Genomic DNA, 1023212 nt, shown 5'->3' on the forward strand with positions numbered 1-1023212 from the left:
AGATTGAAACCCCCTTCCTGACACCATGTACAAAATTAACTTAATTTGGATTAAAGATTTAAAGTAAAACCAAAAACTATAAAACTATAAAACCCTGGAAGACAACCAAGGCAATACCATTCTGGATATAGGTATTAGTTCTTCTTTAAGGGTTTGGTAAAATTCAGCAGTGAAGCTGATAGGTTGCAGACTTTTCTTTGGTGGGAGACTTTATTATAGCTTCAATCTTCTTATTAGTCTGCTCAGGTTTTGGATTTCTTCCTGGTTCAATCTTGGTAGGTTGTATGTGTCTAGGAATTTATCCATTTCTTTTAGATTTTCCATTTTATTGGCATATAGTTGCTGATATGCCAATAAAGTGGCCTCTAATGATTCTTTGAATTTCTGGAGAATCAGTTTTAATGTCTCTTTTTCATATCTGATTTTATTTATTTGGGTCTTCTCTCTTTTGTTCTTAGTCTGGCTAAAGGTTTGTAAATTTTATTTATCTTTTCAATAAACCAACTTTCTGTTTCATTAATCTCTTGTATTGCTTTCTTCCTGTCAATTTCATTTATTTCTGCTCTGATTGTTATTATTTCTTTTTTTCTCCTTTGGTTTGGTGTGCTCTTGCTTTCCTAGTTCTTCAAGATGCATCATTAGGAGGAGGGTGGACAAAATGGCTGACTAGAGGCAGCTATTGTGCATGGCTCTCATGGAGAGGAATGGAAGGGGTGAGTAAATTCAGCACCTTCAACTGAAACTCCCAGGCGCTCTCAGTGGGACTAACCAAGGAAACAACTTGACCCATGGAGAATGAAGAAAAGCAAGGCAGGATGATGGCACACCCAGGAGCGACATGGAGCCAGGGGAGCCTCCCTAACCCAGGGAATGTGCAATCATGGGAACCCATGCTTCTCCCATGGATCTTTGCAACCCTCAGGTCAGGAGATCCCCTCATGAACCCACTCCATTAGGGCCTTCAGTCTGACAGATAGAGCTACATGGAGTCTCAGCAGAGCAGCTTCTCAGGGATGTGTGGAGACCCAGGATCTTTAGACACTTGGGCTTTCCTGGCCTCCCAGCAAAAGTAGCTGCAACTCTGGCAAAGCAGGAGATGAGACAAATGTACATACCCGTAGGAAAGAAGCTGAATCCAGGGGGCTGAGCAGTGACAGTCTACAGGCCCCACTTTCATGGCACCTCACAGGATAAGACCCACTGGCTTGGAATTCCAGCCAGCCGCCAGCAGCACTGCACCTCCCTGAGACAGAGCTCGCAGTGGGAGGGAAGGCTGCCATCTTTGCTGTTTGGGTGACTTAGCCATTTCAGCCTTTGGGCTTTGGAGAGTCCCAGCCAACCGGAGGTGGAGGCAATACCCCAATACAGCACAGCTGCTTTATGAAAGCATGGCCAGACTGCTCTTTTAAAGCGGGTCTCTGATCCTGTTCCTCCTGTTTGGGTGTGATCCCCAACTGGGGCCTCCAGCTACTCCCGCCAGTGTACTGTGGCAGACAGAGTTTTGAAACCTCCCTGGGACAGAGCTCCCAGAAGGAGGGGTGAGCCATCATCTCTGCTGTTTGAGCAACTTAGCCATTCCAGACTTCGGGCTTTGGAGAGTCTGAGCTGACCAGGGTGGAAGGGATCCTCCAGAACATCACAGCTGCTCTATGAAAATGTGGCCAGGCTGCTTTTTAAGGCATGGCCTTTTCCATTCCTCCTCACTGGGCAGGACCTCCCAACCAGTGTCTCCAGCCACCCTCGACAGTATTCTCTGGCCAACAGATACTTGAAACTTCCCTGGGATGGACATCCCAGAGGAAGGGGTGGGCTGCCACCTTTGCTGTTTGGGCAACTTAGCGGTTCCAGCCTTCCAACTTTGGAAAGCCCAAGCCGATCAGGGGTGGAAGTGGTACCCCAGCACAGCACAGCTGCTCTGCAAAAGCATTGCCAGACTGATTTTTAAAGTGGGTCCTTGATGCCATTCCTCATCACCAGGTGGGGCCTCCCAACTGGGGTCTCCAGCTACCCTCACCAGTGTTTTCTGCCTGACAGAGGTTTCAAACCTCCCTGTATTGGAGTTCCCAAGGGGAGGAGCAGGCCACCATCTTTGCTGTTTGGGTGACTTAGCCATTCCATCCTTCAGGTTTTGGGGTGTCCGTGGCAATGGAGAGCTGAGGTGGATCCCCAGCACAGCACCGCTGCGTTATGAAAACATGGCCAGACTGCATTTTTAAGCAGCTCCCTGATCCCATGCCTTCTCAATGGGCAGGACCTTCCAACCAGGGTCTCCAGCCACCTCCTTCAGATGCATTCTGGTTGGCAACAAGTCTGTACCTCCCTCGGACAGAGCTCCCAGAGGATGGGGCAGGCTGCCATCTTTGCTGCTTTGCATCCTTTGCTGGTGATACCTCCTGGTACTAGAAAATCTGAGGTTACCAGGGACTGGAGCAGGCCTCCAGCATACTGAAGAAGCCCTAAAGAAAACTGGCCAGACTGTTACATGGGTGCCAACTCCCATATCTCCTCACCAGGCAGGTCCTCCACACCTGGCCTCCAGCCAGCCCTGCATCAGAGCTATTGAGGCAGTAGCAACTCGGCAACTCCCTGAACAGAGTCTCCAGGGGCAACTGAAAGCCTCTCTGCCACTGCCTCTATAGTAAAACTGCCCTTGTTACCTTCAGACAAACAAGGAGCAAAGGCCTAAGTACCTTATCCACACTTCCTACAAGCTGCAGTTGACCCAAGGAGAGGATGCCAGTCTGTCTCCCACTGGTCTCACACACGTTCCACTGCTTATCACCAGACAGGGAACCCCTGGCTTGGGCCCACAGCACAGAACCTCCATCCTAGGCTGACTGCAGTGAGTAATTGCCGACCTGCACCTCTCTGGGTGGAGCCCCCAGGGAACAAGCAAAAGACCCTTGGCCACAACCACTACTAAGGCCTATTCCTCTGCTGCCCTCAAGCTGGGGAAGAAACAAACACTGATATCACCCCAGAGATACAGTGGGCAGCCCAGGAGTGCCAAGCAGTGATCAACAACCAACACTCGACGGGGAGAGGAAACCACACTTTCAAAGCATTGAGATGGAACATGGCTGCAATTGTTAGGAAATGGGAGCCATAGAACCCAGCAAGAGTCTACCAATTGATCAAGAAGCCTAAATGCTACCTACTGGATCACACCCCAAAGCTTCAACTCCAAAAATACCTTGCAGGCCAGGTGCGATGAATCATGCCTGGCTGAAATGAGAGAAATATAATTCAGAATATGATTAGGAAAATAATCATTGAGATTCAGGAGGACAGCGAAACCTAATCCAAAGAAACTAAGAATCCCAATTAAAGCAAAACAGGAACTAAAGGACAAAATAACCAGTATAAAAAATAACCTAACAGGTCTGACAAAACTGAATAACAGAATACAAAAATTTCACAATACAATTACAAATACTAACAGCAGAATAAACCAAGCTGAGGAAAGAATTGCAGAACTTAAAGACTGGTTCTCTGAAATAATGCAGTCAGACAAAAGTAGAAAAAAAAAGTAAAAAGGAACAAACAGGCCACGTGTGGTGGCTCATGCCTGTAATCCCAGCACTTTGGGAGGCTGAGGCAGGTGGATCACCTGAGGTCAGGAGTTTGAGAGCAGCCTGGGTAACATAGTGAAACCCATCTCTATTAAAAATACAAAAATTAGCCGGGCATGGTGGTGGGCACCTGTACTCCCAGCTACTCAGGAGGCTGAGGCAGGAGAATCACTTGAACCTGGGAGGCAGAGGTTGCAGTGAGCCAAGATTGTGCCATTGCACTCCAGCTTGGGTGACAAGAGCAAAACTCCATCTCAAAAAAAAAAAAAAAAAAAAAAAAGGAACAAACAAAACCTCTAATTAGTATGGAATTATGTAAAGAGGTCAAATCTACCAATCACTGGCACTTTTGAAAGAGAAGAGGAGAAAGCAAACAACTTCAAAAACATATTTCAGGATATCATCCATGAAAACTTCCCTGACCTTGCTAGAGAGGCGAATGCAAAATTAAGGAAATACAGAGAACTCCTACAAAGTTCAACACAAGAAGATCACCCATAGGCTGGGCGTGGTGGCTCACATCTGTAATCCCAGCTCTTTGGGAGGCTGAGGTGGGTGGATCACCTGAGGTGAGGCGTTCGAGACCAGCCTGACCAACATGGTGAAACCCTGTCTCTACTAAAAATACAGAAAAAAAAAACTAGCCAGGCGTGATGGCGCACACCTGTAGTCCTAGCTACTTGGGAGGCTGAGGCAGGAGAATTGCTTGAACCTAGGAGGTAAAGTTGCAGTGAGCCAAGATCACACAATTGCACTCCAGCCTGGGGCAACTACAGCAAAACTCTAAAAAAAAAAAAAAAAAAAAAAAGAAGAAGAAGATCACCCACAAGACACATAATCATCAGATTTTCCAAGATCAAAATGAAGGAAAGAATGTTAAAGGCAGCTAGAGATAAGGGGCAGGTTACCTACAAAGGGACCCCATCAAACTAACAGAAGACCTCTCAGCTGAAACCCTACAAGTCAGAAGAGATTGGGGGCCTATATTCAATATTCTTAAATAAAAAATCTTCAGCCAAGAATTTCATACCCAGCCAAATCTAAACTTCCTAAGTGAAGTTTCATACCCAGCCAAACCTAAACTTCCTAAGCATATAAACTTCCTAAGTTTAGGTTTCATACCCAGCCAAACCTAAACTTCCTAAGTGAAGGAGAAATAAGATTCTTTTCATATAAGCAAATGTTGAGGGAGTTTGTTACCACCATACCTACCCTACAAGAGATCTTGAAAGGAGCACTAGATATAGAAAGGAAAAACCACTACCAGATAACACAAAAACACACTTAAACACACAGATCAGTGTCACTATAAAGCAAACACACAAACAAGCCAACATAATAACCAGCAAACAACACAATGACAGGATCAAATCCACACATATCAATATTAATCTCGAATGCAATCAAGATAAATGCCCCATTTAAAAGGCACAGAGTGGCAACCTGGATAAAAAAGCAAGCTCCGTCCAGGTGTGGTGATGCCAAAGTAGATGAAAAATAGAATAAAAGACAAACAAACAAAGCAAGACCCAATGGTATGCTGTCTTCAAGACACCCATCTCACATGTAATGACACACACATAAGCTGAAAATAAAGGGATGGAGAAAAATTTAGCAAGAAAATGGAAAACAGAGAAAGTAGGAGTTGCAATCTTAGTTTCTGACAAAACAGACTTCAAACCAATAAAGATAAAAAAGACAAAGAAGGATTTTACATAATGGTAAAGGGTTCAATTCAACAAGAAGACCTAACTATTCTAAATATATATGCACCCAACACAGGAGCACCCAGATTCATAAAGCAAGTTCTTAAGAAACCTACAAAGAGACATAGACTCTCAAAGAATAACGATGAGTGGCTTCAACACTCCAGTGACGTTATTAGACAGATCATCCAGGCAGAAGATTAACAAAGGTATTCAGGACCTGAACTCAACATTGGATGAAATGGATGTGATAGACCCTTACAGAACTCTCCACCCCAAAACAACAGAATATACATTCTTCTCATTGCCTGCGACATGACACATACTCTAAAATCAATTACGTAATTGGACATAAAATAATCCTTAGCAAATGCAAAAGGACCAAAATCATACCAAACACACTCTTGGACCACAACACAATAATAATAAAAGTCAAGGCCAAGAAAATCGCTCAAAACCATACAATTACATGGAAATTAAACAACATGCTCCTGAATGACTTTTGGGTAAATAATGAAATTAAGGCAGAAATCAAGAAGTTCTTTGAAAATAATGACAACAAAGATACAACATACCAAAATCTCTGGGACACAGCTAAGGCAGTGTTAAGAGGGAAATTCATAGCACTAAAATGCCTACATCAAACAGTTAGAAAGATCTCAATTCAACAATCTAACATCACATCTGAGATAATTAGAGAAGCAAGAACAAATCAACCCCAAAGCTAGAAGACAACAAGAAATTATAAAAATCAGAGCTAAACTGAAGGAAATTAAGACAAAAAACCATTCAAAAGATCAACGAATCCAGAAGTTGGTTTTTTTGAAAAAATTATTAGATAGGCTGCCAGCTAGACTCATCAAGAAGAAAAGAGAGAAGATCCAAATAAACACAATTAAAAATGACAAAGGGAGTGTTACAGCTGATGCCACAGAAATAAAAATAACCATTGGAAATGACTACAAACACCTCTATGCACACAAACTAGAAAACCTAGAAGAGACGCAAAAATTTCTGGACAAATACATTCCTCCAAGACTGAACCAGGAAGAAATTGATTCCCTGAACAGACCAATAATGAGCTCTGAAATTGATTCAGTAATAAATAGCCTACCAACCATAAAAAGCCCAGGACCTAATGGATTCAGAGCTGAATTCTACCAGATATACAAAGAAGAGCTGGCACATTTCTACAGAAACTATTCCAAAATTTGAGAAGGAGGGAATCCTCCCTAGCTCTTTTTTTTTTTTTTTTTCCAGACAGAGTCTTGCTCTGTCACCCAGGCTGGAGTGCAGTGGTGCAATCTCAGCTCACTGCAAACTCTGCCACATGAGTTCAAGCAATTCTTATGCCTCAGCTTCCTGAGTAGCTGGGATTATAGGTGCATGCCACCACACCCAGCTAATTTTTGTATTTTTAGTAGAGATGGGGTTTTGCCATGTTGGCCAGGCTGGTCTTGAACTCCTAACCTCAAGCAAATCACCCACCTCAGCCCCCTAAAGTGATGGGATTGCAGATGTGAGCCACTGTGCCCATCCCCTAACTCATTTTATGAGGTCAGCATCACCTTGAAACAAAAACCTGGCAGAGACACAACAATGAAAGAAAACTTCAGGTCAATATCCTTAATGAACATCAATGCAAAAATCTTCAACAAAATACCAGAAAACCAAATTCAGCAGCACATCAAAAACTAATACACCATGATCAAGTAGGCTTCATCCTAAGGATGCAAGGTTGGTTCATTATATGAAAATTAATGAATGTGATTCATCACATAAACAGACCTGAAGACAAAAACCACATGATTATCTCAATAGATGCAGAAAAGACTTCTGATAAAATTAAACACTCTTCATGTTATAAACTCTTAATAAACTAGGTACTGAGGGAACATACTTCAAAATAATAAGAGCCATCTATGACAAACCCACAGCCAACATCATACTGAATGAGCAAAAGCTGGAAGCATTCCCCTTGAAAATCAACACAAGACAAGGATGCCCTCTCTCACCACTCCTATTCAACATTTCCTAGTATTGGAAATCCTAGACAGAGCAATCATGCCAGAGAAAGAAATAAAGAGCATCCAAATAGGAAGAGAGGAAGTAAAACTATCTTTGTTTGCAGATGACATAATTCTATATTTAGAAAACCCCATAGTCTCAGCCCAAAAGCTTCTTCAGCTGATAAACAACTTCATCAAAGTTTCAGGATACAAAATCAATGTACAAAAATCACTAGCATTACTGTACACCAACAACAGCCAAACTGAGAGCCAAATCAGAATGGCAATCTCATTCACAATTGCCACAAAAAGAATAAAATAGCTAGGAATACAGTTAACTAGGGAAGTGAAAGGTCTCTACAATGAGAATTACAAAACACTGCTCAAAGAAATCAGAGAATACACAAACAAATGGAAAAATGTTCCATACTCATGGATAGGAAGAATCAATATCATTAAAATGGTCACACTGCCCAAAGCAATGTACAGATTCAACGTGACTCCTATCAAACTACCAAGGACATTATTCACAGAACTAGAAGAAACTATTTTAAATTTCATATGGAACCAAAAAAGAGCCTGAATAGGCAAGGGAATCCTAAGTAAAAAGAACAAAGTTGGAGGCATCACATTAGCAAACTTAAAACTATGTCACAGAGCTACAGTAACCAAAACAGCACAGTACTGGTACAAAAACAGACAGCTAGGCCAATGGAACAGAATAGAGAACTCAGAAACAAGGCTGCAGACCTGCGACCATCTGATCTTTGACAAAGGTGACAAAAACAAGCAATGGGGAAAAGACTCCCTATTCAATAAACAGTGCTGGGATAACTGGCTAGCCATATGCAGAAGATTGAAGCTGGACCCCTTCTTTTTTTTTTTTTTTGAGACAGAGTCTTGCTCTGTTGCCCAGGCTGGAGTGCAGTAGCATCTTCTTGGCTCACTGCAACCTCCGCTTCCTGGGTTCAAGCAATTCTCTGCCTCAGCCTCCCAAATAGCTGGGATAACAGATGCCCACCACCATGCCCAGCTAATTTTTGTAATTTTAGTAAAGACCGAGTTTCACCATCTTGGTCAGGCTGGTCTTGAACTCCTGACCTTGTGATCCACCCGCCTCAGCCTCCCAAAGTGCTGGGATTACAGGCGTGAGCCACCGTACCCGGCCTGGACCCCTTCTTTATACCATTTACAAAATCAACTCGAGATGGTTTAAAGACTTAAATGTAAAGTCCAAAACTATAAAAACCGTGGAACACAACCTAAGCAATACCATTCTAGACATAGGAACAGGCAAAGATTTCATGACAAAGACACCAAAAACAATAGCAACAAAAGCAAAAATTGACAAGTGGGATCTAAAAGCATAAGAACTTCTGCACAGCAAAATAAACTATCAATAGGTTGAACAGACAACCTACAGAATGGGGGAAAATATTTGCAAACTATACATCTGACAAAGGTCTAATATCCAGCATCTATAAGTAACTTAAACAAATACAGAAGAGAAAAACAAACAATCCTATTTAAAAGTGGGCAAAGGATATGAACAGACACTTTTCAAAACGAGACATACATACAGCCAACAAGCATTTGAGAAAAAGCTCAATATCACTGATCATTAGAGAAGTGCAAATCAAAAACCATAATGAGGTACCATCTCACAGCAGTCAGAATGGCTATCATTAAAAAGTCAAAAAATAACAGATGCTTGCAAGGTTGCAGAAAAAAGTAAACACTTATACATTGTTGGTGGGAGTGTAAATTTGTTCAAACATTGTGGAAAGCAGTATGGTGATTCTTCAAAGAGCTAAAAGCAGAACTACTATTTGACCCAGTAATCCTATTCCTGAGCATATACCCAGAGGAATATAAATTATTTTACCATAAAGACACATGCACACGAATGTTCACTGCAGCACTATTCACAATAGCAAAGACATGGAATCAACCTAACTACCCATCAATGACAGATTGGATAAAGAACATGTGGTACATATACACTATGGAATACTATGCAGCAATAAAAAGAAAGAGATTATGACTTTTGCATATATATGAATGGAGCTGGAAGCCATTATCTGTAGCAAATGAATGCAGGAACAGAAAACCAAATACCACATGTTTTCAGTTACAAGTGGGAGCTAAATGATGAGAACTTATGAATGTAAAGAAGGAAACCACAGACACTGGGGTCTAACTGAGGGTAGAGTGTGGGAGGAGGGAGAGGAGCAGAAAAGGTAACTGTTGGGTACTGGGCTTAATACCTGTGTGATGAAATAATCTGTACAACAAACCTCCATGACACAAATTTACCTATGTAGCAAAACTTCACATGTACCCCTGAACCTAAAATAAAAGTTAAAAATATAAAAAAAATTAAAATAGGCTGGATGAGGTGGCTCATGCCTGTAATCCTAGCACTTTGGGAGGCCAAGGTGAGTAGATCACCTGAGGTCAGGAGTTCAACACCAGTCTGGCCAACATGGTGAAACCCCATTTCTACTGAAAATACAGAAATTAGCTGGGTGTGATGATGCATGCCTGTAATCCCAGTTACTTGGGAGGGTGAGGCACAAGAATCACTTGAACCTGGGAGGCAGAGGTTGCAGTGAGTTGAGATCACACCACTGCAATCCAGTCTCAAAAAAAAAAAAAGTAAATTTAAAACGATGCATCATTCGGTTGTTTATTTGAAGTTTTTCTACTTTTTTGATGTAGACACTTATAGCTCTAAATATTTTCTTTTAGTACTCCTTTCACTGTATCCCATAGGTTTTGGTATATTGTGTTTCCATTATTTGTTTCAATAAATTTGTCAATTTTCTTCTTAGTCTCTTCATTGTTATATTGGTCATTAAGGAGTGTATTGTTTGATTTCCATGTGTTTGTATAGTTTCCAAAATTCCTCTTGTTACTGACTTCTAGTTTTATTCCACTGTGGTCAGAGAAGATATTTGATATTATTTCAAGTTTTTGAATGTTTTAAGACTTGTTTTGTGGCCTATCATATGGTCTATCTTTGAGAATGATCCATGTGCTGAGGAGAACGTGTATTCTAGAACCATTGGATGAAATGTTCTGTAAATATCTATTAGGTACATTTAGTCTATAGTGCAGATTAAGTCCAATGTCTTTGCTGATTTTCTGTCTGGAAGATCTGTCCAGTGCTGAAAGTGGGGTATTAAAGTCTCCAGCTATTAATGTACTGGGGTCTAACTCTCTCTGTAAGCTAAAATAATATTTGCTTTATATATCAGGGTGCTCCAGTGTTGGGTGTATGCACATTTACCATTCTTATATCTTCTCATTGAAATGACTCCTTTATTATTATATAATGACATTCTTTGTTTTTATAGTACTTGTCTTAAAACTTATTTTGTTTGATACAAGCATAGCTACTCCTGTTCTTTTTTGGTTTCCATTTGCATGGAATATCTTTTTCAATTCCTTTATTTTCAGTTTATATGTGTCTTTATAAATGAAGTGTGTTTCTTGTAAGCAACAGATCATTAGTTCTTATTTTCTAATCCATGCAGCCACTCTATGTTTTTTAACTGAAGAGTTTAATCCATTTACATTCAATATTATTATTGATAAGTAAGTACTTACTTCTGCCATTTTAGTTATTTATTTTCTTGTTGTTTTGTAGTCTTCTCCTCCTTTCCTTCTTTCCTGTCTTCCATTTGCTGATGGTGATTTTCTCAGGTGGTACATTTTAATTTCTTGCTTTTTATTTTTTGTGTATCTGTTGTATGTTTTTTGATTTGAGGTTACCCCAAGTATTACAAATAATATTTAAAAACCCATTTTTAAGCTGATGACAACTTAACAATGATTGCATAAACAAACTAATGAGCAAAGAGACAGCTAATAAATACTCTACAGTTTAAATTCATCCCCCTGCTTTGGCTGGGCGTGGTGGTTCATGCCTGTAATCCCAGCACTTTGGGAGGCTGAGGTGGGTGGATCACTTAAGGTCAGTAGTTTGAGACCAGCCCAGCCAACATGGCCCACCTCTACTAAAAAATACAAATATTAGCTCGGTGTTATGCAAATGCTTGTAATCCCAGCTTCTTGGGAGACGGAGGTGGGAGGAGCCTTTGAACCCAGGAGGTGGAGATTGCGGTGAGCCGAGATCGTGCCACTGAACTCCAGCCTCAGTGACAAAGCAAGACTCCATCTCAAAATAAATAAATAAATAAATAAATAAATAAATAAATAACTTCATCCCCCTGCTTTTTAACTTTTTGTTTCCATTTATATCTTATTGTACTGTCTTGAAAATTTGATATAATTATTACTTTCGATCAGTTCATCTTTTAGTCTTTTTACTCGAGATCTGAGTACTTTATATACCATTCCTTTCTTTCAGATTAAAGAACTCTGTTAGTATTTCTTGTAGGACAGGTCTGGTGTTTATGAGATCCCTCAGTTTTGTTTGTCTGGGAAAGTCTTTCTTTTTCATGTGGGAAGGATATTTTCTCTAGATATACTATTCTAGGATAAAAGTTTTTCCTTCATCACTTTATTTATTTTATTAAAAATTTTTTTTGAGACAGAATCTCACTGTGTTTCCCAGGCTGGAGTGCAGTGGCATGATCTCAGCTTACTGCAACCTCTGCCTCCCGGGTTCAAGGGATTCTCCTGCCTCAGCCTCCCAAGTAGCTGGGACTACAGGCACATGCTACCACACCTGGCTGATTTTTTTGTATTTTTAGTAGAGATGGGGTTTCACCATGTTGGCCAGGCTGGTCTTGAACTCCTGGCATCAGGTGATACACCTGCCTCGGCCTCCCAAAATGCTGAGATTATAGTCCTTCATCACTTTAAATATGTCATGCCACCTTTTTCTGGCCTGTAAGATTTCCACTGAAAAGTCTTCTGCCGGACATATTGGTACTCCATTGTGTGGTTATCTGTTTCTTTTCTCTTGTGGCTTTTAGGATCCTTTCTTTATCCTTGACCTTTGGTAGTTCATTAAATGCTTTGAGGTAGTCTTCTTTGGGTTAAATCTGCTTAGTGTTCAGTAACCTTCTTGTACTTGAATGTTGATGTCTTTCTCTAGGTTTGGGAATTTCTCTGATATTATCCCTTTGAATAAACTTTCTACTCCTATCTCTCTCAATCTCCTCTTAAAGGCCAATAACTCTTAGATTTGCCCTTTTGAGGCTATGTTTTTGATCTTATAGGTGTGCTTCATTCTTTTTCTTTTTTATTTATGTATTTTGTATCCTCTGTATATTTTCTAATAGTCTATCTTTGAGCTCACTATATCTTTCTTCTGTTTGATCAATTCTGCTGTTATGAGACTCTGATACTTTCTTCAGTATATCAATTGCTTTTTATTTATTTATTTATTTATTTATTTATTTGAGACAGGGTCTCTGTTACCCAGGCTAGAGTGCAGTCATGCGATCTTGGCTCACTGGAACCTCCACCTCCCGGGTTCAAGCAATTCTCCTGCCTCAGCCTCCTGAGTAGCTGGGAATACAGGCATGTGCCATCATGCTCTACTAATTTTTGTATTTTTGGTAGAGATGTGGTTTCATCATGTTGGCCAGGCTAGGCTGGTCTTGAACTCCTGACTTCAGGTGATTCACCTGCCTCAGCCTCCCAAAGTGTTGGTATTACAGGTGTGAGCCACTGCATCTGGCCTCAATTGCATTTTCAACTCCAGAATTTCTTCTGGATTCTTTTAAATTATTTTAATCTCTTTGTTAAATCCTATCTGTTAGGATTCTGAATTCCTTCTTTGTGTTGTCTTGAATTTCATTGTGTTTCCTCAAAACGGCTATTTTGAATTCTCTGTCTGTAAGGTCACATATCTCTGTGTCTCTGTAATTGGTCACTAATACCTTATTTTTATTTACTTATTTATTTATTTAATTTATTTTTTTGAGGCAGAGTCTCACTCTGTCATCCAGGCTGGAATGCAGTGGCGTGATCTCGGATCACTGCAACCTCCGCCCTCTGAGTTCAAGCCATTCTCTTGCCTCAGCCTCCCAAGTAGCTGGGATTACAGGTGCCTGCCACCATGCCCAGGTAATTTTTTGTATTTTTAGTAGAGACGGGGTTTCACCATCTTGGCCAGGCTGGTCTTGAACTCCTGACTTCGTGATCCACCCACCTCAGCCTCCCAAAGTGCTGGGATTACAGGCGTGAGCCACCACGCTGGGCCAAGTCACTAGTACCTTATTTAGTTTGTTTGGTGAGGTCATGTTTTCCTGAATGTTCTTGATGCTTCTCGATGTTCGTCAGTGTATGTGCATTGAATAGTTAAGTATTGATTGAAATCTTCATAGTTTGGGCTTCTTTGTACCTATCCTTCTTAGGAGGGCTCTCCCGGTATTTGAAAGGACTTGGATGTTGTGATCTAAGTTTTTGGTCACTGTAGCTGTATCTGCATTAGGGGGCACCCCAAGCTCAGTATTTCTGTGTCTCTTGCAGACATTTTGAGGTACCTCCTTGGTGGTCTTGGATAAGATCCAGAAGAATTCTCTGGACTACCAGGAAAACTCTTGTTCTCTCCCTTTTCTTGCAAATAAATGGAGTCTCTCTCTCTCTCATTCTGTTCTCTCTCCAGTTGCCTGGAGCTGAGGTGGGATGCCACAAGCACCCCTGTGACCACCACCACTGGGACAGCACTGAGTCTCACTCAAGGCTCGTGGTAACTACTGCCTATACTGCCTGATTTTCATTGAAGACTTCCTTGAGTAATCTTTTTGGTCCATATTACAAAGAACTTTTTGTACTCTCCCTCCTTCTACCACCTTATGCTCCTCTCTCTTTCCCCATTTGATTGACCTATTCTGCTTCTCAGCAATTAACCTTCTTTTCTTGTAGGTACTCTGATATAGTTTGGATGTCGCCTCTAAATCTTATATAATTTCCAGTGTTGGAGGTGGGTATGGTGGGAGGTATTTAAATCATGGGGGTGGATTTCTTATGAATAGTTTAGCCCCATCCACTTGGTGCTGTCTATGTGATAGTGAGTGAGTTCTCATGAAATCTGGTCTTAAAAGTGTGTGGTACCTTCCCCCTACTCTCTCTCACTTGCTCCCATTCTTGCCATGTGAGACTCTGTCCCCCCTTCACCTTCTGCCATGATTGAAAGCTCCCTGAGGCTTCACTAGAAGCCCAGCAGATGCCAACACCATGCTTCCTGTAAAGCCCGCAGAACCATTAGCCAATTAAACCCCCTTTCTTTATAAATTACCCAGTCTCAGGTATTTCTTTATAGCAATGCAAGAAAGGATTAATACATACTCCCAACTCATCTGTTTAATAACCTATCAGCAATTTGTCCAGAATAAGTATTTAGTTAAAGTGTGGTTTTTCAAAATAATTCACTTCTTATCCCTCTTGAACAAAATCAAGAAAACGTTTTCTTGAGTTTAGGCTTTTAGTTCCTCTAGTTTTTAATTCAGTGGGGCTTGAAAACTTGAACTAACTTTGGCTACAGTTTCCTAAGATATTTTTTCCATATTTTAGACTTCAATTTCTTCTTTATGATGGTAAAAAGTTGACTACAGTTCAAATATTATTCTCTTTAACAAAATAGGTAAGAGCAAAAAGGATCTTGAGGAATTCCATATTTTCTGTAGTCTGTTACATTTATATGCATGCATATACTCCAAACGGTGGTCCTCTGCTTTACATATTCATTTTCTTGTTCTAAGAATAAGCTTTTGGTTACCTGTAGCATTTTCCACAGGTTCTCAGAATATTAAAGGAATTAGTGTCTGGCATTTGTTCCCCAGGTTGATACAGCTATTTGTCATTTATCTTTTTTTTGAGACGGGGTCTGACTGTGTTGCCAGACTGGAGTGCAGTGGTGTGATCTTGGCTCACTGCAACCTCCGCCTCCTAGGTTCAAGCGATTCTCCTGCCTCAGCCTCCCAAGTAGCTGGGATTACAGGCGCTTGCCACCACGCCTGGCTAATTTTTTTATTTTTAGTAGAGATGGGGTTTCACCATGTTGGCCAGGCTATTCTGGAACTCCTGACCTCAAATGATCCGCCCACCTCGGCCTCCCAAAGTGCTGGGATTACAGGCATGAGCCACTGCGCCCGGCTGGTATTTATCTTTTGTTATTTCTGTACTTACACGTTCTTCAAAAGAGGAACTATTTGAAGAGCTATAGATACTCTGGTTTCTTTATGTTCCTCTTCACTTTCTTCCGTATCAGGATGATTTATCAGAGTACTTTTTTTTTTTTTTTTGAGACGGAGTCTCGCTCTGCCGCCTAGGCTGGAATGCAGTGGCAGGATCTCAGCTCACTGCAAGCTCCGCCTCCTGGGTTCACGCCATTCTCCTGCCGTAGCCTCCGGAGTAGCTGAGACTACAGGTGCCTGCCACCACGCCCAGCTAATTTTTTTGTATTTTTAGTAGAGACAGGGTTTCACCGTCTTAGCCAGGATGGTCTCGATCTCCTGGCCTCGTGATCTGCTCGCCTCGGCCTCCCAAAGTGCTGGGATTAGAGGCGTGAGCCACCGTGTACTTTTAGAACTGTGTTGTAATAGTGAATAGTTTCTTTATGCAGGTAAATTGAATTAAGGCTCCTGAGTATTCATTCTATGTAGTTCTTACTAAAAGATAGTTTACTAAGTGACCTGCTAGGTAGCCATAGAGGAGGCTGTTAATGCTGACACAGTATTTACAGAAAAGGATGACCACAGCGAGTAAACAAAGTGGCATTTGAAGAGCAGAGGCAAGTAGACCCCATGCTGGTGAAGGGAAAATCTGTGATAACAAGAACATGTGTAGTGTAAATAAACCGAAGCTATCCAAACACACCAACGATTCCCCAGTGACTTAAAAGCACAAAGAGGAGTAGTTATTCAGCGGGATTCAGAATTTTAAATCCTGAATCTTGCCCAGTGTTATGCAGAGAGTGCAATCCTTTTATGTTGCTCTCCTGGACTCTCTGGCTATAGTTGGACAATCATTTGTGTGGTTCAGGTTATAAAAACTGCTGCTTACAAGGCTCTGGGGGAGTCAGCATTGCTGGCCTGGGGAAGGAGAGGAAGGCATTGCCTGAGGTAGGCACTGTAGTGGGTGGAAAGCCAGTCTGAGGCAGGCAGGTATAACCTTAAGCATTGTAATGCAATAGAAACCCTTAAGGCCTCTGCCCACCTCTTCTCTTAGGAGACCTCTGCTACAACATCCTGGAAAGATTAAGGTGGGATGGGAGGACTTTAGCTTCCAAGATAAACTCTTACAATTCATGGGTTTTCTTCCTTCTCCTCTCCTGCAGTGAGTGACCTTCCCCTCAAAGAGCCCCTGAATTGCAGGCAGTTTAGCTGCATATACTGTTTTTAGAACAGTAAAAGGGAATGGCACAGCATGAAGTGTATGAACAAAATCAAGCAAACAATGGTATGCCAGACATTGCTCTTATTTCTTTATATTTATTAATTTATTTAATCACTCCTTGTTACAACCAAGTGAAGTAGATAATATATTATTCTCATTATTCAGATGTGTTGATTATATGAAATTACACATATTATCCCATATTATTCAGGTATGCAGTCTTGCAAAGCAGTAATCCATTAAAAAAAAGACTTTTCTCATTTTTTTTTTTTTTTTTTTTTTTTTTTTGCCAATCAACACATATTTATTGAGCATCTATTATGTGTTGAATAGACAGTGGAGAACAAAATAGGACATGGTTTCACCCTCATGATGATTATCTGTAAATCTATGAAATATGTCCAAATCTCTACTACATTTTGTTAAGTGATTATTATATGCCAGGTACCTCTTTTTTTTTTTTTTAAATATATATATATTTTTATTATTATTATTTTTTCTTTTATTATTATTATTATTATTATCATTATTATACTTTAGGTTTTATGGTACATGTGCGCAATGTGCAGGTAAGTTACATATGTATACATGTGCCATGCTGGTGCGCTGCACCCACCAACTTGTCATCTAGCATTAGGTATATCTCCCAAAGCTATCCCTCCCCCCTCCCCCCACCCCACAACAGTCCCCGAAGTGTGATGTTCCCCTTCCTGTGTCCACGTGTTCTCATTGTTCAATTCCCACCTATGAGTGAGAATATGCGGTGTTTGGTTTTTTGTTCTTGCGATAGTTTACTGAGAATGATGATTTCCAATTTCATCCATGTCCCTACAAAGGACGTGAACTCATCATTTTTTATGGCTGCATAGTATTCCATGGTGTATATGTGCCACATTTTCTTAATCCAGTCTATCATTGTTGGACATTTGGGTTGGTTCCAAGTCTTTGCTATTGTGAATAATGCGGCAATAAACATACGTGTGCATGTGTCTTTATAGCAGCATGATTTATAGTCCTTTGGGTATATACCCAGTAATGGGATGGCTGGGTCAAATGGAATTTCTAGTTCTAGATCCCTGAGGAATCGCCACACTGACTTCCACAAGGGTTGAACTAGTTTACAGTCCCACCAACAGTGTAAAAGTGTTCCTATTTCTCCACATCCTCTCCAGCACCTGTTGTTTCCTGACTTTTTAATGATTGCCATTCTAACTGGTGTGAGATGGTATCTCATTGTGGTTTTGATTTGCATTTCTCTGATGGCCAGTGATGGTGAGCATTTTTTCATGTGTTTTTTGGCTGCATAAATGTCTTCTTTTGAGAAGTGTCTGTTCATGTCCTTCGCCCACTTTTTGATGGGGTTGTTTGTTTTTTTCTTGTAAATTTGTTGGAGTTCATTGTAGATTCTGGATATTAGCCCTTTGTCAGATAAGTAGGTTGCGAAAATGTTCTCCCATTTTGTAGGTTGCCTGTTCACTCTGGTGGTAGTTTCCTTTGCTGTGCAGAAGCTCTTTAGTTTAATTAGATCCCATTTGTCAATTTTGGCTTTTGTTGCCATTGCTTTTGGTGTTTTAGACATGAAGTCCTTGCCCATGCCTATGTCCTGAATGGTAATGCCTAGGTTTTCTTCTAGGGTTTTTATGGTTTTAGGTCTAACATTTAAGTCTTTAATCCATCTCGAATTGATTTTTGTATAAGGTGTAAGGAAGGGATCCAGTTTCAGCTTTCTACATATGGCTAGCCAGTTTTCCCAGCACCATTTATTAAATAGGGAATCCTTTCCCCATTTCTTGTTTTTGTCAGGTTTGTCAAAGATCAGATACTTGTAGATATGTGGCATTATTTCTGACGGCTCTGTTCTGTTCCATTGATCTATATCTCTGTTTTGGTACCAGTACCATGCTGTTTTGGTTACTGTAGCCTTGTAGTATAGTTTGAAGTCAGGTAGTGTGATGCCTCCAGCTTTGTTCTTTTGGCTTAGGATTGACTTGGCGATGCGGGCTCTTTTTTGGTTCCATATGAACTTCAAAGTAGTTTTTTCCAATTCTGTGAAGAAAGTCATTGGTAGCTTGATGGGGATGGCATTGAATCTGTAAATTACCTTGGGAAGGATGGCCATTTTCATGATATTGATTCTTCCTACCCATGAGCATGGAATGTTCTTCCATTTGTTTGTATCCTCTTTTATTTCCTTGAGCAGTGGTTTGTAGTTCTCCTTGAAGAGGTCTTTCACATCCCTTGTAAGTTGGATTCCTAGGTATTTTATTCTCTTTGAAGCAATTGTGAATGGGAGTTCACTCATGATTTGGCTTTCTGTTTGTCTGTTATTGATGTATAAGAATGCTTGTGATTTTTGCACATTGATTTTGTATCCTGAGACTTTGCTGAAGTTGCTTATCAGCTTAAGGAGATTTTGGGCTGAGACAATGGGGTTTTCTAGATATACTATCATGTCAACTGCAAACAAGGACAATTTGACTTCCTCTTTTCCTAATTGAATACCCTTGATTTCCTTCTCCTGCCTAATTGCCCTGGCCAGAACTTCCAACACTATGTTGAATAGAAGTGGCGAGAGAGGGCATCCCTGTCTTGTGCCAGTTTTCAAAGGGAATGCTTCCAGTTTTTGCCCATTCAGTACGATATTGGCTGTGGGTTTGTCATAAATAGCTCTTATTATTTTGAGATACGTCCCATCAATTCCTAATTTATTGAGAGTTTTTAGCATGAAGTGTTGTTGAATTTTGTCAAAGGCCTTTTCTGCATCTATTGAGATAATCATGTGGTTTTTGTCTTTGGTTCTGTTTATATGCTGGATTACATTTATTGATTTGCGTATATTGAACCAGCCTTGCATCCCAGGGATGAAGCCCACTTGATCATGGTGGATAAGCTTTTTGATATGCTGCTGGAATCTGTTTGCCAGTATCTTATTGAGGATTTTTGCATCAATGTTCATCAAGGATATTGGTCTAAAATTCTCTTTTTTTGTTGTGTCTCTGCCAGGCTTTGGTATCAGGATGATGCTGGCCTCATAAAATGAGTTAGGGAGGATTCCCTCTTTTTCTATTGATTGGAATAGTTTCAGAAGGAATGGTACCAGTTCCTCCTTGTACCTCTGGTAGAATTCGGCTGTGAACCCATCTGGTCCTGGACTTTTTTTGGTTGGTAAGCTATGGATTATTGCCACAATTTCAGCTCCTGTTATTGGTCTATTCAGAGATTCAACTTCTTCCTGGTTTAGTCTTGGGAGGGTGTATGTGTTGAGGAATTTATCCATTTCTTCTAGATTTTCTAGTTTATTTGCATAGAGGTGTTTGTAATATTCTCTGATGGTAGTTTGTATTTCTGTGGGATCGGTGGTGATATCCCCTTTATCATTTTTTATTGCATCTATTTGATTCTTCTCTCTTTTTTTCTTTATTAATCTTGCTAGCGGTCTATCAATTTTGTTGATCCTTTCAAAAAACCAGCTCCTGGATTCATTTATTTTTTGAAGGGTTTTTTGTGTCTCTATTTCCTTCAGTTCTGCTCTGATTTTAGTTATTTCTTGCCTTCTGCTAGCTTTTGAATGTGTTTGCTCTTGCTTTTCTAGTTCTTTTAATTGTGATGTTAGGGTGTCAATTTTGGATCTTTCCTGCTTTCTCTTGTGGGCATTTAGTGCTATAAATTTCCCTCTACACACTGCTTTGAATGCATCCCAGAGATTCTGGTATGTTGTGTCTTGGTTCTCGTTGGTTTCAAAGAACATCTTTATTTCTGCCTTCATTTCGTTATGTACCCAGTAGTCATTCAGGAGCAGGTTGTTCAGTTTCCACGTAGTTGAGCAGTTTTGAGTGAGATTCTTAATCCTGAGTTCTAGCTTGATTGCACTGTGATCTGAGAGACAGTTTGTTACAATTTCTGTTCTTTTACATTTATTGAGGAGAGCTTTACTTCCAAGTATATGGTCAATTTTGGAATAGGTGTGGTGTGGTGCTGAAAAAAATGTATATTCTGTTGATTTGGGGTGGAGAGTTCTGTAGATGTCTATTAGGTCCGCTTGGTGCAGAGCTGAGTTCAATTCCTGGGTATCCTTGTTGACTTTCTGTCTCGTTGATCTGTCTAATGTTGACAGTGGGGTGTTAAAGTCTCCCATTATTAATGTGTGGGAGTCTAAGTCTCTTTGTAGGTCACTCAGGACTTGCTTTATGAATCTGGGTGCTCCTATATTGGGTGCATATATATTTAGGATAGTTAGCTCTTCTTGTTGAATTAATCCCTTTACCATTATGTAATGGCCTTCTTTGTCTCTTTTGATCTTTGTTGGTTTAAAGTCTGTTTTATCAGAGACTGGGATTGCAACCCCCGCCTTTTTTTGTTTTCCATTTGCTTGGTAGATCTTCCTCCATCCTTTTATTTTGAGCCTATGTGTGTCTCTGCACGTGAGATGGGTTTCCTGAATACAGCACACTGATGGGTCTTGAGTCTTTATCCAATTTGCCAGTCTGTGTCTTTTAATTGGAGCATTTAGCCCATTTACATTTAAAGTTAATATTGTTATGTGTGAATCTGATCCTGTCATTATGATGTTAGCTGGATATTTTTCTCGTTAGTTGATGCAGTCTCTTCCTAGTCTCGATGTTCTTTACATTTCAGTATGATTTTGCAGTGGCTGGTACCGGTTGTGCCTTTCCATGTTTAGCGCTTCCTTCAGGAGCTCTTTTAGGGCAGGCCTGGTGGTGACAAAATCTCTCAGCATTTGCTTGTCTGTAAAGTATTTTATTTCTCCTTCACTTATGAAGCTTAGTTTGGCAGGATATGAAATTCTGGGTTGAAAATTCTTTTCTTTAAGAATGTTGAATATTGGCCCCCACTCTCTTCTGGCTTGTAGGGTTTCTGCCGAGAGATCCGCTGTTAGTCTGATGGGCTTCCTTTTGATGGTAACCCGACCTTTCTCTCTGGCTGCCCTTAACATTTTTCCTTCATTTCAACTTTGGTGAATCTGACAATTATGTGTCTTGGAGTTGCTCTTCTCGAGGAGTATCTTTGTGGCGTTCTCTGTATTTCCTGAATCTGAATGTTGGCCTGCCTTGCTAGATTGGGGAAGTTCTCCTGGATAATATCCTGCAGAGTGTTTTCCAACTTGTTTCCATTCTCCCCGTCACTTTCAGGTACACCAATCAGACGTAGATTTGGTCTTTTCACATAGTCCCACATTTCTTGAAGGCTTTGCTCGTTTCTTTTTATTCTTTTTTCTCTAAACTTCCCTTCTCGCTTCATTTCATTCATTTCATCTTCCAGGGCTGATACCCTTTCTTCCATTTGATGGCATCAGCTCCTGAGGCTTCTGCATTCTTCACGTAGTTCTCAAGCCTTGGTTTTCAGCTCCATCAGCTCCTTTAAGCACTTCTCTGTATTGGTTATTCTAGTTATACATTCTTCTAAATTTTTTTCAAAGTTTTCAACTTCTTTGCCTTTGGTTTGAATATCCTCCCGTAGCTCGGAGTAATTTGATCGTCTGAGGCCTTCTTCTCTCAGCTCGTCAAAGTCATTCTCCGTCCAGCTTTGTTCCGTTGCTGGTGAGGAACTGCGTTCCTTTGGAGGAGGAGAGGTACTCTGCTTTTTAGAGTTTCCAGTTTTTCTGCTCTGTTTTTTCCCCATCTTTGTGGTTTTATCTACTTTTGGTCTTTGATGATGGTGATGTACAGATGGGTTTTTGGTGTGGATGTCCTTTCTGTTAGTTTTCCTTCTAACGGACAGAACCCTCAGCTGCAGGTCTGTTGGAGTACCTGGCCGGCCGTGTGAGGTGTCAGTCTGCCCCTGCTGGGGGGTGCCTCCCAGTTAGGCTGCTCGGGGGTCAGGGGTCAGGAACCCACTTGAGGAGGCAGTCAGCAGGTTCTCAGATCTCCAGCTGCGTGCTGGGAGAACCACTGCTCTCCTCACAGCTGTCAGACAGGGACATTTAAGTCTGCAGAGGTTACTGCTGTCTTTTTGTTTGTCTGTGCCCTGCCCCCAGAGGTAGAGCCTACAGAGGCAGGCAGGCCTCCTTGAGCTGTGGTGGGCTCCACCCAGTTCAAGCTTCCGGGCTGCTTTGTTTACCTAAGCGAGCCTGGGCAATGGCGGGCGCCCCTCCCCCAGCCTCGCTGCCGACTTGCTGTTTGATCTCAGACTGCTGTGCTAGCAATCAGCGAGACTCCGTGGGCGTAGGACCCTCTGAGCCAGGTGCGGGCTATACTCTCCTGGGGCACCGGTTCCTAAGCCCGTTGGAAAAGCGCAGTATTCGGGTGGGAGTGGCCCGATTTTCCAGGTGCCGTCTGTCACCCCTGGAAGGGGAACTCCCTGACCCCTTGCGCTTCCCGAGTGAGGCAATGCCTCGCCCCTGCTTCGGCTGGCGCACGGTGCACTCACCCACTGACCTGCGCCCACTGTCTGGCACTCCCTAGTGAGATGAACACGGTACCTCAGATGGAAATGCAGAAATCACCCGTCTTCTGCGTCGCTTGCGCTGGGAGCTGTAGACCGGAGCTGTTCCTATTCGGCCATCTTGGCTCCTCCGACTTTTCTCATTTTATACAATTTACAGTCATAGCTAATCCCAAACATTGATGAGAATTAGGGGAAGTAGTCCCTATTTCAGGTTAATTGAGTCAACTTTTGCCCTCTAGACCAAGACATTTTTTCCCCTGATCCTCTTTTAATTTCTGAAAAAATAAATTCCATATATGAAGGTTGACATGTCCTTCTGCAGCTGCCCACACCTAGAAATGTAGATTAAGCATTTGACACCACTATTGAAATCACACTGAATCTTCCAACCTCCTATAGATTATGTTTAACACACCTTGATCTATTTCCTTATTTGTTGATCTATCCATCATCTTACCTGGCATACAGCCATGGTAGCAGGTCCTTAGATGGCTTTGAGTGTCTTATGTTTGATGACAATCTTTGGCTTACATAGGGTGGTAATAGGGCTCCTTTAAATATTTTTTTTGATTATTTGAAACTTATACGTCAGGGTAATGAAACTTAACCTTGGTTTTTGTGATTACTGAGGATGTTTCTTGCTATCCCCAAAAGCCGTCAGCACTATCACTGTTCCTGTATGAATAATAACAGCTAATGCAGATACAGTGCTTGCGTTGTCCCAGGCACTGTTCTAATTACTCTACGCATATTATAAAATTTAACCCTCACAATACCCTACGCAAGTGAAATGAATTTGACTTGTTTCCTTCTTTGCGTCATTTTTTTCAAAGTCCAGGTCTCATGTGGATGCAACTGAGTAGGGGACCCTGGATCATGTGGTTAAGCTTGATTGTGAGAGGGGCTGGCAATATAGGTCCTGGTCTTTGACTTGGGCGGGTAATGAACACAATATAGAAGGAAATGCACACAATATAGAAATGCACCTAAAAGATGTTGGAAAACCATAAATATCAATAATGCCACTACAAAGACACAGAAGAAAAAAATAAAAAATATGGAATCACAGAAGCCAAGGGAAAAGTATGCTATAAATGCCACCAAGAGGTCTGGTAATATGAAGGCTGAAAAATTTCTCCTGGGGCTTTAGTGATATGGAGGCCATTAATAACCTTAGTGAGAACCATTTCATTAGAGTGATGGGAGGGAAAGCAGATGTATTGAGTTGAAGAAAGAATAGGATGTAAGGGAATGGAAATAGTCCAGGCAATTCTTTAAAGATTGACAGTGAAGAAGAGGAGGAGAAATACAGGAGAGCAGCTGGTAGTCAGAAATGCTGTCAGGGGATTTTACTTTTTAATACTAATATGAAGGATTCAGTAGACAGAAAGTGACAGGGGATGGCATTCAGAGCACACTACTATTTCGAAAGGTGGAAAAGATGAGGGGATGGTAGCTAGCAATTATAAACAGGTGTTTGTGGTAGAAGCACAAGGGAACTCATACCATTGGCTTTTAGTTTTGGGAAGTGGGGTGCAAAATTGAAATTGGGAGTGAGAAGGAAGGAAAAAGGTTTAAAAGGGCGAAGAGTAGAAAGCAAGCTTATTTAGAGCAGTATAACATGACTGCCAGTGTTGAAGGCTCCGGTGGAAGAGGAAATCATTAAGGGATAGTGATGCCAACCTGGCCTGTTTTGCAACTTCATCCAGCATGGCTTAGCTGCCTGGATGCATGCCAAGAGAAAGTAGATAGTGTGTTTATCTCGAATAAGGTATTATGAAAAGATAGAGAGGCCAGGTAAGATACTAGTGAGAAAGTTACTAAAATGTCAGATCATGCCATCTAAGCTGAATAACTTGGGAAGTAAAGGTTGTGGTGGTGCGGTAGTGGTTAATGAGTTAAGTAACCTGAATATCCCAAAGATACAGAAGAATGTGGTAGACAGTGGTTGATAGATGTTTAAGGTCAAAAGTAGATGTGGTAAGCAGCCTCTAAGAAAGTGGTCCCGGCCTCCTGGTATTCATGCCCTTCTGTCATCCCTTCCCTTTGAGTGTGAGCTTGATTTTTAATAAACAGAATATAGTAGAAGTGATGGGGATGGAAGATTACTTCTGAGATTAGGTCACAAAAAGAGTGTGTTGGGCCGGGTGTGGTGCTCATGCCTGTAATCGCAACACTTTGGGAGGCTGAGGTGGGTAGATCACTTGAGGTCAGGAGTTTGAGACCAGCCTGGCCAACATGGTAAAACCCTGTCTCTACTAAAAGTGCAAAAATTAGCCAGGTGTGGTGGGGCATGCCTGTAATCCCAGCTATTTGGGAGGCTGAGGCAGGAGAATCCCTTGAACCCGGGAGGCAGAGGTGGCAGTGAGTTGAAATTTTGCTATTGCATTCCAGCCTGGGCAATAGAGAGAGACTCCTTCTCAGAAAAAAAAAAAGACTGGCTGTGGCTTTTATATTAGACAGTCATTCTTCTGCTCTGTCACTTGCTCACTCTGTGGGAAGCCAAATGCTATGTTGTGAGCTGCCCAATGGAGAGGTCCAGATGGCAAGGAACTGAAGGAGGCTTTCATCTAACAGCCTGTGAGGAATTAAAGTTTGCCAAAATCCGTGTGAGGGAGGTTAGACAATCCTTTGCCCAGCTGAGCCTTCAGGTGAGACTGCAATCCCAGCTAGCAGCCTGATTGCAGCCTTATGAAACACCTTGTACCAAAGGCACCCACCTAAGGTGCACTTGGATTCCTGACCCAAGTAAACTGTGAGATAATAAATATTTGTTGTTTTAAGCTGTTAAATTGTGCAGTAATTTTTTTCAGCAATAGGTAACTAACATTGTGGGCTTATCAAAGTACTAGTTAGATACTCCGATGTTTCGTTAAAAGATAAAATAAGATTTTTTTTTTTTTAACAACAGTCATGTTAGAATTGGATTACAGTAACATTTTAAAGGTTCCAATCTCATGAATGAGCTGAGGAAGTCAACTAGAAAAGAAAATGTCAAAGGATCTTTTGAAAGTCTGAGCAACAACTGAGGTACCCCTTACCTTAACATAATGGCACTTATCTCCGAAGTCCCATGCTGTAAAATAATTCTGATAGTTTATATTTTCTATAATAATTATACCTGCTCTAAAGCATTTTCCTTTAGCTCCAAAATGAAATGATTAAAGGTGAGTGAAAGATATCTATGTTTTAAGACTTGAAAAACATATTTATTTTTGCCAGTCTCACTCAACCAGAATTTAGGTATTTAAGATCAGAGATGTTTTGTTGTTTTTCAGCCTCCTCAAAAGGAGAAGGAAGATTCTCCTTTTGAAATTTTTTATGCTCTCCTTTGAAGGAGTGGCTCCATTGTATACTTACTTGTTCAGGTAGAATACTGGCTACGACTTTTGACGTTCTAACTCAAATTCTTATATCCACAGATTCACCAAGTTTTGAGGATTCTGCTTCACACACAGCTCTTATATCCAAGAAGTCTTCTCTATTTCCCTTACCATTGTCATAGCATAGCCCTTGTCTTCCTTACTCAACGTTCCTTCTCTGTTTCTCTACATGCCCATTTATCCCATTGCCGTCAGAGATATTTTTATAAAATACAAATCATGTCATGCACTTGCCTAAACTTTTATTACACTAGATTGTTCATAGAATAAAGCCTGAATTCAGCATGACAATAAAACTTTTCTTGACCTGGCCTTAATCAGGGTTTCCACCCTCTCCTCCCCAAATTGCTTGGGCAGTCACAGTGTCAGATCACTGTGCTTGTGCTCATTGCTTTGGTTTTCAGTTGTCTTTATTTTTCGTTCCTGAGGAGTTTACTTGATTTCATCGGAGTTCAGCAATTTATTTAAAAGGTTGTGTACACACACACACATATATATCTCCAGAATTTTTTGATATTTGTAGTAGGAGGGTTTTAAAGTTTTCTAATTTGAAATATTGCCTGAATCTAAAGTCCTGCTATATCCTTTTCTTTCTTTCTTTTTTTCCTTTCTTTCTTTTTCTTTTTTTTGGGATGTGGAGTCTTGCTCTTGTCGCCCAGGCTGGAGTGCAATGGCGCGATCTTGGCTTACTGCAACCTCTGCCTTCTGGGTTCAAGTGATTTTCCAGCCTCAGCCTCCCGAGTAGCTAGGATTACAGGTGCCCACCACCATGCACAGCTAATTTTTGTATTTTTATAGAGATGGAGTTTCATCATGTTGGCCAGGCTGGTCTTGAACTCCTGACCTCAGGTGATCTGCCTGCCTCGGCCTCCCAAAGTGCTGGGGTTACAGGTGTGAGCCACCATGCGTGGCCTCTTTTCTTTTTTTCTATTTTATTTTTATTTTTATTTAATTTTTAGAGACAGGGTCTCACTCTGTCACCCAGGTTGGAATGCAGTAGCTCAATCATAGCTCACTGAAGCCTCAACCTCCTGGGCTCAAGTGATCCTCCTGCTTAGCCACCTGAGTAGCTGGGACTACAGGTGCATGCCACCATGCCAGCTAATTTTTTTATTAAAAATTTTTTTGTGTGTGTGAAGACAAGGTATCGCTTTGTGGCCTAGGCTGGTTTCAAACTCCAGGATTCAGGCATTTCTTCCACCTCAGCCTCCCAAAATGCTGGGTTTACAGGCATTTGGCACCATGTTCAGCCTATTTTTATTATATTTTTTAGAGATAGGGTCTCCTTCTGTTGCCCAGGGCGGAGTGCAGTGGCATGATCATAGCACTGGAGCCTCAAATTCCTGGGCATAAGTGATCCTCCTGCTTCAGCCTCCCAAGTAGCTAGGCTGAACAGCATGAGCCACCACACCTGGCTAATTAAAAAATTTTTTTTTGTAGAGATGGGTCTCACTATGTTGCCCAGGCTATTCTGGAACTGCTGGGTTCAAGTGTTCCTCCTGCTCCGGCCTCCCAACACCCTGGATTACAGGCATGGGACACTACATCTGGCCCATTTCTTTACATTTGAAACATTTTTATATCACTCTGCTCCACATGAGGTTCTTTTAAACCACCAAAAGGTGGTTTTTTTTTTTCTGATCTGAAAGTTTCTTTGAAAAAGCAAATTTAATCCCTTTACATTAACTGTATTACTGATATATTTGAATGTATTTCTGTCACTTTCAATGTATTTACCATTTACCATATTCATGTTTTACATCTTTTTTTTTCTTTTCATGGCATATTTTGGTTTGATTGTATTTTGTTTATGACCATTCTTAAGGAAATAATCCAAGAAAATTTCGTTAATCTTGCTAGAAAAATAGACATCTAGATACAAGGCATCCAGAGAACACCTATGAGACACTGTATAAAATGAATGTTACCAACGCATATAGTTACCAACGCATATAGTTACCAACGCATATAGTCACCAACTGTCCAAGGTCAATGTTAAGGAAAAAAAATCTTACAGGCAGCTAGAGAAAATGGTCAGATTATGTGCAAACGGAACCTTGTTAGGTTAACAGCAGACTTCTCAGCAGGAACCTTAAAAGCCAGGAGAGACTGGGGGCTATTTTCAGCATTCTTAAAGAGAAGAAACTTCAACCAAGAATTTCTATATCCAGGCAAACAAAGCTTCATAAGTGAAGGAGAAATAAAATCTTTTCCAGACAAACAAGCACAAAGGGAATTCATTACCATCAGACCAGCCTTTCAAGAGATCCTTAAGGCAGTTCTAAGCATGGACATGAAAGAATGATACCTCCTACCGTAAAACCACACTTAACTACACAGCTCACAGACCATACAAAGCAGTCACACAATGGAGACTACAAAGCAAACAGCTAACAACTTCATACTAGGACCAAAACCTCACATCTCAATATTAACCTTGAAGGTAAATGGTCTAAATGCCCCACTTAAAAGGCACAGAGTGGCAAATTGGATAAAAAAACAAGACCCATTCATTTACTGTCTGCAAGAGACCCATCTCATATTTAATGACATTCATCAGCTCAAAGTAAGGGGCTGGAGAAAGATCTACCACACAAATGGAAAACAAAAAAGAGTAGTAATTACTATTCTTATATCAGATAAAGCAGACCTTAAACTAACCAAAAGGTTTAAAATGGACAAAGAAAGGGATTGTATAACGATAAAGTATTCAATTAAACCAGACTTAATTATTCTAAATATGCACTCAATGTTGGCGCACTCAAATTAATAAAACAAGTACTTACAGACCTACAAAAAGACTTAGCCACAGAATATTAGGGGAATTCAACACCCCACTGATGGTATTAGACAGATCATTGAGGCAGAAAGTCAACAAAGAAATTCTGGACTTACATTCAACACTGGATCAATTGGACCTAATAGACATCTACAGAATACTCCATCCATCAGCCACAGAATATGCATTCTTATCTGCACATGGAACATACTCCAAGATCAACTACATTCTCAGCCATAAAGCAAGTCTGAATTTAAAAAAATCAAAATCATACCAACTGTACTCTTGAACCATAGTGGAATAAAAATAGAAATCAATACCAAAAAGATCTCTCAAAACCACACTATTGGCTGGGGGCAGTGGCTCATGCCTGTAATCCCAGCTCTTTGGGAGGCTGAGGTGGGTGGATCACTTGAGGTCAGGAGTTTGAGACCAGCCTGGTCAACATGGTGAAACCCCATCTCTACTAAAAGTGCAAAAATTAGCCAGGTGTGGTGGTGCATGCCTGTAATCCCAGCTACTTGGGAGGCTGAAGCAGGAGAATTGCTTGAACCCAGGAGGCAGAGGTTGCAGTGAGCTGAGATTGCGCCATTGCACTCCAGGCTGGGTGACAGAACAAGACTCCATCTCAAACAAAACAAAACAAAAACCACACTATTACATGGAAATTAAACAACTTGCTCCTGAATGACTTTTGAGTAAACAATGAAATTAAGGCAGAAATTTAAAAAATTCTGTGAAATTAATGAAAATAGAGACACAACATAGCCAAATCTTTGGGATGCGGCAAAAGTAGTGTGAAGTTTAGTGCTAAACACCCACTTCAAAAAGAAAGCTCTCAAATTAATAATCTATTAATAACATCATGCCTAGGGGAACTAGAAAAACAAGAACAAACTAACCTTAAAGTTAGTAGAATAAAAGAAATAACAAAGATCAGAGCAGAACTGAATGAAATTGAGACACAAAAATCCATACAAAAAAATCAGTGAAACTAAAAATTGGTTCTTTGAAAGGATAAATGAAATCAATAGACTGCTAGCGAGAATAACAAAAAAGAGATATCCAAATAAGCACAATCATAAATGACAAAGGTGACATTACAACCAATCCCACAGAAACAGAAAAGATCCTTTGAAATTATTATGAACACCCATATGTGCACAAACCAGAAAATCTAGAGAAAATAAATAAATTCCTGGAAACACACAATCTCCCATGATTGAAACAGGAAGAAATTGAAACACTGAACAGACCAATATTGAGTCCTGAAATTGAATCTGTAAATAAAAAAACAAAAACAAAAAAACACCTACCAACCAATAAAAGCCCTAAACCAGATCTATTCACAGTCAAACTCTACTAGATGTACAAAGAAGAACTGGTACTAATTCCACTGAAACTATTCCAAAAAATCGAGGAGAAGGGACTCCCCTCTAATTCATTCTGTGAAGCCAGCATCACCCTGATATCAAAACCTGGCAAAAGACACAACAAAAAAAGGAAACTACAGGCTAACATCCTGATGAACATACATGCAAAAATCCTCAATTAAATACTAGCAAACCGAATTCAATAGCATATCAAAGTGTTAATTCACCATGATCAAGTAAGCTTCATTCCTGGGATGCAAGGTTGGTTCAACATATACAAATCAATAAATGTGATTTACCACATAAATTGAATTAAAAACAAAAACCATGTGATCATCTCAATAGACATGGATAAAGTTTTCAAGAAAATTTTCAGCCTCCTGAGTAGCTGGTATTACAGGCGTGTGCCACCATGCCAGGCTAATTTTTTTATTTTTAGTAGAGACAGGGTTTCACCATGTTGGCTAGGCTGGTCTCGAACTCCTGACTTCAAGTGATCCACCCATCTAGGCCTCCCAAAGTGTTGGGATTACAGGCGTTAGCCACCATGCCCAGCCTTACCTGGCATTTCTCTATGCTTAGGAGAGGAAGGTGGTACCCATCTGCCCCCTTAGCCCCATCTGCCATCTTAATTGTATGTTTCTTTTTTTTTTGGTTTTTGTTTTGTTTTTGTTTTTGAGATGGAGTTTCGCTCTTGTTGCCCAGGCTGGAGTGCAATGGCGTGATTTCGGCTCACTGCAATCTCTGCCTCCTGGGTTCAAGCTATTATCTCGCCTCAGCTTCCCAAGTAGCTGGGATTACAGGTGCCCGCTACCAAGCCCAGCTAATTTTTGTATTTTTAGTAGAGATGGGGCTTCACCATGTTGGCCAGGCTGGTTTCAAACTCCTGATCTCAGCTGATCCGCCCGCCTTGGCCTCCCAAAGTGTTGAGATTATAGGCGTGAACCACTGCACCTGGCTTAATTGTATGTTTCTATTTAATCTTTAAATCCCTTGCACTTTGGCTCCCTCCCTACCATTTCGTTGAAAATGTTTCCACTAAAGTATCAAATGGCCAACTAATCATTAGAGCTAATGGGCATTTTCCAGTGCTTATCTCTACAGTGTACAACAAATGATGCTTTTCTTCTTTCTTTTCATTTGAAGACTTTTCCCCTCTGGGCTTCTATAAAACCACTTCTCTCAGTTCCCTGCACTTCTAAAATGCTCCTTCTCAGTCTCCTTTGAAAGCTATAAACTGATAATTTCCAATTTCGAGCACCACCCAGATGTTTCTCTTGGGTTCTAGATGTGAATATCCAACTACCTACTTGATATTTCTCTGAAATGTCCTGCAGGCAACTCAGCCTTTTCATAACTGAATACAATTTTCCCCAAGTTTGTTTTAAGAATTGAAATATAGTGATATTGACATTGTTCATGAAATTCAAAGTAGGAGAAATTTTACATGAATGGAGAAGAGTAATGGTTTAAATATGGCAATGAGGAACTAGACAAATTCTCCCCTCAACTTCTGGCTTCTAGGTACATGGACTGTGACAGAATAAATATATTCCAAAAAAGTGGGATCTACAGGACTCTGAGACTTTAGGGGAAAGCCAGATCTCAGTTAAGAGGAGGAAAGAAAGTCTTAGCTGTGCATGGTGGCTCATGCCTTTAATCCCAGAACTTTGGGAGGCTGAGGTGGGAGGATTACTTGGGCCCAGGCCCAGGAGTTCGAGACCAGCCTGGGAAACATAGGGAGACCCTGTCTCTACAAGAAAAAAAAAAAAAAAAATTAGCCAGGTATGGCGGCCTGCCCTATAGCTACTTAGGAGGCTGAGGTGGGAGGATCATTTGAGATCAGGAAGTTGAGGCTGCAGTGAGCCAAGATTGTGCTGCTGCACTCCAGCCTGGGCAACAGATCAAGACCCTGTCTCAAAAAAAAAAAAAAAAACTTAAGCGAAGAGGTCAAGTTGAACTATAGTTTATTTAAAAAGAAAGGAAGATTTAGAGGGCACATTGGAGACAGGAAAGCAGTTGAAAGAAATCACGAAGAACATACACATTCATTAGGTATTTGTTGAATTTCTTGAGGGCAGGTGCCAATAATAACCATCTTTTAATCCTTAGAACCTATTCCAGTGTCTGCTATATACTAGATACCATGCAAATGTTTGTTATAATAAAATGAGACTGTTGTAAATGACTTTTAATTATTTCCCACTGAGGGAAGGGTGTGATAAAAGATCCTTTTCTCTTTTGTTTAGAGGAAATGAGAAAGAAGAATAGCTTAGGGCACTTGGAAGGATATAACTCAATTCTACAAATGCTTCACACTGTCTATTGGGTTAGCCATGGGTAAGTGTGGACCTACATCAGTGCATTCTTTTCCCCAGTCAATTAGATTCAGGGACTAGTATTTCCTTTGAAGCAGATTCTGTCCATTCTCCCAACACTAGGGAAATACATCTATAGTAGGGAATCATTTTTTTTGATGGATATAGTCTGCCCAACATTCTTCCTATAAGTTTATTCAAATGGAAGTTTTGTTAACAGAAATTACATATAATAAGTCAGTCAGTCATTGGGCTATAGAAGCTGAAATTTCTCATGCTGCAAATTCCTCCACTTTTAGATATTTAGATACTTCACTCATGGTGGCTGAGTAGTGAAGTCGCCCCTATGTTCAGTTTCTCCTCCACTAAGTTGCTAATGACAATGCATCTGTGGCCTGCCCTTTCCAGCTCTCAGACCTTCTAGGACTCACAGGCAACTTTCCTATGTTAGAGAGGTTCCTGGCTTTCTAAAATCTGTCACCCACACCTTGTGGTCTTAATGGAAGGAAAAATGAAGTTCCTGTCTTTATATGATACCATTTGCCCCTTTTGATGTATGGCATTGCCATCCTCTTCATTTGATAGACTTCTTGTTGTTGTTGTTGGGAGAGATTTTTCTGTCATCTCCTGGACTCATTTCCCAGCCAATCTGCAGACCACCATCTCCATATTCTCCCTATAGCATTATGCCTCCATCACTATCTATTACTTTTGTGAACTCACTAATTACAGTGTAGCTTAATAGCATTTATGAGAACAAAGATTGTTATAGTGTGTCTTTGTTTCAAGGAGCTCACAATCTACAGTGTGATACAGACATAAACCCATCTTATAGCTAAGGGGTAAACAAAATGCTGAGGGATACAGGAGGAAAGAAGCCTAGAAACAGTAGACTCACATTTTAGAATTTATTTCAGACTCTGTATCTAAACTCTGTATCCTTGCAGAAAATGGGCTACATTTTCTGCATGGAAGGAAGAGGCAGTTGAATTGGAACTCTGGTCACAGTTATTTAAAGTTGTCCCTTTAAATGAAGGAGTGGCTTTGTCTGTTATGCAAAAATATACGCATTCTCAACTGGTTTGCCATGGTACATTGGTATATTGTGATCCTTTACAAATCTGTTACCAAGTTTTGACAAATCTGTAAGATTAAAGTTTACTCTAACTGAGATTCCTATATTACAGAGGTAGGTCTCAGACAGAACTTTAAGTTGAGCAGGTGCTGAAACTGAATGTCAAGGAGGGAACAGAAGGTGGCAAGTAAAAGGTAAGAAGCACAGTATCCCGTCAACTAGCACCAAGAAAGAGGGAGTGTTTACTGGAATATTGAGAATGTGGCTGTGGACAGGGCAGAACATGATTTTATTCCTACAGTCAGATATGTTGTGGGTGAACCAAGGGAATGGGGGAAAAACTGGATGTACCTCCACAGACACCATGAGACACTCACATTGTGATGAAAGACGGCTGACTTTTTAACAATTTAACTCTTAAATATTTATTTTATTTAAAAATCCATGAACACCTCCAGCTTTTTTTTTTAATGGCAAAACAGTTCATTGTAGCTGTTCACGTAGTAATTATCTTCCTCTTGCATCCCCAGGTAATGACTGTGATCTTGACCTAAAACCCACCTTAGTTAGTTTGAATAAAGAAGACCTTGAAAGGAAATGTGACTGACCAGAAAGACTCTTAAAAAGCACACAATGAAGAAATGATCATTTCTAAGCAAGTACTTAAAGTGCCATAACACAGTATAACAGTGCTTTTATAAGCATTCAGTCTTATTTAAGCAAAAAGACGTAAAATTATGTGTTATGGCACACAAAATGGAGGTTTAAAACTTTTAAAAAAAAGAACCACTTTGTAGTAGCACTACTTTGTTTTAGGTCTTTTAATTTCTTCAAGTGTGCCATCAAAAATTGTAGTATTCAAAAAGGTGCCAATACACACACAGATACACACACACGCACACACACGCACAGTCCATGTTGAGATCCATTTCAGTAGTACCTTTAAAATGGAAGACATCTTATTTCTTTTTCTTATCAGGTAGCCCACCAAGGCTTTAACATCTCTGATCTCAAACTAATATCATCTGTTTCCTTTTTTATCTAAGCCACAGAACATGAGAGCTCATTAAAACCTTAGAAATTTTATTAACTCTCTATGATAGTTTTCCCCTCCACATTATTTTCTTTATCTTCCTTTCACAAGCAGGATTATGAGGTTTCTTGATGGGTTTTTAATATTGTCATGAAAAATCTTCCCTTGGCATGTTTGTGCGATAACACAACTTTAAAAACCTTATTTAAATGAACTTATTCAAATGAAGTGGATAGGCACCAAACTGGCTCAGCTCAGCACCAAATAAATTTGAGAGTCAAGTTCTCTTCAACCACTGTTATCTCATTTGTAATAGAACAAAGAACCACTAGACGGAGCTAGGGTTTAAGAAATCACTGTTCTAGACTAGGTAACAGGCGATGGGTAGAAGGCTATCTTAAGGAAAAAGTTATCATTACTTGCATTTCAAATCCTATGACAGTCTTATCTAACTCTCTGCTAACAGCAATCTGTTTACTTTGTCTCTACACAAGACGAGCTAAAGGGTGATATTCGTAATGGCCCAATTTATTTAGTCACTCCAATAATGACGTCTGACCTTGGCACAGCACTTTACAATTTAAGGTGCTGTCCCCGTACATAATTCTTGCTTGATCTTCGCAGCAACTCTGAGAGATTTCTGGGCAAGAATTAGTTCTTCTGTTTTTGAAATTAATTAACTGAGACAGGATGTCTTTGCAATACATTAGGATATGTCAGGATGGCTAACCCAGACAATTAATTTCCAGGGTTAGCTTTTTTTTCTCTTACATTTTTGTGTTGACTGTTGACTCAGTCTGAAACTAGTAAACTCTCCATTCATTTCTCCTGTGGGACATAGGCTTAGTCTCCCACCGCACCGACTGGGGATATATAGTAAAAAGGCAGGTACAGAGCATGTGTGGGTCGAAATCCCCCAAAATAAGTGAACAAACGACCGTTGTCTTAGCGCCTGTCCAGAAACCTTGGGTGTATGTGGTTCTTCCGTATACCAGGGGTCAGCTGTAAAAACTAACTGTATCCTCTGCACTACAGACTACCCTTCAAGCCAAAGCCACGGTTGCTTAATTAATGCTGCCCCTCCCCTGAGCATTCGCCCTTAGAGACTAGTACACCCCTTTGATGTTTGTCAGTCAGTTTGATACTATCATACCAAACATCAGGAGCCTGCATTTGTGTCTACGGTAAAAACAACCCAAGACAACTCTTCTGAAGCTGAATCTGCCAGTCACTCTAAATCTGCACTATTGCAATACGACTTCATTAACTACTGCTCAAACACTGGCCTAGAATCAAGGTGGGGCAACTTTCACTAGTCAGGCTAACCTTACAGGAAGGCAAGAAGGTGTTCCCAGAGCCTCAGAGGTCCCGGGGGCCCCGGCCTGAAACAGAGCAAAGGAAGAGAGTTACATCAGCACGCTCTCCTAAGACTTGCTGGGGGTAAATCCACCCTGAAAGCTGCTCACAATGCCCTCCTCTCCACCCAGCCCATGGCACATCCTGAACCCATTTCCCGGCTGAACCCAGAGGGTGGCGCTGCCGTCCCAGCCTTGGTCCACGGCCGCCCGCCACTTCCCGGCCTCTGCGGGAGCCCCCCAGCTTGGTCTCCCCCAGGCCGGCGGGGGGGCACGAGCCCGGTAGGGGGCGCCGCCGGCCCAGGCGCCGCTGCTCCCTCCGCCCACCCGGAGGCGGCTGCAGCGAGCCGAGGCCGGCGCGAGTGCACTGCGAGGCGGGCCGCAGGGAGGGAGGCGCGAAGAGGGCGCGAGGGTAGCAGCCAGAGGGAGCCGCCAGCCCTGCCTGCGGATCCCCGCGGGGCGCATGGGGCGCTTCGAGCAGGGACTGCATACGGGCCCCGAGGCCAGTTTCCTGCTGTCGTAAGAAGCCGCTCCAGGACGACCCCCGGACCCCGAGCTGCTGGGAGGATGACCATGGCTGGGGGCAGGAGGGGACTGGTGGCCCCTCAAAACACGTTTCTGGAGAATATTGTCCGGCGGTCCAATGGTAAGAGGTGCATTCGGATTTCTATTACCCGTTTTATCCGTGCCTTTATTGCAGAACCTTTTGCCGCTCGGAGCCAGCAGATGCAGCAGAACCCGCGAGCTCTGCTAAGGAGCGGCGGCGCGGGCACCCAGGGCAGCCTCCCCGAGGCAGAGAAAGGTGGGCAGGGCGGGGCGGGGTCTGATGGGTCCCCATCCTAACAGGAGAGCTCTTCTGGGGACGCCTTTTGGGCCTTTCTCGCGCCCTCTCGGTCTTATCTCCAAGGATGCGTGACAGCTGCTGAGCAAAGTACTGGGAAAAGTGATGGAAAGCTGGCCGCAGCCAGAGCGGCAGCGCGCGCCCCATCGGCACTGCCCACCCTTCCGCGAAGGCTCTGGGGCTCCCGGGCTGCTCCCAGAGGCGCCGCCTCTCCCCAGGGAGAGCCAGCAGTAGAAACTGGCAACTCCAGGTCCCCGCTGCCTCAGAATGGGAGGATCCGGCTGCCTCCACCTTCCATCCCTGCAACTGAAAAGTCCGAGGTATGGGGACGTGCTGTCGGCGGCCTGATTCCACCCCTTCACTCACCGCCCCCCTTTCCAGGTGAAGTTAAGGCTCACCTTCGAAGTGAGGGGCAGATGGTTTTCCTGGCATCAGGTGGGAAGTGGAGGGCACAGGTGCAGAGCGAACTAAATGGTCACAGGTACAAACCTGTTATATTTCCCCTCTTCCAAACCCACAACGGTTTTATGCCACCCTTAAGTGTTGCTCACCTATAAATTCCCAATCTCGCCAAACCTATAAATAGATCCATTACCCAATAAACTGATCAACAGCACTCATCTGTTTCCTTGTGGCATTAAGATCGACGGTAGCATGAAGCCTTGAGAGGCGAGAGTCCTAGGAGCAGGGATGGAAAGGAAGAATTCCAAATGCCTTTCGGACTTAACAGCGGAGAGACCCCAGCTTGCAGAGCGACTAGGAGTCCTGGCAGTTGGAAGGCGCAGCGCACGAGTTCGTCAAATGGCTATATTGAAAGACAGCCAAGCATAAGATGCTCTTTGCAGACTCCTAGACCCGCCACCCCACCCCTTCCAGAAACAGATGACATTCTTCTACCAGGGAGACATGAGGAGCTAACTTAGGAAATGGGTTTTAATAATGTGTAAATATCACGATTTCAGAGCCTAAGGAGCTTCTGTGTAAAATGATGAGCTTCTGTTTGGATTTAGTTAGGGATTCAGGGGAAGGGCATGAAAAGTGACTTATGCTAGTAATAAACACTCTTTAATTAAACAGTGATTTAAGTTTATCTTATAATAAAACACATCAACTAGCATAGCAAATAATCATGTATTATTTAAGTACTTTCTTAGAAATGATCATTTCTTTATTGTATGCCTCTTAAGAGTGTTTCTGGTCAGTCACCTTTCCTTTCAAGGTCTTCCTTATGCAAACTAAGGTTGCTTTTAGGTCAAGGTCACAGTCATTACCTGGGGATGCAAGGGGATGATAATTGCTATGTGAACAGCCACAATGAACTGTTTTGCCATAAAAAAGCTGGAGTTTTTCATTTATTTTTAAATAAAATAAGAGTTACTGTGCTATTATTGCTATTTTTATTGGACTATTAAGGGGTATGGAGACAATCTTGCAAATTTGGTTATCCCATTGTCAGTGACACCAACTTTCTCATAAATATCAATGACAATTCTATTTTTCAGTAAAGAGGCAGTGCCCTGTAAGTTAGAGGGGAAACCTGGTATCTAATTTATACTGTGTATGTTTTTGAGTGGAGGGAGCAGGAAGTGAAACTTACATGTAAAAGTCACAAGACGCCTTGGGTTTTAAGAGAACCTTAAGAATCTTGGAGCTGTGAAGGCAGAATACTGTCTATTTTAGTTGATCTTATTAGAGCCACTTTCCCTCTGTAATCATAGAATGTGAATAGAATAAGTCACTGGGAATATTTTTAGGATGGGCATTGTCATTTCAACATCAGCTTCAGCAGGTTGATTTCAATTAACCAGTCAAATGAATAGCATCAACAAAAATGAAGCATCTTGGGAGAGTTGGATGAATTTTTAAAATTATTATTTCAGAATAAATGGTTCTCATCTTGAAATATGGGTCTTAATGTTTAAAACGTGATCCCTTATAGTATTTCCTGAACACAAATGGAAGAAAAAATGTGAACTCCTAGAAATATCACAATGTCTGCATGCATTATATTATTTTACTGTGGTGGAAAAAGTCTATTTAAAGATATTGATTGTCTCGTTCTAAAATCCATGAGCCCTTTTTTTGGACATTATGGTATTAAAATAGCATTTTACCTTTGAATAGCAATATTTTATGATCATTTTATTAGGTATTTTCTCCCAGTGGTCCTGTGCAGTATTAATGTTCCTCTTTTACAGATCAGAAAACTGAGTCCTAGGAATATTAAGTGGCTTATTCAAAGTGGCAGAGCAAACAATGCCTGAGGCTGGTATTCCTTAGAGGACGTCTATCATATATCCTTCTCTCAGCATTATTGTTTCTCCAGCTTTTATGACTTAGTCTGTGGGACTATTTTTATCATCTTTTAAAAACTTCTCATATGATAATGAATAATAGTACTGACTTCATTTTGGGTTATTTGAATATCTGATGCCTGGAATATCATAGAGCTGTAGGAAGAGACATATCTTAAATATTATCTAGTCTGCCTCTCCTTCCCCATCATTGTATAAATAAGGAAATTGATGCAAGAGGCTTTTCTCAAATATTTAAGGGCAGAACTGATGAGGCCCCAAACCATTTGAGTCCAATGTCAAATTCTTTATGGTACACCATGCAAAAACCCTTTCCTCATGTTACCATTATATTCTCTCAAGAAGCATAATTTCCCAGTGGAGATTAAATAAAATGTTATAACAACAAGAACAACATCCATCTTGGCTAACAGCCACACTACCACATCTCAACAGAATAATAGGGCAAAGGAAAGGCTAATTATATTTCAAGGAAATGCAGTCTGTTCACCTTCGTCAGTGGTTTAGCTGAAGGCAAAGGAGGGGATAATGGGCACTTAACATCTGTGTGCCCCATTATAAAGTACCAAGTCACTTTTCACAGAATATCACCTTTGATCCTCATAAGCTAGTAGAGGAGGTGCAGAGTCTCCATTTTAGAGTTTAAGGAACTAAAATCCTTAAACTCACCTAAGAATCCTCAGGTTAAATGATTTACCTACAGTTCTTAAGAGGCAGAGTTAGGAAAAGGCAATTAGAGACAGATCAGGGACTAGCCAGCAGTTGTTTTTGGTTTATTCGTTCAACAAAGATTTATTGAATGTATTTATGGAACACTGAGGATACAGTGGTAAACAAGAAACCCTCCTTGTGATTAGTAAATTACATTCTAGTGAATCTTGGTCCAAGGTTCTTGCCCCTATTTTACAGTGTTGACTGGCTGCAACTGTTTAGGCCTGTCGCTGTATTTAAAAAACATTTCTAAGGTGTTTACTGGTCTTGCTGGTACTAAAATTGACTTTTAACTTTCTTTGGCACATTTTGAATCCCATTTGAAGGAAAGATTTGATAATTATCTGTTTTTTTTAATTGCCATAAGTAGGCAGCAGAAATAATTAATACTCCATATTTTATTTGATTTTGCTTATGGTCATGTCAGTGATCATTTTAAATCCTACTGGCTTTGTTGCCACATAGGCAAAACCAGCCTGTTTCTCTTTATATTCATAGTTGGAAACTGTTGTTACAGAATATTTTTTGATAGTTGCTTAAATCTGCAGGCACTTGTTGTCAGAATGTTCGCTGAAGCAAATAGGAGATCTGTCTTAGAAAGGCTGGCAGAACTTGGTGCCAGGAAACTACAAAAATATTACTCTAAATGGTCCCATTCTGGGCAGAACATATGTTTTAGTGTTCGTGAACCTATATCAAACAATTGTAGGTGCCAGTAAGAATCCATGCACATTAGCAGGAGTGAAACACAGCACATTTTGGTACAGACTTATGTACATGTATAATTTACAGATTGCTAAATCAGCTGTGTTTTTGTATAGTGTTAAGTTGGTTCAGGTTGTTGATATAATTAGTTAGCAAACAGGATGAGAGCCACGAGTAATGTTGTGTCTCCTCATGGATGTTTTGAGCCATGGTAATATTTATAAAACAGAAAACTGGTTAAAATCCATTGTGCCTCTACAAGGGGGAATGGATGATAATCTGGATTATTACCAGCTCAGCAGAGCTTGTTTTTTCTTGCAAAATATTCTAAGACAATCTTCAGCCAAGGCTCAGCTATCTTTCTCTGAAAGTGTCAAAAAGTTAAATCTGTTGGCTGATGTTAGATGGGGGATTGAGAGGCTGAAGCCTTGTGATTTAATGTTAAGGAAATAAAGCTTCCAAATTCCATGACTTTTATGCAACCCATTTATTTTAATAATCTATCTTAAAAGAATAGATGCATTTGAGGAACACTGTGGGTCAACTGAATCCTTGGCTTCATTGTTTCCGATGCCAGCTCTGCATATATGGTTGGACCTCATTTGGGAGTGGTTCCTTGAACATTACCGTGAAGCTCTTAGATTCTTCCCTTCCCTTTATTTTTGATTAATTAATGGCTTGTAAACAAACATTTTAAAATCTACTAGAGTATCTGCTTTATACATTTAGGATATTTGGACCATACTTTTCTTGTTTTTTATTTTTTCTGTTTCTCTAAGTGGCCACACCTGTAACTGTTGAGAAAGAGAAATAGAATCACAGAATCTTAGTTCTGGGGGGACATGCTATACAATTCGTTTTCCACTGTTCCACTGAATCCTCTCCAGAACCTCCGTCACGATGGTTCTCCAGCCTGTGTTTGACTAGCTTCAGTGATGGCACCCTCACTTTCTCATGAGGAATATTCTGTTTGTAAGCAAGTATAATTGTGTTTCTTTTTGCCTCCTCTCCTTGTTTTTCTCTTCTTCTCTTCTCTCTGCCTCTTCCTCCTCCCTTTGTTGCTGTCATTTTGTCTTACCAAAATCTGTCTTCTTATAGCTACCACTTATCTGAAGTCTGCTCCGTGGAACAAAACTGACCTAGCCCATTGTTTTTTCCAGCTGTAAACCTTTAAAAAACTTTGATAAGTTTTGCATTGTATTCTTCTCCCCTTTTGACCTTTTTAGTTGTTCAGTACCACAAATAGAAAAGCACACAAAACAATTTTGTACAGCTTAACATATTTCTATAAAGTGATACTGTATGTCATCGCCACCTATGTCAAGAAATACGGTCTTGCCAGCCTTCTAGAAGCCCCCAAAGCCTTCCTGATCCTAAGTCCCTCACTCTCCTCCCAAAGGGTGACATCTCCTGATTTTATGGTGATCACTTTCTTGCTTTTCTTCATAATTTTACCAGTTTGTTTTGCATTCCTAAAAAAACCCACTATAGTTAATAAACACTACTGTTTATTTTTATCTGTTTTGGAGCTTTATATGCATGAGATCATATAGCATGTATTCTTTTGTCGGGTGGCAATTCCTCTATGTTGTTGCATGTACTGCTTCATTTTCTTTTCTTCTTTCTTTTTTTTTTTTCTGAGACGGAATCTCACTTTGTTGCTGGAGTGCAGTGGCGTGATCTCGGCTCACTGCAACCTCCGCCTCCGGGGTTCAAGCAATTCTCCTGCCTCAGCCTCCTGAGTAGCTGGGATTACAGGAGTGCGCCAACACACTCGGCTAATTTTTGTATTTTTAGTAGATACAGGGTTTCACCATGTTGGTCAGGCTGGTCTTGAACTCCTGACCTTGTGACCTGCCCGCCTTGGCCTCCCAAAGTGTTGAGATTATAGGCATGAGCCACTGTGCCTGGCCTGTTGATGCATTTTCACTGCTGCATCGTGCTTTATAGTATGACTGTACCACGCATTGTATCCGATCTGCCACTGATGGATTGTTTCCAGTTTTGTGCTATTAATGCTGCTACAAACATTCTTAGTATGTCTTTTGGGGCATGTGGGCACACATTTCTCTTGGGTATATACCTAGGATGCACATGTTTAACTGTGGTAGATGCTGTCAAACAGTTTTCCAAAGGGTTTATATTAATATACACTCCCACCAGCCGTGTATGAGCATTTCCATCACTGCAGCACATCCTTGCCAGCATTTGGTATTTTCTTCTTTTGTCTTTAATAGTGACGTTGCCCAAACAATCTAGTACCTAATAAAACAGGGTCATTGAGAGTTATGTTAATAAGAGCACATAACCAAAATGAAATGAAAACAAAACTTGCTCTTGCCCTTTGGAGGCATCAGTATCCACTGTGGGTTGAAGTATTCTTTCTGAGGAGCTCCCTCACACATGATTGTAAGTGATGTGAAAGACTTGTACAGTTTGAATTATGTACAAAGGGTACATGCAAGTGTGGTGGGATTTTTTTTTTTTTGGTGTGTGTGTGTTTAGGATATTCATTTTCTTAATTTGAGAAGCAGTAAACCCTGGGGACAGAGATTATGCAAGAATTAGAGCTGGAAGGGAGAAGGAACTAGGAAGTGAATGATTTATATTTGTTTCACTGAAATGAAAACAAAATGACTGAAGGAAAGGCACAGATTTAGTGGAGGAATCAAAACTCAATGGAAAATTAAAACAAAAAGCAAAGGCTAGCTTATGGTTCAGTTTTATAAGCACGATGGACTTCCTATGTGTCCAATACTGTGCTAACAAGTAGGAATACCAAAATGAGTACAGCTTTTGTGATGCTGGGTCTAACAGAGGAATCTATGACGGAGGCCAACATGCTTTGTAAACCTCTCCAAAGATTTAAGGGATGTTATACTGATTCAACACTTACTAAATATTTTTCCTTTATAAACACCTCACCCAAAATTATTCTTAGATTTTATAGCTATTTATTTTTTTGTGAGATTGGGTGTGGGATGACCAGATCCCATAAGTGAATTAAAAGAAGATTGCAGAATGTGTGACATTTTGTTCTGATGCAGTTGAGGTTTCTTTAAACAAACCTCATTCCTCTGGGATATCCCATTGCTCTGTCTTCTTTGGCATGCTGTCTTGGGTTGCTCATCCATTGGTGTGAGTTTTTAGCACATCCTAGATACTGGAATTTGTTTGATGCTCTGGCTGTTCTCTAGGCAAGTGCAGTTTTTTTTTTTTTTTTTTTTTTTTTTTTTTTTTTTTTTTGAGATATAGGATCTCACTTTGTCACCCAGGCTGGATTGGAGTGGTGCGATGTCAGCTCACTGCAGCTTCTGCCTCCCAGGCTCAAGCAATCCTTCCATCCTCCCACCTCAGCCACCCGAGTAGCTGGGACTACAGGCATGTGCCACCACACCCAGCTAATTTTTTTTTTTTTTTGAGACAGAGTCTCGCTCTGTCACCCAGGCTGGAATGCAGTGGCGCAATCTCGGCTCACTGCAAGCTCTGCCTCCCGGGTTCATGCCATTCTCCTGCCTCAGCCTCCCGAGTAGCTGGGACTACAGGAGCCCGCCACCATGCCTGGCTAATTTTTTGTATTTTTAGTAGAGATGGGGCTTCACCGTGTTAGCCAGGATGGTCTTGATCTCCTGACCTTGTGATCCGCCCGCCTCGGGCCTCCCAAAGTGCTGGGATTACAGGCGTGAGCCACTGCGCCCTGCTGCAAGTGTGGTCTTGCTGAACAGATCACAGTCTGGCCAACTTCAGCATCTCCCTTGATTCTCACAGTTTCTGCTCTAACAGTGAAACACTCCTGTTAATGACAAAACTACTTAAAATTCTCCTGATTAGGTATTACAGAGTTATGCCAATAGTCAATTTGCTTACTCATACTGATAGTTCATTATGTAAAGTAAAATGACAACTCTTTTAATCAGTCCTATGTTGCACGAAACTGATGTTCTGAAATTAACTGAGTCAATCCTATAATTATTAATGTAATTATTAATTGAGAGTGACTAAAAACCATCATTTCCCATAGCCTTTTAAAGGTTCTGCAATCACATCAGGTGCTTCTATAAAGAAGAGAAATGGCCTTCCGTCTCCTTTTTCTTCCCTTAAAGCAATGATGTAGACATCCTCCACTGGCATTCTCAGAGTGCTGGAGTCAGCATTTGAAAGATGATACCGTATTGGCAAATTTTACTGATATTTATCTATGGCTTAACTTTGATTTGTAGTAAGAGTGAAGTTGGAAAATATGTTTTAGACTAGAACTTCAGGGCCATGTAAAGAAAATGGAGTTAATTTGAGTGATAAGACTATATTTATTTCCATTAAATTGATATTTAAGTTTTTATTTTATTTGCTTTCTTTTCCTCTCAGCATTATCGGGACTGCATATATTAGACTTCTATGCCATCATCATTAAGGCTGTGCTTTAAGCCTCTGTGTGGGCCAAGGTACTGAATAGCTTCTATTTGCCTCCCCAGAACCACACTCTTCCTTACCAGCCTGTCTCTTGTTGGAGGCTGGGAGGCTGACCTGTATAGAGTACTCCTGTAGGCTCCCTTGCTTTCTGGCTTTTGGCTGCCTTCAGCTTGTGGGGTACACCACACGAAATGGGAAGCAAGAGAGAGATTGTAGTCCTTATTCTCGTTGTTCTCTCCTGCGAGGTCATCTTAGCCTAGCTGTTTTCCCCTGATTAAAGGTTATGTCTCTAGCTTGCTCTCTTTGGGTTTGGGTAGGGTTGGAGACTTAAAGCTTCCAGCTGTTACTAACCCTGGGGTACTGCACGATGTCTTGGGGTTTTCCTAAGTGGTGTGCTGGAGCAGGCTGCAATTGGCTGGTTCTACCTTTTAAGATCTGATTATGTGCATCTGTTCCTTATTCTTGGTTCAGGGACTTCACTTTGGAAGCTTGAAAACTGCTTATACCAAGGTGTAAGGTATTTACACCTTAGAAATTGGCCAGTGTTATAAATTGGGACTCTTTTCTTCCCAGAGTTAGCTTGCTAACACACTACTGCCTATACCTCTCCCACACCTTTGTAAATAGTTCCTTTATTAAACATTCCTCAAATTACCCATTGAGTATGTCATATTTTGCTGCCAAGACCCTGGCTGAGAGAGCCAATTACTTGTTCTTTGGATAAAATGGTCTCTCTCTCTTTCTTTCTTTCTTTCTTTCTTTTGACCCAGTCTTGCTCTGTCGCCAGGCTGGAGTGCAGTGGCGCGATCTCGGCTCGCAATTCCCCTGGCTTAGCCTCCTGAGCAGCTGGGACTACAGGCACCCGCCACAACGCCCAGCTAATTTTTCATATTTTAGTAGAGACGGGGTTTCACTGTGTTGGCCAGGATGGTCTCAATCTCCTGATCTTGTGATCTGCCCGCCTCGGCCTCCCAAAGTGCTGGGATTATAGGCATGAGCCAAAAGTGGTTTCTTAATATTTTGTGCAGACCATTCAGTCATGGGGGTGAATTTGGTGAGGGGATGTGCACTTAGGTACTCCTTTCAACACACAAAAACACCTGTGTTCTGTCTGAAGCAGGCAGTACGTGCCTGCCCTTGCTTTTCAGTTCAGTGAGTTGGTTACCTACAAGCTTGATAAAATACTTCATCATTCAAGAATGAGGAAATAAGTATGTATACTGCATTTGCTATTTTGAAATGATAGCTGATACTTTTTAAATGAAAAAGAGCTCCTAAATTCTAGTCACTCTCCTGTCAGATGAAATTCTCCTTTATGCTTTCCCACCTGGCTGGAACACTCCAGGATTGTGCTCCAGACTGACTTCATTGAGTGGCCACTTTTCCTCGTCTTCTCTTCGTTTAAAATGTCTCCTCCCCTCCAGCTTCCCAATCCCTACCTCTCATGTGTCCCTAGTAACACCATGTCTCTGGGTTTCCTGGTTTTCTTCTTCTCTTTTTGTATCTCCCTCTGGCCTTTGGTCTCATTCTCTCCCCTCAGTCTCTCATGTCCTCTCCTCTCCGGGTCTTTCACTCCTGCGGCTCACTCTCTCGCTCTTGCTATTATTGGTCTCTTGCTCTTGGCTCATGCTTTTGTACTCTGTGGGCCTGGCCTCTGTCCCATGCCCTATGTCCCTTCATTCCCTCGCTCTCTCCTCTCCTTTCTCCATCTGTCTGTCTTCCTGCCTGTCTCTGTCACTGTCTACCTTTAGTCTGTGTCACCGTCTGTCACTGTCTTCCATCTGTCTTCATCACTGTCTCTGTTTTTGTTGTCTCTGCCACTGTCCATGTCTCTTTGCTGTCTGTCTCTGCTGTCTCTGCCTCCACCTATCCATCTCTGCCCATCTGCCTGTCTTTCTGTCTGTCCAGTTCTCCCTTCAAATGGCCTCATAGATGCTCCCCTGTGTATCTGAGCTCCCTGTTTCTCTCTCAAGACCAGTTTTCTCCATTTACTCACCAGCATGCATGTGGTCAAAGATACCTGCTCAACTCTACAGATCTCTCAGCTTTAGTGACTGAGTTTTGTTCTGGGGAGAGAATCTTATTGGCCCAGCCCTGACTATTGGTTGTTTGGCCAGCGGTCCACTCCAGGCCTAGTTTTCTGTGACTGGGGCCTGGGTGGAGGGGGTAGGACATGGAGTTTTGTGATATGTAGAGTGGGGCAGATAAAGCCATATAGGGAAACTGGGCATAACTTAAAAATGGACAAGTGTGTCCCCTACACTCCTGCCATGCCTGGGACAGAGTAGATACTCAAATATTTGTTGTATTAAACAGAGCTGTTCTGAGATTCTTCCCATTCATTCTGGTGCTATACCCTGTCCAAGTCTTTTTTTTTTTTTTTTAATGTTTCTTTTTTTTTCTTTATTTCTTCTAAACAAAAAAAAGGATACATATGCAGAATGTGCAGGTTTGTTACATACATATACATGTGCCATGGTGGTTTGCTGCACCTATCGACCCATTCTCTAAGCTCTCTCCCCTCTACCCTCACCCCCAACAGGACCTGGTGTGTGTTGCTCCCCTCTCTGCGTCCATGCATTCTCACTGTTCAACTCCCACTTATGAGTGACAACATGCCGTGTTTGGTTTTCTGTCCCCAGGTTAGTTTGCTGAGGATGATGGCTTCCAGCTTCATCCATGTCCCTGCAAAGGACATGATCTCATTCCTTTTTATGGCTGGATAGTATTCCATGGTGTATATGTACCACATTTTCTTTATCCAGTCTATCATTGATGGGCATTTGGGTTGGTTCCACGTCTTTGCTATTGTAAATAGTGCTGCAATAAACATGCATGTGCATGTGTCTTTATAGTAGAATGATTTATATTCCTTTGGGTATATACCCAGTAATGGGATTGCTGGGTCAAATAGTATTTCTGGTTCTAGATCCTTGAGGAATCGCTACACTGTCTTCCACAATGGTTGAACTAGTTTATGTTCCCACCAACAGTGTAAAAGCGTTCCTATTTCTCTACAGCCTGGCCAGCATCTATTTTTTCCTGACTGTTTAGTAACCACCATTCTGACTGGTGTGAGATGGTATCTCATTGTGGTTTTGATTTGCATTTCTCTGATGATCAGTGATGTTGAGTTTTTTTCATATGTTTGTTGGCTGCATAAATGTCTTATTTTGAGAAGTGTCTGTTCATATCCTTTGTCCACTTTTTGATGGGGTTTTTTTTTTTTGAGATGGAGTCTCACTCTGTCACCCAGGCTGGAGTGCAGTGGCACGATCGGCGCTCACTGCAAGCCCCGCCTCCCAGGTTCACGCCATTCTCCTGCCTCAGCCTCCCGAGTAGCTGGGACTACAAGTGCCCGCCACCATGTCCAGCTAATTTTTTTGTATTTTTTTAGTAGAGACGGGGTTTCACCGTGTTAGCCAGGATGGTCTCGATCCCCTGACCTCATGATCCGCCCGCCTGGGCCTCCCAAAGTGCTGGGATTACAGGCATGAGCCACCATGCCTGGCCGGGGTTGTTTGTTTTTCTCTTGTAAATATGTTTAATTTCCTTGTGAATTCTGGATATTAGACCTTTGTCAAATGACTAGATTGCAAAAATTTTCTCCCATTCTGTAGGCTGTCTATTCACTCTGATGATAGTTTCTTTTGCTGTGCAGAAGTTCTTTAGTTTAATTAGATCCCATTTGTCAATTTTGGCTTTTGTTGCAATTGCTTTTGGCATTTTTGTAATGAAGTCTTTTTCCATGCCCATGTCCTGAATGGTATTGCCTAGGTTTTCTTCTAGGGTTTTTATGGTTTTGGGTTTTACATTTAAGTCTTCAATCCATCTTGAGTTAATTTTTGTATAAGGTGTAAGGAAGGGGTCTGGTTTCAGTTTTCTGCATATTGCTAGCCAGTTTTCCCAGCACCATTTACTGAATAGGAGATCCTTTCCTCATTGCTTGTTTTTTTCAGGTTTGTTGAGGAGCAGATGGTTGTAGATGTGTGGTTTTATTTCTGAGGTCTCTGTTCTGCTCCATTGGTCTATATGTCTGTTTTGGTACCAGTACCATGCTGTTTTGGTTATTATAGCCTCGTAGTGTAGTTTGAAGTCAGGTAGCGTGATGCCTACAGTTTTGTTCTTTTTGCTTAGGATTGTCTTGGCTATATAGGGTCTTCTTTGATTCTACGTGAAATTTAAAATAGTGTTTTCTAATTCTGTGAATAATGTCAATGGTAGTTTGATGGGAATAGCATTGAATCTATAAATTACTTTGGGCAGTATGGCCATTTTCATGATATTGATTCTCGTTATCCATGAGGATGGAATTTTTTTCCATTTGTTTGTGTCCTCTCTTATTTCCCTGAGCAGTGGTTTGTTCTCCTTGAAGAGGTCCTTCACATCCCTTGTTAGCTGTATTCCTAGGTATTCTATTCAGTTTGCAGTGATTGTGAATGGGAATTCATTCATGATTTGGCTTTCTGCTTGCCTATTGTTGGTGTAAAGGAATGCTTGTGATTTTTGCACATTGATTTTCTATCCTGAGACTTCGCTTAAGTTGCTAATAAATTCAAGAAGTTTTTGGGCTGAGATGATGGTGTTTTCTAAACATAAAATCATGTCATCTGCAAACAGAGACAACTTGACTTCCTTAAAATAACACAGTAGACAAATGTAAAGCCAACTTAACAAAAAAACCCTCTTTTTCTGGTACTCATTAATATTTTTATATTGCTTACTTTGAGTCACTTTTTTTGAGTTCTGAGAGTGAATTTTTTTGTGTTATTCAATTATGGTCTAAGACTTTTTGTTCAAATTGTCTATAATATATATAGATGTGCATTAAGAAATTATTAACACTGTAAAAATGAGAATAAAATCTATTGAATCAGGCCAGGCACGGTGGCTCACACATGTAATCCCAGCATTTTGGGAGGCTGAGGCAGTTGGATTAGTTGAGGTCAGGAGTTTGAGACCAGCCTGGCCAACATGGTGAAATCCCGTCTCTACTAAAAATACAAAAATAAGTTGGGCATGGTGGCATACACCTGTAATTCCAGCTAGTCAGGAGGCTGAGGCAGGAGAATTGCTTGAACCCAGGAGACAGAGGTTGCAGTGAGCTGAGATTGCACCATTGCACTCCATGCTGGGTGACAAGAGCAAAACCCTGTCTAAAAAATATATATATATATGTGTATATATGTATATGTGTATATATGTATATATGTATATATGTGTATATATGTGTATATATGTATATATGTATATATATATAATCAATCAATTCAATAGATTGATTAATCTATTGAAACACTTTTAAACAATTGATTACACAAATATTTCTTAGCAGTAATTCAAGATATCACTGATCTCTTATTTCTTAAGTAAAATATCATTCAGTAATAAAAGTCTCTATATTTCAACATATTTTCATTCTCTTCCATACTTCTTGTGAAACTGGTTCATCTGTTTTTATTGTTTTAAAATTAATTTGATGCTGAATGAAGATGGAGGTCATGCTTTTGAAATCATGTGCTTAGGGGTAACTATCCAGTAAATGAAGTATTTGAGTTTGCTTTTGAAATTGAAATCTCTCTCTCCATTGTAATTTACTGACTTAATAAAAAATGTATTTCTGTAGGATATTAAAATCAGAGAAAGCAAATAACTATTGAATCTCTTGAGAGTTCAGTTTGTTTTCTGCAAAGATTAGGCCTTTGGCAATTTAGAAGAGTCATTTCAAGAGACTTTATTGTTGAAAATCACAATAGAGCCACAAGATGACTTTTGCTGATGTTAAGATTTTAGATGTTTTATTTGGGTATATCATACTAATTTAATTTCTTGTTTCTCATTCCATCCTCTCCATTCTCCTAAATAACCTTGATCTGTCTTTTTTTTTTTTTTTTTAAGTAATTTTTGGTATGGATTTTATTTAGGTTCAGGTAAATCAAACTATTATTTTCTGGTCTTTGTCTAGTGAAAATACATAGCACTTATTCTCATCATTTATCTCAATCATTATTTTTCAATTCTTTAATTATTCTAAAAGAAGGAAAGTATACTTTTACTCAGACTTGCTTTTTTTAAAATTTTTTTGAGATGGAGTCTCCCTCTGTCACCCAGGCTGGAGTGCAGTGGCACAATCTCGGCTCACTGCAAGCTCTGCCTCCTGGGTTCACGCCATTCTCCTGCCTCAGCCTCCCGAGTAGCTGGGACTACAGGTGCCTGCCACCACACCCGGCTAATTTTTTGTATTTTTAGTAGGGATGGGATTTCACCATGTTAGCCAGAATGGTCTCGATCACCTGACCTTGTGATCCGCCCGCCTCGGCCTCCCAAAGTGCTGGGATTACAGGCGTGAGCCACCGTGCCCGGCCTCAAACTTGCTTTTTGTAACAGTACTGATATCCTTAGAAATCTATAATTCTAATTCCAAAATGTCAGGAAGACACGTGCTCTTCTAAGTAAAATATCTCAAGTTATTAGACGTGTATTGTGAAATATTTACTGTAGCCCTCCAAATAACCAGTGTTGGCAGGGAACAGTACACTTGTGTGAACTGTGAGCTGAATGTAGCTTTTGTCTGTGTAATTGCCAAACTGAGTCACTTTTCTAAGTCATTGCTTTAGTTAGTTTTTCCTTTGTTATTTGTGGTAATTTTGATGAAAAGCAATTTTTAATAATTTCTCTTGAGAATATCTCTGTGTTATGCTTTATGGGCAAATGGCAGACTTGGAATGATTTTGACACTTCTGACTACCGCAGTGTAGTTTGGCTCATGCCTCATCAGTTGGAGAAACTTTACACAGTAGGGGGAGGAAGGGAGTCTTTTAAATTTTTAGAGAATGTTTGTTTTATGCTATGAACCAGAGGAAAACTCTGTGGGCTGAGGAAGGTTGAATTTAGGAAACCTTACACTTAATTGCACACACTCTTGGAGCTATAGACCCTTAGGGGGTAAAAAGGCATCAGAAGGCGGCAGTAGAATCTGGCTAATTTGGATCAAAGACCTGGGACGCAGGGGAACTTTCAGATGAGAGCCAATGAATAAATCATGGCAAGGGCAGCCAGGTTGAACCTACACATTTTACTGAACAATGTAGGAAGGACTTGATAAGTTCAGAAAATACAAATTTGGAGGCAGGTTTGATGCTTCAGAATGGGTTACTGGCTGATTGGAAGTTACATATTCTACTTGTAAAAGATACATATATACACATATGTGTGTGTGTATGTGTGTGCATCAATAGCATATTTGTTTTCAAAGACACATTTAGGCATTTTCCCTATATATAAATGGACCCACCAATATGTGATTTATTTCTACTGTTGACTCGTTTGACAACATGGTACATTTTAATATTAATACTGCACATCACATCATATCCCAAATCCAAACAATTCCACTGAGCAAAAGCCTGATACAATATGGTTCACCTGGAATTAGGGTATTAAGTTTAGAGGCTGTTTCTGCTGTTTTTGAAATGACCCAGGCTGCACAGAGTCCAGCATTTAGAGAAGTGATATTTCATGGTGATGACTGCTTTGATTACTCCATATGGATGCACGGCTTGCAGGTTGTGGGGCATCATCTGATTTGGTCTTTGTTATGCATCTGATTACTTAGACAGTCATATTTTATTGCTGCCAGAAGCATGGAGATTTAGTTGACCCTGTCCCCCACCAGATCCATAGAGCTGAAGTGACTTACCTACAGCTCATTAGGGACAACACTGTGACTAGAATTCAACTTGTTGTCATCCCCTTCCTTCTCACAAATGGTGCTCTGGGAAGCCTAGGGATTGCTGGGGAAGGGGGAAGGGGAAGAGTAGATTAATAGAGTGTCTTTTACCCCTCATTCTTCTATTGGTTTTCATTGTTGACTAGATTCCTCAGTTCTTCTCCATGTAATCTCAGGACCTCTTCCTCTCTAGGCTGGCTTTCGTTGCACAGTCTCCTTATGGCCTCTCCTGTAGCATGGCCGGACTTCTCACATAGAAGCTCAGGGCTCCCAAAAGAGCAGTAGCAGAAGTCACCAGATCTTAAGGCTTACGCCTGCAATGGGCACAGCACCAACTCTACTGCATTCTGTTGGTTGAAGCAAATCATAGGCCACCCAGATGCAAAGGGGAGAGAGCTACACAAGGCGTGAATGTAAGGAGGCAGGGCTTATTGGGGGCTACCAATATAATCTTAACTGGTTATAATGAGGCTTTGACTGTACTACCTAACACAGAGTAGGAGACCTGAGATGTGTAAGCGTCTAGTCTTTTCCACACACACACAAAAGAAAGACAGTGAAAAGAGCTTACACAGCATCAGCAGTGTTCTAAAAGTGGCCATATTGCCTCTTCCTCTGGAGGTATTCATAAAGGCTCTCATCAGTGTGATTCAGCAGTGCTAGGAATCAAGAAAGTGGGTGACCTCTCAATACCCTTGGAATCTTGGAGGTTTGACGCTTATTAATGTGCTGGAGCCCATTTTACTCTCATTCCCTTCAGATTTTTACTCAATGGAAGACTGAAGGAGCCAAATGAGGGTCAAAATATGGAATCAGCTCTATTACTATTATATTGGATTAGAGAAGATAGTGGTGCCATTTGTTTCCCTCCTCAAGCTTATACCCTGGCTTCTAGACCATGAGTTACTGACCTACTCCTAGACTGAGAAGCTGAAGTTGAGCACAGGTCTGGCAGGGCCTGTCACAAGTATTATAGGTTCTGAGTACCACAAGGAGACAAGTTGCTCAAACCCTCTCTTTCCCCACCAGGCTGGGGCATAGGCAAGTAAGAGAGGCCAAGACAAACAGAGTGATTCCTCTTGCTCTTGAGGTAGCTACCAACAGTTTGGTCAGTCTGATTATGAAGGTATAAGTGGCAGGGATGAAAAGGGGGACAAAAGAATTTACCCCAATACTTCTTCTATCTAGGGGTGGGTGGACACTCCTTTCTCTCAGTGGAAACCCCAGGCGTGGAAAGGTAAGTGTTGCCTGCATAAAAACTCTTTGTCAAAATAGAGCTTTGAAATGGTGCTCAATCCTCCCAAACTCAGAGTACTACTAGGACTGTGAGGGCATTGAAAATTTGCAAGCTGTGGTTCTGCTGATTCCATTAAAGACTACTGCAGAAGTTATATTGTTAAGAGCCTTGGCTTTGGTGTTTGTGGTAGTTAATTTTATCAGTGGGCCATAGGGTACCCAGATATTTAGTCTAACATTATTCTCAGTGTTTCTGAGAGTGTGTTTTTGAATGAGTTTAGCATTCCATATAAATTTTAGGATATTTTTTCTATTTATGTGAAAAATGTCATTGATTCATTTGTTTTTATAGAGACAGGGTCTTGCTCTGTTGCCCAGGCTGGATTGCAGTGGCATGCTCATAGCTCACTGCAGCCTTGACCTCTTTTGCTCAAGTTATCCTCCCACCTCAGCCTCCTGAGGAGCTGGGACTATGGGCACATGCCATTGTGTCCGGCTAATTTTTAAAAAGTTTTTATTGGAGACAAGAGCTGATGGTGGTGCCCAGGCTGGTCTCAAACTCCTGAGCTCAAGCAATTCTCCCACCTTGGCCTCTTAAAGTGTTGGGATTACACGTGTGAGCCACCATGCCTGGCTGAAATGTCCTTGGAATTCTGATAAGGATTGCATTTAATCTGTAGATCACTTTGGGTAGTGTATTAGTCAGGGTTCTCTAGAGGGACAGGACTAACAGAATGTGTGTGTGTGTGTGTGTGTGTATGTGTGTATATATATATATATAGGGGAGTTCATTAAGTATTAAATTACACAATCACAAGGCCCCACCATAGGCTGTCTGCAAGCTGAGGAGCAAGGAGAGCCAGTCCGAGTCCCAAAACTGAAGAACTTGGAGACCGATGTTTGAGGGCAGGAAGCATCCAGCACAGGAGAAAGATGTAGTCTGGAAGGCTAGAGCAGTCTTTCCTTTTTATGTTTTTCTGCCTGCTTTATATTTGCTGGAAGCTGATTAGACTGTGCCCACCAGATTAAGGGTGGGTCTGCCTTCCCCAGCCCACTGACTCAAATGTTAATCTCCTTTGGCAACACCCTCACAGACACACCAAGGATTAATACTTTGCATCCTTAAATCCAATCAATTTGACACTCAGTATTAACCGTCACAGGTAGTCTGAACATGTTAACAATATTAATTCTTGCTAGGTGGGGGTGACTCATGCCTGTAATCCCAGCACTTTGGGAGGCCAAGGCAGGTGGATCACTTGACATTAGGAGTTCGAAACCTGCCTCACCAACATGGTGAATCCCTGTCTCTACTAAAAATACAAAAATTAGCTGGTCATGGTGGTGTGTGTCTATAGTCCTAGCTACTCAGGAGGCTGAGGCAGGAGAATTGCTTGAATCCAGGAGGCGGAGGTTGAAACCGGGATGCAGAGATTGCAGTGAGCCGAGATTGTACCACTGCACTCCAGCCTGGGCAACAGAGCAAGACCCTGTCTCAAAAAAAAACAAAAAACAAAAAACAAACAAACAAACAAAGAACCAACTCCCACACCCCCCCAAAAAAGAATTATTAATTCTTCCAGTACATGAACATGGGATATATTTCCATTTATTTATGTAGGAGATTATATATTATTTGATATTTTGTCCAAGCAGTGGGTTACTTTGCTAATTACATTTTGCTTAGCTTAAAATTAGGTTTCTGTTTACTGAGTGCGAAAAACAGTAAATAATCCCAGAGTCATTTATGTTTGGATGTAGAACGCCCATCTGTGCATTTGGCTGGAAACACTGTGTCGCTTCACTTTAGCTCTCTTATTTGGCATTCTCAACCATGGGGAATATGGCCAACCACCTGCGGGAATTAAGAAGCCTTGGCTAAGCAAAGTTGCTGTCATAGTGTCCTCGTACTGGAATTTATGTACTTTACTCAGGAGATTCCCATTTTCTCAGCCTGTTTACTCTTATAGCAGACATACTTCTAGAGGCATGCTGGCAAATTTACTCAGACATACATAGGCTTATTTCCTTTTTTTTTTTTTTTTTTTTTTACTTTTAAAGTATTTCTTAATCTCTTTTTTTTTCTTTTTTTTAATTTTATTATTATTATACTTTAAGTTTTAGGGTACATGTGCACCACATGCAGGTTTGTTACATATGTATACATGTGCCATGCTGGTATGCTGCACCCATTAACTCATCATTTAGCATTAGGTATATCTCCTAATGCTGTCCCTCCCCCCTCCCCCCACTCCACAACAGTCCCCGGTGTGTGATGTTCCGTTTCTTGTGTCCATGTGTTCTCATTGTTCAATTCCCACCTATGAGTAAGAACATGCGGTGTTTGGTTTTTTGTCCTTGCAATAGTTTGCTGAGAATGATGGTTTCCAGCTTCATCCATGTCCCTACAAAGGACATGAACTCGTCATTTTTCATGGCTGCATAGTATTCCATGGTGTATATGTGCCACATTTTCTTAATACAGTCTACTGCTGTTGGACATTTCGGTTGGTTCCAAGTCTTTGCTATTGTGAATAGTGCCGCAATAAACATACGTGTGCATGTGTCTTTATAACAGCATGATTTATAATCCTTTGGGTATATACCCAGTAATGGGATGGCTGGGTCAAATGGTATTTCTAGTTCTAAATCCTGGAGGGATCGCCACACTGACTTCCACAAGGGTTGAACTAGTTTACAGTCCCACCAACAGTGTAAAAGTGTTCCTATTTCTCCATATCCTCTCCAGCATCTGTTGTTTCCTGACTTTTTAATGATCACCATTCTAACTGGTGTGAGATGGTATCTCATTGTGGTTTTGATTTGCATTTCTCTGATGGCCAGTGATGATGAGCATTTTTTCATGTGTTTTTTGGCTGCATAAATGTCTTCTTTTGAGAAGTGTCTGTTCATATCCTTCGCCCACTTTTTGATGGGGTTGTTTGTTTTTTTCTTGTAAATTTGTTTGAGTTCATTGTAGATTCTGGGTATTAGCCCTTTGTCAGATGAGTAGGTTGCAAAAATTTTCTCCCATTCTGTAGGTTGTCTGTTCACTCTGATGGTAGTTTCTTTTGCTGTGCAGAAGCTCTTTAGTTTAATTAGGTCCCATTTGTCTATTTTGGCTTTTGTTGCCATTGCTTTTGGTGTTTTAAACATGAAGTCCTTGCCCATGCCTATGTCCTGAATGGTATTGCCTAGGTTTTCTTCTAGGGTTTTTATGGTTTTAGGTCTAACATGTAAGTCTTTAATCCATCTTGAATTAATTTTTGTATAAGGTGTAAGGAAGGGATCCGGTTTCAGCTTTCTACATATGGCTAGCCAGTTTTCCCAGCACCATTTATTAAATAGGGAATCCTTTCCCCATTTCTTGTTTTTGTCAGGTTTGTCAAAGATCAGATAGTTGTAGATATGTGGCATTATTTCTGAGGGCTCTGTTCTGTTCCATTGATCTATGTCTCTGTTTTGGTACCAGTACCATGCTGTTTTGGTTACTGTAGCCTTGTAGTATAGTTTGAAGTCAGGTAGTGTGATGCCTCCAGCTTTGTTCTTTTGGCTTAGGATTGACTTGGTGATGCGGGCTCTTTTTTTGTTCCATATGAACTTTAAAGTAATTTTTTTCCAATTCTGTGAAGAAAGTCATTGGTAGCTTGATGGGGATGGCATTGAATCTATAAATTACCTTGGGCAGTATGTCCATTTTCATGATATTGATTCTTCCTACCCATGAGTATTGAATGTTCTTCCATTTGTTTGTATCCTCTTTTATTTCATTGAGCAGTGGTTTGTAGTTCCTCTTGAAAAGGTCCTTCACATCCCTTGTAAGTTGTATTCCTAGGTATTTTATTCTCTTTGAAGCAATTGTGAATGGGAGTTCACTCATGATTTGGCTCTCTGTTTGTTATTGGTGTATAAGAATCCTTGTGATTTCTGTACATTGATTTTGTATCCTGAGACTTTGCTGATGTTGCTTATCAGCTTGAGGAGATTTTGGGTTGAGATGATGGGATTTTCTAGATATACAATCATGTCATCTGCAAACAGGGACAGTTTGACTTCCTCTTTTCCTAATTGAATGCCTTTTATTTCCTTCTGCTGCCTGATTGCCCTGGCCAGAACTTCCAACACTAACTTGAATAGGAGTGGTGAGAGAGAGCATCCCTGTGTTGTGCCAGTTTTCAAAGGGAATGCTTCCAGTTTTTGCCCATTCAGTATGATATTGGCTGTGGGTTTGTCATAGATAGCTCTTATTATTTTGAGATATGTCCCATCAATACCTAATTTATTGAGAGTTTTTAGCATGAAGGGCTGTTGAATTTTGTCAAAGGCCTTTTCTGCATCTATTGAGATAATCTTGTGGTTTTTGTCTTTGGTTCTGTTTATATGCTGGATTACGTTTATTGATTTGCGTATGTTGAACCAGCCTTGCATTCCAGGGTTGAAGCCCACTTGATCATGGTGGATAAGCTTTTTGATGTGCTGCTGGATTCGGTTTGCCAGTATTTTATTGAGGATTTTTGCATTGATGTTCGTCAAGGATATTGGTCTAAAATTCCCTTTTTTGGTTGTGTCTCACCAGGCTTTCATATCAGGATGATGCTGGCCTCATAAAATGAGTTAGGGAGTATTCCCTCTTTTTCTTTTGATTGGAATAGTTTCAGAAGGAATGGTACCAGCTCCTCTTTGTACCTCTGGTAGAATTTGGCTGTGAATCCATCTGGTCCTGGACTTTTTTTGGTTGCTAAGCTATTGATTATTGCCTCAATTTCAGAGCCTGTTATTGGTCTATTCAGAGATTCAACTTCTTCCTGGTTTAGTCTTGGGAGGATGTATGTGTTGAGGAATTTATCCATTTCTTCTAGATTTTCTAGTTTATTTGCATAGAGGTGTTTATAGTATTATCTGATGCTAGTTTGTATTTCTGTGGGATCAGTGGTGATATCCCCTTTATCATTTTTTATTGCATCTATTTGATTCTTCTCTCTTTTCTTCTTTATTAGTCTTGCTAGCAGTCTATCAATTTTGTTGATCTTTTCAAAAAACCAGCTCCTGGATTCATTAATTTTTTGAAGGGTTTTTTATGTCTCTATTTCCTTCAGTTCTGCTCTGATCTTAGTTATTTCTTGCCTTCTGCTAGCTTTTGAATGTGTTTGCTCTTGCTTTCCTAGCTCTTTTAATTGTGATGTTAGGGTGTCAATTTTAGATCTTTCCTGCTTTCTCTTGTGGGCATTTAGTGCTATAAATTTCCCTCTACACACTGCTTTAAATGTGTCCCAGATATTCTGGTATGTTGTGTCTTTGTTCTTGCTGGTTTCAAAGAACATCTTTATTTCTGCCTTCATTTCATTATGTACCCAGTAGTCATTCAGGAGCAGGTTGTTCAGTTTCCATGTGGTTGACCGGTTTTGAGTGAGTTTCTTAATCCTGAGTTCTAGTTTGATTGCACTGTGGTCTGGGAGACAGTTTGTTATAATTTCTATTCTTTTACATTTGCTAAGGAGTGCTTTACTTCCAACTATGTGGTCAGTTTTGGAGTAGGTATGGTGTGGTGCTGAAAAAAATGTATATTCTCTTGATTTGGGGTGGAGAGTTCTGTAGATGTCTATTAGGTCCGCTTGGTGCAGAGCTGAGTTCAATTCCTGGGTATCCTTGTTAACTTTCTGTCTCGTTGATCTGTCTAATGTTGACAGTGGGGTGTTAAAGTCTCCCATTATTATTGTGTGGGAGTCTAAGTCTCTTTGTAGGTCACTCAGGACTTGCTTTATGAATCTGGGTGCTCCTGTATTGGGTGCATATATATTTAGGATAGTTAGCTCTTCTTGTTGAATTGATCCCTTTACCATTATGTAATGGCCTTCTTTGTCTTTTTTGATCTTTGTTGGTTTAAAGTCTGTTTTATCAGAGACTAGGATTGCAACCCCTGCCTTTTTTGTTTTCCATTTTCTTGGTAGATCTTCCTCCATCCCTTTATTTTGAGCCTATGTGTGTCTCTGCATGTGAGATGGGTCTCCTGAATACAGCACACAGATGGGTCTTGACTCTTTATCCAATTTGCCAGTCTGTGTCTTTTAATTGGAGCATTTAGCCCATGTACATTTAAAGTTAATATTGTTATGTGTGAATTTGATCCTGTCATTATGATGTTAGCTGGTTATTTTGCTCGATAGTTGCTGTTTCTTCCTAGCTTTGATGGTCTTTATAATTTGGCACGTTTTTGCAGTGTCTGGTACTGCTTGTTCCTTTCCATGTTTAGTGCTTCCTTCAGGAGCTCTTTTAGGGCAGGCCTGGTGGTGACAGAATCTCTCAGCATTTGCTTATCTCTAAAGTATTTTATTTCTCCTCCACTTATGAAGCTTAGTTTGGCTGAATATGAGATTCTGGGTTGAAAATTCTTTCCTTTAAGAATGTTGAATATTGGTCCCCACTCTCTTCTGGCTTGTAGAGTTTCTGCAGACAGATCAGCTGTTAGTCTGATAGGCCTCCCTTTGTGGGTAAGCCGACCTTTGTCTCTGGCTGCCCTTAACATTTTTTCCTTCATTTCAACTTTGGTGAATCTGACAATTATGTGTCTTGGAGTTGCTCTTCTCGAGGAGTATCTTTGTGGCGTTCTCTGTATTTCCTGAATTTGAATGTTGGCCTGTCTTGCTAGATTGGGGAAGTTCTCCCGCATAATATCCTGCAGAGTGTTTTCCAACTTGGTTCCATTCTCCCCATCACTTTCAGGTACACCAATCAGACGTAGATTTGGTCTTTTCACATAGTCCCATATTTCTTGGAGGCTTTGTTCATTTCTTTTTATTCTTTTTTGTCTAAACTTCTCTTCTCGCTTCATTTCATTCATTTTGTCTTCCATCACTGATACCCTTTCTTCCAGTTGATTTCATCGGCTACTGAGGCTTCTGCATTCATCATGTAGCTCTCGTGCCTTGGTTTTCAGCTCCATCAGGTCCTTTAAGGACTTCTCTGCATTAGTCATTCTAGTTATCCATTTGTCTAATTCTTTTTCAATGCTTTTAAATTCCTTGCCATTGGTTCGAATTTCTTCCTGTAGCTTGGATTAGTTTCATCATCTGAAGCCTTCTTCTCTCAACTCGTCAAAGTCATTCTCCATCCAGCTTCGTTCCATTGCTGGTGAGGAGCTGCATTTCTTTGGAGGAGGAGAGACACTCTGATTTTTAGAGTTTCCAGTTTTTCTGCTCTGTTTTTTCCCCATCTTTGTGGTTTTATTTACCTTTGGTCTTTGATGATGGTGACGTACAGATGGGTTTTTGGTGTGGATGTCCTTTCTGTTTGTTAGTTTTCCTTCTAACAGACAGGACCCTCAGCTGCAGGTCTTTTGGAGTTTGCTAGAGGTCCACTCCAGACCCTGTTTGCCTGGGTATCAGCAGCAGTGGCTGCAGAACAGTGGATATTGGTGAACCACAGATGCTGCTGCCTGATCGTTCCTCTGGAAGTTTTGTCTCAGAGGAGTACCCGGCCATGTGAGGTGTCATTCTGCTCCCTACTGGGGGGTGCCTCACAGTTAGGCTACTTGGGGGTCAGGGACCCACTTGAGGAGGCAGTCTGCCTCTTCTCAGATCTCAAGCTGCGTGCTGGGAGAACCACTACTCTCTTCAAAGCTGTCAGACAGGGACATTTAAGTCTGCAGCAGTTACTGCTGTCTTTTTGTTTGTCTGTGCCCTGCCCCTAGAGGTGGAGCCTACAGAGGCAGACAGGCCTCCTTGAGCTGTGGTGGGCTCCACCCAGTTCGAGCTTCCCGGTAGCTTTGTTTACCTAATCAAACAACTAACTCGGCAATGGCGGGCGCCCCTCCCCCAGCCTCACTGCCGCCTTGCAGTTTGATCTTGGACTGCTGTGTTAGCAATGAGCGAGACTCCGTGGGCGTAGGACCTTCTGAGCCAGGTGCAGGATATAATCTCCTGGTGTGCCGTTTTTTAATCCAGTTGGAAAAGCGCAGTATTAGGGTGGGAGTGACCCGATTTTCCAGGTGCCATCTTTCACTGCTTTCTTTGACTAGGAAAGGGAATTCCCTGAACCCTTGTGCTTCCCGGGTGAGGCGATGCCTCGCCCTGCTTTGGCTCGCGCAGGGTGCGCTGCACCCACTGTCCTGCACCTACTCTCTGGCACTCCCCAGTGAGATGAAGCCGGTACCTCAGATGGAAATGCAGAAATCACCCGTCTTCTGCGTCGCTCATGCTGGGAGCTGTAGACTGGAGCTGTTCCTATTCGGCCATCTTGGCTCCTCTGGCTTATTTCTTTATTTTGTTTAACAGATCTAATCTTCCCCTTTGTTATTCCCTCCCATCTTACTGAATAGCAAAGGGAATGTGGTTGAGGGGACTTTAAAGTGGTATCTCAAGCTCTTCCAGTTTAAATAGTCTTTTGGGTAACTCAGTCTCTTCTGGGTGGGTTCAGATTGCACTTCTACCCACCTCATTACTTCTAAGATGGTGTGTGGAGTGGAAACAAGTGGCACTTGCATAGCCTCTGGAGCCTCAGAGCCCTGGATGCAGAGCCCTATTTTTCCCCTCTTGTTCCTTGGGTCTCTGGCAATGGTCCCTGCTCTGCTGGTCACTGGGTGCTCTGCTGATATGTGGGGCTCCAGTCCACAGCTGGTGAACTTATGTTCCATTCTCTTGGATTGAATCAAACTTGGTACCTTTGCCCCAATGCAACACACATATTCTCTCTCTCTCTCTCTCTCTCTCTGTGTGTGTGTGTGTGTGTGTGTGTGTGTGTGTGTGAGAGAGAGAGAGAGAGAGAGAGAGAGACTTGATCTAATGTAGGCTATTACTGGCCTCCAGCTCATGTCTGATATTTGCGTGACTCACTGTCCTCCCCCAAACACCCCCACCCACCCCAGTTGATCCTAGGATTGGGTAGGTTGACATACAGCCCTTGGCTGTAAGGTCAGCTCATTCCACTGTGATAACCATCTGCTTATTCAACTTCAGCAGCCATGGGCAGTTGGGGACTTCTGGATTATTTCCAGACCCCATGGGAACTGAGGGAGGCTCAGGAGTGCTAACATGGCCAAGTTTCCTGTGCAGCTGCTTTGGGTCACCCAGCGTGGTGTTCTTCCTCACCCCTGAGTGTCAAATGGGGAGCCAGGCACAAAGTTTACCCTCTTCTCTCCTGTTCCTTCTCCTCTTCTATTGTATGGGAGCAGGACTGTTGTAGAAATTGGCTAGCACACTAAGTTTTAAGAAGTAAAAGATGGTAGTCTTCAAGGAAGAGACAAAACATTGAAAAAATAGACAGGAGAACCCAAGCATTTAGAAGTGGGACAATGACTTCTACTCACATCAAAATTTCCAGAGGGCATCATTGTATATCAGAAGGCAGAATAACAATGTATGACTACAATAACAGTATTCACAGAAATGGTCTGATTTTAGCACCTAATGGCATAAGGAGACCATGTAATATAATGATTAAAAGCATAAATTTTGAAGTCACATAGACCTAGGTTCAAATCCCAACTTTACCCTGGTATAAATTGTTATTGTGCATCCTCAGAGACTCAGGTTCCTCGTGAGTAAAATGATGAAATCCCTGAGACTTCCTTCAGTAAAGTAATATCACTTCACAAAAATTCATGTAAAGGTTGAAAAAAACCATGATATATGGTAAAGTACTTAAAACAGTACCTGGTAAAGAGTAATTATCAATAAATGGTACCCATTATTATTAATACCTAAAATCCCACTTATGTGGAATCACTTAATTCCTGATGATATATGTGGTGTTATGGTATTTGTATGGGTAGCCCCTAACTTATAAAGATTGTGTTCTGGAAGGTAATTTACAGGTCGATTATTTGTGGTTTAAAATAGAAGAGAACGTGCGAGCTAGGAATGGGGAAGGGATGGCGGAAGAATTTCTATATTGTTGGAGGCAAACGGCTTTGTGGCTGGTACTAGAAATCTTCCATTCTCTCTAACTCCTTGGGTAAAGAGGCAATTCCTAGACGTTCTATCATGGAGTGACAAGGGAATCTTGCTCCCTAGAGCTATAATTGCTTGCTTGGGTTAGCAGTGAGAGGAAACTATTTTGGAATTTTAAATTCTATGGTGAGAATCTTCTGAGTGGGTGATAGGCTGATGATTCTATTCCTACTGCACTTCCTATTTTTCTGTTTCCTTACTAAAGTCAGAGAAGATGCTAGTGGGCTTGTTTTTTTTGTTTATTTATTTTTTTATTTAATAAAAAGTAAACTTTAATGTCGAAAATGCAAACTTGGGGAGGGCAGAAAGATCACACACAAGGCTGTCACTTCATACTTGGAGGGTTGCACAGCGGCGGGGCAGAGGAGCTCCTTGCTTCCCAGATGGTGGGGCGGCCAAGCAGAGGCACTCCTTGCTTCCCAGACCCGCCCAGGGGGAGGGGGAGGGGGAGGGGGGAGGGGGGAGGGGGGAGCGAGGGTGGGCGACCCGGCAGAGGAGCTCCTCACTTCCCAGACAATGCAGCGGCCAGGTTAGGGGCTCCTCGCTTCCCAGACGGGGCGGCTGCAGGCCAGAGACGCTCCTCACTTCCCAGGCAGTGCAGTGGCCGGGCAGAGGCCCTCCAACTTCCCAGACGGTGAGGTGGCTGAGCAGAAGCGCTCCTCACTTCCCAGACAGTGCAGTGGCCAGGCAGAGGGGCACCTCACTTCCTAGACGGTGCAGTGGCCAGGCAGAGGCGCCCCTCACTTCCCAGACCGGGGCTGGGTGGGGTGGGGGGGGGAGCAGAGGCGCTCCTCACTTCCCAGACAATGCAGCGGCCAGGTTAGGGGCTCCTCAGTTCCCAGACGGGGCGGCGGCAGGCCAGAGACGCTCCTCACTTCCCAGACGGTGCAGTGGCCGGGCAGAGGCCCTCCAACTTCCCAGACGGTGAGATGGCTGGGCAGAGGCGCTCCTCACTTCCCAGCGGTGCAGCGGCCAGGGAGAGGTGGTTCTCACTTCCCAGAAGGTGGGCGGCCAGGCAGAGGTGCGCCTCACTTCCCAGACGGTGGTGAAGGATGGGGGCCGGGCAGAAGCGCTCGTCACTGTCACTTCCCAGGCTGTGGGGGGCGGGGGGAGCCCGGCAGAGGCTCTTCTCACTTCCCAGACGGTGGGGCGGGGGGGGGGGGCGGCTGGGCAGAGGCACTCCTGACTTCCTAGCCGGTGCGGCGGCCAGGCAGAGGGGCTCCTCACTTCCCAGACAGTGGGGGTGCCAGGCAGAGGCGCTCCTCACTTCCCAGACTGGACGGCGGCCGGGCAGAGGCGCTCCTCACTTCCTAGACAGTGGGGCAACTGGGCAGAGGGCTCCTCGCTTCCTAGACAGGGCGGCTGCCGGGCAGAGGCGCTCCTCACTTCCCAGACCGTGGGGCAGCCAGGTAGAGGTGCTCCTCACTTCCTAGATGGGTCCGGGGCGGACAGAGGCGCTCCTCACTTCCCAGACAGTGGGGCGGCTGGGCAGAGGTGCTCCTCACTTCCCAGACCGGGCGGCCGGGCAGAGGCGCTCCTCACTTCCCAGACGTTGCAGCGGCTGGGCAGAGGCGCTCTTCACTTCCCAGGCGGTGGGACCGCTGGGCAGAGGCGGTGGGTTTGGTTTTTCTTAGATGGGGCTGTAATATGCACACCAGGGACTGAGAGTATGCTTAGGAAAGGATGAACAACTTTAAAAGGTTATCAAAACACTTTTGTGAGCACTTGCAGTGATATCTGGAGCTTGAAATCTATCTTGCTCTCATTTTTCAGTAAGTAAAAATTTAATCAACAAATTAATCTTTTATGATTAAATTAATTAAAATTAAGTACATAGTTATTTTTATCAAAGTCAGTAAGTTCATGTTTACAAAAATCAAGCAGAAGAGCTTGTAATGTAATGTAAATAATCATTCTATGCCTTGTCTCTCCTCCCATCCTACTCACCAGAGGCCGTGTCTTCTAATTTTAGCTTTCTTCTTATAGTTTCTGCCATGTCTCTAAATAACATGCATTAGAGCTATTTATAGATTTATCCATTTTGGATATTATCTGTTGACTTCTGTTAATTAGTGGAGGTTTTAGCTCACTTAATCTTACTCCCTACCCTTTCTCCTAATATAATTATATTACTCTCTTATTGTTTATCTTTGCAACTTTAAGTAAAATATTTATACCATTTTTTAATCAGCTGTACACACCATCTCTTATTCTCTTCATCATTGTTCCCTTTTCTCTCCCTAAACTTTTATCACCTGTATTTTTAGTGTCAGAATCAATGAGATTACATTCAGATACTTATGATAATTAAATATTCCATCCTTTATTATGTATTGGTTTTAAAATTAGAAATTAATAAGGTGCTTACCTTATTCCTACAATGATGTGATGATGAGATTTTGATTTTTGTTTTCTTTGATATTTCTAATTCCCTTTCCTGCCATAACCTTTATTGACAATGTTGTTCTAAATGATCAAGAATATCATCAATTCTGACCTCCTTTACCCCCACATAATTCTCTTTTGGAACTTCTAGTCTCTGAATTGTTTAGTATTGAATACTGTCTACTAGCTCTCTTCCCTGCTTTCTACATTTGGAGCTGTTTTTTCCTCGTTTCCATGTTGTCCTCCTTTTTGCTTTATTCCCTCATCTTGCTGGTACACATCCTCAAGTAACTGCCAAAGAAAGAATATGTGGTAAATAATTTCCCCTAATCTTTGCATATATGAAAATATCTTCATTTTACACTCATATTTGATTGTTTTAATTTTAAAAAGAATGTCTTCTGGTCTTTTCTCATGTTCTTTCTGCTATTCCTCTTAGGGTGCATGTTTTTCCTCTTGGACTGATCCTCATGTCTTTTTTTTTCTTCTCCATGTTTCTTGTCTCTTTCTCTTTCTGTACTACTTCTGTAAGACTTTATCTTCTAAAATTCATGTTGAATATTTAATTGCTATTCATTTTAATTTATAAGAGCTCTTGTTCCCTTATTTTTTTTTCCTCAAAGCATTCTGTTTTTGTTTTGTGGATGTAATACTTCTTGAATCTCTCTAAGGATACCAATTAGATTTTTTTAAAAAAGTTCTTCTCTGTTTCCTATAATATTGCTGCTTCTTCCCCAGTTATTTTTTTGTTCATTCTTTTTTACCTAATTTTCATTTTTTGTGGATTTTTACATTTTTAATTTGTTTACTTTTATTTTACTGGGGTCTGTTATACAAAATAAAATAAACATATAGTCAACTCAATATCTATAACTGGCTATTCTTCCCCCTTTCCACATAGATAATCTCAGTGGAGCATTAGCCATGATAAAGCACACTCAGTTTTTCTTCCTGCTGTAGGTGTTTTGAGGGAAATTAACTACTATTTCAGGATTTAACAAAAGAGATGGTCAAACCAACTAGGCTTCATATACACTTGGGAGTAATTTAGTAAATACTGTACTACTACTTTTAAGTCAAAGTTATTCAGTTCAGGAAATGTGAGTTTATTCAGGGAGAGGAGACCGATATGAAGGATTATTCTGCCCCTAGGATAAAATCAAAGCTCTCTGACTTTATTCATTCCAGACCCTTCCCAGTCTAGTCTTCAGTTACTCATCCTGCCACTCTTCCTGGCTGCCCTTTGTCTACCCTAGCCTGCACTGTGTTCCATGCTGCCATGCCTTTGCCCACACTGGATCCTCTGCCTGGAATGTTCCCTTCCTCTCACACCCTCTTGAGTTCATGAAGACAGTGATCATATTTTAACTTCTATATCTATTGTTTTTGTATTGTCTGTGCCAGTTACCTATTAGGTGTTCAAAAAGTTTAAATAAATCTTACTCATCCTTTTAGACTAGAGCATGTTCAAATATTATTCCCTCTGAGATGCAGCCCTTTACCTCTCTCAGAGTTCATTGTTTTCTTACCTGTTTCTTTAGTTAATTGTGGACATATCTATTTGTCTTGCTAAGTTCCTTGAGTGCAGGGACCGTTTCTTATCAATCTGGAGACCCCCAGGGTCTTGCATTGTGCTTGGCACCTGTCGGCACTCAAGAACAATTTATGTATATATGGGAGAGATGGAGGGAAGGACTGGTTGTAGATTTTCGTTAAAAGCATATTTATAAAAATAGTAACTTATAGATTCACATCATGAATGTTGTATTTTCTGTTCCTTTTACATAGATCAAAGCAGTCTCAAGAATAGATTGCCGTATTTAGTAATTCCTCCTTCCTCACCCTCCTCTGTAAGTTCTTGGCTCACCACAACCCTTATCTCCTCTCAGGCCCTGTCTTCTTCCAAGTCTTTTGTCTTCAGTGGTGTCTGCATGAAGTGGAATTGTTTTCCCAAGCCTGCCAAATCAAGAATAAACTCATCTAGGAAGGGTGGAGAAGCCTATCTGAAGGGATGGTTACCCATATTGTGAAAAAACTGTAAATGCTTTCAATTAAATGATGATATAATATATCACTATTATTTCACTCTATGTAGTATGTGCATACACACACACACACAGACACACACAATACCCTCTCCAGTTTACAACTAAAGAAGGCTGTTTGTATTGTTTCTTTTTTTGGAGGGTGGGGGAAGTGTGTGGGTCTTCTGTGGAAAGGAAGGGCCAAACTAAAATAATGATTACATTTAAGTTCTGGATGTTATTTGCTTAATTGAAATGCTTGAAAAGAAAGGAAGGACAGTTAATTTCCTGAGCATAAAAAGTATTGACGACTGATTTTCAAAAATGTGGGAAGTAGTGAGAATACACTAAGCTGGCCAAACACAACTAGCCTACTTAAACCCTGCATCATGAGTGTGTGGTAGGCTGCTGCTCTGTGACAGAGCCCCAAAATGCAGCTCTGTGGCTGCATTTCAAAATCAGCAAGAATTTCAAAATTAGCAAGAAGGTCCTGTTGTGTGAGCATCTTGATCAGCCTCTACAAAGCTCTAGTATTAAGAGAGTCTAGTTACTATTCCTTACCAAGGGGAGGGTTCCATGGTGCTGTGTGTGTCCATGAGGCAGTGCTCAGCTTCCTTCCTTTGCCTTCCTGAGATGCCCTCCTAGGTTGGGCAAATCCTAGTTAGGGTCAAGAAGGCAAATATTTAGCTTCTGGCCAAAAGACTGAAAAGGCTAAGATGCTGGACAGAGCTCAGAATAAATTACTTTTGGGCTCTCTCTTGTTCTGTATTATTGGTATACCTTCACTGGGATGAAAAATTAGGTCTTAAATACGTCTCGTGGGAATCCACTGGATTTCTGCAGGATTTGTTGGTTGATTGGTTAAGTATGCTTTTCTTTTCTAACTTCTTTTTGGAGTACAGTGACCTAAGTTAGCACTTGCATTCAAAATATTCACTTCTAAAACAATGTTGTTTTATATTCCTTACAGGGCCACATTCCTGTTCAAGAGTCTATGTTTTGGCTATGTTTTGGAGGGAAACAGAAATATCTGGATTGCTTGACATTATTTATGTCCTCATTGAATCTCAACAAATGTGTTGCCTCATGTGACCTTTTTTCCCCTTTTTTTTTTTTTTTTTAACAGATACTAATTTTGTGTTGGGGAATGCTCAGATAGTGGACTGGCCTATTGTGTACAGCAATGATGGATTTTGCAAGCTGTCTGGCTATCACAGGGCAGAAGTGATGCAAAAAAGCAGCACCTGCAGGTATTTATGTTTGGGGTTGTTCTGGTGTACAATCTATTATGGTATCTTTTGGAAAAAGAAAATGGCTTACTGCATTCAGGAATTGCCTTTACCTCATTCAGTGTGTATTCACAGGAAAATTTATTGCCATATCATCTCTAGTTCATGTACTGTACAGGGAAAATCAAAGCAGATGTAAAACATAGTTCCCACAACTGACAAACTTGCAGTCACTAAGATGGGAGAAAACCCAGAAGAACTCAGGAAAACCATTCTGTCTATAAAATGTGAACTCAAAAGTTACGGCATTTTAGATTAAATTAAATGTGAAAGTTAGAGGCTCAAATACAGTGAAATGAAATTTTAGATGATTAAAACAATTTTTGAAAATTTATAAGCATTTTGGAAGAGTAACTACAATGTTGGAGTCAAGGGCCTTGTTCATAGAGTTTTTCCTCAGTCAAAATTCTTTTTTGTTTTGAGAAGGTGTCTTGCTTTGTCACCCAGACTGGAGTACAGTGACATGATCTTGGCTTACTGCAGCCTCTGCCTCCTGGGTTCAAGCAGTTCTCCTGATTCAGCCTCCTGAGTAGCTCGGATTACAGGCACGTGCCACCACACCTGGCTAATTTTTTTTTTATTTTTATTTTTAGTAGAGACGGGGTTTCACCATGTTGGCCAGGCTAGTCTCAAACTCCTGACCTTAGGTGGTCTGCCCACCTTGGCCTCCCAAAGTGCTGGATTATAGGCGTGAGCCACCACGCCTGGCCTCAGCCAAAGTTTTTTACTTCAGAAAAAGATGAGAGAACCAATATTTTGTTGCCTTCTAATTCATGCTGTTAGCTCTCTCTCTCTCTGAACTCTTAGCAGATTGTACTAACAGTGAAGCTGGTATATTTTTACAGGGTTTCTAACCAAGCAGTGTCCTTGGACCGTGGTGTTAGGAAAGCTCTTTTAAAGCATCTTCCAGGTGTTGAGCCAGACATATAGCCTGGATCCTGCCAGACATTTCCCTGCTGTGCCCTGGCAAGGTCTTGGCCCACCATAGCCTTTTGGCTCCCCTCAGTCTCTGCCTTCTTCAGTCTTCTGTCTTCAGTGGTGTTTGCATGAAGTGGAATCATTCATGCCAAATCAGGAAACAAACTCATCTATGAAGAGTGGAGAAGCCTCTCTGACCAAGCATAGTCTTCTGTTTTCAGAAGTTGCATTTTAACTTACTAAGTCAGCCATGTCACTTTACATTATTTTAAAATAAAATACTCTTCTAAAATAAAATAAATGTTTGAGCTCATAAGAAGGAAGTATCAAATGTTTTGAAAATATTTCCACTTTCTTAAATCTTAGATTTTGGGGACTGAGAAATGGAAAATTGAAGATTCTTCCCCCGAATGTTCAAAGGTTTAGACATTATAATTCTTAATGTAATAGAATTATCTTACATTCTTTGTGTGCTGTTATCCTCTTAAGTATTTATAGATCTATTTATCTGCATCTACATCTCTACCTGTCCTGCACATATATAATCAGAACAATTTGAGAGACGTAGCTTCACTTTTTAGTGTGACTTGAACAGCCTTTCCATACCTTTCTTATTGGCTATAATCAAACACTTTAAGGAAATCAGATAAAATAACCTGCTAATTTAACCAACTTTTCTTTTATGCACAGTTTTTAGCAACTTATTGAATTACCCGAAGGTATCCCTTCTCTATAAATGAACATACCTTTGTGCTAGCTATGTTCCTGATAGCTCAGGAGTCTCTTTTGTTCATTTTGTGCATTGTAAGCATTTGCAATCTGAGATCCAGGTAAAGGAAACTTAGAACTACTGGTAATCTACAGCTTGAAAAAGTACATAAGATGAATGAAAACTAAGTGTAATTATGGTACTTCATTTATTTGAAGATTCAACTTTACAGGGATTTCTTTTACCTTGTTAAGGAAGTTGCTAGCATATATACCATCACTTCATTTAAATGGAGGTCAGTTATCTAGAAAATTAACTCACAAGGAGAAAGAGGAAAAATCCTCTTATTCTCAGACAGGGCTAAATTAGTCTTGATCTGTTCTTCTTTCTAGAGATAATTTAACAAGCTCAGTTTTCCATTTCCTGGCTTATAGACAAAGAGTACAGCCCCAAAGCAGAGAACTACATAAGTGCGTAAGGACAGCCACAGATAATCACATTCCTCAGAGGGCTGGGGAGAGACATAAGATAACAACTGTGATACAGAATTCACAAAGTCAACAGCTAGGACCCTCTTCTTATTGGGTACCAGAATTTGGAAACCTGTAGTAAGCCCAAGGCTGCTCTGCAATCAAGCTAAGCATGGTGCTTGACTTGGTGGTTCAGTTTTAGATCAGAAATTGCACTTGATAACCTCTGAGGTTCTTTGTAGCTCTGAAATTCTGTGTTTCTGTGATTCAAGTCATAAAAAAGGTTAGACTATATTTACTTTACAGTGACACTTAGGAACCCATGGCAATTTGTGCATTACCTAAGACTTGAGGAGTGATCATTGCTGCTCTTTCTTGTTATTGCAGTCTGAAGGCCTGGGGTGGGCAGCGGAAATGCTTGCTGGGCCCATGGGCAGCCTTTGTCAGAGAACTGGACATTCCAGCCCCATTGAAAGATGTTTTTTTCCCCCTCCTCTGGCATTTTGTTAGTCTCCTGTGCCATTATTCATTCTACTTAATTGGAAGTATATCCTGTTCCCCGAGGGACAAACCATGATTTTTAGACTAGATTCAGTGTTGGGCCCAGGAAAATAAACAGTCCTGGCATTTTTCTTGCTTCTGGTAAGAACTAATGTTAGTAGGTAGACCTTCTACTATCCTGAGGTTTTCTCTAATAAATTACATGTACATTTAAATAAATGAATTTATTTTGCTGAGAACTAGAAAAGGAAAAAATCTATGGTCTAAACTTACTCAGCCATCTTTACCAGGAAGTCTCCCAGAGTTGTATTTCTAAAATGAAATCTTATTATATTGCTCCTTTGCTTAAAACCCTCCCATTGTGCTCCCATTGCTTTCAAGATAAAGATTAAATTATTTCCCGTGACTTATAATGCCGTGGCCTCCTCCATGATCTTGCCTCTGTTTACTTCTCTATATTATCTGTTGCAAATTTCCCTCTCATTGTCTGTATTTCAATCATACTGAAATGAACTATAATCAGGGTCTGGAATTAATCTGACTGTCACCTCTGTGCCTTTGCAGTTGCTTGTCTTTTGTTTGGAATGTTTTTCTCCTTATTTCTCTCAGCCATTTCCCCTCCTTCCTGCCCCTTAGACCTAATTTGTCCTTACTTCTGGAAAGCATTCTCTGATCAACCAGGGAGTGCACTGTGCCTATTCTGTGTGTTCTGTAATTCATTATATGTGCTGCCACTGTGGCAGTGATCACACTGTTCTCTAATCCACTGTTTTCTGATCTGTTTTATGGTGTGTATCTCTCATTAGACTGTTAGTTTTTTGGAGACAATGAAAAAGTCTTATTCACAGTTGAATCAGTAAATTTTTTTGAGTCAATGAATGTTTTCATTGTGTGTGTGTGTGTGTGTGTGTGTGTGTGTTCCACGGTACATAGCACAGTGCTGAATATAGAACAGATATTTAACATATGCTTGTAGAATAATGAATACTTGTTAATCTAACTTGAGTTCTTTGGTTGTTTGCAGTTTTATGTATGGGGAGCTGACTGATAAAGACACGATTGAAAAAGTGCGGCAAACATTTGAGAACTATGAGATGAATTCTTTTGAAATTCTTATGTACAAGAAGAACAGTGAGTATTGAGACCATTCTGAACTATACCTTTACATGTTTGAAATAGTAAAATATCTCCTCTTCCTCTGTTGCTGTCTTGGTTTTTCTTCTCTCCCACCAGCTAAATGCTCTTACTTGAAGCCATTGTGTATGTTGGGATGAATGATATAGATTGATCAGTTACACTGTTTCTCACAGGAACATTTGATGAGGTTCTTGTCACTAATTAATTAAGACTTCTTTATCTATATTGTTGTTGCTAAGAGTTAGTGTTTTTTCCTATTGGTTTACATATGGTGAGTTGCTAGCTTAAGGCACTTGTAGACTTCTTAACAAGGGAGGGAGAAGATGGGACAGAAATTCTGTCCAGTTCATCTTTGTATCTGTCTTCCACAGCACTTAGCACAAGTAACACAGTGGGTGCCTAATTAAGCGTTTCTAAATAAAAGTTTGTCCCCAGTATTAACAACAATGCATTGTTAATTTGTATTTGTTTTTGGCTACAATTACTTCCACAAAGTATGTTAATGAGGTTTTAGGTCAGTAGCCATACAGAAGTATAAAACTTGCTCTTCCCTTAGGAGGTTTCCTGTTGGAGATTAGCTGTATTAGAAGTATGGAAAGTAGGGCATATGGGCCTAGTAAGGCTGCATGGGTGTTAATAGTGGTTTGTTTCTGTTTTTCAAAAACACTAGTTTTGTAAGAAGTCCTGTTCTTTATACGTAGGATTGACTGGTAGGAAATTGATTCAATTGAACAATTCCGGGGTGGTCCTTATGGCACATGAGGATAACTGTTTAATTTGGTGGCATTCAGATTTGAGTGATATGTTTTGCTCTGGACAGTAAAGGGCATGTGTTGTTTTTATCTGGGAGGGGCTGGGATTTTTTTTCAGGTCTGGGGTATTGGAGTAGTTGACTGAGATTACTGTTTGCTTGGTGGTCTGTGCCGATACTGGTCTGAGAGATTAGCACTGGCCATCCACAAGCCCAAGAGGGTTGTTACCAAAGCTTTCACACTGGAGTTGTTGCCTTGCTCCAGTTCACTCCCTCTGCCAGCAGATCTAGTTCCCGCTCCACTGTTAGCTAGGAGAGGAACGAAGGGAAAGACTGTGAAGGGCTGTATGCCAGTCTTTCCATTATGGGGGAACACAACTCAAAGCAACAGCTCGTACCAGAAGCATACCAACCGTGGCTTTCTCATGGGAAAGATATGGTCTGCACACGTGTCATAAGCTAATGGAATAAGTTAAAAGTTTTCCACGTTGGCAGCACTAATGATTCACTTGCCATTGGTTTCAGTGAGCGTATGCCCTAGAGTGAGTTTGAGATGTGAGAGGGCAATCTGCCTTTTCCTAGCTGTCTCTGGGGCTGAAGATCCTGTATTATGAGTATCTTACTATGCTGAAAGTGATTGATTCTGATATTTGAAGATCTGTACTTTAGGTAGACATGAACTACCCAGGTAAACCAACTAGATCAAATGATGGGCTACCAAAGAATCAGCATTTCTTCCCTCCCTGAAGGTTGTGGTAGGCTTATTGAGATCCAAAGTGGCATATCAACCTGGGCATCAGTTTCTACTTTATGGGTGATATTAAAGCATTTTCAAGAGTAATTACGGTCATATACAATTTTTACTCTAGCTTTTACCTTTAGAAAATAAGCTTTGTGTAAGGCATGACTGTATTTTAAAGCGTGGATCTCTAAGCTCTGTGAAATAGGCACAGCTGAAAGTTAATTCCTCATCCGAGGTCATGTAGCACCAGGACTAGTTTCAGTGTTTGCTCCATGGCCATTCTCAGTTTTATTGTGGGTGCAAGGCAGGGCTACCACATGAAGTCGTGCAGGCTATACCCTGCTTAGAGGGAAGTGGAAACCAGTTTGTGATTTGCTTGCTGAGTCCTCCATGGACCATGGTCTGGAATTGCATCTGTGCTGAGTAAGGAGTTTCTCTTTCTAATTCACACAAAGATGACTAGTGGGCCAACAGGGGCTCTGGACAAGGCTAAACTTGTACATAGAACATGAGCCATGAAACTAAGGAAATGATGCAGATAATGTTGTTTTCTTCCTAGGACCTGCTCACTACCTCCAAATCCCACCCTCTCTTGAGGAATTAAGAAACTTGAACTTATTTGTTAAGCCTGGAAATTATACAGTTGCACTGGATTGTGTGTGTGTGTGTGTGTGTGTGTATGTTTTTTTTTTTTTTTTTTCCAATAGCTTTTTACTGACCCACTACCCTATGGCAAACAATAGGCTTGCTGCTAGGGATGCAAGTATGAAGAGATGGACACAGTGTCTGCTCTTACAGCATCTGTAGGGGAACGGGCAACATCCATGGAACAGAGCCATAAGTGCTTTGATGGTGACACCACATATGTGGCTCATGACTCCAACCTAGGTGGTCAGGGAAGGAAATCTTCCTAACAGGCATAGGCGCCATGCAGAAACTGGAAGGACAGAGGGGAGTTAGACAAAGATCAGGGCCAAGAGTATCCCAGGCTGAATGCATGTGAAAAGGGCTGCAGCGGAGAGAGAGCATTGAGGGTTCAAGAGACACAAACCAATGCCTCTTAAACTTTGACATGCATAAGAACTCACCAGTGAATGGAAATGTGTATTTCTATGCAGAGGGTCTAGCAAAGGATCTGAGGTTCTGCTTCCAGGTGATGCCGATGCTGCTAGTCCACAGATCACACTCAGAGTAGCAAGGACAGAAAGCAGCTGTAGTGAAGACTGACTTCCATGCCAACAGGGTGCGTCTCTTTCTGAGCTCTACCCCTTGCACCCAGCCCAGTGCCTGACACATAGAAAGTGCTCCACCCAAACTCATGGAGTAAATAAATATATAAATACATGAGGGGCCGGGTGCAGTGGCTCATGCCTGTAATCCCGGCACTTTGGGAGGCCGAGGTGGGTGGATCATTTGACATCAGGAGTTTGAGACCAGCCTGGCCAACATGGTGAAACCCCCATCTACTAAAAATACAAAAATTAGCTGGGTGTGGTGGCAGGTGCCTGTAATCCCAGCTACTCGGGAGGGTGAGGCAGGAGAATTGTCGAACTCCAGAGGCAGAGTTTGCAACGAGCTGAGATTGTGCCACTGCTCTTCAGCCTGGGTGACAGAGAGAGACTCACTCTGTCTCCCAAAATATGTGTGTGTGTGTGTGTGTGTGTGTGTGTGTGTATAAATACATGAGAAGTAATATGAGGTTGGAGAGACTAGGAAGGGCCAGTCACACAGCCAAGTTAAATAGTTTTAGAATCTGTCTTAAAAGCGGCAGTGGTGGAGAAGGCGGTGGAGGTGAGGGGTGTTGAGGGATTTTAAGCAGGGTAAGTATGTCATCAGATTTCATTTTAGAAAGATGGCTCTAAGCCCAGGGGTGGTGGCTCATGCCTGTAATCCCAGCTACTTGGAGGCTGAGGGAGGAGGATCGTTTGAGCCCAGGAGTTTGAATCTGACCTGGGAAACATAGCAAAATCCTTCTAAAAAAGAAATGAAAAGAAATATGGCTCCAGCTAGAGCGTGGAGATGGAATAGAGCTTAGTGAGCAGGAGGTAGAGGGGCTGTTAGGAATCCCTCTGACAACAAAATGATAGTGGCCTGGTCAGGGGAAGAGGCATTCAAACTGACAGGTGTCCAGGGGGCTATGGAGGAGATGGAGCGCAGGGCCTTTGTCAGTGGTGTCCAGTGATGGGCTCCTCCCTTAGTTTGGGAGCCCCAAGCAGAGCCCAGGAAGTAGGAAGCCCTGCGTTCCAGTCAGGAACTCATCGTTTAACCTGAAGTAAAACTTGCTAGTGTCCGGCTGGGAGCTGACATTGAGGAGTGAGGAGGTGAATGTTTGCTGAGTGATTTTGAAAGGAACCTGATATTTACCAAGAAACAGGAGAGAAACAACATGTTGTGATGCAAAGTGAGGGCGTCAGAGCCAGGGCATGAGCAGGAGGAGAGGAGTCCACTGGGAACGGAAATGGGGCGGAGGGGAGGAAAGAGGATTCATGTTTCTTTTCACATCTGTGGAGGTAGAGTTTGCTTCTACTTTCAAACTTCGCTGTTCAATAGAGTAAAACATTCAGCATTTTAAAGCAATATAGAGTTCTATGAGGGAAAAGTTCTTGTTGAGATTTTAAAAAGTGAAATATCACTATCTTGAAGCATATTTTTTATCTGATTTTTAAATTAATGCATTTTTACCATGATGAATGCATGCAAAAAATATAAAGAAAAAAAAACACCCAACAGACTCAGAGAAGTACTATTATACTATTAACTTTTTGGTGTGTTTGCTTTTTGTTTTTGTCTGTGTACATTTTACATAATGGAGATTTCGACTTGTATACAATTTAAAAATCATATGTTTATTTAGTCTTTATCACAAAAATATCCCCATTATTAAAATTCCTCATAAATATAATTTAGAAGGAATTTTATTAATGTTTCCTCTATTATTAGATATTTATGAGGCTCAATTTTCATTATTAAAAACAATGCTGAGGTAAAAATTGTTATACAAATATATTTTGTTGACATTATGAAATATTTCCTAGAAGTTGAGAATTGCTGTGTCAAGGAATGTGAACTAAGGTTTCTGAGACATTTTGCCAAATAGCTTTCCAGAAGAACTGAACCCATTTCCAAGTCCTCATACAGAATGTGAGTGTCTGACTCATTATGCCTCACCAGCATTGAATAGTATAACTTTTAAATTGTCAAATTGCCCACAATTGTTTTTGTTTAACAAGCTTTTTAATGCTAGTGAGATTGAAGTGTTTTTTTCCTATTTATTATCCATTTAAAATTACCCTTTTAAATGTTAATTGTTCAGATTCTTTGCCTATATATCCTATTTAATTATAGGGATTTTCCCACTCATTTTTACAAGCTTTTAATATATTGTTATAGTTCTTTTTTTCCCAGTCTGATTCTCTAGGGTTTGCAAGGACAACTTTGTAGAAAGGATCTTCTATTGATAAGCATTAATATTTGTCCTATCTTTTGGGGAGTTGAGAGTAATTAGCAAAAGGCTTCATGGTGTGGTTTGGAATGAGTGTTTGGGATATCATTACATATGTTGAAGGATGGATTATTTGAAAGATTTCTATCTATTGGCCATTTGGAAAACCTGGCATTTCTGGAGTGCTGTATATTTCGTATTGTTACTTGCCTAATGTTTAGTATGCTGTATGATTTTCTTTTCTTTCTTTTTTTTTCGAGACTGGGTCTGGCTATGTCGCCCAAGCTGGAGTGCAGTGGCGCGATCTCAGCTCACTGCAACCTCTGCATCCGAGGCTCCAGCCATCCTCCCATCTCAGCCACCCAGGTACCTGGGACCATAGGCACACACCGTCATGCTCAGCTAATTTTTTTTTGTATTTTTGTAGAGTCGGGGTTTCACCATGTTGGCCAGGCTGGTCTTCACCTCCTTAGCTCAAGCCATCCACCCGTCTCTACCTCCCAGGTGGAGATTACAGGCATGAGCCACCAAGCCTGGCCTGATTTTCTTACATCAACGACAGTTGTCATTAATGAAGTCATTCAGTAAATATTCATGTGTTCACTCCTGTGCTACTCAATTAATTTTTCAATTTTTCAAACAAGAAAATCAAGAAGTATTAACCCTGAATAAAAGCAGTCAGTACATCCTCTGGACCACACTCCCCAGCGTGTGACTCCACAATTTGTGGTGTGGCTGGCGGCCTGGAATCTGGGAGCTCTGGATTAGTTTCCCAGTCAGAGAAGCCCAGGGAAAGGTATCTGACAGCATTTCTGCTGAGCTAGCAAGGAGAAGCTGCTGGCCAAGTACATATTGATTACCTACTGTAGGCTCAGCACTATGCCAGACCTGGTGGGTCACAGAGATGTAGATGTAAGAAACTGACTCTGCCTTTGAGGAGGTTACAGTCTAGTTGTAGAGCCAAATCTAACAGGCAAAGCAATCATATTTTGCTTATTTGCTGAATGGGTTATCTTTTATTTATTCAGTGATAGGAGCTGCTTATATGTAATGAATATTGATCGTAAACCATAGACATATTGAAAAACATTTTTCTCTATTTAAACATTTTTTCTTTTAACTTTTTAAACTTTTTTTTTAAAAACCATTTAGAAGTGAACAAGTTTTATGTCACTGTTTTCCTTTATGGTTCTGAGTTTTATATAATGCTTAGGAAGTTCTTCTCCTTACCTAAATAATAAAAATACGCTTCCTTTTTTCCTTTTCGTATCTTTATAGTTGTGTTAAAATATTTAGAATATTAAACCATTTGGAATTTATTTTTATATATTATGTGAAGCAATAATCTAACTTATTTTCCACATTGCTTATTCAGCTGTCCCATTACTATTTATTAAATAATCCAATTTTTCCTTTCTGATTTGAAATGCCCTTTTGTTTATATGCTAAGGTCTCACACATATGTGAGTTTGTTTCTGTCTTCTTCTCTAGGAACCCTCTAGTAATTTATTAGCTATGTGAGTTTGATTAGGATACTTGTCCACTTGGGTTCCCCACATTTGAAATGGGAATAATAGTAGCTATTCCACATTATAGAGTCATTGTGAGAAGTAAACCACAATGTTTCAGGGCCTGACCCCATTGTAAGTACTCAATGAATGATATTATTTTTATTGTTTTTCTTTTGAGGCCTGTGCCAGTGACTCTTAATTACTGTAGTAGGCAGTCCCTGTTATTATTGTTCTTTCTAATAATTTCAAAGATTTATTGGCCATGCTTACACCTTAATTTTTCTGTTTGAATTGAATTTTAATTCATCGGAGTCAGAGAAAAACAAATACAAAAACAGCTGAGACTGATTGAAATTGTATTAGATATATATATTAGAGGGAGAGGTTTGACATCTTATAAAATGGAATCTTATCTACAAACAATTTAACTCTCTCCATTTATTTAGGTCTTGTTTTATGCTCATCAATGCAATTTTAATTATGTTGAGGCTTAAGTATTGATTTTTCTAGTTTTGCGCTTGTTATGTTTGAGACTGGCCCTCTTTCCTCAAAACAGGCCGAGGCAGTTTCAGAGTTTTCTTAAACACTTTGAAATACTTCCTGTTTTTAAGTCATTCAAACAACCATGTGAAATGAGGTTGGGCATTTCCGTCTTACAGGTGAGAAATTTAAAAGGAAGGAAGAAAGGAAAGTGATAATTTTGGGGCCAGGCGCGGTGGCTCACACCTGTAATCACAGCACTTTGGGAGGCCGAGGCGGGCAGATCACCTGAGGTCAGGAGTTCAAGACTAGCTTGGCCAACATGGCAAAACCCCATCTCTACTAAAAATATAAAAATTAGCCGGGTGCAGTGGTGGGCAGCTGTAATCCCAGGTACTCAGGAGGCTGAGGCAGGAGAATCGCTTGAGCCTGGGAGGCAGAAGTTGCAGTGAGCCGAGATTGCACCACTGCACCCCAGCCTAGGCAATAGAGTGAGACTCCATCTTGAAAGAAAGAAAGAAAAGAAAGAAAGAAAGCAAGAAGAAAGAAAGAGAGAGAGAGAAAGACAGACAGAAAGAAAGAAAGCAGGCAGGCAGGCAGGGAGGGAGGGAGGGAGGGAAGGAAGGAAGGAAGGAGAGAGTTTTAAACACCTATGTATCAGACATGTGGGTATTTTTACTTTATTTTAAGTAACTCTGTTATCCCCATTTTACAAATGAAGAGGCTGATGGTGAGAGAAGTTAAACTGATGCGGCCAAGGCTCCGAATAACTGAAGATAAAGGGCTCAAACTCAGGGCTTGGGACTAAGTGTCAGATGTTCTAATGGCCAGTGGCCATTACATCCCTCTGGTGCTGTCTCATCCTCTCTGTACTTGTCATTCATCTCCATAAAGTTGACCCCAGACCAATTGTTCTATTTCCTGGGGCAGGCTACCATCCTCAAGTCTAGTTTCTGGACCTATTAGAGGTCAACCCTTCCCAAAAGCCAATCACAGTGGCTTGGTCTGTTCCATTGCTGTCGAATATGGTCTGGACACCCAGATGCCTGATTACAGAGAGTACTTGGGAGGAAGCCCAGGGTAGAAAGAAGATTGATGGAGGCCAAAAATTCTCTCGTACATCTGAGCCTTGCTGTTTTGTTATCTGGCTGCAAAGGCTGAGGAACCTCAAAGCCAGGTTAGGTTGTCAGGTTCATTACTACATGACCTAAGGAAGCTACATAAGGGATGAAAATCAGAGTGATCTAAAAAGGCTGACCTGGAACTGGCCTCCCATTGGATATTCTCATCCTGGAAAGAGCCTCCCTCCCAGCAGCAGCAGCCTCTGCCATCAGTAGGGTTATCAAGTGCTATGTTGTTCCTGGGTGTGTACATAGATCTTTCTTTAATAAAGGATTTAACATTGACCCTTTGTCCTTTTCGCAGTAGGACATCAAATGCTTACTTTTCTGTTTTTCCATGGTAGGCACTTGGGTAAGGAGGCAGAAATTTAACTTCTTCCTGATTTTCTGTGTATGTATATGAATATTTGCATTTATTGCCTCTCTAGCATCTTGATGGAATGGATCCTGCTGCAGAATTTGCGTTCTAGGAGAGACCCCTGTAGGCTACTTGCCCCAAGTTCTGTCTGTAGGAAAGTCAATGTCTGAATGGAGCCAAAGTATTCCTGAATATCCTTGGAGGGTAGAAGGGAAACTGGCTTGCATGGGGCTTCAGGTTCCAGATGGTTCACGTTCACTTGAAGCAACTGTTTCATATATTGAATCTTTAAGTTATATTTCATTAAATAAAAATCCTTTGCTCTTAAGTGGAAAAGGTTGAAATACTGGTCTGTATCACCTAGGAGGGACTTACTTATGTTCTCTTCTGAAAGAATTCCAGAAATGAAAATTTAAGCCCATTCTACTCGCTTTCTTAGACTGTTTGGGTAGTGATAGTTTGGGACTGAAAACACTGGTTGTAGGATTTATTTTTTTAAATTTAGCATTCCTAGAGCATCTAACCCACCAAGGCTGTTGTGCAACTCCATGACAGCACTCCCCGGAGTGGGGCGATGCAATGGCTTCACATGACCGTGTGCATAAGACTACATTGAATGCCAGGAAGTAGGGGTGCCCGGTGGTAAGACAGATAAAGTAGATCAGGTCTTTTGCCCTTGGAGTGTATTATGATCTATTTAAAGAAACAGTCATTAGCTGTTAAACTTTGAGGCAGCCAGTACATAACACTTAACTTCCCTGTCCATGATCAGAACCAATTGAGAGAGATAAAGGAATCAGGCCAATATAGCAGGGGTCCCCAGCTCCCAGGCCACAGACTGCTACCAGTCCATGGCCTGTTAGGAACTAGGCCACATAGCAGGAGGTGAGCGGCAGCTGAGTGAGCTTTACCACCTGAGCTCCACCTTCTGTCAGATCAGGAGTGGCATTAGATTCTCTTAGAAGCGCGAACCCTATTGTGAACTGTATATGTGAGGTTGCCTGCTCCTTATGAGAATCTAATGCCTGATGATCTGAGGTGGAGCAGTTTAATCCTGAAATCATCCCCCCACCCTAGTCCATGGAAAAATTGTCTTCCATGAAACCTGTCCCTGGTGCCAAAAAGGCTGGGGACTGCTGCAATAGAGAATAAGATGTTACTTTTATGACTAATAAAGCTGATCCTGGGGGATGTAGTTTATACCTGTGGGCAAGTGAGTTTCTAAAAGTGAACCCTAGAATCAGACAGAGTTACCTGCAAGTCACAGGTAGTACTGGAGAACTGCAGGCTTCTCATCCTACCAGCCATCCTTCCTGCCTTTTGCAGGAGCAAAGTAGAGAAGGGGCCAAGCTACACATATCCAGCTCTTGTCTCCCAGATTACCAACCAACCTAGGAAAAAGGTCCAGAATGTTACATTGAAAGATGTTCTTCCACAGAGAAGCACCAGATCAGGAAAAAGGAGGTCCTTTCCCTCAAAAAGCCCCCATATTTAGCTCAAGATGAACTCCAAGGCAGTATGTCCTGATTGTATGAATTTTTGTTACAAGATATATATTTAGATACTGCAAAGGAATGGTCAGAATAGTATGTGTTTAATCAGGGAACGTGGCCAGGTGCAGTGGCTCACGCCTGTAATCCCAGCACTTTGGGAGGCTGAGGCAGAAGAATCACCTGAGGTCAGGTGTTCGAGACCAGCCTGGCCAACATAGTGAAACACCATCTCTACCAAAAATACAAAAATTAGCCAGGTGTGGTGGCATGTACCTGTAGTCCCAGCTACCCAGGAGACTGAGGCAGGGGAATCGCTTGAATCCAGGACATGGAGATTGCAGTGAGCCAAGATTGTGCAGCCTGGGTGACGGAGAGACACACTTTAAACAAATGGACCTGTTAAGAGGGGAGAGTTCATTCATGATAAGCTTGAACTGTGGACAAATGAAAAAGGCCACCCAGTATGACTAATAAAATGGTTTTCATGATCTTGGAGATGTGGCTTAGTGTCATCCACCCCTGTAATCATAAATGAAACATGAAGAATGAGCAAGTTCCCAGGCATCGGGCCCAGCTGGTGCAGTGCAGTGATGGGCCGCAGGGCTGCAGCTGGGAGGGGAGGGTTCTGGAGATTCTAGGAGTAGACATCATGAGTGGGTTCCTGTCATCTGATTTATTACTAATTGGTCAAATTAGTAATACATTTGTCAAATTAGTAATAAATCAGATGACAGGAACCCACTCACGATGTACTCCAGCCTGGGCAACAGAGACACAGTTTAAATAAATTCACCTGTTAAGTGGGGAGTAATTAGCAGTATTTTCTGGTTTATCATCTGAAAAAATGCTTAAATTTTTTTACAGCAAAAAAAAAAGATGGTTTTTTTGATTTGTGTGTTTTTGCCTTAACAGATAGGGTACAATTGAGAGCTGTGAGTATATAAGCTTAATTGCTGTGACACTTTGAGTTTTCTGTTGCTTAATTGAAAATGGTTTTAAATCCTGCAGATTCTGAGGAAAAGACTGGGAGGAATAGTAATACATACTTCCAAAAACAGTGAACAATTCAAAGGTCATATTCTTGACTTTGAAATGCTATTTGTGATTTTTATATGGTAGAATTTTCTTTCAAAACACTTCTTAAGGTGACATTATAATCTGCTGGTATTTGCAGAACACGTAGAAACTGGCAGCTGAAAATTATGCAAAGAGAATGGAAAGAAGGTTAAAATTTACTGTAGAGGAAGACATAGATAATCAAGATTTAAGGAGAACACATTTCCATTGGATCTACTTGCTGCCTGTTTGTACATTTCAGGGTTATTACTACTGACATGTGAATAGGTGGTATAGCCAAATCTGTAAAGTAGCTGTTGTCAAGCTAGATTGGCTAACTAAGCCTAATGTTAATCAGAGATGTCTGTCTGTCCCTGGTGTATAGTACAGAGTTCGATGTGATTGTGGACAGAGAAAGCCAGGTGACCTCTTGAGGATCTATTTTCATCTCCAAGATTCAGTGAGTTGTCTGCTCTCTATCTCACAAAATAATATATGTCAAATGCTGAGCACAGTGCCGGCTACATAGGAAACTATTACTTAGCATGGGGAAATAGCTACCTTATTTTGATTTGCAAATGGTTATAAAATAGTATGCTAAGTATTTTTCCAGTTATGCAAAATTCAACAAATAGTTATTCAGTTCTTCTAGATGCTATTGTAGGAACTGGAATATAAGAACTAGGAAGAAAAGAACATAGGATTGCTTTGTGTCTCTTTTAATTTTGTATCATAGAATAAATTGGTGCTTCTTGCTGTGATAGCTTCTCTATGGCTAGAAAATGTTTATTTATTTTCCTTAATTATTTTTGGGAAGCCAGCGAGTGACTGTGCAGATATTTGACTGTTGATACCTGAGTGGGTACTCTCTCTGAGAAGCCAGTCAGAATAGCCCTGACTACCTCCTTCTGTGGATGAAGACAGTGCTTAGGAAGAACTCGTTTATCCTCCACTCTAGCTCAGGAACAAGGATTGATATTGAAACACATTCATTGAGCTTCCTATGGCACTAATGTGATTGAAGCCCAAACCTGCTTGGAATTCTCCTTTTCTGGAGAGCTTTGTATGAGGGAATCATTGTGGTGTTCCTTTCCTTCTTCAATGCCTTGTCATTTACCATTGTATTGGATCTTTTAGATTTTTATCTTAAGGAGAGGGATGTAGAAATATAGTTTCTGGGCCGGACGCAGTGGCTCATGCCTGTAATCCCAGCACTGTGGGAGGCCAAGGTGGCAGATCACTGGAGGTTGAGAATTCGAGAGCACCTTGGCTGCCTCTACTAAAAATACAAAAATTACCCGGGCGTGGTGGTGGGTGCCTGTAATCCCAGCTACCTCGGGAGGCTGAGGCAAGAGAATCACTTGAACCCAGGAGGCAGAGGTTGCAGTGAGCCGAGATTGCACCATTGTACTCCAGCCTGGGAGTCTAAAAAAAAAAAGAAATATAGTTTCTGGCCCATGTGTGATTGGTCATGTGAGTCAAATTGGTGGATTCCTAAACTGGATTTTGACCCGTGGGTCCTTTAGCAATGGATGAGGTTTGAAATTTGAGTTGGCATGGTCTGCTGGCCATGGTTGGCAGGGCCTATCTTGGCCCCTACTCTTTACTGTCCATTATGTGGTCTAAGGTAAGTCTTTAGGTCTTTGTACTAAGTTTCTTCCATAAGATCAGGTAGGGGTTTCAACCTATTTCCTAACCATTTTACAAGTTAAGAGATTTGCACTTAGAAAGTTAGCCGAACAGGAGAAACCCCTCACTGAATAGTCACTGTGAAAGCTTTTATTCCAGCAAGAAAAAAAATTTATGGTGTGATAACCCAGCATTTGAAGGAATAAGACCATTTAAAAAATGAATTAATATTTGTACCTATTCATTCCCAAGTCTTTGCTTCCATAGCCCCTCAAATGAGAATGCAAATTACTGACCAACCTTTTGATATTCCTTTCAGGGACACCTGTGTGGTTCTTTGTGAAAATTGCTCCAATTCGAAACGAACAGGATAAAGTGGTTTTATTTCTTTGCACTTTCAGTGACATAACAGCTTTCAAACAGCCAATTGAGGATGATTCATGTAAAGGTTAGTAATTCTGACTTGTACAAATACATTTATGCCTTTTTTGTCTTTATTGTGGCTCTCGTTACAGAGCATTTAAGGTTGTCAAGGCAATCACTTTACAAACCTCAAGATTCTAACTTTAATTTGTATAGAGCAAAGCACTGTGTCATTCTGGAGTATATGGGGGTAGGAGAAGGAGAGAAAAAACACTTTGTTTAGGAAAGCATTTGAATCAATTTCATACCTTTAATAATTAACCCTTTCTGATATTAGTTAGGCAGAAGAAGACAGTTTGGCAACTAGTATCATCAGAATCTTTTCAAGTTTTCACATAACAAATGTCAGTCATACCAATAGGGTGGTCTATGGCTACATTCATCTGCTTTATATATAAACTTTCTTAGATTGGACTGAATTCTAGCACTTCAAGATTGTTAAAGCAGACTTTAGCACATCTTTGCATCTGTGGTTGATTAAGTCTGTGACTGGTTAATTCATTTGGAACATAACATTAATGAAGCCAGGGTCCTAAGTAACATTTCTATATGGGTCATTTAAACAGTTGTGTGATCACAGATTTTAGCACTCGCCTCAGCCATATCATATGCATGTATTATTTGCATAACATGGGAGACCCAGGAAAGGAGATGGCTCAGGATTTCTGGAACAACTGTACCCCTGAAGAGGTCCAGCTCATCAGGATATAAAAAAGATGGCATGTTAGTCCCAGAGGTTTGGGATTAGGGGGTGACATAGCACCTCTTTCACATCCCTCGTTCATAGTTCACACTCAAGATAACCAAGAGGCTAGGAGCTTTTTCATGTTGCAGTGCTACCTGGCTCTGTGGTTGATTTTTCAGCTCTGCTGGAGACCTCTGCTCCTTGTGGTTTTCTGAGATGTAGCAAAGAGATGAGAGTGGAGTCCAGGGGAGAGTTAAACTGAGACATATTATTTTTGATGTGACAAAATTTTTGTTGTTAAATGAGCATTATAGGAGGAAATAAAAAGCATTATGTGGATGCTCTCTCGAGGGCTGTGTCCTCTGAGGGTATTTAAAATCCTGGCACATTTAGACACTCACATTTATGGAGTTCAGAGCACAGTACTGTTAATACCAGCGCATCCTATTTTTTAAAACTGTCTGATAGCTCAATAAATCAATTTCAGCCTGCCTTTTGGTTTTAAGACTGCAGGAGATGCAAAGTCTGTCAACCAGTGTTTCAGCCACCTGAAGTCTCCCTTTTCTTACAGATTCATGATTGCCCAATTTCTAGTTTCTAATTTGAAGATTTCTCAGTGCAGTAGCTATTTCATGGCAGTAGGTCACTCATGATTAAGTACCATCTTGTTACCATATAGAAAGGCCAGTTGCTTTTTTAACCTGATAAACTCATAAGTAATATTTGGAAGGCAATTGAATATTTTGACACCTATTTTTGCAATTTTTCTTATAAAAACTTAAGTTATGTGATTTGATTGAATCAAAATGTTTTGTTTTTATTACTACTGGAACATTTGCAGGTGATGTGCTGGTATTATTTAGTAGGAAAAGCATACCTAACAGAATGCTCCGTACCTGGCATGTAGGTGCCCGCATTTGATGCTCATGAAACCTGAAGAGGGATAAATCAGAGTGATGTAGTGAAACTTAGGTTTATTTTCCAGGAATAAAATGCTCCACTTCATTTAACCTGCCTCAATGATGCATTTCTTTGCTGGAAGAGTTTTGGTACACACACATACATACTTACAGACACACACACATTTACTCTGTTTCTTCTTAGCTGAGGGGACCAGATATTAATTGTTTTTGTCAGTGAAATAAATAGGAGTAACTTGTGGCTTGATTCATAAAAATTTGACACATACACACACACGTTAGTCCTTGATGTAGGAATCCTGCTAGTAGACCACGCTTAATGTCTTCTGAAAGACATGGCTTTATAAGTCTATCCATTTCAAGTGCCATGGCAGATATGTTCAGACCTTCCCACTTGCCATGTCATCATGCCCCTGGCCCACTGTGGTTTGGTGGTCTGCTTAGGACAAGTCAAACTTTATATTAGTGTGTTTATGATGGAAGCACATGATAATTCTCTAGGCCTTGTTATTTTAAGTCTATAAACTGCAGTTTTGGCTGCAGGGATCAAATCTAGATCCTAGAAAGTATGCTGCCATGTGGTTGGATTGTTCTCCTGGCTTGGCATTTCTTCTTGGATGTACTCTCAGCAGCTTGTTTCCAGGAGACCAGCTGGGTTTTCAGTACAGCACCTCAGTCATCATTAAGGGTCTTAAGAGTCTTGCTGACTTAGGCTTGTTTAGAATTCACTTTGGAGATGGAATGGAAATGTGGATAATCTAAAATCTCAGAAAATTCCCAGATAATTGCTTTTTGGCATTGTCCCATGGGATGTTTTCCCACCACCATATTAGCCTTTTAAATCAGTTGTGTTCAAATTGTCTTTAAAATTACTTTGTTTTCTCAGGTCATGTAGTACCTAATTTGGGGACTTGGGGCTGGGGTGGGTGCATCCTGATAGTGATGCAAGAAGCCAGTTTGTGCCCCCAGTTTTCCCACAAATCACCCACAAAGGGTCCAACACATGGGATAATTGACAGTGGCCTATTTCAGGATCTGACACAAAGTAACTCCTCTTCTACCCAGAGCCTCAGGCACAGGGGATGGGTCCTGCAAATGTTTCCAGAGCCCCCTCTGTCATTTGGTGTACCAGTTCTCGCCATCCTTTTTATGAGCTAGGTAGGCCTCTGACTTCCTCATCTTCACTTTGCTCTCTGTCTTTTGACAGTAATTCTCTTACACTCTGACAAATAGTGCCCATGGATGGCATGGAGAAGGGAATGAAAATCAAGTTAGGTTTGCTGTTTGCTAACAGCTCTGGGGTGTGTGTGTGTGTGTGTGTGTGTGTGTGTGTGCACACTTAAAGGCTGAATGAGAGAGTAGGTAGGAATTCCTGCCTAAAATGAGAATCTGTGATGCTCCAGTGATTTCATTTGTTCCTTCTCTTGCTTTTTCTTTTGTTATAGATAATTGGGAGTAGGCTGTGGGATATGTTTCTGTTGTGTTCTGTCTTCTGAGCCAGCAGGGTTGGGCAAATGAGTATAGAAGTAGAGTGTAAAGCTCAGAATTTTCTCTTTACCTTGCTCACCAAAGGATGAGTCAATCCTCTTGTTTTCTCTATTATCCCACCAACTAATCTCATATTAAAGGAGCAAATTCATTTTCAAAGATTCACATGTTTACTTCTAAATTCAGAGTTAAACTTGAGCCAAATGCAGACAACAAAAGGAATGCAAAACTTCGGAGTAGGTTTCTAAGAGCCAGAGATGTAGAATATTGAAGGATGAAGGCTCTGGCAAACTGTTGTAACTGTTGACCCTTCTGCATGTATCTTCATGTTGGACATGGGAGAAATAGTAATAGACACAAGTCGCAGGCCCCACCCCCTTCAATGTTAATATTTTATGTCCGTATCCTTAGGTTGATGGGAAAGTGATGATTTAATGACTGCTACTTGAGGAAGCCATTCTAGATTTTTGGTTCTTTATACATTGGTAAGGAAAAGATTGTGGGAGGAGACTTGAGGACGCTTAGGCAGTGGTCCACACTGACTCTCCATGCTGTACCCTGTGTCCACTATTCTTTGCTGGATGTTTGGATTATGCTATCAGCTCCTCTGAATTTCTGACCCTGTATCTCAGGACAAGGCTGGCCTCTGTCTTTTTTGGTACCCCTGGACTTATTCTCAGAGGAGTTGGAATTCTAACTCATCCCAGCACCATCTCTTCTGGCCTGAAAAAGAAATATTCAGGCTCATTGGTGGCTCAGCTAAGTTGACACCCACCAGGCATTGTGGGGTCAAGACAGGGGAAAAGCCATTTCTCCATTCCTGAGAATGGAGAAAAGACCCAGTAAATACCTTTTAGCTGATTGCTAGATTGTGTACTGTTTTCCCCTCCTTTGTCCTTTTTCTCTCTATACTCTTCCTTTTCTGCTCCTGCTCACTTCCCCTCTCATTTTCCTGATCATGGTATGGTTTCAATTTTCTCATGGCATCCACAGCCCTGTTATGCCTAACTTGCTGGTGACATTTGTGATAGAACTGGAAGAATCCTGGGCCAGGGGTTTCTTCATTTGAGCTCAATTCAGTGCTGAACTTCCAAGTGGGATATAATTGGAGGAGTGGGTACAGAAAAATGCCTGGCAAAAGAGAGGCACAGAAATATCCCCTGAAACTGAAGAGAGTTTGTGAAATGGGCCGCCTATCCTTTGGGACTTTATGTCTATTGGAAACCCAGACAGAAGTAGGTTGATGAGAGAAAAAAATATTTGTTCTTTATTTGTCCAATACACCTATTGTATTCACCTGTTGGGTGCCTGGCCTCATGCTAGGTGCTGGACACAAGGAAACACCTGCGATAGAGCCTCTGAGTCTATTTGGGAGAAGGGATAGACAGGTAAGCAAATAAAACAGTAAAGCACAGTCAATGATCTAATATATGCCTGCCTAAACCAAGTGGGGGTTCAATACACAGAGCAGGTAAGTCTGCTGGGGTAGGCCAGTATCCTTCCTTGAAGGATGATGATGAATCACGCGGAAAATGACTGTCTGATTTCCCCTGAGCAAGACCATTTTGAGCTAAGTTCAGTTTGGGTTGTCCCCTCCCATTTGGCCTTTTGTACAATAGGAGTTTCACTTTCTCCAGAAGTGATTCTTCTGATGGGTCTGCTATAAGAGACATTGTTGGTCCAAATTGTATGTATTATCTTTCACCAAACTGGTTTGCTCTTCCTATGTTTTTAATCTCATTGAATAGCTGTCACCCCAGTTGTCACCCAAACCAGAAACTCAGGAGCCTCCTAGGTTGCTTCTTCTTTTCCTGTGTAGCTATTTTTTTCAGAGTTCTGACTCTGTAGCTGCCCTCAAGTCTCCCCTTGACCCCTGGCCCAGGCCACAGCATTGGTCCAGGCCCACATGGTCTCTTACCTGTTGTCCTGACGTATCCTTTATCTGTCAGTCTTTTCTTTTTTTTTTTTTTCCAGCCCACTATCCACTTTGTTGTTTTGTTCATTTTAAATGCAGATTGGCATGTGTATCTCCCTCCTCACCAAATTTAAAGTACTTCAGTGGCTCTCGGTGGGTTTCAGGATGAAGTTCAAATTTCTTAACTCACCTTCTAGGTTTTTACTGTCCAGATTCTTCTTGGTTTGGCCCCTACCAACCTCTTTAGCATCATCTCAGGACACACCTGGCATCCCCCTCCCACTTATAAGCCATGACCCTTTATCCAGCCATTCAGAATGTCTTGTTCTTCACGGGCATATTACCCTGTTTTATAATTTTCTGCCTTTGTAGGTGCTGTTCCTTCTGTGTGGGATATCTTTCTTTCCTTAAGTCTATCTAATTCTTACTCATTGTTCAAAACTTTGCTCTAGTGCCATCTCCTCCAGGAAACCTGCTTTGACTCCCCAGCCTGGATTAGGTATGTCTTCTTTTGACAGTCTTGGCCGTAGCATTCTGTACTCATCCCTGTCATAGAACTTAGCTCACTATGTCATGGTTTCTTAATTGTCAGTTTTCCCTGCTAGAGTGTGTGCTCTCTGAGGCCAGAATCTGTGTCTTATTCATGTTAGTATCTCTAGTATCTAGTACCATGCCTGGTACATAGTAGTTACGTTTATAGAATTAACACATGAGTGAATGAATCTATTTTTTCATCTGGTGAGTCATGATTGACATTATAAAGTATCTACAGAGCAGGAAGGAAAATATGGGTTTGGGAACTTGGGAGAAAACTTCCTTCCTTCCTTTCTGCCCATGCTGGGTAGAAGTGTAATGGAAATTTCACACTGTTCATCCATTTCCTTTTCAACACCCACTCACCTTCCCATGCCCTTGCTCAGCCAGCTGAGAGCTCACTGTTTTAAGAGCCCACTCTTGCAAAGTGAATCAGGGCTAGGCCAGAGAATGAGGGGCTATCCTGAGTCTAGGGAAATGCCCAGAGGTCCAGGGATATTCCTTTTTATTCTTTTATGTTATATCAGGTGATGAACCAAGGGGTTTGGGACACCTGCCCTGCCAGCTCCCTCTCATCACTGTTCTCACAGTATATAGATCACACTGGTGGTGGTGGTAAGGTGGGTGCAGAGCCTTTGCTGATGTTTACATATACAACTGACTAAAAAATAAACTCTCTGCTCTTCTCGAAAAGCTTTTTGGAATCCAGTTTCAGCTTTATTTTAAGCTGAAGTAGAGCCTGCCTCTGAAAGTGACTTTTAAAAAATCTTAGTTCATAGTTCCCATAGCACATTCATTGACATTCGGGGAGATGTCAAAGACCCCTACAGGGTCCATGCTGTCCCCTCCTGTTAACATTAATGGGAACCTTCCCCTCCACAGTCAAACCACTATGTGTATCTTTTCAAGCCAACCCCAGCAGTTCCACATTTCTGCTTCATGGCATCAGGGTGGATGAAAGCACTACTGGCTTTTTATTAAAGCCTGGCACTTCTGGAATGAGATAAAAAAGAGCTGATTTGCTCAGTTTATGATTCTCACAGGTTGTGTAGAAAAATAAAATATGGACATTCTTCTGTTTAACTCCATTGTCCTCTGGATTCTATAAGTCTATCTTGGAAAGTTGCTCCAGGGTAAAATTTGGCAGATGAGATTTCTACTGGAAGGTGCTGAATGCTTCTAAACTCTAAAGGATATAAAAAAATAAAATCACCTAGTCCTGCTTTTGCTGTAATGTAAAAATAGTTGCATGCTCTGTTTATTTGCAGTATACCCCGCGTCTGGGTTTTTGGAGCTCCTAAAACCCAAGCCTGGTCTTGAGAATACTGACAGGACTTCAAGGGTCTCATGGGGCAACTGCCATGGTCATAACCTTGGTACAGATGGGTTATTGAGTGTTGAAATGGACAATTGTCTTTGGGGGCCTTTAAAAGGTGTCAAGATCACTCAGACATCTTCGATTCTCAGTAAAGACCTGTCACCAACCATCTTTCTCCCATCCTAAAGCAGACTGACATCTATCAGTTCTTTTCCCCCACCTACCCAGGGGTTGAAATCATTTCTTATTCCCCTGGCCTTGGAGAAGGTAATGCATAGAATGGCCATTTGACTAGCTTGTCCACTTAAAATGCAGAACCAGCTGTTTCTGCAAGAACAGATAGCCTGGGGACTGGGAGCAGCCAGAGCCAAGTTACCAAGTCAGAGAAACATATAAATTACCCCATATTATCTTCTGAAGAAGCCTTGGGCCAGAGTGGAGAGATGTTCTAGACTCTTTCTTATTGTCCAGGCACTCTGTGTCTTAGTCTCCCTATTTGTAAAATGGTACTAAAACCTGCTCTACCAACTTCACAAACTATGAATAGGATGAAGTGAAAGTGCAGGGGAAAAGCAAATTGCGACACACAAGGTGCTTTTCTGAGCAGTGAGTCTTGCTTGCAGGGATGCAGAGTGACTCATGGGAGCTTAGGAGGGAATTGGGGGTGTCTGTTTCTGACAGTGTAACTTGTAATGTGAATGTCTGTGCACCTTTGGGATGTGGTTGACCCTGTCTTTTCACTCTTCCACTTGCTTCAGGCTGGGGGAAGTTTGCTCGGCTGACAAGAGCACTGACAAGCAGCAGGGGTGTCCTGCAGCAGCTGGCTCCAAGCGTGCAAAAAGGCGAGAATGTCCACAAGCACTCCCGCCTGGCAGAGGTAAGGGCAAGGGGTTAGCTCATCTTGAGCCTCACTTTTAGGGGGTGCATGGGCTGCGGCAATGGCACAAAACTAGTGTGCTAATCATGGAGAGGATCTTCAGGACCCCCAGACGCCTGTCTTGGCTGGGCTTACACACCACAGTGTATGATACTGGGTAAGTGACCTAACTCCTTTGAGCTTTATAGTTTCCCATGTGCAAAAGCAGGCTGGAAAAGCTCTGTTTCAGCTTGCTTGAGATGAAAAGTGTCAAATCACTTTTTTGAGGAGCTAGAAGTGCTTCATGTACATGAAGGAGTTTTTAAACAATTTTGTTATTAGAGCAATTCATACTGTTACAGGCAAAGAAGATACAGGAAGTGAAAAGAAGAAAATAAAAAGTACCTGTAATCACAACAACCACATGGCATTTTACATTTTTTTGGTGTGTGCATTTAACTTGTTTCTCTGTAGATATCCTATTTCCTAAATGCTAAGAAATTCATTTTTTCAAATGTTAACGTTTATGAAATTGAGATACATCTAGGAATAGTGTATACATTAAATGTGATTATGTTGCCTTTTCTTCACTTTATATAATCATGAACAGTTTTACATATTAATAAATATACTTAAAATTATTATTATTTTGATAATCTTTGTAGTTAGGAAAATTTGGCATTCTTCTTTCTGCTGGGGCAAGTAAGAGGCTAGGAAGCCTTGACAAGTTATCTTATTAGGCTTCATGCACCCAACTTGTCATTATCTGCCTTTGATGGTGCCTGGTCTTTATTTTAATTTTATTTTTTATTTTTTTAATTTTTTAACTTCTTTTTATTATACTTTAAGTTCTAGGGTACATGTGCACAATGTGCAGGCTTATTACATAGGTATACATGTGCTATGTTGGTTTGCTGCATCCATTAACTCGTCATTTACGTTAGGTATTTCTCCTAATGCTATCCCTTCCCCTGTCCCCCATCCCATGACAGGCCCCGGGGTGTGATGTTCCCCGCCCTGTGTCCAAGTGTTCTCATTGTTCAGTTCCCAACTATGAGTGAGAACATGCAGTGTTTGGTTTTCTGTCCTTGTGATAGTTTGCTCAGAATGATGGTTTCCAGCTGCATCCATGTCCCTGCAAAGGACATGAACTCATCCTTTTTTATGGCTGCATAGCATTCCATGGTGTATATGTGCCACATTTTCTTAATCCAGTCTATCATTGATGGACATTTGGGTCAGTTCCAAGTCTTTGCTATTGTGAATAGTGCCGTACTAAACATACGTATGCATGTATCTTTATAGTAGCATGATTTATAATCCTTTGGGTATATACCCAGTAATGGGATGGCTGGGTCAAATGGTATTTCTAGTTCTAGATCCTTGAGGAATCACCATACTGTCTTCCACAATGGTTGAACTAGTTTACAGTCCCACCAACAGTGTAGAAGTGTTCCTATTTCTCCACATCCTCTCCAGCATCTGTTGTTTCCTGACTTTTTAATGATCTCCATTCTAACTGGTGTGAGATGGTATCTCATTGTGGTTTTGATGTGCATTTCTCTAATGACCAGTGATGATGAGCATTTTTTCATGTGTCTGTTGGCTGCATAAACATCTTCTTTTGAGAAGTGTCTGTTCATATCCTTTGCCCACTTTTTGATGGGGTTGTTTGTTTTTTTCTTGTAAATTTGTTTAAGTTCTTTGTAGATTCTGGATATAAGCCCTTTGTCAGATGGGTAGTTTGCAAAAATTTTCTCCCATTCTGTAGGTTGCATGTTCACTCTGATGGTAGTTTCTTCTGCTGTGCAGAAGCTCTTTAGTTTAATTAGATCTCATTTGCCTATTTTGGCTTTTGTTGCCATTGCTTTTGGTGTTTTAGACATGAAGTCCTTGCCCATGCCTATGTCCTGAATGGTATTGGCTAGGTTTTCTTCTAGGGTTTTTATGGTTTTAGTTCTCACATTTAAGTCCTTAATCCACCTTGAATTAATTTTTGTATAAGGTGTAAGGAAGGGGTTCAGTTTCAGCTTTCTACATATGGCTAGCCAGTTTTCCCAGCACCATTTATTAAATAGAGAATCCTTTTCCCATTTCTTGTTTTTGTCAGGTTTGTCAAAGATCAGATGGTTGTAGATGTGTGGTGTTATTTCTAAGGCCTCTGTTCTGTTCCATTAGTCTATATATCTGTTTTGGTACCAGTACTATGCTGTTTTGGTTACTGTAGCCTTGTAGTATAGTGGGATGTCAGGTAGCATGATGCCTCCAGCTTTGTTCTTTTTGCTTAGGATTGTCTTGGCAATATGGGCTCTTTTTGGTTCCACATGAACTTTAAAGTAGTTTTTTCCAATTCTGTGAAGAAAGTCTTTGGTAGCTTGATGGGGATGGCATTGAATCTATAAATTACTTTGGGCAGTATGGCCATTTTCACGATATTGATTTTTCCTATCCATGAGGATGGAATGTTCTTCCATTTGTTTGTGTCCTCTTTTATTTCGTTAAGCAGTGGTTTGTAGTTCTCCTTGAAGGGGTCCTTCACATCCCTTGTAAGTTGTATTCCTAGGTATTTTATTCTCTTTGTAGCAATTGTGAATGGGAGTTCACTCATGATTTGGGTCTCTGTTTGTCTGTTAGTGGTGTATAGGAATGCTTGTGGTTTTTGCACATTGATTTTGAATCCTGAGACTTTGCTGAAGTTGCTTATCAGCTTAAGGAGATTTTGGGCTGAGATGATGGGGTTTTCTAAATATACAGTCATGTCATCTGCAAAGAGGGACAGTTTGACTTCCTCTTTTCCTAATTAAATACCTTTTATTTCTTTCTCTTGCCTGATTGCCCTGGCCAGAACTTCCAACACTATGTTGAATAGGAGTGGTGAGAGAGGGCATCCCTGTGTTGTGCCAGTTTTCAAAGGGAATGCTTCCAGTTTTTGCCCATTCAGTATGATATTGGCTGTGGGTTTTTCATAAATAGCTCTTATTATTTTGAGATACATTCCATCAGTACCTAGTTTATTGAGAGTTTTTAGCATGAAGGGCTGTTGAATTTTGTTGAAGGCCTTTTCTGCATCTATGGAGATAATTATGTGGTTTTTGTCATTGGTTCTGTTTATATGATGGATTATGTTTATTGATTTGCATATGTTGAGCCAGCCTTGCATCCCAGGGATGAAGCCAACTTGATCGTGCTGGATGAACTTTTTGATGTGCTGCTGGATTCGGCTTGCCAGTATTTTATTGAGGATTTTCACATCAATGTTCGTCAGGGATATTGGTCTAAAATTCTCTTTTTTTGTTGTGTCTCTGCCAGGCTTTGGTATCAGGATGGTGCTGGCCTCATAAAATGAGTTAGGGAGGATTCCCTGTTTTTCTATCGATTGGAATAGTTTCAGAAGGAATGGTACCAGCTCCTCTTTGTAGCTCTGGTAGAATTTGGCTGTGAATCCATCTGGTCCTGGACTTTTTTTGGTTGGTAGGCTATTAATTATTGCCTCAATTTCAGAGCCTGTTATTCGTCTATTCAGAGATTCAACTTCTTCCTGGTTTAGTCTTGGGAGGGTGTATGTGTCCAGGAATTTATCCATTTCTTCTAGATTTTCTAGTTTATTTGCATAGAGGTGTTTATAGTATTCTCTAATGGCAGTTTGTATTTCTGTGGGATCGGTGGTGATATCCCCTTTATCATTTTTTATTGTGTCTATTTGATTCTTCTCTCTTTCCTTCTTTATTAGTCTTGCTAGTGGTCTATCAATTTTGTTGATCTTTTCAAAAAACCAGCTCCCAGATTCATTGATTTTTCGAAGGTTTTTTTTTGTGTCTCTATCTCCTTCAATTTTGCTCTCATCTTAGTTATTTCTTTCCTTCTTTCTTTCTTTTTTTTTTTTTTTTTGAGACGGAGTCTCACTCTGTTATGGAGGCTGGAGTGCAGTGGTGCGATCTCGGCTCACTGCAATCTCTGCCTCCCGGGTTCATGCCATTCTACTGCCTCAGCCTCCTGAGTAGCTGGGACTACAGGTGCCTGCCACCATGCCTGTCTATGATCTTAGTTATTTCTTGCCTTCTGCTAGCTTTTGAATTTGTTTGGTCTTGCTTCTTTAGTTCTTTTAATTGTGATGTTAGGGTGTCAATTTTAGATCTTTCCTGCTTCCTCTTGTGGGCATTTAGTGCTATAAATTTCCCTCTACACACTGTTTTAAATGTGTCCCAGAGATTCTGGTACGTTGTGTCTTTGTTCTCATTGGTTTCAAAGAACATCTTCATTCTACCTTCATTTTGTTATGTACCCAGTAGTCATTCAGGAACAGGTTGTTCAGTTTCCATGTAGTTGTGTGGTTTTTAGTGAGTTTCTTAATCCTGAGTTCTAATTTGATTGCACTGTGGTCTAAGAGACAGATTGTTGTGATTTCTGTTCTTTTACATTTGCTGAGGAGTGCTTTGTTTCCAACTATGTGGTCAATTTTCGAATAAATGTGATGTGGTGCTTATATTCTGTTGATTTGGAGTGGAGAAGAATGTATATTCTGTTGATTTGGGGTGGAGAGTTCTGTAGATGTTTATTGGTGCAGAGCTGAGTTCAAGTCCTGAATATCCTTGTTAACCTTCTGTCTTGTTGATCTGTCTAATATTGACAGTGGGTTATTAACCTCTCCCATGATTACTGGGTTGGAGTCTAAGTCTCTTTTATGAATCTGGGTGCTCCTGTATTGGGTGCATACATATTTAGAATAGTTAGCTCTTCTTATTGAATTGATCCCTTTACCATTATGTAATGGCCTTCTTTGTTTCTTTTGATCTTTGTTGGTTTAAAGTCTGTTTTATCAGAGACTAGGATTGCAAACCCTGCTTTTTTTTTTTGCTTTCCATTTGCTTGGTAGATCTTCCTGCATCCCTTTATTTTGAGCCTATGTGTGTCTCTGCACATGAGATGGGTCTCCTGAATATAGCACACTGATGAGTCTTGACTCTTTATCCAATTTGCCAGTCTGTGTCTTTTAATTGGGGCATTTAGCCCATTTACATTTAAAGTTAATATTGTTATATGTGAATTTGATCCTGTCATTTTGATGTTAGCTGGTTATTTTGTCTGTTAGTTGATGCAGTTTCTTCCTAGCATTGATAGTCTTTACAATTTGGTATGTTTTTGCAGTGGCTGGTAGCTGTTGTTCCTTTCCATGTTTAGTGCTTCCTTCAGGAGCTCTTTTAGGGCAGGCCTGGTGGTGACAAGATCTCTCAGGGTTTGCTTGTCTGTAAAGTATTTTATTTCTCCTTCGCTTATGAAGCTTAGTTTGGCTGGATATGAACTTCTGGGTTGCAAATTCTTTTCTTTAAGAATGTTGAATATTGGTCCCCACTCTCTTCTGGCTTGTAGAGTTTCTGACGAGAGATCAGCTGTTAGTCTGATGGGCTTCCCTTTGTGGGTAACTCGACTTTCTCTCTGGCTGCCCTTAACATTTTTTCCTTCATTTCAACCTTGGTGAATCTGATAATCATGTATCTTGGGGTTGCTCTTCCGAGGAGTATCTTTGTGGCATTCTCTGTATTTCCTGAATTTGAATGTTGGCCTGCCTCACTAGATTGGAGAAATTCTCCTGGATAATATCCTGCAGGGTGTTTTCCAACTTGGTTCCATTTTCCCTGTCACTTTTAGGTACACCAATCAAATGTAGATTTGGTCTTTTCACATAGTCCCATATTTCTTGGAGGCTTTGTTCGTCTCTTTTTACTCTTTTTTCTCTTAACTCCTCCTCTCACTTTATTTTATTAATTTGATCTTCAATCACTGATACCCTTTCTTCCACTTGATCGAATCAGCTATTGAAGCTTGTGCATGTGTCACATAGTTCTTGTGCCATGGTTTTCAGCTCCATCAGGTCATTTAAGGTCTACTCTACACTGTTTATTCTAGGTAGCCATTCGTCTAATCTTTTTTCAAGGTTTTAGCTTCCTTGCGATGGGTTCGAACATCCTCCTTTAGCTCGGAGAAGTTTGTTATTACCAACCTTCTGAAGCCTACTTCTGTCAGCTCATCAAAGTCATTCTCCATCCAGCTTTGTTCCATTGCTGGCGATGAGCTGTGATCCTTTGGAGGAAAAGAGGCGCTCGGGTTTTTGGAATTTTCAGCTTTCCTGCTCTGGTTTCTCCTCATCTTTGTGCTTTTATCTACCTTTGGTCTTGGTGTTGGTGGTCTACAGATGGGGTTTTGGTGTGGATGTCCTTTTTGTTGATGTTGATCCTATTCCTTTCTGTTTGTTAGTTTTCCTTCTAACAGTCAGGTCCCTCAGCTGCAGGTCTGTTGGAGTTTGCTGGAGGTCCACTCCAGATCTTGTTTGCCTGGGTATCACCAGTGGAGGCTCCAGAACAGTAAATATTGCAGAAAAGCAAATATTGCTGCCTGATCCTTCCTTTGGAGGCTTCATCTCCAAGGGGCATCTGCCTGTATGAGGTGTCAGTCGGACCCTACTGGGAGGTGTCTGCAAGTTAGGCTACATGGAGATCAAGGACCCACTTGAGGAGGCAGTCTGTCTGTTCTCAGAGCTCAAACACTGTGCTGGGAGAACCACTGCTCTCTTCAGAGCTGTCAGACAGGGACGTTTAAGTCTGCAGAAGTTGTCTGCTGCCTTTTGTTCAGCTATGCCCTGCCCGCAGAGGTGGAGACTACAGAGGCAATAGGCCTTGCTGAACTGCGGCGGACTCTGCCCAGTTCAAGCTTCCCCAGCTGCTTTGTTTACTTACTCAAGCCTCAGTAATGGCAGACGTCCCTCCAACTGCCAGGCCTTGCAGGTCGATCTCAGACTGCTGTGCTAGCAGTAAGCAAGGCTCCATGGGCTTGGGATCTGCCGAGCCAGGTGTGGGATATAATCTCCTGGTGTGCCATTTGCTAATATTTGGGTGGGAGTATTTAGGTGGGAGTGTCCCGTTTTTCCAGGTGCCGTCTGTCACGGCTTCCCTTGGCTAGGAAAGGGAAATCCCCCGATCCCTTGCACTTCCCGGGTGAGGCAATGCCCTGCCCTGCTTCAGCTGGCCCTCTGTGGGCTGCACCCACTGTCCAATTAGTCCCAATGAGATGAACCAGCTACCTGAGTTGGAAATGCAGAAATCACCCGTCATCTGCTTTGATCACGCCGGGAGCTGCAGACCAGAGCTGTTCCTATTTGGCCATCTTGGATCCGGAATCCTGGTCTTTATTTTTTCGACTACACCTGGGTGGGACCAGTTAGAAGCATTATACCTTCTTGACTGCAAATCTCCTTCTTACCCAAGGATAACAGGTAAACTGTCCCATTGCCCGTAGATGGCTCGTCAGTCCTTGATCCATGTTTGGATGGTGGAACCCTTTCTAACCTGGCTCCAGAGTTCCATACCCCTAGTGGAGACACTACCAACATGATGCAGCTCACAAAGAATGTTCTGAATATATGCAGTAATGTCAAATGAGTTAGCTACAGAAGATCTCCTTGTAGTAACCAGAAGCTTTTGTCAACAGTGGAGATGGGGAGCATTCATTTGTACCATTTTGGACAAGGACAGATATTTGGATGATGGTAGCATCATTTTTTATCATGATGTGGGCTTGGCTTATGATACAAAGGATACTAAAGGAGACCTTTCAACTCACAGCCTATACTTTCTCTGCTGCTTCTTATGTTTAATAGAATAATCTCCTCTCCTGCATCTCTCGAGACCCTTGCTCACTCTTATTCGGCCACACTGGCCTTTTTGCTGTTCCTTGTACACAGCATGCTTAACTGCAAGTCTTTGCCCAAATGTCATTTTCTCTATGTAGTTAACTGTATCAGTCAGAGTTCTACCAGAGAAACAGAGCCAGTAGGATACTTAATATTAAGAGACTTATTGCAAGGAATTGGCTTATGTGATTGTGGTGATTGGCTAGTTGTGTCCAAAATTCACAGGGCAGGTTGGCAGACTGGAAACTCTTGGGAAGAGCTGTGCTGAAGTTCACAAGCAAATTCTTTCTTCCTTAGGAAAACTCAGTTCTGCTTTTAACGCCTTTTGACTGACTGGATGAGGCTCAGTCAGATTACAGAGGATTATATCTTTTCCTGAAAGTTGACTGATTGTAGATATTAATCACATCTACATAATACTTTTACAGCAACACTTAGTTTAGTGTTGGCTTAAATACCTGAGTGCCACGGCCTAGCCAAGTTGATACATAGAACTATTACAGTTCACCTCTTGTCAACTTGATACCTATACCCATTTTTATAATCCATATTTAATCTCTAAATAAGTCAATAAGAAAATCATACTTCCACCTAACATGATACAATTACTCTATGTACAGTGGAAAATATGCCAGCCTTTTCCCCAAAAGAGGATGCAAAGTCATTGGTGATGTTCATTTTTCTTCTTCCTATCCTGTAATTCAAATACTGTGATATAAAATTAACTATTATTAATATATTTATGTTATATAAGAGGATAAGAAAAGGATGAAAATAATAGTATTTTATATATATAAATTTATACCAAATTAAGGAAAAATTACAACTCCTAGTCCTCTTTTTAATCTGATCTATGTTTTCTTCCACTTGATATCTTCTAATGTAATATACAGTTTACTTATTGTGTTTATTCAGTGATAAATCTCAAGCACTTAGAAAGGTGTTTTGCACATAGTAGGTACTCAGTATTAAGGTTTTTTTTTTTTTTTTTAATTGGTGGAATGAATGAAAGAAAGGAAACAATGTTAATGAGTTTTAGTCTACCGGTCTGGCATAAGCGGTTGCTCATTGATTGCCAATATAAGGCAAACATCTGGGTCTCATCTCAGCGGCTAGTATGTTTTAGTTCACCTGGCTAGAGGTTTACTGATTTTTATTGATCTTTTCAAAGAATGAGCTTTTGGTTTTGTTGATTTTTTCTATCGAATTTTTGCTTTCAATTTCATTGCTTTCTGCTCCAATTTTTGTTCTTTTGTTCTGCTTACTTTGAATTTAATTTGCTTTAATTTTTTAGTTTCCTAAAGCAGAAGAAGCTTATTGATTTTTGATTTTTTTCTTTTCTAGTATATGCATTTAATGCCAAAAATTTCCCTCTAAACACTGCTTTTGCTGCATGCCACGAATTTTAATTTGTATTCTCTTTTTCATTTGGTTAAAATATATTTTATTTTCTCTTGAGATATATTCTTTGGCCTATGTATTATTTAGAAGTGTGTTGTTCAGTCTCCAAGTATTTTTGGATTTTCTAGCTGTTTTCTCTAACTGATTTCTAGTTTAATTCCACTGTGGCCTGAGAGCAAACATTGTATGATTTCTATTTTTGTTAAGGTGTGTTACATGGCCCAGAATGTGGCCTGTCTTAGTGAATGTTCCATGTGACCTTGAGAAAATGTGATTTCTGCTATTGTTGGACAAAGTAGTCTATACATGTTCATTATATCCAGTTGATTGATGGTGTTATTGAGTTCAACTATATCCTTACTGATATTCTGCCTGCTAAATCTGTCCATATCTGATAGAGAGGCATTGAAGTCTTCAACTACAATAACGAATTCATCTATTTTTCCTTGCAGTTGTATCAATTTTTTCCTGACATTTTTTGATGCTCTATTGTTAGATGTGCAGATGTTAAAGATTATGTCTTTTTTGAGAATCGACTCTTTTATCATTATAATGCCCCTCTCTGTCTCTGATAACTTTTCTTGCTTTGAAGTCTGCTCTGTCCAAAATTAATACAGCTACTCCTGCTTTCCTTTGATTACTGTTAGCATGATATATCTTTCTCCATCTCTTTACTTTTTAATCAATATGTGTCTTTATATTTAAAGTGACTTTCTGTAGACGACATATAGTTGGGTCTTGTTTTTTCATCCAGTCTGACAGTCTGTGTCTTTTGTATATTTAGACCACTGAAGTTTAAAGTGATTATTGATATAGTTGGATTAATATCTCTGGTATTTGTTGCTTTTTTCTATTCATTGCCTTTTTCTTCTTATTTTGTCTTCCATTCTTTTTCTGCCTTTTTTGGTTTTAATTGAGCATTTTATGTGATTCAACTTTTTCTCCTTCCTTAGCAGCAATCAAAATGCAAATAAATTTTTTTCAGTGGTTGCCCTAGAGTTTGCAAAATACAATTACAAATAATCCAAGCCCCTTTCAAATAATACTATACTAAGTACCTTATAATAGGAAGATGTTCCTAATTCCTCTCATTCCTTGTATCGTTGCTTTAACTCATTTCACGTATACATAAACACAAACACACATATACATGCATAATTGAATACATGTTGTTATTTTTCATTGAACTGTCATCTGTTAGATTAGTTAAAAATAAGTAAAATAAAAATTTCATTTTACCTTCACTTATTCCCTCTCTGATGCTCTTTCTTTCTTGATGTACCTCTGAGTGTCTGATCTATATCATTCTCATTCTCTCTGAAGGACTTCTTTTGACATTTCTTGCAAGGCAGGTCTACTGGCAACAAATTCACTCCATTTTTGTCTGAGAAAATCTTTTTTTCCTTTTTTTTTTTTTTTTTGGAGATGGATTCTCCCTCTGCTGCCCAGGCTGGAGTGCAGTAGCATGATCTTGGCTCACTGCAATTTCCACCTCCCAGGTTCAAGGGATTCTCCTGCCTTGGCCTCCTCAGTAGCTGGGATTATAGGTGCGTGCCACCATGCCCGGCTAATTTTTGTAATTTTAGTAGAGATGGGGTTTTACCATGTTGACCAGGCTGGTCTTGAACTCCTGACCTCAGGTGATCCTCCCACCTCGGCCTCCCAAAGTACTGGGATTACAGGCGTGAGCCACTGTGCCTGGCCTTTTCCTTCACTTTTGAAGGATAATTTCACAGGGCCCAAAATTACAGGTTGGTGGGTTTTTTTTTCCTTCCAACTCTTTAAATACCTCACTCCACTTATCTTCTTGCTTGCATGGTTTCTGAGAAGTTGGATGTACAGCTGACCCTCGAATAACATGGGTTTGAACTGTGTGAGTCCACTAATATGTGGATTGTTTTTCAATAAGTATACTGAAAATTTTTTGGAGATTTACAGTGACTTGAAAAACATGCAGACCAACTGCATAGCCTAGAAATATTGAAAAAATTAGGTATGTCATGAATGCATAAAATATACGTAGATACTAGTCTATTTTATTATTACCATAAAATATAAACAAATCTATTATAAAAAGTTAAAATTTATAAAAACGTTTGCACACAGAACATGTACAGATGTAAAGGTGCAGTATTAAATCATAACTGCGTAACATTAACTGAAGTATATGCTTTACTACTGTAATAATTTTCTAGCCACTTCCTGTTGTTCTTGCTGTGAACTCAAGTGTTATGAGTATACACTTAAGTGTTGTGATGCTAATCCTCTCCTCCTGAACAGTTCTTCTCTCTAGTAAATTTTATATAGCAGTAAAAAGTGATCTCTCAAGATTCTCACCATGAATCTCCAGCATATTTTTTTTATCGTGTTTAGTAGAATACCATAAACCTTGATAACACTAGGGGACCCATACAAAGTGGCACTAGTTACAAGAAAAAGTTGGATGGCTTCACATGTATCATGGATTGCGGTCTGCAGCTGCGGTTGCCTGCCATTTCAGACAGACTATTCATATTGGAAACAGATGATATAAATTTATGGTATTGATAAATAAAGTACATTACTGTGAATGTATTTTCCTTCCTTATGATTTTGTTAGTAACATTTTATTTTCTGTAGCTTTGTTGTAAGAATACAGTATGTAATACAAAATAACATACAAAAGATATGTTAATTGACTTTATATTATTGGTAAGGTTTCTCGTCAATAGTAGGCTATTAGTAAATTTTTGGAGTCAAAAGTTATATGTAGATTTGACTGTGTGGGGGCATCGGTGTCCCTAACTCCTGCATTGTTCAAAAGCCAACTGTAGTTCTTATCCTTTCCTTCTTTTTTAGGCTAGGTGATTTTTTTTTCCCGATTTTTTTTTTTTTTTTTTTGAGATGGAGTCTCGCTCTGTCTCCCAGGCTGGAGTACAATTGCATGATCTTGGCTCACTGCAACCTCCACCTCCTGGGTTCAAGCGATTCTCCTGTCTCAGCCTTCTGTAGCTGGGATTACAGGCACCCGTCACCGTGCCTGGCTAATTTTTGTATTTTTAGTAGAGACGGGGTTTTGCCATGTTGGCCAGGCTGGTCTCCAACTCCTGACCTGAAGTGATCTGTCTGCCTTGGCCTCCCAAAGTGCTGAGATTACAGATGTGAGCCACCACACCTGGCCTCCCCTCTGAGTTTTTAAAGGAATTTTTTGGTTATCTTAGATATTCTGCAGTTTGAATATGACATGACTGGATTTGTTTGCTTTTGTGTGTGTGTGTGTGTGTGTGTTTTCTAAGTCAGAGTCTTGCTCTGTCGCCCAGGCTGGAGTGCAGTGGCGCCATCTTGGCTCACTGCAAGCTCCGCCTTCCGGGTTCACGCCATTCTCCTGCCTCAGCCTCCTGAATAGCTGGGACTACAGGCGCCCGCCACTATACCCGGCTTATTTTTTGTATTTTTAGTAGAGACGGGGTTTCACCGTGTTAGCCAGGATGGTCTCAATCTCCCGACCTCGTGATCCGCCTGCCTCGGCCTCCCAAAGTGCTGGGATTACAAATGTGAGCCACCGCGCCCGGCTGTTTTTGTGGTATTTATCTGAGTTGTTTTCTGCACTTCTGTGATCTGAGGTTTGGTGGGTGACATTAATTTGGGAAAATTCTCAGTGATTATTGCTTTGAATATTTCTTCTGTTCCTGTCTTAGTTTTCCTTCTGGTATTCTCATTATGTGTATGTTATACCTTTTGTAGTTGTCCCACAATTCTTGAATATTGTGTTCTCTGAAATGTTTTAGAGAACATTTTATCATATTCTCTAAAATAGCCGATTTTATCACTTACTACCATAAAATATAAACAGATCCATTATAAAAAGTTAAAATTTATCAAAACTTATACACATAAGCACAGGACACTTACAGATGTAAAGATGCAATATTAAATCATAACTGCATAACATTAACTGTTGTATACACTGTAATACTGTAATAATTTTGTAGCCACACATTTTTTTTCCAGTCTTTTTTTGTTCTCTTTGCTTTTCAGTTTTGGAGGTCTCTAATGACATGTCCTCAAGCATAGGGATTCTTTCCTCAGCTGTGTTCAGTTTACTAATGAATCCATCAAAGACATTCTTTATTTCAATTACAGTTTTTCTTATCTCCAGCATTTTGTTTTTGTTCTTACTTAGAATTCTCATCTCTCTGCTTACATTGCCTATCTGTTCTTGCATATTGTCCACTTTTATCTATTAGAGCCCTTAAAAAATTAATCGTAGTTGTTTTAAATTCCCAGTCTGATAATTCCAACATCCCTGCCATACCTGGGTCTGGTTCTGATGCTTACTCTGTCTCTTCAAACTGTGTTTTTGCCTTTCAATATGCCTTGTGACTTTTTGTCGAAAGTCAGCTGTCATGTGCTAGGTAAATAGGCCATTTAGTAATGTGATGGTAGGGCGGGGGGTGGGGGAGGAATGTTCTATAGTTCCGTGATTAGGTCTCAGTTTTTAGTGAGTCTGTGCCCCTGGGCTATGAATTTCACAAGTTCTTTTCATTCCTCCCCTCACCCCTTGGCAGGGACAGGGTGGCTAGAGCTGGCTGGAGATGGGTATTTCCTTTCCTCCAATCAATTAGTTAGGCTCTGGCTAAATAGTTTCTCCTGAGGTCAGGCCTTGTTAAGAACAGAATGCTCTGGTGTATTTAAAAATGGTTCCCTTTCTCCTCCGGCTTCCAGAACCACAAGGGGATTTTTCTTCCGTCTTTACTGTGAGAACCTGGATAGTTCCTGGAGGTAAAATTCACAGAGTGTAAGGGACTTCCTATGAATGGGTCCTTCTTGGAGTTTTTAATGTTCAGACTTGTCCACACAGCCTACAGCAATTTTTCAGTTACAGTTTAGATTTTCCTACCCAGCACTGGTTCCTGTGGAGGTTTCTGTTCATGCCTGTCTGCTCTGGCCAGTTGTGATTCTCTGTATTCACCAGTCTGCCTTTCCAGCTTTGGAGGTATCATTTTGCCCTGTGCACTCACTTCTCTGATGGATCTAAGAAGAGTTGTTGCCAGGCGCAGTGGCTCACGCCTGTAATCCCTGCACTTTGTGATGCCGAGGCGGGTGGATCACAAGGTCAGGGGTTTGAGATCAGCCTGGCCAATATGGTGAAACCCCGTCTCTACTAAAAATACAAAAATTAGCGGGGCATAGTGGCGTGTGCCTGTAGTCCTAGCTGCTCAGGAGGCTGAGGCAGAAGAATCACTTGAACCCGGGAGGCGGAGGTTGCAGTGAGCCAAGATTGTGCCACTGCACTCTAGCCTGGGCGACAGAGCGAGACTCTGTCTCAAAAAAAAAAAAAAAAGTTGATTTTTCAGATTGTTCAGCTTTTTACTTTGTTATTAGGAGAGAGTGATGGCTTCTAAGGCATTTACATTATGTGTTGGAAATTGGAAGTTGGTAGGAAGTTCTAAACAGAAAAATGTGTTCTCCATCCATAGCTCATAGCTGATATTTTGTCCTGTTTTCTCATTGATCAAATGGAGACTGAATAAGAGTATGGAGACCTCAGTAAAACCTCTCCCACCGCTAGGAAAAAATTGACACAAAGCACAGGTGGATTGAGAATAGCAATTTTGCATTTAAATTGATTGCACATGTTGTTTTCAAAGCCCGTTTATCTCCCTGTTAGGCTGTTCGTCTTTCCTGAGCTAAGGCAATCTGGCCTTAGTTCTTACTGTAGAACTCGTATCTCCTTTCTGGACTGATTCAAGAAAAGAAGGAAGCAAGTACTGTGTACCACATTCTGTGCTTCTTGTCTCCTATAATCCTCTAAACCTGGAGCGGTTTTACAGAGGAGGAAACAGAGGCATAGGGTAGTTCACTGACTTGTTCGAGGTCACCTGGCGGTAAGTGGTGGACTCTGGAATGAGAACCAGGTTTACCTGACTCTGAACCTAGAGTGTTTTTCATTTGGGGCAATTCCTTCTGGACATTGTTTCTTCTTCCTAGTCCTCTGCTACTGCATATATGAGGGCGACCAGGCTTTCTGGCTTTAGACTGGGTAGGGGATGCTGAAATCTCCCCCTTCTCAGCAAAGGAAACCCAGTTAATCTCTGATCTTAAAAATACCTTATGTCAGTGCTTAAGTTAGGCTGGAGGACCTTTGTCACAGGTTGGATTCTCTGAGATGCAGACACGGAGCTAACACCTGTGAAAACAGGAAGCGGCACGGGGCAGGGGTAGTTATCAGGCAACAGTGCAGATCCACAGAGGCTCTACCAGCCTGACAGGAAGGCCACCAGCAAAGATTGCCAGCTAGAGAAGTCCCATATAGGGCAAAAATGACCAGGCCCTTATTCCACCTTCTTGCTTTGTCATGGGTGGGTGCTCATTGGAAGCTCAGCTTTCTGTCCCTTAGGAACCAGCAGCTGGAGGCTGTCAGCTAACTGCAGTCCCTGAAGCTGGGCAGAGAATCCTTCTTAAAAGGGGATCTGAGGGATGCACTTCTGAGATTTTTGCTGCTGTAACTCCTGGTGCCCTTATAAGGAGGAAAGTCTCAGTCTGTAAGAGAGAGCAGCAGTCCTGCTCAGCAGGATTTGCTGTGTGGCTTCCATGCAGGAGTGACTCTGCTGGTTTTGGTCTGCCTGGGATCTCTCCATGGGATTACTGCGGGGAAGATGTAGAAGGGACACCATCTTTCCCCATCACATCATCTCTGAAACCTTCCCCATGGGGAAGCCAGGTCAAGATGTAATCTGAGATATGCAATTGTGATAGCTGGAGCATAGGCACGACCGTGTAGGCCTGTCCTGGGGGGTGGGTATTCCAGCTCAAAGCTCATGATACCATCTCATTATAAGTAGAATTAGATGGTACATCTGGTAAATGCCATATGTAGACTCTGCAGTTTCCCCCTCAGTTACAGGGATAGTGTGCTGAAACAGCATTAAAGGTTACAGCCTATTTGGCAACTTATTTTACCTGTGTGATGTCAGGCAAGTCATTTTCTAAAAGTTTCTGTTTCCTCCTCTTTCTTCTCTTGAAATAGCATAGTAATTTGAAATAAGAATAATGTGTACTCATAGATTTGTGAAGAGTCACAGAGATTCTTAATAGGAACCTTATGGCATATACAGGTTGAGCATCCCTAATGTGAAAATCCAAAACTTTTTGATCACTGGAATGAGGTAGTGACACTTTTGCTTTCTGATGGTTCAGTGTATACAAACTCTGTTTCATGCACAATATTATTAAAAATATTGTATGATATTACCTTTAGGCTATGTATATAAAGTATACATGAAACAAAAATGAATTTTGTGTTTAGACTTGGGTTCCATTCCCAAGATATTGCATGCAAATATTCCCAAATCCAAAAACATCCAGAATTTTTGGTCCCGAGCATTTTGGATAAAGGATACTCAATTTGCAATAAATCTTCAACAAATATTAGTTTAATATTAGATTTTGACGTTTGACTCTTTATATCACTTTGTAGAAGTTTTCTCAATTTTCAGAAATCAGGTTTTAAAAATCAGATTTTAAAACTAAAGATGTATGTAAAGTAAAACATGAAATACCCATTGTTTCTTGGAAGTAGCCATTTTTTAAAGTTTATGTGTTTTATTATAAGCATTTGTATACTTTTTCCACATTAAAAAATTTTTTTTTTAAGACAAGAGCTCACTCTGCTGCCCAGGCTAGAGCTCAGTGGTATGGTCATGACTCACTGGAGCCTCGACCTCCCAGACTCAAGAGATCCTCTCACCTCAGCCTCCCAAGTAGGTGGGGACTACAGGTGCATGCCACCATGCCTAATTTTTCCATTTTTTTTGTAGAGATGGGAGTCTCACTGTATTGTCCAGGCTGGTCTCAAACTCCTGGGCTCAAGCAATCTTCCTACCTCAGCCTCCTAAAGTTCTGGGAATACAAGTGTGAGCCACTGTACCTGGCCTTAAAAACTTTTTTAATTGATAAAAATTGTATATATTTATTATGTATAACATGTTGTCTTGAAATATATATACATTGTAGAATGGCTAAATCAAACTAACATATGTATCACCTCACATACTTATATTTTTGTGTGTGGTGAGAACATTTAAAATCTACTCTCAGCAATTTTTAAGGATACAATACTTTGTTATTAACTATAGTCATCATGTTATACAATAAATCTCTTGCACTTATTCTTCCTATCTAAATGAAATTTTGCATCCTTTGACCAACATCTTCCTCAGCCTTCCCTCTTTCTCCCAGGCCCTGGTAACCACCATTCTACTCTCTACTTCTATTCAATTTTTTTAGGTTCCACATACAGGTGAGATCATGTGATATTTGTCTTTCTGGGCTTGACTTATTTCACTTAACACAATGTCCTCCAGTTCCATTTATGTTGTTGTAAATGACAGGATTTCATTCTTTTTTATGGCTGAATATTCCATTGTAGTATATGTGCCACATGTTGTTTATCTGTTCATCTGTTGTTGGACACTTAGGTTGATTCCATATCTTGGTTATTTTGAATAATGTTGCAATAGACATAGGAGTATAGATATTTCTTTGACATATTGATTTCATTTCCTTTGACGATATACCCTGTAGTGAGATTGGTGAATCATATGGTCATTCTATTTTAAATATTTTGAGGAACCTCTGTACTGTTTTTTCATAAGGGCTGTAGTAATTTACACTCCCACCAACAGTGTGCAAGGGCTTCATTTTCTCCATGTCTTCTCCAATGCTTATCTTTAATCTTTTTGATAATAGTCATTTTAACAGATGTGAGGTGGTATCTCATTGTGATTTAAATTTGCATTTCTCTGATGATTGGTGATTTTGAGCATTTTTTTCATATACCTGTTGTCCATTTGTATGTCTTCTTTTGAGAAATGTTTATTCAGATCCCTTGCCTTTTTAAAAATTAGGTTTTTTGTTGTCTTACTATTCAGTTTTTTGAGTGCCTTATTTATTTTGGATATTAACTCCTTATCAGATTTATGATTTGCAAATATGATCTTCCATTCTGTAGGTTGTTGCTTCACTTTGCTGATTGTTTCCTTGGCTATGCAGAAGGCTTTTAGCTTGATATAATTGTATATACTTATACATTAAAAAAAAAAAGTCATACTATATTATTTTAAAATTCGCTTAATTTTTTTTTTTTTTTTTTTTTTGAGGTGGAATCTTGCTTTGTTGCCCAGTCTGGAGTGCAGTAGCACAATCTTGGCTCACTGCAAGCTCCGCCTCATGGGTTCACGCCAGTCTCCTGACTCAGCCTCCCGAGTAGCTGGGACTACAGGTGCCCACCACCACGCCCGGCAATTTTTTTGTATTTTTTAGTAGAGATGGGGTTTCACTGTATTAGCTAGGATGATCTCGATCTCCTGACCTCACGATCCACCACCTCGGCCTCCCAAAGTGCTGGGATTGCAGGCGTGAGCCACCGCGCCCGGCCAATTCACTTGATTTTTTTAACCCACTCATCAATATAATAGGTATATTTTCCTAAGAGCATTTGTCTCCTTCATTCTTTTTAATGGTTGCATTATATTCCATTGCATTACCATATCCAAACCTATTCAGCTGTCCCCTGTTGATAGATATTTGGATTGTTACCAATCTTTGGTAATTACAGATAATGCTTCAGTGAACTTCCTTGTATGCATATTTTTAGTTTTAATTCAGAAACTTTTTCTTCAGAGTAGTATAATTTAACAAATATCCACTTAAAATGTTTTATTTTTAATTATTATGGGTACATAATAGATTTACATATTTATGGGATACATGTGATATTTTGATACAAGCATACAATGTGTAATGATCAGATAAGGGTAATTGGGGTATCTATCACCTCAAGCATTTATCATTTCTTTATGTTAAAAATTCTATTTTTCAGTTATTTTGAAATATGTAGTAGATCTATTCTTCCCATCTGTGATTTTTTTACCCATTAACCATCTCTCTTTTTTTTTTTTCTTCCGAGATGGAGTCTTGGTCTGTCACCCAGGCTGGAGCGCAGTGGCGTGATCTTGGCTCAATGCAACCTCTGCCTCCTAGGTTCAAGGGATTCCCCTGCCTCAGCCTCCTGAGTAGCCAGAACTACAGGCATGCGCCACTACACCAGGCTAATTTTTGTATTTTTAGTAGAGAAGGGTTTTCATTATGTTGGCCAGGGTGGTCTTGAACTCCTGACTTCAAGTGATCTGCTCACCTTGGCCTCTCAAAGTGCTAGGATTACAGGTGTGAGCCACTGCACTGGGCGGAACCATCTCTTCTTTATCGCCCCCTTCCTCTTTATCTCTCCCTCCACTACCATCTCCTCTTTAGCCATTATATACCCCCACCTCTACTACCAAATCCTCTTTATCCGTTAACCATCTCCTCTTTATTCCACCCAGCCTGCCACCACCACTATCATTCCTAGACTATGGTAACTGTAATTCTACCCTATCTTCACGAGTTTAATTATTTTTTTGGGCCCCCACATGATTAACAACATGAGATGAGATCTTTATCTTTCTGCACTTGACTTATTTCACTTAATAGCCTCCACTTCCATCCATGTTGTTGCAAAGGACAGGATTTCATTCTTTTTTATGGTTGAATAATATTCCATTGTGTATGTGTACCACATTTTGTTTACCCATTCATCCATTGATGCACACTTAGGTTGATTCCATATGCTGGCTATTGTGAATAGTGCTGCAATAAATATGGAAGTGCAGGTATCTCTTTGATATACTGATTTATTTCTTTTGGGAATATACCTAGCAGGTGGGATTGCTGGATCGTATGGTAGCTCGATTTTTAGTTTTTTGAGGAATCTCCAAATTGTTCTGCACAGAAGTTGTACTAATTTACATTTCTAACAAGAGTTTATGAGGATTCCCTTTCCTCCACATCCTCACCAGCATTTGTTATTGCTTGTCCTTTGGATCAAAGCCATTTTAATTGGGGTTACATGATATCTCATTGTAATTTTGATTTGCATTTCTCTGATCAGTGATGTTTAGCACCTTTCATGTACCTCTTTGCCATTTGTATGTCGTCTTTTGAGAAATGTCTATTTAGATCTTTTGCCCATTTTAAATGAGATTATTAGCTTTTAACTTATAGAGTTGTTTGAGTTCCTTATATTACTATGGTTATTAATCCCTTGTCAGATGGATAGTTTGCAAATATTTTCTCCTATTCTGTAGATTTCTTTGTTGATTGTTTCCTTTGCCATGCAGAAGATTTTTAACTTGATATGATGCTATTTGTCCATTTTTGCTTTGGTTGCCTGTACTTGTGTGGTATTACTCAAGAAATCTTTGCCCAGTCCAATGTATTGGAGAGTTTCCCCAATGTTTCTTTTAGTGGTTTCATAGTTAGGTATTAGATTTAAGTTTTTAATCCATTTTGATTTGATTTTTATGTTGGGTGCAAGATAGGGGTCTAATTTCATCCTCCTGCATATGGATAATCCAGTTTTCCCGGCACCATTTGTTGAAGAGACTGTTCTTTCCCCAATGTATGTTTTTCACACGTTTGTCAAAAATGAGTTCACTCTAGAAGTGTGGATTTATTTCTGGGCTCTCCATTCTATTCAATTAGTCTATGTGTCTGTTTTTATGTGAGTACCATGCTATTTTGGTTATTACAGCTCTGTAGTATAATTTGAAGTCAGCTAATGTGATTCTTCTAGTTCTGTTCTTTTTGCTCAGAATAGCTTTGGCTATTCTGGGTCTTCTGTTGCTTCATATAAATTTTAGGATTAATTTTTGTATTTCTGTGAAGCATGACATTAGTATTTTAATAGGGATTGCATTGAATTTGTAGATTGCTTTGGGTAGTTGGATATTGTAATAATATTGATTCTTCTAATTCATGAACATGGAATACTTTTCCGTTTTTTGGGTGTCCTCTTCTATTTCTTGCCTCAATGTTTGGTAGCTTTCATTGTAGAGAAATTTCACTTGTTTGGATAAATTAATTCCCAGGTATTTTATTTGTAGCTATTGCAAATGGAATCGCTTTCTTGATTTCTTTTTCAGATTGTTTGCTCTTGGTATATAAAATGCTACTGGTTTTTTTGTATGTTGATTTTGTATCCTGCAACTTTACTGAATTTGTTTATCTGTTCTAATACTTTTTTTAATGGAGTCTTTAGTTTTTTCCAAATTTAAGATTATGTCATCTGCAAACAATGACTTCTTTCTTTTCAATTTGGATGTCTTTTATTTCTTTTGCTCTGGCGAGGATTGAATCTGATTGCTCTAGTTAGGACTTCCAGTACTATGTTGAATAACAGTGGTGAAAATGAGCATCCTTGTCTCATTCCAGATTTTAGAAGAAAGGCTTTCAGTTTTTCCCCATTCGGTATTATACTAGCTGTGGGTCTGTTTTATATGGCTTTTATTGTGTTGATGTATGTTCCTTCTCTGTCTAGTTTCTTGAGGTGTTTATTTTTAATCATGAAGCATATTGAATTTTATCAAATGTTTTTAAGGTGCCAGTTGAAATGATTGTATGATTTTTGTCCTTCATTCTGTTGATATGATGCAGCACACTGATAAATTTGCATAATTTGTTGAAACCCTTGCATCCCTGGCATAAATCTCTCTTGGTCATGTTGAATGACCTTTTTAATGTGTTATTGAATTCAGTTTGCTAGTATTTTTTTGAGGATTTTTGCATCAGTGTTCATTAGGGATACTGGCCTGTAGTTGTCTTTCTTTGATGTATCTTTGTCTGATTTTGGTATCAGGGTAATACTGTCCTTGTAGAATGAGTTTGGAAGTATTTCCTTCACCTCTTTTTTTGGAATAGTTTGAGTAGCATTGGGTGTTAGTTCTTCTTTATGTTTGGTAAAATTCAGTGTGAAGCCATGGAATCCCAGGCTTTTCTTTGCTGGGAGACTTTTTTATTATGGCTTTGATCTCATTACTTGTAACTGGTCTGTTCAGGTTTTGGATTACTTCATGGCTCAATCTTGGTAGGTTGTATATGTCTAGGAATTTACCCATTTCTTCTAGGTTTTCCAATTTATTGGCATATAATTACTCATAGTAGCTTCTAATGATCCTTTCTATTTCAGCAATATCCGTTGTAATGTCTCCTTTTACATCTGATTTTGAGTCTTCTTTCTTTTTTCTAGTCTAAAGTTTTGTTGATTTTTTTTCTTTTCAAAAAACCAGCTTTTATTTCATTTCTCTTTTATATTGTTTTTCCTGTTTCAATTTCATTTATTTCTATTCCGATCTTTATTATTTCTTCTACTAATTTTAGGCTTGGTTTGCTCTTGCTTTTTTATTTAAGATGCATCATCAGGTTATTTATTTGAAGTTTCTCTGTTCTTTTGATGTGGCATTTATTGGTATAAACTTTTCTCTTAGTAGTGCTTTTGCTATATCCCATAGGTTTTGGTATGTTATGTTTCCATTTTCATTTGTTTCAAGAATTTTTTCAATATTCTTCTTAATTTCTTCATTGACCCACTGGTCATTTAGGAGCATATTTTTAAATTTCCATGTGTTTGTATAGTTTCCAAAATTCCTCTTGTTATTGATTTCTAGTTTTATTCTCTTGTGGTCAGAGAAGATACTTGATATAATTTAAATTTTTTGAACATTTTAAGACTTGATTTGTGGTCTACTTTGTGGTCTCTCCTTAAGAATTATTCATGTTCTGAGGAGAAGAATGTGTATTTTGCAGGTGTTGGATGAAATGTTTTGTAAACATTTGTTAGATCTGTTTGGTCTGTAGTGTAGATTAAATCCCATGTTTCTTTATTTTCTGTCCAGATGATCTGTCCAGTGCTGAAAGTGAGGTGTAGAAGTCTTTAGCTATTATTGTATTGGGAATCTCTCTCTCTCTCTCTCTCTCTCACTTTTTTTTTTTTTTTTTGAGATGGAGTCTCGCTCTGTCACCCAGCCTGGAGTGCAGTGGCGCGATCTCGGCTCACTGCAAGCTCCACCTCCCGGGTTCACGCCATTCTCCTGCCTCAGCCTCCCGAGTAGCTGGGACTACAGGAGCCCACCACCATGCCTGGCTAATTTTTTATATTTTTTTAGTACAGACATAGTTTCACCGTGTTAGCCAGGTTGGTCTTGATCTCCTGACCTCATGATCCACCCACCTCGGCCTCCCAAAGTGCTGGGATTACAGGCATGAGCCACCGTGCCCAGCCCCGGGAATCTCTCTCTCTCTTTAGCACTAATAATATTTGCTTTACATATATGGGTGCACTACTGTTGGGTGCATATGTATTTACAATTGTTATATCCTCTGGCTAAATTGACTCTTATCATTTGACTCATTTATCATCATTAATGACTTTGTCTTTCTCTCTCTCTCTTTTTTTTTTTTTTTTTTTTTTTGAGATGGAGTCTCGCTCTGTTGCCCAGGCTGGAGTACAGTGGCGTGATCTCAGCTCACTGCAACCTCCACCTCCCAGGTTCAAATGATTCTCCTGCCTCAGCCTCCTGAGTAGCTGGGACTACAGGCACATGCCACCATACCCAGCTAGTTTTTTGTATTTTCAGTAGAGACAGGTTTTCACCGTGTTAGCCAGGATGGTCTTGAACTCCTGACCTCATGATCCACCCACCTCAGCCTCCCAAAGTGCTGGGATTACAGGCGTGAGCCACTGCACCTGGCTGACTTTTTCTCTTTTTATAGTTTTTGCCTTGAAATCTATTTAGTCTGATATAAGTATAGCTGCTATTCCTGTTGTTTTTTTAGTTTCCATTTGCATGGACTATCTTTTTCTATCCCTTTATTTTAAGTCTGTGTGTGTCCTTCTAGGTGAAGCATGTTTCTTGTAGGCAACAGATCTTTGAGTCGTGTTTATTTTTAATCCATTTAGTTACTCTGTGACTTTTGATTGGAGAGTTTAGTCCATTTACATTCAATGTTATTATTGGTAAGTAAGGACTTCTGCCATTTTGTTGTTTTTCTGGTTGTTTTGTGGTCTTCCTTCTTTCATTTCTTTCTGTCTTTTCATGAGGGTGATTTTCTCAGGTGGTGGGTTTTATTTTCTTGCCTTTTTTTTTTGTGGATGTGTTGTATGTTTTTTGATTAGAAGTTACCATGAGGCTTGTGAATAATATCAGCCATTATTTTAAGTTGATGACAACTTAATGTTGATTGCATAAACAATCAAGAAAACAGAAAACTGATAAAAAAGTCTGCACTTTAACTTCATCCCCTGCTTTTAAACTTTTTGTTGTTTCTATTTATTTTATTGTACTGTCTTAAAAAATATAGCTACCATTTTTTATTGGTTCAACTTTTAGTCTTTCTACTCAAGATATTAGTTTATACACCACAATTACAGTTATAATATACTGTGCTTTTCTGTGTACTTACTATTACCAGTGAGTTTTGTACCTTCAGATAATTTCTTTTTGCTCATTAATATCCTTTTCTTTCAGACTGAAGGACTCTCTTTAGTGTTTCTTGTAGGACAGTCCTGGTGTTGATGACATTCTTCAGCTTTTGTTTGTCTGGGAAAATCTTTATTTTTTCTTCATGTTTGAAGAATATTTTTGTTAGATATACTATCATAGGGTAAGAAATTTTTTTCTTCTGTATTTTAAGTATGTTGTGACAGTCTCCCCTGGCCTATAAGGATTCCACTGAGAAGTCTGCTGCCAGATGTATTGGAGCTCCTTTGTGTGTTGTTTCTTTTCTGTTGCTGCTTTTAGGATCCTTTCTTTATCCTTGACTTTTGGGAGTTTGATTATTAAATTTCTCGAGGTAGTTTTATTTGGGTTGCTTGGTGTTCTGTAACTTTCCTGTACTTGAATATTAATATCTTTCTCTTGATTTGGAAAGTTCTCTGTTACAATCCCTTTAATAAACTTTTTTTTTTCTGATCTGTTGTCCCATCTCCTCTTTAAGGCCAATAACTTTTGAGACTATTTTCTAGTTCGTGTCTGTCTCTCTCTCTCTCTCTCCTTCTTTCTTTCTGTCTCTCTCTTCTTTGTTTTCTGTTTTTTTCTTCTTTCTTTTTCTCATTTTTTTGGGACAGGGTCTTTCTCTGCCAACCAGGCTAGAGTGCAGTGGCACAATCATGGCTCACTGCAACCTTAACCTCCTGGGCTCGAGCGATCCTCTCACCTCAGCCTCCCAAGTAACTGGAACTACAAGCAAATGCCGTAATACCCAGCTAATTAAAAAAAAAATTTTTTTGTAGAGATGGGGTTTTGCATGTCGCTCAGCTGGTCTCAAACTCCTGGGCTCAAGTGATCTGCCTGCCTTGGCCTCCCAAAGTACTAGGACCACGGGCATGAGCCACTGTGCCTGGCTTTTAATTCCTTTTCCTTTTTGTCTCCTTTGTGTATTTTCAAATAGCCTGTCTTCAAGCTCACTGTTTCTTTCTTTTGCTTGATCAGTTCTACTATTAAGAGACTCTGATGCATTCTTCAGTATGTCAGTTGCATTTTTCAGCTCCAGAAATTCTACTTGATTCTTTTAAATTATTTAATCTATTAAGTTTATCTGATAGAATTCTAAATTCCTTCTCTATGTTATCTTGAATTTTGTTGAGTTTCCTCAGTAGGTATTTTGAATTCTTTCTTTGAAAGGTCACATATCTCTGTCTCTCTGGGATTGGTCACTGGGTGCCTTACTTAGTTTGTTTGGGTGAGGTCATATTTTACTGGATGGTCTCGATACTGGTGGATGTTCGTCAGTTTCTGGGGATTGAAGAGTTTGGTATTGCAGTTTGAACCCATCTTTCTTGGGAGGGCTTTCCATGTATTCAAAGGGAGTTGGGTGTTTTGACTAAGTTTTTGGTTACTGCAGCTATGTCTGCATAAGGGCACACCCCAAGCTGTGGCTCTTGCAGACTCGTAGAGGTACCACCTTGGTGGTCTTGAGTGAACTTCAGAAGAATTCTCTGAATTACTAGGAAGAGATACTTATTCTCTTCCCTTATTTTCTCCCAAACCAATGGAGTGTCTCTTTCTGGGGGCCAAACTACCTGCCCCTTTCAGATGGGTGACACAAGCATCCCTGTGGCCATCACCACTGATACTGTGCTAGGTTAGACCCCAAGCCAGCACAACACTGGGTCCCACCCAAGGCCTACAGTGACCCTCTGCCTGGCTATTGCTTATGTTCACTCAAGGCCCAAGGGCTCTACAATCAGCAAGTGGCAAATCCAGGCAGGCTTGTTTCCTTCTCTTCAGGGCAGTGAGTTTCCCCCATCCTTGGATGGGTCCAGAGATACTGTCCAGGAGCCAGGGCCTGGAATCATGAACCTTAGGTATCTACCTGATACTCTATTCTATTGTAGCTGACCTGGCACCCAAGCTATGAGACAAAGTCCTTCCCACTCTCCCCTTTTCTCAAGGCTTGTAGCCACCACCACCCTAGCCCCCTTGGCAAGTACTGCCTGGCTACTGCCGATGTTCACTCAAGTCCCAAGGGCTCTTTAGTCAACTTATGGTGAATCTGTCCATCCTGAGTTTCTCCTTTAGAGCAGTGGGCTCCCCTCTGGCTCAGGGCAGGTCCAGGGGCCAAAGCCATGACCTGGGATTGGGGATCCCAGGAGGCTTCTTGGCACTCTACCCTACTGTGGCTGAGCTGGTACTCAAACTGTGAGATGAAGTCTCCTTTCCTCTTCCTTCTCCTTTCCTCAAGCAAAAGGAGACTCTCCCCATAGCCACCACAGCTGGATATGTTCTGGGTCACACCTGAAGCCAGCATGGCTCTGACTCTTACCCAAGGCCTGGGGTGAGCACTGCCTGGTTGCCATTCCTGATTATTCAGGGCCCAAGGCTTCTGTAGTCAGCACATAGTGAAGCCCGCAAGGGCTGGGTCTTTTTGTCCAAGGCATCAGGTTCCCTTCTGGCCCATGGTGTGTCTCGAAGTGTTGTCCATGAGCTAGAACCCAGAATGGGGGGACCCCAGAACTCTGCCTGGTGCCCTATCCTACTGTGGCTGAGCTGGTATCCTAGTTGCAAGACAAAGTCCTTTTTACTCTCCCCTCTCCTCAAGCTGAGGAAAGGAGTCTTTCCTGGAGCTGTGAGCTGCGCTGTCTGGGGTTGAGGGAGGAGTGACTCAAGCACTTCCTTGGCCATCCCGACTGGTATCCTACTAGGTCACATTCACCCCACACCCACTATCTTTGAGTCCAGCACAGCACCAGGATTTGCCCAGGAATTATAGTCCTTGTGGTCTAGACTGCCTTTTAAGCTTATTTAGCATCACAGAGGACTTTGGCTTGCAGTGGCATGGCTTGTTGGAACTTAGGTTCTGACCACTGGGATGAATGATTAGCCTCTGGTTAGGGCTGGTCTGAATTCTCCCTCCATGGGTACCAGCTGAGCTCTGTCCCATGTTACTTTCCACCAACAGGGCAGCACTGTGTTCCAATGCAAAGTCCCACAATCACTGTGTTCTTCCTCCCCTAAGTCCCTGGATTCTCTCTCCATGCCAAGTAGCCATTGCTGGGGATAGGGGAGGGATGGTATGGGCAATTTACAGCTGTCTTTTTTACCCTTTTCAGCGCCTTTATATATGACATTAAAACCAAGTACTGTGATTGCTCACTTGATTTTTTTGGCTCTTACGTAGGTGCTTTTTTTTGTGTGGATAGTTGTTCAATTTGGTGTTCTTGTGGAGGGGGTTATCGCTGGAGGCTTCCATTCTACTGTCTTGATGTGCCTTCCAATCTAATCTTTTTATGGTTCTTATTCTTACTGATATATTTGGAATATGTCTGCTATTATTCTGGTATCTAATTTTGTGTTTTGTTTATCTGCTTTATCCCCCTCCATTTCTGCCATCCCTTCCTTTCTCTCTCCTCCCTCTTTCCCTTTTTATCTCCCTCCCTCTTTCCTTAATTTCCACTCAATGTTATTTTTATTTTTTTCTATTGGTTTCAAAGGTATACACTCTATTTTTATTCTTTTATAGATTACATTTATATATTTTTAACAGCATATACTCATTTTGAAGCTAATAACTTTAACTGCTTCTATCACAAAACAAGGACCTCAGTATTTAGAGTATTTTAACTCCAAAGTACTGTCATACATACTGTTATCTAGCATTTTAGTTTTTTCTTATTTTTAACTTCCTTATTAGCCATTATTTTTCTATTCTATAGTTAATACCTAATTTGATTTATCGATATATATTTTACCATTTTGTTTGGTTATCATAGATTTTGTAGTTCACAACTTTTAGTTTCCTTCTTGCTGAAGTATATCCTTGAGTAGCTCTTTCATAGAGTCTGAGAATAATAAATTCTTTTAGTCTTTTCATTTCTACGTATGTCATTATTTATTCCCTCTCTCTGAAATCATAGCTTAACTGAATATTTTAGAATCATATGTTCATTGAGATTTTTGTTTTATTTTATTTATTTTTCCTTTTTGAGATGGAGTCTCGCTTTGCCACTCAGGCTAGAGTGCAGTGACACCATCATGGCTCACTGTAACCTCTGGTTCCCAGGTTCAAGAGATTCTCTTGCCTCAGACTCCTGAGTAGCTGGGATTACAGGTGTGCACCACCACGCCCAGCTAATTTTTTTTTTTGTATTATTTTTAGTAGAGGTGGGGTTTCACCATGTTGGCCAGGCTGGTCTTGAACTCCTGACCTCAGGTGATCTGCCTGCCTTGGCCTCCCAAAGTGCTGGGATTACAGGTGTGAGCCACCATGCCCAGCCAAATGTCTATCTTTTTATTTCTGGAAATTCTATGTAGTTATTTTTCAAATCTTCCTGTTCAAAAATAATGTCTTATTCATGTCTACTAACATTGCTCTTTATTTATTGCTTCAGAATTTAGGCACACATTAAATCGTTTCTCGGTGTTTAATTTCCTCTTGTGGTAAGCTTATCTGCATCTGGAGTTTTTTGGTGGGAGTTCATTGGGTCCCCAGTTGATGAGACATCTGATTGTGGTGGTTAAGTTGAGTTTATCAATGTCACAAATTATGGTTTCGCCTGGTTCAGGCCAACTTTTCTGTAAGAGTTTTAGCCTTGGAGCTGCTGACTATGAAAGCAGTGTAAATTCTGACTCTACCCAGGCATGGCACAGACTTGGGGTTCTGATTTTTTACAGATAACCCTTTTATCTACCCAAAGTTCTAGATAGATGATGAGTTTCCTTTTTATATCTTTGAGATATGGAATAGAGATTTTCTGTTTTGTGTTTCTCCATCAGGGCAGCTCCTTGTCACTCCAGCAAGAGCTTGTGGCCTCCCCTCATGTCTCCTATAGTGCATAACTGGTTCTGATAACCCCTGCTTCTGAGAAACTCTTGGTCTGTTTGGTTTCAGCTCTCATTGGCTGCACTGGTTTGTATTCCTGTTGTGTTTCCATGCGTTTGGTAGAAATGGACAGTTTACTTGCATTTACTTAGTCTACTCTACTGACTGATAACTCTTTAAACACTCATGCTCTTATGAATAGGATAGATTACTAGAAGTGAAAGTAAGGAGGCGGGATGTGAACATTTAAAACTGGGTAGAAAGTGCTGAAGTTGAAAAAACAAGGTTGGGCCAGTTTACACGGCCTATCTAATCACAAGAGCCATTTTCTTTCTTCCCTCACCATTAGCAATACTATTAATTGTTTTACTCAATCTTAAATTTTAACATATAAATAAAAATTTAAAGGAAAATTATCTATTTTCTTATGAACTACACAAAGATTTGGTCTGGTAAATCTAGAGGATGCTTTCCTTATGTGCCTGAGAGTACAGCTTTCAGCTATCCCTCTGTAGGATGTGCATGAGGAGCGAGAGATGGCCATGAGCCAGTCACCTCTACAGGCAGCTGGACAGATACACAGAGAATTAAAGATGTGATAAACTTTACTTATTGAACACATGCACAGTCAGGCTTGCTATACAAATTTTCTGGTGATGAGTGACCTGCGTGCTGCTGTAGTAGAGCTGAGGCCATGCCCAAATCCTTAGTTTCCTGGTCCTAAATCCAGTAGCACTGGTGGAAGCCGCTAGGATTTCCATGAGCAAAAAATGATACCCCTTTTTCTAGAAAGAAGCTCCTTTGTTTGTCAGTCTCTAAAATTGAGATTTCCTGTTCTTCTCTTTAACTTTTTTGGGTGTTGGCTTCATTTGGCTCCTCAGACTAGGGGAAAAGTGATAACGCTGAAATGACTCCTCACTATGTGGATCTGTGGCTTTGGAGAAGAAAGTCACTTTGGCAACAGGAGCTTCTACTGTAAGTACCTGGGTTTTGAGCAATGTTGCCTCTCATAAAGAGTCTTTAAAAATACTCACAATGATCTCAATGTGGGCAATATGGCTGTGACTGTAGGTTGTAAGTGTGCTGTTACTGGAGGTGTTTTGGACAACCACTTCATGGTACGTTGAAAATGAGCTTGGGTAGTGGCTGAACCAGTGCATGGCCTTCCTGTTGCCTTCCAGCCCTAAAGGCTGGCCTGTGCACATGGGGGCCACGGAATTCCATCTGATCAGCTCTCGCTTTTCTGAGGCTGGGATTTTGTGGAAGGGTATTCTCTGCTTTCTCCCTAGGAGGACTGTTTTGTGTATGTATTTATTATGTTTTAATAAACTTTGTTTACTTAAGTCAGGCAGGGGAGAACTCAACTGTTCAATGATGCCAGGGATCAACTCTGCACTTGATTTTGGTGAAAAAGTAATAAATGATTAGCTGAAATCAGGTTTAGGGATTTTCTGCATTTTTTTTTCTTTTTCTTTCTTTAGAGACAGGATGACGTAGTGCAAAGAGAAAGAGATTTGGAGTCAGACTGACCCGAATCCTCCTCCAGAGCTCCACTACATTCCAGCTGTGTGACTTTGTAAAAGTTACTTAGCCTCCCTAATCTTTCCTCATTCTCATGAAATAAGGATAATACTACTTATCCTAAAAGATTGTTGTGAGGATTTGTGATGCTTTTAAAGACAACTCTGATTTTATTACTGCCTTCTTAAAAATCCTTTAATGTCTTTTTGTTGCCTGTTTGGATAAATTTAAATTTTACATGGTGACTTACAAGACCAAACTCACCTCTGTAGCCTCAACTAACTGCACTCCCCTTTGACCTCAGCATCAGCCAGGGGGTACTTATGTCTGTCAAACACTCTCTCTTGACACTGGGCCTTGGAACATGCCCTCCATTTGCCTGGAAGCTCTTGCTCCATCTGTTGGCTGGGCTACTTCCTACTCACTCTTCAAGTCTCAGTGTAGATCTCACACCTCCTCTTTGAGGCCTTTCCAACTGCTCCTACCCCACTCCAGGTAGGCTTCCTCTTAGAAGCTGTCCTTGCCATGTGCACTTTCTACTTTGAGTGTTCATGACACTGGGAAAGCTTTGGTTACAGGTTTGCCACCTCCATTAGATGAAAGGCCCACACAGGCCGAATTAGTGTCTCTCAGCCAGGCATGGTGGCTCATGCCTGTAATCACAGAACTTTGGGAGGCCGAGGTGGGCAGATCACCTGAGGTCGGGAGCTTGAGATCAGCCTGGCCAACATGGTGAAACCCCATCTCTACTAAAAATATAAACATTAGCCAGGTGTGGTGGTGCACACCTGTAGTCCCAGCTACTTGGGAGACTGAGGCAAGAGAATCACTTGAACCCGGGAGGCAGAAGTTGCAGTGAGCTGAGATTGTGCCACTGCACTCCAGCTGCGGTGATGGAGCAAGACTCTTATCTCAAAACAACAACAGCAAAAACATCAACAAAAAAACAACAACAAAAAGAATTAATATCTTGGTTCTTTACTGTTCTCTCTCCCATCGAACTCAATTCTGACACGTAGTAAGTACGTGATAAATGTTCATTGAATGAATGAATGAGAAAAGGAAGTAAGCACTTGGTTCAGTGCAGACCCTTGGTAGGGACCTCAGTAAATGTCATTTCCCTTTCACATTAACTCCTTCCTCTGCTCATGTCACCTTTCTACCTTGATCATGGATAATGGAAAACTATTCATGACTGACTTGATTATGATGGCAACATTTCTGTGACTCAGCCTCACCACTAATTCTTCATCATATTGAAATAAAAAAATACAACTGAAGATTTCAAGATTAAAAGTTAAAAGAATACAACTGAAGTATTTCTCAACAAAATAGGAAGAAACCGAGATTGTTACCCAGTTGCATTTCAGCATGGGATTGTATTTGTGATGGTGTCATGTGGGTTGGTCCTGGGCTGTAATGTAAAGTATATGGTTAATACTTTTAATTGGTTCCCGCTACCCTTACCTCTTCCGTTAAAGAACAAGTGCATCATGGAAAAAGTCCTAAAAATAGCACCTGCCTGGTTTATGGAGAAGGGTGTTTATGACGGGAATTAAGCCGTTGTTTCGCTAGGGATGGCTGAAACCCCAAATCAGGCTTTATTTTGTGACTAGAGTGCCACCCTAGCCTTGTTAGCATCAAGCTCTCCTTTTTTTTTTTTTTTTTTTAGAACGTGTGGGCTGAGTTAGTCCTCACTTTGTAGTCATAAAAACCCAAGTCATTTCTAAACAGGGAAGCTTTTTGGAACTCTATGGAATGGAAAGAAACACACATATAGGTGCTGGGATGGGAGTAAGGGTTTAGAGGACCAAGGTTTCTTATTACCCTCAGAGGGAGATGTTCAGGCAGTTGTAGATGATGGTGATGGTGGTATTTATGGAGGGTGCTCTACTTGTGTCCTTAGATGACCAGTGAAGCCAATTTGGTGGCAAGTGGTGAGTACCCTGGGACCAGTCTCAAAGAGAAAATTCTCTGTGTTTGACTCTGGTTTCTTCTGCTGCCATCATCCAGGGAGATGACAGCTGATACTCCTGAGAGATGGGGATCTTGAGGCTGCTGGTACTGGCGACCCTTGTTAGGGCCCATTCTGGCCATAGTGGATTGGCCAGGTCTTCAAGCTCTCAGGAAAACTTGGAGTTTGTTCACAACTTTGTCTAATGTTACTCCCCAGTTCAAGCCTGTGTCTTTTCTTTCTGGAATCCTGCAGTGGTCTTGTAGCACTCCCTGCCTCCATACTGGCCCCTTCCAGCCCCTCCTCAACACTGCTGCCCAGTTACCTTCATCAAGAGCACTTTGACTATGAAACTATCTTACTTAAAAGTTCTTACCTGTGCATCAAGGGCACATCAAGTCCTGCTCTCCCTTAATTCAGCTTTATCACCCAGTATTGCCCTCTCTAGTCCCCCAAAACACAATGACAACAACAACAACCCAAAAAACTCCCTATATTTCAGCCACACCACGTTCCTGTCAAGTAAGCTCTTGTACTGCCTTCCTTTACACATCTGAGCTTTTGCACACACAGTTGGTTTGCCTAAAATGCCAGACATATATGAGTGTTTTCTGCCTTGTGGCTCATACTTTAATGGAGATCTTGACAATCGCTTTAAAATCTAAGCCTTTTCTGACCACCTAAGTCAATTTGTTGTCTCTTTTCCTTTGCTGTTAAAGTACTTTTACATATGCATTTCCTACCACTTGTTGCATTATATTTTAATAATTTGTTTACACATCTCTCTTCTGTACTAAACTGTGGGTTCCTTGTGGGTACATTTTCGTGTCCAGCTCTCCATCAGATATTCAGTTAATGGCTGTTTTTATTAGACTCCAGGTTTTATAGAACTGATAGAGTCTGTGAGGGTACTTTATCTTTTTTTTTCTTCAAATAAATGAAGTTTATCAGTCTCCCTTTCTTCTTAGTCTATTTCAGTTCTGCTTTTCTTGGTCTCTGATCCTTGAGGAAGCTAAGTACTTTTTGGACCACCCCAATTTTAGGCTTGAAACTTCCTGATTCTCATCTGGAATCTCCTGAAGTATTATTTTTCTTTATTTGCACAAAACTATTAGTTTTTAAAATTTCAATAGTTTTTGGGGAACAGGTGGTGTTTGGTTACATGGATAAGTTCTTTAGTGGTGATTTCTGAGGTTTGGTGCACCCATCACCTGAGTAGTGTACACTGTGCCCAATGTGCAGTCTTTTTTTCCTCACTCCCCCATTATTCCCCACTTGTCCCCAAAGTCCAATGTATCATTCTCATGCCTTTGGATCCTCATAGCTTAGCTCCCACTTATAAGTGAGACCATATGATGTTTGGTTTTCCATTCCTGAGTCACTTCACTTAGAATAATGGTCTCCAACTCCATCCAGGTTGCTGCAAATGCTGTTATTTGGTTCCTTTTTATGGCTGAGTAGTATTCCGTGGTGTATATATATGTATATACACCACATTTTCTTTATCCATTTGTTGACTGATGGGCATTTGGGCTGGTTCCATATTTTTGCAGTTGCGAATTATGCTGCTGTAAACATGCATGTGCAAGTGTCTTTTTCATATAATGATTTACTTTCCTCTGGGTAGATACTCAGGAGTGGGACTGCTGGATCAAATGGTAGATCTACTTTTAGTTCTTTAAGGAATCTCCACACTGTTTTCCATAGTGATTGTACTAGTTAACATTCATACCAGCAGTGTAAAAGTGTTCCCTTTTCACCACATCCATGCCAACATCTATTATTTTTTAATTTTTAAATTATGGGCATTCTTGCAGGAGTAAGGTGGTATCGCATTGTGGTTTTGATTTGCATTTCCCTGATAATTTGTGATGTTGAGCATTTTTTAATATGTCTGTTGGCCATTTCCATATTCTTTTGAGAGCTGTCTATTCATGTGCTTAGCCCACTTTTTGATAGGATTATTTTTTCATATGTTTTCATTTTTTTCACATGTTTTTTGGCCATTGTATATTTTTTCATATGTTTGTTGGCCATTTGTATATTCTCTTTGAGTGTTGTCTATTCATGTCCTTAGCCCACTTTTTGTTAGGATTTTTTTTTTCCTTGCTGATTTGAGTTCCTTGTAGATTCTGGATATTAGTCATTTGACAGATGCATATTTTGAGAATATTTTCTCCCACTCTGTGGGTTGTCTGTTTTTACCCTGCTAATTATTTCTTTTGCTGACAAAAGTATTAGTTTTTGAATACTGCTTAACCATTCACAAGAATGTACACACACACACACTCACTTGTATCTATATTCTGATTTGATCTTCATAGTATCTCTCTGGTCTATGTGGTATTAGCTTCATTTTTCAGGTGAGGAAACTGAGGCAAGGAGCAACCTTGACTTGCTCAAGGTTGATCAGCTCTGAAGCCAAGATTGGAGTTTCCAGGCTGAGACTTTGACAGGTTCAGCCTTCAAAAGCCGCACCTTGATGAACTTACTGTGTTTTTAGCCCTCTCTGTAATAGTGTCCCCACCATCCCTTCATTTTCTGATATGGCCTACCCATTCCCCACCTCCCTGTCTCATGGTTTTGCATGTACACACATGCCTGCGTTCACATTTTTTACTTCATTATTTTGTTGCCTAATATGTATATAGTTGATCCATTACAAATCTGTGTCTGAGACCGATGCCTATATTTGTTTAAGCTCGTTCAGGATATTCGTGTGGTATAGTATAACTTCATGGTTTAGACCTGTGCTGTTCAGTGTGGTAACCACTGGCAATATGTAGCTATTAAGCAATTCAGATGTGGCTTGTCTGAATTGAGAGGTATACTAGGTGTGAAATGCATATCAGATTTCAAACTCAGTATGAAATAAAGAATGTAAAACATCTCACAAGTGATTTTATGTATTGATTACCTGTTGAAATGATATTTTAGATATATTACATTAAATTATTGGATTAAAATATTAAATTTTACTTGTTTTCTTTTACTTTTTTTGTGGCTGCTAAATCATATAAGACTCACATTTGTGGCTTGCATTTTATTTCCATTGGTTAATATTAATTTAGACTGTGGGTTTTTGAATTAGATGTGGGTTTGAATTTCATCTTCACCACTTAATTAGCTTTGTGCAACTTAAGTTTTGGGCAACTTAACCTCTCTTGAATAACTTTTCGTTGTCTATAAAATACAGACCAATATTTACCTCACATGGTTGTTATAAGGATGAAATTGTATTTTGTATGTGAGGTACTCAGCCTGGAACCTGGCATGAGAGCAGAGGGGTTTAAAGCATGGACCCTGGAGTTAAACTTGGCAAAGGTTTCAACACTTGGCTGCACCCTTAAAACCTTTGTGGCCTTGGACAAGTTACTTTTCTAAGCCTTAGTTTCTTCTTATAAAATAGGAATGATAATAGCAGGTACCTCATAGAGTTGTGAAAATGAAATGAACTAAATATAAAGGGCTTATGAGGTCAGGGTAGTGCATGTAGTAAGTACTCAGTAAATGATAACCAATGCCGTAACACCCTCGCTCCTGGGGAAGGGCATCTGCTGGAAACTTTCATGCTATTACATGGTCTACATGGACTCTTGTTTTTATTTTTATTTCTTCAAGGAAGGTCCATATAATTAGAATATGAACCTAGGACATAACATATCTGTTCTTGTCTATATCATGATTATAATAGCATTTTAAGAATGTTCTTGATATTATATTTTTGTCAAGAATTATACAGAGGAATTAAAATCAGGCTCTTGAAGAGATAGCTGCACTCCCATGCTCATTGCAGTATTATTCACAATAGCCAAGACATGGAAGAAACCTAAATATCTATTCATAGCTGAATAAAGAAAATGCATTATTTTGTATATTTGTTATATTATGTGAATAAAGAAATAGGGTGTATAACACTATGGAATATTATTCAGTCTTACAAAAGAGTCAAATCCTGCCATTTGTGATAATATGGATGAACCTGGAGGACATTATGCTAAGTGAAATAAGCCAGGCACAGAAGGACAAATGCTGCATGATAGCTCTTGTATTATTAATCCAAAATAGTCAAACTTAAAGAAACAGAGACTAGAATAGTGATTTCCAGGGACTACGGGGAGGGCAAAACAGGAAGATATTAGTCAAAGGGCACAAAGTTTCACTTACACGAGATACATAAGTCCTAGAGATATATAGTATAGCATAGTGACTATAGTTAATAATATTGTATACTTAAAAATTTGCTAAGAGGGTAGAACTTATGTTAAGTGTGTTTATCAGACAATAATAAACAGGACAGGAGGAAACTTTTTTTGGAGTAATGGAAAGGTTTATGGCATAGATTGTGGTGATGGTTTCCCAGGAGTATACTTGTCTCCAAATTCCTCAAGTTGTATACATTAAATAGGCGCAGCTTTTTCCATTACAATCATACCTTAATAAAGTGATTTAAAAATAATTATATAATTATTTGGATCTTTTTATTTAGCTTCTTCTTTGGCTTAATTTGTTCTTCAGCTAATTCTTTTTTTTCTTTTTAATTTTTTTATTTCCATAGGTTATTGGGGAACAGGTGGTGTTTGGTTTCATGAGTCAGTTCTTTAGTGGTGATTTTGTGAGATTTTGGTGCACCCATCACCCGAGCAGTATACACTGGACCCAATTTGTAGTATTTTCTTCCTCACTCCCTTTTCACCCTTTCCCCGGAGTCTCCAAAGTTCATTGTGTCATTCTTGTGCCTTTGTATCCTCATAGCTTAGCTCCCACTTATGAGTGAGAGCGTACAATGTTTAGCTTTCCATTCCTGGGTTACTCTACTTAGAATAACAGTCTCCGATCTCATCCAGGTTGCTGTGAATGCCATTAATTCATTCCCTTTTTATTGCTGAGACCACTATTCCATCATTCATATATATATATCCCCCACAGTTTATCCACACATTGATTGTTGGGCATTGGGTTGGTCCCACATTTTTGCAATTGCGAACTGTGCTGCTATAAATACGTGTGTGTGCAAGCATCCTTTTCATATAATGACTTCTTTTCCTCTGGGTAGATAACCAGTAGTGGGATTGCTGGATCAAATGGTAGTTCTACTTTTAGTTCTTTAAGGAATCTCCACACTGTTTTCCGTGGTGGTTGTACTAGTTTACATTCCCACCAGCAGTGTAGAAGTGTTTCCTTTTCACCACATCCATGCCGACATCTATTTTTTGATTATGGCCATTCTTGCAGGAGTAAGGTGGTATCGCATTGTGGTTTTGATTTGCATTTCCCTGATCATTAGTGATGGTGAGCATTTTTTCATATGTTTGTTGGCCATTTGAATATCTTCTTTTGAGAATTGTCTATTCATGTCTGTAACCCACTTTTTGGTGGGATTAATTTTTTTTCTTGCTAATTTGTTTGAGATGTTGTAGATTTTGGATATTAGTCCTTTGTCAGATGTATAGATTGTGAAGATTTTCTCCCACTCTGTGGGTTGTCTGTTTACTCTGCTGACTGTTCCTTTTGCTGTGCAAAGGCTCTTTAGTTTAATTAAGTCCCAGCTATTTATCTTTGTTTTTATTGCATTTGCTTTTTGGTTCTTGGTCATGAAATCCTTGCCTAAGCCAGGGGTTAAAGGGGTTGAGTTCTTGATTTGGTTCTCCACTTGGTCGCTGTTGGTGTACAGAAGAGCTACTGATTTGTGTACATTAATTTTGTGTCTGGACACTTTGCTGAATTCTTTTATCAGTTCTAGGAGCTCTTTGGAGGTGTCTTTAGGGTTTTCTAGGTACACAATCATAGCATCAGCAAACAGTGACAGTTTGAGTTCCTCTTTACCAATTTGGATGCCCTTTGTTTCTTTCTCTTGTCTAATTGCTGTGGCTAGGATTCCAGTACTATGTTCAAGAGAAGTGGTAAGAGTTGGCATCCTTGCCTTGTTCCAGTTTTCAGAGGGAATGCTTTCAACTTTTCCCCATTCAGTATTATGTTGGCTGTGGGTTTGTCATAGATGGGCTTTTATTACATTAAGGTATGTCCCTTGTATGCTGATTTTGCTGAGAGTTTTAATCATAAAGCATGCTGGATTTTGTCAAATGCTTTTTCTGTGTCTGTTGAGATGGTCATATGATTTTTGTTTTTAATTCTGTTTATGTGGTGTATTGCATTTCTTGACTTGTGTATGTTAAACCTTCCCTACATCCCAGGTATGAAACCCACTTGATAATGGTGGATTATCTTCTTGATATGTTGTTGGATTTGGTTAGCCAGTATTTTGTTAAGGATTTTTGCATATATGTTCATCAGGGATATTGGCCTGTAGTATTCTGTTTTGGTTATGTCCTTTCCTGGTTTTGGTATTAGGGTGATACTGGCTTCATAGAAGGATTTAGGGAGGATTCCCTCTTTCTCTATCTTGTGGAATAGTGTCAAGAGGACTTTGAATGTCTGGTAGAATTCAGCTGTGAATTTGTCTGGTCCTGAACTTTTTTTGTTGGTAATTTTTTTTGTTACCATTTCAATCTCACTGCTTGTTATTGGTCTGTTTAGGGCATCTAATTCTTCCTGATTTGGGCTAGGATGGTTGTATCTTTCCAGGAATTCATCCATCTCCTCTATGTTTTCTAGTTTATGTGTGTAAAGGTGTTCATAGTAGCCTTGAATGATCTTTTGTATTTCAGTAGTGTCAGTTGTAATATCTCCTGTTTCATTTCTTAGTGAGGCTATTTGGATTTTCTCTCTTCTTTTCTTGGTTAATCTTGCTAATGGTCTATCCATTTTATTTATCTTTTCAAAGAAACAGCTTTTTGTGTCATTTATCTTTTTTTTTTTGTTTGTTTCAGTTTTGTTTAGTTCTGCTCTGATCATGGTTATTTCCTTTCTTCTGCTGGGTTTCGGTTTGGCTTGTTCTTGTTTCTCTAGTTCCTTGAGGTGTGACCTTAGCTTGTCTTACGCTCTTTCATACTTTTTGATGGAGGCATTTTGGGCTACGAACTTCCGTCTTAGCACCACCTTTGCTGTATCCCAGAGGTTTTGATAGATTGTGTCACTATTGTTGTTCTCTTGAAGTTTTACATTTCTATCTTAATTTCATTTTTGACCCAATGATCATTCAGGAGCAGGTTGTTTAATTTCCATGTATTTGCATGGCTTTGAAGGTTCCTTTTGGAGTTGATTTCCAGTTTTATTCCACTGTGGTCTGAGAGAGTGCTTGATATAATTTCAATTTTCTTACATTTATTGAGGCTTGTTTTTGTGGCCTATCATATGGTCCATCTTGGAGAAAGTTCCATGTGCTGATGAATAGAATGTAAATTCTGTGGTTGTTGGGTAGAATGTTCTGTACATATCTGTTAAGTCCATTTGTTCCAGGGTATAGTTTAAATACATTGTTTCTTTGTTGACTTTCTGTCTTGATGAACTGTCTAGTGCTGTCAGTGGAGTATTGAAGTCCCCCACTATTGTTGTGTTGCTGTATGTCTCATTTCTTAGGTCTAGTACTAATTGTTTTATAAATTGTTGAGCTAATTCTTCATTCAAGTGATTTTTGTTCAACACTATATTCCAGGCCTTGTGTTAAGGACCAATTATGTGATGGTAAGTAGAGAGACAAGCACTTTGTTTTCATGGGGCTTATGATCTAGTAAGAGAGACATCTATAAACAAGTAAAAAAAATAGATAAATGTATTACAATTCCTGATGAGTATAATAAAAATCCTGTTGATAAATAGAAAGTAACAGAAGAAGGAAGTGGGTGAAGAATCTATTTGAGAGAGGGTGTCAGGGAAGGCTTCTATAAGGAGATGACACTTAATTTGAGACCTAAAGGTTGAGAAGAATCCATCCACATGGAAAGTAGGAGAGGAGCATTCTGAGCTCCCACATAGCAAGAGTTGGTGTCTTTGCAGAAAGCCAGTGGGTGGGCCAAGCGCACTGACTCATGCCTGTAATCCCAGCACTTTGGGAGGCTGAGGTGGGTGGATCACTTGAGGTCAGGAGTTCCAGACCAGCCTGGCCAACATGATGAAATCCCATCCCTACTAAAAATACAAAAATTAGCCGGTCGTGTTGGCATGCACCTGTGATCTCAGCTACTCAGGAGGCTCAGGCACAAGAATCGCTTGAACCTGGGAGGCAGAGGTTGCAGTGAGCCAAGATCATGCCACTGCACTCCAGCCTGGGCCACAGAGTGAGACTCCATCTCAAAACAACAACAACAACAACAACAAAAGCCAGCGGGTGGAGTATGCTTGGTGAAATCAGAAGGGTTCAGATTAGGTAGGAAAGATAGGCAGGGGATTGTAGGTCACAGCAAGAATGTAGATCTTATTTGAAGTCTGATGGAGTCTGATATAAAGAGCTGGAAGGTTTTGATCAGGGAAGTGGCCTGATGGAATACAAGTTAATGTATGTTATATGAATTTGAGGAGGGCAAGAATGAAAGTAGAGCTGAAGGTGCTGCCATGCTGTTGTGAGACAGGATGGTACATTGAATATAGTTGTAGAAGTGAGTGAGAGGTAGTGAATGGCTCCTGAGTTACATTTATTTGGTGGTAGAAGCAACAGAACTCCCTGATAGATTAGTTCTGGAGGTTTGCTTGAAGGAGGAGCTAAGCTGCACACCTTCATGGTACCAGAGCAAGAGAGAATGGCATTAGGAAAGCCAAGCAAGGAGAGTGTTTGAGAAGGAAGAACTGTGCATGCTGCTAAGAGGATGAAGTAGATCAGGATGGAAGAGTACACTGGATTTAGTAACACTAACCTTAACAACAGCTATTTCCTTAGCAAGTGGAGGCAGTAGTCAGATTGGGATGTGTTGGAAGGTGATTTGAGGTGACAAAGTGGAGACATTGTGTTTAGACTTCTCTTTCAAAAATCTGGCTATAAAGGGAAATAGCAAAAGAGCTGTAGCAAGAAAGTTGAGTTGATTTATGTCTAAAGATGTTGATGAATTGATTTGGTATTCAAAGAGAGGTTGATGGGAAGAAAAAGGAGAGAATCACAGGTTGAGGGCTGGGCTAAAGCATTTGAGGAGGTGGGAAGATGAGGCTCAGAGCACTTGGGAGGAATTGGCCTTTCACAGAAGAGGGCACTTCCTTTGTTGAAACAAGATGAAGTAGGTAGGTGAGGTTGGAGGCTGATTTGTAGATATGTGACCATTGGAGGATGCAGGAGTCTCTCTCTGGTTCCGTTTTTTCAATGATTCCTAAGGCAAAAACATGAGTTAAGAGTGAGGTGTAGCAGGGAATAAGACTTAAGAGCTTAGAATAAGATATTATGATCTCTGACCATTCTCCGCAAAAATCACTTTGCATGATGGTATTTACTGGACACGAAAAATTTTCAAGGTGTGTTAGTCTGTTTTCATGCTGCTGATAAAGACATACCCTAGACTGGGAAGAAAAAGAGATTTAATTAGACTTACAGTTCCACATGGCTAGGGAGCCCTCAGAATCATGGCAGGAAGTGAGAGGCACTTCTTACCATGGTGGCAGCAAGAGAAAATGAGGAAGAAGCAAAAGTGGAAACCACTAATAAACCCATCATCAGATCTCATGAGACTTATTCACTATCACGAGAATAGCTCAGGAAAGACTGGCCCCCACAATTCAATTAGCCCCCGCTCCCACACTTGGGAATTCTGGGAGACACAATTCAAGTTGAGATTTGGATGGGGACACAGCCAAACCATATCATTCTGCCCCTGGCCACTCCAAGTCTCATGTCCTCACATTTCAAAACCAATCATGCCTTCCCAACAGTCCCCTGAAGTCTTTTTTTTTTTTTTTTTTTTTTGAGGTGGAGTCTCGCTCTGTTGCCCAGACTGGAGTGCAGTGGCGCGATCTCGGCTCACTGCAAGCTCTGCCTCCCAGGTTCATGCCATTCTCCTGCTTCAGCCTCCCGAGTAGCTGGGACTACAGGCGCCCGCCACCACGCCCGGCTAATTTTTTGTATTTTTTTAGTAGACACGGGGTTTCACCGTGTTAGCCAGGATGGTCTCGATCTCCTCACCTCGTGATCCACCTGCCTCAGCCTCCCAAAGTGCTGGGATTACAGGCGTGAGCCACCACACTCAGCCCCGAAGTCTTAACTCATTTTAGCATTAACCCAAAAGTCCACAGTCCAAGGTCTCATCTGAGACAAGGCAAGTCCCTTCCACCTATGAGCCTGTAAAATCAAAAGCAAGCTAGTTATTTCCTAGACACAATGGGGGTACAGGTACTGGGCAAATGCAGCTGTTCCAAATGGGAGAAATTGGCCAAATCAAAGGGGTTACAGGGTCCACACAAGTTTGAAATCCAGCAGGGCAGTCAAATTTTAAAGGTTCAAAATGATCTCCTTTGATACCAGGTCCCACATCCAGGTCACGCTGATGCAAGAGGTACGTTCCCATGGTCTTGGGCAGCTCCGCCCCTGTGACTTTGCAGGGTACAGCCTCCCTCCCATCTGCTTTAATGGGCTGGCGTTGAGTGTCTGTGGCTTTTCCAGGTGCACAGTGGAAGCCGTCAGATCTACCATGCTGGGGTCTAGAGGATGGTGGCCTTCTTCTCACAGCTCCACTAGGCAGTGCCCCAGTAGGGACTCTGTGTGGGGTCTGACCCCACATTTCCCTTCCACATTGCCCTAGAAGGAGTTCTCCATGAGGGACCTGCCCCTGTAGCAAACCTTTGCCTAGGCATCCAGGCATTTCCATGTATCTTCTGAAATCTAGGCGGAAGTTCCCAAACTTCAATTCTTGATTTCTGTGTACCTGCAGGCTCAACACCATGTGGAAGCTGCTAAGGCTTGGGGTGTCCATCCTCTGAAGCCACAGTCTGAGCTGTATGTTGGCCCCTTTCAGCCACAGCTGGAGCAGCTGGGACACAGGACACCAAGTCCCTAGGCTGCACACAGCACAGGGACCCTGGGCCCAGCCCACGAAACCACTTTTTCCTCCTGGGCCTCTGAGCTTATGATGGGAGGGGCTGCCATGAAGACCTCTGACATTCCTTGGAGACATTTTCCCCATGGTCTTGGGGATTCATATTAGGTTTCTTGCTACTTACGCAAATTTCTGCAGCCAGCTTGAATTTATCCCCAGAAAATAGGGTTTTCTTTTCTATCACATAGGCTGCAAATTTTCTGAACTTTTATGCCGTTTCCCTTTTAAAACTGAATGACTTTAACAGTATCCAAGTCACGTCTTGAATGCTTTGCTGCTTAAAAATTTCTTCTCCCAGATACCCTAAATCATCTCTCTCAAGTTCAAAGTTCCACAAATCACTAGGGCAGGGGCAATATACCACCAGTCCCTTTGCTAAAACATCACAAGAGTCACCTTTGCTCCAGTCCCCAACAAGTTCCTCATCTCCACCTGAGACCACCTCAGCCTGGATCTTATTGTCCATATCACTATCAGCATTTTGGGCAAAGCCATTCATTAAGTCTCTAGGAAGTTCCAAACTTTCCCACATTTTCCTGTCTTCTTATGAGCCCTCCAAACTGTTCCAACCTCTGCCTGTTACCCAGTTCTAAAGTTGCTTCCACATTTTCAGGTATCTTTTCAGCAACACCCCTCTCTACTGGTACCAGTTTACTGTTGTAGTCCGTTTTCATGCTGCTGATAAAGACTGCCTGAGACTGGGAAGAAAAAGAGGATTAATTAGACTTACAGTTCCACATAGCTGGGGAGGCCTCAGAATCATGGTGGCAGGCAAATGCAGCAAGAGAAAACAAGGGAGAAGCGGCTGGGTGTGGTGGCTCATGCCTGTAATCCCAGCAGTTTGGGAGGCTGAGGCGGGCGGATCACGAGGTCAGGAGATTGAGACCATCCTGGCTAACATGGTGAAACCCTGTCTGTATAAAAAATACAAAAAATTTATCCGGATGTGGTGGCAGGTGGCAGGTGCCGGTAGCCCCAGCTACTCGGGAGGCTGAGGCAGGAGAATGGCGTGAACCCGGGAGGTGGAGCTTGCAGTGAGCCGAGATCATGCCGCTGCACTCCAGCCTGGGCAACAGTGTGAGACTCCATCTCAAAAAAAAAAAAAAAAAAAAAGAGGGAGAAGCAAAAGTGGAAACCCCTGATAAATCAATTAAATCTCGTGAGACTTATTCACTATAATGAGAATAGCAGGGGAAAGACTGGCCCCATGATTCACTTACCTTCCCTTGGGTCTCCCCACAACATGTAGGAATTCTGGGAGATACAATTCAAGTTGAGATTTGGATGGGGACACAGGCAAACCGTATCACAAGGTATGGTCTTGCTCTCCTACTCTAGTTAGGTGTAGTTTGGGGGTTAGGGTAGGTACTCTTAAGAGAGACAGGCTCTGGCCGATGTGCCTGGTTTTGGATTTAATTGGGAAGTCTTGGAGAAGGTCCACAGTGGGAGATGGTGCCTTTGACCAGGAGCTGGTTGCATAAGATGACAGGAAGGCATGTTGCTATCATTCAGGGATTCTGTAGAAGAACAGTAAGTTATCAAGAGTCTGTGTACAGTAAAAAAAAAAGCACTGAATTAGGAAACTGGACTTGAGCGTACAGTCCTGTTTTGTCATCTGCAATGTGACTGTGAACAAATAGTTTACCTTCTGGGTCTATTTTCCCAATTTGTAAAATAAGCAAAATACCAGCCTTCCCATTGCATGAGATGTGATGATGTATGTCAGTGTGCTATGAAAAATATTTTACGCTGTACAGATGGATTAGTGAAAAGACTCAGAGGCTTGGAGCTGGTGGCCTTGCTTCTACTCCCAGCTTCTCTGCTTACTCACCCCTTGCATGACTCAGGGTGAGTCATGTCACCTCCATTATACAAAGCCTCCATTTTCCCATCTGTAGATCTCCCTCACAGGATGGTTATAAGGATTTAAAAATACAATAGAGGACTTTTGGAAGTAAAAATGCTAGAGAAATGTGATAGATTAGTCAGTCTGATTTCCCTATTTTTCATCAAGAGAAAAACCCTTTTTTCCTTCCAGAATCAATCTGCAAGATGAGCATTGTTTGGCCCCATAAATAATGGCCTGTAATGAGCACTTCCTCTGGCCAAAGCCTGGCACTGGATGTTGTAGCAGGAGAGGATTAGAGAGAGTGTGGACTAGTGACATTATCCTAGGAGAAGTAGCATCTGCCTTTGGGGAACTCCCACTCTGACTGGGGGAATAGGACAGACACAAGCCTCTCCTAGGAAGCTTCCATTGTACAAGACTAATCAAAAGAAGACAATAGAAGCACATGCTCATACTGACAAGGGCAGAAAAGAGGTGAGGGAGATTATTGACTGTACTGTAGTCACCAGGATCACCAAGACCAGGTTATTAAGCCTAATTTCTCTGCAAAGCTTCTGAAATCTCATTGAGCATCTAACATAGGGCATGCTTCTATGACTGGACAAGGTCTGTATCCTATGCATTGTGACTCAGTGCCCAGAGATTCCTTCCCTTTGGAGGACATTAACCCCTTTCCAGATAGTCATATCCTGAATGATCCTGAGAAAGCTTTTTGTCCTGAGGGTGGAGATCGCAGGCTCATGGTGAAACTTGCCCAGTTGTCCTGTAGAACTTATGATTTTTGTTTCTTTTGAAGAAACATAGAAATTGACCCTCCCAGTCTTAAAACTTAAGAAAGTTACATTTATTCTATCTGAGTCCCTTTCTCAGGAAACCAACCATCAGGCCTCCCAGATAGTATCAAGGAGCTGAAACTCACCAGAACACTGCATCTGGACAATGAGATGCCAGACCTCTCACCCATCATGATTGCCTAACCAACCACCTGCTTTTTGATGGCCAACTCTTCTTCCCTACCCCTCCCTAATTCCTGTTTACCCACATGTAGCTACATTCCTTCCCCACTGCATAAACCCCCAATTTTAGTTGGTCAGGGAGATGGATTTGAGACTGCTCTCCTATCTCTTCAGCTGCAACACCCAATTAAAGCCTTCTTTCCTGGCAGTACTTGTCATCTCAGTGATTGGCTTTATGTGCGGCAAGCAGCGGAACCTAGACCAAGCGCCTGGTGCATTGGTAACAATCAGAGCAATGCTGTCACCTGTCTTTCTAGTCTGAATCCATTTCCACACACACTTCTGAGGAGGAAGGTGGTCAGTCTCACGGAAATCTTTCTGAGGATGTGAATAGTCATTTGTACTGTATTTTGAAAGGACTATTGGGGCCAGATAGTTAACTAGCTGTGAAATACTCTTCTGGTCAGGGAATTTCTCTTAAGCATATTGGTTTTCTGTAATAAAGAACTCACTCCATGGAATTTCCATCTTCTGTTTTCAGTAATGTCCTGATAATTGCTAAAGAGTTTATATCAGGGTGAAATATGTAGGATCCTAGGTCAGATGGTAAAAACTTGATCTTACTGGAATCACTCATAGCCTTTTACATAAAGACTTGGAAAGAGAATATCTCACATTTATCCTGATAAAATGTCCTAGCAATAAAAATATTTTAGAATGCCAGTACCCTGTGGTTTAAATGTAAAAGGCTGCATCCTAGAGATGGGAAGAGAGGCACTGAATACAAGTCCCCATCAACCCTCCCTCTCTAGCCTAGTGCCGCCATCAATTCCTCTTTGAATACATGTTGTAGGAATATCATCAGGGGAGAGTCTGTGGTCAACCTGGCATTTTGGGGAGGTATGAAGACACTATTGAACTAAGGCCTCACTCAGGCAGGGCCTAATATCATCCTAGAAAGAATCAGAATGGGAAATCTACCTAGAAATAATTATAGATTATATCAAACTGTCACAGAAGAGCCATTTTTCTTTGAAAGGGCATTTCCTCCTGAGGATTTGTTACCAAGAACTATGGAGCTCTAGATGACTGGTTTGTAAACAGCAGGTGTCTGTTTACTGTGGATTCTTTTGAGTTCTTGCTGAATAGTCTTATCACCCAGACTGTATCTTGAAAACATGCAATAAGCCCCTGTATAACTTGCCTCCCTCTTCACCTTGCCTTTCCCTTAGCTGAATGCTCAGGATCCCTTAAAAATATTTGTAATTCATCTACATTCAGTTGATTTTAAAAACTACATTTTTTATTTTGAGATAACTAGATTCATATAGAGTTGTAAGAAACAATGTAAGTGACCCCATGGGCCTTTTACCCAGCTTCTCCTGATGGTAATTGCCTGCAAAACTATAGTACAATATCACAACCTGGATATTGGCATTGATATAGTCAAGGTACAGAATATTTTCATCACCATAAGAATACCTCATGTTGCCTTTTTATGGGCACCCCCCCACCCCCTTCCTTCCTGCCCTTACTCCTTCCTTAAGCCCTGGTAAATAACTAAGTCTCTTTCTATAGTTTTGTCATTTCAAGAATATTATATATATGGAGTCATAAGTATGTAATCTTTGAGGGTTTTTTTTCAGTCTCTGGAGATTCATCCAGATTGTTGCATGTATCAATAGTTTTTATACTTTTATTGCTGAGTAGAGCGCTATGATATATATAGAAGCAACACAGTTTAACCATTTATCTGTTGAAGGATATTTGGATTGTTTCCAGTTTTGGCCGATTATGAGTAAAGCTGCTATAAACATTCATGTACAAGTTTTTATGTGAACATAAGTTTTCATTCTTCTGGGATAAGTGCCCAGGAGTGTAATTGCTGGGTCATATGGTAGTTGCATATTTAGTTGTTAATAAACTGCCAAACTCTTCTGGAGTGCCCACACCATTTTACATTCCTACTAAGAATACATGAATGATCTAGTTTATCTGCATTCTCACCAGCAGTTAGTGTTGTCACTTTTTTTTTTGATTATACTTTAAGTTTTAGGGTACATATGCACAACATGCAGGTTTGTTACATATGTATACATGTGCCATGTTGGTGTGCTGCACCCATTAACTCATCATTTAACATTAGGTATATCGCCTAATGTTATCCCTCCCCCCACCCCACCCCACAACAGGCCCTGGTGTGTGATGTTCCCCTTCCTGTGTCCATGTGTTCTCATTGTTCAATTCCCACCTATGAGTGAGAACATGCGGTGGTTGGTTTTTTGTCCTTGCCATAGTTTGTTGAGAATGATGGTTTCCAGCTTCATCCATGTCCCTACAAAGGACATGAACTCATCATTTTTTATGGCTGCATAGTATTCCGAGGTGTATATGTGCCACATTTTCTTAATCCAGTCTATCATTGATGGACATTTGGGTCGGTTCCAAGTCTTTGCTATTGTGAATAGTGCGACAATAAACATATGTGTGCATGTTTCTTTATAGCAGCATGATTTATAATCCTTTGGGTATACACCCAGTAATGGGATGGCTGGGTCAAATGGTATTTCTAGTTCTAGATCCCTGAGGAATCGCCACACTGACTTCCACAATGGTTGAACTAGTTTATAGTTCCACCAACAGTGTAAAAGTGTTCCTATTTCTCCACATCCTCTCCAGCATCTGTTGTTTCCTGACTTTTTAATGATCGCCATTCTAACTGGTGTGAGATGGTATCTCATTGTGGTTTTGATTTGCATTTCTCTGATGACCAGTGATGATGAGCATTTTTTCATGTGTTTTTTGGCTGCATAAATGTCTTCTTTTGAGAAATGTCTGTTCATATCCTTCACCCACTTTTTGATGGGGTTGTTTGTTTTTTTCCTGTAAATTTGTTTGAGTTCATTGTAGATTCTGGATATTAGCCCTTTGTCAGATAAGTAGATTGCAAAAATTTTCTCCCATTCTGTAGGTTGCCTGTTCACTCTGATGGTAGTTTCTTTTGCTGTGCAGAAGCTCTTGAGTTTAATTAGATCCCGCTTGTCAATTTTGGCTTTTGTTGCCATTGCTTTTGGTGTTTTAGACATGAAGTCCTTGCCCATGCCTATGTCCTGAATGGTATTGCCTAGGTTTTCTTCTAGGGTTTTTATGGTTTTAGGTCTAACATATAAGTCTTTAATCCATCTTGAATTAATTTTGGTATAAGGTGTAAGGAAGGGATCCAGTTTCAGTTTTCTACATATGGCTAGCCAGTTTTCCCAGCATCATTTATTAAATAGAGAATCCTTTCCCCATTTCTTGTTTTTGTCAGGTTTGTCAAAGATCAGATAGTTGTAGATATGTGGCATTATTTCTGAGGGCTCTGTTCTGTTCCATTAATCTATATATCTGTTTTGGTACGAGTACCATGCTGTTTTGATTACTGTAGCCTTGTAGTATAGTTTGAAGTCAGGTAGCGTGATGCCTCCAGCTTTGTTCTTTTGGCTTAGGATTGACTTGGCAATGTGGGCTCTTTTATGGTTCCATATGATCTTTAAAGTAGTTTTTTCCAATTCTATGAAGAAAGTCAATGATAGCTTGATGGGGATGGCATTGAATCTATAAATTACTTTGGGCAGTATGGCCATTTTCACGATATTGATTCTTCCTTCCCATGAGCATGGAATGTTCTTCCATTTGTTTGTATCCTCTTTTATTTCACTGAGCAGTGGTTTGAGGTCCTTCACATCCCTTGTAAGTTGGATTCCTAGGTATTTTATTCTCTTTGAAGCAATTGTGAATGGGAGTTCACTCATGATTTGGCTCTCTGTTTGTCTGTTATTGGTGTATAAGAATGCTTGTGATTTTTGCACATTGATTTTGTGTCCTGAGACTTTGCTGAAGTTGCTTATCAGCTTAAGGAGATTTTAGGCTGAGATGATGGGGTTTTCTAGATATGCAATCATGTCATCTGCAAACAGGGACAGTTTGACTTCCTCTTTTCCCAATTGGATACCCTTTATTTCCTTCTCCTGCCTGATTGCCCTGGCCAGAACATCCACCACTGTGTTGAATAGGAGTGGTGAGAGAAGGCATCCCTGTCTTGTGCCAGTTTTCAAAGGCAATGCTTCCAGTTTTTGTCCATTCAGTATGATATTGGCTGTGGGTTTGTCATAGATAGTTGATGTTCTTTTGAGATACGTCCCATCAATACCTAATTTATTGAGAGTTTTTAGCATGAAGGGTTGTTGAATTTTGTCAAAGGCCTTTTCTGCATCTATTGAGATAATCATGTGTTTTTTGTCGTTGGTTCTGTTTATATGCTGGATTACGTTTATTGATTTGCATATGTTGAACCAGCCTTGCATTCCAGGGATGACGCCCACTTGATCATGGTGGATAAGCTTTTTGATGTGCTGCTGGATTCGGTTTGCCAGTATTTTATTGAGGATTTTTGCATCAATGTTCATCAGGGATATTGGTCTAAAATTCTCTTTTTTTGTTGTGTCTCTGTCAGGCTTTGGTATCAGGATGATGCTGGCCTCATAAAATGAGGGAGGATTCCCTCTTTTTCTATTGATGGAATAGTTTCAGAAGGAATGGTACCAGCTCTTCCTTGTACCTCCGGTAGAATTTGGCTGTGAATCTATTTGGTCCTGGACTTTTTTTGGTTGATAAGCTGTTAATTATTGCCTCAATTTCAGAGCCTGTTACTGGTCTATTCAGAGATTCAACTTCTTCCTGGTTTAGTCTTGGGAGGGTGTATGTGTCGAGGAATTTATCCATTTCTTCTAGATTTTCTAGTTTGTTTGTGTAGAGGTGTTTATAGTATTCTCTGAAAGGTGTTGTCACTTTTTAAAAAAATTTTAGCCATTTTGATAGGTGTGTAGTAATATCGCAGTGTAGCTTTAATTTGCATTTCCTGAATGGCTAATGATGTTGAACATTTTTTTCATGTGCTTATTGGTTATCTGTATCTCCTTTTGGGTAAATGTCTGTTTATACCTTTTACTCAGCTTTTACATTCTTTATAGTTGAGTTATGAGGTTATATATTATAGATTATATATTCTAGATACTATTTCTTTATTCGATGTTTGCTTTGCAGATATTCCTTTCAGTCATAGATTTTCATTTCATCCTCAACACAGTCTTTTGTTTTAAATTTTGATGAAGTCCAACTTGTCAGTTTTCCCATTTATGGGTTATGCTTTTGGTGTCAAGTCTAAGAACAGTGTGCCTAGCCCTAGATTCTGAAGATTTTCTCTTTTTTCTAAAAAAAAAAAATCCTTTTTTAGTTTTATGTTTTATATTTAAGTCCGCAATCCATTTTGAGTTAATTTTTACTTAAGATGTGAGACTTAGGTCATGGTTCTTTTTCTGGCTTATTGATGTGCACTTGTTCCCATGCCATTTGTTAAAAAGGCCGTCTTTTCTGCACAAATTGCTTTTACACCATTGTCAAAAATTAGTTGAGTATATTTGTATGGGTCTATTTCTGGAATCTCTATTCTGTTCTATTAATCTATATATCTATTCTTTTTCCAATACCACATAGTCTTTATTACTGTGCTATATATCAAGTCTTGTGATTGGTTAGACTGATTCCTCCTACTTTCTTTTTAAAAACAGCTTTATTGAAGTATAATATATTAACCCAAAACCAAAACTAAAAAACCCAGTTATGTTTAATGTATATAATTTGACGAGTTTGAACCACTTTATTTTTCTTATTCAAGATTGTTTTAGCTATTTTAGTTCCTTTGCCTTTCATATAAATTTTAAAGTAATCTTGTGCACATCTACCAAAATCTCTTGCCAATATGTTGATAGAAATTGTGCTAAACCTGTATAATGATTTGGAGAGAATGGATATCTTTAGTATGTTTAGTCTTCTAATTTAGGAACATGGTATGTCTCTCCATTTCTGTAATCTCTTTCATCAGCATTTTGTTGTTTTCAGCATTCAAATCCTGCACGTTTTTTTATATTTACATCTAAGTATTTTTGGAATGATTATAAATGGTATTATGTAATTTTGGTGTTCATTTCTATTGTGTAGAAATACAGTAATTTTTATCTGTTTATCTTGTATCACATGACCTTGCTGAACTTACTTATTAGTTCTAGAAGTTTTTATGTGAATTCTTTGGGATGTTCTGTGTAGCATTACGTCATTTGCAAATAGGGATATTTTTATTTCATCCTCTCTGATCTGGATGCCATTTATTTCCTTTTTTGCATTATTGCAATGGCAGTACTGTGTTGATTAAGAATTGTGAGCGCTGATATTTTGCCTTGTTCCTTGTCATAGGGGGAAAATTTTCATTCTTTCACCATTAAGAGTAATGTTAGCTGTAGGTTTTTTGGTAGATGCTCTTTATAAAGTTTAGGAAGTTCTCCTCTATTTCTATTTTTTTCTCTGAGAGTTTTGTGAATGGGTGTTGGGTGTTGAATTTTATTGAATGTTTTTGTATATCAGTTGATGAGTGATTTTTTTCATTAGCCTGTTAATATCATACATTACATGGCTTTTTTTTTCAATATTGAGCCAGCCTTGCACTGTTGAAATGTACCCCAACATTTTTTTTTTTTTAAGTGACAGGATTTTGCTTGGTTACCCAGGCTGGAGTGTGGTGCTGTGATGCTAGCTCACTGCAGCCTCAAACTCCTGGGCTCAAGTGATCCTCCTGCCTCAGCCTCCCAAGCAGCTAGGACTATAGGCATGCACCACCACCCCTGACCTTTTTTTTTTTTTTTTTTGTAGAGATGGGGGTCTCTCTATGTTGCCGAGGCTGGTCTTGAACTTCTGGCCTCAAACATCGTCTTACCTCAGCCTCTCAAAGCACTGGGATCACAGGCCTGAGCCACCACGCCTGGCCTCATTTTTATATATTGCTGAATTCTGTTTGCTACTATTTGTTAAGGATATTTGCATCTATATTTATGAGAGCTATTAGTCTGTAGTTTTCTTTTTTGTACTGTCTTTGGTTTTGGGAATCAGGGTAAAATTAGTTTCACAAAATGAATTGAGAAGTGTTCCCTCTGCTTCCATTTTCTTTTAGAGATTGTGTAGAATTGCTGTTAATTCTTCTTTAAATTTTGACACCATTATTTATTAAAACCATCTGGGCCTGGGGATTTTTTTCTGGGAGTTTTAAAATTATGCATTTGATTCCCTCAATAATTTTGTGGCTATTGGTGTGGTAGTTTGTTGTTTTTGAGGTCCATTTCCTCTAAGTAGTCAAATTTATGTGTGTAGAGCTGTTTGTAACATTCCCTTATTTTTATTTTTTTTATGTCTCCAGGGTTTATAGTGATATTCTCTTTTCCATTCTTAATACTGGTAATTTCTGTCTTCTCTCTTTTTATTTTTAGTCTTGCTACAGGTTTGTTGATGTTATTTTATGTTACTGATCTTTTCAAAGACCACTGATTTCGTCTTGTTTTCCTATTTTTAATTTCATCGATTTTTGTTCATTATTATTTCCTTCCTTCTGCTTGCTTTAGTTTTATTTTTGTTCTTTTTTGATATATTCTTGAGGTGGGAGCTTAAAATATTGATTTAAGACTTTTTGTCTTAGGCAAACATTTATTGATAAACATTTCCCTTTTTGTACTACTTTAACAGTATCCCACTTCTATTTTCATTTTCATTGAGTTTAATAAAAGTTTCTCTTGCCACTTTATCTTTGGCCCATGGATTATTTAGAAGTGTGATATTTATAGTTTTCAAGTATTTGGATATTTTCCCATTATCTTTATTGGTTTCTAGTGTGATTCCATTGTAGTTGAGAATACACTCTGGTGATTTTAATTGTTGTATTTATTAAGGTTTATTTTATGGACTAGCATATGATCTATCCTGAATACTATTTCGTGTACACTTGTAAAAACCGTATTTTGCTCCTGTTGGGGAGAGTATTCTATAAATATTGATTAAATCCTATTGTTTGATGCTATTGTTGAGTTCTTCTATATCTTATTGTTTGATGGTATTGTTGAGTTCTTCTATATCTTTGCTAGTTTTCTACCTAGTTGCTCTATCAGTTGTTGAGAGAGGTGTACTGTGGGTCTGTTTCTCCTTTTGATTTTATCAGGTTTTTACTTTACATATTTTGCAGTTCTTGTTTGGTACATATACATCAGGATTGTTCTGTCTTCTTGGTGGAGTGATGCTTTTATCGTTATGTAATTTGCCTTTCTGTCTCTATTGTTCAGATACTTTCTATTACAGAAAAACAATTATAGGACAATTTCTATTGTTTTATCTTCAAGTTCAAGTTCACTAATTTTTTTCTTCATCTTCTTCATTTTGCTTTTTTTTTCCCCTGAGACAGGGTTGCCCACTTTGTTGCCTACACTAGAGTGATCATGGCTCACTCCTGTCTCAACTGCCTGGGCTCAACCATTCCTCCCACCTTAGCCTGCTGAGTAGCTGGAACTACAGGCATCTACCACCAGGCATGGCAACTTTTAAATGTTTTCTAGAGATGGGGTCTCACTATGTTGCTCAGGCTGGCCTTGAACTCCTGAGTTCAAGAGATCCTCCTACATTGGCCTCCAAAATGTTAGGATTACAGACATGAGCCACTGCGCCTGGCCTCATTTTGCTTTTGAGCCTATCCATTGGATTTTTTTTTTCCTTTTAACATTCTTCATTTATTGGGTGTGCTATTCTTTTATTTTATTTTATTTTATTATACTTTAAGTTTTAGAGTACATGTGCACAATGTGCAGGTTAGTTACATATGTATACATGTGCCATGCTGGTGTGCTGCACCCATTAACTCGTCATTTAGCATTAGGTATATCTCCTAATGCTATCTCTACCCCCTCCCCCCACCCCACAAGAGTCCCCAGAGTGTGATGTTCCCCTTCCTTTGTCCATGTGTTCTCATTGTTCAATTCCCACCTATGAGTGAGAATATGCAATATTTGGTTATTTGTTCTTGCGATAGTTTACTGAGAATGATGATTTCCAATTTCATCCATGTCCCTACAAAGGACATGAGCTCATCATTTTTTATGGCTGCATAGTATTCCATGGTGTATATGTGCCACATTTTCTTAATCCAGTCTATCATTGTTGGACATTTGGGTTGGTTCCAAGTCTTTGCTATTGTGAATAGTGCCACAATAAACATACGTGTGCATGTGTCTTTATAGCAGCATTATTTATAATCCTTTGGGTATATACCCAGTAATTGGATGTCTGGGTCAAATGGTATTTCTAGTTCTAGATCCCTGAGGAATCGCCACACTGACTTCCACAAGGGTTGAACTAGTTTACAGTCCTACCAACAGTGTAAAAGTGTTCCTATTTCTCCACATCCTCTCCAGCACCTGTTGTTTCCTGACTTTTTAATGATTGCCATTCTAACTGGTGTGAGATGGTATCTCATTGTGGTTTTGATTTGCATTTCTCTGATGGCCAGTGATAGTGAGCATTTTTTCATGAGTTTTTTGGCTGCATAAATGTCTTCTTTTGAGAAGTGCCTGTTCATGTCCTTTGCCCACTTTTTGATGGGGTTGTTTGTTTTTTTCCTGTAAATTTGTTTGAGTTCTTTGTAGATTCTGGATATCAGCCCTTTGTCAGATGAGTAGGTTGTGAAAATTTTCTCCCATTTTGTAGGTTGCCTGTTCACTCTGATGGTAGTTTCTTTTGCTGTGCAGAAGCTTTTTAATTAGATCCCATTTGTCAATTTTGACTTTTGTTGCCATTGCTTTTGGTGTTTTAGACATGAAGTCCTTGCCCTTGCCTATGTCCTGGATGGTAATGCCCAGGTTTTCTTCTAGGGTTTTTATGGTTTTAGGTCTAATGTTTAAGTCTTTAATCCACCTTGAATTAATTTTTGTATATGGTGAAGGAAGGGATCCAGTTTCAGCTTTCTACATATGGCTAGCCAGTTTTCCCAGCACCATTTATTAAATAGGGAATCCTTTCCCCATTTCTTGTTTTTGTCAGGTTTGTCAAAGATCAGATAGTTGTAGCTATGCAGCGTATTTCTGAGGGCTCTGTTCTGTTCCATTGATCTCCATTGGATTTTTTTTATATTCGTTATTATATTTTCTGGTTCTAAAACTTCCATTTGGTTCCTTATATCTCCTTTGCTGAGACTTTCTATTTGTTTCAAGCTTGTCCATAATTACTTGTTAAAGCACTTTTATGATGGCTGTTCAAAAATCTTTGTCTGATATTTCTGATATATAATTTTGGTGTTGGCATCTATTGATTACCTGTTTTTCATTCCATTTGATGTCTTCCTGGTTCTTATTATAATGAATGAATTTTTTATTGAAAGTTTGGCATTTGGGTGGTCTCTGGATCTTATTTAAATTTTGAATTTTAGGTTTAATATTTATATGGCAGAAGAAGAGGTAGGCATCCTCTCACTTTTGCCAGGTTGGGGTAAACATACAGATTTCCTACTCAGCCTCCATTGACACCTGAGTGGGGTGCTTCTCCTTGTTACTGCCAGGTAGAGATAGGAATTCCAGCTCCTCGCTAAGCTTACATGGATACCTCTCTGGGTTGTGGGGGATGGAGGTGACCTCATGACTGCTGGGCAGTGGTGGAAATCCCAACTCTCCACTAGGCTTCCTCTGACCAACCCATTGAGGAGCGAAAGGGGCACCTCATTACTATTGGTGGAGGTGGCATTGTGTGGAAGTCCATGCTCCTTACTGGGCCTTTTCTGGCTGGAATATCTCAGTAGGAGAGGAGATGGGAGACTGGGTGCTTCATTATAGCTTTAAGAAAGGGGAAGTCTAGGCTTCCTAGTAGGCCCTGCTAGCTTAGCTGAGGTGGGGTGGGGGCACACAATTTTTCTGTGCTATGTGGTTATAGTAGAGTGGTTATTATCTAACAGCTTTCTGTCTTTTGAGGCTGCCCATTTTCCATTCCCTTTGGCTGGAAAGAACAGGCTTTTTTTTTTTTTTTTTTTTTTTTTTTTTTTTTTTTTTTTTTGGTCTATACTCCTTGGAGTTTCCAGGTTGCTGGCGTCTTCAGCTCCAAGTTAGGAATACATGAAGCAAAAAGAAAACCCAGAGAGCTCACCTCTGTGTCATTCCTAGCCAGTTTGCTTTCTTTTCTCCACCTTTCAGAGTCGTCTTATGTTTGTTTTAGATATAATGACCAAGGCTTTTAGTTGCACTTAGAGGGAGGAATAGGGAAAAATATGTCTACTCTATCTTTCCAGAAATGGAAGTCTGATTTGGTTCATTTATTTGCTGTATTCTTGTTGGGGTGATCAGACCCAATCCCAGGTCGTGGGAGTAACGAAGTCCAGCAGAGTCAAAGGAATGAGAAAAGAGTTTGAGAGAGAAAGTGGGTCCAGGGGGCCAATGCTAGTTATGGAGGCTGCAAAGGCCCTGAACTCTAGAAGCCCAGACTATTTATTGGTGATCAAACAAAGATACAGGTGGCAATAATGTGGGGTTGAAAGGGGGCATTGCATTAAGCACATGATTTACAGCTGTGATGGTTTAGCATTTATATGGCCAATTCTAAGACACAATTGATCTAGGAGGCTGGGAGGGCTAGAAGCAAGGAGCCAGCAAGTCTAGACACATGCCAGAGGTCACGAGAGGTTTTATGCCCTGAGCCATGGATTCTATCCAAGCCACGAGGGGTTTTATGCCCCGGGCTTAGATTATGGTGCGTCAGGGTAGCCTTCCACCCTTTAACACAGAGCTTGGTGTTCCAAAGGCCGTGAGGGGTTTTAGACCCTGGACCCTGGACATGTTGCAAGACTTTCACATTATGCAAGCTCTGCCTCAGCTTCTCTCAACACTCAGCTTTTCCCAACAATTCTTAAAGGCCAAATTTCTTTGTTGTTGAGGTCTCAGAATCCAAGCTTCCTTAATCACACTCATGTAATTTCCTTTTCATGGAGACAGAAATTAAAATCTCAAGCATAGTAGGGATGAGTGCATTGGTAAGAGGAGTGGAAAGTGTTCCTCTACCCAAAGATGCACACTGACACTCTGGATTTCTAGCTTTCTTTTGCCCCCTTTTAAGGGCTGGTGTCAACCATAGGGGAAACAGGGGTATTCAGCTAATCTTACCTTTACTAAAGTGTCTTCAACCTCTAGGGGTAACAAGAAGTTCCCATGACACAAGAGGGAGTTTTACCTAGAGATTTATAAGAACCTGCAAGTGGCACAGAGGAGCAGCTGGGAGTCCCTTCCAGCTTGGCTTGGTATGAGAAGGCACAGCTTGTTGCCTTAGACTAATGAGGATGAAACCCATTGGTGATTCTCTCCTGGAGCCAACCTTCTCTGGACTTCTTCCTGCACTAAGTCTGCTTCCTTAAAAGCCTAAGTTACTCAGGGAAATGTAACCGTGATGTGGAACAGCATGTGTTTTGAATCTAGTTAGATCTGTTTTGTGATCCTGTCACCATCTCTTGCTAGGTAGGACCTTAGAGTTCACTCATTCACTTAAAAACAGTCCTGTAGTGCCTACTTTGGGCAAGCCAGCATGCTGGGCTCATGGAATGTAGTAGTTGGTACTCTTCCTTGCCGTTTTTTTTTTTCTTTTCTTTTCTTTCTTGCCATCAGCAAGTCCAGTTGGCTATACTGCAGAAATATTAATATGTACAAAATTGGACTGCTTTTCTCTATCGTCTCATCTTTTTCTCTGTTTATAACAAGTACCCTGATTCTGTTCTTCCCTCAATCCTTTGTCCCAACTCATTATCTACAAAGCAGCCAGGGTGATCTTTTAGAAACATGCATCAGATTATTATTCTTTTACCTAAAATCCTCTGGTTACACCCAGCCGTACATAGAATAAAATCTAACACCTCCCAGTATCCCACTGGTTCCTGTGTGGTCTAGTTTCCGCTTTCCTTTCAGAGCTCATCTAGCATCTTCTCCCTCGCCTCCTCCCACTCATTGTGCTTCAGCCACATTGGACTTCTTTCTTTTCTTGATAATATCAAGCTTATTTCACCCTAGGGTTATTATGCCAGTTACGCCCTCTGCCTAGGATAATTTTTCCATACAAACTTAAATGACTGGTTCTTTGTTGTCACTCAGGTTTCAGTTCAAACACTTTCCCTCTCTTAAGTCACATTTTATCAAATCACAGTGTTCTGCCTGCCCCATTGTTATTTAGTGGTTATCACAATTTGAAATGAATTTGATTTGTGTGCTAGACTGAGCTCCATGAGAGCAGGCATTATGCTGTTTCCTTCAATGCTGCATGTCCAGTGCCTAGAACAGTTTTGGGCACAGAGCAATAAATATATTTAAACGTTTTTAATTGATACATAATTATATATGTTTATGGAGTACACATGATATTTTGATACATGTATGCAGTATGTAATGATGAAATTGGGGTAATTGAGGTCTCCATCACCTCAAACATTTTTCATTTCTTTGTGCTAGAAACATTTAAGATCCTCTCTTCTAGTCATTTTGAAATATATAGTAAATTATTATTCACTCTACTGTGCTATAGAACAGTTATTCCTCCTATCAAATACTAATTTTAAAAAACGATTTTTATTGATGCACATTAGATGTACATGTTTGGGGGTACATGTGATAGGATGATAAATTTATATAATCAAATCAGGGTAGTTGGGATATCCATCACCTTAAATACTTACATGTTTTTTTACTCTAGCTGAAATTTTGTATCAATTAACCAACTCTTCCCTATCACACTCTCTTCCTGTACCATTCTCAGCCTCTGGTAACCACTATTCTACTCTCTACTTCTAGGAGGTCAGCTTTTTTAGCTCTCATATATGAGTGGAACATGTGGTATTTGTCCTTCTGTGCCTGGCTTATTTCATTTAACATAATATCCTCCAGGGTTATCCATGGAGCTGCAAATGACAGGATTTCATTCTTTTTTTATGGCCAAATAATATTCTGTTGGGTACATATATCCATTAATATTTTGTTTTTCCATTCATCTGTCAATGGACACTTAGGTTGATTCTATATCTTGGCTACTGTGAATAATGCTGCAATAAACATGGGAGTGCCAATAGCTCTTTGACATACTGATTTCATTTCCTTTGGATATATACCCACCAATGGGATTGCTGAATCGTATCGTAGTTCTATTTTTATTCAAAGAACCTCAATATGTTTTTGCATAACAGCTATATTAATTTACATCCCCACCAAAAGTATGTAATAATTCCCCTTCATCTGGATCCTCACCAGCTTTATTTGTTTATTTATTTTTTCTGAGACAGAGTCTAGCTCTGTCGCCCAGGCTAGAGTGCAGTGGCATGATCTTGGCTCACTACAACCTCTACCTCCCGGGTTCAAGTGTTTCTCCTGCCTCCTGAGTAGCTGGGATTACAGGTGTCCACTACCATGCTCGGCTAATTTTGTATTTTTAGTAGAGATGGGGTTTTACCATGTTGGCCAGGCTGGTCTCAAACTCCTGACCTCAGGTGATCCACCCTCCTCGGCCTCCCAAAGTGCTGGGATTACAGGTGTGAGCCACCATGCCTGGCCATCAGCATTTTTTTGTCTTTTTGATAATAGCCATTTAACTGGGATGAGATTATATTTCATTGCATTTTGATTTGCATTTTCCTGATGACTAGTAATGATGGGCATTTTTTCATATCCCTGTTAGCCATTTATTTGTATGTGTTCTTTTGATAAATAGCTATTCAGATTACTTCCTCATTTTTAAATCACATTATTCAGTTTTTGCTGTTGAGTTGAATTCCTTGTATATTCTAGATATTAATTCCTTGTCAGATGAATAGTTTGCAGATATTTTCTACCATTCTGTAGGTTGTCTCTTCATTCTGTTGATTGTTTACTTTGCTGTGCAGAAGCTTTTCAGCTTGATATAATCCTATTTGGCTATTTTTGCCTTGGTTGCCTGTACTTTTGAGGTTTACCTTAAAAATCTTTGCCCAGTCCAACATCCTGGAGAGTTTCCCCAAAGTTTTATTTTAGTGATTCTATAGTTTGAGGTCTTAGATTTAAATTTTTAATCCATTTGATTTGATTTTTGAATATGAGAAGAGATAGGGGTCTAATTTCATTCTTCTGCATATGGATATCCAGTTTTCCCAGCACCATTTGTTGAAGAGACTGTCCTTTTCTCAATGTATATTCTTGGCACCTTTGTTGAAAATGAGTTCATTGTAGATACATGGATTTATTTCTGGGTTCTCTGTTCTGTTCCATTGGTCTATGTGTCTGTTTTTAATGCAAGTACCCTGTTGTTTTGGTTACTATAACTCTGTAGTATAATTTGAAGTCAGGTAATGTGATTCCTCTAGTTTTCTTCTTTTTGCTCAGGATAGCTTTTGCTATTCTGGGTCTTCTGTGATTCCATATAAATTTTAGGATTAATTTTTTCTATTTCTGTGAAGAGCATCATTGGTATTTTAATAGGGATTGCATCAAATCTGTAGATTGCTTTGGGTAATTGGACATTGTAATAATATTAATTCTCCTAATCCATGAATACTTTTCCATTTTTTGTGTCCTCTTCAATTTCTTGTCTCTGTTTTATAGCTTTATTTGTAGAGATTTTTCTTCTCTTTGGTTAGATTTATTCCTAGACATTTAAATTTTTTTGTAGCTATTGATAATGGAATTGCTCCTTTGATTTCATTTTCAGATTGTTTGCTATTGGTGTATGGAAATGCTACTGACTTTTGTATGTTGATTTTTGTATCCTGCAACTTTAGTGAATTTGTTTATCAGTTCTAACAGGTTGTGTGTGTGTCTGTGTGTAGTCTATGTTTCTCTAAATATATGATTATGTCTGCAAACAGGGACAGTTTGACTTCATCCTTTTCAATTTGGATGCCCTTTGTTTCTTTCTCTTGCCTAATTGTTCTGTCTGGGACTTTCAGTGCTATGTTGAATAACAGTGGTGAAAATGGGCATTCTTGTCTTGTTCCAGATCTTAAAGGGAAGGCTTTCAACTTTTTCCTATTCAGTATGATGTTAGCTGTGGGTTTGTCATGTAAGGTCTTTTTTATTTTTAATTTTTTTTATTTCCATAGGTTATTGAGGAACAGGTGGGTGTTTGGTTATATGAATAAGTTCTTTAGTGGTGATTTGTGAGATTTTGGTGCACCCATCACCCAAGCAGTATATACTGAACCCAATTTGTAGTCTTTTATCCCTCACCCCCTTCCCACCCTTTCCTCCTGAGTCCCCAAAGTCTGTTGTGTCATTCTTATGCCTTTGCATCCTCATAGCTTAGCCCCCACTCATGAGTGAGGACATACAATGTTTGGTTTTCCATTTCTGAGTTACTTCACTTAGAATCATAGTCTCCAATCTCATGCAGGTTGCTGCGAATGTAAGGCATTTGAGTACCTTTCTTCTATACCTAATTTGTTGAGTTTTTTTTTTTTATCATGAAGGGATATCGAATTTTATCAATTGCTTTTTCTGCATCTATTGAGATAATCATTTTTTTCCCTACTGCTGATGTGATGCATCATGTTTGTTAATTTGGAAGTGTTGAGTCATTCTCGCATCTCTGGATAAATTCCAGTTGATTATAGAGTATACCTTTTTTTTGATGTTCTATTGGTTTCAGTTTGCTAGTGTTTTGTTGAGGATTTTGTATGTAGGTTCATCAGGAATATTGGCTTGTAGTTTTCTTTTTTTGTTTTGCCCTTGTCTGGTTTTGGTATCAGGGTAATGCTGGCCTCATAGATTGAGTTTGGAAGAATGCCCTTCCCTTCAATTTTTAAAAATAGTTTGAGAATAATTGGTACTAGTTCTTCTTTAAAACTTTGGTAAAATTCAGCTTTGAAGCCATCTGGTCCTGGGCTTTTCTTTGTTGGGAGATTTTTTTTTTTATTACTGATTCAATTAATCTTATTTCTTGTTATTGGTCTGTTAGAGTTTTCTATTTCTTCCTGTTTCAATCTTGGTAGGTTGTATGTGTCCAGAAATTTATCCATTTCCTCTAGGTTTTCCAATTTGTTAGCATATGATTATTCATAATAGCTTCTAATGATCCTTTGTATTTGTGTGGTATTTCTTGTAATATTTCCTTTTTCATCTTGAATTTTATTGGGAGTTTCTTTTTCTTAGTTAAAGGTTTGGGTTTTTTAAAAATTATGTTTTTAAAAACCCAGCTTGTCATTTCATTGCTCTTTTGTATTTTTAGTCTCAATTTTATTTATTTTGGCTCTTATTTTATTATTTCTTTCCTTCTTCTAATTTGGATTTGGTTTGTTCTTGCTTTTCTAGTTCCTTGAGGTGCATTGTTAGGTTGTTTATTTAAAATCTTTTTACTTCTTCGATGTAGGCATTTATTGCTGTAATTTTCCCTCTTAGCATTTCTTGTGCTGTATCCCATAGGTTTTTGTTATGTTATGTTTTCATTTTCATTTGTTTCAAGACATTTTAAAATTTCCTTCTTAATTTCTCTATTGACCCACTGGTCATTCACGAGCACGTTTAATTTCCATGTATTCATAAAGTTTCCCAAGTTCCACATGTTTTGATTTCTAGTTTACTTCCACTGTGGTCAGGAAAGATTCTTGATATGAATTTGATTTTTAAAAATTTGTTAACACTTGTTTTGTCATCTCACGTATAGTCTATCCTGGAGAATGTTCCATGTGCTGATGAGAAGAATGTGTATTCTGTAGCTGTTGGATGAAATCAGAGCAATTAATATTTATTGAATAAAAAGTTGCTTAATCTTTTTGAGCCCGTTTCTAACTTATGGAATAATAACTGGCTAATAGAACAAAGGTGTATTTAGAATTGAGATAATACATGTGTGTAAAGTGCTTAGTACAACACTTGGCTCACAGCCAAATAGTAGTTTGTAATTGTTTCTGTATGATTATTTCTATTATAATGTTCACTTTCATTCTCCCACACTCCTTTCATACCTGTTATTGTACCTGATGATTTATCCAGAGTATTGTGACCATTTATCAATCACAGATGCTGACTGGTTAGATACTTGCAATTAAATCCTAACTTAGTTCTCTCTTGGTCATGTTTTTCTGTACAGGTCCTACAGCTGGGCTCAGACATCCTTCCCCAGTACAAGCAAGAGGCACCAAAGACTCCCCCTCACATCATCTTACATTATTGTGTTTTTAAGACCACGTGGGATTGGATCATCTTGATCTTGACCTTCTATACAGCCATCTTGGTCCCTTATAATGTCTCCTTCAAAACCAGGCAGAACAATGTGGCCTGGCTGGTTGTAGATAGCATCGTGGATGTTATCTTTTTGGTGGACATTGTGCTCAATTTTCATACCACCTTTGTTGGACCAGCAGGGGAGGTGATTTCTGACCCCAAACTTATCCGCATGAACTACCTGAAGACGTGGTTTGTGATTGACCTTCTGTCCTGTTTGCCATATGATGTCATCAACGCTTTTGAGAACGTGGATGAGGTTAGTGCCTTTATGGGTGATCCAGGGAAGATTGGTTTTGCTGATCAGATTCCACCACCACTGGAGGGGAGAGAGAGTCAGGTACATCCCTCAAATCTCAGACCTTGTTGTCATGTCTTTAAAACTGAATTAAATGTGGGTGGTCAACAGAAGAATAATTAAATGGGTGGGAAATAGCATGACTGATGTCTAGAACAGAGGGAGCATGCTTGATAGATACCCTTGCCTGCTGTTCCCATCCTTTGGCGGTTTGGAGGCCCTGCATGACAGTGAATGGATGTGGAAGAGACCAAAGGCTTACTCCTACTCCACGTGGAATGTAAGCCACTGGTTCAGGAATGGTGGGCCTGCAGCAGCAGGCATGCATGGCCACTGCACTGGCAAGTCTTCTATTGAATATATAGTTGTTGAATGTCTACCTATTGATTATTCTAGTTATGCAGACTTTTCATTTATCTGCTGCTGACTTTTGGCTGTTTCACAGCCAATTAACTCCTGGTAACAGGAATACCATTTTCCTGAAAGTTTGCTTTTCCTTTTTTCTGTTAAATTTTGAGATGAGTTATTTCCTTGCTAAAATGAGTTTGGAGGCAACCATGTACTGAGGTAGTCAGGCACCAGCTTGTGGTTTTTGGATTATACTGCTGTTTTAGTCCATTTTGTGTTGCTGTAGAGAAATGCCTGAGGCAGGGTAACTTACAAAGAAAAATCAAAATTCTGATGGCTGGAAGATTTAGGACCAGGTCACTCATGGTGGAAGGTGAAGCGGGGAGCCAGCTTGTCCAGAGATCAGATGGTGAGAGAGGAAGTGAGAGACAGGAAGAGGAGGTGCCAGGCTCGTTGTAATAACTACTTGCTTTTTTGGGAACTAATGGAGTGAAAATCCACTCACCACCCCACTTCCTCCAGAGAGGACATTAATATATTTAAGAGGGATCCACCCCCATGACCCAAACACCTCCCATTAGGCCCTATTTCCAACACTGGGACTCAAATTTCCACATGAGGTTTGGAGGAGACAAACATTCAAACTATAGCAACTGTTTTCAATTGTTAGTCCTGCAGGCAATGGATGAAATGAAAGGAAGCTAAATTCTCTGTAAATGTGTTGGAATTAGGAAATGCTCTAAGTCATTTTCTGAATGAGTGCCTGGGACATGTGGTAGAAGGAAGGGCCACTGGACTGATTCAGGTGATTTTCTCTGAAACAGTGAGGATGTCAAGGCATTGCAAAGAAAAATGTCAGATTCTTATCTAGTTTGTGTTCTATGGGAATTGTCCTTCCGTTTTCTTACTCCTAGTTGACATTCCAGATGGATTAAGACAAGGCAGTTCATTTGGCAAGTCTCCAGCCTTGTTCAGCTGAGCCCTCGTTGCTTCAGATTACAGAGGCTCCCAAGGTCTCAGTCTGGCTGGGTTGTGTGGGTAATCTAGGAAGCCAAGTTGAGGCGCAAGACACATTTCAGAACTAAACGGCTCATAGGACTCAGGCTTGAGAACGTTGAAAGGAGCAGCTTGCTCCCTGCCGGGATATCAAGACCTGGCCAGTGACTCCATGTTTTACTGGTGGCATAATGATGCCTTTCTGCCTTCAGATCAGTACCAGCAGTTGGTGGGACAGCAGCCTTTTCTCTGGGAAAACAGAACTACTACCACTTCTCTTTCCAGTGAAGGGTAGCTCTTCCTACAAAATGCTGCCAATGTAGAGCTGGAAGGAGAGAATTTGGATGCTCAGATGCTCTAGATTCAGAATAACCCATGCTTGTATCTGTGTGGTGGGTTTTAAAATACTTTAAAATCCCAAAGACTAATTCTCTGGGGTAGCTTGTGTGAATTTTGTAGGGGGATGAAATGAGTCAAGACTGATCATTTACAAGAGCAGAGTCATACCTAACGGGAATGTTGGGGTTCTTAAATGAGAATTTTTTAAAAAATTGTTTAAAATTTTTTTTTTTTTTGAGACAGAGTCTTGCTCTGTCACCCAGGCTGGAATGTAGTGGTGTGATCTCAGCTCACCACAACCTCTGCCTCCCGGGATCAAGCAATTCTCCTGTCTCAGCCTCCTGAGTAGCTGGGATTATAGGCACGTGCCACTGTGCCCGGCTAATTTTTGTATTTTTAGTAGAGACGGGGTTTCACCATGTTGGTCAGGCTGGTCTTGAACTCCTGACCTCAAGTGATCTGCCCGCCTCGGCCTCCCAAAGAGCTGGGATTACAGGTGTGAGCCACCACTCCTGGCCCACAAATGAGAATTTTAGTACATGTTGGGAATCATATTTTTCTGTGTGAGCACATTTTTAGAAAATTTTTTCTTAGGAAAATATCATTTTGGCTTAGGTAATTCAAATAAATTATCTGAATATAAAAGAGCTTCTTAAACACATATGGAAAGTGAAATTTAGCTTTAGAAACACACTGGTTTTTAAAATAAACCATTTTCTATTTAGAGTAATGGCACTGAAATTTTGCAGATAAATAGAACAGTTCTCTAGCTTCCACACGTTCTTATTAAAAATTGGCAGAACTATAAACATATGTAAAATGTGTCAGTTACCTGGTAGGTTAACAGAGCAGAGTTCTTCTCCCCTAGGAAAGAGTTCCAAACCAACTGTATATGTTGGTTGGAACTCCTTTGCCATTATTTATAAATACTCCTGATGGTGGTTTCTGATTTGTAGATTCATGAAATAGATTGGTTAATAGGAAAAATGTTAGTTATCTGTAGCTTTCTCATTGGTAAAGGGCTTAGTATCAAAGCTCTTACTATCATCTGTTGGTCATAAATAATAGTATAAATATTAAGGGCTACAGCTATTGTTTCCTTCTGTAAGACATAATTTTATATTTGGTAATTTCTTTTAAAGCTTTGGCTAACACCTCAAATAATGCCCTTTCATAACAACTCTGGTGGTTGGAGGGAGATCAGTGTGAGGAATGGGAAGATTTGGCTTTTAGTTTTCTTGGTATCACCTGTTAAAACAGCTGGGATCCTTGTGCATATCGTTTAGCCTTTCTGGATCATGGTTTTCCTGTCTACATCTTGGGGATAATACTACTATACCTGCCTGAAGGCATAGCATTTGGGCGGTGGATTATTTGAGTTTCCTGCCAGCTCCAAGAGCTAAAGTTTGGTGAATGCTGAATCTCATCTGCATTAGTCTCACTTCCAGAAGCTTACTGTAAGAACAAGAGGCCTAGCACCCTGACCTCCTTCTTGTAATTGGGGTGGGAGGAAAACAAGGTGGGGGGTGGGAACACTTAGCAGGTAATAAGTAGACCCATTTGAGGTCACAGCCTGACAGGACCATGGAGGTCTTATAGTTCAACCTTCTTAATACACAAGTAAGAAAAAAGACAGGGGAAATGACTCACTCAAGATGGAATACCATATCATATAATCATAGTAATAATGAGTTCCCTTCTGACTTTTCTCTATTCCTAATAGCAACAGATTTTTATAAGATAGGAGCAAAACACTTAATGAAGGACAGTTGAGTCAAAACTGACCAGGAACTTTCTGATGTGTGTGGCTCACTCCTTGGCTTGGCTGAATGTGGTGGAGAAGTTGGACATGGGGTCTGGTGGAGTAGATGGAGGTAGGCAGCTACATTTTCCCCAAGGCATCTGTGTTGGAGATGACATGGGCAGTTAAAGATGCTTGCCAAGGGACAGACCCAGCACAGTTTCCCAGGCATAGTCCTTTAGTGAAACGACACCATTAAATTAGTGGGAATGAATGGCTAATGTTGGTTAGAGGATGTTGGAGAGCCAATGAAGGGCACCCCATCCTTTGAACCCAGATCAGGCTGAGGGAAAACCCCCTGGGTTGGAGAATTCTGATTAATGGCTTAGCGGCTGCCTATTCACCACATGCTGTCTTCTCACCTGTGATCTGTTGTGGAGTTACGAATCTAAGATTACAGCTCCCTGTGCTCTAGGTTCTTTCTCTGGGGGAGTGTGCAGAGAAACAAATTATTGACTCATTTCTCATAAAAAATACATGTGGAGCTAGCTGAATCATCTTTGGTGTTCTCAAAATTATGCCAGTGGACTTGTCTGCCAGTGGAGACCACCAAAGAAGGACGCGAGCTGTGTTGGCTTTGCCATCTCTGTGTATGTGTGCAGTGGGGGTGGGGAGTTCTTGAAGTGAAAAGATTGGAGCCACCCAAAGCCTGGGTCAAAAAAGAACTGGGGTAAATTGTTAAAGCCTGAAATTATGAATTCAGCCCTGTGGATATAGCCCATCTCCATGATTTAAGCTACACAAGTGATCCCTTTGGCTTAACTTGTTTCACTTATGTAGATGGGCTACATTTGCGTCATTCTCCTGTCTGTTGGTAATAATCTGTTTTGGAGACCATTTGAGAATATGTTTGCACATTAGTTAAAATGTTTGGAGGACAAAAGGTCTGGAAACAGAGTGAACTAAACTTGTAATGGGTATGTCAAAGCAAAAGCTAAATAAGTCTCTTTCAAGTGCTGAGTGGATTGTTGGGCTAGTGTGCTTCTTGTGTTAAAGACTGAATTATTACTGACAAAACAGATTCACTCTCCCGAGGAAACTTATTGCTTACTGCTATTGAAGCGTGGAAATGCAAAGGGGAAAAGGGGGCTGTTATCTCCCAGGTGACAATGCTTGTGCCCTGGAGCCTGAAGGTAGCCAAGAGCTTTTTTCTATCCCTGGCTCTGTAACCTCAGACAGCAGCGCAACCAGCTAGTGCCAGTGATGCAGCTGACACTTGCCAAGAGCTCACACTCATGGGAGATACCTTCTAGCAGAACAGGAGCAAAATGTGCCAATGAAAAGATGACAGCATGACAAGTTTTCCTTTATCTTGTGATTTTCACTTTCCAAAGCACTCACACAGATCACCTTTGTCCTAACTCTGTGTGGCAGTGAAGAAACTGCACTGAACTGGGAGGACAGCAATTTGTTACCCAAGAGGGACTTTGTCACCCAGCTGTGCAACCTTGTGAAAGTAACTTCATCGCCCTCAACTTGGTTTGCCTCACCTGTGTGATGAGCCCATCCCAGCTCTAACCTTCTGTGGCTTGAGAGCAGGTATTATCCCGGTTTTGCAGATGAAAGGGACAGTTTGTCCTTTTGCCTGATGGCAGCTGTTTTGAGGTAGTGAAACCGGACTCTAGTCTTCTGACTCCTGGGCTTGTGCTTTCTCCTGCAGGTCATGCTGTCTCATCAGAGAATCTGGAAGCTGAGGGAACCAAGCTATGCATTTCAGTCTCTGGGGCGCTTTCTCTGAATCATTTCCTGGCATGGTCCCTGCTGTTCCCTTCATTTTCGTGGACCTTTCTCACAGCTGAGGGGTGAGAGGTTTGAGTGGTCAGCCTGTGTGGCCCTAACCTGAGGTCACTGGTGCAGGTGTGTGGGGATGGATGGTGAGGGTGGAGGTCAGCACTGACTCCAAGGTCTCATTGCCTACCCTGCTTATCTCTCCTGGGTGAATGGCCTCACCTCTAGGTTCTTCTAGACTCGCTATTCCCTGCTCTTCCAGGCTTTCCTTATCACTGACGCTGAAAGCAAGTTGGACCAACGTTCATTACTTATCCTGTTAATTTATGGCTGTCAGTCCTTACCTGTGGTTCTTTTTAGGTAGATGGCTAACATTTCAGTTTTCACACAGGTGACTCCTCTTGCTGTCCAGCTGGAAGCAGGTGGGAAGCTGTCAGGTGAAAGTCATGAGATGACCAGGGCTTTTCTTCCCCTTTGAGTTCTAACAATACTGTATAGGCAGTCCTTGTGGCTCATAATAGCAATTTGGTTTTTTTAAATTAGTAAACTTTATTTTTTAGAGCTGTTTTAGTTTATAGAAAAATGCAGTGGGATGTACAGAGACCACCCTCCCCTCCCCTCCTCGCACACAGTTTCCTCTCTATTAACATTTTGCATTACTGTGGTACACTTGTCATCATTGATGAGCCAGTATTAATACATTATTGTTAGCCAAAGTTCATATAGCATATAGCCTATAGTTTACATGAGGGTTCATTCTTTGGATTATATTTTCTATGGGTTTAGACAAGCGTGTAATGATGCATATCAACCATTACAGTATCATATAGAGAAGTTTCAGTGCCTTAAACATCCCCTGTGCTCCATGTATTCATCCCCTACCCCAATTCCTAGCAACCACTGATCTCTTTATAGTTTTGCATTTTCAGAATGTCATAACATAGGAATCACACAGCCTGTAGTCTCTCAGATTGGTTTCTTTCACTAAGCAACATGCATATAGCGTTCTTCCATTTTTTTCATGATAACTTTTTAAAAATTGCAGAATAATATCCAATTGTATGGATGTACCATGATTTATTTAGCAGTAGCAATTAAAAATCATCACTCTATAGCACTGGTGATTTCAATTCTGATCAGCACAGGTCTTGTTCTGGGATTTCCTTCTGCTGTGGGTTTGATTGGAGGGTGGAGAGGAGATGAGACCCCCGGATGCAGGCTGGCCAGTCTTACCAGCCTGTGGTAGCACCTGGGTAAAAGCAACATTTCTCACAAGTCATTATGTCTGATAGTAAAATGGACAGAAAAACTAAGTCGTACCATAGTGTCCCCATATTTCATTCTTTTTTCCTTGGCATTTCTATCTTTCATGTTTGTGCTGAGTATTTCTTCTATCCAATTATTTTGGAAAAAAGAGGACAAAATCAGACACACAGTAGTTTTCACTCCTGTGTCTTGTTAGCCCCAGGAAGTGCTGTGGATGAGTGCATTTCTCTTTTGATGAGTGTGAATTGCCAGTAGTGGCTAAGGGCTGAGTCTGTTTTCAGTGATGTTTGTGATGCTGCTGCTGCCCCCATGCTGGAAACATTGTCTAGAACTTTTCCTTTGATTTATTTTATCAGTCTTCCTCCTGACTTGTGCTCACAGTGAGTGAAGGATTGTGGAGGAGACATGCCTCTTGTTAAAGCAGAGGCTTCACATGGAAGACTGGGCTGTAGGTGCTCTGCCCTGCACAGGCACCCGAGTCACGATCCTACCCGGGGTGTGTACATGTGGGAGCTGGGGAGTGCCTAGGGGAGCATTTCTAACAGCAGGAAGTCGATCCTGCATGGCTTCCAGGAAGCAATGATTAACTGTGAAACTGTGATTCTAGAGTTAAAAAAAAAAAAAGTAAAACGTAAAAACAAATTGCTCTGAGGCAGTGCAAGAGTTCAACCTTGTAGAAGATTCCTTATGGCAATTCCTCAAGGATCTAGAACCAGAAATACCATTTGACCCAGCAATCCCATTACTGGGTATATACCCAAAGGATTATACATCATTCTACTATAAAGACACATGCACACATATGTTTATTGCAGCACTGTTCACAATAGTAAAGACTTGGAACCAACCCACATGCCCATCAATGATAGACTGGATAAAGAAAATGTGGCACATATACACCATGGAATACTATGCAGCCATAAAAAAGGATGAGTTCATGTCTTTTGCAGGGACATGAATGAAGCTGGAAACCATCATTCTCAGCAAACTAACACAGGAACGGAAAACCAAACTGCATGTTCTCACTCATAAGTGGGAGTTGAACAATGAAAACACATGGACACAGAAGGGAACATCACACACCAGGGCCCGTTGGGGGTTGTGAGGGTAGGGGAGGGATAGCATTAGGAGAAATACTTAATGTAGATGATGGGTTGATGGGTGCAGCAAACCACTATGGCACGTGTATACCTATGTAACAAACCTGCATGTTCTGCATGTGTATCCCAGAGCTTAAAGTACGAATAAAAAAAAAGAGTTTCGCACTTGGGAGCAGAATACACTCACTCAGCTGCTGTGTCTGACTCCCCTCTGTTGACTCACCATCCTTCTCTCCCAGGATCCTCTCTGGCCAATCCAAGTTCCACTTCTCTTTTAGTTCCCCACCAACTTTTCTTGGCTCCTCTTTCAGGTTGGTCCTTCTTCAAAGAAATGTAATTGACTTAGATGACAGGGGGTAGGGATGCAACTCCCCAAGGAGCCCCTGGTCTAGTAGGGGCCACAGATAATAGATCTCGGCAGAGAATGTGAGGGGCATTCTAAGGGTCATTTCAAGGTGTTACAGCCTACAACAGGAAGCACTTAGCCTTGTGGGAGAATCCAGAGAGGCTTCCTGGCAGAGATGACTAGGTTTAGTCTGGTGAGGAGGAAGTAGGGCATTTCTGGGAGAGGAAAGAACATGTGCAAAGGGCTGTGCTATAAGGGATGAGCAAGACATTCGTTGTGCCCAAATCAGAGTTAGCACTGTGGGAGGGAAGAAGGCCGAGTCCAGTGATAAAGAATCCTAGAGTCTTGCCAAGGAGTTTACAGTTTATCATGTGGGCACAAAGAAGCCATCATGGGCTTCCATTAGGGTGGGATCTCATCTGATTTTTGTTTTTGAAGGTGTACCTAGGAAGCAGTGGTGAGAATGAGTTAGGGAAATAACGTGTCCCTGCTTTCCCTCCTCCCATTCCTTGAACCTGCTATGATTAGGCTGTCACCTCCAGTAGTGCACTGAACCCCATTCCCCCAACTCCTGTTCCTCTGCACCTCAGTCCTAATACCTGGCCAAACCCCACCCCACTTGGACTCTATTTTCTGCCTCCGCTAGGCTGTGCCCTAGTCCCTGAATGTGACTGGAGAATGTGAGTGGAGAACTCCATCATTGTGCAGATTGACTTCAGCTCACGTGGAATTCCCCCTGAATTTTGCCAGGCTGTGTTCTCCAACAAGGCAAACCTTCATAGCTTCTCCTCTCTCCTCAGACTGACAACACCCAGCTCGTACTCTCCCCTGATCCTCTTGCTTCTTATTCATTGACAAATGAGGAGTGATAAAAAGAGAACTTGGCTGGGCACAGTGGCTCATGCCTGTAATCCCAGCACTTTGGGAGGCTGAGGCGAGCAGGTCACCTGAGGTCAGGAGTTCCAGACCAGCCTGGCTAACATAGTGAAACTCGGTCTCTACTAAAAATACAAAAATTAACCGGGCATTGTGGCAGGCATCTCTAGTCCCAGGCACTCGGGAGGCTGAGGCAGGAGAATTGCTTGAACCCGGGAGGTGGAGGTTGCAGAGAGCCGAGATCGCACCACTGCACTCCAGCCTGGGTGACAGAGCGTGACTCCATCTCAGAAAAAAAAAAAAAAAAAGAAAAGAAAAGAACTTACATGTACTCCCATAACTAAATCCACTTTGTGGCCTGCACCAACCCCACATACTCTGCTTCCCTCCTTCTCGTGGGTCAGGTTCTGTGCTGAATTCATTTCCTCTTGCCCACTCCTCACTTGTTTCCTTTCTCATATGATCAAGGAATATTTCCCTTCTTTATAAAGCTCTCTCCACGTACCCCAGCTGCTGCCCCATTTTCCTGCTTCTTTTACTGAAAGACTCCTAGAAAGAGTTCTCTGTACTTGTTGTTTCTGCTTTTTCTCTTCTCTTTCTTGCACTTATTCTGATCAGGTTTTCAACCTTGTCACTCTATTGAAACTGTAACTGTTCTTGTCAAAGGTGCCAGTGATGTCCATGTAGCCAAATCTAATGGTCAGATCTCAGTTCTCATCTTATTCTCCATGTTGGCAGCATCCTCTCATCTCACACAATAAAACCCACAATGGTGGCTTATCAGGCACTCCATAGTCTGTCCCTTGGCTGCCTTATTCTGTTTCAGGTGCCATGGCCTCTTGCTGGCCTTGGGGTACTTGCTGTTCCCTCTGCCTGGAATATTCTTCCCCTAAACGGCCTTTCCTCTCACTTCATTGAGGTGTTTGCTCAACGTTACATGATTAGAGTGGCTTTCCCTGAGAACCCTACTACAAATTTCTATCCTTTTACTGTTTTCATAGCACTAATCATAATCTGATATAGGCTTTGTTATAGCTAATCTCCTTTCAGTAGAATTTTTTGAAACTTTAAAAAATTGAGATACAAAATATATACAGTCAAGTGTGATAAAAATACATTGAAGTATACAGCTTAGTGAATTTTTACAAATGTATACTTGCACATAACCACTACTTAGATCAAAACATCGGATTTCTCCAGCACCCTAGAAGGTTCTCCTCCGTTTTATCCTAGACTACCCTCCACTGAAATAACCATTATTCTGACTTCTGTCGCCATAGATTAGTTTCACCTATTCTTGAAGTACAGATAAGTGGAATGATTCAGTGTGTAATCTTTTTGTACCTGGCTTCTCAGCACAATGGCTGTAAGCATCAACCATATTGAGTGTGTCAGTAGCTTGCTCACTTTTACTGGGGTGTAGTATTAATTATTTCAGTTGTATAATGCTGCATAAGAAACCACCCTAAAACTTAGTGGTTTAATAAAATAAACATTTTGTTGCATAATTATTCTGTTGAAATTTGGGCTTGGCTCAGCTGGGCAGTTCTTCTCTTGACAAACATAGGTACCTCATAATTGGAATTCTACCATATTTGTCCTTTTGTAACTGGCTTATTTCACTTAGCATAATGTCATCAAGGTTTATTCATGTTGTGTCAGAATTTGCTTCCTTTTTAAGGGTGAATAATATTTCATTGTGTGTATATGCCACATTTTGTTTATCCATTCACCCATCAGTGGATATGAGTTGCTTCTACTTTTGGCGATTATGAATAATGTTGCTATGAACGCTGGAGTACAAATATCTCTGTTCAAGTCTCTGCTTTTAATTCTTTTGGGTATATATCTAGAAGTAGAATTGCTGAGTCATATGATAATTCTATTTTTAGTTTTTTAGGGAACTACTATACTGTTTTGCATAGCAGCTGCACCATTTTACATTCCCACCAACAGTGCTCAAGGGTTCCCTTTTTTCCGCATCCTTGCTAACACTTGTTATTTTCTGTATATAGCCATCTTAATGGATGACAGTAGCCATCTAATATGTGTAATTTGGTTTCTTTATAAACAATAGATTCTGAGAACTTTGAGATCATTTTATTAGTTTTTCTTCTTCCTCATGCATCTAAATGTAGGCAATGGCACATACTCAGAGGTAGGAAAATGACACTGGAAGTTATAGAAGCTGCTGGAAGAGAAAGTTGCAGCAAAGGAGGAATGATCTGCTGAAGGGCCCTGCAGGACTCATACATGCTGAGGAAACTTCTGAGCACAATTTGGTTAGGAGAATTGTAGGAGGCTTCCAGAAAAAAGCAAAAAACACCTGTTTAGGAAGGTGTTGAAAGAGGGGTGAAACTTTGCTGAGTGGGAAATGGGAGGACTACATGAGGGCAGGAAAGGCCAGGCACAGGCATTACATGTGGGGCTAGGGGAGAAGGGGATTTTCTTTGGTTTAATCTTTATTTGTGAAGGAAGACAAATGTTAGTGAAAAATAGCTTGGCCATTTGCTTGTTGTTCATGAAGCTCTTAACCCAGTTAAACTCTATTGAAAGGGCAATAGGAGCTCTGTGATCTGGCTCTGATAGAAGAGAACAATGATTGGGAGTCTGTGTCAGAGCCATGCAGACATCTTAAGATTTCTTATGTTATCATTCAATATTTAGCTCTGGAGTCTATAAATGTTAACTTACAAGGAAGAGTGCTTTAGACTTTATGGGTGAAATATCGTGCCTCAGGGATGCGCTTCCAAGTGAAGACAGACTTAGTGTTAGCCTCTGGATAATCTTTAAAAAATAATTTTTTAATTCCAATTTTTCATTTCAGTTTTTCATGTTACCTTTAAAAAAATTTAGAAATTATAGATGTAGAAATAAAGAAATAAGGATTGCCCATGATTTTATCTTGTTAACATTCTGGCATATGTTGTCTGTCTTTTTTTCTTTCATATATAAAGCACATATATATGTTTATATATTTATTAAAATGGTATTACATTGTATGTAGTGAGTTGTCCATTTTATTATCTCAACAATAGATTCTCCCTTTTTATAGCAGAAACTTAAATGATTATACAGTAGTTCATTGTATGGACATATCAAAATTTGGCATTTAGGTTTTTCCTTTTTTTAACTTCTTTATCATAATAATGAAACAGTATGTCTTTGTAAATAAATTTGTGTCACATTTCTGATTATTTCTTTTAAAGTGTTTAAAACAGAAATATGCTTTTTGATGAATTCTAACAAAGCAAGCATCTATGTAGCCATCATCCAGGTCAAGAAATCGAATGTAACCAACTCCCCAGACATCCCTCATCACTCCTAGTCACTTCTCCCTTGCTCCTCCCCCAGAGCAACTTGATTTCTAACACTAGTGTTTTTATTTTGCCTATTTCTGATCTTCATATAAATTCAATAGGACAATGATGCATTCTTTTATGTTATCTCATTTTGTTCAGTACTGCTTTTGAGAGATTCAGGAATGCTTTTGAGTCCATCAGTAGTTAGTTCATTGTTATTGTTTGTAATCTCTTGTGTGAATATACTTCAATTTGTTAATCCAATCTACTGTTGATGTTCATTTAGGTTGTTTTTTAAATGAATATTATTCATACTCTTAGTACCCTGATTTCTGTTAGAAAGAGTAGAATTGCTGGGCTATACGTGTATGTATATCGTTTAGTAAATACTGCCAAACAGCTGTCCAAAGTGGTTGCATTGAGTGCTTTGCACAAAGTGGTTGCAATACATGAGACTTTCCACTGCTTTACTTCCTTGCCAACACTGATGTTTCCAGTTTGCTTAATTCTACCTAATCCAATGAGTTTTTAGTTGTTTCTCATTCTAGTTTTGATATATATTTTTTGAATGACTAAAGAGATTTAGCATTGTTTCATAAATTTTTGCTGGGAGTGAGCATCTTTGGTTACTCTCTTTTACGAAGTGCTTGTGCGGTCTCCTTTTCTACACATAATACATTTTTTATTAAAAAATTGATTTGTAGAAGTTCTTTATATAGTCTGGATATGAACCCTTTATGGGTTATATGTGCTGTAAATATTTTTTTCCCTACTGTGTGTTTTTCCTATTTTCTCTTTTTAGGATGCATTTTGATGAGCAAAAGTTCTTAATTTAGAGAAATATGTCAATTTTTCATTTATGTGCTTTTGTGTCTTGTTTAAATTTTGTACTCTCAAGTTCAAGATATTTTCTCATATCATCTTCCAATAGTTTTATTGTTCTCCATTCACATTTAGATCTGAAATCCACTTAGACTGATTATCGTGTATGCTATGAAATAGAGATCAAGTTTTATTTTTTCCTCAGATGGGTATCCAGTTGACCTAGTATCATTTATTTGAAAATGCCATCCTTTCTTCACTTGTCTTCAGTCTAGTCTTTCACTTAATTAGTGTCTTTATAGGCCTGGATCTTTCTCAGGACTCAATTCTTTTTCACTGATTTGTTTGTATATTACCACACCAATATCACATTGTGTTAATCAATGTAGTTTTGTAATGAATTTTAACATTTTTATTTCTCCCTTAAATATTTGGAAGAATTCACCAACTAAGGCAATCTGGGCTTGGAATTTTCCATTTTGGATTTAATTATTTAAATAATCAAAGATCCATTCAAATTTTCTGTTACTTCTGGAGTCAGTTTCTGTAAGCTGAATTTTTCTAGAAATATTTCTATTGTACTTAGTTTCAGAGTTACTGATATACAATTGTTCATAAATAATGTCTCTTTATCTTTTAATGTCTGTAAGATATGTAGTGATTTTGTTTTCTTTTTTTCATTCCTCATATTGATTATATTTGCTCATCTTCATTATCTCTCTTATTAGCTCTTTCTTCCCCCTCTACAATCAGTATTGCCAATTTACTAACTTTATTATTAAATGTTTCCAAAGAAACAACTTTTATTTTAGAATTATGGAATTTTTAATCTTTCTGCTAATTTGAACCTTAACATTGTGAAGTGTGTCTATCTAGTAATAATTTTTCTTTAAAGTCTACTTTGTGTGATATTAATAGAGCAATATCAGCTTTGATTTGTTTTTAGTGTTTACATGGTATATTTTTCTATCCCCTAACATAAACCTTGCTATATTCTTGTATTTTAGGTATATCTCTTCTAAGAAGCCTATTTTTTAAATCCACTCTGACACACTTGCCTTTAATTTGAACGATTTAATTCATCACCTTTATTACATTTGATGTGATATCTTAGTTTCTATCTTCTGTCTTGCTATTTGCTCTTAGTTGTTTTGCCTTTTCTCTTTTTCTTCTCTCCTCTTTTATCTTCTTTTGGGATTGATTATTTTGTATTATTCACTTTTCTGTTAACTTTCTATATTATTTTACTACACTTTGGGTGGTTACTCTGAAAAATACAATTCTATTGTAAATTAGTACTTGTACCCCTTCCTAGATATTGCAAGGATTTTAGAATGCTTTAAACTCTTTTACCTTCTTTACTTATATGTTATTATTTTCAAGTATATATATACTATATGTATCTTCATTGTTGTCTTATGCATCGATACGTATGTCTATTTCCTCTTTCGTTGTTCCTCATCCCTTCAATCATCTTCTACCTTCCATCTGGTAAATTTTTCTTTCTGCCTGAAGAACACCCTTTAGCATTTGTTTAGTCTGCTGGTGACCAATTCTCATATTTTGTTTGTCTGAAAAATACCTTTATTTTGTTTTAATTATTGAAAGATATTTGCACTGGTGTGATTGGATTCATGATTGCTAATTATTTTCTTTTTCTTTCTTTTTTTTTTTTTTTTTTTTTTGAGACAGAGTCTCGCTGTCGCCCAGGCAGGAGTGCAGTGGCGCGATCTAGGCTCACTGCAGGCTCCGTTCCCCGGGGTTCATGCCATTCTCCTGCCTCAGCCTCCTGAGTAGCGGGGACTACAGGAGCCCGCCACCTCGCCTGGCTAAGTTTTTGTATTTTTAGTAGAGACGGGGTTACACTGTGTTAGCCAGGATGGTCTTGATCTCCTGACCTCGTGATCTACCTGCCTCGGCCTCCCAAAGTGCTGGGATTACAGGCGTGAGCCACCGCGCCCGGTCAATTGCTAATTATTTTCTTTAGGTAATTTGGATATATTTTTCCATAATTCATCAGACTTCTATTATTTCTTTTGATAATTTAGCTCTTGGTTTAATTGTTGTCCATCGTAGGAATTCTTTTTCTCTGGTGCTTTTAAGATTTCTTCTCTTTCTTCCTTTCTCCTCCTCTTCCTCCTTCTCTTTTATCTCTTCTAGTAGTTTTATTATGCTGTACCTAGATATGGCCACCATCTGTCAGACCTTGTAGATAATAGATAATTAATGCATTGGGCAAGATATAACGAAACAGCAAGGGATAGTGCAGACTTGGGAGCTAGTAACAGCAGAAGCCTGGGTCAGGATTAGAGTTAGGGGCTTTATCACCCCTAACATGAAAGGGAAGGGGAGCTTTTACTAATAGCTAGAAGCAGAGAGATAGTGTGAAGAAAGTTACTTTATAGGAATTTATATTTTGGTCAAGGGATGCAGGCATCCTATGGTGACTTGTTGGAGGCACCTGGGGAAATAAATACCCTAATCTCATTGACCTTTCTTCTCCTTCCAAACTTCTTTTAGTTCTCCTCATTGGTGATCTGAGATACCAAGCAAAGGACAGATTTAGAGGAGCATATGGGGTTTATAGGAATTCTTACATCTGTGGTTCAGGTGTCAGCAAACCTTTTCTGTAAAGGGGCAAATAATTTGTTTAGGCTGTGTGTGCCACATGTGGTCTCTCCTGCTTTCCTCCCCCCTTCTTCTTTCACGACCCTTTAATGATGTAAAAAAAAAAAAAAAAATTCTTAGCTCACAAATCATACCGAAACAGGCCACTGGCCAAATTTGGCTGACCCCTGGTGTAGTGGGAGGGTTCATTTTTTGCCAGGATCAGTTTTGGAGAATTCTCTGCTACTATCTCTTTATAACTTTATCTCCTTATAACTTGACTTTCTCTTTGCTCCAGAATTCCAAGGACACCCCGGTTGACTCTTTGCACTCTGTCGCCTGTGTCTTACAGTCTGTTGTATTTTTTAACCTTTTCTCTTCCCATGCTTCCCTCTGGATATTTTTTTCTGACTCATCTCCCAGTTTTCTGATACTGTTCAGTTTGGCTAATTACTTCTGAACTCATCCAGTGCATTCTTAATTTTGGTTATTGTATTTTACAGAGTTAGAATTGTCAAACGGCTTGTTTTATAGTTTTAAGTTTTCAGCTGAAATTCTTGATTTTTCCTTTTATCTCATAAAATATGTTAAGGATAATTATTTAATGGCTACATTCAATAACTCCATAATCTGAAGTCTCCGTGGGTTTCATCCTATTGTATTCCATTGTTTCTCTTAGTTTTCCCACAGATTACTTTATCTCTTCATGTGCTAGTTATTTTGGATTGTGTACTGGACATTCTACATGAAATTTTAAAAAATGTTTTGGGCCCTAGGATGGTGTATGTATATATATGTGTGTATATATATACGTATACATATATATATTTTGAACATTGATGCTAAAATTCTTTTTTTATTATTATTATACTTTAAGTTCTAGGGTACATGTGCAAAACCTGCAGGTTTGTTTCATATGTGTACATATGCCATGTTGGTGTGCTACACCCATTAACTCATCATTTAGCATTAGGTATATCTCCTAATGCTATCCCTCCCCACTCCCCCAACCCCACAACAGTTCCCGGAGTGTGACGTTCCCCTTCCTGTGTCCTAGTGTTCTCATTGTTCAATTCCCACCTATGAGTGAAAACATGTGGTGTTTGGTTTTTTGTGCTTGTGATAGTTTGCTGAGAATGATGGTTCCAGCTTCATCCATGTCCTTACAAAGGACAAGAACTCATCCTTTTTATGGCTGCATAGTATTCCATGGTGTATATGTGCCACATTTTCTTAATCCAGTCTATCATTGATGGACATTTGGGTTGTTCCAAGTCTTTGCTATTGTGAATAGTGCCGCAATAAACATACGTGTACATGAGTCTTTATGGCAGCATGATTTATAATCCTTTGGATACATACCTAGTAATGGGATGGCTGGGTGAAATGGTATTTCTAGTTCTAGATGCCTGAGGAATCGCCACACTGTCTTCCACAATGGTTGAACTAGTTTACAGTCCCACCAACAGTGTAAAAGTGTTCCTATTTCTCCACATCCTCTCCAGCACCTGTTTTTTCCTGACTTTTTAATGATTGCCATTCTAACTGGTGTGAGATGGTATCTCATTGTGGTTTTGATTTGCATTTCTCTGATGACCAGTGATGATGAGCATTTTTTCATGTGTTTTTTGGCTGCATAAATGTCTTCTTTTGAGAAGTGTCTGTTCATATCCTTCGCCCACTTTTTGATGGGGTTGTTTTTTTCTTGTAAATTTGTTTGAGTTCATCGTAGATTCTGGATATCAGCCCTTTGTCAGATGAGTAGATTGCAAAAATTTTCTCCCATTCTGTAGTTTGCCTGTTCACTCTAATGGTAGTTTCTTTTGCTGTGCAGAAGCTCTTTAGTTTGATTACATCCCATTTGTCAATTTTGGCTTTTGTTGTCATTGCTTTTGGTGTTTTAGATATGAAGTCCTTGCCCATGCCTGAATGGTATTGCCTGGGTTTTCTTCTAGGGTTTTTATGGTTTTAGGTCTAACGTTTAAGTCTTTAATCCATCTTGAATTAATTTTTGTATAAGGTGTAAGGAAGGGATCCAGTTTCAGCTTTCTACATATGGCTAGCCAGTTTTCCCAGCACCATTTATTAAACAGTGAATCATTTCACCATTTCTTGTTTTTGTCAGGTTTGTCAAAGATCAGATGGTTGTAGATGTGTGGTATTATTTCTGAGGGCTCTGTTCTGTTCCATGGGTCTATATCTCTGTTTTGGTACCAGTACCATGCTGTTTTGGTTACTGTAGCCTTGTAGTGTAGTTTGAAGTCAGGTAGCGTGATGCCTCCAGCTTTGTTCTTTTGGCTTAGGATTGACTTGGCAATGTGGGCTCTTTTTTTGTTCCATATGAACTTTAAAGTAGTTTTTTCCAATTTTGTGAAGAAAGTCATTGATAGCTTGATGGGGATGGCATTGAATCTATAAATTACCTTGGGCAGTATGGCCATTTTCATGATACTGATTCTTCCTACCCATAAGCATGGAATGTTCTTCCGTTTGTTTGTGTCCTCTTTTATTTCACTGAGCAGTGGTTTGTAGTTCTCCTTGAAGAGGTCCTTCACATCCTTTGTAAGTTGGATTCCTGGTATTTTATTCTCTTTGGAGCAATTGTGAATGGGAGTTCACTCATGATTTGGCTCTGTGTTTGTCTGTTATTGGTGTATAGGAATGCTTGTGATTTTTGCACATTGATTTTGTATCCTGAGACTTTGCTGAGGTTGCTTATCAGTTTAAGGAGATTTTGGGCTGAGACCATGGGGTTTTTCTAGATATACAATCATGTCATCTGCAAACAGGGACAATTTGACTTCCTCTTTTCCTAATGAATACCCTTTATTTCTTTCCCCTGCCTGATTGCCCTGGCCAGAACTTCCAATAGTATGTTGAATAGGAGTGGTGAGAGAGGGCATCCCTGTCTTGTGCTAGTTTTCAAAGGGAATGCTTCCAGTTTTTGCCCATTCAGTATGATATTGGCTGTGGGTTTGTCATAAATAGCTCTTATTAGTTTGAGATACATCCCATCAATACCTAATTTATTGGGTTTTTGGCATGAAGGGCTGTTGAATTTTGTCAAAGGTCTTTTCTGCATCTATTGAGATAATTATGTGGTTTTTGTCTTTGGTTCTGTTTATATGCTGGATTACGTTTATTGGTTTGCGTATGTTGAACCAGCCTAGCATCCCAGGGATGAAGCCAACTTGATCATAGTGGTTAAGCTTTTTGATGTGCTGCTGGATTCGGTTTGCCAGTATTTTATTGAGGATTTGTGTATCAATGTTCATCAAGGATATTGGTCTAAAATTCTCTTTTTTGGTTGTGTCTCTGCCAGGCTTTGGTATGAGGATGATGCTGGCCTCATAAAATGAGTTAGGGAGGATTGCCTCTTTTTGTGTTGATTGGAATAGTTTCAGAAGGAATGGTACCAGCTCCTCCTTGTACCTCTGGTAGAATTTGGTTGTGAACTCATCTGGTCCTGGACCTTTTTTGGTTGGTAAGCTATTAATTATTGCCTCTATTTCAGAGCCTGTTATTGGTCTATTCAGAGGTTCCATTTCTTCCTGGTTTAGTCTTGGGAGGGTGTATGTGTCGAGGAATTTATCCATTTGTTCTAGATTTTCTAGTTTATTTGTGTAGAGGTGTTTATAGTATTCTCTGATGGTAGTTTGTATTTCTGTGGGATCAGTGGTGATATCCCCTTTATCATTTTTTATTGTGTCTATTTGATTCTTCTCCCTTTTCTTCTTTATTAGTCTTGCTAGCGGTCTATCAATTTTGTTGATCTTTTCAAAAAACCAGCTCCTGGATTCATTGATTTTTTGAAGGTTTTTTTGTGTCTCTATTTCCTTCAGTTCTGCTCTGATCTTAGTTATTTCTTGCCTTCTGCTAGCTTTTGTATGTGTTTGCTCTTGCTTCTCTAGTTCTTTTAATTGTGAAGTTAGGGTGTCAATTTTAGATCTTTCCTGCTTTCTCTTGTGGGCATGTGGTGCTATAAATTTCCCTCTACACACTGCTTTGAATGTGTCCCAGAGATTCTGGTATGTTGTGTCTTTGTTCTCGTTGGTTTCAAAGAACATCTTTATTTCTGCCTTCATTTCATTATGTACCCAGTAGTCATTCAGGAGCAGGTTGTTCAGTTTCTATGTAGTTGCGTGGTTTTGAGTGAGTTTCTTAATCCTGAGTTCTAGTTTGATTGCACTGTGGTCTGAGAGACAGTTTGTTGTGATTTCTGTTCTTTTACATTTGCTGAGGAGTGCTTTACTTCCAACTATGTGGTCAATTTTGGAATAAGTGCGATGTGGTGCTGAAAAGAATGTATATTCTGTTGACTTGGGATGGAGAGTTGTGTAGATGTCTATTAGGTCTGCTTGGTGCAGAGCTGAGTTCAGTTCCTGGATATCCTTGTTAACTTTCTGTCTCGTTGATCTGTCTAATGTTGACAGTGGGGTGTTAAAGTCTCCCACTGTTATTGTGTGGGAGTCTAAGTCTCTTTGTAGGTCTCTCAGGACCTGCTTTATGAATCTGGTTGCTCCTGTATTGGATGCATGTGTGTTTAGGATAGTTAGCTCTTCTTGTTGAATTGATCCCTTTACTGTTATGTAATGGCCTTCTTTGTCTCTTTTGATCTTTTTTGGTTTAAAGTCTGTTTTATCAGAGACTAGGATTGCAACCCCTGCCTTTTTTTGTTCTCCATTTTCTTGGTAGATCTTCCTCCATCCCTTTATTTTGAGCCTATGTGTGTCTCTGCACGTGAGATGGGTCTCCTGAATACAGCACACTGATGGGTCTTGCCTCTTTATCCAATTTGCCAGTCTGTGTCTTTTAACTGGAGCATTTAGCTCATTTACATTTAAGGTTAATACTCTTATGTATGAATTTGATCCTGTCATTATGATGTTGGCTGGTTATTTTGCTAGTTAGTTGATGCAGCTTTTTCCTAGCATCAATGGCATATATTTTTTAAGAGAATATTTAAATATACTTCTTAGAGGTAGCTATGAAAACTAGCCGCCAGACTCATCTGAATACAGTTTCAACGAGTGAGGTGATTTGAAGCTGTATTTCAAGACTTTTTCTGGTTTAGCTCTTTTTTTTTTTTTTTTTTTTTGAGACAGAGTCTCACTCTGTCGCCCAGGCTGGAGTGGAGTGGTGTGATCTCGGCTCGCTGCTAGCTCCACCTCCGGGACTCATGCCGTTCTCCTGCCTCAGCCTCCCAAGTAGCTGGGACTACAGCATGCCACCACGCCTGGCTAATTTTTTGTATTTTTAGTAGAGATGGGGTTTCACCGTGTAAGCCAGGATGGTCTCGATCTCCTGACCTCGCGATCTGCCCGCCTCGGCCTCCCAAAGTGCTGGGATTACAGGCGTGAGCCACCGTGCTCGGCCCAGAGCCCTTTTTTAAATGGCCTCAGACCTTTTACTTTTGTCTCCCTAAATCCAAGAAGTTGTCAAAAACAACGCTCAGATCTTTAGCCTCTTAGCTTCCTGTGTAGAACTAGCAAATACTCTAGGGGAAAAGCTGCTCCAAACACTGAACTTGGGTTTCCATCATCTCCTGGATTTTGGCCCCTTTGGCCCATATATATATATATATTTATTTATTTTTTTGAGACAGGGTCTCACACTATCGCCCCAGCTGGAGTGCAGTGGCATGATCACGAGTCATTGCAGCCTCAACCTCCCTCTCACAGGCTCAAGTGATCCTCTTACCTCAGCCTTCTGAGTAGCTCAGACCACAGGTGTCCACCGCCATGCCTGGCTATTTTTTTCCCTAGAGTTGGGGGTCTCACTATGTTGCGTAGGCTGGTTTCGAACTACTGGGTTCAAGTGTTCCTCCTGCCTTGGCCTCCCTAGGCGCTGGGATTACATGCATGAACTGCCATGCCTGGCCGCATAATTCTTCTCTGCCTTGCTAGCTCACTGATGCATCCAAGCTGATTTTATAAAGTTGTTTGTCTAGGGTTTATAGTTATTCTCAATAGGAGAATTCATCTGAATTTATCAGTCCACTATCACTAGAAGACTCTGATTGTTTCTTTGAGAAAAATCATTAGAAGTAGAATTATTGGGAAAGTGGGAATGTACATTTTAATGGCTTTTGATACTGTCTGCTTGCCTGTCAATAAGATTGTACAGGTTTACAGAGGTCCATGCTAGTTTTCTTATACCTCACCAGCACAGGATAGTAATTAAAAAAATGGCCAGTTAGATAGGTCAAAATTGGAATCTCATTGAGTTTTTATTAGGGCTATCATTTAGACTGTCTGAATTTGAGTCCTCTTACTAGCTATATGCCCTTAAGCAATTATATTTAACTTCTCTGTGCTCAGTTGCTCATCTGAAATACTGGAATAATGATTATACTCACCTCATGGGATTGAGGTGAGGATGAAATGAGTTAATGTAGGTGAAATGAGTATAGCAGTGTCTGGTGTAACAGTATCTCTCAGTAAATGTTAGTTTTATCGTTATTTTTATTATTAATACTTATCTCTTCTTCACTAGTGGTCATAATACAATGTTATTGAGGGCTTTGCTCATGCAGTTCTTTCCATATCTGAAGAAGCTTTAGCTGTCTCTCAAAAATCTTTTATTTATTTATTTATTTTTAATTTATTTTATTTTATTATTATTATACTTTAAGTTTTAGGGTACATGTGCACAACGTGCAGGTTTGTTACATATGTATACATGTGCCATGTTGGTGTGCTGCACCCATTAACTCGTCATTTAGCATTAGGTATATCTCCTAATGCTATCCCTCCCCACTCCCCCAACCCCACAACAGTTCCCGGAGTGTGATGTTCCCCTTCCTGTATCCATGTCTTCTCATTGTTCAGTTCCCACCTATGAGTGAGAACATGTGGTGTTTAGTTTTTTGTCCTTGTGATAGTTTGCTGAGAATGATTGTTTCCAGTTTCATCGATGTCCCTACAAAGGACATGAACTCTTCATTTTTTATGGCTGCATAGTGTTCCATGGTGTATATGTGCCACATTTTCTTAATCCAGTCTATCATTGTTGGACATTTCGGGTGGTTCCAAGTCTTTGCTATTGTGAATAGTGACGCAATAAACATACATGTGCATGTGTCTTTATAGCAGCATGATTTATAATCCTTTGGATATATACCCAGTAATGGGATAGCTGGGTCAAATGGTATTTCTAGTTCTAGATCCCTCAGGAATTGCCACACTGATTCCACAAGAGTTGAACTAGTTTACAGTCCCACCAACAGTGTAAAAGTGTTCCTATTTCTCCACATCCTCTCCAGCACCTGTTGTTTCCTGACTTTTTAATGATTGCCATTCTAACTGGTGTGAGATGGTATCTCATTGTGGTTTTGATTTGCATTTCTCTGATGGCCAGTGATGGTGAGCATTTTTTCATGTGTTTTTTGGCTGCATAAATGTCTTCTTTTGAGAAGTGTCTGTTCATATCCTTCGCCTACTTTTTGATGGGGTTGTTTGTTTGTTTCTTGTAAATCTGTTTGAGTTCATTGTAGATTCTGGATATTAGCCCTTTGTCAGATGAGTAGGTTGTGAAAATTTTCTTCCATTCTGTAGGTTGCCTGTTCACTCTGATGGTAGTTTCCTTTGCTGTGCAGAAGCTCTTTAGTTTAATTAGATCCCATTTTTCAATTTTGGCTTTTGTTGCCATTGCTTTTGGTGTTTTAGACATGAAGTCCTTGCCCATGCCTATGTCCTGAATGGTATTGCCTAGGTTTTCTTCTAGGGTTTTTATGGTTTTAGGTCTAACATATAAGTCTTTAATCCATCTTGAATTAATTTTGGTATAAGGTGTAAGGAAGGGATCCAGTTTCAGCTTTCTACATATGGCTAGCCAGTTTTCCCAGCACCATTTATTAAATAGGGAATCCTTTCCCCATTTCTTGTTTTTGTCAGGTTTGTCAAAGATCAGATGGTTGTAGATATGCAGCATTATTTCTGAGGGCTCTGTTCTGTTCCATTGATCTATATCTCTGTTTTGGTATGAGTACCATGCTGTTTTGTTTACTGTAGCCTTGTAGTATAGTTTGAAGTCAGGTAGCATGATGCCTCCAGCTTTGTTCTTTTGGCTTAGGATTGACTTGGTGACGCGTGCTCTTTTTTGGTTCCATATGAACTTTAAAGTAGTTTTTTCCAACTCTGTGAAGAAAGTCATTGGTAGCTTGATGGGGATGGCATTGAATCTATAAATTACCTTGGGCAATATGGCCATTTTCGTGATACTGATTCTTCCTACCCATGAGCATGGAATGTTCTTCCATTTATTTGTATCCTCTTTTATTTCATTGAGCAGTGGTTTGTAGTTCTCCTTGAAGAGGTCCTTCACATCCCTTGTAAGTTGGATTCCTGGTATTTTATTCTCTTTGAAGCAATTGTGAATGGGAGTTCACTCATGATTTGGCTCTGTGTTTGTCTGTTATTGGTGTATAGGAATGCTTGTGATTTTTGCACATTGATTTTGTATCCTGAGACTTTGCTGAAGTTGCTTATCAGCTTAAGGAGATTTTGGGCTGAGACAATGGGGTCTTCTAGATATACAATCATGTCATCTGCAAACAGGGACAATTTGACTTCTTGTTTTCCTAATTGAATACTCTTTATTTCCTTCTCCTGCCTAATTGCTCTGGCCAGAACTTCCAATAGTATGTTGAATAGGAGTGGTGAGAGAGGGCTTCCCTGTCTTGTGCCAGTTTTCAAAGGGAATGCTTCCAGTTTTTGCCCATTCAGTATGATATTGGCTGTGGGTTTGTCATAGATAGCTCTTATTATTTTGAGATACGCCCCATCAATACCTAATTTATTGAGAGTTTTTAGCATGAAGGGTTGTTGAATTTTGTCAAAGGCCTTTTCTGCATCTGTTGAGATAATCATGTGGTTTTTGTCTTTGGTTCTGTTTATATGCTGGATTACATTTATTGATTTCCGTATGTTGAACCAGCCTTGCATTCCAGGGATGAAGCCCACTTGATCATGTTGGATAAGCTTTTTGATGTGCTGCTGGATTCAGTTTGCCAGTATTTTATTGAGGATTTGTGCATCAATGTTCATCAAGGATATTGGTCTAAAATTCTCTTTTTTTGTTGTGTCTCTGCCAGGTTTTGTTATGAGGATGATGCAGGCCTCATAAAATGAGTTAGGGAGGATTCCCTCTTTTTCTATTGATTGGAATATTTTCAGAAGGAATGGTACCAGCTCCTCTTTGTACCTCTGGTGGAATTTGGCTGTGAATCCATCTGGTCCTTGACTTTTTTTGGTTGCTAAGCTATTGATTATTGCAGATAATTTCAGAGCCTGTTATTGGTCTATTCAGAGATTCAACTTCTTCCTGGTTTAGTCTTGGGAGGGTGTATGTGTCAAGGAATTTATCCATTTCTTCTAGATTTTCTAGTTTATTTTCATAGAGGTGTTTGTAGTAGTCTCTGATGCTAGTTTTTATTTCCGTGGGATCGGTGGTAATATCTCCTTTATCATTTTTTATTGTGTCTATTTGATTCTTCTCTCTTTTCTTCTTTATTAGTTTTGCTAGCAGTCTATCGATTTTGTTGATCTTTTCAAAAAACCAGCTCCTGGATTCATTAATTTTTTGAAGGTTTTTTTGTGTCTCTATTTCCTTCAGTTCTGCTCTGATCTTAGTTATTTCTTGCCTTCTGCTAGCTTTTGAATGTGTTTGCTCTTGCTTCTCTAGTTCTTTTAATTGTGATGTTAGGGTGTCAATTTTGGATCTTTCCTGCTTTCTCTTGTGGGCATGTAGTGCTATAAATTTCCCTTTACACACTGTTTTGAATGTGTCCCAGAGATTCTGGTATGTTGTGTCTTTGTTCTCATTGGTTTCAAAGAACATCTTTATTTCTGCCTTCATTTCATTATGTACCCAGTAGTCATTCAGGAGCAGGTTGTTCAGTTTCTATGTAGTTGAGTGGTTTTGAGTGAGTTTCTTAATCCTGAGTTCTAGTTTGATTGCATATTAGTCTGAGACACAGTTTGTTGTGATTTCTGTTCTTTTACATTTGCTGAGGAGTGCTTTACTTCCAACTATGTGGTCAATTTTGGAATAGGTGTGTTGTGGTGCTGAAAAAAATGTATATTCTGTTGACTTGGGGTGGAGAGTTGTGTAGATGTCTATTAGGTCTGCTTGGTGCAGAGCTGAGTTCAATTCCTGGGTATCCTTGTTAACTTTCTGTCTCGTTGATCTGTCTAATGTTGACAGTGGGGTGTTAAAGTCTTCCATTATTAATGTGTGGGAGTCTAAGTCTCTTTGTAGGTCACTACGGACTTGCTTTATGAATCTGGGTGCTCCTGTGTTGTGTGCATGTATATTTAGGATAGTTAGCTCTTCTCGTTGAATTGATCCCTTTACTATTATGTAATGGCCTTCTTTGTCTCTTTTGATCTTTGTTGGTTTAAAGTCTGTTTTATCAGAGACTAGGATTGCAACCCCTGCCTTTTTTCCTTCTCCATTTTCTTGGTAGATCTTCCTCCATCCCTTTATTTTGAGCCTATGTGTGTCTCTGCACGTGAGATGGGTCTCCTGAATACAGCACAATGATAGGTCTTGCCTCTTTATCCAATTTGCCAGTCTGTGTCTTTTCATTGGAGCATTTAGCCCATGTACATTTAAAGTTAATATTGTTATGTGTGAATTTGGTCCTGTCATTATGATGTTAGCTGGTTATTTTGCTCCTTAGTTGATGCAGTTTCTTCCTAGCCTTGATGGTGTTTACAATTTGGAATGTTTTTGCAGTGGCTGGTGCCTGTTGTTCCTTTCCATGTTTAGTGCTTACTTCAGGAGCTCTTTTAGTGCAGGCCTGGTGGTGACAAAATCTCTCAGCATTTGTTTGTCTGTAAAGGATTTTATTTCTCCTTCACTTATGAAGCTAGTTTGGCTGGATATGAAATTCTGGGTTGAAAATTCTTTTCTTTAAGAATGTTGAATATTGGCCCCCACTCTCTTCTGGCTTGTAGAGTTTGTGCTGAGAGATCCGCTGTTAGTCTGATGGGCTTCCCTTTGTGGGTAACCCGACCTTTCTCTCTGGCTGCCCTTAACATTTTTTCCTTCATTTCAACTTTGGTGAATCTTATGATTTTGTGTCTTGGAGTTGCTCTTCTCGAGGAGTATCTTTGTGGCGTTCTCTGTATTTCCTGAATCTGAATGTTGGCCTGCCTTGCTAAATTGGGGAAGTTCTCCTGGATAATATCCTGCAGAGTGTTTTCCAACTTGGTTCCATTCTCCCCGTCACTTTCAGGTACACCAATCAGATGTAGATTTGGTCTTTTCACATAGTCCTATATTTCTTGGAGGCTTTGCTCGTTTCTTTTTATTCTTTTTTCTCTAAACTTCCCTTTTCGCTTCATTTCATTCATTTCATCTTCCATCACTGATACCCTTTCTTCCAGTTGGTCACATCGGCTCCTGAGGCTTCTGCATTCCTCACGTAGTTCTCGAGCCTTGGCTTTTAGCTCCGTCAGCTCCTTTAAGGACTTCTCTGCTTTGGTTATTCTAGTTATCCATTTGTCTAATTTTTTTTCAAAGTTTTTAACTTCATTGCCATTGGTTTGAATTTCCTCCTGTAGCTCGGAGTAGTTTAATCATCTCAAGCTTTCTTCTCTCAGCTCGTCAAAGTCATTCTCTGTCCGGCTTTGTTCCGTTGCTGGTGAGGAACTGCGTTCCTTTGGAGGAGGAGAGGCACTCTGCTTTTTAGAATTTCCAGTTTTTCTGCTCTGTTTTTCCCCCATCTTTGTGGTTTTATCTACTTTTGGTCTTTGATGATGGTGACGTACAGAAGGGTTTTTGGTGTGGATGTCTTTTCTGTTTGTTAGTTTTCCTTCTAACACACGGGACCCTCAGCTGCAGGTCTGTTGTAGTTTGCCAGGGGTCCAGTCCAGACCCTGTTTGCCTGGGTATCAGCAGCAGTGGCTGCAGAACAGCGGTGGCTGTAGAACAGTTGTGGCTATACGACAGCGGATCTTGGTGAACCACAAATGCTGTTGCCTGATCATTCCTGTGGGAGTTTTGTCTCAGAGGAGTACCCGCCCATGTGAGGTGTCAGTCTGCCCCTACTGGGGGGTGCCTCCCAGTTAGGCTGGTCAGGGGTCAAGGACCCACTTGAGGAGGCAGTCTGCAGGTTCTCAGATCTCCAGCTGCGTGCTGGGAGAACCACTACTCTCTTCAAAGCTGTCAGACAGGGACATTTAAGTCTGCAGAGGTTACTGCTGTCTTTTTGTTTGTCTGTGCCCTGCCCTCAGAGGTGGAGCCTACAGAGGCAGGCAGGCCTCCTTGAGCTGTGGTGGGCTCTACCCAGTTCGAGGTTCCTGGCTGCTTTGTTTACCTAATGAAGCCTGGACAATGGCAGGCGCCCCTCCCCCAGCCTCGCTGCCACCTTGCAGTTTGATCTCAGACTCCTGTGCTAGCAATGAGCGAGACTCCATGGGCATCGGACCCTCCGAGCCAGGTGCGGGATATAATCTCCTAGTGTGCCATTTTTTAAGCCCGTTGGAAAAGCGCAGTATTAGGGTAGGAGTGACCCGATTTTCCAGGTGCCGTCTGTCACCCCTTTCTTTGACTAGGAAAGGAAACTCCCTGACCCCTTGCACTTCCCACGTGAGGCGATGTCTCGCCCTGCTTTGGCTCGCGCATGGTGCGCTGCACCCACTGTCCTGTACCCACTGTCTGGCACTCTCTAGTGAGATGAACCCGGTACCTCAGATGGAAATGCAGAAATCACCCGTCTTCTGCGTTGCTCACGCTGGGAGCTGTGGACCAGAGCTGTTCCTATTCGGCCATCTTGGCTGCCACCCTCAAAAATCTTAATCATCCATTATGGTTTAAGCTCAGAGGTTCCTTTACTCGAGATACTTTTTCTGATTCCTGTGAGCCAGGTATAATATATTTTTCTATTCAGCTCCCACATCATATTACTTACACTTGGATTATAGAAACATTCTTTTACTGCAGATCCATGGTCCATTATACACAATCCCCAAATCCCAAAAGCTGAGAAAAATGAATATAACCTATTTAGTGGCAAAATCTCTGTTGGCCTGAATGTACTTGAAGAAACCTGACCTGAGTTGATGTTTACTACTTAGGGTCTTGACATATCTCACTTAGTCTGAATATTCATACATTTCTCTGCAAAAATATTCCTATGCTTGTGGACAGGGTGCTGCCCAATTCTGTTTAGGGGTATTTGGTCATATATGATAAATGGACCCTATTGGCTATCTGAATTCCGCAGCCTTTCTGGGCCTAAGGCATTTGGGTAAGGTGTTTTGGGTCTGCTTAAATATTAAGAGTTGTGTGTGTACTGTAAGTTTAGGAAGCACATCTTAATCCTCATGCTTTCCAGGCCTGGAAATAGGGGCTTATTTTTTCTCACAGCATTAGAATCCATTGGCAGACAATTGCTGTGTTAATTTAGTGGCTTAAGTTTATCTGGGCTGAGATTTCTGTGATTCTCTTGCTCTTTCATGCAGTCACAGAATGGCTGCTCCAGTTCTAGTCATCAAGTTTATGTTCCAAGGGGAAAAAAGGAAGAATGGCAAAAGGCAGAAGAACGTAAGCTTCTTGAGTCTGTTCCTCTTTTAAAGATTTTTTGGAAGCCTGTCCAGTGACTTCTACTTAATATCTCAGTGGTCAGAATTGTGTGATATTGTCACTTGTCTGTGTATAGTTCTTAGCTTGGTAGATGGTGCCCCGCCAAAATAGAGATTCTTTAGCAAGAAGGAATGGGAAATGGATATTGGGTAGACAATTAGAAGTCTTGGCTAATGTTTTTTGAGAACTTAAGTGTTTAATAAGTGCTAAATACTTTATACATCTGAACTCCTGAACTCCTCATAAGAATCTTATGAATCTGGCATATCATCATTCCATTTTTATACGTGAGGAAAGAGAGGCTCAGAGAGGTTTTCATCTGCCCAAGGCTACACTAACAGTCATCTTGGGGTGGGATTTGAATATAGGCTTGTTTGATTCTAGCATATACTTTCAACTAGTGTGCTGCACATCTACTGGGGTATAGCATTGAAAGGTTAGGTAGAAGCCAGATTTTGAAGGGCGTTGACTGCAAAAAATGAGTTTAGACTAACCCCTGGCCTACATAATTATTTTCTAAATGATTACCATTATGTTTCTGTGCTAACCAGATCCTTTGTCTTCACGCTATGAAGTTTTTCCCCCTTTTGTTGAACCAGGTGCTTTTCTCTAGCAAGAACTTAGAAGGGGGCCCATCCTTTAAGACCCTGCACAGACTACCATCTCCTTGAAGACTCTCTTAGGCTGGCTTGGTGACTTTCTATTTTGCATTCCTACAACATTCTGTACACAAACCAAAATATTTTTATGTTGTATAATCTTCTTACATGATTAATTATGACTCAACTCAATTTGACTAGTGAGAAGGGATTGTGTCTTATTCCTTTGCAAGTTGTGGCACTTAGCACAGTTTCTGGCACACAGTAGGCATTCAGATATTGATGGAATGAGGAAAACAATGAATGGTTGAATCAAGATCACATGAGATAGTGAGAAAAAACAAGTCTACAGAAAATATCTTTTTATTTTAATTATAATGCTGAACAATTAGTGGTATCATCATTTGAGTATGATCAATACCAACTATTCATGAATGGAAGTCTAGTATGTTTATAGGAGAATGTCAGAATGTCAGCAATTCTGTGTTTTGAGTTAGTTAACATTATGCTTTAATTTTTATTACATTTTAAACTTTAGATATTTTATGAATACTAAGATAATGAATATTTATATAGTGCATCATACTGTTTATTTTTATATTTTTTCTTTTCTTTGAACCTCATAAAACCCCTATAAGCACAGATTTTTTTTTATGTTACCTTCTGACTACTGATGAAGTCAGAGACACATAGAGGTTGGTGACTTTGTTAGGAAGCACACAGCTAGTGACAGAACAAATCTTGTTCTCACTTGAGATCCCAGAATTACTTAATATTTGGATGATGTCTTGTTTAGCCTTAGGTTTGCTACAATTAGGGGTCAAATTTAGCTTAGATAATTCTGGTTTCTTTGGAACTATTCAGCTCATAGCCAACAACACATCATGGCCACAGTATATAGAAAAGGGAGCACAAAGAATGTGGAACTATGCTAAACGGTTTTGAGTTTTAAAACTTTTCATGGGAATAAGTGTTAAATGTATTTCTCCAAGCACAGGAAATTTCTGTTAAGACATAAGGTTTGCAAATTAGCTGAAGTGTATCTCAGGGTGTTGGTTAGGAGGGAAGAAGAGTATTGACAATCAACGATGGAGGCTTTTGTAAGAACTAGAGTAGGAAGCAGTAGTTTAACTTTGTGTATTGTTACCTTTTTAATATTTTGAAAGTTTTTGAAGGTGAAGATGGAGATCAGTGCTTAGTAATTGACTACATGAATGTTACTATACACATATTGGAAATTAAAGTGCATGAGAATCCTTCCTTTTCGGTAGAATGAGAAACTCCTTAGTGGGTGATATGAGATAGTCAGGAAAAGTCTCTTGGAAACATCATCTCTCCCACCAGGCTGCTTAAAATTTAATGACATATTATTTGTTATATATTTACATATTAATCAAAGTAACTTAAAATAGTGTACATATTTCTAATCATTATAATTGTGAGAGTAGCAGTGGGGGGCTGACATAAGCAGGGGGGGTTGGGCAAGCTTCAGTGAGTGAGAAAGGAGTGTGTGCTCCACTGTCAGATCACAGCAATGTGGGTGGGGGCCTGGAGGGAGACTTCTGAGAGCATGACCTGCCTCAGAGACATGGGTGGAGGTGCTGGAGACAGCTTTTCCTCTCCCCACTGGCGCAAAGACAGACCCATGAAAGTAGTGCAAATAGTGAGTGTAGGTTTAAGCATGTTGTAAACAAGTTGGCAGATCCATTTGGGGCTATTTAGAAAAGGTAGGAGAAGTATCATTAAGGGAAAGCATAAAGAAAAAATAGAAAATAAAACACGCTAAGCAATATAGGAGACTTCTTTTTTAAGTTACATTTTATATAACCAGATTTTTTTGAAATGGATGTATAAAAATGAAAAGATTCCATTTGAATAGAAAAAGCAACAAATAGCATGGTAACACTTAGAGGAAAGAAGGAGACCTTGCAAATAATGCCACTTAAAATGTTCGTAGAACCCCAGAAATGAGTGCTCTGTTCAGTGCCTTGGGAATTTTAGAGGACATATAATTTCTTCAGGTTGAGGATTTTGAGCTAGGTCTGCAAGAAAGATATAACCAGAGATTGGCAGATAGAATCATCAGGTGATCAAACAACAGTATCTTTCACTGTTATGTAGAAGGGCATGACAAAATAACAATCGCCTGTTTGACTCTGTCTCTTATTAGATACGTGCTTGTACTTATAGATTAGAGATATTTGTTATCCTCTGAATCGCGGTGTTCTCATCTTTAATAAGAGCAGTGTCTACTTGCAAGGTGTTGTAGGGATTAAATTAGATACGTATGTAGATTACTGCAGTGCCCACATTGTTAGCATTTAGTGACTAGTGTTGTTGTCAGCCTAGGAGATGATCCAAAAGAACAATTACTAACCTCACAAAGGTACTTGATCCTGGGAGGTATTGCTTTTGGGAAACTCCTCTTTATTTATTCCTATTTATTCCTGAGGATTTGGGATTGAGCCTCTTGATGATCATCCACTCTCTGCATGCTGGAGCCTTGACTAAAAGGGAAGGCCCCAATCTCAGGAGAGATTTTACATTAAAGCCAGCTCTAAAGGGCAGACCAGACTGGCAGTTCTAAGGGCTAATTCTGCTTTCTGCTTTCTGGTTTTCATCCTTTAAAAAAAATTAAATCTTACTTTATTTTTATTGACAAATAATTATCTATATTTATGGGGCACAATGGGATATTTTGACCATTGTGAGATGATTAAATCAAGCTAATTAACATATGTAACACCTTACCTTTGTGTGTGTGTGTGTGTGTGTGTGTGGCAAGAACAGAAAACCTCTTCTGGCAATTTTGAGATGTATAATACATTAACTATGGTCACCATGTTGAGCAATAGATCACTAAAACTTATTCTTCCTGTCTAAATGAAACTTTGTACCCTTTGACCAACATCTCCTCCACTCCCTCTGCCTCCTCAGCCTCTGTTAACCACCATTCTACTCAGTACTTCTATGGATTTGACTTTTTTTGATTCCAAATGTTAGTGAGATCATGCAGTATTTGTCTTTCTGTGTCTGGCTTCTTTCATTTAGCATAATGTCTTCCAGGTTTACCCATGGTGTTGCAAATGACAAGATTTTCTTCTTAAAAAACGCTGTATAATTTTCCAGTGTGTGTATATACTATGTTTTCTTTGTCCATTCATCCAACCATGGACACTTAGCTTGATTCCATATCTTGCCTCTTGTGAATAGTAATGCCTGCAGTGAACATGAGCATGCAGATATCTTTTTGACATACTGATTTCATTTCCTTTAGATGTATACCCAGAAGTGGGATTCTGGGGTTCTAGGTAAACTCTGTATTATAATGCCTTGGCACTTAATATTTTTTCATAGCTCTTTTCCATATGCAATTTCATTTCGATTCTTACAATCAAAATGGATGAAATACTAATCTTGGAACCAATATTGGTTATTTATTGAGGTCCTAACATGTGCTAGACATTCTGCTGATGTTTTATAAACATTATCACATTAAATCCTCACAATTGTGCAAGGTAGTTATTCTTATTTCTGTTTTGCTGTTGAGTAAACTAAAGTTTAGAAAGGTTGAGTAACTTACTCTCAACTTAGAGAGCCCCTCAGGGATGCAGCTAGGTTTAGAAACCAGGGTCTGCTGCCTTTCCATCTTACTGATGGGGAGCCTGAGATCAAGAGAGGGTACCTTGCCCAGGGTCACACTTGGAATGTCAAAACAGTAGCTTGTCCAGATTATCATGAATCTTTTCTTGACCTTTGGGCACCCTGCTAGCCACCAAATCCCCCTAGCATAACACTGGGTAACATGAGTAAGTAACATGAGTAACGGCCAGCAGGCCCCTCTGGGATGCTACAATACACATTTTTCTTCATTTGCTCCAAGGATCCATGGATCTATCTCCTTCAATAGTTAGGACTCACAGCCCTTGGTGTTGGCAGCTTAGCCATTATACCCTCTTCTCATATTTACAATTGAATTCACCATCCTTGCTGTATAAATCTCTGGAAACAAGCTGTTGATAAAGGGCACTTTGGCAAGGCTGTAACTCCAGCCTGATTTGAGATGCTGCTGTAATTAGTTACAGGTCTGCATTAGCTAAATTGAATGTAATCCATCATGCTTGTTGGATGCGGTGGGGGAGATATGTACCTTGAAGGGTCAGCAAGAAAGACACATTAAATATCAGATGAGCTGAGTATTTGCCCAGGAAGGTGAATATACAGAGCAGTGCAGCATTTTCATAACACAATAGCTTTTCTGCAATCACACAGAAGAAACAGTAGGGACTAGGGAAGAGAAAACACTTAGAAGCTTTTAAAATAAATTGGGCTAGTTACAAAGTGCCACTTATAAAAATAAAAATCAAACAGTAATTTAGGAGAGTGGAAAATGAAATAAGGGACTCATCAGGTAATAATGAAATATTTTTCAGAAAGAATGGAACTCTCTCTAGGCACAGGTATCTCGATACCTATAGATTATCCTGAGAGCCCCGATGGTTTTCACTGCATTTGAATCTCTTGAAGTTTTAAATCTCTTGAAGTGCTACACACAAGATATTCCAAATTATAGCTGCTTGGCAGCTTTTTCTCATTTCTGTCCTTGACAACAACAACAAAAATCCTTTATTAAGAGCCTGATGTTAAGAAGCACTAGGGCATATCAGGTGTATGGCTCTTTAGACTCCCTATTTTAGAGGGTATGCCCTTGAAGACAGCACTGTTGTGGCTGGCTACATAGATGTCAGAAGCAACTCAATATTTGAGTATAGAAATGGATAGATTCTAACACTGGTTTATGTATATCCCAGCTGAGGAGCAAATCTCAGCTCATGGCTATAACAAGAAAACTCACAGACTGGCTTTGATATCTATTTCTATTCACAAAAGTAGTATTTTGTGTCTTTTACCCTTGTTTTTGCTTCATAAACATATTGGAAGTTTGTTAAAAAAAAATGTATCCACAGCACAAGCTAACATCTTTGAGTCTTGAATTTAGGAGAGGTTGATCCTTGTGTGGAGCAGATGCATTGAAAAAGCACAAAACTTGGCCCACTGTACTTTCTTTGCCACTGATGGGCCAGTCCATGACCATGGAGGTACTTACAGAGGGTATGAAGATGTCACTGTTTGATTCAACTCATATGTGGAAAAGCAACCTAAAATGTGTGACAGTAGCATCACTTTTGCAAAAAGAAAAAAAATGTTATCTAAGGAGCTACATTGAACATCTATTATTTTCATCCTATTATAAGCATGTTAGTTTCCAAGCCATGATAGAGACACACAAAGCTAGTTGGTCAGCACCAGCATTTCAGTGAATGAAATTTATTTGCTTTATTGAACATTGTCAGGTCTAATCTCAAGCAGGCAGCAAATCATAAAACATAGCTTCCATTTCATTTTGTTTTTCTTCTAGAGAGAATCTGGTTTTCTTTGTCTTCACTCCACTACGACATGAACACTGCTTCACTCCTGGGCCTCACATATTAAACAGAAATATTTGTTTAGAGTGTTTATAGGCCTTCTGTTCTCACATAATCCAATTCCAATTCTGGTTCCCCAAGTTAGTCATCATGGTCATTTATTAGGTCTTGGGGCAACACTTTTAAATATGTTGCTTCTAAGTATTTATCCTGCTATCAGGAGATAGATTAATCCTAGGTGATGGCTTATTGCAATAGACATGGCGTGTATTATTGTGGTTCATTTATTTTAGGTTTATCTGAATTTGTAAACAGTTTTCAGCATATCTTGCAATAATAAAGCTATAAGTATTCTCGCATAGGGGGAGGAGCCAAGATGGCCGAATAGGAACAGCTCCAGTCTACAGCTCCCAGTGTGAGTGACGCAGAAGACTGGTGATTTCTGCATTTCCAACTGAGGTACTGTGTTCATCTCACTGGGGAGTGCCAGACAGTGGGTGCAGGACAGTGGGTGCAGTGCACTGTGCGTGATCCAAAGCAGGGCAAGGCATTGCCTCACCCGGGAAGCACAAGGGGTCAGGGAATTCCCTTTCCTAGTCAAAGAAAGGGTGACAGACAGCACCTGGAAAATCGGATCACTCTCACCCTAATACTGTGTTTTCCAACAGGCTTAACAAATGGCACACCAGGAGATTATATCCCGCACCTGGCTCAGAGGGTCCTACGCCCACAGAGTCTCGCTCATTACTAGCACAGCAGTCTGAGATCAAACTGCAAGGTGGCAGCGAGGCTGGGGGAGGGGTGCCCGCCATTGCCGAGGCTTGAGTAGGTAAACAAAGCAGCCAGGAACCTCGAACTGGGTGGAGCCCACAACAGCTCAAGGAGGCCTGCCTGCCTCTGTAGGCTCCATCTCTAGGGGCAGGGCACAGACAAACAAAAAGACAGCAGTAACCTCTGCAGACTTAAATATCCCTGTCTGACAGCTTTGAAGAGAGTAGTGGTTCTCCCAGCACGCAGCTTGAGATCTGAGAATGGGCAGACTGCCTCCTCAAGCGGGTCGCTGACCCCTGAGTAGCCTAACTGGGAGGCACCCCCCATTAGGGGCAGACTGACACCTCACACGGCCGGGTACTCCTCTGAGACAAAACTCCCGTAGGAATGATCAGGCAGCAGCATTTGTGGTTCACCAATATCTGCTGTTCTGCAGCCACTGCTGCTGATACCCAGGCAAACAGGATCTGGAGTGGACCTCCAGCAAACTACAACAGACCTGCAGCTGAGGGTCCTGACTGTTAGAAGGAAAACTAACAAACAAAAAGGACATCCACACCAAAAACCCATCTGTACATCACCATCATCAAAGACCAAAAGTAGATAAAACCACAAAGATGGGGAAAAAACAGAGCAGAAAAACTGGAAACTCTAAAAATCAGAGTGCCTCTCCTCCTCGAAAGGAACACAGCTCCTCACTAGCAATGGAACAAAGCTGGACGGAGAATGACTTTGACAAGCTGAGAGAAGAAAGCTTCAGACGACCAAACTACTCCGAGCTACAGGAGGAAATTCAAACCAATGGCAAAGAAGTTAAAAACTTTGAAAAAAAATTAGACAAATGGATAACTAGAATAACCAATGCAGAGAAGTCCTTAAAGGACCTGACTGAGCTGAAAACCAAGGCACAAGAACTATGTGACGAATGCACAAGCCTCAGGAGCCAATGCGATCAACTGGAAGAAAGGGTATCAGTGATGGAAGACGAAATGAATGAAATGAAGCGAGAAGGGAAGTTTAGACAAAAAAGAATAAAAAGAAATGAACAAAGCCTCCAAGAAATATGGGACTATGTGAAAAGACCAAATCTGCGTCTCATTGGTGTACCTGAAAGTGACAGGGAGAATGGAACCAAGCTGGAAAACACTCTGCAGGATATTATCCAGGAGAACTTCCCCAATCTAGCAAGACAGGCCAACATTCAAATTCAGGAAATACAGAGAACACCACAAAGATACTCCTTGAGAAGAGCAACTCCAAGACACATAATTGTCAGATTCACCAAAGTTGAAATAAAGGAAAAAATGTTAAGGGCAGCCAGAGAGAAAGGTCGGGTTACCCACAAAGGGAAGCCCATCAGACTAACAGCTGATCTGTCTGCAGAAACTCCACAAGCCAGAAGAGAGTGGGGGCCAATATTCAACATTCTTAAAGAAAAGAATTTTCAACCCAGAATTTCATATCCAGCCAAACTAGCTTCATAAGTGAAGGAGAAATAAAATCCTTTACAGACAAACAAATGCTGAGAGATTTTGTCACCACCAGGCCTGCCCTAAAAGAGCTCCTGAAGGAAGCACTAAACATGGAAAGGAACAAGCAGTACCAGCCACTGCAAAAACATGCCAAAATGTAAAGACCATCAAAGCTAGGAAGAAGTTGCATCAACTAAGGAGCAAAATAACCAGCTAACATCATAATGACAGGATCAAATTCACACATAACAATATTAACCTTAAATGTAAATGGGCTAAATGCTCCAGTGAAAAGACACAGACTGGCAAATTGGATAAAGAGTCAAGACCCATCAGTGTGCTGTATTCAGGAAACCTATCTCACGTGCAGAGACACACAAAGGCTCAGAATAAAGGGATGGAGGAAGATCTACCAAGCAAATGGATAACAAAAAAAGGCAGGGGTTGCAATCCTAGTCTCTGATAAAACAGACTTTAAACCAACAAAGATCAAAAGAGACAAAGAAGGCCATTACATAATGGTAAAGGGATCAATTCAACAAGAAGAGCTAATTATCCTAAATATATATGCACCCAGTACAGGAGCACCCAGATTCATAAAGCAAGGCCTTAGTGACCTGCAAAGAGACTTAGACTCCCACACATTAATAATGGGAGACTTTAACACCCCACTGTCAACATTAGACAGATCAACGAGACAGAAAGTTAACACGATATCCAGGAATTGAACTCAGCTCTGGACCAAGCAGACCTAATAGACGTCTATAGAACTCTCCATCCCAAATCAACAGAATATACATTCTTTTCAGCACCACACCACACCTATTCCAAAATTGACCGCATAGTTGGAAGTAAAGCACTCCTCAGCAAATGTAAAAGAACAGAAATCACAACAAACTGTCTCTCAGACTACAGTGCAATCAAACTAGAACTCAGGATTAAGAAGCTCACTCAAAACCACTCAACTATATGGAAACTGAACAACCTGCTCCTGAATGACTACTGGGTACATAATGAAATGAAGGCAGAAATAAAGATGTTCTTTGAATCCAACGAGAACAAAGACACAACATACCAGAATCTCTGGGACACATTCAAAGCAGTGTGTAGAGGGAAATTTATAACACTAAATGCCCACAAGAGAAAGCAGGAAAGATCTAAAATTGACACCCTAACTTCACAATTAAAAGAACTAGAGAAGCAAGAGCAAACACATTCAAAAGCTAGCAGAAGGCAAGAAATAACTAAGATCAGAGCAGAACTGAAGGAAATAGAGACACAAAAAACCCTTCAAAAGATCAATGAATCCAGGAGCTGGTTTTTTGAAAAGATCAACAAAATTGATAGACTACTAACAAGACTAATAAAGAAGAAAAGGGAGAAGAATCAAATAGACACAATAAAAAATGATAAAGGGGATATCACCACCGATCCCAAAGAAATACAAACTACCATCAGAGAATACTAAAAACATCTCTACGCAAAAAAACTAGAAAATCTAGAAGAAATGGATAAATTCCTGGACACATACACCCTCCCAAGACTAAACCAGGAAGAAATGGAATCTCCGAATAGACCAATAACAGGCTCTGAAATAGAGGCAATAATTAATAGCTTACCAACCAAAAAAAGTCCAGGACCAGATGGGTTCACAGCCGAATTCTACCGAAGGTACAAGGAGGAGCTGGTACCATTCCTTCTGAAACTATTCCAATCAATAGAAAAAGAGGGAATCCTCCCTAACTCATTTTATGAGGCCAGCATCATCCTCATACCAAAGCCTGGCAGAGACACAACCAAAAAAGAGAATTTTAGACCAATATCCCTGATGAACATTGACTCAAAAATCCTCGATAAAATACTGGCAAACCGAATCCAGCAGCACATCAAAAAGCTTATCCACCTTGATCAAGTGGGTTTCATCTCTGGGATGCAAGGCTGGTTCAACATATGCAAACCAATAAACATAATCCAGCATATAAACAGAACCAAAGACAAAAACCACATAATTATCTCAATAGATGCAGAAAAGGCCTTTGACAAAATTCAACAACCCTTCATGCTAAAAACTGTCAATAAATTAGGTATTGATGGGATGTATCTCAAAATAATAAGAGCTATCTATGACAAACCCACAGCCAATATCATACTGAATGGACAAAAACTGGAAGCATTCTCTTTGAAAACTGGCACAAGACAGGGATGCCCTCTCTCACCAATCCTATTCAAGATAGTGTTGGAAGTTCTGTCCAGCGCAATCAGGCAGGAGAAGGAAATGAAGGGTATTCAATTAGGAAAAGAGGAAGTCAAATTGTCCCTGTTTGCAGATGACATGATTGTATATCTAGAAAACCCCATCGTCTTCTCAGCCGAAAATCTCCTTAAGCTGATAGGCAACTTCAGCAAAATCTCAGGATACAAAATCAATGTGCAAAAATCACAAGCATTCTTATACACCAATGACAGACAAACAGAGAGCCAAATCATGAGTGAACTCCCATTCACAATTGCTACAAAAAGAATAAAATACCTAGGAATCCAACTTACAAGGGATGTGAAGGACCTCTTCAAGGAGAATTACAAACCACTGCTCAATGAAATAAAAAAGGATACAAACAAATGGAAGAACATTCCATGCTCATGGGTAGGAAGAATCAATATCAGGAAAATGGCCATACTGCCCAAAGTAATTTATAGATTCAATGCCATCCCCATCAAGCTACCAATGACTTTCTTCACAGAATTGGAAAAAACTACTTTAAAGATCATATGGAACCAAAAAAGAGCCCACATTGCCAAGTCAATCCTAAGGCAAAGAACAAAGCTGGAGGCATCACGCTACCTGACTTCAAACTATATTAGAAGGCTACAGTAACCAAAACAGCATGGTACTGGTACCAAAACAGAGATATAGACCAATGGAACAGAACAGAGCCCTCAGAAATAATGCTGCATATCTACAACTATCTGATCTTTGACAAACCTGACAAAAAAGAAGAAATGGGGAAAGGATTCCCTATTTAATAAATGGTGCTGGAAAAACTGGCTAGCCATATGTGGAAAGCTGAAACTGGATCCCTTCCTTACACCTTATACCAAAATTAATTCAAGATGGAAAGACTTATATGTTAGACCTAAAACCATAAAAACCCTAGAAGAAAACCTAGGCAATACCATTCAGGACATAGGCATGGGCAAGGACTTCATGTCTAAAACACCAAAAGCAATGGCAACAAAAGCCAAAATTGACAAATGGGATCTAATTAAACTAAAGAGCTTCTGCACAGCAAAAGAAACTGCCATCAGATTGAACAGACAACCTACAGAATGGGAGAAAATTTTTGCAATCTACCCATCTGACAAAGGGCTAATATCCACAATCTACAAAGAACTCAATCAAATTTACAAGAAAAAAACAAACAACCCCATCAAAAAGTGGGTGAAGGATATGAACAGACACTTCTCAAAAGAAGACATTTATGCAGCCAAAAAAACACATGAAAAAATGCTCATCATCACTGGCCATCAGAGAAATGCAAATCAAAACCACAATGAGTTGCTATCTCACACCAGTTAGAATGGCGATCATTAAAAAGTCAGGAAACAACAGGTGCTGGAGAGGATGTGGAGAAATAGGAACACTTTTACACTGTTGGTGGGACTGTAAACTAGTTCAACCCTTGTGGAATTCAGTGTGGTGATTCCTGAGGGATCTAGAACTAGAAATACCATTTGACCCAGCCATCCCATTACTGGGTGTATACCCAAAGGATTATAAATCGTGCTGCTATAAAGACACATGCACACATATGTTTATTGCGTCACTATTCACAATAGCAAAGACTTGGAACCAACCGAAATGTCCAACAATGATAGACTGGATTAAGAAAATGTGGCACATATACACCATGGAATACTACGCAGCCATAAAAAATGATGAGTTCAGTGAGGACATGGATGAAACTGGAAACCATCATTCTTAGCAAACTGTCACAAGGACAGAAAACCACACACCGTATGTTCTCACTCATAGGTAGGAATTGAATAATGAGAAGACATGGACACAGGAAGGGGAACATCACGCAATGGGGACTGGTGTGGGGTGGGGGGAAGGGGGAGGGATAGCATTAGGAGATATACCTAATGCTAAATGACGAGTTAATGGGTGCAGCACACCAACATGGTAGATGTATACATATGTAACAAACCTGCACGTTGTGCACATGTACCCTAAAACTTAAAGTATAATAATAATAATAAAAAAGTATTCTCACATCCTTTTCCTAGCTGTTATTTAATTTTATTCCCAATATTCCTGTGTGGATGTTGAAAATTTTATGAAAAGAGAAGACAAGAGTCAGGAGCAATTGACTTTTTCAAAGTGTTATTGCTGGTGGACTAAAGATTAGATTTCATGACCCCCAGACAAATTTTCTAGTTCTTGCCTGATTGATTCCTGAGCCAGTTTTTGGGAGGGTGGTGGATTAAGGTTAACTTTGCTTTTGGTAACCTCTTTCAAACCGTACCCACTTCCCCCTAACCTATGCACCAAACTTAACACACATGTGCCCACATACATGTGACCACACATACACATTCCCTTGGTCCCTCTTTACCCGGCCTTGAAACCTTGAAAATTTTAGCTCTTTACTCTGTTTCTAAATAGCCTCCACTTCTAGAACTAAGAGGAAAAGGAAGGCAGTTGGAGCAAAGGGAACAATTCTGGTGTAGAAAAAAAGTCTCCACAAGTTTCCTAGGAAGTTTTGCCTGAGTCACTGGAATTCTGGCCCCATTTCTGTTTCATTTGACAGTACAGATGGACTTTGGGCAATTTGAATATAATTATAGAGAAGGAGAACCTGGTTTCGGATTATGTCATTCCTTATTGAGATAGTATTTATAGAGATAGTATTTATAGCTAGCAAATGAAGACATTTTTATATGAAAAAATTTTCTCTATATTAATGACCTGATTCATTTAGGACAGCTACATAGTTACTCCTACTCAGTCATAAGAAAGCCAAACACTGGCCCTTCTTTTTTCATGTTGGTGATTTTCTTCATATAGCCATGGTGTGATAAGGGATGATTCTTTTTTTTTGTTTTTTTTTTGTTGTTGTTGTTGTTACTTCTAATGACTCATTCATGGACTGAGGAGCCCCTGGGACTAGATGCAGTTGCTGAAGCAATCATGTCTCTAATGCTGAGTTTTCCTTTTGACAATCAGTTCCCTGACTGTTCAGTCCAACATGGCCAATGCATAGAATAAGACATGAGTTAAACTCCCTGTCTTTTTCCCTCTTACCTAAATATGCTGAAAGCACTGTCTGCCTGGGCCAGGCGAGATCGTGAGTGGCTTTCTCTGAGTGACTTTAGTGCATGTTATCCCCTTTCATGAAATGGTTTTGTTCTGGAAAGCCAAAGGATTGCTTAGAGAGAGGGATATAAGAGTTCTTATTATGGGATGTTTATGAAACCCTCTCTCCACATTCAAGATACCTAATGAAAGTTTTTAAAGCTGTCAAAGTGGAAAATGCATAGGCTTTGGAGCTACAGGACCAAGGTAACATCTGTAACTAAGCCTCAGTATCATTATATGTAAAATGTAGGTAGAGATATCTGCTTTATCATATGTATGTATATAAATGCGCGCGCGCGCGCACACACACACACACACACACACACACACACACACACACACACACACACACACACACACACACACACACACACACATTGTCTAATACATTGTGATATCCTGTCTCATAGCTTCTTATTTGTTGCTTCTCAGTATATATCCAGTGCCACCCCTCTCTGGAGAACCAGAGAACTGGATGGACTCTCTCTCCCTATTGCTGCTCATACTATTCTCATGACAATTCAAGTGCAACAAGCAGAATCTCTTTCAGCCTTGGATCATATAATGCAGTGCAAATGATTCTTTTCTTTCCTCTGGGCTTTCTGCTGACCCACCAGTTCATTTGCATATGCTATTTCTATATTATCTTTCATAAACATACTTTTGTTAATATTGCAGTTTCTTAGTTAAAGGCTTTTACCCCCATAACCTCCTAGATTGATTGTTTCCTGTTAGTGCATTGGAGGGTAGACACATCAGGCTTTCAACATCATGCTGCCTGTAAATCTCGTGTTAGGGCAAGTTAGTTCTGGGAAGGTAACTTAAGGCAGCAAATCCTGTTATCAGCATGTAGATTCTTGTGAACACCCATTACACAGGTGATCTTTTCTGATTATGGGCCTTACATGCTCCTCTTCATTATGGCTGCATCATGTCTTAACCTGCATCTGGGGATGAGGTTTGTAGTTGAGCTCATATACTTTGTCCAGTTTCCAATTTCATGTTGTACTCACTTAGCAATTGTTTCAGACAAAGCTTGGACTACAGCTTGCCAACCATAAAGGAAGCCATTTCAAGGGTAAATGAGATGGAAGAAGTGAACATAGAAGGATAAAGCATATTTAATCTAAATGCCTGAAATAATTTAGCATTTTGTGACATGTTAATAATGTTGCCAAGTTACAAATGTCATAATTAGTAAATATTTGTCCAGAACATCTTGGTGTTACCTTGTCAGAAGCTACAGATATTACAATTAATACAATAAAATGGCATATATTTCAAAATTTAGATTTCACTAATTAATATTGCCTCCTGTTAGCATGAATTTCCTGTCAGAAATAATTGAATTCATTAGCACTTAATGGTTATCTTGCCTGTATAAGAAAAGCATTACGTAGGGTGTGTTGAAGATGGGAAACTGGGGAATTGATAAGCCACTATAACTGGTTTGGGTAAAGAGTAACTAGGAACTTTCTCAGGCTTCAAAGACCAGAAAACACTCTAATGCTTGAAATAAAAAGCTCCTGAGGAAAAATTATAAAAATGACATGAGAAAAATAATTTGAGTTTATTATATCAAACATACGTCTATAATAAATTCACAGAGATGAGAAACATATCCAGATATGAAGAAGTGGAACAGGAGGATGGAAAATTCACTCAGTGGGAAATATAAACCAGAAAATGTTCAACCTTACTATAATTAAAAATGCTAAATGAAACAATAATGAGAATTTGAAAATATGGATTAGCTATGGCTCAGTGAGGTTGGCAAATCCTCTTCCTAAAAAAGCAACTATAAAGCTGGACAGAATTGACATAAATAACAATTTCAGTGTTCTAGAAACTGTCCAAAGTTATACAACAATCTGAGAAGCATTTATACTTAAATAACTGTATGACTTCCTGTAAGGACAGTGGGAGGCTCTGATGTTTTTTCTTGAGATTCCTCTCATTTTCCCTCCTCCCACTACAGCTTTGTTAGCATGGAAGTTTGGCCAGGGCAAGGCAGGCTATGAGGACTAGCAGCTGTGTTGCTGAATTGACTTGATTGAAGTGGCTGGTGATGTCCACACCCACCAGGATTGTCAGTGGAAGTGACATCTCAGAAATAGGGTGAATGGGAAAGGCCAACATCTCTAGAAGCCTGAGGTTGCAGGAGTGATTAAAGTGAGCATATTCCTGCCTGAGGTGCAGCAAAGACTGTAGAGAGCTCAAACTGTCCATATACTGTTGACCAACTTTGAGGCTGTTTGAATATGCAGAGGAGACACTAAAGGGCCCAGCAGCAAGTGAAAGTCTAGGCAGACGTAAAACAGCTTGGACTTTGAGTGCATGTGCCTACCCACACACAGATTCACTGGCAGAGGATGAAAGCCTTACAGGCTTGAGATGTTAGATCACATCCTCTGTCTAATCATTGACTGACTGCCAACCTATGTAGACACAAAGGTGACTCTTAAGAGTTTAGACTTAAAAATGAAAAATAAGCATAATAATAGTTAACAAGAACTCAACAGGGATATCATAACCACACACACTGAGGGAGACAGATTTCACAGATTTAGCTGAGGCAAGTTATTAAACAACAATAACCTTCAAGTGGGGAAAAATCAGTATCTAGAGTTACTACAATATGTTACCTATAATGTTCAGGTTTCAACAAAACATGATGAGGCTTACAAAGAAACAGTAATGTGTGACTCACACTCAGAGGAAAAAAAGCAGTCAATCGAAACTGCCTCTCAGTGTCCTCAGATGTTGGGTTTAGCAGACCAATTCTTCAAAGAAATTATTATAAACATGTTCAAGAAACTAAATGCAACTATATTTAAAGAATTAAAGGAGGCCGGGTGCAGTGGCTCATGCCTGTAATCCCAGCACTTTGGGAGGCCGAGGCGGGCGGATCACCAGGTCAGGAGATAGAGACCATCCTGGCTAACATGGTGAAACCCCGTCTCTACTAAAAATACAAAAAATTAGCCAGGCGTAGTGGTGGGTGCCCGTAGTCCCAGCTACTTGGGAGGCTGAGGCAGGAGAATGGCGTGAACCAGGGAGGTGGAGCTTGTAGTGATCCGAGATCGCACTACTGTACTCCAGCCTAGGCACAGAGCGAGACTCCATCTCAGAAAAAAAAAAAAAAAAAAAAAAAGAAAGAATTAAAGGAGAGTGTAACACCAATGACTCAATAAGTAAGGAGCTAGAAATTATAAAACAAATTCTGAAGTTGAAAAGTACAATAACTGAAATAAATTCATCAAATAGGTAGAAGAGCAGATTTTGAATGTTCTTAACACAAATGATAAATATTTGAGGTGATAGATATGATGTGATAGACATGCTACTTACCCTGATTTGATCATTACACATTGTATACATGTACTGAAATATCACACTGTACCCCATAAATATGTGTGATTGTTATGTGTCCATTAAAAATATTAATAAAAGCAAAAAATACTTTTTTTCAGGTTGGTAGAATTCAGCCCAGTCACCTTAACTATGTATAACATTGGGTCAAAGAATATTTTTTTCCCATTGAATCTACTGACCCAACAAACAACAATCTATATAAAGCTATAAAAATAAAAATGTAATTTCATGCCAAAAAATGTCAGGCACAGGAAGACAAATACTGCATGATCTCATTTATTCAGAAATTCAAAATAGTAGAAATTGTAGAAGCAGAGAGTAGAATAGTGGTTACCAGGAGCTGGGGGTGGAGTGATGGGGGTACTGTTGGATAAAAGGTGTACAGTTTTTTTTTTATTATACTTTAAGTTCTAGGGTACATGTGTACAATGTGCAGGTTTGTTACATATGTATGCATGTGCCATGTTGGTGAGCTGCACCCATTAACTCGTCATTTACATTAGGTATATCTCCTAATGCTATCCCTCCCCACTCCCCCCACCCCATGACAGGCCCTGGTGTGTGATGTTCCCCTTCCTGTGTCCTCGTGTTCTCATTGTTCAATTCCCACCTATGAGTGAGAACATGTGGTGTTTGGTTTTTTGTCCTTGCAATAGTTTGCTGAGAATGATGGTTTCCAGCTTCATCCATGTCCCTGCAAAGGACATGAACTTATCCTTTTTTATGGCTGCATAGTATTCCATGGTGTATATGTGCCACATTTTCTTAATCCAGTCTATCATTGTTGGACATTTGGGTTGGTTTCAAGTCTTTGCTATTGTGAATAGTGCTGCAATAAACATACATGTGCATGTGTCTTTATAGGAGCATGTTTTATAATCCTTTGGATATATACCCAGTAATGGGATGGCTGGGTCAAATGGTATTTCTAGTTCTAGATCCCTGAGGAATCACCACACTGACTTCCACAATGGTTGAACTAGTTTACAGTCCCACCAACAGTGTAAAAGTGTTCCTATTTCTCCACTTCCTCTCAGCACCTGTTGTTTCCTGACTTTTTAATGATCACCATTCTAACTAGTATGAGATGGTATCTCATTGTATGTGCCACATTTTCTTAATCCAGTCTATCGCTGATGGACATTTGGGTTGGTTCCAAGTCTTTGCTATTGTGAATAGTGCTGCAATAAACATACATGTGCATGTGTCTTTATAGCAGCATGATTTATAATCCTTTGGGTATATACCCAGTAATGGGATGGCTGGGTCAAATGGTATTTCTAATTCTAGATCCTTGAGGAATCACCACACTGTCTTCCACAATGGTCAAACTAGTTTACAGTCCCACCAACAATGTAAAAGTGTTCCTATTTCTCCACATCCTCTCCAGCACCTGTTGTTTCCGGACTTTTTAATTATGGCCATTCTAACTGGTGTGAGATGGTATCTCATTGTGGTTTTGATTTGCATTTCTCTGATGGCCAGTGATGATGAGCATTTTTTCATGTGTCTGTTGGCTGCATAAATGTCTTCGTTTGAGAAGTGTCTGTTCATATCCTTCGCCTACTTTTTGATGGGGTTGTTTGTTTTTTTCTTGTAAGTTTGTTTGAGTTCTTTGTAGATTCTGGATATTAGCCCTTTGTCAGATGAGTAGACTGCAAAAATTTTCTCCCATTCTGTAGGTTGCCTGTTCACTCTGATGGTAGTTTCTTTTGCTGTGCAGAAACTCTTTAGTTTAATTAGATCCTGTTTGTCAATTTTGGCTTTTGTTACTATTGCTTTTAGTGTTTTAGACATGAAGTCCTTGCCCATGCCTATGTCCTGAATGGTATTGCCTAGCTTTCTTCTAGGGTTTTTATGGTTTTAGGTCTGACATTTAAGTCTTTAATCCATCTTGAATTAATTTTAGTATAAGGTGTAAGGAAGGGATCCAGTTTCAGCTTTCTACATATGGCTAGCCAGTTTTCCCAACACCATTTATTAAATAGGGAATCCTTTCTCCATTTCTTGTTTTGTCAGGTTTGTCAAAGATCAGATGGTTGTAGATGTGTGGTATCATTTCTGAAGGCTCTGTTCTGTTCCATTGGTCTATATCTCTGTTTTGGTACCAGTGCCATGCTGTTTTGGTTACTGTAGCCTTGTAGTATAGTTTGAAGTCAGGTAGCGTGATGCCTCCAGCTTTGTTCTTTTGGCTTAGGATTATCTGAATCCAGGAGCTGGTTTTTTGAAAAGATCAACAAAGTTGATAGACAGCTAGCAAGAATTTTAATATATCAAAACTATTCTTTATAAATGACAGCAAAGTAAAGACATTTCTAATAAAGACCGGTAAAACTGGTTGCTAGCAGACATGTCTTACAAAATATACCAAGTGAAGTCTTTCAGAATGAAAGGAAATGACATTAGTTTTAACTCAAATTCCAAGGAAGAAGTAAAGGGCATCAGAAATGGTAAGTACGTGGTTTAATAACAAATACTTTTAAATATATCTTTTTATCCTTTTTTCTCCTAACTTCTTTAAAGGATGTAAGTGTGTATAAAGCAATAATAATAAGAATGTATTGGGTACAAATCATCTATAGATGTGATATGTATGATGATAGCACAAACTCTTAAAGTAGAGGAGGAAGAGCCGGGCATGGTGGCTCACACCTGTAATCCCAGCACTTTGGGAGGCCAAGGCGGGCGGATCATGAGGTCAGGAGATCAAGACCATCCTGGATAACATAGTGAAACCCAGTCTTTACTAAAATACAAAAAATTAGTCGGGCATAGTGTCACGCACCTGTAGTCCCAGCTACTTGGGAGGCTGAGGCAGGAGAATGACTTGAACCTGGGTGGTGGAGTTTGCAGTGAGCCGAGATCATGCCACTGCACTCCAGCCTGGGCAACAGAGCAAGACTCCATCTCAAAAAAAAAAAAAAGGATGAAGAAACACATAAAAATTCTATCTCTGAGACTAGTAGTACTCTGATAATAAAGCCAGACGAAGTTATAATAAGAAAACAACAAGCCAATATTCTTATTAACAAAGACACAAAGCCCCTAAATGAAATATTAGCAAACCAAATCTGGCAACATGTAAAAAGAATTATTCACCATGACCAAAAGAGATTTATCTGAGGAATACATGGCTGTTTTAATATGAAAAATTTAATTCCTGTAATATACTGTATTAATATGATAAAAGACAAAATCCACAAGTTCATATTAATAGATACAGAAAAATCTGTATCTGTAATATACTGTATTAATATGATAAAAGACAAAATCCACAAGTTCATATTAATAGATACAGAAAAATCATTAAATAAAATCCAACACCCATTTGTGATAAATATGCTTATTTTACTAGAAATAGAAAGGAACTTCCTCAACCTGATAAAGAGCATTTAACAAAACACCTATAGCTAACATCATGATAGTGAAAAAGTGGATGATTTATCCTTAAGAAGGGTAAGAGAGAGAGAAGGGAAGAGAGAGAGAAAGTAATCATTGAACTGCATATATTTCTGGGGAGGCTGTGGTGAAACTGACAAACTCATACTCTGAAAATTGTTGCAAACCTTTGGGAAAATAACTCAGTAATAGATGGCAAGAAAAATACATTAATAAGTTAATGTAAAATGTTGAACCTATCTTAAAAATATTCATTTGGAATAACTCAAAGGAAAAAATCCCATGTGCCTGGAATGTTTGTTGCAGCATTATCTTTAAATATGTAACATTGTAAACAATCTATTCTCATAATAGTGAAATGGTTAAGACATCATTTTGATGATGTTTCCACTTAAAAATAGCTGCGATGTCTAATGACATTGGTGGTAAATATGTATATTATTTTCATCAAAGAAAACCAGCTTTAAAATTGTAAGTTTGCTATAATTAAACTGTATAAAATTATATATACTATACCTACACTGGAAGGAAACATTACCTGGTAAGGTCAGTGAAATCACAGTTGACTTTCCCTTCCTTTAAAAAATTTCATTACTCTTGCCACAAAATAAATATGACTCTGAGAGGAAAAAAAGTGACAAATGGAATTGGAGTCATTTAAGTTTGACTAGAAAAGAAAGGTTAGCTATATGGATGGGAATCATGTTTATAATGTTCAGTTGACATGATTTGTTAGTTGATTAGGTATGGAACTGAGAGAAAGAGTCTTTGTTGACCGTGAATTTCTGTCTTAGAAGATGTTGACTCCATTAACGGAAAGACAGTATAGATATAAAGAGAATGGGTCTAGGGGCTGTATATGCTTAGAAGGTGATGTCATTTTTTGTTACATTATTGAGCATCAAATATAAGTATTTAAATAATTTATTTCACTTTGGGATATGTTGAATTTGAAGTGCCAGTGTGACTTTCAGGTTGAAATGTCCAAAGGTCAGAATGATATTAACATATAGAACTTTGGAGAGAAGTTGGGCTAAAAGGGTAGCTATGGGAATCATATGCATGTGGGTGCTAGAGAATGAGGAAAAGTCATTGAAGTTCATGATTAGGAGTCATGAATTTTGAGATAGCGGATGAAATAGAATGCTGGATGCCTCATGACAAAGGGTAGAAGAGTGAGTAGATGGGAGGCAAACAGCCAGTTTTACTTTTGGTGGGGGGCACTTGGCAGTGAATGAAGGAGAGAGATGAGACAATACTCAAGTCAGTACTCAAACTCGAGCAAGATTGCAGAAAGGATTTGTTATGGAGGTTTTTCTTAAGACTTCGAGCTGAGATTTTCCTGTTGCTTGAAGAACCATCTAGATTCATTACTGCTGTGAATGCATGCTAGCCCTTCTCTGACTTGAATACACACTTTCCCAGTAGCTATAGACCTTTTCCAGTGAAGCAGGCATGATTTCATTGTGTTCTATCACTGAAATGACTGTTGCCCTCATGATATTTTCTGTTGCAATGACAAATGAATTTTTAAAATCCGTCATTTTACTGCCTTTTACAATGATTGTCTTCATCAGAAAACAAACTGGCTTGCCAATTTTGATTGTCTCTTTGTTAAAAGCAGGGTTTTATCTTTTTTTCTTTCCCAATGTATAAATAAGCTTTTTTTAAAAAAGGAACTTGAGGGCAACTGAAATCATTAAAGAGAGTGAGAGGTTTTTGGAGGGAGACCAATGAAAGGATTAAAACTCCTTAGTCTGGAATTATGAAAGTGGAGAATTAAAGACAGAATTAAAGTCTAAATTGACAAAAGTTATGAGAAAGCACAATCCAGTCTGCAAGTCTTAGAAACCGGAATGGGAGGCAGCCTTTTAGGTGCTAATACCTGCCTCATGGGGTCCTTGTAAGGATCAAGAGATACTATATTAAAAAATGCTTTGTAACTCATAAAGCATGATTCAAATATATGATGTTATAATTAGAACTTGGTGGGTGGTTTTTTGGGAAAAATAATAGGGAAAAAAACCCCTCTGTTTTAAAGTTGTGTAGGAAGCATTCACCAGTGTAGCATAAATAGAACTGAAGAGTGCTCACATAAGGTCACAGGCATTTGCATTTGAGTGGATTTTTAAGGACTGTTGGGTCTTTTCTGCACCTTCCCTTGAACCCTGAAGGTGAACTACCGCATGTTACTCATCACATGTATTTGTTAAAGACATAATAATGGATTATATGCACACTAAATCCACCATTTCTCTCAGAATGTAACATTTTAAAAGCTTAAGTATGAAGTATATATATATCTTTAAGTACGAAGTATATATACATAAAGTACACCTATAATATATACAATGTATACTAGAAAATAAGTTCAGATAATATAAAAATGTACAAATATTGAACAAATCATTCTCTAGAAGGAAAAAATGTCCTGACTTTTAGATTTTGCTAATTTCTATGACATAAATACTTTTTCCATCGCTGATTTCAGGTTACCCACAAGACTGCACTTAATATCAGTTAGGAAGAGATGCACGGTAGCACAACATTGTGTAATGTTTTCACCATCCAGATACATAGATAGAATAATCTTGAGAGCATTGATAATAGTAAAATGCAGTAAAATAGGAGGTAATGTGCTTTGAGTATTTATTACCTTGGATTTTGATAAAACTAATTTGATTTTAACTTCATTTGATTTTATTTTTAATAATGACTGTGTTTAACAACCAGCTTTCAAAATTTCTGAAAATTTAACAATTGCTTTCTTGAGCTGGTGTGAATGGACTCAACTACACATTGCTCTAAATAACTTATGGGTCACAGAAAAATAATAGGGATTAGAAAATATTTAGACCTATAAGATGATGAAAATGCTACATATAAAACATCGTGGGTCGGCTGTGGTGGCTCGTGCGTATAATCTCAGCACTTTGGGGGACTGAAGTGGGAGGATTGCTTGAGCTCAGGAGTTTGAGACCAGCTTGGAAAATATAATGAGACCTCATCTCTGCTAAAAAAAAAAACAAAAAAAATCATCATTCTGACTGGCATGAGATGGTATCTCATTGTGGTTTTGATTTGCATTTCTCTAACGATCAGTGATGTTGAGCTTTCTTTCATGTTTATTGGCCACATAAATGTCTTCTTTTGAGAAGTGTCTGTTCATGTCCTCTGCCCACTTTTTGATGTGGTGTGTTTTTTTTTGTAAATTTAAATTCCTTGTAAATTCTGGATATTAGACCGTTGTCAGATGGATAGATTGCAAAAATTTTCTCCCATTCTGTAGGTTGCCTGCTTTCTCTGATGAGTTTCTTTTGCTGTGCAGAAGCTCTTTAGTTTAATTATATCCCATTTGTCAATTTTAGCATTTGTTGCAGTTGCTTTTGGTGATTTCATCACAAAATCTTTGCCCATGCTTATGTCCTGAATGGTATTGCCTAAGTTTTCTTCCAGTATTTTTATGGTTTTGAGTTTTACTAAGTCTTTAATCCATTTTGAGTTAATTTTTGTATAAGGTGTGAGGAAGAGGTCCAGTTTTAGTTTTCTGCATATGGCTAGCCAGTTTTCCCAGCACCATTTATTAAATAGGAAATCCTTTCCCCATTGCTTGTTTTTGTCAGGTATGTTGAAGATGAGATGGTTGTAGATACGTGGTCTTATCATGTCCTTTGCAGGGACATGGATGAAGCTGGAAGCCATCATCCTCAGCAAACTAACACAGGAACAGGAAACCACACAGGAACGGGAAACTAAACACAAACAGGAAACAAACACCGCATGTTCTCACTCATAAGTGGGATTTGAACAATGAGAACACATGGACACAGGGAGGAGACCATCATACACCGGGGCCTGTTGGGGATAGGGGACAAGGGGTGGGAGAATATCAGGACAAATAGCTAATGTGTGCAAGGCTTAAAACCTAGGTGACGGGTTAATAGGTGCAGCAAACCACCATGGCACATGTACACCTATGTGACAAACCTGCACATTCTGCACATGTATCCTGGAACTTGGGAAAAGGAAAAAAATAAAAGCAGGAGAAAAAAAAAACCCAAAAAAACAAAATTAGTTTGGTATGGTGGCATGTGCCTGTAGTCCCAGCTACTCAGGAGGCTGAGGTGGGAGGATCACTTGAGCCTGGGATATTGAGGCTGCAGTGGGCAGAGATCATGCCACTGTACCCCAGCAAGGATGACAGAGTGCAACCCTGTCTCAAAAACAAAAACAAAATGAAAAAAAGTTGTGCGATGAGGCTAAGACATTACTTAGATGGTAATTTAAGATATCAAAGAAGAAAGATTTAAAAATAACAAGCATTCAACGATAGTTTAAAAAAACAAATTATTTAAAAGTAGGAGGAAGATAAAGATGAAAGCAGAAATTAAAGATTTTAAAAAATACACAGGCAAGATTAGCCATATCAAAAGCTGATTGTTTGAAAAGACTCACAAAAATGATAAAACTTTGGTGAGAAGGCTCAGACCAAACTACGTTAGGCCTAAATCAAGGCAGTTCTATAAATATAATAGAGATTTAGTAGACAGTAAGAGAAAATTAAGCATTTAGAGCAGTAAGTTTGAAAACTTAGATAAAATAATAAAATTCCTAGGGGAGAAAAACTTGACTCAATTAAAATAATAGAAAAACTTGTTGCCCTATAATTGTTAATAATTGAAGTGGCATATAACTTCTAATGAAGAAAATGTAAGTACCAGGTGATTTTATAGATGAATGCTACCAAGTTTTCAAGATATATATTATTCTAGTCTTATATAAAGTTTTTTATATAAAAAGTTTTTATAAACTTTTTCGGGTAATAGAGATAGAAGGAATACTCTCAATTCATTCTGTAAGATCAGTAAAATCACAAAGCCAAAACACATAAGCATGGTGTAGAAAAGTAAAATTATAGGTTAACCTCACTCATGAGGGTGGATGAAAAATTTGTGACCAAAAAAGAGTAAATAAGAATTCATAATGTACAGAAAAGGTAATGTGTCATAATTAAGTTGAATTTATTCCAAGAATACACAGGTGGTTTAATATTAGAAAATTTATAAATCTGATTTATTACATCAACAGATGAAAGGAGATAATACATATAATTAAAGATGCAGAGAAAGCAAAAAGTCAGAAACATTTCCTGATAAAAGCTCTTAGCAAATTAGGAATAAAAAGGGATGTCCTTAATTTGATAAGGAATATCTACTAAAAATCTTCTGAAAACATCATTGTAACAGGGGGATATTTTAAGAACATTTTATTTAAAATCGAGAACAAGACAATGTTCACTGTCATAGCTTCAAGTCAATATTTTGTTCGAAGTCCTAACCAATACAGTAAGAAAAAAGAAATAGTTGTAAGGATTTGGGAAGGAGGAAACGAATGAAGAAAAATTAAGTGGAAGGATATTCTCTGACAGATATTAAGACTTCTTATAACCTAATAATTGGGACAATATGGTATTGATGCAGGATAGACAAATTGACAGATGGAACTGAATAGAAACAGACCCATATATCAGGAAATATGAAGAATAAAGGTAGCATCACAGGTCACTAGGGTAAGGAAGGACCACTCCATAAGTGGTTCTGGGATATTTGATTATTTGTAGAGATAAAGTGATTTTTTTTTTCTCCCTCATACCACATGTAAACAAGAAGCTTCAGATAAAATAAAAGCTTAAGTCATTTGACTTAAGTGTGAAAGGTAAAACTTTCAAACTTTTAGGAAAAACCCTTATATCCTTTGCATAGCAGAGGGTATCTTTTTGCTATTTTTTTTTTTTTTACATTTGATTGTATTTTACTTTATTATACTTTAAGTTCTGGGGTACGTGTGCAGAACATGCAGGTTTGTTACATAGGTATACACACGCCATGGTGGCTTGCTGCACCCATCAGCCCACGATCTACATTAGGTATTTCTCCTAATGCTGTCCCTCCTCTAGCCCCCCAACCCCTGACAATCCCTGGTGTGTGATGTTCCCCTCCCTGTGTCCATGTGTTCTCATTGTTCAACTCCCATTTATGAGTGAGAACATGTGGTGTTTGGTTTCCTGTTCTTCTGTTAGTTTGACATGAACTCAATCCTTTTTTATGGCTGCATAGTATTCCATGGTGTATATATGCCATATTTTCTTTATCCAGTCTATCATTGATGGGCATTTTGTTGGTTCCAAGTCTTTGCTATTGTGAACAGTGCCACAATAAACATACATGTGCATGTGTCTTTATAGTAGAATGATTTATAATCCTTTGGGTATATACCCATTAATGGGATTGCTAGGTCAAATGGTATTTCTAGTTCGAGATCCCTGAGAAATTGCCGCACTGTCTTCCACAATGGTTGAACTAATTTACACTCCCACCAACAGTGTAAAAGCATTCCTATTTATCCGCATCCTCTCCAGCATCTGTTGTTTCCTGACTTTTTAATGATTGCCATTCTAACTGGTGTGAGATGGTATCTCATTGTGGTTTTGATTTGCATTTCTCTAATGACCAGTGATGATGAGCATTTTCTCATGTGTCTGTTGGCTGCATAAATGTCTTCTTTTGAGAAGTGTCTGTTCATATCCTTTGCCCACTTTTTGATGGCTTTTTTTTCTTGTAAATAAGTTCTTTGTAGATTCTGGATATTAGCCCTTTGTCAGATGGGTAGATTGCAAAAATTTTCTCCCATTCTGTAGGTTGCCTGTTCACTCTTATGGTAGTTTCTTTTGCTGTGCAGAAGCTCTTTAGTTTAATTAGATCCCATTTGTCAATTTTGGCTTTTGTTGCCATTGCTTTTGCTGTTTTAGTCATGAAGTCCTTGCCCATGCCTATGTCCTGAATGGTATTGCCTAGGTTTTCTTCTAGGGTTTTTATGCTTTTAGGTCTTATGTTTAAGTCTTTAATCCATATTGAGTTAATTTTTTTATAAGGTGTAAGGAAGGGGTTCAGTTCCAGTTTTCTGCATATGGCTAGCCAGTTTTCCCAACACCATTTATTAAATAGGGAATCCTTTCCCCGTTTCTTGTTTTTGTCAGGTTTGTCAAAGATCAGAGGGTTGTAGATGTGTGGTGTTATTTCTGAGGCCTCCATTCTGTTCCATTGGTCTGTATATCTGTTTTGGTACCAGTACCATGCTGTTTTGGTTACTGCAGCCTTGTAGTATAGTTGGAAATCAGGTAGCATGATGCCTCCAGTTTTGTTCTTTTTGCTTAGGATTGTCTTGGCTATATGGGCTCTTTTTTGGTTCCATATGAAATTTAAAGTAGTTTTTTCCAATTCTGTGAAGAAAGTCAGTGGTAGCTTGCTGTGGATAGCATTGAATCTATCAATTACTTTGGGCAGTATGGCCGTTTTCATGATACTGATTCTTCCTATACGTGAGCACGGAATGTTTTTCAATTTGTTTATATCCTCTCTTATTTCCCTGAGCAGTGGTTTGTAGTCCTCCTCGAAGAGGTCCTTCAGATCTCTTGTAAGTTGTATTCCTAGGTATTTCATTCTCTCTGTAGCAATTGTGAATGGGAGTTCTCTCATGATTTGGCTCTCTGTTTGTCTAATTATTGGTGTATAGTTTGTAGTATAGTTTGAAGTCAGGTAGTATGATGCCTCCAGCTTTGTTTTTTTTGCTTAGGATTGTCTTGGCTATGTGGGCTCTTTTTTGGTTCCATATGAAACTTAGAGTATTTTTTTCTAATTCTGTGAAGAAAGAATGCTTGTGATTTTTGCACCATGAGACTTTGCTGAAGTTGCTTATCAGCTTAAGGAGATTTGGGGCTGAGACGATGGGGTTTTCCAAATATACAATCATGTCATCTGCAAACAGGTACAATTTGACTTCCTCTTTTCCTATTTGAATACCTTTTATTTCTTTCTCTTGCCTGATTGCTCTGACCAGAACTTCCAATACTATGTTGAATAGGAGTGGTTTTGTGCTGGTTTTCAAAGGGAATGCGTCCAGTTTTTGCCCATTCAGTATGAGATTCGACATGGGTTTGACATCAATAGTTCTTATTATTTTGAGATATGTTCCATCAATACCTTAGTTTACTGAGAGGTTTTTAGCATGAGGCAGTGTTGAATTTTATTGAAAGTCTTTTCTGCATCTATTGAGATAATCGTGTGGTTTCTGTCATTGGTTCTGTTTGCAATGGATTATGTTTATTGATTTGTGTATATTGAACCAGACTTGCATCCCAGGGATGAGGCTGACTTGATCGTGATGGAAAATCTTTTTGATGTGCTGCTGGATTCAGTTTGCCAGTATTTTATTGATGATTTTCACGTTGATGTTCATCAGGAATATCAGCCTGAAATTTTCTTTTTTAGTTGTGTCTCTGCCAGGTTTTGGTATCAGGATGATGCTGGCCTCATAAAATGAGTTAGGGACGAGTCCCTGTTTTTCTATTAATCGGAATAGTCTCAGAAGTAATGGTACCAGCTCCTCTTTCTACCTCTGGTAGAATTTGGCTGTGAATCCATCGGGTCCTGGACTTTTTTTGGTTTGTAGGCTATTAATTACTGTCCCAATTTCAGATCTTGTTATTGGTGTATTCAGGGATTTGACTTCTTCCTGGTTTAGACTTGGGAGAGTGTATGTGTCCAGAAATTTATCCATTTCTTCTAGATTTTCTAGTTTATTTGCATAGAGGTGTTTATATTATTCTCTGATGGTAGTTTGTATTTCTGTAGGATCAGTGGTGATATCCCCTTTATCATTTTTTATTGTGTCTGTTTGATTCTTCTCTCTTTTCTTCTTTATTAGTCTGGCTAGATGTCTATCTATTTTGTTGATCTTTTCAAAAAATCAGACCCTGGATTCATTGATTTTTTGAAGGGTTTTTCATTTCTCTATCTCCTTCAGTTCTGCTCTGATCTTAGTTAATTCTTTTCTTCTGTTAGCTTTTGAATTGTGATGTTAGGGTGCCAATTTTAGATCTTTCCTGCTTTCTCTTGTGGGCATTTAGTGCTATAAATTTCCCTCTAACACTGCTTTAGCTGTGTCCCAGAGATTCTGGTATGTTGTGTCTTTGTTCTCATTGGTTTCAAAGAACTTGTTTCTTTCTGCCTTAATTTCGTTATTTACCCAGTATTCATTCAAGAGCAGGTTGTTCAGTTTCCATGTAGTTGTGCAGTTTTTTGTGAGTTTCTTAATCCTGGGTTCTAATTTGATTGCACTGTGGTCTGAGAGACAGTTTGTTAGGATTTCCATTCTTTTGCATTTGCTGAGGAGTGTTTCACTTCCAATTATGTTGTCAATTTTAGAATAAGTGTGTTGTGGTACTAAGAAGAATGTGTATTCTGTTGATTTGGGGTGAAGAGTTCTGTAGATGTCTGTTAGGTCCAGAACTGAGTTCAAATCCTGAATATCCTTGTTGATTTTCTTTATCGTCGATCTGTCTAATAGTGGGATGTTAAAGTCTCTCACTATTATTATGTGGGAGTCTAAGTCTCTGTAGGTCTCTCAGGACTTGCTTTATGAATGTGGGTGCTCCTATATGGGGGCATATATATTTAGGATAGTTAGCTCTTCTTGTTGAATTGATCCCTTTACCGTTATGTAATGGCCTTTTTTGTCTCTTTCGATCTTTGTTGGTTTAAAGTCTGTTTTATCAGACTAGGATTGCAACACCTGCTTTTTTTTTTTTTTTTTTTTTGCTTTCCGTTTGCTTGGTAAATATTCCTCCATCCCTTTATTTTGAGTCTATGTGTGTCTTTGCATATGAGATAGGTCTCCTGAGTACAGCACACCAATGGGTCTTAACTCTTTATCCAATTTGCCACTCTGTGTCTTTTAATTGGGGAATTTAGCCCATTTACATTTAAGGTTAATATTGTTATGTGTGAATTTGATCCTGTCATTATGATGGTAGCTGTTTTTTTTTTTTTTGCCTGTTAATTGATGCAGTTTCTTCATAGTGTCGATGGTCTTTACAATTTTGTATGTTTTTGCAGTGGCTGATACTAGTTCTTCCTTTCCATGTTTAGTGCTTCCTTCAGGAGCTCTTGTAAGGCAGACCTGGTGATGACAAAATCTCTCAGCATTTGCTTGTCTGTAAAGGATTTTATTCCTCTTTCCTTATGAAGCTTAGTTTGGTTGGATATAAAATTCTGGGTTGAAAATTCTTTTCTTTGAGAATGTTGAATATTGGCCCCCACTTCTGGCTTGTAGGGTTTCTGCCAAGAGATCCGCTGTTAGTCTGTTGGGCTTCCCTTTGTGGGCAACCCAACCTTTCTCCCTGGCTGCCCTTAACATTTTTTCCTTCATTTCAACCTTGGTGAATCTGACAGTTATGTGTCTTGGGGTTGCTCTTCTTGAGGAGTATCTTTGTGGTGTTCTCTATATTTCCTGAATGTGGATGTTGGCCTGTTTTGCACTGTTGGGGGAGTTCTCCTGGATAGTATCTTGGAGAGTGTTTTCCAACTTGGTTTCATTTTCCCAGTCACTTTCTGGTATACCAATCAAATGTAGGTTTGGTCTTTTCACATAGTCCCATATTTCTTGGAGCCTTTGTTCATTCCTTTTCATTCTTTTTTCTATAATCTTGTCTTCATGCTTTATTTCATTAAGTTGATCTTCAATCTCTGATGTCCTTTCTTCCACTCAATCAATTCAGCTGTTGATACTTGTGTATGCTTCATGAAGTTCTCATGGTGTGTTTTTCAGTTCCATCAGGTCATTTATGTTCTTCTATAAACTGGTTATTCTAGTTAACAATTCCTCTAACCATTTTTCAAAGTTCTTAGCTTCCTTGCATTGGGTTAGAATATGCTCCTTTAGCTCAAAGGAGTTTGTTATTACCGACCTTCTGAAGCCTATTTCTGTCAATTCGTCAAACTCATTCTCCATCCAGTTTTGTTCCCTTGCTGGTGAGGAGTTGTGATCCTTTGGAGGAGAGGAGACATTCTGATTTTTGGAATTTTCAGCCTTTTTGCACTGGTTTCTCCCCATCTTCGTGGATTTATCTACCTTTGATGATCTACTTAGATGTTGGTGACCTTCAGATGAGGTTTCTGCATGGACGTCCTTTTTGTTGATGTTGATGCTCTTCTTTTCTGTTTTTTAGTTTTGCTTCTAAGAGTCAGGCCCCAGTAGAGGGTTTCTTCAGGTAGTTACCAAAAAAAGCTAATGTAAGTTTGATGCATTAGACCACATTAAAATTATGAATGTCTATTCAGCAGAGACAGCATGAAGAAAATGAAAAGGCAAGTTACCATTTGGGAATAAGTTTTAAAGAAAAGTTCCACAAAGCAATAAGAAAATGCCAAAGAACCCAGTAAATTAATAGGCAAAACACATGAACAGCCATCACACTGAAGAGGAGGCACAAATGACTACCAACATAGGAAATGATGCTTTACCTCATATGTAACCAGAGAAACAGGAATAAGACTGCAACTAGATACTGTTACATGCTCAATAGATCACAAAATGTAAAAAGTCTGAGAACCTCAAATGGCAAACATGTGACAAGACAGTATAAAATCTAGCAATCTCATTCCTAGATACGAAACTCATCCCTAGAGTCTCATGCAAAGTTACAACAGGGGCATGTTCACGATGCTCATAGCAGCATTGTTTTTATGATTAAAAACCTGGAAACAACCCAGATCTCCATCAGTGCAAAATAAAATTCCATTGGGTGGTAAATTCACCCAACAGAATGTTATCCAGTGCTAAAAATCACTCAACTATAGTTATCTGCAGCAACATGATTGATTGTTAACAACATGACGTTGAATAAAATTAAATAAAACCCAGGGGATTACATAACATATAGTATGTTTATACAGCTTAAGAACAATAAAAACTAAATAACATTATTTAAGGATCTGTACATTTGTTAAAAATGGAGAGATAGCAGGGGACAGGAGGAGAAGAGACTCCATTTCTGCCAAGATGAAGTAATAGGGACCAGTCCTCCTGAAACGATGAAAACAATGGAAAAGATATATGAAATGACAGTTTTCAAACCATCCGGTATCAGACAGTCAAGGAGAATGATCTCTGAGGGCTGAAAAACAATCTGAGCCTTATAATTCCCTGGCTTACTGCCTGGAGAGGCCATGCCATAGGGAGGGGGAGTCCAGGCAGAGCTCAGCAGTCTTCCTGAGTGAGGAGATGGAACTAGGAATATAGGTAGGCCAAAGTGTAGCACCAGAGAGAAGAAAATTGCACAGAGAGAAAGCTGCAGAGAGCTGCAAAGGGTCTCCCTTTAGTCTTCAGCTGAGTAGTGATCATTACAGGCCTGTGTAAAAACTACTTGAAGTCAAGGAAAGGGCCACACAAAAGGATTAGAGAGAGCAATACTTGGAGTACACACAGGGCTGGAAATAGTTCCCATCAACTAGCATGGAAAAACTACAGATGATAAAATTATCAGACAAGGCATTAAAACAATTATTATAACTGTATTCTTGTTTTTTTTTTTTTTTTTTTTTTGGAGACACTTTTGCTCTTGTTTCCTAGGTTGGAGTGCAATGGTGCGATCTCGGCTCCCTGCAACCTCCACCTCCCAGGTTCAAGTGATTCACCTGCCTAAGCCTCCCGAGTAGCTGGGATTACAGGCATGCACCACCATGCCCAGCTAATTTTTTATTTTTAGTAGAGACGGGGTTTCTCCATGTTGGTCAGGCTGGTCTTGAACTCCCAACCTCAGGTGATCCACCCACCTCGGCCTCCCAAAGTGCTGGGATTACAGGCATGAGCCACCGTGCCTGGCCTCTATAACTGTATTCTGTATAATCAAGAAACAAGAGAAAAGACTGAACATAATAAGTGGAATCATGAAAGATATAAAAAAGACTCATCAGACTTCTAGAGATGAAACTATTACAAAGGAAAAAACATGTCGAATGGGTTTAATACTGGATTAGAAAATATAGAAGAAAAAATTAGTAATCTTGAGGGCATTTAAGCATAAACTGTCCCAATGAAATAAAGGAAAAAAATGCCTGAAAAAAATCTGCTTTTTGAAGGATGCTGTTACAAGAATAAAAAGACAACCCTCATGCTGGGAAAAAAAATATTTGCAAGTCACGTATCTAATGAAAACTGTTAGCCAAAATATGGGAAAAAACCCTTAAAACTCAATAAGACAAACACCCAATAAAAAATAGACAAAAGATTATAACAGACATTTCATCAAAGCAGATATAAAGATGGCAAATAAGCACATGAAAACTGACCCAGACATGATACAGATGATAAAATTAGCAAACAAGGCATTAAAACAATTATTATAACTGCATTGTATATGTTCAAGAGATAAGAAAAAAGCTCACCATCATTAGTTATCAAGAAATGACACTAAAACTACAAGAAACCACTATGTACCTATTAGGATGGTTAAAATTAAAAACTGACCATACCAAGTGTTGATATGGAGGAACTGGAACTCTCTTACACTTCTGGTAGGAACATAAAATAGAATAATTATTTTAGAAAACAGTTTGGATGTTTCTTTAAAAATCAAATATATATCTATTATGCGACCCTGCTATTTGACTTTTATTTACTGAAGAGAAACATAGCATGTGACTGTATAAAGACTTGTACACAGATCTTCATAGCAGCTTTATATATTTTCTAAGGGAAAAATCCAAACATCCTCAATAGGTAATGGGTAAGTATATTGTGATGCATTTATACAATAGGCTACTACTCAGCAATACAAAGGAATGAACTGTTGACATATGCAACAACGTAGATGAATTCCAAAATACTTTTTCTGAGTAAAAGAAGTCAGAGTGTACGCTGTATGATTCCATTTAAATAAAAATTCTAGAAAATGCAAACTGATCTGTAGTGGTAGAAAGCACATTGTGGTTGCCTGGGGAAAGAGGTAGAGAGAGCATGCTGAAGGATGGGAGATTACAAAGTGGTGAAGGGAACTTTTGTGGTCATGAAATGTCATTATCTTGATTGTGGTGATGGTTTGATGGATGTGCAAAAATTACTATACCTCAGTAAATTTTTATATAAAGCAAGAGAAATGGAAACCTAAAATTATGATATAGGTAGTAGTTACTTCTTGGAGGAGGCTGGGAAGGAGCACATGGGTAGATGCAATTAAAATTGGTGATGTTCTAGTCCTTAGGCTGCATAGTGGATTCATTGTTTTCATGTGACATATACATTTCATAATTATTAAATGCATGTGAACATTAAGTAATAAATTTAACAAAGTGTTGCTGGTGGTAAAGAACATTTCTGGCAAAGCGAGCCTCTTGTCCATTCCAAGATGGCTGAGTAGGAACAGCTCCAGTCTGCAGCTCCCAGCGTGATCGATGCAGAAGACAGGTGATTTCTGCATTTCCAACTGAGGTACCTGGTTCATCTCACTGTGACTGGTTGGACAGTGGGTACAGCCCACGGAGGGTGAGCTGAAGCAGGGAGGGGCATCGCCTCACCCGGGAAGCACAAGGCGTCAGGGGATTTCCCTTTCCTAGCCAAGGGAAGCCGTGACAGACTGTACCTGGATGATTGGTACACTCCCGCCTAAATACTGCACTTTTCTCATGGTCTTAGCAACCAGAAGACCAGGAGATTCTCTCCCATGCCTGGCTCAGTGGATCCCACACCCATGCAGCCTTGCTCACTGCTGGTGCAGCAATCTGAGATCGACCTGTGAGGCTGCAGCCTGTTGGGGAGGTGTAGGGACATCTGCCATTGCTGAGGCTTGAGTAGGTAAATAAAGTGGCTGGGAAGCTCAAACTGCAGCTCAACAAGGCCTACTGCCTCTAGACTCCACCTCTGTGGGCAGGGCATAGCTGAACAAAAGGGAGCAGACAACTTCTGCAGACTTAAACGTCCTTGTCTGTCAGCTCTGAAGAGAGCAGTGGTTCTCCCAGCACAGTGTTTGAGCTCTGAGAACGGACAGACTGCCTCCTCAAGTGGGTCCCTGACCCCCATGTAGCCTAACTGGGAGACACCTCCCAGTAGGGGCTGACAGACACCTCATACAGGTGGGTGTCCCTCTGGGACAAAGCTTCCAGAGGAAGGATCAGGCTGCAATATTTGCTGTTCTGCAGCCTCTGCTGGTGATACTCAGGCAAACGGGGTCTGGAGTGGACCTCCGGCAAGCTCCAACAGACCTGCAGCTGAGGGACCTGACTGTTAGAAGGAAAACTAACAAACAGAAAGGAATAGCATCAACATCAACAAAAAGGACATCCAGAACAAAACCTCATTTGTTGGTCACCAAAATCAAAGACCAAAGGTAGATAAAAACCATAAAGATGGGGAGAAACCAGAGCAGAAAAGCCGAAAATTCTAAAAACCAGAGTGCCTTTTCTCCTCCAAAGGATCGCAGCTCCTTGCCAGAAATGGAACAAAGCTGGATGGAGAATAACTTTGACGAGTTGACAGAAGTAGGCTTTAGAAGGTCGGTAATAACAAACTTCTCTGAGCTAAAGGAACGTGTTCTAACCCATTGCAAGGAAGCTAAAAACCTTGAAAAAAGGTTAGATGAATGGCTACCTAGAATAAACAGTGTAGAGAAGACCTTAAATGACCTGATGGAGCTGAAAACCATGGTAAGAGAACTTTGTGATGCATGCACAAGCTTCAGTAGCCCATTTGATCAAGTGGAAGAAAGGATATCAGTGATTGAAGATCAAATTAATGAAATAAAGTGAGAAGACAAGATTAGAGAAAAAAGAGTAAAAAGAAGAAAGCCTCCAAGAAATATGGGACTATGTGAAAAGACCAAATCTATGTTTGATTGGTGTACCTGAAAGTGACGTGGAGAATGGAACCAGGTTGGAAAACACTCTTCAGGATATTATCCAGGAGAACTTCCCCAACCTAGCAAGGCAGGCCAACATTCAAATTCAGGAAATAGAGAGAACATCACAAAGATACTCCTCAAGAAGAGCAACCCCAAGACACATAACTGTCAGATTCACCAAAGTTGAAATGAAGGAAAAAATGTTAAGGGCAGCCAGAGAGAAAGGTCGGCTTACCCACAAAGGGAAGCCCATCAGACTAACAGCTGATCTCTCAGCAGAAACCCTACAAGCCAGAAAAGAGTGGGGACCAATATTCAACATTCTTAGAAGAATTTTCAACCCAGAATTTCATATCCAGCCAAACTAAGCTTCATAAGTGAAGGAGAAATAAAATCCTTTACAGACAAACAAATGCTGAGAGATTTTGTCACCACCAGGCCTGCCTTACAAGAGCTCCTGAAGGAAGCACTAAACATGGAAAGGAACAACAGTACCAGCCACTACAAAAACATGCCAAATTGTAAAGACCATTGATGCTATGAAGAAACTGCATCAATTAATGGGCAAGATAACCAGCTACCATCATAATGACAGGATCAAATTCACACATAACAATATTAACCTTAAAAGTAAATGGGCTAAATGCCCCAATTAAAAGACACAGACTGGCAAATTGGATAAAGAGTCAAGACCTATCCGTGTGCTATATTCAGGAGACCCATCTCACATGCAGAGACACACATAGGCCCAAAAGAAGGGGATGGAGGAAGATCTACCAAGCAAATGGGAAGCAAAAAAAGCAGGGGTTGCAGTCCTAGTCTCTGATAAAGCAGACTTTATACCAACAAAGATCAAAAGTGATAAGGCCATTACATAATGGTAAAGGGAACAATTCAACAAGCAGCACTAACTATCCTAAATATATATGCACCCAATACAGGAGCACCCAGATTCATAAAGCAAATCCTTAGAGACCTACAAAGAGACTTAGGCTTCCACACAATAATAATGGGAGATTTATATATATATATATTTTATTATACTTTAAGTTCTAGGGTACATGTGCACAACGTGCAGGTTTGTTACATACATATACATGTGCCATGTTGGTGTGCTGCACCCATTAACTCATCATTTACATTAGGTATATCTCCTAATGCTATCCCTCCCCACTCCTCCCACCCCACAACAGGCCCTGGTGTGTGATGTTCCCCTTCCTGTGTTCTCATTGTTCCATGTGTTCTCATTGTTCAATTCCCACCTATGAGTGAGAACATGTGGTGTTTGGTTTTTTGTCCTTGTCATAGTATGCTGAGAATGATGGCTTCCAGCTTCATCCATGTCCCTACAAAGGACATGAACTCATCATTTTTTTATGGCTGCATAGTATTCCATGGTGTATATGTGCCACATTTTCTTAATCCAGTCTATCATTGTTGGATATTTGGGTTGATTCCAAGCCTTTGCTATTGTGAGTAGTGCTGCAGTAAACATACGTGTGCATGTGTCTTTATAGCAGCATGATTTATAATCCTTTGGGTATATACCCAGTAATGGGATGGCTGGGTCAAATGGTATTTCTAGTTCTAGATCCCTGAGGAATCGCCATACTGTCTTCCACAATGGTTGAAGTAGTTTACAGTCCCACCGACAGTGTAACACTGTTCCTGTTTCTCCACATCCTCTCCAGCACTTGTTGTTTCCTGACTTTTTAATGATCACCATTCCAACTGGTGTGAGATGGTATCTCATTGTGGTTTTGATTTGCATTTCTCTGATGGCCAGTGATGATGAGCATTTTTTCATGTGTCTGTTGGCTGCATACATGTCTTTGTTTGAGAATTGTCTGTCATATCCTTTGCCTAATTTTTGATGGGGTTGTTTTTTTCTTGTAAGTTTGTTTGAGTTCTTTGTAGATTCTGGATGTAGCCCTTTGTCAGATGAGTAGATTGCAAAAATTTTCTCCCTTCTGTATGTTGCCTGTTCACGCTGGTAATAATGGGAGATTTTAACATCCCAATGTCAATATTAGATCAATGATACAGAAGGTTAAGAAGGATATCCAGGACCTGAACTCAGCTCTCCACCAAGCAGACCTAATAGACATCTACAGAACTCTTCACCCCAAATCAACAGAATATATATTCCTCTCAGCACCACATCACACTTATTCTAAAATTGACCACATAATTGGAAGTAAAGGACTCCTCAGCAAATGTAAAAGAACAGAAATCACAACAAACTCTCAGACCACAGTGCAATCAAATTAGAACTCAGGATGAAGAAACTCACTCAAAACCACACAACTGCAGGGAAACTGAACAACCTGCTCCTGAATGACTACTAGGTAAATAACAAAATTATGGCAGAAAGAAACAAGTTCTTAGAAACCAATGAGAACAAAGACACAATGTACCAGAATCTCTGGGACACAGCTAAAGCAGTGTGTAGAGGGAAATTTATAGCACTAAATGCCCACAAGAGAAATCAGGAAATATCTAAAATCAACACCCTGACTTCACAATTAAAAGAACTAAAGAAGCAAGAGAAAACACAAAACCTAGCAGAAGGCAAGAAATAACTAAGATCTGGGCAGAACTGAAGGAGATAGAGACACAAAAAACCCTTCAAACAATCAATGAATCCAGGAGCTGTTTTTTTGAAAATATCAGCAAAATTGATAGACCGCTATCAAGACTAATAAAGAAGAAAACAGAGAAGAATCAAATAGACACAATAAAAAATGATAAAGGGGATATCACCACCAATCCCACAGAAATACAAACTACCATGAGAGAATACTATAAATACCTCTATGCAAATAAACTAGAAAATCTAGAAGAAATGGATAAATTCCTGGACACATACGCTGTCCCAAGACTAAACCAGGAAGAAGTGGAACCTCTGAATAGACGAATAACAGGCTCTGAAATTGAGGCAATAATTAATAGGTTACCAACCAAAAATAGTCCAGGACCAGACGGATTCACAGCCAAATTCTACCAGAGGTACAAAGAGGAGCTGGTACTATTCCTTCTGAAACTATTCCAATCAATAGAAAAAGATGGAATCTTCCCTAACTCGTTTTACGAGGCCAGCATCATCCTGATACCAAAGCCTGGCAGAGACACAACAAAAAAAGAGAATTTTAGACCAATATCCCTGATGAACATCAATGCAAAAATCCTCAGTAAAATACTGGCAAACCAAATCCAGCAGCACATCAAGTTGGCTTATCCAGCATGATCAAGTTGGCTTCATCACTGGGATGCAAGGCTGGTTCAACATACTCAAATCAGTAAACGTAACCCATCACATAAACAGAACCAACGACAAAAACTACATGATTATCTCCATAGATGCTGAAAAGGCCTTCGACAAAGTTCAACAACGCTTCATGCTAAAAACTCTCAAAAAACTAGGTATTGATGGGATGTATCTCAAAATAATAAGACTATTAATACAAACCCACAGCCAATATCATACTGAATGGGCAAAAACTGGAAGCATTCCCTTTGAAAACCGGCACAAGACAAGGATGCCCCTCTCACCACTCCTATTCAACATAGTGTTGGAAGTTCTGGCCAGAGCAATCAGGCAAGAGAAAGAAATAAAGGGTATTTAATTAGGAAAAGAGGAAGTCAAATTGTCCCTGTTTGCAGATGAGATGATTGTATATTTAGGAAACCCCATTGTCTCAGGCCAAAATCTCCTTAAGTTGATAAGCAACTTCAGCAAAATCTCATGGTGCAAAATCAATGTGCAAAGATCACAAGCATTCCTATACACCAATAAGAGACAGAGAGCCAAATCATGAGTGAACTCCCATTCACAGTTGCTTCAAAGAGAATAAAATACCTAGGAATCCAACTTACAAGGAATGTGAAGGATCCCTTCAAGGAGAACTACAAACCACTGCTCAATGAAATAAAAGAGGACACCAACAAATGGAAGAACATTCCATGATCATGGACAGAAAAAATTAATATCATGAAAATGGCCATACTTCCCAGGGTTATTTACAGATTCAATGCTATACCCATCAAGCTACTAATTACTTTCTTCAGAGAATTGGAGAAAACTACTTTAAAGTTCATATGGAACCAAAAAAAAGCCCACATTGCCAAGACAATCCTAAGCCAAAAGAACAAAGCTGGAGGTATCATGCTACCTGACTTCAAACTATAGTACAAGGCTACAGTAGCAAAAACAGCATGGTACTGGTACCAAAACAGATATACAGATCAATGGTACAGAACAGAGGCCTCAGAAATAACACCACACGTCTACAACCATCTGATCTTTGACAAACCTGACAAAAACAAGAAATGGAGAAAGGATTCCTTGTTTAATAAACAGTGCTAGGAAAACTGGCTAGCCATATGTAGAAAGCTGAAACTGGATCCCTTCCTTACACCTTATACAAACATTAATTCCAGATGGATTAAAGACTTAAATGTTAGACCTAAAAGCATAAAAACCCTAGAAGAAAACATAGGCAGTACCATTCAGGACATAAGCATGGGCAAAGACTTCATGACTAAAACACCAAAGGCAATGGTAACAAAAGCCAAAATTGACAAATGGGATCTAATTAAACTAAAGAGCTTCTGCACAGCAAAAGAAACTACCGTCAGAGTGAACAGACAACCTACAGAATGGGAAAAAATTTTTGCAATCTACCCATCTGACAAAGGGCTAATATCCAGAATCTACAAAGAACTTATTTACAAGAAAAACAAAACATCAAAAAGTGGGTGAAGGATATGAACAGACACTTTTCCAAAAAATACATTTATGCAGCTAACAGACACATGAGAAAATGCTCATCATCTTTTTTCATGTGTCTTTTGCTGCATAAATGTCTTCTTTTGAGAAGTGTCTGTTCATATTCTTTGCCTACTTTTTGATGGGGTTGTTTGTTTTTTTCTTTTTTTTTTTTTTTTTTTCTTTTATTATTATTATTATACTTTAGGTTTTATGGTACATGTGCACAATGTGCAGGTAAGTTACATATGTATACATGTGCCATGCTGGTGCGCTGCACCCACCAACTCGTCATCTAGCATTAGGTATATCTCCCAATGCTATCCCTCCCCCCTCCCCCCACCCCACAACAGTCCCCAGAGTGTGATGTTCCCCTTCCTGTGTCCATGTGTTCTCATTGTTCAGTTCCCACCTATGAATGAGAATATGCGGTGTTTGGTTTTTTGTTCTTGCGATAGTTTACTGAGAATGATGATTTCCAATTTCATCCATGTCCCTACAAAGGACGTGAACTCATCATTTTTTATGGCTGCATAGTATTCCATGGTGTATATGTGCCACATTTTCTTAATCCAGTCTATCATTGTTGGACATTTGGGTTGGTTCCAAGTCTTTGCTATTGTGAATAATGCCACAATAAACATACGTGTGCATGTGTCTTTATAGCAGCATGATTTATAGTCCTTTGGGTATATACCCAGTAATGGGATGGCTGGGTCGAATGGAATTTCTAGTTCTAGATCCCTGAGGAATCGCCACACTGACTTCCACAAGGGTTGAACTAGTTTACAGTCCCACCAACAGTGTAAAAGTGTTCCTATTTCTCCACATCCTCTCCAGCACCTGTTGTTTCCTGACTTTGTAATGATTGCCATTCTAACTGGTGTGAGATGGTATCTCATTGTGGTTTTGATTTGCATTTCTCTGATGGCCAGTGATGGTGAGCATTTTTTCATGTGTTTTTTGGCTGCATAAATGTCTTCTTTTGAGAAGTGTCTGTTCATGTCCTTCTCCCACTTTTTGATGGGGTTGTTTGTTTTTTTCTTGTAAATTTGTTGGAGTTCATTGTAGATTCTGGATATTAGCCCTTTGTCAGATGAGTAGGTTGCAAAAATTTTCTCCCATTTTGTAGGTTGCCTGTTCACTCTGATGGTAGTTTCTTTTGCTGTGCAGAAGCTGTTGAGTTTAATTAGATCCCATTTGTCAATTTTGGCTTTTGTTGCCATTGCTTTTGGTGTTTTAGACATGAAGTCCTTGCCCATGCCTATGTCCTGAATGGTAATGCCTAGGTTTTCTTCTAGGGTTTTTATGGTTTTAGGTCTAACATTTAAGTCTTTAATCCATCTTGAATTGATTTTTGTATAAGGTGTAAGGAAGGGATCCAGTTTCAGCTTTCTACATATGGCTAGCCAGTTTTCCCAGCACCATTTATTAAATAGGGAATCCTTTCCCCATTTCTTGTTTTTGTCAGGTTTGTCAAAGATCAGATACTTGTAGATATGTGGCATTATTTCTGACGGCTCTGTTCATCATCACTGGCCATCAGAGAAATGCAAATCAAAACCACAATGAGATACCATCTCACACCAGTTAGAATGGCAATCATTAAAAAGTCAGAAAACAACAGGTGCTGGAGAGGATGTGGAGAAATAGGAACACTTTTACACTGTTGGTGGGACTGTAAACTAGTTCAACCATTGTGTAAGTCAGTGTGGCAATTCCTCAGGGATCTAGAACTAGAAATACCATTTGACCCAGCCATCCCATTACTGGGTATATACCCAAAGGACTATAAATCATGCTGCTATAAAGACACATGTACACGTATGTTTATTGTGGCACTATTCACAATAGCAAAGACTTGGAACCAACCCAAATGTCCAACAATGATAGACTGGATTAAGAAAATGTGGCACATATACACCATGGAATACTATGCAGCCATAAAAAATGATGAGTTCATGTCCTTTGTAGGGACATGGATGAAATTGGAAATCATCATTCTCAGTAAACCATCGCAAGGACAAAAAAACCAAACACCGCACATTCTCACTCATAGGTGGGAATTGAACAATGAGAACACACAGTCACAGGAAGGGGAACATCACACTCTGGGGACAGTTGTGGGGTGGGGGGAGGGGGGAGGGATAGCATTAGGAGATATACCTAATGCTAAATGATGAGTTAATGGGTGCAGCACACCAGCATGGCACATGTATACGTATGTAACTAACCTGCACATTGTGCACATGTACCCTAAAACTTAAAGTATAATAAAAATAAAAATAAAAATTAAAAAAAAAAAAAAAAAAAGAAAATGCTCATCATCACTGGCCATCAGAGAAATGCAAATCAAAACCACAATGAGATACCATCTCACGCCAGTTAGAATGGCAATCATTAAAAAGTCAGGAAACAACAGGTGTTGGAGAGGATGTGGAGAAATAGGAATGCTTTTACACTGTTGGTGGGAGTGTAAATTAGTTCAACCATTGTGGAAGACAGTGTGGCAATTCCTCATGGATCTGGAACTAGAAATACCATTTGACCCAGCAATCCCATTACTGGGTATATACCCAAAGAATTATAAGTCATGCTAGTATAAAGACACATGCACACATATGTTTATTGCAGCACTGTTCACAATAGCAAAGACTTGGAACCAACCCAAATGTCCATCAATGATAGACTGGATTAAGAAAATGTGGCACATATACACCATGGAATACTATGCAGCTATAAAAAAGGATGAGTTCATACCCTTTGCAGGGACATGGATGAAGCTGGAAACCATCATTCTCAGCAAACTATCAGAAGGACAGAAAACCAAACACCGCATGTTCTCAGTCATAGGTGGGAACTCAACAATAAGAACACTTGGACTCAACTCGGGGAACATCACACACCAGGGCCTGTCAGGGGGTGGGGAACTGGGGGGCCGGAGGAGAGATAGCATTTGGAGAAATACCTAATGTAAATGATGAGTTGATGGGTGCAGAAAACCAACATGGCACATGTATACCTATGTAACAAACCTGCACGTTGTGCACATGTACCCTAGAACTTAAAATATAATTAAAAAGAGAACCTCTTATGCTAAGTTATGAAGGCAAAAGAAAGAATAAGGAGAACTGCAAGTAGTTCAGTATATCTGGAGCTGGCAATGAAAGAGGTCAGTAGGGAGAGAGGCAGAGTAGAAGTAAGAAATTGAAGGTTCTGGATAAGAGAGGGTTTTGAATGCCATTCCAGGGGGTGTGAATTTTAGTCATAGGCACTGGAAAGCCACTGGAGGATTTCCTGCCAGGAAAAGACAGGATTGGATTACAATTTTAGAAAGAATCCTGAATTTCTATTTATGGAGACAGATTGGAGGAGGCTACACCTGAGCCAGGGAGACCAACTGAAATGCTTTGGAGTATCCCGTGCAAGAGAAGACGAGGGCTATGGAAATGGAGAGAAAGGGACAGGTCCAGATTGCCAGAAAAGTTGGAGCAAAACCAAGAGAGAGTTTTCATAGAAGCCAGGGTAAGACAGCATTTTGAGAAAGGTAATTGTCAGCAAATACACAAGGACTGAAAAGCTTCTTTCAGTATATCTAATAGAAATCTTATGGTGAGAACAACCCACGTGGGTGCTGAGGGTGGATGCCAGCTTGCCCTGGGTTCAACCTGAGTGGTGAGGAGGTTGAGGCCAAGTGTGAACTTGTATTTCCAGAAAATAGTCTGTGCCTGGAGGGAGCAAAATACTTTATATTCAAGTGATAGAGTTCCTTAAGATAGGGAATCCAGAGCAGAGCTTGGAGGGCTTAGTCTTAAAATGGAAAAGGCTCACCCTTTGCTCTCAGAAAATAGAAAGGTAGCTATAGGTATAGGAATAATAATAGGTGTGGGAGAAAGATTGTGAGGGAGTTGATATTTGGTAGCTTTGATTATCTGGGTCAAATAAAAGCTGGGGTACCTTTTGAAATTGAGTATGAAAAGTTGGAACAGCTATAATGGCACATTATAAAAGGAGCTAATCAAAAACCAACCAGTCAACCAATTAACCAACCAAATAAAAACCTCCATAAAAATATTACTGTGGTTGAAGCTACTGCATATGGTTGCCTAGCTTATGTAATGCACAAGAGTAGAGACACCAATAATATTCTCATGATAGTTTACCTGAATGATATTCCAAGTGTTGTGAAGTTTACAACCTCAACTGTACATGGAAGCCTTAGCTACAGGCTAGCCTGAAATTAGAAACCATTAATTTGCAGTAAGAACAATTGGCAGGTTTATGTGATTTTTTTTTTTTTCTCTCAGAGTGAGTCTTTGGGTTGATCCACAATATCCAAAATTAGAGTGGACTTTTGGGAGCCACGGAGTAGTAAGACAAGAGGGCTGAATGTTGAAAATGATTGTTAGAGGGCAACAGAAATGACATACTTTAATCTTTATTCTAGCTCAGAGCTCTGTATGTTCTCCTCCTGTTGCTGTATTGCAAGTATTATTGGTTTGTCTGATGCTTCCAAAAGCTGTAAGCTCCATAAAGTGACCAGTCTTGATGTCTGTGCTTAGATCAGCACCTGCACATAGTAAGGACTCCATAAATCTCTGCCGGATAGACTGATAGAAAGATGAGGCTCTATGGGGAAGGAAGTTACATCATCAAGGAGTTATGCACCAGGGAGAAAGGAAAGATATGGTGTATATTTGAGTTTCAAGGGCTGGTGAAGTAGGAATAAGGGTGTGAATGAGCTGGAGGGAAGGGGTTTATGGCCAGAGATGAGTATATCAGTGTTTGATATTTTAGAATTAGTACAACCCTGTGAAGTGACAATTCCTTAGATATTGCCTGGGCAGTAGGTGCTGAGGGAGAGAGGAGGTAAAGAGATGGAGAGGAAGACCAAGTGCTCAGGTGCTAGGCAGCTTGTCTGGGTGACTGAAGAAATGTCACACAGGAAGATGTGGGCACTTGGAGGACTGTGTATCCCACGCAAGTGTCCTCAGGGAATGACAGAGAGTGGCCACAAGGTAGAGAAATAACAAGGAGGGCCAGAGGCGGCTGAAACGCATGGCTTAAAGCCCAAAGAAGAAAGGCTTTTGCATGAGGGAGTAAGGAGAATGTTCTAGAAAAGACAACAGTGTGCATCATATAGCTGTTTTCATTTAAGAGGGTGAAGGATAGGTGGCCTGAGTTCAGTCAGGGGGTTATTCTATTTGTACTGATGTGGTTGTGTTGCTTTAGTCCTTACCCTGAACACCATATCTCTTTTTATATATAATAAATAGTAATCATAATAAGGGTTTGATATTTTAATAAAATTACACCATTACAGAAAGAGCATAATCTACTGGATTTTATCCCATTACCAATATGTTTTTCTATGCCTGAGGAAAGCTGATCCCGTTAACCCCTGGAACCATGACAAGAAGAGTATCTAGAAAGAAATGCTTCTGCTAGGCAGCATTGTAAACTCAGACCAACAAACTGCCAGCAGATTGCATACCTTCCATTAGCGAAACACCAGAGGAGCACGATCACAGCAGCTCTGGCTTGTTACATAAATTACTTGCACAGCAGGTTCAAATGCTCCTAAAGCATCAAGAACGTTCTCTTTGACATATATTAGCATAAGTATTTCCATCTCATTTTCCCCCTGGATCTTATGCTTTACAAACCCTATCTGTAGTTTCCTCTTTATGTTTTCTCAGTTTTCCTGGATGCACGCAGGCTATGCGCCCCCCACCCCCAAGCTACTCTTCGCACAGCACACCTGTACAGAGGGGGTCTGCCCCTAGTGGAGTTTCTGTCGTAGCCCTGTGGACAGAGCATGTCCACCCTGGTTCTTGGATGTCCTGAGTTGTGCTGTTTGAGTCTGCAGAGATTCTCACTGCACATTTAGGCTGAGTCTGTCTGGAAATACTCCCCTTCTTTCCGACTTCTAATTAAGAATGACTCTTTACCCATTTAACCTTTTAATGTCCTTTATAGCACTTTACACATTCAGATATAATCTTGTTAAACTTTTATTTTCTTTTGCTTATTTTTGTTTCTCCCACTAGAAGGTAAGTTCCATGAAGGCAGAGATCCTCTGCTTTGCTTAGCGTTGAATCTCCAGGGCTGGGCTTGGCACTTGAGGCCACTCAATAAGTAGCACTTTTTAGCCAGTATTTGTCAGTTGTTCCTATATTAAGTAGAAGATGAAAGTACATACTTCGTAGAGTTATTGTGATGATAAAATGAGATGATATATCTGTCACATGAGTTAATAGTCCCAATAAGTGGCCGGTGGTAATTGAACACATTCTGGAGCCCTTGTTGAGGGCCTGTCTTTAAGAAATCTGAACTGAGAAGTGAAGTGACAGCAGCTGTCAGCTTCCCACTTGTCCTCCCCTGCCTGGGCACTAGGTGGCACTCTGGAGGGAGACCAAGAAGAGGCTGTTACCTGGTGTTCAGAGAAGAATGAAGGTGGGAGAGAAACTGACTTATTTATACATCTGTTTTTGTTCTTGTTCTCTTTGTGTCTGTGTGGCTTGGCAATCTTTTCCTCACTGGCTTCTAGTTTTAGAAGTATACTCTGTTTGATTAAAGCAGGTTTCACATGGTTGATTTGCCATTTTTCCATTCTTTCTTTTAAATATCCTCCTTATACCTAGCTGATTGATTCATAGCATCTTCGTATAATGTTATCTCATAATGTTGTTGCCAAGGCCTGCAATTGGGGTGAGTGGCTCCGTGTTTAGAATATAATTACTTTGCAGCAGCTTGGAATGTGCCAAAATCATGACCAGATGAACAATTATAATGGGCAATATGGCTAATTGTGGCAGATCAGCAGAGAACACTGATCAGATCATATCACTAAAATCAACAGCAGAAACCTGGGCATTGGCTGGTGCAACCGATTCATTGCATTTATGAAGTGCTGTTTTGCATGTTCCCCTCTAAGAGGAGCCAGGACCTGCGGGAGGTGGAAAAGTAGCAGAGGGCATGGGTGCTGCCCTTGATGTTACTGTCATGTTGGGAGAGAAAATAGACTGGGATGTAACAATTGAGGACTGTGTTAAAACAACAACAACTATGTTCACTTTGCTTAATAAAGCAAAGGGGTAATCTCTTTGGATGCGGTTAATTAGGGAAGACTTCTTGGAGTAGGTGAGCTTAGGGTTTGTTCTTGAGGAAAGTGGTAAGATTTGGGCTGACAGGGTTAAAGACATCGGAAAGGAACTTGAAATGCCAAAGCTGAGGAATAAGCGAGACATGTACTGGGCTCTTCAAGGAGAGAAGGGTTGTGACACCTTGGTATATGGGACATGTGTTTGCAGAGGACAGAAGGGCTAGCTGACTCATGTTTGAATCTGAGGTTGGTCAGTTTTGAATTACTCTGGCAGTCCTTGGGGAGTTCATGGTATCTTTTTTCCCTTTAAGTATAAAAGGCTGTAACAGCATTAACGAAAATTATAATAAAAAAGTTGTTCATTACATATTACTCTAACCCAGGAGTCAGCAAACTACAGGGCAAATCTAGCCCACCATTTGTTTTTGGACACCCCATGAGCTAAGAATGGTTTTTACTTTTTTAAATAGTTGATGAAAGTCAAAAGAGAGGGATAATATTTTGTGACATGAGAAAATGATATGAAATTCAAATTTTAGCATCCATAAATAAAGTTTTGTTATAACCCGGGCATGTTTCTTCATCTGGATATTTTTTTCTTTTTTCTTTTTTCTTTTTTTTGAGATGGAGTCTTGCTTTGTTGCCCAGGCTGGAGGGCAGTGGCGCGATCTTGGCTCACTGCACGCCTCCTGCCTTAGCCTCCTGAGTAGCTGGGACTACAGGCGCCCACCACCACGCCTGGCTAAATTTTTTTTGTATTTTTAGTAGAGACGGTTTCACTGTGTTTGCCAGGATGGTCTCGATCTCCTGACCTCGTGATCCGCCCGCCTCAGCCTCCCAAAGTGCTGGGATTACAGGTGTGAGCCACTGTGCCCTACCTCCATCTAGATATTTTCTATGGCTGCTTTTGGGCTATAATGGCAGCATTGAGTAGTTGTGACAGAGACTGTATGACCAGCAAAGCTTGATGTCTGGCCCTCTACAGAAAATGTTTGTTGACCCCTGCCTTAACTCAATGATTTTTCATTTCTGCTTATTTCCTTCCTGTCTTTATCTAAAATGTGCACATAATTTACATAGTCATATTCATTTTTGTCTACAGCTTTTCTTTGTCAAACATTCTTCTATAGTAGTCATCATAACTAATTTTAATGAACATGTATTTCTGTACTGCTTTATAATGTAAAAAATGCTTTGTATCCATTATCTTTTTTTTTTTTTTTTTAAAGAGACAGGGTCTTACTCTGTTGCTAGAGTATCACAGCTCACTGCAGCCTTGAACTCCTGGGCTCAAGTGATACTCCCGTCTCAGCCTCCTGAGTAGCTGGGACCACAGGCATGTACCACCATACTCGGCTAATTTTTTCCTTTTTTTTTTTTTATAGGTATGGGGTCTCACTATGTGGCCCAGGCTGGTCTCAAACTCCTGGGCTCAAGCAATCTGCCCCTAACCCCTACCCCAAAGTGCTGGGATTACAGGCCTCAGCCACCACGGAGGGCAATTATCTTGATTTATTATCACAAAAACTCATGTGATAAGATGGAGTGTTCTCATTCCATGGAACTTTCATAGTGATTAAGTGATATGCTCAAGATCACACAGATAGCAAGCAAGTAAAGCCAGGATTTCTGATCCCAAATCTCTTATTCATTTTACTTTTCTGATAACTTATAATTTTTTCCCAAGCTAATTTATTTTTAATTAATAATTCTTCTATTGTTGGTTATGTAGGCTGTTCCCAGTTCTTCTTGTTTACCAGTGGTGTATCTCAGTGAACATCATATATATGACTGATTGATGTATGTTATTTATTTATTTTAGGGTGAAGAATTGAGCTTTTTTTTTTTTTTTTTTTTTTTTTTTGAGATGGAGTCTTGCTCTGTTGCCCAGGCTGGAGTGCAGTGGCGTGATCTCCGCTCACTGCAAGCTCCGCCCCCCAGGTTCATGCCATTCTCCTGCCTCAGCCTCCCGAGTAGCTGGGACTACAGGTGCCCACCACCACACCTGGCTAATTTTTTTTTTTTTTGTATTTTTAGTAGAGACAGGGTTTCACCGTGTTCACCAGGATGGTCTCGATCTCCTGACCTTGTGATCCGCCCGCCTCGGGCTCCCAAAGTACTGGGATTACAGGCGTGAGCCACCGCACCTGGCCAAGAATTGAGCTTTAACATTTGCTTTTCAGCTGAGAGACCCAGTGGTATGAATGGGGTAGGGATTGATCTGTAAGGAAGAAGATAACTCTAGGGCAGGTGGTCTCACCCTTGTTCAAAAGCTGTCTCCTTAGAGGTCGATCTAATTTCCAAAGTCATTCAGCAATTATTTATATGGTGCCTGTTAGCACCAGGCACAAGAACAGTAGGTTCTAGGGCTTTGGTCTTGAAATTAACAGAGTCCCTGCCCTCAGGAGTCTAATAGTTACGTATAAGATGGTGAGGGGACAGGTAAGTTGGCGGTGATATTGCACTGTGGTGAGTTTACAACAGGAATGTGTGCTGGATGGTTGGGAGTAGGGCCACTCTGGCTGAGATGTCAAGGAAGAGTTCTAAAATGAAGGATAAGTAGGGACTTGGCTAGGTGAAAAGCAGAAAAGGGAAGACAGTGAGAAGAGACATCATTTTGGGCATGGAAACCTGCCTACGTGAAGGACAGGTGGTAAGACAGACCACAGCAGATCTGAGGAATTCAAGTTGTTCAGAGTGACTGGAGTGTGGATGTGTGAGAACATGGCGGGAGAGAAGGCAGGAGGAGCAGGCAGGGGCCAGGCCATAAGGGCCTTATGGGTGGCAGTGAGGTGCTGAGAATAGTGCAGGTGTAGAATAAAACACAAATTTGGGCCATGTTTTTCCCTTGTTTATTGTGAGATGTGTCTCTAGGGCTGTTGTTGATGCCTCAGAGAAGGCTGTGCAGTACATTTCTGCATCAAAAGTGGGATGAGTAATACAGGAGTTTCTAGAACCAGGAGTATCTCAGTGACTGCCTTACAAATAAGTGCCCTAGTTTTTGTTGCAGAGTGAAGCAAATGGGAAAGGATTTCTGATTCTGAAACATGGTTTTTGCCTCCAGGCTTTCACCAAGGAGGGGCAGGGCATCTTGCCTCCCTAAGGCAGCCTGGCTACATATGCTCCCAGGCTTCCAGGACATTGACTGGGTATCCTGGGGCTGTTTTCTGGCCCAGTGCTCCCTAAGTTCCCACAGAAAGTACAAGCCATGCCTCAGACCCCTAGGAATATTCTCCAGATGAGCAGGAGCTATAAAGTCCGACCTTCATGGTGCAATTCCTCTGAGACGTTTGCAGTTATTTTATGAAGACCAAGTGGGATAATATTCATGGAAAAGTTGTGTAAGCTGTGAAGTGCTACATGGATGCTATGTATTAATTCATCCAGCTAATTTTTATTGACAGCCTGCTGTACTGGCAGTTTTCTGGGTGCTGAGGACACAGCAGTTCCTGCCAAGACAGTATGTACATTCTAGTGTGTGAGGCATCAACAATAAATGTAAAGCCTCTAGTATACTAAATGGTGATAGATGCTCTGGAGAAAAATGAAACAGGGAAGGGGGCCTGGGAGTTGTGATTTTAAGCGTGTGAGGGAAGTCCTTTTTGGAGAAGGTAACATTTGAGCAACAACTCCAGTGAGATGAGTGAGGACAATTGGATGCCAATGTTCTGGCAGAGGATAAACAAGTGCAAAGGCCCTGTGGTGGAAGGGTACCCAATGTGTCTGAGGAACAACAGAAGTTATCTGTGACTACGTGGGAGTGAGTGACTGAGTTGAGGGGACAGTGGTAAGAAACAAAGTTGGAGACATCCTGAATCAGGAGAGAGAGCATTACAGAATGTATGGACCTTGGGGACCACTGTGAAGACTTTGGCCTTCATCCTGAGGGGAAGCCCTTGGCAGGCCCATTTATTGTAACTGTTCCTCTTCTGCTCTGGCCTCCTACACATCCTGAATCAGGTGGCTTGGGTTTGAATTTGGCTTTGCCACTTAGTCACTTTATAATCTTGGGAAAGTTACTTAATCTTTCAGTGCCTCAGTTTCCTTCTTTGTAAAATGGAGATACGTGTAGTTCCTAACTTACAGGAATCATGAGAATTAAATGAGGTCATGTTTATAACATACAGTGCCTGGCAAATAGTATACATTGTATAAGAGTTAGTTTAAAACAGCAAAAAAATGTTAAGTACTGCATCCTGAGACCTCAAATAGATGTTTGTGCACCAATGCTTATAGCAGCATTATTCATCGTAGCCAAAAGGTAGACACAACCCAAGTGCCCATTAATAGATGAATGGGCAAGCAAAATGTGTTAAACACACAGTAGGATATTATTTATTCATAAAAAGTAATGAAATTCTGACACATGCTATAACATGGATGAGCCTGAAAACACTGTGCTAAATGAAAGAAGCCAGACACAAAAGGGCAAACATTGCATGATTCCACTTATATAGGTTTCTAGAATAGGTAAAATCATAGAGACAGAAAGTAGATTGGAGGTTTTCAGGAGCTGGCAAAAGGGAGGATGTGAAATTACTGTTTAATGGGTGCAGAGTTTCAGTTTGGAAACATGAAAAATTTCTGGAGATGAATAGTGGTGATGGTTGTACAACCTTGTGAATGTGCTTAATGCCACTGAACTGTATGTACACTTAAAGAGGGTTGAAATGAAACATTTTATATTGTATATTTTTTACTGCAATAAAAGAATACAGTAGCCTGTTTCTTTTATAGATTTGGCCACAAGGAATAATGTATATTATGTGAGGAGTCAGGAAACCAGGGTTTGTGTCTCAGCTTTGTCATTTGCTGCTCTGTGCCTGAAATGAGGCACCCTTCCCTGCACTTCTGGTTCCTTATCTGTAAGAGAAGGGGTGTGGCTCGGTGACCCCTGGGGTCCCCTCCTGATCCAGAGTTCTGTGATCCCAGAACCCCTGAGGCGAGGCTTATGTCTTGAGCTCTCCATTTAGATATGGCAGTTAAGTGGTCCCACCCTTTGGCAGCTTCCTTTGGCCATCTGCTTTCTGGCCTGGGGAGCTGTGGCTCTGTTTGCTTGCCTGGAGGGCCTTTGCAGTGGAGGGCTGTGTTCTGTACAAACATGGGATTGTGTCCTAGTATCACCAGGAAAGGGATTTAAATTACTGTTCATAAATGCATTTTGACTTTAAAAGCCATTTCTAAATAATATCACTACTGCCACCAGTACTCATTTTTAGATGTTTTGATTTTAAGTTTCTAAAAAACACCCTTACGAATTGATATGCTGTAAACGTATAATAGTTCTATGATCCAGGTAAGAGTTGGGGGAACTGCAGAGTGACCCTAGCTAGGCCAGTGACTTTGGAGTCAGTTTCTTTACCTCTTTGGGCATTAGTGGCCTCCTCTGGGGCTGGACTTAGAGCCCTGGGAGTCTTTTAGTGCCTACTTTGTTTTATTTCTGAGCCAAAGTGATTTGGATAATACACAGTACTTAAAGAACTGAAGCCAGCTTCCAGTCCCTGGGCCCAGTATATGTGGGAAACCCGTATCTACTGAGTCCCCATGGAATGTACACAGGTACTGCCCTGGGTAGTCCCAGGACACCATCCTGCCTGTCTTTAGGTTACCTTGTAAGAGCCCAGAGTCCTCAGTCTTTGTGAATATAGCAGGGACCAAATGTAATCTGTTCTGACACTAGTCTTTTGGGGATGCAAGGAGCATCTTTTTATTCTACCACTGCTTTTGTTTATTTTTCATTCTGCCACTTGGTGCTTATACGCAACCTACTCACTGCTTAAAAAGAAGGGGAGAGGCCAGGCGTGGTGGCTCACGCCTGTAATCCCAGCACTTTGGGAGGCTGAGGTGGGTGGATCAGAAGGTCAGGAGATCCAGACCATCCTGGCTAACACGGTGAAACTCCGTCTCTACTAAAAAAATACAAAAATTAGCCGGGCATGGTGGCGTGCGCCAGTAGTCCCAGCTGCTGGGGAGGCCCAGGCAGGAGAATGGCCTGAACCCGGGAGGCAGAGCTTGCAGTGAGCCGAGATTCGCGCCACTGCACTCCAGTTTGGGCGACAGAGAGAGACTCCGTCTCAAAAAAAAAAAAAAAAAAAAGAAGGGGAGACTCATCAACTCATCAGTTCCATTACAGTTGGGTTGAGTTTGGGGGAGAAGTTTTTGAGTGAGTGGGGGAAAATAGTAGGCTGGTTTGGCTGGTGTCTTTGGAATAGCCATGGAGATTTTGATTTCATTGCTTGTTTTCAAAAGTCTGATTGTAATCAACAGAACTCATCCTCATGGCTGCTTGTCCAACAGTTAATTCATAAAAAAACTACATTCACATAAAATGGGGAAAATTGCAGCTTTTTTTTCCATAGGATAGTTGTGAGAATTGAATGAATGACTGTAAGACTAAGAGTTAGGACTGCTTGGCACATTGCAAGTTCTTTAAAATTATTGTTATTTGCTATTACTTAGCGGGATTGGGATGACAGGTCAAAGTCTATATACAACTTTTCCACAAAAGCAAACTTCTGAATGGCATGTTTGTTATTTTGGTAATTTCTGATAATTATAATCAAAGAAGTGCTAGATCTTTTAAAGCAAGTTTAGAAAACCAATACCTAGGTATAAATTGTATCCTATGAGTTTTCATTATTTCAGATATCCTTTTTTTTTTTATAACCTTATCAGGTGAAACTGACCTTTGCTCCCCTATGGGTCTCTGAGTGTCCTGAAGCACAAGTCTAGGATCCCTGCCCATTTTCCTGAAGTTACACGGCTGTTTTGGTCCAGTATATATGACTGCTTGTTTGCAAATTTTCAGAGAAGGGGCATTATTCTCCTTATTTATTAACTCTCATCTAGGGGTAACTTCTTTTGATAATTCAGATTCTTTCTCTTTACTGTGGAGAAATAGTTTCTCCACTTTGTGACTTTCTTTTCTTTTTTAGCTTGATTTTTTACAGCTGGAAGACAGCAAGGTGGCACCCTTGTAAAACAACCACTAATACTTTATGGGCATTAGCCCTGTATTCCATGCATTTCTCCTACTTTATAGGTGAAGATGTGAAGCTCGGAGAGGTTGAGTGACCTACTGGGGTCACAGGGGGCCTGGTCTTAGCCTGTGCCCTGAACTTAGATTGAATCCTACATGTGATATGGTCCATCCATGAGACTCCTCTTGGTGGCCTTTTGTTGTTGTTTTCCTAACAAGAAAGCAGTTTATTTTGTCTATGGCTTCTCTTATTCTCAAAAGTTTTGGTTATTGATTATTTTAATCCACACAGAATGATTAAGTATGTTTACTTACTTCTGCCTGCTTCCAGAAACTTTGGATCTATATATTTACTGGAAGCCTTTTAAAGAAGCCATAATTTTCTTTACAAATCTCTATGGAGATTTATCCTCAGAAGCCCTAATGGCAGTAGAGTGGAGCTCTGTGTCTCTCAGTTGCTTCATGGAATGGAAGAGTCTAGAATGATTAGTAGTCTCATCACCATTCTCTGTTGAGCTGCAAAGACAAATGGCTCTCAAGGGCTTTAAATCTATTTGTGAAGATAGGACAGAGTCAAAACCATAAACAATATAAAGGCAAAATACTGATCCTCCTTCTAGCTGGAAGGGGGCCCTTATTACCTTAAACCTAGGACATCCCTGAGTTAGGATTGCACTGTTTCCCTATGAGTCCTCTGTTTCTCCCTGTCCCTTTTTCAGTCACACTGAGAAGCATCATGGGGCCAAGTCCACCCTCATGGCACCTCTTTTGGGAACCAGCTTTGACTTCCTTTGGCTCCTCAGAAGTATGCCCAGTGGCTTGCCAAGCTCTTTTTCTGAGGGTGCTCTGCCTTGCAGAGCTTTGGTTTGCCCAACATGTGAGGTAGTCCCTGAGTATTGGGAATCCTTAGCACCCTGCCCAGTTCTCACAGATACAACCCAGGTGTTTGGGCTACTGACCTGTAGTTTAGCATACCAGGCTCCCCAGACTCCAGGGAACCTTTTGCACATCTAAACCAGCTTTTTAAAACCTTGCCTCCTTGCCCCCAACCTGCTAGTGGAGGCCTAGGGCAATCATACCACAAATTCTTGGTGCTTGTCAGGAGGCTACACATTTGGAGGCTTCTACCTTCTTACTTGAAGCTTGGTGTTGGGCAAGGATGCCACTGAAGTGGATTATGTTTGTGGAGGGAATGTGTGCTTTTTAAAGGCCAAATTAGATTGCATAGGGAATTACCTGTGTTTTCCCTCTGCATTAAATAGATAGTGTTAGCACATGTGGTTAGGAGACCCAGCCGCTTCCTTACTTCCTCAAATCTTCCTGGTCAAGGTGATGCTTTCCTAATGTTGGTGCTGTTCTGTATCCAGAGCTCTGCCCAGGGGACTGATAAGTGGACCAGTACTATACTCAGGCCGAGTGCCAAACATGCCTATAGATGCAACCCCCATGAAAGTCATTGGGGTTTTCACCCCCACCAGACCCTGACATACTGTCGTCTTGGAGAATTTAAATCAAATTAGCCTAAAGCAAATTAAGGGCATGGCTAACTGCATCAATGTCAGGATACAACAGGATTGTATTGCTTCCTTCAGTATGAGAGAAATAGATTCTAGGCTACTTGGATTAATTTCATTTCCTTGGGAGAAGAAAACCTGAAATTTGTATTCTGAGAAGATGGAGATATGGTTTGATAAAACCAGATTCTCTTTTCTGTATCCTTTGGATTTTATTTGGCCAATGAAAAAGATTTCAGTTTTCAGGCCTCTAGAAGGAAAAAGAGCCATAAATTATCACAACTGAATACACAGTTTATTTCATGGTTTGAATTATAAACAGAAAGGAAGAGGATGGTTTTAAGCAACATTTGTAAACTTCCTTCAATGATTGTTTTCTATGGAAACTGCAGATGTGCCTTTTGGGTACATTATTGGATTAAACAAATGGAAGGTTGCAAGCTATCCCATTTTTAGTTCAAAGCTCTCTTTACACTCAGTAACCACATCCTTCCCCTGAATGTAGTCAACAGACCTGTTAAATAAACTAGAAGAAAATCTTGATGCACACCCACGCGTCTTGTGCTAATTCAGTCTTTATGATGGCAGCTAACTTGTGCTTGCTGCTGCATTGCAGCGTACAGGCTGTGTTTTCTCCGTGGCTGATTGTAGGCAACATGAGGGCATGTGTCTTCCTAGTTTTTGTATCACTGGTAGCTCTTGGCTGTGTCTTCCTGTCCTAGGTTTTCGGGAAATGATTGCCGAATTGAATTAAACCAGCCTAAAGTAAAATGTTGAAGCAATGGAAGGGAAGAAAATTATGTTTAAGCTTCATTGAATAACTTCCTATAAAATCTGGTAAGCCAATTTATTCCATTATACAGTTGCAATGGCCCTGTAGTTCTCAGAGTAGTGGGATCATCATGGAATATTTATTCTTGAAGTCATCTCTGTTTTATAAAGACAACAAACAAACCTATCTCTGTTAATAACATAGTAAATCCTTATAACAGACCACTAGATTTTCTATTGTCAAAACTTCTTGTAAGTCACAGTTTGAGTTTCCATTCAACAAACATTTATTGGGCATCCAATAATGAGGTAGAATTCTAAAGATGAGAATTTAAAGGTAGACTCTATAGGGCAAAGGGTTAAGAACATATACTTGGGAGTCAGTTGATCTGGGTTCAAATTCTAGCTGTGCTACTTTCTACCTATGCTGAATTGGACAAATGAGACTGTGTATCTGTTTTTTCAACAGTAAGTTGGGTATATAATATCCTTACCTCAAAAGGTCATGATGATTAAGTGAGTTAATGCATGTAAAATGCCTTCTGTGCCTGGCAGTCAGAAACCACTCAATAATTATTGATTATTCTCACCAAAGATGTGCTTCCTGACCTCAAAAGCCTGTCAGCCTAATATAAAGACAGTGTGACAAATGTCAATCCTGCCTCAGGACATCTTGCACTTGCTGATCCTTCTGTCTGGAACATGCTTCACTTGGATTCTTTTGTGGCTTCCACTCTCCCCTCTGTTGGGCCTGAAATGCTAACATCTCAGTGAAGAGTTTTCCTTCACAACCCTGTTTAACAATGAACATCATCCCTCTTTTTGGCACCCTATATTTTCATTTCTTGCCTAATTTTTCATCTTATTGCCATATAACAAAGCATTACTTTTCTTATTTATGCTGTTTATTCTCTGTCTCCCCCCGCAGTCAAACGAAAGTTCCAGAAGGTCAGGGATTTTGGTCTTGTTTGTCCCCGGTTTATTAGTGCTTGAAATTATGTGTGGCGTGTATTAGGTGTGCAGGAAGTATTTGTTGAAAGAATGAATGAAGGACCATTCATGGGAGCCTAGAGGACAGCATGTCCAGCTCTGCCTATGGGGATCAGGGGGCTTCACAGAGAGGCAACTGTTTGTGTTGAGTCTTAGAACAGCAGTTCTCAATTTTTCATCCATAAAGACACACAAGGAAAGTTATATTCCTATGATTGATATCTGATTCACAGTTTCTAAGATACTGCCATATTCGTACTCCTTTCTCTACAGTCAAGAAAGCCAATTAGAATTCAAGTCAGAGAGTGATACTATTCTGGAGATAAGGTCAAATCCACACTACTATTTATTTTAAAAGATAAACTACTTGCATACTTTATACAGTGATAATTTTTTAATAATAAAGATGTTGTGACTCATCTTCCCACTGGGATATTGAGAAATGTATTTGAGGATGGGTAGGAGTTTTCCAGGCAGACAACCAGTGTGACAGTGTTTGAGATAGAAGAAATAGCATGAGTGAAGGCACAGTGTGATTGTGGAACCACAAATAATCTGATATGACTAAAGAGAGGTTCCTGGGAGAGAAGGAGTGAGAGATGAGGCTGCCAAGGATCAAATTATGAAGAGTTTTATTTGCTAAAGTAAAGGAATTTTATCTAGAAGACAGAGGGAGATATTGCCTAGTTTAAGTGGGGTTGTGTTGTATTTCTAAACTTCTATTTAATTATTTTTATAACTTAATTTAAAAAACTGAATAAGTAAATTCACATGGCACAATGTTCAAAAGAGCATATACAGCAAAAAAGTCTTCCTTCTTGGGGACAATCAATATTTCTAGTATTTAACATGTGTTTCTAGAGATACTATATGAATAGATAAGAAAATAATTTATTTCCTATTTTTATCCAAATGGCAGCAAAATTACCTATTGGAATACCAATATGCTTAACATTGCCCTTCTTAGAAGGACATTCAGTGAAGAAATGCTTGCATGACCAACTAAGGTGATGATACCTAGTTTTGTCCTTGAGAGATTATAGACCCAGAGCACATTCTCCAAGTTAGGGGATAGGAGATAGACTGAAGGTTAGACATGCCAAACCCATGGACATTCCAGTGACATGCCCAAGGGTCATTCCAGGGACATTCCCATAGAGGTCTTGAGGTCAGGAGGAATGCCTGGATTGAAAAGGTAGATTTGCAGGTCATTAGTGAATAGATGGTGGTTAAAGCCACATAAATGGATGCAGCTTCCCAGGGAAAGGATCATATTGAGATGAGAAGAAGGTCTAGAAAAAGACTTAGGTTTAATTAGACGTAAAGAGAGGTGCTTTGGGAACCAGGGGAGTATAGTCTTTTCTAAATTGTTGTAGTAGTCAGCGTTCAAATCTGGTTAATATAAGGAGGAAAAAAGATTATTAAAAGAATGTTAGGAACTCACAGAGCTTTTGGAAAGACCAGGAAAACATTTGGAGACTACGTGGCCAGGAACAATGCCCCAAATCATGTTGTAGAATGAGTAACAGGAATATACCACTGCTGCTGCTACTGGATATGGACCTGTAACATACACAGCTGATAAAACCATCAGGTGACACTGAATACCACTTCCAGAACCATGACCCACTGCCTCTGGGAACTAGCAATACTGCCATGCTCTAACCAAAAGGGTCTTGCATAGTTCCTCCATTAGGTACTATTCAGTTACTGGAGTGGGTGCCTCTGATGGGCCAATTCTAGATCATGTGCTCATATTGTAGTTGCATGGAAAAGCAGGTATTCTGGCATGCTCAGCTTGTGTGGTAGGAGACAGGCTGCACCTTGTAAGGTGGTGATTTCTCAAACACAAGAAGACAGTTGAGACACCGTGTGGCCATGCAGAATGTCAAATGTTCATTACAAGTGTCAAGTGCTGAAGGTACAACAATTAGAAAGTCATTGGTAACCCTTGGGAAGGTAGGTTCTGAGAAGCAGTGGGAGTGAACATCTGATTGCGATGGATGGAAAAATGAGTGGGAAATGAGAAATTGAGCCGTTGTGTGTTGATTATAGTTTTAGGAAGGAATATTAGGAAGTTTGGCAGGGCAAATGTGGCAGGAGGGCAAGGAGCAAGGTTGTTAGAGTGGTGGGAAGAGAGTACTCAAAGTGATGTAATTAACAGAGTCTAGTATGATACAAAAGGAAGTGGAATCTGCAGAGTTGATAGCTGGAAAAATAAAAAGAGATGAGGAACAGAGATATCAAAGAGAAGCCAAAAATTAGGTAGGATGGGGATAAGGGAAAAAGAGTGGGAGGAATGGAAAGTTGCACTCATTGTGTAGAATGCTAGTGTGTAAGATTTCAGAGCTGGAGTGGTTTCCAGTGATGATGTGGAGTAAAGGTAAAGATCACTGGCAATGACGAGGTCAAAGAATAGCGTGTTGAATGATTTTTCCTCATGGACATTAAAGTTTCCCATGCTGACAGCAGGAGATTGGCTGGGGAGCCAGGAGAAAAGATTCAGGGGCTGTAAGGGAGGGGCTAAGAAATTGGTATGTAAGATAATTAATGAAAATACTAAGTCTAATTTCTGGCATATTTGTAAGCATTAAACAGATGTTACCCATTCATAATTAGATAGCAGTAATGAGGATGTGGTATTGCTCAATGACATGAATGTTAAGGGAGAGGAGAATTTTGGTTTTTGAGTGCCAAATAGCACTTCTTTGGAAGATGCAAGTGTGGAGCTTGAAAACTCTCTACTATTAACTCCAGGATGTAAGGGAGAAGAGGGAAAAAGCAGGGTGCTGGGGGAAAGCCAGGTTTCAACTAAATCATGAAGGTGGTGAGAACAACCTATGAAGATGTTGAGGTTGGGAATTTCTCTACACATGAAGATGGATTCCAGAGGTCTCAGAGGGAAGCATTGAAAAGGAGGTCTTTAGCTGGAGGAGGATGCAGGGAAAGAGTAGTGATGAGTAATATGGGGTTGAAAGCAATCAGGGAACTTTAAAAAAAGGTTACCTGCAGAATTTGCTATGGATGCTATTGTGTCTCCATACAGACCTGGAAGCCTGTCAGAACTATCTATCAACCTGAAAGACTGAGTGGTTGTTTTCAGCAACACATTGTCATCAGTTTGTGACTGTTATTTCCCTGTCTATGGCAGAAAAAATAAAATCGAGCAGAGAATTGGTTAACCTGGTTAGATGAGAAGACAGTGTAAAGCCCAATTTAAGGGAATGCTTTATTTAGGCCAAGTGAATGGCTAAAATTTGATAGCTTGCATACAGATGAATCTAATACTTGCTAAATGTCCATTTCAATTGAATTGCATCAGTGTAACTACAACAGAGGTTACTGAGATTTACCAACGCTTTCTCTCCGGTCATAGATGTTGGCCTTCAGGGATAAAGCTCACTAAAACAGGTTCTCACTGTCTCTTCATCCATGTTGATCCAACTTGAAATTCTTGATTGTTCATAATTGCAAGTTCGTGTTAAAGAACTCTATGGAATTATTTGAAATGTGAGGTAGGTTTTCTTTTAACATTATTTTTAATTGGCACATAACAGTTCATTTTTATGGGGTACAGTGTGATTTTCAATACATGTAATATAATGTGTACTGGTCAAATCAGTGTATTTAGCATATCTGTCACCTCAAACATTTATCACTTCTTTGTGCTAGGAACTCTTTTAGCTATTTAAAAACATATAACAACTTATTAATTGTAGTCACCCTGCAGTGCTATAGGGTACTAGAATTTATTGCTCCTCTCAAGTTGTAATTTTGTATCCAATAACTGAACTCTCCCTATTCCCTCTCCCCTTCTCAGTCTCTAGTAACCATTATTTTTGCTCTCTACCTCTATGAGAAAACCTTTTTACCTTCCATATATGAGTGTGAACATGTAATATTTTACCTTCCATATATGAGTGTGAACATGTAATATTTATCTTTTCGTGCCTGGTTCATTTCATTTAACATGATGTGTTCCAGGCTCATCCATTTGTCATCCTGCAAATGACAGGATTTTATTTTATTTTTATGGCTGAATACTATTCGTGTGTGTGTGTGTGTGTGTGTGTGACATTTTCTTTGTCCATTTATCTGTTGATGACACTAACGTAAATTCCATATCTTGGCTATTGTGAACAGTGCTATAGTAAACATGAGTGCAGCTATCTCTTTGACATACTGATTCCCTTTCTTTTGGGCATAACCCAGCATTGGGATTGCTGGATCATATGATGGTTCTGTTTTTAGTTTTCTGAAGAACTTCCTTATTGTTGTTTATAGTGACTGAACCAATTTATATTGCTTGTATATATACAAGCAATATATATTATTTATAACCAATTTATATTATCTTGTACACCAATAGTGTACAAGAGTTCCTTTTTCATCTCATCCTCACTAGCAATTGTTATTTTTTATCTTTTTGATAGTAGCCATTCTAACTGGAACGAGATGGTATCTCATTGTGGTTTTGACTTGCATTTTCCTAATGATTAATGATGTTGAGCATTTTTTCATATACTTTTCAGATCATCTGCCAATTTTTTTTTTTGAGACGGAGTCTTGCTCTGTCACCCAGGCTGGAGTGCAGTGGCACGCTTTCGGCTCACTGCAACCTCCGCCTCCTGGGTTCAAGCGATTCTTCTGCCTCAGCCTCCCAAGTAGCTGGGACTACAGGTGCGAGCCACCACGCCCAGCTAATTTTTGTATTTTTGGTACCATATTGGCCAGGCTGGTCTGGAACTCCTGACCTCATGATCTGCCCACCTTGGCCTCCCGAAGTGCTGGGATTACAGGCATGAGCCACCACGCCCAGCCCATCTGCCAATTCTTAATCAGATTATTTTAAATGTTTTGCTGTTGAGTTCCTTGTATATTCTAGATATTACTTAAGGATATTCATCCTTGTTGGATGGAGAGTTTACAAATCCATTCTTTGGGTTGTCTCTTCACTCTATGGATTGTTTCCTTTGCTTTATAGAAGCTTTGCAGTTTTATATAATCCCATTTGTCTATTCTGGCTTTTGCTACCTGTACTTTTGAGGAGTTACCCGTAAAATCTTTTCCCAGACTAATGTCCTGAAGAATTTTCCCTATGTTTTCTTTCTTTTTTTTTTTTTTTTTTGGTGCTTTAAGATTTTTTTTTTTATTATGATTAGACTTTAAGTTTTAGGGTACATGTGCACAATGTGCGGGTTTGTTACATATGTATACATGTGCCATGTTGGTTACAGTAGTTTCATAATTTCTAGTCTTACATGTAAGTCTTTAATCCATTTCAAGTTGATTTTTGCATATGGTGAGAGATAGGAGTCTAGTTTCACCCTTCTGTATATGGATATCCAGTTTCCCCAACATCATGTATTGAAGAGACTGTCCTTTCCCCAGTGTATGTCCTTGGGACCTTTTTTGAAAATAAATTGGGTGTAAATACATGGGTTTATTTGTGGGTTCTTTATTCTATCCATTGGTCTGTGTGTCTGTTTTAATGCCAATACTATGCTGTTTTGGTTACTATAGCTTTGTAGTAAATTTTGAAGTCAGATAGTGTGATGGTTCCTGTTTATAATAGTCTCTTAAATGATCCTTTCTATTTCTGTGTTATCCATTGTAATGTCTCCTTTTTCATTTCTGATTTTATTTACTTGGGTCTTATCTCTTTTTTTTCCTAGTTGGTTTAGCTAATGGTTTTGTTGATTTTGTTTATCTTTTGAAAAAACCAACTTTTCATTTCATTGATTTTTTTTGTATGTTTTTAGTCTCTATTTCATTTATTTTTGTTCTGATTCTTGTTGCTTCTTTCCTTGTACTAATTTTGTTTGGTTTGTTCTTGCTTTTCTAGTTCCTTGAAGTGCATCGTGAGGCTGCTTATTTGATGTTATTTCTGCTTTTTTGAAGTAGCTGTTTATTGCTATAACCTTCCTGCTTAGTATTGCCTTTGCTGTATCCCATTGTTTTTGGTATGTTGTGTTTCTATTTTCATTTGTTTTAAGAAAACTTTAAATTTCCTTCTTAATTTCTTTATTGATCCATTGGTCATTTAGGGGCACGTTGTTTAATTTCTATGTATTTGTATAGTTTCCAAAATTGCTCTTTTTATTGATTTCTAGTTTTATTCAGTTGTGGTATGAAAAGATACTTTATATGATTTAATTTTTAAAAAACTTCCCATGACTTATTTTGTGGCCTAACATACAATCTATCCTGGACAACGTTCCTTTTGCTGATAAGAGAAATATGTATTCTGCAGCTGTTGGATGAAATGTGGGTAAATGTCTATGAGGTCTGTAGTACAGTTTAAATCTGCTGTTTCTTTGTTGATTTTCTGTCTAAATGATCTAAAATTAAATATAATGCTGAGAGTGGGATGTGGAAGTCAACTAGTATTTTATTGGGGTCTATCTTTTCCTTTAGATATAATAATATTTGCTTTATATATCTGAGAGCTCCAGTGTTGGGTTCATATATATTTACAATTATTATATTGTCTTGCTAAATTGATTCTTTGATCATTATATAATGAACTTCTTGGTCTCTTTTTACAGTTTTTGGCTTAAAGTTTATTTTATCTGGCGTAAGTGTGCTACTCCTGCTTGGTTTTCGTTTCTGTTTGCATGGAATATTTTTTTTCCGTTCCTTCTTTTTCAGTCTGTGTGTTTTTACAGGTGAAGTGAGTTTCTTTTAGGTAGCATGTAGTTGGGTCTTGGTTTTTTATTCATTCATCCAATGTATATCTTTTAATTGGGGAATATAATACATTTACATTAAAGGTTATTATTGATAGGTTAGTACTTACTCCTGTCATTTTGTTTGTTGTTTTCTGGTGATTTGGATATTCTTTTTTTCCTCTTTTAGTGTTTATCTTTTTGGTTTGGTGGTTTTCTGTAGTGACAAAGTTTAATTTCTTTTTCATTCTCATTTGTATGTCTGCTCAGCCAGTGAGGTTTATACTTTCGTATGTTTTTATGGTAGTAGTTATCATCCTTTCATTTCTAGATATAGGCTTTCTTAAGCATTTCTCATAAGAAATAGCAATTCCCTCATATGTGACTTGAAGCTTTTTCTCTTGCTGTTTTTAGAATTCTATCTTTGACTTCTAACAGTTTGACTATAATGTGCCTCATAGATAACCCTTATTGGGTTGAATCTATTTGGGGACCTTTGAACTTCCTGGATGTGGGTGGATGCCCATATCTCTCCCAAGATATGGGAAGTTTCCAGCTATTATTTCATTAAGTGGGTTTTCTGTTCCTTTTACTGTCTTTTCACCTTCTTGAATTTACATAATGTAAAAATTTATTAACTTAATGGTGTCCCATAGACTTTCTTCATTATTTTTTATTACTTTGTCCTCTGGGTTACTTCAAGAGTCTTGTCTCAAGTTCAGAAATTGTTTCTTCTCCTTGAACTAGTCTGTTGTTGACACCCTGGATTTTTTTTTTTTTATTTCGTTCACTGACTTCACCTCCAAGATTTCTGTTTCGTTCTCTTTTATGATATCTATCTCTTTGTTGAATTTCTCATTTAGGTCATGAGTTGTTTTTCTGATTTTTGCTGAAATGTATATCTGTATTCTTTTATATCTTGCTGACTTTATTTTTAAATTAAATTTAATTTAATTTTATTAGGTTTCTGGGGAACTGTTGTTGTTTGGTTACATGAAGTTCTTTAGTGGTGATTTCTGAGATTTTGGTGCACCCATCACCAGAGCAGTGGACACTGTACCCAATGTATAGTCTTTTATCCCTTACCACCCTCACCCTTTCCCCCGAGTCCCCAAAGTCCAATGTATCATTCTTATGCCTTTGCGTCCTCATGGCTTAGCTCCCACATGTGAGTGAGAACATACAATGTTTGTTTTTCCATTCTTGAGTTACTTCATTTAGAATAATAGTCTCCAATTCCATCCAGGTTGCTGTAAATGCCAGTATTTTATTCTTTTTTATAGCTGAGTAGTATTCCATGGTATATATATTCACCACATTTTCTTTATCCACTTGTTGATTGACGCACATTTGGGCTGGTTCCACATTTTTGCAATTGCAAATTGGGCTGCGATAAACATGTGTGTGCAAGTATCTTTTTCGTATAATGACTTCTTTTCCTCTGGGTAGATACCTAGTAGTGGGATTGCTGGATCAAATGGTAGATCTACTTTTAGTTCTTTAAGGAACCTCCACACTGTTTTCCATAGTGGTTGTACTAGTTTACAGTGTCACCAACAATGTAAAAGTGTTCCCTTTTCACTGTATCCCTGCCAATATCTATTATTTTTGACTTTTTGATTATGGCCATTCTTGTAGGAGTGAAGTACACATTGTGGTTTCCCTGATAATTAGTAATGTTTAGCATTTTTCCATATGCTTGTTGGCCATTTGTATATTTTCTTTTGAGAATTGTCTATTCATGTCCTTAGCCCACTTTTTGATGGGATTGTTTGTTTTTTCTTGCTGATTTGAGTTCTTTGTAGATTCTGGATATTAGTCCTCTGTCAGATGTATAGATTGTGAAGATTTTCTCCCACTCTGTGGGTTGTCTGTTAACTCTGCTGCTTATTTCTTTTGCTGTGCAGAAGCTTTTTAGTTTAATTAAGTCCCACCTATTTATCTTTGTTTTTATTGCATTTGCTTTTGGGTTCTTGGTCATGAAGTCTTTGCCTAAATCAATGTCTAGAAGGGTTTTTTCCAATGTTATCTTCTAGACTCTTTATGGTTTTGGGTCTTAGATTTAAGTCTTTGATCCATCTTGAGTTGATTTTTGTATAAGGTGAGAGATGAGGATTCAATTTTATTCTTCTACATGTGGCTTGCCAGTTATCCCAGCACCATTTGTTGAATTGGTGTCTTTTCCCCACTTTATTTTTTGTTTGCTTTATCAAAAATCAGTTGGCTGTAAGTATTTGGGTTTATTTCTGGGTTCCTTATTCTCTTCCATTGGTTTATGTACTTATTTTTATACCAGTACCATGCTGTTTTGGTGACTGTGGCCTTATAATATAGTTTGCAGTTAGGTAATTAATCTGATGCCTCCGGATTTGTTCTTTTTGCTTAGTCTTGCTTTGGCTATGTGGGCTCTCTCTTGATTCCATAAGAATTTTAGGATTGTTTTTTCTAGTTCTGTAAAGAATGATGGTGGTATTTTGATGGGAATTGCATTGAATTTGTAGATTGTTTTTGACAGCATGGTCATTTTCATGATATTGATTCTACCCATCCATGAGCATGGGCTGTGTTTCCATTTGTTTGTGTGGTCTATGATTTCTTTCAGCAGTGTTTTGTAGTTTTCCTCGTAGAGGCCTTTCATCTCCTTGGTTAGGTATATTCCTATGTATTTTACTTTATTTTTTGCAGCTATTGTGAAAGGGATTCAGTTCTTGATTTAATTCTCAGCTTGGTTGCTGTTGGTGAATAAAAGAGCTATTGATTTATGTACATTAATTTTGCATCTGGAAACTTTGCTGAATTCTTTGATCAGTTCTAGGAGCTTTTTGGATGAGTCTTTAGGGTTTTCTAGGTATACAATTATATCATCAGCAAACAGTGACAGTTTGAGTCCCTCTGTGTTGATTTGGATGCCCTTGGTTTCTCTCTTGTCTGATTGCTGTGGCTAGGACTTCCAGTACTATGTTGAATAGAAGTGGCGAAAGTGGGCATCCTTGTCTTGTTCCAGTTCTCATGGGGGAATGCTTTCAACTTTTCCCTGTTCTGTGTGATGTTGGCTGTGGGTTTGTCATAGATGGCTTTTATTACCTTAAGGTGGGTTCCTTCTCTGCAGATTTTGCTGAGAGTTTTAATCATAAAGGGATGCTGAATTTTGTCAGATGCTTTTTCTGTGTCTATTGAGATGATCATGTGATTTTTGTTTTTAATTCTGTTTATGTGGTGTATCACATTTATTGACTTGTGTATGTTAAACCATCCCTGCATCCCTGGTATGAAACCCACTTGATCATGTTGGTTTATCTTTTTAATATGCTGTTGGATTCAGTTCACTAGTATTTTGTTAAGGATTTTTTAATCTATGTTCATCAGGGATATTGGCCTGTAGTTTTCTTTTTTGGTCATGTCCTTCCCTGATTTTGGTAGTAGGGTTATACTGGCTTCACAGAATGATTTACGGAGGATTCCCTCTTTCTCTATCTTTTGGAATGGTGTCAGTAGATTGATACCAATTCTTCTCTGAATATCTGATAGAATTCAACTGTGAATCATCTGGCCCTTGACTTTTTCTTATCAGAAATTTTTAAATTATTTCAATCTCGCTGCTTGTTATTGGTCTCTTCAGAGATTCTGTATCTTCCTGGTTAAATTTAGGAGGGTTGCATATTTCCAGGAATTTATTCATCTGCTCTAGGTGTTCTAGTTTATGCGCATAAAGGTTTTCATTGTAGCCTTGAATAATCTTTTGTATTTCTGTGGTATTAGTTGTAGTATCTCCCGTTTCGTTTGCAATTGACTTTATTTGGATCTTTTCTTTTTTGGTTAATCTTGCTAATGGTCTATCAATTTTATCTATCTTTTCAAAGAACCATCTTTTCGTTTCATCTTTTTTCTTTTGTTTCGTTTAGTTCTGCTCTATCTTTATTTCTTTTCTTCTGCTGGGTTTGGGTTTGGATTGTTCTTGTTTGTGCAGTTCTGTAAGATGTCTATTTGTGCTCTTTCAGACTTTTTGACGTAGACACTTAAGGCTATGAACTTTCTTCTTAACACTGCTTTTGCTGTATTCCAGAGGTTTTGATAGGTTGTTTCACTATTGTTGTTCAGTTCAAAGAATTTTTAAATTTCCTTCTGGATTTCATTGTTGACCCAATGATCATTCTGGAGTGGGTTATTTAATTTCCATGTATTTGGATTGTTTTGAGGGTTCCTTTTGGAGTCCATTTCCAGTTTTATTCTCCACTGTGGTTTAAGAGAGTACTTTATGTAATTTAGATTTTCTTAATTTTACTGAGGCCTGTTTTGTGGCCTATCATATGGTCTATCTTGGAGAATGTTTCATGTGCTGATGTTCCATGTGCTGAATGTGTATTCTGCAGTTGTTGAGTAGAATATTCTGTAAATATCTGTTAAGTTTATTTGTGGTAGCATATAGTTTAAGTTTGTTTCTTTGTTGAATTTCTGTCTTGATGACCTAGCTAGTGTTGTCAGTGGAGTATTAAAGTCCCCCACTATTATTGTGTTGCCATCTATCTCATTTCTTAGGTATAGTAGTAATTGTTTTATAAATTTGGGAGCTCCAGTTTTAGGTGCGTATATATTTAGAATTGTCATATTTTCCTGTTGGACAAGGCCTTTTATCATTATATAGTGCCCCTTTTGTCTTTTTTTAGCTGCTGTTTCTTTAAAATTTGTTTTGTCTGATATAAGAATAGCCACTCCTGCTCATTTTTGTTGTCCATTTGCATAGAATATCTTTTTCCACCCCTTTACCTTAAGTTTATGTGAGTCCCTATGTGTTAGGTGAGTGTCCTGAAGACATCAGAAACTTGGTTGGTGAATTCTTATCCATTCTGCCATTCCATATCTTTTAAGTGGAGCCTTTAGGCCATTTACATTCAATGTTAGTATTGATATTTGAGGTATTATTCTATTCATCATGTATTTGTTGCCTGAATATCTTTTTTTTCATTGTGCTACTGTTATATATGTCCTGTGAGATTTATGCTTTAAGGAGGTTCCATTTTGGTGTATTTCAAGGATTTGTTTCAAGATTTAGAGGTCCTTTTAGCAGTTCTTGTAGTGATGGCTTGGTAGTGGTGAATTCTCTCAGCATTTGTTTGTCTGGAAAAGATTTCATCTTTCCTTCATTTATGAAGTTTGGTTTTGCTGTATACAAAATTTTGGGCTGATAATTGTTTTGTTTAATGAGGCTAAAAATAGGACCCTAGTTCATTCTAGCTTGTAGGGTTTCTGCTGAGAAATCTGCTGTTAATCTGATAGATTTTCCTTTATAGGTTACCTGATGCTTTTGCCTCACAGGTCTTAAGATTCTTTCCTTTGTCTTGGCTTTAGATGACTGTGTGCCTAGGCGATGACCTTTTTCCAATGACTCCTCTTGGTGTTCTTTGAGCTTCTTTTATTTGGAAGTCTAGATTTCTAGCAAGGCTGGGGAAGTTTTTCTCGATTATTCCCTCAAATATGTTTTCCAAACTTCCAGATTTATCTTCTTCCCCAGGAATACCAATTATTCTTAGGTTTGGATGTTTAACATAGACCCAAATTTCTTGGAGGCTTTGTTCATTTTTAAAAATTCTTTTTTCTTTGTTTTTGTTGGATTGGGTTAATTTGAAAGCCTTGTCTTCAAGCTCTGAAGTTCTTTCTCCTGCTTGTTCAATTCTGTCCTGAGACTTTCCAGTGCATTTTGCATTTCTCTAAGTGTGTCTTTCATTTCCAGAAGTTGTGATTGTTTTTTAATTTATGCTATCTATTTCACTGAAGAATTCTCCCTTCATATCCTGCATCATGTTTTTGATTTCTTTAAGTTGGGCTTCACCTTTCTCTGGTGCCTTCTTGATTAGCTTAATAATCAACCTCCTGAATTCTTTTTCTGGCAATTCAGAGGTTTTGTCTCAGTTTGGATCCATTGCTAGTGAGCTGGTATGATCTTTTGGGGGTGTTAAAGAAGCTTGTTTTGTCATATTACCAGAATTGTTTTTCTGGTTCCTTCTCATTTGGGTTTACTATGTCAGAGGGAAGTTCTGGGATTCAAGGGCTATTGTTCAGATTCTTTTGTCCCACGGGGTGTTCCCTTGATATAGTGTTCTCCCCCTTCCCCTAGGAATGGAGCTTCCTGAGAGCCAAACTGCAGGGATTTTTTTTGCTCTTCTGGGTCTGGCCACCTAGTGGAGCTATGGGGCTCCGGATCATACTGGGGAGTGTCGGCAAAGAGTCCTGTGATGTGATCCATCTTCAGGTCTTGTAGCCGTGGATACCAGTGCCTGCTCCAGTGGAGGTAGCAGGGGAGTGAAGTGGACTCTGAGGGTCCTTGGTTTTGTGTGTGTGTGTGTGTGTGTGTGTGTGTGTGTGTGTGTTTAGATGCAGTTTTGCTCTTGTTGTCCAGGCTGGAGGGCAATGGTGCGATCTTGGCTCACTGCAACCTCCACCTCCTGGGTTCAAGTGATTCTCCTGCTTCAGCCTCCTGAGTAGCCAGCATTACAGGCACCTGCCACCATGACTGGCTAATATTTTGTATTTTTAGTGGAGATGGGGTTTCACCATGTTGGCCAGGCTGGTCTCGAACTCCTGACCTCAGGTGATCTGCCCACCTTGGCCTCCCAAAGTGTTGGGATTACAGGTGTGAGGTTGTGTTTTCATTGAGTGTGCTGTTTTTGTGTTGGTTGGCCTCCAGCCAGGAGATGGCACTTTCAAGAGTGCATCAGCTGTGGTCCTTTAGGGAGGATAGAAACTTGCACTAGGGATACCTGGTTAAGTATTCAGGTTTCTCAGGTGGTGGGCAGTGCAATAGGGCTCCCAAGAGATTATGACCTTTGGTTACCAGGGCTGGTAGAGAAAGACCACCAGCTTGGGGCAGGGATAGGCATGTCTGAGTTCAGTCTTTCCTGGTGTGGGGCTTGCTGTAGTTGCTGTGGGAGTTGGGAGTGTGGTTCCCAGTCCAGTGGAGTTATATTCCCAGGGGGGATGATGGCTGACTGTGCTGTGTCATACAGGTCACCAGGGAAGTAGGGGAAAGCTGGCAGTCACAGGCTTCACCCTGCTCCCATGCAGCCCTGTGTCCTAAAGTCTGGTCTCACTCTCACCATGTCCCCCGCAACAGCACTGAGTCTATTTCCAGGCAGCAGGTGACCAGGGCTAAGAACCTGCCTGAGGCCATGAGCCTTCCTACTGAGAAAGCAAGCCGACTCACAGGTTTCTGGCATATCAAGGAGCCTGTAGCAGTGATCAAGTTCCTTCAAAGGGTCTGTGGATTCTCTTGGCTTTCCTGGTATATTACTGCAGTAGTTCTTGGAGCAAAAATTCACAGCATGAGTCTCCACATGCTGCTCTGTCCATCCAAGTGGGAGCTGCAAGCTAGTCCTGCCTCCTATCTGCTATCTTAATCCCAGTCAATCCTCACTGAGTTTCTTTAACAGCATTATTTTGAATTCCTTTTTAGACATTTTATAGATTTCCTTTACTTTTGGGTCTGTTACTGGAGAATTATTGTGTTTCTTTAGAGGTGTCATGCATTCTTGCTTTTTCATGTTTCCTTTGTTCCTACATTGATATCTGTGCATCTGGTAGAATTGTTACCTCTTCCAGTTTTATAGAGTGGCTTTTGTAGGGAAGGACTCTTTTCTGTAAGTATGTCCTATAGCATCAGTTGGGTAGGGTACTTTGGCTTTAATCTGGGTGAGTGCAGGAGTGTAGTCTCCAAATTTTTTTTTTTTTTTGCTATAATCAACGTCAACGGTATCTGTGAGTGCCTCAGTGGCCTAGACTACAGTTGTTAGTGGAGGCAGTGATGTGGCTTTTCTGGAGGTTGGGGCTGCCTGACAGGCTGGTTCTCAACCCTGGAAGTGCACATCATGTACAGTGGCTCCACTGGTCATGGAGACAGCATTGCTGGTGGTGATATGTGCCAGGTAGGCCAGTCCCTGGTTCCACAGTGTGCAGAAGCTCTGACAGCCAAGGAATGAGGTATGTTTTCTGATGCAAGAAGTCTCATGTTTTTGGTGTACTAAAATAAAATAAAAATGTTTGGAGTATTCTTTTTTATTTATCTCATCTACTGAACTCAGGCAAGTAAGGAAAAAAATCTCAAATTAATAGCTTAAAATGCATTAAACAACTAGAATCCCAGCTGCTGATGCATTAAAAGAGAACTTACACAACAACTGTGTAATAGAGTATCAGTGTACACAAAGATAAATAACACAATGAAAAAATGCTTGCTTTTTATTGTTTCAGAGGCTCTTTATAATAAGAAAGAATTTTATAATAATTCAAACTTCAATTTAGTTTAGAAAATATTCAAGACCCTTTCTGCAAAGGCACTGTGCTCTAGACCTTGTGTGGGTGTATTCATTCCCTAGGGCTGATGTAGCATGTTACTACAAACTAGGTGGCTTAATACAACAGAAATTTATTCTCTCACAGTTCTGGAGGCTAGAAGTCTAAAATCAAGGTGTTGGCAAGGCCATGGAGAGAATCTATTGCATGCCTTTCTCTTAGCCTCTAGTGATGCTGGCAATTTTTGGCATTCCTTAACTTGAAGATACATCCCTCTAATCTGTGTCTGCATCACTCCAGTCCCTGTATCTGTATCTGTTACATACTATTTTCCATCTGTATCCATCTCTTCTTTTCTTATAAGGACACCAGTAATACTGGATTAAAGATCTACCCTATTCCAGTATGACCTCATCTTAACTAACTATACCTGCAATTATCTTATTTCCAAATGAGGTCACATTCTGAGGTTCTAGGAAGGACATGGATTTTTGTGGAGACATTGTTCAACACAATACCTGTTGAATATATGGGGCTTCTAAAAAGAATAACAAGTGGCTTCTTCCTTCAGAAAGGTATAGTTCCTGATGTAGTTGGGGAAATAGGTACAGGAAATTAATGCAAGGCAATGTGTTCAAGTGATAATGGATATAGAATACTTATGGACACATGGAGGAGTTGGTGCTTGGTTGGAGTTGGTGACAAGCCTGAAGAATCACTAGTATGCAAAACAGGAATGCTGAGCATTCTGGACTGAAGGACCAGTCTGAGCAGGCACAGTCGTGCAGTTGTGCCTCCACCATGTGGGATGCTTGCAACACTTTGAATGTATGGCTAGAGGATAGCATAGCTTTTGGGTAGTAATTGCATGGATTGTGATGGCCACTGAGGAAGGATGGAGAAAGGACGAAGTAAGAGGGAGATAAGAAAGATGATGGGACCCTCAATGGCAGTTTATCTCTGTGAATGACTGCCACAGAAGTCTGCTCTTCAGAGGTAGTAGGAGTGGGAGTGGTCTAGGAGAGGCTGGATGACCATTTCTTAAAGGTGGTCTAGAAGATATTGCTGAACTCAGAGGAATTGACCTAGGTGAATTCTATGCTCCCTCTTAGCTCTCCAATTCTGCAATTATTAGGTAGAAATATATTTTCAGTTATCATGTCTTGTATCTCTCACTATTATTATGCTTTTGATTCTTCCTCCTTTTACTCCCTATTCCATATTCCAGGTGTTGGAGATACAATAGTGAACAAGAAGAAAAAGACACTGTTGTTTTAATCTCTTCTCTGTAGCATTAGCACAAAGAGTACCTACTAGGTTCTACATAAATGTTGCTTTGAACTGAATACAAGTAAGGAAAAAATGACAAGGCAGTTTTGCCCTGGGCAATAAGTTCTGCTTCAGAGTAGAACTGTTTGAAAGATGATTTCAGGGACCTCCTTATGAGGAGGTGGAGAGTAGGTGGCTGCTTATGTGGTGTTTGATTTCTGAGTCATCAAAAACACTCCTTTGCCTCCCAAAATATCTCCTCCATGCAGGCTATGGGTACTTTTAATTCCACTGTTGGAAGTTGGTTTCCCAAGGTTTTCTCCTCTGTTAGAATGTAAATGCCTATGAAGAGAGGATATCCATTTACCCTCATTTGTCTTTTGTACCTTAGTATAAGGGATTTTCTTAGCCCTTTTTACATAGTGGATTTTGAGAAAAACACAGGCAGGGAAAAAGAGACTCAGGGGAGGAATATTAGGCATGCCAAAAGTAAGGTTTGTTAAAAACGGTTTGGATGAGACTGACCCTGGAGACGTAGTCCCTTGGCCTACAAAAATCTATTCTTATTCTTGCATCTTGCCATTTGCTGGTATATGTTGGACAAGAAATTGTCATTTCCGTTGAACATCTTATGGCTGCAAACTTGTCAGGTTTTTTTTTTTTTTTTTTTTTTTTGAGATGGAGTCTCACTCTATTGCCCAGGCTGGAGTGCAGTGGCACGATCTCAGCTCACTGTGCAAGCTCTGCCTCCCAGCTTCATGCCATTCTCCTGCTTCAGCCTCCTGAGTAGCTGGGACCACAGCCGCCTGCCACCACGCCTGGCTAAGTTTTTTGTATTTTTAGTGGAGACAGGGTTTCACTGTGTTAGCCAGGATGGTCTCGATCTCCTGACCTCGTGATCTGCCCGCCTCGGCCTCCCAAAGTGCTGGGATTACAGGCATGAGCCACCGCGCCCTGCCCCGTCAATTTTTTTTTTAAAGGGCAATAAATCTCACCTCTTCCATCCTCACCTCAACAAAAGTAATTTGTGTGGCGACCCGATGTATGGTCTATATTGACAAGGCTGTGCTACGTATGGTTTACGTGTTCACATGACAGAGGGGCTCTGTATTTGTCAGGGAAGGCAAATACTAGCTACTGTAACAAATGTTCCCCAAAATTGCAGTGGCTTATTTCAGAGGTTTCTTTCTCATTCACATCACAATACAATTCAATTGATTTTGGGGAAAAGGGTGTTCCACATAGTCCTTCCAGGACCCAGGCTCTTTTCATGCTATGGGTCCACCTTCAATGCGTGGCCTCACAGTCATGCTAGACTCACCTGGAAGATGTGCTAGGGAAGGAGAAGCATGTAGAGAAAGCACACTTATTATTAACTGCTGTGGCCTGGAAGTGACATATTTCACCTCACATTCCTCTGGCAAGAACTAGACCCCAGGAACCACCCCGATGGACGAAGCTGCAAAATATAGTTTAACTGTGTATCTAGGAAGAGGAAAAGCCTTGGTGGATCTCTGGCATAGGTTCATCAAAAAGCATGTGTACATTTTCCTTCTGTCTGTGACATAACTTGACCCTTGGAGTGTTGTTATTAAAGGGACAGTGGACAAGAGAGAATAGCAGTGACATTGAAACTGTTAGTGTTTAAAATAACGAAAAGTGACTCAATCTACTTGGTGAAGGACATCATCCTTTCTTGGATTTTTGCTATATAAGGGAGGACAAAGTCTTGATTCAAAGAAATGTCTGTTTTGTTTGCTTGTTTATTTGCTTTGTAATGGAAGTAGAAAAAAGCTAACGGAAACTTCCCTTGCATACGTCTTGGAATCACCTTAGAACACCTTAGGTTTGGGGTTTTAAGTGATATGGCCTCTGCAATATGTTTCAGCTATCTTTGGTCATAAGAGTATGCTAGTGTATGGAGAAGACTTAGAGATCCTCAATCCACCTCCCATTGTCTAGAGAAGGGAACCAAGAGGTAACTGAATTATCCAAATTCACAGAAAGTTAGTGGTTTATGTTTGTCTCAGACCCCATTTTCCAGGTTTGTACTCAAGTGTTTTTTTCACTACCACAATGCTGTTCCCTAGATAACTACTATGCGGAGAATAGACCTGGCCTGGTGTGATCAGTGGATGCCAGCCAGAAGGGAAGAGGCTTGACCAGGTGTAATCACAAACTTCCCTCTAGCTTTTAGGTTCCTTGACTGATTGTATTTAAGTAGGTGGTGTCTGATTGTATAATCTCTGGCCTGACAGAAGTGATATGGCCTTCTAAGAATTTGTAATGTTTCTGAGGAACCAGAATCTCATTTCTTTATTCTTCTCAGCTATTTCTTAATTTATTTTTAGCTTTTTAAAAACTATATTTGTTTTTAAATTTATAAACTGATTTTTTAAAATTATAAAAGTAATATAGAAATTAAGTAAATATAACAAAAATATATACAAAATATAAAATTGCCTATAATTTCATAACTTGCTAATGCAGCAATAACCTCTATTAATATTTTGGTGTATTTCCCAACCATTTTCAGCACATATATGTTTGATACTTATGCACAATATAATTTGGATGAAATGTTATGCAATATGAAACATGTTATGCAACCCTTAAAATTTTTCATATTATGCAATATCTCATTTCCATGAGATGAAATATTATGCAACTCTTAAAATTTTTTAAAGTAAGTAATGATATGGAAAGATGCCCACAGGTATTTGTTTACTTATGTACAATATAATTCTAATTCTATTTGTTTTGTCTGCTTGCCTATTTGCTTTTTAATGGAAGTAGAAAATGCTAATGGGAATTTCCATTCCATACATCTTGGAATAAAATTCTAATTTTACTTTTTTTAAGGGTTGCATAATATTGCATCTCATGGAAATACACTATGCTTAAAATAATGGCCCAAGTGGGGCAGAGGGGACGAGAGTAGTATCTTTGGTTCTTTGGCCCTGACGCTGTGTTCCTCTTCTCCCAGGGCATCAGCAGCCTGTTCAGCTCTCTAAAAGTTGTCCGGCTGCTCCGTCTTGGGCGAGTGGCCCGTAAGCTGGACCACTACATTGAATATGGAGCTGCTGTGCTGGTCCTGCTGGTGTGTGTGTTTGGGCTGGCGGCACACTGGATGGCCTGCATCTGGTACAGCATTGGGGACTATGAGATCTTTGACGAGGACACCAAGACAATCCGCAACAACAGCTGGCTGTACCAACTAGCGATGGACATTGGCACCCCTTACCAGTTTAATGGGTCTGGCTCAGGGAAGTGGGAAGGTGGTCCCAGCAAGAATTCTGTCTACATCTCCTCGTTGTATTTCACAATGACCAGCCTCACCAGTGTGGGCTTTGGGAACATCGCCCCATCCACAGACATTGAGAAGATCTTTGCAGTGGCCATCATGATGATTGGCTGTAAGTATGACAGTGCTGGGGTGGGGGTGGCCATCTCTTCTGTTAGCTGGAAATAGGGAAATGGCTACCGTGCCAGCAGGATCAGGAGAATAATAACTTAAAACAAGGAAGAGATTTTTTTTAAGACTAGGCTTACAGTTACCCTGATAATTAAAGCAGTATATGCTTACTGCAAAAAAATTTAGAAAATACAAAAGAGTGCAAAGTAGAAAGTAAAGACTATCCATAATTCTGCTTCTCAGAGATAACTAATACTGTTGGTGTCTTCCCTTACAGACTATTTTCTTTGCATATCTGAATCCATATAGATTTTTATAAACTTAAAATGAGACCTTGCTGCATACGCACTTTGGTAAACTATTCATAGAACAGTGAATTATGGAAGTCTTTTCATGTCAATTTTTTTCTTTTTAATAAAAATTGTATATATTTAAAGTATGCAATGAGATGTTTTGATATAGTGAAATGATTATGACAGCAAAGCAAATTAACATATCCATTCCTTTACATCATTACCTTTATTTTTGGTGAAAGCACTTGAAATCTGCTCTCAGCAAATTTCCTGTAGGCATTACAGTATTATTAACTATAGCCATCATGCTACATGTCAATTTGAACATAGCTGTAGATTCACATAGTCTAATATAGTATGAGAAAAAGAATGTATGAAAAATGAATGCAAAACATCTCATTAATTATATTTTATATTGATTATATATTGAAATGGTAATATTTCTGATGTATCAGTTAAGTAAAATATTCTCTTAGAATTAATTTAATCTGTTTCATTTTCCTTTTAAAAGTAGCTCCTAGGAAAAATTTAAATTTGATCATTTGGACGGTGCTGGTCTAGATCAACATTTTTGATGTCTTGCTTGTGGGAAATTTTCCAACTCAAAAACAAATCCACAGACACAGAGGGAAGAAAGGCTCTTGTTCAGTTGAGAAGTAGTAGGTTATTGGAGTAACTTTACTGGACTGAAAAACAACCTTAGTTCTTGAGGAAGATACTTAGATTTGATTGATTTACCCACTGACTGTTGTATAGCTGTTCTATTGCTGAGTGTAGAAGCAACTTTTTTTGGCTGTAGACAACAATGAATTCCCTTCATTAAAGGGAGTCTTATGTAGGAAGGGACCTAACTGGGATGGAAAAAGCAAACAAGTTTGAGTGGATTGGACTTATTGTGAAACTGCCAAGTGTACCCTGTGGGCACTTCAATGACAAATTGAGATGTGAGAAGATGGTCCTCTGGTGAAACTTCAGTTTAGACAGGTCTGAGCACACACGAAGACTCCTGGGTTCTTGTTTCAGTAGGTAGAAACTGTTTCGCTTGATGTACTCCTTTAGGATGGAGTTGACAAATTGTTATACTGACCAGGGAAACCTGAGGCTTCAGCTTGCCTTGCTTTGTCCAACTGACCAGAGATTCAGCATCCCGCTTTGTGAGTGGATTTTGTTACCTCAAATTGTCACATTTGCTGCTTGGTACCTCCTTTTTTGCAACAGCCTCATCATGTCTGATGGAGTCGTTTCATAAAAGCCCTCTCTGCAGGCAGAGTTTTCCTGAGAGTATTTAAGGAATGTGTCTAAGGGGGTAATTGATTTGTGGGAAGTGTGTGCCTATGGAGCTTTGGGTTTGTTCCTTACTTTAAAATGTGTTTTAATAGAGATAATTGCCTGGCCATGGGAAGCAGTGTTAAGGATCTGTGGGTGGCTAATTGCCTCATCTTAATTAGAATTTGAGGTGCTTTCTCATGTCACAGAAAAGGATTTAAGATCTTTTCTAGAACTGTTTCAGACTTAACTGCATGTATTTCCTAGGCAGTGCTTACTTACAGCATTTTTGTGAGCCTTGGGGCACCCAATAAACAACCAGATGCACTGTGCTTAGGACATGATTTGATTTCCTTCTCTTAGAGGGAGGGGGAGATGAGCCACTTTGTCAATCAAAATACCTCATTATATCCATTACAGAAAATTTGCTAAGAGTGGTCATTTAGAAAATGGGTCCCATTTTATGGACTCGCAAAAGGCTTTCAAATATGAGATTTCCCTGCAACTTCTTACCTGGAAGAAAAGAAAATAGTTATGGTGGCATATAATAAGGATAAGCAATTGGGTTTTTTTGTTTGTTTGTTTTTTTGTTTTCCCCAAAATGAGTCGTCTGTGGAAAGCACAATTTCTTGGGTATAGTCTCCAGGGAAAACCTCAATTATTTACCACCTCTTTTCTCTTCCCACCTTCTGAGAGTCAGGTGATCTCTCTCTCTCTTTCTCTCTCTCTCTGTCTCTCTCTCTCTGTGTCTCTGTCTCTCCCTTTCTTTCTTTCTCTCTTTCTCTCTGTGTTTCTCTCTCTTTCTTTCTTTCTTTTCTTTTCTTTTTTCTTTTCTTTCTTTCTTTCTTTCTCTCTCTCTCTTTCTCTCTCTCTCTTTCTTTCTTTCTCTTTCTTTCTTTCTTTCTTTCTTTCTTTCTTTCTTTCTTTCTTTCTTTCTTTCTTTCTTTCTTTCTTTCTGTTTCTCTCTCTCTCTGTCCCTTTCTTTCTCTGTCTCTTTCTTTCTGTCTTCTCTCTCTTCTCTCTTCTCTCTCTCTCTCTTTTTTTGAGACAGAGTCTCACTCTGTTGCCCAAGCTGCAGTGCAGTGGTATGATACGCTCACTGCAACCTCTGCCTCTTGGGTTCAAGCGATTCTCCTGCCTTAGCCTCCCAAGTAACTGGGCTTGTAGGCATGCACCATGACACCTGGCTAATTTTTGTATTATTAGTAGAGATGGGGTTTCACCATGTTGGCCAGGCTGGTCTTGAACTCCTGACCTCAGGTGATCCACCTGCCTCAGTCTCCCAAAGTGCTGGGATTACATGCATGAGCCACTGCGCCCAGCCCATTTCTTTTTTTAAAAATGTAAAATACATGGGTAGTCACCTCTGCATTGTGTAGCCAAGGACAATGTTTAGTTAAGCAAGTCTACTTAACACCATTTCCTTTAGCACATTATTTGCCAGACACTGTGCCAAATACTCTACACACAATTTTTTCTGCTCGTAACAATGGTATATGTTAGAGATTATTATCTCCATTTTATAAGGAAATGGAGGCTCACAGACGTTAACTCACTTTCCCAAGAACCTGGGACTGGTAGACAGGAGAGATAGGATTCAGATCCAGATCTCTCTCCTGTGGTAGTGTGGTCTAACAACACAGACCCCAACGGTCTCTCCACACTTAGGCACTGAAAATTCACTTCATAAACTTCAGCAAGCCAGCAGTTTCTGCAGTGGAAACTTTTTCTTTGCTTGTTTGTTGTTGTAGTCATTTTAGGAACAAGATTATGGTACAGACTCAGGGGACTGGGTGCTTAGGAAACCAGCCATTTTTCAGCAACCTGTCACAGTTTCAGCTGTTCCACTTTCCGTGTGACACACAGCTGCCAAATTGTGCTAACAAGAAAGTTACTGCACTTGGTGTAATGCGTTGGTAATAATTATGCTTGTAAACTTATACTCCAAACAATGTTTGTTCAGGACAACTGCTGATGTCTTACTAGATTTACAGGGTTCTATTTTACCTTTTTTTGCCTGTGTATACACATGTATACACTGACCTCCTTCCTGTATGGCTCATGGGATTAGACTGACATCAGATTTGGGATCAGTAGTAATGGGGAGCATTGACCACAGCCTGCACTTACACCAAAGGCTCAGTGTTGTCTCCCTCCCTGACTACCAGGTCACTCTGGTAGTCAGGCCTAGCACTCCTTAAGGGGTAAAAAGGGACAAAAAGCCAGTGGATTTTTGGAGTGCTGGGTATGTTATGATTTTTTCCTCTTTGCATTGAATTTTATATGCCTTAGTAATAGTGTTTCTTGGCTATCCTGTTGCAGCGTATTAGCCATAATATAGATGATCCGAGCTTTCTATGACCTCCCCTGTCTGCTCTGAACATCTCATTACAACTTGGCTAAATCCCCAGAGGATGACATGCAGCAGGAAAACTAAATATGTTCAAGCTAGCATACCTTTTTTCAGTTCTGATAAGAAATTGCTTTAAGAAGGGGTGAAAACAGTTGACTAAAATGAGTTTTTGTGATTAGCTGCGGATTTAGGTGATCTACAATGTCTCCAAGTGCCTGGTTTTATGTCTAATTTCCATTCTGGGGTCTTGGCCTGGATCAGGGGCAAGCCAGCTTCTGCCCTGGTTTCCCTGCCTTCCCTGTGTAGATCTGTGGTAGTCTCTGGCAGGGGCTGACTATAAGGTGTGATGTGTGGACTCATTTTCTCCCATATAATCTCTCCTATGCATTGGTAATGCCAAGAGAAGCACAAGGCCATGCCAGCCCTCTGTGTGACAACTAGGAGAGGATGTCCCCCATTCAACAGGCACATACTGAGTGTCCCCCCATGCCCCAACAGATGCCAGGCTAAGTGCTGAGGATTTGGTGACTAACACCGTAGTTGGTTCTCTTAAGGAGTTGACAGTCTGGGTGGTGGAGGTGGATAGGAAGGACAGAGACAGACCCTGTCAGCCTAGCAACCAGCAACAAAGGCCTAGAGATGGAGTCTTCACTGTGGCTGAGCCTTTCCCTGGCTTTTGAGGAATCCCTCAAAGGAAGAAGAATTGTCAGGGGAAGAGTCCTTTTATCTGGGAGGTCTCCGGTTAGGGACCTGACCCTGTTTGGGGGAGCTCTCTGGGGATAATTTGATGGCAAAGAGACAGTTTCCATTTTCTAAATACGGGCTTTGCACTTTTCTGATTCTCTTCTCATAATGTCATTGCTGTCATCCTGTCATTATAAGTCAGCCACATCTGTTTCCTTTCTCGCTGCTAATGGTAGGGGGTCTAGACAATGTACTCCTACTCCAGACACTCTCCACCCCCAAGCCTAATATTTGGTCTCCTACCTCAGCACTGCACAACACCTGTCTCTTTGAATTCATTTATTTCTTCCCAGTCCTTCTCCCACTTTAGGTCCTTAAAACTCTAGCTGAGTGTCAGCTAAAGGGACTCTTGTGAGCATTTCCTTGGTCCAGTTCTCCTCTCTCCTTCCAGTTCTTCTGCTGGGCCAGATACCATCCTGATTAATGCTTTAGGTAACCTCTCCCTCAGGCCTGGAAACTCCCACACAGCAACTGGGCCCACTCTAGTGTTTCCTTCTATTGCCTTCTTGCCTGGGAGGAAGAGACAGTACTTACGTTCACTGCTGAACACTTGACCCCATTACCTTACCCACTTGCAGCCCAGCAGTATCATTTGTGGCCTCATTTCAGCTTGGATTGTCACTTGCATTTAAATATGGGCTTTTCCCTTGCCTCCTTCATGACCTTATTTAAAGATTTCTTGTTTCTTTCCGTTTCACCTTTGCTGAGTATCCCTTTTTGCATTCTGTACCAACATACTGATTTTTCTAAAACGATGTGGGTCACAACTGCCAGAAGGCTGTAAAGATATTCTTAGGAGACTTCCAACACATAGTGGGCTCTTAGTAAATGTTTACTGACTTCTTAGTCTGAATCAGAGCAATTGAGAAGACCCCGACATTTTGGAAGGCTGCTTTAGTGCTATTGGCCACACTTTTTAAAAAGTAGAATATGGGTTCTGCTGTTGGACAGAGACCAAAAGTGGCATCAACAAAATTTTCTAAAAGTTTAGGGTTGGTCTGGCTACTCTGCAGTCATCAGAGACCCGAGTTTCTCTGCTATATTCAACACATGACTTTCATATTGGGATCCCATATGGCTTTTTTTTTCCAGCCATGTGTTCTTATTCCAGAAAGTAGAAAGAAAAGGAAGGGGAAAGCTGGTCATACTCCTTACTTTTGAGAACAAGACTAGGAAGTTGTCTGTCACTTTTGTTCACATCACATTGGCTGGAACTTGGTAACCTAGCCACACTGGGAAGGGAAGCTGGGAAATGTAGAAATATAGTATTTATTCTGAGTGGTCATGTGCCTGAGTAGAAATACGGTAATATATGCAAGGAAAACTGATATGGGGGGATGACCAGTAGTGTCAGCCTCAACTTTCCTTCTTCTCCGCATAGTCCTATTCAGTCAATTGATACTAGGAAACATTAGTCCTCCACAGCAGGAAGAGCTTGTTGGAGCTTTGTCCTTATATTTCTAGTTGAGAGACTTTGATTCAAATCTTAGATCTGCTCTGTGCTTTGGGCTGTATCCTCTATTTTTGTGGATTAGAGGTAAGAGGCTCTCCTGACAATCTCACTTGGCCGAAGTGAAAACTAAATGAGATAATGATGTATAACAACTTTTTGGAAAAATTTGAAAATTTAACGTTCAGGTGTCATGATTTTGTTGTTGTTAATAACAGTGTTTGTTTCTTGCTCTTCCTAGTTAACTTTTTCTTTTCTGTAATTAGAAAAAAAAAATAATAATTGCTACTCCCTTCTCGGGAGTATGAGAATGCTGTTTAATTTCATTTTTGGTTTATATTTATTTTGGGAATGGGGCAGTGTTCAGAATGTTATAGGAGAAATAGCCTTTCGTTTCCAATTTATCGTTAGAGTTCTTTTCTAGCCATCAATCAGCTTGATTTTTTCTCTATAACCTGGTTTTTTAAAAAAGTTCTGCCTACTACTATGCATTTCAGTTAGGTGCCCCCATTTTGGACACAACCTTAGACTACTTTCTATCTTCCACATCACTTTTTCCCCTCCTCCAGAAAACTCTGGTTACTCCCACCCTGTTCATAACCCTCTGTCACTTCATGCCCTTAGGCCGATGGACCTTATTTTGGGTTTATTCACTTGGATTCACTTTATACTGCTCTGTGAACGTTCTTGTGACATCATGGCTATCTTTTTTGCCTGCTATTTGGTCCAGCTCTGGTAAAGCTCTAAGCTTCCTGAGAGTGGGACCTGTGGGTCGTCTTGCTCTTTCTCTTCTCTTTTGTTCCTAGGCTGCTGTAATGTGGAAAAGAGCCTACATTTTGGAACCAGTCAGTTCTGGCTTTCAGGCCCACCTCTGCCCATGATTAATGCTTTGACCTTCGGCAGGTTCCTTAACTGAAAATGGAGGTACCATTTGGGGATGCAAAAGCAAAAAGATGTGAAGTACGAAAGTCCCTAGCCTACTGCTTCCATGCGGAGTGTTTAAACAATGATAACTCTCTCCCTGCCCCTGTTTCCTCTCTTGCAACACATTAATAGGACTCAATAAACAATGATGTTTCTCAACTATTTGTTAGTCCTTTGGGTATGCTCTACTTTAAGAGAATTGAACTTGCATAAAATATCAGGTACATTACAGTGTTTAAAGTATAGGTCATTAAATATAAGTATATCTGGATATGATGTTCCTTAGATACAAAGCTTCTTAGAAAAAAAAATTGGCCTGACTGCAGAGCAAGTTAAGGGAAGCCCTTAAGTAGGAAGTAATTTTGTGTGGTTGGGAGGTCCTCCCAGGCTTCACTGTTCAGGCTTGACTGGCAGGATCTTCACTGGACAGGACATGGTACCAGGAGCAGCAGGAGTGGTCCCCTTGGTGAAAGGGAGAAAAGACTACAAGTAGTCATGCCCCAAGTGCCCAAGACATGCCAGGTCATACTGGAAAGTTTTCACAACCCAATAACTCTTATAAATAGGCTTTCTTATCCCTGTTTTGCAGATAAGAAAACTGAGTTCAGAGACATGAAATAACCTATTTAAGGTCACAGTTTGAGAGGTGGCTGGACTGGGTTTTGACTTCAGTTTCATCTGACAAAGTCATTCCCTTTGTCTTGTTGCTTTCCTTGTTGATTATTTTGGGATTTGGCAGGAGAAAATGTTCTTTGTGATGTGTGTTTGGTCGGGGGATGCAGAGTAAAGAATCAGGGAGGGAAAGAGGGCAGTGGAGAGATTGCAGGAGAGGGGTGGAAGATATCCCTATTATTTTGAACTGTAATTATGGTGACAAAATATCTTGTGTGTATTGTGGGAGGACATCATCCTTGTTCATAGCTGGATTACTGCACTGGGCAGAGCAATTTGCAACAAGTTTTAGATGTTCAGAAGCTTTAATGATGGAATGCCAACCGATAAGGGTCATTGTCTCTGATCTTATAGGTACCCACATTATTTGAAAAATTCCTTTCCTTCTTTTTAAAAATATAATTTTAATTCAAATGTCAATTATAATGTGGAGATGTTGCTAACATCCAATCCTTTGTTTCTAGTAATATTTTGCTTCTATGTCTGTTGTCTCCTTTGAAACTCACAATATTCCATGGGGCAGGTAGTGTTCTCCCCATGTTATGGATAAATAATCTGTGGAGTAATTTGTCAAAGGTCACCCAGCTAGTGAGAAATAGAGCCAGGCTCATCACTCCCAGCCAGTGCTGTGCTTGCTCTTGCAGATCTCCATGACAGCAGTTGGTACTGGTAGCCACAGGCCACAGTTATGTCAGTAGATTGCAGAAGCTGGTTCCTTTGTAGGGTGTCCTTGAAGCTTGAGCATAAGGGGTGAAGGTGGGCAAAGAGTGGTGCAAGTCTCCATTCTACTTAAAGCAGGGGAACTTGATTAATCACATTTCGCACTTCAGCTGCTTTTTGGCAAGCATTTATTGTGGATCTCAACTGCTAGACTGACAACTACAGGCAGCTAGAGAGAAATCACACAGAGGAGAAAAGAATTTTCCTTTCCTTCTTTAAAATTTGTAGGAGGAGGAAAGCCCACAAGGAAATAGTTTCTAAAAATACATCAATAAGTATGGTCCTTGAGAAAACAAATGTTATATTTACCTGCAGTTCTCCAGAACCTCAATTAATCAACAGTGTGGCTGAGTACCTCTGGGCTCAGCTGAGTGCCTGCCGTGTGCCAAGCACTGTGTGCATACTGAGGATGAAGCAGTTAATGCGTCCGACAAGCTCTGCCCTCGCATTGCTTGGAGTCTGGTAGGGGAGCCAGATGAGTCAATGAGATGAGTCTCCACTAAGGAAAGGACAGCTTGTTATGGGCACATGTGCAGGGTGTCTCCCCAGTGAGGAGGTCAAGGAGGGGTCAGGCAGTATATACCCCATTTATTTGGGAAGAGCCATGGGCCAGGCACCTAAGGTTTTTCTGAGATTTATCATATTGCATCTGTGTGCTGATGTCTTCACAACCAGACTTCAAGCTGCTTAGGTCAGGGGCTGTGTGAGCCAATCCATGGTCCACAGTGGGCTCAATAAATATAGAATGAATGGAGGAAGAGAGAGAAAATATGATATTTTCTCCACAATTAACTTACAATCTACACAAATGCAAATAGGAAAACCATGTGCAGCTGGAAAGCACTAAGTGTTCATGGAATAAGCTTTCAGATTTCTAGGAAGATGGTGATCTTTTGTGTAACATGGCCGTGAATGTGGCATAAAAGAGGAGAGAGTTTACTTGACCAGTGAATAATAGTTAGGATTTGCATCACTTACAATGATAGGTAAGTAATAACAGTATTAATAATGATGAATGATTGAACATATACTGTGTGCAGAGCACGTTATACACATTCTTTATTCACCTCTCCCAACACTTTTATGTCACAGGTGTTATTATCCTAGTTTATAGGTGAGGAAACTAAGGCTCAGGGAGGTCAATTCTCTTTCCCTCGGTCAACCTTCTTGTGAATGGTGAAGGCAGAATGCAAACCCAGATCTCTGACCCCCAATCTCATTGTCTTTCCACCAGTCTGTGCTGCCACCCTAGTCACTGACAGCAATGAACAGGGCACTGGTGCAGGGACCTGGGAGCTGAATGCTGCAGAAAGAGCAGCCACAACCCCTTGCTGCCAAATAGTGGGCAGAAAGAAAGATGTGCTGATCAGAAAGGGGCTGAGCACCTGTTCTGCGTCTTCTGGCTTGTCAGCCCCTCAGACTCCTTTTTGCCGTAGGCTAGTGCTTGATGACCACCTCTGACTGTTTACCATGTGTCAAAAGACAGGGATTGCAACATTTTGCAGTAAGGCCAATTTGATGATTTTTTTTTTTTTTTTTTTTTTTTTGGTGCTTGATGACCACCTCTGACTATTTACTATGCGTCAAAAGACAGGGATTGCAACATTTTGCAGTAAGGCCAATTTGATGAAATTTTTTTTTTTTGGTGCTTGATGACCACCTCTGACTGTTTACCATGTGTCAAAAGACAGGGATTGCAACATTTTGCAGTAAGGCCAATTTGATGAAAATTTTTTAACATCCAGATCTCAATCCTGTAGTCTTCAATTTAGAAAAGTCACTGAGATGCAGACTTGATTTTTTACTTGGAGGACTCCACCAGGGATTTCTGGATTATATGACTCAGTTTGTTTAGACAGAAGATGCTACAGCCCATGATAGTGGTCAGCTTGTTGGCATCAAAAACTGCCCCCTTCTCCTGGACAGCCCCTCTTTGAATTGATACTACTTAGAAAGGAGACTAACTAGACAGCAAGGATGATTTATGAAAGTCATCTCCACTGCCAATGAAACCAGTCAAGCTGCATGGGCAGCTGCCATTAGGTCAGAAGAAAAACTTCCATTTTTGAAATTGTATAGCATAGAAAGTCCCTGGGATCAAAAGGAGACAAGCATGGGTATGGATCTTGGCTGCACTACTTAATAGTCAGCAAGGTACTTAAGTCCTGGGCCCATTTCTTCTTCTGAGAATGGAAACGATGCAAATTAAATGGCATAAATGAAGGTAAAGATTCTTCCCTTTCAGAACCTTTGTTTCTGCCTAGTGTTCACTCCAGGGCCACAGATGGCCTGCTAGTTGATGTTAATGCCATTCTTTAACTACTCTTTGTGTGTGTTGTTTGTTCATTAATGTGGATGAATTGTTCAACAGTTCCACCAGGGACTTTGGTAGGTGTTGGATGAGTGTGTAAAGGAGGGAGAAGGTGTTATATGCAAAGCTGGTAACAGAGAATAGGGACAGCCCAATGCTTTGTATAAGAAGAGCTTGATAAAGGTTTGTTTGTAGAACTAAATATCAAGAAGAAAATCTTCCAATGAGGATACTGCAGAATGAGAAGCTGTTAGGGCCAACTCTGTAAATTCTCACCTGACAGTGATTTTGCAGACTGACAAAATGTTTCCATTTTCACTTTTCCCCATTGTGACCCTCTTCGCACGCATGGGAGAGAATAATTTCAGCTCTCATCAGCTAGAGGTCTGGCTCTGAATTATAGCTACGTGGTGATAAAAACCCACCATCACTGCAAGAAAGCTTGGCAAGGAGAGAGGTCTTGGTAGGAAGAACAAAAAGAACGGAAGGCTTTAAAACAAAATCTAATATGTGAAAAATCACCAGTGAGTTCTGCAGAGCTGCAAGTGCCCTGCTTGCAGAGCCAACCCTGGTCAGAGGATGATCCTTTGTTCCTCCTTTGCAGAAGGAGATGGGAAACAGAACTGGTCTGGGCAGGAATGGGGGTGGCTGAGCCAGAGCAGGGGTGGGCATAGGGTGTCCCTCTTCCTGATCACATAAATGAGGGCTGGGCCCCCTTCTTAAAGATCCTGGGTTTGGTGTGAGGAAGTTAGAATGCACCCATTGGGGAAACGACAGTAAACTCTAAGAAGTCCCTATGAAGCCTGGCCCAAATGTTCAAATTAACAGAGAACATACTAACAGCAGCCCTGCAGTGAAAACACAAAGTGATCGGGGCTGTTGGGAACTACCCATCCGGCCCTGTCTTGCAAGCAGAGAGGCGGGGCACAGGCAGAAGCCACAGGTTCTCCCCTGGCTGTCATTTTGATTCCATCCCTCCTGGGAAGCTCAGGTGTTTAATTATATTGAGCTGTGCTCACATGCAGGCGCTGGCAGCCTTGGATGGAATCCAGCACCTTAACAAGTGGAAGGGAAGCAGGATTTCTGAGCAAAAGCCTTTCTGAACACATTGTTGAATGTATGACTTAAGCCTTTCATCTTTGCTTCTCTTTCCCTCTCCCCTCCACAAATATTTATCAAAACCCTACTATGTGTCAGCCACTTAGAAATGATGTGAGAACAGATGGATAATTAGCCATTCATTTTCTAGGTAATTAACCAGCACTCCAGTGATGACACTCACAGAGATTAAGATTAAGAAGAACCTCGCACTCATTTCCTCCATTGTACTAAGAACTGTGTCTCTACCATCCTCTGCCTTTGTGATGGGTTTTTTATTGCACCAAATTCTATGACTCGACATTTATCCAAATGCGTCTCCCCATTTTCCTTGGCTACACCAGTGTGGAAACAGACATGAAAAAGAGTCACAGTAGCAGGAACAAAACAGTTTCTTTTTCTGTTGCTGACCAGAAAGATCATTAGAACCCAACTTATGGCTTAAGGGGTAAAAGTAATGTCTCATGGCAACTCTGGGTGACCATAGCTGCTTGTTCTGGTAGCATCTGCTCTCCTTCCCTGGCCACTACTGACACATACCACATCATTTCTCAATTGCTATGTGAACCCCCACCCCCACTGGGATGGATCTTTTTTTCCATCAAAGTGCTGATGTTACTTCTTCTGTGTCACCCACAGACACGTGCAGAAGCTCTGTAGTTTGCTCCAATGTGGGAGAAATGCTCTCCTCCACCTGTGCTCAGCCCTGGCACTAGGACAGAACAGGATCACATCATACTGCCAATAATAGAATGCTTTTTCCATTCAGCTTGCTTTTTTTTTTTTTCTTCCCAGTCCTTTTTCATAGATCCTGATTTGAGCTTGGGCCAGAAGACACTGGGTGGGGCTGCATTCTCCCTTTCCTTCTCCTCATGCAGAATCTCACCCTATACCAATTTTCCTAGACAAAGCTTGTTCTTGGCAAGCATCTACATATGGAGAAATCACATTTCTACCATCTTTTGCTTTGGCAATTGGCTTTTTGGACCAAACTTCATGCTTCCCAGTAGAGTGAGTCCTTCCCCACTGGGTACAATTTCTTGGCACTTAAGAAGAGCCATTGTACCCTGACTACTTGGAGATATAACCCTGGAAGTGGTCCTGAGTTCCCATTTACCACCCTTATCTGAGTGGTTCCTGGGACCTCTCATATAAATAAGTTTCAGCCTTTTTGCATCCATGTGATTGGATATAGCTTTAACCAAGTTACAATTTTAAATTTATGGTTGATTATCTGTCAGATACATAATTTGCAAGAAAGTGAAAGTGCCTTTTCACTTTCTTGATGGTGTCCTTTGATGCAGAAGTTTAACATTTTGATGAATTCTGATTTTTCTATTTTTTTCTCTTTTGTTGCTTGTGCTTTTGGTGTCATTTTAAAGGATCTTGGTATTTAATCTATCCACTTGGTTATTACCTCCCTAGCCTCCAGCTATCCATGAATTTGATCAGCATGGCATCAGTGTGAGAGTCTTCTGGCCCATATAATTACTTCTTCACATTGTATCATGTAAAAGCAGTACCTGCTCTAGAGCCACTCTTCTTCTCCCGCTCACTTCAGAAACTTGCAGGAGCAGCTTCTCAAATCTATCAGTGAGAGAATCCGAGTGAATGTGAGAGAAAGCACTGAATTATCAGTGACACATGTAGCTCATAAACCCCTGACTTTATTATGGACAGGCCATTTGGACATACTGTTTTTAAAATTTCACCCACTGGATGTCTCATTCCTGTGTGGTCAAGAAGGCATATGAAATAGTTATGGAAATCAGTTTTTCTGGGATACTGCTGAAAGCTGGAACCAAGACGGTCACTGTGTGGAATGACAATAAGCACTTCTCTCCAGTACTTGATCCTGAGAGTTAGAGGATATTAGCTGAGTCTGGGAGGAGTCATGTGGTGTTGAACTGTGATATCTGCCCCGGCAGCATCTTGCCATCCCCTCCCCGGCACTGTGTCTGCCACCATTCCCTGGCAGCCAGACATGGCTGCTGCTTGCTCCATATGAAATTACTGACCCTCTTTTCACAGTCATCTGGGCCCCAGAGACCTGGCTGTTTCTTATCCCCAGGCTTATAAGCTGAGCACGAGGCTTGAGGCAGGGAGAAGACTCACATGAGGTCACATGCTGACCTTTCTACAGCCAGCCCTGCTGAAAATAGAACCCATGACTTTTACTTCTGGGAGTTCAGACCTGACAGCATGTGTCACACCCCTTGTCCCCTCCATTAGCTGCTCCCTTGAGATCCTGAAACCAAGCCAGAAGAGGAAGTAGGAGTATGTAGGTGAGGTTTGGTTTGAGAGGAGTGAGGGCTTTACGCTGGACTAAGTGGATTTGATTTAGGAAGAATGAAAATATTCTAGTTCTCTATATTGATATACTGCTTTGAGCAAACAGTGTTTTACATACATTATGCCACTTAATCATCATAGTAACACAGTTGAAGAAGTGAGGCACAGAAAAGTGGATCAATTTTCCAGACATGACACAGTTACTGACAGGAAGAAACAGAGCTTACATTTCAGTCTTCTGAAGTGCTCCCTCAGCACCCTACAGCTGCCCTTTTGTGAACCCCACTGGGAACACCAAGAGGGTAGGCCAGTTTTACGATTTTTTTTCCCCTGAGATGAAAGACATGATGCTCACAAAGAACGCTTTTGCTCTAAGCTGTCAATGTGAGCGATTTATTGTTGGCAATAGTCTCAGTTCACTGGACTCAGGGCTACATGTCAGGAACTGAAGGGTGACAGACTTACTCTCTGGAACCAATGCTTGACTTGGGAAGGTGACTATATTGACTATTTGGATCCTGACTAAGGGAGGAGATTTAACCCCAAGTCCCTGGTACTTGACAGTACCAGGATGCCTTGATCTTATGTTTGGAGCAGTCAGGATAATGACAATGTTGATGATAGTAAGAGCTAAAATTTATTAGACACTTACTATGGGCTACTCTTAACTCATATTGACTAATTTAATCCTGATAACCCTGTGAGATGGGACTATTATTCGCATTTTACAGGTAAGAAAACAGGCACAGAAAGGTGATAAGTCATTTGCCTAAAATCAGCTAGGAAGTGGAGGAACTGGGAGATTCATAAATTGCAACTGCAGGTACCAACTTTGTGTGTATCGAAGACCTGTCCTATGTCCAGATTCCTACAGTCACCTTTCAGGGATGTCTCTTCTTCCTCTCGTGCTGCTACTTTGCCTCTGCTTCTGTCTCCTTAAGGAGCTGATGGTGTGGGGAGTCATGAGGGAGGTCAAGACGGTAAAACTTCTGATGAACATAGGTGGTGGAGGTGGTCTCTTGTTCTCCCCCTCACATCCCCTTAGTTACTCACTCTCTATGTGGCTTTGAAAAGTTCCCAAAGCTAGGTGTTCTTTTCTGAACTTCAGTATCCTCATCTGTAAAATGGAGGAGGTAATGGCTTTATTTCATTGGCAGAGTGATTGACAGGCTTAGATATAATGTCTGTGGAATTCCTGGCATGGTGCCTGGCAGATAGCAAGTGCTGAATAAATAACTGCTGGAGTTATTGCTTTTATTATTACTCCTTTCCTCTTCCTTTCTATTCCTACCCTAGACAGAGATGTGGGTGTTGCCTAGTGAACATTGTCTAGAAGTTGTCTAACCCCAGTCCCACTTCCCAAATTGGTTCAGAGAGCCATGAAGTGCAAGAAGGTGGCCAGTCTCCATGCAGCCTGGGCTCCAGAGCCTGCCCCTTTCATTATGAAATGGCAGGCTTTATTCATTTATTTGTACCACTGGCCTTTGGAATAAATTAAATAATACTACCTCACAAAGAATTTCTTCGCACCTTCCACTGAGTGTATTAACTCTCCTCTCCAACTGCTAGTCCACCAGAGATGGAGCCCTGGAGTGGTAGGGGTGGGGAAGCATGGGGGAAGGCTCTTGGGGTCAGTGGGGACAGAGCCCAAGAAGGATGTTCTTCTACATGGTGTGGAGGCTTCTGATATGCTCACCACTTTGCAGATTCACTCAGCTGCTGCTTTCTTCTTTTAATCAGGCTTTTTGCAAAGCAGTTATCTCATCCTTTAAATATCCTCCAGTTGAATGTTCTCACACTCATAACTTAATGACCTTAATTATGCTTATTAGTGAGAAAAGTACTTGGCATTATATTGCACTGCCTGCTGACATTCCACCGTTCCTTAGAGGCTTATAAGTATGTTTCCTGGTCAGGTACATGAAGAGATTGCGGAACAGGATAACTACTAAGATACAATAGCCCTTTCTATGCCCACTGCAGCTCACTGTTCTCCAAGATTAGGTGTCCTTGGCTTGGCTATGCTCTCTCTTAGGGGTGAGGATGGGAAAGCAGAGAACGAGCATCTGGAGTGGGGCCAATTCTGTTTGTGTCCCCAAGGAGCAATTTTGCTTTTCTATGCCTCTGTTTTACCACCTGAATATGGGTAAAGTAACCTTCATCTCTCCCTTCCTGAGAGGCAGAGAATTGGTAGTAAATTTGAGATCTGCTCTGCGGTATTGGTCCAGGACTTTCCAGAGAGGACTTTAGTGGAGAAAACATTGAGAGGTGACTTGAGGTGTCAACCCTTATTCCAATGGGAAAGTGAACAGGATCTTAATCTTTTGATTATGATATTTCATTTTTTCTGTTTATTATGAATGCCTGCTTTATACCAGGTACATCATAGGTATTTCTTGGCAGCAAATAGACAATTTTTTACCCTGAGCCTATATATCCATGAAAAAATTTTGCTATTTGTTGATATAATGAAATACATACTATATTCACCATCCATGCTTACAGTGAGTGGTAGGAATACTTTTAATGACATTAAGAGGCCATGAGCCCTTCCCAAGTCCTGCCAGAGAGGTTGCTAATTTACTGCCTGTCTTTGACAAGTATATTTTATCCATTCATTTAAAAAAATTTAGGGCTGATAGATGCTGAGATAAATAAAACAAAACTTCCAGAGGCAGCAGTCTAAGAGGGGACAGACAAGTACATAGATAATTTGATACAGCATGAGAAATTCTGTGGTTGTAGTTAAGTATAGACTTCCAAAGGAAGAAGTGGGTAGAAGTAACCTAAACTAGTCTTTGGAGTCAAGGAACAATGGACATTTACTGTGACCTAAGTTAGCCAGATGAAAAAAAAAATGAGAGATGGCAGGGCATGGAGGCAGACCAGAGGACCCAGTGCATTTGAGGAGAATGAAATGCGTTCACATAGCTGAAATGTAGGGGAAGAGAGCAACTAGCTACAATCAAAAGCAGAAAGTAGGGGCTACTTTTGAAGGGATGTATGTGCTAAAAAGCTTATACTTTCTCCTGAAGGCAGGAGGAGGTATCCAGGACTTTAAACAAGGAATATTACTTTAGAGATTGGATTGAAGAGGAGCAAGACGAAAGGCAGACATGACAGGAAGTTTTTATATTATTTTAGTGGAGAAACGATGATTGTCTGAGCAAAGGCAGTGGTAGTGGGAATGGAGAGAACTGGAGGGATTCCAGAAATCTTAAGAAAGTAGATGGATAGCTCTTGGCAGTGTCACCGACTGGGGACAGAGTGTACCGCTGTACTATGGAGGGCCCACTTCACCAGGGGCTTCCTTCTCAGCAGGGCAGGTAGATAATGGCATTTTAGCAATGCCTGAAACCACCACTTTCAGCCATATGGCGGGTCTGTGGGTGGCTGGGCAGCAACAGTGGGAAACAGACGGGCTGCGCGGCAGCAGTGATGAATGGGCACATCTCCCGAAGCCAAGACTTCCCTTTTAGCCTCAAAACAGAGCCATCTTCCTCCCACCACCATGTGCACACAGGTGTGAGGGCCCAGGGGTCACCAGATGGTGTTTTTGGCCACATCTGCTCATGCAGATAGAGACCGTGGTCAGCAGCAGAGCAGCACTTAATTTGTTCTCTTTTTCCTGCAGTGTCCTTTGCTTGAGACCCTCTGGGCTAAAATGGAAAAAATGCTGTGTCTTGATGGAATTATTTTACTAAAGGAACAATTGGTCAGATCCTGAGAATCACTCCTCAGCTATTGGCACATGTTGGTTTTGTCTGCTCTGCAGAGTTGGGAACCACCTGCTCCTGGCGAGAGGGTTGCGGGTGGGGGCGGGTGCCCTCTCCTCTTCCCGTCCCTCATTGGTTCACTTACTGGCATTTGATGTTTCCTTGGAGTCTGTTCATCCTGGTCTTCCTGGGGCCCCTCCACTCTTCTGAGCTGCCCACATGTAGCCCAGCATCCTTAGTGAGGCCAGCTTTTAGCATTGCCTGTGAGATGTGGTATTTGGAAAAGGGAAGGCTCCCCTGTGTCCTCTGCATGCCTGAGGTTTGGAGGCCCAAGTGCTTAGATATTCATTCTCCTGAAATTCCTATGCATTTTTTTTTCTTACTTGGGGCTATAGGACTTTGCTGCAGGGCCACAGGCTGCTTGATCCAGGGTAAACCCACCTGTGTATTATTTCTCACCACCTTCTCTCCATCGTCCTCCTCCTCATGTGGCCTCTTTTTTTTCCTACCTGGGAATCACCACACTTAACCTGCTCTGATCCCCAAGCATGGCCATCTCACTTTCTGCCTTTTCATCTCCCTTTCCCCACTCTGTCTCTCACTTTCCTCTTCCTGTACAAGTCCAGGACTTTGATTCTGAGCTGCAGAATTATTTTCCAGAAGCTCAAGGGGTTTTGAAGGAGAGATTTTCCCACTTCCCTCAGCCAGATTTTGGGCCTCAGAGGTAAAGGCAGGTTCCAGGGTGGCTGGCTGTGTGCTCAGAGACTGCTGCTGGGCCTCGAAGCCTCTCACTTGGGAAAGGAGAGCAGTGTTAAAATCTTTGACTCTGAAACCAGGCTGTCACTGGAGCCCCTTATCCCTGTTAGTTGTAGAGGAAATTGCATCAGGGGAGAGGAGCCCCTCCCTTCTGGATCTGCTGTATCCCCTTCTGGATCTGCTGTATCCAATTCAGGGGCTGCTGTTGACACGGATGAAAGTACACAGTGGGTACAATTTTTCTAAAACTCTTCATTTACCTCATTCCTGCCCCCATCCTACTTCCAACCTCATTACCCCGAACTGGGAGCTTCCTTAAATTCACTAGAAATAGAAATGGTTAGGTCTATTTTGCGACTATCTCTTGGAGCCTAGGACTAAGGGGAGAAGAGTCAATGGAATGAGGCATATCTGTCTACCTGCCCCTGCTAAACTCAACAACCATGGTGAGATAAATGCCCTTCCAGCATTTCAGGGCTGAGGAACCCACAGAGGGAGGGATTAATTCGATTTATTAATTCTGGCATCAGCCCCTATTCTGCAGGCTGCTGACGCCCAGCTGCTGTGAGCCAGTCAGGAGCAGAAGTCTCTGGCCTAACTGTGAACTCTTAACAGATGGTGGATACAGCAGCTCCTGAAGGCCTTGTTTGGTTCCCTGGTTCCTCCAACCACAAACATTCTGCTCTTTCATTTTTCTCTTCATTTCTTTTTTCCAAGTCCTTGTGCTTTTTTTTTTTTTTTGGAGTTGGTTCTACCCTAGTGTATAGTAAGTCAAATTAGTGGCCCTTCTCTCCGTGAGTTAGGAGTGGAGGGAGAGCACCCAGGCCCTTTGAGGACTTTGCCAGCCTCACTGGTACCCTTAGCAAAGGGCAATATAAAACCTATCGAGTAGTAACCCTATGGCATGCTCCTTTTAACTGTTTTTATTAGTATTATAGTACCCTTTTGTCTTTACCTGGCAGCTTTCCTTCTGAGCCTCTAAGCATTCCTCAGGTTTTAAAATTTACACAGGGAGCTATGTTGACTGTGCTTTATTTATTCATTGATCATATATTTATTTGGTGTCCTGCATTCTTGGCACTGTGTCAGGCTGTGGGGCTCCAGAGATGAATTGTTCTCAGAGCTTGCCCTCAAGGAGTTTATAATCTGATGGTCTAACAAATTAGTCTAAATCAAAGTGGGTGTGATAAATGCTGCAAAAAAGTCTCTGGATAAAGGGCTATAGGAGTTTGGAGAATGAGAAATGACTTTCAGGAAGACATGTCTTCTATAGTTTTAGGAGCAGACCTCGGAAAATACTATGTTAATGGTAACATGCTCCTCAAAGGCTTATTATTATTATCACTGGTAAAGCAGGGATTGATTTGTGGGTCATGTAGCATTTGATGTGCATCTTAAAGAAGCCTCTATATAATTTGGATATGGGGATGAGCATTTATCTGTCCATCTGGCCATTGGAGATACCCTACTTAAGTAGCCAGAAGGGGAGTCAGGGGTCAAACCTGTGTGGGATTGTTGATCACTTAGTGGGCTTAGAACACATATTTAAACAAAACAACTAGCAAGTATGGATAGCAAGGAAGGAATGTCAGTATGCAGGATGAGTGGGTCCAGAAAAGCTGGGCTGGAATGATACAAGGAATGAAGCTGTGCAGAAGAGCCAGGAAAAGGTATTTTGAAAGTGAGGTGTGGTTTTCAGAGGTCAAGGATTCCAAGCTATAGGAGATGCTGTCCCTACCCCAAGAAGCTCAGTATCCAAGTGATTATTAGATCCTGTTACATAAAACAGATAAATGGAATATAAGACACTGTGTGAAACTATTCTTCTCTTTCTCAAGATAAACAGGCTTGTCTTGAACTGCTAAAGCAGCTCTTCCTCCTAACTTTCTTAACTTTCTTAGTAGCGGCACTGACTTCCCAGCTACCATGCCCCATCTCCAGCCCCTGGACCTTTTCCCTTTTTTTCTGCATCATTTTCTGCCTGAAAAGTCAGCATCCACAAGACCCTTGGTGTCTTTCACTTCTTCGGGTTCCCATTATTATACCCCTAATCTTGGTCTGCATCACTCCTCAAGGGAACAGTGCAGAGCCTCCTGATTTTGACTCTCCACTTCATGTGTTCCTCTCTGCCCACACCATCCCACACATCCCCATCCAACCTGACCACCCAGTGCCATGTGGAGAGTCACTTGGAGGCAGAGTCCTGTGAGGAGGATGTTGTAGTTGCCCAGGTGAGAACTGAGGTGAGCTCTGATGATGGTGGTGGCAGTGCAGATGGAAAGAGGAAAATCCAGGATGGATTTTGGAGGTGGGACCAACAGGACCAGGTGATGAATTGGCTGTGGTAGGGTTGGGGGCAGAGCATTTGCGAGACTAGTATCTTACATAGACCTGGGTTCATGGAGGTGTAGTAGGTGTGGAAGTGGGGGTAGGGGTGCCACTTAGGGGTAGATCATGAGTTTGAGTTTAAATATGTTGAGTTTGAGCTATCCAAGAGATGTAAGTAGAGAGTTGGCTTATGGGGCTGGGGCTAATGAGAGAGGATTGGACAGAGATATAGATATGGAAGCCGTTGGCATGTAGCATCTGTTAGATCCAGATGTTAATTGAATATGTACTATTAGATGCAGCTTTTCTACCAAAGGTCTTGGAGGGAGGGGTGTCTGTGTTTTATTTTTGCTAGGGTAATGTGAGCTGTGTGTGACTATAACACGGTACTAAAGTTGGGCTTCTTTCTGTCTGGCTAGGTTGAGGAGAAGGAGGATGGGAAGAATGGAGAACAAAGCACTATCTGGATTTAAAGAAAAAAGCCTGTCAGTGAGGAGAACCCTATTATTCCTGTAACCGTTGTGTACAAAGATTATTGTGGCTCTTCTGCCACTCTGCAGAAGAGATGGGCTGTGTGAGCAGTGCAGAGGCTCTTCTAGTTCCATCGTGACCTTGGCCCACTGTTTATGCACCAGAATTAGTAAGGTGGCTAATTGCACTGAATCTGCATCAGCACTACCACTGGTCTAGTTATTATCCCTGCCTCTGCCCAGAGTTCTGTTCCAGAAAGTCTCTAAACAAGCTAACCATACCCAAGTGCTTCACACCTCCCACAGCCTTCCCTAGCCCACCATGCCTCACAAAACATGTTTGTCCTTTCAAATGAAACAGTAATCTTGGCTTATCTAGATTCAAAAGTTCAAAGATGTATGTAGCTGAAAAATAAAGAAACCAACAAAAAGAACCTGTAAATGCCTTTCTGCTCAGATGAACTGTCTGAACAGCTCCAGCTCAAGTTCTGATAGGAGCACCGGGGATGATTTGTGCCAGATACTCTGTTGCCCTTCCCAGCTCCCTTGGTATGTGAATGGGGATGGCTGTGAGCAAGACTACTTTCCTTCCAGGCATTGCTGTGTTTTTGAACTGCTTTGTATTTGTGTATTTGTTTAAATCTGTCTCTGCCTTTTCACTATTTCTCTCTTCTTAAGCTCCTTAAGTGGAAGAACTGAGTTTACCTTGTTTACCACTGTGTTCTTAGGGCACAGTATAGTACCTAGGAGGCAACAAGCATTTAGGACTAACGAATTATACTCATTTACTACCCTTTTATCCTAAAATTACTTCCCTCACGATGGGTCTTTTCTATTATCTATTATCATGGATTTAGTTTTTTAAAAATCTGACTTTAATATGTACCTTTGTGGTATTGACTTTTGGAGAACTAGATAATGATTAACAGCCTAGGCCTTAGCATTTGACAGACATAGGCTTGAATTCTGTTCTGCTTAGCTAATGGCTGTGAGACCTTGGGCAGGATGTTCAAACTCTCTGAGGCTCATTCTCCTCATCTGCAAAATGGAATATGTTTCTTACCTTAAAGTGTTAAGAAGATCACATGAAGTCACAAATATAAACCACCTAGTAGAATGCCTGGCCCACCAGTTAGTGGAAGTTAAACACAAATACATTTTGAGAGCTTGTCTTTACCATTGTTCTTTTAGATTAGTGGTTCTCATTTTTTTTGGTCTCAAGACTCCTTTATAATCTTAAAACATTATCAGAAATCCCCAAATCCCAAAGAGCTTTTGTTTGTATGAGATAATGATAACATATATATATATATATCTCGTGAGATATATATCTCAATACAAGTTGTTTTAGAAATTAAAACTGAAATTTAAAAATCTATTCATTTAAGAATAAGAGTAATAAAGTTATTGCATGTTGACTATCGGCATATTTTTAGAAATAAGTTTGTGTCAAGAGTGCTGTTCTTTTAGACTTTGAAAATCTTTTTGACCCTACCTTAATGAATGAAGCTGGAATCTCATATCTACCTCTGTATTCAGCCCATTGCAATATTACATACTATGTGGTTTCTGGAAACTCTACTCACTGTACATTTGTGAGAGAATGAGAGTCAATAAGGACAGTAATGTCTTAGTTTTATTAGGGAAATAATTTTGAATTTAAGGACCCCTGAAAGGGTCTCAGGGAATCTCTAGAGTTCCTGGTCACACTTTGGGAACTGGTTTCTAGATACTGGGTTCTATAAAATAGGGTCATAGTCGGATATTTAGGGTTAACCTGAGCAAGTGACTAATGAGACTGATTAAAAACCATTGTGAGCCCAGCCCTGGAAGGCACTGTTAGAATCTGAGTCTGAGCTTCCTTAATTCACTCTGTGCTTCTTCCCCAACACCCAATCAGGTAGACAGCTCTCTTCAGCTTAGCTTCTCTATTTGTTCTGTCTTCACCTGGGTCCAGGCCCTCATTACCCCACACCTGAATGTCAAGCCAGGTTTCTCTTGGGTGTGACAATTTGATACAGGAGAAAGAGCATTTTGGAGTCGCTTAGACCTGGCTACAAATTCTGGATTCATTTACTGTGAGGTGTATCCGTAAAAGGCGGTTGACAGGACCCCCCTGCCCCCTCCAAGGAGTCTTGCGGTTCTAAGTGAGATTATGATGCCACGTGCCTGACACAGGCCTGGCTCACAGTGGGTGCTCAGCAGTGAGTTCTGCTCCTTTCCTAGGCAGTCCCAGCCAGTTCACTCTCTGGACTGTCAGTAAGCCCCATACTTCTGAATCCCTGAGGTGTCTAAAGCCAATATTATACACATTTACCACTCATTTGCAAGTTGTATGTTTCTTATCTTCTGTGCCTTGTTTCTCAAGACTGTAAGCCACCAGAGGGCAAAACCATGCCTGTTAATGTTTCTGTACCTTCCGTAGGGCTGAGGTTTATAAATATTTATTGTTTTGAGTAGAATAATTAACAGGCATATTTTCTGCCCTTGACAGATGCCCAGTGTGGTGGGATGATGTATTCCATTTGTATAAGGCAATATAGTCATACTTAAAAAGTATTATTATAAGCAAGTGACAGTCAGCAGGCAGGTCAGCTCCACAAACAACAGAGATACCTGCCACAAACACTACTGTTTAACAAAGAAGATTTCCAAGTCTTTGTTAATGGTAGACATATTTTGAGTATTTTTCAATATAATGCAATCCATAGGGAAAGAGAAAAGAATGTAGTGCCTTAGAATTGTTTAGAAAGGCACTAGACTAAGCCAGATGTTCCTGGAGGAGGCAGCTGAAAGGTGGTCCTGGCCAGCCACTAAACAACCACTGCAACTTACCCCTCCAGGGGTCTTGCCATCTCAACAGGCTTCCTGGCCCACTCTTCTTAGAGCCCATAGACTTGTGTCTCCTTCCCATCTTGGAGCATCAACTCGCTCTCTTCCTGCTTCTGCCTCTCAGCTTCCTCTGTACCATACCCTTTAAAAGTGCCCCAGATGGCAGGAGACAATGCAAAAGAAGCTGTCCGAAGGTTGGTTTTGCTTTTCACTCTTCTAGTGCTACTATCCCTCTCCCTACATTCCCCAAAGGCAGGTGAGCATGAAAGGCCTGGTATCTCCTTGGAGCAGGGGAGAGAAAACCATACCAAGAGCAATACAAATCCAAATTAAGATCTCGGTAAATTATCCTGTCTTATTTAAAAATCACAGTAGGGCTCTTGTCTGATTTAATATCCAGGGGAGCCTGTAGGAGCTGCTGTGGAACAGAGGGCACGGGTGTCCTCATCACTGTGTCTAGGAGAACACAGTTAATTTCTTTCCCTACCCGTGCAGATGTTTGAGGTGAAGGCAGTCTCTAAAGTAGATCCTATGTAAGCTCCTGTTGGGTTTGTAACAAACCCAGTCAGAGTAGGTACTTATTTTTCTTGGTTTTAGAGATTTTTAAGCCAGACACTCCATTATCTCCATCGCCTACTTAGTTTTATGTTTAGTCCATTCAGCTCCATCTTCTACTCTTAGATAAGAGGATTTCTACTTCTCTTTTCTGGTGAAGGAAGCACAAGTGGCCAACCTTTTTTTCATAATGGTCCTTCACTAACTTGAAGACCAGCTTCTTACCATCCACTACATCCAGACCACTGTGGTTACGTTGCCCTTTGAGTTATCGAGGAGTTAGTGCACATAGTATGGGCTTAGTGAGAGCTCACTACTGATCCCATTGTGAGTGGAGTAAAGCCCCCTGGGCTGTGGAGTGCTCCTTCCAGGAGAAGACCATCCCATTTAGAGGTATGAAGCCAGTCACAGGCAAGGATTTGTCTGCCAAGACCAAAATACACTTGTTTAGAAATGCTGTAGGGATGTGCTATCAGGACGTTCCTATTATAAAGCTGTTTGCTGGAAGACAGAAAAAGATGGCATTTTGTAACTGTACAGCCATACACAACCTCCTCCATGAGGTAATAGGAAGCAAAAGTCTGTTTTTTTTTCTTACTTTTATTTTCTTCACTTGTTCCTTGTTCTTTCCTCCTCCCTCTCTTTTCTTTCTTCAACCTTTTCTTCTTTCTTTGTGTATCAGATTGACATGAATTCTAAAGAAAAGCTAAACTTTCCGCCGAATTGCTAGGCACCAGAAACCCAGAATGTTCTGGAAAGAGCCTCCACTTTTAGTCTGATATTATTGGTGTATATGTAAAATATACTCACTTCTTCAGGGATTTAGCTGAGGGTCTAGGGTCCAACCAGGACTCTGTCTGCTTACTGTTCATATTATTCTCCTCAGCCAGTCTATCTAATGTAGATACAGAAAAAACAAAGGAAGAAAACCCTTCAGTCTCCTTTTTAAAGGCATTCTTTGATGTTATGTCTATCACAACTTTGCTCTGAACTACTTAGATGGTTTTAAGGCTACTGTCTACAGCCTGGTCACTTCTCAGGTTTTTTCTAGGGTTTGTATTTTTGATGGTAGGGGTTTGTCAGTAATATATTTTTTTAAAAGATCCCATACATTGATGACACCAGCTTCATCACTTACCTATGGTTTAGAATGGTTCAGATCAAGGTCTTAGAATTAAGGACTGGGAAAACCAACTCATACTTGACATCTAATCATTGTGGATTTTAGTTCCCTTACATAAAATGGGGGAGTGTGGTCCTATATCAGCTAACATCCAAGAATGGGGAGGATTGAAATTGTTTGCATAAAAACTGAGATTGTTGGTATAAAACCTCCTACATGTTTAGTTCTTATTAAGTTTCTTCTCACATACCCTACTCTGATAAGCAATACCAGTAACAATTGTTGACATCCTAAATTACTCAGAATCTCTCGTGGTTGTCTGCAATATTACTGTAGGATTGCTTATCTGATGATCTGTCTATGTTAATCTCAGCTGCAGTATGGTTTAGGATGTGTCTATGTAAATGCATGTGCCTGAATGTGATATGGCTTTGTTGGAAAAGCAAAAGCAGAGAGACAGTCCTGCCAATCTAGGTCTATCTTTTTGGTAGCCACGTCCAAGAGTATTTTTTTTTTTTTTTAGTTTGAGAAATATCTCTTGTCTGAAACTATATTCCGTCTTCTGTTCTCAACTTTTATCCCTTTCCTATGTTTCCTGATGTCTCTGTCTGTAGACCCCTGTTGGTAATGGGTATGTGTGGGAAGATAATTATGGGTCAGAGAGGCCTTCTATTGCAAAGGGGAGACATGGTACTTCATCTCTCATCCTCCTCCTCCACCTAAACACCATTTTAGCTTTTGCTGCCTTGTTAGGAATGTATTAGAGGATTCCATGTTTTATAAAGGGATAAACCAGAGGAGAGGGCCAAGATCCTGAGATTCTGTAAATATCCAATGGACCACTCTTGCCATCCCCATTGTAATTGAGGCAGTGGAAAAAGGTAGCCTACATCTATGATATAGAATTAATCTTTGTTAATTGTTATTCCATCTACATTGTGTGCCATACATGTGTGAAGATGTGAAAATGAATAAAGCACAGACCTTACTGTTAAGGAGCTCAGAGTCTAGTAGAAAGAGAGATACATAAATCCAGTGTTAAAAGACACTGTGATTAATTTGTCCAATATATAATCTGTGTTATATAACAAAGACCAGATTTACCCTCTTGCCTGAAAAAAAAAAAGGAAACAAAAGTAAACAGAAAGCTTAACAAAATATATGAAACAATACTTTCAAGATACTGGACATCAAGTAACAAAGGACAATGATCCCTAAGATGCAGGAAATAAATGAAGTTAGCCCTATGATTACCCCAGTTTACTGCCTTGAGAGAATTTCTGCAACCTGGTTGGAGAACTCAGTCAGAATCTGAGGAAATGGAACTGAGGGTGTGGATCTGATGAAGGCAGCTAGATATGACAGAGCAGAGTATTGTCTTGGCCTGTTTTCTGCTACTAAAACAGAATGCCACACAGACTGGATAATTTAAAAAGAAAAGAGTTTATTTAGCTCATGATTCCTCCAGAAAGCTGGGAAGCCCAAGAGCATGGTGCTGGCATCTTGTTAGGGCCTTCATGATGCATCATAATATGGCAGAGGGCATTACATGGTGAGTGGGCAAGAGAGCCAGAGAGAGCTCATTTTTATAATAAAGATACTCCAATAATAATGAACTCATTTTCAAGATACTGACATCAATCCGTTCGTGAGGGCAGAGGGATTATGTTTTCAACACATGCACTTTTGAGGGACATATTCAGACCATAGCAAGTATCAAATAGGAGAGGGCTGCACAAAGAGAAAACTAGGAAGATACTGCAGAGAATCTTCCTCAAGCCTTCAATAGATAACTAATCAACACTTGTGAATGAAGAAACTTCCCAAAGCTAGGAGAAGAATGACCCAAAAGGATTATTAAAAAACAGTGACCGGTGCTTGCACAAGGTTGGGAAGAAGTTCAGTTCCCACCAGGCCAGCTGTATTGACGGGACATTGGATTGAGTAATAGAAGGGTCTTTCCTTGGCAGTGGGAAATAATTATCCCTAGACTAAATAATGCTCTTGGTCCACTTAACAAATCTTAAAGGTAAGACTCAAAGGATCAAGTTGTTTCCAAATAATTTAACTGTGTTCCAGAATAAAGCTCAAAAATACGTGTAGGAATACAAAAATATCCAGTACCCCAAAAGTCCTATTCACAATGTCTGACATTCAATAAAAATGACCAATTAAGCAAAGAAAGAAGAACATACAGTGCATGATGAGGAGAAAAATCAGTCAGCCAAAATTGACTCAACTGTTACAGGTTTTTAGAATTAGCAGGCAAAGACATTAGTTATTATAACTATATTCCATATGTTTCAATATTTAAGTAGAGACATGGTAAATTTTTTGTTCAAATGAAGCTTCTAGAGATGAAAAACATTGTCCAAGATAAAAAATGCATTAGGTAGGATTAATGGCAGAATTGACACTAGACATCACAGAAGGGAAGATTAATACACTTGAAGACACAGCAATATGCACTATCTAAATAAAATACCTAGAGAGAAAAGAATTTAAGAAAAATGAAAGAGGCTTCAATGAGCTATGACACAACTTTACAGGGCAAATATACATATAATTGGAGTCTGCAAAGGACGAGAGAGGGAAATCTTTCTGAGCCTACTCTGGCTTGCGAGGCTGCTTTTATAATTTAAAAAATAAAAAGGAAAGGATGAGAGAGAAAGAGAGAAAGTAGAAGCAATATTTGAAGAAATAATGGCTGAAAAATCTTCAAACTTGATGAAAAACAGGAATTCACAAATCCAAGGGCCCAGCAAACCCCAAGCACAAGAAACATGAAAACACACAAAAAACCTATGGCAAGGTACATCATAAAAATTTCAAAATCAGTGATAAAAAGAAAATCTTAAAAGCAAACATAGGAAAAAATATATGCTACATAACAAGGAACAAAGGCATCAGATTTCTTGTCAGAAAGAATGCTAGAAAGAATGCAAGTAGAAAACAATAGAGCACCATCTTTAAAGTACTGAAAGAAAACTATTAACCTAGAATTCTATACTCAGCAAAAATCTTTCAAAACCAAAATTTAAATGAAGATATCTTAGACATGTAAAATCTGAAAAAAGTTTATCAATACACCAGCACTATAAAAAATGTAAACAGATGTCTTTCAGACAAACCAAAAATGATACTGAATGAAAATATGAATCTCTATAAAGGAATGAAGAACACTAGCCTTTCTGCCTGAACTTTCTTCTCTTCTTTTGCTAACTCCTGCCAGTCCTTAATGACTCAGTTCAGATGACTACCACTTTTCCTCCAACCCCTTAGAATGGAATCAGTATCCCTCCCAAGGCTCTCTGTGATTACCTCCTACGTTGCATTTATCATGATAATATAATTGTCCACTTGTATAACTCTTCTAGGAATTTATGAGCTTCAGGGCAGGGACTATATATACTGATAATTGGCACATAGTCAATCATCAACAAATGCTTATTGAGTGGATCAGTATTCTGAATTAAGGCATGGCAGTGGCAATAAGACAGAAAGGGCTTTGTCTGGGAACACTTCTGAGGCAAGACAAATTAAGACTTGTCAAAGGTGTTTGGGGATAGTAGATTCCACTGTATTATTGTCCAAACTTTAGTTTTTTGGGGTCCATTTTTGCCATTTTTGGGTCCATATTTTTGGGTCCATTTTTACCAAAGTTCAACCTGTATTACTTTTTAACTCAGTATTACTTCTTAAATGAACTCATACATTTTTACATAGATAAATGTGTTTTTTTTTTAAATATGGTGTGACCCATGCTGGGATGGAGGCATGTGTGGGGGAGCTGTCAGTGAGGGTGGTAACTGTCTGCCTCTGAGAGACAAGGAAGGCTTTGCTGTTGCTTGCATAAATGAGTGACTGAAAGAAGGAATGAGGTGCAATTTTAATAGTTCTAAAAGGAGAAACTGGCATTTCTTCAGGCAGAAAATGGGGAAAGACTAAACCTGGAAGAAGGTACTGATAGGCAAAAGCAATGAGGCTGTTTTAGAAATGAGTTTCAGGCATCCAGGGAATGGTGTGACTGTGGGACAGGATATAAGGGTTTTATTTTTTTTTAATATATGTATACTTTAAGTTCTGGGATACATGTGCAGAATGTGCAGGTTTGTTACCTAGGTATACACGTGCCATTGTGGTTTGATGTACCCATCAACCCGTGATCTACATTAGGTATTTCTTCTAATGCTATCCCTCCCTTAGACCCCTGACCCCCTGACAGGCCCCAGTGTGTGATGTTCCTCTCCCTGTGTCCATGTGTTCCCATTGTTTAACTCCCACTTATGAGTGAGAACATGTTGTGTTTGGTTTTCTGTTCTTGTGTTAGTTTGCTGAGAATGATGGTTTCCAGCTTCATCCCTGTCCCTGCAAAGGACATTAACTGATCCTTTTTTATGGCTGCATAGTATCCACGGTGAATATGTGCCACATTTTCTTTATCCAGTCTATCACTGATAGGCATTTGGGTTGGTTTCAAGTCTTTGCTATTGTGAATAGTGCTGCAATAAACATACATGTGCATAAGTATTTATAGTAGAATGATTTATAATCCTTGGGGTATATACCCAGTAATAGGATTGCTGGGTCAAATGGTATTTTTGGTTCTAGATCCTTGAAGAATCACCACATTGTTTTCCACAATAGTTGAACTAATTTACACTCCCACCAACAGTGTAAAAGCATTCCTATTCTCCACATCCTCTCCAGCATCTGTTGTTTCCTGACTTTTTTTTTTAATAGTACTTTAAGTTCTAGGGTACATGTGCACAATGTGCAGTTTTGTTACATATGTATACATGTGCCATGTTGGTGTGCTGTACCCATTAACTCATCATTTACATAAGGTATTTCTCCTAATGCTATCCCTCCCCCTTATCCCCACCCCATGACAGGCCCCAGTGTGTGATGTTCCTCACCCTGTGTCCAAGTGTTCTCATTGTTCAGTTCCCACCTATGAGTGAGAACATGCGGTATTTGGTTTTCTGTCCTTGCAATAGTTTGCTCAGAATGATGGTTTCCAGCTTCATCCATGTCCCTACAAAGGACATGAACTCATCATTTTTTATGGCTGCATAGTATTCCATGGTGTATATGTGCCACATTTTCTTAATCCAGTCTATCATTGATGGACATTTCGGTTGGTTCCAAGTCTTTGCTTTTGTGAATAGTGCCACAATAAACATACGTGTGCATGTGACTTTATAGCAGCATGATTTATAATCCTTTGGGTATATACCCAGTAATGGGATGGCTGGGTCAAATGGTATTTCTAGTTCTAGATCCTTGAGGAATTGCCACAGTGTCTTCCACAATGGTTGAACTAATTTACACTCCCACCAACAGTGTAAAAGCAGTCCTATTCTCCACATCCTCTCCAGCACCTGTTGTTTCCTGACTTTTTAATGATTGTCATTCTAACTGCTGTGGGATGGTATCTCATTGTGGTTTTGATTTGCATTTCTCTAATGACCACTGATGATGAACTTTTCTTTCATATGTTTGTTGGCTGCATAAATGTCTTCCTTTTATAAGTGTCTGTCATATGCTATACCCACTTTTTGATGGTTTTTTTTTTCTTGTCAATTTGTTTAAGTTCCTTGTAGATCCTGGGTATTATCCCTTTGTCAGATGGATAGATTGCAGAAATTTTCTCCCATTCTGTAGGGTGCCAGTTCACTCTGATGATAGTTTCTTTTGCTGTGCAAAAGCTCTTTAGTTTAATTAGATCCCATTTGTCAATTTTGGCTTTGTTGCCATTGCTTTTGGTGTTTTAGTCATGAAGTGTTAGCCCATGCCTATGTCCTGAATGGTATTGCCTAGGTTTTCTTCTAGGGTTTTTATGGTTTTAGGTCTTACATTTAAGTCTTTAATCCTTCTAGAATTAATTTTTGTATAAAGTGTAAGGAAGGGGTCCAGTTTCATTTTTCTGCATATGGCTAGCCAGTTTTCCCAGCACCATTTATTAAATAGGGAATCCTTTCCCCATTTCTTGTTTTTGTCAGATGTGTCAAAGATCAGATGGTTGTAGATGTTTGGTGTTATTTCCGAGGCCTCTGTTCTGTTCCATTGGTCTATATATCTGTTTTGGTACCAGTACCAAGCTGTTTTGGTTACTGTAGCCTTGTAGTATACTTTGACATCAGGTAGGCTGATGCCTCCAGCTTTGTTCTTTTTGCTGAGGATTGTCTTGGGCATATGGGGTCTTTTTTGGCTCCATATGAAATTTAAAGTAGTTTTTTCTAATTCTGTGAAGAAAGTCAATGGTGGCTTGATGGGGATAACATTGAATCTATCAATTACTTTGGGCAGTATGGCCATTTTCATGATACTGATTCTTCCTATCCATGAGCATGGAATGTTTCCCATTTATTTGTGTCCTCTCTTATTTCCTTGAGCAGTGATTTGTAGTTATCCTTGAAGAGGTCCTTCACATCCCTTGTAAGTTGTATTCCTAGGTATTTTATTCTCTTTGTAGTAATTGTGAATGGGAATTCACTCATGATTTGGCTATTATTGGTGTATAATAATGCTTGTGATTTTTGCACATTGATTTTGTATCCTGAGACTTTGCTGAAGTTGCTTATCAGCTTAAGGAGATTTTGGGCTGAGACAATGGGGTTTTCTAAATATACAATCATGTCATCTGCAAACAGAGACAATTTGACTTCCTCTCTTCCTATTTGAATATGCTTTATTTCTTTCTCTTGCCTGATTGCCCTGGCAAAAACTTCCAACACTATGTTGAATAGGAGTGGTGAGAGAGGGCATCCCTGTCCTGTGCTGGTTTTCAAAGGGAATGCTTCCGGCTTCTGCCCATTCAGTAGGACATTGGCTGTGGGGTGGTCATAAATAGCTCTCATTATTTTGAGATACGTTCCATCAATACCTAGTTTATTGAGAGTTTTTAGCATGAAGGTCTGTTGAATCTTATCGAAGGCCTTTTTTGCATCTATGGAAATAATCATGTGGTTTTTGTCATTGGTTCTGTTTATGAGATGGATTACGCTTACTTATTTGTGTATGTTGAATCAGCCTTGCATCCCAGGGATGAAGCTAACTTGACCGTGGTGGAGAAGCTTTTTGATGTGCTGCTGGATTCAGTTTGCCAGTATTTTACTGAGGATTTTTGCATCGATGTTCATCAGGGATATTGGCCTGAAATTTTCTTTTTTTGTTGTGTCTCTGCCAGGTTTTGGTATCAGGATGATGCTGGCCTCGTAAAATGAGTTAGGGAGGAGTCCCTGTTTTTCTATTAATTGGAATAGTATCAGAAGGAATGGTACCAGCTCCTCTTTGTACTTCTGGTAGAATTCGGCTTTGAATCTGTCTGGTCCTGGGTTTTGTTTTGGTTGTTAGGCTGTTAATTACTGCTTCAATTTCAGAACTTGTTATTGGTCTGTTCAGGGATTCGACTTCTTCCTGGTTTAGTCTTGGGAGGGTGTATGTGTCCAGGAATTTATCCACTTCTAGATTTTCTAGTTTATTTGCATAGAGGTGTTTATAGTATTCTCTGATGGTAGTTTGTATTTCTGTGGGATCAGTGGTGATATCCCCTTTATCATTTTTTATTGTGTCTATTTGGTTCTTCTTTCTTTTCTTCTTTATTAATCTGGCTAGTGGTCTATTCTGTTAATCTTTTCAAAAAACCAGCTCCTGGATTCATTGATTTTTTTGGAGGGTTTTTTGTGTCTCCATCTCCTTCAGTTCTGCTCTCATCTTAGTTATTTCTTGTCTTCTGCTAGCTTTTGAATTTGTTTGCTCTTGCTTCTCTAGTTCTTTTAATTGTGATGTTAGGGTATCAATTTTAGATCTTTCCTGCTTTCTCCTGTGGGCATTTAGTGCTATAAATATCCCTGTAAACACTGCTTTAGCTGTGTGTCAGACATTCTGGTACCTTGTGTCTTTGTTCTCATTGGTTTCAAGGAACTTACTTATTTCTGCCTTAATTTTGTTATTTACCCAGTAGTCATTCAGGAGCAGGTTGTTCAGTTTCCATATTGTTTTGTGGTTTTGAGTGAGTTTCTTAATCCTGAGTTCTAATTTGATTTCTCTGTGGTCTGACAGACTGTTTGTTATGATATCTGTTCTTTTGCATTTGCTGAGGAGTGTTTTACTTCCAATTATGTGGTCAATTTTATAATAAGTGTGATGTGGTGCTGAGAAGAATGTATATTCTGTTGATTTGGGTTGGAGAGTTCTGTAGATGTCTGTTAGGTCTGCTTGGTCCAGAGCTGAGTTCACGTCCTGAATATCCTTGTTAATCTTCTGTCTCATTGATCTAATATTGACAGTGGGGTGTTAAAGTCTCCCACTATTATTGTGTGGAAGTTTGAGTCCCTTTGTAGGTCTCTTAGAACTTGCTTTATGAATCTGCGTGCTCCTGTGTTGAGTGCGTATATATAATTGGGACAGTTAGCTCTTCTTGTTGTGCTGATCCCTTTACCATTATGTAATGGCCTTCTTTGTCTTTTTTGAACTTTGTTGTTTTAAAGTCTGTTTTATCAGAGACTAGCATTGCCACCCCTGCTTTTTTTTTTTTTTTTTTTTGCTTTCCATTTTCTTGGTAAATATTCCTCCATCCCTTTATTTTGAGCCTATGTGCATCTTTGCACATGAGATGGGTATCCTGAATACAGCACACCGATGGGTCTTGACTCTATCCAATTTGCCAGTCTGTGTCTTTTAACTGGGGCATTTAGCCGGTTTACATTTAAGGTTAATATGGTTATGTGTGAATTTGATCCTATCATTATAATGCTAGCTGGTTATTTTGCCTGTTAGTTGATGCAGTTTTTTCATAGTATCTATGGTCTTTACAATTTAATATGTTTTGCAGTGGCTGGTCCCGGTTGTTCCTTTCCATATTTAGTGCTTCCTTCAGGAGCTCTTGTAAGGCAGGCCTGGTGGTGACAAAATCTCTCAGCATTTCCTTGTCTGTAAAGGATTTTATTTCTCCTTTTCTTATGAAGCTTAGTTTGGCTAGATATGAAATTCTGGGTTGAAAATCATTTTCTTTAAGAATGTTGAATATTGGCCCCCACTCTCTTCTGGCTTGTAGGGTTTCTGCTGAGAGATCTGCTGTTAGTCCGATGGGCTTCCCTTTGTGGGTAACCCGACCTTTCTCTCTGGCTTCCCTTAACATTATTTTTTCATTTCAACCTTGGTGAATCTGAAGATTATGTGTCTTGGGGTTGCTCTTCTTGAGGAGTATCTTCTTGGTGTTCTCTGTATTTCCTGAATTTGAATGTTGGCCTGTCTTGCTATGTTGGGGAAGTTCTCTTGTATAATATCCTGAAGAGTGTTTTCCAACTTGGTTCCATTCTCTCCGTCAATTTCAGGTACATCAATCAAACAGAGGTTTGGTCTTTTCACATGGTCCCATTTTTCTTATAGGCTTTGTTCATTCATTTTCATTCTTTTTTCTCGAATTTTGGCTTCACGCTTTATTTCATTAAGTTGATCTTCAATCTCTGATATCCTTTCTTCCGCTTGATCGATTCAGCTATTGATACTTGTGTGTATTCACGAAGTTCTCGTGGTGTGTTTTTCAGTTCCATCAGGTCATTTATGTTCTTCTCTAAACTGGTTATTCTAGTTAGCAATTCATCTAACTTTTTTTCAAGGTTCTTAGCTTCCTTGCATTGGGTTAGAACATGCTCCTTTAGCTCGGAGAAGTTTGTTATTACACACCTTCTGAAGCCTACTTCTGTCAATTTGTCAAATTCATTCTCCATCCAGTTTTGTTCCCTTGCTGGTGAGGAGCTGTGATCCTTTGGAGGAGAACAAGTGTTCTGGTTTTTGGAATTTTCAGACTTTTTGTGCTAGTTTTTCCTCATCTTCATGGGTTTTTCTCTTTGGTCTTTGATGTTGGTGACCTTCGAATGGGATTTTGGTGTGGAACTCCTTTTTGTTGGTGTTGTTGCCATTCCTTTCTGTTTGTTGTTTTCCTTCTATCAATCAGGCTGCTCTTTTGCGGGTCTGCTGGAGTTTGCTGGAGGTCCACTCCAGACCTTGTTTGCCTGGGTATCACCAGCAGAGGCTGCAGAACAGCAAAGATTGCTGCCTGTTCCTTCCTCTGGAAGCTTTGTCCAGAGGGTCACCTACCAGATGCCAGCTGGAATTCTCCTGTATGAGTTGTCTGTGGACCCCTGCTGGGAGGTGTCTCCCCATCAGGAGGCATGGGGGTCAAGGACCCACTTAAGTAGGCAGTCTGTCCCTTAGCAGAGCTCAAGTTCTGTGCTGGGGGATCTGCTGCTCTCTTCTGAGCCAGCAGGCAGGAGTGTTTAAATCTGCTGAACCTGTGCCCACAGCCACCCATTCCCTCAGGTGCTCTGTCCCAGGGATATGGGAGTTTTATCTATAAGACCCTGACTGGGGCTGCTGCCTCTCTTTCAGACATGCTCTGCCCAGAGAGGAGGAATCTAGAGAGGCAGTCTGGCTACATCGGCTTTGTGGCACTGTGGTGTGCTTCTCCCAGTTTGAACTTCCCCGCAGCTTTTTTTATACTGTGAGGGGAAAATAACCTACTCAAGCCTCAGTAATGGTGGACGCCTCTCCCCCTACCAAGCTCAAGCATCCCAGGTGGACTTCAGACTGCTGTGCTGGCAGCAAGAATTTCAAGCCAGTGTATCTTAGCTTGCTGGGGTCCATTGAGGTGGGATCCACTGAACTAGACCACTTGGCTCCCTGGCTTCAGCCCCCTTCCCAGGGGAGTGAATGGTTCTGTCTCGCTGGTGTTCCAGGTGCCACTGGGGTATGAAAAAAAAACTCCCGCAGCTAGCTCAGTGTCTGCCCAAATGGCAGCCCAGTTTTGTGCTTGAAACCCAGGGCCCTGGTGGTATAGTCACCTGAGGGAATCTCTTGGTCTGCAGGTTGTGAAGACTGTGGGAAAAGCATAGTATCTGGGCCAGAGTGCACCATTCCTCACAGCACAGTCCCTCAGGGCTTCCCTTGGCTACAGGAGGGAGTTCCCTATCCCTTGTGCTTCCTGGGTGAGGTGATGCCCCACCCTGCTTCTGCTCTCCCTCCGTGGGCCGCACTCACTGTCTAACCAGTCGCAGTGAGATGAGCCGGGTACCTCAGTTGGAAAGCAGAAATCACCTGCCTTCTGCGTTGATCTTGCTGCAGACCGGAGTTGTTCCTATTCGGCCATCTTAAGAAGATCCTGATATAAGGGGTTTATGGTCAGATTCTATTCTTGACCTCAGTCCTGATCTGTGTGCACTGGTAGTGCCTACTGAAGGCAAATAGGAAAAGTGTGGCTTCAGATACTTAGTTAAATTGAGAAGGCACCCTTCAGAAGTTTGAGTAACTGCCTAAGGCTCTGTAAATGAACTTCAGCCCTGAGTTGGTCCTGGAAGGGTAAAGCTGACTCACAGTAGGCCAATGACTGACTTCTTTCTCTCTGCCTGGTGTCTCCTCCAGAAGGGATGGAAGACAGTCTTCTGAATATGCCATTAAGCCATCAGTTCAGGAATTGCGGTACAAACTGGCATGAATGTCTGTCAGAGAGCAGGGCAATTTGTGGAGAGATATCTAGCAGCTCTTCCAGCACAGCTTTGGTAGGGGAGTGACTGCCTCTCTGAAGCAAGCATGGTTCCAGGACAGGCCTGGGGAGAGTGAACAGGCAAGGAGGATGGCAGACAAATTTCTTGGGTGCTGCTGCTCTTCTCTCACCAAAAGTACTTAGGGAGTAATCCTGAGGTTGAGGAAAGATCATTCTAGGATCTGAAGTCAGGTCTGAGTTTGAGGGCCTAGCTCCATGACTTATAAATTATGTGCCTTTTGGCAAAGACATTTAAGCTCTCTGAACTTTGGGATCTTCCTCTATAAAACAGAGCTGAAAAGAACTTATCTGCCTACCTCATGGGATTCTCACAGGCTCACTGAGATAATAGATACAGGAATGCTCTGTAAACCTCCAGACAGGCTGCAGGTGCTAGTTGTGTAGGAAAGAGAGGATCCTCTCAAGTAACAAAGCTCTTTTGAGAAGGAGGTTGCTTTGATGTAGATACCACGTTGTTGGACTTGATGCTATTGAAGCCAAAGATGCCTGCGGTGGGGCTTAGTTTGTACTTGGCATTAGAGTGAAGAATGTTGACAACTCTGTCCTTTTCAAAGGGTAATGACCATGGCTCTATGCGTGCATGTGCCTATGGATGCAACAATTTCTCTGCCATGTTTTCTTTGCTCCCTAGTTCTTTTTCTGTGTATGCCTCTCACTAGATCTGACATAGGCATCCAAGGACATGGACATGGATTAGAGCTGTTAGTGTCTGTAGAACTGAGAGGCTGATGAATCATTGTCCAGAGCATGGGCTGGGAGGAAGAGGTTTGCCTCAGACCAGATGTAATCTAGGCCCTTGGTTTCACCATCCAAGTTTAATCATTTGATGAATCTTGTTCAGTCATTTATCAGTGTAATAAATTTCTGTTGAACATCTTGTATTTCTAAGTCTATAGATATTCTGTCTGTTTCTTTTCCTGGACAGTTCAACCTCCACCAAGCTTGCTTGGCATTAATGAAAATGGGCTGTCCAAGACAGAATACCACAATCCTGTGAATTTGTATAGCTCTTTCTTTACACATTACAAAGCCTTTTGCACGGCTCTTCTTAATCCTCTCAATGACACTATGAAGTATAAAATATAATTTATATGCACTTTAAGCCAGGCTGGCTGGGATGCAAAGAGATTAAGCAACCTGCTCAAGGTCGCATAGCTAGTAAATGGTGGAGTCAATATTTAAACATAGTCTCTGGTTCTAGAATCCCCATGCCATCCCATAACAGGACATGAAGCAAATTGTGCCTTGTCCATGAAGAAGGCCAACAATTGTTAGGATACGTGCTTTGTGTTATTGTTCTAGTGCCAAGAATGTGTTCATAGAGAAACTCCTCCACCCCCAGATCCATTCTGGTTCCTCTGGAGATCAAGGGCCAACATGCCTAAGACAGGGAGACTAGGTTAGCCTCACACATGTTAGCCAGGAAAGAAGAGCTTTTCTCTATCAGAAGCAAAGCTCTGTTGGCATCCTTTGCCTTCATTTGCACACATTTGCTGCTCTAAGGTGCTGAGCTTTCCACCTATGACTTCATTTACATTCATTTCTCTGCAAAAGCCTAGACCTCTGGATTGGAAGTTTTTCTAAATGCTCCCTCCCCCACCATCATATCTAGCACTTGTCTCTGGTCTATTGGATTTGTAATTTAGGAAGAGAATCAGGTGACTTCATTTGTTAGGGTAGGATTTATTCATTATAACCACCACCACAGCTACTGGAACTTATTACTCATTCTTCCATAATGCATTCCTGTGGCTGCATACTTCACAGTATTTTTCACAGTTTTTATGTTTTTACTGCGTATTAATGATTCAATTTTGCAGAGTGATAATGTGATGACGCTTTTGCTTCTCAGGGCTGAAAAGGTTTAGAGATTTTGCCTGATGTGGCTTCTAATTAGGATGTAGTTTAGATGCAAGAATCAATTTCTTCTTTCCAAACAAAGAGAAACACCTCAGCAATCCTCCAGCGAGCACATTCAGCCTGAAAAGAAAATGATTTTTCCCTCCTACTCCTCATCCTCCTTATGTTTGTGCTTTCTTCCTCCTCCTGGCTGCTCACAAGTACACCAAAAGCATCTCTGACTCATAGCAAAGGAACCAGAAAGTTCCTCCTCTAATCTTAAAAGTTCCATACTTTAAAGTAAAAGGGGCGGAGGTGGGTTTGTCACGTGAGCCTGTTCTGGCATCTGCAAGCCTCCGTCTATCTGAGCACTGTTGATTTCCGAGGGCTATTTTTGATCCTGAAATCTGGGGAATGAGTTGAGATGTTATACAATGGCGGTGGGATAAGGTGATTCTATCTAGAGCTGACTTTCTCTGAAGCTATCCTGATATTCTCTCCTCCCTTGATGGCAATTTAACTTTTTTCTCCCACACCCAGATGAGGATGACCCTTGCTCAATCTCCATTTGAGGAATATTGCTTACCTGCTTGGTGTCTGTAACCATGACTACACGTGTCTGTGAAAACCACTTCCTTTGGGCACCTCTTTAAACTTTTTAAAAATTTTATAATAGAATTTTATTGTTTAGAGTGATTTTAGGTTCATGGCAAAATTGAGTGGAAGATACAGAGATTTCTCATGTATCTCTTACCCCTGCCCATGCACAGCCTCCACCATTATCAATATACCCCACCTGAGTGATATGTTTGTTACAATTGATGAAACTACATTGACACATCATTGTCACTCAAAGTCCATAGTTTACATTAGGGTTCACTCTTGGTGTTGTACCTTCTATGGGTTTGGTCAAAAGTATAACGACACGTATTCACTATTATAGGATCATACAGAATAGTTTACTGTCCTAAAAATCTGTGCTCTGCCTATTCATCCCTCTCATCCTTCTAACTCCAGGAAACATCTGATCTTTTTTCTGTCTCCATAGTTTAGCCTTTTCTAGAATGTCATATGGTTAGAATCATACAGTAAGTAGCCTTTTCATATTGGCTTCTTTCACATAGCAATATACATTTAAGTTTCCTCTATGTCTTTTCATGGCTTCATAACTCATTTCTTTTTAGTACTAAATAATATTCCATTGTCTAGATGTACGACAGTTTATCCATTCATCTACTGAAGGACATCCTGGTTGCTTCCAAGTTTTGGCAATTATGAATAAAGCTACTGTAAATATCTATGTGCAGGTTTTTGTGTGGGCATAAGTTTTCAATTCATTTCAGTAAGTAGTATGATACCAATCATAACAAGTAGTAGGGTTGCTGGATTGTATAGTAAGAGTAGTTTAATTTTGTAAGAAATCACCAGACTGTCTTCCAAAGTGGCTATACCATTTTGCATTCCCACCAGCAATGAATGAGAGTTCCCATAGTTCCAGAATCTTACCACATTTGATGTAGTTAGTATTCTGGATTTGGGCCATTCTAATATGTGTTTAAAGATGTCTTCTTATTGTTTTGGCTGGGCATGGTGGCTCATGCCTGTAATCCCAGCACTTTGGGAAGCCAAGGTGGGCAGATTACTGGAGCTCAGGGGCTCAAGACCAGCCTGGGCAATATAGTGAAAGCCCATCTCAACAAAATATACAAAAATTAGCCAGGCATGATGGAGCATGCCTGTAATCCCAGCCACTTGGGAAGCTGAGGTACGAGAATCGCTTGAACCTGGGAGGCAGAGGTTGCAGTGAGCTGAGATTGCGCCACTGCACTCCAGCCTGGGTGACAGAGCGATACTCTGTTTCCAAAAAAAAAAAAAAAAGTTACTGTTTTAATTTGAATTTCCCTGATGATATATGATGTGGAATATCTTTTTATATGCTTACTTACCATCTGTTTATTGTCCTTCATAAGGTCTCTATTAAGTCTGGCCCATTTTAAAATCAGATTTTATTTTTATTTTTGAGTTTTAGAGTTCTTTATTTATTGTGGAAAACAATCTTTTATCTAACATGTCTTTTGGAATTTTTTTCCCCATTTTGTGGCTTGCCTTCTCATTCTCTTGACGGTGTCTTTGACAGAGGAGAAAATTTTGATTTTACTGAGGTCCACCTTATCCGTTATTTCTTTTCTTGTGCCTTTGGTGCGGCAACTAAACAGTCATCACCAAACCCAAGATGATCTAGATTTTCTCCTAAGTTTTCTTCTGAAAGTTGTATGGTTGTATTTTATGTGTAAGTCTTTAATCTATTTTGAGTTAATTTTTGTCAGAGGTGTATGGTCTGTGTCTAGATTCATGTTTTTGCATGTGGATATCCAGTCATCTGAGCAACATTTGTTGAAAAGACTATCTTTTGTCCATTGTTGCTTTTACTCCTTTATTAAAGATCAATTAAATATATTTGTATGTCTATTTCTGGGCTTTCTATTCTGTTGCATGGATTTATTTGTTTATTCTTTTACCAACACTGTATGGTTGATTACTGTAGCTTTTAATAGTAAGTCTTGAAGTTGGATAGTGTCACTCCTCTAGTTTAGTTCTTCTCCTTTAATGTTATATTGGCTATTCCGGGTCCTTTGCCTCTCCATATAAACTTTAGAATCAGCTTGTTGATGTCCACAGAATAACTTGCTTGGAATTTTTATTGGAATTGTATTAAATCTACAGATCAATTTGGGAGGAACTGACATCTTGACAATATTGAGCCTTCCTAACCATGAACATGGACTACCTCTCTATTTATTTTCTTCTTTGATTTCCTTCATAAGAGTTTTGTAGTTTTCTTCACATAGATCTTATACATATTCGTTTGAGTTATAACTAAGTGTTTCATTTTTAGGGGTGCTAATGTAAGTGATACTGCGCTTCTGATTTCAAATTCCACCTGTTCATTGCTGACATATTGAAAAGTAATTTTTATGTATTAACCTTATATCTTACAACTCTGCAATAATAATCTATTAATTCCAAAAGATTTTTTGTCAGTTCTTTCAGATTTTCTGCATATACAATTATGTAATCTGCAAAAAAAATTATTTCTTTCTTCCCAATCTTTATACCTTGTATTTCCTTATCTTATTGCATTAGCTAGGACCTTCAGTATATTGAAAAACAGTAGTGAGAAGAGACGTACTTACCTTGTTCCTAATGTTAGTGGGAAATTTTTGAGTTTCTCACCATTAACTATGTTGTTAGCTTTAGGTTTTTTGTAGATATTCTTTATCAACTTGAGGAGGTTCCCCTGTATTCCTAGTTTACTGAGAGTTTTTATCAGAAATAAGTATTGGGTTTTGTCGTATGCTTTTTTCTGCATCTATTGATATAATCATGTGATTTTTCATTTTTAGCTTGTTGATGCAATAGATTGCATTAATTAATTAATTTTTGAATGTTGAACTGGCCTTGCATATCTGGAATTCCACTTGTTTTTGCTGTATAATTATTTTTATTCATTGTTGGATTTAATTTGCTAATATTATGTTGAGGATTTTTGCATCTCTGTTCATGAGAGATATAGAAGTGTGCTTTTCTGTAATGTCTTTATTAGGTTTTGGCATTAGTGTAATCCTGGCCTCGTAGAATGAGTTAGGAAGTATTCTGTTTCTATATTTTGAAAGCGATCATAGATAATTGTTATATTTTATTTCTTAGATGTTTGATAGAGTTCACCGGTGGACCTATCTGGGTCTGGTGCTTTCTGTTTTAGGAAGTTATTAATTATTGATCCAATTTTTGAATAGATACAGACCACTTCAGATTGTTTATTTCTTCTTTGCATATTGTTTCTTTCAAGGAACTGGTCATTTTCATCTAGGTTATCAAATTTATGAGCATAGAGTTGTTCAAAGTATTCCTTTATTATCCTTTTAATGTTCATGAGGTCTGTAGTGATGTACTCGCCTTCATTTCTGGTATTAGTAATTTATGTCCTCTCTCTCCTTTTTAGAATTAGCCTGGCTAGAAGCTTATGTATTTTATTGATATTTTCAAAAAACCAGCTTTAGGTTTTGTTGATTTTTTCTATTGGTTTTTAGATTTTATTGATTTCTGCTCTAATTTTTATAATTTCTTTTCTTTTCCACTTACTTTGCATTTAATTTGCTCTTCTTTTTCTACTTTTCTAAGGTGGAAGCTTAGGTGATTGATTTTAGATCTTCTTTTCTAATATAGGTACTCAATGCTATAAATTTTCCTCTATGCACTGTATTTGCTGCATCCCACAAATTTTGATAAGTGTGTTTTTTTTAATTTAGTTTGAAGTATTTTTGAAATTCTCTGGAGATTCCTTCTTTGACTTGTGTGTTAGAGTTGTGTTTATTCTCCAAGTATTTCAAGATTTTCCAGCTATGTTTCTGTTGATTTCTAGTTTAATTATATTGTGTGATCTGAGAGCAGACATTACATTATTTGTATTCTTTTAAACTTGTTAAGATGTTTTTTGTGGCCCAGAATGTGTTCTATCTTGGTGAATGTTCCATGTGAGCTTGAGAAGAATGTGTATTCTGCTGTTCTTGGGCAAATTAGTCTCTACATGTCCATTTTATCTAGCTGACTAATGATGCTTTTGAGTTCAATGGTATCCTTACTGATTCTCTGCCTCCTGGGTCTGTCTATTTATTATAGAAGGGTATTGAAATCTCTAACAGTAATAGTAGATTCATCTTTTTCTCCTTGCAGTCCTATCAGTTTTGGGGTGCATACTCATTAAGGATTATTATGTCTTCTTGGAGAATTGATCCCTTTATTATGCAATTTGGCACCTTTTGAAAAAACAATATCTAAATGATTTCTTTTAGCTGGAGACTTATAAGTTCAAATATGGCCAACCCACATAAATGAGTATAATATTGAATTCGTATACCAGATTTATAATTCAGGAAGAGAATTAGGTGACTTTGTTATTTATGCATTTAATCAATTTCTTGCATCTATGTTTGACTTACACTGTTAATGACAGAAGGAAAGAGATCATTCATTTATTCATTATCACCTATGTATCAGGTGGTATCATGCTGGAAATGCAATGATGAGCAAGATAGGCAAGATCCCTGCCATCTGGAGCTAATGACCTAGTGTAGAAAACAAAAAATTAAATAATATTTATTTCCAATGTTAGGGGAGCTCTGAGTACACAGGCTATCAATATCTTTATATTTTCTTCAGAAGGTTGTACCATGATATGTACATAGGACATGTTCAGTTATTTGCAAAATAAATGGATTGAATAAATTGTATGGAATAGTGCAGTGAAAATGGGAGCAGATTTTGAGAGGAACTTTTGGATAGTGATGAGGGTCCCATCATTGTCAGTAATGTTGCTCATGAAGCAGCTGGGTCCTGATGCAAGTGTGGAAAATGGAGCATCATGTGACTTCAATGTGAAGGAAATGGATTATTTGCCCTACCTGCTTTGATGACCTGCCCAGTTCCTGAGATTTCAGCAGCATCCATCCTCCCTCAGGGCAGCTGAGACTCAGAGCTGCTTTCCTTGCTGTTTTATACACCTATGAGACTTTCTGTGAGACTGCAGTCGGTGTCCTGCTTCAGACTCCTGCAGCCCAGTCTTCCACATTCCACTTACGTCCCTGCTCTATTCCTCTCTCTCTCTCTTCTTGCTCATATGAATGACCACATCAGCTACAGCTATAATTAGTAAATTTCTAGAAAGTAGTTTTCCATCTGCAAAAGCAAGTAGCATTTTTTGCAAACAAATTGTTTGTCCTGATTGGTGAACTATGGGATTCAGGCTTTGTGGTGACTTTTTTTTTTTTTTTTTTTTTTTTAATTCAGAGGATTAAAGTCATCCTAAATTGACTTAGATCTCCCACAAGAGAGAAGTACCTGTGAGCTCGTTATCTCTGAGGCTGAGCAGTAAGGTTAAATGCTTGGGTAGGCAGGGTGGAGAAGGCAATCTGGTATACTTAATCCATTTTGAGTTAATTTTTACTGTAATCCTCTGGAGGCAGAACAAATTATGCCTGCATTTGACGATGCACTTAGAGGGGTATAATGGCACTTAGTGACGCTAAGGGTGCTAAGGGTTTCCATGAGAAAACTAGATGTCCTTCACTGCCCCATACAGAGCTGAGCGGTTTGTGCTACTCGTCGCTTTATGGCTCCTTGAAGGAACAGGGATTGCACTGGTTTCCTCTTCAGCTTGTTTATGTTAAATGCTGTCCCATTTTCAGTGCCTCTCAAGAGAAGCTTATAAAAGCAAAGACCCCACAGAGATAGAGGAACCTCAGGGGACCTCTGTAGATGTAGGGAGAAGAGCATTTAAAAGATTTCAATTTTTCCCATAGACCTAGTTAGCCCTGGCTCTAGTATAATTTCAGGGAATATGTCATAACCTGTCCCATTATGGCAGAGTGAGGAATTGAATCCTAGGGAAATGGGAAGAAGAAATTTTCCTACTGTTAAACAATCAAATTCCAATGAATGGCTGTCAACTGAAATGGAGAAAGCAGAGAGACAAGTAGATTTAGGAATGGAGGAGGATAGATGAAAGGATTCAGGTTTGGAATTGTAAAATTTGAGATGCCAAACAGAGATGTTTCCAGGGTTCTTTGATCTACCAATCTTTGTGTATCACTGAATCCACATATACTGTTTTAATTAATACAGACATTTAATATATTTTAACTGGTGGGTCAGTTCTCTTTGCTGTTCTTTTAAAAATTGTCTTAATTATTCATATATTATTGTCCTTATGCTGGAATTTTCAAGTAAGTTTAAGTGCTCTGAAAACTCTTGGATGTTTGCTTGCAACCTTCCCAAATTTTTAACACAATTTCGGAAGAATTAATATTTTAATAATATTGGGTTTTATAATTAATGATTTATTTCTCCATTTATTCAGGAATTTTTAAACATTTCCTGTGATGTAGTCCTGATAATTTTCTCCATAAATGCTCTGCACATGTTTGTTTATTCCTAGATGTTTTACATTGTTTGTTGCTATCATGAATGGTCTGTTTTTTCTTATTAGATGTTCTAATTGATTATTTCTTCTCAAAGTAATGCTATTGATTTTTTTTTTTTTTTTTTTTGAGAAAGTGTCTTGCTCTGTAGCCCAGGCTGGAGTGCAGTAGCATGATCTCGGCTCAACGCAAACTCCACCTCCCGGGTTCAAGCGATCCTCCCACCTCAGCCTCCCAAGTAGCTGGGATTACAGGCACCCACCACCACACCCAGCTAATTTTTTGTATTTTTAGTAGAGATGGGGTTCACCACGTTGGTTAGGCTGGTCTCAAACTCCTGATCTCAAGCGATCTGCCCGCCTTGGCCTCCCAAAGTGCTGGGATTACAGGCATGAGCCACTGTGCCCAGCCAAAATATTGCTATTGATTTTTGTGTGTAGACTTTATAACCAGCAAGTTTCCTAAACCCTCCTAATAGTTCTAATAAGTTTTACTCATGATTCACTTGCATTTCCTGTATAGACAAATATATAACCTACACTTAGAATTTTAACTCATTTTCTAATCATTATGACTCTTCATTCCTACTGTATTTTTTGGACCTTCAGTGGAATATTCAACAGCAGTGGTCATATAGGCTTTCTTGCTTATTCCTGACTTTAATGGGAAAGCTTTTGAAATTTTACCATTAAAGGTAATTTTGACTCTAGGTTTCTGATAGATATTCTTTCCAGATTAAAGCATTGCTTTTTAAATCTTGGTTTATTAAAAATAATTCATGAAAGTTTTATCAAATGCTTCTGTATTTCTTAAGAAGAATCATGTTTCATTTCAATTCTTAATGTGGTGAATTACATTGATAGGTATCCATTTCTCTTCTTTCTCCTTTCTTTTTCATTTCCTCCTTCCTTCCTTCCCTTCAAGTATAGGAAATTTAATTAATCATATTCCTGAGTGTGTGGAACACTATCAACCTTGGTTTGTTTCTTTGTTATTGTTCTTACCCCTTTAATCCACCATTCTGCCTTCAATCTGTGTATTTGGAGATATACGTATCCCTGAGAAATATGCAGTGGGTTATGTGTATATGTAGGTGTATATGAGTTTAATTTACTTAAAAGGTATTGTGCTATCAATATATTTCTTTTTTTTCATTAAACACTATGATCTTTGGCATTATAGCTATGCTGATATATATATGTATGTATGCTGCTATATGTATATGAATATGTGTGTGTATATATTGATGAAAAAATGTAAAAATCTATTGTATTGTGCCTGACATGGTTCTGCACAATATTCAGTGCTATGCAAAACTACTACATTTTACTTATTGAATTCCCTGTGGTGGACTTAGGTTTCCTCTCTTGCCTTGGTACCACAAATAGTGCTGTGATGAATATCCCTGTTCATGTTTCCATGAGACCTTTGAGAGAGTTATTCTGGAGTATATACAGAAGAAAGTATGGCATGTTTGCCAGATTTTCTAATATTGGCCACTTCTTATATTTCTAGGGTAAGTCCTGCTTAGTCATAGTATCAGGATGCTTTCAGCTATAAGTAATAGAAATATCTAACTTCAATTGTCTTAAACAGCAGAAAAATTTATTCTCTTACATTGTGAGATGTCTTAATGTACAGCTTCTTCAGCACTGTTTAATTTAGTGACTCAAAGACAGCATCAGGTTTCTTCTGTCTTTCCTGTCCTTCACCTCCATGTGAGCATTGCCCTTTGCCAGACTTCCAGGGCTACATGCAGCTGCTACAGTGCCCAGCAGATGTAGAAGACTTTTTTTTTCTTTGACTCCTTTTAAAAGTGAAGAAACTTTTCCAAGAAGCTTCTATTCTCCAACCTCAGTAGACTTTTCTTTGTGCTTCATTGGCCAGAATTATGTCACATGCTCAGGGCTAAACTAATCCCCAGCCTTGGACTAAAACTATCAAAACTGAGTTAGACCAGTGACTCAAACTTGGCTGCATATTAGAATCACCTAGAAGCTTTAAGAACTGAATTATAGCCTCTCAATTCCACTTAACTGAATTATATTTACAATATTTATCTATTTTTTCACTACTATCTCATTGTCTATTGTAATTATTGGTCTGTTTGACTTTTTGAAATTCTCTAAGTCTTTTATTTTCATAAATCTCCCTATGATTATTTACTATCTACTGTATCTGGAGTAACTTCTCTTGATTCACATATTATTTTTGTATTTTCTTTTCTTTTTATGTCTTTGAATCAGGGGCATAAGACGGGAACCCTAGGGCTGAGCCTGGTGGCTCATGCCTGTCATCCCAGAACTTTGGGAGGCTGAGTTAGGAGGATGGCTGAGGTCAGGAGTTCAAGACCAGCCTGGGAAACACAGTGAGACCCTCTCCATCTCTACAAAAAGTAAAAAAAAAATAAGCTGGGCACAGTGGCATGCACCTGTAGTCCCAGCTACATGGTAGGCTGAGGAGGGAGAATCACTTGAGCGCAGGAGTTGAAAGCTGCATTAAGCTATAATCGCCCTACTGAACACCAGCCTGGACAACAGAGTGAGACGTCTCTAAAAAATAATAAATAAAGATTTAAAAGTATAAAATTTTTTTAAAAGAGGGAAACTCCAACTATTCAAGCACATTTCAAATCTTTGTTCATGATACACCTTCCAATATCTCATTTTTCAAAGTCATATGGTCAAGTTGAAAGACAAGAAGCAGGGGATTCTGTTACATACAAGGCCATTGCAAGGGAATGGATAATGTTGCTTAGGGGAAGCAAGAAGTAATACTTGTAATTTAATCTACCACCAGTAGAAAATGAAAAATGATAGTTCAGTGGTCATGGTAGCCAAAAATGAGAAAATGGACAATTCTGTCAAAAGCTACAGAAAGCCCAGTAGGACTTGAAAGGAATAGTAGGACTTTGAAAATAATATTTCATGTGGCTCAGAGGTGATTGGTAACTTTTACAGAAAATTAAAGTATTGAGGATAAAAGCTTGATTGAAAGGAATTAAGAATAAATTGGGTGGAAGAGTCATAGAAATGAAAAACCATGTGATATGGTTTGGATCTCAAGTTTAATGATAATCTCAAGTTTAATGATAATCCCCACTATTGGTGGTGGGACCTGGTGGGAGGTGATTAGATCATGGGGGCAGAGTTCTTATGAATGGTGTAGCATCATCTGCTCAGTGCTGTTCTCATGATAGTGAGTGAGTGAGTTATCATGAGACCTGCTCGTTTATAAGTGTGTAGCACCTCCCCACTCTCTCTCTTGCTCCTACTCTGCCATGTAAGACACCTTGCTCCCCCTTCACCTTTTGCCATGATTGTAAGTTTCCTGAGGACTCTCCAGAAGCTGAGCAGACGTCAGCATCATGCTTTCTATACAGCCTGCAGAACCATGAGACAATTAAACCTCTTTTCTTTATAAATTACCCAGTCTCAGGTATTTCTTTATAGCAATGAAGAAATGGACTAATACACTGTGTTTATGAAGAGCTGGAAAAGGGAAGAAAAGAACACACTCTTTTTTGTAAAATAGGAGAAAACTGTTTAAAAGCAGAAGTGAAGCGAGATTGAAGCTTTGCTAGCAGTTAGGGAATAATTATAATCATCAGGTCAGTCAGAGGGATGGTACACAGAGTGTATGGAAAGACCATTTTAATCATCATCATTGTCATCATAGCTAGCATTTATTAAGCATTTACCATGGTACAGGCACTATATAAAGTACTTAACATAGATTATCTTGCTTAATCTTTAAAAAACTCCATGAGATATGCAGAATATATTTTCCCTATTCTGTAAGTATGGAAACAAACTCAGAGTCAGTAAATTGTATGGGGCTATCCAGCTAATAAGTGGCAGAGCTAGTATCAGAATCTAAAGGCAGCATGATTCATCTTAAAGAAGGATGGGTTGAAGTGAAGATAATGTACCCTTAAGCCAAATGATCTCATTTCTATGAATTATATTGGCGCTAAATAGAGAAAAAGGCAACTACAGTGGGAAGAATGTATTAGTATCACAGAGAACCAAGGAGATATTAGAAAAAGTCACTCTGTAATGAACCAGTTCTCATCTCCCTCTGTCTGGGATCTTCAACTTGACAACAGATACTAAGAAGCTAAGAGGAACTAAGATTTATGACTTAATATGTCTACTAATAAAGCATGACTAATAAGATGCTGGGACAAGGATAAGAACATTAATGAAAAGCTACCTGATTAACAGAGGCTGAAGCTGTTAGCAGAGATAGTGAGTGTATTTAAAATAGATGAGTGAGGGCACCTGGGTGACACTGCTTACAGTAGGGGAAAAAAGAGGCTAAGAATCTCAGCTGGGAGAGTACCCTGTGCTTTTTTCAATTCTTTTGCAGGGAAACCCAAAGTGTTCTGTGTTGAGAGATATTCATTAGACCTAAATCAAGCCTTGGATATTGCACATCACTGAGACAGTATTAGCGGTGGAGGTGTGGGGGTGAGGATGGAAAGAAGGACAACACTGGATTTTTTTTTCACTGTATTAACATAGATAATATCAGTGACTTCTACTTCTAGACACAAGAGAGTGAATGGAGTTGGACTTATTCTCTTACTGTAAACAACTAGAAAACCAGACAAAAATCTATGAAAAAAACCCCTTTTGGTAATTAGTACAGTTCTGTGACTCCTCAGAGAAAGGAAACAAATGAGATAAGCCCTATGATAATACCAACTTTCTGCCTGGAGATACTTTCTGGACCACAATACACACTCAAGAAGAGCATGATATCACAGAGTTAAGAAGACAAAAATTTGAATTTGAAGAGGCTGAGTGGCTGGAATGTGCTCAGTAGAGAAAATGCTGAGGATCTTTATAGAGTTCCTCTTGTAACTACAGCTCACTGCTATATGTAAGCTGAAATTACACAAGCCAGGCAAAGAACTACCAGGTATCTGTAAGCTGAATATTTCCAGAGGCAATACAGGGCTGGTAGAAGTTTGAGTTCTGACCAGCTGGGGTTTAGGGTCCTTGCTTAATATTGAGGGCATTCCAAAATAAGTCACAGTTTAGTTATAGGACTAAATAAGCCCTAGAGTAAAGTCTACTTAATAAAGTTTTAATAAAGCCTAAAAAGGATCAAGCTGATATGTAATTAAGTTAACTGCCAGTAAGAACACAGTTCAACATCCATTAAAGAGGACAACATCCAGCATTCAACAATATGAGGGCACAATGTCCAGCATCCAATCCAAAATCACCAGGCATGCCTAAAAGCACACACACACACACACACACACACACACACACACAGAAACATGACCCATAACTAGGAGAAAAATCAGTTAACAGAAATAGACCTAAAATGACAGAGAAAATAGAATTAACAAACAAAGTCTTTTAAACAGCTATTGTAAATATGCATGTCACTGGAATCCAAGAAAGGATGAAGGGCAGAAAAAATATCAAGTAGTGGCTAAAAACTTTTCATATTTTATGAAAATTATAAACTCATAGATCCAAGCAGGTCAACAACTCCAAGAAGGACACAAAATAAAATCACACCAAAGGAGTTCATGATCAAATTACTGAACAAAATTGATAAAGAGAAAATTTTAAGAGCTGACAAAAAAATTACACACAGAGGAACAAAGATAACAAACTCACATATGTGTTGTCAGAAACTTTTAAATCAGAAGAAAATGAAATGACATCTTTAAAGAGCTGTAACAAAAACAGCAAACTGTCAACCTAGAATTCTATTTCCAATAAAAATACCATTCAAAAATAAATATGAAATAAAAACTTTTTCAGGCAAACAAAAGCTGACAGAATTATTCACCAGCTGACTTACAATGCAAGTTCTTCAGATGCAAGACAACTACTATCAATGAAATTTAGATCTATACAAATGAAGGAAAAGCATCATACATTGATAAATGCAAAGAATAAACAGCAAATCCCAAAAGGTTATATACTTTATGATTCCATATAGTCAATATTCTTGAAATGACCAAATTATAGAAAGAGAAAACAGATTAGTGGTGGTAGGAGTTAATGAGAAGAGGATTAAAGGAAAGTTGGAAGGAAGTGGGTGTGACTATAAAAGGGAAATGAAGAATCTTGTGATGAAATGTTGTTAAGAAGATATTTTAGTGGGGAAATAGGCTTTCAACAAATGGTTCTACAAAATTGGATATTCATATACAAAAAATGAACTTCAACCCTTTACTCTAGACTCAAAAATTAACTTGAAATAGGTAGTATACTGAAACATAAAAATTAAAATTGTAAAACTAGAAGTTTTTCAACATTGGCATATGCAAAGATTTCTTAGGAAACAAAACATTTGAAACCTAAGAGAAAAAATGATACATTGGACTTTATCAAAGGCACTGTTAAGAAAGACACCGTTAAGAAAATGAAATTTTTAGCCACAGACTAAGCTGATAAAGGTTTGAATCCAGAAAGTATTAAAAAAACAATACAACTCAATTAAAAATAAATTTTTTAAATAGGCAAAAGATTTGGACAGACCCTTCACACACACACAAGAATGGCTAAAGGCACATGAAAAGATGCTCCATTTAATTAGTCATCAAGGAAAGGCAATTGAAAACTACATGAGATACCCACTATATGAATAAAATTAAAAAGACTTACATATATTGCTTGTGGGTATGTAGAATACTATTAACATTTTGGAAATCAGGTTAGCAGTTTCTTATGAAGTTAGGCATACACTTATAAGACCTGGTGTTTCCACTTCTATTCATTTACCAAAGAACAATGAAAACATATGTTCACACAAAAACTTGTATATTAGTGTTCATAATAACTAAAATGAGGGGAAAATATCAAATGTCCTTAAGCAGATGAATGCAAAACAAACTTTAGTCTATTTATATAAGGGAATACTCTCAGCAATAAAAAGCAATGTATTAGAGATATGCATGACACGTGGTTGAATCTCAAATATATTATCCTGAGTTATAAAAAAGTCCAGATCCCAAACAGTACATGCTGTAGGATTTAATTTATCTGGAATTATTAAAAAGGGCAAAACTTACTTAAAATGACATAAGGTAGATCAATTGTTTCCTAGGGTTGGGCATTTTGAGACAGGGGCACAAGGGACTTTTTTGGGGTAATAAAAATATTCTGTATCTTGAATGTGTTGGTTATATGGTGGTCACATTTGTGAAAACACATCAAACTATGAACTGAAATGGGAGTACTTTGTCACATGTAAATTATACCTCAATAAAATTGTTTTTCAGAAAGCACCATCTAATTGCTTTTCACAGTACCTTTGGTCACACAGTCACATGTTAGGCTAAAGAAGAGGAGTATCTGTGGGTAGTTTGCTATTCTTGACATTGCCCCCACTTTAATGTGAATTTGCTTTGGAGATATATATATATATATATACACACACACACACACACACATACATATATATATATATACACATATATATACATACATACATATATATACACACGTGTGTGTGTGTGTGTGTGTAAACATATACATATATTTCTATGTATAGGTGTGTGTGGATATAAATATTGAAATAAAACTCACCTACCATACAATTTGCTTAATTAAAATGTACAATTCAGTAGTTTTAAGTATATTATTGAGTTGTGCAACTCTCACCACTATCAATTTCAGAACATTTTCATAACTCCCAAAAGAAACCCCATACCCATTTTCAGTCACTTTTCATTTCTCCTCACATTTCCTAGCCCTAGGCAACCACTAATCTACTTTCTCTAAATGTAGATTTACCTGTTCTGGACACTTTATATAAATTGAATTGTACAATATGTGGTCTTTTGTGACTGGCTTATTTCACTTGGAATAACATTTTCAAGGTTCTAATATTTTGTAGCATTTATCAGTATTTCATTCCTTTTTATTACTGAATAATAATTTATTGTATGGCTATACCACATCTAATTCATCTGTTCATCAGTGGATGGATATATGGGCTGTTTTCACTTTTTTGGCCATTATGAACAATGCTCCTGTGAACATTATGAACATTCATGTACAAGTTTTCATATGGACATTTGTTTCTGCCTTTTTTGGGTATAGACTTAGGAGTGGAATTGCTGAGTCATCTGGTAACTCCACATTTAACATCTTGAGGAACTGCTAAACTGTTTTCCAAAGCATCTGCACCACTTTACATTCTTCCAACAATTTCAGTGTTCTAATGTCTCTACATCATCACCAACACTTGTCATTTTGATTATGGCCATTTTAATGGGTGTAAAGTGATGTCTCATTGTCGTTTTGATTTGCATTTCCCGTATGACTAGGGATGTTGAACATCTTTTCATGTGCTTATTGGCCATTTCTATATCTTCTTTGGAGAAATGTCTATTTAGATTCTTTGCCTATTTTTAATTGGGTTATTTTTTCACTATTGAGTTATGAGTTTTTTGTAATATATTCTGGATACAAATCTCTTATAAGGTATTTTATTTGCAAATATTTTCTGCTAGTCTGTGGGTTGCATTTTTTACTTGCTTGATGGTATCTTTTGCAGTACAAAAGTTTAGGTTTTCATATAGTCCAATTTATCTAGTTTTCTTCTGTAGACTGTACTTTTGGTGTCACAATTAAGAGGGCTTTGCCTAACTCAGTGTAATAAAGATTTGCCCCTATATTTTCATCTAAGAGTTTTAGAGCATTAGCTCTTACAATTACGACTATGATCCATTTTGAGTTAAATTGTGTGTATGGTGTGAGGTAGGGGTCCAACTTCATTCACTTGCATGCAGATATCCAGTTGTCTTAACACTATTTGTTGAAAAAGTTTTTATTCCCCCATTGAGTTGTACTGGTATATACACAATTTTTTTTCAACTAAAGCTGATCTATAACATACTTTTTGACCCACATTTAGCCTGGATCCATCAGCTACCTGAGATGGAGAATGACAATAAGGATCAAAATGGGAATTCACCCATTTCATTTGGTTGTGCTTTGCCCCACAATCTAGGCTAAGTTTCAAAATAAAAACTGTCTGTCTTAAAGAGTTGGGGGGAAAGTAAGAGAGAGGCCTTATTCCAGTTTGAAAAACAGAGGTTCTGAACTGTACCTTTCTCCCTACTTTGGAAAATGCGATTGGGGTGTAGGAGAGCCTAGCAAGGTGGCCCAGCTTTCATTCTATCTGGAGATACTGTTTTTCAAAGTCTTTCCTTACATAAAATGCATTTATTAGCAAAAGAAATAACACTTAAGAGTTACAAAGCATAGCTTCAGCATTGTGTGTACACTGTGAACATTTAGGCATCAAATGAACAGCTGCCTTTTTTTTTCTTTACTACCTTATTCCTACTGCCTAGAACCCAAGATCATGTAGTTTGACCCAAAATGTTCTCTAAAGACTATAAGCTTTGAGTTTTAATAAGTAGTTAACAGATATAGATCTGGATTTGATACTGCTTTGGTGCTTAAAAACTATATGACCTTGGTCAAGTTATCTAAACTTTTTGAGCTCAGTTTCAGGTAAAACGTGGAGTAATAATAAACTACCTTGCAGTATTATTGTAAGGACTGAATTAATGAGCTGTCATATGAAAATATTTGTTCCAGACATTGCACATAATATCTCTGCATTGGGAGACTATGGGGGCATATATTTAGCTTGACAAATGAAGCAGATTGTATATTCCAGAGATAGCTTTAATATTACCTTCCATTCCACATGTTCTTCTAAAAATTTGCCTTTGATACTTGTTCTCTACCCTTGAACCTGGAAAGCCTTGTGGCAGTGGCAGAAGTCACATTATAGTGATAGGCTAAGTCATCAAAGGTCATACAGATTCTGTGTGATTTATTTGGGACACCTGCTCTTAGAACACAGATACCATTCTGTAAAGAAATTCAAAGAGCCACATGGAAGGGCCATGTGTAGGTGTTCCAGCTTACAGCTTCAGGTTCTAGCTGACAGCATGGGTCAACCACCAGTTATGTGAATGAACTGGCTCATAGATGATTCCAACTAAGTCATCCCAGTCTTTGAATCTTTTCGGCTGAGGCTCCAGATATCAAGAAACAGAGACAAGCCATCCTGCTGGGCCTTTTCTAAATTTCTCATGCTCAGAATCTGTGAACATAGTAAAATGCTAGTTGTCTTACACTGCTACGGGTGAGTTGATTTGTTTTGGGACAAGCAAAACCAGAATTTTCTCCACCTGCTTTGATTGTTGTTGTCCAAGTGTCTCACTCCCTCCATAGAGGTAGGATTTGGGCACTAAAGCTGCAGCCCAAACCATTAAGGTTACCATCTGTTGAGTGTTTACTGTGTGCAGTGGCAGCTGACACACGTTTTGCTTGCAATTAGTCCTCACAGCACAGGAAGCTATCTTCCTCCTCCTTTTTTTTCTCACTTCGCCACTTGTTTTGCTGAGTTGAGAGGAACTTGGTGATAATCTCTTACTACCAACACTGTTCTTGAAGGAGCATGGTGGGGGACCTGGAGCTGTATAGTGGACCTCAGTCCTGCAATGCCTTAGTCTCTCCTAAGCTGCTCCTCATTCCCCACATCCTCACTGCCGTGGCATTGCTACCATGCTGAAGGGGTAGAGATGGCATTCTGGGGTCATACCTGGCTCAATGGTGGAGATAGCTACTCTGCTGTCAGGCTGAGAGAAGCCTGCCCCAGCACCATCCACTCCATGCCATAGGCATGTGAGAGCTGGGCGCAGCTGGTATCAGAGGGGATCCAGTCAAACCTTCTGCATGTTTCTTGTAAATTAGCTCTACCCTTAGCAATGAACTCATGAGGCTCTCTGGAATGTGCTGTTCCATCCTGCACTGATCCAGTTGGCACTTGCCATGGCACCTCTAGTTAGCAGGTTTTCTAATTGCCCTCTCCTGAGAAGGGTGCATGTGCTTGTATGATTGGGAGCTCCAAAAACTACCACTTGAGGCCTTTCTACATGACAGGGGAGAAGTCAGGGTTGACAGAGTTCAAGAGTACTTCATATGGAGCACCTAATGCTCTGGAACAGAGGGTGAACAAGTTTAGCATAGAGAACTGCATCGAGAAGGAAGGACACAGTTCTGGCTGCAGCCTTTCATGAGGGAACACTGGCAAGGCATAGCTCCTGTGGGCCTCAGCACCTGACTTTCCCTGATTTCCTAATAAGAGCTGTGAAGAGGAGGGTTGAGAAACAAAATGTAATGCCAATGATGGAGGTACCATTCAGATCTCATACATAAACGTGGAAACATTCCATAAAATCTGTCATCTGTAACTTAACTGGAAATGGCACTTACTATTATCAAGGGAGAAAGTGGTTTTGACTAAGCTGGTCACCAGCTCAGAGACCTCTGGTGACTACATGTTGCCCAAAGTACTGATGCTGGAGTTTAATATGATGTGGAGTCCACTTCAGCCATCTTCCCAGATTGCAGCCTGCTAGTAATCTTGTACTCAAGAGCTAGTAATGTGATTTTGGATAAGGCCTTTTCTGGGTCTGCACTTTGTCTTTTGTAAAATGAAGAGCCTAACTTAGATGGTCTTGGGATTTTCAGAGCTAAAAGTAATCTTAGATTCTATCCTCCTCTACCCCCTAGTGCCCAACACTCTGCTGGATAACAAGCATGTGCATGGTGGGTGCATTGATAGGCTCACCAGGTAAAGCAGACCAAGCCTTTCTACTCCTTATCATCCCTAAACTTAAAATTTCTCTTTTTGGAAGCTCTTCATGGATTCAAGGAAGTTCTCTTGGCCATTGCTTTTTTTCATAGGAGATAAGTGATACTGCTTTCTTCCTGAACCTTCTAACACAAGTCATCAAAGCCTAACTTGACACGCATGCCCTGAATCCCTTCTCTTACCTTCTAGAATGGGCAAATCACAGTCAGTATTTGGTTTTCCTGCCAGACAGCCCACTGGCTTCAGGGAATCTGTGGGGAAGAAGGGGACACTCCTATTGGTTTGTACATTTTTGAGATTCAGCCAAACAATAGTGAGTTAAGGCTTCCTTAAGCTGAGATAAGGGCCTTTCCTCCATTTCCCGAACATTTCTCTAATGCTGTCCTTTCCACAACAGCAGGAACTGGGTCTTATTTCTATTTGGATGTCCAGCATCTAGCACAGTAACTCTTAAGTGGATGCTCACAAATGCTTATTTTGAGCAAAGCAAAAAGGAATTGTTTTTCAATCCTGCCTCTAATTATTGAAAATATTGGCCAGGCATGGTGACTCAGGCTTGTAAATCCAGCACTTTGGGAGGCTGATGCAGGATGATTGCTTGAGACCAGGAGTTCAAGACCAGCCTGGGCAACATAGTGAGACCCTATCTCTACAACAACACAAAATCAGCTTGGCATGGTAGCATGAGCCTGCCATCCCAGCTACTTGGGAGGCTGGGGTGGGAGGATCACTTGAGCCCAGGAGTTCAAGGTTACAGTGAGTTAAGATTGTACCATTGCCCTTTTGCACCAGTTGCCGCTGCGGCAGGTCCATGTGTGCAGTGAGTAGCGCTATTCCTGGCCCAGTAACACCCAAGCCCTGGGTTTGACCTAGTCCATGCTGCGATGGACCCCAACACCATTATCGAGGCCCTGCAGGGCACCATAGACCCAGCCCTGCAAGAGGCCGTGGAGTGCCAGCTCAATGAAGCACACAAGTCTCTGAATTTTGTCTCAACGCTGCTCCAGATTACTATGTCAGAACAGCTGGATTTACCTGTGAGACAGGCAGGTGTTATCTATTTGAAAAATATAACACAGTATTGGCCTGGTCAAGAAACAGCACAAGAGTATATATCCCCTTATACTATTCCAGAAGAAGATTGCCATTGTATTTGAGAAAATATTGTAGAAGTCATAATCCATCCTCCTGAGCTCATCAGGGTACAGCTTACTACATGCATTCATCCCATCATCAAACATGATTATCCAAGCTGCTGGACTGCCATTGTGGACAAAATTGGCTTTTATCTTCAGTGTGATAACAGTGCTTGTTGGATATGAATTCTTCTTTGCCTTTATCGGCTTGTGAAAAATTATGAGTATAAAAAACTAGAGGAGTGGAGTCCATTGGTAGCAGCAATGCAGCATTTTCCGCCAGTTCTAAAGGATCATTTTATCCAGCTTCTTTCTGACCAGTCTGATCAGTCTGTTGTCATCCAGAAACAAATATTCAAGATCTTCTATGCTCTTGTTCAGTATATACTACCACTGGAACTGATAAACCAACAGAACCTGACAGAATGGGTAGAAATTTTAAAGACTGAAACACTTCGAATTGAAGAAGATGATTGACCTGAGTTATCATAGTGGAAATGCAAGAAGTGGGCCTTACATATTTTAGCAAGACTTTTTGAAAGATATGGAAGCTCTGGCAATGTTTCCTAGGAGTATAATGAATTTGCTGAAGTATTTCTGAAGGAATTTGTTGTTGGTGTCCAGCAAGTTTTATTGAAAGTGTTGTAACAGTACAAGGAGAAGCAATATATGGCTCCTCAAGTTTTACAACAGATATTAAATTCTATTAATCAAGGAGTTTCTCTTGCTCTCACCTGGAAGAATCTGAAGCCCCATATACAAGGCATTATCCAAGATGTTATTTTTCCATTGATGTGTTATACAGGTGCTGATGAGGAACTTTGGGAAGAAGACCCTTACGAATATATACGCATGAAGTTTGATGTGTCTGAAGATTTCATTTCTTTTGCCACTGCTGCCCAGAAGCTTTTGTTTATAGCCCATAGTAAGAGGAAGGAGGTACTTCAAAAGACTATGGGATTTTGTTACCAGATTCTTACAGAACCAAATGCTGACCTTTGAAAAAAAGATGGAGCCCTGCATGACTGGCTCTTTAGCTGAAACACTTCTGAAGAAAAAGATCTGTAATGATCAGATGGAATACATGTTGCAGAATCATGTGTTCTCTCTCTTCAGCAGTGAATTAGGCTACATGAGAGCAAGGGCTTGCTGGGTACTTCACTATTTTTGTGAAGTAAAGTTCAAAAGTGATCAGAACCTTCAAACAGCTTTAGAGCTAACAAGAAGATGTCTGATTGATGATAGAGACATGCCTGTGAAAGTGGAAGCTGCCATTGTCCTTCAAGTATTTATCAGCAATCAAGAAAAATCTAAAGAATATATCACACCATTCATCAGACCTGTAATGCAGGCTTTTCTTCATATTATAAGAGAAACAGAAAATGATGACCTTACCAATGTAATTCAGAAAATGATCTGTGAAAATAGTGAAGAAGTTACTCCTATTGCAGTAGAAATGACACAACAGTTGGCAATGACATTTAGCCATGTAATCCAGATGGGGCCAGATGAAGAAGGTAGTGATGACAAAGCAGTTACTGCTATGGGAATTCTGAATACAATTGACACACTTCTTAGTGTAGTTGAAGACCATAAAGAGATAACCCAACAGCTTGAGGGAATCTGCTTACAGGTCATTGGTACTGTTTTACAACAGCATGTCTCAGAATTCTATGAGGAGATCTTCTCTTTAGCGCATAGCCTGACACGTCAACAAGTGTCTCCACAGATGTGGCAGCTACTACCCCTTGTATTTGAAGTCTTTCAGCAAGATGGCTTTGATTGCTTTACAGATATGATGCCCCTCCTTTATAATTATGTAACAGTTGATACCAAGACACTTCTGTCTGATACCAAGTATCTTGAAATGATATACAGTATGTGGAAAAAGGTTCTTACAGGAGTTGCAGGAGAAGATGCAGAGTGTCATGCAGCAAAATTATTAGAGGTCATCGTTCTGCAGTGCAAAGGGCATGACATTGACCAGTGCATTCCCTTATTTGTGGAAGCAGCCTTAGAAAGACTGACAAGAGAGGTTAAGACAAGTGAACTTTGAACTATGGGTCTGCAAGTTGCATTGCAGATTTACATTATAATGCATACCTATTACTCAATACCTTAGAAAATCTTCACTTCCCTAATAATGTTGAACCAGTTACAAATCATTTTATTAGTGGCTTAATGATGTTGACTGTTTCTTGGGGCTTCATGACAGAAAGATGTGTGTTCTCAGTCTCTGTGCTCTTATTGATATGGAACAGATACCCCAAGGTTTAAATCAGGTTTCTGGACAGATTTTGCCAGCTTTTATCCTTTTATTTAATGGATTAAAAAGAGCATATGCCTGCCATGCAGAACACAAGAATGACAGTGATGATGATGAAGCTGAATATGATGATGAAACCGAGGAACTGGGGAGTGATGAAGATGATATTGATGAAGATGGGAAAGAATATTTGGAGATTCTAGCTAAGCAGGCAGGTGAAGATGGAGATGAAGAGGACTGGGAAGAAGATGATGCTGAAGAGACTGCTCTGGAAGGCTGTTCCACAGTCACTGATGATGAAGATAACCCTGTTAATGAGTATCAGGTATTTAAAGCTATCTTTCAAACCATTCGAAATCATAATCCTGTGTAGTATCAGGCTGTAACTCATGGTCTTAATGAAGAACAAAGAAAACAGTTACGGACACAGCAACTCTGGCTGATCAAAGAAGAGCAGCTCGTGAATCCAAAATGATTGAGAAGCATGGAGGATACAAATTCAGTGCTCCAGTTGTGGCAAGTTCTTTCAATTTTGGAGGCCCAGCACCAGGGATGAATTGAGCTATCTCTTTCTTTCCTACTGTGTGATTGTGATTGTAGTGAAGAGCTTGTGTTCCTCCTAGTAGTGGTTCTAGAACTGGTTCATGTTATCTATTCTAAACTAATGATCAGTAGATGGACAGAAAAAAAAATCACAACAACAACCACCCCAGGAGATGGGACCTGATCATGCAACCTGGCACTGGAAAAGAAACCAGTGGGATTTTGGGGGTGGGGGGGATTGGAAGTAACCTAGGGGCTGTATTTTCTTTATTTTTTAAAGAAAGTAAGATCCTGACTCTGAAGCTTCAAAGTGACGCTGTGGAAATCTGAAAACGAGGGGATGTCATGAAGGCAGCTTTTCTTTTTCTGAGGAAAAAACAGGCATGGGCTACAGGACTATTTAAAATGTCTCATTTCCAGTGTAAAGCTCAAAGGTAGATGTAATTTTTAAACCTGTGAGAATCTGTCCAATTTCTGTCTCTTCCTCACCATTGGGTATCTATTCTTTATATGTGAATGAGATAAGGTAATCTGATAGCCTTATTCAATCTTCATCATTTTTATTCATCATCGTTCCTATGTAGATTATTGGACATTTATTGTAGCACTACATAACTGATTATAAAACTCTGTAAATGAGTTAGCACTTTCATATTGAAACAAGCCTCCTAGCCTATGCATAAAATAGCAAAATGTTTGCTGTTTATAAAAAGATGTAATGGAGTGGGGGGCAAGGGTAATTTCAAGTTATTTATTTAAAAATGAACTAGCAATTTTGTACCTGGTGACTTTGTGGTCCACTCACTTCTGACAGGGACTTGAATTCGGTATGTAAAAATGGGTTAGCGGTATTTCATTGCTGCCAAAAATGACAACTCCCTCTGTGTCCTGTTTTTCTTAAAGCTGTCAGTGTAGAAGTGGGTATTTAAATACCAGACCTTACTATAAAAAATAAGAAAGGTGGTATCTAGAGCACGTTAATTGGATATGAAGTTCTACTGTTAAAGAGTTGATCTAAGAGTATGGCTAAACATCTATATATGCAATCTATTAAAAGAACTTAATTCAGCTATTATGTCTTGATTTGATTTCAGTTTTATAACAATATAAACAATTTATAACAATTATAACAATTTTTTCCTCATTGGCCTGTTCTTAATCCTGTACCTAGAAAGAGTACAAAATGCACACTTAAAAAATTGAAATTTAACACTTACCCACGCCCCCTTCCCCATCTCTTCTACCCGTCTTGTTGATTGTGGTATCTGATCTTAACTAGATAGGCTGAAGTCACTTTGTTCCCTCCAGAAACCACTATTGATACCACTGCAAAAACAAGCCAGCAAAAAGACAGTGTGGAGAGGTTGGCTTGCTTCCCTTTCTTCCTAACTGCATGTTGAAAAATAAGTCTTTATTGATCTTAAACATCTGTCAGATGAGTCATCATTGGGTTATTTTTTATATACATGTATACACAAAATATTTCAAATTGAAAGCAACATCTTAATGCATTCAAAACTATTACAAGCTGTTGTCTAAAACAGATGAGAAAATCTATAACTGTAAAAAGAAATGCACATATTGATATTTAAAATGCATAATTAAGAAAAAAATCAGATTGCAACACTGTACTTTGTCTCAGCCATGTGGACAAATCACCCATTTGGGCACATTTTCACCCTGACTTCTTTCTGTTCAAGCCATTACAGTGACCACCAGACAGTCCCCCCTCACCCCCACTCCCATGCGGAAACTTCTGTTGTTGCCTGGGAAACAGAATAAGACCTGTCTCAAAAAAGAAAATTCTAAGGTCTGGCCTTACGCATAAACAAAATAGGCATCTGTCCCCATGACTCATGATGTGATTTTTAAAGTGCCCGTAAGGCCTCAGGCTCCCATATTTATTCTCTGCTTCTGTAGGATCAAGCTCCCAGATATGTGAAATTCCTTTAACAAGGGTAAAGTCTTCATTATATAAAGCACTAAACGTGTAGTTGCTGGTGTGAACAGTAACCTATTGACCTGTATGTGCTCTAAGCCAGTGCTTCTCAGATTTTAATGTGCATACAGATCACCTGAGGGTCTTGTTAACATGCAGATTCTAACACAGTAGGCGTGGGGTAGGCTCATGGCTTTGTATTTCTCACAAGCCCCCAGGAAGGCTGTAAGCTAGAGTGTCTCAACTAGGAGTGCATCCAACTTATCCATGATGCTATTAAAACATTTAGATTCAAGACCTCCATTATAGGCTACTAAATGAGCACCTCCAGAGTAAACACCAGGCATGAGTATTTTATATATATATATAGTGGGTTATATATATTTTTTACATGTATACATATATATATATATATTTTACATGTATATATATATATACATATATATAAAACACCTCCTCTACCGGTGATTCCAATGTGCTCCTCTGGGTAAGAACCATTACCAAGATTAGTTTATCTTGATGGGAAGTTCTAGCGTGAGGGTAGGGGTGAGGGGGTACTCTCTGGTGGTCACTGTAAAGGCTTGAACAGAGAAGAGTTAGACTTCTGGGGTAAAAATGTGCCCAAATGGGTGATTTTATGCACATGGCAGAGACAGAGCTGGAGAATGAGGAAGAAGAGGCTGGACAAATGTCCTCGCCTTCATTTGTGTTCTTTAGCTTTAATGTTTCATCTTGCTCAACTTTCTCATCACCTCACCCTTCAGGTAAGCTGTCCTAGAAGTCAGTGGGAGAAACAGTTTTGGGGTTGGGGTTAGGGAGGAGCAGCAGAAATCTACCCTTAATGCTCATTTGAAGGGCAAGGAGCAACCGATGTTTAAGTTTTTTCCAGGGGCTGTTTCTGGTTCTTTAGGCATCATGTGAGTGAGGATTATTCCAGGCGGGCTCTGGTTTGGGAGTGCTACATGAAACATCCCTCCCAGCAAATTTCTCTAAAGAGTGGTTGATACTTACTTTACGAATGAGTTCAGTGAAAACTGTGGACTCTAGCTAAATATGGAAAACAGAGTTTTTAGATGGCAGCTGCCCAAAGGGTTTGGAACTCTTTTTCTATAACAAGCTCAGTTGAGAACTTGAGATTTTCTAAGGAGGAACATTTGAAAGCATCTTGGTGATGGAGACAAAGTAACATGTACAGCAAGAGGCAGAGATGCCTTCAGAATGCCTGCATCATTGCTTGGGGCAGGAGACCACCTGCTAGCCAGGTGGCATATTAAGATTAAGAGTAAGCTAATTGCCTACTTTTTTTAAATGCTTGTGAAATTATTCTTTGCAAATAAACGAGCCACCCAGGTACAGCTCAAGTACTTGCAGGTGGAATGAATCACTGCAGGGAGAAAGTACTAAGGGGAAAAGTGGGCTATATTAATAGCAGTGTCCAGCCCCCTTGACTATGTGTGAAGCCATCACCAGCGCTCCCAGCTGAGTCGTGACACTCTGCTATAGAAAGGCAGCAGGTGAGTGGGGAGGGCAGGTGACCCCAAATAGCACATGAGCCTACTGAGACTGGGCTTCGCTATCCACGGTGCTAGCAGAGCAGCTTTGCGCTCTCTGGCTCAGTCTATATTCTTAATACACTTAGCTGCTCTATGTTTTATGTTTAGTTCCCAGCCTAAAGAAGGAGAATATGGTCAAGGCCACTTCCTAAAAATCAACAGACATCTGCAGCCTGGACTTCTCTCTTCTCCCCAGGTGGTCCCTGTAGCCATGGCCACAATGCCTACACCTTTGATGGAGCTATTGGCCACTGGAGTGGGTGGAGAATTATTTGGGAACAGGGGAAATCAATTTTGCTTAGAAGCTTACAGTCAATAATAAAGGATTTAAGAAAGGCTGGGTTCATGTCTCTTGTCTTTTAAATTCTTTGCTTAGAAAATTGTGTGAGAGAGTGAATGTCTTAATCCCCCTTCTGCAGTATCCCTCTCTCTGATTGTGGTTTCTTCTTCTGGCTGTCAATGAGTGTTTTTGCCTGTAACTGGTGATGTCTTGGGCCTGGGTATGGACTTGTTCTGAAGTGGATAAAACTTTAGCTAATTGCTCTTGGGAGGAGACTTCCAGAACTTTCTCACACTCATACCATTACCTTCCTTCATCACTAAACATTTGTATGCAGGTGATTTTGGGTTAAAATGAATAAAAAGAAATTGCAAAGGGTAGGCTAAGAAGTGAGCCCCAGACATTTATCACCAGTTAAACATCTATTGTCTGAATTATTACTTCCCAGCCCAGGGGCTGTCATGATGCTCAAACCAGGGCTAAGGTCAATTGTCTGGTTTTCTGTATCTATACATATATGACATCTCCATGGTGCTAGCAGAACATTTGCGTTCTCTGGCTAAATCTGTGTTCTTGATACACTTACCTGCTCTCTTTTATGTTTAGTTCTCAGCCTATAGGAGGAGAATATAGTCAAGACCATATCCTAAAAATTGACAGACACCTGGAGTCTGGACTTCTCCCTTCTCTTCAGGTGGTCCCTGTAACCATGGCCACAATGCCCACACCTTTGATGGGCCAGCCCTAGGTGGATGATGCCCCTGCTTGTTACTGGTTGTAACTGGTGGACAGCTACCACTTGCCATCCTGGTCTCTAAACCTTTCAGACATAAGCTCTGCCACATTTCTTAATCTGCTCTTCAGAGATGCTCCCAAAGCTGCCATGGGTAAAGGGTGGCTCTGTAGATTCAGGTTTTGGGAGGTTGTGCCTTTGGTTGTAGATTTTCCAGGTACCTTTCTCTATTTTCTTATTTTTGACCATATTGGAATTAGGCTTTGATTATTCATCCCTTTTCTTGGACTAGCTGAATTAATCTGAAGCAATTTGTTCTCTGAGTCCCAGTTTCCTCATTTATACATTGAGGGGATACCCCTTCTATTTTTGTTATTCTGTGAAATGAGATATAAACTTTCTCATTATGACTTGATAATATATTGAGATTGGGAGGAGGAATACATTATTGTATAAAACAAGATTTGTGGTTTTTAAGTTAACGGGTAGATTCCAAATATAAAGGCTCCTTTTCTCTAAATGGATCATTTGCTGAATTTTTCCTACTTAACATAGCATTATAAATATTAGGGGAAGAATGTTTCCGGAATAACATGATTTTTGGCCCTCTTTTATTTCATTTATGTGACAAAACTCATTGAGATAAACACATTATGCCAGTAGATAAGACTTTGGTTTCATTTTTTTTTTTTTGGCTTAGATAAATGCTTTTACTGCTAGGCATATTAAAATGTCACCTGATTTGGAGTCATCAGTCTCCTAGAAGAAGAATTGAAAATGCTCAACAAAGAATTCACAAGAGGCAGAGGAGAACTGGGCTGACTTGAACCAGGACGGTTTGGGTCTGTCGGCAGAATTTAGACAAAGGTATTGATCAGAAAGACAGGACTAACAATGGATCCATTTGGCAAGAAAGATGCAAGCCAGTGTCCTGGCAAGACCTGATAAATCTTCCAAGGATTGTGTTTCTCTGACCCTGGGCTAGGGGCAATTGTGGCTTTTGAAGCTCTTAAAGGTAAATGCTTCTCTGGTTAGTTGCACCCAATCAGGCTGGGCCTGGGCTCTGTAGAGTGCCCTTGTCCCTGGGGAGGAATGCACTTGCCCACCAGGAGCCCTGGGTCCTCCTGTAGGACAGAGTTCCTTGGGGGATTTGAGGTCCATTGGAAAGTTTCTGGCACTGTTGAGTCAGCAGGGTTGGCCTCTCATGACAAGCTCCAGCTCTCTCTGTTTATCATCTGCCTCAGTGGCCAAGCCTCTGGAGAGCAGTCCTGGCTACAAGGACTTTGCTGCATCTCAAACTTGGGCCACCTTCCAAACCTGGCTTTCTGTTATTTTGTGCCTACTGTGCTCCATACCGTGGGCAAGGGGCTTTAGATGTGATCTCTTTTAAGCCACAGGGGCCCTACCAGGTAGGTGTTATCTCTGCTTGACAGAAAAAGAAACTGAGACTCAAAAAGGAACAAAAGTTTACATGGCCAGTAAGTGACAGAGCTAGGGGTTGAATCCAGCTCTGTCTCACTCCAGATCTCTTGCACTTTTTTACCATAGCCGCCAAACATTATCATGGAAAAATGAACATTATAGTGGTTTTTCAGTAGAGCTTTTGAGTGGCCTTATATTCATGCTTGATTTCCACTGGAAAAGCTAGCACGTGATGGAAATGTTGGAACTAGGGAAAGAATAGAAGACAGGGGCCCCAAAAGAGGACATACCACTCAGATAAGATGTGATGTGAAACTCATCTTTTGAGCATAAACAGATGGCGTAGTTGTGCCTAGAATTTCCACATTGCCTTTGGCTGTATGGTCTTTTTAATGGGATATCTAAGAAATTCTAACATCTTTTCTTGATTAGTAAAGCTAGTGTTTGTTCATGAAAGAAAGGGAACCATGAAATGATTTTAACCTGTAACCTACATAATGTTTGTAGCTTTAGAAGCACATATTGTTTCCCTTGGGCCAAGCATGTTTGCCTAAATATTATTTAAATAGTGCATCCTTGTCTTTGGTGGATGAGGTAGGGGCTCTAAGTGTGAAATTCTCATTCTACAGGGTTTTGTTTATTTTGTGGTTCACAAAGCACAAGGGACTCTTTAAAATTTTTTTCCTCAGCAATCTGGGGACTAGAATCATTAAAATAGAAGGCTTCCTAGAAGTCATTTAGGTTCATTAAAATTTAAAATTTACTCTCCTGGTCAAAGAAAACCTTTGCATGCAGCCCATGTTGACTGAGGGCCTACTATGTGCTAGGCACAGCACTGCAGCTTTGCAGGACTTAGTTACTTTGCTTGGCTGCTCCCTCTCCAGCCTTCTCTCACACTACCTCCTCTTGCTTCCCAAGCTCCCAGCTCCAAACACTTGAGCTTCTTTGAGCTTTTGAACATGCCAAGCCCCTCCTTCCCTCTGGGCCTTTGCCTGTGATGTTCCTTCAGCCTGGAATCCCCCTTCTCCACTGTTTTCTCTGATGGGTTTTCCTCCTCCCTCACACATACTCCCCTTAGAGATGCTTTCTGTACCTCCAGAGGGAAAAAGCCTCATTCTCCATCATGCTTTCTTTCTAAGCACATTGTTTTTTTATTCTTCCAAACACTTCTAATTTGTAAATATATATTTGTTTCCTTATTTACTCTCTTTCTCTTCTGTTAGTCTTTAAACTGTGTGGGGGCAAAGGCCAAGTCTGATTTGCTCACCAGAATATCCTTAGCATTTAGCATGATTCCTGGCATGTAGTAGTAGGCAGGGACTCAGTAAATACAGTCATGTGCCACATAACATTTCACTCAACAACAAACTGCGTAAAGGATGGTGGTTCCCAAATGTTATAATACCATATTTTTACGGTGTCTTTTCTATATTTAGGTATTTGTAGATACCCAGATACTTACCATCATGTTATTATAGCTTACAGCATTTAGGACAGTAACAAGGCGTACAGGTTTGTAGCCTAGGAGCAACAGGCTATACCATATAGCCTGGGATTATAGTAGGTATCCCATCTAGGTTCATATGAGTATACTCTGTGATGCTCACACAAGGATGGGATCACCTAAAAATGTATTTCTCAAACTGTATCTTATTGTTAAGTGACACAAGATGGTATTTATTGATTTTTGAATAGGTGTATCTCCAATTGATGAAACTAAAGGTCAGAGAGTTAATGTGACTTCTCAAAGTTACCCACCTAGTGAATAGCAAAGGTATGACACTAATCTAGTTCCTGACTCTCAAATCCAGTGTTGCTTCACCTTACAGTGTCATGTAACTTTTATTTTAAGAACATAGCTTTCCTGCCACACTGTTGGGATGATAGAAGTAGGTTATTTTGGCTGTAATAGTTATGTCTTAGCTCAAAAAGTGAGAAAGTGAAAGAACAAGATACCCAGACACACTAGACCAAGAACATTTTGAGGGAGACAACAACATGTTCTCTATTAGTTGGGAGCTTCTTGGGCTCAGGAATCATTGCTTTCCAAAGGCTGGCAGTGCTGTGACCAGAGAGAATCATTTAGCATGATTTAGTCAACTCAGAGAGAAGGCTGGATTGACTCCTTTTTCTGTGTCCCAGAGCAGACAGCACATGGCTTTGTCTTCTGAGGATACGTGGGCCATGAAGACAAATATTGAACAGCCCTTTAGGTGAGTGAGAAGGTTGATTTGGCAGCATGAGAATGCAGAGAGCTGCCTGCTCTCTTGCTGTGCCTGAAATGACCTTTTTGTGCATGAAATGAGAGATACTGAGCATGGCTGTTGGAGGCCAGTAGGCTCTAAAGAGGTAGAAGAGACATCTGGAACAAGCTCTAGAAAGTAGGCTTTTGATCCCCCCACAGGATGCTGATAAACAAAGCCTATTTTCCCTTTCCTCTGATGAAAAGCTTTATTGTGGCTTTCACTCATTGTGAATCATGATGTTAGAGTGGCATTGTTCTGCCTCTTGGCTTGCTATTGAGACTGCTGCGTCAGGCCTGAGCTGGTGCCCCAAAGTCCCTCCAGAGTTCTTGCTTTGCCAAGGCCAAGCTAGCACAACTGTGGGAGGAGTGATAGGCCTGCACATCTCCAAAGCCCCCTTTGGATTCAGCAGTTAATTTCTGGGTTCTGCATTTAACACAGATCCAAGTGGTTTTTTTTTTTTAATTTTTTCTTTTTGAGACAGAGTCTCACTCTGTCATCCAGGCTGGAGAATGGTGACAGGATCTCGGCTCACTGCAACCTTCACCTCCCGTGTTCAAGTGATTCTCATGCCTCAGCCTCTCGAGTAGCTGGAGCTATAGGTGCGTGCCACCATGCCCAGCTACTTTTTTTTGGTATTTTTTTTTCTTTAGTAGAGACTGGGTTTCGCCATGTTGGCTAGGCTGGTCTTAAATCCTGACCTCAAGTGATCCACCCACCTCAGCCTCCCAAAAGGATGGGATTACAGGCCTGAGCCACCGCACCTGGCCCCAAATGTTTTTAGATAAAAATTAATTATTTGCTTTATCTCTTCCTGCTAATCAGTGTCTTTCACAGCTCATGTTCTCTTTTCTCCTTCTGTGATGTCTTCCTTGACTTTTTTTCCTTTTTTGAAAGCTTTCTTCCTAGGGCAGGCACTTAAACAAGTGCTTTGCTTTACTTCTTCTCACATATGTTCAGCTTCCTCCCCTAAATACAGGGAACGCTCCCCAGGGAAGATCCCAAGGCTCATACAATATGTTGTTCCTTCTAAGACACACAGTGCTGTGGTTTACCATGTGCTCCATGGACTTATACTTAAATCACAGACAGTCACAGCAGGAAGGGATTTATTGGTCATCTTGTCAAGGAGTTTCCACCCTGGGCGGTGGGCAAGTTTGGGAAAGGGGTGGGGTAGATGGAGCTCCTTCCTCTCCCACCTGAGTAGCTATTCTTTGTTTTACATATTGAACTTCTATTTAAATTGTTGCTTGATTAAAAGGCTCATGGCAGCTGGGTGCAGTGGCTCATGCCTGTAATCCCAGCACTTTGGGAGGCTGAGGTGAGAGGATCACCTGAGGTCAGGAGTTCAAGACCAGCCTAACCAACATGGAGAAACACCGTCTCTGGTAAAAATACAAAATTAGCCAGGTGTGGTGGTGCATGCCTGTAATCTCAGCTACCCGGGAGGCTGAGGCATGAGAATCACTTGAACCTGGGAGGCAGAGGTTGCGGGGAGCTGAGATCACGCCATTGAACTCCAGCCTGGGCAAACAAGAGCAAAACTCCGTCTCAAAAAAAAAAAAAAAAAAAAAAAAAAAAAGGCTCATGGCTTAAAACCATGGTTTGACAAACCCTATTCTAATTCAAATCCTCCAAGGACGCAATGGTAATCCAAATGAATCCTTACAGAAATTCTTAGAGGGAATTCTGTTGTTTTTAATTTTGTCTGAATTGTATCCATATAGTAGAATGTTTATAGGATTCTGTACAAGTATACGTATATTTTAATATGTGCACATAATACACACACACATATGTATGTATATGTGTAAGGCCAGGTTCCAATGCTCACATCTTTAAAGAAGCAGTTGATATCCTTCTATCTAGAAGTAATCTTGCATTGCCTTTTAGTGTACTACTTAATCTTTTTTTTCTCTTAAAGTTATTTTACTTTGCCTTGAATTGTAATTAGTTGTGTACATTTCTTTCTCTGCTATACTCTAAGCTTTTTAAGGTCTAAGACACTTAACTCTTTACTTTTGTAACCTCTATAACACCTAATAATGTGCTCTGCCACACATGCAATTAAGGAATCTGTAGTTTATTTGAGAAGAATCATAAAGTAGAAAAAAATGGAAATGGGGGCCCAGTTGGTAAGATGTTATTATGAAGTCAAATATATGGGATATTATTATGAAGCCAAAATTTCATGTTTGGGCCTCATAAGAACCTAATTTGTTTTTCATACAGAAAAATGTCACATGACCAAGATTGTATCTTGACCAACTATCTCACAGATTTATGCTGTTATTCAAAAGATGTGACAGAGAAGATGGTACTTATGGCTCAGTGCAAATTAACTTCCATCACTGAAAAAAACAACTTTAGTTATAGGGCTTATTATAGAAGGCCAGTAATGTCAGTGATATAAAGGACTGCATGTGGGTGGGACGCTAGAGACCACTCTTGCACTAATGATCTAGAACGTGGGTTGTTAACATGGACTATTGAGTCTTGACAGAACTCAACTCAAACGCAAATTAAATTGAATTGAATTTATAAAGACAAGGGTCGGGGAAAGTAGCCATGTGACCAACCAGTCAGTAAGAGAAATGTGAGCATTGGCAGATTTGTATGGTTCACGTGCCCAATTCTCAGTGTCAGATCATTTTCTAAATTGTAAAATGACAGGAAAGAAATATGGTATGTTGAGTAACATAATTCAGACAACATTTATTGAATGTCTACTACCTATAGGGTATTACTATCTATAAGACAGTATCTTTAACTATCTAGAAGGTATTAAGATTCATAAGATGTAGCCTCTTACTTCCAAGAACCTATAACTCTCTTTGACAGTCCTGTTTCACAAATTGTTCACGACATAGATGGACATTATCAACTTTCAACGCACTTAAGGTTGAGATTTCTCAGCATTTATCACTGTTTTTCACCTTAAAGGACAGTTGCCTTCTAAGATCTGGCCCACCCTTTCAGTCTTCCACTCTTCATCTCTGACCTGCACACTTAGAGCTAGGGGAATGGTTATATTCTATCTAGTTTTGCTCATGATAATTTTGGTCATGAGGGAGATGCTAAGAAATTTCTTAAAAAAAAAACACAGAAAAGAGGATGATAGATTTATGTATTACAAGAACTATTGCGTGGAAACGTGACTTAATTTAGGTCCCTGTGGGAAGTATTAGAATATGACATTTAAATGTAAGTATATTATAATTTCCTGATAGGCACTAATGACGTTAATGAAACTTCACTTCTAACCAGTGATTAGGATTTACAGTGGAAATACGTGACCCTAATTAATAGAGGTATTTTTTGTACTTCTTTGCTGTTGCCCTTGTTCATTCTTTAGCCATGACACAAACAACAGGTTGTTTTAGCTTTTGGATTAAGTGTTATTCTGCACATAAGTGATGAGATTTTTGTAACCTTGCATTTATTTATTTATTTAGAGACGGAGTCTTGCTCTGTTGCCCAGGCTAGAGTGCAGTGTATGACCTTGGCCCACTGCAACCTCTCCCTCCTGAGCTCAAGCTATTCTCCTGCCTCAGCCTCCCAAGTAGCTGGGATTACAGGTACCCGCCACCACACCTGGCTAATTTTTTGTATTTTTAGTAGAGAAGTAGAGATGGGGTTTCAACATGTTGGCCAGGCTGGTCTCAAACTCCTGGCCTCAAGCGATCTGCCCGTCTCGGCCTCCCAAAGTGCCGGGACTGCAGGCATGAGCTACCACACCTGGCCACACTTTACTTTTAGATCTAGTGCTTATATGAAGATTTCAAGGGGCAGAGCTATCTTTTGACCTCTCTGTAAACAATATGGAAAGAACTTGCTTTTCTTGTTGACACTGACTTTTGCCCTCCTCCAATAATTAAAAAGGCTGTAATCTTTAAATTTGTGGGGAAATTGGGCATTTGTTGGTTAATTGGCAGTATCTACATGCTACAATTAGTCTCATTATGCTTCAGTTATATTAATTAAAGTCTTGTCCTGGAGAGCAGGCATTCACTCATTTTTCTTCCCTGCATCCCTCCGAATGTGCATCTGGAAGCTGCTTCCTTGTGGTATTATGAGCACATGGAGCAGAATCCTTGTATTTTATTCATATATCCCCAGCACAGTTCTGACATATAATGCATACTTAATAAATGTTTGTTAAGTTGAATCAAACAGGTAGAGACATAGTTTGGAAAATCCATGATGGTAACTCCAGTGACTTCTAAACTTGTTTTCCAGGTACAACAAATGCTAGCCCATACAAATGCTTTGCAGGTCTTCCCATTCCCATCCATCTTACTGTATTATTAAAATAAAGAAAACAACAATCTTCATGAAAGAAGAGAGATGGAAGAAAGGAAGAAACCCATTTGTTTATTTATTTACTTTTTTGAGACGGAGTCTTGCTCTGTCGCCAGGCTGGAGTGCAATGGCAAGATCTCGGCTCACTGCAACCTCCGCCTTTCGGGTTCAAGCGATTCTCCTGCCTCAGCCTCCTGAGTAGCTGGGATTACAGGCGTGCACCACCATGCCCAGCTAATTTTTTTGGTATTTTTAGTAGAGACAGGGTTTCACCATGTTGGCCAGGATGGTCTCGATCTCTTGACCTCGTGATCCACCTGCCTTGGCCTCCCAAAATGCTGGGATTACAGGCATGAGCCACTGCACTTGGCCAGAAGAAACCTATTTGAATGCCAGTTTTATGCCGGGCACAGTGTTAGAAACTTTTACATACAGTGTCTTATTTATCACCAAGGTGTTTTTTCCCTTGACCCAGCAGGTTGTTTTTACTGAAAATCCAGCCAAACCAAAAAAGGAATTGTAACTTGGCTTGCTGGAAATCCCTGAGGGCACCAGATGCTGCTGAAGGCTATTGATAAATATGGGCCATGACAGAAGTCCTTCTTTTTGGTCTCATCAGTAAATCAGCATCTTTGGGAAAAAAATTATTAGTTGATATATTGACAGTAAGCCATACCAACTCCTAAGCCCTTCTTACTCAGAGTCAATTGCTATTCACCTGGACGAGGCAGCTGACTGTTTCTGAAGCAGAGTTGTATGTGAGGTAGAGATAAAGACAAGTCATCTTCTTAGTCTATCTGTGCTGTAAGAGATGAACTAGATGACACTGGTAGCTGTGTTTCTAAAACAAAATGTTATTACAAATAACAAACAGTTGGCCTCAGCCTCTGATAGTAAATGTGAATATTAATGCTGTGCTCCTTTCTACACAAACATGCATTAAATAGACATGATCCTGTGACCTCTGGTAAATACTGTGTACCATTTGGTTGTTTTTAATTAGCCTTGACCTCCCTACCTCAGTGTCCACTTAGGGCAGTTTAGCCCTAGTATGTCAGGTGTTGGGAGATTTGATTTCGAAGAGAAGAGAATTCCAACCCAAAACCCTAGTGATAACCGATACCAGAGTAGAGTTACAGCATAGAAAGATCAGCATTCAGCCAGAATGGGAGAGTGCAAACGTTTGCCAAATAGCCTGCTTCTTCCACCTTCTGAAGAGCTAAACATATTAGTGGTTACTTTCTTAATAAATTATACAATAGGATATTCCAGGGGGGCTATTTTCTGGGTGATTGCTCAGCATATAGAGCGCCAATCACTGTTAGTATCATTAATGGTTTATCAGAATGGTCCAGTGGTCTAGAAATGCTGCTCCCATGTTTCTTGGAAGCACATTAACTCAACCTAAGCAGCAGAGCTATGCACTAGTTGATCCAATGCAATATCATTCCTTTTTCTTGCTTCCGCTAAGAGAGCTTTCTCTACCTTCTGCAGGTCTTGTAATGGATCCGTATTAGATGACTTTGAATGATTTGCAGTCACATTCCTTATTTCTTTCACCAAGGACATTTTAGAGGAAAGACTACTTTCTCTGTAACTTTGGCTTATTGGCTTGTTAATATATGTAACGAATGAGGAAATGTGGGTGGTGGGGCATCCATCTCCCAGATGGGAAACAAAGCCTCCTTAGAGTTCTTGTAGCAAACTGTCTCACAGATGTATGCTGTTATTCACAAGATGGGACAGAGAAGATGGTACTGGTTGCTCAGTGCAAATTAACTTCCATCACTGAAAAAAAACTTTAGCTATAGGGCTTGTTATAGAAGGCCAGTAATGCCAGTGGTAAAAAGGACTGCATGTGGGTTAAGATGCTAGAGACCACTCTTGTACTAATGATCTAGAATGTGGGTCTATTAGAGTTGCCAACCTCATCATCACTGAGGGGATTTTCAGCCTGCTTTCCTTAAAACTCAGCTGTTTTATCACCTGAAATCTGAAAATAGTAACACCACACACGGGTATGAGTAATAAATGCTATGCCATGATTAAAGGATCTAACCCTGTGCCCCACACTTAGTAACCAGTCAGTAGATGTCAGTTGAGTTTAAATTCCCCTAACATCCCCGGCTTATTAAATCATTGTACCTTTGACTAGCATGTAATGGTTATTTTTTTATCTAGTCCATTTGTTAGCACAGTCTCTCACCATCTGTGTTCCCTGTCTATCTGCCAACCTAGAAAAACCCTTTTCGTGTCTCTAAATAAAGAGTTTGATTTTTTAAGATAACACTTATTATATTTTGGGTTTTATTACTCTATGCTGCAGAGTATTCTTATTTCAAAGGAATAATTTCATGTCTTATTAAAATAACTAAGACCTTATGTGATTGTCGGTGAGCTTCCACGACCATGGTAGGGGAGGTAAGCAACATGTTCTTGTGCCCTGGTGCTATTTTTGGCTAACAGAGCAAATGGAAAATCCAGAGCTGGTGGGGAAAAGCCAAATTTGCAAGTACATCAGATTCACTGAGTAGGTGTGTGTTGGGTCAGTGTTTATCACCAGAGCCTACAGTAAGTGGAATGAGAGCACTCAATGGGTATTCATTTGGGGAAATTTTGTTGAAGAAGGAGCTCATGTTATAGCCACTTAAAAACCTGCTTGTCAGAAGTTTTCAGGATTCTCTCACACTGTGTTTTCCCACATATATTTCTTTGTCCCCTCCAGAGTGTGCATGGGATTGAAAGACAACACCAAGTCTCTGTCCCTGGTCCCCTACTGCTTTAGTCCAGTAGTATTAACAATTCATTAGGATCATAATTTATTAGGGTTCATTGGTCCTTAGAAAAGAAGACAGATCCTATATATATACACAGGTGAAAAACCTAATAGTGAACAGTTTTCCCCATGTTAAAATAAGAGAGTATAGAAGCCTTGGGGTATAATAATAGTGATTATTCCCATATAGTTTCAAGACTTTGGATCTGCATGGGCCTGTTACGTTTTCCCATGTCCCAAGTCCTATAAAGTTATCACCATGGGTGGCTGAGAGAAACATGTCAATTTCTTAAGTAGTTTTAAGAATATCTACATTTAATCTAGCTATATAGGAGTAGAAGTTATCATTTCACAATTAATTATTTTTCCCAGCCTGAATCATATTCTAAAATTCAGCATTTGCTGTGCAGGGAGTAAAATAAACTTCCCATTCTCTGATGGTTTTCTTGAAAACGTAGAGGATCCCAGAAACGCAAGGCTAGAAGGAACTAGTTGATAGCTTATAGTCCACTGGATCTTACAGGGGGCCTTGAAGGCTGGCCTTTTATGGTATTAATAGGATATTGAACCAGCATGGCTTCCTTTTAGAAGAAGACAGGCATAAATGACAAAGCATGGAACTGTGATGAGAGTATCCACTTTGGAAGAGGAAAAGGCATAAACTAGTGATTCCCTTAAATAGTTAAAGGGTATTTAACAGGAAGCAGCTTCATTTGTTGTCCATTACCGACTGACCATTTTTGGGGTTCAGGTTTTGAGTTGTTTTTTAAAGTAGGAGGAACAAGTTTTTGCAGAGGCTACTGCTCTGTTTTGCCCCATCTCTGTCCTGTCTACTGGCCCACATTTGTGGGACAGCTGGCCTGGTGTCTGTGAGGAGAAAAGCAACAGGTCCATACAAGATTCAAATCCACCAGTTTGACCTTGTTAGTGAAGTCTGATCACCAACAGTGTAAACTACACCATCATTCCTCCTGATAGTTTTGGTGAGCTTGTGATTTGTTTGAGTTTTGTTATTTTAACGGTAGCAGGGAAGCAATTGTAGCTTGGGTGACTTGAGGGGCCTTTTTGTGTCTGAAATGATAACTTCCACAGAAAGCTGAAAACTACTAATGCAGGCTATCCCTTGAAAACAAATTTAGCTTCCCTTCAACATCTCTAGAGAAGACTCCAAGCTTGCTTTTGCAACCCCGCTTTGCAAAATGCTCAAAGTGCGTTCTTCCAAGTATTTAATTCCAGGTCCACCTGGTGGGATATTATTATTTCCATTTTGCCCTCTCCTGATGGGATCCAGAGGAGAGGCTTGACACTGTTCACACAGGTTCCCTTCACACAAATGCCCCCCTCCTGCCTGCCGCAGGCATGTATGCAAATAACTGTTGCGAAGCAGCCCCAGTCAGCTGTTCCTCATGGTTTCTTTCCTTGGTTTTTTGCTTTCTTTTGCCTCATGATATATTTTCTTTTCTTGGCCCTTCATTTAACCACCTCAAAGACTGAAAGCATTCAGGAGAACAACTGCTGGTTTTGTTTTTTTTTGTTTTGTTTTGTTTTAGATCTAGCATGTTAAAAAAACAAAAACACCCAAAAGGCAACAACAACAGTAACAAACAAAACAGCTCCACAGTTATTATCTGAGGTGTGTACATTGCCTTTACCAAAAGAAAAATGCCCTAATGCAGTTAATGCTGTGGTTGAGAGACATTTTTTCTTTGACCTCTGTTGTCATAGACTGAGAAAAATAAATATATGATCAGGTATTTCCTGGAGAAACATTTCAGAAAACATCAGGACTGTCTCTCTCTGTCTGTCTCTGTCTGTCTGTGTCTGTCTGTCTGTCTCTATCTCTCACTCTCTCACTCAGCATTGGGTAACTTGCTTATTGGTCCTTGCTTATTGCTTATTGGTCCTAGGCCATTCCTTTGTTCCAGATAGATCTCCCTTTAGACAGACCGTCAGGTGATTCTTCATTTGTCCTTGAGAAGATAGAATCCAACTTAAGAATGCTAAGGCAACTTTTCCCACTATGAATACAAATTGTTTTTTCTTTGAAAGTCTATCTTTTGAGTTTTAAAAGATACACAGAATACTTGTAAATGAAATCGAGTAGAGTATCACTTTAAAAACTAGAGTCACATTTGATATAAAGTTCTTCTGTCCTATAGCCCTCAGGGAACTTTCCCTAGTATAATCTCAAAAAGGCTGTTTTATTTTTAAGAAAATAGACATTTATATGGCAATTTACAAAGCATTTTTTAAAATAATTTCCAACTTTTATTTTAAGTTCAGGGGTACATGTGCAGGATGTGTGGGTCTGTTACACAGGCACATGTGTGCCATGGTGGTTACTGCACAGATCATCCCATCACCCAGGTATTAAGCCCAGCATCCATTAGCTAGTCTTCCTGATTCTCTCCCTCTTCCCACCCCTCACCCTCCAACAGGCCCCAGTATTTGTTGTTCCCTAGCATGTGTCCATGTGTTCTCATCATTTCACTCCCACTTATAAGTGAGAACATGTAGTATTTGGTTTTCTGTTCCTGTGTTAGTTTGCTAAGGATAATGACTTCTAGCTCCATCCATGTCCGTGCAAAGCACACGATCTCATTCCTTTTAACGGCTGCATAGTATTCCATGGTGTATATGTACCACATTTTTTTTATCCAGTCTGTCACTGATGGACATTCAGGTTGATTCCATGTCTTTGCTATTGTGAATGCTGCTGCAATGAACATATGCATGCATGTGACTTTATAATAAAATGACTTATATTCCTTTGGGTATATACTTAGTAATGGAATTACTGGATCAAATGGTATTTCTGCCTCTGGTCTTTGAGGAATCTCCACACTGTCTTCCACAATGGTTGAACTAATTTACACTCCCACCAGCAATGTAAAAGCGTTCCTTTTTCTCTGCAACCCTGCCAGCATCTGTTGTTGTTTGACTTTTTAATGGCCATTCTGACTGGTGTGAGATGGTATCTCATTGTGGTTTTGATTTGCATTTCTCTAATGATCAGTGATGTTGAGCTTTTTTCATATGTTTTTTGGCCACATGAAGTCTTCTTTTGGGAAGTGTCTGTTCATGTCCTTTGCCCACTTTTTAATGGGGTTGTTTTCCTCTTGTAAATTTAAGTTTCTTATAGATGCTGGATATTAGACCTTTGTCAGATAGATATATTGCAAAAATGTTCTCCCATTCTGTAGGTTGTGTTTACTCTGTTGATAGTTTCTTTTGCTGTGCAGAAGCTCTTTAGTTTAATTAGACCCCATTTGTTAACTTTTGCTTTTTGTTGCAGTTGCTTTTGGTATCTTCATCATGAAATCTTTGCCCATGCCTATGTCCTGAATGGTATTGCCTAGGTTTTCTTCTAGGCTTTTTATAGTTTTGAGTTTTATATTTAAGTTTTTAATCCATCTTTAGTTGATTTTTATGTAAGGTGTAAGGAAGGGGTCCAGTTTTAGTTTTCTGCATATGCCTAGCCAGTTCTCCTAGCACCATTTATTAAATAGGGAATACTTTCCCCATTGCTTGTTTTTTTGTCAGGTTTGTCCAAGATCAGATGGTTGTAGCTGTGTGGTCCTATTTCTGGGTTCTCTATTCTATTCTACTGGTCTATGTGTCTGTTCTTGTACCTCTACCAAGCTGTTTTGGTTACTGTAGCCCTGTAGGATAGTTTGAAGTTAAGTACTGTGATATTTCCAGCTTTGTTCTTTTTGCTTAGGATTTTCTTGGCTATTTGGGCTCTTTTTTGATTCCATGTGAATTTTAAAATAGTTGTTTCTCATTTTGTGAAGAATTTCAGTGGTAGTTGAACAGGAAAAGCATTGAATCTATAAACTGTACAAAGCATTTTCATAAAATAACAACGATACCTAGCATTTATTAATTAGTTGCAGTGTGGCAGACACTTTTCTAAATGCTTTCAAGGTGATAGTTCATTTAACCCTCTAAATAACTCTATCAGATAGGTACTGTTATTATCCCCATTTTCATGTGGACACTGAGGCATCCGGGTGCTAAGTGACTTTCCCTAAATCGTATAGCCTATAATTGCCTAGATGAAGGATTCAGTCCTAGGGATGGCTGATTCCAAGGTTCTTGTACTTCCTACTACTTTGTGTGGTCTGTTAATCATTGTTGTCATGTAAGAATCCTGAGTTTCAGAGTAATGAAGTGACTTGATTCTAGTTTCCAAGCCAGAAATGACAGAAAAAGTTTTAACATTTTTCCCCTTTACTTTTACTGATTTTCTGTCTTTGTCATGGATCTTCAGGTCGCTATTTTATTGAACTCATTTGCTGAGTCCCTATTATGTGCCAGGTGCTGCACTAATCGTTGGTGATAACAAAGATAATGAACGTTCTGCCCTTAAGGAATTCACAATCTGAGTTTGGGGAGTTAATACAGATAAAAATATCATGACAGATGCAAGCAGAGTGCCAAATACTACAATAGAGCTAAGCACAGGGAGCTCTGGGAACACAGGGGAAGGGTGGCTAGCCCAGCCCAGATGCTGTCGAGAAAAGCTTTTTAGAGGAGCTGAGTCTCCAGGAATGAAGGGAGTTAGCCAGACTGCAGACTGAGAATAGGAAGATGTTCTGGACAGAAGAAACACCTTGTGCAAAGGCCCAGATACATTTGAGGGCATGGAGCCTTTGAGGAAGGCCCCATATTCTTTAGAAATGAAGCCAGAGAGGTGGGCAAGATTCAGATCATGAAGAACATCGTAAGTCATGGTAAGCAGTGCTGACTTCTGTGTTTGGTTGGGAGCCATTGAAGGATTTTAAGCAGATGTTGTACAGAATGGGCTAGAATAGATGAAGTAAGCAGGGAAGACACATTTAGAGGGTGTTAGAATTGTCTAGAAAAGAAATAAGGGTCCTGATCTGAAGCAGTGGTTCCAGCTTTTCCTGCTTCTCCAGGATATGCATAATTGATTTATTTATTGGTTCAGCGGCCAGTACTTCTGCCTACCATCCATGCCACCACTGAACATTTGCTCCCTCATCTTTATCGTATTTGCTTTTCTTTGTCTTTCTATACAATTCATGTACCTCTCTCTCCTATGAGACCCCAGCTCCATGAGGAGAGACGCCATATATTTTTTATCTTGGTATTCACTGCAGAAGTGCTGTGACTTATACATGGTTTTCATGTTCCTGATGGGGATAGTCTCTGTTTAGCATGGCTGTAGTCTAGACCTGTTTTTGTGGAAAGTGCTAGAAAGTGGACAGGAAAGATGAGGGAGGAGAATCATTTTGCTCTATAGTAAATTGAGGGGCATTAACAGATGATGATAAGTTTGTATGACTCCACTTGGACTCTGCCAAAGTGCATCAGCATTCTTCTGAGACTTAAGGTAATTTCCTGGCAGGCTTAATGATTACTTTCAATAATGTTATACAACTTCTGTGCAATCTCTTAAATTAGATTTCAGCACAAATAATTAGAGGTAGGAATAGCACTTTCCAGTTCTATTACCTATATGCCTAAGTACAAAGCTACCCTCTTCACTGTCATTGAAACCCTGCTCTCTTCCTCATAAATTCTGTGGGGGATGGCCATTTAGCTCAGAGGCTTTCAAAATGTATTTATCTTATTAAACAAAAGGTTACATGAAGCCCAATATAGAAATCTTTTTTTTTTTTTTTTTTTGAGACAGAGACTCGCTCTGCTGCCCAGGCTGGAGTGCAGTGGTGCAATCTTCGTTCACTGCAACCTCTGCCTCCCAGGTTCAGCCTCCCTAGTAGCTGGGACTACAGGGGTGCACCACCACACCCACCTAATTTTTGTATTTTTAGTAGAGATGGGGTTTCACTATGTTGGCCATGCTGGTCTCAAACACCTGATCTCAAGTGATCTGCCTACCTTGTACTCACAAAGTCCTGGGATTACAGGCTTGAGCCACCATGCCAGGCCTAGAAATCAAATTTTATAAGGAGTTGTTCTCATTGAGGCCAGAAACCAGTTGGGAACTGAAGCCCTGTTCAGTTGTCCTCTTCTCCATCCTATTCCTACCTCTAAATAAATTAGGAGTAATGAACCAATTAAGATCATCAGTATTTCCCCCTAACTCTTCACTTTGATCCAATTTCTCTGAAGTGTCTAACTATATTACATGTAGGTTTTCACAGGCACTGAGTGGTTCTGTTGCTATGGTCTAAATTACTCCACCACTCTGGGCTTCCTCTTCTGCCTCCCTCCCTCTCTCCCACATTCTGGTATAACATTCTCTAAGACTGCCTGGAAGACATTCTTGCACCTAGTGGTAGAGGCTTGCAAAGATTCTAAATCAGAAATAATCATAATTTAGATAAAATATTTCCTTGAAAGGATAAGTGTTAAGAAGATAATGTTTCCCTTGAATCCATATAGGTTAGTGTTCTGGCTAAAATTTAATTAGAGCTCATGGAGTTCTGGCACACGTGAATATATTTAATGGCCTTTATACTTTTTGTGTTAAAATTAATACTTGGTCTCACAAAATAAGAGACTGAACTCTGTGGCTAAAGATTTTTCAAGATGACTAAGAGGCTTAGTGAGATGAAAGAGACCTTACCTTGTTTGTGCCTACATGTGAGCATGTAGCCATTTATTTTTATTGAACATACACAGAAAGGATTTGCATACATTAAGTTTGGTAAAGAATTACTTATTAGAAGGAACAAAAGGCATTCTGTGAGTTTTTAGGCACTCAACTGAAGATCATCAGTCCAGTTCTCTCCTATCTTCAGAAGGCTTTATGACTCTCATACAGAAGCTCAACAAAGTGGGGGCAGGGAGGGTGTCTCTGTCAGCCATACAAGGTAGCTGTCTTAGCTATAGTTTACTACAGCAAACAATAGAAATTTCTTTCTCACAGCTCTGGAAGCTGGAGAGTACAAGATCTAGGCACCATCAGAATCAGCATTTGGTGAAGGCCTACTTTCTGGCTCATAGACACCATCTTTTTTCTGTGTCCTCACATGGCAAAAGGGACAAGGGAACTCTCTGGGGTCTCTGTTATAAGGGCACTACTTCCATTGGTAAGGGCTCTGCACTCATGGCCTAATCACCTACCAAAGGCCCTACCTCTTAATACCATCACAGTGGGGATTAGGATTTCAATGTATGAATTTTCAAGGGACACAGACTTTTAGTCTATAGCAGTGGCTTTGTAATGAATTCTTAGCATTCAAATAATTCTCAGGTTGTGTGCCCTACTTTAAGAAACCTGATTTATAAATATATCATATTTAGTAATTCTCAGATCTGTTAGTGATTATTCACTTTGCAAAACTCTTTACAGGTAAGTGCATTTACTCAAATTCCTGAAAATAGCCTTCTCTTAGTTCTTCCCCGGGACTGTTTACAGATTATTAATGATCTGGTGTGAGGAGAAGAAAAACTTAAAGCTAAATGTTTAGGGATCTGCTGGCTCTTTGAAGAACAATCAGCAATAGTGATAAAGCATCTCTAACGTTATTTAACTTTCTCAAATTCAATTTATATATATATATGTATTTGAGAAATGCAACACCTGTTTAATGACTTGTCTAGATGAGTACAGCCATTGTAATTTGCTGATATATGATTAATTGTAGAATATATAAGACATTTCAGTGCATAGACTATCTGCAACCCTCTCTGAGGTGGCTTCTAGTACACTTCTAGTGAGTGAGAAAAACGGGTCCTGCTCTGTCAAGTATAAAGAATTTAACTTTCTCTGACTTTGATTGATGTCATTTGTGATCTCTGAAAGAAGGTGTTTACCTAGAAGTTTTATTCTCCTGCAGAGAACATTGACTTTTTATTGAGGTTACCTTTTGTTATCTGTTCCCTGATGGACACCAAATAATCCTGGTTATCTTTTAAAGTATTTGTGTTTAGTTTTAAAAATGAATTTATATACAGCATTAATGTAGGAATAACTGATATTCTGGAGAGGCGTAAATTCTCAAAGCCAACAAAACAAATCAGAACAGAGCAATTTTAAAAAGTAGATCTGAAAAGACTCTGGAGAATTGGGAAAATAGCCTTATCAAGTTATACCAGAATATCTGCAATATTAACGTAAGCTTCAAATATTCCTTGAGTGCCCAGTGTATGCCACTTACTGGCTAGGTTAGGTCTAAGGAGAGGATCTCAAACATCTAAGCAGGCTCAGATAAGAGAGTATAGCCTTTTAGGTCAGACCTTACCAGGAGGTCTCTGTTTTAGTACATTATAGGAATTTGGCAAATTGGGACATATTCAGAGAGGAACTGATTGCATGGAGAAGATTCTAGAAGATTTTCTTTTTTTTTGAGAAACTATTTAAAAGCAAGGGCTGTTTATCTGAAAAAGGGAAGATTTTTGGCAAACGGGTCTTGAGAAATGTCCCTAAATATGAACCATTCAATATAACAGCCACTAACCACACGTAACTATTTAAATGGAAATTAATTAAAGTTAAATAAAATAAAAAAAATTGTTCCTCAGTTGTACCAGCACATTTCAAGGACTCAAGAGCCATGTGTTGCTAGTGGTTACCATACTGGACAGCACATAGATACAGTACATTTCAATCATTACAGAAAGTTCTATTAAGCAGCATTACTCTAAGTACTTGAAGAATTTCATGAAGAGAAAAAACAGACTCATCCTGTGTATCTCCAGAAGGTGCAGTTATGTTCAGTGGAGAAGACCTAGAGGGGAAATGTTTCCAACACCTGAGCTTGTCAGTAACAGAGGAAGCAGAGTTAGAAGGCTGTCTAAGAGGGGAAATATTTACTCTTGGTTACCCTATTAGGAATGCTGTAGGAGGAAGTATGAGGAGATGATTTCTGCAGCTATTAGACCTCATGAGCTTGCCCCATGTCAACTGCTATGCCATGGCCCAGATGGCCTACTGAGGCATCTATTCATAGCTATTTGCAACTTCCTCCATTGTTTGGTGATAGGAAATAGCTGGTGACCTGGCAGAGGCTAATCTCAGCTCCCTTTCTCAGTCTATCTTAATCTGATTTGAACCCTCTTTGGGAAGGATGGTAATTTACAAAACTCATTAAAAGCTTTCAATGAAATTATGCCTAGTAAAAGAATTTATTTCTGGAAACCTAAAAATGGGAATATATTTTCTGAATATAAACTTGGATGGATGATTGATGAGGATAATTAAAAGGCTTTGTATTTTAACCCCTATTTAGGCTTTGAGTTAGCCAAGATAACTTGAACTTAAACAGAATAAAGCATCAGTTAGAAGTTGGCAACAGTATTTTCCTTGGATAAGCCACAAAGCAAGTAATTGGCCTATATGTTTGGAGAAGTCTGTGTTTGCAGGTGTCTTTATGACAAAGTCATGCTTTCTCAAATGCTTAGTCCCTTAGAATTGAGGGACCATAATCAGTAGGTATTTATAAAGCTCTTTAGCAGCTTTTAATGACAGTGTGCCTGAAAACTGAAATAATTATCTCTGGAAATCTAAAACCAGTGCTGGTTACCTAAATACATTCCTTAATTGAAGCTTAATGATGTTGCCCTGTATAAGAACCTCAACTCTGGCCAAGCTGGGGCAGTTTTATTGGTCTTTTAGAGTTTTTAAATGGCACTCTCAAACCTCCTGGGAGTACCAGAGGAGAAAAATGACATAAATTAAATGTGTTAGGATTGTGTCCCTCCAAGAGGTGAAGACAGAGAAAAATTTGTAGTTCTTTGGAGTCACTGGAGATAGATTATGGTCCAAATGACTCAGTTTTCTTGGACTGACCTCATCATTTTTCATACCCTCCATAGGAAGTCATTGTCTACTTAAAATTTTTCTTTTGCCTTTGCTGTTTATTTTCGAATATCTTTTAATTGCTCCTTTGGATGGAGCAGCTGGTTTCTTTTCTTCTTCCTCTCCTCTCTCCTTATTTGACACAGAATCTGGTTTATTCTGTGTGATTGATGGAGCAAATTATGCTCCAGGGAAGTGTCTTATTGAGATCTTCCAACCCCCACCCTGTGCTTGCTGATCAGGTGTCAGCTCTACCCTGACCCTCAGGGGAAATGGCCCTGCAAGGCAAACACAGACACTTTTATTTGCCAGAGCTGGGCTTCTTTAGGAAGGCATCCTTGGTTTGATGTGGCTTCACTGAGGAAGGAGCTCTTGACTATGCCTGCATATGGTTAAGGGAAGCTTCTCATGGGAGGTGATGCTTGAACAAAATTAACGGATGAGTAGGAGTTTGTAGGCAGATGATGGGGATGGCATTTCAGGGAGAGAGAGTGGCCCATTCAAAGACAGAGAGACACTAAAGCTTGAGATGGTTAAGGGAAACTTAAGAATATTTCTGTGAAAGGAACTAGTAGGGGAATCATTTATTTATTAATAAATATTTATTAAGCACTCTTGAGGTGCCAGGCAGTAGTCTAGGCACCAGATTTACATTAGTGAGTATAACAAAGAGACTTTCCCTTGTGGAACATATACTCAAGTGGAGGGAATCAGAAGATAAGACACATAATAAAAGTTGTATTAGTTATTTCTAAAGTGCTTAGAACAATTCTTCCCACATTCTAAGGGATATGTGATTGATTAATAAACTGAATAATTTTATGGTTTGTTAGAAGGTAATAAATGCTATGGGGAGTTGGGGATCATGGAGCTTGGTAAAGGAAATTGCACATGCCAGAGGGGGCATTGAAAGTGAAATATAATGTTACACCTCTTTGAGAAGCCTTTTAAAAAAATTCAGTTGAGCCAAGACTTAAAAGAGATGTAGTTAGCAATACAGTTGTTTGGGGTAAGAGTCTTCCTGTACAGGTAGCAGCCAGTGCAAAGGCCCTAAAAGCAGGTTGATGTCTTTAGGTAACAGCAAGGATGCCAGGGTGGAAGGATGGTCTTAGAGAGATAGCAGGGGACAGGTCAGAGGGAATTCTGGATCATGACTTTGGCTTTCATTCTGAGTGACATGGGGAGTCGAGGGGACATGATTTGACTTAGGTTTTAAGGAGTCACTGGCTGCTCTGTTGATAATAGACTCTGTAGGGGGGCACATGAAAAGGCAGCCAGCCTGGCCGCAATACAGGGTACCAATCTGTAAAGGACCCTAAAAATAGTGCTGGGAATGTAATAAACAAGACATTGTTGGTACTAGAACTTACCATAGGGAAAGCACTGTACACAGGGAAGGAAAGAGCCCAGGGATGTTTAGCTGGTTAACAAATATATCTATTGAATGCCTTCTTAGAAGAATAAGCTAGTCAGCAAAAGGGGATAGGCATTTTGTTTTGCTGAGTCAGAACTCCAGTTTCCTTCTTAGACCAGAGTTCTTGTGGAATCAGATCACTTGGAGTGCCCCGTGTGTCAGTCCCACTGCCCTCAGGAGAGATGCAGGGGCCAGATCCTGAATAACGTTGAATACTCTACACAACATACTTGAAAACATAAGCTATGCACACCTCCATGATGGCCTTCCTTTCCTGCCTTCTCAACTTGTGGGAGAATCTTCTAATCTGTTAGCCTGGAAGCGGTCTTATGCTATACTTCAGTAACAATGATTTTTGTTCATTGTTATTCAGGAAGTCATTGCAAATTATTTCTGAAAGGACCTGCTTTTGAACAGTGATGTTTAGCTGGGGATGGCTCAGAGCATTAGCTGCTGCCGTCCTAAAAGATGTGGACTCTACCTAAGAGTGGAGCCCCAGGGATCTTTTACATACAGGAGTAGCCCCCCAAAACACATTTTTAGAAAGGGCAACCTAGTCATCAACAACTTACTTTAACTCAACTTTGTTGAGTGCCTACTACATGGCAGGTCCCAAGAGCGAGAATTATGGCTTTTTGTCCTTGGCTCACTCATTCCTGGGCTTTGTGGTCTGTACAGTAAATAAGGATTTAGCAAAAGAGGAAAAATTACCTGGAGCTTGTAATCTGCTGGGCTGGGGATGGGGTGGAATGGGTGGACGGTTAGAGACCCTGACAATGATAGCATGTCTAATAAGTGTTCTGAGGTCTAGATGTTACTATGGGAATGTTGAGGAGTCAGTCCTTATCAATGCCCAATTTGTCATTTTTGTTTTATTATGTTACATTCTTTGCTTATTTATCCTTTTATTACATTGTGAGTTCCTATGTCTGTTATTTTTTAAATATTGTGGTACATGTTAGAGGGAGCTTAGTAAAGGACCCTTGATAAAGTAGTGTAGCTACTATCATTTATTGAGTTCCTCCCATCGTCATGAACATTTTCTCAATTAATCTTCCAATAACCCATTGAGACAGGTGTTATTTATCTCCATTTTATATATAAGAAAACTGAGTCCGGGCACAGTGGCTCATGCCTGTAATCCTAGCACTTTGGGAGGCTGAGAAGAGTGGATCACCTAAGGTCAGGAGTTCGAGACCAGCCTGGCCAATGAGGTGAAACCGCGTCTCTAATAAAAATACAAAAATTAGCCAGGTGGTGCACACCTGTAATCCCAGCTATTCACGAGGCTGAGACATGAGAATCACTCCACCAACTTTACCGAGAGGTGAAGGTTGCCGTCAGCCGAGATCACGCCAGTGCACTCTAGCCTGGGTGAGAGTGACTTTGTCTCCAAAAAAACAAACAAACAAACAGAAAACCAGAGAGAACTGAGGCATGGAAGGGCAATTTTGCCTAAAATAAGAAGCCAAGGCAATGACTATTGGAACTGGTTTGTGAATCAGAACCCTCTGACCCCAAAGCTATGCTCTTAACTACCATTATGTTTTGGATTGGCCCCCTTGTGGTATTAACATAAGGAGATGATGTAATATGTCCTAGTCTCCAGTTCCTCCTCAAGCAAATGAGAATGATCCTTCCTCTGCCTGTTTCAATGGTATGAAGGCAGTTGTGTTGTTTGAATGTAAAGTGTAATCAATAAATATAAAGTATTAAAATAATTATTCAGCATATAGTAAAAGCTCATTTCGCATAGAAATTGTCTTAGTCATCTTTGATCTTACCAATTCTCAGCCTAGGTTCTTGAAAAGTAGTAGTACATGGTAATGTTTGCTGTGTGATAAAATTAGAAGGAGAGAATACATAGTCATAAAGGGGTTTTACAAGCTGATATTTCTTTTTTTTCTTTTTCTTTTTCTTTTTTTTGAGATGGAGTCTCGCCCTGTTGCCCAGGCAAGAGTGCAATGGCACAATCTCGGCTCACTGCAACCTCCGCCTCCCAGGTTCAAGCAATTCTCCTGCCTCAGCCTCCTGAGTAGCTGGGATTACAGGCGCCTGCCACCATGCCTGGCTAATTTTTGTATTTTTAATAGAGACGGGGTTTCACTGTGTGGGTCAGGATGGTCTCGAACTCCTGACCTGGTGATTCACCTGCCTCGGCCTCCCAAAATACTGGGATTACAGGCATGAGCCACTGCGCTTGGCCACAAGCTAATATTTCTAAAAGGTTGGAATTATAGTTATGAAATTGTAAAAGGTAAATTTGTATTCAGTCCAGGTTTAAGAAACTAGGGCTTTGACGGTGAATGTGTTTCCCATCAGACTCCAGGTGTCTATGTGCCAACTCTGCAGGCACTGGCAGCCTTGGTACAGGTGCTGCCCAGGCTCTGTGCTTGCACAGCCTGGATAGGAGGGGATAGGTAATTGCTCACTGGGTTCTGCACACAAAGGCACATTTTCCAAGCCTGCTTTTCACACATAGTCAGTTGGAAATGTAACTTCCAGAGTGTAAGTCATTTTAGTTTCTATGTATTCAGAATAATTGCAGAACTGCTTTAGCAGATAATTTCATGGAGAGAAGAAAAATACTTCTTAGATGTTCTCAAATGAAATCCTGAAGGCTGAACTGGGGGTTGCTAGCTTTTTTCTGATGGTTGTGCTCTCTTTCAAAAGAAGGAAAGGAAAAGTAAAAATAATTGTAAAGTTCTCCTTTACGTGAAGGGTAAGGTGTCATGCTTCCTACATTGTTTGGTCTTTTTTATTGAGTCTTTACATAGTTGGTTTTATCATCTGAAATGCATTGAGTTGATTTGAGGTTCCATATTTCTTATTTTCACCTTATTCTTTTTGGGCAGCATTACTAATTCCATAGGGAATCACCTTGTAAAGTCATGGGTATGGGGATGGGAGAGAACCAGGAGAACGGGTATAGATAGCTCCTCATAACCCATTGTTGCAAGTAGAAAGAAGCTCAGAGCTCACCTCCTGATGATGGGTCTGGAGAATCATCCTTAAATAAAAAAATGAGAATAGTAGCATATGGCCTTTTCTTAGTCCTCTAGTTCAGTACTTCTCAGACTATCTGTGGGGAAGAACTAGTTTTTAATTTTGAAAAAAAATTCAATCCATCTCACACTAATACTTTTGTGAAAATATAACAAATTAAAATTAGAAAAACTAAATTTAAAAAGAATAAAATAGAACTCCCTTTTTATTAGATTCAACAGACATAAATTTATATTTCAGTAAACCGATTTAGAACAAACAGAAAAAAGTGAAGAATACAAACACCGTGCACATTTATATGAATTGTACACCCAAGTGATTAACACAGAATACTCCTACTATACTTGTACTTTTGTCTTCCAAAATCATAATTAAACAATGATACAAGTGAAATACCAGTTCCTCGTAATAAATGCCTATATGCACACTTTGCATGAACACCATGTGAGTTTCTGCCCTGAAGTTACTGATAGCTGTAAGAAAGAGAATATAATCAATTGTCTGTAATAAAATATTGTATGTACTAATACCAGAAATTTACACAAGGTACATTGGTGGCACAGAAGAAGAGGAAGTGACATTTGAATTGTCTTTAAAGAGGAATGCAGGGCAACCATTCTCAAAGTGTGATTTGTGGATCTATGGTGGTCTCAGGCCTTTTCAGAGACTTCATGAGGTCAAAACTATTTTTGTAATACTAGAATATTTGCCTTTTTCACTGCATTGATATTTACACTGATAGTACAAAAGCAAAGGTATGTGAAATGGTGGACACCTGAGCATGAATTAAGGCAGTTTCAAACTGTATTAGTAGTCACTGTATTCTTCACTGCCATGTACTCATATATTTTTTAAAGCCAGTTTCACTTAATAACATAATATAAATTATTAATTTATGAAATCCCAATCCTTGAATATAGCTTAATATTCTGTGGGACAAAATGAGAACTATAGACCAGCACTTCTGCACATTGAAATACAAGGTTGTTTTAAGGAAAAGCATTTGTGCAATTGTATTCCAAGCTGACGTAGCTGTTGTCTTCATGGAACACCATTTTTACTCGAAAGAATGGCTCTCAAACTATGGTTATTCAGATTTGGGTATTTGGCAGAACATTTTCTTGAAAATGAATGAGGTGAACCCATCACTTCAAGGAAAACAATGGAAAGTATTTGTTGCCAATGATAAAATTAAGGCTCTCAAGCAAAAATTAGAGTGATGAAAAACTGTTATCTGCCACTGTGAGTTCAATAGTTTCCAATAAAAAGACTTTTTGTAAGATTGGTGATTTTAACAAATGTGATTTTTAAAATGCTTAATGAAATGTATTGACTTTTCAAAAGATCTGTAAAAGTCAACAAATCTATATTTTCCAAATGACCAATGCATGATATTACAAAATAATGCTGGGTAAAAGAGCCATTCAAAATCTGAGACCAATGAGTATGAAATAAGAGTATGAAAAGTTCATTGATATGGTTTCAGATTTCACACTACAATTAAACTGTAAGGTATTATCACTTGTTAAATTCTAGGATAGTACCAAAGAAGATTATCCCTAGTTACCTGAAAAGGCTATTAAAATTCTCCTCCCTTTTCCAACTACATGTCTGTGTAAGGCTGGATTTTCTTCATATACTTCAACCCAAACAACATGTCACATTAGATTGAGTGTAGAAGCAGGTATAAGAATCTGGTTGTCATCTATTAAGTCAGACATTAAAAAGATTTAGCAATGTAAAGCAACATTTCTTTTACAAATTATTTTCTATTTTGGACAGTATCATTATTTCCATAAACTATGTTATCTATGTTAACATGCAGTGAGGGGATTTTTAAGTGAATAAACACATATTCTAAAAATTTCTCAGGTTTAATTTCTAATATTACAAATATCAATAGATATGTATCTGTAGACATAATCTTATGTGGATTATATCTACATAGATGTCTACATCTATATATAATCTACATAAGATTATATCTATTGATATTTATAATATTAGAAATTAAACCTGAGGGTCTCAATCTCTTAAAAGTGAAAGGAGTCCTAAGACCAATAAATTTGGGACCCAGATTTAAGGGGGTCACGTTTACTAGGATAATGGACATCCTGGGAACAAAGGTTTAGAAACCTGAGGAAGAGGTCAGGGTATGGTGGCTCATGCGTATAATCTCAACACTTTGGGAGGCCAAGGTGGGAGGATTGCTTGAGGCCAGGAGTTCAAGACCAGACTGAGCAATATAGTGAGACCTTGTCTCTACAACAACAACAACAACAAAAAGTAAAAAAAGCCTGAGCAAGAAAAATGGGCACATTTGGAGCATGGTGCACAGTTCAGATGGGCTTCAGTGAATGGCAGGAGACAGGGGAAAGGTGTGAAAAATGAGGCAGTCTAGGTAGGCAAGGTCCAGTACAGTAATAAATCACTCAGGCCTCAGACTGCCTGGGTTCAAATCTTGGCTCTACCACTCGGTTGCTGTGTGATTTGGGGGAATTTACTTGGCCTCTCTCTATTTCCGTTTCCAAATATTTAAAATAGGGATGATAATAATAGCACCTTCTATATAGGGTTGCTGTGAGGATTTAATGACATATAATCTCTCTTAAAATACTTGGCATAGCGCTTGGCATAAAGAAGGCACTCAATACATGTTTGCTATTTTGTATTAAGACATTTGGACTCTGTTCTCTAGTAAGAGAGAATTTGGAGGGTTTTAAGCAAGAAAGAGGTCCAAATGGATTAACATGTGCTGTAAGAAAAACACAGGCAGAGAGTGCATTGTACTTGGGACTTTCCTTAATGCAATATGGGCCTCAGGGAAAGACAGTTACAGCTGAGTTCCACCGGCTACTTCTGTGAGTCTTCAACCTCAGGAAGGCTCTTGGGCCTTCTTACAGTGTACCACTTACTTTGATAGCAATTTTCTATGCAACTGGGAATCAGTTCTCTTTTGTGGAACATTTCACTGACCTATTGACTTTCAAATTTGGGTTGATTTCTTTTCACTCAGATAACTCTTCACATGTATGACCACTTACAAAGCCATTTCACTCTCCTGAAGTAATTGGCTGCCTGGTACCCATTTTTACATTAGCATAGTTTCTGAGGTGGCCCAAAGTTACCATGGACATAGTCAGCAGGACTGGAGCTGATCCAGGAGCAGCTCACACAGAGAGGAGTCACTGGTGGCCAAGAGATCATTGTGTAATACAGAGGGTAAAATTCAGTTCATCAATAATGTATTGAGAGTTTACTCTGTGTCAGGCATTGAGGAACAGCAGAAACGAAAAGCTATCCTCCCACCCCGATCCTAGAGTGGCTTGTTTTCCCTTCTGGTAGGGGGAATAAGGCATGTTTGCACATAACTACATTTCAGGTATTGTGTGACGTGTTGAGACAGAAGTGAAAGCAAAGTACTTTGGGAGCCCAGAGGAGAACCTTGGAGAGACTGACAAGGGCTTGATGGCATTTGAGCTGGGTCTTGAAAGAGGGATCAGGTTCTGGCACAGAGAAATGGGCAGATGAGAGTTTTTATGTGGAGGGAACAGCATATGAACATTGGGTACAGATGAGGTGTGAAAAGCATGCAGAATCAGCAGCATAATTTTGTGAAACCCAGTGCAAAATAAAAATGTGGGTCCTCTTGCTTGAAAAATGTTAGGAATTTCAAGACAGCAACAGTGGAGCCTTCAACCAAACGTAGGACCTTCTAACGGTAGGGGCCCATGTGACTGCCCAGGTCACACACCCATGAAGCCAATTCTGAATGCAGGAAAGGGGATACCTCAGGGTTATCTGAAGCATAGCTTGTGTAAAGGCAAGTAGTTGCAGACAAGTTTGCAAAGGCAGGTTGGAACTGTATGTTTGGGCACCATGCTTATAGGAGGATAGACTTGATGCTAAGTTTAGTGAGGGAACTTCTGAAGTTTGGAGCTGGGTATGACCAAAACAGTGTTTTGGGAAGATGGCTACTGAAATAGAGGCAGGATTAAAGGTGGTTTGGGAGGAACTGAAGAGAGGGCAAGGGCTTGGGAAGCTATTGAACTGTGGATTATTGAGAGAGAATGGTTCTGAATTCAAAAGGAGCAGCAAGAATGGAATAGAGAAAATGGAATCCAGAGACATCAGGAGTAGTTTTAAGTTAATTGAACTGAGAAGGGTGAGGAAAGGGATAGGCAGAAATGATGTCAAGATGTTTAGCCTGAGTGACAGGACTGATAAAAAATGTTGAAGGACAGTTGGTAAGTGAGGGAGTTGGGCATTCAATCTGTGTGCTCTTTGACTGACCAGTTGGCTAACTGTCCACAGTGATTTCGTTACCCTGCCAGGATTTAACCCAGGCAATAAGAGTTAAATGGTGGAAATAATTGAGTAGGTATAAATTCTTTAGCAAAAGCCAGTCCCTGTACTCTCATTATATTTAATGAAGCTCTGAAAATGGTTTCATGGGCAAATCTAAGTGTCTTAGCCTGGCATAAGACTTCCCGCCTGGTCTCTGCCTGCCTCTGCATCCTCATCTCTCACTACTCTCCATCCATATCCCACTTCCCAGGGCTCGGAATCAGTTGCTTTTGCTTGAGAGTCTGCCTTCTCCACTTCCCTGCCATACCCCTTATTCCCATTTACCTTTCAAAATTTTTCTCTGGGCCCACTGCATGCCCTGCCCATCCCCATCACCCCAGTCTAGACTGGGTACCCCTTCACAGCACCCTGACCGTACCACATCTCTTTGTCTATTCACCTGGGACGAGGTCCTATTGGACATTGCACCTGAGAGCTAGTGCCATTCCCCACCCAGGGGAGAGGCTTGCATATGTTTGTGAAATAGATGAAGAGATAGAGCTGGGCACAGTGGCTCATACCTGTAGCCCCAGCAACTCAGGAGGCTGAGGTGGGTGGGAGGATTACTTGAGCCATGGAGTTCGAAGCTGCAATGAGCTATGATCATGCCACCACACTCTAGCCTGGGTGACAGAGTAAGACCCCATCTCTTTAAATAAATAAATAAATAAATAAATAGCTGGAGTTAATCTTTTGGACCAAGTGATTGTCCAAAAGCCTACTACATTTCAAATTAAATAGTTGTATGCTTCAATTTCCAAAAAGGGCATATGATCTGCAATTTTTTAGCTGGAGTGTACTGCTGCTGATTAAATAGCCAGTTGTGAAATCCACCCCACTCCTCCACATTCCTTCTAGTTTACCCCTAAGTTTCACTCCTCCTGGCTCTCCTGTGTGGCAAGTATGTGCTCACCCACTACAGATGTTGCTGCATGGACCGCCAAGATGATCGTGGCCAAACTGCAGTTTATAGGTGATACATGGTGAGGTCTAGAAATGAAAAAACTTTATTATTCTGACACCATACCCTGACCTGTTGTTCTAACCAGGGAGGATAAGGGGCATCCCAAGTGAGGGATGTGGTGGGAATGGTCTACATGAGTGGATTCTCTACAGAGAATTTTAAAATATTAATATACTAACTGAAAGTTGGTCTAATTTTTATTATTACTATTTGCTATGGACTGAATGGTGATATCAGTTCCATTATGTATCTCCCTTCCCCAATTCATATGTCGAAGCCCTAATCCCCAGTGTGATGGTATCGTAAGGTGGGGCCTTTGGTAGGCCACCAAGGTGATTGTAATCAAACATCAGTTTATAGGTAAAACAAAGTGAGGTTCAAAGCACTCTAGTGATTCACCTGAAATCTCACAGCTCCCAGATCATTTTTCATTACCCATTAGTATGATTTGAAAAACTTAAGATGATATGATTTAAGTGCTCTGCATTGGTTTCCTATTGCACTATAATAGATTAACATGAACTTGGTGGCTTAGAACAACACAAATTTATTCCCTTATAATTCTGGAGGTCAAAAGTCTAAAATCAAAGTGTCAGCAGGGCTGTGCTCTTACTAGAGGCTTCAGGGGAAGAATCTGTCCCCTGGCCTTTCTCAGCATCTAGAGACCACCTATATTCCTTGGCTTCTGTCACCGTCCTCACATCATTCCAGCCTCTTGCTTCAGTCATCATATCTCCTACTTCTGCCTTTGACCTTTTTCCCCTCCCCATTGTAAAGACCTTTGTGATTACTTTTGATCCATCTGGATAATCCACAGTAATCTTCTCATCCCAAGATCCTTAATCAATCCGCAAAGTTCCTTTTTGTTTTGTTTTGTTTTGTTTTTTGAGACAGTCTCTCTCTGTCGCCCAGGCTGGAGTGTAGTGACATGATCTCAGCTCACTGCAACCTCTGCTTCCTGGGCTCAAGCAATTCTCCTGCTTCATGCTCTCGAGTAGCTGAGACTACAGGTGTGTGCCACCATGCCTGGCTAATTTTTGTATTTTTAGTAGAGACAGGGTTTCAGCATGTTGGCCAGGCTGGTCTTGAACTCCTGACCTCATGATCCACCCGCCTCAGCCTCCCAAAGTGCTGGGATTACAGGCATGACCCACCGCGCCCGGCCGCAAAGTTCCTTCTACCCTGTAAGGTAACATATTCATAGGTTCTAGGAATCAGGATGATTAACAGGATGTGGACATTTTTGGGTAGCCATTGTTTTCTGTCTACTGCATGCTCCTTAAAGCAATTATAAAATGTTTTCTCAAACTAGTTCTCAAGTTAATAAAATGCTGATGTTTAAGTTGAAACAGACACAACATTTCTGTATGAGTTATCTATTCCTCTGTGAAAACTACCCCAAAATGCAGAGGCTTAAAACAACAACAATAATTTATCTTTCTGGCTTCCATGGATGAAGAATTTGGGAGCAGCCCGGTTGCAGTCAGATATTGGCTATTGCTTCTGTCATCTGAAGGCACAATTTGGCTGGAGGAGCCACTTCCAAGATGGCTCCCTCACGTGATGTGCATCTCCTTGATGCTCGAGTGTCTTCATGGCATGACCACTGGCTTTGCCCAGAGCAAGCAATCCAGAAGAATGATTCAGAAGCCAAAATCCCTTTTTGTGAACTAGACTAGGATGATTATTTTTTCCTAAGCACTATTACAGTCTTGGTAGCTACACCAAGTCAACTGTTCTGTGGTGGTGCTGTGGTGAATGGAAAACCCAGAGAATTTCATCAACAGCAACACTATTAACAGAAGAGTAGAAGCCAATGATTTCTAATGGTTATTTTTTTGACAAGTTTATCATAGTGTACAAATACCCCATCAAACAGCTAAATACAAATTGAATGCTGGTTTTTTTTTTCCTAAACTTTTTTTCTAACTACTAGTCACTGCTTAGCTTAATTTTCATGTTTCTCTCTACTCTCAGGATAGCCATGATTGCCTTGGAGCCCCCGTAATTCAGGGCAGGAAGCTGGTCTGAGGTGTCATGGCAGACACTCAAAGCTTGGCTGTTCAGAGCCCTTGTCTTGCTTCCCTCCTCCTGACAGTTGGCCAGTCTTCCTAAGCCATCTCTCTTCCTGAAGAATAATGACCTTTCTGAGTTCTAGGCTTAAAATCACCTTTTTCTCTACACATTTTTCCTTTATCCTTCCTCTTTCAAATAAGAAAAAGGGAAAAATAAAGACTGTCATATTTTCCTAGACTCTGCAAAATCTGACTCTAGCCTATGATTATTTCCTCTCATCTAGGAAAAAGTTGCTGTATCAACTTAGTTACTAATTTCTTCAATTAACTCTTCCTCCTATTTTTTTTTTTTTAAATCATTAGTACTCAGTTAGCATTAAGCACATCTTTGGCTAAGCCTATTGTTTTATAATCTGTTTTATAAAGACATTACACTCTTTTCCTTAAACATATTAAAATACTTTAACTTAACAAGACTTTTAAAAAATAAGGCACCCAGTGGTTACTTGCAAACTAAATTAGAGGCTCACAGATGTGGATGAGGTAATGGTGCCTGTAAAAGTTATGAGAAGTTTTAAAAAATCTACTTGCTCACCCACTTCTCACCACACTGCTGGCTATAGGCAAACCTGAGAAAACATAATTTTTAGACAGCTTTTCTGGTGATTCTAATATTCCCCTGGTTGAGAACAATAGTCATTGTCGTTCTAGGTAGGTAGGGCCCATCTGGGTGTTGTTGGTTACCACATATGAGCTACATTTATGGATAGAGTGGGGAAGTCTTATGTGTTGGTTCTGGGAAGCTTTTGGAAGAATTATGTTTTGAGCTATATCTTGAATAGTAATAACATAGCAAAAAAACTGACATGTGTTGAACACATACTACATGGGGCACTTTATATATATCATCAGATTTGATCCTCACCAAAATCTTACTATAAGGCAGATGGTATTATCTCCTTTTTACAGATGAGGAAAACTGAACTCACACTAAGTGTTTTGCTCCAAGTCACACAGCAAGTAAGTAGCAGAGCCAGGATAGTCAGTGTGACTGCAAAGCTCTGATTACTATGATGCAGTAGATTTGGTAGAAGGCAAACAGCAGAGATTCATGATGTGGGTAATGGCAAGAGAATTATTTCCTACCTGATTAAAATCTTTATGAATGAGAAATATGTAGGCTTATAAGACATCTTTAAAGTCAGTTATGGACATCACTATTTGGGTGGAAATTGTCTTTCTAGCACCAAGAAGATGAGAAAAGCCAAGTTTTTATCATCATGAATAAACCCTGTATAATATCATCCATTTCAAGTTTTCTAAATACATAATCATATATTAGAGCTCAAAGGGAGTTTAGGCCCCCTTTGAGCCCCAAGGAGTCCTGCTTCTTGTCTGACTTCGTCATTTGACAAGTTTGTTTACTCAAGGAAAAGCAGCAGAGCATAGAGCAGCAGTTCTCAAATCAGGACAAATTTGCCTTCTAAGAAATGCATGGCCATCAATGTCTGGAGACACCTTCATTTCACAACTGGGATGTGCTGCTAGCATCTAGTAGATAGAGGCCAGGGATGTCCCTAAACATGCTGCAATGCACAAGACAGTGTCCCACACCAAGTAATTGGCCACAAATGTCAATGCTGCTGAGGCTGAGAAGCACTGGTGCGAAGGTTCAGGGCATAGATTTTGTATCCAAACTTCCTGGGTTTGAATCTAGCTCTATGTATGCTTACTAACTTGGCCAAGTTACTTAAACTCTCTGTGTCCCATGTGCAAATGAGACTAATGATAGTCCCTATCTCATAGGCCTGCTAAGAGATTTAAATGAGTCAGTATACGTAAGCATTAGGACAGTATCTAGCACACAGTTGACATGTGTGTTTATTGTTTAGAGAGGCATTTGATGCAATGGTTGACTAGTTTCAAAGCCAACCTGCCTGGGTGTTTTCTTCCATCTGTTACTGGCTGGGTGACTTTGGGGAAGTCACTTAAATATTTTTGACTAGATTCTTTATCAGTGAAATGGATATCATGAATCTACCATTAAGATAAATTATGTATGCAAAGTAGAACAATGACTCATACATGATAAGAGCTATATAAGCATCAGTTGTTATTATTATTCATTTATTCATTGATTAAACAAATATTTGGGCCTTCTATGCCCAAAGAGTGAAAGTCACTTGTCACTTGTCCTCAGCAAGAGAGTCAGGATTAGGACCACTGACTTATACAAGATGAATAGTTTTGTCAGATATGATAGGCTCACAACTCTCTACTTCTTGGCATCCTGTGTGGTAGAAGATTGGGGGATCTATTATTTTGGAGGCAATGTGGAGAAGAGGCACTATAACTTACAGTGTCACTTAGCAGCTAAAGGATTCTAATTCTGCCTTTGATAAACCAAGAGACTCATGGTTATTCAGTATGGAAAATCAACAAATGCTAGAGGTACTGAGATTAGAGTTGGCAAAAATTAGCAAGGTGATTTTAATTTATTTCTATTATTGAAAGAAGTATTTCTTTAAAAGCCACTGTCTGTCCAATTATTATGATGTTTCAATGTAGTTCGCCATGGTGATAGTAGTGGCTTCTGAAAAGTTTTTCACTTTTATTTTTGTTTTGAGATTTAGAAGAAAAACAAACGTTGAGTTTTGTGAGAGTTTCTAACTTAAAAGTAGATGTAACTACTATTGGAAAATGAGCCTAGTTAAGATGAACATGCTTGTTTAAATGACTTTTAAAATTATGTGTTATTTTAAATGGCTTTGTTAATTAGATTCCATTTGATGACTCATATTGGAGAAAAATAAACTTAGAGCTCTCATTAGGAAGTAAAGCAAGACCTGGGTTTGCAAACCTGCAAACCAGTCTACCTTTAGCCATGTGCGTTGTAACTAAATGGTTGTCTCTTTGCAATCAAGAACTCAGCGAGCTCAAAATAAGTAAAAGTAGCAAATTATCTGAAGACCTTTTCAACCTGTTTCTGACCTTCTTGATTCATTTGCAGAAGTAATTGCCTATGGAAATTGCTGTGCTTTTATCTGTGGTGCTATTAAAACACTGGTTGAAATGAGGTGGCACAGACTGCATTGTTAATGGGTTACCGTGGAGCAGGAGCTGTTGTTTTATTCGACAGATGAGAAGTAGCTGAAAATAACCTTCTGTCTCCCCTGTAAGAACTGTGCTTGTTAAATGACATTCACCAACACAGCCAAGTTTGAATGTGGTGTAGGAATTCATGCTATTCTTAGCAGGTTATTAAATGAGAAATTTTAGGCTTTTCTTGTTATAAAATAGGGAATGTATCTATGTTTTATATTCTCTGTTTCGGGGAGCTACTTTCTGTGCCTATGGCAATGGCTGATGAGTTGAAGAGAAATGAGGGGGATAGTGCTGGTGTAACCGAAATGCAGGTTAATCGCTCGCCGCTTGCAGAGTCTGATTAACAAGAGTGAGATCTGGTAAAAAGAAAGTGACTTATTTCCAAAGCTGGCTTAGAGGAAGAAGCACAGATGTCCTGCCTTTAAATATACCACTTTGCTTTTGGAACAGAAATCAGACACTTTTAAAAGGCAGGGGAGGAAGTGAGCAAGGGTGTGGGATCTGTGTGTTACCTCCGGTGCCTTACCTACTGGGTGGTTTAGCTGGTGACTGCTGGCACCTTCGTGGGCAGGACTAGGCCAAAAGCACCCCAGGTGGGATGGAGTTTCATATCTTGAGGCAGTCTCCTGGTAGGGGGAGTTCATAGAAATCAGCTGCTATCTCAAGGCAACCTCCTGGTGGCCTGGTGGGTGAAAGTTCCGTAGTGGACATGGTTCAGTCTGTAAATTGACTGTTAACTCTTGAGGAGTTAGGTGAACTAGCCCTGTAGAGAGTATCTGGTGGAGTGGGGCGGTGGTGATAAAAGGGTATTTTTGCATTTGTAAAGGGCTAAGTAAGAAGTGGGGAAAGAGAAAAAAATAATTAAACCATCTCTTAGAAAAATGGGGCTACTCGGTTCCACTGGCAGGAAATTCAGAGCTGAGTGTAGTTATTTCCATCAAGGTGTTGCTAATCTGTGGGATGGTTCTGTCATTCTCACCTGGCTTCATGGCCATTGTCCTGTCCAGTAGAGTAAGGTTAACTACCTTCAGAGTCTCCTTATGCATTCTCAATATGGCCCAGTGTCTTTTTTTGTTCATCTGGCTATCCTCCCTGCTTGAGGGAGGGCATTATTCCAAAACCTTATTAGGGAAGTACTGAGTATTTATTGGTATAGCATAAACCAGTGTTTCTCAAACTTTAGCATGTCTCAGAACCACCTGGAGAATTTGAAAAGAACAAATTTCTCGGTCTCACCCCCAGAGATTCTGATCCAGTAGGTCTGGGGTAGGCCTGAGAATCTGCATTTCTACCAAATGCCCAGATGTTGTGATGCTGCTGTTCCAGCATCACACTCTGAGAAGCCCTTGGATCACTGAAACAGAGCAAACTCACCTCTTTGAGACAGTCTCTTCAGTAGCTTGTCAACAGCATTAACAAATTGAATGCACCCACTGAATGCAGAGGAAGATGCCTCTGAAGTGACTCCACCAAAATTTCCACACTCCAGAAAGTCTTCTATTTAAGGAAAAGCACAGGCCAACTTACCACAGTAGGAGTATAATCATTCAAAGCCAAGAGCTGAAGAAACCAGAATCCAGAGATGATTGATGGAAAAATATGAACACTGGGTGATTCAGGAAAGAAAACTAAGATTTACTGCGAATCTGTTCCATCCAGCATTGTGTTTGACATTTGTCATGTTAATTCATTGAATATTTCCAGCCACCCTAAGAAGTGAGGATTATCTTTCCCCTTTCATAAATGAGAAAACTGAGGCTTTCATGACTTGACTTAGTGGCAGGGCCATGAATTCCATTCCAGTGCTGCTTTCTCATCAGAACCTGAGTTATTTTTACTATACCATGCTGCTTCCCAGAACAGCACATGACATATGTGAGTATTTAATGTTTGTTGAATGAAGACATCTGATGATAAAGTTAGTGAGGTAACATTTCCAGGAAATAATTAACTTTAGAGAAAATTCTTTAGTCTTTAATTATGCTGCTGTTAATTATTATTATTACTTATTGAGCATGTATTATGTGCAAGGTACTGTGATAAGCATTTTATATATTATCCCACTTATTAAAAAAATAAGGTAATTATTTATTATATACAAAGAAATTTAAAGAAAGTAAATGATTATCCTGAAGTGGGTAGTGGAGCCAGTACTCCAAATTGCAGCTCTTGTCTCCAAAGCATAGACTCAGCATTCTCCTGTGCATCCTCCTCCTATGCTGGATTGATCTGCTAGCATGGCAATGAGTAGATACTTTTTTTTCTTCCCATTGTTACTACTTGTATTGGTCCACTTTCATGCTGCCAATAAAGACATACGTGAGACTGGGTAATTTATGAAAAAAAGTGGTTTAATGCACTCACAGTTCCGTGTGGCTGGGGAGGCCTCACAATCATGGTGGAAGGCAAAAGGCACGTCTTACATGGTGGCAGACAAGAGAGAAAACTTGTATGGGGAAACTCCCATTTATAAAACCATCGGATCTCATGAGACTTATTCACTATCACAAGAACAACGTGGGAAAGACCCACTCCCATCATTCAGTTACCCCCACCGGGTCCCTCCGACAATACGTGGGAATTATGGTAGCTACAATTCAAGATGAGATTTGGGTGAGGACACAGCCAAACCATATCACTACCCATTTCTGCCCAGGCAGTGAGTTTCTTGGCTATGGCTTTTAAGTTACAGGAAGTAATTTAAAAGTTAGTTGCCAGTTACCATGCCAATATAAACACTATCCTCACACTTACTCCATCAATATCACATTAGAAGAAGCAAAAGCAATAACAACAGTGAAGACCAAAAACTACATTAACAAAATTAGATGTGTTGCTCTTACATGGGCTGGATGAAATTGAATAAGGATTAAGTCTGGTTCTCAGGTCTTATTCCCTACCCTCTCACACTCTCCCCTTGTCTACACTTATTCTTCAGCCCCTCCTCATCCATGAATAGCTTCATTCAAAATCACAAATATGTAGTCAGTATTTCAGCTAATACGTCAAAGTTCTTAGTGTTTATGGATTTTAGAGATTCCTTTGAAGGCCTCTGTGCATGATGAGCTTAGTTTAAAACATCTCTCTTTTGGACCCCAATATTGTTTGGCAATGATAAATTTTGAGTCTGTGCAATTAAAAGGCAGCAGTCTTTTAATTCAATTCAGGTTAGTATTCTAGGTTACTGTCTTCATGACATGCTGTCCAATGTGTGTCAACTGTCATGACAGTTGACTCTAGGATGATTAACTGAAAGAGTAAATAACATCAGGAGTTTCTATGTACCAGCTCAGTATTCTGGATATTTCACACAGTATCTCATTTAATTCTGCCAACAACCCAGGGGGAAGTGAGCAGACATTTCTCTTTTTATTAGATTGACAGAAACAGAAGGAAAATAAGTAAAGTTATTTGCCTCTGACCACACAGTTCTAAGCAGCTGAGCTGGAATTTGAACCCAGAAGAGTATAACTCTGAAGATCCCATCTTTCCTTCCTTATCAAGAGAAATGTTGTGGGTGCAGAAGTCACCTATAGGGATTTGCTTGGCTTCCCTTAACATAGAAAGCAGAAAATTTAACTTGTGAGTTCCTTCTCTGCCTTTTTAGACTCTATTTGCTCTACCTCATTATTGACTTGGAAGTGAGAGAGTGTCTCTGGACCACTTTGAGTGCTCAGTGCCAATGATGTATGTGTTAATGACACTCCCTCCTGCACCCTGCATAGCCAACAGCACAGCTACCTGACTTAATGAGCAGTTCATCCTAATCAAATGACTAATGGGGAATTAAGAATGATAAGACTGGAGATTTCATTTTAAGAGAAATTCATATAAGAGTTCTTTTCTTTTTTGGCAAAAAAAGGGAACATATTAAGTCTCCTTAAAATAAGCAGTGGTAAGGTGTAATCTTAATGGATATTGAATTTCAGGCACTATCTAGCTTAAAAGCAGAGATTGGAAAGGGCTTCTGCTTTCTCAGTTTTTCCTGTTGGCATCTATGAAACATCAGGGTGGCAGGATAGTAAGAGTAGTAGAGTTGAAGCGAGGGGAGATAGAAAAAAAACAGAGACAGAGGGAGAGTGTTAAAGTCTATATTTAGAAAATATATAGTGGCTCTTAATAGGTAAGTCACTTTTTCTTTTCAATTACCCTATCCTTATTCCAGAAAAAGTGATCAATGAATAATCCAATCAGCCTTGGCTGTGAAGAGCAAGTCAAAACCAACATTTATGTTCATACAGCTTGACAACATATTCTAAATTAAAAGAAGGAGTTGCAATAGAAGTTAGAGAATCATCGTACCACTCTTCTCAAAGTTCTTAGCAGTAAAAGTATCACCTGGGATCTTGTTGGAAATATATGTTCTCTAGGGCCCACTCATAATCTACCAAATCTACTTTGGAGGTGAGGCCCCAGAATGGGTTTAAAGGCTCTCCACATGATTCTGATACACACTGAAGTTTGAAAATGGATGATTTAGTGGATACAGTGTGTGGCTGGAGTCAGACAGATCCTGGGATCTGGCCTTGCTGCATATTGCATTATTTCTTTGATCTTGGACCTCAGTTTCCTTACCTGCTAAATAGTGACAATATCTACCTTGAGGTGGTGGTGTTATTTATCATTACTATTTTGCTCTGAGCGCTTGACTTTGCAGGTTTGGAAACCATTTTTCACTTTCATATGGGGCACATTGGGCCAAAGCCAGTAATTCCTGAAGGCTTTGCAAGCCATTGATATTGCTTTTGCTGTAATGGCTGGCTGAATGCATATATTTATATCTGATTACCCCTGAAACCCCACAAAAGCAACAGCAAAGGGGAGTCCTTTTTACGAGCATAAATCCATAAAGACAAAAAGAATGAGAGGAGAGACAACAGTAACACAAATTTGAAAGCTGGGAAGCAATGAATGACTCGGTAGACCCCATAAAGCTGAACCCTAATGTGACAGAAGGGAAATCTGAAAACTAATTTTATTTGCAACAGAGTTCCCAAAAAATTTTCCCCAGAACCCCCACTCAACTATTAGTGACAATAAGTACCTCTACAAGTGGGGGTGAAGGTGGAGCTAAGGAAAAGGGGGCTGGTTAAAAATTTGCTTAGCAAGTATTTAGGCCCACAGATGTCTTTCTCATTCTGTGCAGTTGGGTCATTGCACCTCCTGACATTCATGAAACCTGGTTTATTCTTTAGAGGTAGTCTCTGGACTGGGGGACAACAGGCACAGTGAAACAGGGGTACTATATGAAAATAAGAATTAAGGGAAATTTGTACACTAAATATTGAAACCTTCAACCTTTCTCTCCCTCACTTAATTGCTGAATATTGCCAGCATTCTTGACAGCAAATTGAGTCTTCTCTGAGCAGTCCAAAAGGACAATCCTAAAGTTGGTAGCATCATGGATTCTTCAACACAAACTCTAGCCAGGTCAGTCTACAGTGAATTCTCACAGTTGACAATGTCTACTCATTCACTTAAAGCTTTTAATCAGTTTTCTAGGGCCCTACTCTTAAATATGAGTGGATATCTAAGGATTACCATATATTTCTAAGAAGAAAGGCAGACAAACATGCATATAAATAAATGAGGAAACAAAGACTAAGCAAAGAGAAGTAAACTTAAAAATAGACTTATCATTGATATCCTTTGAGAAAATAGGAGAAGATATTACATCTAAGAAAAAACAGAATGCAATTAAAAAGGAACATTCAGACAATGAAAAAAATCTCATGGAAATTAAAAGTATAGTATCAGATGAAAATTCAATAAAAGAACAGAAGCTGAAGAAATTTCTCATAAAATGATAGAAATAGGAAGAGAGAAAAATAAGAAAATTAGATTAATCTAGGAGTCCAACATCTGCATCACAGGAGGCCAGGGAAAAGAAAATATAGAAATGGAGGGGAAGAAATTATCAAAGAAATAATCCAGGAAAATTTTCTTGAAATGAAGGGCATACATTTCCAGATTGAAAGCGTTTAGCACAATGGATGAAAATGGAACCATAGCAAAAAGGTGCATTATTACGAATTTTCAGAACCTTGTAGAAAGAGTTTCTAGAGAGGAAAAAAAACAGGTTATAATATGAAGGACACGGGATCCTACTGGTTCTGACTTCTCAATAGCAAGATAAGGCTGGAGAAATGCTTCCAAAATTCAGACAGAAATGATTTCCACTTTAGAATTCTATACCAAGCTAAGCTATTAATTGAATACAAGAGTAGACATGTTAGGTCTCAAAAAACGTGTTCCCATATATCCTTTTTTTCAGAAAGCTATTAGAAGATGTCTCATAAAAAAGAGAGAAAGGGGTAAACCAAGAAAGAGGAAGACAGGAGGTGCAGGAATAAGGGGCTCTAAGCTAAATAAGTGAAGAAACTTCCTAGGTTGCTGATGAAGAGTGAGAACTAGAAATAAAATTCTAAGCCCCTTCACTGACTGAACAGACCTCCTCTTGGCCAAGGGGACTTCAGAGAAGCCTTGGAAGCTGAGTTCCTGGCCATAATAGGATGAGAGGTTAAACATGCCTTGTTATAACCCCTATCTCACTAAACACCCTTAGTCTTTCTTCCCTAAGACTAAACAGAAACCAGCCCATTTGAAAGACTCCACCACTGATAATCACTGATGCTGCTCCTCCTTTTTGTGATTTTCACAAAACAGCTGAACTGGATTCCTTCCTGATAAGAGACCACTCACTACAGAGTGGTTCTGGCTAGTCTATGGAGGATGCACAGTGAGGGTTTTCATGTACTCTGCTTTAAAAACTCCATCCTTGGTTCATGCTAATGCTGCCATTTTTTGAACATGGGTCCCGTGGAGAGGCATGAAACTCAGTTGTTCACATGCATGTTTCTCTTTTTATGAATAATCATGGTCCCTCCTATAGCTTATTTAATATATATATTTGGCCACCCCATTCAACATACATCTTTGTCTTATTCTTCTCCTTCTTGAAGTGTCTGCTTCTGGCTTCTGGCTGGAGGCTATGCTTCCCAGCCTGTCAGAATGCAAGCTGCAATCCTTTATGAGAAATAAAGCTCTCCTTTCCAAATTTATGAACCTTGTCATTTTCAGTTCACAGGAAAGATTCACACAACTGGCAATGGCACAGTTCAGAAGCTTCCAGGAAAAATTTAAGAAAATGAAATTGATAAAGATATGTGTTTTTGCTACACCCTCCCTCCCTCTCCCACTCCCTCCACCAAATTCCATACAGCTATTTCTAATTAAGGGCTGGAGAATACTATCTTTTTTTTCTTTCTTTCTTTCTGGGTAGGAATCACTGTGATATAGTATAAACTCTAAACCACTGAAATATGAAAGAAACCCCTTCTTCTCCAAATCAGCATTTTGCCTTGAGGTTGGGGGAGGCCTCCTTCCTTTCTGAAAATAGAAGGACCCAAAGAATCCACATTTGGAGCCATCCATAACACCTTGTGCACTGGGAGGTTCATTCTTTTTTAGTTTCCTGACAGTGGTGTTACAATCTCCCTCCATTCCTCTCTACATCACACTCATGTATCTATTCAGGTGACAACTGGACTTACATGTCTTCTCTCCCAGTTAGGTTTTTAGTATTTAAGGTGTAATGCTTTATATATAAGATACCAATATAAATTAAATGTTACATGCATGAAAAACATGTAATCCCCCTTCATATAAAATTAGGGGCTGGGCATGGTAGCTCACACCTGTAATTCCAGCACTTTGGGAGGCCGAGGTGGGAGGACTGCTTGAGGCCAGGAGTTCGAGACCAGCCTGGGCAACATTGTGAGAACATGTCACTATTTTATTAAAAAAAGAAAAAGGAAAAAAAATTAAGGAAGGGGCATTGAGAGAAGAATTATCCACCTTTAATGAATAATGTTTCATAATAGTAATTGTAATTGAGCAAGGGCCTCCTGAGGACCCTTAACATTCTAGAATGCCTCAGAAGCAACCTAGAACAAGAGCAGCCCTGAGCTGTAAAGGATGGTTGTGCATCCCTGCTTGATGTCTGACCTGCTGCCTGGTTCTCTCAGATCATGGACAAGAGACCTATTCTTACTATATGGATTTGGTGTAACTATTGTTTTAGGCTCAAGATTAAATTAATTTTCTGGGAGCCATCCTAAAAAGAGGCATATCTACTCTTTGCCTGTGACCTCTGGTTCATTGTGAATCAGAAAACTGAGCTAAAGCAGGACTGCCAACATAGGCTTGTTGAGTTAGAGTCAGACTCACTGGAAAAAGACAACTAGCCCATCTCCTGGGAGGATGGTTAGTTCTGACCACACTTCATGTCACTATTGGCAGGGAGGAGGCAGGACCTTCACTGCATTGTTATGAGGCTATCTATGAGCTTAGAAGAGCTGGTGTCTGCTTTTTGTCCAGCTCCTTTTGTTGAGTTTGACACCACTCCCTGGTACTTTTCCAGAGAACTCTTTGATCCTTGTTTATAACTCGCTTTTGGTGGATTTGTGTCCTCAGTCCTTTCCTTATCTCTAGATCCATGCATTTCTCTCTTATTTTTTGCCTCCCATAGTATGTCAGCTAACCCTGAATAAGGTTACTTGGAAGAAATGATTGTGGTACATCCATACAATGGGATAGTATTCATCAACTAAAAGGAAGGAACTATTGAAACATGCAACAACTTGGAAGATTTTGATGAGTGAAAAAAGACAATCTCAAAAGGTCACATACTGTGTGATTCCATTTCTATAACATTATTATTATTATTATTTATTTATTTATCTTTCTGAGACAGAGTCTCGCTTTGTCACCCACCCAGGCTGGAGTGCAGTGGCACAATCTTGGCTCATGCAACATGCACCTCCCAGGTTCAAGTGAATCTCGTGCCTTAGCCTCCCAAGTTGCTGGGACTACAGGCATGTGCCACCATGCCTGGCTAATTTTTTTTTTGTTTTTTTAGTAGAGACAGGGCTTTGCCATGTTGACCAGGCTGGTCTTAAACTCCTGGCCTCAAGTGATCTGCCCACCTTGGCCTCCCAAAGTGCTGGGATTACAGGCATGAGCCATGGTGCCTGGCTTTTATAACATTCTTAAAATGACATAATTATAATAAAGGAGAAAAAAGTTGTGATTGCTGAGGGAAGCGTGACCATAAAGGGGAACCACAAGGAGATCTCTGTGGTGATAGAAGAATTCTGTATTTTTGAATGTAGTGTTGGTTAGGTGAATCTACACATGTGATAAAATGACACAGAACTATACATATACTTTATAGCAATGTCAGTCTGTTCTTGATATTATGCTGTAGTCATGTAAGATGTAATTAATGGGGGTAACTGGGTGAAGGGTACACAGAAATTTTCTGTACCATCTTGGCAACTTCTTGTGAAATTTTTTTTTTTTTTTTTTTTTTTGAGATGGAGTCTTCCTCTGTCACCCAGGCTGGAGTGCAGTGGTGTGATCTCGGCTCACTGCAACCTCTGCCTCCTGGGTTCAAGCAATTCTCCTGCCTCAGCCTCCCAAATAGCTGAGACTACAGGTGTGCACCACCATGCCCGGCTAATTTATAGATATATATATAGATAGATTATATATATATATATATATATTTTTTTTTAGTAGAGATGGGGTTTCATCATATTGGCCAGGCTGGTCTCGAACTCCTGACCTCAGGTGATCTGCCTGCCTCAGTCTCCCAAAGCTTCTTGTAAATTTCTAATTATTTCAAGTAAAATGTTTGCTTTTCTTATTTAAAAAGAGACATGAATTATTATTAAACAATACATGCAGTAACATGGATGAATCCCAAAATATGCTGAATCAAATAAACCAAAGAAGAGTACAAAAGAAAAAAAATAAGTACAATGAGCTACATCAAAGCTAAAACCTTTTGTGCTGTAAATGATACCACCAAAAATGATACCACAACACATGTGATATGAGAAAGTATTTTCAAATCATTTATCTGAGAAGGGACTTGTATCCAGATTATATAAAAGGTTCTTAGAACTCAACAATAAAAAACAAAATTGAAAAATGGGCAAAGATTTGATTTCTCCAAAAAAGATATATAAATGACCAATAAGCACATGAAAAGAAGCTTAACATCATTAGCTGTATGGAAATGCAAATCAAAACCACAATGAGATGGCAAGTCATACTCACTAGAAAGGTGATAATTGAAAAAGACACAATAACAAATGTTAATGAGGATATTGAGACACTGGAACTCTCATATACTGCTGGCAGGAATGTAAAGTGGTGCAGTTACTTTGGAAATCAATTCTGCAATTTCTCCAACATGTTAAACATAGTAACCGTATGACCCAGCAATTTCACTCCTAGGTATATACACAAAAGAATTGAAAATATGTTCACATAAAAATTTGCACATGAATGTTTATAATAGCCAAAAAGCAGAAACAACCCAAATGCCCATGAATTGATGAATGGATAAGTGAAATGTGGAATATCCACACAATAGGGTAGTGTTCAAATTAAAAAGGAATGAAGTACTGATACACGCTACAACATGGGATGAAGCTGGAAAACATTATGTTAAGTGAAAAGCTAGTCATGGCAGACCGCATATTATATGATTTTAACTTATATGGAAATCAATAGAGATAGAAAGTAGGTTAGCAGTTGCCTAGGGCAAGGGGATTGGGAGGAAATGGAGAATGATTGTTAATGGGTATAGGGTTTATTTTGGGAGGAATATATTCTAAACTTAGATTGCGGTGATGGTTGCACAACTCTGTAAATATACTGAAGACCCTTGAATTTTGTACTTTAAATGGATACATTTTATGGTGTATGAATTATATCTTAATAAAGATGTTAAAAAGAGTACATACTGTATGATTCCATGCATATAAAATTCTAGAAAATGAAGGTTAATCCGTGGTGCCAGAAGAGAGATCAGTGGTTTTTTGGGGATGGCAGGTGGAAAGCAGGTGGGGATGGGAGGGAGAGATTACGAACAGGCATGACAAAACTTTTGGTGGTGATGGATATGTTCACTATTTTGATTGTGGTGATGATTTTATTGGTGTATATATGTCAAAATATAGCAAATTATATACTTTAAGCATGTGCAGTTTATTATATATCAATAATAACTCATCTTTTAAAAAGCCAGAGCAAAAAGGTGTGAAATTTGACAAGTATTTATTAAGTACTGGTATAGTGTTAGATCCTAGGGATACAATGGCAAGGAGAAGATGGGTTCAGCCTTCAAGCAACTCACACTGTCAGGGAACAGGCAAAGAAAGATGCACATGATTGCAAAATGGTATAATATGAGTTCTATAGAAATATGCCTGGCAAATCATGGTCACACTCGTGGTGACAGATGGAGGGCAGAAGGTGTATAGGAAGACTTCCTGGAAGCAGTGGCTCTGGAGCTCCGCATTGAGCAATGGAAGTTAGAGGTAGAAAGCTGGGTTTTGTAATAACATAATGGTCCTTCTTCCTAATGCAAATGTAGGGGGAGCTGTAGTAGCACGTAGTACATACTTGTTATGTCTCAAAGGGGACTTGATTTTATTCTTACCATATTAAAGCTATGTTTTTCCCCAGGAGCCACATCACAGTGAAGCAGATTGTTGCACTAACAATAAGTGCAAAACAAGGATATAACATCCTTCACTGCCCTCTGCAGACTTGCTATTATTTATTTATTTGTGATTATTTATTCAAGGTCTGTCATTCCTGCTCCGTTTTTTGCTCTGTAAGGACCAGGTCTGACTGTTTATTCACCATCCTGTCCTTGGCAGGTAGCATAGTGCTTGGCACGTAGCAGAGCTTGATGAAGCTCATTCACTGATGGGTTTGGATTTTGACTGGTGTGGAGCACATAGGCACACATTTGACTAGTGACCTCAGGCATGGCTCAAACTTTTGACAGAAAGTATAAAATTAAGCAGTACAACTCACCCCACCCCCGAAACCCACTGCCTAGCCCCCACTGCTGTGTCTTAGTTCTGGCCCCGGCCATGCCGGCTCCCATGCACCCTAGCCCTGTCTCCTACACATTTCTCCTAGTAGCTTGGTGTTAAGAGGCTCTTTCTTTGCATCCATGCCCCAGAAGCTCCAGGTGTGAGGGTCTCCTGAGAATAGTCAGGGCAGTCTGCACTGGGGAGGGGCAGCTCTGGCCATTGGCTTACTCTGAGCAAGCTGAGCATTCTGGAACCCTGGCTCAGGGACCACTAACATGTTATTTCTTCTTTTGCTCCTCCTCCTCACCTCTAGCACTTCTCTATGCCACCATCTTCGGGAATGTGACGACCATTTTCCAACAGATGTATGCCAACACCAACAGATACCATGAGATGCTCAACAGTGTTCGGGACTTCCTGAAGCTCTACCAGGTGCCAAAAGGATTGAGTGAGCGAGTAATGGATTATATTGTGTCCACTTGGTCCATGTCCAGAGGCATCGACACAGAGAAGGTGAGGAGGATGAGGAGCTCAGGGAAACCATTTGTCTCTTGGTTTCCCTAGGAGGGTTGAGGCTTGCCTAGGACAGTGGATCTCAAACCTGGCTGTGCTCAGAATTCATTTGAGTACTTTGGGATTCCAGGTCGTACCTCCAGAGGTCTTGTTTGCTTCTAGATCAGCCTTACTCAAAGACCAACAATAAAAAATCATTAAGAAATTAAAAAAGCAGAGTGTATTTCCTGGAGAAGAGAGGAGCTGGAAGTCTAACTGTCCAGGGTAGAATTTCCCAAACTTGGATGATGATAAGAATCAGCGCCATGACTAGAGAAGGGAGATCAGTATTGTCAATTTTCTCTTTACCCAGACTTGAAGATAGCACAGCACTGTTAGTGATCTTGTCTTTATTCAAACTTTTGGTATTTTGTTCATCATGGATTTTTTTGCATTAACCTTAGCATTAAACCATGATTTCTCTTGATTACTGACTTTTTTAGCATTCCCTTAATTTGTGTGCCCAAGGCTGTTGCCTCACTCAGCTCACCCTCATCTTGACCCTGATAAGAATCCCATGATGTCAGGCCAGATGCAGCGGCTCACGCCTGTAATCCCAGCACTTTGGGAGGCCGAGGCGGGTGGATTACTTGAGGTCAGGAGTTTGAGACCAGCCTGGCAACATGGGGAAACCCCATCTCTACTAAAAATACAAAAAATTAGCTGGGTATGGTGGCATGCGCCTGTAGTTCCAACTACTCAGGAGGCTGAGGCAGGAGAATCGCTTGAATCCAGGAGGCAGAGGCTGCAGTGAGCCAAGATAACACCACTGCACTCTAGCCCGGGTGACAGAGTGAGACTGTCTCAAAGAAAGAATCCCATGATGTCATTACTAAAAAGAATCCCAGCCTCCATCCCAGATCTGTGGAATGAGAATTTGGGGGAGGTGAGGGAGCATTTTTAATAAGTGCCCTTAAAAACTATCCCAGCCTTCACCAGATCTATGGAATGAGAATTTAGGGGAAGTGAGGGAGCATTTTTTTTTAAGGAGTTACTCTTTTTTTTTTGTTTTAATTTAAGTTCTGGGGTACATGTGCAGAACGTGCAGGTTTGTTACACAGGTATACACGTGCCATGCCTTTTTAGCAAGTGCCCAGGCAACCCTATTCATCAGACAAGTCCAGGAAACAGTGATCAAGAGTTTGTGCCTTAATCATCAGTTGACTTGACCAGAACATCAATTAGGCATCTCTCTAGTTATTTGTTTTCCCACCCTGTAAAATGGAGAGGGTGATAAATTCCTATTGTTCTCTAAGAGTTGTATTATTCTAGATGCATTTCAATAGAGTAATGAAAATTTGGTGGTACTGGAAATAATAGAGAAAACATACAGTGGACTTCCTATTATTTACTTATGAATTTTCTTTGCATATTTTCTATAAAAAAGATTTAATCTCAGATCCATTGAGATTAAATCCATTCTCAATGAGATTCATTCTCTGCTTCTCAGTCTTTATCAAGTCTTTTTTCTCTCCAGTCTGTAAGTACTCAGGGCATACTGATTCTTTTGACTGTTAGAATGAGGAAAACAGAAAGATAACATGATTGCAAAAATACCTAATGACACGTTGCAAACCAAATTCAACTGGCTTTGGGATCAGCTACTTATGTTCCTAGTCTTCCTTCATTAGAATTGTCAGTTGAGAGTTGACAGTTTAAAAGGAAAAATTGAACTGAATTTAATCCTCAACTTGAACATTACTTTGGTTTTGCCGACTATTTTCTGTGATAACCATAACACCACTACTACAACCTCAGCTACCATTTCTTGAACATGCATTAAGAACAGATATTTGTTGTGCTTCTTCTACATGCCTGGTCTTGCACTAGTGTCTCATTTAGCCTCCACAGCAACCCTGTTATCCCTCTTGAAGGGGGTAAGCACAAGAGGCCTGATTCATTTTACTAACTGCCCCTGGTGGTCACAGTGTAAAGAATGGCAAAGCCAGGATTTGAACAGCATTTTGTCTGACTTCAAAGCTTGTGCTTTTCCTACTATTACTTAAAAAAATTTAAAACATGTACTAGAGAGAAGGAGGATGAGTCCAAACAGAGTCATTCTAATTTCTTGGATGGGCAGGGTATCGGCTGGAGCTGAACTTAGTCGCTGCTTTTGCCAACCACCTGCCCCAACTACGCCTGTTGTTTCTGCTGTGTTCTCTCAACAATGCCTGTAGGTTCTGTGGGTTCCTGGCAGCTGATGGAGCAGAAAGGAACTTTGATCTCTCTGCCCTAGGGCTCCTTTTCCCAGGCACCAGGATGCCTTTGTAAGTCTGGTTGTCTGGAAAGAAGCCCTTCCCCACCCTCACCGTAGGGCTGGCTGGGCGGCTGCCCATGGGAGACAGCACCGTCAGCATTTGCCCTCTCTTCCTCTCCCTGTAGATCTGTCCTGCAGATCTGCCCTCACTTTCCTGGAGGGCTTTGGGATTTGCCCCAGGTCCTGGTCCAGATGGAAGAGGGAATAGCCATGGACCCAGCTGTGACTACTCACTCTGGAGCCCAAAGTGAGCTGGCTGCTCCTCTGGGCAGGAGCTTGTGGCAGGCAACTGCTGGGGAGAGAACCAGTCCTGTCATCCTATACCTCTCCCCATCTGCCCCTCTCCTCCAATCTAGGTCAGAATGGTCAGTGATAACCAGGGAGCCAGGGCATGTGTGTGGTAGTGCTGGGATACCCCAGTTTTACCAGCTATTAGCTGGTGACTTTGAGCACATCACTTGTCCCTCTCCAAGCCTGTTTTTATGTCTGCAGCACATGGAAACATGAACTTTAAGACTAGGTGACCTCTAAAGCCCTTTTGGCTATGACCTTCTGGACTTCAAAGCCTCCCTGAAATTGCTGCTGCTGCTGTGATGACAATATCAAAAATGAGAGCTCACAGGCATTGAACACTTGTATGTGTCAGGCATTATGCCAAGACATTCCACACAATAGCTCATGGAATCCTCAGAAGAATTCTATATGCAATTTCAAAAAAATGAAGACATGGGGAGAGGAGCTAAGTATTGCTGCACATTCACGCATCTAGTGAGTGCTGAGACTGGGACTTGAATCCAGCTCTACCTGATCCTAATGCCTCTTCTCTTACTCAGGACTCCTGTCCTGTCTAGCTTGGAGGAGATTCCACATTGACATCTCCCTTTGGCCTTTGAGACCTTCATGGAAGAGCAAGGATGGTCTCTTCTCAAAACCTAGCAGTAGGAAAGGTGGCCGGGGTTGGGGGGAGGAGCAGGCTGTGGGATCTCAGAGTTGAGACCTCCCCACTCCACTCAGAGAGAGGAGTTCCAGACACCCCACCCACCTCAGTGTGGAGCCAATAGATGGGAAGAATGATGGAAATGACTGATGGCTGTGACAGTCTGCAATTTCTCCTCTCCAGGTTCCCTCACCTGCTCACACTGTACTCTCCATTGGCTCTGGGAACAGTGCCCATGAATAAAACATTGTCTCCATGCCAAGGCCTCATTCACTAGCAGCCTCTTCCAGGGGAAGAGTAAAGTCTAGCCCAGGGCAAATGACATATTTAAAGGTGAACTCACCTGGAGAATAAATCGTGGTTCCAGACTACTGGGCACAGTTTTGACATGGCATGCGAGTGCTCCTCATTACCTAGTGATCTGCTCGGAGAGCAGAGGACCTAAATTAAATCTGCATTTCTGCAGCAGTCTTGTTTTTAATGAGCCTTATGGAAGTAAGTCCTTAGCAAGTGCTCTGCCCAAGCACTGGCGTTCTGAATTTTCCTCTCTGCCTTGGTCTGTCCTGTGTCTGTACTCCCAGAGGGCGTGCTGACTTGATGGGCATCCTGCAACCCCAGATCAAGAATGCAGAGGCACACAGAGCAAGGGCATCTATGCTTACTGAATCCCCTACTGGGGCCAGGCTTTGTCCCAGGCTGTGTACTGGTAGATATAATTTCGTTTAATTCTCACAAGTCAGTGTTAACAGTCTGCATTTTATAGGAGAAACAAAAAGTGTCATCTGGAGGGGAAGGAGCTGGAATTTCAACTCTTTGACCCCTTTCCACTGCTGTACCTCCAAGGAGAGCACAGGGGCACCTGAGGGGGTGGGAATATAAGTGAAGCCATCAGTGGTGAGGTGAGCTTTGAGCTGGACTTTGAAGGAGGCTGAAAGTCTTCCAAATTTGGGGATGAGCAGCAGATATAGTGGCAAATGGCTTGTGCTAAGGCAGAGAAGCAGGGGTGGGAAAGTACCCAGAACTTCAAGGAAAACGTCATCACTGAACATGTTTGATTCTATGCCCCTAGCTTTGCTCATAAGCTAGGATGGGAGAATGGATTATTTTAGAAACACTTCTGATTTCTCTGGAAAAGTTTGCTTGAAGATGTCCATACTTAATGCTTGCCATGTAAGGGGCCATGCAATGTTTTATTGCAAACATTTAGTCCAGAGAAATATTTCTTCCTCTAGGAAAACCTGTAAATTTTTAATCTTTTCAGAAGATAAGATCTGCATAGCCTCCTACAGTTTTCCTTTTGCTTGAATTCCAAGATGCTGCTGAGATGTCGATAATAAAATTACAAGCCTTTTTTGGGGGGCAGCTGCCTAGTATAGGAATTGGTTGGGATCTAAACCAGGCTCTAATGTCAAGCTACCTAGTTTGAAACCCCAGCTGTGCCATATCCTGGCAATTTTTGGCAAGTTATTTATCTTCTTTGTGCCTCAGTTTTCTCATCTGTAAAATGATATCATAATAGCACTTATACGGTTTATGGGAGGATTAAATTAGCAAATGCACGTTAACAGTTTAAAATGTAAAATCACAACCCTGTTCAACTTTGCCTATCCTTCTTTCCTTTTTTTATTGTTTTCTTTAAGCACTTACCACTAAATTTTATTTATTTTGCATACTATTTGTCTCTTCCCATTAGATGGTAACTCATATGAGGGCGGGGAGTTTTGTCTTTTTTTAATTTTTTTTTTTTATTGCTTCATCCTCAGAGCCTAGGATGATGCCTGGCATACCATAATGTGTTTGATAAGTATTAAATGAATGAATGATTCTAAAGTGCTTAGCAATGCCTGCCACTCAGCAAGTGCTTAGTAAATGTTACTTTATATCTGTCTTTAAATAACACCCTATATTCAGTCCCTCAGTAGATCATGTCAGTTCTACATTAAAAATATTTTCTAAATTTAACTGCTTCCCCCTGGCTCTCCTGCCAGCATCCCAGTCACAGTTTCCCTCACCTCTCACCTGGACAGCTGCAGAAGGGACCTAACTAGATTCCTTGACTAGACTCTTGACACCCTATAGTCAGCACTCTCTAACATCACTCTGTAGCTTCAATGATGCTCAAAAATCCTCCAGTATTTCTCTATCATACTCGGAATAAAACCCAAGGCTTATTACACCTAAAAGTCTCTCGTACTTGGTGTTGTCTCTGATCCTCATCTCCTGCCCCTTTGCCCTCACTCCTTTTGGCTATTGCTCAGGTTCTTTTAGGGCCTTTGTGTTTACTATCTTGCTGGAATGTTCTTCTTTCACATGGCTCACTCTGGCACTTATGCAGGAGTCAGCTTAAATGTCACCTTCCCAGCCGGTTGTGGTGCCTCACGCCTGTAATCCCAGCACTTTGGGAGGCCGAGGCGGGCGGATCACGAGGTCAGGAGATCGAGACCATCCTGGCTAACACGATGAAACCCCGTCTCTACTAAAAATACAAAAAGTAGCCGGGTGTGGTGGCGGGCACCTTTAGTCCCAGCTACTCGGGAGGCTGAGGCAGGAGAATGGCGTGAACCTGGGAGGCGGAGCTTGCAGTGAGCCGAGATCATGCCACTGCACTCCAGCCTGGGAGACAGAGCAAGACTCTGTCTTAAAAAAAAAAAAAAAAACAGTCACCTTCCCAGAGAAGCCTTCTCTGACCACTGATCTACAGGGGTCCCACTTAACTCCCAGTGCTGACTCTCAGACCCCTGTCCTGAACATTCAGCACAGATTTTTTTAGAAGCTATCTGTCTCATCTATAAGAATATAAGCTCCATAAGCGCAGGGACTTTGGTTAGAAGAGTGCAGTCTGGCGGAGTGGATGTTGCTCCTCCCCCTGGAGTGCTGAGGGATGTGGGCTGAAGGCCACAGTGAGGACCCTCACACTGTTTTGTTCTGTGCCTGGCTAGGTCCTGCAGATCTGCCCCAAGGACATGAGAGCCGACATCTGCGTGCACCTGAACCGCAAGGTGTTCAAGGAGCACCCGGCCTTCCGGCTGGCCAGTGATGGCTGCCTCCGGGCACTGGCCATGGAGTTCCAGACGGTGCACTGTGCCCCAGGGGACCTCATCTACCATGCAGGAGAGAGCGTTGACAGCCTCTGCTTTGTGGTTTCTGGCTCCCTGGAGGTGATCCAAGATGATGAGGTGGTGGCCATCCTAGGTAGGTGTTGGCTTTGCTGGACGGGCAAAGGTACCTGGGGTTGGCTTAGCTACTGGGCAGCTCAATGCCACTGCCGCCTTCAGTTAGAGATTGCTTCATAGGGCAGGGCCAATTGCTAATATTCACTTATCTGTCCAACAAACAAACAGCGAGAGCCTGTTTGGCACAAAGCCAGTCGCTGTTTGATATCTGGAGTATTTCAATAAGAAAAATGGGCTTTATCCTCAAGGGGCTCCCAGTCTAGTGTAGGAGATGAACAAATAAGCAGACATTTGCAGTACAGTGAGAGGCACATCTAACCCAGTATTCAAGTGGGAAAGCTTCCTGTGCCTATGCTAAAACTTAAAAATTGAGAATGAGTTAGCATGGAGAAGAGAAGGGATGAAGTATCCTAAAAAGAGGGGATAGCATGTGTCAAATCCTTTCAGAGGGAGAAATTCATGACTCATTTGGGGAACTACAAATTATTTAGTGTGGCTGGAACACAAGAGGGGACATGGCACGATATCAGACTAGGGAAGGAGCGAAGCACTAGGCAGATTGTGGCAGGCTCTGGAAGCCACATTAGGTGACTGGGATTTTATTTGGGGGATCCAATGAAGAGCTGAAAGCAAGGGAGAGGCATGATAAGATTTGTACTTTAGAAAGATGACAGTAGTTGCAGCTTGGGGAGTGGATTGAGTGGGGAAGGCTGGGGTAAGGAGACCAGGTGGGAGGCATGTTATCTAGAGGCAAGTTGATGGTGGCCTGAACTAATACTGTGGCAAGCAGATGGCGAGAAGCAGATGGAGTTGAGATATTCAAGAAGTAGAATCACTGCAACCCAATGACAGATTTGCTGTGGTGGGGAAGGAGGAGTCAATGAGGACTATAGGTTTTCTCACATGGATAACAGGGAAGCTGGTACACCATCCACAGTAATAGAGAATGTGGGAGGAGGAGCAGGGATGCCGGGGAACGTGTTGGTAACTGGGACATTGAGCATCAATAGCTTTTAGGAAATGTGTCTGGTTTTCCGAGCTAGCTAGACAACAGCTCTTTATTGGTGGTATATCTTTAAAGGGGCAAGCCATCGTCATAATAATAGCTATCATTTATGGTCATCTACTCTGTGCCATTTGACACACAGCATTTGACACACAGATACTCATTTTAACCTTACAGTAACCCTATGAAATAGTTTTATTATCCCCATTTTGTAGATGAGACAATTAAAGTTCAAAGAGGTTAAGGAAATTTCCTCATGGCTGATGAGGTCCATGGAGCCAGTGTTCCAGAGTCCCTCTGACTCCAAAACCTCTGCTTCAATCCATTTTGTAATACTGCAATTCTGATGATAATTTTTTTTTTTTTGAGACAGAATTTTGCTCTGTTGCCCAGGCTGGAGTGCAGTGACATGCTCTCGGTTCACTGCAAGCTCTGCCTCCCGGGTTCACGCCATTCTCCTGCCTCAGCCTCCCGAGTAGCTGGGACTACAGGCACCCGCCACCATGCCTAGCTAATTTTTTTTTTTTTTTAAGTAGAGATGGGGTTTCACCGTGTTAGCCAGGATGGTCTCAATCTCCTGACCTCATGATCTGCCCACCTTGGCCTCCCAAAGTGCTGGGATTACAGGCATGAGCCACCACACCCAGCCTCTGATGATAGTTAATGTAGTATGCTAGCCCATTAAGTTGCCAGGTACTGGTAGAGATTGTAGACATGTGTTTTATCTTTTACAAATGATTTATTAGAAAACTGAGGCCAGAGGAGATTAAGTTACTCTGAAGTTAGAATTGAGATTCAAACTACATAGAGACATAGATAGTATTATTTTAAAAAAGAAAGAAAGAAAGAAAAAGAAAAGCCCTAACTTTGTTCTTGCTTGACTTTGGAGCACACAATATGTAGCTTCCTTCTTGTTTTTTGGTCCTAAGCCAACTGGCTCTCTTGATTACATTTGGCTTAGGTTAACCCAAGGATGATTTATATTCCTTCAGCATACACTGGCAGATGGTCAAAGGGAGAGTGGGATAGAAATTGGGTGGGGTGGTTGGGTGCAGTGGCTCATACCTGTAATCCCAGCACTTCAGGAGGCTGAGACGGGTGGATCTCTTGGGTCCACGAATTTGAGACCAACCTGGGCAACATGGCAAAACCCTGTGTCCACAAAAAATACAAAAATTAGATGGGCATGGTGGTATATGCTTGTGGTCCCAGCTACTCAGGAGGCTTAGGTGGGAGGATCAGAAGCGGAGGTTGCAGTGAGACGTGATCACATCACTGCACTCTAGCCTGAGGCCTGAGTGACAGAAGGAGACCCTGTCTCAAAAAACAAACAAACAACAACAACAACAACAAAAACAAGCAAAAAGAAATTGGGTGGGGAATGGAGGCTGAAACTGTTTGCCAAAATAAGTTTTCTAGATTCTATGGTATCCACTGAACCCTGCAGACCAGAGTTACTCTGTTCCTTGCCCCCTTATCACAGAGAAGTGAGATTCAATTGTGTATAAATAGGACTCATGAAGGTAAAAACCATTGCTTTAGTATATCTGATATGAAAGAGCATTTTTCACTACCTTTAATACTCATTAGTTTCCTTGATAAAGAGGAATTTCTACTGGTGGTCATAGCCATGTTTTTATGTTTGCCTGGCTGAGATGAACACCTATTAACTAGTGAACAATCCTTTAAATTTGAATTTGACTTAACCCTTTGATAAGGGCATTTTTCACTCATCTTCTCACTGATAACTTACCATATGCCTTTCCATGCTCAGGGCATCCCTTCATGACTCACCACACACAGCTGCATTACTAGGAGTTGGTTTGAACACCTAGACTTAGGCATAGAGGCATGATGGAGCCAAAGAGGGGTGGGGAAGACAAACAGCTTCCTAGCCCCTTCTCATTTCCTTTCATCCTGGGCTTCTTGTGAGGAAGAAACCAGGGCTTGATTTATTGTTGAATTACTTGACCTTGTTGACTGTGTCTCTAAATCTAGCCCTCTACTTGGGGCCCTCCTGGGCATTCTGCCTACTCTAGTTAGCAATGTGGACAGGATCTCTGAAATAGCTCAGCAGCTTTGGATTCAAAGTGATTGTTGCCTTCAAGCTGTCTACACTAGAAAAATCTTCTCCCCTTTGTCTCTAGGAGCCAGATTGGGTCTGTAAAGTAGGTCCAAGCTTAATATTCTAAATAACTTATCAGATTTCAAGAGGCTCTTATTCTCTAAAAGGTCGAGACAAGTCCTTTGAGTCAACCTGAGCTCTGGACAAAGAGGCATAAGTGATTCTAAGCTGTTTGCTCCCTGGAAACTTAAATTTAGAGTTTTGTTCTTGTTGTTTTTCTATAATTAGCATATCTTTTGGTCAATGGACTGAAATCAGTTTGTTCTTGCAAGGGGGTTCAAGCATCAAATGGGTATTATAACTATATTGTCTGTTGATGCCCTTCAGTACAATCCAACCAAAATGCATTGAACACCTGCTATCTGCCAGGCACTGTCATAGGGGTGGGGATATAGCAGTGGACCAAACATTAGTCCAGCCTCCTGCAAGTGGAGGGGGCTGACAGTGGAAAGACAGCCATCACTCTGCATGATTAGCATTGCCATAGAGAGAATGCAGGTATCCTAGAGGATCATTGGATGAGCAATTATTGAGCAGCTACTGTATATCCATTGCTTTAAAGAAGACAGAAAATATCCAAGTAATCCTTAGTTATCACAAGCAAGAGGCTTTAGAAAAAAATGCCAGAGCTCATCCATCTCATTGTCTTGCTCTTTGTTCTCTTATTATCAGTTCACTCATTTACATTCTGCTAATTGGCCTCCTCCTTCCAGTTCTAATATTCCACTCACATTCTGTGTTTAATTTTAGCACAGATGCCAAGAACGAAGAAAAGGGTCAGTATTCATAACTGAGTGTGTTTAGTTTGTGTTAAAAATAAAGCCCTTCTAAGGAAAGTCTTTTAAAGAAGAGTGTTTTTCAAACTTTTATGACGAACCTGCCATATGAAATGTATATTACATTGCAAATGAATGCATATACAAGTGCACACACAGTTATACACAGAATTTGATACTTCTCTTGCTATGTGAGTTGCAACCTGGTATTTTCTGTTAGATAATGTTCTCTTTCATTAAAAAAATGACCATCATGACCCACTAAATTGTTTTCCTGACCTGATCACAGTCTGCAGTTTGAAACGTGGTCCCACAAACCTAGATGATATTCTCTGAGGACAGAGAACATATCAGAAATCTCTTATGATCTTTCCCTTTACTGTTCTCTCTGCCTTAATTTTGCATGAAATCCTTTTTATATCCTTTTGGAATTCTCTTAGAAATCACTTAGTGGCTTCTCAAATCTAGTTTCTTGGCTCCTTGAAATAAATTCGAGATTTTCACATGTGCATTTTATTCATTAGATTTAAAAAAGTAATTTTCTTTTAACTTTTTATAGATACCAGTATTAAAAGGTAGAGATACCATTTCTCCCCTATCCAAGTAGTACTAGTAGCATCTGCATATAAGTAGTTATCTTGGTATTCTGTGTTACTGTGTGACTCACCAACATAGATGAGTCATGGACTAGCATCAGGGCTGTGCGTAAGTGTGTTAAGTATCTCCCTGCATTTCTATCTTATAAGTACAGTATTTATATGATCTCCTTTCACTGTGATTTAGTGTCCCCTTAGTAATGTTTATGGGTTTTGCATTTTAATACTCAATTTATATTTTCTTTATGGATCATCTTGTATTTTCCCGTTTTGTGGATTTTTTTTTTTTTAATTTTCTTGGGGCAAACAGAAGTATTTTGGCCAGGCTGCATCAAGCAGTGAAGAGTCCTGAAGCTAGAGATTTAACTCTAGTCCTCGTTCTGCTCTAACTCCTTACCAGAGTTGCCACTAGCTGGTTAAGAGTCTTCAAAGGCCTCCTCTGTTTCTATTAAGCCTATCACACTGCATCAATTGCATGTTTACTTCCCACCCTCCTGTGAGCCCCGGACTCTTTGATTTCTTATCTCCGGCACCTAGCACGTGGAAAGCACCAGAGGCTATTTTCTGAATGGAATGCAATTGAAAGGAAGGCAGAGGTTAGGCTGTGAAAAGCCTGACAGTCCAGAGTAAGACTTTATCTTCTGGGGATAAGGACCCAGAGAGAGTTTTAGAAAGGGGGTTGGCAGGAAGATTTGGGTTCCACAAATACAGAGGCATGGAGACTAGCAGAGAGGCTCAGGAAAAATGGTGAGCCCCTGAATAAGGAAGTAGAAGGAGAGCCAGAGTCCAGAGATATCAGGGGAGGGAGAACCTCTGGGATGTGGGAGGTGAGGAGAGGGAATAGTTTCTGGAAGTGACTGGAGAAGTCAACAGGGCCAGAGGAGGAGGAAGTGGAGGAGGAAAGAAGATGGGTCTATTTTGTTCAGTTTGCAGTGTCTTTTTGGAACAGGTCCAGGCATGGCTTTCCACTACAGGAAACTCTCTTCTTGATTTGTGGATGCGCCAAACATGCCAAGAAATGGGAAGAGCCATGGGGAAGATTGATGAGCAGGCCCCGGTTCACATGGCACAGATGTTACCTGCAGTCCTGTCACTACTGAGTTAGGACTTATACGTACATAAAGGCATAAATGCTTGTTCATGGATGAAATATTCTTTATTTTATTTATTTGTTTATTTTTTAGAAGGACACCTCCTTGTCACAGTTCCTAATTTTGAAGGTACTCTCATTTTTGCTTAGTTAGCTTCCTTGGGTTCATTGACCTTATTTGGATATTACTGCAGCATCTATTTATTTAGCAATCACCAGAGCATAAGATGGTCTTAATCTCTTTGGGGGTATAGAGAAAATCCTTGTCTTGGAGGAATGTTCTGTTACATGTGGTGAGACAAATGCATGGCTAGTGACAATAAGTAACGTGGGTACCTTTTTCTATAGACTTCTGGGAGTGAGCAGGGAAATGTTCATGGAGGAGGTAGAAGTTGGACTGGGCTTGGAAGGACAAGTAAGAGTTTCGCAGTCTGAGTCTGAAAGTGGAAAGTACAGCACGGGCCTCCAGAGGTATTAGAGAATACATGGAAATGCATGTGGCATGTTCAGGGACCAGCGTGAGGAAAGTAGACTGAGCAGCCTTTCCATGAGGCCAGTGGTTCTCAACTATAGTGGACACAAAACTCAGCTGGGAAACTTGTGCATCATGCCAAGCCCCAGTTGTTCCCCACAGGTTCTGAATCTATAGCTCTAGCCCCAGAGGTGATTCCACGCATGTGGTTGGAGGATTGAGCTTTGAGAAACATTGCTTTAGGCAGTCACTGCTTGATGTTTTTTGTGGAATGGGGTGAGATGATGAATGTGAGGAAGCAGCTAAGGCAGGGATGCACTGAGTAGGAGACCTTTTATTACATTAACCTAAACCGCATGAAATGATCAATTCTTCACTTTTTTGACATACCACATGGTAGGATCAACTTCCCAGTGATCTGTATAAGAGGCCTAGAGTAGTAGCTGTGTGAGGATGGAGTCAAGATTTGGACAGTTGAGGTAGGGCATTCTAAATGGAAAAGATGATGTGAGTTGAGGCCTAGGGAAGGAAAGTGTCGGGGGTGTTTCATAACCACAGGACAGCTACTTGAGCTGTAGCTGAGAGCCGTCCGGGGCAGCAGTGGGATATGGGGCTGGGGAGGCGTATCAGGGCTAGTCTATGGATGAGTTTAAAGGTCAGCATGAGGAACTCAGCAGTGGAAACCACTGAAGGTCGTGAGTAAAGCATGGCACTATTACAGCTGTGATTTGTAAAAATTAATGGATTGAACAGAGAGACCAAGAGGCTGGTAGGTAACTATGGCTTATAGCAGAAGTAAGGAGTGTTAAGATGCAGGCAGTAAAAATGCTGACAGGAGTAGGACTGCCAAATACAATACCACATGCCCAGTTTAATTTGAATTTCACGTAAACAATACATAGTTTCTAGTATAAATTTTACCCAAATGTTCCATGGGATATGCTCATGAGTGAAATTATTCATTTATCTGAAATTCTATTTTAACTGGGTATCTTGTATTTTTATTTGCTAAATCTGCCAACCGTAGTTGGGAGGGAAAGGTGGATAAAACATCATGAAGCAGAGTCTGTAAGGTTATAAGCAGGATGTGGGGAGCAAAGGGAGAGGGGAAGCAAGAGAGGCGATTCTGATGAGTGGGGAAATGGAGGCATCAGTGGTAGAAGATCAAGGCAGGAGGAAGTGGTGGTGAGAAAGATAGTGGTGAGCTTCATTTTGACTGTTACATTGTTGCATTTAATGGCCAATAGGGTATCCAAGTGGAGAGTTCAGCAGGGACTTGGACCCTGTGGGTCTGGAATCAGGAAAAGAAACCAGGGCTCAAGACAGGATTTAGAATTTAGAGGAAGAAATATGAAATGTATATTTTTAAAAGACACAGATAGTACATAGGAATAGTTTTCTAAATGACCAAGTATTTCAGAGCATTTGAAAAGAATTGGGAAAGCCAGGTGTGGTGGCTTGTGCCCATGGCCCCAGCTACTCAGGAGGCTGAGGATCACTTGAGCCTAGGACTTTGAGGCTGTAGTGCACCGTGATCACACCTGTGAATAGCTGCTGCACTCCAGCCTAGGCAACATAGCAAGACCCTGTCTCTAAAAAAAGAAAGAAAGAAATGGGAGTATAGCCATTCACAATACTCACAAGAAATTTTAAATGATATTAGAAATCCTTATGATAAGCAAAGTAAGTAAAATACAATTTCAGAATGCAATATGATCTCAGTTATGTGAGGGAAAAACATTCATTCATAGATAAAAGCCCATAAGTGTTTTCACCAACATGTTATAGTGCATGTCTTGTTTGTGAGGCTTTAGGATATTTTAATTTTTTTAAATATTTGTCTTTCAAGTTGTCTTTAAGAGTATATGCTACTTTCTAAATGTGGGAAAAAATGTTGTTTTAATTTTCAAGGGGATATTGAGAAAGTCAACATTATTTCAAATTTCACATTTGTTGGTTATTAGGATATAATTTAGAAGAAAGATATTATTTTTCATATAGATGTCTTGACAGCATTATTTTTGTTATTTACCAATTCGATCAGAAAAACAGTGGCATTTACTTTTGCATCTAGTACCCAACCCCTCCCTCTAAGCGTTCTTGAAAAGGAGGATGGCCAGGCAATGAGGACAGAATGGCTTATCTGAGAAAGATCTAAAGCAACAACAAAAACAACAATAACTTTCTATAAACCTTCATTATTTTAGAGGATTGGAGAAGCTAAATCCTTCACAGAGATGCTTCCCAAGATTCTTGTGAGCTGAGTGTGGAGAGGAGGGGGTCCCCCGCTACACTGCCATCACTGTGGTGCATTGCTCCACATTGCTCCAGGGACTTGAAGTTGCTAGATAAATATTGCTGCCACTTGCCGTATAATAATGTTGTTTGCTCATGCTTAGCACAGAGGGAGGAGACTATGTGTAAGTGTCACCCTAAACACTCCAAACAAGCATTAATACTCATACAGCTATTCCATCATCTGAAGCAATTAAACTAAGTCCACACTTTTAGAAAGAAGCTATAATATGAATAATCTAGAATTTCAGAAATGCAAAACCACTTGTATCAGGTAATGCACACATTACCTGATTGAGAGAGGGTGGAGGCGGAGACCAGTTCTCTTTCCTAATTCTGTGTTTGCTTAAGTAATTTAAAAAACTGGTTGACAGTCCCCGAAGACACTGGCAGCTAGGAAAGTTTATTGATCTTTCTAAAGGAAATTTTCATAGCTTTATAGTGTCTAGACAGAGGGATTGGTTGAATCATAAATTATGGTAAATTAAGGCAGTTGTTATGATAATGATAAGAAGTTTTACTGGCATGCAAAACGTTTCAAATATAACCTTAAGTAAGATAAAAGCAGAATATATAGTTATATATAGAGTAAGCTTAACTAGATCAAAATGCATATATGAGTAAAAGAAAGATGGAAAGTATACCAAAATGTTAACTGAAGTTTTCTGGACGGTAGACTTATTTGTAATTTTTATTGTCTATTTTTCAACATATTTCAGTTATTTTCTATAACGCACTTATATTCTTTTGTAAATAGTCAGAAGGGGAAAAAACAAAGTTCTCATCCATAGCAATCTTGGAAAATTATCACCTGCTTTCAGTGGAAGATTTGTGTTCTGTTTGCTTGGTGGAGAGATTTGGCTAATTTAATTTTAGCTAATTGCAGTAATGAAGAACAGAAGGAGAATTGTCATGAAGTTTCCAAACCATTGCTTTAACTTAACCATTTATGGCTGAGTCCCCATTCAGACAGAGATGCCAGCCTTGTTTTCTCATGATCAGCATAGTCCCCACAAGGAAGGCTGATGACCCATATTTGGGTGAAGTTTTAATACTTTTAGGGACAGATTTATGTCACAGAGTAATTTCTAACATGCATTATCTTTAATTCTTTTTAAATTAGTCTGTAAATTTTCAGCTTATCATTAAACTGAATTATAGTGAATTACAGGAGTGTTTCTGAGCAGGTCAGCAAATTCCTTCTTCTTGAGTGAGGCTGACATTGTAGCTGCCTAAGGATACCCAGGTTCTTGCACTTGGACTGGGGACCTATCTTCTCCCCAAAGTCATCCAGCCTAAGACGTTCTAAGTCTTTCATGTCCCGGACTAACTTACATTGTTCTGCTCAAACCCATGCTTTCATTGATGTATTGATTTGTTCATATTATAAACATGCCAGGTACAGTGCTAGAGGTTGGAAATACAACAGTGGGCCAAACAGATACACCTCTCATAAAGCCAACCTTCTCAGCCAGGAAACAGACAAGTAAATATGCATTTTATAACATAGAGCCAAGAGCTGTAATAGGACTAAGAACAGGATGCTGTGGGAGCTTATATGACAGGCATCTAATCCAGCAGCTATGAGAAGTCAAGGATGGCTTCCTGAGAGAGCTGATGTCTGAGCTGAATTCCACCAAGGACAGCAGGGGCTGTGGGGGGTTGCAAAGGGAGATTAGAGAGTGAGTGTTCCAGGAATAGGGAGAAGCATCTGCAAAGGTTTTGGAGACACATCTGGGAAAAAAAAAAGTAGTTCAAAATACCTGGAGCATAGCATTCTCAAGAGGGTAGAATAGATGAGCAAGGCCTTGAGACTTGTTAGGGAATTTGGACTGTGGGTAATGGAGAGCCAGTGAGGATTTTAAAGCAGAAGAATGACAGAATCTCGTTTGTGTTTAGAAAAATCATCCTGGCAGCTGTGTGGAGAATGGAGTAGAAAAAGCCAAGATAAAGGGCAGGGAGCATGCTGAGAGATGACAGTAGCCTAACCTGACTTAAATGGCTGTGGAAATGAAGAAAAATAGATCCAAGAGGTATTTTATTTATGAAATTATCAGAGGTTGGCCATCTATTTTGGATATGAAGATGAGCAAGAGAAAAAAGCCTGGAATGACTTGGATGACTTCACTGGGATGGGCAACACTGGAGGATAGGCAGGTTTCCCAGGAAGGAGGACCAGTTGCATTTTTAGATCTGTGGGTTTGAGTTGACTGAAAGTAGCCAGTGGGAGATTCTGGACTCAGAAGAAAGATCAAGGCTTGAGGTGAAAATCTAGGGAACATCATGGTCTAGGTGGCAATTGAAGCCAGGGGAGAGGCTGACAACACCCAGGGAGACAAGGGAGAGAAAGAAGCAACAAAGTCTAGAGCACAGCCCCAAGGAATACCAATTTATAGGAGCCTGAGATGGATTTCCAGAAAAGGAGGAGAGACCAGGAGACAGGGATATAACAGAAGTCAAGGTGTGTGGTGGGGGAGGGGTCGTGAGGGAGTGTGGCAAATGGTCATTTTCAAGTGTTACAGAACTATAGTTCACGAAATAGACAATGTCATGGATTGTAAGACACACTAATATTTTATGGCCCATTAAGAACCAGTGCTGCCAGGTAAACTGGCACATTCCGATTTCAGAGATAAAAATGCTAAACACCATAAGTGTATGCTAGAATCAAAGAGGTATGATTCATTGAGAACTACAAAGTGTCTTTTAGATTTATCAGCAAAGGAGTTATTGACTATGGTGAGAGTAGCATTAGTGGAGTATGGGGGTGAGGAGCAAGATTAAAGTAGCCTAAGAAATGAAGAGGGATGGGTATTGGGTTCAGGGGTGCTTAATAAATTGCATAGATTCCCCCAAGAGTTCTGAACCAAGAGAGAAAATAAGTGTGACGGGTACAGGTCAAGGCGTCACCTTTTATTTTCCAGATAAACCTAATATTAGAGAATGTGCTTTATATTTGCATCCAAGAAGACTTCCTAATATTGAGACCCAGAATTAGACCCACCTTGTGATGATGACCAGCACAACCCTCTTCCTATGTGGGTCTGCTCCATAAATCTTATGGCAGAGGAGGACAGAGAGAACATCCTTCCTACAGGCAGTTCATTCCCGAGGAGAGAGCAAAGAGCTGGTCTACACATGAGTGTGTTCTCCCTGCAAACCTATCAGTCAGGTGAAGATTCAGAACATGATGCAGCTGTAACCACCTTACCATGGAGAGACATATCAGGAATGGGGACAAAGTAGTTCTGCTTAAGAGTAGGAATTCAAGCTGAGGTGGGCAGATCACAAGATCAGGAGTTTGAGACCAGCTTGGTCAATACAGTGAAACACCCCATCTCTACTAAATATACAAAAATTACCCAGGTGTGGTGGCAGGTGCCTGTAATCCCAGCTACTAGGCAGGAGAACCGCTTGAACCCAGGAGGTGGAGGTTGCGGTGAGCCAAGATTGCACCACTGCACTCCAGCCTGGGCGACAGAGCTAGACTCCATCTCAAAAAAAAAAAAAAAAAAAGAGTAAGAGAGCAGAGATAATGTAAATAAGACTACCAAGAAGTTTAGTTGATAAAGGAAAGTGAACCCAGCTCAACCAGGTGTCTTCCTTCCCAACCATCCAACTTTTTTTCCTGCTTTTTGGAAAAATTGTCTATTTATTTCATGTATATCTTAATTATCTCACCTCACCATATAAAGGCCAGCTCTATTCTCATCTTCTCTGTGAAATCTCAATAGTCCTGCCTAGCCTTGCCTCTCCCATATCTTCGTATTTGTTACTGTTGTTTTATACTTCATTGTTACACACATATGTAAGTTTTGTCTCCTTATATTGTAAGCATCATCTCTGTATCATCTCTTTGAAGATAGAGATGATCTCATAGCCTTCTGTTTTATCCCCCTGAATCACTGGAATTCTGCCTGATCCATAATAGGTAAGGCCAGGTTGTTGAACTGGGCTGAATTGCGTGGAGAGAGATGGTAAGACATAACCCCACCTTTGGAAACTTTCAGTCTACTCACTGCTTGGGAGAGAAAGTCAAGCACACTTCCCATGGAACCTGGCGTATAATCTTACAGGTTCTTGGGTGTGTTTCATTGACCAGATTTGTGGTTGACATACTCCAGTGTCCCATCTCTAATATAGAGATGGTTTGCAGAAGAGCATAACCATTGCACTCCTTTGTACCAATCAAAAAACAAAAACAGAAACAAATGTTTCTTGAATATCTCTGAGATCTCCCACAAAACCTAGAATGAGAGAAAACTTTTCTAGGCATAGATGCCCTTTAGAGAAGTAGAATGAAATACAGGCCTGTCCCTGCAGCCAAGGCCCCCTCAGCACCTCCATTGCTTCCTTTCTTTGTTGGCGTAAGAAATCCAAAAAAAAGTGTTGGTTAAGCACTTGACACCCCAACACAATCAGATAAGACCTTAGAGATAAGGCTTTATTCCTGCTAGTGTATTTTCACTACTTACATGTGAAAACAAGTTGATGAGATTTCCACTGTGTCTGTCTGTCTTTGATGTATGTTCTAACATCTGTAAACTGTAGCAGATAAAACAAGGTCACATACTGCCAGCAGCATTTATTTTTTGCAGTAAGGATAAAAAGCAGAGCTTTGTACCTTTACTACAGATAAGAGATGGCAACACTTATAAGATGTCAAAACTTTGTTTACCTACTCTTCTCCCATGTGGGAGAGTTATTAAGTGTTCAAAATCAACTTGAAAGGCTGGACTTCAGCACCATTGGGGTGAGGCACAGAATGGGTGCTGGGTGCCTGAACCTGGCACACTATGAGTCCTCACTAATCCTTGCTTTCTGATCCACAGTCAGGGCTGGGCTGGAAAGTGAGTGATATTACAAAGGTTTCAGTTCAAGTTGCTGGAGCTTTTGCTCTGAATGTGCTGCCAGAGTCTTCATCATCATTTTACTCTTCAGTCCATTAGACACATGGAAGCTCATGCTTTTTCTTAGAGCAGGTGAAAAAAGCACCTTTATATATACCTCTATCACAGAGGTCAACATATTGTACTGACCCACTGGATCATGGACTCCTGAATTGGCTAGGTTGCAGGTTCAGCTGCTCCAACAAAAACCCAAAAGAAAGGAAGCTTAGACAAGATGGAAGCTTATTCTCCTCTTACATAGCAGTCCAGGTGTAAGAGGGCTGGTGTGGCAACCTCATGGTATTAGGCACCCAGCCTCTTCCTAGTGTGATACCTCACCCTAAATAGGTTGTTGCCCTTGGCCTCCTGGTCCAAGTTAGCTTACATCCTTATTCCTGCCAAGAAGAAGGGGAGAAGGTATAGAGAAAGGCAAACATGGTCTTTCTCTTTAAGGAAATGATCTGAAATTGCACACATCCCTTCTACACACCTCCCCTTAGTCAGAACTTGAACAGATGGCCACGCTTACCTGCAATTTAGTCTTTATTCTGGTTGTCATTATGCCTAGCTAAAAGTCATGAGTTCATTACCATAAGAGGAAAGAATTGATTTGGGAGAAACAGCTGGAAACCTACCTAGGCCATCACTCGGTAAGGTCAAGATTTTGTCTCCAGTTTATCCTTTCCATCATCTAGCATTATGCCCACCCAAGGCAGGTGTCATTGAATGTTGATTGAAGAGGAGGGCTGCTTGAGGGAGCGAATGCAGAGGATGACACCCTGGGAACCTTGCGTTTCCTTTGCCAGCATGGAGACCACGAGGCAGTCACAGGCAATCATTTAACCTCTTCAGAACTCACTTTTCTCTCTTTAAAATGAGGTTGATAATCCCTGTGGAATTTGCTTCACAGTGCTGTTGGGAAGATTCTTCTTTTATGGTGGCTACTATTTATTGAACCCCTACTATGTTCTAAGCATGGTGCTAGGTTATCTGTTGACATTCATTCATGTAAACTTCACAACAGCCCAATGAGATGGTGTCTTCGTCTATTCCAGCTGCCATAACAAAATACCATAGACTGCATAGCTTATAAACAACAGAAATTTATTCCTCACAGTTCTGGATGCTGGGAAGTCCAAGATCAAGGTGCCAGCCGATTTGATGTCCTGTGAGGGTTCACTTTCTGATTCAAAGATGGTGCCTTCTTACTGTGTCCTCATGTGGGGAGGGAACTCTCCCGGCTTTCTTTTATAAGGGCTCTAATCTTTTTTTCTTTTTCTTTTTCTTTTTTTTTTTTTTTTTTTTGAGACGGAGTTTCACTGTTGTTGCCCAGGCTAGAATGCAATGGCACAATCTCGGCTTACTGCAACCTCTGACTCCTGGGTCCAAGCAATTCTCCTGCCTCAGCCTCCTGAGTAGCTGCGATTACAAGTGCTCGCCACCACACCCGGCTAATTTTCGCATTTTTAGTAGAGACGGGGTTTCACCACATTGGCCAGGCTAGTCTCAAACTCCTGACCTCAAGTGATCTGCCCACCTCGGCCTCCCAAAGTGCTGGGATTACAGGTGTGAGCCACTGTGCCCGGCCAGGGCACTAATCTTCATCATAAAGGTTCCATCTTCATGACCCAGTTATCACCTAGAGATCTCACCTCCAAATACCACTGTATTGGGAGTTAGTTAGGGTTTTAGCATATAAATTTGAGGGGGTGGAGACATAAATATTCAGACCATAGCAGGTTGGTATGATTAGCCACATTTTATAGTTGGGTAAACTGAGGCTGGGAGAGATTTAGTAAGATGCCCAGTGCTGTTCATTTATGTATACATTCAACAACCATTGAGTGCCTGCCATGTACCGGAGACAGTGCTGGGTATGCAGCAGTTCCAAGTACGATGGGTGTTTCCAGGGGGAAACAGAGTGAAGAGTACATAAATAATAGGGAGCTACTCTGCTCAAGGGATCAGAGAGGAGGTTTGGGCATATTTTGAAGGATGAGCAGGAGTCATCCAGGCCAAGAAGTAGGGTGAAGTGTCTGGGGCAGGGCTGGGAAAGCCCTGATGTGAGACAGGAGCCAAACTTAGAGGGACTCCAAGACTCCCAGTGTGACTGGAGGGCAGGGAGTAGGAGGAGAAGTCCAGCAGGGGCCACCACAAGCCCTCGATGGGTTGAACCTGGGCTTGCAGCCAGCTTGTCTGGCCCCAAAACTCATATTGAAAGAATAGATGATCAAGTTCTTGGAAAACGTGTTGAGGGCAGTACTGGGGAGGAGGAGATTTGGGCATGTTCTCTTTTTGTCTTAGTCATGGCTTTACGAACTGAAGAGAGGGCCTGGATTTCACATAGATGCTATAATCAAGGTGGTCTGAGAACTGAGCCCTTGTCATTGTCCCCCTGAGCGATCTAGTTCAGTGAGTATGCACACATTCTGCTTAGGGCTTGCCTGGAAAGATTAATCCAGCTCCCTTTATCTGTCTTATAAGGAGTTTTTTTCTAGGGCCAGGAGAGAGGATGCCCCTTCCTCGGAGCCCCCTCAGCTATGGCAGGACTCTGCAGCTGCATTTCATCATCCTGATGAAGTGAGTGAAGAAACCCCTCTTGTCCTGAAATGGCATGAGGACAAAGGACTTCCTGATACCCTAGGGAAGAGAAATAAAGGCAGTGGGGTAGGGGGAGGAGGGCAACACTTACTGTACTCGGTGTTTCTGGCACCTCTCTCAGCCTCCCAGAGAAGCCGCCAACAGAATAGTGGATCTAAACCTTTAAACAGCTACTCACTCAACAAGCTGGTGTTTCTCACTCTCAGTATACAGAGTGTGGAAGGTGCTGAGGTGAGTTTGCTGCCAAATGAGGAAACCAGGCACTTTCCTCCAAGGATTACAAAATATAACTCTCATTTCTACAGGTGAATGAAGGAACAGATAATTCAAAATATGGGGTGGTTCAGAGGCTTACATGGCTTTTCGTTTTTGTTTGTTTGTTTGTTTGTTTGAAACGGAGTCTTGCTCTGTCATCCAGGCTGGAGTGCAGTGGCGCGATCTCGGCTCACTGCAAGCTCCGCCTCCCGGGTTCACGCCATTCTCCTGCCTCAGCCTCCCGAGTAGCTGGGACTACAGGCGCCCACCACCACGCCCGGCTATTTTTTTTTTTTTTTTTTTTTGTATTTTTAGTAGAGACAGGATTTCACCGTGTTAGCCAGGATGGTCTGTATCTCCTGACCTCGTGATGTGCCTGCCTCAGCTTCCCAAAGTGCTGGGATTACAGGCGTGAGCCACCGCGCCCGGCCATGGCTTTTCAGTTTTGCTAAAGAGGCAGATCTTTGTGCCTCAAGGCCTTTGCTTATGCTGATCCCTCTGCCTGGAATCATCTCCATGCTTCAGCTTTATGCTGCTTAACTTGAACTCATCCTTCAGGTTGCAGCTCAGACATTAATCTTGGAATACTTCCCTTATCCCTTGAGCTTGAGCTGGATACCCCTCCTGGACTCTCCCTTTTTATAGCCCCTAACACATTATAGTCACCTGCATCTCCTTCCCCCACTGCATCTGCTGTTCCACTGTTACACCTCAGCCCCTAGAACAGTGCCTGGCAAAAGTTGCATGAATGACTGAATGAATTTTTTTTTTAATTGGTTTGGGTCTAGAAATAATGATCTCAACAGCAGGTAGTAAGTTTAACATTAGAATTATATTTTGTGGAGTACATTATAACACTGTGAGATAGTCCTTAAAAGAGCACATAATAGGAAATAGTGAAGAGAAGCAGCCAGAAATTTCATTTTTTTCTGATCTCCCAGAACTGCCAAGCTCACTCAGAGCCTGTCTTTGAATAAACAGAGCCTTCTCTGGAGGCTTCTAGACTTAGTTGTAGGGTTCAGATCAGAATTGCTTCCCTGCCACCCTTTAACCTCAGGAAGGCTATTGACCCTTCCAGGGTCCCAGAGTTCCAGCATCTCTTGAATTCACCCTGGTAATCCCATTTCACCCTACCCACCCCGCTTCAGCTTCCTCAAGTGGCTGGCTGTTCTGGCCTTTGCCCTTCATTAAACCAAATTGCCTGCAGGGGCTTGGTTTTCTTCTGTGCTTTGCCCCTCCCTGGCCCTGTGCCACCTCAGCCCTGTGTCCCACTTCCTACCTGTGTTTTGTGGATGTTCTTCAGTCCTACATTGGTACCCCATAGGGATGTTTATGTCCACTGCAGAAGTGGAGGTTCAGTAAAGACAGCTGCATATAATTGGGGGGAAGAGGAAGAGGATTATTTATTACTGAGATGTTTGCCTGGAGTTTTAATTAGGCTGCCTTTCCTTACTTCCCTCTTTTTTTTTTCCCAGCCCAGAATGTCCATTTAGAATGTTAGTATTTTAGAGTCTTGGAACATTAGGTTTTAACATTCTGCACCCAGGGCCTCAGTGTGATAAATAAATCAATAGGCTGATTGCCTCCAGTAGTTTGATTGCTGAGTGCATTGGGGTACCTTTTGTTCTTGAGTGAATGATCATTTTACACACTGGCAAATGAGAAACAAATGCGGGTGTAGTGCTTGTCTGGGCTTCTGATTTGCAACCCTGACCTGGGAAGTCATTATTTCCAGCACTGTGCTTACGAGCAGCTTGCCAAATGTTCTGTCTCCTTCCCCTTGACAGTTCTCCCGAGTTATGTGTGTCATAAAAACATTTTGCATTTAACAGAATAGTCCTGAGTTTGTTTTGGATCTGACAGGTCCTCTGATATTACATTCTTAAATCTCACTAACAGATAATTTATACCAAAACTACTGCCTTGACAGGAAGTAAAGTTATATGATTTTCAATTTGGGTTGAAAATCAACTCAAGTTATGACAATACTGAGACTCTTAGACCCTACAGATTAATCATGATTATCTTACTGTGAAATACTTTTTGTAGTAGGAACTACCCTCCATTTATTTTTTCTGTCAAAACCTGTGATTGGAAAATGTTTCATAATGGGAATGTTGTCATTTCTACAGATGCACTTATTTATTTCATGGTGTATTCCAACCACAATATGGTTGCCCCTTGTTTTATGCAATAGGTATGCCCCTGAAGAGTTGCTTATAAACTGAATTTTTATAAATATATGTGTAATTACATGCACATGCAGTGCTACTATTTTACCTTATAGTTTCTTTTATAATTAGAAAAATGACTCCCAAATTCATTTGAAAAGTATAACACTCATATATTGGGTCTTGTTTAGATGAGGTAATCTTAATACGAATCAGGCAAGATTATCAACTAGCTTCTACTTTCAATAGTTCTGGCTTATACCACATTTCATCCCAATAGGAGACTGCAGGTTTTATACATTCTACATTTTCTCACAGATATTCAAGACACTTCCAGAGGAAAATCTGCCCCTCTTAGAGCCACCCCTTGCTCGCTCTTGTATCATTCTTTCAGGGAAGGAAGCGGGGGATGCCAGCTCAGAGTTGGGATGATTTGGGATGTTCTGCTGGAATATTACATAACCTAGCAGGTAATTTTTTTTCTTTTTTTTTGAGTCAGAGTCTTGCTCTGTAAGCCCAGGCTGGAGTGTGTTGACCCAATTATAGCTCACTGCAGTCTCAAACTCCTGGACTCCTGGGTTCAAGCAATCCTCCCATCTCAGCCTCCTGAGTAGTTGGAACTACAGGTGCATGCCACCATGCCCAGCTATTTTTTGTTTTTTGCAGAGGCAAGGTCTCGCTTTGTTGCCCAGGCTGGTCTCAAGCTCCATGATTCTGTGTATTCTGGCTATCTATTGCTGTGTAGCAAATCGCCCCTAAATTTAGTGGCTTAAGAGACTTATTATTGTTTCTTCCATTCTGTGGGCTGTTTAGCTCAGCTGGTTGGTTCTCACTTGCGCTTCCCACATGTGGTTGCAGTAAGGCATTGACTGGGGCTGTAGTCATCTGAAGGCTGGACTGAGCAGGACAACTAAGATGGCTTCTTGACATGACTGGCAGTCGAGACTGTCAGCTGAGAGCTCAGCTGGGCTGTGCGCCACAGCACATACATGTGACCCCTTGTGTGGCTTGTGCTTCTCACTTGTTGATTGGGTTCCAAGAGGGGGAGAGTCCCAAGAATGAGTGTTCTAAGAGATCCAGGCAGAGCCTGCAAGGCTTCTTATGACCTTGACTCAAAATCCGAGAACATCGCTTCTTCCACATTCTATTGGTTGAGGCCAGTCAGTGACTAAGGCCAGCCCAGATTCAAGGGGAGGGAATTAGACTTCACCTCTTGATGTGAGTTGCAGTGTGTGTGTACCGTATGGAAAAGAATGGGTGGGGCCTATTTTTAAACTACCTACCGTAATGTTCTGGAGGAAGGACATTCTCTAGAGGAACAAGATGACACAAATATGAAGGGTGCATGAGCCATTAGGGCAGTATAGGGAGGTTATAGAATGCTTAATACATATAAGATTTACAAATGAATTGGCCAGCCTTGTTGGTTAGAACTGAGTACTAGGGAGTACACAATAAATGAGCCTATTTCCATGGAAGCCAGTTAGCATCCTACAGAGAGAAACATTCCCCTCTACTGACCCCAGCCCTAAATTAGTCACCCATGGTACAGAAGATTGAAAAAAGAACTTGGTAAGGTAATCTAAGTAGCACAGTTTTAAAGACATATTTGCCTGGAAGCTACCCCAAGCATGTATCCTATTCACATTGACTCAGTAAAACCATCTTCGTAAATTAGAACCACAAACACATAGAGAATTGTGAAGTAATGTGTCTAGTATAAATGTTTTTCAGCTAACATTTTGGAGGTGCTTAGGGAAGGCTGTGCCCACAGATATCTTACATACTTAGAATGGATACTTTTTGATGTTTGAGGTAAAGCCAAGTTCTATCCATGTACTTGGAAGTACAATTGCCTCCTTAGCTTTAATCAGGAAAACAGCTGGCCTATTAAACACACTGAGCTACAGGTCCTTTGATTTCAGCTGTGCAGCTTGGCCTATCTGGATGTACAGGCTGACAACTCCCTTGAATACATTACTTTTCACCCTTTGTAGCATTTTTTCCTTCCTCCTGCATACTCCTCGTTGGCTCCCTGGGGATTCAAATTTGTGTTTATCGTGCTGAAAATTTAGAGGCAAGATAAACAACATTTTAAGCTATTTATAACCAGAGGCTATGCCAGAAATGAATTAGGCTTTGCATTTGACATATGTTAAAATGTTGCTTGCTGGCAAAGGTAGGAAGAATATCCCTAGGTGTGAAAAGCAGATGGTTAGAGACGATTTGATAAAGCTTTGACCCAGAATATGGCTATATGGGATTAGTACTTTTCTTAATTTGGGCTTCTATAACAAAATACCATAGTCTGGGTAACTTATAAACAACAGAAATTTATTTCTCTCAGTTCTGGAAGCTGGAAGTCTGAGACCAGGGGCCAGCATTGTCAGGTTCTGGTGAGGGCCCCCTTCTGGTTTGCAGACTGCCTACTTCTCATTGTATCCTCACATGATAGAAAGAGCACAGGAGAGCTCTTAGGAGTCCCTTTTATAAGGACATTAGTCCCATTTATGAGAGGCTCCACCCCCATGACTTAATTACCTCCCAAAGGCTTCACTTCCTGATATCATTGCACTGAGGGTTAGGATTTTAATATATGAATTAAGGGGGAGGGGCACAAACATTCAGTCCATAGCATTATTCTATTAACTTATTAAATGTAGTCTTGTGGAATGCTAGGGATAGAGAGGATCCTGGAGATGCCATTTCTATAGGGCCTATATTTTTATACCACCAGGAGGACATTTAGCAAGGATAAGGAACATACTCTGGAAGGAGGTATGGGAGAGAGGATGAGAAAGAGGCACCATACAAACATAAACCTTAAGGTGGTGGACATACTATGGTAAGGAGAGAACTCTACACTTGTCTGACTTCTTCCATGTGGATCATCCCAGAGAGAGGAAACCTCTCTTGCTCATTAGATTTCTGATGAAGAGTCCACATGCTCCCTTAAATATTCACCTCTCAGTTACACTAATATAGAGCCACCACAGTCTACCTCCATTCTTTCCTTCTGCCTATAAATATTGGTTGAGCTCCTACCATGTGCAGGCACTGTGTTATGTGGATGAGTAAGACACATGAGCTATCAAGTTGAGATACATGCAATAAACCAGTAAATAAGTAATATAATGAAAGATTATGATTAGTGTTAAAAGGGAAAAAGGAGGGGTGATAAAGAATAATGGGTGTGTGTGTCCTATTTTGGATAGGATGATCAAGATAACCCTTTGAGGAGGTGACATAAATGATCTCAAAGTGATTTAACTTTGGCATGTGTTAACTGCTGCTTTAACGTTTCTTAAACTGCATGTTGTTAAGGATGTTGTTAAGGTTCACGTTAAAATAGTGTTTGCCTTCTCTGAGCCCAATCTGCAGAATGCTGAATGGACAGCAATTCTGGGGAATAGAGGGAAGCCAGCTGGATGGGCAGACCTCTCCTGGCCAACACTTTCCTCATGACAACCTTCTCTCCTTAGGAAAAGGAGACGTGTTTGGAGATGTGTTCTGGAAGGAAGCCACCCTTGCCCAGTCCTGTGCCAATGTTAGGGCCTTGACCTACTGTGATCTGCATGTGATCAAGCGGGATGCCCTGCAGAAAGTGCTGGAATTCTACACGGCCTTCTCCCATTCCTTCTCCCGGAACCTGATTCTGACGTACAACTTGAGGAAGAGGGTGAGCTAAAAGTTTCAGTTATTTTCTACAAAGAACAGTCTCTGTGCACTTTGGATAATCACTGTGACCAGAAAAGTCCCTTTGCTGTTTATTTAAGTAGAGTAATTTGTTCTAAAGAGGATCTGTTTGTTGTTTGTTCTGCGGGCCTTTTGCTATAAAATGGAGGAGAGAGGGAATGTTGCTAGATTAGAAGATGGATCCATTTTGGTGCAGAAGGGATTTATTCATGTGTGTGGAGGGGGCAGGGAGGTGGCTTTTTTTTTCCCCCATCAATATCTAGACCTGCTAGCATTTTGAAAAGATGAGTAAAACGTGAGGTTTTTAGTCAGCAAAATGGCTCTGTGGGGCCACTTAATTAATGTAAACTGAATTCTCTGTGGTGACTGGGATTTGCTGAGTAGTATGAAGCCATTAGCCTGCCAGCTAGTAATGATAATTTTTTAACAGATACGAAAATGATTTAGTTGGGTCCAGAGAATAAGAGAGACATGGAATTTGTCTAGAGAATATTTTGCATTCAACTGCCAACTAAACTGTTTGAGAAATGATTGGTGGTTTAAGAACCAGAAGATCTTTCACCTGAAGTTGTTTCTTTCACTCTCAAATCATCAGAACTCCTCTGTCTCTGTGAGGATTATAATACTGGTCTCGTACTCTTGGGGTTTTCATGACGGATTTTCTTGTACTTCATCTCTCTAACTCTTTTGGTTAAAACAATAACAAGATAGCTCTGCACCTGGAGAAATCATATGGAAAGGTTATCATAGGAATCTTTCCTAAAATGACCTCATAATCTTTCCTCCAACCTGCTCGTTGTCTCATGGTTCCTATTTACATTGTCTGATTTGTCCTGGGGTTCCAAGTTAGAAACCCTGGCATCAATGTTGAAGCTGCTTCTCCCTCTCTGAGGCCTTGTGTTACTCACCAGATCCTGTTGGTTCTGCCTAAGCTCTCAACTCTAAGTCAGTACTTTGCCTTCATCCTCAAGGCCCCCACAGAATTCTCAGGACATAAGCTCTTCATTAAAAACCTTCCTCATGCCCTAGCTGGATCATACAATGGGCTCCAAACTCACTTTTCTGCCTCATGTCTGCCCTCAATGGAGAGCTTCCTTCTTATGGCTGCTTGACTAACCTTAAAAATCTGATCTGTCACTCTCCCACCTGACTAAAGGATAATATCTGTACATTTCAGCATGGTGTATGTGATTGTCCACATCTGGCCCAAACTTAACCCCTGAGCCCTGACCTCAACCACTTCTCCTCATGCCCACCTTTCCCACCCTGAACTGCCACCATGAGAATTCCACACAGTACTCCAAGCACACCACACCCCTTCAGAGTGCTGTGTCTCTGCCTGCTGCTTTCTCAACCTGGAATTCTTTTCTGTGTGTGACAAACCCCTGTTAGCCCAAAAACTGCTGGAGTGTTTACTTTTTCATTCATCAAACCCAGTATTGTGCCAACTGAACTAGACTAGACATATAAAACCCAACGATACTCAGTTCCTCATCTCCAGGAACCTAAAGTCTAATGGAAAAGATTAACACAAGAAAGATAATTGCATAGAAGATGCTAAGTACAGTGATTGTGATTTGAACAAGGTATTATGGGAGCATAAAGGAGGGGGACAGCTAAAGGGAGTCAAGGATTAATTGTCAGGGGTGATACCTGAGCTGAGTCCAAAGAATGAGTTTGCCAAACAATAGGGGCTGATGATCTACTGGGAGGGGCAGTTTGAGCAAAGTCTGGAGAAAGGAAACAACCCTTTGTCTTCTAAGTCCTTTGTACAAGGTTCCAATGCCTGTCACGGGGCTACCCCAGCAGTATTCCTCCACCTGTTTTAAATCCCTTGGACTATCTTGTGGGTCCCTGCACAGAGACCTGTGAAGGCAAGGGCTTGCTGCCTTAGTATCCTCAGTGCATAAACGAGTGTGGGGTGCCTAGAATTAATAAATATTTGAGGATGGCAAGGAGAAAGAGATGGGATCTCTGGGCCTCAACTTCCACATTATAAAATGCAAGATTGTGGCGAGATGGTTTTTATAGTTCTGTGGTTTGAAACCTGGCCATTTAAATTCTAGTGGAGGATGGGCAGTGATGGAGAAATGTGCATCCAATGTTCTTCCTGGTTGATCTGTTGGTTGGGAACATGGAATGCTTGCTGGTGATACATTTAGCCAAGTGGATTCTCTTATAAGCTATTTTTTGATGTATTCCTTCTTTCTATGAAAGCAAGTTGATTATAATCAGCTTTCAGTGTTGCTGATAATATAGGTTGAAAAAATATGCAGTTTGGGTTATTTGGAGGAGTAATCTTCTTGGAATAATTGTGGCTCAAGTAAATCTGTCTTTAAAAAAAAACAAGAATGACAACAAAAACAATGACACCTCAGTGGTCAGATTTTTTCTATAAGTACAGAGTGATAGCTCTGCAGAAGAGAAGATGCAGGGGCTACATTTTCGAAGGGCTGTTGTGGAGGATTTTTTATAGCCACAGGGTACAGAGGAAGAACCAAAATTATAGACAGATTTTGGCACAGTATAAAAAGTCTTTTGAAAAAAATCAGAGCTCCCCAAAGAATGAAATAGGCTGCTTTGAGTGTATCAAGTTTGTTATTATGAGGGTACTTAGGCATCTCCTAGGTACCCATACTCAGAAACATTGTGGAAGGGACTTAGGCAACTGTTGGATAGTCAAACTAACTGACCTTCAAATTTCCTTCCAACTCTAAGTGACTATGTACGAGTCTGGTATGGATCCAAAGGAATTTTAGTGAAAGCCTTTGTGTAAAGAGGTAGCCATTCTTTTTTGGGAAAAAAAAAAAAGAGACTTGTCATTTTATTATTGCCATTGTAGTTTCTCATTGTGTCCTTCTGAGAATTAATTCATAGTTATGTAGGGCATGGAAGACAAGAACATTACATGCATGAATTATTCTCCTAGCTATTTCTTTTTCCTGGTAAAGTGAAGCGTATTGTTGTAGCTGTTTCTATCTTGGCAAAATTAAGTGTTTTATTTGCTAAGATTCTTGACAACACTGTGCCTTTGACATCTGTCTGGGGAGTTTCTTGATCTTGTAGATCTTCTCCAATGTGCAGCAAAGATTCTGAGCTGGAAGATAACTTGGTAACCATTCAATCTCTTCCCTACTTCCCTAACACCCTCATTTCACTTTTATAGAAAGGTCACAGAGCTGGGTTGGAATGAAAGAATTGGAGCCAGAAGTGACACCTTGGCCAAAGTCTTCCTGATCACAGTTTCCTGTTCTACTCTAGCCTCTGTATTCTAAACCACATCCCTTTTTCCCTAAGTGCAAGGGTATGAACATCGCCTAGCTCTCAGCTCTGCTCTTGGAACCCAACTCAGGAAGAAACTGTTGCCTTCCTCTATTTCCTGCAAAGCCACATGAGAGCACAGACAAGGATGAAAAGAGGCAGAACCTGGAGGCAAATCCAGCATTTTGACCTTTAGTTTTTCTTGCTTGTGAGGTCTGAGCCAGGTGAGACTTTGGTCTGGGTCCTGCTTCTGCCACTTATTGCTTCTATAATTCTGGATGAGCTATAAAAGCTTCCTTTCCTGTAAAATGGGGATGATGAAAATTTCTAACTTGTAGGATAGTTGCAAGCATTAAATAAGATAATATTTGCAAAGCTCACATGAAGCCTACTACTACATAGTGAGTGCTCAATTCATTTGTATGTTATTGTTATTTTGTTCCGTCCACTTGATTGATATCCTATTCTTTATTATCCTGTGCCTTTTGAAAAGTAAAAAGAAGGCAGTTCCTCTGCCTTTGTTCATGCAAGGTTATTGCCCTGCGCAATGTTCTGTGGGGTAGGTGTTATCTGCAGGTTCTCTGTACCTCTTGCAGCAAAAGAGGGATCAGTCACTCTGGGAAGTGGAATCCATTGCTGGCCTTGCTGCCTCTTTAGCTCCTGACAGTGAAGAGGTCAGCATTTGCCCACTGTTTTGGCCAGTTCCATTCTTGGAGGGAAAAATCAGGCTATTTTGAGATCTTAGGTCAGTTAACAGGAAGTCTAGAGGGAAGCACAAAAGAAAAGCACAGCACTATTGTTTCTTCTGAGGGAGGTGGCTTGTGGCTATTCATGAAAAGAAGGGGAAGTAGAGCCTTCCTCATCAAACCCTTGGCTCTCTAGGGTGCCAGGTCTATGCGCTTTTTCCTCCAGGCCTAGAGTCATCTTGTGTCTGTAATCAGAGCTTTGCAGACTATAAATAGTAAATTATTACCAACTCCAGATATTGTACAAGCTACATCACAGTATCAGTATGTGTATGTCAGCTTATTACATCTTCGGAACAGCCTCATGACATTACTGTATCATTCCCATTTCTCAATGGAATAAACTAGGCCCCTGTGAGGAAGAAAACCCCTTTTCCAAGGTTGCCCGGTTAATAAGTGGCAGATTCCAAACCTGGCATGTACTCTTCTGGCTAAGCAGTGTCACATTCTGTGGTAGCCTCAGTGAAGTGTGGCTCTTAGCTGTTCCCATATTGGCACTCTTTGGCTTCTGCATTCTTCTAGTCTGTTAACTTTTCAGGATTGGCTTGGGTTGTCTCCTAAGTATCTTTCTCCAATGGCCTTTGCCACCACCAGTACACTCAGAAACATGTACGGTAAAACCACAGTAATACCCCAGGTTGGGAGATGTGACAAATTTCCCCCTCGTAGTGAGAGGCACACAGCAAGTAGCTGGGTGTGATGGGTGTGGGAGGCATGACATGTTTCGCTTTGGTTAGGCAGCGGGTTAACCCGGCCATGCTAGTAGTAACTCACTAGAAAGGGCAATGCTTTGGGTCTAAGGACTATGTTTGAATACTGATTTGACTGCTGACCAGCTATGTGCCTTTGGGCAAATTACTTAACCATTCAGAGCCTCAGTTTCCTTGTTTGTGAAAAGGGGCCGATACAAGTCCTTCCTAATTAGGTTTTTTGCATTTTGTTTATTTATTTTAAGTTCTGGGATACATGTGCAGAACGTACAGGTTTGTTACATAGGTATACATGTGCCATGGTGGTTTGCTGCACCTATCAACCCATCATCTAGGTTTTAAGTCCCACATGCATTAGGTTTTTGTCCAAATGCTCTCTCTCCCTTTGCCCCCCCACACCCCAAACAGGCCCTAGTGTGTGATGTTCCCCTCCCTGTGTCCATGTGTTCTCATTGTTCAACTCCCACTTATGAGTGAGAACATGTGGTGTTTGGTTTTCTGTTCCTGTGTTAGTTTGCTGAGGATGATTGTTTCCAGCTTCATCCATGTCTCTGCAAAGGACATGAACTCATCCTTTTTTATGGCTGCCCTAATTAGGTTTATTGAGAAGTTTACATATAGTAAAACAAACAAAAAGTGACACATTACCTGCAGGAACCACTCAATACATGTTTTTCCCTTTCTCCTCCCCACTACCCGTCCCCTACTTCCACCTCCAGTCTTAGAGGTTCTGAATTCACACTTTGTTGCCCTTGGTTAATAACCAGACTTATTTCTTTAGTCAATGTTTCACTTGGGCTCTACTTTCCTTTCAATCTGAGATAAGGTTTCACTCCCCAGGTCCTAGGGAATTACATTCTCCTGCCGATCATTAGGACAGTAGAAGCAATGTACCACAATTAAATGATGTACTGCAGACAAGCAATTAGGTAATTAACAGCAGTCAGTGCATGGGATAATTGGCACGTAGGTAATTGGGAGGGCGGTTCTCATTCTGTGTGTAGGGCTTTATTTTTAAAGCCAATATTGTTGTGTATTGAGTTTGTTTTGTGCAGTGTTTGTTTATATTAATTTGTTCCAGGATGAATTTTTTTTTAGTTTGATTAAAGCCCCAACTTAGTGAGTTTGGGAGGGAGCTGGGACTATAGTTACTGATGTTCTCAAAGCTGAGCCCTCCTAATGCCTGTTTTCTAAAACTGAGGTTGCCATAGTGAACTGTCTTGAATACCATATGTACATTTCTAGCCCACTTTAACCAAAGAGCATTTTATTCTGGAGAAGAGAAGATGAAAGCATTGAATGCTTGGAGAAAGCTCTGCTCATAAGTGGCATTGGAAAGCTTTTAAATTTTCTTGTGGAAAATTAAAATTAATTTCTTGTGGAAAATTAAAATTCTTGTGGAAGGTCGGTAAGATGGAAAGATAGACCATAAAGCTAGGTACTTAAAAATGTCATCCACTTCCCCCCTGAATCATCATAGCCTAAGTTTTAAAAATGATATCTGCATAGCCCATATTTTCCTTGTCATCCCTCCTATGTGGGCTTCTGTGAAATTAAAATCATCTATTAGTCTGTCAAGCCAAAAAGATAATAAAATCATGGTGCTGGAATTAGGAGTCGGGGGAGGGGGAGAGATGATGTGAGTGACATGACCATAATTCTTTTAGAACAACAAACTATAAATCAAAATCAAGTTCCATTTTCCTCAAGAGGATCAGTGAGTGATGTTAGGGCCCTGTGCAGTCTTTCATGGGTCCTCAGGTGTTCCCCAGTACCCTGAGAACATTTAGCAGAACCCCATGATGATGCTGGAGGTGGAAGATAATAAAAGTGCTCCATGTTTCGTTATGTATGAATTAGCTTAAACTGTAGTCAGGCTATGTCTGGCTATTTTTAAGGAAGTAATGAAGTTCTGGAATGAACATGGGCTTTAAAGCTAGATCTTCACATCCAGGCTCTGCCATTTGCTAGCTGGGGCAGGGGGTCAGGATGGGTGGGCGTTGAACAAGTATACCTTGTGGTCTTCCGTGGATCTACATCGCCTACCCCAAATGGTAGTGATGGGAAACAGTGAGAAAGTGCCAGGCACATTGCCTCACATATGGTAGGTATATAGCTGTGTTATTTCCCTTCCGTTATTCATAGCAATGGGGGCAGCAGAGCAAAGAAGAATAGGAGCCATAATAGTTTGGCTGGTAGAATAATCATATGGAGGTACTAGACTGGTGATTTAAAATGTGGATCCTGCAGTCAGAGTATTTGAGTTCAAATCCTGGCCCTACTTAGTGACTTCAGGCCAGTTACCTAACCTCTCTAGGCCCTACTTTATTCAGGTATGAAATAGAGGCCTTAGAAGCATGCTTTGACATAGCAAATTTTCAATGTTTGTATGGCTATAATTATGATAAAGAAGATGATGATAATGATAAGGATGATGACAATAAAATCAATCAAATGTATTAGTTAGCTTTTCTGGGACTTAGATCCCATCAGGTGCTAAAAGTTTTTAAAAAGAAGTGATGGACTGAATTTTAACATCTAGAAATCTCCTGAACAGAAAATTCTAAAATTTGAGCCTGGGCCCCTCAAGTAGCCCCAGAGATCCAGGTGGTTCATCAGTGAGGTCTGATGAAGAATGGCTCTGTTGGATTCAAAATGGATCTGATTCCTCCTATAACAGAATGAATGGAGGGAATGGTAGAGTCATATGTGGAAGAGAGGAAGGAGGAGGAAAGTTGTAATTTATCTTTTAATACTCATCAAGTTACTTGATGTACTGTTACATACAGTGTTTACCACAAATTAGAAAAGATCTGGCCTAGCTTAGAAGAGTATGAGGCTAGTGCAGTCTTTTGGAGGTGAGTAGCATCCTTAATAATATTTTCTTAGGTGTATGTAGTTGAGGCATAATAAGGGTAGTGCTAATGGATCCTAGATCAGAAGTTCATCCTCAAGCAAGCAAGTTGGCTTCTTGATGTCTTAGATGTTTAACCCAAGATTTCTCATTCATGTGCTCCGTAAAATTTTGAATGATATCTGTAAGTATTATCTATTATGAAATACCTGTTAAAATCCACCAGAGCTAGTGTTTTACAGAGCACATTTAGGAAGCAGGGTCTAGATGCTCTTTAGTATCTCTTCCAGCTCAAATGATCACTGACTTGTGGAGCAAACAGGTCTCGCCTCTGAAACATCAAGAAGCCAAAATATACTCTAGCAGAGGGAATCTCTATCACCTGGTCCTCAGTAAAGTCCCAAACAGAGATTACTGGCAGGGTCTCGCTAATTTCTAAACATCTTCCTCAACTCAGCTCCCCTTCCACCTCTTACAAATGCCCAGTGGCCCACTCATTTTCCAGTGAGCTTCCAGTCATGTTTTCAAAGTGCATTTCACATGTGCTAATACTAGAAGGCTGTCAAAGGATGTTTTCTAACTAGCTTCAAAGTCCCTCCTTGCAAGTTACTTTCTCATTATTTCTTTGGCTCAGCCAAATTTCACATTTCGAACCCATCTGCCATGTTTTTTGGACTTCCTTTTTCCTATTTATTGTTCCTTCTACTCTTAAAAATGTGTTCTGTGGTTTTGAGCATGTCCTTATAAATTTTGACAGTAAGTCATGAAGGTTTTTATTCTAGCCTTTGCTTTTGGTAAGCAGAGTCAGGATTTGAACCCAGGCTGCCTCTCCTCTGATAACAATGTTAGATTAATAAAAAGAAATGTTAGTTCTCCCCCATTTCCAAGGGGACTTTGAATGCCTGCATATGAGCTCACATAAAGAATCTATTCCAGACCAAATGTCCATGCAGACCATATCTGGTATAATGTATGTCAGAGGTCCATGCTGTTTTGGTTTATCTCTCTGCAAACTTTGTTGCTGGCAATTTACTTCTTACTAATGTCTCTTAATGGTCTTTACCCTGCCTGTGCTTAACTTAGATTTCTAGATTGAAATTTTGAATTCATAATGGGACCCTGACTCCATATATCTTCTCTTTAATTTCTCTAGTCTAGATGAAGCCCCTTGTCTTTTAATTCAATTAGCAACAATCACCTCTTTGTAGCTCTCATTATACTTCCAGTTAACTCCCCACCCACCCCTCCTGAGATGGAGTCTCACTCTTGTTGCCCAGGCTGGAATGCAATGGCGTGATCTTGGCTCACCACAACCTCTGCCTCCCAGTTTCAAGTGATTCTCCCACCTCAGCCTTCTGAGTAGCTGGAATTACAGGCATGTGCCACTATGCCCGGCTAATTTTGTATTTTTAGTAGAGATGGGGTTTCTCCATGTTGGCCAGGCCGGTCTCAAACTCCTGACCTCAGGTGATCCGCCTGCCTCGGCCTCCCAAAGTGCTGGGATTACAGGTGTGAACTACCCTACCTGGCCACACTTCTCTGTCTTGATCAGCTTTTTAAGAGCTTGGTACAAAGTAAATGTTCGATAATTGAATGAGTCAATCAGTGAACCAACCAACCAACCCACAAAAATATACAAATCTACCAACCAATATTGGGCATGTCCCTCCATCTTATTACTGCTATACGTTCTTTTTTTCTTCTTCTTCTTTTTTGAGACAGAGTCTCCCTCTGTCACCCAGGCTAGAGTGCAGTAGCGCAATCTTGGCTCACTGCAACCTCCATCTCCCAGGTTCAAGCAATTCTCCTGCCTCAGCCTCCTGAGTAGCTGGGATTACAGGTGCCTGCCACCACGCCCGGCTAATTTTTTGTATTTTTATTGGAGACAGGGTTTCACCATCTCGGCCAGGCTAGTCTCGAACTCCTGACCTCAAGTGATCTGCCTGCTTCGGCCTCCCAAAGTCCTGGGATTACAGGCATGAGCCACCGCGCCTGGCCTATTGCTGTATATTCTTAAAGCCTTGGCTAAAAGATGGTATCAGCAGAGACATGTTTCCTTCTTTGTCCCTCTGAAGATTTTCCTATATATTTCATAGCTCCTTTTCCCTTTTTTTCTCTCCCCCAGGCCCTGATTTTAGAGGTCTCTCAGCCTCTGCAGATACCCCGGTGCCAGCATAAAATATAATAACCATCCCAATTTATTGTCTCATCTGCCAAGTATGAGTTAACGCATTGACATGTATCTCACTTAGGCGCTGAGGCCAAGATAAGTTAAATCATTTGCTCCTGATGCATTAAGCTAATTGGAGTTAGAATTGTAGCTCAAGCCTGGCAATCACCAAGCCCATACTCTTTTTGTTGTTTGTTTTATTAAATTTTAGATGCTGGGGGTATGTGTGCAGGTTTGTTACATGGGTATATTACATGATGCTGAGGTTTGGGTTTCTAGTTATCCCACTATCCAAGTAGTGAACATACTACCCAGTAGTAGATAGTTTTTCAACCCTCCCACCTGCCACCATTACCCCCTGCCCAGTTTTGGAACCTTCTGTACCCCCATCCCCAGTTTTGGAATCCCAAGTATTTATTGTTCCCATCTTTGTGTCCATGTGTACTCAATGTTGAGCTACTACTTGTAAGTGAGGACATGTGGTACATAGTTTTCTGTTTGTGCATTAGTTCACTTAGGATAATGGCCTTCAGCTGCATTCATGTTGCTGCAAAGGACATTATTTTGTTCTTTTTAATGGCTCTGTAGTATTCCATAGTGTATATGTACCATAGTTTCTTTATCCAGTCTACTGTTGATGGGCACCCGGGTTAATTCCATGTCTTTGCTATTGTGAATAGTGCTGTGATAAACATATGAGTGCAGGTGTCTTTTTTGGTAGAACAATTTATTTTCCTTTGGGTTTATAACCAGTAATGGGATTTCTGGGTCGAATGGTAATTCTATTTTTAGTTATTTGAGAATCTCCAAGCTGTTTTCCACAGGGGCTAAACTAATTGGCATTCCCACCAACAGTGTGTAAGCATTCTCTTTTCTCCCCAACCTTACCATCTGTTATTTTGTGACTTTTTAACAATAACCATACTGACTGGTGTGAGATGGTATTTCTTTGTGGTTTTGGTTTGCATTTCTTTGATGATAGTGATGTTGAACATTTTTTCATGTTTCTTGGCCATTAGGATGTCTTCCTTTGAGAAGCATCTGTTCATGTCATTTGCCCACTTTTTAATGAAGTTATTTGGTTTTTGCTTGTTGATTTAAGTTCCTCATAGATTCTGGATATTAGTTCTTTATCAGATGCATGGTTTGCAAATATTTTCTCCCATCCAGTAGGTTGTCTGTTTACTCTGTTCATAGTTTCTTTTGCTGTGCAGAAGCTCTTTCATTTAATTAGACCCCAGTTGTCAATTTTTATTTTTGTTGCATTTGCTTTTGAGGACTTAGCATAAATTATTTGCCTAGGTCAATATCTAGGAGGGTATTTTCTAGGTTTTCTTCTAGGATTTTTATAGTTTGAGGTCTTACATTTAAGTCTTCAATTCATCTTGATTTAATTTTTATATATGGTGAGAGGTAGGGGTTCAGTTTCATTCTTCTGTATATAGTTAGCCAATTTTCTCGTATCATTTATTGAATAGGGTATTCTTTCCCTACTGTTTATTTTTGTTGACTTTGTCAAAGACCAGTTAGTTTTAGGTGTGTGGCTTCATTTCAGACTTTCTATTCTGTTCCATTGGTGTATTCATCTGTTTTTGTACCAGTACCATGCTGTTTTTGTTACTGTAACCTTGTAATGTACTTTGAAGTTGGATAATGTGATTGCCTCCAGCTTTATTCTTTTTGTGTAGGATTGCCTTGTCTATTTGGGCTGTTTTTTGGTCCCATATGAATTTTAGAACAGTTTTTTTCTAATTCTGTGAAAAAAATGACATTGGTAACTTGATAGGAATAGTGCTGAATCTGTATATTGCTTTGGGAAGTGTGCACATTTTAATGATACTGATTCTTCCAGTTCGTAAGTATGGAATGCTTTTCTGTTTGTTTGTGTTGTCTATGATTTATTTAAGTAGTATTTAATAGTTCTTCCAGGAGAGGTCTTTTACCTGCTTGGTTAGATGTATTCCTAGGTATTTTATTTTTGTGTGTGTGGCTACTGCAAATGAAATTGCATTCTTGATTTGGCTCTCAGTTTGCACATTATTGGTGTATAGAAATGCTACTGATTTTTGTATGTTGATTTTGTATCCTGAGACTTTCCTGAAGTCATCAAATTTTGGAGACTTTTGGTCTTTAGGGTTTTTTAGATATAGAATAATATCATCAGTGAAGAGATAGTTTGACTTCTTCCTTTCCTGTTTGGATGCCCTTTATTTCTTTCTCTTGTCTGATTACTCTGATTAGAACTTCCATTACTATGTTGAATAGGAGTGATGAGAGTGAACATCTTTGTTTTGTTCTAGTTCTTAGGGGGAATGTTTCTGCCTTTTGTCCATTCAGTATGATGTTGGCTGTGGGTCTGTCATAGAAGGTTTTTATTATTTTGAGGTGTGGTCCTTCAATTTCCAGTTTGTTGAGGGTTTTCATTATAAAGAGATGTTGGATTGTATTGACTACTTTTTCTGCATCTGTTGAGATGATTTCATGGTTTTTGTTTTTCATTCTGTTTATATGGTGAATTACATTTTTTGATTTGCATATGTTGAACCATCCTTGCATCCCAGGAATAAAGCCCACTTGATCACGGTGAATTAACTTTTTGATGTGCTGCTGGATTTAGTTTCCTAGTATTTTGCTGAGGATTTTTGCACCTATGTTCATCAGAGATATTGATCTGTAGTTTTCTTTTTTTGTTGTGTCTTTGCCAGATTTTGGTATCATGATGATGCTGATTTAGTAGAATGAGTTAAGGAGGAGTCCCTCCTCCTCGATTTTTAAAAATAGTTTCAGTAGGATTGGAACCAGCTTTTCTTTGTATATCCGGTAGAATTTGGCTGTGAATCCATCTGGTCCAGGGCTTTTGTTGGTTGGCAGGTTTTTTATTACTGGTTCAATTCCATTACTCACTATTGGTTTTTTCAGGATTTCTTTTTCTTCCTGATTCACTCCTGAGAGGTTATGTGTTTCCAGGAATTTATCAATTTCTTCTAGATTTTCTAGTTGGTGTACATAGAGATGTTCATAATAGTCTCTGAAGATCTTTTATATTTCTGTGGAATTGGTTGTGATATTGTCTTTGTCATTTCTGGTTGTGCTTATTTGGAGCTTCTCTCTCCTTTGTTCATCTAGCTAGTGGTCTATCGAACTTGTTTATCCTTTTCAAAGAACCAACCTTTTGTTTTGTTGATCCTACCTATGGTTTTTGGTCTCAGTTTCATTTAGTTCTGCCCTGATTTTTGCTATTTCTTTTCTTCTGCTAGCTTTGGGTTTAGCTTGTTCTTTTTTTCTAGTTCCTTTAGCTCTGATCTTAGGTTGTTAATTTCAGATCTTTCTATCTTCTTGATATAGGCATTTAGAACTATAAACTTTCCTCTTAACACTGTTTTTGATGCATCCCAGAGATTTTAGTATGTCGTGTCTCTATTTTCATTTGTTTCAAAGAATTTTTTTTAATTTCTGCCTTAATTTTGTTTTTTACCTAAAAGTCATTCAGGAGCAAGTTGTTTAGTTTCCATGTGTTTGGGTAGTTTTAAGAGTTCATTTGGAATTGATTTCTATTTTTATTCCACTGTATGATTTTGATTTTTTTTGAATTTATTGAGACTTGCTGTATGACCAAGCACGTGGTCAGTCTTAGAGTATGTTCCATGTGCAGATGAGAAGAATGTATACTGTGTGGTTGTTGGGTAGAGTATTCTGTAGATGTCTATTAAGTCCGATTGGTCGAGTACCAAATTTAAGTCCAGAATTTCTTTGTTATTTTTCTGATTGATTACCTGTCTGTTGCTGTCAGTGGGATATTGAAGTACCCCACTATTATTTCATGACTGTCAAAGTCATTTCTCAGGTCTAGAAATAATAGTATTATAAATCTGAATGCTCTCATTTTAATTGTATATATATTTGGGATAGTTAAGTGTTCTTGTTGAGTTGAACACCTTTACCATTATGTAATGTTATTCTTTGTCCTTTTTTACTTTTGTTGGTTTGAAGACTATTTTATGTGATATAAGACTAGCAACCCCCTGCTGTCTTATGTTTTCCATTTGTGCAGTAGATCTTTTGCCATCTCTTTACATTGAGTCTGTGGGTGTCATTGCATGTGAGATGGGTCTCTTGAAGATAGCAAAAGGATGAGTCTTGTTTTTTTAATCCATTTTGCCACTCTCTGTATTTTAATTGGAGCATTAGACCATTTACACTCAAGGTTAATGTTGCTTTGTGAGATTTTGTTCCTGTTGTAGTGTTGTTGGCTAGTTGCCAACAACTAGTTGACTAGTCTCAATTCTGTCATTGCTTTATAGGGTCCATGGGCTATGTGCTTACATGTACTTTTGTGGTAGCAAGTATCATTCTGATATGGTTTGACTGTGTCCTCACCCAAATCTCATCTCAAATTCCCATGTGTTTTGGGAGGGACCTGGAGGGAGGTAATTGAATCATAGGGGCAGGTCTTTCCCTTGCTGTTCTCATGATAGTGAATAAGTCTCATGAGATCTGATGGTTTTATAAAGAGGAATCTCCCTGCACAAGCCCTCTCTCTTTGCCTGCTACAATCCACGTAAGATGTGACTTGCGTCTCCTTGGCTTTTGCCATGATTGTGAGGCCTCCCCATATGAAACTGTAAGTCCATTAAACCTTTTTCTTTTGTAAATTGCCCAGTCTCAGTTATGTCTTTATCAGAAGCGTGAAAACAGACAAATACACATTCGTTTGTTTCCATGTTTAGAACTCCTTTAAGCATTTTTTGTAGGACTGGTCTGGTAGTGATGAATTCCCTTAGCAATTGCTTGTCTGGGAAACACTTTATTTCTCCTTTGTTTATGAAGCTTTCTTTGGAAGGAAATGAAATTCTTGGCTGGCATGTCTTTTCTTCAAGAATGCCAGAAATGGTCCCCAATCTCTTCTGGTTGGCAAGGTTTCTGCTGAGAAGTCTGTTCTTAGTCTGATGGTTTTCACACTAATACTATGAAAGCATCATATTATATAGTATTACCCTTTATAGGTAATATGATCCTTTTTATCTAGCTGCCTTTAAGATTTTTTTTCTTTCACATTGACCTTGGATAGTCTGATGACTATGTGCCTTGGAGAGGATTGTCTTGTATAGCAGCAGTCCTCAACCTTTTTGGTACCAGGGACCAGTTTTATGGAAGACAATTTTTCCATGAATAGGGGTGGCAGGGATGATTTCAGGATGAAACTGTTTCATCTCGTAAGGAGTGTGCAACCTAGATTACTTGCATGCACAGCTCACAATAGGGTTCAGACTCCTATGAGAATCCAATGCCACTGCTGATCTGACAGGAGGCGGAGCTCAGGTAGCAGTGCTTGCTCACCTGCCACTCATCTCCTGCTGTATGGACCCATTTTTAACAGGCCATGGACTGGTGCCAGTCATGGCTCCAGGGGTTGGGAGCCCCTGTTGTATAGTATCTCACAGGAATTCTCCAGATTTCTTATATCTGCCTGTTGACTTCTCTAGCAAGATTGGGGAAATTTTCCTGAATTATATCCTCAAATATATTTTCCAAGTTGCTTACTATCTCTTCTCTCTTGAGAATGCTAATAAGTCATGTATTTGGTCACATTACATCATCCCGTATTTCTTGAAGGCTTAGTTCATTTTTTAAAATTCTTTTTTCTTTATTTTTGTTGATTCAAACAAACAAATTTGGGTTGATTCAAAGGACCTATCTTAGAGTTCTGAAATACTTTCTTCTGCTTGGTCTAGTCTGTTGTTAAGGCTTCCTACTATATTTTGAAATTCCTGCCGTGAATTTTTCAATTCCAGAGTCCTGTTTCAGTTTTTCTTAATATAACCATATTGTTTTTCAAATCTTGGATTGTTTTTCTGGCTTCTTTGTATTGGAATTCAACTTGCTTGTGATGTTGTTGGGTATTGGTCTTTGCCATCCATATTCTGAATTCTATGTTTGTCATTTCAGACATTTCATTCTGGCTCAGATCCATTGCTTGGCAGCTAGTGGGGTCTCTTGGAGGTGACATAACACTCTGGATTTTTTATTGCAGTGCTTCTTGCACTGGTTCCCTCTCACCTGAGAGAGCCAGCACTTCTCCTTTATATATATATAATGTGTGTGTGTGTGTGTGTGTGTGTGTGTGTGTATGTGTGTGTGTCTATCATTTGGATAGGTTTGGATAGGGCTTCTTGATTTTTTAATTCTTTTTTCCCCTTGGAGTATGACTGTGGTATATATTGTGCATAAGCAACTGCTTCATTTCTGGGAGCTTTCAGGGCACCAAGGCTCTGTATGAGTTCCATGGTTGCACACAGTTTCGTGCTATGGCTTCTCACACATTGCTTATTGTAGCGATGTAATTTTTGTTTGGTGATGTAATTCAGGCTGCAGTCCAGTAAGTGGCTTAAGAGTAAGAGCCGGCAGTTAGGGGCAGGGACAGAGGCAAGGGAGAAGCATGAAAAGCACCACCTCCCAGTGTGCATTTTCCTTCATTGGGGATGGATTCACTGGAGAAGCCTGAGAAGTGGTTTCTTTCAGCCCATGCTCCCTGAGCCCCAACAGAAAGAGCCACTGATGAGTCCACAATAGTGCACTGAGGAGGTTGGTGGAGGGTGGTATATTATCCCCTCTCCAGGTCCATTTCCAGGCTTTGGTGGTGCTCCCTTTAGCAGCTGGCACCACACTCACATTTTCTTTGACTCAGTGGGGACTTTGATGGGCTGTGCTTCTCCCTTCTTTAAGGGTAGACTGTGCTTGAGGTTAGATCTCCAGGGGAGTGGGTTCCACCTCCCTCTTGCTCCTCAGCTGGTAGGCCACTGTCCCCCAACTGACCAAGGGAGCACGCTGGGGCATCCAGTAGTGGCATACACAGACTGGTTCCAGGCCACAAAGCTGTCTCTGGCTGCAAGTCTTGCTGCCTGGGAGAAACCTTGGCTTCAGCTACTCTCCTTTTCCTGTCCTGCGATGAGAGAGAGTCTAATTCCAGCACCTACTGCTGGTGCACTCTCCACACTTGCCACTCAATTCTGCCTTTGGGGGCCTTTGTCCTGTCCAGAGCAAGCACTGCAATCTCTGGGCTGAAACTAAAATGCCTGCTTTGACCTCCACTTCCAGGTGCCATCTGTGGACTTGTGACTAGAGCAGGTAGGGCCCCTCTCAGGTGAGGAGCATGGGCAAGAAGCGGTGGGGAGTGTGGTCTTCTTGAGTCTCAAGACCATGCTCTTGCTTTTGTGCTGCACCTCTTCCAAATAGTGACCTCATTTCTCTATCCTAGTAGTGCTTCCCTAGCTGATGGGTCCTCAGTACCCCCTGGAGGAGGCTGTCAGCCCAGTATTGGTTTTGGAGACTGCAGCATGCCTTGTGTAGCTCTTCAGTAATTCCATTAGAGCAGCAGGCCTCTGGCCACTGCCTAAGGGTATCCAGGCTCTATGGAGCCCCCACAGGGCTTGATAGCTGATGGTATTTGCATGATTGCTGTTTGTTCAGAGACAGAGGAAGGAGATGCAAATGAGTTTGCATAATTAAACAATGGAGCAGAATGATCCTCCTGACAAGTGGCTATTTGGCATGTGGCTCTGCTATGGTACCACTGAGGTAGCATAAAAGTCTGGTGATGGTCTGTGACAGGAATATTCAGAGCTGTAGTTTGCTTCTGTTCATCATGAGAGGCCAGAAGAATGACCTTCAGCTCTCAGTTGAGTGGCCAGCTTGACTGGAGATTTGCACCTGGGCAGAACCCGAAGAGTCAGGGAGTGGCTTAGAATATGGCCAAAGCTGGGCTGGGAAGAAGCCTTAAAGTAAGAGTGGGAATATGATAACCATAAATCTAAGGCCTTTTCTGGCCATAGGAATAGTTAGGAAACTCTTTGAGGAAGTAACTCTTGAGCTGGATCTTGATAGAGGGGTAGGAATTTACCTGACTAGAAGAGAAACCCAGTCCCTTCTGTGTACTCCTATGTCCCTTATTATGGACAGGGCACAGAGATGGTTGATTCAAATGCCATCATTCATCAAGTCCTATGGTGGCTCCATAGGGCCCAGATGCCCATAGGTGGTAGCCAATGGCCTGCTGCTTTAATGGAATTATACATGAGATAGACAGGGAATGCTGAAGCCCCCAGATTCATCATTGGGATGACAGCCTCTCCCAGGGGTACAAAGGGCCCATTGGCCAGGACTGCACTCCTAGGATCAGAGAAATAGAGTCACCAATTGGAAGAGGTGCAGCACAAAAGCAAGATGATTGATTAAATGGCTGATACTCAATCAGAAAGGTGCCTTTGCCAGGATGGGCTGATGTGAGAACAGTGAATCTGAATTGCTAATCAGTAAGAACCTAGGAAGAGAGCCTCCTGAGAGAAATCACTATCCAGCTTCCCCATCCCCCAAATTTGTTTCTAGCTCCTTCCTGACCTTGTTTTACCTAAGAGAAGGCTGCTTGAAGACACCAGAAGGGAATTGTCTCAGACTTTCAGGGTAGGCCAACCTTCAGGATTAGCCTTTTCTAGAAGTGTCTAGGGACCCCAAGAACAAGTGGATCAGTGTGAACTAGGAAGCAATATTCCCAGGGGGCCACTGGTGAATTCACTGTGCCTTCCATCCTAATTCCCACTGTACCTGGCAATGTTATAGAGTTCCAGTGGCTCCTCAAACTTTTCACTTCCCAGGCTTTTACATCTATCTGACTGCCCCTGAGCTGCCTATAGTAGCAAAGGCCAGTGTATTTTCCATGATAGATTTAATTTTTAAAAAACCTCTTGCAACAGGCAGCATACTGAAGATTGTGCCTTATCACTTGGAGATCTATTTGCAGACAGCTTCTGTATTCTGCTGTATTTCCTAGCACACTTCTTGCAAATGCTTAAACCAGATATGAAAATAACTTCTGGTTGACAAAGTATGAATTTTTAAAGGAGGACATTTGTTTGTGTTATAGCATCTAAAACCCTGCATTCCTCAGGATGGAGCACATTATACACTGGATACCCCCTATTGGTAAAGGGGGCATCCTAACTCTATCAGAAGATCTCTGTAACCATCTGGATGAACCAAGATATGAGGCTGGGTTCCAAAGACTGTAAGCAGGGGGAGGGTTTCTCCAGGCTATGGGACAAATCCTATGGCAGATGGCAGTAGGTGGAAGGATCATATATGGAAAAAAAAGAGAGCACCTGTAGAGTTAGGAAATGGAGTTTAAAATATTGGAAATCTTAACAAACAAAAGTACACCATGAGGGGTTCCATAGCTAGCAGCGTGCCATGCAGTACGCTGGCAACCTCTCCTTCCCTAAAGTCACGATTTCAAGCATTTTTGCAGCAGAAATGTGATTTAACTTGATTTCATAAAAAGCAATTATGAAATTATTATGTAAAGTTAAGGATGTATGAATAGTGCTGCTTTTCTCTGATAATGTTCTCTCTTTGGTTTTCACTTCACTGTGGGGAGGACTCAGAAAATTTGCTGTGAGTGGAAGCCACTTTCTTTTGCCCTAGGAAAGTGGGGATCTGGGGGAAAGAATTGGGCTAAGGGAAAGAAAGGTGCACTGAGAAATAAAGGCAAAGTGTACTCATAATTGGAGATTTCAGGAAGATGAATGGATTTTGCAGAAATATTTATGGAAAAGAGGAACCCGGTATCTGCTCTGTATAGCCAAACTTCTTGCCCAGGGAGGCAGATGCCTTTGCAAACCCCAAACTGTGAGCTGTGCTAGAAGAAAACCCAGGGAAGGGCTTGCATGCCAAATCCAGTTTTCCCAGTCCTTCTGCCTCATGGCTGGATGAATGTAGCCGTGGAATGGCTTTGTTTAGCTATTATGCTGCATGTTGAGACAGTTGGAGAGCTGCCAGGTTTTTCATCCTGGGCTTTGTGTTAAAGCACTTCCTAATTCTTCTCTGACATTTCTCTCAGGTTAGAACCTGAACAGGGGTCCTTTCAGCTCTAAGCTTGTTGGACCGGTGCTGGAGGCAGCTCCTAATTATCTGTGGTCACGAGCAACAAAACTCCTTGGATTCTCTCTATAAGTAATCATTTTAAGCAGCTCTTCCATTTCCACCAGCCCCACCTAATCTGTTAGCAAAGCTGCATTCTGTGCCCATGAGCAGGGGCAGCCCACCCCTACCCCGACCACTCTGTGCTTCCTACTTCCGTCTCTGCCACTGTCGGTGACTGCTTTGCATGCACAGGGGTCACAGAGGGGACTAAAGAGTAAGCAGCTGCCCCTTTGTCACTGCATGAGCTTCGACTACTAATGTCTTCTTCTGCAGAAGCAGGCCCTGTTTGCACTTGTACATGTGCATGCATGCTCCCACACCCATGGCTGGAAGTTTGCTTGCTTTCCCCATGGACTGTTGTGTCTGCCAGCAATGTTGCTGCTGCTCTGTGTGTGTGTCTTTGTGTGTGTCTCTGTGTGTGTGTGTGTGTGTGTGTGTGCGCCTGTGTGTACTTGTGTATCAGGCCATCCTTATGTTGCTATAAAGAAATACCTGAGACTGGATAATTTATAAAGAAAAGAGTTTTAATTGGCTCATGGTTCTGCAGGCCATACAAGCATGGTGCCGGTATCTGCTTGGCTTCTGGGGAGGCCTCAGGAAGCTTTTGCTTGGGCAGAAGGTGAAGTGTGGAGCAGGCACGTCACATGGTAAAAGCAGGAGCAATAGAGAGTTGGGGGAGGTACCACACACTTTTAATCAAGCAGATCTCACGAGAACTCACTATCATAAGAACAGCACCAATCCATGAGGGATCCGCCCCCATGACCCACACACCTCATACCAGCCCCCATCTCCAACATTGGGAATTACATTTCAACATGAAATTTGGGCAGGGAAAAAAATATCCAAACTATATCAATGTGTTAGCAGCATTTCCTCCTATCAGTGATTAGTCCTAAGAGTGGCAGCCAGGGAGAAGAAGGCTGGATAATCCACACAACCATTCCTTAGATCCAATCATCCCAAAAGTTCTGTTTCTTGGCTAGATGGTGGTGTTTTCAGGTCAGGTCTACTTGGCTTGGGAAGTATTTTTTTCCCTTTGGGTCAGAGATAAACTTTAGTCTGGGACGGATGTGGTGGCTCATGCCTGTAATCCCAGCACTTTGAGAGGCCGAGGCGGGCAGATCATGAGGTCAGGAGATCAAGACCATCCTGGCTAACACGGTGAAACCCCCTCTCTACTAAAAATACAAAAAAAAATTAGCCGGGCGCAGTGGCGGGCACCTGTAGTCCCAGCTACTTGGGAGGCTGAGGCAGGAGAATGGCCTGAACCCAGGAGGCGGAGCTTGCAGTGAGCCAAGATAGTGCCACTGCAGTCCAGCCTGGGCGAAAGAGCAAGACTCCATCTCAAAAAAAAAAAAAAAAAAAAAAAAGATTAGTCTGATATTTGTAAGCTTGAAAACCCTACAAAATGTTATGTTATACGGTGGTCAATTGTTCTCTGTGTATGTTTGCACTATATGGAGGGTAAATGCCCCCACTCGGGCCCCTGGCTTGAGCACAAAATCTTAAAGAATTATAATGGGCTGATGTAGGGGTAAGGTAGGGCCTGGGGAGAATAGAAAGTACATGTAATGCACTTTGAGTGCAGAGCCTTTTGGATCAAGGACCTTTTATGGTGTTTACAAAAAATCCATGCCTACAACTCCCCAGTGAGTTTACTATGAGTTATTCATGATCCTGAGTCTTTGGCCGAGGAGACAATAGGTGCACCTCCATTGAAAGAGTGGGAAGCTGTGCATCCAAACACTTGGGCCCTGAGCCCAGGAACAAGTATCCAGGACAGACCCTGCTTCTTCCCCTCACCAAAGCTGAGGACAACCCCATGGGGAAGCTGGGCTACTTGGCTTTCTTAGGCTGTCAGTGGCATATGACTCCACGTTTCAATTGTTTACTTAGTTTCCGCTTTATTTGAGTCTTTTGTGTGTGTCCTGTATTGTCCAGAAGTCTCAGATTTTACTCATCATTCTTGAGCTTCCTGAGGAAAAGAAAACCATCATATTGGTGGTTACTTGAGAGTGGTACATACTGTGATATCTCCCTCCCATGTCCCACACACTTGGGGGATCCCCTAATTATTAGTTTCCTATGACTGGTATAGCAGATTATCATAAATTTGGTGGCTTAAAACAACATAAATTTATTCTCTCACACTTCCAGGGGCCAGAGGTCAGAAATCAAGGTGTTGGTAGGGCCACATTTCCTTTGAAGGCTATAGGGGAGAACACTTCCTTGCCTCTTTCAGCTTCTGGGGTGATCCTTGGCTTGTGACCACATCATTCCAATCTCTGCCTCTGTGTTCATATGGCCTTCACCCCTGTGTCTCTAGGGTTCAAATCTCCCACAACTTTGTCTTATAAGAACATAGTCACAGGACTCAGGGCCCACTCTAAATGCAGGATGATTTCATCTTGAGCTCCTTAAATTAATTGCATTTTCAAAGATCTTATTTCCAAATGAGGTCACATTCACAGGTACCAGGATTTAGGACCCTGGTACATATCTTTGGAGGGGCTTGGTGAGGAGACATAATTTAACCAACTACACACCCGTTTCCTCCTCCTCTTTCTAATCTCCTCCCTTCTCCTCCTTCTGTTTTCCCTCCTCATCCTCTGTTCCCTATTTCTCATTTTCCACCTCCTCTTCCTTGAGTACCTTGAAGCCAGCACAGGATCTTCTTTTTATGCAGAGAATATTCTTATGTAAACTGTGTTTCTTCTCCCCAGTAGTTCTTGGAAGAAGGTCCAAGTATTTGGTTAATTGACAGTTCCTTTGACTCTCAGAGTAAAATATCAGTTTCCTTTGCCTTCTCATGAAGCGCAGCTATGTAGAACCCAGTGGAACTCTCTGCTTGACGGAGAGATTCACAAAGCACAGAGGACATCAGGATCTCAGGAAAGAGATTTGTGTTAGACATTAGAGCTTCCGGCTGCCAGGAGTTATGAGCTGGTGGTAAGTGATACCCAAGGAGTTATGGACTCTCCTTCATTATAGCTGGTTAAGAACAACCTTTTATTGACTTTCAAGCTCTGATCTCTGTCCTTTTCTTGTTCTGAAATCTTCGATGATTCCTTATAGCCTTGGAGTAAAATCCAGACCCAGGGATCTTCTATAAACTTGTATTTCCAGTTGCAGTTCAGATTGTATCTTCATTCTTTTGCCTGATACCTTTGCCCCACTGGGCTACAACAGTTACAGAACATGCAGTGTACTCACTTCTGCATATATCTTCTCTTGAAATGTCCTTCACACTACCTTACCTCCTCCCATCAAAACCCAATCTGGCCTTCAAAATCCAGCTCAGATTCTATTTTCTGCTTGCAGCCTTCCTCAGTCTACATCCAGCTGGAATCTCTCTCTTCTCTAATTTGTGTTTCCATGGTGCTCTGCTTGTCCTTTAGAGCAGGTATCACCTATGGTTTCTTATATGGTTCAGCACATGTCTAATATTTCCCCTGGATTTGGGGGCTTTATTCATATTTTTATTTCTTGCATTTCTTCATACAGTGCCTCAATTTTGTAAACAATAATTTAAGCTACTGGAACCACAACTAAATTTCCACTCAGCCTTTGCACTTCAAGTCAAAAGTTAGTAAGTGAGGATTCCAGCCTCACATTTTCAGCCACCCTCTTCTCCTACCTCTCAGCAGCAGGCACCCTCAGGTCCAGCCAGGCCACTACCCCAGTGGCCCCTACCCACTACACCAGGGTGACTAGCTGTCTCACTTTGCCTGGAACTGTCCTAACGTTAGCGCTTAAAGCCCTGCATCCTGGGAAGCCCCTTAGTCCCAGGCAAACTGGGATCATTGGTTGCCCTACTCCACACTTAGCCTCTTCTGACTCTTGCTAAAATTCTTACAAATTGAATTTTATGTCCAGGCTCTATCTTCTTCTAGTCATTTGTCATACAGCCACTAAAACTGCTTTCTTCATGTGAAGATGGGCATCCGGTCCTGGCTCTGTTCCTGCACAGCCCTCCCAGCTTTTCTGTCAAATGCAGCCTCATCAGTGTGATTTCTGAGCTTTCGTCCAGCTCATCAGGCTCCTGACCTTCTCTCTCTTCTGCTCCACCTCAGCCCAAACTGTAACTCAGTCTATGTAGATGACCCTCCCAGTTTCCTACACCACATCAAAGAGGGCCTGGGAGTACTGGAACCCCAGACATAACTCTCCTCTCTATAGAACCACAACTCAAAGATGCCTCCTCCAGAAAGCTCTGCCTAGGAAACTCCTACCAGCTTAGCACCAGTCCATTATTCTTCCTCTGGAGGCTCTTAAGTGACTTAATTGATCAGTATCTCTTAAGAGAAGTACCTGTTGCCCTGGACTAGGTGCCAAAACTTGGATTCTACTCCAAATTTGCCACCAGAGCAAGTTCTTAACCTCAATTGTGTTCATTGTAAAATGAGAACATTAGATGAGCTCTCATATTTTTAAGAGTCATCCCAAACTTGGATTCTAATAGTATCTGCCCATCCAGTTTGCTCTGGAGAGTGTAAGATACAAATGTCTTAAACAAGATGGCATTGGAAAGAGGCTTCTGAAATCCCATCTTACATTGGCTCATTCCCTGCCACCTGTCCCTGCTTGACTTGTAATTCCTATCTTTATCTTTTGATTCCCCTATAATCCCATCCTGGCCCAGCCAAAAAAGCTACCACCTACAGCTTAAGAGATTTGAAAGTATAATTAGAAGACCAAGATTCCTTCCTGTGACTTGGCTTATGAAACTGAAGATTTGGGATGAGCAGTTAGATTCTTAAACCTTGTTCTGGGCTCAGTTTCTACCAGACCCAAAATTATGTCTGATTTTTCCCTTTGTGCCCCAGATAAACTCATCAGGACCTACTTGTTGCTGCCTTTCAGTGCAGCTGAGTCTATTGAAGTAACAGGCTGGGTGACCTTCCTGGCTTAGAACTCTAAAATGTGTGCGAGTCTTCGTGTGTGTACACAACACAAACCGCACAGTTAGCGTCTGTACTCTGCTTTACTTTGGACAAGGCACTTTCACATATTTTATCTTATCGGATCCTTGCTACGACTTTGTGAGGTTGGTACTATTGTTATTATCCCTATTTTTCCATTTGGGGAATCTGAGGCTCAAAGGAGCAACTGTGGTATGTGGGAGTGTGTGATCAAACCAGAGCTTGAAGTCACATCCTCAATTCCAAATCCCATGCTCTTTCTGCTGCCCACATTTCAGCCCACGTGCCTGCAGTAAGATAGCAAGCAGCCAGCTGGACGCGGTGGCTCATACCTGTAATCCCAGCACTTTGGGAGACGGAGGTGGGCGGATCACCTGAGATCAGGAGTTCGAGACCAGCCTGGCCAGCATGGTGAAACCCCATCTCTACTAAAAATACAAAAATTAGCCAGGCATGGTGGTGTGTGCCTATAGTCCCAGCTACTCGGGAGGCTGAGGCATGAGAATCACTTGAACCTGGGAGGAGGAGGCCGCAGTAAGATGAGATCACGCCATTGTACTCTAGGCTGGATGACAGAGTGGGACTCCATCTCAAAAAAAAAAAAAAAAAAAAAGTGAGCAGCCTTGGCTCCTCTCACGCAGGGGTCCTCAGAGCATTCCACTGACAGAGGTGGCCAAGGGAAGTTGCCTGTGTCCCAAGTTATTTCTATAAACTGGTGTCTCTTAACTTGTAATCTGCACACAAATCATCTGGGATCTTGTTAAAAATCAGGTTCCAAGTAGGTTCCAATTCACTAGGTCAGGAGAGGGGTCAAAATTCTGCATTTCTAATAAGCGCCCAGGTGATGCTGTGTTGCTGATTGAACACCCTGACACTGAGGACTTGGGCATAATATGAAACTGTTCCTTACCACTAGGGCCCTGTGGGTATTGCTCATGCTGTCTGTTCTTTGCTGTTAGGTTTCCCCCATACAAGGTTTTCTCTCTCTAGTGAAAATCTGGCCATCCATTATCTCCTTTTACTTAAAAGCTCGGGTAAAAGCTCTCCCAGAAGCCTCTCTTGGGAGTTCTGTATGTTTCTGCCTCTCTGTTTGCAGGCAGTGAGCCTGCCTGGGCTCTGAGGTGGCCTGGGGTAGCTTTCCCATCCAGCCAAGGGAACTGAAGAACTTTCTTATTAGGATTCTTCTTGAGGGGCTGGGTGGACATAGTGGGACCCTGGTGGCATTTGAGCAAGACGAGAGACTGCAGGGTATCAAGAGCCAAGCCTCTAAAATGAGGCCAAACCTGGCTACCGAAAGCAGGAGAGCCTGGGGAGAATTCAAACTGGGGCAGTACAGGAAGGCAAAAGGAGGAAGCCGGAGCAGAGCCAAGTGGACAGGGCAAGGAGAGTCTGTGAACAGGAAACAGCCAGAAGGCCAAAGCCCGGGGCAGCGGGAGCAGGTAGGACAGGTGGGGTGTGAAGGGCCAAGTGGAGGTTTCAGGCCTGAGGCTCTGAATAAATCTGGGGAGTGGGAGGCCTGGTTCAAGAGGGCTAATACAGGGAGGACTCAAGGGTGACAGGAGGCTGTGGGGTGAGACAGTCCAGCCAGTGAGGATGGGCAAGTCACCACAAAGCCAAGTCCAGTTAGAAAAGCCTTCCAGTTAGAAAAGCACCTCAGAACTGATGCCTGCCTGGCGTGAGCCAGGAGAGTCTTTGGTGTAAGGGGTCAGATCTCCTTGGAAAGGGGCTGTGCTTATTTATCTTGGCCTGCCACCTCCTAGGGGAGCAACATATTTTGATAGAGTTATTATTATGATTATGTAGCTTCCATAGTACCATAACATTTGAATAGTGGTTCTTTTTATTATCACTTCCCAGCCGTAAGTTTCACTCTGACATGCAGCCCTGTGTTAGGCACTATATTATCTCTAAAACAAATCTTAAGGATTTCTAGGAGAGGGATTATGGTTTGGGAGTTCTGTCATAATAGTTGATTAGTAAATCGTTCGTTAACTAAGGGTTTCTTTCTCCTTCTGTTTCTAAAAGTGACTGCGAGGCAGATTGAGTGTGAGATGTGTGTTTTGTTTCTGATGGTCAGGGTTGGGCATCAAGGGGTGAGCATGGGATAAGAGAACCCAGATACCCACTATCCCACTCCTGTGTCACGCCCTAGGGAAGTCTGAAGGCCACCTGGACACAGGAGCACGTGGACCTGCTGGCTCCTGCTGACCTCCTGCACCTGACACACGATGCATCACCCTGGGAGCTGGCCTTCACACCCATGCAGCTGTGCCCCCTACAGAGTGAAACCAGAGCTCTACCCCTGAGCAGAGCCAAGGCACGTGGCTGGCAGTGCCATTGTGCCTGAACACACACACGTGCATTGGCATGTACTGGCTGTCTTTTTCTCACTCAATCCTGAACCTGCTCTACTCATTTGTTCCCTGTCAAAGGATCTCATCTCAGGACTTAAATTATATTTATGTGATTTTTTATGTATTTATTAGATGGTGCAGCTAGGGGGAAAATGTTATTTTTTATAATGATGAATATGTCCAGTTTCACAAATATAAACTAGTTGGTGGACTAGCCAAATTAGAACTAATGAAATCCTAAACTGTGAAATCATAGTAAAGAACTCGGTAGAATACTATTGCATTCAAGCCATTCAAGCATGCCTACTTTAAGAAAAAGGTGAAATAGTTTGCTCCTTAGTAAAGCTTTTTTTTTTTTTTTTTTTTTTTTTTTTTTTTTTTTTTTTTTGCATGTGAAAGATAAAGGAATACACAGTTTGCCCCTAGGACCTTAACATCTTCCCAAGTCTTTGTTGTTTATTAATCTGCTCATTAAATCTTCCAGTAAATATGGTGGTATACGTCAGCCCCATCCTCTCCAACTTAAATATGAATTCATGGGACCTGAATTTCATTGTGGAAGTCAGTGTGGCGATTCTTCAGGGATCTAGAACTAGAAATACCATTTGACCCAGCCATCCCATTACTGGGTATATATCCAAAGGATTATAAATCATGCTGCTATAAAGACACATGCACACGTATGTTTATTGCGGCACTATTCACAATAGCAGAGACTTGGAACCAACCCAAATGTCCAACAATGATAGACTGGATTAAGAAAATGTGGCACATATACACCATGGAATACTATGCAGCCATGAAACATGATGAGTTCACGTCCTTTGTAGGGACATGGATGAAATTGGAAATCATCATTCTCAGTAAACTATCGCAAGGACAAAAAACCAAACACCACATGTTCTCACTCATAGATGGGAATTGAACAATGAGAACACATGGACACAGGAAAGGGAACGTCACACTCTGGGGACTGTTGTGGAGTGGGGGGAGGGGGGAGGGATAGCATTAGGAGATATACCTAATGCTAAATGGCGAGTTAATGGGTGCAGCACACCAGCATGGCACATGTATACATATGTAACAAACCTGCACATTGTGCACATATACCCTAAAACTTAAAGTATAATAATAATAATAATAAAACACTTTAATATTATGCACCCTTCTCTTGCCCTTCCTCACTTTACACTCAGAAACTGGGGAGTGAAATGAAAGCTCCCAGAGGAGGACTGAAGTGTGTGACCCTCACTGAATTCCCACCTCCTTAGACCCTGATTTCTATCTCGGTTGCCGAGCAGCTGCACAACCCAGGTTGGCAGGGGGACATAAGCCAGTGCTGTGGTCATACCTCCCTGTAGCTCTCTAAACTGCCCTGAGCTCAGTTACATCAGGGGAGATAGGCACACAGGAATCGGGCAACTATAGATGTGGACTCATTTTATAGAAATCAGTTTGGTAATTCTTCTCTGCTTAATAAATCCATTACTTTCTACTTAAAACCTAGTCCCTTCCTCCAACCCACCAGGTGGTTGTTTCTCTGGCCTTCTCTTCCCCTATTGCATTGTGAAATCTTGTAAGTTTCTGGAGTTTCTCTAATGAACGGTAATGAACGGTCTACTCTGACTATATTACTGGACAGAAGATTCCCAAAGCCAGAGAGAGCTGTGCTGAAGTCAACAATTTCCCCCTTCCTCTGTGCCATTCTGCAGAAAACATTGGTGTGCCCTCTACCCAGGGCGTAAGGGACTGTTAGTTAAGAAAAGTTTGTAATAGCCGGGCATGGTGGCTCATGCCTGTAATCCCAGGACTTTGGAAGGCCAAGGCGGGTGGATCACTTGAGGTCAGGAGTTCAAGACCAGCCTGGCCAACATGATGAAACCCTGCCTCTACTAAAAATACAAAAATTAGCCAGGCATGGTGGCAGGCACCTGTAATCCAGCTACGCAGGAGGCTGAAGCAGGATAATCACTTGAACCCATGAGGTGGAGGTTGCAGTGAGCTGAGATCATGCCACTGTGACAGAGCAAGACTCTATTTTTAAAAAAAAGAAAGAAAGAAAGAAAGAAAAGATTGTGTGACATCATAGTCTGCATATTGCAGGCCCCGTGCTGTCCTGGTGCTATGGGGAGTAGAAGAGAGGCTTTGAGAGGCACTGGGATGGATTAAAAGAGGACTGGACTTGAAGCCAAGGCTCACATTCTACGGCTACCATTTAGTAATTGTATGACCTTGAGCAAATTTCATCACCTCCAGAGCCTCTATTTCCTCATCTGTGAAATGAAAGGGGAGGCATCTCTGCTTTACTCATACAATTGTTATGAGTTTCACCTAAGAGCATGAGAGGTAGTTTTTACACTATAAAACTCTGCACAAGTATAAAGTGCATCTGGGGCCTTGCCTCAGAGTCTGGCAGGCTGCATGACTCACAGAGTAAGAAGGGAAAGGAGAAGGGTGCCCCTGGAGCTGGCCACCATGACAGTTCCTGAAGATCAACCTCTTTAGAGGGTCACTGCCCCATGTTTATCAATAACAGGATCAACTAGATTCCAGGATGCTGGCCAAAAAGAAATTGGCATACCACAGCCTCTCTCTGTGTGTGTGGCTGCCCCAGCTCTCGAAGAATGGGCCTCTTCTGGCATTCCCCTTAAAATGTTGGCCTGCCTAGTATTCTGTAAGTAAAAGCACCACCCCAGTCTAGTGCCAGGGTGACCTTTCTCCCTGTTACTCTGCTACCGCCCACCACAGGCCTGGGTCCTTCTCCCAGAAGAGGGCTGCTTGGCTATACAGCCACTGTGGATGCCCTCCTGACTCCCCACTTCTTTCCCCTGAGGCCTCCCCTGAAAAGCCTTCTAGAACTGACAGCTGGAGAAGAGAAAGCAAGTGGGCACTGAGGCTGGGCCAGCCCAGCACTGCTTGGGGGCGGGTGGAAGCAGGTTTATCTGACCAACTTTGGGATAGTAGAAAAAGCTAGTTCCCCAGTGTGATTTGAAACATGTAAAGTGGTGGTACTTTCCAGAACAGTGTGGAGATGCCAGGAGACCCCTGCTATCATGTGACTCCTGCTTCGTATCATTTTATACCAGATAAATGGCTTTTAAGTCTAGTGACCATTGTTTCTTAATTGGCATATGCAGTCAAACAGAGGTCTTTTTGGCTACTTTCAGAAGCAGGCAGCCATCTGAAAAATACAGTTTTGGATGCGAAAATACCAGAATTTCTAGGTTAAAAAATGGAGCAGAATAGTTGATTCCTGGCTACCCTAGAAAAATCCAGGGGATGGAAGAAAAATCCTGGCTACCCATAAACCATTTCCTCAGAGACCTTCCCTTGCTCTCATGCTCCCAATCCAGGTTAGTCCCCACATTGGCTTTTACTCATGGCATTTTTTTTTTCTTCATAGCACTTAAAAATTTATTATTATTATTATTATTATTATTATTATTATTATTGAGACGGAGTCTCAATCTGTTACCCAGGCTGGAGTGCAGTGGCATGATCTCCACTCACTGCAACTTCTGCCTCCCACGTTCAAGCGATTCTCGTGTCTCAGCCTCCAGAACAGCTGGGACTACAGGCATGTACCACCACGCCCGGCTAATTTTTGTATTTTTAGTAGTGACGGGGTTTCGCCATGTTGGCCAGGCTGGTGTCGAATTCCTGACCTCAGGTGATCTACCTGCCTTGACCTCCCAAAGTGCTGGGATTACAGGCGTGAGCCACCATGCCCGGCCAACAATTTATAATTTTACGTATATAATCTTTGTTTAACATTTACATCTCAGAGTAGCTTTGCCCCCTGCTTTATCCCCAGTAACTAACGGCGCTTGTGTCTTGTAGGGTGGGTCCCATGGATCTTTGGCTCCCAGACACTAGGCATGTTTTTCAATGTGTGGTTCCTCATTAAAAAGGTAAATTCATGACCCCACCCTAGATCGACTGAATTAGAATCTATGGCGTAAGGCCCAACAACCTGTGGGGTTTTTTTGTTTTGTTTTGTTTTTGTTTTTGTTTTTGAGACAAAGTCTCACTCTGTTGCCCAAGCTGGAGTGCAGTGGCATAATCTTGGCTCACTGCAACCTCCACCTCCCGGGTTCAAGTGATTCTCCTGCCTCAGCCTCCTGAGTAGCTGGGACTACAGGCACAAACCACCATGCCTGGCTAATTTTTGTATTTTTAGTAGAGATGGGGTTTCACTATGTTGGTCAGGCTAGTCTTGAACTCCTGACCTCGTGATCCGCCTTCCTTGGTCTCCCAAAGTGCTGGGATTACAGGCATGAGCCACCGTGTCCGGCTCAACCTGTATTTTATCAAGCCCTGCATGTGATTCTGGTGCACTTTGAATCTTGAGGACCACTGTATTAGGATTTGGGACAAATTCTACAATGCTGCACAGGTTAAGGAATAGACTTACATGGGCCAATGGTCAGTAAGATAAGATAGACATGAGTTCCTCATTATCTCATCAGGGGTTCTGGGGCTTGGGCATACTCTGAGCCTGCATTCCGGTGGAGGGACCATATCCCCCTTGCTTATCCTCCCACTACAGGAAAAATGAGAGAGCAAACAGTAATGAGGGGCCATAGAAAGGCACAGGCAGGCTGGATCTGGGATGCCAGCTGCTTACAGGAGTGGTCTGGGAAAGCCTTCTGCCTGGCACTGGAGAGCCCTAAGGCCCATGAGAAGCTGTAAACCACCCACCTCAATGGAGAGTAGAAGCCCCTAGCCCCTGGGAAGTGGAGCTTGAGTGTAGTCCCTCCCACAGGGAGAAGAGGAAGCTCCCAGTCCCAGCTAGCTCAGTGCCCAGATGTTGCAGAGCGGGCTCCCAGAGTTATTATGGGACAGCTCTGCTAACAATCCTGACCCAGAGTAGGCACTTGATATTTTGGGGGTCAATGAGTAGAGTCACTTCCAACTCTGATGCTGATTCTGCTTCACAGTTTAGATGGATCACCTGCAGACTTGTGGCTGCTGCAATATTTAAACAGTAAAGATTTCTCTTGATAGGCAGGCCAGAGGCTGTGTCAGTCCCAGTCCTCTCCCCAAGTCTAAAAATAGGCGTTCTTGTCCTAGACTTTCAGATTCCTCACTTCCATGCAGTCACCCTGGCTTCTTGTGAGGGATGGAGGGTCCCTCGGCCCACTGCTCAGGCTGTAACCAGGACCCCTAGATTGTCAGATCTTCCTAGGCCAATGGAGAATCCCAGTCTTTCTGGCTGCTAAGGCTAAGGTGGTGATGGGGAATACCTCTTTCTACCTGAATGGAAGAGCTTACTAGAGATCTGATTCCAAAGGCTTTCTGTGAGGTTGCCTCGCCTTGCTGGGAAAGCTGCTCTCACCTTCATTGTACCACCCCCACCCTAGGGCCTCTTTCAGGACACTCGGATTGGCTATGATTGTGCACTTAGTAGCCTCTGAGCAACTGAAAGGAAACCAGTTAAACAGTGCCTCCCCTGACACCTACAGGAAAGGACAGCTCCGTCTAGCTCCAGGATCTCATCTCTTTCTTCCCTCTTTCTTCTCCTCCCCATGACTCTTGCTTTGGCCAGGAACTCACCTTATCTCCTCCATCTTTTGTGAAGTAGCCTGTTTAATTTATTACATGAAACATTTACAAATGGCCCCCTTCCTTGATTCTTGATTTATTCCTGGTGCTTTAATCTTTATCCTCTTTCTTTTCTCTCTTCCTGCTGGAATACATTTTTGGACCAATAAAGAATGCAACTGGTAACGCTTTGAAGTCTTTTTGTAGTATCTCCCGTACTTGAAAACACACACACACACACACACACACACACCATGAACTGAGCCTCCTCGTTCGTAACTTGCACGTCTCAGGCACATTATTCTTCCTCTTGCTCTGCATTAGACAGTTAGTTCCAAGTTAATTCCCAGATATGATTGCCTTCCAGACAGTTTCTCCTTGAGGCCCTGAGCCCTTGTCTAGAGATGAGAGCTGGGAGGGTGTGGCACTAGGGACATAGCAGGGCCTTTTGAATTTATCATTCTTTTCTGGGAAAGTGCATGAGGCAGTAGTCTAAGACCCAAACTGTCTGCTCTCATTCAAATTCAGCACCATCCAGTAAGAACCACTGAGTGCCCAGCACTGTACCAGGAGAAATCCCAGAGATGCAGTGGTCTGGGGCCTGCCTCCTTGAGTCCATAGGAAAGTGGGGGATATGAAACTATCAAGCCAGGAATTCTACTTCCCATCTGGATGGTTACCCCAGCATTGTTCCCCTGGGGACTTAAAAGCCATGGGCTCCAGTGTACCAGGACTTCCAGTTGAATGAAGGGAATCCTTTGAGGACAAATCACCTTGAATGAATGGTCCCCTTTTGCTAAGATTTATTATAGCCAAATTCCCAGAAATAAAGTGAGATTTGTTCAGGCCAAATTCCCAGAAGTAAAATAATTCCTTCACAATTCATGGTGACTAGATTTGACCTGTTGTCCTTTTATTTATTGTTTTTTGTGTTCTCTGCCTTTCTGTGACTCAACTTGCTAGTTCTGAGAAGGCCTTTGGTTATGCAGCACTGTCTCCTCTCGGCCTCAGCTCCAGCAGGTGACTTCCTGACTCAGCCTGGCAGCTCACCCAGTTGTTTTCTTTCCAATAGTTATGAGAGCACTATCTCTAATCAATTAACTTCAGGCAAATTAAGCAAGATTTTGCCTGCCAGGAATCCCATCCATGCTCTTTAATCTAGCGGGGCTCTTCTGCCCATCCCCCAGCACACTTCCTTTCTGTAGTCCTTTAGAATATCCCCACGCTGATGTCAAGTTAAGTAACACAGATCATCACTGCAAGAATCAGCAGGTGCCCCAGGCTGCCCCTGTCGGTTGGCAGGCTATTGACTATTTCCGCTTGGTACCCGTGACAGGGCTGGTCCCTTGTACACAGAACGCTGGCAGGCCTCGCACAGTTTGAGAGGCACATTCTGTGGAGCAGGGCTTTCTGTGAGGGCCTTCCATTAACCACCTGTGCCTCTATCCTCCTCATGTCTGCTTTCTTGCAGTGTTGCTTGGGTAGAACAATCGTTAGGTGCTGCTTGGTGTTAAGATTCCCCAATAGGAAAATGGCCTGAGTACAGCTTCAGTTTTCACGTCTGCTTGGCCCCATCTTTCACAGCTGTTGCTTTTTTCCTGTCTTCATTCCTTTCTCCTTTCTCCTCCCCATCCATATAAGCAAAAGGACTGAGGAACAAGACTGCCAAGGAGGAATGGTTTGGCCTGGGTCCTCCTGCACTCCTCTTGCCTTTGGGGATTCTCTTGCACCATTTATATGGAGCATGTTATATTTACCAGTGTGTTTCAGTTTCATAATATGAATTCATTTATCCTGTTGTAGGTAAATCTGTGATTACACAGGCCAAAATAAAGAAGTTTGCAATATTCTGTTATTTTTTATGTCTTCACTATCATGGATCATGTGACGGCATCATTCAGAAAGCACTTCTTCTTACACTCGACAATACGTACCCCAGCCATTTGAAGGATCCTAGTGACCACTTTATCACAGCCTGCAGTGGACCAATTTAAATGAGCATGTGTCTCCCTAGGTGGAAGATATTTAGTCCTTTTAGAGACTTGAATTTTCTTTAAATGAGGGGAAAGCAGGTACCTTGGTCAGTATGATGGGGAATGATTGAAAGGATAGGTTTCAATTTTTGGTTTTGAGACAGGTCACCTTTGCCATATTTTAGCCTCTGGAGCTGGCTTTACCTGATGATGTGTGATTCCTCCATCACGGTGATTGTGAAGAAATGTTCTCCGTCCTTCCCTCCCTCCTCTTCCTTCTCACTCTCTGTTTTTACATTTAAAAGACATGGTAAGTGTGTTTTAGCTGTCACAAGCCTGAGTTTGATTCTTCCAAAGTCTCTTTTAGTAAAAAAAAAAAAAAAAAAAAAATTAATCATAAAATTTAATCAGAGACTTTTTCTCAAAGTTGGGGGAAAGAGAAGAGAGTTAACATAGGAGATGACTATTTTAAATCCCAACAGGTAAGTAACAGAGAGTGAGGGAAATAAGATCGTGGCAGCCTGTAAGTAAAATTCTAAAAAGTGTGCCAGAAGAGACCAGCTTCTGGCAGAGTATAAGACTGAGAATCTAGGAATAAAAGAAGGAAAAACAAACCCAGAAACAATAGAGTTAGGTAATCATGAGAGGAAGAAGCAGAACTGAATATAGAAGCCTCATATCATGGCTAACATTTCGTCGGGTCTAAATATAGTCACCATTGTTAGAAGGTAAAAGTCCGTTTCTGAAAAAAAGATAGGAGGGAATGAAAAGAGCTTTATCGGAGAGTTGATTTTGTAACTGTATTTGAAGAAAAATGGGGTGGACATTCTTTTCAGAGATGGTATTTCCTGATGTTCTGGGGAACACTTTGAATGTATTGATGGAAATAAATGTGTAGAGTTGGATTGTCTTGTTCATCTTTATCTGTCTATGCCCTCCTGCCTTGTGTACCCTTCTCTCTAGCATATCCATTTTCTTCCTTCCTTCAAATCCCTGAGTAGGTTTCACTTTTTCCAGGAAGGTTTACTATCTTTACTTAGCTCCTGTCCCTCTAGCCACTCTACATTTAACTCTATAGTGTCCCTGCAAGATTAAGCTTTTGTTGTTTGTGCTTCTGTGTTTGTTTCCCCCTCTGGTATCTTGGATTGACCTTTAGGACTGAGACTATAATGCAACAACTTAGCTTTTCTACCTGCAGAATATAGGCCCTAGAGTCCTGAATTCAACTGGGTTTGTGTTGTGCTGTGAGGTCCATCCTCCCCAAGCTCACAAGAGATGCTGTCCTGGGTGCTGATCAACTGTGTGTCATGCAGTTAAGGTGACTTCTAAACTTGCAGATATCATAGCCTGAAAATTCAGTTTAGCTAAGACCCTATGGCCAATTTCCAAATACAACTACAAGCACTTTAAAGTTGGAGTTGAAAAAGGCTATCAGTGAGCATTCATGCCGGACTACTGAGATTTATCAGCTCTTATTTATCCCTGACCTCTGCTAGTCTCTTTTCAACGATAACAAGCCTGGTAAAATACTGCAGCACCAGCCTAGCAGTGCATGTTCAGGGTGGCCTTGGGTCCTGCCAAGTTAGCTTCATCTCTGAGGACTTTCCATGGCCAGATATGGCCTCTCAAAGGCAAGAAAGCAAACCATGCAGTCTAGTGGGGGCCTCTAGCTGTTGCTTGGGGGATTCCCTAACTCCAGAAGCTATGATGCAGAATGAAAGTTCAGTCCTAAGACAATGAGTAAGATAACTGACCCTATTGTTCTAGTTCTAGTCAGGATGGGGAGTGAGCATTATTGAGTACAGGATTGGCAAATCAAGCTCTAACGTCTGGACTCTTCATACAGTCTCCTACTTCACTTCTTGGGCTTCCGTTTCCTCTTCAGTAGAATGAGGGGTTAACTCACATTTTAGAGATACAAAGTAATATGGGCACCTGTCAATATTATTTTTAATAAGATTGTAGAACTTTAGATTGAGGATCGTTCCTAGAATATCAGTAGAAAGACAATCTGTCTGACTAGAACTCTCATGGAGCATGTAATACTTTTATTGAGCACAGGATAGTATAGGAATTGGGAGTGAAACAGCCTATCAATTAGAGTTATTACATTTTAAGCACCAGAAAGTGACACTAGCTACTTAAGAAAAAGGGGAATTTATTGGAAGGAGGTAAAGCTGCTCACAGAATTGAAGGTATAGCTGATGAATCAGGCTGAGAAACAATAGAATCAAGGTCAGGCGCAATGGCTCATGCCTGTAATCCCAGCACTTTGGGAAGCTGATGCAAGAGGATCACTTGAGCCCAGGAGTTCAAGATCAGCCTGGGAAACATAGCAAGATCATTTTACAAAAAATACAAAAATTAGCTGGGTGTGAGGGCATGCACCTATGGTCCTAACTACTGAGGAGGCTGAGACAGGAGGAGGAGTCCTTGAGCCCAGGAGTTTGAGGCTGCAGTGAGCTCTGATTGTGCCACTGCACTGGAGCCTAGTGACAGAGCAAGACCCTGTCTCAAAAAAAAAAAAAAAAAAAAAGCAGGCCAGGAATACAGGTTCAATGTTATCAGGGCATTACTGCTGGGATGGATCCATTCCAACTGATTTTCCCCACCCTCTGGAGTCATAGACCCAGAAGAGAACATCGATTTTCCTAGCTTGAGTCATGTGCCCAGCTTTAGCTACATTTTCTCATTTGTTTACAAAACATGCAATGAGAGTTTCTGATGTGTCAGGCTGTGCTGTGTATCAGAGATACATCAGTTAACACGGTCACTGCCTTCATGGATCACTTGATGTAGAGTGGCCAGAGAAGCCTTCACAAGTAAGGAGACATTTGAGCAAAAGCTCAGATTCATTGAAGGAGAAGGCTGTGTAGATATCTGAGGAAGAGGGTCCAGGCAGAGGAAATAGCAGGTGCAAAGGCCCTGAGGTGTCTGAGGGGAAGCAAAGAGACCAATATGGTTGGGGAGGAGTGAATGAGAGGAGAGTGGTAGCAAATGAAATCAGAAGTGGAGGTGGAAACTCATTCTTGTGGGCCTAGAACTGATACATATTACAGGCCAATGCATGGACTTTGGCTCTTACTCTAAGGGAGATAGAATCTTTGGAGGGTTTTGAGCAGGGGAGTGATATGTTCTGTCTTAAATTTTGAAAGATAAATTTGGTGACTATGTTGAGGACAGAGTGGGACAAGGGTAGAAACAGGGAGATGAGTCAGGAGCAGACTGTAATAATCCAGTTAAGAAACAATGGTGACTTAGTCTAAGTTGGTAGCAATGGAGTTGTGGGGAGAAATGGCCAGATGCTACAACAGTACTTTCTGTGGGTGTTTGAGAGTGGACAGTTGCAAGGCCTTTGGCCTGATGAACTGGAAGGATGAAGTTGCTACTGAGTTGATGAAGACTTTTGGAGGATGGAGTTTGAGGGGTATGTGCAGGTGTAGGGGGCATGTAGGAATTGAGAGTTCAGATTGAGAGATCAAAGGGGAGTTCTGGGCTAACTATATAAATTCAGGAGCCATCAGCCTATTGATAGTATTTAAATCCATAAGACTGGGTGAGATGATCTGAGAAATGAATGCAGATAGACAAGGGAAGAGGTCAGAGTCTGAATCCTGAGTAGAGAGAGTATAAACATTAGTTGACTCAAAATCTTAATTGATTGAAGGACAAAAGTTTATAGTTCTCAATGCCAACAGCTAAGACCGCAAACAGTTTTTGTACCAGAAGAGAAAGGGTCAAATATACACCCAGACCACAGAAGTCTACCTTTTCATTATGCACCAGACGACTTCCTTTTGTTCCCCGTCAGTCTCTTCCCTTTGGGTGTCTTTCCTCATAGTTACTCTGTGACTGAACCACTTAGCTCTGAGACCATTTCTCTGTCCTCTGGCTGCCCGGTGACTACCCTTTCTCTCTCCTTACTTTCCATTGGAAATACTCTAGTGAAAATCCACAAGTTAGGGCATGATGAGATTGAAAATAAAAGATCTGATCACCACGGGGCTTTGGCTACTTCTTGACTGCCTTTCCTTCTTTGCTTTGTTCCTTTACCAGAAAGCAGCTACGACCTCCTTTAGCAAGAGCTGAATCACATAATTCTGCATAAATGGTGATATTGCTTGGGAGGAGGGAGAAGAGAGGGTAGTCAACACTCTTTGGTAAGCAAGCAGCCCAGGCACCCAGCCTAAGTAATTATGCCTAGCAGTTGCTCATGCTGTGCAGAAAACCCAAAAAAGAGGTGTAAGTACTGTGAGAATTAGAGCCTTGATGATCTGGGAGGGTAATCAGAACAGCTCCAGAACCATTCCCCCAGCTCCCCACAGCTGCTCTAACCTCTTCCTTCACTTGTCTTCCTGGAACCTGGTTATTTAGATGCTCAGGATTATTTGGGGTACATTTATGTATACATTTTAAGAGTTTGTGTTTTTTCTCTGTATTTGTTTCCCATCCTTATCACTAATCTAGATGTTTTCAAGGGCAGATGATATGAAACCTCTGTATTCTATCATGGGTAATTTTTTTTTGGGGGGGGATGGATTTTCACTCTTGTTGCCCGGGAGTGCAATGGCACGATCTCTGCTCACTGCAGTCTCTGCCTCCAGGATTCAAGCGATTCTCCTGCCTCAGCCTCTGACTAGCTGGGATTACGGGCATGCACCACCACACCTGTCTACTTTTGTATTTTTAGTAGAGATGGGGTTTCTCCTTGTTGGTCAGGCTGGTCTCGAACTCCCGACCTCAGGTGACCCACCTGCCTCGGCCTCCCAAGTCATGGGCAGTCTTAATAAATGCCTACTCTTTACCCAGGAACATCCCATTTAAAAAATCTAAAGTTTTAAAAAAGGAGATAAAATAATGCAAAGCTGGACATGGTGGCACACTCCTGTAGTCTCAGCTATTCAGGAGGCTGAGGCAGAAGGATGGCTTGAGCCCAGGAGTTTGAGGCTGTAGTGCACTGTGATAGTGCCTGTGGATGACTGCTGCATTCCAACGTGGGCAACTTAATGAGACCCTATCTCTAAAAAAAAAGTTAAAACTAAAAATAAAACAATGGAAAAGAACAGTAAGCTAAAATGCAGCCAGCAGAAAGCAAAATGGATAAGATAATGAAAATCACTGTAATGAAAAAATATAAAGTCTTGAACAAAACACCCACTCATGGGCAAATAAACAGTTCTGGCAAAACTGAAGTGGCAGGAAATAGCTAAAGTATACTCTCTCGTGCACTTTCTCTGTGTGTGTGTGTGTGTGTGTGTGTGTGTGTGTGCATATGCATGCATGCATGTGCATGTGTGTATAGGGACAGGGTATAGTATCCTGGACCTGTGCACTCAACTGTGGGGAAAGAATGGTATAGATTGATTCACAGGCAAGTAAAAACCCTGCATCCATTGTGATCAACATATAGAAACTTTTTTGGCAGCCTCCTTGAGTCTTGCAGCACTAGGTTAAGGACTGATCAGCAGACTTTTGTAGATGGAATCTCTGCCCTCTGATGCATGACAGTCCATTTTTACATGCTATGTGCTAGGCAAATATATCTTTCATCTCCCCTGGCACCTATCAACACTTCCCCCACCCCATCCCAGCATCACACACACACACACACACACTCACTCACACATCAAACATTTGTTGAATGTCTTTTAAATGTAACAAGACATACAGAGATGAATTCCTATTCCTAAGGAGCTGGGCATCTGAAAAGTGGCTCAGGCAGACAACAAATACTGGAATTAGAACAAGAAATGTGATGCCTGGGGTGTATGCTAGGTCTGTGGAGGCAGGAGGGCTCAGAAGTCTTCACAGAAAAGGTTCTGTCTCTTTCTGCATCTAATCAGATGAGGGGGCTTCACCACTAGAGGGGAGGCTGTGGGGGGCATGCATTCCAGCCAGAGCAGTCAGCACACACAAAGGCCCTGAAGTGCAAAAGTGCTTGGGAAGTGTGGAGCATTCTAAATCATTCAAGACTAAACAGTGGGGTCCAAGGCATGACTGACTGCCGGGAGAAGAAGAGAATGAGGCTAGAGAGTCAGGTAGTGGCCAGTTGCCGAGGTCCTTGTAGGAGCTACCAAAGGGCTTTAACTAGGGAGAAAATTTGGTCACTTTCTTAACTAGATAAAAGGAGAATAAATCCTAATATTAATAGCTTACATTTCTTCAGTGTCTGCAACTAGATTATTTCCTTTAGTCCTTCAAACAACCTTATAGGGTAGGTGCTATTAAGGTTTTTTGTTCAAATGGGTACCCTCTCCAGGCCCTAGGAAGCCCCATGAGCAGGTCAGCCATCAGAGTCAGGGGCCTACAGCTCACTCTTCTCCTGCTGCCAAAGGGGGTGGCATCTTCCACACATGGTGCAGAGGGGCAGAAGAGAAGGCTGAGCCACCCCAGGAAGGCCATGCCTCTGCTTTCCAAATGCTGCTTCCTGGAGCATCTGTTTTCCCCAAAGGTTTTGGCGGGGGATGGCGGGGGGATTATATTGAATAAAAACTTGCTTTATGTAGTGGAATGCAAACTTTACCTAATTGTAAGTTAAAATGTAGGACTTGAAGAAAGAAATGTTGCTTTTTTTTATGGGCCCTGAGCTGGGCTTCTATTTTCTCTCTTGCTCCCTGTACCTTCTGGGACATTTTTGGTGAGAAGGCTTAAGAAGTACAGTCAACCAATGTTGTGACTCCCAAAGAAGAGACAGCTTCTGATGAGGTCCCTGCAGCTGGGGGCTGGATGGGAATAGGTGGGACTTGTTGAGGGAAATGGGGAGTCCTATTCAACGGGGTTCAATAGGAAATCCTTTCATGAAATCAATTGCCGTCACTCTCCTAATTTATCTCTTTTATGAGTTAATCATCTTTAATCATTTGGAATTCACTGTAGCATGAATAATGATAGATATGTCAATTTTGAGTTTTGAAGTCTATGATTCTGTATTGCAAGATTTCCGAACCTTGCCTGCTAGAACTATGGACAGAGCCATCAGAATTAGGACTGGCTTTTAAAATCGATTCTAGCGGAGCTGAGTGTGACTTCTGAGGGCTGTGTGTGTGTGTGTGTGTGTGTGTGTATGTGTGTGTGTGACAGACAGACACAGTAATTGAAGATGCTCCAGGCATTAACTTATTGGAGATTAAAGGTGAAAGAGAACTTGTGACCAGACCTTGAACAAGAAAGAACAATGAAGTGGCTAAGACCTGCCCTTCTCCTTGTCCTTCTGTGTCCTTCCCCTCTTTGTTGTGCACCCCAGATGAGCTTATATTCTCTACCCACACCTTTCTTTTCACAGCCCTGCCCAGACTAGCTCTCCTCAGAAGCACCTGTTCTCCCTTCCCGACCAAAGTCAGCCTCCCTGTCAGTCACATGAGGTCTTCCTCTTAGCCAACAAAGTAAAAATTTCATGAGTATCCTGGTAAATGCCCACAGCTGGTGCAGCTTATCCTTCTCAGAGGGCAATGCCTTTAATGACCATGGTGATATCTGGAATTTGCTCAGATGAAAACATAAATGTTAATGCAGAGCCTTAACCCAGATCAATTAATTGTTTATGGTGTAATTTTAGGCATTGTAACAGGCTGGTTTGGAAGGTAATTGAAGATGAAGGGGGTTCCTGGGGGCTTAGAATTCCTACTGCATCCGCACATGCCCAGACAAGCATTGTGCTACTTTGTAGCTACCATAGTCTGGATTAACCCTCAGGTAAACTCCAACCATTAGCCAAATTTCCATGCACTTTGATTCTCCTTTCTCAAGTCAGAGCATTTTCCAAACCTAAGCTCATTTGATTGAGTTCCATTCAGAAAATATCTACCCAATGTGCACAGCTTTCTGAGAAGTATATTCTCTCTAAGAACTTGAAGTAAGAAAGAAAAAAAAAATAGGCCATATGAAAGGATACTTTGTTTTCCATTTAGCTTGCTTTGCTTAATTGATAATTTGATCATCTGGTTCTTCTGTCACCAAAAGCAAGGAGAAAGGGGCCTGTTTCTTTAACTCTCAGAGACTTGCCAGAGGGCATCTGAGAGACTCACCTCAGAGAGCTGCTGTGCCCTGGGCTCTCAATGACCCATCACCTAATCTAGAAAGTGTTAAGGGCTTTGCTGTGGTCTGAATGTTCGTGTTTCCCCCAAATTCATATGTTGAAAACTAACCACCAAGGTGATGGTATTAGTAGGTAGGGCCTTTGAGAGGCGATTAGGTCATGAGGGCTCTGCCCTCGTAAATGGGATTAATGCCCTTATAAAAGAGGCCCCAGAGAACTTCCTTCCTCTGCTACATCGTGAGGAACGTGCTGTCTGTGAAGCAGACAGAGCCCTTGCCAGACACTGAATCTTCCAGCACCTTGGTTTTTGGACTTCCCAGCCTCCAGAAGTGTGAGCAATATATTGCTGTTATTTATAAATTACCCAGTCTAAGCTATCTTGTTATAGCACCCCAATGGACTAAGACAGGCCTCCTCTGTGATGAAGATCAAATGAGGTTCTGTCCTAGAAGGCAGATAGATGACACAGCCTCTGCCCTTGAGTCATGAACACACAATAGATGAGATGGCTGGCTTGTGAAATTGGGCAAAGCAAGGATGTCTGCTAGAGGAGCCTACAAGAGGAGAAGTCAGTGTGGACTCCAGTGGTTAGAAGAACCTGGAACTTGTGCATGAATTGTGTCCCTTTCTTGTCTGACCCACTATCTCCCAGGTACCTCTACCAGCCTTTTGCTCATGGTCTCACCGTGGGTCACTTACTTTCTGAATGTGATGATGCTGAGCTGATGCCTGAGCTGGTGGTGTACCCCCAGAGGAGCCACACTGGGCTGCCTGGTTCTGCTTGTGGGGGTGAGATTTGGGGAGCAGTTCCTATAAAACAAATTTATCCTTAGCCACCTCACTTATCTCAGAGCTGTGACCTGATGGTGTGGGTTGCAGCTAATGTTATTTGGGATGTTCTCATGGCTACAGCTGGCCTGGACTCCCTCCCATCTGATGAATTCCTAAATGACTTTCTGAGATGCTCAGGGGCCTGCATGCCTCTGTGGCACACTGGGCCTCAGGCTTCCCGAGAATACTCATTTGTTTCATTTGCTCCAACCTGACATGTCAGCTTTGCACAGAAAATCAGAAATGGTTGAGGTAAGAGGCATGAGCTCTCCTTCTCAGTGTGGGTGGTAGAGCACCCTGCCAAGCTGGGAGGAGGAATTAGGCAGGGCAAACTTCATATATTGATTCTCTCACTTGCTCAGTGTTTGCTCAGGTAATGGTTTGTGGGCTTAATAAATGTACCTAGAGCTTTGCTGCTTTACCTGGGAACTCTATCAGAGACTCCCCAAGACAGTTGTATATTTGAACAGCAATATATGTGTTTTTAAAGAGGTAATTTAATCTGGATTTATATCATTGATTATTTTTCAAAGGGCTTGTGGCATTTCTTGAGATCTCATCTTTTTCATAAAATTTCCCCAGTAACTGGAAATAAGCCCTTGAGTTCCTCTCCTTCCTGGCTTCCATTACACTCCCCTGTCTACTTTCTTAAACTCACTTACTTAAGCCTCTGTAAATAATTTTTCTGTGGAGAGATAAGGCCTGTGAAAGAGTAAAAAGAGAAGTGGATTAACCAGTGTGAGGGACTGTATAGTAGTGGTTAAAGGTGCAAGCTCTGAGGCCATGCAACCTGAGTGAAGCCATGCAGCTCTGCCACTTCCTGTTTGGTAATGTGGGGCCAATTTTTTTACTTCTCTGTGAAGTTAAGACCTAGCATTTTTTAACTCCAAGTATATGGGCTTTTATAAGATGTAAAGCGACATGGATACATGCTCACTGTAACAACGAATAACATTTCCTAGGAAGTTAGGGAAGGTGATGGGAGAGCCAGAAATATTTCAGCATCATTTCTGCTTTAAAGGCTTCCACCTAATTGGATAGATAAAATCTAAGGAAATAACAAAGCAGGGAGATAACTCTCAAACCTTTTCTTCCTATTCTCTGATCACTTGGCCCCTTTCATGTCATAGATTCAGCTGTCTTGTGAACCACAGACACCTCATCTTTAATGAGGAAAAGGAGAGTTAAAAAGACAGGACAAGTAAAGTTAATGCCCAGATACCTGCCTGGTTGGTGTCCGGAGGAGAGGGTTATAATGGCCATTGAGTGTATTACAGATCCCAGTTGAAAGCAGAAAATCCACTTGGTTTGATTATGGTTGGGCATGAGTAGGCAACATGGGCATTCCAAATTGTATAAGTATAATTTGAAAAGAACAAAGCAAAAACACTGAGGGGAGGTGCTTGGCTCTAGCCTGGGCAGAGCTTTTCTGTAGGGCCAGGTAGGGAATCCAGACAGCTTACATTCACTTTTGCTTGCTGCCACATCTGACCTCCCGTGCGCTCAGACTCCCACCCCCACCCACCACGTCTTTCCCTCAAAATAGTAAGACTCCAGAAGGGTTACATGGGGAAAAGCTGGAAAAGCAATGGTAATTGGCAAGTTTCATCAGTTATTACTAGGTACACTCAAAATTGTAGGGGGTCAGAGGTAGGGAAGGAGACTGGATTATTATCCAACTGTCTCTCAGTTCAAAACCAATTTGCTACCCTTAAAAAGGTCATCTGGCGAATGGTGTGGGCCATTTCACTCCTTTTTTGTTTAACCTCCCCTGTCAAGAGCTCTTTCTGACATGGATAAGCCATGTTTTGACACCCAGGAACTAAGGCCTGACCTTGTCCCTTTGGAAACTGGTAGCACCTGCCTTTTAGAAAGAAGGGAATTTGCATATGAAGTGTAATTTTCCTGCCTAGCCTTAGGCAGCAATAGTTCCTGCCGGCAGCTTTGAGATGTTATCATCACCATAATAGCAAACACTTATATAGCATTTACTGTGGGCCAGGCACTGTCCTTAGCACTTTGCTGAGGAAACTATTTTAACCTTCCTCCTGTGTCATCACAGTTGCTCTGGAAAACAAGACCACTGACCTTTATTTTAGAGTAAGACATTGGCTTTACTGAGAGCTGCCTGCAGGAATGAATACAGAGGGCCCAGCCAGAAGTTGGGGGACTCTCTTGACCGACCTCATCAGCCCTGGGTGGTTTCTATCCATGAAAGAGGGTGGGGTGGGCAGAAAAAGACAATGGATATTGATATAGTAAGTCTCAAAGCAAGCTGATATGGCAAAAGCTACAGCATTACATGGCTCTGGTGTTGACTTAAACCCTGCACTTAAAATTTTGAGAGCTATTTTTAAAGTACTGATAACATATTTTTGAGAGGGGTCATCATCTTCATCCAGGATGAAAGGTTTTATCAGTTTCCTAGGATTTTTCTCTGACAGCCTGAGGAACAAGGAATCTGTTATTGAACAAGGTAGATTGATTTACTTTTCATAATAAGTTGTGAGGTGTGTTGCAAGTAATTTATTACTAATGACAGTCAATTGCAAATGTTTTTATATGATTTACTTTAAAAATTATACCATATTCAAAATTCTACCTACAGTAATGCCATTCTTACTCACTTGAGTTTCAATATGCTTTCTTGAGTGAAGAGAAATGTGGTGTCACAGCTCACAAGCTGGGAGGGCCACCTGGCAATGCATGGTATACTTGAACTTCCTCTGCCGCATGTCAGGGTGGACATTATTGCCATAAGTATTGAAAGTTAGACTTGGAGTATTTCTACCAGAAGCTTCCCTTTGGTTTTGAAGCACAGGGAAAGGACAGCTGCATTTTTTTTCTTGATAATTTCTTAACCAAAGTTTGGGTCAGCAGGAGGAGGGATAAGGACATAAAAGAAAACCTAAAGAAGAAGCCACTTATTATATCTGATTTGGTCTCTTGGCTCATAAATGTATCCTGTGCTCTAAATTTTCTTTCCTTTTCCCCCTTGCATGCTGAGGAATTTAAAAATGCAGAATGGCTTGAAGGGAAATGATTACTTCTTCTAACCCTTTTCTGCCCAAATAGAAGCCCAGCCTCACAGTTTCATGTATAATCTAACCTCAGCCACATTATAGTCCACAGTGAGCTTGCTTTTTCATTTGGTAGCCTTTGGTTCTTACCTGACAGTATTTGCTTTGGCTTATGAGTATTTTGGCAGCAAGGACATCTGAATGTTCCGGGCAATTCAGGCCCTACTAATGAGGGCTCTTTAGCATGTTGGGATGCAGATTTGGGGTCAGAGAAGAGCAGCATGCCCAGAACAGTTGGATTCCAGCAAGACATTTGCTGGCCCTATCTATGCCCCGTGAAGTGGCAAAGCCATCAAAATATAGAGCTGTACTTTCTACCTAAGGGGCTGTCTGTTCAAGGCTGCTTTTCCTTTGTAAACGCATCTAAAACTGGCTTCTCCTGTTGCTAATCAATATTTAGTGTGGCAGCTGCGTCCCTGGATGGCTGTGTGCGTGTGAGCGCATGTGTGTGTGCTGGGTGCACATGGGACCTCTGCACACATACCTCAAACCAGTAGTCCCCCATGTCTTTTCCCATTTTAAGTAAATGACAGAATGACCAGAGAGAAATTTATTTAAGATTTTCATGTCATCAAGGCAAAACATTAATTCTAAGTCATGTTTGGTAATTGTTATACTGAAATCTATTATTTCACCATTGGTCTCCATTTGTTCATTACTCCTTCCGTTCTATCACCTGTCCTACTGTGTGGTCTCTCATTATCGTCTATTTATTTATTTCACTATTCACTATTCATTAAGAATTCCTTATGTGCCAGGCACTGGAAATAAAAGTAACTCACCGTCTTTTTCATGTGGTCTCAGGCTCCAAGATTGTCACTAAAGAGCACACAATGACATTCTGAAAACACACAACTCATCAGAACTCAGACAAGGAGGCCAAGAGTCTTCAGACTCCTAAGGCTACATTCATTATGGCTTAGAGCAGTTGTTTACCAACCTTCCTTCAGGAAAAGCCTATTTTAAAATGTAGGTTCTGATAACAACCCTGAGAGATTAAGATTCAGTAGATATTTGATGTTCCCTAGGAGTCTGCATTTTAACAAGTGTCAGTTGATTCTGGTGCAGGTTGTCTGCTGACCATAGAGAACAGAGGGTTAGAACCTCCTGGTCTCATTTGTCCTGATTCAGTGGTTCATTCACAGTTGCTTTGTAGTTTAGATCAGTCTCTTTTGTTTGGAGGATTATTGAGATCCCTTGAGATTAGCTGTGCAGACAATGCAGACAGGAGATGTGCTTCAGGGATTTTTCTTTTAAAGCTTTACTGCTTCCTATTCCACGAGTGCCTTGTGGACTGTTTTGAATATTGGAAAGGGGATGAAAATGTGCCTGGTTCTTGCATGTTAGCTGAAACTGGATTTGAGAGAAAGCTTATTAAATTATTTCCAAAGGACCAAATTCCCTGATTCCTTGATTAAAAGAAGCTTGTTTTGTTTGGGAGAAGGATAATCTTTTGTGTATCTAATGGCAGAACATCTAGATACAATTTTTTTAGATTATGAATACCTCATCCTACTCCTATGCCTATAGTTAAACACACCCTACCCACTATTTCCTCGTGGACAATGAAGTTAACCAGAGGACCAGGCTTTGGTGGCTCACACCTGTAATCCCAGCTGTTTAGGAGGCCAAGGTGGAGGATTTCTTGAGGCCAGGAGTTCAAGACCAGACTAGGCAACATAGGGAGACCGTATCTCTACCAAAATATATATATATATATTTAAGCAGAGGCCTTTCTCCTGTGGGCTTATTAAGATAAGCCTCTATGAGCACATTAGAACTGTCAAATACTTACCATGAAGGAGACACAGTGGGAATATGCCTTTGCCTTGCTGATCAAATATAGGGCTTTAATACTGAAGTATATACTTCTACATACTTCTCTTTTTCTCCCATTGAAATACACATCTTTGTCTGTGGCCAGAATAGTTTCTCCTACAGTATGAGGAACTCATGATAGAGTAAGAAAAGATATTTGTGCTCTTCCTAATCCCACACACCATCAAGACATAAGTAATCATTCATCATCATTAGCAATTATTGACTTTTTAAGCCATGCCCAAGTAGTGTCAGGCAGACTGAGAATGGTGACAAAGGGATGGCCTCCACCTCCCTGAGCTCATTCTGGTTTCTCACTACATTCATAATAAAAGACATGGGAAGAGTTTCCATACCCACCCCTCTCTATTGAGGGTTGAGTAGGCAGGCACTTCTGAGCTGGAACCTGCACTTTTAAATGAATAGAGGAGAGTAGTCCAACCCCCTGGGAACTGTCCATGGTTCTGAACCACTTAGGCATGTTTTTGACTCACGCTGTTTGGGGTTCACTGCAGTATGTGAGCAGGAGAACCTTTTATTAAATCCCTCTGCTTAATTACCTGATCCTGCATCTGAGGTTGCTGACCTTCAAATAAGATAAATGTGGGTGACTGGCTTAGGGAAGGGAGCACAGGCTCTGTCCACAGAAAAGTTTGTCTCTGGGCTGTGAACCTGAGCATGACCTTGGTCCTGTCAGCATTGAGTCTAAGAAGTTGAGCTGGCCTCCCTGAGATGATTTGCTACATACCTGTCCAAGCTCCCTGACACTTCAGGGTCCAGATGCCAACCTGGCAGGGTTCCTTCTGTCCTCTGCATGAATTATTATAGGCATCTGAGAGGGGCCTTTCTTGAGCTATTAGTTGTAATTGGATTCATGGATAATCAATTTGCTCCCAAGTCTCCCCATTTGTTTCTGCTTGCTTATGGTGTTATTGCACATCAGCGAGTCACCAAATAACTTCCTTTTCAGAAGTTGGGCAAGTGCTGCTCCTTGGCTTGTCAGGAGCTGATACCAGGATCCTGTTCATTTACCCCAATTTGTAGCCTCTTCCAGGGAGACTCTACCTCCTTTTGCATTGAAATGGATGAAAATGTTCTTATAAATTTTTGATGTGTTACTTTGTTCTTTCATTCCTTTGTCAAAAAGAAGGCATTTAATACACTTTCTATCTGCCAAACTCTGGGAATGTGAATATGATTAAGATGCAGTCTTGTCCTCCAGAAGCTTATGGCTCAGATAGGCACACAGATAACTATAATATAATGTCACAAGTCCTGTGATTGTCAGAGGTAGGGAAGTCTTTGCAGAGAAAGTGACATTTGTACTGGGCCTTGAAGGGTGAGGAGAAGCCCAACAGACAGAGGATAATGGGCATTCCTGACAAAGAACACAGCCCTAACAAGAATAGAAATATATAGATATGTAAGGGCTGGTTTGGAAACAGAGTAGTGGCTCAGCACAGGGGACTGGGAAGGAGAAGGGGCTACAAAGCCATTTTCTGAAAAGCCTTGAGAGCCACTTGAAATCTTTGAATGAGACAGGTATAGTCTTAGCTGCTCTGCAGAAATGAGCTTCTACAGCATTAAGAGCCTGTTCATCTTTCATACCTCTGTGCAGATTTCCTCCATTCAGGCTTCCTCTTGTCCAAGAGACCTTCCCTGATCACCCTTTACCCCCAGACTGAGTTAAGGGAGCCATAGGCAAGTCCATCATTTAGCCACCCATTGGGTTATAATTGCCTTCCATGTTTCAAGCTTTCACACAAGACTGGAAGCTTTCTTAGATCTGGGTCTGGACATTACTTGGTGTTTTTTTGCCTGGTGTATAGGGCAGTATCTAGAATAGAGATGGTGCTCAGTAAATGTATCTTGAATTAATGTATAAAAAACTGAATGAACACCTTAAAACTCCTTGTAAGATGGAGCCTAATGTGTCACATCTAGGGGTTCAGAAATACTTTCATAGGTAATGCTGACAGTGAAATATATCTGTGTAGTGCAGCTATGGGCTATGGGCAGTGGAATGCCATTAGCAACAGAAGTTTCACAAGAGAGAATGCTAGCCAGGAAGGTCTTAATGCAGTTAGAAGCCACAGTCTGACATAGAAGAAAGGGTTAATTGAATGGCAGTGGCAAGCTGATGGTTCTGATTAGCCAAACCTTTATGTCTCAACTAAGATGTCTCAGCTAAAGTGTCCACGGTGGCTCCTATCCTCAGGAAAACAGGCATTTTAATAGGGAAAATTATTTTCTATAATTTCCTCATGACAGGAGAAGTCAGGGAGATGGGATGTTCTGTTCCACATAGCAGCCAACGGAAGAGGTTTCAATCCTGATGAGGTTGCCCTAGAAAATGAGGACTATTAACTGAAGCATTCATTGGAATTGGCAGCAGGACGCATCTGTCTGAACAGATGAGGTATGAGGGTGACATTGGCCATGAGTGCCCTTTGTGAGTTGGTATTCTCACTGTGGGTCCCAGAAGCTAGTATGAGACCCTGAAGTCAAACTACAACTGAACCCTCAAGCACATAGCTAGAACTTGATAAAGTACAAAGATTCTGAATGTCTGAAAATCCTGTTTGCAAAGCCCATGCCTTCTGCTGTAGGGAAAAGACATTTAACCCTCAGCCTGTTTCTATTTATAAGAAAAGTAAACATTGTGCCAAATGGATTTCTTTTTCTGAATCTGTCTCCTATCTTCAGTAGAAGCACTATTTGATGAATATTTATTTAAATCTCTGGATTGTTCCTTCTTGACTGACAATATTGCAGAGAAAAATGAGCAGAGGCCTGGAATCCGATTCAGATCCTAACTCTACTGCTTACTGGATCAGTGGTTATCCAGCCTTGGCTGCACATTGAAATCATCCAGGAGCTTTAAAAAAAAATACTCCACACCAGAAATTCTGATTTAATTGGCTTAATGTACAGCTTGGGCACTGTAGTTTGGGATTCCAAGTACAGCAAAGGCTAAGAACTACTCTACTAAGAGAATCACCTTGGAAAAGTTACTGGACTTCTCTGGGTCTTATTTTTTCTTGTCTGAAAATTGGGAATTAATATAATCCTCACATATTGTGAGGATAAAATCAGATAAAGTCTGTTCAGTAAATGATGACTACTATTATTGTCACATTTCTAAACACAGGACCACAGATAGCCCATGTAAGCTGATAACCTTGAATGACACAGGCCATACTCTTTCCCCGGCCACAGTGGGAAATGTGAGAAGCTATAGATACCTCAGTGAAGACCATGTCAGATCCATGATGAGGAGTGCTCATCTCACTCCTAGAACAGATCTTTGACATTCTGTCCACATGAGGACAGCATGTTTGCCATCAAAGCATCAATGCTGCCCAACCATGCTTCAACTCACACATGTCCCTTTGTTAACCTTTCGAGTGCTGGACCTTTCTACTCCATGGTTAACTTGCTTGTTTTTTGTTTGAGAATTGTTGGGGTTTTTTGGTCTGTTTTTCCCTTTCAGCTTAATGAAATCAGGACCCTGAAGCCAGCAGAAACAAGAGAATGGAAAAAATCTTGATTTCATTTTTCACTTTGTTCAGCACTTTGGATGATCATCCTCAGACTCTGTCATCAGAAGATCTTTCTTTGTTTTGATGAAGGCATCAGGGTTGCTAACTAACTTTATTTTAAAGGGAAGAAACATTTGGAAAGTGTTTCTTCTTGGTTTTTCTTTGGGGAGAGTTTCCTAGGGGCCAGAATGGACCTTTTCCCACTTCCCCTTCTCCACCTCTAAGGAGTGGCTGGATCTAAGTAGTAGGGATCCTCTGCTGGGGGGACATGGCTACCACAATTGACTCCATGGATGACTATGACTGACCTTCATGGTGACCATGGTCCTCCTAACAAAAGAAAATATTTTTCTCATGGCTAAAGGATGAGAGAAGCCCAATTTTACTCTATATAACATATTTTTAAATCTTAAGTTAAAAAATGTAAGGTATCATTTTTTTTCTTTTCAGGAAGGAAAGGAATTTGAGAGACCATGAGAGACACTGGCTATGGGTGAGGCCAGGCAGCCAGGTTTCCCATTGGGGTTTTCTGTCTGATTGCCTTGTTGATTTAAGTACTTTGCTCATACCTCTTTACTGATTAATTTTCCCCTTATGGTTGTGTGCCCTTCAGAAGTCTGTTTATATTTCCATAAATTGGTGTTGATTTTTTATCAGGTTAAGTTGTCTTCCCTGAGGTCTGTCAGGAACGGGAAGCACATTAACCCCAGCAAGACAAGTGTGAGATTTTCCCCAGATGCCTCAGGTTCCTACACAAATGGAGTTAAAACAAACAATGAAATTTCTGGGAGGCTGTTCTCCACCCATTATATAAATTGAATTTCTCTTCTTCCATCTGTTAGACTTTAGATTGCTGTATTTTACTAGACTTGATTCCAAAGTATTTCAGAAACTCAGAGGACAGTCATCCATTCCATCCACTTTTACTGAGACCATACACTGTGCCAAGCTAGGGGATAGAGGTTAAATCAAATCCCGAGGAACCTAGGTGGCTAGGAGAGAAAACACATGTGTAAATTATCTCTAATTATGCTGAGGGATAACAGCAATGAACATGTGGCAGAGCCATACAGAGGCAGGAGCAGTGGAGGGCAGGACTCATCTGTGCCATCAACACTACCAGGCCCTTCTCCATCCCCTGCTCCCAGGGGCACAGAACTTCTGATCCCTTCTCATGGATTCTGGCTTTCCTTCATTCCCTGGCTGTGCAGTGGGCTCCTGCTATATGCCCATGTAATTTAAAAGCCATAGTCTCTCTGTGGTGGCCAAATAATGGGGGGGGGGGGTTGTCACTGCCCAGAAAATAAGAGTAAAATATTAATATGTGTGATTATATAAGCACACATAACAAGAAACACTGAAGCCAAAACAGCCCTTTTACGAAATACCTTTCCCTTCTCACCTTTGAGCTTCACTCCAGCCCTACAAAGTAACACAGAACAGATCCTTCTTATCCCTATTCATAGAATAGGGGGACTTTCTAGGTTTAATGTGTAATCTTTTAACATTAGAGCAGACTGTCTTTTTTATGTCTTTGTGAAGCTCATGATCCCTTGTGAGGATCCAGCTCTAGTCCTTGGCCTGTTTCAGTATGGGGCTAGAACCCACTGGGGAACCTGTACATGCCTACTGGTGGATTGATTGGCAGTGGAGGGAAGTGGCAGGGTGAGTGGGGGAGAGGGTCATCTTCAGCAGACCCTGAGTCCATTTAGAAACAGAAGGTCAAATAACTGGGCCTAGTCTGTAGTCTCTTCCTGGAACCACAGGAAAGAGGACAGCTGGGACCTAGCCATTGGCTTCTGACAGCCTCTTTCTATAGCTTCTGACATGTCTCAATAAAGCAACAAGGGGCTGGGATAGAGTCTACCTCATGCCTTGTGCCTGGGAGAAATTATGTCTCTCCATTGAGGGAGAATCTACATTTTATTCCGGCCATCAACTTCTATGCAGTCTTCTGTTAAGTCTCAGGTTTATATCTGGGATCTCATTATTCTAAAAACAATGCAAAAATACCTCAAGAGAAAATACATTTTATAAGATCTAAAAATTTTATTAACCCAAACCACCAAGTGCTTTGACAGCTAGTGGAAGCCTTTGTGAGCAGAACTCTTGCATTGAAGAATTTTCATTGGCATTAAAAACCACTCTGATTATCAGGCTAGCTCCTGGTAGGTGGCCAAGAGCTACAGCAGTAGGGCCTGGGTTATGCAGGTTAACTGTAGGAACCTTTATTCTCCAGGGGCATCAAGTACCTATTGTGTGTGCAAACCCAGCACCAGGTGGAAGGGCCCCTAGATACAGTGGAGAGAACCCTAAGCTGAAGCAGAAGGTCTGGGCCTGGGTTCCTAGCCTCAGTTCCCAGGTGCTCAGGGCTGTTATACATGGGACTTCCCTCTACTCTCTGGGTCACTGAGTCCTAGCTATCAGATGAGGAGTTGTACTTGGGTATTGTAGGGTTCTTCTGGCTCCAAAGCCCCCGAGGAAGTAATACTGGTTGCTAAAGTTATAAAAGAAAGAGATACAGGGGGAGAGACAACATCAATGTCAGAGTGACTGTCATATCATGCATGACATAGTTTTTGTTGACTCTTCTACTCCCACTACCCTGTGAGGAGGCCCAACTTTCCTGGACAACGTAAAGGAGCAGGGAAAACAATCTTAGATTCTATAATTGCTCCTATCCCTGGTTAGGAAAGAGATCTACCCCCTTTTCCTAGGCCGGAGTCCCTTGAAAAAGGGATTTGGCCAAGGAGAACAGGTGAGGCAATGTGGTGATGCCACTATATGATTAATGGCACACATCATTTTTGGCCAGAGTTTGTAGAAACAAACAATAGATCTATATTAGTTGCAGTTCTTTGGGGGCAAGCAAGGTCAAGTTAACCCATTATATATAATTAAAATTCTATCCCTTATGATTTTACCCTTTGTCTTCAGCACAGATCCCTTCCACATTCTTCCTGAGACTGTCCCCAAGCGAACTTGGTCTTGAGTGACTTTACCTTTTTTACTGCTTAATTGCATATGGTTATTCTTACTCTTATATCATTGCCATAAGAAGGAGATAAAATAAGAAAGTTTTGATGACAAGCCAATGCAATGTAAACCTTTACTGAAATTCTATTTGGGTTATACCTCCTGCCTTGGCTTAGCTCATATTTCTGGTCAAAATAATGCAATGAAGTCCTCAATTCCCGTTCCCAGCCCTCACTTTCCACACACCTGTTTTCTCTTTGTCTCTGTAAGTTCTGGATGACCATATTAATTCGATTTCTCCTGAAAAATCTTGATGCTGTTTGTACCTTCCACAAAGCCATTTTCTCCTATTCTCTCCATTCAGCAGTTTGCATTCTGCTGTCTCACTAGTCCTGTTTGGCCATAGAATGTCCCATCTGCTTTAGAGGTGTTCCCAGTGTATTACAATGATGTGGCCCTTGTTTTCAGAGGGTGAAAATCTGCATGCTGCTGCATTTAAGAGGAATATAGGAAAGAGGGGAGGGACACACAGACATCTACACACATAGCGCTAGAAAAGGGAGGGAAGGGAGCCCAATGGGCCAGGCCTTGAGTCAGATGTTTGACTCTCTTTGTCTCACTTGATCCTCACGCCACCTTGTAAAGTGATATGGATTGTTTTCCAAATTTACAAATGAAGCAATCAGTGTTCACCAAGAGTTAAAAGGAATGTCTATTAAAAGTTAAATTATTCATCTTATTCCACATATTGAGCTATGCAAGAAAAATGACCTTATTTTTTTTTTTATTTTACTTTAAGTTCTGAGATACATGTGCAGAATGTGCAGTTTGTTACACAGGTATACATGTGCCATGGTGGTTTGCTGCACCTATCAACCTGTCATCTAGGTTTTAAGCCCTGCATGCATTAGGTATTTGTCCTAATGCTCTCCCTCCCCTTGCCATCCACTCCCCAACAGGCCCTGGTGTGTGATGCTTCCCTCCCTGTGTCCATATGTTCTCATTGTTCAACTCCCACTTATGAGTGAGAACATGTGGTGTTTGGTTTTCTGTTCCTGTGTTAGTTTGCTGAGAATGATGGTTTCCAGTTTCATCCATGTCTGGGTGTATACTAAAATGACCTTATTTTTCTATGATTCAGTTTAGGTTTCCTTATAAGTCCCCATGCCTACAAATAGCAGAATCTTTATCTCAGGAAATTTGGGGCCACTCCTCACATTTCTCAGGGGTTGATTCTGCGTGCTAGCTGGTGCTGTCCGATAGAACTTTCTGTGGTGATGGAAATATATTTCCACTGCTCCATGCAGTAGCCCCCAGCCATGTATGGCTAATGAAAACTTGAAATGTGGCTAATGCAACTGAGCTAATGCCTTTTGAATTTTATTTAATTTTAACTTAATTTTAATTTAAACGGCCATACGTAGCAATGGCTACCATACTGGACAATGCAGTTGTGGGCAATTTTACATGGTGCGAAGGCATTTGGTGCCTTGGTTGGGGGCTAATCTTGGGAGTTGTCATCTACCACACTGGAAATCTGAAAATGATTTTTGTTTCCATTGAGGTATCATTGATCCCCACAGACTCTTGAGTCTTCTCCAGTTCCTGACGCCATGGTTTTTGAGGGGTGGCTCCCTCTTAGCCACCTCTTCACACTTCATTGGCTCTGGGGCTACATTGTCTAATGTGGTAGCCACTGGCCACATGTGCCTATTGACTATTTGAAATGTAGCTAGTCAGAACTGAGATGTGCTGCCAGTGTAAAACAGACAAGGGATTTTGAAGACTTAGTATTATATATATATACACATATATATATATACACACACATATGTATATATATTTATATTTATATACACATATACATATATTTTATTTATATAAGACTTGGTATTTTATATATACATATATACACATATATATTTATATACACATATATACATATATTTATATACACATATATTTATAGAAGACTTAGTACTTTTTATATATATAATTTTTTATGCTGATTACATATTTAAGTATTATATTTTGGACATATTATGTTAAATAAAACATTAAAATTAATTTTACATATTTTTTTCTTTGGTTTTTGTTTTTGTTTTCTGAGATGGAGTCTCGGTCTGTCGCCCAGGCTGGAGTGCAGTAGTGCAATCTCAGCTCACTGCAACTGCCGCCTCCTGGGTTCAAGCAATTCCCAGGCCTCAGCCTCCCCAGTAGCTGGGATTAAAGGTGCACACCACCATGCCTGGCTAATTTTTATATTTTTAGTAGAGACGGGGTTTCACTATGTTGGCCAGGCTGGTCTCAAACTCTTGATCTCAAGCGATCCTCCCACCTCAACCTCCCAAAGTGCTGGGATTACAGGCATGAGCCACTGTGCTCAGCCAATTTTACCTATTTCTTTTGATGTTTTAAATGTAGATACTAGAAAATTCACATATGTGGTTCACACTTGTGCTTGTGTTATATTTCTCGGACAGCACTCCTCAAGGGAATCTGCTGTTCCTGAGTACATCCACTGCCTCAGATCTGGTCTGTAGAATCAAGAAAGTGTCAAGGGGTAACAAGAAATACCGGAAGGGGATAATTCAAAATGTTACTTCACCACACCAGCAACTGGGTTTTCTGATGAACTGTGCAAGGAGTGTTCCTAGCCCTTTGGATCTATGAACCTGGAGCCAGGGCTTCTTACAGACAGACAGTCTGCTCAGGAGTGAGATGAGGCCCAGGGAAAAAGGGAGGGAGAGCACTGGTCAGCCTCTGCCTTAGAGCAGGATTTGTCTCATTGGTCAAAAGCTGAATCCCTGGGAGTTGGGGAGCAGCAGGGGCCATGCTGAGGTGCAGTCTGTGGACTAAAGTGCATTCATATCCTGATCCATCCAGGTTTGGCTGATGCCTCTTATAGCCCCTACATGTTGAGCACAGGGATAACTGCCAGTTATATGCATTCAGCCCTAGGCCAGAAATGGGATCTCCTCTCTGTTGCCCCAGGCTCTAGCTGAGGGCCTAGCTCTTCAAAATCCCTCAGGGAAACACAAGTTGGGCAAATAAGGGCAGCTTTTTCTTCTCATGGTATCTCACCTGACTCCAGAGGCTTCCTGGGAGACAAAGAAGGGCTACTTGTAAAGCTAAGTGATTTTAGAAATTAATCAGTATGTGGTCAAATAGAAGATATAACTCAAACGGAAGACATAAACTCATCATTTTTGTTGCTGTAAGTTGATCAGTCAACTTAGTGCTGTATGCCCTCTTCCAGGGCCCACAGAGGGTCACACATGGGTTGGTTTTGATGATTATTGTTGCTAACATTGGGCTAGAACCTCTAGCCCCACTTTCTTAGCCCCCAAAAATCATAGCAACTCGTGATTATCTGTAAGTGTATGCCCAGCACCTACTCTTTGCAGAGCCCTAATCATCTCCATAGTTGGAACAGAGAGAGCAAACCCCCTCGGGAAGCCTGGTTGGAGAGACAGGGCATGTAATCAGAGACAATTTGGTCATCACAACCAACAGAGCCTGCAAACAACTGAAGATGAGCACAGGAGGCCTCAGTGAATGTAGTAGACATGTCTGGAGGAAGTTAAAATTCCATGCAAGTTAAAGGACATAACCCAATTCCATTTTAAATGCCTGTAAGGAAGACTTCACTATTTGCACTATTTGAAGAACCCTGTAGTAAATCATTCCTCAAAGTAAACCCTTTAGTAATAGCATACAGTTGTTGATGTGTTTCAGAAAAGTCTAGATTGTTGTGTAACATGTTTTTTTTTTTTTTTTTTTTTTTGAGACGGAGTCTTGCTCTGTCGCCCAGGCTATAGTGCAGTGGCACAATCCCTGCTTACTGCAACCTCCGCCTTCCGGGTTCGAGTGATTCTCCTGCCTCAGCCTCCTGAGTAACTGGGATTACAGGCATGCACCACCATGCACCACCAGGCATGGCTAATTTTTGTTTGTATTTTTAGTAGAGAGGGGGCTTCACCGTGTTGGCCAGGATGGTCTGGATCTTCTGACCTCATGATCCACCCGCCTTGGCCTCCCAAAGTGCTGGGATTACAGGAATGAGCCACCACGCCCAACCTGTGTAACATGCTTTCTTAAAGCAAGACCCACCCAAGTATTGCAAATGGAATATAACTGAGTAGAAACGGCCGGGGGAGGGGGCGAGAGCAGGGCAGTGTTTAGAAGGGAATGTGATACATAAATTTCCTTAGTTGCCTTCTCTGAGGGACTGTTTCCATTGTCCCAGGATCTACTTTCCTTTGTATCCCTGAGGCCAGGGTGGCAGGTCCCCTGGAACTTCTCCTGAAGTCTTCGTTCTTTTGTCTGAGAATGACCCTGTTGCCCTGATCTCAGAGCCCTTGCTGAGGCAGGAAACCTTCCATCGAGGTTGCCTCCTATGCCAGTCACTCCCAGAGGTTGTTGGTTCAGCTACATAACTCAGAGAGCGTTTCCCCTCCAGGCCCCACAGAAGGTCACACGTGGGTTTGTTTTGATGACTATTGTTGCTAAAATTGGGCTAGAACCTCTAGCCCCACTTTCTTAGCCCTGAAAAATCATAGCAACTCATGATTATTTATAACAATTAGCTCTTGATGGGAAAATTATGACCTAATGATTATGGTGCAAACTTCTGGGGATGTTTTTATGAAAGAGATTAGTAATGCAAAGTTGAACCAAGCCAAACTAATCCCATTACATTCTTTTTTTTTAATTTTAAAAATAGAAACAGGGTCTTGCTATATTGTGCAGGCTGGTCTTGAACTCCTGGCCTCAAGCAACCCTCCTGCCTTGGCCTCCCAAAGTACTGGGATTACATGTGTGAGTCACTGTGCTTGGCCCTGTTAAGATTTATATTGTGTGTAATTTAAGTCTGACTATTGAGGCTAAGGCTTAAGGCAAAGACAAATGGGCTCCTTGTCCCTCCCTACCCTCTTGCAGGGAGTGACAGGAGGCTCACTCAAGTGCCTGAGTGTGAGTCATCTGGTGTAGGCAGCACATTGGTTCTTCCAGAACTAGCCCTGCAGCCTGTCAGAGTGGGTGGAAGCCTATCCCTGCCCCTGGTGGAAGATAGCTGGGGGTTTCTATTCCCATAACTTTGAGCTGTCATGAGTCTTTGCTGCTGTCAGGCCCCCTACTGAGGCAGATTCTTCCTGTGGACTCGATCTGAAGCTTTCTCTGCAGGCCTGGCTGCATGCCCTCTGTACCCACTAGGACCAACACAGGTCTCTGATGGGTAGTTTGTGCCAGGTCTCTGATGGGTAGTCTGTGCCGGCCAGACATCACCATAGATTGGTCCCTTTGGGAGGAGATAGTGCACATCTCTAAACATCCAGAGTACCATCAGAGCAATGGCCAGGGGAAAATTAGGTTATACATCAGCCACACAGAGGCACTGCATAAATCAACAAGACTCATTTCTTTCTTTCTTGGTTGTGTCCTCCAGAGAAGATGCCCCCAGAGAGACAAAGTACATGCAGAGTGTGGAGTGCACAAAAGATAAAGGCAAAAATGATATAGACTGCCTTCCTTTGAAGGCAGGGATGGTATCATGATCCTCTTTATGTCTCCAGCAATAGCACAATGCCTGGCACACAGAAGCCATGGGTTACCTGTTTGGAAGAATGAGTGAATGGATGAATTCAGACTGTAATTTATGATTATGCTGCACATGTATATTCTGACCCCTTGTGTGGATGTCACAAGCTCATTGCACGTATCATTGTGTTCAGTCCTCCACAACCCATCCATTGACAGGGGCACTGAATTTTAGGTTAACAACTTGCCTAAAGTTACATGATGAATAAGCAGCAGAGGCCCCAACCCCAGGTAAAGGCAAAAAACAAAACAGGAAGAAAGAAAATGTTTCATGAGCACCTATCCCAAACCAAGTATCATTATAAACCCTTTTGTCTACCTCGAAACATTTATGTTTTGTAAAATTCTGTGAACTATACTTTACTCCCCTTACTGACAGCTGTAGAAACCAAAGTTTGGAGAGGTTAGGTCATCTGCCCTAGGCACACACAGCCATTAGCTATTAAACAGAGAAGTTGATTGGAGTCCACATTGCAAGTCTACAGCCCGGAGCTCTTTCTGTGACCCCAGTTGCCTCTCTCCATACTCTCTAGGTAGGAGAAGACCTCTTCTTCACATGTGTCTCACAGTGGGAGCAGGGCAGGCAGCATATTAGCCCTGTGGGTTGGAAAAAAATGTCGATATTCATACCCTTTTGTTTAGGACAATCGTGAGAAGCCTCCCGCTGGAGTGACAGGAGAATATGTGAACTCTAGGCTCCCAGGACACAGGTCTGATTTATTGGTGCTGAATTCCTGTTAGCTCCACTCAGAGATTCCTCAGTCTGCAATGAAATTAACTTTTGTGTATTTGACCTCTGTATTTCCCACTCCATGAAAATATATTGTCTTTAATACAACATGAGCAGACATAATTCAGCCTGGAAATATATGGAACGGCTTCCAGGAGGAGGTGGCATTTGAATTGGGCTGTGAAGTGTAAGGACTTACTTATTGGGGCTGAAAATGAAGGATCATGAATTGCAGGTTGAGGAAAGAAAAAATCGAAGACGGATGGGCCGTTCTTCCCCCATCCCTTCCCTAACCCCTGACACCTCTATACAAAAACTCACCACCCAAAGCCAAGAACAATTAGGAAGACGATCTATTTCTTTATGGAGAGCAAGGAAAGAGATCACATCTTGATGTCTATTTTATCCCTAGAGCCTACCACAGTCCTGGCAATTAGAAGATGCTCATTTAATATTGGTGGAAGAAAGGAGAGAACAGACCACATTCCCCAAAGTCAGAGCAGAACTGCATCTTCAGTGCTGAAAGCATGATTTGGACCCTTAGTCTCTTTGGGAATTAAGGGCTAGGTACTCCCAATCTGCGTCTGCTGATATTGCCGTCTTTCCTTTGGCCTTTACCAGACTCAGAGCTAAATTGGTGGCATCTGTCAATCTCATGGTCGGTACTTGGCTATATCTCATTTCTTACCTTTATTTTTCTTCTGTCCTTATTATATTATTATTTATCTTGTGTTTTATGCATCTAAGCGAGCATCTTTGAATATGTTGTTGTTTTTCAAACCAAGGTAGAGAAAAAAAACTTTTTAAAGGTGAATAAAATAAATTGACAAACACAGGAGCAAACCCCAGTTAAAGGAATATTGTTTGCACAATAGCACCCCTCCTGATGGAGAAGGTAGAGTGAAGAGGATGTGCATGAGTCATCTGCATTGTGTCAGGGGAGCCAGGCCAAGGGAACACAGGTGGCTCCGCTGCTGGGGTTGGGGGACTGGGGGTGGGGAAAGGCAACTGTTCATAACTTCTTCAAGGCCTTGGCACTGGACCTGGGATTGATAGACTAAAATTCCAAGACTTGTAGGCAGGTACAGATTCTTGTTAATGTGGGTATGCAGCTCTCAGAACACTTTTAATGAACTTGTAACAGGAATGCAAGGGCCACAGGCATTAGGAGTGAATGTTACAGGCAAGCAAAGGTGAAACTCTTGAATAGCTATGAGCCAAACCACCTGTGGCACCAGCAGCAAGTTCTGCCATCACTTTCTGCTTTCTACAGCATTGTTTTTGGAGGAATGGACAGTCATACCAGCAGAAGGAAAAATTAAAGGAAAGTCACTCTAGCATCAGAAGTTTTGCTTTTCATGCTGGAAAGAACAGACTCTGGGCCAGAAAGACTTAGGAAACAGCCTGAAGGCATTTTTCTTTCTCCCAGCCTCTTCCTTCTGCTGTAAGCCTCCAGGCAGTATCCTGGGCTCTATTCCCACTCTCCCTGCCAGCCCTGAACCAGGCAGAGTTTTTATTTCAAGTACCAGGAAGTGTCAGAAAACAGCCCCCAAGGAGGTGTTGATTTGATGTGAAAACTTCACACATGGGCTCAGTGACCCTTGCCTTGTTTTATGTTTAGTTCATAGAAGTATTATTTTTATTTGAGTTGTTTTAAGGAAAGGCAAATATCACTCATGGTTGGTGCAGCATTACCATGTTCCTTTTATGGATTCTGGAGATGTACGATTACTATTTTGAATATAGGGCTTTTTTTCTGGCCACTTCATCTCATCTATGTTCTTTGCTAGGCTTCATGGTGCTAATGGCTGAGCGTTGTACTCAGAGAGTACACTCCCGGCTCGCTGTCAGGAATGGTCCCTGTGGGTTGTGATTCTACTTGGTGGCCAGTGTGGCCCTGAGCAGCTGTCCTTCTGCCATTGTGGACAATAACATATGTGGGACTGTGGCCACCTAGGTGAGGGAAACTGTCTAAGCCTGGGGTCCAGGGGCTTCCTCCAGAGAAACTAACCAGCCTCTGAGAGCCACAAGTTCCCCACTGTGGCCTTCATCATATACTCCTTCACCAGTTGTTCATCCTGCCCCTACTGTGTGCAGGCCCCAGGGATAGAGTGTGAGCAAGGCAGGCAAAGTCCCTGCCCACAGTGGACTCTTAAGCTGCCAAGGACTTCAGAAAGTTGATGACCATAGCGCTTGAGGGGTGTTATCAGGGATATTCTTGTATATCATTGTATGATAAAGGGGTAGAAGAGAGGGACAACCAAAGCAAGGTGAAGGGCAAGTCCCAGAGAGGTGACATTTGAGTGAGGACCTGAAGGAAGTAAGAGCTGGCTAGGCAAAGAGGAGGAGGAAAGGCAACTCAGGCCAAAGGAACAGTATATAAGGCACCTCAGAGGCTCTAGAGAGGCTGGCATCTCTGAGGAGCATGAGAAGGTCCTAGTGAGAAATGAGCCAGGTTCCATAGGCCCCGGGCTAAAGCTAACCTTCCCCTGATGGCCCAGTGCCTGGGAATGGGAGTACAATTTAGAGAGATGAAGGAGAACCTGGCTTGGGCCCCTGAAGAGAGTAACAGCCCCCTGAACTCCCCAGGACTTTAAGATTTACACACATCTTAGCAGAGGCCCAGGTGGTGGTCCCCAGTGTGATTTCCCTCAAGATTTCTGGCAGGCCAGGTATGATGGCATTTATATTAGCAATAGTATCTGGCTTCCTCTCCTTCGCCCATGGGTCTGGAGCTGTCTAGGGAGAGACTGGCTTGGCTAGCAATAGACTAAGGGTGAATTTCATGAGCCAAGATCTGTAGCAGCCAAAATAAAGGGAGATTTGGGAGCCAGAGAGGTGGACCGAACCAGACTTCTGTGGAAGAGCAGAATCCAGAAGTGGCCAGGTGAACAGCATGAGGCTGGCTCTGAGAGTCAGCATTTTGAAGGGAAGCTGCCCTCAAAGGGCATGGGCCTGTGAAGACCCTTAATTGTCCTCTGTTTGCTGTAGAGTGCAGTTGGCTGGCCTGGATTAGATGGAGTGAAGACATAACATGTCACCTTCAAAATTGGTGTGGGTCACAAGGTTGGGATTGTTGAATTCACTATTTGAGCACAGAGTCTGTGCAGGCAGGGGTGTGCAGAGCAGCAGGTGTGGTCAAAGGAGCCAGCGTTTAAGGGCAAGCAGACCCAAGTATGACTCCCATGCCTGCCACACCACTTACCAGCCATGTGGCATTAGGCTTCTCTAAGCTTCATCTCTTCATTCTGTAAAATGAGGATAAGAAGATAGTCAGGCACTGCCTAATGCCATCAATGGTAGTGGTTCCATAAGTCAGGCACTGCCTAATGCTATCAATGGTAGTGGTTCCATAAGATTATAATGGAGCTGAAAAATTTCTGTCACCTAGTGACATCATAGCCATTGTAACATTGTAGCACATTTAATTATATATATATAAAATTTATATATATATAACTTTAGTGTATATATATATATGTAACTTTAGTGTAGCCTAATGCACATCTCTTTGTATATCTCTCTTTCTCTCTTTCTTTCCGTCTGTCAATCCACCCACCCATTTCTACTTCCCTGTATGTATGAACATACAGTGTTTATAGTCTATAGTAGTGTACAGTAATGTCCTAGGCCTTCACATTCACTTACCACTGACTTACCCAGAGCAACTTCCAGTCCTGCAAGTTCCATTCTTGCTAAGTGCCCTATACTGGTTTGCTATTTTTTTATCTTTTATATGTGTTTTTACTGTACCTTTTCTATGTTTAAATATGTTTAGACAGACAAATACAATTACCTATAGTATTCAGTACAGTAACATGCTGTACAGGTTTGTAGCCTAGGAGCAATAGGGTATACCATATAACCTAGAAGTATAGTAGGCCATCCCATCTTGGTTTAAGTATACTCTAAGATGTTCACACAATGACAAAATTGCCTTGTGACACATTTATCAGAATATATTCCTGTTGTTAAGTGACACATGACTGTAGCTATATCACAGGTGGCTCATGAGGACTAATTAGCATAGTGATTGTGCAATGTATATCACATTGTCTGCTTGTGGGATGTTTTTCCCAAGACTGAACCATACAGACTAATAGCGTCTCCCCAGCACTGTATGGGAGAGCTCCTGGGCTGGAGAGAACCCAGGCACGGTGCCTGCACAGCAGTCAGAGCTATCATTTCTCTCTCTGTCTCTCTCTCTCTTTCTCTTTCTTTCTCTCTTTGTATCTCTCTCTCTTTCTCTCTTTCTTTCCGTCTATTTGTCCATCCACCCACCCATTTCTACTTCCCTGTATGTATCTACATATGGTTTTTAAACTAATAGAATTATGGGTCTGACTCTTAACTTAGCTTCATGATGTCACCATCATCTGTCTTAAGTCTGTGTTAGTTTGCTAGGGTTGCTGTAAAAAAGTACCACCAATTGAGCAGCTTAAATAACAGAAATGTATTTTCTCACAGTTCTGGATGCTAGAGGTCCAAGACCAAGGTGTCTGTAGGGTTGGTTCCCTCTGAAACTTGTGAGGAAGAATCTGTTCCATGCCTCTCTCCCACCTCCTGCTGGTTTGCTGGCAATCCAGTGCTCCTTGGCTTCTGCCGCATCACCCCAATCTCTGCCTTCATCATCACATCCGTGTATGCATATCTGTGTCTCCATGTCAAAATCTCCCCCACCTTTGAGACAGGGTCTGGCACTGTTGCCCAGACTGGAGTGCAGTAGTGCAATCTCAGCTCACTACAACCTCTGCCTCCTGGGTTTAAGTAATTATTTTGCTTCAGCCTCCCGAGTAGCTGGGACCACAGGTGTGCCACCTTGCCTGGCTAATTTTTGTATTTTTAGTAGAGGTGGGTTTTCACCGTGTTGGTCAGGCTGGTCTCGAGCTACTGGCCTCAAGTGATCCACCCACCTCAGCCTCCCAAAGTGCTGGGATGAGCCACCACACCCAGCCCAAATTTTTCCCTTTTTATAAGGACAGCTGTCATTTTGGATTGAGGATTCCCTGGTCTTGAGCCTCAAATCCAAATGCCTCCTCCACCCTTGTCCTCTCTGCCCTATTCCCTTTCCAGGGAAATGGAATTGTGCTGGTTGGAGGAGTTAGGGTCTGTTAAAGTAACCCAACAGAGACTTTCCATTTTGGAATTGGGAATCTGAATGTTACAACAAGACCCATTGAACACTTACTGTCCTAGCAGGAAATCCTCCCAGAAACTAACCCAATCCAGTTAAAATTACTAGTTATTTCAGACTGCAGGCTCAGTACTTGTGCCTGAATGGGTGGGTGGATACAAGAATGATTAAGGTAATCCTTACCCTTTGGTGGGTCAGTCCAATAACCCTGCAAGAGTAAAGGAACTGAATATAATTCGAGTGATCAGCAAGTTTATATAGGGTCAATTTATGGAGACTATGACTATAACATCTGTTTATGGACTCTATGTAAATATAAGATCTAATGTTTACTGTTTCATTAAAAAGTATATTTACATCAAAGATGAATTTAAAGCAGAAGCCTGTTCTTAATTATTAGAGGGGAATAGAGATCATGCTATGTTCAGAAAAGGGTTGTACACTTCTGGCTGGGAGGATCAAGGAAGGCTTCAATGGAAGAAGTGGAATTCCTCAGTTCTTTGCAATAGAGAAAGTATTTGTACCAATAATGGGAGTGGGGGAAGGGAAGAGCAATCCAGAGTAAAAGCAGCATAAATGGGCTCCAGAAAGGGTGAATGGTGGACACCGCTTCTTTGCCTGGAGAATAAGACAGTGGATTCCTTCTTTGCTTGGAGAATGAGACAGTGAAGGGCTGTTGCAAACACACAAGATGCTCCATGTGATGAGCTGTATTTAGTATCTGCACGACATGCTATTATACCTGTGTTTGCATTATTGTGTCCAGCCTTGCCATGTGCCTGAATACACCAGTATCATAGCTAGAGCACACTTAAGAGTGAGTGGTAGACAAAAAAGAACACCTCATTTGCCGTTCTGTGAAAATTATGTCTGCCTGAATAGATTCAATCTCAGATGAATTGGGAGGGAGGGAGGGCAGGGAGGCCTCCTTTTAAGTGTTCTGTCCCCAGAACAAGACACATTGATGGCCCTTTTATAGGTTCCTAAGAGGAGGGAATGGCCTGGCTGTAGGAGTTTCATCTTTGTTAGTGCTGAGGGACTTTTTAGAAAATGCTCCTGCAGACAGGCCACATCTGGAGCCCACAGCCTGCTACTGGGCTGGAGCATTAAACCAGCAATGTGGTGAAGATGTTCCGTTTTCCCTCTGTGTGGCCAGCCGGCTTCCTGGCTGAACACTTACACCTAAGCTCTGCCTGCTAAGAGCACGAATCAGGCAGCCACTTTATTGACCATATAAAAAACAGCGTGGGGGGAGTACGGTAGAGCATGGCTTGGGTGTTTACTACCAGTAATTGCTTGTGCTGTCCCTGTCCTTGAACAGTTCTTGATGTAAATAGCTCTATCTGGGAGGAGACTCTGGGTCAAGCCAGGGTAAATGCCCGCCTGCCTTATTACAGGCAGACTGTCTGTGCTTGACAGGGGAAAAGGCCTGGTGCTTCTCAGTGCTGGGGGAGATGGGGACAGGGACCTCATTGCAGAGCTGGGGTTGGGTAGGGTGCATTCCCAGGGTCGGGGGTCCCGCGCATCCACCAATTACCTGGCACCTGCTCCCACCCATCCTGGACATGGATGCACTTGCTCATGCCTACCAGACTCCTCTCAGATATTGGTCAAGGAACAATATATATGAAAACCTGACCTCCGTGCATTCTTATGCCAATCCCTACACACATACACGTGCGTGCACACACACACACACACACACACACACACACACACACACACACACACACACACCCCTCACATGCAAATATCTACTTACTTCCTGGACTGTGAATTCCCACACAGTAGGGACTATGCTTTCTCTTCTGCACTCAGCCTTCAGTGTGATGCCTGATAGAACTTGGGTTCAGTACATGTCTGGCAAATGTCAGATGATAGAGAGAAAGCAGGAAATGCCCATCAGGGCCCTTCCCAACACTGGAGTTCTTTCACTTACTTGCTGATATATCCTTGAGCCTTAGCTTTCTCATCTGCAAAATGAAAATAACAGCATCCACCTGGGGTGATGTGATGAGAATTAGCCACTATTCTTAGCACAAATTACTAGTAACTGTTTTTATTGCCTTCTATTTACTTAGTAAGGCATGGTCTGAGACTCAGAAGAATTGGCTCCCGGTATTTCCTGGCCAGGAGGCCTCAAAGATATCATTACCCTTCTCTGGACCTCAGTTTCCTCATCGGTAACACAGAGGAGTTAAACAAAGTGATTTGTGCAGTCCTTTCCAGCCCTGACAGTTTGTGGTTCTAATTAAATCATTAGGTATCCATCAAACAGGTTCTGAGTCACCAGCCATGGCTCACATAATCCTAAATAGTGGCTAAAGCAAAGGTCAGTTTTATTTGACTTGCAAATGCTTTGCTTATTTTGTGTTAGATTTTACTTTCCATGCTGCATTTTGCTCCTGCAAATATTAAAGGTTGTTTGCATCCCCTGCACATATCAATGACTGGGGACTCAGAAGAGGCACAGCAAGCCCTCTGTGGAATGCTCCCCACCCAGTCACAGTCCACCCCTGCAAGAGCTGGTGTCTAAATTCCATGGAGCTGATGGCGGCAAAGGCTGAGTGAATCTGGAAGGGGAACTTCCTCCTCCTGTTTACTACAGAAGGCTTTGTGGAAGAGGGGAAATTTCAGAATGAATTAAACTAGTGACGAGGATTAGAACTAATTGGCAAAAGGACAGGATCTGGAACCTAACTCTCTGGGTTTGAATCTTGTTGCTTCCACTTAACCACTCCAAGTCTCAATTCCTTCATCTGTCAAATGGGGCCAGTGATAACACCTACGTTAGGCTCATTGCAAGGGTAAAGTAAAATACAATATGCAAATATCACCTGGCTCTTAGCATTCAGTGCTGCTGCTGATTATGATTACAGTCAGAGGAACACTGTTTAGGGCTGGCCTGGTGTAGAAGCAGAGTGGGATTAGGATCGAGATGCCCAGATACTAGGGAGACACACAGCATAACTAGGCAGTGGGGGAGGTAAGGAAGGAGAGATGGCTGATCACAAGAGGAGACCCTGACTTAGAGCTACAGAGCATGGGGGAAATGCTGATCCCATAGGAGGAGGGAAGACCAAGGAGGGATCAGGAGGCCTCAGAGTTGAAAGCCCTGAGATCCATCATCTGGGCACTTTCCTTTTATGATATCTTCAAAGCAATGGTGTCAGGTTTCGAGTGGTTTTAGCCTCTTTTCTTTTTTGGCTATGGAAACTAAAGCCAAATGGGTTCTACCTCTGGGCCAGGGTCGACCTTCTGGCTTCAATGGGACCAGAATTCTGCTCCCCAGCTCCTGGGACAGCCAGCCCCAAGACTCTATCACTGTTGCTTGGATGGATGCTGTTTGGTTAGCCCAAAATTACACCTCTCTGGAAGTTAGTTTTCTCTGTCTGACCTCCATGTGTTACACTAGGTGAATGTTAAACCCCCAGGGAGGAGAGACTTGTGAGGCCTGCAATTCTTCTCTGCCAGCTTTGTCAGCAACTCAGGGACTTGAGCAAGTGGACGAATGAGAATCTGCAGGCCTGCAAACTGGCCTTCTCCTCTGGAGAAGCTGGCAGGTCTTGCCTATTTCAGGTACTTCTCAGTGGGTGCCCTTGGCTCTTTTCCCCACCCTCAGCCTGGCAGGGAGTGGTAGAGGGGAGGGAGGATGAAATATGTCTTTCTTCAAAGTTGGTAATGCAAGTGAAATCAATTCTTGTCTCCTGGGCAGGGGCTGCCCCACCTCCCTACCTTCCTCTCCCCATTTCCTGCCCTGGAAAATTCAGACCAAGGACCCCCTACCTCCACCCAACCCTCCCATCCTTCAACCCCACAAACCCCAGAGAAGGGAAGGAGAGCTTGGGCTTGCAGTCTGGCAACGAGGTTTCTAGATGAATCATTTGCTGTCCCTGGCTCTGCAAAGTGTGTGTAGGGAGGAATGGTATTGACCAGTTGCTCTCCATGTGTGTGAAAGAGTGAGCCAGTGGAACTGGGTTTAAATAAAAGACCAAATTTTGTGTAGGTTTATAAATTCACTGTTAGATGATTAGATACAGGTTTGGCTACTGAGGTATATATGGACTTTTAACTCTAAACCTTCAAAAGGAGAATAGCATTTAGGTTTGGAAGAGCCATGGATCTTGTCTCTCTCAGCCTCTGTCATCTCATTTATACAAAATAAGGACACTTGCCCCATATATGTGATCCCAAATGAGATAATGTGTGTGCTGGCTTTCTGTCAACCACAAAGTAGGAACAAATGTCAATTTTCATATTGCTAATAATGGCAGAAGTAATGGCTGTCTTCATGGAATAGTTTAGAAAGTCACTGGCCTGAAGACAGAGCGCTCGACCAGGTCCCTTCCGGTTTTAGCATCACCCTTGGACTCCTCTGTCTTTGTTATCAATCAGAGGAAACAAAGGAGGAGAAATAAGAGTGAATTGAAGGAAAGGCTGTGATAGGCCTACTAATCTGCTAGGCGTGGCGATTGTTATTAGAAATGAGGTTGATAACCTAAACGCTGAAATGGCCAGGAAGTCAAGGACCCTCCTGCTATTGAGACAGCAGAGCATTGTGCTGCTCCTCAGCCCCCTCCCTTCCTTCAGACTTCACAGCAGGGACAGGAAGAGCTGCTGCCTTTAACACATGTTCTCAGGTGGCACCAGAAGCTCTCCCCACCCTTGACCCAGGGAGATTGAATTGTGATGTCTGCTCTGGTCCAGGGTACCTCTCCTTGCTCTGGCATTGTTTTCTTACACTAACAAACAGCTGGACACTGGTGACAGTCCTGGAGAGATGTGTCTTGTCTCTCATAGAGCACTTGGCCTATGGGGGTGCACCCTGCACTTTAACGTGGAGCACCAGCAAGGGGAATACTGACATGCCCCTTGCTGGCGCCTGAATTCTAGCTGTTCCTTCTATGCCTTCCTGCTTTGGGCCAATTCACAGTATAATTAGAAACTAAGCACAAGCCCAAGATTACAGATTTTACATAAAAATGGATACTGTCCCTCAAAGATCAGGTGTTTCATGACCACACACTTCTTTGTGTCCTGCTCTATGCAGGGCCCTGGAAGGGACACAGAAATATGAGACATAGTCTCTGTCCTCAGAGATCTTATGGGAGACTTAGGAAGGCAGCATTTAATTTTGTCTTTTGTAGCATTATCATTGAAGAAAAACATAATGGCACAAGCAAATATATGTTAATAAGTAGCATTTATTAAATGTGTACTAGTTGTGTGTTAGGCACTTTACATGCATTATTTCTTTTAGTCCTTACAATTACTGTATAAAGCAGGTAGGCACTGTTACTAGCTCTATTTTATAGATGAGAAATCTGATATCCAAAAAGGTTAAACTTGCCAGTGATGTATGAGAAGGCTTGTTTCCCCACACCCTATTATCAAAGTGTGGAGTGAGACTTCTGGATTTTGAGCAATCTGATAAATTTCAAGAGTGGTATTTTTTCATATGCTTACCAGTCATTTAAATTTCCTTTTCTGTGATCGCTCTTATCTATTTTAAAAATAGGAATATGAGGGTCTTTTATTATTTTTAGGAGCAGTTTTTGTCATAAATTACAAGTGTTTTCCCATTTTGCCATTTGTCTTTTAACTTGCACATGTTGTTTTTTGCCATGCAGAAGGGATTTTTATGTAACCAAATTTATATTTATTTTATGACTTCTGGATCCTTAGTTATAAAGGGCTTCTGGTATATATTTAAAAAATTAATTAAAATAATAAAATCGTGTTAAATTTGGGAGATTAGCCACAAACATCTATTTCTTCACTTTCCAGAAAACCCAATGAAATGATATAAAAACAATTTTTTTAATATAGAAACCTAGAAGGACTAATTTGTTAAAACTTGGGAGAAGAGAAAGTAGCAGATAAGTAATTTTGAAAGATGGAAGGCAGACAGAGGAAAGGTAACCGATTTAGTAAAGTGGAAGAAGCTGCAGCACAGATGCAGAAGGGGCTAAAATGGAAGAGGAGCCTTTTTTCTTTTCTCTCGCAAAGCCCAAGAAAGCTCTGGCCTTAGAAGCACAAATCACCATGGGGTGAGAAGGAGGTAAACTGCAGCCTAAAATTCAGGGGGTTGGCTTAAAGTCCTTATATGGGATAGTAAGATTTCCAGCTCCACAGCTCTACCTCATGCAACCCAGTGACTGTAGAGATAATGCAAGGATCAAAAGAAAAATGCTTACAATAAAGACATAAAGTCCATATATCCATGAAACAAAACAGGATGCTATTTAAAAATTCAAAAGAAGCAAAGAGCTTTTGAGTTTTAAAAAATAAGATAGCAGAAAATTTAAAACATAATAAAAGTCTGGAAAATGGAGTCAAAGAAATCTTATAGAAGATAAAAAGACAAAGAATAAGGAAAAAGGGGAGGAGGAAGGTAATAAAATTAAAACATCAACTCTACATTTCAACTGATAGGAGTTCAAAGAAAAACAGAAAATGGAGGGGAGAAAAACTATCAAAGAAAATAATATAAGAACACTTTTCAGAGCTGAAGAAAAAGAATCCTCAGATTGCAGGGCCACCAAGGGTCCAGCTCTTTGAGTAAAAAAGACCCACATCGAAGCACAGTGTTGTAAAATTCTGAAACTTTAAGAGGTTAAAAAAAATCTTTAAATCTTCCAAAGTGATACAGTAAGTTACACTCAAAGGATTAGTAATCAGAATGGCTATCTTAATGACAGTGCTGACTTATAGAAGCTAATAAACAAATACTTTGAAAATTCTGATAGAAAAATGAATTTCAGCCAAGAGTTCCCTGCCCCAAATTATTATTCAAGGGTGAAGATAAAAAATATTTTTTAAGAATGCAGGAATTCCAGTGGCTTTTGGGGCATGTTTTTTCCTGAAGAACCACTAGAGGATGTGCTCCAGCAAAATGAGGAGAAAACTAAGAAAAAGAAAATAGCCATAGGTCAGCAGTGGAGGGAGATCCCAGGCCTGGAAAACAGCCAGATGATATTTGAGCAAGGGGACAGATGGCCCCAGAAATGATGTCTCTGGGGGAAAAAAATGGAACTACTGTTTTTAGAAACATGGAAAATATTTTTGGGGCATATGATAGAGGTATTCAAATATGTGAAATAAATTCGTGATGGGTTTATTGGACAGCCAGGCAAATAAAAGAAAGATGGAAGGAAGGAAGATTAACTTCAGGGAAAAGAAAGGGTTATATTAAAGAAAAAAAAAAAAAAAGATAGCTTGTCCAAGCATTGCTAATAAATAACAGCCAAAATTCAAAGCCAAGGCTGTCTGATCCCAAGTTGGTGCCTTAGAATCTTAGAAGAAAGCTCTGCTTCAGAGAAACTTTGCAACCTTAGTAAGCCACTCTTCCTCTCTGGGCCTCAGTATCCTCACCTATATAGTGATTGGTCTATACAAAAAGTACAAACCAAGCCAGGCATGGTGGCTCAGACCTGCAATCCCAGTGCTTTGGGAGGCTGAGGTGAGAGGATTGCTCAGGGTTAGGAGTTCAAGACCAACCTGGGCAAAATAAAAAGACCCCTGTCTCCTACCAAAAAAATAAAAAGGGCCGGGTGTGGTGGCTCACGCCTGTAATCCCAGCACTTTGGGAGGCCGTGGCAGGCAGATCACAAGTTCAGGAGATCGAGACCATCCTGGCTAACACGGTGAAACCCCATCTCTACTAAAAACACAAAAAATTAGCCAGGCGTGGTGGCGGGCGCCTGTAGTCCCAGCTACTTGGGAGGCTGAGGCAGGAGAATGGCATGAACCCGGGAGGCGGAGATTGCAGTGAGCCAAGATCGTGCCACTGCACTCCAGCCTGGGTGACAGAGCGAGACTCCATGTAAATAAATAAATAAATAAATAGTAAGAAACTAAAAAGTACAAACAATAAGTGAAAAGAGAAAAATTTGATCATTATAGTGAAAAACTTTGAGACAACAAAAGACCATAAAAAATGATTAAAAGACAAGCTATGGACCAAGACAGTGGTTAGCAAACTATAACCTGAGCCAACCCTGGCCCACCACCTACTTTTGTAAATGAAGTTCTATTGGAACACATCCATGCCCATTTGTTTACATTTTTTCTGTTTTTGTGCTATCGTGGCAGAATTGAGTAGCCTGCAAAGCCAAAAATATTTACTATCTGGCCCTTTACAGAAGCAGCTTGCCAACTGCTGGATTAGGAAAAGATTTTTTCCCACAGATGTAAATAGCAACAAATTAAGACCTAAAATACATACAGAGAGATGACAAATCAATAAGAAAAAGACAAAGAGAATACAGGGTTAAGGTGGAAAGAAAGGCAGCAGATTGTGGTGCTGTTGAAACCCAGGCAGAGCAACTTTGAAGGAGTCAGAAGGTACTTGGACCCAGGTGTGTTCTATACCCCAGCCTTGGCCTCACACTCCTGGCTAGAGGGGCCCAGATGAGAGCATGAAGCTGGCTTGGACACCCCATACCTGCAGCAGGGAATGTGGCGGAAGCTTGTGAGTTGTGTCAGTAGGCAGTAATTATCTGCTCCCTATACCAAAGATAGCAGTGTTTCATTCCCTGCTCAGTGCTTCCGTAAGCCTCTTAGTGTGTTTGTCATTCCTGGTGGCCTTGGAGGACAGTATAATTGTTGCAACCATTACATATAAAGAGATGTCTTTTGAACACCATCTTTGGTGGCTCATCACTTTCTGACTTGCATGGTGGTTTGTCCCTTCCTCACTTGCCTGATTTTCAAGGGGCAGTAGCAGGACAGAAGATTCTTCCTGAGATGGGAGGGGGACCTGAGACCATCAGCTCCAGCTCTTGCTGTCCCAGCCAATTTAATTTAATACCTGGGAGTTGCCACTGATGAGTGGCTGAGTCCTTGGCAGTTGGTCAGGAGGAAGGCAAAATAAGCTTGGGTTTGTGGGCTCATACCTAGGTTCAAATTCCAGCTGGCCCTACCACTTACTAGCCTCAAACACCTTGGCGCCTCAGCATCCACATTCATAAAATAAATAATAGTAACCCAACTTCCAGCTATACTCATCTGGTTAGGTTAACTTTTTTATTATTCTTTACTCCAGGAAAAAGTCATGTGTAGAATGGGCTCCATTGGTGAAACATTTTTGAAATGTCATTGAAAATTGGAGATGGGGCAGGGTTGGGGGTGTGGAGCACAGGAAGGCACACAGGAACAGGTAGGTCCTGCCAGTGGTGGGCAGTGAAGCTCTTCAGCCACGTTATGTCCAGCTTCTCTGGTTCCCTCTGTTCTTAGCTTATGCCGAGTGGCTGTGCTTGCTGCCTGGGGATCCACCTACCTAGGCCTGAGAGATTCCACTCCTGCTCCAAAGATGGCTTCTCAAAGCTCCTCCTCGGCAGAGTGGGGATCTCTTGGCCATTCTTGTACTCGTGCTACAAAGGTATTCCTCTGCCAATCTTTCTCTGAACAGGTCTGTGTCCATGCTGTGCCCAGGTTTGACCAAATACAGCTCTTTTGGCCAGGCATAGGACTGTCCCTCCTGTTGAATCAGTGACACATGAGGGCCACATTCTCAGTAAAAGGAAGGCAAAACCTTCAATCCAGGGGTGGGGAGAGGCAGGCACAGTATTTATTGAGCACTGGGGATGCCATGTGCTTTATGTACATTATGTCTCATTTAACCCACATGCCTACTCCACAGAGCCTATTGTTCTCTTTACAGTGGGTACAAGAATGGAGCAAAGAGAGACTCACTTGGGGAGCAGAAGGTCCAAAATACAGGGACAGAGAGTGTGAGGTAGAGACCCAGCTGGAGAAATACACTTTACTTGGGTCTGTTGCACAGTAGGCTGGGAGATGACAATGGTGAAAAGGAAAGAGAGTCTCATTTTCAAATAAGGGTAGGGAGTCCCTGTTCTCTACTCCTAGTAACAAAGAGGAAGGGGCAGCTGCCCGTGGCCTCTGCAGGAGGATGCAGTCTGGATGGCAAGCAGGCGCTGCAGCCCTCAGGCTCTGGTGGCAGACCAGCCTGGGTTCAGCCTCTTACTCACTGTGTACAGTCTCGTTCCCAGCTTCCTCCTCTCCATAATGGGATTTGTAATAGTGGCTACCCATAGGGTTGTTGTACAAGGTCATGGAAATAATGTATGTGAAGTGTTCAGAACAGAAGCCAGTACACAGGAGAGCCTAGCATCATTATCAGGTGATGTGGGGCTCCCTCCCCTCCGTGATTCTGGTACATAAAGGCTCATTTCTTTGCCATTTTGATGGCTCTATGCCCTCTTCTCTGCCCTTTCTCTTGCTGTTTCTTATTTCGTGTTACCTACCTAGTGAAATCCTTTAGCTAGAGATCCTTCTTTCTCTTTTACCTTCTCTTCATCTGGTTATGGTGTATCTATTCTTCTCTTAGGGCCTTTGTCCATCTCAAATGCCCTGTTCTCCTGGACTAGGAACCCACTTTGGCTTTTTCCAGACCCCTTGGCTCTTGGGGATTTCCCATGGGGTAAGCTGTGGGAGGTACCAGCCCATGGTGGTCAGAACAGATCTTGGTGGGGCCAGTCTGCAGTGTTTATGCTCCTTCTGCCTCCTCCCCAACCAAGAAAGCCAAGATTGGGCATACCTGCTTCAAGTCTGTGGGCTAGGTAGCTTATAGGTGTGGAATGGGAAAGCTAAACTGTCCAGATCCTTAACTGCTTTCAACCTTTAGGTCAACTGAAATACTTAAGGTTACTCCTGGAGTGAACATACCAGCCTTCTTATTCTATATTGGATTCAGGACTAACTTTTGCCATTTGTGTATATTGACAGAAGGAGAGAAAAGCAATCCACAAACTGTCTATCCATATACCTACAATGATAGCATGTGAAAAAATATGTAGAAATGATACAATTGCTTGATATGCACCACAAGTCCCCTAATTTTGCATTATCTGCTTCCTGAAAATTAAAATGCCACTTTCCCAGATGCATTGATGTGGATTACCGTACCAGGAACAAGGATTGCCGGGCATGTGTGGCTGATGGAAGCAGAGGAGGGGCCTTGGAAATATTGCCCTTGGCAAACTGCATGGCCATGTTCCACATGGGGACTGGGCTCCAGGAGTGAGGAGCCACTAGTCCCTGAGCCCTGGCCATGGGCCAGAAGGATACAACCTCCCCCACCCGCCATGGCAATGAGTGGCAATAACATGAGTGTACAGTCTGCCAGAGTCAGACTAAGGATTTTGTGTGAATGTGCAGTTTGAGAGAAAAATTACTTGCCTTGCTGCCTTGAAAAGAGGAGCACCTCAGTGCATGATCTGGGATTGAAATCAATGCATTTCACGTCTCCATTTGGCAAGAGCATCTTACAGGCCTGCAAGAAAGATAGATGAAGACTCCTGAGGGAAAAGTTGAACTCTCAACCCCCAGGCCCGGAGCCCAGTCCCCCTGCAGGAGGCAGCACAGGGTCTGGGTTATCAGCAGTCACAGTTTAGCATAATCCTCAGGGGAGTTCAGTTCATGTCCTAGCACAAGCTCAGAGCCTGGTATAAGCAGGTATCCTGCCCATGTTTCTTGGGCCTAGCAGGAAGACCCTCTTAGCCCTCAGGTGCTCAGCTCTCTCCAGGGCTCTGATGACCTTCCCAAGCAAAGAAGCATGAATTTTTTCCCTTCCCAGGGCCCCTTAAGCTCTGGAACCTGTGGGTTCCCAGCCCTGGTGGCAAAGTTTGGATATCAGCAGACTCGGGTTCTGGTCACCCACTGACTGACTGAGTAAACCATCAGCAAAGGACCTCTCTAAATCTGAAATTCTTCAACTTTGAAAGAGAACTAATAATAGTTTCGACTTCACAGGCTTGTGGTTGAGAGTTGGAAGATAAGGTATGTAAAATAGTTGGCATCAGCCTGCTCAGGAGATGGCTGTGCATTATAGTTTCACCCAAGACCACAGTTGGGCAGGTGATGATTCATCAAAAGACAGTACTTCTAAGATAGACGTGGAGAAAACTCTGCCTCCTTCCTTGCACAGGCCTCTATGCAGGCTGTTCTCTGAAAGCTTTAGGAACAGCAGATCCTCTGAACGAGGAAAGTAGACTGAGTAGCAAGGAAGAAACATGCCCTCTCCCCAAGTCCTGGTAACCAAGGAAACCAAGAGAAATTCAAAGCCTTGATTACTGACAGTGGCAAGGGTGACATTAGCCAGTACCCCCCATAAAATGAGGACTGGGTTACCAGGTGGAAGTTCAAGTGTCTTTCCTTCTCATGCTACTAGTTTCTTTGAGACAAAGGTATCAGCTCCCACTATAGGTTTCAGTGAGAGCATCTACCCCCTTGCTAGGCTTGAACCCGAGCTCCCTCCCGCACACAATCACTCAGGGCCCAGTCAGTCAGGAAAACAGAAACTGAAACTATACTAATTTTTTAAGAGAGGATTTAAATCATGGAGTTGGAGTTGAAAGGCTAAAAGAGCAAAAAGGAGATGCTGAGGACACCCAGGGATTAATAATGGAAATAATGGAAACAAACAGCATTCTCTACCAGTGCTGGGAGCACAAAAGGGCAGTATTACCAAAACCTAGGAGGCTGGAGGAGGGGCCCTAACTTTGGTGAGTGGGTGCTCCATGCAGCCCTCTGAGAAGAGGGTGTTGCATATCTTGTGCCAGGACCTCTGAGGAAGAGGCACGTGTAGCTACTCCCCAGACTCTGGGAAGAGAGCTTGGCTTGATCCGTGTCCCAGAGAATGGGGAGAGCTGTGGAGCTGCAACCTGACTGCCCAGGTACACAGCTGAGAGCTGAAGAAGCTTGTGCAGGGAGTGACCAGAGAAACTGCTGGAGAGTGGGGCTAAAGCTGACCACTGCTGCTGGAGCCATACTACAGGAGCTGAAAGCAGGGAGGAAGCCCCTTCTCTCCTCCTCCCGCCTATCAGTCTGCCAGAGCTGCCACTGGCAGACCCTAACAGGAAACTAGCCGGCAAGGGAGTCTGGGTAACTAACTGGCCAGTGCCCAGCCAGCAGAGTGTGGAGGGTGGACTTGGTGCTAATTGGCAATACATAAAAAGCTGATGCACACATCCTGGGGCTCGCTGTCTCACTTCATCCTCATGATATTTCTCTTGTAAAGCATATTATTTCCAAATTATAATAGACAAAGACAGAGAAGTTAATTGACTTGCCCAAGTCATGCAATCTGTCAGTCCCCAGATAGTCACTGAATGTTTGCTGTGTGACAAGCACCCTTCTAGTTTTGGGGCCACAAAAATGAACAAGGCAGGGTTTATTCTAGCAAGGAGACTTATCATTGAGGGACGGAGGGACAATGGGAGTAGGGAGATAATTCAAACACACAAAAAGATAGGTGAATATATTGATAGTCTCAGGTGCTAAAATTGAACACAGTGTAAATATACTAGGTGTTAGTGAGAGATAGGTTAGAAATGGTCCAGGTCCTAAGGGACTGATGTCAGCACTATATACCAAGAACTCAAGTGAATGACCAGTTGCCATTCTGAGTCACCATCATATCTGTGAACTGGGAATAATGCTCTCACAAGTGGAAAAATTCTTCTTGAAAGCACATTCAGCAGAGCATCTCCCAGAGCTGCTGTCATGACTAAGCTGGATAAAGGAAAGGACTTGAGTTGTTGGTGGCAGCTGCTTAGGAACTCTCCATTGCCCCTTCTTATTAGGAGAGTGGCGTCATGGCCTGGTGGCCCCATCCATGGCTAAGAATAGAGCAGTGCCAACTCCATAAATCAGTGTCAGCATTCTAAAGAGAGGTTGGATTGCTCTAGAACAGCCTCTGAACCACCATCCAGACTCCAAGGAGAAGCAAACACTGTATGGGCGCTGTCCCCCATCCCCCTTCCCTTTCTCATTCTCAGTTGGTCCTTTTGTAAAATGCAGCTGTTTCCCAGATCAGCTCAGGCTGGGAAAGCTGTTGGATCATCAGCTTCTGAGAGGAAGCGTCTTAGCTTTCTTTAAATGTGGACCAACTATCTCATACATTGCTCTGTATTCAGTAGGCACTGCATAAAGAGTGTTTGAATGGCTGATCAGAGCTGTTTCCTTGTGTAATGAAGTTTTGGAGAGAATGTCACCTCTCCATAAAGAAAGGACCTGAGGCTTAAAACCCCAGTGAAAAATTTAGGTTTGGTCAAAGAGTGGACGTACAGAGCTGTGAAGTCCTGTGAAATCCATCACAAAACAGAGGCTCTCCCCAAGGGGCCTGGGACTAGGGCCTGCCCAGCTCCAGGGGGATTCCCTGGGAATTTTTGACTGCAGACCCCTCACTGGCTGAGAGTTTCTTCCCCACCTGGGGGACAAGCTGTGGCTCTGCTCCCCACTGGGCATATGCCCTGCAGACAGAGGGCTCAGGCAGCACAGATAGGAATACTGCCTACTCCCACCACCCTTCAGCAGTTTTTGGCTTCAGATCCAGTGCCTCGGGCCTCTATCCAGGATAGGATATCTGTCAGTCACTAAGTCCTCGCAGGGGGAGCGAGGGCCGGGAGTAGCTGGTAAGAGGAGCTACGTGTGCAGCTGGTACACTGGCACTGAGAAGGGGCATCTTGTTTGCTGAGCATGTGTGTGTGTGTGTTCTCAAAACATGAGAATGAAATATGTCCTATGTGGCAGTCTTACCCGATTTCCCCTGTCTTCACTGGCATGATCTTCATTCTAGGGGTTCTAGGCTTCCCCATTATGCACTGCCAGAGTGAAGGAGCAAAGACGGGAGTCCTGAGGGCTGCCCAGTGGGGCCACATGCTTCAACGAGCTTTCAATGGAAGAAGGGAGAGGTTCAAAGCTCCAGTCTGTAAGACTTGTCCTCCTTTGAGGGATCAGAGTAGAACCTCCTGGGAGTGGAGACATAAGCAGGCAAGCAGGCTCCTAAAACTGCCTCTGGAAGGGCTAAGGGAAGACTTGTGGTTTGCACATGCTTCCATCTGGTTCCTAGGATGGGGGGACAACATTAGGGGCCAAAGCCCTGTAGGAGTTAGTAGCATGTGTCTCCCAGGGATACCCACAAGACTGCAAATGCCCCTCAGGGACCTAGTGCAGGTGAGGCCACAGGTTGAAGTTGGTCTGTCAAAAGAAGATGGCCACCAGTCTAGGCGGGGACCCTTATAAGAGTGAATAAGATGATGTAAGATGATGCCAGTCTTCATGGGATGGCACTGATGAGTCAGACAAGTCATTCTTGATTCAGGTTCAGATTAATGAGGTGCAGAGTTTGCAGCTCATATTTGTTTCTCCTTACATCATGAACTGGTGTGTATGTTCATGATGGGCCATGTTGTGTTTTATCTGCCCACTCCTCTGCTTCCCTGGGCCATCCCCTCCATATCTGTCATTAGCTTCAGTCACAGTCTTCTACCTGGCCTGTCTTCGGTTGCTCCTCCCACCCACCCAAGTGGGGTTCTGATTCCTACTGGTCTGATTATCTACTTCACCTGCACTGAAGAAGAACTAGGTGGGGAGGGAGACTGCTCTGGCTAGGACAGTAGAGTTTGAGGGGTCTCTGAAACACTGACGTACCCATGCTTAGTGTGGGAATATTCAGGCTGGGACTAGAAAGAAAAGCAGCATTGGTTTATAAATGTGAAGGGAGGGGAGCTTCTCTCAAATATTATTTCTTTGCAACTCCACAGGAAGAGGAAGTAGGAACTTTGTACAGAAGACAACTAAGGCTTTGAAAGATCGAGTAATTTCCTCAGGGTCTGAAACTAGCACACGGCGGGTGTGGGCACTTGCATCCATTGTCTTATTGGCTTCTATGCTGGCTTCAGCTGCATGAGGGTGAATACTGAAGCAGAAGGGAGAACAGCTGGCAGAGGCCTAGCGCAAAGGGCAGGGCTGTGGACAGGGCCTCCGTTAGGGGAGGGAGAGAGGAGGAAGTGGTGAAGCAGACCTTGTGTTCTAGTTTGAGGGCTGCCATACAAACGACCATAGACTTGGTGGCTTAAAACAAATTGCTTCTCTTTCACAGTTCTGGAGGCCAGAAGTCTGAAATAAAGTTGTCTACTGCCTTGGTTCCTTCTGGAGGCTTGGAGGAGGATCCATTCCAGGCCTGTCTTAGCTTCTGGTTGCTGTCAGCAATCCTTGGCATTCCTTGGCTTGTAGCTACATAACTCCAGTGTCTCCTCCATCTTCCCCATGGCCTTTCTCTGTGTACTGCATTTTTCCCTGTCTCTTGTAACGACATTCATCACTGGTCTAGAGCCCACTCTAATGCAGGATGATCTCATTTTGAGATCCTCACCTTGGTTACATCTGCAAAGAACCTTATTCCAAATAAGGCCACCTTCTAAAGTTCTGGGTGGACGTGTCTTTTGAGGGTCATAATTCAGTCCACTACACTGAGGGAGCACAAAACAAGGAGAAGGTGACAAATGTGGCCCCTAGTGAAATGCAGGAGGATAGCAACTCTTGCACAGCAGTGCCATCTCTTCCCTGAGTAGCAATCCAGGGGCACATCTCATTCTCTGGATGGCACTGAGAAGGAAGGATACTCATCTGTCTTGGGTTTGAACCTTCCTGAAGACAGAGGAACAGGAGCATCTGTGGAGTCTTTCAGGCCCCAGCTTGGTCTGTCAAAAGTAGATATGTCCAATCCACCTACTGCCCATGCCCACCAGTCTGGGGGGAGGGGCTTATAAGAGTGAATAAGATGCCAGTTAATAAGATGATGGGATGTCACTGATGGGTCGGGCAAGTCATTCTTGATTAATGCCAGAAGAAAGTGCAGATGCTGCATGGTGGTGGGAGGGGCCTGCCTGTTAGCAGTGTTCTGAGAGCCAGTAGACCACGTCCCCTGAGAAAAGAACAGCTCTAGCCTCTAGGGTTTTTCTGGATGAAGGCCACTGGGACATCTGTGCATTCCTACTCCTCCTAACTAGTGCTGGACCCAGAGGTCACAAGTGGCCAACGGGGTAACTGGTAACCTCAGCATCATCCAGGGAGGCAGGATTTTCCAATAAACCAAACAGCTGGGCTCATGTGTTGCTAGCCCTCTTTTTTACCTTAATCAATCAAAGTCTGGGTTTCACCCTAAGTCACTGGTCCATCCTGACAAGTTAAAAGACCACACAGCCTAATGCATCTAGAGAGGCATTCCCTCTTTAAATCCTCTGGGAATCTCGGTTTCTTGGCCTCTTGCCTTCCCTTGGCCAGATATTCTACTTCCTAGTGCTGCCCCTGTATTCTTTAGAGAAGTTGCCAATGGACAAAGACACTAGTGGAGGTCATCAACATATACTGAGAGAAACAGTCCTTTGTCTTAAAACCCAAGGCATTTTCCCTAGAAGAATGGCTTCAGACATGGTGTGGGCAGGGACTCAGGTTGCCCGGGTTTGGCTCACAGCTCCACAGCTTTGTCCTCTTGGGTAGTCACTTACTCTTTCTACACTTGGTTTCATTATTTGAAAAATGAGGATAATAATGTACCCACCTGCTGGGGTTTCCTTAAGGATGGCACAGGTCCAACATTTAACACAGTGCCTGGCACATTAGAGCTCTCCGTCAGCGTCAGCTCCTCTCACCAGGACTGCCACCACAAAGACACTGTTCTTCCCTGGCTGGCATTTCTGCCTTTGTGTCTTGAGGTGGGCTGTTCCCTGTTTGGAATACCCTCATCCAAATTCTTCACCTTTTGTACCTAATTCTAGCTCATCCTTCTAGAATCATCTCAAGCCCCCACAAAGAGTAATACATAATACATTTACTGAGCAACTATTAAAATCAAGCGCTCTCCTTCAGGGCTTACTTACATTATCCACCTTAATCCTCATAACAGTTCTGTGAAAGCAGTTGTATTCTGTGCTGAAACTGAGGTTTGAGGAACACGATCCAAGTCCCCCTGACTTCCAAAGCATGTGCACATGCCATCACCCCATGCTGACTCCACAGGCTCCTGCCCTCACCCTCCCACCCCAGGCCTAGTTTAGCACTTCGTGCTTACACTGTGAGTTTACTGCTCTATCTCCCGAGCCTGGCATCCCCTGGAGGACAGTGCTGTGCTTTGTTCCCTCCAGCCTCAGGCCGGGGTGCCACACAGCCTTAGCCGAACAGGCCTAGGTCACTCTGGGGCCCCCTCCCCTCCTCGAGGCTCAGGGCCTCCCATGTTCTGGGCTGTCATGTATTCATCATGATACTGAGGAGAAAATGTAGCATTTGATTCCATAGTAACAGAAGTGATCTTTCTGAGGGGGCTGAGAAGTGGCCTTTTCCAAAAGTAAAACCCAACCAACTGCCTCATCCTATCTGCCCATCTGCAGTTTGTTTTTCTGTGTTTTAAGTTTCTTAAATGGCCCAGTTTGTTAATCTTCATGTTTTATGCTCTGCCATAAAACCAGGCAGGGTGACTGGTGGAGGCTGGTGGGTGAGGAAACCACGAGGAAAGCTACGTCAAGTGAGCCTGTGGGGATATTATGGCCCTTCTGACGCTCGGCCACTCAAGGTGCCTGAGTCAGCACCAGCATGGACCCCAGCTCTGGGAGAAGAGGCCTGGCTCCTACTAGCAAGGAGCTATACAGTGTGTGCGCCCTGCTGAGTGCTCTCAGACAGTGGTTGCTCAATAAATGTTTGCTTGGCTTTGTGTCCCCCCACTCTAGACAGCTTTTTGTCAGATCTAAGAAAGAAAGAGTCGAAGGTGGTTGCAGGGCCTGCGCGTTTCCTCTTAGTCATCCTTCAGGGACCAGAGGCTGAGTGAGAGACTCACCAGGGTCATCCCCCCACTCCAATCCTAGGCAGCAACTAGGAGGGCTGAGTCTGGCTGGAAGTGTGAGTACAGGCAGAGAGGGGCACAGGAGGCTGGTGTGTGTGGCCATGCTCATGTGTGAGCACAAGTCCATGCACAGGGGACAGCAGACTAACAGTGACCTCACCATCCATCCATCCATCCAGGGGTTCTGAGAGCCTGGTCAGCAGACCTGCGTCAGGCTGCCCATGCCAGAATCACCTGGGAGTTTGCTGCAAATGCCAGTTTCTAGCCCTGCCACAGGAAATTCTCACTCACTAGAGAACCTCTTCAGTGGGTTCTGAAGTGTAGCCAGATTTCAGAACCATTGATCTGATACAACCAAGGAAGGATATAACTTTCCCAAGGTCACACAGTGACTAGTCAGTGGCAGAGCTAGGACCACTCCAAGCCAGTGCTCTTTCTACTGCTGAGCATTTCAGACTGGGGACGTGTGTCTGAATCCAAGAGGAAATCATCTAAATCCTTTTTGATATATCCATAGATTTCGATGACTCATACCTCAGCCCCTGCTCATTTATGCAAACCACTGAGGATTGAAATTACGTATGTATTTTTATTCCACAATCTGAGTTCTTTTAAGTAAATGTCCTCCCACTTGGGTGCCCTCCCCACATCCTCTTGCTGTCAGGACTCCAGCAAGTCCATTCCCCTCCTAGGCCTGCCTTTCCCCCATGCGTGCTGCTGAGACCCCAAGGGGACGACTCCTCAAGCTCTAGCCAGGACCAGGCCAAGGAGAGAAAAGGTTAGGCTTGAGAGGAGCTGGGCCTTCTTTTAATGTAACCCAGAAGAGGTGGTCGGCTATCCTGACTCACGTCAGATTCCAGGGGTATTGGTTTTTCAAACCAAGTTGAAAATAATTACTCAGAAATCCCTGTAGCTTAAGGATCTGAGTGTCAATTCCATTCAGCTCAACAACCATTTAAGTCTTCCCAGGCTCAGGGCTGTTGGCTTGGTGCGACCTCAGAGGGATGCCAAGTTGGATGAGTAAGGCACAGCAGCATCCCTGCCCTCCAGGCGTCCTCTGTCTCTAGGTTGCAATAACTCATGAGCTGCTCAGCATTCTGAGCAACATGTCAGGCTAGAAAAATATATGCCCCTGTGGGCTGGCAGGACTCTGGCTGGATCCAGGAAGGATCTGGACTTATCCCATTACCAGTGCCTTGAACCCATGCCAGGAACAGAGTAGTTTTCTATCACCAGGGCTGGGCCTTTTCCAGTGGAACAACCCCTCCAGACAGACCCCAGCACCTCTCTGTTGGTGTGGTCCCTAAGGATCTGTGATGTGAAGAAAGAAGGCAAGAGCCAATGAGCAGTTGTCCTCATTGCAAAAATGTTCATCTCAGGGGTACTTTTAAATGTCAGCTCTCTGAGCTCATGTAAGAGTTCAAAAAATAAAATCAGCCAGGAAGAGATGATGAAATCAGTATGAGGTCAGCCTGCAATGAGGATCACTGAAAATGGAAGTCCTTTAGGGTTTTATTTTCACACCATCCTTCAGGAGCCTATGTGTGGCGCATACAGAAGTTACCTGTGATCTCTTTTTCTCTCTCCCCATTAAACCACGAACATTAGAAGCAGATTTTTGGAGGGAGGGCAATATATATCACTTCTTTTGGCTTCACAAACAGGGGGATGGCTATAGCCACAAAGTTTGGATTGATCCTGGCCTGTCCATCAGGGGGTAATGCATCTGCAGTGGAGTCCTCAAATCTCAAATTCCAGGGGGTCAGTGAGTGAGTTAGAGACAGGAGGTCCCCTTCAGTTGGAACAGGAAACAACTGCCCATCTGTTAGGGCTATACACAAATACAGAGAGCATCCTATACCCTACACATTGATATAATTTTAGTGTTTTCCAGAGGGGGTTCTTTCATTCAAAAGAGTGGATCTGGGGGAACTGGCTTAAGAAATGCTGCATATAATGTCTTCCTCTTAGACATTCATAAGGCACATTAGCATGTTAACGCTCTGAGAAGTCCTGCAGTAAAGCAACCCATTTAACATTGCAGTGTGACTCAAACTTACCTAACCTTGGAACTTTTCCCCCTCATAGTACCTATTAGAGCATCATGGAATACTTTGGACACACTTGTTCCCCAGACCTCCATCCATCACCTGTCCAGTACAGGGAGCATCCTGGGTTAGGGAGTTGGGAGTCATGCCCATCACTCCCAGGATACACTCTTGCCATGGGGAGCTGTGGAGCATCTCCAAGCAGATGGAGAGCTGCTGTGGCTGGTGCTGGTGGCACAGACCTCATTGTCATGAGTCATACAACCACTCCTGCCCACTTAGATCTAAAATACTTGGCAAAATGCATGGTCATGGCTGCCTCTGAGACAGACTCCATGACTAACTTCTCCAGAAAAGTAGTCAAAGTTAGTAAGCAGAGCCCTTGACTCCAGATCAGCAAAGCTGTCAGACCACATCAGCTCTGTAAAAACTCCTTTTGCCTTGTCCCCTTGGGGTTGCTGGTTTTACCCCTCTGATTCTCAAAGGAAGAACCAGGCATTTCTGCAGGGTAGGAAGCTCTTCCCTGGCTCACCTGTCCATTGGTTGAGACAGTGATGTTCGGGGGGCTGCCTAGCACACAGGATGATGGAGGGCAGCCTAAGATGACACTTTGGAAAAAAAGCCTGCACAGATCCAGAGACCCGTGGTTCCACCAACAGGCCCTGTCTTTGAGTGTCTGAACTGCCCACATCGACCACTCTGTCAGAACACCTGAATATGCTGGCTGGTTCAGTCCAGGATTCTGACCCATGGGGCCTCTGGGTGACAAGCACAATGTAGCCACACCCTCAAAGAGGAACTCCCACTTCCCTTCCCAAATGTCCACCATGAATTATGTTAAGCCTTTGCTGTATAGCCTCTTGAGATACATTTTGCGTTGACTCCTCAATATCTGAAGAACTTCGTTTTCATAAGTCTTAGAACATCTCAAGTCTCAGAGGCTGCCCCTGACCTTTGATGTTGAGAGAGATGTGTGTCCAGGCCAAACTCTGCTTTTTATAACACTGACTATGACCTCTGTGATTTCATCTTTCCAGGAAGAAGATATTCTCCCACGGATTCATTAGCCAATATTTATGTGTTCTGCATTCCACAAATATTTATTGAGGGCCTGCTAGGTACCAGGCACTTCCAACAGCTGGAAATTGGGAACAAAATGGAAAATCATTGCTCTTTTATGGCAAATAATAAGCAAAAATTTAAAAAGTAAAAAATACAGTGTGACCTCCAAAGTACTGTTCTAAACCCACAGGGACCTTTTAGGGGGATAAGATACATTTGTGTTCAGGAATTGTTGCTTACAAGGAACAGACCTGCCCAAACTTGCTTAAGTGGAAAAGGGGGATAGTGTTAGGAATCAGATATCCTGCAGATATAAAGGGCAGGAAAAGAGCAATGAGCTCTAAAAGCCATCATCTCTCTTGGGTACGTTCACATTCTCACCTATTTTTCTCCTTCCTCTTTTCTGCATTCCTTCCCTCCATTCCACCTTCCTTCCTATTCCCTTATTCTCTCCTCTCCTCTCTAAGAAGGCATGTGAGTAGGCAGAAGAAAGTTGGCCTCTCTACTACAAATAGATACAAGATAGAGAGTAATTAGGACAGAAGAGCAGTCTGACCATAGAAAGGGCCATTGGAGTTGGGAGGTAGGAGGATAGCTTAGAGCACATAGGAATCAGGGAAGACTTTCTGGAAGAGGTGCATTTGCACTGGGTCTTGGTGTGAAGAGGATTTGAATGCTCAATGGAGAGCAGAGGCCATTCCCAGAACAGAGCACAGCACAGCACGTACAGAGGCATCCAACTCAGCAGAGTGAAAAGCGTCCCAATCACTCTACTTATCACTTCCCCATCTCCCCATGAGGCCTTTAGTTGGGTTTCTCTGGCCCTCTTCAGGGTGGACAGGATTCTCCTGAGTCCCATTTCTTGGATCTGCAAGCCAAACTATAGAGGCAGTTGGGGTACAGCTAAGGAGGGGACCAGAGGAGACAGGGATGGGAGAAATGCTGCCCAGTGGAGGTCAGAAAGCCACATATCAGAACCCAGGTAATAGCTGGAAGATTTAGCAACCCATCCACCTATGGGTGACCTCAGTGTAAAGTCATCCAGTGACAGAAACTTTGACCAAGAAGTTAGAGCATAGACGTGGGCCTCTAGTCTGCCAGCGATTTGCTGATGGATTCCTAGCATCAAGCAATTGACCGTTTATTTGGATTCTCTGTGTTGGGCACTATAAAACAATCATCTTATTGGTCATACCTGAGAACCTACTGGTGATAGCATGCGGCAGGGCCTCTTGGAGGAGGTAGGGTGAGTTGCGTGTCATCTTCATCTGGGGGCCTTGAAAGGACGAGGACAACAGGAGCCATTTAAGCATCTCCAGTGGGCCAGTGATTTAATATAAGTCATCTTGTGTCAGCTTTATACCAAGTCTGAAAAGTAGATAGAGATTTTCCTCACTTTCTAAGGAGGAAGCTGAGACTCAGAAGTTAAGATACCTGTGTGAGGTTACATGGTTAAGTAATGGGGCTGGGACTTAAACTTAGTTCTTTCTGACTCCAAACCCCTGCTCCTGGCATGCCACCATGTGTGCCTCCCCAGGACCGGCAGTCCTGTGGCAAGTCCCTGGGACAGGTTCTGCGTGGGTCTAAGTTGCCTGCCCAGGGCACCAAGTTCTCCAGATTGAGATGATGAAAAAGCTGCTGTTCTCCCTTACTGCAGGCCTCTCCTCTACTTCTACACAATCTCAATACTTCTAGTCCTCAAATCGGAAATTTACACTAAAAAGACAACCTATTGCAGGTTGCCTCTCACAAATTCAAACATGATATGGGTCAAAACATGTCCCAGAGTCTAACTGCCACATGCAATATAAGCTAGAAATTTTGGGGCTTTCCCATAGTCAGATGCTGACCCAGGGGAAGGCCCTGTAAGCTGTGGCTTATGCTGCACTCAGGGCCAAATTCATGAGTCTGTTTTGCTGAAGGTCCATCCTCTGCATGAAGTATTGTCACCATTAGTCATTTCCTGCTGGCCACCTAATGGATCTGGGGTTTGATACCTTGGGTACAAGTCCCTTACCTGTTATGTGATATTTAGCCACTCTGAGCTGTGGTTTCCTTATCTCTGAAATGGGGATAATAACAGGTGTTCCAGTGACCTTACAGTGCTGTCAAAAGGAATACATGAAGTAGCATTAAAGTGCCTTGTGACCTGCAAAGCACTGTCCAAGTGATGGGTATTATTGTTAGGACAAGTTTATGTTTAACTTAAAAGATGTTAGTCTACTGTAAGCTCCCCAAGGACAAGGACTTCCGTGTGAGAATGGCTTTTACTTTTCACAGCCAACCACATTCACTTAGGGTCCAGATCTGTGGGTGGCACTGGAAACCTTAGCTGTAGCCTTGCCTGGGGACTTTCTTGCCCTGAAGTGTGGTTTAGACCAGAGATGCTCAAACTTTTGTGCAGAGATACTAATGGAGTAGGTCTGAAGTGGGGCCAGAAAAGTGATATTTGAAAGGCTCATCAGATGATGCTGAATTGCAGACAAGGATGGATTTAAGGGGGACCAGGCTCAGAGGCTAGGACAGTCTCCTGGGAAGATGCTCTTTGGATTCTTCAGCCTCCTGGCATGTGGAGAGGGAAAAAAATGGGATTTGTTCCTCTGGAAGGGAATGACAGAGGGAGTCGATTCCCTGCTGTTGGAAAGCTGGGAGCCAGTGTCAAGAAAAGGAGGGTGATGTCAGTCATAGAGAAAAGCCTCATGAGGCCTTGTAGGCTGTGAGCCCCAGCCTCTTGGTGGCAGGTGGACTGGAAGCAGAGGGCCAAGATAGGCAGAGGGGCTGAGCTGGGCTGCTGTAGCCCGCATGTGGCTAACACGGCATGTCATTCTCTCTCTCTCTCTCCAGATTGTGTTCCGGAAGATCAGCGACGTGAAACGTGAAGAGGAAGAGCGCATGAAACGAAAGAATGAGGCCCCCCTGATCTTGCCCCCGGATCACCCTGTCCGGCGCCTCTTCCAGAGATTCCGACAGCAGAAAGAGGCCAGGCTGGCGGCTGAGAGAGGGGGCCGGGACCTGGATGACCTAGATGTGGAGAAGGGCAATGTCCTCACAGAGCACGCCTCCGCCAATCACAGCCTTGTGAAGGCCAGTGTGGTCACCGTGCGTGAGAGTCCTGCCACGCCCGTATCCTTCCAGGCAGCCTCCACCTCCGGGGTGCCAGACCACGCAAAACTACAGGCGCCAGGGTCTGAGTGCCTGGGCCCCAAGGGGGGCGGGGGCGATTGTGCCAAGCGCAAAGGCTGGGCCCGCTTCAAAGATGCTTGTGGGAAGAGTGAGGACTGGAACAAGGTGTCCAAGGCTGAGTCGATGGAGACACTTCCCGAGAGGACAAAAGCGTCAGGCGAGGCCACACTGAAGAAGACAGACTCGTGTGACAGTGGCATCACCAAGAGCGACCTGCGCCTGGACAACGTGGGTGAGGCTAGGAGTCCCCAGGATCGGAGTCCCATCCTGGCAGAGGTCAAGCATTCGTTCTACCCCATCCCTGAGCAGACGCTGCAGGCCACAGTCCTGGAGGTGAGGCACGAGCTGAAGGAGGACATCAAGGCCTTAAACGCCAAAATGACCAATATTGAGAAACAGCTCTCTGAGATACTCAGGATATTAACTTCCAGAAGATCCTCTCAGTCTCCTCAGGAGCTGTTTGAAATATCGAGGCCACAGTCCCCAGAATCGGAGAGAGACATTTTTGGAGCCAGCTGAGAGGTCTATTTAAAAAAAAGTCAGAGACAGACACCTACAACCCTGCCGTCACCACCACCCCTACCACATATGTCCACATGATCAACAATTTTCAAGTCGGCTTTTCCTAACAGAAAAAGTGGGGCCAGTGGCTTAGACGCACTCTTTCTCTATCTGGAAAAAGATATGGGAAGGGTAGCGTGCCCCTACCCTGCAAGGTGGCAGCTGCATCTGACCGTCTTTGCACAATTTTGGAAGAAGGGACATGCTGTCTAAAGGGTATTTTCCTTCATTTTTAATTTTTTACTACCATGATATTTGTAAAAGATTAAAACTACCAGAACAGAGCAGCAGCCATCTGGGGACTGGTGGGAAAGTGCCGAGAACCTCTCATGTATATACCACGCTGGGCTCCTTTGCCAAGACCCCCCCCCCCCACGGACTGTGGTGGGCCAAGGACTTCCCGGCATCCCCGTCCTTGTACAGCCCGTGTCTGACGTCACCATGTTTTCCTGTAGTTGTCATTTGTAACTAGCTCGGGACAAGCGGAGCTTGAGGGACAGGAGGGTAGAGCCCAGAAACTTTCTGTCTTATGGTTAAGGCCAGAAAAGCAGCTGCAGGTGTGGTGCATGCCTCCCATAGACACTTGGAGCTGGGAATCCTCAGGTCTCCTTTCCCAAAGGAGGTGAAACAAGGGTAAGAGCTGGAGAGGGGCCCTTAGGATCCAGGGGTTCTCTGCAGTGCGGCCCATAGCCTGCTTCTCTGGGACAGTTGACAGGGAGGGCTCTGGAGAGCCCAGCTGAGCCTCTAGCCCTGCTCCATGCCACTGGCCTCACACACAGGCTCACTTGCTTCTGTTCCTTCTTGGCCTCTTCCGAAGTGTCCCCGTGGCATTCCTCAGGGTGCGGAGCATCGGCAGGAAGGGTCATGAGCCCAGAGTTGCTTTATTAACAAAGCAGACACACAGACACACACAACCTCAGAACTGTAGCAAGTGCTATGTTTATACTTTGATTCTTATTGGGATTGCCCTGCAGACCTTTGTATTTTGTTCACTGCACGGGGTCATTATAGGCACTTGGGAGCCATGCTGGGCCTTATTTTAAAGCCAGTCTCTCTATTTCCTACGAAAGTCAGTAGGATTTCAAGAGAAAATGGAAAAAGATTGCAGGATCATGATTGTACTCTCTTCAGGAGCTGGAAAGAGAATGAAGCAGTGAGTTTCCAGCTATCTCTGTAAGGTGATGGAGAGAAGTGGCCTTGGAGCTGTGGCTCCCAGTGATGGTCACAGAGCTGCGTATGGGCCATCTGAGCCCCTATGCCACGATGCTCGGGGACACTTCACTGCCTCGTGGTCACCTAAGTCAGGTTATTCATGTGCTTGGGCTTCTCTCAATGGCATCTGAGAAAGGAAAGGAGAGAAGTCTCTTCCAGGCACAGTGGAGCTGGCCGGGGCATATGCCCTAGAGAGAGGTGTCAGGACCCCAAATACTGACAAGCAAGGTTAGAAGTTCAGCTCTGAAAAGTCAACTTGGAGGGAATGGAATTAGGAGTACAGGTGACAGCATGGACTTATCCAGGGAGCTTACCTTTGCCTGTGTTAGACAGTGACCCCATCCCTGGTACCTCTGCCCTACCAAAGATACTCAGTGTTTCTGAGAGCCTCTGGTCTGAGCCTGCCCACCACCCCACCCCACCCCACCTCCTTAGTCCTGCCCAGTGCTCACGGTGAGTCCCAGGGCTGGGCCCTCGGTTGTCTGTGCAAGGCAGGGCTGACCTCTCATGGTTCGCAGGGTTGGCACAGATGGCCCTGGGAAGACAGGGCCTGCGAGCTCAAGGGAGAGTCCTACTCCATGAGCCCTAACCTCATATGTAGCTTCTCACATCAGGCTTACAGGGGCTGCCCCTGGCTTCTCCAGGTTGCGACATAATTAGATTTAGCCTCAGATGGCGGCATACAAGAGGAAGTCTAATTTCCTAAGGCCGAGTCACAACTATTTGTGACTTTGGATAAAGCTGTGAGGCCTTCAGCCTCTTTCACTTGATAAGCTGCCAACCAGTCCTTGGGTAAGAGGCTGTAAAATATCTGGAATCCCATCTGTTGGCTGCCCCCTAACATTCTAGTCTGCCATTTCTCAAACATCCTCCTCAACCTGCTTCTGAAGTTTAGGACCCACCACTTTTAAGGCAGGGCAAGCCTCTAATCACACCCAAAACCCAGCCTCAGAAGAACCTGCCACTGGAGACACTTTTTTGCCTCCCAGCCTTCCAGGGACTTGATTACAGGCTTCTTGTCTGGCACCCCACAGTCAATGTCAAGAGGCCCTGCCACTTCCCTCCAGCTCTGCCTGAGAGAGACAGATGTCCATCTATCTCTCAGACCTCTGGGTATGAGGGGCAAAGATGGTGTAAGGCTTTGAAGTCCAGACATGTTCTGGGGGGGAAATGTAGCTTTAGGAATGCACTCCTGAATCAGTGCAAACTGGGCTCATGACCGGAAGCCAGCTCCTGCAGCAGGAATCTGTTCATCTTGGGGTCACAGGTGCACGTGTGGGTGCATGGGCTTTATTCTCCTGTAATCCTCCCTAGGATTTGAGGGATTTTTTGCTGTAATTGTTTTCTCTGAAAAAACATTATATAAATGAGCCAAACCTTTCTCCCTTCCTTTTCGCACCATGAACTTGACCGCAGGCTGCTTTGTGCTGACTGCCTTCCCATGCCAGGATGCCACTCTGGGTTCCAGAGCCAGGACCATGTGCCTCAGACACCACTGACCTGAGCCTTCCAGTATAAACCATTATCTGGTGGCTGGAGAGAGAGTAGGGAAACAAAAAGTTACTAGGTATGGGACAGAACATTTAGACTTCAGAAAAAGTATGCCAAGCGAGAACAGATTTGCCCAGGATGTATGTTTTTCCTCTTTGAGGAGTCGGTGCATGATATGTGGCACCATTGTCTAGTAAGTACTGGTTATTTGATTTCTACTAAATTCTTTACTTTAAATGTCATTCATATTGAAGCTCCATTTCCCAGAGAATATCCTGACAGACAGGCTGCTTTGAAGTGGGGAGGTCCTGTCCCTGTCACTTGGCTGCTGGTTGAACATGCTCCTCCCGGCTGGTGGAGGAGTGGGTTTAGGGTTAACTCTAAGAACTAAGATGGTCAATGAGGTGGTGTTTGTTCTTGGTGGAGGGGGGGCACTGACTCCAGCAATGGGCACCATCCCATATACTTACAAAGGGCTCCTCCACTGGACATGACAAGATAGCCAAAGGACAGAAACAGAGACGACCATTTGGTTGAGAAACCAAATTGTCTAGTGTACAATTAATGCAACTCATCGCATTAATTAATGCAACTCATCGCATTAATTAATGCAATGCTACATTATGCTAATAAGGTTACAACATTAATGCTACAGGATAGCCCAAGTATTTAAAAAGCTGAGCCCATTTAGCAGCCTTCCAGCAAACTTTTGGAAATGCATTTCTTACTTGATTTCTTCTTGTTACCAATCCCTGGAGCCTGTTTTACCCACAACCTCTTTGATCCAGTATGCTGCTGTTGGCCAAACATCAGCCCCTTTCCCGGAATCCTCCTCTTTCAAAAGTGGGGAGGGCTGGGCAGGGGTAAAAATGTACCATACCACCCCATCCCATTCAGCAAGCTTCCTCTCTAAATCCTTAAATGGAAGGTAGAAGTATTATGCCAACTGTCAAGCTCTTTGTCCAGGCCCTTGTGGGGACTAAATGAACTCTTTCTTTAGGAATACTAGGTATAGGAAGACTAGGTATAGGAAGATTCTCATTTCCCCTTGTTGCACTGACCACTATGTCTCACATGCATACTCTGGGAAATTGTAGGAGCCCTGGTGGAGATAGATACACGTTGCTGATGTGCATTTGATTAATAGATTGTACTATGTCTTGCAATAAAGACGTTTAGCCTTAAGACCCTTGAATGGAACTCCAGCTGTGATAAAGCTGCCAATGCCCCTTCCTCTCTCCTCCCTTATTACCTAGTGTTGCTTAAAGAGGAGGCCATTGAGGGCACACTTGATGCCCCAGACAGCCTCCCTCTGTTGCTAAATCATTGTTATTGCTCTGTATACTGCCTTCTCACTCGCTTCAATTAAAATTACCTTCACCAGCTCCTGTGCCCTCCACCCGGAGGAGACTTCTTCATGATCCTCTCAGCACTGACTGCAAACATCAGAGAGAGAAAAAACCATTTTCTCACCAAAGGTGTTCATGTTGAGAAGTTTTAATTTCTACCCCCTACAGCTCAAAAGAATCAATGTGAATTTATCTGCAGCTTAAATTCAAGTGAAACTTCATTCTCATGCGAGCATATCAGACTTATTCTGGAACCTCTAGAACTGGACTTGAATTCCCTGCAGGTGCCAGACTGGTGGGTGCCCTCCCTGCCTGCCATTAAACTTTTCTTACAGCCACTGTCCCTTTATCTGTGACTTCTGAGTCATCCGACGGATCCATTAGTTGTTCAATGAGAAGTTCACAGATCTTGTATCAGGATATAAACTGATCTTATGTTGAAGGATGCACCCTCCCCTAATGAATGTATTCTCTTAATATTCCGATGCTGTATTTGTGCATCAGTTGGAGACTGTCCACATCCGACATTTCGCCGACACCTCAAGGACACTTCTACTCATGAGCAGTTCATCATTCTGGGGCTTCTCCTTATATTAATACTCTTTCCATTGAGTCCTGCCAAATCCTTTATTGGGTTTTTCTTTTTCCTTTGCATCTGTCACTTTGTCCAAATGAGCATGAATAAACAAAAGTGTAAATGAGCTGATACTATTTTTGTGGTCAGCTGAGGATGCTGCCAAGAACACCACTGTATATCTGTGGCTTGGGAATGTTAAGAGGAACGTGCAGGCCCCTCCATTGATGATATTCCCTTCTCAACATTTTTAAACAAGCACAAATGATATTTGTAAAAAAAAAAGTTTTATTTATTACTGTAATAAACTATTTTATACATGATACTTGCTTTTGCCTTTCATTAATTTTAGGTCACTGAATTGGCTGTTCTGACCTAAGATGACAGAACAAGGATGGTATTTTCAAGAGTTTGGAAAGCTCTTATGTGGACAGCAATTATAGTTTTTTTAGAACTTAAAGTCCAAGATTCACCAAGATTGTGTGTCAAAGTACCAAATAGTGAGAGAATGGACATGAAGGTATGCGGCTGTACAATCTTAAAGTACAGCTGCAGCTGCTGTACGAGGGCACAGATGTTGACTTAAATGCCTGGCATCACGGAAAACTGTATGACACATGGATCTGAGATACCCAAAACTGATACCCCCCCACCCCACTTAGATGATGTATACTTTTTTATTTTGAAAAATAATTTGGATCGAAATTTGTATAAAATATATTAATGCTTCCCTCCTGCCTTTTAAAACATAGTATGAAGAATATAACAATATTTTTTGAATGACTCAGTGTCTACAATATGAGCTCTGATCTGTGCTTTACACTTCATTGATTGATAGTCTCAGAAGCTATTAAGGTAGCTTGCCTCTAATCGAAATAGTCCCATACACCAGCATGGTTTCAGCTTTGCTATTTTAATAGGTATTGCTTCCTGCTCATGGCAAGGCTCCACAATACTGCCAACCTGAGTTCTTATTTACCATCCAGTGGACCACATTACAAACATGGCACTTCTCTTATTATAGACAGTATAACTTAATTAGGGGATGAGGAATCTGACCTACAAGCCTCTACTTGATCTTATAGGATCACAGTTTTAATGTTTTTTAATGTTTTTGTTTTTAATGTTTTTTGTTTAATGTTTTTTGTTGTTTTTGTTTTTTGTTTTTTAATGTTTTAATGTTTTTTAATGTTTCCTTACCCATGATTTAATCAAATTGCACAAAAGCATTATAAAAATAATATAAGGGTGATATTGTTTAAAATTCCAAATTACTGATGTTTGTTTCAAAATTATCACTAACAACGTATTATTCTTTTTTTTTTTTTTTTTTTTTTTTTTTTTTGAGACAGGGTCTCACTCTCTTGCCCAGGCTGGTCTCAATCAAACTCCTGACCTCAAGTGATCCACCTGCCTCAGCCTCCCAAAAGTGCTGGGATTACAGGTGTGAGCCACCACACCCAGCCTAAAGCATTCTGTCTAGATCTCTTCAATGCTGCAAAACATCTCTGTGAATATGATTCTTGCAATTAGTCAGAAGGACCAGTAATATAGAGCTAAGCAATGAATGCCACGTTTTGGGTGCCAAATGGAGTTCAATGATTTTAAAGAGGGTTTTTTGTTTTAAAATAAAACCATTTGCCTGAGAAAGGCCTCAGAGAGGCTTTCTCAAAATGCGCTGAGGCCAGTAGTATCATAATTTGGCTTCTCATGTTGTCCACACTGAAGGGAACCCTATTGTATGGATATATTCTGATACATCTGCTAAAAACCAAACTCATTATATTATGGTTAATTTACTATGTTTAGTCAATGGTTATATTATATTTTAAATAAGCAGGTGAGCCGTCTCAATTTCTGTAAGGGGAAGCCACCCCCTCCCCCACCTAAATTGCTATTCTCCCAGTATATAGATTATAATACAATTATTTGTTGATGATTTATTTTTTCTTGAGGCCTGCTGTCTTTAATGAAACAAAATGTTTTCTGCTGACACTTCAAATTAATTTGAAAAAATAATAACCTTTCAGTCTTCTTGTGTGGTCCCAAGAATTAGAATGACTGAAGTTTGGGTGTCCTTCAGGTATCTTGCTTCCCTCCTTGGGTAGCATCTTGGCGATTGTGCTTGGAGCTCTTGGGCTTGCCCACAGAACGAGGCTGGGATCAGAGGATCCAGGGGCTGGAATTGACCTTGGGACCTTGTCTAATCTTTTCCCAACACTGTGCCTGAAGTTGCCCAGGGCTGATGACATGTCCAGTGTCATTGGCTGAACTCCTCTGTGTGCCCAGGCACCACCATTCAGAGTAACTACAAGATTTTAGTGAATATGCATGAGGAGAGAAGCATTATCATTTTCATATTACAACTGGGGAGTAGGAAAAGGTTAAGCAAAACAATGGTCCTGGATAATCCACATATTAATTAATCAGCCTTAAATACAGAGCTAAGCACAGTAATCATTTATTAATTCCTGAGAACCATTATGAATCATAGAATAGTTTAAGAGATTCAGGATTACCACTTTCAAATATACCCACTGACTCTTCCAAAATAGTTTAATGAATGAATAAACCTATTTGTTTTTATATAAATGGTATATTTGGAAGAGCTCAAAACTTTTGTATTACTTATATGTGCACATACATTAGACACTTCCATATCATCACTTTTACTCCTTTTTTTCTTAGCAAGCCCTTTCTTTCCAAGTAAACTTCAGTCAAACTCCCTCTGGCTGGCCACAAATCCTGAATCACTGTTAGTCCATGAAGGTTTACTGCGTTTATTTAGGTGCTCACTCCTCCCTGAGGCTCATTCCCTCCTAAAACTTCTGAGCACCCTGGAATTACCGGCCCCATATCTCTCTCTCTCCTTTACCAAGACAGCTGCTGAGGCTGCTGCTATGCAGGTCTACCTGCCCCTCTCTGGTCTCTGTCTTTTGCTTTAACACATAATGTGCCTACCCCAGGTAGTCAGTATCTGGCCCCCTCCTATCTCTTTGCCAAGCAGAGAAGCTATGAAGAAAGACAATCAACAAAATGGTCCTGTACTCTAGGAGTTTAAGCCTCATTGAGTTGATAACCTCAACTCAAGACATAAGGGCCATGCTATGTAATAAACAAGAGGCAGCACTAGGTCCAAGTGAACCTTTCACTCAATGACAACTTAATTTACGTACTTGAGATGTTGTAAATTCTCCTGTAATTAGATATATTATGGATTCAAATTTTAAGGCTCCTTTACCCTTCCGCACTCCAAAAAAAAAAAAAATCCAAACAGAAGTCTTCTGAATTATCTACCACTTGGGAATTTTGTTAGCCTATCCAGCATCTTTTCAGAGGAGTGAATAATCAAGTTATGTGAATATATTTAGATTTTAAACATTTTCCTCAAACATATTCAAAATAATTCTACAAACATGTAGATTATCTACATGACAGAAAAGGCTCCGTTTGAATCAAACCGTAACAATATAAACCACTAAACGTGAATCACTGAGTAGGAGGATGACTTTTGAGACTTGTATGGAGAGGGTGGACAAGACTCCAGGACGCTATCCTCATGACTAGCCTTGATAACATCCATCTGTGGATACACTATCCTGTGGTTTCTAAATTCTGCTTCTTTAATTAAGAAACGACTAACTGTAAGGTAGAGGAACTACCATGTTATACTTCTCTGCAAATCTCAGAAACAAGCATCCAAATGTAGATCACCCTGCTGAAGCTCAAATCACAGGACTCCTTGGGCATAGATGCCTTAGAATGCTACAGGGCTGCTACCGTCTTCTTGGACTAGGTAATTCAAAAGACAGCTGTGGCTTGGTCTCCTTCCTACAGAGGGGCTGAAGTGTGAAGCTCAAACCCTAGTGCTGCTTCTGGAGACACTGCAGGATGTGATGAAGGAGGTCACTAAACATCAATGTCACTCAAATATTTTAGAAATACTGCCCAGAAGACAGGCCTATCACTAATCAGGATTTCTGTGTCTCAATCAATAAATGTCCACTACATTCTATACTTGCTTAAGGTGAGAGAATGCAAAGGGCTCATCAGACTAGGTTCTAGACCAAAATGTCACCCTGTGTAGCTGGGCAAGACACACGACTGCCCTGGACCCCAGCTTCCTCAATAGGAAAATGATGGGTTGGGGTAGAAGATCTCAAAGACTCCAGATTAGAAGATTGTCCGGCTGTGAATTTTCTATGAGATCCAGCATCCAGTCTTGGAGTGAGGACATTCAACTGAAGATGAGCAGATCAAATCCCTTAGAGGCTGTCCTGGAGTGAGAGGTCAGGGTGAAGCACTATTTGCCTTGGAGGCCAGCAGCAAGGACAGGCCTGGGCCCAACAGCATTAGTCCATGGCGTAGGTCTGGGCCCAGGCAATGCCCACGTGGGAGTAGCAGTACAGGAATCCCAGGACACAGAGGGTCACCCATGGCCAGCCTGCAGAGGGAGGACAGAGATGGAAGAGCAGTTAGAAATGCTTGGGGCAGGATGTCCCACATGAGCAAACTGTCCCCTTTTGGAGAAGGCAACCTGAGAAACAACAAAGGCCTCCTAGAAAGTCTGCTGTAATGACAACTTCAGCAATTGAGTCCTACATTCCCATCAGAGTCAGCATAAAATGAGGAGTGCACTATTGCAAACACAAACCATGTTTAGAAATAGGGCAAGCTTTTAACGAATCCATGTTTAGGGCCAGGCACCTGTAATCCCGGCACTTTGGAAGGCTGAGGTGGGAGGATCACTTGAGTCCAAGAGTTGGAGACCGGCCTGGGAAACATAGTGAAACCTCATCTCTGCCATAAATAAATAAATAAATAAATAAATAAATAAGCCAGCCAGCCAGCCAGGCATGGTGGCGTGTTTCTGTAGTCCTAGCTACTTGAGAGGCCAAGGAGGAAGGATCGCTTGAGATCAGGAGTTAGAGGTTACAGTGAGCTATGAGTGCACCACTGCACTCCAGCTTGGGCCACAGAGTTAGACCCAGTATTGGTTTAAAAAAAAAAAAAAAAAAAGAATCCATGTTTAGAGGACTAAAGCAGTTAGTAATTGAAAAAGGAAAAAAGCCCATGAGTCTGAGTGAGAAAAAATAGTCTCATGTGGCACTGTAAACATGTAGGTCATGTTCCAAAATCTGTACTTTTAGATGAGTTGTTTGAAATCAGGGTACGTTTCCCCCTAGAATAATATTGTGTGATTCATGGACGAGACACAAAAATCATCATCATCACCGTTGTGTTTTTTTTGTTGTTGTTGTTGTTTTTAAACTTGTAGTAAGTGTGAAATAGCACTAATAGGAGCTCTGAGCCCTAGGGCATTTAGGTTCCAGAAGCCCAAATATAGGGTCCTCTGTCCTTCTTGGTCAGCCTCCCCAGAGGTTTCAAGAATTCTAAGTGGTGGGGAGTGGGATAGAGACACGCAGACGTGGCTTGTCCTTGGCAACGAGACAGGAAGGTGCCAGCAGCCAAAAGGGAAAGGGTGCCGGGCAAGATCAGGAGGGTCATTTGATTGGGGCATCACAACATTTCACAGACAGCTTTATAAATTTTAATTTTTGACATTTCTTTTGAATATGGCTAGCTAGGAAGTCATTACCTTTGCCAATCCAATTGTGTGTGTTAAAACAAAAGAATGACTGTGAAATGCAGGCATTTACAATGAACTACATTTTTTTCTTAAAGTCCATGAGTCCCATAGTAAATCTCAAAATGTAGATTGAGCATTATACTGAATTTAGTGCCATTTGTAAGCACACAGAAGGGGGAGCCTAAATTAAATATTTGCTTTCAAAACTGAAAGCTTTTAGTGATTCCCTCTACAAATACTTGTCTTAGAATATCTGATGTTCTTTTTCTTCTTTTTTTAAAATTAACAGCCCTTTCTGCTGAGTATTTGTTACTTAACAATCTTCATGTCTTCTGCATGTTTCACTTACTCAAACATTTATTGGGGGTTTTGGAGAGCCAGAGATGCTGGGGAAGATACAAGATGCCGAAATGGAAAGACCCAGTCCAATGTCAAAGGCACTCCCACTCCAACTTGGGAAAGACACACACATACACCAGTGGGATTTATGATCCATGTGGTAAGCAATGGATGATGGAATGCACAGAGCACATTTAAACTGGGCTACATGGGCTGAGCAAGAGTTTGTCAGATGGAAAGGGACAGGGACCAGCTACTAGAGGAAGACCACCTGATGTGTAACCTTACAGGCCGTCCAAGGAACAGGGATCATGTGACATGGCTGCTGCATAGGGAGGAGGCAGGCAGACAGTGGTAGGAATAGGAAGGAGGCTGCGGGAAGCCCCTGGGGGTGATTGCAGGTTCTCTTCTTGCTATGTCAACTATTAGCTGTCATGATTATTAATATGGCATGGGGAAGTCACTGTAGCATAGTGGTATATGTGCAGGCTCTTAAGTGGGATGAGTTCAAATTCTGGCTCTGCCACTTGCCAGCTGTGGAACCTTGAGCAAGTTAATGAATCTCAAATGAAAAACTAGGGATACAGCAACTTACTGAATAGTGTCCTTACAAGGACGGAGTGAAATGATGTAAAGACTTGCATGGTGCCTAGCATAGCATGGGAACTAAAAAAAGGTAGTAATAATAATGGTGAGAGGGCACAGAAGTCTTTTTCCACCAAGACTAGAGTGACAACAGGGGAGTCAAGCCCTGGCCTTCCTTGCGCCTTAGCCTGGCTTTCCCCAGTGTTCTCCCAGGCCCTGCAGGCAAGAGAGGCAAAGGCAGCAGAGGACCCCTGGCAGCCTGGCTCCAGGACCAGCCCCACAGCTCCACCTCCTGCTAGGCAGCCAGTATGTGTCCTGTGGCTGCCATAACAACTTACCAAACTTAGTGGATTAAAACAACAGACGTATTCTTAGTTCTGGAGGCCAGAAGTCTGAAATCAAGGTGTTGGTAGGAACCCTTCGTTACCTCTTCCAGCTTCTGGTGGCTCCTAGGATCCCTTGGCTTATGGCAGCATCACTGCCTCCATTTTCACAGAGCCTTCTTCCCTCTGTCCTCTCCTCTTCTTATAAGGGCACCAATCATTGGATTTAAAGGCTACTCCAAATCCAGGAGGATTTCCTCTCAAGATGCCTGACAAGTTATATCCATAAAGAACCTATTCCCAAATTAAGTCACATTCTGAGGTGCCAGGTACACATGAATTTGCGGGGGAACACTAGCTCAATACAGCCAGGTACTTTCCCAGAACTTCCAGATGGACCCATCCTGCTGGAAGCCCTCAGAGCTCTCATACTGTGGCTCAGGCACAGATGCCAGGGGACCAGCCAACACCTGCTCCTCAGTGGGTTCAGGGAGCAGGATGAGGGAAGTGGCCTTTGGACACAGAAAGCACTCCTGGACCCCAGCTGTGTTTGGAGTGAGGCATCAGCAGTGTTTGGTAAACATGGAGCCCAGAGGCCAGCTGTGAAGATGGGCCAATGGAGATGTTTCATTTACACAATGCTAGGCTGGGACATTGCACAGCTCTGCTTGGCACCCGTGGCTACCAAGTGACACCCTGTGAAAGCTTCTGCCTAACACACAGGGCTGTAAGGAAGACAGTCCCCAAGACTGCCCAGAGGTGAGGCATAGACATGTTTAGCATGGGCCATAGCTAGGTTCTGAAAATTCTCCCCATTCTTACTGTATATGCCATCCAGAGAGGTGGCTAGATAGCATTTAGGAGACTTATAATCCTGACTGTACTATGAGACCCTATTAGGGCCTCAGTTTCCCCATCTACACAATGAGAGCTCAGAATAATTTTTTAAAAGCATGCAAATAAAATAAATCACAGATTTGGTAGTGCTTTTTAAAAGTGTTTTAGAAATACAAAAGATTAATATAAGGCCACTTGATAATTCTGTTACATATCCACAGCTCACTGGACTTTTTAAAGCACATGTTCCTACAGACAGTAGACCTGGCATGTACCAGACAGCTGTCAAGGGCTCCTTATCCTTTCCTGACCTCAGGAGTAAGATTTGTGATGACAGAATCATCATGAATGGTGATTCCAAATGAAGTCACATGCTGAGGTACCAGGTCCACATGAATTCCGGGAGGAATACTATTTATCCCAATGCAGTTAGGTACTGTCCCTGAGCTTCCAGATGGACCCATCCTCCCTGGAGGCCTTCAGAGCTCCCATCACTGTGGCTCAGACACACAGGCAAGGGGACCGGTCAACACCACACCTCCTCGGGGAGAGACTGATTCTACATGTCATCCTTCAGCACTACTCAGCCAACTACTTCACTGGCCCTGTCCTAGGCATTGACCTCTCTCTCTTGTTGGTGGCCTGTAGGCACAAGGTCTCTGACTGTGGGCCTGCTAAGCAAGCACTGATGTGGCCCAAGGGGGCAGGGGCAGGCTTGGGGCAGAGCCTCATCTTCATCAGCAGCTCAAATAACAGTGGAATGGTAAGGCTGGAAAGCAAAGGGGAGAAGCTATCATTCTGGCAACATTCCAAGGGCTGCTATGGTGCACAGTCATGCAGGCTTGTTGGTCACTAACAAAAAGAGTTGGTGTCAAAAAGGGTTCTGCCCTGACAAACTCTGACTTCCTCCCCCTGCAGTCTACTGTCTCCCACCCATGCACCCCTCCCGACTGGGTATTCTTCCAGGCTCTCCCTTCTCCACCAGGAGTGAGACTCCCAACCCCTATTCCTTTCATGCCAACCCCATTCTTCCCACAAGGCATCCTCGCAACATACACACTCTCACATTCTCTGTCTCTGTCTCTCTCCCCATTAATGTGGCTCATACTGCCTGGCAGGCAGTATGCTATTGGTCAAAGGAAAAGATCCTTCTTAAGAGTATACTTTAGGGCTGAAGCCCCCTACACACTCTGCACATTCAAGGCTGGGTCCCCAGAATCAATATGTGTAATTTCCTGCTGGGCTTTTGATATCTGGATCTAACAAGATCTAAACAGGCGATCAGTTTTTAACAGATCACAGCTAGGCAGCGTCAAAGATATATGAACAGGTTTCTAGAAAGTCAGACAACAGTTGCAAGAGATTGGATAATATAGTTAATAGTACAGGTTATTTGACAGATATAGCTAAATGCAGATAACTAGGATGTATGGCACAATAGATTCAATTGAGGACCAATGTAGGTGGCATAATAGGTGGAGTTAATAGGATGTAGGTGGTTGTATCATGACATTGTTAATAGGATATCAGTGAGCTGTATAATAACTACAGCTAATGAGAAACAGGTAGGACACAGAGGGAAATGGCTGAAGCGAAGAGAAGGCCAGCAGTAACTTGTAATAACCAAGTAATAACTTTACTTGGCGTTATTATGGCTGACCAATTCTCTGAGCAATTACATCAGTCTGAAAGGAATGGAAAGCCTGAGGTTTGATACTGACGGAAAAGAGCATCATCACACAGGGCCATGTGAAGTCAAAGGGTATGTTTTCTGAAAAGAGAAAGGATAATCAGAACAAGAAGCAGGTCCAGTGAAAAACCTTGTTTAAAAGGTAATGTGTGGCTGGGGACGGTGGCTCACACCTGTACTCCCAGCACTTTGGGAAGCCGAGGCGGGTGGATCACGAGGTCAGGCGTTTGAAACTAGCCTGGTCAACACAGTGAAACCCCTTCTCTACTAAAAATACAAAAAATTAGCTGGGCGTGGTGGCAGGCACCTGTAATCCCAGCTACTGGGGATGCTGAGACAGGAGAATCACTTGAACCTGGGAGGAGGAGGTTGCAGTGAGCCGAGATTGCACCACTGCACTCCAGCCCGGGTGACAATGCGTCTCAGAAAAATAAAAAATAAAAATAAAAATAAAAGGTATATGAAATGGTACAGCCACTGTGGAAAACAGTATGGAGGCACCTCCAAAAATTAAACCTGGAATTACCACATACATATCTGTATTAGTCCATTCTCACACTGCTAATAAAGACATATGCAAGACTGGGTAATTTATAAAGAAAAAGAGATTTAACGGACTCACAGTTCCACATGGCTGGGGAGGCCTCACAATCATGGTAGAAGGCGAAGGAGGAGCAAAGGCATATCTCACATGGCAGCAGGCAAGAGAGTATGTGCAGGGGAACTGCTCTTTATAAAACCATCAGTTCTCGTGAGACTTACCCACTATCCTGAGAACAGCACAGGAAAACCACCCCCATGATTCAACTACCTCCCACCGGGTCCCTCCCATGACCATGGGGATTAAGGAGCTATAATTCAAAATGAGATTTGGGTAGGGACACAGCCAAACCATACCAATATCCAAAGGAAACGAAGCAGGAACTAGAAGAGGTATTTGTATGCCACGTTCACAGAACAATTCACAACGGCCAAAAGATGGAAGCAACACAAGTATCCATCAACAAATGAATGGATAAGCGAATATGGTGTAAAAATACAAGCGATTATTTAGCCTTTAAAAGGAAGGAATTCTGACACATGCTACAACATGGATGAACCCTAAAGACATCATATTAAGTAAAATAGGCCGGACACAAAAGAATACTATATGGTTCAATTTCTATGAAATACGTAGAGTAATCAAATTCACAGAGACACAAAGTAGAATGATGGCTGCCAGGGGCTCAAGGGAGAGGGGAAATGAGAAGGTAGTGTTTAATGGGTACAAAGTTTCAGTTTTGCAAGACGAAAAAAACTCGAGACAGATGGTGATGACTGCATAACAATATGAATGTACTTAATGCCACCTAAAAATGGTTAAAATGGTAAATTTTATGTTTTGTGTAATTTACCACGACCACAACAAAACTATGCTGAGTGAAGAAGTCTTTGGCAAAATAATACAGTATATATTATATACATAAAATGTACACTTATAGTTACAAAAAGCATATCGGGGGTTGCCTGGGGCTGGGCGGGGACAGGTTGTGCAGGGGCCCTAGGAATCTTTTGGGATGATGATGTTTTGTATCTTGATTGTGAGAATGATTTCAAGGGTGTATAAAACTGGCAAAATTCAGCCAGTTGTATACCTTGAATGATGCATTTACTATGTCTCAATGAAGTTGACATTTGAAAATTTTAAAGATAACATTGGGATGTTAGCAAATCATAGACTTGCAGCATTAATCATAGATTAAGCATTGTGATGTCTTGGGCTTTTTATGCCTCAGGGTGTTCAGACAAAAGATGTGGGAAAACATATTTATTTATTTATTTATTTATTGACGGAGTTTCACTCTTGTTGTCCAGGCTGGAGTGCAATGGCACAATCTCGGTTCACCACAACCTCTGCCTCCCAGGTTCAAGTGATTCTCCTGCCTCAGCCTTCTGAGTAGCTGCATTTACAGGTATGCACCACCATGCCCAGCTAATTGTGTATTTTTAGTAGAGACAGAGTTTCTCCGTGTTGGTCAGGCTGGTCTCAAACTCCTGACCCCAGGGCCTGCCTTGGCCTCCCAAAGTGGTGGGATTACAGGCGTGAGCCACTGTGCCTGGCCCAGAATTCTTTTTTTTTTTTTTTTTCTTTTTTTTGAGATGGAGTCTCGCTCTGTCGCCCAGGCTGGAGTGCAGTGGTGCAATCTCGGCTCACTGCAAGCTCCGCCTTCCGGGTTCACACCATTCTCCTGCCTCAGCCTCCCAAGTAGCTAGGACTACAGGCACCCGCCACTGTGCCCAGCTAATTTTTTGTATTTTTTAGTAGAGACGGGGCTTCACCATGGTCTCGATCTCCTGACCTCATGATCCGCCCACCTTGGCCTCCCAAAGTGCTGGGATTACAGGCATGAGCCACCACACCCGGCCCCAGAAATTAATTTTTTTTTTTGGCTGATCTAAATTTTATTATTATTATACTTTAAGTTTTAGGGTACATGTGCACAACGTGCAGATTTGTTACATATGTATACATGTGCCATGTTGGTGTGCTGCACCTATTAACTCGTCATTTAGCATTAGGTATATCTCCTAATGCTATCCCTCCCCCAACCCCACAACAGTCCCTGGTGTGTGATGTTCCCCTTTCTGTGTCCATGTGTTCTCATTGTTCAATTCCCACCTATGAGTGAGAACATGTGGTGTTTGGTTTTTTGTCCTTGCGATAGTTTGCTGAGAATGATGGTTTCCCAGAATTCATTTTTAAAATGATGGTAGGCCGGGCACGGTGGCTCATGCCTATAATCCCAGCACTTTGGGAGGCCGAGGCGGTCAAATCATTTGAGGCCAGGAGTTCAAAACCAGCTTGGCCAACATGGCAAAAGTTGGTCTCTACTAAAAATACAAAAATTAGCAGGGCATGGTGGCGTGCACCTGTGATCACAGCTGCTCGGGAGGCTGAGGCACGAGAATCACTTGAACCTGGGAGGCAAAGGTTGCAGTGAGCCGAAATTGTGCCACTGCACCTCTAGCCTGGGCAACAGAGTGAACCTCTGTCTAAAAAAAATGTAATAAAAATAAAAATAAAATAATGATGGACCTTCAGTCCTTCATCATCCTAGGGGGAGGGGGACTTGTCATGTGTAGGACTGAACACTGGGCTCCCCTAATCACGCCTTCTTCCCCTGAGGCCTCTGGGGAACAGGAGGACGGGAAAAGCTTTCTTAACCATGCAGATGCATTCAGCAGTGGGAAGGCTGCTGTTGCTGAACCAGCACAAATTCCTATCCCAAGGAAGAAATCAATCCATCCTAATGGGAGATGAGTTAATTGAGTTGCTGAATTGTGTCTGAGCTATCAATTACCCCATCAGGGGCTCACTTGGCTGTCAGGCTGGGCAGCACTCCCGAGCCTGTGACCACCATCTTGTCTCTAACAGGGCTTTTTCAAAGACCACATCCTACTGGTACCCATTTTTAGAAGACAATGGCTGATGGCCAGCACATGAACAAACTTCAGGGAAGCTTTCTTCCTAGCCACCCAGCACCATAGTCTCTGTCTACATGCAAATGGTCTACAAAGAATATGTAATCTACTACACCATTTACAAATAATACACAATCTTAGTTAACTCTTATAACACTCTGAGGTAGAAATTACTATTTTCATTTTAAGAGGGAGAAACTGAGGCTCAGAAAGGTAAATAACTTGTCATAGAGCACCCAGCTAGCAGATTCTCAAACTTTGGTTTTGATTTCAATCCGATAGTGATATTCTTGCTTGAAGCCACATCACCTCACAAAGGCCCAGAGTCCACATCCCAAGCCCAGGGTGTCAGGTTGAGTCCTATGTGGAAAACAGTCTGAATGATGTCTGTCCCTTAGTTTTTTAAATCTACCATTATCCACTATTTATCTAGCATTAATACTGCCTTAACTTCCTCCCTCCTTCCACCAAGGCAAGTTTTCTAGCTAGAGGCTCCAGCACCTCACTGCCTGCTGTCCCTCTGGCTCATCCACTATGCAGTCATCACCTTTCTGGTTCCCAGTTCTGAGGGCTGAACAGCGCTATGACCTTCCCAGCTTGGCTCTTGGGTCCTTACAGCTAAAATGATAGATTCTTACTTTCTGGTCCTATAGAGCAATTTCCCCCAGTGACTCAAAACCATTCTAAGAAAGGAAAGAGAGGAGATTCCCATTACTCCTAAGAACTACCAGGTTGTAAAGAAAACAAGATTCACCTCCTGAGACAAACTCTTCTTGGTCAAACGTAAGTCTGCAAATGTGAAGGCTATATTAGGTTGGAGCAAAAGTAACTGTAGTTTTTGTCATTACTTTCAATGGCAAAACCTCAATTACTTTTGCACCAACCTAATATGATTCTTAAATGTCACCAACATATCCATCCATGTCCGTGGGGTGCACTGTGCACATGTAACAGCCCACACAGCCAACCTGGTTAAGACCAATGTGAGACTGATGAATTTCAACCTCCAGAGGGTTTGCTAATGGGCTGGCTCAGAGAAGGATATATCCGATGGGGAAGTAGAATGAAGAGAAAGAGGCGACTCCGGGAGATGCTGCCAAAGAGGGATTTATAAGACTTGGTGACTAATGAATTTGGGGGCCTCTCTCACTGACCCTGAGCATAGCCTCAGCATGTGCCCTCAAGGATGACACTCAGCTGGTATGCATCAGATAGACTATACCTGACATTAAAAGAATGATATGCCACCCTAGAGTGAGTAAAAGCCATGGTCCTGGCCTCTCCCTCATGACTTGTCTTCTGCTACAAAAAGAGAGGTCACATGTGGTTCTGCAGGGGCCCCAAGGGCCTGCTCCTGCACTTGGCCACCATCTCTTTGGATCCGCTGGTCCATGCCTGTGCCCTGCCCTTTGTTAGATATCCTGAATATCAACTCCCAACTGTATGTACATATCTCTGCTTTGATGGCATTTTCTATTTTGAGGCCACTGGAGGATGAGTGCTTCTTTCCTTAAAGAACTGCCTCATGCACCAGACCCTAGTCCTAGGGTGCTGACACCGGATCTGAAAACACACTGGCCCTGCCCTGGCACTCTCTGCACCATCCCACCAGCTTCACAACCATCATTTCATTAATTATTCAGAATGACTTTATGCACTGCTGCCTTCATTCAATGAGCTGGCTCTGACAGCACTTAGTTTAACCATGTTCAGATCTGATAGGGGGAAATGATAAGGTGGCTTGGCAGCTGTATTTAAATCTTATTTACTCTAGCAGTTGCAGTCTGTAGATATCATGGAGTCATTCATCAAATGGCCCTAAGCCTGCAGACCTTCCTCCAGAGCTAAATTTAGAGTTTTAATCTTAATAAGCCTATGAGGCAGAAGCCTTCTCCTGTCAGAGGGCTGGTTATCTTATCAAAAGATACACAGCAACAGCAAAGCTGCCCCGGGCTTCTGAGCCTATAAACCACTGGATCTAACTCCACACCAGGGGGGAGATGGACAGAAGCTTTGAAGAACAGGCTTTTGCTATCTTAAGGTTCTAACAATAATTCCTTACCCTCACAGAGTTTACATACCTGGAACTCAAACCCCGGTGTTCAGGCCTCACAGTTTTTTCAAAAAACAGTCAGCTGTCACTTTCCCATCGTCTCAGGAGAAAGGACTAGATGGTTGTCATCTGTTCGAAATTGAAGCAGAAAATCCCAGAATAGCAAGTCTGCATCAGAACCACCTGGAGGACAGGCTGAAACGCAGACTGCAGGGCCCCACCCCACAGTTTCTGACCCAGTAGATCTGGGGTAGGCCTGAGAATCTGCATTTCTAGCAAGTTCCCAGGTGATGTGGATGCTGCTGGTCTGAGAACCACACTTTGGGAACTACTGTTGTAGGGGAATCTGCAGGGGGAAGGGCATTCTACTAAACTGGGTGCTTACACATGGAGCAGAGGAGACAGACATTTACTGAGCATTACATGTGGCTTGGCTGGGTACATCCCTCATTCTCACAACCACCTTATCAGACAGGTGTCACCAGCCCCATTTAGTAGATATGGAAACTAAGGCTCAGAGAAGTAGCTTTCCCAAGGTCTAAATGCTCATTGGACATTAGAACTCAGGGCTGTGTGACTCCACAGTACACTTGGCCTTTGAGGCTCAGACAGCAGCAGCTTGCTTCAGGTCACATGGTGAACCCTGCTGGCCGGGATTCTTTTCCTTTAAATCCTTGCCCTCCAAATCTCATTTCCTCCCCCTACTCCAGGTGCTCAAGGTAACAGGGAGGGAGAAGCTTCAGGATGGTGTTTTCAGACCTTAGCTAGCACTCACTCACTCGGTCCCCCCATCTCCTGGGGCCGCCCTTTCTTGTCGTTGTAGTGGGAGACAGAGAAAGCATAGATGAGCATGCTTATATCCTTTGTCTTGGTTAGTGCCTAATTTAAACTGTGAGCATTGAAGAGCATGTTCCCAGTGCCTGCATGACCCCTCATTAAAACTGTTAAAGCCACAATTATATGGCCCCTGCTAAGGGCTGAGCCTGCAAGGGGATTTGGCAAGGAGAGACAGAGGAAGGGGCAGCTGGGACCACCCTCAGAGAGCTTCCTCCATTCTGAGCAAGAGATCCTTGCTAGGAGCTGAGTGCACATTTTAACCAGCACAAACAGTTGTCTTTAATAAATCACACTGTTCACAGTCAATTTCACATCCTGATGAGGCCAACTTCTACTGCATTTTTCATCCTTCCCTAACTCCCGATGCAAGCCTGCAGGCAAGCACTTACTAAAGCACTCACTTCCATGAAGTACAATCATTCCACCTGAAATGCAGGGAGTGGGGAGAACCAGCCAGAGCCACTTTTTCTTATTCTGACAGCACAAGCAGAAGGGGTGCTAAAAAAAAAAAAAACAAATATTTTCTCTCTCCGGGGACAACTGGGTAGGGGACCTGCTTTCCAGAAAACTGTCCACTGCAGTGGTTGCTGTACCCCCAAATTAGGCCCCTGGAGCCAGAGGCTGCACAGTCAGCACACACTTCCCCAGCTGTTTCTCTTCTTTAACCTGTGTTTTTATTCCAGCCTAACTAGGAGTGTTGTGCATTATTAATTCATGACCACACTATAAAATACAGTGGATGCTGCCTAGCAAATGAGCTCATGGAAGCCACTTTCCTGAAACGGGGATAGCACACCACGAATCAGGCTTCTTGTCAGACACCCCTGACAACGGCTCACCCACATCCATATTTATGAAGCACCTACTGTGTGCTTAGCATTCAGACAGGCAGCCTGGATTCTTGCCATAGGCACAGTCTGCGTCTTCGTTTGAGGCCTTATGTGAAGGTGCCACTGAAGGCTGAGGGCAAACTCTGGGGCCACCACGCTCCTCCCCTACACCTTATGTTCAGCTCCACAGCTCTGGGATCCCATTGTGCAGATGACAAAATGCTCAGTGATGACACCGATAACAGAGATAGGATTTCCAAAAACTAGGTAGGCTGGGAGGATGAGCTAACACTAATAAGTTAAAATTGAGTAAGATAAAAACAGCTAAACTTAGCACATTTTGTTTATTTTATTAATTTTTTAAATTCTTTTTTTTAATTATACTTTAAGTTCTGCAGTACCTGTGCACAACATGCAGGTATGTTACATATGTATACACGTGCCATGTTGGTTTGCTGCACCCATTAACTCGTCATTTACATTAGGTATTTCTCCTAATGCTACCCTCCCCCTGCCACCCACCCGCCGACAGGCCCGTGTGTGTGAGAACATGTGGTGTTTACGGTGATAGTTTGCTCAGAATGATGGTTTCCAGCTGCATCCATGTCCCTACAAAGGACATGAACTCATCCTTTTTTATGGCTGCATAGTATTCCATGGTATACACATGCCATGTTTTCTTAATCTAGTCTATCATTGATGGACATTTGGGTTGGTTCCAAGTTTTTGCTATTGTGAATAGCGCTGCAATAAACATACATGTGCATGTGTCTTTATAGCAGCATGATTTGTAATCCTTTGGGGATATACCCAGTAATGGGATGGCTGGGTCAAATGGCATTTCTAGTTCTAGATCCTTGAGGAATCACCACACTGTCTTCCGCAATGGTTGAACTAGTTTACAGTCCCACCAACAGTGTAAAAGTGTTCCTGTTTCTCCACGTCCTCTCCAGCATCTGTTGTTTCCTGACTTTTTAGTGATCATCATTCTAACTGGTGTGAGATGGTATCTCATTGTGGTTTTGATTTGCATTGTGATGATGAGCATTTTTTCATGTGTCTGTTGGCTGCATAAATGTCTTCTTTTGAGAAGTGTCTGTTCATATCCTTTGCCCACTTTTTGATGGGGTTCTTTTTTTCTTTCTTGTAAATTTGTTTGAGTTTTTTGTAGATTCTGGATATTAGCCCTTTGTCAGATGGGTAGATTGCAAAAATTTTCTCCCATTCTGTAGGTTGCCTGTTCACTCTGATGGTAGTTTCTTTTGCTGTGCAGAAGCTCTTTAGTTTGATTCGATCCCATTTGTCTATTTTGGCTTTGTTGCCATTGCTTTTTCTGTTTTAGTCATGAAGTCCTTGCCCATGCCTATGTCCTGAATGGTATTGACTAGGTTTTCTTCTAGGATTTTTTTTTTATGGTTTTAAGTCTAAAATTTAAGTCTTTAATCCATCTTGAATTAATGTTTGTATAAGGTGTAAGGAAGGGATCCAGTTTCAGCTTTCTACATATGGCTAGCCAGTTTTCCCAGCACCATTTATTAAATAGGGAACCCTTTCCTCATTTCTTGTTTTTGTCAGGTTTGTCAAAGATCAGATGGTTATACATGTGTGGTGTTATTTCTGAGGTGTCTGTTCTGTTCCATTGGTCTCTCTGTTTTGGTACCAATACCATGCTGTTTTGGCTACTGTAGTCTTGTCTTATAGTTTGAAGTCAGGTAGCATGATGCCTCCAGCTTTGTTCTTTTGGCTTAGGATTGTCTTGGCAATGAGGGCTCTTTTTTGGTTCCATATGAGCTTTAAAGTAGTTTTTTCCAATTCTGTGAAGAAAGTCTTTGGTAGCTTGATGGGGATAGCACTGAATCTATAAATTACCTTGGGCAGTACAGCCATTTTCACAATATTGATTCTTCCTATCCATGAGCATGGAATGTTCTTCCATTTGTTTTGTGTCCCCTTTTGTTGAGCAGTGGTTTGTAGTTCTCCTTGAAAGGGTCCTTCACATCTCTTTTAAGTTGGATTCCTAGGTATTTTATTATCTTTGAAGCAATTGTGAATAGGAGTTCACTCATGATTTGGCTCTCTGTTTGTCTGTTATTGGTGTATACAAATGCTTGTGATTTTTGCACATTGATTTTGTATCCTGAGACTTTGCTGAAGTTGCTTATCAGCTTAAGGAGATTTTGGGCTGAGACGATGGAGTTTTCTAAATATACAATCATGTCATCTGCAAACAGGGACAATTTGACTTCCTCTTTTCCTAATTGAATACCCTTGAATTCTGTCTCCTGATTGCCTAGCCAGAACTTCCAACACTATGTTGAACAGGAGTGGTGACAGAGGGCATCCCTGTCTTGTGCCAGTTTTCAAAGGGAATGCTTCCAGTTTTTGCCCATTCAGTATGATATTGGTGGTGGGTTTGTCATAAATAGCTCTTATTATTTTGAGATATATTCTATCAATACCTAGTTTATTGAGAGTTTTTAGCATGAAGGGCTGTTGAATTTTGTTGAAGGCCTTTTCTGCATCTATTGAGATAATCATGTGGTTTTTGTCTTTGGTTCTGTTTATATGCTGGATTACATTTATTGATTTGCATATGTTGAACCAGCCTTGCATCCCAGGGATGAAGCCAACTTGATCGTGGTGGAGAAGCTTTTTGATGTGCTGCTGGATTTGGTTTGCCAGTATTTTATTGGGGATTTTCAAATCAATGTTCATCAGGGATATTTGTCTAAAATTCTCTTTTTTTGTTGTGTCTCTGCCAGGCTTTGATATCAGAATGATGCTAGCCTCATAAAATGAGTTAGGGAGGATTCCCTCTTTTTCTATTGATTGGAATAGTTTCAGAAGGAATGGTACCAGCTCCTCTTTGTACCTCTGGTGAATCTGTCTGGTCCTGGACTTTTTTTGTTTGGGAGGCTATTAATTATTGCCTCAATTTCAGAGCCAGTTATTGGTCTATTCAGAGATTCAACTTCTTCCTGGTTTAGTCTTGGGAGAGTATATGTGTCAGGAATTTATCTATTTCTTCTAGATTTTCTAGTTTATTTGTGTGTAGAGGTGTTTATAGTATTCTCTGATGGTACTTTGTATTTCTGTGGAATCAGTGGTGATATCCCCTTTATCATTCATTATTGCATCTATTTGATTCTTCTGTTTTCTTCTTTATTAGTCTTGCTAGTGGTCTATCAATTTTGTTGATCTTTTCAAAAAACCATCTCCTGGATTCATTGATTTTTTGAAGGGTTTTTTGTGTCTCTATCTCCTTCAGTTCTGCTCTGATCTTAGTTATTTCTTGCCCTCTGCTAGCTTTTGAATTTGTTTGCTCTTGCTTCTCTAGTTCTTTTAATTGTGATGTTAGGGTGTCAATTTTAGATCTTTCCTGCTTTCTCCTGTGGGCATTTAGTGCTATAAGTTTCCCTCTATACACTGCTTTACATGTGTCCCAGAGATTCTGGTATATTGTGTCTTTGTTCTCACTGGTTTCAAAGAACATCTTTGTTTCTGCCTTCATTTCGTTATTCACCCAGTAGTCATTCAGGAGCAGGTTGTTCAGTTTCCATGTAGTTGTGTGGTTTTGAATGAGTTTCTCAATCCTGAGTTCTAATTTGATTGCACTGTGGTCTGAGAGACAGTTTGTTGTGATTTCTCTTCTTTTATATTTGTTGAGGAGTGCTTCACTTCCAACTATGTGGTCAGTTTTGGAATAATTGCAGTGTGGTGCTGAGAAGAATGTATATTCTGTTGATTTGGGGTGGAGAGTTCTGTAGATGTCTATTAGGTCTGCTTGGTGCAGAACACCCCACCGTCAATATTAGACAGATCAACGAGACAGAAGGTTAACAAGGATATCCAGGACTTGAACTCAGATTTTGTTTTTTAATCCAACTATACAAATATGGAGTGGCAGAAGTGAGGAAACATGATATGGAAGGAGCGGTTGATGGATGAACTTATATCTACCTGGGAACGATAAGACTCTGCAGAAGAGAAGACGGTTGCTGCAAATATATAAAAGTCTACTTTAGAAGAGTGATGTCAAGAGGTCTGAGCACCCTCAGGGGCAGGGCTGGGAGGAAAGAGGAGATGCCGGGAGGAAAAGGGACACTTGGGCTGTTGGACACCCAACGAAAGCTCGAGAGACTGAGCTTCCTTGGGCAGGGGCAGGACAGCGTGTGGGCTGGAACATAAGGGAGGAGATTCCTCCTTTGATGGGAGGTAGAACCCGGTCTGAGAGCCTATGAACTTGCCTTCTTTCTTCCTACGTCCCTAGAACCAGGGCCTGCATGGTAAAATGGTCAATGAATAAGCAAAGACGAGACTGAAGAAACACAGGGTTGTTGACTTCGGAGCACCCATTCATAAGACTGCCAGATCCCTGCTTCAGGCCATCAAAAATAATAGTTGTGGCACAACCTCTGATCAAGACCACAACCTCTATGTACATTTGGCTTTCATTTTCCAAGCCTGTGCAACACAAAGTCAATTGATGAAAGTGCCCACAGTCTAGGCATCCTCTACACTTGTGGAAGTGCCTGGGAGAAGAGGCACCTGGCGCGCACTGGCCCTAAACACCTGGACTTACCAAGGGAGGGAAGGGCAGGAATGCACTCCACACACCCACTCTCCTACCACCACCAAATGAAAATGCCATAAAGAGCTGAAAGGGAAAGGAAAGAGAGCGATGCCTAAACTACGTGAACATCTCAAAGGTGATGTCAGCAAATGCTTCTGACATGTTCTTTTCCTAGAGCAGTTTTTGGATAAAGAATTCTAAATTACTTGACTTGAATTTCTGAGCAAAGAACAGAATGATAAAGCCAAGTTCCCGGGGGCAGCAGCCATGGCCATAGCAGCTCTTCCCAGAGCTCTCAGAAGCGATGACGAGCTAGGATTGCCGGCCACTTCTCTGGAAGGGGAAGGAAATGTTCCTGCCTGTCAAAGATGCCTTTGTTCTCACCTCCATGCTCCCACTGTGTCTGCAAAAGTCTATTTTGCTCACCAACACACTGAAGATTGGGACTGGTTGAAAGCCAGAGGTATTGTGGAGCAAGAGTTTTTCTGTGCATAATCTTCCAGCAGCTGCTGCTCTTCATCCAGGAGTGGACTAGTTTGTCCAGAGGCATCCCCACTGTCTCCCCTGCTCCTCCTGCCTAAGAGCAGGCTGGGCTGTGCCTGTGATACAGTAGGTGGCTGTGGAGCCATTTCTCATGAAGGATCCTGAGGCCATAGATTTGGTCTCACTAGTGCTCATTTTAACCACCTGAGCTGCCTTCTTCAAAAGGAACTTGACAGGAGCACAGAACAGTTCTGAGATTAGTTCGGAAAAAAACGTGGCTCCAACATTTACAAATGATATTTGGAAAAGGCATCTCATCTCCTAGGTCCTGTACAAGGAGGGGTGTGGGGAACACAGGTAGAGGCATCCAAGCCCAGAGATGCTACAGTGGTGGCACTGTCCACATTTTCCCTGCAGCCAGCCCCTGGAGGGGAAGCAGTTTGCCATGCCTTGGGAGCACAGGGTGTTTAGGGGGTCCTGGAAACCAGGAAGAGGCAGCACAGGGAGAGGCCCACCGGGGTGTCAGGGAGTCTGGGGGCCCTCTCTGCTAAGAAGTATGAAAGCTGCCTGGGGATGGGGCAAGGGCTCTTATATCACTGTTCAGGGGAGAGAAAAGGAATACAGAAGACCCCACATCTCTACCCTTCCTCCATCAAACCCTCATGGAAACCCTGGCGACCAAGGGTTCTCTGCTGACGGTGAGCGGAGAGGCACTGGGCTGTCTCATGCTATAGCTGCTCTTCCTGGTGTGACCCACTTCCCCTGCAGGAGCGTAAGGCTATGGAGCCATTGGGGAGCAGGGAATGAGCACGGCTGCCTGGCCCTGGAGAGGAGCTATGGTCACTGCTGCTGTCATCTCAGGCCACATGGGAAACAAGGGGCTCAAAGGGCGGGAGGATGGCGGGGTATATGTGCTCAGCTTGAGGGTAAGAGAAAGCACATGCGTGACTGTGGACTCCAGCTAGGCTGACCGGCTCCAGGTGCCACTGTCACACAGAAGCCACTTCCTCTATGTAGGTCTAGAAGGGCTTTTCTATGGGAGGTCTAGAAGGGCTCCACATGGGGACATGAAGATAAATAAAAGTGCAGCCTAGAAAAAGACCATGAGGTCACCTGGAAAGGGAAATGGACTTAGTCTATGTCAATCCAGAAGGCAGAACCAGGACCAATGGATGAAGTGACAGGAGATGGATTTTGGCTACTGTCAAAAGGAACAAATAACATTTAGAGCCTCCGAACAGAAAGCGGGCATCTTTGTTTGGAATCACTCAGCATCTGGGCAGTTTGGGAAGCTGTTAGGAAGGCATCCATTGCAGATATCTGCCTCCGAGAGAAGGCAGGACCAGATGACCCTTACAAAGGTCCCTTCTAATTCTAAGAGGTTACAGTCCTTATAAAATATAGGTCTTCAAATCATCCTTCCCTCCCGCCAGAAAGTCAGTCCAAGGAATAAGCTAAAAGACCACTGCAGGAGCAGGGAGAGGAGGGGCATTTGTCTGTAACTGGAGCAGAAGGCAGTGTTCTAGCAAGCTGTGGAAACGTCAGGGGAAATGGCAAATTTTTTAATGACGTTCTCATGAGGATATTTACCTGACGTATAAAGTGACTCAGATACATTTTTTCCACTTTGGTTACAGAGAAAGACGTTTTTGTGCCTTACAGACCCTGCTCTGAAGGAACCTCTGTTCCCACAATCAACAGCAGGTCTGCCTGGGACAACAGGCAAGTCCTGGTGGGTGCTCCGAGCCCAGGCTGGGATGGGTATCCCCTGCACCCCCAGGAAGAGTCCCTCTCGCAGCAGCCCTGCTCACTGGGTTGCCTAAATTTCCTACACTTTGCAGGAGCTCACAGGGAAGCATTTCCTCTTCACTAGCTGATCTGCTCAGAATCAAACACCAGTAACCAATTGTCTACAGGGTCAGAGGAGACAGGACAGGGTGCCATTGACGTGGATCAGAGGAGAAGCCAGTCAAGACAGCCAGGATCTCAGTGATTGCGACAGTCACTAATGAGGCATTAGCACCTTCCCTGCCTCCTCCATGCTTTCTGTTCAGGCAGCTGGAGTGGCAGGGAGGCTGGGATCCTTTGGGAAACTTTTCCCGGCTATTTATTCTCTTCCTGGTAATCTTTACATGGGGTTAATTGTTGGCCTCCGGGGAAGGGGCCTCAGCTGCCGCAGCTTCTGGCTGGTTATGTTTGTGACCTCAGAGCACAATATTTACATGATGGAGTCCTTGTAGAGTTTCCAGATGCTTCTTTGGTTTTGGGTCAGTTCGGGACGTGGAACCAGCCTCCTTCAATGGGCTTTCTCCGATTCCTCTAAAGTGATGGGGTAGTGTCTACAAGGGTCAGCCCTATGGCTTGGATCTGGACTTCTTCCCATCTGTGTCCCAAAAACTGGAGCTTGAGGTGATGTCCAAAGAAGGAACTGTGACAGTCCCCTCCCTGTGCCCCTGGTACATCTCTGACATCACCCTTGGGAGGAGTGCTGACATAGGCTGTTGGAACCCTTCCCATTGCAGAGCCTCCCACCTCCTTCCTAGGAGCTGCCGTGTACTCATTCCATGGGGAAGATATGGCTCTGTTGTTGCCGTTTGGCTGGGAACAATCTGATCTGAAGATAAACTAACCATCATGTGACTGTCATCATTCAACACTTATTGAGCTCCTACTATATACAGAGCAGTAGACTAAGTGCTGGGATATCAGCGATTAAAAGGCTGCCTTTCAGTTGGGGTAGGGAGAAAAGAATCTGATGTAAAACAATAAATCAGAACCCCAGGGTGTTTCCTGATGTTAATAAATGATTCATTCAACATTTATTATGCCTTTTCTGTATGCTGGGCACTATGCCAACAGCCAGGGCACGTGGGATGAGAGAACTGGCTTCTGCCCTTGGAGAGCTACAGTTTAGTGGAGGGAGGGACCCAGGCATTCATGGTGTGGGTTCTAGAACACTGAGAGCCAGTGGAGAGGACACAGGGACAGACAGGGCTAAGGACATGTGGAAATGGGGACTGCCTTGATTCTGTTGGTCGCCAGTGCATGAACGGGAAAGGCCAACCATGGCTCACTATTATTCCACTGTCACACTATTCCGCCGTCACACTATTCCGCCATCACACTATTCCCGTCACACTATTCCGCTGTCACACTATTTCCCTGTCACACTATTTCGCCGTCACACTATTCCGCCGTCACACTATTCCCATCACACTATTCTGCTGTCACACTCTTCCCCGTCACACTACTCTACTGTCACACTATTCCTGTCACACTATTCTGCTGTCCTGTCACACTATTCCACTCTCACACTATTCTGCTGTCACACTATTTCCATCACACTATTCCCATCACACTATTCCGCTGTCATACTATTCCCGTCACACTATTCCACTGTCACACTATTCCACTGTCACACTATTCCCATCACACTATTCCGCTTTCACACTATTCCACTGTCACACTATTCCCGTCACACTATTCTGCTGTCACACTATTCCGGTCACACTATTCCCGTCACACTATTCTGCTGTCACACTATTCCACTGTCACACTATTCCTGTCACACTATTCCGCTCACACTATTCCCATCACACTATTCTGCTGTCACACTATTCCTGTCACACTATTCCCGTCACACTTTTCTGCTGTCACACTATTCCACTGTCACACTATTCCCATCACACTACTCCTGTCACACTATTCTGCTGTCACATTATTCCCGTCACACTATTTCACTGTCACACTATTCTCGTCACACTAGTCCCGTCACACTATTCCGCTGTCACACTATTCCCGTCACACTATTCCGGTGTCATACTATTCCTGTCACGCTGTTCCCGTCACACTATTCCACTGTCACACTATTCCCGTCACACTATTCCGCTGTCACACTATTCGTGTCACACTATTCGGCTGTCACGCTATTCCTGTCACACTATTCCACTGTCACACTATTCCCGTCACACTATTCCACTGTCATACTATTCCTGTCACACTATTCCCGTCACACTATTCCCTGTCACACTATTCCACTGCCACACTATTCCCCGTCACACTATTCCACTGTCACACTATTCCCTGTCACACTATTCCTGTCACACTATTCCACTGTCACACTATTCCCGTCACACTATTCTGCTGTCACACTATTCCCATCACACTATTCTGCTGTCACACTATTCCGGTGTCACACTATTCCCATCACACTATTCCGCTGTCACACTATTCCGCTGCCACACTATTCCGCTGTCACACTATTCCCGTCACACTATTCCACTGTCACACTATTCCCGTCATACTATTCCACTGTCACACTATTCCCATCACACTATTCCACTGTCACACTATTCCTGTCACACTATTCCCGTCACACTATTCCGCTGTCACACTATTCCGCTGTCACACTATTCCCATCACACTATTCCACTGTTACACTATTCCCGTCACACTATTCCCATCACACTATTCCCATCACACTATTCTGCTGTCACGCTATTCCCATCACACTATTCCACTGTCACACTATTCCGGTCACACTATTCCCATTACACTATTCCACTGTCACACTATTCCCATCACACTATTGCCGTCACACTATTCCCGTCACACTATTCCACTGTCACACTATTCCACTGTCACACTATTCCCATCACACCATTCCACTGTCACACTATTCCTGTCACACTATTCCCCTGTCACACTATTCCACTGTCACACTATTCCACTGTCACACTATTCCCGTCACACTATTCTGCTGTCACACTATTCCGGTGTCACACTATTCCACTGTCGCACTATTCTCCCATCACACTATTCTGCTGTGACACTATTCCCCTGTCACACTATTCCCGTCACACTATTCCACTGTCACAGGCACACCTTCTGGTGGTTTCCATCCTCCATGAAGACCCTCCCTCAACAAGCAGAAGGCCTGCCCTCCAGCTCTTGCCCCAGCACCTCAGCTGCTCTGGCCTCCAGCATGACTAAGATTTTTTTCAAAAAATTTAATCTCTTTCTTTTTGACCAGATAATACACAATATAAAATACAAAATATACCAAAGGGTAGGCAGGGAAAAGGAAATCTCCCCTCACTCCTCTGTCTAATCCCTCAGTTCCTCTCCCTGTAGGAATCTCCTGCTCCCATTTCCTTGTTTATCCTCCCACAAATATTGTATGTACACAGAAACATACACATTAAATGGTATAACTTTTTTTTTTTTTTTTTTGAGACAGGGTCTCGCTCTGTCACCCAGGCTGGAGTGCAGTGGTGCGATCTCAGCTCACTACAGCCTCAACTTCTTAGGATCAAGCAATTCTCCCACCTCAGCACACCACTCCCCCAAGTAGCTGGGACCACAGGGATGCGCCATCACACCCAGATAATTTTTATATATTTTTTTAGAGAAAGGGTTTCATCATGTTGCCAAGGCTGGTCTCAAACTCCTGGGCTCAAGCTATCTGCCGACCTCAGCCTCCCAAAGTGCTGGGAGCCACTGCACCCAGCTGGTAGTTGACTTTTCATTCTAAAATATGTATTGTTTTTGAACCTAAGTACTACACACACTGTTCCTTCCTATTTTTTAAGGTTCTATATCTTGGGAATTGTCCCATGTATGTATGTATAAGGCTGTTTTGATCTTTCTAACGGCTTAGAAGAATTCTGCGGAATGGATATGCCATAAGTGATTCACCTGGTGGCCTCCAGTGGACATTTATGTCCATTCCAATCTTTTGCTATTACAATGGATGTCCTTGTATATTTCATTTCACATGTGTGAAATTATGTCTGGATGTCAAAGCCCTAGAAGTGGAACTGCCGGGTCACTTTTGAGAGATACTGCCAAACTGCTCTCTCTAGGGGAGCTGGCACTTTATACTTCTACAGGAATCTATGAGGTGAAACTTTTTGATCTATGCCAACCTGGTGTAGTACCTTGTCCTACTTTCAATTTGCATTTCTCTTTTGCAGAGTGAGGTTGAGTGTCTTCTCATCTGCTTCAGAGACATTTGCATTTCCTTTTTCTGAGAACTCTCTGCACCCTTTCCCCATTCTTCTAACAGGCTGGTGCCTTTTTCTTATAGATCTACAGGAGTGAGGCTGTTAATACTGCACCAGCCTGAAGGGTGTTCTGCAGCCCCCTTGGAGGGCACAGGCAAGGGCACTGAGTTGCAGGGGAGCCTCCATAGGCAGGGCCAGGCCTGGGACTGCCTGCTTGGCTGGGAGCAGTTTACAATGGCCGGGTACCTTGATGTCTCCAGGTGCTCACACGCTGGGCTCTGTGCTCAAAGAACACAGTGGGCCCCGGGTTCTGCCCTCTGTAGCAGCTCAAATTTCACTGTTTCTGAATCTTTATTAAGCGAGGAAATCAAAACCAACTTCCTTACTACTGGCATCATAATCTCTGCAAGGGGTTCATAGTGAGCCACCATCTACAGGAAAGGCTGTATGCTACTTCTATTTTCACTCTTAAGACCCTTCAGCTGGAGAGCTAGAGATAAGAATTTGTTTTGATTCCTCCATTCCTTCTTTCTGTCCTTCCTTTATTCCTGTCTCTACTCTCTGCTCCCTCTCTTCCAATCCCCTCTATTCCATCTATCCATCCCATCCACCCACCCATTTAATACTACTTGGGGTGGGCAAGGCTTTTCTCATTGAGACTTCTCTCTTGGAAATGTCATGATTGAGTGGCTGATGTATATCCAGCATCTATTCCAATTGCTTCCTCCAGCTCTTGACAGCTAGGCTTTCCTTCAGTTCAGAGTCAGTCAGGATGGATGCTGTATTAGCCTCAGCCACGCCATTTCTGGGCCTCTCAAGGTCAGGACTCAGGGCTCCTGTGGGCCCTCCACCTCCAGCTCCATTAGCCCCTTTCCTGGGTTGCCCTTACTGACAACCAAGCCCTGGCCTAGAGGCCACCAGGGCTGCTTTACTTACTTGGATGCCCAGGTTTTCCATGATCCTCTCTGGGATGGTCTAGGCCCTATGACTATGCTTGTTTTGCATCTCAATTCTGAGCAATTCCTATTGCAGTGTAGCAGGAGAAGAGGACAACTGAACTAACTTCCTGTTTCCAGTTCTTGTCAATGTCCCTCCAGCACTAGAAGGCAGCAGTGGGTCCAGCCTCCAGCTTCTACTGACACTCTCAACCTCAGCAGCACTCACCTCCCTTGGGGTCTGAGAGCTGGCTGTGCAGTCCCCCCCTCTGAGGTTCAATCATAAGTCACAGGGTACCCTTCAGAGGCCCAAGCACAGCTGCCAGGGGCCTCTTCTCTGAGATCTTAGATTCCAGTGATGCACTTCTTCCCTTGTGTTTCCCAACCCTAGGGACAGTAAATGCTTTCTACAGTTACTTATATCTGGGATGCCTCAGTGTCCCTTTTTGCTCTTTCAGCTTTCTAATACTTGTGTAATTCCCTATATTAAATCCCTGCTGCTTAAATACCTAGTATAGTCTCTGTTTGCCAGACTGGATCTTGACAGATACATCATCTAACTCCCAATTGTAGACCAGAGGCTGATCAGTGCCCCTGTGGAGAGACAATAATTCTGCTGAGTCTGGAGAGATGAGTAGGGGCATTTGCCATGCACAGAAGAAAGACCTAGAACTTTGGGGGTTTCAGCCTTTATGGAGATTCAACTAAAGGAATTCTTATCAAGTGTTCTCTTTCTCCTGTGATCAGAGTCACAATTACTCCAGGCTCCATTCTGAGCTGGTTCCTCTCTCCCACTAGGGATGAGATTGTGTGGCTCCTGGCAATTATCTACAGCTTTCCAATATATTTAATCAGTGAAATTTCATATAGCTGATGAGTCTTCTCTTTCCATCACTAAATTTATAATATGAGAATATGTTAAAAATTATATTTGCCCCTCATGGACAAACTAAGGAAGAAGTATGCCATGAAGCAAATAAATTCATAAATTATAGGCCTGCATCAGGCCCATGTGCCTCTAGCTCACTCCCAAACGTTACCCCCACAACACATTATAAGCAAAGAAGGGCTCCAAAGCTTGTCTTGTCTAAACTAATAGCTATGCAGGGATATCCAGCTGACCTAGAAAGAGATTAAATATACCTTCTATCCAAGAGCTTCCAAATGCTCTGATTAAGACCTTGAGTTGGATCCGAATCCCCTTAAATGTATTTATAATTGGCTAAATTCCAAAGCTGCAAACAAAAGGCCCTTGTATTATGTTTGCTCTTTTAACAAAAAGAAAAAATAATCAGACTATGTTCCCAAGAATGCACCTATAGTTCAACCCTTTTTATGGGTGACCTTTACAAATGAATTTTTGAAAATTCTATTTCAGCATACTCTCTAGGATTCAGAAACACAAAGAAGAAAGGAGTAAGATGTCCTACCCTCCATAGTTGGGGCTAGTTTTAAGAGTCAGAACTCCCAGCCACAGAAAAGAGCCCTGTTCTTGGACTCAGGAGTCCTGAGCTCCATCACTTGTTAGCTCTGGAAACCAACTTCTCTGAGCCTCTTGTTTTCTCATCTTTAAAACCAGGATTATCAATCCCTACTCACAAAACCATTATGAGAATAGGAGCCATCTGATTCTATATTTATTCAACAGGATTCAAGAATGGAAAATAATAAAAAACCCAAATCTCAAGCTGCAAACTTGAGCTGTTTCAGAGTCGTGTTCAATATCCCAGTCCTCAGCATCATGCCATATAGGCAAGATGAACAGGTTTCTTCCCCTTTCTACTGGGGAGGTAGGAGAAAAACTCTGACAAGAATTTTCTTTGACATCTCACAACTATAAATCCAAAAAGCATTCCTGAAGCCTAACACTTGTCACTGAACAAGCACATTTCTGATGCTAAATGATACGAGTAGCCTATGCAGGTATGGAGACACAAACCCTGAAGATACTCTCCTTGCATAAATGCCTTGTGGTTTTATTGTTTTTAACCTCCAAAGAAGCTGCTGCCCTATAAACCTATGACCCCTTCAGCATTGTTGGCTCTGTCGGTAGCATGATTTCTGTCATGCTGACATGGATCCCCAAACCCAACACTCCAACATTCTGCTTTCCCATTACCCATAAGTGGGACATGAGAGTTGACAACACATAGGACAGGTCAAGGTCATTCCTGACTCTGATCTCCATGTGGCTCCTGCCAGAGATGACATAAAACCTTTAGGGAGACACAGTGTGAACAATTCATGGCTCCAGGCAGCCCATCCTCACACTGGGAGCAATGCTGCATTACTCCGCTATCTGAGGGTCATATAGGTCTGTCTCAGTCATGGTGATGTTAGGTCCCAACGCTACCAATCACTGCTGTATTGTGTGTGACCAGCATTGTGCCAGGGTTACCTTGGTCTGACCCACTCAGGCCTCTCCAGCTTACTCTTTAGGAGCCAATGTGAAGCCATGGCTTATTTTGTGAAGCCATGCCAATTTCTAAGCCATGCTTAGAGAACTCATGAAAATGAGTCTCTACTCCTAGCTCACTTAGACAAAGAAAGTAAAAGGGGATCCTGGGTGTGCTGAGTGGTCGGAGGGGAGCCAGAATGAGATTCCAAACCCCATCTGAAGACAGCCATGTATCTGAGAATAATTCCCCTCTATTACTTACCAGAGTTGAATATATAGCCAAATGTATGCTAAATATCCCCTCTACCCTCTTTAAGTATTTGCTGAGGCCAAGATTATACAGTTGGGCTGATTCCAAGGATTTGAATTACTGGAAGCTGTTTTCATATACACCAATTGGGTTATTTAACACAAAATTCAGCAGTACTAGATGTCTGACTCTGAATAAATTATATAATCATTATTCTGGGAATGGTCTGTTTTTATAAGGCTCAATCCTGGTGTCACTTGAACTGAACCACAAATTCCCTGAACATTTCTGTATGCAGGCATGTTAACTCAAATGCTCATAATACAACCAGGTTTTGCATTTTGCATAATGCACATTCAGACCTCCATGCAATTTTCAAATTAATCCTATGTTATGTAGTAACACACGTGCATACATACAGCCACTCATTTCTCTATAGGACAAATAAATCTTCACCTGGGGGAAAACAATAACTGCTGGAAAATGCATGTTCTGGAGAATGCATGTTGTGCATAATCAATCAGCTTGTGGGGCTTTAACAGTAAGTGTATATAAATTTAGGGTCTTGGGATAATAACCAAATAGCACTGAATAAGCAGATTGGATACGGAGGAAAAAATTTAAGACCTCCACCAATGAGTAAAGAACTCAGAGCTGTGCAACAGCAGAAGAGAAGAAACAAATACTGCAAAGATGGAAAGAACCTTGTCTCCATCACCGTCCTCACCAAGTACACTGCTGGGGAGAAAGGACCTCAACAATAAATGCATGGCTTCAAGTCTCCGTCAGCTGAATGTATGCTGGCTATATGTTAATACCAGGCTGCAGCACTCAATTTCCTTACTTTTATCTGTGGATGTTCCACAGATTCTCCATGCAAAATTGGCTCAGACATTGAGACTGATTACATCATACTGCATCAGGAGTGTCTGAAAAGTTTATTACTCACATAATGTGGCTTTCTGGAGATAGCAGAGAGGCAAGCCATTCCAAACCAGCTTAAACAAAGGGAAGGGCAAGTGGCTTTGGTTTTAACTGTGGTGAGGGTCAGACCAGTGGTTGGGTTTGCTTGGTTTGAACTTTCTGCCAGCACCCAGAAAAGGGCCAGGTCTGTTTTCTTACAGGCTTACCCAGAGGCGGGACACAAGAAAACGGAGGGGTGGGGCTTGAAAGCTGTCAGTAGTTAAGCACCAAAAACGGAGCCAGACTCTTTACTACAATTTTTCTACCTTCAGGCTGCCATTGCAGATTTAAAACCCCACTCTGAAATGTACCTACTATGTGACTTGACCTACCTAAAACTGTCTCCTCAGCAATAAAAGTTGTATAGCATTTTAAGTAAATGATTTTACACAAATTAAAGGAAACTGGCCCAGTGCCCAGACATAACAGATGTTCAATAATTGTTTCTGAATCTGGAAATTTAAGAAGAGAAATCTGTTTCCTCCACATAGTTTCACATTTACCCTCGGCTTTTTGTTCTTGTGAAAACCAGAAAGATGCCCTCAGCTCTGGTAAGGTTCTAACTCCTTGCCAGAGATATCAGCATAGGGGGTGGGGGTAGAAAAGGAGTGGACAGGTTTACAGGGCTGGGGTCGGTGGGAAGCAGGGAGGATGGCGGCCAGGGTACCGCATAAGGCAACTCCCCCTAATGTGCCACATGACATTTCTGTCTGAGGCAGCTCTGCTGGTTACAGTGGAGAGATAGGCATCCTGGCTGGAGGAAAAATGGCCCCAGTGGAATGGGGAAAAGGACCAAACCGTAGGTCTTATGGGTTGAATTGTGTCCCCCAAAAGGTATGTATAAGTCATCACTCTTAGTACCTCAGAATGTAATGATTTGGAAGTGGGATCTTTGCAGATGTAATGAAGTTAAATGAGGTCACATTCAATGAGGATAGGCCCTAAACCTAATCAAGACTGGTGTCCTCATCAGAAGAGAAAAGACAGACAGCAGACAGACAGGAGTGATGTAGCTACAATCTAAGGAACATGAAAAGAGCAAGGGAGAGTCAAGGCAGGATTCTACCAAGTCTCGAAGACAGAATGCGCTTCTGACGCTTGGATTATGGACTTCAAGCCTCCAGAACTGGGAGAGAATAAATTTGTTACCTAAACTCTCTAGTTTGTGATCTTTGCCACAGCAGTTCAAGGAGGCTAATACAGTGGGAAGAAATCATCCATTACTTGCATCTCTTTTTTCTTTAAAGATTTGAGTGAATAATTTTACTCAAAATTGAATAGCTGGGGATGCTAATGTTTTTTAGTTTAAAATAATGAACAAATTACGGATCTTCATTTATTGCCAACTAGCCATTAATTCTCAGAATTATTTTAAATATACAATGAGAAGATTTTTATATAAAATATCTAGAGTTTCAGTTCATAATCATTTTTATACACTATGGTTAATACTGTAGTAAAATTGTAAACAGAACATAAAGATGTATTTCTGCAAGATCTGTAAGCAAAGAGAAAATGTTAGCAGTGATTATTTCTGGGTTAAGGGATTATAGGTTATTTTCTTCCATTTCTGTTATTTTCAAATTTTCCTTAGTGTGATAAAAAATACTGGCAAAAGAAACACAGTTTTTCTTTCCAAGAGATATTGTAATTTTCAGAAAAGCAAGAAATAGGATTCAGTGTCTTCTTGTCTCATGGGCTTTTGTCTTGACTTTTAATCCTAGGGCTCAGGGATATGTCCACAGCCTCTTCATTAGGCCTAAAAGGATTAGAATAGAGCACACAGTGGTGAGAACATTCATTTGTTCCTTTGGAGATTAGAAAACAGGAACTTATCCTGCCAGCGCAAGAGACTCAGGCTAGGAGTTTGTAAATATTTTTTTTTTTTGCTTTAGTATAATAATATGCATAGTCCCTTTTATTCTCAGGAGTTTTTAAAAATAGGCCTTAAAGTCCAGCTGCTTAGAAGTCTCTTGTAACAAAAATCAAACACATTTAAAAGTAAATAGAGACTTCTGGTTCCACTATGATCTCCCACTACTTACACGAAAAACTCCATGCAAAGTATACAAAGCAACTACCAGAGTACTCAAAAAAGCAAATGCAGTCAGCAGATTTTGGAGGACTCAAAACTTGCTGAAGCATAGGGGTGAGTTTCCCATTATCTTTTTCCTCTTCTATCTCTCAGCTGAGCTGGGAGAGCAGGTCCCAGTTGCAGAACTGCAGGGTGAAGCAGCAACAGGGAGGCTAAACCCCTGATGGAAATCTGATCTTTCTGGCCAAAGTGATCAAAAAAAGGGGGCCCTGTGAGCTGGAGAGAGATCAAAAAAAGGGAACCCTGAAAGAGAGTGAGCTGGGTAAGGGGTTTCCAGTGCATGAACCCCCACAGGTCTCAGATGCAGGCCTCAGCTGCACAGGAGGGACCCAAACTGGTATCAGCAAGGCCTGGGCAACTGAACTAACATTTCAAGCACGACCGAGTACCAGACTAAACCTTGAATGGCACAAAGCAGACCCACAGCAACACAGCAAAAGCTTTGAGGACAGAACTGAGAAAGAAAGCATACACCTTGCAGTGCAAACCTAACCGCGTTAATTGTTTTATAGTTTGATGGTGGCAGCAACTGCACAGGTATATCAACTTGTCAAAATGTGTTGAATACTATCCAGTACTTGCGATAAAGGGACTGCATTTTATTGTATAAAAATTATACCTTCCTGGCTAACGTGGTGAAACCCCATCTTTACTAAAAAATACAAAAAATTAGCCGGGTGTGGTGGTGGGTGCCTGTAGTCCCAGCTACTCGGGAGGCTGAGGCGGGAGAATGGTGTGAACCCGGGAGGCAGAGCTTGCAGTGAGCTGAGATCACGCCACTGAACTTCAGCCTGGGTGACAGAGCGAGACTCTGTCTAAAAAATGATGAGTTCATGTCCTTTGTAGGGACATGGATGAAATTGGAAATTATCATTCTCAGTAAACTATCGCAAGAACAAAAAACCAAACACCGCATATTCTCACTCATAGGTGGGAATTGAACAATGAGAACACATGGACACAGGAAGGGGAACATCACACTTCAGGGACTGTTGTGGGGTGGGGGGAGGGGGGAGGGATAGCATTGGGAGATATACCTAATGCTAGATGACAAGTTGGTGGGTGCAGCGCACCAGCATGGCACATGTATACATATGTAACTTACTTGCACATTGCACACATGTACCATAAAACCTAAAGTATAATAATAATAATAATAATAATAAAAGAAAAAAATATGTATACCTAAATAAAGTAGATTTCTTAAAAAGTACAGTGACAAATGGTGGTGTCTCCATAATAATAAAGGTAGTATCTGGTAGGGAGGCAGCTAGGTGTGACAGCAAGCATGTCCCATCCACTAGGCTGAGTGGCCTTGAACAAGTTGTGTAACCTCTTGGATTCTTTGTTTCCTCATTTATAAAGCAGAGATTATACTAACCACCTTTCTAGAAAATTTTGTGAGGACTAAATATATGAAAATAAGCAAAGGCCCAGGCCAGTGCAATTAGTAAATGTGAGAGAAACCCTACCTCCAAACGACCACTCCACAGGACATGGCCATGCGCAGTAAGTGGAAGTTACAAGGAGAGCCCTTACCAGTGACAAAGGCTGTCAGGCAGACCCACATCATCTACTGCAGGTTTCCCGGAGTGCCCCAGGTCTTATAACAAGTTGTTCTATGCAAAAAGTGGCCCATGGTTAAATGTTTAGAAATGACTGAATTAAAATTAAATAACTCTCGTTACTATATGGCAAAAGTGCCAATGTATACCATAAATTTCCAAAAGAAGACATGCTATGCAAAAGTTCCCAAACTAATTTTGCCAAGGATCCCCTTTTAGATTGAACACTCCACTCTCCCAAGACTACTATTACCTTTTTTTTTTTGAGACGGAGTCTTGCTTTGTCACCCAGGCTGGAGTGCAGTGGCGTGATCTCAGCTTACCACAAACTCTGCCTCCCACGTTCAAGCAATTATCCTGCCTCAGCCTCCCAAGTAGCTGAGATTACGGGCACCCACCACCACGCCTAGCTAATTTTTGTATTTTTAGTAGAGATGGGATTTCACCATGTTGGCCAGGCTGGTCTCGAGCTCCTGACCTCAGGTGATCTGCTTGCGTTGGCCTCCCAAAGTGCTGGGATTACAGGCATGAGCCACAGCGTCCAGCCCAAGACTACTACTTCTTAGATGAAGCACTTCACTCTCCCAAAATGATTACTATTTCTTTGGATTTTACTTTGAGAATACTTTGAGAAATGCTGAACTCTTGAAATGAGCATTGGTCTGAGAGTCAAGAGACTTGGCCTCTAGTCCTGGTTGTATACAAGTAATGTTACCTCTCTAGACCTCAGTGTCTTTTCCAAAACGGGAGGGTTAGGCCAGAGTCTCTCCTCCAACATCTTTTTGGATCTAACTGTCTTACAATTCTATGGCTTCTGCAAAGTATACTGGAATCAGTGTGCTGCTTTGGGAGAGAGATGGGCCAGAGGACCTCCAAATTTCTAAATAATTCTTCAAAATATCCATCTTTTCAGCTACAGATCTTAAAACAGAAAAAAAAATTTCTCCATAAAATAAAAATTTCAAAAATATCACATCTTAATTCTTGGCATATGAATATATCATTTTCCACCACCTCTAAACACCACTGGCTCATCTGTGTAATGTTTCCAGATGCTTCTGCAATTAGCTCTTTTGTATTTAAATTCTGTCCATTAAATTGAATAAGATGTTCCTTCTTCTCTTCCAACAAAGTTTTCTGGTGGTTAAAAAAAAAGAAAAAAAAAATGAAGCTACTGAAAGACAACGCGAATGCCACTCTCTGCAGCCAGGTTGTTCACACAAAATCTGCAAAAGATTCATTGACCAGTGCTAAATCACGATCTCCATCTCTGCATCTCCAACTTCAACTGACAGGATTACCATGATGCCTTACAAAAGATGAAGGAGTGATTCACCCTCTGGATGCATGGTATGTTCCAGAACATTCTGGAATACATAAGCTACTTCCCCATCTATATAAATAATCATTTCATTTGTGATTAATCAAAGACTAACACTGACTATGAGTTTTATATTTGTTGCCTAAATAAATCAAGGGATGTACCAATATTTTAGAGATGTCAATTCTCAACAAACTTATATACACATTCAATGTAATTCCAATCTAAAGCCAAACAAGTTAAATTTTTTGGTAGAAACTGACAAGATGTTTCGAAGTAAAAAATTAAGTGTATCCAAGACAATTTTGAAGAATGAAGATTAAGGAATTACATTCACAGCAACAAGATTTAAGATAGTACAGTATTGGCCCAGCAAGAGGCAAACAGACCATGGACATTTGATTTATGACAAAGGCTGTAGTACACATCTGTGGGGGATACAATGGTCTTTTCAATGAATGTTGCTGGATCAATTAAATATCCAAATAGACCAAAAAGAATTGATCCCTATCTCACATTATACACAAAATTAATACTAAACATATTGTAGATGTAAATAGGGAAAGTAAAAAAGTAAAGCTTCTACTAATAGAAGATAATACAGAGTAATATCTTCATGAGCTTGGGGTAAGCAAGTATTTCCTAACCAGAACATAGAAAGTACTAACAATGAAGGAACTCACTGATAAATAGGACTTGAAAAGTAAAAACCTTGTCCCTCAGAAAACATCATTAAAAGAGTAAAAAATGGAAGCCACACAGTGGGAGAACATATTTACAACATATAAAACCAACAAAAAATTCTTACCCAGAATATATGCCTATAAATCAAGAAGAAAAAGCCAATCAACTCAATTATTTTTAAATGGCCATAAGACTTCTAAAGACATTTCACAGAAAAGAGTATACAAGTGGCTAATAAACATTGCAAAGATACTTAAACTTTAGTTATCAAGGAAATGCAAATTAAAATCATGATGAGATGCCAAACACACCCATCAGAATAGCTAAAATTAAAAAGACAGTTACAAGTTTTGGAAAGGATTTGAGGCCACTAGGTTCCTCATGCACTCTTGTGAGACAATAAATTGGTGCAACCCCATTGGAAAACTGGTCACTTCTACTGAAGCTGAACATACACATATTATAAGACCCGGCAATTTCCTGAGTACATACTCAACAGAAATATGTACAAGGTTTTTAACAGTCTCAGTCTAAAAACAATTTACAAGTCCATCATCAGTTGAATAGATATATGAATTGTGGTATGTTCACACAACAAAATACTGTACAGCAATGAAAATGAATGAACTATTGCTACACATAACAATGATAAATCTCTCAAACATAATCTCAAAAGGAGCCAGACACAAAAGAGAAATACAGTCCCTTCTGCTTTAATGTGATGGATGTGTTCCTCAAAAGTAACACAATATGCAAACGTATGCAACTAAAATCATAGGGCTTATGAGAAAGACAGGGTTAGGAACAAAACATTCAAAACTTTGGCAGTGACAAATTTAAAAAAATACAGAAATCTAATAAAAATGGAAGCACAGTTTTACACATGTAAAATTGTTAAGAACTGCATACATACTAGAATAAATAGCATTTTATGTTGAAGAAGACCTGAAGTTTGCTTGTGGAAGAGGGTATAAGAAGGGTTGCAGCTTGCAAGTTATTGTGACGTGGCAGAAGCAGCATTGCCTACGATTGGATGGAATGTGTAACGCTAGATGTGGATGGGTGTGTCTCATAACACAATCAACCCAGGTGGCTGGTAGATATATGAGGTACGCATGTGTGCATGCTGTGTGTCCCTACTGGGCTCGGTTTCGCTGAGTGAAGTTTCCTGCATTCACTTAGAATTTCTTGAGGACAAAACTGCATATAAGCAAACACTAAATTGTGTTATGCTTGAATTGTTCTCTAATGCATCAATCATAATGGAAATTTGCATTTTCGAAACAAGCATTATAGCAGAACTGCTAGTACCTTATTATTCTATTTAAATAAAGTTCAAACGTAGGCAAAATTTAATCTATATGTTATTAGGTTAGTGCACAAGTAATTGCTGTTTTTGCTATTAAAATTAATGGCAAAAACTGTAATTACTTGTGTACCAACCTAATAGATAACTGGATATTGGTTACTCTAAAGAGGATTATAACTAAAAGGGATCACAAGGAGTAACTTCCAGGATGCTGGGTACTGACTAAACAGGTGTCTTCAATTTTAAAAACTGATCATTCGGCACATTTAACACTTGTGCATTTTACTATATGTGTGTTATGTATTCCTGAGAGTCTTCCTAAAAGAGATACTAATAGATAGGAAGACAAGTGCTGAGATTTTCCTGCCCCACTATATGGACATTCAATTCTTCCTGAAAACACATACACTAATCACTGACACCCTGTCACAAACATTTACATAGTTCTCTTCATACAGTATTCAGCAGCTCATCATTCGTACCCTAAAGAACAAGGTAAGGTTCCTTTCAGTTATTAAATCCAGCCAGATAACTCGTAAAACCCCAGCATCTTCTTAGTAGTGTGATGTAGTGAAAATAGCACTGAAGCAGCAGCTAGATGACATAGGCTCAAAAATCAGCTCTGCCATTTACTACCTAGGTGGGTTTGGCAGGTCATTTAACTTGAATTCTAGTTCAATCTATATATCATAGGACTATAATGCAAATAAATGTACTTTGCAAACCATAATTGTGTCCACCTAAGGCAAGATGCTATTGCAGTATTTTCTCCCTCAGGTCCAGCTGAAATTTAGTTTAAGCCTCCCATTTCCTTGTTTGTACTTCAAAATCCCAAATAACAAAGCTGGCTAACAGCCTAAAGGGGTGCATGTGTGCGGGGGCAGTGGCGGGGGGAGTGAGGGAGTTGCACGCACACATGTTTTGAATACAGTTCCATGTTAGGGCTTTGGTAAAGACATTTTGATAGTGAGGAATTTAGTGTTCTGATGGGTTTATACCTTCATCAGAAAAAAAAAAAAAAATGTGTCCACATAGCATCTTGAGTTGTGTGCAGATCTAGAGGCATTTTAAAGCCCACTAGCCAGCTTATTGGAGTCAGAACTCAGTATTCTGTAGTCAGAGAAGATTTTTCATGACAACTAACATCTCATTTCACCCCTTAGCCCCAAACAATTCTCTTCCTAAGGCCACTCCCTCTTGTCTCCAAAAAGTGAAGTTTTCTTATTAAACCAAGAAAAATGAAGAAGGGCAAAAATCTAATATCAAACAGTATGTTTCTAACCCCAGACTCTGATTATTTGGATAAGTTAGTTTGTAGTATCTACATCACTGGATATATGAGAGTTGCCTAGGGCTGCTGAGTTCTTGCCACCTTCAAAACTCTCAAAGCACTATAATCTACCCACTAACTCAGTTGGAGATACACAGAATAGTAATGGCTTCTTCTTAGCCATGGATTAACACTTCTAGGCTTGAAGAAATGAGCACTAGCCAGGCATTAGAAGGGAAATTAGAAGTCTCCCATACTGTTAACTAATGCTGGCATTAACAGATCAATTATGGTAGAGTATCTCAGGGTAGTACAAGGAGCATTTCAATCAAGAGTCACTAGGGGTGCTCCTTAAAACACTGGTTCCTGGATGCTACCCTAGACCCACTGAATCAGAATCTCTTAGAGGCAGAAGCTCAGGACTCTGCATTTTAAATAATCTTTCCAGGTGACTCTGATGGGCAATAAAGTTAGGAAACAACTGTACTGGAGGTTGGGTAAGGGAAGAACTGACACCATACTAACGATGACACAAAGGGGAACGGTCTCATTAAGAAAGTTGTTTTGAACCAGGTCAACCTTGAAATCACTCAACATTGTGTTAATAATGGGGAATGCAGCTACCAGGCATCAAACCTGCACTGCGCCACTGAAAGGAGGAAAGAGTGAGTGTCACGCACATTTAACACTGAGATGTCACAGCAAACAGCAAACAACAAACCCAAAATTTTCTGCACACCATTTTGAAGACTTCTCTCAGGTGAGATGCGACCTGGATGTTCCTGCCATTTCAGCAAGCCGCTGGCTATGGATGAAACTCCCCAAATCTATGCATCCATCTGTTTACTGGATGGATTGATAAAGAGCATTTCCTCTGGAGAGCTTGGAAAACTCATCTTATGCTAAGTGGCAAGTCACAAGGACACTGGAAATGCCCAACTAGCATGATGAAAAGCCGAGACTTACATGATGACTGGTACAGACTAAACTTTAGCAGATGAGCAGCAAATCAAGTTTTTGGTTTTTTTTTTTTTTGGATTGACAGAGTGAGGGAGGAAGGCAAAATGGCATGGGATGAGATGGGAGGACAGAAGGAAAGGTAAATGGACAAATGAATGGGTTGAAGGAAGGAAGAGTGGACAGGCTGTTGGGTGCATGGATTAATGGATAAAATGGATGGGAAGACAAATAGACAGATGGATGGAGCAGATAGGGCCATATCGGATCAATTATCTTTTAACCTTAAACTGTTTTTAACAGCTTATTGAGATATGATTTGCACATCACATAAATCACCAATTTAAAGAACACAATTCAGTGGCTCATAGTATATTCACAGAGTTGTTGAACCATCACCACAATCATTTTTGTTTTTAATTTTTAAGTATTTTATTTTTGAGGGAGGGTCTCACTCTGTCACCCAGGCTGGGGTGCAGTGGTGTGATCATAGCTCACTGCAGCCTTGGCCTCCCGGGCTCAAGCAATCCTCCCACCTCAGCCTCCAGAGAAGCTGGGACTACAGGCACATGCCACCACATCTGGCTATTTAAAAGAATTTTTTTTTTTTTTTTTTTTTTGTAAATACAGGGTCTCTCTATGTTGCTCAAGCTGTTCTCGAAATCCTGGACTCAAGGGAAGTGATCTTCCTGTCTCAACCTGCCAAAGTGCTAAGATTATGGGCATAGGCCACCATACCAAGCCCCATATTCAATTTTAGAATATTTCATTATCCCCTAAAAAGAAACCCATGCCCATTAGCTATCACCCCACAAATCCCTATCCCTCCCAGTTCCAGACAACTACTATTCTATTTGTGTCTCTATAGATTTGCCTATTCTGAACATTTTATAAATAGAACCAACAACATGTGGTCCTTTGTGACTGGCTTCTCTCATTTACCGTGTTTCCAAGGTTCATCCGTGTTGTAGCATAAATCAGTACTTCATTTCTCTTTATTGCTGAATAATACTCCATTGTATGGATATGCCACATATCATTTGACAGATGTTTGGATTGTTTCTACTTTTTGGCTATTACACAGGATGCTGGTATGAAAATTCACGTACAAGTTTTGTGTGAACGTAAGTTTTCATTTTTCTTGGGCACATATACAGGAGTAGAATTGCTATGTCATATAGTGACTCTATGTTTAACTTTTTAAGAAACTACCAGACTGTAGCCCAAACTGTTTTCCATTTTACACTCCCACCAGCAGTAAAGATTCCAATTTCTCCACATCCTCACCAACAGTTGTTATTTTCCATTTTTTGTTATTATAGCCACCTGAGTAGCTGTGAAGTAGTATCTTATTGTGGTTTTAATGTGCATTTTCCTGAAGTCTAACAATGCTGAATGTCTTTTCATGTGCTTATTAATCATTTGTATATCTTCTTTGCATAAATATCTATTCAGGTCCTTTGCCCTTTTTTTTTTTTTTTTGAGACGGAGTCTCACTCTGTTGCCAGGCGGGAGTGCAGTGGCGCAATCTCGGCTCACTGCAACCTCTGCCTCTTGGGTTCAAGCAATTCTCCTGCCTCAGCCTCCTGAGTAGCTGGGACTACAGGCGTGTGCCACCACACCCAGCTAATTTTTGTATTTTTAGGAGAGACGGGGTTTCACCATGTTGGCAAGGATGGTCTCGATCTCTTGACCTCATTATCCTCCTGCCTCAGCCTCCCAAAGTTCTGGGATTACAGGTGTGAGCCACCATGCCCGGCCCCCTTTGCCCATTTTTAATTAGGTGATTTTCTTTTTTATCATTGAGTTATATATTCTAGATACAAATTTCTCATCATTATATGATTTGCAAAAATTTATCATATTCTGGATGTATTTTCATTTTCTTGATGTTGTCCTTTGAAGCACCAAAGTTTTTAGTTTTGATGACACCCAATTGATCTATTTTTTCTTCTCTTACTTGTATCTTTGGTGTCATATCTGAGAAATTATTATTTAATCCAAAGTCATGAAGATTTATCTTCTTTTAAGAGTTTTATACTTTTGGCCCTTACATTTTGGTCTTTGATCCATTTTGAGTTAACTTTTGTATATGACGTGAGGTATGGGTCCAACTTCATTCTTTTGCATGCACGTATCCACCAAATTATTTTGATAGAAGAAAAATGGGGCCATGTGGCAGAATAATGTTAATACAATACCAGTACCAATAACCAACTACCATTAGTAAGGGGTCATCACGTGCCAGGAACTGTGTAAGGTTATATTTATTATCTTATTTAATCTCTACAACCCCCTATGAGGTAGGTGTTTTTCTCAATTTACAGGTGGGAATTTGAGTATTAGAGAGGTTAGGTCCCTTGTCCAAGTTCCCATACTAGTAAGTGGCTCAATTGTCTCTGACTACAGAGTCCTCCACTACCATCCTACACTGCCTCTATAACAGCCCTCAGAAATCAGGGGATATCTCAGACACACCTAACTTCTCTTAGCAATTCAATATGAATTCACTAATAAGGCATTTTCCTAACACTTCCTATTTATATTTGAAGCATATTATCATTCCTTAGATGTTTCAATTGGGATGTTTGACTCAGAGGAAAAGCAGGATTTCTGTAGAATCTAAGACTTCTGTTTCCAGCAATGATAAGTATATTATTTGTACCAATACTTCCACTGGGAGAAAATAGAATCCTAAAATTGTCAGATAAATATTTTAATTTTTTTCCCCAAACAGCTAGCAACATTCTGGAAAGACAGTAAGGAATAACCAGGCCAAAATCTAAGAGAAAATGAGAACTAAAGGAGGCAAAGAAAGTTCTTAAAGTTGTTTTTTTCCTGAAGACATCTGTCTGTCCAGACTGTGCTGCAGCCTTTGGGGTAAGATGGTAGAAGAAAAATCCCAGAGCCTGACAAAAGCAATAAGTCTAACAGGTGGCCCTCAAAAACACATTAAGCTGGGGCCCAGAAAATAATCATATTCATCCCCAGGTTAAGGGTGAACCAGAAGTAAACCTAGTTCCCACCTCCAAAGGAGAAGGGGAGGGAAGTGAATCCCTCCCTAAGGAAATGTAACTATTGGGTCAGCCCTATTGGTCTGGCAGATACAAGCACAAATTTTGTCTGGAGGAAGATACCTTCACACTAGGCCTCAGGAATACCTCACATGTAATTATGCAAGATAATGAGCAGCACATAGACAAAGATAACCAAGTATCCAAGGAAAGAGAAGTTAGGGGTAAAACACAGCAGACACAGATTCATACAGATTTAAAATATTTAAAGTATCAAACATAGATTACAAAGCAGCTATGCTTATTGATGTTTAAGGAAACAAAAGACGAACCTGAAATATCTGTAAAATATCTGCAAAGAACAAACACTTTCTATAAAAGGCGTCCCCCTTCCAGAACGAACTTAGCCTTGGAAAAAGTATTAATTTATGCAGTACGTGGAGCAAGTGGCTCATCTCCGCAAAGCATCCCCTCTTTGTTTTGACATTCTCCTTGGCACTTGCATATCCTTTCAAATTCTAGGGGCAAGCCAAAGAAACAGAGGGGAAATCTGGAGTGACCATTCTTTCTCCAAACTTCAGAAATTAATCTATAATGAACTACCAAATAAAAAGGATAAACCTCAAGTATTTTTGCCCATCTTAGGTACCAAAACCATTATTGTACAAATTATGAAGACTTAACTGATTCCCTAAAATTCTCCCTGGGAGAACTCTGAAGATTTCTTCTTCCATCTTTTCTGTCCTTTGATGCCCCACAGCCATAGCTGACAGCCTCATCATCTTTCCTATCGCCTCCTCCTGATCGCCCTGCGCCTAGTACTGCTCCCCTTCACATGACCTCTAGATGGATCTTTCAAAAATGAAAATCATGGCACTCTCTTGCAAAAATCCTTGTAGTCTCTGCCTCTCTCAGCCTACTAAGGATGAAGTGTACACACCTCAGCATGGCATGTATGGGCTTCTCTGATCCTCAGGTTACCTTCCTGCTGTTTGTTGGTGCAAACAGCTTAATCATCAATATCACACCTTGCATCCTCTCCGGCTATGATCCCAGGATGCTTGCAGTTCCTGAATATATGATTTATGCCTCCACACCTTTGTACAGGCTGTGCCCCATCCCTCGAATCTGGTACTTACTCATCCATTAAGCCCACCTCTGATGTCACCTCCTCTATGGTGACTTTCTCACCCAGGAGACAAAATTAAGACAGATATTAAGGCAAGTGACAGCTAGAAGTTTGGCTTTGTTTTAGAATCAGCTTATTGGTGCATCCCTGAGCCATTCACCTTTTTGTCCCCAATGCATATATCAAAGCACTATGTCCCCAAAACCCTCTCCTTCTAGCAGTATTCTCTGTAAAAATAACTTAGCCTTGCACTCAGACTCAGCTGACCACTGTCCCTCTTTCTCCTGCCTCAGATAAGCTGAGATGCTTCCCACATTGCTTATTTCCTTGCCACATACTTTTGCTTTTCTTAGTAAAGCCCTGGCTGATAGAAATTTTGTATTGCAATCCAAAAGTCATGAGCCAACCCTCCAGCAATCTTAAAGCGCGGTCATAAAGTGAGAAAAGTAATCAAGAGGTTAGCTTCAAATATGACTAAAGTAAGTTATGGATAACTGTGAACACAAACAGAAAAACAACAAGATCAGGAACAATTTTGTTAAGTTAAAAGTTAGCTGGTTTCTTCCAGCTTATTAAAAAGAAACCCAATGACTTTCTGAGAAAAAGCACAGCTCCACAGACAGACCTGTGTGACCAGAAAATGTCCAGGCATGGTTTGGCTGCTGTGCCATTATGTTGTCTGGTATTTTTCAGATTTTCTATGATTGACAACCCTCAGAACACAAATGGCTCCCTGCTCAACAGATGTGTTTCAAAGGCCTTCTCACTGAAGCGACCCAGCTTGGAACCAAGACAAATGAGAGTGGTCCCATCTACCCAACATGTAAACAATGGGGAAAAATGGAGATCAGCTTTACCAAGCAAAAATCCACATTCCCTTGTCATCAACAGGGTGGCTTGGCCTCCCCCAAGCAGGCCAGAAACATCTTCCTAGTGCTCTCTGGGCAGAATGTTCTATCCCGCGGCTTAGCACTCAGTTGTCTGTCTTCTTAGCCCACTAAAAGCCACAGGTTACAAGTTAACTAGCTTAGACATTGCCCCTGGCCCCAGGAGATTTCTAACAGCAAAGAAATACAATAACTTTTTTAAAACAAAAGGTTAAATTTCCCTTTTCATTTTACCGATATCAGGTGAAGTCTTCCCAATTTTTTGTTTCCCAAGGTCATGTAAAAATGCAACCAAAAAATATTTTTTTTAAGTCCTGAGATGTGCTGCCTGGAGACAGCACATCTCAGTAGGGCTAAGTAGGGCTAAAATTAGCAGCTGCCTCCTTCTCTGGGCAAGAGTGGTCAGCAGCTGGCACGCTACAATAGCCAGAGGAGAACAAAAGGGCGCAGAGAGGCTCTGCGGGCACATGCGCCAGCAAATGCCCAGGGGACAAAGGCTTTGGCCCTGGGTTGGTGGGATGCAGGGTGGCTCTCAAGTGGAGTATCAGCTCTGCCTGCCCTGCCCGGAAGCCTCAATCTGCCAGCCTGACGCAGGGTGACATACACTGCCAGGCTAGTTATTCCTATCTGCTGCTTCCTGTGTAATCAATGTCAGGGGTTAGAGAAGGGCAGAAGAGGAGAAGATAAATATGAAGGCAGGTGGGGGTTGGAAGTTTGGCTTTGTTTTAAAAGTGGCTTATTGGTGCATCCCAGGACACTCACTGTGGGGCCGTGTTTCTGCTCACCTGCCTTCACCTACCACATCCCTGCTCTCGCCTGACCTGGATCACCTGTGAAAGACAATGGCTCCCCAGGAACTAGAAGGCTGGCTTTCCTTGCTCCTCACCTCCCAGGGCCCTCACTGTGCCTCTGGATAACCATGTGACATTGCTGTGACTGGGCATTTGACTCCTCCCATCCTCACTTCACACTGTTGGGATGTCTGTCCTATGGCCCATGCCCAGACAGCAAAGTCTAACCATCATGTGGACCTGAACACTTGAAGTGGGCGTTTCTGGCCCTCCAGCTGCTGGACTCATGAACTGTTTCTTACAGTGGGGAAGAGTCACTGGCAGCCCATCTCAGTACCTCTCCCTACCCCAACTCCATACTCCACACAACAGAATCCTCCCTATAATCATTCCCTAGGGCAGCCAGAACCAAATTCTACCAACCAGGTGGCGTAGAACCACAGAAATTACTGTCTATTAGTTATGGAGGCTAGAAATCTGAAATCAAGGAGCCAGCAGGGACAGGCTCCCCTCAACACCTGGAGGGGAGGAGCCTTCCTTGTTCTTCCCAGCTTTTGGTGGCTCCAGGTGTTCCTTTGTTTGTGGCAGCATCACTCCAATCCCTGCCTCCATCTCCCCATGGCCGCCTGGGTCCCCATGGTTTTACATCATCTTCCTCTGTGCGTGTCTGTGTATCCAAAGTTCTCCCTTTTTATAAGGACACCAGCGTCTACCCTAATAATCTCATTTTTAACTTATTGATACAGGAAGTAAGAAGAAATTATTTAGGCAGATAGTGAGGAAGTCCTCGGTAAGGTTTTCCTTTGAATGAAAAGCAGCCCCCAAACCATTTTCTAACAAAGAGCAGCTTGTAAAATCGAACTGCAGACATAGACAAGCAAGCTGGAAGCTGGCATGGCAGTTTGAATGCCGGCAGTTGTGCCAATAGAAAAGAGGCTACAGGGGGACTAGGCATGTCCAAAATGGTGGCTCCATCTTCCCTTTTCTTTGCCAACCATGTGTACAGTAATGAGCAGGCGACATGGCACCAGCCAGGCTAGCTTCCTCATGCCATGTAAACGTCACACCTGGTCCAACCAATCTTTGGGCCCTGTGTAAATCAGACATCACCTCCTCAAGACAGAGAGCTGTTCCCTTTTCTCTTTCTTTTGCCTATTAAACCTCCACTCCTAAACCCACTTCTTATGTGTCCGCATACTCGATTTCCTTGCTGTGAGATGACAAACCTCGGGTATTTACCCCAGACAATGATGCTGCTTCATTATCACCTCTATCAAGACCCTATTTCCAAATAAGGTCACATTTTGAGGTACTGGCGGTTAGGATTTCATCGGGTGGGCACAATTCAACCGTAACACACTCTTTTCCATGCTTTCCCCTTTCAGTAGCTTCCCCTTAGAGAGAATACTCCACAGCAGCAGCTAATGTGATCAGGGCAGCCACCGGCAGCTGGGAGAGTTAGGTTAGTACAGAGAAAAATGGCCCAACTAGGCCCAATTGACAGGTGTCAGCTGGAAGCTCTGAACCTTCAACAATCTTACATGATACCAAACAGGTGCTGACAAAACAGGATTTGCTTTTTTCTGTCTTTGTTTCAAGATAATGAAAAGTTTTTTTGTATAGTCTTCACTCTCATTTGTTGAATATTCACTGAAAGACTTGAGTGCCTTAATTACACTCAAGATAAATGACCATCATGCCAGATAGAATTCCTGAGGCAAGGAAAAGGTCCCCTGGATTCCACTTTCTGATCTTCACTGCAAAGACAAGAACCACAGCCAGCCATGCTTTTGTCCTTTGTTGCATTTCCAGCACCGCCCTTACATGTGACAGTCACAGGCCCTTGACTCTTATGACAGCCACCCTGAGATAATTCTGTTTCCCTGGTCTTTGAAATTGTGTGCCAAAATAAAATGATCTCCTCTTTCCACTGCTTTCTTGGTCTGGAAAAGAGTAATTACACTGGAAACAGGGCTTGGGAGCAATCTAATGCAATGTCAGAGTAAATCTAAAGAGGGAAGCCAGAGTCCTTGACCAACTGAGCAGGCTTGGGATAAAGAGTTGTAGGTGTGTAGACTGGTCAGTGCCAATCCAGCTAGCAGGCCTCAGGCTGGTCTATCAGCCCCAGAGGCTGGAAGGTCTGACTCTTGTCACCCTCCCAACATGCTCAGTGGAGAAGTACTAAGAATCAGAACAATTAACCAGGCACTTTAGACTGTCTCTGATAGTGACACCCAGGGATGGTTCACGGTGTAAACAGTGGTTGCCTGTCATGATTTAGGCCTCACAAAGCAGAGGGAGAAGAGTAGGATTTGGAGTCAAAGGGCTTATAATCTCGCCTGATATTGCTGCTTAGTAGCTGGACAATTTGGAGGTGTTTTCTATACAAATATTCCAGGAAAAATAGTTGGGAACAAAGGTAGCCAGTACCTCTGTTTGTAAGAAATGCAGAAACACAGGAAAGCCCTGGAATGCTGTCTCCCAACATGGATTGAGTAAAAAAATAAAAATAAACCTCCTGTAACAGAAAAATACAAAGATATGTTGGCTTCAGGCATTCCTCGATCTAGGGGCTCAAAATTATATGGCTTCAGTTTCCATCCTGCAGCTCTGCCTTCCTCTGAGCTGGCCCCCTGCCTCCATGGCTGTCCATTAGGAGGACAAGAGGGCTCAGCAGCTCCAGCTCTGCATCCTGACAACTCCACACTCCAAAGGAGAGATTGCTTCTGCTTCCCAATAGTTCCAGCAAAAGCTCTGGAATTGTATCACACAGGGAGATGGACCCTACTGCCTGGCGAGTCCTGGGTCACATGTTGCTCGCAGATCTTAGATATGGGGTGTGCCCCACCTCAATCACACAGATTGAGAGCGGGTGGGAGAGATCTGTTCCCAAAGGAAAAGCAGGGCGCTGTTACCAAAGAATGGGAAACAAACACTGAGCAGGCAAAACTGCAGCACTCAACACCACCCTTGAAATTCCTTGAAGATAACAAATCTCATTTGTGTCCTTCTGTGAAATTTAAGTATTATTTCTTTTGACAGGCAGATTCACATTTTAAGGAGGCTAGTGGCACATCCAAATTGCTATTATAACCAAATCTCTTTAGAAAGAAGCTATGGTAGTGGTGTCACCAAGGGGTGTTCTGCACCATAGCAATTGCACATGTCAGCGTGCTGCAGTAGTCTGAGTAACGGCTCCTCTAGAGATGCCCACCCTCTAAGCCCCAGACCTGTCAAAGTCACCTCACACAGCAATAGGGACCTTGCTAAGGTGATCAAAATGAGAGATTTTGAGATGGGAGATTACTCTGGACTATCCGGGCAGGCCCAATGGAATCACAAAGGTCATTATAAGAGAGACAGAGGAGGCGGCCAGGCGCGGTGGCTCACGCCTGTAATCCTAGCACTTCGGGAGGCTGAGGTGGACAGATCATGAGGTCAGGAGTTCAAGACCAGCCTGACGAACATGGTGAAACCCCGTCTCTACTAAATATACAAAAATTAGCCAGGTGTGGTGGTGCACACCTGTAATCCCAGCTACTCGGGAGGCTGAAGCAGGAGAATCCCTTGAACCCCGGAGGCGGAGGTTGCAGTGAGCCGAGATCATGCCATTGCACTCCAACCTGGGTGACAGAGACTCCATCTCAAAAACAAACAAACAAACAAACAAAAAAAAAAACAAAAACAAAAAACAGAAACAGGAGGAGACAGCAAGACAAGAGGCAGATATGTGTGACAGAAGCAGAGAGATGAAGAAACATGGTTTGAAGATGCTACACTGCTGGCTTTGAAGACAGAGGAAGGAAGGAAGGCATGAGCCAAAAGACACCCATCTCTGCAAATTGGAAAAGGTAAGGAAACAGCTTCTCCCCTATAGCCTCCAGAAGGAACCAGCCTTGCCAACACCTTGACTTTAGCCCAGTGAGACTGATTTCAAACTTCTGGTCCTCGCAACTAAGAAAAATAAACTTGTGTTGTTTTAAGCCAACAAGTTTGTAATAACTTGTTACAGTAGCCACAGGGAACCAATGTGGCAACACAGCAAGTGGTCAGGGTTCAGTGCCCTGGAAATTCTGATTAGCAGGAAAAAGTTTCCATAACCTAGCACAAAAGATTTAAGTGTTCTCTGGTTGAAAGCCCTTCCTGGGTGTTTTAGAATTTGTTTCAGCTTTAACATAACCCCAGGTGCACTTCTGAATAAGGACTTTCACTCACTATTCCTCACATTCTATGCCTGGTGACTTGGCTGGAATTACTTGTAGGAAAACTAATGCCCAAGGCCTCTGGCTGGCTGTGTGGCATACAGTAAAGAAACCAAAGCTTTTGCAAGTCTTGACATTCAGATTCCAAGAATAGTCATAAATGGACCAACGATGTAAACACAGATAGACTGTCTAACCTACATCTACATGTCAACCTCATCACCCTTAAGTATGATGCACAGGAAGCACCTCTTCTCAAACTCTTATAGAACTCTCAGAGGATCCAGTGAGGCAGAGACACAATCAATGATAGCAGTGAAAACTCCACTTAGAGGGAAGGGCTAGGAAAGACTGTGAAACAAAGTCATCAGAAAGGATGGCCTCTGAGACACCGACACCTGCCCTCTGTCCTCTTTCATCAGAAATGAAATTTTTAATCCCAAGAATTTAAGAAGATATGATGGGAATGAGTTTCTATTTAACCACAACCCTCCAGAATCTCTAGTGCAATACTCCAGTTCAGCTTTAAATAAAATGCCTGTCCAGAACCATTTGAGTTAGGAGACAAACTGCTCAGACAAGCTAGTAATCAGGGAGAAAATATACTTTCTCTTCTCTCAGCTAGAAATAGCAAGAAAATATGGGGACCTGCATAAGAAAATTACCAGCTCCTCTCTCATTGCAATCTAGAGGGAAAAAGAACCAAATTCTCCTTGCCTTGGCATGGGGTCACTCCAGGAGCTAAGTGTTAAGGCAGAGCTTGCCAAAATAGATCAGATAATAGAAGGAAAAATAAACATCCATGTGTGCATGTGTGTACAGGTGTGTGTGTGTAATGAGGCATCAGACAGGGCAGTGTTTGGTGGATGCCACATCTCTATCAAGCTCTTGTCACTGCAACATTATCACTGGATCACCCCAGCGATCCAGGCCCCACCACTTGGGAAATGTTTTGGTTCCCTTTTTTTTTCTTTTTTTTAAACAAAGTCCATGGCTTCCCTGGACAAAAGCAGGCAGACTTTTTAGAAGAAGCACCATTCAGCACCCATACAAACATTATAAGGCTCTCCGCCCTCTCAAGGCCAGATATATTCCCAATGTATAAACACCCCCCTTGAATACTTTTTCTCCTCATTACCCCAGGACGGTGGAGAGATCACTGCCAAGATGCTTAGGCCACAGCTGGTTTATGGGGACTGGCCTTGCTGATCTGGAGTTACAACTCATTGATACCTTTGAATTACAGAGCTCTATTCAGCTGCTTGTTGAAGAAATTATGCTTCAATGTCAAAGATTTATGGTAGGCATGAGAAAGCTCCTTCTATTAACAAATGCTTTTGAGAGCCAAAGGGCTTGTAAAAAGCAATCTGCATTGGTCTCTGCAAAGCATGACACAGCAGAGTTCCTCCTAGAACAGCATTTGGACCAAATCTCCAGCCATATCCTTCTCAGATCCATGGACCAGCTAAGTCTTTTAAATAAAGTTTGTGAGGCCTAGATATGCATATTCCTCAAGCAGCTTGAAGTAAACTTTAATAGTAAAAATTTGGAGTTTTTTTTTAAAGCAAAAACATAGATCCCTTATTTTCTGCTGAATAAACTGAACACTACTTCAACCTCAGCAGCAGAGGTAACACTTCCTGACCAAAACTGTTTGGTGGATGACACATTACCAGGGCCCTAGGTTTGCCACTGAGCATTTCTATCCCTTGCCTTCAGACTCTGTCTTCCACTCTTTAGACAGCAGGGCAGGTGCACAACAGAAAGGGAAGGGTCTGGTTTTACAGCCTCATATCACCCATATGACCCACAGAGACCAGGACAGACATTTTCATGGAAATCACTAAAATAAACTTTGTAGTTTAGAGCAAACAAATCTATGGCTAAATTCAAGTGAACTGGAGACAGGAAGATACCAATTTTAAGACAACTTTTCCAGGCGAATCATGAGATACTTCTAGGGACATCAGTGATGCCAGGAGAGGGCTCCCTGGGGAACAATGAGGTGTATCTTTTAAGACACATGTGTATCCACACCCCATTAGCTGTGAGGTGTTTGAAAATCTCCTCAATAATCCCTATTTCCTAGATACCCGTCTGCCCCTTCCTGCTCCTCCAGGACTCTGAGGCGAGACGTGTTAGAGGGATGTGGTGTCAGTGGTTCCTCCCTCTTGCTGCAGCAGGTCCCAACCCATCAAGGTGCAGAGGGAAGGGCCATCTTTCCCTTAAACCTGGAAATCTAGACACTGAGCTTAAATGCTCTCCATCCCTAAAGTCAGCATTCTCACTCACTTCACTCTATTTCCTCAGTGTGTAAAGATGGGCTCTGGAGCAACAGGAACTGATCATGTGTCCCAGGGAAGATGCCAAGACTACAAGGCTGTCAAAGGTGCACATTTGTCAGCAACTCCATATACAGTTTGACAATCCCTTAACTAAACTTTTTGGGGTCAGATGAGTTTCAGAATTCAGATTTTTTTTAATTTTAGAAAGCTCATATATGAACACCCCCAGCAGAGACTGAGGGAGCATCGTATAGACTCATTATTTTTTTTCACCAAAACATGAATATTCATATTCATCTTCTATCAAGTCAAATTAGTTATGAAATGAAATCCAGAGTTCTCCAGGATGGGAGATTGGGCACCATCTGGTTCACTTTCCTCCAAGAGATATCTAAACCCAATCCTTCAGGGACAAAAACCCACAGCAAGGAATAGACGAAGTGGCAACTGCCAAAACCCCAGCAGACATTCCCTGACTCAGGAGGCCCATGGGACAGACCAGCAGAGATGCAAACAGGCTCATTTGGATAATCACGGACATAGAAAAAGCCTTCTAAGCTGAGCTTCTCTGGCCTCAGAACCCAGAAGAGAGATGATTCCACAGAGCCCTCCACATTTATAGAATCAGAGTCCCCAGGGCTGTGGCACCTGAGTCCAAGGAGGACACAAACAATGCATTCAGTCATAGACCATAGCTGGTCCCATGAGGCAGCAGCAGACCGGGTTTTCAGAGCCCAATCCCATGTGACTGAGGTTAACTCCATAGGATGTCGGGCAAGTCACACTTTGATCTTTCTGCCTTTCTCTCTGTCCCCTTCAATGCCAGCATTCCCTGGGGTTTCTCCCACCCTGTTCTCTTCTCATTCTACACAGCTCCGTGGTTAATTGTATCTACTCCCCTAGCCTCACATACAATGTTTACACCCTTGACCCCCACACATCTCAATCACTGGTCCCACTGTCTTCTCCAACTCATATTTCTAACTGCCTCTTGAGCATTTCTGACCAGGCCCATGTGCCTCTCCCGCTGTGCCATAGATAGCTGGTGCACACTGATATCTGCATGCTTACCTACACACCCCTGCCCTGTACTTGGGTTGGTCATGTGACTGGCTCTGGCCAATGACATGTAAGCAGAAATGTCACATGTTTGAGCACCTGGTGCACCAGCCCCATGTTCTCTTCCCCTCCATGATGCCAGGACAAGACAGTGGAGAATCAAAACAAAGATTCTAGGTCCTGGAGTCACTGCTTAGAAAAAGCCACTGGATTTGTATTGAACTGTCAGAGAAACAAACTTCTATGGTGAGGAATTACTAAGATTTTGGAGTTTCACACAAAGCAGCCAGTGTTAATTTCCCTAATATGCCTGCCTTTTCTACCTAGCAAACTCCTAAATTATTCCTTCAATTCAAATGCCACCTCTTCTGAAAAGCCTATCTTCTGTGGAAAGTCAGCTATTCCATCCTGTGACCTCCAGTAACTCACTCATACATCCGGCAGAGCAATTCCCTGAATCTACTGCACATTTTTGTGTGTTTGGCACACACGTTCGTGTGAGCTTCCTTTTTCATCTCTGTGTTCTCAGTGCCTCGCAAGTAGCAAACACCCAATGCATTTGATTTAGAGAAGCGAAAATCAGAGCCTCCTCATTATGTGACAAGCAAACCAAGTCAGCACTTTCCCCCCCAAGTCACAATGTTCTTATCATTGTGCTAGGTTCTGTGAGAGGACCCAAGAAAAGTAAAGGTTGCTGTAACCCACCTTTATCTTTAGATCCTTAATACCCTATTATCTCTCATCTTTATTAAAGGACCGCTTTCGCTTAGAAAGTACGTGGTCTTTTCAGGAACTATCAGCTAAAACATCTCACAGAAAACAAGATCAAAGAGGGGTATTTTAGTGACAAGATTAAAGTAGAACAGGATTCTCTCCTGGCCCTTTGAGCCTGGCTCACCCAAGGCTGCCACAGTTTAGGCCCATGGTCTGCCATTCTGGAATACTGCAGCTGTGTTGCTGTTATTTCTGGTATGAAAAGAGCTGCAGCAAAAGCACTGCTGCCTCCTCAGGGACCCAGATGTGGAGATAATGGGCCAGCTGTGCAGAGTTATGTCATCACCACTTGGCAAAGCTTCCCAAAGCAAAAGCACAAGACTGTGTCACTGGGCAGGGAACAGAGCAGGGATCTTCTCTTTTAAGATGTAGCAAGTTGGCTATAGTAGTATGTACCGTGAGTAGTTCCAAATCTCCCAATTCTCTTATAGATACGATGTAACTCAGTCCCAGCCCACGGGAAATAGTGATGATAAATAAACAATGATCAATTATTAATAGAATATTTTGACAACTCCCACATAGTAGCAGTTTACCTGCTGCAAATATGGCGTTGCTTTGGATATTCAGATCATCTATTTAATGTACATTAAACATAAGGTTGGCCCCTAGTATTCACACAAAAATACCCACAACCAAGAGCTGTGGCAAACACAGATGCCATGCCTGCAGCTTCAGAAGAGCACAAGGAAGCTTCTAGGGCAGATTCCTAGTAGGACGTTCAGAGCAACAGACAAAACAAGGTTAGATTTTGCAGTATATTGCAGGCTAGGACCCACAGACAGTAGGTGTCTTTGTTGTCTGTTGATTATAAAAGAATATCTAAAACTGTATAATTTATAAAGAAATGGAATTTATTTCTTACAGTTATGGAAGCTGAGAAGTCCAAGCTCAAGGGGCTGCATCTGGTGAAGACTTTCTTGCTGGTGGGAACTCTCTGTGGAGTCCCCAGGTAGCACAGGGCATCACGTGATGAGGAGGCTGAGCATCCTATCTCAGGTCTGTCTTCCTCTTCTTGTAAAGTCACCAGTCCCACTTCCATAATAACCCATTAATCCATGAATGGGTTAATCCATTCATGAGGGCAAACCCCTCATGATCCAATCACCTCTTAAAGGCCTCATCTCTTAATAATGCCAATTGGGGATTAAGTTTCAACATGAGTTTTGAAGGGAATATTCAACCATAGCAGTAGGAAAGATTAAGAAATATCACATAATTGGAAACATAGTGTAATGGATGGGAATATACACTTTGGGAGAGTTGCAATAATACCTTTTGGTGTTAAACAAGTATCACATACAGGAGATATGGGGTACCTAAAAAATAGGGGACACTTAAAGTCATAGCCAAACTTAGGAAATTATTCCTGGCTGGTACTTTAGAGGTCACATACCATGAACATAACAATGAATGACTTCCCCCAAATCCCATCCATCCCATGTATGATCCCATCCACATACATGGAAAGCAAGAAACTGACTGAAAACAGCACTGTCAAGCAACTTACCTTGTATGAAGATCCTATTCCAGTAGGTTTTCCCAACCTCATTGCCCCCAAGAAATACCAGGTTGGACAGGATCAGCATCGAGGTGGAACAAGACGCAAGGGCAGCGTGGAATCGACGGCGAGCTTGTGGGGAGAAGTATTGGGCCTACGGGAAAAATGGCAAGAAGGCATCTCATGACAAGGGTGGAAAAAATGGGGCTAAGACACCATCCAGCTTTCTCTGTCACCAGCCCAGGATGCCTCCCCACAGAGCCCGAACCAGGTCATTACTTAAACAGCTCTCAAAACTTCAATTCCTGTCTGGGTGTGGTGGCTCATGCCTAGAACCTCACACTTTGGGAGGCCAAGGTGGGAGGATCACTTGGGCCCAGGAGTTCAAGACCAGCCTAGGCAACATAGTGATATACCATCTCTACAAAAACAATTTAAAAATTAGCTGGGCATGGTGGCAAGTGCCTGTAATCCCAGCTACTCAGGAGGCTAAGGTGGGAGGATTGCTTCAGCCCAGGAGTTCAAGGCTGCAGTGAGCCATGATCACACCAAAGGACTCCAGTCTGGGTGACAGAACAAGACTGTGTCTCGAAACAAAACAAAACCGTACTCTTGCACCATGTTCATTCTACCCTAAGGAAAGAAGTGACATACCCCAAGTTGTTTCTTTGAGGTGGAACAAAACGCGAGGGCTTCCCTCTGACATGTGGAATACAAGCACTGAAGCCAGTTAGGATTTAGCAGCCCTCCCACCTCCACTTGCTTTCTGCATGTAAACCTACAGGTGCAAGAACTTCAAACTGCTGTCCGTGATAACTAGTATATATAGCTCCATGGAATTAGGTCAAGATCAGTATGATCCTCTGGGCCAGTTACACTGACCCTGGGAAGCCAGCCAACCACCCCCTAAACCTGACATGCTATTAAGAGCAATCTCATAATAAGGGTGTAGGACAATCAGTGTGAGCCGAGCCTACTGCTGGAATCAGAGCTCAGGCCCACACTTCACCCGCGGCACACATCGGCACTGAGGATGAAGTGTATCGGCGTGCCTGAAATACTCAAGGCTGGAGGGATGTTTTACAGCATCACAATAAAGAATTCCACTTGTCCTTCCTAGCTCTTTATTGCACTTCTCCTTTTAAGATTTTCCCAGGGATTTCATAAAGCAAACAAAGCCTTTATCCTTCAGCACTGACTGTTCTGGGAGCCCCTCTGAGTGAGGTCGCCGTGCTGGAGTGTGTAAGCCCTATCAGCACATGCACGGGGACTACCCCGAGGGACCGTGTGTTCAGAATGAGAACCAGGTACAGCACAGCAGCAGGACATGCAGGGGCCCAGGGTATCTGATTAGCACCTCCGCCTAATCCACAGACACAGACAAAGAGGGAGCAAAGGGTCTGGAGATATTTCCCTAATATCCTCCAGAAACCCACACATCTCTAGGGTCACATGCACCCTAATTTCAGCTGCGTTCCAATTACAAACAGAACTCGGAATGACTCAATGACAGCAGCCGATGCAATTCATGACAGGCAAAAAGACTAAATTGGAGGGCGAGTCTTCAGCAAGAGGCTTACTTATTATGCGGCCCTGCTGTGAATCTCCTGTGACTGCTTTGGAATCATGGTCAGTGTCCTCTCCATCTAGAGAAATGAATTTCTGACTCCTCCTGTTCTCTCCTGCCAGCCCCAGGGTCTGTTCTTAACTCTCAGATCTGGCTGCTACCCTCTATCTCCCCATTCCCCCACCCACGGCTCTCTGCTCCAACATCACTGTGGAACGTGCTTTTACTGCTGCCAGACGCAAGTGTGGCCTGCTCACAGAGAAGCTGTGCCGTGGACAGTGAGATGTCTGCCTGATCTTGGTTGTTCTGGAATGCTCTCCAGTGATGTAGGGTGTCTCTACTTAGAGGCCACCAGGCAAGATTACCTCTAGTCTTGCCCCTGCTCTAGGAGGCCACAGGCATGTACAGGAGGACACTGTCAGACGAGACCTGGTACGAGATAATTACATGGTGTGAAAACTGTTAATAAGAGAGAAATGGGGAAGGAGCAGGCTTATTATTCAGCACTCTTCACCTCTGAGAATAATGGGACATTAATCTACCACTTTCTGCATTCTAAAGCAGAGGAAGATATTTTCTGGGTATTACTGACTCAATTAGCAGTAACTAGGGAGGCAGGGTGAGAGGAAGTTGGGAGACAGGGGAAGATCCAAAATGGATTAAGAAAATATGAATTATCTTAATTGACATAAATGCGTCCAAGTAATTCTCTTCAGATACTGCGGTTACTAACAAGACATTTGATTCCTAAGGAATCCAGTGAGTGTGACACTCCACCACTTCTGTTCTAATCCCATCAGTCTCCCCCAGCCTCACATCCTGAGAAGGGAACACAAAGGCCCTGTGTGATCTTTCCTTTGTTAACGTCAACTACCAAGAGTGCACATAGCTTGTTAAGCTAAATGGCTCTTCTTTTGTGGGAAGTGATTACAATTATTAAACAATCAACAGAGGTACTGAGAGAGGAAGACTCTCTTTGCATGGGGCTGCTAAGCAGGACTGTGGAGCTGATACTTGGGGCAGGGTAAGGACTGGACACAGCAGGAGGAGGAGCTGAGGGCCCAGGGAGGTAAGAACAGACAGCATGTCTTGGAGGCATAGGACTCCTCTGTCCAGCCCTGAGGCCCCAGCTCCTACAGTTCTTCCTTTGATTCTGTGATTACCCCCATATTCTAAGCTACATGGTTCCATAAATTCCTTTATCTACTTAGCAAAAAAAAAAGTCAAAATCATACCAACTGTGAAGGAGCTGCTGATCTCAGAGATAGGAAGGTGGGGTGGGGGGGGGCAGCTAAAATCTGAAATGAATGACTACAATTCAATTTTTATAAATGTTTTTTAAAAATTTAGAAATTAAAAAAAATTTAAATAAGCAAGAATGTTAAAGCACAGCCTGTTAGAATCAAACTAAAAGGATTTAAAGGAGAAATCAAGATGCCCATAGGCAATTCTTGATTATCCCCCAGGGTGAGTGGGTAGGAGACAAAATAGACGATGATCAAGGAATCCAAAAACCTAATTTTAACCAACAGCCTCATCCTCTGACAAAACTAGCCATGCCAATAAGCAGCAAAATGAACAGAGCATTGTTCCTTTTCACGGTGAAACAGTGGGGAAAAAGAATGATGGGCTACAGGAAAGGAAAAGGGGGTGGGATCTGTCCGATTCATCCACAAGAGGGTAATAACTAACAGCAAAGGGGACAGGAGTCTCAGCTGCAATCCATCTCTCCTCTTTGCATTCTCTGGACATTTTGGAAGGTGATGGTTTTGACATCAGGGATCTCTCTCTCCACCTTGGGAACCGCCTGGCTCAGCTACTGGTTTATAGGAGCTCTAGGGGTAAGTTCCCAGGAGGAAACAGGTCATATGGACAAAATTAGAGGGTATATTCCCTTTGACCAGCCAGCTACATCAATAAATCTAACTTTCGGAATCTCTAGGGCCACAGGGCCAAAGCCTCCACTTTAAAGGCTTTTTCTCTTACACTCTCCTTTCCATAGTCCTACAGCAATTACCCCTGTGGTCCTTCATCACCAGGATGCAAGCCTCATGAGTAGGAGGCATGCCTCATGTGTTAAGTCACCATCCTCATGGCTTAGGTACTTGAAAACTCCCTTGACAAGAGAACTCATGTTGAAGAATTATAAACGAAATGGGGGAATATCAGAAGACAGTGAAAAGCCATCAGGTATGACAAAGAGAGTTGCCAAGTTCATCAGCTAAGGCAATAATGGACAAATGGAATTTGAATTTCATTAATAGGAATTTATCAGGATAAAAGAGAGCTCTCGTCTGGTCCCGGTCTCTTCTCAGAGTGTAGATTAGCCTGTAGCAATCTGATTTCCTGGCAGCAAAAAACTGAGAGTGGCACTATCCCCCAGGAGATGTTTGAAAAGTTGCTGGGCATGTTTGGTTGTCTCAATGACTACAAGGCAATGTGGCAGGGGCCAGGGATAACAAGCGCACTGCAATGTGCAGGACGGAGCCGTCCTGCCCAAGAGGTCGGCAGAGCCCTGTTGAGAAAGGGCGAATTGTCCTCCCCCACATTTGTCACAGAGCAGAGTTCTTGCTTGGTCTACGGGGGCATTAGGAGTAATGCCAAAAATGCATCCCCTTTTCTCTGGGACCCAGAGAAACGCATCCCAGGGCAGGGAATGTTCCTTCACAGTATTCGACCACTAGGCCCCTCCTATCCTGCCCACCACGTGGCAGCACGTGGAGAGTGAGGAGGAGCCTCCTGTGCCCCCGGCCACAGACAGGCAAGGTGTGGCCACCAATTCCAAGCTTCCTCCCCTGACAGTCCTGAAATCCAGAAGAAGGAGGAAGAATGGCAGGTGAGGCACATTAGAATCACTTTGTTCTCAGGCAGGGGCGACCAGTTCTCCACTTGGTCTCTACGGTACATGACAGAGGGGTGGGTCGGGGCAGTTTCTCTCCCTGTGAATGTGAATATACCCACTCTTCAGGTGCAAGGGCAGGTGCTAGACTTTTGGCCTGGTTACAGCAAGCCCCTCAGAACACTGGCCTAGGGCAGACCTCCAATTCCTCTGAGTAGTTTGCCTGTGATCCAAGAGACCGAGATGGGATAGAGGAATGTCACGACAACACTCAGCTATGGCAACACTTGGCTTTAAACTTCCGTCTAAGACACTGACTTCCAAAGGGAAGGACTGCAACCCAAACCAACTAAACCTTAGGGCTAAACTAAACTTATGTCAAACTCGTTTGTACTTCCAGGTGTGAGGTGTCCGTGGCTTCCTGTGTATATTCAAATCTCCATGGCAACTCATCCCTCTTTTCCAGGCAGCATCCTTTCCCTGGAAATCACAGGATTGGTGGGGGCAAACAAGCTGGGGGTGGGGGGCTGCAGGAATGTGGGTCAAAAGCAAAACTAGAAACATACATGGGGAAGGGAGGCAGATGACGCAGTCGGGCCGGAGGCTGTGGGCTTGCCAGCCCCTCACTCATCCACAGAGGGGCTGCATATGGGGCTGAGATGGGAGGTGGGGACAGGCTGAGCATCTGGAGGAGCAGATGGCCGGAGGAATGGCTGCTGGAGACTGTGACAAAGGCTTGGCAAGTGGGACCTGATGCTGCTTATTTTTAAGTGGTGGAGAAGCTAAAAACAGAAACTGGGTGGGTTTGAGCAGCTGGACACAGTTCTTCCATGTAATCACTGAAGTTTTCCATTTTCTAATAAAAATGCTAACCAGAGGGTAAGAGAGGATGAAAAAGGCAATGGCAAGGGAGGGGTTGGTGGACACCAGAGAGAGCAAATGAGGGGTGAACACCCCACAGACTGTAAAGATGAGGCCAGAGACAACAAGAGACACAATTATAACTCTCAAGAAAGAGAAGAACGGCCACAGTGACACACTGAAAGTCAGGAGGACTCAGATTCCAAAGTCATTCCAAGGCCCATGTCCCATCTCTGTGCCAACCTGTAGGACATATTTCCCCTTCTCAAAATATTCGGTCATTTTCAGCTAGAAGTCTGTGTTTCACCAGTTTCCCCTCTTTCATGTTCCTACCAGCAGAGTAGGTTCCTCAAGGATAGGGCAGGACCGTTTCTCCACTACTCACCATCCAAGAACCACGCATATCCTATGTGTGCTCAATGATTAGCTATCACCCATCTCGCTCTTTGCCCTAAATAAGTTACAGAATCTCCTGAGTTCCTTAACGTTCTATCTCATCCTATATCCAAGCTGAATGAATACATGAAGAGCCTTTGAAAGCAATACCTCCTCCTTCCTTCAAGTGTACAGAGCTTCAAACAACATCAGGTCAATGCAGTTATATTTTCCGAACTCTGTGTGCATACTCCTGAGAGAGAATCAAATACCTGCAGCAATGAAGGCAAAGCCAGACTTGTTTAACTAGACAAGTTACCTTCCTCATAATTTAGATGTCCAGCTTAGTTTAAAAACTGCAGAGGCCAAAGTTTAGCATTTAAATCTATGCAGTACATGCAAGAATTTCAGAGTACTTTCAAATAACTAAGGAAACAACTGGCTCTGTCTAGTTAGAGAACTTAAGCCATGTTTGGGGTGCCTGGGGTTCTGCTAAAAGTTCCAGATTGAGCAATAGTACTGCCTCACCCTGAGTTCTTACTTTTCCACTGCCATGGCTCCACCTCCAGTCTGCATATCTCTGCTTCAAGTTTTCCAGAAGCCTCAATTTCAACTGACATGTCATACACTAGCCTTTCTCCCTCTACTTCATCAAGCACATTATGTGTCTCTACTCTGCAAATGCTTTGATATTTCTTCACTGCTTAGAGACTGAAATCCAAAATGGGAAGGCATTTTAAACTGGATCCCATTTTATTTCCTAATCTTAACTCTCACGACTTTTTATCAATGACATGGCTGTCTTCAGTGTTCCTCAAACATAACATGGGCTTCCATATTTCTGTGACTTAGCAAAAGCTGTTCTCTCTACTTTGAATGCATCTTCCTTATTCTTCAAGCCCCAGCTTAATGTCAGCTCAGGAGAGCAACAGCTTTGGACCAGCCCAACTTGGGTTTAGGTTCTATATTTCCACCTTCTGTCTGTGTTGCCTAGGACATGCTGAGGCTCTTCATTTACCTAATTCACAGTTGGCATTTGATAAATGTAGATCATCCCAATCCTAGCAAAGTCAGTCACCCATTTTCTGTGTTTCTATAACCCATGGGCTAGACAATATCAATCCATGTTTTAGATAAATACAGCTGGTGATGCAAAAAATTCACTGTGTGAGTAGCTTTACTTATACTGTAAAGTAGGTAAAAACTATTCATATTTTACAAATGCAAGAACTAGAAGAGCAGAGAGATTAAGTAACTTACCCAGATTATATACCAGTAAGTGCAGTGCAAGAATTCACATATGTTTCTCTAATTGAACATCTTCATGCTCCTACTACATTACACAACTTCATATCTGTGTGGCAGTGTGGATTCCCTTCTCTCAACTGCAACCTTCAAGATCTTTGCCTCTTGAGTGCCATACACAAAGTGGATTTTCAAGAAATGTTTGTTCAACAAATATGTCCTGCATGTATCCCACTAACAATGGTTGGCAGATACCAACTGTCGATTTCAAATGCCATATGTCTTCAAGAACATATGGCTTACAATGACACTGGAATTTTTAAAAGTAACTGGGATCCATAAGTGTAGTAGGAGATTTAGGAAATCTCCCCAGAAAATGACATCTAACAGAGCAAAATAAAAAATATAAAATATCTGCATAAAAGTTAATAGGCCCTGGGGGAAAAGAGGGGGTTGGAGAGATGTTGGCTGGTCAAAGGATTCAAAATTTCGATTAGATAGGAGGAATAAGTTGAAGTAATCTATTGTACAACACAGTGACTATATAGTTAATAACAATACATCGTATTCTTGAAAATCACTAAGAGAGTAGATTTTAAGTGTTGTCACCACAGAAAATAAGTGAGGTAGTGCATGTTAATTTGCTTAATTAAGCCATTCCACAGGTATACACATTTCAAAATATGTTTTACACAATACATCTTTGTGTGTCATTTAAAAATTTTTTAAGTGGGGGGCAGTTCCAAGATGGCTGAATAGGAACAGCTCCAGTCTACAGCTCCCAGCATGAGTATAGCAGAAGATGGGTGATTTCTGCATTTCCAACTGAGCTTTGAAGAGAGTAGTGGTTCTCCCAGCACGCAGCTTGAGATCTGAGAACCAACAGACTGCCTCCTCAAGTGGGTCCCTGACCACCGAGTAGCCTAACTGGGAGGCATCCCCCAGTAGGGGCAGACTGACACCTCACACGGCCAGGTACCCCTCTGAGATGAAACCTCCAGAGGAACGATCAGGCAGCAACATTTGCTGTTCAGCAATATTCACTGTTCTGCAGCCTCCGCTGCTGATACCTAGGCAAACAGAGTCTGGAGTGGACCTCCAGCAAATTCCAACAGACCTGCAAGCTGAGGGTCCTGACTGTTAAAAGGAAAACTAACAAACAGAAACGACATCCACACCAAAAACCCATCTGTACCACATCATCATCAAAGACCAAAGGTAGATAAAACCACAAAGATGGGGAAAAAAACAGAACAAAAAACCTGAAAATTCTAAAAATCAGAGCGCCTCTCCTCCTCCAAAGGAACGCAGCTCCTCACCAGCAATGGAACAAAGCTGGACGGAGAATGAATTTGACTAGTTGAGAGAAGAAGGCTTCAGACGATCAAACTTCTCCGAGCTAAAAGAGGAAGTTCGAACCCATCGCAAAGAAGTTAAAAACCTTGATAAAAGATTAGACGAACGGCTAACTAGAATAACCAATGCAGAGAAGTCCTTAAAGGACCTGATGGAGCTAAAAACCATGGCTCAACAAATTTACAAGAACTCAAACAAATTTACAAGAAAAAAACAACCCCATCAAAAAGTGGGCGAAGGATATGAGCAGACACTTCTCAAAAGAAGACATTTATGCAGCCAAAAGACACATGAAAAAATGCTCACCATCACTGGCCGTCAGAGAAATGCAAATCAAAACCACAATGAGATACCATCTCACACCAGTTAGAATGGCAATCATTACAAAGTCAGGAAACAACAGGTGCTGGAGAGGATGTGGAGAAATAGGAACACTTTTACACTGTTGGTGGGACTGTAAACTAGTCCAATCATTGTGGAAGACAGTGTGGTGATTCCTCAGGGATCTAGAACTAGAAATACCATTTGACCCAGCCATCCCATTACTAGGCATATACCCAAAGGAATATAAATCATGCTGCTATAAAGACACATGCACACGTATGTTTATTGCAGCACTACTTACAATAGCAAAGACTTGGAACCAACCCAAATGTCCAACAACGATAGACTGGATTAAGAAAATGTGGCACATATACACCATAGAATACTATGCAGCCATAAAAAATGATGAGTTCATGTCCTTTGTAGGGACATGGATGAAGTGGAAACCATCATTCTCAGCAAACTATCACAAGGACAAAAAACCAAACACCACATGTTCTCACTCATAGGTGGGAATTGAACAATGAGAACACTTGGACACAGGAAGGGGAACATCACACACCAGGGCCTGTTGTGGGGTGGGGGGAGGGGGGAGGGATAGCATTAGGAGATATAGCTAATGTAAATGATGAGTTAATGGGTGCAGCACACCAACATGGCACATGTATACATATGTAACAAAGCTGCACATTGTGTACATGTACCCTAGAACGTAAAGTAAATAAATATATATTAAAAATTTTTTTAAAGGAAAACAATAGACCGAGCATCCAAATGAGAAAGAAAGAAGTAAAATTATTTCTGTTCACAGATTACACGTACAAAACCCTAAAAATTCTACCAAAAATTTAAACAAATTCATCAAAGTTGCAGGATACAAAAACCAATGTGCAAAAAAACAGTTGTGTATCTCTATGTACTAGCAATGAGCAACCTGAAAAGGAAATTAAGAAAGCAATTCTATTTATAATGGCATCAAAAAGAATAAAATACTTAGGAATAAACTTAACTAGGGAGGCAAAAATTTTGTATAATGAAACTACAAAACAATGCTGAAAGAAGACATAAATACAAAGATAACCCACGTTCATAGATGGGAAGAATTTTTTTTTTTTTTTTTTTTGAGGCAGGGTGTCACTCTGTCTCCAGGCTGGAGTGCAGTGGCACAATCATGACTCACCGCAGCTTCAACTTCCTGGGCTCAAGCAATCCTCCCACCTCAGCCTCCTAAGAAGCTGGGACCACAGGTGTGGCTAATTGCAATTGGCTAATTGTTTGCTTTTTTGTAGAGTCAAAGTCTCACTATGCTGCCCAGGAAGGTCTCAAACTCCTGGGCTCAAGTGATCCTCCCACCTTAGCCTCACAAAGTGCTGGAATTATAGGCATGAGCCACTGCACCCACTTGGGAAGAATATTGTTAAAATAACAATACTACCCAAAGTGATCCACAGATCCAATATAATCTCTATCAAAATCCCAATGACATTCTTTGGAAAAATAGAAAACCCCATCCTAAAATTCACCTGAGATCTCAAATGGCCCCAACTGGCCAAAACAACCTTGAAAAAGCAGAACAAAGTTGCAGGACACAAACTTCCTGATTTTAACACTTAGAGCTACAATAATCAAAACTGTGTGGTACTGACATAAAGATAAACATATAGACCAATGGAATACAATAGAGAGACCAGAAATAAACCCTTATATACGGTTAAATAGTTTTCAACAAGGCCAAATGATTCTCAACAAGGGCAGAAAGAGCATTTAATGAGGAAAGAACAGTCTTTCCAACAAATGGTTCTGGAAAAACTGGATATACACATGCAAAAGAACGAAACTGGATCCTTATACCATATACAAAAATTAACTCAAAAGGGTTCAAATATCTAAAAAGAAGAACTAAAACTATAAAACTCTTAAAAGAAAACAGGAGGAGACCTTCGTGACATTGGATTTAGCAATGATTTCTTGGCTATGACACAAAAAGAAGTCAACAAAAGTAAAAAGAGATAAACTTGACCTTACCAAATTAACTTTTATGCATCAAATGATACTATTAACAGAGTAAAAAGACAACCCAGGAAGGGGAGAAAAGATCTGCAATCACATACTGATAAGAGATTAATATCCAGAATATATCAAGAACTCCTACAACAACCAAAAAAATCCAATTTTAAAAATGGACAAAGAATTTGAATAGACATTTATCCAAAGAAGATATACAAATGGCCAGTAAGCACAAAAAATCATAAAGAAAATGCAAATCAAAACCAGGAGATATCACTTCACACCTTCTAAGGTGGCTATATCAAAAACAAAATAACAAGTGTTGATGAGGACATGAAGAAATCTTAAGCCCTGTGTATTGCTGGTGAGAATGTAAAATGGTACAGCCACTGTGGAAAACAGTATATAGGTTTCTCAAAAAATTAAACACAAAATTGCTATATGATCCAGCAATTTCATTTCTAGGTATACACAAAAAATAATTGAAAGGGACTCAAACATATATTTGTACACCAGTGTACACAGCAGTATTATTCACAATAGGCAAAAGGTAGAAGCAACCCAAATGTCTATCAATGGATGAGTGAGTAAACAGAATAACATATACATAAAATAGCATTTTAGCCTTAAAAAGGAAAGAAGTTTTGACACATGCCACAACATGAATGAACTTTGAAGACATTATGCTAAGTGAAATAAGCCAGACACAAAGGGACAAACATTGTATGATTGCACTTACATAAGATACCTAAAACAGTCAAATATATAGAGACAGAAAGTAGAATAGTGGCTACTAGGGACTGAGAGAGGAGAGGATGAGAGGTTTCAGAATAGGATGATGAAAAAGTTCTGGAGATTGAGGGTGGTGATGGTTGTAAAACAATATGAATGTTTTTAATACCCCTTAATTGTATACCCAAATGTGGTTAAAATGGCAAATTATATGTTAAGTACACTTTATCACAATGAAAACATTAACAGGCCTTTGCCAATAGATATATGGAAGAGTGAATACATGCAGTTTTCAAACGCAGGTGGGCCATAATCAAACTCAACATGTATTAAACCAGGAAAGGAGCCTAAATACATTCTAAGAAGCTATCATGAAGGCCAGCATCATCCTGATGCCAAAACATGGCAGAGATACAACAAAAAAAGAACACTTCAGGTCAATATCCTTGATGAACATTGACGCAAAAATCCTCAATAAAATACCAGCAAACCAAATCCAGCAGCATGTCAAAAAGCTTATGCACCACAGTCAAGTTGGCTTCATCCCTGGGATGCAAAGTTGGTTCCACATACGCAAATCAATAAAGGTGATTCATCACATAAACAGAACTAAAGACAAAAAAACACATGATTATCACAATAGATGCAGAAAAGGCCTTCGAGAAAATTCAACATTCCTCCTTGTTAAAAACTCTCAATAAACTAGGTATTGAGACAAACCCATAGCCAACATCATACTATATAGGCAAAAGCAGAAACTGTTCCTCTTGAAAACCAGCACTAGACAAGGATGCTCTCTCTCACCATTCCTATTCAACATAGTATTGGTAGCTCTGGCCAGGGCAATCAGGCAAGAGAAATAAATAAAGGGCATTCAAATAGGAAGAGAGGAAGTCAAATTATCTTTGGAGATGACATGATCCTATCTTTAGAAAATCCCATCATCTCAGCCCAAAAGCTACTTAAGCTGATAAGCAACTTCAGCAAAGTCTCAGGATATAAAAATAATGTGCAAAAATCCCTAGCATTCCTATACACCAACAACAGGCAAGCAGAAGGCTAAATCATGAATTAACTCCCACTAACGATTGCTACAAAAAGAAAAAAATACCTAGGAATACAGCTAACAAGGGAAGTGAAGGACCTCTTCAAGGAGAACTACAAACTACTGCTCAAATAAATCAGTGAGGACACAAGTGGAAGAACATTGCATGCTCATGGATAGGAATAATCAATATCGTGAAAATGGCCATACTGCCCAAAATAATTCATAGATTCAGTGTTATTCCCATTAAACTATCATTGACATCATTCACAGAATTAGAAAAAACTATTTTAAAATTCATATGGAACCAAAAAAGAGCCCAAATAGCCAAGGCAAGTCCTAAGCAAAAAGAACAAGTCTGGAGGCATCAGGCTACCTGACTTCAAACTATAGTACAAGGCTACAATAACCAAAACTATGTGTCTGGTACAAGAACAGACACACAGACTGATAGAACAGAATAGAGAACCCAGAAATGAGACCACATACCTATAACCATCTGATCTCCAACAAACCTGACAAAAACAAGCAACGGGGAAACAATTCCCTATTTAAAAAATGGTGCTGGAAGAACTGGCTAGCCATATGCAGAAAATTGAAACTGGACCTCTTCCTTATACCATATAAAAAATTAATTCAAGATGGATTAAAGACTTAAATATAAAATCCAAAACTATAAAAACCCTAGAAGAAAATGTAGGCAATACTATTCAGGACATAGGCACAGGCAAAGATTTCATGACAAAATCCCCAAAAGCAATTGCAACGAAAGCAAAAATTGACAAATGGTATCTAATTAAACTAAAGAGCTTCTGCACAGCAAAATAAACTATCAGAGTGAACAGACAACTTACAGAATGGGAGTAAATATTTGCCATCTATCCATATGACAAAGGTATACTATCCAGCATCTATAAGGAACTTAAATCTACAAGAGAAAAACAAGCAACCCCATTAAAAAGTAGGGAAAGGACATGAAAGACACTTCTCAAAAGAAGACACACACATGGCCAACATATTTTTAAAAAGCTCAACATCACTGATCATTAGAGAAATGCAAATCAAAACCACAATGAGATAGCATCTCATGCCAGTCAGAATGGCAATTATAAAAAAGTCAAAAGAACAGATACTGGCAAGGTGGCAGAGAAAAAAAAACAACAAAACAAAACACTTTTTCATTGTTGGTGAGAGTGTAAGTTAGTTCAACCATTGTGGAAGACACTGTGGCAATTCCTCAAAGACCCAGAAGCAGAAATACCATTTGGCCCAGGAATTCCATTACTGGGTATATACCCAAAGGAATATAAATCATTCTATTATAAAGATACTTGCACACATATGTTCATTGCAGCACTATTCACAATAGCAAAGACATGAGTCAATCTAAACGCCCATCAATGATAGATTGGACAAAGAAAAATGTGGTATATATACACCATGAAATACTATGTAGCCAAAAAAGAAGTAAGATCACGTCCTTTGAAGGGACATGGATGGAGTTGAAAGCCATTATCCTCAGCAAACTAATGCAGGAACAGAAAACCAAACACCACATGTTCTCACTTATAAGTGGGAGCTGAATGATGAGAACACATGGACCCATGGTGGGGAACAACACACAATGGGGCCTGTTGAGGGGCTAGGGGGAGGGAAAGCATCAGGAATAACAGCTAATGGATGCTGGGCTTAATACCTAGGTGATGAGATGATCTGTGCAGCATACCACCATGGCACACATCTACCTATATAATAAACCTGTACATCCTGCACATGTACCCCTAAACTTAAAAGTTGAAAAAAGAAAAAAAGTTACCATAAAAGCTATGCTCACTGATAACACTGCAATAAAATAATGAATATCAACAATTTGCAAGAATTAACACATTACATTTTTTAAAATTTCACTCACTCAAACCAAAAGTTTTTATTTAAGGAAAAATAAAATGAGTAAACTTTAGCAATTTTTATCAATTAAGAAAATTAGGCAAAATAAATAAGATATATAGAAAATTGTTAAATCTTTGGAGATTATATAACAATATATTTGCAGACATAGCTTAAAAAGGTAAATTATCTAGAAAATATAAATTACCTAAATTTTGAATAAAAGGAGCAGAAAGTTTGAAAAAGCACAACCATAGTGATATTGTTAGGCTTTGTGTCCCCACACAAATCTCATCTTGAATTGTAATCCCCATAATCCCCACATGTCAAAGAAGAGACCAGGTGGAGGTCATTGAGTCATGGGGGTAGTTTCCCCCATGCTGTTCTCATGATAGTGGGTTTTCATGAGCTCTGATGGTTTTATAAGGGGCTCTTTCCCCTTCGCTTGGCACTTCCTCTTTTAGCCTTGTGAAGAAGGTGCCTTGCATCCCCTTCGCCTTCCGCCATGATTGTAAGTTTCCTGAGGCCTCCCCAGCCATGTTGAACTGTGAGTCAATTCAGTCTCTTTCCTTTATAAGTTACCCAGTCATGGGAAGATCTTTACAGCAGTATGGAAATGGACTAACACACACAGAAAAACTGAATTAGTGGTTAAAGCCCTATGTTCAAAGAAAATTCACCTACATGACTTTTATTTAATTATTTTTAGAGATGGTGCCTTACTCTGTCACCCAGACTAGAGTGCAGTGGCATGATCATAGCTCACTGGAGCCTTGAACTCCTGGGTTTACGTGATCCTCCTGCTGCCTCAGCCCCCTGAGTAGCTGGGAGTACAGGTACGTGCCACCATACCTGGCTAATTTTTTTTATTTTTGTGGAGATGGGGGTCTCACTATGTTGCCTGGGCTTGTCTCAAACTCATAGCCTCAAACAGTCCTTCTGCATTGGACTCCCAAAGTGCTAGCATTACAGGTGTTAGCCACCATGCCTGGCCTACACAGGTGATTTTAATGAGCAAGGTCTACAAGATGGTCAAGGAAGAGATAAATCCCATTTCACAAAAACTGTTTCGAGAGTAGAAAACCATGGGAAACTTCCACTCATTTCATGACATTAGCACAGGCCTGATATCAAAGTCATAAAAAGCTTCCACTTTAATAGTGGAAGAAAGGCTAGCTTCCGGTTTTCTTATCTTATGTTAGATTTTTTTTTGAGATGGAGTCTTGCTCTGTTGCCCAGGCTGGAGTACAGTGGCACAATCTCGGCTCACTGCAAGCTCTGCCTCCCGGGTTCATGTCATTCTCCTGCCTCAGCCTCCCAAAGTGCTGGGATTACAGGCATGAGCCACCGTGCCCGGCCTCTTATGTTAGCTTTTTATGACTAACCAAATTTCTTTCCAAATTTAATGGTGTGTTAATTATTGCAAATTTCCACCAAATTTCTTTCCAAATTTAATGGTGTGCTAATTATCGGCAATTGTTATTGTTGTTCATTTTTATTACCTTAAAAATACAAATTAAATAGCAGTAAGTCAAATACAGAGTAATTTAAAAACACTCTCCATGGAGTAAGATTTATCTCAGGAATGGAAGGGTGATTCAATAGTAGAAACATATAGATAATCTATGTAATTCATGGAGAATAATCTTATGATCACTCAATAAATGATGATAAAGCATTGGGTAAAATTGTACATTCATTCACAATGAAAACCCCTAGAGGGCTAGAAAAAGAGAAAGCATCTGTAAGTTGAAAAAGAGGACATACCAAAATCCCAGAGCAAGCATTCCCATAAACTTCAAGATAAAGACATTTTATCCTCTATTATCCAAAGCTGTACAAAATATCCTAGTCAGTACAATGAGATAATTAGATGCACTAAGAGTTATAATTGTTTGCAAAGACAAAACTGTCATTATTTGTGGGTGATGTGACCATCGATATAGAAAATTCAAAAGAAACAACTGGCAAATTACCAGAGCTAACAAAAGATTTTGACAATGTAAACGCAAAAGGTTAACTCAATACAAAAATCAGTACTTTTCCTATACCACAGCAATGATACAAAAAAGAGTATGCAAATCTTCTATGAAGAAATGATGAAACTTTATGTAAGACCATAAGGGAAGATTTGAATAAATAAAGTTTGCTATGGTTTGAATGATGGTGTCCCCTCCAAAATTCATGTTGAAACTTAATCCTCATTGTGGTGGTATTAAGAGATGGGGCCTTTAGGGGAGTGATTAATTCATGAGAGCTCCACCCCATAAATGGATTTGGGCTCTTTTAAAAGGGCTTGTCGGAGTGGATTCACTCTCTCTACCCCTTCATCCTTCTTCCATGTGAGGACACAACATTTGTCCCCTCTGGAGGATACAGCAACAAGATGCCATCTTGGAGGGAGAGACTGGGCCCTCACCAGACACTTAAATGGCCAGTGTCTTGATCTTTGACTCCCAGCCTCCAGGACTGTAGGAAATAAACTTCTGTTCTTCATAAATTACCGTCTCAGGTATTTCATTACAGCAGCACAAATGGACTAAGACAATGTTAACTCTACTCAAATCATACTACAATTCAATGCACATATAACAAATTCCAATAAAAATACCAAACAGAGTTTTGGGGAGCTTCACCAGTTCTAAGATTCAGACGGAAGAGTCAACAGGCAAAACCAGCTAATGCAATTCTGAAAAAATGCCAAAAAAGGTAGGAGCTTTCCCTAGCAGAAATCAGGACACAATATAAAACGCTAGTATTTAAAACTGAAATAATCAACTAGATCAATGCAATAGAATAGATAGCCAAAAAATGAATCCAAGTCTATTTTGATACTTACTATATATTAAAGGTGATCTTTTAAATAACTGAGGAAAGCATAGAGTATTCAATAATACAATTTTAAAATGTAAAAATGATTCATAACTGCAGGCCATACAAAAACAATCAGCTGACCAAATCTGGCACATGGGCCTTAGTTTGCCAACTCCTCTATCCTATTTTGTTCTTGGTAACTGCCCTAAAGAACCACGTACACACATGTACAAGGAAGCTCGAAATGGAGTCTTCACTGCGGATGCATTATTTGCAAGAGAAAAAAATAGAAGCAACCTGAATTTTCAACAGGAGAATGGCTAAATTATATATCCATACCATCCATATCACTCCTGATTACACAGATCTGCATACACTATCATAGAATCATCTTCACAACATATCAGTGAGGAAGAAAAGTGCAAATTTTAGAATATTTCTTAAACCACACAAACACAAAGCAGCAAAGCTATGGGAGACTATATTCGAACTGATAATAATGGTTACCTCTTGGGGAGGAAAATGAGCAGGGTGTGGTTGTTGGGGGGTGGGTATCCCAGAGGACTTTCAGCCTCATCTCTCTCTATATATTTTTTTTTAAAGCATATGGTCGTGAATGACTTCATTAAGTTAAAAAGAAGGAACAGGGGGAAAAAAAAAAAAAGAAAACCTAGGAATCATTCCACTAAATGACCTTAGACCCTGGCCATCTCCCTTGAGCATAAAGAGTCAAGGCACATGGGTGAGAAGATGAAAGTCTGTCGACCATCACACCCAAGTGATAGCTGCTCATGGTACTGGGGGCCTCCCTCTCCAGGCTACACTTAGGTCCCTTGGGACTACTGAATAAGCCTAGGATGTAACAGCTGTGGCCTCAGCTATATTCTGTTAAACCACAAAAACAACAGCTTAAAGCAAGGCCGCCTTTTTAAGTAACCTTAATATTTTAAAATCTAAGAATGATTCACCAAGTGATAGGACACAAAACTCCTCTAGCGATATCAAATTAAACAACATAAACATCTCTGATGCCTTCACAAGCCTCATTAAAACGCAAGTAAACATTTGAAAAGGGTATACATCCAACAGATAAGAAATGAAGAGCTGGGTGAGCAAAGTCAATCCATTTTAATAAGATAGAGCAGATTAAAGAATTAGCAGATTTGAGATACCCAAATACTAGATGCTAAAGAGATGAAAGCCATTTATACACCAAACACCCATAAGGCCCAGGCATAGAGGCACCAGGTTACAGATGGCAAGAGTAACCCATGAAGAAGAAAAAAACAGGAAGATTAGTTAAAAATCTGGGTAATAAACATATAGAGCCTGAGGTTTCCCTCTTCCTCCTTTATCCCCAGGATAAAAGTTCTTTCACAGATAAATTGCATCAAAGAGAATTTAAAGGTAGGAACAACGAGCACAGTAAAATTTTAGATATATACTGAAGATGTTCGCAGTAATGCTTCCAGAGCAAAAAACAGAATACATACAATAATGAAAATGGCATTTCTCAACAGAAAAGCTAAAAGCTGGAAGACAGATAATATCTTCAAAATTCTTAGGACAAATTACTTTTCAACCTGAGATCCAGTGCCTAATTAATCAAGTGTGAGGGTAAAAATAAGACATTTTTGAAAATACAAGGTCTCAAAAAACTATCTCCTATGGCCTTTTTCTTAAAAAGCTACTAAAGGATGTGCTCCACCAAATCAAGGGAGAAAAAGAAAAAACAAGACCCAGCACAAAGAAACAGGGATTTGTTAAAGGAGAGAGGAGAAGGGAAGCATCAGTGCAACAGCTAAACAGAGCATCTAAAGAGCAGTGAGTCAGGTAGGAAAAGAGGATGGAAGGGCTTCAAGAGAGATTCTCCAGGAAAGGAAGAGAATAGACAGATGAGCAGATACCTCTGACCATGTGGAAAATTCTATCTGAGGGATTTTCTAGTTCTATTGGAGAATCTGGGAAGAAGGAGGGACAGTAAACTAACGAAAGAAAAAAATGGCAAGGCAATTCTTCACTTAAGTGGAGGAAATAGTTGTGTAAGAAAGGAAATGTACTTATATTAAACAGTTTGGCAGTGAGCCACACTTACCATGGTGTGCTGAGTGCTGAATTAACAAAAAAAATGGAGTTATTATATTAGGAGGAAAAATAGGGAGTAGGTCTAAGATGCTAACATTTCATGAAGAAAGCAGTTAATAGTTACAATTCATAAATGAAGAAATAGGCTGGGTGCGGTGGCTCATGCCTGTAATACCAGCACTTTGGGAGGCCAAGGCAGGCGGACCTGACCTGAGGTCAGGAGTTCGAGACCAGCCTGGCCAACATAGTGAAATTCCATCTCTACTAAAAATAAAAAAATTAGCCAGGTGTGGTGGCACATACCTGTAATCCCAGCTACTCAGGAGGCTGAGGCAGGAGAATCGCTTGAACCCGGGAGGTGGAGGCTGCAGTGAGCCAAGATCAAGCCACCGCCCTCCAGCCTGGGCAACAAGAGCAAAACTCTGCCTCAAAAAAGGAAAAAAAAAAAAAAAAAAGAAACATAAATGAAGAAATTAATAAAATTAATGTACACTTTGGAAAGAAGTAAAAATCACAAACAACTAAGAGAAATGAACATTGCTGTTGCTGGGGAAAGGGACCCAAGAATGGGATGAATGGAGGCTGCTTGTTTGCTTATTTATTTACTTATTGCATTCATACTTGATGTGTGAGCCATGGACATATCTTACTTAAACTTCCAGGTTTCAATTTTTCTCCTGGTAAAATGGGAATAATGACAATACACGTCTATAAGGCTACTGTTAACATCACATGAGATGATGTGGTAAAATTCCTTCTGTGAACATTTCCTTTTTAGTTGGACCAATTTTTCAGAGTAGTTATTTAATAAACAGGTTGAGAGGAGACACAATCGAAACCCATGTTGTCCAAGTACTGAGGGCTGGAATATTAATCAATCCAATGCCCAGTATGCATAAGCAGCAAAGAGACATGAAGTGAATGGGGTGATCTAAGTAGGAGGGGTTTATCAAAAGAAGATTCCTCTAGTCTGAAATCCAGGAAGCTTAGATCATGTATAACTGGGTTTGACTCCCTCCCTCATTTAACTAACTGTGTTCTTAGATAAAGTATTTACCTTCCCCAGTCTCCAGTTTCCCTATCTGTAACATCTGTAACACTGGAGGTAGTAACACCTACCCTGGAGGTTTGCTACAGTGGTTACGTCAAATAACAAATGTGAAAGATTCTTATACAGTATCTGGTACCATTTCCTCTTTGGCAAAGGGTGACAACTACAACAGCCCTAGTTTGTTCTGGAGAATGACAACTCTAACTTTCAATTTCTTTGTTGTTGTTGTTGTTGTTGTTGTTGTTGTTGAGTCTTGCCCAGGCTGGAGCACAGTAGCTATTTGCCAAGTACAATCATAGCGTGCTATATAGCACAGAACTCCTGGCCTCAAGCAATCTTCCGCCTCAGTCTCCTGAGGCACATGCTATCACAACAGGCTGATTTTTATTTGTTTTTGTAGCAAGGAGGTCTCACTGTGTTTCCCAGGCTGGTGTCGAACTCCTGGCCTCAAAGGATTCTCCCACCTTGGCCCTCAAAGTGTTGGGATTATAAGTATGAGCCACTACATCTAACATTCAATTTTTAACATAAATCAAGCATCCAGGATCAGCTAATCAAAGCCTCCCTAGGGTGAATCGGTCCTGCTCACCTCTCTCTCAATAATTTTTAGTTAGACAACAGTATGCATTTACTGTAGCAAAAGTTGAAAATATAAATAAGCAAAAATAAGAAACTATGTATCACAAATAATACCACCAGTAAGAGTTAACCACCACAATTATTTTAGTGTATAACCTTTCACATACTTTTCTGTTTATGTGTATTTTTAAATAAAAATAAGGTTTTATTAAATCTATCATTCTTTGGTGATCATTTTAAACTAATATGTCAAGAACATATTCCCTCTCAATAGAACTATTTTAGGCTGGGTGCAGTGACTCAGGCCTGTAATCCCAGCACTTTGGGAGGCCGAGGTGGGCAGATCACAAGGTCAAGAGATCGAGACCATCCTGGCTAACATGGTGAAACCCTGTCTCTACTAAAAATACAAAAAAAAAAAAAAATAGCCAGGCATGGTGGCATGCACCTGTAGTCCCAGCTACTCGGGAGGCTGAGGCAGAAGCATCACTTGAACCTGGGAGGTGGAGGTTGCAGTGAGCCTAGACTGCACCACTGCACTCCAGGCTAGTGAGACTCTGTCTCAAAACAAAACAAAACAAAACAAAAAAACTATGTTAACATCACTGTTAATAGCTGCAGTCAGTTTGATGGATGAATTTCACCTTTTATATTATACCCTGACTTCCCACCCTTCCATGGACAGTCAGTGTCTGTTCCAGCAATTACTCCAGCCTATTAGGTAAACTACAAGTTTGACACCAGAAGAAAAAGCAAGATCCGACTTAAATTGTGTTTCAATACCTGTCAGTAATCACAAGTATATTGATACCAACCCAGCTTCTCTCTAACAAGGCCAGCAGCTGCTCGAAAGGCTTTTTAAAGCAGTTTATTTCTAGGTCTTGGAAGGAATGTGAGATACTTTAGAAGAAATTTATTTTGGAAGTCCTGCACATCTCTGCCTTAGATCTTTAAAAATGAGTACATATGCATGCACACACACACACGTTGCACACATATAGTCACAGCATATGTACATATATAACTATGCATTGTAAAAATATATTGCAGTGAGTATGTGCATATTATTTTAGGAAGAAACAAGGGGGCTATTTTTCCTTCTATCAATAACAGGAACACTGGAAATTCAAGCTTTGTCACCTCCAGTGGGTAATTTGGATTTAGGGGAGAAAAAGATACCCAGAATTGGAAAGACACAGCCAAAGCTTCAACATATACATACTAAGATTATTTATTTTTCCCAAGTTCATCTATGGAAAGCTGCTAGGCACTAGACTGCGATTAGAGCAACCACCATTCATCTGTGCTGCAGAAACAGAGACCAGAGACTCACAGATAAAGAATCGAACTCCACAAACCACCAAGAAAAGCCAGTTTCAACCATTTACATTCACACTGTGGATCTCATCTTTGGCTCAGTACTCGTTCCTGAGATTATGGTTTCTCAGGTGAGAGTTTGCATTAAGCAGGGAGAAGGTATAAGAATGCCATGATAGCCGCCAATGATTAGAGCAGGACACCTGTCTTGCTCCAGCAGAAACTGAGCAGCCAAGCAAAGGCAGCAGAAGGCCAAGCACTGGCCAGTCCTGGGGCTCATCAGTCCAGGAATAACTGAAAATGGTTTCTATTTCAAAGCCTTCTATCTGTCACATAGCCGACTCAGTCATGGAAAGTTAAAAAGAACCCTTGAAAATGCTTTTGCCATACTAAACATATTTGAACTAACGTGGAATTATTTTCAGAATTCTACCTCTTAGACCAGAGAGGTTAAGATTCAGGCTTCCAATTCCCACAGAGAAGAAAATGTACAACCAGTGAATTGCATAGTGTGTTTCCTGCATTGCTAATGATCCTTAGGAGTGGGAGATAATGCTGTGGGGGTGCCAATGGGTCATAATCCACCAAGGAACACACTGTTCATAACACGCATTGCTTTTTCCAGACCCAAAGGCCAGGGTGAGCACTAATAAGCTGGCACAACAGGCTAATTTGATGTGTGGGATTAATATGTTAATTTAATGCTCTCCTGTTTGGTTAAGTGGTTTCTGTTCCTAAATTTCTAAGCATGGAATTCAAATCCCTTTATATGGGAACCATGTGGCCTCTCTAACCACCCTTCTTCCATTTGTCTTGGCAGCCTCGTGACCTGGATACAGCATGCCCATGCCTGACTTCAGGCAGCGTGTGCACTGTTCTCCCAGCCTGCAATGCTAGTCTTCTTCTCCCTCCTGACCCTAGCCAAATCCTACTGTTGATTCTCCAGGGTGCTATTCAAGCCTTGGCTCTTTAACGAACCTTTCCCAAAAGCTTAGCTCACACTGACCACCATGAACGTCAGCTGCCTCTGTGCCTCATTCTGGCCACTCACACGTAATGCTTTACAGTGGTCCTCAACTGGTCTGTGCACATCTCACCTCTCCATCTGGATCATAAGCCCCTAGGGGGCAGGGATGAACTCTCACAGCTTTCTTTTCTCACTGCCAGCACTCTCATTTTATGCAACCCCTGAGTACCATCACCACCGTGGACCACTCCCCCTCCATGAAATCTCCCCTCTTCTTGGTTTCTGTGAAATCACCCTCTAGATTCTCCTCCTCCTCAGCTCCTCCTCGATCCAACTTCTCAATGTTGGTGTTCCTTGGCTGCCTTTTCTTCTCTTTGCATGCGTGCATGCACACACACACACACACTCTCTCTCTCTCTCTCTCTGAGTCTCGAATATTCTCATGGCTCCAAAATATCATCTATATGCTCCCAAATTTCTATCTCTAGCCTGGACCTTTCTTCTAAGCAATGCCTGGGAAGACTAGGTCAATCAGTATTTTATTATGTCTATAAAGGCAAGTTCATTTGTCTTATAGATCTCTTAGCTCTTCATAGAGAGAAGCTCCCATTTCATGGTTTTATTACGTCTTTAATCCAAAGCAGTCATCATAATATGAGTACTCTGATAGGAGGCCAAGCAAGACACCTTCATTCATGGCAGGGATCATGTCTTATTCAGTTTAGAATCCTTCAGTAATGTGCAAAGTGTCTTCTACATAAGGTGCTGAGAATTTTTTTCCTAAATGAGTAAGTTAAGAAATGAATAGCCATGTTGACTATGCCTAAGTGGGCTCAGTCGAGAAAGGGCACCATTTTCTGGAGAAAATGGCTTATGTCCATTAAGTGCTTGATTTCAATTTGTTGAAAGAACTCCAAATGGTGGAGGAATAGAAGGCCATGAGCCATTATCAAACACCACAGCTCTTCTCAAATTTGCTTTATACTTCCTCAGAGGCTTAGTTGGGGCTTGGACTACTGACCCCTAGCGAAAAGGTTTTCTAATCAGGCCAACTAGATATGTATGTCTTGCCAAGCGGTGAGTTAGGATTCCACAGAATCAAATAACCATAGTTTGGATCACGTTGATCAATTTACAATCAACAATACTTTTAAATTGGTTGATTTCTTAAACCCAATTTGGAATTCTCTATCTTCAAAATCAAACTAATCAATATGGCCAATACATTGAATTACCACCACCATAGAGTCTTCGGGTTCTCTCTGATGCCCCAGAACATCAAATCCCTGCCATGACCATCAGACTGATTCTCGGTGGTTTTCACTGGGGGCATGTTTCCTCAATTAAGTGTATAAATAGAAATTTTACTGCTCCAGAAAGGATATAAATCAGCTCAGCAGGACACTCTTGGGGCAAAGAGGCGGAGGCAAGGCTGGGAGAGGAGAACGTATTTAAATTATTCAATGAAATGGAAATCAGGGGTAGGAGTAGGTGAACTATTTGAGATATAGATTCTCCTTTGGGTAGGAATAATCGACAAGCAGCCTGAAGGAGCCTTCCTTCAAAGGAGAGATCAAATTGAGAATTGGCATGAAGTGGTGTCACTTCAAAATGTTTCTTCTGATTAAAATATTTCAATGCTAAACAGAAATCCTCACTCCCTGGAGAGTACTTGTACAGAGAAAAAGCATAGCGCTCCAGCAGTAACTCCTCTACGTCCACCCAGCTTGAGTGCTTTGTGAAAATGCCTTTTGTCAGCTTCCTACAGCTCTGTGCCTCAGTGAGTCACAACCAACAATCCCTCCTCTCATAAAGCAGCAGGCTACCATGAAGACTAATTCCTCCTTACCCCATTCTTTCCTGTATATATATTTTGTGCACTGAGCATTATAACAGCAGTTTGCTATCGCTAGACCTATTTGTATCTATGCTGCTGCTTAATAAGATAATCCCCCGATACTCAATAACTCTCAGTTTTAGTTTTTTTCAGTATTCAATCTATATTCTTCATGTTGCTGCATAAGCCTATTTCATCTTAAACTCCCTCAGTGAATGAAGTCAGAAAATATCATTCATTCTTTCTTTTATTCAAAAAGGCACTGTGCCAGGAATTGGGATAAGGGTCAAGAATACAGTATTTCTGACCTTATGAGGCTTACAGTTCAGTGAGGGAATAAACTATGTCAAAAATTTCATTTCAACTGTGATAAATATAGCAGAAGAGAACATATACAAGGTACCCAAAATAAATTATCAAATGGGATCTAATTGAGTTAGGAGGGCCAGTGAAGGGTTTCCAAACTAGATATCATTTGAGCTGAAATCTGAAGGATGAGTAGGGGTGGAGGGGAAGAAAAGAGAGCATCCTAGGAGATGGAAGTACCTGTGTTGGGGAGCTGAGGCTAGAGGGATCAGGTATGTAATGAACAGAAAGAAGAACAGAGAGGTGAGGGGGGAGGAGTGGGTAGAGGCAGTAAGTGAAAGATCAGATAGGGTGTCATAGGTCATCTTAAACGTTGTGGACCTGGTTCTAAGACAATGGGAGTCACTACAGGATTTAAAAGACAGCAACATGGTTAGGCTTTTATGGAGAAATATCACTCAGGACTATGAGGATAATAAATGGAAGGGGGAGGAAGTGGAAGCAAGGGTTTACTTAGAAGCTATTTGGTAGACCAGGAAAGAAATGAGAGCAGCTTGGATTAGGATTTCAGTAGAAATAGAAACAAACAAAAAAATTCAAGATCTACTTAGGAGGTAGAATGTACAGTACATGCAGATGAATCTGAGGGGGAGAGAGGTACAAAGGATAACATAATGGCTTTAGCCTTGAGTAGCTAGATAGATGGTGGTGTCATTTGGGGGAAGAGGGTATGCTGGAATTACTGGGAGGCAGGGGGTCATGACCTCCGTATTACACGTGCAAAGTCTGAGAAACCTGGTAGATTTCCAAGTCAAGAGGTTCAGCAGCCAGTTGTATATATGAGGTGCCAAGAGCATTAATGAAGATCATTCCAAATAACAGCAGGATCAGACACACTATAGGCCTTTAATGTTTTCTAGAAGTGGGGGTATGTTCTAGAGCTGCACTGTTTAAAATGTTGGCCATTAGCCATATGGGAGATACTGGGATCTAAATTAGTTAAAATTAAATATATTTAAAATTCAAAGTTTAAATAGGCACTAGCCACATTTCAAGTGCTCAATGGGGCTAGTAGCTACTGTACTGGACAGTGCAATTAACATTTCTGTCACCACAGGAGTTCTATCAGACAACCCTGTTGTAGACGATCAGAGGGCTTCCTATTTACAGCACTCAGCTCTGGCAAGTATTTGCGTGAATGTTCAGCTCTCAGTCTACCAACACCAAGAAATAGAATTCTTCTATATTTTGATCTCTAAATAAGGCCTTGGGGTTGAAGATGGAGATACGAAAGAAGTGGGAGGTGAAGCAAGATGGCTAAATAGAAGCCTTCACCAATCATTCTCCCTGCAGGAACACCCAATTAAACAACTAGCTACACATAAAAACCCACCTTTATAAGAACCAAAAATTGGATGAGCAATCACAGTACCTGGTTCTAACTTTGTATCCCTGAAAGTGACTCTGTAGAGGGTAGGAAAGACAGTCTTAAATTGCAATGCCACCTCTCCTCCATCCTCCAACAGCAGCCACATGGAGTGACAACTTGTGCACTTGGGGGAGAAAGATCACAGTGACTGTGGGACTTGGCACTGGAACTCAGGGCTGCCCTGTCACAGCAGAAAGTGACACTGGGCAGAACTCAGCCCAGTGCCCGTGGAGAGGACACTTAGAACAGCCCTAGTCAGAGAAGAAGCATCCATCCCAGTGGTCAGAACTTAGATTCCAGCAACTCTTGTCCCCAAGGGCTAAGGGGCTCTAAGGTCATAAATAAACTTGAAAGGCAGTCTAGGTACCAAGGACTGATTCCTGAGCAAGTCCTCATACTTTGCTCAACTTCAAGCCAGTTGATTTCGGGGACACGTGACCTAGTGAGACACCAGCCAGAGCATCCAAGGGAGTGCTTGCATCACCCCTTCCCCAACCCCAGGCAGCATAGCTCACAGCTCCAAGACAGATTCCTTCCAAACTTCTGCTTGAGAAGAGGAGACAGAAGAGTAGAGACAACTTTGTCTTGCAATTTGGATACGTGCTCAGCCACAGTAAGATAGGGGGCCAGGCAGAGTTTTGAGGCCCCCATCCCAACCCCTACCTCCCAGACAACATTTCTAGACATACCCTGGGCCAAAAGGGAACCCAATGCTTTGAAGGGAAGGATGCAGTCCTGGCAAAATAAATCACCTGTTGACAAAAGAGCCCGTAGGCCCTGAATAATCAACAGTGGTAGCCAGGCAGTGCTTGCTGTGGGCCTTTGGTATGATTCAGAGACTTGCTGGCTTCAGGCATGACATAGCACATTCCCTGTTGTGGTAGTTATGGGGAACACCCTCTGCTTGAAAAAAGAAGAGGAAAGAGGAAAGAGGACTTTGTTTTGCAGCCAAGGTAGCAGCTCACCCACAGTGGAGTAGAGCACCGAGTAGGCTCTTGGGGTCCCCAGTTCCAGGTTTTGGCTCAGACATTTCTGTACCTGTCTTGGACTAGAAGGGAGCCTACTGTCCTGAAAGGAAGGACCCAGGCTTGGCAGCATTCATCACAAGCTGAATGAAGAGCCCTTGGACCCTGAATGAACACTGGCAATAGCCAAGCAGTACTTGCCACAAGCCTGGGGTGGTAGTAGCCATGGGAAAAGACTCTTCTGCTTGTGAAAAGGAGAAGGAAGAGTGGCAAGGACTTTGTATTGCAGCCTGGGTGCCAGCTCAGCTGTAGTAGAATAATGTACCAAGTAGATTCCTAAGGTTTCTGACTCCAGGACCTGGCTCCTGGATGGCATCTTAGGACCCACCCAGGACCAGGAAGAACCCATAACCCTGAAGGGAAGGATACAAGTCTGGCTGGCTTTGCCACCTGCTGATTATAGAACGCTAGGGCCTTGAGCGAACATAGGTGGTAGCCAGGCAGTAGCTATGGTAGGCCATGGGCAAGACCCAGTACTGTGCTGGCTTCAGGTCTGACTCAGTGCAGTCCCAATAGTGGTGGCCCACAGGAGTTTTTGTGTCACTCCACCTCCAGCTCTAGGCAGTTTAGCACACAGACTCCATTTGTCTGGGAGAAAGTAAGGGAAGAGAACAAGAGTTTTTGCCTGGCAATCCAGATAATTCTTCTGGATCTTTTCTAAGATAACCAAGGTGGTACTTCTATGAGTCTGCAAGACTCACAGCATTACTGGACATGGGGTGCCCCATAATGCAAATACAGTTAGAGCAACCAAAAACTTAGATCACAACGCCCAAGTCCCTTCAAATACCTGGAAAGCCTTCCCAAGAAGGATAGGCACAAAGAAGCCCAAACTGTGAAGACTACAATAAATACCTAACTCTTCAATGGCCAAATACCAATGCACCATCCACAAGCATGACAACCATCCACGAAAATATGACCTCCCTGAACGAACTAAAGAAGGAACCAGGAATAAATCACTGAGACACAAAGATATGTGACCTTTCAGGCAGAGAATTCAAAATAGCTACTTTGAGGAAACTAAATGAAGTTCAAGACAAAACAGAGAAGGAATTCAAAACCCTATCAGATAAATTTAACAGACACTGAAATAATTAAAAAGAATCAAGCAGGAATTCTGAAGATGAAAAATGCAACTGACATACTGAAGAATGCCTCAGTCTCTTAGCAGAACTGATCAAGCAGAAGAAAGAATTGGCACACTTGAAGATGAGCTATATGAAAATATAGTCAGAGGAGATAGAATATAAGAGAACGAAGCATGCCGATAAGATCTAGAAAATAGCCTCAAAAAGGCAAATCTAAGAGTTACTGGCCTTAAAAGGGAGGTAAAGAAAGGAAAAGACAGGGGTAGAACATTTATCCAAAGAGATAATATCAGAGAACTTCCCCAAACTAGAGAATGATATCAGTATTCAAGTACAGGAAGGTTACTGAACATCAAATAGATTTAACCCAAATAAGACTACCTCAAGATAACCAAACTTCCAAAGTCAAGTATAAAGAAAGAATCTGAACAAGAAATGGGGAAACGATTCCCTATTTAATAAATGGTGCTGGGAAAACTGGCTAGCCATATGTAGAAAGCTGAAACTGGATCCCATCCTTACACCTTATACAAAAATTAATTCAAGATGGATTAAAGACTTACATGTTAGACCTAAAACCATAAAAACCCTAGAAGAAAACCTAGGCAATACCATTCAGGACATAGGCATGGGCAAGGACTTCATGTCTAAAACACCAAAAGCAATGTCAACAAAAGCCAAAATTGACAAATGGGATCTAATTAAACTCAAGAGCTTCTGCACAGCAAAAGAAACTACCATCAGAGTGAACAGGCAACTTACAAAATGGGAGAAAATTTTTGCAATCTACTCATCTGACAAACGGCTAATATTCAGAATCCACAATGAACTCAAACAAATTTACAAGAAAAAAAACAAACAACCCCATCAAAAAGTGGGCGAAGGACACGAACAGACACTTCTCAAAAGAAGACATTTATGCAGCCAAAAGACACATGAAAAAATGCTCATCATCACTGGCCATCAGAGAAATGCAAATCAAAACCACAATGAGATACCATCTCACACCAGTTAGAATGGCAATCATTAAAAAGTCAGGAAACAACAGGTGCTGGAGAGGATGTGGAGAAATAGGAACACTTTTACACTGTTGGTGGGACCGTAAACTAGTGCAACCATTGTGGAAGTCAGTGTGGCGATTCCTCAGGGATCCAGAACTAGAAATACCATTTGACCCAGCCATCCCATTTCTGGGTATATACCCAAAGGATTATAAGTCATGCTGCTATAAAGACACACACACACGTATGCTTATTGTGGCACTATTCACAATAGCAAAAACTTGGAACCAACCCAAATGTCCAACAATGATAGACTGGATTAGGAAATTGTGGCACATATACACCATGGAATACTATGCAGCCATAAAAACTCTGATGAGTTCATGTCCTTTGTAGGGACATGGATGAAGCTGGAAACCATCATTCTCAGCAAACTATCACAAGGACAAAAAACCACACACCACATGTTCTCACTCATAGGTGGGAATTGAACAATGAGAACACTTGGACACAGGAAGGGGAACATCACACACTGGGGCTTGTTGTGGGGTGGGGGAAGGGGGAGGGATAGCATTAGGAGATATACCTAATGCTAAATGATGAGTTAATGCATGCAGCACACCAACATGGCACATGTATACATATGTAACAAACCCGCACGTTGTACACATGTACCCTAAAACTTAAATAAATAAATTTTTAAAAAAGAATCTAAAAAGCAACGAGAACAAAGAAACAAATAACATACATTGGAGCTCCAACACATCTGGCAGAAGATTTTTCAATGGAAACCTTACAGTTCAGGGGAGGGTAGGAAGACATAAAGTGCTGAAGGAAAAAAACTTTTATCCTAAAATAGTATATTCAGCAAAAATATCCTTCAAACACGAAGGAGAAATAAAGACTTGCCCAGACAAACAAGCTGAGGAATTTCATCAACACCAGAACAAGAAATGCCAAGGGCAGTTCTTCAATATGAAAGAAAAGGATGTTAATAAGCAGTAAGAAATCATCTGAAGGTGCAGAACTCATTGGCAATATCAAGTACACAGGAAAACACAGAATACTATAATAATGTAATTGTGGCCTACAAACTACTCATATATTGAGTAGAAAGACTAAAACACAAACCAATAACAAATAACAACAACAACTTTTAAAGACATAGATAGGACAATGAGACATAAATAAAAACAACAAAAAGTTAAAAGCAGTGCAAACAAAGTTAATGTGTAGAGTTTTTATTAGTTTTCTCTTTGCTTATTAATTTGTTTATACAATCAGTGTTAAGATGTCAGTTTAAAATAATGTGTGATAAGATTATTTGCAAGCCTCATGGTAATTTCAAATCAAAAAACACACTACAGATACATAAAAAGCAACAAATTAAAACACACCACCAGAGAAAATCACTTTCACTAAAAGACAGAAAGGAGGGAAAGAAGAAGACCATAAAACACAAAACAAATAGTAAAATGGCAAGAGGAAGTCCTTATGTATAAATAATAACATTGAATGTAAATAGACTAAACTCTCCAATCAAAAGACAGAGTGGCTGAATAGATTAAAAAACAGGACCCCATGATCTGTTGGCTACAAGAAACACACTTAACCTATAAAGACACATAGACTGAAAGTAAAGAAATGGAAAAAGATATTCCATGCCAATGGAAACCAAAAAAGAATATCAGCAGCTATACTTAAATCAGACAAAATAGATTTCAAGACAAAAACTATAAAAAGAGACAAAGATACATATCATCATTATATAATGATAAAGGGATCAATTCAGCAAGAAGATATAACAGTTGTAAATAACATATGCAACCAATATTGGAGTACCCAGATGTATAAAGCAACTATTATTAGAGCTAAAGAGAGATACCCCAATAACAGCTGAAGAAATTATACACCCCACTTTCAGAATTAGACAGATCATCCAAACAGAAAATCAACAAAGAAACATCGGCTTTAACCTGCAGCACAGGTCAAATGGACCTAATTGACATTTACAGAACATTTCATCCAATGGCTGCAGAATACACATTCTTCTCCTCCATGTATGGATCATTATCAAGGATAGACCATATGTTAGGCCACAAAATAAGTCTTAAAACATTTTTAAAAATGAAATTATATCCACTATCTTCTCTGAACAATGGAATAAAAGCAGAAATCAATAACAAGAGGAATTTTGGAAACTATACAAACACAGGGAAATTAAACAATATGCTCCTGAATGACAGACGGTCAATGAAGAACTTAAGAATTGAAAAACTCCTTGAAACAAATGATAATGGATACACAACATGCCAAAACTGATGGGATATAGCGAAAGAAGTACTAAGAGGAAAGTTATAGCTATAGGCACCTACATCAGAAAAGTAGAAAAACTAAAAATAACCTAATGATGCACCTTAAAGAATTAAAAAAGAGCAAACCAAACCCAAAATTAGAACAAAGGAAACAAAGATCAGAGAAGAAATACATAAAATTGAAACAATGAAAATACAAAAATCAATGAAACGAAAAGTTGGTTTTTTCCAAACACCACATGTTCTCACTCATAGGTGGGAATTGAACAATGAGAACACTTGGACACAGGAAGGGGAACATCACACACCTATGCCTGTCATGGGGTGGCGGAAGGGGGAGGGATAGCATTAGGAGATATACCTAATGTAAATGATGAGTTAATGGGTGCAGCACACCAACATGGCACATGTATACATATGTAACAAACCTGCACGTTGTGCATATGTACCCTAGAATTTAAAGTATAATTTAAAAAAAAGAAAAGTTGGTTTTTTGAAAAGATGCATATAATTGACAAGCCTTTAGCCAGACTAAGAGAAAGAAATCAAGAAAGTAATCCCAATTATAATCGCTGTGAATAAAATTAAATACCTAGGAATTAACCAAAGAAGTGAAAGATCTCCACAATGAAAACTATAAAACACTGATGAAAGAAATCGAAGAGGACACAAAAAATGGAAAGATATTCCATGTTCATGGATTGAAATAATATTGTTAAAACATCCATATTACCTAATCTACAGATTCAATGCAATCTCTATCAAAATACTAATGACATTCTTCACAGAAATTTTAAAAAAAATCCTAAAACTTATATGGAACCACAAAAGACACAGAATAGCCAAAGCTATTCTGAGGAAAAATAACAAAACTAGAAGAATCACATTACTTAACTTCAAAATATACGACAAAGCTCTAGTAACCAAAATAGTATGGTATTGTGCAAAAACAGACACATAGATCAATGGAACAGAATAGAGAACCCAGGAACAAATCCACACATCAACAGTGAACTCATTTTCAACAAAAGTGCCAATAACATACACTGGGGGAAGGACAATCTCTTCAAAAAATGGTGCTGGGAAAACTGGATATCCATATAAAGAAGAATGAAACTAGACCCCTATCTCTCACCATATTAAAAAAAATCAAATCAAAATGAACTACAGACTTAAATTAAGGTCTCACAATATGAAACTACTAAAAGAAAACACTGGAGAAACTTGCCAGGACACTGGAGTTAGCAAATAATTCTTTAATAATACCCCATAGGCACAAGCAACCAAGCAAAAATAGACAAATGGGATCACATCAAGTTAAAAGTTTTTTGCACAGTAAAGGAAACAATCAACAAAGTGAAGAGACAACCCACAGAATGGGAGAAAATATTTGTCAACTGTCCATCTGACAAGGGATTAATAACCAGAATATATAAGGAGCTCAAACAACTCTACAGGGAAAAAACCTAATAATCTGATTAAGAAATGAGCAAAGATCTGAATAGACATTTCTAAAAAGATGACATATGAATGGCAAACAGGTATATGAAAAAGTGCTCAACACTAAAGTCAGAAAAATTCAAATCAAAACTACAATAAGATATTATCTGTCCCCAGTTAAAATGGCTTTTATCTAAAAAGCTGGTAAGGATGTGGAGAAAAGGGCATCATTGTACACTGTTGGTGGGAATGTAAATTAGTACAAGACCACGGTATGGAAAAGAGTTCACAGGTTCCTCAAAAAACTAAAAACAGAATTATCGTATGATTCAGCAGTCCTATGTCTTGGGATATACTCAAAAGAAAGGAAATCAGCAAATTAAAGAGATATTTGCACTCCCATGTTTACTGTAGTACTATTCACAATAGCCAAGATTTGGAAGCAACCTAAGTGTTCATCAAAAGACAAAGACAATGTGGTATATATACACAATGGAGTATTATTCAGCCATAAAAAAGGATGAGGGCCTATCTTTTGCAACAACATGGATGGAAATGGAAGTAATTAAGGGAAATAAGCCAGACACAGAAAGACAAACTTCACATGTTCTCACTTGTTTGTGGGAGTTAAAAATTAAAACAACTGAACTTGTGGAGACAGAGAGTAAAAGGATGATGACCAGAGGCTTGGAAGGGTAGTTGGGGGGAAGGATGGTTAATGAGCACAAAAATATAGTTATATAGAATAAGAGGTAGTATTTGGTAGCACAATAAGGTGACTGCAGTCAACAATTATTACATATTTAAAACTGACTGGAAGAGTATAATTGGATTGGTTGTAACACAAAGAAAGGATAGATGCTTAAGATGATGGATACCCCATTTACCCCCATGTGATAATTACACATTGCATGCCTGTATCATCTCATGTACCCCATAAATACAAACACCTACTATGTACCCACAAACATTTTTTGAAAAGAAGATATGACAAAGAAAAAATAATTTTTGTTATTTAGAGATCTGCTAATCTATCTTAATAAAACAGATGAAGGATATAAACCATGAAGAAAGGGTGTGATGGTTAATTTTATTTGTAAACCTGACTGGGCCCAAATATTCACTTAAGTATTATTCATGGGTGTTCTGGTGAAGGTGTTTCTGGATGAGATTAACATTTGAATCAGTAGACTGAATAAAGCAGATTTCCTTCCCCAATGTGAGTGGGCCTCATCCAATCTGTTGAAGTTCTGAATAGAATAGAAAGCTAACACAATATCTTTTTCTGTCTTCAAGCCTGACTGTCTTTGAGCTAGGACACTGGTCTTCTCTTGCCTTTTGGTGTTTTTTTTTTTTTTTTTTTTTGGACTGGAACTTACACCATCAGCTCTCCTGGGTCTGAATTTCTCAGCCTACAAAATCACATGGTCTAATTCTGTATACTAAATGTCTTTACCATCATCCCTATCCCCCTACCCAAACACACACACATCCTATTGATCTGTTTCTCTGGAGAACTCTGAATAATACTGAGGATGTGAGGGGCATGCAGAATTAACTCACAAAGCCAGTAAGTCTTCATTTGGATTTTGACAGAAGAACAGGAAATTGATTCATGGAAAGAGAGGGAAGAAGGGTAACCTAAGTGGGGAAATAGTTTACTCAAAAAATTGTGTGCATTTGGATGTTGTGTGGAACTACATAAGAAACAGGGTACTGGAGGACGACTCTACGTCTGGACAAGTGGAGGAAGAACTAAAGAATCAACCTGATATGAAAGCACTAATTGTGCACTGATTTAACACTAACGCTCACTCAGACAAGGGATAAACAGAGTAATGGGAACCTGGCCATGTACTCAAGGAGTGCATCGTCTAAATAGCTGTAACTGCCTACCAGGCTTGTAGGTGATAAATATAGGTTTCATATATTCTTGCTCAATAAATATGCAAGCCAAACATCATATTTGCAACATATAAGACAAATATTTTGCCAAAAAAATGCATATCAAAAATTACTATGTACCAAGGTATCTGAATTGTAGATGGAAGGTCAAGTGAGGTGAATGAGTGAGTTCTGGAGCAAGCTGTGATGGAGCAAGGTAGATAGGCAAGACTTCATCCTGTGAGTAAGTGTGCTTGATGCCTTGATTTATTTTGAACCCAAATGAACAGGCCACAGGCTACATGGCACAGTTGGGTTACTCTAATGTTTTAGATTTCTAAAATTATTACTAGCATAAGCTATGGCTCAAAGGCCACAGAGCATTAAGTTCAAGGGTAATGTTAGTTGCTTCATGAAAGAGCACAGAAATGTGTTGCAGGGCTACAGAATGGGCTGAAAAGAATCTTCTGACTTTCAAAGGTGATAACTGTGTTTTCAGGCTTTGGAGCAGAATGCTCAGATTTGAGGATGAAGATTAAAATTTTTATGATACCATCCTTTTTGGTTTTCCTGTGTGTTACATAGCCATGGCTTTCACTGAAATACCATTTTCTGTTAGAATCCACTGGCATTTCTTTCCTGCTGATGGCTGGAAAAATATTTATCTTTATACATACATGAGCATATTTAAATCCCCTCCAATGTGTTGTTTGACTACTCAGTTTATTTCAGTTTTTATTGAAATAACTGTCCACTTGTACTATGGCTATCTTTATAAAAACATATGTAAATGTATTCTGTTTTGACAGGGCTTTTTAAAGTGCATTTACTTTAGTTATTCATACTGGGTGGGATTTAGCCACATTAATCATTTTTCAAATTTTCTGTGTGTGATTGCCAGCCATGAACACTGATGCCAGCACATTTCTTTTTAGCTACTTTTTTCGGGGTTAGAGGAATATTGCTACATCTTCAGAACTGATGATTTCCTACAAGATTGTAATATATCATATACCACATTCGCAAGATAAAAGCTATGCCCATAGTTTAAAATCACTTAAAATATATGTGTAAAGAGAAATGTTTGATTTTCCAAATCATTTTCCTGTAAAATTGAACTGCTTCTTAAAAACCTTAGCTGTTTTTTATACTACTATATACAATACCTATCAAGGATTTAAAATTCCAGTTATACTCAGTATCAGCAAGGTCATTCTTATGCACCATTGGTAGAAATATAAATTAGTGTACTTTTGTCTACAGGGCAGTTAAGAGTTAATAAGCAATATACATAATGAACATTAAAGATGAGAAAAACCTTGAACCTGGAAATTCCACTTATGAGAATTCATCCTGGTTATGATATTCATCTTAATACAGTTGATAGTTGCAAAAAACCTTTAGAATAATATGATTACTAATAATAGGAGACTAAAATAAATTATGGCATCCACATAAGGGAATTCTATGTAGCCATTAAAAAGGGTGGTTAGGTATGGACTCATTGACTTAAAAAGGTGGTCCTGATACAATCATCTCTCTGTAATAGAATTTGTTTTAATGTTATATACATAGGTCTGTTTGTATATACACATAGAAAAAAATTAGAAGAATGGATCTTAACATGGTTTCTGTTGAAAGGTTATTTGCTTGTTTAAATGTTCTAATTTTTACATAATACATTTTTTATAGTTATACACACACACACACACACACACACAAACGCACATATATGCACTACAGAAGCTTCTTTTCCAGCTGTCTTGCCTCTAGGCATATGGACTTTGAACCAACCTAGTAGAAAGGGCCCATAGTGGGGGCAGGGAATCTGATGGCCCCATCCCTAATAAACCTGATCTGCCTAGTTCCACTGTCCCCTAACACAGGAGCAAGGATCCTGCTCACCAGACTGTCCTGGATGCAGGGAGTCTCCACCAGCCTCCGGACTCCATTCTCCACAGTGACTCCCAGCCAGTTGAGTGCTGCCCAGTACCAGAGGTAGTCGTAGCCGCCATGCCAGTAGCTCACAAATGCAAATGTCATCGCCGTGGAAAACAGTGTCCCCAGCAGGCCATGCTGGGACCCACCCACTGGAATGTACACATACCTAGAGAAAGAAGAGGCTGTTAAGAGTCATACAGAGGGCTGCCCTTCAACTCTACCTGCTCCCTGGCTTGACTCTCGTGTCACACACTGCTGTTCACATATGCACATCCTTCCTCACTTCCAGGAGGCCAGATTCCTTGGATTCTCCATCCCACAAGGAGCTGGCGAAAACCCAAGCCTCAGCTCTGCAGGGTGTTAGGTTAAATGAACACACAGGCTCAAGAGCTCTCATTACTATACTAGAGCAAAATAGCACTTACAAGAGGCAGGGCAAGAAGTCATGAATTTAGAGTTTCTGAAAGGCATGGACCCAATCCTGGAAATCCAATCACAGAATGGCAGTTAGGCTTCTGGCTACATGGGGCCAGCAACCTTCAAGGCAAGTGATATGGTTTGGCTGTGACCCCACCCAAATCTCATCTTGAATTGTAGCTCCTATAATCCCCACGTGTCATGGGAGGGACCCAGTGCGAGGTAATTGAATCATGGGGGTGGGGTTTTTCCTATGCTGTTCTCGTGATAGCGAATAAGTCTCACACGAGATCTGATGGTTGTATAAAGGGCAGTTCCCCTGCACATGCTCTCTGGCCTGGCGCCATGTAAGATGTGCCTTTGCTTCTCCTTCACCTTCCGCCATGATTGTGAGGCCTCCCCAGCCATGTGGAACTGTGAATCCATTAAACTGTTTTTTCTTTATAAATTACCCAATCTTGGGTATTTCTTCATAGCAGTATGAAAATGGACTAATACAGCAAGTATGGATTTTGCAGCTCAAACTATTAAGTTTATGGTAAACCCATTATTTAAATGCAATTGGTAAGATCACGTTCCTAAACAGGCAGGAGCTGGGTGCAGCAGATGGGTGCCAGAGACGGTTCCCCAGCTTTCTAGGCAGGTTGCCCAAAAGCAGTCGTGAATTCACAATAAAGAAAAGGGCTCTGTACTCACAGGGCAGCCAAAGTACCAGACAAAATGCATAGCTGTCCCCTGGATATGTTCTCCATTGCCCAGACAGCTGCCTGAGTATGTAGAGATGGTACTATGTTCTTCAATCAGTATTTTCCTGCTTGAGTTGGACAAAACTCACACCTTGAGCTGTTAGGACCTGGAAAGCTAGGAGCATACCCTTCTTGCAATAGCCTTTTTAAAAAGCCCATAGGCCTTTGTTTATTCCTGATCAGTGCTTCTTTGTCCAACCTTCCTCCAGGAGGGAAAATGAAAAAATCCTTTTCTGAATACACAGTATGTTCCAAGTACTAGACACTTTACATGTACCAATTTGTTTGATTCTTTAAAGCACCATATGTATAGTTTATACCCACTGCCCCAGCATTTTAAACAATTTAGCATTTGTCCTGTTTATATATTAATTTGGGGGAGGAGATCAAACGTGTGTTTGAGGAGGAAATAAAATTGTTTTTTGAGAGGAAATTGTTCTAGTCAAAATGTTTTCAACAGGACTATTTTATTTTTAGAGATAGCATCTCTAGATGTTACCCAGGCAGAAGTGGAGTGGTGCAATCATAGCTTACCACAACCTCAAACTCCTGAACTCAGATAATCCTCCACTTTAGCCCCCCCAAGTAACTGGGACTAAAGGCATGCACCACCACACCCAGCTAATTTAAAACTTTCTTTGTAGAGATGATAAAAGTTGCCTAGGCTGGTCTCGAATTCCTAGCCTCAAGTGATCCTCCTGCCTCAGCCTCCCAAAGTGCAAGGATTACAGGCATGAGCCACTATACCTGGCTTAATAGAACAACTGTATAGGTAGGAAGGCTAAAAATAAAAACAACTTACCAGGTAATAAATCTTTTAAAAGACTATATGATTGTAATTACTTAAAACAGTGCCACTGGACAAAGACTCTCTCCTTGACTAAACTTTAGTCAAGGTCCTTTAAGCTCTCTAGGCCTCAACCTTGGTGTCCATCTTTATTGTAGCAAGAATCCTGCTAAGTCGGTTTAGAACAAACCCCCCACCTGCAATATCTGATCATGCTCCATTATCTGGCCAAATTCTTCATCACCTGTTCTTGGTGTCTGATCACCCTGGCTGCCTTCGGGAGGAATCCTGTTAGGTCTGTTTAGCCAGAATCCCCCTATTTCCCAATGTTTCCTCTTAATATTCCACTCAATGACCCCCACCTTGCTCCTTGGCTATATCCCCCTTGTCCAAGCTGTATTCAGAATTAAGCCCAGTTCTGGCCGGGTGCAGTGGCTCTTGCCTGCAATCCCAGCACTTTGAGAGGCCGAGGCAGGTGGATCACTTGAGGTCAGGAGTTCGAGACCAGCCTGGCTAACATGGCAAAACCCTGTCTTGACCAAAAATACAAAAATCAGCCAGTCATGGTGGTGTGGGCCTGTAGTCCCAGCTACTTGGAAGGCTGAGGCAGAAGAATCGTTTGAACCCAGGAGGAGGAGGTGGAGGTTGCAGTGAGCTGAAAACATGCCACTGCACTCCAGCCTGGGTGACAGAGCAAGACTCCGTCTCAAAAAAAAAAAAAAAAAAAAAATTGAGTCCAGTTCCATACTGAGGTCTCTTTTCCCCTATTACAACAGTTCCCAAATAATTTTTTTTACTGCTTCAACTACTACCTATCTCTGGTTTTTCTTTAACATCCTCCACTCTCAAATATGTTCCAGTTTCCAGTTTAGATAATAAATTATTTGATCACCTTAGATAATCCCATTTTATGGGTGAGGAAACTGAGGTTGAGAAATTAATTTGCCCAAGGTACACAGCTGGGAAGGAGAAAGACCAAGATGCAAATCTGCATCTGTACAGCCAACTTACTGCTTCCATTACAACCCTGGGCTAATTTTTAAAGTCCTCTATATTTCACCCCAATCAGGAACAATTAAACTGGAAGGCATGTGAGAATGTAGCAGTTTCAGAAATAAGTAAAGCAAAGCCAATACTTTCATTTGTGCAAAAACAGGACCATCTTGACAATCAAATTAGCAAATAGGCATCAAGCACTCACTACAGATTAAGGGATATTCCACCTGCCGTTGAGCATGTCTTTAGGCCTTCAGGGAATTCCTGGCATTATGGGAAACAGACATGACTTTGTTCTTGCTATAAGGATAGGCAAACCTGCTTGTGAAACAATAGCAAACAATTCCCATCATTAAGCTACGTGACATGGTACAAAGTAGACCAGGAAGGTTTCAGAGTGCAGGTGAGAAGGGTGTGAATGAAGACAGTGGGGCAAAGGAGGCTGAAGGGCGAAGGCTCTCATTCTGACAAGGCCAAGAGGATGAGTTTTACTAGGCAAAGAGAAGGTTGGGCACTGAGCCAAGGACACAAAGGAGGGGTTGGATGACAAGTCAGAAAAGCCTGACAGCCCAGGGCACAGTAGTCTTATCCGGTGTTCTGCTGCCCCCCAGAGGCTGCTTGGTCATTGGTGTAGAATACTCAGCAGAGGCAAAAAAATAGGCCACAATTTGCTGCCTCCTACCTGCATGGAGGTAACCGCTGGCCCATCATGAGGCTGCCCTTAACTTTATGTAACCAGTGTTGTATGTAAAAATAAAATAGGGTAATCAAACCTATTGCAAAGGGATGAAGAACGACTTCTCTTTAAGGAAACTGTGCTGATGGCTGTTTTATAAAACAGATTATCAAATGCTCTCTTCACCCAAGAGAAGAGATTTTTTTTTAAATCGTATCTCACTATATAAAAGTGAGCTGCAGCTGGGGACAGTGGCTCATGCCTGTAATCCCAGCACTTTGGGAGGCCGAGGCTGGGGGGTCACTTGAGGTCAGGAGTTCAAGACCAGCCTGGCCAACATGGTGAACCCTGTCTCTACTAAAAATAAAAAAATTAGCCAGGCATGGTGGTGCACATCTATAGTCTCGGCTACTCAGGAGGCTTAGCCAGGAGAATTGCTTGAACCTGAGAGGCAGAGGTTGCAGTGAGCACCACTGCCCTCCAGCCTGGGCAACAGAGTGAGACTCCATCACAAAAAAAAAAAAAAAATTAGCTGCACGGTGTATGTCAGAAAACCATAGCACAAAAACCTCTCATTCTCCACACCAATGGTACTTGATCTTAGATTCAACTCCAAGGAGGACATGTTTTCAAGCTTGTGATCAGGAAGCATCTAGCCCCAAAATTACATGCCCAGCTATTTTGGGCATCTCCTGGAACCATGGCTGTTACTTTGCCTTCAAAATGACAGCCGACAAAAATCTCTGAAAATTCCTTTTATTCCAGAAATTAATATATGGCAGGTCTCCAAGGACATGAGTCTGTTTTTTTCAAACCAGAAGAGGGTACAGCTTCAAGACTGGAAGATAAAAATCCCTTCTTTATTCTTAATTCATAGAAGACAGTACGTGTGGTAAAAAGGAGAGCAAACAGGTTATTTTCTTTTACAAATTCTATCATCTTCTGTCAGTTCCATGATTAATAAAAACAGAAACATGCCTCTTTTTTTAGAAAAGCAATAGTATGAAACTGCTTACTAAGATTCGCTGCACAGTAAATTGATTTCCCAATGGAAGAAAGCAATCAGCACCACCTTCTCAGCAAAGCAAAACTAAAAAGATTGCTTCTCGTCAGTGATTATGTCAGGTTGAGTCTTCACAAAGCCTGCCTGTGCCTGGCTGGCTTTGTGTGGTCACTGCTTACAGAAGATGCTGCAGCCACCTTCTGAATTTAAAAGCATCTCACCAAATCAATGCACCATAGCAAACCCCCAACTCAGGAGGAGGAATCTATATAAATTGTAGACAGTATTGATGACTTCTACCCTTTACTGAGTGCCCATGCACCAGGTGCTTTATGCATACTATTTCTAATCATTAAAACAACCCTCCAAGGAAGTAACTAGGCCTATTTTACACAGGAGAGGTAAAATCTGCTCCTAGAATGTTGTGGTTCCAGAATCCCCAGGGCTGGGTGCTTTCGCTGATATATTTCTTGTTTAACCAAATCTTCAAAGCAGTCTCCACAGAAACATCCACTGATGTTTTATTAACCAAAAAACGTCCTTTCTAGGAAAGAATTCTTGCTCAAGAGAATAATGATTACAATTTACAAAGGGATTTGAGCCAATGAGCTCTGTTAGCCACTGCTCAGTGTCAGAAGACAAGAGGTATAACTTCCGCTTTTGAACAGACTAAGTAGTTGCCCTCTGTCCCACAAGCAGATAACACCTGTTATCTCAACTCCCTGACATCCTGCAGATGTCTGCCTGTGTCAGAAGTGGGGCATAAAAAGTTGGTGGCTAGAGTGATGCTGAGTAGAGGTACACAAAGGAAGAAGAAAATATCTAGCTACCTCATACCTACTATGAAAAACAACACAAATATACGCCCTACAGTGGGAGACAGGGGTGGTAAAAATCCATGTGGTGAACGCATTAATCTTAAAATCACAACACTTCTTTTTTCCAAGGACCTATAGAATAGCTCCTTGGCTTGCTACATTATCACTTAACTCTATGACAGACTAATCCCAGACCCCAACAAGGTATGAAGATGAAGCACCGGACACTGACAGATGTGGCTTTTACTACTGTCTCCTGCACTGAGCCGAGGGGGGCTTGCTGGTTTCCTGTAATCACTTACCCCTTCCTCAGCCAGGCTGGGGCAGGCAGTTGCTGACATCCTACTCTAGCTCCACCTTAACTTTCCACCCTTATTTCCCTTCTCCCCACTTGGTTCTGGTGACAAATCCTAAAATCCTGAATAAAGGAGGATTGGACAGCTCCGTGCCTGTGGTCATACCATTTTCACATCTAGAAGACACTCCTCCATCCTCCCTGATTTTCCAACACCTACTCAGTCTACAAAATCCAGTTGATTTTCCAACTCCAGGAAGTCTCTTTTGCATTTTCCAACTTGCAATTTAACCCAAGAACCTACTGTGTGTACCGTCTGTTCCACTGATTGAACAGCTTTTTACCAAAATGTGTCTATTATGGGTGTCATTTTAACTCAATTGTAAGATTCATTCAGACAGCACTAGATATGTGATGTGTGTATGTGTATGCGTGTGTGTTTTACACAGCTACTAGTCAACAGTACTTATATACGTAACATAATTTCCATTTACTGCTGATAGCCTCGAATAGCTTTTAAACTTGTTAAAAATTGTCACCATTGTCATGGACCCATTATAAGCAACAGAAATGAAAGGATAATTGATTATAAGGTCCTGTACCAGGTACTGGGAGACTTTGGAAGACACCTATTCCTAAAGAATACAGACCATTGAAAGATGCTGAAGTTTCTCCATACTTTGTAATCCTAATTACCCTACTAAAGTCGAAAGTACGTGTCACCACACCTCTGGAACTACTCCAACCCTAAGAGATTTACCACCCAAAGTAAAAGTACTAGTCCTTTAAAGAACAGAGCCTTTAGTGGCTAGGAAAGGCAAGACTTTTGTCCATGTTACACTGGTGGTGAGGTGACCTCACCTTGGCTTCTTCTGGGCCCTGAGACCAGCCCCTGCTCAGGTTTCTCTACAGAGCTGGCTGTGCTGTCCTGAGCCCAGTTCTCATGGGCAGTAGCTCCCCTGACCCAACCCTGGCTCTGGCTTTGGCCTTGGCCCACATTTTAGTGTTCTTTCTCATAGCCAATTATGACCCTCCAGCCAAATCTCCATCTTCTAGGTAGTTCTCAGAAAGGAAGCTACACATCTACTTATAAAAAGTTTTCACGATCTACCCATCTGACAAAGGTCTAATATCCAGAATTTACAAGGAACTTAAACGTATTTATAAGAAAAAAACAATCCCATCAAAAAGTGAGAAAAGGATATGAACAGACACTTCTCAAAAGAAGACATTTATGTGACCAATAAATATATGAAAGAAAGTTCAACATCACTCAGCATCAGAGAAATGCAAATCAAAACCACAATGAGATACCATCTCACACCAGTCAGAATGGTGATTATTAAAAAGTCAGGAAACAATAGATGCTGGCGAGGCTGTGGAGAAAGAGGAATGCTTTCACACTGTTGGTGGGAATGTAAATTAGTTCAACCATTGTGGAAGACAGTATGGCAATTCTTCAAGGATCTAGAACCAGAAATACCATTTGACCCAGTAATCCCATTACTGGGTATATAACCAAAGGAATATAAATCATTCTACTATAAAGACACATGCACACATATGTTTTTTGCAGCACTATTCACAATAGCAAAGACTTGGAACCAACCCAAATGCCCATCAGTGATAGACTGGATAAAGAAAATGTGTGGAATACTATGCAGACATATAAAGGAATGAGATCATGTCCTTTGCAGGGACATGGATGAAGCTGGAAAACATCATCCTCAGCAAACTAACACAGGAACAGAAAACCAAACACCTCATGTTCTCACTCGTAAGTGGGAGTTGAACAATGAGAACACATGGACACAGAGAGGGGAACATCACACACCAGGGCCTGCTGGGAGGTGGGGGGAGGGAACTTACAGGACAGGTCAATAGGTGCAGCAAACCACCATGGCACACGTATACCTATGTAACAAACCTGCACGCTCTGTACACATACCCCCCTTTTTTAAAAGAAAGAAGAAAAAGTTTTCAAAGGAAGATGTACACAAAAAGGAATATAATTTGCTTTTAATATCTTTCTGTCCAGTAGAGATAATAACAGCATTTTAATAAGTAATAAACAGCAGTTGGTTAATGGGCAACCATAGGCTTTGTCATCCTCCATAAGGCTAAGAGGAGTCTATTTTCAAAGCAGAGAAAATATTTTGAGCTGGGCTAATTCCCAGCTCCTTTACTAAAAGATGCTGTATATAAGCTTCATATGCAATTCTGAAAATTATCTATTAAAAATTCTATGCCCTCTTTGGCAACAGAACATTGTAGGATTTATAAAATGGAAATTAAATTCAAGCTATATTTAGCCTACACTTCAACTTCTAGGTAAATGTAATCAGATGCCAACATTTAAAAAATAATAATCTTTCTTTTCGCTCCATAAAGCTGGTAGTTCAGTGAGTTGAAGTATTGTGCTGATTAACCCAAGCTTGTAGCTTCCATCTTAGAAAAAGATTCAACCACACCTTCATAGTTCAAAACCCAAACTCTGGCTTCACAAAAGCTCTATCTTTCTCACAGAAAGAGAGGCTGAGAGGGTCTGAATGGCTCAGTCCAAGCACATTTGCTGCTAGAAAACAGCCCAAGCAGCAACAGTGGCGAAGTGTGGGACAAGACAGAGGGCAGTGCTTGAGAGCTAGAAGATGTGACCTTGGCCCTGCTCTGCCACTCACCAACTTCTGTAACCTCAAACTTGTCAGGTAAACCTGCTCAGCTTAAGTATACATACTTAGTATGCACTAGCAGCACTAAAACCTTCTTTGAGTATGAGTTGCTGTGAAGATCAGATGAGAATATATATAAAGACTCTGGAGATTTATTTTTTTTAAATCATGGCAAGAACACAGTATGAAATCTACACTGCTAACAATTGTTTAAGTACACAATACAGTATCGTTAACTATAGGCACAATGCTAGCCAGTGGATCTCTAGAAATCCTTCATCTTGCATAACTAATATTTTATACCCATTGATTAGCAAGACCCCCTTCCTCTCACCCCCGGCACCTGGCAACCACCATTCTATTCTTTGCTTCTATGAGTTTGACTATTTTTTAACCTTTAAGTTTAGGGGTACATGTGCTGGTTGTTACATAGGTAAACTCATGTCATGGGGGTTTGTTATACAGATAATTTCATCACCTAGGTGTTAAACCTAGTATCCATTAGATATTTTTCCTGATTCTCTCCCTTCTCCCACCCTCCATCTCCGGTGTCCGTCATTCCCCTGTCTGTGTCCATGTGTCCTCATCTTTTAGCTCCCTCTTATAAGTGACAACATGCAGTACGTGGTTTTCTGTTTCTGCTAAAGATAATGGCCTCCAGCTCCATCCATGTTCTTGCAAAGGACATGATCTCATTGTTTTCCATGGCTGCACAGTATTCCATGGTGGATATGTACCACATTTTCTTTATGCAATCTGCCATTGATGGGCTTTTAGGTTGATTCCATGTCTTTGCTATTGTGAATAGTGCTACAGTGAACATCTACATGCATGTGGAGTTTGACTATTTTTAGATCCCTCATATAAGTGGAATCATACAGTATTTCTCTTTCTCTTATGGGCTTATTTTGCCTTCATAGCCTTATATATATAACTGGAATCATACAGTATTTGTCCTTCTGTTACAGGCTTATCTCACTGAATAGAATATTCTCCATGTTCATCCATGATGTTGCAACTGGCAGGAATTTCTTCTTTTTTGAGGCTGAATAATATTACATTGTATGTATACACCACATTTTCTTTATCAATTCATATATCAATAGATATTTAGGTTATTTCCATATCTTGGCTGTTGTGAATAATGCTGAAATGAATATGGAAGTATAGATATCTCTTCTAGATACTGATTTCAATTATTTTGTATACTCAGAAGTGTGATCACTGAATCACATAGTAGCTCTTTTTTATTTTTTTAAGGAATCTCCATACTGTTTTCCATAGTGGCTGTACCAACAATGTACAAGAGTTCTATTTTTCCACATCCTCACCAACACCTGTTATCTTTTTTTTTCTAGAAAATAATAGCCATCCTAACATATATGAAGTGATATCTCATTGTGATTTTGATTTTGATTTCCATGATGACTGGTGATATTGAGCATCTTTTTACATATATCTTGAAACATACAACCTACCAAGAATGAATCAGGAAAATCTAAACAGACTGATAACAAAGAGATTGAATCAGTAATTAAAAACCTCACAACAAAGAAAAGCCTAGGACCTGATGTCTTCACTGGTGGATTCTACCAAACATTTAAAGAAAAAGTAATACCAATCCTTCTCCAACTCATCAAAAGAACTGAAGAAAAAGAACACTTCCAAACTCATTTTATGAGGCCATCATTACCCTATACCAAAGCCAGACAAAGACATCATTAAAAAACTACAGGCCAGCTGGGCGCAGTGGCTCATATCTGTAATCCCAGAACTTTGAGAGGCTGAGGCTGAGGCAGGCAGATCACATGAGGTCAGGAGTTCAAGACCAGCCTGGCCAACATGGTGAAACCCTGTCTCTACTAAAAATACAAAAATTAGCCCAGCGTGGTGGTGCATGCCTGTAATCCCACTGTTTGTAAGACTGAGACAGGAGAATTGCTTGAACTCAGGAGGCAGAGGTTGCAGTGAGCTGAGATTGCACTACTGTAGTCCAGCCTGGGTGACACAGTGAGACTCCATCTCAAAAAAAAAAAAAAAAAATCCTACAGTCCAATATCCCTGATGCACATAGATGCAAGAATACTCAACAAAATACTAGCAAACCAAATTCAACAGTACGTTGAAAGAATCGTTCATCATGTTTAACCGGGATCTACCCCTAAGGTGCAAGGATGTCTCAACTTACACAAATCAATTAGCATGATACATCACATTAACAGAATGAAGGACAAAAGCCTTCGTTATCATCTTAACACATGGAGAAAAAGCATTTGACAAAATTAAACAAATTTTTATGATAAAAACTCCCAACATACTAGGTATGGAATAAATTTATTTCAATACAATAAAGTCCATATATGACAAGCCACAGCTGACGTTTGACATTGAAAAACTGAAAGTCTTTTTGCTAAGATCAGAAACAAGCAAGAATGCCCACTCTCACCACATCTTTTCAACATAGTATTGGAAATACTAGCCAGGGTAATCAGACAAGAAAAATAAATAAAAGGCATATGAATTGGAAAGGAAGAAATACCATTATGTCTGTTTATAGATGACATAATCTTATATGTAAAAAACCCTAAAGACTACAAAAAAAACCCCGTTAAACAAATTCAGTAAAATTGGAGGATACAAAAGTAACATAAAAATCAGTTGCTTTCCTGTAAACAATAAATGATCCAAAAAGAAAATTAAGAAAAAATATCATTTTTAAAAGAACAAAAAAAAAAAGAATAAAATAGAATGACAAAGAATAAAATACTTAGGAATAAATTTAGCCAAGAAGGCAAAAGATCTGTACACTGAAAACCATAAAACATTGATGAAAGAAAGTAAACACACAAAAAAATGGAAAGATATGCTGTGCCCATGGATAGTGCTTTGGAGATTTTAACATTGCATACACATGAAAGGTTTATACTTACTAATAATGGGCCAGCAGCAGCATACTTCATTCAAGGAAAATCATGTTAAGTGTCTTTTCTTTTTTTTTAAATTTTATTATTATTATACTTTAAGTTTTAGGGTACATGCACACAACGTGCAGGTTTGTTACATATGTATACATGTGCCATGTTGGTGTGCTGCACCCATTAACTCGTCATTTAGCATTAGGTATATCTCCTAATGCTATCCCTCCCCCCTCCCCCAACCCCACAACAGTCCCTGGTGTGTAATGTTCCCCTTCCTGTGTCCATGTGTTCTCATTACGTTAAGTGTTCTTAACACGCACACACACACACCCTAAAGGGGTACAAGGAAACTTTTGGAGGTGATGGATATGCTTATTACTTCGATTATGTTGATGGTCTCATGGGTGCATGCATATGTTCAAACTCATCAAATTGTACACATTAATATGTGCAGTTTTTGTGTATCAGTTACACTCCAATAAAGCTGGGGTTTTAAAAAGCCATTATCATAATGAGTAGCATTCCTATATCTTTCATCAGCATTTGAAGACACCAAGAACACTGAACTGCTTGCTCAGGGATGTTCTTTACTTAAAACCATTAGTCCCAAAAATGTCACCATCAGATCCAGGTCACTTAGTGCTAAGAGGTCAAAGCTATGGATTCAACACCCACATATACCTGTTGATTATGCTTAATCCAGATGACAGCCAGCTGTTCTCCACACACCTAACACTGGCTGCAGAGAAGCCTACAGAGGGTATGTGGGTGTGTCAGGGTAAGTCAGTACCTACTTCACTTTTGTCTATCTCCAACATTTTGCCATCAAATAACTGTCACCCTTCCCCTCAGGTTCCCCCTTTATCTGCCAAGTAGAAAAGTCACCTGACCAAATCCTTTTCTTATAATGAGTTACTGCAGTAACTAACTGTCTAAAGAAAGTCCTTATACAGGTTTACACATTTTATCAGTTTAAGTGACCTAATGATGTCCTGGAAGATCAAAGTCCTGAAGACACATGTGTCTTTGTGGTATTACAATATTCACACCAGAGACTGCAAACAAACAAGCAAAGCAAAGCACCAAAAGCACTTTTTAAGATGTCATGCATCAAAACTAGCTCCCAGTAACAAACAGGGACACGCCAAGGCCCAGGGGAGGTGTACACCAGAAAAGGGTATGTACTGTTTCCCTCCCTGGGGTTTCTAACCCTCTTCTTCTGCTTGAGAGCACATTGAAGCCTCAGCATCCCCAGGTCTCCCAGGCCCAGGTCTATTCAGGGTTATAAATAAACACCATATAAAACAGATTCTTTGGAGGTTTGAGCAAAGGAGACAGAGTAGGAATTTACACTCTTTAGTGCTGCAGAGCTGAGTCTAATTGCTAATAAAAAGGTCCTTGAAGCCTCAGTTTAATAACCACCAAGATTTTCTGGCTGCCTGCCTGTCTTCCCACCTTTCTCCCAAGACGATGCTAAAAGCATTTATAAGCTTCCCTAGGCCAGAGGAAAAGGTGGGGGCGGGGTAGGGGGTACGAAAAGCCAGAAGTAAAGGGGCAAATAAGGATGTCCGTATGATGAAGGGATGCATGATTTCTCCCACCACAGAGTCAGGAGGAGAAGAGGTAGGGGAAAGAAGCCCACCCTCCCTTGCCCCTGAGGCATTTCCCAACCTTTGCTCCATCAGCAGATCCCAATCCAGGGATCAAAATTGCCACCATTCTGGACATACACCTCCTCTAATCAGCATGTGAACTATGGGTTTCTCCTGGATGTTTCCTTTCCATCCCTGCCTCTCACTCACATCTTATTCAGTGCCACTCCTGTCGGTCCTAATCTTCAAACTCATTTATCGTGGCTGTTAGGAAAATGTTCACTATAAAATAAACCTGTACAACTTAAAGGTTACTGTGCTGGTACAATGCCTTGGAGTCTCTAGAAGAAAGTGCTCTGAGGACAAGTGCAATAAAGAAATGCCTAGCTGGTTCCTGAAGCATTTCGTTCCTCATCTGAGTTTGTGGTATAATGCTTTTGTGGCAGCCATGCTGGAGAGGGCCTCAGAAGACGGGCCCATGGCCTATGGCCCTGATAGGTGTATACTCTAGGTTTTCAAAGCAACCCAGTACTGCACACACACAGTCTGGTCGGTTGGTCAGTCAGCAAAAACAAAAATCAACAGCTGACGTGTGTAACATAAAGGAAAAGAAAAGGCAAGTTCTTTGTTGTCAGGAATCATTTAGTCTAATAAGGGTGGGCAAGTCCCTACCTTCAGGGGGTCCCACTTACAGTGTATTCCCATTGTATTATGGCCTAAATTAAATCCATCAGTTTGGCTTCTTCGACATCATTCTCCAATTGCTTCTTATGCCACTAATTTCATCTTATCAGTCTCCAAAATAGATTCTCCACCCCAGTCATTAACTTCATTCCTGCCCAAACCTGGGCCTTGTAATCATGCCATCCCATCCCCCAACCACAGAAGGCTCCTGGCCAGTCTTTTCCATCATTTGATCTTTCAAAATGGGTTTAACATTCACTTCCAGGAAAATTTCCCCAGCCAATCTCACCCTTTGATTCTTTACCTTTTTAACATTCATGCATTCATCTCAATCTAGATGATTTCTTTCAACTTGCTGATGTGCTGTTCTTTAGTACTTCTGAGCTACCTCACCAGGCCTCAGAGCATGCAGGATTCCTCACCTTACATCAATATCTGCAACACAGAATTATAACATTTCCCTTCTTACTCCACCAGAGTCTAATTTAGACTCCAAATTCAGGAGGACACTCAATAAATCCTGGCGAATTTTCTTTGTCTCCTGCTCTTTCCTTCATCCCTCTCATTTCCCTGATTCATCTCTCTTGCCTCTTCTTTTCTTTGACTGTCACTCCCGGTAAACAAAAGATGATTCTCCAGCTAGAAACTGTGGCTTCACAAGTAAGTGTCATTGTTTATGTCTGCCACCACTGTGTTCTCCTCTAAAGTGCTGTGGGGTTTGGAGGGAATATTTACAAAGTCAGACTAAATCACAGATACCAACAGGAGATACCCTGAGCAAAAGTGACAGCTGGCGGGGACTGATGGCGGGACACATGCCAATGCCAACCTCTCCAAGAAAGCTGCTGGAACTACCGAAAGAAAAGGGAGATTTAACCACAAAGCAAAACTCCAGGGTTACATGTTTTTAAAATTAAAGTACTCAAGTTGTGATATTTAACATATGTGACCTTAACTTTAAAAGCCTCAAATAAAACCATGGCTGTGCCCATCAGTATTTGATATCTGCGAGGGGATGGGGTCCAGGAGGCCAACGAGAGTTGGCCTTTGCTGCATTACTTGGGTTAACTTTCCCGACAATACCTCTTCCTTGGCCAGGCACGTCACTTCAATTCCAGCGTTTTCAAGGGTCACAAAAAGAGTAGTGTGGGGTCAGGACCCTTAAAAAGCACCTTGGAGCACAGGGCAGGGCAGAGCAGATGTAGGGATGAGTAAGTCAGGGTCACAGATTTCAGTGGCAGTCACTTTCCTGGTTTTTTATTTACAACTGGGAACAGCTCAAGGGCTAGGAGAGAACCAGGGAATGAGGCCTCTCGAAAGGTCTATAAAGGTCTTGGAACATTTGGGACATAAGCATAAATGCTCTTGAAGACTTACAAAATGTCACAATAGTGTGCTGTTTGCTACTGGTTTCTATCAAAGCAGAGGGGATCTGTCTTCCCTAATTGGGTTTCAGAACACAGAGCTCCTGAAATATTAGCTTATGCTTTTGAGTTTCCCATTTTCCCTACCCCTCTGCTGCCATGAAGTTAACTCTGGTCTTTTAACCAAAATTAAAACGCACAGGCAACTGCAAAATGCACAGGGGAGAGTTTGAGTGGGGGGTCTCACTCTGTTGCCCAAGCTGGAATGTACTGGTGCAATCATGGCTCACTACAGCCTCAAACTCTTGGGCTCAAGGGATCCTCCCACCCCAGCCTTCTGAGTAGCTGGGACTGCGAGTACACACCACCATGCCCGGCTACATTTTTTTTATATTTTAGAGACCAGGTCTCACTATGTTGCCCAGGCTGGTTTCAAACTCCTGGCCTCAAGCGATCCTCCCACCTTGGCCTCCCAAGTCACTGGGATTACAGGCACGAGCCACAAAACCCAGCCAAAGGAGGTTACTTGTAGGAAGCCTGAGATGAATCTTGACTCAAGGTAACAAATTATTTCCTAGTAGCACATTTCTATTGTATCCTGGGCTTTCTTAAATACACACTGGAAATGAAAATGGTCATCTAGGGTAGCCACAGGTGGGTTTCAATGCCCAGAAAGGGATAAAAGTGGGAGAAAATGCCAGCATGTATTATATGGGTACCCCTCACAAAACTCTGACACTCAAGACTGTCTTCAGGGGGAAGGAAAATAAAGGTCTTTGAAACTGATGTGATTTTCAAAAAATAATCAAAGTGGAATGACTGCTGGTGGTAATGAGGAGGCTGCTCCCTCTCCGGACTGAAATCCGCACTCTGACAAATCAGCTTTGACAGAACTGTTTCAACTGCCTCTCATTTACCGTAATTATGATTCACGATCCCTATCAGAGACGTCACCTTTTAAAGTTTGGCACTGGAAGGGAAAACTGATAATGCTTGAGCTTGGGCATGAATGACAATAAATCTGCAGTAGCCAGCACAGCCGTGCCAGTGTAACATTTACGGAAACAAGGCAAGACCATCATCCCATGCTCAGGAAACAATGGCCCGGTAAGCATTTTTCTCTTAATGCAGTCAGGGCTGCGGGAATGATGATGCTTATTTGAAAAATCCCGTGGTAATTGAGTAAACTCTTGAGTGCACATTAGAGATTAATATTTTAAGAGCTGGCATTTTACAGACAGAGGCAGTCTAAGGATGACATTAAACGTGTGTCACACAAGGCAGAGTCTTCTGTAGATTAAAAATGCTTCTGTTCATGCAATAAAGTCATAAGAAATCCAAAGATGTCAGCTGTAGATCTGGATATTAACATAGTGATCCAGGCTAGGAAACAGCCACTTCCCAAGGGTTGGGGAAAGAAGTGCACTGTACTGATGGCATTTCACTTGCTTGGAAGGCTCCTTCTCAAGTGGAGTCAAGATAAGAAAAGAAGTTTCATGGCTCGGAGAGTACTGAGCTTGACTTTACCTTACCCCTGAGAAAGGCAGGCAGAGAAGATGAGTTATTAGTCACTCCCCAGTACAGGCGGCTAATGTTGCTGCAGAGAGAAGCCAGGTCCTGAGTGTGGGGATACAGAGAAGCAGCTGGGTCCAAATGAAAGATGTGCTGTTCCAAGCTCTTCCCACCCACACCATGGTCCTGCCTTCCAAGACTATGACAGGAGAAATTGCAGGCAAGGGGCAGCTGCCAAGCAAAGCCATTTCACGGAGCCAAAGAACAAAGAGATGCCCTCCAAGCACCCGCATGCCTGTAGAGCCTCATTTACCCAGGCTGCATGTGTTGACTTGAATCTAATGGCCAGTAACCAAATCAGCAGATCTGGGTCTCCAACACCATTAGCTTTCCTGACAAGAAAGGGAAAGGCGCGGAGGAGATGCTATGTATCTCGTTCATGCCCAAAGACTAGGTGAAGGGCAGAAGTAGCTGATCCAGAGCTCACCATCTTTGCCTTAGGTAGCACAGATGAGTTTATTTTCAGAGGTTAAGAAGCAGACCCTTTTTCAATTCTATGGCCGAGGCCAGGAGATTGGGAGAGCCTCCTTCAAGAGCATTCCCTATTTACCTAAATGAGAAGGCCAGGAGAGAAGGCTGACTGTCCATGCTGCAAAGCACGGGGGTTAAGGTGAAGCTGTGGGCTTTAACACTTACCCCTCTTATGGGGTAAGAGTGGGCTGGACTGATCAGGGCAACCAAGCTACTCTTCAGAGTTCACCTGCAGGGCCAATATTCCTAGCCCATCTAGTTAGCACCACTTTCCTGCTGTGTCACCTTATGACTTGACAGCACTGCCTTAAGTGACCTCTCCTGCAGCTCAGTCACTTCAAATGACACTATTCTAGCTCCTCAGTGAGGAGCTGGCTTGGCGAATGAAAGTCTCTATGTTAGAATGTATGCCAAGGGTGACCCCCAACTTTCATCAGCACAAAGGTCTTTTTAGCCTGATGCCTATCCTTCTGCTCCACTCCACATGCACTCCTGGGTGGTGGGACTGTGGCTCACTGTCTTCCTCAGCAGCACCAGCCCCTGGGCACACGGCTGCCTCTGGCACAGCTACAGAGTCCTTCGTGTTCTTTCCAGCATCTCTCACACCCTCCAGGAGTCCCTAGTTCCCAGGGGCTACACTACATTGTCATGCCCAACACCACTCTTAAAGCTTGCATCAGGGTCTCCGCTGAGCCTCACAGGGCTGCACAGCTCTCTAGAGGACCCTCATCCAAAGTCCCCTTGGGAGTAAGACATCTCCCAGGATCATGGTCTGGGCAGGGCATGGGACTTGGCAAAGGACCGAGCCCCCTCCCATGGCTCTGGATGAGCTCAAATACTTCCTAGGGATGTAATTCCAGAGCAGAATGTGGGCTAGAGATCATTACTCCCTTCTCACAGTGCTAAGGTAAAATGTCTCCCTTTCAGGGTGCAAGTTTCTAGGAACAAAGCACATAAACTCTAATGGTGGCTCAGGGTTGCACCTATATAACCTGGTATCGCATAAACTGTATAGTGACTGTCCACTAGAATCAAACCGAGCCTCTCTTGGCTCCCCAATTATTTTTGTGTGTATTTGTGTTTGTGAAAGGAATGTGCCTATAAAAAATAGGCTGAGTACCAACTACAGGCTAGGCATAGGGATAATATAAACAGGGATTGAAACATCTGTGCTTGCCTGGGGCAGACAGTCTAGAGGTATGTTAAACATCTAAAGGTACAGTTAAAAAAAACAAATTGAAGCAGAATGAAATAAATGCAGCCTGGAGCTACAGACAACTTGCATGTGCTGGGGGATGAAGGGGTTGATTCTGAGGGGTGGCTCCCGGGGACAGGTTCATAGAGAAAGCCACATCTGAGATAAAGAAGTGGATATACAAAGCAGGAGATGGTTTGAATTTTGTCTCTACTGGCTACCTGACATCAATCCCAATGTATCCCTAATATCACTGACAAGCTCTTGCAAAGTCAGTGTCAGAGGAAAAAGATTATCCTTGCCTTCCTGAATCAAGGAAAAAAATCCTAAAAGTTGACAAATTAAAAAAATGTAATTGAACATTGCAATGGAAAATCCAAAAGGCAGACTACAAAAAGACATGTGGGTATATTATAAATAAATGAAATGAGCCTTTCTCAATGAGCGGAAACACAAACTCAGATTCTCCTGCTATACGTTTTTGGTTTTTTTTTTTGTTTTTTTTGTTTTTTTTTTTGAGACAGACTCTGGCTCTGTCACCCGAGCTGGAGTACAGTGGCACAATCTCAGCTCACTGCAACCTCCGCCTCCCGGGTTCAAGTGATTCTCCTGCCTCAGCCTCCCGAGTCGCTGGGGTTACAGGTGCCCGCCACTGCACCCGGCTAATTTTTGTATTTTTAGTAGAGATGGGGTTTCGCCATGTTGGCCAGGCTGGTCTCAAACTCCTGACCTCAAGTGATCTGCCCACCTCGGCCTCCCAAAGTGATGGGATTACAAGCATGAGCCATTGCGCCCGGCCTCTGCTGCTATACTTCTGACACCTCATGTGTGGGGGCTTTCTCCCACATACCAAGCAAGCAAGCAATTCCGGAGTGACATGAGCTAGGTGTCCTCTAACTCAATTTAATTCTGATACTATCTACCTGGAGATAGGGTCAGATCACACAGGCTGGGGACTTGTCCCCACAAAACTGAGCCCCATTTCTGATGCCAATCACAGGCCCCAAGTTGTTTTACCTGTGCTTTTGACCAACTGGGGCAGAAGCATAGGGTCTGGAGGTCAGGAAAATAAGGCTGATTCATGCTGACTTCCTAGAATTAAATCAAATGGAAACACTTCAGCTATGACAGGAAATATCCTCTCCATTTACACAGGGCCTACACTGAGTAAATGACTTTGTAACTTTACCTGATCCTGTTCATTTACATAGAGCATAAGCCAAGTAACCAATGGAAACCTCTAGAGGGTATTTAAACCCCAGAAAATTCTCTAACGGGGCTCTTGAGCCCCTATGCTTGGGTCTGTTCCCACCCCATAGAGGATACTTTCATTTTCAATAAATCTCTGCTTTTGTTGCTTCATTCTTTCCTCGCTTTGTGCCTTTTGCCCAATTCTTTGTTCAAAATGCCAACAACCTGGACACCCTCCATCGGTAACATAACCAGCCATAAATGGAGGCTCCCACGACCCTCCCTCTTTGGGTTTGATTAATTTGCTAGAGCAGCTCATAGGACGCAGGGAAGCTTACTTACATCTACCCTAAATTGTTATTATAAAGATTATCACACAAGATAGAGATGAAGAGATGCATAAAGCAAAATACAGTGGAAGGGGCTCAGAACTTACATGCTCTCCCCAGGTGTACCACCCTCCAAGAGCCTTCACATGTTTAGCTATCTGGAAGTTCATCATTACTCTGTCCTTTTGGACTTCTATGGAGACTTCATTATGTAGGAATGACTGATTAAATAATTGGTGATCAGCTTAACCTTCAGCCATTCTCCTGTTCCCAGAGGTTGAGGGATGGGGCTGAAAGTCCCATCTTTCTCATCAGGCATTGGTCTTTCTAGTGATGAGCCTCATCCTGAAGCTACTAAGGGGCTGCCAGCCATCAGTCAACTCCTTAACATACAAAAAGACACATAACGTTAGAGATTCCAAGGATTTTGGAGTTGTATGTCAGGAAACTGGGAAGAAGATCAAATATATATTTCATAATTTCACACTTAACAAGTTACCTGAGAACCAAGGGCACCCAGCCATAAAATCTGGATGTTAGCTGTCCCCCAAGAATGAGGCTGGCTCAGCAAGCAGGTCCCTGGGTATAAGCAAGGCTGTCTCCATCTCTATACCCTAACAGCTGTGACCTATGCTGGGCCACAGCATCTCCATCTAGGACATAAATTTGTAATCTATGCCCAGCTCACCTCATAGGATTGTACATGATGATCTAATAAGGCAAAAGGGATGGAAAGGAATGGAGGAATAATGTAAAACAAATGATCACTATACTGACAGTATATAAACAATAGTGTATTAGGGACACTACTGATAATCAGAAAAGGATTTCCGTTGAGTTAAATATTTTGATAAATAAAGAAAAGAGATAAATAAAGACTGCTCACTGTAAACCAGGTACTGCGCTGAACATTTTACAGGTATTACCCAATTTATAAAACTACTCTGGGAAATTTCCACCTCCCCCAATTTCCAGATGAGGAAAATAAAGCTCAGAGAGGTTACTTACTTCCCTACTTGAGGAACTGGTCAGTTTGTCCCATGTTGCATCAAAGAGCAGAACTTTTCATCCACTGGTGAAAATTACAGTGATGCATGTTCTCTTTGATCTGAAATGTCTAAGAGTAAGAAAGCTACACAGCTAATGGTGGAGGAGAAACTGAGACTTGGGTTTGTCTGATTTCAAAATATGCACTCTTCTTGATGAAATGGTAGAGTTCCCTGACACCCCTCGCAGGACGTGCAACAGGGATGCGCATCCTCTGTTTGGTTGCCACCGTTGCTCTAACCCCTTATTGGAGGGGGAGCACAGAGACAGAGATGTGCAGGAGCTGGAGCAAGCATCCCTGGGCTCCAGCCCCATAGAAGCATCAAGGGGTGGGAGGCTGCGACTCCCAAAGCCCAAATGGGCATGTGTTACAGTGCATTCTTTTAGCCTTGCCATCTGTGAATGGCTTAAGTGTTAACCAGCTCAGTGGACCCTCTTCCTTTTTGCAAGGGCAGGGGGCCAGTGTGACAGCTTTCTGTATCCCGAGCTCTTGTTCAGCATCCCTGAAGAACTGGGTCACATACAGACTTGAAGGATGAATTCGGGGGTTTTACTGAGTGGTGGAGGTGGCTCTCAGTGGGATGGATAGGGAGCTGGAAGGAGAATGGAGTGGAAAGATGGTCTTCCCCTGGAGTCTGGCCATCTAGCGGCCGATCTCCCCTCTGATCATCACCAGCTGAACTCCTCTCAGCATTCAGACATTCCTTCTCTTCTCCCCTTCTCTGCCATGCTGTTCTGCCATTCATCAGCTCATCTCCTTGTCTCCTCATCTGCTTATGGAGCCTGGGGTTTGGGGTTTATATGGGTATGGGATAGGGGTGCGATGGTTGCAAAGGCAACTTTTGGGTACAAAAACAAGAATGCCTGTTCTCATTTAGGGTCATGGGTATCCAGGCTTGAGGTTGGGGCCTTTGCTGGGGAACCACCCTCTTCTGCCCAGTATTTCCCTGTCTCCTGTTCATATCATCACTAGACCAAGTTGTTTCCCTGTGATTACCACAAATATTGAATATAGATAACCTATATGCTTAACACTATAAAGACTATGTTTAATATTTTCTAGCTTTTTAATATCTACTGAGCCCCTAGTAAATGTCAATCATCATGTTCTGGCCTTTCCACCCTATTTCGTTTGATAATTTTTTGGCAACTTTAAGTGTTCAGGGTCATGTTTGTGAACCTTAATCATCATTGTAGCAGCAAAGCATGGCAGATCTAGATAAAGTATCCAACTAAGAGGTGATAAAAAAAATTCAGTGCATTTCTACTCAAATCTGGTAGAAACTCCTGATGACAGCACGAAGTCTAGAGGCCAAGAATGACCCCCTATAGTTGGCACAGAGGACACTAGAGCTAGAAGGGATCCAAGAGGCCGTCTTGCCCAGAGACCCCTGAGCTACACCCACACCAAGAGCCATCCAGCCTATACCTCCACTCTTAGCGGCCAGGAGATCTCAGCTTGTGAAACAGTCTTTCTACTTTTAGACAACTTAGGTTGAAGAAAATGTGCTTCCTGGTGCTTTTCATTGCTTTGTCCTGACTCTCCTCTTCAAAGAAACACAGAGCAAGTACCAACCCACCAACTGGCAGCCTGCAAAATAGCTGACAAGGGATTTCGGCTCTCTCCAAAAGCTTGCTTTTGCCTGCTACAGATTCTCAGCTTCTTTGTCCATTCTTTGTGATTCCAAACTCTCTCACTGTCACGGTTTCTGTTTTTTTTAGATATTTCCTTGTTTGTGTTCCTCTGGTGTTATGGAGCAGAAATAGAAGGAGAATTCATGGAACGACAGGAATAATGAAGAACAGACTAGGAACGTCACATTCTTTTCCTAACCATATATTTGCATCATCACCAAATATTTTCTAAGCATCTACTACATGCTGATACTGTGCTATGCATCAGAGATGTACAGGAACATGCCAGATCAGACTAAGAGCTTACATCCAACCTAATACTGAGGATGCCTGTGGTGACATTTGTTTCAGGGCAGACTTAACTCACAGCAGAGCTTGCATCTACCACTTTTTTCTGAGAAAGTCAAGACCATCATATGAGCACCTTCTCCTTCTTCCCTAACCATACACATCATCTTTATCACCATCAGCACATGTCCATTCACAATTTGTCCCTTCTCCCATAGTAAAAGAGATGTCCTTTCCACGACTAAGGCTAACTCCTCTGCTTGTTAGCTCCATCTCCTTCTGCCTCCTGAGGAACCATGCTTCCCCTTCCCACCTCCCATCCCCAGTATCTCTATCCAACTTATCTGACTGGTTCTTTCTTTAGCCTAAAGATGCACTCCAGTCTTTCCCATTTCATAAATGTCTTTCTTTCATCCACAACTTCTTCCAGCCTCAATCCTAATGGCTTTTTTTTAAAGCAGGTATTTAAGGTCCTTGAAAGAGCAGTCTATACACAGTCTCTAAGTGCCCCTCCCATCCCATTTCTTCCTTAACCTGTTGCAGTCTGACTTCTGCCCCTCCCCTCCCCTCCCCATTCCATCAGCTTTTGTCAAGGTCATCAAAGACCTCCATATTGTCACAGCCAATGGCTACATCTGTGTCTCTCTCTTATTTGTCCTATCTATTACATTGTGCGTTGACAGTGCCCTCCACTTTCCTCTTTAGATAATGTCTGCTTTGTCTTACCACTACTGTACTCCTTTCCTTTAGAAGTATTTTTTAAAATCCAGAACTACCAGTGACCTTTTTGTGTATGTCCTCTATGACATTTTTCTATAAATACACATGGACACATACTTCTTATAAGAATAGGATGGCATACATTCCACTTTAGGAAACTGTTCTGTTCACCTAATCATGAGCATCCTTCCACATGACTTCCCTTGTTCGCATTTTTGCTTCTGTGGCTCCAATGGAGCTCTCTGTTTTCATCTTTAGAGTCACTGCTCCTCATGCTCCCTCTCAGGCTACTTATTCTCTGCCTAGTTCTAAAAGTATCAGCAACCACTCATGATTCTGTCTCTTAACTTCTGCGTGCTCACACTGGGAGACCACATCAGCACATTAACAATGTAGTGAAGCCAGGTGTGGCGGCTCATGCCTGTAATCCCAGCACTTTGGGAGGCTGAGGTGGGCGGATCACCTGAGGTCAGGAGTTCCAAATCAGCCTGGCCAGCATGGTGAAACCCCATCTCTACTAAAAATACAAAAACAAAAAAAATTAGCTGGGCGTGGTGGTACGTTCCTGTAACCCCAGCTACTCAGGAGGCTGAGGCAGGAGAATCACTTGAACCCAGGAGGCAGAGGTTGCTGTGAGCTGAGATTGCACCACTGCACTCCAGCCTGGATGACAGAATGAGACTCCATCTCAAAACAAACAAACAAACAAACAAAAACAATGTAGTATAAGTTCATCTATCACATTAACCACCTAGTCAACCACTCACTAAGGCTAATAATACACTGATGCTAATGTACAGTACGTGCTCAAGAAATATCTTCCAAATGAATTGGAAGGCAAGGAGGAAGAGAGAAGAGCTGAAGTGAGGGGTACACCCTGGAGGAGGCCAGCCCAAGTAACTTGGCATGGTGAAGACCCAATATGAGGTTATGGAAAAGAATAACAATGGGCTGAGGGGGAAATATCAGAGAAGTATCAAAACCAAACTCTCTCCTTCACACCTATGCTGAGAGTTGGATCTGTCATGCAGTTGCTGAGAGCACCACTGAATAGATAAGAAGTGGTTCCCAACTCCCTGCTCTCCCATGATCAGCCTCCAGGAATCGCTGTGCAAGAGTGCCCTTATGAAGGGGATCTGAAGAGGCTCTCCCTGGACTTCACTCCACCGCAATGTTGAAGAACCTCCCCACCGTGCTTTCCACCCACTATCCCATAAACTGCCTTCCACCCCACTCTACTCTGATTTCACCTTTAGGCTCCTTCTGGAAGCCATCTCAGATTAACACCATCCATCTTCCAAACCCAAATTATGATCCCCAGCCCCTAACATGATCTTTTCTGCTATTTCTAAATTATTACAGTTTGGATAATTATACAGTTGCTCAGTTGCTTCAGTTTTCTTAGCTATATTGGGACCCCACAGGGCTGAGACCTCATCTGTTCCAGAATCTATATCCCACATGCCCAGTACCCTTCTGTATTCCCTCTAGGTACTTGCCACAGGCGGAATCACTTGACCCAGGAGCATTAAAACCAAGGAGAGGCCTCAAAGTATAGTGGTTAAGGCATGGATTCACCCTTGGATTCTAATCCTACCTTCACTTACTAGTTGTGAGGCTCTGAGCCAAGTTTATCCGTTCTGAGCCTCAGGCTCCTGATCCTTAGTGGAGGCAATAAAACCCACCTTTGTAGGGACATGGATGAAGCTGGAAACCATCATTTTCAGCAAACTATCGCAAGGACAAAAAAACCAAACACTGCATGTTCTCACTCATAGGTGGGAATTGAACAATGAGAACACATGGACACAGGAAGGGGAACATCACACACCGGGGGCCTGTTGTGGGGTGGGGGGAGGGGGGAGGGATAGCATTTGGAGATATACCTAATGTTAAATGACGAGTTACTGGATGCAGCACACCAACATGGCACATGTATACATATGTAACTAACCTGCAACGCTGTGCACATATATCCTAAAATTTAAAGTATAACAAAAAAAAAAAAGAAAAAAAAAACCCACCACAGGAATATCATAAAGCTTAACCAAGACATTGAACACAAAGAGCTCGAAGCATGCCTGGCATACAGCAAGCACTCAACAGATGTTGGATGTTAGCTGTGACAAAGATGCACCTCAGCAGAAAGAAACATCTCAAAGAAGCAAAAGGGTAGAGCAAGCAAGGAGCCCTGCTCCTCTCTCCAAATCATGAATGGCCTCAGGACATCTGCAGCAAATTCAAAATTCTTTACCACCCCCCACCCCTTGGCCCTTGGTGATTGGATTGAAAAGACTTTCTGCTAAATACTCTTTTCTTCATGAGTGTGATATTCCTTAATAAGTTGTTTAAGTGGAAGCCCCCAACGTCAATGATGCAGATTAGAAAAATATATATCCTTTCCAATTACCTTCTCTAATTAGTGCTTGTATGATTTGTGCTGCTAATATTGTTTACACTAAAGGGTGCTCTTGAAACAGCAGTCAACTCTCTATCTCCTAAGTGTTCAACAGCTACTTAAAACTGAGCTGGTTTATTGAATGATATCTATAAGTTGTAATCTTATAATTAAGGTTTCATCAGTGCCCTTGACACCAGTGCTCTGTAGTGGTTGATACAACAGGGTGTAAGTTTACATTGTATTTGGTTAGTCTCCATCATATTCATTCATTCATTTAACTCAGCATCTACTATGAGCAGCCACTATGCACTGGAAGGAGTTAGTAAGTGACTGTCAGGTGTCAGGCACTGTGCTGGACACATTGAGGAAAATGAAGATGCCAGAGACACGGGCCCCTACCTTCAGGGAGTGTATCCTCTGCCTGACAGACAAAACAAACATTGAGAGTGACAGCCAGAAGAATTGATTTTAAATGTTCTCACCACAAAAAATGATAAGTACGTGAGGCAACAAATACGTTAATTACTTTGACAATTACTTCACAATGTGTACATATATCAAAACATCACATTGTACCCCATAAATATATACAATTATTATTTGTCAATTAGAAATAAAATAAATGCAGAAAAAAGAGAAAATGACAGCAGTTTAAGGTAATGTGAGTAGCATACAGAGTAGCAGTAAAACAAGGGTAAGAATGAACACTTACTGAGCACCTTCTAGGCACCAGGCAGATGGCTGGGCACTTGCCACATGTAAACCTATGATATGAGGTAGAAAACCCCCATTTTCCAGATGAGGAAACAGATTTAGACTCACATCTATCTCTGAAACTGGCATCCTGTCACCATGCCGTGCTAACTCTCTTTGCCCAACCTCTTCATTTAGACCTATTTATACATTTAGACTTATTTATACAACATTTATGCAAAATGAGGTGCAGAATGGTTAAGTACCCTGCTCATATTTAAACACTATGAATAGATTTATTTTCAAAAGTTCTCAGTCTTTTAATCCTACAGACTCTTTACGATGAAACCAAAGGGCCTTCCATCTGTCCCAACAAGTGGCCCAAGATCACCTTGAGGCCATGATGAAGGTCAAGGGTACAGGCCAGTGAAGAAATCACCTATTTCCATGGGACTTACCCCACACCTCAGCTAGAAACTGGAACATGGCAAAAGATTCTGTTTTAAACCTGGAAAGGAGATGACCATTTTCACCACATCTTCCCCTTCTTTCTTTGAGAAAAGATGTATCAAAGAACCTCATAGATACTGGCCTCAGTGATCATTAGCTTCCTTCTCTCTCCATGGTCAGTGCAGCTCAGGACTTGACATTTCTTAATCTGAAAGGTCTTTAAAGTCAAAAAGAAAGAGGAAAAAAATGGATCCACCACATTCTACTCTGTTTTGTTTTTTGTTTTTTTAAGACACAGGGTCTCACTTTGTCACCCAGGCTGCAGTGCAGTGGCATGATCATAGCTCACTATAGCCTCAAACTCCTGATCTCAAGTGATCCATCCTCTTGCCTCAGCATTCTGAGTAACTGGGACTACAGGTGCTGCCATCACACCTGGCTTTTTTTTTTTTTTTTTTTTTGGTAGAGATGGGGTCTATGTTGCCCAGGCTGGTCTTGAGCTGCTGGATTCAAGCAATTCTCCTGCCTCAGCCTCCCAAAGTGCTGGGACCACAGGTATGAGCCACCTTGGCCAGCCTCTTCTGTTTATCTTGAATGATGTCATAGCTGTCATCCCTTTACAAGGTTCTTTTTAACTTACAGGTAAGTGCCCTGGGCAGGGTGAGCCCCCAAGAAGCTAGAGGTCTCCTCAGGGAATAACTTCCCATTATAAACAAGTCTCAGAACAACTTGGGGAAAACCAATAAAGCATGAGAGAGGTGAGATATAGACATTCCCATTGTTTTTAAGTGGGGGGCAAAATATCTTTGACTCTGAGGAAGTCACACATATTCTCACCGTGTTCTTTTCCTTGTTTTTGTTCACAATTCTAAGAAGTAATAAGCAAAGAAATAAAGGACCATCTTTAGGAACTAAATACCAATTCAAAGGTCAGGCCTAGTCCTTAGAAGGGTACAAGAGAGAAATTGGAGGACTGAATGCCTCGGACTGAGGTTTTTCATGTGATCCTAAGAGTTTGTTGGAAAGGAGCACACAGGATAACTTTACCAAGTGGCAGAGCTAAGAGGCGGCCAACTCAGGAGAAAGACACAGGATCCCAGGGCTTAAAGGGCCTCTACGATTACAGTGGATGAAAGCCTCCAATCGCCTGGCACTACCAGAGAGAGCTGCTCCCAAATTACCTGACTGAGCAGGCTTTCACCCTCATTAGAAATGTCTTTGGGAAGGAACTGCCATAATTTCTCAGATAATAGAGTCTGATACACTTTGTTTCAATAATGTCACACAAAAAAGTACCTACACTTTCCTGGGTGACATCAATGACTGGATGGTCAAAAGAAGAAACCACCACATCTGTGTAAGTCACTCATCCATACAGCAGCCAGCATATTGTCACAATAAAATCCTGTTCCGAGCACACAGAGACCAGATCTGGATTTCTGTCTCTGACCTATGGTCTCCAGGACATTTGGTGGGAAAACCTGGCCATTTTTGTGAATGGCAGCATTGTATGGAGGTTTAGGAGTCAGACAGTCCTGTGTCCACCTAGCTCCACCACTTCCAATCATCAGCGCGACTCTGCAAAGTGAGCTATGATCTATGTATAAGGGGTGCTGAATAATAAATGCTGAATGGAATTTAAAACTAGATTCACTACTATATCCTGCTTCACATCAACCTTTACCAACTAACCTCTCCTGTAGCACTTATCCACTCCATTTATTCAACACATATTTACTGAGTACCTACTGTGGGCCAAGCAGACAGAGATTAAACTGTTTATTTAAAATCATGAAGAGTACAGAGAAGGTCCCTGCCCTCATGAAATATTCTAGTACGGGAAGACTTAAACAGAAAAGCAAATGAATAGGTAAATACTTTTAGCCTACTATTTTAAAAATACAATAAAGCACAATAAGAGGCTACAGCCTGACTATAATCTGAACTAGGCTGAAACTTCCTAGGCATATGGATTCTGCCTTATAAATCTTCATGCTCCGTGATATCTATGGGAATGCCAAGCACATAACAAATGCTCAGCAAATTTCTATCAACTGACAATGAACTGACCGAAGAGGATTCTACCAAGTTAGATACCATCTAATTCCATGAGTCACTAATTGATATCACTATGAAATAAACAGAAACTTTAGAAGCACAGTCTCCTCACTACTCCAGACAGGACCTCATCATTAGCACTAAGGTGACCCAAGACAGCCCCGCACCTTCCTTTTTAATTTCTCTTTGCACCTTTCCCAAGGATGCCCCATCATCCCAGCCACATGACCCCAACCCATGCATGCCTGGCCTCAGGAATAACTGGCAAAATTCTGAATGGCTCAACAGCCTTTTTCCTACAGAGCTATTTTGGAGGTTCAAAGAAAATGGCAGAGACTGTTTACCCATTTGGAAATAAAACGTTTCTCTTCCTCACTTCACCAAAGCCTGTAAGCTCTGTCTACCAGGAGCCCCCCAACATGGACCAGAAAGCAGCAAGAAAAAAGTTACCTAATCAATTTCCTGCCCCTGGAAAGCATATTTATTCTTCCCTATCCCTTCCCCCTTATGCTCCCTCTATAATCATTACAAACTGCTCAAGCCAACACAAACAGATAAGACCCAAAGGCAAGTCCTGGCAGGTGGCCAGCATCTGCTCTTAGGGACAACTGCATCCTTTCTTTCTAAATAAAGTAACAAGAGAAAGAAGCACAGGATGCCCCTCTTACCTTAGCCAGGTAAGAGAACTCTACTGCAGCACTGCTTTGCAAAAGAGTTACCAGCCTTCATTTTAAAGCTCCCACTATCTTGATTCCTTCTGGAACTATGAGGGACACTGAGACCACCAGATTTTGTGAAACATGTTTTCTATTCACTCGGCTTTTATCCACCCACCATTTGCTGGATATCTTCTGGCAGAAGGCTCTGTGTTAGGTGTTATGGGAAATTCAAACCTGAGTAACAAAAAACTCTCTGCCACCAAGGAACTCCCAATACAGCATTACCCTCAAATACAAGGTTGAATCATTCTCACTGCTCAAGTGGAAAGAAAAATCCCTAGGGATCCAGTTCTTTTTAAAGTGTAGCCACTTTCCCAGGATACCACTGAAGCCCAAGCAGGAAGAATGCTCTTCTGACCCTCTAGGAAAGGAGCCCAAATACCCACGTGGACAGTGTCTTCTGGCCTGCTCCACCCACATACTCCTGGCCGCCCACATAACCAGCCCAGTGCCTTGCCCACTTCTTCCTTGACAGGTGATATGGTTTGGCTGTGTTCCCACCCAAATTTCAACTTTAATTGCATCTCCCAGAATTCCCACGTGTTGTGGGAGGGATCCAGTGGGAAATAATGGAAACACAGGGCCTGGTCTTTCCCATGCTGTTCTCATGATAGTGAATAAGTCTCATGAGATCTGATAGTTTATCAGGGGTTTCCGCTTTTGCTTCTTCCTCATTTTCTCTTGCTGCCGCCATGTAAGAAGTGCCTTTCACCTCCCGCCATGATTCTGAGGCCTCCCCAGCCATGTAGAACTATAAGTCCAATTATACCTCTTTTTATTCCCATTCTCAGGCATGTTTTATCAGCAGTGTGAAAACAGATTAATGCAGTAGCCAACAAGTAACTGGCCTGATCCACCACCCAAACAGGAGACATTCATGTACAAGTGCAACTTAGGTTCTGATCGTCAGGCTGGGGAAGATTCCAGAATTTCAACTCTCTAAACCAGGGGTTTCAGGAGTTGGAAAGCAGTGGAGGGGGTTGGCTTATCTTGGACTTATCTGCCTTCCAAGGACACTTCAAGGTTCATGGGGGCATTTATTATGGGTCCTTCACTCACAATGAAGACATTCTTTCTCTATCACATATCCAGCAGTTTAGCAAGTGTTGGCTAATAACATATGCATTTCATACCTTAATGCATTTCATTCATTGCTCAAAGTTGGTCCCAGCCATGTTCTATCTCCCTCCTAGGGTCTCTTTCTCACCTGTGAGCCTTTGGCACCACTGGGTCCTCCCCATGCTCCTCCAGCTCATTCAGGGGGAAGGGCTGATCTTGAGCCCTTCTGTGAGTGTGGGTGACAATCAGCACTGTCTGCAGGAAGCCTCACATCTGGGTCCCATCCCCTATTTCTACAGCCACAATCCTACGCTGTCCTTCATTTAAAAGAGGAAACTGCTTATCTAGCCCTTCAGGGGGTCAGTGGCTTTGAGCTGTTTTTCCAGTGGTATTGGATTATGCTGACTCTTATATCCTTACTTTACCGGAACAAATCACACCCATTCATGAGTGGCTGGCTAGGTTAGGGGTGAAATCTGTGGTCCATGCGTTGTTATTCTTGGGCAAATTATATGAAGTTAAATTCCATCATCTTGGTCTCATCAGTACCAGTCTCCAACTCAAAGAGCTAATCAACAACATCTGCCAAATTGTAATCAATCAAACATGGAAAGAGAGTGAAGCTGTCATATCAGCTCCCCTCTTGGAGGCCACTCTGGGCCCAAAGGATGGTATATGTGTATATCAGCAGGAGGAAGGATGTTTGGAGGCCCAAAGGCGATGAAAGGAAAGGAGGCAGTAAGGGTTGGCAGATCAGCAGGGAGGGCAGGCCCCTGGGGTTCAGGTGAGCAGCAGGGAGCAGTGGGAACCAGGGTTGACATGTGTGCATTTATATCATAATTCATGCACCTAACAAATATCTGGGGGCTGACCACAGCTAGAGGACATAGTGATAAACAGAAAAGACATAGCCCTTGCCCTGGGAGAACTGACCTTTTCACAAGAATGGATTCAAATGATGGAAAGTTCTGTTTGTTTGAATCTTTAAGAAAATGAGGGGAAAGATATCACTTGAGGGAAAACTCTCTCCAGAGGTCAGGCAACATAAGACAATACGGGAGGAGGCTGGTAGGGCTGCAATTTACACGCCCTCCATGCCCCCTGCTGCTGGAGACTAGATGAGAAAAAGACCACAAGAAGGGGAGGAAAAGGAAAGAAATGAGTATAGACTAAACTCCCTGCACACTAAAGTCCTGGCTCCCCACAAAATACTTTTTCAAATGAAAATTGTCTTAAAAAAAAATTGGGGAAGGACATGTGAAAGAGAAAAGAACAAACATGGTTATGCTTTCAAAAACAGGGCCTCCAAACATCGACATTAATAAGCAAATTTATTGGTAGGAAGAAATTCCAATCAATACTAATCAGGCTCAGCTGGCCCACTTCTCCTCACAGGGCTTAATAACACTTCCCAGCCCTGATCTGATTGGAGTCCAACACATGCATACTAATGAGGCCACCAGTGCAGAATTTACCACTAGGCTTCTAAGAGGGTTTGATGGGCACCATTTCTGTCCCGGATGTCTGTCAACCAATATACATGGGCTTCAGCCATTAATTCAATGGTTTGTTGGTAATACCCAACAGGTTCCAGCCTGTTATCTAACAGTTATGAGGGACAGTGTGTCAAAGGCCTGGCTGCTTTGAAATAGCATAAACTCCTCTCTGAAAATGTAAGTCCACAGAATCTCTTCTCACAATTTCCTAATTGCCCCCAACTATTCTATGTCATGCCCACTTCCACAGACTCCCACTGATGGGCAGCCACTCCCTTAACAGGACTAGGGCCCAATTCTAGGACTTCCCAGTCTTGTTCATCTCACAATTCCAGTCTTGTGCATGAATTAAAATTCTTCCTGTCCCCAGCACTGGTGAGATCTGTTGCTTCTTCTCTCAGCCTGGAGAGAAGGGGTTCTGGAGACTGACGCTTTCTCTTCCTGCTGATCTGGGCTTCACTCTGGTGTCATAGCAAGGGGTCGGGGTGAGTAGAACTACAGGCAGTAAGAGAGGTCTTCTCAAGTGAGTGCTTATGGCAAGGAGGTAGCCTCTTTCTGTAGGCTGTTTCTGCTTCTTCAAATTGGTTGGTTGTTAGTTTTTCTTTGTGGCAAATTGTTTCTAAATGCCAGGCTTTCGTGGAAAACTTTTATTGGTTCCTTGAAGGGATCCCCCTTCAAGTCCCTAGGTGTGAAATATCACACTCAAGTTCAATATATTCTTTCCTTCCTCTGGCCTCTATCACAGGAGGCCCAATGTACAGCCTCTTGCTTCTGGGACCCCCTTTTTCTGGTGGGCAGCCTTCTTTGCAGGAGACGGAGGTAGGCAGAAGAGAAAACACCAGCAGGATGGCTCATGCCCAATCATCTTCCAGGGGACCCACTCAACAAACACGAACCTTGTGTATTCCAGCCTTGCCAAATGGCCTGAGAGCAGACTGCTAGATGGCACCCTCTCTTTCAGTGCCTCCATCTCTCTCCTGACCCTCAGATCTCCAATGAACCACAAGGAACACCTTGAGAAAGACTAGATGGTGCCACATAAATCCATCACGAAAGAGAGGAAGTCAAGGAAACCCCACTTTCCTGGTTTAGAGATGGCACCTTCTCATTCAAAGGATCTTAGCACTTTTATTGGCTTAAGCTGATGCCTCCCCACCTCCTCGCTAGTATATTCCCACACATTGCACACTCATGCACATTTTCACAGCACCTCCATGGACTCACATCCACAACCCATGCACAGGGAGGGTGGCCTGGTCTCTGGGTAAAGAAAGGTGCCTTTGTCTCCAAACCCAAATCTCAACCTTCAAGGCACAAACCCTGCACTGAGCTCTGACCAGCACCAAAGGGCAAAACTCCCTTAGTCCTCAGAGTACAGCATCCCACCCAAGTTCATCTTCAAAAGCCAGGACAAAGCAGCAAACTGAGGTTACAACCCTAGCTGAATTAGGAGAGTGTCAGGGTTTTCCTGAAAGTAATTAGTTCAACAAATATTTTTGAACCCCTACACGATGACAGACATTACAAGGGGCACTGAGGATGCAGCAGTGAACAAAACTTTAATTATACAATTATAATAATGTGCACCCTCATGCTAAAATCATTAACCTATCTGGTTTATCATCATCATCGGTATTATTACTCTCTTTCTTAAAATGCATCCCCTCCCTGCCCCTCCACATGCAGTGTTCATAACCCAGCAGCCCTGGTTCCGCTTGCTCACTGTGGGCTTTGCCTGCCCACGATGTATGACAACAAAAATGTAGCCTGTCCACTTTAAGTTTTCAATAAAAATACAGATCCCGGTGATGAATATTTTATCAGGGAAGAGAACAATTTCAGGGCCATTTCTAGTAATATGTCAGCCCCAGGCAGGAGTGGAAGGGAGCTGGAGAGTAATGAAGTGGATATGCTTGGGGTGGAGCCACAGCCCGGCAAACCATACAGGGAGAGGAAGAGGTGGGGAGAGGGAGAGAAGGAGGCAGAGCCCTGGGTGGCCTGAGCAGCTCTGAGCCTATATCCCCATTTCCAGGGAAAGAGGCTGAGGTCCATGGATAAATGATTTGGGAAGCTCACACTGCAGGGGTCTAAGCCAGCCCTGAACACCAAGATGTTTCACTCTGGCCTCAAAGAAGAGTACTGTCTGATGCCCTGTGGGCACTAAGCAGGGCTAGGGTTGAAACCTTCAGGAGACTATGAAACCCCATTGCTAGGTGAACTGTAACTCCAATACCCAGATGGGTAAATTTAGGTCTTATTACTCTGCACTTCACTCATGTTTCTGAAGTTTCTCTTCTGCCTTCCAATGTGTACATCTATCTTCCCCATGATCCTAGAAGGGCCTCAGCAGAAGAATTTCCTCCCCTCCATCTGGAAGGCTCCTGAATCTAGGGAAGCTCTGTAGCCTCTCTGACCCCAACCCTTTCAAAGCCTCTAAAGGCAGGGTACGAAGTGGGGAGCCAAGTTGACAGCTGAAGAAGAGCAAATGGACACACTCTGAAAATTCAGCTTGGGGCCCACTATCACAGGACTTGGCTGTTCTTGCTGTGGGCCAGGAAGCCAGCCTTGGTCCCCTCTTTCTGCACAGCAGTGGAGCCACTGGATCCAAGACATAGGTTCCATCTCCCATCTTTCTCTCCCCTTAAAGGCCCTTGGGTTGGAATGACATCAAGAAGATGCTGACATCTTAGGACAGAGAGATGGAGTGGAACAGGCAAAGATGGGGTAGAGTCACCTGAATGGGGGAATAAAGACATTTAACTCTTCAACACAGGCACTGCACTAAAGGCGGGGATGTGAGATGAAAGAGACCTGCTTCCTGCCCTCACAGACCAGCAAAGAGAGAGACAGCTACAATAATACAGAGGTCAGACTCAAAGGAGGGCAGGAATCATTCTGTGAGTGTAGAAAGCCAAGGAAGGTTTCTCAAAGGGAACGAGGAGGTCCATTAATACATAATCACCAGGCAAACCAAGGGTAGTCCCATTTGCTCTCCTGGCAGCTGAGCCCTCTCCAGGAATTGCTTTTAGTCCAAGACAGCTGCCTCACCCACTGACATGGCCCCTTCCTGGAGGCAGCCCACATCAATAACTGTTCAAGAGGGAGAAGGTTATAAACGTCCAGTTCCCTTGACTCAAGGCAGGACAACTGTGAAGGGTGTCTCAATTCGAGAGCAACATGGGGCCAACTAGGTGATGCCTCTGCCACAACTGCCCAGCAGTCTAATTTTCCCCTTGCTTAATCTTGTTTGCCTAATTCCCTCAAAGTTGTCCATCCCACGAGCACTTGCCAGTGAACTACCTGTTCACAAATTTCCAACCCCAAGTCCATTTCCCGTATTTCCACCATCTCAGCCAGGCACAAGGCACAGGCCAGAGGTTTTCAAGAACAGCATCTCAGAAGGACACAAATCGGACATGTAAGTTACCTACATTTTAAACAAGCAAAGCACTGATTATTTGTCAAAGATGCAAGCTTTCTCTCAGAGCCCTCTGAAAGTTGTGTGAGTCCCTGAAGAATCTACCTGGAAAATTCCATTGTCCCGAGGAGCTTTCTCAAAATGTATTCCTGCCACCTGCTTCCCTGCGTATAATCCTCACTCTCCACAAGTCTGTTTATCCATAGACACAAAATGTTAGAGCTGTCACCAGGAATACAAATGGGGAGAAAGCCACCCTCAAGCCAATCAATAATGCTGGAGACGAAGCAACTGCAGCACTCTGTGGGTCATAGATTATGAAGCACAAAGAAAGGAAACTCAACTCCTAGCATTGTATTGTAGCTGATGGTCAGTAAGGAAACCTCATGTTCCAATCTGATTCTATTTTAGCCACTTGGCAGAAAATCATCACTGAGGCACAAATGAGATGGCCTTGAAGGTGAGTAAAAATCTTGGGTTCACTTTCCAAGACTTCAACATCACAGAACTTTTCAGGAGCTCTGCCTCTCTGCAAGGCTTGCACGTCTATTTACAAAGGCAAAAGCTTCTCTAAAGTACCTGGGTTACCAAAGCAGGCTGGGAGCTGATAAACCAATTTGTTTTCCCTTCAATAAATCATCCATTAATGTTGCTATGACATTTACAGCTTAAAATGGTTTTATGACTTCAGATTAAAAAAGAACCGTTCCAATAAATTTCATATAACTGAGAAGATTCCTGGCATTTTGATTAAGTAGTTCCTTGTGATGATAAAGTTTTATCTTGAACAATGAAGGGGGAAAGCATTAATCACTTTAAAGTCATTGTTGCCTGGTCTCTGGAGCCAACAGCCCAGCAGGCTGTCCTAGGGGGTTACTCAGAAACACAATTTAAAAAACAAAAATAAACCTACCAATCTTCTATCAGGGTTAGAGTTTTCAGAATAATTGCTAAATCTGCACTGTCTCTAAATGGTGCAGAATCTTCAGAACTGTGATGAGTCACGCTGGTCCCCACCTTCCAGTTCCTCATGGGTCAGGGGTGCTAAGGATTCTGCTTTTGCTCGCCACTGGGACATCCCCTCTCTCCCTGGGCTTTGCAGCGGGCTGCACTAAGAACCTCTGAAGGCACTTTAATTCAGTCGCTGGAGTACACATCACATCCTACAAGGAACCCAGGGCTTCAGAGAAGAGCCAAGACATTTGATTATTCCAGCCACATGGAGTTCTTTTATAAAAACCCACAGATCTGGGCTAACTTACTACTGAAACTCAGACTCTAGCTGATGTCAGGATTCTTATATCCCCTTTGTCCTTTAGCTCTGTATCAGTCTTTAGGAGAAGCCTCTCACTCCTGCTTAAAAAGTCATCACTTCTGGGCCAGGAGTGGTCGCTCACACCTGTAACCCTAGAGCTTTGGGAGGCCAAGCTGGGTGGATCACTTAAGGTCAAGAGTTCAAGACCAGCCTGGCCAACATGGTGAAACCTTGTCTCTACTAAAAATACAAATTATCTGGAGGTGGTAGCATATGCCTACAGTCCCAGCCACTTGGGAGGCTTCGGCAGGAGAATCACTTGAACCCAGGAGGCAGAGGGTGCAGTGGGCTGAGATCATGCCACTGCACTCCAGCCTGGGCAACAGAGTAAGACTCTGTCTCAAAAACAAAAAAGGCATCACTTCTGTAGATTAGGCAAGCCACTGATAATTCAATGTTGAGTTTTGGTAGGGTTAACAGTATCTGCTTTCCACCTCTCTCCCTCATCCCTAGGCTTCCCCTGCAGGAGAGAAGGGGGTCAAAACAACATTAACTGAATACCTACTATGTGCTCGTTACTGTGCTCACAGCTTCGTATCATTTAAGCTGCACAGCAGTCCTGAAGTAGGTATTATCACCATTTTACAGTTGAGGAAACTGAAGTTCAAAAGAGTTTAAATAACTTACCCAAGGACACACACAGGGTAAAAGGCAGAGAGAAGGAGCCATTCTCCATTGTGCTTTTTCTACTGTACAGACAGATTTCTTCTCTTTCATGTACTTTTGGATGTACACATATTAACTAACCATGGCTCTTATATCCAAGGCATTTACAAAGGAGTTAGAAATCTCAGCCAGCTGAAGAATAAGTCAGTGCTGATCTGCGGATTTCAGAAAAGAGAGAAGTCTGTTTGGCTGGAATAATCAAACAGCTTGAGGGAAGAGGTGAGACATAAGCTAGGCATGAAAGGATGAGTGGAGTTTAGATGATCAGAAGTAGAAAGAACAAATACTTCAGGAAACAGCACAAAGGCTTGTAGTTGCAAATCAGCACGGTGCCTGGGGAGGATAGTGGATAAGGGGGTGAGTAGAGACAGTAAACATTCTCTTCCGTGGCTGTGATGAGCCCTTGGTACATGTGTCCCAGGACAGATGACAACTCTGTTTTTTTAGAAAGGCAGAATGCAAGTGAGTAGTATGATTCAACTGAACAACAGAATTTATTCTGTTTATGGATATCTTAATCTTCTCAAACTGCTTTGAAATGGGTTCTTGCTATGTTGCCCAGGCTGGCCTTAAACTCCCAGGCTCAAGCCATCCTCCTACCACAGCCTCCCAAGTAGCTGGGACTACAGGTGTACACCACTGTACCTAGCTTCTTTATTTTTATCCTATCATAATGCCATATGGTAAACACAGATGTATTATTCTGCTTACTTTATGAAGAGGAAAAAATGAAGTCTAAATTTCCCACAACTCTTCCAAATAAATGGTGAACCTAAAACTCAGGTCTCCTTATTACCAGACCCTGTAGGCATATAGATGTCTCAGATGTCTTCCCATCAAATGGCCTTTGAGCACTGACTGACTAGAACTATGGATTCTCACCCCTTTGCACACTTTTCTTCTTATAATTTCAGGAATTCAGGGAGTCCTGCCAGCTTACCCTGGACTTCAGAGAACCGTGGACTCTGAATATAAATCTCCCCACAATACCACACTCTGCCAATCCATCCTTCATATGTAACTGAAAAAATGCATTTCCTAAAAGGCTTTATTGCCAATGGCTCAATACCAACCCTTCATTATAGAAACCTAAACTGAGAAACAGACAACATCTGATCATTCTTTCCTCACCCACAGTAATAAAAACAATTACAAATAACAAAAACAACAATCATGCCTACCTTAGTGCTTTACATGTGTTATGCCATTTGATCCTCACAACAACCCTACAAGGTAAGTGCCGTTGTTATCCCGATTTTACAGGTGAGCAAACTGAGGCACAGAGAGATTAGGCAACTTGCCCAAAGTAGTAAGTGGCAGAGCCAAGAATGGAAGCTGGGACCCAGGCTCCAGAATCCGTGTTCTTAAGAACTGCTGCACTGCACCGCCATCTGAGAAGCCCTGCCCTGGCTGAACCCATAAGCCTGGCAGTAAATTTCAGAATACTTTTCCCCCAGTGAACAGGGTCTATTAGGCATTAGGTAACAGCAATTGGAATAATGCCAAATACAGGCACTTCGGGACCTGCCTTAATAGGCAGATAAAATAAATATGCCTTCATCACAACCAGCGTGACTACTGCTGAGGGGCTGGGATCCACTTTCTTAACAGGAATTCCATATGCTTCTGTAATTTTCAATTAATACCATTAACAAGTCCAGTGATTTCCTTCTTCATGGAGATCCAACTTAAATTTCTGCTCAAGTTCTAATCAAATTATGAATTAAATAATTAGGTAACTAGCCTGTTACCTAATTCTCCATGCCCCAAGGCGGGCCAGAGCCCTGGAATAGCAGGAGCATCAAGCCACATCTGGGTGCCTGTCCCCACCTTCTGTACCACCTGCCTCATGAGCTCCCCTAAGTCCCCCGGTTCCTACTCCAGATCTGTGGCTTGGAACCTGATTCATCCATTCATCAATTTGTTCTTCATTAATTCATTCAAACAGCTTACAAACACTTATTAAACACCTACTATTTTCCAGGATTTGTAGGCTCTGGGGATACAACATTTTAAAGCAGCTACTGTTTTAGTTAGTCCTTGTATCACCTCCAACAAAGCTCCCTTAAAGCACTGGGCCTTGTCCAGGACATTAACATAGGCCAAGGTCAGACCAGACAGTTGTTGGCTCAGCCTTGGTAATTGGGTCTGGCCCTTTTCCTAGGTGTTCTTGGGTGCTTTCCCCAATTTTCCTCTGCCTTGGTGCCCACAGTGAGCACTGAGAGCAGAACAGAAATGTTCCATAAGACAATGGCGACTCTGAGGACGGTCCATCACTGCCGGGTCAGTGAGTATAGTAGGGTATGAAATAAGAGAGGAAATCATGCAATTATCTCAGAGTTTTCCCCAAGACCTTCTTGGACTCTGTTTCCTATAAACACCACCTTATTATACAGTTGTTTATGCCCACCCTACATGAAAATTGTTCTGTTTTGACCTTTTAATGCCATTCATTGTTCCAAAGTTAATCTGCTCTGCTGTGTACACACACACTTAAGATGCCCACCTGGCTGGGGTAACACATCTGCTCAGATACTCCAGATTCAGTACAGGCAGACAGAAATAGGTCCTTGGGTGAGGTTCTGGAGCCACAGGAGGACTTGGTCAAATGTACAAATTAAAACTATTTGGAGGGAAACTCGGAAGTCTGAATTCCCAGAGGCTTTGGAAGAAACGAGATTTTCATGACTCATTTAATCATCTTCCTCACGGCTCCCAACTCAGTGTTATGCACAAAATGGTGTCCAATATGTCTTAGAGACTAAACAGTAACTAGATTATTGGAAAACTGCCAAATAGAGGCCCTTTGGGACCTTCCTTAATAAGCAGATAAAATAAATATGCCCTCATCACAACCAGGATGACTACTACTGAGGGACCAGGATCTACTTTCTTAATGGGATTCCATATGCTTCTGTAATTTTCTATTAATACCATTAACAAGTCCAGTGATTTCCTTCTTCATGGAGAACCAACTTAAATTTCTGCTTGAGTTCTATCCAAATTATGAATCAAAAAGTTTTTGTCTTGTAACCTATTAAATTTTTTGAGATGGAGTTTTGCTCTTGTTGCCCAGGCTGGAGTGCAATGGCACGATCTCGGCTCACTGCAACCTCTGCCTCCAGGGTTCAAGCAATTCTCCTGCCTCAGCCTCCTGAGTAGCTGGGATTACAGGCGCTCGCCACCACGCCCAGATAATGTTGTATTTTTAGTAGCAACGGGGTTCCGCCATGTTGGTCAGGCTGGTCTCAAACTCCTAACCTCAGGAGATCCACCCACCTCGCCCTCCCAAAGTGCTGGGATTATAGGCATGAGCCACCATGCCCGGCCTAACCTATTAATTATCTCTATTCCATTTCAGCCCATCTCCTAACCACTAACGCCATCTGAGACCATTTGAAAGGGTCCAGAGAGGCCCTGGTGATGGCCCCAGTTCATCACAATCTGTCACTTCACCCGACCAAAAACCCCAAGCTGTTCTGTCTCCACTCTCCCCACATTCTTCCCCACCCAGGCTTCATTATCAAGTCTGTCACTTGGACTTTGAAGCTTTCTCTCAAATCATCCCACCCTCCCCATTCCCACTTTCACAGTGAAGCTTCAGGCCCTGCTCCTTCATAGCCCAGGTCACTGCAACCACCGCCTTGCTTTTCTCTGTGCCTCCATCCTCACCACCACCAGCTGCCACACCCTCTCCACACCAACGCTGGGTTATCATTTTAAAAATGAAATCTGATGCTGTTAAGCCCGTGCTTAAAGCCATGTGGAGGTTACTCATGCCAGACAGGATAAGGTCCCACCTTCCTGGCCTCTCCACAACCCAGTGTCTCCTCTTACCTCCCGGTGGACCTAACCATCCCAGCCACACTGGACCACCATCTTTCCAAGCATGCACTCATCTTCCACCTCTGCGCCTCTGCGCCAGCTGCTTCCTCCTCAGCAGTTCCCTCCTCCTCCATCTGCCACGCCTGGTGGGATCACATGCCAACCTTCAAGTCCAGCCCCTGGATCACATTCCCTGAAATGTTTCATGACTTCCTCAGGCCAAGTGGATGGTCCTGCTTCTGTATTTTCCCATCACTTTATTCAGATTCCTAGTATGGCATTCAAATACATCACATTCAGGTAAACTATGGGCCACTTTGTATCAGGGACAATGTCTTTCCCATTTTTATGTCTCCAAGGCCCAGTGTGTTGCCTGGCATGTAGTAGACACTGAGAGAATGTTAGCTGAATTGACCAGCTGAAGCACAAGAGTAATTAATTCTGGCTGGTGAGAAACAGCATAGTGTCATCTAAAGGGATGCTTAGACTAAATGTTAAGTAGGAGGAGGAAAAAAGCTGTAGTATGAAAATAGCACGAACAAAGTAAATGCCCTTCCTCATGACCTTCAACAAATAGTTAAAGGAACCTATTAAGTGCCAGGTGTTGCACTAAGTGTTGGTGATATAAGCAAAATTATACATGGTCCCTGCTTTAATGGAGCTTACAGTCCAACAGGGAAGAAAAGCAGCCAAATCATTTCACAAATAAATGAAAAGCTGTCATGAGGCTCTGGAGAGATAAAACATACTATTCAGGGAGAAACAACACAATTTTACTTAGAGATGAGAAAAGGTCTCAGGAAGAAGTGATGACTAAGGCCTGGTGCAGTGGCTCACGCCTGTAATCCCAGCACTTTTGGAGGCCAAGGTGGGTGGATCTCTTGTTCCCAGGAGTTTGAGGCCAGCCTGGACAATGTAGTGAAACCCCATCTCTACAAAAAATACAAAAATTAGCTAAGCATGTTGGCACATACCTGTAATCCTAGCTACTTAGGAGGCTGAGGCAGGAGAATCACTTGAGCCCAGGAGGTAGAGGTTGCAGTGAGCCAAGACTGTGCCACTGCACTCCAGTCTGGGCAACAGAGTGTGACTCTGATCTCAAAAAAGAAAAAAAAAAAAATGAAAAAAAAGAAGTCATGACTAAATTGAGTTGTGAAGGGAAAGCTTATTAAGCAAGGGAGAGAAGGATACTATGCTAAGCAGACTGAATAGCTTGTGCAAATGCCTTGTGGCAGCAAGAGAAAATGGGCATTCAAGGGACCAAAAGAAAACTCATGAGGCTGAATGCCGAGAGTGAGGGATGCCTAATGCATGGTGAGACTGCAGAGGTAGAAGAGGCAAGAGAAGAGGCCTTAACAAGGAGAGTTTTATAGTTCAGTTTAAGAATTTTGTCTTCAAATCTTCAAAGCAACAGAAATCACTGGAGTATTTTAAGCAAAGGGTACCTTGATCAGAATTGTGTGTGTGTGTGTTTTCTTTCTTTTTTTTTTTTTTTTTTTAAAAAAAAGCCATTCTCATTACAATGTGGAGAATGGGTAGGAGGAGGAGAACACGTGGATGTTGACTAGATGGGAAACTACTTCAGTCACTCAGATAAGAGATGACAGTAGCCATGGATATTTAGAGACAGTGGGAACATTTGGGAGACATAGGTATGTAGAATCAACAGACCTGGGAATTTAGGGGTGAGGACAAAGGAGGTATCAGAGATGACTCCTGCCATCTGGTGCATGTAATGGAAGAAGTGAAGGCACCATTTACTGAGATAACAACTATTGAAGAGATAAGATATTGAGGAAAGATCATGAATTGTGGCTAACAAATGTTTTGAATGAACTGGGAGCGGAAGGACACCTATAAGAGAACCAAACCCATGTATGAACTAGATTAGGAATAGCTGGTGGAGTCTTCTCTGAAAAACACCCTGGGCTGGGCATGGTGGCTCATGCCTGTAATCCCAGCATTTTGGGAGGCCGAGAAGGCGGATCACCTGAGGTCAGGAGTTCGAGACCAGCCTGGCCAACATGGTGAAACCTCGTTTCTTCTAAAAATACAAAAATTAGCTGGGCATAGTGGCACACTCCTGTAATCTCAGCTACTCGGGAGGCTGAGGCAGGAGAATCACTTGAACCAGGGAGGCAGAGGTTGCAGTGAGCTGAGATCATGCCCTTGCACGCCAGCCTGGGCAACAAGAGCAAAACTCTGTCAAAAAAAAAAAAAAAAAAAAAGGAAAGAAAACAAAAAAGAAAAACACCCTAGAGGCTTATTAAACCCTTCTAACTTTCTTTAGGTAAAGATACTTGACAAGGTCCCTTGACAGGAATCCACATAGTCAAAAGTCACTAAGACTGTACATATCACCAGCTACAACCCCTCCCAGTGGTGATGCCTAGAGCTTGAGAGATTCCCACACCTCAGGACCAGCAGTAGGCGAAGAGAGGGCACGGGCAGTGCATACTGTTTCCTTCTCCATCTGTTGCAGAAAATAAAGAGTCTTTTCTCAGGTCTAGTGTTTGAGAGGGCCAAAGACCCCAAAACAGACAGATCTTGGATCTTACAGACAGCTCATAGGCCACCTGCAACCCAAGGGCAGAGAAGAGAAAAGTCAACAATGTGTTCTGGGACCAAGAACTGCTTCAGCTGTCTAGATTATGTGGAAGGTGGAGACAGTGAGTGTAGAAAAACAGGGCTGGAAAGGTGAGCTGGGATTGGATATGAGGCCTCGATGAATTTATCCCTATGGGCAGAGAGGAGCTACCAAGGTTTCTGAGGATGTTGCTAGACTCTCATCCATGTTCTGTTAAGGTAAGGAGGTCATGGAAAGGATGGACTTAGACGCAAAAGAATGCAGGTAATAATACGAGCATAGTAGGAAGGCCTTTGGAACGGTCCTATGAAGAAACAATGGGAGCCCCAATAATGAATTCAAAGAAAAGTTTGGAAAAATTAAAATTCAAAACACGTGAAGTCTTTTGAAGAGGTGGGGAGGGTTGAGGCAGGGTCTCACTCTATGGCCCAGACTGGAATGCAGTGGCACAATTACAGCTCACTGCAGGCTTGAACTTCTGGTCTCAAACTCCTGGCTTCAAGCAATTCTCTTGGCTCAGCCTCCCAGAGTGCTGGGATTATAGGTGCAAGTCACCATGCTCAGCCAGACATGAGTTTTTTAAAAAGTGAAGAGAGATTATTTGAACAATTCCCTTAATTTTTCACAGAAAAAGAAGGAAAAAAAGAAAAACACCCTGGAGTCTTATTAATTTTTCAGAGAAAAAAAATTCAGAGAAAGCATGCCAAACCATCCTACTGATGAAATTTATCCTTCCTATATCCTCCCCTAACTTCCCTGCCCCTGTTAACCCACATTTATGAAATTAGCTGAATTTCTTTTTTAAAAATGTCTGCTTTTTTAAAGGCTATTCCATCAGCTCCTGATTACAAACTCACTAAATATGTTTTCTCTTTCTTGGCAGGACTAACATTCCATAAAGGCTTTAGAAAAAGAAAATCAAAAGCTTTGCTTAACTGTGGTCATTACAATGAAGCAAATGCAGTTCTCCCCATGATGCCTGTCTGTGAACAACGGTGCCATATTAATCTACTTCTGTTGGCAAACAGCTCTGAGATCAGCCCCTAAACTTTTTGCAAATGTAAAACAATCAAACAATCAAAATATATACATACACATAAATATATCCATATATGTATAATATATATACAACATGTATACTTAATATGATTTAAGACAATATTATTTTATTTTTGTTTTTTCAGAGACAGGGTCTCACTCTGTCAACCAGACTGGAGTGCAGTGGTGTGATCCTAGCTCACTACAGCCTTGAGCTCCTGGGCTCAAGCGATCCTCCCACCTCAACCTCCTGAGTGGCTGGAACTACAGGGGCACACCACCATGATTGGCTAATATTTTATTTTATTTTATAGAGACGGAGTCTCACTATATTGCCCAGGCCAGTCTTCAACTCCTGGCCTCAAGCAATCCTCCCAACTCAGCCTCCCGAAGTGCTGGGATTACAGGGGCAAGCCGCTGCATGCAACCAATATTGTGTTTTTTGTTTTTTGGTTTTTTTTTTTTTTTTACTAAAACACTGATGTGGCAAAAATTGTCTGAATTTTATTTATTTCCTAAACCTAACACTGATATGACAGAAACAGGAAAAGAAACTAAGGCATTTGCTGAATTGTAAAGATCAAAATGTGTTCCGAAATACATCAGAGGGATGACCATGTCCCTGGTAAGCCAGGGGTAACAGTTTAGGTGACGGCAAGAAATTTGGGCAGCTGGAGGCCAACCTCCCACCCCTACCTGTTTATTCCCTGCCCAGAGGTGGGAGAGGCAGGCAGATAGAGAAAGAGTAATCAAGACCCAGAAGGATACGTAGGTTGTCGTCTCTCAATACTGACAACTTCCTGTCTGTCTCATCTTGAAACAGTTTGAATTTCACTTTTCTTTGCCATTCAAAAAGCAGGGCTGGAGATGAGGGAAACAGCCAAAGGGACATCAAGGGAGAGGAAAACAGAAAGCAGGAGGAAGGAGGAGATGAATCCACCAACTGGCCAGTTATCCCCTATTCAGACACTTGGCACAGAGGCATTCCCTGGAATAAGCGCTGATGCTGATGAACTCCCTGGCCAGTACAGAAACATTCTCCAAGGGAGAGCCACACTCACATTGTTGGCCTGGGGCACTGGGCAGACAGCAAATCCTTCCCAGGCCCTCAGCTGAGACATTCAGACCAGGAGACCAGGGGGGATGCCGACATTCCACCTAAACCTCTAAAGTTCCCTGTGGCTATATTCTTTTCTTTTTGTTGTTGTTTTGTTTTTTGTTTGTTTTTTGAGATGGAGTCTCGCTCTGTCACCTAGGCTGTAGTGCAGTGGCACAATCTCAGCTCACTGCAACCTCCGCCTCCCAGGTTCAAGTGATTCTCCTGCCTCACCCTCCTAAGGAGCTGGGGATTACAGGCACGCGCCACCACACCCAGCTAATTTTTGTATTTTTAGTAGAGACGGGGTTTCATCATGTTGGCCAGGCTAGTCTCAAACTCCTGACCTCAAGTGATCTGCCACCTCAGCCTCCCAAAGTGCTAGGATTACAGGTGTGAGCCACCGCAGCTGGCTGGTATTCTTTTCTAGAACAGTCAAGCTTTATGTCTGCCTGTGAGACTTTGTTAAGCCTTTACCCTCAAAGAGCTTGTTTCCCCTCATTTAGAAAATGGCAAAAACCCACACTCTATTGGATTCACAGGAAGATTTGGGGAGACAATACTGGTCAAGTGGCTAAACATGATACTCCATGCACAGGAGGTTCTTAGTAAGTCATTATTGTGGTTTTATTCAGAAACATTGCTCAGTATTGTCTCTATTTTTTTAATATAAAGCTTATATTTTTTCATTTAAAAAGCAATACTTGGCTGGGTGCAGTGACTCACGCCTGTAATCCTAGCACTTTGGGAGGCCGAGGCAGGTGGATTGCCTGAGCTCAGGAGTTCGAGAACAGCCTGGGCAACATGGCGAAACCTTGCCTCTACTAAAATACAAAAAATTAGCCAGGCGTGGCAGCGTGCGCCTGTATTCGCAGCTACTCAGGAGGCTGAGGCAGGAGAATTGCTTGAACCCAGGAAGGGGAAGTTGCAGTGAGCCAAGATCGCACCACTGCACTCCAGCCTGGGCAACAGAGCGAGACACTCTGTCTCAAAAATAAATAAATAAATAAAGCAATACTTAAGCTGGATGTGGTGAGGCACACCTGTAGCTCCAGCTACTTGGAAACCTAAGCAGGGGAGGATAACTTGAGCCCAGGAGTTCTAAGCTGCAGCGTGCTATTATTGCACCTGTGAATAGCCACTGCACTCCAACCTGGACAATGTAGCAAGACCTCATGTCTTTAAAAAAAAAAAAATCAATAACTACTCATTGAAGCAAACATACACATAGTATGGATTTTATATATATATTTTTATACACACTATGTGTGTGTATATGAGGGTGAGTTAGAGACAGTGTGTGAGTGTGAGTGTGTGTGCGTGTGCGTGTGTGTGTGTGTGTGTGTGTAAAGAGGGAAAATATCTCCTATTTACTACCACCAAAGGAAACCACATAATATTTTGGTATTTTTTTCCCCAGTTTTCTCTCAAGGCAACATTGTATGAATGTTCATTGTTGTCATTATATTAAACTGCAATTATAATTCTGATGATAAATGCTACCTGGGAGAAAGGCTGTTTTGGAACATCTTTTATGTCAGATTACAGGATTATTGCCTAAATTAAGAGTAACAATCCCTAACAACATTCTTTACTTTTTAGTTTCATCCAGGTGCTATTGTGAAAAGAAATACCAAGCCCTCAGCCATCTTCTATGTCGCTAGAGTAACAACATCATCAGGGTGGCTATTGGGTGACCAGTCTCCTCAGGACTTTTGGCAGAAATTAGGTATTAAGCCTACTGAGAGTCCCACAGAGCAATCCACCCTTCACACCTCTTTATTATTTGATTTATAATTTTTAGTGTACTTCAAGCAGTTTTCAATTAAAGGTTGCCAGGTGGCATGCTTCATAAGCCCTTGATGATCTGAGAATGCCCTTGTCGGAAGAACTTTTCTTGAGTAGAAGGAACAGATACACACTCTTATATCCAGGAGGATTTACTGGAAGGACACAGGACAAAATTCAAAGGATGACAGGGCTTCGTGAGCACAAGAAAGGCACTGAAACAGCTGCCCTGTCTCTGTGTGTGGCTTTTCTGCTCCTCTCTGACCCCACTCAGCATCCCTGCCTCCTCATAGCTTCTGGCCCTCTGCAATATCAGTTTACACATTGCCAGACTGGGGAGCTGCTGACAACACCCCCATCTCTACGACTCTCTACCTCGAGTCCTCAAAACCAACTGCAACATTTTCTCTATCCCAAAATCCTCGAAGAAGAATCTAGCTGGCCCACCTCATCCCTGTTTACCAGATCTTAAATCGCAGGTTACTTCTGAGGGATGGCCACTCCTACTCCGACCACTTTAGCAGGAGATGGCAAGGCCACCCGGGCTCAAAGGCCTTCCTACTCCATAGGTCCTTCCAGGTCAAGACTATTCTGTGAGAAGAGGGCTTGTCCAGGGCAGGCACCCTAAAGCATTTTTAGAGAAGTCATTCAGTTGGTTTCAAACACTAAAACAATTTAACTAGATATAAAATTCTTGAATCATAGTCTTTCCCTCTCAGTACTCAATAGGCCTTGTTCCACTGTTTTTTGGCCTGAGGTGTTGCCAGGCAGATGTCCTACACCTTTTTCTCTTCCTAAGTAACCCTTGTCTCTTGTGTGGATCCTTGTGTACCTTTTTCTTTTGTTCCATAATTCAAAAATTACAGCAGAATGTGCCTCCACATGGCTCTCTTTCTGTGATTTTTTTTTCCAGACAGCGTCCGCCTCTGTCACACAGGCTGGAGTGCAGTGGTGCAGTCTTGGCTCACTATGGCCTCTGCCTCCCAGGTTCAAGCAATTCTCCTGCCTCAGCCTCCTGGGTAGCTGGGATTACAGGAGTCCACCACCTCACCCGGCTAATTTTTGTATTTTTGGTAGAGACGGGGTTTCACCATGTTGGCCGGGCTGGTCTCAAACTCTTGACCTCAGGTGATTCACCTGCCTCGGCCTCCCAAAGTGCTGGGATTACAGGCATGAGCCACTGTGCCCAGCCCCTTCTATGTATTTTGCTTGTAATATGGTTAGTCCTCTTAAATCCAGGACAGTTTTCTTCTTTATGTTGTCCTTTTTATTGCTTCTGCTCTCATTGTTCAGGTTTTACAGTTATCTCTAGTATTTATTATTTTCTCTCAATATTTGTATCTCCTTTTCTACAATGTGGAAGACAATCTCAAGACTGTCTTCCTCATAGGAGTATTTTCAAGTGTCAGTTTTGATCTTCATGTTCTCCAAAGATAACTTTAATTATGTGATTGCATCCTTGTTTTTCCAGAAATGCTTTCTTATTTCCCTTAACTCCATTTTTCTTCCCTTCTTATCCACTATTTAAGGCTTATTACTCCTATTTCATATATGCCACATGAGACTAAAGTTTAAAAATATTTTTCCTGTTTTTTATATTTATAATAAATCATCTCACAGGCCTGCTTTTCCTCTGAGACTTGGAGTGATGAGTCCCTTACATTACAGTGGAAACTTTTTTCAATGGCTAAATATTATTTATTTTCTCTACATAAATCCTTAGATGAAGTAAAATGTATTCATATTAGCATTTATCAACAACTGCTATCTATCAATGAGGAATACATTGCCTTTTGCTGTGATTTTCAATGATGAATATCTCATTTTCATTACATACTATAATAGCAAATTATGGGATACAATGAATCCATTCTCATAAAAGTCTGTATGGAGAAAAGCTAAAAAAGAAAAAAAAATACAAAATGTGTACAATTGTTTAAAGGAAAAAAAAGCCTTGTAATACAAAAAGACACTTTCATCACTATTTCTAATTATCAAGAAGACAAAATCACTGAAAAATTTTTATAGCATCCAATTACCAATAACAAAACCCAGAATCACAAAATTCTCTATAAAATTAATAAAGGAGAACTTCAAATGACTCGAGTTTCTCAAACTGTTCTTTCAATTGAAAAGGGTAAAGGAAACAGTTTATTGCTTTTCACTTTGTTCTGTTTCTCCCTTAAACAACAGTCAAATCTCCTCAAGCAACACACTCAAAGAACAAAACGAGGTGCCAGTCCCTAGTCCAATTTCAAGTTTCCAACAGGTATTCTCTGATATCCTGCTTCTTCCTTCAGGGTACATTTTCCTCTATCCCATTCATTGCTTGTCTGATCAATTAACCAACATGACACATTAAAATGGCCCTTCCCAATGTGTCGGCAGGGCCCTTCCTGTCTCCATTTTCATCTACTGCAGCTGACCTGCAGAAGACAGAAGACGAAACACAGAAATGAACCCCAGTGGCCCAATCAGGTGTTCCCCACTTCCTGTCTACTCATTTTATTATTATTGGAGTCTCCACATTGGTGTGGAAAGGGGGGTGTATATGAAGTGAGAAGAGGGATACAATAATTGCGCTGGGACGGAATGCAACAATGACACTGTATTTGTACAAGGAAGGGCAGCCCACCTTTCTGCTTGGAACAGACTGTTTCTGAACTGGTGGGACAGGCAGACAGCAGAAGAAGGGTGAGGGGCTTCATAGCACAGCATGCACAAGCTACCGACAGCATTTTCAGACAAATGAGCTTTCTGTGCCAAAGAAAGAGAAATTTCTCATTGATTCTGACAACAGACTGAAGTCCAGCCCTACTTTTCAGTGTTTATTTTGTTCATCTTTTTCCAGTGTTTTCTAGACATTACATTACAGTAGCAGTTGGGTGAGGATGTATCAGAGGCAGTAGACATTATTTTAAACTTGAAGCCCTACAGCCACTTTTTTTTTTTTTTTAACACCTTCCTTTATGTACAGTTCAAAACCCGACATGACATTTTATCTTTAACAGTGGTTTTCAACCAAGTGCAATTCCCCTCCCTCTCCATACCCCAGGGCTAGTTGGCACTATCTGGTGATATTTTTTATTGTCATTTCGGGGGGTGCTACTGACATTTAGCAGGTAGAGGCCCGAGATGCTGTTAAACATCTAAGTACACAGGAGAGCTCCCACAACAAAGAATTAACCAGTCCAAAATGTCAACAGCGCCAACATCGCCAAATCCTGCTGTATGGCAAAGGTCCAACTCAAACAGAAGCCCCGTGGGGGAATTATCTGAGGGGTGTCTTTGCTACTCCCCTGATCACCTGTATTAGCACCCTATTCATTATCTGAATGCCCCAGTTACATTAACTTTCTGCTGATTAGGAGACACAAATCCTTCTCCAACTCAAGAAAAGACAGATTCTCCCATATTGTTCTTCCACCTCCACTGTAAATGATACAGCAGAGGAGAGATACAATCACTAACAGGCAGAGGCTGTAGTCTTCAGTCCACAAGCAGTAATGTGGTGCTGAGCCAAGCATGCCTGGGCTGGACACACATGAAACCAGCAGACAGCTGGGTTCCCCAGCAGGAAACTGGAGGGAGCTGGCTGCATTCTGTTCAGACAAAGAAAGTTGAGTACTGAAAAGATGCTCTGAAACTCATTCTCAAAATACCAGCAGTAGCTATGAGCCCTCAGGGAACAACAGGCATCAGAGACTCTAGGTTAGGTGGATGAAGGATGGTAAAGTTCTGTGTGCTAGAATGGGCTAAATTCATACAAATGTCCCAGAACTTTCACATAGGCTATTTATATATTTTACGGCAGCGGTTTCAGTGATGAGGTGCTTACTAAAGCTCTAAACGTATTTTCCCCAATTAAAAAGAAAATATTTTCAAAAGGAATTCCACCACATGAAGGCAGCCAAATCAGTTGGTCATTAGCACTCTGACGGCCAGCGACAGCTCAGAGCTGGACTTGATATGCTTATGCCCTAATCTCCCCAGGAGCGGCTGAGAATTATGGAGCTGGCTGCTAGTTGAATAATTGCTGGAATCTCGAGCATCCACAAGCTGCTCTTCCAGGCTCTGTAATTCAGAGCTAAGGGGGGTCATGCTATTGGTTACACAGCTTTTAGCATATTTGCATGTTTGTGTTGTAGTGGGTTTGGTTTGGAACACTATTTCGTGGGTGTGTTTATTTGTTGATGTGCTATTCACAGGGATTCTCCCCCACCCCCAAATTTTCAATCAAAACCTTTGCTATGTTTTCTACGCAGATACAGCACAAGGGATGCATGCATGCACACACACACACACACACACACACACACACACACACCCCAGCAAGACCGTCACTCAAAGTAGCTTCTGTCATAAAAGGCCAAGCCAATCTGACATCTGATGTGTGAACAGAGCTATTTGCACACCGAGCAGACTGGCCTACCACCCCCTCCCACTGATCTCTCTCCTCCATCCAAAGGGATTCTAGCCAATGTCCAGAGAATCATCAACTACGACAGACAGATTATTTATATTTTACCACACACACACAAACACACAATGTTTCTCAGTCCCCTTCCTCCACAGTATTACAGCTCAGTAGGTTAGAGCAACAGGCTAGTAATCAACCTTACAATACTGTACAGTGCCACCAAGTTCTTCCACATAAATCATCTAACCCCATCTTCACAAAACCCTGTGACGTAGTCACTGTCTTCTATTTGGCAGATGAGGAACTGGAGCCTGATATGGGCATGTTCACATGGCCAGGTAGAAGTAGTGCTGGCAATGGAGGTCCTATAACCCAGAGCTCCATGCGTAACAGTGGCCTTCCTCAGGGCTGGGATTCATTGTCTTTGCCCCCAGAGAGGCCTCTGTGCTCCTCCCTGGTGCTCAACATAGCTAAACAATCCTACAAAAAGCCAGAGGCTGGTCAGGAAGCCTGGTTAAGAAAATGTGGATGCAAAGCCAACCCTCTATCAAGGAGTGACTTCAGCAGTGCATCCTGCTAGCAGTACTCCCATGGAAGGCAAAGAGAGACCAACCCAATCCAGAAGGTCCTTGTTGAAGGCCAGAAAGGTAGACACAGGAGGTACAATTCTATAGGTATCTTAGCACTAATGTGATGGGTAAATCTAGACCCTATATATTTGACCTTTCTCTGGGAATTCTATTACATAAAATCCACATTTCAAAACTCTAAAATTTGAAACGTTTGAGCTCTGTGATGATGCCAAAAGTAGAAAATGCCACACGTGGTCTCATGTGACAGGCCACTGTCCAAATGCAGTCAACACTTTGTTTCATGCACAAAATTATTTAAAATATGGTATAAAATTACCTTCAGGCTATGTATATAAGGTATACATTAAACATAAATGAATTTCATGTTTAGACTTCAGTACCATCCCCTAGGTATCTCACTATGTATATGCAAATATTCCAAATTCTGAAAAAATTTAAAATTCAACACTTCTAGTCCCAAGCATTTCAGATAAGGGGTACTCCACCTGTATTTCTGTATATGTACAGGACTTGGGGGGGTGGGGATTGTTATATTAAAAAAGCATTAATGAAATAAACAAAATATAACAAAACCCTACGGAAAAAAAAATGTATAAATCTTTACCCCATGTAGTGTGAATAATCATCTCCCCACATCCTCAGGTAGCCAAAGTTAAATATAACAGGAGTGTACAAATCCACCATGGTAGCAGTGCAGTGACACAGTATCAAGTTTGAAAAGAAAACTCAACAGGCTCTACCTGAGCCATCAGAGCCAGGAAAAGAATGGATGCCCCTCACAGACCATAGGTGCCTGCTCAGCAGTGCCCGGAACAGCACCTAGGAGAACACTCGGGTTAAAAAAAAAAAAAAAAAAAAAAAAAGGTACAATTACCCCAGTGCGTGGCAGCTAGCCAGTATGGAAAGATGTCCTTCCACTCTATACAGTAGCCTGAGACTCCTCATTTCCCCCACCAGCTCCCCATCCACATTCTCTTCCAGCCTCCTGCCTAACACCATCTCCCACAGTGAGTTTGGGGACCCGCGAGTATTCTGCATCACCAAGCCGCCAGGTGCCAGCACAAACTCATTCAAGCTGGGCCTTTTTTGTTCTTGGAGTCAGGATTGATTTCTCAGAAATTTTTTAAAGTTTGTAAGACTAAATTATCAAACCTTTGATTTCTTTATTAGAGAGAAAGCCAGGAAGATCAAAAATATTGGAAATCCCTAAATCTCAGTTTAACCAGTAGCTTCCTTGGCAGGACTATAGAACGCGTTTAAAGATCCCCAATTTAAAGCAATTTAAAGCAATGATGCATAGCTTGATTTTTTTCCCTGCTGAAAATACACCTGTGGGTGCACTATATACAAATGCTGCCGCTCTCCTGCCTGCTCCAGCAAGATGCATCAAGGACAGGATGGAGAAACTCTTACAAACAGAAAGCTGCAGGTTGTCTGTGAGTCTCAGAGTTGATTACAAACATATTTAGTCATGAAAAGACCATCTCCATACATAAGCCCAAGAGCAGCATCTGGGGATGCAGTTTTCTCAGGCATACCCATTTCCCTTGGAGTTGACAGTCCCCAAAGATGCTGTCTTCTGAAGCAGCCAGCTGCCATCTGTACTTCTAAAACAGCAGAGCTACCAACAAAAGGGCCAGTTTTTCTGTGCCATTCACCTCCATCTCACCCAATTATCACTCCTGGCCATACCCAAATTCAGGTGCCAGTAAGCAATGATAGGGCTGGAAGGTGAGGATCAGGGGCGTTCCACCATTCAAGACATTTATATTGAACAAAGTGCCATGCTAGATGCCACAGGGATTTCACACCGAAAAACAAGGAGAGGCTTCCGAGATGCTCACAAATCTAGTGAGAGAGCAAGACTCAACTAGGGTATATTCCAGAAAACCTATATGGAAAGAAAATAGGTAGTGCAGATTTGGCTCAGTAAATAGAATATGAACCCAAGTCTCATTTTTCAATTATAAATATTGTCCTTAAAAATGTGTCCCTTTCTCCACATTGCCCCCTAGGACTCTTTCTTCCTTTCGTATTCTACAATTATCAAAGGCTTGTGCTCTGGCATTTCTAACTGGTTTAATCATTCTAATTATGTCATAAATGTTTGTTTTCCCTCTCCAACAAGACCACAGAAAACTCAGGTAGTCGCTTACCTTTCTGTCCCATCATTGGCTTTAAGAGTATTCTGCGTATGGTAGGAGCTCCGCACATGGTGCTGACGGAAACATAAAATCCAGTATCTAAAACTCCAGTATGGGGTCTGGAGAATGTCATGGTTCTTGGATTGCTCAACTGCTTATAGGAATTTGCCTGCTTTAGTCAAGTCACAGAATTCTACAGTTATATAAGTTTAGGGCTAGAAGAGACCATAAAATCATAAGGTGTTTTTACCAGTGAGTAGCTGATGTCCAGAAATGGGAAGTGACTTTCCTAAGGCCATGAAATAAATGGAAAAGCCAGGACTGGAATCTTGGGCCTCTGAAGCATCAGATGAAAGTGAAAAATGTTATAGAGTCCAGAGATAAAATAAGGAACCTCCTCTCAGTAGCACAGGGAGAAACAATACATAACTGCATTTTATTACAACTGAAAAATTGGCCTGTGTAATCAGATGCACTTTCTCAGCTAAATGTTTTCCAGTTCATTATTTTGCTTAAAAATTGATTAAAATGATCAAAAATCTATTTCCATTTCCAAAATGGATTTCACTGCAATAGACTCAGTATATTAATAAACACATATAAATGTCACTCTATGAAAAACACATTGTCTGCAAATAACCTTTCAATTAGAAACAGATGCTATGGGCTTTCAGATTCTAAAGTGTTTTTATTTTAAATGGCCTTTTCACAGCTGAAACCAGGCTGCTCTTTCTTTCTAGTCCACATACATTTTGAAGGTCGGACCCTCCCCCTGGGATCACATGTTGCTTGCAAGTACCCAGGAATCAGCGCCTGTTGGTGTAGAATATGCTCTTGTATCTGTCTTGTCAATAAAGATTATCCCACCCTTGCTACTAAGCAAACCTTTTCACATAGACTTGGTGACAGGAAAAGAAACAGTGTTAGTTACAGTTATGTCGATATTTCTCATCAGATTCAAATTCCACAAATATGTACTGAGTGCCTACTAAGTTTTAGACCCTGTGAGAGACATTTTCCTATGGGTTTTCTCTCCTTAGCCTTGAAACAGATGGTATTGTGGACTGATGGACAGATAAGAGATAACAATATCCACCACTTAGGGAACTGTCCTAAGTATTTTACATACATTAGCAAATTTATCATTTCCAACTTACAAATGAAAAAACCATGGCTCAGACTTAGTATGCAGTAGAGTAGGGATTCAAACCCAGGTGGTTTAATTCCACAACTTACGCTTCTAACTGTTAAGCTGTTCCACCTCTCTGCAGCCTGTATTGACAAGAGATTCTAGTCCTCTGCCTGGGTTCCTCTTCTTCCTCTTCAACAATGTTAGAGACTGTCTGAAGCCCACCATCCCTTTATTTACAGGCCAGAGGTCCACCAGCTTTTCAGGTGGACTTTCAAATACAGACTGTTCTATCACACACACTCACACACTTTAATTACCATAGTTCATATGTACAGTCATGCATTACATAATGATTCAGTCAACAACAGACTGCATATATGATAGTGGTCTCATAAGACTGTAATACTGTATTTTTACTATACCTCTTCTATGTTTAGATACATGAGTACTTACTATCATATTACGACTGCCTGTAGTATTCAGTACAGTAACACAGTGCACAGGTTTGTAGCCTAGGAGCAACAGGCTCCACCATATAGCCTATGTGTGCAGTAGGCTATGTGTGCAGTAGGCTATACCATATAGGTCTGTGGAAGTACACTCTATGATGTTGCACAATGATGAAATTGCCTAACAATGCATTTCTCAGAATGTATCCTTGTCGTTAATTGATGTATGACTAATTGATAAACAGGAAAATAATATCCTTATAAAATAGAAATTGTGACTGTTTATATGCATTTTTTTTCTTAGCCTGTCAATACTTTGAGCATCTGCACATAGAATTCACTAACAGAATTGACTAGATTATTGTACCAGATACCCATTAATCCTGCCTCTTTTTCCTATTGGCTTAGTTCGGTCAACATGCTGTCTTAGAAGCACATAGGGCCCACCCAGTTCTCCTAGGCTCTTGTGAAAAAGAACAACCCAGAACAAGGATCCAGAGCCATCTATCTCAGACATCACTCAAGTCCGTGCAAAGTCTGCAAATGCTTCTCCATCTCTCCCTGCCTTTGTCTCCAGAACAAGTTGCTCCGTTAATAACTCCTTATTCAGTACTCCTCATTCCCACAGGCTGCAGGTTACGCCTGATTTCCAAGTCCCTGCTGGTACTGTCACACATTTTTCTCATTCAGGAAAGGGTATTTGAATGCAAATGAATCTCCTCTAATTAATGCAAATATGCACATTATTGCAAACATTGGTATTAATGTTATGATTCATAGCAAATTAGCCCTGACAGCCCCGACCCTTGTTTATACCCCTTTAGTCATGTTACCCTCACCTTTTAAGGTAAAGGCTGATATGTACTTACTAGAATATGTATTTCCTAGGAATTCAACATGACATTTCAAATGTGCTAAGATCCTTATTAGGACTGTTACTGTTTTTCTTGGTGCTCTGGACAAAGTTGCATAGGTTTTGAGTGATTTACTCAACCATATTTTTCCCATAAATCCTATGATTTTTGTGTGCAATTTTACATAACCTGAGCTTTTCCAAGTTTGTATACCCTGCATCATAGCAGAAACATTTGAACTGGCAGCACAACCAAAGGATTAAACTTTATCCCGTTACCTCAAGACTCACGTGGTCCCTCTTCAACACTGAGTGCTTGTGAGAACAGAATGAATTACTGCCTTTACCGTGCTTATTTATATAGTCTGATATATAACTCAGTTTTTAGTTGCAAACAACAGACTCTAACTAAGCAGAAAAGGAATTTATTAAAGGACATATACTCACAGAATACCTGGGTGGGCCAGCAAATCAGGCTGGGAGACCATTGCTCCCTGAGGCCGCTCCAGTTCACTCCGCTTCTGGTTACACCGCCAGCAGCACTGTGGCTTGTACAGCAGACGACTGTGCTGCAGAACCCTGTTTATGCCGCAGGGAAAGCTGCATGTCTCTCTGCCATCCTTGCTGGAAACAGTTCTGTAGGAGGCCCTGTCATTCCCATGACACTCTTCTGAATCCCAGTTACCCCTTTGATGTCCCTGAGAAGCTGGGCCTGGGATACACTGGGGTACTAGCTGCAAGGGAGGCCCAGAGAGTGACTTTTTGACTTGTACTTTGAGGAGGCAGTGTACATAAGGCTAGAAATTCCCTAAAAGCCAGAAGAATGTTCAAAAGGTACCACATAGCTAGAGTAGGGATTAAATTTTACACAAGTCACAATAAATACTGATCTCTCAGTACCACGTTGATGTCCCCGCTCCTCATAGCTTGCTTAATTCAGTGTTCTGTCTGATGTACATCAGCTTAACAACAAATATCCCCATTTTCTTTTTTTTTTTTTCCTTTGTTTTTTTGAGATGAAGTCTCGCTCTGTTGCCCAGGCTGGAGTACAGTGGCACCATCTCTGCTCACTGCAACCTCTACCTCCTGGATTCAAGCAATTCTCGTGCCTCAACCTCCCAAGTAGCTGGGATTACAGGCGCATGCCACCACACCTGGCTAATTTTTGTTTTTTCAGTAGAAACGGGGTTTCACTGTCTTGGCCAGGCTGGTCTCGAACTCCTGACCTCAGGTAATCTGCCTGCCTTGGCCTCCCGAAGTGCTGGGATTACCAGCATGAGCCACCACGCCTGGCCTTAGCCACCACACCCGGCACCCATTTTCTAACAAAATTTGATCTTATATGTTGATCAACATTTGAAACTATCCCCAAGTTTCCAAGGCTGCACTTATCAGTGGGTGATATCCCAGGGGGTAACAATTCATATGAGCACGTGGGGATTTTGACTTGCTGATAAACCAGGACATAGGTGCATCACAGATTTCTACAGATGGCAGGGTATGCCCGATTCCCAGGTCCCTGATGGTACTATCACATTTTTCTCTCTCAGGAAAGGGTATCTGAATGCAAATGAATCTACCCTAATTAATATAAAAATGTACATCACTGCAAACATTGGTATTATGATTGGACACAGATTAGTGATTATATTCCTCACAACAGATCCTTCCACTTTAGCATATTAATTAATAGGCTATACTATGTGTTTTCTAGTGAAAGTTTCACCCTTCAATATGTTAATTACATCATCTGAATGAGAACTTTAGACATGCTAGGATACATTTGCATACATAATTTTTAGCTACAGTTACATTTCCCCAGGAAACTCCTTAGTCATTCATTTCCATTCTATTGCTCAGCACCTAAAACTGACTTGATCTTTAAAATGGCATTCAAGGCCTTACACGACCCAGCCATGGACAATCTACCAGCCTCACTGTGCCCATCACTCTCATCACTCTTAGTGCCCGGAACACAAAAACCTTCCTTGTCTTTTTCCTCCTATGATGCACCCTGCTCCTTTGACCACAAGGGTTTGATATGCTTTTCCCTCCACCTTCCACCCCAAAGATCTTGGGAGAACCTTCCTCATGATCAGCCCCTGCACCACCCTTGGGTCAGGTGCATTGTGACACACACTTGTAGGACCATGTGTCTCTCTCTCTTGGCAATACCGGTTGCTATACTTATGCAGATATGCATACAATCACCTGATGAACACCTCTCTGCTCCTAAAGCATAATAAGCTCCCAGAGGGTAGGAATTGCACGTCTTTTTGCTTACTGCTGTGTTCCAAGAACAAGTAGGGTTTCTTGCCCATGGTAGATGCTAAAAATCATCTGATGTACAAATGAATGGGTTCATGCGTTTAGAGTGATTGACTTCACCCATTTGTTTATTTATTTGCTTGATATAACTCAGAGTTTCAAAGTATCTGACTTTTCTCTCAAAGGTGACAATGTCTCCATTTCACAGATGGGGAAACTGAAGCAGTGCTATTAAATATTTGCTAATAAAGTCACATGGCTAGTACATACTAGAGATGGCCTGGGTTTGGCCTATGGCAACTCCACTCATTAGGACCGCCCTGTTGGCGCACCATCCTCTGCCACGTGCTCAAAAGAAATTGCAGAAGAAAGCAAGCCCAAGATTCTGGCCCTCAGGGAGCTTGTGAATCGCCAAACCTTAAGCAAAAGCAGAATCACTCATTTCCTTTATTTATTTATTTTTTTAAAGGTGTTGCCACTCAGTCTGCTAAGATCCCAAAGAATGACAAGATAGCCAGGGAATTTGTGATGTTGATAATGGTGATGGCTAACAGCCATTTTATTACTGCTGAGCACTATTCTAAGCACTGTTAAGTGTACTATGCTATTTGGTCCTCGAAAACCTCCTGTGAAATAGGTATTACTATTAATCTTCATTTTACAGATGAGGAAAGTGAAGCATGGAGCTGTTAAGCTGGTCACACAGTCAAGAGTAACGCATCCAGCACACAAACCCAGGCAAGCAGCCATGGGAGCCTGAGCTGCAAAACCACGAGAGACCACATAGCATGCTACAAGGGAGCACCTGATGCTTCCAGGGGAGTCTGAGCTGGGTGCTGAGCCAGCCTAGACACATGCACTAAAGGAAAGAAGAGAATGAAGGAGCCTCTTCATTCTTGAGAGGTGGTGATGAGGGTGGGGCTAAAAGTTCCAATCCTCTTATCAAATGGTTGGTTAGCCCGGCACCCAGCCCCCATCCTGATGCTATCCAGAAGCCCACCAAGAGTTGCCTCATTAGAACAAAAGATGCTCTGATCACTCAGGAAATTCCAAGGGATTTAAGAACTCTGCATCAGGAACTGGGGTCAAAGATCAAGTATCAGGACAAAATATTATCCTAGTGCCCCCATCTAAGCGTTTTAGGAGCTCTGTGCTGGAAACTAGGAGGGAGAGACCAAATATATATTTCATATTATATCACAACATCACAGTAGTTTTACGGAATTTCAGTAGTTTAAATTTAAATAGCCATGAGTGATTAATAGCTACTGTATTGGCTGGCACATATCTAGACAACAGAAGCTGCTCTCTAATATTAGAAACAGCAAGGCTGCTTAGCAGAGGCTGTTGAGATTGGAAGAGACCTTAGAGTTTATCTGGTATAATTCTCTCATCTCACAAATAAGAAAACTAAGGCCCAAACAGAAGCGACTCACACAAAACCATTGCAGCAAGAGAGGTACGGCAGTCTAGAGTGTTGGTCTTCTGCATCTGATCCAATGCCTTTTCCATTCCACAGGCTGCTTCTGTTACTGATGCAAAAATAGCTCTAATTTTGTTTAATTCTGGTATGTGGAACTGACGCAGCTCACAGGCAAAGCTAACTAAAGATCATGCGCTCCCCCTGTTGAGCTAGGCATCTCCAATGTCCATCGGGTAAGTATATTAATTATCTCAGTGGCAAAAGAAAAAAAAAACAGAACACACTCTGGTTAGTTTATTAAGGAAGGTTAGGCAGTTTGCACAATCTCTGACAGGGCCTGAGAGCCAGGCTCAGAGGTGATGCAGTCAGGAACTGTTGACAAATTACACTACCACCGCTCCAGTGGGGACTCAACCATGTCTGCCACTGGACTCAGGGAAAGGGGCTCCCCGTCTCCAGTGCTGCGCGTAGGACTCCACCCCAGAACCTCTGCCCCTCCAAGCTGGGTGTCACCACTACCACGCTCACCAGAATGCATTCCAGGTCCCACCTCTTCCCACCTCCCATTTTCTTCGGAATCTAATCTCAGGCACGAGGGATCTGAGACTCTTCCTGCAAGGAAGAAAAAAACATTTATGGCTTCTACCAGATGCAGCAACCGCGTAAGGCAGAAAGATCCCCACGCATTAGGAAAAGAATTCAAAAGAAGGCAGCGACAACACTTAACAAATGGCCTGTCAAGTAAATAACCCATCTGCAGTGGCCTAAGACCGTGGATCTCACAGCCCATCTAAGCAGCAACGCTGACTCAGAGCTTTTTACATTTAAAACTATGTCTCTACATCGCAAATATCCCGAGTAAGTCACCAGGGGCTCTTTTTATTTTTTTTAAAAGATACATTTATTCACAGGAACATCTGTATTGATAAAGCTATATATGGTGGGAACTAAATTATGCATCTCAATTCTCAAGTGTGGAGAGTTTCTCTTAATTTTTTAAGTCTGGATTTTCTCATAAATAAACTCAAATATAGCACAGCCAGGAAGACAAATAATTCTAACAAGTTTTTCCTCAAAAGTGGTAACAGCAAGATCAGGGTGAGGAGTGAATCTGAGAAATCTTCTAAAAATGAAATATTAGTGAAATGTGGAACATAATCATCAAGGCCCTTCCGTTCTAACATTCTGTGAACATAAGCAAAGGACTCCAAAGCACCCCAAGTGTTTGCATCTGAAGGATGAGGAATGTTGTCTTGGACATCGACATGACTGTGATGGGGAAAGCCTGGAAGGGGATTTAATTTTTGACAAGAAACGGGAGAACTCGCCAACACATTATGTGACAGATTTCACTGGCAGCCCCAGAGAAGGAGCCAGCCTTGTGGATTTAGAGGGTCTCTGTGTCCTAAGAGGGGCTGACATCCAAGGGGAGTGGGCATCAACACAAGGGTGCTGAGGGCTAAGAACTAGGCCTTCAGAGACCTCACTAACTAATGGCCAAGCAAGAGAGATGAACCAGTGAAGGAGCCAAAGCCCTGGTTTGCTGAGTGGCCAGAAGACAAGATGGGTACTTGTCACCCTGGGAAAACTGCAAACCTCTATCCCAAGTACATTTCCTAGCCCTGACCCCAACTCCACTCAGCTGCCCATGCTTCTGGAGAGAGCCTACTGCCACAACCCACCCTCACTTAACTGCCTCCAAGTTAATGTTCACGTGCATAATTACATATTTTAGAACACACCAGGCAAGCAGAAAGAAATTAAGAGGTATTTTAGGTCTATTGTTGCTCAACACAGAGAAGCTTTCACAGCAGCTGTCTGTTTGAGAAACCCCCGAGTAGCAGGACAGACCTGGACCTGCAGGCTCCAGTTCATGGTGCAGAAGCGCAGTCATGGTTGAGGTTCAAAAATCCCAATTTCTCTAGATTCCCACCTAAGTCTGTCAGAGTGACTTTTGAAAATGTAAATCAGATCCTGTCACTCCCCTACTTAAAACCCTTCAAGGGCTCCTATCACATTCAAAATGGAGCCCAATCTTCATCACAGTCTGGCTGTTCCCTCTTCCTCCAGACTCAGGGAGGGACTCCTTGCTCCTCTACTGGCCAGCCCCAGGCTCCCCTTCTGTTCCTCAAGCATGTTCCTTTGCAACTCAGGGGCTGGGGGCTTGCACTTCCCTCTGGCTTGAACAGTCCAGCCCTGGCCCTTTCCCTGGTGACCCCTTCCTCCTCACTCATCTCTGTGTTGCCCGCTGCCTTAAAAAGGGCCTTCCTGCCCAGCCGTTCAAACACGGCACTCACACCTGCACCCTCCATCACATCAAGGGAATGACAGTGCTTGCTTACTTGGGTTCTTTTTGTTCTTCCATTTAAAAAAATTTTATTGTAGAAACACTTAATGTGAGCTCTAACCCGTTAACAGGTTTTTAAGTACACCATACAGTACTGATAACTACAGGCACACGCTGTACAGTGGATCTCCAGAGCTTATGCTTCTTGACTACCTGAAACTTTATACCTGATTAGCAACTCTCCCTTCCCCCACCCCCTGGCAACCATCATTCCATTTTTGTTTTTGCTTCCATAAGTTTATTTTAGATACCTCATAAAAGTGGATTCATGCAGTTCTCGTTCTTCTGTGAGCATTTGATTTCATTTAGCTAATGTCCTCCACGCTCACCCATGTCATCACACACTGCTTGTTTTCTCATTTACTCACTGGGATGTGAGCTAAGAGTGGACAGAGACATTGTCTATCTTGTTACTGCTTTGATCCTGGCACCTAGAATAGTACTTAGGGCACTTAATTTGGTATAAAAATAAATGGGTTAAATGAAAAGAAAATTAGACGGTTACTAAGTCCTTTTACATTTTTGAAAATAAACTTTATCTAAACATGTTTAGGAGCCCTGTAGACATTAGACGTTGTGGGGTACTACGTGGAAGATCCAGATGAGTCAGACCCTGCTCACTACCTGGGAGGGTGCTGCAACACACATGCACATGCGTGCACGCACATAAACACACACACACACACACACACACACACACACACAATATTTAAAGCAGGGGTCCCAAAGTCCCCTGAGCATCAGAGTCACTGGGAGTGATTCACAATTATACTGATTCCTGGACTCTACCCAAATCCACTTAGCCCAATCCCCAGAAGTAGAGCTTGGGGATCTAAAGCATCCAGGAAGATTCCCAGGATCCAGGAGGCTTGGGAGGCAGTGTTATCGAGGTGGAGAGAGGAAGGCTGCACAGAGAAGGCAGCATCTGAGATGGACTGAGATGGGTGGGATTTGGATATGCACTAATGGGGGAAGCTCAGGCACTTCTGATATAGGGAACAAAGATGCTAGGAGATGGTGAGGTAGGGGCAAAAAACAGCATTTGGTCCCAAGTGGCAGTGGCACAAGGGGAATAATAGTGAGATGAGATGGAAAGGTAGCCTGAAGACCCACTGTGGTGGGCCCAGGACATGGGGTTGTATAAAGTCTGGTTCTGAGGAGGGAAGGGAAGCATCAGGGCTGGGTTTCTGTGAGACTGATGGATGGCCATAAGCAAAGTCAAAGAAAAGCCAGGAAAGGTGAGGGGACTGGGAAGAGGCTCGGATAACCTGGTCGGAAAGAAAATGATGACCTGAGTAATAACTAACATCTGCATGGAGTGTTATGGTCCCTAAAACACTTTTGGCACACTTCATCCCATTCAAGCCTGGCAAGCAATTTCTTGAGGCAGAAATTGTGATTTCCAATTTACAGATAAGTAGTCAAGGTCTTAGAAAGGTTACGTGAGTTATCTAAAGTCATGGGTAGAAAGAGAGCACGCCAGGATTCGAATCCTGTTACTCTGATGCCAGAGGTATAGTGGGATTGGGGGGTGGGGGGTAAGGAGATAAAACTAGCCTTGAGTTTCCGTCATTTCCAGGCACAGAGCTGAGTGATTAGCATATACTATTAAACCTCATCACAGCTCTGTGAGATAAGAAGCCCAGTTCACAGACAACGGTGCACATTATTCTTTTCCTCCAGAAACAGAAAGGAAGGGGTGGATGTGAGAGATGTTAAGAAGACAAAGCCAGTGCAATTTGGAAAATGACTGGGTGCAGGAGCAACGATGGAAGGGGGGACCCAGCCCCATGGGAGCCAGTGGACTTCTCTCCAGCACCCTGCCTGCATTTTCATTAATTGCCTCTTTGGGGCCTATTTTGGTTACCCGGGTCTCTTCACTTACATGTTCTTCACTTTTTATCTAAAACACTTTAGTACAAGAACACCACATAGATCCTTAGCTTCTTTCTGGTGGAATCAAAGAAAAGTTTAAAAGAAACTGGTACTGCAGTCACTTCAAAGGAGATGAGTTTTCATCAGGCAGGGATAAAAGAGACCTGAGGACTCCTCCCAGGTGTCATTTCTCCCCTCTGGATGCCACTAAAAGATGATCGACAATGCCTAATTAGGGCCACAAAGACACACACTTTAGACTCACCTCAGGTGGAAGCAGTGTTTTAATAAGCTCATTCACTTTTTATATCACTATTAAAGACTGTTTAAACAGAAATCAACCTTTATGTTACATTTACAAAATACAAAGTTTAAAATCCTATGTAACAAAGCAAGTATTTTTGCCTCTGAGTTATCACCTCTGTGTTTAAAAATATATACATAATGGCTTCATCTTTCTTTCCTGGTGGACAGAGAACATGCATGTATTTTAGCTGGTTCTAAACTGCAAGACTGAATACAGATGCTAATTAACTTCCCATTGCCATTTAGGTCTTACTTTCAGGATCAAATGTGCACCTCTCTCCTTAACTTATGTTTCCAGTGCAGCTCAGAGCCCAAATAGGTCTAAATGGTCCTAAGGGGACACCAAAAAGAGAGTGGCTCATCTCCAGCTCTCTTCCTTCTCAGAGGGAGTGCATAAGTCTCAATTAATCCTTCATTTGACCACCTGTTTCTTAAAGACGCAAGGCAGATTTTTTGAACATTTCAGACATCGCACAATCCAAGAAATCCTTCAAATGATGGTGAGCAGACTTCATCAATACCAGGAATGCTACAATTAACTACAGCAAATGTGGTGATAGACTTGTGGTATCCAAGATAAAGAAAGCTAAAAATTACCCTGTGATTCATAAAACTCAAAATGCCAATGCCCAAATAATAATTCTGTTCTGCTGTAGGGCTAATTTTATGAAAGGGTCAGGTATAGGGTATCAACAAGGAAAAGCCAAAAGCAAGTAATATCGGTTATAATCATTTCAGAATTCAGTAAGACACCAACTCCCATATTGCTGAAATTTGCTACCCTTTTTGCCATTCAAAGATACTCTAGACTTCATGGAAAACCTGCACCAACCTCCAGAAGAACAAAAGACACAACAAGTGAACAGCTGTCCTATTCTATCTTCTCTCTCATCAGAACAAAATCATGCTTCAAAAGGGCACATGCTATTTCATATAAATGTTGGCATTTGTATGAAATGAATATGTACTATACTGAACACCATTCTAATATGCAAAATCTATTTATTTATGGAAAAAATTTATCTTCTAAGGACTATATTAAGATCTCCAGAGATCTTCTCAAATAGCTTCAGGGCCATGCCAGAAGTTCACTGCCTTGTTCTATTTGCCTAAGAAGTATCAGCTGAATGATTTCTATACTTAGTATTTCTGCTAGTCCTGAGAGGATATCAAGACATTCTCCTTAGGACAAAAGTAGTGGCTCTGATGAACTCACACGTGGTCTCTGGAGTAAATACGAAAAGTGATGGTAAAGAAAATTTATCTTGCTATTTTTTTAAAAAGCTAGATTCTTACTTGAAATATGTATTTGAAATTAATTAAAGAGACATATAAATAATATAGAAAACAAAATTCAGGTGAATACTTCTCTGATTTTAAATCTGTAAACTAAAGAGCAATAAAAATTATAAATTGACAAATTTAATGTTTCAGAGACACTGGGAGAAGGACAGCATCAGGTCCTCTTTTAAAAGTCATATGTCCAAAGTTATCAGCTTTAAAAAGTCTATTATAACTACAGCAGATACACAAATAAGAAAGATGAAAAAAAAAACAAAACAAAGCTTAGCAACACAGAAAACCACCAATCTAGAGGGGGAAAAAAAAGAGAGGAAAAAAGGAAAAAAAATCTACAAAACCACCAAAAAACAATTAACAAAATGGCAGAAGTCCTTACTTATTAATAATAATCTTGAATGTAAATGGATTAAATTCCCCAATTAAAAGACAGAATGGGTCAGGTGCAGTGGCTCACACCTGTAATCCCAGCACTTTGGGAGACCGAGGTTGGTGGATCACAAGGTCAGGAGTTCCAGACCAGCCTGGCCAACATAGTGAAACCCTGTCTCTAATAAAAATACAAAAAATTAGCCAGACATGGTGGTGGGCGCCTGTAATCCCAGCTACTCAGGAGGCTGAGGCAGGAGAATCACTTGAACCCGGGAGGTGAAGTTGCAGTGAGCCGAGATTATGCCATTGCACTCCAGTCTGGGCAACAGAGTGAGACTCTGTCTCAAAAAAACAAACAAACAAAAAAAAAAGGGTTTTTAAATGAGCTGAAGACCTTAATAGACATTTCTCAAAAGAAGATTTACAAATGGCCAACAGGAATATGAAAAGATACTCAACATCACCTATCATCAGGGAAATGCAAATCAAAACCACAATGAGATACCACCTCACCCCAGTTGGAATAGCTATCACCAAAAGACCAAAAAAAAAAAAAAAAAAAGCCAAGTGTGGTGGCTCATATCTGCAATCCCATCACTTTGAGAGGCCAAGGCAGGAGAGTCACTTGAGCTCAGGCGTTCAAAGGCAGTCTGGACAACACAGTAAGACCCTGTCTGTAAAAAAAAAAAAAAAATTGCTGGGCATGGTGGTACATGCCTGTAGTCCCAGCTACCTGGAGGCTAAGGTAGGTGGATTGCTTGAGTCCAGGAGGTTGAGGCCGCAGTGAGCCATGATCATGCCACTGCACTCCAGCCTGGGTGACAGAGGGAGACCCTGCCTCAAAAAAAAAAAAAAAAAAAAAAATGCAAACCAAAGCGTTGGCAAGGATGTGCAGATAAAGGAACCCTTTACATTGCACATTGTTGGTGGCAATGTAAATTAGTACAGCCACTTTGGAAAACAGTTTGGAGGTTCCTCAAAAAATTAAGAACCAAACTACTGTATGATCCTGCAATCCCACTACTGGGTATATGTCCAGAGGAAAGAACATCAGTATATTGAAGAAATATCTGCACTCCCATGTTTACTGCAGCACTATTGACAATAGCCAAGAGATGGAATCAACTCAAGTGTCCAACAACAGATGCACAGATAGAGAAAATGTGGCCTATACACACTGTGAAAGTTAATTATACAAATTGGGTCACTCTTGCTATACCCAACTAAATCAGAGTTGAGGGGCCAGGGAAGAAAAGCACTTGGGACGCATAACACCTGCTCCAAGAGTTAAATGTTCCACAAGCTCAGGTGCTGAAACAGCCTGCTGTAACCCTAAGACCAGTTTTACCTAGTAGCTGCTGAAATGACCTCCCAAGACTCTAACACTGGTTTTATTTACCATCATCAGTCACCAATCAGAGCTTACCATCTCTCAAAATCCTCTCTAGTGCCAATGAGCTTTCTTTCAAAACAATACATAACATTTTTCTTTCTAATAAAACTCCCAACTTTCTATTTGTTCTCTGGACATACCAAAGACCACCTGGTCTGTATGTATACCCTGAATTGAAACTTCTTGCTTCCCAAATGTTTGTTTCTGAGACAGTGTATTGCTCTGTCACCCAGGGCTGGAGTGCAGTAGTATGATCTCAGCTCACTGCAACCTCCACCTCCCAGGTTCAAAAGATTCTCATGTCTCAGCCTCCCAAGTAGCTAGGATTATAGGCATGCACTACCAACACCCGGCTAATATTTGTATTTTCAGTAGAGATGGGATTTCGCCATGTTGGCCAGGCTGTTCTCAAACTCCTGGCCTCAAGTGATCTACCTGCTTTGGCCTCCCAAAGTGTTGGGATTACAGGTGCGAGCCACCGTGCCTGGGGCCAAATAAAATGTTTTAAATTTAGAGATTCATCTCTATATTTTATTTTATTTTGGCAACACAATGGAATACTATGCAGCCATAAAAAAGAATGAAATCCTGTTATTTGTGACAACATGGATTGATCTGGAGGACGTCATGTTAACTGAGAAGATCCAGACATACAAAGACAAATACCACATGATCTCATTGATATGTGGAAGCTTAAAAAAATTCATAACACAGTAACAGAGAATAAAACAGTGGTTACCATAGATGGGGTAGAGAGGGGAGGATAGGGAGAGGCTGGTAAAGGGGTATAAAGTTTCAATTAGATAGGAAGAGTAAGTTCTAGTGTCCAATTGCACAGTAGAGTGACAATGGTTAACAGTAAGGTATTGTATATTACCAAATAGTTAGAAGAGAGGCTTTTGGATGTTCTCACCACAAATAATAAATGTATGAGATGACCGATATGCTAACTATCCTGATTTGATCATTATACAACATATATACATCAAAACATCAAATTGTACCCCATAAATATAAATACAGTGTGTCAATTTTTTTTAAAGTCATGATGTTATCCCTGCTCCACTGAAAACTACCGCCCCACCTGAGGAGGTCAGATAGGAGCAGTCAGAGGTGGGGGAGGCAACAAAACAAGCATCATTCATCGTTTTTAAGATATTATTTTTTAACTGACAAAAATTGTATATATTTATGGCGTACAACATGTTTTGAAATACTTTTACATTGTGAAATGGTTAAATCAAGCTAATTAACACATGCATTTCTTCATACACTTATCTTTTTTGTGGTGAGAAAGCCTAAAATCTCCTGTCTTAGCAATTTTCAAGAATACATCATTATTAGCTATCGTCACCCTATTATACAATAGAGCTCTTGAACTTCCTTCTCTCTAACTGAAATTGTGTATTCCTTGACATTTCTTCAGTCCCTACTCCCAGACCTTGGTAGCTACCATTCTACTGTTTCTACGAGTTCAATTTTTTTAGATTCCACATATAAGTGAGACCACACGTACACCTTTGTCTTAAAAGAGACAGTGCTGGCTACAATTCTGAGTAAGACGAAAAGTGCTGGCCAGGTGCAGTAGCTCACGTCTGTAATCCCAGCACTGTGGGAGGCCAAGGCGGGAGGATCGCTTGAGCTCATGAGCTCAAGACCAGTCTGGGAAACATGGCAAAACCCCATATCTATTCAAAGATAAAAGAAGAAAGAAAAAGAAAAATGCCTCAGTCAGCAAGAATCAAACCAAAATCATTTACTTTCTTGCCAAAGCTAACCTAAGCTAAATTTCAACAAGCCACCCTGTTATCTATAATGAAACAGAGATTTTTATTCTGTAATCTCTTTCTCCAGGTTGGTCACCTTTTCTTGTGCAGTGTCACATTAAGAACTCCAGCCAGTAGGCTTCTTCTGAGGCCATTCCTAGGTGAGTTGTGATTGCTGCTTCTGTCTATGATTTCTATAAGATGCAGGACTGAGCTCACTGAATTTTCCCACAGTCATCACAAAACACTAATACCAAAAATGCCCACATTTCATTAAATATGACAGCTCTTTCCTGCCCCTACGGCTCAGTGGAGCACTCCAAGGCTTAAAAGGAAGCACGTCCCTCCTTGCAAATGCCTAGTCTGAGATCAAAGATAGGGCTCTTGGCTTTGTGGAAATTTACGTCATTCCAGAGAAGTCGACGTGACTTCCATCAATTTAAAAGATGCAGCTGATTAATTTCAGGCATTTGCTGCAGCTTTTTTTTTATGCCAAACACTAAGCATTCAATACAGCCTGACAGACCAAACTGCACATTAAGAGCTTGTTGGAGCTAATAAATGTAGTTAATCTTGAGGGGGTGTGGGGAACGTACGACAATTTCTCCCACATTTGCTCTTTTACAAAGGGAAGTATATTTTCTTCTCTTGGCCATTATAGAGTGAGAAGGATTCCTTAAGTACCATCCCTCTCACTCTTCCAACCCTCTAAAGGTTTTCTCTAATGACATATTTACAAGAAAATTCCATTGCTGTCTGAGGTTACTAAGGGACCGCTCACTCCCCCTAGGAATCAGGCTCTACTTATCTCCACCTAAATGAAACTGCTTTCTCTAAGTCTAAAGGACACTTAAGACCTTCTGGTGGCTAAATACAAGAGTTCATCCCATTAAAAAGAAAAAAATACCCACTCTACCTGCCCTCTCCACCAGCTGCTCTGTCTTTCTTTCCTCCCCTTCACAGCTTATCTTCTTAAAGGAGCTGCTGCTGCCACTCCCTCACTGCTAACCCCACCCTCTTCAACCTAGCCTCAGGGTCACTGTCCCAGTGAAACAGTTCTTACTAAGGTGTCCAGTCATAAATGGTGCTGGGTCCCATCAGGTTTGACTTCCCTCCCAAGCTGGGAGCAGAAAATACTTTTTTTTCTTTTTCTTTTTCTTTTGAGACAGAGTCTCACTCTGTCGCCCAGGATGGAGTATAGTGGCCCCATCTCGGCTCACTGCAGCTTTGGCCTTCTGGGTTCAAGTGATCCTCATGCCTCAGCCACCCAAGTAGCTGTGATTACAGGTGTGTGTCACCACGCTTGGCTAATTTTTGTATTTTTAGTAGAGGCAGTATTTTTTTTTTTTTCATATTGCCCAGGCTGGCCTCGAACTCCTGGCTTCAAGTGATCTGCCTGCCTTGGCCTCCCAAAGTGCTGGGATTACAGGCATGAGCCACTGCACCTGGCTGAAAATACTTTTTTTTTTTTTTTTTTTTTTTTTGAGACGGAGTCTCGATCTATCACCCAGGCTGGAGTGCAGTGGCACAATCTCAGCTCACTGCAAGCTCTGCCTCCTGGGTTCATGCCATTCTCCTGCCTCAGCCTCCCGAGTAGCTGGGACTACAGGAGCCCGCCACCATGCCCGGCTAATTTTTTGTATTTTTAGTAGAGACAGGGTCTCACCATGTTAGCCAGAATGGTCTCGATCCCCTGACCTCATGATTCACCTGCCTCAGCCTCCCAAAGTGCTGGGATTACAGGTGTGAGCCACCGTGCCTGGCCTGAAAATACTCACTTTCTGAAGAGAGCTACAAATAAAGAGGTGAGATCCACCCCATTCTGGGATTACTGTGAGATGGAGAACTGACTCTGCTCCCAGCCACCGTCTTTAACACCCCTACCCCTTACTCCCAAGCTGGGAAGAGGAAAGATGAAGGGACTCCTTGGAGTCATTAAGTTGTTTGCTTATTGGGGCGCGCTGTCATGTGATGAGAGAGGAAGAGATCTACTCCCAGAGGCTAGGGATGCCTGCAAAACTGACTTCTCATTCCCCAGTTGGATAAGCAATAAACCTGCTGATTTACTCTGCCCCCTACCCAAATGAGGGAAATGAAACACAGAATATGGCACGGCAAGGTAGAGAGAAGCCTTACCCTCCCAGTTCTGCTCGCTTCACAGAACACTGGTTAAGGTGACCAGTTAGAGCATCTTCCAGCACCTTCCCAAAAGGGCCTCCTGCCAGAGCAAGGGGATCCCAGTCTCAGTCACATTAGAGACACTCGACCACTCCCTCTCCTTCCTCCAGACCCAACATAGGAGAAATGGTTGGAGCCCAGAAGAAGGAAAGAGAAGAGGGATCGCAAAGGCAGACCACTGCTCTCTCTAACTATAGGCCTGGCAAGGGATAAACACATGGAAAGCTTCAAATCAAATGTCTGTTTTTGCAAGTGACAGCATTCCCAGACGTATCCAAGTAAGTGGCACATGGTAGGCTTAAGTTATTTGCTGAATAAATGACTGTACAGCTTTTTCTCAACCTGCCTCACCCCACTTGTCCTTTCTGTCTCATCTCATTCATTCCCTCCTAGCCCTAATGTTTGTTGAAGGTTGATCCTATACAAGTTTCTGAATCTAATCATTGATAGGTGACTAAGACATGATCCCTGACCTCAAGAAATTTACTAGAAAAAATAAGAAGAGTACAAACTTGCATCCACTACAAGTCATTAAGGGAACAGTACAATGGGAGTTGTACAAAGCACCAAAGACATTAAATAAAAAACTCGAACTACTCCCTGAAGTATTAATACATCCAGACAGATTCTTCTGAAGAGTTCAAATATGGAATGTTCATGCCTGCTTTCCCAAGACTGCCGGTTCTTTGTCCTTCCTGCTAAAATGTATTTATCCTTGCTGTGTCGAAGATAGCAGTTCACACACTACTATCTGTGTCTGGATCCTGGAGAAAGCCAGGACCACCCATATTCCCTGAGTATGGGGGAGGCCAAGGAGGTTTCACTGTGCAGACTTGGATGAGCCTTGGAAAAGAGGTCAAAGAGGACAGGGTATGCATGGCCTCACTCAGAACATCACCATATCCAGTGTGGAGGAAATGTAGTTTTTGGTGGGGATAAAGGTGATGTCAATTACATACACTTCCTCTCAAAGAGCATCTTACCAATAGGGAGATGGCCATGCATTGTACAAAACAGAACTACCATAACACGTACCCAAAAATCACATGGAGTCTACAGACTGTTCATTATCAGGCTATTAGTCAGAATTAACTAGCATTTAGAGATACATACTTGCAGAAAGCAAATCGCTCTACATAATTTCTGGTTTCCTCATCATCTTTAGCCTGCAGTCTTTTGGCAACCATTTCTGCTTCCCTCAATATTTTTGACAAGCATTTTAATGATCATTATTTACCAGTATTAGAGTAATACATGCTCAATATTAATACATTTAGAAAACACAGCAAAGTTGATAGCAGACAAAATATGCATATTCTTAAAACTACGATTAATATGCTGTCTATTTCCATTTAACCTCTGTTAGATTTAACAGCTATTTGAAATTAATATGTCCCATAAGCCAACTCTGGCAAAAATCATCAATAAACTAGGATATAAACTGCCATCTGTAATCTCTTTCAATTATGAACAAGGTTGTATCTTCACAACTATAAAGCAACTGGAAGATTCCACTTAAAAAGATTAAATTCAGTGGAGGGAAAACTGGTTAAGGGGGTTGTTTAACATCTGAATACAAGCTGGCACTCCTAATTTTTCAATTAGTTTTCCCAGCAGCCTAGTAGTTGGAATTATACTTGTCAAGATCTTAGGTAACTATCACTTCAAAAATAAGCCTCTTTAAACATTGATTTCTTTAATTGTTTAATCGTGTGATTCTGGGAAACAGAAAAAACCATAGTGTTAGCAATGTTTTCTTGACAAGTATATATATAAGTGTCATTACTTATCAAGATACTTAACAAGGATTTTCCATTTCAGTCTTTCATAATAGACATGCTATTCAATGTTATCTAAAATAAAAATTATGGGCTTACCTGATTAAGAAATTATGCAGTCCAACATCAAAATACCTGTTCAAAGGAGACACAGACAAGCATATCAATAAAAGATATTTATAGTAATGGTAGACTAGACAACTATATTTATAATTTAAATTCATAGTATGACTAAATGGATTGCTCTACTACAGTCGTTCTCAAGATGTGGCCACTGGAGCAGCAGCATTCCTGGGAACTTGTTGGAATCGCAGCTTCTCAGGCCCCACCTCAGACATACCAATTCCAAAATTCTGAGGATAGAGCCCAGCAATTAAACTTAACAAGCTCTCCAGGAGATTCTGGTGCAGAAACACTGCTCTCTAGTAGCGTAAGTGTCTCAGCAAGTGTAAGCTCTCTCTAGAAATATAGGCCATGACAGTGGATCTCCCAGGTACCTTTCATTTTTCCAATATATGAGTCCGTTTGTAATATTTGTGTCTCAGATGTTCACTTAAAATATATATATTTATATACACACACACACATATATGGGTTTGTTTTTTTTTCTTGAGACAAGGTCTTGCTTTGTCATCCAGGCTGAAGTGCAGCGGTGCAATCACACTTACTGCAGCCTCAACCCCCTGGGTCAAACCAGTCCTCCCACCTCAGCCCCCAGAGTAGCTGTGACTACAGGTGTGCATCACCACACCTGGCTAATATTTAATTTTTTTAGTAGAGACATGGTCTATATTGCCCAGGGTGGTCTCAAACTCATGGGCTCAAGCAATCCTCCCACCTCAGCCTCCCAAAGTGCTGGGATTACAGGTGTGAGCCACTGCACTCAGCCCGAAATATGTTTCAAAAGCCCAACACCACACTAACCAAAGGGAAGAAGGTGGGGGGGTGGGGCGGGAAGAGGCTGTTGTGGCAGTGAGTGGAGCGTCAACCTTGGCCTTCCAAGCCCCACCTAGTTGTAGTCCCTGGAGCTTTCCACCTAAGAGAACAACCCTGTCCCATCTCTGGGTCTGCCCTGAGCAGGGTATTGGAAGAGCTGCAACTCCATGCACTAGGCACTAGCTGGGGAGCCTGACATTGTGCTTGAGCCTCACACCAGGCATCCCATAGCGCTGGGCTATGGCAGACCCTTTAAGTCACAGCCTTTTCCTGACACCACCAAACTGGTACAGTCCATATAAATGACACTGCCTTGGTTTCTCTAACTAGCATGCTTGTTCCTCCTGAACCTCTGATCATGTAGCCAGTGCCCTTCTCTCCCTTTGGGTCAGACTGTGAGGAAGAAGACCAGGTGACCAGTGAAGTCCCACTTACTCGGGAGGCTGAGGAAGGAGAATGGCGTGAACCCAGGAGGTGGAGCTTGCAGGGAGCTGAGATCGCGCCACTGCACTCCAGCCTGGGCGACAGCGTGAGACTCCATCTCAAAAAAAAAAAAAAAAAAAAAGACCAGGCGGCCAGAATCATGATGATATAGTCCCCCAGGCAGAATCACTGCTCCCAATACCTAAAGGGTGGTGGTTGCATCCCACCCACCAGTCTCGCCTCTTGGGTTGGCCATCTGACTGAGTAGGGCCTGAGTTAATTCTGTCCCTTTCAGACAAGAGGTAATGGACACAGGAATTCACCCTCGAGGGGGGGTCTGACTGTCCAGACCCTGCCTGTCCCTAGCTTCCGGCTCTACCCTTGACTCATCCCTGGAACATCCCATCATGCCGGGTACCTCGACACCTGATATTTGACGGGTGATTACTGACACTAAGATTCCCTGTGGAATACCTTTAAATGACAAGATTATTTTATGCGCTTAAGTATCTGTTTACAGACAATGGACACAGCATAGGTGAGAATAAAGAAACTCAAAGCCAAAACATGACAGACCTCATTTACTACATCACTGACCTAAAATAATTACATAATTCAGGAAAAACGGGATTCGAGATATATAAATTCCATTTATTCATAAGTCTTCTGCACAGAGCTCTTCTCTAAGGAGAGATCTACCTGTAGGGAGAGCTGATGCGTTTCATTTGATTTTACATTGACCTGGATAAGATGCTAAGTTCTTCCTAAAATTATATTTAACACAATTTTTTTAAAAATAGAAATGATCCCTTCTCTCAACCAAAACCAAGGCTACTTTGTTCAGCCCAATAAATACATATCCACACCACAGACAGCAATTTTAAGGTTGCCAGATCTATAATATGGGAGGTAGAAGTATGTGTAGATTAAAACAAAGATTTCCGCTTCCTTCACTCATCCAAAGCTTGTAGAGCCTTTTCAATTACATTAGCGACAGAGACCAACAGACTCTATTCCGGGAATCACAGGACAAAGCAGACATGCAATAAATCACAGAGATCCACAGTATATAGTGGGGTAGGAGGAAGGCACTGAAACAGTAATGAAAAACCTAATAATGAGAAATTATATTTATTGTTTAGAATGTGGCAAGTACTATGTTTTGTGCTCACATATACATACTGGTGAGGCAGGTACTGGTATCCCCGGAGCTGAGAGCCAGTAGAAAAAAAAGCTGGAAATCAAACTGAATCCTAAAATGCATGAATTACTTGCTCTTCCCAAGCACCCCGCCAAAAGCAGGGTTCTCACTGCCTTTCATTATTACTAATTGAAAATGACAGTTCATGTTAAAAGCTGATGTCTTCCCACTTCCACCTGATTTCTGCTTCTCCCAGCATGGCTGCCCTGCTCCAGGGAAGCCCACCTGCCTCTTCTCCCCAGGTGCCGCCCACCTCCTCGGTCTCAGCTAGCCAGTCTCTGGAAAGTGATGAAGTTCACGTAAACGGAGTTGTACAGTATTTGTGCTTTTGTGTCCGGATGGCTATCAGTTTTAAAAAAATAAGGTTCACCCAACTCATGCCAACACCATCATTCTCATTCAACCTAGCCATGGCCTCCAGGGGATGATGTGGTAGTCAATTCATTTCTTTCCATTTCCAGGTGCCCTTCCTCATAGAAACGGTGGCCAGCCAAACCAATTCCCTCTCCCATCTCCTCCTCTACTTGTAACATGAGGCCTAGCTAAGGACACTAAGCTTTAGCACACCACCTACTGAATATTTAAAAACTAAATATATTCAAAACTATTTTTGCATTATAAAATATAACAATCTCTGAAAGGAAAAATGTGTCTTTCTTATTCAACTAATAGCCAGGAAATTATTCATTCTTACAGCCCTGAAAGATTTCCATTGCAAAGCACATCTTAGGGCTTTGAAAATACTTCCCAATGACAATTCTGTATAGACAGCCAATGCATGAAAGGATGAATGTATCTAAGAACTAATTCTAGCTCCAGAGGTGGGACAAAGAGCAGGTTTTTTAAAAATCACCTCTAAATATAAGAGCCTTTGCAATGACTACAAGATATGGGTAGAATATACACAAGCTTTAATTTAATGCTGCCTCTCACCTTCCTTGGATCATGTGAGAAAGGCAGGCGAGGCTAGGGGAGAGTAAAGGGTTATAGTTTCTCAGCATGCAGGCACAGTGCAGCGCACACAGAGTGGAGAAGGGGGGATGTTAATAGTAAAAGCCAACACACACACACAGTGCTTAGCACGTGCCAGGCACTCTTCCATTCTACACACATACACATAATTATTTTTGCAATAACCCTATGAGGTAGATAGATACTATTATCATCTGCACCACAGAGGAAGAAACAGAAGCATAGAGAGGTTAAGTGATTGTTAGTTAGGGGTAAAGCTAACACCTGAGCCCAGTCTCCATTAGCCAGAAGACCCCCCCAGGGAATAGTACCTTGGTTTTGAGGAATAAATGGTAGGAATGCACCAAGCTTAACTTTCTGAGTTTTGTTATTAGAGGGCTGAGTATCCCAAATCCAAAAATCTGAAATCTGAAATGCTCCAAAATCTAAAACTTTTTGAGCACCAATGAGACACTCATAAAAATGCTCATGGGAGCACCTAGATTTTGGATTTTTAAATTTGAGATGCTCAACTAGTATAATTGCAAATATTCCAAAATCTGTAAAGCTCGAAATCCAAAACACTAATTTCTAGTCCCCAGCATTTCAAGTAAGGGATATTCAATTTGCATACTGCAGTTATTCAGTTGGTGCAGAAGTAATTGCATGTGGTCTTTGCCATTGAAAGTAATGACAAAACCCGCAATTACTTTTGCACCAACCTAATACATAGGAAAGCGTCCTTAGAAGCATACGCTGAAGTACTCAGGGTGATGATGCTTCATGTCCACAGCCTAATCTCAAATAATTCAGGGGCAAAATGTTACACGTACTGTGCTTCTAATGTTTGTGAGTTTAAGATTATTTCAACATTTAAAAAATGAAAGATAAAAAGCACACTCCTTGCAAAAGAAAAACAAAGAAGTTCATGTTTTTTGTATATAAGAGAAATTAACAGTGCATCCTAAAATCAGAATCTAATTTCTATAACTGATTAGTTTTTCCTCATATATTTTGTTTTTGAGCTGTAAATGAGTGAACATATATAAAATGAAAATCAAGACCACATGACAAAACCAGTGATAGCTATCTTACTGGCTGGAGAATGAAGTGGTTCATAAAGCTGCTCTTCATAGGAGCCATTATCTTAATCTTACCAACTCCACCACCAATAAATCAGGCAACATATTTAATACGACGCTAAAGGTTTGGCTTAAAGAATGTATATGCCTTTCTTCCTGTTCCCATTAGAAAAAAATAAACCAAACACATTTAAAACTATAAACTGTTATTTAAATTTATGTGATATTTTAAAAATAAGTTATTTCATCATTACCTTAATAATTTTAAGTATCATATGAGAAAGTGACTCTATCCAAAAGAAAACTGTGGTCTACCCAACCAGAGGTCTAGCCCCATGTTACCAGAATTTGTGGGCTTTTGCAGCTTCTTCAGAATCATGAGTTCATTCTTTTATTATCATTATTATTACATATTGACAAATTATAGTTGTATATATTTATGGGGTACAAAGTAATGCTAGGATTTTTTTTTTTTTTTTTTTGAGGAGTCTCACTCTGTCACCCAGGCTGGAGTGCAGTGGCATAATCTTGGCTCGCTGCAATCTCCACCTCCCAGGTTCAAGCAATTCTCCTGCCTCAGCCTCCCAAGCAGCTGGGATTACAGGTGCATGCCACCATACCCGGCTAGTTTTTTGTATTTTTAGTAGAGATGGGGTTTCACCATGTGAGCCAGAATGGTCTTGATCTCCTGACCTCATGATCAACTCGCCTCAGCCTCCCAAAGTGCCGGGATTACAGGCGTGAGCCACCATGCCTGGCCATGCTATGATTTTTGAACATAATGTGGAATGATTAAATCAAGCTGATTAACATATTCATCACCTCAAATTGTTTGTCATTAGAATATTTGAAATTCACTCCATCAGTGATTTTGAAATGTACAGTATGGATTTCCTCTTTACCGTGGTAAACCTAACTCATGCTTCTTCCAAAGAGTTCAGGGGTGGGGCCTCCCCTGTGAGGCCATCTTTAATTTCAAAACACTAGCAATCCAATGAACTCTAGAAATATATTCTCATGGCCAGTGCGGTGGCTCACGCCTGTAATCCCAGCACTTTGGGAGGCCGAGGCAGGTAGATCACAAGGTCAAGAATTCAAGACCAACCCGGCCAAAATGGTGAAACCCTGTTTCTACTAAAAATACAAAAATTAGCCAGGCGTGGTGGTGGGCACCTGTAATCCCAGCTGCTAGGGAGGCTGAGGCAGGAGAATCGCTTGAACCCAGGAGGCGGAGGTTACAGTGAGCCGAGATTGCACCACTGCACTCCAGCCTGGGCGACAAAGCGAGACTCCGTCTCAAAAAAAAAAGAAAAAAAATATGTGTTTTCTTTAGTTTTTGTATACAGATGGAAAAAGCACCTTAAGGAGCTACAGTAGGAAAAGAATACACATTGTTTTCTTAGAAGTATATGCCAAACACTGGGCTAAGCACTCTGTATATTCTCAATTTTTAATCTTCACAACAACCCTGTGAAATAAGTCCTATTTTATGAAGGCTTGTGTCTTTATTCCCAGTCTCATGGCTAGTAAATGCTGAGTCAGGATCTAGCTCAGAGCAGACACCAATGTCTGTGCTTTTTCCTTCATATATTCAACCACAGACTCATTTAACAAATATTTACTATGTGCCCATTCTGCGCTAGATACTGGAAATTCAGTAATGCACAGCGCATAACCTCCGCTTCAGGGAGAATAGAGCCTAAAGGGATGGCAAAGTCAACAATAATTTCAATGCAGTGTGACTGATAACTAATCAATCATTCTCTCCCACAACAGACCAAAAACTTCATAAGGGCAAGAACCAGAGCCTGCCGGAAAGCAATAAATGTCGTTGAGTGAAGCAATGTGTGAATGATAGGCCTGTAATCAGGTACCAATGCTTCTGTCTGCTCTGGCACTCAGCATCATACACTGCAGATAGAAGAAGCTCAAAAGTAGTTATTTAGTACACTGATTATTTTATGTAAGTGCATAAAATAAATACCCACAGATAAAAATAGGGGTTCTCTTCTGAAATAAGATAGTGATCAAACTGTAGCACAATCATTCTTATCACCTTTTAAGGAAATAGTCTCACAACTAACCAGCCCACAGAAAACCAGGATTTCCTCATGAGGAGACATAAGGAACATGGATCCTATACATATTATTCTTAGCTCCTTCCAGAAATTAAAAATAGAAAATCTTGTGTGTATGATATGCAAGTTTTGCTGTCTGCACATCAACTGATAGCAGCCATGGGGAGGCAGATTTCAGCTTGAGATAAAAAAACTGGAATGGATGACCTTTAAGATTCCTTTAAGCCTCAAGCTTCCAAGTTAGTGTTTCAGGCACTTTCAGGCAGCATCTCTAAGTATGAATGCTCCCTCCCACAGCAGCAGCTCCTGTCTGATTACCATCAGCAAATTAGTAGACTGTGCCTGGGCTAACACATCCATGGCAGCCCTGGCGGTTTATTTATGATGATTATGACTGCTGTACTCATTAGAGCCTCACAGTGCATCAAAATTAGGCTTGTTGGGCCTGACAAAGTGGTGCTGCCCATATGCTTACTCACAGAGCACAGAGGTTTATATATCACCTAGCTTGGAACTGCTCCTTTGACAGAGGAGGGGTGGGGCCCACACACCGTGTCCATGGCAGAACTCAGACCAGAACCCATGGCCAGTTCCAGGACTTGTTCTGCTCTAACAGGCTGCCTGCCCTTTGGGGTCCTGTCCTTCCTCCCAGACTAATCTTGGCTGGGTGGGAGCTAGGGATAAAAACAGCAACAGACTATGACCAGGAGTGGCAAATACCATACAACTGAGGTATATTTTAGAACCACTGTTGTCATGGCCACTTAGCATGACACAGGCAGGGCAGCATGTAGACAATGTACCAAAATTTAGCTGTCAATCCTTGCCTCCACCTCTTCCATTTTCAATCTTCAGTCTTTTATCGCTAGACTTGTTTATCCTATTAATAGGCTGCCTGAGTTCAGCCTTTACATTCCTGTCTGGGAAGTTTGAAAACTAATTTGCACAGCTGGGGGCAAAAACCAAAGCACATCGCTAGGGTGATAAAGTTTATACCTAGACTCAAGAAGCCCTGATTAGTTCCAGCTGGCCTACCTAACCCAATTTTGGAGAGCAGACAAGACCTGAAAGTGTATCTGCCCTAACCTCCTCCTCACTTGACTAATTCGGAAGCAGAGAATAAGGAATATGAAATAATTGAAATACAACAAACAGCAGAGCTGAGGCTGATCGATCAGGCCCCCTAGATCCCAGCTTTTTGTTCAAAGTGTCCCAATGCTGCCCTCCTCTCAGTCTCAAGCAACATCTCTATTTTCTAAGGATGCCTGAGGCACAATTCTTAGAATAGGCTTCCTGATGACATCACATAGTAACTGTCACCATATCATACCATCTTCAGCTCCATCTGTTAACCTACGTCTCAACCTGCTCACAGTCAAGAATAAAAAGCTGGGCCAGGCGTGGTGGTTCATGCCTGTAATCCCAGCACTTTGGGAGGCCGAGGCGGATGAATCACCTGAGGTCAGGAGTTCAAGAACAGCCTGGTCAACATGGTGAAACCCCGTCTCTACTAGAAATACAAAAATTAGCCGGGTGTAGTGGTGAGCACCTGTAAGCCCAGCTATTTGGGAGACTGAGGCAGGACAATCGCTTGAACCCAGGAGGTGGTTGTTGGAGTCAAGATCGCACCGCTGCACTCTAGCCTAGGCAACAGAGCGAGACTCCATCTCAAAAAAAAAAAAAAAAAAAAAGAATAAAAAGCTACGCTGGGAACATAGTGAGAAGTGAAGTGAAAATAAACTTAGACACTTAGACTAGCATGATCCCAGTTGGCAGTCAAACACGTTTTGTGAAATACCAAGGTCTGATGGAAAAGTAGAAAACAAGCCCTGGGAGGACAAACTCCTCAGAACAAACATGGTGAAAACAGTCCTGAGTTATCACATGACATGTTCTTATGGATCAGACAAGTGTGTCTGCCATCAGATCATCAGGAAGGAGGGTCTGGGAAAATAGCCCACAAGCTTGAGATCTGGGCATTTCACACTGCTGAAGGAGAGGTGAGAAGGCACCAGTTCCAGCCATCATCAGCTCAGGAGTGAAGACATTTCCCCAACAGCAGTGGAAATCATGATGCACTGAATGTAGAGCTAGAAATTACGAGTTGGCGGGTGCAGCGCACCAGCATGGCACATGTATACATATGTAACTTACCTGCACGTTGTGCACATGTACCATAGAGCCTAAAGTATAATAATAATAATAATAAAAAGAAAAAAATAAAATTAAAAAAAAAAAAAAAAAAAGAAATTCAAGTTCCGGATTCTGGCTCTACCACGTAACAGTATTTAACCACAGGCAAAAAGTTAATCCCTCCATGGCTCTGTTTTCTTAACTGTGGCATGGATACAATGATACCAAGAGCAGAAAAGGGAATCAATGTAGTAGGTACAAATGCTTCAAAAACATTCTACAAATTTTCAAGATTGTTTTCTCTCCTCCTTAGACGTCATTAAGAATCCTAACAGAGTATTCTCCAAACTATATTAATGCTATAATTATCCAGGAAATATTTATCGAGTACCTTCTAGATGCTCAATAGAGCTACAAGAGATGCTTAGGATACAGCAATGAACAAGAAAATTCCTACCCTTGTGAGTATTCTGGAAACAAGTCCTTTATTGGATGTGTAATTTGCAAATATTTTCTCTCAACCTATAGCTTATCTTTTCATTTTCTGAAAATGTCTTTGAAGCACAAAAGTTTTGAATTTCAAAAATCCAGTTGATCAATGTTTTTCCTATTGTGGATCATGCTTTTGGTGTTATATCTAAGACATCTTTGCTTAACCCAAGATCTTGAAAATTTTCTATGTTTTCTTCTAAAAGTTTCATAGTTTAGCACTTAAAGTTCATGATCTATTTTGAGTTAATTTTTGTGTGTGGGGTGAGTATAAGGGTCTAAATTCATCTTGCTTTTTATCTCTTCATGTAAAAATGTCTATTGGACACATTTGCCAAACGAAAGGTCACTGGCAACTTTAAGGAGCAGTTTCATTGAGTGGTGGAAATGGAAGCCAGACTAGAGCCAAGTGAAGAGAGGATGAGAAGGAGAGGAGGACACTACCCGGTGTGGATAACTCTAATGAGGAAGAGTTATGTCCTGAAGGAGAAGAGGAACCATAGTCACCAAATAAAGATGAAACAAACAAGGTTGGTTTTTGTTCATTTGGGGGAAAGTCTTCCATTGTACCAGGTGATAGGTACAGAAGATTTAGAAGAAGATGAATGCAAATGGCAGTGATTTGGTGGAGGGAAAATTTTCAAGAGTATAAAGCAAAGTCATCAGATGACAGAAAAGTAGATAGGTGTTACATGTTGACATTTGTTGGTTTTGCTTGTTTGCTTGTTGGTTCTGAGGGAAAGCCTGGCTTCCTTTGGGGACTTACCTCTCACCTACTGTGTCCTGTTCTAGTAGGACAATTAAACCTCATCCCTGCCTTGCTAGGAGCATGGGCAAGGCAGTCAGGCTAAGTAAAATTAAATCTTGAATACACAGTGGCTCATGCCTGTAATCCCAGCACTCTGGGAGGCCAAAGTGGGCAAATCACTTTAGGCCAGGAGTTCGAGACCAGCCTGGCCAACATGGCGAAACCCTGTCTCTACCAAAAATACAAAAATTAGCTGGGTGTCATGGCACATGCCTGTAGTCCTAGCTACTCAGGAGGCTGAGGCAGGAGAATCACCTGAACCCAGGAGGCAGAGGCTGCAGTGTGCCAGGATTGTGCCACTGCACTCCAGCCTGGGTGACAGAGGGAGACTGTCTCAAAAAAAAAAAATCTTCAGTATATAGACAGTATACTGAGTATATAGTATAAGCTTAATTAAATCTTGAGTATATAGACAGCAAGAAAGAAAAAAAAATTGAGGCTGATTCACTCCAGGTGGTGTGCCTTAATATGACCATGATACCACCTTGCTGACATATTATAACTACAATAAATTCTATTAAAGTAGTAATTCTAAACATGAACTTATAAGTTGTTGTCTATTAAGAAAATAATAATCAGTACTTCAGTAGAACTTTAAATTTACAAAGCACCATCACAAACATTTCTTAACAAACTATGAGGAAAATAGGGCTTGTGTATTACAAGCATTTAACAGCCAATGGTACCTAACAGAGCCTGGCTCTTAGCACTTAGTACAAGCCTGATAAATATGTAAATGCATGATTCAATGATTTTCCTACAATTATGTGGCCAATAAGGGACCTGATTTTAACTTAAACTCAGATTGCCTCACTAAAAATTTGGTGATTTTCAAATGACGTATGTACTATAAATTAAATGAGATATACTTTTCAAAAGATTATGCTTATAATTTCTGGACTAGGAAAGATTTTGTTTTGTTTTGTTTTGTTTTGTTTTGAGACAGATTCTTGCTCTTTCGCCCAGGCTGGAGTGCAGTGGCGCGATCTCAGCTCACTACAAGCTCCGCCTCCCGGGTTCACGCCATTCTCCTGCCTCAGCCTCCCAAGTAGCTGGGACTACAGGCGCCCACCACCACTCCCAGCTAATTTTTTGTATTTTTAGTAGAGACAGGGTTTTACTGTGTTAGCCAGGATGGTCTCCATCTCCTGACCTCGTGATCCACCCGCCTCGGCCTCCCAAAGTGCTGGGATTACAGGCGTGAGCCACCGTGCCTGGCCGGAAAGATTTAATTCTTAAGAAGGATAGAGGAGATCTAAAATATAGGCAGAGGGGTTGCTAATTGCTGGAATAAGACTAAGGATGAGGGTTCCCACATATTAACAAAATTAAAGCATCCAATAAGATGGGCAGAGCTTTGTTTAAAAAAAAGGGTGGGGGTGGGCAGCTCAGGGAGAAGGTCTCAGATGAAGCAGGGCAGAGTTCTCAATATGCCAGTTTTTGTGTGTGGATATTCCTTCCTTCTAAGCACTGGCCTGTACCTCAGAGGTGAAATGCCTATAAACTAGCACTTCCCAGATTCCCTTTTCAGCTGACTTCCGATTCAGTTCTCCCAATGAGAGGCACTCTCATAAGAACTGAAGGGAAAAAAGCAAGAAAAGCCATTTTTCCCCAGGAGCAGCTGGGGATAGGACTGTGGACGTCAGCAGATTGCAGACATGGGTTTCGCTAGCTGCTTCTGCAGTGAGGGACTCTTGAGACCCCACTTTGGTGCTGCAGGCAGCCAAGATCAGCAGCAGCAGCTTCCAACAGCCTTCCGACCCTCCACTCCACCACCCCTCTATGAATTCTGTGTGCCTCCACTTCCCTGTAGTTAATCCTTGCCACCCAAAATATCTTGAGTGGTTTCTATTTTCCTGCCCAAACTCCAATGCAACCGATGAAACAGGGCAAAGCTGCTGGGGCAAAAGGGAGAAAGGGGAGGAGATAGGACAGAAACAGATGTGCCAGGAGATTTTCAAGCATCTGCAAAAGGCAGAGGTTGGGGCAACAGAGTCTATGGGCCAAAATAAGAATGGCAAAGAAATCCATTTAATGAATATTTAGAGTGCCTACTATGTGCCAGGCATGGCATTAGAGGCTAGAAAAATAAAACTGAACAAAGCAGACTGTGGTCCTCCAGCACTCAGTCTGGTGGAGGAAATATAAGTGATGCAATGAATCCGGAACAAAGGGACAAATGCCAAAGAAGAGACAAGCATGAGGTACTGTGAGAGCTCTTGAGTGGGTGTTTACATTTTACCAGCATGGGGAGGGCAGGAGAGGCGTGCAGGAAGGGCTTCCCAGAGGAGCTGATGCTCTAGCTGGGCTTTGAAGAACAAGAAGTTGGACAGCCTGGTGTGGGAGGTACTTCCCAGGTAATATGTCAGTTCCATAGTGTTTAGGATCCTCACTGTGGAAGCCAACTGGCAACAGTCCCCACAGAACATCACTTGAGTTGGTGACTGATAAGGGGAGCTGGCTCCAGGGCCACAGGAGATGGTGACAAATGTTCTCTTCTTTCTTCCAAGTAGCACTTCAGTAATGATGCCCAGAGGGCAACCAAAAGCAGCAAGATTAAGAGGAGAGAAGTCTACAAGCCTAATGCAACCACAGAGCCCTGCTGATCTTTCTGCCCAGGTTGCCCTTGACAACCACACTACTGAGTATCTCCAAACAGAGAACAAGGATATATGACTTACACCTCCTCTCCATGATGCCCCAAAAATTACATACAGACACCAGCTTCAGCATCTGCTTGTAGAGTAAACTGGACCCAAGATACCCAGAGCTTCAGGCAACAAAAGAAATTAGGTTTGGCTTCTAAGGTTGACTTCTAGGAGCTGGGTAATTAAATGAGTCAATACTTACCAAAAAGGTGCCAGTAGTTCACAAGAATTCAACACAAAACTAATATAAGACTATTACTAATACAATCTTAAAAGCTGAGCATCTTCCCTGCATGTATATTTTTATAATGAGTCATCTTATTAAAACCTCATTCTACCCTTCAGCAGTTTGTTTGTGAATACATAATCACAACAAGTGATTATTCATGACATGTTTGATGAATCTGTTCATTATGGTTTGAAAAATTGCCATCACATGATCCCTTCAAGGATCTAGTTTCGCCTCTCGGAATAGTTGAACATTTGGCCTTGCCCCTATTAGTAACCCAAAGCCAACTGCTTTGAAAAGTTGCTTAACTGGAATGAGGTACACAGGCTTTCCCTCCTTTTATATTGAAACAAAAGACTTTTTGCCATAACCAGGACTCAAAAGACAACAGTCATTATATCTAAAAATGATACTTACAAATTTTGAAAATATATTTGACTTTATTGTCATTCTCACTAACTTGTGTCCTTTCCTTTCTCAGTTTTATTCTCATGCTCATGATATATTGGAGCCTTAAGAATTCCCATTTGGTTATTTATTCCCTACTTGACTAAGATATAAGTAGAGTTTCAGGGTTTTAAAACAGCAAGCTCTCCTAGTCTTTGCAGCTGCCTCTCCTAGGCTTACTAATTACCAGCAAAATGTCTAAATGTCTCCTTGGGCATCTCTTTCACTTAAGTGGCTGAGCTAATCTAAGTGAATATGGCTATTTTCCCTTCCATAACTTTTTTTTTTTTTTTTTTTTGAGAGAGAGTCTCTCTTTGTCACCCAGGTTGGAGTGCAGTGGCACAATCCCAGCCCACTGCAATCCCCAACTCCTGGGTTCCAAGGATTCTCATGCTTCAGCCTCCCGAGTAGCTGAGACTACAGGCATGCACCACCATGCCCAGCTAATTTTTTTATATTTTTAGTAGAGATGGGGTTTCACCATGTTGGCCAGGCTGGTCTTAAATTCCTGGCCTCAAGTGATCTGCCCACCTTGGCCTCCCAAAGTGTTGGGATTACAGGCGTGAGCCATGACACCCGGCCACTTCCATAGCTTTCCATCAAATTATTTTTATTGAAGTCCAGAAGAAAAAAATTAAGGAGCCACAATTTGTGAACTGTCAACGTCACAATGCAGCATAGGCAGGTGTGGGGAATGGGAAGCAGAGACCAGGGGGACACGGATGAGGATGGAGTTCTGCAGGGCTCTGTCACAGCTTGAGGCTTGAGGTTCAAGGCAGTGTGATACAGATGGTCTTCTCAGGACTAAGCAGGGCATAGGCTGATTCACACAGCAGAGGCAGCAAGGAAAAATAAAAATAAACTGCAAGGGCTGGGCATGGTGGTTCATGCTTGTAATCCCAGCGCTTTGAGAGGCTGAGGCGGGCAGATCACAAGGTCAAGAGATTGAGACCATCCTGGCCAACATGGTGAAACCTGGTCTCTACCAAAAATACAAAAATTAGCTAGGCATGGTCGTGGGCACCTGTAATCCCAGATACTCAGGAGGCTGAGGCAGGAGAATCACTTGAACCCAGGAGACGGAGGTTGCAGTGAGCTGAGATCGCGCCACTTCACTCTAGCCTGGCCACAGAGCGAGACTCCGTCTCAGAAAAAAAAAACAGACTGCAAGACAAGGAAGCAATACATACAAAAGAGTGCCTGGCCTTTCACAATCCACTATGCCAACAGTTGCTTTTGATTTTCCTAGTTATAATTAATACTAAAGCCGGGTGAGTGGGCCAGGCCTACACCACCTTCAGTAGCCACCCATTGCTCAGACAGCATTCTGGACAGAGAAGTAGTCACTTCATAAAGCTGACTGATAATGTTTCCGGGTCTTCAGGGATATGCACAGGTGAGAACATAAAGGGGCCTTCAGTGTTCTCTAGCTGAGTGGTTCTCAATCTGCTCACTCAAGCTACCAGTGGTCCCTATCTGTGTTATCAAAACTAAATTCCTCTCCCACTGAATGTTACCAAAAATGCTATACGGATTTTTAATAGATTTTTAAAAATCAATCTTAATTCAAGAAATAAGAATCATACTGTTGTCTCAACATTTAAATGTTTAAGTTTCACATACTTCAAGGAAAATTAAAAATTTACTTCATTTAATAGAAACACTAAGAAAAGTAGTATCATTTGCATATTGTATCCCAAACCTTGTTCTTCTGGACATAAATCCATGCAAGAGAATAAAAAATGTAATTTCTTTACATTTACTGAGCTTCTCCCATGAGCCAAATGCTGTCAGGTACAGGGATGGACAGTCCCTGACCACAGGGCTGATAGCTTAGGGGGTCAACTGATACATAAATAAAAAATTATGGCCAGGCTCGGTGGCTCATGCCTGTAATCCTGGCACTTTGGGAGGCTGAGGCGGGTGGATCACAAGGTCAAGGGATCGAGACCATCCTGGCCACCATTAGTCTCTACTAAAAATATAAAAATTAGCTGGGCGTGGTGGTGCGTGCCTGTAGTCCAGATACTCTGGAGGCTGAGGCAGGAGAATTGCTTGAACCAGGGAGGTGGAGGTTGCAGTGAGCCAAGATCGCGTCACCGCACTGCAGCCTGGGCAACAGAGCAAGACTCCGTCTCAAAAAAAAAAAAAAAAAAAAATTAGAGTCAGCCCAGCATTCTAGCAGTAGCAACTGTTTGAGAACAAATGGGCCTCTACAGACCTGCGAGCCCACTGAAAACAGCACATCCTCCAATCCTCCACTGTGACTGGAAGATGGAGAGAAGCCCTCAGGTGTAAAATCTTAAGCCAGAGAAGACCTGTGGCTGCAGGGCTGACAAGTAGTAGGAGTGTGTTGAAGAGCAAACAGTCAACATCAAACCAAGAAACTTTCTTGTAGAACAGTTCCTTTCCAATTAATTAGTAGGGCTCACTTTATATCAAGAAACGACTCCAGTTTGAAACTCCCACAGTTTCAAGTTAAGAACCCGAGGCCATATGTTTTTACTTTGTGTTGTGTTTTCTACTGGTCTTTTAACTGTTTAACTAGAGACTTTTAGCCTGCTTAGGCTCTATTAGCACTTTGAAAATAATTTGTTCTTTTTCAGTCATTTACACTAAACACAAAAAATATTGGCTAGGAGAGCTAAAACAGATTTGTTTTCACACCAGGGAATATATCAAATTATGTTATACAAATCATGTCTGTAATTATTCTACAAGATTCCTTTAAGTAGGGCATACCTTTATGTTTTTAATAATCCCTATTCTCAAATATAAAAGTTTAATTATACCCCATTTATCTCCAGGTAGAATTTTCCATAAGCTCATTACTCAGACCACATTCATAAGAAGAATAAACAGGAAGACAGATCAGCTGAAAGTATAACTGCTATCACAAACCCCTGTAATGTATTCTATAAGAAACAAGCCACACAGTTGTGCATAAAATATGGCCACAGATTTGAAGTGAGAACCCACCACCAGCAGATATACTTGGCAGATGACCAGATAGGTAAAAGGTGTAAACTACAGAAATCAGACAGAAGGATTCTGAAAGGACATTAGTACAGGCTCAATTTACTTAAGGACAAACAGTCCCCCATAGGCCAGTAAGACTTCCATTATCTTGCTTCACTGTAAAAAGTCACTGGTGTTCATATTCATGATCTTAAAGTCACAGGTTATTAACCACGGGTGTAGGGAGCATCAACAGCAGAGCTTCCTAAATGGGCTTCTGCTAGCTAATGTACACCTCTGCCTAATGGTGCACAGTATTAGACACTGCACAGCAGTGTTTCTTAAACACTTTCTCACATGACCTACATTTAAAGATGTATCCTATAACTCAACCCAGTTATAGAAGTTGTGATGGCCAGTCTCCATGATGGCCCTGGACAATCCCCACCTCCTGACCTTCACACTCTTGTAAAGTCCCTCTCACACGGTACCAGGATCGCTAGATGTGACTAACAGAAGAGAAGAGAATCAGAGTTGATTCCTTTTGATCTGATACTCTTACTTTTGATCTAATACTGCATCTTCTGTCTCGGGGGCACTCTCTTGTTCTCTGTCTTAGGTCATGTGTTCTGGTAGAAACCAGCAAAGATGTCATGAGTAGCCCTAAGGCAAGGCCTATGTGGTGAGATGCTGAGGCCTCCTGCCAACAGCCACAAGCATAGGCCTGGAAGAGGATCAGCCCAGCAAGGCCTTCAGATGACTGCGGCCCTGGCTGACAGCTTGTCTTCCACCAGAATCAAACCACCCAGCTAAGCAGCTCACAGATACCTCAACCCTCTAAATAACAAATGCTTATTGTTTTAAACTACTAAGTGTGGGGGTAATTTGATAACTAACGCAAGTATATAACTAAAAAGATTTAAAAACTTTACTCTCTCTAACCCATGAATACTGATATTTTCTACTCCATTTTATTTTCTTTCTTTTTTTTTTTTTTTTTTTTTTTTTTGAGACAGAGTTTGACTCTGTTGCCCAGGCTGGAATGCAGTGTTGTGATCTTGGTTCACTGCAACCTCTGCCTCTTAGGTTCAAGTGATTCTCCTCCTGCCTCAGACTCCCAAGTAGCTGGGATTACAGGCATGCACCACCATACCCATCTGGCTTTTGTATTTTTAGCAGAGACGGGGTTTCACCATGTTGGCCAGACTGGTCTTGAACTCCTGACCTCAGGTGATCTGCCCGCCTCGGCCACCCAAAGCACTGGGATTACAGGCATGAGCCACCATGCTTGGTCTTATTCCATTTTCAAATGTTGCCTGAAACCCACTAAAATGATTATGACCTACAATAGGTCATAATCTGAATGGTCCAATAGGCATTAGTTATAACAAATATCTGGAATTCCTTATATACATACACATACATTTATACATACATAGAGAAGGAGGGAGGACAGGATCTTTATTGCTAACAAACCATATCCATATCTATTACTTCAATTGATTCTTGCAATAACTGAGAGTAAAGAAAGGATTAAAATCTCTACTTTCCCGATGAGTCAAAAATGTTGCTTGAAAAAGGCTATTTAACATGCCTAAAGTTAAAGAACTAAGACCAACAGAACTGAGCCCAGCCCTCAGGCCTTCTGATTCCTGGTGCCCTTTCCACTAAGCCACCTTTGCTGTATTTCCCCAGAAGTCATCTATTATATAAATTTTGTAATATATTATAATTTATATAAAATCTTTATGGAAAATATATATTGAGCATGTATTATATATTATAGATGTATAAAATATTCTATTTTATACATAAAGTTTGTAATCTATTACATAGATATCCTCGTTGATTTTCACTGAGTCCCCAGGACCCCATGTTCTTTTGGTTTTCCTGGTAACTCACTGGCTGCTCCTTCTCAGGTGCCTTTGCTGATTCCAGCCTCTCACTGTTGGAGAGCCAGGGCTCATTGGTCCTTGGTCCTCTTCTCTCCTCTCTGTACTCTTGCCCTTGGCAGTCGTACCACCCAGTCTCTGGGTTTTAAGTGCTACCTATGCTAAAGACTCCCAAATTGGGAGTTCCAGCTCAGGGCTCTTTCCTGCAGTCCAGAGCCATACATCTCCCCACTTTTTTTTTTTTTTTTTTTTTTTTGAGACGGAGTCTTGCTCTGTCGCCCAGGCTGGAGTGCAGTGGCACAATCTCGGCTCACTGCAACCTCTGCCTCCCGGGTTCAGGCCATTCTTCTGCCTCAGCCTCCCGAGTAGCTGGGACTACAGGCGCCCGCCACCACGCCCAGCTAATTTTTTGTATTTTTAGTAGAGACGGGGTTTCACTGTGTTAGCCAGGATGGTCTCTCCCTACTTTTTAAATAACTCTACTCGGATGTCAAAAAGCAATTTCACACCAGGCACAGTGGCTCATGCCTGTAATCCCAGCATTTTGGGAGGCCAAGGCAGGCAGATCACTTAAGGTCAGGACTTCGAGACCAGCCTGGCCAACATGGTGAAACCCTGTCTCTACCAAAACTAAAAAAATTAGCCAGGCATGGTGGTGTACACCCATAATCCCAGCTACTGGGAAGGCTGAGGCAGAAGAATCACTTGAACCTGGGAGGCAGAAGTTTCAGTGAGCCGAGATTGCACCATTGCACTCCAGCCTGGGAAAAAAGAGCAAAACTCTGTCTCAAAAAAAAAAAATATATACATATTTCAAACTGAACTCCTGATCCCCCCGCTTGCATCTCCCCCTCTGGTAGCCTGCCCTATCTCAGTTGATGGCAACTCCATCCTACCAGCAGTTGAGGCTAAAAACCCTGCAGTCATATTTGACTCTGTAACCCTGACATCCAATCCCATCAGCAGAGCCTATTAGCTCTACTTTGAGATATATCCAGAATCTGATGACTTCTTACCACTTCCACTTCAATAGCCTCCTAAAAGGTTCCCCTTGCTCCCAAAAAGCCATTCTCAACAGAGCAGCCAGAATGATCCTTTAAAGACCCAAGACACATCACTCCTCTACTTAATGCTACAATTGTTCCCCACTTCACTCAGAGGAGCAGCCCAAGTCTTTACTATGGACTACAAAGCACTGCACATGTAGGACAGAGGCAAGGTGATGTTGCAGAAGCAGATTGAGATTTCGCCTTTAAGCCAAGAGGGAGCTCAATGAATCAACAGTATTCTAACCCACCTCCCTGCAACCAAATTCTAATATTTATCTGCTTCAAAGGAGAACAAAAGAATTGAGCGTGTCTTGTGTTCATCAGACCACACCTGGAAAGTCACCCTCAACTTCAAGTGCCTACTTAAAGATAGATTGACAAAGAAAGACATGTCTGACGATAGCAACCAGGCTGAGGCGGGGATGTGAAAGAATACCATCTGAGGGGATGATTCAAGGAACCGCTAAGTTTAATATGGGTAAGTAATGAACCAGAAAACAGGGTTTTCAGGTAGATTTCAGCTCAATTATGACTGTAACCAGATGGGCCGCCTTGAGAAGTTTCCTGTCACTAGATCATTTTGGCAACCTCAGAACCCAGTCTCAAGGTTTTAAGTGCTACCTATATGCTCAAGACTCCCAAATTTGTATTTCTAGCTTTGACCTCTCTCTCATACTTCAGACCTGGGATGATTAATTTTGTGTGTCAGCTAGTCTAGGCTATGGTACCAGTTGTTTGGTCAAACACCAGTATAAATGTTGCAGGTAAAGTATTTTCAAAATATGATGAACATTTAAATCACTAGACCTAGAATAAAGCAGATTACCCTCCATAATGTGGGTGGGCCTTATTCATCAGTTGAAGGCCTTAAGAGAAAAGACCAAGGACCCCAAGGACGAAGAAATTCTGTCTGCAGACGACCACCTTTGACTCAAAAGTAGAACATCAACTCTTCCCTGGCTCTTTAGTCTGCCAGCCTGCCCTGCAGAGTTTGAGTTTGCCAATTATTTAAAATGAATAAATATATATAAATATGTATGTATGTATATATACATGCACAAACATACATGTGAGTGCAACCTATTGATTCTGTTTCTCTGGAGAATCTTGACTACCATAAGACCCATAGATCTCCCTGCTTTTTTTACTGTCTCTGCTTGGATGACTAAAAGTTGCAAACTTAGCGCTGTGTAGGGTGTTATAAAGGAAACCAAATATTCAGATGGTTGGCTGAACTAGAATCAAGGTACTTGATCCTTTCAACTGCTGATATTTTGTAAACTTTGAAGGCATTTGTAGAAAAATCAGGGTGCACAGGCTGAAAAGGGAAAAGGGAACTATTTAAGAATTGGAGCCCGGTAGCCCTCTAAGAAAAGAGATCCCAAAAGGCTGATAAGACATTTGGCATCTGAACCCATCCACTGACAGGAAAAAAACAAAAACTAATGCACAGAGTAGAATTCAGAGATCATTTAGTCCAGCTTTCTTTTGGTACAGAGTTTTGCTATAACCTAGCCAGTTGCTACTAAAATGAAATCCCTTTATTAAAATTATATTCCTTATTTTGAGCTGAGACTGGCCTGTATCTTTCATCCCAGTCTTGGTCATGGTTCTGCCATGTTAAACAATAAAGAGTAAGTAAATGTACACTCTAGCCATTTACATATCCAAAGACAGCTCTTTAAACCCTCTCCTACCCATGCCTTTTTTCACAGAGCATGGGTATTTCTCAAATATTTGACCTATTTCTTAATCAAATAGGTTTCCAAACCCCTAACCATTACAACCACATTAGACACATTCTAATTTGGTAGTATCTCTCAAAGTGCCTTCATTCATCCATGCCTCCCCCCATCTAACCATCCACTCATGCATGTGGCATTTATGAGCACACAATATACAGGTAGGAGACATATAGAAATGATCATGATATAATCCCTCTTTCATGGAGCTTGAGGAGTGAGGGAATGTTTACTGGGAGAAGAACTACAAGTAAACAGACCATTATTGTGCTGTGTCATAAATGGTAGGAGAGAAGGATGAACTGGAGCTAAGGAGCCTCTAAGATAGAGTGATATCTGGTACGCTGTTCAGAGTAAAAGAGTCTTGACCTAAGCTGAACTTTGAAGGTTAAGGAAGAGTTAGTGGGAGGATGTAGAAGACGGATGTAGAGGACGCAGGTGGGTACGTGTGTGTGATGACATTCTAGGCAGAGAAAGTAGCTTATAGGAACTAAATACAGGGCCAGGTGCAGTGGCTCACACCTGTAATCCAGCATTTTGGGAGGCTGAGGCAGGCAGATCGCCTGAGGTCAGGAGTTCAAGACCAGTCTGGCCAACATGGTAAAATCCTGTCTCTACTAAAAATACAAAAATTAGCCAAGTGTGGTGGTGTGCATCTGTAGTCTCAGCTACTTGGGAGGCTGGAGGCAGGAGAATTGCTTGAACCCAGGAGGTGGAGGTTGCAGTGAGCTGAGATCGGGCCACTGCACTCCACCCTGGATGACAAAGTGAGACTCCATCTCAAAAAAACAAACAAAAAAACTAAAAAACTAAATACAGACAGAAAGAAATATGGTCCATTAGGTGAATGCCGGTAGGGAAGAGCTCTGCAAGTAGCTGGATATGACCGAAGGAATAGGGGCAGAAGCAAACTGGGAGCAGAATATAAGTAACCACAATAAAAGTGAATCTTTATTAGGTGTTTAGTATGTGTTAGAACTCATTTAGTCCTCTCAACAACACTGTCAAGGTTGTAATGTTATCCCAGTTTTACAGATGAAGAAGCTGAAAACCAAAGAAATAAATAACTTGCCCAAGGGTTCTCCGCTGGTAAGTAGATGAACAAGGTCCTAACCCAGGAAGTACAGTTTCACAGCTCAAAGCTGTAACCACTGCCTTCCCACCAGCTCTCTGAACTTGCTCCTCATAGGAGTTTGCAGTTTATCCTAAGGCACTAGGGAGCCACCGGTGTTAGGCAGAGCAATAACTGGATAGAGACTTATTTATCTTCTAGAAAAATTTCACTCTGGCATTTGTGACAGCACAGAGGGAGAGGGCTCAAGAGTGAGGTGGGAGGCCAGTTCCGAGAGATGGTGATGGGCCTGCAAAGGTCAGCTTGAGAGGCCTGAATCAGGCTTGAACCACACCGACTACGGTCTCAGAGGACTTAGCAGCACATAAATCACTGCCCCTCCACCATTTCTTCCCACTTTCAATCCAGCAGACAGACACACACACATACTCTCTCTCTCTCTCTGTGTGTGTGTGTGTCTCACAAAAATGGTGTCTTCAGACAGTTTATGTGAGATGGCTGCATAATGGAGACTCTTAAACACATATTGGCTGTTTCAACTTTTTCCATATGGATTTTTTTTCCTATGCTCCTTACAATGTGTTATTTTTGTCTTCTGGTGTAAAAGAATGTTTTTGCAATTTCATAGTTGAAACATTTTTCTACATCAAAAGTAAAAATCTCTACTTTGGAATGTTTTTCTTAGCAGAAAACTTTCACTTGAGTGAAAGTCTCTTTTCCTATTAGTGAGTTTACATTTGACAAAAAGTAAGACATGACACCCAGGTTAAATGCCACAGGCTTCAATTTCAAGTTGCGGTGTGATGCCACCATCAGGTCAGCAGGTATGTCTTTCGTTCCCTTTGTGAAAACATTAGTTTTGATTAATAATCTCAATAATCTCATTTGCCTGAGGACACATGGGGATTTCAAACCTGGGAAGTTTGCTAAGGTGTTTGATTTGGCCAGAATATCAATATCACCTCTTGGGTGAACATGAAAATGTTTAGGTTTGATTTTTGAGCTTCAGCTTTCCTGTCCCTCTCTCCTAGAGAATTCTCCCAGGAACCAAGTCTAAGTAAGGGCATTTCAACTTCAAATGGGGAGAACCAAGGAAATCAGTAGAGACATCACTCCATTCATATCCATGTGTGGTCGTTATTTCTGGTAGAGAAGATATGCTGGTGGCAGAAATGTATGAGATGCTCAGAGATACCTTTCCTCTCTTTAGAATGTGTTAAAGGCCAGAGTTATTCCCTGATTTAACAAGCCTCTTTCTCTCCCCTCTTCTACACCATTACTTGGTCCCACCTCCATGACTTGAAGGCCTTGGCAGCCTATGAACCTGGAGTCCAGACCACTTCATCAGATATCAGGGAGCAAAGCTCAGATGCCAAACTTGGGCTAATCCAGAGGCCATGGTACTGGTTAACAGATCTAAAAACAATTAAGGAATTTTACAGTTACTTTTTTTTTTTTTTTTTTTTTACTCAAACAGGCTCACTAAATTCTTTTCTTCCTTCTGTATCTCAGCAGTTAATAGCTGCTCTATGTTAAGATGTAAAAGAGTCATTGAGGACTATGCCTCCTACAGACAAGCCCACTCAACTGATGTGAAATAATCATAAATGATATTATGGCCTTCACAAAGGACTGGGACTGTGGGTCGTGGGGGATGCATACCTGGAAGTGATATAGGGTGAGCATCTGCAGATTCTCCTGAGCTCCTCTTTCACTAAAGGCATGTATCCAAAGATATGTGCTCTGCTTAAGAAGGTCAGGGGCAGTTTTCCCGGATTCACAGATGGTCAGCATGTAGGAAGCCTAACCTACAACCTCAGCTTTTCAAGCTCCAAATAAGAAATGCAAACATAGAAGTTGATGGTTACCAGGACAACACCAAATGCCAGTTGCTATAGAATATAAAGAGAACATGACCAAAAGAGGCCCTGGTCAAGGGGAACTGACAAGCTACTTGGAGGAGGCTGCAAAAATAATAACAACGTGGGGACAATTATGAGCACAAGTCAAGGTGCACAAAGTAAGATCCTTGGATTAGCCTGCTTCTCTCTCGTGAAGGCTTTAATTGGTGTTTATTCAGCATTTATGTATTAAATTATGTAAGGCAATTATGGCATTAAGCTGACAGCCTCAGAATGACTTTTCTGTCACTCCTCCTAAAGAATCCCAGCTTAGCCCTGTCTCCAGTTACTTTCTTCAACTCTCTTCCCTCCAGTTTAATCTCCCCACTCCCTGATCCCTACTCCTAGCTCTTTAGGGACAGCAGAGAACTATTTACTAACAATACATTTTAAATAAATAACTTGCACTGCATTTAAATAAAGTTGTACCCTAAATGAATGATATCAAAATAACGACTTTGTATCAATGAGCTGGAATCTTGAATGAACACATATAGGTAGAAAGAACATTACTTAAGACTTTTCAATTAATAGAATTTGTCATGAACCATTCAGCAAAGCATTGCTTCTGTTGTCCACTTTTTAGTATGGAAAGTTCTTTTTTCACTTAAGCCAAACCTGAGAATGAGTTCCCTCCAGGTCCCCATTTTGGCTTCTTTGCTATGTCTGTGAATGTTTTACCTCATTTTTCTTTTTGTGAGACAAAGTCTCACTCTGTTGTCCAGGCTGGCGTGCAGTGCCACAGTTGGCTCACTGCAACCTCTGCCTCAGGGGCTCAAATGATCCTCCCACCTCAGCCTTCTGAGTAGCTAGGACTACAGGTGTGTACCACCAAGCTCTACTCATTTTTAAATTTTCTGTAGAGACAAGGTCTTACTATATTGCCCAGGCTGGTCTCAAACTTCTGGGCTCAAGCGATCCTTCCACCTCGGCCTCCCAAAGTGCTAGGATTATAGGCATTAGCCACCATGCCTGGCCATGTTTTACCTCTTATTTCATTCATTCATTCATCGAATGAATAATCATTGAACAGCTACTAGGGGCTAGGCATTGTTTGGGTTGTTTGTGTACATCAGTGAATAAAACGGGAAAACATCTTCATTCTCATGGAACTTCTGTTCAACAGGGAAAGGCAGACAATCAACAATTCACCCCCATTATGTGTATAATAAATAACTAGAGCATATCACGTCTTAGGGGATGGTCAAGTGCTAGAGCAAAAAGTAGAAAGAAAAAGTGGAGAGTGAGGGGGTGAGTGGGGATGTCAGGTGAAGTTTTAAACAGAATGGTCCAGGTAAGCCTCACTTTGAAGGTGATATGTGAGTCAAGACTTGAAGGAGATGAGGGAATCTGTGATGCAGATATGCAGGAGAAAGAAGAGCCAGGTGACCTTTATAGGTTTTCCTTCTGTGTTATAAATTGCTGTGCTGTGCATCAAATTCTCCAGTGTAGAGGGAAAAAAAAAATTGCTTCCTTCCACCCTTCCAGATCTTTGGTCTACAAATTGACATAAGACAGATTAACAGAGGAAAAATAATTTTAATTATGTACAGATGCATGGGAATCCCTTGAGGAAGCAGCCAGATGATTGAAACTAATGTATCATCTGAGCTACAGAGAAGAATAGGGGTTTGGGGCTTCTGAGGGGTGGTGAAGGCAAATTATGGGAAGGTGAGAAGAGGAAATGGATGGTGAATAAAGGTTGCCTTGGTATGCAGATTAAAGTCCCTTAGGTGATAAAAGCTGTCTCTTGGTAGCTTTCTTCCTGCTACAGATGCCTTTACTAATGAACATTAAGGAGCATTTCCTTCATAAATGTAAATTTCCTTTATAAAAGGGAAAATTTATACTTTATTTTAGGCAGCTGAGGGAAAGGTAAAAGAACATTTCCTATGTTGGCTGGTTCTCAGTTTCTTTTAAGCTCAAAATAATATGCCAAAGTGGCATATTTTGGAGCAACATCTTCTGAACCCCTTCACCAGCATCTCTGGATCATTCTTCCAAGCCATTTATTATCCATACCTCTCAGTGTCATACCAGAAACACATATTAAAACATGCATGTGCTTCCTGGCCATCAAACAAATTTGGAAGAGAATGAGACTCTGTAGCAACCATTGTGAACTTCCCTTCAGAATACTACTAACCATTGTCTTTCAACGGGATACCTCTGAAGACCTTTCTCTGTGAAGTCCACAGAGGAGCTCAAATAGGTATTGTGGGGCTCTGCAGGAGACCATGTTTATGCTTTTCCATAGCTTAAAAAAAAAAACCTCTTACTTTTCATTATTTTTGAGTATTGACTTATTCTGAGAATGGCCTCCGTTAAACCACATCCTCATGGCTCTGCAACCCCTTTGTCCTCACCTTTGCTCCTGAGCTCCTCACTCTGTCCACATATCTACTGCTCTGCTGTCTGAGCTAATCCTAAGCTCTTTGCACAGCCACACAGATGCGTGGCCTGGCAGCACTCATTCCTGCCTGTCCTCTCCTACTGCCTCCGCCTCTGCATCAAGATCTGGACATTTTAGGAGTGAAATCTGAAAAACCTCATCACAGGTATGAGGAACAGACAATGAAAACAATTTAAAATAATTATATGGCTCTGAGTTGAGAGTGACTGGGGACTTCATTATCCTTCCTTTGCACATTCTTCAGAGAGCAGAAGCAGCTCTCAAAGCTACAGTATAATCAGCAAATCAAGCTTTCCTTTAGGCTGGCAGCCTGTGCAGGATTTAATGACAGAGGGGAGAGGACACTTACCTGCCCATTGCCCAAGCCAATAAGAAGGTAATCAAGAGGCTTGATCTTAGATGACAGTGATTCCTGAGATGAATACTCTTGATTCTTGAGTTTTTAGAAGCCCCTGACTTTGTAAGTATACAAACTATAGAAAAGGTACAATTGGATATGAACTGTCAATACTGGGGGCAAGTCCCTTATTAATAAACCACCTTAGAAGTTAGCCTGATGTATAGGAAACACTGTGCTTCCCCCACACTGAAGGTCTGGGTGTGGGCTCTGTCCACTCAAAAGAATACATGCTTGATCAGTCCTACCTGTGGCTAGCAGGTAAGTACACAGAGCTGCAGATGGTCAGAATACTTGAAAAGGGGACCCAGCATCTAGACAAAAGCTCTAATTATTAATAATGTGAATAGCACTTTCAGCAGCTCAAGAACAATCCTTCAGAATGAATGAAGAAGAAATGAGAAGCTGATTGGAGTGGCTTCATTATGGGTAAGCATTCGCTTAATGTAGTCTTAGGAGGAATTCAAAAATATGCCCTTTACTAGGCTGTCACAGAAATTCATTTCCTTTTTGTGAGAATACTTTGTTTTTATGTCCTTATATTATAGCTAGCAAATATATTAATTAACATCCTGATTACACTTCTATCAAAAGGGATCATTTAGGGGAGCAGTAAGAAGTTATTAAAGAAGAAAACCCATGAAAAGTGCCTATTTTGCTAGACACAATAGCAGAACTTTAAGGTGATGAGTAAAGGCAAATATGTGAGAATACTAATTCAAGCACGTACAATTCCTGCCTCAATCTTCAAAATTAGAGAGTTTTGAAGTTGAAGACGATCTTAAAGATCCTAATCCTATTCCTTCTCTTAGCTTAAAGGAAATTGAGGCCCAATATTACAACCTATCAGATGCCCTTTGGAAACACAAGACAACACAGGGCATACAGTCTGAGACTGACATGGTTTAGCTGTGTCTCCACCCAAATCTCAGTACTCCCATAATTCCCACATATTGTGGGAGGGACCCGGTGGGAGAAAATTGAATCATGAGGGCAGTTTCCCCCATACTGTTCTTATGGTGGTGACTGAGTCTCACGAGATCTGACGGTTTGATAAGGGGAGGCTGTTTTGCTTGGTTCTCATTCTCTGTCTGCTGCCATCCATGTAAGACATGACTTGCTCCTCCTTACCTTCCACCATGATTGTGAGGCCTCCCCAGGCACGTGGAACTGTACGTCCTTAAACCTCTTTTTCTTTATAATTTACCCAGTCTCAGGTATGTCTTTATCAGCAGTGTGAAAACTGACTAATATAGAGACCTCATGATCCAAGCAGCCCCAGGACCTGCGGAGTTGCTGGTGGGAGAGGTCCGTGTGTCAGTTCTGGTGGGAGCACCCAAGGAAGAGATGAAATGGGTCCTGTTCTTAAACAACTGTGAAGAACAAGAAAGAAGGCTATAGCTCTGACCAGGGGTGACTAGTGAAGAAGTCTATGGCGGCTGACCCTAAGTCTACAGAGAGGAGGACTTGCCTCAGAGTGATCGGACTGTAGCACTGTGCGCTGCATATCCTAGAAGGAGGAGTTGGCATGTTAAAAAGTCAGGTATACAGATGTGTTCTTATTCTCACTCCCATCTAGGTCTGGAGTCCACTCCTGCATGGGTGAAAGGTAGGCCTGAGCTCTTTGTTCTTTCTCTTTCCTCATTCATATTCTCATGTACTCTCTTCTCTCTCTTGTTCTTCTGGTAGCCACTCAACACAAGGCAAGACACTGAGGTTCAAGTTTGGGCTCAGTGAGGAGCAAAGAGACCCCATGAACCTCTAGCCCATACCTCATCTTACTCTGCACATAGCCAGCAATGACCCCGAATTTATGTATGGATACTTTAGGGACCACACAGGAAAAAAAGGCACTTGGCAGGGCAGAGTTTATTAATATAAGGTATCCTTCTCAAATCCCATTTGGGCATGTCCAAAGACAGAGAAGCAGGTTGATGGGGCTCCCATTGGCTAAGACTGAGACAATGTGAGCACCAAAAAATAAATACATAACTAAGTAATGAATTGTAAACTACTGAAACACAGGAAGTGGTGCATCCATATAGAAAATAAATATAGAAACAAATTGGGGGAAGGAGCTCATGTTTTCAAAAGAATGCCTAGTGCCACTGGTAAGTGCCAAAGTCAGAAAATCATTCTGCAACCATCAGGGTAAAACTGGCTCAGGCAAAAATAACCCATAACACTAAGTCTAGGGGGACATTCTGACAAAGAGCAGAGTATTTGCATGGTCTTGAAGTGTCTTTCATATATTGCTTATTAGCTACAAGGCCAAAAAAAAAAAGTAGCTATGGTAACAGTGGATAAATCAGACAAAATTCATTCTTCAGGATGATGAAAATTAACATCTCTAATGGGCAGAGTTGGACATGGTATCCCTCTAGATGACATACCCTGACAAGGATATAACACTTCTTATGTAGTATTCCTGCCCAGAATGCATAATATCAATCTCATCATGAGGATACTTCAAAATTATGAATGTTCTATTAAATAAGGGAGAACTATACTCTTTAATGTCATAAAAGACAAAAAAAGGCTATGGACATTTTCCAGATTAAAGAAGATCCTAGAACTCCAACTACAAGTCAGTCAGGCATTTTTCCACTCTCTTTCTGTGAGAAATCAGGCTTGGGGTTAATAATAGGGTTTAGCACTCCTTACATGAATAATCTGCAGGTGGAAAATCAGTTTTTAAAATTTCACAGGCCTCTTACATAACCTAGCCCATGTTGAGGCTTGCAAAAATAAATAAAACCAGCATTGCTCTTGAAGTTGAGCCTGTCAATCAGTCACAATGCCATTTTGCCTCTGGGCCCTGCTTCTTAACTAGTATTTTTTTCCCTGAATTGTGAATTCACAGCATTTTGACCACAGCTTTTGCTCTGTGGCAAAAATCGATTTATCCTTATAGAAAGATTTATAGTATAGAAATGGATTTATACTTATATTATTCTACCTTGGTTGATGGGTCTTTAATCTCCTTTCCAACTGAACTTTCAAAAATGTAACCCATGAGGAGATAAACAGTCCATATAATAAAAATAACTTCCTTAACTGAGCTGAACACAACTGACTTTTAATCTGAGGCCCTAGTTCATTCACAAATTTAAAATACATCAAATAAATTATATCACTTCTTCCACTTTGCATTTTAGGCTTTATTTATTTAGATGATAGCTATTAGACACAAATAGAAACTAATCTATTTTCACATCACCCTCCCTTACCCCACAAATACACAGAACCTAAAGCTGGAAGGAACTGCTGGAACTAGATCAGACCTCTCCCCTGCCTTCCAATGACAAGATACCAGGGGCCCCACTTCAAAGATGCGGCAATCATAGCCAGGGGCTGACTTAAGGGTATGCATGCAGGCAATGACAGAGGCAAGGTTAGGATGCTTGCTGGGCTCAGAGAAGTGTTCTCTCTACTCTTCTAAACAAATGCAGAACATCATGAAATTACGCACTTTATGGTCTAGCTCTCTAGCTTGTCTTGCAAATCACTACTATGATTTGATGCATTCCATTTAATTTCCCACTATTTGAATAGTCCCAACACTCTCCCCATGGCAACAGAAATAAAAGTTTGTGAATTTTGTGCCAAAAGAATAGTAGAAAGAGTCACAGTGACAAAGGGCCACTGAAACAGAAGATAGTGCTATTATTATGCATTAGTTACATTTACTGGTGGTAAATCTACAAGAAGTGCATTCATGTCAGACAGTGTGGATAAAAAATAACTCTCCCCAAAGCCCCAATATCCCCAAGCACAAAAGAGGCTACGTTTATACAGCGTAGTATCTTTGGAAAATCATCTCTGGCTTTGAATCCAAGACGGAAGCTGAGATTTGCTTGAGTGCATGAGGAAATGAGAAGAGAGTGATGCAAAGCTACTGTCATGAACACATTATACCTTTTAAGCAGCGAGAAATTCATTTAATAAATTGATTGAAGCCTGGAATCTAATTAAATCTTAAAGAGGTATCAACCTGAAATGCTAATAAGCTCACACTCAAACTGTATACACGGAAGCTCTGCTGTGCATGCCTTTAATAATGCATTACCTAAAGTATATTCTGTATTCATTATAGCAGCACAGCAACATGACATGAATTATTTCCACTCTCTACTTCGGATACAAATATCTTCATGCAGGCAATCTATTTAGCCACATTCCCCTTCCCAGTGAAGGTGAATGGGATGTGGCTTTCAAGGGCTGGGATCATGGTTGTAAAAAAGAAAGCTGAAACTTAGCAAGGAAGCATACGTACCTTTTATCCAGACAAACAATGAAGGGAGTATTCTTCTATCTAATTACTGGCACCCTGTGTTTAAAATAATTTGAACGTGTAAGGCTAATAATGCAAAGTGCAAAATTGCATTAGAGAAACTAAAGCTTCAATTAGTTCAGTTTCAAGTGGCAGCACATTTTCAGATAGGCACCAGCAGTAGCAGGTACTGTAATCCCACAGTTTAACTCTCCTTGAGATGCTCCAAAAAGGTGGCTGAGTTCTAAGAACTGTGCTCTATTTGTGATCTGGGAGTGATCTGGGGACCGGGAGGTGCAGAAGAGTTCTTTTTAGTGGTGAGCAGATGATGACATCTAGGCTTGGCTATAGATTACTGCCGGCACTCTCTTAACTGGTTTACTGCTTCTGCCTCAACACAGTACAGTGCTGTAAAACTTCTTAGCTCAAAACCCTTCCACATCTCCCCATCTAACTCAGATACAAACCAAAGGATGCACTATCGTTTACAAAGTCCACTCCCCCACCCTCATCTCCTGCCACTCTCCTGGTCACTCCACATGCCATGACAGCCACACTGGCCTTCTTGCTATTCCTTGAGCACTTTGGGCACACCTCTGGCACTGGCTGCACCTTCTTCCTGGAACACTTCTCCAAATACCCACATGACTCCCATAATCTTCTCCAAGTCTTCATCAGATATCACCTTCTCAATGAGGCCTACGCTGATCATTCATTGACACTCAATCCTTATTATTCACAAATTGTGTATTTGCAAATTCACCTCACTAAAATTTATTTGTAACCTCAAAATCAATACTTGAGGCACTTTTGTGGCCATTCACAGACAAGTTCCGTGCAGCAAAATATGTACATCACCCAGTGAGGTCTGAAGTGCTGCTGGGGACCTCAGCTGGGTGAGATCTGACAAGACCCATGCCGCCTCCATGCTTTAGCTCTCATACTACGAGTATCCTTTCTGCCACCTATTTAGTGCCATGTTTTTCACATTTTTGGGTTTTTGGCGATTTCATTGCTAAAAGTGACCCCCAAGCACAGTAATGAAGTGCTGTCTAGCATTGCTAAGTACTGGAAGGCTGTGATGAGCCTTATGGAGAAAACACAAGTGTTAGAAAAGCTTTATTCAAGCACAAGTTATGGTGCTGTTGGCCATGAGTTCAATGTGAATGAATTGACTACATATGGTAAAGAAGGCATCTTTAAGCACAAACACTCAAAAAAACAAAGTTATGTATTATCAGTTGATGAGAAGGTTGTAACCAGAGGCTAGCAGGAACCTAACCCTGTATTTCCCCTAGAAGCAATGGCCCAGTGGTCACTAATTCAGTGTTTGTAAAGTGATATTGACTGTATACTGCAACCCTTCCCCCAGAACTCCAAGTCCCCCTCACCCTGCTCTATTTTTGCCATAGCATTTATCACGTCCTAACACACTATATCATTCACTTATTTATTAGGTTGGTTAATTATCTGTCTTACCAGCTAGAGAGTAAGCTATGTGAGCATATGTGCTTTTGCCTGTTTTGTTCACTACTATATCCCCAGCACAAAGCACAGTTGCTGGCACATAATAGGCACTCAACAAATATTTGTTCGATCAGTGAATGGATAGATGGATGGAGTCACAGCCTCCCCTGAAGCAGAGATCTGACAAGTGCCTTCCTAGAGGATAAGTCCCACATGAGTGTATCCAGGAAGATAAAGGAATAAGGTGGGGACTCTGTCCTGGAGGGGAGCTATCAGGGAGAGGTCAGCTGAGCCTAAAGGGAAGCAGAGGCTGGATGGGGAGCAAAGTTTACCTGCAGGCTCTGAAGCTGAACCCAGGTAGACAGCTGCCAGGTTTCTAGAGGCAGACTGTAGATGGAAAGTGCAAGACAGCAAGGGGTGCAGGATACAATGGGCTCCAAACAGAAATGGGGGATGCCAAGCACCATCATATTTGCATTAATCCTTAGTAACTAAAATCCCTGGTGTTGTGCCTCCTGGAATAAGCTCCATAGAGTTGCCCATGTAAGCAGCAGCTTCATTACATATCAATGGCTGCAGCTCCATGTCTTCCCTGGCAACTATTAATGCCTAATGTTCCATTACTGGAACGCGAAGCATGTGGGAGTTACTTATATCCTACTGCTCAATGTCATCACCGAGGTCTGATGGCAAATATTCAAAAAATTGCAACCTCAGGCATAAATGGGTTAATTGCTGGCTCAACTTTGACTCAGCTTGCAGTCTGTCCATGGGATTTCAATACAGAGGTGAGGTCTCTCTCAATCCTGATTCACCTCCAGCACACTTTGGACCTTGGTGTCAGTATCCTGGAGGGTAACTACACCTTGTTCTACTCCAAATGAACTTCCAATAGCTATGTAATTCATATTGTGTCAGTTTACTCAAAAGACACACGTACACACACACACCTTTAATGCCTGAATGTCCAGTAACAAACAGAACATGAACCTTAATTTATACAGAAAGATTAAATTCTCACCTTCACCCCAGCAGGTAGGCATCATTAGCCCATTAACAGGTAGAGAAACTAAGGCTTAGATAAGTTGAGTACCTTGACCAAGGTGACAGAACTAGTAAGGACAGGATGTGACCCCAAGTCTGCTGGACTCCAAAGCTCATGCTCTATTCTCTACGCTACATCATTATGTAACTCCCTTAAATGCTTTTTAAATGAATTAAAATATTGCTCTGCTTTTCCAACAACTTTATGTCAATAGTGACGTACAATTATTCAAACAAAACAATTTATTTCACTTATTTTCAGGGAATCAGTGTAATTTCATTTAGTTTTCAAGGTGTCCACTGACCACAATATTTACATTTGAAAGACATGACAGTTTAAAGCTAATCACTGGTAAACTGTTACAGAAACCAACATCAAGTAAACTAGGACATGCTATTGGGAGATGACATGGTGTTGTCTCAGGTCTGCCACTCTCCTCTCTGGGCAAATCATTTAACCTAAGCTTTTATTTTTCTCATCAATAAAATGGAGATGACAAAAACAAGGCCTTCTCTGACTAATCTATTGAACCAACAAATGAGACAATAGATGTGGAAATGTTTTTAATCATTCAGGGGCTATAGAGACTCAATGATGGTCATGCCTGTCTTGTGACACATTACTCGTCAGTATTAACTCCCTGAGGGCAGGGACTCCTCTATTCAGCTCTGTATCATATCCATTTGTCAATGGTTGGCACATAGTAGGTGCTCAATAAATACTCCTTGACCAAAGAGAATTTGGACTTTCAAGTACAATTCATTCTGAGAGGCTCTACAAGTCTCAATAGTCTGTAAGCGAAGTATTGATGAGAATAATCTAGACCATTTGAGAATCAAATATGAAGTTACAGAATAATTTGGGGAAAGGTCATACGATAGGGGACACTCTGTTCAGTGTGACGCTGATAAAACTTGCCTGGGAACAGTTGACAAATTGTTTGCTACTCCTGCTGCTGGCACCTCCACCAGCCACTCAGTGGTCAGAGTACACAGCCAACAGATCACACTTTAAGCCGACATGGGTCAGATGACATGACACAGATGCCACCACTCTGCAAACCCTCTCTCAGATGCTTGTCTCTCATTATGAAGGGAAGGGGTCCAGAAAAATGCTTCCCAGCACCAGAAAAACATTTCATGACACATTCCTCGGGGCCAACAGTTCCAAAGTATCCATCTAAGATTGGATAAACAGCACTTTTGAGGTGCATATATGACAAACTCACACAAGAACAGGCTGCATAGATTTCCTGAGGGCAGGTCCTGTCCCTACTTGTCATAAGGAAAATTCCTTTCTGCCTACATTATGCTGGAAAAGGGCCGAGGAGTCCCTTGTGGTCAAGGCTCCACTAGGAAGATGCTTTCACAGAGTGGGAGAGAATCACTCTCCACCTTGCCTAACATCCTTCCCTCTCCTCTGAAGCACAGGCAAGAGACCTAGAACCCTTAGGCTGCTAAAGATTTTCTCAGAGTCCAGAGATTCGGCCCCTCACCCTCCTATTTCACCATCCCAAGAGCCAAGGACCACAGCCAAATTCCACATATAACTCTAATTGAAGGCTTTACTCAAACCAGGAAAGGGGCTGGTCCAGTTTCTTGGTTCTGCTGATAGGACTCTCACAACCAACAACCTTGAGGAAGGGAGGCACCTAGGCCACATTTTAGTTGATCATGATTGAGCCAAAGGCAAACATTGGCAGATGATCCTGCTAAAAACTTTTGGAAAATTAAATGTGCTATCAATAGAAAATGAAACACACAAAAAACATAACATATAAAACCAGTCCCTTGAATTTCCATCTGGATCAATCCTATTGGAGTGAGTGACCACACAACTCAGGAGGAAATACATCTGTCTCAAATATACCACATCCCACTCTGTAGTAGGAACTCACTTGAGAAATCCTGCGGAACCTAATATCTTAGCTGTCAGTTTTTTCATTAAAACCAGACTGCAAGAAGGGTACCTAATCCCAACTGCGACATAAATATAAGTAATCTTGGAAATATATTGCTATGACAATTACTGCTACCAATTAAGTCAGCCGCCAACTAGACAAGTATTATTTGCAGATTTACATTATGATGACAATGTGTCATAAGATCTGAGCTACTGCCCCCATTACCAAGCCTCTGCAAGTCCATTTCCCTTAGTCTCCTAATGACAACCCTGTTCCCCACTCCCAGCTGAAGAACCTCGATTAAAATAATGCAGGAAGCATTGCCTGACTGCCTCCCAATCACTCACTAATCACAACCCAGGCGCCACCTGTAGGATACCCATGATGTATATTTTAATTAACTTCTTAGCAAATCCTCTGTAGCCTGCAGCTAGCAAATTTCCCAGAAATGGAATGCCTACTTGAACTTGTCATCTCTGTTTCAACAGTAAGGCCATGCACCTGATGATGCTTTCCAGAAGTCTGGTGGGTCAGCTCTCCTATGTAAATAGTCTCACAGGAAACTAGATCCCTCCCTGCAATGGAGATCAGGTGGGCAATCCTCCAAAATCCACAGAAGGATGCCTACAGGACTCGGCCAGAAACCAGGAACTGGGCATTTCTTCCTGAATGGCAGAGTCCCTTCCCTGTGGGCTTCTTACACACAAAAAGCAACTCTAGGGAAACAGTGGGAAGAGGGCAGAGAAGGAGAGAAGTCATATATAGGAAAACGAATTGGAGGCCAAATGCATCCTGCGACAACAAATGGGGCAACTCATTTTTCCCAAGTTTTTGTGGCTGTAGATCAGTTGCCTTTATATGGTTTGAGCACCTGTAAGTTGAGCTTCCCTGATTCCTTACCTCCTCCAAAGAGCTGCCCTCCAGCACCCTCCCTGTCTTAGAGCTGGTCAACAAGTTTGTTGTTACCTGTCTCTTCAGTCCTTTTGTGGTCCCATCCCCTGGTAAAGTCAGTAAAAACTCCCATTTAGGTTCTTCAGGGTCCTGGTCCCTGTGATCCATGTGAATGTAAGATATTGAATATTCAAACATATTTACAGTTACTCATGGCCATCATCCAGGCAGTCTATGGAGCCGTGGCATGTTAGGGAGGAAAAGTCCTGAGAAGTCATCTGGCCCAGTGACTCTCAAATGTTAATATGCATACACTGTTCATAGGAAATCTTGCTGAAAAGCAGATTCTGATTCCATGGGTTTTAGTTGGCAGCCAAGATCCTGACTTTCTAACAAGCTCCCAGGAGAAACTGATGTGGCTGTTTCTCAGATCCTACTTAGGACACCAAGAATCTAATTCAAGGCTCTTGCTAAATACCAAAACACTGGCTGTGTTAAGGCAAAATATCAAATACAAAACAGTAAGGTATAGCAGTCCCTGGCCTCCGGAAGTTCAGTGGTATTTTGCCTGATATAAGAAGGGTCCAGAGAGTGTGCCCTGTGGTACTAAAAAGCCAGCACCCAAGTCATGGAGGTTTGTAAGAGAGCTGCACCGGCTGGACTGCAGAATGAAGACTTGTTCTGCACTACTGCCAGTAAGGTGAGTGAGAGGAATTTGGAATAGAAGATTGGAGCCAGGCTTATACACCATGCTAAAGAATAAAGCATTGTTTGCAAGCATGACAACCAGAGAATTTGTCTTAACTTTTACCCTGCAGGTAATTACAGTTTATGGTTCTTAGCAGAAGACAAAATATTCATCTTGTTCATTAGGTAAGCAGTTGGACAGTATCAGAGAATTTGTTAGTATACCAAGAGAAAGTCTTTGAATGTCTGTACAGACAGGTGGATTAGAATAAAGATGACAGTAGGTCTGCACAGCAACACAAAACAAATGTTGTCTGTAGCTGTAATCGTCTGCAATCTCAGGACTCACAAAATGGATAAGAAAACTTCTGCCTTTCTTCTTGGTATAACAGGAAGAAGAAACCTATTCACCCACGGTGCTACAGAAAATGCAAATTTTCACATGCTCCTCTATGAGCAAACACACTTATGGTTCAAAACCTTATTAAGAGGATTAGGATTTAAATGCAGTTAGCACATACTAGCTCTGTGATCTGGGACATATCAGTGTCTCTGATTCTCATTGATGATAATATCTAAATCCTTACTTAACAATATAATTACACAAGAATAAATAAGTTAATTCTAACAGGGTTTTTTTTTTTTTTAACAAAACAATGAATTTTGTTCTCAGCAATCCCTCATTCCTAGTGGTTGTCTGGCTGCTCACAAATTCAGAATCAAATCGAATGAGTCAAAACTTATTTTCCTCCGTATTACAAAAAGAATACGCCATTCGCCCTACAAGGGCTGGGCCACAAGGCTTCCTTTCCTAAAGAAGAATATGTCATCAAGAGAGAATAGGAAGAGGAAACAAAAAACCAATCCCTTGTAACACAGTGAACCATGGGAAGAAAAAGAGAAAGAAGAGGATGAAATTATTCAGTCCCATGTTCTAGCTTCCCCTGCCCTCAGGTCACCCCATGGCATCCTGAAAGGGAAGTCTGTCATGTAGGTGGAGGTAAAAACCCAATCAGAGAGGCTCTGGCTTTACTTCCTGGTTAGGACTCTGATAGACCACTCTTGCAAGATGCATCCCACAAAAACACAGGGTGATCATATCACAATAAATGTAGTTAGGCAGAGTGAAGGAGGGGGCTTGGCTGGCACTGCTAAGTCTTCCTCAGCAACCCCTGTGCAAGAAGAGATCCAGAAGTTCCTGCATTAAAGGTAGAGGGATGAAGGCCAGAAAACCAGGATAAGCTACACCATGATGGATGGCAAGGTAAGCCTACCACAAAGTACACAGCCTTGCCAGGGCCTGGCCAGGACTCAAAAGGGTCTGCCTAGTTAATAAGAACTGGGGTGAGCTCAGCACAGTGGCTCACACCTGTAATCCCAACACTTTGGGAGGCTAAGGCAGGTGGATCGCTTGAACTCAGGAGTTTGAGACCAGTGTGGGCAACATAGCGAGACCTCATCTCTACTAAAATTAAAAAAAAAAAAAAAATAGCTAGGTGTGGTGGCCCACACCTGTAGTCCCAACTACTTAGGGGGCTGAGGCAGGAAGATCACTTGAGCCTGGGAAGTTGAGGCTGCAGTAATCCCTGATTGAGCCACTGCACTCCAACCTTAGTGACAGAGCAAGACCCTGTCTCAAAAACAAACAGACAAACAAAAAACACCTGGGGTGAGGCCAAGTTAAGAAGAAAAGTCTGGACTCCAACCGGGCCAAGTTCACCACCTTTCTCTCTTCATCAGACTCACTCTTATCCACTAGACTCAATAAAGAAACACAAACTCCTTCTTGGATTCTAATGCTGAGTCTTTCAATACACACAAAAATGCAAACATTTACATTTTAAAGAAACACAAAACCTGGAATTCATGCTGCTGGAGGATGGGCCCAGAAAGTCTCAGCTCAACATAGGAAATACAGACTATGGCAAAAGACGGCATTTTATGATCACCATAAATGCACTTAGGCTGGTAGGTTAACCACTGGAAATAAAAAATTAAGTTAAACCTATATTTCAAAAATTCAATTTGCCAAGCATGATGGTGCACATCTATAGTCCCAGCTACTCAGGAGGCTGAGGCGGGAAGACCACCTGAGCCCAGAAGGTGGCGGTTGCAGTGAGCCGTGATGGCACCGCTGCACTCTAGCCTGGGCAACAGAGCGAGAGCCTGTCTCAAAAAATAAATTATTATTATTTATCTCTTCCTCAAAGGAGTGTGAATAGTGAAGGATCATGCATTCTTTCACTTAGAAAATATCGGTTTTTTAAGTGCCTACTATGTGCCAGCCCCCATGTTAGGAGGCAGGGATTCTATGGGGGGTAGTCTTTCCAAAAGCTAAAGAAAAACTGATTCAGTTGCTTGTGGATCCCCAAATTAGGAATTTCTGCCCTATGTAAAAATAAATTTTAGATGGAGTGTAGAAGGACATTCTCAGCTGATGACTAAAGGCAGAAATTATACAGGAAAAGAATGAGACTTAATTGCATATAAATGTGAAATTGACATATACAAATATTCTGTAAATATTTAAGAGAAACAGAAGGTTGCACTCAGTCCTCAGAACTGACGTGGGGCAAAAAGCAACACGACTTTGCTGAAGGGATGTCTGAATTAGAAATAAGGTAGAGCTAGGAGACCCAGAAGCTTGAAGACCAGCAGATGTAGGACAGACAATTCTCCTTTTTCATTGGCAAGGAGGACCTGAACCAGCATGAAGTGAGATAAAGGAAGAGAAGAAGAGGACAGTCATCAAGGTGGCTGTGGGAAAGGAGATGCAGGAGGAGACACTGGCAGGAGAAATTAAGTCACATTAAGTCTTTGTGGGCACCAGGTAAAGCCTCCACTTCCTTCCTCCATCAGGGCAGCTGTTTCTGGATTGCTCTCTGTAACACAAGGATGTAAGGTAAGAACAGAAGCCCCCAGCAGCCCCACACCATTCACCCAGTCAGTGACTCAGGTTAAACTGGTGACTCCCTTTCTCCCCATCCCTTTCCCCTCGGTGTTGTAAACCGAAAACAAAACTCTGAGCCCCCCAACCAACTGAATGGACCCCTCCTCTTGGCTAAGCGGATTCAAAAATAGACATGAAAAACTAGTTCAGACCATGATGGGAGAAGGGGTTGAACATGCCTCATTATACTCTCTTCCCTTCGAAATTCAGGCACAACTGACCAGCATTAACATTAAAACAGAGATCTTAAGACAAAACAGACTCTTTGTGGCAATAAGATACCAAATTCCAACCTGACTCTAGTATAGCATTACATGACAGATAGCAGGCCCTGAAAGAAATTAAAGTATTTTACCCTAAAATATATCTCTTTGACATATTTTGAAATGACTCTGCAAAGCTGTCTCTTGTGGGGGAAATTTACATTCTGTAGAGAATCCCCTTCCCTTTCCAGGTCCTTTTCTGATCTTGAAGAGATTGGCTGAGAATTGAGCACCTTTTAAAGGTCTGAAGAGGAAATACTTGCCATCTATTGCCTCTAAGAGCTGCCACTTCATCTACATAATAAGAATCTTGGTCTCTACCAACCCCTTCTCTTAACCCAGACATTCCTTTCTATCAATTCTAGGTCTTTAGATAATAACTCTTTTCCCAATTGTTAATCAGAAAATCTTGAAATCCACCTGTGACCTGTAAGCCCCCCCTTCAAGTTGTCCTGCCTTTCCAGACCAAACCAATGTATAACTCACGTGCATTAATTGATGTGTTATATCTCCTTGAGGTATAAAACCAAGCTATAACCTAATGAACACAGGTTCTCAGGACCTCTTGAGACTGTGTCTTGGGCATTGGTCATTCATATTTGACTCAGAATAAACGTCTTTAAATATTTTACAGAGTTTATTTTCATCAACTGTGACACAGACTGAACCCCTCCCATCACTCCCTGAACCATTTCCCTTTCTAGGGAGTCAGTATGTAAGCCACACTCATTCTCAGGTACCCCGAAATTCCAGATCCTGTCCCACAAGCCCCACACTCCAGACCATGAAGGAGAAATCTGCTTCAGTTCCATTTCACTAGAGAGACAGTAAAAGGGAGTGATCAAGAGCACAGACTCAAGAGCCATGTGCTTGGATTCAAATCCCAGCTCCACCACTCACTTGCTGTGTCATCTAAGGAGAGTTACTCAACCTCTCTATGCCTCAGTTTCATCATCTGTAGAGTGGCAAAAATAATAGTACCTACTTCACAGGGGTTTTGTAAAGATTACATACATTGAATATATAAAAGAACTTAGAACTGTCCTTGCAGAAGTGGGAACAAGCCATGTGGGAGGATTTTTTTTCTGAATAAATTACACTTGAGTGTGTGTGCGTGCACAAACACAGGGACACACATTTTCAAAGCTGTAATAGCTCAAGTACCTTCTAATTGATTTTGAGATGTTATCTGATCTTATTACAGGATCAGATAATTTTACTTGCCAAAGGTGGTGAATATTTTAGATGAATTAGACTTGTTCTTAATATTTGTCCATTTCCCTAGATTATCTGTAATTATAGTAACTACTTCATATGATACAAAATTTCAGTTAGAAGGAGTAAATTCAAGAGATCTGTCATACAATATGGTGACTAAAGTAAACAACAGTGCACTGATAATTGCTAGGAGAATTCTGTTTAAATCTGCAAAAAACTTCTCACTAAATTATTTGATATTGGAAAACAGTTACTTTTTCAGAAAAAAATGTTATATTAACATCTAATGGGCTTAATAATGTTGTTTTAAATGAATTTAAAACATTGTTTAAAAATAACTGTCCTGGTAGAATGTAAACATTGTGTGTTCTTCACGCTGCTGCTGCTGCTATTGCTGTTATTATTACAATTATTATTATTAGAGTTTGGGCTATTCTGAGGATGTGTTTTAGCAGGGCTTCTCTCCCAGCCTTGCATCCAGTTCCTTATCTTCTTCTATAAGGCATTAGGATATCTCCTTTCAGCACCTCCCTCAGAAAAATCCTACCTCCAAAGATAAACAGTTGCCAAACTCCTCTCTCCTAGCCAAGTCTGAATTCAATCCCTTTTTCTTCCTTTACATTTGTAACTTTCTCCCTCATCTCTTATCTAGGATGTGGCACAACATCTGATAAAATAATGACAGTAATAAAGTAAGAAAGGCAAACATTCTTCTTTCTAGATTCCTTACAAGGCAAAGCCATTCTCAAAGAAATTGCGGCAGATGTGATATGTTGGCATGTCATGTATTAATACTTAATGAGAAAAACAGGGAGATGACAGTGGAGTATCAATAGCAGTCATGGTACGGTACACCTACAGCCACACGTCACCACATGCTGCGAAGCCGCTCAGCTGCCAGACCTCAATACTTGGAAATCTTGCTCTTAAGACCTGGTAATCAAAATTTCAGAAGAGTGACCACCTGTCCATTCAGCACAGCTTTCGACTGAATGCTGGGCACTGAGGAGGGTGCTAGGGTTACAGCATTAAACAAGAATAAGACATGATCACTGCCTTCAAAGGGCTTCTAGGCTGATGGGTTGCAACCAAGTAGAGTGTGACTATTACCATGAAAGGTACAGGGTTCCAGCTCCATTAGGAATTGGATACCCTTTATAGTATCTCCATCTTACAGAGAAGGAAACGAAGGCACAGAGAGGTCATCAGCTAATAAGTAGTGGAGCCAGGATTCAAACCCAGGCAGTTCAGGCTCTAGATCTGTGGCCTCAAACACTATGTTCTGGTGACTGGTGATCAACATCTTCCATCTGAAAATGTCTGGTGCTTCTTACATCAGATTGCTTCTTACTCTAAAAGTCATCCAAGAGCTTGTCAGTAGTAAAGGCACCCCAAAAAAATCTTCCACACAGGGAGAAAATGGAGAAGAGGACACACTATCTGTGAAGCAAAAATAAATCCAGGAAGCAAAACATAATGATGGTTCGTAAAATTTGCTTTAACTTGATAGTCCCTTTCCACTTTGATCTATGGAAGTCTGTGTTTGAAGGAAAAGGTAAGGGGATTTTAAAATATGAATGTTACAAGAAAGAAAACATGTTTTGAGTTTGTTGAGATGGGACTATGAGAGAGGGGGGTTGACTAAGGTAGGTACCTAAAATGTGAGGTAATATAAATGTCTAGTGGCTGGAAACTGCTTGCAAAGCTATATGAATGAATAAGAGCTCTGTGAGCGGTGAGGCAGAGGTCATACTGGGGCAGATTCAGGGGACTCCCATGCGTCTAATTTGAAATCTGTCTTTCACCTTTTGTCACTCACCTCTTCTACCTTCCATCTACTTCAACACTTAGCACCCTATCAGGTCTCTCTTTTCTGAGAAATTAAAAAACAAACAAATGGTGGGTCTGGGCACAGTGTCTCATGCCTGTAATCCCAGCACTTTGGGAGGCCAAGGTGAGAGGATTGCTTGAGGCCAGGAGTTCAAGACCAGTCTGGCCAAAACAGTAGAGACCCTTCCTCTACAAAAAATTTAAAAATTAGCCAGGTGTGGGGGGAAAGCGGAGGGAGTGCATTAGGACAAATACCTAATGCATGCGGAGCTTAAAACCTAGATGTTGGGTTGATAGTTGCAGCAAACCACCATGGTACATGTATACCTATATAACAAACCTGCACATTCAGCACATGTATCCCAGAACTTTAAAAAAAAAAAATTGGCTGTGTATGGTGATGTGTGCCTGTGGTCACAGCTACTTGGGAAGCTGAGGCAGGAGGATCACCTGAGCCCAGGAGGTAGAGGCTGCTATGAGCTATAATCACACAACTGCATTCCAGCCTGGGTGACAGAGCGAGACACTGTCTCATAAATAAAACCGCAAATGAACAAATGGCATAAATTTTACTCTATTTGTAATGATTATTAATAATTGTTTATATAATTATGTAATGATCAGTTAATCATTTATATTTTGGTATCTCTGCAGCATGCCTGCAGTGTATCCAGTGCTTTAGTACATGATCTTACCTAACCCTTACAACAATGCAGTGAGATGAGTACTATGATCAGCCCCATTTTAATGCCTCAAGAAACTGAGGAATAAGGAGATTTGTGGGGGTGGGTGTACTTTAGCACAGGGATCCTGGTGGTCATCTCCCTTCAATGTGGCTGGGGCTAATAGACAAGTAGAGGGGAACACAGGCATCATCTAGTGACAAGATGCTGTTCCTGGTCTTTTCATCTGACACCTCAGTCCTCCTCTCACATAAGGAAACAGACAAAAATGACAAGACCAAGGCCCCTCCTCTGAAGGTCCAGCCCATACTGCTTCCACCATAGTCTCTATCTCTGAATGATCACATCTCCGGTGCAGAGCTGAAATTGATCCTTTCATCAGCCAGTCCCATCACTGCTCACTTCCTCCCTACCTGGCCCATTAGCAGGAGGACCTCTCAGTCACCTCTGACTTTGTCTGATTTTTATTATTATTATTATTATTATTATTATTATTATACTTTAGGCTCTATGGTACATGTGCGCAACGTGCAGGTAAGTTACATATGTATACATGTGCCATGCTGGTGCGCTGCACCCACCAACTCGTCATCTAGCATTAGGTATATCTCCCAATGCTATCCCTCCTCACTCCCTCCACCCCACAACAGTCCCCGAAGTGTGATGTTCCCCTTCCTGTGTCCATGTGTTCTCATTGTTCAGTTCCCACCTATGAGTGAGAATATGCGGTGTTTGGTTTTTTGTTCTTGCGATAGTTTACTGAGAATGATGATTTCCAATTTCATCCATGTCCCTACAAAGGACATGAACTCATCATTTTTTATGGCTGCATAGTATTCCATAGTGTATATGTGCCACATTTTCTTAATCCAGTCTATCATTGTTGGACATTTGGGTTGGTTCCAAGTCTTTGCTATTGTGAATAATGCCGCAATAAACATACGTGTGCATGTGTCTTTATAGCAGCATGATTTATAGTCCTTTGGGTATATACCCAGTAATGGGATGGCTGGGTCAAATGGAATTTCTAGTTCTAGATCCCTGAGGAATCGCCACACTGACTTCCACAAGGGTTGAACTAGTTTACAGTCCCACCAACAGTGTAAAAGTGTTCCTATTTCTCCACATCCTCTCCAGCACCTGTTGTTTCCTGACTTTTTAATGATTGCCATTCTAACTGGTGTGAGATGGTATCTCATTGTGGTTGTGATTTGCATTTCTCTGATGGCCAGTGATGGTGAGCATTTTTTCATGTGTTTTTTGGCTGCATAAATGTCTTCTTTTGAGAAGTGTCTGTTCATGTCCTTCGCCCAGTTTTTGATGGGGTTGTTTGTTTTTTTCTTGTAAATTTGTTGGAGTTCATTGTAGATTCTGGATATTAGCCCTTTGTCAGATGAGTAGGTTGCGAAAATTTTCTCCCATTTTGTAGGTTGCCTGTTCACTCTGATGGTAGTTTCCTTTGCTGTGCAGAAGCTCTTAAGCAAAAAAGAAGTACTAAGAAACTACCACTTCCTGAGGACCTACTATACGCCAGGCTCGCTCAATCCTCATGGCACCCCATGAGGCAAAGTAGTAGTATTCTCCTCATATTAGAGATTAAAAGATTGGCCCAGAGAATTTAAATTATGTGTCCAAAGTCACATAACTAGTAGGTAGCCGGCTCTTAGTCACTAGACTGCTGCCAAAAAAAAAGCAGTCTTTTATTACCAGCACCTATTTGACCTTTTCTTCTTTATGCTCACCCTATTCCAGCCTTCTACCCAACAATGCCAGTAGACATGATAATGTACTTCACCAGCTCCAGGACCACCATCCTGCCCTGAAACTGGTGGTTAAGCATGTTTCAAAGGCAGTACTAATGCAAAGCCAGCAGTTTGTAGAGCTGATTTATCATCTAATATGCCGGACCAACTCTCTACCTAGGGACCTAAATTCTCCTATTGACCTAAAAGCCCATGAAATCAATGCCTCACTAAAAGAAGGTGCTTAGATTCCTCCTCATTCTCAGCCTAAAGATACTCCTATATATTAAGGTCTAGCAGCCACCAACAGCACCCAGATCCCCCTGGGATAAGCAAGGATGCATGAGTTTGCCTCTGAACACCTGAAAGCATCATAATTCAAGAAATGCAGAGGGCAAGCTGTGCAGGATTCCTGAAATAATTGAAACTGACCCATAACTCACCAGCCACCATGGGAAATTCTATCGCTTTGCTTCCATAGCTAGAAATCAAATCACGAAAATAGGATCAGATCTCTAATTTGGAGTCTTAGACATGCAACGTCATCTTTAATGACTCCTGGCAAAAAATGCTCATTACACATCTCAGCCCATCTAAATTAAAATGTGAAATCCAAAAATTAAGCAGAAACTTATCAATTTCTCAGGTCCATAAGACCCCAGAAAAATCATGCAAGTGGGAATACATGTACTCCTTGGAGTCTTGTTATATCTGTAAATAATCTGAGCAGAAATTATATGAAAAAGAAGATTTAAGAGGAAAGAAAAACAAACCCATCAGGTCCTAACTTTCAGGTTTGGGCCCTCTCGGTGAATTGCAATTTTTCATAGTCAATTTGAACTAGCATGGCAAGGAAGATTATCTCTCTGGTAATGGCCAATTTTATCTGTTCTATGATGTAGAGCTCATATTCCTCTGATACGGCAGGCTGCTGACTTCAAGTCTCTCAATGCTAAGTAGGCTGAAAGATGATGCAATCAGTCAGCACGGTGTTCAGGAGGGTATGGCTCCATTAAAATGGGTTGGGGGGGGGGTGCTAAATATTCCTCTATCAGCAGTTCTAAACCTCATTCAGCGTAGATCTTTGAGAAGTTCAGGTAAGCATTAAGTCATCTCTGGAGATTGTTTTTACATTTCTTCCCTCCACTTCCCATCCACCGTGCCCTTTATGTCACCATGTGAATAGCTGACATGACCCAGCAGAATAATTTGCATCACCAGCGTTCACATCTGCTCATGATTAAATTCATCTCAAACCTAAATCTAGGAAGAGAGCCATTCCCTGTCTGCAGCAATACTTCAACAGATGGCCCAGAAAAAGTAAGGTTAGCTGTTAATAGAAATTACAAATTCAAAACCTAGTTTCCTTTAACAAGCATTCTTAAAGAGAAAAGTTAGAGAATGAGACCAGGACAAGTGTCAGGGTTATGCCACCAGATACTGAACATGAAAGATGGTCAACCTCCTCCTACTAGTAAAGGAGCATCTGCAAATCACACAAAAGAGACACTCTAATTGTTATTCTATTTTTTTCAATTAAAAAACTACTTCTGAGTCTTACATTGTACACTGCCTCAGAAAAAGTTCATCTCCATACCTAAATTTAACTACTTAGTATGGAATGGCCATTCTGTGCAAAGACATGTGTGTTTCTAAGTATAATTAGTAGCCTGGAAAATCCTTCAAGAAACCTAAAATGTGGAGTGGAAAATCTACACCTATGCATACTAAAGAAGCTAGGATAAAAGTCTAGGTCACTCCCAGGAAAGGCCCTGTTACTTTGTCACATGCCCTCAAAAACACCTCTTTTTAGAACGACATCACTCCAAGGGGTCACCCCAGAGCTTCCTCCTCAGATTAACTTTTCATTACTACTCTTTTGTCCACATTTGTCTTAAATGAGGGAGAGGAGAGACTGTTTCAGCAGCCTGGGGTCTCAACTATATGAGTCTAGTTCTAATCAAGACAGTGACAAAGGTCTTGACAGACATGTTCTCTCCACCTCTGTGGTTGATATAGAACTGAAGGTCTTCCTTGGACAAAAAAAATATATATTAAAATAAAGGACAAGACAATCATTTTGAGTATGAAATATAGTCAACTGCCAAAACTGCCTCTGGTGACACAACGGGTTGGTATTTATGGACATGGACCCAGAAACCAGCACGTGTGCCAGGGAGTTATGGTTTTATCATGCCAGCCAATATGGGAGAAGCCTTTTAGGGGTATGTGCTTCCCAAGAAATGCAAGAGTACAAGCATTCACACTGAGTAGGCAGAGGGACTGTGCAAGGTTCACACCAGACACTTGTGACATGTTCCCAAATCATGCTGGGTCCCAACCCATTGACTCAGTAAGTGACTTTGATGAGTAAATCAAAAGTTAACAGAGCCTTCCAACCAGGGTCATCTTTTCAACAAAAACCACTCCCTGGCCTTCTAGTGAGAGAGCACCTCTTTGCCAACATTCCCCAAACTTGCCATGAAACCAGGGCAACCTGTGATATTTGATGAAGTAAGGGCAGATCAGAGTAACTACTCAACATTCCTTGCAATGTCATTGCCTTCAAAAGAAACTCCACCTTTTGAAGGGTTTCTTTCAAAAAGAAACCTTGCAATTCCTTCCTTGAATTCCTTGCAATTCCTTGCAATTGCAATTCTTTTCAATTCCTTGCAATTCATTCCTTGTAATTCCTTGCAATAACCATATGAAATTTCTTACTCCAAGAAGCAAACTAGACCAAAAATAAAATGTATTTAGAGAGGCTTTGATAAATTCAGCATCTGTAATAAGTTACTATGAAAAATCAGGATGTGGAGTGCTACCTACCTCCTTTTGAATGGCAACATTAGATATGGCAGTATTTATTGAGCTCTTCCCCTACCTGTGTCTTGGTTTTTTTGCCTATAGAGATGAAATTTAAGAATGAATAAGCCTGTGATCCCAGCTACTGGGGGGCTGAGGCGGAAGGATGTAGCCCAGAGTTGGAGACTAGCCTGGGAAACATAGCGAGAACTTGTCTCAAAAATTAAAAAAATAAAAAGGAATGAGCCACATGAATAAGGCACCAACTCCATGGTTGTGCCAGTGCTGAGCCTGAGGTTCTTCCATTAGGTTTTCAATTGCAAACTCAATCCTGTCACTTGTTACACTCTGGAAGTGATAAGAGGAACACAGCAACAAGTCCATCACGTTGAAAACAACAATCTGAAATGGCAGGGGGACTAAGCAAAAAAAGACTCCACACCAACCAGAAGACTATGGGTCAAAATCCAGAAAAGAAAATTTCAGAAAAAAGTATCTATTATGTCCACAGAGCATAGGAATAACACAAGTGTTAAAGCTAACATTGGTAAACATCTATTATATACCACCTGCTCTACATGCATTAGGTTATTTAATCTTCAAAACAACTCCCGGAGACAGGGATTATCTTTACTACTGTTTAAGAGATAAGAAAAATGAAACTTAGATTTAGTAAACAGTATACTGCAACACTGGCCTAACCTACTATCCTGAGTCTATTTTTCTTAACAGTCTCACATACACTGATGTCATTTTCAAGAAAAAGAGAAAGCAATGAAAAAAATCAAGATACAGTAGCCTTTCCCAGGTTAGTAAGAAACCACTTCAAACATAACCCTTTGTGCGTCGGTACACAGACTCAGAAAGAAACTTTCTTATCTCACCTATCTACGTAGACTAATCATAATTGTGAGAGACCCAGAAAGCATGGATTAGTCATCCTGTTAGTAGGATGAAGACATGGATGCCAAATGCAGCTTGAGCGAGAGACAGGGAGAGGATAGTAGCTCGAACCCTTTGAGGCTGGCCCAGCCATGCTCCTCCCACTGGACACGCCTGACCAACTTTAGCAATCGCAGCGCCTGACCTCCACATCCCGGTGAAACTGAACATGGTGCTCACGCAGCGAGGGAGGGCGGGTGGAGTGAGTCCATCCAGGCGCATGAGCAGAGCCGGCACGCCAAAGAGCACCAAGTACTTCACGTAGAAAAAGAGCACCTGGGCTAACGCCAGTCCTCCTGAAAGGCAAACAGGCCGGTCAGACACATGGAAGAGAATCACAGCAGTTTCCTGGAGGAGACCAACACCCCAGGAGCTATGCCAACTGCCCCGCTTCTCCCCACACCCCTTCCTCCCTTCAACTCGCACATTTCACAAAAGTATCCCACATTGGTTTTATTCAATGAAATTTTTTGGTTAACAAATAATGAAATTTCATTATTGTGACAGGCAAGAGGACCTCTTAGGAGTCATGCTTTTACAGATGCTAGGAAAGAGAATGCCCAAAAATGTGTACATTGCATGAAAAAACTATTTCAAAGGGGAAAATCCTTCCCAAAATCTTTTAAAACCTATGTGATAATGGGTACAAAAAAAAAAGAATAAGATCTAGTATTTGACCGAATAACGGGGTAACTTTAGTCAATAATTAAATACATATTTTAAAATAACTAGAAGAATACAATTGGGTTATTTGTAACACAAAAGATAAATGCCTGAGGTAACGGATACCCTATTTACCCTGATGTGATTATTATACACTGAATGCCTGTATCAATTACTATGCATCGTATGCCTGTTTGCTGTATCTCACATACCTCATACATATACACATCTACTAAGCACCCACAAAATTTAACAGTTAAAAAAGAAAACCTACATGAGTCTACACCCATTAGGATAACTAGAATCAAAAAGTCAGATCAGCAAGTGTTGAAGAAGATCTGGAGAAACTGGAACCACCAGGCACAGCTGCTGGGAGTGCAGAGCGAGGCAGCTGCTTTGGAAAACAGTCTGGTGGTTCCCCAAATGATTAAGCAGAGTTACATATGACCCAGCAATTCCACTCCTTGTTATATAACCAAGAGAAATGAAATGTTCACACAAAACACATGTTCACACAAAAACTTGTACCCCAATGTACATAGCAGCATTATTCACAATAGCCAAAAGAGACCACCTAAACATCCGTCAACAGATGAATGGATAGACACAATGTGGTCTGTCCATACAATAGACCATAAAAAGGAATGAAATACTGATAAATGCCACAACGTGAATGAACCCTGAAAACATGAAGCTAAGTGAAACAAGCCAGTCACAAAATACCACATATTGTATTATTCCACTCATGTGAAAGCCCAGAATAGGGAAATCTATAGAGACAAAGTAGATTAGTGGTTTCTTGGGGAGAGAGGGCAGCAATGAATAAAAGGCGGGGTTTCTTTTGAAGGCAATGAAAATATTCTAAAACTGGTGGTGGTGATAGGTGAATCATATCTGTGAATATACTAAAAGTTACTGAACTGTACACTTTAAATGGGTGGATTTTATGGTATGTGAGCTATCTTGCAATAAAGCTCTTTAAAAAAAAAAAAAAAAAAAAAAAGAAGGAAAACTCACATGAAGCCCTGAGGTCTAGTGGGGTAAGGAGGCAGTGGGTCCGCCATAGCAGTGCCCACAAGGAGAAGGCCACAAGCTAAGCCCAGAAGGAATCTCCAGGGAAGACAATAAATGGCCACATGCTCTCTCACCTCAAGGTTGCCCACCCCACTGGGCAGAAAATTACTGCAGGACATGTCGGTGTGGCAGACCAGGTTATCTTCTGGGATATTCTGAAGGAAATAACCAAGCTTCAGAGAGGTACTAGCAGAAAATACCACTGTCTGACCTCCTTGATGCTACACTAGGATCTTTGAAAGAATGTCACTATTATCGAGTGTGTGGCTATAAATGGTAACCCTGGTGCCAGAAGAAAAACATAAGCCACTTTCTGAATATACAGTTTGGGTGATGGCAGATGGTGGTTCAAATGTGAAAGCCATAAGTCCTACAAGGAGAAACCCCCAGGAACCGCTGTGTCTCCTTCCCATTCAGAAGTGATCAAACAGGTTCTTCAGACTTTTGGAAATCAGACTACAGTCATACCTGCTGGAAGGGCTAGGAATAAACTTTCAGCATTCTTAGATGTGCCTGATAAGAGTCAGGTAAAAATCTGGTATGTGTGTGTGAATACATATGTATATATACACGTGAATATAGGTATACACCACACGTTCAGCAAGAAGTCAGACATATGTCATAGCAATACTATCATAAAATACTTGAAGGGCATGTGATCACTCTGAGTGATAAATCAGTTTCACTGGCTGAGATGGCAATGAAGGAGGCTCCCAACTCATGCAAAATGAACCACTAGGCTCTAGCCAGAAAAATTCCACAACTAGAGATGGCAGGACATATAAGTAAGAATGACTGAATAAAGGGCACAATGCTTCCAGAGCTGAAAATGATCCACCTGAAGAACTGAAGGCATCAATGGACCTATGGAAGACTATGCATGGTTAAGGCCATGCCAAGCTCTTGCGTATATGAAGCATCACAGACTTCTCCTCCCTGCTAACAGGATGCCAGATCAGGAGAAATGGGTTGTTTCATGTCTCAAGTATTGCTTTATTTTTCACATTATTTTTGTACAGTTGTCAGATCCAAGGCTTATAAATTAAAATCTGTGGCTGAGTCTACATTTTTATGAGTCACTATTTGCACAAAATATTCACTATTTGTTAGTACTTTCATACAGAACTGGGCGAAGGAAAAGATTGATTTTGCATAGACGTTTAATAAACTCTACTGCTAAATATAATTAAAGATAAGGTAATTGGGCTTGATTTTGGGTTTTTTTTAAACCGCTATGTGAATGGAAAGCACAAGAAGTGATACAAGTGCTCTATTTTCCTGCCACTGAATATTTCTTATGGCTTAAGATATGAAAGGCTTAAATAGATTTTTTTCCTTGAAATTTTAATATCTGGTTTACAAGCTTATAGAAAAGACACATGATTTTTAAAGCATTATTAAATTTAAAGATTAAATTACAAATAATAATTTGTGACCGCATATTCTCACTCATAGGTGGGAATTGAACAATGAGAACACATGGACACAGGAAGGGGAACATCACACTCTGGGGACTGTTGTGGGGTGGGGGGAGGGGGGAGGGATAGCATTGGGAGATATACCTAATGCTAGATGTCGAGTTAGTGGGTGCAGCGCACCAGCATGACACACGTATACATATGTAACTAACCTGCACATTGCGCACATGTACCCTAAAACCTAAAGTATAATAATAAACAAATAAAATAAAAAATAATTTGTGTTAATTTTCTTTAAAAATTGTGTTTGTACCATGGATTTCACTACTCTGCTGTCTTGCTGTTGATTTTCATTATCCCTTTGAAAAATGCATGGCTCAGCCAGACGCAGTGGCTCACGCCTGTAGTCCCAGCACTTTGGGAGGCTGAGGCAGGCAGATCACCAGGCCAGGAGATCGAGACCATCCTGGCCAACATGGTGAAGCCCCATCTCTACTAAGTAAATACAAAAAATTCGTCGGGCGTGGTGGTGCATGCTTATAGTCCCAGCTACTCAGGAGGCTGAGGCAGGCGAATCGCTTGAACCTGGGAGGCGGAGATTGCAGTGAGCCAAGATCGTGCCACTGCCCTTCAGCCTGGTGACAGGGTGAGACTCTGTCTCAAAAAAGAAAAAAGAAAAATGCATGGCTCATTCTTCTTTCCCCTTGACCTAAAAATTAGTCTCTTTCCCTTTTAAGATTTGGTCTAAGTTTCAGGGTTGACCCTAAATATTTTGCTGCATTCTCTTGGGCATACAACGCGCAGGAAGGCAACGTAAGACTATAAATGACACTACTCTAATTGCAAGTTATATGACAAATTGAACTAGCTTTCGTTATGCTCAAAAATATTACATTTTACTATTTTTCAATACTTTAACAAATATTTCTGGGTTTGTATGTATAAGATTTTCTCAATTAGCAAGAGTTATGATTGATTTTATCTAACCCAACTGCTTCCCCCACAAAAAAAGCCATATATGAGTTCACGTATTACACACTCCTTTGACATTCATTCATTCAACAAGCATGTGCAGAGGGTATGACTAATGGAATCACCAGTTATGTCCTATGAGAAGTAGACTAGAGGTCAAATCGGGTGGGACCTAGCTTCAGGGGACTCATAGTTTCACTGCAGTCTCATTTATCCTTCTCTTTTGCCATACAGTATTTTCTTCTGCCTCTGTGCTCTACACCTCCTTCTTTTCTTGGCAAAATACTATGTATCCTTCAGATCCCAGCTCAAATATGGTCTGATCTCATTCATTTAACATACAGTTATTGAACATCAGCTCCTTGCCAGGCACTGAGCAATATGGTGGTGAATAAAAAGGCATGATAACAGCCCTTATAGAGTGTTATGGTCTGTTAAAAGAGAAAAGAATGTAAATTAGGAATGAGATTAATATCCACCTAAACACAGAGGAACGGACACCATTCATTGAAAATTTAACAAACGTTCATTGTGTACATATGTGCCAAGCATGGTTCTAGGTGCTTGGAATGCATCAGTGGGTACTCCTGCTTTCATGGGGCTTATACCCTAGCAAGAGTCAACAAAATAGGCATAAAAATGAACTTTATATTAACTTAGGAAGTATGACAGAATGACTTCCCAACAATGGCTGCAACTGTATCTTTCATCCCATATGGTCTTCTGCAATGTGACCTTGCCACTCCCCCAGCAAGAGTAAATCTGGGCAGGTCCTAGGACCAATAGATATAGAAGAAGTGATGCTGTTCTAATTCCAAGGGTGGTCTGCCATTGGCCTGGAACCTTCCACTTCCTACCTCTTGGAATGCTCAATCTTTGAACACTATCTCTTAGAACCCAGTTGTCATATAAAGAAGCCCAAGTCACACAGAGTGGCCACATGAAGATGTTCTGGTGAACAGCATCAGCTGAGCTCCCAGCTGACAGCAGCCTCAATGGCCAGCCATGTGAGAAAACCTCTTGGACATCCTGCCCAGTTACACCTTTGAAAGATGGCAACCCTGGCTGATGTCTGACTGCAACTATAGGACAGACCCCAAGCAAGAACTACCCAGCCAAGTACAGTCAACCAACAGAACAGGGAGACAGAGGCAATCATTGTTTTAAGCTAGTAAGTTTGGAGATGGTTTGTTATTCAGCAACAGCCAACTGGGACAGAGGACAATAAATGCAATGGAAAAAGCAAAACTGTAGAACAGGATGAGGGCGCTCAGAAGTGTTGAGGTGGCAGATGCTGCCCTTTTTCAAAGGAGAGTTGGGGTGGTCTTCATCAAAATGAGGACATTTGAGCAAAAACTTGAAGGGGGTGAGGAGGTCAGCTATGCAGCCACCCTGCTTCCTCTTGGGCTTTCATCATACTCCCTTCTTATGATCTGTCCTCTCTCATCATACTCCCTTCTTATGATCTGTCTGTCCTTATCCTATCAGACCACAGTTGTACATATGTGTGTATAGCTTAAGACCGTAGGTTCCTTAAGATCAGGAATGGTGTCTTATACCTCTTGCATTCCCAGCACTTAATATCTGCCATATGGTTGATGTTTGATAAGCATTTCTTTAAGAAGTAACTGAATGAATAATTCACCTTATACTGCAGTAGGAAGACAAACTGTATCACAGTACTTCTGGGAAGTGTATACAGTCAGCTCTGAGGATTTTTAAGTCTCTACTGAAGTTCAGACCTGCCACCAAATCAATGAGTCTTCTGTAGGTTTGGGACTTTGTATTCCCAGTATCAAGAACATTGGTAAAAAGGAGAGAAAGAAATCCTAGCACTAGGTTAGCTGTTGCCTTGAAGGTACTAAATGTGTAGTTAATTCTGCCTAACAGCAGGCTACCTCCAATTGGGCCATCTTGAAACTCAGCTCGTCCAAAACAGAATTTAGCTTCTCCCCCTGGAAACTATAAATGGCACAGATTTTCAAGACAAAAGGAGATGAATGCCAAATTCTACAAGAGTTCTAGGAGGGCTGAGAAAAGATCCCAGCTAGCTCCCCTGGAATTTAGGCCTTCCCAGATTGGCATACATACCTACCCAGCCCTTCTTTGTGTTTAATCTTGCCTTGTCATAATTTTAACTAAAAATGAAGAAGCTAGTGATTGGATCCCATGTGGCTGATCACCTTCCTCTTGGCTCTATTCCACAAATGAGTGGCTAAAAATCTCACGCTGAAAGGTGGAGGGAATGGGAAGGAGAAGCAAAGGCCAGACCCAATCTATTTTTCCTGCCCTGACATTCCTGTCCTCATTGATCTACTCATTTTATCCAATTATTCCCTTCACTTTCTCTTTGCTCACACTCATTTCTCTGCCTAGAGGTCCCCTTCCTCCATTTTGTCTGTCAAAACTCTACCCTTAAGGGTAGAGTTACCCTTAAAGTGCCATTACCCACCTTAGTGCCATATTTCTTAAAGTTTTTCTAACTGCCCCAGCTAATATAGTCACATGGTACTTTCCAAGTATATAATGTGATTCAGCTTTCTGTATAGTCTAGTTATCTATAAGATCTGAAGGGCAAAGATCACAGCTATCTTCTTTAATTTCATCTCCTTAGCACCAACCAGTGCCTGGCACATAACACAAAATGAGCAATGAGTATTTGCTGAATGAATGAATGGACTGAAAGAATGAATGCACTTTCATGTACATTATCCCATTGTTAATTTTTACCACCCTATCCCACAAGTATTGCCCCCATATATTATATTAGAAAGCAAAGATTGATAAGGATTAAGTGACCTTCACAAGCCTCAGAGTCAATCCACAGTTAGGACTTTAACCCAGGTCTCTTGGCTCCAAAATCAATGGCATCTTCTCCAAAGGCCATGCTTCCAAAAGCACCTTCTCTACATATAAATGTTTAGATTTTTACAAAATGTTTTACTTATATGATTTCAATTCTAGTATTCTATTATCTGTATCACACATGAGGAAGTGCAACTAACATTTCTACTATTCATTACCTTATAGGTCTTTTTGTACTTGCTGATATTGTCTACCAGATTACAGGATGCCCAAAGCCCATCCCCACATGGCTAAACATCAGGACCTCCAAGCAGCAGGCACACAACACAGAGTAGCATGTCCAGTGAACCTTGTTAATGATTAGAAGATCTTCCCAGAGGTAAACACAAGGGTCTGAGTTGTATGAGATCACCTTTTGAATTGTTAATTCCCCCACAGACCTGGAGAACAACTCACCAACTGCCTCATGAAAATTCATGAGCAACAGAAAGAGTCCAGTTGTGTCTTGTGCCAGCGTTTGCCAGGATTGGAGAGAGGTGCCCCTCAGCTCTGTGGGCTGGCTGCAGAGCTGCCATCTTTGCATGTTTGACCCCTGCCTTCCGAATCTCATCGTGTGTGTCAGGCACTGGCTCCCAATTCCGTCAGCTTCAGGAAGCATGCTATATCTGCATGTACCAGCTTGTGCCCCCCGACTCTCCCCATGCTCTCATCTCCAGCCTGTCCTGGGCTCCTGCGTCAGTCCGTGGCCTGACCTCTCATCTGGACATTTTCTGCTCCAAGTCCCTCTAATAACTTCTATTTTGTCCACATCAAACCTATTCTAGATTTTGCTTAACTTTTTTTGTGATTAAAGCTTTATAGCTTCAAGAAGCTTAGATTTTTTTTAATAAGTTTTTTTTCTCATATGAGGTTATTTATAAGAACCTCTCATATATAAGATCTGGGGTAAGTACTGGAAATATAAGGACGAATCAAGAAGAATACAGACCAGGAACCTCAACATAAGGTAGAAGTGCTACAACAGAGACTTGGAGATTTTCTCTCCCAGCCAGGGGTGAAGGAGGAAGAGAAACTAATGTCCTGAGGTGGTCAACCCACCAGTGCTCAGAGTCATCATGATGGCTCTGTAGACACACTGAACAAAAGGTAGCTATTGCCCCACAGAAGTTCTGTAATGTGCTTGGTCGGGAGGAGATGGATCAGCACCCAGAAAACCAAAGTCATTAAATGTGACTGGTGGGGGAAGGGAATGAGGTCATGGGCAGAACTGAGGAATGGCTGCCACATACTCCAGAGCAGCAAGGGCTAGAGCCCAGAAGGAAGAGCAGTGTGTAGGGGAGAGGCACCAGGGACACCACATGTGAAGCTTGGCCAGCCAGAGGGGCCAAAGAAGCAAAAGGAATTCAGTCATCTCTAGCACTGAATTCTGGAAATGATTGACTACAGCAACTGGTGTCACTTCAATTCAACCTAAACCTCTACAGCTAGAAGAAGCCCCACCAGGGAGAAACTAGTGTCCCCACTTCTGAGCTCAACAGTGTCACTGGCCTGCTGAAGGAGATATGGTCAGAAACCAGTAGCTCAGACTCATCCACTAAGAGATCCTAAGCTGAATCTCTGACTAAGGCGGACAGACACCTGTAATCTACCTGCCTGTGCAGGGTCTATATCACAAAATCCCCTAACTCATCGTAAAGCAATAATATGCTCTAAACAATTGGTTGTGCATGTTGATGGCAAGGCCATGCACACCCGGTAGTTGACCCTCTGGTGCTCAAAAAGGGGGTGGTCCCAGGAACCCGGCTGCATCTGGCTGGTGAGCAGTTCATAGAAGAGGCTTTAGGGCTGCTTCTAGGAAATGCAAAGACTGAGTGTTCAGAGTAAGACCAAACCAGGGAGAGAGGAGAAACAGAAAGGGGAAAAAAGGCAACGAGTCAGAGGCTGGAGGAACATTAATCACATCCCTAAAACTAGAAACGAACAAAGCAGATGTCAGTAAAATGAAGCAAGAACAGACTCGAGTGGGTTGGAGAATGATTTGGGGCTGTAAACTTCGACTGCATAATTCCCTTTCTGCGTGAAGGCACAAAACGATATGAAGAGGCCAGGCTGTGCTCCTTGGGTGCATCAACAGGCCTGGAGGGACAGCAACCAAACAGAAGGGGACAAAGGCAAAACCTGGTGCTCTCCTGATGAGAACTATGACAGAGCTTTGCACTCTCCTCTCCTCATAATTGCTAGAGTGGGATCTACACACCCTTCACACGTGGCTTCTCAGACAGTTCCATCTCGTCTCTCATGGGTCTTATTATTTACCAATATCCATGTAAAACAATAGTCACACAAACAGTAAATGCATAAACAGATGCAGAAGTATAAAAACACCGAATTCAGGATAGTGGCTGCCATTTAGGGGCAGGGTGGGAAACACAATCAGGAGGGAACCCAATCAGGCTTCAACTATGTTGTAATATTTTAGTTCTTAAACTAAGGATGGAGAAACAAGTGTTTGCTCCATTCGCTCTGTGGTAAGAACTACTGTTACTCCCCATTTTACAGATAAGAACCTGGGCACAGAAAGGTTACAAAATTTGCCTAATATCACACACTAACAAGTGGCAGGGTCGGAACTTGAATCAGGTCAGCTGTCTCCATGTCACCACGTTTACTAGATTCACACACAACTGAGGCCAGATGTGGAACAGAGCCTGTGTGAAGCTGACCAGGGAGTTGTTAAAGGGAGCTGACAGAGGTTATTTCAAGCAGGAAACAAGGAAACAAACCAAAAAAACACAGGGAACGAGCTCTAAAGGTCCTCAGAAAATCCAGCCTCAAGGAGCACAATGTATGCAAAGGTATTTGAGATCAAATGAGGGGGTGGTGCATTGTGGTGAGCAACTCCAGATGAACAGATTTGCTCTTTGAGTTGTTTCAAGCTAACTAATACCAGGTCAAAGAAGCATAGGCACAACGAGAGATACCTTTTTCTGCTATAAAGGGCAGGTGACATGAAAGACAGGGACAAGAAGACAGGCACTTAGTGTGCCAAGACCATCAATCTCGGGAAGCCTTTCAGCTGCTCCCAGAGGTGATCTCGGTCAAGGTCAAGAGTCAGCCCCAAAAAGGGCTTCAACAGCTGCATGCAAATTGCCTCCTGGCCTCCCATCAGCCTCCCTTGCTTTGTCCTTAAATGAGAGGAGCCAGTGATCTGTAGAAAGGGCTCTATACTGGGCAACCATGAACTAACACTCTCCCAGGTAACTGTTTCTTCTTTAACACCAAACTGATCCTCTCAAGGTCACAATGAGTGGTTATTAACTTGGAAACCCAAGAGAGAGTAGACTTCCCAAGGTGACTATTCTTTGAACATGTTAGACATTGAAAAATCTAGTTTTGGAAAATTGCTTCTTAATGGGCTCAAACCACCAAAATGTCCCTCTTTAAAGGAAAGATGTGTTGCTGGAAGAGACAATTTACCTAGGTAGAATATTAAATCCTATTTGCCTATCTCGTTCCTCAGGATATCACCTACTGACATCTTGTACTTGATTCAAGAAATGCAGGGAAGAAGATTCCACACAGCAGAAGCAAAGTAATACTCCACACACACAGCCAGGCAAGACTTAATGAAATAATGTGGGACAAGAAGGGAGTTTTTTTTGTTTTTGTTGTTTTTTTTGTTTTTTTTTGAGACAGAGTCTCATTCTGTCGCCCAGACTGGAGTGCAGTGGCACAATCTCAGCTCACTGCAAGCTCCACCTCCCAGGTTCATGCCATTCTCCTGCCTCAGCTTCTTAAGTAGCTGGGACTACAAGCACCCGCCACCATGCACGGCTAATTTTTTTGTATTTTTAGTAGAGACAGGGTTTCACCGTGTTCGCCAGGATGGTCTCGATCTCCTGACCTTGTGATCTGCCCGCCTCGGCCTCCCAAAGTGCTGGGATTACAGGCGTGAGTCACCGTGCCCGGCCGAAGGGAGCTTTACACAGGGCAAAATGTCCTGAAAATTCTAAAAAGCACATTTTCAGACAGAGTCCATGATATGGTTTGGCTGTGTCCCCACCCAAATCTCAACTTAAATTGTATCTCCCAGAATTCCCATGTGTTGCGGGAGGAACCCGGGAGGAGGTAAATGAATCATGGGGGCCAGTCTTTCCCATGCTATTCTCGTGATAGTAAGTCTCACAAGATCTGATGGGTTTATCAGGGGTTTCTGCTTTTGCTTCTTCCTCATTTCTCTCTTGTCACCGCCATGTAAGAAGTACCTTTCGCCTCCCGCTGTGATTCTGAGGCCTCCCCAGCCATGTGAAACTGTAAATCCAATTAAACCTCTTTTTGTGCCAGTTTCAGGTATGTCTTTATCAGCTGCATGAAAACAAACTAATACAGTCCATCACTCACTTTGCCTAAAAGAAGTGCTCTGTAAAATCTATGTGTAGAATGAATTGGAAATTAACTACTAATTAAAGGATTCTATTGCAAATCCTTCAAAAAAGAATCCCTTTAGAAAGCAAATAATTACCCCCCCCCAAAGTATCCAACAAATTCAGATTTCCATATGTCAACTTGGCTTAGAAAACTATTTTCTGCATCTAAGAAGTTATCTGTACACCAAGTTACCTCAGCACAATAATGAGTTAGTTAAGAATGAACAAAGATCATGGTATTCTGAGGGCACTATAGGGGAAGGAGGGAAAGGGGGAAAGGGAAGGCAGGGAATAGGTGGTATTTTAAATAACTGTGCTGCAACTTGCTACGTTTCAGTATATATTTATAACAGCACATCAAGCAGGCATCTCTTCCATTCTGCAAGCATGCACCATGAAATTATCTTCACACTACATAGAATATCTGTAATTGAACAGTCAAGTTCCAGAGTAGTAAATCCCAGAGTAGCTTTATGTTCACACTGCATTAATTTTAAATAACCTCAGGATTCTAATCCAAGGAGAAAATTTATAAAAAATTTTTCTACTGTATCTTAACAAACCTTAGAATGTTTAATGCCTCAAAAGAGTGGAAAAAGAAAGGAATCTTATGCTAACTGATATGTTTGTCTCCCCAGCTTTCAAAACAAAGATCAGATGTCAAATGTCTTATCCCTTTCCTCTCACTGTTATGTTGTAGAATGAGAAAAAGCAAATGGATAACTTTGCTGGCATTTCATTACCATTTAGATAGGTGCACAGTCGTTATTTCAACAACAGTTGGTACTTAAACACTGAGCTAAAAAACTCTGATTACTTAGACAGGTTTTTAATCTCCAACCAGTGAACAATTAAGTCTTTCAAAAAGGACTCTAATGTACATTCTACAAAGCTTTATTATAAACTTTGCCATGTAAGAACAACCAACTTTCAATTATTTTCACTTTTCTATCTCCTCGCTCACTCTCAAATCCCTTGCTAAAGCTCTCTTTTCTCCCATAAACTAATATACCTGGATTTACCATGGATTTACCATAGAAAAGCACCATTCAATAATGAATTGAAGAAATGTTACCTTTTTGAGCTCTTTTAAAGAAAAACCTCAAGTCACTGTCTTTGCTCCCCTTAATCCTAGGCTCTGCCTAGTTAGGGTATAGCTCCACTCTGCCATGTTCTGTTTTCTTAGAAGATTCTGAAGTTCAAAAGAATATAACAGTTCTTATCTTTTAGAGATACTCCTGAAATATTCATAGATAATAAGATATCTGGGATTTGCTTCAAAACAATATGGGAGAGAGTACAGATGAAAGAAAATTGGCCAGGAGTTGATAATTGTTGAACCTGGGTGATTAATACATTAGGGTTAATTCTACATTTATGCTTTTAATTTTCCAGAATGCAATATTCTAAAAGGGGAGGCATTGAGAGCCCCCACCTGAACCCTGAATATTCAACTTCCTCCTCACCACCAATTGAACACATGTGCAGGGGGCAATGAGCAAAACGGGCTTATCTCAGCACAATCCCACCTCCTTGCTCAGCTTTTGTGCATAGAAAGCATGAAAAATAGAAAAATGGAGAGGCGAATTATGGGAGGGAGAAGGGGGAGAATGCCAAGGATCAGAATAATGAATTAGCTTATCAGTCCTTACATCGCTGGGAAATGGCAGCCTATGAAGAAGAATATCTTTCTATAACAAGATGCCCCATGGTGATCTTTAGCAATTACAACAGTGCTTCTGAAATGTATCTGGTCCTAAATACCTTCTGGGATAGTAATCACAGAGAATCCTAGCCTCTCCTTGAAAGATTCTGTTTAGTATCTGAGCCAGAGACCTGAAATCTCTATATAAAACAAGTACTAGAAAATTATGCCCAGTCAAGTTTTAGAGATCTAACTTACAAGTTCCACACCCTACTCTGTTTTCCCATTTTTTAAAAGATATATCATGTTTTGGGAGGCTGAGCCAGGAAGACCACTGGAGACCAAGAGTTGGAGACCAGCCTGGGCAACATAGCAAAACCGTGTCTCTATACAAAATTGAAAAATTAGCCAGGCATGGTAATGCACGCCCATAGTCATAGCTACTTGGGAGGCTGAGGTGGGAGGATCACCTGATCCCAAGAGTTCAAGGCTGTAGTTAGCTATGATCGTACCACTGCACCTCAGCCTAGCTAACAGGGTGAAACCCTGTCTCTAAATAAATAAATATAAATATAAAAAGATATTTCAAAGTGTAAATAGCAGTTTTCTTGGAAAAATAGAGATTACCTTTCTGTTGTTTTAATTTTCCAAATACTAATTTCATTAATATTTTCTGATTTTCAGGTATAGAAAAGAAAAAAGTCACCTTTCTTGCTCAGTTTGTTCTGTGGCAGAATTTCAAAGGTAATGTTCCAAATTCATTCTGACATTCATCACTGAGTTATCCAAAAAGAGAACATGCAGGGAATTTCAAAGAGAAATCTTGTGCCACAGAAATGACCTTTCATTTTATTAGGTAAAGACTGCTATCATTTTGATAAGCACAACTTAACTGTGAAGAAACAATGCTCTGCTAGTCTGAGAGCAAAGATCAGCCGTCACCCAGACCCAATCTAATACTCCCTACCAGAGAAACCAAGCTCCAAGCTTCTCTGCAGAGTTCTGCTAAAAATACTTCCACAAATAGTGCTACAAACAACCTTTTTTTTTTTTTTTTTTTTTTTTTTTTTTTTTTTTTTTTTTTTTTTTTGGAGACGGATTCTCGCTCTGTTGCCCAGGCTGGAGTGCAGTGGCATGATCTCAGCTCACTGCAAGCTCCACCTCCCGGGTTCACGCCATTCTCCTGCCTCAGCCTCCCAAGTAGCTGGGACTACAGGCGCCCACCACCATGCCCAGCTAATTTTTGTATTTTTAGTAGAGACGGGGTTTCACCGTGTTAGCCAGGATGGTCTCGATCTCCTGACCTCATGATCCGCCTGCACTTTTAACAAAACTTAACACCACCCTATTCCATAGTGTAAGAAGTAGAAGAGAAAAAACGTTACTGCCAGTTATCAAAGCTCCCTCAAAAGATAAATCCTCAGCTAATTTTCAAATTTGCTAGCATTCCAGGGGAAACCTGTTTGTACATTTTATCTATATATTTATTTAATATGTAGATTCATTATAAAATCTGCCCTCTGCTATTGTCATAGTCCTTGGGGTATGTAAAAAAAAAAATGATTTACAGTGTACCAATTATAAAAGATATGGCCAGGTGCGGTAGCTCATGCCACTGCACTACAGCCTGGGCAACAGAGCAAGACTCCATCTCAAAAAAAATTTAAAAAAAAAAGATACAAAATAATTTTTTAATACTTCAGAATAGGAAAGTTGCACTCAGAACATCTTCCCTTTCACAGAAGAAATGTTTGAAAAGCAGGATGTATCCAAGCCTCCAGTGATCTATGCAGATCTTCCATACATTTTCCCCAGTTGGCACCCTTCCCAATAGCTTTAATGGCCATATTCTCACTGTTTCCCGCCCACCCGAGACACAGTCTTGCTCTGTCGCCCAGGCTGGCAGGCTGGAGTGCAGTGGCACGATCTTGGCTCACTGCAACCTCTGCCTCCCGAGTTGAAGCAATTCTCCTCAGCCTCCCAAGTAGCTGGAATTACAGACATCCACCATCATGCCCCGCTAATTTTTGTATTTTTAGTAGAGATGGGGTTTCACCATGTTGGCCAGGCTGGCTTTGAACTCCTGACCTTGTGATCCACCCACCTCGGCCTCCCAAAGTGCAGGGATAACAGGCGTGAGCCACCACGCCAAGCCCATATTCTCACTGTTGAATCCCAAATACATATTGCTAACTTTGATATTTCCCCCGAATCCCAGAACTGTGGCTGCATCCTCCCTCTGGAAATCTCCACTTCCTCTCTATACCTGTGGCCCCACACAGTACCTGGCACCCAACATTTAGAGAGCGAATTAGCAAGTAGAAATTTCTTTATGGAGACCTAATGAAACTTTGATGAACTGATGTGAATTAAATGACCATCACTTTTTCAATGATCACAGTTACATTTGAGGAAGGTCGGCACTTAAATAACTCACAATCATCTAGCCCATATAGCCTCCCTTAATATGCCCTGTGTCACAAAATTAGTGACAGTTTAGGACTGGAACACTCAGCTTCTCTCTCCCAATGAAAAGTAATTCATTACAGTCATGAAGGAGCAGAGGGAGGCTCCCTCTAAACCTGAGGGCTCAGGGGAAGCAGCTCAGAAGTGAGATGTTTTAGAGGAATTAACTAGCTAAAGAAAACTTGAAGCAATGGCACAGACAAAGCATGAAGAAATGAACCATCCCAGCGCAGCTGGGGAGGAAAAAGCGTAGACAGGAATGGTGATGCAACTTCAGTGACGGAAAGGCATGATCAGAAAGGGTCACACTCGTCAGCTACGAAGCACAACTTTATAGTGGAAGACCTGGGAAATCAAATAAGAAAATTATATGATTTATTTTGTGTTTTAGAAAGATTGGTCTGTTTAGAAAAAAAAAAAAAAGTAGAGGATGAGCTTTGTTCCTAAGGGGTGAAAAGGCAGAAAAAGGAGTTAGACAGAGAAGACAGAACAGCATGGCCAGAGGCCAGAGTCTGAGTTTCAGACATGGCAGAGGGACCTGGGAGGTCCGACCACCAATTTTAAGCTGCTTGTGGAATTGTCTCCCAAACCTTTATTAAAGTCCTCTAACACATGCTGCATCTAAATAGATTTTTGTTGGTGGTTGTGTGTGTCATGCATGGTGTGTGTGTGTACAAATTAAGAAAAATAGCCAAATGCCACATGATAGCCAGGGTGATGTTCAGTGGGGACAGTGATATGATCCCCCAAACAGAACCAATGCCATGTATGCACGAGGTGAGGGACAGAAGCGACGTAGGAGTAAATTCTCAGGGCAGCACTAAGCCCCACTCCATCTAGGGAATAGAGAGTCAGGTCCACCTTATCTAGAAATTAAGGGACTGGGAGAACCTCACTGCTGAAATCCACTGACAATCCAACCTACAGCCTATATATAAAAACATGTTCTACATAAAATCTGAAAACTAGAGTAAGTTGAGAATTTTTTTAATTTCACAGGAAAATGTAATGAAAAACAGTTTAAAGTAAGATTCAGGGAAATCAGGAAAGCTGGGATGAGAACAGCTACTTTGGTAGACCCTCTCTCTCTGGTCTAGAAGCAACACGCATCCTGCCTCCTCCAATCTCAATACTTTGTAAATTGCCCTGGAGAGGCTGAATATTAGGCTAATTTGGTCTAATTTGAATTGCTTAAATGACTAGCTATCTTTTACTGCCACCTCCTGGCCCCTTCTAGTATGTCTATCCTAAACTATTACACTAAGACTGATAAACCCTCATATGCACACGCAAAATATCAATTACATTCAAGAATCTCTTAATTGTTGGGTGCAGTGGCTCACGCCTGTAATCCCAACACTTTGGGAGATGAGGTGGGCAGATTACCTGAGGTCAGGAGTTCAAGACCAGCCTGGCCAACATGGTGAAACCCCGTCTCTACTAAAAATACAAAAATTAGCCAGGCATGGTGGCAGGCACCTGTAGTCCTAGCTACTCGGGCAGCTGAGCCAGGAGAATCACTTGAACCAGGAAGGCAGAGGCTGCAGTGAGCACTGAGATCGAGCCACTGTATTACAGGCCAAGTGACAGAGCAAGACTCCACCTCAAAAAAAAAAAAAAAAAAAAAAAAAGAACCTCTAACCAAATAAACTGTCAAATTAAACTATCACCACATTGCAGATGGAAAGTTATGCTACCGAGTGGGAATCCCTGATCGAGGCAGCTGGTCACCCAGCCACATCCCCTTCAAGGTGGCTATACACTGACCGTCACCTCAGCCAGGGTCTGGGTCCTCCGCTTTGTGGGTCACGAGCCTGATGTGTCAGCACCCTGAGACAGATCTGTGTCTAGGGGTAGACACACATTAACCCAGCTCATAGAGACAGATCTATATTACCAGAATGTGGGGCCTCATATCTTCTCTAGGTCAGTCACATAAGAAGTCAAATTATGTACTCAGAGACTGCTTGGTGAGAAAGAAATCAGGGCCAGGGCACTGGCCCTGGTTCAAGAACCTGAACCTTCAGTGACTTCAAGCTCTGAAAGATGGAGGCACCTGTCTCCTCCACAGGGATATTCTGCCACCTGACATGAAAAAGCAAAATTGCTGAACCAGGGCATCCTTCCCCAGCCAATGCTTGATGGAGAATTGTCAGGATTTGCCTTCTGGATGTTTCCTTGTCTAATTCTGACTAAACCAACTCTCTTTCTGATTGGCAGAATCTTTCCAAGGGTATGATTAAAGCCTCCAATTAAATTATCCTCAATCAAATCCCCACCAAAATACATGTTTCTAATCCATCGTGCAGTGATATAAGAGTCTTCTCTCTGTAGTGGGCTGTGTTTTCTCTTTTTCCAAGCTTTGGAAGCACCCTATGGTAGTCTCCTGTAACTACTTCTAATAAACAGGTAGAGACAATGTCCATTTGCTGAAAAGCTTACAGACAGCTTGCACATCTACTGTCACAGCTATTCCTCTCAACCACCATATGAGGTTCTCTGTGTAAGTACTATGATTCTTATTTTACAGATAAGGACACTGAGATTCAGAGATGACAACTGGTTTTTACAATGTCACAGAATTAGTGGATATGGGGTTAAGACTAAAGCTCAGATCTTCAGACCCCAAATGAGTCTATTGAGGATACTTGAACAACCTACAAAGGGGTTTAGCCTGACCAACTGCACTACACATATATTCAACAAATATTTATGAAGTGTCAATTATTAGCTATCTACTGTTTTAGACAGTGGGGACACCATGACAAACAAGTTCACTAAGGTTCTTACGTCCATGGAACCTAGACTCAGGGAAGGAAGGCAGACAAACGAGGAAAATTTCAGATGGCAATGAGTCCTACGCACAGAAAAAATCTGGTGATGTAGAACGCTGGTTGTCTGTTTCTGTTTGGGTCACCAAGGACAGCTCCTTTGGGGCAATGACATTTAAGCAGAGATGGGAATGACAGGAAGTCATATGATGACGAAAGGCAAGAGCATTCTAACACGAAGGAACAGCTCCTAAAAGCACCCTGTGGTGGCGCCACGCTTGCTCTTTCTGAAAATGAGCAGGAAGCCCACAGTGCAGGAGCACAGAGGCCGGGGCAAGGGTGGGAGGAGATGAGTCACGGTGGCAGGTGCCGGACCACATGGTGTTTTGTTAAGGAGGATCAGACTGGCTTTATTCTAAGCTCAATGAAAAGCCAGCACACAACTGCAGAAACATTCTGCTTTTTAACAAGGTCACACCATTGTAGAGCAAGTTTTACACCCCCACAATCCCAAAGTCCTGATCGTCCCATTATTCCTAGCATCCAGTGATTGGTATCTTGGTTAATATGGTATTTTTTCCATAAACAGGAAGGATATATTTGAAAGATTTCGAACAATAATCTTGCAAGAAGAAAAGTTTGTGCTATCTAAAAACTCATATATATAAGCGGTAGGTTCATAACCTCAATATTCAGGCAATCTGACCTCCAAGAAGCCCTGTAAGGCTCCCGTGAGGCCCCAGTTGTCTTTTGGGAAAGCTCAGTTCCAAAAGGCTGGGGACGGGGCCAGAGTTCCACGCCTCATCCACCCGACAAGAGAATCTCCCACAGGCTCCACCCTTTGCACTCTTCCCACAATTGGCTGCTTAGATGGCCCCTGACTGCAGCTTGCTCCACACTCAAAGATAGAGCCTGGGGGAGGGATAGCATTAGGAGATATACCTAATGTTAAACGACGAGTTAATGGATGCAGCACACCAACATGGCACATGTATACATATGTAACTAACCTGCACGTTGTGCACATGTACCCTAAAACTTACAGAATTAAAAAAAAAAAAAAAAAGATAGAGCCTGTAACTGTCCAAGAGCAAAGGAATGTTCACGAGCACCCTAAGAGGATAGCAGGGAAGGAGAATCCAGAAAATAGAGAAGGGCGGGGCAGGTGGCAGGAGATGTCCAGCCTTCTAAATAGAAATCAATTGCATTAACAAAAAATCAGTCCACCACCAACCACCTCTCTCAAACACTGCTGATGTCAAGAAAGAAAAATGACACTACCCTCCTAAAGTCTGGTTTGGCAATGAGTTGCAAAAGCCTTTGACCTAGGAAATTACCCTAAAGAAATCATCTCAGGTGAATTTAAAAAGGGTTATGTAAATATGTTCACTAAAGCATTATTTATAATGAGGCAAAATTTTAAATAATCAACAACAGAGAATTGGTTAACTAAATTACAGTAAAGCCATAGAAAGGAATACGTTAAAACTAGTTAAAAAAAAATACTCTAAAAGAATGAAATTTAAAAGATTATTTCACCACATGAGGAAAAGTTCATAATATAGTAAGCTTTCAAAGTTGGTTGTAAGCTCTGAAGCCAAGGTGACCTTTTAAAAGGAAAAAAAGGAAAAACAGAAAGTAGTCTGTAAAGAACACAGGGCTTGCAAATCCTTGTAGATTATCTGGACAAAATGCAGAAGGCAAATAGTAAAGGCAGAGGGGGCTAGGGAGAGATACTAGCACAATTCTATTTTATATTCTCTGCACTATTATGCTTACTAGTCAACAAGTGACCACTGTTTAAAACTCGTTTGTATGTTGGTTGGGCACAGTAGCTCATGCCTGTAATCCCAGCACTTTGGGAGGCCGAGGCAGGTGGATCACACAGTCAGGAGTTCAAGACCAGCCTGACCAAGATGGTGAAACCCTGTCTCTACTAAAAATACAAAAATTAGCTGGGTGTGGTGGTGCATGCCTGTAATCCCAGCTACTCAGGAGGCTAAGGCAGGAGAATCACTTGAACCCAGGAGACAGAGGTTGCAGTGAGCCGAGATCGTGCCATTGCACTCCAGCCTGGGCAACAGAGTGAGACTCTGTCTCAGGAGAAAGAAAAACAAAAAAAACCTCGTTTGTGTGTTATATATCAGCTGGGCATGGTGGTTCATGTCTGTAATCTCAGCACTTTGGGAGGCTGAGGTGGAAGGATCACTCAAATCCAGGAGTTTGAGGCCAGCCTGGGCAAAATAGTGACACCCAGTCTCTATTAAAAAATGTGTGTGTGTGTGTGTGTGTGCGTATATATATATGTGTGTGTGTGTATGTACATATATATACATATACACATATGTTTACATGTGTATATCTGTTTATATATATATTTATTGCATGTCAAAATGTTTAACAGATTATTTGTTGCTCTTAATTACAAATTTGAGAAGATGTCAATGAACAAATACTTTTTCCAACTACCAATCATTTCCACTTTCATGGTGACGAAAATATATTACTATTATCACTATACTATTAAAAAGAACAATTTGAACTAATATCTTTGGTGAGCCATGGGGCTATCCTTGTCAAAATCTAAAGACAAGCTTGACTTTCACTGACATTAAAATGCAAATAATTTGAAAAAGTATCATATTTGTAGAATAACCACCAAAAAACTCACTTAGGTAACAACTTGACAGCCAGAGGGTGCAGAGAAAGATTGATTGGAAAAGCGAGCAAGGTCTCTTTTGGCAAAGACACTTAACATTCAGACCAGTACCTCTATAAAAACAATTACTGAGTTTTCTGTCCTTCTGGGCCCAGCAGGCTTCGGATTTCCTATGTAACTCCCATGAGGCCTCATTTGCAACTCAGATTCTCAAGCCATTCAACAAGCTGCTGCTGTCTAAAATCAACATGGGCATTTGTGAAACTTGACCACAGTCCCTCTCCTGTTCCTCATTCCTTACCCTCCATCCACATTACACAGTCCCCGCAGGTTCCTCTGCACTTTGAATAGGCCCTGTCCACTAGACAAGCACACTCTAGTGGCAGTGACATTAGTGGCAGCACGCAGTGGTTAGTTCAAGTTACACTAGGAGGGGGTGGCATCCTCACAGACTGTGGCATATTGTGGGGTTTGAGTCCTGGCTGCATAGCCTGGATTCAGTCCTCTGGGTTCAGAGCCCTGTGATTGTATGAGCTACTCATTTTCCTTTTAATGAATCTTATTTTCTGTATAAATCATCCAAAGTTGGTTTCTCCTACTTCCAAGGAAGAAACTGATAGGTTCAAGAAACTGATACTCAGTACCTGTCAGCATCAGACACTCAGGAAAAACTAGGGAACCTAGATTTGGCTATCTTGATGCTTTGGAGCTGAAGGCAGTGAAAATCCAGCTACTAATCAACAGTGAGACTCTGGAAGCTCCAGGTACGCAGTGTTGAAATTGTTCATCAAACTACTGTCTGGAGTCACCTGGAAAGAAGCAACAATTGAAGCCAAGACTGGGTGACCGAGTAGACAATTCCACAAAACACTGTTATGGGGAATACTAGGATGCACTGCCCAGATTTCCTTAAGCAGTGAAGGACTCACCGTCCCAGCTGATGGGAAGTGACTAGCAGAAACTCTCAGCTGGGGATTACCTCCACTGGGGATTGCGTCCACTCAGGAAAGCTACCTCGCCCAAGCCTTTCTGGGGCGGGCTACATCCAAGGACTGATTGCCATGGGGGTAGAAAGGCTTAGCCTCCTCACTCTGCTTGGGACCACTCCAAAGAATTACCCAACCTGCAGAACTCCCTACAGAATTGACTGGAGCTTCCATAAAGACTGCGTCACAGTTGGCTCCTTCCTCTGCCAGGCCCTCCTTCCACCCCTTTCCTCCCACAGGAATTAATTTCAAGAGAATACCCTAATAAACACCTACAAACTAGCCTCCCTGGGGAACCCAAATTACAACTACTAAGGGCATGATATCTTTAATTCCAAGAAATATGGTGTGGGCTGCCAAGGAGAGCTTAAAGAATGAGAGTAAGAGGAGAATGACAGGCTCCAATTTCTAAATTCTCAGCTTAGGGTATGGACTGAAATCCAGGGATCTTCTCAGCCTCTGCTAAAAACCATCTCTTATCTCTTGTAGTCAGCAGGCTCAATAAACAAAAAACCCCAGAAGTTTTATCCTTAGCTTTATTAAATTACAATGTCAGCTGAATTCTCACCCTTGCAAGGTATCTATAGACTGGGCTACCAATCTACAAAGAGTGAAACTCCTAAAAACTGAAATGGAGATTTAAGGTGATTAAGAAAAGCCCAAGTCCCCAAACCTCAGGGAGCATCACTTGCCAGCAGCGACAGCCCCTTTTTCCCTGTGTAAGGCTTTCAGATGAGGCTGATCTGGCCTTACCTGAAGACCCTTTTAATGAAGCCTCAGGAAGGAATTACTTTGCAAGAGAAGCAGATTTTCTTTTTTTATTATTATTATTATTATACTTTAGGTTTTATGGTACATGTGCACAATGTGCAGGTAAGTTACATATGTATACATGTGCCATGCTGGTGCGCTGCACCCACCAACTCGTCATCTAGCATTAGGTATATCTCCCAGTGCTATCCCTCCCCCCTCCCCCCACCCCACAACAGTCCCTGAAGTGTGATGTTCCCCTTCCTGTGTCCATGTGTTCTCATTGTTCAATTCCCACCTATGAGTGAGAATATGCGGTGTTTGGTTTTTTGTTCTTGCGATAGTTTACTGAGAATGATGATTTCCAATTTCATCCATGTCCCTACAAAGGACGTGAACTCATCATTTTTTATGGCTGCATAGTATTCCATGGTGTATATGTGCCACATTTTCTTAATCCAGTCTATCATTGTTGGACATTTGGGTTGGTTCCAAGTCTTTGCTATTGTGAATAATGCGGCAATAAACATACGTGTGCATGTGTCTTTATAGCAGCATGATTTATAGTCCTTTGGGTATATACCCAGTAATTGGATGGCTGGGTCAAATGGAATTTCTAGTTCTAGATCCCTGAGGAATCGCCACACTGACTTCCACAAGAGTTGAACTAGTTTACAGTCCCACCAACAGTGTAAAAGTGTTCCTATTTCTCCACATCCTCTCCAGCACCTGTTGTTTCTTGACTTTTTAATGATTGCCATTCTAACTGGTGTGAGATGGTATCTCATTGTGGTTTTGATTTGCATTTCTCTGATGGCCAGTGATGGTGAGCATTTTTTCATGTGTTTTTTGGCTGCATAAATGTCTTCTTTTGAGAAGTGTCTGTTCATGTCCTTCGCCCACTTTTTGATGGGGTTGTTTGTTTTTTTCTTGTAAATTTGTTGGAGTTCATTGTAGATTCTGGATATTAGCCCTTTGTCAGATGAGTAGGTTGCGAAAATTTTCTCCCATTTTGTAGGTTGCCTGTTCACTCTGATGGTAGTTTCTTTTGCTGTGCAGAAGCTCTTTAGTTTAATTAGATCCCATTTGTCAATTTTGGCTTTTGTTGCCATTGCTTTTGGTGTTTTAGACATGAAGTCCTTGCCCATGCCTATGTCCTGAATGGTAATGCCTAGGTTTTCAAGAAGCAGATTTTCTTCATCTCTCCTGCTCATCATGCCTCACTGTCTAGAAATGAGCCCCAGCATGCCCCAAGGGGCCTATTACAAGGCTTTCACTCCGAAAGAACCACAAGGTTTTTCTACTTTACATTGGCAAAACTCTGACCTATATATGTGGGAATGGATTCTGAGGAATCTAGATGGAGGGGAGAAGACTAAATAGATGGGGTGGAATGATCGATATGAGCACACTTACCAGCAAGTCAGGATTCTACATGCCAGCTGCAGCAGCTGGGAGTGGAGCTGACTGTATGAGTTTGGAAACCCAGACACCACAGCTGCCCATATGTATGGGGCTGAGATGCCAGAAATTCTTTGGGAAGTCAATAGAGGAAGTAATAGAATGATTTCAGGAGATAAGAATGTCAGAGTGGATTTATCATGTGTGACCTGCTAGCCCACTCCCTAATTATGCCCCCAAGAGAGCTCAGAAGACACTCCCTTCACTGAGAATTTGAGAAATAAATACATTAGTGAGGGGAGCACAAGCATCTCAGAAATGTGTTGCCAAGGCCATTCTCTGTGGGCTGAGGATGCTGTTAAGAGACAATGAAATTCTTTATTTCAATGCAGACACCAAACTCCTTAAGTAATAGACTAAATAATGCCACTTAACCCCAAGGTGACGTGTGCATGATGACCACAGTAAGCCACATGGCCTTCCTGGTGGTCAGATGCTCTGATTCACTGGGATTTTTGGAGAAGGGCAACTGATCATGAGGTCCATAGACCTTAGACAGACAGATACTCAAGTTGAACCTCTCTGTGTCTCCATTTCCTCACTGTAAAATAACGATACGATTCTATCTGCTCATAGGGCTGCTGTGAGAATTACATAGGCTAATATAAAGCTCTTAAAGCAGTGTTTGACACAGATTAAGTGCTCAATATGTGCTAGCTATCATTTCCACTACTGTTATTTTTATTGTCATTATATAATTGGCAAATAATCTAGTCTTAGTGAACAAGGCTTAACTTAAGCCACCATGATCATTTACCCAATTTCCAGACCTGAGTCAGTTCACAGATCTAAAGACCCTAAAATAGAGAGCCAAATAACCATAAGAAAAATCATGAATAGAGCATGCCAATAGGACCTACAAAATTAGGAGTGGCAGGTATACCAGATGCCTTAATAAGTATGAGCACATCAGAAATAAACATACATATATATACATGGGTATATCACTTCAGAGCAGTTTCTGGGAGTTCAAGATACAAGTAAAGGACAAGTTGGTCTACCTTATGCCACTACAAAGAGGCACAGTTCTGGTAGACCTCTTCGGAATTTGGAGGTGATATATACGTAACTGTGCATGCCACTCTAATTCATTCACCAGGTGAGCTATCCCTGACCACAGGACACCAAAGAACCATGTTACCTGAGTGGTCCATTATCAACTAGAGTTATCTGATCCACCTAGCCACAATATCAGGAAGCATTCCATTATCAATGGATACATACACATGTGTATACACACACACACACACACACACACACACACAAACATGGAGAATCCTGAGGTCACAATTAAGTTGCAGGAAAAAAGAACTCTTTCTTCCAATATGCTGACTCCTGCTATATGGCTATCCTTCTCTCATCCCAAACCTAAGGCCCCAAGAGGACTTGGCAGAGGAGGGGAAACAGCTCTGTTCACTGATGACTTCCCAAGATATGATGGAATCTGCTGGAAATGAACAGCTGCAACCTTACATGTGAGATGGCCCCGAAGGACAGCAAACAAGGAAACAGCCTCACAGTGGGTGGAATTTCAAGTGGTACATGCCATTGGCCAATTTGTCAGTAAGAATCTAAAACTGATTCATGGGAGTGTCCAATAGTTTCCTGGGATAGTTAGGATTGTGGAAGGAATTCTATTGGATAAATGTTAATAAGGAGACGTTTAAAATCGGGAAGAGGCATATAAATGAACAACTCAAAATGAGCCCAGTGGAGATATTTGTAACCCATGTAAATACTCAACAAAAGGGCCTGGCAGTCTAAATAACAAGGTGGCACGGCCTGTGCACATCAGCCAGTCTCTTTCCACAGCCGTCCTAATGGGCTCATCACCAAAGTAGCCGCAATGGCAGCAATGAAAGCTCTGCAAAGGATCAACAATGTGGACAGCCTCTCACCAAGATTAACCTGGCTACTCGCACAGCTGAATCCCTAATTTGCCGGTTTTCTATGACTTTCCATATTCTGGTATCAGGCTGATTACACTAGACCTCTTCTGTTTTAGAGGGGCCAGAGAGTCGTTCCTTATTCTCGATGTGAATCTGCTTTCCAAATTCACCAATGTGTCTGCCAGTTTCACCATCCATGGACATACTGACCATCTTAGTCACTGTCATGTTATCATACACAACATCACTTTTGTCTAATGACCTCACTTTGTAGCAAATGAAGTCAGATGATGGGCTATGGGATTCACTAGTCTTATCCCATCATTCAAAAGCAGTTAGCCTTACAGAATAGTCTATCAAAGATTCCCATATACATCATCATGTGACGTTGAGATTCTATCCCACAGGATATAGAATGTGCTCTGAGCCAGCAAACTCCATATGGTGCTCCTACCCATAATCTAAATATGTAGAGTCAGTATTCAAAGAGTGGAAGACGGAGTGGCATTTCACTATTACACCTTTTAATGTACTCCTAAGATATCCTCTTCCCATCCCTGCAACTCTGTGATGTGCTTGGTTAGAGGTCTTACCACACAGCAAAGAAGTGCTTCCACCAGGGGACAAAACAATGATTCTATCAAATCAAAACCTACTATCACCCAGCCATTTGGGGTTCCTCATGGAACTAGGAGAACAAGTGAAAGAGGAGTTACAGTACAAGCTGGGAGGCCTAACCCTTACTGTCAAAGGGAAATTGAGTTACTCCTACACAATGGAGGCAGGAGGAATATAAATGAAACTTAGGGGATTTTGTGGGGTATCACCTAGTATTGCCATGTCTACTGGTTAATGGAAAACAACAGCAGGACTTGCAATGGCTCAGACCTGTGAAGAACCAAAATTTGGATCACACCAGAGTTAAGAACCCCAACAGCAGAAGTACTAACTGAAGACAAAAAGAATACAGAATGAAGGGAAAAGTCACAAACCTCCTGATCAGGCCTAGAAATTGCTCTATCCCCATCAAAATACCAATGACAGTCTTCACAGAAATAGAAAAAACAATCCTAAAACTCATATGGAACTACAGAAGACCCCCAATAGCCAAAGTAATCCTGAGCAAAAAGAACGAAGTTGAAGGCATCAGACTATCTGACTTCAAAATATACTGCAAAGCTATAGAAACCAAATCAAGCATGGTACTGGCATTAAAAAAAAGACATACAGATCAATACAATAGGATAGAGAACCCAGATATAAATCCATGCATACACAGTGAATTCATTTTCAGCAAGGGTGCCAAGAACATACAATAGGCAAAGAGCACTCTCTTCAATAAATGGTGCTGGGAAAACTGGATAACCACATGCAGAAGAACCAAATTAGACCTCTATCTCTCACCTATACAAAAATTAATTCAAACCACACTGAAGACTTACATCCAAGACCTGCAACTATGAAACTGCTAGAGGAAAACACTGGGAAAATACTCCAGGACACTGGTCTGGGCAAAGATTCTAGGCAAGGCCTCAAAACCACAGGCAACAAAAGGAAAAATAGATAAATTGATTATATCAAGCTAAAAAGTTTCTGCACAGCAAAAGAAACAATCAACAAAGTGAACAGACATCCCACAGAATGGGAGAAAATATTTACAGACTATCTAACAAAAGATTAATAACCAGAATATACAAGGAGCTCAAACAACTCGACAGCAAAAAAAAGAATCCAATTTAAAAATGGACAAAAGACCTAAAAGACATTTCTCAAAAAATGACATACAAATGGCCAAAAAATATATGAAGAAGTGTTCAACATAACTAATCATTACAGAAATGCAAATAATCAAAGCCACAATGAGATATCATCTCATCCCAGTTAGGATGGCTTTTATCAAAAAAATAACAGATGCTGGTGAAGATGTAAAGAAAGGGGAAACCTCATACACTGTTGGTGGGAATGTAAACTACTACAGCCACTATGAAAAACAGTATAAAAACTCCCCCCAAAACACAAAAATAGAACCACCATATGATCTAGCAATTCCACTACTGGATATACACCCCACAGAAAGGAAATCAACATGTCAAAGCAATATCTGTACTCCCCATGTTTATTGCAGCATTATTCACAATAACCAAAATATGAAATCAACCTAAATGTCCATTAACGAATGAATGGAGTTAAAAAATTTAAATATATACACAGTGGAATATTATTCAGCCATAAAAAAGAATGAAATTCTGTCATTTATAGAAACATGAATGGAACTGAAGGTCATTATGTTAAGTGAAATAAGCCAAGCACAAAAAGATAAACATTGCATGTTCTCACTCACATGTCAGAGATATAAAAGTGAATCTCATCAAGATAGAGTAGATTGGTGATTTACCAGAGGCTGGGAAGGGTAAGCAGGAGGGGAGGATGAAGATAGGTTGATTAATGGGTACACATATACACTTAGAAGACAGAAGACCTGCTGTCCAATAGATCAACAGGGTAACTATAGTTAACATTAATTGATTGTACATTTCAAAACAGCAAGAAAATAATTCAAATGTTCCTAGCATTTAAAAAGGTAAATAAGGTAATGGAGATCTCAATTACTCTGATTATATGAATGTATCAAATTATCACATATACCCCCAAAATATGTACGTCATATATCAGTTTTAAAAGTTAAAAAGTTTTCTTAATGAAAAACATAAAAATTAGCTCTAAACAATTACCTGTATTTTCTTATTTGCTGTGTAATGCATTTACATGTAAATTTTAACTGATATTTCTCTTTATTCCCATCTCTTTCCCCTTCTATTTAATATAAAGTGTGTCAATGGTAGCTAACTCTACAACTGAGCCCACAGTTGTAGGATATTAACATTATGGCCAAATTCCAGGAGATGTGGACACTCCTTTGAGCCCACTGAGAGCCTGGACTTGAATAGTTACTTGGGGAAAGAGATGTGTGTATTTTCAGCTGTATAAAAGATAGCGTGTGTCTTCCTGAAGGTGTTCAGTCTGTGGTATACCGCTTGAGGACTATATCTAATAACATCTCCTTGCTTAAACTTAAACCTTGTTTGAACTCGGCAGACATGGAAAGGAGCTGCTCAGTATCCTCTTCCTGAACATTCCTGCATATTAAGATAATTCAGCCTCCCATTGGCCTTCAGAAAGCTATAATCACTATCACATTTCCCACTAGTTTCTGATTGCTTTTAGTTACTGAAAGCAGAAACATTTAAAATTTCCCCCAAACTACGTCTATTTTCTCACATCTGATTATTCTTCAACCCTGGTCTATATTCCCCAAAATGAACAGTGGCAACCATGACCAAAGTCAATCATGACTCATTTGCCAAAACTGAAACAGAATTTCTTCAGTCCCCTCTTACTTGGCCTCTCTTCAACTTCTGATAAATTGTGTACCTTCTTCTTTTTTAAACCTTCACAAGACACTTGTTTACTTCCTCATTAATTAATATTCCTTCTGATTCATTGATCGCCCTCTTTTTCTATCTACCTGTCAAATATTAGTGTTCTCTAAAGTTCTATCCTTCCAGTAAGATATGTCTAATGCAGGTGCTGGGCCAGCCACAGTGGAGGCAGAGGTAACCCCATGTAGACTGGTACAACGCTGGGTGGACAACATCCACAGCCCAATGCCCTGCCCAGGCAGTGCTCAGGGAGCAGATCTTCCTGGAGTCTGGCCTCTGCCTGAGAGCCTAATTACAGCAGCTCTAACCCTCACTAGAAATTGAAGGAGAAGGTTAAAATTAATAATCTTCATCAACATCACCCTGAAAAGAGAGAAAAATAAATGGGAAGAAAATTTTACTTTGATATCTCCAGGAGAGGATTAAGGGAAATGAAAGAAAAACAAATGTCGCCCTGTTGCCATGGAGCTCCCAATGTCCTCTCAATCACAGTGAGTAGCAACGGAGCCCTGACAGACAAGCAGCCACCACTGTTTTTTTCCACCCCCACCACGAAAGGATTGAACACCTTCTATGGAGTATGTGAATATCTCTCTCCTTTGATTAACCACATCAAATCAATCCCACGAGAAACAACCTCTATTTATATTCTCTATTTCTGTTAACTTTGCAGCGATCCCTTTTTGGAACAATAATGTACGATGCGTGATTTCCCTTTGCTGCCTTATGCAAAATCTTGCATCAATCACTCATCTGGATATCTGGCTGCTCACGCTAACACCAATCTGATGTCAATTGCCAGGCAGAGTCCCTGTGAAATTTTACTTCACCTGAACCTGCACGTGAAGTACTCATTAAGCACCTGTGCTGTGAGTGCTGCAGGAGAAAGACCCCAGAGGGAGTGGTATAGGTGCATCTCTAAAGCAGCTCTCAGTCAGCTTGGGGTGTTCAGAGGGGGTCATTCCTGGACAGGGTAGAATGTTACCCAGTCCTGAGATTTAGAGATGAAGGATCTGTTGTATATCTTCTTCCATGTAAGACAAAGAGGTATCTTTTACTGTCTGTGCTGCTGCCTCACGCTTAACTGCAACTTTTGGATGGAAAAAAGGGCCATCATGGAAGGAGAGCCCTGCCATCGAGAGGTTAAAAGTGACAGAATAAAAAAAATTACAGTATCTCTGTATTAGTTCAGAAGGAAATCAGAGGCTGCCACCAGGGCCCAAAGCCCACATGCCTTCTGCAAACCTTATAACCCCCTTATGCTTATTTTATCTTTCTGAAACATCTCAAGAAGGATTAGCACCAAAACCTTGAAGCTGAAGGTGCCCATGTGCTGGAAAGAAAGGGGGTATTTGCCATGCTATACTCCACACCATGGCAGCCTGGAGAGATGGAGACCCTGAGGAGCGGCCTGGAAATAGCAGGTCCACCAGAAGGAAAAAAGATGCAGTCAGGACCCACTGGGCTATGTGACAGCAAGGCCATCTGAGACTACGTGGCAGCTAAGTCATCATTTAACACAACTAAAGCAGCATATTAGCTTCTGCCTCTATTTTTTCACCTTTGATTTATTCTACAGCCCTGGTCTTTAGTCCCCCAAAATGAACAACATCAACCGTGACCAAAGTCAATTATGACCTCCCATTTGCCAAAATGAAAGACTCTCTTAAATCCCCTCTTACGCAGCCTCCTTTCAACCTCTGATAAATTGAGCTTTCTTCTTGCAACCTTCACAAAACCATTGGCTTCCTCCTTTGTTTATTAACATTCCTTCTCATTCGTTACTGACTCCTCTTTTTCAACTCACCTCTTAAATTTTAACATTCCCTAAAGTTCTATACTTGGCCCTCCTTTATTCTCATTCTACACATTTTTCAAGGGTGGCCTCAGTTATCACATGTGTGCAACAGTTCCCACGTACCTGTCTCCATTGCCAATCCCACTCCTGAGCTCCAGTCGCATCTAACTATATAGTTGTCCTCTGTATCCCTGGGAAATTGGTTCCCAGAACCCCTACAGATACCAAAATCCATGGATGCTCACTTTTCAGGGACACTTTTCAGAATGAAAGGAACTATTAATAATGATATCAGGACAACAGATATAGAATAGGACTGCAAAATGGGATATTTGGTCACTCTACAAATCATAAGCCTCAAATTAACTGTTTTAAGAGTGGAATAAAACAATTATAACATTTAAATCTTCTATTTTCTTGGCTGCCTATTATACTACTTTTCAAATTTTCCAATTTGAAACACTACACTGCTACTTTGTATTCAGAAGTAGTTGCTCTAATACAAAGTACTGGCTGCCTCCCAAACAACTCTCTTCCCCCAATCCTTGCCATTGGATGGGGAATTTCATTCCCATGTCCAACCTCTTCCCCATAGTAACCTGGAAGAAATTACTGGTTACAACTAATCATGGGATGATTATAATATGACCATATGACCCAGATGATGCAGTTATGGCCACAAGGTACATAAATGGGGAAGCTGCTGGAGATGCTTCTTGAGAGATTTCTTCCTTCTTAAAAACAGGTACAGTGGAATTTCCATTTCTGGCAATATAACAGACTGTCCCATCTTGAAAATCATGCCAATGGAGAACACCTAAGAAATGCTAAATGAAATATGTGAAAGCATCTTTTTCAAATATATATTTGAGCTGTTTGGAAAAGTCCTTGGAGACCAAAAAAATATATATAAAGCAAGAGCAGAAAAATGAGTGAGCGGTCGTGCATGTCTTTACCCTGGGAGAACCTGCCAGGCTGCAAAGACCTAGGCTTTGCTTTCCACAAGCCACATGTGGGGATAGGTGGCAGTCCTGGGAGCCCATACACGTAGGAGGTTAGAGTGACAGCCCACATAAATCCAGATTTCCAAAGCCCAAAATTCCCATTGCCTGTGTGTCCCCTCAAAACCCCAAGCCAGAAATTTAAGCGGCACCACGTTGGTAGTAACTCCAAGCACCTGGCAGAAATAAACCTAAATATTCTCTGGATGAATGTATTCCAAACACAGACACCAAAGAATTCCCAAGGACAAAGCAGCAATTAACATGGGCTCACAATCAAACATCCCAAAATATGGGTGAGAACTGACAGACGTAAAACGGATAATCAGACTAACAAAGATTGCAGATGTAGAATTACCAGCTATAGAATATAAGATAAATATGTTTATCATGTTTGAAAACATAAGAAGTAAACTTGAAAGAATATGCAAGGAAAAGAAACTATAAGACCTCAGATACAAAAAAGCATCAAAGAGAACTTCTAAATATAAAAAATAGGACTGATAAATCAAAAAGACAAAAAGCAAATTCAAAATCAGAAGAATTTAACCAAATATCAAATCAGTAATATGAACACACATTAAAAAGCATTATTTCAAATGGCTTTTGAATACAGAGCACTCAGTATACCTCTACTCTAAGAGAAAAAAGAACTGAAATGATTCTTAAATGTTATTCAGTGATTTTTTGTCAAAATGTTGAGCATTATAATTTTGAAACTACTCATAGTGTCACCACAAACAATACGCTCATGTAATTAGAAACTATGATCTTCATTAATAAAGAGAAAAGGTACAAGTATAAAATCAAAGTTGCTAAGAAAAAACATAGTAATGTTAAATTTGAATTTAAAATCTCAGTATGAACTCACATTTTATAAAACTCGTGTTTTTATAAAGCCATATTCCCCAAGTCTACTCGCTGGAAATTTTCAGGCCTCCGAAAAATAACACCCCTGTAGTAATGGACAGACTCGGATCTTGACTCCTAAATATAATTCCTCCACTAAAAGGAATCAAGGCTCCTTTGAAGATTTGGCTGATTCCAATACAGGGCTAAGGAAAATATAAGGTGAGCACTGGGATATCTTTCAGTTCCAGAAACTAAGGAAACAGAGGCAAATAAAGGCTCATCAAGAGAACACAGAAGCCAGCTTGACCAAATTTGGGACAATTTTAGCATCCAAAAGGAAAATTACTACATTGAATTGTAAAATATAAAATTATTTGACACTACTATTGAAGGAGAATATTTCACTGAACTCCTTATTCTATAAAATGATGTTTAAAGAGGAACGATTACACATTTGCCCTGGCTTTTTATGAGAAACTGCATTCAGCTCCAGTTTATGATGGAAAAGTCTTCTTTAAAGAAGAATGCCAGCTACCAAATGCAAGCATAATGATAGATTTGGAAAATCAGCATTTCAAACTCCCACTCAAAAAACTGATTCAAGCAAGTTTCACCAAAAAAATGTTAAAACTATTCACTAACACTATTTTGCAAGTTATTGGGGAAGAAGATATTCAGATAGCACTGAATTAACACCTCACATGTTGCTTGCTAATTGCAAAGGGATAAATGTACCTTTACAAGGGAGAGATCTGGCACCACCACCATACGCAAGTGATTTGACTTAGCGATGCAAACAGAGGGGACCACCTGACATTATACGCATCCCACAGATACAATATGAAGCATACAGCATTCTATATGAAGTTATTTTTGCAAAAAAAAATTGTTTTATTAAATCAGGACTCTAGAGGATCTAGATCTAACTTTCAGTTTACAGAAACAGACGGGATAGAAGAACAAATTTAAGAATAACGCAATTTTAAAAAGTCAAATCCAGTGTGTGGGACATTCTATAAGACAATAGGTCTGGACTCCTCAAAAAGTCATATCATTTTAAAACATGGTTGAACTATTCTAGATCAAAGTAGACTAATAGACATGAAACCAAATGATGCATTTGGCTGATTCTGGGTTGACAAAATAGCTTTAAAATACATTTGGAGACAACTAGGAAAATGTGAAGATAGACTAGATATTAGATATTAGAAAAGTACTATTATCAAGTGTGATATGTAATTGCAGTTAGGTAGGAGAATGATACTCAGGGGCAAAAATTAACAACTGTTGGATCTACATGGTGGATCCATTGTGTTTGTTATATAATTCCTTCAAACATTCTAGATATTTAAAATTTCTCATAAGAATTGGGGAAAAGTTTAAGTATCATCTTATGACTTCATAGGTGACATGATAGGTATTGTAGCTAAAAATAATTAACCTTTTTAATCTATGAAGCTTTTCCTTTTGCCGGGGGTGGGTGGGGGTGGGGGGAGAAGCAGGGGACAGAGTCTCACTCTGTTGCCCAGGCTGCTGGAGTGCAGTGGTGTGATCATAGTTCACCACAGCCTTGACCTCCTGGGCTCAAGTGATTCACCCATCTCAGCCTCCTGAGTAGCTGGCACTACTGGCACGCACTACCACCCTGGCTAATTTTTGTATTTTCTGTAGAGATGGGGTTTTGCCATCTTGCCCAGGCTGGTCTCAAACTCCTGGACTCAAGCCATCCACTCGCCTTAGCCTCCCAAAGTGCTGGGATTATAGGCATGAGCCACCACACCTGGACCATGAAGGTTTTTGATTTAACTTTTAGTTTATAAGAAACAGAAGGGATAAAGGAATATGCTAAATGACATTATAAGAAGTCAGGTGATAGAACATTCTTTAAGACAACTGGCCTGGTCCCTTCAACAAGCTGGTGTCATAAAAAGGGATGGTGCTAAATAAGACAGTCTTAAGGAACAAAACAACTAGATCCAATGTGTAGTCCTAGATTGGATACCAGCTTGGCCAAAGCAGATATAAAGGACCTTAGTAAAATTTGATTACTGTCTGGGTATCAAACAAGAATGAAAATTTAGTAATGTGAAAGGATAGAGATCATTAACTAAAATGAATCTTAGACTACAAAATTATATATATGTAGTATAAGCTCATTTGGGGGAAAACAAATGTGTATATAAAGAACTATAGGAAAAAAATGATGTGGAAGGACAAGTATTGAGAGTTTATCAGTAGTGATCTCTGGATAGACAATACAATGCTTCCATTGTAAAATTGTGGATGGACGGAAATGAAAAACAGAAAAAAGCAGGGATTGTAATCCTAATTTCTGACAAAACAGACTTTAAACCAATGAAGTTCAAAAAAGACAATGAAGGACATTATATTATGGTAAAGGATTCAACTCAACACGAAAATCTAACTGTCCTAAATATATATGCACCCAACACAGGAGCACACATATTCATAAAACAAGTTCTTAGAGACTTTCAGAGAGACTTAGACTCCCCCACAATAATGGGAGACTTTAACACACCACTGACAATATTAGACAGATCATCTAGACAGAAAATTAAAGACATTTAGGACCTGAACTCAGCACTAGATCAAATGGACCTGATAGATACCTGCAGAACTTTCCACCCAAAAACAACAGAATATACATTCTTCTCATCATCACATGGCACATACTCTAAAATCGATCACATAATCAGAAAACACTCCTCAGCAAATGCAAAAGAACTGAAATCATAACATAGTCTCTTGGACCACAGCACTATCAAATGACTAATCAAGGCTAAGAAATTCACTCAAAACCATAAAATTACATGGAAATTGAATGACCTGCTCCTGAATGACTTTTGGGTAAATGAAGAAATTAAGGCAACAATTAGCAAGTTCTTTCAAACTAACCAGAATAAAAATACAACATACCAGAGTCTCTGGGACACAGCTAAGGCAATGTTAAGAGGGAAAGTTATAGCACTAAACACCTACAACAAAAAGTTAGAAAGATCTCAAGTTAATAACCTAACATCAAAACCAAAAGAACTAGAGAACCAAGAACAAACCAATCCCAAAGCTAGCAGAAGACAAGAAATAACCAAAATCAGAGCTGAACTGAAGGGATTAGAGACTTGAAAGGTCAGTGAATCCAGGAATTGGTTTTAAAAAAAAAAATTAATAAAATAGACCACTAGCTAGACTAATAAAGAAAAGAGAGAAGATTCAAATGAACACAATAAGAAACAAGGGGGATATTACCACTGACCCCATAGAAGTACAAACAACCATCAGAGAATATTATTAATATGTCAAACTAGAAAATCTAGAAGAAAGTTATCATTTCCAGGACACATACACCCTCCGAAGACTGAACCAGGAAAAGAACTGAATTCCTGAACAGACCAATAAGAAGCTCTGAAACTGAGGCAGTAATAAATAACTTACCAACCAAAAAAAGCCCAGAACCAGATGGATTCACAGCTGAATTATACCAGATGTACAAAAAAGAGCTGGCACCATTCCTACTGAAACTATTCCAAAAAATTGAGAAGGAGAGATTCCTACCTAATTCATTCTATGAGGCCAGCATCATCCTGATACCAAAACCTGGCAGAGATACAAAAGAAGAAAACTTCAGGCCAATATCCTTGTGTACATCAATGCAAAAATACTCAACAAAATACTGGCAAACTGAATCTACCACCACACTAAAAAGCTTATCCACCACAATCAAGTAGGCTTTATCCCTGGGGTGCAAGGTTGACTCAACATATGCAAATCAATAAATGTAATTCATTACAAAAACAGAACTAAAGACAAAAACCACATGGTTATCTCAATAGATGCAGAAAAAGCTTTCAATAAAATACAACATCCATTCATGGTTAAACACTCTCAATAAACTAGGTATTAAAGGAACATACCTCAAAATAATAAAAGCCATCTATGACAAACCCACAGCCAACATCATACTGAATGGGCGAATGCTGGAAGCATTCCCCTTGAAAACTGGTACAAGATAAGGATGCTCTCTCTTACCACTGCTATTCAACATAGTATTGGAAGTTTTGGCTGGGGCTATCAGGCAAGAGAAAGAAATAAAGTGTATCCAAATAGGAAGAGAAGAAGTAAAACTACCCCTGTTTGTAGGTGACATGATCCATGTTGAGAAAATGCCATCGTCTCAGCCCAAAAGCTTCATAAGCTGATAAACAACTTCAGCAAAGTCTCAGGATACAAAATCAATGTGCAAAAATCACTAGCATACCTATATACCAACAACAGTCAAGCTGAGAGCCAAATCAGCAACAAACTACCATTCACAACTGCCACAAAAAGAATAAAATACCTAGCAATGCAGCTAACTAGGGAAGTGAAAGATAGCTACAAGTATAACTACAACCCACTGCTCAAAGAAACCAGAGATGATACAAAACAAATGGAAGAACATTCCATGCTCGTGGATGGGAAGAATCAATATTGTGAAAATGGCCATACTGCTCAAAGCAATTTATAGGTCCAATGCTATTCCTATTAAACTACCATTGACATTCTTCACAGAACTAGAAAAAAACTATTTTAAAATTCATATGGAACCAAAGAAGAGCCCATATATCCAAGGCAATCCTAAGCAAAAAGAACGAAGCTGGAGGCATCACGCTACCCAACTTCAAACAACACTAAAGGGCAATAGTAACCAAAACAGCATGATAATGATACAGAAACCGACACATAGACTGGCGAAACAGAATAGAGAACCCAGAAATAAGGCCACACATGTACAACTATATGAACTTCAACACACCTGGCAAAAACAAGCAATGGGGAAATAATTCCCTACTCAATAAATGGTGCTGGGTAACCAGCTAGCCATAGGCAGAAGACTAAAACTGGACCCCTTCTTTATAGCACATACAAATATTAACCCAAGATCGATTAAAGACATAAATATAAAACCCAAAACTATAAAAATCCTGGAAGACAATCTAGGCAATACCATTTGGGACACAGGCATGGACAAAGACTTCATGACGAAGAGGCCAAAAGCAAATACAACAAAAGCAAAATTGACAAATGGGATCTAATTAAAGAGCTTCTGCACAGCAAAACAAACTATCAACAGAGTAAACAGACAACCTACAAAATGGGAGAAAATTTTTGCAAACTATGCATCTGACAAAGGTCTAATGTCTAGCATCTCAAAGAACTTAAATTTACAAGAAAAAATAAACAATCTCATTAAGTAATGGGCAAAGGACATAAACAGACTTTTCAAAAGAAGACATACACGTGGCCAACAATCATGTGAAAAAAAAAAGCTCAGCATCACTGCTCATTAGACAAATGCAAATCAAAACCACAATGAGATCCCATCTCATACCAGTCAGAATGGCTGTTATTAAAAAGTCCAAAAATAACAGATGCTGGCCAGGTTGTGGAGAAAAAGAAACACTTATACACTGTTGGTAAGAGTGTAAATTAGTTTAACCATTATAGAAGACAGTGTGCCAATTCCTGAAAGACCTAAAGACAGAAATACCATTTGACCCAGCAATCCCATTACTGGGTATATACTGAGAGGAATATAAATAGTGCTGTTACAAAGACACACTCGCCTATGTTCATTGCAACACTATTCACAATAGCAAAAACATGGAATCAACCTAAATGCCCATCAATGATAGCCTGGATAAAGAAAATGTGGTACATATACACCATGGAATACTATGCAGCCATAAAAAAGAACAATATCATGTCCTTTGCAGGGACATGGTTGGAGCTGGAGGCATAGATGGGAACAACATGCACTGGGGCCTATCATGGGGTGGAGGGTGGGAGGAGGGAAAAGATCAGGAAAAATAACTAATGAGTACTCAGCTTAATAGCTGGGTGATGAAATAATCTGTACAAAAAAAAAACCCATGGCACAAATTTACCTATGTAATAAACCTGCACATGTACCCCTGAACATAGAGAGTTAAAAAAAAAAAAGGAAAAACCTAAAGACTCTACCAAAAAAACTATTTGAATTGATAAACAAATTCAGTAAAGTTGCAGGGTACAATTATACAAAAATCAGTATCATTTCTATACACCAACAGTGGACTAAAGAAATCAAGAAGGCAATCCCATTTCTAATAGCTAAAAAAAAAGTAAAATAACTAGGAGTAAATTTAAGGTGGTGAAGACCTTCACAAGGAAAACTGCAAAACGCTGATGAAAGAAATACTAACACTGAAGAGGATACAAAGAAATGGAAAAACATCCCATACTCATGGATTGAAAGAATATTGTTCAAATGACAATACTACTCAAAGCAATTGATAGATTTAATACAATTCCTATCAAAATACCAGTAACATTCTTCACAGAAATAGAAGAAAAAAACCTAAAAATTGTGTGGAACCACAAAAGATTCTGACTAGCCAAAGCAATTCTGAGCAAAAAGAACAAAGCTGGAGTCAGAATACTGCCAGACCTCAAAATATACTACAAAACTATAGTAACCAAAACAGCATGGTACTTGCATAGAAACAGGCATGTAGATCAATATAAAAGAATAGAAAACCCAGAAATTAATCCACATATCTACAGCCAACTGATTTTTGACAAAGATGCCAAAAACACTCATTAAGGAAAGGACAATCTGTTCAACAAATGGTACTGAGAAAACTAGATACCCATACGCAGAAGAATGGAACCAGACCCCCACCTCTCACACTCAAAATAGATCAAAGACCTGTGTGTATACCTGAAGCAATAAAAATACTAGAAGAAAGCATTAGGAGAATCCTCAGGACATTGGTCAGGGAAAGATTTTATAAATAAGACTTCTAAAGCACAGGCAACAAAAGCAAAAATAAACAAATGGGATATATCAAACTAAAAAGCTTCTGCAAAGAAAAGGAAACAACAGAGTGAAAAGACAACTTACAGAATAGGAGAAAATACTTGCAAACTACATATCCAACAGGTGATTAATATCCAGAATATACAAGGAACTCAGACATCTCAACAGCAAACAAAACAATCTGATTTAAAAATGGGCTAATGATCTGAACAGATATTTTCTCAAAAGAAATGGTCAATAAATATGGGAAAAGCTCAATATCACTAATCATCAGGGAAATGCAAATCAGAACCATAATGGGATATTATCTCACCCCAGAGTTAGGATGACTATTATGAAAGTGGCCAAAAAAATAACAAATGGTGATGAGGATGAAGAGAAAAGCGAATTCTTACACATTGTTGGTGGGAATGCAAACTAGTATAGCCACTATGGGGAACAGTATGGAAGTCCTTCAAAAAACTACAAATGGAACTACCATATGATCCAGCAATCCCACTACTGTGAATTTATCCAATGAAAAGGAGATCATTATATTCAAGAGACATCTATACCCCATGTTTACTGTAGCACTTTTCACAACAGCCAAGATATGTAATCAACCTAGGTGTCCAACAACAGATAAATGGATAAAGAAAATGTGGTATTTAAAGCTGGGCGTGGTGGCTCGTGCTTATAAACCCAGCACTTTGGAAGGCTGAGGCAGGCAGACCACTTTAGGTCAGGAGTTCGAGACCAGCCTGGCCAACGTGGTGAAACACTGTCTCTACTAAAAATATAAAAATTAACCAGGTGTGGTGGCAGGCACCTGTAATCCCAGCTACTCAGGAGGCTGAGGTAAGAGAATACTTGAAACCAAGAGGCAGAGGTTGCAGTAAGCCGAGGTCATGCCACTGTACTCCAGCCTGGGTGACGGAGCAAGACTCCATCTCAGAAAAAAAGAAAATGTGGTATTTTTACACCATGGAATACCATGCCACCATAAAAAAGAATGAAATTTTGTCGTTTGAGACAACAAAAATGGAACTGGGGGACATTCTGTTAAGTGAAATAAGCTAGAAACAGAAAGTTAACACCACATATTCTCACTCATAGGTGGAAGATAATAAATGTTCACACAGAAGTGAAAAAACAGAAGAGAAAATACTAGAAGCTGGAAAGGGAGGGATAGGGAGAGATTTGTTAAAAGACACAAAATTACAGTACGTAGAAGGAATAAGTTCTAGTATTCTATAGTACAGTAGGATAACTAGAGTTAATAATATATTACATAGTTTCAAATAGCTAGAAGGAAAATACTGAATGTTCCCAACACAAAGAAATGATAACCATTTGTGATGATGGATATGCTAATCACCCTGATCTGATCACCATACACTGTATGTATCAAAACATCACTATGTACCCCATGAGTATGTACAATTATTATTTGTCAATTTAAAAAATTATTTTGGATGGTTTATATTTTATCAGTCTATGATGCAAATGTACACAATAACTAAAGATTTTATTTTTAACTTTAAAAGCTTTAGAAGAAAATGGAGAATATTTTTATCATCTTGGAGTAGGAGACAATCATTTCTGAAAGACCCAAAAAAGTAAAAATGATAAATAAAAATGACTAAATGCAACTGCATTAAAATAAAGCCTTTTATGTTGTCAAAAAACAACATAAAAACATTAGAAGTCAAACCACAAACCAAAAGATGTCAATATTTGCAACTACACATGACTTTTTTTAAATATAAATTTTATGAATCTATAAGAAAAAGACAGAAATCCCATTAGAAAAATGGGCAAAAGTTAACAGTTATTTCATTAGAAATTATATGCCAGGCCAGGCACAGTGGCTCATAGCTGTAATCCCAGCAATTTGGGAGGCCGAGGTGGGTGGATCACTTGAGGTCAGGAGTTCAAGACCAGCCTGGACAACATGGTGAAACCCTGTCTCTACTAAAAATACAAAAATTAGCTGGGCATGGTGGTGCACGCCTGTAATCCCAGCTACTCGGGAGGCTGAGGCATAGAATTGCTTCAACTCAGGAGGTGGAGGTTACAGTGAGTTGAGATCACCCCACTGTACTTCAGCCTGGGTGACAGAGTGGGACTGTCTCAAAAATAATTAAGAAATGATATACCAAAGTCCTTTAAGCCTATGAAAAGATGCTCAAACTTATTAGTAACCAAGGAAAGGCAAATTAAAACTATGAGATAAAATTCACACCACCAGATTATCAAAATTAAAAGATATGTGAATTTCTGGGTTCTCTATTCTTTTATATTGATCTATGTGCCTGTTTTTATGCCAGTACCATGATGTTTTGGTTACTACAGCTTTGTAGTATATTTTGAGATCTGGCAGTGTTCTGACTCCAGCTTTGTTCTTTTTGCTCAGATTGCTTTGGCTATTCAGGATCTTTTTTGGTTCCACACAAATTTTAGGTGTTTTTTTTTTCTATTTCTGTGAAGAATGTCACTGGTATTTTGATAGGGGTCGTATTAAATCTATAAATTGCTTTGAGTAGTATCAAGTGTTGGTGAGAATTTCAAGCAATGGAAACACACTGCCGAGAAGAGCATAAATTGGTTTAGCCAAATTAAAAAATAATTTTTCTTATAAATCTGAACAAATATACTACCCACAATACTTATTTCAAAATACATATATATTTGAGCAATGTTTGACAAACTGGATAGTGACTCACCCAATTCAGAGATTCGAATATTTTAAAATATTCCAATATTTTAAAATAGAATAATATGGAACCGAAAATATCAGTCAGTATTCACTGCAGGTGGTTCAAGGTAAAGTATGGCTTTGTGAGAGTTTACACACACACACAGACATGCATACACTCATGCACACACCTATAATGCAAAATGTGTTTCTTACTGTGGGTAATGTGCCAAAGAGTTTGAAAGTTATGGCCCTACAGGGAAACCCTTACACATGAGCTCCAAGAGACACAGAAATGGCATTATATGGAATAGCAAAACCCTGTAAAAAAAACTCAAATGTCCTCGTATATGTAGAATGGACAAATAACTTCTTGTATATGGATACACTGGAATGCTATACAGCGGTGAAAATAAGTGGTACCTAGTTACATGTATTAACATGAATGCTTCTCAAAAACATAATGTTAAACAAGAAAACCAAGTCACAGAACATACATAACAAGTATGAATCTATTCATACGAAGAGATGTTAACATATGCAATTTTAAGGATTTAACTGTGGTAAAAGTACAACGAAAACGAAGAAAAGGAGAAATACAATATTCAGGATATCTTTTCACAGAGGGTAATAGAGGCTGATGGGATTAGGAGTACAAACTAAGGGCTTCTACGATTCTGGTTAGTTCTTAAGCTGAATGGTAGACATACAAAAGGTGTGTTGGTGACATCAGAGTCACAAAATTTACCACCCCTAGAGTGCTGATCTTAAGTATCATTGTTATATGGAATAACGTCCTTATTGTTTAAGCCCCATTTTGAGTTGTGTCTTCCATTACTTTTAGTTTAAAAACCCTCAAGCTGAAACAGTCCCTTAGTTTGTGTCCCGTACAACTGGGATCTGACTTAGTATAAGCTATCGTTTAATCATATTCTGTTTGTCTAATTGTATCATTAAAACTTTACAATATTAGCAACTCCAAACTATAAAAAACTTTATTTCGAAGAAAGAGACTATCATTAAACTAGCTTAGCATTTTTTCAGTCTTAAAGGTTTCTTCCTTGGAAGCATTCTGATTAAGTACATGTGATACCAAGAACAATCAAGATTTGTTTAAGAAGATCTATGAAATGTTAAACAGATAAAGAGGGAGTCGGGCTTGTACTCTTGCCCTCAGCAGGGAACAGCTTGATCTGCCTGGAGGATCACACAGTTATTGGAGCTACAGGCTGGAGGTCAGAGCACAGGCAGAAGTCAGCCACTGCGGGAGTCCTCAAAAGGAGAGAGAACAAGGAAGTGAAGAGATTTTATTCAGAAAAGGGCGTGGGCTCTGCTGTTTTGGCCAGAGGAATAAAGAACAGTGGTTTTTCCACAGACAAATCCTGTACTGGAGACTAGCCCTGCTGAGGAAGTAAGACTTCCATACCACCTCCCTGGCAAACACACAGGAAAGGGTAGATAAGGAAAGGGGATCTACAGAGGGAAATACAAACACGCCATTTATTCTATCCCCTAGACACTGTACAAGGTACACCCTCAATGTGCAGCACTGCCTAATATCCTCCTATTATTCCACAAAGCTACGTCTCCCTATTTTACAGATGAGGGTGCTGGAGCTGAGAGGTTAAGTAAACTGCCAAGGTTACCCACCAGTCATTGGTGAAGCTGAAACCCAAACCTATGGCTGTGTGATCCTGAAACTCATTCTTTTTTTGAGACAGAGTCATGCTTTGTCACCCAGGCTGGAGTGTGGTGGCATGATCTTGGCTTACTGCAACCTCCGCCTCCCAGATTCAAGTGATTCTCCTGCCTCAGCCTCTGGAGTAGCTGGGATTACAGGTGTCTCTCACCACACCCAGCTAATTTTTGTATTTTTAGTAGAGACATGAATTCACCATCTTGGCCAGGCTGTTCTCAAACTCCTGACCTCAAGTGATCTGCCTGCTTCAGCCTCCCAAAGTGCTTGGATTACAGGCATGAGCCACCACACCCAGCCTCATATTCTTTAATACCTTATGCACAAAGAACAAGGAGGACTGTGGAACAACTCAATCTTGGAGTATTCTCTCTTAGAATGAACTCAAAGCTGCCCCCAGCAACTCCTGCCTTCTACTGCTAAACACAATATTGGCCACACTGTGAAGATGTGAACCCAGCTAAGGTCAGTAGGATCCCATTACAGAGGAGAATGCCACCATTCTTGGTTCCCAGACTACAAGAACAGCCCTCACTTCCGTCAGCTACGTCAACCACTTCTCACATGCATAATCTTCGCCACAAGAGGAGTAGGTTAAAAAATAAAAAGCGTTTGCTCTAGGCACCTGCACCCCTGCTCACCCCCACTCCAGCCCCACTCTGATGCTAACTGTTGGACTATTGGAGCTCATCCCACTGTTGGTGATTCCCACAATTACCTAAGGTCCAACAAGAGACAGTCTCCAGGAGGGGGATGCTGCTGTAGATGGCGTGCACATACATCAGGTGAGCCATCAGCTCGGCCAGCCACCACCAGCAAAGCAGGCGGCCCAGCCCCAGGGCCAGGACACACAGGCTGGCCTTCAGGGAGTCATGCTCCTGCTGCTGCATCTAAAGTGGAAACAAAAGAGGTCATTAGATGGTGCCTTGATTTCTAAAACAGTCCCCCAGATAAGATTTTTCATAAACTTCCCACAAATATTATTGCTATGCCAGCTGACAGAGGGTTGGTTTGGTTTGTCTTGGGAACACTCAATGTTCTTGGATGGAAGAATCATATTTCAGCTTGAACACTGTCTCAAAGTAAGAATGGGGGATGGGGGTCAACAAGCTAGCCTAGTGCCAAGAACCAAAGACACGTTCTGCACTGATCCCTCCACTCCAGCATCAGCCCTGGAAAAACCCAAGCAGGGAGGGCAGCACTTGGTTTATTTTCCCCACTGGGAACTTGGAGTTTCTTTGGGCTACAGGTGCCACCCTGCCTGAATTCCTTCATCACCTACTCATGTCTGAGGCTGGCAAAAGCAGGTCCCAGTCAACAAGAGACACAGGACTGGCAGAAGAGAAAGAGAAAAAGATGGGCTGAGAGCAAGGGAAAATGACGTGTGGGCATGTCATTTCACCCCAAGTTGTTTTTTGAAACATGGCAGACAGTATACGGAACAAGTCTCTTGCTTAGCAGGCAGCAGAGCATAACAGTTAAGAATACAGACTTCAGAAAATGTAAAATAAGGTGGGGCATGGTGGCTCACACCTATAATCCCAGGACTTTGGGAGGCCCAGGTGGGCGGATCACCTGAGGTCAGGAGTTCGAGACCAGCCTGGCCAATATGGTGAAACCCCATCTCTACTAAAACTACAAAAATTAGCTGGGCATGGTGTGGCACATGCCTGTAATCCCAGCTACTCAGGAGGCTGAGGCAGAAGAATTGCTTGAACCTGGGAGGCAGAGGTTGCGGTGAGCCAAGATCACACCACTGTACTCTAGGCTGGGCGACAGAGCAAGACTCTGTCTAAAAAACAAAACAAAACAAAAGTAAAATAAGTCACTTTGGGTAGTTTTGCCATCAAAACAATATTGAGTTTCACTCCACAAACTCAGGCTGTTTTTCCATTTATCAGGTCTTCTTTAAATTTCTTTCAGCAATGTGTGTAGTGTTCAGTGTACAAGTCTTGTACTTCTTTGATGAAAGTTGGTCCTAAATATTTTGTTCTTTTTGATGTTGTTGTAAAAGGAATTTTCTTCTTTAAAAAATGGACTTTAGAGTCAGAGGATCAAGATCAAATTCTACCACAAACTACACAGCTGTGTGATCCTGAGCAAGTTACTTAACCTTTCAGAGTCTGGGTTTCCTCCTAAAGTAAAAAACATTGTTGTGATGATTAAATATGATGAAGTATGTGAAGTACTAAGTACAGTAACTGGCATACAAGAAGCACTGGATACTTGGCAGTTAATATCTATCATTAACCGCCTCCATGTGTGTCTTCCCATCCTTCCCATGTGGCATCCCAGACAAGCTACAGGGCAGCGTTAGGAGACAGCTCAGAGCCAAACACCAAAGGCAAGAGAGGGATGTTTTGATTATTCATAGATACAGATAGAAGCTACTGAGGGCATACTCGATACAGTGGACAACACAGATGAAAATTTTTAAAGCCCAGTTCTGTGGTCTCATCTCACTGCCTGTTGTTTAGAGATGCACAATAACTTAAAACACATAGATTCTAGAATTCGTAAACATGCTGGAAAATTTGAAGTGAATTCAATTTCATTCAGCCTTATACCACTAAACAAATACAAATACAGAAAAACTAGAGAGAATAGTAAGTTTTCTGGATCTCACAATGACAAGATTTTATGAGACTGAAAACTCCCTTGAAATGCAGAGGACAGACTAATGCTAAATGTCAAAGCTGCATCTGCACACATTAGCGAGTAGAGGAAATGAGCTTGATTTAGCATTTGACTATCAGGGCTCATGACACAAAGGCCCATTCCGTGAGGTACCTCCTTAGCTTCTCTCTCCTCTATCATCAGGGTGCCCTGGGACCCACCGCAGCCAGGAGAGTGGCAGGCACTGCCCCCAGCGAGGAAGAGAGAGCTACACAGCAGGGCATTTATTTTTATTCCATTTTCTAACATACATTCTTCCAGTCTCTCAAACTGTCCTCCCGCAACAAGAAGCCAGGCTAAGAAATTTTGGTCGGCTCACTGGCATTACAATCATCTGCACAAACAGCTTTCTCCCTTTTGCCATCTGCTTGATTAACTATGCCCAGGAAAGCTTGTTGGTTTGACTTTTAAAATGTAAATTAGGCCGAGGACGGTGGCTCACATCTATAATCCCAGTACTTTGGGAGGTGGAGGCAGGTGGATTACCTGAGGTCAGGAGTTCGAGACCAGCCTGGTCGACATGGTGAAACCCTGTCTCTATTAAAAATACAAAAATTAGCTGAATGTGGTGGCAGACACCTGTAATCCCAGCTACCCAGGAGGCTGAGGCAGGAGAACCATTTTAACCCGGGAGGCAGAAATTGCAATGAGCCGAGACTGTACCACTGCGCTCCACCCTGGGTGACAGAGAGAGACTGTGTCTCAAAAAAAAAAAAAAAAAAAAAAAAAAAGGAAAAAATTGGTACAACAGGAATTTCCCTTCTGCCTTTTGTTTCCCTCAGTTCACTTCAGGAAGATATTTTATGCAGCCATACCAATCTGCACTGTTAAGAAACAACAGTAACTGCTTTGGAAAATTCATCTGGTTAGTATTGACAGGAAGCAGAACTTGAGTTCTCCAAGAAGGAAAATTGGGTATCCTTGGATATTTGCAGACTTGTATTGATCACACCTAACTGCAATTACAGATGCACTAGTGACCCCAAGCAGACCCCTTTCTGGGCATAAACTGAGGATGGTTTTCATTTGAATCCTTACCTCAAGCATGCATGCTCTGAGAGACCCTACGAAGTCTATGGCAGCAGATCTGTTACAAGCCAGTCAATCAGTAAATCCTCAGTGCAGAAACACCTACCTGCCAGATCATTCATGTTTGTGTTAATAGATGAGAAGTTAAAAGGAAATAACCCAAATGTCCAACACTAGGGTGTTGGTTAAATGCATGTGTGTACCTCAATATTATACAGTCATGAAAACTATTTTTATTCAATGTGCATAAAATAATCCAAAGCTGGAAAGATATACACCAAATGTCAAAAGTGTCATCTTTGGATGGTGAGAGTTTAGTTATTTTTGACAATTAAAAAAAAAATTTTTTTAAGACACAGTTTCACTCTGTCACCCAGGCTGGAGTGCAGTGGCAGAATCTCAGCTCACCCCAACCTCTGCCTCCTGGGTTTCAAGCGATTCCTGTGCCTTAGCCTCCCAAGTAGCTGGAATTACAGGCACGTACCACCACACCTGGCTATTTTTTGTATTTGTGGTAGAGACGGGGTTTCTCCACATTGGCCAGGCTGGTCTCAAACTCCCGACTCCTCGGCCTCCCAAAGCACTGGGATTACAGGTGTGAGCCATCGCGCCCAGCCAAATTGGTTCTTTTTTAAATCAGAGAAAAAGTAATGTGACCTTACAATATTGTGAATATTTGGGCCCTCTCTGTTAGTGATGTAAATGTACTCAAGACCCCTCTGTTTCTTCATCCTGCTTCTCCAAATGCCTGGCATCAGAACTTCTGCCAGGAAGCCCAGCATCCTCTATGAGTGAGTATTCTTCTCCATGTTTTATGCTAGACTAATTTTTATTTCTCCTTTCCTTCCCCTTTCACTCTTAGATTTTTTTTGTAGCTATGTACTGAGTTCTTCTTGGTTCATTCTCAACCCTTTTCCAGCTCTCCAAAGCAAGTTCATTTTGACCTAATAACCACTAGCAAAAGAAGACATGATTACAAACACACTGCTATGGTCTGCATGTTTGTGCCCCTCCCCCTAAAATTCATATGTTGAAATCCTAACCCCCAAGAAGATGGTAGTAGGAGGTGGAGCCTTTGAGAAGTGATTAGGTCATGAGAGCAGAGCCTTCATGATTAGGATTAGTGCTGTCATCAAGGAAACCTCAGAGAGTTAGCTAGTTCCTTCTACCATGTGAAGACAGTGAGAAGGTGCCAATCTATGAACAAGGAAGCGGGCCCTCACCAGACACCGAATCTGCCAGCTCACTGATCATGGAATTCCCAGACTCCAGGACTGTAAGCAATACATTTTTGTTGCTTATAAGCCAACCAGTTTATAGTATTTTGTTACAGCAGCTCAAATGGACTATGGCAGAAAATCACTTCCAAGAGTGGGAGTGCTGCTGTAAATACCCAAAAATATGCAAGTAGTGTGGAAGGGGTAATGGATAGAAGCTGGAAGAGTTTGGAGGTGCATGCTTTAAGAAGTCTACATTGCTGTAAATGGATCTTTAAGGGAAATTTTGGCGAGGGCTCAGAAGGAAAGGAGAAGAGCTGTAGAGAAAGCCTCAATATTCTTAGAGAATAGCTAAGCAGTAGTGAACAGAATGTTGGTGGAAATATGCATGGTAAAGGCCAATTCGAAGATTTCTTAGACAAGAGAAACATGGTATTGAAAACTGAATGAAAAGCAATCTTGTTATGAACCAGCAAAGAACTTGGCTGAATTGTGTTCATATCCTAGTGTTTTGTGGAAGGCAGAATTTGTGAGTAATGAAATTGGATATTTAGCTAAAGCCATTTCTAAGCAAAGTGCTGAAGGTGCAACTTGGCTCCTCTTGACTGTTTATAGTAAAACAGCAGAGGAGAAAAGTGATTTAAAGACAAAATTGTTAATCAAAAGGGAAGCAGAACTTAAAGATTTGGAAAACTCTCAGCCATTCCATACTATCAAGAATGAGAAAGCCTGTTCAGGAGAGAACATCGAGAATGTGGCCAAACAACCACCTGATAAGGTTAGTCAGCTGTTTAAACAGAAGCCAGGACATCCTGTCCAAGACAATGGAAGAGTGATCACAAAGGGAATTCAGTCATGAAAACTATTTTTGTTCAATGTGCATAAAATAATGAAAGGCTGGAAAGATATACACCAAATGTCAACAGTGGTAATCTTTGGATGGTGAGATTTTAGTTATGTTTTACAATTAAAATTGGTTCTTTTCCGTCAGAAAAAAAGTAAAGTAACATTATAATGTTGTGAATATTTTGATCCTCTTTGCTGCCACCATCATCACAGGCCAGAGTGCAAAGGCCTGGGAGACAGAGCAATTGCAGATGCAAAAGAGGGGCTGTCACTGCCCAGTCCTGCCTCACATTGTGGGCTCTGCTCCCCACTCCCCGTCACCACACTCCTTGGCTGCCCCAAGGGTGGCTCCTGTGGGCTCCAGTGCAGTGTAGTTGGCACTGCAACCAGCAAAGCTATGAGGGGGTGTGGCTGCCTCCACTTAGATTTCTAACAGTGCCTAGAGAGCCATGGGGCCCAGACAAAGAACTGCACAGAGGCAGGGCCCAGCAGAGCCATGAGGTGGCACTGCTCTCATGACCCCAGACCAGTAGAGGCTCCAGCTCAAGATTCTGGCCTGGGTGATCTGCAGGAGGCACAACCCCCTCCCCGCCACCGTGTGTCCAGAAGGCACCCCAGTGTGTCTGGAAGGTGAAACCTCCACCCTAGTGGGCCTGGAGGGCAGAGTAATGAGCCAAAAATGATGATTCCTGAGCCTTAAGGTTTTGGACTTCCTCACGAGCTTTTACTCCTTTCTTCTTTCCAATTTCTACCTTTTGGAATTGGAGTGTCCATCCTATGCCTGTCTCACCATCGTATTTGGGTGTACAGAGCTTGATTTCACAGGCTCACAGCTGAAGGGGAATTTGCGTAAGGACGAATCATACCTTGAGTATTACACACATCTGACTTAGATGATATTTAAATGAGACTTTGGATTTCAGACACTTGAGTTGGTGCTGGAACAAATTAATACTATCAGAGCTATTAGGATGGAATGAGTGTATTTTGCATGTAAGGAGGACATTAATTTTCAGGGGACAGGGGCAGAATGTTATTAATTGAATGTTTACATCCCTCCAAAAATTCCTATGTTGAAATCCTAACCCCCAAGGTAATGGTACTCGGAGATGGTGCCTTTAGGAAGTAATTAGGTCATGAGGGCATTCTTCATGGTTGGGAATAGCAAGAGTTAGACCCCTTCCACCACAGAAGCACACAGTGACAGGTACCATCCTGTGAACCAGGAAGCAGGCCCTTACCAGACATCAAATCTGCCAGTGTCTTGATCTTGGACTTCCCAGCCTCTAGAACTGTGAGAAATAAACTTCTGACACTTAGAAACCAACCAGTTTATGGTATTTTATTATAGCAGTCTGAATGGACTAAGATACATACTATCCATTAGTCTATAGAGGCTAGAGGAGTTCACACCAAGGTTAAGACATGTAGAGGCAGCAAAATCACTCTAGACAAATGGACAAGTCTTTCCTGGCACCCAGACTCTTTTCTTTATGACACAGGGTGTCACTCTATTGCCCAGGCTAGAATGCAAAGATGTGACCCTACCTCATGGTAGCCTTGATCTCCTGGGCTCAAGCGATCCTCCTGCCTCAGCCTCCCCAGTAGCTGGGACTACAGGCATGTACCACCACGCCTGGCTGATTTTTTTTTATTTTTTGTAGAGCTGAGTTTCACCATGTTGCCCAGGCTGGTCTCGAACTCCTGGCCTCAAGTGATCCTCCTACCTCAGCCTCCCAAAGCACTAGGATTACAGGTGTAAATCACTGTGCCCAACCTGCTCAAACTCCTGGAGAGAAGCAAGTCTTCTAGCTGAACGTGGTAATGGCCTCAAAAGCAGTGTTGACAGCAGATAATCTTCACACAGGCAAATGTCTACAGTTTCTGTATAAGCCAACTGTGCGTATGGCCTACAGGCTCTTCAGCATAACCTGCCCCAAGCTCAGGTTCCCTGAAGGCCAGGACTGTACCTCAGGCCTCCAAGCAGCATTTGGTATGAAGCCCCATCCCAGGGAGTGGAGAGAGAGCAGCTGGACTGGAAGGCAGCCAGGAGGAGGCCAGAACCAACAGCCCCCAAGATAATCAAGAAAATACCGCTGACACCCAATCACCTCTCAGCTCCAGGCAATCACATTTCAAGGTCAATTCAAAGGCGTCCTTTCCCTCCTCAAACATGTGCATTCTAAAATGACACAAATATCTATAATTAAGAAAAATCATGAGGTACATTTTGTCATGCATTGGCTTCCTAATAATGACTTACCTACTTTTCACAAGCTGAAAGTTCCCTACCAGGTTTAATAAGGCATAATTACATGTCACTACAGGACCAAAAGGGCTAGACTTTTCTCTGCAACACTCCTTTTCTGGTGCTAACTGCCTCCTTGCTCCAAGCAACAGAAATGTTTATTAATTGCACAAATAAGCCGGGCATGGTGGCTCATGCCTGTAATCCCAGCACTTAGGGAGGCCAAGGCAGGCGGATCACTTGAGGTCAGGAGTTCAAGACCAGCCTGGCCAACATGGTCAAACCCTGTCTCTACTAAAAATATAAAAATTAGCCATGTGTGGTGGCATGCACCTGTAATCCCAGCTACTCGGGAGGCTGAGGCAGGAGAATCGCTTGAACCTGGGAGGTGGAGGTTGCAGTGAGCTGAGATCGAGCCACTGCACTCTAGCCTGGGTGATGGAGCAAGACTCCATCTTAAAAAAAAAAAAAAAAAAAAATTACAAATAAACAACACAGTGAAAGAAAAACAATCCAACTTTCATTCTATTTGCTTTTACTTTAAAAAAATAACAAAAGGTTTTTCATCTTTCTTTAGAGTCATATCATTATTACAGTCCATTTACATCTGCAATCTAGTTGACGGTCTTTTGTTTAAAAAATCCGGCCGGGCATGGTGGCTCACGCCTGTAATCCCAGCACTTTGGGAGGCCAAGGCAGGTGCATCACGCGGTCAGGAGATCGAGACCATTCTGGCTAACACGGTGAAACCTCGTCTCTACTAAAAAATACAAAAAAATTAGCTGGGCCTGGTGGCGGGCACCTGTAGTCCCAGCTACTCGGGAGGCTGAGGCAGGAGAATGACGTGAACCCCGGAGGTGGAGGTTGCAGTGAGCCGAGATCGCAGCACTGCACTCCATCCTAGGCGACAGAACGAGACTCTGTCTCAAAAAAAAAAAAAAAAAATCCAAAATTTGTACCTTGTCATCCCAGCAGGAAGAACAGACAGACCATATATAGCCCATCTAATGTGCAGGGCGGCTCTCTTGCCTGCATGCAAAGTATTTCATTTAAGACATTTCAAACCTAGGGGACTGCCAAACCTTTAGACCACTGGAAACTGCCACCATGGAAATTGTGAAGTTCAGGCATCACTAAAAAATACACATTAACTCATCTGCAAAGTGCATTTCAAAATGCATTATATTTTAAAACCTCATTTCATGCAAATTGCATAAAAAGGAATAGCTATGCCTTTCTCTTTCTTCCAAATATATTCTGATGATTAAAGATGACAGTTCTCAAAGATGAAAGGTTCTTTTTCTTCACACACGAATAATACATATGTGTTTGTGAGCACCAAACAAAAGCCCTCCCCAGAGGCAGATATTCAACTGGGCCACCTGGGCCACTAACTTATTAGCTTCTCTCTGCTTGGGTCCAGGAGGCCTTGTGGCAGTTGTTGTATTCCTTTATACTGGTCACAGACCATACCCCTATTCCTAACAAATCATTCCCTAATCAGACCCACATTACTCCCACCCCCTAGCCATCCAGACCAAGGCCAGCGACATCCAGTGAGCTCTCCCAGAACAGCAAGTGGGGCCTGCAGGTGTTGCTGCCACCAAGGCTGATACTTGGTCCAGCCTGCTTGAGCCTCCAGACCTTCATGTCCACTAGGCCACACTCCATCCCTCTCTAACTCTTCTCACACACCAAGTCAGCGCAACAAGGCTCATGTCTTGATTCCCTTCACTCTGTCTGCATTGTAATAGCCTCTCTTTGCCTCTGTTTCCCTGTCTGTAAAGTGGTCATGACAGTATCTCTCTCATAGCTTGTGAGGATTAAACAAGCTAGAATGGCCAGGCACAATGGTGTGTGCCTGTAATCCCAGCACTTTGGGAGGCCGAAGCAAGAGGATCACTTGAGGCCAGGAGTTTGAGACCAGCCTGGGCAACATAGCAAGACCTCATCTCTAGAAAAGTATTTTTAAAAAATTAGCCAGGTGTGGTGACACATACCTATAGTCCTAGCTACTCAGGAGGCTGAGGTGGGAGGATCACTTGAGTTCGGGAAGCCAAAGCTACAGTGAGCTATGATTGCACCATCGCACTCCAACCTGGGTGACAGAGTGAGACCATCTCAAACATTTTAAGTTAGAATGTATAAAGCCTGGCGCAGACTAAATGATCAGCTAGTATATTTTATTACAATTAGCATGATTCCAGGTGCTCTCTAGAACCAGAGCCCATGCCAAGTACTAAACAAAGCTTCTGGGACACTGACTGCCTTGCACAGCTCTTGCCAGTCCCAGCAACTCTTGGACTGCCGCCATCCCTTTCCTGCAGCAACTGCCTGGGTCTCTCTTCAAACAGATGGAACCAGCACACTGGCCTCTTCTGAGCCCAAGCATGGCCATGGCCCAGAGTCCTCTGCTGCTGTGCCTGCCTACCAGACTGGATACCCGGGATCTCACTTCTGACCTAAACTACCCTAGAATTACACTTGCTTTCTGGCCAATCATCACAATAATAAAAGTAAGAGGCCGAGCATGGTGGCTCACACCTGTAAGCCCAGCACTTCAGGAGGCTGAGGCGGGCAGATCACCTGAGGTCGGGAGATCGAGACCCGCCTGGCCAACATGGTGAAACCCCGTCTCTACTAAAAATACAAAAATTAGCTGGGTGTGTTGGTGCACGCCTATAACTCCAGCTACTTGGGAGGCTGAGGCACAAGAATCACTTGATACCAGGAGGTGGAGGTTGCGGTGAGCTAACGTTGAGCCAGACTCTGTCTCAAATAATAATAATAATAGGAGTAAGAATTAACACTTTATAGTATTAACCTGTCAAACCACATTACCTATACACAATCATTTAATCCTCACAGCAATCCTGAGGGAGGCACTATTATTCTTCCCATTTCACTGATAAGAAGACTGAGGCATAAATAAGGTAAATAACTCAGCAAGCACTCTCAAGATGAAGCAGAGCCGGGATTCGAACCCTGGAGGGTGGGCTCCAGGACCTCTGCTCTCAACCTCCATGCCAAATTCCCTATTTGACCACTGGCTTCTCTAAGGTGGGAGAGCACAGTGCCAGCAAGGAAGAGTCCCTGGCCCACCACACTAAGGCTGCTCTTCTCCCCAGTGCCCACACCACATCAGTCAACCTCTTCAAGACATAGTGGCCCCAGGCTCCAGGCTAAGCAAGTAAAACACCATGTCCTTCCCTTCCCTAAGTCCCCCAGGATCCCTGCCTCACCGCTGACTTGGTATCCGAGTTCCACAGAAACGTGAGAGAAAAACAAATCAGGCCCATGTTCCTAAAACTCTAAATGCCACCAGAAATAGCCTTCAAGTTAAGGCACAGAGGCAAATTTTTACCTGTTCGTGACTAATTATGCAAATTTCACATGCTTTACATTGCGGAAGACACCTCTTCTATACCTCCCTCATTTTATGTATGTAAATTGGGTGGAAGACACATTCTCTAGGGGTATGCCTAAAACTAACATTGTCATTTGATCTTTCGGAGTTTGCAGATACTGGGTGAAGATTTCCTGCTGGGGTTGGTTTCCAAAATGGGGCACTGCTGCCCCCTCGTGGTGCAGCGTCATTCTCCTGCTCTACGTTATTTTTAAGCATTGACCTGCCAGTCTAAGAACCATGCATTTCAATATTTCCAGTCCTTATAGCTGAAGGCATTTCATGCATGCATTCATTCAAGCATTCATTCAGAGCAAATCTTACTTACAAGCTCTTCCAACTAGCTTTCTTTCCCCACCTCCCAGCCTTTTCCTTCTTGGCTTCTCTGAAAGAACCCTTTCACTACAAGATAAGCTTTTTGGTTTAACCCCCTCCCCCTTTAAAGCTCCCTTCCCCACAGAAGGGAAGTTTCCCACAGCCACCTTCAGCAAGTGCAGAAACTTCCTGGCTTTTTAAATTTGCCCTATATCTTACTGAACATTTATCCTTTTCTAGAATGACTATTCTATGAATACTCCCCCAAACATAGAGGTTTTAATTTGCCCTTTCGAGTTCCCTGCTGTCAGCAATTGCTATTGTTTTGGAAGGGGTTTAAAAAAAAAAAAAAAAAAAAAAAAAGAGAGAGAGAGAGGGACGGAAAAGACACGGATAAACCCAGAGTGTCTATACCTGGCCCTTATAGGAAGCAACCTGCCCCTTCCCTTCACTTCCCCAGACTGAGACTCAAGAGAATGAGAGCCCTTGGCTAAGGATTTAGGTGGGAAATAATCTTTAAGCATGCCTCTGTGTGACACAGGACCCTACTAGAGGCCTCTAATATTCTTACTAGACCCTAAAACGCACAATTTGAAAAGCGAGGCCAGGCTCAAGCCTGTAATCCTAGCACTTTGGGAGGCTGAGGACAGATTGCCTGACCTCAGGAGTTAGAGACAAGCCTGGGAAACATAGAAAAACCCGGTCTGTACTAAAAATACAAAAAAAATTAGCTGGACTTGCTGGCGCATGCCTGTAATCCAGCTACTCAGGAGGCTCAGACACGGGAATCACTTGAACCCAGGAGGTGGAGGTTGCAGTAAGCTGAGATTGCACCACTGCACTCCAGCCTGGGTGACAGAGTAAGAGTCTGTCTCAAAAAAAAGAAGAAAAAGGAGATGAGAAATAACAAACAATTATTTTGCATAATAACAAAGTACAGAGCATACAGGGCAAAGCTTATATATAAGAGGAAGTTAGGAAAATAATCTGTTTCCTCCTAATGGATTTAGTTTATGTTTCTCTGAAAATTACCAGCCAACCTCAGGAGAGGGGTGTCTGTGTGTGGATATTTGGTCCAAAAGTTACTGGCTGGCAAACTGAGAATAATTCAAAAGTTCACAAAGGTAAGGAGATTGTAAAAGAGAGGAACCCACCCTATGCTGTGCCCACCCTACCTTTACTCCCACTCTCCTCCTGGAGGGCCTGTTAAACCACCTTCCTGGGCTTTATCCCTAGAGGTTCTGATTCAGGAGGTTGGAGAGGACCTGAGAATTTGTATTTCTAACAAGCTCTCTGGCGATACTGATGCTGCTGGTCCGGGAACCACACTTTGCAAATCATTGAGTTAGAAGATCAGCTGCCATCATTAAACCATCTCTTTTACACAATAATTTTAAACACAATTTCAAATGCAGATTTTAAATTCCTTCATGACAAAAGAACGATCCCAAACCGAGGTACGAGAAACCATAGACTAAACATATCTGTCTAGAATATCAATTTCACTTACAGATTTCTAGAGATATAAAAAGTTACATACTTTCACTGGAAATTTTAGAACATTATGTTATTGTTATAATGCAAAAATATATTCTTGAATACAATGCATAATTCAGTGGAACTTTGAGAACAAAATAAGATTTCTAAGAACCTTCCTTCTTTTTCAGTGAGCATCTTTCACGTTGCTGCCCAGAAATGTGCAACACTGCTGCTTGCCCTGCCCTTCCAGGTGTGTGCATGTGTGTGGGTAAGTGTTGTGCGTGTGCATGCGTGTGTATGCACGTACATGTTATTCTCTCCTCTATGAGGATTGTTTTGTTGGTGGGGGATAGAATATCCCTTGAGAAACACTGTTTTAGGCATTGTCAATTACTAATTCCCTAGGTGAATTAACTTAGCAATTATGTTCCATGAAACTAGATGTAGGTTGAGGAGGCAGAAAAAAAAGAAAGTTCTAAGCAAGGGGGAAAAGTGAAGTAGGGGGGAACAACAAAGGTAGCTTAACATGGCATTTCAGACAAGGATGCTGTCTGAGGAAGGCAGGTGGGGGCCTCGGCACAAAGGGGGATCCAGACCTGAACACAAACCATTGCCTTCGAACTTATTTCAACTCCACTCTGTTTTCACATCTAGGTCACCCTGAACAGCTCCCAGGCTATGGCAGGACTATTTCTTAAGCAGCTTGTGAATATAAAAGGAAACATATTATTTGCCAAGCAACAGCTTAGACAGTTTCCTTTTCTATTCCTTCAAGTAATAGCATCATAATCAAATTTTTTTCTTTCCTTGGGACTTCGCCACAGTGGATACCAACTCCCAAACTCCTCATTGTGCCCCACTCATTAATCCTAGTTGCCAGAGTTCACTGAAAATCAAGGTGGGACCCCCTAGAGCTGACATATCTGATGGGTCAAACTATATTTTAAAGGCTCATTTCTCATATGTATTTCATCTATTACAAAAAACCTCATGAGAACTAATAGTATGTATTGTAAATCTGTGGGCACCTCTGAACGAAATGACTCAAGAGTCAGAGAAGACCAGAGCAACAGCGACAAAGGCTTAAGCTACAGAATCCCAATCCCAACCCTAACCCCAGCGGGCTCTACCTGTTTGATGAACTCCGGGAAGCTGAGGATGGGCCCGTTGTGTAAGACTGGATAATAAAAGACATAGGCCAGCATCCAGGAAAAGGAGTAGGAGGTCGATGCAGCAGGCAGCTGCTGCCAGCAGAGCTCCAGGCTGAAGCTGGTGTAGTAGAGGCAGCGAACGGTCAGCGTGAACTGCAGCAGGTAGTACTCGTTTTCTGTCTTGTACCACCTTCTCTACAAAATCAAAAGGAGAGAGCAACCTTTGAGTGGACAGCAGGGACATCGTCCAGTCCCACTGCAGGTGCTGGCCAGCACGGCCACCTTCATCTGAGAATCCCAGGGGGCTCTGGGAAGGCGATTTCTTCTTCAGCCAGAGCAGCTGTGCCATAAAAGGCAGTTGAGAACCAGTGAACACCAGGTAAATCTCATTGGTAATCAAAGCAAGCAGTTAATGAGCAGTAGGAAAAAGGATGTCTCTAATGTAAACTTAGCATTAGGTCTGACACAACATAACAAAGGTTTTCCCAGTTGCACGTGTATCAGATACAGCCAGGGCATAAGGCGCAGATTAGCTACATCCAGTGGATACTTTGACAGCTTCTTCAACAATTTGGATAACAAAGAGGGGTTTAAAATGTCCCATGGGATTTCTGTCTTCAATGTATTTTTCTTTTTGCTCTTTTGTTATCAGTTTGGCTCTACATTTAGTTGAGTAGCATTTGTCAAATAAGGTTTACAAATACTCAAAAAAAAAAAAAAAAAAAAACCATCCCTGCCCTCAATATGTTAAATTCTCATACAGGATGTAGATGTGTAAAAATGCAATTACAATAGAGCATGAAACAAGAAATAACCTGTGCAAAAATATGCATGGAACAAAAGATGAGAAGGAAATACAATAAAATGTTAATATCGGGGAGTAAAATCATGAAGTATTTTCTAATTTCTATATTTTTCTATATTTTCCATGTTTTCCAAAAATACATTTAGTGAGAAAAACTATTTATGGAAATACATACAAGAAAAAGAACTTGGGTCAAAGGAGAAAGTAATTAATTTGATCCATCAGGGTCTCTTAAAGCTGTACACAGAAAAACCAACCACTGAACAGAGCTTCTACTTCCTGTACAAGACTTTAGCAGCCACCAAGGGGAAAGAGCATAATCATATCAGGAGAACCACATGTGCAAAAGCATGGAAACCCAGCTAGTTTCTAATCATATGATCTCCTTCCTCAGTGTTTTTCAAATCACTGTAAAATTTGCAGAACAAATGAATATTTATTCACCTCCAACATCCATAACTGATGCTAATTGTCCCCAAATAAATGATAAATGGAATTAGATTCTGTTTGTACACTTGCCTGGTCCCCAAAAAGTTAGGTATGAGCTTGTTTTTCTTTTTTACTGTAAATCTGTTTTTAAGCACACTTGCTTAAATGGTTGCCTAATCATTCTGGGAAGTATCTTTCATTAAAATGGAGTGATTATCTGATATACTCTCATAAGTCCAGATTTTGACATATGTGCTAAAATAGTAGCCCCACATCATTAATGACTGAGAAAAATTAAGGTAGACTAAAAACAGCAAAAAATACTTGAACTTTCAAAATGCTACAATTTTCACAAAATCACTTAACATAGATTATCCTGTTTGACTCTCAGAACAATTCCATGAGGAAGAGGATTTATTACTTCTATTTTCCAAATGATGACATTGAGGCTCAGAGGTTAAATGACTGCTCCAGCTTCAGAGTAGGAAGAGATGGGGAACAGAAGAGACTAGGAACCAGGTCATCCATCTCACATTTCCCATCATGTTCCTTCCCATCAACTGTGTTGATGCAGGGCACATGAATGCTAAGTGCTGTCACCTGGATCAATGAATGTGACTGACTGAATGAATGAATAAAAAAAGGATACCACAGGAGTTCCAGTCCCACAGTGATTGAAGAAAGAATATCCAACATTGCCTAAGATTTTGAATGTGCCTATGGAGATCCTAGTGGGTTAGAGGAAGGGATAGGTGTGTGCAGTGTCCCCAAAGCTCTATGTAACACCTGGTCACTTACATGCTACTGTTTTATTGTGTCCCAGTTTGTAAGAGCCAGCAGCTCTCAGAGCAGTATGGGACACTAACTGATCTGTTTTTCTGTGGCCCTCTTTCATTTCTTACCTTTAGAGACTGAGGTCTAAGCTGTACTTTGAAAGAGAATCCGGTGGACAGGGATGATGAGAAGGTTGGTTCCAAGAGACAGCATAAACATATGTAAATGTGTAAAGGGGAAAGGTAAGCAGATTGGCCTGACTCAAAAAAACAGCTCCTGCCAGTTGGGCAGTGTTTGGGAACCAGGCTAGGAAGGAGAAGGTTGATGAAGGTGGGAAACATCAATGGTCCTGCCCTGGGCATATGACCCCCGATGTTTTCCAAGCTGTGCATCTCTCAGGCTGGCTGTTCTCAGAGTCGCCTGACCCCAAAAGTGAAGGGCTCTGAAGCTGAGTGCCCAGAACCAGACCCTGGAGCTGGGGCCTTGGACTTGTGTTCTTCTTGCCATGCATTTCTCCTTAAAAGAAAGCTCCCACTTCTGGATGGTTGAGAGTTCCACACAGACTCTGCCTTTACTCCCCTTTAGCCACAGACCTTGGCAGCTCCAACTTGAACATGTAAAGGGCGTATTCAACAGACAAGTGAGAGAAGGAACCTCACACAGCCTGAGTGGGCCTGAGATAGCCTGAGGGGCCTAAGCTTCATTTGCATAAGCAGGGCTAGGTCATTCCAGTTACCAAAGACAGAAACAGATAGTCCAGAGCTGTCCAGGGGATGCTAGCCACTGCCCAGGAGATGATCAGAGAACACACAACAGAAATCAGAAAATGCAGTGCAAGAAGAATTTGCTGATCGGTGCAATCACCTCAGCAAGGCACAGCACAACTCCTCAACTCAGAAGGCAGTCTCTCTGTCATCCACCATTCTCTGGGTCAAGTCTGATGGGCACTCAAAGTAAAAATGCAGTGTTATTGTGACTAAGAAAAAAATAAAGCTGAAAGGTAAGTGCCTATAAAATAAGATTTTACTAATGCAAACAAAAGCTGTAAAGAAGTGTGGTTTGAGCCCAGTGTCCTCCTCTATTAGCACAAACAACGGATAGGTGGTTAAGTCTGTCAAAATGCCTCTGGGTTTACAGAAATTAAAGCTTGGTCTGTGCCCTTTGGAGCTAAACACTTCGTTTTCACTATCTAAATTGAAAGAGCTTCCACTGGGTCACATGAGTAGATAATAAATCTGTTCCTGGCCGGGCACAATGGCTCATACCTGTAATCCCAGCACTTTGGGAGGCCAAGGTGGGCAGATCACATGAAGCCAGGAGTTTGAGGCCAGCCCGGCCAACATGGTGAAACCCCGTCTCTACTAAAAATACAAAAATTAACTGGGTATGGTGGCAGGTACCTGTAATCCTAGCTACTCAGTTGACTGAGGCAGGAGAATCACTTGAACCCAGGAGGCAGAGGTTGCAGTGAACCAAGATCGCACCACTGCACTTCAGCCCTGAGTGACAGAGCAAGACTCCGTCTCTATAAATGAATAAATAAATCTGTTCCATCAACTAGGAAGAAGAAAAAGACCTGACTTACCACCACAGGGCCATTGCGGCCATCAGATGAGTTGAGTGATGTGTGCGTTCCCTATAAATTGTAGGGCACTCTCCAGATGATTTTTAGTAAATCATCTGTTTGTTTCTTCTCTCTTTGTTCCTGACCCTCTGGCCCTGTGGCAGCTGGCACCCCACATGCCCACCCAAACTGGGAGAGATGGTACAGGGCCAACCCTGGGCAATCTCACAGGGCTAAAACACAGCCAGGAATGATAGGATTGCAGAATGCACCACTAGGGTTCACATGTAGCAACCCTGTACGGCCACTATGGGGAGCCCCATCACAGTTCTACAATTATCTCTTGTCTGAAAACCAAGGTGTCTGCTGGGATCAAGGCAAAGCCAGAGGGGCCTTCTCTGGATTCCCAATGGTAACAGGAAAACACTTACCTTAACTTCCTCCACACCCTGCAGCCTCAGTGTGGAGAGGAGGAGGAGAGAACAGAGCCACGTCAGGAGCTGAGACCGGAACTGGGCCACGCAGAAAGAGATGGTGGTATGGAGCAAAACCATGACCACACCAGGGGTCCCCAGCACACACCAGCAGGCCCACATCCCATAGAGCATGAGAATCCAGGGTCTGTGCTGCAGACAGGGTGGGGCCCATCCAGAGAGAGACAGGGAGGGAGAGGGGAGGGAGGAAAATAAAGAGAAGTGAGCTCATGGAATTGATATTGAAGGTTCTACATGTAAGAGGATCACATTTAATTACCCAATAAAGAAACTCTTATCACTGCCCTGGGAATTTTGGCACAACACAGACAAAAAAGATTTAGAGGGACTTTCCACTTTAACCCCCAGAGTTCCATCAGCTCCACCCAGAAGCAAGGAACCACTCTCCTGCCTTCAACCAAAGCCACCCAGACCCCTGGGTCACACAACAATAAGATATTGGATTGACTTTTCAACAGACACAATGGAAGCCAGAAGACAGCTGGAAAACTGCCAACTGGACCACATCCTACATACACCATCCTTCAGAAGTGAAGGTGAGAGAAAGTATTAGTACACATTTCTAGGAAGGCTTATTAAGAAAACTGGGCCATCCAAACCACAAAAGACTTCCCAAAATCTAAGCCAGAGATTTTAAATATGTAGATTTTTTTACATTTTTGATTTTTTGCATATTGATTAGTCAAATTTATGTCATAGAAAAATTGCATCTTACCTGCTTTATGAGCTATTGAGGACTTTGCATAGTCTACCTGATTGATACATTTATTCCCATTTTAGGAGAATCACAGATTTTTATCTAATCATCAACTAATTTATAGTTATCACATTGAATAAGTAGATGAATTAACACATCTTTGCTTTATGATATAACCTTGGGCAGACCTGATGGGGAAATCCTTAAAAACCACAATGTTTTAACTTTGAGACGCAAGGTATCATTGTGGTTTAATGATTCAAGCTTTGAAGTCTTAACTGCCTAAATTCAAATGCTTGTGTCTCATAACTACCTGTGTGACCTGAGGCAAATGACTCCATCTCTGTGGATTCATTTCTTCATATATAAAACTGGGATATCCCAGCACTTTGGGAGGCTGAGGCGGGTGCATCACCTGAGGTCAGGAGTTCAAGACCAGCCTGACCAACATGGCAAAACCCCATCTCTACTAAAAATACAAAAATTAGCCAGGTATGGTAGGTAACTGTAATCCCAACTACCCAGGAGGCTGAGGCAGGAGAATCCCTGGAACTCGGGAGGCAGAGGTTGCTGTGAGCCGAGATCACACCATTGCACTCCAGCCTGGGCAACGGAGCAAGACTCCATCTCAAAAACAAAACAAAACTGGAATAATAACGTATCTCCTTCATGGGGTGGATACACAGGAAGGACTCTACAAATACAGTTGTTATTCCCATAGGGAAATGTGATGTCTCACGGGCATGCATTTTAAAATGTGGATCCCAGGAACACACCGAATTGAAAAGTGAGAAGTGCCTGAACTTAGGTCTTCTTGTGGAAACAAAGACTTTTTTTCAGGGCAAGTCAGGTGTGGAGTGTAAATTGCAAATCCCATGCTTTGATGCTAACTCTTTCAAAATATTGCCTACCTACCATTCTTTCCCAAACCTATATTCTAGCTCAAGAGAACATTTTAAATGAGACTAGATCAGCCATTTTTAAGTTCTAAGAAAACCAGAGAAATGTGAAGTTCATTTTTACCATTTTTCCATCCTACTACCCACAGAAAACAGCGACATAAATTTGCTTCAAACCCTCACCTCTGGGCAGAGTCCAATTATAAGGAATACATCGCCAGAGACTATTTTAAGAGGTAGTTTTAACAAATTTAAAAAAGGGGGTTCTTTTCCAACATGACCTACAGCATTTACCAATGGAATTCTTTTTTGTGCCTGTGTGGCTACATACATAGACACAGTTACGTTTTTATTAAGTGCTATTTGATCCCTTTGGAAAAAGCCTGTTTGCTGGGATTCATTTGGGAACTTACCACAGACTGAAGCTGCTTCAACTTGGAAAACGCTGAAAGAACCTTCAGGAAATACTTGATAGTACTGTGTTAACCCCATTTACTTGAGAGACTATGATGAATTTAACAGTGGTCTCCAAAGCCACCTTGGGGCAGACAAATTTGTCCCATATTCATCCCCCACTGTTTCCCTACTGCCAAACAGTACAGGCAGACGATACTTAATACTGTTCTAAGACATCACAGGACACGCTCTCACAGGAGCCTCATGTTCTCTACCCATCTTAATATTACCCACTGATTCTCCCCAAGTACAAGCAACTCTACTATATACATTTATGAGGCACAGGCAATGAAAACATGTGAATAACGCGAAAAGAATCACCTACACGAAACTGTTATATAGATTAGAATCTCACTAAAATGTTGATTTTCATACTTTGTCTATTAAAATGCCATTGCAATGAATCCTATCCCCAAAACACCATTAAAATCCTTTAAGAGGAGAATCGCTTGAACCTGGGAGGCAGAGGTTACAGTGAGCCAAGATCGTGCCCTTGGGCTCCAGCCTGGGAGACAAGAGTAAAACTCCATCTCAAAATAAGTAACAAACAAACAAGTAAATAAAATCCTGCTAGAGCAGAATCAGCCTCCCACATCCTGCAATCCAACTGGCATCATGGCAGGGCGGTCCCCATTATAGAGGTAGCCCTTAGGGCACAGCTGCCCAACCACGATCCCTCCCATGCACATACCTAGATCTCAAGCACTATGAAGAAGGTTCTAAGATAAAAGGGTGACATGGCCCAGCAGGGTGAGCAGCAGCATGGACGGCCTGCTTCTCTGGGCAGCAGAAGAGCTTTTTCTAAGCATTTCAAAGGCCTAAGGATAGCCCTGTCCCATCCATCTCTACTCCAGATGTGCTTATGTATTTATCAACTTTTTTCTCTCTTAAGTAAAAATGCTTAACTATCAGTATTAAGCCTCTGACATCAACCCGGCCAGAATTTTTTTTAACTTTTCAAAAATTAAAAAAAAAAAAATGCGTTGCATTTTGTTCCAAAACAACATGTCTGACTCATCACTAGAAAGGCTTTCAGATTTTTTTCCCCAAGTTCTCAGGGTAATAAGAGCAGACATACAATATTTGGTCACACACGTACTGTACGTCAAACTCAAGTTTAAAAACCCACCTAAACACCAAAATAGCCCAATTCATTTAAATTACAAGGTTCAAATTATGAAGATGATTGGGAATTACTTGTTACTTGAAAGAAGACACAAAGAATCACATTGATCACATAAAGTGTATAAGTAAAACATGGCCTCAGTGTTGGATTGTGATGTTTCTGATTTATAGATTCCAATTGCATACAACTTATATAATGTTCTTTCTCAGATTTTTGAGATAGTTGTATTCACATATACATACAAGAGATATCCCTTGTATACTTTACCCAGTTTCTTCCTATGGCACATTTTTTAAAACCACAAATATCACAACCAGGATATTGATGTTGCTGCAATGCACCAAACTTATTCAGATTTCCCTAGTTTCACTTGTATTAATTTATGTGTGGGTTTAGTTCTATATAATTTTATCACACGTATAGGTTTGGTATCTACCACGGTAAAAACGCAGAATAGCTCCATCATCACAAGGATTCCTCGTGTTGCCATTTTATACCACATTTACCTCCTTCCCACTCCTCTGATCACCCCCATCCCTAATCCTGACAACCAGTAACCTCTTCTCCATTGCAAAGACTGGCTTTTTTCACTCAGCGTAATTTCCTGCAGATTCATCCAAGTTGCCGTATCAATGGTTTGCTCCTTTTCATTGCAGAGTAGTGTTCCATGATGTGGATATACCACAGCTTGTTAGCCATTTACCTACTGGAGGCTATCTAGGCTGTTTGCAGTTTGGGGCTATTACAAATAAAACTTATGCATACATACATGCATAGATTTTTGTGTAAAAATAAGTTTTCATTTCTCTGGGATAAATGCCCAAGATCACACTTGCTGGGGTGCAAGGTAGTTGCATATTTAGTTCTATCATAAACTATAAAACAGTTTTCCAGCATGGCTGTAGCATTATACTTTCCTGCCAGCAATGCATGTGTGATCCAGTTTATTCACATCCTTGCCAGCATTTGGTGCTGTTACTATGTTCTATCTGAGCCATTCTGGTAAGTGTGTAATGACATCTCGTTGTGGTTTTAATTTGAATTTATCATGTTCTTTTAAAAGGTATCAAAGCATGAGTGACCTGAAGCTTGAGATGAGTTGGCTGGAGCACAGGATGACAGCCCCGTCGGAACTACTCTGACCTTCCCTTAATGCTCTTTATTCCAGGTTCTTCCATTTCTAATAGGAGATGAAACAGAAAGCAGGGGAAGAGGGGAAGTGTTTAAAAGGCTGATGAAAAATAAGAAAGTATACTCTACTTTTATAGCAGTGGAGACAAAGCCAGACTGAACGCTACGGCCTTTTTGATGAGACATAGATCTTACTAACCCTGGTTGACTTAAGCAGGCATCCTTCCCCTCTGCTCCCTGGGTCTACACTGAACCACTCTCAAAATGGAGTCTGATTCTACTTGATAGTCTCCTTAACAGGCTAAACTCCTGCCTTGTTTAGATTACAGTAATGTGAGCCCAGAATCTAGCACAGTGCCTAGCATATATCAAGTGTTTCATAACTATTGGATGGAAGGACGGAGAGAATAGTTGCATGGATGGATAGCTGGGTAGATGGATATGCTTTCCCAAGTCTTGGGATTTAACCTTGTGATCATGACTAAGAAGAAACAAGAAAATAGAACTAAAATGTGGGCCTTGGAACCCAATAATGTGAAAACCTACTGTCTTCCAAAGTCTCTACTTGTCCTACTTAACCCCTTATAAACAATGGCTGTTTTGCTAATGTAGGTAGAATGGAAGAGAGACATTTCACATCTCACTGCCTATTACCTGTTTGCCACTCACAGCATCTCTTAACAACTCCACTTCTGTTGGGGGAAATCTCCAATAGTTAACAACTGATGGGGCACAGGTACCAATCCAGGAAAGTGGATACCTGTTATAGAGGCTTCTATCCATCACCCCAGCAGAGTCTCCCGGGAGAATAACCAGTTGAGCTGGCAGAGCTCCAAGGATGGAATCAGTGCCCCTAAGAAAAGAGTGCAGATTTGCCCCCCTTTCTTTTGAAATCCATACTCTTAACCTTCTTCATAAGGAGTCAGGAAAAACTGCCAGACAATGCCCCTTCTCACACCATCTGTTTCTACTTCAGCTCATTATGTGCCAAGGGTGCCAAGTGATAATAGGATGTGCCTGAGTGGGTTCCCTCCTTAGAGTTTACCTCTGTAGGGAGGAGTGGAAGTGTAGAGCCTTGGTCAGAATTCCTGTTGGCAACATTATCAGACGTCCCTGCCTATTAATTCTTTTTGCACATCTGCCAAGAAACCACTCAATGGGAGCATTATTTGGAAAATAAGAAAGGGAATCAATCAATAATCTTATGTATGACATAATTTATTACATACTACATAATCAATAGCAGCTGCTACTGAAATATATATGTATTATATATACATACATATGTCTATATAATCTCCCCAAACAGAAAAATACAACCCACCCATCCCAGAGTCTGAACAACTGCATCCCATTTCCTGGGAGCAAAGGCCAGCAGGCCCATATAAAAGGAATTTCATCCCTCCTTAGACATGCACTGATGGAGGTAGAAGGGGCTGATTCCAGGAAAACCATTAGCACATGAGATTTCTATTCGGTGCATGGATTTGGGAATGTCCTGGAAAAGGGCCCTGCTCCCTGCAGCCTTCCAGAGGTTGGTTAACTCATCTCACTCAGCACCATGGGTCAGGCTTCTCAGCCCTTTGCATATCCTGCGCCTGATGAGCTCGGCCTGTCAGCCAATTGCTAATGATGTGGGTTCTCCCGTCAGAGGCACAGTGAGAACCCAGCTCTGTGGTTAGCAACAGCACCCACCCTCAGCCCTACACCAGGCCAGTCTTCTCAAGAAGTTCACACGGGGGTATTTTTTGGTTCTGAGGGCAGAGAACACAATGTCTCAGGTGGTGGTGAGGCCACAGTTGGCGTTCATGAAAGGAGGCAACTGTCTGACCCGCGACATCCGATCCAATCATAACAAATGCACAGCCAAAGCTCAGAGCCATGATTCAGCCTTCTCTCCAGGGGCACTGGCTCCTAATGAAGTCTCACCAAAACCCAAAGAGAGAGCCTTATCCAGGGAAAGGGTGTTTAACTGAGCCAAGGAACTCAGTGGAAAGTTATTTCTTACCATGGCAAAAAAAAAAAAAAAAAAAAAAAAAAAGATAGATCATGCTTTTGAAAATAAAAATAACCTGCCCCTCTCCGTGGGAGGAGGTGGAATGAGCCAAGAAAGAGACGAGATTAGATAGTAGATAAAGGAGAAGGCTAGAATCCTTCAGCGCTTAAGGCTACAACAGCAAGAATTGCTAAAGCCTGTCCCTGCGTAGTGTTGCCTATAGTTTAGGATGCCTCAGAGAATGGGGAGAAAAAAAAAGGACAACTGCAGCCTAAATCTTCCACCCCAAGTAAGTACCAAAAACAACTACCCGAATTAAGACCATCTGGAACACTTAGTCCAGGTGGTGAAAGCAGAGAGCTAATGAGGCCAACGCTGTGGTTCATACTTATGTAAGGGCCAAGCAAACTCAGACAAAGAAAGCACTGTGCCCCAGCCACAGGCAGAACCCGGCCCACCAGCTGTCTCGCAAATCAAACCCGTGGTCACCCAGAGGATGAGAGAGGCACATACAGAGGGAGATGACTCAGTGCTCACTCTGCCTCATTCCAAGAAAAATGCAAAAGAATACCTCCTACTAACATTGGATAAGATGTGCTCTGCAGAGAAAAAGACTAGTCCACCTGTCCACCCCTGCCTGGTAACAAGACGCAGAAAGCTGAAATAAGTCCACTCCATTTCCTTCAAGCCACAGCTCAAAAGCCACCTTCTCAGAGGCCTGCCCTGACACCAGAACGGCAGGTGAGACCCACACCTTCTCCCATAGTAACGTGCCCAACCAACATCATCAGGTACAGAAGAGTGAGCAGTCTTTGCTTTCCTAACTCCCCACTCAACTGTGACTCCCCAAGGGAAGGGGCTGTGTTTCTCAATCCTTTCCCCCAGGACCCAAGACAAGCTTACAAAGACCACCAGTATGGGAACACTGGCACGGATGCTAAACATGGCCTATGCCCTTGAGGATTTTGGAATCTCAAGACGGTCACCTCCATTCTTGAACACCATAAACTGCTCCCCGGAGCAAATGCCAGCAGATGACAGCCGCAGACACCATCTATTGGGCTGTCCTCATGTGCAAGCATAACCCTGAAAAACATTTGATTATCAGACCCTCTCCACAACTCCACAAAGCCAGCAGTGCCATCCTGCTTGCACAACTGTTGAAGCAGCCTTAGAGATATTCAGGAATTTGTTTAAGGTTACACCGCTTGAGAGTGGCAATGCAGGGATTGACCCTAGTGCTCTTAACCACACCAAATACTGCCTCCCACGAGAGGAGGTGCAAGAACTCAAAGGTACAAGCAAATAAAATGAAGGGACATCTATATCCTAATATAGCTAGATTTCTGCCAATGTCAGGTGCAAAACAGGAGCTGAACGTGGAGGAGGTTTGGAAAGAGGGAGGGGCATCTAATCAGGAACAGGTTATTAATCTCAATTATGCATTCTCAACAAGGGTTGTATCTCCTCTAAACGAGGTGGGGTGGGGCAGATTTTGTAGGCTAGACCTAAGGATAGAATGGAAATTAAAATTAGTGATGACTGCGCATGGTGGCTCATGCCTGTAATCCCAGCACTTTGTAAAGCAGAGGTGGGAGGATCGCTTGAAGCTAGGAGTTTGAGACCAGCAAGACTCCATTTCTATTTTTTTTTTAATAATTTAACATTTGTAGAAGATTAGTACTATATTTTATCTAAGTTTTAGGTTACTTGTTGGTTATCAGGGGCAAGAAAACCTGACTCCTTATGCATAAAGCACAGACATACGCACGGTACATGAAGAGATATATACAGGATATCTGTAGTATTAAAATTTCAGAGGAGGAGAGATGATCAGGGAAAAAAATTATCTAGAAAGGTGCCTTGGGGACAATACTGAAAAAAATTTAAGAAACACTGATCTACAGGAAGCAAACAAGGAGGAACAAGAACAAGGGTGAGAGGCAAAGGAGACCCATCAGAGGAGGCCATGTGGGTCCTGATGTGTATGGCCCAGAGACGTGGGGAGGACAGATGAAAAACACAGTGTCCCCAGGGCAACTCCCACCTTTCCTTCTGCCCATCATTTCATTCTTCCATGTGTTCAGTTAAAAATATATGAAATATCTGGCCAGGTGCAGTAGCTCATGCCTGTAATCAAAGCACTTTGGGATGCTGAAATGGGAGGATCACTTGAGGCCAAGAGTTCAAGACCAGTCTGGGCAATACAGCAAGATCTCATCTCTACAAAAAGTTTTTAAAATTAGCCAGGTGTGGTGTCACAGCCTGTAGTCCAAGCTACTCAGGAGCTGAGGCAGGAGGATTGCTTGAACCCAGGAGTTGGAGGTTACAGTGAGCCATGATTACACCACTGCGCTCCAGCCTGGGCAACACAATGAGATCCTGTGTGTAAAGGGAAAAAATAAAATCACATAGCACTGGTGGCTGTAGGGTAGGCTCCTCTTTGGCTTTACTATATAATGTGTTACTAAGTAGTTATACGAATATATATTCAACATCCTTTCTGTATGAGTTCAGGCAGCTAACACTGATATCATCAGGGGATTTTTGTTTTGTTTTTGCCAAACTAGAAAGCATAAAATGTTATCTTATTGTAGTTTTAAGATGCATTTGTTTACTAATGAATTTAACATTTTTTCATGTTTATTCATCATTTATGTTTCCTCTTCTACAAATTCCTCTTCATATCTTGTACCATTTTTCTACTGAGTGATTGTCTTTCTTATGAAATTTCTTTATTCCACGTGCCAATCCTTTGTCAGTTTGCAAATTACTTCTCCACTAGTGACTTACCTTTCTACTTTTCTATTGTGTCATTAGATAAAAAGTTTTTAATTTTAATGTAGTTAAATTTATCAGTGTTTTCCTCTATAATTTGCACTTTTTGTGTCTTGTATAAAAAAATCTTTCTCTGTGCCAACATCAATATTCTATGTCATATTTTCTAAAAGTTTAATACTTTTGATTTTCATTTTAACTCCTTAATTCATCTTGAAAATTATTATGAGGTAAGTATATGTATACTTTCCAGTTTGACAAAAGTAGATCTTGTTTTTATTGCTTTTCAACTTAATTTCCATAATTATTAATCCATAATTAAAAATCAAAAAACGATATTGGTGTAAATGTGGTAAAAAGGGAACACTTTCACACTACTGGTAGAAGTGTAAATTAGTACAACCACTATAGAAAGCAGTATAGGAATTCCTTAAGGAACTAAAAGTAGAACTACCATTTGATCCAGCAATCCCACTACTGGGTATCTACCCAAAGGAAAAGAAGTCATTATATGAAAAAGGCACATGCACTTGCATGTTTATAGCAGCACAATTTGCAATTGCAAAGATATGGAACCAATCTAAGTGCCCATCAACCAATGAGTGAATAAAGAAAATGTGGTATACATACACCATGGAATACCACTCAGTCATAAAGAGGAATGAAATAATGTCTTTTGCTACAACTTGGTTGGAGCTGGAGGCCATTGTTCTAAGTGAAGTAACTCAGGAATGGAAAACCAAATATCCTATGTTCTCATTTATAAGTAGGAGCTAAGCTATGAAGATGCAAAGGCATAAGAATGTATAACGGACTTTGGGGCTTTGGAGGGAAAGGTTGTGGGGGTGAGGAATAAAAGACTACATATTGGGTACAGTATACATTGCTTGGGTGACAGATACACTAAAATTTCATAAATCACCACTGAAGAATTTATCCATGTAACCAAAAACCACCTGTACCCTGAAAACTATTGAAAGAAATCTCTCCCTACAATAATAGACCTATCTATCTTTATGTTTATGATTACTTTTTGCTTTATATATTTTGAAGCAAATAAACTTAGAGTTTTATTATCTTCCTAATAAGAAATGAATTCTTTATTATTAAACAGCAGCCCTCTTTGTCACTAGTAATGCTCTTTGCCGCTATTAATAAAACTGCACCAGTAGTTTGTCAGAGGGAGAGGGGGTTTAATATTTGCCTGGAATATCTTTTCATATCTTTTACTTTCAAATTATGTGTCCTTCTGTTTTAAGGATACCTAACTAAGAAGAGCCTCTCTGAGCTCTGTTTTGGTTTTTGTTTTCCTTTATTTCTCTTTTTTTCATCTAGTCTGACAATCTTCATCTTTTTTGAGAATCCACTTACGTTGATTGTAATGACTGACATATTTAAACTTACTTCAATCATTTCTTTTATGCTTTCTCTTTGTCCCACTTTTCCATGTTTCATCTTTACTTTCAAGGATGAAATGTCTGACTAATGAAGCTCATCATATTTTAAAGGGAGAAAAAATACTATCTTATTGATCCTATTTTACAGAGGACAACTGCTATGGTTTGAACATTTGTCCCCTCCAAAACTGGTGCTGAAATTTAATCCCCAATGTGGCAATATTGTGAGGTGCTTTTAAGAGGCAATTGGATCATGAGGGCTCTGCCCTCATTAATGGATTAATTCACTCACAGGTTGTATTAGTCTGTTTACACACTGCTATAAAGAACTACATGAGACTAGGTAAGTTATGAAGAAGAGGTTTAATTAACTCACACTTCCACAGACTTAACAGGAAGCATGACTGGAAGGCCTCAGGAAACTCACAGTCATGCCAGAAGGCAAAGGGGAAGCAAGCATATCTTACCATGACAGAGCAGAACAGAGAACGAGCAAAGCGGGGAGTGCTAGACTTTCAAACAACCAGATCTCATAAGAACTCTATCAGGAGAACAATAAGGGGAAAGTCTGCCCCCATGATTCAGTCACCTCCCACCAGGCTCCTCCTGCAAGACGCGGGGATTACAATTTGACATGAGATTTGGGTAGGGACAGAGCCAAACCATGTCATGAATTAATGAGTTATCACGGGAGTGGGACTGGTGGCTTTATAAGAAGAGGAAAAGAGACGTGAGCTATCATGCTTACCACGTGATCTCCTGCACTGCCTCAGGACTGCTGAGATGTCAGCAAGAAGGCCCTCACCAGGTGTGGTGACTTGGACTTCCCAGCCTCCATAACTGCATAAATTCCTTTTCTTCATAAATTACTAAATAAGTTCATTTTCTTTATAAAATTACTCAGTTTTATGTATTATGTTATAAGCAACAAAAATGCACTAAGATCATAAATGAAGATGCAGTGAAAACCTTTGCTCAGGTTAGAAAGCTAATCGAACCAGGGACCAAACATGAGTAATACAACGTCTAGCACTCTTCCACTATGCAATTAACTTAGTACAATCCTCAAAGTATATCATCTTCCCCTCACAGAGGTGAAGAAAAACAGGTATGAAGCTATTCATTTTACAAACGGGAAAACTGAGACTTATGGTAATAAGTCATTTACACATGGATGGGAAAACTGTTACAAATTAAAATGTTACATTTCCAGAAATTTTGAATTCTTGGGGAAAAAAAACTAAACAGAAATTTGTGGGGGAAAAGAAAACCATTAATAAGGGTTGAGGTAGATATATTTATTACTAGCTTAGGAACAAAAAAAATTATTATTAGGTCTGCTCACAAAGTTATATGAAATTTTAAAATATACTCAGATCTGACAACATCTAATATTTTGGATTTTGCCAGTTCAGCAGCCACTTGAGTAAAAAAAAAAAAAAAATCAGTATCATATTTAAGAGGAAGTTAATATGCTGTTGGGATTTCCTATCTTCCAGGGTGAGAAGCAAGCCCAGGAAACACCAATTTTCAGGAAAGAGTCAGAAACTGGCCCAAGTTAGGTGCACATCTCTAACCACAGGACATCCTGTTTCTGCATCTCACTTTCTGGTCTCAATCTCCAGAGGTTTCTGTTTCTCTTCTACTTCAGTTTTATCACCTGCAGGAACCTCTGAGAATCAAAACATTTTTCCTAGGTTGACTTCCAAATCAGGTTTTGGTTGTGTCTTGTTTTTATTTGGTAAATTTCCAAGCACAGACTTTTTCCTCCATCAGGAATCTATAGCAAGCAAGAAGTATTTATCAGGGGCCTCTGGGCAATAGCCTGGCCCCCAGTGACAGAAAGATCCTCCTGGCAGTATATCAGGTCCCTTGGTAGCTAGACCTGTGAAGAGGGTCTCAATCCTGCCTCATATAAAAGTAGTTTTCAAATAACCACTTTGAAGAATCTCTCATTCTCTAAGCCAGCCCAAAGCAAGAGCAAAATGCTACTGGACTTCCCATCTGTAACAGCGACAGCAGCATAAACTACTTGACATTAAAATTATTCCCATCTCTTAAGTAAATCATCAACTTTCTTCTGAATTTGAAAGTGAACTCATCTAGATTCCCAACCACAGACAACTTTTTGATCATTTGATTAGAAGTGAGCTTAAAGACCACCACCACCCTCCATGGTTAGTTTTACTCTACAACCTTTATATTCAATGTCTGAAAATAAGTTGGAGAAAGTAAGTGCAGGATATGAACTATGAACATTTATCTTAAATGTTATATTGATTGTTAACAACTTTATCATTTTTTCCAGGCTTCTAGTGCTAATATCCATGTTTTCTGATTCCTAGCTTGGACTCTTTCTTCACAAGAAGCAAAGGAAAAACACACTTAAAAGGTAACAACACATATAATCATACCTTTCTTGCCAGTAGTGTGGCCATTTGAGACACTACCATGTGGCCAAGGAGAAGCCACACCAGCCCCTGCTTCCCCCATTCCATCCAGAAGCTCCACTCAAAATCGGTCGCATCCTAAATAGGACAAAATAGTTTATCAGAGGGATTTCAGAACACGTCTGAGTCAGAACACAAACTCCAGTTAATAAAACTGGAAAGAAGGCCAGTGTGAGTCCAAACTCTGTAAAACAGGATTTACACACTTCTAGCCTTTCCCCACCCACCTGTACACTCCCCTCCAGCTTGCTATTAGGAATGGCAAAAACTGCAATTACTTTTGCACCAACCTAACAGAATCATTGCCATTGCCATTGCCATTCCCCAAATGCACCTCGGACTTCCTACAACTCAGTGTCTTTGTTATAGCTGATCTCCCAGGGCACTCTAAAGTATAGATACTATTATTATTTCCATTTTGCAAAAGATGAAACAGACACTTAAGGAACTCGATTTACCCAAGGTCACAGGGATAGTACAAGTAATGAATTGAGGCTATCCCAGTTTAGACAACTAGACGTTTTCACTAAGAGAAATATAAATTGGACACTAATAAAATGGCTTAAAGTCAGTCATTCTGAGTCTTGTTGCCATTTACAGACAGAATAATTTGTCAGAGAAATTAATGTCATATAAATTTATAATAAAGGAATGAAACTTACACTTCCCTTCCCCCCAAGAAGCTCTGTGTCCATGTGGCATTCTGTGTCTGCATCAGTACCAGGTTCCACATCTACGAAGCTCCCCAACAGGAGTAGGTAGAAACCCCTGACAAGAGTGGACATGTGGATGCTTAGGAACCAGCCCCTCAAAGTCATGGCCTCAGGAGCCCCAGAAAGGACCACAGAGGCCAAGAGGAGCATGGAGAGATGCACACTGTCATCGGTCGCCCTGAAACAGGCAATGCAGGCTTGGCCAATGAACAGCTCAGCACCACCAGGATGGAGTGGGATTTGAGGTCTCAGAATTTTCTAACCAAAATGTGTGCCTGGAAAAGGACTCCTGCAATGACCACTGATATCAAACCCCTCACCAATCTCTGCAAGTGGAACTTGAAGCCTCTCTTAACTGGATCTGAAGAAAAGTGTGATTTTTTTGGTGTACCTAAGATTGTAGGGTAATGTCATACCAGTTGCACACAAATAAAACTTTTTTTTTTGCAGAAGGTAAGATACACATAAAATTGATGTCGATTCATAACAGACTATGAGCACAAGGTAGCTAAGACTGGAGGCTTGGTTTGGGTCCAGAGCCCAGATCTACTCACACACTTGCTGTGATGACCTTGAACATGATTCTTAACCTTTCTGTTCTGTTTCTTCATATGACAATAGTACTTACCTTACAGGGATTTCTGAGGCTTAAATAAGAGCATATGTACATTAAAAGTTTATAACAGCACACAGTCTCATTAAAACAGCAGTACCCGCTACTAACTGCTAGACGCATGTGCTTCCTATCCCTTGTAAACCACCAAGACTGTATCATGCTTTACTTTGTGCCACTCATTTTAAAAAAGTTTTCCCATTTCTTCAAATAAGGAAATACAATACTGTGCATTCTCAAATTACACATGCTCCCCACACCCCAGATCCTGATACACGACCTGCTCATAAAGCCCCTGCCCCTTGCTGGAAATCATGTATCTAGTTGAATTGCTTCCATTTAGAGATGACTACACCAGAGTCTGGGACATGCCCACCAACACACAGCCAGGCAGCGCAGCAGAGAACTCAAAGCTTTAACCTGGCTCCTGATCGCTGATCCACAGCTTATTTCCCCATCTAGAGATTTCCAGATTAGCTGAGAGTCAATTAACTAAATAAATGTAAATAAGTTCAAAGGTCATGTGATGAGGTCATGCTAGTAAAATACCACTTTTATAACAGGGATACAGCTAAAAAGACACCGAAAGCCAAGACATTTTTTAACACAAACTCAAAAAAAAAAAATTGAGCTTTTTAAATATAACATTTTTGAACACTTAGAATTACATTTAGAATTCATGACCCCAAGCTTACCTATGCCTCAAAACTTCTCCAAGTTTAATTTTTTAGGGGGAAAAAGGGATATAATACAACAAAACATAGAAGACTTTCTGTTCCACCAAAGTCCAGGACTCCTGAAAACTCTGCTGGTAAAATCCCATCAACAAAAATTACACATGGCCATTCACCGCTAATTATTACAGAAAACATGCATTTAAAGGAAATAAAAATGTCTCTCTCACGTCTATTCTTCCCTATTTAAAAAAGTCACCTAAGGGAAATGACCAAACAGAAAAGCTGGGCCAATGAATAGGTCAAGATGATGTTTAATGATTTGGGTAAGAAAAATATTGACTCACTGCTTCTCGAAGCAAAAGCTTTATAGACTCTGAGCTCAGTCACACATTTCAAGGCAAACATGGAAGCCTGAAATCAGGACAACATCATGTTCTGTCCCTTCCCCCATTTACTTTCTTGACACCACGGTTACTAGTCAATTAGGAACCTCTTCTTTGGCACTCTAAGGGGGTCAGATATAAACTGGGGCTAAATCCCAGCCAGGCAGAACTAGGCAGGCTTCTCCACGGAAGCAGGGAGGCTGTACTCCAAGGAGAAGTCACCCACATCCAACCTCAAGGTGGACACAAGCCACCTATGCATCTTGCTAAAATGCAGATTCTGATGCAGTCAATCAAGGGTGGGGCCTGGGATTCTGCATTTCTAACAGGCTTCCAGGTGATGTGATACTACCAGCCTGGGGACCGACCTACATGACTGATTATGCCTTCCTACAGCTGCATGTTCGTAAACTCACAGAATACTTAACAGCTCAGCCCACCTCGTACCATTCCCAGGCAGGGAGGGCACACACTCCGAAGCTGCTACCTAACACTCACCAACAGAGCAGTCATTCTCCTGTTCACCGTTCAAAGCTCTGGGCACCCAGACTTCGGAATTCACTGAACAAGTTAACAAATGTGGTTGTTTATTCTGAGGCTTGCATTCTGCTACCAGGCAATACTAAGGACTCTGAGAGACACGATTGTTCTGGGTTTCTTAAATAGTAACTCTAACTTCCTAGCAAAACACTTTTTCCTTTCTTAACAAAGGAAAGGGTCTGGGCCTAGTGTTTGTAACTGCCTCTTTTCCTACCCACAGCGGAGTTCTACTCTAGGCACCATGAGGAGCTCAAAGTCTAAATGGGAAGACACCCAGCACCAAGACCACCACACCCCACAATGAAGACACACTAAAAACCCACTGCAAAGTGAGAGGGGTAATAGTGCTGCAACTCAACTTCATATGTCAGTGAAACTGGCAGACCTGTCCTTTCTTACCAGTCACTGATGAACATTCGAGTATGTGTTTTCTAATTACAACCTCATAACAATCTTTAAAGTAGCTCATTTGTTTAATAGACCTTATCTTTTAGAGAGTTTTCAGTTCACAGAAGAATTAAGCACAATGTACAGAGAGTTCCCATAGACCCCTTAACCCCTCTCCATCAGCATCCCCCACCACAGTAATATATTTCTTCCAATTGGTGTGAACCTACGTTGATACCCTAAAGTCCATAGTTTACATTTGGGTTCACTCTTGATGTTGCATATTCTATGGGTTTGGACAAATGTATAAAAACACATATCCACCATTATCATATCATATGAAATAGTTTCACTGCCCTAAAAATCCTCTGTACTCTACCTCTTCATCCCTCCCACCCTAATCCTGCCCCCCTCAGTCCCTGGCAAACAATGATCTTTTTACTGTCTCTATATTTTACTTTTTCCAGAATGTCATGTAGTTGAAATAAATAAGTTTTGGGTTTTTTTCTTTTTATTTTGTCAGTGATTTAAAGCTCTTTTTGCGACAGTCACACTCTGTTGCCCAGGCCGGAGTGCAGTGGCACGACATTGGCTCACTGCAATCTCTGCCTCCCAGGCTCAAGTGATTCTCATGCCTCAGCCTCCCAAATAGCTGGGACTACAGGTGCATACCACCACACCTGGCTAATTTTTGTAGTTTTAGTAGAGACGGGGTTTCACCACATTGGCCAGGCTGGTCTCGAACTCCTGACCTCAAGAGATCCACCAGCCTCAGCCTCCCAAAGTGCTGTGATTACAGGCATAAGCCACTGTGCCTGGCCTGAAGCTCATTTTTTCTTTTTTCTTTTTTGAGTAGTTCTGGTTTTTTAACTCCGTGTTACAAATGAGTTAACTGGAGGTCAGAGAAAGCAGATTATTTGTCCAAACCTAGTAAGGGGCAGAGCCAGGTTTCAAACCTAGGCCTGTCTGAAGCCAAGGAGGAAACCCTTTTCTGAGATGTTTCTACTCATGCTTGTCCCTGCACCTGGACTTTCTGCCCTTCCCACCCCTTTGCCCCACAACACTATTTGACTAGACAATCTCCAACCTAGAGTGCACCTCATTAACGCCCCATAACCACAAAGCCAGCCCAGTGACATGCACAAAATACTCACTGAATGGTACAATTCAAATGTCAGCTCCAAAGTGAAGCTTTCCCATCCCTACCTCCCAGGTGGACCTCATTGCACTCCCTTCTCTGTCATCCACATCTCAATTCTAGAACTTTTATTATGGCATATTTATTATATCACTTTTATTCATGTATTTTCTCTCTGGAGGGAAAAATAGACCTCTCTGAGAGCAAGAACCTTGACTTAAATCTGTCTCCTAGATGTCCAACATTCGGTAAGCCTTTAAAATGGCGGGGAGCAGGAACGGAGCCAAAAAATCCGCCCATCTAGTACTTGTCATATTTCTCCCTCTGTTTAAACTTGGAAAAGTCACTTAACTATCTGGGATTGAATTTCCTTGTGTGTAAAATGAAGGGCTCCACTAGCACAATGTCTAAGATTCCTTTCAGAAAAAGGGAAAGACAATTATTTTCCAGGCTAAAGGAAAGAAATACTAAGAATGCTGTCACCCACCCGTGGAGAGGGGGTCGTCCCCCCTTCTCACACCCCTATGTCACTAGGGAAGAAAGTTACAGGAAAAAATTCCTGGCAAATGAGGACTTTCCCTAGCAACTCACTACTGAGTAAATCTTTCCTCCTCCTAGCCTTGAATTCTCATCGCCCTTAAACCTTGCCAGATCACAACTCACTCTCAGCCTCTTAGCTGGGGTACTGTGTTGTTATCACAAGAGATGGCTAAAATTCTGGTTCTGTGCTTTCTCTTGCATTCCCCAGAAAACTGAGGACTATTCTCCAGCTGAAAACAACACAAACACATAGCTGATAACGCCTGGTCAACACAAAGCCAAGTGCCAAGGCACTCACCAAGACTCCCTAAGTGAATGAGAGAAATTCACCCTGTAGCCACATCAGTTAGCTCAGTCCACTAGTTCTTCAACCCAGATCCCTGGTCCCACCGTTTTTGGAGTCTTTTTGGATTTTTTTTTTTTTTTGGGAATCAGTCCATGACCTGCTGAATAGTTCCACTGTTTATCTCCTAGTGAGATGGGTCAGGAGCACTGTTTTATTATGCCTATGGATGGTATTTGCAGATAGTTTGCTATCAGCTCAGAAGTTTACATCTACAAATGAAGCAGAGTCTAAGAAAGGCCATGGATGAGCCTTAAAAATGATTTGAGGCCAGGTGCAGTGGCTCATGCCTGTAATCCCAGCACTTTGGAAAGCTAAGGTGGGTGGATAGCTTGAGGCCAGGAGCTCCAGACCAGCCTGGCCAACATGGTGAAACCCCAGCTCTACTAAAAATACAAATATTAGCTGGGAGTGCTGGTGCATACTTACAATCTCAGCTAGTCGGGAGGCTGAGACATGAAAATCACCTGAACCTGGGAGGTGGAGGTTGCAGTGAACCGAGATCATGTCACTGCACTCCAACCTAGGTAACAGAGCAAGACTCTGTCTCAAAAAAATAAAAGTAAATTTTTTTTTAAATGACCCATTGTATAATCATTCAAATCTTTCAAGAAATTTTATTAAGCATCTAGTATATGCTGCCTCATATACTCAATCACAGCATATCAATTAGGCTTTGTTATCCAGGAAAGTCTTGGAGTTACTGCAAAATCGTTTTCCTCCCTGTACTATATGCTAAACCTACTTCAATTCTGCAGACTGTTCTCTACTCACTTCTACCCATTTAGCCTTATTCCTTCCATTCCACGCTCCCTACACAGCACCAAAGTCATATTTTTAAGAGCATATTTGCTCATGTTATTTCCCCTACTTAATATTCTTCATGTGCTCCCCTTAGCATTCCAGAGAAACTTCTCAGTGAGACTCACGCAGTTCTTCATAAAATGGCCCGGTCCCCCTGTCCACCCTTCCATCGTCGTACCTAACCTTCACTGCCCCCACCATCCCACATTACAACTGCATTGACCCCTCTGACCCCACAGCACCACATTCATGCAGCTGGGCCTCCCACACTTTGCTCCCTCTATTTGGAAAAACCATCACTGAAGCATCATGTAAATGAGGACATACCTTTCAGGTCTCAGCTCAGGCAAGCCTTCTCCCAGGAAGCCTTTACTAATCCATCCATTTAGCCTGGACTCGGTGTCCCTTGCCTATGCTCCCACAATACGCCACTATGGTTACCTGTATCAAAGCAACTTATCCCATTGTGCTTTTTTAAATTTTATTTTACTTTATTTATTTATTTTTTGAGACAGAGTCTTGCTCTGTTGCCCAGGCTGGAGTGCAGTGGCACGATCTCGGCTCACTGCAACCTCTGCCTCCTGAGTTCTAGTGATTCTCCTGCTTCGGCTCCCAAGAAGTTGGAATTACAGGTGCACACTGCCATGCCCAACTAATTTTTATATTTTTAGTAGAGACAGGGTTTCACCATGTTAGCCAGGCTGATCTTGAACTCCTGACTGCAAGTGATCCACCCTCCTCAGCCTCCCAAAGTGCTGGGATTACAGGCATGAGCCATCAGGCCCAGCCCCCACTGTGCTTTAATTACAGGTTACTGAGCTGTCTCTCCACTAGACTGTGAGCTCCTTTCCGACAGGGTCTACATATATATTAAGCATTGTATTCTTCAATAAACAGAATATATTAGATGCTCAACAAAAATTTGAAAATTTTGAATGATTATACAATGAGTCAAACTATTTTTAGGAACCTGGTATCAGCACAGTCTACTGGGAAAGGGGGAGAAGAGATACCAAAAGTGGAGAACCCGGTATCTGCCCTAGAATGCCTTTATAATCCCAGGTAGGGAGAAAATATAAGCTCACAGAATAGTTCTAGTGGATGATCTGCTCTGCAGATTATCCTGACCAACTCAAGGCCCACTCTCTGAAAAATCAATTACTGACTCTCAAGACATGGCCAAAGTACAGTAGTATTACAATAGAGGACCCATTTGATATTTATAAGAAACACATAAACTAAAGTATGGAGAACACTTGGAATACAGCCAGGAATGTATGAAGTACTACGTCCTTGTTTGTTCAGTAAGTACATAAATAAACGAACAAACAACAAACTCGATTTTACTTTGATAGGCCCAGAAACAAACACAACTCCAGGAGTTTTCAAGCTGCATATCCTGAAACAGTTAGAAGCACTCATAGTTAAAATATAAGAGTTCAGCTGTTCAAGATCCCAAACCCAGTCCAAAAGAAGGAAAGAAGAAAGCTCTAGAGACTGTGGACTGAAAAGACATGAGCCCATGGTTAACAAAAAGGAACTTCAGCATTCAGGAAAGCAACCATCTGAACCTTTTCCTAAGAAGAAAACATCTGCTTGTACAGCAGGTACTGCCAATTAACTCAACCATGACTATTTACTCCTCTCTAGCATGACTTCCTACATATTACAGGTTAGAAGGTTGAAAACTACATATCCCAGAATTCCCTGTAGCTGGCAGGTCTAAAAATGGCTGAGCTTCTGAGGAACAAATACAAACACTATGACTCTGAGAGTAAAGAAACAATGTATGGTCTGTGAGACTTCTGAAGAAAATGGTGGCAGAGGCCCTTTAGCTGTTCTGCAGCAGCCATGCTGGAGATTCTGGGGTCCAGTCAGTTCAGAGATGATGAACCTGTCAGATGTGGCACCAGAGCCCTAGGTTCTCAAGCAAGGAGCTATGTGGCAGCAGATGTTGTGTACAGTGGCTCTTGGAACTGTTTCTGGTAGCTCACTTAGTGCCTGCTCCTACAGGTCTTTCTATTATTCTCAAATGTCTTTAAATCCCTGCAATAATTCTCTTTTTAAAATAACTGCAATAGATTCTGTTGTCTGCAATGGAACCATGACTAACATACTATGGAAGAAATGTTTCCTCTGATTGGAATCCAGTTCCAGCTTTATAACAAAAGCATTATGAAAACAGTTCACTTTGAAGAACATTAGTCTGAAATAAGCCTATTCAATGGAGGAAAATGAAATGGAAGAAAACACCAGCTAGGTCAACCCAGTGAATGCTCAAGAACTAGGTAATGATGACAGTGACTGTTTGTTAGAGTACAGTCACAAATGCATTTATGTATTTCAAAACCAAAAGAAATGTAATGTTCTCTATACAAAAAAAAAAAAGATAAATGTTTCAGGTGATGGATATCCCAATTACTTTTATTTAATCATTACACATTGTATAGAGGTATCAAAGTATCACATGTACTCCAAAAATTTATACGACTATTGTATATCAATTTTTAAAGAAAAACAAGGAAATGACCTACCTTACCAACCAGTTTATATTTTTCATTATTATACCTCTTTTTCCTTCAGAGAAAACAGTATAGAGCTGAATATATTTACTATTTTCCTTGTCCTCATATCTAGCAAGTTGTAAAAATAAAATACTACAGAAATACTATACATATTTGTGTACCTATTTCCTAAATGGCATTGTTTGCTTATTGTTTACTTTGAGACCATATATAATATCTAATTGAACTGAGTAAGACTTATCTGAGATGAGGGAAAACCTTTATAAGGTTCTTGAAATCATAAATGTTTCCCTGCACATTCAAAGGCAGCAAACTGACCTTAATGGCCCGTAAATCTCCAGACAAGAAACACAAAAGGAGACTAATTTTGTAAGAATTCTGCACAAAAGAGGCACTGCTCTCCGAATGAACTCAGGCTGATGATTCATTGAGCAATTATTGGAAGAGTTTTCTTTTTCCTTCAACAGCTGCTTTTCTATTTCTAAAAGAATTTGAACTAAATCATTTTACTGCTTACAATTTCCAGAGACAACACTCTCAATCAATACTTTCTTAAAGATAAAATGCTTCCACTAACAAAACCTTTTTTTCTGTAAATAACAAAGTCCCTGCTGAAACATCTTCACCCTCCTGCATAGGTGAAGATGCTTGCAAGGCCAGGGACGCTGCCAACAGGACAGGCACAGGCTGCCGTGTTCTACTGTGTACCATTCCCAGCCTCTTCATTGCCCCTCGCCACAGAAGCCAGGCAAATTGGTCCAGTGTAAAATGGTAAAGGGGAGGTGTTTTGTGGAAGAAGAAAAGAGAAAGCCTCTTAAGAGGGTTCAATTACATCAAGAGGACCTAATTAATATGAGTAAGTTATTTTGCATAACTTCAGCCCAACTGCCAACCTAAACTCAGTAACATCCTCTGGCCACAACTCTACCTACAGACCTGTTTCTCAGAAGTCACTTTGGATTATGCAGGAGAGCAAGACTGCAGAGTCTATTTGGTTTAACTTGAATAGATTCTGTCTCCCTGTTCTGTCTATGCCATATTCCCACCTTTCCTTTCCTCCTAAAGCCAGCAAAGAAGGAATCAAATGCTTAAAAAGAAACATTAAATTTCAGGGTGAAGTTGAAGGCACAAAACTGTATTATTTTCCCCACATCTCTCAAATTGGAAAAACACTATTTTCTACAAGGTATATGGAAAAAAGAGCTATAAACAATGAAAAAAGGTGATAAATTGGAGATCATGATTAAAAAATGTAATAGAATGAGATGACTAGAGAACAAATTACACAGAATCATGATTCCTCAGCTTCAAACTATGGTAATAAATCACACATACCATTAGTGTCACTTTCCCAGAATATCCAAAAGACAAAGTGAGTCACAACAACATGGAAGGAAAAAAGATCCCCAGCCTGTTGGGGGCCACAGCCCCTCAAATGATCCTCACACTCAGAGAATTTACTTTCTGCTTAGGAAGTCTTCACATATGCAAGAAAACTGATTTGTACAGAACATCTCTGCAGTGGGCAAACATAGCAAACTGGAACTCCACATGGAGTCCCAAAATGTTGGAGGCCCCCAGGGCAGAAGGCCAATTAAAGAAAGTGTGATCTCAGAGAGAAAAAGGGAGAACTAACATTTCTGCCATCTATCTAGGGGAAGAAGAAGGGAACCCTCCATAATCCCAGCTGCCACCTTTCTACTTTACATACTGCCTGGAAGACCAGGGAAACGGGTGAGCAGAGCTATGTTGAAGAGTTCTCCCATACATCTTTACATCTGTCCCCTTTGCCCATTAGCTGCCCAAGCTGTCCAAGAGACACCTCCCCACCCAGAGCACCTCTGAACCCACCAGCCATCACAGGCAGCCCAGGGGCTTGGGAGACTGGGAATAGAGACAGAGAAAAACGAGACCAAGGCTCACCACATCCTCAGGACACACTGCCCCATCCTTCCCCCAGAGTCCATTGCTTCCACCATCTCTCTTCAGAAACCTATTTGTGTATTAATAAAATAACTCATCTTATTTATGATGCCTAAGACTTACTTTAAAACACAAGCTACAACACAGAGACATCTACTTTCAGACAAGATATAGTACACACATTTATCCCTATCCCTCCACTAACGACAGCTAAAACCCTTGGATGTAACATATAAAACAAATGTAAGGAGATTGTGAACGGTGAAAAGAGCAGGCTGGCTAGAGAGCTCAGGGCCTAAGGAATGACAATAAGCAAAACAAAATTAAGTATTAAGTAAATCTTGATATAAATATTAACATTTACATTAATGCAATATTATACTTAATATAACTTACTAGATGGGCTTAATAGCAAAAGTAGATTACATGAGAATTATTGAGCCGGGCGTGGTGGCTCATGCCTGTAATCCCAGAACTTTGGGAGGCCGAGGCAGGTAGATCACTTGAGGCCAGGAGTTCCAGACCAGTCTGGCCAACATGGCAAAACCCCCTATCTAGTAAAAATACAAAAAAAAAAAAAAAATTAGCTGGACATGGTGGCACATGCCTGTAATCCCAGCTTCTTGGGAGGCTGAGAAGAATCATTTGAACCCGGGAGGCAGAGATTGCAGTGAGCCAAGATTGCGCCACTGCACTCCAGCCCGGATGACAGAGTGAGATTTTTTTTTTTTTTTAAATTATTGAACCTAAGGATAGGTCAATAAAAATCACCCAATCTGAACAAGAGAGAGAAAACTGACTGAAAAAATACAGCCTCAGAGACCCTTGATATAAGAACAAAAGATCTAACATTGGTGTCATTAAATTTTCCAGAAGGAAAGAAGAAAAAAATACGAGGTTAAAAATATGTTCAAAGAAATAATGGCAAAAAAAAAATCCCCAAATTTGGCAAAAAGCATAAACCTACAAATTCAAGAGGCTGAATAAACCCCAATCAAATTAAAGACAGCAATTAAAAGACAGAGCTTGGCAGAATGGATTGCTAGAAAAATGACCCAACTCTAGACTGTCCACAGGAATTCACTTTAAATATAATGAAATGGGGAGGTGGAAAGTTAAAAGATGAAAAAGGATATGGCATACATATATGAATCAAAAGAAAGTGGGAGTGGCTCTACCAATGGCAGATAAAGTAGACTTCAGAGAAAGAAAATCACCAGGGTCAAAAAGGGTCATTGCAGAATGATAAAAATATCTTCTCACCAATAAGATATAAGAATCCTAAATGTGTGTGTGTCTATACACATACAAGTATACATATATATTTAAAAGCATTGTGGTTTTTCAGGGATTAGAGATGAAGAGGAGGAGGGTGAGTATGGCCATCAAAGAGGCAGCGCAGAATAGCTCTTCAAGGTTTTGAAGAGCTTTGTCATGTCAACATCTTTGTCATTTTGGTGTTTACATGAATCTACACATGTGATAAAACCTCATATAACTATATACATATACACAAGTAAGTGCTTGCAAAACAGGTGAAATCTGATTAAAGTCTGTGGGCTGTACTAATGTCAAGTTCCTGGGTTTGAGTTCACTATGGAAGATTCCCCACTGGGGAGCTAACCATCAGATCCTCCGTTGGCAACAACAGACACCAGAAACTGCTGGGGGGTGGGAGGGAGGACTGGCAAGGGCTGAAAAACTATTGGGTACTGTGCTCAGTACCTGCGTGACAAGATCATTCATACCCTCAACCTCAGTGTCACATAATACACCCAGGTAATAAACTTGCACATGTACCCCTGGAATCTAAAACTAAAAGTTGGGGATTAAAAATAAAAAAAAAAGATTCCCCACTGGGGAAGCTGGGTAGAGGTACACAAGACCTCTCTGTACTATTGCTGCAACTTCCTGTGAATGTGTAATTGTTTCAAAATAAGATGATGCTAAACATAACAAATCGTACTCCAAGTCCCATTATAGAAAAAGGGCTAAAACGAGTGTTTCCATGGTTAACCCAGGATGGGACTTAGAACCCAGCTAGCATGTCCTCTACTTCGCCCCCTAGTGGTAGCACCAAAGGCACCCGGTGAATAACAAGGTGTGGAATCTCAAGGGGATGACTCAACATCTCATTTGCATACCCATAGTACCCTGCACATAGTAAATTATTTAAAGCTTAAAAGAATATTTCTTTTGACTCAACATTTCTAACTATGGGAATATTAAAGAATTCTTTTTGTGCAAACTGTAGGCAGTAATTCTTTTTGTGCGAACTGTAGGCACCATCGGTGTACTAGGAGTTGCAGTTACTACAACAATGAGTTGAACTAATTCACGGCATTCACTGGTTTCTCTTCAAATCGAATAAATCTTTCGCCTTTTACTAAAGATTTCCGTGGAGAGAAACAAATCAGTTTTAAACTAATATTTGGAAGCCTTGCTTGAGCAAGGCAAATCATGTTTTATAAAAAAAAAGACTTAATGAGAAAACATTGTGGTACAGCTTTAGGTTCAAGTGTTTTGTTGTTACTGATTGTTTAAACATTGTACAACAGAACTTTCAAGGCCACAAGTAACTTTTGTTTTCCATGTCAAAGGTCCGAATACTTGCATGATGAAGTCTGTGTAACTTTCCCTGGTGATATCTGACTTGCTAATTAGCAAGATTAACATTGGAGACACAGACTGGCTTAGACCATTTAGAGACTCTTCCTTAAGTGATGGCCTTTAAGATCCTAAATTTAGCCACACGGTTGGAGAATTTCTGGTTGCCTGTCTGCAAAAAAGCCCCAAATCCATCCTCCTCTAGATAATATTCTATTATCTATCTACCCAGTAAGAAATTCAACACAAGGTGGTGATGCAAGCTCCTTAAAGGACTCCATCAATTCCACTGATCAGCTTGGAGTAAACTGGTTTCCACTGCTTGCCTAGTAAGTGTTTAATAAACATAGACATGCCAGATAGAATTTGACCTGAGATTTGCTTTCATCAAACCTGGGAGCAAAATCATGATGGAATAACAAACCTTCATCCATCTCGAACTTTTCGGCAGCTATTGTCATCCCTGAAAGTGGCATCAGTCAGTTCCCCACACAAAGACACCCCACTTTACATCTTCTCCCACGTGCCCCTGTGATCTCGCTCTTACCTTGCTGCTGCTGCTTAATTTCTTTTTAACAAAGGCTTATCAACTGTCATGTCATGATTTTAAAAGGTAATAACCTTTTTAAGAATGCTGACAGGCACCACTTTTAGGAAATGTACTGAGAGAAGGAAATGTTTTCCCTCCTTCCCACTTCCCCATACCTCCCCCCGAATTTCAGATCCCGCCACTATTCAACCTGCCCTAGGCTGGAATAATCCCGTCCCCCTCTCTCTCTGAGTCTTGTTATGGCACTTATATAAGTCTGAATCCTGTTACAGCACTTCCATGTTTGTGTGTAAATTAACTTTAATCCACCTCTAAGGACAGTTCTTAACATTGAAAGTATCCAAATGAGGAGTCCAGAAAGGGTGAGTTAGCATTTGAAGGATTCTAATCAGAAATCTACTCCCAGACATGACCACAATTCAAATTCCAACATGGTACCTAAAGCTGCACCTGAAAGTTTACTAGCATAAGGAATGTTAGAAATAAATATTGTAGTAATGAAAAGCATGGTGCTCAATATGTGATGGATTAAAATTTTTCTCAGGCTCTGATACCCTTGTAATAATGAAGCATGTATGTAAGAATCCCTTGAGGCCAGGTACAGTGGCTCACGCCTGTAATCCCAACACTTTGGGAGGCTGAGCCAGAAGGATCACTTGAGCCCAGGAGTTAGAGGTTACAGTGAGCTATGATCATGCCACTGCACTCCAGCCTGGATGACAGAGCAAGACCCTGTCTTTAAAAAATAAATAAATAAATTAGTCTAGGTGTTGTGGCTCACACCTGTAATCCTAACAGTTTGGGGGGCCAAGACAGGAGGACTGCTTAAGGCCGGGAGTTTGAGACAAGCCTGGGCAACAAAGCAAGACCCTGTCTGTACAAAAATTTTAAAACTTAGCTGGATATGGTGGCACATGCTCACAGTCCCAGCTATTCTGGGGGCTATGGTGCTGGCACCACTACACTCCAGCCTGGCCAAGAGACCCTATCTAAAAACAAACAAACAAACAAACAAAACAAACACCTCCCTTGAGCCCAGCACCCAAAGCACTGAAAGTCTAATACTCTCTTGGTCTGTGTCCTTTGCTTTAATAAGGCTCTATCCTCTAATCAGACTAGAAGGGTAACTGCTTCAGCCAGCAGAATAGAATTGCACCAGCCTCAGAAGGAACTTTCATGCAAGATGCTTGTTGGAGTACCTAAAGACAGACAATAGAGGCTTCACAAGCTTTCAGGAACAAGTTCAATGATGGGTTTTGTACCTCCCTACCTAATGAATGTTTGTACTTGTAGGAGAATTCAGAGTTAGACACCTTCACTGTTTAACATACCACTTGGTGGCAAGGTTGTGGGAGAGAAGACATTTAACTCCTGTCCACCTCCAAGTGACAGAAGTTACCAAGAGTAAAACCAAAGAACTTTATTTTTGTTAAACAACAAAATAGGCTTGGGTCAGTTCAAAACATAGTACTTCTGTTCAAGACTCAGCTCCAATCCACCTATTCCAGAGAGTCTTCTCTGATCATTCCAAGGCTAGAAACTCTCCCAGCAATTTTTGGCTACACCGACTAGGGACAATCATACATATGGAAACACTTTGTTAAATGGCATGCCAGGGCCAGCTTTCAGGCAGGACCCACGAGCAGGGCCAATTGTCCTGGCTGTGTACAGCCCTGGCCCTTGTTAAATACTTCACACATCAGCCATATTAAAGCTAGGGGTGTCCTCCTGGAATTCTCAGAGTATAAATTTGTTGAGTAGAGAAAGAATGCCTCTTACTTCCTTAACCCATAGCATTATCACAACCCAGATCAGAAAGCAGGTAGTAAGCACTGACTTGTAAGCTGACTGGTTTGTGACTGAGAAATTTCTCACCATTCTCAACAGTGGGAATGTCTTCATCTTTGCATTGAACTACCTCAAACATTAGTAGACTCTTGATAATGTTTGCTGAATTGAGGTGAATATGCCCACTGGGGTTGGGGACTTCTTATAAAGGAACATTGATCTCTTGGCAACATTTGCTTTGTTTCATGTGTGTAAACTCTGGTGAGTTTACAGAAGTTAGGCCTTAACTCATTTTCATTAAGCTGCAGCCCCTCAAAGATTATTCCAGCATGTCTGTCATATCTCTGCCTCCCTCCATCTGATAGGAGCAGATTAATAAGTGATTTGGCTGTGTGTGTGAATGTTCAGCCTGTCTTAACAGAAAATTGGATTTTATACAGTTTTTCCCCTTCTGAGAAGCTTGCTTAGCAGAGACAGATTCCTGTGTTCCATACCAGCCCCTCCAGACAAAGAATGTGGATTGAAGAGTCTCCAAAATGTCAGGGGTAAGAAACTCATGGATTAGGCCAGGCGGGGTGGCTCACACCTGTAATCCCAGCACTTTGGGAGGCCAAGGCAGGTGGATCACTTGAGGCCAGGAGTTTGAGGCCAGCCTAGCCAGCATGTTGAAAACCTGTCTCTACTAAAAATACAAAAAGTTAGCCAAGTATGGTGGCACGTGCCTGTAGGCCCTGCTACTTGGGAGGCTGAGGCACGAGAATCGCTTGAACTTGGGAGGCAGAGGTTACGGTGAACCGTGGTTGTGCCACTGCACTCTAACACAGGCAACAGAGTGAGACTCTGTCTCAAAAAAATAAATAAGAAAAAAAAGAAACCCATGATTAGCGATGGAAGGTCAGGTTTGCTTCCTTCTTGTGAACACAAAGAATGCCGGCTCTTTACCCATCAGTACATGACCTTTTGTCTAGTCTCATCCATGCCAGATTTTCTTCCTGACATGTAAATTTGAGGACAGGTAGGAAAAACGTAAGATGCTAGTGATTTCCTGGAGAGAACAGGAATAGGAATTGTAGCGCTCTGCCTCATGTAAAAATAGGATCTGCAGCCAGGTGCGGTGGCTCATGCCTGTAATCCCAGCACTTTGGGAGGCCAAGGCAGGTGGATCACAAGGTCAGGAGATCAAGACCATCCTAGCTAACATGGTGAAACCCCGTCTCTACTAAAAATACAAAAACTTAGCTGGGCGGGGTGGCACGCACCTGTAGTCCCAGCTACTTGGGAGGCTGAGGCAAGAGAATCGCTTGAACCCGGGAGGGGGAGGTTGCAGTGAGCTGAGATCACATCACTGCACTCCAGCCTGGGTGACAGAGTGAGACTCCGTCTCCCAAAAAAAAAAAAAAAGCATCTGCAATGTGAATGGATAAACATCAAATTTGCTTATTAATTCTTAGCCACCAGGTACCCTGCTCTGTTCTCTCTCTCTTCTATCTAGTAGTTCATGGGAAATATTATTCGTTTCATTAAAAAGGTCCTTGAAGGCCAGATGCAGTGGCTCATGCCTGTAATCCCAGCACTTTGAGAGGTCAAGATGGGTGGATCATGAGGTCAGGAGTTCAAGACCAGCCTGGCCAACCTAGTGAAACTCCATCTCTACTAAAAATACAAAAATTAGCCAGGCATGGTGACGGGCACCTGTAGTCCCAGCTACTTGGGAGGCTGAGGCAGGAGAATCGCTTGAACCCAGGAGGTAGAGGTTGCAGTGAGCCAAGATCATGCACTGCACTCCAGCCTGGGTGACACAGTGAGACTCTGCATGGAGAAAAAAAAAAAAACAAAAAACCATCATTGAAGAAGCTAGGAGAAAATAAGGTGAAGGTAGAATCAAGGGTTTAGCTCTGCAAAACTAACAGATCAAGAGTGTGTGTGTGTGTATATGTGTATGGAGAGAGAGAAGAGAAAGAGAGAGACAGGGCAAGGCAGGAAAATCAGTCAGAGGGCTCCAGAAAAGAGTCCACAGAAGAAATGGCACCTGAAACCCTTCAATGACTGACCACTGCCCTCTGGATAAAGTCCAGACTCTGCATATGGCACTTCATGGCCTTTATGATCTATCCCCTGCCTGTCTTGAGTCATTTGCCCTTCTCACAACTCAACCTTCTAGCCAAGCCAAATTTATTTCACTCAAATCCAGGTCGTCAGGCATGCTATTCCCTTCACCTAACCTTTCCTGTCTCCCAGCCATCACCTCCCCTCAGTCCCTGCCACTGGGGTTCTCTGCACCCTCTGTCTCTACAAGCCCCGGTGGCTGTTGCACCACCAGCTCACTGTCACATCATCACCTTCCCCCAAACTTCAGAGCCTACTTAGGACAGAGACTGAGCCTGGAATGTCACAGCATCCCTGGCATGTGGCCTGGAAGCTGCTTACACAGCAGGTGCTCATTTAACTCATTTGTTAAATGAGTCAAAATGGAATGTTGTTTTCCTGAAGTATTAAAATGCAGAGGCATTTATAAATAAGCCAAATCTTAAAAATCTTCATGGGCAAAGCACGAGTAGCTAAGAACTGTGTCTTTATAGAAGTACCTCTTTCTCTATGTTCACAGTCATTCGTATTCAAGCTCCCCTGTCTGCCTCTGTCTCTTCTTCCTAAGCCTCCTCACGGGCAATGGAAAGTCCTCTCTGATTTTACTTCTGAAAGAACAGCTTATTTAGAGGTCTGCCCCAATTTCAGAAACCTGTCATGGGAAAATGTGTCCTCAGGAAAGAACACAATTGATTACTTTTAACACTCTTCATAATGCATTAGGATTTTGAGAGCTCTTTTCAATAGCAGTCCCCCTCCTACATGTAAATGTCTCTCTGTAGAACATTACCTCCTTGCTACAGAGGGAGAATCAGCAATTCTTTTTCTTTTTTTTTTTTTTTTTGAGACAGAGTTTCGCTCTTGTTGCCCAGGCTGGAGTGCAATGGCGCAGGCTCGGCTCACTGCAACCTCCGCCTCCCGGGTTCAAGATTCTCCTGCCTCAGCCTCCCAAGTAGCTGGGATTATAGGCACCTGCCACCACTCCCAGCTAATTTTTATATTTTCAGTAGAGATGGAGTTTCACCATGTTGGCCAGACTGGTCACGAACTCCTGACCTCAGGTGATCCGCCCACCTCGGCCTCCCAAAGTGCTGGGATTACAGGCGTGAGCCACCGCGCCCAACCGAGAATCAGTAATTCTTAATGCTAAAGCAAGGAATTATTCATCCATGGAAGAAAAAAGTAACAATAACCACAACAACAGATATTGTGCATCTATTCTGTACTAAGTACAAGCATGCTGGGTGTTTTCTGTCCATAACCTCTTTCTCCATAACCTTGTATTCCCATGTTCCAGGTAATAAAACTGAGGCTAAAAGAACGTAAATGAGGCCAGGCACAGTGGCTCCTGCCTGTAATCCCAGCATTTTGGAAGGCCGAGATGGGTGGATCACTTGAGGCCAGGAGTTCGAGACCAGCCTGGCCAACATGGCGAAACACCATCTCTACTAAAAACACAAAAACTAGCTGAGTGTGGTGGCACACGCCTGTAACCCCAGCTACGCAGGAGGCTGAGGCAAGAGAATCACTTGAACCTGGGAGGCAGAGGTTACAGTGAGCCAAGATCATGCCAGTGTACTTCAGCCTGTCTCAAAAAAATACATACATTTTTTTGAAAAGGAGGTAAATTATTTTCTCAGATGTAGCAAAGCCAAATTTGAACTCAAGCCCATCCAACCCCAAACCTGTGCTCTTTCCATGATGCCAAGTATTTATGATCTTGAATCCTAAATAAAAGGAAAAAAATTAATGACAATATACCTGACATAGAATTTCATTTGTATCAATTTCGTTCAGATGCTACTGTCTAGAAACAAGTCTACTTCATCGAGCAAGCAACATGGGCACGGAAATATTTCCCCTATCTCCCTGGCATCACTAGAGAGAAGACCAGCAAGAAGAAATAAAAAGGGATTGGCAAATACAACGACAGATCACTCCAGAACCCAGCAAGGCTGGGTTCGCCCCATTCTAGCACAGCACACTGGAGCCTGCAGGAGGCGCTTTTACCCTGACAGCCTGGAAGAGCAAACATTACAAAAAAGGATGCAAAAACCAAACCATATGGAGTCTGAACAGCCCTTGACAGCCGCACCTACACAAGCACCCACACCACATATGTTGTCTCGGCAAGTGCAATCAGCGTTACCCTCAAAGAAATGACAAAGCTCAAAAGCATTCTTGATTGGGGCTGTAATCCTCCAAACCTGAACATCATCAAAAATTGGAGGACTACAGTCAGGTCCAGCTCCCTTTCACTGCCCTAAGTGAAGCTTCACTTTGAGTCACCATTTCCCTAATATGTTCTTCCCTTTTCTAACCATAGCAACACCACTGGAACACCGTCTCCTCTACTGATGATCTTGCCAAATCCTACCCATTCTCTGGAGCTCAGGTGAAGGTCAGCCCCCTTCTCCCAGAAGCAGTTTGTGATTTTTTGTGCCCAGAATGGTCTCTCCCTACTCTGACTCTACACACTGTCCCACTTAGCCCATGTACCTACATGGCTATCTAGAGGCACGTAGGACCAATGTATTTCACCTCCATGCTGCAACCTGGCACGTCACTCTTTCCTGCAGTTAAATTCAGTAAAATGCTCACTGACTCTGCTCCAGGCATTGAAGACACAGAAATGATTAAATCCCAGCCCTGCTTTTGTGGGACCCACAATCTAAGTGAGAAAGGACAACACCAAATAAAATTCTACAAATACATTTGTCATAATAGGGTACACAATTTCATCCAAAGAGTGCTATCCTATCACCCTGTTTACTGCCTTCCTGTCATTTAGCTCAATCTGTGGCCATTGTTCATTTGTTTGTGGTCAGCCTGTCCCTAGTAGGAGAAACTAGCATAGGAACATTGTCTGTCTGGTTCACCACTGTCCCCAGCACTCCATATGGACTTGAGCACAGAGACACTCTCATTGAAAGCTGTATTTGTGGAAGGAAGTAAAGAGAGAGGCAGGCAAGTGTCAGGAACTATGAGCACCAAGCCCAGCTTGAGCTTCAGGCAATGCTTCCGTGACAGGGAGCCAGCTATGATCTGAAGTCTGAGTGAGGGCTGGACAGGGAAGGCGTGAGCCCCAATCCAGAAGAGGAACAGGATGAGCAAAGGTAAGAATGGCAAATCGGCATGACCAAGGGAGTGGTCATTTAAGAGCCCTTAAATATTGCTATAGACCAGCTGCTCTTAAAAGGGGATGATTTTTGCCTCCTGGGGGCATTTGGCAATGCATGGAGACTTTTTAAATTGTTTCTTGTTTTTATTTTTAGAGACAGGGTCTCAATCTGACACCCAGGCTGGAGTGCAGAGTGCAGTGGCATGATCTCGGCTCACTGTAACCTGCACCTCCCGGGTTCAAGCAGTTCTCGTGCCTCAGTCCCTGGTGTAGCTGGGATTATAGGCACACACCTGGCTGTAATTTTTGTATTTTTAGTAGACATGGGGTTTCATCATATTGGCCAGGCTACTCATGACCTCAAGTGATCCGCTGGTCTTAGCCTTCCAAAGTGCTGGGATTACAGGAATAAGCCAGCACACCCAGCCCACTTTTTTAAATTGTTAAGGCTTAGGGCAGGAAATGCTGCTAGCATCTACTAAGTAGAGTCCAGGGACTCTGCTAAGCATTGTACAATGTCCAGAGCAGCTCCCCACAACAGCCATCTGATCTACAATGTCAGTAGTGGCCAGGCAGCATAGCTCACACCTGTAACCCAGTGCTTTGGAAGGCTGAGGCTAGGAGTTCAAGACCAGCCTGGGTAATATAGTGAGACCCCATCTCTACAAAATATTAAAAATCAGCCAGGTATGGTGGTGCATGTCTGTAGTCCCAGCTACTCAAGAGGCTGAGGCAGAAGGATCATTTGAGCCCAGGAGTTCAAGTCTCCAGTGAGCTTTGATTACAACCACTGTACTCCAGCCTGGGTGACAGAGCAGGATCCCATCTCTTAAAAAAAAAATTTTTTTAAATAAAATGTGGCCAGGCATTGTGGCTCACGCTTGTAATGCCAGCACTTTGAGAGGCCGAGGCAGGTGAATCACTGGAGGTCAGGAGTTTGAGACCAGCCTAGCCAATGTGGTGAAACCCCATCTCTATTAAAAATACAAAAATTGGCCAGGCGTGGTGGTGTGTGCCTGTAATCCCAGCTACTCAAGAGACTGAGGCAAGAGAACTGTTTGAACCTGAGAGATGGAAGTTGCAGCAAGCCAAGATTGTGCCACTGCACTCCAGCCTAGGTTACAGAGCGAGAACCTATCTCAACAAAATAAAATGTCAGCCAGTCATGGTGGCCCACACCTGTAATCCCAGTATTTTGGGAGGCCAATGCAGGTGGATCACCTGAGGTCGGGAGTTTGAGACCAGCATGGCTAACATGGCGAAACCCCATCTCTACTAAAAATAAAAAAAAATAGCTGGATGTGGTGGCAGGCACCTGTAATCCCAGCTACTCAGGAAGCTGAGGCAGGAGAATCACTTGAACCCAGGAGGCAGAGGTTGCAGTCAGCCAAGATCACACCACTGCACTCCAGCCTGGGCAACAGAGGGAGACTACATCTCCAAAAAACAAGTCAGCAGTACTGAGGTTTACCAACCTAGCTGCAGACTAACATTCAAGAGATGGGCTGGTCAGAAAACATAAGCTTTCTTCTAAAGGTCATGATTTCTAGTCACACCTAATATCTTCTTTTGATTAAAATTTGGACCAAAATAGCATGTGCTTGCCACTTCCTACAGCCTCTGAGAAAAGAAATATTCAGCAAGGAGTGTCTTGCCTAAGGACCCATATCAATGTCCTTCATCTGCCGGATACCCACCAGGACTCATCATTTCCTCCATAAATTCTAGGGCTCCGAACCACCCACCCCACATGCAAGGTGATGAGAAGTAGAGAGATAAGAAAATGAGAGGTGCTCAGAGCACTGGTAGATTAATGGATAGTCAGACAGAGGGATGGACAGACAGATTTGTCAGGATGGCAAAAGACAGAATCCTTGGAGCTCCCAGAGTGTGTGTGTCTGTGCCACGTGGACTTTTCTGTGAAGGCAGAATTGGCCTGAGCAACAACACTCCTGACCTCAGCCCTGTTATGAGAGCTGTTGTGGAGAGCACTGAGAAGGGGTCATCTCTGCAGGGCTCTGGAGCCTCTGCAGGGAGTCAAGCAGCTGGGCTTGACCCAGTGAAGTGACAGGAGCCGGGAAGTCAGTGAAGACAAAGCCGCTTTGTCTAGAAGTAGCAATGCATGGCTGGGCTGAGCCTGCCCTTGATAATGAAATCTGTGGCAGCTCCAAAACTTGTTGGGGCCTGACCCTGTGTTCACTTTCTCACGCTGCCTCACCATTGTTCCTCTGCAGCTAAAAGACTTTCAAATGTGTCTGCTTATTTTTGCCCCGGCAAATAATTCTATATTTCCAATATTATCTAAAATGCTTGAATTTTAACTCTAAAAGGAAAAAAAAATCATCTTTTTTTCTGCTGTAAGACATCCGCTAGTGTTATATTCGTAAAGAGTAGATCCGAGACACTCACAGAGGCTACCTCCTATTTCATCTCAAATTCTACTTTGTAACAAAGCTTCCCAAATTTCCTCATCTCTGAAGTGGGCACAATACTACCTACATTACATTCTTACTAACAATCCTAAAAAGGGTTTATTTAAATAAGAAACATCTAGAAATGGATGCCATGGATGAAAATTCAATTTACATCTAAGTTTTCATGGAAGTATCTGGTGGGTAGAGCAACAAAAGCCAAAAATGGCACCCCATGCAGGGCAGGATGCTCTTCCCAGTTCCAGACAAACATGGGCCTTGTATCTTACATATGGCTCTGTACAGAGCTGGGAGAAAGGAACAGGCTACCCTAGCAAATCAAAATGGAAATTGAGCTACATTTGTTACAATTCAAGCAAGATCTGCAACTTTCAATAGAAAAATATTAGTACAGGCAGTACCCAACTTGGAAATGAACTGTCTTGCAAAAGTTCATTTGCAAGCAGAGTGTTCTGAACCTGGAATGCAAGGTGTCTTTTATGTCCCAAGCCAGCCCACAAAAGGCTGATTGAATTTGTAATGCCAGCCCACAAAAGGCTGATTGAATTTGTAATCTATCTGGTATATTACATAAAGTAAAAATAGAAAACAAAACAAAATGCTCTGATAACATTTTAAAAACATATAAAAATACTTAGAAAAACAAATATACAGCCCATAATTAGCCTTGACCCGAAGCCCACACCATGAGCTGGGCCCTAGACCCCTTACGGTCCAAGTCGTAGCTGAAATGGAGTCCTGAGAAACTGAATGGAGAAGAACGAGAAGAACCCCAGCCTCAAAGGGACAGGGGTTCTGGTGGGAGAAAAAAGTAGTCAGGCATCTCTCAACTGGAATAGAAGGGTCTGCTACCTACCCAGAATATATACTCTAGCACAGAAGTGCTACTGGTCACATCTAGAAAGACATGGGTATGTGAAAGAACAGTGGCCACTCTGCCTGCTAGCAAAGTAGACAAAATGAGCTGCTGCTGAAGACAAGTGAGCCAGCCGCCTGGCACCGCCCTACCAGAGGGACGAGGGATGTGAATTCCCAGCATGCTCTGCAGCAGCGTGGACAGCCAGGGACACTCAGAGGCTGGAAGGAAGATGTTCCTACAGCTGCCGGCAATCGGTATAGGAGTGCCCAGGGGCCACATGTGATTCTGATGGATCTGGCTAGGTCAAGAAGGAAGTTTCTGAGCTTTACAAAAGTGAAAACTGTCCTAACTGATAAGTTTAATCACATTGCTGGTATCTTCAGAAGAGAACAGGGGACAAGAAGATAGAGACCCCGGGAACGCCTTCCCCAACACAGCACACTCACACCTTTACGGCAGAAAGGGCGCTTCATTCCAGATTGTTGCTGAATCCGATACCTGGATTGACTCCAAATACAAATGTGATGTGAAATATTGAAAACTGAGATTTATTATTCATCTACTTTGTACCTTCTTTAATCCTCCAAATAAAGTGTCAGTCTCCAGCTCAAAGTCCTGGTCCAGCTCCTCTTCGTGTTCTGACCAAAAAAAAAAAAAAAAAAAAAAAAGTCTTCGTTAGTCACAAATCTAAACAAAACTGGGTTGGCTGAAGAGCTGAAGCACTGAAAGAATTGGACTATGTCCTGGAAAAGCAGCCAGTGGACTAAGCTGCAGGCACGGAAACATACCACACTCCTTGACCTTGCTTTCCAGTGTTCTGTGACCTAAGTTCCTGGAAATATGTAGAGCCACTGATGGAAACTTGGCTTGTAATAAGGGTCACAAAAGGAGAGAGCAAGGGAGAAGAGTTTCCAACACAGGAAAACATGGGAAGGGTTACTGCAAATGGCCCATGTGCACACGCTGTTAGAAATTTTGGGCCGGGCATGGTGGCTCACGCCTGTAATCCCAACACTTTGGGAGGCCAAGACAGGCGGATTACAAGTTCAGGAGTTTGAGACCAGCCTGACCAACGTGGTGAAACCCTGTCTCTACTAAAAATACAAAAATTAGCCAGGTGTGGTGGCACGGTCAGGAGAATGAGGCAGGAGAATTGCTTCAACTGGGAGGCAGAGGTTGCAGTGAGCCAAGATTATGCCATTGCACTGCAGCCTGGGCAACAAGAGCAAGACTCCATCTCAAAAAAAAAAGAAATTTTGACACAGACTATGCCGCAAAACTATGGTGATTGGATCCGCTATGATATAATGCTAATAAAATATAATCAAATAGTCATATAATGGTAATGAGCATGTTTATAAGTAAATAATACAGTTGATTTGAAACAAAAGATAAAATCTGCAAACACTTCTTGAGGATGTACAGTAACCAGACACAGTACAAGATACTAGGAAAGAAATGGAACCAGACTGGCATGGCTTTTGTCTTCCTAGGGCTTACTGTTTACTGCGGAAGATAGACAAACACAGAATAAGAAACTATGATAGTGCTGATGAGTGCCATGATGCAGGAAGGAATGCTGTGGGGGCCGATGCTGAGATCTGTGCGATGTCCTCTAGGCAACTGCATGGGTGCGGGTGGAGCTCAAAGGAATGCTGCTGGAGATAAAGACGTACAAGTTCTCAGTATAAGGGTGGGACAAAACCACCAGAATGGCTGAGATTCCCCCCCAAAAAAGGTCAAAGAGTACACAGACAAGAACGGGGAAATATTAACGCATATCAGATCAACAAAAGTATAAAAACCTCAAGAAACCAAAAAGGAGCTATCCAGAAGGAAACCCAGGAGAGAGTGCTGTCACTAAAATATAATCATGAAATAATGCTGGTTTCAGAGTAGGATCAAGGGGCAGATTCACACACACTAGATGCAAACAGCAAGCCAAGCATCAGACCACGGGCAACATTTAGGAACAACAGAAAAGAGACGGGCTTGCACACTGGTCCAGGGTACACATGGCACACCTCCAGGAGCCCCAGCCACAGTGCACTCCAAGTGATCTGGGCATGCCATGGAGGTGTGTGATTGCAGTAGGGCACTGGTCCTCTCTGTGACAGCTGCACGCAAGACCACATTGTGTGGGTGTGCGTGCACCTATTTGCGTGTTGCACTGCACACAGACACACAGACTCAAGTCCAAAGGAACAATTGGCAAACAAATGACAAGTTACTGTGATCCAACAAAGAAGTAACAGAAACCTCTGAATTCATTAAGGCAAAGAGGGTAGAAAAACTTTCTGCCTCTTCCCTCTTCTGTTTTGGCTTCACTTTCACACAAACTGCAACCTTTAGAAACATCAGAGTTATACGGGATTAAAACAAAGCAAAAACTTAAGCTCTTTTTCTTGGTGCTTCTTAAGAGTTCTTTCAAAAGCAGTGGCATTTACACACTAGCCTCAGATTTTCTGAGGCTGGAACATATCTCCCTCTAGTGGGAGAAAGGAACCCCATAGCAGACAAGAGAATTATAATGAAATCTTGCCTAGTGCTGTCCAACAGAAATAGAACACAACCCACACTTAAAATTTTAAAGTTTCTAATAGCCACAAAGTTTAAAAAAAAAAAAAGTGAAGTTAATTTTATTATTTATTCCACTATATCCAAAATTGTATTTCAATATAAAATCAATATTAAACAGTTATATGAGTTATTTTACATTCCCTTTTTCTAATTCTTTATAATCCTATTCACATGTCATCTTTATAGCACACCTCAATTTGGCCTGGCCATATTTCAAATGCTCCCTATCCAGATGTGGCCCACGAGTACAATATTGGACAGCATAGCTCTAGACCAAAAATCCGTCCTCGGCCAGGCGCGGTAGCTCACACCTGTAATCCCAGCACTTTGGGAGGCCAAGGCAGGCAGATCACCTGAGGTCAGGAGTTCAAGACCAGCCTGGCCAACATGGAAAAACCCCATCTCTACTAAAAATACAAAATTAGCTGGGCGTGGTGGCAGGCGCCTGTAATCCCAGCTACTCGGGAGGCTGAGGCAGGAGAATTGCTTGAACCCGGGAGGCAGAAGTTGTGGTGAGCCTAGATCATACCATTGCACTCCAGCCTGGGCAACAAGAGCGAAACTTCATATCAAAAAAAAAAAAAAAAAAAAACCTTTCCTCATGTTTTGGAGAATTCATATAAATCACCTTTGTCTCATTTCTTGACACAAATGCTCCCTGACATAAATTTTAAATTGTAACTTAAATCCATTCATGACCTGTTTGGAACTCACTGTTTTCAAATTGTCTTAAGTTAGCTGAAAATCTCAGCTGCAGAATGTAGTTGATACAGGAGAACCTGTGGCAGGACATCTTTCCACAAGCTGCAGTAACCCTCAGAATTTCTGATTATATCTTCTGGTAACCGCCCTTTGGGTTCATTCGGCCCACTGCCCAGATACAGCGGATTTATCAAGACAGAGGAATTGCAATAGAGAAATTTAATTCACACAGAGCTGCCTAAATGTCAGATGGGAGTTTTATTATTACCGAAATCAGTCTCCTGAAAATTCAGAGACTGGGTTTTTTTTGTTTGTTTTTTTCCCAGAAGTCTTACTCTGTCGCCCAGGTTGGAGTACAGTGGTGCGATCTTGGCTCACGACAACCTCCACCCCCTGGGTGCAAGTCATTCTTCTGCCTCAGACTCTCAAGTAGCTGGGATTACAGGTATGCACAACTACGCCCAGGTAATTTTCGTATTTTTAGTAGAGATGGGGTTTCACCATGTTGGTCAGGCTGGTCTCGAACTCCTGACCTTGTGAGACTGGGGTTTTTTAAGGATAATTTGGCAGGTAGAGGGCCAGGGCTGATTGGTCAGGTTGGAGATGAAATCATAAGGAGTCAAAGCTGTCCTGCTGTGCTGAGTCAGTTCCTGAGTGGGAGCCACAAGATCAAATGAGCCAGTTCATCGATCTGGGTGGCACCAGCTGATCTCTCCAGTACAGTTTGCAAAATATCTCAAGCACCAATCTTAGGTTTTACAATAGTGATGTTATCCCTAGGAGCAATTGGGATGGTTTAGAATCTTGTGGCCTCTAGCTACATAACTCCTAAGCCATAATGTCTAATTTTATGACTAATTTGTTATATATAGCAAAGGCATATATAAAATATATATAAATATATATAAATATAAATATAAAAATATATAAATATATATAAATATTTATATATTTTTATATATATTTTTATATATTTATATATATTTATATATTTTTATATATGCCTTTATATATAATATATATAAATATATGTAAATATATAAATATATATAAATATAAATATATAAATATATAAATATATAAATATATAAATATATATATAAATATATATAAATATATTATATATTTATATAATATATATAAAATATAACAAAGGCAGTTATATTTATAATTTTTGCACAGGCAGTTTTATTCTTAGGGAGGGACCTCAGACCTTCATTCTTTGAGCAGAACTGGAGTTTTTATCCTAAGTCAAATACAGTCAAGCAAGAGGCTGCTACAAACAGAAAAGAAGCCTTCTGTGCCTGGGAATTCTCTCCCCATCACACAGGACTGTCTGGCAGAACCTGCTCTTTCTTCCAGTGCCCTGGTTCTATTTCCCCAAATTCAGTGCTCCACAAAACTGCCTGAGAGCATAGAAATGAAGCAATTTCTGCTGATGAGTCCTTATTACCATGTCAGCTGTTGATTCTTCCCTTCCACAAAAGGATACATCAAAGCTCCATCCTACCTACTGAGTGAGAGGATTTACATTTTAATCGCTGCCAATGAGCTGTGGTGGTAAACCATTTACTTAAAACCTCTAACCAACCTACCCCTTTTCACTCTCAGCATTTTGATGGGAAATTAATTCTGCAGTGTGTGTAGTAAGAGGGCAATAATTAGAAGAAAACACATACACACACACACCCTAGTATGACACAAGCCACTGCCAGGGAGCAGCACACCCAGTCATGGGGCACGTGCCCCGCTGTTTCTATGCATTGGCAAAACTCTAATCAGCTCCTACTGATTATTTCTCCAGGAAGCCATGAGTACAATAGACTGTGGTCTTCACTGAGAATGGGGAGGGGGGCACAGAAAAGATGGGCTTCTAATGATAGGAGAATTTAGCGGTAAGCAACTCTCAAATATTCTTCTGCAGATTATCCTACAGAAAGGGGGTGGCTTTTCATGACACTCTGGAGGCCTAGGGGCTCCTTCTTTCCTCTTCCAATTTCCACTTGAGGAATAAAAAAGTGATTTAGAAATAACTCAAGGAAAAGCAAATCAGATATGTCAATGGATGTAAAAGGAGACACTGCATAAATGTACTTCAAAACTCCCAAATGGGGCTGCTCATCTGCCACTCACCTGAGAAATTCTGAGTCTGCAGGGGCAAACCACCAGGTACGTAATTTGCATGGAAAACTTTAGAGCTTCTGGGAGAAGTAGAAGCAGCCTGGACTGAAATGGAAACTCTCAAGCCAAGAGTAAGCCATAAGCTGCTCTGTGCATGTTCAGGGGTCTGACATGGAGCACCAGCTGAGAAACAGAAGGAATGAGGAGCTGTGGAGTCTAACACTAGGGCTTGCCCACAAATGCCCTCTAGCCTAGGCTCTGCCCCATGTCATTGTGGGAGGCTTATTAGAAGTCTTAAGAAAGCAGATTACCTGGAAGCCAACACTCTCCTATGTAAGGATAAAAAAATATTTTTCCTCTAACTTTCTTAGGTTCATGACTGAGGCCCCTATAACACAAGGCACATTAACAAGAGAAGAGCATACAAATGTATTTAATGTAAGTTTACATGATACAGGAGCCTTAGTAAGGAAATGAAGACCCAAAGAAATGGCTAAATTTTTATTTTATTTTTTGAGATGGAGTCTCACTCTGTCACCCAGGCTGGAGTGCAGTGGTACAAACTCAGCTCACTGCAAGCTCCGCCTCCCGGGTTCACACCATTCTCCTGCCTCAGCCTCCCAAGTAGCTGGGACTACAGGCACCCGCCACCACACCCAGCTAATTTTTGTATTTTTAATAGAGACGGGGTTTCACTGTGTTAGCCAGGATGGTCTCGATCTCCTGACCTCATTATCCACCCACCTCAGCCTCCCAAAGTGCTGGGATTACAGGCATGAGCCACCGTACCCAGACAAATTTGTATATTTTAATGCTAGGTTTGATGAAGATTGGACAGTCATGGAGAAATAGATTTGGATAAAGTGAGTATGTTCTAATGGTAATAAACTGAGGGGAACTTAGCAAGACCTATTTCTTCTGTGTGATCCTTCATCTTCTGAGATAAGGACGTTCCCTTCTTTTCTGTATAGAGAAGGCACCTCTCACATGAGAGTTTTATGACCTGCTTCAGGGGAGAAAGATTGGGAGTAACTTTCCTGCTTTTGCTGTTTTCTCAAATGCCAAGGTGCCATGTTTTGAGGTAGTGCTCCTGAACCCCCAAACACCTACCTGAAGGACCAGTGTTAACCCAGGAGGAAAATGCCAGTGCAAGGAGGAAGGGATAGGCTACAAGACTTGGGATCCATTCCAATAGGAAGACAGTGATTCAACTGTTTCCTAAGACCCTGGCCATAGATAACAATGGAAACCACAGCCAAATATAATGTGAAGCATCACCAAACAGAATGTTTGGAGCCTTGGCTGTTCCACAACACTCACTGTTAATGCTTCAAGACAGGCTGTTCAGTTCCCGGCTCCTACAGGAGAAGTGCAATTGGGTCTTTTCACAAGCCTTGTAAACTGAAGGGCCCCTGGTGGCCCCAGCCATACTCAGTCAGCTCACCTGGTTCCAAGAGCAAGGACACCTGTTCAAGGACAGGACCAGTGGCCTTTGTTTTCCCACCCTGGACTGGGTTCTCCAGAGTTACTGATCATCTTGCAACCACGTTCCTCTAATCACAAAAGTCAGTGGGAAAAATTACTTCCTAACAAAGCCCATGACCCATGAGAGGTTGGCACATTGCATGAAGAATGTAAAAGAAAGAATTAATCTATAAATGAGCTTCTGTATCCTTTCTTCATAAATCGAGCTTAGTAATAATGAAGGCCACAGGTTTATACAGAAATAAACAAAAGATAGAAGGTGAATGTGTTCAGCTATACTAGCTGTATCCCACTTTAAGAACAACTATATAAAAACAAAGAAATAGGGAGTAGTGATTCAAATAAATACTTTGCACTATAAAAAGCAAAGGCTCTTTAAATATGAGGGCTCCCTGGTGCTAGAGTTTATTTAAAATAACATTAACTACAGATATATCACTGAATATTAAAAAAAATTTAAAAAAAGCCTGTGACATGAAAACGCCAAATCAACAGGAAGCACAATTTCATTTATAAAAACGTCATTAATATGCAACTTTTCAGGAACATAGCTACTTCATAAAAGAAGATGTGCCTGGGATCTGTAAAATCAGAAGGTTCTAGGGTAGCTGCTTTTCATTAGAAAATAATTTTCACAAGCCAGGCATAGTGGCTCATGCCTATAATCCCAGGACTTTGAGATTTGGCTTGAGGCCAGGGGTTTAAGACCAGCCTGGGCAACATAGCAAGACCCTGTCTCTAAAAAAAAAAAAAAAAAAAAGCCAAGCAAGTGTGCAAGTGTGGTAGTGTGTGCCTGTAGTCCTAGCTACTTAGGAGGCTGAGGTTGGAGGATCACTTGAGCCCAGGCACTTGAGTTTGCAGCGAGCTAGGATTGAGCCACTACACTCCAGCCTGAGCAACAGAATGAGACACTGTCTCAAAAATAATAATAATGAAATAGAAAAATATGAATTGCTCAAACTGACTTAAGAATGAAAACATACCAATAACCCTGAAAGGTACTGAAAAGTTTTCAATGAATCTACTCCCAAAGAGACTTCATGCCTAGACAAACTTAGAAGTGAATAACAACAGACACTGATGCAGACATTTCATATACTACTTTAACAGTTCCATAATATTTTTAAAAATGGAATCATCTCCAGTTGTTTTATAAAGCTAACAGAATATCAAGATTGAAATTTGGGGATGAGACAAAACAAAATTACAGGCCAACCACTCTCACTTAGAAATCCGTATTTTTTTTTAGCCCTAGGGAAAAAAGCAGTATGTTTAAAAATACCATGGTCATAGTAGGTTTGTAGTAGGAATGAATCCGTATGGTTTGCCTCTGGAAAACTGATAACTTTCAAATATCATATCAATAGGTCAAAAAAGGAATAGGTACTTTAAAAACAAATAAAATTCAACACTTATTGCCAATTTAAAGGGGCTAGGATTCCTTAACATGAGTTTTTAAAAACAAGTAAGTAAAGCTTGTTCAACCTTTCACTATACAGAGATTTCCATTAAAGTCAGAATTAAAACAGGATAACATTCAACTATTGTATTGTTCTAGATGTCCTAGCAAAGCAAAAACAAATGAAGCAAAACTACTATCATTATCTGTGGATGATATTATCTAAATAAAAGAACAAGGAAGATCAAGCCAATAGAACATAAGAGAATTCAATAAATTGCTGAAATATAAAAATACATAAACCAAAATAAATACCTTTAGTGTAGATCAGAAATAATCAGCTAGAAAATTTGGAAAATATCCCAATCACAAAAGGAGAAAGGAAAAGACTCAGAAATAATCTTAAGTTTTAGCAGAATCTATTATGACGACAACCACAAACCTTCATTAAGGGAAGTGATGAAAGATTTTGAATAAGCAAAGAAAAAATATATTCTTGGATAGAAAGACACATTATAAAAATATCAATTATTTACAAATTAATTTATAAGTTTATTACAATTCTAATTAAAACCCTAATGATTTTTTGAAAGTAGCCAATTTCAAATATATATCTGGAAGAATAAGCCAGTAAGAATAGCCTAAGAAAGATCTGAAAACAAAGAACCAATAACTAGTAACTTACTCCAGATACTTAGGCATTTTGTAAATCAAAAATAATTAAAACAGCGCAGTATTGATGTAAGAATTGATTGAGAAATCAATTAAACAGAATATAAAAATTTAATATGTGAGGCCAGGTACCCTTGTTCATGTCTGTAATCTCAGCACTTTGGGAGGCCAAGGCAGGAAGATTGCTTGAATCCAGGAGTTTGAGACCAATCTGAGCAACATAGAGAGATCTTGTCTTTTTATAAAATAAAAAATAAAAATAAATTTTAAATTTTAACAAAATAATTCAGTACATGATCAAGATTGCATCATAATTATCATAATCACCAGGAATCCCAGCACTTTGAGAGGCCAAAGAGTTTGAGACTAGCATGACTAACATGGCGAAACCCCGTCTTTACTAAAAATACAAAAATTAGCAGGGTGTGGTGGTACACACACACCTGTAATCCCAGCTACTCGGGAAGCAGAGGCACAAGAATTGCTTGAATCCAGGAGGCGGAGGTTACAGTGAGCAGGGATCGTGCCACTGAACTCCAGCCTGGGTAACAGAGCAAGATTCTGTCTAAAACCAACCAAACAAACAAACAAACAGACATAATGTTTAGTTATCTATTTGTGAAAAAATATCACATCATATACTAAAATACACTTGAGATGGATTGAAGAGCACTCAACTTGCTGAGAGTAGTAGAGAAAAATGGATCTCCTCCTTTGGAAGCGTTAATAGGCACAGACTTCCTGAGAGAGCAGCCTGGGTACGTCTAGTAAGCACCTGAAAAATGGTTGTGTGGTTTTACTCTATAATTCTTCTTCTAGAAATCTTTCTGAGAAAAACAATCAACAATCCAAACACATTCTTTACAAAGTAAATGAGCTAAGCATTCAACTCATGACATTGAAATAAAAAGGAACAGAACAAACCTAAAGAAACAATAAGGAAGGAAATAATGAGATAAGGGCAAAAATCAATGAGTTAGAAAACAAAAAGAAACAACTGAGAAAATAAAGCCAAATGCTGAAAAGATTAATAAGATCTCTGGCACCATTGATCAAATAAAAAGAAAAAAAAAATAGAAGGGAGGGAGAAGTGGAAAGAGGAAATGAAGGGAGTGAAGATGAGGCAGATAAAATATAAAATAATGAAACAACAAAAAAATTTTTAAATAAGAGTTAAGAACCACAATATACTAATCAAACTGAAAACCTACATAAAGTATATAGATTCCTAGAAAGCTATAAAATGTCAAAATGGGTACAAGAAGAAATAAAACATTTCAATAAGAGCGAATAGGTGGTAAACTGAAATAGTCAAAGACTTCCCCTCCCAGGTGCTTTTTAAAAAAACAAAAACAAACAAACAAAAAAAAAACAGGTGACTTCCTTCTATCACCAGGATTTTCAATGATGGGAATTCAATAGTTTTTATTCTGAATATTGCATTAAATTGACATGGCCAGAAAAATATATGGCATTCTTTTAGGCAGAGGCATCAATTCGTTCAAGGCCTATCACACAAGCCTTCTGATGCACGGTACATTGCATTTTCACATTAAATGTAAACAGAGAGGGGCCGGGCGTGGTGGCTCATGCCTGTAATCCCAGCACTTTGAGAGGCTGAGGGGAGTGGATTACCCCAGGTCAGGAATTCAAGACCAGCTTGGCTAACATGGTGAAACCCTGTCTCTACTAAAAATACAAAAATTAGCCAGGCATGGTGGCATGCACCTGTAGTCCCAGCTACTCAGGAGGCTGAGACAGGAGAATTGCTTGAACCCAGGAGGCAGAGGTTGCAGTGAGCCGAGATTGTGCCACTGCACTCCAGCCTGGGCAACAGAGCAAGACTCCATCTCTTATTTAAAAAAAAAAAAAAAAAAAAAAGTAAACAGAGACATAAAAAGTTTTATGTCTACTAAACCATAAGGCACCAACCTAATGCAATAGCTGTGGATTAGCCACAGTACTGCAGAGCACCAGGGGCAAGGTCAGCCAGCATAGCGGATCACTATCACCACCCCAAATATTTCCATATGACTTCAAGATATTCTAATTTGGTAGAGTTGGGGGGAAGAAGGGGTATTCTGTTGAGTCCCTGCTGTGGATTTGCTGAGAGATTCCATTTGACTAAGGCTGTTAAAATCAGTCAGCTGTCCCCAACCACGTGACAACCCCACTACTGCTGATAGAGACAGCAGTGAATGAGATACCTGCTCTGTGCCCAAGGAGAGTAGCCACGCAGATGCCCACCAGAGACATTTCACTTAACAAATACACCTGGAGCCTCTAGTCTATTCTAGGCAGCACGTTTGCTCCAGACACGAATGCCCTAAAAAAGTTCAGAGTAAAGACAATTTTTCCAGTGACCTACTTCTACAATGTGGGTAAGTAGCACTTTTTCCTGAATTAGAAAGTGAGATGTGGAACCAAGAAGGCTCAACATTGCATCAGTTGAACATACTTAGGCATGGCATGAGGATCTGGCTCCCGTGAGCTAAACTGGCAAAAGCATTTGAGGAAGATATTTCTTGGGAATGGCCTGAGAAACACTTCAGCACTGACAATAAAAGGAAAGGCATTAAGGATTAAAGAAGCTTCAGGCTAGGGAGTGGTCAGCATGATGCACAGCATGACAGCATCTGGACAGGTTAAGGTGCAGAAAAGTTTTGTACTATCCACAAAGGAACCCCTCGCCCCATTCCCAGAAGCTGCCACAACACAAGAAATAGATTTGTAAAGTCCTAGGTTTAAGCTTCAGCTCTATTATTTCTATTATTAAATATATGACCTTGGACAAGTAATAGTTTTGAGCCTCAGTGTCCTCATGTGGGTAAAGAAGTATAACACCCATTACAGAAGAGAGAAACTCCAGAGGTGGCTGCCATCAGACTCTTCCTCTACATGCTGCTCCACCTGTAAAAAGGTGCAGTCTTTCCTCCCCTTCAATCTGGACTGGCCCTGTGATTTGCTTTGACCAATAAATGAGGCAGAAGTGACCTGTATAACTTCCCAGGCTGCACATGCAACAGCTGGAACCCAGCTGCCCCATTATAAATGTAAGAAATGTAAGCCACATGAAGCCATTTAGAGAGGACCATAGTACTCCACTTGACAGTCCCCAGCTGAGCTCTCAGCTGAAAGCCAGCACCAACTGCCAGCCATGTGAGTGAGCCACCCTGGATGAGTGAGCCCAATCGAGCCCCCAGATGACTGCAGCCCCAGCTGACAATATATGAAACAGGAGAAATGCCAGCTGAGTCCAGTGCAGGTATATTAAAGTCAAAATCTCACAGAACACAAAAATCATGTAATCCAACACATCAACAGGCTAAAGAAGAATAAACTGATCAAGAGATGCAGAAAGAACACTTGACAAAATTCAGCATCCATTGTGTTGGTTAGTGCTATGTGTCAACTTGACCAGGCCAAAGAGTGCCCAGATTAAACACTATTTCTAGGTGTCTGTGAGGGTGTTTCTTGATGAGATAAGCATTTGAATCAGATACAGTAGATTGCCCTCTTTAATGCGGGTGGGCACCATCCAATCCATTGAGGGTCTAAATAGAACAAAAGGAGGAGGAAGGAAGAATTCACTCTTATTTCTGGCTACTACTTGAGCTAGACCATCTCGGCTCATCTTCTCCTGCCCTCAGACTGGGATTGACATCATAGGCTACTCCAGTTCTCAGGCCTTTGAACTTGAACTGAATTGCACCACTGGCTTTCACAGGTCTACAGCTTGCAGACATAAGATCATGGAACTTCTCAGCCTCTATAATTGTGTGGGCCAATTCCTTATAATAAATCTCCTTTTATATCTATATGTAGCCTGTTGATTCTATTTCCCTGGAGAACCCTAACTAATAGAGTCATTCATAACAAAAGCTCTCAGAAAACTAGGAATAGAGGGGAACTTCCTTAACTAGATAAAAAGCATCCATAAAAAACCCACAGCTAACATCATACTTAATGGTGAGAAACTAGAAGTTTCCCCAGTTAAATTAGGAATAAGGCAAGAATATTCCCTCTCATCTCTTTTTCAACATTGTACTGGAAACCCTAATTAATGCGATACAACAACAACAAAAAAGAAAAGGTATATAAGATTGAGAAGGAAGAAATAAAATCATCTTTGCAGACGCCATGATAACCTATGTAGAAAATCTGAAAGAACTGACAGAAAAACTCCTGGAATTAGTAAGCAATAATAACAAGATTGCTATACCAAAGTCAATTGCTTTCCTATATATCAGCAATGAAATAAGTAGAATTTGTAATTTAAAACAGTATCATTTACATTGTCACTCAAAAAATGAAATACTGAGCTATAAATCTAACAAAATATGTAGAAGATCTATATCAGGAAAACAATAAAACTCTCATGAAAGAAATCAAAGAACTAAGTAAATGGAGAGATAGTCCATGTTCATGGATAAGAAGACTCAATATTGTCAAGATGTCAGTTCTTCCCAACTTAATCTATAGACTCAATGCAACCACAATGAAAATCCTGGCAAATTCTATTGTCTGAATGTACCACAGTTTATTAATCCATTTCCCTGCTTAATGACATCTTGATTGCTTCCAGTTTTTAGCAATTATGCATAAAGCTGCTATAAACATCTTTATTTTATGGCTGAAGTTATTTTGTAGATATCAACAAATTGACTCTAAAGTTTATACAGACAGGCAAAAGACCCAGAATAGACAACACAAATAACAGAAGACTCCTATCCAACTTCAAGACTTACTGTAAAGCTACAGTAATCAAGACATTATGGTGTTTGTGTAAGAATAGACACCTCCCATTTTGAATATACTTTATTTTTTAAAAGTAGTTTTAAAGCCAGGCATGGTGGTGCACTCCTGTAGTCCCAGCTATAGGGTGCAGTGGCTCACGCCTGTAATCCCAGCACTTTGGGAGGCTGAGGCAGGAGGATCACCTGAGGTCAGGAGTTTGAGACCAGCCTGGCCAACATGGTGAAACCACGTCTCTACTAAAAATACAAAAATTAGCTGGGCGTGGTGGTGGGTGCCTGAAATCTCAGCTACTCAGGAGACTGCGGTAGGACAATTGCTTGAATCCAGGAGGCAGAGGTTGCAGTGAGCCGAGATTGTGCCATTGCATTCTAGCCTGGGTGACAAGAGTGAAACTAGGTCTCAAAAAAAAAAAAAAAAAAAAAGTTTTAGGTAGCACATAGCCACCAAGCTAAAGACTATTTCCCAGCCTCCCAGCTGTGCCCATGGGACTCAGTGCTGGCCAATTGGGTGTGAGCAGGAGTGACTAGTGCTCCTTGCCAAACTGCCGCTAAAATAAAGGAGGGCCCCCATTCCCCTTCCTTTGGGCTGGAATGTGACCTGATGATGATTTATCTCCAACACTCAGACAAAGGCAACACATTAAAAATGACAGAACAAGAAGACAAAATGAGGCCAGGTCTAGTATGTCTGAGTGGAGTAATGATGAAAGAGAAATTTAAGAGTTTACTTTGAATTCTGAATGCAAATCCCCTCCACGGCCTTCAATAGCCTTTGAATCAAACCCACCAATTATAGAAGACGAGCCACAGCATCACCTAAAAGACCCAGGATTAGGGTAGAAAACTTAATGGACTCAGGTCACTGATTCAAACTATCCAAGACAGGGGGAAGCAAATCAAGGCCCACATCATCTTGACACTATTGGATCATCCTCTTGAATCTTCCACCTCTGTTCCTTTTTTTGACAGGAGTTTCCTTGTTTGATAGGAGGTCTGAAAAGCTTGGGGCCTTACCTCTGGAGACTTTGTAAACTTCATAGAAAGAATAGAAGTGGAAGCCTAGTGAGGCAAGTAGGTAAAGTGCCAGTTCCCATCGGGGCAGCATGGCTCCTTGGCACGAAGGTTCCCGATGCCTACGCTGAGAGTTTCTGAGAAACAGAGACAAAACATTAAGCCATGAACATGACACTAGAGAACAGCATCTAAACATCAATTCAGTTAGTTCACACTCCCGGAGACCCATCACTATTCAAAGTGATACAGACATAACCCCAATCAAGCTTCCTCCTCCCTGTGACCTTACTCCATCCTGCATCCAACACACACACACACACACACACACACGCACACATATACCACACAAGTGCACCCTGCCTGTCAAAGGGGTCAGGTCTTTTCCTAGGAGTTCCCATAGCCTCCCATCAGAGTATACATCAGACAGTTCTCTACCCATTGCATAATATACCTGTCTCTTCTGTGGCGTGGACCCTCAGATAGCAGGGACCATGATCTCTGACTCACCAGCCCCTAGCACAGTGCCTGGGATGTAGCAAGAAGGGACTACCAGTGCTCTGTGAATAATAAATGGCTTCAAAAAGTCTGAAAAGTACAAACAATATCCAAACCTCTAAATCAACAGGTTCACCATCCTTGTTGTCCCTTTCAAGTATCATACTATAGGCCAGGCATGGTGGCTCATGCCTGTAATCCCAACACTTTGGGAGGCCAAGATGGGAGGATCACTTGAGGCCAGGAGTTCGAGACCAGCCTGGGCAACATAGCCAGATCCTCTCTCTAAAAGTAATAATAAAATAAAAACTTAAAATCAGCTGGGCATGGTGGCACACACCTGTTACCCCATCACTTTGGGAGACCAAGGCAGGTGGATCACTTGGGGCCAGGAGTTCGAGACCAGCCTGGCCAACACGGCAAAACCCATCTCTACTAAAAATAAAAGAATTAGCCAGGCGTGGTGGCGCTTGCCTGTAATCCCAGCTACTCAGGAGGCTGAGGCAGGAGAATTGCTTGAATCCAAGAGGCTGAGGTTGCAGTGAGCCGAGATTGTCTCACCGCACTCCAGCCTGGGTGACAGAGTGAGACCTTGCCTCAAAAAAATATATATAAATCAAGTACCATCCTGTAGTTGATTATCATAATGGAATACTATACACCTGTCTGTCTGCCATGCATCTATGCACCTTATTTATGTATTTTTGGAGACAGGGTCTATGTTGCCCAGGCTGATCTTGATTTCCTGGCCTCAAGTGATCTTCCCACCTCAGCCTCCTGAGTAGCTGGGTTTATAGGCACAAGCCACTGTGCCAGGCCTCATCTGTACATTTCTTAAAGGGCAGTTAATGACATAACCACAGGCATCTGTGACAGACACTGCTTGTAACCCACCGCCCCTCACTACCCCTTTTCAGAATTCAGTCTCTCTTCTTACACGTCAATTAAAATTTCCTCTGGACACCAACACTACACTGCAGCTAAGTGTGGACACCCGAATAGCTCCATTCAAAAGCGTGTGAGTGAAGGGACATGGCTGTGGCCATCTCTTTCTTTCCCTCCCTTTCCTGTTGAACAGAATTGGAACAGCCTCCGTGGATGAAGAGGTGAAAGCCACATGGACAAGACAGAGGCCTCTCAGTCCCCAAATCGATGTACCACACCCAAGCCCCAAAGTGCCCCAGACTACTTAGATCTAGACTGTTAGAGGGAAGAGAAATGCATTTCTAGGTTGTTTAAGCCTCACCTATTCTAGATCTCTCCATCATGGCAGCCATGACTATATTCTAAGTAATAGAGAAGGTATGGGAAAGTTAGGTCCTAAAATTCAGCAAATTAAATGATTCCAAATGTTCCAAGTAACAAAGAGTTCACTAAATTTAAACCCATTTATGGCCTTTACTGCTTTACTTAAACCTCTCAAGTATGTCTCATTGTGGATGCCAAAATAAGAGCAAAATTTTAAGCAGCACCCCCGCACCAACCCCACCAAGTACTTCTAACATGTGACAGTCATGCCAAAACCCAGAATTCACACATTGTCTCATTTTGTTTTCAAAACAGCCTGGTGAAGTAGGTGGAAGTGGAACAGGGGAGGTAGGCATTTTATAGATGACAAATGTGATGAGGTCACAGAGCCAGAAATAACTGAGCCAGAGCAAAAAAGCAAATACTGCATGATCTCACTTATATGTGAAATCTAAAAAAAGTCAAACTCACAGGAGTGGTTGCCAGGGCCTAGGGGGGAAGGGGGGAAGATGTTGGTTAAAAGATGTTGGACAGGATGAATAAATTCTGAGGATCCATTATACAGCATGGTGATTATAGTTAATAATAATGTATTATATTCTTGAAAAGTGCTAAGAGTAGATCTTAAATGTTCTCACCATAAAATGATAAGCAGGTAAGGTGATGGGTATGTTAATACCTTGATTTAATCATCTCACAATGTATAGCTAGACATCACATTGTACACCATAAATATGTATAATTTTTGTCTAAATAAATGAGTAAACAAATAAGTAAATAACTGAGCTAAGGCTCAAAGCCAAGTCTTTGGACCCAGGCCCCTGCCCCTCCACTCTGCCATGGCCAATCCCATTAATGCCAGTGTACAGTTACTCAGACTTAGAGCCTGGCTTAGAATCTGCCGCACACACAAACTCCTTTCTTCAGGCCACTGGGAGACAAAGCAGGAAGGGAAATAAACTTCAGCCTTGATAAACCACGATTTCAGAAATAAGCGGTCTTGTACCCAGAATGCCCCATTTCATTACCTAAAAGTCACCCAGAAAGTTTGGTCTGGACTTTTCCTGCAACCTAAGAGATCCAGAAGCAATCATTCATGCTTTAAAACACAAGCCTAAGCCCTAGTATTTCAACACCACTTTCTCAAGTTCCTTACTATTTTTCAGAACTGCTTCTAGCTTTATCCATTTCTATTCACAATTTATTTTTAAATACTTTCATCTTTAGAATAACAAGACTCCTTTCTGCAACTTTTCAGGAATTTGGTAGTCTTCCCTTTAGTGGGAAGGTAATTTTAACTTCTTGGCTTATAATTTAAGGTCTCGCCTGTCAAAAGATGTTGCTAATACATCGGATGACCTCTTTGCCTCATGAAGAATCTGATTAGCAAAAAGCTGATCTCCTAAATGGGCGACTGAAATTTGAACACAAATGATCTTGTAGACTGAATGAAAGTTTTAGAAGGCCTGCCATTAGATGCTTTTCAGGGACATTCTATCTGAGACAATTCTCCTGCATTAAGAATTTAATCCTCAGGGAACTAGAAAATTCGGTTTAATAATTTTTCATTTTGGTGCTGCTTTTTTTTTTTTTTTTTTTTTTTCTTCCTGGAGACAGGGTCTTGCTCTGTTGCCCAAACAAGAATGCAGTGGCATGATCTCAGCTCGCTGCAGCCTCAACTTCCCAGGCTCAAGCAATTCTCCTGCCTCAGCCTCCTGAGTAGCTGGGATTACAGGCATGCACCACAATGCCAGGCTAGTTTTTTGTTGTTGTTGTTACCCAGGTTGGTCTCAAACTCCTGAGCTCAGGAGATCCGCCCACCGTGGCCTCCCAAAGTGCTAGGATTACAGGCGTGAGCCACTGCACCCAGCTTAGTGCTGCTCTTAGCTGGATTGTACAGTGAGTCCTTACTGAACATCACCAGTAGGGTCTTGGAAATTTTAACTTTAAACAAAACAATGTATAATGCTACTACTTTTACAATACGCTAATTGATATAAGCAAAAAGTAAGTTCCTACTGCATATTTCTGGTCACAAAAACATCAAACATCTAAATAAAGACCAAAACACTTCTAATAGTAAACACTGAAATAAACATGAGCTATACACACACTTAAAGATTAATAAGCACAGGTAAGATCATTATTTACCCAAGTTTGATGAATCAGCAAGTGATGGCAGTTGTAGTGGTGGTGGGTTAAACCAAGGAATAAAATGTTTGCAAAGCAAAAATTATAAGGAGCACCTCCTGCCACCATGCAGTTCAAAACATTTACAATTAGGGTGGGCTCACTGAGCGCTTTCATACCACATTTTTTTGGTCATGCATTTGTATGATTATCATAGACTTTACAAATTTTTATTAATTTGTATTCATTAATTCATTTTCCATCCCACTTGTTCCAATTTAGGGTCTCTGGTAGCTGGAGCCCATTCCAGCATCTCAGGACTCAAGGCAGGAACCAGCCCTGGGCAGGATGCCATCCCAGCGCAGAACCCACTCATACTCACACCCCCACACTCGTTACCAAACACAGGTTCAGCTGCTCACCACTTGCAAAACAAATTAGCAAGATAGAGGTATGGTAGAAAGAAAGTGACTTTATTACAGACCAAAGCTAGCAATGGGGAAGACAGTCTAGACTCTTGCCTTAATGGAACCACTTCAAATTTCCAAGCAAAGTGCAAAGGTTTAAGAAGGGGAAGAAAGTTGTGGCATGGGGTGAGGCAGTGCAGGCTGGCATGACTTGTTCGTATGACTTGTCTTGAATTGTTGCTCCATCTTGTGAATGGGCTGGCAACATCTGGGGCTCTGCTGGGTTGTAAATTAACTGTAGCCTCGAAGCCATCTCCCGGTAGGGGAGATTTTCACAGGTGCCTGTACTGTTTCAAGGTCTAGTCTCTGGAACCTTGACTTCAGGCTGAAGGAGCCTAAAGACCAGACTGAAAGCAGATAACAGTGGCCCCAAAGGCTCCCCAAAATGGGAGGCAATTGCAGGGATTCCTAGGAACATCTGGCTTTTGTTGAATTTGAATTCCAAACTGGGGTTGATGGCTAAGCCACTTTATGAGGCCTTTAAAAGGGACTAGATTCAGAGCCCCCTGCCTTGGACAGATGAACATCAACAGGCATTCGATGCCATCACAGAAAAACTTAATGGGGTACTCAGTTACACTCACACACTGGGACCATTTAGACACACCAATTCACCTAATGGGCACAGCTGTGGGATGTGGGAGGAAACCGAGTACCCAGAGAAAACCCCTGCAGACATAGCGAGAATGTGCAAACTCCACAGAAAGCGGCCCTAGCAGAAACTCCATTTTCTTCTACTCAGTGGTATAAGGAAACAATAACATAGTTTCAATGAAACAATAACATAGTTTCAACAATGCTCTATGTTTCCTAGACATATACGCAGAGATACATAGTAACTAGTGGCAAAACAGCAGGTAACTAAGCAGGGAAACTAGCTGTCCCCTCACCCCCAAAATTTAGGAATTGAAACAAATAGTCTCCACCTGACAGCACAGTGATACATTCTGGCACCAAACCCACCTGTGGGGTTCAGGGAGTAGGGGTGGGCGGGTGCGGGGAGAGTCCCAGGCTCTGTCATTTATTGGTTAAGGACACTTGGGTAGATAACGGCCTCCCACATGTTTTCTTATAGGATTGTTGAAGGGGTTAAATGTAAAATGCTTAGCCCAGGGCCTGGCCGTGAATAAGCACTCAACAAACATTAGTAGTTACTAGTTAGTGAATTTCACTCATCAGGAGCCTACCTAAGCCCTGACCCTGATTTTCTCCCTGAATCAAAGAAATCTGGCTGACCTTCCTGGGGTGTGCCCATCCTATGTGCATCTGGACCTCTTTCAGGAGGTTGGCATCCCCAGGGGTATCGTTAATGTCTCATTCCTCTTCTGATGCCCAATCCAAAGCCACCCTGGACAGCAAGCAAACTATCCCCGGGGGCCACCCTGCAGGCTTTCAGCCCGGTGCCTCTTCCTCACCACCTACCTCTCTGCTCCCAAGGGAATGATAGGCAGTACTTTCCACTTTCATTTTCACCTCTCCATTACACAAATGCCACCTCGAAACACCACCACCACACAGACACTCACCCATCCTCCTTAACAGAGCTTTCTTCCTCACACCTCTCTTTTCAACTCTTGCCTGTAGCTGACTGCAATGGTTACTATTTGAGACTGTCACTACGACAGTCACTACTATTACTACTTGAGACAGTCATTAGGAGACTGAAGGAAGGAGGAGGAAGGCAGAAATGAAAACTTAAAACAAAAGTAACTATTTTAGAGGAAGGGGCCAGGGGAAGAAGAGAGCTCCCTGCTTCTAGGGAGCAAAGGCAGCAACCTCGAGCTTCTACAGCCCTTTGTTTTTATTGGGTAGAAAGAGCAGGGAGGAGGAGGTAACGACTGGTCAGCTGCTTGATTGATCACAGGTTCACGTTATTGCTAACAGGCTTCAGATTTGCCTAATCACAAGAAACACTGTGCCTGGGTGGTGACTGCCCCCCAGCATTCTTTCTGGGAGGCAGACACAGTTTGTCAGTTTGCCAACAACCTGCTTTCATGAGAAACAGTTTACTGTTTACTCATATAGCCTCCAGTGGTATACTGAGTTGATCACGACCCTCATTCTTTCGGCCTTCAACACTTGCCCACTTATCTTAGGAAAATTATTTCCCTACTTTGTTTTCCCTGTTTATTTCAGCTGTGCAGCCAGAAAGTAAATCAGAGTACATATGTCTTAAGGGATTTATGACACAATGTAAAAGAAAAGGAAAACTATATATTTGGGAATATAACTGGAACCTTTTTAAAATGTCCAGGCCCTTAGAGGTTCCCAAAAACTCTCAGAAAATTACCAAGTTCCCATTTCTCATACTCTAAACAAGCATGTCCCTCTTTAGGCAGAGCTATCAGGCTGAAATCAAGGAGGTTCTTACTCAAATGTGTAAGTGATGTTTCTTTTCGGTTTTCATGCAGTCAGTTCTGCACCAACATTATCAGCTAAGTGGGTAGCTGTGAGATAGCTTAGAAAAGTCATCACCACTTACAGTATTATTTCTATAGAAAACAGCCAATCTATAGGGACACAGCCTGTGTTTAAGTAGCAGTCTACCTGACTAATCTACACAAACGAGATTGCACTATTGATATGTAAGAGTGAAGGAGGGTTGTGGGGATGTGTGATGGTGAGATGTGTCTAAGAACACTTCCCCAGTATGGGAATACTGGTCAGAACTGTAAAGAAGAGAAAGTGTGGATGGTTCAGGGAAGGGAGAACAGGAGCCAAGTGGTAAGGAGTCTTAAAACATATGATTTCATGTTTAAATTTTATTTCCTGCAGAAACCTCAGGCTTTCAAGCCAGTACATAAAATTATTCGAATGAAGCTCTACAAAGCAGCCCCTTGATGCTGTGGTAGACCCAAGAGGCAGGGAGGTTGATGATTTAGGCCCTTAGTGAAAGTGGAGAGAGTGCTGGAACCAAGCCACACAGATGGGGAAAAATTGAGTTGTCCTTGGCATCAAACTAGTCCAGAAGTTGGTAGGGGGAAAAAAGAGGAAGATGAAGAAGATAAAACAGCAACTCCAAAGCTGTAAGACAACAGGATCTTGAAGCTAAATGTTGTTGAAAAGAGTGAGAATTTTGAGGCAAGTGAGGACAAAGCGATAGAAAGTGCATTTAATACTAGATGTTAAAGGAAATCATAGCAAAGTTTTCCCTGGAATCAGAGGGAAGGAATTCAGACTGGAGTCATAGGGAGCTTTCTCCACCTCCAAATTGGGTACAAACACCCCGAAGTTGAATATTTCAAAAAATATATTTATCTGGGAATTATAGAACTCAAGAGGGCCACAGAGTAAAATCTTAGCTGTAAAATGGCAAGAATCTCTCAGCTAACAGAACTTTTTCTATACTGGAGCTACTTACATTTGCATTTACTTTAGAATTTAACACTCCACCTGCTTTCGAAGATGCCATCTACTCGGATCCTCTCAGGAGGGCTAAGTTTTTAGGTCCCTTTCAGGAATCAGAATCCTGCTCAGGAAGAAGCAGCTATCTACCCACGGACAGAGAAGCCAGCAATGGAGCAAAAATTAGAACCAAAATTCCCAAGCCCCGCTGTCATACAGGCAGAAATCCTTTTCCTTGATCTTGGAAGAAAAGTACAGCGCACCTTGCCAAAGCCTGAAAGATACATAAACATAACGGTTGCAAGATGCTTTTCCCCCAGCAACTTCCAATAGCATTTCAAAAGTACTTTAGCTTTACTTCTGATGCAGGCAACTAATGGATTCCAACACTTCCATTTTAAATTTTTTCGCTTTTAAATCTTGATATCAAGCACTAAATGGGCTATAACCCAATACTCACGTGCACCAGAGGACTTTAACAAGGCAGCTCTCATCATAAAGCTAACAATCCCTCCACACCAGCATCACCATCGTCATCTATACTGACTCACTGCTTAATGTCCTAAATGAAGATTTCCCTCTACTGAGTTTTCTTATGCTTTAGTAATAGCTGTACTATAACAAGTACTATTTACAGAATTCCTATGCTGAAAAGGCACTTTACAAGTATTATCTCACTTAATCTTCATAACAAACCTTTGAGGTTGGTGCTTCTGATAACCTCACTTAACACAAGAGGAAACCAAGGCCCAGAAAGGATAAGAAACCTGCCCCAAATCACACAGCTGGTAAGCGGCAAAGCTTAGATTCATACCCACTAAGTTTAACTCCAGAGCCTTCCCTCAGCCACCTCACTAGTCTTACAGAGTGTACTGGATTCATTTTTTCCAAAATCTATAATGAAATCAATCCGTTAGGAAAGCTAGAAGGTAATATAAGTGGTCTAAATGTAGTAGAATTTTTAAACGTTATGCATAACATTAGACACTCTATGATGAAAAAAATTTAAATCAATGAAACGTAATCAAAATACACATGAAACATCTAACTCACTACATTCCTTAAAAGATTTACTGAAAAAGGCAAACTAAACCAAACCAATTTACCTTGGAAATAAGAGGGGAAAGGCAGCAGTTATGCAGAGATAAGAGTAAAATTGAAACAGCTCTAAATTCAGGAAAAAATGAGCACTCTGGAAACCACAAGTAATAAAAGTGAAAGAAGCACATGCCCACTGAAATGACAACGGCTTTAAAGAAAATGAAATAGTAGTGCAATATTCTAGCATATTCGGAAAAAGTGGTATGAGACTTTTGCCTTTTCCAGGGTTCAATTTTCATGAAACTGAACCCCATTTTGTAGACTCTATATTACATGATTTTCTCCAAGAAAACCACCAAGTCCAGATTCCCATATCACAATTCCCTCCAAACTCCACTTGAGTCTTTTTTTTTTTTTTTTTTTCTGAGACAGAGTCTTGCTCTGTCCCCCAGGCCGGAGTGTGCTGCCCCACTAATTTTTGTGTTTTTAGTAGAGACTAGGTTTTGCCATGTTGCCCAGGCTGGTCTTGAACTCCTGGCCTCGAGTGATCCTCCCGCCTCAGCCTCCCAAACTGCTGGAATTACAGGCATGAGCCACTGTGCCCGGTCCCCATTTAAGAGTCTTACAAAGACTTATTCTTCAACCCACATAATACTAAGAGGAAACACTTCTCCAAACCCAGAAAGGTTTCACCAACACAGAAGAATGACTAGATAGACTGGAAGAGGTGCACTGGAGTGGGGAAAAAAGTAATTACAGAATAGTTTAAAATATATACCCACTACTTCCACAACCGCACCAACATATTATGTATCAGTTATGTATTGCTGCATAAGAAACCATCACAACATGTGGTGACTTAGAACAATGAACATTTATTCTTTTTAAGGATTTTGTGGGATGGCAGTCTGGACAGTTCTGTTCATGTCCCTCCTGGGGTCACTCATGTGACTTCTGTCATCACACAACTCCATTGGGGCTGGAGGGGGCCACGATGACCTCAGGCACATGTCTGGCATTTGGCGCCAGCTCACACAAGTCACCTCCCTTCTCCTCCAGGCCAGGGCTCCTCCTCTGGTAGGCTAGACTCGGCTTTTTCAAAGTAGTGGGGCTTCAGGGTTCCAAAAGAACAGAGGCAAGAGGTGCAACATCCCTTAAGGACTAGGCTCCAGAGTTCACAGAACACTTTATTGGTCAAAGCAAGTCCAAAGACCAGCCTGGATTCGAGGAGGAGGAGAAAACAGACCATACTTCTTTATGGGAGGAGCAGCAAGGGTACCTTAGAAAGGGGTGGGGACACATCTAGCACACCAGGTATATTATAAATAGTTACTAATCAATAAAATCTGGAAAGTTAGTTGAAAAGCTACCTTTCACAATGGATCTTTATTACATAAAATGTCACAAACGTTGTTCCCTACCTTGTTATATATGTAATGAAAAAAATTATGTTCCCAAATCAGAATTTCAAAATCAGTGGGGTCTCTGTTGCCATTTGGTCTCATCTCCAGCCAGTTTGGGAATTCCTTTTATAACAGCCTACTTGACCATTTCCAGTAACATTACAAGGCAGAGAAACTCTGTTCCTAAGCAGTTCTTGCTTTTGTCGTTGTTTTTGTTTTGAGACAGGGTCCCACTCTGTCACCCAGGCTGGAATGCAGTGGCGTGATGATCATAGCTCACTGCAGCTCCAAACAGCTCTAACTCCTGGGCTGAAGTGATCCTCCTGCCTCAGCCTCCCAGGTGCACACCACTATGCCTGGCTAGCAGTTCTGATTGTTGTGTTTTCCCTTGAAATCTACCCCTGTATTTCTAAAAAATACAGATTTCTAAAAAATACAGGGGTGGATTTCTTTTGCCACCAGTCCTCTTCTATCTTCTGGAACTAAAGGCTTGGAGACAGCATAGTGTGATATGGTTTCAGGGGTGGCTCTGGAGTCAGAATGCCAAAGGCTGAATTCCAGCTTTGCTGCTTCATGGTTGTGTGACCTAGGACAAGGTGCATAACTTCTCTGAGCCTCAATTTCCTTATCTGTAAAACACAGTAATAACAAACCTCAGAAGATTGATATCAGGATTAAGTGAATTTATAAAATGATAAAACAGTGCCTCAGGCATAGTAAACTCTGCAATGCTTATTTTTGTTGTTTTTAATGCTATTACTGAGTATGCTTAAAAAGGCTTTTTTCTTCTTTCCAATAATACTCCTTCAAATGTTTAAAGATAATTAATGCCATCTACTCCAACCAAACCCTCTTCCAGACCAACATCTGTGATTCCTTCAACCATTACTTCAATGACTTGGTTCCAGGTTCCTTTTTGAAACAAGGTCTCACTCTATGTTGTTCAGGCTGGAATGCAGTGGCACAATCTTGGCTCACTGCAGCCTCAACTTCCCAGGCTCAAGCAATCCTTCCATCTCAGCCTCCCGAGTAGCTGGGACTGTAGACAAGAGCCACCACATGTTTTTTTTTGTTGTTGTTGTTGTTTTTTTTTAAGAAATGGGGGTGGTCTCACTATGTTGCCTAGGCTGGCCTCGAACTCTTGGGCTCAAGTGATCTTCCCACCTATGCCTCCCAAAGTGCTGGGATTATAAGCATGAGCCACCATGCCTGTCCCCAGATCCTCTGCCTTTCTGTCAGTTGTCTCTGTATAGTACATTTCCCTAAAACTGAACCCAAAGCTCCAGTTGTGTCAGTGAGAGGAGGACAAGACCATCACTTTTCTTTCAGAAACTGCACTCAAATAATGAAATCTTAGACCCATGTTTTCATTCAACAAATACGAATGAACTTCTACTGACAACCAGGAACTGTGCTCTTTGTGAAGACAAAATATAAAGATACCCTCTGTGGGGTCCACCAAAGATGGGTCCCCTAGAAGTGTCCGTGTCCTGATCCCTGGAACCGTGAATATGTTGCCTTACACAGCAAAAGGGATTTTGCCAATGTGATTAAGGATCTTTTGATTGAGAGATTAGCCTGGATTATCTGCATGGGCCCAAAGTAATCACAAGGTTTCTTACAGGAGGGAGACGGAAGGGTCAGAGACAGAGAGGAAATGTGAGGTGATGATGGAGGCAGAGGTTAGAGTGGTGTGCTTGGAAGATGGAGGAGGGGCTCCTGGATGAAGGAATCTAAGAGGCATCTAGAGGGTGGAAAAGCCAACGACAACAAAAAGATTCTTCCCTAGAACCTCCAGAACAAATGAACCCTGCTGACCCATTTCGGACTTCTGACATCCAGAACCATAAGGTAATAAATGTGTGTTGTTTAAAGCCACTGAATTTGTGTTAATTTAGTACAGGTGCAATAGGAAACCCATATGCCATCCCTGCCCTCAGTTCATGGCCTTAAGGGAGGAAAGTACCTAACTGAAAGGATTTATAGAAAACAGATTGTTTTTTAATCCAATAGTCATAAACTTTTAAAACTTAAATTGGAAGAAAAGTTTTTTAATCCAGTGGTCATAAACTTTCAAAACTTAAGTTGGAAGAAAATTAAATCTGAAAACAAAAATTTCTACTTAATACTCCCTTAGCTTTTTAAATTTCCCCCTCACACTGATATCAATCTTATAATCAAACATAACTCTAAGTCTTTTTATATGAAATTCCCTTAAGCCAGATCTCTGCCATTAAAGATTGGCAAAAGGGAGTCAATTATATAAGTCCCTAATTCAAAAAAAAGCTACTGATGTGATATTGCATTCTTTCCCCTGAAAATTCTCAACCTATTTTAAGCCTTTTTAATCAGCAAGGCTCGTGCCCACCACATCTTACACTCCCCAGCCTGGGAGCATCAGAATGAACCTAACTTTTTACAAGATTTTAAGTAAACTTTATTAAAATACACTTAAATGAAGAAAAAACCTTAAAGCTTCCTTTTTCTTATTTTTTAATTTTTTCTTAAACAGGGTCTCACTCTGTCACCCAGACTACAGTGCATGGCATGATCATAGCCCATTGCAGCCTCAAATTCCTGGGCTCAAGAGATCCTCCTGCCGTAGTTTCAGGAGTAACTGGGATTGCAGGCTCGCATCACCACACCCTGCTAATTTTTTAGTCTTGTTTTGTTTAGAGACAGGATCTTTCTATGTTGGCCAGGCTGATCTCAAACTCCTGGCATCAAGTGATCCTCCCTCCTCAGCCTCCCAAAGTGCTGGGATTACAGAAATGAGCCATCATGCCCAGCCCTTAGGGCTTTCAAGAAGTGGAAAGGCTTATGTAATTACCAAGTAATTGTCACTGAGATAAAAACTGCATGCCAGGCCAGAGGCAGTGGCTCACATCTGTAATTCTAGCACTTTGAGAGGAGGAGATGGGCAGACTGCTTCAGCCTAGGGGTTCAAGACCAGCCTGGGCAACATGGTAAGACCCCATCTCTAAAAAAAAAAAAAAAAAAAAAAAAAAAAATAGCCAGGCATGGTGGTGCATGCCTGTAGTCCCAGCTACTCAGGTGGGCTGCAGTGACAGGATCGCTTGAGCCCAGGTCAGGGAGGTTGCAGTGAGCTGAGATCATACCACTGCACTCCAGCCTGGGTGACAGAGCGAGATCCTGTCTCCGAAAAACAAAAGAATGCCTCAGAAGCCCCTTCTGCCCTTTCCTAGTCACTAACTCCATCAAAGATGACCACTAGCCTAACCTCTACCACCATGGTTTATTTAGTTGTCTGGTTTTGAACTTCACATCAATGGAATCACATTGCATTTACTCTTTTACATCTATCTTGGTTTTGCTCAGCTTTGTGTCACAAGATTCATCCATGTTGTTATGTGAGGCAATAATTTGTTCATTCTTATTACTGTACCAATTACTGCTTTTTGTGGCCTATTCAAAAAACCTTGTCCCTAGGTCACAAAGATATTTTACTTTGCTTTCTTCCAGGTGCTTTGTTTTAGTGTTCACATTTAGGTGTATCTTGTTATCTTGATTAATTTTTGTATATGAGATGAGGTACATGACCTAGATTCATTTTGTCCATGTGGACAGTCAATCGACCCAGTGTCATTTACTGAGAAGACCATCTTCTCTCCACTGCCCTGCAGTGTTGCCTCTGTCATAAATCAAAAGACCACAGATGTATAAGCCTGTTTATGGACTCAGTTCCATAATCTGTGTAGCTTTAAGCAATACCACACTGACATGACCACATATTGATCTAGTAGCTTAGGTCCTCCAATTTTGCTCTTAAGACTGTCTGGAATTTCCAAATAAATCTTACAATCAGCTTATCACCTATTTTTGAAGAAAAAAATTTGCCGGGATTTTTATTGGGATTGGCCCGAATCTATAGATTTGCAGAGCAATACCGTACCCTCTGTTATTTTAAATCTAATTTCTCTCAATGCTCCAGCTTGCAAAGAGTTTTTTTTAATCATGAATGGGTGCTGAATTGTATCAAATACTTTTTCTCCTTTACTTCATGTATGGAGTTAAATTGCATTTGTTGACTTTTGTAGTGTTAGGCAAAGTTTACATTCCTGAAATAAATCCAACTTGGTCATGATTTATTATCCTTTTTATAGATTGCTAGATTTGTCTTCCCATATTTAAGACTTATGTGTCTGTCTTTATGAGCATTTGGCCTATAATTTTCTTGTAATATCCTTATCAATTTCTAGTAACAAGATTGTGCTGGCCTCATAAATGCAACCGGAAAGTGGTTCCTCTTTAATTTTCTTAAATGTTTGGAAGTTTCACTAGTAAAGCCATCTAGGCCTGAAAATTTTGCTATGGAAAGATTTTTAACTACAAATTCAATGTCTTTGGTAGATATAGGACTACTCATTTTTTCTAGTTTTTGTATCTTTGGTAATACATTTTATTGGAAAAACTTGTCAATTTCATCTGAATTTTCAAATGTATTACCATGAAATTGTTCATAACAGCTTAAGAGCTTCTGTCTGTGGGATATGTGATAGTAGTTCATTTTTCTTCCCTGACACTAATAACATCATCTACCACTAAGGTTCATTTCTATTCGCCAAAAAAAAAAAAAAAAAAAGGTAGGGTGTATACACTACATGACATACATCCACTATTTCAGGAATATTCTCCAACCATATTACCCACAGAAGGAGCAGGGCAGGTAGATTATATAAACAATCCAGCAATCCCCTCTCAAAAGCTTTCATCAAACAGAAACAACTGTGAACCCGGGCTAAGGGGAACACTAACTGAAGGAGAAGGAAACTGCTATCAGTAACGCACTAACAGGCCGGGTGTAGTGGCTCATGTCTGTAATCCCACCATTTTGGGAGGCTGAGGTGGGCAGATCACTTGAACCCAGGAATTTGAGACCAGCTTGGGCAACATGGAGGAATCCCTTCTCTACTAAAAATACAAAAATTAGCCAGGAATGGTGTTGCATGCCAGTAGTCCCAGCTGCTCAGCAGGCTGAGGTGGGAGCCTGGGAAGTTGAGGCTGCAGTGAGCTGTGATCCAGCCTGGGAAACACAGCAAGACCCTTTCTCCAAAAAAAAAAAAAAAAAAAAAAAAAAAAAAAAAGGGATATGCTAAGGTGGCCAGCAAGTACTTAGATGAAAAACAACTACAAAGCAGGGTTGTATGTAACCCAGGATCCCCAGCCCTCCACTCCCAAGGTGTCCATAGAGAGAATTCAGGGGGACATGAGCTCAAATATCTTTATTTTCATGAATTTCTGGCTGAAAATTAGCATTTCATTGGATTATAGATGTGGACAACGAATCACAGTAGTAAGAGCAGTTCCAGCCAGATGTAGTGGCTCACACCTGTAATTCCAGCACTTTGGGAGGCCGAGGTGGGCAGATCACTTCAGGCCAGGAGTTCAAGACCAGCCTGGCCAACATGGCAAAACCCTGTCTCTACTAAAACTACAAAATTAGCCAGGCACGGTGGTGAACATCTGTAATCCCAGCTACTGGGGTGGGTGAGGCATGAGAATTGCTTGAACTCGGGAGGCAAAGGTTGCAGTGAGCCGAGATCATGCCACTGCACTCCATCCTGTGTGACACAGTGAGACGCTGTCTCGAAAAAAAAAAAAAAATCATAGTAGTAAGAGCAGCTCTGATGACTGTCACCAATAAAAGTCAGATACTTTCATACTACTGTGTAGCCTTTGAAAATACTACAAAATACCATTTACATGGGCATCACTACTTTGAAATTACAGGAGTTGCTTGCTACTGCACTGAATTTTGTTACTTACTGCATTAATAAAGAAGTACATATACTCATACATTTGGAGCTTTTTTAGTTTTTTCATTTTATTATTATTTTTTAAGAGACAAGGTCTCACTCTGTCATGCAGGTTAGAGGGCAGTGGCCTGATCATAGCTCACTGCAGCCTTGACCTCCTGGGCTCAAGTGATCCTTCCTCCTCAGCCTCCCAAGTAGTTGGGACTACAAGTGATGCTAGCACTGGGGAGTGGCTGCAAATACAAATTAGCATTAACAGAGAGGTTTGACTACACAGAGAGCATAATAAATCAATTGCTTGCAGACTCATATCAAAATCCTATCAGTGAGTGTCAAGTAATAAGTAGCTTAATGCTGCCTGGTGGCAGGCTTTATAGTAGCAAGTGAGTTGATGTACTTCCATTGTACAGCTGCATCTGTGGGCAGGCTTTAAGTCAGAATCCAACACTTATTTTAGTCCACTCATGGCCCGCCCATTATTTACCACTTCCAGGTGTGCCTGTTTCCTGCACTGCACATTTGTCTCAGTCACAGTTTTGGTAAGCCCACAAGCTAACCCTAGCCAAAATGAGTAAAAAACAAACATCACTGGTAAGCTTCTTTGAAAAGGGGGAAAGACCCAATGATGAGACAGAAGACTAAGACTGCCAACAAAAAGAAAGCTGCATTTAAAAGAAAATACCAGGAGTCATACTCAAATTACAGGTTCATTGCAACAGGTGATTCACATTCTCCAAGCCCACTTTGTAAAACATGTGGCTACTGGCTATCCAATGAAGCCATGAAACCTTCAAAACTGCTTCACCACATGGAGACCAAGCACCCTGCATTAAAAGACAAGCCTTTGGAGTTTTTCAAAAGAAAAAACATAAGCACAAAGAACAGAAGCAATTATTGAAGGCTACCATTTCATCAAATGTGTCTGCAATGAGAGTATCATTCTTAGTGGCTAACCATATTGCTAAAGCTAAGAAGCCCTTTACTACTGGTGAAGAGTTCGTCCTGCCTACTTCTAAGGACATTTGTTCTGAACTTTTAGGAGACGCTGAAGTTCAAAAGGTGGCATGTGTTCTTCTCTAGCAGCATAACTAGGTGAATTGAAATAGCAGAGGATATTGAGGCACAATTGTTAGAGAGGATTAATGAGTCACCGCAGTAAGCAATCTGGGTTGACTAGTCTACCAGTGTTGACAAGGCAACAATGCTTGTTTTTGTGTGATAAGGTTTTCAGGAGGATACACATGAGGATGTTAGGTGCACGAGGATAAGTCACTTGCACTTTTGTTGCTAACCAACACCACAGCTGCACAACTATTCAAGTCTTTGAATGATCAGAAAAACCGAATTGGTCATTTTGGGTAGTACGTGCTTGGGCAGAGCGACTGCTACCACTGGTTTCACTACTTGGGTCAAAGAGGTCACTTCTGAATGTGAGTCTATGCACTGTGACATCCATAGAGAAGTGTTGGCTAGCCAAAAAATGTCACCCGAACTTAACAACATTTTGCAGGATGTGATTAAAGTTATCAACCACATTAAAGTACATACCCTTAACTCACATCTGTTCATGCAGCTCTGTGAGATGGACATAGAGCACACACATCTTTTATATACAGAAGTGGGATGGCTTTCTAAAGATAGATCACTGGCCGGAGTTTGAGTTATGAGGGCCACTCCAGAGATTTCTTCTAGAAAAATAGTCACCACTGGCAGCACATTTCACAGAAGGGGTTGCAAAACTTGCTTACTTGCTTACCTCCTCAATGAACTCCATCTGTCCCTTCAGGGGAGAACTGTGTTCAAGTCAGCAGATAAGTGGCTGCACTCAAAACCAAACTGGAATTATTGCAGCGACAAGTGAACACTGGGATTTCTGACACGTTTCAAACATTAGCAGAGATTTTGAAAGAGACTAAGCCAGGGCCTTCTCTCTCCCAGCTGGTGCATGATCACCTATCTCAGCTTTCAAAAGAGTTTGAGCATTACTTTCCAACTACAAAAGACCCCCGAACTGGGAAGGATCCTAGACCCATTTGTGAATAAGCCAGGTGAATTGACTTTGTCCATGCTAGAAGAGGACCAACTGCTTGCTATGGCAAATGACGGGGCCCTAGAAGTATGTTTGAGACAACTTCAAATATCCATACATTCTGGATTAAAGTCAAGGCAAAATATCCTGCAATTGCCACAAAAGCACCGAAAAGCCTGCTTCCATTTCCAACATCCTATCTTTGTGAAGCAGGGTCTTCTGCAGTGACAGCAACCAAAATGAGACTATGAAGTAGGCTGGACATAAGCAAACACACTTTGGGTGTCAATGTCTACCAACACCCCCAGATGGGACTGCCTAGTTGCAGGAAAACAAGCTCAGGGGTCCCACTGATTCTATTCTATGGTGAGTTATATTCATTATATATTACAATGTAATAATAATAGAAATAAAGTCCACAATAAATGTAATGCAGGTGGGGCATGGTGATTCACACCTGTAATCCCAGCACTTTGGGAGGCCAAGGAGAGGATGGCTTGAGCTCAGGAGTTCGAGCTCAGGAATTTGAGACCACCTGGTTGACATGGTGAAATCCTGTCTCTACTAAAAATACAAAAATTAGCCAGATGTGGTGTTGCATGCCTGTAAGCTACTCTGGAGGCTGAGGCACGAGAATTGCTTGATCCCAGGAGGTGGAGGTTGCAGTGAGCCAGTATCGTGCCACTGCACTCCAGCCTGGGTGACCCAGTGAGACTCTGTCTCAAAACAAATAAATAAAATAAATGTAACGTGCTTGAGTTATCCCAAAACCATACCCCCTCCCCCAGTCCATGAAAAAATTATTTTTCATGAAACTGGTCCTTGGTGCCAAAAAGGTTGGTCTGGGGACCACTGCTTTAGGGAACACTTCCCCCTGGGCCAGGTCCTGAGCTGGAAGCAGGGGGTACAGGTAAGGCCCATGCTCGCAAGTTCCTAATGCTACCTACTGAGCTCCCACCAACATCTGGCCACCCACAAAAATGACTGCTCCCTCCAAAGAATTGACTTTCACCCTAAGTTCATCCATCTAACCTACTTCCAAGCAGGGGGCAAAGTAAACAGTAGATAAAGCACAGGCGTTGGTCCAAAAGAGGAGTCCAAAACCCAGCCCTGACATGTAGTTTGTGGCTTTGGCTACCCTCCAAGGCTTTCTGTATCCTACTGTGAAAAGAAATGACACTTATCTTTCCAAGTTACTGTAAGGTTTAGAAATAATGTATCTAAAGCACCTAACAAGCACATAGTCTCCTTAAATTAACATTAATTGAATCTCTCAGGTCAGAGCTGTCCTTATCAAACACTTAATCACAATTAGGGACTGACTGGCAACGAAAATGAGGGAGAAAAATCACAGGGAAAATGGAACATGAGGAATGGAAGGGGAAAAAAATCATTCCTCAAAGTATCCTTCAATGAACTACCGTCTCTTCAATGAAGCCTTCCCTCTCCTCTCCTTGCATTCCCATAGCACTTAATCACATTGAAATAGGTCCTTAGCTCTGAGAATGAATGAGATGCCAGGCACAGTGGCTCACGCCTGTAATCCCAGCACTTTGGGAGGCCGAGGCAGGCAGATCACCTGAGGTCAGGAATTCGAGACCAGCCTGGCCAACATGATGAGACCCCCGTCTCTACTAAAAATACAAAATTAGCTGGGCCTGGTGGCGCATGCCTGTAATCCCAGCTACTCAGGAGGCAAGGCTAGAGAATCGCTTGAAACCTGGATGCTCAGGTTGCAGTGAGCTGAGATTGTGCCATTGCACTCCAGCCTGGGCGACCAGAGCGAAACTCCGCCTCAAAAACACAAACAACAACAAAAAACAGAAAAAGAGAAGCAATGTCTCACTCCCACATAATGCAAACCTCTGAGGATGCCAAATGCCCTAGCCCTACAACCCTGATCCAAGAGCAATGTACACTGGTAGCAGCACATTTCTTAACACCAATGCTACCCGTAAAGTACCTCTGGTGAGGATTAGGGGGAGGGTTTTTCCACATAAAGACCTGCCACCCGAAGGTTAGACTCAGAACAGAGGAAGGAAACTGAGTCCTGAAGATAGAACGCAAAGGAAGTCTCTAACTTTAGAGTCCCTGGAGTCACAGCAGGCAGGCAGGCGCACCGCCGATACTGCCAAGAGGACCAGAGTTCGCAACTCCCCGCAGCAGTGCCGGAAGCTGGGGACGAAGCCAAGGAGAGAGAACGCGGGCAGGGCCGTGCACGGACTTGTCCCGGCGCCTAGATCCCCGCCTTTGCCCGGGCGCACTGCGCGCGCGGCCCCCGCCGCTTTTGTCTCCTTCGCCCGACCGGGAACTTCCTCTGTCCCGCCCTCAGGCGCGCACACGGGAACTGGGGTAGGAAACGGAAAGCGTTTTGTGCATTTTTTTTTTTTTTTTTAACAGAGTAAACTGACGCAGAAAATTCAGCATCTAACCTCCCCAGGACCCCCTACGGTCACCAGTTACCAACCTCCGGGCTGTCCCGGGCGGCGGCGACGGCAACGTTCACGCGCGCCGCGAGTTCCCAACACCCCTCTTTCGGCACTTCCGAGTCCCAGCGACATCGGCGGCGGCTGCGGGCTTCCCCGGGACGCCACCCTCTTTCCCCCGGAGCTGCCCTTTGGAGGAGCAGCCCAGCGCGTCCTCCGAGCACGCCCCTGCCGCCGTGCTCGCGCGCCCTCCGCGCCCGGACTCGGGAACCCGCGGCGCTCCCGGGGCGGTGGCGAGCAGGCCATGCTGCTGCAGCGGGACGGGCCAGAGCGCGGCCTGCCTTTCTGAACCGCGTTTGCCCCGCCGGCGGCCCGGGGCCCCTAGCCCAGCTCACCCCTCGGCTGCTGGTTCCCACTGACCCTGGCGTGCATATCTCTCCCCCACCCGTGTGTTCATTGCAGGTCTGGGGCTGCCTGCAAGTTAACTGCAGAGTGGAAGTCACCTGAAACTCGAGGTGGGCCGTCATTCCAACACCAGTGGTCCCCACCTACGTTTTGTAGGCGAAAGGAGGTAGTTCGATGCGGTGGAAAGAGGGCGGGCTTTGCAGCCCTGGCGACTTTGAGGGCTTACTATGTGAACTTAGCCCCTGTAAGCCTCCCTGTACACACCTCTCTAAAACAGAAATAAACTTCCCTGCTTTTCTTTGTAAATTAGAGTGAAGATCAAATAGAATAAACTTTATGAATTGTAAAGCAACTTACAGAGATCACTACTGCAAAATGGGTACGAAGACTTTGATTGCGTTGTGAAAAGAGTGGAAGATCTGAAGATGCGCCAATGGGGTATAATTGGGACGATGTTGCTGCTCCGAGGCCTCCAAGCCTGAGCCAAGAGACAGGCTTGCCAGAGTTCTCCAGACTTATCTCAGCAGAATCACCTGGCTCTCGTTAAAACCTCGGGCTTCAGGATCCCTCCCCAACCCAAATGAATCAGACTGTCCATGGCAGGGGCGTCTCAGGTGGTTCTGTGATAAGGTAAAGGTGGATAACTCTGCCCTAGGCAGCAGGGAAACGCGGAAGCTGTGCTCTCAGAAATTTCCTCTAGCAGTCATTGTAATGGTCGAGAGGATTATTTTAACGATTGTAGAATTCTCCAGGAAACCAGAGTATGAACTCTCCAAGAGCTGGAGCTATCTTTTCTTTCTGCTTCCCCCCAACCCATTTACCCCAAAACCTAGTACTGGATGGTGTTCACTAAGCAGGTGTTAGTAAACTAGCCCCAAATAGGAGTGCCAGATTTAGCAAATAAAAATACAGCATACTCAATTAAAATTGAATTTCAGGCTGGGCGCGGTGGCCCACGCCTGTAATCTCAGCACTTTAGGAGCCGTAGCAGGAGGATCACTTGAGGCCAGGAGTTTGAGACCAGCCTGGCCAACATAGTGAAACCCCGTCTCTACTAAAAATACAAAAATTAGCCGGGTGTGGTGCCCTGCGCCTGTAATCCCAGCCACTTGGGAGGCTGAGGCACGAGAATCGCTTGAACCCGGGCGGCAGAGGTTACAGTGAGCTCAGATTGCACCACTGCACTCCAACCTGGGTGATTGAGCGGGACACTGTCTCAAAAAAATAAGTAAATAATTTCAGGTGAACAATATGTAACTTTTTAGTATCACTATGACTCATGCAATATTTGGGATATACTTTTTTTTTTTAAGTACTTACAGGAAGCTTGTAATCCTAGGACTTTGGGAGGTCAAGGTGAGCAGATAACTTGAATCCAGGAGTTCGAGACCAGCCTGGCCAATATGATGAAACTCCATCTCTACCAAAAAAAAAAAAAAAAAAGAAAAAAAAATTGTATATCTGAAATTCAAATTTACATCCTGGGTATCTGAAAATCAAACTTAACCAGGTATTTTATCTGGCAACTCTAGATCCAAGGGTTTGGCAGAGGGAGTGGCAGAATAAGAACTCAACTCAGGTAGTGTCAAACTCAGGGACAGGGATGTGATAACAGCTCCTACATTATTTCTAAAAGATGCTGTTGTTAATATAGGTTCAGTGTGATTTACACTTAACCCCTATCTATATATGCACTTTAAATTCACCGGTGAACACAAAGGAGAAAAAGGTAGATTTAAACACAGGCAATCAGAAACATCAAATAAAAATAGCCAAAGTTTATGTATGTATGTATATGTATGTGTATATATATATATATATATATATATATATATATTAGAGACAGTCTCACTCTGTCACCCAGGCTGAGCGCAGTGGCATGATCTCAGCTCGCTGCAGATTCAAGCAATTCTCGTGCCTTAGCCACCTGAGTGGCTGGGATTACAGGCATGTACCAGCCACCACACCTGGCTATTTAGTAGAGACAGGGTTTTGCCTTGTTGGTCAGGCTGGTCTCGAACTCCTGGCCTCAAGTGATGCACCTGCCTCAGCCTCCCAAAGTGCTGGGATTACAGGTGTGAGCCACCACACTTGGCCATAATAGCCAAAATTTAAAGATAAGCAATAGACTGGGGTATTTGCAGGAAATTTGCAAACGGTTAATTTTAAAATTATATATTGAGTTAATACAATCAATAAGAAAACGTTAGAAATCAATTATAGATGAGCAAGACACATTTATAGACAACCCACTAGAAAAAGCAGGAGGGAAATAAAATTAGGAAACAAAAATATATTGCAAAAAGCTCGATGAAATGCATAGTAAAACAAGAACACGGCCGGGCGCGGTGGCTCACGCCTGTAATCCCAGCACTTTGGGAGGCCAAGGCGGGTGGATCACGAGGTCAGGAGATCGAGACCATCCTGGCTAACATGGTGAAACCCTGTCTCTACTAAAAATACAAAAATATAGCTGGGCACCGTGGCTGGCGTCTGTAGTCCCAGCTACTCGGGAGGCTGAGGCAGGAGAATGGTGTGAACCCGGGAGGCGGAGGTTGCAGTGAGCTGAGATCGTGCCACTGCACTCCAGCCTGGGTGACTGAGCAAGACTCTGTCTCAAAAAAAAAAAAAAAAAAAAAAACAAGAACACACAATTTTCACACATTAAGTTGGCAAAAAATTAATAAATAACATTACAGCCTGGCATGGGTGCTATGTGATAGCACTCACACACAATGTTTCGTTGGGTAAGCAATTTGGCAAGACGAAAACCCTTAAAATTTATCAAAATCTAAGGGAGGTGGGGCAAGATGGCCAAATAGTAGCCTCCACCAATTGTCCTCCCTTCAAGAACAACAAAATGAACAACTATCAACAAAAAACACCTTAATAAGAACCAGAGATCAAGTGGGCCATTGCAGTACCAGGTTTTAACTTCATATCACTGAAAGAGGCACTGAAAAGCATAGAGAAGACAGTCTTGAATTGCAGACGCTACCCCTCCTTCATCCTCCAGCAGCACCTGGGGAAAGATTCTTTCAGATCTTATGCAAGACCACTAAGGTGGTATCTCTGAGTCTGCAAGAGCCATAGCATTCCTGGGCTTGGGGTGTCCCCTAATGCAGATATGATGGCAGTGACCCAAAACTAAGATCACAACACCTAAGTCCCTTTGAATACCTGGAAAGCCTTCCCAAGGAGGATGAGTACAAACAAGCCCACACTGTGAAGACTACAATAAATACCTAGCTCTTCAATGCCCAGACACTGACACACATTCACAAGCATCAAGACCATCCAGGAAAACATGACATCACCAAACAAACTAAATAAGGCATCAATCCCAGAGTGACCTTTCAGACAGAGAATTCAAAATAGCTCTTTTGAAGAAACTCAATGAAATTCAAGAAAATATGGGAAGGAATTCAGAATCCTATCAGGTAAATTTAATGAAGCAATTGAAATAATTGAAAAGAATTAAGCCCGAAATTCTGGAGCTGAAAAATACAATTGATATGCTAAAGAATGCATCTGAGTCCTTTAATAGCAGAATTGATCAAGTAGAAGAAAGAATTAGTGAGCTTGAAGGAAGGCTATTTGAAAATACACAGTGGGAGGAGACAAAAGAAAAACTAATTTTAAAAAATGAAGTACACCTACAAGATCTAGAAAATAGCCTCAAAAGGCAAATCTGAGAGTTATTGGCCTTAAAGAGGAGGTTGAGAAAGAGATAGGGGTAGAAAGCTTATTCAAAGGGATAATAACAGAGAACTTCCCAAACCTAAAGAAATATATCAGTATCCAAGTAGAAGAAAGGTTATAAAACACCAAGCAGATTTAACATAAACAAGACTACCTCAAGACATTATGTAATCAAACTCCCAAGGGTCAAGGATAAAGAAAGGATCCTGGCTGGGCACAGTGGCTCATGCCTGTAATCCCAACACTTTGGGAGGCTGAGGCAGGTGGATCACCTGAGGTCAGGAGTTTGAGACTAGCCTGACCAACGTGGTGAAACCCTGTCTCTACTAAAAATACAAAATTAGCCAGGTGTGGTAGTGGGTGCCTGTAATCCCAGCTACTTGGGAGGCTGAGGCAGGAGAATCACTTAAACCTGGTTGGCAGAAGTTGCAGTGAGCTCAGATTGCATCACTCCAGCCTGGGCAACAGAATGAGACTATGTCTCAAAAAAAAAAAAAAAAAAAAAAGGCATACAATGGAGCACCAATAAGTCTGGCAGCAGACTTTTCAGGGGAAACCTTACAGGCCAAGAGAGAGTGGCATGACATGTTTAAAGTGCTGAAGGAAAAAAAATTATCTTAGAATAGTCTATTCGGTGAACCATATCCTTAAAACATAGAAGGCAAATAAAGACTTTTCCAGACAAACAAAAGCTGAAGGATTTCATCAACACCAGCCCTGTACAAGAAATGCCAAAGGAAGTTCTTCAATCTGAAAGAAAAGGACGTTAATGAGCAATAAGAAATCATCTGAAGGTGCGGAACTCGCTGGTAATAGTACATACGCACAAAAACACAGAATATTTTAACACAGTAATTGTGGTGTGTAAACTACTCATATCTTGAGTAAAAAGACTAAAAGAGGAAGCAATTAAAAATAATAGCTACCACAACTTTTCAAGACATAAACAATACAATACGATATAAATAGAAACAACAAAAATGCTAAAAAGTGGGGTAAGCAAGTTAAAATGTAGAGTTTTCATTAGTTTTCTCTTTGCTTGCTTGTTTGTTTACGAACTCAGTGTTAAGTTGTCATCAGTTTAAAATAATGGGTTATAAGATATAATTTTCAAGCCTCATGGTAACCTCGAATCAAAAACATACAACAGATACACAAAAAATAAAAAGCAAGAAATTAAAACATAACCACCAGAGAAAATCACCTTCACTAAAAGGAAGACAGGAAGGAAGGAAAAAAGGAAGAGAAGAACACAAAACAACCAGAAACAAATAACAAAATGGCAGGAGTAAGTCCTTACTTATCAATTAGAACATTGAATGTAAATGTTATAATTTGATTGAACTAAATACTCCAATCAAAAGACATAAGAGTGGCTGAATGGCTTTAAAAAACCAGAGGCTACACTTCTCAGCCTGTCAGATGGCCACCCTGCAGGATGTAACTCTTTATAAAAAATAAAGTCTCCTTTCTAAATGTATAAAAAATGTGTGATTTTTTAAGCCAACATATGTCAGAATTTCCTTCCTTTTTAAAACTGATAATATTCCATTGTATGTATGTCACACATTTTTTCCATTTATCTATCTATGGACTCTTGAGTTGCTTTCTTCTTTTGGCTGTTGTGAATAATGCTCCCATGAACACGGATATACAAACATCCCTTTAAGACCCTGCATTCGATTCTTTTGAGTATATACCCAGAAGTGAAATTGCTGAATCATATAGTAATTCTGTTTTTTAATTTTATGAAGAATTGCCATACCATTTTCCATAGAGGCTGTGCCATTTTACATTCCTATCAACAGTGCAATTTCTCCATATCCTCACCAACACTTGTTATTTTTTGATTTGTTTTTATACTAGCTATTCTAATCAGTATGAGGTAGTATCTCCTTGTAGTTTTAATTTACATTTCCCTAATGATTAGTGATGTTGATCATCTTTTCATATGCTTATTGGTCATTTACATACCTTCTCTGGAGAACTGTCTAGTCAAGTCCTGTGCCCATTTTTTAAATTGTATTGTTTGTTTTCTTGTTAAGTTGTAGGAGTTCTTTGTACATTCTGGATATTAATCCCTCATCAAATATATGATTTGCAAATACGTTCTCCCATCCTGTGGGTTGTCTTTTCACTCTGCTGATTGTGTCCCTTGATGCACAGACATTTTAGTTTTGGTGAAGTCTAATTTAACTATTTTTTTCTTGTGTTGCTGGTTTTTTGTTTTTGTTTTTATTTTGTTTTTTGAAACAGGGCCTCACTCTGTCACCAAGGCTGTAATGCAATGGCACATTCATAGCTCACTGCAGCCTCCGTCTCCAGGGCTCAAGTGATCCTCCTGCCTTAGCCTCCCAAGTAGCTGGGTCTATCAGGATGTGCCACCATGCCCGGCTAATTGTTTTTATCTTTAGTAGAGAGGAGGCCTCACTATGTTGCCCAGGCTGGTCTCGAACTACTGAGCTCAAGTGATCCTCCCACCTTGGCCTCCCAAAGTGCTGAGATTACAGGCATGAGCCATCATGCCTGGCCAGTTGCTGGTATTTTTAATGTCATATCCAAGAAACTAGTGTCATGAAGCTTTTTTCCTATATTTTCCTCTGAAAATTTTATAATTTTAATTCTTATGATTAGGGGTTTCATCCATTTCAAGTTAATTTTTGTATTTGGTGTTAGGTAAGGATCCAGCTTCAATCTTTTGCATATGGTGATCCAACTTTCCCAATACCACTTGTTAAAAAGCATAAACATCTTTTAAATGCCAGGGATTGGAGTAAAAGGAATGGATGGTAGGAAACTAAGTTCCTTTTGGAAATGAGAAATAAGATCAATGGAGTAAACCAACGTCAAAGTCTAAACACCAGGAGAAAAGTTGGGTTGGGGAGAGTGTAGATGGGAGGAGAGGGAGAAGAGGGAGATTCTCCCCCACCTTTAATGCTTCACACACAGGCAGAAGTGTCTGAACTTTGAGGATCTCTGCTTGTCTTGGAGAAGTAAGGCCTCTGGATCTTCCCAACTTGGAGCCAGAGCAGCCAGCCCTGAGGCGAGACATGACCAGACATGCCTTGGCTTGAAACGCTTCAGTTCTGACTACAAGCAAAGCCAAGGAGAGTCCTCCCTGGAGTTGAGAAGCAAACCAGAAATAGAGTAAATAGAGCAAAATTATGATAATTGAGGTTTAAAGGAGGGAACCAATTTGTGCCTTGGTATTGTATTTCCTTAAAAGCAAAAATACCAAAATTAGTATGTAAATGTGAGTAATTAATGGTCAGTTCCTCTCTATACTATTATTTTAATCATAAGTCATTAATCAGGCACCTGCACTGGGTGTGTTTTCTCTCTGTCTCTCTCAGTTAGTGGAATCTAAGTATTCCACTGGGGCCTCCCATCCAGACAGGCAGACCTGAGTACCTGGTAGCAACTCTCCAGACAGCAAAACTGGTGCTTAGGAGGGATTAACCAGGCCAGTCCTCCTTTTAAGTTCAGCCGTGACTCAGCCATAGAATTATACTCATTCAACAGAGGCGTAAATGGTTGCTAAGACTTCATTGATAAAGGCTTTAAGACAAAGGAGTGAATTTCTAATAACGAAGATTCACACTCAAGGAGCAATCACGAGCTATTTTGAAGGATTCAAGGATCTACCCAACCCTGACCACCTGGCATAGGCTTTTGTCTGCTGCACCTATACGAATGTCCACCCTGGTTTATTGTGGTTTTCAATAATCAATATTGAACTAGCATTTGTCTAGCACCAACTTTACACACAGCACAAAACTGAGTATTGGGGGAGATTTTATAAAAAGGGAAAAAAGACTTCTCCTGCAGGAAGTTGCAGTCTAGCTGGGGATTCACCAGATATACACAAAACAACAGGCAAATCAGAAGTATAATTAAAATGATATAGTTCAAACTACTCATAAATGCTGAAGAACAGACTCATGTCAGTACCCTAAACTATGCAGAGTGCAATTCATTATCATCTCCTCCAAGAACCCTTCCTATCTAGGGTAAATTCAATCACTGGCAAAATTAATCTCTGCCCAGTCACTCTCTCTTCTATCACATTATTCTTTTTCCATTTTCCTATAGCACTTACCACTCTCTGAACTTCCCTCATTTGTTTATATATTTATTACTTATGTCAGCATTATTCAGACTATTTGGAAGACATAATACCCTAGTAGGTTGTAAAATAAACTTAAGGGGTCACAACTACATTTAATTTTTTTTACTTATTTTTTAACAAAATGAAATAGAGTACAATAAACAATTAGAATAAAATAGAAAAAGTGAGAACACATCACCGGACTTTTATTAGGAATTGTGAACACTATAAGAAATACTGCATCCAATTGCTATGAGCAAGATTAAGAAAGCTAATAAAAGACTATGATGGGCCAAGCACAATGGCTCACGCCTGTAATCCCAAAACTTACAGAGGCCGAGGCAGGTGGATCACTTGAGGCCAGGAGTTCGAGACCAACCTGGCCAACATGGTGAAACCCCATCTCTACCAAAAAAATATATATATTAGCCAGACATGGTGGTACACACCTGTAATCCCAGCTACTTGGGAGGTTAAGGCAGGAGAATCGCTTGAACCTGGGAGGTGAAAATTGCAGTGAGCCAAGATCGCACCACTGCAGTCCAGCCTGGGTGATGGAATGAGACCCTGTCTCAAAAAAAATTAAAAAAAAAAAGACTACGATGAATATCAATTGGCTAGTACAAGTCATTCTACCTTCTAAAAACAAACATCTCATTTGATTTTCTGATATATGATATGAATATGGCCATCATCTTTATAAGATAATTAGCTGTTTATATTTTATGTCAACATTAGTCAGAATTCATTGTAAAGCATTTTTCTGACAGAACATTTTCAAGTGAGATATGTCTCAGGTTTGCATCAAATGTATATTTTGTTAAATTAGCATGAATTTCCCTTTAACAGGATTTCTCCTTATTAGAAAAGAATGATGAAGGAAAAATTAGAGAAATGCCCAAGTTCAACCTAGAACTGTAAATAATGACAATGTTGAGAAAATTATTGATTCTAATTACTTAGCTTCATCTTCATTTGTGATGTCTTTTAAAAAGGAAAAGAGAATGTACAGCTTTATAAGATGGATTTTTTAAAAAAAATTTTCAGTGCATAAAATCCAACAAAAGTGACAAACCCCAATATATTATTTGTAATGACACCTTCAAAACTAGAAGGACACTTGGAAACATAGCATGCTGGACTTATTAACAAGCCCTTCAAACATTTTTAAAAGAAAACAAAGGACAAAAAATTATTGGCACAATTTCTCTGTTGTTCTATTAACTATTTTTTGTTTGTTTATTTTGTTTTGTTTTTTTGAGGTGGAGACTCAATATGTGGCCCAGGCTGGAGTGCAATGGCACAATCTTGGCTCACTGCAACCTCCACCTCCCAGGTTCAAGTGATTCTCCTGCCTCAGCCTCCCAAGTAGCTGGGATTACAGGTGCCCACCACCATGCCCAGCTAATTTTTTTGTGTGTTTTTAGTAGAGAGGGGGTTTCACCATGTTGACAAGGCTGGTTTCGAACTCCTGACCTCAAGTGATTCGCCCGTCTCGGCCTCCCAAAGTGCGATGATTACAGGTATGAGCCACCGTGCCTGGCCTGTTCTATAAACTGTTAAAGAGACTTAGTTACACATGGTTGGACAAAAGAGAAAATGGCTCTCACACAGTTGCTGAAAAATTATTCTTCTAACAATCCAGAGCATTGGTCTCGCAAAGGTTTCTTGAGTAAGACCTCAGAAGCACAAACAATGGAAGCAAAAATGGACAACTGGGATCGCATCAGGCTAAAAAGCTTCTGCACATCAAAGGAAAAAATCGACAAAGTGAAGTGACAAGCCACAGAACGGGAGGAAATATTTGCAAACTACCCATCTGACAAAGGGTGACCACAATATATAAGGAGCTCAAACAACTCAATAGGAAAAAAAACCAAACAAATAATCCAATTTAAAAATGGGTAAAAGATCTGAATAGACATTTCTCAAAAGAAGACATACAAATGGCAAAGAGATACAGGAAAAATGCTCAATATCAAATCATCGGAGAAATGCAAATGAAAACTACAATGAAATATTATCTCACCCCAATTAAAATGGCATTTAACCAAAAGACGGGCAACACGAAAGCTAGTAAGGATGTGGAGAAAGGGAAACACTTGTACACTGTTGGTGGAAATGTAAATTGGTAAAACCACTACAGAGAACACTATGGAGGTTCCGCAAAAAATGAAAAATGAAACTACCATATGATCCCACAGTCCTACTGCTGGGTATATATCCAAAAGAAAGGAAATCAGTGTATCAAAGAGATATCTGCACTCCCATGTTTAATGAAGTGCTATTCACAATAGCCAAGACATGGAATCAATCTAAGAGTCCATCAACGAATGAATGGATACAAAAATGTGGCACATACAGACAATGGAATACTATTCAACCATTAAAAAGAATGAAATCCTGCCATTTGTACCAACACAGATAGAACTGAGGGGCATTATGTTAAGTGCAGTATGCCGGGGCAGAAAGACAGATATCTCATGTTCTCACTCACAAATGTGAGCAAAAAAAAAAAAAAATTGAACTCAGGGAGATTAGTGGGTACAATTATGGTTACTGGAGACTGGGAAGGGTAGCAAGGATGGGGTGATAAAGTGGAAATGGTTAATGGGTACAAAAATACAGTTAGATAAAATGAATAAGGTCTAGTATATGGTAGCACAATAGGGTGACTATAGTTAACAATAATTTATTGTCTACTTTAAAATAACTAAAATAGTAGAATTGGAATGTCCCTTACATAAAGAAATGATAAGTGCTTGAGATGATGGATACTCCAATTGCCCTAATGTGATTATTACACATTGCATACCTGTATCAAAGTATCACATGTACCCCATAAATATATACAACTATTATGTACCTATACTAATTCAAAATGAAACAACTTTTAAAAAAATCAATCTTTCAAAATAAAAAAATAAAAATTATTCTCTAATACAAATAGCTATGTTGAATATGATTTTAATACCAAATCAGCTAATAAATTGCAATGTACAATTCTTTGGGACAGTAGTATTTATAGTCAAATCTGTACTACTGCAGAACCTTCTAGAGCCATGCTTCTCATGTGGTTAAAATCCAGTATAGAGCTTAAAATCCATCCCCAAAAGAGCACAGATACTGCAAGTTGTTAAACTCCTCTCGTGTATGCAAAACAACAAGATGCGTGTGAGTGTGTGGGGGTGTTTGTGTTGTTTAAATTTAGCCTCACACACAATGGATTGTATATATTTACAAAAGTGGAAAAAAGCTTTGTTGGTCAATATCTACTAAAATGGAAAAATAGAGCCAGGCATGATGGCAGCACCTTTAGTCCCAGCTACTTGGCTAGCTGAGGAGGGAGGATCACTTGAGTCCAGGAGTTCAAGGATATAGCATGCTATGATCATGTCTGAGAATAGCACTGCACTCCAGCTTGGAAAACATAGGGAGTCTCCATCTCTAAAAGACAATAATAAATTTAATTATTTTAATGTATATTTAAAAATAAAATAAAATGTAATAATGGAATTATGAGTGACAGGGCCACCTGATATGGCTAGAAAGCAGCAAAGCCATTAAAATATTTGTAAAAACTATTAATGACAGTTGTGTCTAGAAATCAGAATCAATAGAAATGTGCCATCTCTTGAAATAATTCTGCTAAATCTCATAGAAGTACTGGAAAACATCATGAAGGTTGTTAAATGTATTAAAGAGAGCTCATCAATAGCCAAAATATTGATGTGTTTTGGTGAGATTTGAATGAACCACACTCTCACGCTGAAGCTCACTGAAATTCATTGGTTATCCTATGGATAACCACGTAAGGGAAAGTATTAAGCAGGATGAATAAACTCAGAAATGACAGTCACATTTTTCTAGTTGGAAAGCAATCTCATTTGGCAAGCAATCTCATTTGCAAAGACAATATTTGACATTTTTAATTAGTATATTTAACAGAGGTTATTGATTTTTTTTAAATGAACTTAAATGTATAACTTCAGGGAGAAAACAACAATATAATTCAGCAAGTCCAACACATCCAGGATTCCAAAGACATTTTGTTACGGCAAGTAAGACTTAAAAGCAATCACCCTAGCACCTATTTGTTCCTCGTATTGTTACAACATATTGAAAATGGTATTATTAGTAAAGTCAGTATGATGGAAATAAAATTAGGGAGATCGCTATATTTCACTCCTAGTTTCAAACTTGGAGTGATTTTCCAGATGCAATCATGATTTTCCAGATGATAAATTATAAACACAAGATAAAAGTTTTCAAATGAAAGACTCATTTTCTTTTCAGAACCCTGAATCAATAATTGACCTAAACTTGGTGCCCAAAAGAGGTGAATGAATTATTGCAGCTTAGTTCTACGTTTGTACGAAAGAGTAATCACAAGACGTTAAATGAATCGTAATTGTAGGGTGAGATTAAAGAAGAATCTCCATTCCCAGGCAAAAAGAATGCATCTTTATTATCACCATTCACAATTACCTATTTGTATGAACAAGGATTTCCAACTTTTAAAACCAATTAAAACGAAGGAGAGAAAGAAACAAGTGCATGAATGTATGCACAGTGAGAATTATCCTTGTATGTTCTGGACTGGAATAAACTTAGAAGCAGACAAGTACTCCTAGTGCATTAAATACAGTCTTGTCTGACTCCTGTTTTTGCATTGCTTGTTTGGGAAATTTTTCTTATGCTGCATTCAAGTTTTTTTTGTTGTTGTTTTTTGTTTTGTTTTGAGATGAGGTCTCACTCTGTCTCCCAGGCTGGAGTGCAGTAGCACCATCATACCTCACTGCAGCCTTAACCTCCCAGGTTCAAGCACTCCTCCTACCTCAGCTACCTGAGTAGCTGGGACCACAGGCACATGCCACCAAGCCTGGCTAACTTTGTTTAATTTTTTTAGAGACAGGGTCTCATTATGTTGCCCAGGCTGGTGTCAAACTCCTTGGCTCAAGCAAACCACCTGACTTAGCCTCCCACAGTACTGGGATTACAGATGTGAGTCGCCACACCCGGCTGCATTCAAGTATTAATAAGGCAATATTAACTTTATGTTTTTAGTTTTTATATTTAATAAGAATAAGTGTTCTACAAAACTTTGATCCTATTGTGTGGGGGCGGAAGGGAGAAGGAATATACTACATTGCTGTGCAAGACACATTTCTTACTAGGAAGTGTGACTTAAAAGAAAGCTGAAAACCTCCAGTCAGTGTCTGCCCTCCCCAGAAACCAGCCCCTATAGAGTGTAAATTTCAGAAGGGGAAGAATTTGATCTGTCTTGTTCATCACCAGATCTCCGGTAGCACCTAGAACTGTGCCTAGTACATCTTCAATAAATATTAATATTTGCTGGATAAAGAAGGAACTCACCAAATCAAAGGAGAAAATTCAAGTTTATAGTTATGTTTTGTTTGCATTCTTGAGATATCTTTCTCCTTTTTATAGCTGTGGGTTTTAGAAAAGATAAAGGGAAGTTACCATGGTCATTTCCTATGAGGATCTGCAGGTTGCTAAGAAGAAGGAAAGACTCCTAATCCCTTCTGGTTGGAAGAATATTCTGGATGATCTTGAGTTTTAGGCAGTAGAAAGCCCTAGATGGAGAATGGCTAAGAGCAGCAGGAGGGATGGGTGCAGGTCAAGCTGCAGGCCTATGCAGCAAGACCATCACTTTACCAACTTAGTAGAAAGCAGCCTTGCCTTTGAAAGGTTGCTGGACTCTTTCTGAGCTGAGAGAGATGGTCTAGTTTTCATCCCTAATTTTATAGAGGTAGGGCTAGAACAAAGAAACTAACAGACATGAGAAATGGTCTCTGGATGTAAAGGGCAGAGAAATAGTTAAATTTAGGTTAGCCTTAACTTCCTTTTTATAAAATGGGGATAATATTTGTACCATATCATAGGGATGGTATAAGGATTAACTGAAATAATAAACATGAAATGCTAAGCATCATGCCTGGCCCATAATACATACTCAATCATAATTAGTTACTATTACTATTACCAATAGAATATGTAATGCTTGGTTTTTTATTTTTTATTTGATTTGATTTGATTTTTTTTTTTTTTTTGAGACTAAGTCTTGCTCTGTCGCCCAGGCTGGAGTGCACTGGTGCAATCTCAGCTCACTGCAACCTCCACCTCCCAGGTTCAAGTGATTCTCATGCCTCAGCCTCCCAAGTAGCCAGGATTACAGGTACCTCCCATCATGCCCAGCTAATTTTTGTATTTTTAGTAGAAATAGGGTTTCACCATGCTGGCCAGGCTGGTCTCCAACTCCTGACTTCAAATGATCCACTTACCTCAGCCTCCCAAAGTGCTGGGATTACAGGTATATTTGGGAATATTAACTGAGGTTTTTTTCCCTTGTGCTTCTTCATAGCCATTACTCTTTTCTTTATCATTCTGTCATATTCCACACACATTGTTCTCAGACGGAAAGTAGATAAAGCTGAGAAGAAAAAATCTGTTGAATGTCTGAATGGATTTATTTTAAACCCATAGTAGAGACAACAGCTTGAGAGGCAGGACTTTCTTTGATTCTGAAAGCTGTGCATTTTGAGAAAGAACAAAACAAGTGTGTAGCTGCTTCCTAAGTTTTGGTATGGAGCCCAGAGCCCACCCTGTGAACAAAGTAAACCCACTATCAAGGCAATATTTTTTAAACTGTGGGCTGAGACCTCTTGCATCATAAAATTGGTTTATTGGGATAAAACCAGCATTAAAAGAAACAGAATACAATGGACTAGGAAATCCCAGAGTTTGTTCCAAGGTAATGGTAATGTTTCATGAAGTTGTTGTTTCATGTGTGATGTGTACGTGTGCTCAGCCGTGATGTAAAATGCATTTTCTATTATGGTCATAGTCAAAGAAATTCATACGTCACCAGAGACTCTCCATAGCAGAGGACACATGTGTCTCTCCTCTCAGAATGTACCAGGGAGAATCATAGTTCCTGGGAGAATTTCCACATCCAGAATGGCATCTGAAGAACAGAGCAGCCATGATCTAGGGTGGCCACACAGAAACCCCTTGCATCTTGGCGAGGCTGGGGAAAAATCTGAAAAGTTTCTATGGCCACCAAAAGGGACACAGAAGAGGCCCTGGACAAGCCAAAAGGATCCAAAGGAGCTGCAGTCTGGACCATAAGGATGTAAGCAAAGGGAGGTGACAGTGGAAACTTGGCCATCAGAAACTAGTGCTGGCTCAGGACAATGAGACCAAGTTGCAAGAGTCACTGATCAGTGGAAACTGCTGTAGACAGAATGTCATTATGAAAATGTCGGGGAATAAGGGGAGGGAACTTCTGATTCGCTGCTCAAATACTATGTTTTAATTCTGTTTTAAAACAGAATGGGGCTGGGTGTGGTGGCTCACACCTGTAACCCCAGCACTTTGGGAGGCTGAGGTGAGTGGATTGCTTGAGTCCAGGACTTCAAGACCAGCCTGGGCAACATGCCGAAACCCTGTCTCTACTAAAAATACAAAAAATTAGCCAGGTTTTGTGGTGTGGGCCTGTGGTCTCAGCTACTCGGGAGGTTTAGGAGGGATAATTGTTTGAGCCCAGGAGGCAGAGGTTGCAGTGAGCTGAGATCAAGCCACTATACTCTAGCATGGGTGACAGAGCAAGAGCCAGTCTAAAAAAAAAAAAAATCAGAATGGGTCTGATGGTACATTTCAAAAACAAGTTGGAAGAAAATAAAAATTTAAAATAAAAATAAAAACAGAATGGGCGCTGGGTGTGGTGGCTCACACCTGTAGTCCCAGCACTTAGGAGGCTGAGGTGGGAGGATTACTTGAGCCGAGGAGTTTGAGAGCAGTCTGGGCAACAAAGTGAGACTCCTGTCTCTACAAAAAAAATTTAAAAATTATCCAAGTGTGGTGGCATACATCTGTAATCCCAACTACTCGGGAGGCTGAGGCAGGAGGATCCCTTGTGCCCAGGAGGCTACAGTGAGCTATGATCGTGCCACTGCACTCCCGCCTGGGTGACAGAGCAAGATTCCATTTCTGTAAAACAAAAGATAAAAAACAGAAAGCGCTGGATTTATCTTGAATTAGGAAGACCACAGACATTGGAGGTAGAGTTAATGATTTGATGTCGGTTCTAGGAAAATTAAGTTACATCCTCTAACACCAGGAGCTGTGACTGTATAAAATATCAAAACTGACATGTTATTATTAATGAAGCCTTTGGATTTGGCAACTAGAAAGTCATGAGCAACCTCCAAAATGGCAGTTTCCATCATGGTTAGGACAGAAGCCAGATGGGAATGGGGTCAGAACAGAGTGGTCAGAATAAACTGCTCTTTGGAGACACCGGCGAGGAGTGTGGGTGTGGGTGAGTATGGATCGCAGGCTTGAGGGAAAGTTCCGTTTATTTTAAATGGAGAAACCTAATAATTTATAGGCAGACGTTGTAGGCAGATGAGAAAGGCTTACACAGCACTGTCTGTGGGTAAAGGAAGGAGCCAGTGGACATCAGATACATTACTACTCGGATGAAAACTGGTCAAATCCTCAAAGGCAAGGTGCTCGCGGGATGGTAGCACTCACGGTGGTACTGCAGGGTGGTGTATGGAATGAGAAGAAAGGTGTGTGTCTGATCGTGCTGGTCTTTGACTTCCATCTCTTTCTTGAGCTCAGCACCCCGGGACCTGTGAAGGTTGAAGACCCCGTGGAAAGGTTCCAGAGTCCTTAGGAGCTCCTAGGAGCCTCGTTCAATGTTATGGCTCTTCATTTAAACCCCATTGCCCAGTGGCTGTTGAGTTCTGCCTGCCCCTGTTCTCTGATCACTGCTTGGCTGACCCTTTTCTGTGTCCTCCGCAATCACAACAGTTTCTCGTTCCCAAGGGACAATTCTGTAAAGGAACTCGAATGGAGGGTTCAAAACTGAGGCAAGGCATGTTCATGAAACGAGTCTCTCAAAGCCTGACGTTTCCCATGGAACAAGGGCTGTCTGTCCCACCCTGGCACTCATTCCTATCCCCTCGCCCCCGCCCTCCGTGTCAAAGGCTTCTCGGAGAAGGAGACCATGACATCACTTCCTTCGGGTGCTGCAGGGTCGTCTGGCCTCACGCCCACAGCCTTTGGCCGCTGACCCCCGAGGAAGTGAGGCAGCGGCCGGAGCCGGGCACGCCCTGAGCTCGCTCTCCTTTTTTCCCTCCGGCTCACCTCTGGGTGCGGTCCCAGATGCCTTGAGAAGTGGGCTGTCTTCAAAGTATCTCAGTGCCTCCCAGTGCCCTCTGTTATTTCCTTTAGAAGCCATGGGGAACTGCAGGGGTGAAGAGACACCACTAGGTGGCTGCACAAGACCTTGTTTGTTTCCATAGGTGCCAGGCTGGTGGCAAAGAGAGATGAGACCCCCCCCCCCGCCACTGGGGGGGTGTGTGTGTGTGTGTGTGTTCGCGCGCGCGCACGTGCCGGGGGGGTGGGGGGAGGTGCCCAGTGGGGAGAATGGGGAGGCAGAGACAGAAGTTTAAGAAAACCCAATGTTAAAAATGCCTAAATTTACAAAGCAGGTAAGTTGAAGGGCTATCCTTAATGCCCACAGTGGAAGGAGTGCAGAGCTCCTCCTTATAGGAGAATTCTCTTGATATTTTTAGTCCTTTTTAGTTCATCAATTATTTAGCAGAGAAACTGAAGTGTCAGCCTACTAACGTTTCTGGCTACTGAAAATGAATCAGAAATGAGGACGTTGCATGAGATCTGAACTCTTCTAAGAATCTGATTTGCATTCATTTTCATTCATGATCAGAAATTTGACAAGTTCCTACTACCTGCCACACCCTGGGCTAGGTGCTGAGGAGAGAGCTGTGAACAACACTTTGTACCCTCATGGAACCTAAGTAGAAAAATGCATATACACTGTACATAGAAAAAAAAAGTGTACAGTTTCTCCAGCTCTGTCATCCTACCCTTCCTTTGCACAGCCCTCACACGAAGCATGGGATAGTAAGACTCAGTTCATCCACCAAAATTAGATGCCACACAGATTTTCTGCAGTAGAGTTGCAGTGTAATTTCCGGCATGTGGTCATTTTACCATCAAAAGTTCCATAAGAAGTGATGCCATGGAATTTCCAAGTCTCTCTTCTTTATCTGTTTATTACCTACTTAGGTCATCTGCCAGTGCCAGGACAATCATCTGAGAGGGGGGCCGCTCCTGCGGCAGAAAAAGCGGTGGGCAGGCTGAAGACCACAGGCTGAAATACGCAATTGGAAAATAAGAAAGAAAAGTGATCACAAGTCCTGGACACCAAGAAGATTGTGGAAAGACTCATAATATAAAGGTGTGGCATTTCTAAGCACTGACAAATTTATTTCTCCAGCCAAGTCAAACATGACACAATGGAAGCCAGCTCCCAGATGCCCCACATGAGAAAGCATAGATTATAGATTCAGTGTGGAAATCACGTTTGGGTTTGGGAGATGGCTGGCTTGATCTGCAAGAGGGTGGGGTATGACTTGCACCCATGTGTGCACATAAGCACATGTGAGAACTAGGAAAATGGGTGTTCATATGGAATCATGGAACAGCAGAGCTGGAACATACTTTCAAACTAATTTAATCCATCCTCTCATTTTATAAATGCAAATACCAGGCCTGCAAAGGAGAAGGTCTTGCCCAGTATCCCAGAGTCACCATTGACAGAACTAAGACTATATAACTCAGTATCTTGATCCGCAGTTCACAATTCCAGTCATTTTATCTCTTCTTAAAGGATTATAGACATGTTTATTGCCTTTTTCACTTGGATTTACTTGACTTACCTTTACATGTTATGGTGGTTGAATGGTGCCACCATCCCTCTCCCAAAAAAGATACAGAATCTGTGAATATGCCCTTACTTTTATATTTATTTTTAAACGTTATTTAATTATTTATTTTTTTGAGACAGGGTCTCACTCTATTACCCAGGCTGGAGTGCAGTGGCACAATCATGGCTCACTGCAGCCTCAACCTCCTAGGCTCAGGTGATTCTCCCACCACAGCCTCCTGGGTAGCTGGGACTACAGGTGAATGCCACCACACCTGGCTAATTTTTTGTATTTTTTGTAGAGATGGGGTTTCACCATGTTGCCCAGGCTGGTCTCGAATCCCCTTATTTTTAAAAAGGATCTCTGCAGATGTAATTAATTAAGGATCTTGAGATGGGATTATGTTTTATTAGGATCAGCCTATATCCAATGGCAAGTGTCTTGAAAAGAGAAGAAGAGGAGTGAAGAAGAGAGGAAAGGAAAGGAGAGGAAGGGAGGGGAGAAGAGAAGGGAGGGAAAGGGAGGGGAGAAGAGGGGAGGAAGAAGACACATGGAGAAGAAGACAATGTGAAGACAGAGATTGGGGTGATATATCTACAAACCAAGGAACCCCAAGGATTGCCTGCAGCCACCAGAAGCCAGGAAAGAGGCATGGAACAGCTTTTCCCTCAGTGCCTCCAGAAAGAACAAACTCTGCTAGCACCTTGATTTTGGACGCGTGACTCCAGAACTGTGAGAGAATAAATTTCTGTTGTTTCAAGCTACCAAGTTTTTGGTACTTTGTTACTGCAGCTGTAGGAAACCAACACATTTATATGTCTCAGTTCCTTCAACAGCCTTTGTTCTATTCTTTTGTTACCTTGAAGAGGGAAGCATTCTTTGAGCACAGTAGCACATCATGGTTATGAGATGCTGTTGCTATTGGCAGGCGAAAGATTGCTTAGAGATGGTCCTCTTGGAAAAATCTAAAAGTGTTGTACTCTAAGTGCCACTAACTAAAACCAGCCTTGAGAAGTTCTCTAGACGAGCCTTCCAAATGCCCTAAAGCTGTCTTCGTATGACCAAAAGGAGAGCCAATGGGAAAAGAACATAACAGTTTTTCACCATCCTAGATGTTGAGTATGGTCATGACTGGCTTTTATTAGAATCGTGTTCTCTCTGGTAATATGAAAGGCTGTTATCAGTATGATTATTTATTTATCATCTAGGGGTTTTTTTTGTTTTTTGTTTGTTTGTTTGTTTTTTGAGACAAGGTCTCATTCTCTTGCCCAGGCTGGATTACAGTGGCGCAGTCTCGGCTCGCAGAAGCCTTGACCTCTTGGGCTCAAGTAATTCACCCACCTTAGCCCCCTGAGTAGCTGAGACTACAGGTGCATGCCACCATAACTGGTTAATTTTATCATTTTTGTAGAGACAGCATTTCTCCCCAGGTTGCCCAGGCTAGTCTCAAACTCCTGGGTTCAAGCAATCCACCCACCTTGGCCTCCCAAAGTGCTGGGATTACAGGCATGAGCCACCATGCCCAGCCCACCTAGGTCTTTAAATGACTTTGGATGATGCAGGGGAGTGGGGAGTCACACCTTAAATGAATTTAAAATAGAATTGGAATTATAAGTAATATTATAAGGCAAATCTGTTGCAGAATGCAATGTCTTCAAGCATATTTTTCCTTTTCATGTAGTTGTTGGCAAATATCCGGAGTAGGAAAGAGGATCATCCTTTTGGGAGACTTTCTTTTGTGTTTCTCAATGTTGCAGAAATAAACACACAACTTTAATTTGTTCCCCAAAGGAAGAAATAATAAAAACAACCTACTCAAAACTAGTCAGAGTTGCTGGAAAAATCAGGAAATAGTTTTTGTGGTTTGTTTGTTTGTTTGTTTGTTTGTTTGTTTTTCTTTGTAATTTTCCAGGAAATCTAGTAAAGACAGTAGCCGCCCTTTGGATAACACATTCATTCCAAGGGCCAAAGATATTGGTGCATATGCTGAAGCTGTCTCATGTCCTGAGCAAATCTCTCCATCTAAGCTCATGGCGCCCCAGGGCTGGGCTCAGTGCCACGGCATAAAGAAGTCAATGGTGTCAGTCTAAGGAAAACAAGGCAGCTGATATCAAACTTCTTTAGAATAATGTCATCTGATGAATTAATTCCACTTTAAGCCCAAATTGAGATTTAAACATGTCAGAGAATGGACCTAAACTGGTGGGTGGACAAGAATAGTCAGTTTGTAGGTTTGGTATATGGAATAGAAACAGAAGGGAGGAGGTTCGGTGGCCAGCTGGTTGGAGGTAAAAATGAAAGGCCAAAGTGGGATTTGTTCCATACCTGGCACCTCAGTTTGGTGTCTGAGCCTGGTAGAAAAGGGGCTGTGAGCTAAAGCTATACTACTGGTCTTTGTGAGGGATTCAGTGAGGCCTGAGGCAAGAGTATCATTCTTACTTTCCTGAGGGACCCGCATGACACAGGTTGCCGGACAGATGGGCCAGGACATAGTGCTGTTCTGGCCCTCATGGATTAGAAACTTTGGCCTCCGGATTTAGTTGGCTTGGATGTTGAAATTCTGATTGTGGTGGCCAGAAGCTGGGGCAATGGAGAGTCATGTCAAGAGGTTTTGTGGACAGTGAACTTGGATGGGGCTGAGGCCAGAGAAGAGGGATGAGCCTAGAGGAATCTGTGTGTTGATTATAATAACATGGTCACCATTCATAAGGACATGTGAGACATCCTCTATGAAGTCTGGATGGAACTTTGTTGAAACAAATAGAAGGTCCTAGTTGAGCATGTGGTAAGAAGAGTCAATAAAACTTGGGTTATTACTGATTTTTTTTAATTTTGTATTTTTTGTAGAGATGAGGTTTTGCCATGTTACCCAGGCTGGTCTCAAACTCCTAGACTCAAGAGATTCACCCACCTCAGCCTCCCAAAGTGCTGAGATTACAGGTGTTCACCATGGTGCCTAGCATGGGTTACTACTATTAAGATTACCCCCTTCGGTACCCAAGAAACACTAAGATTGAAATTATACTTCATCTAATAGGCTATGTTTTCAAACTGTGCTCCATAGTAGTCTAGGTATTCTGAGGAGACCCTTGAGACTGGAGGAGAGGCTCACAGCAGGGTCTGGGCCTTCTACCACCAACTCAGTGTCAGCCACTATTTCACTTAATTTATCTACAGTAAGAAGAGTTTTGTAACTAACAAAAAGGTCTTCATAGCTTAATGCAGAGTTCTCAAACACCTCTGCTTTAGGGCTCCCTTGACTAAGCCTGGCAACATGTACCGAGTAGATTTTCAATGAATTACATATTTATTTGTATATACAATCTAGCCAAAAGATGATTTGAAGCAGTAATAAGTTTTTACTAATGGATGAGACCAGAGTAAGTGATTTATTTCTAAAACCCGTTGAAAATAACAAAACGATTAAAAGATTAAATGTTTGGGAATACTGTTTTATTCCTTTTGGACACACCAGAAATGAACAAACACAAATCTTAATGTGGGACATTTATAGTGATTCTATCTATTGGAAATAAGCAAAATAGCAGTAAACGATCATATGTACCTCTGTTTTAAGTATATTTCTAAGTTACTATTTGTGAGCTTGTTCAGTAGCTGTTATCTAATTTTCCATAGCAAGAAAAAAATGGCCAGCTCATAAGTTGTGTTTCTGTATGCATTTAGATTAACAGATTATTATTGGTTTTTTAAAAAGGGAGGTTTTGGCCAGGCACCGTGGCTCATGCCTGTAATCCCAGCACTATGGGAGACTGAGGCGGATGGATCACATGAGGCCAGGAGTTTGCCTGGCCAACATGGTGAAATCCCGCTACTGAAAGTACAAAAATTAGCTGGGCGTGGTGGCGCACGTCTATAATCCCAGCTACTCTGGAGGCTGAGGCAAGAGAATCGCTTGAACCTGGGAGGCGGAAGTTTCCGTGAGCCAAAATTATGCCACTGCACTCCAGCCTGGGCAACAGAGCAGACTCCGTCTCAAAAAAAAAGAAAAAGAAAAAGAAAAAGAAAAAAATAATAAGGGAGGTTTTTAAAAATTAAGGTTCCATTAATAAATAAAAATTGTCTGAATGCAGCTAACAGTTTTCAATGCCACCAGCCTTCATAACATACAGATCAATAAGGATTTTCTTCTAGGCAGAAGTCTCAATGAAAATAGCGTGCGTGTGTGTGTGTGTGTCTGTGTGTGTGTCTGTCTTCCTGTATGTTTTTATTTTATGATAAAAAGGTTTAAAACTAAAATATCATGTCAAACTTTTTTTTAAGTGTGCAGTTTTCAACAAAAGAGCCAAAGAAATTTTGGAAAGATTTATTTATTCATCTTGGTCTTTACAAGTTGTAATTTTTCCTAGAGAGTGGCCTAGCAGCCAGGGTCGCCTGTGTGCAGGCTTCACCTATTATGTCAGTGCCCAGCAGGCAGGCACGTGAGGCTGAGACCAGCTCACATCCTCTCTGCTGAGCAGCCCGCCCAGGCGCTGGGCTGCATCTGTCTCTAATGTGCCCACAGGCACAAGTCACCTGTAAAAGCAGGAGACTCAAGTCTGTGAACTGGAAGATAAATGGATGCTTTCAGAATATTTCTAGACTTCTGACCTGCATCTTTTAACCAATGTTTTTTTGATTTCTTATCAAAATCAAAGCTGTGGGCCGGGTGCGGTGGCTCACACCTATAATCCCAGCACTTTGGGAGGCTGAGGTGGGTGGATCACTTGAGGTCAGGAGTTTGAGACCGGTCTGGCCAACATGGTGAAACCTCATCTCTACTAAAAATACAAAAATTAGTCAGGCGTGGTGGCGCATGCCTGTAGTCCCAGCTACTTGAGAGGCCGAGGTAGGCAGAGGTTGCAGTGAACTGAGATTGTGCCACTGCGTTCCAGCCTGGGCAACAGAGCAAGACTCTGTCTCAAAAAAAGAAAAATCAAACCTGTAGCATTTTAAACCAGATTGCAATAAAATAAGCGAGAAAAGTGTCAAACCTAGTAAGCATAATGCTGAAATCTCACATAATTCTTAAATCTCAGAGATGTTCAATTTATTATATATTTAACCACTTTTTATCAAAATGTATCACAGAATGCCACCGTGCCACCATGATTCAGTGTGAAAGCCACATCTGCCCATCCACTGCAATGGTCCAGCCTGCAGTCTCTTTTCCGTACCAGTAAGCAAAAGTAGCAAAACTGCCACTGGCTCAACTTTTCCCAAGTAATAAAGTCACTTTGCTTAGTCTTCAGAATGTTTAGCTCCTCTTGCTAATCTATCAGCTTCTTCATTGCCAATAAGCCCTGGATGACCAGGAACAAGTATCCACTGAGTGTCCATGCCTTGACTGAGCTTCTCCAGTGCCACAAAGTCCTCTTTGTTCGTCACCTCTTTCCCTGTACTTGTCTTCCACCTGTTCTTCTTCCTACCTTGAACCCAGTTAGTTATACCATTTATAGCAAACATACTATCTGTGTACAGAACCAATTTATTGATGTTTTCAGCCTTTGCTTGTTCAATGGTGTTGCAGGCTGCATGATTTTCTGCTCTTTGGTTTGTCTGTCACACAGGAAGTCTAATGCCTACATTTAAAGAATGGCCTGGCCCCCAGTAAACATCAGTTCCCACTAGTGCTCTCCTCCACCCGTTACTGGAGCAGCAGCCATCAGTGTAGACAACGACAAAGCCTCCGATGTAAGAAAATGTCTCTGCTCACTCAAGGCGCCGGCTCTGTGATTTGCTTCACAGGCTTTGCACAAGACTCTGAGCTTTCATCTCCATCTCCATTCAGTGGCTCACAGAGTCCCTTGCTGGCTTTCATTTGTGATTCTTGTATATGTTTATTTTTCTGCCCTTCTGAACCTTCTGGGCTTGCAGATTTCCTGACAAAGGCCCAGGCCTCATTTTCTGTGGCAAACTTCTTAAATCTGGCAGCAGGAAATAGGTCCACCTATGCTCTACATTCATTCCAGGTCAGACAGACCCTGGTCCTGCAGGCCCTCCCCACAGCATAGACCATCCTGAGGCTGCAGCAGTCCCTGTGGCAGCGCACAGCTATCAAGGTGACTCTGTGGGCCAGGGACAGAGGCTGGCACGTGGCTCACTCTCGCCTCACACCAGTGTGACCCCAACAGTGCCCACTGAAAATAGCTTCAGTAAAAGTACACTCTAAGGCCAGACACGGTGGCTCATGCCTGTAATTCCAGCACTTTAGCAGGTGGAGGCGGGTGGGTCGCCTGAGTCCAGGAGTTCGAGACCAGCCTGGGGAACATAGCGAAACCCCTTCTCTACTAAAAAGATTACAAAAAATCAGCTGAGCATGGTGGCCTGCACCTGTGGAGGCTGAGGTGGGAGAATCACCTGAGCCCGGGAGGTCGAGGCTGCAGTGAGCCCAGATTGTGCCACTGCACTCCAGACTGGGTGACAGGCGTGAGAACCTATCTTAAAAAAAAAAAAAAAAAAGTACACTCTGAGGCATAACTAAAGACTTGGCTAATTATTTTTCCCTATGGTCAGGTGGTGGACCATTTGCAAGAACTAACCCATTTGTGTAGCTGTGTCTGATAAGACCGGCCTGCTCCAGGGCAGAACATTCTTTTGAGGACCAAAGCTAGCCAGATCAATGCATTTGAAAAAGGCCTTGTCATAAATCTATCAAATCTCCTATTCCTTGAGCTAGGCTGTGGAGAAAAAACAAAACATGTGATCTTCTAGAATGTTCTTGAAAACTTTACTTTGAAAGGTAGATAACATTCTCTGAAAGCCTCTGCACTTGATAAGATTATTTTGTTCAGCACAGATCATAGCTATAAGGAGCTCTTCCAAAAGAGGGGTTAGCATTACCTAGAATTCCAGATTGAAGCCAGTTGCACTACAGTCTGGGGGGAAGGGATATCATGAATCAGAACATACGGACACGACACAGCCCTTCCCTGAGCAGCCATATACAAGTCCAAGGGATGTGGCATAACTGCTGCCTGTTTCCAAGCAGACAAAGTGGTCCAGAAGAGTCTGATCAGAAGGGGCCAAATGGGAATCCAGTTTCATGAGTTCTTGGCAGCAACGAAGCTCACCATTAGGGGTAGACTGAAATGCTAACAGGAACCAGTCAGCTCCATGTGAGGCGTGAGACCGGGATTAGGCCCAAGTCCTGGGAAACTGAGCTGGCAGCAACCAGCTAGGCGGCTGGAACACAGGCTAGGTCTACCTCGGATGCCAAAGACCAGGACAGAAGGGACCTAGCAGAGATCCTGGCTACTTGTGTACCTGGCAGCCAGCTTTGAGGCCATGTTCTTAGTGCTCTAGCTGCAGACAAAAAGCAGCAGTAGAGGGTCTTCATTTCCCATTCTCGATGGGAGAGAAATGCAATCTCTAGCCTGGGCTTCCAAAGCCCATTCTAAGCTCTAGCCAGAACAGGGAGGAACAGGGCTGGGGATCATTGCATGGCAAAAGGTGATAGTAGGCCTAGGAAATCTTGAGTTTTAGAGTGGCCAACTTGGGCAGGGATACTCACAGATTAGGTATACTTCTTGGTAGACCACCACCAAAGTCCCTGATTCCACATCGATATCTTGAAAATGTGCTTTTACTGAGAAACCAAGATCAACTTTTCTCTGGCTGAATGGATATAAGTTAATTCTACATTCAACATAGATTTCAAAAAACCACACACAACCTCAGAAGAATGTTTAAATCCTTTGGAGAAGCATGAGGAGGTAGCTTTCCCATTTTCCCGCATAAGTGGATCACATCTTTGCTTTTGTGCATTTTCTTCAGATGCTGGGAACCAGGCCCAAAAACTGTTGAAAAGGGGTTTTCTAATGTAAAACAAATTCAGGTTCACATTTAGAGAATACTACATGCAAGTGTGCAAGATCACGTCACTGCTTCGCTCTTACTTTGTATCAGTCCAAAAAGCAAATATCCAGAAGCCACTTCCAAGTCCTTACTCTACACGCAAGTTGTTGTCTGGAACCAGTTTCCACCATGCCACATAACCTCCTGGATGATTAGCAAAAATCGCTTTCCACTTACTACTTGCAGCTGTTTGGAATTCCACATTGCTGCTCTGCTGAGTAGCAGAGCCTAACTGGGCGAGCTGTACAGTAAACACATGAATCTCTGCCAGCGTTGGCATCTAACAGCACCATGATTTGCAAACATGTTGAATTGCTATTTTATTCAATAAACGAACTTACAATAGAAAATAGATTTGGAAGTTACATCAAACTTGTTTATCCTGTTACAGTGGGCTGGGTAAAGCTATTGTGCTTTGGTTATAAAGAAATCCCTGTCGGGAAGCAGCAGGCGGAATCTCTGCTATTCTTTCCTAGGCTAATATTAAGCACTCGGAGTATACCTAGGTCACACTGACTCACTCTACATGGAGGGACACCCCCTCCTTTTAAGATCTCTTTTCCCCTGCACTAACTCCATAGTTTGGGTCAACGAATACTAATCATGCTGTCTCTTAGTCTCAGTGTTATTCATCAAATGCTACTTTTCTCTATGTGTTCCGAGAAAAAATATATTAATATATAATATTTGGTGGAAATGTATGTGTATATATGTGCACATATGTACATGTGTAAATGTATATATGTATGCGTCTATGCGTGTATGTGTGTGTGTAAATTTCCTCATGTCAGGGCTGTGCCTTCATCAGCTGAGAGCTCTCCAAGGGCAGCAGGCTGGGTCTCCTCTGTCAGTATCAGATGGTCCTGAAATGATTCTCACCCCTACCCCTATCCCCATCAGTCAAGAGACACCCTCCATCCTAGGACTAGGCGTTCCTTGACCCTTGTGGGGAGCAGAAGGGGCAGTACCTTCTGCATGTGACTGAATGAAGGGAAGGCAGTAAGCTCACAGCAGAACAACACAGGATGAGGAAGAAAACTCTCAAAGATTTGCCCAGATAATAACAGCACTTACTTTGCCAGCTTCTTCCATCTGAGCAAATGGGTGTGGTCATTATAAGAAGGCGACTATTTCCCCCAAGTAAATAGGGTATGCTATTTGGTGAAAACGGAAATTGTAAGAGAAAGTGTCTCATTTCTGCAGTTTGAAAGCAGGTAATCTCTGTAGTCTGGGTGTCTATTTACACTGCTTTTCAGCAATAAAGGGTAACATTACCTTAATAACCTGCTCATCTGAGGCAGGGAGGATACTTAAGGCATCAGAGAGAGAGGCATTTACTCTGATGAGCCACTTTCCCCAAACAGCACAAAATCGACACCATTCGCCCAGGAGATTTTTTTTTTTTCTGGATTTCTAAAAATATTTCCTGGTTATGGCATGTGATCTAAGACACAGGCACCCTCGGCTTACACTTCTGCAGCACCTCAACTTCCCCACTGCCATCCCCGCCAGACAGGGAGGAAAGGGGAAAATCAGTTGAGCACTGGACTTTGAAAGAAGAAAGTTTTGCCAGTTAAAACCTCAACTAAGGCCAGGCATGGTGGCTCACGCCCATACTCCCAGCACTTTGGGAGGCCAAGGAAAGTGGATCACTTGAGCCCCGGAGTTCAAGACTAGCCTGGCCAACATGGTAAAACCCCATCTCTACCAAAAATACAAAAAGTAGCCAGGAGTAATGGCATGTGCCTGTGGTCCCATCTACTCGGGAGGCTGAGGTGGGAGGATCGCTTGAGCCCTGGAGGTGCAGGCTGCGGTGAGCCAAGATCACGCCACTGCACTCCAGCCTGGGTGACAGAGTTAGACCCTATTTCAAAAAAGTAAGAAAGAAAAAAAAAAACTGAGTAATTGTGAGGCAGAAAATGGTTTTGTAATTTGATCTCGGTGCTCCCAGAAACACCTCTGGGAAAGGGGTTCACACATGGGAGAATAGCAGCTCTGCTTCCCAGCTAGGAAGGCTGTTTTCTCCCCTTTTCTTTTCTCAAGGAGACCTCTGGACATTTCTGACCTAGGCGCTGCCCTCTTTTAGGTAACTGGAGCGCTTATTTCAAAATGGCCTTTTTTGACACCTCTTCAAAAGCTGCCGGATGACAAGCCGCACCCACTCCCACACCCACAGCTACAGGGCATTGTTCTTGGTCCCAGCCAGCTTGGAAACCTCTCGTCTCAACTTGTATTTAAAAAGGATCTGAGGACAGATTCGGGGAAGAGTTTTTCTTTTTTTCTTTTTTTTTTTTTTCATAGGTATGGCCTGAGGCATACAATGTTTTTTTTTGTCATCAACAACTAGTACTTACAATGCAAGCAGATGCCTTTTCTTTGACTGAAAAAGCTTAGCTGGGCATTATGGCAGTGATGTGGACTGGGAGTCTGCACAGACAGTAAACTCATTGATTCAGGCTCAGCTAAATCAAAACTTGATCAATTTGATCTTTGAAGAAAGGGTTGGATCTTTTTACTTTTCTTTTAACCTGTTTTAAAAAAAGGTAATTGAAAGGGTAGTTAAGACCAGAGAAGGCACGTTCAATCTATTTGGCATGTTTCTAAGTACCCAAGGATATTACCAGCATGGGAATAGATGTTGCTCTGTACAAAACAGTCTTATCTGTTCATTAACCAGGTTCCACAAAACCATAAAACTGCCTCTGAAAAACCCTATGAACAGTTATTTTAAATGTGATCATGAAACTAAAAATACTTGAAATAGACTCAGTCTTTACAATGATTTTGTAACAGCCAAGATGAGGTGGAAAAGTTTAGGTTGTGGCTTTGGAATTCTTGGGTTCAAATCTTGCTTACTCACTAAGAAATATTAGATAAATTGCTTAACCTCTCAGAGCCTGAGCTTCCTCCTTATTTGTAAGAAGATTCTTCATTCCAAAGAGTAAATGGAATATTGCTTATAAAGTGTTACTGATACAGACAGGAGGCAGGGAAATACTGGGTAGAAGAGGGTGGTTACCCAGCAAAGGCCCCACCCTCAAGCCTGGAAACCATGGCCCTAAATGAGAACAGTTATCCCTGTTCTCCTGCCCAAGTGTTTTCCAAAACCACCCTGGCCCACTACATCCCCCATTCTGTACCCTTAAAAACATCAAACGCCAGGCTCCACAAGCAGAAGAGCAGCAAAGCAGCATGGCAGAGAAGGGGAGAACAGACAAAGCATCTGAATGTCGAGAGCTCAGCTGGGAGCAGTTGGAGAGGAGACTGGCTGCAGGATGCCTAAACTCCAGGGGAAGATCATCTTCCCATTCCATCCCCTCCCCAGCTCTCCATCCCACTGAGTGCCACCTCTATCACTCAATAAAATCCCCACATTCACCATCCTTCAAGTCTGTGTGACCTGATTCTTCCTGGACACTGGACAAGAATTCAGGATGCACTGGATGCAGGAAGCCAAAAATGCTGTCATACTGACTCTCCACTCAGCTGTTTAACAATTAAGCCATCCCCATATGGCAGGGCTAAAAGAGCATTGTAACACCCCTAGACGCTGCTGTGGGGCTGGAGCCCAAAAGCGCTCACCCCAGCTCCTGCACCTGCTCACCTGCATGCTCCCACTGCCTTAAGGGATTTGAGTATTTGGGGGGCCGAATAAATGAGCCACACCCCTATTGCACATCCTGCAAAGGGGTCAGGGAACTCTCTCATTTCATTACCAGAAAGGAGTCCTGATCCAGACCCTAAAAGAGGGTTCTTGGATCTCATGCAAGAAAGAATTTGAAGTAAGTCCATAGAGCAAAGTGAAAGCAAGTTTATTAAGAAAGTAAAGGAATAAAAGAATGGCTACTCCACAGGCAGAGCAGCCCTGAGGGCTGCTGGTTAACCATTTTTATGGTTATTTCTTGATGATATGCTAAACAAGGGGTAGATTATTCATGCCTCCCTTTTTTAGACCATATAGGGTAACCTCCTGATGTTGCCATGGCATTTGTAAACTGTCATGGCACTGGTGGGAGTGTAGCAGTGAGGACAACCAGAGGTCACTCTTGTCACCATCTTGGTTTTGGTGGGTTTTAACTGGCTTCTTTATTGCAGCCCGTTTTATCAACAAAGTCACAGACCTATATCTTGTGCTGACCTCCTGTCTCATCCTGTGACTTGGAATGCCTTAACTCTCTGGGAATGCAGCCGAGTAGATCTCAGCCTCATTTTACCCAACTCCTATTCAAGATGGAGTTGCTCTGGTTCAAAAGCCTCTGACAAAAGCATTTTGTAAACTGTAAAGTGCTATATAAATGTACTTTGTTGTAAAAACCCTGTTATTAGATTAGAAGACCTTTGAATCGGAATTTCTTAAGTGGAGCCCAATAATCTGTATTTTTAAACACAATTCCTTAAGTGTTATGCAATTAGGCTTGGGAACCATGTTGGTGTTGTCCCTGGATCAGCACCACCTGCACCACACGGGAACTTATTAAAAATGTACATTCTCAGCCATGCCAGAACTTTGGAATCAGAAACTCTGGGGCACGGTCCTGCAGTCAGCATTTTAACAAGCCTTGCCAGTGATTCTGAGCCAAGCCAATTACTGAGAACTACTGATCTAGAACACAACTTCTCATTCTACAGCATTCACACAAATCACCTGGAGGTCTTGTTAAAATGCCTGGGATACGGGGCAGGAAAGGGTGAGGAGACTGGACTTTTGAAGATTTCAAGTGATGCTAATTTTGTCAAGCACATTTTAGGTAAGGAAGACCGGAAAGACACCAGGCACCCTTCAGAAGATGGGGTTCAGACCCTTCTGGGCCACCTCAGGCCAACATCTGACAACAGTGCAGAGGGAGAGAATTTCTCATCCTACACTCATCCCCTTGACTTGAGTGTATCTGTTTGAAGGGTTACAAGGTGTGGATTGGGAAGACAATCAGTCGGATGCTGGGGCCCTGTCTGAGCTGCTCATTTATGCAGTTGGGAAAGGAAGTGACAACAACTCCTGAGCCCTGGTATCACAGCGATGGCTTTGTGGAGGGTCATTGTAGGGTAAACGCACCTGTCAGCATTAAGTTTAGCATATCCTCAGAATGACCCTGTATGGCAGATGCACCAGAATGTGTGTTCCGAGCTAGGGAATCTGGGAGTAGCCAACCAGGAGATTCATTCCTTGTCTATGCAGAACATCTGAGTCCCTGGCCCATCCTATGGGACATGGTGGTACGGGGATTGAGGCCCTGAGTTTTGGGGCTAAATGAAGTCTGTTGGGTGAAAGCTGTTAGGGGGAGGGTGTTAAGTGAAAATGCTATACAAACTGCATGAGATTTGGAGGCCATTGCAGTTTTCCTGCCCAGCCCACTGCCACTAGGCCACTCGATTATGCTGTCCAGCCCGATGTTCCCCCGTATGGAAGCCTCTAACAAAACCCCATGTCTCATTTGCTGGCTCTGGGTCTCATCTTCAGCCTCTTGAACTTGGTGCCTTACTCACTGGGGTTAATAGGGGTTTCATACAACTGTCACCCAGCCCTGGAAGAATCTGACTCAGTGTCTTCTCTGGTCTTTTTACCAGGATGTTTCATTTGTTTGTTTTTGAGACAGGGTCTCACTCTGTCACCCAGTCTGGAGTGCAGTGGCACAATCTCAGCTCACTGCAGCCTCAACCTCCTAGGCCCAAGCAATCCTCCCACTTCAGCCTCCCAAGTAGCTCAGACTACTGGCTAATTTTTGTATTTTTTGGAGAGACAGGGTTTTACCATGTTGCCCAAGCTAGTCTTGAACTCCTGAGCTCAAGCAATCCTCCTGCATCAGCCTCCGAAAGTGCTGGGATTACAGGTGTGAGCCAGTGCAGCCAGCCACAGGATGAGTTTTAGACAGGAAGAAGGGAGAAGAAGAGCTGGTTCAGAATTCCCCCAAAATGATTTTTTTTAACCCCACGACCGATCCCCTCTCATTTCTATCTTTCCAAAGGGAGCCTATGTCTGGGGAAAATGTGGCCAGAGAAGACTTTGATTTTAGACCCACAAGGATATTTCCAGCAATAGAAAACACAGACACTATATTCAAATGAGGAAAAGCATTTGGAAGCGCCTCTGCCCCACCTGATTCCCAGGCCCCTGTGCCAACCTCAATGACATGGCCCTTGTCAGAGGACAGGGTGTTGAGAGGAGGTTCTCCTTGAAGGGAGAAGCATCTTTCTGGGATTTAATGAGATCACTTATTGTCTCTTTGCTCTGACGAAGATGGTAAATGTGACGGGTGAAATATAAAGAATAATTAGTCCCAGAGGTGAATCCATCCCCTACAAGACATCTTTTCTTCCCCCTCAGCCTGCTGAAAAGTTTACTGCTTCCAGATGTGCCCGATTTCAACAGTGAGAGGAGACAGTTCCTTCTGAGCTGCAAACTTGTCAGAGAAAAGCTGGTTTCTGAGAAAAGGCTTAAACTGAAGAGATGATTCCTAAAGAAAGCGTTGACGTTGGGGAGGAAATATGGCCATAGTAAAGCATTGCTCGTCTCTCCTGGGGTCTTGACCCCGAGGAGGAGGTGGAGGAAGGCCTAGGTCAGTCCCTATCACAGTAGCGACTTCTCACTAATTAGCTGTTAAGGAATCCACCAGCCTCTGAAGGAGACATTTGTGAAGAATGCTTTCCTCAGATCCTGCCAGTGCTCCTGCAAAGCCAGCAAGCCCCAGCCCAGCCGGGGACTTCCTGCTTTCCCAGAGCTCAGGACAGGCCTCAGCCACTGTCTGGAGAGGCCGCTGGAGCCCACACATCAGTCTTTGATAAACACCAGCCACTCCCTCTTTAGAAACATAAGCTGTTTAGTCTCTGCCAGTTGCCTGGTAGCTAGGAGCCAATCCTAAGAGCTATGTGCCCCCAGGGACTGACTGTATGACCCAGCCTTGTGACTTCAGATGGAAGAAAAGCTAATATCATGCAGGAGAGTGCCTTTTTCTCTCATGCCCACTTCCTGAGGCTCTCTGCAGTTGAAAAGTACCCCGGAGGTGGGCCTGCCCTGAGGAGAAAAGTGGGTGGGAAGGCATGGCCAGATATTCCACATGTGGGGCTCAGGAGGCTAGGGCAGTGTTGCCCCAAAGCGTGGGATCTCCCCCTGGCAAGAGGGACTAGAATCCTGGCAGGATAAATGCCCGTCTGTGAAGAGGAACTACTGAGAGGGGCCTGTAGAGGAAGGTGGGCTTTACACTACCTACCTGCCTGGGTATGAGCAGAGGGAGTGGAGATAGAGGGCCAATGGTGCAGAGGGCGGACCTAACGTACAGGAAGCATGGTCCTGACAGATCCTGCAGGGAGGGCTACAACAGCAACCCCATGTGATGGCGAGAGGATTGGGAGGAGGCTGAGTTTATGAAAGCTATTTCTCTCCTGCTTCCCCCCACTCTCACTCATTACACTCTTCTCTCAGTTGTCTCTTTACTGTGACTCCTCACACATCATAGACATGCCCCTATGTCTTTGTTTGGGCTACCCTAAAAGCAGATCCCGAGCTGGGAGACAAGCAAGGCTGACATCCATTAGGCACAGTGCCGAGGGCCCACAGTGCTTTTGGGGGCCCATGGAAATGTTTTAAATTTCTTTGTAGAAACAAAACAATATATAATATTTTTAGATTAAAAAATGCTTTAGTACTGGCCGGGCACGGTGGCTCAAGTCTGTAATCCCAGCACTTTGGGAAGCCAAGGCAGGTAGATCACTTGAGGCCAGGAGTTCGAGAGCAGCCTGGCCAACATGGTGAAACCCCGTCTCTACTAAAAATATAAAAATTAGCCAGGCATGGTGGCAGGTGCCTGTAATCCCAGCTACTCAGGAGGCTGAGGCAGGAGAATTGGTTGAACCCGGTGGGCAGAGGTTTCAGTGAGCCAAGATCGTGCCACTGCACTCCAGCCTGGGCCACAGAGCAAGACTCCATCTCAAAAAAAAAAAAAAAATGCTTTACTACATAATATTATTATGTTCATCTTTATACAAATGCAGCCATAAAATATTTTTGTATTTTTTAATTTTTGTTTTTGATGAAGGGCTCATGGCCACAAAGGCCAAAATGCCTAAAACCCACCAAAGTTACAATGTAGCCCTAGGAACAAGAACTGTGTTAACTGCTTTATATAGTACATGTTATATAAGTCCTCATAACGGTCCTGTTGTTCCCCTCATGTAACAGGCAAAGAAACTGAGGCTTAGAGAGGTTGAGTCACTTACTCAAGGCCCCATCTAATGGGTTGGGGAGTTGGAATTCCAGCTACCTCTTGTCTGACTCCACAGTTCTTGCTCTTCCCCATGGTCTGCAGAAACCTGAAGGACTTGGAGGCAGGAAAAATTTGGTGGGGAACATGTGTCTTCTCTCTCGCCTGCTCTGATTTCTCAGGAGCAGGACCCAGGAGGGCATCCGAGCCTCTGGCGGCTGAACCTCTGCACACAGCAGTCACAGTGCATCTCTGCAGGCTCTTGGAGCTGCTCCCTCTGCCTCGGCCAGATGCGTATTTGTGGCTTTTCCTTCTTGGCTCCTTTCCCCAGGTTTTCATTCCTTTTATTCTGGGATGGAGCTGAAATTTTTCCAACAGGGCCCATGGTGGACACCCAGAAGTCAGTAGGGACTCCAAAAGGAAGTTAAGGCCGGGGAAGGGGGCCAGGAAGAGGGAGACCAGCCTAAAGTACACAACACTCAATTCTTTATTACTCACATGTGGCCTGACCGCTGGTGGACTGGCTCCAGGAAAATCTGAACCCTGGGCTGAGCCTCCCCGCCGGCTGGCCAGGACAGACCTGGATGCCCTCCACCCTCTGCCAAACTTATTTTTTTCATATCATAGCTGCAGAATATTCGGACCCTCCAGTCCCAGCCGCACAGTGAACTTGAGCTGTGTGACCTTGAGCAAAAGGCAAAATCTTTCTGATTTTCAGTCCCCTCATCTGGAAAAGGAGGAGGCTGTGGGACATGATGATCTTTGAAGGTCTAATAATGAAACAAACAGAAAACCTGTGTTTCTAAGTTGGTGAGTCTAGAAAAGTACGTCTGTTGCTTAGGGAAAAAAGTCCCAAATCCCAAAGAGCCCCTTTTGGCAAGTGTTGTACTTAAGACAATACGGGCGCTGCCCCTCCTGAGGCGGGGGGGACTCGAGGACTGGATTTAGCAGACGTTCCTTCCGCAGAACATCTCGGACGACGACGCCTCGGAGGACCCGGGGCGCTTTGGGGGAGGCGATGGCGGAGCAGGGCGGGTGGCAGCGCAGGCGTGGGAGGGACAGGTGGCCCGTTCGCGTCAAGTCAGGGCGCCCCCTCTTGGGACACCTGTGCCCCGCCTAGTCCCAGGGCCCAGTCCCGGGGCAGACACTGGCCGAGCTCGGAGCCTCTTCGCGTCCCCTCCCACCCAGACCAGGCCGGCGTTTCCCCTGGGCCCCCGCGCGGCTCTGGCCCGCGGAAGTCGCGCGTTCTTTCTTTCCCCTCGTTAGTCAAGCTGAAACCTGATCGTGGAAAGTCTGGGGCGGGTGTCAGACCCGGCCAGCTCTGGCTCCCAGCGCCTGGGGCGATTCCTGCTGGAGGAACCCGGGCGGGGCCCGCCAAGGGGGCAGGAGGTCGGACACCTCGGGAACAGGCCTCTTTGTCTCTGCGCGGGTGAGGGGCTGGCAAAGCAGGAGAGGGAGTTAATTGCAGGGGCGGGGAGTGGTGGGGGGGCTGGGTAAGCCGAATGACACCTGACAGCTCTGAGAGAGCCCCCCAACCCCCGCCGCTGGGGGGTGGTCCTCCTAATCCCCTTCGCAAGAGGAAGCTAATTGCTGCAGCCAGAGAAGGCAGGATAAAAGCGAGCGGGCACCCACACCCACCAGGCCTGGAGTCTTGCTATTTGCTGCTAAATTAATATAATTATATTACCTAATGCAGAAACCACGTTAAGAACTCCAGCTTTCGGCTCCAACAGGAGCTTCTGATGGGTTAAAGGCAACATCTTGCTTTAATTCCCCCTTTTTTCCCATCCTCCCCCCACTCCCCACCACCACCAACTACAAATGTCAGAAATAAATTATTGAAACCAGATGTAAGGTTTTTGGGTGCACATTTTCAGGCAGTTCTGCGCTAACAGATGCCTTGTATTAATAATGTACAGTTGTGACAGGAAATATGGTTTAGAGTCCTGGAAAAACATGAAAGCTAATTCCATTACCCCTTTTCATGGTACCCAGTTCTTCTCAAATGTTCAACTGGTTTGGATTACAGTGAAACTCTAGAGGAAAAACGATTTGGCCTGAGATGGTAACTTGGTTCTGCTTTCCAGCCTCTCCCCTGGAGCAGCACCCACCTTCCTAGGCACCTGCAGACCTGTGTTCTATGTACGTGCAAATAGCCAGAGATGAGGACATCTGGACCTGGTGCCTCCCCAGGGAAGTGGTTTCCAAATATTCCCCCCTTTCCTGGTCATGAGGACCTGGTAGACAGTAAAAGCAGGGCCAATGATCCCAGCTTCACATTCTTGCCTGGGACAGTCCCTTTAAACCTGGCCTACCTACTCACACTTCACTTGGAGCAAAAGTAAAAGCAATAAAACACTTTTATGCTCGAGGAACCAGATAAATCCTAGTAATTGATCTCAGGAGAGGGATTATTAAGGGGCTAAGTGCAATGCTTTCCAGAACCGGGGGTGTAATAAGCATGAAGCCAAACAAATTCACAATTTGTTATCTGTATTTCATCACTTGATGCATTGCAAGCAATGGGCTTGAAAATGGCTTTTCTCCAGGAGGGGAGAAAGCACTAAAATAGATGTAACACATCCATTGACAGTTATGTTCTGTTGCTGAAAAAATGTCTGCATTCTCCATGGCTCACACTGTCAGCTGTGCTCAGAAGGGTCAGAATATTCCCACTCTGCCATTTTTGGGGACAGATTCCCCTCCACTTTAGCCAATGTACAATGCTAAAAGAGACAACTCTCAAGGTCTTCCCCACTCTAACCCTACACTTACGAAGAAATAACAAAGTAACAGCAAGGATATCGAACTGCCCTGGACCTGTAGATAAGAAAGGCTTTCCCTGTCCTAGACAAGAGTGAAGAAGGAAAGATATCAAAGATATCTACCGGTTCAGTTGGGTGAGACCTAAGAATTACAGCATCCAAAATAATAGCTAATCTTTATCAAAAGCCTACTATCCCATCTGCTGTTACACCTGTGGCATCTAATCCTAACAATACCTGAGAAGGCAGTTGCAGTGCAATTATATCCTTGGTTATGGATGAGGAAATTGGGTTTTAGGGATGCTGGGTAATCTGCTGAAGGTTGCAGAGTTAGTGGCAGAACCAGCACTCACAATTTAATCTATTTAATTTTAAAGACTGTTTTAACAACCTCAACTATCATTTATTCTAATAGGTAAGGAAAGTATGCTGTGAATTATGGGCAAATCCACACTGTCATTCTCTTAACGAAACTTTTTTTTTTTTCAGGCTTGGTGTACAGTTGATGTCTGGAATATATTAACAGAAGGCTGCCCTATAGATGTTTTGAGTTAATGGTTTCCATCAACGTAGGAGTGGAAGAAGCTACTGGGAATCAGGAATCAGAAGTCCTAGCTTTAAGCCTTAGCTTTAGCCCTCACTGGCAATAAAATCAAAGCAATTGGTCTCTTTGACTTCAGTTTCTCCACTTTTAAGGTTGACCTGATAATACTTGCCCTGCTTGTGAAGAGCATGTGAAATAATAGCTATTCAAATTTTTACAAAGCACCAAGCAAATAGCTGTGTGACCTTGGGCATGTTCTTTTACTTTTCCGATCCTTATTTATCTTAACTGTAAAACTATGGGATTGGATGAAAGAGCATCCAACTTCACCTCCTGCTCTGAAACTGTACATTTCAAAGATGGGTGTTATGGCATAGTTCAAGGGAGCAAAAGCCAGGAAACAGAGGGTTGCCTTCCAAGAGGGAAAAGCTGAACACATTATTACATGTCCACACCATGGCATAGTACGTAACAAATGAACATGGAAAATCAGAGTATGCCAGATAGCTTGGAGGAGTTTCTATGAGGTGGTGTTGAGATGAGGAGAGAAAAGGTGTATAAATGATCCCACATTGTAAAACAATAAACAGCATTCCCCTGGGTATGTGTATAGGTATATATTCTATACAGAATTACATAAAAAAGAGAAAAGTATACTCCATATTCAAGGTGTTATGGTGGGAAGAAAATGGGGCTAGGGCTGACCATAGGAAAGGAAATGGGGAGAAAAGACTGCATTCAAAAATAATAAGACAACATGTATTTGCTCAATGCATGTGTTTGTGTAAAGATCTGTATTGTGAATACGTGCTACTTTTTTTTTTTTTTAACAGGAATTACACCCCCCAGAAGTTCTATTTTTTAAATGATGAACCAGGCATTTTTATTAAAAATAACTAAATTTTTTTCATTTAGACCTGTGTCTTGGTGCAAGACAGTACTCACATACATAAGACTCGACCTGCTGCTATGCCCCTCCCCTATTGACTGTATGTCAATGAGAAGTTCCCCTGTGTAGGCAGGGCCCAGTGGCTCATGCCTGTAATCCCAGCACTTTGGGATGCCAAAGTGGGAGAATCGCTTGAGGCCAGGAGTTTGAGACCAGCCTAGGCAACATAGTGAGACATTGTCTCTATAAAAAATGAACAAAATTAGCTGGGCATGGTGGTGCATGCCTGTAATCCCAGTACTCAGGAGGCTGAGGCAGGAGGATCACTTGAGCCCTGGAGGTGGAGGCCGCAGTGAGCCATGGTCACACCACTGCCCTCTAGCCTGGGTGACAGAGTGAGACCCTGTCTCCAAAAAAAAAGTTTTCCTACATAGAAAGTTCCCTAACATAGCATGTTCCTTAACATAGTTTGAATATTCCCTGTCCTTTAGTCATGTTTACACTGAATATTTGCATATGAAACCCTTTGTCATATAAAGAAAATCTTCCCAGCACCTACCTAAGTGCTTCGTTTATATTAAAAAAATACCTGTTTGCAGACACGGACCTAGAGGCTGGTGATGCAGCAGTGGGTACAACAAAGCCTCTGTCCTGATGGAGTTGACCTTTTAGTGGGGGAAGTTGATGATAAAAATACATCAATAAAATATAAAATATAAAAACAGTGGATGACACAGAGTATGAGTAAAATAAAGCAAAGAAAGGGGAGTGAGAGAGGAGGCACCAGGCACCATGTTAAAGGGGATCCTCAGGGAAGACCTCTGAGGAGGTGATAATTGGAGAGAGACCTGCATGAGGTGGAATAGTGAGAGAAGCGCAGCTCAGTTAGTAGGAACAACCAGGGAGGAGGGAATGAGCTTGGCATGTTTCAGAAGCAGACATGATCTCACTGGTCTCACTGGTCTCATCCCCGCCCCAGCCACCAACCTGGTCCAAGCCACCACTGTCTCTTACCTGCTCCCCTGCTATAGCTCTAACCAGTCTCTCCATTTTTATTTCTTCATTTCTGTGGTCGATTTTCTACACAAGTAGCCCGAGTCATCCTTTAAAAATGCAAATGTGATCATGTGTTAGAACACTTGCAGTTTGTACCTCCAAGAGCTTCCCATCACTCAGAACAACATCAACTGTCTTCACCTTCCTTGACAAGATCCTCATCATCTGTGCCAAACACCTCTCTGACCTCAGCTCCTGCCTTTTCTGGCTCACTGCTTACTGGCCTCCTTGCTCTTCCTTGAACAGGCCATGTACACACCTGCCTAGGCTGCTGCCTGGGCTGTCCCTGTGCCGAGAGTTCCCGTAAATGGACCATGATTCCTCCAATTGCTCTAGCAGTAGATTTAGGAGTCATTCTTGATCCCTTTTTTTTTTTCTCACACTCCATAGCCTATCCATTGGCAGGTCTCGACTGGTTTCCATTCTAAGGAGATCCAAATCAGACTACTTCTTATCACTTCCACCAAAGACCCTTAATCCAAGCCACCACCATCTCTCACCTGCCCACCTGGATTACTGTAGCCACCTTGCTTGCCATCTTGCACCCCCATAGCCTATCCTTCACACATTATCCAGAAGGATCTTTTTTTGTTTTTTAGAGACAGTCTTGCTGTGTCACTCAGGCTGGATGGAGGGCAGTGGTGCAATCATAGCTCACTATAACCTTAAACCACTGGGCTCAAGCTATCCTCCTGCCTCAGCCTCTTGAGTAGCTAGGACTACAGGCGCATGCCAACATGCCTGGTTAATTAAAAAAAAAAAAAAATTTGTAGAGATGGGGGTCTTACTATGTTGCTTAGGCTGGTCTCAAACGCCTGGCCTCAAGCAATCCTCCTGCCCTAACCTCCCAAAATGCTGGGATTATAGACATGAGCCACTGCGCTTGGCCCAGAAAATCTCTTTTTTTTTTTTTTTTTTTTTTTTTTTTGAGACGAAGTCTCGCTCTTGTCTCCCAGGCTGAAGTGCAAGGGCACAATCTTGGCTCACTGCAACCTTTGCCTCCCGGGTTCAAGCGATTCTCCTGCCTCAGCCTCCCAAATAGCTGGGATTACAGGCACCTGCCACCATGCCCAGCTAATTTTTGTATTTTTAGTAGAGACGGGATTTCACCGTGTTGGTCAGGCTGCTGTAGATATCCTGATCTCGTGATCTGCCTGCCTCTGCCTCCCAAAGTGCTGGGATTACAGGCGTGAGCCACCATGCCCAGCCCAGAAAATCTTTTAAAAAGATATATTCAACATTCAAATAATATTGATTGAGCCCAGCTGTGTGCAAGAGTCTATTTTAGTTGCTGGAGATATAGCAGTAAACAAAATAGAAAAGGTCCTTGCCCTCATGGAAACAAATGTTTGCGGAAGAAAATGAAGAAGAGTTATATTTTTGTTTTAAAGAGGTTAAAATAAACAGTCAATATATTAGGTTGGTGCAAAAGTAATTGCGGTTTTTCCCAATACTTTTTTTTTTTTTTTTTTGAGACAGAGTCTCATTGTCACCCAGGCTGGAGTGCAGTGGTGTGACCTTGGTTCACTGCAACCTCTGCCTCCTGGGTTCAAGCAATTCTCCCTGCCTCAGCCTCCCGAGTAGCTGGGATTACAGGCATCCACAACCACACCACCACCGGCTAATTTTTGTATTTTTTAGTAGAGACGGGGTTTCGCCATGTTGGCCAGGCTGGTCTTGAACTCCTGACCTCAGGTGATCCACCCGCCTCAGCCTCCCAAAGTCATGGGATTACAGGCATGATCTGCTGCACCCGGCCTCCCACTACTTTTAATGACAAAAACCGCAATTACATTTGTACCAACCTAATAATTGGTCAATAAGGATGCCACTGGCAAATTCATCATTTAGGATGCTGTATTTTTCCCAGAGTTGGAATGCTCTGCGCCGAGCTGGTGATAGATACCTTGATATCACATTCCAAACCACAGTATGTGTGTTGTACCTCAGTTCTTGTTTAGAATAACATTTCTAGATATTTTTTAAATGAAAAATATAATTATTTGCTAATGCATATGAAACAAACACTCCACTTGGGGAAGATGCTCAGGAAACAAGCATTTCAATGAAACATATAGGCAGGGATATTTATCTACTGACTCATGTCAGCTCCAAAAAGGATTTAAGGGGAACAGCTCTACAGAATTGGGTAATTTGAACTGTCATCAATCACAATTTAATCTAAATTTGGTCTTATTCCCAAACTTTGATTAAGATACTTCTTCCAAGCTGCCTTTAATTTTACTTTGGATTTTTGCTCCAAGCACCTGGAGAGCAAGGATTATGGTTTATTCTTTATTTGGCCACAGTGCCTAGTATCGTTCCTGGCAGAAAAGAAAGGTTTGTTGAATGACTAAATGAATGAAACTTTCCTAGGACAAGCTTTAAATCTAAGCCCTCTGACCAACTTGTAATACAAATAGGCATAAAAATTACCTTTCTAGCTTTTCATGGGCATTTCAGCAAGAACAGTACTATGACTGTCCCCTTTCCACAGTCAAATGCTAGAATTTTTCTCCATGGCTCTCAGCTCTTTGTACTTCCAACCACCCCCCCCCCCCGCCCCCATTTTAAAAGCTTTCAGGTATAGGAAACAGAACCCATTATTCCAATTTTAAACAAAAAAATTATGTAGTATCAGGAATTAGATGCCTGAAAGATTATTGCCAGGGCTGAAGCAGCCGACCCCATACTATGCCTCCTAGAACAACTTTCAGAACAGCTCACCAGAACTGGCCCAATAGGGGAGCTGCTACCAAGGTGGGTAAATCTAAAGCTGATAAATTTAAAAATCCATGTGGCCATGGCCATAGCTGGATTCAGGCATCTGCTACCACCACCATCACCACCACCAGTGGTCATCATTGCCTCCTGACACCTACAAGGCTGGTGACAGAGCACTGGAAGGCTGCTATTGAGAAGCATAATGTCTGTACAGCCATGCTTGCTGCTGGTTCCAGGGATGGCTCTGAGCAAGACCCTGAGGTAGGACAAGCTTAGCTGCTTGGTTCTCCAGTAGATACTTAATAGTCAAAGCTGCAGGAAGAGAGCCTTTGTCTCACTTGGGTCAGGCACATCTAATTGGGAGAACCTAATTCTCTTCTAGAAACCTAGCTGCAAGGGAGTCTGAGAAATAAAGAGTTTAGTTTACCAGCCTCTGTAAATCAAACAGGAAATGCTATCTGGGAAGGCAGACTAGATGCTGAGTGCCAATTGACCGTAACCACTGCAATCCTTTCATCCATTTGGCAGAATAATGACAATACAGCTGACATGTAGCATGGACTGCATACTGGTGTGAAGAAGGAAGAACTATCTGTGACATCCCTAGTACAACAGCATTAAACTCTCCTATGAACAATTAACTACCCACTTTAACAGGAGGAGGAATTACAACTCAATTAACATGTGATCACACATCACCCTTGCTGAAGCTGTAGGAGGGAGCAAGGGACAGAGAGAGACATTTTCAGTAGAAAAAAGGAAGGATGAGAGAGGAAGAGTTTTCCATTTTAAATAAGCATCTTTTACTGCAGATTGCCTTCTCTGTGACCATACTGAATATCTTTCAGTTGGTCAATGTGCCTGATGGGGAAGAGAGACACAGTTGTCCTCAGGCTGAGAGGAGAGACCCAGTTCCAACTTGTAGGGTTCTCTGGGGTCTGGCTTGGTAAGTTGCTTTCTGCTATTATGTGGTTCTAATTAAGCAGAAAGCTTGACAAAGGGGAAAAAAAAAGAAAACATAAAATGGAGAGAGCCCAAGGATAGGAATTGGAGGATTCTGAGGGAATCATTGGGGAGAACCCCATTTAAAACAACCATGGAATTCTGTGTGTTTGGGAGCGAGGGAGAGAGAGCAGAACCCCAACAAAATTTGTGCTGTTTCTTGAGAACCAGAGACGCAGGAGTCCCCCAAAACTGCTCAGCCTGTCTCCACCACCCAGCAGCTGCCACTGGTCATAGATAGCCTGGCCATCATACTCTTCAGTGACCTCAAGGACTTTTCTTTCTTCTTCTCTTCCCTCCCTCCCTCCTGTCCGTCCGTCCTTCCTTCCTTCCTTCCTTCCTTCCTTCCTTCCTTCTCTCTTTCTTCTTTTGTTGTTTCTGAGACAGGGTCACTCAGGCTGGAGTGCAGTGGTGTGATTACAGCTCACAGTAGCTTCAAACTGCTGGGCTCAGGGGATCCTCCCAACCTCAGCCTCCTGAGTAGCTGGGACTACAGGCGTGCCCACCATGCCAGGCTAGTTTTTAACTTTATTGTAGAAACATGGTGTTATTATGTTGCACAGGCTGCTCTCAAACTCCTGGCCTCAAGCCATCTGCCTTGCTCATGGACTTTTCTGATCTTGCTTGTCTCTGTTTAGGGTTTCTGGAGTCAGGACTGCTGTCAGGATGAGTGGGAAGGGCATCCCCTCACCTGTCTGTGCCTCAGATTCCTCATCTTCAAAATGGAGAGAATAAAGCTACTTACCTCGAAGGGCTGGTGAAAGGTTAAAATGAGATGTAATTAATTTAAACATTACATTAATACATAATTAGTTTAGAATAGAAACTGGCGTGTGTTAAGTGTTAAAATAAATATTGGCAGCTTTTGTTGCTTTATCTCTATGAATCCTTTGCAGAAGTTAGAAATCACGGATTATCTAGAGGTAAGCCATAGTGGAGAATTGAGAATGAGGTGTGGAGCGGTGATTGGATGAGGAAGTCATATAAGCTGCAGGAAGGGCGAGTGACTGAGGAAGCTTTTGTGGAGTCCTAATTAGAGAAACAGAGTTAGGCTGGCAGGACCAAGGGAAAGCAAAGACAGAAAGCAGATAAACAGCCGGGTGTGGTGGCTCACACCTGTAATTCCAGCACTTTGGGAGGCTGAGGCGGGTGGATCACCTGAGGTCAGGAGTTCGAGACCAGCCTGGCCAATATGGTGAACCCTGTCTCTACTAAAAATACAAAAATCAGCCGGGCATCATGGTGTGTGCCTGTAATCCCAGCTACTCAGGAGGCTGAGACAGGAGAATTGCTTGAACCTGGGAGGTAGAGGTTGCAGTGAGCTGAGATCATGCCACTGCACTCCAGCCTGGGCAACAGAGCGAGGCTCCATCTCAAAAAGAAAAAAGAAAAACAAAAACAAAAAGAAAGCAGATAAACTATAAGTCTTCCTTTCTTCATGGTCCAGGACACATAGCCCTCCTGCGCAAATAACTCACAATCTTCCTGCGTCCAAATATCACCAGACACCTGCAAGCTATTATAGCTCACTGCAACCTTAGCGTTATCAGAACTGCACAAAGCCCTCTTCAACAGACAGCATAAACACTCTTCTATAGAATCTCCAGCAAGCCTGTTTCCTGGCGGTTAGCTTCTCTTCTGCTGACTGCCCATTGCCTCCTTGCAACATGTTTTCCTACTTTCTCTAATAAATCTGCCTTTTGTTATTGTCTACAACTGTCTTGGTAAATTATTTTACCCCTGCACCACTGGCCCAGGTACTCCCCGCTCACCTGCAACAGCTATGGCAATGGATCACGATAGCAAAATGTCAGAGGTTGGCCAGCAAAATGAAATGGAGCCCAGAAGAGAATAAGAGTAACTAGGAGTAAGAAGAAGTGTGACTGAGACCAACATGGGTTAGGGTACAGATTTAGCTACTATACCAAAGGCCAAAATAATGGTGTCTCTAACAAAGCATATTTCTTTTACATAAAAGAATGAGTAGATGGTTCAAGGTTGGTATGGTAGTTCTGTAGTGTTGGAGATCCAGGCTTCTTCTATCTTGTAGGACAGACAGGTTTCTTCTACCTTGTTGCCATGCCATTCTCAGCATGTGGCTTCACCTCCCAGTCTACTCCAGCTCCTGCCATAACTCCTACCTTCCAGCTCATGGGAAGGGAAGAAAGGTGAGAGTGGACACATTCGTTTGCTAAAGGAATGACCTAGAAAGTACACGTACCACTTCTGCTCACATCTCACTGGCCGAGACTTAGTTATGTGTCCATCTCGTGCTGCAAAAGAGGCTGGAAATGTGGTCTTTAGCTGGGTAGTCACGTGCCCAGGGAAAGGAATGGAGGGAAAGGGAAGGAAAAATGGCTATGGGGAGTGGGCAATGAATTGTGTCTGCTACAGGACAAATACATATTTTGGGATCGTAATGGAATTTTTACCCCTAATGATTTCTGAAAATGTCTGATAAAGTTGCACCATCTTGTTTTTGACCAACATTCAAAAAAACCAAACTACATAAAGAATTGGAAGCTGGAAGTTTCCTACAATGACCCCACTACTACCTGAGTACCAAAGCCTCATCAATGCTGATGACCAAAAAAGACTTGAATTGTCCAATTCCTCTCTAGGAAAATATTTTGGAGACAAATTAAGATGAATTAAGTCCAATGACTATTAAAAAAACTTTCTTCCTCTTGATTAATGATTCCATCCATTACCATTGAGACTTATTAAGCAGCTTACCTTTTCTGAGGGAAGATATTAAAGGACAGAACGTGCCAAGCTTTTAAAGTTTGACAAAAATACTCACTTAAATTATTATTAGATTCTGAGATATGCTCTGAAGGTGATGAAGGAGCTTTTTGGAATAGAGCCAAATGCTAATGCTGATTTCCACAGCTAAGCAAGGTCTGTGCAAGCACCCCAGGATCACTCCCTGCTCTCTCTCCTGCTGTTTAATGCCTAAAACATAGGTTTACATATGTTGAAATGTTTATATTTGTCCCAAGGCTTTTCTGGAGGGAATTAGGTTTAAATAAACCACACAATGGATCCCTTCCTCACTAGAAACTAAAAATTAGGCTATCTCCTTTGTCTTTCCCCATTCCTCTCCTGATAGGAATGTAGATTTTTAAACAAACATATCAAAAGTATGCTGTGAAGAGGGATCAGTGTTAGTAACAACGGGCTTTTTTGTCTTATAATTGCCCTGCTATAAAAACTGAGAAAGGAGATGGAGAAAAGAAAAGGGAAAAGAGAGGAGAAAAGAGAGAGAGGTGTTAGGTTCTTATTCTTTGAATCTTTTTGGTGCCATAGATGACTTTGACAAACTAGTGAAGCCTATGGACCCCTTCTCTGAATGGTGTCTTTAAATACGTAAAATAAAGTGTATAGGATTACCTAGGAAACCAATTATATTGAGACAGAACTCCACTTATGGATTCTTTAGGAGGTCTGTGGACTGCAGATGAACTCTCTGGGTTGTCTCCCCTGCCTACATCATCAACTCCCTTAAATCAAGCATAAGTTCCAACAGTTTAGGCTGCCTTAGTTTGACAAATACAATCCCTCACATGAAGCTGCTACATTGCATGCCCAAACTCTTTCTCAGACACATGGTCATTTGTGTTCCATGGACATGGAACTAGCATTTGAAGGCTGTTACTATAAAGCTCAAATGCACAAGCCTCTTTACTGCAGGTTAAATTGGCCCCACAGTGATAGATCTCCACAGGCTCTGCCTGGATGCCACTTGCTTTCCTGTAGCACTGAGCAGAGACATGATACAGGGATTCAGTCCTTAAAATTAAAAGCCTTATAATAAATATGTAAGTTCCTCTTGATGAAATATGTAGTGAGCAAAGGCTGCTTTTGTTACAGTCTCAGCAATGTACCACAATGGAGCACTCTCTCATTGTGAGGTATCACCCCAAGTTCTTTGTCTCACAACCAAGAGAATTAAGGAGCATGAACACAAAGGATGAGGTTGGAGTGAAAGTTTAACAAGCGAAAGAAGAAAGCTCTCCACAGCAGAGAGGGGTCCCGAATGGGTTGCCATTTTTATAGTTGAATACAAAGCCTTTTATAAGAAACCGATAAGGGCTAGGCATCTCATTTACATAAGGCGCAAATTTCTGATAGCTCCACCTCATTCTCCTAATGCGCATGGGGGCCTTTAGCTTGAGTTACTCCATATTGTTTTGTTCCCCTTACGTGCATGTGTTAAAGGACGGAATTTTCCATTGCAAGCACATCTGGGCAAGTCACCTGTGCAGTTGTTCTTATCTGTGCAGCTGTGGGAATGTCTTAGGCAAGACCCCCTGTTTAAATTTCCTTATCTGTGCCTGCAGCTTGATTTTTCAGGCTGTTCTTTTGTTTGAAAGAATTTAACTGAGGACCCACCCTAACTGCCTGCCTGACTGGTTTCTTCCTTTCTCCTCTCGCGTTCTCATAGTAGCAGAAGCTCCTAGCCTTTAAAAGAGGGCTTTGTTTTGGGCAAAGGAGAGACAGGATGATGGGGAAATGCAGGGAGGGAGTCACCAACTCACATCTTAATTAATTCTGCCTCCGCCGTGGATCTGGGCTGAGGGACCTAAAGGCAGATATCATCTCAGTGTTGGTCCTTGGGTGCTTCCTCACACAGACAAGTTCAGAGTAGGAAAGATGATACCAGGCAGGTCCCCAAGACTCCTGTCATCCCCCCTTCTCACCAAGCCTCACTTATATCTAACATGTGTCTTCAGGAATCCCCAGGTGGGGAATGACTCTTCCCCAGGTTGCCTTACTGAGACCTGAGAAATAAAAAATAAAATTCCAAGGCCCTAACTGACTGAAGTGATCCCCTCTTGGCCAAGGGGACCCCAGAGAAACCTTGGAAGCTGAGTCCTGACCATGATGCTATAGAAAGTTGGACATACCTCATTACATCTGCTCCCTTGATAACTGCCATTAGGCCTTCTTCCCTAAGTGCTACACAGAAACCAGCTCTTTCAAAAGACTCCACGCTGATAATGTCAATGACTAACTTATCTTCCCAGGTATAGAACAAAGACAAGATGAGATTAGTCACTTCTTCACCCTTCTCTGAGACATCTGCTTCCTCTATTCCTCTTCTTTTCAAATGTTCACCTTTTATTATGTAAAATGTACATTTCCTGGGCACTAACTAAAGTCTGACAAATATGTAGTCATTCCTCTCACTGCTCCCATTCCTTTTTTAAGGAAAATGTATAAATATCAAACCTCCTGCGAACCTCTTTGGAAAAAAAGAGCTGCAGATGTGTCTGTGACTCTCATTTTTCCTGGGCGCACCCTCAAGCTGGCTTAATAAACCTTGATGATTTGAAACTTATGCTTCAGTCACTAATTTTGGTTGTCAGGCTCCCACAACTAAAGGGAGCCATTTTACTGGTTCAAAGGCTCAACCAACGCCAGTCTTATGCACTCAGCCCTTCTCCTACCCATTATGATGAACTCTGGTCAGCAAAGAGCCATCTATAAATTCCATCCAAAGACACAAGGCCACCTTGGGACTGCCAATCACAACAGGGTTACTTCTATTGTTTCCACTGTGGGTGGAACCAAAATAATTCCTTAGCTAGTGAAACCCTGTTTCAGGTTCTGTAAGTACCATCAGACTGTACTTAGCAACATTTGGTTATGGCCCACAAGGTGTTTGGGCCATTTCCCTAAGGAAAATCCTTTGTTTCCTTATCTCCCTCTAGGAACAGTACTCAGCTGGGCCCTCGTCCCACAGAGAGGGGAGAGCACTCATCCTGTGTTATAGGAAAGGGATCCTGATCTAGACCCCAAGAGAGCATTCTTGGATCTTGTGCAAGAAACAATTCGAGGCAAATCCATAGAGTAAAGTGAAAGCAAGTTGATTAGGAAAGTAAAGGAATAAGGAATGGCTACTCCATAGGCAGAGAAGCCCTGAGAGCTGCTGGTTGGCTATTTTTATGGTTATTTCTTGATTATATGCTAAACAAGGGGTGGATTATTCATGAGTTTTCAGGGAAAGGGGTAGGCAAGTCCCAAAACTGAAGGTTTCTACCCTTTTTAGACCATATAGGGTAACTTTCTGGTGTTGCCATGGCATTTGTAAACTGTTATGGTGCTGGGAGGGGTGTCTTTTAGCATTAAAATGCATTATAATTAGCATATAATGAGCAATGAGGACGACCAGAGGTCACTTTTACTGCCCTCTTGGTTTTGGTGGGTTTTGCCTGGCTTCTTTACCACAGCCTGTTTTAGCAGCAAAGTCTTTGTGACCTGTATTTTTTTTTTGACCCACCCACCTCAGTCTCTCAAAGTGCTGGGATTACAGGTGTTAGCCACCACACACAGCCAAGATTCTTTCTCAAGATTGTTATAGCTATTCTGGGTCCTCCGCAAATCCTTATGAATTTGAGAATTCGCTTATCAATTTCTACAAAGAAACTGCTGTTCATATACAATAGATTATCATTTTTCTTACCGATATTTGTAGATTTTCTTTAATAGATATTTCTTCATTTGCTGTATGCCCTTAGGCATGTTTCCAGAGCCTTTAAGTATTTGGGGTTTTAAAAAAATGATTTTCATCATTTTCACTGGAGCTTCCCAAATCATCATACCGGAAATCAATCTCTTCAACAAAGGATCACACACACATACACACACGCACACACACACACACACACGCACACACACACACACATGAACTCCTACAACTCAATAGCAAAGGGAAAAACAACTCCATGTTGATGATGACAAGGAGCAACCAGATATCTCATACATTGCTGATAAAAGTGAAAATAGAATAAGCACTTTGGAAAACTGTTTGGCAGTTTCTTACAAGTGAAAATAGAATAAGCACTTTGGAAAACTGGCAGTTTCTTACAAAGTTAAATGTTTCACCTATTCTATCAGTCAGCAATTAGACTCCTAGGTATTTAGGCAAGAGAAATTAGAGTTACAGCCACAAAAAGACTGGTATAATAATGCTCACAGTGACTTTATTCCTAATAGTCTGGAAATAACACAAATGTTCATCAATTTAAAAATGCATGGCTGGGCGTGAGGTGGTGCACACCAGTAATCCCAGCACTTTGGGAGGCTGAGGCGGGTGGATCACCTGAGGTCAGGAGTTCAAGACCAGCCTGGCCAACATGGTGAAACCCTATCTCTACTAATGACACAAAAATTATCTGGATGTGGTGGTGCATACCTGTAATCCCAGGTACTTGGGAGGCTGAGGCAGGAGAATCGCTTGAACCTGGGAGGCAGAGGTTGCAGTGAGCTGAGATCACACCACTGCACTCTAGCCTGGATGACAAGAGTGAAACTCCATCTCCAAAAAACAAAAAAAAATTTTTTTAATTAACGCATAAGAAGAAAACATAATGTATGCATCCAGTAGAATACTACTCAACAATAAACAGGAATGAACCACTAATACATGCAGCAACATGGGCTTTGAAGTCAGGCAATCAAATTGCTGTGTGACCACGGGCCAATTACTTGGCCTCTCAGTGTCTTTTCTGTTATCTTTTCTGTAAATGGGATTGTTGTGGATTGACTCGTATCCCGCAGAAATTGATGTGTTATGGCCCTTTCCCCCAGTACCTTAGAATGGCACCATTTGGAGACAGGGTCTTTAAAAGGGTCATTTAAAATGAGATCATATGGGTAGGCCCTAATGCAACATGACAGGTGTCCTTATAAGAAAAGAAGATTAGGACACAGACACTGTCTCAGTCCGTTTGGGCTGCTATAACAAAATACCACAAGCTAGGTGGCTTATCGAGACCAAATATTTATTTCTTACAGTTCTGGAGGGTAGGAAGTCTATGATCAAGTCTCCAGAAAACTCAGTGTCCGATGAGGTCCCTTTCACCATAGATGGCACCTTCTTGCTGTGTCCTCATATGGTGGAAGGGATGGGGTTTCTTGTATAAGGGAACTAATTCCATTCATGATGGCTCTGCCCTCGTGACTTAATCACCTCCTAGAAGCCCTACATCCTAATACCATCACACTGGGGATTAGGATAGGAACATGAATTTTGGGGGAACACAAACATTCAGACCATAGCAGACACAGAGAGAGAAAATCATATGAAGATACAAAGAGGAGAAGGCCATCCACAAGTCAAGAAGAGAGACCTCAGGAGAATCCAACCCTGCTGACACGATTAATTAATTAATTTATTTATTTATTTATATTTATTGAGACAGGGTCTCACTCCATCAGATCACTGCAACCTCTGCCTCCCAGGATCAAGTGATCCTCCTGCCTCAGCCTCCCAAGTAGCTGGAACTACAGGCGTGTGCAACCACACTGGCCTAATTTTTGTGTTTTTTAGGAGAGATGGGTTTTTACCATGTTTGCCAGACTGGTCTTGAACTCCTGGGCTCAAGTGAATTCACCCACCTCAGCCTTTCACAGTGCTGGAATTACAGGCATGAGCCGCTGCACCCAGCCTTGTTTAGTTAGTTATTTTAACATGGAGTTTCACTCTGTTGCCCAGGCTGGAATACAGTGGTGTGATCGTAGCTCACTGTGGCCTCAAGCTCCTGGGCTCAAGTGATCCTCCCACCTCAGCCTCCCAAGTAGCTGGGACTACAGGTGCAGATCACCACACCCAGACAACTTTTAAAATGTTTTTGTAGATACAGGGTCTCACTTTGCTGTCCAGGCTGGTCTCAAATTCCTGGGCTCAAATGATTTCCCCGCCTTCGCCTCCCAAAGTGCTAGAATTACAGGTATGAGCCACCACGCCTAGCTCCTACTGACAACTTGTTCTCAAGCTTCTAGCCTCCAGAATTGTGAGAAAATACATTTCCGTTGTTTAATCCACCCAGTTTGTGGTACTCTGTTATGGTAGCCCTAACAAACTAATACAGGGACCATAATTCCTATGGACGAAACTGTGGGAAGGGTGACCTGAGAAAACATGAAAATCACCGATCATAGGGCTTAGAACATCGTGAATGCCTAGCAGTACTATTCCTTTTGGAGATGTAAACCACCAGGCAATGTGTAAAAGAGGCCTGTGGTGTGTGTAAATACATGTAAAGCTGGGGAACACTATGTGCATGTGTGTGTGAGCATGTGTGTGTGTCCATATGTATATGTAGCTTTGCACGAACAAATGGAATATGTCAGTCACATTCATACATCTCACAGTGAAGCCTGGAGCAGAAGGTGAGCTTTCTGAGGGCAGGACCCCTGCCTGGGTAATCTTATAAAGCAATAGGCCAGAGGGCCAAATCCAGCCCTCTGCCTATTTAGTTAAGTGAAGTTTTATTGAAGTACAGCTACACAGGCTGGTCCACATATTGTATCTGGCTGCTTTGGTGCTACAATGGCAGAGCTGAATAGTTATGACAGAGATTGTATGGATCACAAAGCCTAAAATATTTACTCGCTGGCTCTTGAAAACACAGTTTGCTGCCCTTGTTATAGAGCCCAGTGTAGTAAAAATTAAATAAATTCTTCTTTCTGTTTCCTTTTCCTCCTTCTTGTTATGGAAAGAGACCAAGAAAAAGAAAAACAAATGAAAAATGAACATGAAAGTTACTCTTTTTTTTTTTTTTTTTGAGACAGGATCTGGCTCCGTTGTCCAGTCTGGAGTGCAGTGGTGCCATCTCAGCTCGCTGCAATACCCACCTCCCAGACTCAAGCAATCCTCTCACCTCAGCCTCCCAAGTAGTTGGGACTACAGGCATTGGCCATCATAGCTGGCTAATCTTTGTGTTTTTGGTAGAGATGGGGTTTTGCTGTGTTGCCCAGGCTGGTCTCGAACTCCTGGGCTGTCTTGAACTCCTGGGCTCAAGGGATCCGCCTGCCTCAGCCTCCCAAAGTGCTAGGATTACAGGCATGAGCCTAGCATTGCAGTGAGAGGAGATCATTCGGCCACGCTCTGCCAGAAGTTACTTTCGATTCCTTTTGTCTAACTTCTTTATGGTTATGAAGAAACTGTAGTCCAACACAGTTCTGCCTCAATCTCCTCATCTGTAAAATAGAGATATTTTGATTTTTAAATGTGCTAACAGTGTCATGCACCACATAAAGCATGATGTTTTGGTCAAGGATATATGACCCACCCACATATAGGAGGGTGGTCCCATAAGATTATAATGGAGATGAAAAATTCCTATCACTTAGTGGCATGGTAGCCGATGTAACATTGTAGTGCAATGCATTACTCATGTGCTGGTGTAAACAAACCTACTAGTATAAAAGCATACAACTATGCACAATACATAATAACTGATAATGATAATAAACAACTATGTTACTGGTTTATGTATTTACGATACTATTTATCATTATTTTAGAGTATGCACCTTATACTTATTTTAAAATAGCTAACTGTAAAACAGCCTTAGGGAGGTCCTTCAGGAGATATTACAGAAGAAGGCATTGTTATCATAGGAGACAACTATTGCCCCCAAAGACCTTCCAATGGGGCTGGGCACGGTGGCTCATGCCTATAATCCTAGCACTTTGGGAGGCCAAGGTGGGTGGATCGTTTGAGCCCAGGAATTTGAGACGAGCCTGAGCAACATGGTGAGACACCTATCTCTACAAACTACACAAAAATTAGGCCAGTGTGGTGGCACAGGCCTGTAGTCCCAGCTACCTGGAAGGGTGATGTGGGAGGATTGCCTGAGCCTGGGAGGCAGAGGTTGCAGTGAGCTGAGATCACACCACTGCACTCCAGCCTGGGCAACAGGGTAAAACTCTGTCTCAAAAAACAAACAAAAACAAAAAAAACAAAAACAAAAAACTTTCCAGTTGGACAAGATATGGAGGTGGTTCTTGACCCTGTGTAGACCTAGGCTACTGTGTATGTTTGTGTTTTAGTTTTTAACAAAAAAGTTATATAAAAATAGAAAAAAGCATATAGAATAATGACATAAGGAAAGAAATATACAAAGAAAAATTTTTGTATAGCCGTACAATGTGTGTTTTAAGCTAAGTGTTAATACAAAGGAGTCAAAAAGGTTTTAAAATTTTTCAAAGTTTATTAGGTAAAAAAGTTACAGTAAGCTAAGGTTAATTTGTTATTGATGAAAGAAAAATATTGTTTATAAATTTATTGCAGCCTAAGTGTACAGTGCTTATAAAGTCTACAGTAGTGCACAGTCTTAGGCCCTCACATTCACTCACCACTCACTCACTGACTCGCCCAGAGCAACTTCCAGTCCTGCAAGCTCCTTTCACAGTGAGTGCCCTATACAGGTCTACCATCATTTATCTTTTATACTGTATTTTTACTATGCCTTTTCTATGTTTAGGTAAGTTTACATACAAAAAACACTTACAATTGCCTGTGGCATTCTAGAACTTACCATTGCCTATGTTACAATTGCCTATGGAATTCAGTACAGTAACATTCTGTACAGGTTTGTAGCCTAAGAGAGATAGGCTATACCATGCACCCTAGGTGTGTAGTAGGCTCTACCCTCTAGGTTTGTGCAAGTACACTCTATGATGTTTACACAATGGTGAAATCGCCTAACAATGAAATCGCCTAATGACACATTTCTCAGAACATATCCCCTTTGTTAAACAATGCAGGACTGTATACATATAAGCAATTAGAACAGTGTCTGGCACACAGTTTTGCTATTATTAGTATCATCGTTAACTTCTCTTCCCTATGAACATCTGAAAAACCCCTATCTTTTCTTGTTTATATTAACATATACACAACTCATGTCCTTCCCTGCAGGGAACGTGAGAGAATGAGGGCAAAGGGGGAATCAAAGCTGGAAAGGCAGAAACAAGCGACCCAAGGCGCCTGCTTGGCACCAAACAACTCCTCAGGTAAGCCCTAGCCAGCCCCCATCCCCACCCCCAGCTGGCCTGTGCTAATAGAATTCAGAAGGTAACACAATCCTCAGGCTCTGAATTCTTGGAGGATCCTGGCCAGGGGCTACGGGAGCTGGTAGGAGGCCGGGAGGCTGAGGGCTGTGATAAAGATCAAGTGCCCACAGCCCTCCCGTCCCTTCCATCCCACCCGGGGCTGCCTCCTGAAGCCTGGCCTCAGTGCAGGTTTGCAGATTTTCTCTAACTGGCTGTCTGGCTTCCTGGAGAGAAAGTGTTCAAGCCCAGAGAGCCTCAGGAATGAGAGTCTAATCAGACCCATGTGTGGAGAAAACCTCTAGTCCTTTTTCTTAGTTCTTGCTGCTTTCGTCCCCACCTGGGAAAAGACAGTAGCCCAATAGGGAAGGCCTTTCTTATGGGGGGAAAGCTGGTGGTCAGGGTCCCCCTTCCCCCACCCCCACATTTTCCCCCATGGCTGGGGCTTACAGACCTCTCTGTCACCCTGCAGGGGAACGTGGATCCAGACAGGGCTTTTGCTCCTCCACCCACCCCAGGACCAACCACAGTGAAAGTAACCACTGAAACAAGATAGTTGGGACCTCTGGGTGTCAAACAAGAAGGAGGGTAGAAAACACACAGAAGGCAAGAGACATAGTCCTTTTGGAGCCTCAGCCCCTGCCTAAGCTCCCTGTCTGGGGCAGAAACATGAGATGCCCACGGGATACAAGAGAAATAAGACAGAAACTTTTTTTTTTTTTTAAACTCTGTACCTCAATGGATGCAAAGGGACAGAAACTTATGAGCAAAAATTGTTTGACTCTTACAGGATCCAAATTCCTGGCAAACCACGAACAACTATGGCAAGAAACTGCCTGGAGTGCTTTCTGCCATCTTCTCGCCGAGATCAGGAGTCAGCACTTCTGAATATGTCTCGTCTACACCATTCACTATATAGGCACTTCTACATACCGTCCATTCTTATTACTTAGGGTACTTAGGCCCTACAAAATCACTGCAGACCTCGAACCTCTGGTCAGAACATTTTCATTAACCAATCAATACATAGCCTTGTTTTATGAGCTTCTATGAAGTATGTATCATTGATTCACTAACATTGAACTCACAGCCCACAACACTATCATTTCAGCCTGAACAAAGCTTATCTAACAGACTTCTTTTCTCAGTAAATCTCATCACAGTCTTCTTGTGCTTAGGAGCGGGAGACACCACTTCAGCACTATGCTTGGGGACCATTTTAGACAGTGAAATCACCAAGAAAAAGCACAAAAAATGCCAAAACCATGGCGCTAAATAGACTGCAAAAAGGGCATTTGTTCACAGCATGAGGGCTGAAAGAAGAAGGAAGAGCATGCCTTATCCAGCCTTAGCTGGGAACGTGATTCGAATTTCTGCTGCTCTGTGCGTGTCTGCAAATGACCCCAAAAACACTGTAAATATTAATTTGAGGGTTACAAATACATTTTAGTGAGTAGGCAAATTTGCAAATACAGAGGTCACAACTAACAGGACCAACTGTACATTATCTCATTTACTTCTCCTAGCAATTCTATGTGGTAGGTATTATTATTATTATTATTGTTAGTAGTAGTAGTAGAGACAGAGTCTCGCTTTGTTCCCTAGGCTGATCTCAAACTCCTGGGCTCAAGCAATCCTCTCTCCTCAGCCTCCCAAAGTGCTGGATTACAGGTGTGAGCTGCCATGTCCAGCCTGTGGTGGGTATTATTATTCCAATTTTAAAGATTAGAAAACTTGGGAGCTGGACACGGTGGCTCATGTCTGTAATCCAGTGACTCAGGAGGCTGAGCAGGAGGATCCCTTTAGCCTAGGAGTTTGAGGCTGCAGTGAGTCCACCACTGTAGTCCAGCCAAGGTAACACAGCAAGACTCAGTTTCTAAAAAAAAAAAGTTGGAAAACGGAGGCTCAGAGGAGTTTATATGATTTGTACAAGGTGGTGCGGCTAACAAGTGGCATTTGTATGTCTCCCACATCAAGCTTAAGACCTTTCACTTGGAGAAAACTCTACCAGAGAAGATCGTCCTGCCTCAGTCAGTCTTTTATTCTGTATCTATTTGCCTTACCTAAATGGGCTTGTTCAGCTACTGCTGTGGGCTGGTGTGTTCTCTTTGATTTATCTGGGGGTGCTTATGGGGATGGGGAACTATAACCCTCTTCCTCTATCCCCAGATTGAACTCAGATTCTTGAGTAGAGAGAGGACCTTTCCTGCTGTTTATTCCCCAGGAGCTCTGCAAGCAGTCTTGAGAAAAGCAGCCCCCATTCCTATCCTGGATTCAGCTACTGCTACAGGCTCACAGGGCAGGTCGTCTGGGGCAAGTGTGGGAGGGCTCAGGTAGGCTCTGCATCAAGTCATTCAACAGATGCAACAGATATTGGGCCCCTGCTATTTACTTAGTCCAATATCGAGCTTGCCTCGGGGACACTGTAAAGACATAGGAAACATCTCCACTCTGGTCTGCATTCAAATAAGTTACCTGTGGTGTGGGAGATTAAGACACAAACATCACAGGCCAACCAGAACCGTGCATGGTGCAGAGCTGAGCTCAGTGCAGCCTTCAGTGGGTAAGAGCATCCATGAGGGCTGGCGTGGGTCCTTCTTCATGGAGAAGGAGTTTTGAATTGGAACTCAAATAGTGAAAGGGATAGATAGAAGGAAGGAGGGGAGTTCAGGTATAGCTTGTGAGGAGATCAATGTGGCTAGAATCTGGGCTGCAAGCTCAGGACGGAGTTTAGCAGCAATGAAGAAACAATCCAGGAAAGAATCCATGAAGGTGCGGGAGATGACAGAGCTGTGACTAAGGGTTGGAGGCTGGAACTGCACAAGGCAGCACATTCTTGGTTACTCCTGAACAATGCTGAGTGGAGCGCAGAAAAAAATGATGTGGGTCCCTTGCCAGTCACAGTGGGGCTTCAGCCCCTTCCAATGCAGCCTGATAATAGGACATGCTACAGAGAAGAGGAAATGCCCTGTCAGGGGTTTTGTCTTTAGCCTCAGAACCCCACAGCTGCCTTTACCTCCCCAATCCATTTTTTATACTCCCCATCTCCAATTGATTCCTCAACCCACCCAGTCTGGCTTCTGTTCCATTTCTTTTCTTTTCTTTTTTTGAGACAGGGTCTCACTTTGTCATCCAGGCTGGAGTGCAGTCATGATCTCTGCTCACTATGGCCTCGACCTCCAAAGCTCAAGCTATCCTCCTGCTTCAGCCTCCCAACTAGCTGGGACCACAGGCACATGTCACCATGCCTGGCTAATTTTTTGTTACTTTTTGTAGAGATGTGGTCTTGCTATGTTGCCCAGGCTGATCTCAAACTCCTGGGCTCAAGCAATCCTCCTGCCTCAGCCTCCCAAAGTGCTGGGATTATAGGCATGAGCCATCATGCTTGGTCCCCATTTCTTATAAAAGCCATTTTCATGAAGATCACCATTGACCTTCAAGTGACTATGTCTAAGGCACATTTTTTCTTCAGTCTTCATCTAATTGGATAGTTCCCTTTTAGAATGTAATAATCATGAAGTCAAGGAATTTTGCATTCATTACTACAGTCCCAGAACCTAGAACAGTCTGGTATAAGTGCCTGATAAATACAGTAGGTGCCTGATAAATACTCAGTGAATAAATGAGTGAAATTTCTTTCCACGGCTTCTGTGACGCCATGCTCTCTGGTTTTCCTTCTACTCCCTGTCTGCTTCTTCTCTGCCTTTTTTTTTTTAGACTGTTCTTCTTTATCCTGACATGTAAGATGACTCCAAACCTCCATCCTAGGCACTCTCCTCTTCTCATCCATATTGTTTTTCTTTGGGACACCTTATTCATTATCTTTAAGTAGCATCTGTGGCTCATAGTATTGTCCAAGAATGGCCACACCTATATATTTATCCCATCCCACATACTCTTCTTAAAACATAACTGACACTCTTCCACCAAGAAGTAGGGTCTAAGTTTCCTCCCCTTGAATCTTCCTGGCAGCTTATGACTTCTTTGGTCAAATGGAAGTAACGCTGTATGACTTTGGAGGTTAGGTCATATGAAGAATTCAGTTTCCACCTGGATCTCTCTCTTGGGTTTCTTGATTTTAGAAGCAATCCATCCTGTGCTGAGGAAGCCCAGGCCACGTAGAGAGGCCACATGTGGGTGTTGGCAGCCAACGACTCCAGCTAAGCTCTCAGCCAGCAGCCAACATTAATATCATATAGGCCAGGTGCAGTGGCTCACGCCTGTAATCCCAGCACTTTGGGAGGCCATGGCGGGCAGATCACGAGGTCAGGAGTTCAAGACCAGCCTGGCCAATATGGTGAAACCCCGTCTCTACTAAAAACACAAAAAATTAGCTGGGCATGCTGGCGGGTGCCTGTAGTCCCAGCTACTCAGGAGGCTGAGGCTGAAGAACCAATCACTTGAACCCAGGAGGCGAAGCCTGCAGTGAGCTGAGATCGCACCACTGCACTCCAGCCTGGGCGACAGAGCCAGACTCTGTCTCAAAAAAAAAAATAAATAAATAAATAAATAAAATAAAATAAAGAAAACAATATATATAGTTTCAGGTCCCAGACATTGAGTCTCCCAGCTGAGACCTCAGACGCTGTAGAACAAAGTCATCCCCTCCATACACTGTCCAAAGTCTCAATACAACAAAACCATAAGAGATAATAAATGGCTGTTGTTTGAAGTCACCAAGTGTTGAGGTAATTTGTTACTTGGTGATAGACACCCACTATACCATCTGTATGCTGATATTCTCTAAACGTATATTTCCAACGCAGTCTTCTCCTTTGATCTCTGGATCCATATATCCAATTGCCTGCTCAGCACCTCCACTTGGATGTCTCAAGGGAGCTGTGATCTCACCACAACGAAAACTAAACTCTAATTTTCCCAGAGGTCTGATCCTTTTCCACTGTTTTCTTTCTTAATAAATGGCTCTACCTTCCAACCATTTTCTGAATCCAGAAATTTAGGAATCCATCCTTAATCCTTTCTTTTCCCCACTGGTCCACAAGAAATTCATCAATAAATTTGGTCAATTTTACCTTTTAAATGTCTCTCTCTTTTTTTTTTTTTTTTTTGAGACGGAGTCTTGCTCTGTCTCCCAGGCTGGAGTGCAGTGGCACGATCTCAGCTCACTGCAATCTTCACCTCCCAGGTTCAAGCAATTCTCCTGCCTCAGCCTCCTGAGGAGCTGGGATTACAGGCACGCGCCACCACACCTGGCTAATTTTTGTATTTTTAGTAGAGACAGGGTTTTGCCACTTTGGCCAGGCTGGTCTCGAACTCCTGGCCTCAAGCAGTCTACCTGCCTTGGCCTCCCGAAGTGCTGGGACTACAGGCCTGAGCCACTGTGTCTGGCCAAATGTATCTTAAATCTCACAACCTCTCTATATCCCCACGATCGCCCTGATCCAACCCACCATCACACCTTACCTGCCTGCACCCCTGTAGTAGTTTCTTGTCTTCCCAAATCTAGCCTGCTTCTCTCCACTTTGTTCTTCACACTGCAATCAAAATGATCCTTATTTGGAAATTAGCTGGGCATGTTGGCATGTGCCTGTAATCCCAGCTACTCGGGAGGCTGAGGCAGGAGAATCGCTTGAACCCGGGAGGCAGAGGCTGCAGTGAGCCAAGATCGCACCATTGCACTCCAGCCTGATAGAGCAAGACTCTGTCTCAAAAAAAAAAAAAAAAAAAAAAAAAAAAAAAGCCCTTTCTGCGTGGTCACACGGAGCCAGAGCCTGGAACCAGGCTGCAGCCCCTCAACTTCGCCCACCGCCTCTGGACCATGGACCCCCACAAACTGAACGAACTTCAGGCCTTTGTGAAAATGTGTAAGCAGGATCCGAGTGTTCCATACACCAAGGAAATGCGCTTCCTGAGGGAGTGGGTGGAGAGCATAAGGGGTAAAGTACCACCTGCTACTCAGAAAGCTAAATCAGAAGAAAATACCAAGGAAGAAAAACCTGATAGTAAGAAGGTGGAGGAAGACTTAAAGGCAGACGAACCATCAAGTGAGGAAAGCGATCTAGAAATTGATAATGAAGGTGTGATTGAACCAGACACTGATGCCCCTCAAGAAATGGGAGATGAAAATGCAGAGATAACAGAGGAGATGATGGATCAGGCAAATGATAAGAAAGTGGCTGCTATTGAGCCCTAAATGATGGTAAACTGCAGAAAGCCATTGACTTATTCACAGATGCCATCAAGCTGAATCCTTGCTTGGCCATTTTGTATGCCAAGAGGGCCAGTGTCTTCGTCAAATTACAGAAGCCAAATGCTGCCATCTGAGACCGTGACAGAGCCATTGAAATAAATCCCGATTCAGCTCAGCCTTACAAGTGGCGAGGGAAAGCACACAAACTTTTTTTTTTTTTTTTTTTTTTTGAGACGGAGTCTTGCTCTGTAGCCCAGGCTGGAGTGCAGGGGTGCAATCTTGACTCACTGCAAGCTCTGCCTCCCGGGTTCACGCCATTATCCTGCCTGAGCCTCCGGAATAGCTGAGACTACAGGCGCCCGCCACCACCCCGGGCTAATTTTTTTGTTTTTTGTGTTGTTTTGTTTTGTTTTTTGAGACGGAGTCTCGCTCTCTTGCCCAGGCTGGAGTGCAGTGGCGCAATCTCTGCTCACTGCAAGCTCCACCTCTCGGGTTCATGCCATTCTCCTGCCTCAGCCTCCCAAGTAGCTGGGACTACAGGCGCCCGCCACCATGCCCGGCTAATTTTTTGTATTTTAAGTAGAGACGGGGTTTCACCATGTTAGGCAGGATGGTCTCGATCTCCTGACCTCGTGATCTGCCCATCTCGGCCTCCCTAAGTGCTGGGATTACAGGCATGAGCCACCGAGCCCTGCGGGAAAGCACACAGACTTCTAGGCCACTGGGAAAAAGCAGCCCATGATCTTGCTCTTGCCTGTAAATTGGATTATGATGAACATGTTAGTGCAATGCTAAAAGAAGTTCAACCTAGGGCACCGACAACTGTAGAACATTGGAGAAAGTATGAGCGAAAACGTGAAGAGTGAGAGATCAAAGAAAGAATAGAAACAGTTAAGAAGGCTCGAGAAGAGCATGAGAGAGCCCAGAGGGAGGAAGAAGCCAGAGGACAGTCAGGAGCTCAGTATGGCTCTTTTCCAGGCGGCTTTCCTGGCAGAATGCCTGGTAATTTTCCCGGAGGAATGCCTGGAATGGGAGGGGGCATGCCTGGAATGAATGGCCAGAATGCCTGGAATCAATGAAATTCTTGGTGATCCAGAGGTTCTTGCAGCCATGCAGGATCCAGAAGTTATGGCAGCCTTCCAGGACGTGGCTCAGCACCCAGCAAGTATGTCACAATACCAGAACAACCCAAAGTTTATGAATCTTATCAGTAAATTGTCAGCCAAATTTGGAGGTCAAGCATAATGCCCTTCTGATAAATAAAGCCCTTGCTAAAGGGAAAGCAACCTACATCACCTTATGGATGTCGCAATGATACAAACCAGTGTACCTCTGACCTTCTCATCAAGAGAGCTGGGGTGCTTTGAAGATAATCCCTACCCCTCTCCCCCAATGCAGCTGAAGCATGTACAGTGGTTTGCCATCAGGGTATTCGTTCAGATAATGTTTTCCTACTAGGAATTACAAACTTTAAACACTTAAAAAAAAAAAAAAAAAGATCCTTGTTTGGGACACCTGAATGAATTTTCCTTGCTCGTAAGACCAAGACGAAAGTCCTTAACATGAGCAAACCCTATGAGATTCGGCCCTTGCCTAACCTCTCAAAATCCCTGCCGTCCTCCCCTGGATCTCTGCTCTGCATTCCACTGTGACAGTTCCTGGACTGCACTGAGCTTCTCCCCACAGAGGGATGCGGAGACATGGTCACTATTCTCGGGAAATCTCCTCTGCCCCCTGTCTTTTACCAAGCTAATTTTCATACATTCTTCAGATCTTAGCTCAACCAAGGAAACCCTTCCTGACTCTCCCTCACCTTCTTTGTAAGATCTTCTGTAATATACTGTCACTGCTCCATGTGCTTTTAAATCCCAGCCTATCTCTGTCTTTAATTGCGCATCATCCATGAGTCTATTTGATTAGTGTCTCCCTTACAAGACTGAAAGCTCCAGGTTGGCAGGAACCACACGTCTGTTATGTCCCTTGCACCACGCAGAGGCATTCCGTAAATATCTATTGCTTATGGAATGAATGAACGAAGGTGTGAGTCCAAAGTGAGTAACAGAGCAGCAAGTTCCAGCCTTGAGGCCCAGGACCGCATTTCTCAGTTTCATGAACCCAATACGCTGGGGAGAGCCTGTTGTGAACCACACAGCACCCTCTTCTTTCTCCAGAAGGTACATTTTCTTTTTAAACCACACAGCACCCTCTTCTTTCTCCAGAAGATAAATTTTCTTTTTAAGAGAATATGAATTTTCTTCATGTTTCACATTCCACACCCCAGTGTCAGTGTGGGGATAGGGGTGAGGGATGTCAATTAAATTAATCATGGCAATCCCCTCGCCCAGGATTGATTGAGGAATAGGCATGGGACACAAGGCTAGTGAGACATGAAGGGAATTTGAGTTTTATAAAAGGACAGGAAGATGTTCTTGGGTAGGATGTGATACTTGGAGCCACTGTAGCCTCTTGCGGCCCTGAGGGAACGAAGGCCCAATACATGGCAGAGGCAAAGGCTACTGGTGGGGAGAACCCACCTCTTCAATGGGCACATAAAATGACCACCCTTGAAACTGCTTATTGTATGGAACAATAAATTGTTTCTTATTGGTTTAAGCCAGGGTTTCTCAACATCACCACTGACACTTTGGGCCACATAATACTTTGTTGTGGGCAGCTGTGCATTGTGTGTGGTCCTGTGCATTGTGGTATGTTGAGAAGCATCGCTGGCCACTACCCACTAGATACCAGTACGACACTCCTCCGCATCCCAGTTGTGACAACCACAAATGTCTTCAGACCTTGTGAAATGTCCCCTGGGGAGTAAAATTGCCCCCACTTGAGAATGACTAGTATAAGCCAACTGAACTAAATTTTCTATTACTTGCAGCCAAAAGCAGCTTAACTGATACAGCACCTTTTCAACTTAGTTTACCCATAGCACACGAATCTCTTTTTACCACACCCACATCTGCCTCTAGCACCAGAGCTGCTCACAGACCCATTCACACAATTACATCTTCCCACCAACCCCATTCAATCACAGCCTTCCTACTCCTGCTTTACCACTCACTTCCCCAGCCCCAGCTCCAACCATCTCTGCCTCCCCCATCTCCTGCCACTTGCTGTGAGAGCTGATGGCAATGCTGTCAGTTACTTGCTCTTGCTCTAACATTGCTCTCTGCAACTTCTGCTCCTCATCAGAAGGAGGTCAATAGAAGCTTCCTTCAAACTTCCCCTGCCAAGGCTCTTTCTCCACCCCTCTATTCCCACTTCACTAATTTCATCTATCCATCCGTTTATCCATCCATCCATCCATTATTCAACATTTATTTTGCACACTTACTATGTGCTTGGAGCTACAATAGGCACTGGATAGTGAATGGATTCAGATATAGAACCTGTCCTTAAAGAACATACAGTCTGGCTAAGAACACAGTTCACTAAGCCAATGAGAAGTACTATATAAATGTTGAAGATATCTGACCTACTATGAAAAAAAAAAAACGCATTTTCACACCTTGAGTGGCCCACACATTTAATTAGGTACTCAAGATAATGGAAAAAGTGGTCTTTACCTATTCATGGAGCAAGTCTGGCAAAACCGTATCTGCCAGTGTGGTGAGTCCAGTTCCAGTAACTGGATGCACTTGGGAGAAGGGAGAGGGCCTAAGAAGAACTGTGTTCTGTTAAGTCAGACTTTTTTTCCCCTTTGGACTTTTCTCCAACTGGTCTGAATTAGTGAGGTCTAACTGTTTCTATTTAAGAAAAGGCAACAAAATCTTGAGGGCGTGCCTCTAAAAATCTTGCCAAAAGGCACACATGCACGCACACGCACACACACACAGGCACACATCACCACCACCACCAACTCCATCATCCACACACTCTGCCCTCAGGACAGGGACACACAGTGACACACACTGTCAGGCAGTTAAGGAAAAAGCAGAAATTGGGCATCCGTTCAAACAGCTTGAAGTTAAGAGATGGAAGATGGCTGCCGGGAGGGCAGAGCAGAGAGGGGCTTTGGTAAAGGAACCGCTCCAAGCACAACAGAAAAGGTCTCGCCTGAAGATTCTGGATTTCCTCTTTGGTTCTTTCAAAGAATGAGTCTCTGGTTCTATTTGGCTGGGGGACCAGCACTTGTGGGGTGTGGCCTTGAGCTCCCTCTTCCCCTGCACAGTAACGCTATTGTTCGGTAACTGCGGCCAATTTATGGAAAGAGGTGGAATGTTTATGTAACTGACTCCGCTTTAGACAAGACGTTTGAAAGCAGAAAAAAATGACGGATGGAAGGAGGCCAGTCCAAACACAGTTTTTCTTCCTTTCTGGACACAGATGTTGGAAAAATGAGGAGAAGGAAGGAGGGAGGGAGAGAAGAAAGTCAGGGTCTGAGAAGAAGTGCCAAAGTCCAAGCTGGCCAGAGACAGCCAGAGTCTGTCTTTGATTGAGGCCAGGGGCAGAGCCTTGGAGCAGAACCTCCGTTTTTGGAAGCTGCTGTTTTAATTAAATAGGTCAACGCAATCAGGACAGCTCTGGTGTGGGGTCTGGATCTCATTAGCCTAACATGGGTGGGGTGGGGCTGGCCTCGGGGAGTGGATCCCCTGGTGTGTCTGTAGTGGGGGGCAGCCTGAGATGAGGGAACTTCTTTACTGCTTGCCCCAAAGCCAGGCCCCAGGCAGCTGGAGCTGCCAGGAGGGGCAGACCACAGATGGAGAATGCGCTTCATTAAGCATGAGTCAGTCCGCTCTGCAGCCTGGAGGCCCAGGCAGACTGGAAAAATCAGAACTGCTTTGAAAGGGAGTCACAGGAACAAATCTCACCCCTTCACCAAGCCCAGGTGCAGGGTAGTTAGGAGAACAAGATCCATACCCACACTTTCCCTTGGACCTAAGTTGGGCACTGAAGGCAGAGGCAGAAATAAGGAGAAGATGAGATGATTGTCTTCCAGGTTACAGGACTCATGTCCTTGGGAGCTTCATCTGATAGGGGAGACTGGTTCCTGCCATTAGAGACCCCTGGTTTGATGGGGGAAGAACTCAATCCTGCACTTGGGGATACCTAGTAGATAGCCCCTAACCCTGGGATCCCCAGTCTGGTGGGAAAGGCAGGACTGTAGTAAACGAAATAATCAAACTCATACAGAATTGGCATGTAAGCAGGTTCAGTGAGTTTTATGCAATGTGGGGACATCATATACTAAAGGACTTATATTTATAGTGGATCAGTGTTAGGGATGGTTCCTAGAGGAGGAAAGTTTTGAGCAATAAGATGGCCGTGGCTTGGCTAGGACCGTAGCCTGTGTGTGAGCATCTGTGATTATGCATTCTTGATTCTTAGGGGACAGGACTTAGGAGCCCATGTCCCCAGAGGTCTCAAGTTCAACTGGCTGGGGGTGGTGAGGTAGGGCCTGGAGGTCCGACCTCTCAAAATTGGAGAATAAAGACAAATCAGCTGACCACCTAGTTTTTCCCAAGGGCTGGCTGGGTCAGGTTGCAATTTCGTTTCTGTCAGCACATCCCAGAAGCCAGGGACGGTCAGGTGTCCCCCAAGATTAAGATGACTGTATAATTTATCATTTAAATGAGGACTTTGGAGAGGGTAGGTGTGTTATTAATCATTATGCTGGGCCCATAGGCATTAACCAGGCCTGTTCCAGATAAACCAGGACATTTAGCCTCCCTTCCTTCTAACATCTTTAAGGGCCTGTGTGTGTGTGTGTAGCTGAGGGTTATGAGAAACTGAAGGATTAGCTTCAAATATTCTCCTCAACACCCCTATTCTACTTGATTTTTAGAGAAATGTGATTATTATGGTAAATAAAACATGTATGTATACAATGTGTGCTTATAAATAGTATATGTGTGTATGTGTATATATATATATATTTCTAGATAGATGATAATAGATATATACACATATAATACAGAAGTCAATGAATTTTTTAAAAATTTGTTGAAATTAGGCCAGGTGTGGGGCTCATGCCTGTAATCCCAGCACTTTAGGGGGCTGAGGCAGGAGGATCCCTTGAGACTGGGAGTTTGAAACCAGCCTGGGTAACATGGTGAAACCCCATCTCTACAAAAAATTTTTTAAAATTAGCCGGGTGTCGTGGCATATGCCTGCAGTCCCAGCTACTTGGGAGGCTGAGGTGGGAGGATTGCTTGAGCCTAGGAGGTCCAGGCTGCAGTGAGCCATGATCACACCACTGCACTCCAGCCTGGGTGACAGAGTGAGACACTGTCTCAAAAAAAAAATTAAGTTAAAATGAGAGACCTCAAAATACAGTTGTTATAGCAAGTCTCCTGGGACTATGTCCCCAGCATCTCAAGGGGCACTATCATAGACGTATTCATGGCTGCCCAAATGTTTTCAACATCCTCTTGATATTTTGATAGTCTTTCAAGGATGCATCCTACCTTTCCAACGAAAACTAAAACAAAAGAAAACTGCCCTTATTTTTTCATTTCCGTTGCTGCTAGGGGTGCTAGTCGCACCAATCTGAGCTAATCTGTCTCTGAACAGAGTTACCTAGGGACAGGGACATGGCAGGAAGGGGTCCTCCCTTTTTGCTGGCACCAGATCACAGCAGGCACAGAGTGGGTTAGAACTGGCAACTTCCTGCTCCTGACGGAGGCAGCTGCTCCCCTGGCAGCCAGATCTGCAGTGTCTCTGGGAGTCATCCTGGAAGCTCAGACTCTAGTCTGTTTTTCAGTCCTCTTAATATCCTTACTGAATCCCCTCATGCTTAAACCAGATGGGGAGGATTCCAGGTTTTTACATTTGCTTTGTTTTACAAAGAAGGACCCTGATCAATTCAGAGGATGCAAGGGCAAAGTTTGAGGAGACCCGTTACCTACAGTGTGAGGGATGGGGAAATTTAGCCCCAAAGGATGAAACGGCTGCATAAAACAAAACCATCCAATCTATCCAGTGCCCAGCCCCAGCCTCTTTGAACATCCACTTGCTGTCTTCTGTTCTTCCCTCTTCCTCCCCTCCCCTGCCCCGTCTCTGGAGCTCCATCACATTTCATGTCCTTGCTTCCTCATACTGTTCCTCAGAAGTAGGGAGGTCAGAGAATGCTTCTCTCTGGAAGGTAAAATGCTACTCTGGGAGGTAAACTGATGTGCAGACAGTGCAGGATAGTTGTGCAGCTGGCTAGTGGTGGAGCTGGGATGACACATCCATTCTTAATCTGGATCTCATTGTGTAGGGGCTTGGTGTTTCCCAAGCTAGGGCTCCCTGGAGCCAGGAGCAGCTCAGGCATCTGTAAACCTCATTATAATTGGTGTATAGTGAAAGGGCGACTGACTCAGATTTCAAGTCCCACTTCTGCTCTGAGGCTAGTGCAGTCCTGGGCAAATCACTGGCCGTCTTTCGGCTTCATTTACCTCATCTGTCAAATGAAGAGGTTGGTCTAGATCACAGATTCTTAACCTTTTGGGTGTCATAGACTTCCTTAAAAATCTGATCTTTGGGCCAGGTTGGGGGGCTCACGCCTGTAATCCTAGCACTTTGGGAGGCCGAGGCGGGCAGATTGCCTGAGCTCAGGAGTTCGAGACCAACCTTGGCAACACGGTGAAACCCCGTCTCTACTAAAATACAAAAAATAAATAAATAAAATTAGCCGGGACTGGCAGTGTGCGCCTGTAGTCCCAGCTGCTTGGGAGGCTGAGGCAGGAGAATTGCTTGAGTGCAGGAGGCAGAGGTTGCAGTGAGCTGAGATCACTCCACTGCACTCCAGTCCAGGTGACAAAGTGAGACTCTGACTAGAAAAAAAAAAATCTGTTCTTTGGCCAGGTGCAGTGGCACACACCTGTAATCCCAGCACTTTGGAAGGCCGAGGCAGGTGGACTGCTTGAGGTCAGGAGTTTGAGACCAGCCTGGCCTACGTGGTGAAACCCCGTCTCTACTAAGAATATAAAAATTAGCTGGGCGTGGCGGCGCATGCCTGTGATCCCAGCTACTCGGGAGGCCGAGGCAGAAGAATCACTTGAACCCAGGAAGCAGAGGCTGTGGTGAGCTGAGATCGTGCCACTGCACTCCACCCTGGGCAACAGAGCAAGACTCTTGAAAAAAAAAAATCTGATCTTTTTCCTTCATCCCCAGTCCCTCCCTCTAAAAACTGTACAGACAACATTTTCTATAAAATTTCAAGGGGGTCATGGACTGTTTAAAGTCCATTGTTCAGTAAGAGGATTCAAAGCTTTTTTTTTTTTAATCAGACTCCCAAAGGGATCTATGACCCCCAAATTATAAGAGCCCTGCTCTAAGGTCAGCTTGAGCAATGACTCTGGAGAGCTCTGTGAAAAAGCCTGCCTGCTGATCTTGGCTCTGCCCCTGGAAAGAGTGTTTCCCTTCATTGAGCCACGGTTTTCTCACCTATAAAATAAGGATAACAATACCTGTCCTGCCAACACTATAGAATTGTTGGGAGAATTACACTGTAATAGAGGTGAAAGTTTTTTGTAAACTGTAGTGTTGTATAAGAGTGATCAATCAGCCAGCTCCCTTTCCCCTTTCTAAAGCCTGAGGGATTGTGGCAACATCAGGCTAGAGCTGGCAGAGTTCCTGGTACCACACAACGACCTGAGAACTGGACCCCAGTAAAGTTGTCTCTTATAAGTGGGTGACTCTCACCCTCCCATGGGACCTCATTGAGGCTTCATCCTGTTCCACTGTTCCAGGCCCATAAACAGCACTTCCACTGGAGCTCTTTGCTCTCTGCAGCGCCCTCTTCTACTCAGCATGCTGACCAAGCCTGCCCACTGTCTGGAACAGTCACGTGCTCATTCGTCCACTGCTATTCCACAAGGTAGCAGAGAGCAGTCAGGGAGGTAGGACGGGCATGGTGAGTACAGTATCATCTGTCCCAGCCTGTGGTCCACTCCGCGACACTCCTAATTTCTTAGGCCACATGTCTAAATGTGAGGTTCAGAAAACGTGAACCTAGGACTCATTCCCGTTGGGATGCTGTCAGATTGAGGGCATGCAGAGACAGGCATCTGCAGCTTGAGAAGGAGCCAGGATACACTCTGACACACATACACACACAGTTGCAATCGCCCAGGAAGGGCCTGTCTGTCACAGGCCTGGCCTGGCCTGCATGGCACCGAGGTGCTACATCAAAGGAGAGCGGTGGAGTCGGCGATTACTCGGGCATGTGTCTCACCTTCCTGCCAGTATTTTCCCTGACAAGACTTTACTTGCCACCCACATTTTCCTCTCTGGTAGCAGAGAGGATTAAAGGCTCTTCAATCTGCTTCTAACTAAAGCCCTCACCACTCCAGGAACTACTGGAACTACTGTCTGCAACTCCTCCTTTTCCCCAACCTGCCTGCCCTGTCCTTGACTCTGCCACTCTAGGATAGCCCCACACAACCCTCTCTGGGCCGTGGGGATGATGCTGGAGGGTGTAGACCAAAGCCAGCCAGTCCCAAAATGTTGACCCCCTGGTGCCGGGGAGTTTTCACCGAGCAGTCCCTGGGAGTGATGACAGCTTCCATTGCCTTTCCCAGGCCTTCCAAAGTCTTGAACTAGGGGGATGGGCTAAGGGTCCCCAAGAAGCAAGAACATGGTGCCCAGAGGGCCCAGAGGAGAAGGGACGTGATTGTGAGCCAGATGGGAGCTGCATGATTCCCTGTACAAGGGATCACGGAGATCCAGGCCTTGACTTGTCCAATATGGTAGCCACTAGCAGTATGTGGCTATTGAGCATTGAAATGTGTCTTGTCCTAATTGATATGTGTTGTCATTGTAAACTAGACGCCAGATTTCAGACTTAGTACAAGACAAAAAAGAATGTAAAATATCTCAGTCAAAATGTTTATATTGATTACATGTTGAAATGACAATAATTTGTATATATTTGGGTTAAATAAAATATATTATTTAAATGTTTTATAATTTAAAACTTTTTTTATTTTTTAAAAATTAAGGGACTGGGTGTGGTGGCTCATGCCTATAATTCCAGCACTTTGGGAGGCTGAGGCAAGAGGATTGCTTGAGTCCAGGAGTTCAAGACCAGCCTGGGCAACATAGTGAGACCTTGTCTCTATTAAAAAAAAATTAAAAAAAAATGCAGTGGTACAATCATAACTCACTGCAGCCTCAACCTCCTGGGCTCAAATGATCCTCCCTGCTTAGCCTCCTTGAGTAGCTGGAACTACAGATGTGCAACGCCACACCTGGCTAATTTTTAATTTTTAGTAGAGACAAGGTCTCCCTGTGTTGCCCAGTTTGGTCTTGAACTCCTGGGCTCAAGTGATTCTCCAGCCGCAGCCTCCCAAAGTGCTGGAATTATAGGTGTGAGCCACCACGCCCAGCCTTTATTATTAAAATTAATGTCACTGTTTTTTTTAATGAACTTTTTTTTTTAATGTGACTACTAGAAAATTGAAAATGACATTCATGATTCGCATTGTATTTTTATTGAGCAGTGCTGGTCCAACAAAAGTAAAGTGTTCCCCACAGGGGGATCAGCCACGGAGAGGGCACCAGTGAGAGAGAGCCTGCTGTGCCCACTTTTCTCTACCATCAGTCTTGTTCAGCTGGGAACAGGAGCCTCTGAACAGCTTGCCTGACAATGAGACTGACCTGGAGATAGAACTAAAGCTCCTGACCCCATTCTAATGCTCTGTTCTCTCAAGACAGGGCCCCTCATTCCCTCACACCTGGGGCTGGGTTGATGAATTTGTGGCTCATGGTGTAGGGGAGGGGGAAGGTACCCCCAGGACTCTGGGCATCTGTCTAGGGGACTTTCACTGCTGGACTCACCGAAGTTTTAGGGACCAGGACATGGTGGTAGTACATGTTTCTTCCTGCCAGGAGCCCTTGTCACAGCCTGCAAGCTTAGAAAAGAGAGATGCCCTTTCCAATGTAGGGCATATTCTATTATTTATTAACCCCGAGGAGGCCTGCCCACGATGGCCTTCCAGCTGGTTAATTGGATTTCATGACAACTTTTTAAAAAGGAATGTTCTGAGGAGCAGTGTTGTGTCCTGCCCCAGCGGTCCTGTGAGGTTTCCTCCATCTCCTTGAAAACTCAGCCACTGTGGTATAACATGGAGCTTTAATCATACATGTCAGTGTAGCTCCAGTCCCATCAGAAGCTGTGGTGGGGCTGACACAGCCACTGATGCTCCAGGATGAGAAATAAGTCCCTTTCTTACCTATGATAGAGAAAATATATTCTGTGCTTGATGTGTAGGGGACTGCTAGTTAATTTGTGAGGCACTTCTGCTTCGATTACAGCCCCTCGTAGGTAAAAGTGTGCTGCTTATCACAATCAGAATGTCATAAGTTTGCATTTCCTTCTGCTGAGGAGACATTAATAGACATAAAGTCCTATGATAATAGCTATTAGCATGGCTGAGGCCCCTACTTAAACAATTGCTTTGAGACTAGGCAGCTAAACACTAGTATTTCATGCATGGGCTCATTGCTCTTCCTCCCGGGTCAGTTTTGCTGTGGTTGTTTCATCCAGAGGATGTTCAGGGGAGGACAGAAGGGGAGCCCCCTGCAGATTCATGGCCACCCACTGTCTCATGGCCTAAGCAACAGATAAGGAGAGGGACAAAGCCTGCTGTACAAAAAAATCTATGTATGCACAAAACTGCATTTTTAAGGACAGGCAAGAATTTCTGGTGTTATGGTAGAATTTACTGGAGAGCCCTTATAGACTGTTAGCTTCCTGCCAGAATGGGTTATTTACAGGGAGGCCTACTGAGGATGGAGATTGGGAAACTTAAAACAAGAAGGCAAGGAGCTAACCCCATGTTTAGTGTCTTTCTTGTGTAGAGTTCTGACACTAGACACTTATAGTAAGTATGTGCCCATAAACCACTATCCCATGGACCCGAGGGTAGAGCCCCTTCCTAGGATTTGGAAGCGACCCTGGAGAGAAGGAATGGGGGTGCATAGTGAGGTACTAGAACCCCTAGGGATGAGTGTGGTGGAAGTTCAGATAGCCACAGAATCTATCCTTTGACTGGGTGCTCTCTTTTTCTGGAAGACTTGTTCATACAACAACAAATTGTCACCCTAAGCTATTCCCCCACATCAACAAGGACAAGGGTCCCAGAGCTATTCATATTGTGTGCTTGGCATTATGTAAAGTGACTTACAAACACCACCCCAATAACTTAGTTATGAGCATCCTTAGCCACATTTTACTCATGAAGAAACCTGCACTTAAGAAGTCAAGACATTTACCCAAGGTCACAAAGTTATAGGAAGCCAGGATTGTAACTAAGCTCTCTGATTCCAAAGCCCACGTTTAATTTCTACTTTATAATGCCTTCCAAAAAAAAAAAACTCCCTCAAAACTACGATTCTAGTTGAAAAGTAATTCTAGAGAGGGGGGATATTACATTTTATGTATCACAGACCAGACCTGCAGTAGCCCTGGAAGGCTTCACACAAAATGTGGACCTTGAATTGGCCTTGAGGGCAAGTTACTCTTTGTATAAGTGGGGGCATGGAGAGGTTATCCCAGGCTAAGGGAAAAGCAGGAGTGAAGGCTGGGAGGTGAAAAGTTGCAGGTCAGCAGGAGAGGACATTGAGAGGACAGACGTGGCTGGAGCAGAAGGTTCCCCCCAGGGAGCAGAAGGTGGGGCTGGGCATGTAGCCTGGGCTGAGGTTTGGAGGCATTGAAAGTCAAACCTGGGCGGTAAAGTATTCCTGTTTGCCTGATGATTTAGGATGATCAGCTACAGAATGGATGGAGTGGAAATGCTTGGGGACTTAGGGGGCCTCCTGGGCAGGGCTGAGGCTGTGGACTTCACCTCTGTGGACCTTAATCTCCCCTGCTGTGAGAAGGGTAGATAACCCTGGGTGCTCAGAAGCCTGGGCCCCTGTGGAGCTTGGTGATGCTAAGGCACCTGATGGATGCTAAACCACCTAGGTTATGGCTGCCAGGTGCAATGGCAGAGGTGCAATAGTAGCACCTTCTTTTTCAATGTAAAGATAGCTAGAGGGAGAGAATTGACTAATTGTGTGAGAGCAGAGGGAGGAGTTCAGGTGACTCTGAGACTCCAGTTGAAGGATGTGAACAGAGTATCCCTCTCAGCAGTTGGTCCCCAGCACTGCCTGAGGCCACACCCAAATCTAGGAGCTCCAGTCCACCCCCTTGGGCACTGGCATTCTGCATGCCTGGCTTGGAGTTAGGGTCTCCCCAGCTCCTCCCCGCCCCCTCTGCAGAAAAGCTGAGACTGTTCCCATTTCTCCTGCCTCTTGTTTCTCTAATTTTATGATTGTATGAAAATAAGTTTCCCAAATTACCTTTAATTAGCTTTAATAAGACAGCCTTTTTGCTAATTAAAACGATTATTAAGAAACCATTTATTGAGAATGAACACAGTTGTTAGAACCTATGAGAATTCTGAACTCTTAATAATAACAACAGCAGCCACCACCAGCCCCATCAGGCCCCAGAAACTCAAACTGGGTAGTGCTCAGGCTGGGGGCCCAGGGTTTCCAACTTCTCCCTCTCTCCAGGGCACCTTGTGGGCAGATGCTGCCTGCAAGGCTATAGTTGCTCCTTTCCCCAGCACTGAGGTTCTCTCTGTAGAAACGTCCCCGGTAAGTAAGCACTGACAGGTTTGCCTGTTAAAGGGTCTGGTGCAGCCAGAATAAAGCTGGGCAGGCAGTCAGGAGGCCATGAAACCTCCAGTCACTTCACCTCCCTGGACCTTTATCTCCCCTGCTGTGAGAAGGGTGGGTGGGCCTGGGTGGCCTCAGAAGCCCAGGGCCCTCTGGAGCTTGGTGATGCTAAGGCGTTGGTTGGAGCCTGCACTCGTGGAAACCCACACCTCTGGGTAATGGGGGAGTCTGGGGCTAGCAGAGCCCAGAGCTCATTTCATCCTCCTCTCCTCCCTCTCCAGGAGGACTGCTCAGGCTGCTGAGGCAAGAGACTCCTGTCGCGAAGCTGTTGAGGAGACTCGGAGACTCTGGGCTCCCGCTAGGAGCAAGCAGGCTCTGTGCAGCGAGGCGCCCAGGCGCGGGGCCCGGAACGCGGTGGTGCGGCTCCCCGGTCCCCGGGTCCCTGGGTCCCTGGGTCCCTGGGTCTCTGACTGCGGTGCTCTCTCCCACCCCGGGCTGCGCAGCTGCTGACAGCTCCTGGGTGACGGCGAACGGCTTGTGCTGTCACATTTCCTTCCTGTAGGGAGGGGGTGGGGAGCTGGAGCCTGGAAGTGCCCGGACGGGGAGGGAGACTACCCAGGTGGAAGGCGGTGCAGAAGGTTGCTGGAAAGAAGATGCCCCGGGCATTTTCTAGTGACGTCGTCTAGGCCGTATCTACCTTCCGGGGTCAGGAGTCTTGCTACACCCTAACCCCGCCTCCTCCAGAGTCCCCCCAGGGTTTTTCCAGGGACCTGGTGAGCTTGAGGTCTTGGCAGCACTTGAAAAGCAGCGGTGGTTTTGATTTCGTTGTTTAATTTTTATTTTTAAATATTACAGTGGAAAGAACGTGGACTTTGGAGTCCCATAGCCCTGGACTCCAATTCGGTGGGTCGAATACCTAGCTTTGTGACCTTTTGTGACACTCAACTGAGCTTCGTTTCCCGACAGCTTTTTTCCCACGGGGCTGCTGTAAGGCTTAGATGCAATAATGGAGGTGAAGTTGCCCAGTCGGTAGCCTAAGACTCAGCGCTAGTGTCGGGGGAATGTGCACTTGACCTCAACCAGTGAAGGCGAAGGATAAGCTTCAAGGCCCTAAACCCGAGGCCCAGCCGGCCCCGGTCTCCTTGGCGCTCGCTGGCGTCCAGGGTCCGCAGCAGGGCTGGGGATGGTGGGAGGGGGTACCCGGCGGTTCCCAACCACGCCGCATGTCGGAATCCAAGCGGACGTTTGAAGAAACATCCGCTGGGGGCTTCAGCAGAGTCCAATTCATCGCGAGCCTCTGGGGTAGGGCTCAGGCCTGAGGGTTTTGTAAAAGCTCCCGAAGTGGGGGCTCCGACGTGCAGTCAGGGTTGAGAACTGGTGATTGAAGAACGACCGCGGTTTCTGGAAAGAAACAAAGAGGCCTTCCTGGGGCGGAAGGGAAGAGGGCTGGCGGGTGCCCACCCGTGTGCAGGTGACCCCTTCACACCCGCATTCCCACGTCCAGGGACACGGTTACACGCACGCTCGGACACACACACGGGCACCCACACTCATCCGAACACACACACCCACGCCCATTCACGCTGTCCCGGACACACCCACACCCACTGCATTCTCCGGGCGAGTCCTGCGGCCGGAACCCAGACAGAGCGCGCCCGCTGGGGGCCGGGCCCCTCTGCTCCGAGGGTCTCAGGCCAGGCGGCCCGAGCGCGCCACAGCCGCTGACAGCGCGGCTCCTCCGAGCTCGGGGCGCTCGGCAGAGCCCCCACCGGGCCGCGGCGCGCTCGCTCCGGCTCTTTGTTATGCTAATTCCCCTTCCCAGCTGGTGCCAGCTGCCTGCACAATGAGCGCCCGGAGCCCTTGCCAGCCCTCGCCAGCCAGGGAGTGGGGGCGGGGCAGGGAGGGCCACCTCACACTGCGGCTGCCCTCCTCACCACCCCCTCGCCGTCCCAGCACAGCACAGCCTGGCCGGGTGCTGAGCAGACCAATAAGCAGCCTTTCCCCCATCCTCCCCTCCCCCATGCTTGCAGGGCCGCGCCCCCCGGGGCCTGCAGGGCATCCTCTGATTCATTCCAGTCGCCCGGGCTGCCCGCCCTCCAGGTGCCAGGGCTTGATGAAAAGTAAAAGGCTCCTCCGCGGCTCGAGAGCCGTGAGGATGAAAGAGAAGCAGCCGCCTCCCAGACCACACAGCTAATCCTCCCATAAACCTCGAGCAAATAAGGGGAGAGGAAGAGCAGGCCGGCTACAGATGTGGAGTGCAGCCTCCGGGGATCCCCAAATTAAAACTCGTGCAGGGGAAGCCCTTGGACCACAACCAAATGACACTAATTGGGTTATGGGACCATAATCTTGGCTGGTATTTAAAAAAAAACTGTTATAGTCACAGCTGCAAGAATTGTCTTCATAAAAAGAAGGGGGAAAGTCCGCTATTCTATTACGCATAAGAATGAGAGAGAAGAGGGTTCACGGATCTCCTGCCTGCATGGTGCAGGCAGGCTGGTTTCTTGAAGGCGAGGACAGTCTTGTGCCAGGGGGAGCCGCGTTGTGCCTGGCTGGCTCCGGGTGTGTGGAGCTAATCGGCTAAAGGAGGCGGGGGCAGGAGCACTCCAGGGGGAGGGGCAGAGGAACTGCAGTGAGAATGGGGAAGCATGGCCTATCTGGAGGAATGTATATTACAGAAGACAATAGATTAGACGCCATATGCAGAAAACAATCATTTGGGACAGGAAAACTCAGAGATGTATTCTTAAAGAAAGATCCAGAAGCAGTTTCTCAGTTTCACTGGGAGGGAAAAAAGCCATTCTGGGGAAGGAAAGGAAAGGGTGACATGCAGAAGACTCAAGTGAACATCTTCAGAAAGATCCCTGATTATTAGAATCAGGAATTGTTAGAATCAGAAGAGAGGGTCAGAAGGGAACAATCTTTTAGAGGCCCTTTGAATCCAGCCTCATCATTTGACAGATGGAAAATCAAGATCCAGAGAAGTGAAGGGGCTTATTCATGGTTAGATCGCTAGTGAGTGGCAGACCTGGGCAAGAATCTGTTTCCTAACTCCTAATCTAGTTCTCACCACTAAGTTGGTTATAATCTTGTGGTTAAGAAACAGCAGTCATTTGACCAGAAATCAATACAATAGATTGACTCTAAGCAAATAAATGAAGAGTTAGGATTTCTTTTTCTTTTTCTTCTTTCTTTCTTTTTGCTTTCCTCTTTTTTTTTTTTTTTTTTTTTTTTTTTTTTGACAGATTCTTGCTCTTTGCTCTGTCACCCAGGCTATAGTGCAGCGGCACAATCTCAGCTCACTGCAACCTCTGCCTCTGGGGTTCAAGCGATTCTCATGCCTCAGCCTCCAGAGAGGCTGGGACTGCAGGCTCACTGCAACCTCCACCTCCCGGTTTCAAGCGATCCTCCTGCCTCGGCCTCCCAAGGTGCTGGGATTAAGATGTGTACCATCGCACCTGGCCTAACAGGACATTTTTAAAAGATTGAGTTAAGCTTTGTTGGATCTATAATAAGAATAAGTGTTAGAAATCAATTAATTCGTACAAATTCCATCCCAGGATTCTTCCTAGTTTGTATTTATTTGTCACTTAAAACACCCAGATGGATAAATGGCTCCAGAATTTCTTTAAGAGTTCTTTCTGTGTAGGGACCAATACCATCTCCAGATAGAGATGTCTCTTGTGCAGTAAGTCATCTTGCCTAAAACCAGCTAGGTCAAGATTGGGCTGGTTGAGAATTCTAATTGATCATCTTAACTGGTTAAAATCCTACTGATTGGAAAACAAAAATATCTACTCCAGCTGCTGGTTTTCCAAACTCTGAGAGGACAAAGGTTTAGAGATGGCCAGCCTAGACCTCCCAGGGCAGGCTGAGGTGTCCTGACTGCCCACTGCCTCTCTCAGCTGGCTCAAATGGCAACTAATGTTGCCAATCATGAGATCCTTGCCCAGTCAGATAGGAGGGGAGCCTCTTGCAGAGAAGTCCTGGGACCCCCATGGTACAACACTGCATTTGCTCTCATTATACTCTGTTGCCCATTTCTCATTCTCAAGCCATATGGTTCAGTTTTGTTCTCATTTTAGGACCTACCCATCAGCAAGCCTACTACAAATGAACCTCACCTTATGGAAAAATATATACTCTTCAAAAATAAAGAGATGGAATGTAATTTTGTAAATGGAATTCTATTTTGAAATTATCAGTTGGTTTCTGAGTTTAATGGCAAAACAGAAGGGATAAGAATTTGAAATAGGGATAACCAACCTCTAGTTGACCTTATACATGGAAACTGTATCCCAGTTATTTTATAATAGGCTGTGTCCTTGGTTATGGTTATCCAGACAATTCTGCTTTGGCCTCCAAAATTATCAAGTACAGGAGCACAAGGAATAGCGTTTTGTCTAAATTATCTCCCCTGTCCCCCTCCTGCCTTTTTTTTTTTTTTTTTTTGGAGACAGAGTCTCACTTCCTCATCCAGGCTGGAGTGCAGTGGATCAATCTAGGCTCACTGCAACCTCTGCCTCCGAGGTTCAAGCAATTCTCCTACTTTGGCCTCCCGAGTAGCTGGGATTAAAGGCGCCCCCCACCACACACACCCGGCTAACTTTTGTATTTTTAGTAGACACGGGGTTTCACCATGTTGACCAGGCTGGTCTTGAACTCTTAACCTCAAGTGATCCATCCGCCTTGGCCTCCCAAAGTGCTGGGATTACCAGCAGGCATGAGCTGCCGCGCCTGCCCCCCTCCTTTTTTTCCTAACTTAATACTGTACTTTTTCTGAGTAAAAACTAGGTTTAAGAAAATTATTCGCTACAACAACTGAATAAACTTGAACTTTGGCAAATCCTGGAGATGAGTCAGAGGTTAGTGGTTTTTAATCTTTCCATTTGTAAGGGACACCTCTTATTCCCTTCACATAGCCAATGTTCTGAAAGATTCTGTCTGACAAACAAATTGTATTTATTAAGGATAATGCCTTCGTTTTCCCAGTCAGAGTTTCTTCTCAGTTTGTGACAGCCTGGAGCTGATTTAATTCCAGCCAAAGGTAAGGAAATCTGATGTGGGGTTAGCCTGTGCAACCACTCTCAGAAGATTTTATGATTTGGTATTTTAAATACTAAACATATCTCAAGGACACCAATGATGACTTTCATAGCTAAGGGCCCTGGGACCCCAGGTTTCATACCATCCCCCTGTTTAACTTCAAGCTTGCTGTACAGAACCAAAGAGGCTGAATGCTTTCCACCAAAAGGAGGATCTGGCACGGTTGGGTTCCACTTGCAGGGCATTGAAGGACAGTAATGGAGAAGTCATGGAGGCTTGTTCGTTGCAAACCCATAACGTACACCCAGGCAATGTTGAGTCACTTCCCTGATATTAAAACCTTTAATCCTGACAATCTGATGAGGTGGATAATGTGTGCTGCTCCATTTTACAGATGAGTAAACTGAGGCACTAGGAGGTGAAGTGGCTTTTTGGCCAAGGCCAAGCTTGCACAGCTACCCTGGCAGAGCTGAGATTTTCATCCAGGCAGTCTAACTCCAAACCCCCTACTCTTAACACTTTTCTATACTCCAGTCTTGTGAGAAACCCACAACCTGTGTGCCTAAACTGAACAGGAGAGAGATTCCTTGGGCTAATGATCATACCTGTTCACAAATACAGTTTGGTGGGCTTACTGAAAAGCACAGCATCTAAGGACATGGAGAACAAGGAGAACCCCTCCCAGCTCCAGAAAGGGCAGACAAGCCATTTCTCTCTTCCTGCAAAAACATTTAAAACAATCCTTTAGTCCCTGAAATGTTTTTTTCTGTTTTCCTAAAGAGGTTTGACAAAGAAGCAAAAAATTCTGCCTTCTTTCCCTTGCAGTCTTTAGACTTTTCCTTAAAGAGAGTGGATTCACTCTGCAGTGTACAGGGAGCACTGTATTTCTCAGATTTCCTTCAGTGTGCTGGACCAGAGCTCAACTCCCCAACCTTTTGCCCAAATCCCTTGCATAGCCTGTCATTCTCTATCTTTTGCTTATTGTGCACACAGGGATGTTGTGAGTTTTGAAGATGGTATAGATATCTGAGTGCTGTGCCAAGTGTATTTCAGAGACATCTACTCATCTCTTGATTGAGAGGATACCAGGGTCTTACCACATCTGAGCTTAGTTCATTGCAGTCACTTTAGAGGGTATCTGAAGAAAAAGCACTGTGTCTAGAAGTATCAAAGATGGGTTCATGTGTGTGCTGACCAGAGGAGGCAATGGAGAATCACATGCCTGATGCCTGGACTCAGCTGCTTCCATGGAAAGATCTGGATAGAGGTAATGCCTGCCGAAGGCCAGGCTGGTCTGCACAGCACAAGACTAGGGTACGTTAGATCCCTTTCCCCCAAAGTTCTGATATTTGCCTATTGTCTTGGAGATCTTGGCAGAAAGCAAGATCATAACTTACATCTCTGCAAGTTCTTTTATATGTAGGTCCTCCCCACAAGATTTTATTAGATTTTTATGTTTTTAAATCAAGAGAAGAGTCATAGAAATGGGGTTGAGAAATATAAGAAATTTCATGAGAAACAACGAATACATCCCCATCCATTCTATCAGTTTAATTGTGGTCAAAAGCAGGTGTTTCCACGCTGTGAATAAGTAGTTTGCATTTTCAAAGTTAACAAATTGGATCAACAACAAGGAAAAGAAACCAACCATAGACAGCCCACCAGCGGATTGTTTACCAAAGAAGATGAAGCTCATGGCGATGGTTTGCAAACACCACCAGACCAGCTTGTGTAAATTCCCTTCGTTTAGTCATCGTTCTTCAGCCTGTCACAGATACTGAAGGGAAATGCAGAAACAGGAAATTACAGACTATTTTAAACAGCATGTTTTATTAAACTCACTTGCTGATGCACTTTATGGCAGGATGCGAGATTCAAGTGTTCATAACTCACATCTTTGCAAGTGCTTTTCCTAAGTGAGTTCTCCCAGCTCAAATATGGCAGGTACCCAAGGCTGGGAAATAATCTCCAAACTAGTAACTCTTTCACCCCAGGTCGTGTAGCTATATCACATAGAATTGAGACATTTTAGCCGTGTCAAGAGAATATACCTTGCTTAGGCACTATAGCTAAGAAAGCAACAGAGAGGCATCTTGTAGTAACTTAAAAGATCCTTAATGCATTTATTTTAAACCACAAAATCAAAATACAGCAATCTTAAAATGAATCACTACAAATCATACATTGTCTCTTCTTTTATTATTTAAATACTGATATCATTCTTCTCTTCATGGGACAGTTCTGCATCTAGCTTAAACCAGCATTACTAATGCCATGCTGAATGCTTGTCTCTGAAAAGATCTAGTAAAATTGGCAGGGATGTGATAACCTTAACTACAAATGAAATAACTTCAAATTTAAGGGGCTGTCAGAAAAATGGAATTTCACAACTAATTATTTCCAAAAAAGTCTCCTGCTCACCATTTGTTAGAAGGATATAAAAACCTAGCTGCATCACATAGGAATCCTTGTCTTATATTTGTTGCGAAGTTGATGTCTCTTAACGGTAATGTCTTCTACAAGTTGTCCTCTGCTCTGCTCCTGATACACAGAAAGGAAGTCACCAAGTGGAGCTGTAATACAAGTTCATGTCTTGATGGAGTTAACTATGAGCTCTAAAAATAAATACTTTCATTCACTTGCTTCACCATTTAACAAAGTAGCATGTAAAATGTTCTAAATTTCTGTTGTCTTAATAAAAGGTCATGCCAAAGATGCTTTCCCCTAATTTTCAATTCATTGCCAGGTAGTGGCATCTGCTGGTTTTGAATTTTTCTGTCTTCCTCCCATGTCGCCTGTCCCTGCAATCCTGTCCCTAGGACTCCTGCAAAGTGAAGTGTAGAATAATAGGATTTTGAGTGGAAAGATGATGAGACTTTTGCCTTTTGAAAATCCCTTTGCCAGACCACCTTCTATGATCTGCCATTTTTAGAAAGGAAGGACCAGAGACAAAGGTTAATGATTTCATTAGTGATATGCACCCAGATGCCTAGGGGAATAGCAATTAAAGGCACTCTTGGGGAGCAAGGCAACTTTCTTAAATGAAGATTTCCCCTCATTTATCTTTTAATAGTCTTGATTCTGTCATATCAGGTTTTCCTTAAAGCAGAGCACAGCAATGAGAGAAGGTGTGGCTTTCAGGCGCGTAGACAGCAGTGTGGGTGGAGGATGTCTTAGCTTTTCCAAGTTGCTCGAGATAAAACTATAGAATCCAGTTAAGAGATTTAACTTACTATGAAGGGTGTCCTGGCCACTCTAAGAAAATCTAATGGAATATCTCATGCATAAAAGACAATGCTGGGTGCATGGGAGGTGAACACAGGAAGTCCTAGCACTCTCGCCTACTAACAAGAGAATTTTTGTAGTTTGGATGGGTGTTTAGGAATTAGTATTTGGTGAAGAATTTTTTTTTTGCAATGCTAGAAATATCCTGGAAACAAAAACTTGATGACTAAAAAGAACAGATTTTTATGCTAGATTCAAAGGCATCACTTATCCTGCAGAGAAGTGATTCTAGTGGGTTCTACCGAACAGGTGCAGGCGTTCACAGCTCAGGTGAGTGCTGCTGAAAACCACCAACTTTGTCATTTTACAGCTTTGGCCATCAAGAAAAACACTATCTAGTAATGCTGGGCCTTTTAAAAAGCAGAAGGATAAGTCCTTTCGTTCATATTTAAATCTCCATGAGCTATTACACTCATAATAAGAATGCTACATTTGACAAATTAGTTTTTAACTAGCTTTCCCCTTTATCAAATATTAGCTCCTAAGAACATTAATACAGAATTGTATAGAATGCTACTAGCAATAATCTGTAGCTGTTATAACTGTTTACATATGGGTCATCTTCACAGTTTGACATTTCATAATGCAATCAGCTAAGATTCAGTATTTACGGCTTCATGTTATACAATTTTTTTCAGAGACACTCCAGAAAGGAAAATCTTTACATTCTTTCAGACATAACCTTATTGATCACCACATCATCTATTAACATTGTGCTTCTTAATCAATAGAAACTTAAACTTACAAACTAGGATCATTCTAAAACACCTGTCAGATTGGCATTTTAAAATACTCTTTAATTTAGAAAACTCCTGTGTGGCCACTATCCACTACAGTTTCTAGATGTTTTGAGTTTTTTAAAGGAGAGAGAATAATGGAAAAGAGAAACATAGCCAATAGCCATTAAAATTTAAAAAAATCTTAATGAATTTTTATCATCTTAATAAATATATATCAAGAAAACCTCACTTTATTACAACACATTCATATACAAGCATCTATTAGCTAAGTTTTGAACATCAAATGTTTATCAAATATTGAAAATAAAGGACAAAACATTACTAGACTATTTAACTATAACGCAAGAAAATGTTTTAAAAATTGGTCTTTGTGGACAATTGTCCAAATGATCCTACTCATACACTGTATGAATGAGACCTATATTTAATATTAATAGCAATAATAAAAAAAAAGCTTTATCTTGGAGAAACTGGGAGGGCTTACTTATTTCCTCCGTTTGGCATTTGGTTTATGTGAAGTATTATTTAAACAGGCCCAAGTCAATTAGTAAACTTGGAAACTGGAATACAGTTTAGCAGGAAGAGTTGGCTGGAGTGGAAGGAAGGACGGTAGGAGGGCCACTCTGAACACTTTTCAAATGTACAAGTTAAAGACATTATTTGGAAAATGTAGACCAAATACATAGTAACTATTATAGATTAAGTCCCATTTCTCCAAAATAACTTTCAAAAAACTAAAGTCTTTACATTCTTTAAGATAAACCTTATTGATCACCACATCATTTATTAACATTGTGCTTCTCAATCAACAACAAAGTTCATATATAAAAACCCACATGCTTTTATAATCTAAACAAGTGAAATGATGCAAAACAGAGAAAAGTATAATGCATGCCACTGGTTCGTGAACTTCATTGGACAAGAAAACAAAACAAAACAACCCAAAACCCAGAAAACCCCAACCCCAGCAACACACAGTTGCCATAGAAAAGCTCGAGCAGCCCGTGCTGCTTTCTAACAGCTCTCTCTCTCATTTCCTCCATCCCTATTGAAAAAACGCCGAATCCAAAAGCAATTGGGCATCAAAAATAAAGGAAGAATAGAGATGTTGAATCAAAAGCTGAACACATTAGTTCAAAGTTATCAGTTTCCAAATCATATTGATCCACCCTGTGTTTTTTTTTTTGTCCTGTTTGTTAAATCCCTGCTGCAACTCTGATTTATCCTTAATTTTCACATTGGCAAAAATTAAGATAAAGTAAGGCACCAAAAATCGCCCTGTATAACACCTCTCTAAAAGCCTCATCACCCATCACAGGCAAGCCGGAAACTTGCAGGGAATACCCTCTCTGTGTAAGACTGTTGATTGCCACCCCTAGACAGGTGTGTTTCATTATGTTACATCCTATTTTCATCTGTCACACAAGACTGTTAGGTACAAATACTTAACAGCACCATTAAGCCATTTCATTTAGCTCCCTGTCTTCAGTCTTTTATTTTAAAAAAATATTGTATCATATAGAAGAAGCAGGTATCTTTGCTGGTTATATTGATTTGCTTACCAAATAACTCCCTAATTAATTGGCAAACGTAGAAATTTCTTAGCTAGTGACAGGCTCCTTGGGGGGCAATGGAAATATTGCAAGGGCACATTGTCCCCCAATCTAATCTACTGATCTTTTCTGTAAGAAAACTATGATATACTTTTAAGCATTAAGTCAATCGTTTCCTTGGTAAAAATCACCACATTTATAAGAAGCTCGCTGATGCCTACTATACAGATGTTTTATGCAATCTGCTCTCCAGGCATTAAAATGACACGGCATGTTCGTGGCATAATTTTATCTGTTGTACAAAACTACAAAATCCATTCAAAATAAAATTTATGAGAGCTAACTGATCATGCTGTGCATGCTTCAAAGTTCGGTGAGAAGATGGCTCATATTTTACTTCCTTTGCTGCAGCACAGTTTGTTACTTGGTGGTGAAGCCTCCTTTTTCTGTAAGGACTTTTTCCAAGATTCATTTACATTGTTTCTTTCATTATATCCAGTCTCAAAATAATCATAAAATTGGCCTTTGCACTCAAAGGCAAGGTCATTTCCCACAGGTTCATGGCTGAGGGGGCCACCATCTCTGTTGGTGTCATTATTTGCTTTCTCATCATTTAATTTGGCCTTTTCCTGAACACCAAGTGATCTGACATTAGTGACAAAGATTTCATTGGCAGGTATCTGGCCATCACTCTTGTAAATAGGTGCACTACCTACATCAAAATCCACCTGGTGGGAACAACTCGGTAAAGGCAAAGGGGGAGAGGAAGAGGAGGATGAGGAGGAAGAAGAGGCGGAGGGAGAGGAGGCAGCAGTGGAGGCACTTCCAACATTAGCATTGACAGAGAGGGGTAAATTTAGGTAGTGGCCACCACATTCTTGGTAAAAGCAGCAGGCATGAAACTTTTCACATTCCTCTTTGGCCATCCGTGGTCGTTTTCGGTAAGGGCAGTCTTGAGCCATAAACCACTCTTGGGCGGAGGTGCCATTGAAAGAGCAGGCAGGGAAGCACCAGTTATTCTGCATGATAATTTCTCCATGGATCCTTTTCATCAAATTGTTTATAAGGACAGATCTTCGGAGGTACACTTCAGGATCATCGATAAACTTTAGCTTTTCTAAGGACATATAAAGGATGTGGGCTCGTTCCTCAAAAATTGAGATGGTCTACAAACCAAAAAAAAAAGAAAAAAAAACAAAAAAAGGAGGAGAAAAAGCTTAGAAAATGGACTATATGAAAACATCATCATAGCATACTTCTTTCTTGGCACTGTCTGGGTCTGGGCATGTTGTGGTCTTGTTCCCCAGGGTTCATTTAGAGAGGCTGTCCCCCATTCTGCTGATATTCCCTTTCCTCACTTGGCTGGAGCGCCCACCCACTTCCTGACTCACTGGTGTGGTCAAGCACTAGGGAATCGAGCCACAGTGCAGACCTCAGGAGGGACAGTTCAGGTGGTTTGATCTATTATGGTCCAGTAAGGAAGATGCTGAAACACAAAACTAATCTAATCTATTAGAAGTCAGGAGAGGAGGTACTTTCAGAGTTGGGGTGAGCAGGGCGAGGGGTAGTGTTAGAAGCAGGCAGAAGGAAGATTCTGGTTGCTGGTTATGTTTTGGTTCTTGACCTGGATGTTAGTTACATGGGTATGTTGACCTCATGAAATTCATCAAGCTGTACTGTGATACTTGTACTTTTTTATGCTTGTCTGTACAAATACACACACACAGACACATAACTCATATATTGTACATCAATACATGTTTTTAAAATGATGCCAAAATGCAAGTCATAATGAATATACTTCAAACCCTGGTCTAGCCAACAAAGAGCATGAGATTTGGCTTTTAATGCTGTCCCTCTTTTAATCCTTTGGGTTTCATACTTGCAATTATCCTTGCTTGATAAGAGGACACACTAATGAATGAGGCTCAGACCCTGACAGAATCTGTCAGTTGAAGGACCAAAGTAGGCTTCCTTGTGGAGCTGAGTGGGAGACGAGATGCCGAGAGGAAATGAGAGGGCTCACCCCTGAGCTGTGTGACACTGTCACTATGTGATGGTTGGTGCAAATCCAGTAGCAACTGGGAAACTGCTACAACCACAACACAGAAACTAAAAAGGAAATAAACTGCTTGTGTCCTGGGGACCAGTTATTCCAGGTCATCAAAAAAGCAAACTGGCAGCATAACCTGAGGAGCTGTGAACTAAACCAGCCCATACTGACCAAAGGCAGGGACTACACATGCAGGGAAAAGCCCAGTACCTACCAATGCATTCTGCTGTCTTTTCATGAGCAAGGTAAAAGCAACATCTAAAGGATGAGGTGGTAGAGAGGAAAGGCAAGAGGAGACAGAGAGGAAGATGAGTTGAAAAATCCTCTCTGCATTTCAGACAACTATGGTCTGCGGTTATACCTGCCTCGATTAAATCAGCAGATAGTTATTGAAGGAAGGTAACTCTAAAGAAAAATGAACTGATATTTCAAAAGCTTAGATGCCCAGATTCATAATTCTATGCAATTTCCCCATCTTGTTATTTTTTTAACTATACCTACAAAAAAGTTAGCTTTGGTCTTTTCTTGGAAATGAAGTCTATGTTTCAACAAACTTATATGTAACCAATGTCCAGTGAAGTGCATATTTCTACTTGTATACACACATTCAAGGATGATGAGTCTACCCATAAGAGGTCAGGAAAAGCCCTGTGTAACCACCCCCACGTGGACACACATGGAAGTAGCACTGGCTGCAGGAGCCAGAACTCAGACTGGGGAGAACACGACAGGAAAGAACAAGTGCATTTCCCCACACACAAAAGTGCGGAAGAACCATAACCTAAAACACAGTCTGAGAAATATTAAATCATACATTAAAAAAATTCCTTGGATTACATAATTTTGACATTTCTGGGTAGAAGAGCTCTTGCCAGCTTTTTCTTCAAGTACTTGTGAAAAATAACACAGGACCCAAAAAAGCGACAACGATTAATGAGGCTCCACTGAGAAGTGGCTCATTTTCATTGCTTGGGTGAAACAATTTAATTCCTGGAAGTGGATCAAGCAACTGTTACTAAGTATCTTAAACTCTTAATAAAAATAATGACTATTAAAAAAACATACTTTATGGCTACAGCTGCTGAGTGGTGGGTGAAAATCCTCTTCTTCCACATACTTCCTCTTAAAGTATGTGATCTTGGATGTTGTTATAGGATTTGAAATTCCCCTGTAATGTGATCCTGTGGTAATAAATCAGATACGACAAATGACATGCGGTTTGCCAGAGGTTCTCCAAACAAAATACTTTCGTTTCCTTTCCTTCTAGAGGATAACTTGGCTACATATTTGTCTGTACATGTGGTGATTAAAAATAAACATTTGTCTTAATAGTTGCTATCATATGGAATCCTGTGACCCAGGCTAGGAAAAGATTTCTAGGCAATTATAGAGGAAAATCACATATTTTAGCATTTAATAAATATGCAGAATCTTAATTCTATGCAAAAGGAAACTGCAACATTCATAAAGGGGAGGAGTGTAATTTCTCTATAATATATTAGTATTTATTTAAATTGTTTAATTAAATTCATGACAACATAGTACCACTGTTCAAATGTATACATCTTTAACTGTAACCACTGATAACCAAACAACTTTAAAATATTATTGGCTTTAGGTTAGTGAACAAATGGTTATCTGCACATTGGGATTATAACATTCCTTTTTTTCAAAATACAAAATGCAAATTTTTAAAATTTGAATTAAAATTTTGGGTAACTAATGTCCTTTTCACTCTCCAAAATGTAGTATGCCAACCATTAAGACCACAGTTTTTAATCTTTTTTAGCAAAACAGACTTCATTGAGTACTTGTTTTATATTTTAGTTTCTTTTAAAAATAGCTAATACTGCACAAAAATCCAAAGGAACTTAAACTATAAGAAGAAAGAATCAGGAAGAACATACTTCTGTTTTCTTGGCTTTAAATTTTTTTCCTACAATCCTAAAACCAATTGTGTGCTTTACCCATTTAATGCCATAGGTTGCAAATTTTTTTGTGTTTGAAAAGTCAGACCTTGGTGATGAGCAGTAGGATATAAATAACTTCCAAAAGCTTAGCGTTCCAATAATGGAACACTGGGCATAAATGGGTTAATAAAGAAAAGAGGCTCATAGCTGCTGGCCCCAAGTGCAGATTCCTTTATATCTCAGGGGATAAAGGTGTCATTGTTGAGTCCACCAGAGCTTTCATAGTTGTGAGAGAACCATACAGTTCCACAGGGTAGAAAACCAAAACCCAAACTCAGAGTTTCAATATCTGGTTTGGCCCTCTTAAAAATACAGACACATGACTTGTATTCAAAAAGCAGCATGGGTAGAGACAGGTTTAATGCAATTTAAATATCACCTCTGGTCCTCTCTCTGGAGCTCTGGACTCACTTATGAGAGGCGCACAGGCAGCCCAGGAAGTCCCTGGAGCTTTAGCTCTCCTGGCTCAGAGGGGGAGCCCAGACACCACCTCCTGTCCACCAGGCTGGCTGCAAAGGGCAGCGAGGGGTGCGGGGGTGGGCGCGGGTCAAGGGCAATACCTGCCAGTGGGGGACCAGCTCCCCGGTCTCCCTGCAAAGGAGCCTGTGCTGGCCCTGGGGGGCTTGGGCCTCCGTAGCTGTCAGCCTCCCATAGTGTTTGGTACCCAGCAATTTCAGCAGCTCCTTCCGAGACAATGGGCTCGCAGAATCTATTCATGGACAGAACCAGAGTCATCTCTGACAGCCTTAGATCTGAAAAGAAAAAAAAAAACAAGAATGAAGAAAACAGCCCTAATCAAGAGCAAGCCAAGGGACGGCCTTGGCATCTTCATTTCTTTGCTTTGGGAAACTTTTACTTCTTGGCCCTCCCCTTCACCCTGAAACATTTTATTATTTTTTCAAAGAAAACCTCAGCAAACTCTCTAGCTGCTATTAGCTCAGCCTCTGTGTTCAGCAATCTGCATTTCATGGGCGGATCTTTAAAACCCCATTTCTTATTGTTCTCAGATTCCCCTCAGCCCTCTTCTAGACAGCTGCTTTGCCTCCTAAACACATTTTCCTCCTGACCTTCCAAAGAAAATGTACTGCTAAGAAGCCAAAACCCTTGCGCTTCCTATTAATAAGGCAAAATCAATTTTCTAGTCAATCCCCCGGGAGTCCCCTTTGATGAAATCCACTAATCAATCAAAAGAAAAGGGCAAGGGAAGCAGAAATATCCACCGTAATTCCAACTGATGCTCTGAGGTTCGGTCTGTTCCGCTGCCCCCTGCACCCTCCTCCTCTTGTTTCCGCAGGCCAGTTCCTCTACAACATGCTGGGGCTCCCTCCACTTTCTTCTCCCAAAGCAAAGCAGACAGAGAGACACTTGGTAGTTGTTTCCACCAGCCCTGATCGGCCTGAACTGGATCTGCCTCCAGTCAAAACACTGCGAGATGAAGACAGAAAATTGGCTCCAGTTTCAAGCCGTGAGTTGCAGTCCCACAGGAGCCAAGCACAACATCAACGGAGCAGGCAGAATATTAAACAGGAGCCAGGCTCTGGGGCCAGAGGCAGCCAACAACTCTTTACACTGCAAAGCCCAGACACAGAGCAGGAACTTTCCAAGAGGCAACACATCACTGCCCTTCTCTCCAGTTCACGCCCTTCTCCCTTGGGCCTGCAGGGAGATGGGAGCCTCTCTGCTCTGTGAGGCTTCCTGGGCCCCTCGATAGCTCAGGCAGTGGGGCTGCTTTCATGGGGACTCTGTGTCTTCACTTGGCCCTTTGCAGTCTCAAGGTAGGGTCAGGAGCAAGTTCAAGGGAGAGGAGAGTCTGATACGAAGGTAAAAAGACCTAGCAGCCATAGACCAGTGGTGACAGTAGCGCAACCTCAGTGCCTCCTTAACTGCCAATCCCTTTAGAAGACCCAAGCCCCCACTATCTCACTCTGTGGTTTCAAGAACTGTCACACAAGTGATGTCAGGCTTTCTGAAGATTGATTGTCTTTCAAATATAAACTAAGGGCCCAGTTCTTGCTTTCTTTTCTAAATTACACAGCTTGTAATGTTTCTGGGAAAGAGTGAATCTACCATTGTCTCGTGGGAGACTATTATTACCTACATGCTATAACAGGGGTCCACTTCCAAGGAAAAGGAGGAAAAACACCAGGGTAAGGCAAAATATCATCATTAAAGTGACAATGTCCTTCTGGCAAAAAGAGCAGCTCTTGGCAGCAATGACTCTACCTTTCACCCAGTCTTCTCTCTGAGGTCTCAAATTCTGTCCCAACCACACTGAAAAATGAAGCAAGATCTTTTGACAGACAGGGAAGGTGTACAGGTCAGTGGAGAGAATTAGGACTCAGCTGGTTTGGGCTGCTACAACACCTCCCCGTTCTCTTTTAAGATGCCCTCCAAAGAGACATCAGTAAGGACTTATTAGTAAACCTTAAGACAAGTGGGCAAAAGAAAGGTTCGATTAAATCTTTATAAAGAAACGATTTATTTTTCTCTTTGAGTCATTTATTTTTCTCTTTGAGTCATCAACAAAGAAATTTAGCCTACATTGATTTAACAAATTAAGCCCTTCTGTCTATCACTTCTCAAACTCCTCATCCAAGTAGGGTATCAAACTTCACGATGATTTATTCCCTGGAAGACTCTCATGAAATGGTCCAGTTTCTTAACCTATTCTAAGAGACAATCATATCAGGAAATACTATTGCCAAGAGCACATGAATTACAGCTTTTCAACAGTTAGCAGCCTTTTCTTATTGAGAGAATCAACATTTTCTAGTTTGAAGTTTACACTCACTTTTATGTTAGATCATGGGAATAAGATGCAAGCCTTTTGCCTATGCAGACTTTTATTTCATGTAAACAAAAGCAGGTTGACAAACTCATGCCCCTTCAGAAAGAAAAACATTTGCAGGCCCTGGCAGCAATTACTTTTGTTTAATAGGACATTATATGGGCCCTGTACTGTTTTATGTTTGTCAGAGTTTGTTTATATTTTAATAACTTTTTGGTAGTAGCTTTTTTGGTTGTGAGGGATCTCAGTGTTTCTATTTGTTAGTATTATTTCCAGCATATGAGATCCTATTATGCACGTGAACTTGAAACATGGCATAACAGTATTTATCTTGGCTATTATTTTGTTCACAATATCTAATTTTAGTAAGTTTTTCTTTTTTAAATTGAGAACTGTTACACACAAAACCCTAAACTAGAGAGGCTGAGTTCTACAAGTGATTTATGTAAATCTGAATAAAACATGAATGAGTTGGGATTATTTGGGAGCGGGGAGGAGATTTTGCAATTGAGTCTTCCTAGTCTATTTAAAACTTACACTGGATGTTAACAAATTAAGAAGGCAAGTTGAATGTTCACGAAAAATTGGACAGGGCAGCGTTAAGCACAAATGCTTAATGTGAAACTTTCTTCGTATTATATGTAGAGATCTAAACTGTCATAATTCTATGTCTGATAAGATTTATAATTCTGCTACTGATGTCAACAGTTCAAGTCCACAAATTCATGTTCTATTAATATTAAATAAAGAAAAGGATATACACTATGGCAAAATTTATTTTCTAAGATCAGAGATGATGGATGCAACAGAAGGGTGTTAGAGTGTGTTTTGTCTATGCATGGGTTTAAAAGATAAGGAAAAAAAAAGCCCTAACCCTTCATCCTCAGGCTCATGAATGTCTGTTTTGACACCCAGGTGGATGTAGTGGAATGACACGTCCAGCATCCCCAGAAGGCTGAAGGCTAGAATGCCAAGCTTTTCCAGCAAATGTTCGTAGTAAAGTTACCAGGCATTTCTATACAATTTGTTTTTTTCCAGATGAGTTGGGCTTGTTCTTTCCTCGAAGCAATTATGATGCTAATAGGAGTGGCTGGCACACAAAACAGGGTAGCTATGAATTCAGTGGCACCTTGAATCTAACAAGGGGCTCCAGGTCATTCTTTGCTCACCTCTTCTTCCATCTGTCATTGAAAACTGGAGAGCATTTGATTAAGATCATTATAGCAGTTAGCAGTCTGATTCCAGCACTGGAAAGCACGGAAGTAAAGGGCTTATTTCCACCCTCGATCGATGCTGCCAGTCTTAAATGGCATCAAGCCCCTGACCTCCACATTGTCCCAAAATGATCTCAATAACTTGTCCGGCTCCTGGTGGTGGTAGTGGAAGGGACTGGATGGGCGGAACAAAATCCTTCAACCCTTCTAAACAAACAGATGTCGCTTTTGTGCCGTTCCTGCAGTACACCTGTCTGCCCTGGGAAGTACATTTCTCAGCTGCAGCCCCGCGAGGCCAAGAGCTTGAAGCTGGGTCCTGTGGTTGGGGCTGCAGGTGCTGGGCCTAAAGAGCACGAAAGGGTGCTCCGATGCCCGAGCCCTGGTGCCCAAGGTGTGTGTGTGGCGGCTGCGGGGGTGGGGTCCGAGGTTTGGAGGGCCGACCTCTTGAAGGCGGGCGGCAGCCACCAACCACATCCTGGCTCCCGCACAGACACACCCCCGGGGTGTCGGTGCCGCAGCCCTCAGCCCCTCCCCGGGTAGCCAGCAGCGCCCGGTCGGCCGCTGGCCGCAGGAGAAAGTAAACAACACCCCAAGTGTCCGGGAACAAAGGCAAGTTGTCTTTCTACGGTGCCGCAGCCGTGTGCCTCTTCTGAAGAATAAGAGCTATTATTATTCTTTATGTCTTATCCTTTTTTTTTTTTTTTTTAAACCAAGTTTCCTTCTAAGGGAAATAAACACCAAAGGTAGGATTCCAAGGAAATGACTCACAGCGGCTGGCAGGGCTCTGGCGGGGCTGGCCCGGGCCCCCGCGCTCCAGCCCGCAGCAGATGTCGGCCCGGCCCTCCCTCCCTCCCTTGCCGGCCAAACCCGCTGGAAGCCCGCGGTTGCGGGAGCGCCCTGCGCCCGTGGGACCTGGCGGCGAGGACGCCTATTCCCTGCTTCTGCGACCACAGCTGGGCACTCGGAAAGTTGCTAGGGCCGAAGAGGCGGGAGGGGAGGAAGGGAAGAGAGAGGCGGAGGCGTGGACCAGGCGGGCAGCAGCCTCAGCCCGCCGGGGAGGTGAGCTGAGGACAGAGGAGCCGCCGCCGCCCGCAGCGCGGCTCTGCTGCCTGGGAGGAGGGTGCGGGGGCGGAGGTGGCGGGGGACAGAAGGTGTCAGCTACTGCATCAATCCCTTTTTCTTGCAAACGCGCGCTCCTGACATCCACAATCCCTCTCTCCCCACCTGCCAAGCGCCGCGGCATCCGGACCTGGGGGCACCCCTCCTACTTACCCCCTTCCCCTACGATGAGGGACTAAGCGGCCACCGAGGACCGTGAGGTCTCACCAGAGCTTCTGACCCCACCCGCCCCTGGAGTTGTCTCGGTGCGCGCGGGTGGCAGCCCGAGCAGCCCAAGAGGAGGCGGCGGTTCCCGCCCTGGTGAAGGCGCCGCGGCGCACGCTAGCCCAGGGAAAAGCCCGCGCCGCCTCCGCGCCCAGCTGTGCCTTGGCCCCCACGCCGCTCCGACCCCGCTCCGGCCGCTGCGAGTCCACTCGGTGACCTCGGCACAGCCCTGGTGCCAAGAGGGCGCGCGGGAGGCCGCGTGGGTGCCCGTCTGCGAGGGCAGGAGCCCCGGGGGGCCCTCGCCCTCCACCCGGCCCGGCCCTCCCGCCCCCGCGGCCCGCGCCCAGCCCGGCTCTTACCGCGGGGTCAGCGGGGAGGCGGCGGCCGCAGCGCTTGAGCTGCTGCTGGTCCGCTCTGGGCTCGGCGCCAGCCCGGCCGCCGGTGCACACTCGCGGGTCCCGGCCCGGCCGCCCGCTCGGCGGTGACTGCGGGTGCGCAGCGGGCGAGGGTCCCGGCAGGTCCCGCCGCCGCGACTGGGGCGCTGCGCCGCCGTCGCTGCAGACGGTTATGGTAATGAGCGGCTCTGTCTAGCGAGGAGCGTGTGAAACCCGTCAATCCTGTTTGCCATTTCCCCGTGGATTTCCGAGGAGAGGTTCTGCAGGATGCCCCCAGGGTGAGAGAGGGAACATGACAAGCGCGCCCGCTCTCCCTCCCTCCCTCTGCTCCCGCCGCCGCCGCCGCTCCTCAGGCTGCACACGGGGCGCCTTTCCCGCACCCCCACCCCAGCCCGCCCCCTGCCTCCTTCCCTCCTTCCCGCCCTCCCTCCTCCTTCTCCTCCCCTCCCCTCCCGGTGCCCGGGGACACGCGGGCCCAGCTCCAGCCCGCAGCCCAGACCCCACGCGCTCTCGGGCTCCCGCCCTAGCCCTGGGGCTCGGCTCCAGCCGAATAATGTATTCACTCTGCAACCTTCCGAGATATCTTGTCTTTTTAAATTTGGTTTAGTTTTGTTGTTGTTGTGTGTGCGTGTGATTAAAAAAAAAAAAATCTGTGCCTTTCCCACCCTTTGCAAAAGACTTTCTTCTCCTTTGCCACAGCAAACGGAGATGAGAAACAGATGTCTCTGCAGGACCAAACAGTTATTCTCCCTCGCCGCCCGCCCCCGCCCGTTTCCCTCCTGAGCTGCGTAAGTAAGTATTTAAAAAAAAAAAAAAACAGCAACCTTGGTCCTGCTGCAACTTGAATTGGCAACTCTTTCTGGGTGGGGAGCCTCCAGGGAAAACCTCCAGGAAATAAAAAGTAATACAAGAGATTGTCCTTGCTCAAGAGAATGTAATTTAAGCCTTGGAATCAGAATATTTTGCAAATAGTAATTTTCTCCTATAGTGGCCTCAGAGTTTATTTTTTAAAATCATTAATTCATAACTTCTGTCTAGGGACCCCTCCATAGTCGAGATGGGTCATTTCAGGTGTAATGAAGGCAGAGGCTTGGAAGGCATAGACCTAATAAAATCGGGAGAAGGCACCTGCACAAAAGTGTTACAAAGACTATAATGTTTGTTTACTGCCACTATGCCAGATGTGCTAAATATAACACTTCTTTAAAACAGTGATCCTCCGACTGTGAAAAACCAAACCTCTGGCTGCCTGGCTCCCTAGGAATCAAGAAGATGCACAGACTGAAAATCAAGGGAGGAAGGAACAAGATCAAGGATGAGGATTAGCATCGGCAAATTGAACTCTATCTAATTTGCATGTTTATTTCTTAGAATTGTAATTAAATTTGTGTAATAAATGTTTTCCATTTCATTTGTACACTTAAAACTTGGGTGACTGACATGCAGTTAAGTGAATTTCCTTTTTTTTTAAAGCAAATGTAGATTATTCAATAAAGCAGCAAACCAATATTAAACATAATTAGAACTAATCTGTTTTGAAGGTGTTTTTGTTGAACTTTGTACATTAAAGACTCTCAGAGGTTTTAAGGGTATTAGGAAGCTGAGAGATGGCAATTATGCTTAAAACAGATGAACCCAACAGCTTACCAAGAGCATTATTTCATTTTTTCCAAAAGACATTCCAGGGTTGCATGCCTAAAATTGGGAATTGGGCATCCATCTTGGCTTTATTCTGAACCACATTAAATTGCATTGGCTCGTGCATGATGTAGGCCATTATGATGATAACTTAAGAACTGTAAAGATGCCATTTTGTGGAGTGAATGGAAGTTGCATGTCCAGGTTAAGAGTAGAGTATAATTTTCATCTGGGTGGGAGAGGAGGGTTAGGAAAGGCACAAGGGCGTTTAAAGCAGTGCAAGTACGTAGAAATCCAAATTTCCAAATATCTAAAACTGGTTATTATCAAACTCAAAGAACTAAATGTGAGGGTTTGGAGGCATGGCTTATTATGGTTTTCATCTCCCTATATTAAAGTTTTATAGCATTTAAAGGACTATGGGGAAATCCCCACGTACACTTGGCTGTGTCAAAATACATAAAACCAAAAGGAGCAAATTAAGCATAAAATTGAGAAATAACATGAGACTAAGTTATCAGCATGGGTGCACTGGTATCTTCGGAGCTTTGGCTCTGAGAAATGAGCCTTCTGGGAAACTAGCATTGCCCTTGGGTGGAGAAGACTCTTGGCTTTAATGTTACAACAAAATGATATCACAAGTATCAAATCATTGTACTTTACAGCATCCTTGCAGTTCTGAGTATGAACTAGACCATGTCCTCATCAGATACATTAGGTTAGCATGTTTTACTGACAGCTTTCCCTGCCCTACCTTTAATCCTAAGCTTAATGTTTTTTGAGATTCAATACCCAACTGTTGACAACATGAACCTGTGTCTACAAGTACAAGAGGCAAACAAATGTCTATGGAATGAGAAACCTCATTACAAATTGAAGGTGAGTATGTGGTAGCTATGGCATGAGAAAAGAACTAACTATAAATCAATAATGAAAAATTTGGAATGAGTAAATATTATTTATAATGAGGTACAATATTTAATTGAGAACTATGATGTCATCATTTTGGGGTGTGTGTGTGTGTGTGAAGTTCCAAATAGAAGTTTGATTATAAAACTTACAATACTTTGAGCTGCAAATTTACTGAAGGCAATGGTTGTTTTCCTTTGTTTAACAAAGAGACTTTCAGACTTAAAATTGCTGAAACCCATTTCACAAAACCTTTTTGTCATTTCTCTGATAGGGAGATTTCACAATAAAATTTGACTTATTCAGATTGCTGTGGACACGATACCCATTTGGATTAATTGAAAGTTAAAATTACTGGCTTAAAAAAATAGACCATTTTTGGCTGGGTGCGGTGGCTCACGCCTATAATCCCAGCACTTTGGGAGGCCAAGGTGGGTGGAACACCTGAGGTCAGGAGTTTGAGAACAGCCTGACCAACACGGTGAAACCCCGCCTCTACTAAAAATACAAAAAATTAGCCGAGCATGGTGGCAGGCGCCTGTAATCACAGCTACTCAGGAGGCTGAGGTAGGAGAATAGCTTGAACCCAGGAGGCAGAGGTTGCAGTGAGCCAAGATCGCTCCACTGCACTCCAGCCTGGGTGCAACAGAGCAAGAATCCATCAAAAAAACAAAAAACAACAACAATAAAAAAACCATTTTTTTTATGGCAAAAAGAAGCATCTGCTCCCAATTCCTCTTCTATTCTCAAACCTTTTCCACTGAGGCTTTCTTATCTGATCACTCCATTGAAACTGTTCTGGCCAATGTCACCAATGACCTCCACGTTGTTAAATCCAAAGGCCATTTTGCATCTAACTTGACCCTTAAGCAGCATTTGACCCAGTTGCCCACTCCCTCCTCCTTCAAACGCCTTTATCTTGGCTCCTGGGACAACACATCCACCTGGTTTGCCTCCTGCCTCACTGGTTGTTCCTTCTCAGTCTCCTTTGCTGGTTCCCCCTCTTATCTAGGACCTCTGGATGTTGGGTTTCCTCAAGCTCAGTCCTTGCACCTTGTCTCTTCTCTACAGCCACTCTCTTGTGGATCTCATCTAGTCTCTTGCCTTCAAAACTCTCTATATTCTGATGACTCCCAAATTCATATCTGTAGCCCAGACTCTCTCCTGACTTCCAGACTCCGTGTAGATGCCTAATGGGTATCACAAGCTTTACAGACCCAAAACTCAACCCCTATTATCTCTGCTTTCCCAACCTATGCCATCTTTAATAGATAGGCATCAATAAACAACAGTATTTTTCTACTTGCTCTGACAAAGATCCTTAGAGTCATCATTGATTTTTTTTTTCCTTCATCTCCTTTATCTAATACATCAGAAAGTCCTTGAGAGGCTACCTTTAAATTTTTTCTTGACTCGGCCAGGCGCGGTGGCTCATGCCTGTAATCCCAGCACTTTGGGAGATGGAGGGGAGTGAATCACGAGGTCAGGAGATTGAGACCATCCTGGCTAACACGGTGAAACCCCCTCTCTACTAAAAGTACAAAAAGAAAAGTAGTCAGGCGTGGTGGCATGCACCTGTTTTCCCAGCTACTTGGGAGGCTGAGTCAGGAGAATCCCTTGAACCTGGGAGGCGGAGGCTGCAGTGAACCAAGATGGCGCTACTGCACTCCAGCCTGGGTGACAGAGCAAGACTCCATCTCAAAAAAAAAAAAAAAAATTTCTTGACTTTGATCACTTCTCATTATCTCTACCACCACCATTCTGGTCCACGCTTTCATCATGATCTTCTGCCTAGGATATGACAATGGCCTCCTAACTGGTCTCCCTGCTTACATCTTTGGCCCTCTTTCTAGTTCAATCTCAGGTCAATAGCAATGGTGTCAATTTTTGCCAAGGCTCTTCCTAGAGCTCCCCATTTCAAAGTAAAAGCCATGTTCTTGTAACAGCCTACAAGGACTAGAAGTCTCTCTTTATTTCTCTGATCTCACTCTGCCTCCAACAACTCCAGCCACTCTGGCCTCCTTTCTGATCCTCTAACAGCCAGCCTTGCTCTCCTCGGGACATTTGTACTGGCTATTCCCTCTTCCTTTTGTGCTCTTTCCTCAGATAGCTACACAGATACGTGTTTACCTCTTCTACATCCCAGCTCAAGTATCATCTTCTTAATAAGCCCTGACCACTATGCTTGAAATTCTAACACTTCACCTTTATAGCCTGCTTGATTTTCATCCAGAGGATAAAATAAAGATCACCTTCTAATCTGTTATGCATGTGTTCAATTTATCACTTCTCTTCTTCCACTAGAAAGAAATGTCCATAAGGGGAGGGATTTTTGTCTTTTTTGTTAGCCCCCATATCTTCAGCACCTAGCACAGTGCAAGTACTTGACATACTGAAAGCACTCAATAAATATATTATGATTGATTGAACAACTGACTGACAGTTTCACGTATATACAGAACCCAAACAAGGCTAAAATAGTGCTAGTCTAATCTAGTGTATGTAGAATGGTTAAACAGGCAGTTAGTTTTATTACCTCATTTGCCTCCCAGAATCCTCTGGCCTAGAGCTGCCATCTGCCCTGCAGCTTTCCAGGACCTGAAGATACTACCAAGATTCCCGGGACCCAGTGATTTCATGCTGCCCTCCCTGCCTGAGAGTTCCAGTACTAGATTTTATCCTTGTGGATGCTGGTGCTCTGGACCAGCCTGCCTTGCCCCCAACACAGATTTTCTTCATTGCCAAGATGCTTGTGCTAAGCTACAGTCTTATACAAGATGACAAATTGTGTAAAATTGCTCTCCAGGAGCCTAGGATATCATTTCTTGGCATGGCTACCCTTTCAGAGTTCCTCCACTTTGTTTCTTATCCTCCTTCAAAACTCATTCAAAAATACTTCAATAATTATGTGCATTTTACATGCAAGAATAGATCTAGGCACTGCAAGTGAAGTAGAGATTAATAAGACACTATTCCTAGACTTATGGATTGTCAATACAGTGAGTAGCATAAGGCAAGCATAGGCATGATGGCACTATTTAGTAAGTCGGGGCACAGCAGTGGCCACGGGAATTCCACGATGAGACGATCACATCCAGCTGGGAAAGCCAGAAAGACGTAGTGAAGAAAGTAAAACCTGAAGTTGACCTTGAAAATAGGTAGCTCTCAATGGCTGGAAATGGGGAATGGGTGAAATGTGGAGGAAACAATTTGAGGAAAGGCACGTAGGCCGGAAAGCAAAGGGAATCTTTGAGAGGAGTGAGTGTTCCGGTTTTACTAGTGGGTACATGAAAGTAAAAGTGTATCATAATATAGTGTATCATAATATTGTATATGATAATACAGTGTATGATATTACATAATACAGTGTATCATAATATATTATGCTATTAATATTGTATTATGAATATGAATATACATAATTCAGTGTATCATAATATACACTGAAAAGCAAGATGAGTTTGATCTGAATTTAATAAGCAATGGGAAACATTAAAGTTTTCAAACTGGAGAATGATATGATTGAAGCTAAGCTTTAGGAAGAGTAACGTGCAGTGGGGAGCAGTGCTGGGAACTGTGAGTAAGAAGCTCTTTTGGCAGTCTAGGGAGGAATAGTGAAGGTCTGCATGAGATAGGGCGCCTCTGAATGACAGCCCCTTCAAGTGCGAGGTATCACTGAGTTGGAATCCTCAGGATGTAATCACTGACCGTGGGGAAGAGGAGAAGGAAAGATGAGTCTGACATTACTACTTGAGTGACGTTACTACTACTGTGTGGCTAAGTAAACCCGTAACAAATGAGAAGCAGGTATAAAGAGAATAGCATGTGTTGGTTCTGGGTATTTTGAGTATGAAGTGTAGACAGGGATGTCCACTAGTTAGCTGAATATTCCAGTCTAGGTGTGGACATAATATGAGAGCAAATTACAAAAATTTGTGATTATTTCAATAAACATAAAGGTTGAAGTCTTAGGACTTCATAAAATTATTGAAGACATTTCAGAGAATTAAACAGTAAAGGGTTTGGGTCAGCATCTTGAAGAATCTGATAAATACATTTGTTCAGAGATGAAAAAAATAACATTTTGGGCTTAACGTGTGACTTCTTTCAGGAATATCTGTATTTAATAGTATACAAAGACCCTTTTGGCTAAAATTTAAAATAAAAAATTTGAGAAGGGATGGTGGAGTTTGGGTAGCAGGCAGTCTCTTCTAACTGCCCTGATATCATGACACAGAAGTAGTTATGTGCTGGACTTCCTCATGTGGCTGAATTTACTTATTTGCCATCACAGATGGAAAGAGATTTGATATTTCATAAATAATCCTGCAATAATTCCTGAAAAGATGTAAATCATTGACAGTGAGCTTGGAGTGTTATCTCTCTCAGGGACATTTGTATTTTAATAGGAGTCTCATAATGCTACAAAAACTTTAATCAAAGCAATTAATAACTAATGACATGATTTCAGATGTAATACAAGCTAATGAGTACTATTTCTGAATGGAAATCACTATATATTTATATATGTATGTATATGTATATAGAGAGAGTTCCTTGCTCAAGGTAATATTTTGGAAAACCTATATTAGTAAATAGATAGGAGTGGTTTCACTAAATATCTCAATCCTTTTTTAATTGAAAAAAATTAGAATTAGGGTGTCACTCTATTGCCCAGGTTGGAGTGCAATAGAGTGAGCAAAACTCACTGCAGCTTTGAACTCCTTGGCTCAAGCAATCCTCCCACCACAGCCTCCTGAGTAGCTGGGACTACACACACACACCACAACTCCTGGCTATTTTTTCATTTTTTGTAAAGACGGAGGTCTTGCTTTGTTTCCCAGGCTGGTCTCAAGCTCCTGGCTTCCAGTGATCCTCCTGCTCCCAAAGGGCTGGTCCAAAGTGCTGGGATTACAGGTATGAGCCACCACACCTGGCCCATACCAATTATTTGTAAAGAGATGTCATTCTAACATCTAACAGATATAAACTGTGTTCGTCTGTTTGTGTTGCTATGAAAGGATACCTGTGGCTGGGCAAACTTATGAAGAAGAGAGGTTTATTTGGCTCACAGTTCTGCAGGCTATACAAGAAGCATGGTGCCAGTATCTGCTTCTGGTGAGGGCCTCAGGGAGCTTACAATCATGGTAGAAGGCAAAGGAGGAAACTGTATTACATAGAGAGAAAGGAAATGAGAGAGGGGAGGGGTGCCAGGCTCTTTTAAATAACTAGCTCTCACATGAATTCACAGACTGAGAACTCACTCTTTACCATGAGGATGGCACCAAGTCGTTCATGAGGAATCTGCCCCACTCCCAACATTGAGAGTCACATTTCATCATAAGATTCAGAGGGGGCATATTCAAACCGTATCATAAGCCAAAGAAAATGAGATCCAAAAAACAGGCAGTCTGGAGAGAAACTGAAGCTACTCATAATCTGATTTCAAGACTCCTTTCCTTCTCTATTTGCCCCTTCTGTACATTGTTATAAAAAAGATAGGCTAAACATTTTATGAGGCTTAATAATCGTTCGTGGGATATATTCATGATACTGCGATGTCATCACAATCAAGGAGCATTTATTAAGTGACTAATAGTTGCACTGGCACATAGAGAATTAATCCAACATGGTTTTCTTAGCAGCTGGAGGATTTGCAGATATTGGAGTGTTTTCTTAAGCTTACTCTTCACCTTATTTTTTCAAATTATTAATTATTAATTATTTTAATTTTTTTAGAGACAGGGTCTCACTCTGTCACCTGGGCTGGAATGTAACGGTGGGATCACAGCTCATTGTAACCTTAAACTCCTGGCCTCAAGTAATCCTACCCCCTTGGACTCCCAAAGAATTGGGATTACAGATGTGAGCCACTGCACCTGGCCCCTTCACTTTATACATATGGAATTTCTAAGTCTTTTCATCTTAGTGTATAGCTAGTCTATTTTGTTTTTAGCATTTTTAAGACATGAAACCTCAAAGGAAAGTTTTGGTAATTGACAAGGGCAATAATATATTCCAATTAAGTAAAAATATGAGCTATATAAGAAAGTATAGAGATTTAAGTGTGGCCCTAATTATATGAATTAAATATAATTAAATTTATTTTAGGTAGTGTGCTTTTTCTTGACTAAAATAATTATTACTGGGTTTAAGTAAAATGTGTGCACTTGTCACAAGCATTAATTTTCCTAGGTCAAACATTTTACAATAGGGAACTAGGATAAGTAAGCCAGTATTATGAAGGCATAAATTCCTAATTAGGATGAAAATATGAGGGGAACAGCATTTGCTCATCGTTCTTCCTATTTGTAGGCATTAGCCTTGACTTGGTTTAGAGTTTTTTGACATAACATCCATGTTTAGAATGCATGTAGAGTAAACTGACTGTATCAATAACTAGTGTCAGGAGAAGGGAACTAAGGAATCATGTTCTAGCAGAGAAATACCTGGAGACAAATTAATTTTTGAACATTTCATTTTATATTACTACTTTCTGTGTAGTATAAAATGTGTAGGCATATCAAAGTTCATAACAAAAACTGCTTATACCATCAGGAAGATGTATTTATTTTCAACAATGTAAAGGGAAAAGCATACAATTGGGGTGGGAGAGGGACAGAGAGAGAGAGAGAGAGAAAGAGAGAGAAAGACAACCTGCAGCAGACATCACCTGAGTGGGAAATTACACATCCTGCACACACAGGCAAGCTCTGCACACACATGCACAGAATTCATCTCTGACAATTTAATTGTTTAATGGTAGGACTAACAAGGAATCCTTTCTAAAGTAATGGCATATAAAGGCTTCCTAGTGAAGTTAATATTCCTGCTGCATTTGATGGGTGTTTCCCATTTGTGCAGTTCTGCCCTACCAGACTCCTGGTGTTTGATGGTGGGGAGACAGGAGGGGCGGTAGTGTCTGTATTCAACAGCAGAATCTGGAGAATGCCTTAGCCTGTGACCTTAGCCATTAAAGCAATAAATCTGAGGCCACGATTGGCACCAGAGCAATTCCTCACATCGGTTGTAATGTCTTGGCTTGCACTCCTAGGATCTGGGCTTCCTGAACTGGAGAATATTCTGAGTACAAAATCCTTGCTTGCCTCGCTGTCTGTTTTCTCTTAGTTCACTAGAATTGAGGTTTGGCAGCCATTTGTGCTGAGGCTGCTGCAGGACCTCAGTTTGACCAGCCTTCTAGATAATGACATGCATGATGCCTCTGATGCTGTGGTTTACACTTTCATCCTGAGCTGAAGTCTCCTATCATATTTCCTTATGGTTCACCTTGCTTATATCTGTGTTTTAATTGAATCAAATAACTAAGAATAACTGTCTCAAGAACCATAAAGTTCTCCGAGCAAAGCCTAACGTGTTCTCATTTTGTAGTTTCCATTCTAAAATCAATACATTTTACATTTTTAACTCAGGTTACCCTGCTTTGGGGGGAAAAGTTTCATTGCCTACATCAGAGAAACCCAGTGGATGAGCTTTGACCACAATAGAAAGTTGCTTTGCTCGGGAGTATGGTTTTCTTTGGGTTGTGGATTAACTCCTGCCATGCTGTGTTGGCTCAGCTCGTGGAAGCACGATCTGTGTCTTTCAGTCTAGGAAAAGGCTTAGTAGGCAGAGTGGAAAATGACAGACTATTTTTAACACAAGCTTTCTATCCCACAGTTCTGTGTCTTACTTCTATTATCATTACTTATTCATAGACTTTCATTCCCAAATATCATTACCCTTTACAGTAATAGGATCAGCAAAGCAACCACTTAAAACAAAACAAACAAACGCAGGAATCCAAGTCCTGTACACAGAAACATTTTCTCCACTCTTGCCAGCTCGCTGCCTCTCCCTGACTACCTGGGGGAGAAGTGGTTCTTATCAGTCACTAAGAAACTCAGCTGCTTGACAAATGCCAGTGTAACAAAAGGGCTTGGCAGTGGGGAATGGTGTGAAGGCATCAGCCACTAAGAGAACAGGGAGGAGGTAATGAAATCCGAGACCAAACAAGGGAGAAAGTAGGGAGTGGAGGAAGCTGGGAAGCAGGAAGAAAACTAAGGGGAAAGATCCGCAATGTGCATTCCTTCAGCAGAAAGCCCTTCTAAAACACACTCCATTTAATTTACAGTGCCATATAACTATTATGATACCGTGTAATATAATGATTACAGGGTCATATAATTATTCCCTGTTTAATAACAATAGCTACAATGTATTGAGGACCTACTATGTGCCAGATGCTTTCAATATGTTATTTGACTTGCACAACTTTCAATAATGGGTACGATTAACCCCATTTTATAGCTAAGGAGACTGAGGCTTAGAAAGGCCTTAGTGACTTGTTTAAAGTGGCATGCCTTCATTCAGTGGACCTGGAATGTAAATTTAGACCTTATGGGTCCAAAAACTGTGTTTATAACCGCACTTTTTTTCGTACTGATTCCCACTGTGTTATACTGCCTTTTTTCAATTATTTGTATCTTCACTCATACACCACCTTGTTTCAGAAATGATTTAAGATAGTATAAGTGCCTTGGAGTTACACATACATCTAAGCAGCTTGCATATGGTTCCAACATTCTACATTGCATATTTATTGATTGATTAAGCCAGAGAACCCCATTTGTCAAGAGTTCAGAATTCTTTCACTGTGGAGTCCCTTTCCCTTTCTATATTTATTATTATTATTTTGAGACAGAGTCTCACTGTCACCCAGGCTGGAGTGCAGTGGCTCAATCACAGCTCATCGCAGCCTTGACCTCCTGGGCTCAGGTCATCCTCCTACTTCAGTCTCCTGAGTATCTACGACCACAGTTGCACTCCACCTCACCCGGCCAATTTTTGTATTTTTGGAAGAGACGGGGTTTCACTATGTTGCCCACACTGGTCTCAAACTCCTGGGCTCGAGTGATCTGCCTGCCTCAGCCTCCCAAAGTGTTAGGATTACAGGTATGTGCTACCATGCCCAGCCACTTTCTATCTTTAAAAATAGGCCTACCACAAACTCATCTGTGCAGGGTGGCTTGAATACAGGGACAAGAGACTGGACCAACTAATCTGTCAAAATCTCTTCTAGACCTATGATTCTGTAAGGGACGAGGTTATCATGTGTGGTGAGAATTATTTTCTCTTTAATAGTTAATTACATAAAAGTAAAAAGTGAATTTGCAGGGGGTCCAGACAAACACTACCTCAGTCACTTGATCATCAACAGTGATAACTTAAGGTCATCATCCACACTCAAGTTGATAGCTTGTATCCTTGATATGAGGTCTTGAAAATAGAACCTTACTTCTGTGATAGTCCTCCCCAAAACCCATAATTTCAGTCTAATCATGACAAAAACATCACACAAATCCCAATTGAGAGACATTCTACAAAATACCTGACCAGTCCTCCTTCAAACAGTCAAGGTCAACAAAAACAAGGAAAATCTGAGAAATTGTCACAGTCAAGACAAGTCTAAGAGTCTAAGGAGGCAGGACGACACTAATGTGGCATCCCTGGGACAGAAAAAAAGACATTCAGGGAAAACTAAAAAATCTGGATAAAGTACAGACTTTAATCATAATGTATAAATATTAGTTCATTAAGTGTAACAAATGTACCATACTAATGTAAGATATTAATAATAAGGAAAATTGAGTGTAAGGGGTATGAGAACCCTCTGTACTATCTTCTCAATTTTTCTGTAAACTTAAAACTGTTCTAAAAACATAAAAGTCTATAAAAATATTTTGGCACACACACACAAAAGGGAATGGGCCAAGATTACTGAGAGAACCAGGGGAATGGCAAGATGTAAGATATATGTTCCTGTCTTGAAACCCAATCCAATCAAGATGAATAGCTTTTTCTCGAATTAATGCAATTTTGTTTCCCATTGATCTCTGGATTTTTTATGACTGGCTTTCGAATATCAGAAGATAGGACCAAGTTGCTGAGGAAGTGTCCACCCGGTTCCTGGTTCCCAGACAGTAATTGTTGAATGAATGAATGTCATTGCAATATAACTTATAGAGCTTTCCTGGCTCTGGGATGCATATAACTCAGATTGGGTTTTAGACCTTTCAATGACAGCACCCCTCTGCCCCTACACCTGGTTTAATGTCGAGCTACTCCAAGGTCTTAGTCTCATTCATAAGAACCCAACAGCTGATTAAATAATTCTCTCAGCCAGGGGCAGTGGCTCACACCTGTAATCCCAGCACTTTGGGAGGCCAAGGCAGGGGGATCACCTGAGGCCAGGAGTTCGAGACCAGGCGAAACCCTGTCTCTACTAAAAATACAAAAATTAGCTGGGCATGGTCGCACATGCCTGTAATCCCAGCTACTCTGGAGGCTGAGGCAGGAGAATCACTTGAACCTGGGAGGCTGAGGCTGCAGTGACCCAAGATCATGCCACTGCACTCTAGCCTGGGCAACAGAGTGAGACTGTCTCAAAAAAATTAGTTAATTAATTAAATAATTATCTCAATTCAAAACTCTAATGTCACATCCTGTTTGGATTACTGGTTATTGGTAACTCCCAATGTCTTATATGTAGCAATATCAGTGACTTTGTTACCAACAGAAATCACAGTTATTTGCACGTCACAATTGTTGTAAACACCTTGAATTATTGTTTATACTTGTCACTACTTTGAAATCATGACATTTATTAGATTTGCTACTGTATCTTGATATTTAATGTTAATAAAGAGGCACATGTACTACAGTGTCACAAATTTTAAAATATTTTGATAATTACATTTTAATATAATTGGTTTTCTTTATAATCCTATGATGTTTTAGAAATACATTTGAAAACATTTTTCTAAGAAGGTGTCCAAATGCTTCTGCCAATTCCTAAGGAGGCTCATGGCACATAAAAGGCTAAGAACTCCTGAAGTACAACCTGGGCAACAAAGTGAGACCCCGTGTCTACAAAAAATTAATTATAAAAAATTAGCCAGGGGTGGTGGTGTGTGCCTGTAGTCTCAGCTACTTGGGAGGCTGAGGTAGCAGGATCGCTTGAGCCCAGAAGGCCGAGGCTGCAATGAATTTTGATGGCACCACTGCACTCCCTGTCTCAAAAAAAAAAAAGAATCTTGAAGTAGTGGAAAGAACACTGAACTAGGACCCATGAGTTCTAAATTTTGTAATCTCCATCAAATCCCTTGATGGTGACATCTCACCAGTGTCAACCCTGTAAGTATAAGAAATCACTGTTATTATATTTTTACATTTGGCCATTAGATAAAAATGACTTTTTACCAGAGTTTTAAATGCAGTTCATTGCTAAGAATATTTCTCACTCAATGATTTAGACCATGCTTACATGAGCAAAGTGAAATGGAAAACTGAGCCAATTCTCTGGATAATAATTCATGCTAATATGTTCTTACATTTGCCTGCAACATCCAGATAATCAAAGAAAATGTGTTTTTAACTTGAATTATCAGCATAGCTATATCACGATTCTCAATTCTACTATGAATGCATAAAGTGCCAGAATTGAAGTTCTTAATAAGATGAAGAACAATAGGACTTTTTCAGGACCTTTTTCTAGAGATACTCCCAATGTGCACAATGAAATAGCATGTATCTTCTGGAGACATTTGTAGTTAATTGTGCATCAAGACACATATACACCATTGATTAAAACGTTAGGTAAAAATTGTCAATGCTATTTGTTTTTACAGATCCCTAAGTCAATTGAACTTCTGTGTAATACATAGGTTTTAGGACAGTGTCGTCTAGTTCAGACCCTCAGTAGTTTGCCAGCAGGGAACAATTTACTTTTTCTTCTTTTTCTTGTTATTTTTTGAGACAGTCTCACTCTGTTGCCCAGGTTGGAGTACAGTGGCATGATCTCAACTCACTGCAATCTCTGCCTCCCAGGTTCAAGTGATTCTCATGCCTTAGCCTCCCAAGTAGCTGGGATCACAGTTGAGCACCACTACACCTGGCTAATTTCTCTATTTTTAGTAGAAGTGAGGTTTCACCATGTTGGCCAGGTTGGTCTCGAACTCCTGGCCTCAAGTAATCTGCCCACCTCAGCCTCCCAAATTGCTGTGATTACAGGCATGAGCCACTGGGCCCTACTTCAAGGAACGTTTTAAATGGAAACGTTCTTGCCTTACAGTATATAGATCCTAAGGAATGTATACACAACTATGTGCATTGACTCATCTTTTAAGAAAACATACAAACCAAATCTAAACTGAAAGGACTTGAATTAGTTAGAAAATCAAATAAGGAATGCAACTGGAAAGTCTTAGTCTGATCCCTTCCACCCTCTGACAGAAAAGTAAATTTATTTATTCAGTCTAAAGAAATCAATAATCACATTTTCTTCCTCAGCTATCTCCCCCAACAACTTTTCATTCATAACTATACAAATGTAGCTCAAAAGAAGAATTTAATTCAATTGATGATATAAATATGTTGAGAAGATATTTATAAGTACATTGACTCTCTGGATAATATTTACAACAAAAAGAAAATCTGGGGACTAGACCACCACTTAATAGAAAAAGCACATTAAACACTGAATTAGTTTTCTGGGGTTGCTATAATGAAGTACTACAAACTAGGTGGCTTAAATAACAGAAATGCATTGTTTCATAGTTCTGGAGGCTAGAAGCCTGAGATCAAGGTGTTGGCAGGGTTGGTTTCTTCCGAGGACTGTGAGGAAGAGGCTGTTCCCTACCATTCCCTTAGTTTCCAGTGGTTTGCAGGCGATCCCTGGTGTTCCTTGCCTTGTAGAAGCATCATCTCCATCTCTGCCTTCAGCTTTGCCTTCAACTTCCCATGACATTGCCTGTGTGTGTGTGTCCAAATTTTCCCTTTTTGTAAAGACACCAGTATTATCGAATTAGGGTCCATCCTGAAGACTTCATCTTAACTAATTATATCTGCCGTGAACTTATTTCTAAAGAAGGTCGCATTCTGAGATACTGGGGGTTGGGACTGTAACATATAAATATTGGGGGAACACAATTCAACCCATAACATATACATTAAGTGTTCCATACATACCTGAAGAACTGAATTGGAAGGTAATATACCTGTGAAAAGCTAGAGGGGCTTGCACTTCTTGAGAGGAAACAACATCTGAAAAGTTCTGATGTCAGTGTAACCATTAACTTAGCAGCAAAATTAATCCAAATTTCTTTCCTTCTTTAAAGCCCCACTGTCTTCCATAACCTAGATATGTTTTCTTTTCTTTTTCCTTTTTTATCTTTTTCTTTCTTTTTTCTTTTTTTTTTTTTTTTAAGACAGGGTCTCACTCTGTTGCCCAGGCTGGAGTGCTGTGGCATGATCATGGCTCATTGCAGCCTCGACCTCCCCAGGCTCAAGCAATCCTCCCACCTTAGCCTCTGGAGTAGCTGGGACTACAGGCGTGCACCACCACTCCCAGCTAATTTTTGGTTTTCTTTTGTTTGTTCGTTAGTTTGTTTTGGTAGAGATAGGGTTTCACTAGGTTGGCCAGGCTGGTCTTGAACTCCTGGGCTCAAGCGATCCATCCACCTCAACCTCCCAAAATGCTGGGATTACAGGCATGCACCACAGCACCTGGCCTGATATGTTTTCTAAGACAAGAAAAGAAGCTTTCCACGATTAGCCCTGGATAAAATCGACTTTGTCTTCTAGAGACAGGCCATGCTTACACTGTGTTTCTCACTCCCCCTGGCACACTGGGGTTTTGCTCCTCACATAATTTGGGGGGAGCATCCTTACTGCCAAAGACTTTATGCTTCTGAGAATATGTCCAAAGCAGGGAAGTATGCCTTTGGACCAATCTTTAATTGAAATAAATTAAAGAAATGTGTTTAACGCAGACCTAAGTTCCAATTCGAACTTAAGAAATAAATTCTCTTCTTATTTTTTCCGCAATTTTTATTGAAGATATCCATATACATAGTTAAAAATGTTTAAATTCTATAATTCTTATAACTTAAACCAACAATTTCCATCCCACTTCACCTTACCCTCAATTACTGCTATCCAGAAACAACCACATAGGACACATTTTGGTCTTTCTTTTGGTAGTCACCTTCATGTTTTTAAATAAGATTTTTGTAATGTTACTTTCTTATATTTTTACATGTTGGTTATCATCTATTATAGTCTTCCTGCTAGGTAAGATGAGGCTTCCGTTCTCTTATACCTCCTGATTCTTCTCCTATTCTCACTTCGTCTTCTTAATATAGTTGTACCATGATTTTTGATCAGTTGAATATTCATTGAATTTTTAACACTGTGTAAATATTTTTCACAACGAGACATGTAGTGAACTACAATTATATATTTTTTTGTAAAACCTTTTTTTCCTTTGGGATTAATAATTGTCAGTTTCTTGTTCACTTAATTTTCTATGTATCTATCATTAATTCACTGATAGAGCATAAAACTCCTTTCAATGTGTTCAAACATATTCTTTTTTCTTTTCTTCCTTTTTTATTTCTCCTGCTCTTTCTTCTTTTCCCTCCTTCTCCTCCCTACTCCATTTCTTCCTTCTGCACACACACATGCACAGACACACACACACACACACACACACACACACACACACACACAGAGAGTCTCTTTTGAGTCATCCCTCCTGGAGTCATCTCTTTTCTTGCTCCAGTTAGAGATACTGATTACTCACTAGTCCTGCTGCATCCACTGTCATCCTGAATCTTCCATTGTCATCATCCTGGGATTCACTTTTCCTTGTTCTTGGGATCCTCTATCTCTTGTTTCTTGGATCTCATATATTGCTCTTTCCTAGTTTACTTCCTTTTGGTGGATCATTTTTGAGACACTTTCCTGGGAAAGGCACAAAGGAAGTAGATTTTCTGAGACTTTGTGTACCAGTTATTAATTTATTGCATCTCAGCTCTATTGTGCTTCTTTAAGATACTGGACCCTATAAACATTTCTCCTTTGCCAGCTGGAGCAATGTTAGGCTTTGTCAACAGAGGGCCCTGGAAAAACACTGCAAGTCATGGCAGATAAAAGGGCTTCTCTTCCAAGTTCTCATGTGCAGTTGCAACAGATGTGCAGGGGGCTCAGTGGCACTTGTCTTCAAACAAGTTTCCCCACTCAACTTCCAGTAAGTTCCTCCAGCTCTCCAGCAGGCTACTTCTCATGAGCCAGCCCTAGCTTCCTTTAGTGGATGGCCTCCTGCACACTGGCTCTTGTTGGCACACCCCAGTGGACAGCTTCCTATGGACTAGCTTTGGTCCAGGGTATTCTCCACTATTACATGGGCCTCAGCCACGCCCTCTACAATGAGGTCTGAATCTCAGCCTTTACAGGCCCCTGAGCTTATTTCTTCCTTGATTATGGGTACTTAGTCTCAGCCTTAAAGGAAGCAGTTATTCCCTACAGTTGGTATTCCTGTCTTCTCTAGGGCTTTATTTTACATCTTTTAGTAATTAATCATCTTTTACTAGCTGAGCATGGTGATTCATGCCTGTAATTCCAGCCTCCTTTGGGAGGCCAAGGTGAGAGGATCACTTGAGCTCAGAAGTTTGAGGCCAGCCTGCCCAACATACCGAGACCCCATGTCGACAAAAAATAAAAAAATTAGCCAGGTTCAGTTGCTTATTATGACTGTAGTCCCAGCTACTTGGGAGGCTGAGGTGGGAGGATCACTTGAGCCTGGGAGGTCGAGGCTGCAGTCACCTGTGATCCCACCACTGCATTCCAGCTTGGGCAACAGAGTGAGACCCTCTCTCAAAAAATCATTTTTTTACTAAGTAATAATTCTTCCCTGTATCAGGATACTAACTGGAGTCTCACTGATACACTTTGCACATCTGAAAATGTCTTTATTCTATCCCTTTGTTTAATTGAATGCTTGGCCAGGTGGAAAATTCTGGGTTGAAAATAATTTCCCTCTGAATCTTGAATACTGTTAAGTTTTTTCTAGTTTCCATTGTTAGGTATTGAGTAATTTGATGCTAATCGGAGTTCTAATCCATCATACATGATTTTTTTAAAAAAATTTCAAGGCTTTTAGGGTCTTCTCTTTATTTTAGGGGTTCTAAAATTTCATGATGTGTCTTGGCATGGTTTTCATATGTGTCTTGGTGTCGTGCTGGGCATAATCTGAAAACTTATGTCACTGGATTTAGGACATTCCCTTGAATTATTTCTTTAAAAACACCCTCCCTTCATTTTCCCTACTCATTCTTTCTGGAATTCCTATTACATGGATAGTCTACAATGGTTCTCTAATTTTCTAAATTTTATCTCCCATTTTCCATCTCTGTCTTCTTTCCCCCCTAGGAGATTAACTTAATTTTATTTCACAATCTTTCTCCATTATTGCATATTTAATTTCAGAGTGAGGCACTAAAAAGTTGGATGGAACATTTGTGTGAGTGGTGGGGGCTTCTGGAGTGATGACCACCATCACAGGGTGGCTGGGCTGGACAGCGTCATAGTGCCCTCCGACATGAGTGTCTGTGAATCATTCCTCTTGGGTTGGTCAACTGACCCAGACAGAAATCTTCCAATCCACTTGGAGGTATGAAAGCAGCTTTGTTGTCTGGGGAAATATCCGAGGTTCATTATCTCGTGTTGAGAGGATTAATGACACGGACACACACACATAGAGTGGGTTAAGGAGTGGAAAGTTTAATAGGCAGGAAAGAAGACAACAGCTCCCCTATGCAGAGGAAGGGCTCTGAATGGAAAACCCCACCCTTGGCAGGAAGCAGTAGGTTATATAGGAAGGTTTGAGGAGGTGGTATCTGATTTATATAGGGCCCAGGGGATTGGTTTGACCAGATGTTCCATTTACACAGCCCAAGAAGAAACTGGCCATCCCACCTTAATCTTTTATTATGTAAGTGGGGTTTTTTACATGGCCAGCTCCATGACACCCACATGCATGGTGACCAAGAGAAGGGAGGGGGAATTGCCATATTGGGTGTACCTGGCTTTTAGTATACTGCTGGCATTCATCTATGCAAGTTTCCAGCTTGCTTATTTATGCTTGCAGCTTGGCTTTTCAGGCGGCTTTCCGTTAGAAAAGAAATGGTTTGGGGGCTGCTTTTTATTAAGAGAAAAGACTTACCGAGGACTCCTGTACACTCACTATCTGCCTAAATAATTTATTCTTAATTCCTATATTAGTATCAGCCTGCATGCCAGCATTCTTGGGAGCCATGTCAAAAAGGGCAATGAGATTCTCACCTTTCATATGTAGATTTTCACTTTTAGTACGATATCCCTGTCTTCCACTTCCTGATGTCCTATGACCTGAGCCATTATGGTGCAGCTTCTTCAGAGAGCAATCCAGTCTTATATTGGGGTGGGAAAAGGGTAGTCATTATTTGGGGTTAAAGAGGGGATCTGGGGATTCTATTTCCTATATAGATTTACCCTATCCTGTTTGTATTTATTTATTTATTTATTTTGAGACAGAGTCTTGCTCTGTCGCCCAGGCTGGAGTACTGTGGCGTGATCTCAGCTCACTGCAACCTCTGCCTCCCAGGTTCAAGCCATTCTCCTGCCTCAGCCTCCTGAGTAGCTGGGACTACAGGTGAACACCACTATGCCTGGCTAATTTTTTGTAGTTTTAGTAGAGGTGGGGTTTCACCATGCTGCCCAGGCTGGTCTCGATCTCCTGAGCTCAGGCAATCTGCCCGCCTTGGCCTCCCAAAATGCTAGGATTACAGGCATGAACAACCGCACTGGGCCTCGCCCAGCTAATTTTTGTATTTTTCGTAGAGATGGGGTTTCACCATGTTGGCCAGGCTGGTCTCAAACTCCTGACCTGAGATGATCCACCTGCCTCGGCTTCCCAAACTTCTAGGATTACAGGTGTGAGCCACTGCGCCTGGCCCTGCCCTTCTGTTTTTAGCCCCACCTGATCAGCACCTTGAGATATGTGATACCTATGATTTTTGAGCTTTTCTGGGATTCTGTAAAATCAATTGTCTTGTTTCTAGACCACTTCCCTTTGCCTTACGGTCAGCTTAAAGTTTCAGCTTTCTCTTATCTAGTAAGTAACTTCCCACTCATGTATGCATCTATAAATTCTATCATGTTGTACTGTCATCTCTTCTTTCTTTGTCATTGCCTTTATGGGTTTACATCTTTTAGGTAATCTTTTTACTTTCATGTTAGTGACATTGTGGAAGGAAATGGAGGCAAACGTGTATTCAATCTGTCATATTTAATCAGAAGCCCCCCTTTTTTTGCTTCTTAAAATTTCATTGTAAGAGGTATGAGAGGAAAAAATTTCTTCCACTAGGCCTGTAGGGTAGATCTAGATGGAAATGCAACATTTTCCAAATGCAAAGCTTCTGCTAGAACAACAGAAAATTGGAATCAAGATATTCTATATAAATATAGACCTTTAAGACCTTAAGCATCAACATTTACAGTAAGTTAGAAATTCACTGAATTAATAGGTTAAAAAAAAACTACCAAGATTGCCAACTTTAAAAGGAATCTCTAAATTTCATAACAACATATTGATTGATATAAATGCAATAGATAAGCTATCCTAACTCTCAAAACCTAATAGTTGGAAAGAGAAAGTTATGCCCTTGATATGTCCAAATCCGTTTAAAATCTAACTTATTTAGAGAAGAGAAAACAGCTCATTGATTTCTTCTTTCTCAAAAATTCTCCATGTTGAGGAAATTGCTTTCTATTGTCACTTCTTTTAATTTTCAGGAAAAGAGAGGAGGGGGTTAGGTAGAGGTGAGCAGAGAGGAGCAGGTTACAAGTTAAAGCAGACATCTGCTTGGACCTTTGAGTATACTTAGTAAATTTATGCGAACACCAGCAGCGTGTGAACACAATGTATGAAAATGTCTTTCTCTTCTCTCTTACCAGTAGTGGGAAATAATTTGAAATTCCTTAATTCTTATTTAAAATTAATTTTTTGTACATTTGTAACAAATATAATAATTTTTAAAAATTTAAGCCAATGCAATTTAAGATTTTTCTTAAAGCTCCATTGCCTTCACTCACTGAATCAATATTTCATTGCTTTATAGAGATGGTAGATACCAGCTAGAATAACAGTCATTGCTCAGTTCTGACTGTCAATTTTTATTTTATTTTGGCATCCTGAATGAGAGAACAGTCTGGAAAGCCAGGCTTTGTTGAGGGAGAAAATGTCAAACCTTCTCTTCAGTTATCAAAATCAAGGCTTGGCGATGTAGGCGCCAAGGCCTTGGTCTCCTGGAGAGGCGGGGGTGGTGCACTGAAAATTACTGACATGAGGCAGACTGATTAATAGGAGAAAAGGTATACACATTTATTTAACATGAATACATGGGGGCCTTCAGATTGAAGACCCAAAGATACAGAGGAAATTGTCCATTGGTATGCTTGGATTTCACAAAGTATGAACTGCCATGTAGAAATATGATTGGACAAAAAGGGTCTGATCTAATGCTAATAGACTGGGGAAACCCAGCAAGGCCTGTCTGTCTAGATTCTTCTTTTTTTTTTTTCATATACAAAAATTTACTCAAAATCAATCAGATACCTAAATGTAAAACACAAAACTACAAAATCTCTAGGAGAAAATATTTGTGTCCTTTGATTAGTCAGAGAAATCTTTTTTTTTCCATTTTTAAAATTTTTTTATTATTATACTTTAAGTTTTAGGGTACATGTGCACAATGTGCAGGTTAGTTACGTATGTATACATGTGCCATGCTGGTGTGCTGCACCCATTAACTCACCATTTAGCATTAGGTATATCTCCTAATGCTATCCCTCCCCCCTCCCCCCACCCCACAACAGTCCCCAGAGTGTGATGTTCCCCTTCCTGTGTCCATGTGTTCTCATTGTTCAATTCCCATCTATGAGTGAGAACATGCGGTGTTTGGTTTTTTGTCCTTGTGATAGTTTACTGAGAATGATGATTTCCAATTTCATCCATGTCCCTACAAAGGACATGAACTCATCATTTTTTATGGCTGCATAGTATTCCATGGTGTATATGTGCCACATTTTCTTAATCCAGTCTATCGTTGTTGGACATTTGGGTTGGTTCCAAGTCTTTGCTATTGTGAATAGTGCCGCAATAAACATACATGTGCATGGGTCTTTATAGCAGCATGATTTATAGTCCTTTGGGTGTACACCCAGTAATGGGATGGCTGGGTCAAATGGTATTTCTAGTTCTAGATCCCTGAGGAATCGCCACACTGACTTCCACAATGGTTGAACTAGTTTACAGTCCCACCAACAGTGTAAAAGTGTTCCTATTTCTCCACATCCTCTCCAGCACCTGTTGTTTCCTGACTTTTTAATGATCGCCATTCTAACTGGTGTGAGATGGTATCTCATTGTGGTTTTGATTTGCATTTCTCTGATGGCCAGTGATGATGAGCATTTTTTCATGTGTCTTTTGGCTGCATAAATGTCTTCTTTTGAGAAGTGTCTGTTCATATCCTTCGCCCACTTTTTGATGGGGTTGTTTGTTTTTTTCTTGTAAATTTGTTTGAGTTCATTGTAGATTCTGGATATTAGCCCTTTGTCAGATGAGTAGATTCTTCTTGATCTCCCTGAGCACACATTCCTCCTCCTGTGTGTGGGGCAGATCCTCTCTAGAATGGGGTCTTATGACCTATAGTCAAACAAGGTAGGTCAGATAATTTCTTTGTGGTCAGTCTTTACATAGAAAGATGGAGGGAAAACTGAGTAATATGTTTACGTTTTATGGCTAGCTTTGGGGAAGAGGGGTTCTGGTTTCTATGACCTGCTTTGGGGAAGAGGGATTCCAGCTTTATGGCTAGGTTCAGGGGACAATGGAACCGAGAGACAACAGGACAAGAGAAGATCAAAGGAAAACTTGCTTCTGAGGCTTTTATTTTGGGGTTCTTGGAGTGTGATAGATTAATGTCCCTGTTCCTGGAGAGGAGTGGATGGCACTTAGATAGCTGACGTATGGAGGAGGGGAAGGAGGAAGATTCCGGAGGTGCAAGGCTAGAGTGAAGACACCCCTAGATCCTTGAGAAAGGCCCCAGCAGGCCTTCTCTACTTGGTTAACGGTAGTCCTCATTACCTTATTAGGGGAAATCAGGTCTACCCACCTTCATTGTCTTTTTATAATGTTAGATTTTCATTGATGTTATTTTAAGTACAAAAGTCACCAGTTACATGGAGTTTCTAAGAAGACAATTATTTTTTAGTACTTTTCATTCATCCAGTAGTCAGAGCTGCGGGCATACAGGCTCAAGCCACTCTGCAAGTCAGTCAGTATTGTAAACCATACATAGTAGTACACTGAATCAATATAGAAATGTTATAGGTTTGGCTGGGCACCGTGGCCCACATCTGTAATCCTAGCACTTTGGGAGGCTGAAGCGGGTGGATTGCTTGACCTCAGGAATTTGAGACCACCCTGGGCAACATGGCGAAACCCTGTCTCTACCAAAAAAAGAAATGTTATAGATATAACCTTTTACAAACAAAGTAACTCCTAATATCAAGAGAAAAGATAGGAAAAAGGGTTAACGAACCAGTCTAGGGAGAGTGATGAAGGCTGATAAAAGAAAAATTTCAGCCGAATTAAATTTAAAGGAGTTTAATTGAGCAATGAACAATTCAGGAATCGGGCAGCCCCCAGAATCACAGCAGATTCACAGAGAATCCAGCACAGCCACGTGGTGGAAGAAGATTAATAGACAAAAAAAGAGAAATGACATACAGAAATTGGAAGTGAGGTACAGAACGGCTAGACTGGTTACAGCTTGGCGTTTGCCTTATTTGAACACAGTGTGAACACTCAGCGGTGAATGAATGGTTGAAGTATGGCCGTTGGGATTGGCCAGGACTTAGCTCTTGTTAACAGGTACATACTCCTAAGTTAGGTTTTCAATTTTGTCTATTAAGCTAGGTTACAATTCATCTACAAGGACTCAAATACAGAGATACCGAGTCCTTCTCAGGCCATATTTAGTTTGCTTTAACAAGACAAAAAGAATCTCCTGGGCTGGGCCAGGGAGGTCTGTCGGTCTTGTAAGGAAGGGTCTTTGATGTGGCACAGCCTTCAGCCTTTGGCGCAGTAAATGCCAAGCTTTTTTTTTTTTTTTTTTGAGAGGGAGCTCACTCTGTTGCCTAGGCTGGAGTGCAGTGGCGCAATCTCAGCTCATTGCAAGCTCCGCCTCCCGGATTCACGCCATTCTCCTGCCTCAGCCTCTCGAGTAGCTGGGACTACAGGCGCCCACCACCATGCCCAGCTAATTTTTTGTATTTTAGTGGAGACGGGGTTTCACCGTGTTAGCCAGAATGGTCTCGATCTCCTGACCTTATGATCCGCCCGCCTCGGCCTCCCAATAAATCATGAGTGACAGTAAGTTTTTATGACCATAGAGTCCCCTGGTGATGACTGATAGCAGAAGAGTATGTTTGTTTACGTTCTTATCTGGTTGGATATAGTCTTTGTTATTTGTTTATTAAGCAAAACGTCTTATTCTTATTGGCAAAGTGTCTGATGAAATGTAAAATGGAGTCTTTTTCTAAGGGAGTTATTTCAAGAATGCGCTGCTATACAGTAGTGGTGTACATGTGAGATCATAGCCCCAGAGGAACTCCGGATGGGTTGGAGGAAACTCTGGATAATATCTAGGCTTGCACTTTGGGTTGTGAAGGATAAAGATCAATCTCTTTCTTCCCAGTTGAGGGTAAATAAAGAATACCCATGCAAATTAGTGGCACCTTGCAGTTTTGTCTTTTATTTAAAAAACTGCTATTTTAAATAATAATACGTCACTTAAAATTATTTTTATGGGCCTGGCACTATGCTAAGTACTTTACATAAATTATCTCTGTTTTTTTCACAGTGTGCTATGAGAGACACCATTTCACAGAGAGGTAATAGACATTAAAAGAGGATTAATATCTGCTCACTTGACCTGTTAGTAAGTGGTAGAGCCGGCATAGGAACCAAGATCTGGCTATCCAAGTTCTTAATATCTCTGCAAGGCTGCCTTGCCCCTCTGTGTCTCCATTTTCCTCCCACACTCACTCCAGTCCCTTCTGCTATCCTTGTCTTCTCCCTGAGCCCTAGAGGGTAAACTCGATAACTAACCATTTATATTAGTTTAGAGAGAGAATAATTGTAGTGCACTTGAAATTCATTCACACTGCACTGTTACCTCAACCAGGCATTTGAATTTTTAAAATTTTGTTGAGGTATAATTTACATATCATAAAATTCATCCATTTAAAGAATACAGTTCAATGACTTTTCATGTTTATTGAGTTGTGCAACCATCCCCATAATCCAGTTTTAGAATATTTTCCTCAACCCAGTAAATTCCCTCATGCTGATTTACAGTATATTCATGTTCCCACCTTCAGCCCCGGACAACTACTAATCTTTTCGTCTCTATAGATCTTTCTTTCTCTTTCTTTCTTTCTTTCCTTCTTCTTTCCTTTCTTTTTTCTTTCTTTCTCTTTCTTTCTTTGTCTTTCTTTTTCTTTCCTTTTTCTTTCTTTCTTTTCTTTTCTTTCTCCTTTCTCTCTCCTTCCTTCCTTCCTTCTTTTCCTTCCTTCTTTTCCTTCCTTCCTCCCTCCCTCCCTCCTTCTCTCCCTCCTTCCCTCCTTCTCTCCCTCCCTCTCTCTGTCCCGTGCTTGCTTGCTTCAGGGTCTCATTCTGTCACCCAAGCTGGAGTACAGAGACAGGATCACAGCTCACTACAACCTTGACCTACCTGGGTTCAGGTGATCCTCCCGCCTCAGCCTCCTGAGTAGTTGGGACTACAGATGCATACCACCACGCCTGGGTAATTTTTCTATTTTTTTGTGGAGACAAGTTTTACCATATTGCCCAGGCTACTTTCAAACTCCTGGGCAATCCACCTGCACCTGCCTGGGCCTCCAAAAGTGCTGGGATTACAGACGTGAGCCACCATTTCCGGCCTAGATTTGTCTTTGTAGGACAAATGAAATCATACAGTATGTAACATTTTGTATCTGTCTCCTTTCACTTAGCACAATTATTCCTGAGATGTTGTAGCAGTTTCTGCTCATTCCTTTAATTGCTGAATAGTATTCTATTGTGGATATACCATATTTCATCTGTCCAAATGATAAACAAATGATAGTTGATGGACATTTGGGTTGCTTCCACTTTTTGACTATTACAAATAATGCTGCTATGAGCATTGGTGTGTGAGTCTTTGTGTGGGCACATATTTTCATTTTTCTTGAATAAATATCCAGGAGTGGATGCTGGGTCATACGGAAAGTTTATTTTTAACTTTTTAAAAAACAGCTTCATTGCATTTAAACCTCATATCTGAATGTGAATTTAAAGTCTTTTTCCTCAACTAAGCAAGAATCAGTAAGCAATGGAGAGGTTCATAAAGTTGGAGGGAATTTTGGGAGAACTATGATTTCTTTCTTAAAGGGCATTTGTAAAGTGCCTCTGTGTATTAGTCTGTTTTCACACTGCTATAAAGAATTATCTGAGACTGGGTAATTTATAAAGAACAGAGGTTTAATTGACTCACAGTTCCACATGGCTGGGGAGGCCTCAGGAAACCTACAATCATGGTGGAAGGCAAAGGGGAGCCAAGCATGTCTTACACGACAGCAGGAGAGAGACAGAAGAGGGAAGTGCCACACTTTAAAACCATCAGATGTCATGAGAACTCACTCACTGACATGAGAACAGCAAGGGGGAAGCCTGTCCCCACGATCCAATCACCTACCCCCAGGCCTCTCCTCTGACATAGACAAGGGGATTACATTTCTTTTTTCCTTCTCTATTTTTTCTTTTTTTTCAGACAGAGTCTCACTCTGTCACCCAGGCTGGAGTACAGCAGTGCGATCTCATCTCACTAAAACCTCTGCATCCTGGGTTCAAGCGATTCTCCTGGCTCAGCCTCCTGAGTAGCTGGGACTACAGGCATGCGCCACCATGCTCTGCTTTTGTTTTCCTTTTTAGTAGACACAAGGTTTCACCATGTTGGTCAGGCTGGTCTTGAACTCCTGACCTCAGGTTATCCACCCGCCTTGGCCTCCCAAACTGCTGGGATTACACGGGTGAACCGTTGCACCCAGCCCACAAAATTTTAAAGATTAAATTTGAATGTTTATAGATTGGTCATGCATTCTCCATTTTACCCACATTTCCCCCACTTGGTTTTGACTAACATAACAAAGTTAGAGGATTCACAGACTTCAAAACTTACTGTCAAGTCACAGCAATTAAGACAGTGTGGTATTTGGTGAACATGTAGATCAATGGAAATGAATAGAGAGACCAGAAACAGATCCATTCTTACGTGGTCATTTGTATTTTGATGTCAGTGCAAAGGCAATTTAATGGAGAAATAACAGTCTTTTCAAGAAATGGTATGAAAACTATTGGACACTCAAATGCAAAAAACTTTACAGAAACTAAAAACACTGCTCTTCATAAACACTGTTGAGGAAAGGAAAAGAAAGCCATAGTCTGCAATTAAATATTTGCAAAACACATATCTCCTAAAGAACATGTAACCACATTACATATAGAAATAATTCTTTTGAAAAACCCTCAATAATAAAGAAACAAATAGGCCGGGTGTGGCAGCTCAGGCCTGTAATCCCAGCACTTTGGGAAGCCGAGGCAGGTGGATCACTTGAGGTCAGGAGTTCAAGACCAGGCTGGCCATCATGGTGAAAGCCCATCTGTACTAAAATACATAAAAAAAAAATTAGCTGGGCATGGTGGTGAGTGCCTGTAATCCCAGCTACTGGGGAGGCTGAGGCAGGAGAATCATTTGAACCCGGGAGGTGGAGGTTGCAGTGAGCCAAGATCACACCACTGCACTCCAGCCTGAGCGACAGAGTGAGACTCTGTCAAAAAAAGAAAGAAACAACCCAACAAGAAAATGGCAAAAATTTGAACATACACTACACCAAAGATCATATACAGATGGCAAATAAGCACATTAAAAGATGCTAAGCATTATTGGACATTAGGGAAATGCAAATTAAAATCATAATGTGTTACCACTGCATCTATTAGAATGGCTTACTTTAAAAAAAACAACAAAAACAACTTTCCATATCAAGTGCGTACGAAAATGCAAAGCAGGCCGGGCGCGGTGGCTCAAGCCTGTAATCTCAGCACTTTGGGAGGCCGAGGCGGGCGGATCACGAGGTCAGGAGATGGAGACCATCCTGGCTAACACGGTGAAACCCTGTCTCTACTAAAATACAAAAAATTAGCCGGGCGTGGTGGCGGGCACCTGTAGTCCCAGCTACTCAGGAGGCTGAGACGGGAGAATGGCGTGAACCCGGGAGGCGGAGCTTGCAGTGAGCCGAGATCGCGCCACTGCACTCCAGCCTGGGCGACAGAGCGAGACTCGGTCTCAAAAAAAAAAAAAAAAAAAAAAAAAAGGAAATGCAATGCAAAGCAACTTAACGTTTTATGTATTTGGTGGGAATGCAAAATGCTATAGCCCCTTTGGAAAACAGGTTGGAATTTTCTAATAAAGTTAAACATGAGTTACCATATAACCCAGAAATCCCAGTCTTAGATATTTACCCAAGAGAAATAAAAACTTACGTTAACACAGAAAATTGTACATCAATGTTTCTAGTTGTTTTATTTATAATCACCAAAAACTGGAAACAAAACCAATGCCTGTCAGTTGCTGAGTGGGTATATAAACTGGGGATGCTACTCAGCAATAAAAAGGAACAGATTGGCCGGGCGCTGTGGCTCACGCCTGTAGTCCCAGCACTTTGGGAGGCCGAGGTGGGTGGATCACGAGGTCAAGAGATCGAGATCATCCTAGCCAACATGGTGAAACCCCATCTCCACTAAAAATACAAAAATTAGCTGGGCATGGTGGCGCGCGACTGTAGTCTCAGCTACTCGGGAGACTGAGGCAACAGAATCTCTTGAACCTGGGAGGCAGAACCTCACCTGCAGTGAGCTGAGATCATGCCACTGCACTACAGACTGGTGACAGAGTGACATTCTGTCTCAAAAAAAAAAAACCAGATTTACTAATAAACATAAATAGATGAATCACAAACACATTATGCAAAGTGAAAGAACCCAGAGCCAAAAAGTTATATATTGTTTTATTCCATTTATATGACATTCTCAAAAGGCAAAACCAAAGAAAAAAGATTGATGGCTACTGGGGATTAAAAGCAGGGCAAGAAGTTGAAAACCAAGGCGCATGAGACTTTTGGGTAGAGAAAGCTGTTCCATATCCTGATTGTAGTGATGATTATGACTGTATGCGTTGAAACTCAGGATTTTACACTGAAAGTGATGAATTCTACTATGTGCAAATTATATCTCAATGAGCCTGAAAGAAAAGCCAATAGGGCCACTTTTGACATTAGCACTTATAAGATAATAACCTAAGCTAACCTAAAAATATGGAGAAAGTTTCTCTTTCTTTGGCTAATTATTAAGGATTCAATATGAGAAAAGGCAGCTCACCAAATTTAGCTTGTATAGAAGACGCTCAAAATTGTGGAGTAGTCCTTTAGCACAAATCTAAATAAAGCTTTTCTGGTCATATTTATAGGCATGCTCACATTTTTACCTCGCTAATATAGCTGTTAAGAATATGATATCTTTTCAGTTTCCATATCAACTATGAGCATTTTTCATTTACGTTTTCTGGTGTGCATACAGTACAAATTCTATTACATCACTTTACACCTTTTGTTGTTACTGACTGCAGCACTTGCAAATCATGTTTAATTTTGTTTGCCCAGAATAATGATGAAATGCTAAAAAATATATATTCTATTCACACTTCACACTCTTACAGTAACAGAAGAGTCTTAATGCACTTCTGTCCTCTGAGGTAGCTTGTGGTAAAACAGGAGAAACACTATGAATAATTAAAAATATGATATTTACTCCAGGAGAAAGATAAATCTTTGAAAAATCTCTGCCGGCAGAAAGCTTCACAATCAGGTACCATATCCTTATAAATAAATTGCCAGTCTTTTCAGGTGTCAAGGGATTTCACAGTCAGATATTAATGAGATAAAGATGCTCAACTTGATCATGAAGGGCGGGAAGAATGAGGACCGAGTTGTTTCTTGTTAATTCTTATCATTCTTCATTGTTAGCTAACAAGTAGGTAGCAGATGCCAGCACTGTGCCAAACCTACAGCTATAAAAGGGTAAGGCAGATCCTAGACTGAAGAGTTTATTCTGAAAGATTTGATTTCAAAATATTCAGACTTTAGGCAATTAACTCAGTTTTTCCTCATCATAGAGACAGATCTCTATGTCTTTTATGTAATTGGCCATTTGACCTATTTTTTTTTTATATTATTACAGAAAAACTCTATTCTCTAAGTGAGGAATTAAGGTCAATTGAAAGAAAAAAAAGAAGGGGTCTGTTAGTCAATCTGTGCAATCAATGGATATGGTGTTTGGCTGGGATTCAGTAGACCTGGGTTCCAGCTCCACTGTGACATTAACTAGTGTGACTCTGGATAAGTCCACCTGCCTGGGGCCTCAGTTTTCTTATGTGTACAACGATGCATTTGAATTTGATAATCTCTAAAATCAACTATAGCTCTAAAACCATTGCTGATTCTTAATGCACCATCAATTTTTAAATTACTTGAAAACAATGTCTAAACCTATATTACATATAATTAAATCCTTGATAATTCAGAATGCATTTCAAAACACTGCATACTTTATAAAGTCATTACTGTGAACAGCCTAGCAAAGTTCTGGTTAAATAGAAGTTTCAGGCTAATGGAATCCTCATTAGATTCGCTTTTACAAGTGTTTTTCACAAATATAAAATTCTAATTGTAATGAAAAATTTACCTTCATTTTAACAAAATAAAACCCAATTCTGTAATTAAGCAGTAAAGAAAGAGATGTAACTCACTTATACATGGGTTGAGGTTGTTCACACAGAGCATTCTGGCATTGTCAACCAGCCCAGACTCTTTCACTAATATGAAATGCAGACTATCCACTGGAGTTTACAAAAAATTTGGACAAGAGAGGATATTTGAGTACAGAGGTGCAATCTCAGCTCACTGCAACCTCCGCCTCCTGGGTTCAAGCAATTCTTCTGCCTTAGCCTCCCGAGTAGCTGGGACTACAGGGGTGCACCACCACGCCCTGCTGATTTTTGTATTTTTTTGTAGAGATGGAGTTTTCCCATGTTGCCCAGGCTGGTCTCAAACTCTTTGGCCTCCCAAAGTGCTGGGATTACAGGAGTGAGCTACCATGCCCAGCCTTCAGACTTTTAATATAGTCAATTGATTTAGAAGCCAACAAATTAATTTTAAAAAACAGTGAATACAGTTAACCATCTTTAACATGATTATGTGAATTGGAATTTGTGCTATTTGGATAAGGACCAAGTTTATATTTCCTTCCCTCATGTCTTCCTTCCTCTCAGCCTTCCTTCCCCCAAACATTTATTGAGTGGTTATTATACCAGACTCTGTAATCCCCTGATAGTAAAAAACATGCCAAACAAAAATCCAGACAAAATCCCTGCCATTAAGGAGGGTCACAATCTATGAGGCAAAACTTGATTAAAAATGAGCCAGGCTCAGTGGCTCACACCTGTAATCTCAGCACTTTGAGAGGCCAAAGGATCTCTTGAGGCCAGGAGTTTGAGACCAGCCTGGGCAAAGTAGGGAGACGCCATATCTACCAAAAATAAAAAAAATAATTAGCCAGGCATGGTGGCGCATCCCTGTAGTCTTAGCTATTTGAGAGGCTGAAGTGAGAAGATCTCTTGAGCCTGGGAGGTCAAGGCTGCAGTGAGCGGTGAGTGCACCACTGCCCTCCAGGCTAAACAGCAGAGCAAGACTTGAATCAAAAAAATAATGATAATGTGACAATTTAGTGATAAAGATGTATACAAATGTTACTAGAGGAGAATTTACTTATCTTGGCACTGTCTCACACACATGTACACATACACATATACACACACACAGGTTTGTGTAAAATGACCATTCCATATCAAATTTCAGATAAGGCCTTTGAACCATTCTTAAGCATTTTGAAGCACTAGGTTTACATATAAATAGCATCATAACTCATTTGTTATTGAAAGCAGGTATGAAAATTTATATTTTTTAAAATCCCTATGCTTTTATAGTTGCCATTAGTAGGAGAAATGGGAAAGAAGCAAAACCACATCTAAAAACTATTTTAAATGGAATGGTCATCTGGTTTTGGTGAAAATGAAGAGAGGAGGCTTTTTTCACATATCCTGGCTAGGGGTACAAATTAGTGCAACCTTTCTGGAGGGCATTATAGCATGATTTGTCAGAAGGCTTAAAGATGTACATATTCGGATCTAGCAAATTTATGAAAAAACTGAGGAAGAAAGATTCAGCTTTGAGTGCATACACATTTAGGACTATTAATGTCTTTTGGGTGAATTGACCCTTTTATCATTATGTAATGTCCTGATTTATTCCCAAGCACTGTGGACAGAGTAATATTCTGAAAGTCAGTTAGTGGAGGAACACAAATAAATGAAACACCTGTGATAAGAAGTGGAAATCTAGAAAATATATTCATTAACAGTGGAAACAGTTTATTGGATTCTGCTTGAGCCTGAGCAGGTACATGTTAATGATTACTTGTATTTGTAGAAATGGCTTTCTATTGTTAATAGTCTGAGATGCATGATCTCTAATTAGGCATGAAACAAACAATAGTAAACTTTACACATTTTTCATAATCATATTAGGGGTTTATTGCCATATGAATTGTTTATGTAAAATCTATATGATTTATTACATAATCCCATTAGATACATTTTATTGCTTTCCTGTGGTTTTGTGCTTTGCCTTAATATTATGTTTGAGCACCCCTTGGAGTTTATATTAGAGCATTTAAAAATCATCAGTACTAAATAACCAAGCAGAATGCCTAATACAAGAGAGAAACAAAGCTACATTGCCATCTTTAGATCAAGTATTCCTTACCTGATTATCTGGATATTCTGATGAGAATTAATTGAGCTCAAGGTTGTGCTGACACCTTGTGTCTAAATATATTTGAGAGAAATTTTGCAAAGTTGAAAGAATTCAAATATAAAACCGAATGTGTAGCTCTATCTACTTCACCATTCCTATGGTTTAAATTATTTTCTTGATTATGCTAGATCACCCATTTCACTTTCCATTTGCTACCATACTATGTGCTATTGTTTGGTGTTGCAATATAAAAAAAAATTATGTTCTGTCGGGCACGGTGGCTCATGACTGTAATCCTAGCACTTTGGGAGGTCAAGGCAGGTGGATCACCTGAGGTCAGGAGCTCGAGACAAGGCTGGCCAACATGGTGAAACCCCGTCTCTACTAAAAATACAAAATTAGCTGAACATGGTGATGGGCACCTGTAATCCCAGCCACTCGGGCAGCTGAGGCAGGAGAATCACTTGAACCCAGGAGGCAGAGGTTGCAGTGAGCCGAGATAGCGCCACTGCACTCCAACCTGGGAGACAGAGTGAGACTCCAACTCAAAAAAAAAAAAATTATGTTCCAAGTAATGTAATCATATTATAGTAGTAGATCTTTCTTTTTAAAATCAATATCCCATTGTCTTAGTAAGAAGATCTCTTTAAAACAAAAGGTATTACATTTTTTTTTTTTGCGTTTGTCTCTCTTTAATTCATTAATTATTTAGGAAATAACCATTTTAAATGCTTATCTGTTGGTTTAGAAACTCATTGAAAGTAGAAACCACATCTTTTATTGTAATTATTTACAAAATTTAGCAAAGTTTTACATGTACATAGTTACTTTCATAAAAAGGATTTTTTAAAAACCTAATGTTTACTGAACACTTGCCATATGCCAGATGCTCATCCATGTATTTTACACACTTTATCCATAGTAAACAAGATTAATAACACATAGAACCGTCATGTGCAGGTTCCACTCATCAATCCTCCATCAGGTACCAGAACCTGTATGTACCTTTCTGCCACATTTTGAGCCAGCCCAGAAGGATCAAAGAGGTCTGACCCATCTCTGTTTGAGGTCTTTGACACCATCTAAATCTTTGATGAGGACTCTATTCTCTAAATATTCTTGAAAATTCTTAAGAGTATATAAATATATATATATATATATATATATATATATGTATCTGCAACTTGTACTTATCTGTATGTAGAGGGAGAATGACTGGGTCCTTCTGGAAGTTTCACTTTGTACCTATTACCCACCTGATGCCCTATTCCAAGATCATTGGTTGTTGGCTGAATTCAGTAGAACCCTGTCAATGTCTTTGTGTCACTGAATTCATTGATCACGTGGTCATCAATAGCTGATGTGATGAAAGCTAGAATACTCTCTGTTTTGCTATTCTGAGACAGTTTCCTACAGCGAAGTGGCTTGTGCTCTGAAGAATAAATCTTTAATGGTACAGATCTTTCAGTTCATAATTACATAGATACATTTGCCCCAAGATGGGATCAAGCATCAAGGAAAATTGGTTTGGGATGAACTCCTTTGCCAGCTGTAGGAAACAATGGCCCTTCCGTTAAACTTTAGGTCTTGGTGCTGAGTCTGCCTTGTGGGTTCGAACAAAACTCTACTAGTCAAATGCAGAAAACACAACCTATTGTTGCTATTGAGTGCTTGAAAAAAACTCTAGGCTAGTTTAGGAATGACTACAAAATGCACCACAAACTTGCTGCCATTGGACCTCCAGCCTCTGCCATGGTCTAGAAATTGTAGAATCAGGAATCTTTTGTGCTACATTTTTTGACTCTAGATTCACTCTGCATTGTGACAATCAAGAAGCTACCAGCCAAACTGCAATGCTGCCTGTATTAGTTTTCTGTTGCTATTTACTATTATTTGAATGTTTTTAATCTCTTCAAAATTTATATATTGAAACTTTATCCTCAATGTGATGATATGAGAAGGCTTCTGGGAGGTGATTAGCTCATGAAGGCTCTCCCTGCATGAATGGGACCAGTGCCCTTATAAAAGAGACCCCAGAGAGTTACTTGGCTCCTTCTACCGTGTAAGGATGCAGTGAGAAGGTGCCATCCTTGAGGATGCAGGCCCTCACCAAATGTTCCCAGTACCTTGATTTGGATTTCCCAGACTCCAGAACTGTAAGAAATAAATTTCTGTTGTCTATAAGTTACCCAGGCTAAGATATTTTATTATCGCAGCTTGAGCAGACTAAAACGCTGTGTAACAAAGTATCACAAACTTAGTGGCTTAAAATAACACCCATTTGTTTTCTTACAGGTCTGCAGATCAGAAGTCAAGGCATAGCTCAACTGGGTTCTCTGGTCAGGGTTTCACCAGGCTGAAATCAAGGTGTCATCTGGGACAGTAATCTCATCTGAGGCTTAAGGTTCTCTTCTAAGTTCCCTGGCTGTTGGCAGAGTTCAGCTCCTTGCAGTTGTAGGGTTGAGGCTCCTGCTTGATTGCTGGCTGTCAAACTGAGCTGTTCTCAGCTCTAGAGGCTGCCTGCCATTCCCTGCCACAACAAGGCAGTTTGTTCAAGGTCAACAGGAGACAGTCTCTCTGACTTCTTTTAGGGACTCACCTGATTATCGTGTCAGGCTTACACAGGATAATATCCATAACTTGAAGGCAACTGAAGAATGACTTCAATTACTTCTGCAACATGCTTCACAGCAGCACCTAGTGTCTTATTCAATAACTGGGATACGGTGTGTACACCAGGGAAAGGTGATCTTAGAGGTCATCTTAGAATTCTGCCCACCACTGCATAGTACTAAAATAGCATACTGCTATTTTAGATGCAAACTGTAGAACCTCTGTCTCTCTCTGCAATGTAGTATACCACAAAAGGAGATGCCCCATGCCTTGTCTCTCCACTTATTAAACTTGGTTCACACCTCTAAACCCAACTGCAAGAGAGTGGAGGAAATATAGCTTTTAGCTTTAGGTTAAAGAAGCTTTAGGTTAAAAGAACCTTTCTCACCTCTGCAGTAATAAAATTAAGTTGAAATTGATGTGGAGCAAACCAATTCTTGCTATCTACAATATCCTTTACGATCAATTAAAGATGGTTGCAAATTATTTGCTACTTCTCTCATTAAGAGATGAAGTCTAATTTTACTCCCTTTGAATCTGGGCTGGCTATGATAACTTGCCTGACAAACAGAATGTGGCAGAAGTGACAGTCTAGGACTTCTGAAGCTAAATCATAAGAAGTTTTGCAGCTTCTGCCCAGGCCCCTGGTTACACTCATTCTTGGAGCCCTGAGCTACCAATTTAAAGTCTGACTACCTTGAGGACCTGTTGCGGGCAGTCAGGGACCCTGAATGGAGGGACCAGCTGGAGCCGTGGCAGAGGAACATGAATTATGAAAATTTCATGGACATTTATCAGTTCCCAAATAATACTTTTATAATTTCTTATGCCTGTCTTTACTTTAATCTCTTAATCCTGTTATCTTCATAAGCTGAGAATGTATGTCACCTCAGGACCACTGTGATAATTGTGTTAATTGTACAAATTGATTGTAAAACGTGTGTTTGAACAATATGAAATCAGTGCACCTTGAAAAAGAACAGAATCTAACAGCGATTTTTAGGGAACAAGGGAAGACAACCATAAGGTCTGACTGCCTGCAGGGTCGGGCAAAAAGAGCCGTATTTTTCTTCTTGCAGAGAGCCTTTAAATGGACGTGCAAGTAGGAAAGATATTGCTAAATTCTTTTCCTAGCAAGGAATATTAATATTAATACACTGGGAAAGGAATGCATTCCTGGGGGTAGGTCTATAAATGGCTGCTCTGGGAGTGTCTGTCTTATGCAGTTGAGATAAGGACTGAGATACACCCTGGTCTCCTGCAGTACCCTCAGGCTTATTAGGGTAGGGAAAAACTCCACCCTGGTAAATTTGTGGTCAGACCGGTTGTCTGTTCGCAAACCCTGTTTTCTGTTGTTTAAGATGTTTATCATGACAATACATGCACAGCTGAACATAGACCCTTATCAGTAGTTCTGTTTTGCCTTTTGTCCTGTTCCCTCAGAAGCATGTGATCTTTGTTCTGCTTTTTGCCCTTTGAAGCATGTGATCTTTGTACCTACTCCCTGTTTTACACCCCCTCCCCTTTTGAAACCCTTAATAAAAATGTGCTGGTCTGAGACTCAGGCAGGCATCACGGTCTTACTGATATGTGATATCACCCCTGGCAGCCCAGCTGTAAAATTCCTCTCTTTGTACTCTTTATCTTTATTTCTCAGCTGGCCGACACTTATGGAAAATAGAAAGAACCTATGTTGAAATATTGGGGGGGGGTTCCCCCAATAAGGACCATACTATTAGAAACCTCAATATAGCTCATTTCCTGTTCTAGCACCCAGCCATTCAAGTCATAACAGTTGAGGCCCCAGACATTGCAGGGCAGAGGTGAACTGTCTCCATTGTGCAATGTCTGAATTGCAGATCCATGGATTTATGAGGGAAAAAAATGTTGTTTTGAGTAGTTATTTACACAGGGTAGATAAGTGGAACAGAGTTTGGTGCCAAGAGTGGGGTGCAACCTTAAGAAAATTTAAAACATACGATATTGGTTTGGGGACTAGGTAGCAGGTGGAAACTAGGCCTTAAGAAGACTATTTGTGAAATCTGTAATGGCCTTATGAGTGACACCTTAGAGGACAGTAAGGAAGTCAGAGGCTGGAAGAAAGGGCATTGTCATGTGCATCTGTGTGAAGAGACCACCAAACAGGCTTTGTGTGAGCAACAGGGCTGTTTATTTCACCTGGGTGCAGGCAGGCTGAGTCCAAAAAGAGAGTCAGCAAAGGGTGGTGGGATTATCATTAGTTCTTATAGGTTTGGGATAAGTACATTCTTAAGGGGGGGGAAGAATATTACAAAGTACCTTCTTAAGGGCAGGGGAGAATATATGTATCAGTTAGGGTGGGACAGGAACAAATCATGATGGTGGAATGTCATCAGTTAAGGCTATTTTCACTTCTTTTGTGGATCTTCAATTGCTTCAGGCCATCTAGATTTATGTGTGCAGGTCACAGGGGATATGATGGCTTAGCTTGGGCTCAGAGGCCTGACATTCTTGTCTTCTTATATTAATAAGAAAAATAACATAAAACAGTGTTGAAGTGTTGGGGCAGGGAAAATTTTGGGAGGGGTGGTATGGAGAGATAATGGGCAATGTTTCTCAGGGCTGCTTCGAGCGGAATTAGGTGCAGTGTGGGAACCTAGAGTGGGAGAGATTAAGCTGAAGGAAGATTTTGGGTAAGGGGTAATATTGTGGGGTTGTTAGAAGGGGCATTTGACATATAGAATTATTGGTGATGGCCTGGATGTGGTTTTGCATGAATTGAGAAACCAAATGAAAGACACAAGGTCTGAATAAAAGAAGGAGAAAAATAAGTATTAAAGGACTAAGAATTGGGAGTACCCAGGATGTCCAATTAGAGAGTGTCCAAGGGGGTTCAACATTATTGTTTGCTTGGTTGGTGAGTTTTTGGGCTCTATCGATGAGTTTTTTTATTTTGTCATATACCAGGCCAGATTGATTTAGGTAAAAACAACACTCTTCATTTAAAAATATACAGAGTCCTCTTTTTTCAGCAGTGAGTAAATCAAGGCCTCGGCGGTTCTGAAGGACAACTGCAGCTAAAGAGTCAACTGGGGCTTGGAGAACAGATAAAGTTTGTGATATGTCTGTAATGCTAGCAGAGAAGTCATTAGAGAGACTGCGGAATGTTGTGACAGAGGTTGAGATGCCTGCTATTCCAGTTCCAAGTACAATAGTGGAGGCAGAAAGTCCTAGGCCCACAAGTAAAGGGATTAGTGTGATGACCCTTTTTTGTCATGTTGGTGTCATGAGGGGGACAGGAAGTTGTTCATTCCCATCTGCAAACTGGATTTTTGGGGTAAGGAAGACTAGAGCACATGTGCCCGTCCAGTTGGCAGGTAGGCACATGTAGGTGGAAGAGCCACATAAAAAGAAGAGACCTTGTGTCAGGCAGAACTGGAAATGTAAAGTAAAAAGGTGAGAGGGTGTACTGAAAGAGGAATCCTGCACCCAAAATCCTAGAGATCCAGCAAGGACAGCAGCCGTTAGAGGTTGTAATGGCGATTGATGGTGCAACTGTGTAGAGGGAGAGGTTCTCTTTTCATGGTGTATGAGAAAGTGCATAGTGTCTACAAGTAAACTTTCACTGTTATTCATGGGGCTGGGTATAAGCAAGCAAGAGGAGGAGCTAGGAGGAGATTCAGATGAGCAGGGGGAGGGTAGCCAAGGATGGAGTGAGATGCAGGGTAGGTGTCTTCCTAAACAATAGTGACTGCCAATGTTTTTTAGTTTGTCAGTAATGATAGAGGGCTTATCACAGTAATGTGAAGCTGGAATGCTTCCATCTGTCTGGTAATGTGTGTGGCTGGGTTCTGGAGATAAAGAGTAAAGGAACATTTGGATAGTGGAAGGTTGCCTAAAGGGATTTCAGCAGGCTGTTGTTGGGAGATGCATAAAGGAGAGGCAACAGGGATAGTTGTTTTTGTGGTTAGGGGTACAAACATAGGGGGGTGGAATTGACTTAAGGAGAACAGTGCCATAAGTAGATGTGGAGAAGTGTGGCAGCTTTTTGGTGTGAAATGTCTGGGGAGTTCTGACCAAATTTGTCTAGAAAGTAAAGAAGTTCCTCAGGCTGGTAAAGATGAGGGCTATTAAAGGAGGTTCTGAGGTGCAGGGAGACGGGAGAGGTAGCCCAGCCAGGCTGTAGAGTGGGGATGGCTGTGTAAGAGCAGGAAGAAAGGGAAACGCATAGCCAACAATTCTTTGCTAGAGAAGGATTGGGGGCAGTGAGGAGAGAGTGGGTAAGATTGATAGTATGCTGGAGGTAACTAGGGAGAGGTAGAGAGGGGCATAAGAATGGGAGTGAGAATAAGAGTGAGTAGAAAAGTAAAGAATAGAACTTCATCAGGGTGGAAGTACTGGAGGGTGCCCTGTCAGCAAAGATCATCTATCCACTCCAAGAGGGAGTCAAGAGTGGCAGTTTGGGGATAGCACCAGGAGATATCAGCTGCGATGGCTTGGAGCAACAATGTAAACCAGCAGTGTAAACAAGAGCAGGTCATTTATGCATAGTTGAGAATGGTGAATAGGAGTATGATTAGACAGAATATAGTAGGGATGACAAGTTTTTGGGGCACAGTCCAAGTAGTGGGGGTGGCTGTGTAAAGCCCTGTTCCAAAGAGTAGAGTAAGGATGCATAGACCTAATAGAATGAAGGAATGTATTAGGCTCATAAGGGTTATTAGTGTTCTTCAGAAATGTGAGTGAGTTTAAGGGAAGTAGAGGAAAGTACTCGTGACTTCCAGGAGGAAGAGGAGATATCAGGCTGGCTGTCCAACAGACACAGATTTATTCTGGAATGGTGAACCCAATGGGGAGGGTCCTTCATGGGGACAGCGGTTGGGGTACTACAGATGACTAAGTAGGGTCTGGTCCATCGAGGTTGTAGAGTTTGAGGGGTCAGATTCTTAATAAGAACTGATCGTCCAGCTAGGGTGTCTTCATATGGCTGGGAATCTGGAGTAGGCAAGAGAAGATTAGCAGCCTGGAAAATTTCCTGTCTAGCCTGCTGGAGGATTGGAAGATAGTCACCTAGAGGGCTAGTGTCTGGGATGAGGTTGGGGCCGAGCAAGAAAGTGCGTCCATATAGAAGTTCAAATGGACTGTACCCAGTAGGGTCTCGAGGATAGGCTCTAATTCTGAGAAGGGCAAGAGGTAAAAGTACTGTCCAGCCCTTTTTAAGGTGGAGGCTGAGCTTGGTGAGGTGTGTCTTTAAAAGACCATTAGTCCATTCTACCTTTCCTGAAGATTGAGGACAGTAAGGGGTATGAAGTTTCCACTGAATACCAAGAGCCTGAGAAACCGCTTGGGTGATTTGACTAACAAAGGCAGATCTGTTATCAGACTGTACAGAGGTGAGAAGGCCAAACTGAGGAATTATGTCTGACAGAAGGGAAGAAATGACTGCTGTGGCCTTCTCAGACCCTGTGGGAAAGGCCTCTACCCATCCAGTGACAGTGTCTACCTGGACCAAGAGGTATTTTAGTTTCCTGACCCAGGGCATGTGAGTAAAGCCAATTTGCCAGGCCTGGGCAGGTGAAAATCCCTGAGCTTGATGTGTAGGGAAGGGAGGGGGCCTGAACAATCCCTGAGGAGTCGTAGAATAGCAGATGGAACACTGAGAAGTGATTTCCTTGAGGATAGATTTCCACGATGGAAAGGAAATGAGAGGTTCTAAGAGGCAGGCTAGAGGCTTGTAACCTACATGGAAAAGGTTATGAAATGATGATAGAATGGAATGGGCCTGTGAGGCTGGAAGGAGATATTTTCCTTGGTCCAAGAACCATTTGCCTTGTGTGGGAAGAGATTGATAGGTAGAAGTTTCAGTGGGAGAGTAGGTAGGAGTGACCAATGAGAAGGAGAAAAACTGGCCATGAAGGACAGAAGCTGGAATGCTAGCTGCTTCTTTAGCTACCTTATCAGCATAAGTGTTGCCCTGAGCAATCAGATCTGATGCCTTTTGGTGGCCCTTGCAGTGAATGACTCCAGCTTCCTTTGGAAGTAAAGTGGCCTTGAGAAGAGTTTATTAAAGAGGCATTAATGATGGAGGACCCTTGTGTAGTGATGAAACCTCTTTCAGCCCATATAACAGCATGGAGGTGCAGGATATGGAAGGCATATGTAGTCAGTATAAATATTGACGCGTAATTCCTTTGCAAGAGTGAGGGTTCGAGTTAAAGCAATGAGTTCAGCTTTCTGAGAGGTAGCGGAGTCAGGCAGAGTGGTAGCCTCAATGGTAGATGTGGAAGATACTATAGAATAGCCTGCCTTTGCGGGTGTGTGGCGATTAGGCCTGGTGGAACTGCCATCAATAAACCAGGTGTGAGCAGGGTGAGGAACAGGAAAGAAGGAAATATGGGGAAATGGAGTGAATGCCAGGTGTATCAGAGAGATACAATCATGGGGGTCAGGTGTGGTATCAGGAATAATGTGGGAGGCCAGATTGAATTCCGGGTCAGGAACAATGGTAACTGTGGGAGACTAAACAAAGGGTGAGTCAGCTGAAGGAGCTGGGGAGCAGAAAGTATATGTGTCAGGTGTGAGGAAGAAAATAGATTTTGGAAGTTATGAGAACTGTAGAGAGTGAGTTGAGCATAGTTTTTGATTTTAAGGGCCCCTAAAAGTATTAGGGTGGCGGCGGCCACCCCACGGAGACATGATGGCCAGCCTAAAACAGTAAGGTCAAGTTGTTTGGACAGAAAGGCTACAGGGTGCAGTCCTGGCTCTTGTGTAAGAATTTTGACCACATAGCCCTGTACTTTGGTTGTGTGTAATGAAAAGAGTTGGGCTGAATTAGGGAGAGTTAGTATGGGAGCAGCTTCTAGGGCTGTTTTTAAGGAATGGAAAGAGGAGTGGGGAAAGAATTTAGGATCTATGGGGTCAGCTAGGTTTCCTTTTGTAAGGTTATATAAAGTTTTGTTAGGATGGCAAAACCAGTTATCCAAAGGTGAAAGTACCCAACCGTGCCCAGGAAGAAAAGGAGTTGTTGTTTTGTAGAAGGGGTTGGGGTTTGAGAGATCAGTCGGACATGATCGGCAGGGAGAGCACATTTGTTTTCATGAAGAATTATGCTGATATGGGTAATGGATGAGAAAGAAATTTAGGCTTGACTGAAGTAATGGGGGCTGTCCATGAAGCCTTGCGGCAGTACAGCCCAGGTAAGCTGCTGGGACTGATGGGTGTCAGGGTCAGTCCAGGTAAAAGCAAAGAGAGGTTGGGACAAGGGGTGTGGCAGAATAGTGAAAAAAGCATCTTTAAGACCAAGAATGGAATAGTGAGTTGTGGAGGAAGGTATTGAGTACAAAAGAGTATACGGGTTGGGCACCACAGGGTGGATAGGAGAAACAATTTGGTTGATAAGGCGCAGATCCTGAACTAACATGTAAGACTTGTCTGGTTTTTGAACAGGTAAAATGGGAGAATTGTAAAGAGAGTTCATAAGTTTTAGAAGTCCATGCTGTAGCAGGCGAGTGATAACAGGCTTTTTGTGGGATGGGATACTGGCGTTGACTGGGATAAGGGTGATTAGGTTTTAATGGGATAGTAATGGGCGTGTGATCAGTTGCTAGAGAGGGAGTGGAGGTGTCCCATACTTGTGGGTTAAGGTCAGGGGATACGAGAGGAAGACGCAAAGAAGGCTTTGGGTTGAGAAGAAGGGTGGCAATGTGATGTGGCTGTAGTCCAGGGATAATCAGGGAAGCAGATAATTTGGTTAAAATGTCTCGGCCTAATAAGGGAACTGGGCAGGTGGGGATAACTAAAAAAGAGTGCATAAAAGAATGTTGTTCAAGTTGGCACAAGAGTCGGGGAGTTTTAAGGGGTTTTGAAGCTTGGCTGTCAATACTCACAGCAGTTATGGGGGCAAGGGAAACAGGCCCTTGAAAAGAAGGTAATGTGGAGTGGGTAGCCCCCATATCGATAGGGTATAGACTTACCCTGCACTATAAGAGTTACCCGAAGCTCAGTGGTCCGTGATGGTCCAGGGGGCTTCTGAGGCGACTGGGCAGCGTCAGTCTTCAGCTGTTAAGCTGAGGAGATCTGGGAAGGAGTCAGCCAGCGAACACTGGATTGGGGCTCCAGGGGCTTTAGGAGCAGTGGCGATGTGAGTCGGACAGTCCAACCTCCAGTGGGGGCCCACACAGAGAGGGCACAGCTTAGGAGGAATCCTGGGCTGCAGGCATTCCTTGGCCCAGTGGCCAGATTTCTGGCACTTGAAGTAAGATTCTGTTGGAGGAGGTACTGAAAAAATGCTTGACTGCTGCAGCTTAGGCATTTTGAAGTTTTTGTGTGCTGGAGATGTGGCTGGGGTTTGTCTCACAGCGGAGGCAAGGAATTGCAACTCAGAAATACATTGTTACTTGGTTGCCTCTACTCTGTTATTGTACACCTTGAAGGCGAGGTTAATTAAGTACTGTTGTGGGGTTCGAGAGTGGAATCTAATTTTTGGAGCTTTTTTTTTAATGTTGGGAGTGGGTTGGGTAATAAAATGCATATTGAGAATAAGACAACCTTCTGGCCCCTCTGGGTCTAGGGCGGTAAAGTATCTAAGGGTTGTTGCCAAACGGGCCATGAAATGGGCTGGGTTTTTATATTTAATGAAAAAGAGCCTAAACGCTAACTGATTTGGGAGAGGTCAGCTAAAGAAAAAGGAGCATTAACCTTGACTATGCCTTTAGCTCCAGCCACCTCTTTAAGAGGAAATTGTTGGGCAGGTGGGGGAGGGCTAGTCATGGAACGAAACTGTACGCCAGACTAGGTGTGAGGAGGGGAGGTGATAGAAGGATTATAGGGTGGGGGAGCAGAGGCTGAGGAAAAATTGGGACCTGGCTTGGCCTGGCGGGGAGCAGCCTGGGGAGGAGGGGAGAGGTCAGATGGGTTCATAGAAAAGGAGGATTCAAAGGACTCAGAGCTTGGGGTGGAGACTGAAGGAACAGACGGGAAAGAAAGAAGAAAGATTTGGGATGAGTCGCATTGGGAGCAAAGATTAGGAAGGGACCGATGTGTAAAACAATGCCTGGACATCAGGCACCTCAGACCGTTTGCCCATTTTTTTGACAAAAATTATCTAGGTCTTGTAGAATAGACAAATCAAAAGTGCCATTCTGTGGCCACTTGGAACTACTGTCGAGTTTGTACTGGGGCCAAGCAGTATTGCAGAAGAAAAGAAGGCATTTAGGTTTTAGGTCAGGTGTGAGTGGAAGAGGTTTTGAAGGAGGAATGGAGGGTGGAAGGTTGCCCATAGTGAAGGAGGCAAGTTTAAAGAGAAGGGTAGGGACACGGAGAAGGGGGGTGGGGAGCAGCCCTGGGCTGCAATGTGAGGGAGCAGCCAAAGCAGGTGTCCCCACAATTGACTTGCCACCAGGGGAATGTGGGTGAATGACCAAGGCAGGCGTCTCTGTGGTGATCAGACACCAATGCAATGTGGGTGAATAATCAGGCAGGTGTCCCCACAGTGATTAAACACCAAGGGAACACTGTCTTCCCGAGTCCGTGACCGGTGCCGGAGTTTTGGGTCCACAGATAAAATGTGTCTCCTTTGTCTCTACTAGAGAGGAAAAATAACTGGAATTGGAAGGACAGGGAGATTGAAGGGTAGTGAGAGAGGCTGGAGAAGAGAGTGAAAAGACCGCTTACCCAATTTGAAATTGGTGAGATGTTCCTTGGGTTGGTTGGTCTGAGGACCTGAGGTTGTAGGTGGATCTCTTCACAGAGTGAGGGTGAGGACTGGGGACATGTCTCCCGAAGGAGTCCCTCTGATCCAGGTCTTTGGCACCAAATGTCACGTGCGTCCGTGTGAAGAGACCACCAAACAGGCTTTGTGTGAGCAATAAAGCTATTTATTTCACCTGGGTGCAGGCAGGCTGAGTCCGAAAAAAGAGTCAGCAAAGGGAGGTGGGATTATCATTAGTTCTTATGGGTTTGGGTTAAGTACATTCTTAAGGGCGGGGAAGAATATTACAAAGTATTTTCTTAAGGGCGGGGGGGGCGGGGGAAGGAGAATATTACAAAGTACCTTCTTAAGTGGGGGGAGAATATTACAAATTACCTTCTTAAGGGCGGGGGAGAATATATGTATCAGTTAGGATGGGACACGAACAAATCACAATGGTAGAATGTCATCAGTTAAGGCTATTTTCACGTCTTTTGTGGATCTTCAATTGCTTCAGGCCATCTGGATGTACACGTGCAGGTCACAGGGGATATGATGGCTTAGCTTGGGCTCAGAGGCCTGACAGCCATGTGAGGTATGTCCCAGCAGAACAGTTAGCCAAACTGTTGCTTGGAGTAATGAGATAAAGAAAGATCTTGAGGATCTTGCTAAATAGATTTTCAGGCAGAATGCTGAAAGTGCTACTTGGCTTTTTCTAATAATTTTATTATTTATACAATAAAATATGAGAAGTGAGGAAAAAATTAAAGATGGAACTGTTCACTTTTTGAGAATTTATAGGTTATATTAAGAAGGAAGAACTTGTTCATTTGAAAATAAAAGTCACCAGCCCCATCTCTTTCAGAAAAATATTATCAAAGTAGGAAATGGCTTCAGAGCAAAGGAACTATTGATATGGGTCTGGCTGGGTTTCATAAATATTACAGACTAGTGGCTACTATGAACCTTTGATTCTGTCCTCCCCTTTTTTGAATGGCTGTGTTGATTGCAGTTACCCTATCCATGTGTCACTATTGGATATTGAGTTTATAGACAAGGAAGATAACTTGCATCTTCATTTCATGGTCTTCAGATCAAGAGGAATTCTCCTCCCAAAGTGCTGGGATTACAGGCATGAGCCACTGTGCTCGGCCAACATAACAGTTTTTAGACCTCCAGGGCCACACATTCATTCAAAGCCTGAAGATGTTTGAGAGTTAGACTCTGCACCTTAAGTTTCTACGTGACATCAGTATTTGGCCACAAGTGTAGGCTATTTCAGAAGAAACATGTAGAGTGGCATTTTCAGAGGAAGGAACCAGGAAGGGTATTTCTGCAATGTTGAGAAAAACTGATACATATATCCAGTCTTGAGTTACTCAGTGGGCCATAGGGGTAAATCTAATTGGCATTTGGGGTGCCTTAGAATGCATCTGTGAGGATAAGGCCTGAAAAATACATATTTGTACTATGCTTCCCTCCCCAGATAATTCCTAAACATCTGAAAGCTTGAGAACCACCAATATGAGAACAGGGAAGCATGAGTCCTTTTCCTTTCTCTCCATTCACCCCCTAACCTCCCATATGCTATTTGAGACATTTCACTCTGTTTCTGTCAACAACAAAATCAAATTCAAAGACAGAATCAGAAATAGCTTTATTGGGAACAAAGCATGTGTATAGTGGCAATGAGAAGGCAATGATGACTATCCACTAATGGGTTTCAAGAAAAAGACTAAAAACCCTGTTTTATCCAAATGACAGTTTTGTCTTTTCTGTACCTCAAGACCTAGGTACATTTCTCTCATTTCTATTGCACCTGGCATTACTTTAGTTAGTATTTTATTTTCATACCATGAACTCCCATTTGACATCTTGAAATATATCTCTGTGATTCATGTATTATTTCACCCAAAGGTTTTTATGAAATATGCATTTTTCACTTAATATTAATATTGCTGCATCCAGAGCTCCTCCAATCAATCCAATTTGGCAGGAATTTTATTTCAATACTACCATATGGAGCAATTTCCCCTTCAAGACATTTCACTCTGTGGCTGTCAAAGAAAGACCCATTTAGAACAAAATCAAAATCAAGAGGGAACCAGCAATAACTTTACTGGGAAAAAAGTGATTGTATTTGTAGTGGGAACGAGAAGGCCAGATGGCCATCCATTCATGGATTCCAAGAAAAAAGACTAAAATCTTTGAATAATATGAATAATCAAGTCCATTTTCACCTTTTAAGATTTCCTATGGACTACTGATAATTTATACACTGTGAAAGAATGTTTCTTAACTAGAAAATGTTCCCAATAACAAAATAGAGTCAACCAAAGTTCAATGACAAGAGAAGACCATTTGACTTTGAAGAATAGGTTAATGTTTAAAGCTAGGAGGGAAGACCAGGAGTGGTGGATCACACCTGTAATCCCAGCACTTTGGGAGGCTGAGGTGGGTGGATCACCTGAGGTCAGGAGTTCGAGAGCAGCCTGGGCAACGTGGCAAAACCCTGTCTCCACTAAAAATACAAAAATTAGCCAGGTGTGGTGGCCCACGCCTGTAATCCCAGCTAGTTGGGAGGCTGAGGCAAAAGAATCGCTTGAACCCAGGAGGCAGAGGTAGCAGTGAGCCGAAATTGTGCCACTGCACTCCAGCCTTGGCGAAAGAATGAGACTCTATCTCAAAAACAAAAAACAAACAAACAAACAAAACCCAAGATAAAGTTAGGAGGGGAGGCTGAGGATGCCTCATGTGATATAAATAAGAAAAAATTCTTCTGCCATTTTTTTCTTTAAAATCATACTTTATTTTCTAAAAAAAATGTATCTATGAACCTTTCTGTGATTATATTTGCAAATGCAGTATTCAAAATGTTGTGTGTTTCCTTCCTTCTGTAATTGGGGTAGAGTGACACTGGATGGTGGTGAAGCCCTGATAATAGCCACATGGTCCCAGCTGAAGGCTGTCATTCTAGGCACATTTATTTGACATGCAATTGTGCAATTTTTTCTTTTAATATCTATTTTAAAAGTTGAACCTGTGTTACTGACATGATTTAAAATGTGATACCTGTACAGTAAGCATGTAAAGAGACATCTAAGTAAAACCTGCTAATTTATCATTAATACATAACTCATCACTTACAAATCGTCTTTGAGTGGGAAGTTTTTTAGTGACTCACTCTCCTTCTCTTACATTGAAATCAAAAGCCCGATTCAGGCTGAGTACAGTGCTCCAGTATATCTGCAAGCTGCCTGGGCATTTACCTCTCTGTGCTCATTTTTCTTCTATAGCCAGTGTGCCATGCACTCTTAGCAAATGAGATTATTCTCTTCCAATTGGTCCCAACCCATGAGATTAAATGATTATGACTGACATTTATATGTATATAATTTTTTTTTGCCTTTCCCCCATAAATGGCGGGGGGGGAGTGGGTAGTGCTGTGACAAGAATGTATATACTCAGTAATTGATAGTTTATTTATAGTTAGAAGGTTTCAAAAGAAACATCTTTCCATATCTATGGAATATTCCTGATACAATTGGGTGTCTCAAATATAGCAGGGAAGATTATATATTAAATATTTCTCAGGGGGTGTCGTTGTTTGTTTGTTTTTTTGAGACAGGATCTCACTATGTCACCCAGGCTGGAGTGTAGTGGTGTGATCCCAGATCACTGCAGGCTCAACTTCCTGGGCTCCAGTGATCTTCCCATCTCAGCCTCCTGAGTAGCTGGGACTACAGGCACGCACCATCATGCCCGGCTAATTTTTGTATTTTTGGTAGAGATGGGGTTTTCCCATGTTTCCCAGGTTGGTCTTGAACTCCTGAGTTCAAGTGATCTGCCTGCCTCGGCCTCCCAAAGTGCTGGGATTACAGGTATGAGCTACCGCACGTGGCCTAGGGGTTTTATTAAAAGTCTGTGTCAATTCTGGTCTCCTTTGGTTACAGGGTTTAGCAAAAGAGATCCTTAGGACCAACTTTTAAAAGACAACTTGAAATAATTAGGCATACAATTAGATTGTTATATGCTCTTGGGTTATATTCACAAAAAATATATAGGAGTTAATTTTCTTCACAGAAATGTGCTAGTGGGAAAATAAGAATCAGGCATGCTAATAATTAACGATACCAAAGGTCTCATAATGTTTTATAAGATTGTTGTCAGGTGTTGAAGAGCTTGCCAGCCAAATTTAATTCTCCTTGATAGTGATAATCTAATCATTGTAGTTTACAGTCAGAGTAGATAATGCATTCAACTACATGTATAAATAATCTATGATAAAGGGCTGATAATTAGAATTTCATATACATTCAAATAGTACTTGCAATGATGATGGTTTTGTTGAAAATATTTTAAAAACTCTTTTGGAATTGAAAGCTTCCATGCATTCTCAATATCTCAATCATGGCACCTTAAAAATGGGTTTGATCATCAGAAATATAAAAATATCATTTGGAATCTAGACTTATAAATAAGATACAGGTTAAAACTAAGTAACAGCAACAGGACTATGGCAGATTTCATTTCTCTAAGACGGCCACCACCTTATATCACATCTATATTCCCCCTACTTGCGCTTAGGCAGATCTTTGTGACTGTGTCAATCAACCAAGAATGGAGGAAGCTTCACTCTGAGACTTACGAGGCTGGGTCCTACAGATGCCACACACTTCTGTCTTATTCTCTTGGGATGCTTCTTCCTGAAATCCAGCCTCTGTGCTGCAAGGAAACTAACCAGGAGAGTTCATGCCTCAGTGTCCCAGATGACAACCTTTTTGACCCCCAGACAAGTAAGTGAGCCTTCAGGTGACTTCAAAGCCTACCTGCGGAGTCATTTCCAGCCTGTGAATTATTTCAGTTGATGCTGCATTGAGCAGAGATGAAGTGTCTCTGACAAGCTCTGCCTAATTGCAGATACGTGAGTAAAATAAATGACTGTTGGTTTTTTAAGCCACTAAGTGTGGGGTGATTTGTCACTCAGAAATAGAGAACTGGAACAGGTTTTGGTACCTGGAGATGGGGTGCTGCCAAAACAAAAACCTAAAACTTGTGGCATTGGCTTTGGGACTGGATAGTAGGCAAGGCTGGAAGGGCCTTGAGGAGATAAAGTGTTAGCAGGGGCTTAAGGACCTTGAGGAGGCTGTCAGTGAGGACCAAAGATAAAGTAAGGAAAATGTTATTGGAAGCTGCAGGGAAAAAGACCTTCATTTTATAGTGGTGGAGAATTTTCCCTAAAGTCACCTGCAGTAATATGGAAAATAGGAAATGTCCCGAATGCAGACAATAATCTAGTTAAGAAGATTTGTAGGTAGAATATTGAAAATGTCACCTGACTTCTCACTGGCAATGCATTAGAAAAGAGATAAGAGAAAGGACAGTTAAATATAAGGAGCCAGGACTTGCTGGGTACGAAAATTACATGTTTTCTCATTTCCAGCCTCTCCAGATGGTAAATGATGCTTGAATTAAGAAATGGCTTATAGCCAATCAATAGTGTTGCAGAAATATGTCTACATATAAAGCCAAGGGCATGACTGGAAATCCTTTTGTTAAGACCTCAGAAAGACTTAAAGTGGTGTTAAAAAAATGGTTTTTTTTGAGATAGGGTCTCACTCTGTTGCCCAGGCTGGAGTGCAGTGGTATAACCATGGTTCTCTGTAGCCTCGGCCTCCCAGGCTCAAGGAAGTAGCTGAGACTATAGGCACATGTCACCAGGACCAGCTAATTACATTTTTTTTTTTTTTTTGGTAGAGATGGGGTCTCACTGTTGCCAAGGCTGGTCTTGAACTCCTGGGCTCAAGCCATCCTCCTGTCTTGGTCTCCCAAAGTACTGGGATTACAGGCATGAGCCACGGTACCTGGCCATAAGGTGGTATTTTATATGCCTTTTCAGATAGACAGAAGTTCTTCTAAGGATCTTAAGGAAATGCCTCACAGATCTTCCCTGCTAAACAATGGGGCGTCTAAAGATCTTGAAAGAGTTGTCCCATAGCAGTCTCATAGATATGTCTAGGTAGAGGAGGACTTCTCTTAAAGAGATTTGCGGGTATGGCTTTTCTCTAATAGGGTGGATTGGAAATTAATACACACAAAGCTCACAAGGTTTAAAGAAAAAGTAGATTGCCTAGACCGAAAGGAACAAAGACAGTACAAAAATAAATGAGTTCACTGGATCCCCAAACTTCTGCAGCAGAGAGTAGTCTGATAAAATGCATTAGCTGCAAACACAAGCTACATTTTGTCAAAAGGAAGAAATCCCAGGGAGTGGACATCTTTTTGAGCAGTAGGGTTTACAGTGGTTATCCTCTGCCTGTTCCCCTGTTGTCTATTGGGTGTGTGTCAAGCATGTAACTTCTCTCTGGTTCACAACTCTTCAGAATGCTACTGAAGTAACTGAATGCAGGAGCTGCTCCCAAGGAGTCTCATCTATACTCAGACCTAAATGACATGAGGACATCCTTGACTATGTGTTATTACCATAATGGTAAGAGACTTAGGGCTCTTGGAAAAGAGAGTTGAGTGTATTTTGTATGTGGGAGAGATGTGAACTCTTGCAGCCAGAAGGGAGACTATGGCAGACAGCATTATCCAAAGATGGCCACCACGACATGTGTTACCCCGTGTGTTCTTAGAATGTGACACTGACACCCCTCTCACTGAGTTGTGGAGTCTCTATTATTCTGAACCTGGATAGAACTCTGTGACTGTGTTGGCCAATAGAGTACAAAGAAAGTAATGCTTTGTGACTTCTGAAGATAGGTCATAAAAATGCCACCTACAATTGCCTTGCTCTCTTGAGATCTTATTCTTGGGGCCCAGCTTCCCAACTGTGAGGAATCCAAGCAACCATGTGCATAGGCTCCAGCTAAGGTTCCAGCTGACAGCCAGCATCAACCACCAGGTACATGAGTGAGTCTTTGGATGATTCCGTCCTCTGACCATCAAGTCACCTTCAGCCTTTGTGCCACCCTGGGGGTGCCATGCAGAACAGAGAAAAGCTGCCCCTGCTATGACATGCACAAAGTGCTGATTCATGAGCGAAATATATGATTGTCAGTTTTTCAAAGCCACTTAGTTTGGGATGGTTTGTGGTGCAGCAATAAAAAACTGGGACAAGGAGAATGGAAAACAAATTGTGGTATACACATACAATGAAACTCAGTCATATAAAGGAATGAAGTATTGGTGAATGCAACAACATGGATGAATCTAAGGATCCTATCCTTAGCAAAAGAAGCTTGGAACAAAGAGTACATATGGTATGTTTCCATTTATTTGAAGTTCTAGAATAAGCAAAGTTAATCTAAATGAATACATGGACCCATGATTGCCTTTGGGTGCAAATGACTAAGAAATAATGTAAGGAAACATTCTTGGTAGATGAAAATGGTCTATAATAGAGGTGTGGGTCACAAAGGTGCATCTGTTTGTCAATATTGTGCAGGTAACATTTGTGCATTTCAATGTAAGGTATATAAAAGTATAAAAAATTTACCTTCAAACTTTTTAAAAGTAATAAAAATTAAGTGGGGATGGAGAGTACATGAAGCTATAGATCATACAAGAATGACAAAATGTTAGTTAACTACTCAAGCTTGGTGAGTAGTATATGAAAGTTCATTATTCTATTCTGTTTATCTTGTAGATGTTTTAAATTTCCCATAATAAAAAGTTTAAAAAGAAAAAAGTACTGATTTTTGTCAAAAATGAGTTTTGACTATAAATCATTGGGATGTTTTTCTTACATGACTGCTAGATGGGCTCTGAAAATAATACCAAAATAATATGTTTCCAAAATGTTTTGAATTAGGCAGTATTGTTTAAATAGATGAATAGCATACCATGTTTTAAGACCACCAAAGTACAACACTCAACGCAATGTATAAATATTTGTTTCTAAAATCAGTTTTATTGTTTGATATGGTTCAAGCTTTTACTTTAAGCAGCGCATAAATTTTTCTTTCTTTTTTTTTTTTTTGAGACGGAGTCTCACACTGTCACCCAGGCTGCAGTGCAGTGGCATGATCTCGGCTCACTGCAAGCTCCGCCTCCTGGGTTCCCGCCATTCTCCTGCCTCAGCCTCCCGAGTAGCTGGGACTACAGGCACCCGCCACCATGCCTGGCTAATTTTTTGTATTTTTAGTAGAGATGGGGTTTCACCGTGTTAGCCAGGATGGTCTCAATCTCCTGACCTTGTGATCCACCTGCCTTGGCCTCCCAAAGGGCTGGGATTACAGGCGTGAGCCACTGCGCCGGACCAAATTTTTCATTATTTATTTAGTAGTTACTGTCCATCCAACATTCGTGAAATATCAGTGGTAGAAACTAGTTACAAAAACAAAAACAAACAAAAAACAAAGAAAGAAAAAGAACTAGTTCCCAATAATGATTAAATTGCTGTTTAATAATGATTAAACAGCAACTAGAGTAAGCATAACATTCATTATGGTGGCTCTTTACATTCTATTTATTTATTTATTTGAAATCTCTTCTAATTATTTTATAACAGTCCTTGTTAATGAGTGGTAGGAGTGCTGGAGTCTGCTATGCCATCTTCTCATTGGGTTTAGTATGACCTAAAATGATTTTTTAAATGTTCATCTATGTAACATATATTGGTTAAACTATATGACATCAGCATATAACAAATCCCATTTATCTAGACTCCAACCGATTTGAAACTTGATAAACTCTAAATCCATACCTTTCATTCAGGTTTTTCTTCTGAGCTTTGGACCTGCATATGCAATGACCTATTAGAAATCTTTGGGATATCACCACAGGGAAACTGATTCAGTATTTCTTCCTTCAGAGAAGCTCACCCTATTCTTCCTCTCTCAGTAGACAGCAACATCCTCTATGCCACCGGCCAAGCCAGAAACTGTATCTTCCTAGACATCTCCCTCTCTCTAATCCTCCACAACTAGTCAGTCATCAAGGCCTGTTTAGTCTTCTTGAGTATTTTTTTTTTTTTTTTCTGAGATAGAATCTTGTTCTGTGGCACAGGCTGGAGTGCAATGGCTCGATCTCAGCTCACTGCAGCCTCTGCCTCCTGGGTTCAAGTGATTCTCCTCCCTTGGTCTCCCGAGTAGCTGGGACTACAGGTGTGAGCCACCACGCCTGGTTAATCTTTGTATTTTTAGTAGAGACAGGGTTTCACCATGTTGGCCAAGCTGGTCTCGAACTCCTGACCTCAAGTGATCTGCCTGCCTTGGCCTTCCCTAAGTGCTGGGATTACAGGCATGAGCCATCGCGCCCGGCCTCCTTGAGTATTTTTTCTTTCTCCTTTTCTACATTCCCTCTGCGACTACCTTAGTTTGAGCCCTCAAACATTTCTCACCTAGATGACTGCAATGGCCTCTTTATAGGCCATCTGCTTCCAGTTTTTCCTTTTGCTCCAACCTATCTTCGAAATTGCTGCAAGAATGGTCTTAATAAAATGAAAATCTCATCATGTTACTGTCTGGCTTAAAACTCTTCAGGGGTTCTCTGTTGTCTACTGATAAATGTGAGATTCTTTGCAAGGCAAACAAAGTCCCCCCTGCTCTGTTCTCTGCCTGTGTCTACAGCATTATCTTTCACCCTACTGTCCTCACATACTATGCTCCAGCCATGACTAATGACTTGCAGTACTCATCAAGAAGCAATAGGCCTTGTATCTCCATTCCTGTGTTCATGTGCTATTTCCCTCATCCCAGTTCCCTACAAAATATGTACAGTACTCCTTCTTCTACACTGTATTCAGGTATTAAATTCTTGTTGAATCCTTTTTGATGCAACCCCCTACCCCAAGAAGAACCAACCCCATGACATTTGTGAGCCCCTGGACCATTTGCAAACTTATATCATTGAACATTTACAATTTTTTTGGCCTTGTTTTGTTTTCAGGTCTGTCTTCCTCTACCAGATCACATGCTTCATTTGGGAAAAAACTATATCTCATTTGTATTTATAGCCCTAAGCCAAATACAGTCTCTAACACATAGTAGGCATTGAAAACTATTTGCTAAGTGAATTCAAGCCCAAGCAAAAGTGGTTTTGTTTAATATTTTACTCTTATAGAAGAGGCAAATTTTTAAAAATCACAAAACTGATAGTATAAATGTTTAAAATACTCTGAAAAGTATGAAGATTTCTACAAAGATTTTACTCACACACAAACACAATTTAATTTGAAATCCAATTACCTGTAAGCTTGAAAAAAATTGACATTCATAATAAAGATTATAGGATACTGTTTCTGACTCATTTAAAAAATATCTTCACTGAAGTTTAACATATTTTTTCTTGCTTTCAAAATCTCTGGATATCTATGTGCATGTATGGTATGCAACATATGGTAACATCCTATAAAGACTGAAACTATCTTGGGTGAACAAAAATCATCTGTATTGTACAGTTTAAGAGCTACTGTAGCAAAATATTACCCAGTGGTTAAAAATAATTATCAAAGTAATACAGGGTGAACAAGTTTTGTTTGACAGTTTATAAATAATTAAAATAGAATCTTTATACTTGTTTTGTGACTAAAAAATAAAAAATAAGTAAGATAAGTGGTATAAAATGTAAAGCCATATTGTAAGCCCTTATTGTGTTTGAACCCTTGATAAATAAGTGAATAGAGGCTCAGATTTCATGGATTAAGGGATGTTAAGCTAGTTAGAAAGGATCTAGAGAATAGAAAATCTGGAAAATAAAATTTATTAAAGGTATTAATATTATTTAGAAAAAAGATGGTTGATTTAATAATGCCCCCCAAGCATATGAAGTGACTGTTTATGCCAAAGATAATGAGTGTCCTTTCATTAATCATGAAAAGATGAAAATAAAATTACATGAACACTTATTACGTGTTGGATAACTTGCCTTGGTCAACCCATTTAAACCTCATAACTCCATGCTGAGCAGAGTAATATTTCCAGATGGGAAAATAGGTTTGTAAACCAAAAACATCAGAGAAATCCCAGTTAAGGGACAGTCTACAAAATACCTGTCCAATCCTCCTCAAAACTGTCAAGGTCATCAAAAACAAGAAGTGTTTGAGAAACTGTCATAGTCACGAGAAGCCTAAGGAGACATATAAATAAATGCAGTGTGAGATCTTAAACAGGATCCTGGAACAGCAATAGGGCATTAGATAAGCAAGGAGAGGGGACTAAGACAATCGGATTAAACCAGGGATTTCATTTAATTATAATGAAGCAAATTGGATATTAGTTGCAAAAAAATGTACCAGTGTAAGATGTTATTAATAGGGGATCTGGGTGCATGGTGTATGGGAACTCTCTGTAGTATCATCTGAATTTTTCTGTAAATCTACAACTGTTCTAAAATGAAGTTTATTGAAAAAAAAGCTTGGTGTTAGCTTAGTATTGTTTTCCTATTAACAATTATAGCAATGTCAGAAATAGGGGTTTTTTAAAAAATCAATTAATGAGCCAGAAATCACAGAGGACATGGGGTTTCATAAATCCATTTCTTTTTGTTGAACAAGTATTCTTTTCATCTCAGGTATTATTGAATATATTTCTCAAGTGTATTTGTATATTTTTATTGCCTTGGCAAATAATGCACATTAAATATAATCTAACCATTCTTGGCTGATTCTATTCAATTAAAACAAATAGCTGCCTAAAAAGACACACCCCCCAAAAAAACTCTCAAGCCCCCTCAAACTTCCCAATGTCCCAAACTCCATTAGAAATAAAGATTCACTAATACTCATTCATTTTATGCCCTAGATACTGCTCAGGCACTGGGAACACAGTTGTGAAAAGTTTCTGCCATTGGGGAACATATATTCTAATGAGAGGATGTCAGCTCTTGATTCCTGTGACTTGGTCATTCCAGTACTTTGCATGACTCCTCACTGAATTGGTCATCAATTCTCAGAATGCTTCCTTTTCAATGTCTCTCTCACTCATCTCATTAAAGAAAAACAAAATTCTCTATTCACATGATCTACGTTACTAGTATTACCTTATATCTAATCACTTATGATTTTAAACATCTGGATTAAAAAAAAACTTCTGGCCAGGTGCAGTGGCTCACACCCATAATCTTAGCACTTTGGGAAGCCGAGGCAGGTGGATCACCTGAGGTCAGGAGTTTGAGACCAGCCTGGCCAACATGCTGAAACCCCGTCTCTACTAAAAATACAAAAATTAGCTGGGCATGGTGGCGGGCACCTGTCATCCCAGCTACTTGGGAGGCTGAGGCAGGAGAATCACTTGAACCCACGAGGCAGAGGTTGCACTGAGCCAAGATTGTGCCACTGCACTCCAGCCTGGGCGACAGAGTGAGACCCCATCTTAAAAAAAAAAAAAAAAGCTTCCAGTGGATCTCTTTCTGATTCTTACCCCTATTAAACTGGCCTTCTGAAAATCACTCTTCTACTCTAAACCTTATGGGGTTAACTATTCAAGTCTAGTCTGGATTCAAGGGATTTGACAATCTGGATTTCATTTGCCCCTCGTGACATTTCTGGTGTCCTTGCCTTAACTCCGGTCACTGCTTGAGTTCTTTCTCTCTTCACCCTACAGATGTGTTCCTCCAACATTCCTATTGCTTCAGTTATGTCTGCAGGTTTGATGCTCAGGTTTTAGTTGTTCCTTTGGCTTTCCACCTATCACTTCATTTCATCCCTTGGGTCACAGTTAAACTCATTTCTTGTAGTTTGATGAAGTTGGAGAGTTAGGCATTTTGAATCTCTCCAAAAGCCTTACAATCTATTCCTAAAATAAGTCCTTCCAGTACTGCTGGCAGGCAGTGTTCTGGAGACTTATCTTGTTCTGATTTTTGCCCTCAACAATTAGGTGTTAGACCTTGCCTTTCCGAATATTGTTTGGAACTTCTGTTTTTTTGCTACAGTGCTATCTAGCATTTTCCTCAGTTACTGTGAGTTTCCTTATCAGTGTATGCTAGTGCTGCAGGGATAAAATAGACCCCAAATGAATAACAGCTCAAATACACAGTGGAAGTTTTTCTTTCTCATGTAACACTCTGAAGATATTACTGGTTGATAGGTGATGACCTCCAAGTAGTGAATCAAGGACCCAGGCTCCTTTCATCTGTGGCTTCACCATCCCTTAGTATATTAGCCATCTTCTGTAACCAGCTAATGCATGGGGAGAGAGACCATGGAGGCACTGGGCCTAGAAATGGTACACACCACTTCCACTCACATTCCAGTTGGCTAGGACTCAGTCACATAGCCACAGATACTTGCAAGAGAGGCTGGGAAATGTAGTCTAGCATGTGTCCAGGAAGAGAACAAAGGTTTAGTTAAATAGCTTACTTTCTCCCTAAGGAAGACCACCTAAAGTCCCATCCAGTTATTGCAGTCTTCTCCAAGTCCTCTATCTCTGGTGATACACTCTCCTTTCCATCAAGTCCAGTGACCTGGGAATTTAAAGATATCTGCCCCTGCAACTTCCACTAAATACATAATGCACAGCAGGAAGAAGATAACTGCCATTAAAAATTCCCATTTGAAAAAGGGAAGAATGAGAAACATAGCAGTCGTTGATTCATAGCAGTGAAACCCCGGCCCCCAATTCTCTCAACAGAGGCAGTTTTTAAATGTTTATTTTTGTTTCCTGTTTTTTTAGAGACAGGGTCTTGCTCCGTCAACCATGCCGGAGTGCAAGAGTGCAGTGATATGATCATAGCTCACTGCAGCTTTGAACTCCTCGGTTCAAGTGATCCTCCCACCTCAACCTCCTGAGTAGCTGGGACTATAGGCGTGTGCCACCACGCCTGACTTATTTATTTATTTATTTATTTATTGGTACAGATTGGGTCTCCCTTTGTTGGCCAGGCTAGTCTCTAACTCCTGGCATCCCTCTGCCCCACCCTCCCAAATTTTTGGGATTATAGGCGTGAGCTGCCACGCCAGGCCTAGGGGCAGTTTTTTATTTGGCTCCATCTAGTTTCTAAGAGGAACTCTCTTATTCATTATTCTCAGTGGTCCCCTGCTCTGACTTCTGAGGAGTCCGAAGACTGTTACATGCTATGGTTTCATTTGAAGTAGATATTGAGAACTGTTTCCTTCTTGGAGGCCACACAACTTTCATAGCTTGCTTCATGAGGATGAAAGTTTGCCTGGAGTTCCTCTGAAACAGGAGGGAACACTAAAACAATTCTGATACTTGCCATGAGGTTGAGTCCCGGTGTTTGGTTGAGCAGTCTCAACGGGCTTTTCTTATTCAACACTTTTTTCAATTTTCTATCTTAATACTTGGGAATCCAGAAGCAGCAGACTTTTCCAACCCCAAGGCAGTTAATCTCAGGGCTCTTTTCCATTCCCTTCAATCTCTCCGTGAAAGCCACGGAACTCCTGCCTGAGTTTACTGCTTTCTCGTAATACATTTTAGCAAGGAAAATCTCAAACACACCGCTACTCTGGCTCTTTCCATCCATTTCCCCTGAACTACAGTTTCGGTAGTCGCACTAACCACCTTCATTACACAGGCAACTGGTTTATCCGTGCTTTGCCACTGCAAAATACGGCTACAGGTTTCCAGGCTGCTATATCTATTTCCTCACCACTGGCTGCCTGCCTGCTAAGTTAATGTAAAATATTTCAGGTTTTCATTCTCACAGAACTCCATTGGAAGGTATCAATAGTTTTTTAGTTTCGGTTGTTTACAGTAACCAATGTACTCCAAAATAAGTAATGGCTCAAAAATAATAGAAGTTTTTTTTTCCTTATTTATGCTGTCATTCCAAGGCATACATACCTGGTTGTCTGTTTTCTGTGAGGTGACTCAGTGACCCAGAATCTCTCCAACTTGGGGCTTTGCCATTCCTGAAAGCTTTCAGTTTTCTCTGTGTCCAGCCAGTGGAAAGTGAAAGAATGCATGGAAAACACATATTTGATTCCTTTTTTTTTTTTTTTTGAGACAGGAACGCCCTTTGTTGCCTAGGCTGGAGTGCAACGGCACAATCTCGGCTCATTGCAACCTCCACATCCTGGGTTCAAATGATCCTCCTGCCTCAGCCTCCCACGTAACTGGGGCTACAGGTATGTGCCACCATGCCTGGTCATATTTGATTCTTCAAAAGCCTCCTGGGCTGGGCATGGTGGCTCACACCTGTAATCCCAGCACTTTGGGAGGCCAACGCAGGTGGATAGCTTGAGCCCGAGTTCAGGACCAGCCTGGGCACCATAGTGAGACCCTGTCTCTACAAAAAATAAAAATATTAGCCGAGTGTGGTGGCATGCACCTGTAGTTCTAGCTACTGGGGAGGTTGAGGTGGGAGGATTGCTTGAGTTTGGGACATCAAAGCTGTAGTGAGCTGTGATTGTGCCACTGCACCCCAGCCTGGGCAAAAGAGCAAGACTGTCTCAAAAACGAAAACAAAAACAAAAAACCTCCTAGAAACTGGTACACATCATCTCTGGTTGTATTCAGTTGGCTAGAACTCAGTCACATGGCCATGCCTAATCTCAAGGGAAGGCATTAGAAATGTAAGCTAGCCATATGAACAAGAGAAATACATGGGTTCTGGTGAAGAATTGGCAGTTGCTACCACATATTAAAAGTATTCTTTGGAAGGTTTTCCTTTAGATATATTTTCTTTATGCTGAGTAGATGTTTTCATTTTTTCTCTTACTAATCAATATAAGTTTATGAGATCCTCACATAATTTGCCCAATTTATGTGACACTTAATTTCATAAAAATGTGTAGTGTATTGTATTTTTATGATTCATTGTAAATTACTAATAAAATATCCCATATATACCTTTACTGAGAGCATTTATTTTAAAACTGGGAATGACTTTATTTTCAAATGGGAAATATCATGAAATATTTTGATAATCTATGGAAAGAAAAAGTTGACTTAAATATTATTTTGCATATTGGAGATCAAAGGAGTTACAATCAATTTGCAATTAAAATATAATGTTTGGTGAGGTTTTGGTTTAAAAAAGAGAAAAACAAACAAAAAACATATCTTAAATATAGTAACCTGTTATAATGAATAACTACTAAATCCATTTATAACAATAGAAAATGATAATTTCATGATTTGTTAGCAAGAATGCAGATGTGCCAATTTTTTGCTGGAATTTCACTTTATATGAATTGTAATTCTCCAAAAGACCCAAATGAAAATAAATTTTTTCAAAGTATTAAATAATAAATTGTCCCTAAGTAAGATATTGCTTACAATTCAGAAAAAAAAATTTTGTCAACACTCAAGCAAATCTGTTACTTTGGCTTCTTTAACCTTAAATGTCTTTTTTTTTTTTTTTTTTTTTTGGAGACAGAGTCTTGCTTTGTCACCCAGGCTGCAGTGCAGTGCTGCGATCTCGGCTCACTGCAACCTCCACCTGCCAGGTTCAAGCGATTCTCCTGCCTCAGCCTCCAGAGTAGCTGGGATTACAGACGTGCGCCACCACACCCAGCTAATTTTTGTATTTTAATTTTTGTATTTTTAGTAGAGATGGGGTTTCACCATGTTGGCCAGGCTGATCTTGAACTCCTGACCTCGTGATCTGCCTGTCTCAGCCTCCCAAAGTACTGGGATTACAAGCACGAGCCACTGCGCCCAGCCTAAATATCTTAATAATAGAAGCTCAAAATGTTTGAGAGCGGGGGAAGAATTCAGCAGTGAGTACTGGGAAAGGATACAAATTCCTTAAATTGTAGTTTGGAGATTACATTATGAACCCATTTATTCTGAGCAGAAGAAGTGTTTCATGTTTTCATTATATTTCAGTAGAGACAACTTTACAAAAAGGAAAAAAAAAAAAAAAACTCCACCAGACCAATTGGGCACTGGCATTCCCCTCTTTAAAAATGTTAACTAAAAAAGGCTCTGGATAATTTATGGAACTAAGGATTCAAAGACAATCAGAGATTAGATGATGCAGCAACTTTAATTTCTTTCAGTTTTAGAGCACCAAACGTTTAAATTCTTTTTCATATGCAAAATAGTACTTAAGTCTGTTGTTATAAATCTTTGTTGCTGGAAGTAAAATGGACAAGGTAATGAAATATGAAAAATATCTAAACTCAAGGTCTTTGGGAAACAATACAACTATCTAATGAAAAAGAATTAAAAATCAACAAACTACTATTGGCAAAGAGAAAATTATTTTGTTAAACAGGATAGCAATACTGATAGGAATGACAACAAATTCACATTAAGTGAAAGAACAAACTAGATAACAGTTCATATTCCAGCTGAAGATACTGAGATCATTTTAAAGCTATTTAGTTTAATTTGTGATTTATATGAACTTTAAAGGAGAATATTTCTAAATGTTTGCATTTGTAAGTCTATTTTCTTTGGAAGCCAGATTTGACTTACAATTAAAGAAAATAATATGACCCAAACCTTTTGAGAGCAATATTTTATAGCACATTTAGATGAGATTCCTTTCAAACCCAAGATCTAAATAACATGTACATATATCCATTTGATATTTCCTCATGTAATTGACATTATTTTATTTTTTGTAACAGTCATATTAACATTTATTTGTCAATGACAAGAATTAGGACTGATGTTTATGTATCATCATCAATGAAGTCAGATGTTTACCCATTCCATGTGAGTACTAAAACGTGAACAGATTTTTTACATAAAAGGTGAAGAAAAATAACTTTTAACCCACACAAAATTTATTCTCTGGAAAATTAAACTGCCATTAAAATTTCATTGGAATAATAATTTTAACTTTTTTTACACTGTTTTCACAGATGTCAGCAATTTCTGTATGTAATACAATTATACAAAAGGAAAAAGGCACCGAGACAATCGGTGTATACATAGTAGAAAAGTCGACATGAGAATAAAATGCAACACATAGCACATTTTCAATTACATGAAAATGATTACATATATGCTCACTCTATAAAACAGACTGCTTCACACACGCATCTGTTTATATTTTTGACCAAAAATGTAAATAAATGTGACAATAATACAACACTGTTGATAACCACACAGACACTTGTTTATATTAATAAGATCCATTAATGGTTTAGAGTCACTAGCAAATATGCTGGAGACAATTCAAGACCAAGGAAAAGGTTAATCAGCAGTGTATTTCTTCAGTTGTTTGATAAGAGTTTTGCTCACGGAGCATTTAAACTTTATCACACTGTTATATCCATTATTAGAAAAATAAGTAAGAAAGCTCTGTAGAAACTATATTATTAAGGAAGCTTCTTGCCTCAAAAAATGAAAGAACTAGGAAGGAAGGAGGGAGGGAGGGAAGGAAGAAAGGAAAGAAAGAAGGAAGGAAGAAAGAAGAGTAAGGGAATATTGAATAAAAGATTCCACTAATTGAGCTTTTCCATAAAAATTTCATTATTTTGAGAAATGAAATACAATGCAAGAGTATTGATCAGTGAGGAACCTCATGAGTTTTAGAATAGGTCCCAACATTTATCAAGACCCTTAAAACTCATACAATAACTATTCTTCCTCAAGACTAATTTAACTGAAAACATATTTATACACTTTCTTATTTCAAAATTCTAGTAAAAATCCAGCCAAAGGTTGGCCATCTCTTCCAAACAGCTTTAAAGATTCCTCAAAATTGTTGCCACTATATTATATTCACCACAAAACAAAAGCAATCTCAATAAAATTATACAGAAACATAATAAATCAATTAATTTTATAACGCAAGCTACTACTGGAATTTTTCTCTTGATAAACTTAAAGTAATATTTATAACATCAAAATGTTGTTAGAAGTATCACCATTAATTTCTAGCTCTGCTTCAAACAACTGTTTAAATATGCTTCAATATTAAGAGAGTCAATTTATGTGCAACAGCTACTCTGGTCTCCCCTCACACAACAAATGTCACATAATTACAGAATACTATAAATATTCTCAATATTTATCCAAAAAGACTTCCCAAAACCAAAACAAGCACGATTTCTCCCTTTTCCTCCTCCCCACTCCCCACACTACAAAAAAACCCCAAAAAAACAAACAAAAAAACCAAAAACATAAAAACCAAAAAAATCCCCAAACTTCTTATGACTCTATGGTACGTACTTCAGTTTTCTGGGTTTTGAAATCGCCTGGTTACAGCAACATGTGAAATTTTAAAAACCAGGTTTTTAAAAGAAGGCTTCCTGTAAAATTTAAAATAAAAAGAATGTGCAAGCTAGAGGGAGAAGGGAGGAGACCAAAAGGAGAGAATATGACATAATGATCTCAAATCCTCACTTCCAAGAAGCCGGCTTCTACTCCATTAGAATTGCAATGACATTTGGGTATTGAAGTGGTCGTCCTATTTCAGGGTTCTGGGATACTGATCCTTTATGGGCCTTTTCTCCTATTGGTGCTTATGGATTACTTCCATCAACACTAATGGGGGTTAAGAACAGGAATCACTATGAGGACTAACCCCTGAGGGAATAAATGGTTTGATTGTTACTGAAAATTAAACCGTCAGAAGGAGGTTGGCACACTCAGAAACTGATGAGTGAAGTGATGTTAAGAGGTTCACAACCATCCACCTTCAACCAGATGTGAATGGCAAAGAGAAGCAGTAAGTCTCAGAGATAAGGAAAAATTCCTATTTTCTCATTAAACAAAATAGTCATATTTAATATGAACTGCTAGCAATATCTGAATATATAAACAAAGTTTGAAAAATTTTTTCAGTATATAGAGTATTATATTTTATCTATTAATTCATTTTAAACACACCGTCAGGTGAGAGGTCACATGTTAATGTAATAAACAGAAAGATATTATGGTTTTTCTTTTTAAAATAGTCTTGAATATTTAAAAGACAAACTCAAATGTCTAACAGTACAAACTGGATTTACTGATAATCAGAATAATAAAGAGGGTGAAGAAGGGTCCTAATAAGACAATTATAACACAGACTATCAAACTGACATAGAAATAATGTCAAACATCTTGCACAACTACTGCCACCACAGTGACTTTGTTCTTATAATTAATTAGAAATTTTCATGTCATAAACAGTTGAAATTTTACAATAAAATTATGCCAAACCTTTGTTAGACGAATAATCAGTTTCCTTCCTGCTCCCAGCCCACACAACATAATTTTAGGGTACTTCACACTATTCAAGGTAAGTATACAACAACCACCACCACCACGACCACTGAAACAGCAACAACAAACATGCTATGATTAAAGAGTATTATGCTTTGCTCTTTCTGTAGTCCCCAAGAAAGCCTATTTGGTCCTCCCTATGGTCCAGTACAGGTGATTAAGAGAAAAAAGTCAGGGTATCACTTTTTGATAGGTATTATTCAGCTTTGATGAACTAACTCTGGTATCTAGTTTGAGTGTATATGAGTAAGAGTGGGGAAAAAAGGCAGGGAAGAAGAAAGGGAGTATTTTTAAAAAGGCACATACTAGTCTAAACAGGGAGAGAAAAGAGCAATATTTTTACATTCATTTTTTGATAATAAACTAGTAATTCCAGTCTATCAAGTTGATTACCTTAAGATTATATTAACCAGACCTCAGGCTATCACCAAATCAAACATAGTGATACATCAGCAGTCACAAAACAGCCTAATTCAATGACAACATTACTTCACATATTCAAATAAGCTCATTTTTAAGTAGGATAACCACAGATCTTTGTGGGGGAAAAGAAAACTTCAAAATGTAAAATGTGTTAATACAAAATATTACATCAGAGAAGAAAATATGGCTACATTTGAAATGAGGGGAAATGGAAACTCAGATGTACCTTATCCACAGCATTTATTTTGAGAGAAAGAGAAGGTCCTGAGGCTGCTGTATTAACTTGCTATTTGAAACAAAGGATCCTAAGAACAAAACAATCAAGAACTAGAGTTTAGAGCAGCAGTCACAGAATCACTGCTTTTAGAGAAGAATCCAGTACTGCAGTTCATCTGATGTGTGATGACAATGAAGCCATTTAGATGATGATAAAGGGAAGCAAGAAATCTTACTGTATGCAAGAATGCAAAAATGCCAGCACCTATGGCTGCTACTATACATTTGCTCAAAGGTCAGTCTTATTTAGGATACTGATAGAGAAATTACTTGATAAATACCTCCCCATTCTTCGCTTTATATCCATCATTGTAAAGATAACTTAGAAGGAAATATTTGAACAATGATGGAAAGGAATTTTTGGAAGCCATAAAATCAACATATTTATTATACCAAGAAACACTTTGAAAAATGTATGTTGAATGTGAATGTACAGAAACTCATTATTAAATATTAATTTTTTTCATTAAATATCTTCCTTTTTAAGGAAGCACAAGAAAAAGATGAATAACATTAATCCTAGTCTTAATCTCTCTATTACTATCACTATCACTATCACACTTAAAGGTCTGATCTACGGGCACTGAAACATTTCATGAATAATACTATGTAATACACTTAATATTCTATATCAATAGATCTCAGACAGAATTTCCTGGAGAGCTTAATAAAATGTAGATTATTGGGCTCCCTTCCAGGCCACACGAAGTAGAATGTCTGGAGGTGGAGTTTTGGAATACAGGTTAAATTTTCCTCCCTTCTTTCCCTTCTCCTTCATTCTTTCCCATCTCCTCCTTCCTTCCCTTCTCCTCCTCTCCTCCTCCCTCTCTCCCTCCTTCCTTCCTTTCTACAAGGTCTTGCTCTGTCACCCAGGCTGAAGTGCAGTGGCGCTATCTTGGCTCACTGCAGCCTTGACTTGCCAGGTTCCAGCGATTCTCCCACCTAAGCCTCCTGAGTAGCTGGGACCACAGGCATGCACCACCACGCTCAGCTAATTTTTAAATTTTTGGTAGAGATGGGGTTTCGCTATGTTGCCCAGGCTGGTCTTAAACTCCTGAGCTCAAGTAATCCGCTTACCTCAGCCTCCCAAAGTGTTGGGATTACAGGCATAAGCCACCACGCCTGGCCCAAGTTAAATTTTCAAAATAATTCTTAAGGATACTACAGTTTAGGAACCATTATTTCACATTTTGTTCTTGGAAAGAACGTGTGTCCTCAAGTTTGATGGGAGTCTATCGTGTATTTGTTCTTTAAGACCCAACTCAGGGGTTATCTTCTCCAGGAAGACTTTTTTGAATTCCATGTTGCACTCTTCTACTAAATCCCACGGTACTCTATGCATGCCTCTATCTTTATGCTTCATTATACTAGACTGAAATCATCCCATTCTGTGGCCATCTTCGTACCTTAGAATGTAGGCCCCATGAGGGCAAAGACTTTGACCAATTTATTATCTCTGCATCTGTAGCACTTGGAGCAACAACAAATGGCACATATCTAGTACTCTTAAATATATATTAACTGAAGGGATAAATAAATCCATGCATATCACAAGAGTCATAAAAACTAAGACTCATGTAATAGTGTGACTGGCTTCTTCCACAGGTAATTTAGTTCAATTCAATATTTATTGTCTACCTACTATGAGCAAAAGGGGTACAGAAAGATACTAACAAGGCATTGACTACTTATCTAGGGGGAAGAGAGACATATGTAATAAAAAACTAGCTATAATTCCTGACAAATCTTAACAAAATTGAGAATAAAACATAAATAAATTGCAATGAGAGGACAGAGGAAGACAAATCTTTTGTCTCACCACTGATATGAGTGAGATACGGGCTAGACACAGGTTATGCCCTTCATAGAGTAGTAAGGGGGTCATGTAACAATTAAAACACCTTGGATTCTCAAAAGTGGTCAAGGAGCAGAACTGATTAATATGCTTTTGGAATATAAGTGTAGGCTAAACTGGCAGAATAAATCAATTCCAAATCTTTGCAAATCAAAGTCATTTACAAAATGACACAAAAGTACCACCATTTGTGTCCTGAGAAGAAAAAAAGTTTCTGATCTTCTTTTCTAGTCTTTTCTCTTTCCCCAGCTGTTTTTTCCCCCTTAGTTCTGCCATTCAATCAAGGTGAATGGGATTATTGATAAATATAATGTCCTAAGTATTTTTTTTTTTTCAAACAGGGAGGCAAATGCAACATGCATAGCATGGGTTTTAGAGTAATTTACACCTGGGTTCCAATCCCAGTTCTACTACTTACTTACTGAATGACCTTGAGAAAGTCTGCTTAACCTCTTCATGCTGCAGT

The 1023212-nt window shown here is 41.6% G+C and overlaps 4 protein-coding genes, 1 non-coding gene and 3 pseudogenes across 22 annotated transcripts; 5 read left to right on the plus strand and 3 right to left on the minus strand.

Moving 5' to 3' along the window:
* The first annotated feature begins 36690 nt into the window (after window positions 1-36690).
* On the plus strand, window positions 36691-505353 carry KCNH1 (potassium voltage-gated channel subfamily H member 1). 3 transcript variants are annotated; one of them, XR_008501421.2, is made up of 12 exons: window positions 36709-36972; window positions 69753-69876; window positions 73538-73644; window positions 86553-86681; window positions 94275-94393; window positions 158796-159269; window positions 265816-266245; window positions 380184-380383; window positions 386556-386808; window positions 408548-408744; window positions 499612-500727; window positions 504599-505353. XR_008501421.2 is itself a non-coding variant. In XM_054480226.2 (11 exons), the coding sequence occupies exons 1-11, from the start codon at window positions 36894-36896 to the stop codon at window positions 500467-500469; spliced, it is 2970 nt and encodes a 989-aa protein (XP_054336201.1). In that variant the 5' UTR covers window positions 36691-36893; the 3' UTR covers window positions 500470-503106. The 3 variants fall into 3 exon arrangements, 2 of the variants coding, with proteins under 2 accessions (XP_054336201.1, XP_054336212.1); XM_054480226.2 differs by lacking the exon at window positions 504599-505353 and having other exon boundaries at window positions 36691-36972; window positions 499612-503106; XM_054480237.2 differs by lacking the exon at window positions 504599-505353 and having other exon boundaries at window positions 36691-36972; window positions 158796-159188; window positions 499612-503106.
* LOC129032630 (importin-7-like) lies at window positions 325075-328178 on the plus strand (annotated as a pseudogene).
* A 60-nt stretch (window positions 505354-505413) lies between the features above and the next one.
* HHAT (hedgehog acyltransferase) lies at window positions 505414-893776 on the minus strand. 12 transcript variants are annotated; one of them, XM_063672403.1, is made up of 14 exons: window positions 893454-893776; window positions 860136-860235; window positions 838050-838183; window positions 823890-823957; window positions 799256-799369; window positions 786299-786493; window positions 782275-782490; window positions 768647-768818; window positions 723765-723915; window positions 674171-674206; window positions 661286-661369; window positions 599418-599619; window positions 562143-562287; window positions 505414-509581 (listed from the first exon to the last, which is right to left on the minus strand). In XM_063672403.1, the coding sequence occupies exons 2-14, from the start codon at window positions 860231-860233 to the stop codon at window positions 509490-509492; spliced, it is 1707 nt and encodes a 568-aa protein (XP_063528473.1). In that variant the 5' UTR covers window positions 860234-860235; window positions 893454-893776; the 3' UTR covers window positions 505414-509489. The 12 variants fall into 12 exon arrangements, 11 of the variants coding, with proteins under 11 accessions (XP_063528473.1, XP_063528474.1, XP_063528477.1 ...); XM_063672404.1 differs by lacking the exon at window positions 893454-893776 and adding an exon at window positions 862672-862811; XM_063672407.1 differs by lacking the exon at window positions 661286-661369.
* On the plus strand, window positions 812222-812333 carry LOC129022917 (U5 spliceosomal RNA). The gene has a single exon (XR_008496600.1). It is a non-coding gene; the product is annotated as a U5 spliceosomal RNA (small nuclear RNA).
* Window positions 882627-883634, minus strand: LOC129032674 (ribonuclease H1-like; annotated as a pseudogene).
* A 26267-nt stretch (window positions 893777-920043) lies between the features above and the next one.
* On the plus strand, window positions 920044-921660 carry LOC129032679 (hsc70-interacting protein-like; annotated as a pseudogene).
* An 18936-nt stretch (window positions 921661-940596) lies between these two features.
* SERTAD4 (SERTA domain containing 4) lies at window positions 940597-954724 on the minus strand. 5 transcript variants are annotated; one of them, XM_063672443.1, is made up of 6 exons: window positions 952619-953402; window positions 949882-950086; window positions 949222-949413; window positions 947757-947872; window positions 941482-941601; window positions 940597-940837 (listed from the first exon to the last, which is right to left on the minus strand). In XM_063672443.1, the coding sequence occupies exons 1-5, from the start codon at window positions 952628-952630 to the stop codon at window positions 941515-941517; spliced, it is 612 nt and encodes a 203-aa protein (XP_063528513.1). In that variant the 5' UTR covers window positions 952631-953402; the 3' UTR covers window positions 940597-940837; window positions 941482-941514. The 5 variants fall into 5 exon arrangements, with proteins under 5 accessions (XP_063528513.1, XP_063528504.1, XP_063528517.1 ...); XM_063672434.1 differs by lacking the exon at window positions 952619-953402 and having other exon boundaries at window positions 941482-945804; XM_063672447.1 differs by lacking the exon at window positions 940597-940837 and having other exon boundaries at window positions 941154-941601; window positions 952619-953400.
* LOC129032693 (putative uncharacterized protein SERTAD4-AS1) lies at window positions 953414-955910 on the plus strand. The gene is made up of 3 exons (XM_063672448.1): window positions 953414-953722; window positions 955081-955169; window positions 955594-955910. Exons 1-3 carry the CDS (start codon window positions 953491-953493, stop codon window positions 955594-955596), a joined length of 324 nt encoding a protein of 107 aa, XP_063528518.1. The 5' UTR covers window positions 953414-953490; the 3' UTR covers window positions 955597-955910.
* The last annotated feature ends 67302 nt before the right edge of the window (window positions 955911-1023212 follow it).

Source organism: Pongo pygmaeus, chromosome 1 (assembly GCF_028885625.2).
Source record: "Pongo pygmaeus isolate AG05252 chromosome 1, NHGRI_mPonPyg2-v2.0_pri, whole genome shotgun sequence".
In the NCBI taxonomy this organism is placed as follows: domain Eukaryota; kingdom Metazoa; phylum Chordata; class Mammalia; order Primates; family Hominidae; genus Pongo; species Pongo pygmaeus.

Coding starts and splice junctions, on each gene's coding strand:
- KCNH1 (XM_054480226.2), top strand. CDS start 36,894: ATGACCATGGCTGGGGGCAGGAGGGGACTGGTGGCCCCTCAAAACACG. Junction 36,973..69,752: donor TATTGTCCGGCGGTCCAATG/GTAAGAGGTGCA, acceptor TTTTTTTAACAG/ATACTAATTTTGTGTTGGGG. Junction 380,384..386,555: donor GAGGCATCGACACAGAGAAG/GTGAGGAGGATG, acceptor GTGCCTGGCTAG/GTCCTGCAGATCTGCCCCAA.
- HHAT (XM_063672398.1), bottom strand. CDS start 858,716: ATGGCCTGCTCGCCACCGCCCCGGGAGCGCCGCGGGTTCCCGAGTCCG. Junction 786,494..799,255: donor CCACACTACTGGCAAGAAAG/GTATGATTATAT, acceptor CCCTGTCTGCAG/CACAGACCCTGGATTCTCAT. Junction 768,819..782,274: donor TCCCGGAGTTCATCAAACAG/GTAGAGCCCGCT, acceptor TTTCCACTTTAG/ATGCAGCAGCAGGAGCATGA.
- SERTAD4 (XM_063672434.1), bottom strand. CDS start 949,396: ATGACTCTGGTTCTGTCCATGAATAGATTCTGCGAGCCCATTGTCTCG. Junction 947,873..949,221: donor AGCTGGTCCCCCACTGGCAG/GTATTGCCCTTG, acceptor TTATTACCACAG/GATCACATTACAGGGGAATT. Junction 945,805..947,756: donor TCAGCAGCTGTAGCCATAAA/GTATGTTTTTTT, acceptor TTTGGTTTGTAG/ACCATCTCAATTTTTGAGGA.
- LOC129032693 (XM_063672448.1), top strand. CDS start 953,491: ATGTCGGCCCGGCCCTCCCTCCCTCCCTTGCCGGCCAAACCCGCTGGA. Junction 953,723..955,080: donor AGCCTCAGCCCGCCGGGGAG/GTGAGCTGAGGA, acceptor CCTTTGCCACAG/CAAACGGAGATGAGAAACAG.